Source organism: Saccopteryx bilineata, chromosome 2 (assembly GCF_036850765.1).
Source record: "Saccopteryx bilineata isolate mSacBil1 chromosome 2, mSacBil1_pri_phased_curated, whole genome shotgun sequence".
Lineage (NCBI taxonomy): Eukaryota > Metazoa > Chordata > Mammalia > Chiroptera > Emballonuridae > Saccopteryx > Saccopteryx bilineata.
The window spans coordinates 327,698,582-328,762,165 of NC_089491.1; the positions used below are offsets into that span (position 1 = coordinate 327,698,582).

Below are 1,063,584 nucleotides of genomic sequence, written 5' to 3' on the forward strand. Positions count from 1 at the left end.
ACAAAAAAAACTCAAGGAATTCATTACAACCAAACCAATGCTACAAGATATGTTAAGAGACCTGCTGTAAACAGAACAAAGGGGGTAAAAATCTAGTAAAAGAGGAATGTAAATTTAAAGAATAAAATGGCAATAAATAACTGCATATCAATAATAAGCTTAAAAGCAAATGGATTAAATGCTCCAATCAAACGACATAGGGTAGCTGCATGGATAAGAAAATAGGACCTGTCAGTATGCTGCCTACAAGATAGCCACCTCGAAACCAAAGATACACATAGACTGAAAGTAAAAAGATGGAAAATAATATTTAATGCAAATGGAAATTTTAAAAAATGGGGTAGCTATACTTATATCTGACAAAATAGACTTTAAAACAAAGGCTATTTTGTTTAAGAGATAAAGAAGATCACTACATAACGATAAAGGGAACAATCCAACAGGAAGATATAACCATTAAACATATGTAAGCAACTAATACAGGAGCACCTAAATATATAGAGCAGATTTTGATGGACATACAGGGCGAGATCAACAGCAATACTCTAATAGTAGGGGATTTTAATACCCCACTAACATCACTGGATAGATCCTCAAGAAAGAAAATTAACAAAGAAACAGCAGATTTAAAGGACATACTAGATCAACTGGATTTAATAGATATCTTCAGAACCTTTCACCCTAAAGCCGCAGAATATAAATTCTTTTCAAGTGCTCATGGTACTTTCTCTAGGAGACACCACATGTTAAGACACAAAACGAGTCTCAATAAATTTAAGAAGATTGAAATCATATCAAGCATCTTCTTGGATCATAATGGCATGAAACTAAAAATCAACTACAATAGAAAAACTGAGAAACACTCAAACACTTGGAAACTAAATAGCATGTTATTAAATAATGAATGGGTTAACAATGAGATCAAGGAAGAAAAAAAATTCCTTGAAACAAATAAAAATGAACATACAATAGCTCAAAATTTATGGGACACAGCAAAAGCAGTCCTGAGAGGAAAGTTCATAGCATTACAGGCATACCTTAGGAAGCTAGAAAAAGCTCAAATAAACCATTTAACCCTGCATCCAAAGGAACTAGAAAAATAACAGCAAGTAAAACCCAGAGGAAGTAGGAGGAAGGAAATAATAAAGATTAGAGTGGAAATAAATGACATAGAGGCTAAAAAAACAATACAGAGGATCAAAAAAACCAAGAGTTGGTTCTTTGTAAGGATAAACAAGTTAGATGAACCTTTAACTGGACTCCCCAAGAAGAAAAGAGAGAGGACTCAAATAAATAAAATTAGAAATGAGAGAGGAGAAGTAACAACGGACACAGCAGAAATACAAAGGATTGCAAGAAAATACTATGAATAACTGTATGCCAAAAAATTAGACAATGTAGGTAAAATGGACAAATTCCTTGAAACGTATAATCTTTCAAAAATCAATATAGAAGAATCAGAAAAACTAAACAGACCGATTTCATCAAATGAGATTGAAACAGTTATCAAAAAACTCCCAACAAACAGCCTGACCAGGCAGTGACGCAGTGGATAGAGCATCAACCTGGGATGTGGAGGACCCAGGTTCAAGATCCCGAGGTCGCCAGCTTGAGCGTGGGCTCATCTGGTTAAAGTTCACCAGCTTGTACTAAAGGTCACTGGCTTGAGCAAGGGGTTACTCAGTCTGCTGTAGCCCCATGGTCAAGGCACATATGAGAAAGTCATCAATGAACAACTAAGGTGTCGCAACGAAAAAATTAATGATTGATGCTTCTCATCTCTCTCTGTTCCTGTCTGTCTGTCCCTATCTATCTCTCTTTCTGTCTCTGAAAAACAACAACAAAAACTCCCAACAAACAAAAGCCCTGGGCCAGATGGTTTCACGGGTGAGTTTTATCAAATATTCAAAGAACTCCTATCCTTCTCAAGCTCTTTCAAAAAATTTAAGAGGAGGGAAGACTTCCAAAAACCTTTTATGAGGCAAGCATAATACTGATTGCAAAACCAGGCAAAGACATTACAAAGAAAGAAAACTATAAACCAGGGGTCGGGAACCTATGGCTCACGAGCCAGATGTGGCTCTTTTGATGGCTGCATCTGGCTCACAGACAAATCTTTAATAAAAAAATAATAACATTAAATATATAAAACATTTTCATGTATTACAATTTATTCAATTCCTACCACTCATGTTCATGGTTGCGGGTGGCTGGAGCCAAACACAGCTGTCCTCCGAGACAACACCAAATTTTTATTGGATAATGCATAATGTACATGGGTTGTTGTATGGCTCTCATGGAATTACATTTTAAAATATGTGGCATTCATGGCTCTCTTAGCCAAAAAGTTTCCCGACCCCTGCTATAAACTAATATCCTTGATGAACTTAGATGCTAAGATTCTCAACAAAATACTAGCAAATTGGATCTAGCAATACATGAAAAAAAATCATACAACATGATCAGGTGGGATTTATTCGGGGGAGACAAGGCTGGTACAGTATTTGCAAATCAATAAATGTGATTCAACACATAAACAAAAGGAAGGATAAAAACCACACAATAATATCAATAGATGCAGAAAAAGTATTTGATAAAATCCAGCACTCATTCATGATCAAAACTCTCAGCAAAGTGGGGATACAGCGATCATACCTCAACATGATAAAGGCCATCTATGAAAACCCAAAGCCAACATCATAACCAATGGGCAAAAATGAAAAGAAATCCTCTTAAAATCAGGAACAATGCAGGGGTGCCCCCTTTCACCACTCTTATTCAGCATAATTCTGGAAGTCTTAGCCACAGCAATGAGACAAGAAGAAATAAAAGGCATCCAAATTGGAAAAGAAGTAAAACTATCATTATTTGCTGATAATATGATACTGTATATAAAAAACTCTAAAGTCTCAGTCAAAAAACTACTGGGCCTGATAAATGAATTCAGCAATGTGGCAGGATATATAATCAATATTCAGAAATCAGTGGCATTTTTATACACCAACAATGAACTGTCTGAAAGAGAAATTAGGAAAACAATTCCTTTCACTATTGCACAAAAAAATAAAGTACCTACAAGTAAATTTAACCAAAGAGATTAAAGACTTGTAATTGGAAATTATAAAATATTGATAAAGGAAATCAAAGAAGATACAAACAAGTGGAAGCACATACTGTGTTCATGGATAGGAAGAATAAACATGATTAAAATGTCTATATTACCCAAAACAATCTATAAATTCAATGCAATTCCTATTAAAATACCAGTGATAATACTTCAAATATATAGGACAAATATTCCAAAAATTTATATGGAACCAAAAAAGAACATGAATAGTGTTAGCAATCTTAAAAAAGAAGAATAAAGTTGGCGGTATCGTACTTCCTGATATCAAGTTATACTACAAGGCCATCATACTCAAAACAGCTTGGTACTAGCATAGGAACAGGCATACAGATCAGTGGAACAGAACAGAGAACCCAGAAATAAACCCACACATTTATGGACAATTGATATTTGACAAAGGAGGTAAGAGCATACAATAGAATAAACACAGTCTCTTTAACAAATGGTGTTCGGAAAATTGGACAGCTACCTGCACAAAAATGAAACTAAATCACCAACTTACATCATTCACAAAGATAAACTCAAAATGGATAAATGACTTAAATGTAAGCCATGAAACCATAAACATCTTGGAAGAAAACATAGGCAATAAACTCTCCAATATCTCTCATAGCAATATTTTTGCTAATTTACTCCATAGGCAAGTAAAATAAAGGACAAGATGAACAAATGGGACTATATGAAACTAAAAAGCTTTTGCACAGCAAAAGACAACATGAACAAAATAAAAAAACAACCCACACAATGGGAGAATATATATGCCAATATGTCACATAAGGGGTTAATAACCAAAATGTATAAAAAACTTGTAAAACTCAACACTAGGAAGATAAACAGTCCAATCAAAAAATGGGCAAATAAATGAATAAATATTTCTCCAAAGAGGACATACAGATGGCCAATAGGCATATGAAATAATGTTCAACATCATTAATAATTAGAGAAATGCAAATTAAAACCACAATGAGATACCACCTTAACCTGTCAGAATGACGTTCATTAACAAAACAACACATAACAAGTGCTGGCGAGGGTGTGGACAAAAGGAAACCCTCCTGCACTGCTGGTGGGAATGCAGATTGGTGCAGCCACTGTGGAAAACAGTATGGAGATTCCTCAAAAATTAAAAATGAGCCTGACCTGGTGGCGCAGTGGATAAAGCGTCAACCTGGAAATGCTGAGGTCGCCGGTTCGAAACCCTGGGCTTGCCTGGTCAAGGCACATATGGGCGTTGATGCTTCCAGCTCCTCCCCCTTCTCTCTCTCTCTGTCTCTCCCTCTCCTATCCAAAATGAATAAACAAAAATTTAAAAAAAAATTAAAAATGGAACTACCCTTAGACCCAGCTATTTCACTTTTAGGAATATATCCTATGAATATCAAATCACTGATTCAAAAAAAATAAATGTACTCCCATGTTTATGGCAACATTGTTTACAAGAGCCACGTGTCCGTCAGTGGATGAGTGATTAAAAAGCAGTGGTACTGGCCCTGGCCGGTTGGCTCAGTGGTAGAGCTTCGGCCTGGCGTGCGGAAGTCCCGGGTTCAATTCCCGGCCAGGGCACACAGGAGAGGCACCCATCTGCTTCTCCACCCCTCTCCCTCTCCTTCCTCTCTCTCTCTTCCCCTCCTGCAGCGAGGCTCCATTGGAGCAAAAGATGGCCCAGGCGCTGGGGATGGCTCCTTGGCCTCTGCCCCAGGCAACAGAGCGACACCCCAGATGGGTAGAGCATTGCCCCTTGGTGGGTGTTCCGGGTGGATCCCAGTCGGGCACATGCGGGAGTCTGTCTGACTGCCTCCCCATTTCCAGCTGCAGGAAAGTACAAAAAAAAAAAAAAAAAGCAGTACTACATATACACAATCGAATACTACGTGGCCTTGAGGAAGAAGGAAATCTTACATTTTGCGACACCATGGATGGACCTAGAAACTATTATAAGTGAAATAAGCCAGGCAGAGAAAGGAAAATATCATATGACCTCACTCATTTGAGGAATCCAATGAACAATATGAACTGAGGAGTGGAATAGAGGCAGAGGCCGGATCAAAGGGACCAGAAGGAAAGCAGTCAGAGGGAAAGGGGATGATAGGATGGGATCAGAGAAGGGAAAAAGATTGGTGAAATTATATACACATAACACAGCGTTATAGAGAGCAGGAAAGCAAATCCTGGAGGGAAGGGTGGAGGGCATTGGGGGGAGGGAGCAAAGGTGGGGCGCCGAGGGGAACACAGTGGTGGGGGGAGATACATTCATTGGGACACTTGAATCTATGTAAACACAATAAATTAAAATCATAAATAAAAAAAATTTAAAAAGAAAAACCAAAAACAATATGTCCTGCCCTGGCCACTTGGCTCAGCAGTAGAGTGTTGACATAGGGATGTCCCGGGTTTGATTTTCAGTCAGGGCACAAAGGAGAAGTGATCATTGTTTCTCTACCCCTCCCCTTCTCTCTCTCTCTATCTCTTTCTCTCTCTCTCTATCTCTTTCTCTCTCTCTAACCCTCCCATAACCATGGTTCAATGGTTCGAGCAAATTTGGTCCCAGGCTCTGAGGATGGCTCCATGGCCTCACCTCAGGTGCTAAAATAGCACGGTTGCCAAGCAATGCAGCAGCAGCCCCAGATGAACAGAGCATTGCCCTGGTAGAGGGTTTGCCAGGTGGATCCCGATCAGAGCACGTGCAGGAATCTCTTTGCTTCCCTGCCTCTCACTTAAAAATAAAAAGTCCCAAATGTTGCGTGGAAGTGCAGTAAAAATTAATGTGTAAATAAGAATTATTCATACTAAAAATCTATTTCTTAAGTTTGTTAATTAACTTTAGTGCATCGTCGTGCACTAAAATTATTTTCCTCTAAAAATTTGTCATTGCTTATCTGAAATTCAGATTTAACTAGACATCCCATATTTTACCTGGCGATCCTCATCAAATAAAAACATTTTGTAGTAGCAATGCCTTTATCTACTTTTAGGCAGTGAGTTACTCTACCATAGTGATGGAGCATGTCGTATTTGAGTGGTCAGCCCCTAAAACAATCCATGATTTATAATGTACACACAATAGAAATGTGTTGGGTAAAAAACAAAAATATTATAAAGGATGAATTTTATAGAACTCATACAGGTATTTAGATGAATTGATGAATGGATAGATGAAGGGTAAAGATATTTATCCCTATAGCTTTATTTTGTTGGCATAGCTCAGGAGTCGGGAACCTTTTTGACTGAGAGAGCCATGAACACTACATATTTTAAAATGTAATTCCATGAGAGCCGTACAATGACCTGTGTACATTATGCATTATCCAATAAAAATCTGGTGTTGTCCCAGAGGACAGCTGTGATTGGCTCCAGCCACCAGCAACCATGAACATGAGCGGTAGGAAATGAATGGATTATAATACATAAGAATGTTTTATATTTTTAACATTATTTTTTTATTGAAGATTTGTCTGTGAGCCAGATGCAGCCATCAAAAGAGCCACATCTGGCTTAAGCCATAGGTTCTCGACCCCTTGCATAGCTCAACAAAATGATTATAACCAGTACTGGCGAAGAGTTCGAGCCCCACCAGGGTTACGTCTTTGGCAGCTGGTATGAGCAACAGCACAGCTGTGGTTCTCCTTTGGCTACAGCTGTGGCTGTGTAGTAAATGGAAATGAACTAACCTTCATCTTGTGAGTAAGACCTCCAGATGCCCACCAAAACTTCGGCTACAGTTGAGTTAACCACAGCTCTGGCTGAAAAGCAAGATGGAGACCCACGAGAGGATCCAAAGCTTCATTTCAATGTTTAGAAATTAAAGAGTTTATGGTAAAAAGCAAAAAACTCAATGACTCTCTCCTCAGTTGCCATTAGCAGCCTCTGGATACATTTCACTTTAAAATTCAAGATAATAACTACCAAACAAGCAAGATGTTCATTGAGCTACCCAGATATCATATTAGTTGTGTCCTGTGTTGTTTTTATTTTAAAAAAAAAAAAGTCTCCTCCCACGAATGTACTGAACTCTGCATGTAAATACAAGTCTCCAGGATTTATGTGTGATTGAAATATAGGGCATAACATAAATAAACTACCAGCACATACACACATATAATATTAGAGATTATAAAATATATGTCTAGAAAATATACAAAAGATATAAGTACATATATACTATATATAAAAATAGTATAAATATAAATATTAGAAATCTATATCTATCTATCAATTCATTTATATATATATTTTGTGACAGAGACAGAGAGAAAGACAGACAGGAAGGGCGAGAGATGAGAAACATCAATTCTTCATTGCAGCATCTTAGTAGTTCATTGATTGCTTTCTCATATGTGCCATGACCGGGGGCTGCAGCAGAGCAGAGTGACCCCTTGCTCAAGCCAGTGACCTTGGGCTCAAGCTGATGAGATTTGCTCAAACCAGATGAGCCCGCACTCAAGCCGGCGACCTTGGGGTTTCAAACCTGGGTCCTCTGCATTCCAGTTTGACACTCTATCCACTATGCCACCATCTGGTCAGGCTCAATTCATCTATATATGGGTAAATACATAGATAGAGAGATTCAGACTCTAATGTGATTTTATAGGCTTATAACTTTAAATCACAATAACTAATGAATATTAATCAGGCAATACATCTCAGAAATGACCATGATCGCATAAAATTGTGGAATGTGAGATACAATAGGCTACTGATGTTTCTGCCATTCTGGTGCCTTCTCTTCTCCAACACCTGGGCTGTAGCAATGATCTCTTTTTTAAGGACCTGAACCACCTGAACCTCCCACTCCATCATCCTCGACAGGACCATCAGGGGCACATTGGCTGGTTCTCCGAGTCAGCTTTCCACCACTGTCACTCCGTCACACAGAATTGGTTGCCATCCTGCTCCCCATACAAACCTCAGTAGCAACTTGACAACTCCCTAGAGGTGGCTTCTGTGCCTTCCTAGAAGAATGACAATAATTTTAACTGAGAAGTGAATTAGCAGAGACCACAGGAGCCACCTGTCCTTTTTAACAGGGTAACTTTGGTTTCAACAGTGCCATTGTTTGTTTTATTTATTTTAATTTTATTTTAATTTATTTATTTTTTTGCATTTTTCTGAAGTTGGAAACGGGGAGGCAGTCAGACAGACTCCCGCATGCGCCCGACCGGGATCCACCCGGCATGCCCACCAGGGGGCTGCTCTGCCCATCCGGGCCGTAGCTCTGCCGCAATCGGAGCCATTCTAGCGCCTGCGGCAGAGGCCACAGAGCCATCCTCAGCGCCCGGGCAAACTTTTTACTCCAATGGAGCCTTGGCTGTGGGAGGGGAAGAGAGAGACAGAGAGGAAGGAGAGGGGGAGGGGTGGAGAAGCAGACGGGCGCTTCTCCTGTGTGCCCTGGCCGGGAATCAAACCCGGGACTCCTGCACACCAGGCTGATGCTCTGCCACTGAGCCAACCGGCCAGGGCCTAACAGTGCCATTGTTTGTTGATCTAACTCAAGAGTGACTAATGATATGACTTTCAGGCCAAGTGAGAGAAGAGTTAGCAGGATTGCTGTTATTGTTGGATTGTTCTGGCAGGCTAGTCAGGTAGACTTGATAATTGAGACCTTAAGGAATACTATACATGCCCCTGAGCAAAACTAGCTTCTAAACAGTCCTTGGAAGTTCCCTATGTGATCCTGTCTTGTGTAGTGTTTCATATGTAAGCACCTCTGCTAAGGAATCAATGCTTCCCATAGTCTTACCCCACTTAATATGCTCAGATTGAATTCACACTGTTTTTATAGCACCTGGCTCTGCTTCTTTCATTCTTGTCCCACAGTTTTTTTTTTTTCTTTAAGTGAGAAGCGGGGAGGCAAAGAGACAGACTCCCACATCCACCCTACTAGGATCCACCCAGGAAACCCTCCATGGGGTGATGTTCTGCTCATCTGGGGCCATCAGTCCATTGCTCAGCAACAGAGTTGTTTTAACACCTTAGGCCAACTTGCTCTGAGCCATGGCTGCAGGAGGGGGAGAGAGAGAGAGAGAAAAGGAGGAAGGGTGGAGAAGCAGGTGGTCACTTCTCCTGTGTGCCCTGACCAGGGATCAAACCCAGGACTTCCACATGCCAGGCTGATGTTCTACCACTGAGTCAGCTGGCCAGGGCTGTCTTCACACCTTTTTGACATGATCTTTTTCCTGCTAGTCCTTCTCACTTAACGACAGTTCTTTAGGAAACCTCCTCTGCCTGCTCCTCGACTACTGTCCCTGACTTCTCAGTGCATTTCTAGTTTATATGCACATTTGCAGGGACGGCAAAAATTGTCTTCCTCAGGGCAAATGGGGCAAATAGCCCCCATTCTAATTCTTCTCAAAGTGACAGACTTGCAGTTTTATTCATGGGAAGAATAAGATCAAGAGTTAATTTTTTCACCATTTATCTCAGCTATAACTTATTCTACACTGTTGCTCCTGTCCATGAGTTTTTTTCTTTTGTCCCTTTTTGCTCTGCTCCTCCACCTTCCTTCCCCAGCCTCCCCCCACAGCAGTCAGCCTGTATGTATGAGTCTGTCGCTATTTTGCTTATTATTTCATTGTGTTCATTAGATTCCAAATATGAGTACTTCTCTTTCTCTGAATGGCTTATTTCACATTAAAAAAAAGTCAACTTAATACTTATATGTATTCCTCAATAACCACTCTAGATGGATTTGAAATTTATTACACAATTACAATAAATTCCCACAACAATAGCAAATTGATTCGGGGGCTCTGTATGTTTAACCTGGGGTTCAGCGGATACAGAGATTAGTGAGGACAGTTGGCAATACTTGAAATCAGGACTCAATTTTGTATGCAATAACTTCCTTTAAAAATTCAAAACGGAAACACTATTTTTGAGACAAGAGCAGGACACAGGAGCACACACTATAGATAACCTACATAAAATGATTGCTAAGAATACAGGAGATAAATGCAGAACTTGAAATTCTGTGTCTCAGAGTGGACTTTTCAAAAGCTCTAAATTCGGTCTCATATCAGTAGGGAAAAACATGTCTTATAGTTAAAAGGTATAAAAATGAAAATCTTTGAGAAGTCATAAATTTTCAGGGGGTTGCATTATCTTTTCATATAGGCTTCAAATTAATTAAACAAACATTTAAGGAACACCTACTGGCTACCTGTGTCTCTGTGTTTGGAGCAGTTATTATTATAAACAAGGCAAATCCCTGCCAGCAACACGCTCACAGTCTAGATATGGAGACCCCGCAGACACATGCCCCTCGCGTACAGAGGTTTTTTTCCAGCTTTGTTACATTTCTTTTGTTTATCCTTCAGTCAAGCAATTAAAAACTCTGCCCGTGCGACCCTTTGCAGAATTGAAAGTTCCTCTGAGCTGCTGTGCACAGCAGGACAGTTTGGTTGGAGTTTGGGGAAGAGCAAGTCTGACTCGGTCACACAACCGGGGCCGGAGGTCATTTGCGGTCAGCTGTCCTAGAGGGAACGGGTCCGGAACTCCTTTGGTGATTTGGAAAATGGGAAGAGGGCACCCAATTTACCCTGCCACTTTCTGATTGGATCCACTTAATATCTCAGGGAGGACAATAAAATGAAAAACATTTCCAAGAGCGAACCCCAAAGGTCAATTTCTGGCTGTGCAGGACAGTGGGGTTCTGGCGATCTCTCTTCCGAAGAGATGATGGGAGTCTTCATGAAGAGACCTTTCCTCCGTGGAGACCCTAAACCCCAGCGGGTTCCACTAACTCCAGGACCGGAAGCCACTGCCAGGGGCCGCTGGAGGGGTGTCGCCATGTGAAGGGCTACAGTGGGGACCCTGAACGACAGCTGTGTCCCTCCACCCCCGTCCCCGCGCGCGACCCTGGCCAGCCGCACGCTCCCACGGGCACCCCCACCCTTGTCCCCGTCCCCGCCCCTGTCCCCGTCCCCGCCCCCGTCGTGCAGCCGCGCGCCCAGCCCAGCCGAGCGCGCACCCGACACCCAGGCGCCGCTGCGCTCCGAGCGCCCAGACCGCGGTCCCCGCAGCGGCGAAGGAGACGGACCCGCCGGCCGCCCGCCGACATGCGCCTCGGCTAGTGGCTTCGATTCCCACGACCACCACCACGCGTCCTTCTCTCTCTCTCTCTCTCTCTCTCTCTCTCCCTCCCTCCCTCCCTCTCTCTCTCTCTCTCTCTCTCTCTCTCTCACTCACTTTCTCTTTCACACACACAATATCACGTCGATCTATACACTGGAGGAGAAACGTTTCCTTTGCACCCCCTCCCTCTGCACCCGAGAAGCTGAGCAGCCGCGTGGCGAGGACCCCCGAACTGTCTGGAAATGCTCATCCTAACGCGCTTGGTCGCTTGCGTTCAGCTCATCTGTGTTTGCCGCCTGGGTGAGTGATGAGACCTCGGTGGGGTTTCCTCGCGGGATCGTTTGGGACACAGGTGTGGGGCGGGGGGATTCAGAGCATTAGGTACTTGCTAAAAGGGACGGGATCCCACCGGGTCGGCGGCGGCACTCGAGTGTCAGCAGCAGCGTGGGAGAATGCGCCTCCTCCCCACCTCGCACCTCCGCCACCTTCCGTCTGCCCGCGGGGATCCGTGCTGCCACCCGCGCAGGAGAGAGATTGGGCAGCCACCGTCCCTGTCCTCACAGCTCCGATCTCTGGCAAAGTGTGCAGAGAGCCTGTTCGGTATACATAAGAAGATAAAACCAGAAATACCACCATGGTGTGTGTGGGGGGGGGGGGGGGCTACAGACTACATCTCGTTTTTTGCTGTTAAAGTACTGCAACGGGTATTACGGCCTTGAATGAAATATACACGTGTCTAATGCGAATGACACACACTCACATACATGTACACGCTCACTAGCACAACGCCCGAAAGGTAGTAGCAGGAACAAGCACTGACTTGACTTTTCAGTGTTTTTTAGTACTTTTAATTTAGTCACATTCAAGTCTGGACAGTTACTTTAAAAAAGTTTCAATCAAAACTTCTGTCAACGTTCTGCCATCGGTGCCAACATCAGAGCAGAGCTGCAGGTTGGTATATTTTATTCATGGATTTCACCCACCACCTTCCAGGGTACGCGTTTAGTACTGAAATTGCATTCAGATACAACTAGTTAGAATATTTACCTGGCATGCAGGTTCAAGTGTTCTGACCATTTGCCAGAAGAATTGTAAGATAGGGTTTTTGCATTTTATTAAAGAAATCTCTCTCTCTCTTTTTTTTTTCTTTAGGAAGATTTGCTATTAGGATCAAACATAACAGTTTTGTAAACATCCAAATGTACCTCCCGTAATAAATACACATACTCTTTTCAGTTAGAGGATACCAGGGTTGTTGTTGTTTTTAATTTTTAGATTGTCTATAATAAAGTTGATGTTAACTCACATTTTCATCCAATAGATGGTGCTGCTCTTGGCACAGTAATCTTTGCAAAAAGAAATCATTTCCATATTTTAACTAATTAGAATTGCATTGCAAGCATAGTGATAATTGCCAGTAGCCCCCCAGACACATTGACGACATAATTTAAATTCCAAAAGCTTTATTGAAGTACTCAAGGCAAATGGGGTGTGCACACTGACATTTAAGACTTGCAGGAGATTTTGGTCCCTGGTTTCTCTAAAATCACAGTCGATTCTGGAGAGAAGAAGACGTTTGTTAAAGCATTGTGGTCATCAGATACACACCTGCTGAATTTACATTTCCATTGTAAATCTGTTTTAACAGCAAAGCCAGGTAGCTCCCCTTGGTACTTAGATTATTATTTTAAGTAAATCACACCATAATATGGAAATAAATCAGAAAATACTGCTTTGTATGCCTTCCAAACCGCATGCCCTGAGTCTATTGCGATTTTTTTAATGAGGTATAATTCACATGGCATATAATTCATCTTTTTAAAGTCCAATTCAGTAGTTTTGGGGTTTTTCACAAAGTTGTGCAACCATCACCACTATCTAATTACAGAGCTTTAAGCCATCCCCTAAAGAAACTCTGTTAGCAGTCTTTCCTCATTCTCTTAACCCCCCAGTCCTAGAGACCTCTAATCTACTTATTTTTTCCTATGGATTTGCCTGTTCTGAGCAATTCATATAAACAGTCATACAATACATGGCCTTGGGTGTCTGGCCCGCGGGCCGCAATGCGGCCCCCTGAGGCCATTTATCCAGCCCCCACTGCACTTCGGAAGGGGCACCTCTTTCATTGGTGGTCAGTGACAGGACCACTGTATTTGGCAGCCCTCCAATGGTCTGAGGGACAGTGAACTGGCCCCCTGTGTAAAAAGTTTGGAGACCCCTGTTAGCGTAATGTATTCAGGATTCATGGATTCCGTGTTGTAGCCAGTATCAGTGTCTCATTCCTTTCTTGTGGCTGAATGATATTCCATTCCAATGTGCCACATCTTGCAGATTCTCAATAAAGCATTATTTATAGCTGGTTGATTTTGGTTACTTAGATTTTAGTGTATTGGACATTTTCTTTAAGGTTTTGATGATGTAAAATTTAACTGTCAAGGATTAAATTAATTATTTAAGAGTATCACAAGTTTAAATGATATTAGAACTCAAACTGTGGGTCCTTCTTTCCTTCCTTCCTTCCTTCCTTCCTTCCTTCCTTCCTTCCTTCCTTCCTTCCTTCCTTCCTTCCTTCCTTCCTTCCTTCCTCCCTGGCTCCCTCCCTGTCTTCCTCCGTCCCTCCTTTCCTCCCTCCCTGTCTTCCTTCCTTCCTTACTTCCTTCCACTGGCAGGTGACTACTTTTTTATCTCTTTCTCATTTTAACAAAGTTGGCCTTTTACAGTGTTGTCTACAGGCTGACAACCGTAAGGGCCTTGGCAACTTCAAATGGGATGCATATCTTGATCATAGAGAAGCACATTTAGATAAATTGAGGCATATTATTTACAAATGAAAGATTCAGCCTCCACTTCAATAATCTTTCCCTCGACATCTACTCTGGTATTGCCTGATATGTTTGTTACTCATCTTCAGTGTCACTGGAGCCCATGAGAGTCCCAGAACATATAATCAGTGCTCAGCAGAGGTCTGCCTACTGAGACTTTCTGTGCAGGGTGACAGCACCAGGACAGTGGAGTGTTAGGTTGCCAGTCTTATTATTATCTGTAACAATTTGTAGAATTCACAAAAGTGTTCATTGTTAGCAATTAGGAATATCTTAATGACCTTAATCACTTAGTGTCCAGAATGTCCTGATGTTTTGAATAAACATATAGACCAATTGTTTCTTCCAAATAACTTCAAAACAAAGAATTTTAATTAGATTATTTAGACTGAAGCAAATTCTTTTTGAATTATTACTAGGGAATAAAGAGGAACATTATAGGGGTTTTTGGGGAGTGGAGCCAGGGATTGTTAAATACATTGTGAGTTCATCTACTTGATTGTACTATCAAGATTGGCTTGTGGACTCAGCTGTTTTGCCAACTAGCTATATTACAGTTCTTCAACTGTAGTGTGCAACAGAGTCACCAGAAAAACTCATAAAACCCAGATTTTAGGGCCTTCCAGAAGTTTCTGATTGAGTAGCTCTGGGGCGGGGCCTGAGAAACTCCAAATTCAACAAATTTCCAGGATATGCTAATGTTGTGGTCCAGGTCCATGCTACCACAGCTACCGAGCTAGTTTGACATTTACGTATTAGCAGAGTACCTGGCTTATTAACAAATATTTACTGTGGTTTGATTTCTGATTCCTGACTTAATATTATTTTTAAAAAATCACACAAGCAACACAGCCTTTAATGTTATATAGCTGATAGAGATTCTTAACAAGAGAAGCAAGAATTAAAGATGACTCCAAGATAATTCCCTAAGTGAATTTGGGCCTTCTCTAAAGTAATCGAGAGGTTTCCTGCTAAGTGGAGAGCTGATGTGATGACTGTACGACTCTAATTATTATTTAATCATGACCCACTGAACAGGTAGTGGGGAAACCTGCAGTGGCGTTACTGTAACGAGGCTTAACTGTGAGTCATAGAGGAGAGGGAGCTGTTTCAAGAGCTTTAAAGGACTAGTTTCTTTCAACTAATGAAAAAATCGGATCTTTGAATTCAGTGAGTTATAGCACTGCAAGGTACACAAAATTCAAATGTTTAAATACTATTGTTAAATATGCAGTGAATCAGATTCTGAACTTTTAAGTTATGTCTTACTGTTTTTGGGGCCACATTAACTACAAATTATACCCAATTCTTCTGCAAGAATTAATTGCTTAGTTTATTCCCAATATGGAATCAGTGGAAACCCAGTATGCTGTGAGTCTCAGTTTGGTCTATTGACCCTCCAAAAACAAATTGTAACCAAAAATAGAAAATATTTATGCTTTCTCCCCCCTTCTCCCCAAATAATAACCAGTTTTCATTTAGAAAATTAATTACTTTTGACTTACAGAGTAGCATTTTTTTTTTTAATTTTTTTTATTCATTTTTAGAGAGGAGAGAGGGAGAGAAAGAGAGGGAGAGAGAGGAGAGAGAGACAGAGAGAGAGAAGGGGGAGGAGCTGGAAGCATCAACTCCCATATGTGCCTTGACCAGGCAGGCCCAGGGTTTTGAACCGGCGACCTCAGCATTTCCAGGTCGATGCTTTATCCACTGCGCCACCACAGGTCAGGCCAGAGTAGCATTTTTTTAAATTTCACCTCTCCTTTTTATGTAGACTCTGCTGGCTCCACTCAGGGAAATTTGCCAGGATAAACTATTTCATTGATGAATTTATTATGCTCTCATGTCTGCACTAGAGATTTGGGGATTTGCTTCAGTTTTGACGTTGTGGGAATTTTGCTTCTGGCAAAAATGTTCAGTTTGTCTTTTTGTGGGGTTTTTTTTTCTGGCTGGGTGCTGACCCAGTGCTGAACATAATTTCTCTATTTTTTTTTTCCCATTTCATTCTCCCCAAGCCCCTTTGAAGTAGATGGCTTCATTTTATACATTTTACAGCAGAGGAAACTAAGGTACAGAGAAGTCAACTGACTCATCTGTCTCAGTTTATACGTTCCTTGTGACTCCTCTCCCTCCATTCCCAAGAGGTCGCCTTGCTACAGGAATTGACTGGCTGGCTTCATGTGAAATGTGACTCTGCAGTTCCCATTCCCTGTTGCTTTCTGTGGATCTCCATTCATGAGACTTCTATGTCCGTCCATATTACTCACTTTTCAAAAAAGTAAGGCATGTAACAACCATTGTGATTCAGATATAGAACATTCCCAACCATACTATTTTCACTGCTCTTTGTTGCATGCTCGCTAAGTGCTGACGGATAGTAAGCACTAGTAATTGAGCAGTGCATACACATGGAGTCCTGATGCTCATGATGTCCACAGCCCAGCCAGTCTGACTCAATCCCCACATTGGAAACCTTCTTTAAGTCTCCCTTTTAAAACACTTTGTTTAGAACTAGTTGAGAATAACAGTCTTTCCAAAATCTCTCTCTTTTTTAAAAAAATTAAATTTAATGGAGTGACTGATCAATAAGTGTACATAGGTTTCAGGTGAACATCTCTATATCATTGTTGATGGCATTGTGCGCCCATCACCCAAAGTCAAATCATTCTCCATCACCATGACAAATATCTCTTAGTGTGTTAAATGCCTTAACTTTCAAATATTTTAGTATGTTTCCCACTTCGTAGTGAAAGCCAGTGGTGAAAGCCAGAGCCGGTTTAAGGAAAACATGCATATGCCTCCATTGTCTTTAACTTTTAATGCCTTATTGGAAGGTATCCTTGACAACAACTTCAGATCACAGAAAGGAAACTAGTTTTTATCTGTGTTTGTAATCGTCCAGAGACATATATAACATACTGTGTAGGCATTAAGGGAAAAATTGTTTTATCATATTCACAATCCTAAAGCACTTATATTTTAGAACTTACTGTTCAATACCATAACCACTAAGTATATGTGGCTATTTAAATTTAAATTTATTAAAATAAATTAATTCAGTTTCTCAGTCATCTTTCAAGTGCTCAGTAACCACAGGTGGCTGGTGGTTATCACATGGAGCAATTCAGATATAGAGCATGTTGATCACTGCAGTAAGTCTTTTGAATAGTGCTGTTCAGAGTCCAAAAAAAACTGATAAAGTATTGCTAGTACCTTCTGATAGTATTGATTGATAGCACTGTTGAATACTTGTGATCTCAGCGAGAAAAACTTCACAAGTCATTAAAATTATTTGAAATGTTGATGTATGTGGGTTAGCATTGGCTTGTGTTGTTTTGGCCACACAAAAGTCACAGAGACATTCTGGCAGCCATAGGTAGAGTATTAATCCATGAAGACATTTGTGTGGCCACTTTGTGGCCTTATAGACTAATTTGGGAGTGAGTGTCCTGTTCTCACAACAAATTATCCATGATGTGGTTTGGCCGTCACTGTATGATTCTGTGGTGTTTCTCTCTATCTCCCCACTAGACTAGCTCCCTGAGGGCAAAGCCTGTATTTCATTCACCCTTGGACTTAGAATTCTTGGGCTTAGCACTTATAGCAGGTGCTTAATAAATATTTAATGTGTACAGTTATAGAGAAAAAAAGACCTGTGGAGGTTCTGAGACACTAGATTTTTTGCTGTTGAGATGGGTCAGGTTCATCTGTCCTTTTTCTTTTGCGAGTCTGATCACAACCTCAGAGTTAGGTCGCCATTTATTTTGAGCCATCCACCTTTGATGCCACTTCTGGCACCAAACCTTCACAGTCTTTGATTCTCCCAGAAAGGCATATAAGCGTCACCAAGATATAAACATTATCTGTGTCTTAAAAACGGAGCCCCCTGGTAAAAAAAAAAACAAAAAAACACCGCACATGAAGTTGCAGGAACAATTTTGAGTGAAGATTAAATTCTAGATGAATTGGCACCAGCAAAACTTGGATATGCGCCATGGGGCAGGGCAGCAAATCAGTGTGTGTGTGTGTGTGTGTGTGTGTGTGTGTGTGTGTGTATGTTGTGTGTGTACACACATGTTTACCTGTAAGGGTGGAGAGGGCAACAGGGGTGATGGTTGGTCAGTAAAGAGAAATAAAGTATCTAGAGCCCAAGGGGACTATTTTCAGTCAGTAAAAAGCCATTGTATTGGATTAAGTCTCTTTCAGTCAAGCTGGTCCCAGGAGGTGGTGGCCCAAGGCAGTGCAGGAAACCAGATGAATGACAGGAAGTACAGTTACATTACATGGATATGCATGCTTTTGGAATTTGTCTCTAGATTGGTCACTAATCCTAGAAATGATGTGCTACACTTGATTTAGCCCTACACATAGCAGATGTTCAGCAAATATTTGAACTGAGTTGAATTGAAATGGAACAGGGCATCGGATGACTTTGAAATCCTCATAGGAGTTAAAAACAGAATGTTGCCCAACCAGTGGTGGCGCAGTAGATTGAACATCAGCCCAGGACACTGAGAGCCCTTGTTTGAAACCCAAAGTCATTGGCTAGAGCATGGACTTGCCAGCATGAGTGCAGGGTTGCCGACCTGAGTGCCTATGTGCTAGCTTGATCCCAAGGTCACTGACTTGAAGCGCAAAGGTTACTGGCTTAAGTCCAAGGAAACTGACTTGAGCAAGTGATCACTGGCTTGAGCAAGGGCTTGGTTTGAGCCTCCCCCAATCTCTTACCACCATCAAGGCACATATAAGAAGCAATCAATAAACAACTAAAGTGAAATAACTATGAGTTGATGGTTCTCATCTCCTCCTCCTCTCTCCCTTCCTGTCTCTCTCAAGAAACAAAACAAGGTCTTGGCCAGTTGGCTCAGTGGTAAAGTCTATGCCTAACATGTGGTTATCATGGCTTCAATTCCTGGTCAGGGCACACAGGAGAAACGCCCATTTGCTTCTCCACTCCTCCCCCTCTCTCTCCTCTCCATCCCCCCTCAATCTCCTCCCCTCTTGCAGCCAAGGCTCATTAAAGCAAGTTGGCCCTGGGCACTGAGATGGTTCCATGGCCTCTGCCTCAGGCACTAAAAAAATAGCTCCTGTTGCAATGGAGCAAGGACCCCAGATGGGCAAAATATTGCCCCCTAGTGGGCTTGCTGGGTGGGTCCTGATCGAGGCACATGCGGGAGTCTCTCTTTGCCTCCCCTCCTCTCCCTAAGGTAAAAAATAAAATTTAATTAAAAAAAAATGAAATAAACAAACAACTACAAAAAAAAAAAACCCAGAAAGAAAGACTTGCTCTTCTATAAGGATCTTTGTTTTATTTTCTTCTCCTCTTCTTTTGTTTATTTAGTAGTTTTCTGTGGCTATTTCTCTTCACCTTCACTTTCTTTAAGCATGAATTTAAGATTGAGAAAATCTTTACTGTTGCTCAGCATCTTGGTGAAGATTTAGATAGGGAAGATATTGATGCTATTTGATACCATTATTTAAAATTATTTTACTGTGCTATAATTTGGGGAGCTTTGCAGTTAATATTATGTAATTTTTAAGAGGTGGGTTCACATTTCTTTTTGCCTAAAAATTATAGTGTGTTAAAATAGGAAAGTTGTCTTCTCTTTTGCTTTTCATATTTGCACAAAGGTATTAAAATAAATGAAATTATTTAATGTCCTGGTTAATGTGGACTTTCTGATCTCATTCAATAAGCATGAAGTAATTTAGGTACAGAAGAGATAAATTTTTTACAAGTTTCTTTGGCAGTAGAGTCTTTATATACTTGAAAAGAATGATTTATTAATTAGTTGGAGAGAAAGATTTTCTGTTGAAATATTCATAATGATGAATACAGTTACTTTTCTGCTCTTTCTAGAATCATGCTATCCTACTTTCTATGCTTTCCCTGATAGCATGGATGCCATGATCTTTCTGTCTTTCCCAAGTCACTGAGTGGACTGCTTATTTCTTGAATCCTAAAGCTCTAATGTATTCACCTAACAATGGGGATTGATATTAGACCTTTTCTCTGAACTGATTAATTTAGAACCTTGAATAAGAAAAAAAGAAACTGTTGCTTTTTAAATAACCTCTTTTAGCAAAGAGTCCTGATGGTGCGGTTAGAATAACAAAATGCTGGCCAGATGTAAGGGATTTTCTAGATTTTTCTAGATGGTTTTAAGTTATGTCATCATCAGGTTAAAAATTATTTCTATAATGATGTTATTACCTTCTTGCATTCTGACACATTTTTTTAAATGAGACACATAAGGGTAGCAACTTACTTGGCACACAGAGTTGTACAGAATCTTGGTCTGCCCACGGGAGCATATTACACATGTGATATCATGGTTATGTTTGTTTCAATGCAAAAAAAGTTTGGCAACTGTTTATCTATGTCATTGGTTCTCAATCCTCGGCGCACTTTGGGATTCTCAGGTGTTGTGAATTGAATATTAGTGTCCCCTCCCAACACCCCCATGTTGAAGTTCTGTTCTTCCTCAATTCGGTGGAATTTGGAAGTGGGGAATGGGGAGGTAATTAGAGGAAGTCATGAGAGTGGAGCTCTCATGATGGGATCAGTGTTCTTATAAGAAGGGCAAAAGAGACCAGAGCTCTCTCTCTCTACCATGTGAGGATACCGTGAGAAGGCAGCTGTCTGTAAACCAGGGGGATAGGCCTCGCCAACCCCATGCAGAACCAGATCTACCATCCCCTTGACCTTGGGCTTCTCATCCTCCAGAACTGTGAGAAATAAATGCCTGCTGTTTAAACCATATTGTCTATGATATTTTGTTACAGCAGCCTGAGCTGACTAATACACCTTTGGAACTTTGAAAGCATGCTTATGTCTGGGCCCTAACCTTAATGAAATATGTGTGTGGGTACAGGGCCCCAAAATGGTTATTGTCTTCAAATTCCCCAGGAGATTTACAGAATACAGCCAAGGTTTAAAACCACACATCTAGGTCAACTTGTGATGTGACTAATCTTAGCTCACTTTTCTTAAGTAGAGATACTGGTATGTTTTATGCCATCCTTAAACAAAGCGAGTGCCACAGAACAAAGATCCTGGACAACTTCCCATCCCTCTCTTTTCTTCTTAAGGCAGTTTCAGTGTCAGTGAAACCCTAGAAGGAGGAGCATGGACTATAGTGGCTGACCTCATAGTCTTTGCAAACCAGGGGAACTTCAGGAGGCTAGACAGTCTTGGAGTTGGTCCAAAGATTCAAGTCTATCAGCAGGTGGATGGATAACTGAACCAGCCTCTGAGACGAGTCCTAGGTACATTCACCAGGGCACGAGCATGTAATATCTAGTTTTATCAGTGACACATATTCTTGCTATTCCTTTGTCTTGCTTATTTCCTTTCTCCGTGCATAAGTTGTTGGCATCAGAGTTGTTGTTTTCTGTTAGGTAATAGATACAAGATATAGTTATATTTTTTTTATTTCAGTAATTGATTTGTATGTATGTCATAAAATAACATTTTTGTATTTATCACGTCTAGGCTATTTGTTCTTATTATATTTGAAAAGCACCGATGGCTCCATTTAAAAACTAGTAGAGAACTTTTTCAAACTAATGATTAATATTGTTAGTCATTCATGGTGAAGACACAAGCACGAATCAATTCAGTGAGCCTTTATTGAGCCTCCCCCCTTATGATAATTGTTCCCCTGGAAAGAATATTCCTCTAGTGGTTTGCTAAGCCTTTGCAAGAGGAAGATCTATACATAAATAGCTTGCATATATAGCAGAGTTTTCAAAATATGGAAGTGTGAGTTGTGTGGGAGAGTGTATGCTGAATTCATCTTTGGGAAGTTTTCCAGGAGGAGATAGGATTGGGTGTATTGTGGTACCCCTTCATTGTGGGTAGGCAGGGCTTCAGGGGTCACTGTTTGGGGAAGGGGCATTAGTTTCAAAAATGGATGACACACACTAGAGCATTGAATAGAAAAGAGAGTGTGGTGTTCGGAGAGAAGAAAAAACTGAGAGGGGTGTATCCTAGAGGGTAAATGTCAAACAATAAGTGGGATTTTCAATGGCTAATTGAAGAGTTTGGAGTTTGAAATTTGCCCAATATATAATGGGGAACTATTGAAGGGTTTTGAGCAGTGGAAGGACTTAAGTAGATCTCTGTATTTAAGAACAGTAGCTTAAGTATCAGAGTATAAGGTGGATTGGAGCACAGTGAGACTGGAATCAGGAGTATTTATCTGTTACACTGTGGCAGTCAGAATAGAAAGTTGATAGATCATTTGGCATTATAATAATTATGCCACCAGTTTTCTATAATAGTTTAATGTCTAACAAGTACTCAAATACATGCTCTCATTTGCTATAAGTGTAATGGGTATAACTGCCATGACTTGGAGCCATTCTCTGTAGACTGAGTCATTGGTGGTCCTCAAGGGAGTATCTCTGCTAGAGAGGTGATGATGTCACAAGGACCACATAGTGTCAGAGAAATATGGAGGAAGGACAATTGGAGGCAGCAGGTACATACAGTTCTACAGAAGATGATAATTGGAAGGGAAGAAAATACTAGAGAGAAAAAGATAGTAGCTTGATGCCTGCTTACTTATCGAATGGTAGAACTCCAAATGTGTTACCTTAAGATGTAGGAATTGAAGTCAAATACTTTCTCTGAACTGATTATTCAGTGCCCTGAGAAGTAATAAAAAGAAATGCTGGTGATTAAAATGATCTATTTTTATCCACTTTAGTAGAGATCACAATCACAACTAAACATTAACAAAGATTTTTTTTTTCTCCCTAAGGATGGGAAAGATTTGAGTATATTCAAAGAGCCAGGCTAGTTTTATCATGTTGTTTCAAAACTATTTACTTTATCACTTTTAAAGTTCTTTTATTTGTCCTTTGTAAAATGAGCACAGGTATTAATGTGACCTTTCACTTCAGCTGTCTTCCAATAAATAAGGCTTTCTTATTATTTGAGATTTTAGATTGCTTGAAAACTATAATGTTCATCTGGCACAAACTAGTATTTTTGTAATTGCTTGCAACTTGAGTTTTGCGTAAAAACAGTGCAATGAAAAATAACCCATAGAATAAGCGTCCCAGAATTTTTTTCTAAACTGATTTTAGCAAATTTTTTCTTCTAATTTCAGGAAAAATGTGATAGGATTTTAATAACTGTATGCCACAGTATGCATTAAGGATACATGAATGGTAAATTAATGAATTATTAAGTTTAAGAAAGGGATAAAGTAGCAGCTGTCAAGAATAGAAATGTAAGCATATTTTTTCTTGTATAAAGAAATGTAGCCCTGGCCAGTTGGCTCAGCGGTAGAGCGTCGGCCTGGCGTGCGGGGGACCCGGGTTCGATTCCCGGCCAGGGCACATAGGAGAAGCGCCCATCTGCTTCTCCACCCCTCCCCCTCTCCTTCCTCTCTGTCTCTCTCTTCCCCTCCCGCAGCCGAGGCTCCATTGGAGCAAAGATAGCCCGGGCACTGGGGATGGCTCCTTGGCCTCTGCCCCAGGCGCTAGAGTGGCTCTGGTAGCGGCAGAGCGAAGCCCCGGAGGGGCAGAGCATCGCCCCCTGGTGGGCAGAGCATTGCCCCTGGTGGGCGTGCCGGGTGGATCCCGGTCGGGCACATGCGGGAGTCTGTCTGACTGTCTCTCCCCGTTTCCAGCTTCAGAAAAATACAAAAAAAAAAAAAAAAAAAAAAGAAAGAAAAAAAAGAAATGTAGCTATATTGTGCTATATAAGAGTTGGATGCAAGAATTTTGTATTTAAGAACTATGACTGAACGGATTCTTCAAGAGTAATATTTGATTACGGTAAAGTTTCCCTTGGCTTTCAGTTAGGAAATGACATGTAATATGCATATATAATATATTTATATAAGCATTTTATATCTGACTATATGCATATATATATATACACACAATAAATAATTAAGGATAAATATGTTTTCTGCTTCTTAAAATTGATATTGCCTTATTTTGAGCTTTATAAGATTGTATCCTTTAGAAAAATTATTAAGATTAATGGTAGGAATTATCCTGAGTATTTTGAGCTTGTGTTTTTTCTGCCTCCAACATAAAGAAAAGAGAGGAAGAATGTCTGCTTCTTCCTGTGACCTGAATACAGTCTGTCCCTATCCAAAGGGTTTGAATCCAGGTGAGATCAATGGGACTAACTCCACCAGGTCTTCACTGAACAACTCCTGTTTGCTTAACACTGGGCTGAACCTTGATTCTTTTCCTCTTTGAGGAGTTAATTTTGTTACAGATATAAAATGAACCCTGGTGGGAGCATACTAGAATAGAGAATAATGAAATAAATGGTAGATTATCTGAATCAGATTTGAAGTCTACAGAAAGTCAGAAAAAGGAGAGACAAAATAAAGACATGAATTCATCTTAAAAATATCTTTGTGAGCATATGAGCAGCACTCTCTCTTTTGGAACATGGAACATTTACTGTTTCATTTAATAATTTAAGCCTTCTTTGGACCTCCTCCCTTATTTTTGCTGTTTATAGAAACAAAAGATAAGCCTATATTACTCACTTTAGATTACTCAAAGAGAGGCTTGAATACAGCAGTTGGTTGGGCTGTTGTATCTCTAGTCTGAAATGCATTTAGTTTTCCTAAGTACCCTCACCGTGTTCAAAATAATAGTGTAAGTAGAAAATTATGTAAGCAAAATATGTGTTAAAACACTTATCTTGTATGTTCTGTTCAACACTTACTGCTAAGTAAATGTCACATAATTTCCATAGTTATGTTGTTCCCGATCCAAAGCCTAATTTTTTGGTGGTGGCAGCTGCTATTTTGTGACAAAGGTGCTGAGATTTCAAAGGATGGGTTGATATGCATATGATTCTTAGCTAAAAGTTTATCAAAAGGGGGCAAGAATTTTAATATATGTCAATGCAGTCTGCAAAATTGATTCCTGAAAAGAAGCACAGAGAATGAAATCACTTTTAATTAGCCAGGGATAGCTAGTACATGTTGCCCTTAAACTCTTCAAGATGCAGCACAATCTGGCGTCATCTATCTCAAAACTTGTGTTTGTCCTCACAAGAGAGTACTCCATAATGCTTTTCTTTTGCCTGTGATTCCAAATTATTTTCTTCCTAATCTTTTATTATATAAATATGTTAGCTATTTAGTATTCTTGGCAGGAGGAATCAAGAAAACTCAAGAATCTTCTTTGTTCCTCTGTGATTTATTCAAAATTTCATGCTGAAATGATAAAACACCCACCATAAAATAAAAGACGATAAAGTATTCTAGTCTTCTGTTTGGTGGGAGTTTTTCAAGGTGGCTGCTCCTTCTCCTCTACATTTTTCAATCAGAGTCCTGGAACATCTGTCATTTTGAAAAAGTAAAACAACTGTTCATTTTCATAAATATGAAAAGCTGTTAAGTTGTACTAGACTAAATGCCATTCAGGCAAATTAATAATTAGCCAAATAATCTCTCTGGTAGTGGTCACAGTGTATAAACCTTTTTACCTCAAAACAGGTTGAGTCTTCTCTAACTGCAGGCAGAGAAGTGGCACCTCCATGCAATGAATTTTTCCTATGAATACCTGGGAGTGCTGCCTTTTTAAATGAGAGGTTTTGAGACTGTAGTGCACAGTCAGCAGAGTTTGTTTAGGTGATTGCATTACTTGAGGAAACTCATTGAAAATAGGTCATCAAGAAAAGATTGGAGACTCCACAATGGCAGCAGAGTAGAAAGACGCACAGACTGCCACCTCCCATGACCAAACTGGATTACAAATTAGTTTAAGAACAATTATTGTGAAAAACCAACTTTCGACTAAAAGAACAGGACTCGAAAATCAAAGAGCACAAAAGAAACCAAACTGAGCCTTGTAGGGAGTGCAGGAGTGCAGAGGGGTTTCCCCTGTTCCCAGGAGTGAGGGGAGGCTGAGGCTAAGGGTCCAGAAAGTCCCTCATTGTGAGTAGAGAGACCCTGAGAGGTAGAGGTCCTCAGTCAAAGAACCAGAGCCCCAGCCAAGAAACCCAGGGACTGGAGGAGACAGCCTGACAACGTTGAGTGGGGAAAAGAGTAGGAGATCTATCTGTGGGAAGTGGTTGGCAAAAGAAGTAGCAGCCTTAAAGGGCCAGATAGAAAAATATTGCTCACAGCCACTTGCCTAGGGCTCCAGGGGAGAGGAGGGTGAGAGAACTGGTCCTGCATAAGGAGAGTGCGGAGATCAAGGCACAGGGACACAAATGGTGATGGGGAGAAGAACACCTGAGCTGAGTCATTCTCCAGTGCTGAGGTGGCCATAGCTGGGGGCAGGGTTGCTCCCTCTGTCCTGCAATAGCCAGTGTGGAACCAGCTGACCCACCTCCAAGAGCTCTCCAGCTCCAATCTGCACAAAAGGTTGTTCAGAAAGAGGAAGTAAAGGGGAGGGACAGTGACTCAGTTTTCTGGGGAGACCTAAGCTACACCTCCCCATTCTGACAAGGAGAACGCACCTGCCCCTAGAGTAGTGGTTCTCAACCTTTCTAATGCCGTAACCTCGCAATACAGTTCCTCATGTTGCGGTGACCCCAAACAAAAAATAATTTTGGTGGCTACTTCATAACTGTAATTTTGCTACAGTTATGATTCGGAATGTAAATACCTGATATTCATTATGTATTTTCCGATGGCTTTAGGTGACCCCGCCAGGGTCACGACCCACAGGTTGAGAACTGCTGCCCTAGAAAGTCACTGGGCAGACCACACCTTCTGGTTCTCAAAAGTCACACTCACCACATTTCTGGATAGAGTTTCAACTGGGGCCAAAAAAGAAACCAAGATATACCCACTTCCCCCGTCCTAAACAAAGAAGCTCCCTGCAAGGATCAGCAAACACATATGCTTCCTGCTGGACTCAGCAAACAAACAGCAAAGAAATTAAGACTTTTAAGCAGCTCTACTAGTTAATGAGAATTAAAATTCGAGCAACTAACAGAGGCTGAGGAATAAAGTCCTGGAGGAGAAGCCGCATTCCATAAACCACCCTCAGACTCAAAATTCCAACAAGCTAGTAAACCGAACACAGAAAAAATGGGAAGACAGAGGAATATAAACCATATGAATCAACAAGAAAAATCTCCAGAAAGGAATTGAATAAGATGGAAGTAACCAAATTACTAGATGCACAGTTTAAAATAATGATTGTTAGGATGCTTAAGGATTTCAAAGCTAGAATGAATGGACTTAATGAACACCTAAATAAAGAAATTGCAAGCATCAAAAAGGACTCTGAAATCATAAAAAAGAATCAATCATAACTGGCAATTACAATATCAGAAATGAAGACTACACTAGAAGGAATCAACAGCAAGCTGGATGAAGCAGAGAATCGAATCAGTGAATTAGAGGACATGATAAACAAAAGCACAGAAACAGAGCAGTAAAAACAGAAGAGGCTCAAAAAGTCTGAGGAAACTGTAAGAGAACTCTGTGACAATATAAAGAGAAATAACATCTGCATCACAAGGGTTCCTGAAGGAGAGGAGAAATAACAAGGAAATAGAGAACCTGTTTGAAGAAATCATAGCTGAAAACTTTCCTAAATTGATGAAGGGAAAAGTCACACCAATTCAAGAAGCAGAGAGAGTCTCTGTAAAGAGAAACCCAATGAGGCCTACAACAAGACACATTATAATTAAAATACCAAAGTTAAGAGATAAAGAAAAAATATTAAAAGCAGCAAGAGAAAAGAAGGCAATTACGTACAGAGAAGCCCCCATAAGGATGATATCTGACTTTTCAACAGAAACACTTGAGTCCAGAAGAAATGGCAAGAAAAATATTTCAAGTAATACAGAGCAACACCCTACAACCAAGACTTCTTTATCCAGCAAGAATATCATTTAAAATTGAAGGAGAAATAAAAAGCTCTCCAAACAAAAAAAATTCAAGGAATTCATTACAACCAAACCAGTACTACAGGAAAGCTTAAGGGGCTTGCTGTAGAAAAAGTAAAAGAAGAAAGAAATGGAGAAAAAGAAGATTATAGATCTAAAGAATAAAATGGCAATAAACAGCTATATATCAATAATAACTTTAAATGTAAATAGATTAAATACTCCAATCAAATAACATAGGGTAGCAGCATGGAGAAGAAAACAGGACCTGTACATATGCTGTCTACAAGAGATCCACCTCAAAACAAAAGATACACATGGACTGAAAGTAAAGGGATGGAAAAAAACATTTCACGCAAATGGAAAGGAACAAAAAAGCTGTGGTAGCAATATTAATATCTGACAAAATAAACTTTTAAAGAAAGGCTATAGTAAGAGATAAAGAAGGTCACTACATAATGATAAAAGGAGCATTACAACAAGAAGATATAACTTTTATAAATTTTGTACACCTAATATTATATAGGAGCACCTAAATATATAAAACAGATTTTGATGGACAAAAAGGGCAAGGTCAACAGCAATACTATAATAGTAGGGGATTTTAATACCCCACTAACATTAATAGATAGACCCTCCAGACAGAAAATTAACAAAGAAATAGTGGCCTTAAGTGACACAATAGATCAACTGGATTTAATAAATATTTTCAGAAACTTTCACCATAAAGCAGCAGAATATAAATTCTTTTCAAGTACTCACTCACAGTACATTCTCTAGGATAGACCACATGTTAAAACACAAAACCAGTCTTAATAAATTTAAGAAGATTGAAATCATATCAGGAACATTCTCTGATCACAACATCATGAAACTAGAAATCAACTACAAAAGAAAAACTGAAAAACATTCAAACACTTGGAGACTAAATAGCATACTATTAAATAATGACTTTGTTAACAATAAGATCAAGGAAGAAATAAAATACTTTCTTGAAACAAATGAAAATGAACAAATAACAACTCAAAATTTATAGGACACAGAAAAACATTCCTGGGAGGAAAGTTCATAGCACTACAGGCATACCTTAAGAAGCAAGAAAAAGCTCAAATTAACAATTTAACCCTGCACCTAAAAGAACTAGAAAAAGAACAGCAAGTAAAGTTCAGAGGCAGTAAAAGAAAGGAAATAATGAAGATCAGAGTGGAAATAAATGACAAATAGGCAAAAGAAAACCAAACACAATACAGAAGATCAATGAAACCAAGAGCTGATTCTTTGAAGAGGTAAACAAGACACATAAACCTTTAACCAGAATCACCAAGAAAAAAAGAGAGAGGGCTCAAATAAATAAAATTACAAATGAGAGAGGAGAAGTAACAACTGTAACAGCAGAAATTCAAAGGATTGTAAGAAAATACTATGAAGAACTGTATGCCCAAAATGAAATGAATAAATTCCTTGAAAAATATAATCATATAAAAATCAATCTGGAAGAATTAGAAAACCTAAACAGACTGATTACTTCAAAAGAGATTGAAACAGTTATCAAAAAACTCCCAGCAAACAAAAGTCCTGGGCCAGATGGCTTCACAGGCAAATTTTACCAAATATTCAAAGAATTAACTCCTATTCTTCTCAAGCTATTTCAGAAAATTCAAGAGGAGGGAAAGCTTCCATACTCCTTTTATGAAGAGAACATAATCCTCATTTGAAAACTAGGCAAAGATACTACAAAGAAACAAAACCATAGGCCAATAGCCCTGATGAACTTAGATGCTAAAATTCTCAACAAAATATTAGCAAATTGGATCCAGTAATACATGAAAAAAATCATACATCATGATCAAGTGGGATTTATTCTGGGAAGGCAAGGCTGGTACAATATTTGCAAATCAATCAACATGATTCACCACATAAAATAAAGGAAGGATAAAAAACCACATAATGATATCAATAGATGCAGAAAAAGCATTTGATAAAAGCCAGCACCCATTTATGATCAAAACTCTCAGCAAAGCAGGAATACAGGAAATATACCTCAACATGATAAAGGCCATCTATGACAAACCCACAGCCAACATCATACTCAATAGGCAAAAATTAAAAGCAATCCTCTTAAGATCAGGAACAAGGCAGGGATGTCTCCTTTCACCACTCTTATTCAAGATAGTTCTGGAAGTCCTAGCCACAGCAATCAGACAAGAAGAAGAAATAAAAGGCATCCTAATTGGAAAAGAAGAAGTAAAACTTTTATTATTTGCTAATGACTTGGTACTGTTCATAGAAAACCCTACGTCTCAGTCAAAAAACTACAGGAACTGATAAATGAATTCAGCATGGTGGCAGATCAATGAAACCAAGAGATGATTCTTTGAAAAGGTAAACAAGGCACATAAACCTTTAACCAGAATCACCAAGAAAAAAAGAGAGAGGGCTCAAATAAATAAAATTACAAATGAGAGAGGAGAAGTAACAACTGTAACAGCAGAAATTCAAAGGATTGTAAATAGAGAGTCAGAGAGAGGGATAGATAGGGACAGACAGACAGGAACGGAGAGAGATGAGAAGCATCAATCATCAGTTTTTTGTTGTGAGACCTTAGTTATTCACTGACTGCTTTCTCATATGTGCTTTGACCGTGGGCCTTCAGCAGATAGAGTAACCCTTTGCTCAAGTCAGCAACCTTGGGTTCAAGCTGGTGAGCTTTGCTCAAACCAGATGAGCCCACGCTCAAGCTGGCGACCTCGGGGTCTCGAACCTGGGTCCTCAGCATCCCAGTCCGATGCTCTATCCACTGCGCCATTCCCTGGTCAGGCTCATGTAACTCTTGATATCACACAATGCTCTTACCAGCGGCATTCAAGGTGCTTCAGTCCTGAACTCAGGCTACCTGTCCAACTTGACCAAATCCTCCACACCTGTGCCGCTTTTTCTTTTTCTTTGGTGGCTTTTATCCCTTGCATTCTTAGTTATATTTCATGTCTGCTGTGAAACTTTCTCTAACTCACTGTTCTTGCCACAGAGATGGAGACTCACTCATGTACTCCAGTTGTGCCCATAGATCTCTCCCTTTAAGGAAGGAGTCTGGTCTCAAGAAATACAAGCACTGGGCTTTAAAGACCCTTGGTTTATATAGCACAAGGGTCAGGAACCTTTTTGGCTGAGAGAGCCATGATCGCCACATATTTTAAAATGTAATTCCGTGAGAGCCATACAACGACCCATGTACATTACGCATTATCCAATAAAAATGTGGCTTTGTCCCAGAGGACAGCTGTGATTGGCTCCAGCCACCCACAACCATGAACATGAGCGGTAGGAAATGAATGGATTGTAATACATGAGAATGTTTAATATTTTTAACGTTATTATTTTTTTTATTAAAGATTTGTCTGTGAGCCAGATGCAGCCATCAAAAGAGCCACATCTGGCTTGTAAGCCATAGGTTCCTGACTCCTGAAATAGTAGGTGCTCAGTTAATACTTGTGACATAAATCAAGGAGTGAAATTCCTTCCAAAGCAGTCACTTTAAAAACAGACTATCCCACCACCTCATCTCATTCAGCATGCGCTTTAGCGGAGTAAGAAACTTGGGATCACATTCCCAGCATTCAGAATTAGAATTCCGTCCACCCTCAAAGTCACTCAATCCCTTTTACTTTAAAAAAAGTAAACCAAAAGTAGGTCAATCAAATCACATTCTCATTTTAATAGGCCCAAGACTCTATATAGATTTTGAACTGAATTGGCATACAATCATGGACCGATTTCTAAGGGCTTTTCCTCTTGGCATTCAGACTTTCAAGAAAGAAAATTAAGTGACTGGAGTAAAGTATAATAGTGAATGCAGAAGAAGGGAAGAAAGATGACTGTGGCCAGAAACATGAGAGAAAGAGGACTATAAGTGTCTTTATTCTAAGTAGCGGTGGGAGAATCTATTTGCTGGCCCGCTCAGTGGATGCGCTGTGTCTGTGGCTAAGTTTTCCCGATGTTTCCTGTCAAGCCAGGGTTTTAATGAAACAAAAAGATACCGGATCCTTGTTGCTAACACCTCCACATCCCCTCAGTGCCAGCCAAGAACATTTCTCTCAGTTCTTTTATTCTTTTTTTTTTTTTTAAACCAAGAACAAGATCGGAGATACATGAGATCCTGTTTGATTCAAGCGTGGAGAAAGCTCTGTAGATTTCCCAGCCGCTGCTTTACCTGGTGCTGTCAATGGCTGCATTGTCTGCATTTATCGTGTACCATTGCTTTAATATTATTGAACAAAATAAGTCTGAGATTTGTAGAGTGAAAGTTATTTTTCGTGGAAAAGAGAGCTAGTATTCTTAATACCTTAAAATCTCAAAAAGATGCAACAGAAGTTACACGCTACCCTGGGAAGGGGGAGGTGTGAGGGGGCTCTAAGGGACATTCTAAAAAGAAATGTAGCCACAATAAGATATGCAAAATATGAAGAGATTATAAAAAGATTGCTAAAACCAAAAGTCTGTCAAGATGGCACAAGTGTTTAGTCGACTCTTATCGTTCATTGTTCTGAACTATTATGGTTCAGTGTTCTGTGCAATAAAAATAGTTTCAATATTTATGAGACTGATAGGCAAATAAAAATTATTAGTAGATCTCCATAACTTCCCAATTCTGTGAACAACAGTGACAAGAAAATTGAATTCAGGAAAACTTTTTCAGATTAGAATAGAATAAAGGACCCCCTAAAACACGTAATCACTCATACTGAAAAAAGTAGCCATTATTGTTAACTTAATGTTAATTATACTGATATTTAGTAATGGATAATTTAAGAAATTATTTTGAAATATTTGTTTTAATATGTCCAGAACAAAAATGTAAGCATTATAATGTAAGAAATACAGAATTAAGAGAAAACAAAACCTCTGAAGAGAATAATTATAATACTCAGATATTTAATTAAAAGACACTGAAAAAGAGAATATTTGTTGAAATAAATAGCGATGTCTGATAAAATATTAGGTTATTAAAAGTCTAAAAAGCTATTTTGTTATGTATAATAGCCAGAAGCAACAACATTTGATCTGATGAAGAATTAGCAAATAGCTGGAAGCAGTAATTAAGGTTCCTATGGGACTTACATTAGGAAACATCAAGATTCAAAACACAGTATTATAGGGAATGGGTTAGATTATCAAAGTTTTAAAATCATAAGCACAGAGAAAAGCTGAGTGAATTTAACATCAACTATTAAGAGTTGCAGTATTGCCACCCTGCAGCTTAAAAAGCCTTTGATAATTTTAGTTATTTAAAATGAAGCCTTGAGTTAAACATTCAGTATAAGAAGCCTGACATAAAATTCAGCCATTATGCTCATGGTCCTCTGGAGGTAATATTAATCATAAAGTTCTGTGTAGCCTATGTTTTTTATGAAGTTTACTATGACTTCAGAAGTTTTTGATAAGAAATTATTGCTCTCTCTCTCTCTCTTTTTCTTGCAAAAGCAGAAGTGACAATATAATATTGGAAATTGTAGGTAAAAGTTCTGCGAATAACTTTGGAAGGACTTCCATCGAAAGCAGGCTCTGTGTGAATGCTCACAGCTAAAGGTCACATTTTTTAACCACAGACTTTTATTTTTTGCATTATATCTATTTATAATGAAAGTGTTGGTGTTTTCTTTCAAGTTATTAGCTTAACATATGATAACACAAATGAATCAGTAAATGTGGGTAAAATAGTGGGTGTTTCTTGTCATGCTGTTAGTTCTACCATTAAGCAAATCCTCTCATTCCATTTGCAGCTAGATTTTTGAAAACTGTTTCCTATACTCATTATCTCCCTTCGGTCTCCTGTCTGCTTTTGAACTGACTCTAAACAGGCTTCTGTCTCCACCACTCCAAAAACTGTCCTCATCAATCACATCAGCGGACTCAAGATCGCTACATCAATTGTCAACGTCCTTGGTTCTCATGTTGTTGGACCTACAAGCAGCTTTGACAGTTATCACTTTGTCTTTCTGTAAAGGCTTTGGTCACTTGACTTTGAGAACACCACACTTTGCCTGGTTTTCCTAGCTGTCTCACTGGCCACTATGTCACTGGACACTTTAATCACTTTTTCTAGTTCCTCTCTTTGTTTCCCTTCTAAGTACTTATCACTTATGTGTTTTTTGTTTGTTTGTTTGTGACAGAAACAGGGAGAGACAGAGAGAAGGACAGATAGAGACAGACAGACAGGAAGGTAGAGAGATAAGAAGCATCAATTCTTTGTTGAAGCACCTTAGTTATTCATTGATTGCTTTCTTGTATGTGCCTTGACCAGGGGGTACAGCAAACCGAGTACCCATTGTTCAAGCCAGTGAACTTGGGCTCAAGCTGGTGAGACTTGCTCAAACCAGGTGAGCCCACACTCAAACCGACGACCTCAGGGTTTTGAACCTGGATCCTCCGTGTCCCAGTCCAACGCTCTATCTACTGCACCACCGCCTGGTCAGGTGTATTTTCTAATAATAATGTTTTCTATCTTTCCCCATTAGAAACTATTCACTCTCCAGTCCAGTCCCCAACACAGTGCCCGGTACAGAATAGTGCTCAGTATTTGCTGTATGAGTAAATAACTGAAACTATTCTCCTGTTTTATGAAACAATAAGCAGTTTTGTTTGAATTATATTTTGGATGATACCACTGCATCTTTTACTTTAGTTTACATTGTCATAGATGTCTTAAGCTCTCCTTCCAAAATTGACATTTCATGTAACTTTTAATTAAATGACCCTTGCAAAAATCATAGAGTCTATTTTTGGCTTTCTCTGAAATCTTAGTGTAGTTTTTCAACATCTTTCCTTCATCTGTTTTGTTATTTCAATTTCATATTTATGCATCCTAATTGTTTTACATGCTGTTTTTTGCCTTATGCACTGTCTAATATTTGTATTTATGTTTTCCTGGATCATAGTTTTAATTCTTATTTGATTTTTTTAACTAATAGAATATTCTAAAACTTTTTTCTCTAATTGTCAAGAGAGAAGTTCGTTTGAATATTTCCCAACAGCAGACACGAGATACATTACCCAGGACCAACAGCCTTCTTCCAGCCCAGCCACCAGCTTTCTTCAACTTCTGTTACTATTACTTGGTATTATAAATACGGATCTGTTATTGTAAATACAGAACGTTGTTAAGTTACTGCTTTTTGCATTTTTTTTTTGAAAATTCGTAATTGTTCAACAATTACCTCTATGAGATACATTTGGATTAGTTTTTATGCCTTAGTGCTTACAGTTGGTTGTTGTGTATCATAATTTTATCGTTCTTGGATTTCTCCTTTAAGTAATTGTTTAAAGGAGACTTGGGACTTGTTTTCTGTCTCGAGACATATATATCAGTCTTTTCTTCTTCACATTACAAACTTGGATGACCTAAAATATTTTATCACAACCTTTTTTCTTATAAAATATATGGGCTCTGCTTTTTTTTATTTTACTAGTGTTACTGAAAAAACAGTGACAGTTTCCACCCAAGGACACTCCCTGCCCACCAGAACTGGCATATTTAAGGGCTGAAGAGGGAAGGCAGGCGTGGAGAGTGGAGCTGTATCCTGATTTATTCAAAATGTGGTGCCTGCCTGGTACAGGGACGGGACACAGACTTCTGATTGGTTGAGACATTAAACCCATGTATCAATGTGCTCTTCATCATCATAATAATGAACTATGTTAACAATCATGAATTTAAAACTATAATATTTAACATGAATGTTCACAACTATTTAATTTGGCTTTTCTATTTTCCTGTTTAAAGGGCAAAGTCATTCCACCTGCTATATCTTAGGGTTCTGCAAGCATTTCTCATGCATATACACATACATATATGTGGATGTGTGTGTATATCATGCAGTGACTCTTAAGAAAACAATCTAATCTTTCTGATAAAGCTTTGGGGATTTGCCAGATAAAGATAATAATAGTTTAATACTTTTTAAAATGTGCATATTTGGCACTTTTGGCATGATAGTGGGTTTTCTTGTTCTTTGGAAAAATATTTTTTTACCATTATATGATTTTCATTGCAGATATTCAGAAATTCAACACAAAATTCCATCAGAGATAAATATTTTTTAACATTTTAGTTTACCTCTTCTCTGACATTTTTCTAAGTACGTACACACACACACAAAGAGAAAGAAAGTAGAGAGGGAAAGAGAGAGAAAAGCATGTATTTTTTACAAAGATTGCCCAACAAATGGCTTAGTGATTTGACTTTAGAGCTTAATATATAGCGAATAATTTGCCATGTCATGAAACACTGTGATTTAAATTACTGAATTAATTAGAATTTGGCTCAACTGCATGTTGAAACCCCAAATGACTGTGTCTCTCAAGTAAGAATCAAGTTTATTTCTCTTCTGCTTCTCAGTCCAGATTGATGGAGCACTTGCCCAGAAAGTCAGTGTTGATAGTCTGTACTTGAAAGTGTCAAAACTCGAAGTCTTTTTATCTTGTTGTTCCACCACCTCTGGGGTATAATCCTCTCCCTGTGTGTCCCTGATGACTCACAACCATGTCAGTGGGAAGTGTAAATAAGGAAAGAGCATGGCTTACATTTTCACATTTCATTAACGATACAATGCTGAAGTTGTACTTAGAGCTTTGCCAGAACTTATCCACGAGTCCACAGGGAAAGGTGGAAAATGTAGAGAATATTCTGGATAGCCAGGTGACCAGCTGAACATTTGGTTACTGTAGAAGAAAGGGAGAATGGAACATTTACAGTCCCTGTCCAACAGTATTCTATTAAACTAAGCTCTGACCAATTTCTTGCTGTTATTTGCAATGTATTATGAGCATCCTCCTCCAAATCTGTTCCCTTGTAATACCAGCTTTTTAAAGATGGCCATACTTTTCTTTTTGGGGGGATTATGATTTTCTTTCACTTCTACTTTTCAATTTTTTTAGTTTATTTAGATGGCATTGGTTAATAACATTATATAGGTTTCAGGTGCACAATTCTATAATACATCATCTGTATATTATATTGTATGTTCACCACCCCAAGTCTCCTTCCATCACCACATATCCACCCTTAACCTCTCCCCACCCCACCCTCCTTTTCCTCTGGTAATCGCCATATAGTTGTCTGTATCTATGAGGTTTTTTATTTTCTTGTTTTGCTTAGTCCCCTCCCCTCTGACAGCTGAGGGTTTTCTGAATATTTATCAGGTGCCAGATAGTATGCTAATTTTTATATAAATTTTCTCCTCTAAATATGATAACCTTTTTTTAATTAAGTTTATTTTCTTGAATTTGAAGTCTTTTTAAGTTATTTTTATTTATTTATTCATTTTAGAGGAGAGAGAGAAAGAGAGAAAGAGAGAGAGAGAGAAGAGGGGAGGAGCAGGAAGCATCAACTCCTGTATGTGCCTTGACCAGGCAAACCCAGGGTTTCGAACCGGCGACCTCAGCATTTCCAGGTCGACGCTTTATCCACTGCACCACCACAGATCAGGCAACCTTTTTTTATATATACAGGGACAGAGATAGAGTCAGCAAGAGGGATAGATAGGGGAAGACAGACAGGAACGAGAGAGATGAGAAGCATCAATCATTAGTTTTTCATTGCAACACCTTAGTTGTTCATTGATTGCCTTCTCACATGTGCCTTGACCGTGGGCCTTCAGCAGACTGAGTAACCCCTTGCTGGAGCCAGCGACCTTGGGTCCAAGCTAATGAGCTTTTGCTCAAACCAGATGAGCCTTCGCTCAAGCTGGCGACCTTGGGGTCTTGAACCTGGGTCCTCCACATCCCAGTCCGACACTATCCACTGCGCCACTGCCTGGTCAGGCAATAAACTTTTTTTTTTTAATTAAGTAAGAGGTGGGAAGCCAGAAAGACAGACTCTCAAATGTGCCCAACTGGGATCCACCTGGAAAGGCCCCTACCAGGGGATATTCTTTCCATCTGGGGCCACTGCTCCATTGCTTGTCAATCTAGCTATTTTAGCACCTGAGAAGAGGCCATGGAGCCATACGCAGCACCTGGGGTCAACTTGGCCGAACCAATTGAGCCATGGCTGCAGGGGGGGGAAGAGAGAAAGAGAAGAGGAGGGGGAGAGGTAGAGAAACAGATGGTTGTTTCTCCTGTGTGGTCCAACCAGGAATCAAATCTGGAACATCTACACGGCAGGCTGACACTCTACCACTGAGCCAACTCACCAGGGCCTAAACATAATAATCTTAATAGGTAGTTACTCTTCTTGATTCTCATTCAGGGATAGGACTGAGGAAATCAAAACTTATAAGTCTTCTTCAGAAGGCTTAGAAAGTTAAGTAAGAGAATGTTAAATAACTTTGTCACATTCACAAGCTTCATAAATGGTGGGTTAACAGGAGTTCAGATCCAGGACTCTCTGACTTCCAAATCCTAACTTTTTGAATTATTCCTACTATCTAATTATTATATTAAGGTAATTTTTCAAAAAGAAATCTTCTGCGTTCAAGGTATGCATATGTCTAAGGCTATTGATTCATTTTGTCAAATGGATAACAGCTCCCAAGGGATGCCCCTGTCAGTGGTATATGGGGGGGGGGTCCCTTTGCCATTAGATATGAGAGGCAGAAACAAATTTTAATTAATTAAAAACCACTCTTGTTTTAGTTTGCATTTAGTTTACATTTATTAATAAATACTGTGGTTAAACATGTTATCTGTTTTTATTATTACTTGTATTTCTTTAGGTGTGAATTGCCTTTTGTACAAGTCACGTCAATTGAGATATTTCTCTTTTATGTAGAGATCACTAAAACACTTTTTTAAGCATACATACGTGTGTGTATGTGTGTGTGTGTGTGTGTGTGTGTGTGTGTAAGAGAGAGAGAGAGAGAGAGAGAGAGAGAGAGAGAGAGATTTTTCCCCATGTCTTTGGATTTTGATACAGTGTTTTTGGATTTACAAGAGGATGTGTTAAGTTCATTGCTTTCATCATAAGCAGCTTTTTGAGATTTACCACTGTGAAAGTCAGTCGATTTTAAAAGTGAAAGATAGCCTAAATGTCATGATAGTTTCTTTTGCATGAAGGAATAACCCTAATTTTAAAAATAATAATCCCTTTCTTAAGGTATAGAGGTCTGGAGTAAAATACGTTCTCTGATGGTTTTTATATTCATGAATTGATTATCTCTTTCACTTAAAATTGTTTTGGTATTTTGAGAGCCAAACACTTGGAAAAGGCATGTTTCTGTTCTAAAACAGAGGATGCCACCATGGTTTAGGATGTGTAAAAATAGGCATTGGCCTAAAACAAGTCTAGCTGTAACCCTAATGAAAAAAATAAATAAGACCTGTCTCTCCTAACATTTTGCCCCAACCAGATCCTGCAGGTGTGGGATAAGCATATATATATATATATATATACACACACACACACACACACACACACACACACACACACATATAAAATATATATATCTATATATATATCTATATATATATATATAGATATATATATAGATATATATATACTTTAGGGACAGTTATTGGGTTCTAGTCATTTAAGAAAATGGAGACACCTAGGAAGTTTCGAGTATTGGGTGCAATTGATCCCATAAGCTGCTTAGAATTCTTATAGATCACTTGCATCAAAAATAGCTATGCTCCTTTTATATTAAAATACACTTATTTAGAGAGACATAAAACAATGATATTTTAAAGGATATGTGGACAGAGGAAAGAGAAGAGATTTTTATACATCCCCTGTTGTGGTGAAGGTTCAGCGTAGAAAGTGTTTTATTATAGCCATTTCTACACTGTGATGTATCTTCTGGTGTCACACCCTATTGATCTTAGAAATAAAGATATCTTTACCTTAGAGGATCATGTGAGAGTCTTTGTGATGACTCAGATTAGCCTTGTGAGCAAAGGATATAAAAAGAATTGACAACCTACAGCCTGGACCCCAAACATTTTAAGAAAATAATTTTTAATGAAACACAGAAGACCCCAATCTCAGACACTTCAGGCCGAACTCTAAGAAAAATGTTTAGCTTAGCATCTTTATCCCTTCATTTGTTTATATTTTTTATTTTTCAATTACAGCTTATGTTCAATGTTATTTTGTATTGGTTTTAGGCGTACCACACAGTGGTTAGACAATCATGTACTTTACAAAGTGCCTCCCCATATTTCCAGTACCCACTGTATCGCTATTGAGCATTATTTTCTAAATTCCCTATGTTGTACTTTACATCCTCATGACTATTTGGTAACTACCAGTTTGTACGTTTTAGTCCCTTAATCTCTTTCACCCAGTCGCTCAACCCTCTCCCCTCATACTACTCAACACCACACACACACACACACACACACACACACACACAAAATATACAATCAATTTTAAAAATAGGCAGAAGACCTGGATAAACACTTCTGCAGAGAGGACATACGGATAGTCGATGGACATATGGAAAGATGCTCAATGTCACACTAATTGTCAGAGAGATGCAAATGAAGGCCACAATGAGATATCAACTCATACCTGTCAGGATAGCTATCATCCATAAATCTACAAAGAGCAGTGTTGGAGAGGATGTACAGAAAAGGGAACCCTCGTGCACCGTTGGTGGGAATGCAGACTGGTGCAGCCACTGTGGAGAAAAGGTATGGAGTTTCCTCAAAAGTTAAAAATGGAACTGCTTTATGTTTTCCTCTCAGCTGCAACTATAGCCTCTGTCTCTGGAGGACATAATGATGTGAAGTGTTGTCCAGCCCTAGTTGATATCAGTTCTAAGTGGTCTCTAAGTAGTTCTACGCACCAGAGACTTGATGGAACTCTTTCCCGAAGATTCACAGATAGAGGTACCTAAAAAATGAACCTGATAATTTATTCCCTTCTTCCACAAAGAACAGGGGGCAAGCTAGAAGAGAACTCCCTCCCCAACCTGGATGTCAGTCCTGCCATCTCTGATCTGAAAACAATGGGACAGGAATCGGGAGAGTGCTGGGCCTGGCTGGGTGTGCGCTTGAGAGTATAAGCCACATCCAGACACCCAAGTTCAATACAAAAGGGGAACAATTTCACTTCTAGTGTTTATCAAAAGAAACCCAAAACACTGATTCAAAAGGATGTATGCACCCTAATGTTCACTGCAGCATTATTTACAATAGTCAAGATTTGGAAGCAGCCCATGTGCCCATCAGTAGACAAGTGGATTAAAAAGCTGCAGTACATTCACACAGTGGAATGTTACTCCGCCCCCTTCTAGATTTCTTCTTCTCCCACTGCCACAGATACGGAACACTCAGGCTGCCCTCGGAAGGCCAGAGTCCGCTCTTTCTGCACCTCCTCTTTGCTGAGTGTTCTGGGTTCCCTAATTATTCAGATGTCGTGGCTCTTTTTCCTAACAAACCTGCATTTCTTTATCTTGACTACTCAGTTGTTTATTTCCTCACTGATTATCTGATCCATGTAATTCATGCTGATCTATAAATAGCCAAAATTAATATAAGGTCATAGGTACCTTTAGAAGACAAGCACATTAATACCAAAGGTTCTGTAACTGCTCTAAGTATAGAGTAGGTATTTTTGAGGGACTGGAGCAGCAGGCTCTCTGGAGTAGGATGTTTCCCACTGCTTTGTATGTATCACTTCATTCTAATTTTCCATCCAGTGATATTTTACCTTAATTTCTAGATTGGCAGTGGCTTTATCTAATAATCAATGTTGATTGTGTGAAGAGACACTAACTTGGTTGATTTCTTCATTATTAATAATAATCATTTGTACCTTGCCTGTGATGGCTCAGTAGATAAGGCATCAATCTGGAATGCTGAGGTCACCAGTTTGAGACCCTGGGCTTGCCTGGTCAAGGCATGTATGAGAAGCAACTACTATGAGTTGATACTTCCTGCTTCTCCCCCTTCTTTCCCTTGTGATCTCTCTCCTCTCTCTAAAAATCGATAAGTGAATTTTAAAATCTTTAAAAAAAACATTTGTTGAACATTTATGGTACCAAAACACTTAACTTTTATGTTTGCCTATGATCTTTGTAATGCTATGATAGACATTATCTCTGTTGTTCTCGTCTTTGAGTTTCTTTCTAGTCACAACTAGAAGGTGACAGAACTAAGATCTGAACCAAGCCTACTGATTTCAAAGCATCTGCGTTTAGCCCTGTACCATTCTGAGAAAATGGCTTTCTCACAATAATGGTAGAATTTAATGTTTGACAGATCTTAGTATAGACATTTTAAAGTACCAATCTCTGAGGGAACGATGCAACATGTTTTTCAAAAACCAGAGTTTCAAGCATTTTACATTGCTACTTTTGGTTTCAGGCTTCCTGCCACCATGGTGCTTTCAGAAATGTGGACCTTTGTCACTCTCACTCTTTACCCCACTTTGTGCTTCCTTGGTTTCCAGAGCTGTTTGATTGGTTAGTCTGACCACTCTGTCCATACCTGTCTTAATGGCCATATTTATAAGACTCCTCCTTTTTGTATCTAGAAGGTTTTCTTCACTTTTCCCCACAGACATGGAAACCTGAGCCCTGGTCTCTACCTGTCTCTCAGCATTTCTCCACCTAGAATTGTGTACATCAGCTTCCTCTGCCTTTTATCCAAGCAACGCGCAGCGACTGCACTTACTGCAAAAAACACTAAGTGATTGTAGGAGCAGGAAATACAAAGTAGCATGATGGTACATGAGACAGTTATCCAAGTCAGGCATCCATTACTCATTTTATCATTCAACTTGAGTTTTTGAGCACTTGTTGTTTTCCCTAAAACTTTATGGATCCATTGGTTGCCTCAGCCTAAATGAAAAGAAAATAAGAAGAATTTTTTTTCCTAGGATAGTAGAAAAGTAACATCCATTGGCAGAATATGTAAAGGCTATAGTAGTAGAAAGTGATGCCTGAAAATGTATATCAAGTTTGTATGGCCCCTTTTGGTGCTGAAGCAATAAACCATATTAAGTATTTGGAGGCACACAACAGTATGTGCAGTTCTCATAGACTTTGCCCTGGTCAATGAATTGCCTTCAGAGAGAGAAGAATTACTTGAACCATGGAAGTATTGATGGGTTTTCTCCTGTTCTATGCACTGTGTCAGCGTGAAAAGAATTTGAAAAAAATAGTGCCGAGCTCTTTTCCCAATCCAGAACACGGTAGTGTGTACAGATCCGAAGGTGAGTCTGCTGGTGAAGAGACTTTTAAAAAATCGTTTCAGCAGCTGTTTTGGGAAACTAATAATATAAATATAATAGGTATCATCTCTGTTAAATTCTAATACTACTTTCTGGAGCTTGAGAAACTGAAGTTTGCTGTCGACCCTTACTATTCTTTTTTTTTTTTAAATAGCTGTTTTCTTCTTTGCAAGAATAGTGGCAAATTCATTGGTATTTCTACAATTCTTTGGGGTAGATGAAGGAGTGATCTTGAATGTATTTCTTTTGTAAACGGCAAGTCTGGCTGAGAAGTACTGCTGAGTGCTTTATTTGCTGCTTACATATCAAGACAGGGTGGATACTACTCTGAACATAAGGATATCTCACTACCAAGAGAAGTGTTTAATTTACTTATAATCTGCCAAAGAAAGCAGAGAGCTCTTTATACGTAGTTCAGGTTGATTCGCCGCAGGGGGGAAATTCAGGCAGAGTGTATGTGTGAGAATTATAAAAGGAGACATGGGACAGAGTAGTCAGTGGTGGCAGTGCGTGAGGTGTTGGTATGAAGTAACATTGCAGAGAAGAAGGAAACTCAGTCTCATGTGTCTGTTTTTCCATGATCACTAGCCCTGGATTATTGCTATATCTTACATTTTTCTAGGTAGGAAACTGCCATGACTGTTTTCTTCTTTGTCTCTTTCTTAGCTTGTCTTAACAGTCCTCGGAGATATTAGCTTTGAAGCCAAAATTTTTCATTAGACTAAAACAATAGTGATGAGAACATATTTCTATTTTTCTTCTTTGCACATCATGTTAGGCATTGCAGCTGATGTCTCTGATCAAATTGATTGCATCTCTTTTCCGTCATGACTCAAAATGTCTCTGACTCCTAATGTTTGTAGACACATTAATGTACAATTTCCAGATCTCTCAAATACATTTCCTGATCTTCTCCACTTTGTTATATTCTTAAGATTTTATATGTGACACTCTGAATATATGAAAGATGAATTCTGCTCTCTGGACAAGTGCCTACCTTGTTTATTACATTATCAGAAGTTTTGTTTTATCTTTAAAGTAACTGAAAGCTCAGGTTTCGTTTAAACAGAAAGATCATTTAGGAGCCGTATCTAGTTTCTGGCAGACTGCCTCTCCGTCCTGAGGAAGCTCTGGATCCTTAGGCTGAGGCTTGGAGACAGAGGGTGACTGTGGTCCTATGATCTAAGCCCAAGCCAGCCAGATCTGATCGGAAGGCTCCACGCTCTGCAGGCCAGGGGCAGGGGGTGGGGGGCAGCCTTCAGGGGGCACTTGACACATCTCCTGAGCAGGATGACATGGTGCCTATGGATTGAGGGTACCTTCCATGGATTATTAGAAACCAAGCTTAAGGTTTGGTCCAAGAGAGCATTTTATAGTCCAGGCAAATTCTGGGACTATCATTTGTGACACAAGGGACCTAGCTGTGTAAGAGCAGGGACAACTCTGCTCTCCGTGGGTAAACGTTGAGGAATGCATTGCTCTCGGACTGGACCCACATCCATTTTCTGAACAAAATTCTGGCTAGTCACTAGGTTCGCTCAGGGCCAAAGTCTCAGCAGAGGTGAGACAGCCGTTCACTGGGGCCCAACAGGACACAGGGACAGTCATTGAAACCTGAGATAACAGGTATCAGTGATTCGTATTTGGTTTTCAGAGCAAAGAGGTCAAGTTTGGGAGCTGGAAGGAAGGAAGAAACATGACCTGGGAGAGGGTAAATGCAAAGGGCAACTGAAATTAGATGCCAATGACACGGTCATACATGTGAACCAGGGTCAAAGCCCCGGCCACTCCGGAATCCAGGACCACCCAGGAACAAGATACAAACACCCCCGAATCTCTGATGCCTGTCTCACGGTCCTGAGAGGCTCACTCCCTCTTCTGCGAAGTCAGATTGTTCAGATGTGTCTCTCATTGATAAGACCCCATGGTATGTTCATTGTTTATACATTTCTCTTCCAATTCTAGTCTGTGAACTTGGTGCCCAAAACTAGCTCTCCACGTGGCACATGAATGATGTTGGATCGGCAAACAGATCTTGAGAGTCTCTGTGTCTGTCCATAGTGAGAACTAACACATCACTTTGGTAGATGGGCTCATTCTGGAATATAGATAAGGGTATAAGACACATCACTCCTATTAATTCAGTGCCTCTCCCTGTCTGCTCTAAATCTTTGCATTGGTTGAAGGGCATAGAGATCTATAGACATACCTGGAACCAGTAGTTTCTTTCTATGTATTTTTTTGTTAAGCGCTCTGATCAGTGTTTGGGATACAAGATGAAAATGATGAAATCCTTACCTGCAAGGTCTAATGCCTAGCATGATGACCCCTGTTTCTTACAACTTGACCTGTGTGCCAATCATTGCTAGGCATTTTCCATTTCTTATGTAGTTTAACTTGAACAACAACCCAGTAAGATTTGTTTTACCCATTTAAAAATGAAGGTGAAGTATAGAGAAGCTACATAACTTTCTCAGTGTCCTATAGCCAGTACTTAGGAGGGAAGGATTACAGTAAACCCAAAGAGAAGGGAGGCTCTGAGGAATATCTACCTTTATGTATGTACCCTATTCTCAGCTTCTGATACTTACACCATGAATGCCCATGGATTCTGAGGAATAATGTCTCTTTCTTGAGAATAGAAACGATGTAATGTCAAGTTCCCGAGCAATGTAATAAAAGCTGATTATAAGTCAATAAAAAAAGAAGGAAGGAAGGAAAGAGGAAGGGAGGGAGGAAGGAAGGAAGGAAGGAAGGAAGGAAGGAAGGAAGGAAGGAAGGAAGGAAGGAAGGAAGGAAGGAAGGAGAAAGAAAGAAAGAAAGAAAGAAAGAAAGAAAGAGAAAGAGAGAGAGAGAGAGAGAAAGAAAGAAAGAAAGAAAGAAAGAAAGAGAAAGAAAGAAAGAAAGAAAGAAAGAAAGAAAGAAAGAAAGAAAGAAAGAAAGAAAGAAAGAAAGAAAGAAAGAAAGAAAAAAGAGCTGTATTGGTCCACGGGTTAGTAGTTGGGGAAACAGAACAATAAGATCTTAAAATCTTTTCTGCATGCTTGTATTCAACCGCACATCTATCTAGTTCAGCCATTTCTGAAGTCACTGAATTCGTGTATCACAAATTGTTCCCATCAAATGTGTGCTTCATTTGTATTGAAAAAGATGATCCACTATAAACCACGCAGTTCTTAGTTTTATTGTTTGTTCTTTTTTAAGAGAGCTGATGCATGCTTAATGTTCCTTTCTGTCTGTGTCATGTTTTAGTTTCTGCAACAGATTTATTTCTCATCCAGCCTTGCTTTGTGGGGCTGCAGATGGTAGCTCTCCCTACTCTTAACTGCTCCTCTGCTCTAGAATGGGTTGTGTAGTTCTGGAATGATTCTCTCTGTATTTCTACTACCTTAATTACAAGTGACAATGCTTCAGTCAGCTCCCCTTAAGCAATTGGAAACTTGAATAAAGGGAGACTTTAAAATAGGTCACTAAATAGCCATTTAAAACTGAACTGTGTTCCCATAGCAGTTTTTATGCTAGAATAACACCACAGATGACCCTGTCTGAGAGTGCTACTCATCTTTTTGAAATAAATGTCAGATAGTCTGGGATAAGGATTAGCAAAGTGCAAATATAGAGTGAATTATTTTTGTAGTAGTAAAAAAATCTGTCGTGTGGAATTTTTCATGGAAACATGGTAACTGAGGATTTCATGGCACTTTTTTTAAGGATTTGCAGTATAATCAGCAGACACCTTTAGGCTTTAATACTGTTGTACCATTTCTGGCTGTTCTATGCATTGTCTTATTTTGAATTAAATTTTTCTATTTTCAAATTGAACTGTCATATTGTTCTTTACATCCTGCCTTGTATGCCCATACATAGCAGAGGGCAGAGATAGGTTATGTTGGCGAGAACAGGGGAATTAGCTGAAAGACTGAGCATCAGATGGGATGCATTCCTGCATCCTGGTCCCAGAATGCCAAAAGGGTGTGGACAACAGATAGAGATATTTAGGACTTCACAATGAAAATCTATTTTATGTTGTGATCACCCTACAGTAAAACATCACTTGACAAACTTCATTCACTAAATGCATCTACTCTGTATTTTAGTGTGTTTCTCATACATAAGAAGAGTCGATCAAGGATGACCATAGATTTAAGCACAGGCTCCAAAATGAATGTGATCAAGAGAAACAAATCAATTAGTAAAAAGGGAGGAACTCAGAAGAAACATGAGATAAAGCAGAAAGTAAAGTGAAATATTATAAAATCTATCATTTTAGATTTAGAGAATAGATTTTGCATTTCTAAAATGAGAACAACGTATTTTTTAAATAGCATAATAAGAGAAGAAGAAAGAGCCCTTAGAAAAAAGAAAGTTTAAGTGAGAGGAAGGGGGATAATGAGACAGACTCTTATATGCACCCTGACCAGAATCCGTCTGGCAACCCCCATTTGGGACTAATGCTTGAATTAATCAAGCTATTTTTAGTGCCTGAGGCTGATGTGCTCAGACCAAGTGATCTATCCTCAGCGCCCCAGGCCAGCACTCAAACCAATATAGACACTGGCTCTGGGAGGGGAAGAGAAAGTGAAGGTGGAGATGGAGAGAGAGGGAAGCAGATGGTTGCTTCTTCTGTGTGCCCTGACTGGATTCAAACCCACGACATTCACATGCTGAGCCAACACTCTATCCATTGAGCAAACTGGCCAGGGCCAGAAATTTTTTAAATAATGAAATAATGGTTAAACTAAACTATCAAATATTAGATAGAATATTTTCCTAAAAGTAGAACAAAATCCAAAAATCTGGACAATAAGAGAGGAGATAATTAAAAGCATATTATCAATCAAGAAGGTCTTATATCAAACTAATAGGAGTTGCAGAGAGATGAATAAAAGAAATAAAGAAGAGAAATTTATAGAAAGGAAATATAAAGAAAATATGCTGTTACTGAGAGTAGGGTACTCTACACTAGAAGAGGCAAAATAGACCCAGTATAGTCAACAATAAAAAGAACCAAACCAAAGGATTATTATAGAAAATTCAAAATGCCAGAGGTAAAAAAATATTCAGAAAGTTTATAGTGGAAAAAAAAAGATTTAATATACAAAGGACTGAGAATAAAAAAAGTGTAAACAGCCCTGGCCGATTGACTCAGTGGTAGAGCATCGGCCTGGCATGCAGGAGTCATGGGTTTGATTCCCGGCCAGGGCACACAGGAGAAGCGCCCATCTGCTTCTCCACCCCTCCCCCTCTCCTTCCTCTCTGTGTCTTTCTTCCCCTCCCACAGCCAGGGCTCCATTGGAGCAAAGTTGGCCCAGGCACTGGGGATGGCTCTATGGCCTCTTCCTCAGGTGCTAGAATGGCTCTGGTTGCAACAGAGCCACAATGCCCCAGTTGGGCAGAGCATCACCCCCTGGTGGGCATGCCGGGTGGGTCCCCATCGGGTGCATGCCGGAGTCTGTCTGACTGCCTCCTCGTTTCCAACTTCAGAAAAATATAAAAAAAAAAAAAGGCGTAAACATCAGGGGTGGGGGGAATGGGGATAGAAAGAGACTTTTCTTGGGGTAGAGGTGCATAATACAGTATGCAGATGATGCTCTATTAAGTTGTATACTTGAAACTTGTATGGTTTTGCAAACCAATGTCATCCCGATGAATTCAATTAATAAAAAAAGGCATCAAACTCTTCAGCATCCATGCTGGAAATTAGAAGATAAAGGATCAATACATACCTTGAAAAATTAAGAGGCAAAGTTATTTTCAACCCGGACTTGTGAAGACAGACCAAGACAACCTCATACACAGACAAATCTTTCATCTCATGCGCTCTTCTCAGGAGCTGCTGGAGGATGTGCCTCAGTGCTCCATCCAAGGCCAGGAGGTGAACCCACAGGAGGAGTTGCAGAATTCAAATTACAGCTCCTGACAGCAATCAGAATGAGGGAAAACCCAAGGGTACCAGCAAGGCAGCAGGCTGTGGTGCCACCCAACTGGAACAGAAGGATTCGGGAGCAAACAAAAAAGAAAAGATATGCAAGATTACCTAATTCAGCATTTCATGATCAATATTGTGTCGCTATTGTGTCACTGTTCTTTGAGAGCTATCAAGTAGGGGAAACATAAAATAAGACATTTTTAAATAAAGTTGATAACGTGTTTAGCACTGCTATGCATCATTATATATTCACTGGTTCTTTTTGTGTTACACGGGTGTTGAACACTTATTCTGCACCTGGTATTATAGAGGACCTAGGATTCACAGATTTCTGTTCTTACAGCGAACCTCAGAAGGGTGACAGACAAGTATACCTTTATCGAAGGAGGATACTAGCTGTCATTAGACAAATGTATGGGAGCAAAGATGCTTAGTGCATTTGTTAAGAGGGGTCACAGGAAGGGTAATTTTAGGGTACCAGGGTGTGTTACAAGGGCCCAAGGAAACCATCCATTGAAGAGAGAGAGATCAAAGACTAAGAAATCCTGGAGGAGGTAGGACAATGAGAACGGGAACATGTGGGAGCACTTTTCTCTGTGGGGTACAAGGCCTATGAGTAAATATCAGAGGTAATTAAAAGGTGCAACAGCTTCTGTTTTCTTAGAGATAACAGATTATTGGGTCAGCTCCTAATAGTAAAGGATGAAATGACAGTCACTGGTCTGGAAAATGATGACCAGAGAGGGGTAAATGAATTACAGGTGGCAGGAAACTTTCCTCTGAGATTTCCAATCCTAAATTTGTAGTTTATTGGTTTAATGACTATTTAAGACCAACAGTGTGTCTAAGTTAGGTGCTGCCAGTTCTCAGAGTTCACATCCTTGCACCATAAACAAATAACAAAAATTATTCCACAAGTTTTTATCCTGATATAATTGGGAGGAAGGCTGTGTGAGAGTCATCAGAGAAAGGACCGTTCTGGGAAAGTGGTATTAAGATGAGAAGGATTGGATGCAGGTAAGGAGGCAGAGGAGGGGCAGAGTAGTGGTAGCCAGAGAGGTGAATAGATGAGCCAGGGCTCTCGGGTAAGAGGTGGCAGGAGGAGAGCTTTGCACCCATGGTGCCAAAGTGTCTCTGCTGGGTGACAGGTGCATCTAATATTAACCTGTTCGGCTCTTATATGTCAGCCCAGGGCACTGCAAAAATTATCATTTTTTAAACTGAGTCATGACAGGAAAAATTTGAGAAGTCCTGCACCAGGGGAACTGACCCTGAAAAGGTTTTCTTCTGATTCGCTAGCCAGATGCCTGGAGTCGAGGATACCTGGGTGGTACCTTTATTTGGCACTTGACGTGTACCAAGTCCAAGTTTGGCACATCCAAAGATGCTTTTACATCTCCTGTGTTTACAGTCATTGACTTAATTCCTTTATTTACTAAATGTGTATTTGATAAAATGATGCTACATCTAACCTGTTTTCATTTTATAAATATTCTAAATCAGCACATGTGAAAAGAAAGTTTATCTTGGGATTGCTAACAGGGAAAGTGGAACAGTGCTCTTATCTTAACAGGTAGGGGGGCGAGTTTTCTCTCATTTCTTTTTATGTTGACCACATACAGTAGTACAATAGAATAAGAATGAGTGGAATCTCATATTGTGTAATATCCCTCCAAAAGAATTCTCAAATTATTTGCACAAATTAAATAACTCATTCAGAAAATCATTCATAAATTTCTGGCAGAAAATAATCCAAGTTAGTTGCTAAGCAACAGTGGAACTGTTGCCTGGACTATATATATATATATATATATATATATATATATATATATATATATATATATATTTTATTCATTTTAGAGAGGAGAGGGAAAGATGAGAGAGAGAGAGAGAGAGAGAGAGAGAGAGAGAGAGAGAGGAGAGACAGAGAGAGAGAAGGGGGGAGGAGCTGGAAGCATCAACTCCCATATGTACCTTGACCAGGCAAGCCCAGGGTTTCGAACTGGCGACCTCAGCATTTCCAGGTCAACGCTTTATCCACTGCGCCACCACAGGTCAGGCTATATATATATATTTTTAAGTTGCATACTTATCCTCTTTATTTCTATATACAGCACCTATTTAAGAGAAGCAAAAACCTGGCATTGCTCTACTTGGCTGTGGGTTGTTACACCTCTGAAATCAAGTTTTTACCATTGTCTTAAATCATTGATTTCTGGTTGCTTGATATAATCTGAGTGTGTGAAGCATGGCTTTTTTATTTTTTTAGAAAAGGATTTTAGCATAATAGACTTTACCAATAGTGATTTGTATTATCACTTACAAAGGTGCATATCAATGTCCTAAATAAGCTTCCTGCGTGGAGGGATAAGCTTCTGCTGCTGCCTCCCGTGCTGATGGGAACTGTGGAGCACTAGTGCAGGACAGGCAAGGGGGTGTCCATGGCGATCTGCTGCCTGTGTACAGGAAGTCACAGCAGCACTTAACCGTGAAAAGGATCAATTGTTTTTATGAAAAATCCTCAAGACATGCCTTGAATACAAAGACACAAGTTCATTGAAATTGTAAGTCATCTATTAATCTTTTTATTTTTTCTTTGTTTAAGATGTCCTTGGTGGTTTGCTGTATTTTAAAGGCCAAAATAAACAATATGATTGCTAAAGACCATGGAAGAAAATCCCTAATGCCTTCCTTACATATTTTTTGCTGGACACTGGCTAGACCTCTCCTGACTATAGAACCAAACACAGTGTGAGGTTTCTAATTTTCACTCATTTACCCACTCCTGTGCCAGGCACCGCTCTTGTTCCACAGAGGAAAGTATCCCAGGGTTTTCCTGTTATATTCAAAAGCACTACGAGGTTTCCCATAAATAATTAGGTGGACTGGGCATTAAGGACATTATATCAGGAGTGATACAATTGCATTAATTCTTGTTGGATGTGGTGGAAAGATGACAGGTGGGGGTCTTTCTCCCTCTGGATAAGCAAGCCCATCAGGGTGCAGCTATGTACTGCATGCATACTCCTGCTGAGAGATGGACGCTCTGGGGCAATGATACCACATCAGTTCTCCTGATTTGGTTACACCACCCCAGATCACCAGATGCTCCTCAACAGGAGGGAACAGTGAGTTTCCGGCCACTATAGTAACCAGAAAGCGAGTGCATAACCTTGAGGGGTATGGACCCTCCAGACTGGAGGAGTCTGACAGAGCTCTCCTAGGGAAATGCCAGGCGACTTGGTCTAAAATGCTCTTTGCTCAGGTCTTCAGGAGGCTTCTGGGAACTCTTCCTCACAGGAAACATTTCTTTCCCTTAAATATTATATGAAACAAAACATTTCAGTTAGTTGGAGGTACATAGATGTCATTTAAAATGGGAGTTGACAGTTTCTGTAATCTGCTTTTCCTGAGGTTAAAAAAAAGGTAGTAGAATTTGTATTTCAGTAGTCACTATTTTCTTAGCTTGCCAACAAACTTGAATGACATTTTAAAGAACTTTAGGTATTATGTTATTAATGTTTGTGAACTCTTTGAAGAGAACTGTTTTATTTAAGTAGGGTATCCTTAGTACACCATTTAATTAATATAAAGCCACTAACTGTTACATGAATTTTACATGAACATTCTATTTGGCAACATTGTGATAGAACTTGGGGGTCCACAGAATTGGAATTTTTTTTTTTTTTTGTATTTTTCTGGAGCTGGAAACGGAGAGAGACAGTCAGACAGACTCCCGCATGTGCCCGACTGGGATCCACCCGGCATGCCCACCAGGGGGCGATGCTCTGCCCACCAGGGGGTGATGCTCTGCCCCTCCGGGGCGTCGCTCTGCCGCGACCAGAGCCACTCTAGCGCCTGGGGCAGAGGCCAAGGAGCCATTCCCAGCAACCGGGCCATCTTTACTCCAATTGAGCCTTGGCTGCGGGAGGGGAAGAGAGAGACAGAGAGGAAGGAGAGGGGGAGGGGTGGAGAAGCAGATGGGCGCTTCTCCTGTGTGCCCTGGCCGGGAATCGAACCCGGGACTCCTGCACGCCAGGCCGATGCTCTACCACTGAGCCAACCGGCCAGGGCCCGGTTGGGCGGATGCCGAAGTCTGTCTGACTGTCTCTCCCCGTTTCTAGCTTCAGAAAAATACAAAAAAAAAAAAAAAAAAAAAAAAAAAAAAAAAAAAAAAAAAAAAAAAAAAAAAACAAGATATTTATTTTAAAATCTCCCCCATTTATGATTTAAAACATCTTTCTAAAGTATAAATTTAGCCTGACCTGTGGTGGCTCAGTGGATAAAGTATTGATCTGGAATGCTAAAATATAAATTGGTTTTTCTATACTTTGTTAAAAAATCTTTAATATACTTTAACTTTTTAAATGACAACTCATATCAGTGTTCTTATCTATAATAGTTCCTGAAGATTCTATTGAAGAATAAGGGCTGTTTTTCATGTCATTCAATAGCCCATTACTATATTTTGAGATTCTTTTCTGATTTTTATTGTTTGTTTGGTCAACTTCCTCTACTATTCATTATCACTTTTTGATACTATTGTGATTTCTGGCCTCAGATTTTCTCCTTTGCATTAGAGACTGTCAAGATCTTGGCTCCATTGCTGTGGGATGGTGTTTGTGACTCTTAACTTTCCCTAGATTGATGATAGTTGTATGTATGTTGAGCATGTCGAAATCTCAGTGCTGGGTTATAGAAGGAGAATTCTATGTACTCATTTGTTTTGAAGCTATTTCTCTAACTATTCAGCTTTTAAAATGAACTGATTACAGTTTAATAAGTTAAAAAGTATTATTGATTGCTTACTTCTTCAGATCTCTTCAATTAGATTAAGTATGTTATTAAGTAAATCTGACTATAAAAACATCTTTCAAAATGTGTACTTCTCCTTGAATTGGAGTTCAGTGATTATGTTCCTGCTAAGCATCTTTATGTACAATGACTTGCCCAACCCTATTTGTTTTCAAATTAAGATTTTTGTTTTTCAAAGATGTTAATCAGGATAATTGCTGAAGTTCAAAGAGGCAAGAGTAAGATGAACTCTAACTGTAAAATAAATAAATATATATATGTGTGTGTATATATTAATATATATGTATGTATATATACATGTATATATATAATATGTATGTGTATGTGTGTATATATATATATGAACTAATAGCAACATGTACTTTATCCCAAGCATATGTTGATACAATTATGCCCATTTTGTAGATACAGAAATTTAAAATTAAAGACAGGCATTCACTTTCCCGAAGAATAGCAAGCAACGTGAGGGCCATTTGAAACAATATAATGGAGTAATCTCTCACATGGCACATGGAGGGTACAGAAAACTTCTGTACAGTAACAGTATGTGATATAGCCTTTGTTCTATAAGATAATGTGTGAACAGGGTTCAGTTTACTTCCCAGATGAAACATTGCTTATGTTAATATATTGTCTTATCTTTTATAAATATATTCAAAGGAATTACTTTATTGGATCCAAAACCACCTCACCAGATAAGAGGACATATGTTTCAGAAGGAGGAACTGAGACTATAAGGGGGCACAGGACACGTCCAAAAGTTCAAATCCATGAATTTAAAAGCCACATTTCAGCCCTGGCCGGTTGGCTCAGCGGTAGAGCATCGGCCTGGCGTGCGGGGGACCCGGGTTCGATTCCTGGCCAGGGCACATAGGAGAATGCTTCTCCCTCTGCTTCTCCATCCCCCCCCCCTCCTTCCTCTCTGTTTCTCTCTTCCCCTCCCGCAGCCAAGGCTCCATTGGAACAAAGATGGCCCGGGCGCTGGGGATGGCTCCTTGGCCTCTGCCCCAGGCGCTAGAATGGCTCTGGTTGTGGCAGAGCGATGCCCCGGAGGGGGCAGATCATTGCCCCCTGGTGGGGGCAGATCATTGCCCCCTGGTGGGCAGAGCGTAGCCCCTGGTGGGCGTGCCGGGTAGATCCCGGTCGGGCGCATGCGGGAGTCTGTCTGTCTCCCCGTTTCCAGCTTCAGAAAAATACAAAAAAAAAAAAAAATTAAAAAAAAAAAAATAAATAAATAAATAAATAAATAAAAGCCACATTTCACGTTCTTAGGTCTGCCCCCCTCACTCAGTTCCAGTTTCTTTCTAGTATGATTCATAGCCCTTCAAAGTGTCACAAATGAAAAATAGCTTTTACTTTTATGAGTGGCACCCTGGACTGGAGAAGTTGAGCCATTATAAGAGGCAAGCAGCCATAAACTAGATCACATGAATTTAAAATCTGTAATGAGACATTAGTGCTAAATACAAATACAGAAGATCACTTATTTAGAGCCTGTGTTTTCTTCCTATAATCTGTATTTAGTCAGTGGGACCGTTTAAAGAGTAAACATGAGAGGAAAGTATTATTTTTAATCAAAAGTTTGCCATTTTTATGTTTAAACGTAAACTTGGAACGGTGATTGGAACATTTCTTTTTTTAGTATTGTTAATTGAATTGACTGGAGTGACATTGGTTCTCAAAATTATACAGGTTTCAAGTGTACAGTTCAATTAAACACCATCTAGACCCCGCATCACGCACACTCCACACCAAGCAAAGTCTCTTTCCATCCCCAGTTCTGCCCCCATTTGTCGTCTCCGCCTAATCCCAACCCCCTTTTCCTTTGGCGATCACTGCCTCTTCTCTGTGTCTATGTGTTATGTTTATGGTTTTTGGCTAATACCTTCACCTTCTTTTATTGAGTTCCCTTACCTTATTCTCCTCTGACAGCTGTCAGTCTGTCTGTATGTCCGTGTCTCTGCTTCTATTTTGTTCATCAGTTTATTTCATTTGTTAGATTTCATATGTAAGTAGACATCATATGGTATTTGTCTTTCTCTGCCTGGCTTGTTCACTTAGCATAATAATCTTCAGGTGCATTGCTGCTTTTGGAAAATTTAAGATTTTCCTCTTTTAATGGCTATGTATTATTGCATTGTGTGAATGTACCACAGCATTTTTATCCACTCATACACTGATGAGCACTTGTGCTGTTTTCCAGATCTTGGCTCTTTTAAATAATGCACATTGAACATAGGGGTGTGTATATTCTTTTGAATTAGTGTTTTGGGATTCTTAGGATATACTCTCAGAAGTAGATTCACTGGGTCAAAAGGTAGTTCCATTTTTAATTTGTTGAGGAAACTCCATACTCTTTTCCAAAGTGGTTGTGCCAGTCTGCACTCTCACCAACGGTGTATGAGGGCTTCCTCATTATTTGTTGATTTTAATTTGCATTTGTGGTTTTAATTTGCATTTCTCTGATTATTAGTGATGTTTAGTATGTTTTCATACGTCTATTTTTCATAGGTATGTCATCTTTAGAGAAGTATCTATTCATGTACATGGCCCATTTTTTAAATTGTATTGTTTATCTTTCTGTTGTTGGATTGTATAAATTCTTTGCATATTTTGAAAATTAGCCCCTTATCTAATGTATCATGGGCAAATATATTCTCTCATTCAGTGGGTTCTCTTTTCATTTTGTTGATGGTATCTGTTGCTGTGCAAAGGGTTTTTAGTTTGATGTAGTTTCATTTGTTTAATTTTTTTGTTGGCCCTTGCATAAAGAGATATATTGGCAAAAATATTGTTGCAAGAGATATCTGAGATTTTACTGCCTATGTTTTCTTCTAAGATTTCTATGGTTTTGACATACATTTAAGTCTCTGATCTGTTTTGAGTTTATTCTTGTGTATGGTGTAAGTTTGTGGTCAGCTTCATTTTTTTTAATGTATCTGTCCAATTTTCTCAATATTGTTTATTTTTTTATTAAATATTTTTATTTATTGATTTCAGAGAGAGAAATGTATCTGTTTCTGTGTGTTCCTTGACCAGAGATAGAACCAGGAACTTTTGTGCATCAAGATGATGCTCTAACCAGCTGAGCAGTCCAGTGATGGCCTGGCATCATTTATTGAAGAGACTGTTTACTTTCATTCCAAAGGAAGCTCTTGCTTCCTTTGTCAAATATTAATTGACTATAAAGATGTGGGTTTATTTCTTGGATCTCTATGCTATTCCATTGATCTATATGCCTATTTCATACCAATACAAGACTGTTTTGATTGCAATAGCCTTGTAATATAGTTTACTATCAGCTTTTGTGATACCTCCAACTTTGCTCTCCTCTCAAGATTGCTGAGACTATTCAAGGTCTTTTTAGGTTCCATATAAATTTTTGGAATATTTTTTCTAAATTTGTGAAATAAATGCTCTAATTTTAAAGAATTACATTGAATCTACAGATTGTTTTGGGGTACTATGAACATTTTAATGATGTTATTTCTTCAAGTTCATGAACATGGTATATGCTTCCACTTATTTGTATCTTCCTCACTTTCTTTCTTCCTTAGTTAAGTTTATTTCTAGACACCTTTTTTGTTGATGTTGCTGTAGTAAATAGAATTGTTTCCTTCATTTCTCTTTCTGATAGTTTATTATTGGTATATAAAAATGTGACTGAATTCTGAATATCAATTTTGTATCCTGCTATTTTGCTACATTCATTTGTTAGATCTAGTTTTTTGGGTGGAGTTTTTAGGGTTTTCTATGTACAAATATCATGTCATCTTTGAATAATGACAGTTTTACTTCTTCCTTTCCAATTTGGATGCCTTTTATTTCTTCTTCTTGTCTGATTGCTGTGGCTACCACTTCCAGTACTATGTTGAATGAGAGTGGCAAACATGGACATCCCTGTCTTGTTTCTAATCTTAAGGGAATCTTTTTTAGTTTTTGCCCATTGACTTTGATGTTGGCTATAGATTTGTTATATGTGAGCTTTATTATGTTCAGATATAATTTGTCTATTCTCACTTGACTGAGAGTTTTATCATAAATGGGTGCTCAATTTATCAAATGCTTTTACTCCATCTATTGATATTAGCACCAGATTTTTATCCTTCATTTTGTTTATGAGCTGTATCACATTTATTGATTTGTGAATATTATACCAACCTTGCATCCCCAGAATAAATCTCACTTGATCATGGTGTTTAATCTTTTTAATTTATTGCTGGATTTGTTTTGCTAATACTTTGCTGAGAATTTCAGCATCTATACTCATCAAGGATATTGGCCTATATTTTCTTTCTTTGTAGTGTCTTTATCTGGTTTTGGAATTAAGATAATGCTTGCCTTGTAAAATATACTTGAAAGTCTTTCCTCCTCTTGAATTTTTTGGAATAGTTTGAAAAGAATAGATGTTGGTTCTTCTTTGAATATTTAGCAAAATGTGCCTGTGAAGACATCTGGTCTAGGACTTTTGTTTGTTGGGAGTTTTTTTATTACTGTTTCAATATCATTAGTTGCAATTTGTCTATTCAGGTTTTTTTTATATTTCCTGCTTGAGTGTTGAAGATTGTATGTTTCTAGAGAATTATTCATTTCACCCAGGTTGTCCAATTTATTGGCATATAGGTGTTTATAGTATTTTCTTGTAATAGTTTGTATTTCTGGGATGTCAGTTGTTACTTTTTCTCTTTCATTTCTTGATTTTATTTATTTGGGCCCTCTATTTTCCTTAATAAATCTGGTTAAAGGTTCATCAATCCTTTATATCATTTCAAAGAACCAGCTCTTGATTTCATTGATTTTTTGTATTCATTTGTGTAGTCTCTATGTCATTTATTTCCACTCCAATCTTTCTTTACTGTTTCCTTCCTTCTACTTATTCTAGACTTTGTTTGTGGTTCTTTTTCTAGTTCTTTTAGGTGTAGAGTTAGATTGTTTATTTGAGATTTTTCTTCCTTCTTGAGATATGCCTATAATGCTATGCACTTCCTTCTGAGATCTGCTTTCATTGTGTCTCACAGATTTGGGGTTGTTTTGTGTTCATTTTCATTTGTCTCCAGGTAATTTTTTATTTCTTTTTGTTCTCATTGTTAATCTATTCATCGTTTAATAACATGCTATTTAGCCTCTACGTGTTTGAATGTTTTACTTTTTTTATTATAGTTTCTATTATTGTAGTTGATTTCCATTATATTGTAGTTAATTTCCATAATTTCATGCCGTTGTGGTCAGAGAAGATACTTGATATGATTTCAGTCTCCTTTAATTTGTTGAGACTTATTTTGTGTCCTAACATGTCTATCTTTGAGTATGTTCCATGTGCACTTGAGAAATGTATATTCTGTTGGTTTGGGATGAAGTGTGTTGTTATGACAATTAAATTCATCTGTCATTTAAGGTCACTATTGTCATGTTGATTTGTCTAGAATATCTATCCATTGATGAAAGTGGGGTATTAAAATCCCCTAGTATGACTTTACTGATGTTGATCTCTCCTTTAATGTTCATTAAGATTTTCTTTATATATTTAGGTGCTTATATGTTGATTGATTATGTTTTTAAGGGTAATAACCTCTTGTTGGATCAATTCCATTAGTATTATGTAGTGACTTTCTTTGTCTCTTGTTATGGCCCTTGTTTTGAAGTCTGTTTGCCTGATATAAATATTGCTACCTAGGTTTTTTGTTTGTTTCCATTTATATATAACATTATTTCCATCCCTTCACTTTCAGTCTATATATATCTTTTGTTCTTACTTGAGTCTCCTATAGACAACATATATATGGGTCATATTTTCTTATCCATTCAGCTAACCTTTGTTTTTGATTGGAGCATTCAATCCATTTACATTTAAGGTTATCATTGATATGTACTTATTTATTGCCATTTTATTCTTTATATCTATATTTCTTTCTATAGCTTTTTTCTTTTGTTTCAAAAAGGAAGCCCTTTAGATTTCTTGGAATACTGGTTTGGTGGCAATGAATGCTTTTAGCTATTTATTTATTTATTTGGTTTGGGAATCTTTATTTCATCTTCAATTTTAAATGATAGCTTTACCGGATAGAGTTGTCTTGGTTGTAGGTCCTTGCTTTTCATCTCTTTGAGTATTTCATGACAATCTCTTCTGACCTGAAGTATTTCTATTGAGAAATCAGCTGACAGACTTATGGAGGCTCCATTGAAGGTAACTTGTTGCTTTTTTCTTGCAGCTTTTAAGTTTCTTTTTTGTATTTAAGCTTTGTCTCTTTAATTATGCTGTGTCTTGATGTGGGTGTCTTTGGACTCATCTTGATTGGGACTCTCTGTTGAACTCAGTGGCACAATCTTCCAGATAACCTGAACTTAGAGCTCCAGAAATGTTCTTTATGGGTTATGTACATCCTCTTGTTGTAGTTGAGTCCTGAATGGTATTGGACCTTTCGGGGGTAAAGTTAACTCTCCAGGCTGATTGACCATAGTGGTAAACCTTGATCACTGTGTATGAGAAGCTATGCAAGGGCTGGTCCCCAAGGCAGAATTGTTTCCAGCAGGGTCTGATGCTTGCTGGAATTCCCTTTTGGATGTGCTGCTTGTGTGGCTAGTTGAAATGCACTCTGGTGTGGTCTGAAGCCTGCTATAGATTGGTGTCAGATGTTTCAGGTAACTGGCCTTGGGCTACTTGTCTGGAGCTACCACTCTGTTCACTGTCTGTGGCTGTATCTACTGGGAAAGGTCATTCTTTGTAGAAGAGTTGGCCTCCTTCAGTTTAGAACTGGGGGCAGATCTGTAAAAGACCTGAGGTCTGCCTATACCTATCAGCTCTGCTGCCTCCTCATGAAGTTGCCTGGTCTTCCTCCAGAGTCTGTCAAAGAAAGACTGTAGAGTGTGCCCAGACTGTCATGTCCCACTTACCCATCCACAAGTTGAGAGCTCAGTAGATAGGGCAACTGGGATCAAGAGGACAGGGCTAGTGGGTCCCCTACTTGGGGATGATGGGTCAGGCATTCAATGAGGGGAAGTATTTCTTACTCCAGAGACAAATCACTCAATCTCTGCCAGTCTCCAACTTGAGTTGCCCAGGAAAATTGAGATGGAAGTCCAGGATGGGTGTGGCCAGCTGTCCCTTCTATAGAAACAATTTTAACTGGGCAGAACAAACAGGCACTGTGGGACAGATCAAAAGAATCTCCAGACCCTGGCTCTGTAGCTCAGTTGGTTAGAGCATCATCCCAACATGTCAAAGTTGCAGGTTAGATTCCCTGGTCAGGACACAGACTAGAATCAGCCAATGACTGCATGAATAAGTGAAACAACAAATATTTCTCTCTCTCTCTCTCTGTCTTTTTCCCTTCCTTTCTCTCTAAAAATCAATTTTAAAAAAAGCCTCTGAATGGGGGCAATGCCAGCCCAGCCCTTTGGAGGGAGCTAAGTACTTCTTCCTGGTCCTAGACAATAGCCTCTGAGTGAATATTCAACCTCTAAACCAGGGGTCCCCAAACTGCGGCCCCCGAGGCCATTTATCCGGCCCCCGCCGCACTTAAGGGCACCTCTTTCATTGGTGGTCAGTGAGAGGAGCATAGTTCCCATTGAAATATTGGTCAGTTTGTTGATTAAAATTTACTTGTTCTTTATTTTAAATATTGTATTTGTTCCCGTTTTGTTTTTTTACTTTAAAATAAGATATGTGCAGTGTGCATAGGAATTTGTTCATAGTTTTTTTTTATAGTCCGGCCCTCCAACGGTCTGAGGGACAGTGAACTGGCCCCCTGTGTAAAAAGTTTGGGGACCCCTGCTCTAAACCATTCTTCCTTCTACCTGGGAACCTGATCCCACAAGCCTGTAGGAAGGGGAGCACTTCTTCTCCTTCCCTGGGTGGCACAAGCTGAGCTCACTGGTGAGATAGGCATTATCTCCTGAACAATGTAGCCATACACCCCAGCTCTTATTGGTCTGAGTCCAGGGTAAAAGCTTCCTGGAGACACACTTGGAGTTTCCCAGCCCTGTGCGGCACTCTGATCTTCCTTTGGGATTGAACTCAGCAGGATGAGGTCAGTCAAGTGATTCATCAGGTGGGGGAAGGGGCTACTGGCTATGCACTGCAGGTGAAGGTGCACACCTGGGTGCAGGGAGCAGCCCTCTCTGCATCTCCGTCTTTCTTACCATTTTCAATATGGCTTCTTCTGTAAATTCTTGGTTTAATATTTCAGTTCCCCTAGCCATCAGTAGGTTATTCAGGTTGATTGTTCTATAATTTAGTTATAATTCTGGTTTGGTGCTTGGAGCAGGTGAGTGTAGCTTCCACCTGCTCTGCAACCATTTTAGAAGCTCTGTAGCATTTCTTCCTTTTAATAATAGATCTGTTCATTTACCCCATTGTTTACTGTTCTTGTTGTTGTTTTGTTTTAAGTATAAAACTCAGGACATCAATAAAATAGCATTCACTTCAGCATAAAATAGATATTATGTGATTTTATTTCCCAGGTTAAATCAATGTGTGTTTGACGAGATGCATGATAAATTATCCGATTAAACATTGGATACCAAAAATGAAATTAATGGTAAAGGCATAAACTTCATGAAAGTATAAAGTCACTTAGCTGTTTAAAAATATGTTAATGAAAACATAAACTTTATTTTATTATCTTGTCTTGATATATATATAAATTTCAAGGACTAAATCACTTAAAAAAAAGCAACTTCTCTCTTCCCTTGAGGTACAAAGATACTACCCGTTGTCTGTTTTAAAATGATCTTTTCATTTAGCCATCACCATTATCACATTGACACTGCAGAAGTATGCGAATTGTCTTGAGGTGGCCCAGTGGCCCAGTAACTCCAGGGCAAAATGCCAGCAGAGTCCTGGTTGCAATCCAGGTCAAAAACCCTGTATTAACTTGTTCAGTCTCTTGACATCTCCACAAAAGTAAATGTGGAGCAAAAGCGCATTTGTTCCAGCTGGGTTAAGTTTTCCAAAATAAATAATAGTCAACCCCTGGCCAGTCATTTGTGATTGTGTGTTAAAAGTAACAAATAAACTATATTCTCCAAGTTGATTAATTATCTACAGAACAGGAATGCTTTTTAGATACTGTTCCTCTGAGTGCAATAAACCTGAGATGCTAATGAGCATCTTTGAACATCTGCCACTACAGAGAGCTTTCGAGTTTCAGGAAAAGGTTGGGAGAAACTATTGTAGAAGTGGGCCAGAGGCACGCTGTGCTATCACTGGTCAAGATAGGTCACCAGTACAAAACTTGAATATAAGTGTGATGTGATGGATGATTGAACTGACTCCTCTTTTCTTAGAGTAGACTTTGGTGGTTCACAGAATGAACATTGTGGAGACACCAGGTTCCTGTGTACAGGAGAAATATAAGAGTACAGTGGGATGCTTTATGAAGAATAGCGGCATGGTAGGAGGCTAACATTAAGCAGAAGAAAGTGAAACAAGTAAAATGACTCTTCTACCCAGACAGAACATCCCTACACTATCCCAATCAATTGATCCAACAGAATTTGAGCAGCTTCCACTCACTTCAAATAAATTTTGTAACAGAGCAAATTAAGTTGATGGATAATATTTATCACTTGATAATCTAGTAGCAATGAAACATCTATACCAGTAAAGCAATAAATGTGATCATTTTATATAGTTATGAACAAAATCAGTGACTAATATAGGTAAGTGCTTTTTAACAATTTAAAGAAACTGATTAAGGAAGTCATCAAAGCATTTGATATCTTGAAATTGCTAATGAACAAAGTGGTTCTAAAATGAAGTTCCTTAAATGCAAATAATATGAACTTTTAAATAAAGATCTTAAACTGCCTTGTCTTCTGAAACAAAAAGTATTAATGTTCTGTGAATCTTAGCTTTTTAAATATATTCATTTTGGAATGTAGCTAGGAAATTAGATAAGGATAGTTCCTTTAATTAAAATTAAATATTATGTTTTTCACTGTTCATATTGTTCTCATGGATCTCAGTTGAACATCTGTATCTGTATATAAGGATTTGTACTTGGCATGGTTATTGAATTTTCATACTCAGCTTTGAGACTAAAGACTACTTTGGTCTAAAAATCAGACAACAGTAAAAATATTGAATAATGTGACTGAACAAGAATGGTCTCTGCATGTTATATAAGTATCATATTATTTGGGGAGATTTTGCTTCACTCTTGAAAGAAAAAACTAAACACTTGAAAAATAAATTCAGACATAGTATGAGTTATTATGAGTCATTTTTTACAAAGCTCAAAACAGTTTAACATGTGCCCTCTCATTTGTTATGGTATCCTTGTATGTAAATAGCAAATAACTACCCCCATTTTATAATTGTCAGATTACCAGCAAATACATGTGACTTCTCTAAGGTTACCACTTAAAGGGAGGGCTAGTTTTCTGACCATAAAAATTCATTAAAGAGGCCCAAAATGCACATAATGTGTTTATGATTTAAATTAAGCATATCTACTATGCTCACCCTGATTTCCTTTTGAAATATTGCCCAAGCCTTTGTAGGTTTAATGAGCAGTAATATCTGGCTTATGAAGATTGTAAAATGTATTAGAAAATCAATAATACTTCAAATCATTAAAAATATATTGAAAAATTATCAGCCTCTTTATTATAACAAATATGTTTTGTATGAATAAAAGCTGCCTTTTCTAGATCAGTAAGAAAATAAAGTCAAAATGAAACATGTGACAAAAATGAATCTTCAGTCACTACCTTGGAAAGGAGTCAAGAAAATCTTCCTGCCTTGCCCAGACATAACCATATTACAAATCAGTCAAAACACTGGCAGCTATTTTAATATAGAATCCACACCTATTTCCTTAACAGGTTGCTAATTTATGCAGTTGCCAGATCCTCCTGTTTAGTGGATCGATGTGTACATTCAGGCTTAATTTTTGTCTAAACGAAAAGTATTGTTTTAGAAGTAAGGCACAAATCGATAAAATGATCTGAGAGTTTGCTGTATTGCCTCTTGTGCCATGGCTCTTGTTTTTAATTTTCTTGGTAGCTGAAATGCTCAGATTGCCTACCAGGCTGTGTAGACTTGGCTTTATTTCCTAAACTTAACTTAAAAATGTTGCTAATGCTTGCTACTGCAGGCAGTCTCTTGTGAATAAGGATAAGCTTTGATTGTAAAATCTAAAATAAAGAAATGAAAAATGTGTTTCAGTTTTTCTGAACTCAGTCTTCAAAACATAAGTTTGTCTCTAAGCTGTTTGATTTTAGATTCACAGCTCTTCTTTTGGAAATTCATATAAAATTTACATTTTTAAATACTTAACTAATTCAAACATAAAATACATAGAAAGCTTAAGAACATATTAAAAAGTAAAAATCATTCCCAATGTAGCGACACACAGAAATTTACATTTCTGATTATATGTAATGTCATAAAATTTTTATCAAAACTATTGACAAGGTTTTAAATCGTGCATTTTTTCACACCAATATTTTTAAACGTAATTTTAATAAATTCATATTATTTTATATTATGAATATTGCATAATTTATTTAAACTTTCTTTACTCATTGTACATTAACTTATTTTCCATTTGGTCACTTACTCTCAGTGTTGTAAACATCTTGGCATATGGCACTCTGTTCTTATCTCTGTTACTCTTTTAAAATATATTCCTTGAAAAGTAATTATTGTTTCAAGGGATATGAAGATTCTTAAGAATCTAGATGATTCTTGCCAGCTTACTTTCCAGGAAATTTATACTAGTTCATAGTTCCACCTGTATGTAAAGGAACTTCTTAATATATTTTAGGTATACTTAAATATTTAAAATAAAAACAAAAATAATAAACATTTGACAATTTGATAACTGGAAAAATGGTATCTCAGTATTATTTTAATTTGTATTTATTTGATACCCAGTAAAATCTATTTATTGTCTTTGATACCAGTAAGGTCTATCTATACACTTAATGTATATGTAATAGGTTACTAATTATATTTGCATTTTTAAAACTTGTCTGTTTATATATTTGCCTTTATTGATTTGTAAGAATTTTATATGTTTGGACTATATTGTTACATTGTTGAATACATTTTAGCAGTTACTAATAGCTTGACATTTGTAATTTGCATTTTACTAAACACTTTCCTTACAAGTTTTGAATGTTATGTTATCAAAGCTATGAATATTTTTAGATTTCTTTTGTTTGTGTGGACACAGGGCTTCCCCATCTTATAATAAATTAAATATTTGCTTATTTCTTTCTCATAGTTTTTGTGAACCTTGAACTTTATTTTGATGTGTGTAAAGTGTAATTGAACTTCTTTTCCAAATAGCCAAGGTTCCCAAAATTGGTTGAACTTTCACACTTTCTTTATCTAAATGTAACATTTCTTTATTATGGATTAAACTGATAGCTATCCTAGGTCCAGTATTAGTGTTATATGTTTTGCTCTATTGATTTACTTGTCCATTTATCTTTTAGTGATTGCTTAACCAAGTTCCCATTATTTCATTTTTTTAACATTGTTATTAATTATTTTCCATTTATATTTCTACTGAACTTTAAAATAATTTTGCCAATTAAAAACACCCATTGAGTTCTGACCTTTTCATTGATATAGAAAAAATTAATGTCTTCCCCAAATGCAGTGTTTCCATTTAAGGATGTCATAGCTCTTTATTTATTCACAGTTTTACGTTAATTATAGGTCATGTCTTTCTTTATGCACCTTATTCATATTTTATGCTCTTTATGGTAAAAAGAAATGAAATCCCATTGTATCCTCTAACTGGAAATTTTGGTGTGCCAGCTGTCCAAAACTTCCTGAGTGATCCTGACCACCAAGGGGCACAAGAATCCTTGCTCACTCTTGATCCCATTGAAAGCACATGGGCATCAGACTTCACAGCAGAAGCATGAGTTAGATTAGTTAGATTGCTGAATAATAGCATGTGGTTATTTAGCCAATAATGTAATAGTATATAATAGTATATGAGCATTTTAATATGTAACACAAATGTAATAGTACATTATTTTTGCATTTTGATGAGTTCCATGTTTTCTACCCACCTTCATATGCTTTTTCTTCTAAAAGTTTGGTTCTCTTCCCACTTTTAGTATTATTTTTAACTTTTTCTTCTAATAAGTATTTTCATACATGTTGTTATTTCTGTCTTTGCTCCCATTACCATTGTTGAATTAACAATTGGATTTTTCTATTATAGTAGAATAAATTTACTGTGAATTATGGTCATAAAAATAGTTAGCTATGATAATTATAGCCCTGCGCAATAAGTTCAGTGTTTCCTTGGTGTGGTAAATGACAATTAACAGGGAAAATAACAAGTGGTGCCTGACTCCTTCAGTCTTTATTTTATACATTAAGTTCACTAGTTTACTGAAAACTTACATCACTCATATCATTTAAGCCCAAGGAATATATTTTCCACAGTGAAACCAACTTTTTATTTTAATATTCAAAATGTAGAGAATGCTTTAAATGATTGGTTATGAGGTTATAAAACCATATTTTTTAACATAAGATTACATCAATGATGTATTATTATGTAGAAAAAGCAAGTCACCAAATAATGAAATAGTAAGATTCAACTTACATAAATTAAATATATATTTATTATATCTGCATTGTCTAGCTAGAAAAACATATACACACACAAAATTATTTTAAAATGGTTATGTGTAAAAGATAGAATTATAGGTGATTTTCAAAATTATTTTTGTTTGGCTTTATTTTTCTAACCTCTCTGGAACAAGCATGTAATACAGAACAAAGCGATTAATATGTTGTTGACTGAAAAGGCCTCACTTTAGAAATATATATAAATCACATGAAGTTAAACCCATATATCTAAGTACATATAAGAAAATGCACTGGCTACTTTTCCAACACAAGCCTGCAAATATTTTGAGCTTTCACTGAAAAGTTTTCAATAGATTTGCTAGAAAAACTGCCTGTGTACAAATCCTGTCTGGGGAAACACACACAGTACACCATGTCTAAGGAACAATAAAATCTAATTGCTCACCTCCAACCCCCTCCTTAGTCCTATTAAGAAAAGACATTTAATTAGATATCTGACTCCAAAGCAAGTTTGTGGAAGAAATGGCTCCCTTTGGGCTTCCCCATTATCCGTTATGTTTAAGCTTTTCTTTTCTCGGGAAAATTTTACTATTTTTTTTTTTTAGTATAGTGTCTCAAGGATTTCCTTTTTCATCCTTTACCCTTATCTTTAAATGAAGAGGTCACCTTAACTCTAGTAACTCATTTCTTTCCAGAATTCCCTGTAGTTAACAATATCAATTCACGCGTCCTTCTGTTTGGCATTACATTGCAATACAAGTTTTGAGACTGTAAGCGATACTTTTGATTTTAAATCTTTGCAGAGAAAAAGAGAACCAATGGAATTCTTCTCATTAACACTGAAAAGTAGCTGAAATGGAAAACAAGTAATTTAGGGGAAAGTTTTATATACATATATAAAAACCTTAAGAAGCAGTATTTCTAGGGAGTTCCATTACATTGAAGATTAAACAATAATTATTATGTTTGAACTGTAACAATAGCCTAAACAAGCCTATTATCTGAACTATCATAATTAGCTAAGTTATATTTTACATATGTCTTTTCATGTATACTGGATAAAAGTTTATAATCTAGATTGGTAAAGACAGAGTATATGATAACACAGTTCGACAGCTACATTGGATGTCATGGAAATCCAGAGAAAGTCCTCTGTGTGTGCATGATTTTATAGACGCTATGCCTTATACTCACAGCAGATTTAATATGAATTGAAAAGCTTGCCTTCTCTTTGGTTTACATCACTCGGATCATGAACTCAGCTTTCTTCTCAGACAAAGATATGACAATAGAATACTGATGAATGAAGGACTTTTGCAGCCAGGTGATGTGTTCACAGGGGTTCTTTAATGAACAGCTAATTCTCTTCTTAAAGTGACTCAAGAGTTCTGATTTTCTTCTTTTCTGAGAAGGGACTTGTATTATTTTGTTTCTAGTGATCGATGGCTGTGACTGCTGTAATGATTGGCCTTTCTCATCACTGCCACTCCAGTCTTGTGCATGTTCGATTGTTAGATTACTCAGTGGAAGATAATGGCTCTGATGACATTCGACTGTCTCCAGGGGTTTCCAGGTCCTGTTCAAGCAGACACCAGCCACCACCCTTTCTTCACCCACTACCCCTAACCTCTTTCACTTTAGTTAGAAAATATTTATTTGATTATTACATACTCTTCTTTAATATTTCCCTTTAAAATATTCTCAATATATGAAATATATTTACACTCTACAGTCAACTCAGTGAACTGTCTCCTTCTTGTGTTTAAAGAAATGTAGATAAGAAGGGAACGTTGGCTGAAAACAGTCTGAAAATTGATGTGAGCCGTCACTGAGAATAAGTGCCTAGTAACCTATGAAGACACTACCTGAGGGTTCAACTGGCCTCTTATACTTTTGGTTCAGCATTTGCCTCTCCTTGGTGCTCATGCCCTTTCTCCACCAGAATGTGTCAGTCCTGCTCTAAGTTGTCCTAGTTATACTTACTGAAAGGCTTTCAGATTCATCTCTAACTTGATTTCTTCTTGGCCTTTCTAGGTTTTTACCGTCAGCTGTCTTCCTTTCCCTCTCTGCTGAAGTTTCTTATGATTTTTTTTTAAATTTTTTTTTCTTTTCCAAGTGAGAGGAGGGAGACAGAGAGGCAAACGCCTGTAGGTGCCCCAACTGGGATCCATCTAGCAACCCCTGTCTGAGATCGATGCTCTCTGCCCATCTAGAGCCATACTTGCTACTAAGCTATTTTTAGTGCCTGAGGCAGAGGCTTCATGGAGCCATCCATCCTCAGTGCCCGGTGCTGATGCGCAAATCAAATCATGGCTTCAGGAGGGGGAGAGAGAAAGAGAAAAGGTAGCGGGAAGGGGTGGAGACTCAGATGGTCGTTTTCCTCTGTGCCCTGACCAGGAATCGAACCCAAGGCATCCACACACTGGGCTGACTTCTACCACTGAGCCAACCAGGCAGGGCCATGATTTTCTTTTAAAGGATATGCAATTTGCTAGTAACATCTACTTCAGTAAAGCCTCTTCAAACTTCTATCTGTGGTTATTTCTTGCCAAAAGATTCTTTTTCTGAGGACTACTATATATATGTGTGTGTGTGTGTGTGTGTGTATATATATATATATATATATATATATATATATATATGCATATATTTGGCCACTTTATAGCATTAAAGTGTGTACTGTGTGGTATATTTGGTGAGAGCACTACTGGTAGATTATAACCTAGGATACAGATGATAAGTAGAATACATGTTAATTAACATGACGCAGAGACTATCTTTAGGGTAAGGCAAAATTAGAGGCATTTTTATAACTTGAAATGTTTATAATGGTATTTTTAGTAGGAAATGTACACTCTGATATTTTATTGTAAAAATGTGAGCAAAAAATTCTAAACTTATCTATATATTTCATGTGCATATGGTGGTAATCAAACCTTTGAATATAAAAAAATAAATACATATACATATGCATGTTTACATATATCTAAGTGCTCAAGGGAAGTATAAGATGGAATATGTTGAAACAAAATATTTAAAGGTTATCTCAAATGAAACAAAGCAAATTTACCTCTATTTTTGTAGCAGATTATAAAACCACTTTATGAAAACTATTTTAGGACAAATTTTAGAATAACCTTAAAAATATTTTTTAATATATATTTTCTTGTGTATCATGTGTACAACTCATTCTTGAGATTTATTTCTTAGTATAACACTGCACACCGAAACAGACATGGCAAATACTTTTAAATGGCAAGAAAAACATATAAAGACTGAAGAATTTAAAATTCACAGAAACAGAAAAAAGTCCATTTTCTAGTTTTTATTGATTTCAAAACATTTAAGTTGTTTGATAGAGTTTATATAGGATTTACTGGTTTTCAAAGTATATAATGCAATGAAAAGAATTAATCTTGCTTCTTTTTTCTTGTTCACTGGAGCTATCACATCTCATCTATCAGCCCTCTAAGTAGAATCTTCAAAGTGGGGTACGCTCTCACGCCCAAAGACTGTGAAATTAGCATATGAATGTGTAACGGATTGTTTGAAGTAACAATTAAGGGAACAATACAGAAAGGAACTGAAGGGAGCTACCAACACCTGGGAGTCTTGAATTGAAAAAAGCTTTCTTAATGTAAGCAATTAAAAACCAAGGACAAATGTTCATTGTGTAGTGTTAGAGCCCTATAGGGAAAGCTACCATTTGCTGATATTTGTTGTCATCTTTTAGACTGAATCATTAAAACAAGAACTTACTGTTTTATTTATTGCAATGTAATACTTGCTAAATAATAAGGTTTTGTAGGGCATTTGATCTAAAATCATTAATTTATAGGACAAAAAAAAAGTCTTACATTTAAAAAATATTTATATTTAAAACATATAATAGGTGATGAAAACCCTTTTCCCTGTGGTGACTGCAAAGTTTGGGAGGAAAATTCTAACTGATAATAGGTCAAATCAGGTATACAATCAAGTCTCAATAGTTTATGTATCTAAATAATTCCTGCTCATGAATGTCTAGGTATATAATTTTGTTTTATTTTGTTTTTCTTGAAGGTATTACACATGCTATAAGGGTTCCTGCTCAAGCAGTGAGCCTTCAGACACTAAGAATAGCTCAGGATTGTTAGGAATCCCTGATACTGAGAAGGCTCAGTGGAGAAGGAGTCAAGAGCCATGCATTACTATTTCCATTTTTGTCACTACCAATACAATCCACCTATATTTACTTGACATAAATTACCTTATCTCTAAAATAGGAATATTTTTTTGTAGACTGTTAAGATATGAGTCAAATGACCACTGAGGCCCTTTCTTTTTTTTTTTTTTTTCTTTCATTTTTTCATTTTTCTGAAGCTGGAAACGGGGAGAGACAGTCAGACAGACTCCCGCATGCGCCCGACCGGGATCCACCCGGCACGCCCACCAGGGGCGACGCTCTGCCCACCAGGGGGCAATGCTCTGCCCATCCTGGGCGTCGCCATATTGCGACCAGAGCCACTCCAGCGCCTGAGGCAGAGGCCACAGAGCCATCCCCAGCGCCCGGGCCATCTCCGCTCCAATGGAGCCTTGGCTGCGGGAGGGGAAGAGAGAGACAGAGAGGAAAGCGCAGCGGAGGGGTGGAGAAGCAAATGGGCGCGTCTCCTGTGTGCCCTGGCCGGGAATCGAACCCGGGTCCTCCGCACGCTAGGCCGACGCTCTACCGCTGAGCCAACCGGCCAGGGCCGAGGCCCTTTCTAACGTTTAATTGGATATATTTTCTGACCATGAAGAAACCCTTGGTTCCAGAATTTAACCATACATGACCACCATACTATGGGCCAACTCTATTTGAAAAATGAAGCAAGAACCTAACATTTAATTTTTAAGTAGAAAAACAAATATATGCCTGTGCATGGATATTAGTATCAATGTTATTCATAATAGCAAAAAGAAGAAACAACCTAAGTATCCATCAGTTGATGAATGGATAAATAAAATGTGGTATACCTGTTACCAAAACAAAATTGTCCCAGACAAGGTTAAACAGCAAGGAATACTTTATTCAAGTCTATTGCAGCTGGAAGAGAAGCCAGAATTAAGTCTGAAGTCAACTGCACTAAAGCAGAGACAGACAATAAGGTTTTTAACGGTTGGACTGAGCCACAATGGGAAAGTACTGCCAGGTATTAAGGGGGAAATCATAGACCATCTGTGTTTCCTAATTGGCGATATCTAAAGGAAAAAATTAATGTATAACCTTACAGCAAGGGGATAGTTTTCACAACTTGAAGCAGGCACCCCAGTGAAGTTAGGCTTTTACCCTCTTACAGAAACAGGGAGATGAGGGTGCTATCTACTTTGATGGTTACATTTCAAAGAGATGATTCCCACGTCCTTCAGAATACATTTCTGGTTGTAAAACTGCCCTGTGAAGAATGATTTACATCTCAAAGGAACAGAGGGAGAATTTACACTTACAAGTGTTTTAAACTCTAGTAGAGTCTGAAAGAGGTCAGGCCAAAGTTTATTCAATCTGAGAGGAACTTTAAGGCCATTTTGGTCACCATACTATAAGTATTTTTAAATTAAATTTATTGGAGTGACATTGGTCACGAGGATCATATAGTTTTCAGGGTACATCTCTATGATACATGATCTGTATGTTGCATTGTGTGCCCACCACTGAGTGTCAGACCATCTTCTGTCACCATATATTTGGCCTCCTTTACCTTCCCATCCTCATCCCCTTCCCTCTGGTAAACACCATGCTGTTGCCAATGTCTATGTGTTTCAGTTTTATATCCCACGTATAGTCAAATCATATGGTTGTAAACTTTTTTTGACTGATTTATTTCACTTAGCATAATATTCTCAAGGTCCATCCATGTTGTCACAAATAACAGTATTTCATATTTTCTTATGGCTGAGTAGTATTTCATAGCATATATGTACTACATCTTTTTCATCCAGCCTTCTATCTAATGACACTTTCCATGTCTTGGCCACAGTGAATGTTGATGCTGCAGTGAACATGGGGGTGTAGGTGTCTTTGCAAATAAATGTTTTCCATTTTTTATGTAGATACTAAGAAGAGGGCTCACTGGGTCGTATGGTAACTATATTTTTAATTTTTTGAGGAACCACCAAACTGTTTTCCATGGTGGATGTCTATATTTTCATCAGCGTGGAATGCCTTTCCCTTACAATTTCTCCAACAATTGTTATTACTTGTCTCGTTGATAATTGCCATTCGAAAAGGTGTGCAGTGATATCTCATTATAGTTTTGAATTGATTCTGAAGCTGGTTCTGGTGGGGTTCATGTATGGTGTAGTATAAAAAGCATCTTATAAAACCCACACTTGGAGCAGCTCAGGCTATTGTAGTAAAGTTTATTCAGAGTTTATATAGAAAGTTGTTCACAGGTTCCCAATGTATTATCTCCCTGTTTGCCAAGAAAAAAAAAGTTCAGACTTATCTTCATTAAGTCCAGTATAAAAACCAAAGTCCGCAAATTCTGCACCGATTTAGCCAATATCAAAACTCAGTTCAGTCCAGGCGCTGATCAAAGCTTTTACTTAGGAGACTGTCTTGCTGCCAGCATATATTTTCAAGCTGAGAAGGAATAGCTTTACTTAAACAAACCAATCAGTTTCTTTAAAATGTTGTGGGCTTGCATTGATTCCTCCCAGTGACCAATCAGATCCTCTTCTTGGCTGGACTGACAAGCCTCTGTGATCACCATTCTGGCTTCCTGTGCAGTGCTTATAGTGCAATCATAGAAACACCTCCCCTGCCAGCACCTGGCCAGCAGTGCCTTGGGGAGATTCCTCCCAAACCTGAGTCCTGAGGCCTGAGGCACAATGGATCCTAAGGACACAATGGATTCCTGAAATGTGCAATTGGGCCTGTGACTGTTTCTAGCCTTCTAGCAATTTGAGCTCAATAGGATGTTTATTAAACTTTAATATTTGACTCCTTCTTCTGACTACGATTTTTTCACTTAATAACTAGCTAACGGCCTAGCTAACAGTTTTGATTTGCGTTTCCCTAATAGCTAGTAAAGTTGGATATTCTTTCATATATCTGTTGGTCATTTGTATGTCTTCTTGGAAGAGGTATCTATTCAGGTTGTCTGCCCAATTTTTAATTACATTGTTTGGTATTGAGTTGTATGAGTTCTTTTTATATTTTGGATATTAACCACTTGTAGAAGTTGCTGTTTGTAAATTTCATCTCACATTTGGAAGGTTGCCTTTTTGTTTTGTTATCAGTTTCTTTTGCTGTGCAGAAGCTTTTTTAGCTTGATATAGTTCATTAATTTATTTTTGCCTTTACTTTTCTTACCTTTGGAGTCAAATTTATGAAATGCTTTCTATGACCAAGGTTCATATGTTTAGTGTCAATGTTTTCTTCTATGTAATTTATATTTTCAGATTTTATATTTAGGTCTTTGATTCATTTTGAATTAATTTTCATATATGGAAACAAACTGTAACTTAGATTTATTTATTTATTTATTTATTTATTTATTTATTTACATATACCTTTCCAATTTGCCCAGCACCATTTATTGAAGAGGGTTTCTTTTCTCCATTATGTGTTTTTGGCTCCTTTGTCAAAAATTATTCGCTCACATATATGCGGTTTTATTTCTGGGCTCCCCATTCTGTTCCATTGCTCTGTGTGTCTGTTTTTCTGACAGTACCATGCTGTTTTGATTATTGTAGCTCTATAGTACAATTTGAAGTCAGGTAGTATGATACCTCTGGCTTTGTTCTTTTTTCTCAGAATTGCTTTGTATATTCAAAATCTTTCATGATCTTATACAAATCTGATAATTTTTGCTCCTCTGAGTGTAAAGAACAATGGTACAAGAAGAAAGATGAGTCAAACAATCCTGATTTCCTGGGTGCAGGCATGGCAAAATTTTGAACTATGCAGAGTGAGACTTTGGTTTTAAAAGTTACCTATTTATACGTGTGGAATAAGGGGGTTCCTACATCAAAAATTCTTGGACACCAATGAGATAGGTGTCTTAAATTTGACTCAAATCTGACACCATCTAAATAGGACAGCATCAGATCCTATAGGCTTAGTCCTACAAGATTGTCCTCACCCCTTCAAACACCAGTCACTAAATCCATGTTTTCACCTATGCCCCTGACCAGCGGGCTGTAGATTAGAGGCTCCAACTATCCACTCCTTGGGTTTTATTGATTTGCTCAAGTGGCTCACGAAACTTAGAGAAACTTTTTACTAACTAGATCACTAGTTTATTATGTAAGCATATGACCCAGGAACAGGCAGATGGCAGAGTTGCATAGTTCAGGTATGGGGAAAGGGCTCAAAGCTTCCATGCCTTCTCTACCTATGCCACTCTCCCCAAATCACCATGTGTTCACCAACTGGGATCATCTCCAACCTGGAAGTCCTCCAAACCCTCTTCTTTTGAGTTTTTATGGTGGTTTCATTACATAGGTATGTTTGATTAAGTCATTGACCATTGGCAGTTGGTTCAGCTTCAAGCTCCTCTTCTCTCCCCAGAGGCTTGGTGAGAAGGTGTCCGAAAGTTCCAACCCTCTCATCACCAGGTAGTACCCATGACCACCCCATCAGTTGGTGGGTGTCCAAGAGTCACCTCATTAACATAACATAAGACACATGTTTGTAGCTCTCTACACTCAAGAAATTCCAAGGTTTTAGGAGCTCTGTGCCAGAGACAGGGATGAAGACCAAATATATATTTCTTATTATAAATCACAATTTCACAGGCTTCTACCCACTTTCCTTTCTATATCTTTCCCCACATTCCAAATCTAGAGCTTCTCTCTCTAGACATGAGGCTTTCAAAGCTTTTAGGAAGCACTAAGCTTTCCACAGTTTTACCAGGCTCAAGTATCTGTGTTCTTCAAGGGACAGATTTACCTACACTGTCTAAAATAACCTTTTTCCCAGCCAAAATACATATATTTAAATCCCCACTTTCTCAAGGCATCTAATTTACTTTTTTGTTGTAAAAGAATCAAACTTTGAAAACAGGAAAACCTCTGGGTATCTTAGAGACATTTACAAATAAGACTTGGGTTTTTGGAAACCCAGAAGTATTGCTAATCAATAGGATTGTAAATATTAGTCGTAGGGAATGGTAAGAAAAATATGAAGAGAAGACAAGAGAAATAAGAAAGACAGGAAGGGAGAGAGATAAGAAGCATGTACTCATAGTTGTGTCACTTTCGTTGTTCATTGATTGTTTCTCATAATCTGTCTTGTGTGGGAGAGCTCAAGCTGAAGTAGTGACCCCTTGCTTAAGCCAGTGACCTTGGGCTCAAGCCAGTGACCTTGGGCTTCAAACCAGCAATCTTTGGGCTTCAGCCAACGACCATGAAATTATGTCTATGATCCCACACTCAAGCCAGTGACCCAGTGCTCAAGTTGGCAAGGGCAAGCCTATGCCCAAGCTGGATGAGCCTGTGCTTAAACTGGCCACCTGAGGGTTTTAAACCTGGGACCTCGATGTTCCAGGTTTAGACTCTATTCCCTCTGCCAGCACTGATCAGGCAAGCTGTCCTTTCTGACCCCAATCTCTCTTTAAGATAAACCCCTCTAAATTACTCCTGCTTTACTCAGAATATGTGCTTTGTCCCTGTCTGAACTTCAGCCTTCTTTAAATACGACCCCTAGAATTTATACTATCTATAAAAAGAGGAACAATGGAGTCTATAATGGTGGTGGTTGGGTCGGCAAGAGACATTGGGAGGTGACATGGAAAGGAGCGATCAGGAACCTTTTGTGATAAGATTTGGTTATCTTATATTAAAAAAAAATTTAGACACATGTTTTCCTACACATTGATCAATTGGTTTTTCTTGGTTATAGATTGGGCTTATGGATACTACAGACAACAGAGGAAACTTGTTGAAGAGATTGGATGGTCCTATACAGGTAAGCATATTGTTGTATAATGAATTGAAGAAGAAAATTGTATTGGCTTTTTATTTATTTTTATATAGAAAAGGAAACTGTGTAACATAACACATCTCTTTAACTTAGCTATGTTGATATTCATTTAGATTAATTAATAAAAATATGTTTTGTACAATATGATTTCTAGTGGACTTTCTATAAGCACATATGTTAGTGTAGAGATACGGGTATCAGATAGAGCTGGATTTGAATCCCACGCCCACAGTGGCTGTATTTTCTTGGGAAATATGCATAGACTACCTGACGCTCACTTTTTTCATCTTTGAAATGGAGGATTATTCTAGCTGTTAAGTGAGATGAATGAAATTGGAAGAGTGCCTTCTTATAAACAGAAAACTCTCAAGAAATGTTGGTTGCAGTTATGATCATAATGGTGGTTTTTTTTATTCATTGAACAAATATTGATACAGAAGGAAGACCCCTCTAAGAGCAGAAATCCTACCAATATTTGCTGCATTCATTGGAATCAGGGTCTAAAATGGTTTTGTAGAATGTCAGACTTGCTTAGAGCATCATGACTATCTGAAGTTGGCATAAAATGGTTACAGCCAGAAACCATGACCGGAAATCCGAGGGGAGAGAAGCTCCAGGCCTGGTCGGAAGAGCCTGGGCGGTGTCTAGCTGGCCCAGAACGTTCCTGGCAACCGTCTGGGACAGTGCTGAGCGGTGGAGTTGGAGCTCATTAGCAATAAGATTGGGTTGACAAGACGGAAGCAGATTAGAAGTGCTTTAACATGAACCTAGCCAATTTGAACTTTATTTTACAGATGAAAGGGAACAGCAGTATGGCTTTTGTAAATAAGCATGCATCTTATGTTTTTTTATTCTTCCTTTAAAAGTAGTAAATATTTGAGTAGAAAATACAGTCAAGCACAAAGAAGACTATAAAAATTATACTTAACTACTTCTAAGGATATCCACTAAACAAATTGGTATATTACTTTCAAGCCAATTTTTATTATATTATGTTTGCCTATTTCATACACAGCGTTATACATCCAAATTACTCTAGAAATTATTTTTCAGCATTTCAGCATTTCAGTGATGATTCGTGTTGATTATCATGTTTTATTTTTAACCATTCATTACTTTTTGATATAAAAGCTACTATAAAATAGATTTATATAAGCCTTTTTTGTAATATTGTCATTTCTTTATTAGCAAATATTTGATATACAATTACTGAGTAGAAAAAATTTAAAAGCTTTCAAAATTTTTGATGTTGCCTAATTGTCTTACAGAGAGGTTATACTGCTATATACTATAAGGGACAAACCCACTGAATGCTAGCCAGAATTGATAATTGGCATTTTTTAAATCTTTACTTTGATACTTTTAAAAATGGCATTTTGTTTTAATTTGTTTTGTTTAATTGTCACTGAAATCAAGATTTTAATTTCTATTAGCCATTTATAAAATGAGTTTTAACTCATTTTATACAACATGGGAAATAATCAAGGTATTCATCAGAGAAAAAAAAATGAACTATGATAATTAAGGCATATCTATACAGTGCATTACTGGCAGATAAGTATGAGATAGATCTGTGTAATCTTATATGGGAGAACCTGCCCTTAATTTATACATTTATAATTATAACTGTATATCTAAGGAATACTTGTTTTTTATTTTTAATATTTCAAATCCTGAAAAATATATAAAAGCAAAAATTACCCATATCTCTACGCCACTTTTAATTATTTAAAATAAATTATTATTTTAAATAGTTTGCTACTACATACCCAGTAAAATAAACATCTTCAAACTGTAGTTACTTGACATATTTGTTTTTTAAGAAAAATGGACTTTAATAAAAAGCGTTATTACATCAAAGGGCTTAAATGTTTATAAGAATAGATGTAGCCAAGCCTGACCTGTGGTGGCACAGTGGATAAAAAAAAGCGTCGACCTGGAACGCTGAGGTCACCCGTTTGAAACCCTGGGCTTGCCTGGTCAAGGCACACATGGGAAGCAACTACTACAAGCTGATGCCTCCCGCTTCTCCCTTCTCTTTCTCTCTCTCAAAAAAAAAAGAATTTGTGTAGCCAAATTAATTTCAGAAAATTTTGTTAATTTATTCATTTTCTCACATTTTCTTAATACTATTTTTTAATTTGGTCAATTTGATTGACAAAATTTAGAATCTCATTTTTAATTTATAGTTTTCTGATCACTTAATTTCTTCAATTACACCAAACAACAGGGTTTGAATTAAGGTTTTGAAGGCTTTATGATAAATCAATATTACTTGACATAATGGTTAACTGAATAAAAATGATAGACATGAATAACTAGTATTAAAAAGTGGATGATTAATTTTTTATACTCCAGGTTGTAAGTTTGTTAACTAATATAATAAAGTATTATATTGTTATATTTTAACACATTTTTATGCTTTGTAACTTTATATCTGACAGCTGTAACCCATTTTGTCTTTCTTCTCTTCCAAAATCAAAACATTATAAAATCTTTTATAAAAGTTACCGCTCATTTTTGTGCCCTGATAATTGTGAAAAATGTGTTAGGAAAAACTCTGAAAGCTTGAGCGTGTTTATAACCTTGGAAGATAACATCACGATGGACAGCCCTCTGGTTCTTCTGGAAAATATCTACTGATGTCACTATTTGGGCACTATTTAATATACGTTATCTTTTTAAAAGATTTATTTGGGTATCACTAGTAGAGTTTGGGAATGCTGCTTCCAGTATAAACTTTTTTCCAAGAAGTTTTTCATGAGAATTAAATTTGTCCATGTTTTTGCTGGTGATATATATGATATATATTTTATATATATATGGGGGAGGGGGTTAGCCAGAGAGAGAGAAACAGAGAGACAGCCAGGAAGGGAGAGAGATGACAAGCATCAACTTGTGGCACCTTAGTTGTTCGTTGATTGCTTTCTCAAACATGCCTTGATGAGGCAGCTGGGGAGACTCCAGCTGCACAGTGATCCCTTGCTCAAGCCGGCAACCTCTGGGCTCAAACCAGTGACTATGGGGTCATATTTATGATCCCACTATCAAGCCAGTAACCCTGTGCTCAAGCTGGTTGAGCCTGCGCTCCAGCTGGCGTATTTGAGGTTTCAAACCTGGGTCCTCAGCGTCCCAGGTCAACTCTCTATCCACTGTGCAACCGCCTGGTCAAGCTACATTTATATTTTTGATCTTTAACTGCTAAGAATATCACAAGCCATATTTTAAAAGTTCACACTCTGTTGCTGTTTGGATAGTTTCAGCTGTGGATGAAAAGTAATATATATATAACTCATGTAGAAAACTTGACACATAGAGACATGTTCATAGGATTAAAATCATCCTGGTTTAGTTTTTTTACAACTAACTTTTTAGATTAGAGGTAGAACTGAAAGCAGGTTATTTCCCTCTAGACCAGGGGTTTCAAACTCAACTCAGCATGTGGGCCGCAGAGCAAGATCACAGCCATTAGGCGGGCCGCACTAGGTCTACAAAAGGCCACTGTTACGCAACACTTTTCTCACTGCAGTTGAAAACAAAAAAAAATCAGTACAACAAGCACAATCGTACATGCAGTTTACTCAGTGTCACAAAACGACCAGAAACTGTAGTTCGCATCACAACTGCTGTTAACTAAGCTAATATCTAGCTAGGATGCTAGAGAAATGAAAAATACAAGTAGGCCCCTAGGCTTACTTAATTTTATCCAAAATATTTTGAACTTCGTGGATTAGTCTGCGGGCCGCACAAAATTGTTCAGTGGGCCGCATCCCGCGGGCCGCGAGTTTGAGACCCCTGCTCTAGACAATAAATCTTTCAAGACGGAACTCAGAAATTCACCAGGTATGAGTAAAATGTTAAAGACAAGCTTTAATGTATCCTCCTTTCTCCTGAAACTTAGAATCAGAAAACAGAGGACCTATGGTCTAGGGAGGGAGAGAGCCACCAGCTAGGTGACTATGCCTGCATTGATTGATGGAGTGTTGTGTTGTGTGTTTTCCAGCAGACCAGGGTCTTTAAGCAGCTGGGTGAGCCTCATCAGGTCATGAAAAGACAACACTTACCAATGAATATTCCACAGTGTGTTTCCTGTTACCATAGAGGAAGCCACAGAGCTCTTCCTTTTAATAGATTGTGCATTTACATGGCAGCTGTAGAGAAGCCAGAAGGTCTATGCATAGACCCTTATGGAAGAGTCTATGTATAAAGAATGCATAGTTATTTGTTTATTTTTTTCTCAATGACTTAAGCTAGCTTTCATTTACTAAGGGTTAATCTTAGATCACCTGAACTTGAAAAATATTTTAGTTCATTTCTATTTTTCTGAGAATTATAGAACACTCAATTTTTTCAAGCGTTTGCCTTTAAATTAATGTTATGCCATCTGGAGGTAGAAAATTATCTCATATTTATAATACATATATACAGTATAGACATACCCAAACAGACACAGAGAACAGTTGAATTCAAATTTTGTTTTGAAGGCTTTTTACAGTTTGTGTCTGTCTTTGACAACTCAAGTTCCAAATGACCTTACTCCTTTTAAAATAAGAAAAGCTATTTTTAATACCTAAAAGAATCAGGTTGTCACCTAAATGATATCATAGGTTGTTCTATTTCTTGAAATCCTTTTTTTGAAGCTTCTAGAGACCAATGAAATATGTCTTCTAGTCTTTATGTCTAATTTTACTGCTAGCTTTTTCTAATTGTGTGCACAGAACTTAATTTAGAAGTGTCAAATAATAGTCTTCTTGGCCATTCAGGCATTAATGGGAGGCTGACTGGTGGGCTTGTAGGCCTCGGAAGCATGATTTCCCATGCTAATTTTGAGATCTGCAGTTACCTGGCACATGGAAGCTTTCCAAGGCATGGGTCCCTCTCGGGGAACTCATTCCAGGGCACCCTGTCCTTCTCCCTGGGGCTCCCGCTGGCTTCTCCAGGATCAGCAGTGTTACTGCACTCGACGTTCCTGGTAACCACCCTCACCCCTGCAGAACGGGGGTCTGAGACAACTGCCAAAACCCCATTGGCTTCTCAGGCTGATGAAGCAAGTGTTCTTTCTCTTTCAGAGCTAAAAGGGTTCAGTGTCTCATTTAACCAGCAAAGATTTTGTTCAGGCTCACAGTGAGCAATCCAATTAAAAAGCCAAAATTAAAAGCAACAACCCATTTTGTTGTTTGTTTGTTTTCTCTGGGTTATCTCAACCCTTATTCACCTTGAGGAATTTCCGAGACTAGTCCAAATAAAGTCGTGATCTGCTGCAAGGAGGCCCAAAATTTCAATGAAACTCACCCCAGTTTACCCAATGTGAAGCAGGAGCCGGTGGGGCACAGTGGACCCCTGCTTGTACCTAGCGCCAGGTCCAAGGCTGCTGGGTGCTTCTGGGTGGGCTTCTTTGAAATCCTGCTGACTATGCTAATTAGATGTCAGTATAAGAAACATTCAAAACTGTGGAGAGTTTTGTAAGAGTTTATTTGAGCCAAAATGAGGACATATGCTGGGGAGCAAAATCTCAGATGGTCCCCAATTCTTTGCTTTACAATCAAGTTGTTTATAACTTGAGGACTGTTGGCATCAGCTCCTTTCGGGGATCAAAAGGATATAGAGTCATTAAAAAATATCATTTTTCATCATGGGGGAGGTGTGGTAGGGCTCAAAAGAGGATGTTTCAGATGAGGACATTTTTCAACTGCTGAGTTCAAACTGCCTACAGATTATTACTTTGTCTGAATTCCTAGAGCATCAAAAAGAAAACAAATCAATCTTTATCCAAATGAATGCATCTCTCCCAAGAAAATTACACCAAAGCCAAGCACTTAAAATGTGGATTATTTACTATAAAATTTATTCTCTCTCTCTTTCTTTTTTTTTTTTTTTTTTTTTTTTGGTATTTTTCTGAAGTGAGAAGCAGGGAGGCAGTCAGACAGACTCCTGCATGCACCCAACCAGGTTCCACCCGGCATGCCCACCAGGGGGCAATGCTCTGCTCATCTGGGGCATTGCTCTGTTGCAACTGGAGCCATTCTAGCACCTGAGGCAGAGGCCATGGAGCCATCCTCAGCACCTAGGCCAACTTTGCTCCAGTGGAGTGTTGGCTGCTGAAGGGGAAGAGAGAAATAGAGAGAAAGGAGAGGGGGAGAGGTGGAGAAGTAGATGGGTGGTTCTCCTGTGTGCCCTGGCCAGGAATTGAACACAGGACTTCCACACACCAGGCCGAGGCTCTACCACAGAGCCAACAGGCCAGGGCTTCTCTTTTTTATTTTTAATACAGGTAATTAAAGGTTGATGGTATCTTCGGTCTCTATGTTTATTATTCCACCTAGAAAATGAAAAGCACTGCCTGGATAAAATTTCAAAGTAAATTAATTTTAAGATTTTTAAATTTAACTAATTGACGAATAGCTGAGGTAAATTGTAGTTTGATTACACTTAATCCTAGTTTCATGCATAACAGTTTATCTTGTTGAATTGTGATTTTCTGTTCTTTCATGTATTGTTATCCTGTAAATGTGTCAGATTAGCTGCAGTCTCAGAAGAGAGGACTTGCTATGAATGTTTGTGCGTACAGAATTCTATGAAAAATTACTAAGAACATTATAACATTTGTCTTTAGGAGAGCTCATTGCTTTACCAACATCTTTTAAGAATATTATTGAGCCTGACCAGGTGATGGTGCCCAGGTGGTGGCTCAGTGTCAGCCTGGGACACTGAGAACCCAGGTTTGTAATTCCAAGGTTATTGACTTGAGTGCAGTCTCCTCCAGCTTGAGCGCAGGCTCACCAGCTTGAGTGCAGGGTCGCCAGCTTGAACGTGGAATCATAGACATGACCCCATGGTCACTGGCTTAAATCCCAAGATTGCTGACTTTTGCAAGGGATCACAGGCTCAGCTGTAGCTTCCCCTGATCAAGGCACATATGGGAAAGCAATCAATGAACAGCTAACGTGCCACAACTACAAGTTGATGCTTCTCATCTCTCTCCCTTCCTATCTATCTCTATCTCTCTATCACACACACACACACACACACACACACAGAATATTATTGAAATGAAATCACTTAAGGTTGTTTATGAAACAGTTACAACATTGAAGAAATGATGGAAAAATTTCTGCTGGCTACCAGATGGGTGGAGAAATAGAGGCTGGAAGAGAATTTACTTTTTGAGTTCTGTTATTTTTACATAGGTTAAAAACAACTTCTCTATTTAGGATGTATGCTATAAATTGCTGAGAAATGACAAGGTTGGTAAATACTATAGACAGGCCATTTTTAAAGTTATTATAGGATGGAGAGCAAGGCGTGTTAGTCACGCTGAGACAGAAAAGTGATTGGTCGGTCAATCTGGGAACGTCAGCACCAAAATCCAGTTCTTTCCTTACTAACTTCATTTCATTTAAGGGTTTCAGAAAGTGAATTTTCTTCTTTCTAGTAACCTAAAATTTTCTCTGACAATGTCTAAAGAAAGAGAGTTCACTGAAAATAAAAACTAAGTTACTTGATCTTTTTTTTACTTTCTTGAACACATAACTCTGATTATCATATGAGACATTCAGATCTTCCTTACGTTTGTGGAGTCAGACTGCCGCAACTTCAAGCAATGAGGATCATCAGAAACAGATGGACTTCCACTGCCTCACGCTTAGAAGTGTCACTATTGAAATGTAGTCTTTATTCCCTTGGCTTTTGAAAACATTCTGGGGTTTTTTTCACTGAACTTCACAGCAACTTTAAATTGAAATTTTTTATTGATATGTTCTCAAGTTCTTAAAACCTAGATACCTTTAAATTTTTTAGGTAAAAAGTTGCATTGGATACAAGTAAGAAAGGCCATGCAGATGTCACTATTAGACAGTTGGCTGAATACCCTTGAAGGACAGAGGTTTTAAATACTAAATTGATTCTGTTACCTTGAGTAGAATTTCCTGTCTACATAGTATCTCCTTGCCAATAAGTATATAAAGAAGTATTTATTTTTAATACAGGTAGTTAAAGGTTGATGGTATCTTCAGTCTCTATGTTTATTATTCCACCTAGAAAATGAAAAGCACTGCCTGGATAAAATTTCAAAGTAAATTAATTTTAAGATTTTTAAATTTAACTAATTAATGAATAGCTGAGGTAAATTGTAGTTTGATTACACTTAATCCTAGTTTCATGCATAACAGTTTATCTTGTTGAAGACACTTCTTACAACAAACTGAAGAGCTATAATATAAAGTTGTGTACAGTGTGGTTCTATGTTTGGCACTTATGTTCAGACATAGTTAGGGGTGATATTTTATTTCTCTTAACCTAGGAGAAGGTGGGCCAACTATAACTCAGAAAGCAAATCTGAATCCAGGTAGAACAGTGGCATATTTCTGGCTTTTTTTGCTTCTAGAATCAAGATCACATTTTTAACATATGATTTTCTTCTTCAATTTATAACTACTTATATTTAACACATTGTTCATTTATCATTTCCGATTTAAGAGTGAAAAAGCAAGTCCAGAACTCTTTGTATAGAAGCATCTCATTTCTGTAAAAAAATAAAAAACTATGTGAACATTGACGAAAGGCCTGGGAAGACACACACCAGCCGTTGGAGATAGTTACCTGTGAGGATGGGACTGTGGAAAGCCAAAGGAGGCAGGCGACGTTCACCATTTATTTATTGTATGCTGTGTGTATTAAGTTAATTATTCTTAAGTATATTGAAGCAAAAGGTTTTCAACTTACTTAGGTTAGTTTTAGCTGAGAAAGGCAAGGTAGTTGGATAAGAGCTATGGCTTTGGATTTTCACCAGTGAAAATATCGAGTCTCTGCTTGGCTGAGTCACAAGGAGAAGACATTGCAAAGAGTTGATCAGAGCAGAGGGCACTCAGAATCAGACTCTGAAGACACCACTGATGCACAGACTCACCACTCTCCTGAACTGCTCTGTATTTCTGTTTTGTGATTTGTTAAAACTTTTTGTTAATGCCCTCTTTAATTGCTCATGGATCAAATACATGTTGTAGGAAAGCTCTCTGAACAAGTTCATTGCAACTCTAAGTGATTATAATTAGACAGTGTCTTTAACTTGAGCCCAAACAGATTGCACAAGTCTGGGCGTAGATGATAATCTCACAAAAGGATTTAGAAGGCGTTGACTTACTTGAATGCATAGTATGGACAGGTATTTCCTGTCATCTGTATATTTTTTAAGAGTTTAGCTAAGATTTATGTTCTGGGCAAATATTTCCAATGCTAAAACATGATCACTAGAGTATGCCTCATTGTAGAGGCTGAACAGAGTTCACTTACATGATCTGAATATCAGAATGTATTTCTCCGCAACTGTCATTTAGTATAGAATTAAAAACAAATAAAGGATGCAGCTGTAGAATAGCATCCTAATTAAATTACCATAGCTAAATTTATCCAATGGTAAAATTACATACAAGTGAGTATTCTGCCATTAGTAAAGTTAAAATTCTATAGTCCAGCTACTCTTCGAGTAGCATCTACTAAGTCTTGAAGGAATTGGGACAAGTTCTTGCAGTTCAAACTGAGAAATGTGTCTGCTTTTCCTCTGTCTATGCTCACAGTTCTGGGTTTCATGTCTACGTATATTGTTCTTGTCTGGAACTTTTTTAATCTCACTATTCTTTTCTCTGGTGTGCTTTAGTTTGTGAACTACATATTTCAGCAAAAGTGAAAGGAATATTTGATGGTTTTTTAAAAATATAAGAATATTTCACAGTTAATGTTGTCACACAAAGTTCATTTGAATGTTTTTAGCTTCTAGGCAAAATACCATTGCAATGATTTTAAGATGACCTGTGTTACCTTCCTATTTTATGACTCAGTAAAGACTGACTACAAGGCTTAGTTTTAGTTAGCTTCCTATGTTTTCTTTCCATTCTGACTCTTTCCACCAAAGAGTTTCAAAGAGCAAAAAGATGAAAAATAAGTGACTCAGTTCTTCTTATATTCAGAACAAGTTCTTATGAAGTGACCTGTATTTTCAAATGTGCTTCCTGTCTTCATATTTCATGAGCATCTCTAGGAAGAGTGAGCTGCCTACAGCACATTTTCCACAGATGACATGTAGTTTTACTTTTCCCAAAAGCCAAAAGTTTGTTCTTGAAGACCAGTTGCACTTATATGTATAGTGCTTTCATATACTGTATCCCTGAGAAAAATTTTAGGGTCAGTTAATAGGTTTTAGAATATGTAAGATTCAGCTTCTCATCACTTCCTGGCTTTTCTTCTATCTGAATGTTATTATATAGTCTTTGACTAAGGAAAGTTTAAAGATTTGAGATTACTTCGTTTAATTAGCTAATACATACCGGATTTGAAACCTGAGCCAGACACTGTTGTAGACTCCAGGGTGCGATGAAGGATGGAAGCATGCCAACAACAATGGTGACAAAGAGAGATAAATGCTTCATGGTAGATTGTGGTGACACAAGGTCTAGGGGCCCCTTCATAGTTTCAGGGGTTCAGGGAAGGCTTCCCTTAGAAGAGGACTCTAAGTTGAGATAAAGCATGAGTAGGCACTGAATAAGCCAACAGGTGAAAGTTTGTTCCAGGCAATGAGAGTAGCTGTGCTAACCTGTAGTGAGAGAGAAAGGGCTGAGGTCCAGCCCTTGAGATGCTCTTCCTGCCATTGGACACAGAACTGAGAATGTGTTGGCTCTCTCTACAGAGCACACCCAACCTCCCCTCCTTCCTTTGTCTCTCAGCATGCATATCTCTTTCTCTCCCTCCTAACCTCAAGGGCCCTTCCTTTGTTGTAACTTGTTCCCTAGGCCCACTTCTTCTACAGCTCACTTCTACCTTTATGATTTCCTGAATAAACTTTCTGTTCTAATTTGAAGAAAAAAAAATGAACTAGAAATATGATGAGATAATTCTTAGAGCCCCATGAATTAATTCTCATTTAACTGATATCCTTGTCTTATTCAAAATTCTGGGTAATAAAATTTATACCATGTTTTGATTGGCAGTGACTTAAATGTTTAGGTATTGAACTATTTTGCATTAAGGAATGTTAGGCAAGATTAACGTCAACATGTTAGTAAACTAAAGGAAGAGGAACTAATAATAATTTTTTAAAAAGACCCAAAGAGAGAGGTATGAGAAGGGGGAGGTTTTACAGACTCTCACAGTTTTACAGAAATGGAAGAGGGTTCCAAGAAGACAGGAATAATCAACATCACAACGTGACTTCATAGGGAGTTCACAGTGAGAAGAACATTATGGACCTGGCCATATTCTAAGCAGGATTTAGTGGGGATTCTTTCACTGGTTTGTCTGATGAGGTTCAAGCTCTGGGGTATGACAATCTGTTTGCCTTCAGAGATGGGCTCCATAGCCCACACTTCTCTTCTGTTTCCTCATCTGTAAAATGGCTAGTATTAGTACCTGCCTCATTCAATGCCTCGGTGTATGCACAGCATTCAGAATAGTGTCTTGTACATACACAGAATTCAAGGAGGATATTATTTAAAGCCACGGGGCTCTCCCCTTTGCTGCCTATGGCGTAGAGACATAGCAGGTTCACATTCTCCTCCTCATCTTACTTTTTCAGGGTAAAGCACACAGTAGGTGCTCAGCAAGTGTTTGTGGCATGAATGACTCAAGCTGAGAAGCAGATAGTGTCTTCATTTTACAACAAAAGAAATGGAGAAGTGATGTTGTCACCAGTTCTGCAGTATTATTCTGGGGTCCTCGGCTCTTGTCTTCTCAAGAGAAGGATTTCAGAGAGAAACTGAGGCACAAATAGCAAGCAGGCAGCGGTTTATTTGTAAAAGGAAAGTGCACTTGGAAGATTTCTAAGCAGGCAACTCAGACTGATCTGAGTGCCCTCCTTGGTTACACAGCCCTATTTCTATGCTCGTCTGGGCACGTTTTTGACTCCTGGCTTCTCCTCCCTGGCCAGTTTGTCCCTGCCCATTTCGTGCACACATCTCTGCCAGTAATGGGCAGTTGTATGCCTGCCCTGTTTACATTTTAAGGCCACGTGCATGCTCTTGTCCATCATCTTGCCCTTCTATGTCTAGGTTGTACAAAGACAGCAGGAGACTGGAAACCTGACCCTGAGTCTTGACTCCCCACACTGTTTCCTAAGACTTCTGAAGGCCACCTCTGATTCATTTGTTTCAGTGACGTGGGTGATAACACAAGGCATAAAGCTGTTAGGGTTTTCAATTCTTATGTGAATATAAAAAATGCTGGTTCCAAAGCCACTGTGTTTGATGTAGTCTTTATTTATTTCTTTTTAGTTTTTGCTTTGCACATGTGTCTTTTTTAAAGAATGTGTTCAGAGGAGTCACTTCTGAAAAGTGGGATTGCGTGTGCCTTTTATTTTAATCTCTTAATTTGTCCATGCATTCTAGCTATCTACACTGAACATGTATTTCTTTTATAATCGAGTTGAGAAAAGAGGGCTTAACTGTTTACTTAATATAAATTAATTTTCTGTATGGGTAATTAAAAAGTTGTTTGCAGCATAAAAAGTCTTCTGCCTCTTCCTACTTCCTTACTAATAATGGTATAGTGATTTATGTATATATTTGATACATAGCAGGTGAACTTTTTACTGATCGATAAAGTTGGAAATACTGTTAATCATTTACACCCTTATCAGAAGGTGGTAAATTGTAATTGTGTAGAAAAGAATAAAATTCTCTCACAAAAATGGACATGTCATTATACATTTACATCTCGCCAGACTCAGTCTAGCCAGCCTCTCATCAAGGACAGTTCACGTATCACACAGGCTGATTTTTTTTTTTTTTCTGCTGATGCAAGATGCTTACTTTACATCCATCTCATAATCTGGGTCATTATCCCAGCTCAGTGAGAATCCATTTCTCATAGTTGATTGAATCACTCACAGCTCACTCACATTTTCTACATCATTTAGCAGAAAGTATAGTGTTTTTAGAAATCAGAAGAATTGTGCAGGTTACCTAGAGACTTGAAATGCCCCCAAAATGTGCTTGGGAGCAGTCACCGCCCTGGAGTTCAGATTCTTCCGCAGGCTGATTGACAGTGTTGCTGACCTACAGATAAAGGAGTCCCTATGCCAATTCACCATTTCCTGAGCGAGTCCCTATTGATATGAAAGAGTTCATTCTCTTTTGAAAGGAGGATAGTTCCTCTTTAGAAAGCAGCCTCTATTGTTTCCTTTTAGCAGAATAATTACATCTTTAATTTCTGTTGAGATAATAAAGAAAGCCAGTTCAAGCACCTCCATGTGGCTTCAGAGTTGATTTGGAGAGAAGGTTCTATGACTTTTAATTATGATCATTTATCCTCAACACATGCATGTTTTGGTAAATTATAATAGCTTCTGTTTTTATTTACGATGATTTCTTGTTCATGCTTAAGCACAAGAAAGGCTTCACTTAAAATCCAAGTCCTCTTGGCCTGTTTTTATGCCATCAACATTTTAAAAAGTAAATTGAAAAAAAAATTTTTTTAAATGCCTGTCCTGTGGTGGCACAGTGGATAAAGTGTCGACCTGGAATGCTGAGGTCACCGGTTCAGAACCCTGCACTTGTCTGGTCAAGGCACATATGGGAGTTGATGCTTCCTGCTCCTCCCCCCTTTCTCTCTCTCTCTTTCTCTCTCTCTCTCATACTCTCTACTCTCTCTCCTCTCTAAAATGAATAAATAAATAAATAATTTAAAAAGTAAATTGAAGTAGTAAATTAAGTTCTGGGCCCTGGCTGGATGGTTCAGTGCATAGAGCATCGTACCTGTGCACCGTGTCGTGGGTTCCATCCCTGCTCAGGACGCATGTGAGAAATAATCAATGAGTGCACAATTAAATAGAACAACTAAGTGGAACAATGGATTGATAATTTGCTCTCTCTCCCTTTCCCTCTCTCCCTTCTCTCTCTCAAATCATGGAAAAAATTTTCAAAAAGAGAAAAAGATAGTAAGTTCTGGCATATAATGCAGATTCCTCTAATGTGTCTGGCCTTTGTTTAATTATTTATGAGTTATCTATGCAAGATGTCAATATAGATTAGATACCACAGAGATCTAAGGAACTATATTTATTTGATCCTAATTAATATTTGGCTTTAAATAAGTAATCACACCACTTTCTAGTTTCCTAATGTTAAGCAATTAAACAAGCAGCTGTTGGCCTGATAAATATTAAACTTTGCCAAGTAGATATATCAACTTGTTCACCATATTTGGACTCTATTGGAATAGGTTCCTAGACATGTTAAAATGCACATACCTTATGAAGAGTGCATATTATAAGTTATCACTTAAAATGTTTTTATCTATTTAATAATAATGTTAACATTTATGATAAATCACCACTGATGGTTTAGTACGTGTTTGCCCATAGTTATGGGAAGATGCATCAACTGAAAATAACTTTTTGTGACTATGTGAAGGCGATTTATATTTAACATTAAAAATAATAGAATACTGGATTACTAAGGAATTCCACTGTCTTAATTAGAATGTTCTTAAACTTTAAATTTTGCCCTTTTTGGAAAATGAAATGGCCAAAGGAGCAATTACAATGGTAAGGAATAAAGGAAACAGTAAATATAGTTTATAAATTAGACAGTTGCTTCTAAACTATAGTATGCATCAGAATTACCTGGGGAATTACTAGAATAAGACTACTGGGTCTGACTTCCAGAGTCTCTGATTCAGTACATCTTAGGTGGAGAATGCAAACTTAATACCTAACAAATGTTCAGGGGATCCTGGGTCTGGTCTGGGGAACCTCATGTTATGTTGTCCAGAATCTAGATCAGTTTCCACTTATATTGCCTTAATTTGTGGAATGAATGAATGATAGTATAAAAATTAAGAGAAAGAATATATCAATACATGGATGCATTTATGCATGTGAACGTGATTTCACCCTCTAGAGGTGTTAAATTGACACAAAAGAATGTTATCATTGCTTCTATTTAATATATAATAATATTTTAAATGTAGTTTGCACAACCTACTGTCTGCATCTATAGAGAGATGAGGAAGTTTTTGAACAAGTAACTTGTCTGAAAGGTAATGAGAGGCCTTATTACCTGTATCATGGAATTTCTGGCTGACGTGGGTCCAGTGGGAATCCCTCACTTGTGAGTCTAGCTGCAAGCCATCTTTACCTTGAATTAATCTAGACACATTTATCTCTAGCAATTTCCAAAAAACGTTCTTTTACATTTTTTTCATAATCTTTTTAAAAAGCATTCATTATTGACCTGGTTTTAAGAGATCCTGGGTCCTGTTGATGTCAAGGTTGTTGGTGGTTTTTTATTTATTTATTTTTTTTGTTTAGCAAAAGAGACAGAGACAGAGAGAGGGACACACAGATAGAAAGAAGAAAGAGATGAGAAGCATCAATCATCAGTTTTCTGTTGTGGCACCTTAGTTGTTCATTGATTTCTTTTTCATATGTACTTTGACTGAAGGGCTACAGCAGACCGAGTGACCCCTTGCTCAAGCCAGCGACCTTGGGCTCAAGATTGTGAGCATTGCTCAAACCAGATGACCCCACGCTCAAGCTGACGACCTTGGGGTCTTGAACCTGGGTCCTCCGCATTCCAGTCCAACGCTCTATCCACTGCGCCACCGCCTGGTCAGGCTCACTGGACATATCTTGTCTTTGTCCCTCCTGGGACAGTAAGGATGGCATTGGGGGGTTGGAGAGTAACTGAAAGGAGGTGGTATGAGTTTTACTCCCTTAAGAATCTGTTCCCAGCCGCCACATATGGGGTTCTCTCACACTGATTGTGAAGAGCCCAGGCTATCCTGCTCTGGTTCTCTAGATGCCCATCACTGCTGACCCCAGTCTCCCTGGGTGTCTGCCAAAATTCCTGTAATCTGACAATGGGTCAGTTTCTTCCTACCCCTCGCTGCTCTGTGTCTTGGTAACTTGGATGCTGACTGATCCTTGGGCCCTTTTATGGACAGATGAAATTCAGAGTAAACAATCCATTTATTTTTTGCCCTACTAATGCATTAGTCTGGTTGCCTTGGTCCGCTTATTCTTAAAAGGTGTTAGATTTTTCAAAATAGCATAATTAATGGTTGATACTTTTCTATACAATTTTTCTTGTAGAAAAAAAGAGATAAAATCTAAGTAAAATTACTTTGAAACAATGGTAATGTCTCTTCTATAAATAGAGTTACAGCTACTTAACAAAATTGCCTTGCCAAAGGCAGAATTTCATTTAATTAAAAATTCTGTATTACCTTCAAACCTCAACAAAATTACATCACAACACTCATTAAATATGACAGCATAATTTCTTAAATGTTATATTGACATTGGCACAGCCCGAAGATTTCTAAAAAGCACTAATGACTACACTAACAAAACCGATAATGTAAGGTTTTCATTCAAATCAAATTGCTAAAGAATACTGGATTTTAATGATACTTAGCCATGGTTAATTAACTATATTTGTTTTACTTGATATTATAATTTCCTACATTTATATAACAAAATTATTAAACTAGAAGAGAGATCATTTAAAAAATAAAAAAGTTATAGTTAACCAATGAATGCAAAGTGCAACTTTTGGTGCCTCCTAAAATTTTAAACTTCTCGTCTTTCTCCCTTCCCTAATTGACCATGTGCACGGTGATTTAAAGCGAGCCCCTGAGTATGCTCTCTGGGCAGTATTCTCCCCTGGCCACCGCCCCCGACTTCAGCCATCCTGCACACACAACTCCAGCCTCTCCTTTGAGTACTTTCCTTTCTCTCTCCACAGAACCTGCCCTCGGGAATCTGCCAAATGTCTGCTCTTCCATTTATCACTTTCATCTAAAGCAGGCATCCCCAAACTACGGCCCCGCGGGCCGCGTGCGGCCCCCTGAGGCCATTTATCTGGCCCTCGCCGCACTTCCGGAAGGGGCACCTCTTTCATTGGTGGTCAGTGAGAGGAGCACTGTATGTGGCAGCCCTCCAACGGTCTGAGGAACAGTGAACTGGCCCCCTATGTAAAAAGTTTGGGGACCCCTGATCTAAAGTCTATCATGTAGCTAATTCTGCCCTTGAGAACTTCATCTTCCATACTTGTTCTCAAGTATTGTTTTACTGATCTGGTGAACTCCACTCTGGTACCGAAATGGGAACTCATGAGTTCATGGCAGCCCTTTCAGGGAAGATGTTTACCTTTCAGACTACCTTCATAGGCAAAATCCTTCAAAGGATAATTTCCTAAGCATTTCAGGCACGGTGTCGGTTTGCGAAGGAGATAACTTTGTTCAGCAAGCCTTTTTGTGTCCTCCCAGTCATACCAGGTAAAAAAATAGTTTTGTTTTCATCAGACAAGATTGGACATTTTGCATGTTATTTCAGACTTAAGTAGCATTCTGGAAGTCGTGAGTCAACATTATTATTGGACTAAGTCTCTAAAATTTATCACTATTTTAAGGTCATGAGATTTCTGTAGTGAGATTAAAAATATAGGTGTATGAAGATGTTAATTGAAGCTTTGGTTGTAATAAGAAACATTGGAGTCAACTCTAATGTCTAAGAATAGAGAGTGGATAACTATACTGTGTGTATATGTGTGTGTGTGTAACATAAATTATAGTAAATTATAGTACATCCATGCTATGGGATACCATGTAGCCTTTTTTAAAAATATGACGGAATTGCATATGCTGACATTGAGTTATCTCCAACACAGTATTCTTTAGAGAAGACAAGCAAGTCATATTCACTTATATAACATGATCACATTTGTATAGAAAAACAATCAGAGAAAATATTATGGGTACAGGGTGCATACTGTATATGCAAATGTGAATGTGTAGACAAATGATCAGATTTCCTCTCTTCTTCCTCTTCTCTTCATTTCCATCTCACATCATGTCTTCCTGACCATTTTAGGCTTAAAGTCATTAGGAGAGCCCAAGGAAAATAAATGTGGGTACCAGTGGAACGGAGCAATTGTGGCCCAGAGCCATGTGCTACTGTCTAGGTGTGGTGAGCAGGGCACCCATCAAAGGAGGACTGACCAGGCAGAGTGTCAGATGCTCAGTGGGATAAGCAGGGCACCCCCTCAGGGCAATCAGTGGCTTGGCAAAGGGGATCAGAGCCCTAGTGACCCCGGGAGAATGTCCACATTAGACAGCTGCCTGTTGTGGGGTGTTGGAAACCACAGGATAAGGACGATGTCATCTGGGTGGTGGCTGTTCATTACAGAGTACTTCCACAAGAAGTGAGGAGGATGTCCACACTGAAGGTAGCTTCAAGTGGACTGTCTGGGCAAGGTCATGGTGAGAATGAGAAGGCTGTTTGGTGGAGGGGTGCCCGACATTGGGTGTCAGATCTAAGAATGGAGATGACAGCCTGTCCACAAGGCACAATCTTCTCAAATAGTTCAAGAAAATAAAAAAGTCTTTATTTGCTACTTAAACATTTTCTGCAAGTTTAAAATTGTTTCCACACAAAAAGATTATACAACAACCAGGTATTAGGACTTCCCTTTTCAAAGAGTACAAGTGAGGGAGATGAAAAGGGAGCCTTTTATTATTTTGCTCTGCAGTTGTTCGTGTTGCTTGTTCACACTGAGAATACATGTGGATTTTAATTGTTTAGTAGAAAAGAAGGGGAAAGGTCATATCACAGAGCCCACAAGTATGTGCCTAACAAAGCAGAAATTCAATTACACTAGTTTCAACTATTGAGTTACTCTCTGGTTTTAATTGGAAAACAAAGATAATTTCATTGGTAATTGTACATTGAGTGTAATGCTTTTTCAATAGGAATAATTTAGATTAGAAAACAACGCAAGGACTTCAGAAATGCATCATTTAATGTGGCCTTCTTTTATTCAAGTCTGCCAGGAATTCTAACTAAAATAAATGAAAGCAGGATGTTGCAGTGAGAATGTGTTTTGTAACTCTCTAAGATTTTGTTACTTAACATGTATTAGAAGAATTTTGTTTGTGAGGCCAAATGCAGACTAAATTAAACATATTGATCATGGTAACATCATTCAGGCTCTAAATTAGTGTTTCCTTTCAATATGCATACTGAAATATCCTAATATAGCAAACTGGGATGCATGGAATGGAGTTCTATGCTCCATTGAACTGAATCCCCTGTAGCTGCTTCAAGGTATTTGCAGAGTTTTTATGGATTTATTCAGTTTAGTGACAATGTTTCCCTTTATGTTATAAAATGATTTCATTGTTCATTTTAGTTATTCTGAAAATGGGAGTTTATTTATCTGCCTGCTTCACAGAGCACTCATGAGAATGAAGAGAAATAATAAATACTAGTAAATACAATAACAATAATAATTATAGGTAATCGTCTTCAATGTATTCATGCAGAGACATAGACAGAGCAGATATGGTACCTGCTCTGATTAAGCTTACATTCTATTAGGGAGGGAAAGACAGAAAATAAATAAGCAAACCAGATAACTGCCGACCATGAGAAGGATTGTGAAAAGAATAAACACAGTGATGTGATAAATGATTGCTTAGCAGAAGTGGGGGTGGGGGATTCCAAGCGGGGGATATTTCAACAGAAATATGTGGAAGGGAAGAGCCTGCTGATGAAGAATGAGGAGGTGAATGTTTCAGGCAAGGGTAGAGTGCGTGCAGGGGCCCTGAGGCAGTGAGACTGTTGTTAAGGAGAGAGAGAAAGGGTGGAGTGTGGTAGACTAGAGAGAGTACATAACCCCTTATTCTGTGTCATGCACTGGGCTGTTTCCCGTGTATTAACTCATTTATACCTCTCAGTAATCCTGTGAGGTTCACCCTGATACAATCCGCATTTTTAGGTGGTAAATAATGGGGAATAAAGAGGTAAAGAATCCTCCCCGTGATTAATCAGTGGTGGGAACAGGATTTTCAGCCAAGCAATCTGACTTCAGACCTGTCAGTATTACCCTGTGCAGTTTCCCAAAGAGAGTGCCTTACAGACGCGGAGTGCTATTGTTAATATCATGCTCAAGTTTCTGTTCCCTTCTTTTAGCTTAGCAAGCTCATCTGTATTAACACATTTCATTTCTTAAAGTATATCATGTCCTCCTCCAGATGCCAAACTTTCTAAAAATATAGACGAACTAGAGAGTATTTGGAAGAAGACTCTCTACCCAGTGGTAAAGAGTCTCAACATAGGTAAAACACACATGATTCTATCATGAAAAAGGTGATATTCAGGAGGCTATCATGTCAATGTTCATCGAGTTACAGAGCTAGCATATGGGAAAAGAGCTAAACACTTTGAATGGCCCCGACTAGATACTATTTAGAAAGAAATTATTTTGAAGAACTTACTTTGATAAAGGAAAGGAGTTTCTAATATCAAACAATCTAAAATTGGAATAAACTGTGCTGCAGGAGATAGACCCTCGCATCAATAGCATTTAAGCTGAAGCAACACGAAACAAGACAAAAACACCTATTATCGAGAGTGTTGTGTAGAGGATTCAAGCAGTCATTGGGTCATTGAACTAGGGTGGATTTTTCCCATCCTAAGATTCTATAATGGACAACCGTGATCAGAGGCCAGGAGAGCCAGACTTGGCGGAGCATGGCACAGACCTCCATGCCAGACACAGGGGAAGAAGCAAAGTAAGATCCCAGGAGAGAGGATTGCAATTAAATATTGGCACCCTGTTGTCTTCTTTACTTTTCAAGGGGACTTAGTCATCGGGCTCAGGCTAGAAAGCAGGAGTAATCCCACTTTAGTGAACGCGTATGCAGCATCATCTCTTTTTCTCTCCCCCCCCCATTGATTTGAAAGAGAGGAAGGGGAGGAAAGGAAGCATCAACTCGTTGTTCCACTTAGTTTTGCACCTGTTAATTGCTTCTCATACATGCCTTGAATGGGGCTTGAACCGGTGATCTCAGAGTTGGGACAATGCTCTATCCACAGCACCACTGGCCAGGGCATTTCCTTTTCAAAACCAATCCTGACACTTCAAGAAATTGGTCATATAGACATATATTTATTAGAATACCTGTAATTTGCATTATATTGATTTGTTTATTCATATTTCTTCTCCTTCCAGAGCCTAGACTCTCTGAAAGAAAACTCTAATTTGTGTTTTCAGATCTAGAAGTATTACCAAAAAAAAAAAAAAGTAAGACAATAATTAGTAGTCTCCTATAGGTCCAGAGAAAGTCAAAGTTGGATTTGGAAACATAACACATTTGTGGTCAGCATTCACTTTCCAATTACCCATGCAAGCAATTCAATAAAAGGCATGATGAGTTATGATGGAGTCGCATTTTAGGTCTGGAAGACTTCCTCTATTTGGTGTGCTAGAGTTCTACCAAAAGACATCACCGTGAATAAGTTGGAAATACATGCTGTATGCTAAGCCAGTTCGTTTATTTTATAGAGATGAGGTTTAGGGTCAACTTCTCTGAAACTTCCAGTTTTAGACAGATTTTTTTAAAGGATAGCAGTGACTTCTTACCACTGTAGAAAACCAATTATTTTATTTTGGGACAGTAAAAATGAATGACTCATTTAAAGAATTCTCCTGATCTGACTGCCACGAACTCCTTTAGGAAGGTGGCATTTAATATTTGGTCCTGGCATTTGTGAAGGAATGGTTATTGTCTGAACTAAACCAGAGCAAAGAGAGGAATTTGCTCTTCTGCAAGTGATCTTATTGACTTGACCTTGTTTTCAATTTTGGCCATCCCTCAGTATTAGCTTAAAATGTCTGAGATGTAAGTCTGCTGGGGCCTCCTAACCTTTCAAAGATCTAGGTTATGTTGGTTCAGTAGCCAGCCAGCCAGCCAGCCTCGACATCCCTGCAAACACCACTGTCTGTGGAATCCTAAGTGATTCTTACAATTTCTGTGCCTTGTCAAGGGGCTTCCCTTGTCTGTGCCGGCTTCACTTCCCTTGTCCCTGTTCTGTGCTGTCATGCAAGGCAGGGAATGTACTCATCCAAACAGAAAATCTATTTAAACCTTTTGGAACTGAAAAAACTGTTATGGAATCTTCCACTGGGCTGGACGCAAGGTAGGCACAGTTAAGATATATTTAAATCCATGCAAGTACACCCTTATTTGTATAGTAAGTAAAGCCTGAAATAATCAGTTTATTAAAAATCAGATACAGTTGACCTGCATGACAGTTTTAATATTTTATCTTGATTTAAGAGTGACAGTTCCTTAGCAGTGACTCATACATTTTTCGTTTCTGAACCACTTGCTCCTTTAGCCTTTTATGCAGATACTTAGAGTACGACACTGGCTTGTTTAACGGACTGTGGTAGTGCATCTCTTTGCAATGTTAACTGATGCCAGGGGGCTTGTTTTCTTTGATTTATAAATAGTCCTGTACTGGAAAAACGTATATTAAAACACTTGTATTTAAACATCACCGCCCTGGCTGGTTATACAGTTGGTTAGAGCATCGTCCCAAAGCACAGAGGTTGCCAGTTTGACCCCCAGTCAGGGCACATCCTGGAACAGATCGATGTTCCTCTCTCTCTCTCCCTTTCTCTCTCTCTCAAATCAATAAAATAAACATTAAACATCATCACTAAGAAATAACTGAGAGAGAAAAAAATGGAAGGGCCAGTATTTAGGCTTCTCTTCTATTTAAAGAAGTTTTCTGACTGAGACTAATTAAAAAAATGGATACAGATTCTAGAAAATCTACAATGCAGCAATAGACTATGTGGTTCTTACAAGGTCTTCAATGCCACCTAAAAAAAAAAAAAGAATTAACTGTAATTATTTAGTCAACTTAAAGATTTTAAAAACCAAAATACGTTTACTATTTTTAAAGAGGTTTGCCTTGCACAGGATGGCTGGTGACAGCAGCTGATACTCATCTGCTCTCTCTCTAACGGGGGACAGCAAATCACAGAGCCTGAACCGTACCTGCCTCTATTGTCAACGGACTCACCTTCAAATTTAGCTCACACACAAAAAAAGGGAAAACAAATGTTATTAATCCTTTTTCAAAAAGTTAATATAGGCCCTGGCCGGTTGGCTCAGCGGTAGAGCGTCGGCCTAGCGTGCGGAGGACCCGGGTTCGATTTCCGGCCAGGGCACATAGGAGAAGCGCCCATTTGCTTCTCCACCCCTCCGCCGCGCTTTCCTCTCTGTCTCTCTCTTCCCCTCCCGCAGCCAAGGCTCCATTGGAGCAAAGATGGCCCGGGCGCTGGGCATGGCTCTGTGGCCTCTGCCTCAGGCGCTAGAGTGGCTCTGGTCGCAACATGGCAACGCCCAGGATGGGCAGAGCATCGCCCCCTGGTGGGCAGAGCATCGCCCCCTGGTGGGCAGAGCACCGCCCCCTGGGGGGCAGAGCACCGCCCCCTGGGGAGCAGAGCACCGCCCCTGGTGGGCGTGCCGGGTGGATCCCGGTCGGGCGCATGCGGGAGTCTGTCTGACTGTCTCTCCCTGTTTCCAGCTTCAGAAAAAAAAAAAAAGTTAATATAAAATTATAGCAAAAAAGGAACCTGATTTTAGTAGCACAACGGAAACAACCCACAGCAGCGGCAGGAGAAGAGATTTAGCTCAGTTGCTTGTCTGTGGTTGTTGATCACTCACTCGTCTCAGGGCGATGGAAACTGCACGTTTTTTTTTTGAAGCGACCAAGAGCTACTCAAGGTTTGGTTCACCAGGCAGCGAAGGATGTGGGGGTCTTTGAACCATGCCAAGATTTCTCTGCACAAGACCCGCTTCATTGAGAGTGAACCCCAGTGGGCTCCTGGATCCACCAGAACCTGACCCCAGGGTGTGGATGTGGGTTTCAGGAATGTGGGCTCTGCTCCCTGGGGCCCCTGACAAAAAACAGCTGGGGAAGGAAATACAGGAGGACACAGGCTGCCAGGACTTTAAGATGTTATGTCTTGAAGGATTCTCTTGTAGAAAAGCATCGTGATTGTGTTGCCAGTGAAATTGGTCCTTTTGCATTGTCAAGAGAAATAAATTTCAAAGTCATGGAGAAATTTAAACATAGCAGCAAAATTATATTGGGGTGAAGGGAATTAATACACCCTCGGCGACACAGAAGGTGGGCAAGCTTGTTAAAGCAGCTGCTCAGAGATTCCAGATAATCCTCCACATATTGTCTTGGGTCTCAGTAACAATCAAGCTCCCATTCAAATCCTCCAACCCACTCCGTGACTCTTTTTGGGCCTGAATTGGACCCTCCCTTAAAACAATGTCGTTTCTGGACCTACCAGGGTTGGCATCCCCTGTCCAATCAGATTCTTTTCCCAGATTTTCTCAGGTTAGATTCCGCCCCTGCTTGTCATGAATTTGGCATTTACTGTGCATGTCTCAAAGTAGAAGCTCCTCCCTCTACCCATCTTAACTTACAATGCGCATGTCTGAAAGTTTAATTGCATCAGCGGGTTTCTGCTGTGCATGTGCCCAGCACAAGAATTTCTGCCCTTGCTCTCAGGCAGGGGGATTAGGTCTCGAGGGCAGAAGGCACAGTGGTCACCTGGAGCATGTGAATAAGCCTGTAAGTGTTATATTATAGTTTCCTAGTGAATTAAGCTCAATGGACTATTGTAATTTTCTACTGAAGCCGGCTTCCCAGTTTTAATAAATTTAACATTTGCTTCCTTCTTCTCTAGTTTATTATACTCAATGTCTGACCCCCTCTGCTGCCTTCCTTTATTAATAACTAGCTATCTATGCCTGTGCCACGGGCCTCTTTTGTCAAGCTTTGTGCAACATTTAAAATGTTTACCAGGTGCCAGGCTCAGTTCTGAGCACTTTATTTGTATGTTACAGGAAGAAGTTACTTTTCTTACAAATATGGGGAAGCTTATTATTTCCTCATTTTCACAGATATGAAACTCCCTGGTGTTGCTGATATGCACTTGGTAAAATGATTTTCATCGGATTATCCAAAATTCTTTAAAAGAAAATGAATAACCTTTGTTTTGCTCTGGCTCAAAAAAGAAGAAAGAAATTTAGTTTAATTATCACTTGAACACTTTTTGTTTTCTCATTTTAGACTTTTAATTTAGGTAATAACTTCTCATCATCTATTTTATATTTCATGGGTTCTTTTAGCTCTCATTGGGCTGCTTATTACAAATTGCTCACAAAGAAAAATATTTAAGATGTCACTGTTTCCCTCAAATAATATCTGTATGTATATATGTACCTGTCTATAGAACTTTCACTTGTTTTGTAAGGACCATGATAACAATAGCAAGACTGGGAAAGTGTCAATTGATGCAAAAAGACAAACAGGCCTCTCATTCTTTGGGGGAATATTTTTAAATCACTTCTAGCCCTTTCTATTATTGTTTATTTTAATGTTTCTGTTTTTATGCTGTTATAAGGAGCAATCAAAATGATAGTTGATGTCACATCATATTATTATTCAGCAATATACATGTTTAAGGAATCTGCTGCTATTAAATTATTCTTTGTGGCCCTGGCCGGTTTGCCCAGTGGTAGAGTGTCCACCTGGCATGCAGGAGTGTCGGGTTCGATTCCCGGCCACGGCACACAGGAGAAGCACCCATCTGCCTCTCCACCCATTCCCCTCTCCTTCCTCTCTGTCTTTCTCTTCCCCTCTTGCAGCCAAGGCTTCATTGGAGCAAAGTTGGCCCGGGCACTAGAATGGCTCTGGTCACAACAGAGCGATGCCCCAGATGGGCAGAGCATCGCCCCATGGTGGGAATGCCAGGTGGATCCTGGTCGGGTGCATATGGGAATCTATCTGACTGCCTCCCCATTTCCAACTTCAGAAAAATACAAAAAAAAAATTTATTCTTTGTGCTGCTCCTGGTGTGAGCACTATCGTATTATCTATTTGTTTGCAATTTTCTCACATACAGAATCATCAGGGTAAATTTTTTGTATTATTTTAGTCCCCTGTAACCAACCATCATGCTCTGAGAGGGCATGGGGACCAATGGCACCATTCTAGTCACACCCCTGGTAAAGGATGGACCCAGAGAAAAGTCAGTTAGGCTGACTTTTCCTGCTGCTCCTCTGAATTACCAGGGCTCTCTGCAGAGAGCTTAGTGTGGACCATAGAAAATGATACATCTCCCCTCTCCCCCTCAAATCAATGCATGGTCGCAGAGTGACCATGGAGGATGACATGGGACAGAATAACTTGGCAACCAGTAGATCTCTGAAATAATAGAAACTGTTGTTTCTTGCCTGGTGGCACTGTCCTCCTCAGTCACCCAAGCCAGCATCACTAAAATGATCGTTCACTGTCCTCCTTCCTAATCGCCACAGCTGATTAACTCCCAGTCCTGAATTCTTTCCTCTTTCTCAAATCGATGTCTTCTCTCTCCTCACATGTCTGTCCCCCTGTTTAGACCTAAACTTTTGCAAAAACCTTTGATCAACCTGCCATCAGTTCTGTTTTCCTCCACTCTGTAACCATTGGGTCCTCCATAAAACTTACGTATGACCAACCGCCTGCAACTTAAATCCCTGCCATAGCTAATCAGAAAAACTCCCAACCCCTTGTCCTGGCATCAGAACCTCAAAATCTGCCCACCTCTCCCCACTCCTCTCCCTCCCTGCCTGGTGTTTTATGTTTTAGCACAGAGAACTCCTTGCTGTTCGTGCCTAATAACCATTCTCTGCTCTACTCTTCTCTCTAGAAACCTTCAGCCCTGACCTCCTTCCTCGCCTTCAATATAATAATCCTTGCCCATCACTTAAGACTTTTCTCAGTTATCTTGTCATTCAAAAGCCTTCTTTGTCTCTTGTCCCACCTGGATTTACGTCTTTTACGTCCCTGGGGTACTCCGTGCAGATCTCTGTTATCATACCTATTAGAGTATATTCTGATTCACTGTTGCTATGTCCTGGGTCCTCACTAGAACATGAGGGCCTTGATGATGGAAGCTGTTTCATTCATCTTTGAGTCTTTTGCACCAGATTTTTATTCTGATTCCTACTAGGCAATTCGTTAGATGTTTGATGAATGTGTGAACTGAATAAATGAAAGCTACATTCGCTGGAATTAAATTTTGATGGGATCTAGAGATAGTACAGAACAGAAAATTGCCAGCTGAAGCCCTAGATTGACAATTACCCACAGCCTCTTTCTTAGTCCTGCCTGTGTATACGGGAAGGGGGAACTGATGGCTCAATAACTTAAAATGAAAGATGGGAGAACTCACTGGGCTTGTAACTGTTAATGGGTTTTTTAAAAATTATCTTTTAGCTAAAAACATATATACATAAGACATAAACACAGACAACAGTGTGGTGATAGCCAGAGGGGGAGTGCGGTGGGGGTAGCTTGAGATGGACAAAGGAGAGGGGAGGATGGGGACAGAAAAAGACTGCTTGCGGCGATCGGCGCACAATGCAGTGTGCAGATGGTGTTTTATGGAGTTGTACACTGAAACTGTATGGTTTTATGAACCAATATCACCCCAATAAATTCAATTAAAAATTACCTTTCTCCCATTGTAGCAGGTTTGGGGGGGGTCAATGGGGAAGGGGCACTTCAACACCTTCCTGCCAGAATCTCCAGTTCCCTGACTTTGTAGACATGCATCCCCCATCCTACTGACCTCATTGTATGATGGCAGCTCCCTGCCCTCTCTGCTCGTCCACCAGGACTATTGAACTTACAAACGCGCGTGCGCGCACACACACACACACACACACACACGCACATGTGCAGTGTGATGTCTCTTACCTCAGCTGAGCCCTCAATGTTAACTATTTTTTTTAGCGATAGGGAGAAAGAGAGAGACAGGTAGACAAACAGACAGACAAGGACAGACAGACAGGAAGGGATGAGAAGCATCAACTCATAATTGAGACACCTTAGTTGTTCATTGATTGCTTTCTCATATGTGCCTTGACTGGCTTCAGCCAAGCCAGTGACCCCTTGCTCAAGCCAGTGACCTTGAACTTCAATGCAGTGACTAAGGGGTCATGTCTATAAGCCCGCAATCAAGCCGGCAACCTCAGGATCTTGAACCTGGGTCCTCAGCATTCCAGGCTGACCCTCTGTCCACTGCATCACTGCCTGGTCAGGCATCCACTGTTTTGTTCTTCACTATTTTCCTCAAGTTCACTCCCCTACCTGCCTCCCTCTCACAGCTAATGAGCGTGCTTCCAGTTTTCCTGCAGAAACTTAAGCTGTGTATTATATTACAGAGCAGCAGTTTTTATTTTTACTTTTTGGGTAATTTTGTTGTTTATTTGGATTTTTGCAACTTGCTAAGTCCTAGAATTTTGAACAATAATTATGAAAGAAGTTTCTGATCTGTCTTCCAATATCAATAGGGACTTCAGTTTATATAACTATAAGCTGAACTTCAGTGAATAATTTTCTTAAGTATCATAAAGCTTCAGGAACATTTGTGCTAGCAACTTAATAAATACATTAGGAACTACCTTCCCTAACGTGTAATGCTGTCAATTAGATATGTCCTACAGACTTGCAAAGGTTTTCTACTGTGTTGATGTTAGTGTCCCGTTAGAACAGATCATAAAGGAAAATGTGGTCTGGCCAAAACAGCTCCTCAATGTGACACTGTTTGTAATTGATCTGGTTTTGAGGCAACTTTAATAGTGGCCATTCTTTTTACCTTCACCAACTGCTTTGTCTTTCTAGCTCCAAAAACACCCACAGACACGCTGGCTTACACTCTGAAACATGTCCTCATTCTGGTTTTCATCATGCAAAGCTATCTCAGACAACTTTTTCTTTGCTTTCAATCAGTGTGCATGATGACATTCATTGGTGGGACATAATATCACTTCATGATTGTTAATTAGCATTTTTAGGGTTTAGTGTCTCATCTTTGAGGAAGCCCCCATTTCTCAAGCATCTGCGAGCTGCACGTGAAAAGTGTCTACTTATGTAGCATCTTTTCGTTTTGCTGGTGTTCTAAATTCTCTGCTCATTTCCAGTGAAAATAAAACTGATTCATTTCATTTTTAGTATTTGAATAAACCGAAATTTGAATCAAAGTCATTTACTGTTAATAACTTTATACTATTTAAGTGACTTTTTAATTTTGGCTTTTGGTATTTTTGTTAACATATGTGAATGAAGTCCACAGTAATTTGTAAAATTGTGATTTATAGTGTATAGAATCTGGGAGTATATTCAAGGAAAATTAGTAATGAATGCTATGATTATTACTACAGCCTTACCTCAATATTACATTTATATTTGTCTTATAATATTTTTACATGTGCCTGACCTGTGGTGGCGCAGTGGATAAAGTGTCAACCTGGAAACACTGAGGTTGCCGGTTCGAAACCCTGGGCTAGCCTGGTCAAGGCGCATATGGGAGTTGATGCTTCCTGCTCCTCCCCCCTTCTCTCTCTCTCTCTCTCTCCTCTCTATAATGAATAAATAAAATCTAAAAAAAAAAAAAAAAAATTAAAAAAAAAAATATTTTTACATGTAAGTATACAGAAATATGAATATTTTCTTACCTCAAAATCTGAATTATAGAAAAAAATTCAACAAGAATAAAAGCAGTGTATGTTTTTCTTAACAATATCATGATATTTGAAGAATCAGTTCTAAGTCAACTGTTAATCTAATCTTGTTAAATAATAGCCATTTCTGATAACTTAAGAAGAAATCATGTTGGAATTGTTATCAGATTTTTATGAATTTCCAGTAGCTCTCTGCTCAATATTTTACACAATATTATAATTACTTTATTCATTTTTTTTTTTATTTTGGAAGGGAAGACACAACAGGAATAATGCTAAAAGGAGACTTGAAAAATGAATTTTTTACTTTCATTTTCATCATTTTCTTTTTTTCTCCAAATTAGTAAAAACATACATTGTTTTTCTTTGTTTTTGTTGTGTTTTGTTTGCTTGTTTATTACCTTTTTATTTTAAACTTTAGTTTTCTTCAGTTAATATTTTAATGTCAGAGATTGGTGAAGTAATATTTCTCCACACAGAGGAATAGAAAGTGCATAATATTTCAACGTTGAATACATTCATTTGGTACACAAAGACTATTTCACAAGACTTTAATTTGTTTCTACTATGTGCCCAACTTGGGGTTTGACAATGAGCTACAGCTGAAATAGATAAGTTAACAAACAACATACAAACTGTTCTGTGCTGCAATAAAGGTAGCCACAGGAAATTTATAGGAGTGGTACTAATTCAGGTGAGTCAATAGATGGATGAAAGAATGAATGACTATGTGAATGAATAATTTATTTTAATTTTCTAGAGCTGACATTTAGTGCTCTTCAGTCCTCCTCCTGGGTAAAATCAGTCAGATAATTTTGTGTTGCAACTACAGTGAGTGTCCTCATTTCTTCCTTCCCCGCACTCACTAATAACACTCTGGTGGATACAAGTGTAGTTCTAATGAATTCTGGACACCTGCTTTCCCAGGTACATCATCCTGCCTTTAACCACTATGTGGATTGAGGTCTCAAATTGTGACATTAAAAATATTAATTTGGAAATTTTAAATATAATGTTTAAGCATAATATTAATTTAGTGTTTCATTACTAAAGAGGTAAAAACACATGCAATGCTTCTTCGCTCTACATTTCATCCTTGTGCACAATTTTATCACTTTATTCCCTTGGTTTTCTACTTATAACAATTTAAAACAACCTCATTTCTAGTGTCCTTTGCAAAAAAAACACCTCAGTGTACTTTTATAGTTTTTTTCTTTTTATGGATGTTTTCTATTTTACAGCATTGTCATAAAAATTATGTTTTTATTTTCTTTTAACTGTGTAAATTAAGAAAGCTTCTTGTACTGTACTGGATGCCGTGATCCAGGAATTCTTTTAAACTAGGTCCATACTCGGTGTGACCATTTGATTCACTTCTGACATAATCGTGTTACCAGGATCATTGTGCTGTACAATGTCAGACCACATTTACATTGGGCACCGCGTCCTTCTTGATACTCTTCAGCAGAAGTTTAGTAAGGGCTACTCAATAAAATTCTCATGCAACAAACAGTAAAATGTGACCTACAGTTGAGCTTAGAAATGATTTTGTTTCTTTCTGCTTCCATTGCATGTAAGATCTCTGTGAGCTCAAACTCACATAACAGAAGACTTCACCATCTTTTATTTGGCTGATTCAGTTATTCAACATATGATTATTGAACACTTGCTATGTGCCAGGGCTTCCCCCCCCCCCAGGTGCTAAGATGTGGAAACAATGAACATAATTAATCTTAGGAGCACAAAAGTAAATTGAGAGGGAATTGAGAAGGCCCAAGGGAGGAAGTGTGTTTTATACAGGATGTCCAGAGAAAGCCTCTCTCAAGTGCACTGGGGCAGGGACCTCACGGAAGCGAGAGAGCCTTGCAGAAGCGTGAGTTAAAGCATTTCAAGAACTGTTCCCGGAAGAGGGGGCAGCATGTGCTGAGCCCTGAGGCTGCTTCCCATGCTCAAGGATCAGAAAAAAGGCCAGTGTGGCTGGAATAGAGTGATCACCTCACAGCCATAGGAAATATGATCAGAGTGGATGTGAGTGGTAATATTTGTTTAGAATCTGCCTTCCGTGGTTACTTACTTTTACTCCGAGTGAAATGAAGGGTGATGAGAGGCACCTATGCGAAGCAGTGACACACTTTTTTTTTTTTCCATTTTTCTGAAGCTGGAAACAGGGGGAGACAGTCAGACAGACTCTCGCATGTGCCCGACCGGGATCCACCCGGCACGCCCACCAGGGGCTACGCTCTGCCCACCAGGGGGGATGCTCTGCCCATCCTGGGCGTCACCATATTGCGACCAGAGCCACTCTAGCGCCTGAGGCAGAGGCCACAGAGCCATCCCCAGCGCCCGGGCCATCCTTGCTCCAATGGAGCCTTGGCTGCGGGAGGGGAAGAGAGAGACAGGAGGAAAGCGCGGTGGAGGGGTGGAGAAGCAAATGGGTGCTTCTCCTGTGTTCCCTGGCCAGGAATCAAACCCAGGTCCTCCGCACGCTAGGCCGACGCTCTACCGCTGAGCCAACCGGCCAGGGCCAGTGACACACTTTTAAAAGATTACTTTTCCTGCTGGTTGTATTTTCTTTTTCTATTTTCTTTCTTTTTTTTCATTTTTTAGTGAGAGAGAAACAGACAGGAAAGGAGAGAGATAAGCATCAACTCATAACTTTAGTTGTTCATTGATTGCTTTCCATATGTGCCTTGATGGGGGGGGGGGAGCTCCCACCCTGCCAGTGACCCCTTGCTCAAGCCAGCCACCTTGGGCTTCAAGCCAGTGACCTTTGTGCTCAAGCCAGCAACCATGGGGTCTTATATATGATCTCACACTCAAGCCAGTGGCCCCACCCTCAAGCCAATGACCTCTGGGTTTTGAAGGTGGGTCCTCAGCATCCCAGGGCAATACTCCATCACTGTGCCAACACCTGGTCAGGCTGTATTTATTTTCTTACACTACATAACAAATTACTACAAATTTAGTGGCTTAAAAGAATGTATTTATTATCTCACAGTTTCCATGAATCCAGAGTCTGAGAGGATGGGCCACTTATGTGGATTCTGGCTCAGCCTCTCGTAAGTCTAAAGTCCAGATGCTATTTGAAATGCAGGGTCCTGTTCCAAGCTTACATGCAGGATGTTGGCAGAATTCACTTCCTTGTGATTGAAGGACTGAGGTCCACATCCCCAATTTTTGTTTCTTGCTTGTTTGCCACCCTAATAATTTTTTTCTATGGTGGTAAAAAAGAACTCATAACATAAAACTTACCACCTTAACCATTTGTTAAATGTACACAGTTCAGTAGTATTAAGTGCACTCACATTGTTTTGAAATATCTTTAAAACATTTTTATCTTGCAGATTTGAAATTCTGCCCCCCATTAAACAATTATCCTTTTCTTTCCCTTCCCATCTCCTGATAACCACCATTCTGTTTTCTGTCTCTATGAGTTTGATGATTTTATATACTACATGTAAGTGGAATTGTGTGGGATTTGTCTTTTTGTGGCTGACTTCTCATTTGTTTGTTTTTGCTGGCTATCTGCCTCAGACCACTCATAGTTCCTACCTACGTAGGATGTGGGGGGTTTGGAAGCCATTTCAGAATCCTGTCTAGTATGTAAGTGGAGAACAGAATTGTGGAAAGGGCAGGAGCAGAAGGTGGACATCAGATAGAAGGCACAGGAGGTGGCTGAGCCATTGCTTCTCAAAATTTAACATGTATGAATCACCTGGGGATTGTATTAAAGATTCTGACTTAGTGAGACTATGACCTGACTCTCCTAACAGTCTCATAGGTGATGGCAAATCTGCTTAGGGAATAGCAAGATATAGACTAACGATGGCAATGGGTCAGGCAGTGGTTAGAGTGGAGAAGAGACATGGTCTGATTAGGGATATGAGTTGAAGGTATACCCAAAGGGCTTGCTGAGGAGGAAGCAGAGGCATCAGGATGACGTCTAAGCTTAAGGGATGACAAAGTATGTAGGAGGAGCAGGTTTCAGGGCGGAAACCAAGTGTTCAGTTTGGCTCAGCCAAATTAGAATCCAATAGAGATGATCACGAAATGCTATGGGAAAGGGCATGTTCATGTACACTGTTACTAGAAACTTAAATTTTTATATTTCTGTGAACCACAACTATAACTCTTCTTAAGTGTCTTGGAACTTACTTAACTGTATTAAAATTTTAAGCTTTACTGATTGGCATTGCATTTTCTCTCTCTCTTACTTTTTTTTTTAATTTTATTTATTTATTTTAGAAAGAGAGGAAGAGGGAGAAAGAGAAAGACAGGCTGACAGACAGAAACTTCAATCTGTTTCTGTATGTGCCATGACAGGGGTCAAACTGGCAACCTCTGCGTATCAAGATGATGCCCCAGCCAACCAAGCCACCAGCCAGAGCCTCTCTCTCTCCTTTTGCATTCACATTAGTAAAATGAGCAGTGTTTTCTTGTACGTTAGCCCAGGGGGTAGTCAACCTTTTTATACCTACTGCCCACTTCTGTATCTCTGTTAGTAGTAAAATTTTCTAACCACCCACTGGTTCCACAGTAATGGTGATTTATAAAGTAGGAAAGTAACTTTACTTTATAAAATTTATAAAGCAGAGTTACAGCAAGTTAAAGCATATAATAATAATTACTTACCAAGTACTTTATGTCAGATTTTCACTAAGTTTGGCAGAATAAATCCATATAAAACAACTTACTATAGTTAAATCTAACTTTTTATTTATACTTTGGTTGCTCCATGACCACCCACCATGAAAGCTGGAATGCCCAATAGTGGGTGGTAGGGACTAGGTTGACTACCACTGCTTTAGCTGATGTTATATACAGTGGAATTAACACAGCATTATTCAAATCATTAGAGCCATTCCTAGAATCTGACATGTGCGTCACTGTGCATATTTAAAGCATATGATACTCAAGCACTCTCTAGGAATAGAGTTGGATTTTTAAAAATAAAAAATGTCAACATCTGTTAATTTTGGTAGATGCCTCACTAAGAGATGAATTACCTAAATTTCCCTGGCTATGTAGGCAGTTTCGTAATATGACTGATAATCATTTCTTTCCTGGGCTAAATTATGTGAAGTTAGTTTTGCCACATAATGAGAGCTTGCATGGAAGACCATCGTCACTAATTGCTTTATCACAGCAATTTTCAACCTATGTCATCTCGTGGCACACATTAATTTAGTACTAAAATATGGCTGCACACCAAAATAATATGTATGTTTTTAATGATTGGACAAAAAAAAGTAGGTATAATTTTAATTGATTAATAAAAATAATAGTAATTACCTACATTTTTTTTCTCCAAAGTAACTTTTTAAAAAAATTAGGTGCCTGACCTGTCCAGGTAATGGTGCAGTGGATAGAGTATCAGACTGGGATGCTGAGGACCCAGGTTTGAAACCCCAAGGTCGCCAGCTTGAATGCAGGCTCATCTGGCTTGAGCAACAGGTTCACCAGCTTGAGTGCGGGGTCGCTGGCTTGAGCATGAGATCACACAGACATGACCTTATGGTTGCTGGCTTGAGCCCAAGTCGCTGGCTTGAGCAAGGGGTCACTGGATCAGCTGGAGCCCCCCAGTGAAGGCACATATGAGAAGGCAATCAATGAATAACTAATGTGCCTCAACTAGGAGTTGATACTTCTCATTTCACTTCCTTTCTGTTTGTCCTTCTCTCTCCATCTCTCTGTGTCTATCACTAAAAAGAAAAAAAAAATCAGGTGCTTATACTTGTCTATAAGGATTTCTGGTACCAAGAATTAAGCAATCAGATGCAAATTTATTATATGCCATGACCAATAAGATGAAACTATTATATGACCTATATATTATATGTATTTATGGTTCAAGACAAGACATTTATGCTGGACCACTATTGTTGTGTTGGCTGCTGTCATTTTTTTTTTTTTTTTACAATCTAAGGGAAAAGAGATCAGTGCCCCTGACTAAACAGTCAGGTATTGCATGTTTTAAAAATTCTTGCCTGATCAGGCGGTGGCGCAGTGGATAGAGCGTTGGACTGGGATGCAGAGGACCCAGGTTCGAGATCCTGAGGTCGCCAGCCTGAGCGCGGGCTCAACTGGTTTGAGCAAAAGCTCACCAGCTTGAACCTAAGGTCTCTGGGTCCAACAAAGGGTTACTCGGTCTGCTGAAGGCCCGAGGTCAAGGCACATATGAGAAAGCAATCAATGAATAACTAAGGTGTTGCAACGCGCAATGAAAAACTAATGATTGATGCTTCTCATCTCTCTCCGTTCCTGTCTGTCTGTCCCTGTCTATCCTTCTCTCTGACTTACTCTCTGTCTTTATAAAAAAAAAAAAAAATTTTGCAGCACACTGGTCAAAAATTGCCGCTGTGCCACAAGAAGTCAATGGAAGAGATGAGAATGTGGAGGGTGTGTTTACTTAGTTTCCCCTCAACATCGACCATGTAAAATCTTGGCTTTGCCCAGCTTGTTTTCTGAGACAAAAGCATTAGACAGGATGTAAGCTGGAAACTGTGCTGTCGCCTGCTCTTTCCTGGGATGCTGAGAAACTCTGGGATAGCCAGAGGAAAGTTTAAGGCTTGGACTTGCAACATTTTACATATTTTAATAGACATTTAAATAAAACATAGTTGTTCTTAGTACTGCAAGGGTGCTAGCTATAATATGTTTAGTGAAGTATGGTAATGACAGCTGGTTCCTGGTTTCGGGTAGGGGTGAAATGAAGGCAGCACAGGGCCGTGTGGTAGAGGACTGTTCGTTCTGTGCAACAGGTGAGCATTCACTTTGCCAAAATCTTTTTAGAATGCCCTGTTTTATTTTTACTGATGTTAAACAATAAAACTTGTTAGATTTTATGACCAGAAAAGAAGGATTGAGGGAGGAAGGAAATATTTCAAGAATGTGCTGGTGATTGTATTTTTGTAAATAAGATGCTAAGCAGATAAAAATTAAGCCAAATCATTCAGTGGCAGGGATGACAGAAGTCTGAAGGGAGCTTCTTGTGGAGAGTGCTAAGGAAGTCAGCACTATCATCTGAACACCTTTCAATCCGGCACCCTTGGCTTTAGAACTGACTGCCTTACAATAATACAGTTAGGCCTTCTGTTAATTTGGAAGGAGTGACGGCTAAGGAAAGTCATGTTGATCTCTGCACCTGATGTGGTTGTTCTATAGGCCTCTTTTTATATTGCTTTGTATTGACAACACAGAATCTAAATCTAGCATACTAGGTTGTTCTATGAAATGTTTCAAAAATATCTTAATTCTTCCTAAAATTTAGCTTTTGCATGGTAATTTATGAAACTAATTTCTTACCGTTTTTTCCCCCTAGGAGCACTGAATCAAAAAAATTGGGAAAAAAAATATCCAACATGTAATAGCCCCAAACAATCTCCTATCAATATTGATGAAGATCTTACACAAGTCAATGTGAATCTGAAGAAACTTAAATTTCAAGGTTGGGAAAAAACATCTTTGGCAAACACATTTATTCATAACAATGGGAAAACAGGTAAAATGTTTGCATTTTGTGACTTTATTTTGTTCACTGGGCCTAGAGTATGTTTAGATTAGCTTCATTTGGTTTTCCTTTAAATAGTAAACTATGAACTGGATAAAAACTATATATATGCTGAGGTCGCCGGTTCGAAACCCTGGGCTTGCCTGGTCAAGGCACATATGGGAGTTGATGCCTCCTGCTCCTCCCCCCTGTCTCTCTCTCTCCTCTCTCTCTCTCTCTCTCTCTCTCTCTCTCTCTCTCTCCCTCTCCCTCTCCCTCTCTCTCCTCTCTAAAATGAATAAATAAAATAAAATTAAAAAAAAACTATATATAGAAGAAACCAAATAGAGCATAGAAAATTGGAAGTTTAGAGAATATTTTGAAAATGTGTAAAAAATATGAAATTACCAAGGTCATTACATCATGTTCACTAATAATAAAATAATGATACCTCCACTAGAAGATGTGGAATATAGAATGTAATATATAGCTACTGTAATCTAATGATTTCATCACTGCTTAATCGGTCAATCAGAATTTCCTTTTACTGGGCATTAGAGTTTGTCTGCTCAGCCTCATGCTATATTTAATAATTGGGTAAGGAAAAGCAATTGACTGTAATAGAATTTTAAGAAAATAAATTACTAGTCCTTCCATATAAATGTTTAAAATGATATCTGATCCTCAGAGAGTACTCTTCTAAGTGCCTTTTTTTTACTATATTTAAAAAAATAAACATGCATTAAAAATTCTGCTAAATGATAAGTAGACAAAATAGTTTTTAAAAAAAATGAGCATCTTTTCTGATATATTTTAAATGAAATTATCTGTATTTCAAAAAGTTGGGTAAAACCTAATATATTCATGTGGAAGAGACTAGAAAAAATATTCAAAATTATAATAGTAGCTGTGTTAAGGTGATTTATCATTAGTGAACTTTTCCTTTATTTTTCATATTTTGTAATATAATTATTTAAATGTGGCAGTTTAGTTTTAAATCCCATGAAGGTAGGTATTTTTCTACATCAGTGCCTAATACATATTAAATACTCAATAAGTATGTGTTGAATGAAAAATTGAGAAAATTATTGCATGTTATATCATTAATGAGGTTAATAAAAGTGTATTGTCCCAAATCTTGATGTTTTCGGTACTGGCTTTGCAGGCTGTCACAAAGCAGTGAGTCCTGTCATCTCTCCTGTACTTTCTCGGTAGAGTGCGCCAGCTCTTGGTCCAAGGAGACTCACCTTTGAGTTCACTGCTGGCTTTTAAAGTTCATTGTGAAACCTGGAGCAGGTTACTCTCTGTGACTCACTTTCCTTACCTGTAAAATAGGGATTATAATGATGTCTGATGTCCCAGGATTGTGTGAAGATTAAATGTTTAAAACATGAAATTACTTAGTGTAATGCATGGCACATTGTAAGTGATACATAAATATTGACCATTATTGTTGTGCTGCTGTTGTTTTTAATGGAAGTTTATCGTCTGGCCAGGATGTTGAATTCAGTCCCTAATGCCAACCATGGCTTCTGCCTCATAGAACAAAAACTCTAAGTCTGAGAGACATTAAAATCTTGTGTTAGGCTATTGAGATTCAGTCATCTCCAGACAACTGGAGATTAAATATAGTCAGATAATATCTGCCATGAAACCCAAATTAGGAGGGTTTAAGATCTGAAAGTTGCCACTCAGGGTTCAAACATGAGATAGTTAAGCCCTTCAGTGGGGATGGGTGTCTGCCTTCCTTGCCGCAGCCTGGCTGGTGCAGAGGTTCCGGAGGGAGCTCGATGAAGCTGGAGTGATTTGTGGAGGGAGAAGGAGGTGCGACAGAAACAGCAGCCTGATAAGGAATGCAAATGAGCTGAAAGTGAGAAGGTGGGGAGCTCTCCCAAGAGAAGACTGCTTCCCACCACTCTGTGTTCCTTGTCCCTTCACCCTGCCCCCTCGTTACCATCGTGTGCCTTAGGGAAGCAGAGCTTCGGGGCATCAGCCATATCAGAACACCAGACAGACAAGGCAGGTGGACTGGATGACTGTCTTCTGCTATAGGGTCCCACCGCATTTAAAGTCTGCATTTGTTTACATTTTGGGCAATAAGATATATTTACTGTGCAGTTACAGTAAATCAGCTTCCAAAATGGCAACTTGATATTTTTAATTTATCAAGTAAAGAAAGAAAATTCAATTTGTTATTTTGATTTTTAGAAATTTAGATGTAATTTTTCTTTTTTTTGTATGTGGTTTTTTTTTGTGTGTATGTGTATGTGTTTTAGTGGAAATTAATCTCACTAATGACTACCGTCTCAGTGGGGGAGTTTCAGAAACGGTGTTCAAAGTAAGCAAGATAACTTTTCACTGGGGAAAATGCAATATGTCATCTGATGGGTCGGAACATAGTTTAGAAGGACAGAAATTTCCACTTGAGGTAAGTTACTAGTTCCTCTAGATACTACTTCATTTTATAAATCACTGAGAATTTATTTAGTGTGTCATTTTATTAATTTGTTAACACATTTTGCAATTTGTACAGTTATGTTTTGTTTGTTTTGTTTATATCTGTCAATCTGTCATCCTTATTAGTATAAGCTCAGTAACAACCAAATTTGATTGTCCATTTCCTGGTAACCGAGAATACCACACTATAGAAGATCAATACATATTGATGAGCAAATGAATGAAACTTTTCCCTTATTCCAGTAGGAAAAGCAAGGAAGAGGTGGTTTCATCAATATATTGGATAATTAAAGAAATATAAAATATAACAAGAATATTTTTCAGCTTTAAAATTTGCAAAATACATATAATTATAATAAATAATGAGTATGGGGTGAAATAAACACTTTCATACATGTCTGAAGAGAGTATGAATTGGTAGACTTTCTGGGATGCGAATTTGCTTGTTTTTATCAAGAACTTTAAACATTTCATTCTTAATATCAATCATTTCCATTTGTAGCTATTAGTCTGAAAATAAAGACATACTCAAATATGTATGTATAAAGATTTACTTACAGTAATAAGAGTTGAAACAAAAAGAAATGATTATATTATGATGGGATGTTATATATCTTGTAAAAATCATATTCCTGCATGATTTACTCAAAAATGGCTCATGAAAAGATATTAATGATTTTACTTTTTAAAATATATCAATGGTTTTAAAAAACAGAATATACAATAGTGAATATGGTATTATTATTCCAACTTTGTAAAACATGAAATTTGGTGATAGAGTACAGAGTTTGAATCAACTAGACTAGGTCTAAATATGGACTTCACCATTTAGTTATTAAAGATATGGCATCACCTTTAAAATAACTTTTACTTTACCTAACCTTCCAGTTCTCTGCTGTGAAATTGATGTAACTGTAGTTGCACCTGCCTTATGAATTTATAATGAGAATTGGATCAGAGATGAATTATTACTAATATGAAAATAATTTAGGGAAATCCAGGAAACATTAACAGTTGTTTTCTCTTTGTGATATCATATAGGTGCCTTGTCTTTTAAAATGCCCATATTTTTTGTTACCTTTAATGAAATTACTAGTTTAGAATCCAAAATAGGTGGTGATAATAAAAATAAGACTAGGACTAAAAAATATTTTTAGTGTGGATAAGCACATTCAAATTTATAGCTTTACTTTAAAATATATTAAATATCCTTAAAGAAACACATTGTCAAATTTGGTTTATTGAAGAAATGATAGTTCATTAAATATACAACATTCTCGTTTCTCTGAGTTTAGCTCTGTCACAATGTTACTCATTTAGAACAAAGGTGAAAATCAATATACAGATGATGTATTAGAGAATTATACACTTGAAACCTATATGATTTTATTAACCAGTGCCATCCCAGTAAATTCAATAAACTTTTTTTAAGTGAAGAAAAACCCTAACAACAACATAGCCCTGAACCAGCAAAATAAATGGTACAGAATCTATGCACTGAACCTGAGATATTTTTCTTATTTAAAAAGCTCCTTCAGTCTTTGCCAAGTGGTATCATTTGTTTGTTGTTTGTTTAACTCTTGTCCATGTCATCAAGTAAGCAGGGGGACTGAGGGCCAGCCTCAGCTTGCTCTTTGTTTCTGGTCTTCCACATTCTACAACCCGGCCTTCTCTACTCTGTCCCTAGATGGTATGGGAGGTCAGAGAAAAAGTCAACCCGCCTTTGTCTCTTTCTTGGGTTATGAATGTTTCTGAACTGGTCTCCTTCTTTCTAGTCTTCATCTCTCCCACCTTACTCCCTTACCCCGAGTCATGCCCCCTCCCCATCTGTTAGATGAAATCTGCAGGCATCAAAGGCCTGAAAGGAGTTTCTGGTGTGGCCCCTGCCTACATTCCCAGCCTCCTCTCTCCTCTGTGTCACATGATTGATCAGCTGAAATCACAATGCAGGTCACTTCCCATTTTCTGCATCCTCATATTTGCTTGCCTATTGGCCTTTCTCAAGCCGATCCTCTGACTTGAACACACACTCACCGCTTCTGCCTTTTCACCTGTGAGCTTTTACGCTGCTCATCCTTATGGGCTCAGTGTGGAAATCCCCTAGGAAAGGAGTTTGTGATCACCCCAGGCAAGAGCCACTGCCATACTCGGTTTCACATCTGCTGCTTCTCTCTGATCACAGCCCTGCCTGCACATTAATCTTCTCAGAGGCTCTCTGCTCTTCCCTTAATTATAGTTCTAGGTTAGCTGAGCTACCTCATTTTTAAGCCCACGACTGAGGAGCACCAAATTATAAGTGGAAGTAAAGGCTGTTATCGACAGACACTACAATAAAGTAGAAATTAACAAGGGCTAGCCGGCAGAGGGAACTTAAAATAAGGAACTTCAAGAACTCTTGGCATCTTTCAAGTAAAAGCAGAGTCCGTGTGAGTTTCACTGATAAAGGGCAAGACAATGTCCAAAGACAGTAACTCAGACCATCAAGAAAGGCACGTCCAGTCAAGAAAGAACAAAGCCATATTTGAAAAAATACCAGCAAAATAGTTGAAATAACATGATAATTTCTGAAGTAAATTGTTACTTTGGTGTCGCTTGGTAATTTCACAGTGGTCATTTCAGTTCTAAATGTGTCTAACTTGTTTTTCCTTCTTCATTGTGGATGATAAATACTAGTAATTGCAGTTGTTTATACATATAATGATAAAATATTGTTAAATTTTGCAGAATATAGAACTAATCAGTTTATAGAATTTTTAGATAGAATTGATTGAATTGATAAATTATTGTCTCTTTGCTGACTTCTGTGAAGCCTTTGTATATAAGAGCCATCACCATTACATTTCTAGATGCAGATCTACTGCTTTGATGCGGACCAAGTTTCAAGTTTTGAAGAAGCGGTTCAAGGAAAAGGGAAGATAAGAGCTTTATCCATTTTATTTGAGGTATTCATTATACACAGACTTAACACTAACTTAATTTTTTTTTTCTTCTTGTATTTTTATGAAGCTAGAAACTGGGAGAGACAGTCAGACAGACTCCCGCATGCGCCCAACCAGGATCCACCCGGCACGCCCACCAGGGGGCGACACTCTGTTGCGACCAGAGCCACTCTAGCACCTTGGGCAGAGGCCAAGGAGCCATCCCCAGTGCCCCAGCCATCTTTGCTCCAATGGAGCCTCGGCTGAGGGAGGGGAAGAGAGAGACAGAATGGAAGGAGGGGGAGGGGTGGAGAAGCAGATGGGCGCTTCTCCTGTGTGCCCTGGCCGGGAATCGAACCCGGGACTTCTGCACGCAAGGCCGATGCTCTACCACTGAGCCAACCCACCAGGGCCCACTAACTTAATTTTTAATCACATGAAGTACAGGTGTTCCTCAAGTTACGACAGTCACAACACATGACATTTTGAGTTTACGGTGCTCACTCCCATAAAAATCTTTAAAGAATTGAGACGTGAGTGTTTCAGCTTAAGTGGTTAGCATCATCTTTACGGACTATGTGGGTGGGCTAGTTTGGTTGTCCATGGCAAAAGAATACGCAGTATTCTTTTTCTGTGGCTCAGTTGTGTTTTTATGTTCTAGATCAGGGGTAGTCAACCTTTTTATACCTACCACCCACTTTTGTATCTCTGATAGTCGTAAAATTTTCTAACCACCCACCGGTGCCACAGTAATGGTGATTGATAAAGTAGAGAAGTAACTTTACTTTATAAAATTTATAAAGCGGAGTTACAGCAAGTTAAAGCATATAATAATACTTACTTACCAAGTACTTTATGTCAGATTTTCGCTAAGTTTGGCAAAATAAATCTTTATAAAACAATTTACTATACTTAAATCTGTCTTTTATTTATACTTTGGTTGCTCCGCTACCACCCACCATAAAAGCTGGAACGCCCACTAGTGGGCGGTAGGGACCAGGTTGACTACCACTGTTCTAGATCATGATTTTACAACTGTGTTAGGATAAGGTAAGTGACTTAGGCTAGAATATGTTTCAACTTGCACCAGAATTCAGGTTTCATCACTGTCATAGGAATGAAACTGTGTTGTAACTCAAGGACCCGCTGTATTGATGTGAAATATCAAAACACACCTTGGGGAAGCTCACAATTAGAATATTAAACTGGTGGTCATTTTCAAAGAGAACACCCCCTCAGCTGGGAAGTTGAACAGGAACTGTTGTACCCCATTCTTTGGGTATGTCACTTCCAGCTGGCTCAAACTGCTCTGAGTGCACCGATTAGCCTAATTGTATATGCAAAGTGTCATAGTGATATAGCAGTGACTTTGAATCATGACAGTTTAAAATGTACTTTTCTCTGTGGAACACTTAAAAGGCTTAAAAGGATTTTGTTTTTACCTTGCTTCAGGGGAAAAGAAAAAGTGATCATTTGGAGAACATTACTTTTGAATACTTAAAATGAAAATCACTCCTCTTTACATTTATTGAACAGTTCATCAATTTTATCCCATTTTTAGTGTGTCATTCTTTTTTAATAGGTTGGAATAGAAGAAAATTTGGATTACAAAGCAATTATTGATGGAGTTGAGAATGTTGGTCGTTTTGGTAAGTAAGCTATTTGGAAAAATCTGCTTCCTCTAGATTCTACTTTGGATGCATATGAATTTTTATATACATTGTTACAAAATTCATTGTTCCAAAAGAAGAAAGGGGCTATCTCTCATTTCTCACATTTGACTATGTATACATTTCACACTAAAGAGCAACTTACAAATTTTATTTCACAGAAAGATCATCAAATGTTATTGTAAGTAAGAAGTTGAACAAAAAAAGAAATTGAACTTCTCTAATTTTATTTTTGAATGTAATTTAATTACATCGTGTATTTAAAGTGTATTTTATCTGTTCTGTCTCCGCATTGTACAATTGTTAAAGACTCTATCACTTGTAACCAGTTAATTTTATAAATATCAACGTGAAAAGTGGAATTTCACTCAAGTTAAAATTTATTCCTTGGTGGTTTCTTTGATAAGCCCGTTGCTTCACCAATACAACAAGATGAGATTTTTGGAAAACGGTAACTGCCCGCATACAACAAGAAGTGGTCTATTTATTTGATAATATTCTCCTTGCTTTCTCATGGCTCTTGTAATTTGTCACAACAAGTGCTTTTGACAACATTGGAAGAGACAGAAAACCTCTTATTATTGCTTTACTTTTATTAAACACCCACACACAGAGCATTAATGCTTTCCTGGATTATCCATGGTTATTTCTTTCTGGGAAACTGCAAATTTTGAAATCAGAAATGACATCCGTGTGGGTCCATTTCTTGACTGCTGAAGCAAGGTCTAGGATTGATTTATCTTTGTCAGTTACATGTGAGGAGCTGAATTGACTGAACTTCTGAGAAGTCAGGAATATATGAACTCTTGCATTGCAGCTTTCTTTCTTTTCTTTCTCTCTTTCTTTCTTTCTTTCTTCCTTTCCTTTTTTATTGAAAGGTGTAATCAAATGCAAGAGGAAGCTTTTATCTCCCTCCATCCAGACTGCAAAATTCAACATTGAATGGCATAAGCCACACTTAATTTTTTTTCCTCAGTAAGAAAGTGAATTTTGTCAAGACTGAAAGAAGACAGTTAGTGTGAATTCCTACACTTAAAATTGTATTAAAAAATGAATTCTGAATGTTCCCAAACCTTGCACCAGCCTGGGGACAAGAGCAATGCAAACACTGAGTTGTTAGTCCTGACTGCGTGAGTGAGGCTCTTTGACTGCTTCCTCTCAGGTCCTCTCAGTTATTCCTGAAGATCTCTAAGAGAGTGTTCAGATGAGCTCAGCCACCAGTTTGCTCATGTTCATTGACTAAAGTGTACTTTTTAATATCTTTTTTGCAAGCCATTGAGGGAGGGGCTTCATTAGAGCCACTTGGTGCCACATAATACCCTCCCCCCAAGAACATGGATTTCCTGAAAACATTGTTCTGTCTATATCTTGGCTCTTACCTCAGAAGCAGAACTGATGGTCTCTTTGACTGCCTGGGAACATGTATAGTCTTCCCTTCATTCCCCACCTATCTCTGTCTCTCCACACTGTTATCTATGCACCAACTTCTTTCCTCCTCTTTACCAAAAAATAAAATCCTCCATGTCTACCAACTCATCTGCTAGATACTTAATATTTGAATACACTCAGCATGGATGCTGAAGACTATACAGTTGGTAAGTGGTAAAACCAGAATTTAGATTCTATCCTGTCCACAAAGTTTGTTTCACTATACTGTGGAGATTTGTATTCATCATATATTTCAGAACAGATAGGAAACATGTTTTAATTTTACTTGAATGGTTGTTAAAGATGATCTATTTGAACTAAATAAGCTAAGTTCTTCTTAAAATTAAGTGTTTTCATTTTGAGACTTTTTGGATTAAATCTATTTTAGAGACTAAGCAATGCCCCAGTGCCCAGTAAAGTGAAGGCTTCCCCATGTTGGCCCCAGGCATCATTGCTGGGACCCTGGAGGGTTGAAGACCATGCTAATCCTTAGAGAGTGACTCCAAATCTGCAGCTAAGCTTTCAAATCCAGCTCCTTGTTATCCATGTAATGGGAGTTATCCAAAACACAACACTTCAACCATCCAGATCATAAACTTAGTCTTATTATACTGTGGCCTGGTTGCCCATTTCTTGTATTCCTTTCCAAGAGACAAAGCCATTTCCCATGAGCTCCCTCACCCGTACCTTTTTTTCTCTTTCTTCCACCATCCCTACTCTATGTTAGGCATTATCCTGTCCATGGTGTGGTGAGAGGGAGGTTGATGTGGCAGTCCCCCAAAGATAATGCATTAATATTCTCCTAGCAGAGACCACAAAAAAAGAGACTGTTCCTTAAACTCTTTCGAGTTGCACAGAACAGACAAATCTGAGATAACATCATCAGTGATTCCTAAATGGGAATTTTCTTTAGCATGACTCAGGGTGCTCTCTGAATCACCCAGGAATGAGTCAGCCCAGGAATGTCTATATTGAAAAATCCTCGTGGACAGTGTTCATGTAACCTCATCTTAAGTCTCATTGTTCTGCATAGTAAGAGTTAGTTTTATGGCCTGACCTGTGGTGGCGCAGTGGATAAAGTGTCGACCTGGAAATACTGAGGTCGCCGGTTCGAAACCCTGGGCTTGCCAGGTCAAAGCACATATGGGAGTTGATGCTTCCAGCTCCTCCCCACCTTCTCTCTCTGTCTCTCTCTCCTCTCTCTCTCTCTCTGTTTCTCTCTCTCCCTTTCTCCTCTCTAAAATGAATAAATAAAATAAAAATAAAAAGAGTTAGTTTTACATATTCAGATATTTTTCTCTAGTGCTTAGCCCTGTTGTGGTTTTTATTTCCCTACTTCTCAACCTCCTCATCTTTCCCCCTCCTACTACCAAACCTCCTATGGAAGGGTGATCTGATTGATTGGTTAATCACTAATATATGTGTTCAAATAAAAGTGATTGAATTAATGAATGATTGTTCAGAAACAGAGCAGGTTGGTTTAGGTGTGGTTCTCTCATATTAACAATAATGAGCCTGACCAGGTGGTGATGCAGTGAATAGAGCATTGGACTGGGGCGAGCAGGACCCAGGTTCAAAACCCTGAGGTCAACAGCTTTAGCTCAGGCTCATCTGATTTGAGCAAGACTCACCAGCTTGAGCCCAAGGTCACTGGCTTGAGCAAGGGCTCATTCACTCTGCTGTACTCCTCCCACCCCCCATCAAGGCACATGTGAAAAAGCAATCAATGAACAGCTAAGGTGTGACAACAAAAAACTGATGCTTCTCATCTCTCTCCCTTCCTGTCTGCCTGTCCTATCTGTCCCTCTCTCTGTCTCTCTCTCTCTCTCTGTCTCTCTGTCTCTCTCTCTCTCTCTATCACAAAAAAAAAAACAATAATGAGATGATTCTAATGAAACACATATTTTTGCAAGCCACAACAAAAACACACCTTAGTCTAATTGTCTCATAAGAAGAAGGTATAATTGAAAAGCACTCTTGCAATTGAAATGTTTTGTGATATCCAAGACAGAAACTTGGGACATGCATGTAAATAAGAAACAAACAAAAAGCTAGAAAACAGTTAACACGTTCATAAGAGAGACCAGATAAGTTCTGTTGAGGCTCAGAGACGGAATAGATTCCTCGTTGGGGTGAGGGAGGGAGAAATCAACTTTCTTCTAATTTTTTTCTATCCTTATTTCTCCTTTAGTTTGTTTCCCAATTTTAAGAAAATTCTCTGTTTCATCATTCCTATTCAGATCTCACTTCTGTTTCATTCCTTTCTGGGCCTCTGGCTCCCCTGGTGTCATTTCATTTCCCACCTAATTTAGCAGTGACGCAGTTCCTGGCTCCTTCCTCAATTAGAATGCTCCACATCACATTTTCACTGCCCAGTTGTAGATAAATGTCTTTAGAGAAAAAAGAAAAATTATACTTCAGTGATGATGAGCATCCTAACAGTCAGCGTCTTCTTCCTCCTTGTCTTCATTATCAATGCTCTCATCATACAAATTGTCATAAGGTAGACCTGAGCTGTTGTCATCGGAAGGCAGTTTACTTCTGATGCAATATCCTGCCAGGGTCGTGGAGGTTTCCACTCCCTCCTTTTCTGCTTTGGCTGTAGTGATTGGAACTTGTTTCTTCATCACAAAATTTTTAAGTGTGAAAAACATAAATCTAAAGATGGAAAATATTTGCTTATTGGAAATAAACATTTTCCTGTTTCAGAAAACTTAAATCCGAGTCTGAATTTTGATAATCTCATCCTGACATTGGAGGAGAGCAACACATACTTCTAGAAGTTGCTGCTGACCCTGGCCAGTTGGCTTAGTGGTAGAGCGTTGGCCTGGTTGTAGATGTCCCAGGCTCAATTCCTGGTCAGGGCACACAGGAGAAGCATCCATCTGCTTCTCCACCCCTCTCCCTCTTGCTTCTCTTTCTCTCTCTCTCTTTCTCTCTCTCCCTCTTGCAGCTATGGCTCGATTGTAGGGAGTTGGCCCTGGACACAGACAATGGCTCCATGACCTCTGCCTCAGCCACTACAAAGATCTCAGTTGCTGAGCAATGGTGCAACAGTCCAGATGGGCAAAGCATCAGCCCCTACTGTGTTTGCTGGGTGGATCCTGGTCGGGGTGTATGCGGGAGTCTGTCTATGCCTCCCCTCTTCTCACTGAATAAAAAAGAACTTGCTGCTTATCCATAAACCAAATAGAGCTAAAACTTTCTAATGGATAAAACTATAGTTAGGTTGTATATGGCCAACATGATCAATTCCATGAAGTAGATTTTATTTTAGACTTGATGTCTTAAACTCAGATTGGAAGCAGTTATCAATAATTTTATTAAAAGCATCCTTCCCTCAAATTTTCTGTATTGCAGAAAAATTGCCATTCCATAATTTAAGTTTGAAATGGAAATTTTTTTTTCTATTTCTGTATATGTTCAGTGTTTCATAGAGTTTAGAGCTATAGTATACCTACGATCCTCTCTTCCTATAATTTCATTTTCTAAGGACTAAAATCAGGTTCACAAAGACTCAAATCTTGAAAAGGCTTCACTTCACTTGGTATTTTTAATACTGGTTTTATGCTGGAATCATCTGGGGAACCTCTTTTTAAAAATGCAGATGTGCCCTGATGAGATAGTTAAGTTGGCTAGACCATTATCCTGAAACATGGCGGTTGCCAGTCTGATCCTTGGTCAGGGCACATATAGGAACAGATTAATGTTGCCCTCTTTCCCTTCTTTTCTCACTAAAATCAATAAATAAACATTTTAAAAATGTGGATGCTCAGGTCCCATTAGTTAGACATTTGAATTTAAGTGGTCAAGTGTGGGGCCTGTTACCCTGGTGTTTTTTTTTAAATCTGCCCAGATGATGCAAATAAGGGGTAACCAGGGTGCTCTACACTGTACTACCTCACTTAGACTAGGGTTAATTGGCTCCAGGGACTGTTTCTTGATGACCTAACTCGCTTGCCAGAGCAGAGGACATAAACAGGACTAGGTAGTTACGAGAATGGGAGAGTGAACTATACACAGATCTCACTGAGAAACCGATTGCTGTCATTATGAGGGAGGGCTGACAGGGCTGGCACACAAGCAGCTAAATGACCAAGGCATTGCTGTTGGGACATGCTACTGGGAAGGTGCAGAAACAAAAACAGGACTATTCAGGCAGGCGAATTGGGCTGTTTAGGATTCTAAGGTAAGATGACACAGGTAAAAAAGCTCTACCTATTTTTTAATAGGAATTCTCTATTTTGATACAAGTTATATATACCTGTCTCTCTAGCATGATTAAATCAATATTTATTATTGTTAGATGTGTGTGTGTGTGGTATATATAATTATGTGTGTGTGTGTGTATTGGGTGAACGAACATGTTGATCTTAAAATTTAATTAGAAACTCAAAGAAAAGTTAAGTGAAGGTATTAAGAAGTAGAAATTGATAGTTATAAAATAGCCATAGGAATGTAAAGTACCACATAGGAAATATAGTCAATCAAATTGTAATAACATATGTATATATATACTATACATATATGCATGTATATATAGTATGTATGTGTATACTATATATGTATATATATACTATATAAATATGTATTTATGTGTATATATTATATATATACTACATACACACACACACATATATGTGTGTGTATAGTGAAAATGCAGTCCATTCCAACTACAGAATAACTTTTTGTGTCATAAACTGAATGACCATATATTGTATGGGTATGGAATCCTTGTTTTCTTCCATGTTCCTTTTGTATATTTTTCCATAAGATGTCACCATCATGATTTCTATAGCTTTACAGTGTGTCCATAAAGTCACGGTGCACTTTTGACCGGTCACAGGAAAGCAGCAAAAGACAATAGAAATGTGAAATCTCACCAAATAAAAGGAGAACCCTCCCAGTTTCTGTAGGATGATGTGGCAGCATATGCGCATGCACAGATGATGACGTAACACCTTGTATACAGCAGAGCAGCCCACGGCCATGCCAGTCGAGATGTGGACGGTACAGAGGAAAGTTCAGTGTGTTCTGTGGCTCGCTAAATTCGAATCCATGACCAAAGTGCAACGTGAATATTGGCACGTTTATAACAAAGCGCCACCACATAGGAATAACATTACTCGGTGGGATAAGCAGCTGAAGGAAACCTACAGTTTGGTGGAGAAACCCCGTTCTGGTAGGCCATCAGTCAGTGATGAGTCTGTAGAGGCTATACGGGATAGCTACTTAAGGAGCCCTAAAAAACCTGTGCGTGAGCCCACATTGAACTGCACTGAATACGTATAAAACTGGGAGAGTTTTCCTTTTATTTGGTGCAGATTTCACATTTCTATTGTCTTTTGTTGCTTTCCTGTGACCGGTCAAAAGTGCACCATGACTTTACGGACACACTGTATAATAATAGGTCTTACTATCTAGTAGTGAAAGTTTATCAGCTTTATTATTGTTCAAGAGTATCTTAACTTTCTTTTTTTCTTCTTTTTTGTGACAGAGACAGAGAGAGATAGAGAGAGGACAGATAGGCACAGACAGACAGGAAAGTAGAGAGATGAGAAGCATCAATTCTTCATTGTGGCACTTTAGTTATTCATTGATTGCTTTCTCATATGTACCTTGACGGGGGGGGGGGGCGGCTACAGCAGAGCGAGTGACCCCTTGTTCAAGCAAGCGACTTTGGGCTCAAGCTGGTGAGCCTTGCTCAAGCCAGATGAGCCCACACTCAAGCCGTTGACCTCAGGGTTTCAAACCGGGGTCCTCTGCATCCCAGCCTGATGCTCCATCCACTGCGCCACTACCTGGTCAGGATGTTTTTGTGTGTGTTTTTTTTATCACAGTTGACATTTACCATTATATTAGTTTCAGATATATATCATATTGGTTAGAAATGTATTTAGCTTACAAAGTGATCCCTCCAATAAGTGTAGTACCCACTTGGTACTATATATAGTTATTACAATATTATTTACTATATTTCTTATGCTGTTTCTTACATCTCCATAACAATTATGTAACTACCAATTTGTACTTCTTAATCCCTTCACCTAAATTTTCTTTGCATTGTTAATTAAATTTTAAGATCAGCATGTCAGTTCACCCAACACACATATATACACACAGAAACAGTCAAACCCTCTTGGGACCTCAATTAAAATTTTCTTAAGGATATATTTTAATTTGGAGAAAATCAACATCTTTGTTATACTAAATCTTCTAGCCCATGAATATGGTATTTTCCATTATTTCAAGGTTTTACCAAATTCTTTTTAAAAATTTGTAATTTTAAATGTGTCATTTGCTAGACTTACTTGTATTTGATATTTTGTTGATATTATAACTTATATTATTTTAAATTTAATTTTTATTGTTTGATAGTTATATAAAAATAGAATATATTTTATACAGTGGTTTATATAAAGTGACTTTACTAAAAAAACACTTATTCTAATTGTCTAAATTTTTTGATATTTTACATGCATAGTCATGTTATTTGCAAATTATGATATTATCACTTATTCCCATTCGGTGTTTATGATTTTTTTCCTTACCTTATTGCACTGGCCCAGTCTTCCAGTTCAGTGTTAGGTAAAAATGGTGATGGCAGGACATCTTTGTGTCATTCTTGATCTTTAGGGGAAAAGCTTTCAATAAGTCATCCTTAAATAAAATGTTTACTATGGACTTTTGAAGATAATCATCAGAATAAGATTTTTGTGGCCCTGGCCAGTTAGCTCAGTCAATTAGAGCATTGTCCCAAAATGATAAGATTGCGGTTTGAAACCCAGGGAAACAACCCATAAATGCACAAGTAACTAGAACAACAAATGAATGCTTCCTCTTTCTCTCTCTCTCTCTCTCTCTCTCCTCCCTCTCTCTCTCCTTTTGCTCCCTTCCTCTCTCTGTGTCTCTGAAATCAACCAATAAAATAAGAGTAAGATTTTTTTCACTGTGTTGAATCTTACCAAATAATTTTTTTCTTGTATTTATTGAAATGGTCATAGAACTATCTCTCAAGCATCTTGCTGATGAAGCCTCTAACACTATGTAGCAATAAATGTGAGAAAATTAGGAGTTGCCAGTTTCATTGCCATTTAAAAATATATATAAAACTTTTTCAATATTTCATTTCTGATTAAATATGTAACACAGCATATGTCTCTGTTTCATAGAAGTTTTGAACAGCTAAGTTCCAGAGTTGGGATCCCAGCTGAGATGTATGTTTATTACTTTGTAGGGAAACAGGCTGCATTAGATCCATTCATATTGCTGAACCTCCTGCCAAACTCAACTGACAAGTATTACACTTACAATGGCTCGCTGACCTCTCCTCCCTGCACAGACACAGTTGACTGGATTGTTTTTAAAGATACAGTTAGCATCTCTGAAAGCCAGGTAATCTTGGACATTAAAACAAATGAAGTATTTTAAAGACATCTAAAAAGAATGGTGTTCTCATCTTTACTACAGAATATGTTTTAGAGCATTTGCTAATGCCCTTGCAGCAGGAATGTTAAACTCTATGCTAAATTATCTTCTTTTCAGTTGGCTGTTTTTTGTGAAGTTCTTACAATGCAACAGTCTGGTTACGTCATGCTGATGGACTACTTACAGAATAATTTTCGGGAGCAACAGTACAAATTTTCTAGGCAGGTGTTTTCCTCTTACACTGGAAAAGAAGAGATTCATGAAGCAGGTATGTATTAAAATATACTTCATTTACAGCTCACAGATTGGATGTTGTAGGAGATAGTTGTGATACAATGGAAAACATAGATTTTTAGAAATATTTTGGTTATTAGCCGTGTAGCTCTACATAGACTGTTTAACTTCTCTGAGTGTCAGTCGCCACATTTGAAAAATGATAATTTAAAATATTACTCTTCTCCACATGAATAACCCCCATTTTCAGATGAGCCACAGTAAGATTCAGTAAGGAAGTGATTTTTCTAAAACACACAATGATAGATGGCAAAGCCACACACACCGCCAAATTCACTTCATGGCAGTTGCCTGTATTAAGAGCTATAAAGAGAAATGAATAAATGACCCAGGTGTTCAGAGCATGGGGAGATCCCGTCTGGTGATCAGGGAACCTCAGTGAGAGAACCACATTTGAGCTGAGCCTTGACATGTCATTTGGGGTTTTTATATCTTTGTTTTTAAGATACAGAAATCATTTATTCGGGTTCGATTCCCGGCCAGGGCACACAGGAGAAGCGCCCATTTGCTTCTCCACCCCTCCGCCGCGCTTTCCTCTCTGTCTCTCTCTTCCCCTCCCGCAGCCAAGGCTCCATTGGAGCAAAGATGGCCCGGGCGCTGGGGATGGCTCTGTGGCCTCTGCCTCAGGCGCTGGAGTGGCTCTGGTCGCAACATGGCGACGCCCAGGATGGGCAGAGCATCGCCCCCTGGTGGGCAGAGCGTCGCCCCTGGTGGGCGTGCCGGGTGGATCCCGGTCGGGCGCATGCGGGAGTCTGTCTGACTGTCTCTCCCTGTTTCCAGCTTCAGAAAAATGAAAAAAAAAAAAAAAAAAAAAAAAAAGAAATCATTTATTTTAACAAGTATTTTTTTAAATTAAAATCATTGGGGTGGCATTGGTTAATAATATTATACAGGTTTCAAGTGTACAGTTCCAGACACATGACCTCCACATTGCATTGTGTGCCCACCACCCAAAGTCAGATCTTCCACTGCCACCGCATATGTGGATTTTAAAGTGTTCGTCTTTTTGTTGGCAGCTCCTAGACAAGACCTAGCACCTAGTAGGGACTGACACCAAATGCACAGAATTATGGATGAATTAAAAGTGAGTCTTTTCCCCAGTTGCCTTCTTTGGAGGGAATTAACTTTGTCCTTGCCAGGCAGCGACAGAGAGGGGAGAGGACACGGGAAGGCATCCCTGCAGGGCCCTCCTTTGAAGCTGACAGTGCTCAGGAGCCTTTGAAAATGCCCAGAGGACACAATCAGTTGCATCTACTGACTTGTCCTTTTTATTGTACCCTTTGAATGGACTGGTTCATGAAAGAAAGAGTTGAAGTGGTCTTTGCGTTGGGGACTGACCTTTCCAAGTACATGGTCCTCTTTGATCTCAGCCCTGCAATGAATTTTTGGCTACGTATAATATTAATTTAATAATCCTCAACTTTTGAAGATTAGGCATTAAAATGACATGTTTTAATGTGATATTTGTGAGTGTTGTTTACCCTTTAACCACACACACACACATACACACACACACAAAGCATAAGACAGCAGTGATGAATAGCTGCATTTAATGCTATGTTGTTTCCAATTAAATTGCCCCAAAGTGAGAAAATTTAATTATATTTCTATTAGTAACACTAAATACTATAACATCCTGTCTGGTAAATAACAGACAACTGATTAGAAAAAAAGAAACTGGATTTAACCATCGCCTTTTCTAAAATGCAAATGACCAAATAACAAATTAATGTGATTTTTTGTCATATACTTATATCAGTTATATTTTATTAGAACCCTTCCAAAGCATCTGCCATTGCAAGGTAGGTCCTGCTTAGTTCTTAATAGTGTCAGTGTGCTCACTTCCCCAGCTGGCTTCCTGCTCTTGTATTGAAACCTGTGAGGTCCCCTGCAGAGGACAGACCACATCTCCCAGATTGTATTTACACATGCTCTTTCCTGTTCATGGCAAATTCTTCCCTGCTGTCTTCACTCACTGGTCAAGTCATTCTTCAACACTTAAGTAGACCATCCCATCCACTGGGGAGCCATTCTGATTCTACCTTGATTCTCACGAAGTCTGAGTCTGCCCGGGGCACAGGACTGTGCCCAACTGGAGGCGCTATACCCATATTGTACAAGACAAATTATACACATCTGAAGTTGTGTGATGTGCCCATGTGCACCTATATTGTGTGCATCCAAACCTCATAGCAGTTGGCACAGAATGCTAATTGTCTCTTTGTCTTCCCCACCTGACTCTGAGCCCCATAAAAGAGGTAACTACGTTTTTTACCTGTTTACCTCTATTGCTGAGTTACAGTAAAACTCTCATTCACTTAACATTTACTGAATAACCAAAAGAATCCAATTCCAGCCTTGGCCAGTTGGCTGAGTGGTAGAACGTTGGCCCACCGTGTGGATGTCCTAGGTTTGATTCCAGGTCACGGCACATAGGAGAAGCGCCCATTTGCTTCTCCATCCTTACCCCTGTCGCTTCTCTTTTTCTCTTTCTCTTCCCCTCCTGAAGCCATGGCTCAATTAGAGCAAGTTAGCCTCATGCATTGAGGATGGCTCCATGGCCTCTGCCAAAGGCACTAAACTAAGAAGTGCTTGGTTGCTGAGCAATGGAGCAACACCCCAGATTTGCCGAGCATTGCCCACAAGTGGGTTTGCAGGAGGGATCTTGGTCAGGGTACATGAGGGAGTCTGATTCTCCCTTCTTTTCAGTGAATAAAAATAAAAAAATAATTCATTTCCATATGATGCAAATATGGCAGGTTACACTTAATGACTGTCTATCGCACCATCCAGTGTATCTACTCATATGTCATTCTCACTTAATGTGTAACATTGTTGTTCCCACAGTTAAGTGATTAAGTCCAAAAGTAATCATAACAAAAATAGTAATGGCTGCCGTTTATTGTGAGAACCAGTGCCTTCAAGCACACTGGTGTATTGGCTGTACTCTCCTCATTTTATAATTTGTAAGTGCTTTGTCCAAGTTCACAGAACTATAAAGGACTGAGTCATTGTTTAAACCCAAGTCTTCTTGGTTTTAAAGACTTCCAAAACTCTTTCTACTATGCTTTATATTTATAGGGGAACATCATTTCTGTTTATATAATTTTGTAATGAAAACTGATGACCTTCATGGCATAAAATATTTCAAAAATAGTATTACCTTTATTCACAAAACAAAACAACTGCATTCTTGCTTGGTCCATCATGAGTGTTGGCATTCAACAGCACTTATTATCATTTGCCTTGTGCATATTTCTGCGATGCTTTCTTTTCTTAATGGATACAGTCTTCTTTCTACTTTCTTGAACTGAATTTGAGATAACAACTGAAATTTGTATTTATGCTCAGTATTTAATTTTTATTAAATCTAATCTGAAAATAAGTTTTTATTTAAATGAACATTTAAAAAAGTAGAATATATAGATAAGCAAACAAAAGAAAGTAAAAATCTTCTATAATGTTACCACCCAAAGATAACTACTATGAAGATTTCGGTGATTATCCTTCTAGTCCTGCCTCTTAAATTAAAAATTCATTATTATTTGGCCCTGGCCGGTTGACTCAGTGGTAGAGCATCAGCCTGGTATGCAGGAGTCCCAGGTTTGATTCCCGGCCAGGGCACACAGGAGAAGCACCCATCTGCTTCTCCACCCCCCCCCTCTACTTCCTCTCTGTCTCTCTCTTCCCCTCCCGCAGCCAAGGCTCCATTGGAGCAAAGTTGGCCCGGGCGCTGAGGATGGCTCTGTGGCCTCTGCCTCAGGTGCTAGAATGGCTCTGGTTGCAACAGAGTAACGCCCCAGATGGGCAGAGCATCGCCCCCTGGTGGGCATGCCGGGTGGATCCCGGTCGGGCGCATGTGGGAGTCTGACTACCTCCCCGTTTCCAACTTCAGAAAAATACCAAAAAAAAAAATTCATTACTATTTCACATAGAAATTAAACTGCACTACATATATCTGTTTATTGATTTTGTTTTATTCCGTGATATAAATATAATGTTATCACGCCATTCTTTATGTATAGTAGTATTTCATTGTGCAGTCATAACAACTTGCTAAATCAGCTTCTCAGATTTGGACATTCAGGTTACATTTATATATTTTATCATGATAAGTATCTAACATTCTCATTTTGACCAATGGAAAAATAGGAGTTGGTGTGAAAATTGTCAGAATTCTTCTCTCGGTAAATGCATTGTAGAAAGGTATATTTTGCAAAACTACATTGCAAATAATTGCAAAAATAAATTACAAGCTATTGTGAGATGTGTATATTCATGTAAACTTCTTGAGAGTAGGAATCAAGCTTTATTTAATTTTGCATTCATAGCAGGAACTCAACAAGTGTTTGTGCATGAATATGTTTTACTAAAACTTCAGTCCTCAATGTTTGCATTTTTATGCAGAGCTGCCGTTTATTAGAAAGGCATGTGTTTTTTGGCATGATGGAGTGCTCACTGGCTTTTCTAAGAATCACAGAATTTAGTAGAACCCTTGGGTCTTGAAGGAGTTAATAAAAGCTGTCTTTTTGATCATGAGAAATATATAATATGTGAATAACTACACGGTGTGAATGTAGAGCAGGTGACTTTCACCTTTGCCCCAGGCACCACTTGCTTTCCCACTGCCCTCGTAGTCTACTCATGAGACTCTTTCACTGAGAAGTAGGGGCCCGGCCCTGGCCAGTTGACTCAGCAGAAGAGTGTCAGCTTGGCCCCAGATGGGCAGAGCATTGACCCCAGACCAGGGCTGTTGGGTGAATACCAGTCAGAGCACATGCGGGAGTCTGTCTCTCTATCTCCCCTCTTCTCACTTGGAAAAGAAGAAGCAGGGGCCCTTGAAGCACAGTGGGGAAATGCATGGGCTTTAAAGACCAGTAGGCTTTTAGATTCAAACCCGAGTGCAGTATGTATTAGTTATATAAAAGTTGTCAATTTGCTTAATGTATCAAAACTTCAGTCCTTCACCTATAAAATGGGAGTAAAATGCCACCTTGTAGGGTTGTTGTGGAGTAAATGAACTAAAGTCTGCAAAGCAGAGCAGTCCTTTGAACATAATGTGCTCCAGATAATAGCTGTTATTATTGTAATGTGTGTACATACTTGTGTGTATGTGTGTGTGCATATATATGTCTGTATTTCAGGGGCAAGTAATCACAGCAAGTATGGGGTGCTAGTCAAGTTTTCTGTGTTTAAGGCTCTTATTCGTTGAGGCTCTTACAAGTCTAAATTTACTCCATATATTATTTGCTAACATTATAATATATTTAATGCAAACTTTTAAATATACATATGTATATAAGTGGTTTTGGAGGCAGGGTAGCATAAAAGAAGTGTCTTTCTACTATAATGTTGTGTTTGAGCAATGAAAAATTTTCTGTTAATTCCTTGAAAAATGTCATGATGAATTATACATCAGCATACCTTTTTGAAGGTCAGTAGCTGTAAATAGCATTCATTAATGGCGCAAGTACATTAACACGATGCTCTAGCTTTATACAGAAAAGTGACATTAAGATTGTTTACTTCTTTGAAGACTATATATTACAAATCACATTATTGACAAGGTGACTTTATAGCCCAAGAGAAGATTGACCGAGTTAGGTAGAATTTGAAAGGTTTCTTTTGACTCTATATCTCAACTGAATGATGGAATCATTTAAAGCTGTAATCCAGTGACAGATCAATTTCTAGTTATTATTTTTAACAGCTGTGGCAATGTTTATATTCGTTTTATTAAGATCTGTCACTCCCTGAGGGGAAATCACAACCTGAATATTGTTTTCTCTGTCTGTAAACCTCACATAGTTTTCAAAGTGCCTGTCTCGATATTTTTATTTATTTTTTGTATTTTTCTGAAGCTGGAAACAGGGAGAGACAGTCAGACAGACTCCCACATGCGCCCGACCGGGATCCACCTGGCACGCCCACCAGGGGCAACGCTCTGCCCACCAGGGGGCGATGCTCTGCTCCTCTGGGGCGTCCCTCTGCCTCGACCAGAGCCACTCTACCGCCTGGGGCAGAGGCCAAGGAGCCATCCCCAGCACCCAGGCCATCTTTGCTCCAATGGAGCCTTGGCTGCGGGAGGGAAAGAGAGAGACAGAGAGGAAGGAGGGGGGATGGGGGAGAAGCAAATGGGCGCTTCTCCTATGTGCCCTGGCCGAATCGAACCCAGGTCCCCCGCACGCCAGGCCGACGCTCTACCGCTGAGCCAACCGGCTAAGGCCTCGATATTTTTTTTTTAAACGGTGCTCATACACTTCAGAGATGTGGTGGACTTATCAGTGTGCATTCTCAAAGAACTTTGTCATGGGTCGTGTTAAACTGCACCAAACTTCAAGTCAGTAATAACTGGGTAAAAACTTAGTAACATCTAAGGCAACTGTGACATTTTCTGTGCCACTCCCCAGAATCACCATTCTGTCTTTTCATTTTTACTTATAACCCATGGAGCTCGAATTGGACCTGCCCCCTCCGGGCAGACTGCCCTTCTTCCTAGATGGGCACGTGGTGCAGCCAAGCAGGGGATGCGTATCTGCCCGTGACTGTGGGCGTCAACTCTCACGATTAGCTGGGAGACTTGTCACACCAAAGAGTTGTCATGGTCTCCTCCTTTGTACTTCTCCTCTTCTTTTTTTTTCCCTTTTCCACTTTTTTCTTGTTTGTCACACCCAGTGCTTTGCTTATTAATATTTCAATATAAAAGTTAAAGGCTATCACAGGAATGAGCTTCTGAGAGGTAGGGACAGCATCACCTGCAGCAAGTGGAGGAGAATTGAAGTGTTTAAGGGAGACCTTTCATTGCTCCCTGAAAAAGGAGACTCCATCCCCATTCTTTATATGTAAGGGTCCTTTGCATTGTACCGAAGCACTTATTTTACTCCATGTGACTTGACATGGACTCCAGGCCTGTCGTAGCCCGCTTCATGGTCAAGGACTTGCAGAAACCAGATTCTCATTCTTAGCTAGCGTTCCTTAAAGAATCAGTAACTGTGACCCAGATCACGTGTAGCTTGGGGAAAGGATTGGGGGAGTGTGAATCGGTCCTTCTATAGGAAATGAGACTTCAACATAGTCTGAACTCCCCATAATCAAGGAAATTACATTTCGTGTTACTGTTTTGTTATATTAATTGGTAGCTTGTATTTGGTGTCTGAATATGTTGATCTGGAAAACCCTTCTTGATTTTAAATCTAGATAATGTGGTCTATAATGTGTTTGTCCTACTGATAAAATAATTAAACTAATTGCAATAAGAAATATAATGGAAACCTAGAAATTTTAGTGTAAATTAATAATTAATTTCATGGTAATTACCCAGTTTTGTGTTTGAACACAAGGTAGTGTATGTATATGAAATTAACTAGATTGTTATTTAAAAGGCCCAGTCCTACCTTCTAGGAAGAAGATCTTACCCTTTGGCCAGATCACAGACTATAAACAGAAGGATAGGCTTATCTTTTGAATACAATCTAACTATAAATCTGTGTCCCATAAAATCTGTGTTTCACATTATACGAAGTGAAATAAGTAAATCAGAAAAAACCAGGAACTGCATTATTCCATATGTAGGTGGGACATAAAAGTGAGACATTGATAAGAGTGTGGTGGTTACGGGGGGAGGGGGGAGAGGGAGAGGGAAAGGGGGGAAGGGGAGGGGCACAAAGAAAACTAGATAGAAGGTGACAGAGGACAATCTGACTTTGGGTGATGGGTATGCAACATAATTAAACGACAAGATAACCTGGACATGTTATCTTTGATCCTGATTTATTGATGTCGCCCCATTAAAAAAATAAAATTATTTAAAAAAATCTGTGTTTCAGTATCTAAAAGAAAAGATTTAACAGCAGCTCTACAATATGCTACTAAGTTACTGATTTATTATCAATAAACAAAAAAGATGTTTTAAAACTCATTTAAAATTAAAATACCACCTGACCAAGTAGTGGCACAGTGGATAGAGCGTTGGACTGGGGTGCAGAGGACCCAGGTTCAAAACCCCTAGTTCACTGGCTTGAGTGCGGGCTCATCTGGCTTGAGCACAGACTCACCAGCTTGAGCGCGGGGTCACTGGCTTGAGCATGAGATCATAGACGTGACCTCATGGTCGCTGGCTTGAGCCCAAAGGTCACTGGCTTAAAGCCCAAGATTGCTGGCTTGAGCTTAAGGTCATTGGCTTGAGCAAGGGGTCACTGCTCTGTTGTAGCCCCCCAGTCAAGGCACATATGAGAAAGCAATCAATGAATAAGTAAGGTGCCGCAAAGAAGATTTGATGCTTCTCATCTCTCTCCCTTCCTGTCTGTCCCTATCTGTCCCTCTCTCTGGCTCTCTCTGGCGCGCGCTCTCTCTCTCTCTCTCTCTCTCTCTCTCACTAAAAAAATAAAATAAAATATAAATGTAAACTATATTTTAAATTACCAATAACCTCTTGTAGATCTATAAAGTAGACAGTAAAGCAAAGAAAACCTGATCAGTATAGCTTTCTATTTTAGGATCCTACTTTATGCAAATCCTGATTCTTCTACTATGAAGCATCTGTGATTTCCACTATTAAGATCAACATAGACATTTGACTAAAGAAGTTTGTGCTATTTAGGCAGTAGTCCTTTGGATATTTTGCAGCTAATTTTTATATTTTTCTCAAGTGAGTTTTATGTGCATTTGTACAACTTTAATACATCTTAAGATCACTTCATTTTGGAGGAAGAGAATAGTTAACTTTAAATCATTCCCACTCTCTAAAACTTAGGTGTTTTGAGGGCAAAATCTACAAATGGTCTTGTCCAGCATCTCTTCCAACCTTCTGAAATGAACTTGAGGATCACTGAAAGCAAAACGGAAGCAATTGCTTTCTTACAATGACAGCTTCTGTGAGTGGCTCCCATTTATTTGAGATGATATGATGATCTTCTGCCATCCAGTGGACACTAACGAAAGTGTCACTAGATAGAGTAAAATTGATGTAGTCTGGACGTAAATTAGAATACATTTTATTCTGAATTCATGTTTTTTGATAACAGAATAATTGTCCTCTTATTTCCAAATGACCACCCTACCCTAATCTTTGATAAACAAACAAACAAAATTATAGTTAAAAGAGAGATCAATCTTGTGTCTCATATAGTTATATAAGCATTTATACAGAGTGCATATATTTATATTTTTCTGAATCATTCATATACCATTACTAGCATACATCCATTTGCTCAATAGTGTTTAGTGTTAATACTAAATACTGTGTAAAATTTGTTTTAATTCATAGACTAATTGTTAGTTTGGGGTGCCCTCTTGTGTTCATGAGATAAACTATAGCCTAGTATGGAGATAAGGCTTTTTGGTGATATTTAGATGCTCCTGAGACAAATTTTCATTGAGTCTGCGGAATAGTTTTTGTAGCAGTGGCAACTGGGTGACCTAAGTCAACAGTGTGACCACATCCAGTGGCTTTGTAACTTCAAGTATCCCCTGAAAACAAGACTTCTACTTTGTGAGCATAGTAAGTAGTTTTTGGCCTTAGTCACCTTCGTCTCCCTCTCTTTTGCAAATCTGTCTGGCCTATGAGGAGATATATTTATTACTTTGCTTCATTTGCACAATATCACAAATTTCTGTAATTTTCACAATTAGTCCAAACTATCACATTATGGATGTATTTTCAGAAAGTATCAGAGTTCTCTTCCTGTTGGAACTAAGTTTTGGGCAACATTCCCAGGCTTGAATTCTATTTTTATTCCCTGAAAGATTTTCAAAATATTATTTTTTCAGATGCAGCAAATAAACCTTCTAATTCCCTGAAATGAATTGATTAATAAATTTATTATGGAAAAGTGGGATTTTTTCCAGCAGATCTGAAAAATACTGAAATGATAGTTTTACTTGTTCTCTTATAGTTCTCTCTGGTTGGAAATTTAAAATCATTTCAAAGATTTCTGTCAACAAACTATCCAGTAGTAGACCATCTTTTATAACTAAAATTCTCCTCGTCCCAAGCTAAACACATTTGTCAGGTACCTAACATGAGAAATAAAGGCACTATAATCTCTTAAGTGTCTTTTGTTCATTTATTTCCAAAAATGAAATCATGCCAGATATATTCAAGACAGTGCTCTAAGTCAACCTAGAGATAAAAACTAAAGTTTTTATGTTTATAATCTGCTAGAGGAATTAAGACCTATTCAGAAAAAAATAATATAAGAGAACATGCAATTACTCCAATAACAGTAGTAAAGCAAAGCAGACTGCTGAAAATGACAAATCACTTTGGCAGAGGTCAGAGCATTTGACTGAGAACTTTCCTGAATAGGAAGGTACAACTTGAACAGATATAGTTTGAAAGGAAGAGGTATTTCATATAAAGGAAATGGCCTAAATAAAACTCCACAGTGGGTAAGTGCAACTTTTTACATTCTATTGAAATAAGATACAACAAAATTTTTCATGGAATATGTTTTACTTGTTAAAATCCTAGAGGCTGACAGTTATATCAATAATTGTATTTTTTTTTCCTCTCTGAAGTTTGTAGTTCAGAACCAGAAAATGTTCAGGCTGACCCAGAGAATTACACCAGCCTCCTTGTCACATGGGAGAGACCTCGGGTCGTTTATGACACCATGATCGAGAAGTTTGCTGTCCTTTACCAGCGGTTAGAAGGGACAGACCAGACCAAGCATGAGTTTTTGACAGATGGCTATCAAGACCTGGTAACTATAAGATCAGTCATTTCTTGTATTGTTAATATTACAGTTTCATTTCCGAGGGAAGATCTTAAAAGTGATTGTTTAGTGTTGCCCTCATTACTTTAGACTTTGTATGAAGCTCTCGGAGAAAGCGAAAAAGACGCTATCTTACATTATATCAAAACCTACAGTGAATCACACTAGGTTCTTATTTATGTTTTGAATTACAGGAGTCTATGGCTTTGCCAACAACAACATTACAGAGCAGACACATGTGGAACACTTAGGAACTAGAGATCCTCTAATGCGCCTTCTCTTTATTTATAAAGGGATTCACAGAGCAGTTTAATTCCTTGGCTGGGATCTCACGGCTGTGGGAAGAACTAGGCCCAGAGTCTCAGTGCTTTGAAACCACCGTGTATTATTTCGTTGTCATACTGCACCAGCACAAGGAAAATACAGCAGGGGTCTCAAAACACCTCTTTTGGGCATCAAAGTTTCAAATAGCCCAGGTGAAGTCATTTGAGACAGAACTTTCAGGTCACGAGGCAGATAATCCTCAGGGAAGATTCACCTTCTTTTTCTCCACCCATGCACATGAACTAAGGAAAATAAAGTACTGATTCCTTCTGTGACCTGGGCATCTCAGTAGTGAACTTTGCCTTCATAAGAAAGTGTTGTTCATAGACTGGGGGTTGAGAAACGCCATCTGGGTGTGACTCTAGGAAGAATCCACTGCAGGTCAAATACATTGAACTTGTATTCAGACAGCTAGAGCCCCACATACTCTAGGAATCGGCCTTTAAATAAAAACTGTCCCTGTTATCATGGTGTTGAATATCATATGGACAAAATAATTAAAACTTGCAGCAAGATTTTAATTCTGTTTACTAAAACAGAGAAATTTTAAACTGGGAAAGTTTTGGAATTTATGGGAAAATATTATTTTTGATTTCATAATGATGTTAAGATACTGTTTCTTTTTGGCTTCTATATTGTTGGGATAAAGAGATAAGTTGGTTTTCATTGTGTTTTTCACATTTTGCTCCCTGCAAATGCTACATGTTTATTTGTCTAAAATATTAATTTGCAGGTTTTAAAAATTGTTTATGAATTTTATGAATTCTAGTTAAACATGAAACTTTCTAAAGATAAATCAGATTTTTTAAAAGCTAAAAAGTGCTTAGTTTTTTAGTAGTTTTTCAACTTAATATCACATAAACATTTTCTTTAGTTAATAAACTATAAATATTTCTCATTGACAAATAAGAAATAGTTTTCTAATGACAAATGTCTGTATTGATAGTACTCTTTGAAAGTAACACCATCATACAGTTATTGACATCTTTATTTCAGGGTGCTATTCTCAGTAACTTACTACCCAACGTGAGTTATGTTCTTCAAATAGTAGCCATATGCACTAATGGCTTATTTGGAAAATACAGTGACCAGCTGATTGTTGACATGCCTTCCAATGACCTTGGTAAGTGATCACCTAATATGCCTTTATATCAATACTATCAAAGTAAATGAGGCTAGTTTAATTTACTAGAAGTATTGGTGCTTTCTTTCTGATTTTATATCCTGTTGGCCACGAGGCAACATTTTTTTTAATCTGAATTACAACTAATTTTGTGAAACATGGAACCCATGTTTCATTCAGCAGGTCCGGGACAGGACCATCAGTATTATTCTGAATATCAAAATTTTCTATTTGTGAAGAAAAGCAGCAGAATCTTTTGTAATGTCTATGATGATCATCAAATGAAAATAACTATGTAAACATTAGGACATTTATTTGGGGGGAAGGTGGAGGAGGTTAAAGTGGGGATAGTGGTAATGGACAAAGACTGACTTGGGGGTGTACACATTGTAAGTGTACAGAGATGTGTTGTAGAATTAGGCATCTGAAACCTGTATAATTATGTTAGCCAGTGTCAACCCAATAAAATTCAATTTAAAAAAAAGACTTTATTTTGAGTAATGAAGATTTGGCTTCATTTATGTTTATTTCTTTTTCCAGCCCCCAAAGCATTTTGTAGTAAGTATAGACATGATACTAGGATCATGTGAGGTACGTTGAGCTATCTATACAAAGCATCTCAACAGTTTATCTTAGATAACTTTTGTAATTTGGTTGGAGGTGGGTGGAAGTGTTTTCTTCTTAGTTGATTTCCTGGTTTTATTTCAGAAAAGCAAAATAAAAAGTTATTTCTAATTGTATTTGATTTGCATGCATCTTCTCTGAGTATTATGGAAAAACCTTTTGATCTCAAAGCATATGCAATAATTAAATAAATTGCTATTAATATTTGACAATTTATAAATTTATATAATTAAATTAAAATCTTCATTAGTATAAGTAGTCTTTTAAAAAATGGAATTAATGGGGTGATTCCAAGATGGCAGCAGAGTAGGCAAACACATAGACTGCCACCTCCCATGACCAAACTGGATTACAAATTAATTTAAGAACAATCATCATGAAAAACCAACTTTAGACTAAAAGAACAGGACTTCAAAACCAAAGAACACAGAAGAATTCACACTGATCCTGGTAGGGAGTATCGGGGTGCAGTGGGGGTTCCCTTGCTCCTGGGAGGCTGAGGCTGAGGGTCCAGATAGGCTCCCATTGCAAGGAGAGAAACCCTGAGAGGCAAGATCCTCAGTCCCTGAACCGAAGCCCCAGCCTAGAAACCTAGGGACTGGAGGAGACAGCCTGACAGCATTGAGTGGGGAGAATAGTGAGAGTTCTGTTAGTGGGAAGTGGCTGGTGAAAGAAATTGCAGCCTTAAAGGGCCAGTGCAGAAAATATTGCTCACAGCCACTTTCCTGGGGCTCCAGGGGCAAGGAGGGCTGAAAACACAGGTGTTGTATGAGGAAAGTGGGGAGATTGAGACACAGAGACACAAACAGTGACAGGGAGAAGAAAACCTGGGCTGACTTGAGCTAGGCTGAGTCATTCTCCAGTGTCGAGGGGGCTATAGCTAAAGTGGGGGTCACTCCTTCCAACCTGCACAAGCCTAGCATAAAACCAGTGGACCCACCTCCAAAAAGTTCTCCAGCTCCAATCAGCATGAAAGGTTGTTCAGAAAGGAGAAAGTTAAAAGAAGAGGCAGTGACACCTCCCCCTTCATACTGAGAACATGCTCTGCCCCTGGAGAGGCATCGGGCAGACCACACATTCAGAATCTCAGAGGTCACACCCACCACATTCTTTTTTTTTTTTTTTTTTTTTTCATTTTTCTTAAGCTGGAAACAGGGAGAGACAGTCAGACAGACTCCCGCATGCGCCCGACCGGGATCCACCCGGCACGCCCACCAGGGGCGACGCTCTGCCCACCAGGGGGCGATGCTCTGCCCATCCTGGGCATCGCCATGTTGCGACCAGAGCCACTCTAGCGCCTGAAGCAGAGGCCACAGAGCCATCCCCAGCGCCTGGGCCATCTTTGCTCCAATGGAGCCTTGGCTGCGGGAGGGGAAGGGAGAGACAGAGAGGAAAGCGCGGCGGAGGGGTGGAGAAGCAAATGGGCGCTTCTCCTGTGTGCCCTGGCCGGGAATCGAACCCGGGTCCTCCACACGCTAGGCCGACGCTCTACCGCTGAGCCAACCAGCCAGGGCCCCCACCACATTCTTGGATACAGTTTCCACTAAAAAAAAAAAAGATACACCCACTTCCCCCCCTCCTAAACTCAGAAGCCCCCTGCTGTAATCAGCAAACACAGATGCTGCCTGATGGACTCAGCAAACAACAACAAGGAAATTAAGACTTTTAAGCAGTTTTACTAGTTAAGAAGAATTAAAACCCAAGCAACAAGCAGAAACTGAGGAATAGCCCGACCAGGTGGTGGCACAGTGGATGGAGCATCAGACTGGGATGCAGAGGACCCAGGTTGGAGACCCTGAAGTGGTCAGCTTGAGTGCGGACTCATCTGGTTTGAGCAAAAAGCTCACCAACTTGAGCCCAAGGTTGCTGGCTCAAGCAAGGGGTTACTCAGTCTGCAGAAGGCCCACGGTCATGGCACATATGAGAAAGGAATCAATGAACAACTAAGGTGTCACAACAAAAAACTGATAATTGATGCTTCTTGTCTCTCTTTATTCCTGTCTGTCCCTATCTATCCCTCTCTCTGACTCTCTCTCTGTCTCTGAAAAAAAAAAGGCTGAGGAATAAAGTCTGGGAGGAGAAGCCGCATTTCAAAAACCAACCTCAGACCCACAACTCTAACAAGCTTGCAAACCACACACAGAAAGAATGGGAAGACAGAGGAATGTAAACAATATGAATCAACAAGAAAAATCCCCAGAAAAAGAACTGAATGAGATGGAAGTAATCAAATTATTGGTTGCAGAGTTTAAAATAATGATTGTTAGGGTACATAAAGAATCTCAAAGCTACAATGGGTAGACTTAATGAGCAACTAAATAAAGAAATTGCAAGCATCAAAAAGGACTCTGAAATCATAAAAAAGAATGAATCATTTATGGCAATTACAATATCAGAAATAAAGACTACACTAGAAGGAATCAACAGCAGGCTAGATGAAGCAGAGGATCGAATCAGCTAATTAGAGGACAAGATAAATAAAACACAGAAACAGAGCACCAAAAAGAAAAGAGGTTCAAAATGTCTGAGGAAATTGTAAGAGAACTCTGTAACAATATGAAGAGAAATAACATCTGCATCCTAAGGGTTCCTGAAGGAGAAGAGAAAGAACAAGGGATAAAGAACCTGATTGAAGAAATCATAGCTGAAAACTTTCCTAAGTTGATGAAGGAAAAAGTCATACAAGTTCAAGAAACACAGAGAGTCCCTATAAAAAGAAACCCTTGCCTGACCAGGTGGTGGCGCAGTGCATAGAGCATTGGACTGGGATGCCGAGGACCCAGGTTCAAGACCCTGAGGTCGCCAGCTTGAGCATGGGCTCATCTGGTTTGAGCAAAAGCTCACCAGCTTGGACCCAAGGTCACTGGCTCGAGCAAGGGGTTACTCAGTCTGCTGAAGGCCCGTGGTCAAGGCACATATGAGAAAGCAATCAATGAACAACTAAGGTGTCATAATGTGCAATGAAAAACTAATGATTGGTGTTTCTCATCTCTCCATTCCTGTTTGTCTGTCCCTGTCTATCCCTCTCTCTGACTCTCTCTCTGTCTCTGAAAAAAAAAAAAAAAGAAAGAAACCCAATGAGGCCTACATCAAGACACATCATAATTAAAATACAAAAGTTAAGAGATAAAGAAAAAATACTAAAAGCAGCAAGAGAAAAGAAGTCAGTTACCTATAGAGTAGCCCCCATAAGGATGACATCGAACTTTTCAACAGAAATATCTGAGGCCAGAGGAGAATGGCAAGAAATATTTAAAGTAATGCAAAACAAGAGCCTACATCCAAGACTTCTTTATCCATCAAGATTATTGTTTAAAATTGAAAGAGAAATGTAAAGCTTCCCAGACAAAAAAAAAAAAAACTCAAGGAATTCATTACAACCAAACCAGTACTTCAGGAAATATAAAGGGGGGCTTGCTGTAGAAATAGCAAAGGAAAAAAGAAATAGAGAAAAAGAGAATTATAAATCTAAAGAATAAAATGGCAATAAACAACTACATATGAATAATAACCTTAAATGTAAATGGATTAAATGCTCCAATCAAAAGACATAAGGTAGCTGCATGGATAAGAAAATAAGACCTGTACATATGCTGCCTACAAGAGACCCACCTCAGAACAAAAGATACACATAGACTGAGAGTAAAGGGATGGAAAAAAATATTTCACGCAAACGGAAAGAAAAAAAAAGCTGGGGTAGCAATACTAATATCTGACAAAATAAACTTTAAAACAAAGGCTATAGTAAAAGATAAAGAAGGTCACTAAGTAATGATAAAAGGAGCATTACAACAGGAAGATATAACTATTATAAATATATATGTGCCTAATATAAGAGCATGAAAATATATAAAACAGATGTTGATGGACAAAAAGGGTGAGATCAACTGCAATACTATAATAGTAGGGGATTTTAATACCCCATTAACATCAATGGATAGAACCTCCAGACAGAAAATTAACAAAGAAACAGCAGCCTTAAATGACACACTCGATCAACTGGATTTAATAAATATCTTTAGAACCTTTCACCCCAAAGCAGCAGAATATACATTCTTTTCAAGTGCTCACGGTACATTATCTAGTATAGACTACATGTTAGGACACAAAACAAGTCTTAATAAATTTGAGAAGATTGAAATCATATCAAGCATCTTCTCTGATCAAAACGGCATGAAACTAGAAATCAACTACAATAGAAAAACTGGAAAACATTCAAACACTTGGAGACTAAACAGCATGCTATTAAATAATGAATGGGTTAACAATGACATCAAGAAAGAAATAAAAAACTTCCTTGAAACAAGTGAAAATGAACATACAACTCAAAATTTATGGAACATAGCAAAAGCAGTCCTGAGAGGGAAGTTCATAGCATTACAGGCATACCTTAAGAAGCAAGAAAAAGCTCAATAGGAAAAGGGAGAAGGTGGTGGGGGAGGGGGCAATGGGAGTATCAAGGAGAACAAGGGGGGAAGGAGGGAGATATATTCGGGAGTACACTTGTAACTATTTAAACACAACAAATTAAAATCAATAAAAATGAAATTATGTATGTATTATATATGTATGTGTATGCACACATGTGTATACACATACACATTATACATATACATTTTTATAAATATATTCAAATATATATATACATAAATAAATGCAAATGTTCTTTGGTCATTCCTGTCATGATGCTACTCATTGAAATTTTTACAAGTTTTAATAGAAATGAATGGCTACAAAATATTAAGTATAGCATGTTTCAGTTTTACATATGGATGGACAACTGAAGTGTGTTGGTTTGCCTTTGTAGTCCATATGCTACATCATGGACTTTAATCCATTGTGAGCCTGTTCACTAATTATTACATCATAGTGTTCTTACCAATTGAATTTTTAATTTAAAGAATAAATGTCACAGCATTAGATGTTAGATTATGTATTTTCCCAAACAATGGGCTACAAACCTTGCCAAGATATTTCCCAAGTTAAAACATTGGTGGCTTAAGAATATTACCACTATTATGATGGCAATGTCATTATTTAATAATATTTCTTATGACCTGCCTCATAGCCTGGGTATCACCTTCTTTCTTATTGCTCTTATTAAGCATTGTTTTTTTCAAAATCAGATTATTTTTAAATGGAATCTGAGCTCTAAGTCTTATTAAAAGGTATCAAAATCACTGACCATGCTTTCAGCTGTCCTATCTCATACTCCTCCACTAAATGTCCCTCACCAAAGTTCCCCACATCGACCCAGAAAATGTCTTTAGCAGTGCAGCACTGACCATGTTGCTTAGTATCATATGTAAATTGGTGAAATATTGCATATAAAAATCTTCTCTAATCCTATTATGTTTTACGATATGAATTATGTTGACTACATTCACTTGATTTTACTGATTTCTGTACACAAAACAATTCCCTGGTAATTTACAAAAAATAGTTATTATTAGCTATTTATATTATGCTCTTTCTGATTCTGTCCACTATGACAAAACTTTAAACATTCAGAATTTTTTTTTCTTTTGAGAAATTTACTGCATATGAAAAAATAGATCAAAGGTCAGTTTTCTACAAAAGTGATTTCTGTGTGATCCTTTTAGACTGAATCTGTGTTGGCACAAAGTACAATATTCTTGTATCATTTGTAGCTCTTTCACATTAGTACAAAATAATAGATATTATAACTTAATTTCTATTTATTTAAAGGATCGAGACGATATTGAACTAATGAGATGCTAGTGTGGCCACACCATTTGATCTCCATGAATGTCTCAATTCTTTAAACCTTTTGTACTGTAATGATGTTTTAATAAAAGGCAGTATTTGATTTGATGTTCACTATGCTATTATTCCTCTTAAAACCCAAACATTGAAGACTTAGGTAAATTATTTTTTATTATTCTTTCAAAAAGTACTTCCTCCAAAGCCAATTTACCCAAAGTTTGGGGTCTTCCTGATTTTTTTTTTTCTTCCTGATTTTTATAGAGAAAACATTGGTTCTCTGAGAACTCATTCTTTCTGAACTTGAAGGTTGCAGTGGCATTTTAACACTCGTATTTTCAATTCATTATTGCAATTTTATTATGTTAAATATTGTTTCTATGGCAAATATAACAGTAAAAGTCTTGACAGCAGTAATCTCTGGTAGTTCATTGTGATGGTACCTACAAGATTTGTGAATTTTGTGATTTATGTGACTAATTTAGATATAAGTGGATTTGAGTTTGCTGCTTATTTTCATGGTTTATATTAATACCATTTCATCCTGTTTATCATGCTGTTTCATTACTTTAGTAACATTGCAATATATCCTATTGAATTATTATCTTATTATTATTATGGATAAGCTGTTTCCTAAACACGGGGTTGTTTATTGCTTTTGTTAAAAACAAGTGGAGGTCATTTATAATTACCCTTATTCTTTCAGTCATAGATTTCAAATATTCTAATCAATGTCTATGAAAGGAATCTCAGTCTTCCAAAATGTGCATTTAACTTTGACAAATTTGATTAATTTATTGCTTGTGCATTTAATGATACTTGCTGTATACAACAGTATCATCAATCACAAGTGTCTGTTAAATATTATCATAAACTGATGTTTTAAAAAAATCCATAAATTCATATGCATAAAGAACTTAAATTTGTCAAGGAAACTTTTTTAAGTTTAAACAAAGAGTATAGTATATTCAAATACTTTGTAGAAAGTTATATTTATGACTAAATGATTCATAAATGTATTTATTTCATTGTAACTAAAATAATTGTGTTTTTCCCTTCTATAACATAGAGCTAATTATTATACAGTTATAGAGATATTATTTAGGTACACCTTTTAGGGCCTTGTTAATTATATGTGTTCAATTTAAATGCACAGTGAATTAGATCAACACAGTTTTCTGTTATTGTGTGCCTTTCAGTTGTATAACAGTTGTCTTTGTTAAATCCCTCTATGTCTGTCCTTACCCTGCCTATACCTTCCAATTCCATAAGTGTTATTACATAACATATACAATCCCAGTTTGAAGAGATTACAGTCCACATTGCTTTAGCAGATGCACTGTGAAACTTGGCTTACCTTCAAACAGTTAAATAAGTCTTGCTTGCCAATCTACATTAGTGTTGCTTTTTGTGTTATGGAATAATAATGTGTTACCCACATGCTCTTTTAGAAGATCTAGCATTGCAACTGCCTCAAAACTAAACCAGAATGAGTCAAGAGCTTTTGTTCAGTTATCACACAAATATGAATTTTAAGTGTTCACTCCGAAAAAATATTGACAACCTTTTACAACCTTCATGGAATCTGTTTGGATGAAGTGAGAAGATTCTGTAAGCTAGTATAATTTTTTCACTATTCTATATGATTGTAGTGCCTGAGTCCAATTTAGTGGCTATTAAAATATCAGTTACTATTTGTGAGGAAACAGTAGGCCAGAGGGTATTCAATATGAGTCTTGTGCCAATCACCAGCAATTGAGCTCAGCTGCTCTGAAATCTCAGATCCAGAAGTACGACTTCCAGGTCCCCAGGACAATAGAAACTATCTTCCAAAATTATAATATTTTATCTCAAAATTGTTCTGAAGAGACTTAGCAAAAGATTTTTAGATTATTTGGGGCGGAGGTGTGGGGGGGTGTTGTTGAAGTGTTGCCTTGTAACTCCAGAATTTTAGTCAATTCAAATGATCTGAATCTAATAAGAAATCAAAATTAAGATCTGTCAAAGTGGGTTTATACTTACATATACAAAGGCCCACACTTGGATAATCATCATGAGAGTGTCAGGAAACCAAGAGGGATCAGGGGGCTGCCTTGGTCCACACATACTGCTCCCAGGGCCTAAAGGGGCCACAGAGAACTTCTCATTTATTTTTATTTTTTTGTATTTTTCTGAAGTAAGAAGCAGGGAGGCAGAGAGACAGACCCGCATGCACCAAACCTGGATCCGCCTGGCAAACCCATCTGGGTGTTGCTCCATTGCAACTGGAGCCATTCTAGCACTTGAGGCGGAGGCCGTGAAGCCATCCTCAGTGCCCAGGCCAACTTTTCTCTAATGAAGCCTTGGCTGAGGGAGGGGAAGAGAGAGACAGAGAGAAAGGAGAGGGGAGGGGTGGAGAAGCAGATGGTTGCTTTTCCTGTGTGCCCTGGCCAGGAATCAAACCTGGGACTTCCACATGCTGGGCCAATGCTCTACCACTCTCCCACAGAAGAGTTGCATCCCACTTTTAAATTCACGTGTAGTAGCTACTGGTTCCCTTGGAGGTTAGTGACACAATTATTTCAAAATATTAAAACCACTTTAATTTGATAACCTGGGGAATAAAAGCATGAAAAAAACATAGTGGGAAAGGATTGTATAGAGACAAATACACACACACACACACACACACACACACACACAAGAAAATAGTAATAATACTAATAAAAGTTTCCAGACTCATTCAAGGTCAGTTTTAACAAGAAAAAAATAATAGTTGAGAGTTAAAATTTAAGACTGTGATATTTTCCAGAGATTGTTTTCATTTTTACTATGCAGAAAATTGTCCAGGGTAAGTAACTTTGAAACAGCTATTGAAGAGTATTATTAATTGTATCGAAGTCCTTTGGGAATTCATGCACATCACTGTAATTATGGCTTTGCATTTCTGAAGACCTAGAAATCTTTTGATAAAAATAAACTCAAGTAAGTCTATGTTATAACACAGGCCTAGGTGTTGTTTATTCAGTTATACCTTTGAAAATCCTGCAGAGAATGCGCCAACTTCCTGATGACCTGGGAAGCTCAGACGAAGAAGAGTAAGCAGAAATCCTCCTCTACACCCTCCGTGTTGGACCGTGGGGCTAGATCCTTTCTTGGAAAGAGAGAACCAGCTCCTAACCTTTTCTAATATTTACTGAGAAGTCTTGTTTTAGGATTAAGATATCCCTGTACTAGAAATATTCCGATTCATTCTAGTCAGTTGGGCAAATGGATGTGAGTGATCCTAGTCATTGCATTTTTTGCACAGGGTTCGAGTTTCCCTGGGGACTGCAGGGAACACCAGCCAGTCAGGACCTGCTAGAAAGTACTCTTTATTGATACCAGGGTAAAATATTTGGACCTGTGTTTAAATAGTTGTGAGCCCAATAGTTATGAGCCCAAGTCTGAAGAATTAAAAGAATTATTTGATTCTCAGTTAGAATTTGTACCTGTGTACAAATAGTTATGAGCCCAAATCTGAAGAATTAAAAGAATTATTTGATCCTCAGTTAGAAGAGGAACTTAAGGAACAGTAGCTGAATAAGAAAGTAAATTCTATCACTTCTCCCCCAAGCCTCTGGCATTCCCCCAGCTATACTGTTATCAGCTCTGCTAAGGCTAAAAGCAAATCTGCAGTTATCCCTGGCTGGATAGCTCAGTTGGTTGCATCATTGTCACAAAAACCAGAGGTTGCTGGATCGATCCCCAGTCAGGTCACATACAGGAACAGCTTGATGCTCCTGTCTCTCTCTCTCTCTCTCTCTCTCTCTCTCTCTCTCTGCCTCTCTCTAAAAAAAGAATTCTGCACTGATGACAGTATATTTGAATATTTTACACTCAGTAATATAAGCTTTACTGCTCCCCTCTTCTTTTTTTGTGACAGAGACAGAGAGAGAGACAGAGAGAGGGACAGATTGGGACAGACAGACAGGAAGGGAGAGAGATGAGAAGCATCAATTCTTTGTTTGTGGCTCCTTAGCTGTTCATTGATTGCTTTCTCATATGTGCTTTGATCGGTGGGCTACAGCAGAGTGAGTGACCCCTTGCTCAAGCCAGCAACCTTAGGTTTCAAGCCAGCAACCATGGGGTCATGTCTGTGATTCCCACACTCAAGCTGGTGACCTCGGGGTTTCTAACCTGGCTCCCTTTTGTCCCAGTACGACACTCTATCCACTGCGCCACCACCTAGTCAGGCTCCCCTCTTCCTTCTTAACTTTGATTGCACTTGAGTGAGAATGGGGAAGGGAGTTGGAGTGAAGGACAGAGAGGAAGGCTTTGAATGAAGTTTTACACAGGTTTATATAGTGGTGTGTTAGATAGTGATGTGTTATATAGTGTTCAATGGTGTTGAAAACTGAAATTTAAAATTTTTATTTTGAGAGATTTTGTATTTTCAAAGCTAACAGTCTCTTTTTTTCCTCTTTCCACCCAAATGTAAACCCAGAAGCTGAGATACTTGAATAAAAAATTTAATAATTTTGTTTTTAATTTTGTAGACTTTAATCTCTTTCCTGATGAAATTGGAACTGAAGAAATAATCAAGGTATCATACTTATGTTTTATAATCAAATGTTTTAAGACTTAAAATTTTGTTTTGAATTATTGGTTCTGATTCAGATTTTGCATTAATAAGAGTTTAGGTTGTACTATTCATTGTAGGGTTAATTGTTGAGCTTCATAGGTAGTCCTATAATTGACATACATGATCCTTATATGAAGAATTTAGAAGAAAGTTTAGTATAATAAAAATAACAGAAAGATACAAAAAATTTGGTTATAATAAAAAATGAATTTTAAAGTAATTTTGCTATAAAATATAGCTATAAATCAGAAATTTTTCCATGTAGAATTAGTCTAAAAGACCAAAATAATATTTAACCAATTCTTAATATTGCTACAGTTTATTTATAACAAATTTAACTAATGATTGATAGATTGATAATAAATATGAGTCAAAGTATAAATTAAATATATTTTTTGCCCATTTATTTTGAATATTTGTGTTTGGACTACTCAGATGATAAATGTCTGTAGTTACCATAATGTTCTTAAAAGTAAAGGGGTAATAAAAATATTCATGAATTTTAACATTGTCTCAATTTTTAAAATACAAATTGATTGATGTCTTATATTTAATCATAAACCCAAATGTACCATTTATTTTAACTGAGATTATGTTTAAATCTATGCTATTATTAATGTAGTATGAATGTGCACTAGGTACATATACAAGGTGGGGCAAAAGTGGGTTTACAAATGTTCATATGGAAAATAATACAATAATTAATAAATGATAATACAAGAATAAACTGTGTGTCTCACAAACTTACAACTGTAAACCTACTTTTGCCCTACCCTGCATGTGTATGAGCTCAAAGTATGATAACTAATGCTATTATCTAGCAATAAATAGCAATTAGGTTGCAAAACTTGATGGGTGGAATCAATAAATGATCCATCACTTTCATCAGATTCTGAAAGGTATCTGGACTTCATAATGTCTAAAGTCTTCCAGAAAAAGAAAGAATTAGAAAGGATGTGTGTGTGTATTCATGTGTGTATAGTATTTGTCACAGATATGACAGAAGAACTGATATGTAGCATTATGATTATGTTTTAAGAAAAACTTACAGAATTCTACATATACATATATAGAATTCTACATCCTATGGTAGAAGGATAGTAAACTGTATAGGTGTGGGAATATAAGCAAAAAGAAAGAGAAGCAGTTTTGTTGTGGGATTTGATAGACATTTGTTAGAACCATATAGAGAGTATAGATCAGCGGTTCTCAACCTGTGGGTCGCGACGCCTAAAGCCATCAGAAAATACATAATGCATATCAGGCATTTACATTCCGAATCATAACTGTAGCAAAATTACAGTTATGAAGTAGCCACCAAAATTATTTTTTGGTTTGGGGTCACCACAACATGAGGAACTGTATTGTGGGGTCACGGCATTAGAAAGGTTGAGAACCACTGGTATAGATGATGTCTTTTAGGAGCTTTTCTGGTGAAGGTGAGGAGAATGATAGCTAGAAGCTGAATTAGAGTTTTCCTTTATGTTCCTTTTAAATAGGAGAGATTTACTTCATTGAAGCTAAGAATAATCCATTGAGAAAATAAACTTGAAAACACAAAATAGAAGGAAATATTCAAATGTATTCAGTTCCCATGAAAGCAATAGAGAGGGAATTTAAAACACAGAGGTAGGAGCCTGACCTGTGGTGGCGCAGTGGATAAAGCATCGACCTGGAAATGCTGAGGTCGCCGGTTCGAAACTCTGGGCTTGCCTGGTCAAGGCACATATGGGAGTTGATGCTTCCTGCTCCTCCCCCTTCTCTCTCTTTCTCCTCTCTCTCTCTCTCTCTCTCTCCTTTCTAAAAATGAATAAATAAAATTAAAAAAAAAAAAGAAGAAGAAGGGGAAATCCACCCTCAACAGTTTAAAAAAAAAACAAAAACAAAAACCACAGAGGTAGGAAGTAGAACAACAGCTCTTCAGTTGCAACTGGAGTTGGTTGGTCCCTGTTTTGGATGACTTAATGTTAGAAGAAAGTGTGTTTTATGTTTGTTTGTTTGTTTGTTTGTGGGTTTTGTTTTGTTTTTTAGTGGCTTCTATTTTCTCTGTAGACAGTAAGGTCATCTGCTGAGAATGAGTAGAGAGAAGAGAAAAATGGAGATTTAAATAGAGCAGAAAAAAGTTGGAAAAATGTTAGTAGAGGGTAAGAGTATGGAGTGATAGCAGAAAATTAAGCACAAATTCAGAGTTGCAAAAATAAGGAAGCATTCAGAAAGTCCATATTGCTAAACTTAACATTGATCCTCAGCAAAAATTTTGATGAGATTATAAAAAACTTTGGAGAACTGCTAGGGAAAGAAGAGATGTCTGGCACCAACAGATTTTCCCTGAGAGCAAGTCAAGGCAAAATATTCTTACTTCCTTTTTTATGAAGTTGTGGGGCTTGTATATTAAGTAAGTATTTTCTTCAGGAAATTATTTGGTGAAATCATTTGGGTTGTCCTTATGAACAAAGTATCAAACAATGCAAAATTTTGTGAAGAAATACTGACCACTATTGAGAAAATTTGTCTAGGTAATCTAAGAATATTCATTTATAGTATAAATGAAATCTAGATCATTAAAGCGGATACACTTCTCACAATGATCATATATACCTTAGAAAATACTTAAAATCAGTGAAATAATCAAGCTCTGGATAATTAAGCTTGAAAACTCATTTCATACAATGCAGCTTTTAATGTTTAAGAGACACGTGAACATGAGCACACATGGTTTAAGATTCAGATTCTATCTACTGTTATTGGCCAAGTTCTGCTAACTAGTTTGTACTCACTTTTTTCTTCTTCTAAAAAAACATGCCCCTAAAAGATCTGTTCGATGACAGTGTTAACAAGCTGACAAATCATATTCCAAATCAACTAAAAATGTTGTATCTAGATACCTTTGGAACTTTGGTTTTCTAAATATGTAATTATACGCACTATAAGATGAACAGTTGTTTTTAAAAGGCAAAACAAAACCAGAAAGCATGGGTCTTCATTGCCCTCTAGCCATACTGTTCCTGGAGTCATTATAATGACTATGTGTTCATGAAAGACTGTGTCACCTGAATAGTGTTGCTAAAGGAAACACAAAATTAAATTACTACTATTAGAACTATATTTTAACAAGTTGTCTAAAATGTCTGCCTAAGTATTAAGTAGAAAGAAAAACAAAAAATAAAAACCTCTTCCTCTTATGATGTCTCAAAAATTTGTATTTATTCTGAATGTACACAATGAAAGATGCTGAATATGCAACTACTTTAGTCCTTGAAATAGGTTGTTTCACTGATATTTTATATTAGAAGAAGCTAATTGCTACTTAGCGCATTGCCAGATGAACAGAACAGAAAAATATAAAAACAAGAAAATAAGTACTATGTTAAATAACACCCCCAGTAAATAAATACAACTACAATGTGTCTTCTTTTCAAGTTGTGGTATCTATTCATTTAATTACTTCATTACATAGCATTAAAATAAAGGCAACATTAAATAGGTTGTGTTCATTAAGTTTAATTACTTTCTCTAGAGGTTGGATGAGAAAGGTTACAGGACAGAGCAGCAATTTCCAACTGGTGTGTCACAAGAATTTTTTGAACATGCAACACCTATTTAGTCAAAGGCACTGACCTCTTTTCCCTGAGATCCTCAAATAAAAAAAAATGACAACAGCCAACACAATAGCCTTTCAGTGTGAATATTAAAATTGTAGCTATGTTGTTTTTCTCAGGTTGGCAAAAAATATAGTTTTGGCTTGCCATAGAATTTTAGTAATTTTGTGTGCCATGAGATGAAAAAGGTTGAAAATCAGTGAGATAGAGGCGTGGCTTCTCTGGAATTGTGCTTTATGAGATGAGAAGTGCCCAAGATCCCACAAATGAAGATTAACAGTATAACGCAGTATAAGATAATATTAAGATTTCATTTCTCTCTTATTTCTTTATGTTCCATTAATTTTCAAAGGAGGAAGGAGAGGAAAAAAACACTGAAGAGGACACTGTTGTGAATCCTGGTAGAGACAGGGCCACAAACCAGATAAGGAGAAAGGACCCTCAGCTTTCTACCACGACAAACTACGATCGCATGGGGACTAAATTCAACGAGGCAAAGACTAACCGATCCCCAATGAGGGGAAGTGAATTCTCTGGAAAGGGTGATATTCCCAACACATCTTTAGATTCTACTTCCCAACCAGTTCCTGAATCAACCCCAGACAATGATGTTTCTCTGACTTCACAGACTGTGATCAAACTGCCACCCCACCCTCTGGGGAGCACTTCAGCCTCTAAAACTGTTGTCAGATTTCCACAGATGAACTTATCTGGGACTGCAGAGTCTTTGAGCACAGTTTCCATAGTGGAATCCCTAGAGATGTCCACAGATATCAGCGAGGAAGAGAGTTTACTGACCAGTTTCAAGCTCGATGCGGGAGCTGACGATTCTTCAGGCTCCAGCCCCACCACGGCCGCTGTGCCATTCACCTCTGAGAATATGTCCCCCGGGGATGTATTTTCTCCAGAAAACCCAGAGACCATCACTTATGATGTCCTTACAGCAGAAGCTACAAGAAACGCTTCTGAAGGTTCAGCGTCCTCGGGTTCAGAAGACCCTCTAAAAGACCCTTCCGTTGACGGAAGTGTGTGGTTTCCCAGCACGACAGATTTGATGACACAGCCCGATGTTGGATCAGGCAGAGAGGGCTCTCTTCAGACTGTTGACCCCGAGACACATAGTGACAAATCTGAGAAGACAACAGAGGCATCTTCCCCAGGCCCGCAGGTGTCCCAGGGTCCCCCAGTCACAGAGGTGGAGATGCCACATTATTCTTCCTTTGCCTACTTCCCAACTGAAGTCACACCTCTTGCTTTTACCCCATCCTCCGGACAACACCACTCGGTCCCCACTGGCAGCGTGGCACACGCGCAGACAACTCAACCGGTATACAATGGTGAGACACCTCTCCAACCTTCCTCTGGTAGTGCCGTCTCCCCTCTAGTCACCCCTCTGTTGCTTGACAGGCAGATCCTGAACACTCTCCCTGCCGCTTCCAGTAGTTATTCGGCCTTGCATGCTACGCCTGTATTTCCCAGTGTTGATGTGTCATTTGAACCCATCCTGTCGTCCTATGATGGCGCACCTGTGCTTCCATTTTCCTCTGTTTCCTTCAGTAGTGAATTGTTCCGCCACCTGTATACAGTCCCTCAGCTCCTTCCACAAGTGACTTCCGCTGTGGAGAGTGCAAAAGGTTCCCTGCATGCTTCTCTGCCAGTGGCTGAGGGCCACTTGACCTTAGAGCCCAGCCTTGCTCAGTATTCTCATGTGCTGTCACATCAGACTGCTGCTCATGCTGCTTCACAGACACTGGGAATTGGTGGTAGTGACGCTGGGGTCCTTTATAAAACGCCCTTGTTTTCTCAAGTCGAGCCGGCCAGCAGTGATGTCGTGATGCATGCACCTTCTTCAGGGCCTGAGCCTTCTTGTGCCTTGTCTGATAATGGGGGCTCCCAGCACCTCTTCATTGTGTCTCACAGTTCGGCAATACCTATGCATGATTCTGTCGATGTGTCTCCTCAGGGGTCCTTATTTAGCAGCCCTGGCCACATACCACTGCCTCAGTCTTCATTAGTCTTCCCAACCGCACCGTCGCTGCAGCCTACCCAGGGCTTCTCTGGTGATGGGGAGTGGTCTGGAGCCTCCCCTGGTAGTGAATTTCTTTCACCTGACACAGATGGTCTGAGCGCCCTTAACATATCTTCACCTGTTTCTGTAGCTGAATTTACATATACACCATCAGAGTTTGGTGAGGATAGTAGGCCACTTTCTCAAAGTGACATAATAGATGGAGATCAAACTGAGCTACACATTTCTTCCTCCAGTGAGATGGGTTATCACTCTGAAAGCACAGTCATGCCCGACCTGTACACTAATGTAAATCAGTTGAGTGCCTCTCTGCAAGAACCCTCTGTTTCCATCTCTATCACAAAGGGCACCCTTCCAGGCTCTCTAGCTTCTATTGCCACTAAGGTTTTTGATCATGAGATTAGTCAAGTTCCAGAAAATAACTTTTCCGTTCAACTCACACTTGCTATGTCTCAAGCACCTGGTGACACTTCTCTTAAACCTGTGCTTACTGCAAGCTCAGAGCCCACCTCCTCCGACCCTGCTTCTAGTGAGACTTCAACTCAACTCTTATTTTCTGAAGACTCAGCTTCTTTTAACACTGAAGTGTTCCTGCAGCCTTCTTTTCAGGCTTCTGATGCTGACCCGTTGCCTAAAACTGCTCTTCCGGCTGTGCCGAGTGATACAGTATTGGGTGAAACCCGCAAGATCGATCTAATTAGCCCGACACTATTGCATCCCATGGCATCAAATTCAGCTCCAAGTGAAAGCATGCTGCACTCTGCCTCTGTACCAGTTGTTGACATATCGCCTGCTTCTAATATGCCCGCTGTCTCACTTCAACGTTTAACCATTTCTTATGCAGAGGAGAAATCTTTGGAACCAGTTTTGCTTAAAAGCGAAAGTTCCCAGCAAGCGGTGCCTTCACCGTACAGTAATGATAAGCTGTTCCAGACGGCCGATTTGGTGGTTGACCATGCCTTTCCCCCAGAAGGAAGGCAGGCTTTTGCTACTCCTGTTTTATCAATGGATGTGCCTCCAGATACACTTATAAATAAGCTTGTGCATGCTGATGAAGTTTTCACTTCTGCCAAGGGTTCCATTACTGAGGAGGCATTGGCTGGCGTCCCGACGGTTGTTCCCGATACACGTGTAACTGCTGATCCTTCTGTTCCTTTAGGAAATGTGTATGTTTCCATTACAGCTCTTTCTCCCAACAGAGATGGTTCTGTTACCCCAACCAAGTTGCTGTTTCCTTCTGAAACAACTTCTGGGCTGACTCACAGTGCCAGACCTGATGCTGAGTTGGTGGGTGGTGGTGATATTGATGATTATGACGATGATGATTATGATGACAGAGATAGAGGTGGCTTATCCATCAATAAGTGTATGGCATGCTCCTCCTATAGAGAATCCCAGGAAAAGGTAATGGATGATTCAGACCCCCACGAAAACAGTCTTGTGGATCAGAATATCCCAATCTCATATTCACTATCTGAGATATCTGTTGAAGAAAACACAGCCACAGGCGGGATGTCAGAAAGTCAGACTGATATGGACGGAAGTCCTGATAAGTCGCCAGCAACAGAGGGGCTCCCCCAAAAGCACGACGAAGGAAAACAGGATAACGACATGAAGACTGGCGATGCCCTGCTCCCTTTCACCCCGGAATCTAAAGCTTGGGCAGTTCTCACGAGTGATGGAGAGAGCGGATCAGGGCAGAGTGCCTCCGAGGGCCTTAACAATAAGGAGACTTCCACAGATTTCAGTTTCCCAGATGCTAAGGAGAGAGATGTGGCTGGGGCCCTGGGAGCGGGTGACTCAGAAATAACCCCCGGATCCCCACAGTCCTCAGCACCAACTGTTCCTAGTGGGCACTCAGAAGTGTTCAACATTTCAGAGGCAGGTTAGTCATGGATCAGAGGGATAGACTGAGATGTGGTGCTTTTCTTTCTCACACACTCCACAACAACAACAACAACAAAATAGAAAAATCATAGACACATAGAAATTTGGTAAAATGTCACAACAACTTTATAATCAAAACATCAAATCAATTTACAGTTTTTAAAGTATATTTATTACTTCAAATGAATACTCAATATGTTTTTTTTTTTTTAATTAAAGTATTGTTGGTGAAATATATCTGTTTAGTTTCAGGTGCACAACATAGTGTTTTGACATTTAGTTCCCTTACAATGGGATCACCGTGACAAGTCTATTAACCCTCTATCACTGTGCATAGGCAGTACAATACTACTGGCCCTGTGTCCTGTATTGTACACTACATGCCTGGGCCTTGTTTATTTATGACTGGAAGGTTGTCCCTGTTCTTCCCCTTCATCTTTTTCATCCGTCTCCCCAGCCACCACCTGTCTGGTAGCAGCAATCAGTTTGTTCCCTGAATCTATGCGTCTCTTGCTGTTTTGTTTGTTTTGGTCTTTAATTTCCTGCAAAGTAGATAAAGTGATTTTTATTTATTGTCAATTTTTTTTTTACAGTGACAGAGAGTGAGTCAGAGAGAGGGATAGACAGGGACAGACAGAAATGGAGAGAGATGAGAAGCATCAATCATTAGTTTTTCATTGCGCATTGCAACACCTTAGTTGTTCATTGATTGCTTTCTCATACATGCCTTGACCGCGGGCCTTCAGCAGACCGAGTAACCCCTTGCTGGAACCAGCGACCTTGGGTTCAAGCTGGTGAGCTTTTGCCCAAACCAGATGAGCCTATGCTCAAGCTGGCGACCTCAGGGTCTCGAACCTGGGTCCTCTGCATCCCAGTCCAACACTCTATCCACTGCGCCACCACCTGGTCAGGCTATTGTCGATTTTTTATAGTCTACAAGATGGCTATTATATGTGAGAGCAATTATGTGTGCATAATATATTTTAGTATACTGCTTTTTAAATAATGGATTGGAATGTACTATTTTTAGGTGATTTTTACTTTCATATGTACTCAAGTTCTAAAATAAGTAAGTTATAAACTAATTCTACTGAATTATAAAATGAATTAGAAATTCAGATAGTAATACGATAAGCACCTCTCTCAGACCAGCCCCATGAACAGGAATTACATAATCTGCACCACATTAGCTTGGGGAGCTTTTAAAAAAGCCCTATTGCTAAGTTTTGAGAGTGAATGGTAAGATTTTTTTTTTTTAGAAACAAACTTAATTTTCAAAAATTGTCTTCCTTTGATTACCTCAATGTTGCCTAAAGAGGGCAGTGTAAACTAACAAAACACTTTCTACTTCATACTTTCTGTTACACACCTTTTTAAGAAGTTAAACAATTAACATTAATATTCAGTGTATACAGTATGTATACATAAATACAAAACACTAGAACATTTTCTGTAGAGATGCATTTCATTTGTTCATGTATTTTATGCAATTATTTTATGCAAATTAGTTGATCAGCCAGATGTTTCTTAGAGCAGATTACCAACAGCATATACAATACAGATGTTTGTTTCAAATGCCAATGAGAAGACAAGGGAAATTCAATACCGTTAACCACAGAAAATTCTAGCTATTTTATTTCACTGATCATAAGAACTTTATAATTTGCCTTTATTAAATTTTAAGGCATTTTTAAAATTAATAAAATTATTTAACTCGTAACAGTAAAAGACAGGCTAAGTAACATCTTGCATTACTTTTACACAAAAGTGAATCTGTATAATACAGAGCATAGACACCAGTATCATTAAGATATTTTCTGTCTTTTGTTATTTTTGTCCCTTGAATTGTATATTGTGCTTTCAGTACAGCAGCAATGAAAAGTCTGTACATTTTGATAGAGAAGTTGTTCCAAGTATTCTGACTTGATACCATTTAACATTGCATTCCAGATTAAAAACTTAAACTCTATGTAAGAATAAATAATGAACCTATAGGTCACCATATTCACTAGTATTGCCATATGTATATAAATTGTTATATGGCTCCAATTATAGTAGATTTTTTAAATGCTTTATTAGATGTATTTTAAAGAAAAATATCAGGAATCCATCAATTTTTCTATCTTAATGTGGTAGTGGCATCATTGAGATGTTCTTGCTAGACTCTGCTTTTATAGACAGATGATATGCATAGGAAAATAGCAAACCTAGACTTATTGACTAAAACTTAGCAATTTCTCTCCAATAAATCTTACTAGGTTTATGTAAGTTTCAAGAGTATGTTCTCCCACTGAGGAAGAGAAAGCAGTATGACTATAATATCCAACATCATCAAGTAACTCAATTAATGAAATAAATAAGGTAAAATAAGATGAGGGAAATCTGTAAAAAAATCATATGTAGTATATCTTATCAAATAACTGAATATGCCTCTTTATCAATTGCCTATAGATTTATTCTGAAACTTATCATTTGAGTTTGTATTTTTAAATGTAGACTAACTTACAGGACATATTCATCAAAATAATATAGGTAAGCCAAATATTAGTATCTAATTTATGACAGCATAAACTGAGACCTGAAAATTTTAGACTACATGATCCAGCTCAATTAGGGACTTAATAAAAAGTGAGACGAGAAACCTGGGTTATTGGTGTCTCTGTCTTAGGTCTAGGCTTTCAAGATTGTAGACAATGAAATATGTATATAATGCTTTATTTGCAATATCAGAATTATATTGTCTTATTTTGAAAAAATACTTTAAAATATTAATCTTAATTAGTTTTTTTATTTTCTAATTGTAGATATAGGTAACTCATATGCATACTACCAAACAATACCAAAATAAATATTTTAGTCTCACTAATGAATATAAAAATCAATCCAACTAGTTGTAATTATAATGTACAAAGCAACCAGTTGATTTTGTGAACTTTTATGTAGTATCCTATCTTGAATAAAATGCCTAGGTTTCATAATATGTAACTACCCTGAATTTGTCATTCTAACTCCTCAATTAAAGGGTTTATTTTAAAATAAGACCTCTCAGAAAATTTAAGAGAAAGTCTGTATATAAGACTATATGTGTGCACATGTGTATAGATAGTATGTATATACTGTGTATGACTTATATGGTAATTTGTTACATATTTTTTGTGTTATATATCTTATATGATTATGTAGCACACATATGTTCGGACATATATATGTATGCACATACATCTATTTAAATGAGATATGTGTGTATCTATATACTTTATACATATGATTATGAATATTTATAATCATTGAAGACCTGTGTAATCATATAAGCTCACTTTGTATGTAAATTACTGTACATCATTAGTTCTCAAACTTTAATGTGAACCAGAATCACCTGAAGGACTTGTTAAAACATAGATTTCTGGTAAAGCCACAGAGTTCCTGGTCCAGTAGATCTGGGGTCATTGGGACAGGCCCCAAATTTGCATTTTTAACAAGTTTCAGGTGAAACTCTTCTAAGGACTGCACTTCAAGAATGATGGCTCCTGATAATATGAACCACCTTTGTAATTACTAGATACCAGGGACATTGCCAAATGGATGATTTCATTTATTACCCACAGACCTTCCATTTAGATAACAATATTGACAGTAGAAAATATGTGAAGATAGTTATGTATAAAACAAGGTGCTTTCAAAAATTTCATAGAGAAATTTTCAGTGCATTCACTATCAGCTAATTAGGATTCTCGATGAGCCTCACCATAACACGTAATTACCAGAGCACACGATTAACAAACAAGAAAGTGAACTTGGACATCTCTCAAAGGAATGTTAACTAGCGCTCAGGCATCAGTTGACTTATAATATTCCCACTTTTCAGTTTTACAATTTTTAGGCACATCTTTGAATTCCACTTTTTTTCTAACAAATGCATCCACAATGCTAAGAACATACATCTTGGGAAATTTGGGTGTGATTTATATGCCTTTGATCCATATGAGTAGATTAAATTACTGGCCTTTTTGCATCATCCAGATATAGAAGGAAGCTATCATTTCTAAATCTTAAGTTCTCCTCATTTGATATATGGTAATGATCTGTTTATAAACTTTTGTTACTCTCAAACTATTTAAATTTCAGTTGAATCCCTTTGCCTCCTATCATTAATGGTAAGGTACTTAGCGTAACAGCACCAAATGTATCACTTGGGTAGGAGGCAATGTAGACTTCTCCAGGCAGACTGGTAGTAGTGTCAACACTTCATCATGGTAAAACAGCTGTAAGGTTCAGCACCTTCACTGCCCACTGCACTCATCTAAAAGCAGAACGGAAGGTGGTGTCTGGCCACAGACACCCTGCAGCTCCGAAGCTCTTTGTAACAACTTGGAAGGACAGTTCCAGTGGCCATGATTTTGAAAGTGTTAGAATAGTAACACACCTGACTGATCACAAAAACACTCATTTGCCATCTTCCAAAATGAAGCCAAGGAGAGAATTTAGCCTTTTTCATAGTTTACATTTGCGTTTTTGAAAAGAATGTCTTAGTTCGATGTAGTCCTTCAATTCATGAACAGTAGTATTTTTATTTTTGATAGAGAAAAATACTTGATAAGAAGGGCACTCAAAATATCATTTTAAAAGCACCCTACTGTTGAATTTTAAATAGTTTGGTGGATTGAAGGGTTATCTTAATGTAAGAAAGGGTTCTCCTAAGATTCTCTCTTCATGAAATTATTAACTGCTCCTAATTACTTACTAAATTGCAGAATTCAAATAGTTCCTTTAAAATTAGTTGTGGAAAATCAAGATTGTACATGGTGTTCCAGTAAATATCACTATTTTCCTGATCACTTTATTATAAACTGGGTAGTTTTTATGTTTTAATACTTCCATTTCCCTTTTAACTATCTTTTCACGGCAGTATTATGCTCAGTTCTTGCCACAGCGCCCCCTACCTGGGTGCCTGTCTCTGTTAGGATATTGTAGTGCTTCAGCTCTGATAGCCTGCCTTATTTTTAAATTTTGTTTCACTTAAATTGGCTTCTAATCATACACATTCTTTGCATCATAGAGTCAATATTTTAAAGGTAAGCAAAACCAATGAAGGTTGCAATTATTCGGTTGAAAAATGTTGTGACTTGAAGTTTAAATGTCAACTCTCTCCATTTTCTCTGACTGCAGAGGCCAGTAATAGTAGCCATGAGTCTCGTATTGGTCTAGCTGAGGGGTTGGAATCCGAGAAGAAGGCAGTTATACCCCTTGTGGTCGTGTCCGCCCTGACTTTTATCTGTCTAGTGGTTCTTGTGGGTATTCTCATATACTGGAGGTAAGTTGAGTGCTTGTTTTGGACATGTATTTCATAACGGTCACATTTTTGCCTGTTTTTTTTTTTACCTGAAAGTTCTTCAAAGCATATTTAAAATTCCTTTTACTTAAGAGCTACCATTAATGTATCCAGGTATCTGTGAATAAGGTAAATATTGGAATCCAGAGACACAATAATAGAATATTCTATGGTTCTTCATACTCTAATCAAACAATTAAAGGTAAAATGGTGGACCATTGGCTTCAGTTACTGTCATGCAGTATTTTGACAGTTGCACTTTCATATTAATGTAATTAACATTTAAACATATTATAACACTTAATGGAGATTTAAGTTTATCAACTAAAGTGCTCCTACTGTTATTATTTTTAAAATTGCTATTTACGAAAACATAATTTTGATATAGTAAAAGTGGTTTTTTAATAAGGTTTTATATGAGATTATATCAACTGCATACTAATAACAAAAAAGATATCCTATATACAAAACTAAAAATCAAGCAATTAAAATGTGACTATAATGGAAAGATAAAGTTAAGATCCATGGGTTTTAAAAATTGATTAAAATTTGGCTTGAGGATGAAATTAAGCTTTACTCTCATCAATAACATTATAAAATCCTTAGAAGACTGAAAATGTACCTATCTTCAGTCTAAGCTTCCCATCCTATAGCAAGATGAACACACAGCAAATTATTAAGTCTAATAGGGACATAATGTAAGCAGTAGAACTTCTGCTTGTGTCTGTTGGACAATAAGAACTTCATTATGACATAAAGAATCATATCTATAAACTAAAAAAGGGCATAACTTAGTACTTTATACTTTTGTTTTAAAAGAGAATGTTGTTCAGAAGATACATAATTAACTTCTATTTGCTTAGCAACATCTTTATATAAGTTCACCTCACTACTCTTTGTGTCATCATAAATATATTCTCTCATTTTATTCAAAAATATTTACTATGTGTATTGACTATTTTCCATATACCTAGTACTATGTTAACTACTATGGGAAAATATTTTTAAATGAATGAATGAATGAATGAATGACAGTCACTTCTGTCAAGAAATGTTGGTTATTGAGGAGAAATAATTTTCCATAAAAATATATAAAATAAGCCCTGGCTGGTTGGCTCAGTGGTAGAGCGTCGGCCTGGCATGCAGAAGTCCCGGGTTCGACCGGCCAGGGCACACAGGAGAAGCGCCCATCTGCTTCTCCACCCCTCCCCCTCTCCTTTCTCTCTGTCTCTCTCTTCCCCTCCCACAGCCAAGGCTCCATTGGAGCAAAAGTTGGCCCGGGTGCTGGGGATGGCTCCTTGGCCTCTGCCCCAGGCGCTAGAGTGGCTGGCTCTGGTCACAACAGAGCGACGCCCCGGAGGGGCAGAGCATCGCCCCCTGGTGGGCAGAGTGTTGCCCCCTGGTGGGCATGCCGGGTGGATCCCGGTCAGGCGCATGCGGGAGTCTGTCTGACTGTCTCTCCCCGTTTCCAGCTTCAGGGGGAAAAAAAAAAAAAAAAAAAAAAAATATATATATATATATATATATATATATATATATATATAATATTACAAAAGTATATGCATGACAGTGAAATTTCTAAAGCTATAAGTCATCTAAATGAGTTAAGGGGCTAAAGCTAAAAGAGAACAAAGGATACTAATAGGCCAGAGATGACAGGTCAATGTAAAAGGTAGTGCTCGAAGTGGGTAGAACTCAGAACATGGCAGTGAGGGAGGAGGGCACTCCAGGCAGGAGGGAAGACCGGAAGCAGGAAGAGTCAAGCTGGAGCATGTTGGTTTGCACGCCCATTGGTTCACTAAGGTAGAATGTTCTCACAGCCAACTGTATTTCATGCCCGACTTCCTTTACAGAACAGAGAAGACTATAGGCCATAGAGAACAGACATTCATGCTTTTATTATCTCACATAGGTTAGGTGTCTAATTCGTCCATAACCTGATACAAACAAACTGCTTCCTTAAATTTCTGTAATTGCCAAGTACCCTTTTTAGAGAAGATACTGTACTCAGTAGAGCCCTGAGAACGCAGTGCAGAATTCAAAAATGTTGGCTCAACAAGAATTCATATTGCTTTTCTCCCCATTGGGCTTGTTAGTCCACCTTCTTACCAACCTTGATCTCATGTTTATTGAGATGACTAGTTTGTGTCTGATCTAATTTTCTCTGCAAACCAATTTTTGAAATCAGTGAAAACTGGGGTTAAGCAAATTTAAAATAAGATAAGATAGGAAACAGGACCAAATTCTGTTTCATAGTAAATAGACATACACCCAAGTTTCAATAAAGATGTCATATGGCTTGGCCTTGGCCAGGTACTCAGTTGGCTAGAGAGTTGTTTCAACATTCCAAGGTTGCGGGTTCGATCCCTGGTCAGGGTACATATAAGAGAAACCAGTGACAGCATGAATAAGTGGAACAAGTCCAACAATTTGATTTCTCTGTGTGTGTGTTTGTGTGTGTGTGTCTATCTCTTTTCTCTCTAAAAATCAATTTTAAACAAAAGATGTCAGATGGCTTATAGTTATAAGATTGAAATAATTAGAATAAGTAATCTGTTATCAATTCATTTTCTCTTTTTACTATTTGGGGGGGGGGCTCATCTTAGAGATTTCAGTCTGACTTTCTTTAGAGTTCCTGTCATGAATACAGCACAATGAATATTGTTTCATATTTTTCTAAGGATCTAAAAATGGAATAATAATTACATATTTCTAGCTTTTAATTCTAAATACTTACTGTGATGAAAAGGTGTAAATTAAATAATCAGATTAACATTGATTGATAGGACCTATGTCTGCAAGTTTAAAACAGTCATCACTTTCTTCATCATGGCTAAGTGATAATTAGCAGGAGACATAGTTATCAACACTTAGCACATAGACGTGAAGACATCCCCTGCTTATACAGAACAGATGGACTATAGATACTGAATCTTGTCATACACTAAATAATAATATGCCTTGAAATTATCTTCCAGATGTTTTAAGGTATAATTTACATGAGCCAAGTTGTAAGTTTCTAAGACACAAGATTACTTCAATAAGAAAGATTTTTAAAAAGTTCTTTTTAAAGAAGACAAAGGGTAAATTTTATAGAGAATTTTTAGTAGACTCTAAAAAATATACCAAAAGTATATTTAACAAAATCAGCACTCTATCAAAAGCAATATAGAAAAAACTTGTCATAAACACATTGTTTTGGCTTGGGGGAGGAGGAAGAAAAGCATTTAGAATTCTCTCATGATTTTAAATTTAAATTTGTGGGCCATTGAGGGGAGCTCCCAACCCAGCATAGAGACTTTCCAGTAAGTATCATGTTGTCTTTTAAGTAGAATGTCACTTCCTAGCTAAGACCGTACAATAAAGTGTACCCAAGCAATATGCAGATGCCCTTCATCCAGAATTTATCCTGAACTGTTTTAATTTTTCCCACCTATGAGCTTTTTGTTATGATTTATAAGGTTCTTTTGTCACTAGTTATTGCAAGTAACTTTATTGGACCACTTATTTTTTAAAAAACAACAAATATTTTATTACAAGGCTGAAAAGAGTTGGCATTTATCCAGATACCAAAGTGTACATTAGCAACATGTTTAACATCAATACCAATGGTTATAATTTACCTTTGTTATTTTATGAGATGCTGCCTTCTTCCCATTCTCTTAAACACATCCTCTATCTACCCATTTGTCTTTCTCTGGCTACACCTTCCATCTCTCTCTTCCAGATGTTTTGAGATTTTAAGTTATCACATTTGAGGCAGGAGTAGACAAGAGAATGTAGAATCCAGCTGTGAGTAACTCATGGTTGGTGAGATTACTTGCTCCTGGAAATCCATCTAATCACTGGACATTTCATACTTACTGTACTCCTGACGTTGTATTAAGAGTTGGGTCAACATGAATCAAAAGGATGCAGCCTCATCTTTTTAAAAAAATATATAATAGGCACCCAAAAAATATATTGCAAAACCTAACTACCAATTAATAAGAGTATTTAAAACAAAATCATGGAGAATAATGTCCAGTGCAGTGCAGGGCACCTTTGGATTCATTAAGCGTATTTTTCAAATCAATTAAATGTGATTGTGAATGGAAATGTGTGCTGGGGGCAGTGGAGACAAACTGGAGTGCTAGAGAGGCTATTTCACAGGGAACATGCCACTGAGCTGCCTCTAAGGAGAACAGTGTTTGCCTGGCATATAGGAGAGAGAGGCATTTTGGCTGAAGGAGAACCATGTTTATAACAGGGAAGAGAAATACTGAGTTAGGAAAGAACAAGGCATGTTCAGTGGTCTACACTTGTTAGTATTATTGGGGTATCACTGTCAAAAAGGGTGAGATCCATAGGTAGATAGTGTATACATAGTGTAAGATTGTGGGTATCATAATCTAAAAGCCTGTAATGTACAGAACTAGAGCCAGGGTGTCAGAAGCATAGGGAGACAGACTTTTGGTTTGATATGAGAAAGATTTCAGAAGAGATCGGGCGCGTTCAGGGTGGTATGGCCATAGACAATATGAGAAAGATTTCAAGAGGAAGAGGTGTAACAGTTGAACAGGAAGGCCTCCCCTTGTTACTCTTGAGGTACTTAGAAGGAAAAGACTTTTGAAGCAAAAAAAAAAAATCTTGCAACTAATGATAACTCATAAAGAAGGGAGCTCTGTGTCACTGGAGGTATTTAAACTGGACCCTCTTTATATGTCAAAGATGCTGTCAAAAGCATTCTTGTATCAGCTGTGATGTAACATTGAGTCTCTTCATGCATTTTGTAACTTTAAGATTCATTGATGAATAAAGAAACCCTTTGACTGGGCTTGTGTAACCATATTTTAGAGAAATTAAGAGAGATTTCACTCTGTGACCTTAAAAGCAGGTAGCAAACCCAGTGTTTCCATATCAATGTGTCAGAGTATGCTACATCTGTGCTTGCAGATAAGCCAAACTTTCCCTGTAGTTCCTGTTCCAGTCTGCTGTCACTTCTGCTCAAATGCGAACGTTCAGTACAGTGGCTTTTTTAGCTTGACCCCTGTAGCCCTCGTCCCTGCATTCCCCATTAGTCTGCCATATCTCTCCACTCTCCAGGATAGGAGCCTAGCTCAGGATCCCTGTGACACTCGGTTCTACATCCACTCATCTTCCTTCTGCACCACATGTCCTCTTGTAAAGATGTTCCTGTGTTCTTTCCATTATCCATGTTCTCCAAGGTGTGGTTATCAAGGCCATAACATCACAGCAGAGGGCTAGGTTTTACTATGCACATCATTGCTTTTGGATTTTTCTTTCTTGTGACATTTAGGCTACAAATAAATAATATAATGTTATACAGCTCATACTTGCGGCCGTGAATTCATTGAACAGCTGTTTGGGGGCACCCACAACATGCTGACACCAGTCTTAGCACTGAAGACTGACATTGCAGTGATTAGGACAAAATGCTTTGCCTTTGTGAGGACTGCATTCTGATGAGGGAGGACCAGCCAAAAACATGTAAGACAAATAAGCAAATGCATAAATAAGGTATTCCATGTACTAGTAGTAAGTGCCACAGAGTAAACACAAGGGCAAAGGTAGTGACTTGGTGGGCTGGGCTATGTGTTCAGCTAGCATGGTCAGAGAAGGACTCTCAGAGGAAGTGGCATCTGAGCCAATGCAAAACAGACAGGAAGGAGGGAGGCGGCCAGAGGGAACAGCAAGAGCCAAGGCCTTGAGATGGTACCGACAGGGCCTCTTGGGGGGAGAAACGAGGGACTGTAAGGACTAGAGCACAGCGGGCATGGGAAGAAGTTGTAGGAGGTAAGACTGTTGAAGTGGCCAGAGAACCAGGTCTTGGAGGGTCTTCTAGTCTTTGCTGAAATAATTGAATATTATTCTCATTCCAGTGGGAAGCCATTGAAAAAATTTATGCAGAGAACTGATTACTAAAAAAATACTGCAATTTATGTGTGTCGTATAAGAACAAATGTTATGTTAAAGTCCATTAGGATAACTATCTTTTAGCTTGAGGCTTTTAAATGGAAAATGAGATTGGCATTTTTACTCAAACAGATACTTTTATTTAAACTTGACCACTCATGAATAATACTTCAAATAAATTAAATGACCCACATCAAAGCATGTCATTAGCAGTTTTAATTATCTAATTTTTTTTAATTAAGAAGAGTTTGCAGTAGTTTATAGAAGCAGTTGGTTCTTTGCTCTTCTTAGTGGTTTGTAGTGTGCCCTTACCAGATGTTACTCTTATTATCTGAATGAAAATAGATTCAGGTGACATTGTAGGTTATAGCTGTCATTGATTCCAAAGATATTTATTCTCAAAACCCTCATCAACAAGGTTAGCATCTGTTGGAAGAAAAATCACCTCTGTTTTTGGTTGTAGCTCATTATTTCCTCACTTTGTTCTGTCATTAGTGCGTTATCATACAGTATAAAGCTGCCTTCTTTTTCATCAAAATGTTGCCACTGTGGAGTTTGCTTCTACATGGTCATAGCTTCCTGCCTTCTGCTAGCAGCTCAGTATGCTCAGAAGAGTTTGGTCACTGAAGTATTAAGTGCAGAGAGCTTTGGACACACTATCTCTTTCACTTTGATCCTGTCCGAGATGACAGGATGCTGGCATATAGCCACCATGACTGCAGTGTGGAGGCGTCCTATCTCATCAAGTAGTTCACACTACTTGCTATCAACTACAACTTCAAGTGCCGTCTCTGCGCCGAGCATGTCTGATATGTGCACTCTGCATCTAGTTCTGGTACAACAGAGATAAATTTAAAGGCTTATAAGTTGCTTTTAGACCTTGTTTTTTATAAAATTAATATAGATTTCCACTTACATTTTGTTGCTGAAAATTTGTCATAATTTTCAAGCAGCTCAGAAGTTGTCTTATTATCTTTGGCAGCTAGTAATATAAACTACTTTCTTTTCCTCTCCAGGAAATGCTTCCAGACCGCACACTTTTATTTGGAGGATAGTACTTCCCCTCGAGTAATATCCACACCTCCAACACCTATCTTCCCAATTTCAGGTAATAGCTTAACATGTGACCATGTGTAGCTGGTAGATGTTGAATGAGAATCAAAATGTTGGAAGGTTTGTCCTTATTGGAGTACTTTGCAAGTGGCTATAATACACTTTAGTAAATATTTGTGTTGCCCATAATACATATTATATCATGTAGCAAGCACCTAGGTCTATAACTTGTTCTCATCAATTCTGAACATTCTTAACCATAGAGGTGACATGAAAAAATAATTTATAATTGTTGAGATGTAATATGTTAAAGAACACAGACATTTATAGCATTCACATATTAGTTATGAATAATGCTGAGTTTCGGTCCTTTCGGCTAATTTAATGGAAACCTAAACAACAAAAGCAAACTAAATCAATAGACAGCACAAGATAACAAAAATGAGGATCAAGTTTTGTTCCTATCTGATCATTTGAGTTTATGTGAGAAAAGGTTTCTCAGCTATATTGATAAAACATCAACTATTTTGTTTTATCAGAACTTACCTGGTAAGCTATCGACAAGATTTAGCCTGTGTCATTTTGATTAAGACACCCATTGACCCTAGAGTTCACCCTATGACTAAGTTCACAGACATTTATTTAATTAACATTGTATGACATTTCAGAATGACAGTGGAAAGAAAAAAGGAATTGTCTAGAAATGTGTGTGGCCTTTTGAAGAAACGTGGATAGAGAATGAGATAAGAACATAGTCACTGAATCAGGGAAAACAAAAGGAAAAATTCATCCATGGGACCATCTTACAGAAGCCTCTTTTAAAATTATCTGGTGCTACATATGTCATTGCTAAAGACCCAAGTTCTATTCATTGTTATTTTATGAAATCTAATGATTTAAAAACTAGAAGAAAAAAAAGAGAGAGAAACATTTTCTTTGTCATTTTAAACAGGCATAGAAAGCAGACGTGTTGGGCTGTTTTTCCCTCCATCAACTCTATACGTCTTTCATTGCTACTGTCTGATTTCTATTTTTCTAGTTTACATTCAACTTCAGAGCATTTGTTTTAGTATGCTAGAATTTCTCATGAACATATTCGGAATTTTGAAACCGACAGCTCTGTTACCAATTGTATTTTGATTCCCTTCGCTTTCAATGATATACCTCGTCTGAATAAATGTGCAAATTAACCGTAATATTATCCATAGTCCAGCATAGGTCATTATTAACAATATGGAAAATAATCCCAAATTGGGAGCTTGTTCAGGAAATCCAAAATCCCTGTTCTTCTCAGAATAGTGATCAAGACCACAGCCTTCTTTTCTGTGCTCAGCTCTCAAAACTGCCCTCCTGATCGCCCAAATACAGTATGTGCATTTTCATGGAAAATTGGAAAATAAAAAGATATGTTGGTCTCACTTACTTGCAGACCAATTCATCAAAGAAATTGCCAGAATAACATAATTGTAAATAAAAAGTAGTCAGTTTGCTTGTGCAGAGAGGTTACCTGTACACAATTGTATCAATGGATTTGAAGGACCTTTAATAGAAGAATCAATCGTTTTGATGTGGCACGTTATTTCTGTCTCTTACCTAAAAAGCAAAAGCTACTTCCATAAGTGTGCAGGTGGAATTACACCTTTGTCTAGTGTTTCTTAAGCTTAACTGTCTAATTCAATTTTAGTATGCAGGTATACTCATCTAAGAAAGAGAACAGATGGATTCTAATTTTTTTAAAAACAACAAATTCTTAGTAACTGAAGCTTAAAGATATCAAATGGCCGAGATGCTGAACATCTGTTGATGTAAAGAACTGTTACTAGTGGAATGTGTTTGATGTTTCCTTGTCAGAGAAATCACTTGTGAAATTGCATTCTGTGAACTAGTAATTTGTTTAATCTAAGAAAGTCTTTTCAGGAAAAAAAAAATAGAGCCAATTGAAATAATTTGGCCTCTTCACAATTAATTAACAGCTCCAATGACTTTGTTTGCATAGTATATTTTCCAGTTAAAATTCTTGAAATATTAAAGATTAATGTCCCAAAGGTTTTTTTATATCATTTTCAATGAATAGTCTTTATATAAATGTTTTCTTTTACTTGTAAGGTGTAGGAAAAAGTGTTTTTCACTGTAAAAATCTGAATCTGTAACTGTTAAATATTAACTATATAATTTTTCAAAACTAAAATTACATTACATATCTTGTTTAATTCATAAGAAAATTGAATGTATATTATTTCTGCATTTTGCTTGGAATTTCCTACTCGCATTAAGGAAAATTACCCATAAAGAGATGCAGCCCACTGATAAGAGCTGAGGCTTTGGTGATACTTACAATTTAACATTGAAAATGAACTTTTTTCTCTTTAGAGTATAAAAGGGAAAGGGGTTCCTGAACAAATCAAAATTCTAAAATGAAGGTTATAATTGATAGTAAATATAGTGAAAATTAGTGAACGCTGCTAAATGTTGCACTGGGATCTTAAAAATACTTGAACTTTGAAGTTGTTTTAAAAGACAGCACCTGTTAACACATAGATACAGATAACAGGACAGCAAATCCCAGAGGGAAGAGGGGCGAGAGTCAGGGGGAGGGGGTGTAAGGGGAAGCACGCTGTTGGGGGTAGAAGGTGTGATACTGAGTGGGACACTTGAATCCAAGTTAACACAATATTTTTTTTAATTAAAAAAAATGGCACCTATTAAATCTTTATAAATAAGAGGCACATCTATGTAAGTGGAATTTATCTTTTTCAACCTATTTTTTTTTATTCACTTAGATGATGTTGGAGCAATTCCAATAAAGCACTTTCCAAAGCATGTTGCAGATTTGCATGCAAGTAGTGGGTTCACTGAAGAATTTGAGGTATGATTTTGCTACGTCTATTTTAACTAATATAGAATATTGAAAATTTAAGATACAGCAGCAGACTATTTCTTGAACTAATGACATGATAACCATTTTCACTACTAGTGAGAATATTAGTTCCCTAATCACTTATGTATTTAAGAGATGTGTTATAATAATCATATAATTAAGAAAATTGGTTTTCATTTTAAAAAGCCATGTTGTGATAGTGGAAAAATTTTTTATAAAAACATTGTTAATATGGGTCAATAAAATACAGATACCAGCATTTAAAAAATAATAATCTTCATAAGTAACCCTTATTCCTTTTAATTTTCTAAATTATATAAATTACACTAAACAATCAAGTTTCATGCTCCATTAGCCAAAGTATATACAAACTCTTAACTGTAAGTCACTAGTGTAAATGCAGAAGCATTTATATTATGCAGATATAATAAATATTTTATATAAGTAAAATCCCATCTTCTCAAGAAAATATACATTTCTTAAAAAACATTTAATTATTAAAATCAATGAAAATTTTTCTAGTGATACCCCTTCAAATAGCCTTACATAGGACAGAAAAATTTGTTTAGCAGATTTTTCAAAGTAAGGACATTCATTGTACTGATGATTCTATATTTAGCATTCCCCTAGCTCTGAAAGTTATTTGTTTTTATTTCTATTCATATTACCAATGAAATCAACTTTCACAGAAGCAAATTAACAACTAACAAATAGCAGAACTGGGATTCAAACCTAGGTTTGTGATTGTAAAGAAAACTCACGTCCTTTCCGTTCGAGCAAGCCTGAGATCATCAGCCTTGCCCTGGCTCCTCCCCTCTAGGAAGCATCACGCTGCTTTTCTGTCTTCCTCCTAGACCCCCAAGTCTCTGTGGACTTCTTTCTTTGAAGCAATTTGAGGTCTGATCCTGGTCAGAAGGTGTTCCATTCTTTCCCTTGCGCTCAGCAACTGCTCCCCAAGAATCAAGTCAACCAAAGTATATTTAGGAAAGGAAAATGCCATCCATTAGAAAGCTTGAAGAAATCAAAAGAAATAAAAATGAAATGTGATAAAGTTTTACTAAATTAAAAATAGCCAGTTCATCTAATCTTAAAAGAAACCTAAGTCATAGCTACATTGACTAAGAAAGCTAGGTGAGATAATGACTAAGTTAATTGGAATAATATAATGAATTACACTTTTAAAGCATCATATGAATTTTTCTTACCTTCGTAGAGGTTACTGGGTGATGTGATGTTAACTCATAGACACTGCCAAGCCCACATCAAACAAAACTGTGATTGAAAGAGGGAAATGTGTCAAGGGCAGATCTAATTTTCCAGGTGTTAAAAACCATAAGAAAGAAATAGACAATTTACAATAAAGTAACTAATAGCATATGCACAAAGCAGATTTATAGCTTTCACAACTATAAAATCATTTTGAATATTTGTAATAATGAAATTAATAAAATATACTCAAAAAGTGTTTTCTTACTTCCATTGCTTTTAACTCACATTCTGAATTAAGAACACTTTTCACTAACTTAATAATTAGCTTAATAACTAATAATGCTATGTCTTTTAAGTGATGCATATATTAAATTGTTTCTAAACCTAAAATCAGAATGATTTCCTGCAGACGAGGTCTTAAAAGCTTATTTGGAGAGAGATTGGGTCATTTGTTGATGAATCAATTCATATTTGGGTCATATACTTTCTCAAAAATTATAAGGTTTTTGTGTTATCTTACTATTAAATAATTATGAATTCTAAACTAATATACTTAGAAAATAACTCTGAAAAGGATTTTAGTTCGTTTTGAAAGATAATTGCCATAAGTAATTTTTCTATACCCAGTAAATTTTAAATTAAAAAGAGATCTACTAGTTAAACATATAGAAAGTAACACTAAGTTTTGTTTCAAATTACCTAGAATATATGATAAAAATGTTTTCAGAGATTTTTAATATTTTGATAGCCCTAAATCTGTTACAAACCACCAAACAGGAAGCAGTTTATTCTTTAAAATTACTCAAAATAAACAAAAATATATATAACTAATTCAGAGTTTCAAATGGTGCTACAGTGACCAATTAACATTATATTTGGATATTAGCAAATCTGACTAATCATGACAAAAGGTGTCATTGAATATATGGTTTTTCTCATCTGCATTTTTTAAAGTCATCATATGATTGTACCACAATCTGTTTTTTAAATGTTAATTTTTTTATTTTACATAATCTTAAAGTTCCATATAGTTAAAAATTTTGATTTGCATGCAATTGTTTGAAGCGTTGTTTTGTTAATATTTGACAAATGTATTTATTGCATGATCATAGTTTTCCATTGTAAACCTAATATGAACGCTTTTTTTTCTCATTTGTCGTGTGCTGTGGAATTTGATTTCTTTACTTTTTTGGCATTCATTCCCTCATTAGACACTGAAAGAGTTTTACCAGGTAAGGCATTATTTCACTGCATTTTCTTTTAGCCAAGAAATAGTTGTAACATGTAAAAAAAAAATTTTTGTTTGGCTAGAATATTTTGTTTGTTTTGTCTTCATTACATTTTAAGGCACTTTGCTTGAAAGGATACGTGTTAAAATGTCATGTGTACAATTTCTCTACAGGAAGTGCAGAGCTGTACTGTTGATCTAGGCATTACAGCAGACAGCTCCAATCACCCAGACAATAAGCACAAGAACCGGTACATAAATATCGTCGCCTGTAAGTATGTCCTTAACTCAGCTCTGACTTGGTTAACATTGCCATTGCCATGGCTTTAAATGTTGTCCTTATTGTTGCTGTTTCAGGACCTTTGTTTCAGGGAATAAGACTTGTGTTAGATAATGCATCACATTATATCACTCCAATTTAAATACATTCTGCAGTTAATCACATCTGTTTCTCATAAATAAAACAAACTCAAACTTTAATCCAGTTCTTTCTTCAGGGCCAATGGACCATAAATCTGATTTTATGATTTCTGTCATTATTATATTCTATAGTCTTATTTGCAGTTGAGGTTCACTTACTCTAATGTGAATTTATTAATCAAGTGATCTTTACTTTGGACTTTATTTCTTTTTTTGTGACAGAGACAAACAGAGAGACACAGAGAGGGGGACAGATAGGGACAGACAGACAGGAAGGGAGAGAGATGAGAAGCATCAACTCTTTGTTGTGGCACTTTACTTGGTCATTGATTGCTTTCTCATATGTGCCTTGACTGGGGGGCTACAGCAGAGCAAGTGACCCTTTGCTCAAGCCAGTGACCTTGGACTCAAGCCTGCAACCTTTGGACTCAAGCCAGAGACCATGGGGTCATGTCTATGATCTCACACTCAAGCTAGCGACCCTGAGCTCAGCTGGTGAGTGAGCCCGCGCTCAAACCAGATGAGCCTGCACTCAAGCTAGTGATCTCGAGGTTTCAAACAAAAGTCCTCAACATCCCAGGTCGACACTCTATCCACTGCACTACCACCTGTTCAGGCTTTTCCATCTTTTTTTAACTAGAGTATAACTGACACACGCAACATTATGTTAGTCTCAGGTGTGCAACACAATGATTCAACGTTGCACACATTGCCTCTTATTTGCTTCTCTTCCCTCTTATTTTCTTTTGTCTTCTCTCCCCTCCATCTCTTGCAGTCCATCCTAATTCCCCTTCCTGAAATGTCTACACATATTCTTTCTTATCTATTCCGTGTGCTTCCTTAGATTTATATGAACATGCTATTACCAGTTGGGTTACTTAAATTATAGTTCCATTCTAGTTTCCAGAAGCCATTGAAGCTATTCTCCTCCTTTTTATCATCACATTCTTTTAAACATTTTGCACAAATGCTACTTTTTTTCCACAGGACTTACACTAATATTTCTTTTTTAGTAAAAGGTTCCGCTTCATGTTTGTCTTTTGTAACTGAAGCAACTATAATGAGTGCACATAAAAACTCAGCTGCTAGCCTGACCTGTGGTGGCGCAGTGGATAAAGTGACGACCTGGAAATGCTGAGGTAGCCAATTCGAAACCCTGGGCTTGCCTGGTCAAGGCACATACCGGAGTTGATGCTTCCAGCTCCTCCTCCCCTTCTCTCTCTCTGTCTCTCCTCTCTCTCTCTTTCTCTCTCTTTCTATCTCTCTCTCTCTCTTTCTCTGTCTCTCCCTCTCCTCTCTAAAATGAAAAAAAATAAATAAAAATTTAAAAAAAAAACCTCAACTGCTGCTTGATGAAGTTGCTGTTAAACTACTCCTGCCACAAGCTCAATGGAAAAAACCACCAGGTCACTAAGAACAGGATGGAGATTAACATTGTTGGACACCTTATGTGCCTTGCACGGTGAAGACATTATTTTGTTTAATCCTCAAAACAACCTGGCAAGATATGTAATCACAGTCCTATTTTAAAGATGAAGTACAACAACCCAGAAAATTTACCCAGGCATGTCTGTCAGAATGTATTAGAACTAAACTGCAGTCAGCCTGGCCCCACACCCTTCTCCTTTGTCACACATCATTTCTGCGTCTCTTCCCTGCCCCCTTGTGACCCACTGTTGTCACAGAAGCATTGATATCCCACTTATCTCTGTAACTGTCCTGGCTCGGGCTCCACTCACTTATTCATCCTTGAAAAGAACAGAGTCTGCCCAGTGAAACTACTAAATTTCCTTCCACTTTCCTTTCTTTTTCTATGTTTCCTCCAAATAAATGTAGTTTCTCTGTAGAACTGAAGTCTATCCCGAACGCCTCATTTCAGCTTAATTACCACAGTACACAGGCATGTAAGTCACCATAGTTTTCACTCCACTATTGACAGGGCAGGATCCACATCTATTGTTGGGCAAAATTCCTTCTCTCTCCTTCTGCAGTAGTTTCACTTTGAGGTTCTTCCCTTGAAAGAGCTGTTTGCTGTGCCCATTCATGGAAACATCCTTGGTCCCTTCTGCTTCCTTCTCTGCTTCCCTTTCTGCATCAGCCTCATCTCAGAGCACAGAGACTGCCACCCTTCCTCAGTTTCCTCAGAGCCGTCCCTCTTCTCTCCCTGCATTGGCTCACTGCCGTTCCCAGCCCCAGGGTCCACGTTTAGACACTCATCTAGATGCCCAGTTCAGGTTTCAGTCTCTACAAAAATGTTTATTATCCCAAACCGACACAGGTTCTTCCTTCATGGTCTCCCTCTTAGTTTTCACCTCTCTTTTTGACACCTGATATTCCTTTTTGTGTACATGTCCATCCTCACCTTCTATGTTAGGAAAATTCTCAAAGCAGAAGCTTTTGTTATTTTTATCTTTATCTTTGTCATCTCTGCATCCCCAAAAGGCCTACTAAAGTAAATTATATTTCAATTGATTTTAATTGTACCTGATACATTATTATGTCGATATATAAGAGCTTTATGCTATAATCTGTGCTATAATGAAATATTTTCTTTCTTTCTTTTTTTATTACAGATGACCATAGTAGGGTTAAGCTTGCACAGCTTGCTGAAAAAGATGGCAAACTGACTGATTACATCAATGCCAATTATGTTGATGTAAGCATGATTTAACTAAAATGTTATGGAAATTATACTAGGTTGATAATTTATTATACTACTGTGCCAAACACACACTAGTACGTAATACATGTTATGTGATAGTATGTAATACAGATCAGTGAGGAGAGATCCCATGACTAAAGGATTTTAGATTGGATAACAGCCAAGCTTATGTATTTGGTTTATCTTCTAGATGAGAAAGAGATTCAGACTGGGAATATTCAAGGTAGAATGAATAGATGATGGATGGATGGATGGATGGATGGATGGATGGATGGATGGATGGACGGACAGAGATCGTAGATACATTTAGGAAGGTTTATTTACTCTTCAATATAAAGGGCAAGACCAGTGCTTGTTTTGAATGTCCCAGAGCTCTTGGCACAATACTGTGTAAATAGCAATGATCAGTACATTCTGAACAAAGAATTTCCAAGGTGGCACTGGCTAAAAGTGCTTACCACTAAACCAGTTACCAACCTTCCTAATCTTGGACATCCCTTGGGATACACAGCTTTGTAGAACTTATTAGAGCTTTCCAGGGGCTGCCGACTACTTCTACTTTCCTATTTCTCACTGTGGTCAGGTGAATGTCACAGGAACTCAATTATTTTCCTGACAGTGACTTCTCAGTCTAGCTGCTTTCAGTTTTATTCTGTGTGGGACACTGAACTCAAAAAGGTGAGCACCAAATACAACTGGCCACTACTTCCAGCAGGAAGGCGGTATGTATGTCATATCGCGTGTAGGCTTGGGAGTCAGGACTTGTTTTGAACCCCAGCTCTCCCACTTGCTAGCTGCGGGAGTTTGGAAAGCCATTTAACTCCTCTGACTTTGGTTTCCTCGTCTCCAAATTAGATGTTGCTTCCAGTCTGCAAATAGCTTACAGAATAGGGTCAATGTCTGTAAAGCATCTTGGCCAGCAGCAGACTCTCAGTGATGTTGCTCAGTGCCCCCCAGGAGAGGGTCAGGAGACACCACCAGAGATTTTCTAACTGTTGTAGACAATTGAATCCCAATGCTGCTTGAAACATGTTTCAAAACAGCACAATTAAGGACCAGATATTACCCATATTATTTAGACTTAGATTAAATGTACTTGGGCTAAAGGTGCAAAGATGTGAGCACCTTTTTTCTACAAAAACATATAGAAGAGAGTTGCGATATTTGTTAGTTCTATTAAGTTTCTCTAGCTTTGCAAGTATATTTTATGTGATTTTTCTTTATAAAAAAAAATTCACTGACTTAGAAAACTTAAGGCTTAGATAGTTAAAAATGGCATGCGAATCAGTGATAAATGCTTGTTATTTGTTCCTTCAGGGTTACACCAGACCAAAAGCTTACATTGCTGCCCAGGGCCCACTGAAATCCACAGCTGAAGACTTCTGGAGAATGATATGGGAGCACAATGTGGAAGTCATCGTCATGATCACAAACCTCGTGGAGAAGGGAAGGGTATGTGGGTATTCTCCCATCCAAGTACTAACCAGGCCCAACCCTGCTTAGCTTCCAAGATCAGACAAGATCGGGCGTGTTCAGGGTAGTAGGGCCGTGGACACGTGTGGGTACCCTATTATGACATCCATGAAATAACACATAGAGGTGCTTTACACTGCTATAATAGAGTCAGCATTAAGAAACCACAGAAGTAATGAGAGCTCTTCCGGATTCCTTTCTAGTGAGTGTGACAGCTGAAAGAGAACTGTTAACATACTAGATCCAAAGGTTTCATTGTCAAAGAAGTTATCTGCTATTTAAATGCACCCTTTATATTGTGAGAAAAAGTAAATGGGGCCCATAGAGAAGCACTGTAGAGTGAGGTTGATTTTAATTCAGAAGATCTGTTTCCAGAGCTAGCTGTATCATGACGGCAGTTTCCTCATCTGAAATAAGAATTTTGGACCAAATCATGTCGTAGCCCTTTCACTTCTGTGACTGTGCCCGTGGTATCCTCAGCAGCCAATCTGCACTCCCTTAGAAAGGAAGGAAGTATTTCGAAGAGTGAGATAGTCCATTCCTCCCACAGTCTCAGAACTTTACAAGTTTCAAGGGCTACTCTTACGTAATGCATTTGGGTATGGAAATAGCATCTCCATTTTCCCTTTTTGCAGAGAAAATGTGACCAGTACTGGCCTGCTGACGGTAGTGAAGAGTATGGGAACTTTCTGGTCACTCAGAAGAGTGTTCAAATGCTTGCTTATTATACTGTGAGGACTTTCACTCTAAGAAACACAAAAATTAAAAAGGTAAGTCAACAAATCATGGACATTAACAACTGAGTGACTCATCCGGTCCTTTTTCAAGTGAGTGGGGGATATAACCAAGGCAGGGTAAAAATGTACAATTAAAGGAATTAAGGGTTCTTATCACCACATCTCAATCCCAAAAGTTTCTTCCAAGTCTTGAGTGCCAGCCGTGGCTTTGGACCTAGATTGGTCATGCTGCCAATGGTAGCAGTGGTGTGCTGCATGCATGAACAAAAATTCCTGTGCCTTTGATAACTGCACATCCAACTAAACGTAGTGCAGCATGAAGTAAGAGAAGGGGAGGAAAACATAAAGGTAATGTATTAGTCATGGAGAGAGAAAAAGAGAGAGAGAGAGAAATACTGAGAGAGACTGATATTCCCTAAGTGACACAGGCTGGACATTCAGTGTCATGGTCATGAGAAGAATTCCTTCTTCTTCTGGAAACCTCAGTCTGCTCTTAAGACCTTCAACTAATGGCATGAGGGACACCCATATTTGGAGCATAATCTGCTTTACTCAAAGTCTAGAATTGAAATGTCCATCCCATCTAAGAAGTACCTTGACTGCCGTGTTTGGTATGATTGGCGTTTGACCAAACCATAAGCCAGTACGGCCTGGCCAGGCCAACATGTAAAACCGACCATCACAAATGATGTCAATGTAGACCAGTGGTAGTCAGCCTGGTCCCTACCGCCCACTAGTGGGCGTTCCAGCTTTCATGGTGGGCTGTAGTGGAGCAACCAAAGTATAAATAAAAAGATAGATTTAACTATAGTAAGTTGTTTTATAAAGATTTATTCTGCCAAATTTAGCGAAAATCCGACATAAAGTACTTGGTAAGTAATTATTATTATATGCTTTAACTTGCTGTAACTCTGCTTTATAAATTTTATAAAGTAAAGTTACTTCTCTACTTTATAAATCACCATTACTGTGGAACCAGAGGGCAGTTAGAAAATTTTACTACTAACAGAGATACAAAAGTGGGCAGTAGGTATAAAAAGGTTGACTACCCCTGGCATAGACTGTCCGCATCAGGCTGTGACTCCTGAGTTGCTATTGAAGAGCCCGTGTGTTTATGTGTGTTCCTGACACCAGCTGTCTGGTCTGCTCCAGGGCTCCCAAAAAGGGCGACCCAGCGGGCGTGTGATCACGCAGTACCACTACACGCAGTGGCCGGACATGGGCGTGCCCGAGTATGCCCTGCCAGTGCTGACCTTCGTGAGGAAGGCGTCCCATGCCAAGCGCCATGCCGTGGGGCCTGTTGTTGTCCACTGCAGGTAGGTCACTGAGATGAATCTCTTACCCACAGAATCGTTTATGCTGATTACACGAGAATCAACGGCACCAAGGTTTTGCCACAAGGACAATGACGGGGAATGAAATTGTTTTCATAATTGTTGATCAGTAGGAACTGGGTATGCCAGACCTAGTATGTGATTGCTGAATATTTCAAAGCACTGGGTATTTTTATGGTGTTTATTATCCTATTTGATTGTTGAATTGGGTGTCAACTTATCACTATGTGAGGCAAGCAGAACAATGTTTTGTCATTAAACATTCACTACAATATAACAGCATGGGATAAAAATGCTAGAGAACCAACCTCTGTTCCTAGGATGTGATATTCTATTATGGAGCTATTGTGCCAAGTTTATATCAGAGACAATGAAGAACATAGAGCATGAGGAATTTTACTTCTTTTTCTTTTTTTTTAAGTGAAAGGAGTAAAGACAGAAAGACAGACTCCCACATGCACCCCTGATCGAGATTCACCTGGCAACCCCATCTGAGGCCAATGCTCTGCCCACAACTGATCTATTTTTAGCACCTGAGGCAGAAGCTCCACAGGACCATCCTCAGTGCCAGGGGCCAACTTGCTCAAACCAATCAAGTCATGGCTGTGGGGGCTAAGGGGTGTGATAGAGACAAAGGAAAGAAGGAGGAGGGAGCAGCAGATGGTCACTTCTCCTGTGTGCCCTGACCAGCACATCCACACTCCAGGCCGATGCTCTACCACTGAGCCAACCAGCCAGGGCAAGTGTGAGGAATTTGATAAAACACAAAATACTTTTAAGTTGTTTTAAAACAGTTTGAGATCTAAAACCCTTTCTCATTTTCCTGAGTTCTTTCTAATATATCCTATTGAATGCATTATCAACTCATCGTTGCTGCAAGTATTTTTATTCCCAAGACTGGTTTGATGATGCCCTGGCTGGTTGGCTCAGTGGTAGAATGTCAGCCTGGCGTGCAGGAGTCCCAGGTTGGATTCCCGGCCAGAGCACACAGGAGAAGCGCCCATCTGCTTCTCCACCACTCCCCCTCTCCTTCCTCTCTGTCTCTCTCTTCCCCTCCCGCAGCCAGGGCTCCATTGGAGCAGAGTTGGCCCAGGCGCTGAGGATGGCTCTGTGGCCTCTGCCTCAGGCACTAGAATGGCTCTGGTTGCAACAGAGTGACGCCCCAGATGGGCAGAGCATCGCCCCCTGGTGGGCGTGCTGGGTGGATCCCTGTCTGGCACATGCGGGAGTCTGTCTGACTGCCTCCCCGTTTCCAACTTCGGAGAAATACAAAAAAAAAAAAAAAAAAAAAAGACTGGTTTGATGATAAGAAATAATGGTATAACAGAGGAAGAGGAAATTAAATTATGCTAGAGGTTTCAGGTGATATTTTTTTGTTAAAGCAAAGAAAAAAAATCAGTTAACCTTTACTGAGCTTTGATTCAAAAAAATGTATGACCACAAAAATCAAATTCATTTCTATGTACAGTGTTTTTGTCAAAGCAGTGCCTGTGTTTCTATAGAAGCAAATACTTTTCATCAATATGCAGCTTATCTGACATATTCTAATTAACTATCTCAGGAGTTATCGTCAGAGAAATTTTAAGAGCCCTATCTTGAGATTTTTATAATGTTACCGAATATAAGCTGAGAGAAACAGGAAGATGTAAGAAAAATAGCTCTGAAGGTCAGGAATTGTTTCTGAGAAAACAGAGAAGGACCAGGGTATTGTGCCGTGCAGGTGAAAACTTTCCACTCTAGCACCTTCTACTTGTTGATGCGTCTGAAAAGAAGCCCTTCTGTAGACTCTTTGAATAAGTCGATAGATAATGGCCCTTTAGAAATGACTGAAGTTACGCTTCGTTCTTCACGGTCTCACTGAAATGACATTTTCAGCGGCAAGCCTTATCAAATTCTTTTTCCCATTAACGCGGAAACCTTTACAAACATGTCTACCCGACAATACAGACCCAGAGACCTCTTCTTTTCAGAGTTTGGTGAAGCTGGTGCTTTGATTTTTTTTCTCAGATTACATGTCTATTTGCTATGCTTTGATACACTATATTTTCACTGTAGGATATAAAACAAATAAGAAATATAATTATTGAAAATCAAAAGTCTCCCAACAGAAATAGATTGTTCTGCAATTTGACAGGTAGCAAAGAGATCAAGAAAGAAACTTTCTGTTCTTTGAGCACTATGATGAACTAAACTGCTTACAGTTTTGAATGGCTAATTATTTATTATGTGACTGATTTGCTTGAGGAAGAAAATTATTTTAATTTACAAGACAGCTAGTAGGGACCTATCTTCCAATTTATTCTGTTCTTGACATTGACAGAGTTTTTTATTTGTGTTCTCTTCAGTGCCGGAGTTGGGAGAACAGGCACATATATTGTCCTAGACAGTATGCTGCAACAAATTCAGCATGAAGGCACGGTCAATGTGTTTGGCTTCTTAAAGCACATTCGTTCACAACGAAATTATTTGGTACAAACTGAGGTATGATAAAAGGGACAATTTTATTTATCTAAGGGTTGAAAACATCACTAAAATGCTAAAGCTGGGTAGACTAGAGATTGTATTATCAAGTGAATTAGTCTGGCAGGGCTGCCACAATAAAGTATAACAAACCGGGTGGTTTAAAACCACGGGTTTGTACTATTTCATAGTTCTGGGAGAAAGAACTTTTTTTTTTTCCTTTTATGAAGTGAGAGAAGAGGAGGCAGAGACAGACTCCTGCATACAACCTGACTGGGATCTACTCAGCAAGCCCACTTGGGGGTGGGGGGGAATTCTCTGCTCATTTTGGGCGTTGCTCCATTGCTCAGCAACCAAGCTTTACCTAGTTCCTGAGGCAGAGGCCGTGGAGCCGTTCTCAGTGCCTGGAGCTAACTCACTCCAATTGAGCCTGGATGCAGGAAAGGGATATATAGAGAGAGAAGCGAGAGGGGGAGGGAGGAAAGTGGAGAAGCAGATGAGTGCTTCTTCTGTGTGCCTTGACTGGGAATCGAACCAAGGACATTCACACACCAAGCTGATGCTCTACCACTGAGCAAACCAGCCAGAGCCAAAAGAAGTTCAAAATCAAGGTGTTGGCAGTGCCCTGCTGCCGCTGAGATTTCTAAGGAAGGATATTTTATTTTATTTAATCTCCTCGAGCTCCCAGTACCTCCCTGCCTGCCTTGGACGTGACAGCGTAATTCTGCCTCTGTCTTCAAAATGGCTGTCTTCCCTCTGAGCCTGTGTTCAAATCTTCCTTTTAAAAGAACTCTAGTCACTACATCATTCTAACTAATTAGATCTGTCATGACTCTATTTCCAAAGAAGGTCACATTCTGAGGTTCTGAGGGATTAGGGCTTCAATATACCTTTTTGCGGGGGGGCAAAATTCAACACATAATACTTAATTGCATATAAGTCATGGGACAGCTAAACTTTTCCTATTTTGTGACCAATCAGGGAATATATTTAAAATAACACTGGTGACAGAGAAAATTGTAGAAAATCAGTAAATGAATCAATTAGCACCTATTTTATGCTAGCAAAATCCTCAAGTTTTTCTTGCGCATAGCAAATGAATGGATTCATCTTCATGTTGAAAAAGTAAAAATTATGCCCACATTCTGTCCCTTTTCAGGCCCATATCCTCTGCCCATCTATGACACCGGACAGAATCTGCACATCTGTATTTGTTTTCACTCTATCTACATATAAAAGAATGGAAATAGAAAATTATGGCTAGTGGCTTGAAAGCAGCCAGAAACACATAATTAGTTTTAAAACCAAACCAAAGTTTATTCATTCCATGAAGACAAGGGCATTCTTGTCACATAAGACCAGAGGCTAGTTCTACAAAAGACAAGGTAACTATTAGCCCTCTGAGTAGTGAGTATTTTAACCCTTTGAGTGAGGATGTACATGAGCGTTTATACTACTCAAAGGGTTAAGAACTGCATAGACAACTATGCTAAATTTTATAAGACTGGCTAAAGGAGAATTGATATGGACAGAAGGAAAGACCCATCAGAATTGTAGACATTATAGAAGTCCTCGTGCAAACGATGGAAGTGGACATCAGGTTGAAGGACGAGCAAAGAAGGCATTGCTTTGCTGCCCAACATCTTCCTGCCTCCTTCCTGCAAATGTTACTCCACAAGAAGTTAAGAGGTCCCTGACCAGGTGGCACAATGGATAGAGCACCAACCGGGGACGCTGAGGACCCAGGTTTGAAACCCGAGGTTGCCGTCTTGAGCGCAGGCTCACCAGCTTGAGCATGCGATCATAGACATGACCCCATGGTCGGTAGCTTGAGCTCAAGGTGCTGGCTTGCAGAAGGGGTCACTGGCTCAGCTGGAGCCCCCGGTCAAGGCACATATGAGAAAGCAATCAGTGAACAACTGAGGTGCCACAACAAAGAATTTATGCTTTTCATAAATTTTTTGAAATTTATGAAATTTTTTCATAAATTTTCTTTTCTATCTCTCTGTCCCTCTCTGTCTCTCTTTTGCTCTAAAAGAAAAAGAAGAAGTAGAGAGGTAAGGGAGGGATGAGAAGAGCTGAAGAGCTGTGTCCTGTCTGCATTGCTTCCTGTCTTCTCCTCCACCTGACATCCTGCCAGGCCTGAGAAGCAGTCTTAGTGGGTTTCTTTCTGCCTTTTGTAAAACTCTTTGGTCTGTCAATGGAAAGTACTGCTTTTATACCTAGATACAAATAAAAAAAAATCTGAGGTAACATTCCTTATTGTCATTGTTTTGCCAGGAACAGTATGTCTTCATTCACGACGCGCTGGTTGAGGCCATACTTAGTAAGGAGACAGAGGTGCGAGAGAGTCACATTCACGCCTATGTCAACATGCTCCTCATTCCCGGACCAACAGGCAAAACGAAGCTCGAGAAACAATTCAAGGTGAGTCCTCTTGGAAGCCTCGTGGGTGTCCCCACAGCATTGAATGCGCCTGCATCTTCCCATTTGAGTCGACAAGGCCGTGTGGGCGAGTGGAGAGCCCTGTTGGCACCGTGGCTGGTATTGTTGTACACAAGAGGCCACGGAGCCACGTGGTGCATCTCAAGGAGAACCTTAATTTTGAGTGGCAAAAAGAAAAGTTCTCTGAAACCCTAGACTAACTTTTATAAATGCAGACGTGGTCCGGGAAAGGAGGACAGGGAGCCTGACAGAATGAACAGACAAAACTCATAACACAGACCGCTCAAGTGCTCTTTGTACTTTGAAAGAACCAGACCACTCAGCGCAAGTGCTGTGGCTGGGGCTGCTCGGGCTGCTCGCTGGGAGGAAATCTGCCTCACTCTAAGCCCCGGAGCTAGAATAGGCCACGCCACAACAATAGCTTCTCCAACCTCTTCTCTGCCACTCATCTGTCACGAGGCATGAACTGGAGAGGAGAGCGTGTTTTGTGTAATATTGTTCCTCCTGCAACCCAGCTCTTGGACTTCCAGAAATCAGCCAGCAAAAACTTCAGAAAGCAGCTGTGCCCAGGCCTGCAGCCGGGTGGGGGCAGCTGCAGGGGCCAGGCTTCTAGAGGAAGGGAGGTGGTTGTTTTGACCATGTTATTCCTGTACTAAACTCTTACCTCCTGGGAATCCTAGAGGAAAAGGGCCAATACCTGAAGGAGGACTATCTAGGGAGAATTCGGAAGGGCCGGGAAAAACCCAGGAGAGTTAGTTAGCAAACATTGAGGTTTCAGTTGTTTCTCTTCTCCTCATTTTTCATCTTATCAGAATATCAGAACTTAAACACTGATTACTCTTAATTCCCCTTAGAAACTTCACATGTGTGCACATTCAGAAATACAGAACGGATATTCATTGCTACAAAATCCGACATAGCAAAACATTAAAAATAACCTGAGCTCTCAGTAAATGGAAAATAGGTAAATAGCAAGTACATTATTCATGTGATGGAATTCTAAAAGAATCAATAAAATCCAACTATTTCCATACATAGGGATGCAGAAGTAGGTTTACTGTGTCATTTTGTCCTCCTTTTGAGTTAATTCTGCGGTCTTTGTTCATATACGAACAAAGGGAATGCTGCTTTTGCCCTCTCCTGTATGTAAGTGCGCGCGCGCGCGCACACACACACACACACACACACACACACACACGCCGCTTATCTCCTCCCAGCTGTGAGAGATAAGAAATGAAGAATGCACACCTATAGAGGATGCCCTGAGGACGGTCCTCCCAATGCTGAAAGTCAGACTAGAGAAGAATGTCTCTGCTTCTTCCAACTTTACTGTTGTAAGACATAAATGTTCCAGGGAGGTTCTGAAAGTGCAAGGAATTTTTGGAAAACAAGTCAGATATATCTATAGTCAGTACGTGACCTTGGTTGGGCTATGTGTGCGTGTGAGCATGTGTGTGTGTGTGTGTGTGTGTGTGTGTAACTTAAAGGAAATAATCTGTATTTTTTCTTGACCCCTTCTCAGCTCCTGAGTCAATCAAATATACAGCAGAGTGACTATTCCACAGCCCTAAAGCAATGCAACAGGGAGAAGAATAGAACTTCTTCCATTATTCCTGGTAGGTTATGTTAAATCTTTTAAAAAAAAATTCTTTTAGAGCAGAAGCCTTGTAAGTAATTTGACAATATTTATACATTTTAGGACAAAAGCAATACACTCATGTTTTTCTAATTATGCAGGATAATTTAAAAAGCACTTTTAAAAGGCACTCTCAAACACTGAAGCCTCATCTAAAACTGCAAAATGCATAGTAAAATTAGCTTAAAGGTCAAAGAAAACTCGACCTGAGACATGCAGCTCTGTTGCAATTTGGGCATGGGGGGGGCAGCGCTGTGAGCATGGTTGCTTACCATGCACGTTCTGTGTTGCAGTGGAGAGATCGAGGGTTGGTATTTCGTCCCTGAGCGGGGAAGGCACAGACTACATCAATGCCTCCTACATCATGGTAAGTCCGAGGAGTCACTGGGGAGACGGCCTGCCTGCTTGTGTTACCAGGACCCAAACCGCATGAGCCGACCGAGGCAGCAGCTGTGACACCACCACAGTAGCAATAGGAGACAACATTCCTGGTACTTCCATGAGTGCTGGAACTGGACAAACCTGCAAATAAGTAGATGCAGGAACCAAAGACCGTGCAGGGCTGATAAATAGACACAAAGCATACACTCAGCTGTCAAAGAGAGGGTACCTGAACACCAAAGGTGCACTGTTGTTAGAGGTGTGAAATGTGGCGCCCTGCCATTGGGACTTGTAGGGAGTGAAAAATATAAACTCTCCTCCAGATTTCCACCCTATCTAGAGTAGGAGACACGGTCCATGAGTCATCTTGGTAAGTGTGCTCCTAGAGCTGATACTGTGCAAATGTGAGCACAGTACTTAACTTCTTAAGCCTCTGTTGAATCATCTGTAAAGTGTGAATCACATTTTCCATCCCAAAGAACTTCTGGGAGGAGTCACCGACAAAAGGGGAAGAAAAATGCTTAATGCCGTACCTGGCATATGGAAAGTGCCCCTTAAACATCGACTAGAGGCCCTGGTTGGTTGGCTCAGTGTTAGAGCTTTGGCCCCATATGTGGAAGTCCTGGGTTTGATTCTCAGTCAGGGCACACAGGAGAAGTGCCCATCTGCTTCTCCACCCCTCCCCTCCTCCTTCTTCTCTCTCTCTCTTTCTCTCTCTCTCACTTCACCTCATGCAGCCATGGCTCGAATAATTCAAACCAGTTGACCCCAGGTGCTGAGAATGCCACCATGGCCTCACCTCAGGTGTTAAAATAGCTCAGTTGCTGAGCAACAGAGCAGTGGCTCCAGATGGGCAGAGCATTGCCTGTAGGGATTTACCAGGTGTATCCCAGTTGGGGCACATGCAGAAGCCTGTCTCTCTGCCTCCCTACCTCTCACTTAATAAAAAAATTTAAAAAATAGAAAATAGAATATTAACTAGTGTAATCACAGTATTATAGGTAAACATTATATGAAAATTAAATGGCCATCATAAACTTATGTTTTCTGAATGTTTAAAGTCCTAGATCAGGGTTCTAGTGGTCTTCTCTTGGATTTTGTAGGGTTATTATCAGAGCAATGAGTTTGTCATCACCCAGCATCCCCTTCTCCACACCATCAAGGATTTCTGGAGGATGATATGGGACCACAATGCTCAGCTGGTGGTCATGCTGCCTGATGGCCAAAACATGGTAAGTCCCTCAGGTCACTCTTAGTACCTTCCTTGTGGGGGGAATACCTCGTCACAACACCCAAAAGTCCAGTGTACAAAAAAAATAATGTTTTTCAACTAATAAACTAATGTCATTAGAGTTGCACCTTGACTACTGTTGGGTCTGGTTTGGTCATACAACCATGTCTGAAATTGTTGATTGACAATTTTAAATAAGAGTAGGTTAAAATTAATTTAAATTTAAATATTTTGTGATGCTGCTAAGAAAATTACAATTACAATCATGAATAAAGTCAGTCCATGTTTATATTTTTTCAATAATACTTGGAGATTCCTCAGTTTAAGGAGATACATAGAAGACCAATTTGGGGCCCTGACTGGTGGTTCAGTGGATAGAATGTTAGCCCAGTATATGGATGTCCCAAGTTTGATTCCTCATCAGGGCACACAGGAGAAGTGACCATTTGCTTCTACCGTCTCTCTCTCCCCACTTCTCTCCCTTTTCTCTTCCTTCCAGTGGCTTGATTGGTTCAAGAGTGGACCCAGGCACTGAGGATAGGTCCATGGAGTGTGTCAGCCTCAGGCACTAAAAATAGTTCAGTACTTGAGCATTGGCCTCAGATTGGCTTACCAGGTGGATCCTGATCTGGGTGCATGTGGGAGTTTGCCTCGCTATCTCCCCTCCTCTCACAAAAAAAAAAAAAAAGAAGAAGAAGAAGAAGAAGAAGAAGAAGAAGAAGAAGAAGAAGAAGAAGAAGAAGAAGAAGAAGAAGAAGATCAAATTGGAATAAAGTGAACTCTTAGTATTGGAAGGATTTTTTAGTATCAGAAAATCATAGATACCCTATTCTCCTTTTCTATATGTATTTGGAAAACCCACAAAATCAAATCAAATTAATATTTCATTTGACTTTGCATGTATACCTAGAGATTCATTTTTTGTCCATGAAGTTGTGCTGATCATTCCAAATGATCCTACAAATCACTGAGCTCTTAAAATCACTTGATTTTTTCTCTACTTAGTAGTCATTCACAGAAGCAACAACCAGTCTTTGTTATTGACAAACTGAGAAAGCAAAACAACAAAGCAATAGTTTAGGTTCCTAAGTTTTATGCTGCAGATCAGTCTGGTTTAAGACACAAAATTTTAAGACTACATTTTGCAATGCAAAGAAAAATTTGAGTTGAATCTTCTATGGCAACCAGTTAACTTCATTTCACAGCCTGCTTAATTAGATAATGTATCAAAAGCTAGCATTTTCTTTGGTTTTCAATTCTCCAGGCAGAAGATGAATTTGTTTATTGGCCAAACAGAGATGAGCCTATAAATTGTGAGAGCTTTAAAGTCACTCTTATGGCTGAAGAGCACAAATGTCTGTCTAATGAGGAAAAACTTTTAATTCAAGATTTCATCTTAGAAGCTACACAGGTACGGATATAATTTAAGTCACAAACTTTTCATCTTAAGCACATGTTTCGTGATCTATGCTCCTCACCCTTTACTGCCCTCCACCTGCTTCCCCCTGCTCACCACCATACTGTTGTCTGTATCTATACGTTTCGGTTTTATATTCCACATATGAGTGGAATCATATGGTTCTTAGCTTTTCCTGACTTGTTTCACTTAGCATAAGTGAAATTCTCAAGGTTCATCCACGTTGTCACAAATGGCAGTGTTTCATCTTTATTCCTAGCTGCCCAAACATGGCGGCGGAAGGTGGTTTGACTTTGGGTGGTGGGCACACAGCACAATATACAGATCAAGTATCATAGGGATGTGTACTTGAAACCTACATGATCCTATTAACCAATGTCACTACAATAAATTCAATTTAAGAAAAGAAGATTCAACATTCTCCAAAATGAGTGACCAAAACATATATATTTGATAATGCAAGTAAATTAATGGTATAAACATTGCAATAGTATCCTACTTGATTAAAGCACACACACAAATAAAGGAACATGTTGGTTCCAGTTCCACTGATGGGCAGCATGGCCTTGGGAGATGGGCTTATATTTCTTATTTGTAAAATGAGGGGCAGATACCAGAAGAAGGCTAAGGTCTCTAAGAACTCTTAACATTCCATGCTGATTGCCATCTGTAACTATTCTCTCAACACTTCAGAATCACCCCTTCAGATCCGTAGTCTCCCATGCCTTCTCCCATAAAAAGTTAATTATGAGAGTAATAATCATTAGATACCCATTGTCTTTTCATACCCATTATTCTAATTAGTGGTCATGTCTAGGATCTAGCGTGGCCTTGGGCAGTCAGCCCATTTTTCTCCAGGTACACGCCGAAAAGCAGCATTCGTGATTGATCCCACTTCGGTGTGTCTCCACTACACAGATCAGCTACTGTGAACACCTTGCTCACCCAGGAGTCTAACAAGGGACTGGCAGTGTTTCTAAAATGATGGGGATAGATGATGGAAAGACTGAAGTAGGCACTTTCTTAACTTCAGACATTTATAAGCACTTTCCCCTCCTCCAAAAAAATCCCACAGCATTTGAGGGTGGTCGAGGAGTGAAGGTCTGTAGTAGAGAGACCAGGATTTGTTTCAGTGCCCGGGGTGTGACATAACCTACTGAAACCAAGAGCCGGGGGCTTTTACTTACTGATCTGTTATATGAGCTTATTTGATGAGTAAATATTGGCTAGATTAAAAAGAATGTTCGTAAAATATATACAGGGTATTAAAATGATACTGTCAATATATTCAAGGAAGAGAACTCCGCCTTTACCAATGAAGTCCCTGCTGAGCCCCCACCCCACTCTATCCTCCCCCCCTGAAATAGCTACTTCCTGAATCAGTGCTCATCCCTCTCTTGATGTACTTTATTTATTCAATTTCAATGGGAAGGGGGAAAATAAAAAATATACAAATGAGACTACATCAAAATTGATTTGCTTCATAATTTTATTTTTTGTGCTTATATTCCTCAACACCCTGCTCTTAGTTTAAAATCATTTCAAACTTCATTTAAGTTACATTTTGTGTATTTTTGAAGAAGTTTTTCAGTTTTCTTCATTATGATACTGCTGAGATTTATCCATGTAATTGAGTATAGTTCCAATTCATTTAATTCTGCTGGTTAGCATTCCAGTTTATAAACATACTTCTTCCACCTAACCAGGCGGTGGCGCAGTAGATAGAGCGTCGGACTGGGATGCAGAGGACCCAGGTTTGAAACCCTGAGGTCATCGACTTGAGCACAGGCTCACCAGCGTGAGCTCAGGGTTGCTGGTTTGAGTATGGGATCATAGACATGACACCGTGGTCGCTGGCTTGAGGCCAAAAGTTGCTGGCTTGAAGCCCAAGGTCCCTGGCTTGAGATCAAGGTCAATGGCTTAAGCAAGGGATCACTTGCTCTGCTGTAGTCCCTGGTCAAGGCACATATGAGAAATCAATCAATGAACAAGTAAGGTGCTGCAACGGAGAACTGATGCTTCTCATCTCTCTCCCTTCCTGTCTATCTGTCCTTATCTGTCCTTGTCTCTGTCTCTGTCACAAAATATAGATAGATAGATAGATAGATAGATAGATAGATAGATAGATAATAGATAGACTTCTTCCAATCTACATTTGGTTATTACTTGTATGTGCTGTTTGTTTTGTTTTGTTGTCTTGTTTTGTTATTGCAAATAATACAGCTATGAATATTTTTCAACACATGCAACATTTTCTGTTTGGTATGCCTTGGAATCCCCCTGCTGGGTCATTGGCATGAGCATCTTCAACTTTCTGTGACTTTATTAAGAAAAGTCGCCCTGGCCGGTTGGCTCAGCGGTAGAGCGTCGGCCTGGCGTGCGGGAGACCCTGGTTCGATTCCCGGCCAGGGCATATAGGAGAAGCACCCATTTGCTTCTCCACCCCCCCCCTTCCTCTCTGTCTCTCTCTTCCCCTCCCACAGCCAAGGCTCCATTGGAGCAAAGATGGCCCGGGCACTGGGGATGGCTCCTTGGCCTCTTCCCCAGGCACTAGAGTGGCTCTGGTCGCGGCAGAGCGACGCCCCGGAGGGGCAGAGCATCGCCCCCTGGTGGGTGTGCCGGGTGGATCCCGGTCGGGCACATGTGGGAGTCTGTCTGACTGTCTCTCCCCGTTTCCAGCTTCAGAAAAATACAAAAATACAAAAAAAAAAAAAAAAAGAAAGAAATCCCAACTATTTTTCCAAATGGCTCTTCCAGTCCCCGTGCCCACAGGAGTGTATAAGTGATATGGAATCTCTGCGTCCTCACCAGTATTGTGAGGAGAATGGTATGGCATCTCATGGTGGTTATCATTTGCATTTCTTTGGTTGCAGGTAAAGTTGGATAACTTTACATCATCTTTTGTGACATTTCTATTCATGATTTCTGACCATTTTTCTACTGTTATTGACCATTTTCTTACTGATTTATTAGAGGTCTCTTTATGCCCTGGGTACCAATCCTTTGTCAGCTGTACATGTTAAAAACATCTTCTTTCCTGTTTGTGATTTGACTTTTTTTATAAACACTTAACTTCTGTGTCTGAGAGACTTATTTTTATTTATTTATTTTTACTTTTTTAAGTGACAGGAGGGGAGATAGAGAGACAGACTCCCGCATGTGCCCTGGCCGGGATCCACCCAGCAACCCTCTCTGAGGGCACTGCCTGCAGGAGAAAAAGAGAGAAAAGGGAGAGAGGGAGGAGAAGAGAAGCAGATGGTCACTTCTCATGTATGCCTTTACCAGGAATCAAACCTGGGACATCCACACGCTGGGCTGATGTTCTATCCACCGAGCTAACTGGTCAGGGCTTGACTTTTTGTGTGTGATTTTTTTTTGGTGAAGAAAAATTCTAATGTGTAATCTATGTGAATTTATTAAGCTTATCCTTTCCTAGTTTTATAAAGAAATCATCTGGTGTCTAAAAAATCCCTTTTGCCCTGACTGGCTGGCTCAGTGGATGGAAAATCATCTAGCATGCAGATGTCCCAGGTTCATTTCTCAATCAGGGCACACATGAGAAGCAACCATGTTCTTCTCTTCCCCTCCTTCTCCCCCTTTTCTCTTTCTTCCTTTCTCCCAGCCAGTGGCTTGATTGGTTCCAGCCTTAGCAAGGATAGCTTGGTTGGTCCAAATGTTGGCCTCAGGCACTAAAATTAGCTTGGTTGATACAAGCATTGGCCCTAGATAGGGGTTGCCAGGTGGATCCTAGTTGGGGTGCATGTTGAAGTCTGTTTCTCTATCTTTTCTCCTCTCGCTTAAAAATTCCCTTTTTACTTTGAACGTTTTTCTTTTTACTTTTTATTCTGCATGTTTTATAGCTCTCCTTGGAATAACATTTTGTATTATGTGTTGTGAGGCAAGAGTTCACTTTCTTTATTTTCCGTGTGGATAAGCATTGTCTCAGCATCCTTTATCGATCAGCGATACCAGTTTGGTCATAAATCAAAATGCTATCATATACATATGAGCTTGTTTCTGGAATCTCTGTTTATTCAATTGGTCTCTTGCTAATTCTTATAGGATATCAGAATTCTTGATATCTAATGTGGTAATCTCCTATATTGTTTTTCGTCTTTAGTAGTGTCTTGGCTAATTTGAACTTTGGCACTACCATATAAAATATAGGTTCTGCTACTTGTTTTTAAATGTAGCAATTTATTGAGTACACTTCAGAAGCTTGGGGAGTCAGAGATTTAGAGAATTCAAAGTCACAGAGGCTGGCTGGTCACTTAAGCAAGAATCAGAACAGGGGCCAGAGTGGAACCCAGAGCGCCACCCTCCCTGCCAACGTCTTCCCCACTGTCTCCTTCTTCCCTTAGTTGAACTGGGTAACGTTGAAATTTGAGAAAATCTATGCGTTTTTAAAATACATTTTAACAGGGAAGATTATTTTTTTAGAAGTTTTAATGTAGCAGCACAGACATATCTTTGGTATATACTTCCATGGTTTGATTGACATGATAATCCCACAAAGAAGGTTGATTGTTAGAATAAAAAAGAGACACATCTATACATGACAAACATATCCTCAGAGTGATTACTTCCCTCTGGGCTGACACTACTGCTGACTCATGCGTGCTGTTTGGTGTTACCGGCTGCCTCCAATTCCTGATTTTCCTCAATGATTCTACCCAGCAACCAATGAGATTTTTCCTTCTTCTTATAGGATGATTATGTACTTGAAGTGAGACATTTTCAATGTCCCAAGTGGCCAAATCCAGATAGCCCCATCAGCAAAACTTTTGAACTGCTAAGTATTATCAAAGAGGAAGCTGCCAGCAGGGATGGGCCCATGATTGTTCACGATGAGTAAGTTTCACACTTTGAATCATTTTGTGGCGTAGCGTACTCTGGAAAAGCATGTATTTCCATTGTCCTTATACTCGCCTCATGCTTTGGGCCAATTGTGGTGGTGATTCAGTCAGGGTGGATTATCTGCCTCTCTAGCCAAGGTGAGCACGGAATGTTTCCCCCCTGTTCTCCGCACTCTCGTGGAAGGCAGGAGATGGGTGCAGGATCACAGGAACTTGCTGAGAACACTTGGTGCAATGGTTTGGTTTTAGCATGTGAATTTTTACAGGTGTTAACCAAAGCATTTCTCAGCCACTGACTTCTTGAGATAGGAGTAATATTGCTACATTTTCTATTTACCAAACACAGGAATCTTTATCCAATAGATCTTGCCAGGTTTCTGTTATAAACAAATAAAAAATACATGTGTAAGAATTATATGTTACATACATATTATATGTAATGTATATTATATAACATATTATAACCTTAGATCATTCTGATTGATTCCCAGCTTCTAATGTATGCAAATCTTAATCTTCTGTGAAATATCCCGTTACTAATATTATGAACATTGGTGAGTGTTTAATAATCCATAAACCATAGTTCTGTGCAAAATAAAGAAAAGCTATTCATTAGAAATTTCAGTGTCTTTTTTTCCGCAAAGTTGTCCAGGCTGCATGCTCTGAGTCCCACATGTGAAAGTTTGGTGCATCTAAGTGGAGTCTTTGTCCCTTCCCTTTGCTTCAAGGCATGGAGGAGTGACAGCAGGAACTTTCTGTGCTCTGACGACCCTTATGCACCAACTAGAAAGGGAAAATTCCATGGATGTTTACCAGGTAGCCAAGATGATCAACTTGATGAGGCCAGGAGTCTTTGCTGACATCGTAAGTAATAAAGCAGTGAGCCAAGCTTTTCACCATTAGAATTCCACTGACTTTGTAGAGGCCGCCAAAATCATTTTATCATATATCAAAAAAAAAAAAAAAAGATCACATTAACTGACAGCATTAGCATGTATTTTAAAGCAGAATTACAAGTTCTGCTGTCCACAATCCATAGAACTGGAACTATAAATAATGAAAAATTTAAATTTTATCTTCCACAAAATTGATGGATAAAAATTTTAGATTGCATGTGTGCCTTTTTTTTAAAGATTTATTATAGTTCTGAAAAATACCCTCACTAGAAGCACCAACTACACTGACTTTTCCAACAAAATAAAGTTATTTTTTTCAGAGTTCAAGTTCTGCCTAGCTCAGAAAACTGTCAGAAAGCAGACCTCAAAGTCTTAACTTTTAAAGTTTTTTTTCTCAAGTGAAATTTAATTTCTAAAATTAACAAATGGCTAATTCTTGAGTACTTTTCTTTTTTCTTTTTTCTTTTTTTTCAATTGAGAGAAGCGGAGGCAGAGAGACAGACTCCGGTATGCGCCCTGACCAGGAACTACTCAGCAAGCCTTCTGTGAGGCGATGCTCTGCCCATCTAGGATCATTGCTCTGTTGCTCGGCAACTGAGCTATTTTTTTTTTTTTTAGCACCTGAGGTGGAGGTCATGGAGCCATCCTCAGCACCTGGGGCCAGCTCGCTGGAGCCAATTGAGCAAGGGCTGTTGGAGTGGGGAGAGAGAGAGAGAGAGAGAGAGGAGAGGGGTGGAAAAGCAGATTGTCGCTTCCTCTGTGTGCCCTGACCGGGAATCGAACCCTGACATCCGCATGCTGGGCCCATTCTACTACTGAGCCAACCAGCAAGGGCAAGGGTACTTTTCAAAAGAAAGAAACTTGGACAATCAAAAAAGAGACGTAGCTCATTTGGAGAAGTTAGTCTTGACTCTGAAAGTAATTTGGAAGTTTTTGTGACTGTGGAAATACAGACTGAGAAGCCCATAGGGAGCTTAGTGCACATGGCCTAATGAGAAGCTTCTGTGGACATAGCGATCCAAGCTCATCCTTAGTGCCTTGGTCGGAGCGTGTAGAAGGGACTTGTAAATGGTCCATCTTTCCAGCTCCAGCCCAAACCCATTGGCCAAAGGGCAAGGGAACCCCAGCAAACCTGAACCTCAGAGGAGCCCCTATTAAAAGTCTCATTCAGTTCAGTTGAGTTGTATCAAGCTCGTCCTGTATGAAATCACTTTCCAGAGGTTGACCATTGACTCGTTTCATGAATGCATTCAATGAAATGTGAATGCACCATTTCACATATTATCCTAATGATTCCCCACTATGATATTAGTAACCAGCTCACACTCTGTGCACGTGCCTTCGAACCCCAAGCCCCTCAAACCAAATCAGCATCTGCAAGAGAAAAACTACTTTGTTCTCTGTGTGCCTCTACTCTGAGACCACAGCAGGGCACACGCTCGCTCACCTTTGCTCAAAGCAGGACGATAAGAGTGGTCAGGCGGGTAGAGTGGGGAGAATGGTAAACAGTGGACCTTGTGAAAGGCCCTCATGGGACCCTCAGCTGGCATACAGTCTTTTGTGAGACTTCCCTGTAAATAGACAAACCAATGGGTTTCCCTGGCAGCTGGAGAAAAGAGAATGAGTAACTGACTTGTGAGTGGGTTATAGGTGCCTAGTGCCAAAGGGCTTATACATAAGTTGGTCCATCAGTAACAGAACCCTGTCTCCTCACCTTTTTATCTCCATGAAGGAAATGAATAAAAGAATAGAGTGCTTTCCATAAGCAAATGTATGTGGACCCATGTTCTAAGACAATGAACGTTGACAAATTAAAAGAGCTACTTTAAAATTTATCAGAAGGAGGCATTAATATAGATTGTGTATAGATTGAGCCCATCATCCAACACCCTCCCATGAAGTGTCAAAGTAGAGCTGGAACTATTCCTTCTGTTTACAAATGTGTGTCTTCGCTGAGCTTCCTGTTGATAACCTCCCATTCTCTGTTCCCTAGGAGCAGTATCAGTTTCTCTACAAAGCGGTCCTGAGCCTGGTGAGCACGAGGCAGGAAGAGAACCCGTCCACCTCTCTGGACAGTAATGGCGCGGCACTGTCTGATGGAAACATGGCCGAGAGCTTAGAATCTTTGGTTTAACACACAATGGGGCTGGGAAAACCCATATCTGAGCACTGTTCTCCTCTTTCTAAAATTAGACTAGAAAGTCAGTTTCGTTTTTCTGTTACCCGTCTCTTTCCCCATCACCTGACAGTAACTTTCATGACAGAGGGTTCTGCTGCCAAATTGATCTCATTAACAATGTGTGCCTTTTTTGCAAAGTTTCTTGTAATTCACTTATTGTGTTTAAACTAAAATGATTGAATTTTACAGTATTTCTAAGACTGGAATTATGGTGTTTTTTTTGTATTGATTTAACAGAAATTTTCAATTTATAGATATTAGGAATTCCCAACTACAGAAAACATGTTTGTTTTTTAGTGTCAATTTTTTTTAGCTGTATTTGTAGGTATCATCAGGTTGGCTGGAAATATAACTTTTAATACAGTAGACTGTATATAAAATGCTCTGTTCTCTCTGCTATTCGATATTTTACAACTGCAGTATTCACCTAAAGTAGGGAATAATCTGATACTTACTGTAAATACTGCCCTAATGTCTCCATGGACCAAATTTATATTTATAATTGTAGATTTTTATATTTTACTACTGAGTCAGTTTTCTAGTTCTATGTAATTGTGTAGTTTAATTATGTAGCTCACTATCTGGTCTTACTTTATAAGTCTCCTGATGGTGTTTCATGTTGTCTCAGTGATTAACTCTGTTTTAGCATGTAATTCTAACTTTTATGGAAAATAGAAATACATTTGTTTTGGGGGAGAAATATGTTTTTATGAAAAATAACACCTTACCCAACATTGTTTAAATGGTTTATCCAAGGTATTGCAAAGATAAATATAAATATTACCAGCGACTACTGTTTGCCTGTGGAGTGTTGTGCTGCAGCGTGAGTGACAGTAACTGGTGGTCACGAGTCCCACTGGGATGACAGAAATGAGAAAGGGTGATGGGGTGGGACAGTGTGTAGAACTGTGATTCCTAAAGTGCACTGAGTTCTACAGGGGTTTCACAACATTTTACATTCTTAGAACAACACAGTAACATGTACTGACACTGCACAGCTGCTACTACTGAATTATCTGGACCTAATTACTTAATACACAGGACCATTCTGTATTTTTTTTTTCTGGTTTAGTGGAGTTATGAAAACAATACTGAGCCTGACCAGGCAGTAGTGCAGTAGATAGAGCATCGACCTGGGACACTGAGGACCCAGGTTCGAAACCCTGAGGTTGCCAACTTGAGTGAGGGTTCATCAGCTTGAGTGCAGGATCGCTGGCTTGAGCATGGGATCATAGACATGACCCCATGGTCACTGGCTTGAGGCCGAAGTTCACTGGCTTGAAGCCCAAGGTCACTGGCTTGAGCAAGGGGTCACTGGCTTGGCTGGAGGCCCCTGGTCAAGGCACAACTGAAAAGCAATCAATAAATAACTAGGTGCCATAACGAAGAATTGATGCTTTTCATTTCTCTCCCTTCCTCTCTGTCCCTCTCTTTTTCTCTCTCTCTAAAAAAAAGAAAAGAAAAGAAAATGTTACTGAGTTAGTGAGAAGCTAAGGACACCGTGTACCAAGAAATGTTGGAAAGTTAGGTTGAGAACTGCACTGGAAGTTAGACTTGCCCAACAGGGACAAGTAAAGCTGGTTTGGAAGTCAGGTGAACAGATAAGGACCTGGAGGTCATTAATCCCAGAATACACGAGGAAAGAAGTTCAATGTTAAGGTAAATTGTCAGGACCCACAAGCTGTATGGCATGTAAGTGGGGGTGGACAGAGGTGGATGGGTAACCAGCCTTCTTTAGTTCTGGAAACAGTTCCCTGCCTCAGTGAGGAGTGTGTTATAATCCCCACGAATGCCCAGCACAGGGCCTAACAGAAGAGGCTAGGAAACATATCTTTTTTTTTTTTTTTATGACAGAGAGAGAGTGTCAGAGAGAGGTACAGACAGGGACAGACAGGAAGGGAGAGAGATGAGAAGCATCAATTCTTCGTTGCAGCACCTTAGTTTCTCATTGATTGATTTCTCATACATGCCTTGACTGGGGGGGCTACAGCTGACTGAGTGACCCCTTGCTCGAGCCAGAGACCTTGGGCTCAAGCTGGTGAACCTTGCTCAAACCAGATGAACCTGCACTCAAGCTGGAGACCTCAGGGTTTCAAACCTGGGTCCTCCATGTCCCAGTTAGACGCTCCATCCACTGCGCCACCGCATGGTCAGGCAACATTTCATTTAAATCAGTGATTTTCGGAGTGAGTTTCCCAGACCAGCAGCATCAGCAAAACGTGGACACTTGTTAGAAATGGATCCTGGATTCCCTCCCCAGACCTACCCTATCAGAAGCTCTGAGGTTGGGAATCAGCAACCTAATGCATGTTCAAGTTTGAGAACCACTGCTCTTTAGCAACAATTCAGGAGCCTCCAAAATTTCCTCAAGCAACGTATCAAGAAATTTTCACTGAATCCTTAAAATAGAACCAAAGTTAATTAGCTCTTTATTTTGAAGCTTACTTTTTAAAGCAGTAATCATAAACATATAAGAAAATAGAAAAATAAGAAATAGAAAAACAGGCTCTGGCCAGTGGCTCACTGGATAGAGCATCATCCTGGCATATGAATGTCCCGGGTTTAATCCCCGGTCAAAGCACACAAGAAAAGCGACCATCTGCTTCTCTCCCTCTTTCTATCCTGCAGCCAATGGCTCAGTTGGTTCAAGTGTCAACCCAGGGCACTGAGGATAGCTCGGATCGTCCCAGCATGTCAGCTTCAGGTGCTAAAAATTACTCAGTACTCGAGCATCGGCCCCAGACGGGGATGCTGGGTGGATCTCAGTCAGGGCACATGCAGGGGTTTGCCTCACTATCTCCCCTTTTCTCACCTAAAAAGAAGAAAGAAGAATAAAAAGAAATAGCAGAGTGTCACAAATCACAAAATGTTGGTAAGCTCTGCTCTGCAGGGTACAAAAGAAAAAAAAATGAAAATGTACTTCTTTCAACCCTCGCAGGGAGGAAGGCCACCAGGCTAATTTTGATTCCTTGATTGCGTTTCTAGCCTAGTCCTAGTCCTCTTGTTTTACAGTTTTGTTTCCCCATAACCCACAAAGTCTACTCATAAACTGATCTGAAGCAGAAGTTCGTTCTGCCTTCATTATTTTGCCTATTTTTTCCTTAGCCTTTGTCCCAGGAATAAACGGCCTTTGAGGGGAGAAAGAATTTTCTTTTTCTTTGTGGTATTTATCAGTGATGTGCCTTCCAGAATCTCTTCCAAGAGAAAGTCACTATGCAAGTAACATGCATGCTAATTAAGCATTTTATAGTCATAGTGCAATAAATATACCCTGAAACCAGTAAAGAAAACAATTCCTAACAGATATAGCAACCTCATCCCTTGACCCATAATTCTGAGATGATAATCCACTGTAAGAAGTGAAAACAAATGAAACCAGGTGAGTGGGTCAGGTAAGTCTTACTCAATTATTTGTATCTATTACCGATGTTTCTTTGATTGTTTTGTTGCCTTTACAGCTTTTATCCATGCATTGTTTTATTGCCTAGTGAATAGGTTTCAATTCTATTTTTTATATTGTTATGTAGGCATGTTTTATTACACATACTTTGTAAACCTAGCATTGTCATCGTACAATATTCTTTCTGGAGTAGGGATTTCAACAGGGACAATGTTGCCTGCCTGCCCCCCAGGGGACATTTGGCCATATCTGGAAACATTTTTGATTGTCATAGCTTGTGGGAGACAGGGTGCTACTGGTATCTAGTAGACAGAAGTCAGAAATGCTGTTAACTATTCTACAGTGGTTAACAGTCCCCCGCACACAAAGACTCATCCAACACTAAGTAACAGCACCACGGTGAAGAAGCTCTGCTCCTGATGTTAGCTACTTCGGCTCTTTTCAAATTTTTTCCTACAACACTACGACAAACATTTCTTTAGGTCAAAAGCTTTTACTGTGTGTAGAATTATTGCTTAGTCCTGATTTCTGTAAGGATCACTTGGCGAGCAGACTGTATGAACACTTTCATGTCTTAATACTCTTTCACTTTCCAAGAGAGCTGCTGAGTTTTCACTCCCGATGGCAAGATATTAGGAGCCTATTGTTCCATTCATAAATTCAGACCTCTGCTCAGATGTCTCCTCCTCCAAGAAGCATTCCCAGATTAGCCCATCTGAAACAGCATCCCCTCGTCCCATGGAAGATACTCAAATTTTAGCACTGGTCGTCACAAGAGACGCGGGCTATTTCCGTGTCCTGTGTGTCCCAGCTGAAAGCCAGCCCACCTCTCTTCAACCCCTTTGCCCCCAGGAACTCCTCATTGCCTTGTCCTGCTTTAATTTTCTCAGTAACAGATTTCATTTCCTGACATATTTTATGTTGGCTTGTTGCCTGTCTCCTCTATTAGTATGAAAGCTCAATGAGGAGATAAAGTCTGACTTTTTTTAATGTCTGTATTCCCGCACACAGAATAGTACCTGCCACATTAAAGCCACTCAATATGTTTCAGGTGAATGAATGAATTAATGAATAAATTGATTTTTAACTGGAATAGAAATACTCTATTTAATAGTCCTGGAAAACCTGACACCATTGGTAATGTTCCTCAACATATAATAAATATCAATTTTGACAAAATATGTCTAATCTTATTGTTTTTCTGTAACATCTTTGTAATCTAAGCCAACTGGAAAAAAAAAGTGTTCTATACTTGCTCATTATTGTGTATTCACAGACTCCCCCTACATGCCACTCTCTTTCTAGGGTGTCTTCCTGTGGCAGATTGTATTTCCTAAAAATAGTCCAACAATATCTTTTATCACACATGTGACTCTGAAATTCATCTTATTGAGAAGTGGGGCTGTGTTCTTCCCCTTGAATCTGGGTGTAATTTAACCACAGCAAATGATAGGATGGGACTTCTGAGGTTAAGTCATAGAAGGCAATCATGTTCAACTTCTGCCTGGTTCTCTTGAGGTGTTCACTCTTTTTTTTAAGTGAGAAGAGGGGAGATAGTGTGACAGACTCCAGTATGCAACCCAACTGGGATCCAATCAGCAGCTCCTGTCAGAAGCCGATGCTCGAATCAACTGAACTATCCTTAACACCTGAGGCCAATGCTCAAACCAATTGAGTCACTGGCTACAAGAGAGGAAGAAAAAGAGAGAGAGAAGGGGGAGAGTGGGGAGTGAAGCAGATGTTTGCTTTTCATGTGTGCCCTGATTAAGGATCAAACCCGGGACATCCACATGCCTGGGCAACACTCTAATTACTGAGCCAACCAGCCAGGACCATGATTGTTTCTCTTGTTAGGATGTTCACTCTTAAAATATTGCTATTGTGCTGTGAAAAAAATCCATGCACGGGAAGTCTGATGGGAAGAACCCAGAGTCCTGGTCCACTGCTCCAGCTGTGCTTCAACCTGAGACACAGAACCAGCTTGCCACCTATGTAAGCAACAGGTCTTAAAATGGATTCCCCAACTCCCACCCACCACACCCCAAGTGACTGGGTGAAGCAGAGATAAACTGTTTCTACTGAGCCATGCCCAAATTGCAGATTGATGAGCAAAATTAATGACTCGTCTCAAGCCACTACATTTTAAGACACTTCTTATACTTCAAAGCTTTAAAAATAAATTAGATTTTCCAGACTCCTTTGCAGCTAGAGTTCTGGATGTGAATTATATTCTACTAAATACAGGGAGCCATAAATTCTAAAAATATAAGGATACTATTTTATCATGCATTGTACTATCATAATAAATCATATATATGTACTTATACTTCCTGAATTGATGGTTATTCTGTAGATACCTTCACATAGAATTTAAGAGATGAAGACCATCTATATTTGTGAAATATGGGTGTGAGAGAAAAGGAAGCATGTACCCACCACATTAAAGCCACTCAGTACGTTCCAGGTGAATGAATGAGGAATGAATGAATTAATGAATAAATTGATAAAGGAGAAATAAAGGAGAAAGGTATTGTTTGCCATTTCTTGAGACAGGCAGCCAGTTGGAAGAAATGGTTTGGGAGAAATTTCTAGAGCGGTCCCCTTGAGAAACATTAGTTATGCTATAAACTCTTTTTTTGTTGTTGTTTATACTATAAACTCTCTAAACCTACACTGAGCTTAAGAAATCTAAGATATCCGGTGTCCAGAGGTAGTTGCAGAGATATTCTGAAACTCAGGGGAGAACGTTTGGGATTCCTGAAAGATGTAGACAATATTTAAAGCCATAGGGTAGGATGCATGCATCCAGCAAGAGCATACACGGAAACAGAAAAGAGAGGCCAGGAAAGAACCCTGAAAAATATCATTATTTAAGATATGAGCAGATAAATAAGAGGCTGAAATGGACCAGCATCTTCATTAAGCCTTCTACATATTGAACCATTTGCACAATTTCAGCTAATGTTGAACCTCAAATCTCAGACCAGAACTTAAATAGAACCACTCTGCACCAGCCAAATATTTAAGTTTTTTTTAATTATTAGAGCATTTTAACAATGCATGCTGCTGCTGCAAATTGCTCTTCCCTCATCTTTTTTCCTGATCTTCTGCATGTTTTACAGCCCTTATGTTAGTATCTCTTCTCTACCAAACGCCCGTTAGTTTCTTCTTCCATGTAAATATATCTTTCAACTTAAGAAGCAATCTCTTTTATCAGCAGTTTGCTAATAAGGCAAGTATGTTTTTGCTTCATTGGAGTTAATCAGGTTTCTGATCAATGGTGAGGGCTTGTTTCACCCTGTGCCAACTTCACCACGAACTTGGCTCGAAGACGTGAACCCAGGTCGTTGAAGCCAAGTGCTGGGCTGCTGTTTCAGTTGTGCTTGCCAGCAGCCCACACTCATCTTCAGTCAGGCACAGATGAGAGGAATATCAATGCTGTTCCATCAGGCTCTAGGCTGGGAGTGAGAAGTATGAATGAACTCCAGGGTTTATGGATTTTTACCCAGTGATGTGGTACACGTTGCCAGTCAACACAACACTGAAGGTTCTAGAAACCCTCTATTTTCCTACACCAACAACTTCTCCTGGAAGGGCAGAACCTGTTAGCTTCCAAGTTAGGACTCCTACCCTTGTGTTCTGTAAATCTTGCTAATTAAAAATATAAGAATGATTGATAGAACTAAAATAAAATTGAAGTCAGGAAGTTATAAGATTAGGTGTCAGTAATTAACAAGACGTTTTTTCTCGCAGCATCCTTCCCAATGGAATTGGGGTCTGGTAAATGTACTTCCACTGCAAATAATCAACAAACCTCAATCACTGTAAAGAAAGCTAATTTATTCAGCATGTAAGGATAAGATCAGCTACCTTGCGTGGCTTTGCAATTGTCCGCTGCATTTAAGGGGGAGCTAATCACATCACAGCCATTAAATATTTATTGTGACTTATTTAATGTGATTAATATTTATTATGCCAATTTTTCATCAGGTGGTAGCAAAATGTGTTGTAATTATATATTTGATGGCAAGTTTTTGACAGATGGCAGTGTCTTGAAGAAAGAGTGCTTTTCTCTAATTCTCAAAAAGGCACCGGGTGGGCTTGTGAGAACCCTAATAACCCATAAAAGAGCACTTTCATAAATGTTTCCTAAATGTTATCAAGTATTTTGAGCCTTCAAATACTGATTGAATTTTAACATTATATTGTCTTATCATGTTAGGCAAGTCATTTCACTTTGTAAGGCACATTTTCTCTTCCGTAAAATCAAAGACCTGGCCAAATGATCATTTTGGTCCTTTCCGCTCTACGACCACTTTAGGATCCTTGTTGTAGAGCAGATAAATCTAGTTTGTTTGAGCATGGATGTTTTCAGAGTCCTTCAGAGATATCAAAAAGATTGAAAAAATTATCAAACATGGCCCTGGCCGGTTGGCTCAGTGGCCGTCTCAGCCCAGTGTGTGGATGTCCCTGGTTGGGTTCTGTCAGGGCACACAGGAGAAACACCCCACTTCCCTGTCCCTACTCTCCCTCTTCCCCTCCCATAAGCAGTGGCTCTATTGGTTTCAGCGTTGGCTTCAGGTGGTAAAGATAGCTCAGCTGATTCGAGCATCAGCCCGAGATGGGGGTTGCCAGGTAGATTCTGGTCGGGGCACATGCAGGAGTCTATCTCCCCTCCTCTCACTTAAAAAAAAAAAAAAAGATTGGGATGGAATCACGTTGTATATCAATGTCCAAATAGATTATCTTAAACTCAATGCTGTGAAAAAAAAAACAAACTTCCATAACAGAATGTTTTTGCTTATTAATAATTATTGGTCTTGCTATATTATTTGTGATAGGTAGGACCAGGCCTTAATCAACATTGATCCTTTTCAAACAGCATGGATGCTTTCTCAACTGCCACATACCCCACACATAACACCTGCTATTTCAAGGGTAGAATTAGTGTCATATGCTAGGATATGAGCATAGTCTGCAAAAGTCATAGTTTATATGTATAACATTTTTAATTTTTATAATTAATTAGACATAATGTTTTTCCCAAGAAGCCAAAGAAAGTTTTATTGGTAATTGAAGCTCTTTTAAAAAAATGAGGTTTAATTCACATCCCAAACAATTCACACATTCAGAGTATACAACCTAGTGATTTTTCCTAGTGTTTGGAGTTGTGCTGTCATCATTGCAATCAACTGGACACCATTTTCTTCACCCCAATAGGGAGCCCCAATTTCATTAGTAGTCACTTCTAACCCCCAAACCCCTAGTCCTAAGCAAACACTAATCTAGTTTCTCTATATAGAGATTTGACTATTCTAGACATTTTATATAAATGAAATCATGTGTGGCTTCTTCCACTTAACATGTTTTCAAGGTTTATCCATGTTGTAGCCTGTATCATTACTTCATTTCTTTCTTACTGCCAAATGTTCCATTGTAAGAATACACCAAATTTTGTTTATGCATTTATTAGTTGGCAGACATTTGGCTTGTTTTCATTTTTGGCTATTATGAATAAAGCTGCCACAAACATTTGTTTACAAGTCTTTGCATGGGCATATGTTTTCATGTCTTTTGAGTATATATAAATACTTAAGAGTGGATGTGATGGGTCATGTGGTAGCTATGTTTAGCCTTTTTGCTCAACTGTTTTTCCCAAGCAGCTATCCCATTTTACATTCCCACCCACACTTCATGAAGGTTCCAATTTCTCCACATCCTCACCAGCACTTGTTTTTATCTTTTTTATTATAACTATCCCGGTGAGTATGAAGTGTACCTCACTGTAAGTTCGATTTGCATTTCTGATAGCTAATGACGTAGAGCATCTTTTTATGTGCTACTGGCCTTTTCATTATCTTCTTTGGAGAACTATCAATTCAGACTTTTTGTCCATTTCTTCACATTGGGATCTTTGTTTTTTTTTAATGACTTCTGGTAGTGTTTATATATTCTAAATACAAGTCTCCCTTTTACCTGATGTATTCTTTGTAAAAATTTTCTCTCCTTCTGTGGATTATCTTTTTTGCTTTTTCTGATGGTATCTTTGGAAGCACAAAAGTTTTTAACTCTGATGATACCCAATTTATCTCTTTTTCCATTTTGTTGCTTGCACTTTTGGGGTCATTTATCTAAGAAACCACTGCCATTGACCAAGGTCACGAAGATTCACACCTATGATTTTTTTCCTGAAAGTTTTATAATGTTTACGCTATATTTAGGCCTTTGGTTCACTTAGACTTAGTTTTTATATGTGCTGTGAGGTAAGGAATGTGCAAGTTCATTCCTTCACACGTAGATATCCAGTTCTTCTGGCACCATTTGATGAAAAGACTTTTCCTCTAGCAAATTGTCTTCTCAGCATTTTCAAAAATCAGCTGACCTTAAAAGTGAGGGTTATGTCTGGACTTTCAATCTAATCCTATGACTTTGGAAGTGTTTATTCCTCTCTGATTTCTTGGAATAATTTGAGAAAGATAAGTGTTAACTCTTTTTAAATGTTTGTTAAAATTCACGTGGGAAGCCATCTGGTCCTGGACTTTGTTTTGGGGGAAGTTTTTAAACAGCTGATTCAATTTCATTACTTATAAGCTGTCTACTCAGATTTTCTACAATTTCTTCATGACTGAGTCTTAGAAGGGTGTATGCATCTGAAAATGTATCCATTTCTACTAAGGTTTCTCAATTTGTTGGCATTTAATTATGTTTAGCAGTTGCTTAAATATATATATAATAATCCTATGTATTTCTGTAGTGTTGAGAAAATATTGTCTGTTTAAAAGATGAAATTTCATCTGCAGAGTATAGGAAAATATATTCTTGTAGGAAAACAGTTGCATAATAAATTAACAAATAGTACAATCATTATCGTTTTTACACAAACATGAAAAAATACATGATAGAATTATTAAAGTTCTCTGGTAATTACTGGCATATCCTGATCCAAATATTTTCATACGAAAATAGAGATTTGTATTTCAAAACACCATTGTAGTGACTTGATCTAAACATCTGTTTTATATTGTAAAATACCACAGTAGTGAACATGTTTGTTGCACAAGTGTTTGGAGCTATATTGCCTGAGAAGATAAAAATAAAATATAATTCTTAATTAAGGTTTGACTGTGCTCTGTGTTGTGTAGATGATGCCTTCTGCTTTAATTCGTTCCAATATTGGTCCATAGATCTCCTTTGAAAAGGGTCCCACTAGGCCTTTAGCTTGGATTTCACCTGAAAAAAAAAATAAATCTGTTGTTACCATTTTAAAGCTGAGATTAAAGATTAATTTCTACAGCAAGAGTCTCCACATAGCAGTAAAATCAGAGTCAATGAATTGTTGGAGGCCTAGACATTTTTAAACTAGCTGCTTAAATGCCCTTGCTAAATTATTACTTAATCAATACTCTGCAAAGAAAGGCATTTGTTTTAGATTGAAAACATAGCTGAATTTAGGCACAGAGTCAGAATTTTTACTCTTAACTGAATTAACTCCTGCCAAGACAGAGGATAAAGTATAATTAAGGAAATAAAGCAGGCCCTGGCCAGTGCCTCAGTGGATAGAGCATCGGCCCAACGTATGAATGTCTTGGGTTTAATTCCTGATTAGAGCACACAGGAGAAGAGACCATCTGCTTCTCTATCCCCTCCCTCTCCCCCTTCTCTCTCTCTTCCCCTTCTATAGCCAGTGGCTCAGTTGGTTCGAGCATGGCCCCAGGTGCTGAGGACAGCTCCTTTGGAGCACATTGGCCTCAAGTGCTAAAAATAGCTTGGTCCTCAAGCATTGGCCTGGGAGTTGCCAGGTAGATCCTGGTTGGAGTGCATGTGGAAGTTGGCCTATCTCCCCTCCTCTCACCTAAAAATAAAAATAAAATAAAATAAAAAATAAAGTAAAGCTAACGGGTTGGCATTATTTGCTGATGTCATTTTATTTAAAAGCATAATACTGATAGAATGAATTAAAGCACATCTGGTTATTTGGGCACAGGTATCTGTTAGAATTGCTGAAACAGTAAGACTGGACATGTTCCTTAAAGGTCATTATGACCTCATCCTTCATCATTTCATCACTCTGGTTCCCTGTAACTACACACTTGGTCTAATTTCATATTAGCCAATATGCTATTGCAGATGTTTTCCCATTATTTGACATAGATATGCTTTGATGTTCTTTAACTCTCATACTTTCACAACAGCCAACTGGGGTATTATGCCCAGAGGTAATGCTTACTGGGACGTATATGTGAGCTTAAGGGAGGTGTGGAGAGTTGACATATGAATTCATTTTGTCCGAAATATTTATTGAGTACTGATAATATACTGAGACATTGCAACTAATAATACATTTTTTCAAAAAAAAACAGAATAGTTTCCAGCAAAACAAAAAACAAAACAAAAATTAAAAAAATATAAAACAAAGCCTCTACTTCTGAAGACCTGGAAATGAATATCCTCTGTTATTTCAATGTGACAAACCCCAAAATATGAAAACCCAAGGGAAGAAGGAAGGGAGTTAACATGGCCAGGGGGGTCCCTCCATGTGGTAGGAGCTTTATGCATTATTTCACTTTAGGGTCAGAACAACTCAATGAATGGACACTAATCCTCACTTTAAAGATGAGGGCACTCTGGCTCAGAGATGCTGAGTAGCTTACATCTCGTCACTCAGACAACTTGTGACTGAGCTGGGACACAGAGCAGGTCTCACTCTGAAGCCCATGCTTTTTTACTCACCACAGAGCCATCTCGCAGTTGGCCACCACTTGGATCTTTTGAGACAGCTTACTTTGGTTATTCATTTATTTTTCTTTTTTATTGAATTTATTGGCATGACATTGGTTAATATGATTATGTAAGTTCCAGGTGTGTAATTCTAGAATACGTCATCTCTATATTGTATTGTGTGTTCACCGTCCCAAGCCAAGTCTCCTTCCATCACCATTTATGCCCTCTAAACTCTCTTCTACCTCCCCCCTCTCCCCCGAGATGGGTCACTTTTAATAAATGCCAGTGTCATATTCAAGAATAATTATTTGATGTCCAGGCACTGAATGACTTAAGAGATGATATGTAGATAGTTTCAGTCTTCCAATGAAAGAACTTACCATCAAGTAACATCTTGGCCGCCATTGCTGTGGGAAACCCCACAGTTTTAGCCATGGCTGAAAAGCCATTGATGTCTCCATAAACCACAAGATCAATGGTTTTATTTTCTAAATGTCCAGACGGATGTCTGATTCCAAAGTTGTCTCTCATCACAATCATATCTTTCTCTCCAGGACCTTAACATAAATAAACAGACATTTTCAAATGTCACTATCATTATAATTCTGATACTCTATTTCCTCTCCCGCTGCCTCCCTTCTGCACTCACAAGTTTCCTCTCCCATTATGCATGGTCCTTAGACAATGATCTACACTGCTTTTTAGCCCAAAGATCAATTGAAAAACTCTGGGAAATTATAACTGCAGTCGCGTTCTTCTATCCAGGTGATAACCTTCAGTCTGGCCACAGACACGAGGGCACTAATACAGCAGCCTCCTGAACGTTTTCTATGAGCTAAAAATTACAAGTCAAACTCATAATGTTTTCCTTTCCCATATTACTCAAGTGCATTCCTACTTAAAAGAACTGATAGAATTCTTCCCTGCGCAAAAATAGCCAAGCATTCTTTGCCTCATATCATACTTCCCCACTCCTACTGCGTGGCTCCAGCCCTCCAATCTCATTTGCGAGCTGTACTGAGTACATCTTAGGGTTCCTTCTCTGGGCTGTTTTGTTCCAAGCTCATGGCTTACCATAGGAAAGTTTCATGGCCAAGTGCTTGGAAAGCGCGTCCACAATAGACTCTGCCCGAGGGACTTGTTCATCCCCAAGCAAGCCCAACCTGAGGAGCACAGGAGACGGCTGTGTTAGTCCAAGTCCTGTACACATTTTCACATGGGGAGCAGAAGGGAGCACTTCTTGGATTTAATCTTGAAGGGCGCAATCACAAAGTGACAGTTCAAGATACAGGACTCTCTTAAATTGTAAAATAATAATAACAATTGTAATGTTTTAATCAGAACCATCCGCAGACTCTCCCAAGCAGCGCTCTCAAGAGCAGCACTGACAACTTTGGAGATCTATATTCTGCAAAGCTTTTTATGAGACTGACTTACAGTCTAATTCTCCCACATTCAAGAGACCAGCAAAATGCGCCACAGTGTGGGAATGCGTGTTTTAAAGCAGGTGCAGGAAGACTGAGTGAATCTCTTATGGGAGAAAAATAGATCCTACCTTTCTTGGAAACTGAGCAGTAAAGTATCTCAGAATAAGTTGTAATTGCCATTGAGTTTCTCTCTCTATTTACATTTCATCCCGACATGAACATGGTACATGATAATCTCTCTACCATAGGCCGACACTAGAGCAGCGAATTAATCTAAGACAGTGTGCATTCTCCCTGGACCTTTCTTTGGTGATGAAGGACTAAGTCACTGTGAGCCAGTACTCTGCTGTGAGTGGACTGGTGGGTGCCTACCGTTCCACAGCCTCCAGCTGGCTACTGTCTCCTCCCAGCTTCTCAGAGACAGCTTCCTTAAGCACACTTTGCACGGAGGAGGGTGAAATCCCAACTAGTCCACAAATGAGCTCTTTCTGGTTGGAAAGATAGAAATAAAAAATTCTAAGTTCCTAATAAAGTTAAAAAAAAAATCAGTTGAGAAAAGTATTTGATTAGGGCATTGGACCTCAAATGCACCTCACATTAAATCAGAACCTGTAAATTATAATACATACACATACAGGCCCACGCGTCTGGACACCTCCACACATCAGTAAATGCATGGTTGTCCAGAATGGTGTTTCAACAATAAAAATGGGGCACAACATTCATTGATACTAAACAGATGGTATCGTATAAACCTCACATACCCAGCGTTCACATAGCCTCCCCATCACCTTTCCACCCACTCTCCCTCACCCTCCCCTCCCACGGTCCATTTTAGCCTGGATAAAGTAAAAGGGGTTTAGTGCTGTAGTTGCTAATAGCAACCAGAGTTCTTTTGTAGGTTCAAGAGGTAAAAAAAAAAAAAAAAAAAAAAAAGGCCTTGCAGAGAATAAAAGCTCAATGGAAGAAAACTTAAACAGTAGTCATAGCTTTTTCTCCTTTCTAAACAAGACTTTTTTCCAGGCTTCCAAGAGTAAAGTTTTGCTCTAGATTAAGGATAAACAGCTGGTTGACAGGCCAAATTCAGCTCACCACCAGGCTGTGCAAATAGTTTTATCGGAACTTGGTTATTTGTTTATCTAATGTCTATGGCAGAAATGGTCATCTGACAGACACCACATCACTCATAAAGCCTAATGTTATTTCCAATCTGATCTTTACCAAAAAAAAAAAAAAAAAAAGGATTTTTTAATCACTAGTCTAGTAGATCATAGTGACCAAGATACTGGGACCAGCCCCAAAACACGAGACCCAACCTTCCCAATGCAGCTGCCTCACCCCCAGCCTCGCCTAGAGATACTTACTCACTCGTACATTTTTGACAGATAGAACTTAGATTGGAAAGGCTCTCAGATGTACCAAAAACTAAGTTGAAAAGCAATTTACTGGTAAGGATACCCAAATTTCTTTGGGGAGACTTAATAAAATTAGCAGTATTGATCCTTTTCTTCCCGTGATAAATTTGGGGCCTTTCTATTGGAATGTGAGCACATTAATCTCAGTTGGATGACCAGCTGGTGACAAGTTAACTCCTAGCAGATGGTGGAAGTTCATCTTTACATTTAGTTCCTAGTCTCCAAAATCTCTTCCAAGCCTGAACCTCTAGGTCTAGAATATATATATATATTTATTTTATTTTTTATTTTTTTTTAAAGCTGGAAACGGGGAGAGACAGTCAGACAGACTCCTGCATGCGCCTGACCGGGATCCACCCGGCACGCTCACCAGGGGCGACGCTCTGCCCACCAGGGGGCGATGCTCTGCCCCTCTGGGGCGTCACTCTGCTGCGACCAGAGCCACTCTAGCGCCTGGGGCAGAGGCCAAGGAGCCATCCCCAGTGCCCAGGCCATCTTTGCTCCAATGGAGCCTTGGCTGCGGGAGGGGAAGAGAGAGACAGAGAGGAAGGAGGGGGGAGGCGGGGGTGGAGAAGCAGATGGGCGCTTCTCCTGTGTGCCCTGGCTGGGAATCGAACCTGGGTCCCCCGCACGCCAGGCCGACGCTCTACCGCTGAGCCAACCGGCCAGGGCTAGGTCTAGAATATTAAACAACACAGAGATTGGGGATAAAGGCAGGGACTGAAAACTCAAATTATTTATGGTTATGATAAACAATTAAATGAAAGACCTGATGGGATCACGGGTTAAGAATCCAATTCTGGCTCTGGCCAGTTGGCTCAGTGGTAGAGTGCTGGCCCGGTGCATGGATGTCCCAGGTTCAATTCCCAGTCAGGGCACATAGGAGATGTGATCATCTGCTTTTCCATCCCTCCTCTTCTTGCTTCTCTCTCTCTCTCTTCCACTCCTAATGCCATGGCTCAATTGAAGTGGGTTGGCCCCAGCACTGAGGATGGCTCCATGGCCTCTGCCTCAGCCACTAAGAAGAGCTCAGCTGCTGAGCAATGGAGCAACACCCCAGATAGGCAGAGCATCACCCCCTAGTAAGCTTGCCATGTAGATCCCTATTGGGGTGCATGCGGAAGTCTCTCTGCCTCCCTTCCTCTCACTGAATAAAAATAAAATAAAAAGAATCCAGTTCTGTGATGTCACCAGCAGCCCTCTGGTGTTACCAGTTGTAGGAGGGTCATGCTTAAGTCCTCTAATGCAGCGGTTCTCAACCTGTGGGTCGCAACCCCAGCGGGGTCGCCTAAAGCCATCGGAAAATACATAATGCATATCAGGTATTTACATTCCGAATCATAACTGTAGCAAAATTACAGTTATGAAGTAGCCACCAAAATTATTTTTTGGTTTGGGGTTACCGCAACATGAGGAACTGTATTGCGGGGTCACGGCATTAGAAAGGTTGAGAACCACTGCTCTAATGGGTCACCACTTAGACCCGTGGCAGAGCCCAGTACCCAGGGCAGACAGCAAGTCCATCTCTACCGGGGTCTGGCAGAGCCATCAGGTTGTACAAATTGCTGAGGAAATAGGCCCAGATTTTGAGCTGAGTGCTCCATCCACCCACAACAGTGAAGGGAAAGACAACTATGGAACTAAGGTTTATCTTCCTGCGCATACGTCACAGCATCGTTCTTTTGCTGGTCAAATCGAGTTCCAACATGACCATGTCCTATGGCATTTCTGCAGAGCAGCAGACAACATATAATTCTGGAGTCACTCACCCAGGTGAGAGGCTTGGCCTCAGGTCGAAGGGCAGGAAATGCATCTCTGTTTATAAGACCCAATTTCACAAATCCATGCAAGGCTCTGGCATATCCCTGTAATAAGAATTATTAAGCAGTATATGAAAATTTTTTTCTTCAAAGAAACAGTGTTTTTGGAAAGAAAACTCCATCTTGACAACTTGTTAAGCAAACAGACAGCAAGAATCATTTGCATCAATCATGTGAATGTGACCTGTTCAGGTTCAAAGGAAAATCAATAAATAGTCATAACAATGCCACCGTTTACATAAGAGGCCTTGCAAAACTTGGGTTTACTTCTGTTTCCGGGCTGTCTGGCAACACACTGCTAATTTCCTTCTGAGTCATATGCCTTCAGTGCTGTAAACGCTATTCAACAGAACCATTGTTCTCTCTCTTCATGGAAGGAGCTTGTACGAACAGCCCCAAAAACAGATAATCCATTCTAATGATTAAGAGCCCCTACTGCAATGTATGCAAAGAGCAGGAAAGACAGGTAGATCAGAAAGATTTTTCTAAAATGTCATAAGTCATAAAAAATTCTTCACGTGTTCACTGTATACAGGACAAGTCTGAAGTCCTCAGTATGTTATATAAAACCCATCCCAAAATGCACCCCCAGCCTGACTTGCTAATCATCATCTCCGCCACTCATGTGCCAGAGCTGGGGCTGGTTTGGCTCCAAACCAGACTAGAATTTTTTTGTGCCTGAGGGCTTTCGGAACATCCATGGTTCTTAGATCCCCTTAGGATGTTATCATAGGTGTCCCAGTTGATTCCTGGACAGTGAGGACATCTCGTTCACGACAGTACAGGCACCTGCCTTCTGGGGGCTTACATCTATTTCAGGAGACAAGAAAAATATCCATAAAATCCAACTAAAAATGCTGGTGGTAGATGCTAAGTGCCAACACATGCAGCAGAAGCTCTGAAGAGTAAGAAATGTCGTGCTGTCTTTTCGTAAACAGGGTTCCACACAAGAAACAAGGCAAGCCAGACACCGGTCCTTGTGAGCTGGCACCGTGGAAAAAACTTCTGCTCTCGCGTGAACTTTCTCAGTTACTCCCTCTCCCACTGCATAACCCCACCAGCGTTCACTGGCTCCCGGCGCCCACCTCACGTAGGGAAGGGGACCGGAAACGCCCTGGATGACGGAGTTGTGATTCTGAATAACACGGTATGGGAAGGCTCACAGGTATGGGACAGTTTCTCCCTCAAAGCCTCCCGTGCCCACACTTCAATGTCAGACTTCTGACCCCTTGAATGTGAGAACATAAATTTCTGCTGTTGCTGTTTAAAGCCACCCAGTTTATAGTCATGTGCTATAACACCCTAAGCAACTATTTCGTTGATTGTCTCGATCTGGTCACACTTGTAACTACTCTTTCAGGATGAATAAATGGGTAGTGGGCATTTATGTTTACACCTTTAGGGTCTCCACCTCATGCTGGTAAAAAGCTTTTGCTTCGGACAAAGTGATGCCCACTATGACTTCAGCTTTACGGACATGAAAGGGAAGGCAATTGGTCAGCACATTTTAAGCCACTGACCTCAGGGGCTAATGAGACGAAAATTACATGTTCAGCTATGAAGGTGATGTGCTCCTTCATTCACACTGGATTCGAACTTAAGAGGCTGGGAGCCTCCCGCCACCCTGCCACACGGGAGTCTGGGACTGCAGCCAGCCCTGGAAGGGACAGCTGCGAGGGGAAGCAAAACCAAGTCCCAGGGAGGCCACTTGGCTCCCAAACCCATTCCACCTGAAGCTAGCCCTCTGCATGCCCTCCCCTGCTCACGAGTAGGAAGTTTCCTTCCGCTCAAGCCATTCTGAGTTGCCTCCTAATGTCTCCCAATCAAGAGTCTCAAGAAAACAGACGCCAGCCTGGCTTATCATCTTGACGATTTGGGTTCCTAAGAAAAATGCAGCGTACACCTCACTTATATCAAACGTGTCTCATCTAAACACAGCCACTTACCCTGTACCTCAGAGTGCCCCGCAGCAAGGTGTGAGCAGATGAAATGCCGTAGATCTCCGCGTATTTCGTACTGTCTCTGTTAGGATAGCCTTCCAGGTTCAGTCCGGGGTAATAATCCATGGGGGTGACTGCATCGAGAAAGGAGATGCCCCCTGCAGCATTCACAACCTGGGGAGCAGGGAAAAGGCACACTGGTCACAACATTGTGTTCCCCTTGGACTTGTCCACATAATAAAGAAATAAAATTTTTAAAAGAAAGCAATAGATGATTTGGATTTTTTTTATTTTACTGAAAATACCCTAATCAATACTCCTTACTCAAGCTGTCCCACTGAAAAGATGATCCACAAGGCCATCATGGTCCCAAGCTTCTATTTTTAAATTTATCAAGGTTAATAACATCATACCTTTCAGATATGCCACATTACAGTTCGCTGTCCACATCCTCTACTGCGTGTTCACCAGCAAAAGTCTCGTTCCCTTCACTTCCCATATATTGGACCCCTTTACCCAGTTCAGCCAAGGCCAATGCCGTTCCCTCTTCTCTCAAAGTTGAAAATCTGACTTAAAGCATTTAGTTTTTCACGAAGACCTTGTTTTCTTTAGATTGTCTCGCTCCTGGATCAGATGACACTGAATTGTGTCCCAAGAGAGTTTGCTTTTTTTTTTAAACAGTAAAAACTAGACACAACAGACACCCACATGTGGGGCAGATAAAATATATTATGCTCACTTTGTTAAAAATAGCGCTGCCCACGTGAGGCCGTGGCCCAGGTGATATTAATATGAGTTGAGAATCCTTGTAGCCTGGGGCTTGGTTTTGGGATTAAGCCTTTCCCACCCTTTTTGATGTGGGGTGGTACAATCCAATCATGCCTCAGAGAAGTGACTTTGTATTAGAGACTTCCCTATTATGTATATTGGATTAAGGGTTTGGATTTCTACACTATAAAATGGGGTCGGAGTGGGAGCTTGTGCGCTTGGTTCCTGAGGTTAGCATGAGAGAGCAGAGAGGGTAGAGCCAGCAGCGGCAGGAGGCTGCGGCTGTGATGGTGGCTCTGGCCCTGGCTCCTGGTTTTACATTTGGCGTAGTCGGCAGGATTCGATACAGATCGGCAAGGAGCCTTTGAGTGGTGGAGTAGAGGACTGGCTAGTGTTAGGGTTCCCCATGGTTGTCCTCTTGGGGATCGTAGGCTGGCTGACTTTTACAGCCATGCGTGAGGAAACCGAGAGCTCTGTGGAAGAGGCTGCCTGGGACCTGCAAACCGAGCAGCGGAAGGAGCTGGAGCAAATGCAGGAGAAACCGATGCTGACCCTGGAGCTGGAGGAAATGCTGGAGGAGGAGGCCGACCAGGTTTGCGAGATTCGCCTGGAAATGGAGCAGCTGCTGGAGGAGGATTCACAGGTTCGTGAGTTGCAGCTTGCCCTGGATGTTGCAGAGAGCCAGCAGCGGCAGGAGGCCGGGGCTGAGGCTGAGGCCGGGTCCAGAGCTGCAAGGTCTGCAGAGCAGAAGGCAGCGGCAGCCCGGGGCTTGAGCCTAGCAGCGGGAGCTGGTGTTTTCAGTTCCTCTCTGGAGGATGAGGAGAATCAGACTGGAGTTGTGATCTGCAGTCTCCAGAAGATGGAAGCCCAGCTGGAAGGAGCACCTACTGCGGCCCCGGTAGGTCTGCGATTTGGGGAAATAGGGCTGGACATGTTCACTAGAGCCAAGATGGAAATGCTGACTGCCATTGCCACGTGCCCCTCTTTGGGACAGTGTAAGACCTGCCAGGACGGCAGGAATGAGGGGGGTGGCTGATGCCCCATGTGCACAGACTGATTTCCTGGACTACGACCAGAGTGGGCAATGACTCCTTTGTTGGATGGACTTACTGATTATGGATTTTGGACAATGTGAAATACCCTGATGGGGGTGGGGGGTAACTTTGCTGGAAGCACTCCCCTACCCCAGGAAGCTTTTCCCGTTGCTAGAAAGAAGGCCAAGGACATTTTGCGCTTTGGGCTAAGTGCTCAGAGACTGGTGAAGTGTACCTTTGTAATTGTTGAAACTGTATGATTTTTGCTGTTGTGATTTGTGTAATGTTCTAATTTCCTTGCACAGGGATGCCGGTGGTATAGATTGTGGGTAGTAAAGTGAGCATAGGGGTGGGTTGTTGGGCAGATAAAATATATTATGCTCACTTTGTTAAAAATAGCGCTGCCCACGTGAGGCCGTGGCCCAGGTGATATTAATATGAGTTGAGAATCCTTGTAGCCTGGGGCTTGGTTTTGGGATTAAGCCTTTCCCACCCTTTTTGATGTGGGGTGGTACAATCTAATCATGCCTCAGAGAAGTGACTTTGTATTAGAGACTTCCCTATTATGTATATTGGATTAAGGGTTTGGATTTCTACACTATAAAATGGGGTCGGAGTGGGAGCTTGTGCGCTTGGTTCCTGAGATTATCATTAGAAGAGAGAGGAGAGCAGAGAAAGGCCTCGTGGAGTAGGCCAGGAGAAGCAGCCAAGATGGCAGAGTGCTGAGAGAGAAGCCAGTTTGGGCCGAGTTTGTATCTGGGAGAAGGAAGGAGATGGGGAACAGAGGTGAATAAGTCTGGTGAGCTAGAAACCTTTGATTCTAGGAAACTCGGATAAGTCAGTGGCTTTGTGAGCACTGAATGTGAGTGGGTTTTGGAGCCCAGTGTGTATTTTTACTTGCCCGCCGGGTGCAAGCTAGAATTAAAGACTATGGCCCATCAGTTTTTGGCTCCGTTGTTTCTTTGCCGACTGTCCGAATCCAATGCGAACCTGCATGGGCCAGAAGGCTGCTGTGATAGTGGCCCTGGCCCTGCATGCTGGCTTTACACCACATAAATGGCTTCTGTGCTCCAAGAGCAGTAGCAGTATTGTCACTGCTCTTTCTCTCTCTTCTCATCCTCTCTGATGTGGCTTGGGCACCAACCTTGTACTGTTCAGTCACACACCAGCATTCACGGAGCACCCCACCCTCGCCGTGTGCCTGGGTCCCACTCACTGCGGAGGGGAGAAGAATGGAGGAGTGTACAAGTCCTGTCTCCATTCACTCCTTTCTTCATCGAACAAACATTTCCTGAGTGTCCACCACACGCCAGGAGCCAAGCTGGAGCAGCTACGAGGAGCTCACAGACTAGACTAGTCAAGCCACAGTGCATGCTGGGGACAAGGAGTGGGGAGATGTCCCCTCATAAGATAGACAACCCAATGAACATATAGTGAAACTCTAAAAGGTGCTCCCCCCAATCTTACTCCTGGTGAGAAGTTAAACCACCAAAGAGCAAGTTCTTCTAAAGTCTCAGTGATTCTCTTACCCGCACCCCACCCCCCAGCCACACGCAGAATTCAGGGAAGCCCTTGTTTTTCTCCTTTAATGTTGATTAAAAGACTGTTTTTTATTTGGCTGGTGAGGTTTATGGTTATCCTTGATAACGAAAAACCTTCTGGAATGCTAGAATCAGGGCTGAGATTCCCAGGCAGGGGTGTGGCAGGTGGCGGGACAGGTTTCTGTCCTGCCTGCACCCTGGGAAACAATTTTTGATCATGTGTCTAACCTGCACAGAACAACCCTGAACAAGGGAGCTGTCCGCGTACCCTCGGGATTCTGAGGAACTCACCTGCAGGAGCCTCTAGCTAAACTTAACGATTGCCAGAGCTCACTTGCAGATGGGTTCTGCCCAAGCCTTGGCCTGAGAGGCAAGATGGGGACCCGTGCCTCCCTGTAGCGGAAGCCCCAGCAGGAAGTCAGCTATGCCGACTACAGAGTCAGGCCTGGCAGAGTGTCTCCAGTTACCAGGTTCACTCTGCAGAACACCTGACACCCCCTAACAGCCCAAAGCAGTGCAGATCCAAAGCAAAAGAGGGATGCTCTTCATCGCCTGGTCCTGGGTGACTTCCGCACTGCACTGTCACCATTTCTGGACACAACATTTCTGCACTCTTTTGTAAAACATCTTCTATCATGTTTGAAGTTTAAGAAATTTTTAAAAGAAAATTTCAATGAAGGCTACTATACTCCGGCAACTTACTAATCAAAAATAAATCTGCTTCATAAGTCTACCATGAGATCCTCAGGCAGAAAACATGGAAATGTAAGCTGAATGGTAATGATTTCTTCACAGAGATGGAATTCTCTGAAGAAATGAAACCCCAAAATGACTGGGTCATCATTACCATTTGATGCCAACTCAGAGATTTACTTTTCCTGGTATATCAGAGGGTTCATTAATGAACCCTGTCTTGTTTAATATTTTATTAATGCCTTGGGTAAAGATAGAAAGACAGATTTATCTATTTGACAGAATATGCATTTTTTAAAAGTTTTATTGATTGATTTTATATAGAGAGGAAAGGAGAGAGAGAGAGAGAAACACTGATTGGTTGCTTCTTCTTGTATGTGCCCTGAGGATCAAACCTGCAACCCTGGCATATTGGGATGACGTTCTAACCAACTGAGCTAGCCAACCAGGGCCTTGTTTTCTGTCTCGACAATACTCACATGTCCTACCTACTCTCAGCAAAAACTCACTACTCACTGCGGTTGCTCAGCTGCTCTAGGTCTAACTCTTTTACACACACACACAGTCTCCCAACCAATGAGAATCAATAAGGAGCTTGATTATTAAACTAACAAGAAATATACCACAAGAAACATACAGAGAGTCATTTATGCAGGGCCTACTGTGTGCTCGGTGCCCATAGACATGAGCTGTAATCCACACAACAACCCCTTGTTCAGAGTGAACACTGCAGCTGAGTCACGTAGGGGCACATCTGGACCCCTGTTGGGCGGATAAAATGTATTATGCTCACTTTGTTAAAGATGGCGCTGCCCACGTGGAGGCCGTTGCCCAGGTGATACTAATGTGTGTTGGGGGCTGGCTCTGGGCAGGCAGGATCCTTGTAGCCTGGGGCTTGGTTTTAGGACTAAGCCTTTCCCAACCTTTTTGATGTGGGATGGTACAATCCTATCATGCCTCAGAAAGTGACTTTGTATTAGAGACTTCCCTATTTTGTATATTGGATTAAAGGTTTGGATTTCTACACTATAAAATAGGGGCAGAACAGGAGCTTGTGTGCTTTTGGTTCCTGAGATTAACATTAGAGAAGCAGAGCAGAGAGCAGAGAAAGGCCACATAGAGGAGGCCCGGAGAAGCAGCCAAGATGGCGGAGTGTTGAGTGAGAAGCCAGTTTGTGCAGAGTTTGTGCAGGGAGAAGGAAGGAGATGGGGAACAGAGGTGAATAAGTCTGGTGAGCTAGAAACCTTTGATTCTAGGAAACTCGGATAAATCAGTAGCTTTGTGAGCACTGAATGTGAGTGGGTTTTGGAGCCCAGTGTGTGTTTTTTGCTTGCCCACCGGGTGCAAGCTAGGATTAAAGACTATGGCCCACCAGTTTTTGGCTCCATTGTTTCTTTACCGACTGTCCGAATCCAATGCAAACCTGCATGGGCCAGGCTGCTGTGATGGTGGCCCTGGCTACTGGCTTTATAACCCCGGTCTGCCTTCCTCCCCTGTCCATACTCTTTCTCCCACACCATATCTAAGACCCTTCATTGCATTTACTTCTGGATCAGTGTGTTAAGAGGGGTAGCGATTGGCAAGGTAGGGTATTCCAGACAGCTGGATTTACGCCTGAAGACCCATTAGGCATGGTTGCAGGCAGTGGGGAGCAGCAGCAGCTCTTTTACTTTCTTTTCTCAAAAGAAACTTGTTTTACTTCACAAACAACTTTATGACAATATCTACGGAAACTGAATTTCCTACCAAGGAGGAGCTGGGTTTGGCCGTCACAGTAAACTTGACCTGCAGGCAAACCTGAGGGCTAGAAGACCTATCTCAAAGCTGTGTTTGCAGAGCAAGCCATCAGGACTCAGAGGATTTGTTTAGCTGTGGGGTGGGCGTTAGCTTGGGACAGGGGGTTGACAGAGGTGATGGTGAGGCTCTGCCACATCTTTCCCAGGTGCTACGATATAGGAGAGTCCCTCCACCCACAGAGGGAACAGAACTAAGAGAAGGCACCATCACTGTCTCCAGATATGTGGAAGAAAACCAAGTATCATTAGAAATAGGATTAGATGTTAGAAGCTAAGAATTGTACCAGTGGCTGAAAATCCCTGGGAGGATGCAGAACAATGAAGTGTCCCAATTCATAGGCGACTGTCTAAGTCACTGGAAAAGTTCAAGGCTTCAACTTAAAGCAGAAGCAGAGGCCCGATGGCTTCCCTTTTATGATTCTGTGAATGACGTCAGGCTGCTCCGCAGTCACAGAAGAGACGGAGGGACAAGGGTACAAGAGAGGCTTCTGGGTTGTGAGACAGACTGCTGCACTTGAGTTACTGACTGAATAACACCGCATCCGGGAAATTCTTAGACACAGACAAAGTGTGGGAGTTCAGACAAAGGAATAGTGAACAGAGGCTGGGGCGGTCAGGGAAGGATGCGTCCACAAGAGGGAACTTGAGCAGGACCTTGAAAAAAGTATCGTTTTAGCAAAGGAAAGAATCCAGCCCTCTCTTGGTGTCCTCCACAGAGTCAGGGTGACGCATAAGTGCTGTTTTTAACAAAGGAGTTCAGGATGAAAGCGAAAAACTTCAAATTCAACAAATATAATTTGTGCTGCCTGAAAAATCACCTCTTGCCTCCCCTGAGCTCCCGCCATCCATTTCTTTGGTCACTAACATTTGCCAGGAACAGTACATGCCTGACAATCTGCTGTGGAGCCGACTGTAATCTAGATGACTTCACTGAGCCCTCTGCCAAGAGCCCTGCAAGGCTGCAGTGACTATGTTTGTCCTCAGACATGGAGCACAGAGCTCAGAGAGAGGGGTGACTTTTGTGGTGCCCCAGGCTGGTGAGGGCAGAGCAGGCGCACAAAGCCAGGCCCACTGACATCAAGCCCCTTGTTCTTCGGGTTGCACACCGCTGACTCTTTCATTGTTACCATCTTCATCATTTATGTATACGGCCTCCTGACAGTGAGCACCTTGACCAAATGAAGCAAGACTTTTTCCTGTATTCACACATGTGAAGTCAGTCTCTTTCCCAGGGCTCGGAAGCAAAAGGGGCATCAGGACATAGGCTGAATTTCCTACCCAAACCTCCATGATGTATTGATTTGGAGATTTTTTTTTTTTTTTTTTTGTATTTTTCTGAAGCTGGAAACGGGGAGGCAGTCAGACAGACTCCCGCATGTGCCCAACCGGGATCCACCCGGCATGCCCACCAGGGGGCAATGCTCTGCCCACCAGGGGCATCACTCTGTTGTGATCAGAGCCACTCTAGTGCCTGGGGCAGAAGCCAAGGAGCCATCCCCAGCGCCGGGGCCATCTTTGCTCCAATGGAGCCTCGGCTGCGGGAGGGGAAGAGAGAGACAGAGAGGAAGGAGAGGGGGAGGGGTGGAGAAGCAGATGGGCGCTTCTCCTGTGTGCCCTGGCCGGGAATCGAACCCGGGACTCCTGCACACCAGGCCGACACTCCACCACTGAGCAAACCCGCCAGGGCGATTTGGAGAACTTTTGAAACGTTGGTGCTCACGTTACACATCAGGAAACAGACACCTAGGGACCTTTACAATCGTCTGGCTTTTGGTGACACTGTGAGGGATGCCACCACTTGAACCAGAACTCAGGGGTCCTGTTTCACATCCTGAAACATGTGAACGTATCTTTCCAGCATCCAAGATAAGTGTCCTGTTTGTTCAGTAGAGTCTTTACACGCAGCTGAGGTCCTCTGGTTACTCAGTCACTTCTCAAATTCAGCTGCATATTAGAATCACGATGGAAGTTTTATTTTTGTTTTTGTTTTTGACCTATGCTAAGATCACATATTTATTTCTTTTTCTTGTTTGCTTTTCCTTTTTTTATTTTATTGAATTAATGGGAGTGACACTGATTACCAAAATTATATAGGTTTCAGGTGCACAACTCTACACCACCTCATCTGTACTACACATTGTGTGTTCAGTTCCTCATGTCAACTGACGAGAGCAGACTTGACTCTGGAGGTTTTAAAGATCCCCAAACCCAGGAGAATCAACAGCTCTGGGGATAGGAATCAGACATCAGAATTTTGTAAGCTGCCAGGGTGATTCCAACACGCTCCCCACCGCAGGCTTGGAAGGCCATGCTAGTAATGACCTTTGCCCCGTTTATAAAAAAATTCTCGACTTCTCTCTTTTGTGTGAACACAAAACACATTTAGGTTCACAGACACACTGGGAATTTCTAATACTACTGCCGGAATCATCTTTTTAAGACACACATCTGCTCATATAACTGGTCACCCCCCATGGGCCAGGACTAGCGCAAGGGAGGGAGGTGCTTAGGTCACAAAATGTAAAGAGGAGCCCTGGCCGGTTGGCTCAGCGGTTGAGCGTCGGCCTAGCGTGTGGAGGACCAGGGTTCGATTCCTGGCCAGGGCACACAGGAGAAGCGCCCATTTGCTTCTCCACCCCTCCGCCGCGCCTTCCTCTCTGTCTCTCTCTTCCCCTCCCGCAGCCAAGGCTCCATTGGAGCAAAGATGGCCCAGGCGCTGGGGATGGCTCTGTGGCCTCTGCCCCAGGCGCTAGAGTGGCTCTGGTCGCAACATGGCGACGCCCAGGATGGGCAGAGCATCGCCCCCTGGTGGGCAGAGCGTCGCCCCTGGTGGGCGTGCCGAGTGAATCCCGGTCGGGCGCATGCGGGAGTCTGTCTGACTGTCTCTCCCTGTTTCCAGCTTCAGAAAAATGAAAAAAAAAAAAAAAAAAAAAAAAAAATGTAAAGAGGAGCCCCCAGTCTAGTCACATTTGTGCCCAAACACGAGTCTTCCCTTAGCCTGAGGATAAACTGTGAATGCAGCCCAGTGTGACTCGAACACCGGCTGTGCCGTCTGCCGTGTCGTCACCGTGGCAGTTAGCTAAGCTTCCCGTGCCTGCCTTCCCTCTGATAAACCTGTAGGGTTGTTCTGAGAATCGAGTAAAGTCGCTGCTTAGCATAGTCCCGAGTGGCAGTGCCCCGCCCGGCTGGCAGCGTCTTCTCCTTCAAGGCCAAGTGCATCTTCTCTTCTTCGCTTATTTTGCTCTCCCCACCCCACCCCCCAAGGTCAAATCTCCTGTCCTCTCATCTCACCACGTGGCACTTGAGCGCCCTGGGGAACGACTCTCACTGGTTGTGGCTATCATTCCAGTTCTGTCTTTCCTGCCATGAGGATTTTGGTAAAGGGGGAAAGAAAAGGCTCTGGAGTGGCCCTGGCTGGTTAGCTCAGTTGTTAGATCATCGGCCCAAAACACCAAGGTTGTGGGTTCGATCCCCTGTCAGGGCAAGTAGGGGAAGCAACCAATAAAGCACAACTAAGTGGAACAACAAATGAATGATTCTTTCTCCGTCGCTCTCTAAAATCAATAGTCAGTAAACAAGCAACAACAACAAAAGGCCCTAGACTGAGTTAGACCTAGGTTTGAATCCCAGCTAAAAGATCTTAACATCCTCTTTAAGCCACTGTTGGCTTACTCTAAAATGATGAAACTAACACTAAGATCAGAGAGCACGTACACTCTCGTGCACAGCAGCTGGCGGAGAAGGGTTAGTTTCGCTTCCTGACCCACCAAACCCTCCATTCCGAGAGCCACCCCCATTCCAGCTGCGAGTCCTCTGAGGTCTAGAACTTCATTCATTGTGACAAGCTTTGGAGCCTTGTCCCATGGCCAGCACACAGTAAGGACTCAGTCATTGTTTGCTGTGCTGAAATAAACACAAGATGGCCAGTACTGACACCTGCCGCGGGGCTAGGAAATGAGTTTTCCAAATGCAGAGACAGCTTGCAAGAAGAGGAAAGAATGAGCAGAGGCCATGCTGGGAATGGTGAGGAGACAAGACGGAACAGAAAACACACACTGTGAAATGCTAAGGGGGCAGAAGTTGGAGCACAGGCGGCAGCACAGCCAGGATAAAGGGCTGCGTGTCGGGGGGAAAGCACCTGCCCTCGCTCAGGCGGTCACCATGGGTTTGCACGGAGAGCTCTGATACGAGGCCTTTACCTTTCCATTGAGCAGGTAGGTGGCCGGCTGCATTATGTTCATCAAGACTCCCACTGGGCTCCAGCTAAACTTGTACCTCAAAGGATTGTCCGAATGTTCAGGGGCTGGAAGCCCACCGCAGTAGGAAATATAAGACTCAATCTGTAAAATAAAGAACCAATAAACTAGGGAGAATATGTACCTAAGTAAGTAATTGAGCATAATGACATGCATGAGATAGCTTTGCTACAGTTTTCCCTTTCTTAAAGTTACTAAGGACTTCTTAAAGGTAAAGGCAAACACCATTTGATTAAGCTACAGTTATATTTTATGTATACTAATTATTTTTAAAAACCCTCTGGAGATTGTGGCTAACATTGTGTTCAGGTAAAAATCTAACTATGAATTGAATTCTGCTTGGTCAGTTCCTCCTGGCTTTTGTATTCGAATTGTATGTTTGATGACAAGTTGATTATATACATTATAACATGTAATTTTAAATATATTCACCAATATAGGTCATATAAATAATATTTAATTATAATTCATTTAAAACTACATTTGTTTCTATATATTAGATACATAAAAACTAAAAAATTTCATCTGATTCATTACATTCACTGGTCCAATAATTCCTCATATGTAAAATATATTTCATGTACCAACAGATGAATGATATTGTTAAGAATTTTCCCGCCTGATCAGGCAGTGGTGCAGTGGATAGAGCGTCAGACTGGGATGCAGAGGAACCAGGTTCGAGATCCCGAGGTCGTCAGCTTGAGCGCAGGTTCATCTGGTTTGAGCAAAGCTCACCAGCTTGGACCCAAGAGAAAGCAATCAATGAACAACTAAGGTGTTGCAACAAAAAACTAATGATTGATGCTTCTCATCAATCTCCATTCCTGTCTGTCCCTGTCTATCCCTCTCTCTGACTCTCTCTCTCTCTCTCTCTCTCTGTAAAAAAAAAAAAAAAAAAAAATTTCCAACTTCTAATACTCAAATTGATTGTATTCTAAAATCTTCAAAGCAGTCTAAAACCTGATTGCTAAAACTTAGGCGTTGTTCTACCATTGTAGATAATTTTGCATTTACAAAATTTTACTTGAAATTTCTGGTCAAAGTATAACTAGAATATAGCCACATGTTGAATCAAACTCATAGGAAGATTATTTCCAAACACAGAAACCTGGGTTTTGAACATTTTTCTAAATGAACTGTTGGGTGTACACAGGGCTCACCGTGGCTCCCACTTCCTTGGCCTTATCTATTGTCTCCATTGCTAACATATGGTCAAGACCGGGGTCCAATCCCAGTTCACCGATGACTGTGATGCCAGCTTCTTCCACACTACGACAGGTGGAAAGAGGAGAAAGGAAAAGTTGGATATAACATAAAACAATGCCATGGAGCTACTTTGTTGGAAATGACTGAAACGTACCTCTTTTCTAATTCCTTGAGCGCTGGTGTGATGTAGCTGGCAGTGACCATGTTAACTTTGCTTGTGATGCACGCCTTGGCCACAAGGGGGTGCAGTACATAAGGCAACAAGCTTAAAAAGAGAGAGAGGAGCTAATTAGAAACTTGCTTGTCCAAACCTACTTTTCAATATACCTTCAACTGCACTATAGCTGAGACATTGCCTCTCAGAGATGATTAATGACTCCTTGAGGAATATAGAGTAAATGCACCCTGTTATCACATTTAAAACTCTCCACATTGGAGAATTTTTATTCAGGTCCTTTGCCCATTTTTAAATTATATTGTTTGGGATTTTTGGTATTGAGTTTTATTAGTTTCCTATAAATTTTAGATATTAACCCCTTATCAGATGTATCAGTAAATATGTTCTCTCATTCAGTGGGTTGTCTTTTCATTTTGTTGATGATTTCTTTTGCTATGCAAAAATGTTTTAATTTGATGTAGTCCCATTTGTTTCTTTTTTGTTTCCCTTGCCCAAGGTGATATATCAGAAAAAAAAATATTGCTATTAGAAATGTTCAAGATTTTACTGCCTATGTTTTCTTCCAGGATTTTTATGGTTTTAATAGTCAAAAGACATATGGAAAGATGGTCATCATCACTTATCATCAGAGAAATATAAATTAAAACCACAATGAGATATCACCTCACACCTGTCAGAAGGGCTATCATCAATAAATAAACAAGTAGCCTGACCAGGCGGTGGCACAGTGGATAGAGCATCAGACTGGGATGTGAAAGGACCCAGGTTCGAGATCCCGGGTTTGCCAGTTTGAGCACGGGCTCATCTGGCTTGAGCAAAAAGCTCACCAGCATGGACCCAAGGTCACTGGCTCGAGTCTGCTGAAGGCCTGCAGTCATGGCACATATGAGAAAGCAATCAATGAACAACTACGGTGTCGCAATGAAAAACTGATGATTGATGCTTCTCGTCTCTCTCCATTCCTGTCTGTCTGTCCCTATCTATCCCTCTCTCTGACTCTCTCTCTCTGTCCCTGTAAAAATAAATAAATAGGCCCTGGCCAGTTGGCTCAGTGGTAGAGCGTCGGCCTGGCGTGCGGGGGACCTGGGATCGATTCCCGGCCAGGGCACATAGGAGAAGCGCCCATTTGCTTCTCCACCCCCACCCCCTCCTTCCTCTCTGTCTCTCTCTTCCCCTCCCGCAGCCAAGGCTCCATTGGAGCAAAGATGGCCCGGGCGCTGGGGATGGCTCCTTGGCCTCTGCCCCAGGCGCTAGAGTGGCTCTGGTCGCGGCAGAGCGATGCCCCGGAGGGGCAGAGCATCGCCCCCTGGTGGGCAGAGCATCGCCCCTGGTGGGCGTGCCGGGTGGATTCCGGTCGGGCGCATGTGGGAGTCTGTCTGACTGTCTCTCCCTGTTTACAGCTTCAGAAAAATACAAAAAAAAAAAAAAAAAGAAAAATAAATAAATAAATAAACAAACAAGTAAGTGCTGATGAGGATACAGAGAGAAAGGAACTGTTGTGCACTGTTGGTGGGAATCAAGATTGGTCCAGCCACTGTAGAAAGCAGTATGGAGTTACCTCAAAAACTTTAAAATGGAACTGCCTCATGAACTAGCCAGTCCTCTTCTTAGAATTTATCTGAAGGAACCCAAAACATTAACTCAAGAGTATATGCACCATTATGTTCAATAGCATAGTGATAACCAGAAGGAAAGGAAGGTGAGGGAAGGTAGAAGACAGTAGATACCAACCTGATGACAAGATCCTGTGCTTTCACCAAGGAGCCCAACTTCTCTTCCTGTTTACTGATGTCCATAATAACAGGATTAATATTATATTTCTTGCCTAACTGTTCAATTTGATTCTTTAAGTCAGAACCTATTTCAAGAATAAAGAAGCCCAAAGTTTGGATTGTCTTTCACTAGTCAGAGAGCAAAACACATTTTAACAGCTCCAAAATAAATTTTTTCAAAGTTTAGAAACAAAATAGTCATTTAAAATTCTCAGGGTCAACATGCTACAAAATTAGTTTTTCTTCTTCATCTTCAAAAATGAGAGCTTATTTACCTACTGTTAGTTCTATATTGTTATCTCTCGACAGGTATTCCAGTACAGGCTCAGATACATAACCAGTTCCAAGGACCAGGACCTTCTTCTTCTTGGCAGCCATTGAAAGTGACTGAGCACGTTCCCTATTAAAAGATAAAATAAAAAGGCAAGGTTGGGAGGGGGGGATCATTTAACTGAAAATTCAAGTGTTTAGTAACCTAACCTTGCTGTCCTCCATACTAAAACTTACCACTACGAAGCAGTAATTTTTCCCACATAAATCATAACAAAAACCTCAACAGGAATTCCTTCTACCAACATTTTTCATTCATTACTTTAGGTTTTGTACAATGGACAATGGACCCTGACATCTCTGAGATATATGTCCATAGACTTTCATGAATTTGATTGGTGACATGCACATGATGGACCACTGATTGTCTTACTCAGAATTGAGTAGCTAGGTTTCATACTTCATCCTTCAAGGAAACAAGATTCAAAATCAAACTAGGTACTTTACCACATAAACCTTATTTACTCTACACAACAATAAGAGGTCACAATCTGAAGAACTATTAACCATCTTAAACATTTGTTTGGTCATTTATCTTGGGATCACTTGAGAACAGATGAAAGCACAACTCTGAAATCACAAATGCCAGGGTCAAATACAGAAACCTAAGACAAGTTACTAGGCAGAAATTTAATTCTTGGACAGTTTATTCTGTTAAGAATTTGAGCCTTCCTGTCACCAAACTATGACTTCCATGAAGTGATTAAGTCTTACGTATCTTTATATAGCCATTGATGCTTAGTTTATTTTGTCTTAAAATAAAAGATACTCATTAAAGACCTTTTGAATCAAATTCCCAGGTATCAATGTAAAACTATGGAAACGTCTTGATGCAAGGCACTTAATTAAGCCTTTGAGTAGTACGAACATTCATGTACATCCTCATGCTTCCTGACCATCCAGATAACAAAACTTTTATTTTAAAAATGTGTAAGGCAACATTTAAAAAAAGGCAAATGTATGTTCTTCTTGTTTCCATAAATTGGTTATCAAACAAACATGATTTTAAGTTAATAAAACTGGAACTGAAACTAATTTCATTTTTTGATAAAAGACTCACTCCCAGGGGTCAGCGAGCATGAAAAAAACTCACTACTCAAAGGGTTAAGCAGCAAGCTCTGTTGTTGGGCTCTTTTAGATCAGGCTATCTCTCAAATATTAACCTCTTAATTAATTATAAGTAAATAAAAATCCCTATAAATATAAAATGTCCGTGCCCTTCTTCACCCCCAACATTCATACTCCTTATGAGGTGAGGTCTTCTTTGATGTTGACCCCATCCCATTCCTCCTCCCAGAAAGAACCACTATTATTTGGTTATTGAATATCTTTCCTAATAACACTTTCTATAATTTACATAATTAAAATACAGTAGTTTGATGTCTAAATAGAGTGCCCAAAATACATTTTTTTAAAAGTCACACCTAGATTCTAACATGGTTCATCTCATCAGCACCCAATTCTCCAGGTTAATAATCACTGTGCTCAGTGATGAAGAACACACAAGCAAACTTAAATTTCCTTTCAAAATGCAATCTTCAGATCACTCTCTTGGCACAAGATTCCACCAGGGAAGGAGTGCCAGAAACCCTAGCAACTGGAGCCAAGTTGACCTGCTGCTACTTGTAGTGTGGTATGTAAGAATAAAGCTGTCACCATGACTGGTCATGTTAGACACACCATCAAGATTAATCTAAGAGATCATCAGGTGATGAGAATCAAAAGATACAGAAAGCTATGAACAACAAATACATGGGCATTCCCCCAATAATTAATCCTCCTAATGCTTTCAAGAGCTAGCTGCTTTATATATATATATATATACACACACACACACACACATATACATACACACTCTTGCTGTCTTATGCCAAAATTTTTCATTGATACATAAAAAGTAAGTATGAGAAAACTAACTAACACATATGGAAAAGAGTAAGAATGGTATACTTGATCTAGCCAGATTTCTGTAGTTACTTCTTGTAGGGATAAGTACTAAGAAAGACAATAAGGAAGTTTGTTTGTTATTAATTTCTCCCTCTACTTTCTCCTGGGATTCAGGGCACAGATTATTTTGTTAGCTATAAATAGATCAGAGGAGCAGACATAAACACAAATCAAGTACAGTCAGCTGAAGTGGACCAGAACATTCCAAGGAAATGTCAATGTTTTCAAACTCTGAGTAGAAAAGTCAATCAAGGAATCAAGAGCCTTCGTTAAGTACCTTTCTGTGAGAACCACCCTCTCCAGAAGGCTTGCTATGGTTCTCCTTGACACCAGCCTCCTATTGAGAATCACCAGGGAAAACTGACCTGATTCTCTTCTTTCTTCGCTGCTTCTCTTAATTTCTAACCAAGAACCCACTTTCCTAAACATTACACTGAACAAAAGAGAATCCAAACCCTCCACTAAAAGTGAGACCACAGAAAGAGTCAGTGTGCTCCTTTTCCTCTGAGAAATTGCAGAGGCATGTGACACCACCCAAAGTGCTAGAGGGAGGGGCCACCCCAGGTGCAACCCACGCCGCTATCCTGATACTGCTTCTGTTAAAAGTGTTTTTGTGAAAGATGAATTGTTAACTAATAGGCAATCTGTCAATATACAGCATTATCTTCAAAGAGTTCCAGGAGCTAACTTCAAAGTAAGCTGACCCCAGCAACCAGATGTTTCCGATCCAGACTTCATGACTTTCATCCATTTGATAGGTTTCGAGATACCATATTTCCCCATGTATAAGATGCACCCTTTTCTGAAAAATTTGGGGTCTGAAAACTGGATGCATCTTATATAGTCGTTGTAGATTTTTTTTACTTGCATTTCCTGCTTTTTGTTGATGAGGAGTTGAATGAATTTTATGATAAATAAAACTTGAGTTAAACCTGACCAGTCGGTGGTGCAGTAGATAGAGCATCGGACTGCGATGCGGAGGACCCAATTTCGAGACCCCAAGGTCACCAGCTTGAGCGCAGGCTTGTCTGGTTTGAGCAAAGCTCACCAGCTTGGATTCAAGGTCGCTGGCTTGAGCAAGGGGTTACTCGGTCTGTTGTAGACCCACAGTCAAGGCACATATGAGAAAGCAAGCAATGAACAACTAAGGTGTCGCAATGAAAAACTAATAATTGATGCTTCTCATTTCTCTCTGTTCCTGTCTGTCTGTCCCTATCTATCCCTCTCTCTGACTCTCTCTGTCTCTGTAAAAATAAATAAAAAACAACTTGAGTTCAATAACTTTATGTAACACACTTTTTTTTTTCAAATTTCTGGCCCAAAAATTGGGGTGTGTCTTATATATGGGGAAATACAGTAATCACTGGAATGGACTAGGCTGACTTACACATAGAGAAATGTCAACCCATCTCCCTCTGATTTCTTTTTCTGGCCTTCCTCTGCTTCCTAATAAAAACCCCTGCTTTCCCTGTGATGTTAAGATGGTCTTTAGGATGAGGGTCTCCCATCTTCTCAAGCTGCCGGCACTTGAATCAATTGTCTCTCCTGTCATTAGCACATGTCTCCTGACTATTGGCTTTCAGACCTGCAGGCAGCAGAACCTGAGTTCAGTATGGAAAGGACAGAGCCTTCTGGACTTTTGCTTGTTTGCAGACAAGTCTACACAGGATACTAGAAAGCAATAGTACTGTTCAAGAGAAAATAACTCATTCTGGTTTTAGCCAGTCACTTAGCTTGCATTTTCTACATTTATAGACATTTTCAGAATTTACATCTTCTATAAACCTAGTCTCATAAACTCACATTAAAACATTTTTTAAAAATACTCATCAGATCCAAGATAAGAACAATGCTTACCTGCTCTCTCGGAGTTTCTGGATATACTTATACTTATCAGGCAATATACCGTTGGATGTAATCACTGCCTAGATGTATATGACACAAGACATTTCTTTAATATCCACATTTTAGTCCCACAAACATGGGCTAATGACTGATAGAGAAGAGACAGAGAGATAGAGAAAGATAAGGAGAGAGAAAGGGAAAGGAGAGAGGGAAGAGAGGATGGTAGCAGAAAAAAAATACATTCATAGAAAAAAATTATTTTCATAACTTACATCTCGCACCACAGGTGAAAAATTCTGACTTTCAAGAGGCTGTGTTGCATCAGATAATATCTGGGGGGAAAATGTGATTGGTAAGAGATAAGTGACATTGCAAAGAAGGCTTCCTGGTGTCTGTATCCACATTAAAATATTAGCCAAAAGAAAAAAAAAGCCTGACCAGGCAGTGGCGCAGTAGATAGAGCATCGACCTCAGACACTGAGGACCCAGATTCAAAACCCCAAAGTCAGCCCTGGCTGGTTGGCTCAGTGGTAGAGTGGCAGCCCAGTGTGTGGATGTCTTGGGTTCAATTCTCAGTCAGGGCACACAGGAAAAGTGACCATCTGCTTCTCCATCCCTCCCTCTCTCCTTTTCCTCTATCTTCCCTTCCCACAGCCATGGCTGGGTTGAAGCAAATTGGCCCCAGGCACTGAGGATGGGTCTATGGACTCACCTCAGGCACTATAATAGCTCGGTTGCCAAGCAACAAAGCAACGGTCCCAGATGGACAGAGCACTGCCCCATAGGGGGCTTGACAGGTGGATCCCAATTGGGACACAAGCAGTAGTCTGTCTCTCTGCCTCCCTGCTTCTCACGTAAGAAAAAAAAAAAAAAACCCGTAGTCACCATCTTAAGTGCAGGTTCATCTGCCCGAGCACAGGTTCATGTGCTTGAGTGTGGGGTCGCCAGCTTGAGCATGGAATCAATCAATGACAATCAAACCCATTGTCACTGGTTTGAGTCCAAAGGCCACTGGCTTGAAACCCAAAGTCAATGGCTTGAGCTAGGGGTCACTGGCTCAGCTGGGGCCCCCTGGTCAAGGCACATATGAGAAAGCAATCAATGAACAAGTAAAGTGCTGCAACAAGTCAATGTTTCTCATCTCTTTCACTTCCTTCCTATTCTCTCTCTCTATCTCTCTCATGCACGTTAAAAAAAATTAAAAAAGTTTCTGAAGATCATTGAATATTCAGCAATAGAAGTCTTCTACAAACAATGAAATCTGCATCTGCCAAGCACATACTATTTCAAACAGGTTTCAATTTTAAAAGTAAAATTCAAAGATAACCATCTTTACTTGCTGGAAACATGAAGTGTATCCTTTCTCTCCAGTTAGCTGTCCCCTACTGAGCACACTGGCAAATGTCAGCACACATTTTATGGCCTCCTTCTGGAGGCCTCTACCCACTTCAAAGGTTCAGGCTATTCTATTAAAGTAGAGAATGGGTCTTCCAGACAACAAGCCAAGATCCCAATAAGGAATGTGCCTCAGATCAACATTAGTTTTATATAAAGACATATCAGCATTTCAAGAGTCAGGGAAAATGACATTTTCAAGTAGACCTTAAAATATCATCCACACTCTTCCCATTATCTCATAAGAATGAGTCAGTTGTCCAACAGCAAAAACCACATTTCTCATATGAATATACCAACATCATTCTTGTTCTTCTCTTTTCTTGCAAAGTATCCAACTCTTAAATAAACTGCCAAGGGGTAAAGTTCATACAAATCAGTACTGTCACTTCTGATGGTCAACAGGGCATTAGGGCCAATGAGACAATCATTCCCACCACCCCTCACCCATCGGTTAAAGTCTAGAGCACTCACCCAAATAAAAAAGCAAAATGTGCCTAAGAGATGCCAGCAGGAGAGTATTTATTAATTGTATTAAAATAAACATAAAACTACTTCCATGTATTAAAAACACAGAACACGTAGGCTATCTATTCTTAAGTTATGGGCATTTAAAAAAAAAAAGATAGGATAGGCCAGGGCATACCTTGGAAAGCTTATGGAATTAACACAGCTGGGGTCCCCTCCCCTCTGTCTCTTTCTCCCAGGCACTTTTGGAGTAGTCCCGCCCAAGCTAACTCCTCTGCATACCAACCCTGTCTACAGGCCAGAAGCCATTATAGATAATAAAATAAATGCTTGAACTTGACTTGGTGTATTGTCAAACCACTGAATTCTTGTGTATCTTTTCCCTCACTAGGCTCTTCATCTCTATTTCTATAGCTTATTTACGCCTTACTGGGATCACAGGAAACACCTCCCACCTTTCTTCCTATTGTTTAAGTTCCAGTGTGTCCTTTGGTGTTAAGACCTTTTTAAGCCTGACCAGACGATGGCGCAGTGGGTAGAACATCAACCCAGGACACTGAGGTCCAAGGTTCAAAACCCTGAGGTCACCGTCTTGAGCATGGATTCATCCAGCTTCAGCACAGGCTCCCCAGCCTGGTTGCTGGCTTAAGCGTAGGATCATAGACATTACCCCATGGTCGCTGGCTTGGACCCAAAGGTCACTGGCTTGGCCTGAGTCACCACCCCCCACCCCCGCCATCAAAGCAAGTATGAGAAGCAATCAATGAACAACTAAAGTGCCACAACTATGAGCTGATGCTTCTCATCTCTCTCCCTTCCCATCTCTCTCTCACACACACACAAAAAAAGAAACAAAAAAGCCCTTACCCCTCATTAGTTATTTGGGTTAACCCCTAGTAAGAAGTCATTGAACTAGCTTGCTTTTGTTCTAACACGTACATGAGATCAACTGTACTTCATGAATGGTGATTTTGATCAAATACAAATGAAAATGAAAAGCTGTGCTATAAGGTCCAAAATAAATAAATGAATAAACTAATCATTGAAATTTTGAAATATAATAATCTTTTAACTAGCAAAAGTTTATACCAACTTCTTAGAGTAGTAAATAATGTCAGAGCAGCCAAACAAAAGGACATTTCAAGAAATTAACCATCAAATCCACCCACAAGACAAATTTATATTCAACATTTTCCATAATCTGGCATAGTATGTTAAGAATTGCAATGAAAGACATAATTTTAATGTTCAAAACAGTCAGTAAAAAACAAGGACTCTCCAATAGCTCTTCTAGCTACTCCAAACCTCTGCTGGAGTCAAGTTGACTGAATTGATGCACTATGATGGGGGGAGTTCCACCTTCAGTATGGGGACTACATTCTAACAGACCATCAGTCCTACAGATAACTACTACAAACTCTAGACAGAGTACAGACAAGACTAACTACAGAGGGCTTCAGAGAATGACAAAAGGCAAACAATTTGGGGAGAGCTGTCAAAACTTGGAAGAAAAACTTAGCACAGTAAGTAGTTGAGCTTCTCCTCTTCTGCCATTGCCCTGAGGATGAGGGTGCGCCATTTGGTGGGAGGAGGAAAAGACATGGGCGAGCTCACTGACTTTCTGATCTAAGGAAACAAATGGAACCACAACCTCTGGGTGGGCGAGGGGGGTGCTAGAAAGGCAGACTGGGAAAAAGTGAAGCCAACTTCCATGTCAACTCCATTCCAACTCTCTTTATGACCCCAGAACTGACTGTGGGCAGGTCAGCCCAGATAAAGAGGAAAGAGACGAACTTTTACTGGTGCTGCCCCCAGTAAAATTCAGGTGAGACAGTGTTTTCAGTTTAAGTCTAACCAAATTAATTGCCTGCTAAATCCAATAAAACATCATTTTTTAGGGAGAAATAAAACCGATTCACATCATCCAGTATCATTTGAAAATCATTCACCTTAAGAAAACCAGAAAACTGTGACCCAATCCATTCTCAAAGGAGGAGACAAGTTAACGTGGAATTTTGAAAATATGAGGCAAAGAGTGTATGCAGAGCGGCTCTTATCATTAAGCTCCATGTGACAAAGGAAAATACTTTCAAAATAAATTTTAAAAATAGAAAGTCTCTGCAGAGAAAGAGAGAGAGAAAAAAACAAGTGGAAATTTTAGCACTGAAAAGAGAGTATGTAAAATATGTAAATTCACTGAACGGGCTAAAGGAAGTTCTTAAGTCTGCAAAGAAATGATGCCAGAGGGAAACAAATGAAGATAATTGGAAATGGTAAACATCTGGGTAAACTTATAATTTTTTTATACACATGCCTTTCAGCCATTGAGACATCCACAATAGAGAATGTTAGAACTGGAGGGACCATTAAGATTATATATATATAGCAACCACGTTTTTATATAGATGAAACATCCGAGGCTCAGAAAGACAGTGCCCTGCTCAAGGTCATAAAGCAAGTTGACATCTCCTGTAAAGCCGGACAATCCCCCTCTGCTATTCATGCTACTTTAATCACTCAGCACCAATTCCAGCGGGGCAGCCACAACCCATCTCAGCCTTCACTTCTCTGTGCCTCAGTTTCCTAATCTGTAAAGTGGGTTTAATTATGGTACCTACCTGATAAAGCTCTCGTGAGTACATACAAATGAAAATACCTAGTCATTTAAACGCTGCCTGGCTTATCACAGATGCAACATATGACGCCAACTCTGCCACGGCTGCTGCCTGTGTTCTCTAAGGTCCGCTACATCTCCCTGCTGACATATTCCAGGAGGAAAACCAGAGGTTCAAAACGAAACAGTATGGGAAAGGAAAGAAGAAGCTGACAAAATATCATTTATTCGTGCCTCGTGACTACTGTCCCACTGTAGCATGAGCCTCCGGGCGAACCCAGGGCTGGAGAGGACAGCAGACACAGGCTTCACCTGGGGACTCGTGGCCTAAGGCCACAGCCACTAGCAGTACAAATAAAGCAGGTGCATGTGAAGGCTTAAGGTAAATACTGAAATAAGAAAGTCTGTTTTTGGCAAAGAAAATGAAATTTAGATTACACCATATTTCAGGAGTCAATCACTGATCACATTGAAAAATATATACATGGCCTCAGGAAAAGCTATCCCTTAACTTAGTGACCAAAACCTAATACAATTGCCTGTATTTCTGATTTTTCAAGCTCTGTTAATCACGGCACACTAAGAATACCCCAATATAAATTGACCTAGAAAGCAGGAAGAATCGAAAATAAAGCAAACTTTATCTTCCACGTCATGAACATTCTTACTAAAATACGCATAATGAGAGACAAATGCAAACTGTATTTAAGCCTGAAGACAGTGATACAACCATGACCCTCAGGAGACGAGGAAGCAGAAAATGCAAACTGAGAGTGTCAGAAAGTGCATCGGAAAGGGCTGGCATTTCATTTTACAACAGATTTCTCAATCCCGAAGACCAGAACGCTGGTGAGACCCCGCTGCAGTTCTCTTTAAAGCCATGAAGTCCTCGCGAGGCTCCAGTTTGCTTACCATTTCTTCAACATACGGATAAAGCATGTCGCCAAAGTATTCTGTCGCTTCAATTGGAAGCTGCGCCGGCAAATTGTCAATGGAACACATCAGAATCCCAGAGCCTTCAACACTAGGAGAGGCAATATGCTTTATTTGGATGTACAAATGTTCTTCTAAGCTCTAACTTTTCCATATGTCTACTCCATTATGTCTGCTTTGTATCATTTGTAATATTGTACCAAAGTATGGCCCTGGCCAGTTGGCTCAGTGATAGAGTGTCGGCCCAGAGTTTAGATGAACTGGCTTCGATTCCTGGTCAGAGCATACAGGAGAAGTGCCCATCTGCTTCTCCTTTCCACCCTCTCTCCTTCTCTCTTTCTCTCTCTCTTCTCCTCCCACAGCCATGGCTTGATTGATTCGAGTGCATCAGCCCTGGGAGCTAAAGATGGCTCTGTGGATCATCCACCTCAGGTGCTAAAAATAGCTCAGTTGCAACCATGGCCCCAGACGGGGGTTGCTGGGTGGATCTCGGTCGGGGCTCAAGTGTAAGTCTGTCTCTCTATCTCCCCTCTTCTCACAGTGTATAACAAAATAAAACAAGAATTTTCAAACAGAACTTCTTTCTTCACCAACCCATCTCCCATTTAATTATGGCATATATGTGACCTGTGGTGGCGCAGTGGATAAAGCGTCGACCTGGAAATGCTGAGGTCGCCGGTTCGAAACCCTGGGCCTGCCTGGTCAAGGCACATATGGGAGTTGATGCTTCCAGCTCCTCCCCCCTTCTCTATCTCTGTCTCTCTCCTCTCTAAAAATGAATAAATAAAATAAAATTAAAATTAAAAAAAAAAAAACCATAAAAAAAAAAAATTATGGCATATATGGATTTTACATGTTCAAATTTGCATGTGGGTTTTCTACCAAATTTCTAAGTATGTTTTAGCATGTCTCTGAAAATTGTCATAGTCTTTATAAAAACGTAAAATATTGAGTATTTTAAGATGAGTATATAAAGTTAAGTAAATGATGTGTTTTTCTGGTCTATCACCATCAAACAGTGTCAATGAACTCACCTGTCATGAATAATATGCTGGTCTGCATCATACATGCAGAAAGGGTGCTCTATTGTCGTGCATTCGGTCATGAACTCTATAGATCCTCCGGTGTCTGCTGAAATGTCACAGATTGCTACAAGTCTGAAAATAACATCAACACTTAGATCAGAGCATGGAACTCAGAAGTCCCCATCAAGATTAAAAATGAATAAACACAAAAGGTGCTGGGAACATTTTCAAAGTGGCTGACAAGCTCTTAACTTTTTTCCTTACAGCTCCTGGTGTCCTCCTGGGATACACAGCATCTTCCCACCATGAGTTTCAGGCTTCACAAGGAAGAAAATGGAGGAGGAGGAGGAAGACGAGGAGGGAGGGAAAGCAAGGAAGAGTAAAGAAATAAAAGTGGAAAATCCCTTCCCTAGATCCATCATTGACAACAGCCTAAACTTAACCTACTTAGCCAACTCCCTCCACCCTGCTTAGCACTACATAATTTTACATGTTATTGCATGGAAATGTCTAGAATTATGAACAAAAATCTCAGCCCACCATTTAAAATTCATTAGAGGTTGACCCCAATTTTTCTGCCCACTCCTCAGTTACCACTTGCCTATATAAACCCTATCCTAGAATTAGATTGTCCCAAACACTGGGTTGAAACTGTGTTGGTGACTCTGTATTTACCAAACAGTAATCCTATCACTTGCAATTCTCATTCTCCTTGCTGCTCCCTCTTAAAGCTTTGCTGAGCCCAGGCTCCCACTTTCATTAAACTCTGGTGATGCTGACTGCTCCTCACATTCCCTTGGCACTGACTTGCTGCCAGTCATGTGCCCAGGGCAGCAGCCATACTTCAACTCTCCTCTATCTGTTAGCCTAGCACAGTGTCAGACAGATCAAGCATCTCAGACATATTAATTAATAAATTAATTAATTGGATATTTAATATTTATTTGAATATATATTATTTGTTGGGCAATGTCCTGGGTACTTGTGGACAAGAGAAATAGGGTCCCTTTCTGTAAGATTAAATTCAAGTAGGAGCAGGAATCATAAACACTAGAAAATAAATGATAATGAGTTTCTGAAAAAGAAAGAGAGGAACAGACTACAGAGAGATGGAAATGGGAAGGCAGGAAAGGACCTTGCTGTGGTTATTTCTGAGCTATATATGGGGCTGCAGAAATTAAGAGTTTTAGCCTGACCACTGGTGGTGTAGTAGATAGAGCATCAACCTAAGATGCCGACGTCCCAGGTTCAAAACCCTGAGGTCACCAACTTGAGCCTGGGCTGACAAGCTTGAGCTCAGGTTCACTAGCTTGAGCACGAAGTCGCTGGTCTGAGCATGAGATCATCAACATGATCCCAAGGTCACTGCCTAGAGCCAAATTTGCTGGCTTGAGCCCAAAGTTGCTTGCTTAAGCAAAGGGTCATTGGCTCAGCTTGAGCCCCCTGGTCAAGGCACATATGAGAAGCAATCAATGAACAACTAAAGCAATGCAACTATGAGTTGATGCTTCTCATCTCTCTCCCTTCCTGTCTGTCTCTGTCTCTCCCTCCCTCTCTCTCTCTCTAAAAAAGAAATAAGAAAGAAAAAGAAAGAAAGAAAGAGAGAGAGAGATGGATGGGAGGGGGAGGGAGGGAGGGAGGAAGGGAGGGAGGGAGGGAAGGAAGAAAGGAAGAATTTGAAGAAGAAGGGAAATTTAACTGTCAAATGTTCCCAAGAGGTCATATAAGGTAGACAACTAGCCTATAATAGTCGAGTCCTGTGATACGTGGATCCCCTATCTGTGATATCCTAATAGTGGGCCCTGCTGCTAAAAACTGCCACCATTGCTAAAGTAAAGTCCTTACTTGTGTGGCAATGCAGGACAGCCTTCCACACCAACAACTGAGGACTTGCCTGGAGCCAGGAGACTCTGAACATCTTGGCGGGTGAGTAGACGAGGGGTGTTTTGTTCCCAGTAGATTCCATTAACAAGACAACTGGTATAGGGCGCAATCTGTAAAGTTAAGTCCCAAGTTCAACAAACTAGGAAACAGTGTGTTTCAATATAATCTGCTAAAAAAAAAAGCTATCAGTAAATCCCATGAGAGGTAATTTAATGTTATTTCAAGCTGATTCTTTTTTTTTATTTGTCTGGTCAGTGACCATCTTTTGTGTCAAAGACAATACTCGCCACCCAGATTGAGTGTGGAAATCCCCATGATAGAGAAACATAGGAACAGAAACATATTAATGCATTTGCCCTATAATGTATTACATAGTCAAGAAAGATGAAGGTAACTAGATCACTATCAGTTTTAGGATGCAGCCAATCACTAATATTTCTGTGATTGAGGATAAGACAAGGAATAGAAAAATTAGTCAAAATTTTTCACTTTGAGACTAGTTTTGCCATTTTTGCTTCTCAATATCTCAAGAATAAGCAAGTGATAAGAATTCTTTTCAGTAACGTGCCTTATATGCTACACACTAAATTTTATGCCAGAATCTAAATATGCTATGTTGTTAAAACATATTCAAAATTATTTAAAATATCCTCACTATATATTCATGCATTTTTTTTTTGTTTTGTTTATTTTTGTTAGTTTCTTTTTTGGAGGACTTTTGCATGACCAATGGCTACAGAACAGACAAACATATTGCTCTTTTTTATTTTTTTAAGTGAGAGGAAGGGAGATAGAGAAACAGATTCCTGCATGCACCCAACTGGGATCCACCCAGCAACCCCCACCTGGGGCTGATGCTCGAATCAACTGAGCCATCCTCAGCACCCGGAGTTGACACTTGATGAGCCACTGGCTGTGGGAAGGGAAGAGAGAGAGAAGGCAGAGAGGGTGGGGGAGAGAAGCAGATGGTTGCTTCTCATGTGTGCCCTGAATCAAACCTGGGACATCGGCACCCTAGGCCCATGCTCTATCCACTGACCAGGGCCAACCAGCCATGGCCACATACTGTTCTTAATATAAGATGAAGCCAGTGTGCCCCCATCAGAGGGATTTTAATTGTAAGCAACTTTTTTTGTACATCAGGGATAGGTCTGTGCTTACACAGCTTGGTCCCCTGTAGTCAATGGCATGCATTTGAAGACAGCTGGCTGAGGTTATGACTACAATTCATGGCCATAGAAGGAACAAACCTAGGTTGAGATCGAACCTCACAGACACTGTGCTTTGCTGACAGTACAAACTAGTCCAGGAGAAATACAGAAAACACTAAGCCACAGGAAATGTTTTAGAGCTACTTCTGGGCACATGCAGATCTGAAGTAAAAAGAGAGTCAGTGAAACCACCAAAACCACTCAGCAGAGGACACTCTATACATCAGTCAAAGTCACCACTTCCGGCCTGACCTGTGGTGGCGCAGTGGATAAAGTGTCAACCTGGAAACGCTGAGGTTGCCGGTTCAAAACCCTGGGCTTGCCTGGTCAAGGCACATATGGGAGTTGATGCTTCCAGCTCCTCCCCCCCTTCTCTCTCTCTCTCTCTCTCTCTCTCTCTCTCTCTCTCCCCTCTCTATAATGAATAAAAAATAAATAAAAATCTTAAAAAAAAAAAAAAAGTCACCACTTCCTTAGGCCGACTCCTCTTACCCCAGGGATTCCCTGCAAGTCAACCTGAGGAGCTGATCGTCGATGTACACACTGATGATTTCTCTTCTGATAGCAGCCTGTCTAGAGTGCATCATGAGCAACCAGCTCAAGAGCTGAGCATGATACTCACATCCATAGTAAAACGGCTTACGTAGTGCTCAGGATATTTGTCATAATCCACAGGATCATACACACCATCTGTCTTCCTGACAAGGTGATGATGGCGACTTAACACCGTTGCGTACACTTTCCTCAGGTCTTGCAGAGAAAGGAATTAGCAAAGTGGGTGACAAACAATAAAGATTTATAGTGATAAAATATTATAACACAGAAACTGTTATCACTGGAAAAAAAAACAGTAAAAAATACATGCAGTCACCCTCCCACTCTCACCTCCAGTTTGGGAAACTTCCTTTAATTCATGTGGCTCCACATATTCACAGGGTAATTCATTGAAGATTTCTTGGGCTCCCTGCAAATAACACGAGTCAAAATCTAAAATTCAACAGGGAAAGAGTCAACACGATTTCCTGCAAGGATTCTAGTTTATTTCCCCAGAATTACACAGCCCCACCTGCCCTGTGCAGCCAGACTGGGAGTGTAGAGAGTCTGGCTCACAGCCTGCGGTCTGAATGCCATGCACTGGAAAGGGCTTTCATTTTTTTACTGAAGTCATTCAGTATAGAGCAGCGGTCTCAAACTCGCGGCCCACGGGCCGCATGCGGCCTGCCGAACAATTTTGTGTGGCCCGCAGACTAATCCACGAAGTTCAAAATATTTTGGATAAAATTAAGTAAGCCTAGGGGCCTACTTGTATTTTTCATTTCTCTAGCATCCTAGCTAGATATTAGCTTAGTTAACAGCAGTTGTGATGCGAACTACAGTTTCTGGTCATTTTGTGACACTGAGTAAACTGCATGTACGATTGTGCTTGTTGTACTGATTTTTTTTGTTTTCAACTGCAGTGAGAAAAGTGTTGCGTAACAGTTGCCTTTTGTAGACCTAGTGCGGCCGGCCGAACGGCTGTGATCTTGCTCTGCGGCCCACATGCTGAGTTGAGTTTGAGACCCCTGGTATACAGACAAAAGTAGTTAGAAATGAGAGCACAATAAAACACTTCTACTGCCTGACCTGTAGTGGCACAGTGGATAAAGTGTCGACCTGGAATGCTGAGGACGCCAGTTTGAAACCCTGGGCTTGCCTGGTCAAGGCACATATGGGAGTTGATGCTTCCTGTTCCTCCCCCCTTCTTTCTCTCTCTACTCTCTCTAAAATGAATAAAATCTTTAAAAAAAAAACACTTCTATTTATTTTTTTGTTCCACTGCAGAAATCATTTCAAGTGGAACAACTATATTTCCTCCCAAAATACGAGGTGCCTTATCTCACAACATAATACAAACACACCGAAGTCCTCTTTGTAAACTATTTTCATTGAAGAAAGATTTATTTTACAATTATAAGTTTCTTTGGGATGGAGGGTCATAAATGAATTCGCAAAACCACCCCAGAGGGAAAAAGTATTCATTCCAATCCTGAATTAAGCTTCCTAACATCTAATATTGGCAAAACTCTAAGTCATCATAAAAATTTACATTCTGGAGTAACTTCCAAACTTTCAGACTTCTCTGTGATGGTGGAAAAACAGATCACCCTAAGAACAGAGCTTTATACCACTAACAGTGAGTTCTCTCTCTTAAAAAAAAAAAAAAAAAAAAAAAAGGAATATTCAAAACTTCACACAGCTTGGAATCAACTTAAAGCAAAGAACATACATTTGGACCATGATTGCTCTTTAGTATGGGAAAGGTACATAGGTAAGAAAGTACCCAAAATAGATGCCCATTTGTAGAAAGCAGCGTTCTGAAATGCCCACAAAATGCCCATATCTTTTGGGTTAGTTTCAGTTTCAGGCTGCTTTATAGAAACAAGACAGGTGGAATTACCTTAGATACATTACCAGTCCCTGTGAACACAAATGTTAAGGGCCCTATTGACTTGGGCATCAAACCCAGAGATATTTCATAGCCAGCATCGCGGACAGCTTGCACAGCCTGACTGCTGTTCCTATAGTTATGAGCCATGCCAATGTGCTGAAAGCAAGCACACAGTTCAAGTTAGTCTACTACTTAAGAACAGACAGTGTTCTATTCTTAAAGTGTTATATGTCTTTTAAAAAATAAAATAAACAACTCACCATAAAAGGTGTGTGATGTCCCAAAGCAAGGAGCCTTAAACCCATTCCATGTAAAATGTTGATCATCCCTATTGCAGAATCAGACCAATAGAAAGACATTAGTTGGAAGGAATTGAAGCTGTTCCCTCTGCCCATTCCCCAACCTGCTCAGGGTCTTGAGGAAGCACAGACCACAGCATCTCAGATTTGGATTGGGACCCAGCTGTCATCTTATCCAACCCCTAAGCTTTCTGACATCAAAAGCACTAAGCAAGCGTCCTCCCCACCCATCCTATCCACTTTCAGTCCTGATAAAATGGAGTGAATGTCCCTCTTCTTCTCTAAGGGTGAGCTCTCTCCATCATTGCTCCAGATCCCATCCTTTCCTGCTTCTCTAAGAAAGTTAATCTTGCATTACTCTTTTCACCATCACTCTCTATTGGTTTATTCATAGCAACATTAAACACTCTTCTATTCCTCCTATACAAAAACAAACAAACCAAAAAATGAAGTCACCATTGAGCCCATGACCTTCAGCAATTTTAGTGACCTAAACAGCTAAACATAGTGGACACTTTTCAGATCGTGACTAACTTGTCAGAGGAATTTAGCAATGTCGAGCCCCTCTGTGTTGGAGGACTCTTCCCTCGGCATCCCTGATTTGAAACTTTTCATCCTGCATTTCTGTAGGTGCCTCTTCCCATGCCAACTCTTTTCATATTCATTCTACTGCCCTTTTCTTGTATATTCACCAACTTCCTGATTCTGTACCAAGCCCTATTGTCTTCAGCGTCTGCATTTTTTCCCTTTCCCAAACCTCATTCAGTCTTAACCTTCAAGTACTCTCTGCATATGGATGACCCCAAATCTGTATGTCTAACACAGATATTTTATTTTAATACTTAACCTTCCACCTCATGAATTTCTCAGTTAGGATGTCTTGCAAATAGCAAAAACTCCAGCACACCTACCTGCCACACCGGCCCACTGTCCGAATGCCACCACCCGAACTCCTCTGTGATCCACCATTTTCTCATAATCAATAAGTCTGATTTCCTGAAGAAAGAAGAAAGAATTTCTCAATCAGACCCATCAAGCTCAATTTCAATAAGTTCATAGATGAGGTGGTCAGTACTCTACACGTCTTCCTCTTATAAACCATATCTAAGTTAGCATCAGATGTACCCTGAAATATTTAGAAAAGCAAGGTCACAAGCCAATTATAAGGTAGTAATTAGAAGAGGAAGGATGGTCCTAGCAGGCTCCTAAATAACCCTTGATGGTCAAACAAATAATAAAGGCATCTACAAATGTAGCTCCAGCCACATTTATCCTCACATCTTGCTTCTGGTCTTGAAGAAAACAAGTCCTTCCTGAGACTAAGCCCTGTGAGCTAGATCCCAGCTTTTTCCATGTCCTCTAAGGCCATTCCCCTTGGGCTTTCTCTCTTTCCTGCATTATTCCTCTGGGCACTGCTCCTTCCCCTCAGCCATTCTAGTAACACTCGCCAGGTCATTTCTGCCTTAAAAATAGTAACATCACTCCCCCTCAAGTCCATACACACAAATCACTCATTCTCTCTCTCTTTCCCTCTCTCCTCTCTTCTCTCTCTCTCCATCCCTTCACAAGTAAGCTTCATTTGCAAAATAGCACAGTCTGCCTGCTTTTCACCCCCTCGCCTTCACTAAAACCTCAGTCTTCTTATCTTATTAATTCGTGGTTAAAATTATTGACATGTTGTAATTATGGAATGCTTGAAACAGTCATTTTGTTGCCTCAAAGATCATATGACTTACTGTGTGCATGTATTTAAGAATGTTTAATACTCATCCAAATCCGAGTAACTGGTTACAAACTGCTGCCCAAAAGCAGCCCTGCTGGGTCTGTTTTTATTCATTTTCTTGTCATGACCAAAGTTTCATATAGAAAAAAAAAAGTTTCTAAAGTACTTTTTAAGAACTTTATCCACTTAAGGTAAAACATTCTTCTTATAATATTACTTTCATTAATTACGTTTTAAATTTCTTCTTCAGAAATACTGCAAATGAACTATACCCCAGGTCTAGCATACTTTAAATTCGTAGGAGTGTATATATACCTCTATAAAATACTTTCAGTGCCTCTACTGTTTGTGACCTTTTGTGCCCTCTACCTGTTCTCAGACTCTGGTCTAGTTTCTGATGTTCTATGGTCCTTACCCCAGGGTGTAGACCTTGGACTTCTTCTTCCACACTCACTCCCTACATACATCCACTCTCACGACTTTAGATACCATCTAGTGTCTGACGATCACAAAATGTACATCAGAAGGAGCTGCCCTCCTGAGTTACAAACTCACATCCAACGGCCCACAGAGCATCTCCTCTTAACTGTCTAATGGAAAATAAAACTTGACAGGCCCTCAACTCAACTCTTGATCCCCCTTCCAAGCCTGCTTCTCCTATGGGGGCATCATCTCAACCTATGGCAACTCTTTTAGCTTGCTCAGGCCAAACTCTTGGAATCATCTCTATCTCCTCTCTCTTCTTACACTCCACATTCATTTCATCAGTCAGCCCTGTAGGATCAGACCTCGAAAATACATCCAACACTTGTTCATATCACCAGCTCCACCTCCCTCATGCAAGCCACCATCATTTGCAGCCTAGCATCTAGACTTACATCCAGACTTACAATATTCTTACCAGCTTTGTGCTCCTCCCTCACCTCCCCCTTCCACACAGCTGGCAGAACAAGCATTTTAGAACGTGATTTACTCTCTCTCCACTCATAAAGACCCGCAGGCCTTTGCATTACTATTGTCTCTGCTGGGAAGACTTACCAGATGGATAAGGCTTGATCTTTTATCTCCTTCAAATTTTTCTCAATGCCAACTTCACACTGAGGTCCTCCCTGATCATCTTGTTTAAACCAGCATTGTCACCTCCCCCAAGGCACAACACTCCTTTCCTCCTTCTGCGTCCTATTGATCTCCGTTATGCATACCACCAAGTGACATATGAGAATGATTTTATTATTTATTTATTTATTTATCATCTATCTCCTCGCACTAGACTGTCAGTGCTGAAAGGGATATCTTATTGTCATTGCAGTGAACAGTGTAGACACTCTGCAAATATTTGTTGAACAGAAACTCTGTATCTTAAATAGCTGATAGTTTTTCCAACAGTATTTGTATCTCATAAAGTGGTGTTTTTCTCCTTATAATGTTAATGAAAGTAAAAACAGCCTCCACTCCATTTGGTACCACAGAGCCACGCACCGGCAGTTAAGTCACCTCACCTCTCAGGGCTCTACCTGAAAAGTTAAGGTGGTGGATTATATGATCCTGAGCATCCTTTCAGCTCAAAAATTCTACTGGCTAATATCTGACCGATTGGCCTCATGAACTGGTAATCCTCTGGGGGGAGGGGGGCACTTCTATCCTTCTTTCCATTTTTTTAATATAAAATGAATAAAATACATACTCTTCTAATAAACTCCAGACTCGTGCAGCAGAGGGGCCTTAATGAGCAGCAGAATTATCAAGCACTAACTCATAGATCAACTTCCCTATTAAGGTAAATAACATGACATATTTCCTAGATGCTGAAACAAAACTAAAGCTCCAATTGACCATTATGAGTAAGAATATATTATACTTCTATTATGTTAACATTTATGAGTGTTAGTCACCAATTACCTGTTTTAGAATCTCATCCAATAAGCCCATATTAGCCTCCTGAGCCTTTATTGTGTGGGAGAAAAATGCATAAGTCTTCTTGGGCATTAATTTGTCCTCTGGAGGTCTTTTAACTCCCAAAATCAGACAAGCTTCAGAAATATCCTCCTGAAGAATGCCTCCAGCTTTGACATATTCCTGAGAACATAATTTTCGTTAAAAGTTATTCTTCTGATTCAAGAGGCTTTGAAAGAATATACACAAATATGGAGGCAAGAAAGTAAAGATGTTTAGGGCATAATAGGTAAATCAATTTGGGAGAGTAGAACTGAATGTTATCACGGTGAATATGTGCTTTATTGCATAAAAAATTAAAAATAATAATCAGCATCATTTATTAATAAATTACTAGGTGCTTTGCTAAGCTCTTTATATGAATTATCTTATTTAATTCTCATAAAAATCCCCTGAGGTAGGTACTCTTATTATCCCTATTTTATTAATGGGAAACCTGGAGCTTACACATTTAACTGAGATCACATAGCTAGTGATCTGGAGGCAATAATCATTTCAGATCTGTAAATAAAGGGGTAGTATAATCCAAGCAGAATTAAAAGAGCATCCCCTGGGCCTGACCTGTAGTGGCGCAGTGGATAAAGCGTCGACCTAGAAATGCTGAGGTCACTGGTTCAAAACCCTAGGCTTGCCTGGTCAAGGCACATATGGGAGTTGATGCTTCTAGCTCCTCCCCCCTTCTCTCTCTCTGTCTCTCCTCCCTTTCCCTCTCTCTCTCTCTCTCTCCCCCTCTCCTCTCTGAAATGAATAAATAAAAAAATTTTAAAAAAAAGAAAAGAAAAAAAAAGAGCATCCCCTGGCTAGGTGTCTCAGTTGGTTGTAGCATCGTTCCAATATAACAAGGTTGGAGATTTGATCCCGGTCAGGGCACATACAGTAATTAACCATGAACACATAAGTAAGTAAGCGGAACAACAAACCAATGTTTCTCTTTCTCTCTCCATACCTCTCTCTCCCTTTAAAAAAATCAACAAGTTAAAAGAAAAAGAATTAAAAGAACTCTAAAGGTAGCAATTGAATAAAATGAAGATAAATCCTATTAGGAATCTACTTTAAAAGAAAGTAAAATTGGTTAGAAGGAACAGTAAAATTGGTACAGGAATGAACATATGGTTTATACTTAGTTTCTTTGGAAACAGTCTGACTACTTATAGTATGGGCTGGTTAAATAAATCACGACAAACCATGGAGTAATTACAATGTAGTAATTGTCACCATTAAATAGAATGAAACAGATCTCTGTGCACTGACCTGGAGTGATTTCCAGGATATGCTGATGACTAAACAAAGCAAGGTGCAAAGAGTACATAAAGTATACAACCTTCTGTATAAGACTGAAGTGGAAAGAACACGCATACAAACATGCACAGGCACACTATTTTTGCAAAAGAAAACAAAGGAATGGTAGGTTGGAAACTAATGAAACTAGTAGCTTCTGGGGGCTGTGGGTGGGAATGAGAGGTAGGAAGATTAAGATGACAGCAAGACTTCTTTGCATCACAACTTATTTACATAGTTTTAATTTTTTCAAACTCATAAATGTTTAAGTACCTTGAAGAATGAAATTCAACCAATAGGATTTTAAAGCAAATATAAAATACAATAGAAATTTTAAAAAAATAATCCAACTGGATATCACATAACCATACACAAGAAAAAAAATTCAAATAATTTAAACATAGCATTATGAAAATTCATTGTGAGATCTAGTCTACAGAAAAAAATCCAAAAAGATATTAAACTCCTTTTAATATAAATATATTTTTGAGGTATAACTGACATGCAACATATTATTTTCAAGTATACAACATAATAATTCAATATTTGTATATGTTGTGAAATGATTACCACACTAAGTCTAGTGAACATCTGTCCCCATACATAGTTACAGAATTCTTTTTCCTAATGATGAGAACTCTTAAGGTCTACGCTCTTAGCATTAATAGGTTTATTGTTAATTGTAATATTAGCATTGTGATTCAAAATTATTTTATTTATATTTTGGGGTAGAGCAAACGATGTGCATTCATGGTATAAGAAATTAAAATTTTCACTGCTGGAAAAAACAAATGTAGATATAACATTTTAAAGGTAAGAAATTTGCAATGTCAAATTTTAATTAAAAATAGCACTATTAATTCAAGATTAAATTATATATAATTTAAAATATATATTATATAATTTATATATGTGTATGTTGTGTGTTTTTGTCCATGTATGTGTTGCTGTTTTCATAAAAGGGCTAAGTGGATGTGAGTGTGATCTGGCTGCAACATCTGTCACCCCATTGATCGCCAGGGTTGATTCAGCTGATCCGGCTGGCTAGGCGGGTGTCCCCTTCCTCCCTCACCGCTCCATGTGCATCCCTCCCAAAGCTGTGCGCTCGGTGGAAGAGGACGACCTTCCCCACTAGAGGAGAGGACCGTTCTTCAGTCAAGGGTATACAAGTAGCTGCGCTCCCCTGCTAGAACCTCCAAACAAGTCTCATAAAAGGGCTAAGAGCAACAATATCTCAATAACATATGCACATCTAACACCAGATACCAGAACTTGGTTTCTATAAACTTAAAGAAATTGGGTTCTTTGATTAAATGGCTGATTCCAGGTATGGGGCAGGAAAAGCACTGTTTCAGGAAACCAGAAGGTTCATAGAGAAATGGATTCATGTCCAAAAAACATAGAAGCCCCCTTAAGGGGACTCCCACTATCTAAAATTTAGGATAATTAGGACATTATATACTCATAATGATACTCAAAAGAGCAAGAGAAGGAAGAAACTAAAGGAATAATTTGTTTATAAAAACCTTCAAAATTTTATTGGTCTTAGAATCAGATTCTTTTTCTTTCTCAATGCTTTTTACTTTGAGACTTGAGGGGAAACTCTTACAGGTAAACCAACCACAAAGCTTTAACTCTTGTCCCCTGTTGAACTTGAAGTTCTGAGAATGATGCGTTGCAGGGCTGAAAGGAATGGCAATTAGTATTTCTTTCCTTCTTCCTCACCTTCTCCTTCAACAGAATCCCTACCAATATCAGGAAATGAAAGAGTGATAAAATCAAGAAATGGAAGAGTGATAAAATCAGAAAATCATCACTATGCAAGCCTCCATGTAAAAACTGATTCGGGCAAAAATTATCAATGAATTCTAATATCATTAGTTGAAAGGTTGCTAAGAAACAGGAAATTCACAGGTCTCAAGACAGCATTCTGCAGATGACTCAGTAAGTGCAAAGTGAGAAAGTATTTTTGCAATAGAGGGAAGTGGAAATAACCACCTTACCCAAGTGGTCACACATTCATTACAAGCTAACTGATTTTTTTGTCTTTGATGTGATACAATGGAAAAAGCACATATCACTTATGGAATATTTATATCAAAAATATATAACCTGAGCCTGATCAGTGGTGGCGCAGTGAAAAATGCATAAACCTGGAACACTGAGTTTGCTGGTTCAAATCCCTGGGTTTGCCCAGTCAAAGCATATACAGGAAGCAACTACTGTGAGTAGAATATTCCTGCTTCTCTCCCATCTTTCTCACTCTCCCTTTCTTCCTCTCTCTCTCCCCCTTTCTCCAAAAATCAATAAATAAATCTAAAAAAATAAAAAATAAAACTAATTAATTAAAAATTCAATTGAATAACAGGCAAAGGACCTGATCAGACACTTTTCTAAAGAAGGCATACCAATGGCCAATAAACATATGAAAAGATGCTCAAAGTCACAGAAATGCAAGTTGAAACCACAATAAGATAGCGCCTCACACCTGTCAGAATGATTATAATCAACAAATAAACAAACAACAAGTGCTGGCAAGGAAAGGAAACCCTCATGCACTGTTTGTGGGAATGCAGATTAGGTTGGTACAGCCATTGTGGAAAGCAGTATGAAGTTTCTTCAAAAAATTAAAAATGGGCCTGACCAGGCGGTGGCACAGTGGAAAAAGTATCAGCCTGGGATGCAGAGGAAGGTTCAAGACCCCGAGGTCGCCAGCTTGAGCGCGGGCTCATCTGGTTTGAGCAAAAGCTCACCAGCTTGGACCCAAGGTCGCTGGCTCCAACAAGGGGCTACTCGGTCTGCTGAAGGCCCGCGGTCAAGGTATGTATGAGAAAGCAATCAATGAACAACTAAGGTGTTGCAACGTGCAATGAAAAACTAATGATTGATGCTTCTCATCTCTCTCCGTTCCTGTCTGTCTGTCTGTCCCTGTCTATCCCTCTCTCTGACTCACTATCTGTCTTTGTTAAAAAGAAAAAAAAAATTAAAAATGGAATTTATGACCCAGTGATTTTACCTCTGGAAATATATCTGAAAAAACTCAAAACACTAATTTGAAAGATTATATGTGCCCCTATGTTCGTTATATCTGGACAGCGAGGAAACAAATGTTTTGCCACACAATTGTAGCCAAATTAAGGAGTCTTTAATTTAATGCTGGCGACCACGAGTAGATTCACATACTAAAGAACTCATGGCCCCAAATGAACTTAGGGGTTTGCTTTTATAGGCCTAAACAAGAGGGGGGGGGGGTGAACAGCTAGCCAAAGCAGTTTTACAGAAGCGAAACAGGCTTTCGGTTATCGTTGGAACAATCTAGGGAGAGAGAGCTCAGCGAAGCATTTTACAAAAAGCAAAAGAATCTTGGCCTTTTACAGAGGTTGTTAGGGTAGCATCCGGAGGGCTTTCCAGAATCGAGACATTAGTGAATATTTATGGCCTTTACAGAACTCTTTTCATTTACTCATCTGCAAATCTTGCAAAACTCATTCTATGGTCAGGGATATGGTGTTTCTACATTTCATGTTCATTACAGCATTATTTACCACAGCCAAGACTTGGAAGCATCTTAAGTGCCCATCAGTAGATGAGTGGATAAAAAAAAAAAAACAGCCTGACCTGTGGTGGCGCAGTGGATAAAGCATCGACCTGGAATGCTGAGGTCACCGGTTCAAAACCCTGGGCTTGCCTGGTCAAGGCACATATGGGAGTTGATGCTTCCTGCTCCTCCCCCTGTTCTCTCTCTATCTCTCCCTCTCTCTCTCACCCCTCTCTCTCTCTAATAAAAATGAATAAATAAAACCTAAAAAAGTAAATAAATAAAAAAAATTTTTTAAAAACCATAAAGATGTACTTTTTTATATTTACACAATGGAATACCACTCAGCCATAAAAAAGAAAGAAAGCTTACCTTATGCATGGACGGACCTGGAGATTATTATGCTAAGTGAATAAGCCAGTCAGAGAAAGACAAATACCACGTGATTTCACTCATATGTGGAATCTAATGAACAAAATAAACAAACAAAAAGAGACTCATAGACACAGAAAACAGAGTGACAGCTTTTAGAGGGAAGTGGGGTTAGGCGGCTGGATGAAAAAGGTGTAGGGATTAAAACCCATAAACAGACAACAGCATGATGTTTACCAGAGGCAAAGGGGGTGAGAGAGGTAGAAGAGGGTAAAGGGGCAATAAATGGTGAGAGAAGGAGACTTGACTTTGTATAGTGAACACATACTACAATGTACAGATGATGCATTACAGACTTGTACACCTGAAACCTATATAATTTTATTAACCAACGTCACCCCAATAAATTCAGTAAAAAAAAAAAAAAATCTTGGAGAAAAAAAACTCAAAAGAAATTTTAATAAAATAAAATTAAAGCATTTCCTCTATCTCTTAGCTGGAGAAAGCATGGAATTGAATGAAAATAATATGTATTAGACTCAAGTAAAGATCTAAGCATCTCATTATAACCAAAGTAAAGGAATATTGCCATGTGGTATTTAAGTGACACTAGCCACCATTTTATTTGAACAGAAATGCTCCTTCATTTTCAATTAGAACGTCATTTTATATCCACGTCTCTGAAAAATCGGAAATATTTACCTTGTCGTGAATGGCCCGCCGATTGGAGGGCTGTATTAAGACCTTGTAGCCCAGGTTGGTGATCCCCTTGATGTGCCGGGGAGCCAGCGGTGCCCTCCTCTCCCAGGCGTTCACGTCCTCCCGCCTCACGGCCATCACAGGTTTGTGGTGAAGCCGCCTGAGGCCCAGACTGCCCAGTGCAGTCCTGTGCGCGCGCAGCATCTTGAAACCTAGGAGCTGGAAAGACATCGTGAGAGCGCAGGACGGCACAAAGCAGCGCGGTTCTGGTCTCCGGAGAAATCTGCTGTAAAATCCAGCCCATTCAGATGATAACGGATACAAGTCAGAGCAACGGGGAGAGGAAGCCTGGAGGATATATAGAGTGTTCCTTTACGCAAACAGACATAACCTTTCACAGACAGGGTTATTTATTTACAAATTAAAAAAATAAATAAAATACTGAGCAACATATGAGACACAAACCCATGTCTGTGAAGCTGAAATAGATTTTTGAATATGTGTTTTATCGAACAACTAGTCAGCACAAAATTGTAAGCAAGTTAACCTGCCATGCAAATAAATTCAGGAAGACGATTTATGCCAATTTTGAGAGCACGGAGTTTGGAATCCTTTAATTATGTACAAGATTCTTGACAATCTCTAAGAGCTTCAACCCCTTTGGAGTCTCATATTGAACCATTCTCTACCTAGTGCTGCCCAGAGTGTCAGCCAGCCTGACCTCTGGCAGTGGACTGCTTTTCACTGGTCTGTGGTGAGACATGTACAGAAACAGAAAGTCAGCACTTACAGATCTTTGTATCACATGATCATTTTTCTAGTAATTCACTGTTATTGGGTGTTATAAAAGTTTTGGTCCCAGCAGATTGGAAATTTAAGAAAATAAAACATGTTCCTTCATCACATGTGTATGGCCAGTAGCCACGCCCACCATTACAGCCGCCTTCCCAATGCAGGTTCGCATTAGATTCGGACAGATGGTAATGAAACAATGGAGCCAAGAACTGGTGAGCCATTAGCTTTAATCCTAGCTTGCACCCAGCGGGCAAGAAATACACACAGTGGAAAAACACTTCCCTTTCCATTCAGGACTCCCAAAGCCACTGACTTATCCAAGTTTCCTAGAATCAAAGGTTTCTGCCTCACCAGCCTTATTCACCTCTGTTCCCCATCTCCTTCTCTCTGCACAACCTCTGCATAAACTGGCTTCTCCTTCAGCACTCCTTCATCTTGGCTGCTTCTCCTCTCCTCCAAGTGGCCTGTGTCTGCTCTCCTCTCTAATGCTAATCTCAGGTACCAAGAGAGAGCAAGCTCCAGGTCTGTCCCATTTTATAGTGTAGAAATCAAAACCTTTAATCCAATATACAAACAAGGAAGTCTCTGATACAAAGTCACTTATCTGAGGCATAATCGGATTCCTCATGAGAGTGCACCACCCTCTATTATGCAACAGTCAAGGGTGTGGGGAAAAGCTTAGTCTTAAAACTAAGCCTTAGGCTATAAGCACCCTGCCTGCTTACAGCCTGTCCCCCACACCCAATGCAAAACTATAAGTGAGCAAACAGATACATCATATTTACAAACTTATTTGACCCACAACCTGTGATAGACGTTTAAGAAACTCGGCCCTAAACGCACACCTACTCCCACCTGAGACCCACAGCCTTATCCTTGCTGACCCTCTTGTTCCTTTGAACATGCTGTTCCCTTTCCCAGGGTTTCTTTTCCATACCCCATCCTTCTGTTATATTAAACCTGGACCTGTCTCAACCAGCTTCTAACTATTCGAGCTTGCAAAACCACTCATTCACTCAATCATGAAATGTTTACAAGAAGCTCACTATAAATTTTATATAAAGTTTTTTATATGTATCTTGCTTCACATGGCTACACATACATTTGGTAGTCAAATGTCATTTCATGTGATAATTTGCTGGATTGTTTGGAAGCTAAGCCTTAGTTGTTTTATGTTTAAGATTGGCATCAAAATATAGGGACTAAATGATTTCACACCTTCCAGAATGTTTTACTAATGACTGGTAACATTCAGCAAAATTTGTGTAGAATACATTTCTGTTACATCAGACACAACCTCTAAATCAGACCCACTATATAATGTGGAACGTTTGTCCAAACCTGAGGGCACATAAATACTTGCCTCCGTGAGAGAAGATTCTTAGGGTAACTCACAGCACAACAGATCAAAAAAACAAGACAAACAGCAAGGAGCTCCTCTAAGAAGGCTTCAGGAAATCCACTTAGCAAGTGAACACGTGGAAGGTTAGGACCAAAATTGATGATCAGTAAAAGAGTGCTATGTACTCTAATTTTTGTTACTTACATAGTTTTGTTTTTAAAAGAGACAACATCAGGCCCAAACCCAAGCCAAAGCCCATAGTATTTATTCTCTCCCAAGGCTAAGAAAAAACTGCAGCATCCCATAGAACTTGCATCCTTATGTTCTCAAACAAAACCAATTCCAAAGACATGCAACTCTTTTGAACACAGAGATAAGCCCAGAAATGGTCCCATTCTCCCAGCAGGGACTGTATTTCATGTGCCTTAGGTAACAGAGGGACACCACATCCTCTATTCATTGTAGCAATTCTCGGGGCTAACATGAGGGAGCACATTCAGGTAATACTGCCTCTCCCCTCTGCCCAAATTGATCTATAATCACAGCCTCCCCTCCCTCAGTGACCATGCCTCCTCCTCCTCCCACCCTCTCTGTCTGGCGTGGGGGCGCGGTGAGGGAGGAGAGACACAGACACAAGCACACATGTAATACACACATACATATTCACAAAGGCAGGCTTCCCATGGGGCCAGGAAAATGAAAACAGCAGGGTGTGACCCTCTGGTTTATTAAGAAAGCAGCTTTCACTTTCATTTTTTGGGGGAATTCTCAGATCATATTTCCAGTAACTTTATTTTTAAACAAATGTAACAATAGGTATCACTGATTCAACATAACATGCCAAGCACTAGGTTGAGCACCTTAAACAAAGGCTATTTCATTTCCTCCTTGCAGAAATCGTATTAAGTAGATACTATTACCCCCATTTTACAGGAAAAGAAACTGAAATGGAGTCTAAATTGAACTGCTGATTTTAAGCAGAAGCAGGACTCCTAGGTTTATATTGAACTCTCAGGATTTTTCTCTTTTTTGCCAAATGCTGCACATTCACACCATGTAGATTTCACTCACATTGTTATTGCTGCCAGCTTGTTTCAGGAATAGATCAGATCCATATGGCATCGACTTTAGTTATAGTAAATGATCAGTTCTCCCCCCAGAATGCGCTGCCTCTCTCCATCCCTTTCCCACCAAAAATCCTTCCTAGGTTTTTGCCAAGGTAAAGTCTAGGTTTCTGGGAGCTTAGAAAAAAAGGATTTCATTATAGCAGGTATTACTGTATCGGTAACTGCTTGAACCTGAAACTTGGTCTCAGCATAGAACATTCCGGGAGCATCATTCATTTCAATCTAAGGTCATCAAAAAATATTAATTTCTTAATTGCTTTTAAGTAGGGCACTGCAGGTATTTCTGGTATTTCTTGGAAATGCCCAGGGGGGCTGTTGTGGATTTCCCTGTCCTGGATTTTGTAGGTTTTTCCAAGATATCAGGAAGTAAACATAATGCATATTTCTGGCAAGGCCTTTAGTAAAAGAAAGCAGGGGATGGGATCAGAGAAGGGACAGAGATTGGTGAAATTAATATACATAACACAGAGTTATAGAGAGCAGAAAAGCAAATCCTGGAGGGAAGGGGATAGGGTGTTGGGGGGAGGGGGCAAGGAGGATGTTGTGGGGAACACGGTGGTGGGGGGACATATTTGGTGGGACACTTGAATCTATGTAAACACAATAAATTTAAATCAATTTAAAAAAGAAAAAGAAAGGAAGACCCCTGGCTTACCAGGTCCCAGTGAGGTCACGTGACACTGTGAGCCGCTGGGAACAGCCTGCAGCACGGGCAAAGAGGGTATGGGAAAGCAAGACGAGGAGTGGAGGAGAAACGGAGCTGGTAGAATAGGAGAAGGAAGAGAAGAGGAATAGGGGGAGAAAGAGAAGTGTCGCCCAGTCCGAGGAGAGGAATAAGACCCTTCCCTAGACAATTGCTAAGGTCTTCCCCTCAACACAGGAAGGGCTAATGTTTCAAATAGCATCAAAATGGAATTTAAAATATTCTTCCCTATGTTTTTATAAAACAAAAAGAGAATTAAGGTACACATTTTGCTTACCTAGGATCAATAAAGAATTTGAAAAGACTCTGAAAGTCATGGGGTATTACAGTGAATTAACGACATGCACGGCAGCAGGACAGCCAGTGGATGGATGCTAGCAAGGCCACACAGTCTAGGATGCCATCATACTTCTCTTACCATCTCTCAATGGAAGGAAGACTTAAGAATTTAATTTACACATTATCAATCTTTGCAATGCACACATGAGAATCAGGGGAAGGAAGGAAAACATGCTTATTTGTTTTTGGTATTTTCTATCCTTTTCAAGAGAAATGAGAAGAAAAATGGTGATTAGAGTTAGAAACGATAGATAGATAGATAGATAGATAGAGCATGGCACTCCACATACCCTACCATTTTCTTCAGTGACCATGAATTAAACCATAATAATGGAGTATATCATCACCCTAAATCACATGAATGAAACAAATTTTTGTGTGGCAGATTTGTAAAAGATTCCATTTGAAGAAAGAAAGCCATGTTCACAGGCAAAGGACCTCATTTCTCCTTGGGAGGGACCTTTCAAATGATGGGTAGACTGGTCTTTGTACAATTATATATATTAATATAGTCATAGCTAGTCATCTGTTTCTAGCAGGAATCTTTTGAGTATTTAAATAAAAATGTAATAAAAGTCTCAAGTTTTCTTGATGGAGTTATCTTTTGGCCACTGATTATAGAATAACTGTTTTGATTTCTTTCTTTAATTCAAAAAAAAATCAAGCCGGTTACTTGAGCTGTGCACAGCATGATGTTAGGTATTTGCAAAGAAGCAGAGATCCAATTTCAGCTCATTTTCATGGGGTCCACAAGGAGCATCATGGGACAATTTCATCAAAATCTGATGGTGAATATTAGAGTCAGAATGAGACTGTGAAAAAATAATCTAAAACCTGATAATATAAATGAAGGTAGTGAGTCTTATTGAAATAAGGATTTTCTGTGCCTGACCTGTGGTGGCGCAGTGGATAAAGCCTCGACCTGGAAATGCTGAGGTCGCCGGTTCGAAACCCTGGGCTTGCCTGGTCAAGGCACATGTGGGAGTTGATGCTTCCAGCTCCTACCCCCTTCTCTCTCTCTGTCTCTTTCTCCTCTCTCTCCCTCTCTGTCTCTCTCTCCTCTCTAAAAATGAATAAGTAAAATAAAATAAATTAAAAAAAAAAAAAAAAAGAAATAAGGATTTTCTAATGTTTTATAACAATTATTTTCTAAGACTCTATTAAGCAATTATAATAAAAAAAATCTACTGTTCTTGTAGGCATAAACTGTAATGTAAATTTTCAGGTAGTACTTATGCCTAAAAACGTATTTGACCTGACCGGTGGTGGCACAGTGGATAGAGCATCGACCTGGGACTCTGAGGACCCAGGTTCTAAACTCTGAGGTTGCCAGCTTGAGCACAGGCTTATCCAGCTTGAGTATAGGCTCACTAGCTTGAGCAAGGGATGCTGGCTTGAGGGTAGGATCATCAACATAACCTCATGTTTCTGGCTTGAGTCCAAAAGCTGCTGGCTTGAAGCCCAAGGTCACTGGCTTGAGCAAGGGATCACCGGCTTGCCTGGAGCCCCTTGGTCAGAGCAATCAATGAACAACTAAAGTGCCACAACTATGAGTTGATGTTTCTTACCCCTCCCCCATCTCTCTCTAAAAAATAAAAGGGTTTTATGAGTAAGAATGATAAGGAGATTAATAGAACTGAGGTCTACAAAGAGCTTTGTCTCTCCAATCTTTTCCACAGCATCAACCTAACCAGAAAACTTTTAAACTCACAAACCACCTACCTAAACCAGAACAATTTATAAACAAACACAAGAACTTAACTACAAAAAAGAGCCTCTTAATCTCTGTTGTTGCTAGTAGGACATTTATAAAGGATTACAAATTCCTTACTAACAAATTAAGTCCAAATCTTCCATCTCTAGCCTCCATAGTCAGAGAGATGCTTTTTGACCTTATATTTTAGTTCTGTAAAATAATGCCTCTAGATAGAACATAATTCAATGACTCAAACTAGAACTATCAAATCACATGGGGAGATTTCTCAATGTCGTTTATTTGTGCACATTATTTGCACTGTTAGTTGTACGTCTTGATTAAATATTGCGAGACTAACAATGGAATCGCCTTGAGTTGAACAAAATAAGGTAATGAGAAATACAAATGATTTATAAAACCCCTCCAAGTTCATTTAAAAAATGTAAATGTATTTTTAATACCATGTTCCGCCAGGAAGCCCCAGTAGTGTAGATAAGGGAGGCTAGCTCCGTGGCCACGAGTCTTGGCCCATGCTATATAGTGGTTGGCAACTAGACCATAATAATCATAGAGAGGTCCAAAACAGTTACATATTAATAGAACACCTGATAATGGCCTAGAACCAATTCAAATACTTCCCAACCCTAAGGCTTGCTAAAACTAAGCTTGGGCAAGCAGTAACACTGTCCTTCACACTTGTACTTCTTGTTGTATAGGTACATCCTATATTGCTCCCACAGTAACCCCTTATGTTAGCCAAAAGTTAAAAATAAACCAAATAAGTAGATTTCGGTGGGCGAGTTTTATTAGTATTAACTAATCTGGTCTAGGAATATTCATAATGCTCTCAAGCCCATCAGCTACACAGAGTCATCCAAAGATATGAGACCCATGGTTCCCTTGGTCTCTGGCCCAGAAACTTTGTTTCACTGAGATGGAATGCAAAGTTAATTCTGAAATCATAGGCTAATCCAAATGTTTACCTGTTCATTTGTCTGCCTCTTTGCTAAACTATAAATGCTTTGAGGGAATAAATTGCATTTTATTCATCTTAGTGGTGGGTTCACAGGAAAACTCAAATGTTTTAAGAAAGAATGAATGAATAAATGAGCAAATTTAAATGATCATACAGACCAATGCAGCAAAGAAAACAAAATAGACACACCAAACAGGTACTCATATTTCCCTTCCCCACCTCCACCCCGCCCTCACCACAATGTCCAACAACAACAAAAATCTGTTTTCTGCCAAGATCTCATAGACCAATAAATGTTATTAAATGCGATATAATATGGGAGCTGCAACTAATAACTAGTTGTGGGGTTCCTTCTCTTAACCTCAGTTTGCTCATCTAGATTGGACTAGAATACTGAAGTCTTTTTCAGCTCTAATAGTCTATTAAGCATATTAGTGTCTGGGCACTGTAATAGATTACAAAATCACGAGAATTTTAGAACATAAATAGGCACTCTGACTCATGAAGAGCCATCTAACCAAGTACTTATATGTACTACGCAAAGAAAACAGAACACTAAAAAAGACCATGGGTGACAGGATACATTCACCGAGGCTACCTGATTAACTGCAGTAGCCAGAAGCCCAAAGCTTACAGTGGGAGCGGCATACCTCAAAGGAACACTGACTCCTCAGTCTCCGCGGATGGCCTAGGCTCCTCAACTGCACTTCCTCTATGATCTTCACGCATAACAACCTATCTGTATTTTCTGCAAAATGGAGTCATGTCTGCTGAGAAGTTTATCTGAGCACTGCTGTACATGCCATAAGACTCAGTAAATGTTAGGAAATGACAAGTCTCTGAGCCTGCTCACCACTCAAAGATGAACACAGGCATACCACTAACAGAAAACACCATCTTCCTTTCCTCTTTGGCGCACTGTGTAACGTCTTCACAATGGCTCTCTACTAATTTCCTCCCAGACTTACAACAAAAGTGGGAGCCTGTTAAGCCCTCTTTTCAACTTCACCCTTTAGGCATGGGTGTTCGAGATAATTAACTTACCACTTTCCTACAGTATTTCATCACATTTAAGACTTTTCCCCCCCCCCCACATTTTAGCAATCCTGAAGTAGGGATGTATCTTAAATGGTGAATCTGAGATTAATATGATGATAATGTTGCTGGTTATTTCACAAGTCGGTGAGTTCAGGAGTTTCAAGAATTTGTTGTGGCCTCACCAAGGAAACTTGCAATTGTTTGTAATGTTATTTCTATGAAAACAGTTCATTTAAAAAATTTTGGAAAAATAAAAACTTTTTTAGTCAAATGGACACTACCTATACACAAAAGATTAATTCCAAAATCCTAAACCAAGCTCTGTTTAAGGCTTAAATAAAAAATTAGTTAGTGAGGGAGTACATTTTCAATTGTAAATAATTCAAATTTAAAGTTCTGATGATGCTGTCACCCATAGCAAGTGAGACTGATAACACAAGTGAACTTCTGGAGAGTGGGAAAGTGACCAAGGCAAGCTGGTCTGAAACTTTGTCCACCTAACTCATGGTGTAGACAGGCCAGTTGACACTCCCAGGTCATGGAGCCCTGAAGTCACTAGTCTTCACGGGGAAAGGAGGAAAGGGAAGTGTAAGTGACAAAATCAAACTACACACACTCACAGAGACATGAACATGTGCACACAAAGAGCTATCAGTTTTGTTTTGTTTTTTAATAAAGTATGTGAAAGCCACTGCCCGGGTCAGCGATCTCCTGCTACGTGGGCATAATCACAGACACGTCCTCTCCATATCGGGATAAATGATGACCCACAGTATCAACAAATTTTCCTCTTTGTTCGGGTTACTAAACTCTCTTCTTCCCTCTCTCCAGGCTCCCATTCCACTTCCCACTCCCCTAAAATCAGTGTCAGAAAAGCACATCTACTCTGGAAGTTCTCGGGGAGTTTTAACCCTGTGCAGTCATGCGGAGCAGGCAACGAACTGCTTCCACCTGCGCCCGCTTGCCCCGCAAGCTTTGTCCCTGACCCACGCAGACCTGCAGCGTCCCAGGAGGTCAGAAGAAGCCGAGATCCAAGATGTCCAGCTTCCTCCCACCCCCATCGCTGTTAGCTCGTGGACAAAGGGTGGGAGCGTGCACGCGGGGCTCCAAGTCCGAGAGAACGGTCAGCGCGAGACTGCCGTTTGGTTAAGCAGGCCGGAGCGGGAAAGGCCAGCCGGGAACCCGCGGCGCAGAAGGAACGCGGCGGGGTGGGGTGGGGGTGGGGGTGGGGGTGGGGGTGGGGGTGGGGGTGGGGGTGGGGGCGGGGTGCCCCACGATCTCCATCCACCACCCGGCAGCCAGCCAATCTGAAGACGCGCCCATCCAAGAAGGAACCGGGGGCTTGCTCTGCAGTTTCAACAGCAAGCTCGCACTCCTCAGCAGCCGCACCCTTCTCCCCCGCCAAAAAAGAAAAAGAAATCCGAATTGCATCCCTCTCCCTTCGTATTCAGAAGTTTCGGAGCTGCGCCAACTGCCCTCCCTTGCAAGGTTTAAGTCTTTCTCCTCCCTCTCTCCATAGCTCGCCCGGACCACGCGGGGTCCCGAGAGTCCCCGGGGGCCGGCCGCGCGGGGAGCGGGGGCAGAGCTCCGCCCGGCCCACCCGAGTTCCCCCAGGATCTCCAAGCGCATCCCACCTGCTGCGCCCGGCGCGCCTCACCTTGTCCTCGGGGCGCCGCCGTGCTCCCGGTCCCGGAGCGTAGGCCCCGCAGTCCCGGCAGAAATTGGGATGCGAGCCGGGAGGAGGAGGTGTTTGCTCAACTTCTGAAGACGTCACGCCTCCTCCTCCCGCAGCCAATCAGCGGCCGTTCTGAGGGAACAACCTTCTCCTCCGCCAATCGGCGGCGCTGCCAGGTGCTAGGTCATGCCCGGCCCCTGCTCCTCCCCGAAAATCCGCTGTCGTTTAGATCGCTGACCTGCGTCCTCAGCTGAGGGCATCAAGTCCTCCCAGGATACTTATTGACCAAATTCGAAACTGTCCATAGCAGGGGACAGGCGGAGACAGAGTAGGACGAAAACAGTCTGGGTCTCACCCGTTAAACAGATGTGTGTACAGAATTTATGGGAAAAGTTGTTCGCTCCGGGACATCGCGTTTGTTTAGCCATGTGCACTTTTCAAACCATTTTCACAGCCTCCTAGCAAGCCTACGATAGCAGCTGACAGTTCTTAGAACATTTTCAGAGCCCAGCAAACCGAGACTGAAAAAGGTAGCATATCTACATCCAACGAGTATCAAGGATCCGTGTGTATCTGACAGTGTTCTTTAAAAGTCTTAGGAAACTCTCATGTCAATAATCTAGAGCCTAGAATATTCTTATGAACTTCAATCACACCTCTAATTGCAGGGGAAAATGAGAAACTTCTCTGGAAGTTCAAATTTTTCTATATATCTGTAGCTTCCTATACCCAAAATTATATTTTGATTCACTCCTCTGTAGTCCTCTTCGTGCTGTTTCCCAGCTCTGTTCTTGAGCACACCAACTGCTTAATCACCACCTGCCCGGGCCTGATACACCGACTGGGCTTCAGTTCTTCTTCTGACCAGCTAACCTTAACCATGGAGTTGACTCTGTCCTTTAAAATCCCTCTACTATCACTCTCATCAAACCTCTTTATGCACTACTAGACCATGGTAACTTAAGCACACAACTCTGATTTTTTCATTGGCCTGAACAGAAAGCCTCTCAGCTACTCACTAGTCCTAGAGCTCTGCCCGGAGTCCTAACACAATGTTGCTTCATGGGGTCATTCTGAGGATAAAATGAAATGATGTCCAAACTGCTCTGCCAAGAGTCTAGCTAAAGAAACTGGTGGTTATTGTTTCTTTTTCTCATGTTGTCCACTTACCTGTAATTCTCATTTACAAAAAAAAAAAATGTCCACCTCTCTAAAACTAACCCATTTAGGGTTCAATTCAAACTTCATCTATGAAGTCTTCCCAGACTATTTCAACCAGATATAAAATCTCCCCTTTTCTCCTATGTATATATCTGCCTCCCCTGTACATACTACAGTCTTTCCTATATAACAGTCATTCATATTTATCTTATTGCCATCCTTCCCCGTCATCATCATTAAAACCTTAATAAAAGCAAGGATATGTACTTGTCCTCGCCCTCTTTGTCTCCTACTGCTTCTAGCACAATACTATGCATGTGGTGTGTCACAGGTAAGGTGGGATCTCAGAATAAAATAGATGGCACAATCCACTGGTGCAGGGATAAAGGAGGACAATGAAAGATATTGATGGCCCTGGCCAGTTGGCTTAACAGTAGAGTGTCGGCCTCACATGTGGAAGTCCCAGGTTCAATTTCCGGTCAGGGCACACAGAAGCAACCATCTGCTTCTTCCCCCCTCCCCCCCTCTATCTCTCTTACTCTATTCTCCTCCTGCAGCCGTGGCTCTAATGGTTTGAACAAGTTGGCCCCAGGTGCTTAGGATGGCTCTATGGCCTCAGGCTCAGGTGTCAAAACAGCTCAGATGCTGAGTAATGAAGCAGCAGCCCCAGATGGGTAGAGCATCACCTAATAGGGGCTTGCTGGGTAGATCTCAGTCAGGGCACATGCAGGGGTCTGTCTCTGCCTCCCCACCTCTCACTTAATTAAAAAAAAAAAGAAGAAAGAAAGAAAGAAAGAAAGAAAGAAAGAAAGAAAGAAAGAAAGAAAGAAAGAAAGAAAGAAAAGTTGCACCCTGGGGCTAGTAACAAGGAGGACTACCTGGAGCCTTAACAGGGCCAGAGGAAGGGAGGTCACCAAATTCATAAAGAGCTCTAGCTGTAGTGTAGCTGAAGCTATAAGAAGTGCCTCCTGATAGAGGTGGCTTTTGAATCAATTAGGAAGGAGCTGCTTAGGGAATCAATAACTCCACCCAGAGAGGGAGCTCCCTAAGGCAGAAGTCAATAAACTTTTTTCTGTAAAGAGACAGAAAATTAGTATTTTAGACTTTTCAGGCTTTAAAGTCTCTGTCACAATTATCCAATTCTGCCATTTGAAATATAAAAGCAGCCATAGATAATACTTGGATGGTCATGGCTGTTCAATAAAACTTTATTTATAAAAGCAAACTACAGGCCAGATATGGAATAATGGTCATAGTTTGCTGTCCCTTGGCCTAGGAAAGGAATAACCCTACTTTACTCTCCTACCCTGCCATCTCCTGCTAGTGGTTTCTACAAATTGGACACAAGGATAGCCAGAGACCGGTGCAGTCTACAGGGACAGAGCAGGTAGAGAAGGAGCAGAAGGGCTGGAGGGTTCAAAGAGGAAGACCCAGCACACAAGGCATTGAGCAGACGCTTGTTGAGATGAATGGATTATATGATTGGTCACTGTGAATTACACTGAAAATGGTTGGAACTCATGGAAATACTATGAAAACTGCATTCCTGAATGGACAACACTGGGAAAGGGCGCTGGAGTATAGTGACTCTGCCAAGAGCTCATGAGCTCATCTCTTCCTTGCTTTGATATCGCATGCACCTCTGACCTGCTGTCATCCTGATGAAACATTATCCTGGCCAAAAAATCTCTCTTTTCTGAATTCTAAACTACTGTTCATATGGTGTGATGTTCAAGTATTTTGCAAAATATGCATATGAGAAACACTATTCTTTCAAATGGGGTTTTACACGTTTTTCATCATAGTAATATTTGTTGTAAGTATAACAGTTCTCAAATTTCATCACAATGAATAGTGACAATGGATGAGAGAAGAAACAAGGCTTGTATATATATCCAGGTCAGCTCCCGCAGTCACCACAGATGCCTTCAATATGGAGACCCCTTCCACCCATATGGTGTGCTAGGTCGACACTCCTGAGATCTGGAAGTTGACTCTGCTCCTCTCTTTCTCCCATCTTCTTTGGTTTTCTCTCTTCCTTAGGTGTTCCTTATTTATGTAGTGTTCCTTCTGAAAAAGCATGAGGGTGATAGTTATACATTTGAGCACTAGAGTGAGCCAGACCTAGACTTAATCCCTCTTTGGCCAACTCACTAGCCGAGCATTTTATCTCTGTAAGCCTCATTTTGCCCATCAGGGACGTGGAAGATATAGAAGATCAAGTTCTCAAAAAGGGAACTTGTTCTTAATACAGGTGAGTATTATTAGGGCTTATTATTTTATTCTGGCTCTGTAAGGCCAGTAGCCACAACCACCATCACAGCCGCCTGCCCCGTGTAGGTTCGCATTTGATTCGCACAGACAGTAATGAAACAACAAAGCCAAGAACTGGTGGTCCATTAACTTTAATCCTAGCTTGCACTCCGTGGGCAAGAAATACACACAGTGGGAAAACACTTCCATTTCCATTCAGGGTTCCCAAAGCCACTGACTCATCCGAGTTTCCTAGAATCAAAAGTTTCTACCTCACCAGTCTCATTCACCTCTGTTCCCCATCTCCTTCTCTCTGCACAAACTCTGCACAAACTGGCTTCTCCCTCAGCACTCCGCCATCTTGGCTGCTTCTCCACTCCTCCACGTGGCCTTTCTCTGCTCTCCTCCAGCATGGGCTCCTCTGCCCCATTTTATAGTGTATAAATCAAAACTTTTAATCCAGTATACAAATAAAGAAGTCTCTGATACAAAGTCACTTATCTGAGGCATAATTGGGATTCCTCATAAGAGTGCACCACCCACATCATGCAACAGCCAAGGGTATGGGGAAAAGCTTAGTTTTAAAACTACGCCTTAGGCTATAATGACTTTGCCAGCTTACAGCCTGTCTCCTACACCCAAAGCAAGCAAACATATATATCATATTTGCAAACTTATTTGACCAACATTCCATCCCTTTTGCTCGCTTTACAATCTAAAGCACAGGTATTCCTGCACAAAGAAATTAGGCACATTACACAAATTACAACAACATGACAAATTATACAATTTCAACCATTACAAAGGTATATTTCACCAGTCTCTGAGCACTTTGCCAAAAGCGCAAAATTTCCTCAGCCTTCTTTCTAGTCATGGACAAAGCTTCCCAGAACAGGGGAGTGCTTCCAGCAAAGCCACCCCCCACCCCCATCAGGGTATTTCACATTGTCCAAAATCTGTAAGTCCATCTAACAAAGGAGCCAGTGCTCACTCCAGTCGTAGTGCAGGAAATCAGTCCACGCACATGGGGCCTCAGTCCCCTCCCATCCCTGTTGTCCTGGCTGGTCTTACACTGTCCCAAAGAGGAGCACGTGGCAATGGCAGTCAGCATTTCCATCTCTGCTCCAGAGAGCATGATGGCATGCACCCCTATGTCCCAAAATCACAGACCTACCAGGGGCATAGTAGGTACTCCTTGCTGCTGGGCTCACACCTTCTGGAGACTATGGATCGCAACTCCAGCCTGATTCTCCTCATCCTCCAAAGAAGAACTGAAAACACCAGCTCCTGCTGCAGCGCTTGAGCCCTGGGCCTCTGCCGCCTTCTGCTCCGTGGGCCTTGCAGCCCCGGCCCTGGCTTCAGCCCGGCCTCCCACCATTGCTGGCTCTCCACAATGTCCAGGGCAATTTGCAACTCACAAACCTGTGATTCTTTCTCCAATGGCTGCTCCATTTCCAAGCGAATCTCATGAACCTGGTCAGCCTCCTCTGGTGCTTGCTCCAGCTCCAGGGTCAGCATTTTTTTCTCCTGCGTTTGCTCCAGCTCCTTCCACTGCTTGCTTTGCAGGTCCCCGGCAGCATCTTCCACAGAGCTCTCAGTTTCCTCACGCATGGCTGTAAAAGTCAGCCAGCCTATGATTCCCAAAAGGACAGCCATGGGGAACCCTAACACTAGCCAGTCCTCTACTCCACCGCTCAAAGGTGGTGGCTCCATACCGATTTGTATCAAATCCTGTGAACTATGCCAAATATAAGGCTCCTCCTCTCCTCCTCTGTCTTTGTATTCAGAACCTACTCTCATTCTTAAAGGATGTTTGCCATGAAGAGAAAAGATGCCTGGCCTGTGGTGGCGCACTGGACAGAGTACTGACCTGGAACACTGAGGTTGCTGGTTCAAAACCCTGGGCTTGCCTGGTTACGGTACATATAACAAGCAATCAATAAACAGCTAGAATGAAGCAACTACTTACATTCTCTTCTCCCCTCCCCTATAAAATCAATAAACAAAATATTTTTAAAGGGAGAGAGAGAAGAGGTGGATGGATGGCAGAGGGGGAAGGAATATGGAGCAGTCCTAAGTTTGTCCTACTGATTCTCAAAACTTTCTGTTTCTTACATGAACAGCAATTTTTGTGATATCACCTATATAATCTGCCCACCCTCATAAAATTATTCTACTTATTTTAAATAGAAGTTTCTCATAGTATTGCAGGAATCAAAGGAGGACAAAATTGCCCAGACAACTGGATGAAGGAAGTAAGATTTATTAAAGCCGGCAGAGCATGTGGGACTTGTAGCTCCAAAACACAGGCTCCCCAATTCTTACAGGTTATATACCTTTACAGCAGGGGTCCCCAAACTATGGCCCGCGGGCCACATGCGGCCCCCTGAGGCCATTTATCCGGCCCCCGCTGCACCTCCGATAGGGGCACCTCTTTCATTGGTGATCAGTGAGAGGAGCACAGGATCCATCCTCATCCTGTGCTCCGGGAGTACTGTATGTGGCGGCACCACAAAGCGCAGCATGGCTCACGTACAGTACTACTTCCGGTGACGTGGGATGCACGCATCACGGCTCTGGAAGCGCGTCATATCACCTGTTACGGCTAGCAGTGACAAATATGGAACCGGACATCGACCATCTCATTAGCCAAAAGCAGGCCCATAGTTCCCATTGAAATACTGGTCAGTTTGTTGATTTAAATTTACTTGTTCTTTATTTTATTTTATTTTTTTTTTAATATTTTATTTATTGATTTTTTTTTTTTTAGAGAGAGAGAGGAGAGAGAGAGAGAGAGAGAGAGAAGGATAAGGAGCAGGAAGCATCAACTCCCATATGTGCCTTGACCAGGCAAGCCCAGGGTTTTGAACCGGCGACCTCAGCGTTTCCAGGTTGACGCTTTATCCACTGCGCCACCACAGGTCAGGCTTGTTCTTTATTTTAAATATTGTATTTGTTCCCATTTTTTTTTTACTTTAAAATAAGATATGTGCAGTGTGCATAGGGATTTGTTCATAGTTTTTTTTATAGTCCGGCCCTCCAACGGTCTGAGGGACAGTGAACTGGCTCCCTGTGTAAAAAGTTTGGGGACCCCTGCTTTACAGTATCTAAGCAATGGGCATGAGATTTCTTTGTTTAAGGTTTCCCAGGACTCAAGGAGAAGGGAGGGAAAGTTTTGGTGGGGTCAGTTTGGGGGGAAGGAGTTTCTAGATCACTGGTCATAGCTACATACAGATCCTGCTATTCTTGCTTTGTATTGTAACTATGGGATATAGTTAATCTATCACTGGCTGACTCAGTTACCCCTGCTGGCTCCTTTCCCTTGTATTCTTTCTTTTCTTCTTTCTCAGGGAAGAGGGGGCCTGCCCTTCCTTCCTCAATAGCCAGAAAGCTCAAAGTCAAATGTCATATAAGATAAGAAATAGTTTGGAGAAGAAACATTTCTAAATGACAATTATTGTGTTGCCCAAATCTCAAATCACATGGGAATAAAACACACATTCCTTATATTCAAGGAATTTAAAAATCTGGTCAGGCAAGGCAAGAGCAGGAACCACCCACAGGTAAATTGAAATTCCTAAAAACAGGTTCTGAGGCTGATAATGATGTCCTGGGGGGTTGTCCTCACTACATCAGAAGCCCTGGTCTTAAGAGAAAAACCAGAAGCCCTGTTCAGATTGCTCAGTTGGCTAGATCATCACCTGCAAGCATAGAGGTCAGGGCACATACAGGAACAGATTGATGTTTCTGTCTCTCTCCTCTCTCTTTCTCTCTCTCTCCTTTCTTCTCTCTAAAAATCAATTTTTAAAATAAACATTTAAAAGAAAGAAGCAGAAAAAACTGGTTGCTGATTCTTCTCCTCTACCAATAGCAGTACTTAGGGAGCTTTGCTAAAAAAAGTTTTCGAGACAATTCCAAGCCCCTTCTTTTTTTTTTAGAGTCAATGTTTGTTGGTTTCTAATGTTTCACAAAGTTCCCAATGACCCATGGCATCCCTAGAGAGTTTGTTACATGTAAAGGTCATAGCTCATGGGGCAAGTTGACTATCCCTCATCTCCTGCTTAGTTACCGTTAAAAGTCTGCCAAGACTTAGACATTTTCCATTACACATAGTGATGTGTTTTTATAAATTGAGTGAGAGAACCATGCTATAATATAAGAAAATTTGGGGTATAGCGTAAGCAAATTTGGAGAATGTAAATTTTATAACGTAGTTCACTTTCACATGATAAATCTAATATGTTCAAATAAATGGGAGAAAGCCCAGTGCTCCTCCTGTCTACTTGTCTTGATTGAAACTCTGAAAAAGGAAAATGTCTTGAAGGACTGAGAAAAGATTGGAGACAGGAGGGAGGAAGTTATTAAAATGAAATGAAGCACACATGTAATTTTTCTGGAGTAATTATATATTTTTTAATGATTTTATTTACTGATTTTAGGGAGGAGAGAAAACAGCAGGGGGAGAAACAGGAAGCATCAACTAGTTTTTGTTGTTTCCCATAGGTGCCTTGACTGGGCAAGCCCAGGGTTTCAAACCAGGGACCTCAGCATTCCAGGTCAAGGCTTTATCCACTGAGCCACCACAGGTCAGACTCTCTGGAGTAATTGTAAGTGTAACTGAGCTGGAGACAGCTAACAGCCCAGGTTTATTTAAGAGATAAGGAGACTCAGGATTTTCTTCTTCTAGTACCGGTCTGAGTCAGATACTAAATGAAACCGATCTTTTATAGTAGTTGTCTCACTATAGAAAGAGGAAGGATAAAAGAATAGCAAGATAGTTTTTTGCAGTGTAAGAAGTAAGAAAAATAATCACAGCATAGGCAAGGTCACTGTAAGAGCAGAAAATAAGATAAAGTATCCCTCACATCGAAATGACTCCATAATCATTGCTGTCAGTACAGCTCCTCAGAACAAATAAAACAGAATTTAAAAGGCACAGAAAAAGAACAGCAAAGGAGGACGATCCCACTGGTTGGTGCAGTGTTGACACTGCCCGTGATAGGCACCAGCCTTTCTGTCTTTATCATTTATTGCGATTGAACAGTCCAAACACCTAAAACAAAAAAAGGCAAAAAGCCTAAAAGACAAGAATTTACAAAAAGCAGAGAGTATGTGAGTTAGCTCCAAAAGCTTATTAGCTATTTTGTAAGTATAGTTTAAATAAACACTTCCCTAAGGCTAAATGCCTAAAACGACTAAGCCATATCAGGACAAAGACCACACCAATGTTTAAACTCCTAGGAGACAAATGTGCACTGTGTCCTTGGAATCCTCCAGGGTCTGCTGCCCACCATATACACGGTAGAGCCTGAGGACCCGATGCCATTATGGGAAATAAATAGATTTGGGCACAGACAAAACAGGGAAATGAAATGAGGGAGGGTGGAGAAGATGGGGATAAAGAATGAAGTAGGTAGAGGGTGAGAAACCAATAGCAGGAGGATTAAGGCAAAGTTTACTCACTGTGTTCACATCCAGAACAAGAGAAACAAGGAGATACAAGCCATCATGGAGAATAGAACACAACAATGTTTCCAAAGAGCAAAGAAGTTACAGGTTTTGTGAGAACACCCAAATCTTGGAATGCCTTTGTTGAATTCTAAAAAGGAAATTAATTTTTTCAAGAGCACTTTCACAGCTACGAACGTATGCTTCCCGCCTCTGTTTCCTGGGTACAGGGGCCCCTTGCCTGCTCACATCTGTGGCTTCTCCTTGGCTTCCAAGATGTTGCAAAAGCTCCATGGCTGGTGGGATCAAACAGGCTCTCTGATGAGCTGAATATTGTCCCCCAAAATTCTTGTCCACCCAGAACCTCAGAATGTGACTTTATTTGAAAATAGAGTCTTTGCAGATATAATTAAAATGAGAATCAAAATGAAATCATACTGGATTTAGGTGAGCTCTAAATACATTAAAATGTCCTTATATAGTAGCCCTGGCCAGTTGGCTCAGTGGTAGAGCATCAGCCAGTATGTGAAAGTCTCAGGATCGATTTCTAGTCAGAAGAAGCACCCATCTGCTTTTCCACCCTTCCCCCTCTCCTTTCTCTCTGTCTCTCTCTTCCCTTCTCGCAGCAAAGGCTCCATTGGAGCAAAGCTGGCCCGGGCACTGAGGATGGCTCCATGGCCTCCACCGCAGGTGCTAGAATGGCTCCGGTTGCAATGGAGCAATGCCTCAGAAGCGCAGAGCATTGCCTCCTGGTGGGCATCCCGGGTGGATCCCAGTCAGGTGCATGCAGGAGTCAGTCTCTCTGCCTCCCCAGTTCTCGCTTCAGAAAAATTAAAAAAAGAAAGGAAAGAAAAAAAATGTCCTTATACGAAACAGAAAAGGACACAGAAGCAATGGGAAGAAGGCCAGGTGAAGACCAAAGCAGAGATTGAAGTTATGCTGCCACAAGTCAAGGACACCCAGGAACCAGGAGCTTGCTGGAGCAAGAAAGGATTCTCCTTGAGAGCCAGCAACAGCAGCATGCCCCTGCCAGTACCTTCATACAGGACTTCTGATCTCTGGGACTGTGATGCGATGAATCTTTCTCATTCTTAGCCACTTTTGTGGCCCTCTGTTATGGCAACCCCTTAAATCACCACATATCCAAGTTGCCCTCTGATGTTGGGGAGATTACTACATAGCACTTGGTCTGAGGACACAGAACATGAAAAGAAATAGTGGAAACAAACTTGTTTTTAATCACTTTATCCCTGATAAGTCTGTCTGTAACTCTTGCCCCTTCATGAGGTAGTCTGACAAAAGGCGTATCAGAGAATTGGTGAAAACTACTTGAAACCAGCCTCCTTGTTACTATTATACACAGTACACTGGGCACAGTACCCCGGAATATGGGGGAAAACTCAGGAAACTATCACTCTCAAATGAAACAGATGAATCACAACAAAATGAAGAGATGAATAGCCAACTTTAAAAATTGTTTTTATTTTTATAAATGTTTGTTTTATTGAATTTAGAGAGAAGGGAAAGAGAAGCAGAAACATTAATCTGACCCTATATGTGCTCTGACAGGGGATCAAACAAGCAACCTCTGTGCTTCAGGATGATGCACTAAACCAGCGGTCCCCAACCCCCGGGCCGTGGACGGTACCGGTCTGTGGGCCTTTGGTACCGGTCTGCAGAGAAAGAATAAATAACTTACATTATTTCTGTTTTATTTATATTTAAGTCTGAACGATGTTTTATTTTTTTAAAATGACCAGATTCCCTTTGTTACATCTAAGACTCACTCTTGACGCTTGTCTCAGTCACGTGATACATTTATCCGTCCCACCCTAAAGGCCGGTCCGTGAAAATATTTCCTGATATTAAACCAGTCCATGGCATCCCCAAAAAGTTGGGGACCACTGCTCTGACCAACTGAGCTAGCTGGCAAGGGCAGAAACTATTTTTAAATGAATCACTGAAGGTACTAAGTAACTTCCCAGATCTCCTCCAGGAGGCCCATGGGCTTCTCAAAAAGCCCTCTGTGGAATACTAAGCTGTAACACAATTGCTTCTTGTCTGTCTGAAGCAATGATATGGTAACAGAAGGGTTTTGAGAGGCATGAAAATCTAAACAAAGGTAAACAGTCTTGTCCATGAAAGAAGGTTCTCTGGCCATGTCGGCCGAGTGTCTCTATCCTTACACTAGAGACAAAGGGGCAGGTCCAGATCGGGGTGTGGGGAGTGGGTCTTAAAATACTACATGGTAGACCTTCTTTAACAACAAAAAAAAAGCAAAATGAAAATTCAAAATTAAGTAAAAAATAAATACTTATACTAAGAAAAGAATTCACCTGACCAGGCAGTGGCACAGTGGATAGAGCATCGAACTGGGATGCCGAGGACCCAGGTTCGAGACCCCGAGGTCACCAGCTTGAGCACGGGCTCATCTGGTTTGAGCAAAATTTCACCAGCTTGGACTCAAGGTCGCTGGCTCGAGTAAGGAGTTATTTGGTCTGCTGAAGGCCTGCAGTCAAGGCACATATGAGAAAGCAATCAATGAACAACTAAGGTGTCGCAATGCCCAACGAAAAACTAATGATTGATACTACTCATCTCTCCATACCTGTCTGTCTGTCCCTGTTTATCCCTCTCTATGACTCTCTCTCTCTGTCTCTGTAAAAAAATAAAATAAAGGAAAAAAAAAAACAAAGAAAAGAATTCACAGTGAATCACTACAGGCTTGAAAATTCAAGTTCCTTTTTTTTTTTTTTTTTTTTTATGAAATTTCTTAGGCAATTTACCAAAACCATCTCCACAGAGATGCTTTCTGGTTATAGTTCTGGCTTCTGGCTTCTCTTCTCTACTTAAAACACTCTATAGCTCCCAGGCACTCCCAGCACTCACAGGACTCGTGAACGCAAGGGGCCAACCTGAAGACTTTTTGCTTTATGCTACATCTACTTCTGCAGAGAGGGCTGCATCCAGTTATAACAGATACTTCCTTGTGTAAGAAAGAAAGCACTGCCAAGCAGGGACATGTATTCCTCATTGTAAAGGAATAATAAACTGACGTTTTGGCTTGTCAGTCTCTTTGAATGTCATTTAGCATGAGTCAGTTCTTAAGAACTAAAAGTGCTGGTAATAATGAAGAAGCTTAAATGCAGGGATTCCAGCAAATAAAGTCACCCTGAGAACCCATGGGTGAACACCCAGCCACACTATATCTTTAACCTCTCCAACAAGGACTGCCTGGCTTCTAGTGCATATAGATATTCAGGTAGCTAAAAATACTAATACTCTTCCCCCCCACACACACACACACACAATATAGATCACTTTGTCCTCTAAGGACCAATTATGACCTCAGTTTAGGATGAATTTATATCTCCACTTTGCCTATGCATCAGAATCACAAATAAGAAAAACACTCTAATAAAGATATACAAGATAGATTTTTTTAAAAATGATCAATTCTATTTCCTGAAAGGATTTAACCAGTGTTTGAGTTAAGAAGAGTCCCATGACATTTCCTGGAGACAAGGTCACAGCAGTGCTGCTTGAGGAAGGGACAGTGGAGGGCAAGATGTGGTATTTGAAAGATAATGAGTTAAGTTTCATGCATATGTATTTTTAGGCATATGCAGAGTATACCCAGATAAGGTGTTTAGTGACCATTTACTACAATTATATTCATACATGTCTTTATCTACTGAGGTTTTGAGCCTCATGAAGTGAGATAATAAATCTTATTCACTTTTGTGTCGTTGGTATTCAACGTGAGACCTGCAATACAGAAGGAGCTAAATAGGTATTTGATGAATGGATAAACAAATGAACATGTGGAGTAAATGAACCACTGACCAAACTGAAGCTTCTCCATGTACTTGCCAATTCCCAAACAGAGACAAGAATTCTGGTGCCTACCAGTTCAATTCTCCAATCAGGGTACACATAAGAGCAGCTTAATGTTCCTGTCTCTTTTCCTGCCTCTATCAAAATAATAATAATAATAATAATAATAATAATAATAATTCTGATGCCCGAAGCCCTAACACCTGGTTAGTCACAATATAAGAAAGGGTTGGGGCCATGGCCAGTTGGCTCAGTGGTAGAGTGTCTGCCTGACATGTGGATGTCCCAGGTTCCATTCCTGGTCAGGGTAAATGGCAAAAAGCCATTGTAGATTCGAGGCTTAGCAAAAGGCTAAGTTCTCCCCCCACCACCTCCATATTGGCTATGATGCTGAGTATTTGCACCCACTTCACTTGCTTCCTTAAGTTGCTGGAAGCAATTTACATTCCCTTCCTCTTACTCTTTGTTTGTTCAGATGTTGGTTGATTTCATTTATGCATGGTGGGGGATTCCTGATTATGCCTTGGGAGAGTTCCTGTTTTAGCCTTGGATATTGCCATCAGCATTTGAAGAGTCCTCCCAGTTCCATTTTTTCTTGATGAGTATGTTTCCTTAATTCTGCCCCGTTATTAGGAGCCATGCTGGTCCGCGGCATCAGGGCACACAGGAGAAGTTACCATCTGCTTCTCCATCCCTCCTCCTCCCCCAAACTCTCTTTTTCTCTCTCTTCTCCCTCCCATAGCCATGGCTCAATTGGTTTGAGTGCATGGGCCCAGGCGCTGAGGATGGCTCCATGGAGCCTCTGCCTCAGGTGCTAAAATGAGCTCAGTTGTGAGCATGGCCCCAGCTGGGCAGAGCTTCGGGCCCTACAGGGTTGCTGGGAAGATCCTGGTGGGGGCACATGCAGGAATCTGTCTCTCCACCTCCCTTCCTCTCACTTGGAAAAAAAAATAAAAAGAAAGATTTGGAATCTAGATATCTTAAGAGATATTCAGCTGGACTTGGAGGTATATGTGTGCTTCTTTTTCTCCTGAAACAGTTTTAAGTACATAGTACATACTCATGTAGACTTAAGAAAAGCCTAATATTTATAAGTTAGCACTGGTCAAGAGTACCCAAGGCAGTAGCTAAACAAACTCTAGCAAAAAAAAAAACAAACAAAAAAAAAACCAGTAACAAAAAAAATTCACTAACATTCTGTACAAAGCCATGATGCTGTTCCAAGAAGTTAAGCCTTCAAATACTTTTACCAATATTTCAAAGCCAAGGTCCAAATATATTTGAGCACTGCCACTTAGAAGCATCCCCATGGCTCTTATAAAACATCACTCTGACTAGACACTTCAAAAAAAAAAAAAGCATATTAAGTGCCTCATCCTCAGTGCACAGTGTTTCAAAACTATTATTCATGCCCTGGTATTTATTCTATTTATTTATATATTTATTTATTTATTTTAACAGAGTCAGAGAGAGGAATAGATAGGGACAGACAGACAGGAACAGAGAGAGATGAGAAGCATCAATCATCAGTTTTTCGTGGTGACACCTTAGTTGTTCATTGATTGCTTTCTCATATGTGCCTTGACCGCGGGCCTTCAGCAGACCAAGTAACCCCTTGCTAGAGGTAGCGACCTTGGGTCCAAGCTGGTGAGCTTTTTGCTCAAACCAGATGAACCTACACTCAAGCTGGCAACCTCGGGGTCTCGAACCTGGGTCCATCCACATCTCAGTCCGACGCTCTATCCATTGCGCCACCACCTGGTCAGGCCCCGGTGTTTATTCTAAAGAATCTTTTTCAATTCAATGATAAAATGTAATCAAGTTGATTGGTTTCAAAAGAACATTATTTTCAAAAACCTAGTAGTTGTTATTGGCTTCCCCACATTGAAAGTCCTCTCAATAAACTAGACAGACCCAAGTAGGTAACTTGATGAGCATTTGGAACTAACAGAATTTTTCATAAGTTAGCTATGTATAATTATTGACCCTTATTATTCTTTGATACATAGTAATAGAAACAAAGAACCCTTTATGTTTCTATTGTGTGAGGTGTCCCTTAACATCCGTAACTATGAATTTCCCATTCTTCAGATGTCAAATCCTGGATTGTTCATCCTAAGGAATTCAATGTAGTTTCTTCTGTGAATTCACACTAGAAAAATTCCTGAAGACTATTAGAAATTTGTAGAATGAATGGTCTTGGATAATGAATGGAGTTATAAGACCTATCTGCTCCAAAACTGTAAAGCAATTCAAAAAGAATAAAATATCTGGGAATAAATTTAACTAAGGAAATAAAAGACTTATACACTAAAAACTATAAGACATTAAGGAAAGAAATTGAAGAAGATACAAATAAATGGAAAAAATGTTACTTGCTCATGGATTAGCAGAATTAATATTGTTAAAATGTCCATACTACCCAAAACAGTCTACAGGTTCAATGCAATCCCTATCAAAATTTCAGTGGCATTTTTCACAGAAATAGAACAAGCAATCCCCGAATTGACGTGGAACCACCAAAAAACTCAAATAGTTAAAGCAATCGTGAGAAAGGAGAGCAAAGCTGAAGGTATCAGGTGCTCTGACTTCAAACATTATTACTACAAAGCTATAGTCACTAAAGCAGTATGGTACTGACATACTGCTTTACACATAGATCAATGGAACAGAATAAAGAGCTTAGAAATAAACTCATGAATATATAATCAACTAGAAAGCCCAGCAGTCATACGAAATGACCGCTGTTCTAGTTATTATAAATTGTAATTAAAATGATTTGTACAAAGGTGTCTGCTAATTCAAACTGAATTACCCAGGGCAGGCGGCTAGGATGCTCCTTTGCTTACTGCCCCATGGGGTTTCCCCCTTCTACTTGCTTAATTGCTTAAAGTAGAGTGCAATGAAGGAAACCACTGGTGGTACATTTCTTAAGAGCCACTGCTAGCTCAATAAATAAAGGTGATTTAAATAATAAAATGTTAATTCACATGTCAAAGACCTCTTTGTACACAACATTTCTTGTGTAGATCTTTCCATCATTTTTAAGCTCGCCTTGCAGAGGACCATCAATTATTTTTAATTTTATGTCTGTTCTTTCACGAACTCTTGAACAGGCAACATAAAGTTGACTGTGTCCAAATGCAGGCTCAGGTAAAAAAATGCCAACATGCTTAAGCGTTTGGCCCTGATACTTATTGATGGTCATAGCAATGGCTTGCTGGACATTATACCACCTTTGATCTAAGTTACGATCACAGACAAAGGCCATGGCAATGCTGATTGTTGGTTCATTGCTTGCTATAGCATTAGAGGCCAACTTTTTTCAACTTCGTGCATCATTTTATATACAGTAGCAAATGGGTTAATGTCTTGAAATAATTCCCCCATTTCATTAAGTAAGGTCTCAGGAACTCTTTTATTCCATTCTAAATGTGCCGAACTGGCTTCTGAGGGATCAAGTATATATAATTGAGCAAACTTTCTTTTCCCGTCAGAAGGATGCAAAGTTCCAGTTTGATGGTAAACTTGACCATGAAGTCGAAAGCAATAAATTCCTGGTCCAGGCAAGTCAATTGGTTTGTTTCCCATGGACGCAAAAGCAAATGAACTATTAATGGATCGAATGCTATCCATGTACTGTTTGCTATTTGGATGCTGATTAGTCAATAATTTATTCAAGAGTGGTGGATAATTCTCAATTAGTGGAACTACAATGTTTCCATACTTGCAACATTGAGAAAATCCTTTCTTACCATGGTCAAATCGATTAGTTTCTAACTTGAAGTTTAGGGACTGACAGTGTTCACATTTAATATTCATGTCACCAGAGGAATGCTCAAAACTTAAAGTTTCTCCACTTGAAACTGTATTAATCCTTTTTGCGTTTCGGTCAGCATTACTCTGTCGTTTTTTTGCATTTCTCTCCTGCCTTTGTTCAAGGGACTCATTTTGTCAAGACAGGCTCTTTTGTCTTGCATCTGAGGCAAGCCTTGTTTCTCTATGTTCATCAGTCTCATTTTGCCGAGAAAGACACATTTGCTCTGCAACTGAAGCAAGCCTTGTCTTTCTCTGCTCAGTGGTTTCTTTTTGTCGAGAAAGCTGTTTTTGTGCAGCTTTAGCTCCTTTTCTCTCCTCTTCAGTGCTGTATTTTCTAGGAGGCATTCTTAAAAGAAATTATGTTAAGACATAGTTTTTATGTAAAACAGATGATTGCCAATGCAAACAAATGTTCACCTTCCCCCTGACCCGCTCAATTTGCGTTCAGCTGTGGCAACTTCACCCCATTGGCTAGTACAGTTACACAAGCAACCAGTAAGCTATCGGCGACAAACAGACACTTAAGCCACATATAATAAAAATTAATCTAAAAAAAAAGGAGCCAGAATATATAATGGAGGAAAGGACAATTTCTTCAATAAATGGTGCTGGGAAAACTGGACAGCCAAATGCAAATAATAATAATAATAATAATAATTTTTAAAATGTTAAAAAAGGAAGGAAAGAAAAAAAGGGAAAAAGGAAACTCTACAATTATCTTACACCATACTCAAAAAAATTTACTCAAAATAGATTCAAGACTTGAACATAAGGCCTGAATCTATAAAAGTCCTAGAGAAAACCATAGACAATATGCTCCCTGACCTAGGCCTTGGTGATTATTTTTAAAATCTGACACCAAAAGTAAATGCAACAAAATTAAAACTAAACAAATGGGGCTACATCAAACTTAGAAGTTTCTGCACAGCAAAGGGAACCATCAACACAATGAAAAGGCAATCTACAGAATGGGAGAAAATATTATCAAATCATATATCTGATAAAGGGTTAATATCCAAAACATACAAAGAACTAATACAATTCAATAACAAAAAAAAAATCTGATTAAAAAATGAGTAAAGTATTTGAATAGACATTTGTCCAAAGAAGACATATAGACAGCCAACAGTTAAATAAAAAGATGTTCAAGCCCTGGCCGGTTGGCTCAGCGGTAGAGCGTCGGCCTAGCGTGCAGAGGACCCGGGTTCGATTCCCAGCCAGGGCACACAGGAGAAGCGCCCATTTGCTTCTCCACCCCTCCACCGCGCTTTCCTCTCTGTCTCTCTCTTCCCCTCCCGCAGCCAAGGCTCCATTGGAGCAGGGATGGCCCGGGCGCTGGGGATGGCTCTGTGGCCTCTTCCTCAGGCGCTAGAGTGGCTCTGGTCGCAACATGGCGACGCCCAGGATGGGCAGAGCATCGCCCCCTGGTGGGCAGAGCGTTGCCCCTGGTGGGCGTGCCGGGTGGATCCCGGTCGGGCGCATGCGGGAGTCTGTCTGACTGTCTCTCCCTGTTTCCAGCTTCAGAAAAGTAAAAAAAAAAAAAAAAAAAAAAAAAGATGTTCAAAATTACTAATTATCAGAAAAATGGAAATTAAAGCCACAATGAGCCTGACCTGTGCTGTCTCAGTGAATAAAGTGTCAACCTTGAATACTGAGGTCCCCAATTTAAAACCCCGGTTTTGCCAGGTCAAGGCACATATGAGTCGACACTTCCCATTCTTCCCCCACTTCTTTCTGTCTCACTCCTTTCTCTCTAAAATAAATAAATAAACATTTTTTTTGAAAAGCAACAATGAGATATCACCTCACACCTATTAGAATAACTATTATTAAAAAGACAAGAAATAACAAGTGTTGGTGAGGATGTGGAGAAGGGAGGACCCTTGTGAATTATTGGTGAAAATGTAAATTGATGCAGCCATTATAGAAAACAATATGAAGGTTTCTCAAAAATTAAAAATGAAACTACCATATGACCTAGAAATTCTACTTGTGGGTATTTATCAAAAAAATGAATATATTAACTTAAAAAGATATATGCACCCCCATGTTCATTGCAGCATTATTTATAATAGCCAAGATATGGAAACAATGTGTCCATTGATGGATGGTGAACAGATAAAGAGAATGTGATACATATATTAGAATATTATTCCATCATAGAAAATAAAACCCTGTGTGATCTCACTTACATGTGGAATATAAAAACAAAACAAAACAAAACTGGTAAATACAAAGAAGAAGTTGGTGGTCACCAAAGGTGGGAATAAGAAGTGGGGGAGGGAGGGAGAAATAGGTGAAGGGGGTCTACAGGTACAAACTTCCAATGCAACACAGTGGGAATATTTAATAATACTGTATTATGGCCCTGGCTGTTTGGCTCAGTGGCAGAGCATCGGCCTGGCTTGTGGAAGTCTCGGGTTTGATTCCTGGTCAGGGCACACAGGAGAAGTGCCCATCTGCTTCTCCACCCCTCCCCCTCTACTTTCTCTCTGTCTCTCTCTTCCCCTCCTGCAGCCAAGGCTTCATTGGAGCAAAGTTGGCCGGACCACTGAGGATGACTCCATGGCCTTCGCCTCAGGTGCTAGAATGGCTCCAGTTGCAATGGAGCAACGCCCCAGAAGGGCAGAGCATTGCCCCCTGGTGGGCATGCCAGGTGGATCCCAGTTGGGCACATGCAGGAGTCTGTCTCTCTGTCTCCTTACTTCTCACTTCAGAAAAATACAAAAAAAAAAAAAAGAAAAAGAAAGAAAAGAAAATACTATATTACATATTTGGAAGCTGTGATTATTTATATGTAACAAATATCAAATCATTATGTTATACATCTGAAACTAATACAATATTACATGTCGATTTTACCTCAGTTAAAAAAAATTTTTTTTTGTATTTTTCTGAAGCCAGAAACGGGGAGGCAGTCAGACAGACTCCCGCATGCGCCCGACCGGGATCCACCCGGCACGCCCACCAGAGGGCGATGCTCTGCCCATCTGGGGCATCACCCTGTTGCAACCAGAGCCATTCTAGCACCTGAGGCAGAGGCCATGGAGCCATCCTCAGCACCCAGGCCATCTTTGCTCCAATGGAGACTTGGCTGCGGGAAGGGAAGAGAGAGGCAGAGAGGAAGGAGAGGGGGAGAGGTGGAGAAGCAGATGGGCGTTTCTCCTGTGTGCCCTGGCCAGGAATCAAACCTGGGACTCCTGCACGCCAGGCTGATGCTCTACCACTGAGCCAACAGGCCAGGGCAAAAAAACAATTTTTTTTAAAGGAGAGAATAAGCAATATCAGAACACCACGTTCATCTTGTCAAAGTGGCTTAAGAATGCACATAAACCCAATTATTAGAATTTGATCTCTGTAATTGTGAAAGTTGGTTCAGGGATAGGCGTGAGACTCAAGTTTTCTGTTCTTCATGATTTCATGAAGTTGCAAAGACGTTACCAGGAATAGGTAGCCCTAGCCTCTTCAAGTGAGAATGAGAAGGTGGAGCTGCTGCAGTCACCTCACATCAACAAGATGAGAGCCCATCTGCAAATGACATTAACCTATGGGATAGAACAATACCAAGGGACGAAGAGAGATCACATTCAGCTAAATGGACCTGAAGCTAGCTACCTTCGTACATTTGTTATAATATAGTAGGCAAGCTCCTCTTCCCTGAAGCCATCTAGGATGGGGTTTTCCGTCACTGTGATTATGAACCTTCTGATGAACATATCGTAGAAGGTTTTGTTGTACAAGCAATATACCCTCCACGTATGGGTACCGCTGGTGCTTGTGTCAGCTTCCTCTGATGGGCAGTCAAGGAATTTAGGCTGGAGAACAAGTTAGTAGAAGTTGTGGGGCTTGACAACAAAGGTCTGAATATGCCCACGAAAGGGCAAAAATCGTGACCTTATTTGGAATAGCCTTTAGGTTGAGATCAAGGTCAAGATTCCTGGGGACTCTTCAGTGTTAGGCATTACGGGTGGCCCTGGGATCAGTATGAAAGGAAAGGGTTAGGCTCAGGGAGACAGTGAGAAAGTCTGAGAGGAGTGACAAAATCTGTGTGAGAGAGGACCCTGAGCTCTGGACTCCAAGGAGCAGCGTGGGCTGAAGTTCAGAGAAACTGCACAGCTCCCCAGGGTCCCTCAGGGACTCCCTGGGTGGAACACAGTGAGTTGTGCAACCCGGCCAGGAAGCCTGGCTCCGCCTTTACCAGTAAGCTAACCTCTGCGTTTCCTCATCTGCACAAGCGGCCTGATGAAAATAGAACCCGTCACACTTGCTCTTTATAAATATCACATGGGATTAAACCCGTGACCCAAGACCAGGGGTCCCCAAACTTTTTACACAGGGGGCCAGTTCACTGTCCCTCAGACCGTTGGAGGGCCAGACTATAAAAAAACTATGAACAAATCCCTATGCACACTGCACATATCTTATTTTAAAGTAAAAAAACAAAATGGGAACAAATACAATATTTAAAATAAAGAACAAGGCCCTGGCCGGTTGGCTCAGCGGTAGAGCGTCGGCCTGGCGTGCGGGGGACCCGGGTTCGATTCCCGGCCAGGGCACATAGGAAAAGCGCCCATTTGCTTCTCCACCTCCCCCCTTCTTCCTCTCTGTCTCTCTCTTCCCCTCCTGCAGCCAAGGCTCCATTGGAGCAAAGATGGCCCGGGCGCTGGGGATGGCTCCTTGGCCTCTGCCCCAGGTGCTAGAGTGGCTCTGGTCACAGCAGAGCGCCGTGACGCCCCGGAGGGGCAGAGCATTGCCCCCTGGTGGGCAGAGCCTTGCCCCTGGTGGGCATGCTGGGTGGATCCCGGTCGGGCGCATGCGGGAGTCTGTCTGGCTGTCTCTCCCCGTTTCCAGCTTCAGAAAAATACAAAAAAAAATAATAAATAAATAAAATAAAGAACAAGTAAATTTAAATCAACAAGCTGACTAGTATTTCAATGGGAACTATAGGCCTGCTTTTGGCTAATGAGACGGTTAATGTGCTCTTCTCACTGACTACCAATGAAAGAGGTGCCCCTTCTGGAAGTTCGGTGGGGGCCAGATAAATGGCCTCAGGGGGCCGCATGCAGCCCGTGGGCCGTAGTTTGGGGACCCCTGCCCAAGACCTTGCCTGCTGGGGATGTCCATGTGCTTTTTCTTGCTCTGAGCTGCCCCTTGTACCCAGCCTTCTCGCTTTTCTCCCCTACCCCTGCAAACTTCTGACAGCTTGTTAGCTCTGTGCTAACGAGCGGTTTTCTGGAGTGAAAATTGATTAAGTTTTGTGTCCCCGTGTATGTGACTAAACAGCCTTGGACTTCATGCCACAGGTAAATATACTGCTCACAAAATTAGGGGAATATGAAGTGATTTTTTGAAGCATTTGATTCTTTTTTATTAAAGAAGAACATCAGAAAAGCAAACAAGTCAAAGAAAGTTATCCAGTTACGCAAATGAGATGCAAAACCAACTTTTATTTCATTGGTGAAAATGCACTATACAAAAGGATGAAAGTACTGGAGTATCTGCATGTCCCCTGATCCCCTGATTTTTGTGAGCAGGATAATTGGCCCTTGAGCCACGGTCCACGTCTCAGAGACGCGCTACCACGATCTCTTGTATGTATCTTAGAGGCAGAAGTCCGAATAAGCATCATCTCTAGATCGGAATACATCATGTTACATTTATACATGCTCAGGGACATAATTATTACTAGACGGGACTAGAATCAGCACTGAAGAAATTATCTTTTCGCAGATTTTTAAAATATCAATATTAATTATATTGAAACTAAAGGTTTATTTTTACTCTATGTACTGTAAATCTAGGTGTCTCTTCTTTCTGTTTGCCCAATAAATATACTTGTCATCAAAAAAAAGGAAAAAGAAAAAAAAGAAAATAAATAGGCCAGAAGGACTGGCCTATGCCGGGGCTTTATCGCCCTCCGTAATCTAATGCCCTTTAATATTCCATCTCTAAGCCGTCAGAGGTGTTAGGAAAGACCCAAATTCCTCAGTAAGGGCATTTTCTTAATTGTATACTTATTGTATTTTTTAAACTTTGCATTTTTACTGCTTTATAACAAACAAGCTGAATCAAAGCAGCGTGTTGGCCATGAATATGCCACTTCTCGAGAGCCACCCCCACCCCCACTGTCCACCCTCTGTAACCCCTATGCATTTCCTGTGCTGAAATTCTAAAGCTACACCAGCTAAAGGTTGAATTCCACAATGCTGCTCAAGGGAGAAAACCAAAAGCAGGAGCAAAGTGGCTCTTCCGAGTTTGCAGGTAAGATGGGAGATTGTAGTGAGATGGGTGTGAGAGCCAACGGCCAGCAGTCTATGCAACAATAAAGACGTGGTTAGAGAGAGGTACCGGAGTCGTTTTGGAGACGGACACTAGTGAGATCTTTCTGAGACCTTTTGTGATAGGTCTCATTTGTTGCCTCAATCCATTTAAAGGACCCAGGAAATGACCAAAATGAGGGGTTGGATTATTTACTTTAAGTTCCTAAACAAAAAGACCAGATTCTATGCATATTACATTGCCAAGCCAAACATCCAAACTTTCTACTTTATTATCTCCTTGCCTCCCACTCCAGAGACTGAAACCAATGTGAGCATTAGCAGGTAGCAAAGCCCTGTTTCAGGGCCCCCAGACTCTGCTGAATGAACTCCCTCCAACTACCATCTCTGTTCTCACAGATCAGTTTCAGACAATGGAGAAAGTTAAGGACAGAGAATTGTTCTAATTGCAGTGTAGGGGGTCACAAGTTCATATTCCATTTATGCTTCCAATAATTCTATTTGTTTCCTTTGCAATAGGTGTTCTGAGATAATGAATACTTCCATAGCAACAAAAGTCTGACAATAAATTGTTACCTTGATTTTCACATTTTCAAACAGAAACCCTTCAATGGCAACTGAAGGAGAAGTCTCAGTAATGAATACAATAATGGCTACAAGGTGAAGTTTTTCTATTCCATTTTATTAGCAGCATTATTGAATCTCTTGGAAAAGAATTTAAATTGGATTAAATTCTACCCGTGCCCCACTTCTACAGTGTGTTATTCGCAATTAAAATATGCAGTTGCATTTGAACACAGGTATATGTTTAGGCTCTTCAGTAGAGATTTATTACAGTCTGATACAAATGATTTATAAATGCAATTTTATTTTAAAACCGTCTATCTGGTTACAATCGTCATAGGAATCTGAGAGCAGAAAATACATGCACAGCTGAAATAAAGTACAAAATATTTCAGAGACAGTAAATATTTTACAGGCTGAATTTAAAAACACTGCTGTGGCCGGTTTTTTTGTTTTGTTTTGTTTTGTTTTGTTTCGTTTCATTTTGTTTTGTTTTGAATCAACCACCTTTATTCCGTGCACAACACACTCCAGGGACCACCTACCTAACATTGTGTGAAATGAGAAAACATTCTGTAATGAAGCAAAATTAAGGAGAACTGCATCTATCAGCCATGAGGAAATTGAGTTCTTTTCATCTTATTATGAGTTCTGGCAATTTTGAGGGTTGAAGACTCCCAGTGTTCAGCAGCTATGTTTTTGAAAGGGCTTCGCTGGAACATAGACATGTACAAGGGGATCACTGAAAATTCAGAGCTTCAGTGATATCCAAATGTCTATTCTAAACATTTCCTTTCTTTTAAGTAAGAGGAGGAGAGACAGAGGGACGGACTCCTGCACGTGAACCAACTGGGATCCATCAAGCAAGATCCCTACTGGCAATGCTCTGCCTATCTAGGGATGTTGCTTGGCAACTGAGCTATTTTTAGTGCCTGACGCCAACTCACTGGAACCAATCAAGCCATAGCTCTGGAAGAGGAAGAGAGAGAGAGGGAGAAAAGGACAAGGGGGAGGGGTGGAGAAGCAGATGGTCATTTCTCCTGTGTGCTCTGACTAGGAATCAAATCTGGGACATTTACACATCTGGCTGACTGACATTCTACCACTGAGTAAACTGGCCAGGGCCTAAATATTTCTAAACTGGCATGATTGGATATAACTTTTTTTTTTTTTTTTTTTCTGAAGTGAGAAGCGGGTAAGCAGAGAGTCAGACTCCAGCATGAGCCTGACTGGGATCCACCCAGCAAGTTCACTGTGGAGTGATGCTCTGCCTATCTGGGATGTTGCTCTGCTGCAACCAGAGCCATTCTAGCACCTGAGGCAAAGGCCATGGAGCCATCCTCAGTGCCCGGGTCAACTTTTGCTCCAATGAAGCCTCGGCTGTGGGAAGGGGAGAGAGAAATAGAAAGAAAGGAGAGGGGGAAGGGTGGAGAAGCAGATGGGTGCTTCTCCTGTGTTCACTGGCTAGGAATCAAATGAGAGACTTCCACATGCCAGGCTAATGCTCTGTCACTGAGCCAACCAGCCAGAACCTAACTTTTAAAATGAAATACTTAGATTTATTTTGTTTTTCTAGACCTTGTGGTCAAAGGGTAGTGTGAGTCAGCTAGGACAGTAGTCCCCAACCTTTTTTTGGGCCATGGGCTGGTTTAATGTCAGAAAATATTTTCACGGACTGGCCTTTAGGATGCAACAGATAAATGCACAAAATAAAATTATGTGACCACAGTAAAAACTGTGGTATTTTTAAATATAATTGTTGAATTTACGAGACAAGCATCAAGAGTGAGTCTTAGACGGATGTAACAGAGGGAATCTGGTCATTTTTTAAAAATAAGACATCATTCAGACTTAAATATAAATAAAACGGAAATAATGTAAGTTATTTATTCTTTCTCTGCGGACCTGTACCAAATGGCCCACGGACCAGTACCAGTCCATGGCCCGGGGGTTGGGGACCACTGTTCTAGGAGAAGAAGGAGCACCCAAAGTTAAAAAAGAGAGTTCTTGTGGATTTAGAAAGCTTATAGCACTCCCGTTTTCCCTACCCCATAGATCCGGGAATCTGATAGAGATCAAAGCATAAACTTTATTAGAGATAAAAACTAGAAAGAGGGGCCCTGGCCGGTTGGCTCAGTGGTAGAGCGTCGGCCTGGCGTGCAGAAGTCCCAGGTTCGATTCCCGGCCAGGGCACACAGGAGAAGCGCCCATTTGCTTCTCCACCCCTCCCCCTCTCCTTCCTCTCTGTCTCTCTCTTCCCCTCCTGCAGCCAAGGCTCCATTGGAGCAAAAGATGGCCCGGGCGCTGGGGATGGCTCCTTGGCCTCTGCCCCAGGCGCTAGAGTGGCTCTGGTCGCAGCAGAGCGATGCCCCAGAGGGGCAGAGCATTGCCCCCTGGTGGGCAGAGCGTCACCCCCTGGTGGGCGTGCCGGGTGGATCCCGGTGGGGCGCATGCGGGAGTCTGTCTGACTGTCTCTCCCCGTTTCCAGCTTCAAAAAAAAAAAAAACAAAAAAAACTAGAAGGAGGATATAGCTTAAATGTTCAACCTCAATAGATTTTCTAACACTTTGCAGTGCATGAAACCTGCTCTTAAGGGACATACCGTGAATCCATTGTACTGGTAGTCGAGTCTGGCACTTAGGCACTGTGAGCTCCTCCTGACAATGAATCAATAAGCAAAAGAAGGGACAACTGCATTGCTTAGGGTTGATTGATCTGGAGTAAAAAGTGACATGAGGTTTCTAGTACATGATGAAAGAAAAAAGAGTTTGTATGAAAAACAACAGATTCTCCAGGTCACCTCTGAACACTATCATGTCCTATGAGTCAAGTTCATGGAAAAGCACAGCAGTCCAATTTAGGCAGAACTGCCAATGGCTCAGATCTTGCTGGAATGAAAGCTAGGGTCACCTCACCAGGCAAAGGATCATGCTCAGTTGGGATAAATGCTCAGGGCAGAGGAAACGTGGGAGGAGGAGTGAACGAAGTTAGTAATAAATAGTAGCTACAACCAGTTGACCCAGTACAAAAATGAGGACTGTAATAGTTATAGGCACAAAGAAAATATAGACTCCAATAGGTGTTTCTAAAGACATTTCTGAATTCCTGGTTTTTGTTTGTTTGTTTGTTGTTGTTGTTTTACAGAGACAAAGACAGAGTCAGATAGGGACAGACAGACAGGAAGGGAGAGAGATGAGAAGCATCAATTCTTTGTTGCGGCACCTTGGTTGTTCAGTGATTGATTGCTCTCTTATATGTGCCTTGACGGGGGGTGGGGGTTGCTACAGCAGATCCCGAGTGACCCCTTGCCAAGCCAGCGACCTCAGGCTCAAGCAAGTGTTCTTGGGCTTCAAGCCAGTAACTTTTGGACTTTTGAGCTCAAGCCAATGACCATGGGGTCATGTCTATAATCCCACGCTCAAGCCAGTGACCCTGAGCTCAAGCTGGTGAGCCCTTGCTCAAACTAGCTACCTTGGGGTTTCAAACCTGAGTCCTCTGCGTCCCAGTCCAATACTCTATCCACTGAACTACTGCCTGGTCAGGCTGAATTTCTGTTCTGTTTGTTTGTTTTATTTTAACTTTATTGAGGTAACATTAGTTAATGACACTATATAATTTTTAGGGTATTTCTTTTAAAATTAAGACTAGAATGACCATAGGATCCAGCAAGTCTTCTTCTGTGTGTTCATCCCCAAAATATGAAAACACTAATTTGTAAACATATATGTATGCCTATGTTCACTACAGCATTAATTACAATAGCCAAGAGAGCCCTGGGTGGTTGGCTCAGCAGTAAAGTATTGGCCCAGTGTGTGGATGTCCCTGGTTCAATTTCTGGTCAGGGTACACAAGAGAAGCAATCATCTGCTTCTCTACCCCTACCCTTTCTCTCTCTCTCTCTCTGTCTTCCCCTTCCACAGCCAAGGCTCCATTAATTCAAGCACATTAGCCTGGATGCTGAAGATGGTTCTGTGGAGCCTCCACCTCAGGTGCTAAAAATAACTCAGTTGCGAGCATGGCCCCAGATGAGCAGAACGGAGGTCACCAGGTAGAAACCAGTCAGGGCACATGTCTGTCTCTCTATCTTCCCTCCTCTCATGTGGAAAAGAAGAAAAATTAAACAAAAATAAAAGCAATAGTCAAGAGAAGGAAACAACCTAAGTGTCCATTGACGGATAAGTGGGTAAAGATATGTTCCATACATACAATGGGATATGACTCTGCCATAAAAAGATGAAACCCTGCCAGTTGCAGCAACAGGGATGAATCTTGAGGGTATTATGCTAAGTGAAATAAATGAGATGGAAAAGGACAGAAACCATGTGAATTCCTGTTGTTGTTGTTTTTGTTGTTGTTTTTTTGTTTTTTTCATTTTTCTGAAGCTGGAAATGGAGAGGCAGTCATACAGACTCCCACATGCGCCCGACTGGGATCCACCTGGCATGCCCACCAGGGGGCGATGCTCTGCCCCTCTGAGGCGTCGCTCTGTTGCATCCAGAGCCATCCTAGCGCCTGAGGCAGAGGCCACAGATCCATCCTCAGCGCCTGGGCCATCTTTGTTCCAATGGAGCCTTGGCTGCGGGAGGGGAAGAGAGAGTCAGAGAGGAAGGAGAGGGAGAGGGGTGGAGAAGCAGATGGGTGCTTCTCCTGTGTGCCCTGGCCAGGAATCGAACCCGGGACTCCCGCACGCCAGGCCGATGCTCTACCACTGAGCCAATCGGCCAGGGCTGAATTCCTGTTTTCTGACTCAAGTGAAGCTCCCTGACTTGTAGGTCACTAGCAGACACTTGTCACCAGTGCCCCTTCAGTGGACAGAGCCTGCTGTCACACATTTCGTGAGTCAGTTTTCCAAACAATTGAAAAAAGATGGGAAACTGTATGTAAACACAGGTGTGTAAAACAGTAGTTGATTTTATTGCTGTTAACACTTTAGCATTCCTTTTTGAAGTAGGGGGAAACTTGAGATTTTAATAAAGTGTTCATTTAAGGAGGGCTAAATTTACAGTATAATTGTAGTTTTCCTATCCCAGAGACTGAACGTTGCATTGAACTCTGTAAATTTCTCCCAATTGTGCTTACACTGCAATTCACAGTTTCGACACTGGATGGCACCAAATTTTACCTTATAAAGTCGATTTTCCATTGAAATAGAGACTGGTGCACAGCTGTGAAGTAAATATTTAAGTTATAGGAGTTACTCAAGAACTAAACACTTCAATCAGATAAAAATCACACCCTAATCCCCAAGTGAATGCTAAAAACTAACATTTTTACATAGCACATTTGTAATTGAAGAAGCAAAAATATGGGTATAAGTGAACAATACAGTTTGAATGTGCTGACTCAAAGTAAATTATATGTAACCGCACCAGTGAATGTTTAAACTTGAAATTAAACTAATCCAAAGGAAAACTGCTCAAGTCCATGACAGAACAAACTCTCAGAAGCACGCAGTACCAAAACACAGAAAGCAATGCAGACATACTCCACCTGCGTGAATTCAGGCCGGACAATGTCTACAGCCACCTGTTTTCTTGAACGACCTACTCTGAGAATTTACTGCAATATTTTATGCCTGTCGTGAGTTTTCTTAGCCTTGCTGTAATCAAGGAAGCCATCTTTTGATTTTTCTGTCATGAAAGGAGTAAACCTTCAAGGTGTTCTTGGCTTGTTTTTTGGCTTCCTTTTATTTTATTTTTTCCTTCTTTTCCAAGTGAAAGGAGAGGAGACAGAGAGACAAACTCCCACATGCAACCAGACAGGGATCCACCCAGCAACCACCATCTGGAGCCAATGCTCTGAACACCTGGGGCCATGCTCACAACTGAGCTATTTTTAGCACCTGAAGCAGAGGCTCCATGGAGCCATCCTCAGACCCAGGGCCTATGTGCTCAAACCAATCAAGCCATGGCTGTGGAAGAGGAAGAGAAAGAGAGAGAGAGAAGGAAGTGGGGAAGGAGTGGAGAAGCAGATGGCTGTTTCTCCTCTGTGCCCTGACCGGAAATTGCTTTCCTTCTCCTCCTAATACTAATTTACATATTTGATTCAATTTGTCCTTTAATCATTTTGCAACAAATGTGTGTGTCAAATCATCATCATTGTACACCTTAAATTTTCATAATATTTATTGGCTGTTTATGCATGGTAGGCTTCTTACGTAATACCAAAAAACTGCACAGGAGAAGGAGGAAAATGCATAGAAGGTAAGAGAAAAGTCATGTAGGACAATTTTTTCCTTCCAGTTGCTCAAAGCAGAAGGACTTGGATTATCCTGGATTTCTCTCTTATTAGCAAACCTCATTGTCTCTCCCTTCAAAATATATACAAAACTGCTATGGTCTGAATATTTGTGTCTCCCTAAGATCTGTATGTTGAAATCCTAACACCCAATCTGATGATATTGGGAGGTGTGGTCTCTGGGAAGGACTTCCATCATAAGGGTAGAATTTTTGTGAATAAGATTAGTACATCTATTAAAAAAAAAAAAAAAAGGCCACACAAAGCTTCCTAGCCTCTTCCTCCATGTAAAGATACAACAAAAAGTTTGCAAGCCGGGTAGCTTAGTTGGTTTGAGCATCATCTTGATATGCAAAGATTACAAGCTCAGTTCCCAGTGGGGACACACATAGGAAACAACCATTGAATGAATAAGTGGAACAACACATTGATGTTTCTCTCTCTCTTCCTCTCTCTCTAAAATCAATTTAAATGAATAATAATAATTTAAAAAAAAAAAACAAAATAAAAATGTGCAACCCAGCCTGACCAGGTGGTGGTGCAGTGGATAGAGCATCGGACTGGGATATAGAGGACTAAGGTTTGAAACCCTGAGGTCATCAGCTTGAGCACAGGCTCATCTGGTTTAAGCAAGGCTCACCAGCTTGAGCCCAAGGTCGCTGGCTGGAGCAAGGGGTCACTCAGTCTGCTGTAGCTCCCCTGGTCAAGGCACATATGAGAAGGCAATCAATAAACAACTAAGGTGCCACAACAAAGAATTGATGCTTCTCATCTCTCTCCTTTCCTGTCTGTTCATTTCTCTGTCTCTCCCTGTCTCTATCATAAAATAAAATAAAATAAAATAAAATAAAATAAAATAAAATAAAATAAAATAAAATAAAAGTGTGCAACCCAGAAGAGGGCCTTCACCAGGACCCTGCCAGGTTGGCCATGATCTTGAACTTCCAGCTCCAGAACTATGAGCAATAAATTTGTGCTATTTATGAGTCACCCCGTCTGTGTGTTTTGTTACAGCGGTTCACATGGACCAAGACAAGGACTCAGTCACCTCATTCTACCTTTCTTTCAAACTTTGACCCAAGACACGATCGTTTATTCCCTCAATGACTTCAATAGCCTCCTAACTGGTCCTCCTGTTACCGCCTTCCCTCGCTACAGTCTGCTGTCAACACAGCTGCCTCTCATCCTGGTAAAGGCGAAGCATTACTCTGCTCCTCAGATTTCTCCAATGGCTTTTTCTTCCTCATTGATTTGGAAAGGTTGTGACTTTTTAGGTGAGTCATTATATTTCTTAATGGCAAAAATAATACATGCTCATGTAATAACTTTCATTATTTCTATCAGGAGTAATATAGTGAGATTCCCAAGGAATCTCCTCTTCCTAGTTAAAGCTACTGTTGACAATTTGCCATGGGGTATATTTTTTTACACAAAAGGATCATAATACAATATTCTTCCGCAAAGTACTTTATTGGATTAGCTTTGTATCTTTAGACATCTTTCCATGTCACTATGGAAGACCTACTTATTCTTTCTAATTGCTGTACTGCAGTGGTATACTGAATGTCTGTGCCATGATTTGTTTAACCAATACCCAATGTATGAATATTGAGGGTGTTTCTGAAATTGTTTTTTACTAATAATTTCAGGGATTCTCATTGTACAGGCATTTTTGCATGTGTGTGTACATTTGTAGGTAAAGTCCTAGAAATAGGATTGTTGGGCCATAGGGTATAAGGAACCTAAATTGGTGTCATAGCTTTGATTCTCCTAGTTGTCATGTCTGTGCTTTACCCTTTCTTGTGAGGAAAAGCTCCTCCTCCCTCCCCGCCTCCCATTTATCCTTGAGTTCTAGGCAGAAATCACCAAACTTTGATCTGACCCTCACCTGCCCAGGTCACAGCAACAATGCTCAACTCCATCTTGCAGGTGAGACAGATGAGTCTCAGAGAGCTACAACTTCATAGCCCTCACGTGTTTAGTGAGTGTATGAAACCAAAGTCAAACCCAAGTCTGCTGGACTCTGAAAGCTGTGTTCATTTTCCTGTGCTGCACTTTGGTCTCAATCTCCACGATTCTGTTGAAAACCATCTGAATATAGAAGTTAATTGGATAATCTTGGACTCAGGCTCTGGACTCTGGTTGGGTTTGGGCTGTTTTCTGAGCAACAATATAGGAGGAAATTCTCACCCAGGCATCTGAACATCCTGACTTCACAGTACTACAGTCAATGCTTTCAAATACCTGGGCATTTGGATTTTGGTAATAAACCAGGGACCTTAGTCTTACATTTTATCTGAATGTTTGGGGACTATGGACACCAACAGAATGTGGTTAAGCAGGTACCGTGTTCACAGGGAGACGTTCTGTTAATTGCAACATGTGCAATTCAAAGAAAGAGGAAAACTGCTAGCTATAGGATTGTGCATTTATTTGGACCAGATAAAGCACTCAGATACTGCTGCTATTAAAATCTAGTAATGATAAGGAAGAAAGAATAAGGCTGCTAATTTCCTTGCATTACCTACTTTAATAACAGCTGCTTGTTTTCCTGTGGTGGAATTCTGTCTTCTCATTCTCCTCTAAAATTACTGAGGTCCAAAGTATATGTAACTAAATGTTCCTCATGCAGCCCACATCCAGTTATCATGTGGACAGTGTTGCTCTAACAGAATATACCTACCCAAAGCAAACCTGCCTTCAGCACCAGCCTCTTCTTGAAGTCATCAATCTTACCTATTTTAATAAAACCAACAGTGACACCAATGAAGATAATCATAACAATGATAATAGCTAACATGTATTGAGCATATATAGTCTGTGGTCAATGCCTTATCAAATGTTCTCAAAATCACTTGAGATAGGCATTATTATCATCCCTTACTTCAGAAGAGGATAAGGAGCCCCTAGTAACTGCCAAGGTAAGCTCAGCGCCATGAGCCAAACCTAGATGAGCCTAACTCTTAATGCCCTTGTTCTCACGACGCCCTCTGTGCTGTCCAAGGGAGGCGAGAGGCCAGTGACTGGTCCTTCTCTGTGTTTCAGATTCTGTCACCCATTCTGTGTCACTCGGATCAGAACTTCCCATTTCTGTGCCTGAGCACGGGGCTGGGAAATGTTATTAACTAATCTCAAAGACAAATATCTGCTGGGTTTGTGGATTCTAATATCTATTTTAAAGATGTTTACGTGTTTGATGTAACAGTGCAGATGTAAAATGTAATGTTTTAAAGCAAAAGACTGGCCCTGGTGCTGAGCTCTGTGTCAGGGAGCTGTGTTCAGCGGGCAGGGATGTCCTGTACCCAAAAGGTATTTCCAGAGAAAGGCTGGAAGTAGAGGATCAACAGAAGAAAGCGCCCTCTGCTGGCCATTTCCACCCAGGAACTCCTCTTGCTATACCTGAATATTGGCCTGCTAAATCTTAATCCTTACACCCAAGGAATTCTTTCTGTATTTCTATTGCATCCATTTCCGTACTTCCCCTTGAACCTCGATCTCTGAGGACACTTTCTGAAATTTTACCAGTGCCTGTCATGTGCTCCCAATACTCCTCCCCAGAATGTGTGAACTAGATTTGGGATGGTTATGCCTAAAAAGAGAAATGAACTTTCAAATTTCTTGAGGATTGATTATGTTACCTTGTAAACTTCCCTGTATATTTTTTGTATTTCTATATTGGTCAGAACTCTTAGTTCAAAATAACAGAAACACAGCTTAAACTAGCTTAAACCAAAAAGGTCGTTGGGATGTTCAAGGAACGAACACACAGACAGGGCTTGATTCAGAGATCCCAATGAGGCTCTCAACCTTGGCCTCTCCCTGCACTGTCTCATACTCTGCTCTCTTCCATGGTGGCATGTTTTGGTGGTGGTGTTGGTTTTTTGAATTTTGTTTGTTTGTCTTGATGATGATGGCCCATGAGCAGTTTCAGATTTAATTTTTACTAGGATAAAAATTGGTAGAAAGATTTTCTTTCCCAATAACTCTAGCAAAAGTCTTAGAATGTATTTAGCTGATTTGGCTCCCACCCCCAGAAGTGAAACAATTTATGGTAGTTGGAAAGCGGATCTCCAAAAGTCAAGGCCTGTGACATATATATTTATCAACTCAGGAATTGAGTGTGAAATGGTCAAGTTCTCAAAGGGTGAGAAAAGATGCATGATTCCATACATAGGTGGGACATAAAAGCAAGACTAAGAGACATGGACAAGAGTGTGGTGGTTACCGGGGAGGGGGGTGGGGAGGAGAAGGAGGGAGAGGGTAAGGGAAGGGGGAGGGGCACAAAGAAAACTAGATAGAAGGTGAAGGAGGACAATCTGACTTTGGGTGATCGGTATGCAACATAATTGAATGACAAGATAACCTGGACCTGTTTTCTTTGAACATATGGACTCTGATTTATTGATGTCACCCCATTAAAATTAATAAAAATTTATAAAAAAAAAATTTTTTTAAAGATGTTCTCTCTTCTACAATGTCTATGTCTTAATCAGGCTGTAAACTTTCCAGAGCAGGGACTACATATGATAATTATTTGTAGTCCCCTGAAAGTACCCACATAGTACATTTCATAAAAGCTTATAAATCATTTTTATTTATAAATTTTCTAGCTTCCTGGATTTAACGGGTTAGAAGAGGTCGTTATCCAGCTCAAAAGATAGAATGTCCCCCCCCCCTTAAGTCATTGCTCAAATTCCACTAGTATTTATTTAGCAAACATATTCAAGGCACTATGCACAGTGTTTTATGCATATTATCTTATGTAATAACTCATCCAATCTGAGTTTCTGAGAGTTCAGTAATTTGCTCAAAGCCTTACAGTTAATAAATGGGAAACTTTGGAGGAGGTTAAATATTGAAGTGAAGGCCCTGGCCAGGGGCTCAGTGTACAGAGCGTCAGCCTGGTGGATGGATACCCCAGATTTGATTCCTGGTCAAGGCACACACAGGAGAAATGACCATCTACTTCTCTCTCCCACTCTCTCCCTCTTCTCCCCCTCTTCCCCTCCGGAAATCGGTGGCTTGATTGGATCCAGCGTCAGCCCCAGGCACTGAAGATAGCTCATTTGGTCTAAGCATGTCAGCCTCAGGTCTAAAAATAGCTTGCTACTCGAGCATCAGCCCAAAACATGGTTGCCATGTGGATCCCAGTTGGAATGCATGTGGGAGTCTGCCTTACTATCTCCCCTCTTCTCACCTTAAAAAAAATATTGAAATGCTTTCAGAAGAGACATGTGATCATATGTATGCTGTACATCAATCTTTATTGACTAGTGCTGATGTCATCACACATTTATAATACTGTATGTGCCTGCTCTCCAGATGCATTTGAGTTAGAGCCCTGCCCCAGGCCATGATGGACCCAGAGAAAGGTGAAGCCATTCATGCTCTGGAGGGTCATCTCAGTGTCATTTCCTTGTGCAATATTTAGATATACACTTTTGAAAATTACATTTAAATGAGACATTATCAGTGCAACAATAGAATAAAAGAAAAACAAAACCAAATAGAGTAAGTACAAAAGCAGGCAAATGTATTTCTAATTCGTAAGAAAGGATTTGGGCACTCAGTAAATGGCGTTATGACAACGGATTGTACATGCAGGGGGGAAATAAAATTAGGTTTTGTTTACACTAGCCAAAATGTAAATTTGAAAAGAAATGAAGTGCTAAAAGAAAATATTAAAAGATATGCTAATAATTGGGTGTCAGGGAACATCTTTGTAAGCAAGTCATAAAAGTAAGAGCCGTTAAAAAAAAGGCTGAAAGAAAGCAATCAATGAACAATTAAAGTGTGTAACTATGAGTTGATGCTCCTCATTTCTCTCCCTTCCTGTCTGTCTCTCGCTCACTAATATAAAATAAAATAAATATTTGATTACAGAAAATTGGGATCTTTCATTTGATGGGAGGCATCACAAACCTATAACAAACTGGTGAACAAAGAATGCTTGTAAAAGTGATAAAATCAGAATAAGCTATATGGGATGTACCGAGGTCGTTTCCCTGGTTTTAACGGTGTACTACAGTTACCCAATATGTTAGCACTGGTGGAGGCTAGGTAAAGAGTGCGGGGTATCTCCCCAGGCATGTGTGTGTGTGTGTGTGTGTGTGTGTGTGTGTGTACACGTGTGTGCATGCTCAGCAACTCTCTCTGTATCTCTATGTGATGGAATTTTACATGTCGATTTGACTGGGACATGAGATGCCCAAATTAAACATTATTTCTGGGTGCATCTGTGAGGATGTTTGTGAAAGAGATTAGCATTTGAAGCAGTGTATGTAGATTGTGAGTGAGCATTGTGAGAGTTAATGAGAATTAAATTTTCTAGAATTATATGGACTAATTACGTATCATTATGACATAGTTTAAGTAAACTTAATGATAAAAGCTGTGTTAAGTGACTACACTCATTAAGGTGGACAAAAAAGAACTGGAATAATTTACCCAGCTCAGTCACTTGCCTAACCTAAACTAATCACAGTGACAGGGTTAGGATGTTCTGATTGACTGTGCCCACCTCTGTCTGCATCATGTGCCCAGCCAGATGAAGGGGAAGAAGGGTGCTAAACAGACCTAAAAACATTTTCAACTTTTTAAAAAGATTTACATTTATTGAGTATTTAAAATATGCCAGGCACTATAATTATGAGTATAATTACTATAATTATACATGCCTCTATAAATAATTATATACATAATAGTGAATACATGCTATGTAAAATTATTAAATAGTAAGTATTCAATGCTATTGGCAGTTATAATTAAAATTATATTCACTCATATTTAAATATATTGTGCATGTGGCAATACCCTCACAATTTTGGGTTTTTGTCATAGTTCTAAACCTGATACAAGTATAAAATGTTAGGAGAGCTATTTCAACCTCATTTTTGTGCTAAAACATAATTTATAAATCATTCGTAGAAACCATTGGAGCTTTAATTTTCTTCGCTCTCCGTCTCTCAGCATGCTGGAAAGTGTATTATGCTATTGGCTATTTAGTTGCGGAATTCCGTTCACACTGTTCTTAGGAGGAGTCGCCAAGGAGCGCAGATGGAAGTCAGAATTGTGGCTCTTTCTTTCCCAACTCTCACCGCTAAGTCCATCTCGGACGGCTGGTCCTATTAACGGCTGAAGCAAGTCGTTATAATGTGACCTTTAAATTGCACAATCTTTTTATTTAAAAAACCACATTATTTACTCAAATGGCAGCTGGAAACTCAAAGCCCATGGCTACTTACAAGATTTTCTAATAGAGGCAATTTTCTGACCTAAAGATAAAATGTGACTGGGCCAGATATTGGAATAACCAACGAATGGGGTATGACCGAAACAAAAATTAAATGAAAGGTATAGACACAATTAAATATCACTGACCAGTCTCATGGTCATCAAGGCATCAGATTTCCTGGAAGCATCAGTTTCACAATTAAATACTGAAAGCTGATTGGATGAAGACGATCACTACTGCATGAAGGTGAACCTAAGTAAAATTCAGGTTTAAAATCCTTCTGCTATGTCAATCGGTTCATACCTCCAATCTGTTTTAAAATTAAAATTTTTTCAAATTAGTTTGAAATTATATTTGATTTAAAACTTCATATGGGAAATGCAAAAAAAATAATAAGATTTAAAGTCAAGTAGCAGTCAAACTATACATTCTGTTACTGTGAGACGGAGTGTTAAAAGCTCCTGTCAGGAGCACCAGGGCACTCCAACCAAAATAATGAATTTCATGATGTATCAAAAAGGGCAGTTTACCTTGAGTCTTGGGGCTCATAGTAAGTGTTCAAGGAGCAGCTTTTCCTTTCTCTCTCTCTCTCTCTCTCTCTTGTTTTTTTTTTGTTGTTGTTGTTGTTTATTTGTTTGTTTGTGTTTTTGAGAGAAACAGGAACATCGAGCTGCTCCTATATGTGCCCCAACCGGGCGATTGAACTGGCAGCCTGCACTCCAGGATGATCCTCTAACCAACTGAGCTATCCGGCGAGGGCTTAATTTTTATTCATTTTTAGAGAGACAAAAAGAGAGGGAGAAAGAGGAGAGGAGGAAGGGAGGCATTATTTGTTGTTCCACTCGGTCATGCATTGTTTAGTTGCTTCTTTTGTGTGCCCTGACCAGGTATCGAACCCGCACCCTTGTTGTTTTGGGATGACACTCTTAACTGACTGAGCTAATTGGCCAGGGCTAGTTTTTTCAATGAAAGAAAGAAGTTGTAATGGCTGAGAGTGCTACTATTAATTATCCTAGCATCTGGGAATTTGAGACTTACCAACTCTGATTTGTGAAAATTGCTAATACCCCAAATAAAATCCGATTTGCCCAAACTAACCAGCATGTTATGTTTTTGTTTTTTTTAAGGATCCAAATCTGGCCTCAGTTTGACCTCACATAGCTCTGATAGTTAAGCTGCCCTGAGCACTGCTCCCAGAGCACGTGGACAATGTCTCTGCACACAAACTACCCCTGCATTTCTTAACATTGATCAGGAGTCTCCTGATTGGGACAGAACTCTTACTCAAAGCAATTTAAGGACTAAACCAAAGGAAAATAGATGAGTTTATGTCACCATTAGTCCCACTGCAAACTAATGTTCCCTTAATCCTGGACCAGCTTTCCCATTCTTTCCGCCTTTAATATGTCAAACCGTAACACACTAGTCAGTTTGGGCAAATCAGATTCTCTTTGGGGTTTTAACAATTTTCACAAATCAGATTTGAGAAGTCTCAAAAATAATTATAAATATATAACATATATTATAATAAATAATATAATAATTAATATATAATTATGTATATATACTTATATAAATGCTATAGTATTAATCAATATCATTAGTAAACATTATACCTATAGGATGTGCTTCTCATTCTTACATCACCCCTAAAAATTATGTGTTATTCTTATACCTACTAGACATAACACTGAGGATTCAAGAAGTTAAGTAACTTCCCAAAGTCTTACCACTAGTGCAGGGGTTGGGAAACTTTTTGGCTGAGAGAGCCATGAATGCCACATATTTTAAAATGTAATTCCGTGAGAGCCATACAACAACCCGTGTACGTTATGCATTATCCAATAAAAATTTGGTGTTGTCCTGGAGGATAGCTGTGATTGGCTCCAGCCACCCACAACCATGAACATGAGTGGTAGGAAATGAATGGATTGTAATACATGAGAATGTTTTATATTTTTAACGTTATTATTATTTTTATTAAAGATTTGTCTGTGAGCCAGATGCAGCCATCAAAAGAGCCACATCTGGCTCATGAGCCATAGGTTCCCAACCCTTGCACTAGTGAGTGGAGGTACAGGGGCTTGAATTTAAGTGGTCCAAGTCCCTCTTTATCTTCTGCTGTACGCACCTGCAGTCCCAATGCTCTTCCAACATTCATGGTCCACCTTTTCCTATGGAGTAGCCAACTAATTTTGATAATCTGATCTATTGGTTCAGGACATCATGATGAGGAAAGACACAATTTACACGAGTGAAGCAACACTCCTTCAAGCAGAGACCAACGTGCAGCTGAGAGCTCACAAGGGCATGGAGAGCAACCTTAGGGGAGCCTCCCAACAGCCAGTCCCAGCGGTGGAACTGTCAACCGCAAAGTGGGAGACTTCTTTTCACTTTCTGATACAATTGTTAAACCAGCACATTCATTCTGGAGCTCAGATGAATATGTACTCATACACTGGTGTATGCTGATATTCATGCTTATTGCTCAGATTCTGCAAGGCATATCAGCTTTAGTCTTCTTTTTAAGTACCTGAGCTCCCCAAACTCACAACTGCTACTGAAAATGAAGTCAGGTTTCGACAACAGCTTGCATTTTGTGAATCAGAGAAGAGAAGCTCAGAACATCACAAATAGCACAAGGAAAGGATAACTACCACCAGATTTCCCTCTTCTAAGTCTTTAATCAGAACACTGACAACATCCTCTCAAAAATATGTGAAAAGATTGCACTGAATTCTTACCAAAATTTTCCTTCTTTCCCTTTGTTAAATGATTCTGAGTTGCTATTCCAGAGATAGTAGAATACTTCTTTTATTAAGAGCTTACATGGAAGTATAAATATTATTAATGGTATATGCCTACTAAGGTGATAAATGAGTTTCCCAGAAGTGTGTGTAAATTAAATTAACATTAGAAGTGAAGTTCTTTATCAAAAGAATCCCACACAATCTAGGCTTTCTTCCCTGCTGAGAGTGCTAATTTATATTTTCTTAACTAGAAATCTCTCTTAAGACTGGGTTTTCTATTTATTAATTTCTTTCATTGATTCTAAGAATACTTTAACAACTGCGCATTATAGTTACAGTATTTTCAAGCTAGTTAATGTAATGTCAGACACTGTGTTTCGTAGTAGAAAGAGAATGCTTTTCCGTGTTAGGCAGTTTGCCTCCCTGTGTAAGGCATCAAAAGACAAACAGTAGCAAGTATTATTTAAGCTCGGTGATTGGATGGATTTCTTTGCTGAACAACAGATGCAGAGAATTAATATTGTTTTTCCAAGGATTTTATTTAGAAAGCAATTTGGGTAAATATGTTCAATTTAAATATTTAGTATTAACAATAGTTGTTTATGACTTTTTCTTCTATTCACATGGTCTCAAAAACTTAGGAAAAAAATAACAGTACCACTCTGCTGTCAATTGTAATTTATATTATGGCTCGTAAGTAACGGCAGTCAAATGACATATCTGTGTCTCCATGCCTAGGATGCCAATTTGTAAACTGCCTTCGTTCTAAAAATTAACTTGTAGCTTTAAATATTGTTAGGGCAGGATAGCATAGCTATACTACTGGTTGTGTGATCTTGGGCAAAAAAACTTAATTTCTCTGAGTTTTATTTTTTGTATACAAAATGGACCTAATTTCTAATTTATTGGATTATTGTGGAGATTTAATAAGATAGTAAATGCAAAGTATTTTGTATACTTTCTAGCAAACAGTAAATGTTAAATAAAATATAACCCACAAAGGCCAATTGTAGCCATTTTCAAAATTGAAAACAAATTCTAAATGAGTTCATATCAAACTCTAGAATCAAGAATAAGCAAATTATTATTTTTTTCAAGTAAGCTACTTACTGAAGTATAAATACATACCAATGCATACAAGTAACAAATATATTGCTCAATACATGTTTAAAATATAAATAAACCCAAGTTATAAGATGAGTCTAGTGTAGAACATGGTGACTATAGTTGATAATGCTATTATATAATTGAAGTTTGCTAAAAGAGTAGCACTTAAATGTTCTCACAAAAATGGTAATTAAGTGAGATAATGGAAGTGTTCATTAACTCAATGGGGGGAGCTCTTTCACCATGTCTATGTATATCAAATCATCAGAAATCTTACAATTTTACTCGCAATTGTACCTCAATAAAGCTGAAAAAAATAAATATAATCTGTTTTGCATTAAAAAATAATTATAGGACACATTTGTTTAGTACTATATGCCAGGAGTGTGTTTAACATAAACAGCACATTCAATCCTTAAAACAATCTTTCTGAGGCTGATAAGAGTTGCAGAACTGGTCATTGGAGGGGACAGGATTTCCAGCCAGGTTTTCCAGCTCACTAACCTAATTGCCTAGCAGCCCTATGCTGTCTTTTCAGTCCAACAAAAAGAATATTTTAAATATGTATTTATAGGTCCTGGCCAGTTGGCTCAGTGGTAGAGCGTCGGCCTGGCGTGCAGGAGTCCTGGGTTTGATTCCTGGCCAGGGCACACAGGAGAAGCGCCCATCTGCTTCTCCACCCCTCCCCCTCTCCTTCCTCTCTGTCTCTCTCTTCCCCTCCCACAGCCAAGGCTCTATTAGAGCAGAGTTGGCCCGGGCGCTGAGGATGGCTCTGTGGCCTCTGCCTCAGGTGCTAGAATGGCTCTGGTTGCAACAGAGCGACACCCCAGATGGGCAGAGCATTGCCCCCTGGTGGGCGTGCCGGGTGGATCCGGGTCAGGCGCATGTGGGAGTCTGACTGCCTCTCCGTTTCCAACTTCAGAAAAATACAAAAAAAAAAATTATATATATATATATATATATATATATATATATATATATATATGTATTTATATATACTATATTTTTTCAGGAAAGATGCACTAAAATGTATCAAAATAGTATATACCTTTAAGGAGAGTATCTAGGAATTAAAGAGGCTCTTCCTTTTTATTTTATTCTCTCTTTTTGGGTTGTTATTTATTTATTAGGGTGGAGGGAGTTAAAAAATTGTTCTTCATGTAATATTAGATGCACACAAATAATGTATGTAACATCTAGCTATACAGGGTGGGGGAAAGTATATTTATAGTTGTGGGTATGCAAAACACAGAGTTTACTCTTGTACTATATTTATTAATTATTGTATTATTTAACATATGAACAACTGTAAGCCTACTTTTGCCCTTCTTGTATTTTGAAGCGTAATGATAAGATAAACTTCTGTGAATCATTCATCTTAAAACATGACCCATACTGGTAGCATTCCACTGTAGCTCTCTAACCATGTCACTAGTACTTAACTTCTCTTAATTAAAAAGTTCATCTGAAGGTATTGGGATAGCATACCATTTTTGTCTTCTTTAACTTTTCCAAATATTATTTTAAGGAACCAAAACATAAAGTTGGGGAGACAGATCAAATGTTATATTCTTGGAAACGTAGTGACTTGAGTCCCAGTCAGATGCAGGGACACGACAGCACAGTAAGCCTAGGGTGTCCTTGGTTAAACGCACGCGCACATCACAACGCAACGGGAGCCAAACTGAAATAGCTGCTATGAGTTTATGTAACAGATTATGTAAGGTTATTTTAAAACCTTTCCAAAGGTAAGTAAATTCTAAAGAGAACAGTGATTTTAGTCAAGTACTTCGCTTAAAAATAATAAGTGCATAAAAAAATTACCTATGGCAGGAGACTTTTATCACTATTAACGATAACATGAGAATTTATCTCTACAGAAACTGTCAGTTTTTGTTACTCTACTCTTTGTCATTGCCAATGTCACTTTTGGTTTAAAAAAAAAGAAAGAAAGAAAAGGGGGGAAAAAAAGCACCAGAAAACCTTGAAACCTGCTGATCTTTCCTATACGATTCTGGGAAGAACAAACAGATATTGTTCAAGTGTTCCATAATAATGTTAAGGGCCTTTCACAGTAATGTCAGTGCATCGCGACATTGTCAGCAGGTGTATTCTCATTCTGCAGGCACAGGCGGAGCATGCTGTGTCCTCCGTGTTTTCAGGGGCTCTTTAGAAAACCTTTACAAACCTGGCACAGTGTGAGATCTTTAGCATTTAATGGAGAAGTGTCAATTCTTGAGATAGCTATTTACATGAAACAAATGTTTTTGGTGAGCAAATTGAGCATCAGCAACATTTTGTAAATAAATTCAAGTTTCTTAGAACTACATTATATATATATATATATATATATATATATTACATTCTTTTCAAGCAATGGTTTACTTCTTGCACTGCAAACTGTTGAAATGACAATTCAAGAAATTGGAGGACAAGATGCTATTTGAAATACTGTACACACAAAAAACTATCATTAAGCATAATGTTGGCACTGCTGGCACAGAGCTTGTAAGGTTATGAATAAAATTTATCAAGTGTCTAGTCTAAGTTAAGAACCCACTAGGTGCCTTATATGCACTTTTTTTTTTTTAGGTGAGAGGAGGGGAGATAGTAGGGCAGACTCTCACATGCACCTGGACCAGGATCCACCAGGCAATCCTTGTCTGGGGCCGATGCTCAAGTTCTGAGCTATTTTTAGTACCTGAGGCTGATGAGCTATCCTCAGCACCTGGTCCACACTGAAACCAATCAAGCCACTGGCTGAGGGAAAGGAAGAGGTAGAGAAATGGGAGATAAAGGAGGGAGAAGCCAATGGTCACTTCTTCTGCATGCCCTGACCAGGAATCAAAGCTGGGACATCCATATACCGGGCCAATGCTCTATCCACTGAGCCATTGGCCAGGGCTGTATATGCACTTTCTTTAATCTTCACAGTAGTCCTTTGATTTGCTGATGAGGAAATGAAATGTCAGGGAATTAAGTGACCTTCCCAAGGTCTCACTGCTGGGAAGGGCAGTGCTGGCCTCCAAACCCAAGTCTACCACATCAGAAGGCTCGTTAATGACCTATCCATCCTCCTAGCAGTTTTCCTTCCTCTCTTCACACAATATTTTTAATTTACTATCCACCCACCTTTATGATAAAACCAAATGTTGTGGAACGTACATATTAAGGATGCCCAGAAAAGCAGAATAAGAAACCAAGACGTTCAGCAGTTTGAAAGGTGGTAGAAAAAATTATCTGCGGCATAGACCAATTTTATGTACGTGTTCAGAGAATGGCTCATGAACAACATTCTTTGCGGTTTTACTTTTGATAAGTGCTACCTTGTGGCACAGCTGGGAAGCCCACTCTGAGACCCCGAGGAGCGTGCGGGGGAAGTTCACTAAATAGCGATCTTCGGATCTCCACCGTGGAGAGGAGTCTGGCAGGGATGCAGGCCCCGCGAGGCCTCAGCCAACCCCACGGGGAACTCTGGTGCTGGGATGGCCCTTCAGAGTTGTCCAAATCGGGGCGGGGCAAAGGGGCTGGGAAATGATACCCCCCGATGGTCGGCCAAGTAGGGCAGGCTGCGCTGGAGGGAGGCCAGCTCTTGGGAGAGGCCGTTTTCCTCAGCGGACGGTTTGACAGCTGCGGACCCTCCACCGGCAGGACTCTCAGCAGCTGGGAGGGTGTGGGCAGCACACCGCGTGTTCATCACATATCATAGGTTGAAAATTGTCCTGCCCCCAAATGTATATATTAAAACCCTAACCCCTAGTACCTCAGGATGTGGCTTTATTTGAAAATAGGGTCATTGCAGATGTAATTAGTTAAGACGAGGGCATACTGGAGTAGAGGGACCTGGTGTCTGTCCTGTGTCCTTCTGTCCTGAGGGATTAGGACACGGGGGCACATGGGAACTAGCGCTTCCCGAGACCCGTACAGCCACACCCAGCTCCATGACCCACCCTGCGCCCATCCCGCACACAGACATTTGCTGTGGAAGTCACAGGGGCTGCAGGAAAATACAGATAACAACATTAACCCTTAGGTTGTTGCTGTCAGAAGCCACAGCTTCCACACTGCCAGGGTCTCTCTCTCCTGGGGACCTCCTGTCAGTCTCTGCGGCCATGGTCCAGCTTCTCCGGCCTTCTCGGGGCTCACCTCAGTTTGCAGCAGGTGGTCATGGCACTATTTCTTTCAAGCCCTTGTCTGCATGCTTGGCTCCTTGGACTACTAGAAACTGACCACTTCCTCTCTAAGCCCTGACTGAGAGCCCTTCCTCGCTGTGATACCATAGGCTCCTCTGCCCATCACACCTTCACATTCTAGGTTGACTTGCTGAGCATCACCAGTAACCTCTGGCAATAATTTGGATGTCTTCTCCCAATCACTCTGTATACCACACCACCACCAAAATAATCGAATACTTTTTTTCCCAATTCACATCACATTTTCAGCTGGCGCGCCACAGCTGAATTTAGGGATTACAACTTGTCGAACACAACACAGCCTAATTCTACTCTGAACCAGCTCCTGGCATGGTGACCCAGCCCTCTGCTTCAACTCTCTCAGTAGGGAGAGTGACTTCAGGTAGAGGCTGAAAGAAGCTTTTATTACAATTCACCATGGTTCTTCGTTGAGACGACCTTAGGAGTGATAGCGTCGACCTTGGCGATTGCTTACACGTTAGAATAAACCTACTCTCTGGACCAGGGGTCCCCAAACTAGGGCCCGGCCCGTGGGCCACATGTGGCCCCCTGAGGCCATTTATCCGACTCCCACTGCACTTCCAGAAGGGGCACCTCTTTCATTGGTGGTCAGTGAGAAGAGCATAGTTCCCATTGAAATACTGGTCAGTTTGTTGATTTAAATTTACTTGTTCTTTATTTTAAATATTGTATTTGTTCCTGTTTTGTTTTTTTACTTTAAAATAAGATATGTGCACTGTGCATAGGGATTTGTTCATAGTTTTTTTTTTATAGTCCGGCCCTCCAATGGTCTGAGGGACAGTGAACTGGCCCCCTGTGTAAAAAGTTTGGGGACCCCTGCTCTAAACGGTGCCTGATTCCAGGAAGCAGAGACAAGTCTTTTCTACGGAGAGATCTGAAGGCAGTTAAAAGCTACTTTTCATGCCACCTGTCGTAGATTCTCTTAACACAATTTAAATAAAGTTTCCAGTAAAAGTCCGACAATACTGTCCTTAATTTTAATTGGCAGTTCTAGGTATTTAAGATTTGTAAATATTAAGTAATTAATTCAAACTCCAAAGAGCAGGCCTTTAATAACATTTCTATAGTAGGAAATTGTGTAATATGGGAAAATACAGTGTGTCCGTAAAGTCACGGTGCACTTTTGACAGGTCACAGGAAAGCAACAAAAGATGATAGAAATGTGAAATCTGCACCAAATAAAAGGAAAACTCTCCCAGTTTCATACCTATTCAGTGCAGTTTGATGTGGGCTCACACACAGATTTTTTTAGGGCTCCTTAGGTAGCTATCCCGTATAGCATCTACAGACTCATCACTGACTGATGGCCTACCAGAACGGGGTTTCTCCACCAAACTGCCGGTTTCCTTCAACTGCTTATCCCACCGAGTAATGTTATTCCTATGTGGTGGTGCTTCGTTATAAATGCGCCGATATTTCCGTTGCACTTTGGTCACGGATTCGAATTTAGCGAGCCACAGAACACTCTGAACTTTCCTCTGTACTGTCCACATATCGACTGGCATGGCCGTGGGCTGCTCCGCTGTATACACGGTGTTACGTCATCATCTGCGCATGCACACATGCTGCCACATCATCCTACAGAAACTGGGAGGGTTTTCTTTTTATTTGGTGCAGATTTCACATTTCTATCATCTTTTGTTGCTTTCCTGTGACCGGTCAAAAGTGCACCATTTCTTTACGGACACACTGTATTATACATATATGTCTGTGTGTACTAGTGTGTGTGTGTGTGTTCAGTAGGAGGGACTGTGGAGTTTATTACATGTTAATTGAAAAAATAAACACAAAATCAAGGATAGGATTAAACTTGAAACCCAAAATATTAAATTATTATTAACTTTCAGCAAATGCTTTATGTAACTTAAAATAGTCATCATTCTTTTTCTTTTTTTTTTTTTTTTTTTTTGGTAATTCCTATTAAACAGAAAATAGGACAAAAGGGGAAATGTTTACATGTGCAATAAAACTTGAACCATTGTTAACATATTTTTCTTTTAAAAACTGAGGGAAAAAGTAAATTCAAACAAAAATTTTAAAAAATTGACAGAATCATTTTTAAGAAATCAAAGACAAATGCTAGAACAGCTTAATGATAAATTTTATGAAAATTCAAGGACAAATACTGGTTTGGCTCAATATTTTCTTAATGAACTCATTTGATCAAATAGACTGGTTTGTTGCATATAGCTTAGATGTTCTGAATTTTTTCACTTTTTCCTAAAACCGCTTTTTAACACCTTATGAATTGCCTACTTGTTACTCTGGCCCCATGGCTCACAGCACAGGGACGCGGTATAACGACTGGTTCCCAGTATTTTTTATGCAGTGTAGAAACTGGCATCTCACACAAGTACCTGCTCTCCTGAGCATGACGGCTTTGCATCTGCCGTCCAGTTAGGTAAGTCATGGTGCCTCATATAAGTTCTCCCTCTGCTAGATCTAATTGGTAATAATTAAGTTTCACCAGTAGGTCTAGTCCATGTTATTTTAAAATGCAGCATCCCAACTTAACCACAGGTAGTAGATGCTGTTCTGCAAGGGATTCTCAAAGGTGAGGCGACTTTGCAATTACGCGACAGTGTGAAACTTCCATCCATCTGCCCTTCCGCATTCAGCATCCCCAGTGTTTGGGTTTCAGCCAGCTAACAAAAAATGATACATCTCCATCTTTCTTATTAGATTATGCTGCTGACGGTATGTCGATCCATGGGCGAGAGCAGGGCTGACGAGGTGAGTGTGCAGAATCCTCTGCCTTCGCAGCAAGCCCTTGAAGACCATCATTGGGATTCTGGCAAAAGGCACTGCCCAGGAGCATGCGTGGTTGTGGCTCTGCAGTGGCCCTGTGCACACTGTGTCCTCAAACATCTGCTTGATCGGTCTAAGCCTGCCCCGGCCCTGTGTTGTCTGCTTCTTGGAGACAGGAAACCCGGTGTGTGCTTCTCTGATGTCCCTAGGAAACCGGTGATGTTCCCTGAACAGTGGATAATCAATAAAGACTTGTTAGGCTAATATGTTTGCCACTCCTGTTTGCCAACAGTTTACAGCAGTGGTTCTGAAACTTTTTGAAGTTGGAGCGCATTTAAAATCCTATAAATGGCCCTGGCCGGTTGGCTCAGCAGTAGAGCATCGGCCTAGCGTGCGGAGGACCTGGGTTCGATTCCCGGCCAGGGCACACAGGAGAAGCGCCCATTTGCTTCTCCACCCCTCCGCCACGCTTTCCTCTCTGTCTCTCTCTTCCCCTCCCGCAGCCAAGGCTCCATTGGAGCAAAGATGGCCCGGGCGCTGGGGATGGCTCTGTGACCTCTGCCTCAGGCGCTAGAGTGGCTCTGGTTGCAACATGGTGACGCCCAGGATGGGCAGAGCATCGCCCCCTGGTGGGCAGAGCATCGCCCCTGGTGGGCGTGCCGGGTGGATCCCGGTCGGGCGCATGCGGGAGTCTGTCTGACTGTCTCTCCCTGTTTCCAGCTTCAGAAAAATGAAAAAGAAAAAAAAAATTATATAAAAAAAAATTATTAAAAAAATTATAAAATCCTATAAATATATAGTGCAAAGTAAGCACACTATATGCATATTTCTGTGAAATATGTTATAATAATTAAGTCAAATATTAAAGAAAAAATATAAAGTCCAGGCATGCTTTTATGGTAATTAGACAAAATAAATATGACAAAATTAAATTTATTCTGACATTAAAAAACATTTTTATGTTACATTTTTTGAGTTATGCTTTTTAGAATTTGTAAAAAAAAGAGCAATTAAAAAATTTAAAAATGACAAAAGTTATCTTTTTATATATATAGATACATTCTTAGTAAGATTTAGTAAATTTGGCAGGTCCCAGCGCTAATGTGTTAAGTTTTTTCATTCTTGTGTTTATGAGAAACATGAGCCTGATGTGTCCTAGCAATTTCTTCAATATTTGAAAGGCAAACTCTCGTTTTCTCATCAATACATTAAAGAATTCCTCTCTTTTTACTCTTAATTGTGTTGAGGGTAGAAAATCTTAATTCACATGAATAGGATGTTGAAAATTGTAGTAAAATGTTCAAAGCTTTTTAGATATTGCCAATGTAAAGCCAGTAGCCACGGCCACCATCACAGCCGCCTGGCCCATGCAGATTCGCATTAGATTCAGACAGACGGTAATGAAACAACGGAGCCAAGAACTGGTGGGCCATCATCTTTAATCCTAGCTTGCACCCGGCAGGCAAGTAAAAACACACACTGGGCTCTAAAACCCACTCATTCAGCGCTCACAAAGCTACTGATTTATCCAAGTTTCCTAGAATCAAAGGTTTCTAGCTCACCAGACTTATTCACCTCTGTTCCCCATCTCCTTCTCTCTGCACAAACTCTGTACAAACTGGCTTCTCCTTCAGCACTTCGCCATCTTGGCTGCTTCTCCTGGCCTCCTCCACGTGGCCTTACTCTGCTCTCCTCCCTGCTCTCTGCCCTTTTCCTAGAATGTAATCCCTCTTTTCCCAGAACAACATGATCTCTCTTCCTTTTAAAACTTTTTGGTGTGAAAGCCCTCCCCCAACACACATTAATATAATCATGCCCATCCCAAACAATCACCTGGGTAATGGGCTTCCACGTGGGCAGTGCCATCTTTAACAAAGCATAATATATTTTATCTGCCCAACAGCCACATATTCTTATTTTATAGAAATCCAAAAGGCTTCAAGAGAAATTTTCTTATGTTTAATCATCAATCCAGGATCAGTGGATATAGCTGCCAGTTCTTCTTCTGTTAATGTTAAACCAAAATCACTTGAAGCTTCCATGAATGAGTTTCTAATCCAATTGTATTATTCAGTGTTAAGTGATGAAAAATACTATAAATTAAATTCTGCAGTCAGCCCTCAAGTCCTATTTTATTTACACTTAACTTTTGCTCACTTCCAGAATCAGATTCTTCAATATCATGCTTCTTTTTGAGAAATCTATCCATTTTATTTGCGTGTATTTATCTAAAAATAATATAATGATGTGGTAATAATAAATATAATAATGATATGCTAACAAAAAGAGTGGTATTTCCATAATGAAATGGTATAATAGAGTAACTATATTTATTTTTATATCTGGGCACATGCCGCAAACCAGCACAGCTAGTAATTCCAGGTCCTGAGTGGGAATGGTGCAGAATTAAGAAAATACATGGAATTAAGAAATCATGGGGTCGGGAGGGCCCTGTAATTGCAGCTGGCAAGAACAAAGCACACCCCAAAACTGCATCTTGCTTTATTTATAGGGCAGAGTGGGCAATTAGCGAATCAATGAGATCTTTGATTGTGTTTCCAAGGAAACCCAAGAATTTTACCAAGTGAAGAAAACCCCCACCATACATATCATCTTAACTTTACACCAAACAAAGGATAGAAGAAACTTGCCTCCAGTCTTTCTGGGGAATATGGCGGGTAGTGTAAACAATCCAGCACCACAGCTTAACAGCCTTTTGCAACCTAATCAGGGAAGTGAGGTGGGGGTTGGGCAGACTGTCAGCTTATAGCCAATTCCCCACACCTCTGTCCCCCAAAAATCTAAACTCCAAAAACCTTGTTGGTTTTTGGTCCCCAATAGGCACATATTTCTCTGGAATACCATAGGGCGCACCTGGAAATCTTCTAGGGTGCACAGTGCACCCTGGTGTACACACTTTGAGAACCACGGATTTACAGGGACACCGTACTGCTTGATACTGTGCTTTAGTGAAGGTGCTTAGAAGCCCTTATAACAGTGTCACACAATGGAAAAGGCAGAAAATGGGAGATCCTAATATGTGGCTTTTGGTCCCAATTTGCTGCTAACTTAGATGTTGTGGGAGATGCTAAATAAAAATCCCTTTATTGGGCCTTCAGAGTCCTTGACACACTTCCACAGAAAATCTTAATGTGACCTGCCTAGTGAGCTTTTCCCCAACAATCTTAGCTAAAATTACAACCACTACCAGCTCCAATCCAGAAGCTCTCTCTGATTTCTTGCTTCATTTTTCTTTATACCATGTTGTATGGCCAGTAGCCATGGCCACCATCACAGCTGCCTGGCCCATGCAGGTTCGCATTAGATTTGGACAGATGGTAATGAAACAATAGAGCCAAGAACTGATGGGCCATCATCTTTAATCCTAGCTTGCACCCAGCGGGCAAGTAAAAACACACACTGGGCTCCAAAACCCACTAATTCAGCACTCACAAAGCTACTGACTTATCCAAGTTTCCTAGAATCAAAGGTTTCTAGCTCACCAGACTTATTCACCTCTGTTCCTTCTCTCTGTACAAACTGGCTTCTTCTTCAGCACTCCACCATCTTGGCTGCTTCTTCTGGCCTTTTCCACGTGGCCTCTCTCTGCTCTCCTCTCTGATCTCTCCTCTAATGCTAATCTCAGGAACCGAGAGAGCAAGCTCCCGGTCTGCCCCGCTTTATAGTGTAGAAACCAAAACCTTTAATCCAATACACAAATAAAGAAGTCTCTGATACAAAGTCACTTATCTGAGGCATAATGGGATTCCTCATGAGAGTGCACCACCCCACATCAAAAAGGGTGGGAAAGGCTTAGTCCCAAAACCAAGCCCCAGGCTACAAGGATCCCACCTGCCCACAGCCCGCCCCCAACACACATTAATATAATCATGTCCATCCCAAGCAAGAAGGGCAATCAATACCATTACCTGGGTGATGGGATTCCATGTGGGCAGTGCCATATTTAACAAAATGAGCATAATATATTTTATCTGCCCAACATATGTAATACCATCTCACATATTAACTTGTTTCTTGATAACCTCCCCTCCCTAGATTGTAACTTCCATGAGGGCAGGGACTTTGTCTCCTTCAACAAAAGTATCTTCAACACTTGGAAAAATGCCTTGGCTGTTTAAGATGCTCAGTAACTATTATTAATGAGAAATATATAACTACAATTAATGAGAAATATATAACTACCTCACCATTCCTAAAAGAGTTCTCCTTCTCTTCTCACTGCTCTGTCGGGGATGGAAGCCCCTTACTTTTTTTATTTCTACTAGTGGGATTTCTTGAGGTAACATTGGTTTTATAAATTACACAAGTTTCAGGTGTACAAATTCTACAATACATCATCTGTATATTGCACTGTTTGTTCACCACCCTAAGTCAAGTCTCTGTGCATTCCATTTGTCTCCTCTTTCCCTCTGTTGGTGGAAATGCTGATTGGTGCAGCCACTGTGGAAAGCAGTATGAATAGAACTTAAAAAACTAAAAATAGGATTGCCCTATGACCCAGTGATTCCACTTCTGAGAATATATCCAAAGAAACCCTAATTTGAAAGAATATATACACCCCTATGTTCATTGCAGTGTTATTTACAATAACCATGATTTGGAAGCAGCCCAAATGTCCATCAGTAGCTGAATGGATAGAAAAACTAGTATATTTACATAGTGGAATACTACTCAGCCGTAAAAAAGTGAAACAAGCCAGTGAAAGAAAGACAAGTACCATAAGATTTTACTTATATGTGGAATCTTTTTTTTCCTTTTTTTCTTTTCTTTTTTTTTTTTTTTTGTATTTTTCTGAAGTTGGAAACAGGGAGGCAGTCAGACAGACTCCCACATGCGCCCGACCAGGATCCACCCAGCATGCCCACCAGGGGGCGATGTTCTGCCCATCTGGGGCGTCGCTCTGTTGCAACCAGAGCCACTCTAGCGCCTGAGGCAGAGGCCACAGAGCCATCCTCAGCGCCCGGGCCAACTCTGCTCCAATGGAGATTTGGCTGAGGGAGGGGAAGAGAGAGACAGAGAGGAAGGAGAGGGGGAGGGGTGGAGAAGCAGATGGGCACTTCTCCTGCGTGCCCTGGCCGGGAATCAAACCCAGGACTTCTGCACGCCAGGCCGACGCTCTACCACTGAGCCAACCGGCCAGGGCCTATATGTGGAATCTTAATGAACACAATAAACTAACAACAAAATAGGAACAATCTCATCACTTTCTGTTTTTCAGTTTATTTTGGTTTTTGTAGTTCTCTTATTTCTGACGGTGGACACTTAACCAGAGTAGGACTGTCACTCTACTACCTGACAGCAGAGGGTGCTTTTGCCTGGAACGTGTGTGAACAAATTACTTTCGCTTTTTCTGCAGGACCTGTTGGGTAGCTCCCAAAAGGCTAATGCTTGCTGGTGGAATTGAGAGTTCTCTAGAGATCCCCTTAGATGTATACACCTGTATTTAAAGGCAAAGATGGTAATTAATGTCCAATATTGGGAGGAAAGACATATACAGTGTAGGAGCTGCCAGGCTTGGAACATATTACTCAAAGGGCAAATATTTCTTTCCCGTTTTTCTTTTATTTCTTATTGGACCTCAGGTGCATGGAACTGTATTAATCATAATCCTCTATTCATCCTGGGCTTTCATTATTTCTACATAAAAAGCTCTTTTATTTATTTGTTGTTCATGTATGTGTTGGTTGGTTTGTTCTAACAATATAATAAATGATTTGAAAACACCACCCAACAGAACACTGAAATGATGACAATAAGTTACAGCTACATGAGGTACTCGCTTGTCCTATTCCCCTGCCTACCACCTTGACCTTGAGTTCACTGTTGCTTTGCTTACTTTCTGAAGTAGTTTTATTACACTTATATGTATTTATTAACCACATATACCTTTGTTCAGGTTTTTTAATTGATTTTTTTTAAAAAGGCTAACCTAATCCACTTTCACTCTGTTATATTTCACAACAAAAAGGATTCTATAACAGTATTACACAGGATGCTTTTAACTTTAAATGATATTCCTAAAACACATTTATTCATTTTGTTACTGACTTTTTGAAACATAACGTGTTGACTGAGTCACAGAAATGTCATCATTTCTGGAAATTCATCGTAGACATTAGCTTTATTTTTCTTCTCTATTCCTTAAAAAACATCCTTTAATTTTTTTACTTTATTTCCTCTGTCTTCTTCCACAGTGTCCTCATTTTCTTGGCTCAGTATCTCGCACGTGGCTTGCTTTTTGTTTTACTCACATAGTTGCAAGGAGCCCTGTATTCTCCTGCTCAGCCTCGAGGCAGGGGCTGCTTGCTTTTCTAGAAAACCAGACCAGAGAAGTTTAAAGTGCTTTTCCTGTACCGCCACATCTGAACACTCCTGCACCTGCACAGAAACCTGGCTCTATGAGTCCCTCGAGCCCACCTGAGACCTTACACCAGTTGAGCTGTTTGTAAAGATCCATTTGGTTGGTCGTAAAGAAATCTCCTGTGGCATTGAAAACACATCCCTCGGAGAATAAAGGGCCAAGCTGTTAGGCATAATGAAAATCAAGTATGAAACCTATGCCAGCCAGGCACTTCACACACCTGAACAGCAGCCTGATGCTGTGGGGAGACAATGGCAGAAAACAAGTCTCGTGTGTGTGTTCCAGATGGTTCTGAAGGATCACAGACAAAAGCATTCTATCCCCGCCCCCTCTGCAGAGCAACTCCAATTAAAATGTCCTCCTAATCTTAGCTAAATACTGAAAGTTAAGTGGGAGAATAAACCCCTAAGATGTGACAGGTTATTCTTATTCTTCCAACTTGCATGTGAAGTTGTCCTGCAGGAAAGATTACTCCTAACATTCGAATTGTTAAGATTACACTAACTTCAGCCCTGGCAGGACAGCGAAGTTGGTGGGAGTGTCATCCTCACATCAAAGTTGGGGTTTTGTCTCTGTTTGGGGCACATACAAAAATCAACCAACGGGTGTCTGAATGGATGGAGTGGCCGATCAACATCCCTTTCTCTCTAAAATCAATAAATGAATTTTAAAAACTAAAATGTGTCATATGTTAATACACACACACACATATGACTTTTTTTTAGTGAATGAAATGAGCAACAACACACAAACATTTTCTCAGAGGTGAAGACGGATGGGAGGTCAAAGCAAACAAGTTGAGCTCCACATGGCTGGCGAACCCGGGAAGGAGGGAACAGAAATCCCAGCTCTAAGGATCTGCAGCCGTGTTCTGTACTGCCACATTCCTGCAGATGCAGAGAAAACCCAGTCCCACCATTCAGAACAGCTTTTAAAAGAGCAAATATTTTCTATTCATGCTAAAGAAAAGTATGTTTGTGAGACTGGAAAATTGTGTAGATGCAAATTCTCCAACCTAGTAATCATCTCTGATCCATTTCAATAAGCAAAGGTTTGGGGGAATTATTCACGTATGAATCATTACCACCGCTTTTTATTTGCAGAATAGATTGGAACTGTATGAATAAGAGACCTTCAACTCCTATTAACATTTTTTAATGCAATTGAGGCTCTCCAGAAATTAAAAGACAAACATTGGTAAATCAATAAAAGAAAACATTATTCTATTTCACCTTGGGCTCAGCCACCCACTGCCTAACCTCTCTCCATCCTTGGAAATTTTTCTTTTGAGCTGACCCAGCTAGAGTGTAAGCAGAGGGAGGAAGTGGGGGTGGGCATTGCAGTAGAGGAGAGCTGCTTGAGCACAGATGAGACTTCCAGAAAGGAAATAAATAGAGTCGTTCTTTTCGTTGCATTGAAGTGATGATGTGGGGAGGTGGATGTAGAGGAAGAGGCAATTTGAGGAGTAGGGTAATTGGAAGCCACAGAGTCCACTGGGTTGAATGTGTGAGTGGGGGGTGGGTACCACCCAATGACTTAAACTAACAAGGGACAGCCAGTATGTGGCAGTGGATCATCCATTGGAGCACCACAACAAATACTGAAGAAGGGGTATCAGACCACAACTAAAATATTGGCGTGGTTACTTACTGACTGCCACCTTGGGCGATGTACTTATCTTGGGTAAGGCTAAATGACCTCCTTGTCCCAAATGGGGATGATATTAACAAGTCCCAATTCATGGCATGGTTAAGAGAATTAAATAAAATTGTCTACATAAGGCACTAGTAGATGCATTGTAAGATTAAGTATAAATGTTGACACTGACATCGACATCAACATTATTATTTCAGGAAAATTAATTCTCCATATGAGTAGCAGTACCTATCACTATCATTGCAGATGGCTATGATAGAAAGAACCCAATTATCAGGAATAATATGATACAAAGCAACTAGGACATATACTCTTTCCATTTCGAATAGTCTTAAAAAGCATACCTTGCTTGAAATGAGCTACTACAAATTTGTTTTATTTTAAATTTTTATTTTTTTGTATTTTTCCAAAGTTAGAAGTAGGGAGCCAGTCAGACAGACTCCCGCATGCGCCCGACCAGGATCCACCTAGCATGCCCACCAGGGGGCGATGCTCTGCCCATCTGGGGCGTAGTTGCTCCATTGCAACCAGAGCCATTCTAGCTCCTGAGGTGGAGGCCATGAAGTCATCCTCAGCACCCGGGCCAACTTTGCTCCAGTGGAGCTTTGGCTACAGTAGAGGAAGAGAGAGACAGAGAGGAAGGAGAGGGGGAAGGATGGAGAAGCAGATGGGAGCCTCTCCTGTGTGCCCTGGCCGGGAATCAAACCCAGGACTTCCACATGCCAGGCTGACACTTTCACCACTGAGCCAACCGGCCAGGGCAGCAAATTTATTTTAAATGTCCTTAAGGCAAAGTGAACTTTGTCCCTTTAAATTGCAAAGAATAAAAACAGATGAACTTCAACTTAAGTTTTGCTGTAAATTTTCTGTAGCAAAAAAAATTGGTCCAAGTCTAGAAAAAAAGAGCTTACTCTCATGTTTAAGGCAAGTTCCTGCAGGGAATAGAGTTATGGCTGTCTCAGCTGGGAACCACCTCCCTCAGGGGGAGTGGGTAGCTGCAGACTGTAGCAGATGGGGATTAGGTTTTCTTTGTTTGGCTCTATGGATCTGAAGCACAGAAACACGATGGAGTTACTCAATGGCAGAATTAAGCAATTCTAGACCCACCTAGGACTCTCCAGTTTTCTTTTTTATTGAAGGAGTGAGGAAATTCAAAGGATCGGCCATGCTCATTTTCTAAATAAGCTACTTAAAAGTCAAGATTCATGTTACCTATGGAAGTGGGTGGCTATGTGAGGCAGCGGAAAGCTGAGAGACATGAGGATTGGGGAACAGATTGGATCCCAGTGGCTTATTTCAGGAGAGACAGACTGGGTGCCATTTCATTTAGAGACAAGGGAAGGGTTTGTATGAGATGATACAAAGGTTTCTTCCAGGTCCCAAATTCTGATTCCACATTAGCCACATTTAACATCACAGTGACTCCTAACTCCTCCAAAGCAGACCTGGTCTCTTTCTCCAGAAAAAAACCTGTAGAATTTCTCCCCTTTGAGAACACTTGCTATGCTCCACCGTGGATCATAGTTGAGTGTGTACCTATCTCTCTATTTCCCTCTGACTATAAAATCCTCAGGGCAGGCAATGTTTTTTATTCCTATTTGTATAATGCAGCAACATGTAGAAAGAATTGTACGCCACCACCCAGTGAGATTGATTTCAAGTATCCATGGCTGGTTCAACATTATTCAAAAATCAATTAATGTAATCCACTGTATCAATAACTTAAAGAAGAAAATCATATGATCATATCATATGATCATGTTCATTGATACAGATAGGAAAAGCATTTGACATTTGACGGTTTCCAAAACCCGTGAGCGATAAAAACTCTCTGCAAACAGGACTAGAGGAGGGACTTCCTGAACTTGATAAATAACGGCTATGGCCCTGGCCGGTTGGCTCAGTGGTAGAGCGTCGGCCTGGCATGCAGGAGTCCCGGCTTCGATTCCCGGCCAGGGCACACAGGAGAGGCGCCCATTTGCTTCTCCACCCCTCCCCCTTTCCTTCCTCTCTGTGTCTCTCTTCCCCTCCCGCAGCAGAGGCTCCATTGGAGCAAAAGATGGCCCCGGCGCTGGGGATGGCTCCTTGGCCTCTGCCCCAGGCACTAAAGTGGCTCTGGTCGCTAAAAAGCGACGCCCTGGATGGGCAGAGCATCGCCCCCTGGTGGGCATGCTGGGTGGATCCCAGTTGGGCGCATGCGGGAGTCTGTCTGACTGCCTCCCCATTTCTAGCTTCAGAAAAATACAAAAATAATAATAATAATAATAATAATAATAATAATGGCTATAAAAACCCACTGATAATATCAAACTTATTAGTGAGAGACTGGATGCTTTCCCCCTAAGACTAGGAACAAGCAAGGCTTTCTTCTCTTACCACTCTATTTAACATTGTACTAGAGGTCCTAGCTAATTCACTAAGACAAGAAAACGAAATAAAAAGATACACAGATTGACATGGAAGAAATGAAAGTATCTTTAGAGACAGATGGCATTGTTGTTTATAGAGAAGTCCCTAGAGAATCTACAAAGAATCTCTGAAACTAATAAGTTAGTAGAGCAAGGTTTCAGGATAAAAATGGCAGTGTAAAAAAAGAAAAAAAATTAATATACCAATAATAAATACTGTGATCTAAAATTTTTTTAATGATATTTACAGTAACACCCCAAAATTATATCCTTTTGTATAGATCTAACATAATAAATGCAGAATCTGTATGTGGAAAAGTATATAACCCTGAGAAAGAAATTTTTTAAAATCTAAATAAATGGAGAGATAGTATATAGTTTGTGTCCACGGATTTAAAACCAGTGAATGCTTTCTAGAGTCTCGAAGGGAAATGGAGTTGAATAGGTGAAACACAGGAGATTTTGGTGGATGGAAAAATGATTCTGTATGGCACTACGGTTTTATAATGGTAGAAATATGATATTATACACTTGTCAAAGCCCATTTAACTTTATCGCACAGGAAGTAAGCTTTAATGTGTGCATGTTTTAAAAAGTTACTGAAGAAGTCTTGGAATTCCAGGAATGAAGAAAGACTGAGATAAGTGAGGCTAACTGTACAACAAATATCATGAAGCTGGCCTGACCAGGCGGTGGCGCAGTGGATAGAGCGTCAGACTGGGATGCAGAGGACCCAGGTTCGAGACCCCGAAGTTGCCAGTTTGAGCATGGGCTCATCTGGCTTGAGCAAAAAAGCTCGCCAGCTTGGATCCAGGGTCGCTGGCTCCAGCAAGGGGTTATTTGGTCTGCTGAAGGCCCACGGTCAAGGCACATATGAGAAAGCAATCAATGAACAACTAAGGTATCGCAATGCGCAACGAAAAACTAATGATTGATGCTTCTCATCTCTCCATTCCTGTCTGTCTGTCCCTGTTTATCACTCACTCTGACTCTCTCTCTGTCTCTGTAAAAAAAAAATAAAAAAAAAAATCATGAAGCTGATCTAACTAACGTTGGACATAAGTGATCACTGTAAGACAAAGGGAAGCACACACAATCACTGCACACTAGCTGATAAAACTTTTCCCCACAAGTGTACAGATCACCAATACAGAACCCACTAGAGGTGAACAAATAAATAAATGGATAGTGGATGGTGGGAACCAGATTTCTCACTGTTGAAATGGGAGATTACAGATAAGAAAGAGGGGAAGGCAGGAATGAACTATGTACTACTTGACTCAAGTTCAAGACATCACTGTGAATTCATGTTTATCTTAATATCAATATGTACAGAAATATATATTTATAAGCATGTGTACCAATATCAAGACAGTATCTCTGGGAGCAACGACAAAGCATACCTGGTACCCAAATCCTGATTTGCAATATCATTCTCCAATAAAAGAAAGCACAGATCCTAGGGGAAGTGGTTGATTCTAGGACTGGGGCAGAAAAGATACAAGATGAGCTTTGGACACACTGCAGTGCCTGTCTGTAAGGAAGCACCTAAACACGCACACATACACCAACACACACACTGACAACAGAAAGGGCACATCAGAGGGACAGAGGAAAGTGCTCTCTGTGGCCAAATCTGGGGCAATTTGAGCAAAAAATAAAGTAGCATTTCATTATAACCCCAAGTACAAAATAATTATTCATGAGTTCACACTAATATAAATAAATGACTAATCCATAAAGGAATAAAGAAAAGATCATTGTCCCACGCTGAAGGAAACCAAATAATTTGTGCAGTTCCTCTGCCATCAGGAGGTGGACAGGCAGATACGGTGGCAAACACCCACTCACCTGTGTGGTTTTCTGCCTCAGCACTTTAGCAGCCTGAGCGTAGTAAGAGAAAAAGCAGACCTGGAAATTGATTTAAGACCGAGGTTTGAGGTGAGGGCGCAACAGAAATAGATTAGGACACTGAAAATGCCAGCCAGCAAGTGGCTGACATCATCCGCAGTGAAGGAGGCGAGGCCATGAGAGTGACAATGACCCGGATGACAAAGAAGGGTGAAGAGGTCTCAGAGAAATGCATGGGAGAGAGGCTGGCAATGGAACGGATGAATGGCTTGCCAGATGACAGTGACGTGGTGTAAGAGCAAAGCTGACGGGGGGGGGGGGGGGGGGGGGGGGGAGGACGGGGACTTGCATTCGAGGGCAGCAGGGAATTGAGGAGTGAGCGCAGGACCGAGCGGTGGGAGGTCTGAGCTTCTGCGCTGGCTCTGCTGCAGGCATTGAGGGGTGCAGGCCACTGTTCCCTCGTGCCCTGCCTCCCCAACAAGGAGCTTGCTACTGTTGTCTAGTGTCACCAATGACAGGAGGGTGAGGAACCACCTGGCTGCTGCCTAGGGCTGCAGTGGAACCTGCCTATTTTCCCTCCAACCTGGGAAGCCATTACTTCTCAGAACCAGAAAAGCCCTTCCTTAACCATCAATCTGAGTATTTTTCTTTTTATTCAGTGTTGTTGAGGTATATTTTTTTAAGGTTTTATTTATTAATTTTAGAGAGAGGAGAGAGAAAAAGGCAGGGTGGGGTTGGGGTAGGAACGGGAAGCATCAACTTGTAGTTGCTTCTTCTGTGCGCCTTGACCAGGCAAGGGTTTCAAACTGTCGACCTTAGCATTCCAGTCAAAGCCTGATCCACTGTGCCACCACAGGTCAAGTGAGGTATAACTGACAAGTTAAATTGTATGCATTTAGTTTGTACCACATGGTACTTTAATAAACATGTACATTGTGTGATGATTACCACAGTCAAGTTAATTAGCATACTATCATCTCATATGGTGACCTTTTTATGCCGTTATAAATTTGGAAGAAATATTTCTATCTTGTATGATTACCCTCTGTAATAAGAACACTTGACATACGCTCTTTTAGCATTTTCAAGTATGCAATATATTATAATTAGCTATAAGTATTATGATGTACATTGTGTCTCCAGAAGTTATTTTATAACTGACAGTTTGTACCTTTTGACCAACATCTCCCCTTTTCCACCAACCACCCCACCACCACCCTAGTCCCTGGTAAACAACATTCTCCTCTCTGTTATGATGAGTCTGAATTTTTTTTAAAAAATTATTTTTTTTTAGATTTCACATATAAATTATACCCTATAATATTCATCTTTCTGAGCCTGGCTTATTTCACTTAGCAGAATTGTCCTCCAGTTTCATTCATGCTGTTGTAAATGACAGGATTTCCTTTGTATTTGAGGCTGAATAGTGTGTGCGTGTGTGTGTGTGTGTGTGTGTGTGTGTGTGTGTGTGTGTATGTGGTCTTTACCCACTCATCCATTGGCAGGCCCTTAGGTTCTCTCTATACTTTGGCCAGTGTGAACAATGCTTCAAGGAATATGGCGGTGCACATATCTCTTTGAGATAGTGATTTTATTTCCTTTGGATATATGCCAGAAGTGGGATTGCTGGATCATAATCTAGTTCTATTTTTAATTGTTCGAAGAATCTCTGTTCTGTTTTCCACATGACTGCACCAATTTTCATTCTTACCAACAGAGCACAAGGGTTTCTTTTTCTCCACAGTCTCATCAGTACCTACCTTTTGTGAGTCACATTCAATAGTGAGGTGCATGCAAGCCCCAAAGAAGACACAGACTGGTGTAACAAATGCAGGAAATCACATTCCTGAAGAAAGCAGCAGTGCCCTGCTAAATATCATATAATTCAAGTTGCAACTTCTAAACATTATTAGACAGAGCCTCCACAATTCTTGTTCCTTTGCCACTTTGGCATCTGTGCTTCTTTGATGGAAACGTCACAACAGGGGCTTATTGGATGAATGATGAATGAATGCATGGATGGATGGATGAATGCATGGATGGATGGATGGATGTGTATAAAAATTGCCTATTTTTAAACGGCTCCCTTGAATACTACCTCTTCAATGATTGTCTCCCTAATTTGCCTAAATAAAAAGCAATCTTTCTCTTACCTGTGTTACAGACAGAACTTTTGTTTTATTTATTCACAACAGTATCTCCAGGCCTTGGTAAGCACTCAGTAATATTTTTTGAATGAATGAAATCTTTCACAATACTTCTATCACAGAACAGATTACAGTATGTACTTTGTGATAGCTCTTTTTTTATAAATAAATATTAAGCAGTAATTGCTATGAAAGCGAAACTCACATGTGGCCCTAATTATTATTTCCTTCAGCTCTTACCACAGCAGTATATATCCAACAAGGATATGGTAAATAAAGAAATTAAGAATGAAACTTTTGTCCAATTCTTTCCCCAAAACAATAAAATTTGCAGATAAATGACCTATAATATTGCTCTAGAACTTCTCGCCATCCTTGAGGGGTCTGATCCCTGCCAGTTATACATTTGGAAGAAGTTTTTCTGTGTAGTTCAGACCACAGAAGTGATCACTGTTAAGTGAGAACTACGAAGATTTGAGAGTTCGTTAAGAGGGGTGTGTAGGCCCTGGCCGGTTGGCTCAGCGGTAGAGCGTCGGCCTAGCGTGCGGAGGACCCGGGTTCGATTCCCGGCCAGGGCACACAGGAGAAGCGCCCATTTGCTTCTCCACCCCTCCGCCGCGCTTTCCTCTCTGTCTCTCTCTTCCCCTCCCGCAGCCAAGGCTCCATTGGAGCAGAGATGGCCCGGGCGCTGGGGATGGCTCTGTGGCCTCTGCTTCAGGCGCTAGAGTGGCTCTGGTCGCAATATGGCGACGCCCAGGATGGGCAGAGCATCGCCCCCTGGTGGGCAGAGCGTCGCCCCTGGTGGGCGTGCCGGGTGGATCCCGGTCGGGCGCATGCGGGAGTCTGTCTGACTGTCTCTCCCTGTTTCCAGCTTCAGAAAAATGAAAAAAAAAAAAAAAAAAAAAAAGAGGGGTGTGCATTGAGAGAGTGTTTGCGACAACTGCACATCATAAGGAAGACTAGGTATAGAGCACTACTCAATGCTAACTAGACTCACAATAGAGGAGTTTCAAATCTTTGGTTTTTGGACCACAACCACCAGTCCAGAATGCCAACAATGAAGAATTAGAAGAGGGTCTGGGGCAATTTTGTGACCTGCCCTTCTGTCCAATTCATTGCCGCAGTCCACCATGATGATGTATTACTGCTTCCTCTTTCCTGGACCTAAAGCCAAATGCCACCAGGTGCCCTCTTAATGCTATTGTCCTAGCGGGTTCTTGACAGCAGTCAGTCAAGAAACAGGAGGCAGGAAGCCTGGAGAAAGAATTGGCAGAAATCATGAGAGGCTGGAGCTTAGTAAAGAGGAGGAACAGAAGCTGGGGACCCCAACAGAAACCACGAGGATGGCACACCCCAAAGCCATGCAAACCCGGATTGGCACAGAGCAGGAGACTGATAGTAACTGGAATTCTGGTGTAACAGGAAACTGGGTGGAGTTATGCAGATGGAGAGAGGCAGCAGCACAAACAAACCTTGACAAGGAGGGATGTGAACCGCTGCCTTGATTCCTTACTAACCTAGAAAAGCATCCATGCTAAATAAGACTGGCTAAGGGGACTGTGGCCAAACACTGCAGACCACAGCTGGCTGGACAGGGAGGTCTGAGCCAAGATCCCGCCCTCTGGCCAGCCTCAGACAGGTAGGCAAGAAGAGCAATTGGCTAGGACCAGCAAAAAGCTGGAAGTTCTATTAAAAGTGAGACTTCCCAAAATGGACAAAGGACATGAGCAGACAATGCATTCATAACGAGAATGTATAAGTGGTCAATGAACATGCAAAGATTCAAGCTCATTATCAATAAAAGAACAGCACATTCAAACATTCTTTATATTGTCATTTTAGTCCCAACCTTTATTTATTCTTATAACCAGAAGACTAGTATTAAATATGTAATAGACAATTAATTCAGTAGCTTAGCATACCTTTAAGGATGTGTATGCTACCACCACAATAAAAAAAAAATGGGTTGTGGTTTTTTTAATGAAGGGTAGGAGGTGTGGGATGCAGCAACATTTTCATTTTGGAGGTGCTATCTCATCATACCCCCCAACCCCAACAGCTAGACCTCTAAAACGTCACCAACATGACAGGCTCCCGAATTTTTGCTGAATTTATCTCTAAACTTCTGACACACCTGTGTCATATAACAGATGACATCTAGTAGCCTTGCAACTTTCTGCTCAACAAATCCAATCAGCCTGATATAATCAATCCAGTGTTTCAACGTGAGTTCCCGAGGGGATCGTGAGACTGCCACGTCTCTTGCAGTGCAGATTGTGCCGAGAGCACGAGGAATCACAGAGCTCGGTGGGAAGACCAGGAAAGTGTACTTGCTGTCCTGGCCAAGTGAAAACAGCTAGCTTCAGGCTATCTTTACTCATCATTACAGAGGGGGGAAGTGTTTGGTAGATAAACAACAGTATGCCACGCCAAAGGATATGTTCATTCACTCCAGAAAAGAGACCGTTCATGAGACAGCAGCTATCATTGGAATCACCCCCCAATTAAATCTTATAATCCAAGTGTCATTTTCCCAGATCAACTTGTCTCTGGCCCAGGCCTAACAGGTAAATGCTATAGAAGTAAATATTTTTGTATCTTTTATACATATGTGTTTGACACTAATATTTGAAACTCTCCCAAGGTATCTAGCAGGACTTAACAAGGTTTTTGAAATTGGGAAAAATTATTTGTCTCTTGACAAAGCTTGGATTTTAAGATATGTCTCACCATGGATTCTGAAGGTCAACTCTGAGATCTAAAGTAAAATGGTAATCTTTTTGTTCTAGAATTGTATTTTCCTCTCTTCCTTAAGATTAAAATCTCTTGTTGAAAGAGCCTGGATTATAGACAAGGAAGATAAAGAAAAGTGGTAAAAATACTCCTTTTAAAATCACTTTCTCAAGAAAGTGTTTCCAAATATTATCTCTCCCACTCCAAAATTCATTAGATCCTTCTTTGAGAGACTCTCCCTACTCTTACACTATACCTTTTACTCTTGTAAAAATTAATTAGTTATTTCTAATTATATATATATTATGACCAAGTTTCATAAAAGCATACATAGTGTCCCTTTATTGTATAACTACTGCCACAGCATTTAGTGCAATATTTGTCTTGTGGTAGGCACTTAATAAATGTTGGTGGACTAACTGAAGTACCTTTCATAAGACTTTTCTAATTTTCTCTCAAGCTTCAATCCCAGAATTCCTATAAAAGCCTGAAAAAGCCCCTCAAGTATTTGAAATTTGATTTCTTACTTTATATTTTAAATTCACTCTATAAAACAGGTGAGCTTAATTGCACAGCAGTATATGTGTGTCTGTGTGTGTATGTGAGAGAGATCTCCACTGTATAAATATGTAGGAAGACGCACTGTGGATTATCCAATGACATGAAGCATTTTCAGCCAATTTATTTGAGACTGAGGATTTTCCTGACTTTTAGTCTAATTCACATGCTATGTTTTCATCATACTCTTTTCTAACTTTATACATATCCCATTAAATATATTGATTATATAAATAACAAGATTAAATTGTCTCAAAGTTAAAAAAATAACCAGTCAACCAAATCATATAGTATTCCATCTACTTTTAGCAATGGAAACTGTATAAATTCCCTGGTTACGTGAAAGTAGAACCATTGTTTATAATCCAGAAGTTCCTCCTCATAACTAATTAAATTATAAGTTTTATGAGTATACATCAATTTATCTCCAATTGAAAGATATTTATTAATTATTATCAATAATTATTGATTAGCAATTATTTTCAAAGTTGAGTCTTTCCTCGTTCTGTTTTTGGCTCTGATAAGCCCTATTCTTTTAGTGACCATGAAATTATTGTCAGACCCCGCTGATTTCAATATTAGTCTTAGATGAGATAGGTTAAGTTGTCCTGGGTTTGGAATCAGAAGATGAGACCAGTTTGCTCTTGCTTTTTGCTCCCTGGGTGACCTTGAACAAGTCTCTTCATTTCTGAAGTCCTTAAAATCCTCACCTGTAAAATAGTGCTGGTTAGACTTGATCTTCCTAACTTATGATTTTTTGCAGAGGACAAAATAAAATCTTATACATAAGAGCTGTAAAAAATGCAAGACAATAACAAAAAGTTATATTATCATGAAGCATTCTTTAAATATTTCCTCCTAAATCTACTTCTCTTCATCCCTTTCGATGAACAGTTACATTTATGCTGATTATCTGGTTCAAGTTCAACCATGAGTGATCACCTAAGTAGATGTTGAGTGGTAACTAAACAAGATATGAAAGGTTAAAAGCAAAGAGCTAAGTGGTCTTCAAGAATTAAGATTTAAAACACATTTAAAAGCTGTATACTTTTGATACAGACAAGAAGGTCAAAGCCACCCTGTTAGTTGTCTACCTTGTCATAGACTCTTTCTGGGGAGAAGTACCTATACAGTTCTTTCTGCATACAGTTCCTACAGTCTGCACCAAAAGCTTTAGAAAAAACTTACCTTAAAAAATCTCAGTTCCAACAGTAATGGAATGATGGGTATTGGAGGTACCCGTGCATTGTAAAGAATTACAAAACAAGTTAAAATATATAAAGCAGCTGATTCAGGCATTAAACAACAAACTGTGCAGAACTGTCGTCCTCTAGGAAGGGAATCTATCAGGTCAACTCCACTGACTGGCAGCCGTCACTGGGTGGAGAAAACAAATACCAGAGTGTATAATACCAGGGCTGCAAAAGTGGTTGGCTATTGTATAATAGGATACAAGACAGGAATATGGAAATATGCATGGGGTCCCATTGAGTATTTCGTAAATACTAAGCTATGCACATATAACCTGGAAGGGTACAACTCCTGGGAACTCTGAGCTAAGCTGAGATTTTAGATTTTGCCCAATTCTAGGAGATGTTGGAATGATGACCAATGAAGGTGAAGAGAATTTGCTGAAAACTCAAGCATTCGGTTGAGATTCCAGAAAACTACACCTTGCTATGGCTTCTACAAACTTCTTTAACAAAACCAAACCTCAAGTTCCAATATGACCAAGCTGGTCCATCAGCAAATTATCTACCAGTTTGTTTGTTCTTTTTAAAAGGGACTCATCACTATTTAAAGGATATGAAAAGCTAAACTCTCAACAATATAGTACTGATATTATATATCTGGCATACAATAAAAAATTAATAGACAGAGAGAGAAGATGGCAGCGGAGTAGGCGGATGCACAGACACCCAGCTCTCAACACCAAACTGGAACACAAATCAATTTAGAAAAAATCAGCATGAAAAACCAACACTGAACTGCAAGAACAGCTCTCAAAAACCAAGGAGCAAAGAGGAAGCCACAATAATCCTGGTAAGGAGTGCCTGAATCTCCTCTGCTTACAGGAAGGGAAGGAGGGAGGTGAGGCTGAGAGCCCAGAGAGGATTTCACAGAGGAAAAAGAGCAGAAACTACTGCTCACAGCCACTTACCTGGCAACCAGGGAGCAAGGTGGGTTGAAAAGACCAGCTTATCTCCCAAGTGGAAAAGACAGGGAGAGGGACAGACTGTGAGGGGCTAAGGTATGCAAGAAACAAAATAAAAAAGCTGACTCATTCGTGCTGGAGGCGGCCATAGCTGGGGGACGGACTGAACCTTTCACAAAACAGAGCTGAAGTGCTTCCGGATCAGAGATCTCCGGACATCTATCCAGCTCCAATCAGCACAACAAGACACAGCTGAAAACAAGAAGTGAGGAGGAGGGGCAGTAACTCAGGTCTCCATGGAGATCTGAGATACACCTCCCCCTACTGAAGCTGAGAGAAAAAACCCTGCCCCCAGTGAGATTAGTTGGAGGAAGAGACCTTCAGCGTCTCAGGTTACACCCACAGCATTCCTGGATACAGTTTCAAGGAAGCCCCCTGCTGAGATCAGTTAACAAGACTATCACCTGTTAAGAAAACAAACAAATCAAGACTTCATAGCTGCCCAAATCCGAAAGTGAATTACAAATAATAGCTGATACCAACCCACAAAGACCTAAAAATAACACAACTGAAAACTGGAGGCAGACAACACCAAGCCTAGACTCAATCAACTCTACAAATAAAAAAAAAAAAAGAAGAAGATGAGAAAACAAAGGAGTGCAATCCAAATGAAACCACAAGAGACACTTTCGAGAGATGAACTGAGTGATATGGAAATAATCAAACTTCCAGATGCGGAGTTCAAAATAATGATTGTAAGGATGCTTAGGGATCTTAGAACAACAATGGAGGGGGAGTTTGAAAACCTAAATAAAGAAATAGCAAGTATAAAAAAGAATCAGTTGGAGACGACAAATACAATATCAGAAATAAAGACCACAATGGAAGGAATTAAAAACAGGATAGATAGAGCAGAGGATCGAATCAGCGAGTTAAAGACAACTGGAATGAAGGCATGAAAGCAGAGAAGAAAAGAGAAAAAAGACTCAAAAAGTCAGAGGAAACTCTTAGAGAGCTCTGTGACAACATGAAGAGAAATAACATCCGCATCATAGGGGTTCCTGAAGAAGAAGAAAAAGAACAAGGGATAGAGACTTTGTTCAATCATATCATAGCTGAAAACTTCCCTAAATTAATGCAAGAGAAACTCTCACAAATCCAAGAAGCACAGAGGACTCCATTAAAGAGAAACCCAAAGAAACCTACACCAAGACACATCATAATTAAAATACCAAAGCTAAGCGATAAAGAAAAAATATTAAAAGCTGCAAGAGAAAAAAAAGTTATCACCTACAAAGGAGCCCCCATAAGGATGACATCTGACTTCTCAACAGAAACACTTGAGGCCAGAAGGGAATGGCAAGAAATATTCAAAGTAATGCAGAACAAGAACCTACAACCAAGACTACTTTATCCAGCAAGGCTATCGTTTAAAATTGAAGGAGAAATAAAAAGCTTCCCAGACAAAAAACAACTCAAGGAATTCATTACAACCAAACCAATGCTGCAGGAAATATTACGGGGCCTGGTGTAAACAGATAAAGTGGGAAAAGAATACAGAAAAAAAAAAAGAAAAAGGAATACACCTTTAAAGAAGAAAATGGCAATAAACAACTACATATCAATAATAACCTTAAATGTAAATGGATTAAATGATCCAATCAAAAGACATAGGGTAGCTGCGTGGATAAGAAAACAGGACCCATACATATGTTGTCTACAAGAGACACACCTTAGAACAAAAGACACACACAGATTGAAGGTAAAAGGATGGAAAAAAATGTTTCATGCAAACGGAAATGAAGAAAAAGCTGGGGTAGCAATACTTATATCAGACAAATTGGACTTTAAAACAAAGGATATAGTAAGAGATAAAGAAGGCCACTACATAATGATAAAGGGAGTAATCCAACAGGAAGATATAACTATTATAAATATCTATGCACCTAATATAGGAGCACCCAAATATATAAAACAGATTTTGATGGATTTAAAGGGCGAGATCAACAGCAATACTATAATAGTAGGGGATTTCAATACCCCACTAACCTCTTTCTTGAGGATCACTAGATAGATCCTCAAGAAAGAAAATTAACAAAGAAACACCAGACTTATTGGAAACACTAGATCAACTCGATTTAATAGATATCTTCAGAACCTTTCACCCTAAAGCAGCAGAATATACATTCTTTTCAAGTGCTCATGGTACATTCTCTAGGATAGACCACATGTTAGGGCACAAAAGTGCTCTCAACAAATTTAAGAAGACTGAAATCATATCAAGCACTTTCTCCGATCACAACGGCATGAAACTAGAAATGAATCACAGCAGAAAAGCTCAAAAATTCTCAAACACATGGAAACTAAATAGCAGGGTGTTAAATAATGAATGGATTAAGAATGAGATCAAAGAAGAAATAAAGAAATTCCTAGGAACGAATGACAATGAGCATACAACAACTCAAAATTTATGGGACACAGCGAAAGCAGTGCTGAGAGGGAAGTTCATAGCACTACAGGCACACTTTCAGAAGCTAGAAAAAGCTCAAATAAACAACTTAACCCTGCATCTAAAAGAATTAGAAAAAGAACAGCAAGTAAAGCCCAAATGTAATAGAAGGAAGGAAATAATAAAGATCAGAGCAGAAATAAATGACATAGAGGCTAAAGAAACAATACAGAGGATCAATGAAACTAGGAGCTGGTTCTTTGAAAAGGTAAACAAGATTGATGCACCTTTAAGTAGACTCACCAAGAAAAAGAGAGAGAGGACTCAAATAAATAAAATTAGAAATGAGAGAGGAGAAATAACAACTAACACAACAGAAATACAAAATATTTTAAGAAAATACTATGAAGAACTGTATGCCAAAAAACTAGACAACCTAGATGAAATGGACAAATTCCTTGAAACGTACAATCTTCCAAAAATCAATCTGGAAGAATCAGAAAACTTAAACAGACCAATTACACCAAAGGAGATCGAAACAGTTATCAAAAAACTCCCAACAAAGAAAAGTCTGGGGCCCGATGGCTTCACAACAGAATTCTACCAAATATTCAAAGAAGAACTAACTCCTATCCTTCTCAAACTATTTCAAAAAATTCAAGAGGAAGGAAGACTTCCAAACTCCTTTTATGAGGCGAGCATAATTCTGATTCCAAAACCAGGCAAAGACCACACAAAGAAAGAAAATTATAGGCCAATATCTCTGATGAATATAGATGCTAAAATCCTCAACAAAATATTAGCAAACCGGATCCAACAATATATGGAAAAAATCATACACCATGATCAAGTGGGATTTATTCTGGGGAGGCAAGGCTGGTACAATATTCGTAAATCAATCAATGTGATTCATCACATAAACAAAAAGAAGGAGAAAAACCATATGATAATTTCAATAGATGCAGAAAAAGCATTTGATAAAATCCAGCACCCATTCATGATCAAAACTCTCAGCAAAGTGGGAATACAGGGAACATACCTCAACATGATAAAAGCCATCTATGAAAAACCCACAGCCAACATCATACTCAATGGGCAAAAATTAAAAGCAATACCCTTAAGATCAGGAACAAGGCAGGGGTGCCCCCTTTCACCACTCTTATTTAACATAGTCCTGGAAGTCCTAGCCACAGCAATCAGACAAGAAGAAGAAATAAAAGGCATTCAAGTTGGAAAAGAAGAAGTAAAACTATCATTATTTGCAGATGATATGATATTGTATATAGAAAACCCTAAAGTCTCAGTCAAAAAACTACTGGACCTGATAAATAAATTCAGCAAAGTGGCAGGATATAAAATCAATACTCAGAAATCAGAAGCATTTTTATACACCAACAATGAACAGTCAGAAAGAGAAATTAAGGAAACAATCCCCTTCACAATTACAACCAAAAAAATAAAGTACCTAGGAGTAAACTTAACCAAGGTGACTAAAGACTTGTACTCGGAAAATTACAAAACATTGATAAAAGAAATCAAGGAAGATACTAACAAGTGGAAGCATATACCGTGCTCATGGTTAGGAAGAATAAACATCATTAAAATGTCTATATTACCCAAAGCAATTTATAAATTCAATGCAATACCAATTAAAATACCAATGACATACTTCAAAGATATAGAACACATATTCCAAAAATTTATATGGAACCAAAAAAGGACACGAATAGCCTCAGCAATCTTAAAAAAGAAGAATAAAGTGGGTGGTATCACACTTCCTGATATCAAGTTATACTACAAGGCCATTGTACTCAAAACAGCCTGGTACTGGCATAAGAACAGGCATATAGATCAATGGAATAGAACAGAGAACCCAGAAATAAACCCACAGTTCTATGGACAACTGATATTTGACAAAGGAGGTAAGGAAATACAATGGAGTAAAGACAGCCTCTTTAACAAATGGTGTTGGGAAAATTGGACAGCTACCTGCAAAAAAATGAAACTAGATCACCAGCTTACACCACTCACAAAAATAAACTCAAAATGGATAAAAGACTTGAATGTAGGCCGTGAAACCATAAGCATCTTAGAAGAAAACATAGGCAGTAAGCTCTCCGACATCTCTCGGAGCAATCTATTTGCTGATTTATCTCCACGGGGAAGTGAAATAAAAGACAGGATAAACAAATGGGACTATATCAAATTAAAAAGCTTTTGCACAGCTAAAGACAACAAGAACAGAATAAAAAGACAAACTACACAATGGGAGAACATATTTGACAATACGTCCGATAAGGGGTTAATAACCAAAATTTATAAAGAACTTGTAAAACTCAACACCAGGAAGACAAACAACCCAATCCAAAAATGGGCAAAAGAGATGAATAGACACTTCTCCAAAGAGGACATACAGATGGCCAATAGGCATATGAAAAAATGCTCAACATCACTAATCATTAGAGAAATGCAAATTAAAACCACAATGAGATATCACCTTACACCAGTCAGAATGGCGCTTATCAACAAAACAACACAGAATAAGTGCTGGCGAGGATGTGGAGAAAAGGGGACCCTCCTGCACTGCTGGTGGGAATGCAGACTGGTGCAGCCACTGTGGAAAACAGTATGGAGATTCCTCAAAAAACTGAAAATCGAACCGCCTTTTGACCCAGCTATCCCACTTTTAGGAATATACCCCAAGGACACCATAGAACGGCTCAAAAAGGAGAAATGCACCCGCATGTTTGTGGCAGCATTGTTCACAATAGCGAAGATCTGGAAACAGCCCAAGTGTCCGTCAGAGGACGAGTGGATTAAAAAACTTTGGTACATATATACTATGGAATACTACTCAGCCATAAGAAATGATGACATCGGATCATTTACAATAACATGGATGGACCTTGATAACATTATACGGAGTGAAATAAGTAAATCAGAAAAAAAACTGAGATGAATCCATACATAGAAGGGACATAAAAATGAGACTCAGAGACATGAACAAGAATGTGATGGCAACAGGGGCGGGGGGGTTGGGGGAGGGGGGAGGGGGTGAAGGAGAGAGGGGTTAGGGGAGGAGAGGGGCACAAAGAAAACCAGATAGAAGGTGACAGAAGACAATTTAACTTTGCGGGAGGGGTATACAGCACAATCAAATGTCAAAATAATCTAGAGATATTTTCTCTCAACATATGTACCCTGATTTATCAATGTCACTGCATTAAATTTAATAAAAAAATATTAATATTAAAAAAATTAATAGACAAAGAAACAAAAACATGGGACCTAGAATCTGGAGAATCTGAAGAACAAACAAGCACTAGAAACGTGTCTTGAGATGTTCGCATTAGCAGGCAAAAACAACTATTTTAAAGTTCAACGATTCAAAGGAAATATTGTACATAATAGGTGGACACTCTCAGCAGAAAAGAAAAGGAAACTATAAAGAAGAATAAATAGAGGTTCTAATACTAAAAATATAATATCTGAAATAAAAATTTCACTGATAAGGCTTAACAGCACATTGGACACTACAGAAGAAAAAAAAATGATTCTCTAGGCCACAAGTGAGTGGACCACAAATCTGTACCCAAATTAACAAGTCAGATAAAAAGACCCAACTGACCTCAGCAGAACTTCTCTGAAGAATTAGAAACTCTAAGTCAGGTTTTCTCAATCTTGGCATTATTGACATTTTGAGCCAGCTAATTCTTTGTTGTGAGTGACTACTCTATGGATTTTTATATATTTAACAGCATCCAGTTGTGACAACCAACATGTCTCCAGACACTGCTCAATGCCCTTGGACGGAAAAATTGCCCTCCAATCAAAACCCATCATTTTAAGTGAATAAAGAGGAACAGATGACTGGGTTTCAGACTACTCCATAGCCTTGCTCTCGGTATATGAACACAGAGCACGTTGTTCACAAGTATAAGTTATGGATAACTTATAATCACTGTTGACTTCAATTTTCCCTGATAGCATGTAAATTCCAGGAAGATAAGATAACATGTGCTTACTCCCTATTGCATACCCAGCCCCTAAACTGGTGCCTTGGATAAGTCGATGAAATAATGAATGAATCCTGAGTTTCAGTCCTGGTTTTCTTGGGACTCAAAGTGACTACACAACACTGAGGTGGTTTCTCTTTTATGTATTGCCTTTCAACTGTGTATGTGTGCCTTTCCTGTAGGTATATGTTTTTCCTCACTACCTTGACCAAAATAAATTTCCTATTGTCATTTGCTCTCAGCCTTCTCTGTTTCTCAGGAGAGTAAGAGAGTCGCTGGTTCTCTTCCTTTACATCACAATCTGACAATTACTGAAAAGCATCTCCTGTCTCTTAAAAGCCCATCTTTCCACTTCAAATCCTTCTACATATCTTTTATAACTTCATTTTTTTTCAACATTGTTACAAAATGTTTAAAACTCTATATTGTGATGATATTTGTCCTGAAATCAGATGAAAAAGAACAAGGTGAAAAAAAAAATACAGTTAATACTTTAAGGTGATAGGATTATGAGTGTTTAGTGGGGAAAGTGTTTTGTGAAATGACACAACGTACCATAAAAGATTGTTAAAAGCTTTTCATATGAAATTTTAAATTTAATGAGAAATACTTAGGATGTATATATAAGATAATCTCATTCACCATCTCCCAGCTTCAATGATTATCAATTCATGACCAATCTCATTGTTCTGTACCTAGACCTACTTCCCTTCCTCTGTGTTACTTTTAAGCAAATTCCAGACACCTTATTATTTCACTCTTAAATAATTGAAGATGTATACTTAAAACTTTATTTTAAAACAAAACCACAATACTTTTTTTTACATCTTAAACAGTAAACATATTTCCTTAATTTTATCAAACACCCAGTCAGTGTTCAAATTTGCAAAACTTAGATGCCATAAATAACTTTTGTTTGTACAATTTATTTAATTGAATGAGATGACATAAGATTTGCGCATAGCAATTGATCATTCTGTTTTGAAAATCCCCTTTAACTAATAGGTTTTCCTGTTCTCCCTGTCCCACTATCCTCCTCTACCCTTCCCCTTCACTCCTTCCCTTTCCTCTTCTCCCCCCACCCCCACTCATTTCTTCTCACTCTCTGTCTCCTGCTCTCCCTCTTTCCTTTACTATTATTTGTTAAAGAAACTGGGTTGTTTGTCCTGCAGAGGTTTGTTCCAAACTTTGTTTATGGCTGAAATTTTTACAATGCAAATCTTATTGAGAGATTTGTGTAAACAATTTACATTTGTGGAATAGTTCACCTATTCCAGATTTGGTTGACATTTAACTGACAAATTACATTCCTATAGTAGATTATCAAGAGATTCATATTTGTTAGTATGATTAGAGGGTTCTGTATTTGTGTGAACTTTTAGTTTGCTCCCACCAACACACACACACACACACACACACACACACTATATTATTGTTATCAAGAAAAACAGAGTTAAGCCAAATAGGAGATGTATTTATTTTGTGAGATATTTCTATCTCCAATTAAGAATTGATCTATGATATCATCTCTCCTTACTCCTATGCCTTTGTATCCATAAGCAACTTTTGCTTGTTTAATGCAAATACTAGCCCTGGAGACTTGACTGACAGAATTTTACTTCCTCTTTATTTAGTACCTTAATCTCCTTAAGACCAATGGCAACATGTTTTCATTTGACACCAATGTCACCTCAAACTTGACCAGAAAATGTACATGGTTATTTGTGATAACTTTGTGTCCATGATCAATTTTGACTTTTTCTCAAAGTTCATTGTGGGCAACAAGTTATGATGCAAGCATAAAAATATAATAACAGAGGTAGATTTTTCTATCAAGCTCATTTAAGCATGATGTTTCTTCTTTTTTATTGCTTGGAGTGAGATAACCCATGCTGGCTTGAACGAGCAATGGGTTCATCACCAAGAGTACACAGATGATCGGTGTGTTGATTACTATATCTTTATTTGTTTTTAGTTAGTCTTCCCTGGGGTTGGAATGAACATGTGTCTTGATTTCTAGAAACAATGAAATTTATAATAAGGGATGTTCTACTTCCAAATATGGGTAAGTTTTTATTTTTTAATTAACCTAATGAAAATATATAATTTCTAGTGTGAAAATAATTTATGGTTTTGGCCAAAGCCTAGCAAAAAGACAATGTTTTATCTGGTGAAAATTTTGGGGGGGGATCGTACTAATCAGTAATTTTATAGTTTACCCATTGAGATTTAGATTTCTCTTTAATTTTCATGCTTTTAAAAGTGCACTGTCTAATAAGAGAGTGAATCACAAGCCCTTAAAATGATAAAGATCGTGTGTAACAAAGACTTACCCGTTACCAGTGTTTATAAAGTTATAAAGAAAACTTTTTGTTTCTCCCCTAATTTTGAATTTGTGATCATTTATATTTCATATTGTATATTTTGGTGTGAATACTTTACAAAAAACAAAGTACACCCATTAGAGTGTAATTTAATCAATACTTTGAGTTGTCACCAAATCTAATAAACGATGATTTCTGACATTGCTAACTGCCACTTAGATAAAGGGTATCTATCAAACAGGGTGCATATGACTGGGAATTATGACTTCACTGTGTCTTATGGATTCATTTCTTCCACATTTGCAAAGAAGTTCTATAAGAAATTCACCAAACACCTGACCTGTGGTGGCGCAGTGGATAAAGCTTCGACCTGGAATGCTGAGGTCGCTGGTTCAAAACCCTGGGCTTGCCAGGTCAAGGCACATATGGGAGTTGATGCTTCCTGCTCCTCCCCTCTTCTCTCTCTCCCTCCCCCCAAAATGAATAAATAAAATCTTTAAAACAAAATAAACTCACCAAGCTTCAAACTTCACTAACAAGTAACTTTGATGAAACCCCTAAGCAACGCTTCATACGGCTGAGAAATTGACACCTTAGTCCTAACCTTGTTCTCAAAATAAAATTTTGAAAGTCTAAACAAACTGTATCTTGTAGGAAGAAGCTATAGGAAATCAGAATTAGGGTTCTATGTTAAAATAAAATCAGTAGGAATGAACTAGTTACATTATTAATTCTGTTATATGTTCTGAATATATTCTGATTTTCATAACTGAATAAAACATAAGGCCACAGGTCAGTAAATTTCTAAAAGTTAATTCCAATAGAGAGAGTTGAAGATAAACCATTTCCCTCTGCAGTGATAAGAACACTGGCCACTCTACCTTGTTAAATATGAATTTGCTGGTTAACTCTGGTAAAAGGGTGGACTGAGATCAGACGGTTTGCTATTTGTACTTTTAGGGTAACTGTTTCCTGAGGAAACATAAACATCTATGTCAGCGCACCCATAGCACACATAGGTTAGACAGTAAAGGGGAGAAATCGCCTTTTAATATTTGTTAGAGGGGATAGAATTGTAGTCTTCCATGGACTGTTAGCTAAATATTCCTCTTCACCTATTCTTGCCACCTCCAACTTAATTTCTCAAGTCATGCTATCTTTAGGGAGATTCTCCTTGACGTTTTGTAAGCTCCAGCAGCTTTGTCATAAATCAAAGTTTATTGATAATTCGCCTCCTGACAAGTAATCTCTTGAGCGCTTATTTTAGAGAATTTCCTTTTGGCTTCTCCTACTTAATCAGCACCACTTCAGGCTACTCAAACAGACCGACAGCCGCTTCCTTTTGCCTGCCTTTTCTGTAACTGTTGCACCATCGCAAATTAGACCTCTACAAAGTAATTCCAGATTACAATAACAGATTCCCCCCCCCCCGCCCCAATTCTGCCTGTTCATAGAGACTTCTTTCTCCATATAAATGAAAGCACACTGGCATGTGCTAGAAGGTGGGGCTACCACACAGTTCCCTCAGCACTGGAAGTACTTTGCGGCTTAGTAATTTTCCCCAACAGATGTTCATTTTGTTTTACATCAGTAACATCGTGTCACCTTGAAAGTCTGAAAGGATTATGTACTGGGGTTTTGAGAAGAAGTTCAGTTATTGAGAATAAGTTAAAGCGGCAAAAGCTGTTTTCTGCCCTTTATAATAACCCCGACCCTCATTCTATTTACTCAAGAACAAATGTTTTCAGGATCCGACTAAGCCGCCTCTGCACGCGGTTACCCATCAGCTTGGGGGCCGGGCCCGGAACGCCCTCGGTGGCGCGGGCAGCGCGGTGGCCACGCCTGGGACAAGATTTTACTGTCGTCTGCGATGTTCAGTGATAGCTGACCCTTCTGCCAGCCGCTCAGGTTCCGAATCCACCCAAGTATGGAATCCCAAAACTGTCCATATCTTTCCGCAGTCAAATCTAAATGGACCCACCCGGTGGGGTGCAGGGACGTTGGGGAAACGGAAATGTAGGGGTTCGATCTGATGGTTGCTGGGCTGGGACCTACGAGCCCAGGCCGCGCGGCAGGGGACCGTGACGGGCCCGACCCGGGTCTGCAGGCGGCGAGGCTGCCTCCGGGGTCTGCACGTGAAACCCGGCTGCCCGTCCCCGGGACCCTGCCGTCGAGCTCCCGCGGGGCTCGGGCGCCCCACGCCGAAGGGGCCACCGGGGGGGCTTCAGCCGGACGTCCCGCGGGACCGCCTGTCACCCCGGCTCCCGAGTCTCGGAGGAGCCCTTCGGGGGACGGCTCCGGCCCCGCCGCGGCCCATGCTTCCCCGCCTTGAGATGCGGGTTCTGGTTGCCAAGGAAGTCGCCGCCTCGCCCCGGCGGTGCCCGCGCGGGTCTCCGTCCCGGTGTCGCGGGTCGCGCGCGGCGCGGCGCGGCGTTTCCCTGAGAGCCGCCAGGAATACAGAAGTGAGGCGAGACCGCGCGTTTCAGCCCGCTGCCCGCGTGTCTCCTGCGCGGGAAGGAAACCCGGGCCGGGGCCTCGTTCGCGGTGCGGGGCGGCTGTGGAGTGGATCTTCGCTGCGGCGAGGTCCGGCGGGAGCGCAAGGAGGAGCGAGGGGCAGCGACCCGCCCGCGGCGGTGGCGGGGCGGCGGGGCCCGCAGGGGGCGCACCCTGCCGGCTCCCCAACATCTCTCCCCACTGCGGCTCCAAGGCAGGGGAGGCTGGGCTGGGCTGGGAGCTTATCTGGCAGCTTCTACTGAGCAGTTAATAGCATAACAACTCGTCTTTGATAAATCTGAACTAATTACTCCTCTTAATTAAAGTCTTTAGCAGTTGTTTCACTGTTTTGGCAAGAAAACAGGAGAGACTTGCAGTTGGAAAACACCAGAGCCCAAGCTCACAGCAGAGCTGCTGATTAGCACTCGAAGCATTTCAAGGACCTGGCACCCACTACACTTTGGTTTTCCTCCATGTTTCCTCCTCAAATGGAAGTGTATATATTCATCTGTAAACACATATACACACCTGAAAGCAGGCAGTCTCCCTGTGCCAGCTGTGACATCAGTATGTCCCTTCAGGAGGCAAACAACCGACACCTGACTACACGGTGTGGCGTTGATGCTCCTGGGGATGTAGGTCTCCTCCAGAGGGTGTCCCCATCTGGCTGAGCACTTACAAGCGTGTCAGATGGTCCAGGACAAAGACGTGAGTCTGTTGCAAAGCTCCTCATCGCCTGTCTCTGAGCATCAAATTTCATTACTTTACCAAAGTTGTACCTATTTGGAGAGACTATCGTTTGCTATCAGTGAAGTTTTCAGATCAAACATTAGGTGACATTAACATAGAGTTGAATTTTTTAAAAAGGAGAAAGGATAAAGTCAGAGTCAGTGATCTCTAGCGGAGTAATATGAACAGAACCCCGGAGCTGTGGATTAAATAAGCATGTTCCAAGTATTTATTTCCAACAGTCAATGAATCAATTTTCACGTGCAAAAACCAAAACCAAAACTCAAATTCATCCATAGTGAACCACACTTTTCTCGTGTGTGTGTGTGTGTGTGTGTGTGTGTGCGCGCGCGCGCGCGCGCGCGTGCGCGCAATCAGTGTGAAACGTGCCTTTACAGGTACAGTCCCCTCTGCGTGTATATACAACATACACACAGGGTTTTGTTACTTCAAGGAAAGAGGAGATGATTATAAACAATCAGCAGGCATCTTGAGACCACAGAATCATCACAATGGAAATATATACAGTAATAAAATTAAAATGGTGCAGCATTACCGGGTAGGATAATACAGATCTCAATAAATACAGCAGAAATTTGTTTTAAAAACAAAACAAAACAAAACAAACACCATCTCTCCATCCGAGATGAAAAGTCTTTCCAAATTAAAAAAGTCAGAAAAACGAAACCCCCGAGTTTGTTTTTTTATCATTGTTAGTGCTTATATAGAATATAATACACAAAAACATGTAGCAGGTGCATGCAAGAGGCAAAAAGCTGGGAAACGCGGAGGCTTCTGATGGGCGCCGACGTGTGGGGCCCAGCACGCCCCGGGTTCTGCCTGTCAGCTTGGCTCGGGAGGTCCCGCTCTACGCTGCCGCTGCCTCAGTGGTGGAGGCCCCGGCGGGGGCTGGGAAGGGACTTTGGCCTGGATCACTGGTGGTTCGGATGGAGCCCGGGCTGCAGGGGCCCCGGGGGCGGCAGCTGGGGCGGCAGAGGCGGCAGCGGCGCTGCGGACGCCGGCTGCTCCAGGGCGGACTGTGGGTCCGCGCCCGGTTCCCAGGCGGCGGAGCGGGCCAGCCCCAGGCTGCTGTCGTGCAGTTTGCGGACGTGCTTCTTGAGGTCAAAGTTCCTGCAGAAGCCCTTGCCGCACGTGGGGCAAGTGAAGGGCTTCTTGTCGTTGTGGGTGTGCATGTGGAAGGTGAGGTTGTAGACCTGGTGGAAAGCCTTGTTGCAGATATTGCACTTGAACTGCTTCTCCCCGCTGTGCGTCAGCTTGTGGTTCTTGTAATTCCCTAAAACAGAGAAACGACAGGGAGATGGATGTGAAAAGAAGGCTCGAGAAGGGAGGAGCGGATGGGTCGAAGGACCGCGAGGCAAGTGGGAGAGCTGCTGCCTCAGCTCCGACAGCTGTGCAGACTTCGCCCGAGCCTGCGCGGCTCTCCCCACGTCTACTGTGAACATCAACAGGAAGGCCGTTCCCTCCACATTTTAATATCTATTCATTAATCCAATTATCTAAACCGAGAACAGGCGGTTAAGAATAATGCCCCCTTGATATAGGCACCCTGCCTTTTTCTGATACTAATCAGACTCGCGGGTAGGAGGTTCCGGCGGCAGCGCGCGCGCGCAGGTAAACTAGCTGCACTTTAAAAATCGTTTTTCCGAAATATCCCGCACGAAGAGGGTTTTCGCTGAGACTATTGTGAAAGACGTCTCCCCGGTTCGATACCTTTTTGATGAAATCCTTTGCCACAGAATTCACATATAAACGGTTTGTAGCCTGCGTGTATTCGGGTATGAGTGTTTAAAGTGGAACTTCTATTAAATGCTTTGCCACACTGGTTACACTTGTGAGGTTTTTCCTAAGCAGAAGGGAGGAAACGCAAAAGAAATTAAGATATTTTGTTATTAAGTGGAGTCCGGCAAACTCAAAAACACAGTAATGCTCTCACTCATGCTTTCAGGCAGAACAAAGGCAAACAATACCTGGCATTTCCCTGCGTCCAGCAAGCACATTTTAAATAAAACTTACACTAAGGGGTAAGAGTTCATCGGCCACTTTCTACAAACCGTTCCGAAGTAAACCAGCCGGAATCGAGACAGAAGGACACACCTGGGTGTGGATGATCTTGTGCCTGCACAGAGTGCTGGCTTGCCGGAAACCCTTTCCACACACTTTGCAGACGAAGGGTCTGGCTCCCGTGTGCACCGGCATGTGACGGGTTAAGTTATAGTGTGCGTTAAAGACCTTAAAGTTAAACATATGTAGAATAAGTTAGCCCAGCACAGACTTTGAAATCAAATGGGGGTTGGGGGAGAGGGAGCATATAACCATGTAACAACGGTAAACAAATAATTACAAAATAAAATTTAGAAGGAAGGAAGGAGGGAGGGAAGGAAGGAAGGAAGGAAGGAAGGAAGGAAGGAAGGAAGACCTCCTTTCTTCACAATACTCGCCTTCCCACACACTTCGCAAGTGAAAACTTTGGGTTTGGTATTGGGAGAGCCTCGGCTGAAGTCAGAGGTTTTGAACACGATTTTTTCCGACAGAAGCTGGGCGCTTTCTTTCATGTAGTGCTGCAGCTGAGCCTGGGACAAGTCTTTGAAAGCTACTCCCGAGGGGTACTTCTCCACCGCCGGAACCACCAGTTTATTCCTTTCGGCTAAATACGTTTTTGGCTGCGGGTGCAAAGGGGAGCTGAGGAAGTAGGAGGCCACCGGGTGGATGTTGACGCCGGCCGCCGGGTGGCACGGGCCGTCACCTCGGTTCAGGTAGCACAGGGCGCCCATGGCGTGGAAGGAAGAATGGTTGACCACGCGCGGCCTCACCAGCTTGTACTGCTGCAGCGGCAGGGCGTCGCGGGCCAAGTCGCCCTTGAGGCTCAGTGCGCAGTTCAGCAGGTCGCTGCAGCTGAAGGCCGGCGCTGCGGGAGCCGCGGGGGCCGCTGCGGACACCGCCGCCGGCGCCGCCGGAGCCTCCAGACTCGCCTTTCGCGGCTCCGAGCCCGTCAGCCCAGCCTTGGGGCTCGGGTCGTAAGCCACGGGCACGAAGGGGATCATGCAGGGGATCGACGGGTTAAGATGCAGAGAGTGCTTGGAGTCCCCCTTGGGCACGGCTCCCTGCAGGAAGTGGGGGACTGGCAGGGCCTTGGGCTCGGGCGTGCGCGCCATGATTCGCTCGATGGAGAAAGCCAAGGGTTTGGAGGTGCTCATCATGTTGCCCCGGGCCGGAGCAGTCGCTAACATTTTGGCAGTCGCGTTGTGGCAGGTACCATCCATGCTTGAGTCGCCAGCGTCCGTGAGCCAGGGCCGGGTTGCGCTGTCGTTGCCGTGTTCCCTGCTTGTCACAGACCTGCGGAGAGGGGAACGAGCACCGTCGCCACCAGCAGCCTCCTCCTCCTCCCCAGCATCACCAGCCGAACTTGCCTGCCCAGCCCAATGGACTCCTGCCAGCCCATCTCAGAGTTCTTGGCGCACCAATGGCTCGGGGACAATCACTACTTATTTCTATCAATAGAAAGTGTTGTGTCAATAATGCAGCCAAGATCTCGCCAATCGTTAACTTCCAAGAGGAGAAGGTAAACTAGATAATTGCTCAATTCGCTTCCAACAGTCAACAGGAAAACTTTTTTTTTCTCTGCAGTCGGCGACTACTTTTCATTGGTTGGTGAGGTTCCCCCGCCCCGAGGAGGCGGGGGTGCTCTCCGCGACGCGGCGCGCCCTCCCCCCCCCCCCCCCCCGCGCACACACTCCAGGGCGCACACTTCGCTCCCTTCCACCCCCACCCCCACCTCTTTGCTTTTTCCTCTGTCTTTTTAATTCTCAATCTGCTTAACCAGGCTTTAGAGGCCAAGCAAATCTGAGATCAATTTTCTCGTTTAGCTCTAAGTGACATCATCTAAAATCATTGTGCAAGGGCTAAATAAGGAAACGGGTCTAATTCAGGGGCAAACGCCAGGCTATATTTATCAAACTCCAGGCTCCAGAAAGCGGCGGCCGGGAAGCCTCAGGCAGCGAAATCCCGGTTTTCCCTGCATGGTTCTCTCAGGCCGGGGCTGCGAGCTGGTCTGAGCCGCGACATCTGCTCCGCAGCCCTCTGTCTTCCCCTAGGGCCCGAGGCTGAGCGCTCCGGTCGTCCTGAGCCCCTGCGCCGCGAACGGAGTCTGGACAATTTGGAAGACGCCAGCAGGTAACTGGCCTCCCCAAATACCTCTGAGAATTACAGACCTTGGGAGGCTTGTTATGTGTTTGTGGTTTTGTAAATGCGATGTCGTGGCCTACGCTGCATCCACAAAGTTAAGGAGGAGTTGCCAGGAATAAGCGGGTGTCACGCGGAAAGAAACCTGGGTGAGGGCCGGACCCCACCCCCCGCACAGGCACGCTTTTCTGCGTTTCTATTGAGGGCTTGGAAAGAGACTATTTCTTTAAGTACCTGCGCTCACTAGTGCTCTCTCGGAGCATTTTAAACTCCGAATATTGAGCAGAGAAGGTAAACATCTTGATTTCCACCCCTAACCTACCAACTGCTGGCGTCCGCACGCCTCCTTAAAGCAGCGCGGGCAGCACTAGGGTGTGTGTGTGGGAGGGTCGTCCGGCGGCGAGCACCGCGACCTGCCCACGCGCGAGTCCCAGCCACAGCCGCGCTTCCACCTCCCGAGTGCGCGGAGAACTTGTTCCTGCAGCGCCCCGCATCCACGCAGCCTCCGGGTGTGGTGCCCCGGCCAAAACTTCCTAGGAGGAGCGGTAAGGAGTGCTTCTGGAAGGCTCCAGTGGCGGCGACTCCAGCTGCGCGGGTTCTCGCGGCTCAGGCGGGCGCGGCCCGGAGCGCGCCGGGAGCAGCGGCGCGCGCCCTGCTCGTTCTTCCCCTTAGCACGCCGCAGATTGCGCGGAGCCCAGCCTAGGGGTCAGGCGTGCCCGGGCCGGGCGTGCACTGGCGGCAGCGCAGGGGGAACTCTGTCGCCGCCGCGAGCCCGCACCCGGAGGGCGGAGGAGGAGCGACGCGATAGCAGCCAGGGCCTGGCGTCCCGCGCGCCCCTGTAAGTGGCGGTCCGCAGCAGCCCAGGATGCAACCTGCCAGGTGAGTTACCCCCGAGTGGGTGCGTGTAGGACTGGTGGTGGCGGGCGGCGGGCACCAGGCCGAGCGGGTGCGGGCGTCTCTAGAAAGGCTCTGCGGTGGGAGGCTGGATGCAAATGGACTACAACCCCTGGGGCTGTTGAGCCCCTGACCAATACCACCTCAAAAATGCGGAGTCTGGGGAAACTGACCTCAAAATATCCCCCCTTCCCTACCTCGCTGCCCAGCACTTGCCAGGGGCCACTCACTCGGGCTTGTCGTGCGGGCCGGCCTCGCCCCCATCTGGCGAGCCCAGACGAGGAGCCTGGGCTGGAACTGCGCCGATGCACGAGGCTGAAGCGCAGCAGCGGGGTAGGAGCGGGGAAACCCAACTGCGGAGGAAAAGCGGGGGAGAGCCTGGAGTCCTACTGCAAGTTGAAGGCAGCCGAAGGGCCAGGTGGGGGGTGCCACGGGCCTTAGCAACTAGGCCGGTGGGTGCCTCGTGTCAGGTCTCGGGGTGGCTTCGGGCTGGTTAGACAGAGGCAGCGGTAGAGAAGTGCAGCAAGCGCAGACATCAGGACCGAGTCCACAGAAAGGTGCCACATCTCCGGCGGCACTTCGGAGCAGTTCCTGGCCCGAGCGCAGTCATCCAGGGTGCGCCCAGGGCGGGAATGTTCCTTCCGTTGGCTGTCGTGGCCGCAGAGCCAGTCTTCTCTACTCCCCGGCTCAGACAAAGGGCGCCCGACAGCTTTGCGGGGGGCGGGGGGGGGGGCGTCCCAGGACAGATGGGTCGCGGTTAAGACTTTAATTGCAGCTTTTTGGAACAGATCGGGTTTCCTTTCCTACCTGCCGATTCCCAACATCTAAAAATCCCCCTCCTGTCGCATCCCTACAACACAGGGCCGGGTTTAAAGCAAAAAGCAAAGAAGCGCGAAACAGGCAGGCCGTGGGAAGCTTTGGAGCACCCAGCTGGCCAAACCGTTACCCTCCGTTGACTGAACGCCACCAGTTTGTTTTAAGTTTGACGCGTGTCCTCTCCTCTTCCCTATCCCTCCTCCCCACTCCCTTCTCCTGCAAGGCAAAAGAGCCTTGAATTGACCTCAGCAAATTTTTGCTTTTCCTAAAGAGGAAAGTTATCGTCTTAAGGGTTATACAAGTTTAGTACAGTTCATATTTCAGCAGTATGTCTTTCACTGGTCTTTCCTGGATTTACCTTTTTTTGACTAGTGTTTGAAAGTGGTGTCATTTGAGTAACAAATATCTCAAAGTAGCAATTATGCCCTTTTTAAAAAAACAAACAAACTTAGACCTGAGGTTACTGATCCTAAAGACTGAAGAGGTGCTTTCTAAACCCAGGCCTTGATATTCCAACATTAGTGAGTGATCATTTTCCATTCAAAACCTAACTAAAGCAGGTGTTAATATTTTAAACTCTCTATTAAGTAAATATTGTCTTAAAACGCAAAGTGTCCTTTAGAAAAGGCTTCCATGTTATTGTCAATCTATCCACTACTTGAGTGTTCGCACCCCCCAAACACACTTGGTAAATTATAACAACAAAAAACACCAATGAAGGCAGAGCATAGTTGGATAATTTAGAAGCTTCTAAACTATTCAACACTTAAAAATTGTTTATTAAAATTGCAAGGGAGCCTTGCTTGTTTTGTTAATGGCAAAAGAGAAACTTGGTTCTAGTTTTCTTGGATTATCTTGAAGAACCCTCTAATCCCTACTTTTTTGGTCATAGCTGGTGATTAAGGGTCCCTCCCCTTCCTACCAGGGGCAAGGCACTGTTTATTTGCCTACCTACGGACTTAAGTCCATGTGGACAGTGAGTTTTAAGTGTGTGCTTTTTGTCCTGTGTGTGATGTGAAGCAGAGAGGTCCTTGATAGGAAAAGACCAGACAACAAACTCCGAGTTAAGACCGAAAAACAAACAAACAAACCAAACTGTCTTCCCTGAGACCAATTTAAAGTTCTCTTTTTTTTTTCCTAGGGCATCTAATTTAGATTTCAGTGCTTTCTAAACTGTGTTCTTGATATTACTTAAGAACTTGAATAATTTCCACAGGCTTTTAATTTGCATGCCTGTCACTAGTAAATGCAATTTCTGATTCAGATTATTGCAATAGGACCAATTAAAAGCCAGCATTATAGAGTCAACAATTACCAAATAATCCATAATTTTTATAATCTCTTCTTTGATAAATCATGAAGTACTGCTATATTTTTTTAACCATAAAGTATGGATTGGGAAATACCTTATCCAACCTTCTGCCAAGTACATTTATTCAGCTCTGGTCATGTTTTGGGGGATTTCAGGCCTTTTCAACATCCACGACTCCTGCCTCTTCATCACAAGAGACAGCCCGCTTTCTCTTTGCTTGTTATATCAGCTGCTTCCCGCTGAAGGAGGGAGAAAAGGTTATTATTCTAAGGAATCCCATTCTAGGCTTTCAGACTCATCCACCCTTTTCCCTGTTCAATAAATAGGAAAGTACCTTCCTTCTAGAGGTGGAAAGACATCCCTAAATTCTCCGGTAGTTTTTCTCAGTCTTTATCTCTGACTGGTCATTTGCTATTTCTTGTGGTGTGTGAAGGATGGGGGAGGTGATGGACTAGGACACAAATAGGGTCTGCAAGGTTCAAAGAAAGAGTCTTGAATATTAGTGGATTTAGAGTAAGAACTAACTTTCCAGCACTTAACAGACACCTGGGCCACAAGTTCAGGTTTAAGGCTACTAGTGTGCTTTCAGTTTGGTAGCAAATGAAGAATTCTTACTAATTTCGTAATGTATCTAAAAGGCACTATCACAAGTCAGGAGTATAGATAGGAAGGACTCAGTCCTCCTTTCTTTTGGGGAAGGAGAGGTGGGTTCCTATATCATTTATATTAGGATTTCGTTTAAACCTAGTGAAATTCTTCTTCTCCAGACAACGTTTAGATATTAAATCAGTTTGCAAAAGTAAATGAAGAGCCCAAGGGTGAAAACAGTTCATGAGCGGCTGGCCTTACCAACACGGGTCGCCTGCCCTGGGTTTGTTTCTGCCGCTCCACTAATGCGGGGATTTTTCTCACCATTCCCACAGGCCTGTTCGGTGTGTTCCCTCCAGACTGCCATGCTTCGACTCAGGGCCCGACTTGATGGAAAAGAAGTTTATAAACAAGCAACCCAATTTCTCCAACTTATTCCAGGAGCTGCCTAGGAGTCAAGCAACAAAAACCAGCCAAGTTTTTCTTGCAATTGACCGTGTTATTGAAACCTGGGAAGTGAACAATTAGAAGACTGCCGCCCCCCACCCAATGCTCTCCTGCCCACCCTGATCGCTGGTTAGTGCAATTTGGCTAATTAGTGTTTTGTTGTAGACCCTGGGTAATTAAAAAAACTCTTTGGTTGTCAAAATAAAAAAATAAAATAACAACTATATTCAACACAGCTGCACGCTTTCCTTGATGTTTGGAGCAGTTTTAATGTTATTTTCAACCCCCCCCCCCCTTATTTTTTATGAAAAAAAAAAGAGTCAACAATAAAGATTTAAATAACATGGAGCAAAGGATGAGCTTGAAAATAATGGAGAAGCAATTGAGGTAAATTAAAATCCTTGAGCAGAAATGCCTGAGAGCCGTGTACAGATTCAGTTCCCTCCGGGAAGGGCGGGCGGTCGTTTCCCGCGCGGGAGCGCGCTGGGAGGACCCGCTGCCCTCGGCCGCCTAGGCGTCCACACCGCCGCAGCGGCCCGGGCCCTGGTGGCCCTGGTGGCCCTGGTCCTGGCCCTGGCCCTGGAGAGACCGCCTTTCCGCCGCAGGCGGTGGCCCGACCAGAGCCGTTTAATGGAAACCCGAAGTGAAACAGAAAAGCTGACAACTCTCCCCGGCCGGGATCTCCATTGATTGACTCTCGCTCACGAATCCCAAACAATTCAGACGACAGTGGCGAGGCCGAGCGCGACCCGGCCCGGGGAGGCGGCTCGGAGGAACTGCGGGCTGGGGCGCACCCCCGCCGCCGGCCCCCCGCCCGTCCTCCGCGCCCGCCCGCTGCGCGCGCGCCGCCCGAGCTCCCGCGCCTGGCGAGTCCTCCCGGAGCCGGGCCCGCCCATGCCGCGGTCGCCGCCCGGGTGGGTCTGACCTCCGGCCTCCGGACCGCCAGCGCCCCCGCGAGCCCCGGGTACTGGAGAGCGCCCCTTCCTACCCCCCCACCCCCACCCCCGGGAACCCAGCGGCGCCCCCCCCCCCTGCCCCCAGGGTGGGAGGAGCGGAAACTCCAAAGAGTTTCGGGAGGAGGTGCGGGATCGAGTTTAAAGACAAAGTAACAGATGGCTGAGGACTCCTGTTTTGAAAAGTTTCTGAACAGAACATTCGCTAATAGACTTGCTCTGACGACGCAGATTGTAACTGAAGGGTTACTTAGTCTGGATGGCAGGCGAGAGGGAGCAGGCCCGGCGCTGCGGCGCGCCAGGAAGGGGCCAGAGCATCTTCTCATTACTTTTGCTTGTCACCTGAATTTCCCGGAATACACTTTCCTAAGCCAATTGTAAACGGGGAGAGGAGGCACTTCTGAGCGGCTCCCCCCGCCAAACCGTTGTCATAGGTGCATTTGTGCCGCCCCCTCCCTGCCCCTGCGGGTCCTCCCAGGCCGTTAGACCTGCGTTAGGATTAGTTGGTGTTTCCTGACGGTCCCGGGGAAAGCGAGAGAATTTCCTAACTAGATTTTTCCGTTTAAGACAGTTTCCTCCACCGCCCTTTCTTGGCCCTGTCCTCCGGTTCGTCCTTCCATGCCGGCCCCGGATCTGCCCGGCAAGCCCTTTCCCCCCCGAGGTGAGGAGGGGATGGCGGGTCGCAGAGCACAGTCACCGCGCGGCCTCCGCCAGCCGGTTCCACGGTCCCGAAGGGGAGGTGACGCTCAGCCACTGGCAGGCCCCTTATTCTGGGTGGGGGTGGCGCCCCCCTGGCGTTTCCCCCCCCTTTCTCTCCCTCCGTGCCTCCCCTCGCAGGCCAGACCCTCCAGGGGTTGGGACAGGTTCAGGAGCTGAGCCTTATCCGCGCTGGACGACTGATCCCACATTAAGGAATTCTAGTAACTTTTCCAATGTGACGTTAAATTATTGCTTTCTTAGTCTGGGTTCATTAGGAAGTCACTTTTCGTATTTCTTCTCACCGAATCTTCTTTATTTAAGTTCAGCTAATTCTTTGAATTCCACAAAGAGTAAGTCCGCCCTGATAGTCGTCGTTCAGTCTCGGGGAGGAGGAGGGTCCCGGAGACACCGCGAAGCATCACGCGCCCGCGTGGGCGTGGATGCGGGCAGCCAGGAACCGTATCCCGTGGCCCGCGGTGACCTCCAGAGGCCGGCCTGCTGTGGTCACAGACAGGGCTCCCGAGGCCGAGACGGTGGCCCTGCGTCCCTGCCGGCCTGCAGGGTCGAGGCTGGGCAGCGAAGCTAGTTGTGGGTAAAAGCCGGAGGCAGAAACGAGGCTGTGAATCGTTCAAACACTGAACCGGGTCGGTTCCTGCTGCGTGTTCGGGGGGGGGGGGGGGGGGGGGAGCTCCTCTGTCTAACCCTGCGATTCACAGCTTCTCAGAAATTTACATAATACAAGGGCGTAGATGTAAACCTAAAGGACAAAAATAATAATCCAGCGGCTCAATCTCCTTTTCGCATCGCGGGCCTGGATGTGTTCCCGGTGTTGGCACATGAGCTGATTTTCAGCGCTTTTCCTCATGCCGGAGAGTAACTGAACTTTCACACCGCTGTTGAAAGGAGAAGCAGAGAGGGAGAAAAAAGGAAGAGACAGAGAAATTGGCTTTCATCAGGCTGATTTCGATTTCTTACGGCAAAAGGGTTTAAAAATTATGAGGACAGGCTGTGTTCAAAAGATGGCGAGCCTGGTATAATTGCGGACCTTACCTTTCCAAACGGGGATCTGCTCCCTGTCTATTTGAGGGACACAACGTTTTATTTGAAAAAGCAAAGCCATGACCCTTTGATATTAATAGGAAATTCCCATTTCTTATTTCCCCAAGAGAAGGCCACACCTATTGAAAGAGAGCCACCTCTATCAACCCAACTCTCACTGACCAACTCAGATGTAAGATGGAAGAGCCAAATGTGGCAGCTTCAAAATACACGTGACTGCTGTTGCTGTCTTTATGATTAGACACCACCCCCCATACACACACACACACACACCACACACCACACTCACACCCACACACACACACACACACCACACACCACACACACACCACACTCACACACTCACACACACTCACACACACACACACACCACACACCACACACACACACACCACACACCACACTCACACACACACACACACACACCACACACCACACACCACACACCACACACACACCACACTCACACACTCACACACACTCACACACACACACCACACACCACACACACACACACCACACACCACACTCACACACACACACCACACCACACACACACACACACACACACACACCGCATTTGAACTCAGGTGCTACCAGTAAATTTAAATTCCCTGCTTATGATGTTTTCTTCAGAATTCCCTGAGAAACGCCAGGCAAAAGGAAATCTGGGAACAAGGTGGTAGGATCCCAGTGAAACTGAGGCTACAGTGTGCAGGTGCCCTTTGGCCTTGGGCGGTGTCTCTGTCCCATCCATAGTCAAGCCCCACCCGTGGGTGAGCAAGGGAGCGCCCCCTCTGGAACTCAGGGCGGTGGTCACTGGTGATGAGAAACGGAAGGCCTTTCTTCCCCTTCCTCTGCCTTCCGCATCTTAATATTATTCAGGCTCCCCTTTTCTCTGTAAAACCCGCATGCAAAATTGGCCATATTTTCTGACATTCGATGCAATCTATTGGCTGTTGGCAGTTGTTATTTTATATTAACTTTTAGAACTTTTAAGTAAACCCATGTAGGCAGGAACTTAAGAGGAGAAAACGTCCATTTTTAAAAAGTATTCAGTGAAGTCTACCCTCATGTGACCCCCAACTGCTGCCCACAAAGGGTAAAATATAATCCCTTTGCCTCCTCTGGTCCCTGGACCATCCTTTTAAAGCTGGGTTCTTCAACTGTCTATTGAAATCAAGAACAAACTTTCCTCCTTTCTCAGGAAGTTCTTTCTAAGTACTTCTACCATCTACTTGTCCCAATTTGATGGTGTGTAAATGAAGCCAGTTTCCTGCATGGCCTCCCACGCAGGGTGCTTCAGCCGAGGGGCTGGGGGAGGCACAGAACTGGTGGGTTCCTTGTTAACCAGAAAGGATGGCGGCAGTTCCCTTTGCCTTGAATAGTTTGTCTGTAAAATGGGACTGAGTCAAAGCCCACTTCATTCTTGGGAGGCTTTGAAATTCAAAAAAGATATGAAAACAAAACCACTTAACTATGAAAAGCTGTCTATCACCTTGTTGAAAGTTAAACTATAAACTTTTCCAAAATATTTTTTTTTCAGACAACTGTATTTCAAAACAACCCTTCTCAGTGATTTGATTTCTGGCTATCCGCAAGGAAATGTTAAAATACACATAAAGAATAACATTTGCGAAGTTATTTTTTACGACCCCCGAGGATGTTCCCGGTCCTTGGGGGCTTGCTCTTCCACATTCAGTCTTGAGTTCCTCAGGGGACATTTTATTCTGCGATTCATGAATTAACCTTTCTTAAAAGCCTTTCAAAAATCCCAGTTAGATTAAAGCAGATTTCATCTCTTTAGAAGCAGTTGTGCATTTTTAAAGTAAGTAATTTTCTGATACACTATCCTAATGATATGAAATAACTCACCTAGCAATTACACAATGTAACAAAAAGAAAGACACCAAAAAAACAAAACAAATCTGGGCAGTCTGAATGAATGGCAGTGAATGGCAATTTTGTAATGTGTATTACCCAGCTTTGGGGTGTGTGTGTGTGTGTGTGTGTGTGTGTGTGTGTGTGTGTGTAGGGGGTGGGCAGTGGGGGGTAGTGTAGGAGCTAGTTAAAAAAAAAACAAAAAACCTTTACACAATCAGCTACTACCCCTGCCTTTTTCAGGTTTCACTGTCTACTTTTTGAAATCCACTTCTGTTGCGTTCTGACCTTTCACTACCTAACCCCTTTCAAGGACCTTTTCTGCCTCCTTATTAAAATCTCTTCCCAAAGAAATAATTAGTTTCGCTTCCTTGGCATTGCGAAGGAAATGCCCTACACAACAATTTATTTTTTTTCTTTTCTGCCAATCACACACCAGAGACATATCTCTTGTTGGCTCTCACACAACAGGTAGTATTAAAAGACAAACTAGAATTGATTTCAAGCAGAAAGGGAAATCATTTAATACACCACTTTTAATTGTTGCAAAGGTACATGATGTGTGTAGGGAGTCCATATACAGCCTGTGCCAGGCCCAGGGAAAGAGTAACTAATCTGCCCAATGGTTCTTGAGTTTGAAATCAACTTCTCCCTCCCTCTCTACTGGAGAACCGCTGATCCTAGAGATGGACAATGTGGGGGGAGAATGCAGACAAGTCTAGAATATGTTTATTTGCTAGTTTTTTTTAATCACTCACAAATAAGCACACTAATACATCCACTGTTAATGTAACATTGCAAAGTTCCGTGAGATGAAAGACTTCATGGTATTCCACAGTCAACAGGCAGCCAGGGTGAAATCATGTCCCTTGGATCTGGAACTCAGAAGCTGCAGGCAGAGCTCCTTAAAGGAATGATGGAGATGGCGTCTTACCCTTTGACAAGTGATCACTTTCTGCCTTCCCAGGGCCGCCATGACCTGGCCCCAGCACCATCAAGGAGTGAGTCTCCCTCGCAATGGGCCTGCTGGATTGTGACACAGGGGTGTGCCCTTAGCTGTGAGCTAGGGCCTCCACGTTATTGGCGTTGTCCACGAAGCCTAGAAGGGCTGCTAGTTCAGCACTTTGGGCCAGAACTCGGTGCTGGCTGTCTCATCAATAGTTTTGGCACAGCTGTCACAGCTGAGGTCACCTTGGAGCATGCTGGGGCGCCTTGGGGACTCCTCTGCAGCTCTCTCGGTTCTGCTTGGCATTTTCCAAGAGTTGTGTGTGCATCTCTGGTCTGAGATGCAGGGAGCTATTCAAGGCCTCCTTAAAGTTTGGACACCAGTAATGAACACCGATTTGCTCCTGAAATTCTCTTGAACTCAACCTACTGGTCACAGGTCCCGGTCTGGAATTCCTGACTTGCGGCCTGGCACTTCCCAGATAATACCTGTCCGATTTCAGAGCTCCTGACCAACCTCATCCTAATGTGGACCCGATGGCACACGCCTCCAGCTGCCTCCCCTCCAACTGCAGTTCCAGGGGCTACTCTCAACAACGCCGGCCCATTCTGGAGACCAGGCTAGCGTGCCCCTCACCTCCCTGTCTCCTCCTCTCCTCGCACTAGGCTGGCTATATATATACCCGCAGAATTGGACAATTCCAGTCAGTCCACGGACACACCGAGGCGCACCTGAAGGTCAGTGGACCCGAGTGCTGTCTAGAAGGACCCTGTGCCAATCCTGGGAAGAATGGCTTGTGGACTGGTGGAGCATGTGCCAGAGATTTCTTCTGAAACCAGTCCTACATTAAGAAACAGTTAATAATGGCCACAACTTATGTGCCTCTAAGCCTTGCAACACCTTATTAAGAAAGGTGAGATAGCTTGCCCAAGGCTACAGAGCTCACACGAAGGGAAGCAGAAACTATTAGGATTCAAACCTAACCTTTTCTGTCTTCAAGATCCCGGCTCCTTATGTGGTTTCAGGGCAGTTCTTGAAATCAGGGGTCTTCTTCATTTGGGAAAAAATCAAACGAACCCAAAATCAAAATCATCGAATTCTTTGCTCACTTCCTCTTCTCGGCAGTACACACTTACACTGCAGTACCTACTTCTTTAAAAACAGTCACATATCGCACACGGATCAAGGCCGCGGTGGCGGTCACTCGTGACTGCTGGTACCCAGGCTCAGAGCTTGAACCTGCTCTGCTCCCTTAAGAATCTTACTTCAGTGTCACAGAAAGAGCAGTTTAAGGTAGCTCTGCGCCCCGTCTTGCAGCCAACGCTGAGTGTCGCTGGCCTATGGGCACGACTGCGTCTGCAGCAAAGTTCTGGGCCAACGGGACCTCGGGGGCCTGCTCCACGGTTCCCGGCGCCAGCGAGCAGGTCTTGCAGGGGAAGGCAGGCCCACTCCTGCGCCTCGCGGCCCTGGGTCCGGCAGGGCTGGGGGCAGTCTCAGTGTGGAGACAAGATGAACCCTGTGCTCCCGAGCCCCACACACCGGGCCTCCAAAGCCCTCACAACCCCCGAGGGAGGGATGCGTGAAGGCTGGCGGTGGGGGCTGCGTGCTCTGAAGGGAGCGGCGCCCAGCGCAGGGCCGGCTGGTTGCTCTGCGGGCGAGTAGAGGCCCGGACGCCGCGGTGACGCGTGAACATCTCAGGAACATCGATCTATCACCTCCCTTTAGGGACCCGGACCGGGAAATTTCCATTTTCTGTTTTGGAAGGAAAAAATAAAAGCGACCAGTCTCTCGCTCTACTCGCCCCCACTCCTCGGGTGTTTTTACTAAGCAGGTGGCGGAGGGGGTTTGGGAGGCTGGGTTCTCCGTTGCGGAGAGCGCAGACCCCACGAGCGCCCGTGCGCCCAGGGCTCCGGCCTGGGGTGCCCACAGGTTTGCGCGGGTGGCGCGCCCCTCTCCGGAGGCAGACTGAGGTACCAGGAAGGGGCCGGGGGGGGGGGGTCCACGAGCGGCGAGGGCCGTGTGACCTCTTTTCCATTCAAGCGCACCTTCCAGGTCGCCAAGGAGGGAGGTGCCAAGCCCGGCCACGACCCTGGGGGGCGGGGTGAGAGCCCAGAGACACTTGGCAAACAGGCGTTTATTGCCAAAGTAGCAGGAAATCCTTTCTCCAGAGCGAGGGACAATGAACAAGAACTAAAGGGAATTCAAGTGGAAAAAATCCGTGAATGCAAGAACGACCCACAGCTGGAGCCGAGAGGTTTACATCGAGCTCTGTGCGGTTCTCTCCCTTTGCAGGAACGAGTATCATCGCGATTTTTCTCCAAGTGTTTGCAGAAATCTTCCTTCTAGACCTGTTATTCAACAAGCCACTGCGGCTGGACGTCAGAACGTATTAATTATTTTCTCTAGCAACATTTTTGTCCTTCCCAAGGCCACTTAGGAGAGCAGGGCTATTTCTTTTGGGTTAAACATGACTTTCATTTCAAAAATCTCTCATTGCAAGACTTGTTAGCTTTCCAATTAAATAAAAAAAAAACACCACTTTTAAAGAATAACAACACTTGGCTTCCCCTAATAGATGCTTAGGCACTCACCCCTTCACAGTTACACACATCAATGTACAGTTAGTAAGTCCTTCAGCAATTAGCAGTTATGTTGTAGAGCATTTCTGGGCAAAAACCCAAAAGCAACTTTTCAACCTTTTCCAAACTTTATAAACTTCCCTTAACACACCTTTTCTTGGCTCAGAGGATAGTCAAGAGCCCTCAGACAACTGTGAGCACCCTCACAGCCTGGCTCTGCTCTTACCCGGGATGTGGGAGCCAGCGGAGGGTGCAGTGGTCACGGAGCTTTTAGAAATCTGGGTGCAGAAGGGACGGAGCAGAGAGCACCCAAATACAGAGAAGCTACCAGAGGCTGACAAGCAAAGAGGGCCCTTAGGCAGAGTAATTAGGTCAAGCCAGCGGCAAGACCCTCCCAAGTACTGGCCCAAGTACTTTCCCCTAAAATGCCTGCTTCCCCTTTATTTCCTAATTCTATCAGCTACACACACACACACACACACACACACACACACACACACGAAGGGGTCACCCATCATTCATATTCATACTTTAGGACAAAATGGGTCAATTACACTGAGATGAGCTGTATCAAGGAAATAGACATTTTATTGAAAGGAAAACAAGGGTGAGTAACTTCTAAGCATAGAGCAATTTGAGCTGTGTAGCAAGCAGCAAGCCTGGAGATTTCAAGGAGCATCACTGGACACCTGAGGGCTTGAAGAAAGGATGGGACTGTGCCTAGGGTGGAGGGAAGTGGGAGGGAAGATGACAGAGAAAGAGAGCTTCCCAAGGGGAACTCCCGTTCAGAATTACTGAGTGGGGGTTAGTCTCCAGCCCAGCAAAGGGGAAGAAATCTTTCATGTAGATCTTGTATCACAGAGCCTCTTAACTCTATGACCCAGAAATTGAGCCAAAACAATATTATATAGTAACTGTGAACTAAATAGATTTTTCTGGGCTAGTCTGGATCCACCATTTATAACACCAATGGGGGAATAAATTTAAAAATCTGAGTTGTTTCATTTGCAGAAGTTTTGGAACTTAAGTTTACATAAATTCAGGGATAACTCCACTTCCTTAGTATTAACTTACTTCATATAAACATTACTTACGAATGAATGCAGTAGCACAACATGCCAACTTATTTAGAAAAAAATAAGAAAATAAAAATTCATAGAGAAATTATAAAGCATAATACTATTATTTATCTTTCAAAATAGTTGCAAGAAAATACTTTGGAGGAAGAAGTAACTGCTAATTAATATGTCAATTGCTAGTTCACATTAGTAGCATTCCTAGTATTTCCAGTTATTAGTTACCATTAATTGCTCATATTAACTAATAATACACAATATATGAGATGCAATCAATCCTTACTTCTGCTGTGGAAAGATGCTGTCATAGGACTCAAGTCTTAACAAACAAGTGTGTGTGCCTACTACATACAGAACAGTGCTAATATCTTTTACTCTTTTAGTTGTGAACAGGACACACACACACAAAAAAGCAAGAAACAAAACAGAGCCAAATTGTTGGGATGTTTGTAATACTGCATTTTTTTTTACTGCATTTAATCTATACAAGTCTAATCAAGACAGAAGTGGTTATGACTGAACTGATATTTGGTGCCTTCCTGCTCTTGCAAGTAGGAGAATGAAGTAGATGGCAGCACACTCACTAACCCACACTTTGGGATTTTTTTTGTTCAGAATGGAACAAGACACAAGTGCATTGGATAATCTAGTCTGTATTTGGTGATCTTTAAGCCCAAGAATATACCTGCAGTCCAATTCAGAGGACTAAGAACCAAGGGTAGAGTTTTCACACACATCACATGACAAATTAACTACGAAACAAACCTTGCACATAAATGATAAACTGCAGACACCATTTTAACAGAGCACAACAGGGGCAGAGTGATCCAGAGTGACTTCTCACCATGTTGTATTATGAGAAGTATATATGGCACACACAGGACACTACTTTGATGTGATTACAGAACAAAATAAAGACAACCTAAAAAAAAAATAGTTCATGTTCCAATCATAAACAGAGCCAAAGCTCATTTTAGGTCAAGCTACAAAAAGGTGGCTGATCATCTTAAAAATGAAAAAACAAAAACAAAAGACCTTGGCATTTCCCCCTTTATTTCTGCATCCAGGTTTACTTTTTAAAATATGGAGTGAAACACTGGCATTTTTATTTGGTCAAACAATGTAATTACAAGGACAAGGTACAAAATAAACAATGTCAAGGTCCTTCGTCCGTCCACAGAGCTACATGGCATCAGGCTTCTTCCTCATCACTGTCTTTCATTGTAATGCCCTGAAGTCCACCTCCTTCCGAAACAGAGGCTGTAGCTTCCTCTACTGTTAGCCGTCGGTGCACAGTGTCATAGGTCTTACTGTTCAGCGTGCCTTCCAGCACACCCTGCAATCGGAAGTCCCGATAGGTTTTCTGGAGGAGGAAGAAGATGAATGACTTAGATCACTTTTGGAGTATATGACTGCAGGTATATATATGGGTGTCTAAATATATATAAACTCAGCTGGCATTTCAAAAATGATCTGGGACAACCCACTAATGGCTTCAGATTGTCAATCGTCTTGCTGGTGTATTTCTGGGGAGAAAATGAAACGAGAGGCTCTTGGTAGTGCTATTCAAATATTCAAAGTAGAATCACTCTGAACAGACCAAAAGGTTGTAATTATCAGATGACAAATAAAGCTTTTCTCAAAATATTACTAATTATGCAGAATTTACTATTTGGATAACCTGTAACAAAGAGAAAAATGTTATGCACTTACGTGTATTTTTAATATGAAAAAATCCTTAGTTTTCCAATTGAGGAGACTTTACCTTAATACTTGAAAAAATACACCACATTTTATAAAATGTGTTAGCTTTTTGTGGGAGATGAGTGGAGGGAGAAGATTAATCCTATTATTAGTAAAATGTTTGTATTTTCAGAACTTGTGAATTATAAAACTCACTTATATGTAGCACTGGATAAAATGTTGTATATTCCTAAATGCCTGGATGAGCTCTGCCCTTTCCTTTTTTTTTTTTTTTCCATTTTTCTGAAGCTGGAAACAGGGAGAGACAGTCAGACAGACTCCCGCATGCACCCAACCGGGATCCACCCGGCACGCCAACCAGGGGCGATGCTCTGCCCACCAGGGGGCGATGCTCTGCCCATCCTGGGCGTCGCCATGTTGCGACCAGAGCCACTCTAGTGCCCGGGGCAGAGGCCACAGAGCCATCCCCAGCGCCCAGGCCATCTCTGCTCCAATGGAGCCTCGGCTGCGGGAGAGGAAGAGAGAGACGGAGAGGAAAGTACGGCGGAGGGGTGGAGAAGCAAATGGGCGCTTCTCCTGTGTGCCCTGGCCGGGAATCGAACCCTGGTCCTCCGCACGCTAGGCCGACGCTCTACCGCTGAGCCAACCGGCCAGGGCCAATGCCCTTTCCTTTTGAAATTATTTTGGAATGTGAATTGTCAAATTCTGGCATGAAGTTTCATAGATGGGCTAATAAAACATGTATTTACATTTTCTGAAACAGTGAATTATAACTTGGTGTGTTATATGTCAAAAAATAAAAGAAATACCAAGTTATCGTTTCTATAGTGATTCTTGGAAACAGTAAGAGCAGAACTCAGGGGTAGGTGGCACTTAAAATATGGAACCTATAATAGAGTTTCCCTTAATTTTACTTTTCCCCTTCAGTGTGGTTTTCTTCATACAGCGGTACCTTCAGATAAGAATTTAATTCGTTCTGTAGCCGAGCTCGTATGTCAGTCAACTCGTATATCAAACTGCTGATACTGGACCCATGCGCCAACGCTGCCATTCGGCAGCTTCCCGAATCACAACTCGTATCTCGGGATTTTGCTCAGATCTCGAACAAAAATATGGACCGAGTGGCAGTTCGTATCTTAAAATTCATATATTGGTCTGTTTGTATCTCAAGGTACCACTGTATATGATAGTTCTATGACTAAACAAGACTGGTTTATCATTATTAATTTTTGAAGTTGTATAAGAAATATCAGAACTGGCTCTATGGGGAAACAAAGAACAAATGAAGATTTCCATTCTGTAGAGGCAAGTTTTGAAGCTAAATAGGTTTTTACTGTCCTATGTTAGCTTTAGAATATTAAGCAATCAGATTTCAATGAACTGGGCCAAAGTATCTGTATATATCAATGTGCTGATTGCTAGTGGTCTTTTTTGTTGTTTACATTTAATAGATGAACAGTAAAAAAAGGAGGAATGTTGTCCTTGATAGCCCAATATTACAACTCCAATATCTGGAAATTAACATTAAAGGATGCTTGATTTCCCCCAAAACAGCAGAAGGAAAAAATCATAATATCCAAAGGGATGAGCTAAAGGAGCTTATTCATGTAAGGTAGGAAGTGCTGAAGGATGACATCTTAATCCCCATGGTAAATACACCTGGCCACTAACAGACCTCTGCAAAGGAGGAGAACCATTACAAGGTAGTGGTCCACTGGGATTTTCATATTTTTTCTTCCTGTCTTCTTTCAAATGACTTACGCCCCATGGTATCACACCAAGTTTCAGAAGTGATATGTCAAAAGTAAGTATGAAGAATGAATAATTTATTTAGATAATCAGTGATCATAAATAAAATTCACTTTTAAAAAGTCCATCAATGTCCAAAAATAAATTGAACCGTGAGGAACACTGCAGCACCTGAAATTAGCATCTCAACAGCAAGTAAAATTTAGATGCAGAGTTAGTTTTATTAAATGATCAAAACTATTTTCACTTAGATTCTAATATTTTGTTTTAAGACACATGCAACCCATCATGCTTATATTCTCTTTGTGAGATGATAAGCTTATTATTACTAAGGTAATAATACATCAAAATTTATGGTGGCATTAGAATCTGGAAAGTAACTCTGAGAGGTAAGTTTTATCTAGAGACTCTGGTAAGAGCTACACATGGTATTATAACCATAGACATCTGTGTTCAAGTCTACAAGTGTCTAATAGTTAAGACTAAACACATACCAAGTGCACAAAATATTCACCTACAGATGATCTCTCTGATATAAAGTATTATTGTTCCACTGATAATTATACACCTAGTTTGTGAGTCCTACTTTCTTATTTTATTGGAATGACTTTTCTCAGCCTTAGCTTAAATTATTTGTAAATTGGCAAGGACAGGTTTGTATTGTGGACTTGCAGTCCTGAAGGTTTTCTAATTTACATATATTTAAAACTCACTCCACATCCTTATTCTATTAGCAAGCAATAAGCAGTTAGGAGCAGGTACCCTCGAAATCTCCTTCCCTGTCTTTTTAGAATGCATAACATGTTACTGACACTTGGACACGCTTTGTGGCTGTCAATGGCGGTCTGCTTGGCTCTTACTTAAGACAAGTGTCTGCCACAGGGTGCTGCTCACTTTTCTTTTCTCCTAGTAAAAAAGTCAGCTGATTTATGTTAATTGCTTTTAAATGTCACATGGCCAGTAGTGAGAACACAAACCCACCACTGAGGTTATTTGAGGATTCTATTTTTCCCCTCCCTAAGTAAATCACTGATGTTAAGACTCTGCAAATAGTTTCATAATCCTATTTTGTGAGAATCTTTCCAGAATTTGTTTTTTCTTAGTGAGCAACATGAATAAGCCAATGTGTGTCTACGTATCATTGTAGGACAAAGTTGGCTGTCATATAAATCTATGTCTGGGTCTTCATGGGCATAGATGAATGACAAAAGTGGTGAGCAGTAAGGGTGGAATGGCTTGGCTCCTGGGTACAACGCACCGCTGTGCTGTAACAGGCAGGCCAAGTCTAAGTGATGTGGATGGCAGGAAAGCCTAGTCAGGAGCCTCCACAATTCCACACATGTGCTAGTTAACAGCTCCTTAGATTCACCGGAAAATGATCATTGTAAACATAACCATATAGGTCTGAAGAATGAAGAATCCACATATGAAACTGGTTAAAGTCTGTTTATATTCAGAGTAGGAAAAAAAACCCAATTAGAACATTAAATTATGAATTCATCCTGATTTTTATTGTGGAAATAATTATTTTTAGCTATTAAATAAAACTTTATGACTTAATTAAATATATCAGCCCCAGAAAGCACTGGCTGAGCCTGCTTGTGGAAACCAAAACACGGACAGTCAAACATGGTCATGAAATTTAATTTCAGGTTTATCAGTCTTGACTCTCAGGAGCCATAATGAAGAATACATTAAAATTAAGATAAATTGATTGTTTTAGAGTACAATGAAAGTGTTACCATAAAATTCATGAAAGTATTGTTAATGTTTTGCTGAAATATTTACTGGTCCTTGATCTTTTTTACCTGTAATGATGTGTGAATATGAGAAAAGGAATGATTTTGAAAGAGACAAATGATGAGATAATAAAAAAAAATGAAAATTTTATTCAAAAAACAAAGGAAAGTGCTTAATTTGTTAACTAATACCAGTTGACTGAATGTATCATTTCTGACCTCTGAACACTGTAGACATCAGCTTGAAAATATGGCTGATCGGGGAGGAGAATAAGGGGGGGACAAATATATGGTGACAGAAAATGAGTTGACTTTGGGTGATGAGTACCAAACACAATCAACAGTTCAAATGCCATGGAGCTTTCACCTGAAACTTATATACTCTTATTGATCACTGTCACCCCATTAAAATTAATTTCTAAATAATAAAAAACATATGGCTGATCATAAGAGCAGCCAGCTAATCCCAACAGTACAGACTGCAACCTTAGCATATACACATTTTTAGAAGGTAAACACAGATTACCCCGATTCTTTTTTACGAAAGACAACCTTCATTGGAAAGCTCTCTCAGTCATGTTTTCAGAAACAAGGAAGAAACGCTAAAGAATTCTAGGCAAATATGAATGCTAAGATCTTAGTGAGCGCTCACCTTCTTTGTAAAATAAATAACACCTCGTAAAAAGTGTTCTGGAACAAAGGTGTTTTGTGCACTGAAACATTTGTTGACAGCATTTAAAAGTAGTGGGTAGCTATCATTTTGTTATTTATAACTAATCATGATTGCTATTACTGTGCCATTATAAATTTGGTTCTACGTTCCAGATGTGTCAACTTCTTACTTTGAAACAGAACTTTCCTATTTTGGGGTCTTTCTAATCTGTAATAACCCGTGTGTCTATGGCACAAGAGAATTTGTATTCTAATTAGACTGCAGGAACCAAGAGAATGATGGAAAATATTTTAATGTGGCAAAAAACTTCTTTTAATGGTATAACAGTGGTTCTTAAACTTTAACAACTATCAGAAACTTCCGGAGGGCTTGGTAATATGCAGATTGCTGGGCCCCAATCTCAGAGTTTCTGACTCAATAGGTCTGACGTTAGACAACTCATCAGCATGTCTAGCAATTTCCCAGGTGATGTTGATAGTGGTCGGTCAGCAACGACACTTGAGAATTAATATGTATACATGTGTCTGCATGTGTGCATACACACACACATAAATATGCATGTGCATATATACCCATATATAGGCACATATATAATTATATATAATAATTTCATATATATGTATGTATGTGTATGTGTCTATATATGTATGTAGAAATTTGTAAATGGTACTAACATGGAAATAAAGATTATCTATTTAAAGGGGCAACTAATTCTTTTTTTTATGACTTTATTTATCTATTCATTTTAGAGAGGAAAGAGAGAGAAGGGGGGGAGGAGCAGGAAGCATCAACTTCCATATGTACCTTGACCAGGGAAACCAGGGTTTTGAACTGACGGCCTCAGCTTTCCAAATCAAGGCCTTATCTACTGTGCCAAAACAGGTCAGTAACAGCTGATTCTTAGTAGCTTAGAGTTTTGACCCATCAGGTAGGATTTGACTCAATTTTAAGAAAAAGTTATACTTGGGGTGAAAAGGAGTAACATTTTGTACTTCCACTATAATTTACAAAGCATAAAAAATCATGTTGAATAAATGTTATTTTAAATCTCTGCTCTCTAAATATAACATTTGCGTCAGTATATTTTCCCTTCAAGGGCAAAAGTCAAAATGGCCTTGCTGAACTGATGTGACGTCTGTTAGACATGCAGAGTCCTCAGCATGGCCCGATAAGCTCTTACATCGAGGAAGGGGCATGCTTCCCAAAGAATTCAGGCAGTGATAATATTCTACTTTTATATCAGGATATAAGAAAATAATAGACCCTAGCTCATTGGCTCAGTGGTAGAGCATCGGCCTGGTGTGCAGGAGTCCCAGGTTCAATTCCCAGCCAGGGCACACAGGAGAAGTGCCCATCTGCTTCTCCACCCCTCCCCCTCTCCTTTCTCTCTCTCTCTCTCTCTCTCTCTCTCTCTCTCTCTCTTCCCCTCCCGCAGCCAAGGCTCCATTGAAGCAAAGTTGGCCCGGGCACTGAGGATGGCTTTGTGGCCTCTGCCTCAGGCGCTAGAATGGCTCTGATTGTGGCAGAGCAACGCCCCAATGGGCAGAGCATCGCCCCCTGTTGGGCATGCTGGGTGGATCCCGGTCCAGTGCATGAGGGAGTCTCTCTGCTTCCCTGCTTCTCACTTCAGAAAAATACAAAAAAAAAAAAAAAAAAGAAAAAAATAGAAAAAGAAAATAATGGAGACACTTCTAAAACTATTGACAAATGCAATTCAAGAGCCTTCATGATGACATAGGATCTCAGTCAATATGGAGATAATGTATTATGAAAACACATTTCTATACTTAAGAAAACACAAAATGACTGTGGACCCATAACTACATTCAGGTAAATGTGCTAGGGCCTTTATGTATATTATCCTGAAATGTGACTGATTAAAATATTTTTTGTTTATTCAGAGCAAGAAAAAAGGTACGTTTATATTTATTTAGCAATCTAACTGGAAGTGGAAATAAACAGCAGCACATCACTGCTAAAAGTGATGTTTAAAAAGTACTCACTCTCCCTGTTTCCAGCTTCAGAAAAATGAAAAAAAAAAAAAAAAGTACTCACATCCACTTGGTTTTAGCAAATACAATCACTTCCCCCTCTATGTCAATATGTTGCCCATTTCTCTCTAGCTTGCCGGGCAATTCCCATCTAAACACATTTTGTTTACCTTCACGATCCTGATGAGCGTCTTCAGTTGGTAAATATGAAGCTGGAGGTCTAATCTATCAGCCAACCACACACAGATGACTTTCATGGAACTGCTGTACCATTGCTGGAAAGAGGGATGGGGCAGAGGGGAGGAGAGGAGAAAAGGAAAAAACAAACCTCTGCAGTATTCATTTAACAGATTTGGTAATGAGGGGGTAAAGAAATAGTCTGAAATGACCACAGATCAGCACTTGAAGTCAATAATGCTATAATTTCCTGTTAACAGAATTGTATGTTTTGCTAGAAAACCTGCCAAGTTGACCCAGCCTGTTCTTTCCATGAATTAACAACACTGCAGTCTTCAGCTGTAACATATTCATGGGAAACTGGTTTCTTTGCACTTGCTGCCTAGTGGCCTGCTTTGTCATTTGTTGGTAACAATGGGTACTAAACACGTGTTAGGGGACTGAAAGGACTGCCAAACAGCAAGAAAAAAAAACACCAGGTAAATTATTTTCAAAGGAAAATCTGCCATTAGCCTGTATGTTATGTAAAATTCTAAGAGTAAGTATGTTATGCCATAACGCATGTGGTCAATGCCTAGAAATAACATTTGAATGGAGCAACAGCAAAAATATCCCCAGCCTCTTAATCAGCAATCCTCAATCACACCTGTATCTACTATCTGATTTATTGGCCAAGATCTTTTAAAACCACCTAAAGTAAAAATTTGAGCTCTGAGACAGGTACATCATCAGGATGGACAGATGTCAGGTGACCAGTTTATGAAAGGCAAGGATCTGTTTCATTTTACAAGTGTTTTTGGGTGGTTCATATTTCTCTGTTTATTACAACTCTCCTGAGGAGATAGCTGAAATTCTTTTTGCATGTAACTTCCTGTTTATATATAATGTCTATGAGTAGAGTAAAAGGAGGGATTTTGTTCCCATTTAAAAAAAAAAGGCAATCTGCTATTAATGGTGACATTCTAAGAGATTCAGTGACTACTATGTGTCAGGGCTCAGTTGAGGTGACACTACACATGATCATGCTACTCATTCAGATAACCATGAACAACAGCCAAGTCCAATCAGCACTTAGGAAATGACAAGCGGTTTAGAATGAGAAGAAATTTTGCACCTTGTCTGTGTACACAAACACGGTGACATTGCAGACCACATGTGTATGCAGATGTTTTAGGTGTCTGAACATAGAACAAAACCTTCGATATCTTTCTTCACATAATATAACAGTAAATCTAACATCTATGAGAAATCCCAAGGGATACAAATGAGTCTGAAATTCATCTAGACTTGTGTTAACACTGTTCTAATAAATTTAGTATAAGAAATGGTATTTTAAGCATAAATTAAAGATGACTACTACTTCCTATTCATCAGACTTATTTTTATTAATTTTTTTAGTACAGTGAACATACATATAGAAAATGAGATAAGCTAAGTAAAATGAAGAGTTGATTTACAAAATTGTATGCTATCAAATGAATGAACATTTCAAGTTTTAATACTATGGAACAGACTATGATTTAAAAAAACATATGTTATCCATGTACCTGATGTTCATGACTCTGAAACTAGAGTCCTTCTGCAGGCAACAATAAAATTTTTGTTGGGGGGACAAACTATGATAAATTATACAAAGTTTAGCATAATATACTAATCTGTTTGACTGTAAAGTTACTATAAAAAGTTATATAAATTTGAGTGAAATGGAAGTACTTTCTTAAAATTACTCCATATGTATTTTTTCTTTTAAAAAATCCTTACATAATTTAAAATTTAACTTCATTTTTTCCATTACAGATGAGTAATACTTGTGATAAAGTGGAAATCAAAAAGACGTCTAATATAACACAGACATTTATTATTAATACGGTATTTTCTTTAATACAAAATGCCAAAATTATAATCATAGAGAAAAATAATTTTGGAATAAAAGGATCCAAATTGAAGAAAAGAGAAAAAAAGAGAACTATAGTTAAATAGAATGCTTAAGCTACTTGACCATCATCTTACTTTAAGGGCAAATTATTCTATAATAAAAATTCTATGATAAAAATTATATCTGAAAAGAAGGCGTATGTTTGGTTCCCATGTCAAAGCATATTGAAGAACTTCAGCCAAAATAAGCAAATGAAGAGCGCAGTAGCTTAGTTCTCAGTTTGTGTCGCTACTGAGAATAAGCTGACAAAAGCACCCCCTCCTAGAACTGCTTCTCTTATATATGGTGAAACACAGGTGTGCACGCACGGGCGCACACACACACACACACACACACACACACAAATAAACAAGCAAACAAAACCACCCAACAAACCTCTAGCACTGTCCTGTTTCTGGAGCTGGCATTGCTATTTTTCTCTTTTGGGCGCTGACATAAGTAAGTCCCATTTTTTCATCTTGAGAGAAAAAGTCAAAGGTAGCTTGGCTTCAGTCCCCCACCAAACTAAACCCACTTCCCAAAACAAAGGAAAAACATTTGAAAAGGATGAATGTGCAGTGAAGTCTGAAGAATAGAAAACATCCTTCCACTTTGGAAAAGTTCATTTTATCTAAGAACTTGACCGACTATTCACTTTTCCCTTCGGGGGCTGCCGAGGAAGGGGCTCGGTGAGGACCCTGGAGCCGGGGTGTGGATTATTGCTCTGTCCTCTGTGCAGGATAAAGCAGTGTGCCTATGTTCCTTCCGCATTTCCTTCCATGCCAATCCCTGACAACAGCCTACGACTTTAACAAAAAAATAGGTTTTCCTTGTTTTCTTTTTGTGGTCCATTCAACTCCTGTAAGGGCATGTATTACTTCATTTTCTTGAGATACCTCTTTGGAAGCAAAAATAAAAGGAAAGGAAAGGCCAGGGTTGACTCTGTGAGACCCCTGTATTTATTCACACTTATTGTGCATGACTGTAGACGGGTAAATCATATTAGCGGCCTGTCTCCCCATCAAGCCGCTACTTGCTTTCCAGCCCGGGGAAGGTTCAACAAATCAACAGGAGCACGGAAAACAGAACATCAGTCTAATCTAGTGTTTAAGGTGAAGTTTTCAAACCCAATCTAAGAAGATCTTTAGAGCAAGCAACAAGCTGAAGGGCTCAGAAGGTGGTATTGACAATGTAAGAGTGTGGAAATATTGAGAAGCGCAGCACTTGTGCATTTTTAATAACAAGAGGGTCAACAAGGACACAGCTCCCTCAGTGCCAGGAGTTGCCACTGACTATGGAAATTGCCACACCAGGGCTATAAATGCTTGTAGTTCATCAGCTTTCTTAAACAGTTCATCAGCTTTCTTAAACACCCTGAACCCCCTCCGTGGACCTTTAGTCTTGAATTAACAAACCAAAGCAATGAAAGAGGGTGCAGTCTGAATGGCTGGCATTGATCCCCAACTGTGTCCGCACTGCTACAGGCCCTGAAAAACTCTCTCCATTGTCAATAGAAATTGACAAACCTCCTCTCCTAAATAGGGCAGCTGAGCCGGGCGGGATCCTCGCAGCTGTAAAGGGCTCTGCTCCTGGGGCCCGGAGCACTAACAATGGAACAGGCATGAGCTCTTTGTCAGCCCCAGACTCGGCAATTTTCTAACAAGGATTAAAGTTGTTTCTCTGCAACGCTGGTGAAAAGAGATTTAGCAACATACCGGGCTTTCTTCGTGCAAGTTAAAGAGAAGTAGTTCAGGAATTTCATTATTCTGTTGGCTAGTGCAGATACAAAACAAATATATTCAATATGCACGAGTTCCTTTTCTGCTAATTTATCACATTTGGAGGATGATTCGATTAAATATAATGCTTATTGCCTGGAAACAAGCACTTCACATTGATTTTGGAAGTTTTAGTTCTAAAAAGTCCAGCTGCTTGCCACCTGGAATGAGGTCTCAATACATACTAATGCACAATGCCTTTAGACCCTCTGTGCCTGATGTTCCTAAATCAGAACCACAAGACCACATAGCGTTTATATATTGCGGCTGCTTCCAGCAAATGATTTCAGTCAGAATGTGGCTTCTGATGATGATGGCGAGGTAAAAATAGCTGCTTTGCTCGGGAACAAATCTGTGACACATTTTCTGCTTAAGTGTTTAGCTTTTTATTGATTATGAATTGGTAGAACTAGTGGTTACATTTTTTTCATTCTTCTCCAGCCAATATTTGTCTCCATAGGTGAACAACCGGAAAAAACAACAACAAAGAACCAATACTTTTTATTGCACTGAGATATGGAATGGCCAAATTTCCACTATGTACGTATTTCTTCATTTATTTCAAGAGATGCTGTCTGTTTTACAAGGACTGAGTCACTGTGTTGAAATACCATCTCTCACCTTAGAAAATATGTGCCTTTTTAATGCTAACTTGGAGTGAATAAAATAACATAGTATATCTTCGAAATGTTGCAGACTTTGACAAGTTTGATAAATGTAAGCCGTCCTTTAGGATCATTTGGTAGCTTCACAGAGCAACAAAATACTTAAAAACGTGAACGCCCGACCGTTTCACCAGTGTATTAAAAAGTAAATAGAAATGCCTCATTATACACGCAGTGCTTGCTCCTTTTGTCATCAGCACATCTACTTAGTAGAACTAAATTTATGGCCACTCACTTCCCATTTCTAGACATGCAAATGCAGATTTTATATTACTAGTAAATTCGATACAGTAATAGCCACCTTTCCTCCCTTGGTGCAAGCTACCCCACTAAAATGATTATATTTAGTTTCAAAAACATACCCCAAACATGAGCATTTTGAAAGTTTTGAGTGTGAATTTTTGTTGTTGTTGGCTTGGAATAGGAGTTAGGGTTATATTTACAGACAACTGAAACAAGTTTATTATGGTTAAAAATCCAGAAAGTGCTCAACCCAACCTGCACTGGTCAACATTCCCAGTGTCACTAGGGAGGTGGTGCAGGGAAGACAGACCTGCTCTCCCAGGCCTGCTGCAGGCCGGTGTGAGCACCACGGAGGAGGACGTCAATATGGAGGCTGAGGGGCGAGCTGTGCAGCCCTCCCATGCCACCCTCTGCCTGGCTGAGCCTGTCACCTGCTTTCCCTGTGCCTCAATTTTCTCATCTGTTACATGGAGGGAGGACAGTTTTTATGAATCTAGCTTTCCAATAATAAGATTCTGATAATCTTCAGAAATACTATGAGGTTATATTTGACTGTCAGGGTAAAGGGCCCGATTAGAAACAATATAGCTTGTGATTCTTGTAAAAATGAACTGAAGGGAAAAGCCAAACAGCCAAAACATTTCTTTTTTTCATATGTGGCTTAAATTTAACTTGATTCTCCACCCCAATGCAAGCCTAGAGTGCCAGAACTTTCTACTACCTGTTATTTTGTTTGTTTTTAACTTACTCATTTTGGCCTTTTAATAAGGTGACCAATTTTTTACAATGAAAAGGAGGACAAAAATATATTGAAGAAAACAATATTGTAAATAAAAGAAACATTTTATTCATTGCAATAATACATTATATGATAAATGCATAATAAAACATTTATAATATTTTATATTATAATTATGGTTGCATATCTATTAATTTTTAATAATAATTGTAAGAAAAAGTACTCATTTAGTTAATATTAACTACTCATTTAGTTAATATTATCTAAATGAGTACTTTTCCATTCAATAAATATTTTTTTGTCAATGTATCATCTCATAACAATATATTGGAAATATCTGAACAAGAAATATCCTTCATATTGAATTTTACAGCAAGTACTGCAACTGGAGTATCAATATTCAATCTCGATTTCTCACTTGTCCAAAAATCATTAGCAATTGAAAAAACTTTTTCAACTTCTGCATTAGTTCCAGGGTAGCACAATGTAAATTGAACAAGAATAAATAAATTTTCACATGGAATGTGTTCATTTTTGAAATGGTTGAATATTTCCACTCATCTTTCATCAATTTCAACATGTTCATTTTCCCATTGTATTAATTTTTCAGAATTTAAATATATATCCAGTCTTCTAATGTCTTCGAAGAGACAACTGTCGTCTATTTTGATGTCTGGCATTTTTTTAGATAAAAACTCAAGACAAGATTCAATATCTGTCCAATATACTTGAAATGAAATAAAAAAACACCATTGAAAACTGTTATTTCCTGTGATGTTTGTTTCAGACCATTCTTTATATTGAAAACATGTCTGGTAAAAATTCTGCACTTCTTTGAAAAACTTTTGTTATGCCTGGATTTGATTACTCTAAGTCTGACAATTTTTTTTTATAATTAAAGGAAGAAATTTTTCTTCAAAATGAGATTTATATTGAAGGATAAAGTCATTCAAAAGAAGACTAACTTCCGTAGCTGAAATATGTCCACCTTCAATCTTTTGAATTGTTTTGTAAAAAATAGATGCTTGATTATGTACAAAATATACTAATATCTCAGATATTTTATTATTGAAAAATGATGCCAGGATTTTAGGACATTTGACTAAACTTAAAAAATATTGAGAGGCTCAAATAATTGTAGAACACACTCTATAGTAGGTTTTCGAGCAAGCCATCTAACTTTTGAATATCCTAAAAGTTTTTTGTACTCAACATTTGCTTCTTCACAAAATTGTTTTAAGTAGCAACACGAACAGTAATATGACTAAAATGCAAATAAATTGTAGTTATTATTACTTCTACATCAACTGGTATGGCACATGACCCTGTGTTGATTGCATCTGACAAAATATGTGCATTACAACCTATTCCTAGTATTTTCTTTTGGAGTAACTCTTGTAATTTTATATATACAGTATTCACCCCTTTGCGTCTCCACCCACCAAAATTTGTATTTGTATTATCAGCCGTTAGTGCAACAACTCTGGATTTCAAATTGTTTTCATTACTCTGTCTAGATGATTTGACAAAATTTCAGAAGTTTTGCCCTCAATAGATTCTAAATTTAAAATTTTTACTGGAATGCCCTTGGTAACATTAAAATATCCTACCATTATTGGATACAATTTAATGTCATTATGATTTGATGCATTAGATAAAATCGCCACAAATGCTGCAGTTTCCAAGTCCTCTGTAAGTATTTTGTCACAGTAATTTTTAAATACTGATTTCAAAACAGCCTCGCATTTTGTCCTGGCACTGGAAACTTTTTCAATAATTTAGTTGTACAATCCATACTATGAAAACTTTGTGAATTATGGTTTGAAATGCAAATGTTCCCTCCATTGCAGCCAACTGTTTTTTATCTTCAGAATAATTTGAAGTTTTAAAAAAAATCTTTTACAACTGGAAGCTGATGCATCTAATGATTGCTTATGTGTGTTGGTGGTCAGGTGTTTCGTTATCACTGATCTGCCCCCAACTGCAATACAAAATTCTCCGCTGCAAATATTGCAGAAAACAATGGTATCTTTCTTTGATATGAGGAATGGAAATTCCTTTTTCAATTTATCATTGAAATGGCATTTTTTCATTTTTGATTTTTCCATCCCTTAAATGAAATTAAAAATTAAAAATTATTATTATTATTATTTTTAAAGATTTTATTTATTCATTATGAGGGGGGAGAGAGAGAGAGAGAGAGAGAGAGAGAGAGAGAGAGAAAGGGGGAGGAGCAGGAAGCATCAACTCCCATATGTGCCTTGACCAGGCAAGCCCAGGGTTTTGAACCGGCAACCTCAGCGTTTCCAGGTTGATGCTTTATCCACTGCGCCACCACAGGTCAGGCCAAAAAATTAAAAATTAAATATACAGCTACACAAATGATGCAAGCACATTTAGGAACTGAAAACGTTACATCATGGTAGGCGAATTTTCCAGAAGCTAAATTAACAAAACTAAATATCAAACAAAACCACTAATTTGGAGTAATATTTGGGTGTATTTATCATTTTCTAATTAAAAAATGTGTTTTATGCAACTATTTAATCAAAATGCATTATTAATAGATATGGTTTGAGGTTAGATTTCTACTTTAAAACTCAAATTTTGGGAAAATACTTATAAATAAAATTATACGTATTTAGAAATTACTATATAGATAAAGAATAAAATGTGAATTGTGCTTACCTGTCTATGATTGAATATTCACTGAGAAAGAAATAATCGTGAGTCTACAATGTCGTATGTGCGGTGTCATGTTTCAGTAAGAAGTACACAAAGCCCTTTGCACGCTCCGTATATCACGTGCTCTCTCAAGGTCTCCCGTGCAGAGTGCATGCATCTCATAATTGTGTCTCGCCACACTGTTCTGATCTTTGACGAATTGTCATGTCAAATACAAATATGTCACATCTCATGTAATGGATTGACTCTGTATCCATCGAATATGAACATTATAGATTAGTCTTCCAATATCTAAAAGGAGGACATGTAGGAGGACACTTTTCAAGGGAGAATGGAACTTACAAAAGAAGGACTGTTCTCCCTAAAGGAGGAAAATTGGTCACCATACTTTTAACAAAGTACTGACCTATAAGAATTAAAGTGTAATGAAAATGAATGAGATTTATGAAGAACTGTAAGATACAGTTACTCTTATTACAAGTATCCTATAAATTCTGCTTATAAAGTAAGGTGACCAATCGTCCTCCTTTAGAGAGGATAGTCCTTCTTTTGTAAGTTCTGTCCTCCCTCGAAAGGTATCCTCCTACATGTCCTCCTTTTTGATATTGGAAGACTTATCTATAAATGTCTGTATTTGATCACTTCAGAGTCGATCCATTGCATAAGATGTGATGTATTTGTATCTAAATGAGTACTTTTTTCTTACAATTATTATTAAAAATTAATAGGCATGTAAGCATAATTACAATATAAAATATTACAAATGTTTTTACTATGCATTTATCATATTATAGTGTATTATTGTTGCAATGAATAAAATGTTTCTTTTATTTACGATATCGTGTTCTTCAATTTATTTTTATACTCCTTTTCATTGTAAGAAAGTTGGTCATCTTATATAGAGGCATCTGATAGGTTTTTCTTAATCCCCCATGGGCAGTTCAAACACATCAGGTCAAATAACATTTCATTCTTACAGCAACCTTGATGGATGGCCACTATGATCCCCATTTTACACATGGAAACTGAACTTACAGGTAAAAAGCTGTGTTTAGATTAAGCAATTTATCCAATTTTACATAAGCATAAGTGGCAGGATTAAGATTTTTATCTTATATTTAAGCTCCAGAGTCTATGCTCATGACTGGTAGGTTATTCTATTTCTTTCTAGAAAACAGTCTGTTCTATCAATAAAATCTCTGATTCTTTAAGGGTAGTTTGATGCCTTTAGCAGATAATTCTATAGTTCCTGGAGGTTCCTGCTGGTAGTTCCAACACAGGATTGTGAAGTAATACAGAAGATACTTATTGCTCCAAAAAAGTCCTCCACATTTTCTTGCACATTAATGCAACCTACATTTCCAAAGATATCTGTAAACCCACAAATTTAATATGTAATATAAATAAATTCTTTAAAGAACCACACTCGATGTTAGGATAACCAACCAAATGGCTCTTGTGCTAGGAGTCTCCCACATGTCCCCTGACATTTTAAAGTGCTACACACCTAAATGCTTAGGAATACCGGAAAGGATTTTTTCACTATAACAAAACAAGGCAATGTGGACAAAGGTCCTTGGTTCACTCACAAGGGGACTTGATCTATATTTGCAGCTTTCTTCTTCTTTTTCTAAAACACAGAACAGAGAAGTGTGGTATTCATCTCTGTTTTTCTATGACTAATAACCTCATATTCATGTGGATTTTTAGTAAAACAAGCAAACAAAAAAACAAAAACAAAAAAATCTCTACCAGAAGTCTGTAAAGTTCCCAAACACCATGATGTCTGTTAAGAAAGAAAAAAATGTAAAAAGAGCTGACATGGGAAGTCCGGTATACAGTAGGCACCTAATAAATGCTTGTTAAATGCTGAAGAAACTTTCCAACTCTTGAAGTTCAATACATTTTTTCACTAAGATATTTCTAGATGAGTTAGATCTTTTTCAGTTAAAGGATAGAGTAAATTACAGAACTTGAGAGCAGTCCAAGCTCTAGCCCACTCACTACTATGTCATTAACCCAAACTTCTTCCATTCCAAAATGCCCCGGAAGTGATTACACTGGCCTCCCTGTCTCCACACCACACACAGGATTAAAGTCAACACTGTTCTTCACTGTTCATTACCATCAAGCAGGCAAGTACTTCTATGCATTTATTCGGTGGTACCTTTCCTGATCCTAAAAAGACCAATGATTGCAAAGTGAAAATTTCAGATACTCGGTTGTTATCAAATAAATGATGGGATGCATGCTAGTTTGACGAGTCTTTTGACTAAAACGAACTCAAGGCTCAATCTGGTTATCCTGGCATATGTACCAGTTTGGGGCACAGACATAGTCTATGAATAGTTCATTTGGGCACCATGCCCTTTTCATATGGTTGAAGGACTCATTTTGAATACTACAGGTGAAGTTTTTTGATCAACACTGCATTTCAATCAATTATGTAGGATAGCTGCATAAAAATAAATTAGACTCTAGGAACTGTGACTAAATGGCACAGGTTTGTTCCGAGATAACACTTGAGTCTAAGAATTAATTACTAGCAGGTCTTTCTACTTCAGTCTTCTTATAAAAACTGAGGGACAATCATACCAAGATTAGTTTTCAAGTAAGGACTGCAGTAAGGACTGGAGTATCAGCTACCTTTCAAGCTCTGACTCAGTGCACTTCCATGGGAGCCATCTTCAGCAACTGGTTGACCCCCTCCCTGCTCTGCTAGACGCTAGGTTTCTCTGTATCTATGGTTTTGGGCCAGTCCCTCAGACTCAACTTTTATTCTCAAGCATGTTTCCCTGGCCAGATCCTCATCAACCTCTAAGACTCAGTTCAACCATTATTTCTGCTACGAAGCCGATACTATGTCTTAATGGGTAGAATTAGATGCTTCCACACATCTTCTGCTCCTAGAACTCTGAGCAGGTCTATAAAAACATTGCACAATGTGCTTGTATGTTTGCCTCAATGGGCTGTGAGCATCCACAAGGCAGCAAGGGCTCTTATTTTTATTGATACCTGCAGCCCTAAGCAGAACGTCAGGCACACAGCCTGCACTGCGTATTTGTTGAAGAATTGAATGTAAATATTTGGAAAGATAAAGCACTATATATATAACAGTGACAGGACAGCTTTTCAAGAGAAAACAAAAAAGACTACCAGAGCCAAATTAATTGTTAATGTACATCATGCTTCATTAATAGAAAAGTAATTTAGAAGATGTTAATATTGTAGACATCACCCAAAAGTAAGCAACTGATTTTGGCTAAAGAAATTAAACAAAGCTTTAAAGGTGACAGTCTAATTTAGGTGGTGGATTAAATAAAGGAGAAATTACTGTAATCTAATAACCCCCCATTTCTATGCCCGTGCATGGGTGTTGCCATATTACACCCTTTCACATAAAGATATGACATTACACGCTCAGCTGCTGATGTGCTTGGCTCTTGGGTTGACCCTGCAGGGTCTGCCACACAGGCTGGGGCTGTATCTCTAGCCGATGTCAGGGGACTGGTACCCATTCCTGGGGGTTATCTGAGGTTCTGGGGCTTATCAAGGGGTACGGCTGGCTGCGCTGCCTGCCTGAACAGGTATACCTCTTAATTGACATGGCCTGGGTGCGCTCTCTACTTGTTGCCTCTGTGAGCTGTTCTGTAAAAAGGGCACAGAATCATCACTGTGGTGGCATTGTTGACATCAATCTGAGGGGACAGCAGTGCTCTCACGAGAGCCAGCTGGTGTGAGCCTGGCTTTTAAGCAAAGAACCTATGAAGGGGAGAGAGGGGAGGGAGCGCCCTTATCTCCCGGTCATGGCACTTGATATTGCAAAAGGGGGGAGCCAGATACAACTTTAATGCTGGCCCTAATGTTTGGCAAGTTTTCAATCATCTACTTGCAACAGAGAGAAACTAACAACTTTTTTTTTTAATTTATTTGTTTTAGAGAGGAGAGGGGGAGAGAGAGAGAGAGAGAGAGAGAGAGAGAGAGAAAGGAGCTGGAAGCATCAACTCCCATATGTGCCTTGACCAGGCAAGCCCAGGGTTTTGAACCGGCGACCTCAGGATTTCCAGGTCGACACTTTATCCACTGTGCCACCACAGGTCAGGCTAACTAACAACTTTCATAGGTAATCCCTATTTTCTGTTTAGAAAGAGCACTGAATTTCAGCTGTCCATAGCATGCCCGTTTGAAGGAAAGATCTGTTCACACCTACTTTCTGAACGAAGCACTTTAACCCTTTGAGCAGTATGAACGTTCACGTACATCCTCGTGCCTCCTGACCATCCAGATAACAAAACTTTTTATTTTAAAAATGTGTAAGGCAACATTTTAAAAAGGCAAATGTATGTTCTTCTTGTTTCTATAAGTTGGTTATCAAACAAACATTATTTTAAGTTAAAAAAACTGTAACTGGAACTAATTTCATTTTTTGAAAAAATAAAAACTCACTCCTGGGGGCCAGCGAGCATGAAAAAAACTCACTCCTCAAAGGGTCAATGTAAAAATTAAGAACTTTCAACAACCCACCTGGTCATAAGAATGTAAGCTCCTTTAGGGTAGGGACTTGGTCTGCCTCCTTTCAGATTGTATCCTCAGCCTCTAGCACAGCATGTGGCCTTCAGAGAAGGGGCAATAAATGCTGGTTGGGTGAATAAATGATTAGTCAGAGGGATTTCAATTTCCTGTTCTAACCAGCATCCTACTGAGTCATTGTGAGAGTGACATCCAACAATGTGGGACAAGCCCAACGCCTAACCTTTTAACCCCAACACCCACCACCATTCTGTACACATAGTAATTGAATGGTGAGTTGAATTTGTTTTCTAGACCTTAAGCATTCAAAACATCAACTGAATGAACATGCTACATTAACAAACATATCCATCGTCAGTGTGTACAATAAGACAATACCTGAGACTACGTTCATCAGGATCAATAAGTACAGCAGTGGTCTGGGATAGTTATTAGAATGCATAACTAGTCATGTGGCTAGAAGGAATCTTGTTCAGCCACATTCAAATACTGCATCCTGTTCCTGACTCTAAACCCTAAAACACGACAGAGAACACCGAGCAGTTTCAAAGAACAGCCACAAAGATGATTAAAGGGCTAGAAAGGGGGCCTATGAAGAGAAGTTAAACAAATAGGGATTATTTGTCCTGGAGTAGACAAGTATGACAGGTGGCTTAATAATAGTCTTCATACACAGGAAAGATTACTCCTTAGAGGATGCTGGCTACCTGCTTTTTGTTCTCCGCTGAGAGGAAAAGGGGAAATGGGTTTAAAGAAACAGCATGAAGAATTTAGGTGAAGCAGAGGTTGGAACTTGCTTTATATAAAACAAACTATTTTCCCTAGATTAAGACAAGCAACATTTAATGGTTGCTTATCTAGGGCTGGGCTGAAATCAAGGAATTGGGCTCTGTGTTCAGTTTCGATGTTTATACATATTTTTAAAAATTGTTCTTTTATAACTTCTTTTCAATGCACTTCACAAACACACTGAATAAAAGGTTTTTTTAATCACAATAGCCACTTACACAGATTTAGCCAATAGTGGCGACCTAGCTGCCACTATGGTGTCCACTTGTGAATGGCGGTGACAATGCTGCAGGGCATGTGTGCAGAGGGGGAGGCTATCAAAGGGCAGTTCAAAAGCCCCAACAGGCCCTGGCCAGTGGCTCAGTGGATACAGCATTGGCCGGGTGTACGGACGTCCTCAGTTCGATTCCCAGTTAGGCACACAGGAGAAGCAACCATCTGCTTCTCCCATCCTCCCATTTCCCCTTCTCTCTCTCTTCCCTTCCCACCCCACAGCCAAGGCTTGATTGGTTCAAGCATGGCCTCAGGTGCTGAAAACAGCTCAGTACTCAAGCATCAGCCCCAGATGGAGGTTGCCAAGTGGCTCCCAGTAGGGGTGCATGTGGGAGTTTGCCTCATTATTTCCTCTCACCTCATCCCCCCCCCAATAAAAAAAGCCCAACAGAAAATGTTCTTAAAGTAATGTGTCATTTGCTTATGACTTTAGGTTGAAGAGAAGGAGAGTAGTAGTTATTGGTTCTATGAAAACATTACACTAGTCAACTGATAAGGACGCAGTCTGGGGGCGGGGATTTTCATTAAGTCACTCTGACCAGTTGCAGCACAACATTCAAAGTCACCATGGAAAAAACAGGCTCTGCGTGGAGGAGCCAGGATATCCAGACCATCTTAAATGCAAAAGCAGCATGAAATCTAGACTAAATAACTTTAAAAATGCTCAATTTGTTTCTTGTAATCATCTCAACTATCTTTTTTAAAATCAGTAGAAAGAATTTTAATTTCTTCAATAACTATCAAACCCTCGTTATTGGATGCATGAATGAATGCGAATGCACACTCAACGCATTTGATGTTTAGAAAAATATCTGGACAAAAATGAGAGTTTTGTCATCTTCTATTCATCAAAGACAATTTTACCCTGGCTAAGCGAGTTTAGGTGATCAACAATAATTTTTTCCCCTATTCAAGTAGAAACCTCAGATCAGTTTGCAAGTGAGATTTTTGTTTTTTTAAATCCTAAGCACCATTAAAGGTGAGTTAAGGTGCTGGTGTGCAAATCTAAAGAGCATCAGTAAGTCTGGGCACTGCTCAGCTTTTGAATTGCTTTTCTTCTTCTCAGTTCTTTTAAATGGTTTTCTATGGCAGGGACATTTTTCTTAATTAGTCACAGCTAATTAGTGTTCTGGCATAGACAAGTAATCAGAAATGTCAGAGCTCCAAGACTACATCTCCCTAATCCTTTGATAATAATTTAGCCTCCTGGGAGGGCCCCAAGCTGCGGTAAGTAGTGACTGACAATAAGGCAAAATTAGGTGGGCAGCAGACCATTAGGATAGAAAAATAAAAAGCACTACCCAACCCTGCTGAGCACCATCAGGCAACTAACTGCACTGCCAGATGAGGTGCCTGTTTAAGCCTGTGTTGTTAATTAGCTGATTCTACCAGACCTGCCTCGTATGTCCAGGTGCCTCCTGCAAAGAGCTGTATTTCTGGGAACGTGCCAAATGACAATTGTGTTCCATGATCACATTTCAATAATATGAGTAAGACGTCCACATATTTCTTGAAGAGCCTTTTGAATTATCAAAGAAGTAAGATCAACAAGCTACAATGCGTTTTTCTCTTTGAGTTTCTTTTTAGGCAATTAGGCACGCTTATCTCAAGTTTCTCGGGTTTTAATTCGCCCAGAGCTTAGATTCAAATGAGGGCCTCTGGCCACTCTGAGCCACGTCCGGACTTGCCAAAGGTATTTTGGCACACACACCACACATCACAACAGATCCTGTTTTATAAATTCTTACACTTACAAATAACAACTTAACACTAAAATAAGGATTACTAACTGAAACAGACCAGACGGCTGTAATTTGAGAGCACAGATTTAAATGAATTTTGAGGGGAAAACACAACCACAACTAAGGAGCAAGCTCCACTTGGCGTTTACTGAGGCTCACAAGAGCATATACAGAACACGTTTGACGAGGACTATCTTAAAAGAGGTCAAACAACTTCAGTGTGACTCCAAATACTGTAGGTAAAGCAAAGTGAGAATATATTCAATTAAGAGAAAAACCCCACCAGGAAACAATGTGTTAAACAGCTCAAAAACTCAGTGTTAAAACATGTGAGATGTGAAATGAATGAAAGGCTGCTCTTGGAACATATCGATCAAATAGACACGCAAACTTTTTATCTCCTTTTAATGCACAAGGAGGCACCAGTGTATACATATATTCAGAAACACATGATCTCAAATAGCCGTGAGCACATCATTGAACTTGTTTCATCCATCCCTTTCTATTGATTTAAGAAATAATAATACTTAAGACATGCAAGTGGGGCTCTGGCCGGTTGGCCCAGTGGTAGAGTATCAGCCTGGTATGTGGATGTCTCAGGTTCGACTCCCAGTCAGGGCACAAAGAAGCAACCATCTGATTCTTCACCCTTTACCCTTGCTTTTCTCTCTCTCTCCCTCACCTCTTCCTGCAGCCATGGCTCAATTGGTTCAAGCACACTGACCTCAGGCACTGAGGATGGCTTCATGGAGCCAGGCACTAAATATAGCTCGGTTGTAAGCATGGCCCTAGAAGGGCAGAGCATCAGCCCCAGACAGGGTTGCTGGGTGGATCCCAATCCAGGTGCCTATGGGAGTTTGTGTATCTCCCTTCCTCTCACTTGGAAAAGAAGAAAAAGAAAAAAAAAGAAGACATGCAAGTGGTGTAACTGGGTAATTTTGAGTATTAATAGGAAAATCATGGTTTGACATAATGGACCCACAGGTAATGTTTCATAATTGAAATTTCTTTTATAACAGATATAAAACCAAGAATAAAATACTCTAGAGTGGAATATATTCAATTATGCAGTCTGTATAAAAACTTTCCAGTTATTTGAGAGTGAAGGGTCATTGGAAAGAGGAAAACTGCTATTTGTAAATCAGCACTCACATATAAGAGAATAGATCTAGAATATAGAATTTATGAAATGCAAGAAGGCAAACAATTCTTTAGACTTAACAGGTTCCAGCCTGCCTTCCCAATAAAAGGGCTAATGATACATACAAGTAAATTCATTCAAAGAATATGACTGAAAAAGTAGACGGTCAGTTCTAAATACACCCCGGAGGGAATTATGGAAAGTTTTATCCACCAAGTTATTCTTACCCAGGATCTGCTGACTTTATTCCTGGGAAATCAACCTGACAATAAACTGAATCTATACATAACTTGAGAATAGTAATGTCGATATTAGTTAGGAGAAATAAATTTGCAAATAAAAAGATTTTGGCATTAGTGTGAAAAACTAAACTCAAAACTTCTGAGCATTTCTTCCCTTTCTTCTTTGGGAATCCAGAGATAAACAAAAGCATAGAAGTGCAAAATTAGTTTTTTTGAGAAGTACAGCTATCTGTAATAGTTGTGGTTTTTTTTTTTTATCTTACCATATTTTAAAACGACTACTGAAGTCATTTATATAGCTGAGGTCAATTTTACTTACAGTGTTTAATTTCGAGTTTCTTTACCAAAAAGAATTCTTTTCAAGGAGAGCCCTGAGAAATTAAGCATTATAAAACACTATTTGGATGAATATAACTGATTAACTATCATTTAAAGAATTACTTTTAATTACAAGGCATCAGAACAGTATTTTTAAAAGATGTTATTGAGCTGAAACTCCTCGACAATTAAGTATTTAATCAGTTCATAACACAAGAGAATGTGTAATCTCATGATCTGCCAATTAAACACTGCACCCTGATGAGCATTCAGCAACACGAGAGCTAAAACGAAACTGATAGAAAGGGACTCAAGGTGGGCGCTGCTCAACGAGTGATCAGGTTTAGAGGCGCAGGCTTGGTGCACTTGGGTCAGCCCCTTGCTGTTGTGTACCCTGGGCTACAGGAACTGACCTGTACAGAGCCTGCTCTTGCAGCAATTACTAGAGATGCCAATTTTGACCTGGGAGACATTGCCACTTTCCAACTGGAGAGTCAAAGCCCTCAAGGCCCATTACCAGCATCTCTCCTGACACATGGGCACCTGCTGCTGGCACTTCTGGAGACCTGAGAGTGTGGGAAGAAACACTGCAGTAGGCACTGAGGATGGGATTTAAGAATTAGAACTCCCTTGTCATTTTTTAATATTGGGATTAGACAAGCTGTAGATGGTTTTGATTTGATCAAAAATTTAAGACTAGCCCTGGCCGGTTGGCTCAGTGGTAGAGCGTCGGCCTGGCGTGCAGGAGTCCTAGGTTCGATTCCCAGCCAGGGCACACAGGAGAAGCACCCATCTGCTTCTCCACCCCTCCCCCTCTCCTTCCTCTCTGTCTCTCTCTTCCCCTCCCACAGCCAAGGCTCCATTGGAGCAGAGTTGGCCCGGGTGCTGAGGATGGCTCTGTGGCCTCTGCTTCAGGCGCTAGAATGGCTCTGGTTGCAACAGAGCGACACCCCAGAGGGGCAGAGCATCGCCCCCTGGTGGGCATGCCAGGTGGATCCTGGTCGGGAGTATGCAGGAGTCTGTCTGACTGCCTCCCCATTTCCAACTTCAGAAAAATACAAGAAATTTTTAAGACTGATGACAATGAAAAGGACCCAGGGGTAAGAGAGACTGCCTATGAAGCAGAAAAACCTTATGGTGAAGCCATGATGTCTCTCTTATTATAGGAGAACTTCCTCTAAGATTTCTCTTATCCAGATAAGATGCATGGTATTCTGTTTGTTTGTTTCAGTTGAAAAAGTAAATTTAACATGTAAATTTTAAACTTAGCATGTGTGCCAATGACTACTAGAGAGGCAGAGACAGTCTCTATTTAAAATATTTTAGTCACTAAGAAGGACTTATGAATACAGGATATATATGAGTTCCAACTACTTTTCCAAATTTGGGGTTCAGAACCATGGTGGTAGAGGCACAGAATGTCATGTGGAATGAAGGTTATTTTATGTAGGTTCTTTTTTCTACCTTTTTATCCACTGCACTTGCCATTGCTTTCATCTGGGCATCACAGAGAAACTTAAGAGTTGCTCGTGTCAGGCCTGATTTATGGCGGCACAGTGGTTAAAACGTCGACCTGGAATGCTGCGGTCACCAGTTTGAAACCCAGGGCTTGACTGGTCAAGGCACATGTGGGAGTTGATGCTTCCTGCTTTTCCACCCTCCTCTCTCTAAAATGAATAATAATAATAAAAAGAATTGCTCGTGTTGGGTGCAAGACCCAGCATGCAACCAACCTATTGATTCCAGCCACTGCTAAAATGAACACTGATTTAATTTAGGTGGTTTAAACTCTGAAACCGTCTGAAGTTCTAGACCAACTTTTCCACTTTCTGTGTACTAACTATACTATGCCTTAAGCAGGTGACATGACTTCTGAAAACTCACACAGACGATTAGTGGCAGAACAGTGGCTGAGATGAAGGTTTCTGGATTTCTGGTCTGTCCCTCTTTCCACCACACTGTATGACCACTTCAAATTGTGTACACAGGAGTTATGGTAGAGACAGCATGGGCTTTGAAACTGGAGAGATGCCATTTCAAAGTCTGATTCAACACTTAAGTCACTTCTCTGAATGGGAGATCCATAAACTGAAAATAAGGATAAAATAGGGGTGACGGCTTCTAGCCTAGAAGCTCAAAAACGGTGATACCGCAGGAGTGGCAGTGGTGACAGCTAAGGCTATTGGTACTTTATTGATCATATGAAAAGATTAGGGATATACTTTAAACAAAGTGGGTTCCTTCTATTAGAAGCAAAGATCTGCTATAATTTATTTGTACTTTTTGAAGTTATTTCTGTTTTGTATTTTGTTCATTTTTGAGAGAGAGGAAGGGAGAGGGGGAGAGAAAGAAAGAGAGGAGCATCAACTTATATTCCACTTAGTTGTACACCCATTTGACTGTTTCTCGAACATGTCCTGACTGGTCTGTCTAAAACCGTCAACACTTCAGGATCAAACCTCAGGATCAAACCTCAGGCACTCCTGGATGATGCTCTATCCACTGCATCACTGGCCAGGGCAGAAGTTAGTTCTGTTTTAAGCACAATTGTTTTATAAGTTTAAACATTTATGGAGTAGAATGTCTTGATATTTGTCTTATTACTAACTTTTTGATCTTCAAAAGGATACTTTGATATTTCAAGATTTGATACGTGTGCACGTATGCATATGCACACAAGCTTTCCTCTGCATCTGGAGTTAGGAGGCTTCATTTCCTTATGTATTCAGAAAGCACTTTAATTAGAATAGCAAAAGTTTATCATGATGCCTGAATAAAATTGTTCTCTTCAATCTTTTATCTGTAATAGACTAAGGTTGCTAACAGTATTTATAGGGTCATTACTTTCAACTGTTCCTTGACACCTAACAGTATTATTTTAAGCTCCAGCTAAGCGGATTTCCAATAATTATATAATACTTCTCAGTAATGATCTGTTGCTGAAGATACACATTCTATCTTACCTTTCAACACATACTTGATAACCTCTCATTTACTAACTATAATTGAGGCAAATTCAGTCTTGGCTAATTAGGGGCTCTTAGTACCCCCTCATATATGTTATTCTTGATGACATATCAAGAAAACCAGAGCCTACTTTTTATTCTTAACTACAGTAACAAAAATATAAAACATAATAATGTTTAAGGACACTGTAACTACTTTACAAATAACAAGTCCAGTGTTCTACTAGGGTAGATGCAAAATGCAAAACCTTCATGACCATGGCGGAATGGTCCAGGGTTCCTTTTAGAAGCAAACCCATAGCCACGTCAGATGTTTAGGCACTGAAAGGAAAGGATCCATGACAGGGACAATTAAACTAGCACATCATTTTAATGTTGGACTCCTTGGATCCACTTGAGTGAGCTTCATTTGCTATTGTTACCACACAAAAAGTCTTCAAAAGAAGTCTGGTGAATAAAGTGGAGCTGAAGTGGGGAACATCGGTACAGAGAAAAAAATTCTACGTCTGTTAGGAACAGATAGCAAGCTTTGCAATAAATAGGTCACCACAACAAATACAGATACCTGTCTACAATGGCCTAGCTCCAGAATGACTCTACTTTTCTTCACCAGAGAATTATGTGCGTTAGCTACACTAAAAAGAACCATAATGGGAATAACATCAATTCAACTTTCCTTTTCTGTTCAACGTTTTTGAAAATCACCACATAAGCAGAAAAATGAAGAGAATTTGGATGGGAAACATATGTTTGTAAATTCAAAGCGATACCAAATGGTAGCAGAAGTTGCTAATATGGTTTCAGTATTTTGTAAAAGGAGCCAGCTGGATGGATGATAATTTTTCTACCCCTGCAGGGCTTCAAAGCTTTTAGGAAATCATTCTTTTCACACATATTAACACTTAGCTTATTAAAACAGATGATACTTTTATTGTAAAACGCCCCGGGTACAGGCTAGAAACATAAAGTACGAAAGGTAAGACTCATGTTGACCACCCAATCTGACAAACAGAGAACCCGGGCGTGACAGACCATGGCGGGGGCGATGATGTCGCAGGACCTTCCCGAACCGCCACAGCTGAGCGTCGCCGGAAGCCCGTGAATTGCCGTTATGAAAACATTTGCAGTAACTTGCATAATTAAACGGAACTGCCAGAAAAGCATTTCTAGAATGCAGAGACGTATACAAATAAATACAGTTCAAAGCAAATGGTACATTTCCGAATCAGCCTTGCATTGAATTATGCAGGTGCATCATGAACAAAGTACCATTTCCTTTAAGCTGTTAATAATTACAAATGAGTGACAACATCATTACTGAAAGGGACTGCTCTCTTAGTCTCCTTTACAGGTACTCAAGAAATGACTCGATGATCATGGTATCTAAAATCACAGGCCCCCATTTCTAGAATTAGCTATGCTTAAACAAAGACCTCATACTGACCGAATGGCGGTATCATATCCTGTAGCACAGTGGTCCCCAACCTTTTTTGGGCCACGGACGGGTTTAATGTCAGAAAATATTTTCACGGACTGGCCTTTAGGGTGGGACAGATAAATGTATCATGTGACCGAGACAAGCGTCAAGAGTGAGTCTTAGACAGATGTAACAGAGGGAATTTGGTTATTTTTTAAAATAAAATATCATTCAGACTTAAATATAAATAAAACGGAAATAATGTAAGTTATTTATTCTTTCTCTGCGGACCGGTACCAAATGGCCCATGGACTGGTACCAGTCCGCAGCCCGGGGGTTGCTAAAGCCACTGCTTTAGCATACATCGGCACTGCAAATCAAGATAAAAATGTTCAGTAACAGGAGAGTGGCAGGTATTTGGCTTTACTACAGCTTCTTTCTTTGTTTAACTGAAGAATATTTTATTGACTTAAAGAAGCTTTTATTGTAGGGGCCACGTCCCACTACAACTGGATTAGATGAGCCGTTCAGCATGGTGAACTGATTACCGTCTTGTTAAAATTTACCTCAGAAGGTTTTTGAGGCTCTCATTCTTACAGTGACAGTTTTCTAGGGCAGAAAGAAGCCATTAAGGCTTCTATCAGCTGTCAAAGAAATAAAGCGATCAACTATATTAACTGCAGAGAAGAAAAAGGATCAAAAAAAGGAATGTCTGCTTTGCAAACACATCAAAATTCAACCATTTTTCCTTCACCAAATTGCTAATGCCGGCATACCTTGCAGAGCAGTTACTTACATCAAACAACTTTTCTATGTACATTTCTTCATTGACTTTGTCTCGAAGGATGTCCTGGTTTTGCCGAACAAACATAATGTAGGTGTCTGCTAGGTCCATGCCTGGTTTCTGTTGTGAGGAAAAAACATGGGGAAGAAAATGCTATCAGATCTTGATTGTGACAATATTTAAGCACAACCCTGGAAAATCAGTCACTATATCGTTTCCAAAATTGCTCTAGAAAAGTATGCTCAAGCCCACGTCAACAATGAGCACCTTGAGTAAGTTCCATAAAGGAAATACAGTTTATCATTGGTGTCTATAACTTCAAATCATACTTACTCATTATTAAAATGATTAGAATATGTAGTTGTACACTAGATATGTATTTTTAAGTGGCTACCTTGAGAGGTCAATATGCCAAGCAGTACAGATGAAAGAATTTTTCAAAAAAAAATACCACCTGCAATAATCAGGTCCTAACTGCAAATATAATTTGCTCTGCATTTTCTCTGGGTGGTTTATCCACACAAATTTTTAAAAAATGTTAGCTTTCCTTGGTTGCCTTCCCTTTTTTTTTTTTTTTTTTTTTTTTGAGAAAGGCAGGGAGAGACAGAAACATAGAGCTGCTCCTGAATGTGCCCTGACCAGGGAATTGAACCAGCAACCTCCACACTCCAGGACAAAGCTCCAACCTACCAAGCTATCCAGCCAGAGCTTTCTTGGCTGCCTTCCTCAAACACTATGGGTGCTCAAGAACTACAAAATAGATTTCCTTACTAACCTGAATAAAACATTATTAGGAAGACAAAGAACATTTACTGTATTATAAAATAAAACATAAAGCACAATTTTGTGAGTTATCCATTGCTTCTATTCATTTACATTTATCAACACTATCTCAAGGATTTATTTTCTTTGAGAAATGCAGTATGAGTATCGCAAGAGCCAAAGGTGTGGATAACTTTCGACAGTCATCCAACATTTGGTGTCTTTTAATGTTAGAGGAAATAGGGTAGTGAACAGAACTCCTCTTTGCTGAAAAATCAGTACTAGGAAGGGAATAGAATGGATTCTGAAGTTTTCCTTCTAGGCTTAACTTTACTTCTTTCCTGAGTTTCAGGTAGCTGCATGAGTTAATAAAAATGTTTCTTTGTGCCCGACTAGGTGGTAGTGCAGTGGATAGAGCATAGGACTGGGATATTGAGGACCCAGGTTTGAGACCCCGAGGTTGCCAGCTTGAGCGCGGGTTCATCTGGTTTGAGCAAGGCTCACCAGCTTGAACCCAAGGTCACTGGTTCGAGCAAGGAGTCACTCGGTCTGCTGTAGCCCCCAGGTCAAGGCACATATGAGAAGTCAATCAATGAACAACTAAGGAACCACAACGAAGAATTGATGTATCTCATCTCTCTCCCTTCCTGTCTGTCTGTCCCTATCTGTCTCTCTCTGTGACACTGTCTCTGTCTCTGCCACATACAAAAAAATGCTTCTTTGTATGATTTACACCTGGGGTTGAGTCATAATCTACATGGATTTCTTTATTTTATTAGAATACAGCATTAATAATGACTAAATTATTGAACTGATGCCAAATAAGTGAGTCTTGCATCTTTCCATATCCACAGAATGCACCTGTAACCACTGTCAATAGACTCATTTTGCAAAAGTAAGTATTGCAAGGAAAGTAGGTGAAAGGGGATATGGATGACTTAACTATTAAGTATTATTTAATAAGTATTTATCTATTAAACACTAGAAGTTAAATCATCTATAGTCTCTCGAAAAACAACTCAAGGTATACATTTGAGTGATGCTAGGATGATGGTAGTGATGTCTCCTTAAATGAAGGAAAGTTCATACCACTTTTTTGGGGTTCAGGGGAAGAATATATTACATACAATGATAACCCCCCTTCTCTTAACCAATGTGCATTATAAGCAATGACTATTATCTCATGAATAAAAATTTGATATTTTGGTAAAAAATTATGTTTTGGTAATGAGCATTACAACAAGTTTTTATTTATCTTATACCTAGCCTAAAAGGAAATATATACCCCCAAAAAACTCGGGGAATCTTTCAAACACAACCCTGATACAACAAAATTAGTTATCAGTTATAATTTGAAACAACTATTTATATAAATGTCTTCACTGGTTTTTCCTTCAAGAGTTTCTATTGATAATGTATATTATATATTCCAAACATAATGAAGGCAACTTAGCACATTTATTTCTATTTTTCTACATAAATCTCATAATGTAATGTTTGAAAGTTTAAATAACTACAAGGATAATCAAGAGAAAACCACATTGCTTTCTTCTGTGGGTTTGGGGCATTTACACATCAGTTTTTCCAGGGAAGAGGCAGGCTGACTTGTACGAATATTACTAGCTACTATGAAATATGTAAGGACAACTAATCCATTAGTCTTTCTGTCCATGCCCTCAAACTTTTTCAAAACACTGAAAATGAGAAAATTCAAGAAATATACAGCCACAGAATAAAAATGAATGAGAACAATATTCTGTACATACTAACAAGTTAGCTCTATGTCAGAGTCACAGTCAGGTGCCTGGAAACAAAATGCTATGATATATAAAAATAATCCCAGACAGTTCAGCGCTGCCCACTAAAGTGGCAGTTAAAGAACAAACAAATTAGAGGCTTGCCTTCTCCATCATTTCTCCCCACCCAACCCCATTTTCACTTCCCCCTTTCAAAGGCAGAGTCTGCATAGAAGTTAATCTAGTCAATCACTGGACCAATCAGACTCACTGGAGACCAAGTTTCCAGCAGGAAGACAGGAGAAGGATGACTTGAGACACTTGCCACAGACTCTAAAGTACTTTGCATCTGCTTGGTCACATTTGAGATGACATGAGACATCATGAAACGTTGTACAGAAGGAGTTTATCTTCTACTATCTAAAACTAACAAGAACTTCACAGTTTAAGCCTAAAACAAAACTAAATGCTGCTTGGCAGCCCCAAACGACATAAAAGAGAAATCTATAAACTAAGACAATCCCATGACTTTCTAAGGAAATAAGACTCTCTGGTGTGAGGTAAAGCTCATTTCAAAGTTTATTTCAACAAATTAAGCGTTTCTGCCTTTTTCTTTATCTTTCTTTTTGAAATTTACATTTTCTTCCCATTTGGCATATTAAGACCCATTTGCCCGGTAAACAAAACCTAGAATTCTTCCGTTTCCTCATTAGCATTATTTCTTCCTTTATCTTTGAGCTGTTTACCTATTCTTGAAACTTTGACATATGGGATATTCACACCTTGTGAATGTATTTTCATGTGGCTGGTGGCATGAGACTAGAATCATTAGAAGAATATACACAAGTAAGAGTAACTGCAACAGCTGGTGACATTTCCCAATTAGAATTGTAGTTCTTTAAAACACTTTATCCCGCCTTTGGTGTAAGAAGGGTAATTATCTCTGATAAATTGCTGAAAAAGATGTAATTTTCCTTTTAAACAGTTTCTACTTGCAGTACAAATGTGTTTGGATAGAAGACATTATCGCTGGTTCAGCGCTCCTTTGGGCAAAGACTGTTTATGGCAGTGGAATTTACATACTTTGGAAGTCACTGCATCTAATTCCATAATTACACGTTATCTTGTTGAGAAATGGAGTTTAAAAATAAAAAACAAACCTGAGCACATTCTGTTAAGTTTTTGTCTTGGGGTGTAAATGAAAAGAAAGCTCGTGACGGCACGGCAGAGACAGACGGATCTGCTACGAACACGGGCGCGAGCGAGTGCCCTCCATACCCGCTCACCAACCTCATCCAAGGGGCGGCCTGTTCATCTTCAACTGTGGGTTTGCATCAGTTTGGATCAAGAATTCTACATTCTAGAGAGCTTATATTTAGAAATTTTTTTTGTATATTGGTAATTAAATTATAGTTTTCCTACTGAAGGAAAAAATAACAATTAGAAACCACATTGCAAGCACGTTGTATATTAAATACCACTTAGAATAAATGCTTTTTTTTTTTCATATTCCCATTTGAAACTCTGAGAGCCTCAGGCCACTAAGAATTAACTTCCTCATCTAATAAAATTTAGGGTAATATTTCTAAATTTAACAGGAGTTTCTAAACTACTTCTTATTTGATTCAGAAAATAACAGAATTTGGCTAAGAAAGTTGTAATACAAAGACAAAAAGAAAACTAGAAGAAATTCACCCGGAGCATAAAGAATCAGTAACTATCTAAGGAAATGAAGTGTGGTCCGGTGACCTCTGGCACCGGCTGTATAAGTAACATAATACAACAGTGAGTGAATGAATTTAAGGAAGGGTGCAGACTCCAGCAAATTTTTTTTCAAGTGTTAATCGCTAGTTAACCTAGTGAGATGAACATGCTGTTTAAAAAACAAGTCCTAGTTAATTATATGCTGAAATGCTCTTATTTCCTGCTGCTATGCCTAATCCCACAGGGGCAAGTCTTCGCCTTCCCCACTCATGGCTAGGTGGGTGCAAGGCTGCCTGTCATTCTTCACAGCGACAGATTTGGACACAGAAGAAGCTGTCTAACCTCCCACTGGAGGTTCACAATACTCTATGCAAACACTGTCATAGTGTCTATTTAATGAGGGGACAAATTTTTAAATATACTATTCCAATCTCAAGGATGAACTAGAAGCTACAGTCTAATTGACTTAATTTGAAAGTGTACGGCTCATAATCTAGAAAAGCTTGCTTTGAAGCAACAATCAAGAGTGAAATTGTGACATCCTCATTTATGATAATCCATCTGCTTCATAAATAAAATACCTGCCTCTGGTCACTATTATCCTTTTGAAAAAAAAAAAACGATTCTTGCAAGATTTAAAACAATAGCATTCCTTCTTAGTTTGAAACTGTCATAGGAACAACTGATATCTTAGTTTAGCATTTCAGATTCAGAAATAGTCTATAATTGATCATTAAAAAAACACAGGACATGACACTAAAAACAATGTATTTTTTTTCTTTCAGTGTTTAATATATCCTTCATTACTTTGTCATTTATGCAACAATTTCTATTATTTTTTATATATGAGTAAAAATGTTTTTAAAGCTAAACTTTTCAAAAGCATTTGGAGCAGTTTAAATAAATTATATTTTCTGAAATACTTTTAAATAATAGAAGCTGTTGAGTATAGCTATTAGGACTATGTTGTAAAAATACACATATTTGTTTTTCTACAAAATTGAAAAGTTATATTGTATTCACACAGAAAAGCCAAAGGTAAACAACATAACTGAGCCTTCAACTAAATTTTTGCCAGTTTAAATATTATATAAGCCCAGGAAGGGAAATAATTCACAAAAAGGCGGAGGGGAGAAAGGAAGAAATGTAAACAATGAAAATTCACAAGGATATAAAAATTTCAAGATTATTTAACAGTATTTTTATCTATTGTTTGAAACAATGAATGAAAAAATTCTCCTTGTTCTCTGGAAAAATTCCAAACCATACTATTCACAAACATTAGGGGATACTTTATTGCTTCATATTCATTTTGAAATATCCTCTGATGTTTGTGAGCAGTATCTTATTACAAGCAGTGAAGCTGCCCAAGTCACCTTTCTCTTTGTTAAATTTAGTGTATTCAAAATTCCTTTTATTAACACGATTACCGTATTTTTTGCTCCATAAGATGCATATTTTTTCCCTCAAAAGTGGAGGGGAAAATGCCTGAGCGTCTTATGAAGTGAAAAATATGGTATTTTATTAAATATTTTAACACACCATTTGGTTCAGAATATTTTTTTTTCTTATTTTCCTCCTTAAAACCCTAGATGTGTCTTATGGTCAGGTGCGTCTTATGGAGCAAAAAGTACGGTATGTATTTTATCTCCAAATTGGGAAGAAAATTCTGAACTAAAGACACTGGCATCCAGTCTTTTGGAAACACCCCTTAGACTTGGAGCATGTGGCGTGTGTTCTGAATGTGCTCATTTCATCCAGTTGCATGTTCTCACGGGAGAGGGGTCCATTACTCCAGCATCCTGACTCTGGGTAGGGCTCTTCTGCCTGCTTCCTGTGAGCAGTGAGTCAAAGGCAGATTCCACCATTCTGGTGTCTCTGAGGATATCTGAAATTGGAGTCTGCTATAACTAACGCTCCTATAACTTAGGTCCTCATTCACTTGAATGCTGCACATCATTTCTTTTAAGTAGTGATGTAGTTTATGCATTCATAGCATTAGTATGTTGGAACATTTTTGTTGTATCACTTGGGGAAATCCTTCCAAAGAGGAGGTTATTTTAAATATTAAAAGGAATACTGAATGACAGCTTAAGATATTAGCCTCTAACACTATAAGAAAAAAGGCAGGTGAATTTCAACTGAGATTTAGGAGTTCAATTTTAATCTTACTGTGCCTTCTACATTTGAGACTATGAGCAACCAGTATCTCTCTTGCTATTTCTGTCTATCAGGATCATTAACACCTCAGAGTTTAGAGAAATAGCTGCTGATAAGGAGTACCAGACAACAAATGTGTATCACATGCTAGCTTTACATTATTATATCCATGAGTAATGGTTACAATGGTGACAAAGATATTAACTCTACCAGGTTATAATAATGTTCACTCACCTTCCTCTCATCTATCTGCAGTTGTTACAATGTCACCTACAAAAACTGAATTGAGGACTTGAAGTGAAATTGAGATGCTGTGGGTATTATTTCACTGGGCTTTTAAAAGTTATACTGATGGGGATTGATTTGCTCAGTCCCAATGGAACCTTTCAGATTTTGGCTTCAGGGAGACCTGAGGATGCTAGAATGTTAGGGTCCCATGGAAGTCTGTGGATTGACTTTATGACTTTATGTGAGAAGAGCCAAACATGCAAAAAACAAAGCAATAAAGATGAGAGAAGCAAACTGTTCATCTAGGAAGCACAATACACAACCTTCCTGGCTCTTATAATGGTGAGGCTTTGAACCTGGTCCTGGTGCGCATTACTCCCTCTCCAAGTGAGAATGTCCCAGGGACCAGGCGCTCCATTCCCCAGGTTCTGCCCGGCTCCCTCTCTGACGTGAGCCACTAAGTGTTTGAGTGCCCTTGTCTTAGTAATAGACAATATCAGAAGCAATAAAGAAAAAAAGGAGGGAAGACACTATTGTAATGAATTGAGCAAATGTACCTATCAAGTATATGCAAGGTGCTTAATACTATACAATAAAAGGAAAAGAAATAAAAAAAACTCATGTTTTTCACTCTGTGGAAGGAAAGTGATTTTTGTTTTGGAAAATGCTTTTGTTCTGAAGCAGAGAAACTGCAGAAAAACGCATGGAACAGGAAGCACCAGTCGAGGTAAGAGCTACACCAACTCCATTTACTGCAATAGTGCTTTTCATTAACAAAGTGCTTTCACCTTCATATCCTCAGTGAATCCCCTAAGAACCTGGTGAGGAGGTGGCACAGGAATTAGACTATTATCCTCATTGCACAGGTGGGAAAATGGAGAGCAGACAGTGAGCAGGAGGTGAAGACGGGACTTGAACTGAGATCCTAGACTCCACATCGAATCCATACAGGACAGAGCTGAATGTGGGCCACATTTTAGGGAGTTAAGAGATCAAAAATCTTTGGGAAATGTCATAAAGAAGACAAATCACTTGAGAGAATTATTATGGAAGACAAGAGAAAAAGGCGTTTTCTCCTTTTTCTAAGGACAGACACGGACATCAGCACTGAAGCCAGTTAATGGGGAGTTTCTCCTCTGCTTCCTCACTCATTGTCCTTGGTCTTTTCTTGATCACAGTAATCCTTACCATGTGCCTTGGTTCTATTTAGCAGTGTCACCTCACTGTCTAGCACAGAGCATTGTGTGTGATAATATGGTAATTTTCAATAAGCATTACACACACACACACACACACACGCGCGCGCGCGCGCTTGCACGCACCCCATAACTAAATGACCTATAGAACAAAATTACTGAATCAGAGTTGGGAAGGACCTTAAATGTCATCTGGCAGTGTTCCTACATAATGGAGAAATCTTCAGTACCTATCTAGCAAATAGAGGTGTAGCTTCTATTACAATCTATCACCTTGTACATAATTTATTTTTTAAAAGATTTTCCTTACATTGATTTCAGGTCTACCTCCCACTAGGTTTTAATCACTGTTCCTAGTTCTATCATCTGAACTGACACAGTATAGAGCAAAATGATACATTTTAGAATCTGGACCCTAGATTTTACTATAATCAGTAATAATAATGTGTGATAACAGCTAACATTTACTGAGCACAGATTTCACTCCAGGAATGATTAAAAGTGCTGAACATATTTACAACAAACCTAGAAGAGGTATAATTATACCTTCATTTTGTAGATGAAAAAAATTGGTGTCCATAGGGATGCATGCATATGTCCAAGCCCATCAAATTGTATAGATTAAATATGTGCAGTTTTTAATATAAATTATACCTCAATAAAGCTGTTAAAAACCTCTGGTACTCAACGTTATTCAATACTAAGCACAGTGATGAGGCAGGAACTCACACTCAAGCAGTCTGGCTCTTAGTCTGGGAATGTGGCTTCTCTATTGTGCTGTCCCCACAGTTTCAGCCCCAAAAAAACCTTCTGTGTTTTTTTTTGTTATTTTTAGCAGCTGCCCCACATTATTGTCTTTCATGATGTTTTGCACACTTAATTTTTTTTTTTTCCAAAGTGAGGAGCAGGGGGCGGCAGACAGACAGCATGAGCCGGACCAGGATCCACCGGCATGCCCACCAGGGGCGATGCTCAGCCCCTCTGGGGTGTTGCTCATCTACAACTGGAGCCATTCTAGTGCCTGAGGCAGAGGCCATAGAGCCACCCCCAGCGCCCGGGCCAACTTTGCTCCAGTGGAGCCTTGGCTGCGGGAGAGGATGAGAGAGACAGAGAGGAAGGAGGGGGGGAAGGGTGGAGAAGCAGTTGGGAGCTTCTCCTGTGTGCCCTAGCTGGGAATCAAACCTGGGACTTCCACATGCTGGGTCGACGTTACACACTTTTTAAACATGCATTGCTATTGGCTATGGCTACCTTCTTTTATAGGTAAGCAGTCAGTATTTTTGGGGTATGGGCAGGTTATGTGAATTCTTTATTTTTTTGAGGTGGGGAACACAGATTTCTTTTTTCTTTTTTTTCTTTTTTTGGGGGGTTAGAAGAGAAGAGACAGTGAGGCAGACTCACACATGCTCCCCAACTGGGATCCACATGGCAATCCAAACCAGGGCCGATGTTCAAGTACAGAGCTATTTTTAATGACTGAGGCTGATTCTCTCCAGTAGAGCTATGCTCAGTGCCAGGGGCCATGCTCAAACCAATACAGCCACTTACTGTGAGAAGAGAAGGGGGGAGGAGAAGCAGATGGTTGCTTCTCATATGTGCCCAAACTGGGAATCGAACCCAGGACATTCAATATGATGGGACAACACTCTATGCACTGAGCCATCAAGCAGGGCCAATTAATTTTTTAACCCTGCTGAATATTTTGTTTTGGCCCAGTGGTCCTGTCTGCAAAGCTGATCTGCACATTTTCCTGCTGGTCCTGCATCTCACATATCAGCTCGCTCTCCTAGGTCTGAGCTCCCTTCTTCTAAGTTACTAGAGAACAGGACAGATTCACCTCTTCAAGGTCTTGCTTTTCCTCTGCGTCTAAGTGTGCATGCATAGTGCTTCCTGAACTGTTAACCTGTGGGGAAGTGCTTTATCAACTCACGGGTAGTGCTTATGCACCATTCCTTTTCTTTTGTTTCTACAGACCCCACTCATCTCGAGTTACTCAGATCTATACCTTTCCCTTCATCTTTCCCAGTTCTGTTATTATTCTACATGTTTGCCATAGAGTCAGATTATTTTATCACAGTCTCCATTCTGGGATCCCAGGATATCTTAATTGATTTTTAAAATTTGCATACAGTCAGGCTTAATCTTTGTGCTATAAAGGTACGTTTTGACAAAAGTCTAGTGTCACGTATCTACCATTATAGAATCACCTGGAATAGTTTTTAAATTTTCTATTAAATTTTTTAATTTAATGTGTAAACATGGATTCAAGTGCCCCACTCAATATAACACCCTCAAGCCCCAACAACATGCCCCCCATTACATCCCTTTTGTCTCCCTACCCCTCCTCTATCCCCCCTTCCCTCTAGGACTTGCTGTCCTGTTATCTGTATCTCTGTGTTATGTATATATAATTTCACTAATCCCTTCACCTTCTCTGATCCTATCCCCTCATCCCCCTTCCCTCTGACAGCTGTCCCTTTGCTCCCCATGACTTCACCTCTGCCTCTATTCCGTTCCTCAGTTCACCATGTTCATTAGATTCCACATATAAGCGAGATCATTTGGTACTTGTCTTTCTCTGCCTGGCTTATTTCACTTAGCATAATGATCTCTAGGTCCATCCATACCATCGCCAGAATAGTTTCCCTGCTCCAAAAAGTTCCCTAGGCTTCATCCATTCCACCCTCCCTAACCTTGAAGTTTGGCAATCAGTAATCTGATTTTAACTTTTATAGTTTAACATCTGCTAGAATGTGCTATAAACAGACTCATACAGTACGCAGCCTTTTCTAGCTTCTTCCAGTTTGCAATATGCCTTTAAGATTCATCCATGTCTTCACATGATCTGGTAGCTAATTTTTCTTTCCTGTGCAGAATTAGTATTCCAATTGTATGACTATACCACTTCTTATTTAGCCATTCACCTACTGAAACACATTTTGGTTGCTTCTAATTTGGGGTGGCTATTAATGAAATTGCTATGAACATTGGTGTGGACACATTTTAAAACCAGTTGGATCAATGCCTAAGAGCACAAGTGGTAAGTTGCACAGTACGACTGTTTAGCTGTGTAAGACACCACCAAACAGTCTTCCAAAGTGCCTGTATTTTTTTTGCATTTTCACCAGCAATAAATAAGAATCTTTGTTGTTCTGCATCCTTGTCAACATTATATATTGTCAGTTTTTCAAATTTTAACCTCACCAATAAGTGTGCAGTTGTAGCTCAGTTTTAATTTGCATTTCTCTAATGACAAATGATTTGTCATTATAAGCAATCTTTTCAGTTCCATGTCAAATAAGCATCTTTTCATATGATTATTTGTTAGCCATGCTTCTTTCTTGCAGTGTCTGTTTCAATCTTTTGCCCATTTTTTAATTGGTTGCTTGCTTTCTTATTGTTAACTGTGAATCATTCTTTGTACATTTTAGGTACAAGTCCTTTATCAAATATGCATCTATAGCTGGCCTTTTCATTCCCTTAACAGTGTTGTCAACTTACATTTTTTTCTTTCATGGATGTTTTTGGTGTTGTATCTAAAAAAAATTACCACCAAATCCAAGGCCACATATACATATATCTCTTATATTTTCCTTTAGAAGTTTTAACCCCTTTTTATTGAATTCATTGGGGTAACACTAGTTAACAAAATTATACAGGTTTCAGGTACACAATTCTACCACACATGATCTGCTCAATGCATTGTGCTCACCACCCCAAGTCAACACTCCATCCATCATCATTTATCCCCCTAGAATCCCTTCCACCTCCCAACCTTCCTCCCTGCCATAATCACCACACTGCTGTCTGTTACATGAGTGTTTCTCTTTTTTGTTCTTTTTTTGCTCAATTCCTCCACCCCCTCACCCAGCACCCCCCACCACACACACATAGCTGTCAGCCTGCTCTCTATGAGTCTGTCTCTCTATTGCTCATTTGTTTATTAGATTCCACATATGAATGAAATCATATGAGACTTGTCTTTCTCTGTCTGGTTTATTTCATTTAGCATAATGTACTCCAGGACCATCCATGCTGTTGAAAAACATAAAATTTCCTTCTTTTTTATGGTTATGTATTATTCAACTGGGTAAATTTACCACAGTTTTTTTTTTATCCGCTCATCTACTGATGGGCTCTTGCACTACTTCCAATCCTGACTATTGTAAATAATGCTGCAATAAACATAGGGGTGCATATAGTTTTTTGAATTAGTATTTTGGGTTTCTTCATATAAATTCCCAGAAGCAGAATTGCTGGGTCATAAGGCAGTTCAATTTTTAATTTTTTGAGGTAACTCCATAATGCTTTTCACAGTGGCTGGATCAATCTACATTCCCACCAATAGTGCATGAAGGTTCCCTTTTCTCCACATCCTTGTCAACACTTGTCATTTGTTTATTTATTGATGACAGCCATTCTGAAAGGTGTGAGGTGAAATCTCATTGTAATTTTAATTTGCATTTCTCTGATGATTAGTAACATTGAGCATCTTTTCATGTCTATTGGCCATCTGCATGTTCTTTTTGGAGAAGTATTTATTCAGGTCCTTTGCCCATTTTTTAATTGGATTTTTTTTGTTTTGTTTTATTTTTGGTGTTGAGTTTTATAAGTTCTATAAATTTTGGGTATTAACCACTCATCAGATGTATTACTGGCAAATAAATATGTTTATCCACTCAGTGGGTTGTGTTTTCATTTCATTGATGGTTTCCTTTGTTGTGCAAAAGCTTTATAATTTAATGCAGTCCCATTTGTTTTTCTTTTGTCTCCCTTGCCCAAGGAGATATCAGAAAAAATACTGCTACAAGAAATGTCTGAGATTTTACTGTGTATGTTTTCTTCTAGAGTTTTTATGGTTTAGAGTCTAATGTTTAAGTTTTCAATTCATTTTAAGTTTATTTTTGTGTAAGGTTTAAGATGGTAGTCTAGTTTTTTTTTTGCATGTACCTGTCCAATTTTCCCTAGACTAGACTATAACTATTTATTGACTAGACTATAACAACTATAAAAGCATGGGTTTCTTTCTGCACTCTCTGTTCTGTGCCACTGTTCTGTGTCTGCTTTTAAACCAGTACCGTGCTGTTCTTCTAGAAGTTGTATAGTTTGCATCTTACAGGTAGGTCTTGACCAGTTTTGAGTCAATTTTTGTAAAAGGTGAGCCATTGTTTTTTGGTTGTTGTTTTTTTTTCTCATGTGGTTCTCCTTAAAATACTGCATCAGAGACACATAGTTTCCAGAGTTTTAGCATAAAAACATTAACAGTTAGTAGTATTTCATAGCTTTTGAAATTACTATTTAGAGGCATCAACCATAGAGATATAATCAGATTTGGGGAAGAAACTCTTTTCTTAGTAATCTGTCATAGCCAGACCACATCGACGGTTTAGTAAGTTCTGCTGGCGGTGGGGGGAGTGGCCAGTTTGATTTAATAGTGACATGATTAAGCTGGAAGTCATCTGGAGGGTAACTGCCATGATAAAGGGTATAATTGCTATAGCTGTTTTCATGATATGTCTATTTTTCTTTCTCTTTCAGCCCTGGACACTGAACAGCTTGTGGGTAGGAAACCCATACTTTCATCATGTATGCCCAGGGCCTAGCGTTTAGTACATGCTCAATAAATACTTAATGAGCTCAGTGGAGAAGTTGAGAATATTTAATATAGGAAATAAGAATTCCTCAGACAATATATCCCTTAGAATAGATACCGTATCTCTTGGGAAGAGAAGGCATGATAATTATCATGAAATGTTTGAAGAGCTGTCATCCAAAAGAGGGATTAGAACCAAGGCCAAAGTCACAGAGCTACAGAATTGCAACTCATTGTATATAAGAGGAGGCTGCCTTATGGTGAGCCTGCAATCAATAAAAAAAATTTAAAGTCTGAATCAATGTCTGTGAGGGATATAGGGGAGGAGGTTTCTACATGGAGAAGGAGAGTGAATGAACTCCTTTCAGTATCTCTCAACTTGAGGTTCTATGGGGTCTAACCAATCTAGTACAGGGCCAAAATAAGGACTTCAAAAGCCCTGGGAACAGGAATCATTATGGTGGCCCATTCTGTTTAAATTTTTAATTCAAAATAAAACTAAAACTATAGGATAAAATGTGTTAGGAATTCCAATGAAGTTCATGTGTTTCCGTGATTACTTGTTTGCTTCTTTTTCAGATAATAAATATCAACTGTTCCCCTTAAATCTCCCTTTTCCTCTTTGTGCTGCTGCTTCGCAGGACCCTGTACATGTGATCCTTCCTGCTTCTTTGTCCAACAGGGATTTTCTGATTCTCAGTAGAAGACAAAGAGTATGCCAAGACTTCTTTGGGAGTCATTCATAAAATAAAAGAGCCCTGGTCCAAAGTAACCCCATGCAAAGGCAAGGAAACTGATGGCCCATTCATTGAAACTGTCAATTTATAACACCTACAGCAGCAGTAAATTTGGGGGCTATCTATTCACAGTATAAAAGCCAAATCTCAACAAGCAGGAAAGGAAAAGGCAAACACAAGGAAGAAGCCATTGAGAAGATGCAGGAGGAAAAGTAATAGTACATACAATTTTCATTGAAGACTTTAAATGGAAAAAAAATAGCAGAGGGAAGGGGAGAGGGGGGTAGGTGAAAGTGGCAAAGGGAGGGGACAATGGGGATGGAAAGAGACTTTGCTTGGGGTGGAGGGTGCACGATGCAGTGTGCAGGTGATGTTTAGTGAGTAGTGCACTTGAAACCTGTATGATTTTGCAAACCAACGTCACCCCGAAAAATACAATAAAAAATAAAGAACAACCAAAAAATAAAATTATTGAAGGCATGTGAAACTAATAAATAAAGTATTTTAAGATTTGAACAAAATACACATCACAAAAGCTTTGCACCCTAACCATTTGTAAGTATATACTTCAGTGATATTAAATACATTGCCAGTGTTGTTCAACCATCACCACCATCCATGACTCTTCCCACCTTGTAAAACCAAAACTCCATCTTCATTAAGCAATGACTCCTGAGCCTCCCCAGTCCCCAGCTCTGGAACCTACCACTCTACTTTCTAGCTCCAAGAATCTGACTACTCTAAGAGCCTCATATAAATGTGCTCATACAGTGCAACTGACCTTAAACAATGCTGAGGTTAGCAAAACTGACCCGACACACCAGAAAATCTGCCTGTAACTTCTGACTCCTGCAAAACTTGACTAATAGCCTACTGTTGACCCAAAGCCTTACTGATAACATACATAGTAGACTAACAAACATTTTGTATGTTATATGTATCATTTGCGGTATTCTTAAAATAAACTAAGCTAGAGAAAAAAACAACAACAATTGATAGCCATCTACTACTGATAATACAAGGCTGGCCACGATTCAAACTTCTGACATTCATAATAATGATTCACAGATGTGATACTGCTCAAGCAGTCTTTTTTAAAAAATAAATTTTTAAATCAATTTTATTTTCTTTCTTTAAAAATTTTTTAAATTGATTTTAGAGGGCATGAAATGGAGAGAGAGATGCCAACTTGTTGTTCTACTTATTTATGTATTCATTGGTTGATTCTCATATGTGCTCTGACCGGGGATCGAACCTGCAACTTCGGTGTAGGTGAAAAATGCTCTAACCAATTGAGCTAACCAGCCAGGGCTTGCTCAAGCTGTCTTAACCAAAGGTGAGGTCACTGATATTCTATCTAGTTTTAAATTGTAAGTTTTTTTTTTTCTATTTATGCCCTAATTCTTGGAACATTGATACATACGCCAAGATATATGATTACACAGAACATTTCAGGCCTTGATCATATGTGTGGTGATAGGATTTAAGGCAAAAACTAATTTTGTTAGGATTATCAATTTTAAAATGATGCACTAACTTGACTGTATTTCTCATGTGAATTCTTTCATCATATTAGTAAGTTTCATCATCTCCTCCCCTGTTATCTTCATCTTTTAACAAATTTACAGATTACAATTATTTCCCAAGAATTCTTCAAAAAACTAAAGGTTCAAATAAGTGAATATTGATTTTTTACACTTTTGTATATAGAACATTAGTCCTTTCATTTAACTAGCTCGTCTTTATTGTTGTTTTAACCGAATAAGAAGCCTGTTACAGCTTGCGTAGAAAGGGACTGGATAGTGAACATCCTTTCTATAACTAGTGTGAGGCTTTTCCTACCCCCAGCCCAGTGCGCTGTAACCACCCTCACAGCTGGGCTGAGCAGCTCTCATGATGAACAGACCTCCACAAGAGTGCCCATGTCACAGTGGGCAAGTATACTAAAACACCCTGCCAAGCGCTGTGAGGAGGGTGAGCCCTTAAGAAAAAAAGACTGCTCCCTGGGGGAATTGCACTGGTTTCAAGATATGAAATAAACCCAAAGTGAACCATATGTGTTTTAAAAGAGTTAAATATAGTTTTAAAAAGCAAGTAAAAAATACTTACTGGAACATCAACATATTTGGCAGCTGCTTTCGCCTTAAGAGGAAAAGAGATAATAATGAGAGTTATTATTATTATTACTATTATTTTGGGGGGGTGAGAGGAGCAGAAATAATGAGGCAGACTCCCTCATACACCTCAACTGGAATCAACCTGGCAAACCCATTTGAAGCCAATGCTCGAGTACCGAGCTATTTTTAGCACCTGAGGCTGTCATGTTCCTACAGAGCTATCCTCAGTGTCTGGGGCCACACTTGAACTAATTGAGTCACTGGCTGCAGGAGGGAAAGAGGAAGAGAAGGGGGAGAGAATCAGGTGGTTGCTTCTCCTGTGTGCCCTGAATAGGAATCAAACATGGGATGTCCATATGCTGAGCTGATACTCTATCCACTGAGCCACTGGCCAGAGTATTTTCTTAACTGTTAATAAGTATTACGACAACAGTCAAAAGTCAGTAGAAGAGACTCATTGAAATACTTACAGTGAATGACAGAATAGATGAAAAGAAATTGCCTTCATCATATCTTGACAGCTTTGACAGAACCCCTTCCAACACTGAAACAAACTATAAACAGTTTATGGTGAGTATTTAGAAAACCACTGGCATGCCAACTAGTCATAGGGCAAATAATTCCTGGACCAACTTCTGCCATGGCACAAAAATTCATGATGCATAAGCCAACAGCTGAGAGGCTGACTTGTTATGTTTACTCTTTTATTTTGAGGATAAACTCTAAGGTCATTTCCAATTGCTGAAAATAACACAGGCATTTTTAAAGATAAAAGAATAATATGTAATAGGAGTCTGCTCACTAATGCGAGATAACGTAAACTATGAGAAAATAGCTTTAAATTAGTCCTGAGACTAACCCTTTAAAACAATTTTCAACTTCAATGTAGATGTTTAGAAGTTCTCATCACAATAAAAAATTTTAACTATGCATGAAGACGGATGTTAACTGGACTAATTCTGATCATTTCACAATATATACAAATATCAAATGATTATGTTGTACACCTAAAATTAATATAATATTGTAAGTCAATTATACCTCAATAAAAACACGCAGATGATTAGAAGTAATGATGGTCAAGCTCAATCAAGTTCTGTCCATCATATATCACTTGACCATTCCCTAACTTTTCTATCTACAGAAGAGGTTGAATAAAAAAGTACAGATAATGATGTGTAACATTTGGGACCCCTGTAACACTAAAATGACACCTGACATTAGTTAATAAGTATTTACCAAGCAGTTCCAAATGGATATATAAGGGTCACTTCTGCTTTTGAAACCCTACAAAGAAGTTGGGGAGTTAATACAGATATATACACTACAGTGTCCAACAGAAAGAGTACTAGACTGAACACATGTCATAATTCTGTCACTGACTATTGTGTGAGCTCAGGCCAACCACAGCACCAATCAGTTTCTGCATCAGTTAAATTGTGTGTGTGTGTGTGTGTGTATACACGTTGAGGGGGCATATGGGAATTAAAATTAGTTTCAAAAATGTTCTTCATTTCTAAAATTTTACACTTCTATGAAACAAAAGTTAAAGCATGCATACTGTAACAATTAAAATGTGGAGAACTTTACTTCATTGAGCAGAAATGTTTAAGATCTGGCATGGAGATAAAAAAAAGGAGATATTAATAAGGATCTACTGCCCTACATCTTTCCTCTTTAGAACTAAAATAATATGTGCTATTGACAAATTACACACTCCCAAAGGGAAAACACTGATAAGGTTTTTTAAATACGAAAAAGAAAATTAACGAAGGCTGGTTTTTGTTCACATAGCAGCTTCTTCAGCAGCGTGATAATGGTTCTAGGTACACGGCTTATTGGTCTCCGGGGACTACAGAACTCAGGGAGAGTGCGCTGGAGATAATCTTTTCTCTGCGGCTGGTCAATTACTGCAAAATAGTTTATGCAAAAGAAACAAAAACTTCCCTATAGGTTTCTCCATCACATCATGCGCGACATGATGTAAGAACACAGAAACAAAAAGCACGCAAACTGCCGACTACCACTTCATTTTTAAGAATGAGAATCACCTATGGTGCATTAGGCATTCTAAGGGATACAAACAGCAAAAAAACCCCACACAAAATGACAAACTGCTAAACAACTGCAAGTCAATTTGGCACTTTCTTCCTGCCGTTAGGATTTCTTACCAGCCACAGCTGGCTGACTCAACTTGATGTGGTTTGCAAAGACCTGGAAGACCAATGCTCTGGGGCTATGCCAGACCAGGGGAAGGGAATTCCAAACTTAATGGCCCTCTGTGGGAAATGCCTCATCTCTTGTAACTCAAATCTTAAGAGCCAGTGTGTGCTGGGTGATCTCATTTGCCTGGAGAAGAGCAACAATTGCTATGGTTACCAGACAACCTAAACCGCTGAAGGCCCTGGCATAGCACCTGGTTCTCTGTGCTTTCAAGTTAGTATATATTTATGCACGTATGCGATGCTGAGGGACAAGGCAAGGTAGAAGCAGCAAGGCCCCTGCAGCTGGATTTAGATCTGAATTCACCCTGAAGCTCTGTTGCTCTCTGGCTATGCGACAACGACATACTCATTCAGCTTCAGCGTATTTATCAGTAAAATGGAAAAATAACAGTTACCTGTTTCAGGAATGACGTAGAGCTCAGTGGAAATAACAGTGAAATACTATGGAAATGTAAAGAATTCATACTATGGATGTGATTAGTTAAATCGTTATCTACTATATAAGTCTATAAACCTAAATAATGTTAAGTCACAAGTTCATGGGGGCAACTTTAGGATTGTTTAATGATAAGCAGAATTAATGGGTCCAATTCAAGAAATGATACCTATGAAGGCAGAACAGAGCTGAGGCTGTAAGTCAGAAGCCCCACACTGGAATCCCATCTGTTTCAAGGGCATTTGGCTGATGGTAGAGGAGCGAGGCTTGAACCCAGGTGGTCTGGATCCAAAGCCTGTGTTCTTTACTATCATACTAGAGCGAGCCATAAGCATTAAATGAGATGTTGAAAGTAATGTCCCCTGCATGTTCTCGGGTTCCTCCCTACCCCAAACGGTCTCTGGGGAGGCAGCTACAGCAGGGACTCGAAGGTTTCAAGGCAGTGAACAGGGCCTGCACCCCTGGGACCACTGATGTGAGCCATGCAGTTCCTACCGGAAGGTTATTCTTTGTAAGATTTTTATTGAAGTACACGCGGCAGAAGAGCCACTTGAAAAACCAAACTCTATTAACATCAAGAGTGACTAAAAATGGTATCTGTTTCCACCTGGCTTTTAATTGCACAAAACAGCAAGATTCCAAAGAAATCCGGTTAAATGCTGGTTTAGTTGCTGTGTCTGTAACTGCTTCCTGTGAACCTTCCCTGCACAGTTCAGGGAGTGCGTAAATACTTGCGGTTTGCCTTGCGCACTCCTCTCCTGAGAGGGTCCTGCTGGAATGAACCACTGTGATCTGTTTCCCTGCTCTTGATTGCGGATGCCATTTACTGCGTTTGTTTGAATAATATTTAACACCTGAACTCTGGATAATCACTGACTTTGCCTCATCACACATGCTCTCAAGGAAATTAAGGAAGGGTAGAATGAAACATGAAGTATGCCACAAGGCGGGATGGTTTAAATTTTCTGTTTTATTTGAACAGTGTGTAAGATTCCTTTTCCTACATGTATGGAAAGTAGAAACAAAGTCTAAGGAGTGACAGGGAGGATTCCAGCTATAGCTTGATGGGCTCAGAAACACACAGTTCTTGCTCTTTTAACCGTGACATTTCACGAACTAGGGATAGCTACATCAATTACACTGTAAGTTACAAAATCTTCGACAGAAAAGAGAGTCATCCATAAATAAGACTGACCTTTTTGTGTGTGTGTGAGAGGGTGATTTTGGGGGTGCTTTGCTTATAGTGAGGCTGGAGATGTTGATTAGCAGATGTTTTATATTTGCTTGGTAAGATCAGGACTGACTGGTGGTGTTAAAAATGCACAAGGAATCAGAACACCAGGGACTGGAAGAAACCAGGTTTGCTCCCCTGAATGGGAATATGAATGTCATGATACAATGCAACTGTGTCTTCCTCACCCTCTTTTCTCCAACTGTGAATCTACTTCTTCTTTGACCCTTTGTTCCTAGAATTCCTATAAGGTCTTTCCAGAGTCTCTGTATCTGTATTAAGGATGGACAGTATCTGACAGCACAAATTTATTCACTACACATACCTTGTTCCCCAAAATACTTAGGACAATTTTCAAACTCTCACACCTTGCCCAGATGTTGGTGAATTCTCTACATTTGTTTCACTGGTCCTCACCCACCCCCACCCCACAAATAGAGTGACTTATCTTATTTTGTATTTCCTCTTTCCTAATGGCTCCTAATAATGTGTTATTCCTTTTAAGCACGTCCTTGCAGTTGAATAGTTGTCTTCCAGGTATATGGACTTGATTCAAGAGTAAATTTAATCTCACCAGGTTGAGCTGGAAAGATTTTGAATTACATCCTCTAGGCAGTCAGGTTGAATTTGTCCTCTGTTACCCTTATTCGTAAGAGAAATTCAGGGGGAACTATTCCAGGTTATTACAGTAAAGAATGTGTGTGTGTATATATATTTATACCCATACAACTACGTATCTATATCTGTACCGTACTTAGTGACAAAGTGTACAGTCTTTCTTAAATCCCTTTTTGTAATAATTGAGGAGTTAGTAAGTTGAATATACTGCTGACCTTTAAACTCATACCAAGAATTTACTGAGTCCCTGTGACCAATGTGCATTAGAAGGTAGTCATTTTCTCCTCCTGCGCTCTTTTGACCACTTCCTTCTACCAGTTCTTCCTCCTAGCACCCCAGGTTCTGCTCAGCAGCCTTATGTTACACTTGATGAAGTCTATTCTCATATACCTGTATCACAGCTGCCCCACCTGATTATCTGTGCAAGCCAGGCCCACAGCATGTATGCCTGTGTACAACACATGTCAGAGGAAGGACACAAAAGCCAGTCAGTGCAACCTAGACATAAGGGGGACATGAGAAGATGGGGAGGTGAAGCTCCCATACTTTCCTCTCTGGTCTTGCTCAGTTCTGTGTGGTGTCTTCGAAAAATTACAGGCTTCGGGTACCCCAGTGGTCAAGTCTTAACTTTGTGGCTATCTACATTACAAAGTTGGACCATTGTTTCTTCATCTTTAAACAAGGAGACCGAACCCTGGGGTGACCCTGGTGGCCAGGCCTGCCTTGGGAGAGGAGGCCACACATGTAGGGCTCTCGGCCTCTTCCTCCCTTTAATTAGCACATTGTTGCTGGTGTCATATTTTAGGGTGCTGCCAAAGATATATTTGAAAACATTCAATACCTCTTATAAAAGTAGGGAACACCACATCTTATGACCATTATAAAATGTATGAAACCCCTGCTGGATGGTCTCACGGCTCTGGCTCCATCACTGTGTGCTATGGGCCTCTGGAGTCTGGAAGAAAGGACACAGGTGCCCAGGAGTCCCCCCCACCCCCACAAAATGTATATGAGGATCTAAGCTGTAGACAGAGCTGTTTCTCATCTGCTTTTTTTTTTTTTTTTTTTTTAGATTTGTGTGAGAGAGAGAGAGAAAGAAAGAGAAAGGAGCAGGAAGCATCAACTCATAGTAGTTGCTTCTCCTACATGCCTTGACTGGGCAACCCAGGGTTTCGAACCAGTGACCTCAGCATTCCAGGTCGACGCTTTATCCACTGCACCACCACAGGTCAAGCTCCTCCTCATTTTCTGTTTGATGAGGAAACAGTTGTTCAAAGACAGCCAGCTGGCCACATGAAGAAATGGGAAGAGTCCAGCTCTCCTGACTATCCCACATGTTGTCCAATTACATAAATTTTAATATAAGATGGGAAAAACTTTTGTCATTTTTTAATTCTTTCTTTGACAAGATTTAATGTAGCTACTGTCATATTTTTTCTTTTTTTTGTTTTGTTTTGTTCTTTAAATTTTATTTCGACAATTAATTTTAATGGGGTGGCATTGATCAATAGAGTACACAGATTCAGAGAAAACATCTCCAGGTTATTTTGACATTTGATTATGTTGCATACCCATCACCCAAAGTCAAATTGTCTTCAGTCACCTTCTACTTGCTTTTCTTTGTGCCCCTCCTCTCCCCCCCACCCCTCTCTCCTCCCTTCCCCTACCCCTGGTAACCACCACACTTTTGTCCGTGTTCATGAGTCTCAATTTTGTGTCCCAACTATGTATGGAATCATACAATTCTTAGTTTTTTCTGATTTACTTACTTCACTCAGTATAATGTTATCAAGGTCCATCCATGCTGTCATAAATGATCCAATGTCATCATTTCTTATGGCTGAGTAGTATTCCATAGTATATATGTACCACATCTTCTTTATCCAATCCTCTATTGAAGGGCTTTTGGGTTGTTTCCATGTCTTGGCCACTGTGAACAATGCTGCAGTGAATATGGGGCTGCATGTGTCTTTACGTACCAGTGTTTTTGAGTTTTGGGGGTAGATACCCAGTAGAGGGATGGCTGGGTCATACGGTAGTTCTATTCTTAATTTTTTGAGGAACCACCATACTTGCTTCCACAATGGTTGTACTACTTTACATTCCCACCAACAGTGGATGAGGGTTCCTTTTTCTCCACAGCCTCTCCAATACTTGTTATTATTCATCTTGTTGATAATAGCTAATCTAACAGGTGTGAGGTGGTATCTCATTGTAGTTTTTGACTTGCATTTCTCTAATAGCTAATGAAGATGAGCATCTTTTCATATATCTGTTGGCCATTTTAATTTCTTCCTGGGAGAAATATCTGTTCATGTCCTTTTCCCATTTTTTCATTGGATTGTTTGCTTGTTTGTTGTTGAGTTTTGTGAGTTCTTTGTATATTTTGGATATTAGGCCCTTATCTGTGCTGTTGTTTAAAAATATCATCTCCCATTTAGTTGGCTGTCTGTCTGTTTTGTTGTCAGTTTCTCTTGCTGTGCAAAAGCTTCTTAGTCTGATGTAGTCCCGTTCATTTATCTTTGCCCTCACTTCCCTTGCCTTTGGAGTCAAATTCATAAAATGCTCTTTATAGCCAATGTCCCTGAGTTTAGTACTTATATTTTTTCTATGTACTTTATTGTTTCAGGTCTTATATTTAGGTCTTTCATCCATTTTGAATTAATTTTAGTACAAGGAGACAAACTATAGTCGAGTTTCATTCTTTTGCACGTGGCTCTCCAGTTTTCCCAGCACCATTTATTGAAGAGGCTTTCTTTTCTCCATTGTGTGTTTTTGGCTCCTTTATCAAAGATGATTTGACAATACATGTGTAGTTTTATTTCTGGGCTCTCTATTCTGTTCCATTGGTCTATTTTTCTGCCAATACCATGCTGTTTTGACTATTGTGGCTCTATAATATAATTTGAAGTCAGGTATTGTAATGCCCCCAGCTTCGTTCTTTTTCCTTAGGATTACTTGGCTATTTGAGTTTTTTTTTATATAATTTCCATATAAACCTGATGACATTTTGTTCCATTTATTTAAAAAATGACATTGGAATTTTGATGGGAATTGCATTATATTGTATTTGTATATCGCTTTGGGTAATATGGTCATTTTGACTATATTTATTCTTCCTATCCAAGAGCAAGGAATATTTTTCCATTTCATTGTATCTTTTTTCATTTCCCTTAACAATACTTTGTAGTTTTCATTATATAGGTTCTTTACATTCTTTGTTATGTTTATTCCTAGGTATTTTATTTTTTTGGTTGCAACCGTAAAAGGGATTATTGTTTTTTAGTTCATTTTCTGATTTCATTGTTGGAATATAGAAAGGCAATAGACTTCTGTATATTAATTTTGTATCCTGTGACCTTACTGCATTGGTTTATTGTTTCTAATAGTCTTTTAGTGGAGTCTTTGGGGGTTTTTTGATGTACAGGATCTAATCATCTGCAAAAAGTGAAACCTTCACTTCTTCTTTCCTAATATGAATGCCTTTTATTTCTTTCTCTTGTCTGATTGCTCTGGCTAGAACTTCCAGCACTATGTTGAATTACAGTGGAGAGAGTGGTCAGCCTTGTCTTGTTCCTGATTTTAGAGGAAGAGTCCTCACTTTTATGCCATTTAATATGATGTTAGCTGATGATTTTTCATAAATGGCCTTTATTATGTTGAGATATTTTCCTTCTTTACCCATTTTGTTGAGTGTTTTAAACATAAAATGATGTTGTATTTTATCAAATGCCTTTTTTGTATCTATGGATAGGATATGGTTTTTTCTTCATTTTGTTGATATGATGTATTATGTTAACTGTTTTACATGTGTTGAACCATTCTTGTGATTCCAGGATAAATCCTACTTGATCATGATGAATTATATTTTTAATGTGTTGTATTCGATTTGCTAGTATTTTGTTTAGTATTTTAGCATCTGTATTCATTAGAGATATTGGTCTGTAGTTTTCTGTTTTTGTGTTGTCCTTGCCAGGTTTTGGTATGATGGTTATATTGACCTCATAAAATGTGTTTGGAAGTATTGCTTCTTCTTCAATTTTTTGGAAGACTTTGGGTAGAATAGGAACCAAGTCTTCTTTGAATGTTTGATAGAATTCACTAGTATAGCTGTCTGGCCCTGGACTTCTATTTTTTGGGAGGTTTTTGATAGTTGTTTCTATTTCCTCCCTGCTTATGGGTCTGTTTAGGCTATCTACTTCTTCATGACTCAGTCTAGGAAGATGGCATTGTTCTAGAAATTTATCCATTTCTTCTAGATTGTTGAATTTGGTGGCATAAAGTTTTTCATAGTATTCACAATAATTGTATATCTATGATCTCTGTGGTGATTTCTCCTCCTCATTTTGGATTTTGTTTATATGAATCCTTTCTCTTTTTTCCTTAGTGAGTCTTGCCAAAGGTTTGTCAATTTTGTTGATCTTTTCAAAGAACCAGCTCCTTGTTTTATTGATTTTTCTATAGTTTTTCTGTTTTCTATTTCATTTATTTCTGCTCTGATTTTTACTATTTCCTTTCTTCTGCTGATTTTGGGTTGTCTTTATTCTTCTTTTTCTAGTTCCTTAAGATGTGATGTTAAGTTGTTTACTTAAGCTCTCTTGTTTGTTTATATAGGCTTGCGGTGATAGGAACTTCCCTCTTATTACTGCTTTTGCTGCATCCCAGAGATTCTGATATGTCATACTGTCATTTTCATTTGTCTGTATGTATCTTTTGATCTCTGCTTTTATTTCTTCTTTAACCCAATCATTTTTTAAAAGTATGTTGTTTAATTTTCATATTTTTATGGGTTTGTTTACTTCTTTTTTTTCAGTTGAATTTTAGTTTCAAAGATTTATAGTCAGAGAATATGCTTGGTATAATTTCAATGTTTCTGAATTTGTTGATATTAGTTTTGTAGCCCAACATATGGTCAATTCTTGAGAATGTTCCATGTACACTGAAGAAAAATGTATACTCTAGTGTTTTGGGATGAAATGTCCTATAGATGTCTATCATATCCAATTGTTCTAGTGTTTTGTTTAAGGCCAATATTTCTTTATTGATTTTCTGTTTGGATGAATGATCTAGAGCCATCAGTGGTGTATTAAGGTCTCCAAGTGTGATTGTATTTTTGTCCGTTTTTATTTTTAGATCAGTTAGTAGATGTCTTATATACTTTAGTGCTCCTTGGTTTGGTGCATATATATTAAGAAGTGTAATGTCTTGTCTTCTTGATTCAACGTTCCCTTTATCATTTTGAAATGACTATCTTTGTCTCTGATTACCTTTGCTGTCTGGTAGTTAGCACTGTTAGATATGAGTATGGCTATACCTGCTTTTCTTTGGATGTTATTTTCTTGGAGAATAGTTTTCCAACCTTTCACTTTGAATTTGTTTTTTTCCTTGGCAGCATGGAGTTGGATTTTCTTTTTTGATCCATTCTGCTACTGTGTCTTTTTATTGGTGAGTTCAATCCATTTACATTTAGTGTAATTATTGACACTTGAGGCGTTTCCTATTGCCATTTTATATATTGCTTTCTGATAGCTCTGTTTCTTGTTTGGTTCTTCTCTTTTGTTTTTCTGTCATTTGTTGTTGTTTGGTTGTATTCCATACTTCTTTCTTCTGTTTCTTCTTTTTTTAAGCATGTGTTTCTGCAGTGTTTTTTTCAGGAGTGGTTATTATTGAGTTATAAAAAGGATATATATCATATTCATTGTACATTATCTCATGAGTGCTTCTGCACTCTATCCTCCTTTGATACTGTTAAATCTTTTTCCTCTCCCCTTTTTTGTTTTTGTTGTCACAGATTAATCTTAGTTTTATTGTGATCCTGATGGAGCTTTTACTTGTAGTTTTGTTTTGTTTTGTTCTTTGTAACTGGTCGGATAACACCCTTTAGTACTTCCTGAAGTGAAGTTTTCTGGTAATGAATTTCCTCATCTTTTCTATATCTGTGAATGTTTTTATATCCCCTTTGTATTTGAAGGATAGCTTTGATGAATATAGTATTCTTGGCTGGAAGTTCCTCTCTTTCAGTACTTTAAATATTGGGGTCTTCTCTCTTTTGGCCTGTAGAGTTTCTGCTGAGAAATCTAATGATAACCGAATGGGCCTTCCTTTATATGTTTTATTATTCTTTTCCCTGGCTGTCTTGAGGATTTTTTGTCATTGGTTTGTGATAATTTCATTATGATGTGTCTTGGAGTATGTCTGTTTGGCTTAAGGTAACTTGGTGTTCTGTTTGCTTCTTGGATTCGAGGCTCTAATTCTTTCCACTGGCTTGGGAAGTTCTTGTCTATTATTTGTTTGAATATGTTCTCCATTCCCTTTTCTCTCTCTTCTCCTTCTAATATACCCATTAGTCTTATGTTGCTCTTTCTAATGGAGTCAGATAATTCCTGTAAGGCTTTCTCATTTTTTTTAATTTGTGAGTCTCTCTCTTCTTCTCTCTGTAGTGTCTCTAATTGCTTGCCTTTTATGTCACTAATTCTCTCCTCTATCTGGCCTGTTCTATTAGCTAAACTTGTTACCTCATTTTTCAGTTCATGCATTGAGTTTTTCATCTCTGTTTGATTCATTTTCATAGTTTCAATTTCCTTGGTGATGTAATCTTTTTGTTTATTGAATTGATTTTTGAGCTCTCTAAATTGCCTTTCTGTGCTTTCTTGTATTTCCCTATTTTTAGGACTTCAATTTTTAATTCCCTGTCATTTAACTCCAAGGTTTCCAAGCAATTGCAATTTTTTTCTAGAGATTTTTCATCATCTATCTAAGCTACATCTCTTTGTATCCATGATATTTGACTTCTTTTTCCTTAATGGCATTTGAGAGTGGGTATTGTTAATAACACTAATAAGAGATGATTAAAAATAACATAAAAATTAAAAAAATACAGTGGAAAAATGAAAATTCTATTATGATAAGTGGAACAAAAACTACATAGAATGGGGAGCCGGAACTGGGGGAAAATGACAAAGAGATAATGAAATAATAAGCACACTAAATGCTACAAAGAAAAATGTGAATCCAGAATAATAAAATAATTTGTTGGTTAATGATGATCGAATGAGAGAAAAAGAAAAAGAGGAAGAAAAAGAGAAAAGAAGAAAAAATGGTAAGGTTTTTGAAATGTAATCCTCATAAAAAAAACAAGAATGAAAAATGTAACACCTATGGATAATGAACTTCAAAAGGAAAAGGAAAGAATAAGACAGAAAGAAGATAAAATGACCAATGTGGAAAAAAAGATTAAAAAAAACCCCCAAAAAATGGAAAAAGTTATAAAATATATAATTTTTTCCTGGTTTTGAAAGGTAGCTTCTTTTTTTTTCTTTTTCTTTTTGGCAGGTGGCATTGTACTACAGGTTTTGCCCTTGTGGTGCTTTTGAGATTTGCTGATGTGTTGCTATTGTGATGACGTAGGCTGGGCCTCAGTACCGTTGGTAGGCAGGGCTTGTTAGGGTTTGCAGGCTCCGACAATGGGAGAGTCATTTTTCTAAGTGTCTCTCCCCACGTTTCTCCCTCTTGAGCCAGCAGTCTGGGGACTCAGCTGTGAAGTTGCCCCAGCCACTGCTGGCAGAGCAGGAGAGTCTAAGAGCTGCCAAGTCCTTCCTCCAGTACTACTCAAAGCACAGTTCTGGGTAAGGCTGTGCCAACTAGAGCCACCAGCAAAAGCAGGCAGGGAGCCAATTGCTGATCAGGCAGGCACCTTTTTAAGGGCCCCTGAGCATGTCTAGTATGCCTCAGCACTCTGCAGGTCTAATCTCCACAGGCTTTTCTCTATTGTGCCCTGTTTGGAAGCCCACAGCCCAGCCCTCACTACTTCTGCAGTGCACTCGGAGGTCTGCTCTGCAGGAAAGCACTTTGTGATCTGTATCGGCTCACAGAGGCGCCCTGCCCAGACAGGTCCAGGCCTAAGGATCCCGGTCCTTGTACACTTTCCGTGCTATTGGTTGGGGAGCCAGGACCACACAGAAACGCTGGCTACAGCCCATTAGAAATCCACTGCTGACAATCTCAGGCCTAGCCCCTCCGCCTGCGAATGCATGCGCCCACGCCAGAGGCGCCAGGTGGAACCACTTGCACACTGCCTGGGACTGTGGACCTGGAGCACACAAAACCCCAAAACATTCTGGCACTGGCCTCCATAGGCAACCCACTCCAGTAATCTCCATCTGAACCTGCCCTCTGCGCTAGCTCCACATCTGCGATTTCAGGCTGAGCTGGCGCAATGTCTCCTCTGCTTGATCATCTGCCCTAGCCCAGCTTCTTCGCTCTGCCCCAAATCCTCCGTTTCTCTTGGTTCCAGGCAAAAGAGGCCCTTCCTCAGATCAGTGAGGAAAGTGGAATACTCCATTTTCCATCTTACTTCCTTCAGAGTGGATTATATATTCAGCCACCTTTTTACCCAATCGTACCTTTGTTGTCTGGTGTGTGTATATTTCAGATGCACCTGAGATTGTTTCTCTGTCTTTAGTTGTTGAATTTGTTGAAATTTCAGGGGGAGATATTAGGAGCACTCTGCATGGTGCCATTTCTCTGACGTCACTCCATTTTTTTCTTGATAAAAATTATCTAAGTCCTTTTCTGGCTTGAGACATCTCCCCTCACACCCCCTTCTTCATGGTGGCTTTTTATTTCTTCCACTTAATTTCCTTAGTTCTTCCATAGGGATTCCAATTATGGATTATGTGTGAGAACAGCAGCAACTGATATAGAACATGGTTTGGGTTAGCTGCCACTGATAAAGAATAATTTCCAATGGTGGAAAACTTTTTATTTTTTTGAAAGAGAGAAGGAGTAAGAGAGAGACAGGAAGGGAGAGAGAGGATTTGCTATCATTTTAGTTGTGCATTGACTGCTTCTCAGATGTGCCACCAGCAGGGATGAGTCAGTGTCCCCTTGTTCAAGCCAGTGACCCTGGGCTTTTCATGCCAGCAACCTTTGGGCTCAAGCTGGAGAGCTTTTGGGACCATTTGGCTGATTCCTCAGCTCAAGCCTGCAACCCCATGCTGATGAGCCCTCACTCAGAGCCAGTGACCCCTTGTTCTGGGTCAACACTTTATCCACCATGCCACCACTGGTCAGGCTCCAATGGTGGGAATCTTAAAATCACACTGGTATTTTGATCTACACCTCCTCTGAACTCCAGACCCAGATATCTGAGTGCCTCCTTGGCGTCTCCTCCTTCAGGTATCACAGAAGAAGTGCATCACAACATGCCCAGTACTGACATCACCGTCTCTCCCTCAAAATCTGCCCCTCTTACAGGGCACCTGCACCAGTGAACACCATTAACACCTGCCCTGTGCCTCAAGCCGCAAACTGAGGAGCCATCTTTCATGTTTTCCTTTCTCTCTGCACAACCAGCCCCTTGTCTCAGTCTGTTCCAGCTGCTATCACAGAATACCATAGGTTGTGTGGCTTATAAACAACAGAAATTTATCTCTCACAGACTGTAGGCTGGGAATTCTATAATCAAGGTACCAACAGACTTGCTCTGTGGTGAGGATGCCCTGCCTGGTTCACTGATGATGTCTTTGGCTGTATGTTCATGTAGCAGGAGGGACTAGGGAGCTCTGTGGAGTGTGTTTTATAAGGACGCTAACTGGGGTTAACCTCATGAACTAATCACCTACCAAAACTATTACATTGGAGATTATAGGTTTTAATATATGATTTGGGGGAGGTGCACAAATATTTAGTCTATAGCATCCCTGTCCACTGAACATTTTAAATGTCTTTGTATTAGTCCACCAGGGACAAATGTTAACAGTTGTCTTACTACTTCCTGTCTAGGATGTTTGCTGCAGGCAATCAAATAAGTTCTTCTTATGAAGCAAATAAGATGAATTCCCTACCCATACTCCTTGCCTCTCCAATCCTTTCATGACTTCCTCTTGCCAGTTGGGCTTTTAGGGACAGAACTGGAAATCTTCAGCATATAGTTAAAGCCAGAGGTGTAAAAGTCATGGGAATTTGTGGAATGAGTTCAGAAATAAAGAAATGATGCAAACCCAAGGAAAACCACAACACACAGGCTATATTCAAGAACTGAACTACTCACATTGGCCCTGGACGTAAGACAAATAGTGTGAGAACATGAATGTGAAACAATAAAGCATCATGGAAGACAGAGTTGTTTTTAAAAGGATAACAACTGCAAGTAAAGCCAAAATTAATTATAAACAAAACATCCAAACTGCTGACAAGGAGTGTTCATATTTTCTTATAACTTTTCTTTTAATATGAACTTCTCTTGCATCTACTTTTTAAAACTATTTCTCAATTAGGTATTTAGAAATATTAAGACGTATCTCTAAAATTTTAATTTAAACATTTAAATTTAAAAGGGTAAAAAAAATACATTACCTTTGAAACGAGCAGTGAAATGATTTCTTTTACAGTGTTGTCAATCAAATCGTCTATTTTTGAATGGTACTGTTGCTAGATATGAAAAGACAAAGGTGCATTTTATTAGTTGATGTTGATATAAAACTTTTGTCTTAAGTCATCAGTTCTTTAAAACTACTAGTTATGACATATCAGATTTATTTAAACTGATCATTTTGAACACTGGAAGGACAAAACCTTGAAAATGATCTTCCCAAGCAACACTTTTTACATTGTTGTTCGGAAATTTTCCCATGTGCACTGTTGAGTTAAGCAGCTAATGGGGTTATTATCTAGATGAATTCGGTTCTCCTTCTCATTCAGGCGCAGGAATGTGAAGGATACTTTTTGTCTCCTCCTCTATAATTAAGGTGGCCGTGTATTTTTCTAAAGGGTTGGTTTAGCTGGAGAAGCAAAAAGACTAGAAAAAGATTTAATTAATACAGCATTTCATGTCTGACAACTCTCATTCATAAGTTATTTTAAATGAGCTCTAGAAACAGAATGAGCCCCCAATTGTCCACTCTAAAAGGACGTTTTTGTCAGTGCACAGAGCAGCGGTTTATACAATGCTTACAATATGCTTCAGCAAGGGCAAAATTAAAATTTCATCAACAAAGGTGAATAATAGATGGTAACAAATTAATAGGCCATAAAAGGTATAATGAAAAGCACTCACTCCCATCGTTTTATTACTGTTTCCTCATGAAAAGGTGCCTAAGTAAATGCAAAAAAAAAAAAAAAAAAAAAGAGAGAGAGAGAGAGCAGTATTTAAAAAAAACCTGAAAGACTCTCTCTCTCTCTCTTTTTTTTTGCTTTCTTTAGAGAATACTAGAGAGTTCCATTCTTAAATTAGCAGGAGCGTCAGCTTCTACAGCGGCGTATGAAGGCATATTCATGGAAACAGTCATTCTTCCTTTAGAAGCATTTATCTGACAGCTGATTGTCCCCAATAGCCACTTCATGGAAAATGTGACTTGTAAAGACTAACCCTATCTTGATGGTTCAAGGCTTCTTGGAACAGCTAACATAATGCATAGAGTAAAAGTACTCAGGTCAGGATAAACATTAAACCAACTTAACAGCTTCTGGTAGAATGGTTTCCTAAGATGTAAGTTTTTGAAAGCTATTTTTTTCTTCTCAAAACATGTCTCAAAGTTTCCACACAGAACAAAACATCAACTGAGATCTGCTTTGGAATACACAAAAATGACTCCTCCCCACAGGCTCTCCAACAGTCACAAGTGCTTATCGACCTACATAAATAATAAAGGAAGGAAGTATAATTTTGGAGCATGTGAATTATTTTCTTTCTCTGCCTGGGTGTTAGTGTTTGTGTGTGTGTGTGTGTGTGTGTGTGTAGGTTGACACATAAAAGTGGGAATTCTTAGGCATCTACTTTACCCAGGAAAGTGAAGTACTAAGTATCCTCACTTACAGCCTGATTCCCAAACTTGTGCTCCCCAGAGGACAAATGGAACAGAAACATAGGGGTGGCTTTCTATTGAATTATGCTGACACTTTTGCTTTTAAAACAGCTTGAAGAGAAGCAAAAGGGGAGAAAATAAAGCAAAAAAAAAAAAAAAAGGTAGAGGAGAAAGAGTCTGGAAAAGCTGGTCAGTCCTTAAAAAGTCTGGAAGCCCCCCACAGACACAGGTACAAAAAGCCACCCCCAGTTGAATGTCCTGATCTCACGGGCAGGGAAGGAGTTCATGCAAATGAGCTCTGCCCCCAGTTCTCCCTCTCTGCCACTCTCTCCTCACTTTCTTCTCTCTCCTAATTTCTGTCTGTACAGCGGGGGGAAGGAGATACCAGACTGAGGCTCCTTTTGAGGTAGGAGAGGAAAGGGAGACAGCAGGTGGGCTCCCAGCTTCTCACTTCCCTCTTACACAGGACGTGCTATGGCCTTGCAGGGACACGGGTACCCAAACTTTCAAACAATTCCCTTGTCTTAAATACGCTTATCCTCAATGTTTATCACTATTTGCCATAAATTTCATTTTTTAACCCCAAAGTAAACAACAAATGTCATTAAAAGGCTATTTATTAGACGCCATTGAATATACAATAGTAAAGTTTCTATATGTTAAAGCTTTAGGTCGGACTGATTTTGGCAATTCTTTGTCAATTTGTTTTCCTTTTTTTAAATGAGAGCTGGGGAGAAAGTGAGACTGACTCCTGCATGCACCTGGACCGGGATCCACCCAGCAACCCCGTCTGGGGCCAATGCTCCAGTCAACCAAGCTATCCTCAGTGCCTGAGGCCGATGCTCAGGCCAATTGAGCCACGGCTGCAGGAGGCTAAAGGGAGAGAAGGGGAGGGAGAAAAGCAGACAGTCACCTTTCATGTGTGCTATGACAAGAATAATTCTTAAAATCAAGAGAGAAGTCATAAAACAGGTCCGTTTTTATTGAAAGGCAGGGAAAGCCACAGACCCTGGGAGCCATAAAATTCTCATATCATCACACACTTTTAGACTATTTGATTCTTGATCTAGCCAGAAGCAGAAAAGGGGAGGAGGACGGGGGAGAGGGAGAGAAAGTTAGAAAGAAAGGAAGAAAAGTATATACCTTCAATGTGCTACTTAAGGGGCAAACCCAACAGGACAACATTTGTTTGGTTTGTATAAGATTTTTTTTTTTTTTCATTTTTCTGAAGCTGGAAACAGGGAGAGACAGTCAGACAGACTCCCGCATGCGCCCGACCGGGATCCACCCGGCACGCCCACCAGGGGCGAAGCTCTGCCCACCAGGGGGTGATGCTCTGCCCCTCCTGGGCGTTGCCATGTTGCTACCAGAGCCACTCTAGCGCCTGGGGCAGAGGCCACAGAGCCATCCCCAGCGCCCGGGCCATCTTTGCTCCAATGGAGCCTTGGCTGCGGGAGGGGAAGAGAGAGACAGAGAGGAAGGTGGGGCGGAGGGGTGGAGAAGCAAATGGGCACTTCTCCTGTGTGCCCTGGCCGGGAATCGAACCCGGGTCCTCCGTACGCTAGGCCGACGCTCTACCGCTGAGCCAACCGGCCAGGGCGGTTTGTATAAGATTTTGCTATTACAAATGTATCTGTCCATTCTGAACGACACTAATATTAAGTGGGAATGCTTCTGGGATTCTGGGATCTGTTCTAGCACCCCAGCTGGCACAAGTGTTCTAGGAGCATTATGGGTGGGAATGGGGAGGTGGCCTCCATTTTCATACCATATGCATAAATTCTGTAAAGAGACCTTCTCTTAGGATGGATTTTAAACATATTGGATTGCTAGTTCTGGAAATGGAAGTATTTTACTGTAATTGAGAACAAGTCCCCTACAAGTAGCCCCTTTACCACCCCAGCACCCAGTGGTCCCATTAACGTGCTTTCATCCTCAATGGATGGGCCATGGGATGCAGTGGCTCTGAGGGTGGATGGCTGCCTAAGGCCCATACAGTCATCTGCGTTACTGCAGGAATAGATAATAAGGATTTTAAACACGGGAGGTTCTGTGATCTCAACATCTGTCCCCACGGGACTGGCCCGAGCTGGCTGACTCACTGTACACAACTGTCACATGAGCAGATCACTCACTCACTAATCACTCCATTAAACAGTCATGGACTGGGGCTGATCATGTTTGAATCACTATGTGACACAGAAGGAAACAGAATCATAACTCAGGAGCCCGGCAGGGACTGCCTTTTGGGTAAAGAGTTGGGAAGGTTTTACCCCTTGACAATGAGAATAACTTATTGGAGATTGTGCAGAGACAATTCCCTTATAATCCAGAAGATAGATCTCTTCTTGGTTTACCTATTCAATACGTATATTTTACCAGGTTCCAAATTGTATAATGAGCTAGTATTTTCAACAGCCTTAAAAGCATGTAATGTATTTACTAAATTGCAACAATTCCATAACTTATCTCAGGCACATACAGAGTGGGAAAGCCTGTATAATTATGTGAGCATATTTACCAGAGATTAAAAGCAAAGTATAACATCCTTCCTTTGCATTGAAATTCTTGTTTTCCACTTTTCCGGATAGCTAATGGGTTTTACACCTGCACGTTGTGAACTATATTAATTGTGTGAAAGTTGCGGGGAATTAATTGTCTCTGGTGAGAAGGTACAGGTGCAGGCATAATGAACAGTAGCAGATTACTCTTCAAAAACGACCCACCTATTAATGTAAAGAATCGTTTGACAATGCACCCATGTTTTGTTGTGTGTGTCCCTGTCTTTCTTTATTAAGAACTGGAGTTGCCTTTGACAGGGAGGATTTTTAAAGCAGTGACCACAAATCAGTCTGTTCATCCCACAAATATTTACTAAGTGTCTATTGTACCTCTGGTACTGTCGTGATGCTAAACTAAGAACAAATGGGAAAGCCCAGTGGTCCTGAGAAGAGGTAAGAGGGTTCTATAAACCCAATGAGAAATGGATGGGCTTATTATAAAGAGACATAAGACAATATTCTTGAGCAGACAATCAAAGGCTTCCATCTAGGTACTGAGAAACATGAGGAGGTGAAGATGAGGCACTGACATACAAACTAGCTGCCTGTGTTCAGATAATTGGAGAGAATAAATCATGTTGTAAATGATGAGAGAATAATTTCTGAACACTCTATAACTCTTACATATCAGTTACATAATAAGTAGGATCATGTGCTATGGTGTTAGAAGTGCATCTTTTACCCCTGTGTTTCCCAAAGAATGAAATATGTGTATATACACAAACATTATGGTCAAATAGCTAATGCCTCTATCTGGGTTAAATAAGCCTGCAGTTCACAAATAGTGGGCCTGCTCATCTTCTTTCACAGTTATCTGAGCCCTTCTGCAGAGAGAATTGTTAGCCTAGTACAGTTGAGTTTGACTCTCAGGGGTCAACTGTAAGACTTGTAAATTTAATATAGCCATACAGCACAAAAACATTTTGACTTATAAATATGTATAATCTCTTCAATCCTGTATGCATAAGGGTTTTCAAACTATGTTCCTCTAAGGTTCTGTGTGGGAGCTCAAGAAAGCCTTGTGTGGGGCTGGGGAAGGCTATGACACAGGTCTGCCTCCTTCCTCCTTGCTGATGGCCCCACCCTATGCTGTGAGTGGGAGGAAAACAGTGTCACTGGCGGGCATGAACCTCACTGAAATCCACAACTGGGTTCTTCTGTCGGAAGTGACATTCACAGTGTCTTTTTGGCCCCTGACTTTAGGGGTTACCTTGATAATGCTCTATGTCATTTAAAGTTCCACACGCTAAATCTACCTAGTATTAAAGAATATACCAGATAAATGTATTTTGAAAATATCAATAATCATTCTGTTTCTGAATTTACTTAGAACTTAGCTTAAAGGAGACAGGATTCATTTGGTTTTACATAATTTCATCTTTAAAAATTGGAGAATAGTTTGTAGATTCCACAGTCTCACAGGAAGAAAAGAACCAGCTGCTTGACATTACTTAAGGTGTAAGTATTTACAGGTTCCCACGTGTCTTTGGCCTATTGCTATATAATTGAAAGCTCTTGGCATTTAACCTACAAACAGAAACCAAACACCTGAAAATGGAATTATTTTAATTTGAAAACACAAAAATTTAAAAAAGTACATTTATGAAAATAATAATTCAAATAATATGGTTTAAAAAAAAAAGAGACTTACCCATTGACTACCAAACTGGATCATGTCATGGGAAAAAAAAAAGACGATGAAGGAGAACATAGGAAAGAGTAAAAAAAAAAAAAATGATGAGAAATAACAATGGAAAAAAGGCAACAAAATGTCAACTTAAATAGATAATCTAAAAAAAACATCCATTTTTCACCCAATCATGACCCTCAACAAAAACAAATTATGGGATAAAATCATCTCTTTCTGAATGTAAACACAAACAAAATAGAAATAAAGCTGAAACAATGGGATATGTATTGAAAAGAATAATGCCTAATTTTCAATGATATTTCCAACTTGGTCTTTAAAAAATAGAAACTTTTATGTAAATAAACAATTCCCTACGCTATTTTCTGAGGCTTGTATTTTGGATGCAAACTCTCTATATGCTAGATTTGCATAAACAAAGCGGGCAGCTTTCTCATTTGCTTATGAAAAGCAAACTTCATATAAATACATAACACCTAAGTTGCTAAAAAGTATACCTGATATTCCATGGTCACTTGCAAAATTTTAGGCAGTCTTCATATATAAAAAAAGAAACTGACAGAAGCAAAGGATAAAGGGCATTCTGTATTCTAGGGAAGAAAAGACCAAACAGTTGTGCTGGAGAACTTGGTCCTGTTTTTAATTTAATCAAGTGAATGACTTCTGGAGACAAACTCGTCCTCTGCCAGGACACCCGTGTCACATTTCCCTAGGTGCCACCCTAGCCACTTACCTCCTGTCCTCCATCCAGGGCACAGAGTTTGGTGCTTTGCTTTTTGGCATCAACTAATACGTTAAACATGGTGCACATGGAAGCTGGGATGCGCAAGTCAGTGGTTTTGTTTGCCTTTTGCAGCTTGAGTTCAAATGCAGTTCTTGTTCTGGTCATTAAAATATGAATTCAGAGTAAGAAAGTCTGCCATATGTCCGACCTGTTTTTGTAAGAGTGAAATCAACACTACGGGATGCTAATTTAAAACATGCAAATAAGGTGTGTGGCAGGGCTTGGGAGCTGGGGGTGGGATGCTCTCATATGAAAGAGTGGGTTGTGATCATTTATATTACACATAACTTTTTCAGTCGTTCAGACACTGTCTTTACCCACATAAAGCTATTTGCTACTACAAGTGGATCATTTTAATGGAAAAACCTCATAGCTTCACTTAGCTGCCTGAATTGGTATCCAAGCAGAAAGATCACTTGCTTGTCTGCATCACAGCAGAACAAATCCTCCATGTGGTTTATTAACAATTTTTTTTAAAAAAAGTACAAGTCTGGAAAACTCTAACACAGCAGTTCTCAACCTGTGGGTCGCGACCCCGGCGGGGGTCGAACGACCAAAACACAGGGGTCGCCTAAAGCCATCGGAAATACATATTTTTGAAATACATATTTTATTTAAAAATGTATTGTATAATAAATATGTATTTTCCTATGGCTTTAGGCGACTCCTGTGTTTTGGTCGTTCGACCCACAGGTTGAGAACCACTGTTCTAACACATCATAATTGATGAACAACAGTATGGAATGTGTAATTCTCCTACATCACTTAGGTTCTCTTTCAAATACCTGAAGTTGCAGTTAGAGTTTTGAAAGAAACTGTGTAACAGGAAATTTGGAATTGGTATTGATAAGTATCTGAAGAATACCTATTGACTTCAGACATCAAAACCACAGATGAGGAACATTTTTTTTTTTTTACATAAAAACATTAAATGATCAAACCCATGGCCTTGCCTTGGAAAGCTATCATTATTCTAAGACTTGATTTTTCTTGCTTTAATAAAGACCTCAAGATTATTCAGTTGCTCCCACCAGCATCTGCTATTCCAACCGTGTTGCTCTACCTTATTCTTGTTCGTGTCATGAACCCGGGCAATGAAAAGCCACTGCTCGGCTAATCAGGATGTAATGCTGATTTTGTAAGTACTATTAAAACATGAAAGCACACTTGGGAGAATCCAAAGCCACATAACTTATTTCTGGTTAGGTTAAGTTTTGAAGAGTGTGCTTGGATACCGGAAACTCATCTGATGGGGAGAGAATACCAGGAAACACAGGGACGGCACTGATCATAATTAGAACTTGCCGTACCATTGCACGGCATCATGCATAAAGTACCGAACAGACCTTTTCCATATGTCTTAGAAACTGCTGCCTTGGGGATTTTAAACATAGTATTCCCAGAGAGGGAACAATAAACACAACAAAAATGCTTAACGTAGTATGGGCGCTGCTGATGGAAGCAATGGTGAAGAGAGCTAAAAACAACAACTCATCAGGCCAAGTTTATGAACTACATGGGTCCCCAGAATTTTGGTCAGAGAACCCAATGCCCGTTAAACTTAGGAACAGTAGTACACACTGAAACTTTTCTTGGGACAATGATGTAACAGGTGTTTGGTGAAAAGTGGTATTTTGGGTGCTGGCATATTAAGCAGCAACTTGAAAATACATGTCTACCTTTTGACACAGGCCTCTATCATATCACTGGCCATGAGCTTAAGTCTTTGCTCTAAGTGGTGGGCAAATTCTTGTTCTGGCCAGTGTAGATCAAGGACAAACATTTGCAGTGCATCAAGTTTCCAAAAAAGGTCTTCGGATGTTGCTGAGCCATTGCTAGAAGAGAAAGGGAAAATGAAGATCGTGAGCTTACACTGCCAGCTGTGTGGATAGCCAATACATTGCTTTTTCATTTTCCTGTCAACTACCATCAGTGCAAAACCACCACAGAAAATCTCTAATGATCAGTATTTTCTTTGTTCAACTTCCTAATATTTTATTTTCACTTCTTTTTTTAACTTAATTTTTTATTTTTCAGTTTTTTTTAGCAAGAGGCAGACAGACAGACAGGAAGAGAGAGAGATGAGAACCATCAACTCATAATTTAATTGTTCATTGATTGTTCTCATATGTGCCTTGACTGGGGGGCTCAAGCCGAGCAGGTGGCTCCTTGATCAAGCCAGTGACCTTGGGCTTCATATCAGTGACCTTTGAGCTCAAGCCTAGTGACCATGGGCTCATGTCGATAATCCCATGCTCAAGTTGGCGATCCTGTGCTCCAGCTGGTGAGCCCGTGCTCAAGCCAGCAACCTCTGGGTTTTGAACCTGGGACCTAAGCATCCCAGGTCAATGCTCTATCCACTGCACCACCACCAGTTAGGCTTCACTTCTTAATGAATAAGGCAAGGCAAGAAGAACAAAACAGAAATAAATACCATCGTAAGGTTTCATAAAAAGGGGTAAAATGGATAAGGATGCTCTTGTAAGGAGATCAAATTGTGTACGTAGAATGTTTTAAATGTTCTTGACTAAGCTCTAGGATAAAAATCAGAGATACAGGGGATCAGGGAACGTGCAGGTACTCCAGTACTTTCAGCCTTTTGTGTAGTGCATTTTCACCAATAAAAGTTGGTTTTGCATCTCATTTGCATAATCAAACAACTTTCTTTTACTTGTTGTTTGCTTTTCTGATGTTCTTGTTTAATAAAAGAAATCAAATGTTTCTTTTTTTATCACTTCATATTCATTTTGAAATATCCCCTAATTTTTGTGAGCAGTATATAAATATTCCCTTCTAGAAATTCATAGAAGTACATTTTATGCAAGGAAATCCATATACAGCAATGATAGGTTTACTCTTCCACTCATGGCTCTGTGCCTCTGTCCTCATGATGGACAGCTTGTCTGTCTACAGGTATGCAGCACACAGAGCCCTTAACCCTCACAATTACAGCTCAAGTGGAACAGGTACTGGAAATTAAATAACATGTTGTGGAGAGAATCAAATCTTACGTCTATTTTGAAATGCTCTGTGCCTTTCCTAGCTTATAATTAACCCTAACAGGACAAGGAATGGTCTAACACAGAAAGGACATTTAGGTGCTTTCCAGTTGGAGTAAAATCATGTATTTCAGGTCCTTACCTCTCTCTAGCTGCTGAGCCAAGCTATACTATGCATTCACTACTACGGTAAAATTATATTTTCACTCCAGGTATGGAGGTAATTTGTCCTGTAGTATATATAATATTGGGACAAAGGATAATACTATTACTTTCCATTATGCACATATATCATACAGCAGAGAAACATATTTAGAAAGTAAAATATTCCTGCATTAAAACATATTGACACTTGATTGTAAAAGAGAACAAAAGGGGGGAAAGTTGAGGTATGATTCATTTCACCTTAACTTTCCAACAATTACTTAATATACATTAATCTAAAATTTCTATTTTTGGTTTGTAAATAGAAAAATATTTAAATATAATAAACCCATTCATCATAAGGGAATGGTGGAAACCTTTCATAAAAAATAAAATTATTTTAAATGCCACATTATTTATTTATTTATTTATTTTTTGTATTTTTCTGAAGCTGGAAATGGGGAAAGACAGACAGACTCTGCATGCGCCCAACCGGGATCCACCTGGCACGCCCACCAGGGGCGACGCTCTGCCCACCAGGGGGCGATGCTCTGCCCCTCCGGGGCGTCGCTCTGTCACGACCAGAGCCACTCTAGTGCCTGGGGCAGAGGCCAAGGAGCCATCCCCAGCGCCCGGGCCATCTTTGCTCCAATGGAGCCTTGGCTGCGGGAGGGGAAGAGAGAGACAGAGAGGAAGGAGAGGGGGAGGGGTGGAGAAGCAGATGGGCACTTCTTCTGTGTGCCCTGGCCGGGAATCGAACCCAGGACTTCTGCACGCCAGGCCAACGCTCTACCACTGAGCCAACCGGCCAGGGCAATGCCACATTATTTAGATAACCATATCTTAATTACCAAGCTAGCTTAAAAAAATCACTTCCTGTTCTGGTTAATTAAAGGCTTGTCTCTGCTCCCTCACCTCTCTAACCCGCCCCCACTTCCCATGCCTGCCTCAGCATCCCAGCCCCATCACCAGTATGCCCTCTTCCTGCCAGTCTGCCCGTAGTTCCTCATGATCTCCTTGTCTAGCCAGATGTCTTCAGAGTTAAATTCTCAGGGGACCACTCACAGCAAAGCCCTGAACCGACCCAGATCACTTTATTTACTAAATGTCTCCTAACTTTTAGTGCACCCAAAGTGTCGGCAAACAGAAGAACCAGAACACCACTGTGCTGATATTGCTGTGAAAAATATTTGGGAAAAAACCCCACTATATATATTTCTCCTTTTGCCATCTATATAATAAAAACAAGAGAAAAAAATGACCAAGCTAAACCACCCCTTCCCTTTATATCCATAGTGTAATATTTGGTAGTTTAGACTAGAGGACCTTTGTTTTAAGAGTAATTAAATATAACTGGCAAGGAAGCAAATCTATTTCTTATAATTTTTTTTTACTTAGGGAAATATTAGTAGCTACTTGAAACACATATGCATTCTTTAACAGCATAATTAAACAGCAACAGCAAAATCATAAAACAAAATTGCAAATAATAAAGGTAGGAGTCTATTAAAAATGAACTTTCTCATAGTATGTAACAATTAAATCTTTATAGAGAATATGGGTATATGTTTCTTCTGTTCATTAATCCTATGGTATGATTCTGAACAATAAATGTGCTTAATTGGGAATGTAATTAAGACAAGAAATATTTGTTATAATTAAATAGATGGAAAAAGTGTAAATAGGTTTGCTCTATAACCTGCTATTTTTAAAGAATATTTTCATTCTAAAATTATTTCTAATGAGTCGCTTCTTCTTAAAAGTATTCTTAACAGATTAAACAATTTAGATGTGAATAATAAACTCAGATAATTCCTAATAATGCCAGCAGGAAACTTATCCTATGGGCATTCACTTTTAGAGCTTAAAAAAAACAAACCCTCAGAATAAAGATTTATTTACAAGAAGATATTGGAAAAGAACCTCTTAAGGTGGTTTATACATGAGTAGAGAGCATTGGGCTGGCATGTGTATGTACCAGGTTTGATACCCGGTCAGGGCACACAGGAGAAGAGACCATCTGCTTCTCCACCCCCACCCCCTCCTTCTCTCTCTCTCCCCATCTTGCAGCCATAGCTCAATTGGTTCGAGTGAGCCTTGGATGTTGGCTCTGTGACCTCTACCTTAGGTGCTAAAAAAATGGCTCTATTACTGAGCAATGAAGCAACAACCCTAGATGGGCAGAGCATCGCCCCCTAATGGGCTTGCCTGGTAGATCCTGGTCGGGATGCATGCAGCAGTCTCTCTTTCTCCCTCTACTCCCTTTACTCCTCACTAAATATATATATATATATATATATATATATATATATATATATATATATATATATATATATATATACAGGGATATAATATTTTCAAACCCATGAATACTCTAATATCACTAATCTTCACTTAATCAGTAGTTGTATATTTAATTCCTTATACATGTGAAATGGAAATGTTTTTGCTATTTAATGCTTTCTAGCAAAAATGTAAGTGCAATGACATCACAACATTATGAGTAACCATGACACTTTGACAAAGAGACTAATGTTGATTGTGTTGGCAAGATAATAAACGTAAATTACTAAATGTAAAACATATTTATTTTTTGCTCAGAATGATGAAAGAACAAGCACTTAATCTACAGAGTGATAATTTGTCATGATCGCTTTGCTGAGATGCAGGTCACTTTACAAAGGGCCTACCAAGAATGAGATTCAGGGTTCACACATATCTCAAAGCTAATAAAATAGTGATGACCAAGAAAAAACCCTTTTAATTTCACAAGGTTAATGCCCACAATAATGTTCTTGGTTAAAATCAAGATTGTTAAACAAATGATGAATAAGGATTAGACAGTATAAAGAAGTACAAATAAAAATCATACACTTAGAAAGGTTCATTATATTTCCAAGGCAGTTCCTGAGCACACACAGGCATTGCTCAACATACTATAATGGCCCAAAGCATTTGCCTATAAGAGTAAGATTCACATGTCACCTGATATCCTAATACATATTATAAGGACAGTGATGATGTTGAATTTGCAGAGATATTGCCAAACTATTTTGCAAGTTGTTCTCTTTCTTGTTCTTTTCTTCTGCATTTTCTCAATTGTATGCAGACTAGACTGTGAATAGATTTGACAGGTGATGGTAGGGTAGGTGGAAATCATGCTAAACAAGTTCCTAACCAGCATATTCTCTGGACGGAGCATAACGATAAATGAAAGCTCTGAAGTCAGGCAAACCTGGGTTCAAATCTTACCTATTACGTCCTTACCTTGAGATATTGGGCAAGTTTTGTTTTTTAACTTCTTTATGAGGTATGTCCTAAATAGTAAAATGGGGATAATGACATCTACCTCCCAGGGTTGTTATAAAGCTTAGATGCAATAAAGAATTTGGCACTGTACCTGGAACATAATAAATTCTCAATAAATTGTAGCTCTTTTTCTCCTTCTAATTATTATCCTTCCTAGCTGACTTCATATGATATCTTGGGCCAAGTATGGGTGATTATTGGGTTTATTTGATTGCTGTGAAGGCTGTGCTTTTGAAAACTATACTGCTAAGAATGTTAAATAAGAATGATTGATGGTACTACTACTAATAATGACAGTAATAACAATCATAATGTAGAACAGTTTAATCATTTACTGAGAACCCAGAATGTGCCAAGTACTTTTCATAACTTTTATTTAATCCTCAGAAGAATGTCTTGAAATTAGGTGTCATATCCATTTTAGAGCTGAGGGAACTAAGGATAAGAAGGATGGAAGAATTAATAAACTAGAATCTAAATCTGGGGATGACTGATTTCAAACCTGTGTGTTTTCCCTTTAATGACTCTTAGCTACTAAATCTGCAGTGATTAATAAATTAATAAATATGGTTTTTAATGATATAAAGATCATTAAAAATAACAAGGCATGTCAACTGATATATGAAAGGACCAAAAAAAAACAAAAAAAAACCTTGCTGGTGTTAGGAAATAAAGGACAACCAGCAAAATTGTTTCTTTAAAGGTGAGACTAAGATAAAAATAGAAAAAGATTATATTCTTGTGACTGTTCTTGCAACGACCTTCTATATGCACAAGAGAAGTCATGCGGGTGGTAACAAAGCCGGAGACAGCTAAGGATCCCAGACATCAAATTAGTAAGTATTTTTTAAAAAATCTGTATCATTTTTCATCCAAGTACTAAGCTTAGCTTAATAGCTTAAGAAGCTAAAGAAACCCAAAACACAGTATTCCTCCACCAACGACGATAAATGCCATGCAATCTAAACACATCGGCACAGAACACAGCCCAGGCCATGCACTAGCTACCACAGCGTCAGAAAATAAGTGAGGAATACACACGTGGACTCATATAAAGAAGCCATCCATGAAGGAGTAGAAAGGCTAGGAATCTGTGGAAGATTAAGAGGCAGACTTGGAACTTTTGGAAGAGCTACATTGGGAAGACTGTTGGCGATATTCCTGTAAAGAAACAAACAACGTGGGAAGGGACCACCGTAAGCAATAACTACAGATGGCCATGTGTACAGTCAAGGTCAGGGAAGAAGAGGCAGATGCTGGATGGGCACCAGGCAAGATACCTACTTGACAGGCTGCCATGTCTCTTGCTCAAAACCTCTGTGAATTGACTGGGCGATGGAGGACTCCATGAGATCGACGTAGCGAACAACCAAGGGCACAAAGATTTCTTGCAAGTGTTTGTGAAATTTTCCATTACACAAAAGTGCTGAAATAGTCAAGCAGAAACAGTGTTCATCAGAGGGGATAAAATCAGGCATTTGGAAAATATGGGTGGAAAATCTTTTCCTGAAAGAGTCTGACATAGAAGGACTGATAAAATATAAATGATTATGGGTCTTGTTCCTCATATTGAATATCATCATGGAAACTGATCAAGAAGTATAACTGGCCTCCTATATATGGTTCTCAAAAACACAAATAGATTATATTTCTAGAACATGTTCCTGGAAGGTGGTATGTTTTTACTTTCCAAGTGGTTTAACATGAGTCATGTGACTTCTTGTTAGTGGTTTAACATGAGTCATGTGACTTCTTGTTAGTGGTTTAACAGGAGTCATGTGGCTTCTTGCTAGAGATTCAAAGGAGCTGCTGGATCCCCCAAAAGGTCTAAACACATATAAATATAGTAATTAATCAGAGTTGCAACGCCTGTGCTATGCTGTCTATCACCGAAGAGCTAAATGTACTGAACTCGAAGAGCTAAGCTTGCTTGCTTCTAATAGAGTTGATAAATTCACCAAGACGATGACTGTGGCCTTGGGAATGTCTATTCTGATTCATGAACTTTCTAATTATTTGTGTATTTTCTTTTCAATCATCCAGTTTCCCATGTGTGTCTTTAAAAACAGTCAGCACATCATATCTCATGCACTTGTCTTTAATGAACTGTCGTATGACACAACCCACCTAAAGCAATTGTAGAAGTCTCAGGATTTGGGCAAAGTACACCTGCCTCCATCAGAAGATGGATGCTTTCTGTGCACCTTACCCTTCACTAGAACATAGGTCAGTGCTATAGGCTGAGTGTTTTTCCCCGCACCTCCATTCTTCTGTTGGAATCCTAACACCCAGTGTGATGGTATTGGCAGATGGGGCCTTTGGAGGGTGATTAGGTTGTGAGGACAGAACCCTCCAGATGGAATTAGTGCTCTTGTAAAAGAGAGCCTAGAAATATCCCTCAACTCTTTCATGATGTGAGGACATAGCAGGAAGATAGCTATGAAGCAGGCTCTCACCAGATCTCGAGACTACCTGTACCATGATCTTGGACTTTCTAACCTGCAGAACCCTGGGAAGTAAATTTCTGTTGTTCCTAAGCCATTGAGTCAGTGGTATTGTGTTAGAGCATCCCAAAGGCACTAAGTCAGTATGTGCCCACACTGCACCATGGAAGAGCAGAGATCTGTGGGAAAATACCAAGTATTGCTAAGTAATCCTCAATCAAGAATTTGTAATTTTTGGATGGTACATATTTTTCAAGTAAACATACCCTAAATATATTTGTGATTTTTTATAGCCCTCAAAGTGAGAACATGTTCATTTAAAATATGTATTTTGTGATTAGGAGGGTCAACTAAATGACAGGGGAGTCATCCATGGAAGATTCGGAGGGAAGGTTTCCTGATCGAGGAAACAGCTAGCACTAAAGCTTTAAAGAAGAACAAGCTGCTGTTTTTCAAAAGTTCAAAGACACCAGTGTGGCAGGAGTAGAGTGGTAGAGAGGGAAGACTAATCCAAGGTAATGTCTAGACTACAGAACATGGTGAGAAGTCTGGGTTTTAATGGGTGCAAAGGGAAGCGTTATTGTTTTTATTATTACTAAGTAGAGGAGTGACATGATATAATCTCTCTGGCTCCTGTGTGAAAATGGAGTAGGTGGCCAAGCGTGGAAGCAGAGGAGGTGGTTAGTTCTCAGCTCTTTATTGCAATAGACCAGATAAAAGATGATAATGATGATGATGATAAAGACGATGATGATGAAGGTGATGGTGGTGGTGATTGTGGTGCCTTGGATTAGGGGGCAGAGGTGGAAGGTGAGGAAAAACCCCTCAGTAATTCTCATTCACTTCTACAGATTTGAATAGCTGTATATACTTATAGTTACTAAAGTTAATTACTAGCAACACTAATTGTATTGTCTTATAAAATACTCAGCTAAAAATGCCCATTATCTTGCCTGACCAGGTGTTGGCAGAATGAATAGAGCATTGAACTAGGACACAGAGGACCCAGGTTGAAAACCCTGAGGTTGCCAGCTTGAGCACAGGGTTGCTGGCTTGAGCTCAGAGGTTGCTGGCTTAAACCCAAAGGTTGCTGGCTTGAGCCCAAATGTTGTTGGCTCAAAGCCTAAGGTCACTGCCCTGAGCCCAAGGTTGCTGGCTTGAGCAAGGGTTCACTCATTCTGCTATAGCATCCTGGTCAAGTCACAGATGAGAAAGCAATCAGTGAACAACTAAAGTGCCACAATGAAGACTTGATGCTTCTTATCTCTCTCACTTCATGGCTGTATGTACCTATCTGTCCCTCTCTCTATGTCTGTTGCAAAAAAAAAAAAAAAAAAAAGCAGCCCAAATCTCACATAATCTACATGGCAACACTATCCTGAAAGACTATATATATATGTTTATTTTGGGTAAAATATGTGACACCATGGTGGAATGAATATGAAAATTCCTACTCTACATTACTTGAATTGATTTTGAAATTTTTTAGAGGCTGGAAAACTACAGACACATGAAAATGAAATAGTAAGTAATTCTTAATACAGAAGGAAATACAACAGTGATTTTTTTCTATCACTAGTTGTTATGGTTTAGCATTTTTTTGTGGTTAAATAATCTTTTCTAGCTTATCTATATGCTAAGAGATTTCCTATTAAGGTGAGAATAATAATTATATTTAATAATAAATATCCTATTTAGAAGACTAATGTTATCTTAATGATATGTTCATTAGCACACAAAAAGAATCTTTATATATTCCTGGGGATTCAATCATTGAGCCGGAAGCTACTATAGATGATGTAACACAGTTCCCTTTACCCAATGTCACAGAATAAAGATGCTGAAATTCTCATCCAAACCATCTAATCAACTACAATGAGCAAATTTAAAAATATAACCAAATCTGAATTTATCAGCTCTTTACTTCAGAACTCTCCTCTTCCTCTTCATGAGCATTTTTAGTGTCAAGTGCTTGATACGATCCTCTTATTGAATCACCACCAAAACTCAGAGAAAAGAAGGATAATTTCTTTCAATCTTATCAATAAGGAAATTGAGGCACAAAAAATTTAGGATACTTGCCCAAGTCGTTTAGTTAACAGATAGTAGAACAAGGACTTTATAACACATCCCCCTCTTAACTTCCACAGAATTATAATACCATCATCCTCAACTTGTTGCCATAAACAATAATCTGTCTGTCCAGCCATTCAAGTATTTATCCAACCTACCATCATCACATCAGCATCTCTTAAGATCTAGAAATGTTATATAGTAGATTGCTTTAGGGAAAAAAAAAAAAGATCTTGCAAATGACCAACTCCTTACACCGTATCTAAAATGAATTATATGTTTTCAGAGGTAGACTTCTGAAAAACTGTTACACTATGAAGAAGTCAAGAGGTTGAGCAAAACTATTATATTCAATGAATTGAAAACTGAATTAATGCTGTGAAAATATTCGATGTGCTTGTAACATACATTAAAAGCAGGACAATTTTACATTGCTGTACAGCTAGACTGTATGCCTAAGCTTTAATTTATATGACTTACTAATAAAAATATAAAAAATTCCGGCTGTACATCTTGATCGGTACTGTTAAACACTGTCATTGTTTATAATCCCAATACCAAACCACATGCTTATGCAAAAAATTATTATATCGACAAATAAGTTCAAGTGCTACTTTATTATATGCATTTAGAGATTAGCTATCAAGTCACACTTAGTTTGTTAAAATAAAGAGGTACGTAAGGAAAATCATACTCAATGTTGTTACTAAATGTTATAAAGATTCTAAGATTAAGTAGCAGTTCACTCTTATGTACAGCTAGCAACATCTCTCTATTTTTTATACACTTAATAAGCACTGAATCTATTACCTTGTTAAATAAGTCTGCTTCTCTTCTTGTATTCCCATTGAGAGGGAAAATAGAGACTGTCTACCAGATCACCACCCCGACACACAGAAGTGGTTCCACAGGTCTTTACTGAACCTCCTCCACGCAATCTTTCCAATACTTCCCCTTCCCCCCTTCCTCCCCACTGCTGTGGCACCAGCCCCACCATTCCCCATCTCTGGCCCCAACTAATGCAATAATCTCCTAATTGGTCTTTAGGTTCCTAATTTTCCCTCTGTCAATTTGTCTTCTTAAAATCTCAAGCACAGGGGCTTGCTAAAATAGAAAACTAACAATATCTCTTCTAAAGATGATAATCCTTTAATGGATCATCACAACAAACTCCAAAAGCCTTCTTAGCATAGTCTGAAAGCCACCCATGACCTGTTTATTTTTTACATTATTTAAATAAAATTTTTTTCTTCTTCTTTTCCAAGTGAGAGGAGGGGAGATAGACTCCCGGCATCCTCCGTCTGAGGTGGATGCTCACAGCTGAGCTATATTTAGTGCGTGAGGCAGAGGCTCCATGGAGCCATCCTTAGCACCTGGGGCCGATGAGCTCAAACCAATCAAGCCATGGCTGTGGGAGAGGAAGAGAGAGAAACAGAGAGAAGGGGGAGGAGGAAAGGTGGAGAAGCAGATGGTCACCTCTCCTATGTGCCCTGATGGAATCAAACCAGGGACATCTATACACTGGGCCAATGCTCTACCACTGAACCAACCAGCCAGGGCCATGACCTGTCTTAAAATGATTCCTCTCGCTCATTTCTGTTGCCTGATCCCTTAATTTCTTGAAGTCCAACCTTATGATTTTCATGGTTCAGTTCAAGTATACGATTTCTCCTCCAAGCCTTTCTTGACATGCTGTCCCCTTGCCCCGTTGCTGGTTTTTCTGTTTACTCTTTGAGCGGCACAGGCTTCCACTGTGGTCCATGTTGTACGTGTGCACTTGCTGGCGTATCTCTTCCTCCCCACGAAGGTGCAAAGTCCTTGAGGCAGGGACCATGTCTGTATTCTTAGTATCCAGCCAAGTCCCTGGCTCAGAGCTAGTGTTCAAAGGCTTGCTGAATGAATGAACACTTGGATACAATATTTAGATTACTACACTATTATTCAGGAGGCTGTATAAGAGACCTATGGAAGCCTGCATATCTCTTCATATTTTATATAAAATACAAGGCATTAAATAATAATGTTATGAGAAATCTTATTTTTGACTCATATGTCCAAGACAAGACTGCTAAAAATTTTACTGAATATGAATGCCAGCTATTTTATGTCTCTTATTTTAATAAATGTAGCAAAGGCAGAATTTTTTCTGTTCAGTCAAGACACTTGATAGCAAAATACTACATCCTGCAAAATAAGGAAAAAAATTGGAGACTTCCTATAGTACCTAAGATTTGTCACAAATGTTGAATTCTGGCTAAAAGCTCACTCATGTTTCAGCTTAGTGTTCCTTTTGATATTCAAAAAATCAAGTCCTAAGCCCATATTCCAATGTTTTAGAAAACTGGCAATTACTATTTTTTTGGTAACTAGATTCAAGAAAGGGAAGATGGAAGGGAGGGGAGAGATGGAGAGAGTGAGAGGGAGAAAGAGGAGAAATAAAAAGAAAATATTCTCTGTGGGGAAAAGAAGAGACAGAATTGGGCTTCAGAAGGCAAGCCCACAGACACGTGGAGCAGGGTGCACTTGCGCATGTACAGGTCGGCTCCTTCTCTGCTGCCCGCGCTCCAGTCTGCAGTCTGTTCCTCGCGGACACTCAAAAGCCCTCTTAATATGTAGCTCCGGGCATCAGAATGAGTGCTTCTACCTCCTCCACATGGTTTAATAAGGATAGCTTATGATTTGGGGCTGCCGCCTGTCCAAATCAAGCCTTCACAAGGCACCCACGGCAACAACTCATTGGAAGAGGCTTTCTCAATGCGACCTCCTCCGAGAATGCTCTGACACCACCCGGAGGTGTGGAAGTAGAGAGGACTGCTCAGAAGGATCCTCCAACAGTGCTTGCAAGAACAGGAGCGAAGGATCAGCATCTACTTTGTTGATAAGGATAATGTACTTTTTTCCCCCCAAAAGATTCCATGTTCCAAATATCACCTTTTCAGGAAACAATGAAGCACCAAAGGCAGCAAGCTCAATGGTGCAATTAGAAATGGTTAAAAAAAAAGCAAAATGGCTTAAATAAAAGGTAAACTAGAGATGCAGATGTGCCCAATTATTTTGAACATCCCAATAATTAATAAGCGAGTGTTGATTATTTATATACCAAAAAGAGTCTTTCATTAGCAAAAGTACTTGTCATAGGCTTTAATAGTAAGATTCCAACAGAGAATTTAAAACAAGGTCCAATTAATAATGATTACTGAGACAATAATCACTGGGTAAATGAAAGATAAAAGATGAAAGAGCTCATGGATGGCTTTTAGGGGGAAAATGTACTGTTGCTCCTCAGCGCATACAAACCATTCTACTGTGTGCAGCCCTCCCAACTAACATTGGTGGATTGCTAGGAAGAGTGATTCCACATTCCCTAAAATTTTAATTAGGTATTTTGGAAGGAAACAAGTAATTCTTTTTTTTTTTTTGTATTTTTCTGAAGCTGGAAACGGGGAGAGACAGTCAGACAGACTCCTACATGCGCCCGACCGGGATCCACCCGGCACGCCCACCAGGGGGTGATGCTCTGCCCCTCCGGGGCGTTGCTCTGTCATGACCAGAGCCACTCTAGCGCCTGGGGCAGAGGCCAAGGAGCCATCCCCAGCGCCTGGGCCATCTTTGCTCCAATGGAGCCTTGCTGCGGGAGGGGAAGAGACAGAGAGGAAGAGGGGGAGGGGTGGAGAAGCAGATGAGCACTTCTCCTGTGTGCCCTGGCCGGGAATCGAACCCGGGACTTCTGCACGCCAGGCAGACGCTCTACCCCTGAGCCAACCGGCCAGGGCCAGGAAATAAGTAATTCTTGATCAAATAAACACCAGCCACAATAAAACAGTGGACTTTGCCATAAAATAATTATTCAAGAGACTATGAATTATACCACCTGTGAACAATGCAAGCACAATGAAATAAGATGGAAAATTACTAGGTCACGCATAATGTTGAGAAATGCATCTAATGAGGATCTCAATCACAAACAATACAAATAGGGGCTTCAAGAAATGTTAGCAGCAGCCTAGTACAGTATTAAGTAAAACACACACACACACACACACACACACCCACACACCCCAAATAAAAAAATACCCTGAGATCTAGGAACAGCATTCAACAGAGAATCTGGCACATCAAGTAAGAATTCAATAAATGTCTGTTAATGAATAAATAGTAATAAAAACCCACCAACTAAAAAAGATTCTAAGAGTATCCTATTGAAGCTTATGTAGAATATGAAACTCATTTGATTTTATTCTTTTTAATTAGAATTGATAAGTATTTTTATATCATTTGATATTAACTTATATCTACTAGCATAATAATCTTTCAAAGCTGCACCAAATTCTCCCTTTCCCTTGGGCCACTTGTTAAAAAAAAAAAAAATCCATCCATCCATCCATTGAAAGTAACAAGGAAAGAGAGCACTGGTTTTATAATGTTCATTACGTTTGGGCAACAAATCCCAATTCAACAACTCCAAATGTGTGTTTCTGATGCTCAGGGGGCCTTTAGTAGTTACAGATGCTCCTGCAAATCTACAGTGAAGGATAGACAGATATTTAGAACAGATTATTTTCTTTAAGGCACTAAGTTCTAAAAAAAATACACAAAGCAGATTGAAACTGAAGAAAGGTCTACAGGTAGTAAAGACACTAGAACAGGACTATGGAATTCGATTTTAAAAAATGCTAGTGACTCCTTGCTTTTATATTTCTTTTACTATACCAGCCAGTAAAACAAATTAAAACATACAATTTTGAATTCATCAACTCTGGGGACTAGAGTTAAATATATTGTCACATTTTATGGTCATTTCATCATTTCTAAAACTAAGCTGGCATGCAGCCCTGCTGTCATCCAGAAGTTATGTTCTTTCTGCATTGTTCCTAGTATGTGTATGTACAGATATTAACTATAAACACCGATTCATGAATTTCAGATGCACAGTTCATTTAAGCACTTGAGGCAGAATGACACGCAGGTGTCAGCCCTCCGTATTTCAAAGCTTGAAGATTAACCTAATCTACAATATGGTGACCTAACAGTTCTTCATTTGAAAGAAATCTGAAAAATCATTCCTGATACAGCCGAAGTGTGAGAAGAACCCAGCGGGATTCCCACCTCTTCATTCCTTAATGAGTTTTTTGATAATGAGAGGTGACTTTGCCAGTCACTCTGGGCTCTATTATGACTAATTTGACTCCACTTCACTCTCTTTGTTAATTATTAACACTAGCCTTTTTATCCTCGTGAGACATTGCAATTTTTCTTTTTTTCCTGATTTTGTATGAGCCCATCTTGATGAAGGTGAAAGTCTCGGAGAATAGGTTTTCACTTAGCGGAGAGCTCAAACATTTATTATTCGTTTAGGCAGCGGCACTGTGACTTTGATTACAAAAGCAGGGGTGTTCTTCGGATGGCTTTAATGTGCCCGCAATGTGAAAAGCCTGTTAATTAAAGAAGCAGCACCGTGGTATTTTTCACTTGGGAATCAGTCCCCAACAGAATGGTCATTTGCCACTTGCTAACATATCCACAGATTAAAAGGTGACTAGCTCCAAGGGTTTGCCTTTCAGTAGTGCTGAAAGAAATGATTTGTGCCATTTGCAGATGGCTTTCATTTGTCCCAGGCTGTCACTTGCCATGACTAGACTGACAGGAAGACTGTGGGAAACATCATGTAAGGGTAACATCTATTTGTTCTAGCTTTGTGGTCGTTTAGTATCATTTAATTGCTTAATTATAAAAACATTTATTCCCCCACAATTTTAATATATCTCTTTTCCAAAACAGTTTCCTTAGCTATCACTGAAAGAGACTGCCCATCTAATGATCTCTTTAGTTGGGGGGCGTGGATGAGGTTGAATGGAGGCAGGGGAAAAAGCGGAGGGGGGTGTGGTCTCTTTTTGGACAGCCATGAGGAGCCTGAGTTGGTTTTCATTGGCAGTCCTGCTCTGGAAATCAGTGGGTGAGTTTGTGACGGGTGGGGGGACTGGGGACAGTCGCTAAAATGATGGTGCAGCTGGTACTCTTCTCTTGGGGAAAACATATTTCAGGGGTCCCCAAACTGCGGCCCCCTGAGGCCATTTATCTGGCCCCCGCTGCATTTCCGGAAGGGGCACCTCTTTCATTGGTGGTCAGTGAGAAGAGCACATTGACGATCTCATTAGCTAAAAGCAGGTCCATTGTACCCATTGAAATACTGGTCAGTTTGTTGATTTAAATTTACTTGTTCTTTATTTTAAATATTGTATTTGTTCCTGTTTTTTTTTTTTTTTTTTTTTTACTTTAAAATAAGATATGTGCAGTGTGCATAGGGATTTGTTCATAGTTTTTTTATAGTCCGGCCCTCCAATGGTCTGAGGGACAGTGAACTGGCCCCCTGTGTAAAAAGTTTGGGGACCCCTGCCATATTTCATCTCCAAGGGTTCTTAAGGCTAAGTAAGACTTTCCCTAATCATGTCCAACGGTAAAAAAAGACACTCGCCCCTGACAGGATTTTCTACCCCTTAAAATACAAACTATATTTTCTCGAATCCCTTCCCCCAAGAATTAGGTCAGTCCCCGAAATTCTCATCATGGACGTTGTGTGACATACACATGAGACAAAATACACCTTTATCTGGCCCTTTCTGTACCTTTAACCAATTCGCTTCCTCTGTCCCCATTTATAGGCTCAAGACCCTATAAACATTTTCTTAGTTAAAGACAATGTTCAAGGAATCTCTTATTGTCCTCAAAAGAATTATACTATTTTATAAATGCCCCTGGACTCTGCTCTGATTGCTGTAGACCATGACAAACCTGGGGACCAAGTGCCCAGACTCAGTTCACCTCTGTTCTTGGTTCCCTGTTAGCAAGCCCCTGACCAGGCATGGCACCTCTTTGGATCCAGTCACCTCAGCTGGAAAAGAAAGAGGTTTGTCTAAAACTCCTTCCACTTTCCAAAAGAAAAGCACCTATTTTGAAATATCAAAGCATAGTGCTTGCTTCAGCAGCACGTATGCAGAAATATCAAAGCATAAAGATGTTAATAAAAGAAAGATGGCAAGCAACCGGTGGGAATGTCTAGTCACAGAAACAAGTCGGCTATAAAATTTTCAAGGCACCAATAAAGTACAAGTTCTAAAGGAAACTTTCATTAGTTGGAGACATGTAAGTAATTTTTGTTTTAGGAAAGCAAACATAAGTATGTGACATTGTGAATAATAATCACAATCATTTTAAAATCTCTTTATAATTAGTGGTACGCCACGCGCGCGGCAACGGCAAGCACTGTCATTCAGCAAATTAGCTCCGGTCCCAACACTGGGCATTTCAGAGCAAGCAGATCTGTTGCCCCTCGCTGGTGAAAGTTGTAATTAATTAGAACTTGCAAGCCATGGCATGGCATTTCATTCCACGGGGGTTAAAAGGATAGAAGTTTTATGTTTTCCCACTGCCTTTCCAAAAGGACAATATGGGGGCAGTACAGGTCGATATTTAACGTTTGAATTGAATGCACCACCTCACTATCGAAATATTTCAGGAATTTAATAAAACAAACACAGTTATTAATGATATTCATTATTACCAAAGATGTTATTACTAGTAAGCAAATTATGTCTTTTTTATTATTTTATTTTATTTATTCATTTTTAGAGAAGAGAGAGAGAGGGAGAGAGAGAGACAGAGAGGGAGAGAGAAGAGAGAGAGAGAGACAGAGAGAGAAAAGGGGAGGAGCTGGAAGCATCAACTCCCATTTGTGCCTTGACCAGGCAAAGCAAATTATGTCTTAATAATTTCTGAGATATTACTCAGTAGTTTTGGCTTTGGGTAGTATTTTGTGAGTTTCTGAAAGCAGTCACTATATCCTGTCTCAATTCCCAGTCCACACAGCAGTCCCAATACCAAAAGGGAACAACAGCACTAGGGGACTTTTTTCTTTACCTCACTACACAGAGGTGCTGTTTTTCTCTGGAATAATGTTTTCTAAAATGTATGAATTAAAAAAAAACCAATAAAAATAAAATCTATTAATCACCATAAAATCAAAGCCAAGATCTAGAATTATCCCCCCCCCCCATAGGTAACACTCAACAGGGATCAGTAATAAATAGTTTTGTGCTTTGTATGAGTAATGCATACTAAAATAAAATAATTCTTTATGCATTTAATAGTAGCCAAAGTTACAGAAATGGTTTAAAGCAGGAGAGGAATATATAACTCTTTTGAGTTAACTATTTACAAGTCTGGTTGAAAATCAAATTTCTGTTACTCTCCTTTTAGTGTTCTTTTTGAGATAACTGTCATAAACTTACACTTGCAATGTAAGGACTCTTTTTACAAATACTGTAAGTATTAAAAGTTGTTACTTAATTAGATTTGCAGTAGAAGATCCCCCCCAAAAACCTGCTATGATATCTACCTGTTTTGTTTTTTTCTATAATTCTAATAGGTTGAATGCATTAAATGGGTTATCATTTTGACTAACAATTTGTTGATGTTAACAAATATGTCATCTTCGAATAAACTCCAAAGTAAATCTAAATACAATCGATTCTTGAATTTTCATGCAAGTGGGAAAAGCAATGTTAGAAACAATCTTACATTAAGTCATTCTCATTTAGGAACTTAATGAATGATGCCCATCTTTATTTTTGGCAGCAGGTTCATTGTTACACATTTGTCTTAAGATAATATTAAGTCTGACTTGTGATTTTTCAGCAGAAAGTGAATGACAGTAAGTGACTGGCAAATAAAGGTCATTCCAAGCCTGCAAGCTGGTGGGAAGAAACCAAACTGGAACTTCACAACTGGATGAGGATAATTTACAGAATGAATGATTCACGTGTGGGTAAAGAAATGTGCTTTAGCAACTTCTGAAAGCAGACACTGTGGTTGAACCAAAAGTAGAAATTGTAGCTTCGCTCTTTGATTTTTGAATAGAATCTTTTGGAAGTAAAATTGGGTGGGAGAAGGAATAAGCACTGAGAGTGTCAAGATTGATGTTTTAATAGATTAATATTTATAATAGTTACTTAGCATCTATTATATAGGAGCTATTATTTTGTTTGTCACCATCAATGACACTGTAGGTACTGTTATTTTCCTTCTTTTATATATAAAAAATCTAAAATTGACAGAGGGTAAGCTATTGTCAAAGGTCAAGTAGCAAGTGGTAGAGAGAGATGTGAATCTGTCAAAAGCCATGTTATTAATTATTATAACATGATGCCTCTCTCACCAGAACAGAGGTTCTCAACGTGGTATCCTACAGCCAGATGTCCGTGGGGAGTCTGACACTACACACAATTTCATATCTATGTGAATTTTTTCCCCAGTAAAACAGCTGTTGTTTTATCAGAGACTCACAGGGATGAATCACCGCAGAAAGAAAATAAATAATGGGCTAGAGTGATGAACAAAGCCAACAGAGTATTTTTTTTAAAAACAAAAACAAACATAAAAACATACATTTGAACTTAGAAGTACACAGTAGTGGTGTCCCAGAAACAGAGCAGCAAAAAAGACCTCGAGTTTTAAATGTTTGAAATGTATCAACATGGTGACTGAGTTCCCTGGAGAGCTGGGGCCACCATGGGCTGCAGGAAGACAGGAGAAAGGCAGCTCTCACAGTGCTCCGGGTGACTCGGGGCACGTTGTGAACACTGGGCTCTTGTCCATACTACACTCTGGAGCAGTACTGAAACATGGAGTGAGGTGTCTTTAGAAAGAGGTGACAAGAATGATAATGAGTCTGAAAACCCTATCACGTACGGAAGAGCTGAACGACCAGGGAATAAGGGCTTAAAGAGAACACAACAGAAGAAGCTGTTACACTGATCAAACAGACTGAGTCAGAGCCAGTTTGGGAGGAGTCAGAGCCCGAGTTTGGGAGGAGACAGAGCTCAACATGGTCTATATTGGGAAGAGTTACTGACCTCCCCGTCACTGATTACGGCAAGTGTTGAAGCAAAGCCCCTTAATAGCTACTAAACTAGGGGTTAAAGGAAACTTTAGAAAGAATCATTATAGAAAAGGCCTAGGATGCACCTTAAAATTCTGATATAAACTAGGTTTGTATTGCTTTAGGAAAACAACAACAACTCTATTAATACAGAACCTTTGCAATCTCTTGAATTTCTAAATAAACACTAAGAGAGCAAGCTACGCCATATAGCGCTATTATACTATCATCTTCAGAATCCCTTTTAGAAAGCAATATTATCATAATGCATATTAGTAGAAGCCTGAATACTGCATGATTTCTAGAATGATGATAAATTTCTAGGGTGCCTTTCAGAGATCTAAGTATTCTCAAGTGCTTTAGACATGTTAACCTTCGAAGATTTTCTGATTCACAAAGTACAGTGAGAACCTGTGTTGTCAGTCTTCAGTGAAGGCAGAGGGTAGGCATAAGGGGAACTCCAGAGGCCAGCAGAGCAAGAGGGGAGTGCGCCTGGCCTCCCCCAGACCCAGGCCCGATAAAGAGAGAACATTCACGCCAGCTATGTGGATTCTCGTTGAGCAGCTCAGAGCCCTGTAAATACACATTAGCACACATGGCGCCCCCCCACACCTCCACCCTTCACATGCTAAGGCAAATTCAAGTGCTTACTGTCATTTCTGAGGAAGTTATTAAGCAGTTGGAAAAGAGGAAAACTATCCCAGGAGTCCTGCGGCTGGGCCTCCAGGGCAGTATCCATGTCCACTGTGAACAGAGACCAGAACTTCTCCGCGTGCTCTGCCAATAAGTCTGGCCACCAGGCAAATGCCTGTGATAAGACAAGAAAGAACACAACAGTGTAAAAATAGATCATTGGTTAAAAACACACATGAGTACTATGCCACTTGAATCCATGTCATTAAAAGTGCAGTTATAATAAAATGTTGTAGAGTATGGACCCAAATGTTTTAATACTTCTTTTCAGAGAAAAATAAAAGAAATTTTGGAAATAAATACACCAAAACATTCACGGTGGTTATGTTCAAACTATAAGCTATAATGAATTTTTCCTTCTGTTTTATATATTTTTAACCATTCTACATTAAACATATATTTTTAAAATAAGTCAATGAGTGCCATTTTACTTTTTAATTCTATTTTAAGTTTCACATTGTATTCATGAATGACAAATTTGCTTATTTAAATGTGTATCTACAAAATTTCTTGTCACATTTAAAAATTATTGCTTTTTATTAGTACATTTAAAGGAAATAAATCTAAGGTCTAAAGCTAAAACACATTTGATTTCCTCCAGTGTGAATTAGGACTCCCTAAACCAGTGGTTCTCAACCTGTGGGTCGCGACCCCGGCGGGGGTCGAACGACCAAAACACAGGGGTCGCCTAAAGCCATTTTTGCGACCCACAGGTTGAGAACCGCTGCCCTAAACAGTCTCTCTGATACCCAGTATATTTATGTCATAGGTCTTAGCATTGTATATGTGACTACGTATGTGAATATTTTATTTTATTTATTTTTCATGTGAATGTTTTAATGTCTGCCTCTCAAATGAGACTTTATACTCCACTAGGCATTTTCTTTTTTTTTTATAAATTTTTATTAATGTTAACGGGATGACATTAATAATTCAGGGTACATATATTCAAAGAAAACATGTCTAGGTTATCTTGTCATTAAATTATGTTGCATACCCCTCGCCCAGAGTCAGATTGTCCCCTGTCACCCTCTATCTAGTTTTCTCTGTGCCCCTCCCCCTCCCCCTAACTCTCTCCCTCCCTCCCTCCTGCATCCTCCCTCCCCCCACCCCTGGTAACCACCACACTCTTGTCCATGTCTCTTAGTCTCGTTTTTATGTTCCACCAATGTATGGAATCATGTAGTTCTTGTTTTTTTCTGATTTACTTATTTCACTCTGTATAATGTTATCAAGATCCCACCATTTTGCTGTAAATGATCTAATGTCATCATTTCTTATGGCTGAGTAGTATTCCATAGTGTATATGTGCCACATCTTCTTTATCCCATCTTTTATTGAAGGGCTTTTTGGTTGTTTCCATGTCTTGGCCGCTGTGAACAGTGCTGCTATGAACACGGGGCTACATGTGTCTTTACGTATCAATGATTCTGAGGTTTTGGGGTATATACCCAGTAGAGGGATTGCTGGGTCATAAGGTAGTTCTATTTGCAGTTTTTTGAGGAACCACCATACTTTCTTTCATAGTGGTTGTACTACTTTACATTCCCACCAACAGTGTATGAGGGTTCCTTTTTCTCCACAGCCTCTCCAACATTTGTTATTACCCGTCTTGTTGATAATAGCTAATCTAACAGGGGTGAGGTGGTATCTCATTGTAGTTTTAATTTGCATTTTTCTAATAACTAATGAAGCTGAGCATCTTTTCATATATCTGTTGGCCATTTGTATTTCTTCCTGGGAGATCCACTAGGCATTTTCTAATGCATTTAAGTAATGGCAATAATCACTTTTAAAACTCTGAACTGGTTAGTTGGGCAAAAATAATATTTACTTTTTAGAAAGTTCTTAAAAATAGTGTGGACTGCTTGTAGACCATTGCACCAAGCCTGCCTACCCATGAAACCAGCAGCAGGCCAGCCAACAGATGGACCCTGGCAGCAGGCCCACCAGTCCACGGTCCCCGCCAGCTGGCCCACCCAGAAACCAGCTGAGTGACTGGGGAAGGGTCCTTCCTGCAGAAGCAAGTCTGTAAAGAATGGAAAAGGTGACTGCTTCTTCCAATGTGCAGACACCAATACAGGGATCGCAAAGAGTCAAAGAAACATGACACCAACAAAGGAACAAGATAAAGTTTGGGTAACCAATCCCCAAAAATATGAAGATTTATAAACAAACTACCTGAAAGTAAAAAAAACAAAACAAAACATCCTAAGCCCAGTGAGCTACAAGAAAACACAGACAGACAACTAAGTGATATCAGAAAACAATACCTAAATAAAATGAGAAGTTCAACAGACAGAAACCACAGGAAAGAACCAAAGGAATATGCATGACTGAGAAATTCAACAGGGAACTTCAACAGCAGATCTGAACAAGCGGATAAAGCATCAGTGAACTTGAGAAGAAATAATCTGAATTATCCAGCAGAGTAACAAAAGAGGGGAAAAAATTTAAAAAGAGTGAAGAAAGCCTAAGGGACTTACGAAGTATCTTTAAGCAGAAAATGGATATCTATTATGACAGTACCAGAAAGAGGGAAGGAGAAAGGGGCAGAAGGCTTATTTTTTTAAAAATAGTGACTTAAAACTTCCCAAATCTGGATAGAAAAATAGACACCCAGATACATGAAGTCCAGAGGATACGAAATGGCTAGACCTAAAGAGGTGTGCACTGAGACACATTATAATTAAACTGTCAAAAGTCAAAAACAAAAAGAATTTTGAAAGCAGCAGAGAAAAGCAACTCATCATATACTAGGGACTCTCTCCCCCATAAGGCTATGAGCAGACGTCTCCGCAAAAATCTTGGGAGGCTTCGAAATATTGATAAGATATATTTATATAAAATGCTAAAGAAGGAACTGCCAGCCAAGAATACTGCCCTTTAAAAATGAAACAAAAGGTCACCAAGGCTATCCATAAAAATGAAGGAGAAGGGTCATGATGGACAGAATGCCACTCATACCATGGCTTGCGCCCTGACTGCACTACAACCTAAAGAGACACGGGTCCAGGAGCCTGTTTAGTACCAGAGCCTACAAAGCAATGAAACAGAACCTCAGAAATGGATGGACTCTTCTCAAGCTCTTAGCTAATTTGCAGCAGCTAGACAATGTTCCTCATTAATATCTGCCTGTCAGTGTGACCATCACATTATTTCACTCTCAGCTCTGAAATCTATATAGGAAAAGCTCCGCAACCACAGTCTTTCAATGGCTTCGAGATAATCAGAAGTGCCAACTCTCGAGCCTATTGGGCCTAGATCTGGGGAAGAGGTCCCTGCCTGTTGGGATGTGTCACCAGGCATTCAGCTATGATGGGGCCCAGGAAGACTCCACACCCATGGCTCCTCTTCCATCAGTATCCCTTGGAAGCCAGTGTTTGCAGAGCGCAAGTATCAGTACTTCGTCAAGGTGGGGGAAGGAGACGACAGTGTCTCCTCCCCAGCCACGATCCTGTCATTGACCACTGACAGTATGGACAAGGTCCTCGTGGTGAAAGCTAAAGTCATCCCTGTCACCATGAATTCTCTGATCACAAAACACATCTTGGAGAGCATTCAGTGTTTTAAACAACAGGCAGAGTTGAGAGATGCTGGCCCCCACGAGGGCCTTACCCCCGAGGAGACCAAGGACATTCGAGTGGCAGAAGTATTTCACAAACTAAAAGTACAGACTGGAGAGATAACAAGAAAAGAGAAGCAGCCGTCTCAGCCAAGCCCCTTCCCAGCAGCAAGGCCCGCTCTTCCCCTAAGCAGAATCCTGGAGGCTGTTCTCTTCTGGCTCTCCTGAAAGCTACCTGGCCCAAACCTTAGCACCCTGGATTCTGGAAGTGGGGATAAAGATGGAAACTCAGCAGATAAATGGAGCCTCTTTGGACCAAGATCCCTCCAGAAGTCTGATTCAAGAGGTGTTCCCACCCAGTCGTACAGAGGAGCACATACACATTGTTTGATATATGTATGTTGAACCATCTTTGCACCTCAGTGTTAAACCAAGTGGGGTGTATGGTCCTTTCAATATGCTATTGAAATCAACGTGCTAATATTTTGTCGAGGATTTACGCATTCATCTTCATAAGGAATACTGGTCTGTAATTTTCTCTTCTTGTAGTGCTTTTGTCTGGTTTTAGTATCAAGATGATGCTGTCTTTGTAAAATGAGATTGAAGTGCTCCTTCTATTTTGGGGGAAGAGTTTAAGAAGGATTGCTCCTGGGATTTTCCTTGTTGGGAGGGTCTTGGTTACCGATTCAAATTCCTTATGTGTTTTTGGTCTGTTTAAAATTTCTGTTTCTTCTTGATTCAATCTCGACAGCTTACATGTTTCTAGAAATTTATCATTGTTATAATGTCCATATGACCTCAAATGATCTACAGATTCAGTAAAATCTCTTTCAGAATCCCACTGGCACTTTTCATAGAAATAGAAACCATGATCCTAAAGTTCAATGGAACCATAAAAAAACCCCAGATAGCCAAAACAATCTTGAGAAACAACAGAGCTATTCTTGATTTCAAAATCTATTACTAAGTTATGGTAATTAAAATAATATAGTTCTGGGATAAAAACAGACATACAAACCAATAAAACAGAATAGAGATCCCAGAAATAAACCCAAGCATCTATGGACAACTAATATTCAACAAGGCTAAAACTACACAATTAGGAAAGGGTAGTCTCTCCCATAAATGGGGGGTGCCAAGAAATCCACGTATCCACATATCAAATAATAGAATGGGACCCTTCTCTTGCACCATACACAAAAATCAACTAAAAATGAATTAGAGACATAATTAACATAAAGACCTGAAAATGAACATAAGACCTGAACTCATGAAACTCTTAGAAAAAAACAAGAAATCTTCTTGACATTAGCCTTGGGAATGACTTCTTGGATCTGACACCAGAAGCATAGGCAGCACAGAAGAAAGATTAAACAGGACCACATCAAACTAAAATCTCTGAAACAGCAAAGTGCAGAGGCAACCTATAGAATGGGAGAAAATATTTTTCAAAATTCCTTTTTAATGATTGATTTGAATGGAGAGAAGGGGAGAGAGACAGACAGATAGGAACATTGAGCTGTTCCTGTAGGTGCCTTGACCAAGGGTCAAAGTAGCAACCTCCGCATTTCGGGACAATGCTCTAGCCAACTGAGCTATGCAACCAGGGCAGGAGAAAATATTTGCAAAAAAATATCTGATAAAGGGTTAATAACCAAACACAGATATAAGAATACTCCTACAATAGCAAAAAACAAACAAAAACAACAACAAGCACACAACCTGATTAAAAGACAGACAAAACACCTGAACGTTGCTCCAAAGACTGACAAAGGGCTAACAGGAATATGAAAAGGTCCTCAACACCAGTAATAATCACTGGATTTGCAAATGCAAATTAGAACCACAGTGAGTTATTGCTTCACACTTGTCAGGGTGGCTATAGTGAAAGAAACAAAAGATAAATTTGCTGAGTATGTGGAGAAAACAGAACACTTTCCACTGTTTGAGCAGATGTAAATTAGTGCAGCCACTATGGAAAACAGTATGGGATTTCCTCAAATAATTAAAAATACAACTACCATATAATCCAGGATCGGACTTGTAGTTGGACATCTAAAGGAACCAAGATTAGAATCTCAGAGACATATCTGCACTGCCACTCATAACAGCTAAGACACAGAAGCAACACAATTGTACACTGATGGATGAATCGGTGAGGAAGATATGATATTCATATACAGTGGAATATCATTCAGCTTCAGAAAAGAAGAAATTATTCCAAGTATAACATGGTTAAACCTGGTGGACGTTATGCTAAGTAAAATAAGACAGACACAGAAGGACAAATACTACATGATCACACCTTTATGAGGAAATCTAAAACAGTCACATTCATAAAAGCAGTGAGTAAAAAGATATTTTTCTGAAAGCAGAATGTCTGGTTGGAGTGTGAAACGGGGATAATTCTGTCCTAGAGATATGCTGTACCTCCAGCTAACAGTACTGTAGTGATTACTCAAAATCTTGCTTTGGGTGCACACTTTGTGTTAAATGCTCTTATCCCACTCCCACAAAAAATAACGTGGACTTCTCTGGCTACAGTGTATCTCAGTTTTGTTTTAAGTTGCATTTCTCTAATCATAAATAATTTTAAACACTTCTTTTTTATATGTTGAATAGCTCTCTTAATACTGTCGTTAGTGAATTGTTTTTTAGGTCTTTTCCCTTTTGAAAATTTAGCTTTTGATGGTATTATAACTTTTTTTTTTTTTTTTCATTTTTCTGAAGCTGGAAACAGGGAGAGACAGTCAGACAGACTCCCGCATGCGCCCGACCAGGATCCACCTGGCACGCCCACCAGGGGCGACGCTCTGCCCACCAGGGGGCGATGCTCTGCCCATCCTGGGCGTTGCCATGTTGCGACCAGAGCCACTCTAGCGCCTGAGGCAGAGGCCACAGAGCCATCCCCAGCGCCCGGGCCATCTTTGCTCCAATGGAGCCTTGGCTGCGGGAGGGGAAGAGAGAGACAGAGAGGAAAGCGCGGCGGAGGGGTGGAGAAGCAAATGGGCGCTTCTCCTGTGTGCCCTGGCCAGGAATCGAACCCGGGTCCTCCGCACGCTAGGCCGACACTCTACCGCTGAGCCAACCGGCCAGGGCCGGTATTATAACTTTTTAATCAAATAACTGAAACTCATTCACAACTTCTCTGATAATTATTGCTATTTTTCTAATAAAAAATCATTTTAAAAAGGATTCATCATACTATTGCCAGAGAAGTTCATGTTTACTTTCAAGGACTTTCTAGAACAAGTGAGATGTATGGCTGCAAAGTTCATTTAATTTCTTCAAATGTAAGTTAGATTTAAACCACAAAAGGAGTCAAATCACAAAACAAAAACCAGACATGGATGATAAAATATTGGCACATTGAGTTTTCTCTTCAAGACATATCACAAGAATCATGTTCAATATATTAAGAGCAAACTTCACTGGGAATTAAAGGAAGACCGCAAGGCAAATAACAGGCTTGAGAGTGAGGAACATTTCAATGCTTGGCCCTATGTTTTCAACTTCAAAGGTTGGGAATGATATGTTCTATTTAAATGGAGCTATTGGTCTTTGGAAACATTACCTTTGAATATTTTTCATTTACACAGCTACAGGAATGGGTATACAACACATAATATAAAAGTAAAATATAAAATAGCACACCACTTCATACACACAGCTTGTCAGGTCTGACAGCCATAGTGGTTCCGTGCGGAAGGAACCTGGGTCCTCACTGGACAGAGCAGGACAGAAACGCTGTAAAAATGCAGCATGGCAGAGAGAGACATTTACAAACTCTCACTTGCAGCTCACAACCAGTACCTTTGCCAAAGGTTAAAATGAAAATAACAGTCATGTATGTCCAGATTATCTCAAGACTCTTGAGAAAAATTTCCAGAGCCTATTTATTTATTTTCAGAGCCCTTTTAAAAGTGAACTCGGAAGACAACACTGTGCAAAGGAAATGAAATGGAACATAACTTTCTTTAAAGAAGTAGCTCCAGCCTGGCCTGTGGTGGCGCAGTGGATAAAGCATCGACCTGGAATGCTGAGGTTGCCGGTTCAAAACCCTGCACTTGTCTGGTCAAGGCACATATGGGAGTTGACGCTTCTTGCTCCTCCCCCTTTCTGTCTGTCTCTCTCTCTCTCCCCCTCCTCTCTAAAAAATGAAGATAATATTTCTTTTAAAAAAAGAAGTAGCTCCAGGATGGCAAGTTTTTGCCATCAACTTGAAATTTTCATTATGTTTTGTACCAGTACCTCTTCATGCCTGAAACTGTATTTCTGATACCGTTATCCCTGATGGGTGTAAACTAGGGTTGACTGTTCCAATGGTGACTAGTGACAGTGATAAGCAGTCACAGTCATTGAAAATAAAACTCAAGAGCCACAGATGGTTGAGAACACAGGGTCAATTCCACACCTATCCCCTCCTGTTTTTTGCCACCATCCTGGGTGGCAGTCATCTAACCCAGGTCTATAGTAAGAACAGGGGTTTTCTAGTGTCCTCCCCTGAGTCCACCTTCAGGAGATGCCTGAGACCTCACAGCATCATGGAGGAGAAAACCCTTCTCAGAAATGCATCCACCTGAAAGTGTGCTTCTGAAACCTGTATAATTTTGTTCACCAGTATCACTCCAATAAATTCAATAAAAAGGAAAAAAATAAAGCTTCACAAAAAAGAAAAAGAAGGCCTGACCTGTGGTGGCGCAGTGGATAAAGCATTAACCTGGAAACACTGAGGTTGCCGGTTCAAAACTCTGGGCTTGCCTGGTCAAGGCGCATATGGGAGTTGATGCTTCCTGCTCCTCCCCCCTTCTCTCTCTCTCTCTCTCCTCTCTATAATGAATAAATAAAATCTAAAAAAAAAATTAAAAAAAAAAAAAAAAAAAGAAAAGAAAAAGAAATGCCTCCATCTGTAGAGCACTTGATCAAAAGTCATGATCATGGCCCTGATTGGTAATTCAGTGGAGAGTGTTGGCCTGGCATATGAATGTCCCGGGTTCGATTCCCAGTCAGGGCATACAAGAGAAGTGACCATCTGTTTCTCCCCCCCTTCCCTCTCCCCCTTCTCTCCCTCTTCCCCTCCCACAGCCAGTGGTTGAATTTGGTTGAGCATGGCCCTGAGTACTGAGGATAGCTCCTTTGGAGTGCATCAGTCTCAGGCACTAAAAATAGCTCAGTACTGAGCATTTGGGAGTCTGCATCACTATCTCCCCTCCTTTCCCCTAAAAAAAATGTCATGATCATGGGGGTGAAAAATATCTCGGCTCATTTGTGTAAATGAGATGGCAGAGGTAGAAGATTGTTTAAGAGGGAAATAAAAGCAAACTTGATTGTAGTCCTTTAGTGATACCATTTGTATCAAAGTTCCAACAAAAAATAAATATTGTACAGTGAGAATAATATATGAGGCAAGCTAGGCTGTCAACACTTGGAAAGCCATGTTTACTGATTGTGGCAGAGAACAGAGCGGCAGGTAGCAATGAACCCTAAAATGGAGCAGAGCACAGAGCTTTTGAACTTAGTGATGAGATATGAGTGATCATGGGCAAATCAGCCCCTGGGTGGACTTCCATTTTCTCACCTGCAAATTGGCAGTAACAATACTTGCTCTAATCTCCCCCAGAGTTGTTGTAAAAATTCAATTACCATGAAAATCTCTTGCTATATAAAGTAAAACAAATAAACAAACAAACCAAAACCAAAACAAACAAAAAAGATAAAAAAACTAAACATTACCAGTAATTACAAAACTGATTGTAAGGTCATACAGATCTTATAATGAGAGTTTACATATTTTAGAAATAATAATATTGTCCAACATGAACTGAATAGTTTCTATGTATCAAGTACTGCTCTAAATCCTTTTTATACATTATCTTAATCCTCCATGCAGCCCTTTCAGATAAATGGTATAATTTTCCTTATTTTATATGTTATCAAATTGAGAGAGATTAAAGAACTTGCCCAAAGTCACATAGTCGATGGATAACAGAGTAATGATTTAAACCTAGGTCAACTTGGGTGCAGAAACTAAACTATCCCACATATATCCTCTTCTTAATTAACTATATAGAGGGTGAGGCAAAAGTAGGTTTACAGTTGTTTGTATGGAAAACAATGAAGTAATTAATGGTACAAGATTAAACTGTTTCGCATACTCACCACTATAAAGCTACTTTCCCCACCCTTGTATGCATGCATATATATCTATTTACTGTCTGCCTGTCCATCTGTCTATTATCTATCTATCTATCTATCTATCTATCTATCTATCTATCATCTCTTGCCCATCAGACCACTGGTAATATCCTCTGATTTCCTCATGTCAGAGCATCTGTTATGGTACAATTTCTCTGTGTCTTTTTCTAATTTCTTTGAGTTCTGAGGCTTCTGATTACTTTAGCTTCAAAATATAGTTAGAATGTTAACTTACAACAAAAAAGAAGGGTGCCTAATAAATGAACAGAAACAGTGAATCTGATTTTGAAATGTATTATGCGCCTATTTTTTCCCCCAAGAAAAAGAATCAGTTTGCAACCTGTGTTTTGTAGATGATACTGAAGCTCTAGAGACAGTCTAGTGTCTAGGGTACACCCTGCCCCAACACACACACACACATACTCACACACACACACTCTCACACACACACTCTCACACACACTCTCACACACACTCACACACACACTCACACACACTCATACACACACTCATACACACATACTCTCACACACTCACTCACTCACACACTCACACTCACACACACACATATTCACACAGCAACATGATGCTGAGGGCCCACATGCTAAAACTATTTATGCTTCTTTGAGGAGCCAGTAGAATGGCCTAGCCCTAGAACTTTCAGGGAGATACTAAATTACCATCAAACTAATCAAAAAAGTTTTACAATTCTTCGGATTCACCCAAATCTCTCCCTTATTGGGTTCACACCTGAATATAAATATTGAAATAACCAAATGAGATGATAAACTGAAAATACTACAAAACCTACGTTAAGGTAAAGTACTACTCTGATTACTATATACTTACGAATTAGTAAATGATTAACAAACATTTCTGGCAGTTGTTTTTGCCCATGCTGTTTCTTTTGACCGTCGCTGCTGCAGAAGGAACCCCGCCTCTATCACTTGGGCATCTGAAGCCACTGGCTGGTTACCTTCTTCCAAAATGAGGGACATTTGTTGGATCAGAGGTTAATCTCACCCTACACCTAAACCCCCTCTTAAAAAATGTTGGTCTTATCTCACAGGCTGTACAGATATAAATACAATATAATCACAATCAATTCAACTGTTGAGGTTTTGCCATTTCAGTTAGTAGTAGGCAGCAAACAGATGTTGTCCACGAGCAGCTGTGATGGATGTGCACGCTAGTGGAGAGGAGTCGGGACATAAACAATCAAAAACAAATGGGGGAAAAATCAAACCCCTTTTCTCTTTGGGTTGGAATCCATCCAGAAGCACAATCTAGTTCAGATATGACGCTCATGGGAGTGAACACATGCATTATTGTGTGCCCACGATGGACTCCTGTCTCTGTCCTGGCCCAGCTGCTGGAGCCGCCGGCCACACAGCCAGCTCAGGAGCGGGGTGAGTCAGCCCCGTGCAGGAACTGCTGGCCCTCTAGCTGCAGACACCAAATTACTGCCAAGCATCCTTCTTGCTTACAGTCTCAGCAATATGGTGGACACTCTTATACTGAGAATATTTCAGGGACCTTAAATCACTTATTAAATCCATTACTCGGCTGGAAAAAGAAACAACAACTTGAGCTGTATTTCATTGCTCATGTTGCCTCCCTCGGTCCCTCTCCTGATACTGTCAGCTACCCGTCTCCTTGAGTAGAGTCCTGGGACAGGCGAGAGAGCAAGGAAAGGATGAGAGTGACCAGGTGGAAAGGGCCATCGGCAGGCTCCTACCGCCCTCGTTCCCTCTGCATTTCTGCCACGATGCCCAGTGTGAATCCTGAACAGGACAACCTTTGGCCACTGTATCTAAACCAAGGAACAACAGTGTAGTTCACTGGAGAAAGTGCCCAGGTCTGAGGTCTGACTGGAGTCTCTGCCGGGTCACCAGCTACCTGTGTGACTCTGGCTGGTCACCCAACCTTTCTGGCTCTTGAGGTTCTTAGCTGTAAAACGGTGTCTATGGGAGGGGTGGGCTGGAGAGAACCGAGACTGTCCCATCAGCCTGGGACTGCACAGCGTTGGGGAAATGAGTGCCTCTGGAGCGACAGCTGCCAGATCTGTCTGCTTCAATTTCTGGTCAGACACAGTCTAGTCCCCAGAATGTGGGGACAGTATTAAAGACTCCCTGGAAAGGAGTTTAAGCTACTCTTCTAAAGAGAAGTTCAGAAGAAAGCCTGAGGAGAGCCAGAGAGCTGGAGAGGCCTTCAGAGAGGAGGACTGTCCTCTAAGTAACTTCCGGCCAAAGCGCTGCAGGACATGGAAACTGCTTCCCTGAGAAACTGCGGGAGGGAAGACCCATTTCTGGCCCTGGCAGGTCCACGGGCCGCTGTGGAGGGAGGAAGATGAAACTAAGAAGGACACAGCCTCCTGCAGTGCTCTGAGCAGAAACACTGACCCTCCCGAAGGGGTTGGGCCAGGCCCCTTTCAGGAGCTAAAGAACCTCTGGCTTAAACATACAGCAAAATACAGATCAGTGTGGAGTGCAGTCCACCAAGTCACGTTGCCAATGACTCTGGAATCAGACCCATTCACTCCCCAATATTGTTCAGGAAAAAAGATGGACCTACCAGTTAAAAAAAAAAGGCACCCCCCCCAAAAAAAACCCCTCAAAACCTCCAAACCCCCCCCCCCACACACACAGACAAACAAACAAAAAAGTCAAAACATTAAAATTCTCTCAACTGGCCTTTACTTAGGTAGCCAGCAGCAATTATGCATGCAATTATGAATAAGACATATGCAAAGAAACACTACAATTAAGTTTGGCCTATTCAAAGAAATAATCTTTAATTCCAAGGAGAGAAACTAAGTTGGCTTTAAAATGAACTATTATTCAAGTGGGGTCTCTCGGATCTTTACTGTAAGTTACTTTTTCCCGTGCTAGAAAAATAGTGGAAATTATTTTACATACCTCTCTTCCCTGAGGGAGTCCAAGGATTTGGAAGCATTGTGGAATGGAAAAATGCCACAGTGTTACAGAGCATTTAAAAAAAGAGATCATTATACTAGTTCTATATTTCAGCATAGAGCAGAGTGATATTTATGAGTTACTATTATCTCTTGTTCCATAAAGTTAACTCCACTTTTGCAGATTAGAAAATCACTAATATTTACATTTTAACTGTGTTTGGATACATTATATTTTAACAAGCATTTAGTGAGTGGAGTACACGTAACACTAATTACATTGAAAAGAAAAGATCACTATTATTTTTATTAGTGCAGGAAAATTAAGTGTGATTTTTGTGAAATGTATGAGAATATTAGATATACCTGTTTAGGTGAAATAGACTGCAATGGGATATCCAACTGGAATTTTTTTTTTTTTAATTCAAAAAGGTCCACTACTCTGATGATAATAATGTCTTTTAACAAAAGACAAAGACAGCACAAACATATACTTTATCTTATAATCATTTTCATTGTAACGGTGCGGTAGTCCTCACCTAGAACAGGGCCTCCTGGGAATTCATTTCAAATTATTGAAGCAGCTGCTTCCTCAGTTTAAAATAAAATATCCATAACAAGTTCACACATGACAGATGCAAGGTAAGAACTGAGTTCTACAGTGAGAGCTAAAAGCAGCTGTTTTGAATGATCATATTTATAACCAGATACAATAAATCTTAGTTACCGGCAGCAAGGTTTCTTGAATCCTTTTCCAAGAATTTGCTTTAAATATCCTCCATGTAGTTTCTTATATTTTGAAAAACTAGGCTTCACTAACTATAAATACTCTATAAATTCTTAGGTATCCAGTTTTCTTTTATTATTGCTCATTTCTTGTGCTTCCTCAAAGATAAACGCCCCTTCGGGGCACAGAAAATTTAATACATTTATCTAATTTCACATATTTCCCCCTACTCGATTTAAAGTCAGAAACTCTTTCTAAAAAATAAACTCACGACTACGGGAAAGAGCGCTACCTTTAAGTCTTAGAATAAACGGTTTGCCTGGTGAATAACAACTCTATATCTCTAGTGACTGCTAATGTAGAATCAGATCATCTAAAAACTACAAACAAAGCAGGTTTAGTGAAAAATTAAAGTTTGATGGTAAGAGCCAAAAACTAGAATTATAAATGTCTTCCGTTCATTTTGTTATCTCACAGTTTATCACTGGTTTTCCTTCTGCCCACTGACTGGCATTTCTAACCGAATGGGTCGTGGCCTGGGGGAAACACAAGGCATCAAAAGATGGGGTTTGTGTCCCAGCTTTGCTTCTTACTAGGTGTACTGTACATTGTTTGCACGTATCCTGAGCTCCCCCATGTTCCCCACAGCAGGGCAGGAATAGACATTAAACTACACACATATACCATTCCTTGGTAACATTCAGGAGTTGTGCTTCCTGGCCATGCACCCACGTACTGAGTTTTCTACAGTTAAACGGCCAGGTGTGGATCCTAGTCCACAGCTGGCCATGTCTTCAGGGCTGATCCTACCAGGACAAAGCATCGCACGTGGCACTGTACAGCAGTAGCAATGCATCACCTCGGCGTGGTGCTCCTCATTTTGCTGTAAGACTTCGATGCAGAGCTCTGCTAGATGAAGAACTTCTTCCAGCTTCCTAGCGGGAGAGGCCTGGCTCATGGTCTCTATATTAAAAACAAATCATAATAATATTACCTTATGAATAAAAAGCCAAACGGATTCCAAGATGTAATGAGGAGGCAAGGGTGTGCAAATGGAATGAGAAAGAATATTTTTGAGACATAAGAGAAGCAACAGATATAAATACATTCTTTAGAGAAAGGAAACCAGTTCACCAGACTGCAGAAAATATTTCAGCCACAAAGCAATCACAGGGAACTGCAAGTGCTCTGCCATTTAATATATAAGAACTAACAGGTGCATCAACACATTGGATGCTCAACTTCTACAACAGACAAGTTATAATGCCCCTCAAGGTCAGAAACACAAAGACAGCAGATACCACAGTCTTTTCCTACTCTCTGTATTGTATTCTCAACACAATACCATTCTCACTAGATGAGTCATTCCTGACATTAGCAAAACCCATACTTTTTTTTGTTGCTATTTAAATTGCCTGCCTCACATGTCTAGAGTTCATGTTGATCTTAAATCCAAGAAGTACGAAGTCACCTAAAACAACTCTGACAGCCTGCAATGAACTGATTTCTTCCCCTACTTCCCTGCCCACAATCACCCCACCCTGCCCCCTCCTTCAACCAGGAAGGAGTGGGGAGGTGTACTTAAAGCTGAAGTCCTTTCCGCATTAAGGCAAACTGCTACAAAAAGGCCAGACTACAATGAGATTCAGCAAGGCTGCCTTGAAATTCAGTAACACTGAAGGCAAAGTCATTGATTTAAGAGATGCGTCCAATTGGCAGAAATTAGAGGTGCCCTGTGTAATGAAACTGTTTCAAAATTGAATGTGAAGAGTCAAGTTTCTAATAAGGTCATTAAAGATAAACATTGTCTTAGGTTAATAGACCCTCTTTAACCAGTATGTAGGTTGTAAGGAAGAAATAAAATTGTCAAAAGAACTTACTCTGTGGGAACCTAAAGAGTCATTATTTTTTCCCTCAACATCTCCCTAAAACTTCAGTCTTAAATTTGGAAGAGACTCTTCCCTTTGCTCTTAATTTGTTCCCAAGGGCTTAAAATAATGCAGCAAAACACTGCTAATGGTTGGTGCTTGTTCATTGAGTATTTATCATAAGCTCACTCTAAGTCACAGCGTGATGTAGGTGGGGGCTACCATCCCCCAGCCCTGGCAGACATCCTACTAAATTCCCCTGCAGGGAAGGATTCAATTCTCCCTTGACAGGGATCAAAGAGTACTATGCTTCTTCAAGAAAACAGACAGCAGAACACCACCTCCTTGAGTGTGCCTACAATGCTCTTCGCTTTGGGAAGGTGGAGAAAGTATAAGACATGTGTCTGATGTTACACAGCTCAACATCCAAAAGCTGCTACTGAAAGAGACCTTAGACTCCATCCGTCCAGTCTTCCACCTGTTCCGTGAATGCTGCATCATACCCAGACAAGGATGAAGTCAAGGCAGCTCATGACTTAGCACCACAGGCTACTCCACTAGGGCCAGCTCCCCCCACCGCAGCCTGGTGAGGAAGACAAGACGTTTAAGAAGAGTTGGAAAACAACGTAAGGCAAATGCAGTGGTGAAGCGGAAATATGAGAGTGCTAGGAGCAGGTGCATTGGGGGGAGGGGATCGGTGGGAAGGTAAGCAGGTCCTAAAGAAGTGACAAATGACTGAGGTAAGAAGAGGAGGGGTTTCTAGAAAGGTGTGTCTGATCGAAAGTGTTGTGTATCAGAGGAAGGTGGTGACGATGATGGTCACAAATGTTACCATTTACTGAGGGTAAACTAATGTGTTAGGCACAGCACTCACTAAGAGCTTCCCAGGTGTTATCACACTATTTTTTTTTTTTTTTTTTGCATTTTTCTGAAGCTAGAAACAGGGAGAGACAGTCAGACAGACTCCCGCATGCGCCCGACCGGGATCCACCCGGCACGCCCACCAGGGGCGACGCTCTGTCCACCAGGGGGCGATGCTCTGCCCATCCTGGGCGTCGCCATGTTGCGACCCTCCTGGGTGTCGCCATGTTGCGACCAGAGCCACTCTAGCGCCTGGGGCAGAGGCCACAGAGCCATCCCCAGCGCCCGGGCCATCTTTGCTCCAATGGAGCCCTGGCTGCGGGAGGGGAAGAGAGAGACAGAGAGGAAGGCGCGGCGGAGGGGTGGAGAAGCAAATGGGTGCTTCTCCTATGTGCCCTGGCCGGGAATCGAACCCGGGTCCTCCGCACGCTAGGCCGACGCTCTACCGCTGAGCCAACCGGCCAGGGCCCACACTATTTTTTTTTAACGCTTAAAGCGGTTTGTTTTTTTATCCATAAAACTCAGAGATAAGCAAACAAGCTTGGAGAGACAGAACGCACTAGCCAGTAAGGGGGAAGGTGAGACCTGCACTCACTGTGGGCTCTCATTGCCCCCGCCTGTGCGTGCTGGCCGAGTACAGCAAGTGCAGCGAGTACAGCGTGCTGGGCAGCGGCCACGGGCCTGAGCCCAAGGTCAGACAGGGCATCTTTAAGTAAGACAATAAGGAGACTGGATAGCCATCTCCTATAGATAACTTGAGGCAAATACTCCTCAGCAGAGCTTCTGAATAAGTTGATTTCAGGACGGTGTATTTCAGCGGTTGTGTAGAGCATGGCTTGGTGAGGCTGGGCGACATGGACACAGAGGGTCAGGTGTAGTCGGATGGAGGTCTGAGGGAAGGCTTAGTGGGAAGAAAAGAGAGGAGGAAGGTGCAAGGTTGCTCTAAAGAAAGAACTGGCAAGCCCTGGGAGCGAGTAGAAACCACAAGCCAGAGAAGAGAATGACCGTGGCGTTCTGCGGCTACACGCTTGGAGAATTATGACACACAACACACAGTGGATGAAACTAGGAAATGGGCCTTCAATGTGCCATCCCATATACTAATTACCATACATCATGAATAATAATTTTGAAATCTGCATGCACTGCGAGTTAGGACATCTGGCTCTATTGCCTGGAAGACTCCTACTCAACTTCTAAGACCCAACCTGATTGCTACCTTAAACGCACGACCTTCTCCAAGTTCTGGGGCTGAATGCTTTGCTCCTCATTCTGAGTTCTCCATTACAGGTTCAGAAACTGTGTCTCATCATCTTGTGCTCTCAGTGACCTTATACAGGCTTTGGACCATGAAGGGTACTTAAGGAATGTTTACTGAGAAGGCAGTAGTATAATTTTGGGGAAAAGCATATAAGAATAAAATCATTATCCAAATTATTTCATTTACTTTTGTGTTGGACTAGAAATTGCTCTGCTGTCACTAATGTGCCAGGCAAAGACTAGACAGAAAGTCCTCCAATGAAATGCAGCTGCAGTCTGAGAATACAGCTCGTGTAACTGATGAATGCTGCGTCCTCAATTAAAACTTTTGTGGAAGAGCATTTTCAAAATCATGTTTAATTCTCAAGAGCATATCACTTACATTGCTGAGTTTCTCCATTGTTAGACTGAGAGTACTGAATGAAGTTGAGGATTCTTAAGTTAAGAATAGGTTTTAGGGCATCCTTGACCTCCTTAAAGTTATATACTAATTTTTGTGCATAAGAGGTATTTTGGGAAGAGATAGATTATAACTGTCAGATTCTCAAAGTGGTCTATAAAACAAACAGGGGCTAAGAATCACTGGATGATATAATCTCGAAGATTCCTCCCAGTTAAGAGATTCTATGCTTCCTGTAAATGTGGGCTTTATCTAGATTGGAGTATGTTATATCAACATACTTATATATGTTTATAGCATGCATTTCTCATAAGGAAAGGCAGCAAAGTTTAACTGTTTATCACAAGTGAGAAACTTATTTGTCTTATATACCATGGCCATTCTATAGCTTAGGAGTCTTGGAGCAGTGAGAGAAGGTGTCCCCAGTCACACAAGGGCTGTCTGGGATGGGACCCAATCTCACCTCTGATGCCATGCAAGCAGCATTAGCACAATGACTTGAATTCTGTTCCACTTTCAATTTTCTGAACAGGAACAACACACGCATTGACACAAAACTGAATGAAATTTCAACAGAAACTTCTGAAGTAGCTGAAAGTTTGAGGAGTTTATAAAGCCATCACATCCTTAGCCACGAGTATGCAATAATGGAAAAGAATCCTCAAAACTTAGTTCTGCTTACTTGTAATTAGGTCAACACCAGCTTTTACATTTGACACTATCATCATCATAATAATAATAAACCTCTCTGAGTACCCTGTGTCCTACTAAAACTTAAAAACAGTTTAAAACATTTTATTCTTCCTAGATTAAATTTCTGAAGAGGACTAAAACTTTGTACTTGAACATAATGGCCACTTGAATACTTTAAATAAACAGCAATGTTATCAAGTACACTACTAATGTCATCTCTGGCTGCTATCAATTTGACTACAGCCAAGCAGTTTTTATGTATTCTATAGTCAGAACTCTATCAGAGAGCAAGGTTATCAATAGCTCCATTAAAATTTCAAACACTGAATATTTGTGACTTCCTCCTTAAAATGTTCACTTTCACTCCTTTTGTAACATTTCCACAGCATTACAGATGTCTCTGTATTCTTCCAGCTTCACAAGTTGCTGATTGTTGTAATACATTTCAAAGAGTGACATTTAAAACAAATATGCCCCAAGTAGCAAGGTTGCTGGATGAATTGCAGCACATTGCTCTTGGCTATGGCCTGCCTTCCTTTTGCAACATTTTTACTTTTCTATGAAAACATTCCCTGAAGCATTTCTTTTTCCTTATGCCTCTCCACTTAGGAAGGGATCTCTGAAGGAAAGGTAGGGAAGATGTTAAGAAGACACCTGTTTTGTTTTAATTCCGCCTTAGACAGGCTACTGAATTCCCAGCACATTCTCCTTGGCTGCCACCCTTAGTGCCCAAGTCCTGTCAAAGTCCCGAGTGGTGGATACATAATGATGGGCTTGGTGAGAGTTACAAAGGGTCGTGGGGAGAAGACCAGTAAGATCATTTCAATTCCTTTTTCTCCAGCTAGGACAGGTAGAAATTTGTAATCTTGATAAAACTTGTAATCTGTTAAAACCTTAACTTTTAACAGACTGGTTGTGCCTGCCTTTGCAGCTAAACAAGAAACAGAATTCAAGATCATGTTGGGTTGAAGGACGTGAAACTAATCCCATCACAATACTACCCTGTCTTCCTTTTCTTGCATCTAGGTCATCATGACCAGCTAGGGTGTATCAAAAAATAATTCCTGCATATGCATTCAGATTTCTTGCTTGGTTCTTCAACATCCCCAGGTTGTGTGGCCCTGAATTTGTGTGTCAACAAACATGTAATGTACTGTACTAACAACTGAGGGGATACAACAATGAACAAGGTGATATTTTGCCCTCACAGAGTTTATGTCTATCTCTCCCTAACCAAATTATAAGGTAGACAAGAGCCCCATGTCATCCATTTGTGGTCAATACCAGAATGTTCTGTAATAACTCTGATAGAAAGTGAATTAAGCGCACTCAGTATGCATGAATAAGGTTATTAGTTTGCAAGAAATAGAATCAAAGATCTATCACTAGAAAGGCTTTAAATTACTCGTTTATAACAGGTGGAGTTCTTCAGAATGAAATTATTTTGTTAGCGGGTGTTTGAGTTCAGCAAGTTACGATCAGAGAAAGCTAGCAGCAGCCTGACATTCCCCCCTCCCATCTGAAGAGAAAGAACTCACTCTTCCGTTGCCTCCTCCTCCTTAGAAAGAACATAAACCAGATGAGGAGAAAGCCCTATCGGGAGGTGGGATACGTGTAAGGCTTAAGGGGCTGGAGGGACAACTGCCGGTGCTGGGAAGAAAACCAAGCAAAAAGGAAGGATGGGAGGAAATGGATAAGTGGGAAAAGAGTTAAGGGAAGGGCTCGTCTGGAAGCAGTAGGGAGATTAGAAATGCGGCAGCATCTACCTGCCACTCTCTCGAGACCCTAGCAGTGAGGCTGTGCCTTGCAAAGTTTCAAAGAACGAGGAAGTTGGTTGGGCCAAGGGCACAGCACCTGATTTCTTCTAACTGGAACCCAAAATCCATCCAGTAGCAAGGACTGTCAGCACCCTCTCTTTGTCTGCTGGTTGGCAAAACTTACCTATCCTCAGACCCAGCTGAGAAATGCTGAAATGGAAAATGGGTCCCTTCATTTCCTGTGCCCCTCCCCCCAAAGTTGTCAGATTTTGCTCCTTCCATCTTCCTCACCCCAGAGAAATATAAGGAAACACCAGAGTGTGCGTGCATGTACGCACGCGTACACACACACACACACATTTCAAAGGGCACATAAGTGATTTGTTCTAAACGAAGATCAGAAGAGGTTCCGTCTGAGCCTCAATGACAAGTGCTTTCTTCCATTCCTAAACCCCTCAGAACTGTCTAGCTGGCTCAGGGAGTTTCTCCTGGCTTTCTAGCTGTCCTAAATTGAATCTTAATTCTTGTCTGGTGTCAATGTTCTCCCTCTTTGCAAGACCCAGATTGATGACTCAGCTGGAAAGACTTAATTTTTATTGAAAGTTCCAGACCTATGCTCTTGCTCTAGGCATAGAAACCTGTGGAAAGTGAGAGATACCGGAGCCCAGCACAACCAGGCTCCCGGGGGTCCTGATGCTGGCCGGACCTCAACAGTCACGGGCTTTCTCACCCCAGAGAGAAGGAGGGGAGCAGATCAGATACTTTCTTTCCCATTGCAGTAAGTCCCTGGGTTACAAACATCCTACTTACATACAACTCATACTTACAAACAGAGTGCCATAGGGCTATTGGTAATCAACTGCAGTTGGACATCAGTGAAAATGATACAGAGTTACTTGACTCCCATGGCAAAGAACTAACCAATGAAGACCTTATGAAACTAGAGCAGCAGATGAGAGCATTTAGGGAAGAAAACAGGGACCTAGAAACTCAGAACCTAAAAGATTTCTACAAAAGTGTTAGCTGATTCTTTTCATCTCACTGAAGCAGGAATGACACTAAGTTAGGTGTGCAAGATCCTGATACAGAGAGGTTCACCATAGTTAACTGTACAGTCACTGAAGGGCTGAGATGCTACAGGGCCATTTATGATGAGAAGAAAAGCTCTGTGCAAACCTCCCATGATGCCTACCTCCAGAAACTGACTCCAGCAGCAAAACCAAACCCTGACACTCTAACACCAGTCCCAGCCTCTCCAACGAGACAACTGTTTTCTGCATCATCCAAGGTTGTTTAAGGTTGTATTTGAAAATGTTTGAGTATTTATATGCACAGAAAGGTAAAAGAAATACTATGTTGAGACAAACATCTAAGAGTATTATTTAATAGGTAAATGTACCTGCTCCAACTTACATACAAATTCAACTTAAGAACAAACCAACAGAATTCATCTTGTTTGTAACCCGGGACTGCCTGTAAGACAGGGGTCGGGAACTTATGGCTTGCAAGCCAGATGTGGCTCTTTTGATGGCTGCATCTGGCTTGCAGACAAGTCTTTAATAAAAAAAATAATCTTAAAAATATAAAACATTCTCACGTATTACAATCCATTCATTTCTTACCACTCATGTTCATGGTTGCAGGTGGCTGGAGCCAATCACAGCTGTCTTCTGGGACACCAAATTTTTATTGGATAATGCGTAACGTACATGGGTCATTGTATGTCTCTCATGGAATTACATTTTAAAATATGTGGCGTTCATGGCTCTTCTCAGCCAAAAAGGTTCCCGACCCCTGCTATATACAAATCTCCTCCCCTCTGAACCTGTCACTTTCTTTAGAACATGTGACTAGATCAGGTGATGCTGAGGGAACTCTCTCGATTTAGTGCCCTAGAAGGAAGAGTGTATAACTTGCTGGCTACTAAGACTGCCTCAGAATGTAGGGGAGAGTTAATTACTAAAACTAAACCCAACTCTTTAGAGCCAACCTGACTTACACTTACCCACTATTCGTTTCCCCTAGGCCTGGCACTGTCAGCTAATGTGAAAGAATGATGCCTCATTGACTTTCCTGGTTTGTCTGGCTGCAACCTAAACGCTATTTTGGTTGGCCAAAATTGGCTTACAGTTGTAAAACAAATAAATAATACAAGAATAAATAATAATACAAGAACAAACTGTTTCGCATCCTCATGACTAAATCTACTTTTGCCCTCCCCTGTATATGGCTGTGATCAATTAATGGAGTGTCTTCAGTATAGATCTGTGGTTCTCAACATCAGCATGAGCCAGAATCACCCAGAGAGCTTGTTAAACACAGATTGCTTGGCATCCTTCTCAGAGTTTCAGATTCAGTAGGTCCTAGGTGTGGGGCCTGAGGATTCACATTTCTGACAAGTTTCCGGGAAATAGTGACTACGCCAGCCTGGGGAACGCACTGTGAGAACCACTGGTGCGTGTGAAAAACAACTTCAAAAACAAAGGAGACTTGTTTAAACTTCCTCTTTTACCTGAAATCAAGCTATATCTTTACATAAAATTTTCCATTTTAGGAAAAATGTGAGTTTTCCTGTAGAATCTGAATATATTCTACCTTCTGTACCATTATTCCAGATAGAACTGTGTACCTATTTGGACAATCCTTATATGAAAGAAAATAACTAATCTAGGATATTATGGCCTCCCTACAGCTGTTTAAAACCTATGAGAAAACTAATGCCACAGATGTTTGAAAACAATAGGTCTGTGGCCTCCTAATACCAAGACTCCCTTTGGGGCCAACTTGTATAATGACCTTGAAATTTAAAGTAACAGTTCCGGTTAATACCTCCTTGGAATTAACCATGCTAATGATACGGTGCTTGAATAATTGTCCTGTGGTCACAATTTCACATTAACTACTTTACCTGGATTATCTCTCACATCAGTGAATTCATTTTTAAGCAAATGGTCAGCAATAGAACAAAAAAGAATTGGCCACTGGAGTATATAGGTCAACGGCAGCTAGACTGGACACAAACTGAGCAGTGTCCCAAAGCCAGCATTAAGTGGTGACCCATGATTATGGGCCATAGAAATTCAGATACATTTGGGAGGTGAATGTCACTGATGCTTTGTGAGCTTTTCTTTAAGGAGGGATATTCTCCTTTGAAGATCTTAAAATAAAGAATGATGGTGATGAAATTACAGAGCAAAGATTACTAGAGAACACAAATCATTTACTATTTGGTTGAACATCTGTCACAGGCTTTTACAGTTATGTGATTTGGAAGGGTGGAGAAACAGACACCTAGGTTTAAATTTTATTAAAGTTTTCCTTTTAATTAGCGAGACTGGGCTCTCTCCTTAAGTTTGGAAGATCTAAGATCTTGCAGAAAAAATATATTTTCCTAGTGTTACTGGCTGCAAGAATCATGAACGTTTGAAAGAGAAGAAAGTTTGCTATCTATCGTGTATTTACTTTGCTTTGGTTAGCTCTGGCCAGAACTATGTGGTAGGAGTCTAATGACAGTGTAAAAAATTTCCAGGTAATTCTGCTAACTAATCATGTAATAGGAGCTTTTCTCAGATTGGTCATTAGCTGTGATCTCTCGCACACATGAATATCCGTTCGGTAGTTGAAATAAATGGTCTCCTCCTTGGTCTGACTGCATCATGCCCACTTCCCTTCAATATAATCCCCACTCAGAAACTAAAAACCATGAGAACAATCTCACTTCTGCAACTCTATGCCAACACTAACTTATCACGAATTAAGGTCTATAGCATCTTAACCTTCATGCCAAGACCTTTGTGCACTGAATATCTCACATCCTCCTCCTGTACCTTAAACTCCTTTCATCATTTTTGCTTTTTTCTTTTATTTTTCAACTACAGTTTTCATTCAGTATTATTTTGTATTAGTTTCAGCATAGCAGTTAGACAATCATATACCTTACAAGTGTTCCCTGTTATTTCAAGTACCCATCTAACACCATACATAGTTATCACAATATTATTGACTATATTCTCTGTGGTATACTCTACATCCATGTCTATTTTGTAACTACAATTTTTATGTCATAATGCCTTCACCTTTTCCACCCAGCCTTCCCAAACCCCTCCAGTCTGCCCTTAAACAGTGGAGGTCAGGTGAGGTAGGATCCAGTGAGGTGGTGGGAGCAGATGGCCACTGTGGAATGGGCAATGAAAAAGAAGAAAGGGAACTCAGAGACTTGCCAGCTGGGAGGCAGGCTGAAGGGGGAAAGAGAAGTTTCGTGGACACAGCAACCACAGAATGAAAGATAACATTTAAAAAGATTTAGAGTCTTGGGTGCTAAGAAATAGATCTTAATGTCTGTATGTATTGTCTTTGACATATAATCAGTATCTATTAGGGGAGCCTTGTCATGCATTAGCAGTGATTATATATAAATATTTTTTTTAAGTGAGGAGGGAAAATAGTGAGATAAGACTCCCACATGCATCCTGACTGGGATTCACCTAGCAACCCCTGTCTTGGGCCAGTGCTGGCACCAACTGAGCTATTTTTAGTGCCTAAGGCTGATGTGCTCTGACCAACCAAGCTATCCTCAGTGCCCTGGGGCATCCTCAAACCAATCAAGCCATTGGCTGCAGGAGGGAAAGAGGGGGAGAAGCAGGGGTGGGAGAGAAGCAGATGGTCACCTTTCTTGTGTTCCCTGACCAGGAATTTAACCTGGGATATCCATATGCCAGGCTGATGTTCTATCCACTGAGCAAACTGGCCAGGGCCATGATAATATATTGATGCTAAGATTTGGAGAAAGTCTTCTAGAAGAACAAGGATAGAATCAAGTTTGGGCTTACCGACATCTTAGGTATCTCTACAGTTTAATGCCCTGGGTCTGCTAGCCACCATGAATGTGTGTGTATGCCTTGGGGGCATTTTATAGGTTTCCCTCTTTAAATTAAAAACAATATATATATGGCATTATAATCGCTTTGATGAGACCTTTTAATTTAGCGCTTGAAGCTATATATGGTCAGTTAGTTATGGCCCACAGTCCAGAATCCTTCCTAATTTCCAAAACTGCCCAGGTTTTGTGCACTTAGCAACTCTGTAGAGGAGTGAGAGAGGTAGAAATCTGTCAGTCTGCATTACTCTGGTTTTTGTCCAATTGGGAAACACTTCTTAATACATCTATACCACTCAGATTAACAAGGTGACACAGGGGCCACACTGCTGGATGTCACTCGGTTTACCTGTTGACACACATTAGTAAATAAATGAGGGGGGTCATCAATCAGTTGCCTCCAAATTCTGGAGTTGGAGAATGGTAAATTCTACAAAATTGCTCATAAGAGGAGAAAGCTTGTTACTTCGAAACTGTGCTAATCTGTGAATCACCTTCCCTAGAAAAGAAAACACACACACACACACAAACGCACGACACTGTCAAGTGAGCTGAGGAAACTCTCGAGACCTTTTAGGAAACAGGTGTTGAACACTTGTAATGAGATTTTCATGCATCTTCCGAGGAAGGAGACAAGATTCTCGCAAGAGGTGCTCAGAGTGCCACAGATCACGGCCGAGGGAATAATTCTGTCAGGAGCCCAGCGCAGAGCACGTCACATGAAATGTTTTGTGTCCTCAGGAGGTGCTTATGCTCCCGCTAAGAATTTTTACCGAAGGCAAACATGCAGCGGAGAGAAGCTTTGGGAGAATATAAAGTCGTTGTTCCAGCTCCTGGGGACCCTGGCATATATTCAATTAAGTATTCCTGAGTTCTTTCCCTGTGTAGTTGCCACATATTTTATTAATTTTCTTTTTTTTTTTGATTCTGTGCACCAAAATATGATTCATGGAGCTATCCCAGCATCTCTTCACAGAGTATGAGAAGTATTTTTTTCAAGCATAAAGAGCGGTCTGAAAAGTCCATGCAGAAAATAAAGTAACACAAAATGGAACATGCGTTTTTATAAGAAAGATAAAAAGATAAAACAGGTTTTTTTTTCAACTGAAATGGAGACTATACAATCTCAGAAAATCATCAAGGAAGCGAAAAGGTAAAATATTAATGAGTGATAGAGACAATAAAGAGTAATGTTCAATTTATAGTGGTGGACATTTCCTGCATTACACTGACGTCTCTTTCTCTGGAGACGTCTCTAGTGGAGAGGAATTCAGTTTATTTTTATCCCTGGACTAAAGCCCATCTTTCTAACCTCACCTCCCAAACAGCCCATCCCTTCCCACTCATTTTTTGGTCCCACTTTACTGTGAACAAAGCACATGAGGCTCCCATATACACAGCAGATCCTCGAATAATGTCATTTTGTTCAATGTTGTTTCATTATGTTGATGACATTAGCTCTTGTTCAGGTCAGTTAGCCTATAGTAAAACTGGTTTCACTGACTGTCATTTTGCTTAACAGTGCAGAACCTATTGCGAATACGAAGTGAGGAAGGACTTTACACCAGTGTGTCCCTCCTTTTCTATTCTGAGCATCTGGCTTATGTGGGCCTTGGCGATCATTCATCTTAGTATCTGGCAAGACAAGTCTGCACCCTGCTCTTTTCTTTCTCCTGCTCTTTTCTTTCTTTTTAAAAAAGATGACTTAGTTAGTCAGTACTCTTTGTTTTTCCATTTAAATTTTAAAGTAAATTTATCAAGTTTTTTTTTTTTAATTTTTTAAAAAATTTATTTATTTATTTTAGAGAGGAGAGAGAAAGGGAGAGAGACAGACAGAGAGGGAGAGAGAGAGGAGAGAAAGACAGAGAGAGAAGGTGGGGAGCTGGAAGCATCAACTCCCATATGTGCCTTGACCAGGCAAGCCCAGGGTTTCGAACCGGCGACCTCAGCATTTCAAGGTCGATGCTTTATCCACTGCGCCACCACAGGTCAGGCCTCAAGTTCTTTTTTTAAAAAACTCTGGAATTCTAATGGACATTTCAGTGACTTTCTAAATTAAATTGGGAGGAGGCTTTACATCATCCCTTCTTCACGTCATGGACTCTACGTTTACTATCACTCTATGACCTTTCTCTGACTTTCACAATTTTCTTTATAGAGGTCTAGAAAGTTTTACACGCTTTTGATAAAGTTAATTCGTGGAAACCTGATAGTTTGGTTGTTTCTGTGCAAAGCATTTTATTTTTGGTTATATTTGCTTAGCTAGTTGATTGATGGTGTGAGGCAGCAATCCTCAGTGTGGTCCATGGACCAGAGGGGATCTCTAAGATCTTTAGGGGTTCTGCAAGGTCAAAGCTATTTTCCTACTACAAATATATTGATCGACTTACGACCTATGCAACTTACAACCATTCGACTTTATGACCACAATCGCTAGCCACCACTGCTCTGCGTCTGGCAGCGCAAGCGTTGCCCAGCTGGGCGTATGACAGTGTGGACCAGCTTCCGGCAGCACTACCATCTTTGTGTGCACCATTTCAACTGTTATCTCAGACTCGGTACAGCAATTTGTGTTTTGTGTCTTGGATATTTTTCATCAAACCCCTCCCAAGATGTCTACCAAGAGGAAACTGTCTTTGCAAATATTAAACCAGTTGTACTGGTAACACAGTGTTTTCCTTAAACCTGACAAATATAAAAATAAGAAACAAAATGGTGTAGAGATGATACAAATGGCATAAAATGAACAAAGAAAATTATGATATATAACAATAATAAAAAAATGATAAAATATGACTTAAAGATTTTTATAACATCATTTCACAGTACTGTATATATAGCCTACTCAACTTATGACCAAATCGTGTTATGACCGGTCTGTTGGAACCAATGGTGGTCGTAAGTCGAGCACTAGTTGTAGTACTGAGATGGTTTGCCTGTTTAATTGTTGATATTTACAGGGATGGTGCGAAAGTAACGTGGATAAAATTGCTACTGCCTTGTTGCCCAGGCATGAATCCATGAATGGAGGCTGTGGTGCTAAACCACACTTATCATTGTAGTTTGCACCACAATGCACTCAAAAATAACAGTTTTACATAAGAATGTCCTTGATGAAACAGTGAAAATGATTAATTTGACTGAATCTTTCTGAGTGTATCCCATAAATATCATCTGTGACAGCACGGGGAGCCTGCACGAGTCACTGAACTACAATGACCGTCTCACGGAGAAGTACCTGTATGATTGAGTGGAGGGCTGAACTAATGGCTTTTTTTTTTTCTTTCACAGAGAACCAGTTTAGTTTAAAGGAGTCCTGCTGGACAAAATATGGTTATTCAGACTTGGATATTTGGCAGACACATTTTAAGAAATGTGCCTCACATTAAGAAAAAACAATATTTGTTGCCTATGATAAATTCAGAGTTTTCAAGGGAAAGTAGAATCTTAGAAATTTGTCATGAACTTGACAGCTTCCTGATACTTTAAAATGGTTCTGGTGAAACAGAGGAGATGTTAATTAACCATGGAGATTTTCTTTTGATATTATATAATCTTTGTTGACATGAAAAAAGATCAAAACCCACAGAACCAATATTTCCCTTGATCAATACACAATGTTAAAAAAATCATGCATGATGAAAATTCAATTCAAAGTGTGTGATAAACAATTTGAATCTAATGTAACAACATGAAAAGTTCATTGATAGGCTTTCAGACTCCACATTGCAATTAACCTGTCAGGAACTATTACTTGTTAAGTTTTGATGCAATGTTATAGAAAAAAAAAACCCTCAATTATCTGAAACATTTATTAAAATATTCTTCCCTTTTCCAACTGCCTATCAGTAAGTGGCAGTTTTCTTTTCCATGTTCACCAACCAGAATAGTATACTGCAATATACTAAGTGCAGAATAGTATACTGCAATGTACTAAGTGCAGAATAGTATCCTGCAATGTACTAAGTGCAGAATAGTATCCTGCAATATACTACGTGCAGAATAGTATCCTTCAATGTACTAAGTGCAGAATAGTATCTATCCTGCAATGTACTAAGTGCTGAATAGTATACTGCACTATACTAAGTGCAGAATATTATACTGCACTATACTAAGTGCAGAATAGTATCTTGCAATATACTAAGTGCAGAATAGTATCCTGCAATATACTAAGTGCAGAAGCACAAAGGAGAATACAATTGTCTTCTATTAACATGACCATTAAAGAGATGTGCAAATAGGCAAAACAGTGTCATGCCTCTCACTATATAGTCTTTCCTTTTTTCTTCTTTTTGATTTATTTTGAAACATTTTTTTCCATAAAAGTGTTTTATATGGACAGGTAATGGGTTTACTAATGCTATTTTAAAACAATATTTTACACATTTCTCCACTTCTAGTTTTGGACGGCAGCTAGAAGGAGATGTATATAGGTCAGGTTAAGGCATTTGTGAAGAAGATATCATGCTTATGAATGGAAGGGAAATATGTAGAAAGAAGACACTGGTAAAAGCCACAGGAAAAAGAAGAGTGATCTGGGCTAGTACAATCCATCCAGCAAGAGGTGGGTGGAAGTGGGGTCCGTATCACAGGTCGAAGAGTCGGCCTTCATGAGGAAGACACTGCATATCTGCTGATGCTGGAGAACAGGAGATATGGGCCCGAGTGGAGCCAGTAAGTGTCAGGCACAGAACGAAAAGCTGAGGCAGGCTCACCATGCTCACAAGTTTCTTTCTTTCTTTTTCTTTTTTTTCTTTCAGAGACAGAGAGAGTCAGAGAGAGGGACAGACAGGGACAGACAGACGGGAACAGAAAGAGATGAGAAGCATCAATCATCAGTTTTTTGTTGCGACACCTTAGTTGTTCATTGATTGCTTTCTCATATGTGCCTTGACCACGGGCCTTCAGCAGACCGAGTAACCACTTGCTTGAGCCAGCGACCTTGGGTCCAAGCTGGTGAGCTTTGCTCAAACCAGATGAGCCCGCGCTCAAGCTGGCAACCCGGGGGTCTTGAACCTGGGTCATCTGCATCCCAGTCCGACACTCTATCCACTGTGCCACCACCTGGTCAGGCTCCATGTTCACAAGTTTCAAAGGAGGCAACTGTCCTCAAATTCCCTGTATTAGTGTCATCTGAACTTCAGATCCAGGTCCTAGGATGGCCTGATTTGAAAAGAGAATATTGTTCAAGATTGAATCTTGTTTCCATTTTTATACTATATGGAAGTAGCTGTGACCACCCCTGACTAAAACTCATCTATTGTAAATCAGCCTACAACAATAAGTTAAATTGAAATAAGGGGAGATAGTCTGGATGACTCAATGACAAAGACTATGGATCGAGGAACAGCTGGGCTGAGGCTAACAAATTATCCGAGCTGGCAACCACAGTTCCAGTAGAGGAAGGAAAGCCAAAAGCCGAGTGCAGCGTGGCAGCACCACAGCCGGTGTTTTACGAGCGCTAGTACTTCCCCAGAACTAAACTCAGACACAACGGGAAGGATGCTGAAGGAATGCAGACTCAGGACCAGGACTAGAGGAGAGAGAGAGCTCAGTGTCCTTAGATGTCACCATGGTATGTCTGGAGTTGACAGAGGGTCTGTCCTTTCCTCTGGTCACTAAGCTGTGGGTAAGCAGAAGTACAGAGACCCCGAGAGTGTCACAAGTATTCACCATCATGTTGTCATGGGGTCCAAGGGTGTTCCCCTCGTGTCCTCGTTTGATTCTTCACTTAGCTAGTCACCTGAGTATGCAAAGAGATGCTGTGACACCATATGACACACTTGGCCTCTGTTCTAAGATAAGTGAAAGTACACACAGCACTTTAAAACACTGTCAGATGGCCCTGGCCGGTTGGCTCAGCAGTAGAGCGTCCGCCTGGCGTGCGGGGGACCCGGGTTTGATTCCTGGCCAGGACACATAGGAGAAGTGCCCATTTGCTTCTCCACACCCCCTTCCTTCCTCTCAGTCTCTCTCTTCCCTTCTGGCAGCCAAGGCTCCATTGGAGCAAAGATGGCCCGGGCGCTGGGGATGGCTCCTTGGCCTCTGCCCCAGGCGCTAGAGTGGCTCTAGTCATGGCAGAGCGGTGCCCCGGAGGGGCAGAGCATCACCCCCTGGTGGGCAGAGCGTTGCCCCTGGTGGGCGTGCCAGGTGGATCCCGGTCGGGCGCATGCGGGAGTCTGTCTGACTGTCTCTCCCCATTTCCAGCTTCAGAAAAAGAAGAAAAACAAAAAAACAAAAAAACACTGTCAGACAGCGGGAGTCCTGGGTTCAATTCCCGGCCAGGGCACACAGGAGAGGTGCCCATCTGCTTCTCCACCCTTCCCCCTCTCCTTCCTCTCTGTCTCTCTCTTCCCCTCCCGCAGCCGAGGCTCCATTGGAGCAAAGATGGCTCCGGCGCTGAGGATGGCTCTGTGGCCTCTGCCTCAGGTGCTAGAATGGCTCTGGATGCAACAGAGCAACACCCCAGAGGGGCAGAGCATCGCCCCCGGGTGGGCATGCTGGGTGGATCCCGGTTGGGCGCATGTGGGAGTCTGTCCGACTGCCTCCCCATTTCCAGCTTCGGAAAAATGAAAAATAAATAAAGCACTGTCAGACATAAGCAAATAGCGTCCTCATTTGCCTCTTCTAGTCAATAACCCCTGCAACTCCTATTTATTATGTCTGCCAAACAGCTATTGATACATAGGAATTAACCTGTCAACATTGTCATAAGCTAACTAATTGGTATGAGCACAAATTATATGTTGTTGGGTTGTTATCTTGAATGGCCAGTGAGGTGGTGGGAGAAAAGTTGAGCCCATGAACAGACTAGCAATCCCCATTCACTCCAGGCTAAAGCGAAGTATTCCTTACATATTCTTATAGTACTTAAAAGGGAATATGGTCTTAATACTCTATGGTGTGTACAGTACATAGATTAAGACTAATGGTATGATAAGGAAGTTGTATTAAAGACAGCTAATTCAATATGCTGATGAAAATATATTGATAAGAAGTTTAAAATTAATATTTCAGTTGTATCATAGTAGATGATAGAAATCAAAGCAATTTCTTGCTATCAGAAAACAAATTATCTTCTTAGGTAATTTAAATAGTTTACTGACCATCTAAAAAATACTCACAGCTATTCTTTATGTATAGTACAGAAGTAAATTTTAGTTTGGTCCTCATCCGGATGATCACAGACGCTAAATTAGGCAGCTCAGGCAATGAGTTTTTTACTATGCATAAACATACTACCCTACAAATTCCAAACTTTTTACAGGGTTATATGACCTTCTCAAATATTCTAATGAAAACGACAGTAAGTTATTGTTTGTTTTAGAGCCAGAAAATACATTAATGAATTTGTCCCTAAATCATTAGGTGACTCAGAAGCAGAAATGGTCACCAAGGTTATTTACTTTCAGGCCACGGTCCCTCCTCCAAGCCACACTATCTAAAAAGGTAGGGCAAATTTTTTAATTACCTGTTGTATTCTCTATAGGGAAAGGATTCTGTTTGTTTATTTGTTTGTTTTTTTAATGTTCAAATTATATTTTGCTAAGTGTGGTCAATGCTTATTATGTGAATACAACCTTTAGGAGCTATCATTTAGTAATTAGTAGCCTGAATTCATGGTAACATAAAACATCGAAAAAATTTTTAAATCAAATTTATAAGGAAACACAACTTTTGTGAGAAAACTGTTATGTTATCCTAGAAATATCAGTACGTAATTATCCACTAACAAATAACGTTTCCATCAACTGCGGGATGTTTATATACTCTCCTTCCTACACACACACATCCCTACAGCAGAACAGACTTTATATATAATACTTATTACTGACTGCTCCACTAACAATGGAGTGCTAAATTAAAATGCCAGCCGGGTGGTGAACACATCCTAATGACGTAAGGACGGCTGCAGTGCAACCTCTCCTCTCACAGAGTCAGCGGCATGGCCCTCTGGGACAGCATCTCCATCCGCTACACTGAGACTTTGAAAATGAGTACACTGGAGGTTAGACCAGGGAACCTGGCAACCGGAGGGCCAGACTGCGCCTCCCTGCACGAAGACTCTGCCTGTTCATTCCCAGCCGCCTTTTGTGTACAAGGCACCTCCAAGTTCCTAGATTCACAATAAACCTCAGCACTAAATGTCTGCAACACACTTCAGGTCAAGGCAAGCGCTAAGTCGCAGTTCTCACCCCTTTTATCCTAAGTCACTATATAATACAATATATAGTTTTCAGGAGAAAGATGGGACTGTTATTATACATGTATTATTGTTGTTGTCTATAAGAAATTTCTCAAACTGAAGAACAAATTGTTTCTTTAAACATAATAGCAGATTTGCATCAACGGGCATGTGATTTAAAAAATTAGGAAAATAAAGTTTCAGTATTATTTTGAATCTTAAAAAGAAAAAGGATCTTATTACATAAATAGCATAGTTAATGATAAGATTAAACCAAAGAAGTAAATCTCAAACATGTCTTAAAACTTAAAAAATAGAGCTTTCTAGAAATTGTACATTCTAAAAATAAATTGTTTTCACAAAACACATGCAAATAGTCCAGAAAAATAAGGCATTTAGACAAAGGTCATTTTAGTTCATCCATCTGGAAATTGTAAAATCCCTTTATTCTGCAAATGTATGCCACCAATGGAGAATTAGAAGAATTCCCAAGGATGAAAGAGAATAATGAGTCAAAACTGAGTATCATGCTGCTTTATAGAGACATTACAGAGACAACTGAAACAGGTTAGATTAGTAGGTATTGTTACTCCAACTGTGATCTCTAACCCCTGGCTTCTGTGGTCCAGAGTTAATGCCTCCTTGCCCCTCCCTCCACCAATGACAAGAAATCCTAGTTTAATTTTTTCTGTTATTATTTTTAAGTGGTTAGTTTTTGCTGTATATGGTTAATTATTCAGTGATTGGTTTGAATGACCTTTTGCAAGCCAACCTGCTAGTTTACAGATGTTCTCTCTGCTATAAATAGCACGATCATTCTTCATGCCATATACTCCTTCATTTACTCAATAAATATTTATCGAGTACCAGATATGTGCCAGGCACTTCCCTTGGCACTGGAGACTTAGCTGTTATTAAAACACAAAATCCCTGCCCTGGCCAAATGCTCGGTTGGTTACCATTGCCCAGAAGCACAGAATCTGCCGGGTTGATCCATGGTCAGGGTACATACAGAAACAGATAGATGTTTCTGTGGTCTCTCTCTCTCTCTCTCTCTCTCTCCTTTTCCCTCTCTAAAATGAATAAATAAGATATTTTAAAATAAAATACAAAAATCCTGCCCTTGTGGGGCTAACATTCTAGGGCAACAGTCAGATGATGAACTGTATTGGATGTTAGATTGCAAGCGCTATAGGGAATATTAAAGCAGGGAAGAGAGAGAGATGCTCTGAGCTGGGGGAGGTTGCACATTTTAATCATTTTCAACACCTGACACTGAAGATGTGTGGGGGAAAATAAAAGATTCAGATTAGGGAGTCTGACTCCTCGCTGCATACTAAAAACCTGTGCCGTCCAACTCAACAGCCACTACCCCACACGGCTAATGAGGACTTGCAAGGGGGCTCGTCTGGACTGAGACGGGCTGTCAGAGGACACTGCACACCGACTTTCAAAGACATTGACAAAAGTCACGTCAAGTATCCCATTAGTATTTTTGTATAGTGGATACATTTTTAAATGATAATATTCTGGATATACTGAGTTAAATAAACTATACTATTAAAATTAATTTCATCTGTTTCTTTTATACCTCTTTAATGTGACTTACCAGAAAATTTTAAGTTACTTACAATATGGCTTCTGTTGTATTTCTACAGAATTCCAGACTCCCTTTCAAATAGCCACGTGTTTTAACTGAGTGTAAATTCAACTACACAGACTTACTGAGAAAGAAGAGGGAAGAAGACATAGGAAGAGAAGGAGACAATTCTATGATTATGTAACAATTAGACAGCGGCTTCTAATCTTCCACTAAATAGCTCTGTGACCAGAGCCCAGCTAATAGCTAGTAACCCCTGTGCTTCGGTTTCCTGAAAAAGTAATAATAATGATGGCATTAATTTTGAGTTGTAAGGAATAAATGAACACATGTCAAGTGCTTAGGACAGTGAGTGGCACATTAAGGGTTGATTATTAAATAGCATTTCATTTTTGGAAAAAATGATCCTATAAATTTTAATTAACCCTTGACATTTGTGATGGAGCTGAGGTGTTTATATTAAAAAAATGCTATCGCTTTAAATCAGACAGCCTCGGCAGGAAGGGGACTCTGGTGTCTGAGACATGGGCGCAAGTCACAGGTATGCTGAATTTTTAACAACCACAGGACACATTTGCACAAGTTACTTTTTCTCATCTCCAGTACCTCTTTTGTAAAGTATATATTTTGAAGAGTTGATTAAAGAACTATAGGAGCAATGCAAAAACAAAGCAAAACCAAAAACCTTTGGTGCAACAGGCAGTCAACAGATGACAAAATTATGACAAACGTTGGGCAGAATTTTCCTCTTTTCTACAAACTAACAACGGATAATGATTATAATGCTCCACAGAGTGCTGTTTGAACCAAGCAGTGGTGCTCTTACATGAGCAAGTTTCTATTCACTTTTAAAAGCACCCCAAAACATTTCTAAATAACTGTTAACCTGCAATCAACGCAACGAAAGGAATATAGCAGCACTTCTTAAAAACCTCTCTTCTGTTCCTTTAGAACATTCTTTAATTGAGATTAGCTTTCTCTTCCATCCACTTAAATTACTGAGACCACACTGATTTTTTTCCTCTTCTCTATGCAGGCATTCAATTTTTAGAAGGTATTTTTCCTAAAGTCGGGCTGCACAGCCTCACAGGGGTGTAGATGTTACCACATACGTGAAGGGAAGGCTTCCTTCTGGTGGAAGCGAGGGGTGTGGGGACAATAGATTTCCTTCCCTGGCCTCTCTAAGGGGAACAGGGTACCACTTTGGCCCCATCCTTCATGAAGCTGCACTGTGACCCTTCATATGTCACAGAGGAGGGAGCGGAGCCTCTGCAGACGGGGATCAGGACACCTGACTCCAGTCCCAGCTGGCCCACTTGTTTACTCTCTGGCAGTGGGGAAAGCACCAACAACCCTGGGTGTCTTATGTGCGAACTACAAACACTATTTTCACAGCAGCGATGTGGGCGACACCATGCCTTAAGAGGTTTTGAAAAAGTTTGTTAGAGAGCATGGGACTGCTGCTATCACAATGGGCCGTCAGAAAAGGGATCAGCGATCTCTTATTTGTTTCTAGTTCATTTTTTCTAAAGTGTACTTTAGCAATCATTGTAGGTATGCTCTCTCCTTTTCCTGACTCTGAGTGTTTTGTTTCTGACTCTTCCTGGGGTAAAACACTGAAAAACATTGAAAGAAAAAAAAAAAGAAACAAAGCCCTTAATAGAAGACTTTAGTTAAAAACAACTCGAGCAAACTTGTCTATAACACTGCATGCAAAATTTGACTATGATAAGCAAACGAGGACTAAAAAGCTTCATCATTTGTCTTCCTCCCTCCATTGTTTTCAGATGAAACCAACTAACCTCTTGTCTCTCTACAACAGGGGTCCCCAAACTTTTTACACAGGGGGCCAGTTCACTGTTCCTCAGACCGTTGGAGGGCCGGACTATAAAAAAAACCTATGGCCTGACCTGTGGTGGTGCAGTGGATAAAGCGTCGACCTGGAAATGCTGAGGTTGCCGGTTCGAAACCTTGGGCTTGCTTGGTCAAGGCACAAATGGGAATTGATGCTTCCAGCTCCCCCTCACCTTCTCTCTCTGTCTCTCTCTCCTCTCTCTCTTCCTCTCTGTCTCTATCTCTCCCTTTCTCTCTCCTCTCTAAAATGAATAAAATTAAAAAAAACCCAAAAACTATGAACAAATCTCTATGCACACTGCACATATCTTATTTTAAAGTAAAAAAACAAAACGGGAACAAATACAATATTTAAAATAAAAAACAAGTAAATTTAAATCAAGGAACTGACCAGTATTTCAATGGGAACTAAGGGCCTGCTTTTGGCTAATGAGATGGTCAATGTGCTCCTTTCATTGACCACCAATGAAAGAGGTGCCCCTTCCAGAAGTGTTGCGGGGGCTGGATAAATGGCCTCAGGGGGCCGCATGTGGCCCGTGGGCCGTAGTTTGGGGACCCCTGCTCTACAAAGTACTAAGCACCTGCTTTGTGTCAGTGGCAGGCATAGTCCTGGGTGCTGGGAATCCAACACTGACCTTGGAATGCAAGTTCAGTCAAGACCCTGCCTTCAAGAGGCTGAGGAGGAGATAGATGGGATAAACAGGTAACAGCATATGTAATTAAAATAATTACAACTGGAATAAGTGACACTAGAAAAAAAGTAACAAAACCTTTCAAAATTCAGAGACCTTAAAGAACTCCTTCCCATCAATTTCTTGAGATGGGATTTCATAATTTCTGTTCATTCCTATGCTTAACAACTTTCAAAGTTAAGAGCTGCTTTTTTTAAATTTTATTTAACAGCAATACCATTTACGCTTTTCACTTTCATGTTATTTTTCAGGAGTGATAAAAGAAAAGATGGCCTTCTTTTCTAGTTGTAAGAGCCCTTCAAATTCTGGCAACAGCTTCCAAATAAAATTAGTGTCCACACTTAAAACATAATGCATAACATTAATACAGCCTTGGGTGTGTTGCTTTGAATTCATACCAAAAACCAGTGTTGAACTTTTTTACAGAGATAAATGGCTTTATACTTTCCCTACAAAGCATTAGCAACAGTTCTGATAAAATCGAAGTAATATTTTCACTATCTTAGTTAAAGCGCTCTAATAGGAGCCCTGAAAAGGAAAGAGCTATTCATAATACTCAAAACACAACAGCACCATGTTAAAAAGAATGGCATGTGCATGCACAGACATCAGTTACCTGTTTCCTTTTCTGCTGGGCCTAAAACATAAGAAAAGACAATTTAGGAGAAAAGCAAACTCTACCCATGTTGCTCACATAATACAGAAGGCCAACCAAGCAAAGTAGCCCAATTCCTAGTTCTAATCTAAATTTGACTTTGTTCCCGGTGTGAATTTAAGAATAACACAAAAGCTCTTTATTTGTTTAAGATCAAAAGAAAAGGAGAAGGAGATAATAAAAAGCATAAAAGTTATTCTCAGGTAATAAGCATACATTTTGTGTTTTTTTTTTAAAGGGGATTTTTCAGTTGTTCTACCTGGCTATATTTTTAGGATCCATTTTCTAGAATCTTCTCCTACTAAAGACAAGAAAGGGTGACAACGGAAAGGGAAAAGATGGACGAATTCTCAGCTCCCTGAACAGCAGCAGGTCCTCTCTAGGTTCTTCTCTAACACGGGCTTGTGTTTCCCTGTGACCCAGAAAGTAACGACACCTGTGTTGCCATGTTTGTTTAGCTGATTAATAAAAGAAACCCATGTTTAGGTACAAATAAGAGTCTCCATTTGTACACATGACAAGGCTAAAAAATCAAATACAGAGAAAAACAAAAAATTATATATATTCTGCATATTTTTTCAGTATTTCTGAATAAGGTAATGGCCGAAAACATTAACTAAAGTAGGCAGTTAAGAACAAAAAGATTCTCATAGTTTTTTTTTTGGATAGAGTTTATAATATTTAGATAAAACAATACCTGTATGGTGTTTATGTAGGTTTTCCACATTTTTTGTCTTTGCCAGGTTTGAAAGGTTTTAATGTCTATTTTTATATCAATTCTTTCAATCCACGTACAAAACACCCACTATTCCCAAAACATGAAAACTGTTTGAATGCAAATTCAAAATGGGAAAACCAATCTCCTTCTTTTCCACTTTCCCCAAATGATCTAATATGCATTGCTTGTGCTTTAACACAACATGATATAATTAACGATGCTAAACTGGTAACTAAGGTGGTTTCATGTTGTTACTCTCGTGATATAATATTGGTTGCTATAGCGATGGGATGGCTTTTTTGTTAATCACTCGGGAGGTTGGTTATCACATGCTTGTTAGAAAGCTTGATCAGATTTGGAGAGAGAGAAAAAAGCTACAACACAGTCAATTATAATCACCTTTTTCACTGTCCCAATTTTGATCATAATAGCAACTATTAAGTGAATGTGTAACTCATTATGTACAATTTTATATTAGCAGTTATTAAAGTGTTTCTAATGGCTGACTTACTTTTTATTTTTAGAGATAAATATTTAACATTGCATAATTTTTTCCTCCCTTAGTTAATGCCACACACATTGTACAAGCTAGTTTTATAATTAAAGGAAAAAATTTAAGGTCCTTTCACTTACTTTTAATCATATAAACCAAAGGACTGTCAAGTAAAATCTGATTGTGTGACTTTGTCACAAATTTCAATCTACTTATTTCTAAATATCTTAAATCTCAGAATCCTTAATGACTAAAACCTGGAGAAAGAGAAAAAAAAATGCACAGTCCTCTCAAGGGAGCTAATCTTCTAAACGCATTGATATATTGAAAGCAATTAAAAGTTACAGGGAATTCTATCAGTTTATGTGATCCCTCATGATAATCAACAAGTCTCCTCCTTCTTGGACACTACAGAATAAAAGATAAAATTACATAATACTACACTGTTGCTGATCAGGAAAGAATACCCTGTCCATAGTTTAAATGTTCGACATACTTACAGTAATGTCAAAAAAATAGGTCCCGACCCATGAAAACACCTTTGGATTTCTCGCAAACTCAGAAGAAGAACAAAGGACAACTTAAGCAGGAATCCTAGGTCTCTCATTCAAGCAGAGTCCCGGGAGGCATATTAAAGCAATGAATAGGAAAAAGCTCTTCAGTTCGCCAGCTGAGATTTTAATGAGACATTTCCCTTTGCCACAGCACAGGTTAGTTAGGAAAGGAATGGGCTTCTCACAGAAAACTCAGTTAATAGGCATTGTTGGTTCTCGCTGCCACTTGGGCAACTGCTCACAGCACTGACCTTCTATTTTGGCATATTCTGTGAGTCTGGTGTAATTGATCAAGGCAGCTTTCTCCAGACACTTTCGGACCACTTTTTTCACCTCTTCTGCTGCTATGGGAGTGGCAATATCTTTCATTAAAACCTAGAGAGAGAGAGAGAGAGAGAGAGAGAGAGAGAGAAAGAGAGAGAGATTGCATAAAATACTAAAAACAAATGACACAAATTGTTCTAGACCTGACTCTTCGCAGGAGGGGCCTAGGCAACACTGGGGGAAGTAATAAGTTGGCATGTCACAACTGCAAGGTACACCTCCAGTCCTGTCTCCTCCAGTCTAAGCTTCATGTGTGCACATCAAAACCTCCCATCAGCCAAGCCACCATTCAGTGTGACCGCTGCTTTTCCTCCAGGGACCCATGACACCATTAGAACAGCTGGTTCAGATCAGGATTACTATCCTTAGGAGAAGTAATAAACAAAGTTCTTCTTCCCCACCTCTAATTTAAAAGCTTTAACTGTTTTTGAGCAACATAGATTAAAAACAATAACAAAACTCCATTACTTTTGGCCTTTTTTCACCGTCTTGATTCTAAAAATCAGAACCACTACTTTGACTAATTAAACTCTTTACTATGATCTACTGAAGAGGGAAAAAACTACTTTGGCTCAGTGAAATGTATCAAATGTTAAAATACATGGAAACTTTTTAAATTTAGGAAAGAAACTGATTATTTTCTCATGAGTTCCTAAATTGCGATTTTGGATTTTCCCTTTAAAAATACTACTGCTGGCAAGGGTAAAATATAATTATATCCAGAATTCAAAATACAATGTATTTTGACATTCATTAATGACTCTCACAATTTTCCTTAAAACTTCCCTAATGATAAAACTGCTCACAATAAGTTTTGATTAAACTATTAAACTATTAATCAAACTATTATTCCAGATAGTTAATGCTTTTTTTCCCCCTTGCTTTGCTTACATTCAAGTTATAAAGTATATAGCAAAATATTACTACAGAGAAGGCAATACACTTAAAGAATTCTTACCATCCTATTGGTCATTTGATCTTGAAAAAATAATGAAAGAACATGAAAACACTCATTTCCTGCTTTATTATTGAATTTTCCTTTCGTAAGTATCCTAGCATGTCAAGTTATTCCATCATTTTAGCACTGGTGAACCTTGACAACTATTTTAATTTTGTTCAACAAAGTTTCCTTTTGAAAACAGAAAACTTCATCATTTAAAAACTTCTCTTCCATCAAGTTCACTTATTCTTCATACTCTATTAAAAATCTTTAACACAGACCCACATTTGCACTTTATTTTGAACTGAACATTAGACCCTCTATAGCCAGAAAAATCCTTCTATGTGTAGTAAAAAAAATTAACAAGCATTATTAAAATATAAAATTTTGAATTTAAGATGAATTTTGTACCATATGCAGAATCATAAACTTAACCATTAGGCCTTGCCATGGTGACAGACTTTTAAACAATAGAAATGGCTGTTAAAATTAGAATGTCTATGACAGAGATAACTCCAGGGTTGAAATCAGACATTATGTCTTATTATGGCTGTTAAAATTAGAATGTCTATGACAGAGATAACTCCAGGGTTGAAATCAGACATTATGTCTTATTATTAGGAGCTGGACACTTCATTTGGAGAGAGGGAAACTGAATTCTTTTTCTGGGCAAGTGCCTAAAGGGAGACACAACTTCTGTTTCAGGCTTCCTCCCCTTGTTCTTCCAAGGTATGCTAAGTATCAAGCATTCGTGTGTAGATTTCATTTTTCTCACATGTCAGTAAGTACAGAGACATGAAAATGAAGATACAGCTTTTACCGTTTCTCTCTCAATTCAGCAAGAGACATGACTAGTGACTATAACTGGAATAAAGGTCACTGTTCATCCTGCCCCGTCAGTGCAGGGCACGAAGGCATCTCTGCTACCACTAACTTCTCATTGCTGGCAGCGGGGAGGGGAGGAGGGAGCGCTACCATGGAAACCAGCTCACAGAAAGACTGCACTAGGTACCCCGGATGGGATGCCAGTCCCAAAAGTAAAGATATCTTTCAGGATTTTATTTTATTCCCGATACTTTAATAAATAAGATGAAAAGTATACTTTGAAAAGCTTGGGTGGCATGCAGCTTTTAATATTATAAAAATGTTAATTAATAAAGCACATAATTCCTACAATAATATTTCTATCGCACAATGCACAGTAACCAACGATAAGATGAGGATTGCAGATGAAGCCAATCTAAAAGGGAAAGATCTCATTCTAGCCACTATTTCTGGCCCTCGTCTCCTAAGTCCTTAACTTCCTGAAAATGTCTTTCTTTTTTGCTTTTCATAGACATGCTAATAAACAATGCAATATCTAGAATTCACTAGGCAGAAAAATAGACAGAAACAAGTGCTTACGGCCCAGAAGAATCCAATCATGGGCTATAGATGATCCCTAGATTGTCTTTTAACATTGCTAAGGATGAGGAGTGGGGAGTGGTCCACACTACATACCTGTTAGTTCCCAGTGAGTATATGAATTAGCTTTATAGACAGATGAAAATGATACTTCCCTTTCAAATCTCATCTACCACAAAGACAGGAGTGAAGAACAGACTTACATTAATAAGCGATGTTTTAGCATGGACACGAAACCTTATCTGCTATTTATTTTTTGAGGGAAAATAAATATCTCTAATTCACGAATTAATTTACAGCAACACACAGATTGAACTGAAATAAATTCTGAACTTCGAATAAAAGCAGTGATACATTTATGAATACTAAATGATCAACTCTTATAGGTACAAGGAATATGAGAGGCAGAAGTACACATAAGTCAGGGGGAATAATAAAAGGCAATGGTGAAGTCTGAAAAACAGTTAAGTACACTTAACTGAAAAAAAGAGACTATTCCATGAGGGGAGAAAAAGGTGGAGAAATAGATAACTACCTGAAATATGCCATCGACTCAGCACATGATGGCAGGGGTAGGCTTCAGAAAGGTTTTGGGGGGAAGAAGCGGGATATAGGGAGATTCTGAATGTAGCCAAGAAAATGGGAGAAACTGCAGAAATGCAATGGACGCAGAGAACACGCTCATGAGGCATGGGACTGTCTGCCTAGTTCAACAGCTAAAATACACAGCAACTGACAACACGAACAGTATTCATAAAGTAATGTTTAAACTTACCCTTTCGAGTAAGGAAAGGGTAGCTTTTAGCGCACCTTCAGGTCGTCCAAAGGGAAAGCAGTATCTTCAAAAACAAAAGGAGGAACAAAAGGTCAAATGCTTAATATCCAAACTGCCAAAGAATCCCCTCTTCTATTACCTGGCACGATTGGAGAACAATGAAAAGTGGTTAAAGTAGCATCAGCCAATCCAAGGAAATTTTAATGCTGAAGTTTATCTAGCTCCATGAGTTAAGTGTCTTAAACAATCAAGGCTACACACTGTGATGAATAAAATCCTAAAGTTTTGATGATACAGATATAGAAATAATATAGTAAACGCAAAGAACCACTAGGCTTTGTGAGTACAGAGATACTTAAAATGCATTCCCTAATAATTCCTTTTCTTAAAAAATTCAGTGAGAGAAGGAGAGGCAGAGACAGACTCCCACTTGTGCCCCAAACAGGATCTACCTGGTAAGCTCACTAGGGGGTGATGCTCTGCCCATCTGGGGCATTGCTCTGTTGCTTAGCAATCAAGCTCTTCTTAAAGGGTGGAGGCCATGCATCTATCCTCAACGCCCTGGGGCCAACTCACTCCAATTGAGCTGTGGCTGCAGGACAGGAAGAAGGAGGAAGAGAGAGGAAGAGAGAGAAAGACAAAGAAAGAAAGAGAGAAGCTAAAGGGGAAGGGGTGAAGAAGCAGATGAGTGCTTCTCCTGTGTGCCCTGAACAAAAATCAAACCTGGGACTTCCACACACCAGGCTGACGCTCTACCACTGTGCCAACTGGCCAGGGCCAATAATTCCTTTTCTATGAAAAATGAAATGACTTCCCCCATTTCTTTCTGTGGTTTAAGATAGAGATACACACCACTGACATAACTTGTAGGACAAACAAGGCTCCAGCTCCCCCCTTTCCTGACATTTGTCTACAATGGTGTCTAACTCTCCAACCTCCCCACACAAAACACACAAACCTTCTGCAGCTTGTTGGCCAGCAGAGTCATTTACGTGCAGTATATCTAGGCCAGTGCATTTCCACCACATATCAACAGCAAAGGGCATGCTATGCAGATGTGCTGAAGTCAAAGTCAGAGGCTGGGAGTGCAAGTGGGCTCCTCAAAAGTTAGTGCCACATGGTGGTGACAGGTTTATGGCTCTTTACAAGAGGGTCCCTCTTCAGGTCACTTTCTACTTTAAGAGACAGAATGTCAGGGCTAACTCATCCTTCCGGAACTCCTTGCTTTGTTGACGCAGGTTCAGCAGAACAGCCCCTCCCTCCCTTACTGCTGCCAGTCCCAAGAACAAGAGCCACAGGCAGAGGGCTGGGGTGCCTCCTTGCTCACGCTCAGGAATCTCCAAACCCATAACCTGAACATAAATTTACTCATGTCCACGTCCTTTGCCATTATTCAGGGACTTAGCAGACATATTCTCTAAAACATAATTAACAATGACAACATCTTTTTTTCATGCTGTAATTTGAAAGGGTCTCCCTAAAAAGCACTTGTATTTTAAGTTCAATTTGTTTTACAGGGACCAGTTTAATGAAAAAGAAAAAGGTGGATTTCTCACAAAGTAATAGTTGAATATAAAGACAGAGTTTTTATTTCATGCAGCTTTTTTTTTTTTTTTGGTCTCAGAAAAATGCAAATAAATGGCATTATGAATCTAGTCACTCAAATGTTTCTTCCGAAGACTGTTCATCATTTCATTTCCCGTTAAAAGTTTCTTTCCCTTAACCTTCCCTCTTCTCACCCTATTAGACTCTCCCACACACAAAAAAGCCACAGCCAATTTATTCTGCTACTTTTTCCTGTGCAGTGTGGCTTCTTAAAGCATTAGCAAATTAGCAAAGTAGCTTTAATCATTTTGTATACCATACACCTTAATCCACGTTTAAATGAAACACAAATTGGGTTCTTGTTGTCCCCTCCCCTTGCTTAAATCTTTTCACTGTATTTGCATAATCCACTCATTGTCTTGCCTATTGTTTATTTCCATTAACCTGTGGGTGACGAATTTTATGAATGGAATGTTACTGATCCCCAGATTACATTTAGCATTTCAGGGCTCTGGGCCCCACTGGGCTTGTTCCGAATTAGCATTAGTTGCCCGTGATGTGTAAATAATTCAATACATTTACAGAGGACAAGTAATCCTGAATCAATAAAGTACAGAAAATAACTACACAGAAGCTTAATTAATCTTTACAAAACAAGTCTTAAAAGAAGGGAATCATTTTATTCTGCCTTTCAGGATAAATATTTCAGTTTTTACCACTTTTGACACAAAGCAAACTGGGAAATACTCAATGATCAAATAAAACTCAACTAAATTTAATCCCTAATCTGAATAAATTAAAATCCTCCTTATTCCTACTTTAGTAAATTAGTTACACAGATAAATGAGCCTTCACAAACCTGTCTACGAGTTATACGTGTCTTTTACTTAGCCTCTTTTAGATACAGTATTTATTTACATCAAGGTAATATATGCACGTGGTCTAAGAGGAAACTTTTTCTAGAAGGCTTTTTATGAAAAACAAAAATCCTTTATGTCAGTGCTACCCCACTCCTTAAGTAATTTCCCTAGAAAAACTATTTTTAACTTTCAGCTGATTCTTTTGGTATTTAAATATTGTATCCCTAACCTCAAAGCTACATATCTAATTCCTGATATTTCAGTTTCAGATAGTATTCTAACATCCCACTGTGGAAGGAAAGCGCTTAGTTTTTCTTTTCTTTTTTTAAAAAAAAAACACAAATAGCTTTAGACCTGTGGTGGCGCAGTGGATAAAGCGCCGTCCTGGAAATACTGAGGTCGCCGGTTAGAAACCCTGGGCTTGTCTGGTCAAGGCACATATGGGAGTTGATGCTTCCAGCTCCTCCCCCCTTCTCTCTCTCTCTCTGTCTCTCTATCCTCTCTCTCTCTGTCCTCTCTAAAAAATGAATAAATATAATAAAATTAAAACAAATAGCTTTAAAGATATAAGTGACATATAATGAATTGCACAGGTTTAAAGCATGCAATTTGGGTGGAAGTCCTTCATTCGATATGAATTGTACAAATGTTCTCTCACATTCTGAGATTTACCTCTTTATTCCCTTAAAAAACCATGGGAAAATCAAAAGTTCTTTTTTTTTTTGTATTTTTCTGAAGCTGGAAATGGGGAGAGACAGTCAGACAGACTCCCGCATGCGCTCGACCGGGATCCACCCGGCATGCCCACCAGGGGGCGATGCTCTGCCCCTCCGGGGCGTTGCTCTGCCGCCACCAGAGCCACTCTAGCGCCTGGGGCAGAGGCCAAGGAGCCATCCCCAGTGCCCGGGCCATCTTTGCTCCAATGGAGCCTTGGCTGCGGGAGGGGAAGAGAGAGACAGAGAGAGGGAGGGGGGGTGGAGAAGCAAATGGGCGCTTCCCCTGTGTGCCCTGGCCGGGAATCGAACCCGGGTCCTCCACACCCCAGGCCGACGCTCTACCGCTGAGCCAACCGGCCAGGGCAAAAGTTCTTAAAATTGATGAAGTTCAAGACAATTTTTTTCTGACTATGCACCATGATTTTGGTGTTCTATTTGTGAATTTCTGCTCAGTCCAAGGACATAGAGACTTTCTGCCTCTATCCATTTTGAGTTAACAATTGTAACAGGTATGAGGTATAGGTCCAGTCTAATATTATATTTTACACGTGGAATTCCAACAGTTCCAGCACTGTTTGTTGAAAAAAGTATAATTTGCAAGTTGCCTTTATACATTTGTTGAAAATCAGTCGACCACAAGCACGCAAGTCTCTTTCTGGACACTCCATACGCACTGTTTGTTTATTATAGCTTTATAGGTCTTGCAATTAGGCAGTGTTAGCATTCCAATGTTATTCATTTTAGAGTTATTTTGGCTATGATATGTTCTTTGCATTTCCATATAAATTTTAGAATCAAGTTGCCAATTTCTATAAAATCCTTTTGGGATTTTGATAGCAATAGCATTGACTCTACAGATCAATTTAGGTTTTCCTTAACTCCTCTCAGCAAGACATTGTAATTTTTAGTGTACAGGTTTTGTACATCTTCTGTCAGATTGAACCCTAAGTATTTAGTAATTTTTGTTGCTGTTATAAGTGGTATTGTTTCCTAATTTCAATTTCAATTGTTCGTTGCTATCATACAGAAATAAGATATTTATATATTTAAGCTCCTGCAATATTGCTAAACTTACTTACTAATTAAAGAAGCATTTTTTTCTAGTTTCCATAGGATTTTGTACATGGATAATCATATCATCTCTGAATAAAGACAGTTTTACTTCTTTTCCAATATGAATATTTTCTTTTTTTCTGACTCACTGCACTGGCTAGCACATCATCTATATGGTTTTAACTACAAGTAGTGACAGCTGACATCCTTGCTTTGTTTTTTACTTAGTTGGAAAACATCCAGTTTTTCACTATTAAGTATGATGTGAGTTATAAGTTTTCCATAGAAGCCCTTAATAGGTTGAACATATAACATATAGTAATAATAATTCTTTTAACACTATTGTTCATTAATTTTTATCTTCTGTGCCATTTTCACTTGGTTGTTTTTATTCTCTTCATTGGTCATATGTTACTATTTCTTTGTATACCTAAATTTTTTTGATTGGATGCTAGATATTTTAGCTTTTTGATAGCTGAATACTTTTGTATTCCTTTAAATATTTCTGAGCTTTGTTTTGGCATGCAGTTCAGTTATTGTTCTTGAAAACAGTCTGATTTATTGGCATCTTCAATTTAATCCTCATTAGGGAAGACCGTGGCAGTGTTTATTCTCAAGTTAATTCTTCTCCACTACTGCAGCAAAATGCTGTGAGCACTATGCCTGTTGTCTGTGTGTTAGAAGGCTTCCACTCTGGGCAGGAGAAGCTGCAAGCAGCCCCGTGCCAGCTTTGGGGATTCCCTGTGATCCTCTCAGTGTTCATTGCCTAGCTTTGGGGTGTGGACAAGTCCTGCTGGGGGTGAGGACAAGGGAGAAGCAGAGACCCGACTCCGGGGACTAGGTTCAGTGACGCAGATCCACTTTATTCAGGAAGTAAGCTAGCTTATATACATGGGTTCAGCCAATAGGATGTTATAGCGTGTCCTTCATAGCCAATGGCTGAAAAGATCAGGGAGCTGCGTGGTTAGCGTTGAGTCACTTCCTTATTGCAGGAGAGCTCCCTTCCTGGGTGTGTCCAGGAGGGTTTCAGGTGCTGGAGTATTCTCACAGCATTGCATCAGCCACAGCTGCTAGGAATGCACTCTGCGTTCCACTCACATTGGGGTAGTTTCCTCACATACATGGGGAGAAGCCTTCAGGGGATCTTCCGTAGGCCTCTGCTCTCTTCTTTAGAACTCAGACCTGAAGACTTCGGTTGCCTTTGCCTCCCTCGACTCCCAGCCTTGGCGCCTCAAGTCAGGAAGTCCTGGGACCCACCCAGGTTCCTCCTCTCTGGGCCGTGGCCTGGAAATGCTCTTTTTGTAGTAAGCAGGGGCAATTAAAAGACTTACTTCAGTTATTTCCAACTCTCAGAAATTAATGTTATTCATTGCTTATGCTTAGTGTCTTAAAAGCATATTTTCACATATTTTGTCCTTTAAAAAAATTGTTTCAGGTAGGAAAATAAATATCTTACTACTTCATCTGAGACACAGAAGCTTTTTTTTCCCCCTTAAGACTATTTTTCCCCACCAAAACGTAATTCCTGTCTTTCTCATCCTTCTAATATGGTTACATCATTTCTGAGGGGTTAGATCTAAATTCAGTATCTACATTATATTAATTATGTAACTGTCCTAGCTGAGACAGTTCTTACTCCGATCACTTTTTATGTCCTGCTATTTATAATACTTGCCTTTGTTTTTAATATCCTGTTTTTATTTACTTAATCTAATACAACTCCAATCTCTAATACAATCTAATTAATACAAGTCCACACTCCATTCCATGTAGGTAATAAATCTCTCAACATGTTAAAATATCTCAGTGTTTTTCCCTGGCCGGTTGGCTCAGTGGTGGAGCGTCAGCCTGGCGTGCAGAAGTCCCAGGTTTGGTTCCCGGCCAGGGCACACAGGAGAAGCGCCCATCTGCTTCTCCACCCCTCCCCCTCTCTTTCCTCTCTGTCTCTCTCTTCCCCTTCCACAGCCAAGGCTCCATTGGAGCAAAGATGGCCCGGGCGCTGGGGATGGCTCCTTGGCCTCTGCCCCAGGCGCTAGAGTGGCTCAGGTTGCAACGGAGTGATGCCCCAGAGGGGCAGAGCATCACCCCCTGGTGGGCAGAGTGTCACCCCCTGGTGGGCGTGCCGGGTGGATCCCGGTCGGGCGCATGCAGAAGTCTGTCTGACTGTCTCTCCCCATTTCCAGCTTCAGAAGAAAAAAAAAAAAAGAGGAAAAAAAATTTAAAAAATATACATATATATCAGTGTTTTGTCAACTGGATCTACTTGAAGAATTTTCTGATCTCCCAGTGAGAACTGGTTGCCTTCAAAGTTTAACTGCCCGTTTGGAGTCTATAACCACCCTGTTCCGTCCTCTCTGAGGCTGACTTCCTGTTGCAGAGATCTTAACTCTTCCTCTTCCTTTGTTTCCTCCTTTGTCTTGGTAGGTTGCATTCTCCAGAATAAGAATATAAAAATCCCATCTTTTTGAGATCCTGCATATTTAAAAATATCATTTTATCATATCCTTAAATCAAGAGTTTTGCTGGTAACAGAAGTCTGGGTTGAAAATAATGTTTTCTCAGAACTATGAAGTCCCTGATGTACTGTTTTCTGGATATATCAGGATTCTTCCTCACATCAAAATGAAAGCTGCAGAAGTGAAGAATCTTCCTGGTTGGTTGCAGTTGTTTATGGCCTGACACATAGTAGGAACTCAATAAATATTTCCAGAATAAATAAACGTTCAGAAGCCATTCTGACTTTTGGTTCTTTGTATTTTGTGATCTTCTCTTTTACCACCAAGAATATGAAAATTCATGAAAATGTACCCTGATGAGTAAATACTTTAATCTACTGTACTGGGTACTAAATGTCACAATCTGAACAGTTTTGTCTTTCAATTCTGGAAGAAATTTTTGCAATGTTTTTATTCAGTTTTCTATTGTCAGACTTAACTGTTTCTGGGATCTTTAATTTCTCTTTCTTTGTACCCCTATTTTTGTTTTCCCCTACCTTAGTTTCTGCAAGGTTTCATTAACTTAATTTTCCAGTAGTGTGTATATATTTGTGTATCATTTGTATATAATTTCTAAGAGCTTTTATTTGTTCCAGTATTTTTTTTCTTTTTACCTTTTTCTTTTTATCAACATCTTGTTTTTGTTTTCTAGACGCTCTATCATCTCAAAGGATATCAACAATTCATTCTCACAACCCTCACCTCACCCATTTTCTTCTTCTCATATAATCTTTATTCATTTTTCTAAATTGCTTTTTTAGTATTTACTTGTTTGGGGCTCTGTCTTCCACAATAAATGCTTTCCTCAAATGTCTGATGACTTTGGCTATATGGTCATTTTCAAAAACAGAATGAAAGCTATGTAAACCTGGCTGGGTACAGGTACAGCATGGTCTTTGTGGAAGGAGCATGTGGCTGGGTGTTTCAGTGTGAGCTTAAGGTCTTTTCTCTTGGGCTAGTCAGAGTCCCAGGGGAAGACATTTAGGATACACCTGGAGGTTATAAACCTGCCTGCCTGGCAGCATTTTGGGAGTCAAGGGTATGAGCTGGCAAGGAGAGGGCTGTGATTCTCAGATTTCTCAATAAACGTTTATTTAATCTCTGTGTTTCTGCATTTAATCCTCACTCCAGCTGTGCCTGAGGTCTCCTCCCCTCCTCCACCCCAGTTCTGTCCCCTCTAATTCTCCCCTCTCCAGGGACTGAACCCGCAGTGCTCTGCAAAGGGGCGTGGGGAGGGCACAGGCGCACTGAGGTGGAAAAGAGGTGTGGGGATCTAAGTGAGTTTTAAGCATATTTACGACAAAATGTCTTTCACTCTTCATTTCTGGAAGGGCTGGACACAGGCAATTCCTAAACACTTTGGTGATTGTGTGACATAAATCAGATCAGATCGCTTATCTGTTTTCCCTGCTGACAGCTTATGAGTCAGTTTTTCCTGGGTGGCTAAATTAGACACCATTCGTCCATCTGCATTCCAAAGTCTTTCCTCTCCTACTGCAGTTGTCCTTGTGGGTCTCTGTCTTCTGAAAAGAACTGTTATGCCATTTCAGTTAGGTTCTGGGAGGGAACTGAGCAGACACTCACCAACCTGCTCTCTTCCACCTGAGTTCCTTGTTTATGTTTACTTCACTTTGCCTTATTATTTTATCTAAGTTTTTGAAACCCATTTCTGGAATACAGCGGGACCTAAATAAATAAATTTCTATATAAGAGTTATTAAGAGTACTGTGGGCACTTGTTTAGCCTGAGCCGATAAGTGATTTCTATTTCTTTCTAAAATTTCTCTAAATTTTAACATAAGTGACCAAGGAAGATCATTTGATAGAATTGTTTAAAAAAAAAAACCTTCATGGACTTCAAAATTTTTATAAATTTGCCTGTGTGGATGCCTAAAATTTCTGTTTTATTTTAGTCCCATTTTCTGTTATTCAATGTTCAATGGACTAAGGAAAATAAAAACAACCAGAAGTAGCAAAATTTATACAAACACCAGGGAATATAAAAGTCAGTTCAAAATGTCTAGACCAATCCCTTTCAGTTCTTGTCTTCAGTGCATCAAAGAAACAAAAGCTGAAAAGCATGAAAGAGGACATCTTTAAATAAATTATTAAAAGGGGATGTGCATTTAAGAGAGACAACACAAACTGTGGGAGAGGAAATTAATACATAATGTGGACAACTGTGTAGCTGTTGAGTGGCAGTGGGGGGCAATGGACTCCCCTGACGGTGGCTCCAATTAGTCTAATCCAGTGGTAATCAACCTGGCCCCTACCGCCCACTAGTGGGTGTTCCAGCTTTCATGGTGGGCAGTAGCGGAGCAACCAAAGTATAAATAAAAAGATAGATTTAACTATACTAAGTTGTTTTATAAAGATTTATTCTGTCAAACTTAGCGAAAATCTGACATAAAGTACTTGGTAAGTAATTATTATTATATGCTTTAACTTGCTGTAACTCTGCTTTATAAATGTTGTAAAGTAAAGTTACTTCCGTACTTTATAAATCACCATTACTGTGGAACTGGTGGGTGGTTAGAAAATTTTACTACTAACAGAGATACAGAAGTGGGCGGTCATTATAAAAAGGTTGACTACCCCTGGTCTAATCAGTCATGGTGATCCCCTTGCTCCTCAGTGACTGACTGAGGCACCTGGCGCATGGGCATCCCCTGGCCGCTGGGTTTGGTTCAGGACTGGCTCAGCACCTATTTAGGGAAAATGAGATATGAGGGGTAGTTTGCCAGGGTCGTCTCACACAACTTTTCACGATCTTAAGAGAGCACCATAGAAGAGATGGCCCCACTACCATCTTTGATAACCAGCATGTACAGATATGAGGCCGAGGAGTTCAGTGGTCTCACTATCAATCTGGGGAGGAAGCCTTCCCAGGAAGGAGACAGCTCTGTGTCAATTACAAGGAAACAGGGCCGTGGCTACTGAACTGAGCCTGTCTTCACCAGCAGGTAAGTGAGCATGTGTATTTGTTTATACCAGTTTGAAGAAGGGTCTGTTACTTGTACATGAAAGCACTGACACAAATAACACAGATACTGAACTAAATAACACAGATACTGAACTGAATGACAAGCTCTGTCTCAATGTCCAAAACTGGAAAACTAGCTGATCAAAAGACACAGACAATAAATTTAAGGGTTTCTACATAACCTAAGAGTAAACACTTTTAACTGCAGATATAGAAACCTTTTCTGCAAATGCAAAAGCCTCCCTCATGTCTCCATTAAGAAAAAAAAAATCAGCAGAGATTTCAATCTTAAACCCTGTATGTTAAATTTGACTGTTCTCAAGAACAGTGTTTACTAATGTGAGTCTGTTGGTCTTTTAGGCAAAACAATTCTCCAATGTGAGACAGTTCCATGCACTACATTTCTAAACCCAGCACTAAATGACTGTCCCTGTGCCTGGATATTGTGACAATGAAAGTCTTCCCTCATTCACTTACCTTAAGGTGGAGGAACCAGCCCCAGAGGAAACCACTAATGTAGGGGAAGGACGCACAGTATAACTTTTGATCATTTCTTCCTTTCAGTTCATTTAAAAATCACAGTCTAAGCTTTTCATATTACAAATAAGGATACTGAAGCCAGAGCAGCGAGTTCTACACCATTCAAATGATTAAATAGTAGTATTTTCAAATTGTTAAAGGGAAACATTAACTGCGTTTTATTTTTTTCAGTATTCACATGGGTTGATTCCAAATCGCATACCTTCAATGTGACAGACATGCTTTAAGATGCAATATGCGGGCATGGCAACATTTTATAGGATCAAATAATAAACAGGATAGGAAAAAAAATGTATTAGCACATTTCTGTTTTTTACTATTAGTTTCTACAGAGCTAACTATATTCAGGGGAAAAGAAATTACCTAGATATTTACCTTTCACTCTGAAAATGTTTCTTAAGAGTCAATAGTTCATTTTCTGAGCAAGGTACTGTGCTAGACACTGTGGTCCTCATTCTCACAGAATGTAAATTTAAAAAAATAACAACTCTGGAAATGTGTATGATCCTCACATGGTAAGTGCAGAGCATAGATAAGACTTCAGCTTGCTCACTCTTAACTGAGAAAGGTTCTGCGATGAGGGTGGACTTGAGAGTCCCCTTGCCTGGTGATATAGAGAGAGGGACAGCTGTTACCAGTGAGATGCACAAGGCCAGCCAGAGTACAGAGGATCAGACATCACAGAGGCTGGGGCCTACTCCAATGAGCAGTGGAAACTGACCAGCAGGCTGGGGGGCAGACCACACTGATGAGCGTGGAGAAGCTACTAACTGTGAAGTAGTTGCACAAGGACATAGGACATAAACATTTGTAGGGGATTGGAGTGTTGAGCAAAATAATAAAGCACATCTTATATTAATGAAGAGAGTATATACCTAAAATGGCTTATCTGATTTTCTAAAAGGAAAGACAGTCTCTCTTTTATCTCTTCAAATCTCTCTTTTTCTTCCACTGAAACTGTTCCGATTCCATCAGGCCTGAAAAACAATCAGAATCAGTCATTTATATTGCTAGAACATTTACTTTTACATATTTTATATCTATAGCTATGTATCTATACACACATGTATACAGTTACCTGAAAAATACAAATAATTAAGGAAATTGCCTATAAGTATAGAGTATACATATTATTGGTATCTGTAGTGAAAATTTATTGAAGATACTTGTAGTCATTTGCTTTCCTCTTCTGACCTGAAATAAATGGAATGGAATTATTCTGTTTTCAACAGCCTTCAAGGTAAAGGATTATAATAAATATTTTCCAGATCTACAGAAAACAATGAATAGTCCTTGAAAAAGGCAGTGAAAAGTGTTCTACAGTGCACCAAACATCTGACCAATAAATGACTATCCCCTTAATGGAAACATTATAAAAAAAAATATTGAATGCAAGCTAAAATGTCTTAACTGCTTCTCTTCCAAATTAAGCTAATGTGGAATAGGGGATGTAATTTTAATTATCAAAACATATATATAGAAGTTTTGGTGTGGATACAAGTAGTGCATTATTGTCCCACATTATTTTGTTTAAATTTGTTTAAATTAAAATTAATGTATCTGTATAAATATTATAAATAAAAATTAAATATTTGAATAAAAACATACAGAGAGAAAAGACCAGCTATGTTTTAAGATAGTTTGTGCTTAACCAAATATCCCTATGGAATCAATATGAGTTTTCATTAGGATTTTTATAAGTAGCTATGACGACTGAACAGAAATCTTTTAGTGAGACTATAAAATATAAGATATATTGGTGGTATAGCAACCACCTAAACTTCTGGACATATAAATTTTAACTGTCTTTGTTAACACAGAGAAAAGCATATAGTAATCTCATATTCATTTCAAAATCTATTTCAACAAAATGAATCTTTGCATTTGATAATTAACACAAATAATTTCTTCCTCTATCAGCTAATTATTCTAAAGACTATATTTTAATTCCCAAAAGATTTATGCATTTCACTTCAACTTACTAATTTTTAACATCTTTGTGTAAGATAGGTAGAAACAAAGATTATGAAAAACAAAAGCAAATGCTTAAAATAACTTTCCAACAAGATTTTTATTTGATGTTCCCACAGGTTTTTTTAAAAGTATATCTGTGTTTGTATCTGTGATTCTTGTAAACTAGTCAATTAGGATAAAAAGCAATTAAATTTTAAAGTCACACCTGTATCTCATTGACATAAAGACCTTTTTATTCATATCAAAGCATCATTTAAGTTTAAATTTCTTTTCCAATATAGAGTAAATAATTTATTTCAGAAACTCACATGCTGGTAGAATTTATGCTTTGAAAATATTTCCTACAATTACATTTTTGTTCTAAATGGGGAAAGATCAATTATTTAACTATAAAATCAGAATAATACATCACATTTTTCCCTATCAGAATGTATTTGAATATTAACTATAGAAAAATGAATGGCAAAGTACTGGTCTTTCAAATGTTTTTTAGGAAGAAAAGAAAGTCTGATCTATAAATTATAGAGCAATAAAATATGGGACAGTTCCAATGTTTCACAATAATTTTTTTTTTTAAGCGAGAGGAGAGGAGATGGTAAGACAGACTTCCGCATGCAACCCGATCAGGATCCACCCAGCAACCACCTCGTCTGGGGATGATGCTTGAATCAACTGAGGTAGCCTCAGCGCCCAGGGCTGGTAATTGAACCAATCAAGTCACTGGATGTGAGGAGGGGAGAGGGAGGGGAGAAGGGGGTGGGGGAAAGGGAAGGGAAAAGGGAGGTGGAGAGGGAGGGGGAGAGGGAGGGGAAGAGAAGTAGACGGTCTTCTCATGTGTGCTCTGACTGGGATTGAACCAAGGATGTCCACATGCTGTGCCAACACTCTACCCACTGAGCAAACCAGCCAGGTCCTATAATAATTTAATAATGAATCTTTTCCCCATATTACTTCAGAGCCAATTCTCATTGAGCAAATGGTAGCATGAAACCTAGCCTGTGACCTATGAGTATGTATTGACAATGATCACAAAAGTTCAACTGGAAAGTTCTATATAAATTAACAATTTGGGAATTTGGGCATTCTGACACAAACTATTATGTAACAGACAGCAATAAAAACTCATACCACAAAGTTGCAGATGATTACTTCACTAAATACACCTATGCAAACTTGATGGAAAATAGAAAAGAACTCATTGTTCTAATAAGTGACATGTCCTTTGGCTTTGCTCTCTGACAGATGCCTCATGGTTATGTTTGAGTGAATTTTACTGTTTGCTTCAACTCTCATCCACAGTGAAAGAGCAAGTTATCCTGTCATAAATTTCCCTGGGGCACAATGCCTACATTTGGAATGGAGCCAGGGGTCCAGGAGGAAAAGCAAGAAAGATAAGTCATGGGGATGTCACTTAGGTCAAACTTCACTAAGATAAAGACTATTAGACACAGTTAAGGGTCATTTTACTGAGTTTATTACTAAATTAGGTACACATCTGACAGGTTAAATACATTCAATATTTTGGAATTGCTTTTATTCACATGTTCTCATTTTAATGTAGACTTCAGATTATCTACTGAATATCAGGCATATGAAGCGACATTCAGTATCTAAATTATTGGGAATAAATGGCACCTTTGATGCAGTCAAGCCTAACTGCTGTAGTCTCCAAGGAAAAAAGCTCCCAGGGTTCAGGGAGGATAGGCTACCTCCCCAAGGTCACACGCTGGCAAGTGCCAGAGCATGGACTTCTGCATTCCAAAGCCAGTACTCCTTCTTTCTTTTTAAAAGATTTTATTATGGATCTTAGAGAGAAAGGTGAGGAGAGGAGTGGGAAGCATCAACTCGTAGTAGCTGCTTTTTGTATGTGCCTTGACCAGGCAAGTCCAGGGTTTCGAACCAGCAACCTCAGCATTTCAGGTCGATGCTTTATCCACTGTGCTGCCACAGGTCAGGTCAAAGCTAATGCTCTTAGTACCCATGCATTATTTTCTTTCCCCCAGAAAGAAAATAATACAGAGCAATTTTAAAAAAACCCTCGTAGAAAATGGAAGCGTTACCGGAGAAGCAATAATGATGGGACTATTGTAAATGCATACACTTTAGAAATATTTTCTGTTACTTTTATTATAAGGCAAAAAATCTTAAAGATCAATAAAATTTAAAATACTATCCACTGAATCAGTAAGTCAATTAAAAAGAAAACCTTAAAAAGGAAGTCCTATATTCTGCTCTTTCTCACACTGCAAAATAGGAACTTGCAGAAGCTATGAGAAAAATGTAAACTAGTTATAGCTTATGAATATTTACTGAGTAGACTCAGGGAAGTAAGAGAATTGAACTAATAGCATTATAAACTCAGTTAAAAAGTAATTTTTTGGTGTATGTGACAGAGAGAGGGACAGACAGGGACAGACAGTCAGGAAGGAAGAGAGATGAGAAGCATCAATTTTCCATTCAGGTACCTTAGTTGTTCATTGATTGCTTTCTCATATGTGCCTTGACCAGGGGGCTACAGCAATGCCAGTGACCCCTTGCTCAAACCAGCAACCTTGAGCTCAGGACATCGACCATGAGGTCATGTCTATGATCCCACTTTCAAGCCAGCCACCTTGTGCTCCAGCTGGTGAGCCAGCACTCAAGCCAGTGATCTCAGGGTTTCGAATCTGGATCCTCTGCATCCCAGTCCAATGTTCTATCCACTGCACCACTGCCTGGTCAGGCTAAAGTAATTTCTATCAGCTGTACCACAAGAGCTATCCAGAACCAGACTACCACTCAGCACTTCCACTGCCTCCCCTCTGGTTTTGGGTGTCATCAGCTCTCTCCTGAGAACAGCTACAACCTCTTTGGTTTCTCCTCCAGTCTCCTGTCAAGAGTATTGGCAACTCACTACTGTGAGCCTTTTTCAAGCATAAGTCACAGCCTTGTAATGGTGGCCATCATTGTAAAAGGTGAAGTCCTTATAATAATTTACAAGACTTTATATGATCTTCCTGCCTGCCACTGACACTGAGCTCCTCTACCCCTTCACAGCAAGTCCCCTCACTCTGGATACACTGGCCTCCTATCTAGCTGCAAACATATAAAGTATGTTCTGCCTCAGGACCTTTGCATATGCTGTTCCCCCTGCCTGGGAGCTCTTTCCCTGTGGAAAACAGCCTACCTGTGGGTTACATTTTCTGTTAAGAGAAACTGTCACATGTGACATACATGTGTGCACATACATGCACAATGTCTCTTTTGAAAGCCAGATTCATGCAAAAAATAGTCCCACCTATAGTAAGGCCATAATAAATTAATTTCACTCAATTCCTCCACGAACTAAAGAATTTTATAATTTGTGCTATTCAGCAATCTGACAGATTAAGCATTAAAACAAAAAGGAATCCTTTATGTAGACTGGATATCTTGTCATGAGTACCAATTCCTTCTGTAATGAGTGCAACACAAGCTCTAAATTGAGAAAGATTGTTTTAAAAAATGACAATTCAAAAACAAGAGGTCACTGATCTATTTCCTATTCTCTCCGATGACTTCTGGGATAGTTCAGACAAGAAATCAGTTTCCATGAAGTTAAAGGCTGAATAGGCTTTGGCTCAGGGAAGATCTAAGAGGAAAAGGGTATAAAACTGGGTTAAAGAGTCAGACATTTGGGCAGAAGGCAAACTGTCATGAAGAATCTTCTTAACTATTCAGATATGAACTAACCTGGTAGCTCCACTTCTCTTGGTTGAACAATTTACACTTCACACATTTTATAGGCATTTCTTCCCATATAATACAAAATTTCAGAGACTCATAAGACCAGTAAAACCTAATGTTGGCATGTTTACTAATATTCATTTTATCAGGGTAAGTCTGAGTAAGGAAGACCTACTGGTTGTTGAGTTTTCAGAAACAATGGTCCTGTGATAAATGGCAACTAGAAAGATTAAACCACCCAAGTGCTGTTTTTTTTTTTTTGAACAATTCAAATTGTTTAAAAAGATCTAGTTGGAGGTTCATAGGGCAACCAAGGCATATTAAAGAGTCTGAGAAGTCCGAAAGTCAAGAAATCTGTTTAACTTTGTTTAAACAGCCTGTCCCCAAATCATTTAGTCATGGGATTGCCCCACAACTCCCAGTTAAAAAGCATCCTTTGGTGCTGATGAACACTTGTTTTATTATTTAATGAAAACTCTAACTTCTACGGTTATTTCCTCAGTCACGGTCATCAGCTAAACAGGTTCCAGATCCGTGAGCGGTAAATGCGTCCTTGTCTTTTCATCTCTAGGAGTCTGCATGTGGCCTGGAACCCAGTGCTCAGGAAGCTGGTGGGCTGAATAAATATACCAGGAGTTAACACTGAATAGAGCAGTCTGGTAGATTGACGCCATCCATTTCCTTCACCCTCACCCACAGGTCTCCTCCCTCCCCAGCTCGTCAGACAAGTTGGTTTGTCCTGGTAGTTTGGTTGGTTGCGGTAAAAGACATTTTGTAAGCAAGTGGACAAATGACAAAGTCTATGGAGCTTCTGAGTTTCTTTTAGGCTTCTTTTCACCTGCCTTCTACTATGAGGGATGTATGAGATCCTAGCTTCCTCTAAAGGGGAGACACCTGCAGGGTGGCAGTTCTCAATTGTCAATGCCGCCACAGCACAGCAGGCAGGAGGCACTCTGCACTGGTGTACTTCCCACCAACATCCATTTGTGAACAGAATAAGAAAGAGAGGAAGACCCAACCTGAATAAGAAATGATGGAAGATGAGGGAGAAAACAACACTCTCTTCTTGTTTTTGTTCTCCAATCTATAATACCTACTATTGTTTCAAACAAAATAGGTATTTTTGGTCATATGTTATATAATCAGTGTCTTTTTACTTCCCCTGAAATGTTACACATCCAGGGAAGAAGTTAATTTGACCCCTTGACATTCACTGAGATAGAAAAAGTACTTTATCTATGAGAAAAGATTTTTAAGACAAAATTTTAAAATCACTCTTCTCTTCCTCCAAACAGTCCCCCCTATTGCGTTCCTTATTTGGATTTCCTACGCATCCTATCTTCATAGGAGTTTTTAAAAGAGTAGACACTTCTACAGGGACAGCAATTATCCGACTCGATGAAGATACAGGATTTTGTGACAGTTTCTGTGTTAAGGCAGTGATACGTCAAGGACAGTTTTATTGAGGTGTGGGCTAACTGAGCTGACCTGCACTGAACCAACAGATATTTGTGGACTAATCCAAATTAAAATCAATGCAGCACAAAATTCTAAAATTCAAGAGAAAAAATCAAGAGGATTTTATGATAAAAATAAAGAGTATTACGGTTTATTCTGTGATATCAATATCACAACATTATTTTTCTTAAATGACACTTTTTTAAATTAAAGGCCTATATACACACTATAAATGGATGAAGGAATTCAGAAAAACACAGAGACAAAATTAAAATTTCCTATAAATGTCCCAACCAGGAATAACTGGTAGTGCAATTCTATAAATATAATTCTAGATTTATTTCTATAAAATATGGATATTATTGAACTTTCTGGTTCATAAATTGAATCTTTTAATGAACTGTAAACATTTTTCATATCACTTAAATATATTCTAATATTTACTTTTTAATGGAAGTATCAATATATTTCATTATATGAATATATAATTTATTAATAGTATACTCCATTAGTAAAAATTAAAAACTTTCTTCCTCTCCATTTATCCTACCATAAATACTGCTGCAATAACAAATCTTATAATATATATATATATATTTTATACTATATATTTTTAACCCATCCTTAATGTTTCCTTGGGATAAATTTCCAAAAGTGTATTGCTAGGTTAAATGGTGCTATAGAATAAATTAGTCCTCACTTCAGATTTATGCATTGAAGTCCTAACTGCTGATGTCACTGCATCTGGAGATAAAGGCTTTTAGGAGATAACTAAGGTTAGAAGAGGTCACAAGGATGAGGCCCTAATCTGATAGGATCGGGGGTCTTATGAAAGGAGGAAGAGCCGCAGTCTCCCTTTCTGTTATGAGAGAAAGCAACCGCTTACAAACCAGGAAGAGAGTCCTCCCCAGAACTGCCCATTCCAGCACCCTGATATCGAGAGTTCCAGTCTCCAGACCGTGAGAAAATAAATTTCTGGTGTTTGAGCCACCCAGTCTATGATATTTTGTTACGGCAGCCTGAAATGACCAAACCAAATGGAAAAATATTTCTGGGCATTTGAATCACATTGCAAAAGTGCTTTTTAAGAAAGCATTTATCAGCTTACACTCTGATCCATAGTGCATGGAATTATTAATTTCCCTGCAACTTCATCAACTGTGGTCTTTATCATTTGTTACAATCATTTTTAATTTTATATATAAAAAGGAGTATTACTGTATTAATTACTATGGTAAAAATGAATCAATCTTGCTGGTTATGTAGGATCTTTCTGTGGCGCATGAAAATCATTGCATTTAATTAAGGGCATTAATTGTGAATTCTATTTATGATGTGTCCCAAGATGTTACCTGTAAAATTTGTAAATAGATGGCCAATGCCCTTCATTTACTTAGTCAACAAATATTTATTGAAAAACTAACTACCTCCTGGGGATACAATACAAGCACAACAAAAATGATCCTTACCCTAAGAGTTTATAGTAAGGAAAAGCATAAAAAAGAAAAATCAGACAATTGTATAAAGTATACAATTACATTTTTTCTTCTTTTCCAAGTAAGAGGAGGAAAGACAGAAAGACTCCCGCATGCACCCCAACTGGGATCCACCCAGCAACCCCCATCTGAGGCTGATACTCTGCCCATCGTGGGCCATGCTCACAATAGAGCTATTTTTAGCACCTGAGATGGAGGCTCAGCAGAGCCATCCTCAGTGACCAGGGCAATTTGTTCAAATTAATTAATCCATGGCCGTGGAAGGGGAAAAGAGAGAAAGAAAGAGAGAGAAGGGGAAAAGGGAAGAGTGGAGAAGCAGACGGTTGCTTCTTTGGTGCCCTGATCAGGAATCGAATCTGGGACTTCCACACACTGGGCTGACTCTAACAGCTGAGCCAACCAGCCAGGACTAATATTCTTATAACAGTGAACAGATGAGACACTGAGTCTCAGACAGGACCAGTTGTGCAAAATAAAACAGCCCCCAGGCATCAGAGCCAGGACAGGAAGACAAATGGTCAGACTGCTAGCTCACTGCCATTTCCAACCTCCCAGCTTCTCCCTGTGCCACTCACCTTTGCTGCTTGCACCTATCTTGTTTTGAAAGGCATGCTTGCTTAAGTATTAAACTCGAGGTTGGGTGGGGACAGATATTACTGCTGGGAAGGTCTGAGACAGATCGAGGTTGTTCCGTAGCTTTTCAAAGATTCAGAAAAGAAGCCTCACACAGGATAACCTTGTTTTGACATTTGATCTGATGGCTCCCCTATCCCAGAAGTGACTCTCTAGATTCAGAATGTGTATGGCATTTACATTTAATTTCTCCACGCTGTACAGTCAAGACTAGAATTAAGAAGTGGTAATGAAAACTCGTAAGAATCCTATTTGATGTAATTACCTACGATTTTACTCAAAATTGCAGCATTCTCTCTAAAGTCAGAGGCAAGACGGTGCAGCATGATTGCTGAAGTGACACATAAGAGGAAAGGTGAAGATGAAAGTATTGTGCTAGGCTTTGACTGATGCCCATGGAGGTTGTCTACCACTCTGTGATCCGACCTGGAATCCCCGGAAAGCAGGGGTCACTTGCTACGGCAAACTGCAGCCATGCTACACTTGGAAGCAGGACATCTGAGCTGGCCTTTGTCGCCCTGCCGCAGCTCAGGGATGGCCCTCCTAAACCACAGGAGAGGCAGTGAATGCACCACGTGGCTTCCATTACATTGACACAGAAAAGCCATTTTGTGTTGCTGCTTTCGTTTCTCCACCCTCAGCCTGACTTAGGGAAACCAAGCTGTATAACCACACATATCAACCTAGAACTTTGCCCTGCGAAGCATTGTCTCTGCACGCCTCTTGTCTCGTCCCTGGCAGTCCTCGGCGGCACCTGCGCTGAGAGAGAGGCTGTGCTATTCACAGATACATGTGTCTCACATCCCGCCGGTGCGTGTCTGCTTCTGTCCTTGACTTGCTGTTTTCTGTCTCCCTTTCTTTCCTCCTCTCCTTCTCAGCCTCAGCACCAGCCAGACCTTTTCTGTTTAACTCTATTCTTTTCTTCCTGAAACCCTCCGAGTGCTATTCAGACGAGATGTGTCTGCACAAGGAGGAGCACGCCGAGAGCGCGCGGTGTCTGCCGAAGGATGCGCTTCCGGAGAAAGCTCACATCCAGACGCCGCTGCGTCCTTCACATCAGGCAGCGACAAAAGGCAATCTCTCCTCCTTTTGAATTTTTGATAGAGGTAGTTCAGGCAATGAGCAAAATGACTCTCTGAATGTGTGTCTTTACAGATGTAAAAATGATCATAAAAGGAAGCTATGGCAAACAGGGACAGGAAAGACAGGCTTGACATTGACAGCATTTTGAATGAAAGTCTACATAAATATCAGATGATGCACACATAGAGAAGAGACGCTTTTTTCTTTTCCCTCCACAAGGACAAGTTGCTAAAACCTGACTATTCTATTAGCAGAGAAATTAACAGTATAATGACATACACACTGAAATACTTCCATTTAGCGTAAAATGTTACAGCTCTAACCACCCATTTTTCATGTTTTTCCTTCCCTCACAATTTACATCCTTGTGTCTGGGTGACAAAGAGAAGCATATGAGAATGACAACTAATCAATAAGGACATATTTTACATGTTTTATAATTATTGAGCACCTGCATATCAGTGTCTTCCCTTTTACCTATGGGCTTTGAGTTTTGGAAAGGTTAAGTGGTTCGCCTCACCTGGGCCAGTTTGCAAATACCAGAGTCGAGATTCAAGGAGAGATCTTCTGCCTCTTTTTATTCTTTCATTGTGGCAGCATGACATACCTGAATGACACCTGATTGACTCTAAAAATTAAACACTTCTTCCTTCCCTTTTTTCTTAAGCTACCTGTGACCTAAATGTTGAATCAGAGACTGACTCAAATTTCTATTCTAAACCACCACTCGGAGACACCTGCATATGGTCACATTTTAACCTGGAAAATGGATTTAATGTGCACTATTAATATATGCACGAGCATTTAACATACCTTCGATTACACTTTACAGTGTCCCATGATAAAGAAAACAGTACTTTTAGCAGAATAAAAGTAACTATGGCAACCCACAGCTTCAAATCAGGCTGCCTCCCAGGCAGTGGCAGCAGCTCCCAGTTGCCTCAGTAACTCTCCATTAAAATGTCTCTCCAACACGTACATTTTGGGGAAGCATTAGCTTAATTTCCTACTTCATGTTTTCAACTTAATTGACCTTTCTGTGTTAACGACAGAAATAACTGGTCATACCAACTGCGTTGGGTAATGTCTGTTTCATTTCGTTCATCTTCCTGTGTTTCAGAACGCTCCCTAACACTGGAGACCTACCCTGTGATATCCACTGGTCAGGAGCTCGGATGGGACCAGAGATAAGGAAGAGTCTAAGGACAACAGCCCCTCACGCGCTGGCTGTCACACAGTGGCTACCCCGAGTGTCTGCTTCTCTCACCACCTCTCAACTTTTTGAGGGCAGATGGTTTCATTGGAGGTGATGGGAAAAACCACCACAACCTGCAACATCCCCAATTTCCAAGTAAGGCCTAGGTCCATACTGAAGTCTAAGCTGGAAGAGAGTCTGAGAATAGGATCACTTTGATTGTGGGATGAACAATGGCAACAGTGGCAGCTTGAATTCAACACATTCATTTTGCACCCACAGTGTGCAAAGCACCATGGGAAGGGCTGCAGAGGGTAACAGGTGAACGAGACTAGTTTTTACCTTCAAAATATAATCTAGTGGTATAGAAGCAGGTATGTGTATAGCATATAAGCATACATGATAAAATTCCTAAGAGAACTAAAAATAAAAGCTTTTCAGTGCCTGAATGAGTTAACAAGTCTTCTTCGAGGAGTTCTGTGAGCTCTGTTATAAAACTTGAGAACAGAAACATTGTAGGGAAAATAAACAGGTTGTCTGAGATAGAGATCCCATCGAAGAATATTTGGACTTCATACTGATTAGACAAAGTGAGATAATATTGGAAAAATGCTGATACTATAATCCATTTTTAATGTAATAACCAAATGGGAATCACTGAAGTTTTTTGATAGGGAGCATAGTGAAAATTAATCAGTAACTTAGGAGGTGAATACTAGACTATGATAGGGAGAAAAAAAGCAATAGAAAGGTGAATAAAGACGGAAAAGCAAGAAAAAAGTGAAGGCCAGAATTAGGGTAGACACACAGATTAATTAGGGTAGAAAGACAGATTTGAGGAATACTGTGAAGACAGAATATTCACACTGGCAACACATTGGGTAAAGGAGGTAAAAGAAAAAGATGAATGAACAGTAAATGAACTGTGAATGGAAGTGATAACAGCACAAATAATTAACCCATTCATTCATTCATTCATTCACTCATTCATTCCTCAGATATTTACTGAACACTTACTTTCTCCCAGGGGTGTTACTTTTTTGTCAAGAACTCTGCTAGGAGCAAAGGGAGGTACAGGAGCTGAGTTAGCAAATATGACAGATTTAATTTTACATACAGAGAGTTGAAAGTCCCAGCAGGACATGTGAGCCCCCGATTGTTGACTGAGATGTGTTCTTTAGGAGTGTAATTGGGTTGGAAGTATTTGTACTGAGAGAGGTCATGGTTGGCACTGTGGAAAGGGATGAGATCACTGAAGTAGAATTTTTCACTGAAGTGGAAAAGGTCTCAGAAAGAGGAGAGCAAGTTTAAGAATGCATGTGAGAGAAGAAAACACTAGACTCTACTCAGAGTCTGGAGGAACAGGAACTATTAGCGAAGAGTTGGTCAAGCAATACATGAGAAGAGAGCGGAGACAGTGCTGCCTCCAGGGAGACAAGCAGCATAGGGTCAGGGACACTGTAGCATCAACTCTTCTCTGAGAGTCAGGAGGGTGAAGATGTGCCGAGGCTACTGGATCAGGTCATTAGGCAATCCTCTTCAGAAAGCCCACTGGCCTGTGAGGAGCTCGGGCCAGACCAGAGCAGGTGCAGAGGACTGGTCGGAAAGAGAACAATGGAAAGGCAACTGACACCGTAACAATACTTAAGATGACATAAGGTATCACTTAACACTTCTGACCACTCCCATGCTTCTTAATGTACTGAAGCCCAACCACAACTTATGCATTCTGAGAAAGATACTATTTTACGTCTTTCTTATAGTTGATGAAGCAAAGACAGGTGAGAAAGCTTGCCCTACTTACACCACACAGTTCATAAGTATTCATCGGAAGCCAGGCAGTCTGACCTCAGAATGTCAGAATGTCTTGACCACGCTATAATGTAGTGAGGTTAGGTGCAGCTTAGACAGGTTAGCGGGAAGAAAGCCACAAGGAGGAAGAGATGGAATATCAATTGAAGGAAGGGAAAGAGGGGATGGGAGAAGGGTACCTCCTTTGTGGGAGGTGCCCTAGGTTCTTTGGAACAGGAGTAAGAAAAGACAGGAGGGTGACATGGAGAGATTTTAAGCTCAGAGGTACACAGTTTTGGGGGTCTACATTAGGTGATTTCTTGCCTTTTTGGTAAAGCAAGAGATAAGATCACTGTGGTGCTAAATAGGCAATACTTATTGCAAAAGTGCAGATTAGAGAAAGGGCTGGGAGAATATACTACATAAACTCCATTATTTATGTTGTTTTACTAATGATGGCTTATTCCACAGTGGAAAAACCAGGATTGTTGGGAGTACACAAGCCTGTTAACACCACCTCCCCAGACATACATATGCATTACAACAAAATACCAATGATACTCCAGCTCCGCAGACCCTGGCACTAGGCAGTCCCTAAGGACTCAGGCGACTTCTCATCTCAGATTTTCTCTCTCTCTCTTTCCCAAGTGGCTCTAATGGCAAAAAGGCACCTAAAGTGCAGCCCACCTAAAATAACAGCGTAGTGATGTACATTTTTTCTTTGTGGGTTTTCTTCTCTCTCTCTTCTAAGTGTTTGCTATTTAAAATCTGTTACTAGGTGATAATGGCAAAGCACATGTTTCTCTCTTCCCAAGTCAGACTGATCCATTTCCCTGCATGTTTGCAAGTTAAATACCTGTTGCCATGCACGTGAGAGGCGCAGAAGGCGAAGCTGTAATGGAGCAGGGTTGGGTCGATGACAGCGCCATTTTCCGAATGTTCCATCAGCTCCGTAAGGTAGCACAGGTGCCTGTGACAGCCTCTTACCCCGTACCGGGCACAGTACTCATCTAACACAAACACTTGGCCAGGGCTAAACCAACCCTGCAAAAGAGAAAAAAAAATTTTTTTTTCTGTACTAAGATCTGCTTTCCTGAAGGCGCTACTAGGCACTATACAGAGAAGCTGAATTAAAGTGTCTTTTGACATTTTTTAAATTAGTGGTATGTTACACATTATTTTCAGAATATCTCAAGTCATCAATGTTGGAACTGATTTGTAAACCGGCAACCTAATACCATCCTCTCTATTGCCACGGCAGGCATGGGCGACCTGTTCTCCCCGTCATTCAAATCTAGTCAAATTTGTTCAGAGTATCAGAGCTGTCGGTCACAAAAATGAGATTCCAAATAAATGCAATCCCTGAGTCAATTTAAAAGAGAAGGGGAAAACAGACACTATCATTGGAAATGCTCAGTTACTGAAAGCGCTTTATAAAGTGAACTGAAAGAAAACTTCAGGCCCTGGTCGGGTAGCTCAGTTGATTAAATTGTTCCAACATGCCAAAGTTGTAGGTTCGATCCCTGGCCAGGGCATATCAGTAAAAAATAAGCAAATAAATAAAATTTAAAAAAAGACAGCTTCAGTAAATTTAGCAGTGGTAAACATGTATTATTTGAGTATTTAAATATTTGAGACATTGTTCTCATTCTGTTTGTCTTTCTATGACAAATATAACAAAGTTAGTATTTGCTCTATGAAATGTTTTGATGAATTATATGGATTTAAAATAAAAACAATTAAAATGGAAAAATGGAGGGTTTTAAAAGGGGGCAGAAAAATCATGCAAGAGAAGGAACAGAATGGTGAGAAATGTAGAAAGGTGAGCTGCAGGAAAGACAGGAGGAGGAGAGAAGAGCGAGCCACAGAACATTTACTGTGGTTATGGTGCGGGCACTAGCCTAGACTCAGAGTTATATATCTATGCAGTGACATGTATATTAAATATTTAGAATCATCATGCATGCTTGTTATTATGAGATCCATGTTACATATAATATGTATATATATAAGCTAAAGCTCAGAGGTGTTTGGTGAATGGCTCAAGATCACACTACAAATCAATTGCTGAGCCATGATCTCCATCCAGAGTCTTCCTGCCTCCAAACTCTCATCACACCATGTTCACTCCCCTCTGGGTGCTGCTGAAGACACACTGTAGTGTTCCCTTCAGACTTTGAGTGACACATGGGGTCCTCCACATAACCAAGCAGCTTGTGACATCAGTAACTAACCCCACGGAGCGGAATCCAAGAGCAAACGGTCCCTCGCACAGGTTCACTCTGCCTGCGCAAGTTCATGGAAAGATGTTAGGTTGACGATAATTAGTTTCACTCACCACGTAATTGTGAAGGTAGAGCTAGATCAGGTTCCAACCACATAATTACCTGCTAAATAATGAGTACTTAATATAGAGTCTCTAATCAATTAATAAACCACTAGTGTAATTTTGACAATCAGTTGTTTGACTGAAACACCTTTCATGAGCAGGAAATGCGTTCTTTTCGAAATCATTTTTTAATAAGAATGTAAGTTTACTGCACGGAGCTACCATGTTCAATAGCCAAGAGACTAAATGGCGATAGGCATATTCTGGCTGGAAAAATTCCAGAGAAATTACCAGTAACAATATAATCCCTGGAAAGGCACAAGTGATTCCTAGGCTGTCATTTAATGTCCACATTGGAGAAGCCAAACAACTCTTCTAAAAGTAAATGATACTAATAAATAAATAAATAAATTAAATAAATAAAAATAAATGATACTTTGTGACACTGGCCAGGTGGTTCAGTAGATACACTGTACTGGCTCCAAAGTCATGGCTTTGATTAGGGCACAATGAGAAGCAACCAATGAGTGCACGTGGAACGAGCTGATGCTTCTCTCTTCCTCTTTCTCTCCCTCTCCCACTCCCCTCTCTCCCCCTTCCTCTTTCTCTCTCAAATCAATGGAAAAATTAAAAAATAATTAAAATTATACTTTGTGTCCCAAATCTTGGCTGGCTTCAGCAAATAGCAGTTTAGCTGCCCGTTATAATTCCTTTTTCTTTCTTTAAAAAAAAAAAATTAAATCGTCTTTTCAGCGTTAGATGTAACAAAGCCTTGCTGTCACCTAGTGCCCAGGCCCCACTGTCGAGCCACTGTTTCTCTCCCTGGCACTTAGATTGTCTTTCCAGGAGCAAAAGAGAGAAACAAAAAATATCTCAACATTGGGCGAACAGAACTCCAACCTTAAAATGTCTGTACAGGGGTTAGTAACTCCTCTCACGGAGGGTTTTCATGTTCATTAAAGCCTTCTATTTTCACTCAGCCCTTCTCCAGGGGGACTGACAAGCCACAGTTCAGAGTCTGTGTGAGTCTATGCTCCTGTCTATTGAGTGGCACAGCGGTGGTCTTCAAGTGTATAATTTTCAAATTGGGAAGCAATCGATTGGAATCCTTCATAACTAACTCTCACTACTGTTATTAAACAAGTCAGGGCTCAAATGCCGCCTCATCGCCAAGTATTTCTCACTTTTAACCCCCTTTAATTCTAACCTGGAGGGGCCTAGCCAGGCAGCCTGGTACTCACCAAGCAAGAATAGGAATCATTCAGTCTGTGATTCAAAGTCTGCCGCTGGAGTATTCTAAAAAGGAGGGCGTGGTCCAGCTTGCAAGGATTCGCAGAAATAAACTCATCCATGCCATGTTTCTGAAAACGGTCTGCATCTGAATATTCAGGAAAGCACGCATAATACATTTATTTTTCTGGTTTAATAATGGGCAAATGCAGTTATTGCAAAGCACAAAATGCATGCCTCATCACAACAAACGATTACGTTCTATTACGTAAAACACGACGCCCAGAATTCAGCACATGAGTGTAAATTGCAGTTTGGGGGGAGCCTACCTAAAAATGACAGAACACAATTTGCCAATCGCTCGAAATGAGGAAATCCTATTTTCTTTCAAAGCTACTTCTCATATTTCATCGTGAAATAATCTTTATTTTTCAATTTTAAGAAAAGTTGATGCATTTTAAGTACATATTGACTCAAGGAACTGACCGGGAAAGAACTCACGTCTATTTGTAGTGATGGCTAGAAGCCTGCTTTCCAAATGGCAAACTGGGGCAGAAATGAACACACAAGCTCTAGCTGGACCACTTCCAGTCCTTTTTATTTGTAGGGCGCTTTTAATGGGAACAACCTTAATGTAGAAATGGCAATGGACGCTCTCAAGCTTCAAGTTTAAGAGACATGAAAAAGGCAGCATCGTGTTTGTGCAAATATGCAGACAAAGCCTAACGTCCCACATGGCACTTCAATCAAAGGCCCAAAGTCATTGTTCTTTGCAGATTGCATCTTTCAACGCCCGTAGACCCTGCGGGTTTGTCAAAAGGCAAGCCTTTATGATTGCTTTCATTAATGGTATGTTTTGTCAAAGTCTTCAATGTGAGTTCTTTACTGAGGATAGAGAGAAAGAGCCACACGCTGTCCCAAAGAAGGGCTGGGTGTTACTACATTAGCTCCATTAGAAATGTTGCGCATATTGGTCAAGCAATCAGTTATCAAGATAAAAGTGGACTCTCCACACAATGGTAGAGCCAAAGCTCCATTGTTCCTTAAAATTCACAGAGAGATCTCATTTCCGGTCATTGCAAGAGGCAGAGTCATAAGTGTAAGATAAATGCAGTTTTGAAAACCTATCTGGGTGCAATCCTAAAATTGCAAAGGGAAGGAGACAAAAGTTTATTGATTCAACCCAATTATAGAGTCGGGCTCATAATAAAACTCAATATTGATCTGTGGACATGATGCTAACATAATCAGTCACATTTAGATATTTAGCCCAGATCATATCGATCCATGTCAAGTTCAACTTTCAGCCATATTTGTGGATGGAAGAGCTATATAATTCAAGCTGAAGGGTTTTCAGAATCACACACACAAAAGATACACCAACTAATATACATCTTATCATATCGAAAGGTGAATTTAGCAAGTAATGAATGGCCATTCATTGATGATGTACAGTATGAGGTTATAATCCACAGAGAAAGTAACATATGTTTTCCTTTACTTTTAGTACTTACCTGGATGGTTAAATCATTGGATGTAGTATATTAGTATTAATTAGATGAACACTAAACTGCTTTTCCTGAACTCTGAAATGAGATAATTTAACTTCTCTTGTATTTTATTCTTATGCCTTATAGTCTTTTAATAGAAAATTAAATATATGAAAATGTAAAATAATAACAAATGAGTAGGAGGCAGAATATTGAAAAATGCAAGGAACGTGTAAAATCAGAAGATTACATTTATTTTAAAGAATTTATCTTAGAATTCTTATTTTTCCATTTATCTGAATAAAAAAATCTTTTGCTATCACCTTTATGAAATCAAATTACTAGTTTTATAAAACATCTGCTGAGTTTTAGTCATTATTATTTTTTTTCAGCAAAGAAGGTCATAACTAGAAGTTAAAAATAACACCCATTAATGGCTTAGCTGTTGAGAACAGGGTATGTAATATATTTCAGAGAAAAAAAATCCACAATTCTCTTTTAACTATAAAGGTTTACAGAAACAAATTCTTTTTTTTTTTTTTTAGGCATTAAGTACATTTTGTTCAACTGCAACTAATTCTTCAAAGGACATTTCTTTTTAAAAAATATTTTAAATTCATTTATGCTGACATATTTTCAAATGTCACACTCACACTGTGCCCCCCATGTCCCATGCAGAGTCTCTTAACACCCCCATTTCCCACCCCTCTGGTCCCCCACCTCCTACCATCACCCTTCCCTTTCCCTCTGGCTGCTGCAACACTGTTGTCTGTACATGTGTGTTACGTATATATGATTTTGGCCAATCCCTGCACCTTCTTTGATCTGGTTCCCTTTTCCCTCTTTCCTATGACAGCGGCCATCTGTTCCCTGTGACTCTGACTTATAAAAAAAAAATTCTATTTTAAAGCAATAAGTATACAGCCCTAAATAAAATATACAAGTTCCTAAAAAATTAATCTATGGTTCATTTATACAATGAGTCATAGTTTCAAAAATAAATTTACTTTAGGAAGCATTTTCCTCATGAGATATAACTCTAAATCATAAACTTACTAATGTGACAAGCTTTTCTGAGCTACCCATAAATTGAAAAATCACTTTTCCAATTGCTATCAGTGATAAAAATAATATTCACAATAGTAATTTAAGTCAAAAATACAGATTCTATAGTGAAAGAAAGAAAACACATGAAAAATATTCTTAAACCAACAAACAAGACACCTTATAATCTCTCCAGGGTTACAATTCTATGAAAAGACAATGCACTCCTAAGGACTGTCCCATCTTCCAAACACAGGCTGGAAAGACCAGGCATCTGTCTCGACTTCTTGCTTTCTATGTCTGAGAAGCACAATCAAAATGTTCTATGCAAATATACTTCACTGTGTACCATTTTTCCATTAGTTTCCATGAATTTACATAGAAAAATAAATTGAAAAGGCAACAGTTTTGATCTCCTTGTGTGAGAAATTCTTCACTTTCAAATTCTCCATGAATTAAAGTAAAACAGGAAGTCAACTGTCATTAAGATATTACTTTCTTTCTTAATTTCATAAAGGAATATTTTCCTATAGCTTTCTGTGGGCATAACATCTCTTCTTTTAACTCTCAGGAAACAGAGATATCATCTAGATCAAATGGAAAGCCCGCTTTCAATCATTCGTTCACACAACAAAATCGAAAGCTTGTTGACTTGCTCTAAAACTGGGCTACTCTGGGTTATCTTCAATTCATGTTTACAATAACACAAAATTACGGTGACTAGTTTTAAATGGAAAACTATTCATGGCACTAATCAAATGATCACTGATAATGACAAATTTCAGTTTAGTTTATCTTCTGCAATGATATAAAAATTATCAAAAGAAATCAACAAGATATTAGTTAGCTTCAACAATGTACTGTAAAACTGTTGTAAATTGTGATGATTAACCTATGGACTAACTACAGATGTGGGACATGGTAATTGAAGAGCGTTTCTATGGTAACAGTTGGATACAGGCTCCAACGTCTTGAGGTGGTCTTGTCACCAGGTGTGGTAACAGCAGATAAAATAAAAACCAAACTGAGAAAGATTACTATTTGCTATAGATTTAAGGAATTAGAGCAGCTTTCTTCAAATGGAACCTGAGAATTAACATTTTCCTTAGGTAATAGCTGTTGGAAGTCAAGAGAAAAGAATAAATAGGCTGGCAGTATCCATTTAGATTGTCAACGCTGACCTGAAAACAGCTGGCACAGAAAACAATGTGTAAATTATTAGCATTGGGTCATGAACCCAAGTCCCTGAAAGGCATCTAAGTTAGAGTTCAGAATGTGAACTCTTTCTCTGCAACTAATTTGAAAGATGCTGCGTTTTTTCCTGCTCCTGGAGTTGTGAGAGATTAGAAGCATTTTTGAAAGGGAAAAGGGAGGACAAAGATTGGGAGAAGGGGCAAGGAGACCACTGAGGGAGAAGAGGTGGCCACTCACTAGAACTGAGACTACTCAAGTGTCCAGACCTGGGAGTCCAGCACCAAAAGGACTCAGAAGAGGGTGCTGCTAGGTAATGGTCACCTCCCCTGCAAAATCCCCAGCTGAACTAAGCAGCCATGAACACTGAAATACAGTGACTTGGTTTCAAGTTATCCTATGTTTAGAAGCTTGCCTGGAGCTGCATTTACTGCTACTACACTTGGCTATACTTTCCCTTCAGCTCAAACTCACATTGACTTGAAAATTTACAGGCTGTAAAAAGTAGCACACAGAAGCACACACCACTTCTCTTTACAGCACCCATACAGACACTGATAGGAAGAGCTTAACGTTAAAATTTTAGACAGATCCTCCTGCTTGGCACTTTCATGTTTTATGTATGCATGTTTTATGCTGAGACCAGAAAAAACGGTTGATAGATATATCAAGTAGAAGTTTGTTCACACCTCTATTATTGACCCACATAATTCCTTAGCTTGTTTTTGCTAAATTGATTAAAAACTGATAGGTGGGTTTACACATCCTGCTTTTTGCAGCAAATGGCATGTAATATTTTCACCCAATGACAATTTTAATCAACACATACAGACCTACAACCACAGGCCAAGTAAACCAATATTCAACGTTTATTTAAATTAATACAGTCAATGTAAAGTAAGACATTCTTTACCCATGAAGTGTGAAATTTAATTTATTAGATCAACCAGGAAAACTAGGTTCTATAATTAAATGCAAATTTATAGTCTAATTTAAGGATTAAAAATTGGCTTAACATTGAAAAGGTAACTTCTCTGGTTCACTTTCAACATTAACTTATGACTGGAAGCCCACCAGCATTGTGTTGGGCTGTATCAGTTGACATACATATTGTACTACATATGTGAGTTAAGGGAAAAAATAAAAAACAAGGTGTTTGCATAATATTTTGATTGGAAACAGCAAAGAAGGTTGTTTAACTGAAGGTGTCTGTCAGTCAGGCAAAAGGCAGAGAAAATTTTTATATATCCCGAGTCAAAAAATAGATAAGTAGACTAGATTCTCTTATCAGGGAATCTATAAACACATACTATTATTTTTTCAGGATATAAATAATGGCAAGGTTGTCTTATAAGTTTGATTTTATAAATTTATTATTTTGTTATGACTATCCCTAAACATTCAGCTTGCTGAGATTTAAAAATGAGCTTTATTTTTTAAAGTTATAATATTGATGCTTCAAAGAAAGTTCAGGAGAGGAAATGAATTAGCAACTAGTCCCTCCAATTAAACTCATGCACTGTGAATATTTTAGGTAGAACTTTACCTACATTTAAATTATTTTCACTTAGTGAAAATAATATTACATAAATGATTTAGCATTTTTCTACTTAATGTTATGGAGCATTTTTTTTTGCAAGCTATTGTGTCACCTTCATGCCCAGATGAATGGTAGATAATAGGTTGTTTCTACTTTTCTATTGTGGCAAAAATAGACATTTTCGTCTCATAAATGGTAAAATTAACCTAAATATTCTGGGTTTATCTAGACAGTAGAAGCCTCACATTGTAATCAAGGTTATACCTGTCCTTCAAAAATTGTATCATCACAAAATTTTTTATACAGTGAAGACAAAATCACAAAATTTTAAAAATCATAAAATACTTACCCTTACCAGCTATGAGTCAGCAAAGAAATAAAAAACAAAGCATATTTAAGTGGGTTAGAAACATATTTATTTCTATAACTAATCACATTGATTTTTAAAAATTTCATTTAGACAATTTTAACAGGATGACATTGATCAACTAGAGTACATAGATTCAGAGAAAACATCTGCAGATCATTTTGACATTTGATTATGTTGGGAAGAGGATATGAACAGACACTTCTCCCAGGAAGAAATACAAATGGCCAACAGATATATGAAAAGATGCTCATCTTCATTAGCTATTAGAGAAATGCAAATCAAAACTACAATGAGATACCACCTCACACCTGTTAGATTAGCTATTATCAACAAGACAGGTAATAACAAGTGTTGGAGAGGCTGTGGAGAAAAAGGAATCCTCCTTCACTGTTGGTGGGAATGTAAAGTAGTACAACCATTATGGAAGAAAGTATGGTAGTTCCTCAAAAAATTAAGAATAGAACTACCATATGACCCAGCAATCACTCTACTGGGTATATATTTCTAAAACTCAAAAATACTGGTACGTAAAGACACATGCAGCCCCATGTTCATGCAGCATTGTTCACAGTGGCCAAGACATAGAAACAACCCAAAAGCCCTTCAATAGAGGATTGGATAAAGAAGATGTGGTACATATATACTATGGAATACTACTCAGCCATAAGAAATGATGACATAGGATCATTTACGATAACATGGATGAACCTTGATAACATTACACTGAGTGAAATAAGTAAGTCAGAAAAAACTAAGAACTGTATAATTCTATACATAGGTGGGATACAAAATTGAGACTCATGGACATAGATGATCACATTGATTTTATTATTTCTTGGTGTCTACTAATGACTTTGAAAGTTGTTCTTCCAAGAGATAAACACTAGGGGCGCAACTTTCTATAGGGGCCCATGAATCTCTGATAGATGTTACACTCAGTATTATCATCTGTTTGAGGTAAGAACACATTTTTCTCACTTCTTTAATTATTTTTTTTCCTATCTAAAGAAAGATAAAAGCAGCAGAGTATGCTCTATTAGAAAACTTTACTGAAAGCCCAGAATACAAGAAAGCTGTTGCTAACTGAAACACTTTGGCCTTCTAGAATAAATTTCGCTCTTTCAGAAGATGACAATTTGGTTTCAATCCACCTGCTCAGCACTGCCTTGAAAATACACTGATTAATAGTAGGAGGTTTAGTCACACAGAGATTAAGTGGCTATCTGAATCAATTGATCGTGAGATCGTTAACTCATTAATTCTGTATTGTCTGTTAATGTTAAGGCCAGTGGTTCCTGACCACGTTTTTTGTCCCTGTGTGCAAGATATGTTGCGTCCATGAGCTCAGCAGACTTCTTGGGTCTACCTTGCACTTAGGATGTCAACAAAAGTGAATGAGTGAGATGTTTTTACAAAAATGATTTTCAGGTCATTGTAACCTCAATGGGGGTTACAAATGGGAGTAATTTACCCCCATCTTCAACCCTGCCCTCGTGAACATTTGAAAACATTTTGAGATATTCTGGTCTTAAGAAATAGGCAGAGGGTGGGGAGAGCAGGTGTGCGACTGGCATCTAGTGGATAGATGTTAGGGATGATGTTAAACATCTATAATACAGAGGACAACTTTCCCCAACCCCCGAAACAAAGACTTACCAACTAGCCCAAAATCTTAATAGTGCCAAGGCTGAGAAATCTTGCTCTGACTTGTGAAAAATAATCATTAGTCAAGGTGCTTCTAGTCAAGGTGGTGTCACTGAAAACAGAGTTACCCTCCCACTTGAAAGAATTAAAAATTCAGAAAAAAAAATAGTTCTCAAAACAATGGGTATCAGGCAAGATAGGAGAGCGATTCCTAGGAGATGAGACAGAAATGAGGCAGGCCTTACAGTTGCCCTAAGTTAACACTGAAACAAGAACCCAGCGTTCTCCCTGAGTTAAGAAGACAGAGCTAACAGTTCAGAGAGGCATGGTGGGGGGGGGGGGGGCTGGGTCCACAGGGCAGGGGATGGCACTGTTCCTGCCCCTGTCCCCACCTCCTTCAGTATTCAGGTGAATACTAAATACCTCATGCATGAGAAGGAACTATCTGAAGCCAGGGAAAGGATCACCCATTAGAGGAGACAGTGCCCCAAACTCACACAGAGCCTGGAACAATACTTGTTCCCAACAGTCAGAATATAAAACCTCAAAACTCAGGGGTCATCATCAGAGTCCTTAAGAAGAATCTTTGGATGTGGCTACAATGAACCCTATTACGCACTGTTTGGTTCCACCTGACAAAACCGAAAAGCAAAATCTGAATGGATCAAACTATTTCCAAGTAACTTAGCTTCAACTGTTTCTCGGAATAAACGTCAAGAACATTTTCATGAAGAAAACCACACTGAGGGACATCGTAATCAAACTGCTTAAAACCAGCACAAAGAGAAAATCTTTAAAGCAGCTAGACGAAAAAAAAAAAGACACGTTATGTAAAAGAAGCAAACAAAAATGATGGTGCATTTGTCATCAGAGGGAATAAAAGCAAATTTTCAGACAGCGGAACAAAATCTTTATAGTACTGAAAAAAGAAAATCTTTCAAAACAACAGTAAGGACTTTTTCATATATAGAGAAGAATTCATCACCATCAGACCTGCACTGCAAGAAAAATCAAAGGAAGTCCTTCAAGAAGAAATAAAATATCTCTATGAGAGAGTGCAGAGCTCAGAGGTGGTAACCACATGGGTAACTACATAACAGTTTCTCATATTATTTAAATGTCTTTAAAAGGTAATTGTTTAAGGCAATAAACTAATAGCAATGTATTGTGGGATTTCAAGCAGAGGTAGGAGTTACGTGTATGACAAGAACAGTCCAGTAGCCAGGAAGGGAGAAATGGAAGTAAGGTCCACAGACTGTGCCTGAAGTGGTATCACGTGATGGTGGACTGTGGTGAGTTTTAATGTATACAGTTTAGACCTGAAAGTATAAAGGTGACTGGTGTCCACATTCCATCTTTAATTATTTGACTTAAGTGCCTTTGTTTAAGATGCCCCATGTGATACCAAAGGTTGCCAAAAAGAAAAGGGAGTAGTTGTTTGACGCATAATAACTCGGATGTCAAGATATTACTTCCATAGTGCAGAATCTTAAGAGAAAAAGGGTGCTGATCGAAAAGCCACAGTTTGAGCTCAAAGTCAGAGACAAACTGATTTATTTCAGGGGAAACCAGCGAAGTTTTGCAAAGGGGACTCACAAGTTAGAATCTTGAGTCTAATGATTACAAAAACTATGGTTGACCATGTTTCTATCATTGTCATGTAATTTGTTAACAAATTTACTTGTAAATTCAAATGGAAAGTACAGTCCTTAATGATTTAAATTAGCATACAAAAATGACATAAATATTAAGGTGTTGTATTTAGAAAAAAGAAAACTGGCTTGAGGACTTTTGTTTTTATCATCTACAACAGAAAATAGCTCTATTGTCCTTTCAGGTTATGAAGAACAAACCTAAAAAAGTGACAGTTCATCATTTTGGTTTTCTGAAATCCTACCAATACCAATTTCATTTTGGAATACTTTCCTATTTCTATAGGGCACAGTTAAAATTTTTATAGGATACATAAGTTAAAATTACAAAAATTAAAATAAATATTCTTTGGAGAGTTTTGGAAGTTTTTCTCATATGCTCTTGCGATTCCTGGAGTCCCCCAATGCTTGGCAAATTCACGATTAGAAACCAGTGGCACCGTTTAGTCTAAATCTGTGAGAAAAATTAGATAACTGATTCTTTGACTATTAATATGAACTATTTTGTATTCAATTAGGAATCAGTTAATGATATAAACTGCAAGAAAATGTTATGTCTCCTTAAGGTTATTAATTGATAATCAAATTATTTAATAAAACTTACAAAGCTGAGCATCTGCTTGAAGAGCTCCTCCTTTAGGATTCAGCTTCTGCGTTTGAATGGCAGGGACAGGTTTGTATGACTGGCCTGTGGCCCTATACATGGCTTGAACCCATAGTATTCTATCCTGTTCATCATCACTGGCAAAAATAACAGTGTCTCCTTCTTTAACAGCATTGAAGAACATCCGCCCACCCTGAAGGCCTGTGGAGGGAGGAAGAATTCATTAAAAACTTATACAACTGGCTGATTTTAACCTTATTCACTAAATGGTCTCATGGAAAAGAATTAGAAAAAAAAAGCATTGATATTAGTAGCTCAATGCTTTAAACGATTTTTAGTTGAGGATCAAACACACAATCCAAAAATTGAAAGAGAGGCAATAAGAGAAAGGTTTAAATTTCCATATCACTTTGGAAATTAAAAATAATCTAGGGAAATAAACAGTCTGTGACATAGTAGCATTATGAAGACACACAAGCCTATCCCACAAAAATGAAGACAATAGTCTGATAAGTCATGCCAGAAAAGTGTCATCTGTTGGCATAGTTCTCATCCAATGTGCAGGAGAACTCTATGAGTTTAGCCAAAAACAAAAACAAACAAATAAAACAGTGATGCAAAAAATGGTACTCAGATTGTATGGTATTTTATCTTTTGCAAAATTCTTTCACAGAGGAGATATTTTGCATTTTTAAATGATGGTTAAGTGAATGTGATCAGATTTGTATTTTTAATCTCTATACACTAATATCTTAATCTCTATATTTATACATTTTTAATACCACTTTATTAATTTCACTTATCTCCACAAATTGCTTCATTCACTGACTCCCTCATCAATTTCAGTTACCATGTGTTTAGTACTGTACCTAGTATTAACAAGGAGGGAGGGAGGCACAAAAATGTGTTTTTTCGGGAAAAATTGGTAGAATATATAATAATTCATTTCCCATTTCTTTCCCTATTTCTGTCTCTTACACCTTTCGATTTCTAATAAAGAAGTTGATGTAAGCATTGATGGTATTGCTCACAAGATTTTTCTATAATAGTGACTTTTGTGTATTTCCTGCTTGTACTAAGATAACAGAGATGATGAGTTATGGCTAAACTGAACGAGCCCTCCAAAAGATACCATCCAATTTCCATAAGGTCTGTTCAGGTATACCACGAGTGAAACATGTACCCCCTTCACTGAGTGGAGACTGTAGAGCAGATTCAGGATGTTCATGACAACATGAATGTCCGGAAAGCTCACTGAATTTAGAATTACCTGGGTGGGGATCTGTGTAATCCACAGTGTATCCTTCAAGCTGCATCAATTCCTGTGGTTCAGACTTTTTTTCTCTATAACTGCACATAGCAAAGGTGTACTGGCTAACCTGCAGGAGAAAAAAGTTTGCAGATTGGTTGCATTAATTTCTCTTTTAGATTATTCTTTATCAGAAGACTCTTTACTCAAATAAAAAAAATAACATTATTTTCATATGAAGAATGAAATGTTAGCACATTTCAAAACCTCGCTCTGACATTAAAGCTCCTTTCATGCGTCAGCCTGCAATCTGATCTTCCGTGCCAAGATCCAGCGTTTCCCAAGTCAGTGGTCCACTGGTCAAGACTCTGAGATGCTAATAGAAGCTTCATAGAAAAGTACGTATTCATGTTAAAAACTAGTTTGGGAATCACTGGGTTAAATAAAGATAAGCAGGCTTCTTCCATTCCAGGTTTGCTTACCTCCTTTAATATGCTGACATACATTGTGAATCTCTAAGAGTGAGATTCACTAGGATTATTCTCAAACTTTTATGATAACAAAACTTCACGTTCAAGTGTACTTATTTCAAGACTTTGAAGTAAAAAAGATCTCAGTAAAAGCTGGGGATTTACTGGCCTATTCACCAAACCTACAGGAAGGAGTAGGGTGGAATGAGTTCTAGCTGGCCAGTGATATAAGACGGCCAAGATCTGACCCCTCTCCACTCTGTTCTCTGGTGGAATGGCCTCCTGATCGTGTGCTGAAGTCTTGCTGTGCTGGACCAATCACAGCTGCCACGGCTCTGCAGTCACCTCCCTGACTGCTTCCTCTTGGGTCATAAGGCCATGTTTGGACCAACTGCTGCTGCCAAAGGGCTTGCGAATGCCAGCATTAACCCAGTTTGGGTCAAGAGCTCACATCTCTAGCAAATCATGCTGAATGCTACAAAGACAGGCTCTTAGAAGTTCCCCCAAACAGAGAGGGGATGGTCCTGTTCCCAGGAGGAAAGAATGTTGGGTGGGTTCTTTCTTGCATAATATCTAAATTGCAAAGACACTACACCAGAGGATTCCATGGCAGTTTGGTTAGTGGAAATCCTAGCTCTTTCCACTGTAAAATCTGAAATGAAACTAAAGAAACATCAGAATATCTCTCCATTGACAAACATGACTTAAAGAGGACTAAAAAGAGCTAATTATGAAAGAAAAAGTGATTACATGGACTACATGAAGATGAAGGAATTCTCCCTTTTAAAGGATACTGTGAAAAAAGTGGACAGTCAACGCCACAGCCTGAGTGTGAAGCCGAGGGGACTGGAGAAGAAATTCCCTCTGCGGCAGGAACTCCTGCCCTGGCTTCCCGCCTGCAGCCCAACCAAGCTGGACAACCCTGACTGACTGCTACAGCCATGCTCTTTGTTACGTATTCCCTTCCATCCAGCAAACGTTCTAGAAACGTATTCCAAGGAAACAAATGGACAAGCATTCAAAGGCGCATGTGCACCACGCCCGCTGCAACACTGCATGTGAGACAAACCAACAAAGTTTAGTTAAAAACCTTACGGTATGATATGATAGATTTTTTTTTCCCAGACATGTAATTATGTCTAAGATATGTTATAACATAATGAGCAAGTTAAAAACAAAAATATAATGTGATTTTAGAGTAAACAGTATACATACACATAAAAAGACGAATATGTATTATTATTATTGAGTGGTGAAAGTATAGGTTATTATAAATTATTTTTTCAGTGTTTTTATTTTTTACAAAGAAATATGAATTATATTTTAATTTACAAAAGTACAACTACTTCCATTTTGGAAGAAAAAACACACAAAGAATTGTTTGGAAGAATGAGGCCCCAACTTAAGATAGCGGTGGTTCTTGCTGCCTGGAGTTCTCCTCCTCTGTCCTCATCTCACAGACGGTCGGCGGATTTCCTTTCTCACCGCCTGACCCATAGGCTCACAGACAGAACCCAGCAGCTCCCCAGGGGTGTGTTATTAAAGAATGCTTCAGTTTCCCTGTGTACAAGGTGATGAGCATGGGGTTTTCTTGGGGATGGGAAAGGGGTAGTGAGCAGTGAACAATAATATCACTCTTTATTATTTATTCTAGAAAGAACTGCATTCTCTTCTTTCTTAAGGACAATAACTTGGCCCCAAGTCCCATTAATCTATAAAGTGACCTCACACAGTAGTATCTTTAAAACAGTATGAAACAATTCAAACATAAACGAAAGTATGATAAAATTCTAACATGTATCTATTTGTCATCCAGCTTTTCTGATCCATAACTTTTTGTATACTTACATGTTTTTTTTTTTTAAGAACAGGTACAGTTAAAGCCTGTATGCACCTAATCAAACCTGTTTCCTTCTCTCTCTCCCGAGAGGCAATCACCACGCTGAATATTCTGATTATTTCCATGACTGTTTTAAAAGTTTTATTATATAGAAGTTCTTTTAGTTTCTAGACCCAATTCCTGTGTGTGTGTGTGTGTGTAGGGGGTGGGGTTCCACACCAAGAAGCGGTGTTCCGGATTCCAGGTGGGTGTCCTGCAATTTAACTCAGTTCCGACACTATTTACCTAGAGACAGTATCAGGCTCCCCTTCAAGCACCTGTCTCACACCCAAGTTGCTGCCTGTGCTTCTGACTGACCAGCTATAGACTGGAGATTCCCATGACAACCTCCTTGTATGAAAGCCCAAGTCTCTGTGTGTACTTATGATCCATATATCAGAAGTCCCAATGATGTCTGCCTCTTGGCTTAGATTAACTGGCTAAAGCAGCTCATAGAACTCATCAAAATATTTGACTTACTAGATCACTGGTTTATTATAAAGGGACATAACTCAGGAACAATCGAACGGAAGGAATGCATAGGACAAGATACAGGAAAAGGGCACAAAGCTTCTATGCCAGAGGTCGGGAACCTCTGGCTCACGAGCCAGATGTGGCTCTTTTGATGGCTGCATCTGGCTCGCAGACCAATCTTTAATAAAAAAAATAATGTTAAAAATATAAAACATTCTCATGTATTACAATCTATTCATTTTCTACTGCTCATGTTCATGGTTGCGGGTGGCTGGAGCCAATCACAGCTGTCCTCTGGGACAACACCAAATTTTTATTGGATAAATGCTTAACGTACAGGGGTCGTTGTATGGCTCTCACGGAATTACATTTTAAAATATGTGGCGTTCATGGCTCTCTCATCCAAAAAGGTTCCCGACCCCTGTTCTATGCCCTCTCCAGATGGGTCACTGTCCCCAACTCCCCACGTGTTCACCAATCAGCAAGCTACCCAAATCTCTTCTTTTTGATTTTTTATAAAGGCTTCATTATACACAGGCATTACTGACTAAACCATTGTCATTGTCGACTGACAACCTCTAGCCCCGCAACCCTCCTCCAAGGTCAATGGGTTGAGGCCGAAAGTTCCACCTCTCGAATCACATGGTTGGTTCTCCCAGCAACCCCCCTCCATCCTTAGATGGGGTCTCAAAGTCACTCGTTAACATAACAAAAAAAATATCTTTTCACTCTCATTAGGAAATTCCAAGCGTTTTAAAAGCTCTGTGTTAGAATGGGGATGAAGAGCGAAGAGCAATACCGGCAGACCTCCTTTTGTTGTGCTTGGCTTTACTGAGCTTCAGGGATGTTGCAGTTCTTACATATGGAAGGCAAGGCCCTCCGCCAATCAGTCTGCAATACTCACCTCACTGAGGTGGTCTGGAACCAGACCTGCTCTCTCTCTCTCTCAGTTATGCCTATATATATGTCTTATTACAAACCAGTGTCAGAGAAGAAAGTTAATAAAATCAAGTATTTTTCATATATTACAGAAATTTTATATAAATGAATCATATATATTCTTCTGCACCCGTTATAACCCCATAACCAACCTGATGTTTAACCATTTTGATTCATGTTCTATTACTTGAATTGTCACCATATACCCAACGTCCCAGTGCTAGCCTTCAGTTTCTTCCACTTGCCCTTACGAACAACCCCACAAGGGACCTGCTGGCTCACATCTCACCCACAGCAGTGAGGGCCACGGAGGGGCGACACCAAGGACTGGAGTCACTGGGTTAGGACAAGCCCATCTTCACTGCTAGCACATACTGCTAAACTGCTTTCCGACTTATGCACCCACCAGGGGTAGATAAGAGCTCCTTATATTACTCATCTATGTCACACTTGGTATTTTGAGTATTTTTTAAACTCATTTTGATGAGTAGGAAATAGCATCTTGCTGTTAGAATTTACAAGTCCCATCACCGCTAGGGCTGACCATTTCCTTGCAATGTTATTAGCCACCTGAGGTTCCTTTTTCTGTGAGTTTCCTGATGAGTTTGCTCATTTTCTAGTGTATTCCATGGTGTATGGCCAGTAGTCACTGCCGTCGTGGCCATTCACATGTAGGTTCTCATTAGACTTGGACAGACAGTAAAGAAACAGTGGAGTAAAAAAATGGTGGGCCATTCTTTATACAAGACTTGCACTGGCCGGTGAGCAAATACACACAGGGCTCCCAAAGCCACTGACACATTCTCCGGTTCTACAACCAGGAGAATCTTCTCCAGTGTTTCCTAGAATCAAAGGCCTCACCAGTCTCAGCAGGGCTCACAAAAGCCCCTCACCTCTCTGGTTCCCTGTAAAGCCAGTAGTCACAGCCACTATCACAGCCGCCTGGCCCATGCAGGTTCTCATTGGATTCGGACAGTCAGTAAAGAAACAATGGAGCCAAAAACTGATGGGTTAACATCTTTAATCCTAGCTTGCACCTGATGGGCAAGTAAAAACACACACTGGGCTCCAAAACCCACTCACATTCAGTGCTCACAAAGCTACTGACTTATCCGAGTTTCCTAGAATCAAAGGTTTCTAGCTCACCAGACTTACTCACCTCTGTTCCCCATCTCCTTCCTTCTCCAGCGTCAAACTGCACAAACTGGCCTCTCACTCAACACTCCGCCATCTTGGCTGCTTCTCCTGGCCTACTCCACGTGGCCTCCTTCTGCTCTCTGCTCTGCTCTCTCCTCTAATGATAATCTCAGGAACCAAGAGCACAAGCTCCTGTTCTGCCCCTATTTTATAGTGTAGAAATCCAAACCTTTAATCCAATATACAAAATAGGGAAGTCTCTAATACAAAGTCACCTATCTGAGGCATGATGGGATTGCACTACCCCACATCAAAAAGGGTGGGAAAGGCTTAATCCCAAAACCAAGCCCCAGGCTACAAGGATTCTGCCTGCCTTTAGCCCACCCCCAACACACATTAATATCACCTGGGCAACGGGCTCCACGTGGGCAGCGTCATCTTTAACAAAGTGAGCATAATGTATTTCATCTGCCCAACAATAAGGCTGAAATTAATAGGCTGTTTTAAACTTTTATTAGTTCTGTCTAGTCCTGTTTCAGATCTGCTTGTTAATTTTTCAGTCATAGGTTCTTTTTTGTTGTTTTGTACACTTAAACTTTCTTATAAATTTCATCACCATATATACAATTATTTTAGTTTATCTGTATGATAGCTCTATTGCGGAAATTGTTGAGGATGTACATAATTAGTTTATTGTTATGTAATTTAATTAATTCAGCACCATTTTATGTGAGGATATCTTATAAAGCCCAGGTTAAAGGCTGAGTTCTCAAAAAAAAAAAGTTTTTATGTCAAATGACCAGATAGATCACTAATCCAGAAGTATATTTTATGTTAATTTCTTTACTTGCTGTTTCCCTTTTATCTGGATAAAATAAATTAGAACTTCAACATTCTCTTAGTTTAAAATTCTCAGGTATCGGAGCCCTGGCCGATTGGCTCAGCAGTACAGCATCGGCCTGGCGTGTGGGGGACCCGGGTTCGATTCCCGGCCAGGGCACATAGAAGAAGCGCCCATTTGCTTCTCCACCTTTTCCATCCTTCCTCTCTGTCTCTCTCTTCCCCTCCCGCAGCCAAGGCTCCATTGGAGCAAAGATGGCCCGGGCGCTGGGGACGGCTCCTTGGCCTCTGCCCCAGGCGCTAGAGTGGCTCTGGTCGCGGCAGAGCGATGCCCGGGAGGGGCAGAGCATCGCCCCCTGGTGGGCAGAGCATCGCTCCTGGTGGGCGTGCCGGGTGGATTCCGGTCGGGCGCATGCGGGAGTCTGTCTGTCTCTCCCCGTTTCCAGCTTCAGAAAGATACAAAAAAAAAAAAAAAAATTCTCAGGTACCATTTTTACTCCATATTCAGAGCCCAAAGCCAAATACAAACAGCTTGAGGGCAGGATTTTTCCCCTAATCCACCAATTCACTGAGATCTAGCTTTTAAATTCTTTATGAGGTAACCTCTGATCCAGATTTTCACTTTGAGAATGCCTTAGGTCAGGGATCGAGAACCATTTTGGCTGAGAGAGCCATAAACGCCACATATTTTAAAATGTAATTCCATCAGAGCCATACAACGACCCATGTATGTTACGCATTATCCAATAAAAATTTGGTGTTGTCCCAGAGGACAGCTGTGATTGGCTCCAGCCACCCGCAACCATGAACATGAGCAGTAGGAAATGAATGGATTGTAATACATGAGAATGTTTTATATTTTTAGTGTTATTATTTTTTTTATTAAAGACTTGTCTGCAAGCCAGATGCAGCCATCAAAAGAGCCACATCTGGCTCATGAGCCATAGGTTCCTCACCTCTGCCTCAGGTGCTATTTTCTTTTCCTTTTTTATTTTTGATTCCTAAGTAAGTTAAAGTCATATAAAGTAATTAAGTAATTTTAACAGATTGTAAAACCTAAACCCTAGATTTTGTCAAAGAAAATGAGGGGAACACTAACCAGCCTATATTCCTCAAGTTACATTAGGAAGTCAAAATAATTTTTCTTTCAATTAATACAAAAAACATGGGACCCACTGTGTCCTTGAAAACTTTTGAAGTGCAGAATAAACTAGTGTGGAATAAAAACAGGTGTGGAGAAAACTTAGTAACCATATAAGAGAAGATGGCAAAAATAAAGGCAAAATATATCAATTTTTACTATAAATAAGTTAAATGGACCTATTAGAATGGGATAAAAACCAAAATCCATATGTATGGTGATTATAAGATACACCACAAACAAAAGAAAAATCACTAAGAGAAAGGGGATGATACAATTCAGACAAGTAAATTTTAAGAGAAGTATTAAACACATCAAAGTATTATGTTATATTAAGACACAACTAACAATTACTGACAAAAATGGTGATTTATTAAATATGTACCTGTGAGAAAATAAATAATAAAGAGATAATGCCTCAAATTATTTCCTATTCAATTCACTTTTCTGTCCCATACCCTAATAGGCGTAGTCATCTTTGATAATAGATTCTTACAGCTATCTATATATCTGAGCTATCTTAAATAATAACTTTGCCAGAAATTAAAAGGTAATTGGCTTATTATTTTGAAATACAATTGTTTTTAAGTTTCAGAATGTGAATTATAAAAAAATGTGTTATATGGGAAGGAACACCTACTGGATTGAGGAGACCTGTGTTCTATCTAGGCTCAAGATGACCATTTCCTTTAGGGTGATCTCAGAAAAAAAGTTTCCTTACTCATAAAATCTGGGGATGCGATCATGATCTCGAATGCCCAGAAGCCCCATCCCTCAATACCTGTATGTTTCAGAGAATAATCTTATGTGTTCTTTCCAGCGAAGCTTAGCTATAGCTTAAACTATCTGCAATTTAGTGAGATTCGAGTCCTCTTGATATCATAGTCTCTAATTTACAAATGTTATCTCTTAAAATTCTCTCCACATAATTTAAATCCATAAGTCCATCAAATGTAACAATATCTTATTCAATTGGTTGAGTTTTACTGATTAATACCTTTGTAGAATGTTATGGCAATATTATCAGAGAGTAAACGTGTAATTTTGAGAAATCCAATCCCATGTATACCATTATGTGATATATATATCTTACATGTATATAAATAAGATTTGAAATGAAATTATACATTTTATTATGGTTTGTTACAACTCCAAAATAGCTTACCATTTTTCCTGATCACTTTTCAATTTGCCAAACCTTCCAATATTTTGACTTTACTGACTTTTTTCTCTAGATAGGAATATGTAAGATATAGAAAGATCTCACCATTTACATGAATCATACGGTTTTGAGAAGGTAGAACTTCTTTTTAATGTGAAGAATCCCTCCCTAGTTAGTTGTTTCCTGAGTTATTTTTTGGTTTACAATTTTGTTTTGTTTTTCCTGAATTTTCTTAGAATTCTGGTGGCTTTTTTTTTTTTTTCTGTATTTTTCTGGAGCTGGAAACGGGGAGGGACAGACAGACTCCCGCATGCGCCCGACCGGGATCCACCCGGTACGCCCACCAGGGGGCAACGCTCTGCCCACCAGGAGGCGATGCTCTGCCCCTCCGGGGGGTCGCTCTGTCGCGACCAGAGCCACTCTAGCGCCTGGGGCAGAGGCCAAGGAGCCATCCCCAGCGCCCGGGCCATCTTTGCTCCAGTGGAGCCTCGGCTGCGGGAGGGGAAGAGAGAGACAGAGAGGAAGGAGAGGGGGAGCTGGTGGCTTTCTTACCACTGATCACAAGGCGAGTGCAGCTGGGAGAGGATCAAACACCAACAACCGGTGACATGGTCACCGACAACTGGACAACTGGAAATTGAATCCAAGAGACAACTAAAAAATTTGGCTTTCAGATACACTGGCTCCAGGAGCAACCGTTTCCATACAAAGATGCTGCATTTTATGCTTCTTTGGATTCCTCTGGTATCCCCAAGAACTTCCTTCCCTCTCACCCTTCTCTTTTGCACAGTCATGTGAAATCTTGAGACAAAGCCTATGACGAGCATGTAGTGTAAACTTAAGTGGACCCGTCTGAACAGTGTGAACACCTTGCAGCTGCTCCTTTGCCAGGCAGTATCCTGATTAAGAGTAACCTGAAGAAGTTACACTCTGAAAAATCTGTCAACATTAGTTGGTAACCCTGTTCCCTGTGCCCACAGTGGGAGGCAGTCTGTGGCCACCCCAACACTCTGCCATCACTGTATGCCAGGGAATTAGATGGAAACAGGTGGTCTGACCTGTTCTGAGCTAGTATTTGCTTTCACCTCCAAGCTTACAGGTATATTACTAACCAAAGCTTGTATAATATCCTATATTGCAAATGAAAACTCCTTTCAGCGAAAGACACAGCAACAATGAACATTCAATTTCCTTAACCTAATCCACTCTTAATAATGCCATAGAGAATGGATTTGTTGAGAATTGGGGGATATAAACAGACTTAAATGTGAGGACTTACATCAGGTTTTGACATCACTACCTTTGACAGGGCACCTTAACTTAAGTTGCTGAGGCCCCATGAGGTGCCTGCATCTGGTCTGGAAGATCTCCCATTTCGTTTGCGATTGCCAACCTGTTCAGCACCTGTCCATGGGCACACGTCTGAGTGTTCACCGTGAACTGTTAAGAGACCACAGCACCCAGGCCGTGTGTCGTGTCCCTGCTGCAGCGATCATGTGAACAGCTGGCGGCTTAGCCACTGCCACCGTCTAATTTCAGTAAAGACTGCGGCTTAAAAATCCTTAGCTGGAGATGTTCTTGGCAGATGCCAAAGGTGCGGTTAGAGTTTTTTTCTTTTTTTAATCTGAGCTTAATTTAATCAAGGAAAATGAATATATCTTCAGGGTCATGATGGATTTGAGAGGAATATCTATTTATTGTCTCGGCCAAATGGCATAAAAAAGGTTTAGCAACCAGTGCATATAAATTAGAAAGAGAAAAGGCAGTCTCTTAAAAACAATGGTTGGACTTATTCACATATATTCATTTATTTAACAAACATTTAGTTTCTATTCACAGTAGATTATAAGAAAGACAAGGTCCTTAGTTTCATGGAGTATCTATTCTAGAAAGAGTAAAGAGGTAATAATACATACAGAAAAACTCAGATAACTTTGAGTCAAGAGAAGTTCTCTGAAAATATAACAACACAGGCTAATTTAATGTGACAGGAGTGAGCTGAGACAGAGAGGACAGACAGGGCCCATCAGAGGAGACACATGGCTTGACACCTGCTATGGGGAAGCAGGATGAACCAGCCATGGGGCAAATGAAAGTGAGGTAGCTAAATTCTTACTGGGGTCAAAAAAGACAAGGGTCTTAATTCAAAGGCATATTTGCATAGAAATTGCACTTAAGAAATAAACCCTAATTATACACTTATTTGAAGGACTTGTAGAAAGTGGGGCTGATGACTTGGGAGGTGTTAAACTCCAACTCTTGGCATGACAATTAATCTGGGGGTAGAATGTGACACGTGAAGGTGCAGCTCAGTGACAGGGAAGGACTCACAAAGAGGAAGCTGGCGCTAGACCACGGAGGACCAGAGGTGATGGCCAGGGGTTACTCTAAGTACCAGGGGAAGTCACGGGAGGGGTTAAGCAGCCACTTGGCAAAACCTGAGTTATGTCTGAAACAAACATTCCGGCAATGAAAAGACTGTCAGGGGAAGGGTGGAAAGGGGAAGCAGAGAGAACCTGGAGCCAGTGTGAAAGATGATAGTAGTTTCAGCTAGGACGGTAGCAGAGACGAAGGGGAGAACTGGATTTAAGAGGGATGTCGTTCTGGCTGTAGATCAAACTGTCTTCTGATTGACATGACAATAATAAAAAAAGAGGAATCAAAGATGATACCTAGGTTTTTTTTTTTTTTTATGAAGACAGAGTCAGAGAGAGGGACAGATAGGGACAGACTGACAGGAAGGGAGAGAGATAAGCATCAATTCTTCGTTGAAGCTACTTAGTTTCCTTAGTTGTTCATTGATTGCTTTCTCTACTCATAGTAGATTATAAGTCCCCCTTGACCAGGGGGCTACAGCAAAGCAAGTAACCCCTTGCTCAAGCCAGAGACTTTGTGCTCAAGCCAGAGACCTTGGGCTTCAAGCCAGTGACCTTTGGGCTCAAGCCAGTGACCATGGGGTCATGTCTATGATCGCACGCTCAAGTCAGTGTCCCCACGCTCAAGTTGGTGAGCCTGTGCTGAAGCCTAATTTGCCCACACTCAAGTTGGCAACCTCAGGGATTTGAACCTGGGTCCTCTGCGTCCCAATCCTATGCTCTATCCATTGTGCCACTGCCTGGTCAGGCTTAAAATGAAGTCATAATACAATTCTTAAAAGAAAAATTAAGCCCATGACAATACTGTACAATTCCATGCATAGCTCCATTACTCTTTCATGCAGGAATGAGCTATAAAATAAGAGGAATCAGACATTTCTCTGGAATCTAAACATGAAAATAAAAAAAGGTTTAAGGGAGCACACAGTACGTAGAGGTAAAGAGAGGAAGTTTTGCATTGGGATCACTGACTGAGTAACGAGATTCTGCTTACCCAATTCAGACCAATTCTCACTCCGCCTTCTCGGTCTCTTTTTATAATTTTAGCACTTGAGATATATATGATTATTTAAATTATATTTTAGAGTGATTTTAAAGAGTAAATGCATTAAGTTTATTAATGTTCAACAAATTCTATAAATAAATATGGCTATTATTTTTCTCCCTATGGAAAACCCACTTATCACAAAACAAAAGTTATCTTAAAAATAAAACCTAAAATAAGAAAAAATTGTTTCCCTTTGATATTTTGTTCCAAGTGGCCTCACAAGCAAACCAATTTTCAATTTTCTAGCACTTTGGAGATGTGCACTTTTTTTTATATATATTTTTCTGAAGTTGGAAACAGGGAAGCAGTCAGACAGACTCCCGCATGCACCCGACCGGGATCCACCCACCATGCCCACCAGGGGGCGATGCTCTGCCCATCCAGGGCGTTGCTCTGTTGCACCGAGAGCCATTCTAGCACCTTAGGCAGAGGCCATAGAGACATCCCCAGGGCCCAGGCCAACTTTGCTCCAATGGAGCCTTGGCTGTGAGAGGGGAAGAGAGAGACAGAGAGGAAGGAGAGCGGGAGGGGTGGAGAAGCAGATGGGCGCTTCTCCTGTGTGCCCTGGCTGGGAATCAAGCCCGGGACTACTGCACGCCAGGCCAATGCTCTACCACTGAGCAACTAGCCAGGGCGTAGATGTGCATTTTAAGAGATAAACTAACACATGCAACTGGGCAGGTAATGACTACTATCAAGAAATGACATGAAAAAACAACCAAAATTTTGGTAAATATTTAAGGACTGATGAGTCATCTAAAGTTTTACACTCTTACTTTATATTGCAGACATCCATGCCCTTTGGGCTTACAATTTCATTTCCTTAGCCATATTCCCAGATACACAAAGTTTATATATATATATATATATATATATATATATATACACACACATATATATATATATATATATATATAGAGAGAGAGAGAGAGAGAGAGAGAGAGAGAGAGGGACTCTAGCATGGTTATTTTTAGAAAAAGGGAACCTAAATATCAAAAGAGGTGAATTGTTACATAAATTATGTTAATCTATACTATGGAATCCAATTATTCATTAAAAAGAATAAAGTGGATTTTTATATATTGATATGCTTTTTAAAAGGAATTATTTTTAACAAAGTTCCTTTTTAAAAAAAATGATTGATTTTAGAGAGAGAAAAACATCAATTTGCTCTTCTATTTATTTACACATCACTGGTTGATTCATTTATGTGCCCTGAACAAGGATTGAACCTTCAACCTTGGCATATCAGGACAATGTTCTCACCAAATGAGCTACCTGGTCATGGCTGAGATATCTTTTTAAAGGGGGACAAAACAATCCACAGAAGAAAATATATAGGAAATGAAGCCATTGAGGATGAAAGTTTAGCAGGTCACACTACTAGCAATGGTTTCCTGGCTACTTCCAGGAAGGGGAATGGAATGAGGTGGCTCTACAGACAGGGGTACTGATGGCGCCACAAATACTTCTGTATCGTTTAATTTTACCTGACATAAGCATGTCCTGGGGTTGTAAGTTTTAAATCAATTTAAATCAAAAGGCCAGAAAGCCACTATCCCATGACCTTCTTGATCAGACAGCACTATATCTGTTCACTTCACATTCCCAGAAGCAAACATCAGCTGACGTCCCAAGACTAAACCCAGACCATACGATTTCACGCAGCAGTGGTGTTCTCAGCCGTGTAACAGCAGCCTGCTGCGGTGGGCCCTGTGGGTGCTGGATGTCTCAGACAGCAACAGGTAGGGGCAGACATTTCTTTAAGTTTCAAACAGATTTGGGTGGCATCTCACTAACAGGCTTCTCGTATGTCTGCCGCATGCACAGATCATGCAGTGGCATGGCTGACTGTTTACATCCTGTGCCAACTCGGCTGATATGTAATTAACATTCTGTCTTGATAGCCTGCTGTTGTTTGCAGCAACTTCAAGTCCTGATTCTGACACGTCGACAACAAGCAGTGAACACTTTGATACAAAACAACTGATGTCTACTTCAGTTTCCAGTGATGTCGCGCAGTAGGTGGCCTTCGTGAGGCACAGGCTTCTTACGCTATCCCTCACTGGCCATTTCCTTTCTGCAGTAACACTGTTTTGTACCTCATGAAACTAACGATCCACTAATCTTGAAATATGTGACTATTCATATGTCTGTGTGTCTTCAGCTCAGCTAGAGTTGCATGCATCAATTTAATCACAGCATTATCACCGAGTAAATGAGAGCTTAATCTTTAGATTCTGACAGAGCTGGATTGACCCCTTTACTAGACCACATACTAACTTTGGGTGTAATTTTGGGTAAATTATATAACCCCTTTATAAATCAATTTTGTCTATATAATGAGGATAATAATACCTGCCCTCCAAAATACCTTATTTAAAGGAGCAAATGAGATAATGTGCTAAAAGTGCTTTACATTAATAAATTTTACGTTAAATATAGCAAGAACTGTATTAATAGATGAGTGCTTTAATAATTGTTAGATTTGCCAAAGAATATGCCATACCTGCAGGCATAGTTATTTGACTAGGCATTAGCAGAAAAGAAAATTACAAAATAATTGTTTGGTTAAATCATAAACACAAAGATAAGTTTAAAGCTATTAAATGACTGTGTTGAAATGAACTAAAATATATGAGTGTCATAAGTACTTCGTGCCAATTGATATCCTCCAAATATAAAACAAAAACCCTGAATTACCACAGAAAAAAAAAGAGATAATATATTAATATATGTTTAATTTTGGTAAGATTTCAAACATAATTCTCCAAGTCACTGTTCTTTTAATGCAGCATGAACCCTAATTTACCTTAATTGAAAAAAAGGCAGCCTCCTAAAAAAGAAACACAAAAAAAACATGAAAATCTATTTACTACTATTAACTCTACTGAATTCAGAATCTAAATGGGGATCAAAACTAATTTTACTTAGAAGTTAAATAAGCACCTGACATCAATAAATAATTTAATTTCCCATTTTAAATCTGATTTAAATATGTACGTGAGAGTCTTGGAGAAGTCTTTTCACTTCAGTGGCTCCTCGAGGATTCACTTTGAACCATGATTTTGCAGCTGGCGAAGCCTGACTCTCAATCGATTTTTATGAGTACAAATTCCCAGGTTGATGGCTGATCTCCAGCTATATCACTCATGTAATCCACACTCACAAGTGGTGATGAGACTCGCATTATCACCAGAGCCCCATTCTGCTGCAGACACAGCAGGGGCCCCCTGTCCTCCCCAGCATAATGAGTCCTTTACCTTCCAACAGTGCAGCCCACAGGTGTGGCCCTACCAGCCCTGTGCCGACAGACTGAGTCACCTTTAAAAATACCAATGAAATCTACCTGCTTCCTTCAAAGGCTCATTCTCGTGAAATCGCCATACGTATCCATTTTATTCTTGAGATGTATGCATTCACTGGTCTTCTCAATACATATTGGAGTTGAAAGGAAGATTCAATTGTATTTAAAATTTCAACAAGATGCCAGAGTACTGGCATTTCTATCTCAGCGTACACTTGGGCATGGGATTCTCTGGGCCAGTGCATGTGGGTACATATACTTGTGTAAAGTCAGAATGCATAAACAAGACTTCAAATTTTAAAAGGATACCTCAGACAGAACAAATCTGAATTCATTATAGTTTGGTAATGCTTTTTCTGAATTTCAGTCATGGCATATATAGGTTTATCTACGGTCTGAGTTAAATTTTACCTTTAAAAATGTTAAACATATATTTGTTACTGGGTTTCCAAACCCTCTTCTATGGTGATCATCAAATTATACTGGTTTGTCCGGTAACTTTTTTTTTTTTTGTATTTTTCTGAAGTTGGAAACGGGGAGGCAGTCAGACAGACTTCTGCATACGCCTGACTTGGATCTACCTGGCATGCCCACCAGGGGGCGATGCTGCCCATCTGGGGTGTTGCTCTGTTGCAACCAGAGCCATTCTAGCGCCTGAGGCAGAGGCCATGGAGCCATCCTTAGCGCCCGGGCCAACTTTGCTCCAATGGAACCTTGGTTGCAGGAGGAGAAGAGAGAGACAGAGAGGAAGGAGAGGGGGAGGGGAGGAGAAGCAGATGGGCGCTTCTCCTGTGTGCCCTGGCCGGGAATCAAACCTGGAACTCCTGCATGCCAGGCTGACGCTCTACCACTGAGCCAACCGGCCAGAGTTTGTCCCGTAACTATTGATTCTTGGGATCATATGCAATAAAATAAGATAAGGAGAAAATGACTGCCTTGAACCGTACCTGGCCAAAACATAAAGTGATCATTTGACCTCTCAAGACCGATCTACTTATAAAGCCTAATTTCCATATTAAAACAATCAGTATATTAGAAACTCTTTTATCCTGCTGACACTTACCCATATTTCCAGTGACTATTCTCTGATTCATTCTCACAACATAATAAATAAGTACATTGAGTATATATATATAAATACAAGCAGCACTGAGCTTCTTGGTATTTACCCAAGGAGCTGAAAACTTGTGTCTACACAGAAACCTAAACACGGAGGATTGCAGCAACTTAATTCATAACTGCTAAATTCTGTAAACAACCAAGATGTCATTTAATAGGTGAATGGATAAATAAACTATGATTCCTCCAGACAATGAAATATTACTCAGTGCTTTAAAAAAAGAGCTTTCAAACCATGGAAAAAATATTAAATGCATACAACTAAGGGAAAGAAGTCAGTCTGAAAAGGCTACATACTGTATGATTGAAACAATATTACATTCTGCAAAAGGCAAAACTATGAAGACAATAAGAAAACCCAGTGATTTCTTGGGGAAAGAGAGGAACAAACAGGCTCAGCACAGAGAATTTGTACAGCAAAGTACTCTGTATGATATTACTGTGATGGATATATGTCCTGATACATTTATTCAAATACATAGAACGTCCATCACCGAGAGTGACTCATAATGTGCACTGTGTACTGTGGATGATTGTGATGTGTCAATGTCCAATGTTGGTTCATCGTTGGTAACAAATGTATAAAGTGATGTTGACAATGGGGCGGGGGAACTACGCATGTGTGGGGGGCAGGAGATATATGGGAAATCTCTGTATCTTCCTCTCAATTTTGAACCCAAAGCTGCTCTTAATAAATTAAGTCTTATGTAACAAAGGAAAATACTTTTTAAAAGCCATAATCAGTTACTTGTAAAACTATGCTTATTAAGAGTCAGCCAGGTTTGTTCACGCCAGTAACATAAGGTATTGAAATTATAGATTTGAGTTTCTGTATAAATGCATGAAATGTGACTATGAAAAAGGACCTCCTGATTCTATGAAAAGTTAGTTGAATGCTTTAGAAAGACTTGATAGAGACAAGTTACTAACACAATCTTGTCCAATTAGACATAAGACATCTAGTGATGGAAATAAAACCAAAACTGCTAGAAAGATCTGCACTGAAATGGCTTGGTAAATATATTTCAGCTCTTGTGCCAATGTAAAGAACTTAAACCTGTAAACCAAAGACAGTGACTTACAGCTGTGGTATTTGGAGGACAGGTCACCAAGAACTCCCAATGGGGGGCCCTTACTTACAGTAAATGCTGGGGCTTCAGATCATAAGACTGTCAATGTGTGTGTGCATGTGTGTACATCTGTGATTAAGTAGCTCATTAAATACTGGTTCTAATAACATAAGAAAAGGTTACATTTTAACCATGAAAAAGAAAAACATGGCTGTTTGCCATGTAGATAAAATGACTTTTCACTAAGTTTTATACTTTTCATGAAATTTTCATGTCATCATGGCACAGAATTTATTCAGCAATTAATAGATGGTCATATTTCTAGAAGATAGCAAATTATAGTTTTCCTTCCTCAGCATTTCACTGTGTCATTCTGACTGAGATCATTTAAGCTTTTTTAATGCGCGGGTAGGAATCAATGAGATTTTTACAGACCATTTTCTGTTAAGAATTCCAAAAATGAGTCTTTTCAAATATTCCCATGGAAATAAAATAGCTTAGGTTTATAACCAAATAAAATGACTATTACTTAGAAAGTTATTTCAATGTAAAATAAATTTAATGAGTATATTCTACGAGCAAATATTTTCCATGATTCAAAATGCACAAAATATAAACAACACAAGCACACACACATACAAAGAGTCAGCCAAGCTGTACAATCCAGTAATTCATCCACATGCTGGATCCTATCACAAACAAATCTACCAAAGTGACTTAAAAACATAATTATGCAGATAAGTAATATATGTGGCATATTTGAATAAACATGAGTGCTTTGCTGTGTTACGTTTATCTTTAAAATTGCAGAATGATGCATTGGTACTCAAGGTGTGATCTTATAAACTTGAGGGTCTTTGAGACCTTTTCAGGGGATCGGTGAGGTCACGCCTGTTTTGATGATACACATACATCATCTGCCTTTTTCATTTTCACAGTTACGTTCTCATTAGTGAACAGTGGAGTTCTCCAGAGGCTCAGTTTGATCTGATATTGCAACAGATTGAATGTAGGAGCTGATATAAAATTACGGCTGCGTTCCATTAAACCAGACACTAAAGACATGTACGAAAGTCTGAAAGAATGCCACACCCTTCACCAAATAGTATGGTTTGGAAAACAGTTGCTGTGTCTATTAAAGTAATTTGTGTTAGCGTGGCATAAAGTTAACTTTATTTTAAAATGAATTAAATATTTAAATTGTTTTCAATTTTAATTTCTAATACAGTGAATATTGATAAATACAACCCACAAAAGAAAAAGTTTGAGAACTGCTGTCTTAGAGTGATTAAGTCACAGAAAAAAAATATTTGCTAACCTGAACCAGAACGAAGTAACGTTTTTTCCATCTTTTCCAAACCTTCTGTCCAAGGGCATACAGATATCTGGTAAGAAAAACAAACAAACAAAAGAACACTTCATGTGAGTAACACTGTGGCTCTGGGTGACCACATTTCTTCCACAGGTATATTTATTCCTGAGACCAGCCTGCTAAAGGCAAAGTGTAGTTCATTTGGAATCTGAGACAGCACACGGTTTCTATATTACAAAATGACTGAGCTTATTCTAGGTTCTTGAAAGGCAATTGATTTATGTGGCTTATCAATTTGTCAGTTTATACCGCAAATTGAGCGAAGTTGGAGTTAGAAAGGATAATCAAGGAACCAGTAGGAACTTTATTCTTACACATGCTTCTCAGGAGAGACAAAGGCTATGAATTGCTAGACGGTTTCACCTCTCAGGTGTGGCCTAAAATGGAGCCGGCTGTACAGTGAAGAACCCAGGGGTCACGGTCCAGCTATGGGACCCAGAAATGTGCCCATACCAATCTCAGTGTCTTTCATTCCTCAACCATCGAATGAAAGGATTGCATCTGCTGATTACCACAGTCTGTGCCAGCCCCACAATTTGGAGGTTTACCTGATTTATGGAAGCATCTTGCAAATTTTCCTAACTATGAAATTCAGATAACAACGCAGGTGACAGGGTAAAATTGAACATAATATCAACCAACACTTTTGTTCGACTTTGCAATGCTATTAGAAGCCTGACTTAAAATGATTAACGTTGCTGACCATCTGAAAACAGAACTTTTGTTCTTACTGAAAATAGGGAGTTAAGCTTAAATTTCGAGAAAAAGAAGACACTAATAATTAATCAAGTGTGAGCATGTCATGGAGAGCGATTTAAAATTTATACCACAAAACTACACACATACCTACCACAGAAGTGGAGAATAGATTAGAAGTTTAAAATATGACAAAAAGAGGCTTAATTTTTAAATGAAAGTAAGCTTTTCCAGTATTTTGACACAATCTCTTTTTCTGAAGTGAAGGTTTTACGTTGTAGACCAGTAATTTTCAACCATTTTACACTTGGGGACCGGTGAAAATAGGAGAATTATTTCGGAGACCACTAAGATAGAAACGAATCTAGAGCATAAGCGAATTTGACTAAGATCACTGGGTTTGTATTTTTCATAAAACATCAGGCTGGTTAACTTGTTCACGGACCAGAATGAAATTTCTGGCAGACCGGTGCATGGACCAGTGGTTGAAAAACACTGTTGGAGACTCTAGTCAAACTAACTCAATTTATATACAATTCTGAGTAACAAAAAAGCACTACAGCTAATAGTTTATATAAGGGCTTAAAATCTCTAGACTTTCACAATGTTTAAAACTAAAATCTTGGCTTGAATATTTAGTTTTCGTCTTATTAAAAGAATTCCTTGTGCAATACAAAGCAAACATACCTTTTTGCCCCGTTTAAAAAAATAACAGGGGCTATTGGCTTAGGAGTGTTGAAATGCATGAGAACTTGTATTCCCGACTAGTGCAGGGTAATGTAAGGCTGCCTTTCTGCAGGCTAATGTGGCAATATGTAGAAACAGCCCCAACTTTCCACCCTGAAATTTCTTTCTTTCTTTGTGTGTGTGTGTGTATTTGTGTGTGTGTGTGTGTGTGTGTGTGTGTGTGTCAGAGACAAAGAGAGAGGGACAGACAGACAGGAAGGGAGAAAGATGAGAAGCATCAATTCTTCATTGCCGGACCTTAGTTGTTCATTGATTGCTTTCTCATATGTGCCTTGACTGGAGGGCTACAGCAGACCGAGTGACCCCTTGCTCAAGCCAGCGACCTTGGGCTCAAGGTGGTGAGCCTTGCTCAAACCAGATGAACCCACGCTCAAGCCGTTGACCTCGGGTCCCTTGCATCCTAGTCCGACACCCTATCTATCTACTATGTCACCGCCTAGTCAGGCCCACCCTGGAATTTCTCAGGGAAACAATTAGCTATGCAGATAAAGATGTATGCTACATGGATACAAAGAACAGTGTTATTTTTATTATTGGAAACATAAGCGTCTAACAGTGGGCGAGTTATTTAATAAATACTGTCATAGACATAAAAAGAAATCCTATGAGGCCACTGAATAATATTTTTTAAAAAGCCATATAAAGAATTTCTCACGGCTGTGGAGAAAAAGGAACCCTCATTCACTGTTGGTGGGACTGTAAAGTAGTACAACCATTATGGAGGAAAGTATGGTGGTTCCTCAAAAAACTGCAAATAGAACTACCTTATGACCCAGCAATCCCTCTACTGGGTATATACCCCAAAACCTCAGAAACATTGATACGTGAAGACACATGTAGCCCCATGTTCATTGCAGCACTGTTCACAGTGGCCAAGACATGGAAACAACCAAAAAGCCCTTCAATAGAAGACTGGATAAAGAAGATGTGGCACATATACACTATGGAATACTACTCAGCCATAAGAAATGATGACATCAGATCATTTACAGCAAAATGGTGGGATCTTGATAACATTATAAGGAGTGAAATAAGCAAATCAGAAAAAAACAAGAACTACATGATTCCATACATTGGTGGAACATAAAAATGAGACTAAGAGACATGGACAAGAGTGTGGTGGTTACCAAGGGTGGGGGGGGGAGGGAGGACATGGGAGGGAGGGAGGGAGAGAGTTAGGGGGAGGGGGAGGGGCACAGAGAACTAGACAGAGGGTGACGGAGGACAATCTGACTTTGGGCGAGGGGTTTGCAACATAATTTGATGACAAAATAATCTAGACATGTTTTCTTTGAATATATGTACCCTGATTTATTAATGTCATCCCATTACCATTAATAAAAATTTATTAAAAAAAAAAGATTAAGATCTTCAGCAAAACCCAAATGGTATAAATAATGTTTAAAAGCTAATAAAAAATATCTTGGAAAAAAAAAAAAAAAAAGAATCTCTCACTACAGAATGTTATGTGAAAATAGCAGATTCAAAACTACATACACACACAATGACTTAGAATTTGTAAAACATATATATGAAGTAAATTATCCAAAATATTAGTAATAGTTATGTTTAAGTGTTAGGGTTTTGTATGACTCAGGTTTCTTTCTTTATTCTCTGTGTTTTATAAATTTTCAGAATCAAACAAAAATCTTAAGTTATTAAAAGTCAAAGTAAAAGCTAGGCTCCTGCAGTGGGAAGCGTCACCCATGTGCCCAAATCAATTATACCTGTTCTTCTGGCACATCAGCTAGCTGAAGTGTTTGGTGAACTTGTATTTATTTGGCTCTCACAATCCCTTTGATACTGTATCATCTGAGCTTGTGGATGTAATGTGAGTTCACTGAGTTACTGACAGAGCCATCTATCCTACTTTTCTCACCTGTTCCCTCTCTCCTCTTGATATCCCTTAAAGCCTTCTGCCCCACCTTTGCTCTACCCTCTAATTTCTCTTCTGTGATTCTGATGAAAGGTGTTTAGCTGCTCTCTTTCTGTCTTTCCTGCGTCATCCCTCCCCTCAAATGCACGCACCCAACCTCCTGTTACAGGGTTAACGGCAATGACCCCAGGAGCTAGATACTGTGCACTTAAGAGATGCCCTCTCTGAAGGCACACTAGCAAGATGGGCACCAAATAGCTGTCTTGGACTCACAGAGGGCACTTGGAATTACCTTTTTCTGTGACCTCAGCCTGTTTCTTAGCTCCTTCAAAGTGTCTCCCTTAGCATGTTGCTGGGCAACAGGGTCATACATAAGTGAAAGTGAATATTGATACACAAACCATCAACACCACAAGCAAGTCAAGGGTAAATCTTGCTGACAGTGAAGGTATTGCATGAGGAGTAATACTGTCAGTGGCAACATCATTCAATATGATGGCTCAATACATTTGGAATGAACCTGCCTGCTTTCTGTGAAGGCAGAAAGTAGAGGGGTGGGCGGGCACATACATGTCTACGTTGGAAGATGTTCTAATGTAGAATAAAAGACAGTTTGAGACTGGAAGCAAGATAAGCTCTTTAGTGTTGGGCTTCGAGGCATTTGGATACTTGTATGGCAGGAAAGAATCCAAATAAACACATACAGAAGTCACAGCTGACCAAACATATATAGAAAGTATCTGGTCAAAAGAGTTTTAGTCGCCGCATAAGAAAAAAAACTAAACTCAACAAAAGATTAACTGTACAAGAAAATATAATAAATGCTATGCAGGAGAATCCAACAGTTTCTGTCCTTTATTTTTCATGTTGGCCAGACAAAATTTTATGTAAAATAAATAAATGTGCATGAAAAAAACACATCCAGCCTGACCAGGCAGCGGCGCAGTGGATAGAGTGTGGGACTGGGATGTGGAGGACCCAGGTTCGAAAACCTCAGGTTGCCGGCTTGAGCACAGGCTCATCTGGTTTGAGCAAGGCTTACCAGCTTGAACTCAAGGTCGCTGGTTTGAGTAACGGATCACTAGGTCTGCTGTAGACCTCCCTGCCCTGCCCCCATCAAGGCACATATGAGAAGGCAATCAATAAACAACTAAGGTGCTGCAACAAAGAATTGATGCTTCTCATCTCTCTCCCTTCCTACCTTTCTGTCCCTATCTCTCTGTTTCTGTCACAAAAAACCAAACCAAAACAAAAAACAGGCAAACAAAATAAGCACATCCAAAAAGATCACTAGGCTGAATAAAAAAAAAGTGCATCAAACTTAAATTGAGTTTTTATATTTGTAAGGATGCATTCTGGAATTTGGTACCAAGTGTCACTGTCCAGTGCTTTTTCTCTGGTATCAAAGAAGCTTCTTGGCATAACAGACACATTTCTACTTGAGGGAACAATAAAGAAAAGAGATGTTCATCAGTTTTGTTTTAAGAGTCAAATCTCAAAACCATCTAAAAGCCAAACAATAAGGAATAATAAAGTTGCAATTAAACATGATGCCCCCCCCAAAATCATATGGAAGAATTATTATAATGTTAAGTTTAAGAAAAAAAAAGTTACATGAGCTTATAGTACATGAATGGAAAAACAACCCAGAAAGATGTATCAAAATAAACTTACAAAATAATTAATAGCACAAAATACAAAAAATAATTCAAACTAGCCTGGCTGTTGAGATTAAAGGTGAGCTTCATATTCATTCTGTCTTTCTACACATCTATAATTTCTATGTTGAGCATGTCTTTCTCTTTTCTTGGAAGTAAGGTTAATTAGTTTACATGAAGTAAAATTCACCCATTGTAGGTATATAATTTGTTGAGTGTTGACCTAGTCATGTAACTACCGTGGCAGTGAACTTCTGGAACGTTTCCATCCCCTGAAGGCTGCTGCATGCTACCATGGATCAATCTCCTACTCACATCCTCACCTCTGAAACCACTGATCTGATTTCTGACCTTTCAGATCTTTTGTTTTCCAGAATCCCATACAAGTGGAATTACACAGTTTGTCGCCTTTTGTGTCTGCATTCTTTCTCTTAGTATAAAGCTTTTGAGATTCCTCCATGCTGTGGTCTGGATCAGGAGTCCCAATTTATTACTGAATATATTTCTTTGTGTGTGTGTGTGTGTGTGTGTGTGTGTGTGTGTGTGTGTGTGTGACAGACAGAGAGAGACAGAGAGAGGGACAGATAGGGACAGATAGGAAGGGAGAGAGATGAGAAGCATCAATTCTTCATTGTTCATTGATTGCTTTCTCATATGTGCCTTAACCGGGGGGCTACAGCAGACCAAGTGACCTGTTGCTCAAGCCAGTGACCTAGGGCTCAAGCTGGTGAGCCTTGCTCAAACCAGATGAGCCCACGCTCAAGCTGGTGACCTCAGGGTTTTGAACCTGGGTCTTCCGCATCCCAGTCTGACGCTCTATCCACTGTGCCACCGCCTGGTCAGGCTGAATATAGATTTCACTGTATGAATTGACTTCATTGTGATCATCTGTTCACTGGTTGGTGGACATTTGGGGTGTTTCTACTTTTCTTTGGCTGTCATAAGTAAAGTTGCTATAAACATTGATGTACAGGTCTTTGTGTTGGCATATTTCCATTTCTCCCAAGTAAATATCTAGGAGTGGGATTGTTGAGTTACATTAAAAAATATATGTTTAACTTTATAAGAAACTGCCCAAACTGCTTTCAAAGTGGCTTTAAAATTTAGCATTACCAGTAGCCATAAATGAGAGTATATCTTACTTTTATAATCAGAAAAAATTACTATTATTAAGGATTTGGGGGATGTGGTTATTATGGCTCCATTAATAATATTTCTGGTACGACTAAGTGGAATACCTATAGACCAAGGATAAGGATTTTAGTCCCCTTATCTTGAGCATAGGAGGGATCTATAAGCTTTAATGGTTACGAGGGCTTTTTAGTTTTCAAGGCTATTCTCAAACCCTAGAACTTAGAGCAGTTTAAATTCTTTGTGAGGGCTCTCACCAGCTTTGGGAAGGTTAAGGTGTGAAGAGGAAGAAAAAAGTACCCTGAATTACAGAATTTGTTACAGTTAAATAATACATTCATTAGAAGGTATATGTAAAAAAAGCAAAATGCATTCTCCTCTAACCCATCTTTATAACCAGCATGGCTATTAAATCACAGTTCTTTTATTTTCCTTGTTTGCTTTTTAAAAATGTTGAGTGTTATATTATAAACAATTTTTTTATAGATGAAAATCCAAGTAAGATATTTTTTATTTCAGAAAAAAATATACTAGCCTGACCAGGCAGTGGTGCAGTGGATAGAGTGTCAGACTGGGATGCAGAGGACCCAGGTGGGAGACTTTGAGGTCGCCAGCTAGAGCATGGGCTTATCTGGTTTGAGCAAGGCTCACCAGCTTGAGCCCAAGTTTGCTGGATCGAGCAAGGGGTCACTCAGACTGCTGTAACCTCCTGGTCAAGGCACATATGAGAAAGCAATCAATGAACAACTAAGGTGCCGCAATGAAGAACTGATGCTTCTCATCTCTCTCCCTTCCTGTCTGTCTGTCCCTATCTATCCCTCTCTCTGACTGTGTCTCTGTCATAGCATGTGTGTGTGTGTGTGTAGTAAGTTGCATTTAACATACTATGTTCTACTAGGTAATATATTCTGTTACACTTACAGGGTGATACTGTATTCAAGTATTCTTAATTACTGAAAAATGAGTTCCTCTATAGAGACATCGTATACCTATCACAAATTTTTTTAAAAAATTTTTTTCTCCTTCTGAAGCTGGAAATGTGGAGAGACAGTCAGACAGACTCCCGCATGCGCCCGACCAGGATCCACCCGGCACGCCCACCAGGGGCGATGCTCTGCCCACCAGGGGGCGATGCTCTGCCCCTCCGGGGCGTCACTCTGCTGTGACCAGAGCCACTCTAGCGCCTGGGGCAGAGGCCAAGGAGCCATCCCCAGCGCCCGGGCCATCTTTGCTCCAGTGGAGCCTTGGTTGCGGGAGGGGAAGAGAGAGACAGAGAGGAAGGAGGGGGTGGGGGTGGAGAAGCAAATGGGCACTTCTCCTATGTGCCCTGGTTGGGAATCGAACCCAGGTCCCCTGCACGCCAGGCCGACGCTCTACCGCTGAGCCAACCGGCGAGGGCCTATCACAAATTTTTAAAGAATGTGTATACAATATGTTGACTTCAAACAGTCTTAAAATATAATTTGATTTTTCTTTAATGATTTACAAAGGATGGTATAACATCTCAAGGTCATTATTATAAACATCAGTTATAAGTACACAATTTCATAAAAGGAGAAGGTATTGCTGATAAACTCTTAACTATTTGATCTGCAACAGCAATAGCATTAATTAAACAGATCCTTGGAAGCTATTTACTTGTTGTTTCTTTCCACTTCATAAAATACATAGGGTTCTTTCTGAATTTGTTGGACTGACATTGGTTAGTACAATTATATAGGGATCCAGTGTACGATTCTATAATACATCATCTGCATATTGTATTGTGTGTTCACCACTCCAAATCAAGTCCCCTTCCATCACCATTCATTCTTCTTTTAAAATAGTCCAGAATTTTAAGAAGTCTATTATGAATATAGTCTTATCATCTGAATTCTGGATGAACTGGTTTCTTACTCAGTTTTATGAAACCTGGATTTTATGCAATAAAGACACAGAGAACAAGAAGTGTACTTGTCATCCTGGAGATGGTCCCTCTCCAGTGTACTACAGGTCTGCTGGTGGGTCTGCTCTGCAGCTGTATTCTTCCTGAATATATATATATATATATATATATATATATATATCTGCAGAGTAATTAATAGCTTCCTCTTGATTGTATGATTAATGCAAATAAAAGATTTTTTTTTAAGAAATTGTAAATCAGTCCTACCAAATACTAGTTAAACTGGACCACACATATAAATGGGTTTTATATGACAAATAATGTTATCCAGTAAAGTAAGTATGTATCACATAGCGTGGGAACAACATTTTTCTAATGAACGTTGTGCATCATTTTTATCTTACTTTAAAGAGGAAAGCAAGTTTTGATTTTTTTGAGGGGGAGTGGTCTTTCCACATTATTCACTTTCATTACCCTATAGAATTTGGATTGAAACACATTTTTTTTCACCCTTGTAAAATTATTTCAGTAAAGAAATGGATGGAAAATGAAGAAGCACATGCCCATAAACCATTTTCGCAGTCATAAGTCATACAACACTGTCCACTAATCTATTAGAGTACAACTCTAGGGAAAGAAATTCCCTAATCAAAGTTAAATTGGATCCAAGAATTATTGTTTGACAGGAATAAAAGAGATGTTCTATTTTACGTAACATATTTCAAAAAAGCACATATTTCCAATGCTAATTCGTACTAAATATATCACTTTTCCATCAAAATATATCCAATGTATCATAATACTCAGGTAACGATCATAATATAGATTTTAAAATAACTGCTCAAAGACTATTTAAAAGTGTTTGCTTTCATCAGCACCAGCACATCCAACTTAAGAAAGGCATTAAGAAGTTGTTCCCTTTGAACAAAAAACTGCCTGCTTAACTTCAAAATCTGCTCTTCTTAACACAGGATTAGGTAACAAAGAAATTAGCAGCGCTGACACAAAGCTTGGATTTAACACAGGAGAGTAAAGCTGTAAAGCACTTGGTTTTATAAATCAGTATAAACACAGCAATAATCTTAAAGTATTAATCCTGCTTCTAGGGTTGTTTCTGACGGAGAGTACTATTTGCTCCAAAGAAGCAGGAATCATTGTTAGGAAATAAGCCACAGAACCAACTAAACGTGCATCAATGTTTCATTCTCCTCCTACTATTTCCTTAGCATGTCTAACAATTCCCGGTTCATGCTTTATCCTCAAGTATCAAAGATATCAGCAAATTAAGTTTAAGATTTTAAATGATATATTTAAAATATGGTGTGAATGAACAGATCACATACTATGCTGTTAGGGAAAAGGTCAAGAGAAGAGGTAAAAAAGAGGAAACAAAAAAAGGTTGGTATGGCCAAACTTCAATTCACTATAGTTGCTATCAACAAGGCAAACGGGGAATGTTTTTCTCTTCTATACCAGGAGTTATATATGGGCTTTAGAATATCTCAACACTTACACTAAAAACTGTCCTCTCTGTGGTGTCAGCATGATCCTTAAAAGAGTACCTGTTAACTTAGTAAGTCAACTGAAACATAGACTGTAATTACTTCAAAAAGTTTTCATTTGTCAAACAACAAAAGCAGAGTCTTTATGGAATCCATCAGAATGTTCTGACGACAGGAATAAAAACATTTCTTTAGATATAAGTTGACGTATTATTTTAATAAAATAATCTCAACCATAGAGTTATAGAGTAAAATAAAGTGTGGTAAACTTCAGAAAAACAAAAATCAGAAAAATTACTTTACTTACTGTTGTTACATTTTTAGCAGATACTTAGATTGCAGAACATGTTCAGACTGCAATGCTTATAAAATTATTTTTAATGCTTCTTTTACACAGCACCTCTATCAATGATTAAAAAAATCGATTCACACATAACATGCTGTGATTTGTCTTACTTTAAGCCAAAAATCTCAGAAATTAGTTTTATTAATAAGTTATTTTTCTATAAGTACTTTATAATCTCTGCTAATATATATAATCAACAAAAGTTAATGGAATTTCAAGAACTTATTTTCTGATGAGTTTTGAAAAGTGAGATTTAACTCATTTTTATAATGCTTATCTGAAGTAAAATATAGCCTCTATTATCTATTAAGGAAGTAGCTAATATTCTCTGTTTATACCACATATGAAATAGAAAATGGTAACATGAAATAAATATGCCATTTATCCAAACACTATAATGGCACTTTTAAAAACCTTTCTAACTTGAAGGCTGTTCAAAGACTACTTAAACATACCCAAATTCTCCAAGCACATTACTAAATATTGTAGTTTCGTTTCAATTACAGTGCAGCATGCACTTCTAATAGGAAGGAGACTGTGACAATTTATTTGCACTGAGACCATGCTGTGAGAGTTCATGGTTTTACTTTATGATAAAAAATCATCACTAATGAATATTTGAAAAACATAATTGTATACAGAATATGGGAATTATTCAATGTTTTTTTTTAAAAAAGACTGTTACTTTTGGTGGGTCACTTATGAGTCTAGCTTTTTATTCAAAGAAATGGAACAATCAATCTGCATGTTGAATGATAAAGCCTTTTCTTCTACAAGCCTTCCTTTTTTCAAGGAAAAATACAGAAAGAAAAAAAAAATCAATATAGAGAGTAGTTTAGCCCTGGAAAGGGCTTTCTTAAAGAGAAACCTCAGTCAAGGTTGAAAGAGCAATTAATGCAGGCTCAAAAATCCGGGCCATTCTGATAGAGTTCGGTTAACATGTGGCAGAAGTAATCATCCACTTGTGAAAATGATTTTCGGTTCATTCTCAAACACCTTTCAGACACTCATGATCCCATTTAACTGACAACAATACAGGCTATCTGTGGGCACCACTGCATTTGATGTGAAAACCAGTAGGGACCAAATGCCCTCGGGCACTTGCAGTCTTCCCTGCACGTTCTCTGTTCTCTGCTGCTTGCATAGAGGGATTCTTCCTTTCACTGCATTCTTTCTTTTATTTGGCCCCACAAGATTGAGCTCTCCCCTCCCCTCCTTTTTGTGGCTTGGTTTACAGCTAAAAAACAAGGAAAAGAAACTGACTCAAGACAACAGTGCGACCTGGGCATTAAGAAATCAAGAAGTAAATATTTTCCAGTGGGGTTTCCTACTTTCTGAATTCTTGCAGCAAAGGGTACTGAGGTGGGGAGGGGAGGACAGGTTCCCTACCAAACAAAATTACAACATTGGAGAGAAATCATGAGTCAGGAAGATTTAGAAACGTCTGTTGTTGAGCAAGAAGTTAAAATATGTGTGCTACATAAACAGGAGATTAAAAAAACAACAACTGGCCCTGGCCGGTTGGCTCAGCGGTAGAGCGTCGGCCTAGCGTGTGGAGGACCCGGGTTCGATTCCCGGCCAGGGCACACAGGAGAAGCGCCCATTTGCTTCTCCACCCCTCCGCCCCACCTTCCTCTCTGTCTCTCTCGTCCCCTCCCGCAGCCAAGGCTCCATTGGAGCAAAGATGGCCCGGGCGCTGGGGATGGCTCTGTGGCCTCTGCCCCAGGCGCTAGAGTGGCTCTGGTCGCAACATGGCGACGCCCAGGATGGGCAGAGCATCGCCCCCTGGTGGGCAGAGCATCGCCCCTGGTGGGCGTGCCGGGTGGATCCCGGTCGGGCGCATGCGGGAGTCTGTCTGACTGTCTCTCCCTGTTTCCAGCTTCAGAAAAATGAAAAAAAAAAACAAAAAAAAAACAACAACTAGTTAAATGCAGTGTTTCACTCATTCTCTGTATCACATTTTGAAGACTGGATAATGTATCCTTGAATTTTTTTTAATTAATTAATTTTTTATTCATTTTAGAGAGGAGAGAGAAAGGGAGAGAGAGAGATAGAGAGGGAGAGAGAGGAGAGAGAGACAGAGAGAGAAGGTGGGGAGGAGCTGGAAGCATCAACTCCCATATGTGCCTTTGACCAGGTAAGCCCAGGATTTCGAACTGAAGACTGGATAATGTAATAAAAACTGTGACCTCCTCCTTTTCCTAAGTCCCATCTTTTGCTTATTTAATGTGAGTTAAATCTCAGCTCAGATGAGCACGATTAGATTGTCAGAGTAAGGTATAAAAGCTATTCTAAAAACTGGCATGCCACTGTACAATCTGGAATATGAACAGAGGCAAACCGAGAAGGCCATAAAACCCCAACCCACCCTCAGATAAGACATGGAGAACTACAAGTGATCATTCTCAAAGATCGTGCTCCCAAATCAAGGCAATGCACTTTCACCTAGAAACAAAACAGGAACTGGGGAAACCATGTAAGTGGTTCTATGGAAAGTAGTTTTAAATAGCTAAACACAGAGCATCATCTTGGTGCACCAAAATCCCATCCCTGGTCAGGGCACAGAGGAGAAGCAATCAATGAGTGCACAACTAAATGTAACAACTAAGTGCAACAATGAGTTGATGCTCCTGTCTCTTTCTTCTTTCTTCTCTCTCTCTCTCTCTCCCCCCGCTTCCTCTCTCATTCTTTCACATCAGTGAAAACATTAAAAAAAAATAGCTAAACAATCCAACTCTACAGAGAACTCTCTTATTAAAAAGGCAGCTTTTCCCACCTTTAGCTTTGATAACTGACCAGCCTTCTTTTATATCCTGATTAGTAGAAAAAGTGCCCTAACACAAGTTTTGTAATGGTCATGATTTCACCAATGCTAATATTTACAACTATGTAGGATCTCATTATAACACTCTTCATCACGGAGGTCATATTTGTAAAGCACAGTTTCATGTTTTTCCTAAGTTTAAATGTTCTTCAAAATACGATAATACTTTTTTTTTTGACTCTGCAGAAGCTTCAGTGCTTTGTTAAAAGTTCAAGAAGTTAATGGACTTTCCAAGCTGATTACAAAGTATCTCAGAAGAGAGTAAGAGGGAGAGAAATATCCTTCCTACCTCCCTCCCTCACCCCCTTTTTTTAGGTGAGAGGAGGGGAAATAGTGAGACAGACTTGCACATTTGTCCTGACCGGGATCCACCTGGTAACCCCTGTCTGGAGCTGATGCTCTAGTACCTAGCTATTTTTAGCACCTGAGCCTGCCATGCTCGTCAGCATCCATGGCCATGCTCGAACCAAGTGAGTCACTGGCTGCGGTATGGAAAGAGGGAGAGAAAGGGAGAGAGGAAGGGGAAGAAAAGCAGATGGTTGCTTCTCCTTTGTATCCTGACCGAGAATCAAACCTGGGATGGCCATATACTGAGCTGACGCTCTACTCACTGAGCCAACTGGCCAGGGCCCCTAAGACTGTATTAAGCAAACTACCCCAAACAGAAAAACTTGCATGGAGCCAAGTCTGCACTCCATCTGCTAGGAAGGGTGCAGAGGCTGTGAAGTTGCTGTCTCTGCGGCTCAGGCTATTATACTTTTCAAAGGGAAAGACACTCCACCCCACTTTGCAAAGCTCTAGGGTACCTAAAGGTTTAAAACAAAATCATTCATTTAGGCAATCCTAGATATTTTTGTAAGATATTCCATTCATATTTCTGGTTCCTGAAAACATAAATGGTTTGGTAATAACAAAATAAAAGTTTCAGTGAAAGCTTTTATATATATATAATCTTACTATCTATGGAAAATCCCTTCCCCTTTGGGACACAATATTCCCAACTGAAAGCAAAACGATCAAATATCGCTAAACCTTATATACAACACAGGTGATCCTGAGTCAACACGAATAATTTAGATCTCAGTCTCCTCTTTATCAATGGATAAAATCATTACCATTAAATTTAGGATAAATTCAAGTGAAATATGTACATAAAATGCCCACGTGAGCTTTTTACAAAAATATCTGATTCCTCCTGACGCCAGGACGTTTCACAGACTCCCCTGCCCAACAGCCTTCGTCTACCTGAACTCGGTCACTTGCACTTAAAATTTGATGCTTTGTACCAATATTATTGCACTCAAGGGCTGTGGAGATCTGGCTGGAGCCTGGAGGGACTGAGCAGTGAGATCCCCTTGCAGTCACTCCAGCTCTGACCTTGCGCACTCGCCTCCGTATCTCAGTGCCTGCCCTGCTCCTCGCACTGAAGTGGCTGTTTTGATAAGCTGCCCAACACGCCAGGTGAAGACCCAGCTTTGCTCTTGTTCTTGCTGATCTTTCTCTGATACCCTGTTCTTGAAATTCTGAACATGTTAGTTGGTCACAGACATTTCTTTTCTTTTTTAATTTTAATTTGTTGTAGTCATAGCCATTTCTTTGATTGCTCACATTTATAAACATTGCTTGTGCTTGAGACACTTTGATACTTTTCTTGGCTTATTTTGACACCAAAGACTCCTTTACACAAACACTCTGAGTTCTCACGGCTTCTCTAATTATTCACGTGTTGTCCGTCTTACCCCATTAGTCCCACATGTCTTATAATTTCACCCTTTCCAACAAGTTAGTTTTAGTTCTTGAATCACACATTTCCAATTTCTTCCTATCCCTCATTTCAACTATCACTTTCTCAGAGAAGCCCTCCCTTACATGGCCAATAAAGTCACATTTCTTTATTATATGTATTAAGTAAGACGTGGACATTTCTTCCAGAGCCCTGCCATGGCCTGCGGCATGGCATAGCGGACTAATGTCTAATTCCACCACAAGACCCTAAGCTCTATGAGGACAAGGACCCCAAGAGTCGACTCACCACTCTGTTCCGGCACCATGCCTTTGGAGAGAGCAGATATTCCACACACATGTTTTAGAATGACCAAATGGCTGTTTGTAGTTTTGTCATCAGGAACAATTACAATAAAAACATAATACAGAAAATAAGCACTAGCAAAAAAAATATATATATATCTATCTACATATATATCTATATACACACATATATACTATACATCAAGGTAAAGGAAAAAGTCTTGTACAGACTTCAGGTTTTCCATAAAATTGGTATTTTTTTTACTTCTTATTGCATTTGTTGGGGTGATACTGGTTAAAAAAATTATACAAGTTTCAGGTGCATAACTCTACAATGCATCATGTGTACACTGCATTGTGTGTTCAGTACCCCAAGTCAGGTCTCCTTCCCTCACCATCTGGCCCCCCTCTACCGTCCTCCACTTCCTCCCAACCCCATCCCTCCTGCAATCCTCACACTCTTGTCAGTGTCTATTCAAATAGTTTCAGCAGCAGAATGTTACCCTAATATTTAATATGGAAGCATATCTAACAGCATAAAGGAACCAGGACGTGGCTGCTATAAAAGCAGGAATGGGCAGATGTTCAGGAGTCCAGTCCACTGACCACCCATCATCTGAAGAAAGGACCAGCAGCACTTTAGATGAGACTCTTTGAGCTAGTGCTGAAAAGAACCCCGAGGTCACAGTATCACATGTGCCTTTTAAGTCAAAATGAAATAGAATTTATTCTATGTCTAAAGATCTCAAAACATAGGCCCTGGCGAGTAGGCTCAGTGGTAGAGCATTGGTCCGGTGTGTGGAAGTCTTGGGATTGATTCCCGGTCAGTGCAGACAGTAGAAATGACCATCTGCTTCTCCACCCATCCACTCCTCTCTCTCCCTCTCTCTCTCCTCCCGCAGCCATAGCTCAAATGGTTTGAGCATTGGCCCCGCGCGCAGAGGATGGCTCTGAGGCCTTGCCTCAGGTGCTAAAATAGCTTGGTTGCTGAGCAACAGAGTAATGGCCCCAGGTGGGTAGAGCATCGCCTAGTAGGGGGCTTGCCAGGTGGATCCTGGTTGGGGCGCATGCAGAAGTCTGTCTCTGCTTCCCCGCCTCTCACTTAATAAAATATGTAAATAAATATCTCAAAATGCCCCCAGATAATGTAATTCGCACAAATATTCTTCTTTTTTTAAATTAAAATTTCAGATATAAACATTGTTGGAATCTCTGAGGAGACCCAATACTTAGGACCTCTTTTCTTTCTGCCTGAGTTCTGAACAAATTGGCTTAAGACAAAAAAGAGTGGCCTGACTGGGTGGTGGCTCAGTGGATAGAGCGTCAAATTGGAATGTGGAGGACCGAAGTTCAAGACCCCGAGGTCACCAGCTTGAGTACGGACTAATCTGGTTTGAGCAAGGCTTGCCAGCTTGAGCCCAGGGTCATTGGCTTGAGCAATGGGTCACTCTGTTTGCTGTAGCCCCCTGGTCAAGGCACATATGAGAAAGCAATCAATGAACAACTAAGGTGCTGCAATGAAGAATTGATGCTTCTCATCTCTCTCCCTTCCTGTCTGTCTGTCCCTATCTGTCCCTCTGACTCTCTCTGTCTTTGTCACACAAAAAAAGACTGAACAAGAGGCTAAAACATTGCCGTATAAAGGTAATACTGAAGAATGCTTATTTCTGTAAGGAATAGGCTTCCTTACGAGGTTGACTATTCTCATTGGACAGACTTTCCCCACTCCAACCCCAGATAGTGTCACATGCAATGGGCCTATCCTCATGGAGAGGCTGCTGTGGTGGGTATGTGCAGGGCGAAGTAGAGAACAGGACTCCCTCTGGACAAAACACCCTCTTTGGAGACAAAGAGAGAGAAAGGCCGATCTATGCATGACCCATTCTGGCTCTCCAGCTAATCAATCAGATAGTAAAAAAAAAAGGGTAGAAAGAAGCTGGGGTATTCCTCCCTGGATGCCCCTTCACACTGAAGCCAACATTAGGAATGTAGAATAAGTGCTTTTTCAAAATAAAGATGAAAGAGTGAAAATGATAGGGCATGTGTGGGTGAGGGGGGAGGAGGGAGGGAGAGAGAGAACAAAGAAAAACAGAGAACGAGCAGACAAAGGAATGGTTCTCGAGTCCCTTTAACTTATAATGCTATGTGCCCAATGTGACTTTCCCTTGTATCATCTGTGAAACGGGAACAGCAATATTTGCCCTGACTATAATAGTGTCGTGACAAAAATCTAGTTAAATGATGTATGTAAAAGAGCCTCGGAAACCATAAAGCACAATGGAAATCAAGGCATCGGCATCATCATCATCATCCTCCTCCTCCTCTGTATGAGTAGCATAACATTCCATAAAGTATTTTTTCAAAGATTTTATTTATTCACTTTATAGGGGACAGGGAGTAGAGGAACAGGAAGCATCAACTCCCACACGTGCCTCAACCAGGCAAGTCCAGGGCCTCGAACCGGCAACCTCAGAGTTCCAGGTCAATCCTTTATCCACTGTGCCAGCACAGGTCAGGCCAAAAAAATATTCTAATCTCACTTTTTTGAAGGACTCGTTGGAAAGCCTGGGGAGAGTAGCAACTAATTGTTCAACTTTGTCCATTTAGAAAGAAGAACCTTTCCAAAGGTGGGGCGAAAACTTCAGTCTCTCTTTTTCTAAAAGAAAATGTAACTACAACATCACACAAGTTACAACAATAAAACAACTAGTTCTTCTCAGTCCTCAGATAAAAGTAATATTATTATAGAGTCCACATATTATGTTTCCCAGCTACTGAATTCCTGAGGGTTGCCAGAAACTGCTATTTAGCCACCAACCCAAAATTTCAGACTGCCACAGAAAAGCATACTTGGATGTTAAACTTCTCTTTCACACGCATTTACTCATTTGAAGGAGAATGAATAACAAAATAAAGGCAATAGCAAAAAGAGGACCACGTACAATCAGGTTGGAATTCACTGGGCTAGGCTTGTAAACTTTCTCTTTCTCCTTTAACTTAAAGTTTAAGGATGCCATTTCAGTCTTTATTTGCCTATTAAATGATATTCATAATGCTTCTGCTGATAAATGCAGGGTACAAAGAACAATGAAACCAAGGTTGTCAACAGAAAACCACGTTTGTCATGTACAAAACATATTCAGGATTTCAAGTCTCAGATATTTTTGTTAAAATTGACCTTAGTCTTTGCTTATTCACATACTTCTAAATATTAAAGTTTCCCTACAATAATTTGATAAAATGTCTTGACAACTTTGATATGTCCAAAGTGAACTACCACTTCACCTGCTTTTAACCTCTTCTTCTTACCTTTTTTTTTTCAAAAGAAAATGTCTTGAAGATTACTTACTGCTACTTAAATAGTGCCACCTTCATTACCAAGTTCGCTACTTTCTTTATTCGAGACAAAAAAATATTTTCTATTTTCAGGGAATGCTTGCGCCATCTACTGGAGAGAGACGTTATCATTTTTGTCAAACAAGGAACTATATAGAACACAATTTCCAAAGATATTGATAATTGTGAGTCACTTCTCTCGAAAATGCAACTTTGAAATAAAATCAGGCCCTTTTATTTCTCACATTTTAAGGAATGTGCCAGTATCAGAAGTCTGCACTTTTCTCCAATATAATACAAGTATATGTTAGTTCAAATAATTCAATACCCCCATCTTAATGGAATAATATGATAGTTACATATTCACGGGTACAAGTAATGGGAAAGAGGAAAGAAAGGAGGTAAGTAACCATTCTGCACCTAGTTTTAAAACAAGTAATAGCAGAGGCCCTCTCCCATGTAGCCATATAGCTAGGGATAAAGTTTAGAGTTCTGGCCTGACCAGGCGGTGACGCAGTGGATAGAGCGTCGGACTGGGATGCAGAGGACTCAGGTTTGAAGCCGTGAGGTCACTAGCTTGAGCATAGAGTCTCTGGCTTGAGTAGGGAATCATAGACATGACCCCGTGGTTGCTGGCTTGAGCCCAAAAGTCTGTGGCTTAAGCAAGGGGTCACTCACTCTGCTGTAGTCCCCCAGTCAAGGCACTTATAAAACACAATCATTGAACTAAGGTGCCACAATGAAGAATTGATGTTTCTCATCTCTCTCTCTTCCTGTCTGTCTGTACCTATCTGTCTCTGTCCCTCTCTCTGACTCTGTCTCTGTCAAAAATAAACAAATATATAAATAAAGATTAGAACTCTGTTACAGAAATTTGTAGAATATCAAGATTACTTCACAGAAAGGAATTAAAGCCATTTTGAATATATCTCTGGATTGCTTTTACAAGTTAAAAGCAGTCACTGTTTGTTAATTGACCAGATTACAAACATAACCATGTCGACACCTGTAGTTTATCCTTCTAAGAAGCCTGTTGAGCTGGTCATTCCTGCTGCTAGCATCACCTTCCACAAAACGGGTGGTCTTTTTCTTCATTCCATCCCATGGAAGAAAATTTGAGGGGCTACAGGAAGTTATTTGCTTCTCTGAAACATTTCCCCAAAAGTACAGATCTTATGAGTCAGATAACCAAAGGCAGAGGATGCCATGTTTACCAAGTGATCGGGCAATCAATGTTTTAGCTGACAGAGCAATTCACATCTTGTTGATTTTGCCATAACCAAGCTTATAGGTCAATCCATTCACTGACTTCAGGTTTGGGAAACCCTCATGCAGTAAATGGTTCCACAATCCTCCTCAGCTTGGTAACTGAAGCCTTGTGGAGCTTAACATGGGGCCACTGGAGATCCGGTGCCGGTGTAGAAGCTGTAGCATCTTTTGGACCTTTGGGCTCACACCATCTATACCTCTGGTCCTGATGATAAATGCCAATTCGGGTTTCACAGGTACAGAGAAGTTGCCAGCTTTTCCTGACCTCCTAGCTTAGTTCTGTACATCTGTCTATGTTAACAGCACTTAGCTTTTTCATAGGTAAGTTTCCTCCTTGCCTTTCCAAGCATCCTTGACTTCTTTCTCCGATGCTTGATCTTCAGCTCTGAGAAATTCTTTTGCTTTTTCTCAAGGGTTTCTGGCACAACAAGAACCTTCTTTTCTTCTCCTTTGACCCTCCAAGGGTCCAGCCTGGGAAAGCACTTTGAATTTGTCTTCAGAAACAACCATAATAAGATGGAGTGTAAAAAAATCAGTACCGAGATCGCAATAACCTGTAAATACATATATTTTTCCAATTCTCTTTTGGATGGCACTAAATAAATAACAGAAGAACTGAAAAGAAATTTGAGATCTGTTCCTTTTCAATTAAGAAGAAATTATTTTTTTTTCTAGGGGAGAAAAGTGGGAATCTTGCTGGAAGATCCGTATTATAATTACATCCTTGTTGGGTGTGGCATTTGATTCAAGTTCCTGGCACATATATATCATTTTTTTTTTTTTTGTAATTTTCTGATGTGAGAAGCAGGGAGGCAGAGAGACAGACTTCTGCATGCACCCAACTGGAATCCACCTGGCAAGCCCACCAGGGGGCGATGATCTGCCCATCTGGGGCATTGTTGCTCCGTTGCAACCAGAACCATTCTAGCACCTGAGGTGAGGACATTGAGCCATCCTCAGCATCCGAGCCAACTTTGCTCCAATGGAGCCTTGGCTATGGGAGGGGAAGAGAGAGATAAAGAGAAAGGAGAGGGCAAAGGGTGGAGAAGCAGATGGCCACTTCTCCTGTGTGCCCTGGCCAGGAATTGAACCCAGGACTTCACACGCAGGGCCAACGCTCTACCGCTGAACCAACCGGCCAGGGCCACATATCTTCTTTTCAGTGGGCTTCATGAATTATTAGAAAATTCTAAATCATACCATAACTGTAATTAAATGATGTTTATTTAATGTTTACTTTGTGCAGTTTGTAAAGGAAATATGCTAGACACTAACATAAGGTAGAAAAATGATAAAAAGAGTCCTGGCTGGGTAGTTCCATTGGTTGGAAAATTGTCCCAACATGCAAAGGTTGCAGATTGAAACCCCGGTCAGGGCACGTACAAGAATTAATCAATGAATGCATAAATAAATGGGGCCACAAATCAATGTCTCCCTGTCTCTCTTTCCTCCCCTTCCCATCTCTAATTAATAAAAATAAATAAATTTAAAAGAAAAAGGAAAATAATGAAAGTGAAGATAAACTACCTTGAGACTTCTTATGAGCAGAGATGTCTAGACAGGTGACCATGAGCAGATAAATGATCCTTAATAAATCAAATAAAATTAAAATATATTTATGAACTCAACTCCACAAAGCAATACATAACTATAGTAAATAGTAATGAAACTTTCAACAACAACGTTTAACATTTTTAAAGATTCCCAGTGAGAATTATTTTGCTAGTATTCAAACTAACCTTTTAATTCAATCTGACAGTAAAATTACAAAAACCAAAAAGATGACAGACTAGCCTGATCAGGTGGTGGTCCAGTGGATAGAGTTTCAAACTGGGATGCAGAGGACCCAGGTTCAAATCCCTGAGGTCACCGGCTAGAGTGCATGCTCATCCGGCGTGAGCACGGGCTCACCAGCTTAAGCATGGGGTTGCTGGCTTGAGTGTGGGATCATGGACATGACCCCATAGTCACTGGCTTGAAGTCCAAGGTCACTGGCTTAAGCAAGTGGTCACGTGTTCTGCTGTAGCTGTCCCCCCACCCCCACCCCACTGGCCAAGGAACATAGGAGAAAGCAGCTGATGAACAACTAAGATGCTGCAATGAAGAATTAATGCTTCTCATCTCTCTCCCTTCTTGTCTGTCCCTGTCTGTCCCTCTCTCTCTCTGTCAAAAAATATGTCAAAAATATAATGTTAGAATACATTCCCCTTACATTCTATACCGATATTCTTCACATTAACCATTCCCAATACACTGCATCATTGTTTTCCTTATAACAGGTTACATACATTTTTATTTTTATTTATTGTGTTTACATAGATTCAGGTGTCCCTCCGAGTACATCTCTCCCACGCCCGTGTTCCCCTCAAGCTCCCCCTTGCTCCCCTCTGCCCCACAATCACCCCCTTTCCCTCCAGGATTTGCTTTCCTGCTCTCTATAACGCTGTGTTATGCGTATATAATTTCACCAATCTCTTTCCCTTCTCTGATCCCATCCTCTCATCCCCTTCCCCTCTGTTCACTTTCCCTCTGGTCCCTTTGATCCCGCCTCTGCCTCTATTCTGCGCCTCTGTTCACATTGTTCATTGGATTCCTCAAATGAGTGAGGTCATATGATATTCTTTCTCTGCCTGGTTTATTTCACTTAATGTAATAGTTTCCAGGTCCATTCATGTTGTCACAAAAGGCAAGATTTTCTTCTTTTTCGTGGCCACATAGTATTCCATTGTGTATATGTACCACAGATTTTTAATCCACTCGTCCACTGATGGACACTTGGGCTGTTTCCAGATCTTGGCTATTGTAAACAATGCTGCAATAAACATGGGGGTGCATTTATTCTTTTGAATCAGTGATTTGGTATTCTTAGGATATATTCCTAAAAGTGGGTGGCTGGGTCAAAAGGCAGTTCCATTTTTAATTTTTTGAGGAATTTCCATACTGTCTGGCTGCACCAGTCTGCATTCCCATCAGCAGTGCAGGAGGAGGGTTCCCCTTTCTCTACATCCTCGCCAGCAATTATTATGTCTTGTTTTGTTAATGTGCTCCATTCTGACTGGTGTGAGGTAGTATCTCATTGTGGTTTTAATTTGCATTTCTCTAATGATTAGTGATGTTGAACATTTTTTCATCTGCCTATTGGCCATTTGTATGTCCTCTTTGGAGAAGTGTCTATTCATTTCTTCTACCCATTTTTTGATTGGATTGTTTATCTTCTTGGTGTTTGAATTTTACAAGTTCTTTATAAATTTTGGTTATTAACCCCTTATCAGATGTATTGTCAAATATGTTCTCCCATTTTGTGGTTTGTCTTTTTATTCTGTTCATGTTGTCTTAGGCTGTGCAAAAGCTTTTTAGTTTGATATAGTCCCATTTGCTTATCCTATCTTTTATTTCACTTGTCCATGGAGATAAATCAGCAAATATATTGCTGCGAGAGATGTCAGAGAGCTTACTGCCTATGTTTTCTTCTAAGATGCTTCTGGTTTTATGACTTACATTTAAGTCTTTTATCCATTTTGGGTTTATTTTTGTGAATGGTGTAAGTTGGTGGTCTAGTTTCATTTTTTTGCAGGTAGCTGTCCAATTTTCCCAACACCATTTGTTAAAGAGACTGTCTTTATTCCATTGTATGCTCTTACCTCCTTTGTCAAATATCAATTGTTTATAAAGGTGTGGGTTTATTTCTGTGTTCTCTGTTCTGATCTATATGTCTGTTCTTATGCCAGTACCAAGCTGTTTTGAGTGCAGTGGACTTGTAGTATAACATGATATCAGGAAGTGTGATACCACCCACTTTATTCTTTTTCAAGATTGCTGAGGTTATATGTGTTCTTTTTTGGTCCCATATGTTTTTGAAATATTTATTCTATATCTTTGCAGTATGTCATTGGTATTAGCAATTGTATTGAATTTATATATTGCTTTGCGTAATATAGACATTTTAATGATGTTTATTTTTCCTATCCATGAACTTGGTATATGCTTCCACTTGTTTGTATCTTCCTTGATTTCTTTTGTCAATGTTTTATAATTTTCCAAGTACAAGTCTTTAACCTCCTTGGTTAAATTTACTCCTAGGTACTTTATTTTTTTTGTTGTTGCAATAGTGAAGGGGATTGTTTTCTTAATTTCTCTTTCAGACAGTTCATTGTTGGTGTATAAAAATGCCTCTGATTTCTGAATATTGATTTTATAACCTGCCACCTTGCTGAATCCATTTATCAGGTCTAGTAGTTTTTTGACTGAGACTTTAGTGTTTTCTACATACAGTATCACATCATCAGCAAATAATGATAGTTCTACTTCTTTTTTTCCAATTTGGATGCCTTTTATTTCTTCTTCTTGTCTAACTTCTGTGGCTAGGACTTCCAGGACTATGTTGAATAAGAGTGGTGAAAGGGGGCACCCCTGCTTTGTTCCTGATCTTAAGGGGATTGCTTTTAATTTTTGCCCATTGAGTATGATGTTGGCTGTGGGTCTGTCATAGATGGCCTTTATCATGTTGAGGAATGATCCCTGTATTCCCATTTTGCCGAGAGTTTTGATCATAAATGGATACTGGATTTTATCAAATGCTTTTTCTGCATTTATTGATATCATCATGTGATTTTTCTCCTTCTTTTCTTTATATGATGAATCACATTGATTGATTTGCTAATATTGTACCAGCCTTGTCTCCCCAGAATAAATCCCAGTTGATCATGATGTATGATTTTTTTCATGTATTGCTGGATCCAGTTTGCTAATATTTTGTGAGAATTTTAGCATCTAAATTCATCAGGTATATTGGCCTATACTTTTTTTCCTTTGTATTTTCTTTGCCTGGTTTTGGAATCAGCATTATGCTCACCTCATAAAAGGAGCTTGGAAGTTTTCCCTCCTCTTGAATTTTTTGAAATAGCTTGAGAAGGGTAGGAGTTAGTTCTTTGAATATTTGGTAGAGTTCTCCGTGAAGCCATCTGGCCCAGGGCTTTTGTTTGTTGGGAGTTTTTTGATAACTGTTTCAAATTCATTTGTTGTAATCAGTCTGTTTAGGTTTTCTGATTCTTCCAGATTGATTTTTGAAAGATTATATGTTTCAAGGAATTTGTCCAGTTCACCTAGGTAGTCAAATTTTTTGGTGTACAGTTCTTCATAGTATTTTTTTTTAACAATCCTTTGTATTTCTGCTGTATCAGTTGTTAATTCTCCACTCTCATTTCTAATTTTATTTATTTGAGTCCTCTTTTTTTTCTTGGTGAGTCTGGTTAAAGGTTCATCAATCTTGTTTACCTTTTCAAAGAACCAGCTCTTAGTTTCATTGATCCTCTGTATGTTGTTTTTAGCCTCTATGTTATTTCTTTCCTATCTGATCTTTATTATTTCCTTCTTTCTACTTCCTCTGGGCTTTACTTGCTATTCATTTTCTAGTTCTTTTAGATACAGGGTTATGTTGTTTATTTGAGCTTTTCTAGCTTCTTAAGGTCTGCCTGTAATGCTATGAATTTCCCTCTCAGGAATGCTTTTGCTGTGTCCCATAAATTTTGAGTTGTATGTTCATTTTCATTTGTTTCCAGGAAATTTTTTATTTCTTCCTTGATCTCATTGTTAACTCATTCCTTATTTAATAACAAGCTATTTAGTTTCCAAGTGTTTGAGTGTTTTTCAGTTTTTCTATTGTAGTTAATTTCTAGTTTCATGCCATTGTGATCAGAGAAGATACTTGATATGATTTCAATTTTCTTAAATTTATTGAGACTCATTTTGTGTCCTATTATGTGGTATATCCTAGAGAATGTACCATGAGCACTTGAAAAGAATGTATATTCTGCTGCTTTAGGGTGAAAGGTTTTGAAGATATCTGTTAAATCCAGTTGATCTAGTGTGTCCTTTAGGCTGCTGTTTCTTCATTAATTTTCTTTCTTGAGGATCTATCCATTGATGTTAGTGGGGTATTGAAATCCCGTACTATTATAGTATTGCTGTTTATCTCACCCTTTATGTCCATCAAAATCTGATTTATATATTTAGGTGCTCCTATATTAAGCACATAGATATTTATAATGGTTATATCTTCCTGTTGGATTGCTCCCTTTATCATTATGTAGTGACCTTCTTTATCCCTTACTATAGATTTTGTTTTAAAGTCTATTTTGTCTGATATAAGTATTGCTACCCTAGCTTTTTTATTCATTTCCATTTGCATGAAATATTTGTTTCTATCCCTTTACTTTCAGTCTATGTGTATCTTCTGTTTTGATGTGGGTCTCTTGTAGAGAGCATATGTACAGGTCTGTTTTCTTATTCATGCAGCTACTCTATGTCTTTTGATTGGAGCATTTATTCCATTTAAATTTAAGGTTATTATTGATATGTAGTTGTTTATTGCCATTTTATTCTTTAAATCTACATTCCTCTTTTACTAGATTCCCCCCCCCTTTGTTCCATTTACAACAGGCCTCTTAACATTTCTTGCAGCATTGGTTTGGTTGTAATGAACTCCTTGAGTTCTTTTTTGTCTGTGAAGCTTTTTATTCCTCCTTCAATTTTAAATGATAGCCTTGCTGGATAAAGAAGTGTTGGTTGTAGGCTCTTATTTTGCATTACTTTGAATATTTCTTTGCCATTCCCTTCTGGCCTCAAGTATATATTTCTGTTGAAAAGTCGGATGTCATCCTTATGGGGGCTCCTTTGTAGGTGATTGACTGCTTCTCTCTCACAGCTTATAGTATTCTTTATCTCCTAGCTTTGGTATTTTAATTATAATGTGTCTTGGTGTAGGTCTCTTTGGGTTTGTCTTTAATGGGACTTTGTGCTTCTGGAACTTGTGTTTTTTTTTCAACCGCCATTCCGATGGTACTCAACAGTTTGGGGGGGGCAGTGTATGACAGACCTCAGCACTCAAAACCTGTGTCGCTGAAGTGCCCACTGCTTCTAAGTATCTCTTTGCACTGACTAGAGCAGGAGAACCTCTAGTGGGCGGGGTAATTGCTTCCCTTTGCTGGCTTGGTTCTCCCAGGAGAAATGGCCAATTTAGTTTTTGACATTGATCCAGTATAGGGGTCAAGGTGGCTGTCCCCCCCAGTCTCTCCCTGTGCCCCAGAGACTACACTCACTTCTAGTAACTCCAGTGCTCTCGGTGCTCCCCACTCCCGGAGCCCCAGTTTAAGTGGCTGTGAACAAGGTTTTCTGCACGGTCCCTTTAAGACAGAGTCTGGGTCTGAGTGTTCTGTCTTCTTTCACAAACAGTAACCTGGCTCTTCTTTCAGCTAAATACTGTCTGTACACCTCCTCCAGTCTCTGGGGCTTCAGGCTGGGGTTCCGGTCAGGTCCTGGGGCTGAGGAACCACAAAGCTCGGGGCAACCCACCCCTCCATGAGAGACCTTCCAGGCCACCTCTCGCTCCTGGGAGCGGGGCAGCCGTTTCCGCCCTTCCTACCAGTCTCGGTGTGGCTTCTTTGGTGATGCTTAGTTATAGATTCCTCTTAGTTCAGTCCAAAGTTGATTTTTCAAGATGATTGTTTTTAAATTAAGTTGTAATCCATTTTGGTTCTGGGAGGTGGGAGCTGTAACGTCTGCCTACTCCGTCACCATTTTCTCGGTCTCTAACAGGTTCTATTTTTAAGATTTACTGAATTTCAGGCATTGTATTTTGTATTTTACATATATTGCGTCAACTAATACAACAATCCTATAAGGCAGGTATAGTTACTGCTATAAACTATAGTAAACATAGTTTATAACTTCTGATATTTTTAGTAGTACAGAAAATGTTCACCCAATATGTATGTATAATTTGACTCTGCTACCAGATTCACTTCACAAAGATAATCAATTGCCAGTGAATGGCCCCCAACTACTCTATACATAAAGCACCTTCCTATAAGAGTTTACCTCTTATACTCAGAGAAGGTGGTCTTGACCTCAGAACAATCAGACGGAGACCACTCCTTGCATATTGGGATATTGGGAGAAAGACATCCTGCTGGTGCTGGTTTGGTTGTAAATGAGCAAGTAGTTGCTCAAACAGGAGGCCACGTCCTGGTGGTGGCTGTCAAGGTCAGAGTCTGCCACTGGAGAAAAGACGTAGAGAAAATTGCCGGACACCCTTGTGAGGTGGCACCTGTGTCAGGTCAGCCTTCTATGTAGAGTATGACAGTAGATAAACAGGTCAGAATCCACCAGAAAAGCTTTACTGGTAGTTTTTTTGTATTATTCTCTGTAATGACTTACCTGTTCCCCGTCAGCATAAAGGCCTCCGAAGTTCTAACTACTTCAGTGAACCAAAGACAAACAAGAAAGAGATGTCTAAATAGAAAAGTAGGAAAATGAGGCAGGGCCTATCTGAGTCCTGGCCTAGTCAGGAGGAGGTGCGAGGACACCTCTGGGGAGGGAAATCCCGCGGTCCGGTCGCCCATGGCTCAGAATACCCTTCTTCCTAACAAACTCATGGGAAGTTTAGTCTTTTAAGGGCAGCAGTATTCTCCGTCCGCACTTTTCACAGACTCTCAGAAACAGAGGAACAAAATTAACTACTTATTAAGAAGGGAACTAGTAGTCTCTGTACCAATATTACACTTAGGAAAAAATTCTAACATTGGTGTCAGTTTTGCCCAACTGTAAACAGCGGTAGTGACTGGTTTCTTAATTGCCTCAAAGGAGTATGCTTAGGATCACATAACCTAATAAATAAAATAGCTCTTTTAATCCATGTAAAGATACTACAAAGATGTAAAGAAAGACTTATTAGCAGTACTATGCTGAAATCAAGGCCATATCTTGAAATCATCACGAGGAGTTATATTTGAGACATTCTATACTTGGTTGATTTATCTATAAAATACCAAACAAATGATTTATCCTAAAATTTCCCTTGATTAAAAATTGGGGATGGAGGAGCCGGGGATGGAAAGTGAGTAATAAACTAACTGTTCTGACTCATAGGAGCCCAGCTGTAATAATCATGGACAAAAAAAAAGTTAATTCTTCAGACTCATTTATTGTTAATGTAAGAAAGAAACCTTTGCCTGACCAGGCGGTGGCGCAGTGGATAGAGCGTCAGACTGGGATGCGGAGGATCCAGTTTCGAGACCCCGAGGTCGCCAGCTTCAGCGTGGGCTCATCTGGTTTGAGCAAAGCTCACCAGCTTGAACCCAAGGTCCCTGGCTCCAGCAGGGGGTTACTCAGTCTGCTGTAGCACCATGGTCAAGGCACATATGAGAAAGCAATCAATGAGCAACTAAGGTGTCACAACGAAAAACTGATGATTGATGCTTCTCATCTCTCTTCGTTCCTGTCTGTCCTTCTCTCTGACTCTCTCTCTCTGTCCTTGTAAAAAAAAAAAAAAAAAAAGAAACCTTTTCTAAGTAATACATTTTCACAACATTCCAGGCATGTTTGATTATTTTTAACCTAATCACTTTTTAACAGATAGAAATTGTAAAAGTATGTCAAAGTCCACTTATTCTAATTCAGTGGTTCTCAAATGTTAGGAGACATTGAGATCTTAGAGGTTGTGCAGACACATATTGCTGGGCCCCACACCCTGAGTTTCTGATTTAGAATAGGTCTGAGAACCTGCATTCCTAACAAATTCACCTGTTCCAGGCACCACGTTAAACACTGATTAACCTATGCTTATACTGTAATTAAACAAACACGAACAAAAATCTCAGACATATGTACATTTAAAAAGGTATTTTACCTAGAAGTATAGAATATAATTAGGGATTCCCTATAGTTAGCACTATGAACAACTTTTCTAACTGAAGTAAACCAAAAAAACCCCATTTTTCTCTTTTCTTCTTATACAGGGGTGAAAGAAGGTAGGTTTACAGTTGTTCATATGAAAATAACAGAAATAAATAATGGAGTAATAAATAAACAATACAAAAATAAACCATTTTCGTACTTACAACTGTAAACCTACTTTTTCACACCTGTATTTGATCACAGTGCCCCCAAGTGGACAGAAGTATTACTGACAAGAAAGGAAATTGGCATAATTCTCAAGGGGATGAAGTTACTGTAAATTTATTTACCCTTGTATTTGCCAGAATGCCCAACCTAGTGCTTTTCCCAGGATGCACGTGGTACAGGTTAACTAAACATGCTTTAGAAAGGCGCACCACTCTGACCCAACACTAATGTTGGGCTGAGTCATCCAAAATCTCTGTTAGCTCTTAAATTCTATGCTGGTATGAAGTAACCCTATTCAGAATACAGCAGAATATAAAGAAACAAGTCACAGGGAGACCAGCATCATTCAATGCCCTCTGATTCTCACCATCACAAAGTTGCCCAGAGTCGTGAAGGCATTGTAATACTAAATCACTAGATAGTTTGTAAGAAAATGATTCATGCTTAAAGAATATACTACAAGGTGGTTAAGTGGGTTCTGGTGAAACACTTCCCTCCCTGGGGCAGGATTACTGATGGCTGTCTACTTGGGCTGTATTCTAGAGGAATTTTTTGGGATAAAAATAAGTTTTTTCTTAGGTATAATTGATAACATCTTTACACCACACTCCATAGCAATTTGTATATTATTTTGTGGTATTATAATTCATCTAAAAACTTATCAGCTGAATACAGTGTTTACTTTGATGGGGATATATGGACTCAGTACACTGAACGGTCTCAGTCAATGCCACCAAAGGAATACTGCTGATATGCAAACATTATTTAACATAAAAAAAAACTGTTAAAGAGGCTTGGAGCTTAAAGGCTTGAGATAGACTAAATCTTTCTCTTAATAATTTTCTTACGTGTATTTATATCATATATCTCTCGCCTATCTTCCCCCTCCCACCTAACTAACATTTATATACATATACCTTCCTCACTGTCCACCATTCTCTTAATTTCATAAGAGACTGGTTTTTTTTTTTTAAATGTACACCCATGGTCTCAGATTTCTGTAATCGCTCAAATCAACAGCTCACTTGGTATAACAGAAGGAACAAAATTCACAGGACGGAGATGTAATTTGGTGGCAGCACACGACGGCAGAGGTAACTGCCGCAGGGGGCTAATGAACACACTTACCACTCTGCCTTTTCCTCAACTTCCTTAAGCAGACAAGACACACTCAGTCAAGTCTCATGTTATTTCATGCCAATTAACAAATTGCTAAAATGTCATGTTAATAAAAAAAGCAATTGACCTAAGTAGAAGGGCTAATTAAATGGAGTAAGATAATTAAACGATTCTCAATATGTAATCAAAAATTATGGCTGGAAGTGTTTCACCATGTTGTCTTTTTGTTTTCGAGTGCCTGCCTATCTGCAAAATTCTAATCAGTGTATCCATATGCATAAAAGACAGATCCGGTGCAGATGTTAATTTGTTGCATGATAGAAATCAGGTGTTCAATTACAAATAATGGGGTGTATGAGAGAACGTCCAAGATTTCCATTTAGCTGAACACATGCATTTCAACCAACAAATGATTGCTAAGCATTCATATTGGAATTAGCTACTAACATGCGCCCGAGGCACATCGCACTCAACTCCTTGATTATCCTCATTATGTAATATTCACATCTCCAGCCCTGTGTGCTCCCTAATGTGCCACTGATGTCGGAGCTGGAAAATCTGGTGATCTGGATTGCATTTATTATACCTGAATTCTTTTAAAAAGGATGGTTTTGATTTAAATTCTAGAGCACTTGAACATCTGTTTCCCAATCTTACATTTAAACAATCAAAATTGTTTGCATTCATACACAGGTAAACTCCTTGAGCTAGGAATATTTTACACTTTTAACATGTAAAGCCAATGTCAACAAGGCCCTTCCAAGATAGTGCCTAAATGTTATTTTTGTAAAATCACTACACAGCGGGTATCAAGAATACTCACTTGGATAAAGGACATTATGCAGAATTGCTTTTTATATAAATTACTACAAAGACCCGGGCTTAAAATGTACTTATAAATTATGATATCTACCAGGCCAAGCCTATAGTCTGATGCAATCTGAGAGGATGAATAAATATCAGGCTAATGCTGAATTGTATGTTCTATATCAAGACCCAAATATTCAGAGTTGGCAAATTAGTTATTCCATAACTAAAAGGGCCGTATCTCTCAAACCTTAATGTCAGATAACTGCAGAAGAGACAGCTAGAAGGGTCACTGTGTCAGATGACAGAGTAATATCAGTGCATGTCCATGAGACTTCATTTAAAAACACATATGAAGAAAGTTTGGCCCTGGCCGGTTGGCTCAGTGGTAGAGCGTCAGCCTGGCGTGCAGAAGTCCCGGGTTCGATTCCTGGCCAGGGCACACAGGAGAAGCGCCCATCTGCTTCTCCACCCCTCCCCCCTCTCCTTCCTCTCTGTCTCTCTCTTCCCCTCCTGCAGCGAGGCTCCATTGGAGCAAAGATGGCCCAGGTGCTGGGGATGGCTCCTTGGCCTCTGCCCCAGGCTCTAGAGTGGCTCTGGTCATAACAGAGCAACGCCCCGGAGGGGCAGAGCATCGCCCCCTGGTGGGCGTGCCGGGTGGATCCCGGTCGGGTGCATGCGGGAGTCTGTTTGACTGTCTCTCCTCGTTTCCAGCTTCAGAAAAATAAAAAAAAAAAAAAAAAAAAAAAAAGAAAGTTTAAAAATAAAACAATTAAATCTTTTAATTCGTATTTCAATGAAATCAATTTTAAAATATATACTTACTCATTAAAAATTAGTAACTGTTATTTCTGAATATGTGGCAACTAGCAAAGCCTCAAATAATTTGAAGGTAAAAATAGAGAGGGATAATTTCAATAAACAAAGAGATGCAAAAATGGTGACCTCATGGATCAAGGCTGGCCTGCAGATGTGCTTTGAAAGCACAGTATTAAAAAATACGATATTTCAATTTTTTTTTTCATGTTCTCTTGACTCTCCTAATGCCAACTATCCCACTCTTTATAACATTATACTTAATCACGTCACACTTACTCACTCGGCTTGCCTTGCCCTCGGTAGTATTTGAGTTGTGTGATCACCAGAGAAAAGCACTGGGTATTTATTAGGCATGTTGCCTAGCAGTGTAGGAACAAGCTCTTCAATCAGACACACTGAGGTTTAAGTCATGGTCACTTACTAGCTATATTACTGGACAAATTCCTTAACCTCTTTATGCCTCAGTATCTCTCGGTAAATTGATATAAAAGTGATATCAAACAAATGAAATCTACATACATAAGTATACCATAAACTATATAAATACATCATATAGAGTGTAAGAACTAATTAAGATGATATATATTCAGTATAGCTATATGCTTTAAATATATTTATATATAGTGATTGTTTTATTTTTATGTCACAGCTCTAAGAAGTTGCATGCTTCCTCGGCTCGCTGATTAGCAGTGTGACAGATGAGTACTCTGAATGGGTGACAGTCCACCAGATAATGGACACATGTCCTATGTTAAAAACTGGCTGCTAAGGAATCTTTCCAGTATGTTTACACAACTTCTACCGAAAGGGCACAACTACTAATGTTCTCCAATTTACATCGACCACATATTCCTTGAGGAACTACTGAAGACTATCACTGAGCCACTAATGAGGACACTCACATGGTATTTGAAACTTCAATAAGAAATCCATGGCAAGTAGATTAGGTTTTAAGGCTAATGGTAAAATTGCAGATTGATGAAACACAGTATTGGGTCCCAACATCAGCAAAAGTGACTTGCATGCATTTTGGGGCCTCTTGGGAACTTTCCAAAGTACTCCACTGTAAGTCTTAGTTTGACTTTTCCAATCATACTTAAGGATAGGGAAGGATAACAAGACACTAGAAGAAACCCTAAACTAAACCTCACTCTTGGGGAAAGGGAGAACATCTGTAACAGGATGAGGTGCCCTCTAGAAACCTTTGTAATTGTGCTTCTCCACACCCAGATTTATCATAACATAATCTCCATAGAATAGGGTAGAAGACAAGACAATGTTAGACAAAGTATGCCTGTGTGCATTTATTAATAATCTATAGTTATAGATTATAGTTACAGAACAGTAAACAAAGCAGATTCAACAAAGGGAGGTATCTATGGTTATTTATTTAATAGTTAATTAGATACCTGTCCTTTGTAAAATAGTGTATTAGGAATTCAATGAGGAGTTCAGGAAGAAATGGACACAGATCATAGCCACAGGATCCTTGCAAGTAGGGCAGCTAAGGCCTTTTCAAATGTAATTAAAATACCAGTAGAAAGCTCTATGGCAGGGGTAGTCAACCTTTTCATATCTACCGCCCACTTTTGTATCTCTGTTAGCAGTAAAATTTTCTAACTGCCCACCGGTTCCACAGTGATGGTGATTTATAAAGTAGGGAAGTAACTTTACTTTATAAAATTTATAAAGCAGAGTTACAGCAAGTTAAAGCATATAACAATAATTACTTACCAAGTACTTTCTGTTGGATTTTTGCTAAGTTTGGCAGAATAAATCTTTATAAAACAACTTACTATAGTTAAATCTATCTTTTTATTTAAACTTTGGTTGCTCCGCTACCGCCCACCATGAAAGCTGGAATGCCCTAGTGGGTGGTAGGGACCAGGTTGACTACCACTGGGCTATGGGATCCAAGGATAAAAACCATAATTTTTCCATCAACTGAGCATGTTGAGAAATCCAAGTGACTTCCTACTTTAAGTAGAAATCATATCTATGAAGATCAGGAAGATGACAAGGTGCCCCAATCCACTGCATTTTTAAACTGGAAGCTTACCGGGGGAGAAAAATCAACACTTAATCAGGTGAGACCATTTATTGATGAAGGTCTGAAATGGTAGAGTAAAATTTCTACACAGATGGAACATATGGCAAACAACCTCTTTATATGAATGGAGTGGGCAGGAAAATAAAAGGGGTCTGGAAGATGTTTTTAGTGACAGTATGAACAGCACTTTAAGATTCAGAAAACTATCCCTGGCTGGTTGGCTCAGTGGTAGAACATAGGCCCTAGGATGGCCCGGGTTCAATTCCTGGTCAAAGCACACAGAAGAAGTGCCCACCTGCTTCTCCACCTATCATCCTCTCATTTCTTTTTCTCTCTCTCTCTTCTCCTCCTCTCCTGTAGCCATGGCTCAGTTGGAGCAAGCTGGCCCTGGGCACTGAGGATGGTTCCATGGCTTCTACCTCAGGGGCTAAAATTTGGCTGCAACAGAGCAACACCCTTGTTGGGCAGAGCATCGCCCCCTAGTGGGCTTGCCGGGTGGATCCCATTCTGGGCGCATGCAACAGTCTGTCTCTGCCTCCCCTCTTCTAACTTAAAAAAAATAAAAGGAGGCCCTGGCCGGTTGGCTCAGCGGTAGAGCGTCGGCCTAGCGTGCGGAGGACCCGGGTTCGATTCCCGGCCAGGGCACACAGGAGAAGCGCCCATTTGCTTCTCCACCCCTCCGCCGCGCTTTCCTCTCTGTCTCTCTCTTCCCCTCCCGCAGCCGGGGCTCCATTGGAGCAGGGATGGCCCGGGCACTGGGGATGGCTCTGTGGCCTCTGCCTCAGGCGCTGGAGTGGCTCTGGTTGCAACATGGCAACGCCCAGGATGGGCAGAGCATTGCCCCCTGGTGGGCAGAGCGTCGCCCCTGGTGGGCGTGCCGGGTAGATCCCGGTCGGGCGCATGCGGGAGTCTGTCTGACTGTCTCTCCCTGTTTCCAGCTTCAGAAAAATGAAAAAAAAAAAAAAAAAGGATTCAGAAAACTTCAACTGTCAGATCAGAAATGTGGAACGGGTGCTTATAAAGATTAAGAGAAGGGAGGCCCAACCAAGCCTCCCACATTATTACAAGGTCAGACTTGGTTGCCGATGGTTAGACCAAATAATTCCTCAGTGGGAGTAATGAAAAGTTAAACTGGATGAGGCCATTAAGAGCAACTGAATACTCGAGAAAATGTTCATGGAGCATGTATTCAACTATTTATATGACCATTTTTCCAAGGGAATTTACACAAGTATCTGCAAACTGTAATAGCGCAAAGGACAAAAACCAAACATGATGCTCTGAGACTACAGAAGCAACACATGCAGAGGGAAGTCTGCAGGAAGATCGCGAAGTGGGACACGATGACAAAGAAGAATCATATTTATGCAAATACAAAGGGAATTAAAAATAGAGCCAGGTGAAAATTAAACAAAGGATCAAAATACATAGAAAAAATACTATTTTGATATGAAAAAATTATCTGAAGAAATGGAGAATAAAACCTTTAACTTAAGTAACAGAATAAAACAAAACCCAAACCAAAAATTACATGCTAAAAAGTCAAGTTTATTGGAATACAAGAAATAAAAGAAAAATAAAGAGCTGAATTCTTCAACTCAAGAAGATATGAAAAGCACAACCTAACACAATTAGAGAAACAAAGACAAAATAGAGATATGGGCAGAAATCAGTGTAGCAGGAACAGAAGTAGAGAAAATGAGCACGGCCAAGTGTTGGTCTTTTATAAAGATTAGTAAGATAGGCAAACCTCTTCAGGAATAATAAAAATTAAACAGAGAAATATATAAACATATTTGAAATGAGAAAAAGAATGAAAGGGAGGATAACAAAAAAAGAAGAGCCTAAACACATAAAAATATTTAAATATTAAAATACCAATAGCTACAGCTATTTTATATAGCTAAAGAAAAAAAAAACTTATGCAACATGTACTAGGCAATTCATTTATTTATTTATTTTTTATTTATTTTTATTTTTATTTTTTTTGTACTAGGCAATTTAAATAGACCGAGAAGCACTAAAAAATTTGAAACGGCCTGACCAGGTGGTGGCGCAGTGGATAGAGCGTCAGACTGGGATACGGAGGACCCAGGTTTGAGACTCCAAGGTAGCCAGCTTGAGCGCAGGCTCATCCGGTTTGAGCAAAAAGCTCACCAGCTTGGACTCAAGGTTGCTGGCTCAAGCAAGGGGTTACTCGGTCTGCTGAAGGCCCACGGTCAAGGCACATATGAGAAAGCAATCAATGAACAACTAAGATGTTGCAACGAAAAACTGATGATTGATGCTTCTCATCTCTCTCCGTTTCTGTCTGTCCCTATCTATCCCTCTCTCTGACTCTCTCTCTGTCCCTGTAAAAAAAAAAAAAAAAAAAAGAAAAAAACTTGAAACGGCTATCAACGGCTATCAAAGACATTCCCTTACTTCCAACTCAAACTTGCATTCCAGACAATATTACAGATAAGATGTGTGTGTGTGTGTGTGTGTGTGTTTACAAGATTTTACTGTATTCAGAACAGCTTTAAGTTCACAGCAAAATTAAGAGGAAGATACAGCAGTCACCCTTATCCATGGGGAATACATTCCAAAACTCCTACTGGATGCCTGAAACAGTGCAAAGTAATGAACCTATATATACTGAACTATGGTTTTTTTCTTATAAACACATACCTATGATAAACTTTAACTTATAAATTATGCATAGTATTAACAAAAATTATAACAATACATCGTAATAAAAGTTACCTTTTATTATTTCTGATTGTGCTCTTTCTCTCTCTGATAGCCAATCTAATAACCAAGATGGTTAATAAATGACTATTATTTATTATACAGCATGTATACAGGGAGGTTAGCTTATACAGCATGTATATGCTGGACAAAGGAATGCTGTATGGCCAGGGCAAGATAGAGCAGGCAGTCACAAGACTCCATAATGCCACGCAGATAGGCTCACAATTTAAACTTGATGGTTGATTTCTGGCATTTTCTGTTTTATATTTTTAAAGATTTCTTTTACAATCCCTCCCACCACACAGGCAAACACTCCCGGACAACATCTGCACCAGAGTGATACATGTGTTACAACTGGTGAGCTGACACTGACACATCACATCAAGTTCAGAGCTGGCATTATGGTTCCATTCCTGGTTTGTACGTTATACATGTGTTCAGACAAATGCATAGTGATACCTTCTACCATTATGGTATTATGCACTGTATCATCACAGCCCTAAAATTTGTCCCTGCTCTGCCTATCCATCCCTCCCCTCCATGCCTGGCAACATGTATCTGTTTACTGTCTCCATAATTTTGCATTTTGCAGAATGTCACATAGTTGGAATCATATAGCGCACAGCCTTTTAAAAAACACTAGCTTCTTTCACTTAGTAATATATGCATTTAAGATTCCCCCATGCCTTTTCATGGTTTGATAGCTCATTTCCTGTGAGCACAGAATAATTCCATTTTCTTAAATGTACCACAGTTCATTTATCCGTTCACCTACTGAAGGCTATCTTGGTTGCTTCCAAGTTTTGGCAATTAGGAATAAAGCTGCTATAAACATCCATGTGTAATGTTTTGTGTGGACATAAGCTTTCAACTTCTTTGGGTAAATACCAAGGAACCTAACTGCCGGATCATATGGTAAAAGTATGTTTAGCTTTGTAAGAAACCGCCAGACTGTGGTCATGTCATTTTGCATTCCCAACGGGAATGAGAGTTTCTGTCGCTGTGTCCTTGCCAGCATTTTTTGTCAGTGATCCAGATTTGGGGAATTTTACAGATAAGTAGTTGAAATATTTTTAAACACACTTTCAATGACAGAAAATCCCTCTTGTACAAGCTATTTTAGTAAGAGGAAAATAGGAGGGGGAAAAAAAGAAAAAAAAGGAAAAATAAAACAAAAAAAGCTGCTCAACTGATTTGATGAGATTAATATAACTGATTCGCAAACTTCAAACTGGATGAGAATATTAAAAGAAAAAAATGTTGGCTGATGTCACCTATTAACAGAGATGAGAAACTTCGAAATGGAGATAAGCATATGAATTCAGCTAGCTCAAAAGTAAATAAAAATTTATTCAAATTCAGCAGACAGATAAACTGAATAAATTATTTAATTTAATAATAAAACATTGTTTTCCATGAATGTTAGAATGATTTAGCATCAGAAAACCCATCAAATGTAAATCACTATATTGATGGTTTCACGGAGAAAAAGAATACTGGTACCTTAATAGATAAGGAAAAAGCATTTGATACAGTTCAACAATTTTTGCTTTAATAAATAATTTAGTAAAGCTGTATACTAAGAACACAGAGCAAATATGAATAATAAAGGAAATTTTAGACATTGTGATGGTTAATTTTATGTGTCCACTTGACTGGGCCACAGGGTGCCTGGATATTTGTCAAAAAATTATATTGGGTGTTTCTGTGAGGATGTTTTTGGGTGAAATTATCATTTAAATCAGGAGACTGAGTAGCCTACCCTCCCAAAAGTGGGAGGGTCTCATTCAGTTAGTTGAAGGTCTGAATAAAACAAAAATGCTGATCCTTCCACAAGTAAAAAAGAATTCTCCTGTGACATCCTTCTAACTGAAACACTGGCTTGTCCTGGTCTACAGTGGCTTCTGGCCTTCAGGCTCAAACTGGGACATCAGCTCTGCAGATTTTGGGTTTACCAGACTCTATAACATGAGCCAATTCTCTATTATAAATCTACTACTACGTACAGACACACACCCACAAGTGCGTGTGTATACTATTGGTTCTGTTTCTCTGGAGAACCCTGACAAATACAGATTTAGTCTAAGACTTAGAAATGCAAGATTGCCTGCTGTCACTTCCAAATAACATAGCACTAGAGGCCCCTGACCATTGTACAAAACAAGAAAAAAAAAAGAGTAAAGACTGGAAATTAATAGAAAAAAATATGCCTGACCAGGCGGTGGCGCAGTGGATAGAGCATCGGACTGGGATGCCAAGGACCCACGTTTGAGACCCCGAGGTCACCAGCTTGAGTGCGGGTTCATCTGGTTTGAACAAAAGCTCACCAGCTTGGACCCAAGATTGTTGGCTCGAGCAAGGGGTTACTCGGTCTGCTGAAGGCCAGAGGTCAAAGCACATATGAGAAAGCAATCAATGAACAATTAAGGTGTCGCAAAATGCAATGAAAAACTAATGATTGATGCTTCTCATCTCTCTGTCCCTGTCTATCCCTCTCTCTGTAAAAAAAAAAAAAAAAAAAAAAAAAAGGCTGTTATTTACATATGATATAATCACCTACAGAAAAAAAAATACAACCAAATAAACTGTTAGAATAAGACAACTAATCAAGTCAGCTTATTACAGTCAGTACTGTGCTACTACACAAAAGCAGGGGGTTGGGCAGGTGGAGAATGGACTGCCCTTTACAAAATAGTGTGGGAAAACTGGCTTGTTGAAAAAAACAAAGTTGAAGGATTTCCTGATACTATATCCAAAAGGGAGTTCTATACAGATAAATCTATAAACCTAAAGATCAATCTAAAAGAAAAAAATGAAGGAGATTACGTCTGTTAGTTAGGGGTGGATGATGCTTTTAAAACAACTCCCAAATCACAAATATACAGGAATAAAATGGAAGGATTTGACTATTATTTGTGTTCAACAAGGTTATCTGGAAGATTATAGATCATGAGTACCTCTGAAATATCTAAAACCAACAAAAGACTATTATCAACATCTTCACTGTCCAACAGAGTTGACAAATGTAGCTATTTAAATTTAAATTAATAGAGACTCAAAACAATGATGGAGTAGGTGGAATCTTCATTAGCACCTCCTGGGACCAAACTGGAATTACAACTAAATTATAGATCATTCAGAATAACCAACTGAAGAGGAGTTTTATAACCAAGAATTTACAGAAGAAACCATGAGACTGGGAGGAAGGGTGGAGATGTGAAAAGGGCTGGCTCTGCTCCCACAGGTGGTGGCTGAAGTCACAGAGGGAAATCTCAGCTGTAAGGTGTCCCCCTGAGAAGTGTGAGGTCTAAACCTAACGTAGCAAAGGTCATACATGACAAACCCACAGCCAGTAACACACTCACTGCAAAACCTACAAGCATTTCCCTTAAGAACAGAAACAGGAAAGGAATATCTGCTTTCATCACTCTTATTCAGCATAGTACTGGAAGTCCGACCCACAGCAATCAGACAAGAAGAAGAAATAAAAGGCATGCATATGGAAGAGGAAGAAGTAAAACCATCATTATTTGCAGATGGCATGATACTGATACAGAGAACTTTAAAGATTTCACAAAAAAACAACTAGAACTTATAAATGAATTTGGTAAAGTAGCAGGATATAAAATAAATATCCAGAAATCAGCTGTATTTTTATATATCAATAATGAACTATCAGAAAGAGAAACTAAAAAAAAACTCATTCACAATATTTAAAAATTTTTTTTTATTTATTCATTTTAGAGAGGAGAGAGAGAGAGAGAAAAAAAGAGAGAGAGAGAGAAAGAAAAGGGAGGGAGGAGGAGCAGGAAGCATCAACTCCCATAAGTGCCTTGACTAGGCAAGCGCAGAGTTTCCAACCTGCAACCTCAGCGTTCCAGGGCGATGCTTTATCCACAGTGCCACCACAGGTCAGTCTCATTCATAATTTCTTAAAAAATACCCAGGAATAAATTCAACCAAGGATATAAAAGACTTGTACTAAGAAAATTGTAAGACAATGAAGGAAGAAACTGAAGAAGATATAAAAAAGTAGAAGTATATATTATGTTTACGAATAGAAAGAATTAACCTCATTAAAATGTCCATACTACCCAAAGCAATCTACATACTCAATGCAATTCCTATAAAGATACCAATGGTGTATTTCACAGAACTAGAAAAAAATATTCCAAAAGATTTTATGGTCTCACAAAAGACCCTGAACAGCCTCTGCAATATTGAGAAAAAAGAACAAAGTTGGAAGTATCAGAATAGCTGATATAAAATTATACTACAAGGCCATAGTAATCAAAACAGCATGGTATTGGCATAAAAAAAGACATATAGATCAGTGGAACAGAATAGAAAGCCCAGAAATAAATCCATGCCCTTATAGTCAATTAATATTTGACAAAGGAGCAAAACATACAATGGGGTAATAATAGACTATTCAATAAATGATGTTCAGAAAATTAGGACAGATACATGCAAAAACTGAAACTAGACCACCTTCTTACACCATACACAAAAATAAACTAAAAATGGGTTAAAAACTTAAATGTTAGACTAGAAACAATAGACATTCTAGAAAAAAACATAGGCAGTAAAATCTTGGACATTTCTCATAGCAATATTTTTTCTGATATGTTGCCTTGGGCAAGGAAAACAAAAGAAATAATAAAGAGAGGAGGCAGAGAGACAGACTCTTGCATGTGCCTTGATATGGATCCACCCAGTAAGCCTCCTATGGGGTGATGCTCGGCACCTCTGGGGCCCAATGTATTTTTAGCGCCTGAGGTGGGAGGCCCCATGGAACTATCCTCAGTGCCTGGGGCCAACTCACCAATCAAACCATGCTGTGGGAGTGGAAGAGAAAGAGAGAGAAAGAGAGAGAGAGAGAGAGAGGAGAGGGAGGAGAGGGGTGGAGAAGCAGATGGTCATTTCTCCTGTGTGTCCTGACCTGAAATTGAACCTGAGACTTCCACATGCTGGGTCAATACTCTACCACCAGCCTGGGCCAGTTCAACTCCTTTTAAGTTCCTGCCATTTTAAACTAATTAATTTTAACTAGAAATTACTGAGATTTAATCCATTATTTTAAAAGTCCACTGAGTCACAACAGCATTTACAAGTTGCCATGCATTGTTTACTGAACTTGTAATTCAAATATTAAATGTAAACTATGTGTCCACACCATTATTATTATTATTATTATTTTTGTATTTTTCTGAAGCTGGAAATGGGGAGAGACAGACTCCCGCATTCGCCCGACCGGGATCCACCCGGCACGCCCACCAGGGGCCATGCTCTGCCCACCAGGGGGCGATGCTCTGCTGCGACCAGAGCCACTCTAGCACCCGGGGCAGAGGCCAAGGAGCCATCCCCAGCGCCCGGGCCATCTTTGCTCCAATGGAGCCTCGGCTGTGGGAGGGGAAGAGAGAGACAGAGAGGAAGGAGGGGGGTGGGGAGTGGAGAAGCAAATGGGCGCTTCTCCTATGTGCCCTGGCCGGGAATCGAACCCGGGTCTCCTGCACGCCAGGCCGATGCTCTACCGCTGAGCCAACCGGCCAGGGCCACACCATTATTTATTAAATAAGTAGGTTTTTACAAATTGCAATAATCACCAAAACCAAGTATCAAAACCCAGAAATCTGAAAGTAACTTAGGAATTCAACTTAGCACTATGGCAATTTAAAAATCATTACTAAGTTTTAAAATACTCTGAATTCCATTCTTTCAAATTCAATAATCCAGTAAAAAATCAAACTGTACCAAGTTAAAACAAAAACATTTACAATTTTATGACTGTTAACCTTTCTTAACCATAGATCATTTTAACAAAATATGCTCTTGAATTTGAAACTAAATTTATATCTCACCTCTTACAAATATTCAAAGTAATTATTTCAGAATGAATGTAAATGACATTTTAATTAGTAATGTGTCTCCAGGCAATTAAGATTCTCTTGCTTCTCTCAGCAATTAAGATGGCAAGGCACATTATTAAGGTCCCATGATTCCTCGTACCTCTTCCTGACAATTACTAAGGGAAACATTACAGGCAAGACTGTAGTTATAATCCATTCACTGAATATTCAGTCGTGGGATAAACACTTTCTCCTCCTTGCCTAGCAATTCTTTTCATTTCATGCCTAATACCTATCAATCATTAATGCAATCTGTGCTCTATATCACAAAGCATTAGTTTTTCATTTTCATAACTTATTACAATCAATTGATTTTGTAGAAATCCAAGTTGTAAGGATAAATTTAATTAAAAAATAATTTTTTACCCCTTTATTCATGATATGGCTGTAATGGTCATATTAAATAAACAGTGGTTGCCTGACCAGGCGGTGGCGTAGTGGATAGAGCGTCAGACCGGGATGCAGAGGACCCAGGTTTGAGACCCCGAGGTCACCAGCTTAAGCATAGGCTCATCTGGTTTGAGCAAAGCTCACCAGCTTGGACCCAAGGTCGCTGGCTCGAGCAAGGAGTTACTCGGGCTGCTGTAGCCCCACAGTCAAGGCACAGATAAGAAAGCAATCAATGAACAACTAAGTCAGGGGTCCCCAAACTTTTTACACAGGGGGCCAGTTCACTGTCCCTCAGACCATTGGAGGGCCGCCACATACAGTGCTCCTCTCACTGACCACCAATGAAAGAGGTGACCCTTCCGGAAGTGCAGTGGGGGAGGGGGCTGGATAAATGGCCTCAGGGGGCCACATGCAGCACACGGGCCATAGTTTGGGGACGCCTGAACTAAGGTGTTGCAACAAAAAACTAATTATTGATGCTTCTCATCTCTCGCCCTTCATGTCAGTCTGTCCCCATCTATCCCTCTCTCTGACTCTGTCTGTCAAAAAATAAAATATAAAATAAATAAAAGTTAGCAAAAAAATAAATAAACAGTGGTTGAGTCCAGCAGAAACTATTAGTGCTAAAAATATGAGACATCTAGAGTTAGTGTAAATTGAATATATTAATATAACATATATGCACAAAATTGTTTAAACTGTGCATGGTATCAAAAAATAAAGGAAGTACTTTTATTTTTAACTTTTAAATATGTTTTATAAAAATGGGATGTTATAAAGTGACTTTTATGTCCCTTTCAACAACCTAGAAGAAATGGATAAATTCCTAGAACAATACAATCTTCCTAGACTGAGTCAAGAAGAAGCAGAAAGCCTAAACAGACCTATTAGTACAGAAGAAATAGAAAAAACCATTAAAAACCTCCCCCAAAATAAAAGTCCAGGCTCTGACAGCTATACCAGCAAATTTTATCAAACATTCAAAGAAGACTTGGTTCCTATTCTACTCAAAGTCTTCCAAAAAATTGAAGAAGAAGCAATACTTCCAAACATAGTTTATGAGGCCAACATAACCCTCATACCAAAACCAGGCAAGGATGGCGCAAAAAAAGAAAACTACAGACCAATATTGCTAATGAATACAGATGCTAAAATACTAAACAAAATACTAGCAAATTGAATACAACAACATATTAAAAAGTAATACATCATGATCAAGTGGGATTCATCCCAGAATCTCAAGGATGGTTCAACATACGCTTAACGTAATACACCATATCAACAAAACAACAAAAACCACATGATCTTATCAAGAGACGCAGAAAAGGCTTTCGATAAAATACAACACAATTTTATGTTTAAGACTCTCAACAAAATGGGTATAGAAGGAAAATATCTCAACATGATAAAGGCCATATATGATAAACCATCAGCTAACATCATATTAGATGGCACTAAACTGAAGGCTTTCCCCCTTAAATCAGGAACAAGACAGGGTTGTCCACTCTCTCCACTCTTATTTAATGTGGTACTAGAGGTTCTAGCCAGAGCAATCAGACAAGACAAAGAAATAAAAGGCATCCATATCGGAAAAGAAGAAGTAAAGGTATCACTTTTTGCAGATGATATGATCCCATACATCGAAAACCCCAAAGAATCCGCAAAAAGACTACTAGAAACAATAAGCCAATACAGTAAGGTCGCAGGATACAAAATTAACATACAGAAGTCAATAACCTTTCTATATGCCAACAATGAAACATTTGAGAACGAACTCAAAAGAATAATCCCCTTCACGATTGCAACAACAACAAAAAAAAATATCTAGGAATAAACATTAACAAAGAATGTAAAGGACTTATATAATGAAAACTATAAACCATTATTAAGGGAAATCGAAAAAGATATAATGAGATGGAAGAATATTCCTTGTTCTTGGTTAGGAAGAATAAATATAATCAAGATGGCCATATTACCCAAAGCAATATACAAATTTAATGCAATTCCCATCAAAATTCCAATGACATTTTTAAAAGAAATGGAGCAAAAAATCATCAGATTTATATGTAACTATAAAAAACTCCGAATAGCCAAAGCAATCCTAAATAAAAAGAATGTAGCTGGGGGCATTACAATACCTGACTTCAAACTATATTATAGGGCCACGACAATCAAAACAGCATGGTATTGGCAGAAAAATAGACACTCAGACAAATGGAACAGAATAGAAAACCCAGAAATAAAGCCACATATATATAGTCAAATAATTTTTGATAAAGGGGCCAACAACACACAATGGAGAAAAGAAAGCCTCTTCAATAAATGGTGTTGGGAAAACTGGAAAGCCACATGCAAAAGAATGAAACTGGACTACAGTTTGTCCCCCTGTACTAAAATTAACTCAAAATGGATCAAAGATCTAATCATAAGACCTGAAACAATAAAGTACATAGAAGAAGACATAGGTACTAAACTCATGGACCTGGGTTTTAAAGAGCATTTTATGAATTTGACTCCAAAGGCAAGAGAAGTGAAGGCAAAAATTAATGAATGGGACTACATCAGACTAAGAAGTTTTTGCTCAGCAAGAGAAACTGATAACAAAATAAACAGACAGCCAACTAAATGGGAAATGATGGTTTCAAACAACAGCTCAGATAAGGGCCTAATATCCAAAATATACAAAGAACTCATAAAACTCAACAACAAACAAACAAACAATCCAATAAAAAAAAATGGGAAGAGGACATGAACAGACACTTCTCCCAGGAAGAAATACAAATGGCCAACAGATATATGAAAAGATGCTCATCTTCTTTAGTTATTAGAGAAATGCAAATCAAAACTGCAATGAGATACCACCTCACACCTGTTAGATTAGCTATTATTAACAAGACAGGTAATAGCAAATGTTGGAGAGGCTGTGGAGAAAAAGGAACCCTCATCCACTGTTGGTGGGAATGTAAAGTAGTACAACCATTATGGAAGAAAGTATAGTGGTTCCTCAAAAAACTGAAAATAGAACTACCTTATGACCCAGCAATCCCTCTACTGGGTATATACCCCCAAAACTCAGAAACATTGATATGTAAAGACACATGTAGCCCCATGTTCATTGCAGCATTGTTCACAGTGGCCAGGACATGGAAACAACCAAAAAGCCCGTCAATAGATGACTGGATAAAGAAGATGTGGCATATATGCACTATGGAATACTACTCAGCCATAAGAAATGATGACATCGGATCATTTACAGCAAAATGGTGGGATCTTGATAACATTATACGAAGTGAAAAATAAGTAAATCAGAAAAAACCAGGAACTGCATTATTCCATACGTAGGTGGGACATAAAAGTGAAACTAAGAGACATTGATAAGAGTGTGGTGGTGATGGGGGGAGGGGAAAGAGGGAGAGGGGAAGGGGGAGGGGGAGGGGCACAAAGAAAACTAGATAGAAGGTGACAGAGGACAATCTGACTTTGGGTGATGGGTATGCAACATAATTGAACGACAAGATAACCTGGAGTTGTTATCTTTGAATATATGTATCCTGATTTATTGATGTCACCCCATTAAAAAAATAAAATTATTAAAAAAAATAAAGTGACTTTTATGTCCCTTTAATGATGTTTTACTATATATATAACAGGAATAGGAAAACATCTCAATATGACATAGAACATACACAGAATTCTATATTATCATATATATATAAATTTAAACTGCCATTTATTTGTAAATCATAGTTTGTACTGCCTGTTGCTTATTAATAGTTAAAATGTACTGAGTGTTAAGTATGCTCCTGATAAACAATAGGTAACTAATAGTCCTCACAGTAACCTTTTTAACAAGGTGATCATCATTATTTCACTTAACAGATGAAGAACTGAAGCACAGGGAGGTGAAACAATGAACCCCACAATGACACAGCGATGGAACAAGCAGCCACACTGGCTGCAAACTCGAACCACAGCAACAAAACAGTGCTGCTATGATACAACACTGTTCTGTCTATAGTTTGAGTTATGCCTTAAAATATTTCATCAATCATTCATATCTCTCACTATAACAACACTTTCATTCTCTTAAATAGGACTTAGTAAGTCTAATGGCTAAGCCCTTGAGAGAACAATGTGCAGCTGTCTACAAGTGCAAGTTCTGGAGAGATTAAACAGATCCTATCAAATGTCTATGACTGTGTCTTGCTTGAGGTCATGGCAAAGACTACACATATGGGAACTTGTTTTCCTTTGAATAAAAATGGTATATTTGAGTCCAAACCAAAGAGTTATTGCAGGGAAGGTATTACCTGAAGTATTTGCAAATGTAACATTACTTTCCTGTTTTATTCTTGCTATTTTATTCATTTTACACAGTTTTATCACTTCAGTTCCAATCCTTATTTATTTTTAAAAACTGAGGTCTAACTGACATACAATGTTACATTAGTTTCAGGTGTGTAACAATGATTTGATACTTATATAAATGATAACCACAAAATGTCTAGTTAACATTCATCAACATAGTTACAGAATGTATTTCTTGTGATGAGAACTTCTACTAAAATCTACTCTTCTAGCAACTTTTAAATATGCAATACAGTAGTACTATTACCTATAGTCACCAGACTGAATATTGCATCCCCATGGCTTATTTCATAACTGGAAGTTTATACCTTTTGACTCGCTTCACCCAGTAATTTCTTCTGCCTTGGTCATCATAACCTACCTCAGTCTAGAAATCTATCTGATCTCTCAGGTTTGGTCAACTTTCCTTCTATTATTTTTCACATTTCTAAGAGGAATTGAGCCCTTCCTTTAAAAATTTTTTTCCATTGATTTGACAGAGAGGAAGGGAGAAGGGAGGAGGGAGAAGGAGAGAGAGAGAAGAATCAACTCATTGTTCTACTTAGTTGTTTCATTTGGTTGTGCTCTCATTGATTGCTTCTTGTCTGTGTCCTGACCCTCAACCTTGGCATGCCGGGATGATGCCCTATCCACTGAGCAACCTGGCCAGGGCCAAGCCCTTTTCATCCTTTTAAAATATGTGCCATATTTGGTTAGTTTAATAAACACTCATAAACACATGTAGTTATCATGATCCTTATCTATCAGGACAATATTTTCAGTTAACAAATACTGTTTTCAAATTATCATTATATTTTTGTTCATTCACTGACCAGAGGGACCAATATATATTATACTCACACCTTGGGCAACACTTGTGTGTGTGCATATAACACCTTCAAAGAAGAGTAAAAATGTTAAAAAAAATTGTCTCTTTTTAAAACTGCTTTTGAATTCTGGTATAAGGGTTTTTGGAAACAGCTTTAAATCTCCAGTTATAAGAGATCCTGTGAATCCCTATTTCATGATGTCTTTTTTTTTTTTTTTGTATTTTTCTGAAGCTAGAAACGGGGAGAGACAGTCAGACAGACTCCCGCATGTGCCTGATCGGGATCCACCCGGCATGCCCACCAGGGGACGATGCTCTGCCCACCAGGGGGCGATACTTTGCCCCTCTGGGGCGTCGCTCTGTTGCGACCAGAGCCACTCTAGCGCCTGCGGCAGAGGCCAAGGAGCCATCCCCAGTGCCCGGGCCATCTTTGCTCCAATGGAGCCTCGGCTGTGGGAGGGGAAGAGAGAGACAGAAAGGAAGGAGAGGGGGAGGGGTGGAGAAGCAGATGGGCGCTTCTCCTGTGTGCCCTGGCCGGGATTCGAACCCGGGACTTCTGCACGCCAGGCCAACGCTCTACCACTGAGCCAACCGGCCAGGGCTCATGATGTCTTTTTAACCAGGATGTCAGTCATACAAGAAGCAATCAAGTATTTGAAAGTCCATTCCATTTTGTATATATGATTATGCCATATTTTGCCAGTTTAAATTGTTTTCTTTTACAGTTTTCTACATTTTCTATCCTATGCTATTAGGTTAACAGCTGTTCTGTTCCAGTAGTGGAAGTAATTAGCTCTACTAGATCTAATGTAGTTCTAGTGCTGATTAATATCTCTTTAAGCATCACTATTTATGACAAATTTCACCCATGAGTTCATTTGTCACTCAAATAGTCTTGCACATGGTAATAAGTAAGTGTTCAATGACTGATTTGATGAAACCAAGCATGTCCTCAGTTCCTAGTCAAACAATGTTGAATAGTAACCTCCAGTCTACGAGGAGTTAATCTTAGCTGGAGAGACAAACAGGAGTAGGGACGGTTATAATTCTACAAAAGAGCACGTTCAGGGAATTTGGATGCCTGAGTTAGCCTGAAGTGGAAAGATGAGGAGTACCAAGGAATTTTCATGTTAACTCTTAATTTTAAAGTACATCATCAAATTATTAATCAGTATTTAATTTTATGCACTATGTTATAAAGCCTATGAACAAATTAATGACAGTAAAGAGTCAGGATCCTTGCCTTTAGGAGACAATAATACAGCTATAGAGACAGACACATACACCAGAAAAATCTAAGTATCAAAGGAAGGTAAAGCAGTAAAAGAACAAAAAGAAGGCAAAGGATCTCACATGTACTGGAGGAAATGTATCTTGGTACAACTATTTGGTAACACTTGAAAAAGTTTAGTATTGTCTTATAGAGACACATTTGCATATTCATCAATTCAGTAATGACTCTTAAGTTCACACTCCAGAGAAAATGCACATATGTACCAAGAGACACACACAAGTTATTCCTATAGTGCTGTCCGAAATAACAAAAATCTGGAACTCACATGTCCATTTTAATAAAATAGATACATTATAATACATTTATAAAATGAGATCAAGATTATATATATATAATTCTATATATAAACATAATATATATAATAAAATGGATAAATTATAATAGATTTATAAAATAACATAAAAATAATATATGTGTTTGTGTGTGTGTATAAATGAATAGAGCAATGTGGCACATAGCATGGTCCAAGGTGTATGACTAACTCAATTCTGTGCATTTCATGTACTATAAAAGAAGAGGAGGAAACCCCTGGCCAGACAGCTTAGTAGGTTAGAGCTTTGTTCTGAAGTGCAAAGGTTGCCGGTTCAATCCCCAGTTAGGGAACATGCAGAAACAAATCATTCTTGTCTCTCTCTCTCTCTTCCTCTCTCTAAAAATTCATAAGTAAAATGAAAAAAAGAAAAAGAAAAAAGAAAAGAAGAGGGGGGAAATGTGGATAGAATTTTGTAGCATGACAGGAGTCCACAGTATCCACCAGCCTTTGCTCTTTAATATGCCACCCTAAAACCGAGTGACTTAAACCAACAATCAATTACTATTTCTCACCAATCTATATAGTTGACTAAGCCATTCTACAGATCCGATCAGAGCTCTACAAAACCCACCTATAGGTCTCAGGTCAGTTACAAGTTGGCTAGTCGGCGTTGTTCATTTTGTCTGGCTCACTCACATCTGAGACTGTGGCCGAGACACCTGGGTGGCCCAGTTCTGCTCCTCCAGCCCTGACGCGTGCTCACGGTGAAGGCAGAGAGCACAAGTGCCTTTTCAAGCTGCTCCTATGCCTAATTTGCTACCATCTTGGGGCCAAAGCAAGTAACATGGCCAAGGTCTTAAAGGGCAACACAGCTATAGGGCAAAGGGTATGGACTTAGGGAGCCCGTTTACAGGGTCCCTTTACATAGTCAATCTATTGTAAGATGTCCAAAGAATCAATTTTCTAAATAAACTCTTCTCTTCCTTCAACATAGCAAAGTACAGGTCTTGATCAAAAAGTTTTATATAAGGAAGGTCCTAGGCAGACAGAAAGATAAGCAGCCCATGTTTCCAGGGCCGGCAGCTCCAGTGAAAAGGAAACAGACAGGGAAGGTGGCCCGAGAGTGACACACCGTGGAGGTGTGGAGAGTGCCCACGTGAGGGACTTCTGCCCCGCTTCCCACATCCACTCATCGCTGGGGCGGTAACAAAGGGGGGCCTGGCCCCAGGAGGCAGAGGGAATAGTGGTACAAAAAGGACCTCGCAGTTCCCTCAAAACCAGGTGGGTGGGGACAAAGGGACTTCACAGCTAGTGAGAGTCTGCTCATGAGGCCGATTGGATTACAGAGAAAATAAACGACCTTTCTTGCCCAGCTGTCCTGGTGTGAGAACCCATGTAACCCAATACCTGACTGGTAGGGTTTGGTTAAGAAAGAGTCGAGAAATAGGGGTGGGTTAGTGAAAGCACATTCTGGGACATGAACTGACGGATTGGGGTGCCGTTGGGGGGTTCTGTTGGTTATAAAGAGGGAAAAAGTTACAAAGACTGAATGAACGGAACCAAATTTTTGAAGAATCTGAATGCTGGGCTAAACCCATAAGCAGCAAAGGAACACTAGACATTTTTTAACGGAGATATAATATAAATAGTGTTCCTAAATCCTTTTATGGCTTGGGAAGGTAAACACAGGAAAACAAATACACCAAGCTTTGGGTTCTGTTTCAGTTCGCTTTGGTTTGCTAGGACAGAGTTGGCAGAGGAATGGGAAGGGATTCATCTGTGGGAAACACTGGAGAGAAACAGGGATTAGCTACTGTGGGAGGAGAAAGTGAGTAATTAAAGATGAGCCTGAGATTCAATCCAACTGGCAGAAAGGATAAGGCTACCAAATTTCACTAACGTGGAAATGGCTGATACTCAATTTTCTCTCTAAGTGAACTATGATCCGTTGCTATATCCTTCTAATCCATAGTCCAAAGAAAAACATTTTTTAAATTTCAGAAGTACTGATATCTGAAATAAGCAAAGGCATTAATATACCTATTCACATTTATATATAATTCTTTTTTTTAAATCATGAAAATAAGATGTGATTTTTCTTCTCTGAATGGAATAGCAATACACTATTCTTAAGGAAATAAATAATTCCAAAATGAATGATGAATAAGCTTAATACCTGCAAACCCTTGGCTGTCTCTTTTCACATCATCCACATTGGTACTTAATGTTAACATTGTGGCGGTGATTCTTTTGATAATCAGAGCACACATTCATCCAGCGAAAATTCATTCGTTACCTTCCCCATTATTGTTAACGCACAGTGATTCTCAGGTATTTCAAATCCAGTCTAGATATGGAACTGTGGCTGCGATGTCACAACCTGCCACCAACGCCTTATCCTGCTCAACTCCAGCTGTGATCATCAGAGGACCGGAAAAGAGTCCTTATGACGGTATGTTATCATTTATGAAAAGAAGGCCAGAATACCACATTGTTAGCCATTGGAACTACTTCTGAAGAGATTTAATTGTTCCTTCCAGACACTACTCTAACCACGAACACTCTATTTTCCCTAAGCTATCTTATTTTTTTAAAGATTTATTGATTTGAGAAAGAGGGAGAGAAAGGGTGAGGAGGAGCGGCAAGCATCAACTCGCATCAGTTGCTTCTCATCTGTGCCTTGACCAGACAAGCCCGGGGTTTCGAACCAGTGGCCTGAGCATCCAGGATGATGCTCTGTCCACTGTGCCACCACGGGCCAGGCTTCCTAAGCTATCTCACTCCCCCACTCATCAAGGCTTTCCAGTGAGGCCAGCTGGGTTGCAATATACACATGTTGAGCAAATTCTTCTGCTCCTATTGCCCCTCGCTGTGCCAGGCTTCATGCTCTTTTGTAACTTACAGAATCTTCAGGCTGCTGCAGTTCTTCCTCACTGTGACCCACAACCCCGCTCTGGCCCTTGGGAACTTCCACAGACCCGGGAGCATGCAGCCGTTCTTCTGTTCACGCCCTCAACGTCCCTTCCATTTCTGCCTGTGCCTCGCCCTGTCTCTCGGACAGATGGGCAAGGCGCTGGCCCCTTTTCAACTTCTCTTCATTCTGCTTTGTCAGTTGTTGGAGAGGATATTTTTGCTACGTTCTTCTGTGTCTTGTCTAAATGGAGTAAAAGTGTCCACTAAATAGAACTGACAGAATAAATGGCTGAAATAAATGACTATGACAAATCAGGAATCACTGTAGGAGAAGGGAAGGACTTTTGATTCCACAGAGACAGGATGTGCAAAGCTCAAGCTAGGTTTCTGTTTTTCCTTTAATAAGTATTGGTTACATAATACATCAATCTTATAAACGAACCCTGTGGCATACTCCTTCCCACAGGAAACTGGTAAAACGTCCTTCTACAGTTCAACCACCTATGACAAGAGTGGTCTAAATATAATGTTGACCTAACAGAGAATATTAGAAATTTACTTTCTCCATCAAAGTGAGGCCAAAAGCCATGAAAAGAGCCAGTCTCACTGAAGAGAGTAATATAGAACATTTTGGAATAATAAAACTTACTGTAGTTCCTTTGGGGACAAAGCTTACTCCAACAAACTTACATTCCTGTGTTACCGATTAGCTAATGACATAAAGTTTATATCCAAATAATCAATCCAGTACTTATTTTGAATATTAAAAGACAGTGGCATAAGTTCGGCATTGTTTGTTCTTTAGAAGAGAAAACATTTAGTCATTTGTTCACCAAATGTTTATTTAGCTTCTATTAAGTGGTTGGCAATTTTTTAATAACTAAGTTTAAAAATAGCAGTAAAATAAGACAAGATTCCTCTTTCCTCTCTTATTGAAGTCAGATTTCGTTGGAAATCTTGTCAACAGCGCATCACTAAAATGGAGACAAAATCTTAGTTGGTGAGACAGAAAGTAATAGTCAATAAATGTAGTATCAGATACTCATGCAAGCTTGAAAAGAATGAAATAGGTTTTTTTTTAAAAAAGCCACAGAGGGTGGGGTGGGGGGGCTCTGGGCAGTGATGACATTTGATCAGAGACCCCACAGACAGGAGGGGTATGGAGGTGGGTGATGACCATTCTCCAAGTGTCAGCTGCTGTCTCCGTCCTGTACTCGGAACCAGCCAAGAAGGCCCAAGTGGCAGCTTCAGAAGCCCCATCTCAACGACACTAAGCTCTCCTAGTACTTAGTTTTATAAAACATTAAGATATATAATTAGACTAATTTTTCAATTACACAAATGTCTTGGGTGCTATGGTAACTATAAAATAACAGCCTTTGAGCTAGTGAGTATTGAGCAAGCATATCAATCCCACCTTAAACTAAGCCCGTAGAAACTATAACTTAAAACACATGAAAAATAGCTGAGATTAAGTTAAAACTGCTGTATTTGGTTTGTAAAATTGATACCAACAACTTAGCAAAAGGTGGATAAATCTGAATACTAACAAAATCTGATAGATTGTTTAGAGATATGTAGGAGCAAGTAAAATTTGTCTAATAATTTAGGTGAGAAAATTAAAAGTAAAACTAGCAACTGCATTGAATATAACAAAGGTACTACCAGTCATTTAAAATATGCTTTGAAAGCATTTGCTATTTTTAATACGTTAGACTGCACTGGGCTCAAATAAAGGGAGAAGTCCTAGCTTCTCCTTCTCACTTGCTATGAAATAACCTCCAGGTGTTCTTTTTTAGAGTCTGAGCTTATTTTATCTCTCAGATAAATCATTCAAGTCAGCTCCTCAGGCACGGTTGAGAGCTCTTATGTAATATTTTCAATTTTCTCCCTTTGGACGTAGAGAAGACAAAATAAAGTTAGCAGCAAAATATACCCAGGCACACACAGTGAGACAAAATGCCACCACCAACACATAAATACATAAGAGCTGTCAAATAAAAATGTAAACTAAGCCCTGGCTGGTTGGCTCAGTGGTAGAGCGTCAGCCTGGTGTGCAGGAGTCCTGGGTTTGATTCCCGGCCAGGGCACACAGGAGAAGCACTCATCTGCTTCTCCACCCCTCCCCCTCACCTTCCTCTCTGTCTCTCTCTTCCCCTCCCGCAGCCAAGGCTCCATTGGAGCAGAGTTGGCCCGGGCGCTGAGGATGGCTCCATGGCCTCTGCCTCAGGCGCTGGAATGGCTCTGGTTGAGACAGAGCAATGCCCCAGATGGGCAGAGCATTGCCCCCTGGTGGGCATGCCGGGTGGATCCTGGTCGGGCGCATGCAGGAGTTTGTCTGCCTCCCCATTTCCAACTTCAGAAAAATAAAAGTAAACTAAAGTCAACAACTAAGCAGAGGGCCCTAATGAGGGATATAACTTTTATATTCTCGGGGAGTTACTGAAAATTTGTACACTTCTATTATCCCATCTAGCTTTGAACATTTTGTTCTGACTAAAATCAAATGATATGGCTAAACCAGGTTTTATAATAGTTCATGAAACTATGATTTTTGAAATAATGTTTATTTTAATAACAAATGTGACTAGTTAGTTGAGATCTTACTATGTAACAAGCACTTATGTAACAAGCACTGAGCTACATACTTAATGAGTATATCTCATTTCAACTTAGAAGGGTTGAGAAAAGTGAGGCTATGTGTGAGAAGTTAAGTGACTTGACCAAGCCTGCATAAAAATGACAGGGCTAGAATTGGAACCCTGGTCTGCCTAACTCCAAAGCCTGTACTTTTAACCACTCTGTACCTTGCTTCCTGTTTATGTCACTTATGAAGATGTCCTTAAACAGAATAATATGACTGAAATCATATAACTTTTTCTATCCTGTCCGGAAACATGACTATTTCCTCTTATGTTCATTAAGAGAAATCTAATTTTAACTTTAAAATAAAGAATGAATCTGACCAGGCAGTGGCACAGTAAATAGTGTCAGACTGGGATGCAGAAGACCCAGGTTCAAAACCCTGAGGTCGCTGGCTTGAGTAAGGGGTCACTCGGTCTGCTGTAGCCTCATGGTCAAGGCACATATGTAATCAACATCGAAGGTGCCACAATGAAGAATTGATGCTTATCATCTCTCTCCCCTCCTGTCTGTCCCTCTCTCTGACTTTCTATCTCTGTCAAAAAATAAAAGCTATTTGCTTTTTTACTTTTTAATGTAATAACAGCATTCTTTCAGCACAAAAGTAGTATAATGACATCACAGAAAATCTGAAAACTAGGAAATTTTATCCATAGTTGCATTATTCAATGTAGTATGTTTAGTATATGTATTTCCTTTCTGAATTTACTATGCATCTTTTTTTCTATATGCACTATCAGAACGTAAGTTCTATACTGTGTATTTTTCAAATTAATCTTATAGAAAGCCTGTTGTTTCAGTCATTGCTTCCTTTCTTGCCTTGAGAAAATTCAAATAAGTCTGAACAGTGGTAGTGCAGTGGACAGAAGGTCGACTTAGAACGCTGAGGTCCCAGGTTCGAAGCCCCAAGGTCACTGGCTTGAATGTGAGATAATTGATATGAAGGTCAAGGTTGCTGGAGTGAGTCCAAGATCACTGACTTGAGCAAGTGGTTACTGGCTTGGCTTGAGTGCCCCCCCCACCCCTGTCAAGGAACACGAGAAGCAAGCAATGAACAACTAAAGTGAAGCAACTATGCGTTAATGCTTCTCATCTCTTTCCTCCTTTTCTCTCCCTTCCTGTCTCTCTCTCTCTCTCTCCCTGAGTATACTTAAGAAGAAAAAAATGAAAATTCAAGTAACTTGTGAATCTGGCATCCCTCTCCGGGTCGCCCCCTTTCTCCCACTTCTCCCTACATCCTGCCCCCATAGAGCTGCTGATGGAGGGGAATGCGCCCTGGAGGGGGGCGTGTGCTCCCTGGAGAGCTGAAAGAGGATGACTTGCTGAGCCACGAATTTCCAGGGGGCTAAGGAGCCAGTCACATTTTCTCCTCTCATGTCTCCTTTAGCAACTGATGAAACCACGGCCAAGAGAGACGCACTGACTTACCCAAGTCAGTGACAGAACTGAGCCCAAAGACAAGTGTCATGGCTCTTATTCAACACGACTCTCACTGCACCGGCCTCTGTCTGCCCACAGTTCAGCCTCATGCATGAAGAATGAGCTAAGGACAGACATCTTTAAATAGTGTCCAAACTGTCCCTGACCTCCCACCACACTTGAGCCTCTAACAAGCCCAAGATTTGTGCTGCTTTATGACCTCAGTGTTAATATTGTAACACTTCTGGATGTGTGCAGAAGAAGAAAACATATCACTGTATCAGTACATTCTACAAAACATTTATAGTAAGGCATCTGTTATTAACATGGAACTATCCTATAATTCTATACACAAGCTAGTTATAAAAGGTTAAAGCATTCCTAAATAGTTTTCACTATAATTTTTAAAAATGTACCCCACTTTAATTAAGAGAACCTATGACTACAGCCTGTGGTTTCTGAAAGAAAATAAAGAAAAAAGAGAACTCATATTCCTTCTTTAATGTTTTTGGCCTAAAGTGTCTTTGTTTAAGATGCTCAGGGGTGACATCTTAAGGTTGTCTGGGAACAAAAGAAAGTAGTTATTTGCTGCATGAACAGTAAGAGAAGGAAATAATGTAGGTTGTTTCCCTGGAGAAAAGTCTTGAGAGTAAAGGATGCTGGATAGAAAGCCACATTTCAACTTAACATTAAAGACTAACTGATCACAAGGGTAATCAAGAGAAGTTGTGTAAAGGAATATTAAGTTAAAACATTTAGTTTAATGATCATTAAAGATATGCTTGAAAATGTTTCTATCACTATCACATAACTAAGTACTCAAATTAAAATGGAAAACAGAGTTCTTAATGATTTAACTTAGCATATAGAAAATGACTTACATATAAAGGCATTTGGAAGAAGAATTTGGCTTTAGGACTTCCTCTTTTTATTGTTCTACAGTGACTATTTTAATGCTTTCTTTGTATGCATACATATATATCAATGTTTATAAAGTACTACAGACAGAAGACATCTTTTCTGAAAGTTGTATTTGGAAAATATATCAAATATGTATGAAGAATCTAGCAAATATTTCAGGAAGTTCTGGCAAGGCAATAAGAAGTGAGATTTCTACGAAGTCAGGATAAGCCCAGATGAGGTCAATTCAAGTTGGGAATGCGAGCAGACTGCATCTAGGTTTTGGTCAGAGGTCAATCTACGGTTATTAAAGTGAAGGACACAGAGGAAATTCATTCTAAAAGGTTGATTTAAAATGAGAAATCAATTTTTCCTGGGGCCAAACAGACTTGTCCTTTCTCTCTCTCTCCCTCTTGCCTTCTTCTACTCCCCCCCACCCCCCACCCCCATCTTTCAGACTTGTCTCTTTGGAAAGGCCCCGACCCTCCAAGCCAATGCCATCTTAAAAAAAAAAAAATCAAAGATTTTTTTCCCCTTGTTCATCTGGCTGTCCCCTATATTAGTTGAAGATCACAAACCTTAAATCAGAAATAAAACAACACAACTGTATTAGACTGCGGTCTTTTCATTTCGTGATCAAATGCCTTGTTTGGATTGAATGTGTGTATGAAAGTCTCCGTGGGCACGGCGGCACAGGCTGGAATGCCTGGCTGGTCCCCTCTGTGGGAGAGCAGGGGACAGCAACAACACAGCCAGCTTGGCGCTTACCCTGTTCTTCCTGCTGGAAGCTAAACTGCCGTCCCTCACCTGCTCCAAGAGGTGGCCCCGTCCCTTTATACCTTTATGATGTAAATTAAATGAAGACTTCTATATGACAATTTCAAGGTATTTCACTACTTCTATTAAATAAATGTTGAAATAGCCAAATCTGAGATTTATATAACACTGACATAACTACAATTTCATCTTACCAATTTCTAACCTGTGACAAATCTCTACAGTTACATATTCACAACGCTTTCATTCATTTTTAACTCTAAGATAACCAGTTGCTGCAAACCTCGGATAGGTCCTGGTCTGAATGCCTCCACATAACTGTGACAGCCAATTTCCATTTCTTCTCTCTCCCTTTTAATTGTAGATTCAGTTGTCATACAGTCGTTTATTTTTTTAGTTCCATTTTATTGAGAACATATCATTTGTATTAGGAAAATGTTCTTTAACAAAAACGGGGATAGCACTGCTGAGATTTAAGTTAATACTGCTACTCGGCCACTAGGCTACGCTCAAGGACAGCCTATCGGTTCAGGAACGTGGCTGACAGCCAGCGGCCCAGAGGCACGCAAGGGCCTTCAAAAGCTGCAAGGGAATTATTCAGCCATTCAAAAATCTAGCTGTTAATTCATTTAACAAATTTATGTACATGAGTTTATATAATTACTTTATATGACATACTCCAAAAGAATAAATAGATTCAGTTTTATTTTTCACTAAATATGTCTTCTAGTAATGTCCAGTTTCTTATTTAAAAAAATGAAATCATCGTTTATTCTAGCCAAAGTAAATATCTATTTTCACTTGTATGTAGTCAATTCTATTTTTAAAAACTTTAATGTAAACAGTCACGGATTTATTAGTTATCAAAAACATGAACTTTAATTCAGATATATTTTCCTTTCTGCTTAAAAAAAAAAGGTCATGTAAAAAAACCCCAAAAACCAAAAACACAAAAACAAACAACACAAAAATTGGTCATTTTAAAATACAACAGTTGAGACCCAAATGCTATTTCGTTCACTTATGTTAGGTATTTTTCCCATTTAGATAAAACTCTATCCCCTGCAACCTATGTTTAAAACCCTTTCAGTATCAACTTACATATACAGCTTATTCACATTCTTACTGCTTTGCCCTGAAAACTCTAAAGAGCATAGTATTACCATTTTCACCATCATTACTCATGTCTACAGCTGTGGGAGGCACTGGGGCTCAAATAGATCTAAGAAACTCAAGTTTAGTTGAGAACACATGAAAATACAGATAACATGGATAAAAACATTTATATAGGGACAAGGGCTACCTAATGTGATAAATGAATAAAACAGAGACTATGTATTAAAATAGTTCACATAAGAAAGACATACATGTTGCTCACATTATTAAAACAGAAAACAGGTTTTCTGATTCAAGTCCAAAAGGATTTCCAAGTCTACTTCTGAAAATGCTCTGAAGATTAAAACCCCTAACCCTCCAATTTACTGCTTAATCTACTTGACAACTCTATCTGCAGGGGGAGTTTGAAATATTTTTAAAATATATTAACCTTTTTTTTTAACCTGACTTGTCTCTTTTTCAATTATTCATTATTCATCTGTTAATTATTCATTATACGATAAATTATTGACAGGACACGATCCAGCCCAAAAGCAAAATGCTATTAAGCTACCATGACTCCTATTAAATTATTGCTTTGGCATAGGATAGAGCACTTGGGGCAAAAAAGGTTAGTTGACTTTCTCTTTTTATGTGTAATTAAGTTCAGTAAAATCCATTTATGAAGCACATCAGAAAAAGATGAATATAGTTATCATGTAGGTCAAATCGTGTTTTCCCATACGTAACTATACACAAGGGTGATATTAGAAACGTTTAAAACGTACCACACGGGCACTGGGAAACTGGAACTGGTACTTGTGGGGAAGCACCTGGACTGTCCCTGCCCACAGGGCCACTGCTGCCCCAGCAACGCTGACAGCTGTCAATTCTGGTAGATTGTCATAATGTTCAATGCTGGCATGAAGTAATTTATGAATGACTGTTATTAACAATTATATATTAATATTCTTCATTATGCTCCACCACATGCCAGCTATGGATATTTTCAATTCTAGAATTCTTCTTTTTACATTCCGTAAACTGCAGAGACACTTGAATGTCTGGAAATTCCCGAGAGCACCTTTTAGCAGTGGCAGGTCATGACTGATGTAGCTGGGATCTCAGTCATTTCTGATCTGAACCCAAAATGGGATCTTGAGCTTTATAGATAAAACTGAGATGATGATATGTTCTCCCAGGGAATGCCCTCCATCTTGGGTAGCAGTCAGTCCCAGGGCCATCCTGGGGGTTCTGAGTTAGTCAAAGGGCACGGTGATGTGAGATAAACCAACCCTCTTTTCATGCAAGGGAGTGATTTTAAAAGCAACAACAAACAAACATGAAGTCTTGGAGGGGACGGGTTTACCCCTCCTTCCCTGGACCATTCATTCTAAAACAAGAATAGCCAAGGATTAGAGCAGGGCTTTCTTTCCAGAGAGCCCAAAGGCTGCAGGTCCCGCCCTGTGCTCAGTTTTCATGGGCAGTCATGGTTCCTGGGATGAACTGATGGCTCCAGGGGTCATTCACCACGGTGCTGCATAAAGTAAGGGCTATCTTGGCGCTAATACATAAGTTCCCATTCCTTTTTGTGCCATTCATTAAAATAAAGAAACTAAGTTAAAACCAGGAGAGAGAATACCTGCAGTGCCTGAAAGATATTAGGTTATTGCGTTCCTTTACGTCCAGCTCAAGGTAGAACAGTCTCTACCAGTCTCTTTAGAGCAATAAAACTCCCTCGTCCCAAACATGTACCACACTTGTCAGCACTGTCATCCAGAACGCAGCCCAGGTCCATGCTCTGTCATGTGACTGCAGTGCTTTCCTCTCCACTGCCCACCTGCTGAATTAATACTTCAGGTGTCATCTCGGAAGTCAGCTGTCCTGTGAGACAGTCAATGCTAAGTCCAGCTGGAAGCACATGTGGTTTCTCCCAGTCCAAACTCCTCCCTCATAGTACTTAAGACACAGTGTTGCAATTATTTGTGCACAAGCTTAAATCTCTGAGCAACCAGTTTCTGTGCAACTGGTATGCTATCTCACTGAGGTCTACTCTGGTTTCAACAGAAGAAGTGCTCAACACACGTCAGATGCATAGATCAATGCTGAGCAGGTAGACGGATGAACGAAAGAAAGAATTCTATATGTGAGATCCCAGGAATATCAACTGCATTGGGAGCTGAGTCAGTTTTTCCTTTGCCATAATGTGGGCTGCTTAAATCACAGTTCCCCTCAATGAGACCGATTCTGCACACGCTGCCTCCCGACCAAGGAATCAACATGGTCCCTGGTCCTGTCCCTATTGTAGAGTACAGGGTGTAGCAAAAGTATGTTAACAGTTGTGAGTACACAAAACACAGTTTATGCTTGCACAGTTATTTATTAATTTCTGTACTATTTCCCATACAGAAACTGTACCCTACTTTTACCCTGCCCTGCATTCATTTGGACTGCCCCTGCTCAGAGCCTAGGTTTGTTCACCCTGCTGGTCATCCACCAAACCCAGGTCTTGTTGACTCATCAGTTAATTCTGCCATACTGGGAGTGACTTGGCTCCCAAGCCAGCAGACAGGCTTCCCTGTGCAAGAAGAGTGCACTTTCTCTGACTCCTGTATCTGTTGCTAAATTCAGGGTAAGCCACCAGCAACTGTTTCTCTCCATAGTAACAAAAAGGGTTGCATTCTTTCCTGGTGGCTAACACCCTAGGCTGTATGTAGTGAGTCTAGAAGTGTTCATCTGAGAAAGCCCTGGGTTTTTAAAAAATTCATTTTATTGTACTCAGTAGTCCAGACCTATTGCCTCCCCAGCAGCCAGGGGAAAAGGATGCTGGCAGAGAGGACTGTGCCCACGGCGATGCCGAGGAGACAACCGTGCTTCCGGCTTACCCACCAGCACAGCCTCCCTCCTTATAACCTTTTAGATTTAGTACTTCTCTGTGAGTTTAACTATTCCCGGGGACCTGAATGCTAGGCTTGTTTCAACTATTACTGTATTTTGAAAACTAAGGCATTATCTCTATAAGTCACTGTTTTTTTTAAATCATATAAGTGATATTTAATACCAATGCAATCAAGTAGCAGTATTATGTTAGCATGCAAACAGTTATACCCACTAAATAACCATATATACTTAGCTATTAACTTGTCCACAGGTTTAAAAAAATTAAGTTAGCCTATATCATTGTGGGGGGACTCTAAGTGAAAGTCTGGTATACAGGCTCTCAGTAAATTGACAAAAGTGATATCGTGAAATAACCTTCAGTCGGCAGAAAACACCTTCAAGTACACACTCACCCGCTATGTTTCATATGTGGTGGCTTATCCATTCGCACTGCCAGTTTGATTTTTAAGTCAGAGTCCTGGCTACTTTTTGGAACTATCATTCGGTGGAACTCAGCTGTCTTGGAGCTGTTAGAAGTTGGGTATAATATCACCTGGAGGAGACAAAAAAAAAAAAAAGAAAAAAAAGAAAGAAAACTTTTTAAGTGTACAATACAAAGTATCTAAAGGTCTGACCGGAAATCTTTGTATGTTTTCCTGTTGGAAAAGAAGACATTATGCCAAAAATGTGCCTATCCTGTTCCACTCCTACCCACAGCACATGGGTTTTCAACAGAGCCTTACTTCCTTTTTTTTTTGGACAAATAATTGTTTTCATTATTATCACAAAGTTTCCTTCCTGTGTCATTTCATAATGAATTAATAGGACAACAACTACAGTTGAATTGACAGTTGAAAAATCCTTAATAGACATTGAAAATTGCAAGAATATTCTAAATTCCTCAGGGCAAGGAAGTTCAGAAAGAAATAAGCCTTGAAATTACAGATAGCCTGCTTAAAAAGCAAAACCAATTATTTTAAGCAGCAAAAAATACACCTCATGTTTTAATATTTTCACTGCACAACAGCGTGAAAGAACATCAACTCAATTAGAGGTGGAAAAGACCGATTCTAGCATGCGTTTTCTGCTCCCGATCAATACCAAAGAAGAATTTTTCCTTGACTTCATGTTTTCAAAACTATCATGATGATGTTTTAGTGACTGAAACAAAGTAATTATTTTTAATAAAATTGCCAAATTACCAAGTGATTATTTCACAACACTACAGCGCTCCACAAAAAAAACCAACACAGGAAAGAAAACCTGCTAGGTGCCAAATAGATTAAACAGTGTACTTCTCCCTTTGCAGTCAATCATGACACCATGTAGACATATTCAGTCTCCAAGCCTTACTGGCTATTTTAAAATGGGGACACTATATTCCAAAGGACAAGATAAAGACAAGCAATGAAGTGCATTGTATTCAATATTTTAAATAATTCTTATTTTAAACCAATGTGAAAAGTAAACCAACCTGAAATTCCTGTGCAAATGGAGAATTACAACATACTCAGGTACCCTAATATGTTTTTTGTTTGATTTTGTTTTTTTCTGAAGTTAGAAGGAGGGAGGCAGTCAGACTCCTGCATGAGCCCGACCAGGATCCACCTGGCATGCCCAGCAGGGGGTGTTGCTCTGCTGCAATCGGAGCCATTCTAGCACCTGAGGTGGAGGCCATGGAGCCGTCCTCAGTGCCTGGGCCAACTTTGCTCCAGTGGAGCCTTGGCTGCAAGAGGGGAAGAAAGAGCCAGAGAGAAAGGAGAGGGGGAGGAGTGGAGAAGTAGATGGGCATTTCTCCTGTGTGCTCTGACCGGGGAATGAACCTGTGACTTCTACATGCCAGGCCAACGCTCTACTGCTGAGCCAACTAGCCACGGCCTTAAAATGGTTTTAAAGCACAATATGACAACTGGATTTGACATGCTCTGCCAAAAAATGGATTCTTCGTTTCCATATATAAGTGGAAATATTCCTTGAGAAATCTTCAACCAAAGCTCTTTTTCTCTCTAGGAAAGGCAACATAGTCAAAAAAAGCTCCTCAAACTATTCTCAACTTCCAAGTTGTTAATGTACCTACTATTTTGAGATTTTTCTCAAGCCCGTTCTAAAAGTCACAGCCAAATGGAATCTGGCGGATCTGTACACTGAAGCATAGAAAGGCACATCCAAGAGCAGATTAAATAGCATTTGTGTTCAAAAATTATTCTAGAATAAGTTCTTTTTGACTGCTAAACTACCTACTGGAATAGTTTACAGTTTTCTTCTTAAATAACAGTAAATGAAAATAAGTTGATAATTTTTTGCTCAAAACAGTAGATAAAAGAATGGCATTATCAACTTAGAAGGTGATTCCAAATTAGAATAAAAAACAACACACACACACATATATATTTATATATGTAGCTATAGCTGCCACTTTCAACAATTCTGGAAAGCTTTTTCTCTTTCTCCCTGAACCACTTTGTTTAAAAAAAAAAAGTTATTTTGGCATGAGCCACCTACAGACTCAATTCCTTTGTAATGCTCCCTTCTATGTTTATGCAAAAGTTGGTTTTGTTCCAAACTCTAAAAGTCTTTTACAGGGAGGGAATACTTAAATTAAAACTTCTGACAATTTTTTCATTGTCTAAAGGGAATGATGGGTTAATTAAGTAATGTCCCAAAATAACTAACTGCAGATGATCCACAAATTCAGGATTACCCCAGGATTGAACGCCATCCTTTCTGCCACATTTCAGTTCTCTGATGGGGACTTGTAAATGAAGTTGGTGGAAGGATTTACTGCTTATCTCTGTTCAAGCAAATGAACATTCGAGTGCTCACTATGTGGGTACAGGCAAAGAAGAAAATATATAAATGGCTCTGATCCCTCAAAGAGCTCACAGACTCTTCTCATCAGAGCTCAGAGCTCAGATATTATCTGGTAATGTCACTCCTTCCTATTGCTCTTTTATCCCAAGGGTATGCGGTGATTTTCTGATTTCACCATCATGTGTTTGGCTTCTGTTCTGTCACCTGTGAAGCTAATTTCTGTGTTAAATTTCCTCCATTTAAAAGACTTGGAATTGTCTCTGCTTTTCTGGACAGATTCTGACTGATAAACACTAGCACAAGTAACAAATGGGGGCTCACAGATATGAATTACTTCTATATATCACAGATCTATTACTTCACTGTTCCTAAATGCTTTGTGGCAAAAGAACTATGTATACTGGCAAATAAACTTTGAACTTGGCCTTAAAAATGGCTAGTAACCAATGGCTAGTGTGACCGCAGACCGTGGTCACACTCCCTTACATGATTTAGCCAGGGAGGAGGATAGGTCAAGGGAGCACTTCTCCATGTAGGTAGCCTAGTGGTTACCAGGGAGAAGAAGGGACAGAGGAATTCTTTTCAGATGCATAAAAAGGATCTAATTGAGACCTTGAACATAATCAGGGCAGGGGTCTTTACAGTGCCTCCCATGACAAGATTTCACTGCTGTCATTGGACAGTTAATCCTTTGCTTTCCCCAGTTTACTGTTATTTAAATGGGAAAGTTAATTGTCACTCTCCTGCCCTTGCTTCCCTGCTCTGTACTGGATTTGTGCGAGCAGCGGGGGGCTGGGGGAGAGGCAGAGCAGTGGGCAGTTAAACTAAACTTCACTGCATAAGTCATGGGGCTGCAAAGAACCACAGCTGGACCTGCGGGAGACATTGGACTTTGGACTGGATGTAAGGATCGGGTGAGACTTTGGGTTGTTCCCCTTGAGTTGAAACAAATGTGTTCTATGTGTGGGAGGAAGGGTAACACAATTGTTGTTATGCTTGCCTACAGGGATGAACTATGGCAGACTATTTAACTGTCCACTGGGTTCGTGTTTCCACTAGCATAGAACTGTTGCTAGGAAGCACATAAGTCAGCCAGGGACTGTCTTTTCTAGCTCTCCTTGCATCTAAGTAGGGACATAGTTCTAACTAATAGAATATGAAGAGAACTGATCAGTGTCACTTTGGAGAAAGATGATTAAGACATAGACATGCCACCCTGGCTGGTTGGCTCAGTGGTAGAGCATTGGCCTGGCATGTGGAAGTCCCAGGTTCTATTCCTGGTCAGGGCACACAGGAGAAACGCCCATCTGCTTCTCCACCCTTCCCCCTCTCCTTTCTCTCTATCTCTCTTTTCCCCTCCCAAAGCCAAGGCTCTACTGGAGCAAAGTTGGCCTGGGCGCTGAGGACGGCTCCATGGCCTCCACCTCAGGCACTAGAATAGCTCCAGCCGCACCAGAGTCTGTCTGACTGCCTCCCTGCTTCTAACTTCGGAAACACACACACACACACACACACACACACACACACACACACACAAAGAAAAGACATAGACGTGCCTTATTCATCCCTCTTTACTCATCTGCTAGCCAAATGCAGAGAATTTCGATGCTCTAGGAAATGAGAAAGACATAAAATGGAAAACTAGAGCTCTGAATCACCCTGTGAAGAAAATCTACCCACCTAGCAGGAACACTCATACTAGCCTGTTATAGAGGTGCTATTATTTTTAACTAACAAAATGATGTCATTTGTTTGTTATGCCATTTAGTAGTATCTTAACTAGTTAACTAACTACAGTTAATATTAATATGAGTTTTGCTTCATAAATCATCTATAAGTAAATGAATGCTTAAAGAGTTTTATTTCACAATAAACAGTTCTACTTCAATAGGACTTAGTTCATGTTCAGAGAGGTGTGTCTGATGTTGATGGTGCAGTAATTAAAATATATACAGGGGGAGTAGAGGGGGAGGGGAGTAAAAGGGAACAAATATACAATGACAGAAAATGATTTGACTGTGTATGATGGGCACACCACACATCAACAGTTTAAATGCCATAGAAATGTTTACCTAAAACCTATGTGCTCTTATGGATCAATGTCATCCCATTAAATTTTTTACATAAAAAAATTAAAATTAAAAAGGTATTTGTAATATACACAAATTGACTAAGAATTCTTCTGTGTTCTAGGCTCACATCTAAATTAAATTATACCTCTGTACAAAACAGCTAACTTCTTACAGTATTTAGCAAACTAGTTTGTTATTTTTTATTCGTGTCGCTTAACCTTTCCGTACACACTTCATCTTCTTCTAGCCTATTTTTGTCAGCAACACTTTAAATGTCTTGTCACTCAATGTGACAACAGATTTTATGGTTTCTTATCTTAAAAATAAAGCCAATGTATCTTTTTCATAATAAAATGTCAACATTATTTGTCATCTTTGCTAAGGTGTAATGAAAAACACAAAACGGTCTTTTAGGCTTTGTTTAAAATTATGTCAATAAATTCTGTCAGATGTATTATAGAGGGAGAAAAATACTTAAAAATGAAGTGTAAACATACAAATACTGTTATTTAGAGTAATATGGGGTCCAGAAAGACTGGTCTCTTAAAATGCACTTAGGCTGGCACCTCCCATTGGTCTCCTTCTACAGTGAGATACTTCCTTCCTTCCTTGAGGTACGAGTTCAATTTGTTCTGTAACCGAGCTCGTCAGTCAGTCAACTCATATATCAAACAAATTTCTCCCATTTAAAATAAATAAATTTAATCCATTCCAGCCCTGTGAAAAATCCCCAAACCATCATAAATTATGAAAAAAGACATGTTTTTTTTTGTATTTTTCTTAAGCTGCAAACGGGGAGAGACAGTCAGACAGACTCCCGCATGCGCCCGACCGGGATCTACCCGGCACGCCCACCAGGGGCGACGCTCTGCCCACCAGGAGGCGATGCTCTGCCCCTCCGGGGCATCGCTCTGCCGCAACCAGAGCCACTCTAGCGCCTGGGGCAGAGGCCAAGGAGCCATCCCCAGCGCCCGGGCCATCTTTGCTCCAATGGAGCCTTGGCTGCGGGAGGGGAAGAGAGAGACAGAGAGGAAGAAGGGGGGGTGGAGAAGCAAATGGGCGCTTCTCCTATGTGCCCTGGCCGGAAATCGAACCCGGGTCCCCCACACGCCAGGCCGACACTCTACCGCTGAGCTAACTGGCCAGGGCCGAAAAAAGACATGTTTTTAATTAAGAAACACACATGTATACTTTACCAATGCATTACAAAATATATGAAATAAAAGAAAAAAGTGTTATTTAGTACTGTATTCTTACCTTGGAGACAGACGAGTGCGGCTAACAGAGGTGAATGGCGGAGGAGGAGGGAGGGAGGAAGGGATGCAGGCACTGTAGACACGTAAATTAAAACTGCACTTTCTTAACACTAAATGTAAACTAAAACTGCATTTTCTTTACTTTAAACAAAACTAAAACTGCACTTTCTTTACTTAAAATGAAACCACAAAAACTTAATTGTAAAAAAATGCACTTTCTTGGCCCTGGCCGGTTGGCTCAGTGGTAGAGTGTTGGCCTGGCGTGCAGAAGTCCCGGGTTCGATTCCCAGCCAGGGCACACAGGAGAAGCGCCCATCTGCTTCTCCACCCCTCCCCCTCTCCTTCCTCTCTGTCTCTCTCTTCCCCTCCCGCAGCCGAGGCTCCATTGGAGCAAAGATGGCCCGGGTGCTGGGGATGGCTCCTTGGCCTCTGCCCCAGGTGCTAGAGTGGCTCTGGTCACAACAGAGCGACGCCCCGGAGGGGCAGAGCATTGCCCCCTGGTGGGCAGAGCGTCACTCCCTGGTGGGCGTGCTGGGTGGATCCCGGTCGGGTGCATGCGGGAGTTTGTCTGACTGTCTCTCCCTGTTTCCAGCTTCAGAAAAATACAAAAAAAAAAAAAAAATGCACTTTCTTAACTTTAAATTTAACCTAAGCTTAACATTACATATTTTTCATTTAATCATCACCTGTTTTTGCCTTTTTGGCTGCACTTTCAGCACTTTCACTTGCAGGACTTTTGAATAAAAATCTATCCAAAGAGGTCTGCTTTTGCCTGCCTTTTAAAATGTAACGGAAATGTGACAAACAAGCGTCATTAAAAACTGCTGAAGCACGACCAGTTGAAACTTTTTCTGGGTATTTCTTTTCAATGAATCTTGAAAGCTTCTCCCACATTGTTAGCATGTCTTTAATTTCACTTGCAGAAATCACTTCCTACGACTCTATCTCCTCCTCACTACTAATCTCTTGTAGAAGCTCCATATGTTGTGTCATCTGTAGCTCCTTCAACTCCTCATTGAGAGTTCCTCCTCATGTTCCTTGACGAACTGGTTTACGTCACCCTCATCTACCTCCAGACCCATCAACTTTCCGAGGGACACAATCTCCTCCAATGCTTCTACCTCAGTCTTGGTCTCTGGTTCAAATCCTTCGAAGTCCCTGTCTGCAACATCAGGCCATAACTTTTTCCATACCGAGTTCAAGGTTCTTCTTGTAACCTCTTGCCATGCCAAGTCAATAATGCGTAAACATATCACAATGTTGTAGTGATCTTTCCAAAACTCTTGAAGGGTTAGATTTGTATTCTCAGTCACCACAAAGCAGCGGCAGAACAAGTGCTTTGTGTAAAGCTTTTTAAAGTTGGAAATAACCTGCTGATCCATAGGTTGCAAGATTGAAGTCGTGTTGAGTGGGAGGTAGAGGACTTTCATGAATTTGAACTCATCGAGAATGTCATCTTCAAGACTAAGTGGGTGGGCTGGAGCATTATCAAGGATTAGTAATACTTTCATCGGGAGTTTATTTTCTTGAAGATATTTCTTCACTGCAGGACCAAAGACGAGACTTACCCATTCAATAAAAAACTGCTGTGTAACCGATGCCCTAGCATTGGCACACCACATAACCTGCAGTTTTTCTTTAAGAATCTTGTGAGTCTTAAAGGTTTGAGGATTTTCGGAATGATACACTAGCAGTGGCTTTACTTTACAGTCACCACTAGCATTCACACACAATGCAAGGGTCAGACGGTCCTTCATGGGTTTATGGCCTGGCAGCTTCTTCTTTGTGGTGGTGAAAGTCCTCTAGGGCATTTTTTCCCAAAACAATCCTGTTTCTTCACAGTTGAACACTTGTTGGGGGATGTAGCCTTCCTTTGCGATAAGCGCAGCAAAATGTGCGATGTTCTCCTTAGCTGCCTTACCGTCAGCACTCGCAGCTTCACCATGCCTCACCACTGAGTGGATGCCTGATCTCTTCTTGAAATTTTCAAACCAGCCATGACTTGCCTTAAACATATCTTCTGCTGCCTCTTTTGAGGTTGATGGTTCTTTCTTCTTCAATTCGCCGTAAATAATATGTGCCTTTTCATATATTACAGTCTCCATCACTGTATCTCCTACCAGCTCTTTCTCTTTCACCCAAACCAGCAGAAGCTTCTCCATTTCTTCATGGATATTTGTCCTTAATTGGGACAGAACTGTAGTTCCTTTCCCTGGATTTGCGCTTTTGATGGCATCCTTTTGTTTAAGGATGGTACAAATTGTAGATGTATTGCGGTCTTACAGCCTTGTCGGTTCAATCACTGGTACATCACGCTCATGTTTTTCTATTATTTCTTGCTTTACTTCTATCGACATCATTCTTTTCTTCTTCTCACCACTGTCCTTTACACTCACTTTCTTCGGCCCCATGATGGCACACAAAAAAAGTTATTAAAAATGCAAAAATGATGCAAGAACGAGTACAGTGCATGAGATTCGACTTAATTCTGCAGGTAACACCTGAGAAAGAACGAGATGCTGGTGTTGTGCTGCCGATACTGGACCTGTGCACCAATGCGCCTACTAGCAGCAGCTTCTCAATCATGACATGTATCTCGGAATTTTGCTCAGATCTCAAAAATACGAATTGAGTTGCAGCTTGTATCTTAAAAAAATAATCATATGTTGGTCTGCTTGTATCTCAAGGTACCACTGTATTTAGCGTTAGATCCATTCATTAACACCAAGCCAGGAGCATTTGTGCATAGATCACATCAATTGAACTTTGTGACCTATAAACACACATCTTTCTACATTGCTAAACTCTATTTCAACAAAGACCTGAAGAGCTAAAAAACTAGAGGGAAAAATCTAGAAGAACTAAGAGGGGCCAGATAAGTTCTAGGGCTAGGTGAACTAAACTGCCTTTTCCCATAAAACCCTGGAGGAAGAAAAAGACCTCATGACCTCCATAGTTGTACTGTAGCCTTACAGTAAAAAAACAGATACATATTTGGTACAATTGTAGCTCAAAGATGAGTACAACCAGCAATTATTTAAGGAATCAGGACAGCGTTTACCTAGAGGAATTACTGTCCCATTTGGGAATCTAAAGGCTGCACAAGGCAAAAGACATGGGAAGGTACTGAGGAATAAAGACACAAAGCTGCTACAGCTGAACCTCCCTAAGAGTGGAACTCTAGGAAGAGGCATGCAATCCTGATGCTGACATTCTTACTGCTACCTTTGGTTCCCAAGCCCTTCCTCCAAGCTGGATTAGTCAGCCCTTTGTTCCCTGGACCTACCCTTAGTCAGTTCACACAGCTTGCCATGGAAGAACTTCAACCAATACAAACGCTAATTACCTTTCCTGCCATGTCAATTCCCTACTTCATTAGAAGATAAGGAGAGAGAACCCTGTGGGACACGGACATTTAAGGGTTAGGAAAAGGAAAAGAACTCTGTAACTGAGACCAGAAGCCGAGGAGGCAGAAGGAAACCCAGAAGGTGTGACGCCCTACGTCCTACATTCAAGTCTAAGGGGGCTTCAGGGAGTAGAAAGTGGCCAGAGGGCAATGGAGAGGTCAAGCACAGTAAGGACAGGAAGGCTACTGCTTGGCTTAGCAGAGAAGGCACTGGAGCCCTCAGCAAGAGAAAGCTTAGGAGCTTTCTGCACCTGAGAGACTGCAATGGTCTGAGGAAGAAATCTGTTTGAGGAATGGGTGAAAACTTCACTTAACTCTTCTATGAGCAAAATTGGACAAGATGAATAAGACTATGTCAGCTAGAAAGAAGGAACCTTGTGTGCAGAGGCAGAGGGGAAAAGAGATGACGAAGTAGACTGAGGAGGTTAAAGGAATGAGAAGGCTGAACTGATGGAGAACAAAAAAGAAGTCTAGGGTTAGACTGTAAAAGAATGTGTTTGGCTAAGGACTTAATATGTTCTCTCATAACATGCAGTTAAAAGATGCTTTTATGCCAAGGAATGACAACCGAATTTTCATACTTTAGAGAATAATGCCCCTCTATTCAGCTGTAGAAGTCACAAGACTTAATGTGTGGTCAGGCATCTTGATAGCCAAATAAGAGATGAACTGTCCTTAAAAATATATCTTTAGGCTCTGGCTGGTTGGCTCAACGGTAGAGTGTCGGCCTGGCATGTGGAAGTCCCAGGTTCAATTACCAGCCAGGGCACACAGGAGAAGCGCCCATCTGCTTCTCCACCCTTCCCCCTCTCCTTTCTCTCTGTCTCTCTCTTCCCCTCCTGCAGACAAGGCTCCATTGGAGCAAGGTTGGCCCAGGTGATCTGGAGGGCCCGTGGCTTTGGCCTTAGGCACTAGAATGACTCCAGTTGCAACGGAGCAATGGCCCAGATGGGCAGAGCATTGCCCCCTAGTGAGTTTGCTAGGTGGATCCCTGTTGGGCGCATGTGGGAGACTGTCTCTCTGCCTCCTTGCTTCTCAGTTTGGGGGGGGATATATATATGTATATCTATCTATCTATCTATCTATCTATATAGATAGACAGACAGACAGATAGATAGATAATTAAAATAGAGTAAGAAGGGACTGAAATTGTTATCTGGAATTCCACTTCAATTTGTGATTAAAAATCCATTTTGTTGACAATGAGACATCCTTGAGACACAGGATATTTTAAGGAAATGCCCAAGGGAACATCTCTCCAGATGAGTACAGGTATTTCCAGAAGGAACCTTGACTCTATGGGTTTGGTTGACATTTTTCTATCTTTCTTATTTAACCAACAGATTTTATAATTTAGCAAAGATTCACAATGACTATTCCCTTGTGAAACTTTCAAGTATTTTCTTAAGAGCTTGGGACCTTGAGCAAGGTGTATTATGAAAGAACTGTATTTACTTCATTTCAACAAATTTTTTTAGCACATGTTAATAATAAGCATATGGCCTGACCTGTGGTGGCACAGTGGATAAAGCATCAACCTGGAAATGCTGAGGTCGCTGGTTCGAAACCCTGGGCTTGCCTGGTCAAGGCACATATGGGAGTTGATGCTTCCAGCTCCTCCCCCCCTTCTCTCTCTCTGTCTCTCCTCTCTCTCTCTCTCTCTCTCTCTCTGTCTCTCCCTCTCTTCCTTAAAATGAATAAAAAAATTAAAAAAAACAAAAAACAAAAAGCAAACAAACAAACAAAAAAATAATCAGCATATATTTTCTCCACTATCAGAGCCCCTGTATTTTTAGTGTGTGGAGCAAATGAATCAGATCATTTCTCTGAGAGAAACCTACATACTTCTAGTAATATTTTCCAGTGTTATTACACTTGAGGTTGCTTAAGTTATTTCTACTTTGATTTAATATCAACGCTTCCTGTTCTACTTAGTTGAAACAAAGAACACCTGCTCACTCTCACTAACAAAATGCTCTTTTGTGTACTCAAAGATTAGCACTAAGTCTTCTGTCATCCCCATTGTCCATGGGCTAAATCCAGTTCCCTTTATTTTGAAAGCCGGGAAGAATCCTGGAATTTACAATATGAAATTGATCGAACTCCCAAACCCCTTACTTGGCCTGACAGAACCACACAACGTATATAGCACTCTTTGATAAGAAAGGTCTTTTACGAACAAAAACAAACAAATAAAAAGAAACAACAAAAAGGAAAATGAAAGGGAAACTATTATTTTAATTATATACTTTTTAGCCTGACCAGGTGGTGGCGCAGTGGATAGAGCGTCGGACTGGGATGCGGAAGGACCCAGGTTTGAGACCCCGAGGTCGCCAGCTTGAGCGCGGGCTCATCTGGCTTGAGCAAAGAGCTCACCAGCTTGGACCCAAGGTCGCTGGCTCCAGCAGGGGGTTACTCGGTCTGCTGAAGGCCCGCGGTCAAGGCACATGTGAGAAAGCAATCAATGAACAACTAAGAAGTCGCAACGCGCAACGAGAAACTGATGATTGATGCTTCTCATCTCTCTCCATTCCTGTCTGTCTGTCCCTGTCTATCTCTGCCTCTGTTAAAAAAATAATAATAATAATTATATACTTTTTATCCCTGGAATTAGTATGTTAAAGATAGAGATTAAAAGCGTTGTTATTTGCCAGAAACGAACTCAAATACAGAGAACAGACTGATAGCTATGAAAGGGGATGGGAGTTGGGGGGTTGAGAAAAAGGTGAAGGGATTGAAAGCAAATAAAAAAAATTACAGCTGCAGACAACAGAGTCGGGATTGCAGGAGGGAAAGGGGGAGGTGGGAGAGGGTAGAAGGAGGAGAAACAGTGGTGGAGGAAGGCTTGACTTGGGGTGGTGAACACAATACAATATACAGATGCAGAACTGTACACCTGAAACCTATATAATTTTATTAACTAATGTCACTCCAACAAATTCAATGAAAATTTTCTGAAAGAGATGATTAGAATGGGCAAGAAGAGATAAATCCTCCATGCAGAAGAATTCCAAGTAAATTACAGAGCTGCTCTGCCATCGAGGAGGTGTGGGCTACGCAATGATGTCCATCCAAGGAGGCCCGTATGGAAGGGGGAGGGAGGGAGCAGGGCATTACATGGAGAAAGCTGACAAACTACCCAGCCTGGTGTCGAAGATCAGCAACAGGGACACATCACCTTATCAGTGTGCACCCTTGATAGGGCGTGCTGAAAATGGCATGTTACCTCTGTGGTCTTCCTCCCTCAAACACCTTAAGACTGGTCTGATCATAGCAAAAACATCAGTCATATTACAGTTGAAAAATATTCCACAAAATACACCTGACCTGGTCAGTACATCTCAAAGCTATCAGGGTCATCAAAGACAAGGAAAGTCTGAGAAGCTTCCATGGCCAAGAGGCACCTGAATGTGATGTGATGTCTTGAATGGGATTCCTGAGCATTAAAAGAGCATTAGGGGCCTGATCTGTGGTGGCGCAGTGGGATAAAGCGTCGACCTGGAACACTGAGGTTGCCGGTTTGAAACCTTGGGCTTGCCTGGTCAAGGCACATATGGGAGTTGATGCTTCCTGCTCCTCCCCCTTCTCTCTCTCTCTCTCTCTCTCTCTCTCTCTCTCTTTCTCTCTCCCCTCTCTCTAAAAATCAATAAATAAAATATAAGAAAAAAAGAGCATTAGGTAAAAACTGAAAGAATATGAATAAAGTAGCAGCTTTTGTTAAAAATTGTCTTTAAAAGGCCGTGTTATTTACATGCTGGAGGTTGAGGAGAAGCCATGGAAATGAAAAACCAAGGTATATAAAATTATTCTCAAATCTTTCTAACATCTCTCTCTACTTAATAATGAACCACTGCCTGACCAGGTGGTGGCACAGTGGATAGAGCATTAGACTGGGATGCAGAGGACTCAAGTTCAAAACCCCAAGGTCACTGGCTTGAGCACATACTGGGCTCACCTGGTTTGAGCAAGGCTCACCAGTTTGAGCCCAAGGCTTGAGCAAGGGGTCACTCAGTCTGCTGTAGTCCCCCAGACAAGGGACATATGAGAAAGCAATCAATGAACTACTAAGGTGCCCCAGTGAAGAATTGATGTTTCTTGTCTCTCTCCCTTCCTGTCTGTTTCCATCTGTCCCTCTCTCTGTCTCTGTCACACACACACACACACACACACACACACACACACACACACACACACACAAATAAACCATCATATTAAGGGGCTCTTGGAATGCACTAAGAAAGTGCTCTACTTGAAGGCAGAAGCTCATCTGTTGTACAGAATAACTCATCTGTAGCTCATAGGGTAATTTAAGCCTGCATCTTTACTTACGCAATTTTTCACCAAGGTTCCCTTTATATTCTATAGTAGACACTTACCAAATATTTGTTAGTAGCTTGGTTAGTTGGTTGACTGAATGTTTGAATGGGTGCTTAGAGAAATTAGAAATCAAAATGCAAATGTAAAATTGTTATTTCACAGAGGTAAAAAGAATAAAAAGGCTCGTCAAAATTTGGTAAAGGAAAATGGCAGTACTAAATGCCAGAATTCATATGTCATTTACTTGCCAGCCTCTAAAAATTTATGAAACTGTTTTTCTTTCCATTTCTGGACTGTGATAGATAGAATAAAAGTCTCCCAAAGACATCTAAGTCCTGATTTCCAGAACCTGCGAATATGCTACCTTACATGGCAAAGGCAAGTGACAGAGCAGATGGAATTAGGTTGCTACTTTGCTGACATTAAAATAAGATGATCTAGATCGTCCAGGTGAGCCCAGTCCAATCACAAGGGTTCTTAGGTACTGAAAAGGAAGACAAAAGAGTGAGTATTGGACCAATACATGAGAATACTGAACCCGCCATTGCTATCTTTGAAAAGAGAAGGGGTCCATGGGCCAAGGAAAACTGGCAGCCTCAAGAAGCTGGAAAAGATAAAAACAGCCTTCTCCCTTGGATCTTCCAGAAAGGAACCCAACCCTGCCTACTCCTTGATTTTAGCCTATGGTGATTCATTTTGGATTTCTGAGCTCTACAACTGTTAAGATAATAAATTGCTGGTGTTTTCAGCCACTAGCTTTTTGTAATTTGTTAAAGCTCAATAGGAAACTACATGGACAATAAAAGCTGAGACTTCATGAAAAATCCTAAAAGCTGAAATTTGATATTAAAAAAACACTAAATTTACCGTTTACATTTCTTCTACTAAATGTGTGAGTCAAATATAATGTGAGTCAAATATATATATATATTTTTTGTATTTTTCCCAAGTGAGAAGCTGGGGGCAGTAGACAGACCGACTCCTGCATGCGCCGGACAGGGATCCACCGGGCACCCCTACCAGGGGGCGATGCTCGGCCCATCTGGGGTGTTGCTCCATTGCAATTAGAGACATTCTAGTGCCTGAGGCAGAGGCCATGGAGCCGTCCTCAGTGCCCAAGCCAAGTTTACTCCCTTGGAGCCTTGGCAGTGGGACGGGAAGAGAGACATAAAGAGAAAGGAGAGGAGGAAGCAGATGAGCGTTTCTCTCATGTGCCCTGGCTGGGAATTGAACCTGGGACTTCCACACACAGGCTGATGCTCTGTCACTGAGCAAACTGGCCAGGGCCCAAATATATCTTACATATAGATTTCTATCATTAGCTTTGTCTGATAAATTTAATGAGAGGTTTTGTGCTTGTGTGTGTATGTGGTGTGTGTGTGTGTGTGTGTGTGTGTGTGTGAGAGAGAGAGAGAGAGAGAGAGAGAGATGATTTCTCCCATTCCTGAAGCATCCTGCTTATATGAACCTTTTTGAAAAAAATTTTTTCTCACTTTTATTCTACTTATTTGAACAAAGTTTTTATTTTTCTTGTCATGAATCAAAATATTTTTTATTAAGAATGGTTAATGAGGCTGATTATTTTGGTCACCAGAATAAAAACAATCATGCATATATTTCTAACAAATTTCAAGTTCCATATACCCAAATGATCAAAAATTATTTCTTCTGTATCAAAGTCTTCCCTTGAAGATTCTTAAAGTCACAGCTTTGTCACTATTTCTTGATGGCTCAATTACAGATACTGGCCTTTACTCATCTTCATAGATCAGTTTTATTGCCTGTAGGGTATTGATTTCCTACTTCCCCTTGGATGTAGCATATATTCCATCACAACTACATCTGTACTTTTAAATATTTATCTGGACAGGTAAGCATCATTATTATTCTTAATCGATTCCCCTCCAACATAAATTGTGAATAGCAGTAACTTTTATATTTCCTTATCAATACAGTTTCTGTCAGAGGACACTGTGTGGGTGGGTAGCTTTATCATGTTTCTCTTTACTAATCTGGTCATAATAATGCTTGGAATTTATAAAGGACCTTTCTCGACTGTCTCAGAGGGCTTTGTAAAATTTAAATTAATTCTCACATCATCCTTAAAAGTAGGCATTACTTTTATTATATAAATAACTTGACACTGAAGTTAAATGCATACCTAAGGAAAATTACTTCAGGATAACAACGGACACTTTCAATTTGACATCTGTTCTGCAATCTAACACATTATTCCCTTAGTTGTCTCACAACATTACAGTAACTAAATTAGCATTGTTCTTACTCTTTGGTCATTAAGTACCATAAGGACTCTTTGAGCTGAGTCAGTTTTATTTCTGTCAATCCATGATGCATGATGGTAGGATGGAAAGGAGGGAGTTTTACGGCATCTAAACTTGAATAACTTCGGCAGCATCTCAAAACGGAAGAGCACAAAATCCCCAATTGTGGCAAAATGTTTTGGGATTGAGTAATTTTCAGATAAAGAAATTGGCCCTGGCCGGTTGGCTCAGTGGTAGAGCATTGGCCTGGCGTGCAGGGGTACCGGGTTTGATTCCCGGCCAGGGCACACAGGAGAAGCGCCCATCTGCTTCTCCACCCCTCCCCCTCTCCTTCCTCTCTGTCTCTCTCTTCCCCTCCCGCAGCGAGGCTCCATTGGAGCAAAGATGGCCCGGGCACTGGGGATGGCTCCTTGGCCTCTGCCCCAAGTGTTAGAGTGGCTCTGGTCACGACAGAGCGACGCCCTGGAGGGGCAGAGCATCGCCCCCTGGTGGGCAGAGTGTCGCCCCCTGGTGGGCGTGCCGAGTGGATCCCGGTCGGGCACATGCGGGAGTCTGTCTGTCTGTCTCTCCCCGTTTCCAGCTTCAGAAAAAAATACAAAAAAAAAAGAAAAAGAAATTAATAAGTATTGTTATTTATATTAAAAATCAACTACCACCCTGAAGAGTGAGTTATTCTTAGTCTTCATTTGAATAAGAAATCTATGCAATATCTAATAGTCACAATTTCACAATTTGCCAAAATGATTAAGAATCAGAAAAACCTTCCCAATTTGCAATTCTATGTGTATGCAAACTAGTCAGAAGTCATTTAAATAATGAAAAAGGAAGACAGAAAGGAGAGTATGTGGTTAAGAAATATTGGTGATACATTTCACATGCTCCAAAGAACTGAGTGAATTCAGAAAACTGTGTGGTAAGCAGGACGAGTGGTGGGGACTAAGGATGGGGCAGGAGAGAAGGAGAGAGGCTCAGGGACCCGCTCACATCCTCAGGGTGATCACAGCAGAGCCAACAAAAGAATCAATATCTTCTAGAAGCAGGTTTCAAGCTTCTTAGTTTGTGATACTCTATTTATTTGCGCATTTGAGCCTCCAACATTAATTTTACATGTACTATAAGCCAGAAACTGTTAAACAGATGCTGTTGCTGAAATAGCATGCCCTAAGCCTTACTGTCAATGGGAAATGGCAATACAAATATGTAAAGTTTTTGCTTTTATATAATAAAATATATTATATAAAATGTATAACAATACATTTTATATAATAAAATATATAAAATGTATAACAAAATATTATATAAAATGTATAACAATACATTTTATATAATAATATCCTTTGAAGTAGACTGTGATGAATTAAAGCAACACAAAATACCATAATTATCAATAATAAGGCAACAAAAAAACCCCAAAATAATACCATAAAAAATATCCAGTTGGTCTAAGAAAAAGGAAATAAAGAACTATGAGACAGAAAAAGCAATCAGCTTACTGACAGAATTAAACTTAATCACAGGCCCTGGCCGGTTGGCTCAGCGGTAGAGCATCTGCCCGGTGTGTAGAAGTCCTGGGTTCAATTACTGGTCAGGGCACACAGGAGGAGCGCCCATCTGCTTCTCCACCCTTCTCCTACTCCTTTCTCTCTCCTTATTCCCCTCCTGCGGCCCAGGCTCCAGTGGAGCAAAGTTGGTTTGGGCACTGAAGATGGCTCCATGGCTTCTGCTTCAGATGCTAGAATGGCTCCGGCCACAATGAAGCAATGCCCCAGATGGGCAGAATGTCGCCCCCTGATGGGCATGCTGGGTGGATCCCAGTCAGGTGCATGCGGGAGTCTGTGTGACTGCCTCCCTGCTTCTCACTTTTATTCTACTTAGTTGAACTTTGGAAAAATATAAAAAAAATAAATAGACTTAACCATATTCATAATTATATTAAAATCAGTTTAAATGCTCTGATTAACAGGCAGACATAGTCAGACTGAATAAAAAATGACCTGATTTTATGCTGCTTCAATAAAGATATTTTAAATATAAGAAAACAAGTTGATTAAAGGATTGAAAAAAATATATGCTCACACTAGTTAAAAGAAAGCTGGTATGGCTGAGATAAAGTAGATTTGAAAGCCAAGACTATTACCAGGGATAAGAAAGGTCATTTCATAATGACTAAGTAGTCAATTAATGAAGAGAAAATCCTAAATATTCATGCACCTAATAAAAGATCTTAAAGATGTAAGAAACAAAAAAATGACAGAACAAATCCAAAATTATACTGAGAGATTAATACCAATCTCTCAATAACTGATTTAAAAAGTAGATAGAAAATCAATAAGGTCATGGAAGATTTGAACAATAATTTGAATTATTTGACATTGTAGACAATAATGTCAACTATAAAGAAATAATCAATCTACAAAAATGTTACCAGAATAAGTGAGTTCAGCATGGTTGGTGGATATAAGATTAGCATAGAAAAGTCAATTGTAATTCAATATATTATCAATATCTCAATTTAAAATTCCAATAAAATAATACATGTATTGTTTTATTTCATCCAAAGTATGAAATATTCAGTGATAGATTTCACAACAGAAATGCAAGGCCTGTACACTGAAAATGTTAGACATTGCTACAAGGAATGGAATCAGCCCTAAACAAATGGACATATGGGGGTGGGGGGCAAAGTAGGCTTACAGCTGTGAGTACATGATGCAGAGTTTATTCTTTAGGGTTAATAAAAATATTGTAATAATCATAACCTGCATTTTTTAAACATAAAAACAACTGTAAATCTACTTTTGCTCACACCTGTACTGTGATGAGTTGCTAAACTCAATATTGTTGATCAATTCCCAAGCTGATCTACTGATTCAATGCAATCCCAATCAAAATCGCACTGGGTGCTTTTTGTAGAAATCCTAAAAACTGATTGCAAAAACTGATAAGGCAAAAGTAAAAATCTAGAACAGGTTAAAACAATATGGAGTGGGGGTGGGAGGGAGGAGAGAACACAGTTGAAGAATTACCACTACCTGATATGATAGACTTACGTTAAAGCTCAAGCACTCATGGTGGTATGCTACTGGCATGAAGACAGGAAAATAGACCAACGGAACAGAATGGCATGCAGAAACAGACCCACAAAGATTTAGACAACTAAATTTCAACAAAACTGCTAAGGAAATTCAGTGAAGAAGGCCTTTTCAATAAATTACATGATAATAACAAAAAAGTAAACTTTGATCTATATGTAGTTCAAGATGCAAAAATTAACTAAAAAACTGATCAATAATATAAATGTAAAAATCTAAACCTATAAAACTTCTAAAGAACACACAGGAGAGTTGTGACCTTGGGTCAGGCAAAGGTTTCTTAGATATGGCACCAAAAGCACAAGCCATAAAACAGAAAATTCACCCGCTGGACTTTAAAACTAAAAACTTCTGCTCTTTGAAACACACTGTTAACAGAACTAGAAAAAAAAAAAAAAGCTGAAGACTAGGAGAAAAATATTCATAAATCGCACATCTCATAAAGGATATATCAACATATGCTATGGTCTTTCCAAACTCAAGAATAAGTAAACAAGTAACCCAATTAAAAATTGGGAAAAATATGTGAACAGATTCTTCATCAAAGGAGATTAACAGATGACAAATAGCATGCAAAAACATGTTCAAAATGATTAGTACCAGTTGATAGAAAAGGAAAAAGTAAACCATAACGAAATAATGTAACACACCTATTAAGTGATTTGACTTTGGGTGATGGGTATACAACATAACCAACAGATCAAATACTACAGAAATGTTTACCTAAAACCTATGTACTCTTATGGATCAATCACCCTGTTAAATTTAATTTTCTTTTTTTAAAATTGATTTTAATTTATTGTGTTTACATAGATTCAAGTGTCCAACTGAATACATCCCCCCACCCCCATGTTCTCCTCAACATCCCCTTTGTCCCCCTCTCCCCAATGCCCTCCCCCCTTCTCTCCAGGATAAATTTAATTTTCTAAATAAAATTAAGAAATAAGGGATTAATTAAGTATAGTATATATCTAACTTTGCTCTATTACACAGAGGGAACTGAAATGTCTGCTTCTACTATAGTCACCCACATGGACCCACACGAAGGATGCCTATTTACAACTTGCTCACCCTCTTTTAATGGTGAGAAAGTAAGAAAATGCATCCTCCGCCTCTGCTGTGAGGACGGCAGCCAACTCCTCAGAGAAGGTCTGAGGCAAACCCACTGAGAAACTGACACAGATGATCCAAGTCTCCTTTCCTTCCATGTCAGATGTACAGTGGTAAGTAGCCTTCTCTACCACTTGACAGCATGTTATTAATGAGCCTGACATAGTTAATCACCACTAGAATAGGTATTTCAGAAGAGTCTGCACCATATATGAATTATCACTGCCCCGTCACCTGCCCGCAGGGTCCTGCTTCTTGTCACTGACAGGGCTTCTGAGGTATGACAACAAACTCTGGTAAGAAGGTTACATGAAAGGATTAAAGGAAGAAGGAGCCCTTTTCTGGGATTTTTAGTTTCAGGAAAGCTATCCTATTAGTGAGAACTACCAATATGAAAGTCTATGGTTCATGGTGAGCTGGATGAGACATATATGAAATGCAAATAAGTTTCCATTCTATTTTTCAGCAAATGATATTAATTCATTGGCTACAGTGCCAGTCATCTAATACAGGCTATTTCAATGAAATTAGATATTAAATTTTGCTTTAAAATCAAAGAAAAAACACCTATGATTTCCCATAATGCTTTTTTATTCTTATGTAGATGAATCAAATTCATACGGTGCTGGAACTTTTCTGTTTAAATCCTCAAATATAAATTTTGTCTGTTTGAGTGAAGGAAAGGCCTGGGTAATTTTTACAAATTTAATTGCATCATTATTTGTGAATAATTAGGATGGCTAATTATTCAATAACATATCTGATCTATTATGTTGTATGAGAACTTCTATGATTACTGCCTAAAATAAACAGACAATTGGAAACATGTTTTGAACTTTGTGGGTCCTAATAAGTTATATGTATAGGGTATTCAGTTAGATAGGCAGAATTTGGCTAAAATAACTGATGTGTTCCTAAATTTTTTTTAACAAAAATGGTAATTATCTTACAGAGAATTCAATTTAACCAGAATTATATAAATAAGATAAACAAGAGTACAATCCAGAAACACAAGAGGGACAAGAAAAAGGAAACCTGACTGACCAGTGAATTAAGAGTTTCTAAGACAGTTTTTCTCCACAAAGACAGAGGTTTGAACACTCCACTACGTCGCTTCTCTCTTGGTAAGTTTCAGAAACAAAATACATGCATATTCTGATACTCCTCAGATGACTCTCTAATGCTTAATAAAGCAAACAGAAGAAACAACTTGATGAAGGCAAATATATAGGCTAATTTTTCTGGGCTACATTAAGATGTAACAAGCTGCTTGAAAAATAATAGTTCATTTTAATGGACTAATCAATTCAGCAGGCCTAATTTATCTTAATATTAAAAACGTGTCTGAAATCAGTCACTACCTGCTGTTTCCATAGAGTATTTACATTTTTAAGAGAAGCATAGTGACACCCACTCCGGAATGTTAGGTGTGAACATCTCCCTGTTCATCAGAAATATTGAACAGGAGCACAGACATTCAGATAGGAAAAGATGAACAAAATAACATAAAATGAAAGCCTTCATTTCAAGAATATTACAACCCTCAAGATGTTTATCCAAGTGGTGAACAAACTTGCTATCTTAAAATATTATTTAATAAAATTAGGGAAAAAGAATACATTCTGGCTCCTCTGTGCTGTCAAAACATGGATTCTCTGATTTGCATGCTTCTCCATCCTCTGGGAGGCAGACGAACCAGTATCCTTCTGTGCATACCAACGGGGTACCAAGACCATGATCTCAGGAGTGTATGAACCGACACTAGGTTATTTGTCTAACATCTGTCAGAAAAAAATGTCCTCATAGCAACACTTTTAAAACTGAAAAGTTATTTGAGTAGAAACTTCAAAACCTCATTTTGTATTCAAGAATACCATTTGGCAAGTTAAACACCTACCCAGGAGTACAATAATTCATTCTGAAAGACTCAATAGAAACGGCCTTGCCCACAGATAGATGTTCTATGGGATCATTGTTTAGATTTTTATATAGCTATCCAGGTAAGCTTTGCTTTTAAAATTTTGGAGGACAAAATCATCTTAATTATGATGAACTACAGACTAGTGGGTGCCTGACTCATCAACTTACTTGCTAGGACATACCCATAATATAAAAAACTCCCTGTTCTGCCTCCAGGTATTCCCTTAGCACCAGGTGGAGGACTGGCCACCAATTCCGATGACAAATCTCCATATGCCACCTCCGTTTCCATAAATAAGAACTGGCACTTGCCATGCACAAACAAATCTGCATGTCCTGCACTTGCCAAAGAGCACACCTTCCAGTCCAGTGCCTATCGAAACTGGAGCTCTCATTTCAGACAACGATATGCGTGGATACATTGTTTTCTTATTCTTATGCATTGCTAATTCTAATCCCTGGCTACACATTAGTACCAGTATACAGCAGTTCTCAATCCTAGACATGCATTAGTATCTCCTGAGGGCTTAAAATACTCCTTCCTGGGGCCTGACCAGGCGGTGGCGCAGTGGATAGAGCATTAGATTGGGATGCAGAGGACCCAGGTTTGAGACCCCAAGGTTGCCAGCTTGAGCACAGGCTCATCTGGTTTGAGCAAAAAGCTCACCAGCTTGGACCCAAGGTCGCTGGCTCGAGCAAGGGGTTACTTGCTCTGCTAAAGGCCCACGGTCAAGGCATATATGAGAAAGTAATCAATGAACCACTAAGGTGTGGCAAAGCGCAATGAAAAACTGATGATTGATGCTTCTTCTTTTTTTTTTTTTTTTTTTTTTGTATTTTTCTGAAGCTGGAAACGGGGAGAGACAGTCAGACAGACTCCCGCAGGCACCCGACCGGGAACCACCCGGCACGCCCACCAGGGGCGAAGCTCTGCCCACCAGGGGCGATGCTCTGCCCCTCCGGGGCATCGCTCTGCCGCGGCCAGAGCCACTCTAGCGCCTGGGGCAGAGGCCAAAGAGCCATCCCCAGCGCCCGGGCCACCTTTGCTCCAATGGAGCCTCGGCTGCGGGAGGGGAAGAGAGAGACAGAGAGGAAGGAGGGGGGAGGTGGAGAAGCAAATGGGCGCTTCTCTTATGTGCCCTGGCCGGGAATCGAACCTGGGTCCCCCGCACGCCAGGCCGACGCTCTACCGCTGAGCCAACCAGCCAGGGCTGATTGATGCTTCTTATCTCTCTCCGTTCCTGTCTGTCCCTATATATCCCTCTCTCTGTCCCTATAAAAACAAAAAACAAAAAACAAACAAACAAAAAAAACCAAAAAGCAAAATACTCCTTCCTGGGTTCACCATGAACCAACTAAAAAAAGTATGAGACCAGAACTCATGTCTTTTCAGGTACTCACCCCCTAAGGTGGTTCCTATGTGCAAAGAATTAAGAAGCCCTTACAGAAATAAAAAGACACTGACAGCCAGAGATAAGATTCAAAGAGACATCATTTTGTACAATGATTTCTTTGCCACCCTCGAGTTAATGACCCAGCAAATCAAGAATGGGGCCTGAGAATCAGTATTTTGGATAATTTTCCAGGTCCTGATTATGCTGCTGATGCAGGGTACCATCTTGAGAACTCCTCTGGGCATGCTTCACTCTGACAAGGAGTCTGATTTTTATTTCAGAGAAATGACAACACATTGAGCAATTTTAAGGACAGAGTGATGTGATTTGTCACCACAGTGACTGAGGTGTGAAAACTGGCTCAGAGGAGACCAGATGACAGACGGGAGAGGGATAGCAGCCTAGGACTGTGGTGTCTGTGAGAAAGCAGGGTGCCTTGAACTAGGGTAGAGGAGATGGTAAGATGTGATGGATTCAGGATAACTTTAAAAAAAGGCTGACAGAACTTGTAAATAGTTTGGGTATTAGGATTAAGGAGAGAGAATCAAAAGGAATGTCAAGGTCATTGGCTTGAGAACGGCCTTTATGGAAGACCTGTGGGGATGCTAATCATAAGTTCTATTTCAAAAATATTGTTTGATATATTGGTTAATACACAATTAGAGATGCCAAATATGCAGGCTGGACCTATAAATCTGAAGCACCAAGAAATAAAAATCAAAAACTGGAAGTCATTAACACACAAATGATATTTATAGTCATGGAACCTACTAAGGTCATTAGTTTTAGATCAATGGTTATAAAGTATGGGTGGTTTTTGCATACCTTTCAGGGTATATCTGGCAACATTTGGAGTCATTATTGATTGTCTTAAGGGTGGGGGGGGGAACTACTAGCATCCATTGAGTAAGATGCTGCTAATACCATGAAATGCACAGGTATGCACCCAAAAACAAAAAATTATCTTGCTCAAAATACCAGTAGTGCTGATGTTGAGAAGCTCTTGTATAGACAGAAAAGTTGTATTTCTTATATGAAGAAAGCAAGGGAGCATAAGACCTTTCTCAGAATACCAAATGATTGGAAAATATGCCACTTAGGTCCATAATTTAAAAATGGTGCCCCTGGCTGGTTGGCTCAGTGGTAGAGCATCAGCCCAGTGTGTGGATGTCCTGGGTTCAATTCCTGGTCAGGGCACACAGGAGAAGTGCTCATCTGCTTCTTCACCCCTCCCCTCTTGCTTCTTTCTTTCTCTGTCTCTCTCTTCCCCTTTTGCAGTCATGGCTCAATTGGAGCAAGTTGGCCCTAGGTGCTGAGGATGCTCCATGGCCTCTGCCTCAGGCACTGGGAAGAGCTCGGTTGCTGAGCAACAGAGCAAGCCCCTGATGGACAAAGCATTGCCCCCTAGTGGGCTTGCTGGTGGATCCTGGTAGCGGTGTATGCAGGAGTCTATCTCTGCCTCCTCTCCTCTCACTGAATTTAAAAAAGGAGGGGAAGCTTAAACATATATTTAGCCAGCTGAGAAATGAAGTAAAAGTAACTCGAGAATTACATTCTAGCAGTAAGACTTAAAATACTTGCTGTTAGACAATGAAAATGTTACAAAGTGAAATAAAGTAAAATTAATATAATAATAGTTCAAGTGAAAAACCTTGATTCGTAAATCCATCAGACCGTGTGCAATCTCCAGGACTCTTCTGTTAGATTATGTATGCTACCCGGACACTTCTGTTGAATGGATAAATGCAGAATATACAAGCACATGGGAGAACCAGCGGTACGGCGTAGCTCTCTTACATGCACCAAGAAGACAAAAGAGGAACCTTGAAGGTGAGTGCAGACTCATGACCTCTGGACTGTGGGGTCAGATTCATAAAATGTCTAGCAGTGGAGACAGTGCAGTGGTGCAAAAGACAAAGAAGAGGAGGAGGATTTGAAATGAATAGAAATACTAGCTTTTTTTGAGGGGGGGGGAACAGTATACATAATAATCCTAGCATCACACAAGCTGTCCATCATCACCAGAAATTTCAAGTAAGATTTGCGAGGGTGTCATTCCAGGGAAAATATCTGTGAATGCGGTCTTGCGACTGTGTAAGGCAGGTTCACATTACAGATGATGACCTCGCAGCCTACTCACCGGAACACAACTTTGTGAACAGGCTGCAGGTCCTTTTTCACAGAGAAAGGTGATAAGATCACAAATCTACCCTAATTTCAAGGCTTTCACTGCCAGAAGAAGCTGAGTAAAATGAGGATATATGAGAATTAGAGGGTAAGTACATTCTAGAAAATGGGAGGTGACTATAAGAAAAAAACAATAATTTAATGTTAAAAGATGGGTGACAAAGACCTTCTTACAGGGAAAATGGGAGAGATAAATACATTTCAGAGAGGTCTGTAATGAGTCTAATCATGATAATCATAAAAAGAAGAAGATTTCAAATTTAAAAATGATGCTTTTAACCCATGGGCAGAAATGTCTTAATAAGACTTACCTTTTTCCCGTGCCTCCCCCTGCCTCTCTCTCTCTTTCCTCACTCTCTAAAATCAATACAGTGTGTCTGTAAAGTCATGGTGCACTTTTGACCAGTCACAGGAAAGAAATAAAAGACGATAGAAATGTGAAATCTGCACCAAATAAAAGGAAAACCCTCCCAGTTTCTGTAGGATGATGTGGCAGCATGTGCGCATGCGCAGATGATGACGTAACACCGTGTATACAGTGGAGCAGCCCACGGCCATGCCAGTCAAGATGTGGATGGTACAGAGGAAAGTTCAGTGTGTTCTGTGGCTCGCTAAATTCGAATCTGTGACCAAAGTACAACATGAATATCGGTGCATTTATAACGAAGCGCCACCACATAGGAATAACATTACTGGGTGGGATAAGCAGTTGAAGGAAACCGGCAGTTTGGTGGAGAAACCCCGTTCTGGTAGGCCATCAGTCAGTGACGAGTCTGTAGAGGCTATACGGGATAGCTACCTAAGGAGCCCTAAAAAATCTGTGCGTGAGCCCACATCGAACTGCACTGAATAGGTATGAAACTGGGAGAGTTTTCCTTTTATTTGGTGCAGATTTCACATTTCTATTGTCTTTTATTGCTTTCCTGTGACCGGTCAAAAGTACACCATGGCTTTATGGACACACTATAAATAAAATCTATATGAAAAAAAAAAGGAATTACATTTTACCATGAAATTCAGGTTGGCACGTGGAGCACGTGTGGGAGAGGAATGACTGAGTCTGCGAGTAGGCACTTCGATGTACCTGACACACCCGAAACCCATCATGATACCATGTTAATGTCGAAAATTTGCAATGAACCAGAGTTCATTGGGCTCGTGAGGAATCACAAATTAATTCCTTTCTGTAATTTATTAACATAAAGTTCAAATACTGCATACTAGCCCACTTGACCTGAATTAAAGATGTTAGACTCATCTGACCTCAGACACCCAGAGCAGATGGCACTCACCCTGCCTAGTTCTTTATCTTCTAGGGCCAGGACTCCAGTGCTCTCCGTGAAGAGTTTCACCTTGACCACGGGCCGCGGGTGGGTAGTGGTGAAATCTCCTTGCGTTCCCCATCTGCAAAGACAGAATGTAAATATCCTTTGAAATGCAGCATTATTTTTGTGTTTTTTTTTTCCCAGATAAAAGTGTCTCCTCAGGAGACATATGAAGCCATACAGACACTCTTGTGGCTCGATGAGATTTTTATCTTTGCTTTTGTTTCTGACAGATGGCTCCATCAAGAAGGAAAATAGCAACAGGCTTTACAGCTTATAATAATTATTCAGCTGTTCCAAAAATTAGCACACTGCAATACAAAACAAGTGAGTGATAAGAATTATTTCCCTCTTAGGTGAGAGGAGGGAGATAGTGAGGCAGACTCCTGCATGCTCCCTGACTGGGATTCAACTGACAACCACATCTGGGGATGATGCTAGAGTACCAAGCTATTTTTAATGCCTGAGACTGACCATGTTCGGACCAGCTAAGCTATTTTCAGTGCCTGGGACCACATCTGAACCATGGACTTCAGGGAGAAAGGGGGAAAGGGAAAGGGAGAGAAGCAGATGGTTGCTTCTCCTACGTGCCCTGACAGAGAATGAAACCCGGGACATCCATACGCCAGGCCAATGCTCTATCCACTGAGCCACAGGCCAGGGTCATGTGATAAGAATTTGAGGTAAAGCATTACAGGCACAACTATTAAAATCTACTATTTGTTTAAATCAAATACAAATACAATCCCATTTTTATGGATGGCTAGGGAAAATTGCTAAGGGTTTGTTTACATGAGAGGTAATTTCCCAGAAAACTATTTTTTTGCATCTGAGGATTTTACCCCATCTCTTTGTAAAAAGGCTTAACTAAATATTTTATTTATTTTTTAAAAACTGAAGTTAATTATCTCAAGTCTATTACTTTACATAAATTTTTTGAAGCTCCAATCAAAAGGAAAGAAATAAGTATCATAAAAATGAGTGCTTTTCTGTTAATTTCCCATATATTCTGCTAAGAATGGGACAAGTCTGCCAACATCTGGGTTTTCAAATCATCATCACAAAATAACATGCTTCTTTGGATTCTCTTTTAATTAATAGCATCTCATCGTTACCACACACCAATGCATTCTAGTATATTTATAAACTTAACTGGCATACAGATGATATTAAAAAATCTTATGCATGAGAGTCAGTACAACATGAAGACAATGCCATGGAGAAAACAGACATGAAAGAAAAAAAATTAAGATTTAACAAAGTAAAAGTTTCTGTTAAATCACCAACTTAAAATACCAATTCGTTATGTCATTTATACAATTTTTTAAAAAACATATAAATTAGTATTTTCATGGAACTATCTATCTATATTTATTTTAATAAACCTTATTCAGAAAACTTTGGAAACAGAGAATTGAAGAAAAGCAAGTATAATAAGAATTAAACAAATAATCATGATGACTTCCTCTCCCACACAGCAGTTACATCCCGTGTGTGTAGAGTAAACCCGAGGCCACTTCAATAACCGAAGAAACTGGCAACCAGATACAGTTTGATCTTTTTAAATTAGAGTCACATGCCAGAGGGAAGAGCGATTCAATTAGGATAGAAAAGCAGCTTAATTTCTATTTTGAACTTCTAGAAGGGAGTTCACAAAGAATCTTTTGCCACTTATAGAATTAAGATGGTCTGCTATAAAGTAGAGCTAAAATAGGAGTAAAAATTAAAAACAGATGCATGAACAAAATGAGGGAGCAGAGAAAAATTCTCAATTTAGTGTGTAGCAGCTTAAGCCTTGAATACAGTCAGGCAATCTGGGTGACAATGCTGGAATAGAGTCCTATGATACATCCTTATCTGTTTGGTATCATGTAGTTAAATTGGGAAAATGAACACATGGAAACATTTACTTCTAATTGCGTTTTATAAATATTACATGTATATATAATATATATATAGCATATGTATGTATGTATGTGTGTGTATGTAGCTTTTCTGTGAATACCTGAAGGGTAAAAATTTATTCTCCATTATGAGTACAATGTTTTATATATATATACACACACACACACACACACACACACACACACGGTGGCCATAAGGTCAAGCTTGTTAACTGTGCTGACAAAATTTTTTAGTATCAGCTGTGGGCCACTTAAGTTTGTGCTATCTGTCTTTTCCTCATTGATTTTTTTGGTATTCTTTATACGGCAAGGTAGAAGTACTATAATCTCCCACCAGGAGCGAGATTTTGTCACTTTTCCTTCATATTTTCTCAGATTTTAGTGTCTATTTGGTGATGTAAAAATGTTCCACAGTAACCATGCTCTTTAAGTATGACCTGTTTATCTCTTCCAGTCCCAGGGCATGATTGTTTGTCAGTGATTGGATCTGTGTAAAATTAGAGAACTAACACTATGCTGGGAAGGGTTAAATTAGAGTCATGTACTATTAAGTACAGACCAGCTTAGAGAAGCCACACAAATAATCTAATCAACCTATTCCACATATAGGCAGCGATTTATGGGAAAACAGAGTTAGCTAAAATTTACAGAAAGCCATTAGTAATCTAGAACTTGGAAGGGAATCCAGGACATCCACTCCCCAAACCAGTACACCAATGAAGGCAGGAAACCGCTGACTATCACAGGACCCAGTGTAAGCCGCAAGAATACCTCTACCTATAACATCTGCTATGCTAACATACCAGCTCCTGTGAAAAGGGCTGGAATAACATGCTTTCAGGTGGGGAGAAATCAAGGCACAAGGACACTGACAGGTCCTAGCAGTTGTAACAGACTAAGCCCTTACTGACATTAAACAAAATGTGCAGTTTTAAAGGGGTGCATAAATATAAATATGGTGGTCCTTAATACTACAAACACAAACAGACATCCCCTTGGCAGTTTCTCCTGTGAAAAATAAAAATTAAAAAGATACGTACAATTAGAAAATGCTTATGAAATCTACACTAAATGAATTAAAAACCAAAGCCCTTCTTCCTCTATCCCTCAAAAAAGACAGGGGAAAGAAGGAAGAAGATAACATCTTCAATATTCACCATGGTATTTCCTTGATTCCTACTTAATTGGCATGTTTAAACACTTTCAGGAATTAATACCAGTTATTATCTTCCTACTCTTTCCTCTATGTTATGTGATGAAAGAACACATTTACCCTTGGCTGTCAATTTTCTTTGACTCAAAATGCATTGCCTTTTTCTACTTCTATGAGTGCATTTTTTATATGAGGAGTCAGATTTCCAGTGTAAATCTTCAAATGAATAAAATATCTACAAAGCACCTTTACGAGGACAGCGGGACTTCCTAGCTATCGAAACACAGGGTAGTTCATCTATCAGCTGAAATAACTGATGTTAATTCTGCAGCTGCTCTTACATAAAGCAGACTGGAAATTTGTATCAGAAGTCAAAATACACGTTCAGGTCTACTCATCCAGGAAGACTGTTTCTAGAGATTTATCCTAACTGAATAATCATGAGTCCTATTGGAAAAGATGGTAAGCAGGAACGTATTAACTGCAGCATTATGTATAACAGCAAAAACAAGCGACTGATATTAGGGGAATGATTATGTACATTATGTGACATACCATGGATTATTTGCTGCTTCTTATTATGATGGTTTTGCAGATGATGTAAAAGCATATATGATGTAAAATAAAAAAAGAATGGAGAGGGCACAAAGCTGAATGTGGCCTTTTACTCTTTAAAAAAAGCCATTTCTTTGTTATGTGCCTGTCATTATTCTAGTGTCAGCAACCAGTCTCTATCCTTTTGGAACTTATACTGTAATACAGGATTATAGATAATAATTTTATCATTCTATACAGCAACATATCTTCCTCCCACCAGGCCTTGCATTCTTTTTGGTTCCTGATAGCATTTACTCTCTCTCACCATTGCCCCCTCCATTCAAATCCGTCAATATCCCCCTTGTGAATATATAGTACTGTACATCCCTGCCTTCAGAAGGTAAAAGCAGAAAAAACAGACTCAGCCCACATTCCTTGTCTATGACCAGCACTGGAGAATTAAAGAAGGTGTATGAAATGTCAGAAGTTATTTCATCCATCTCTATGTCCTTTTATGCATCCAATGTGTGTCTGGCACTGGGACAGGGTGGGCACTGAAAAAACTCAAGATGACGGATGCTATGCTAAATGCGCTCAGACTGGTAGGAAAGACAGACATGTAAGTCTATAAATATACATAATAAATCAAAGCACAAAGAACTGAACGGGGTTCTAAACTGCATCTGTTAATGACTTCTTAGATGGAGCACTTTTTTTATTAGTCACCTGAATTTCTCTTATGACTTGCTTTTTTATTACCATCATCAATTTATTAGAAGACATTATTTTAATAGATGGTTTTATAGAACTCTTTATATGGTAAAGACACTTACTGTTTCTGATACACATAACAAATACTGTCACACCTGGTTATTTTCTTTTTAACTCTTGTTTGTGGCTTTTTAAAATGTATAGTTTAAAAATATTAGGTGGCCCAGTTCTATCAATTTGATTTATAGTTTCTGATTTTAACAACATAAAGAGTCTCTCCTTCACCAAAATTGTATGAACATTAACCTGATTGCTTATGCATTCCCTTAGTTTAAATCTTCTAGTTGTCTGAAATTTAATAATGCTATTAAATGGCAGTTTCATTTAACTCTTCACCTATCCAAATCTTACTTGGTTTATAAGTCAAATGTGTTTATATTATGTAAACTTAAATTTGGTTTTGAATTTTCTGCCTTATAGACTTATTCTACTGAGCTGTGTTATCCTGTTTAGATTCTTGTAGCATTATTAGATATGATAATGCCAGTTAGAACAGAAAGGAAACAGATATTTTGACTTACTATAATTCTATTCCAGAAAAAGAAGATCCTTCCATTTATTAAAATCTGTCCTAACATTCCTTGGTTAAGACTTAAACTTTTTTCTTCTTCTAGGTAGGTCCTACACATTCTGTGTCAAATTAATTTCATAGTTTATATTTTGGGATGCTAAGTAACCTGTGTCCTTTACACTGTCTGACTACTGCTGGTATACAAGGAAGTTACAAGCTCTCTTCTTTTTTCCTTTTGATAGTTTTGCCTTATTTGCAATCTAGTGATTCCTTTTATGAATGATGTTCCTCACCAAATTACCATTAATTTCATGACAGAGAAGGAGCTATTACAATAATCAAATAACAATGGCATATCATTCCAAATACATCATTTTTACAAACAATCCAACTACAGACAACTTATTTTCATAATTTAGACATTTTAAAGATTAACACAATATAATATTTATCCAAAATATTTACCTCAATAAAAGCTTTGGTTCATAACTTAAATCGCCAAGCACCAGATATTTGGTAGCACTGATATAGCTATTCTCTTGAGAAAGTAAAAAAAATCTCCCCGTTTTCTGCAATTGATTTCAAATAGGTTTGAGGTCTCTTTTGCTGTCCAATAAAGAATTTGCCCAAGAAAATGAGTTGGAGTCACACAACTCTAAATAAACAGTATTGTTTTGAGGTTTTTTTCAATTACTTGTGTTTGCTGGCAAAGTAGATGGTTGGGCACCCTTTACAGTTCTTTAACAGGGACCAAAAGGGAAAAAGATGCTCGCGATGGGACGCAATTAGTTAATCAGAGAGGCCTGACATTGCCATGTATCATCTGCAGCTGTGTGCCTTCTTGAGCATGGATGCCAGGGAACCCTTCCTGGCCAACTGAGGACACATAGCTGGGTCCCTGCTTGTGCAGCTACCTTGATGCAGATGAGCTTTAATATGCTTTAGTTATGTAAAGAAAGCTGTATCCCTTCTCTGGATCTGTTGGTCTACTGTCAGTTGCTGTCCTGCTCATGGTGGCCATTAATACTCTGAAACCAGTCTGAAACAAATGCATATGTAAAACAAGTACGGTAACAGGATTTGTAAAATATACCAAGTAACTACAAGACCTCACTATTATGAATGTACAGGGCTATGGGTTTTTAAACTGAATAATTTGAAATTGGGAATTAAGTTTAAAAAGAATTACTAAGACCCTGCTTATTAATTATAAAAATAAAAACGAAAAAATAAAAGGCATATTAAAAACAATGTTAACCACTGTTACCAATGTTTTTAAATAAAGGATTTCTGACTGATATGAACAATTAAGACAACCATTTCTGGAAAGTTTTTTGTTTCGGTAGAAGACACTCTTGGAAGAGCAGTTTTTTTTTTTAATTTATTTATTTTTTACAGAGACAGAGAGCAAGTCAGAGAGAGGGATAGACAGGGACAGAGAGACAGGAACAGAGAGAGATGAGAAGCATCAATCATTAGTTTTTCATTGCGCGTTGCAACACCTTAGTTGTTCATTGATTGCTTTCTCATATGTGCCTTGACTGCGGGCCTTCAGCAGACCAAGTAACCCCTTGCTGGAGCCAGCAACCTTGGGTTCAAGCTGGTGGGCTTTTGCTCAAACCAGATGAGCTCAAGCTGGTGACCTCGGGGTCTTGAACCCGGGTCCTCTGCATCCCAGTCCGACACTCTATCCACTGCACCACCGCCTGGTCAGGCAGAAGAGCAGCTTTTGATACTTAAAAAGTTTAAGATTTCTAAGTAATTTCCTAGGGCCTAAATGTATCAGTTTTATCCAGTTCTGATAAATGTAAGCCAAAGATTAAAGAAATGATGAAGAATACTCCATTTGCATGAGAATGCAGGTAGTTGGTGACACATCATTTACTATAGTCAAAACTATAAGAGGTGAAGGGACTTATTTGAAAAATTCGACTGATTTCAATAGGATGCTGAAAATTCAGGACTAGAACTTTTGCTAAAAGGCTACAAAGATACAGAATTGAGAGGTATTAACACAGAGATGGTAGTAGAAGCTATGACAATGAATGAGCTTGTGAAGGGTGACCATGAAATTTCATGATGGTATGAATTGGTATCTTCCAATACAGGCCCCTATATGTATGTGTGTATGTATGTGTACGTGTGTATGTGTGTATCTCCTTGTCAGTGTGCACCCAAATGCAGATTTATTCTTTCTTTTAAGTAAATGGGACATTCAGGTAGTTCTATAACATGTTTTTATATAACACTATGTATCGATCATCTGTGTGTATCAGTACATAGATTTAGATTTACACAATTCTCTTTAAGACTGCATGCCTGGACCATAATTTATTTAGTCTTCCCCTCCTCTACGATGGGTCTGGAGGTTGTTTTCCATTTTAACTAGTATAAGAAAGGCTGAAAAAGAGGGAAGAGAAAATGGCGAAAGAGTAGGCAGACGTTACAACTCCCACCTTCCAGAACCAAAGTGGATTACAACTTAACTTGGGAACAATCATCTTGAAAAACCAACTTTGGACTAAACTAAGAGGAATCTATAACGAAGCATCACCAAAGAAACCACACTGAGACTGGTAGGAAGGGGAAAGATGCGGAAAGGGCTGCCCCACTCCCAGTAGCGAGAGGCGGCCTGGAGAGTCTCTCACGGCAGAGTGGGTCTCCCGGAGAGTTTTGGGTTCTCAGTCACAGGACTGGAACCTCAGCCTGGATCCCCAGAGACTAGAAGATGAGTACGGACAGTATTCAGCTGAAAAAAGAGCCAGGTTACTGTTTGTGAAAGGGAGAGAGAACTCTCAGACCTAGGCTTTGTCTTAAAGGGATCACACAGAAAACCTCATTCACAGTCACTTACCCGGGGCTCCGGGAGTGGGGAGCACTGAGAGAACTGGAGTTGCTAGAGGAGAGTGTAGTCTCAGGGGCACAGGGAGAGACTGTGGGGGAGAGCCACCCTGACCCTGTACAGGGTCACTCCCCAAACCTAAAGTGGCCATTTTTTCCTGGGAGAACCAATACTAGCAAAGGAAAGCAATTACCCTGCCCACCAGAGGCTCTCCTGCTCCAGTCAGTGCAAAGAGATGCTTAGAAGAAGGGGGTGCATCAAGGACACAAGTTTTGAGTGCTGAAGTCTGGGCTACACTGCCTCCCCAAACTGCTGAGTACCCTCTGAGGGGCAGGAGGGCCCAGCTGTGGCAGCGGCCACAGCACTCAGCCCACACTGTGGCAGGGGGAGAAAACTGGCAAGGCAGCCCGCATGGTGGTGGAAAGAAGCGGAGCCCAGAGAGGCATCCTGCGTGCCCAGCAGTGCTGCTGCCTAGGAGAGCAGCTGATATTTATAAGGGCAGCTGGGCTCAGCAGAGGTAGCCACAAATTCTGGATCACCTGTAGCTCCAAGAAGGTTGCTAAGGGCCAGTTATAAGCAGTGACACCCACTGGTCTGCACCAGGTTCCAGCCAGGGAGGTCCAGGTCTGATACATCCAGTGGCCAGATACAGAGAGCATCAGCTCAGGACCAACAACCCTAGTTAGAGTGCTATCTTAAAGAAGAGCTGCTCACACCTGACCCAGCTAAGGCATAGAAAACACTAACAAATAGCAAAAAGAGCAGTAGCAGCAGACAAGTAGCCCACAGTGAATTACAAACAACAGCTGAGGCCAACCAAGAAGATCTTGAAACAACACAACTGAAAGCTGGAGGCAGAAAACACCAACCCTATACTCAGCTAGCTACACAAACAGCACATCCAAAGAAACAGTCTATACAGAGACAAAATGGGAAGACAGAGAAATGCAATGAAAATGAATTAACAAGAGGAATCTCCAGAAAAGGAACTGAATGAGATAGAAATAACCAAGATACCAGATGCAGAGTTTAGAATAATGATTGTTAGGGTGCTCAAGGATCTTAGAGCAACAATAGATGGACATAATAAGCATCTAAACAAAGAGATAGCAAGCACCAAAAAGGACATTAAAATCATAAAAAATAATCAGACAGAAATGACAAACACAATTTCAGAAATGAAGACAACACTACAAGGAATTTACAGCAGGCTGGATGAAGCAGAGGATTGAATCAACGATTTAGAGGACAAGATAAATGAAAGCATGGAAGCAGAACAGCAAAAAGAAAAGAGGATCAAAAAGTCTCAAGAAACTCTAAGAGAGCTCTGTGACAACATAAAGAGAAACAACATCCATTTCATAGGGTTCCTGAAGGAGAAGAGAAAGAACAAGCAATAGACAATCTGATTGATGAAATCATAGCTGAAAACTTCCCTAAATTGATGAAGGAAAACGTCACACAAGTTCAAGAAGCACAGAGAGTCCCATTAAAGACGAACCCAGAGACCTAAACCAAGACACATCATAATTAAAATACCAAAGCTAAGAAATAAAGCAAGAATACTAAAAGCTGCAAGAGAAAAGCAGACAATCACCTACAGAGGAGCCTCCATAAGGATGACATCCGACTTTTCAACAGAAACACTTGAGGCCAGAGGGAATGACAAGAAATACTCAAAGTAATGCAAAACAAGAGCCTACAACCAAGACTTTTTTATCCAGCAAGGCTATCATGCAAAATTGAAGGAGAAATAAAAAGTTTCTCAGACAAAAAAAAGAATTCAAGGAATTCATTACAACCAAACCAATGCTGCAAGAAATGTTAAGGGGCCTGTTGTAAACAGAACAAAGAGGAGAAATATCTAGTATAAGAGAAACTTAGATTTAAAGAATAAAATGGCAACAGACACCTACATATCAATAATACCCTTAACTGTAAATAGATTAAATGTTCCAATCAAAAGACATGGGAAGCTGCGTGGATAAGAAAACAGGATCCATACATATGCTGTCTACAAAAGAACACCTCAAAACAGAAGATACATAGACTGAAAGGGATGGAAAAAATTATTTCATGCAAATGGAAATGAAAAAAAAACTGGGGTAGCAACACTTGTATCAGACAAATTGGACTTAAAAACAAAGACTATAGTTATAGATAAAGAAGGTCACTACATAATGATAAAGGGAGAAATCCAACAGGAAGATATATCCATTATAAATATCTATGTGCCTAATATAGGAGCACCTAAATACACAGAGCAGTTTTTGATGGTCATAAAGGGCGAGATCAACAGCAATACTCTAATAAGTAGGGGATTTCAATACTCTACTAACATCAATTGATAGATCCTCAAGAAAAGAATTAACAAAGAAACAGCAGTCTTAAAGGACACACTAGATCAACTGGATTTAATAGATATCTTCAGAACCTTTCACCCTAAAGCAGCAGAATATACATTCTTTTCAAGTGCTCATGGCACATTCTCTAGGATAGACCACATGTTATAAAACAAAATGAGTCTCAATAAATTTAAGAACACTAAAATATCAACCATCGTCTCTGATCACAATGGCATGAAACTAAAAATCAACTACAATAGAAAACCTGAAAAACATTCAAACACTTGGAGACTAAATAGCATGTTATTAAATAATGGGTTAACAATGAGATCAAGAAAAAAAATTAAAAATTCACTTGAAACAAATGAAAATACAACTCAAAATTTATGGGACACAGCAAAAGCAGTCCTGAGAGGGAAGTTCATAGCATTACAGGCATACCTTAAGAAGCAAAAAAAAAAAAAAAAAAAAAAAAAAAAGCTCAAATAAACAAGTTAACCAAGCATCTAAAAGAACTAAAAAAAGAACAGCAAGTAAAGCCCAGAGGAAGTAGCAGTAAGGAAATAATAAAGATCAGAGAAGAGATAAATGACATAGAGGCTAAAAAAACAGCACAGAAGATCAATGAAACCAAGAGCTGGTTCTTTGAAAAGGTAAACAAGATTGATGAACCTTTAGCCAGACTCACCAAGAAAAAGAGAGACCTCAAATAAATAAAATTAGAAATGAGAGTTAAGAAGTAAAAACTGACACAACAGAAATACAAAGGATTGTAAGAAAATACTATGAAGAACTGTATGCCAAATAATTAGACAACCTAGGTGAAATGGACAAATTCCTTGAAACATATAATCTTTCAAAAATCAATCTGGAAGATTCAGAAAACCTAAACAGTCCGATTACAACAAACGAGATTGAAACAGTTATAAAAATACTCCCAAAAAACAAAAGCCCTGGGCCAGATGGCTTCACATGTGAATCTACCAAATATTCAAAGAAGTAACTCCTATTCTGCTTAAGCTATTTCAAAAAATTCAAGAGGAGGGACAACTCCCAAGTTCCTTTTGTGAGGCGAGCATAATTCTCATTCAAAAACTGGGCAAAGACAATATAATGAAAGAAAATTATAGGGTAATATCCCTGATAAATTTAGATGCTAAAATTCCCAACAAAATATTAGCAAACCGGATCCAGCAATACATGATAAAAATCATACATCATGATTAAGTGGGATTTATTCTAAGGAGGCAAGGCTGGTACAATATTTGCAAATCAATCAATGTGATTCATCATAGAAACAAAAGAAAGGAGAAAATCACATGATAATATCAACAGATGCAGAAAAAGCATTTGATAAAATCCAGCACTCATTTATGATCAAAACTCTCAGCAAAGTGGGAATACAGGAAATATACCTCAATATGATAAAAGCCATCTATGACAAACCCACAGCCAACATCATAATCCATGGGCAAAAATTAAAAGCAATCCTCTTAAGATCAGGAAAAAGACCTTTTCCCATTATTATTCAGCATTCAGATCTGGAAGTCCTAGTCACAGCAATCAGACAACAAGAAGAAATAAAAGGCATCCAAATTGGGAAGGCAGAAGTAAAACTATCATTATTTGCTGAAGATATGACACATAGAAAATAATAAAGTCTCAGTCAAAATACATAGAAAATAATAAAGTCTCAGTCAAAAAACTACTGGAGGCCCTGGCTGGTTGGCTCAGTGGTGGAGTGTCAGCCTGGCGTGCACGAGTCCCAGGTTCAATTCCTGGCCAGGGCACACAGGAGAAGCGCCCATCTGCTTCTCCACCCCTCCCTCTCTCCTTCCTCTCTGTCTCTCTCTTCCCCTCCCACAGCTGAGGCTCCATTTCAGCAGGGATGGCCCAGGCGCTGAGGATGGCTCTGTGGCCTCTGCCTTAGGTGCTAGAATGGCTCTGGATGCAACAGAGCGATGCCCCAGATGGGCAGAGCATCGCCCCCTGGTGGCCATGCCAGGTGGATCCCGGTTGGGCGCATGTGGGAGTCTGACTGCCTCCCCGTTTCCAGCTTCAGAAAAATGAAAAACAAAACAAAACAAAACAAAAAACTACTGGACCTGATAAATGAATTCAGCAAGGTGGAAGGATATAAAATTAATATTCAGAAATCAGAGGCATTTTTATACACCAACAATGAACTGTCTGAAAGAGAAATTAAAAAAACAATCCCCTTCACTATTGCAACAACAAAAAAATAAAGTACCTAGAAGTAAATTTAACCAAGGAGGTTAAAGACGTGTACTTGGAAAATTATAAAACATTGATAAAAGAAATCAGGGAAGATACAAACAAGTGGAAACATATACCGTGTTCATGTATAGGAAGAATAAACATCAATAAAATGTCTGTATTACTCAAAGCAATTTATAAATTCAATGCAATACCAATTAAAATACCAATGACATACATAAAAAATACAGAATATTCCCAAAATTTATATGAAACCAAAAAAGAACACAAATAGCCTCACAATCTTGAAAAAGAAGAATAAAGTGGGTGGTATCACACTTCCTGATATCATGTTATACTACAAGGCCATTGTACTCAAAACAGCTTGGTACTGGCATAAGAACAGGCATATAGATCAATGGAACAGAACAGAGAACCCAGAAATAAACCCACAGCTTTATAAACAATTGATATTTGATAAAGGAGGAAAGAGCATAAAATGGAGTAAAGACAGTCTCTTTAACAAATGGGGTTGGGAAAACTGGACAGCTACTTGCAAAAAAATGAAACTAGACCACCAACTTACACCATTCACAAAAATAAACTCAAAATGGATAAAAGACTTAAATGTAAGTCTCGAAACCATAAGCATCATAGAAGAAAACATAGACAGTAAGCTGTCCAACATCTCTCACAGCAATATATTTGCTGATTTATCTCCACAGGCAAATAAAATAAAAGACAGGATGAACAATAAAACTATATCAAACTAAAAAGCTTTTGCACAGCTAAAGACAATATGAACAAAATAAAAAGACAAACCACACAATGGGAGAACATATTTGACAATACATCTGAAAAGCGGTTAATAACCAAAATTTATAAAGAATTTGTAAAACTCAACACCAGGAAGATAAACAATCCAATGAAAAAATGCACAAAAAAAATGAATAGACAGTTCTCCAAAGAGGACAGACAGATGGCCAATAGGCAGATGAAAAAATGTTCAACATCACTAATTATTAGAGAAATGCAAATTAAAACCATGAGATACCACCTCACACCAGTCAGAATTCTGCACATTAACAAAACAACACAGAATAAGTGCTGGCGAGGATGTGGAGAAATGGGAACCCTCCTGCACTGCTGGTGGGAATGCAGACTGGTGCAGCCACTGTGGAAAACAGTATGGAGATCCCTCAAAAAATCAAAATGGAACTGCCTTTTAACCCAGCCACCCATTTTTAGGAATATATCCTAAGAATACCAAAACACTGATTCAAAAGGGGAAATGCACCCCCATATTTATTGCAGCATTGTTTAAAATAGCCAAGATCTGGAAACAGCCCAAGTGTCTGTCAGTGGATGAGTGGATTAAAAAGCAATGGTACATATACACAATGGAATACTACACAGCCATGAAAAAGAAGGAAATCTTGCCTTTCACGACAACATGAATGGACCTGGAAACTACTATGCTAAGTGAAATAAGCCAGGCAGAGAATGAAAAATATCATATGACCTCACTCATTTGAGGAATCTAATGAAAAATGTGAACTGAGGAACAGAATAGGGGCAGAGGTATTATCAAAGGGACCAGAGGGAAAGCGAACAGAAGGGAAGGGGATGAGAGGATGGGATCAGAGAAGGGAAAGAGATCGGTGAAATTATATACACATAACGCAGCGTTATAGAGAGCAGGAAAGCAAATCCTGGAAGGAAGGGGGAGGGTGTTGGGGGGTGGGGGCAATGGGGGATGTTGAGGGGAACATGGGGGTGGGGGGATGTATTCTGTGGGACACTTGTATCTATGTAAAGAGAATAAATTAAATCAATTTTAAAAAAAAGAAAGGCTGCAAAAGAAATATCCTTTTGTATATTCAATTGTTTTTACATTAATATTAAGAACAAAAAACAAAGGACAGAATTTTAAGATAGCCCAAGATTTTAAACTGTTCTGAAAAGTAAAAGATTCCCCTAATGTAATTAAAAAGGTTGATTCATAAGAAATTTTCCTATTAAATACAATTTACCATAAATTTCTGTTATAATCAAGTCTGAATTTTACAAATGATTATAATGCAAATATCCAAGTTTTGTTAGAATTTTATAATTTTATTATAAACATCCTTCTGCTTCAATTTTAATAATCTGTAGAACTGATTTAAACTTCCTTTAAAATATATTGAGTATAGGCTGACCAGGTGGTGGCGCAGTGGATAGAGCGTCGGACTGGGATGCAGAGGACCCAGGTTTGAGACCCTGAGGTTGCCAGCTTGAGCGCGGGCTCATCTGGTTTGAGCAAAGCTCACCAGCTTGTACCCAAGGTTGCTGCCTCGAGCAAGAGGTTACTCAGTCTGCTGAACGCCCACGGTCAAGGCACATATGAGAAAGTAATCAATGAACAATTAAGGTGTCACAATGAAAAACTGATGATTGATGCTTCTCATCTCTCTCCATTCCTGTCTGTCTGTCCCTATTTTTCCCTCTCTCTGACTCTGTGTAAAAAACAAACAAACAAACAAACAAAAAAATATATATAGAGAGAGACACACAGAGAGAATATAATTAAATAAAATCTGTATATATTTATATTTAAATTAGTTTAGGTTGAGTAATCAATAGTGTTTATAGAAATTGCGTTGCTTATTGCCATTATTGTTGCTGAGATACTTTAAAGAATTTGAAATTTCAATTTGTGATATCTAAATTGAATCACATAGAGGTTAATAATATACCCTAGGCAATATAGCTATGCCAGTGAATGAAATTATAGCATGATTTTCTTGGACATGAGGCCTGGAACTTTGTTATCCAACAAATGACTTTGTTATTTAAGACATCAAAGTATTCTACTTTATTCTTTCAACAAAACCCAAAGAAATTATTCTATATACATCACTATAGGCTGGGGCAAAAGTAGGTTTACAGTTGCTCATATGGAAAATAATGCACTAATAATTGTTTCACGTACAAATGTCACAGCATTGTTCTAAACAGTTTCACATGAAGATGTATAAGGAAAAAGTCAAACTGTTCTTTTTTAATAAGAAAGGAAAATATTAAAACCAGTATCTAACCTTTGCCTACACATGAGTTGAGTGGTAGAGGCAGGGCTAGAGTATTAGACCCTAGAGACAGTTTCTAGGCTCAAATACCAAGTGGTAATTAGGCCACTTCTATAATAAGAGGAAAGTCCTATGGCTGCACCTTCAGGCTCTCCCTTATTATATCTCCAACGTTTCCCTTTCCTCAGGAAGAGACAGCTCCCATTCTGTTGCTGTAAAGATTGGTAAAAGCTTCAAGAGTAACAGGATAAAGTCTGTATTTCATGTATGAAGTATTCATGCCATTAAACCTCCATATCCGGAGTAGAGAAATCATGTTATGCTTGTATTATTTTCCTCTGGGAAAGTCTAAGGAGCATGTTAGCACAAGATCAGGTTTCAGAAAAGACAAGATCCAATATCTCCCCAGTGTCTTCCTTTCTTTCCTTTTTAGCAGGATAGTTCACAAACATTAGCCTGAAGTATCTAATTTTAAACGGAACTATGTATCACACCTTGCATTACAATTCTACTTGGGCTAGACAGTACAAAAACATGTGTAACTTTTTATAAGATGAAAACCAAGAGTTTTAAGGATTTAAATATAGGAAGACAAGATAAGTAGTTGCCATCTAAGATGCATGAATGTAAATAAAAAGCATAAAGTCTGTAATCACAGACAAATCCCTAGAAAGAGGTTTAAATTTTTAAAAAATGTATAAATGAGCACAATTGTACTGCAGAAACCAACAATTAGTCATCCACAGAAATTCATCAGAATATGTTCATACTGTTCTCAGACCTTCAACTCTGAAGCTTATGTAAGAAAAGCAGCCTGGTTTTTTCCTTTTTCTGACTTAAAATAAAAGGTCGATGTGTTGTATAAACTGGAAAAAATAAAAGCCTATCAAATGTAATAGAATGCATTATTTTTAAAAATGAGAAATACTATAAACATTTAAAACACAGGGTTTCAAACTACAGTATTAGGTTATAATTATCACTAATCAGCGCAACAAATTGTTATTAGCGAGCTGGAGGGACCATCAGCTACTAGCACATATTTTGTTGTACCTGAGAGTTAATCTCTCGTTTGTCAGAATTTAAAGACAAGTTAATATTCTCTGGGGCCAGACATATGGGTGTGGAAATGTTCTGCTTTACGTTTTAATTTGAAGGCCCTGGAAGGGGCAGGGCATCCTAGTCTTCAGGGCTTACATTTAAAAGCAGATGCTCCCAGCTGTTTCCTGCCTGGCGAGTGGGGGTGGGGGAGGGCACCCCCCCCCCCCCCATGAGGGAGGAAGGGCAGACTGAGCATCCTCACAGGTCTGTTTCATTTCTCCTGGCAATGGTCCCCTTGGGGTCCCTGCCAATTACATGACTTTATTTTCTTTTCTAAAAGACAGTTTCTTGGGACAAAATAAAAACGCCTTTCCAACTGCACTGAAGGAGTTGGGGACAATAGAAGTTTCTGAATTCCACAAATATCCTCAGATTCTAGAAAGGGTTGGGCTGCATGAGACGCTTGCTCAGGTGGTTGAGGGGACAGACCAAGCACCAGGCTTGACACAGAGCATTACGCGTGGAAGACAAGCAGCTGCTTAGGCACACAAGAGGTGGTGGGGGCCGACACCAGCCCCAGGGGACACCGTCACTGCAGCCTCAGGAGAGAGCCATCCAGCAGTGGGGTCTGGTGACTTCACAGGCTGAACTGTCACCGCTGGCACTCGCTGCTCCAGTTCCCGAGAGACACACCCCGTGTTACTCAGGAAAGGAAATCCCCACTTGTGAACTTCTGATGGCCAGCAATGACCGGACTGCGAGATTCCTTGGAACACCAATGCAACACAGACATGCTTTTAAAAACTAATGACACTTCATATATTGGAAAAAAAATTTTGATGTTCATGAGATAATGGGGCCCTGCAAAGGTTTTCAGGGAGTGGAAATCGCAGCTGTGACCTGTGTCGCTCCAATACTTCCCTCTCCAATGACACTTTCTGTAATTCTTGTTCTCATTGTATGACCTCTGGAATGCTACTTAAGAAGCAACTAGAATGTGCTTATCATAGCGATAAATGTTGAAAATACAACGATGAAGGCAAACTGACTCAGGTCCCCAGGGACCCTGGCTTATGGGAAAGAGGGAAGCAGGAAATGTAAACAAATACAGAGCTGAGAGACGTTACATAGTGGCCGTCATTTGAAGATCAAGGTCCATTGCATTACATCTATGTGTATTATCTGTCCCAGCAGCTCCTGCCACACCCCTGGCTGCGGCACCACTGTGCTCAGCATGTACAGGCACACGTACCTATTCAAGAGAGAAGAGCGTGTGTGGAAAGAATATGGACTATGGCGTCTGGACTCTTAAGAGGACGGGGTTTGACTACTCCTTCCTCTACTCAGTCATGGAGTTAACTTAGGAATTTTGGTTAGACTTTCATAGGACTCATTTTCTTACTGAGGCAATAGGCATATTAATAAGTCTTACCTGACCTAAGTAGCAATAAATAAAATCAATAAGAAAACATCTATCATGACGTACAGAAAATCAGAAGGTATACAAAAATGAATGGTCTCACCAGAGACCCCATTTTTATGATTTCAGAACAGAAGTGACAACCCCAAATGCATCCACACACCAGCTCCTCTGGAGGCAAAGAAGCAGTCTGAGTGGTCATACATTTCTTCCCCGTGCAAAGCAGCACCAAATACATCACGTACAAGAGATGACAAGTCCTGAAACACCCTAGGCTTTATCCACATTACTAGTTGGTTCTGCAGCTTTTCTTTATAGGTCTCCGAGTCTGGGGAAGTCCATCAGACCAGAATTAGCTCCAGAAAACATGGCTAATGCATGCTTTGGCTCTGTGTACTCCTTAAACAGTGAACAGAAGGCAGTTATTTTCACGTGCTCATGATACCCAATCCTGAGCTAGGAAGCCCTTTGGCAATGTTGCATTAAACCTTAAGAGAGCAAATAAGGCATTTGAAGTTCCTGACGTCTTTATTAAATATTTATAGGTTCTGAAACAACAACAACAAAAACCAGTCTTTACAGTACTCAGTAGCAGTAGCAAGCTGGTGCTCCTCTGGGTCAATCGAAGAACTGTAGGTGTGGTGTAGGTGCAGTATTAGTTGCTGTGTTGGTGGGAACTCGAGTCTAGAGTTGAAGTTCGCTCTCTTAAAGATTCAAGACTCTACCTGGCAGCCCCAACCCCTGTTTTGTTTGCTACCTGCAGAGAGAGACTCAGTTTTGGGGGATTTTTTTCTCCCTTCACTCTGTCCTTGAGGTACCACGGTTACCAATAAAGTTGTATTTATAAAAGATGAAGCTAATACTAAAATGTAAAGAGAGTCTGAATAGATGAGCTAACTAGAATGACTAGAGACAAGAGACAGGCCGAATCCAATGGTAGGGATGTGCTCATATTTGCAGAACATGAGACAATGTCGGAGGGACCAGGCAGAAAACGCAGATTGGGTGTCATACAGAACACATGATGTCAACCACATAAAGGTTTCATATCTTTGTAACTTCAGATGAGTCATAACATTTAACTTTAAATTTGTATTCCAATTTAATCAGGTAAATGAGTGGGTCCTGTTTTTCAGAGAAGCATCCTGAACTGGTGGAAAGCCAGACTTAGCATATTCTTAAGGGAATAATTTTTGAAGAAAAAATATTACTCAAGTCCTTTGTCAACCAAAATCATGAATGTTTATAAAACGGGTGAAATGTAGCTGCTTGGTTAGACGGAGAGGTCACTGGGAGTCAGGCAGATGCATAGTCTCTCAGGCTGGACTTCACCCTGAAGGCAAAGGAACATCACTGACTCGTGTTTCAGGGGAGGAAAGGCATGACATCATCCAACTTGTGTTTTAGAAACTGGATGGAAGCAGAGGCAATAATGAAGGCACAGAGACCAAGCAGGGGCTCGTGGAGTAACTTAGCAGGGGCCCCAGACAACGTGCTGGCAATGAAGACGTAGGAAGGGGGTATATCTGTTGGGCCTTGTGGAGGCAGAATCAGTAGGAATCAGATATGGGGATCAGAAAGAGGGTGAGATGACAGATGCCCAAGTTGCTGGTTTGGACCTCTCAGGAGATAAGAGGTACCACATGATGCCTGACCAGGCAGTGGCACAGTGGATAGAGCGTCAACCTGGGACGCTGAGCACCCAGGTTCAAAAGTCTGAGGTCACCAGCTTAAGCATGGGGTCATCCAGCTTGAGGGCAGGGTTATGGGTTTGAGCAAGGGGTCACTGGCTCGGCTGAAGCCCTCTGGTCAAGGCACATAGGAGAAAGCAGTCAATGAACAACTAAGGTGCTGCAACAAAGAATTGATGCTTCTCATCTCTCCCCCTATCTGTCTGTCCCCGTCTATCCCTCCCTTCCACTTTCTCTTAAAAAAAAAAAAAAAAGACATACCACATGCTGAAATGATACCGAGCAGCATGTCCTCAGTCTCGGTAGCTTCACTCAGGTATCTGAACTTCACACTCAAAATAGAAACACTTCTTTTTTTTTTTTTTTTTTTTTTTTTTTTTTTTTACCTTGAATACGCTTTCTTTTCATCTCAGCATGTGGTATGTGCCACTGCCTGGTCAGGCATCCATGGACAAAGATGCAATTCTATCCACTGCAGAATTCCATTTAGTAACAGCCTTCAGAACCTGAAATCCTATTCCTTTTTATTCTGCCACAGGGGTGGGCCTAACATAAAAGTTCCTTTCAGAATGAACAATACTGCACATACTACGAATAACTTACTTATTATAGTAATACAGGATAAATTGCACCTGTCTCCCAGCTAATAAAAGTGAGTGATGATATTCTTCTCTGCCATTCTTGCTCATCCATGCCATATGGATAAAATATTCCTACATCAGCTAAAGGACCCAACTTGCAATGTATCTTAATTTACACTTACAGTGGTGTTATAAAACCGTGTTCAGTTTTGAAGGAGTTATCATAATGTGGACTGGCTGTAAGGAAAGGGTTAATTATAGAATGGCTGTGCACTCTCTGTCCAGGCCATCACGAGTGACATGGTGGGAAGAAAACAAGGCACCCCACCCCATGCGGTGGCTCAGGAAAGGCATTAGCCTCTTCGTGAGGAGAAAGAGGAGCCCCGTGGTGTCAAAGCTACACAGCCAAGCTCAGCTTGCTATAAACAGGCTTGCTCTTTCTAAAGATGCCACCAACTGCGGGAAGATGGCAAAGGTCAGTGACGAGGTTGGGGACCTTCTCTGAAAAACTAAGCCATGAAACCTTCACAGATAAGCCTAAAACACCATAAATAATGAAATTTTCATGTAATCGCCAATCTGTCCGACTATTAGGGGAAACAGGGCCATCTGTCATTAAGTCTCATCACAAAAGTGACTAATCCCACTGAGTCCACAAACCTGTGCTGACCCTGCCACAAATAGTTGCTTTTGCCATTTTGATGAGTTTGCAGCAGAAATCAAGACCCTTCCTCTAAGCCATTTACATTTCTACTTCCTCTTTACGGAGGATATGCACGTGAGAAAGCAGCTCTAATGAATAATAAAGTCCACTAAAATCCTGCTGTGACACAGTTTGTTTGGAGCTGAACGTAGAATAATGTATGTCTGTTTTGGTCCTACTTACCAAGGGTCTTATTAAGGAACTAATCAGTCTCGCCCCTAGAAGTTGGTTCTGTGGCCTTTACCCAGAACTTAGTATTTGCAAAGAGAGAACATGAGAATGAGGCAATCTGAACCATTGCCTCTATGTCAAGAATAATAATAATAATTGGATGTGAATGTTTTAAATTTTTAGAGGAACCCTACAGGAAGCTGTTTAATGTTGATATGAATGTTGATCTTTAGCTTCTGATTTTATCCTAGCAAAAATACAAGGTGCTACAGAACACAGTTTTTAAATGTCAAAGACGGTAAGTTTATGCATCCACAAAATATTGTATTATTGCTGGTAAGTAAACAGGTTCTCTTTCTTTCCTAGACATCTACCCTATTTAAATGTGAACTAGTACAGGGTATAAAAACAACAACAATGCAGAAGACTATCTCTCCCATTTGGGCAGAGTTATGGAAGATTTGTGATTTTTACACATTGAAATATTAAAATTTTGAGGATTCTTAGGAGAATTTGCCAAATATAATGTCATCCAAATATTGTCATTGGCCAACAAAGCTCTATTACTGCAAGAAAAGGAAATTTAAAAATTAGAACATAGTGAGAATTTCTCAAACTTGCTTCAGGTAAAATTTTGCTATTTTATGAGCTATTTCATAAGCCAAAAGATTTCACATCTTTGCCAACTAAATCCATCTTGCATTTTATGTAATAAAGAAATCTGAGCCAGGATTATAAAAGTGTTAGTTGTTTAGAAATTGGCTAATTCTTCACTTTTCTTTCTTTTGCCAAATTTATCATCACTGGGGTGGTCTTAAGGCAATGAAGTGTTTTTTTGAGAAAAAAAACTTTTTTAAAGTCTTGTCTCCTCATCTTTCAAAAATCATTTTAAATGATGTTATGTCAATATTTCGCAGCAATGTTGCCAGTGGCTGTAGTTTGAATCTGGAATATGTGCAAGTTCAGGGGAAAGAAAAAAAAAACCCTGAAGCTTACATAAAACTTATTCTTCTCAAGCCCTGGCCGGTTGGCTCAGTGGTAGAGCGTCGGCCTAGCGTGCGGAGGACCCGGGTTCGATTCCGGCCAGGGCACACAGGAGAAGCGCCCATTTGCTTCTCCACCCCTCTGCCGCGCTTTCCTCTCTGTCTCTCTCTTCCCCTCCCGCAGCCAAGGCTCCATTGGAGCAAAGATGGCCCGGGCGCTGGGGATGGCTCTGTGGCCTCTGCCTCAGGCGCTAGAGTGGCTCTGGTCGCAACATGGCGACGCCCAGGATGGGCAGAGCATCGCCCCCTGGTGGGCAGAGCGTCGCCCCATGGTGGGCGTGCCGGGTGGATCCCGGTCGGGCGCATGCGGGAGTCTGTCTGACTGTCTCTCCCTGTTTCCAGCTTCAGAAAAATGAAAAAGAAAAAAAAAAACAAAAAATTAAAAAAAAAAAACTTATTCTTCTCTTAAATCAAAACTTAAGAAAAAACAGTGCCATATCTTCTAGAAAATAGGGTTCCTATACTTCCAGAGGTCTTTAAAACTTCACAGAGACAGAACACTGCCCTGAACAATTGCTTGCATTGTTCCGAACAACTCTCAATCTGTAAACATTACCTGATCACTGTCAATACTTAAAAAGATTTAAATAGCCACTTCCATATAAACAGGAAGGCTTAGAAATTATGATTTTTAAAAATGCTGTATTAATTTAAACATAATCAGCTGGTGATTAACTTTACTAAAATAGTGCCAAAAATAAATAAATGAGAAAAGTCACTGTCATGAATATAATCATAAAGGTGTCTTACTAGGAAGAAGACTGTCACTTAGGTGGTTTGAGCAGAAATTTCTTACATAAAATTGATAAGACATTTAGCTGACTGTGTAGGGGAAAGAGAGATAACACTCAAATAAAATCATAAATAAAAAAGGAGGCCACAGAAGTAAAAAGCATCCTGGGAGACGACCATGAACAATTATACATCAACAAATTGAATAACCTAGAATAAATGTATCAATTCCTAGAACATACAACCTACCAAGACTGCTTCATCAAGAAACAAAAAATATGATCAGACCTATACTTAGCAAAGAGATTTAATCCATAATAATAAAAAAAAAATCCCAACATAGAAAAGCCCAGGATCAGTCATTTGGCTTCAGTGGTGAATTCTATCAAAATGTTAAAGAATAAATGATAAAGACACAAGAAAAGAAACTACAGGCCAATATCCTGTACATTGAGACACGAGTTCTCAACAAAATATAAATACTAACAAGACAAACTCTATAGGACATTAAAAAGATTATACACCATGACCAAGTGAGATTTATCCTGGAATGCAAACATGGTTCAACATACATGAATCAATGTTACATACCATATTAACAGAATAAAGGACAAAAATCATATGATCATTTCAACAAATGCAGAAAAAGCATTTAAGAAAATTCAACATCCTTTCATGGTAAAAAGCTATCAACTAGGTATAAAAGAAATTCAACTTCATGATAAAAAGCTATCAACAAAATAGGTATAAAAGAAATTCAACTTCATATAAGAAAGACCTTATATAACAAGCCCACAGCTAACATTATATAAAATGATGAAAAACAAAACCTTTTCTTTAAGATCAGGAACAAGATACCAGTGCCCATGCTTACAACTTTTATTCAACATAGCAATGGAAGTCCCATTCAGAGCAATTAAGCAAAAAAAAAAAAAAAAAAAATTTAAGTATACAATCTAGAAAAGAAGCAATAAAATGATCTGTCTGCATGGCATTACCATGTATGTAGAAAACACTAAAAATTACACACATGCACACACACAGCCTATTAAAAATTTTAAACAAATTTAATAAATTCACAGGATACAAAATCAACATACAAAAATCACATGCGTTTCTATATATTAACAAGCTATCCAAAGATAAAATTAGGAAAACAATTCCACTTAAAATAGCATCAAAATTTAAAACATTTAGGAATAAACTTAAAACAGGTAAAAGATTTATAGAATAAAAACTACATATAACAAATGAAAGCAATTAAAGAAGACATAAATAAATAAAAGATATCTCATGATCATAGATTGGAATATTTAATGTTAAAATGTTCATACAATGGAAAGCAATCTACAAATTCAAGGCAATCCCTTCAAAATGTCAGTCGTTTTTTTTTTTTTGCTACATAGAGAAAAAATTCCTAAAATTCAAATGGAACCACAAAAGACCCCAAATAGCAAAAGTAATCTTAAGAAGAAAAAATGCTAGAGGCTTCATAGTTCCTGATTTTAAAAAATATTACAAAGCTACAGTAATTAAAACAGCATGGTACTAGTATAAAAACAAATGTATACACCAATGGAACAGAACAGAAAGCCAAGAAATAAAACCACGTATATACCGATCTTTGACAAGGGTGCTAGGAATTCTCAGTGGAGACGGGATAGTCTGTTTAACAAATAGTAGTACTGGGAAAATGGATATTCACATGCAAAGAATGACACCAAACCCTTATCTCACAAATATAAATTTAAAATGTATTAAATATTTACATGTAAAACACCCATATATAAAACTCCTAGAAGAAAACATAGAAGAAATGTTTTATGACATTGGCCTAGGTAATAATTTCTTGAATATGACACTAAAAGCACAAACAACAAAAGCAAAATATGCCAAGTGGGACTACGTCAAACTAAAAATCTTCTGCATAGCTTAGGAAACAATCAATAGAATGAAAAGGCAGTGAATGCAATGGGAGAAGACATTTGGAAGTCATATCCATGATAAAGAGTTAATATCTGAAATATAGTATAAGGAACTCCTATAGCTCAATAGCAAAAAGTCAAATAACCTGATTTAAAATCCATCCAAGGACTTAAACATTTTTCCAAAGATAATAAACAAATGGCATTGAAAAGATATAAAAAGGTACTCATGAGTCAGATGCCATATAAAAAGAGGTTCAGTATCAGTAACTATCAGAGAAATGCAAATCAAACCCACAATATGTAAAATACAAAAGATAACTGCTAGTGAGAATGCAAATACAAAATGGTGCATTTGCTATGGAAAATGGTACAGAGACTTGGCAAAAAAGTTCTAAATAAAATTAACATATAATCCAGCAATCCTACTTTTGGGTATATATCCAAAAAAATTGCTATCAGGATCTCAAAGAGATACTATTGATAGTATTTCCCATATAATTTCAGCATTATTCATGATGGTTACAATATGGAACAACTTAAATATGTATCATTGGATAAAATAGAATGAATGGATAAAAAATATATATATACATGCACACACAGTGAAATATTATTCTACCTAAAAAAAGAATGACATCTTGCCAAAATGACAGCACACATGAACCTTGAGGGCACTGTACTAAGTAAAGTTAGCTGGTCACAGAATAACAGATAGTGCATGATTCCACATATGTTAGGTGTGTAAAATGGTCAACAGAGTAAAATGGTGGTTTCCAGGCACTGGAGGGAGTTGGGGAGTTGCTGTTCAATAAGTGCAGGTTAGTTAGTAAGATAAACAAGCTCTAGAGACCCGCTGTACAAAATTCCGCCTATAACCAACAACACTGCATTGCTTACTTAAGAATTTGTTGAGAAGGTCCATCTCATGTTAAGTGCTCTTCCAACAATAAAAAGTAAATAAAATAAATTTAGCTTGCAAAGAATGTCAATCTTCAGCTTATTGTATTTTATAACAATCGCCTAACTGAAAAAGAACCTGTATAGAATAATGTACATACAGGTAAATGCACACAGCATGGATATTACAAAAGAAGTCCTTTTTTTCCTATAAAGGTATATATAATCAGCGACTAGAATGAACATAAAAACTTAAATATGTGTAATGCATTGTATTGCTATTATACTCTGTTTAAGTTAAATTGTGCTAATAGCCCTGGCTGGGTACTCAGTTGGTTAGTTCCCCATTCCTATATGCTGAAGTTGTGGGTTTGATTCCTGGTCAGGTCACATACAAGAATCAACCAAAGACGGTGTGGATAAGTGGAAAAACAAATCACAGTTTCTCATTCTCTCTGTCTCTGTCTCTGTCTCTCTTTCTTTCTCAAAAAAAAAAAAAAAAAATCAACAGCCTGACCAGGTGGTGGCGCAATGGATAGAGCGTAGGACTGGGATGCGGAGGACCCAGGTTTGAGACCCCAAGGTCGCCAGCTTGAGAGCGGGCTCATCTGGCTTGAGCAAAAAAGCTCACCAGCTTGGACCCAAGGTTGCTGGCTCCAGCAAGGGGTTACTGGGTCTGCTGAAGGCCCATGGTCAAGGCACATATGAGAAAGCAATCAATGAACAACTAAAGTGTCACAATGAAAAACTGATGATTGATGCTTCTCATCTCTCTCCCTTCCTGTATATCTGTCCCTATCTATCCCTCTCTCTGACTCTCTGTCCCTAAAAAAAAAAAAAAAAATCAACAAAGAATTGCCTGGGCAGAGAAAGGCAGAGGATGCACCCTGCTCTCAGGCAGAGGCATGACGGAGCACATCATTTTTGGTGCCGACTCTGCTGGGATCTCTACGTCACCAAAGCTATATGAATACACAGGTTTATACAACCTTCTTTCTGCATGCCCTTCTCACCATCAATGACCTACAACAGGTTGAGAGTTTTTACAAACTCTTCTAGATTTCCCTGTATCTGAAATAATTCCAATAATATCAGGTTGTCCTGAATTCAGGACTTTCCTTTCTTTTCCTGATCCACATGCCAGCTGTGGTGGAGTCACCAGCTGCATGTCAATTGCACAGATCCGGTATAGGTCTCAGTTGAGTGCCCTGCACGTAACCTACTCACACGGTGCCACTGTGGGGGCCACAGCTTCGAAGTTAGCATCGACAACAGCACAGTGTTGGGGCACACCACACTAGCGATCCTCTGACAGCTACATTCTACCAGAGTGGACAGAAACCTTCCCTGACATCAGCTGAGAAACCAAACCAGTGTTGACGGTAAATATGACAACCAAAGATTGCTGTCCCTTCATAACCGTCATAAGTGCATTGTTCATGTTGAAAACTACATTATTTTGATTGAAACTAACTTTCCAATCTTTAAAAAAAAGTGTTTATGGGGTTCCTACCAAATAAATAACTTATGACAATAAAAACAAACAAGCCAAAAATCTCAAGGACTCAGGAGACAAAAGCATATTTTACTTCGTAAAATAACGTTCTTTTGTGTTGGCAGGAACACTCAATCCTTCATTAGGTGTTAGCCTCCTCCTGAGCATTCTCTGGACTATAAAACAGGATGCTAAAAGGAAAGGTTTAAACGAGGTAGAAATATAAACACATGAATTAAAAACTGAAAACTGGCACGCAAAGTAAAGATTAAAATATAGTGAGCATAAGGAAAGAGGTAAAAGCAGAAGAGCATGGGTGTCTTCCTACAGACATTATTGCAACTAAGTCGCCAAATAGCTTCATGTAGAACTACTGCCCCCATTTTACCCATGAGGAAACATAAATAACTAGTCATGATACCATGGCTAATGTTGGCAAAGTTGGAACTGATACTCTGGTCTGTCTCGTTCTTTCCTTTAAGACCACGCTGTCCCGATAAGGACCCTCTATAACCACACTAAAATTAACACTTTAAAATCTTAAAATTTTCAATATTTAAAAATCCCGCTTCCTTAACTTTCATTTTCAATATACGTGTTTCTATTTTTAAAAATACAGATTCTGAAAATGTAAATGTATTACCAACTCACATCAAACACTATCCATTAGGCTCCTTACAATATCTTCCTTATTTATCAATATCATCATTCTTCCCCATTCACTGGTTGTTCTAGGTAGGATGTGGGCAAATCCCTAACACGTGCTCCCTCCATGCTCTCCTCACAGCAGTGACCTAAGAAGTTACTACCGTGCATGTGTCACAAGAACAGGTTGGTCCCATGTTGTACCGTTAGGCACTGCTCGGGCTGGATACAGATCTGTCCCAGCAGCAGTAGAGATGGGTCCCAGGGACAGCTCCTAGACTGCTGGACTAAATTCTAGATGTAAGGGTAGGAGTAGCTAAGAATAAAGACATTTTATTCTGACTGTATGAATTAAACAGTGTGCATCGAAGCCCAGCAACAGTCAAGTCTCCTGACCTTAGAACTCAGTCTGGCTCCAACACATGCCCCGTACTAGAATAGCACCCTTCAGACTTTCTCTCGAGTACTTCCTAAAATGGCTTTGAAAACTTATGTACCCTCTTCACACATTTTCAAGTTAACATCTAGAAATTTTAAATATAAATTTAAAGAGTTTCAAAGGGTATAATTTCTTGGGTGTTGTATACATTGACATTTAACATAAAATTGTGATGTTGTTCTTAAATAGATCCAATGGATTCCAACTGTCATAGCAAGATGATCCCACCACAACCCATTTAAAAACACCTGTACAAATCTTCTTTAGCAGAAATTTGACATCATTTACCTTAAACGTCTACTTTGATTTGATTTATCACTCAGAAATTTAGAATTTTATCCTACTGAAATCTATTAGAATGCTTGAGCACACACTATCACAATTATCTGCACCAAATTTGTGCGTGTGTGTATGTATATAATTTTCTAGAACTATAAGGCTCTATCTACACAAAGAAATATATATAGAGAGAGGCATCACACTCCTCGATTTCCAACTATAGTAATCATAACAGTACAGTACTGCCATAAGACAAACACATTGACCAATGGAATAGAATAGAGCCTAGAAATAAACCTATCCACACATGGTCAACTGTTTGGTAACAAGGCACCAAATATATACAGTAGAGACAGTCTCTTTAATAAATGGTGTTGGGGAAACTGGACAGCCATATGTAACAGAATGAAATTAAATCTTTATCTGACACCATACACAAAAAAATTAACTCAAAATGAATTAAAAGACTTAAATGCTAGGCCTGAAACTATAAACATTCTAAAAGAAAATATAAGAGATAAACTCCCTGACCTTAATCTTGGCAATGAATTTTTGGATAAAAGTATAGGCAACAAAAACAAAAATCAACAAGTGGGACTACATCGAACTTAAAAGCTTTTGCATAGCAAAGGAAATAATAAAAGGAAAAGGCATCCTCCAGAATGGGAGACAATGTTTGCAAACCATACATCTGATAAGGAGTTAATACCCAGAATATATACGGAACTCATAAAACTCAGCTATGCATCTCTTTAATGAAACAAATAGTGTTACTTTTTTTACAATTAGTTTACACATCCATTGGTGACTATTACTTAATTCTAGACTGAGACAGCTCAGCATCCATTTTTTGTCCCTTTTTTTTTTTTTTCATCATCAGTTGTAGTCCAGGTTTGTTTTTTTCTCTTTTAAGCTAGAGAAATAAGTAGATGGGACAATATTATAGCAATATCCATCAATTTGTTTAATACATTTCAATTTAAATGTCCCCAAACAATACGGTGATTGATAAGCCAAAGTATTTTTCAATTATTTAGCAGCTAAAATTTTAAATCCCTTCATCATCTTTGTTGAAAGCAAAGAAGCAGAAGCCATCCAATTTACAGAAGGATTTATTATATCATTGGTAAATCACTTTCTACAAACCAACATGAACAATATAAATTTTCCTTCTGAATGGCGAGCAAGAGGTTCCCCCCCTGAGACAAAAAGCACAGTGAGACTCAAGCTGGATGAGAGCATACTTTCCTTCTGTAAAGGCAGAGAAGGAAGACTGTGTAAAGAGGGCTGAGAAAATGAACTTGAATATAGCAGCCTCTCTACTAGAAAGAAGAGCTCTAGGAAAGAATAATTATGAACTACAGGAATCATATTCTTCTTAATTTACTTAAGTCTATGAAAATTCTTTCTGTGCCTGCATATCCCTTGGGAAGCTGCCTTGTTTACCCACATGGTCCCTCATCTCACAGCAGTAAAAGTCTGGAAGTCATCTTGAATTCCAGCCTCAAGTTAGCACATACAAACAAAAGAACATACACTTTAAAGCAAACATGTTTTCCAAGGAAGTCCTACAAAAATGGGAAATTGGGGTAGGAAAACAAGGACTGGACATCCTACTAATACGGGCAGGCACTGACTGGATCAAGTGTCACCCATGGACTAATTAGAAACTGAGCTCCAAACTGTCATATTACAGTGCCTAGTGTTAGGGAACCAGAGAGTTGATATACAGCCCCTGTCTTCTAGAAGTTTCCACTTTGAGTTATCTGCTAAAGAAACAGAAGTCCAGCTGGATGAGGCTATGTGGGTGATGTCACCAAGCATCAGCTCAGGGGAAAGGGACGGAGGGAAGCTACAGCATGCACCATTCTATGAGGGGGTGAGGTGATGCTAGAAGTTACCAGAAGCATGGCACGCCTCCGAGGAGCCGACCAGAGTCGCAGAGACCTGACCGTGGGACATGTGTCATGACAGAAGGCATCTGCCAACCAAGAGGGGACTGCAAAGAGCAACTCTATACAAAGACATTTTGCTCTCTCCCACATTCTCCTCCCCTCAACCGCAGCCCGACCCCGATGTGGCAGGAAGAATATATAAGCAGGTAAACAAGAAGAATGAAAACCACAGACTATGTACCCTTTCCCCCCCTCTACCAGTTTCTGGATGAAACGGAAGGTAAGAAAAAAGTTTTAAATGGGTAAGTTTTGATTGAAACTGGAATAAAAATGTTAATGCCTAGATATGATATTTAGTACCTGAAAATAACTAGAAAAACTATGGCTCCTGCTAACATGTTTCCAAAAGACACACAGAGAGATCCTGGAGTATGTCTACTAGATAAAAATTACCATTTTCCCCCATATATAAGATGTCCCGTATATAAGACACACCTTAATTTTGGGACCCGAAATTTGAAAAAAAAATGGATTACATAAAGTTATTGAACTCACGTTTTATTCATCATAAAATTCATACAACTTCTCATCACTGTTAAAACTCTCATCCATTAGCTTGTCCTCATCGGTGTCTGATGAAGAATCAGTTTTCAACAATGAGTGCAAAAACAAGCGTGGAAAAGTGGGAAATGCAAGTAAAAAAATCTACAACCACTGTATAAGATGCACCGAGTTTTTAGACCCGAATTTTTTGGGAAAAAAGTGTGTCTTATACATGGGGAAATATGGTAAGTTCTTTGCTACTTACAGTCTGCCCAATTTAGCCCATTCAATAAACCAGTTAAAAAGTCAAATAGAGTAATAATTAAAAATTGCAAAAGGTGGCTCTGAAAGAGTCAAAGATAGTAAGGAGAAGTCATTTAAAGCTGTAAGTCTATTGTAGAGATGGAGATCATCACAATTATACAAACCTTCAAGCTCTCAGTCTGTTTCTCACTAGTGCTCTTCAACCAACATCTGGAATCTAGCCATTGTACTCCCTTTAATTCCAATGCTCTAATTATGACAATCCCCAGGTTACCTTCCTTAGATTGAAAATACATTCTCAATGAATGTCATTTCTGCAGTTGGCCAATGTTCTTTAGGCTTCATTTTGTTCTGTACCAGTAGTATCTGCTGGTGAATTTACTTATATAATAGAAAGAAGTCGCCTGACCTGTGGTGGCGCAGTGGATAACGCATCGACCTGGAAATGCTGAGGTCGCCGGTTCAAAACCCTGGGCTTGCCTGGTCAAGGCACATATGGGAGTTGATGCTTCCAGCTCCTCCCGCCTTCTCTCTCTCTCTCTCCCTCTCTCTCTCCTCTTTAAAAATGAATAAAGAAAAAAAGAAAAAAAAATAGAAAGAAGTCTCATGTTCTTAAAGACAGAAATAAGATAACACTTTTGTATAGTTTGGTGTTTCCCTTTGGTTTATTACAAACGGGCATACTTTTTTGATAGATCATTTAAAAATGTAGCATTTTTTCCTCAGGTCTACAAGAGTAACTGGCTAATGAGTTATACTTCAAAACTAAAGCTGACATTACCATATTAAAATGAAAATGAATACTCTTACAAAGCATGGGTAGCTTCCCTTGGTGTATATCAGTCTGTATTAATCTCTCTCCAACACTGTTCCAAAGCTTGTCATTCGGATAAGCTTCCCATGTGCAGCTGCCATAATTTTCCAATAGTTTGACAGATTATTACAATTCTGGTTCAGAATTTAAAGTTTTCAGAAACGGGTACCGAAGGCTATATTTCCCATCATTTTCATGAGGTAAAAGAACATTCTGTCCTAATACCCATAAATATACTTTGGTAGTGACGCAACTCATCAGTTCTTTTTTTTATCGCTTCTTGCCTTTCTATTTTATTACTTTGAAGGGGGTAGGGAACAGAGACCAATTAACTTTCAAATGTCTTTAATAAAATAGCAACATGGGATGGAAGAGATAGAGAGGATGTGTCAGAAAACAGTATCGCTTCTGGGGATTTCTTGTTATTGTGGTAAGAACATTTAATATGAGCTCTATTCAAATAATGAACTCGTAAGTATACCATACAGTATTGTTAACTACAGGTACAGTGTTGTACAGATCTCCAGAATTTATTCATCCTGCATAATTGAAACTTTACACCCATTGAATAACAACCTCCATAACCCCCTCTCCTCAGTCCCTGGTTTGTCTGTAGCAACTAATTTCCTTGCTTTTATTTCATCAGTACCACGATCTATCTGGGCCCTCCATAAGGTATTATTAGCTCTGGTGTTTTCAGGTACTCAAAGGGTGTGCATTGTCTGCAGGGGAAGCGTTTTAAAGACTAGTACATATCAGTACAGAAGACGTGTTGTAGAATTGTGCACCTGAAACCTGTATAATTTTGTTAATCAGTGTCACCTCAATAAGTTCAATTAAATAAAAAACACCACCACCACCACAAGATTAGTACGTATCAGAGTTGTGACTACCCTGTGACCATGACAAACAGCCCCACCGCCTTCAGCTTGCCTTTCTTCTAGCTATCACTTCATTCCCTTTGAGGTGCTGCCAGCAAGGCTATAGGCTAGGACGAAAATAACAAAATATCTGTAAATGGCAAAAAGCCATAAATGTGTAGCAACAAGGCTTCTGTGCCCACTTCATAAAAAACAAAACCTTTCATAGCTGACTGAGAAACCATGAAACAATGACTTAAAAATCCATAAACAGAGTGTGGTCCGTTAAATGAAAAATAGTTCTTCTACATTCCCTACTTTATACTAAAATACTAAAAACACAACTTACATAGCTTACCTCACTATCGCTCTTTACAGATCAAACTTGACTATAACCACCACCTTCACTGAAACCCCATTTCTATATTCGGAGCCGTGTATTTTATATTCAAAGCATGCTGTTGGCCCCTAATTGCTGGTAGGAAATCTGAGCCACAGGAATGAAATAGGCAATGGCTAGAAATCTTGATTAAGTTTATTGGAAATCTGGACTAAATAAGGCACTTTAATTAGTATCAGACAGAAGGATGGATTGATCTCCAACAAAGAACAAACTGTTGAGGCAATAAAATTTAGGAAACGTGTCTGAGGCATAATTCACCCTGATGATGGAGGAAACAAATCTCTTCTCTGTTGTGCAAGATGAATTCAAAGCAAATGTAACCACACTGCTAAAAAGCTGCAGTCGGTCAGCACTCAGAAGATATGTTTTTGAGGTAATCGGCCCAGGGATATGACGATAAATAAAACTCTTTTAATTCATTTTAAAAGTTAACTCAGTGTTCATGAGGAAATGCAGATAAGGTATTTTAGCCAAATTTCCTTGTGTTAAGAGTAATAAAGAGTAGTGAAGGCTTATTATAATATTTCCTAACTTCCAACTATTTTAATTTGTTTAAAATGCCCACATAGAGGTTCCCTATAATCAGAATATGAATGTATTAGAAATGAGTACACTGAGTATATTAAAAATTAAATGAAAACTATCCTATGAAAACTTTTACTATTCGTGGAAAAAAATCAGTGTTAAAATAATATAGCTGTTTCTAAAGAAGTTAATTTGTTTGGTTGACCAAATATTAAGTATCAATTGAATAAAAGATTTTGTACAAATCATGCTAGGCTAAAAAAATCCAGGTGCGAAAGTCTACATACTGCATGGTTTCATTAATCAAAAATGCCCAGAAACAATAAAACTGCAGAGCTGGAAAGCATGCTTCCTGGACGGGGAAGGAGGAGCAGGAATAGATCACAGATGGGCAGAGGGAGCTTTTTCGCAGTGCTGCGTTTTAATGCTGACTTGTGATGACAGAGGCCAACTGTATAAATTTACTAAAAATCACCTATATTGTCACAGAAGAATTTTATGTTACATAAATTATATTTCAATAAAACTTTTCAAAAAAGATTCAGTAGGCAATAACATGACACTGAGATTTTTAAGGCACGCCCACGCCCATAATATCTCATAAATTAGGGTCACATTTGTGTCTGTCCTTCCCCAAATTCATATGTTGAGTCCCTAATAATTGAGTTTGGATGTGGTCATGGGTGTGGAATTGCCATGATGGGACTGGTGTCCCGATAAGGGATGAAAAGACAGCAGATCTGTCTCTCCACTATGGGAGGGCACAGCAGGAAGGCAGCCATCTGAAAACCAGGAAGAGTCCCCTTTCCAGGAACCTGAAGACTTTAGACCCCAATCTCAGACTTCTAGCCTCCGTAACCAGAAGAAATAAATATTCATTGTTTAAGCCATCTAGTCTTTGGTATCTTTTGTGTAGCAGCCAGAACTGAGAAGTGGGGTGCTGCTATAACAAACACCTAAAAATGTGGAAGCAGCTTAGGAACTGGGTAATGGGTATAGGCTGGAAGAATGTGGAGGTGCATGCTAAAATAAAAAAATAACCCACCACTCTAAAAAAAGGGACTTTCAAAGGCAATTCTGTTGAAGGCTCAGGAAAAAAAGAGCTACAGAGAAATCTTCCCCCTCAGTGAAGACATAAATAATCCTGTATAGAATGTGGGTAGAAATATGAATAGTAAAAGTCCTTTGGATGAGGTCTCTCTTAGAGAGAAAGGAGAGGAGAAACATATTACTGAAAATGGGAAGAAAAGTGATCCTTGTTATCAAGTGGCAAAAAAAAAAACCCAAAACTGGCTGAACCTTGTTCATGTCCTAGTACTTTCTGAACGGTGACCTCTGCCAGTATAAACTTGGAGATTTAGCTGAGAAAATTTCTTAGTTAAATGTTGAAGGAGTGGCTTGATTCATCCTGAGTGCTGATAGCAAAATGCAAGAAGAGAGAAATGATTGAAGCAGAGAAATCAGATTGTAAAGACTGAAGATTCTTAGCCTGTCCACATTACAACAGAAACTAGGAAGTATATTTTAAAGAGAACACTTAGGGTGTGTCAAACATACCATCTGAAAATAAGATTAGTATGGGTATGAACCACAGACCTAATCAACCATCCCACTGAATACTGAAGAAAATAGAAGTAAAAAGAAACAAAGAAAGGCTGTCAAACCAAAAGAACCTACAGGACTGGACCACTGATTCAGTGGTGAACACATTCTATTCTTCAAGAGCCTAGAAGAATGACCCTGAAGGTGATTCAGACACCATCAAGGGGGGACTCCCAGCACAGGCCCGCAGGACACGGGGCAGGGAGAGGGGAAAGGCTGTCTCCACCTCAGTTTCAAAGGAAAGGACCTCTGTCCAACAGAGCCATGTATTTGGGAATACCACCTTGGTTCCAACAAACCAGATGACAGCTTCCCAGGGCTGCAGGGGTACAACTCTCATCTGGCAAAGTCATCAAGGCACAACTGCAGACCCAGCAGAGCCGCGGAAGTGGGAAAACCACTTTACTGAGACCAGAAGGCAAAGCACAAGCCAAAGAGAATTATTCTTGGCTTCTGGTCAAGATGGCGGTGTACGTAAATACAGTGCTTACATCCTCTGATAACCTCATCAAAATTATAACTAAGCTACAGAACAACCATCATTCAGAACCCCCAGAAACCTAGCTGAATAGAAGTCCTTCAACCAAGGATAAGAAGAAGAAGCCACTTCAGAATGGTAGGAAGCCATTCTTCAGAATGCAGAACTGGCTAGTCCTATATCAGGAACATTTAATGAGGAAGAAATAGTTTTTAATAAATTATGTGAGACAAGTGATTGTCACATACAAGAGAAGGAAGGTGAATCCTTACATCAGATCATGTAAAAAAATTAACTTAGATCAGTGACCTAAATATAAGAAATAAAACTATGAAAAGTCTTTGAAGAAAACATAGGGAAAAATCTTTGTGACCATGGATGGGCGCTGGAGTTGTAGATGATACAAAAACACAGGCAACACAGAAAAAAATACATAAGTTAAACTTAATCACAATTTTTAAACTTTTTGCTTCAAAAGATACTATATCAAAAAAGTGAAAAGATCCTTAGAATGAAATAAAACTTTTGAAAATAATACATGCAATAAGGGTCTAGTAGCTAGAGCAGCAGTTTTCAACATTTTTCATCTCATGAACTAATTATTAAAATTCTGCAGCACACCCAAAAAAATATATTTTCTCATGATGTGACAAAAAATAGATATAATTGTGATTGATTTTAAAAAAATAGTAATCATCTACCCTTCTGTTTCAAAGTGAGTTTTTTAAAAATCAGGTGCCTACATTTGTATATAAGAATTTCAGGTACCAAGAAACAACCAATCAGACACCACCTTATTATGGGAAATGACCAATAAATGCAACTCTATTATATGACCTATATATTTATGATTCAAGGCAGGGCAACCACATTAGATGGCTATTGCTGTGTTGGCTGTTGTCAGTTTTTCTTTGACAATCTAATGCAATACCTGACTATTTAGTCAGGAGTACTGAGCTCTTTTCCCTTAGATTAGCAAATTAAAAAACAACTGTCAACACAACAATAGCTATCCGGTGTGAATAAATCAAAATTATACCTATATTTTTGTCAAATTAGCAGTTTTTGGTGTGCCATGAGATGTAATGGTTGACAATTGCTGGCCAAGATACATGAATAAACAAAATATGGCATATAGAGATAGTGGAGTACTACTCAGCCATGAAAAAAAATGAAATCCTGACATATGCTACTAGATAGATGAATCTTGAAAACGTTATGCTGAATGAAAGAGGCCAATCACAGAGGAGCACATACAGGATTCCATTTACATGAAAATGTCTGGAATAGGCAAATCTATAGAGACAGAAAGTCAATCAGTAGTTGCTTAGGGCTGGGGTGATTTGAGGTTTTTAAGTAAAGGGTACTGAGTTTCTTTTTAAGGTGGTATGTTCTAAAATTGACTATGGTTGCATGACTCTGTGAATAAGTAATACTACAATACTAAAACAGCCGATCTTTAAAACAAACACACAGCAAACCTCTCCCTTGACTGCATATGTCCTTCTTGCTCTCACAGACTCCTCCTGAGAGGGTTTAACCTCAACATTTTTACTTCATTGCCACATTGTAAATCGACTCTACAAGGCTGCAGAAGTAAATATTACACCCAAACATTTATAATGAGTAAGGTGTAAAAATAAGTTCAAGCAGTTCAATTAATAAATTCTGGTCTGCCCTGTGGTGGCACAGTAGATGAAGCATCGACCTGGAACTCTGAGGTCTCTGGTTTGAAACCCTGGGCTTGTCTGGTCAAGGCACATACAAGAAGTAATTAGTACAAGTTGATGCTTCCTACTCCTCCTCCACCCTTTCTCTCCCTCTCATCAATAAATAAAATCTAAAGAAAATAAATAAATTCTGAATGCGTGCTGCGAGGCACTAGGAGATAAAATATCAAATAGGACAAGATCCCTTTTCTTAAGCAAAAACATAACACAAAATCAACAGACGAGATACATAGGAAATACCTGCTTCCCACTGGGCTAACTTAAAGGAAAGGCTGTCTCAGGAAATGACCTTTAAGATTCTCAATGCCGGCAATCCAACCAAAAACAAAAGGGAGATGACTGATTACAGGCAGAAGGAAAAACAGGCGAATGATGAGAACAGGTTAGTTATACGTATGAGGAGTCGCATGGAGCCCAGGGTGGCTGGGCCATAGTGGACCAGGGGATGGGACAAGGCGAGGTCCTCCCAGAGGTAACAGGGCTGGTCAGGGGCAGACTTGCAGGGCTGTACAAGGCAGGGTGAGAAGTTTCAGCTTGCTTCTCCTCCATCCCATAATACTCTGCACACGACCCGTTACACTCCATCCTCTATACCCCCCCCCTTAGACTGGGTACCCACCCCCCCCTTAGACTGGGCAGATCCTACTGGAAAGGAGTGTCATGTTCATCTTCAGGGTCAGGGCCCAATCAGTGCCTATCCAGGATCTCAACAGAGGTTTCCTGAATGAACAGGCCACATATACTAACGCCGTGATAAGGTTCAAGTCCTAACTCCTGTATATTTTGCCAGAAATTGTGAATAGAGTTTAAACGAAATAAAAAAAAGTTCTTTCTAAAGCCCGTGTCCAAATGAAGGCCAGGCAAGTTTCACTGGAATTCTTCAGGCGGGTCTGGTTATTTCTACCAGAGATAAAAGTGTGGTAAATTTAAACCAGCTAAAGAAAACATCCTCCAAACTGAATTAAACTCACTGTCAGAATCTGAAACATAAAACCACCAGCAAAGATTCCTGCACAGTTATCAACAGCATCTCTAACTCAAGCCTGCCCTTCAAGTAGTCCAAGTTCATTATGCAGAATCCTGCTCTCTCCCTCCACTTCACCACAGAGCTATAATATATAGAATAGAGGCCCTGGACAGTTGCCTCAGTGGTAGAGCATTGGACTGGCACATGGACATCCTGAGTTCGATTCTTGGTCACAGCACACAGGAGAGGTGACCATCTGTTTCTGCACCCCACCCCCTTCTCTCTCTTCTACGGCAGCTATGGCTCAATTGATTTGAACGCATCGGCCCCAGGCACTGAGGATACTCCTCTGAGCTTCCTCCTCAAGCGCTAACAATAGCTCAGTTGCAAGCATGGCCCCAGATGGGCAGAGCATTGGCCCCAGATGGGGGTTGCCGACTGGATCCCAGTAGGGGTACATGTGGGAATCTGTCTATCTCCCTTCTTCTCACTTGAAAAAGAAGAAAAAAAAACCCATTATAAATACATATATAGAAATAGAAATGCTAGCAGGTTACAATTCTAATAACTGAAACAGGATCAAGCACTAGCTTTTAAATAACATATGATCACAACACATGCTACCCTTATAAATGACTTACATGTTATTGCCTAATAACTAGCTTCGCATTTGCACATCAAATTTTCTGTTTGTTCTTCATGGGATGCTGCTACATTTCTAACCATGACATTATTATCCAGAAGGGCACACATTGATTCTAACAGGGGAGACAGTGCTAGCCAAGTAACCAGTGCCCAGTGTCAAACCATACAACTGCAAATAAGCAAGCACATTTCCTTGGGAGAAAGAAAAAAAACCAAAACACCGTTTTTGTTTTTGTTTTTTCAGCTGGCTTACTGGGGCCTTGAGGCTTCTGCCTGGTCCGTCTGCAGCTTCTCTCCTCCCTCCACTTCCATGGTGCAGTAAACAATGCGGTTGGGAGCCACTGATTTCAGACCTTGCACTTCCATTATGACAATCTAAAGACAGGAAAAATTTTAAGTTGACACGTCAAGTTGGCAACTTTTAGCTGTATAGAGAGATGGCAGCACAAACTACAACTAGATAGACCTACTGAAAAAAGGATCTGGTAACATAAATGGAATTTTATCTTACCAAGGATCCACTTCTATTTATGTTAGGGATTGTAAAATACATTCTGAGCAAGTCTGGTATTTGAAGAAATATCTCCTGACAGTGATTAAAGGTTAAAGTCCGTAAATATAACCCCTAGTAAACTGATATTTAAACTGAGATTTTAGACAAATACGGCAACTCTTCATGAGGTAAAGCAAAAATTACAAATGAAAATTCAGTGCATTTGATGAAAGGAGTGCACAATTTCATAGAAACTGTTATAATATTTATTGTTGGCAGACACTGCCAGGATCAGACCAATTCACTGAGGTCAGAAACATTCTGTACTCAATGATTTTAGATAATTCTCTATAAAAGAATTTTCTAAAGAAAACTACCCTACTTCATTTAACTATTATAAAAAAAATTTATAAAAGTATGTATGAAATTTTTAAGGCCACTTTATATTTTCTTATAAAAATAATACAAAAAATATCACTTGCCATTGAACATTTTCATAATAATTTGACAAGGGAAAGATAATTTTTCCATCCATTAAGGTTATGTACTTACTCATTTAAGGTAGTCACTGGAAAAAAGACTGAAATTACTTTATGCAGCTATCATTTGTTGTTGTTGTTGTTATTTGTTTTGTGTGAAAGAAAGAGAAAGAGGGACAGACAGGAAGGGAGAGAGATGAGAAGCATCATCCATAGTTGCAGCACCTTAATTGTTCATTGACTGCTTTCTCGTATCTGTCCTGACCAGGCAGGGGGCCACAGCCAAGTCAGTGACCCCTTGCTCAAGCCAGAGACCTTGAGCTCAAGCCAGTGATCTTGGGCTTCAAGCCAGAGACCTTTGGGCTCAAGTCAGAGACCATGGGGTCATGTCTATGATCCCAGGCTCAAGCCGGCAACACCGCACTCAAGCTGGTGAGCCCACACTCAAGCCGGTGACCTCAGGGTTTTGAACCTGGGTGCTCAGCATCCCAGGCTGATGCTCTACTCACTGTGTCATTGCCTGGTAAAACTGCAGTTATAATTCTTGAATGAAAGAGAAATATATTTTTTTCAAGTGCACTTTTTATGTTTTTACAAAAGGCTGCCAATCTTGAAAGATTCTTGTTGGACATACACATATTTTTTGCCATAATTTTTTCCCATCAAACATGAATCATGAAGTTCCCTAAATACTCTAATTTTAATTTATAAAATATACTCAATGGCATTTTAATATATGCACATTCATTTCCTTACTGATCTCATGTTGTAAAACAAGATTAACAGCATTCATGCTATGTGGCTACTAAAATCTCCACCAAAACATCACCTACACTGTTTATTGATCATTGAATACATTATTAAAGTCATAAAACTTTTCACAGGGTTATGATATGAATCTCAAGATCAAGGTCTCTAAGAAAGAGACTATCTTAAAATAACTTTTTTTCTCTCAGCTCTGGTATAAAATGAGTGCTATGTTTATAAACACAATGTATATTGCTTTGTTTTCTTTGTTTTTCCCCCGTAAAAATATATTGGAGGCTCTGGCCAGTTAGCTCAGTGGTAGAGCATTAGCCTGGCATGTGGAAGTCCCAGGTTCGAGTTCCGGCCAGGGAACGCAGGAGAAGTGCCCATCTGCTTCTCCACCCTTCCCCCTCTCCTTCCTCTCTTTTCTCTTCCCCTCCCACAGCCAAGGCTCCACTGGAGCAAAGTTGGCCCCGGGTGCTGAGGATGGCTCTATGGCTTCTGCCTCAAGTGCTAGAATGGCTCCAGGTGCAACGGAGCAATACCCCAGATGGGCACAGCATCCCTCCCTAGTGGGTTTGCTGGGTGGATCCTGGTTGGGTGCATGCAGGAATCTGTCTCTCTGCCTCCCTGCCTCTCACTTTAGGAAAAAAAAATACATATGTATGTATATACATATATATATATGTGTATATATATATACACACACATATATATACATATATCAGAAAAATATCATTGAAAAATAAAGGTCAAATTCAGGACCATTATCCTTCCTCCACTAAGCCTTTGACATTTTTTCATATTGAAATGCATAGTAACATATGAATAAAAAGAAGATCTTAACTGAAAACAGACTAAGAATTAATAGAGAATTAATTGATACTATCTTTCACAGCTGCTCCAAAACTTATGGGAGTTGGAGTAAAGTATTATATCTTGTTCAGGAAAAATAAAAATATTAGGCATTTTTAATAAATCAAATTTTCTGTTATAATATTGAAACTCGTTAGAAACCTATACAAACAAAATAACCAGAAGCTAAGACAAAAGAAATATATAACCATAATTGTATCAATTAAAAGCCGCCTATTTGTCAACTTACCACCATGACTCTAAAGACTTCCTAATTCAATGATAACTTTTTGATGGTCACTTAAAGCGGATGAGGCACGGGAACTGTGTACGGCAAGAGAAGCTGAGAAATCTTGGTGGCCTTGGTTCACACTGGGGGATAGGACTGTCTGCACCCTTTCTCCTCCTGTGCTGTGCTGTGCTTAACAGCCAAAGCACAAGGGAGAAGAAAGGAGCATCTGCTTGTGGGTATTTCTGTTACCTCTGTTACAAGCGACTGTAAACAGGACCTCCTCAGACATACAACTTGTGAAACTGCATTCTGCTCCTCAGAACAATACGCCCATCTGTGCCGGAATGCTTCATCCCACAGAATTGCCACTTTCAAAAGATGTAACTTCTGTTGCGACTCATACACATAAATAAAACACAATTCTACAGACATAATTGACAACAAAAAAGAAAAACAAACCACGGCCAGTCTCGATCATTAATGATAAAAGACAGCCAAGAATTCATTCCAGGGACCATCAAATTAACCTAATTTTAGGTAACTGTGGCAAACCAATTCCCAGCATAACTCCATAATGGAACTACAGAAACAAAACCGATCGGTTTCACCTGCTCTTCCCCGATGTCTCTGTGATCGACATAGTAAAGATAAAATTGACAAAGTTATCCTAGATGCAAAATGAAGGGAGGCATGTACAAAAGATGGGACAGGAAAACATCCTCCTTAGCAACGCACTGCCCACGGTGTTACGTGGCACTCAGGCATGTGTGGTCACGAGGAAACGGTGCTGAGCAGTGCGGTGAAGAGGGGACCACACAGCCCAGACACATGGGAAGGCAGAAGGTCTGCCAGTCTGATACCAATGAAAACACTGTGTGAAAATCAGCGACATTCCTGCTGTGACCCAAATCCCCTTATAACATCCGGACTCACAGCTTCATAGGTGAATGTCTGCTTTCTTAGCCTTACTTAAATATATATTTTTTAATTTTTTAAATGATTTTTATTTATTGATTTTATAGAGGGGAGTGAAAAGTAGCAGCTCATAGTTGCTTCACTTTAACTGCTCATTGTTTGCTTCTCATAAGTGCCTTGACCGGGCAAGCCCAGGGTTTCAAACCTGCAACCTCAGCGTTCCGGATCGATGCCCTCTCCACTGTGCCACCACAGGTCAGGCTTGAATATTTAATTTTACCACACTGTTGTATGGCTTACTTCTCTGTGGGTGAGAGTATCTCTTGCTTTATTGTTCCCTCAGACGGCTTCGTGAATGAAGAGCATTACAGGTAACATAATGCTGTAAGGCTGATGCTTTTTGATACTATCAAAGTTCCTAACTCAATAAACGTCATGTCAATAACTGCGTGCAGGAAGGCACTGTTCTAGGCTCTTGGGACACCTCAAGAAACAAACCCCCCCAAAAAAAGAGAAACAAATGAAAAAGACCTTGTCCTCCTGCAACTTATTATATCCTAAGTAGAAAAAATCAGATAAGGAATGATAAACACAGGAAATATTTGAATATGTCAGGCAGTAACAGCTGTGACAAAAAATTAAGCTAGGTAAGGGAACACAGTGTGGTGGGAGAAGGGGTAAGTGGGTAACAATACAAGGAATAAAAATAAAAAGTTCAACAGTTCTTCAAACCTGCACTTATTCCTTAGACTTGGACTTGCATTCTTAAATAGGACTGTCTTCTCACATGGCCAACTCTAAGCTTGACGGATGGTATGTGAGGTCCTTAAAATAGATTCACTGCTTGCCTTGCGGAGTTTCTTGGGCCATATCTGGGAACTGAGGAGCAAAGTCTGGGGAATGGGCTAATTATTCAGTGCAGGGAGGCTGAGAGCACAGGCCCTGGGGCGAGGGGTTACTACTCTGCTCTTGCAGAAGTTCTACAGATAAGCACTGTGTAGTCTCCTCCTCCTGTGGTTTCAGTTTATTACTGAACATGGAACTTCCACTTAAAATACTGTGGGTACCAGCCCTGGCCAGTTGGCTCAGCAGAAGAGTGTCGACCCAGCATGTGGAAGTCTTGGGTTCGATTCCCGGCCAGGGCACACAGGGGAAGTGCTCATCTGTTTCTCTACCCTTCCCCCTCTCCTTTCTCTCTATCTCTCTCTTCCCCTCCTAAAGCCAAGGCTCCATTGGAGCAAAGTTGGCCCAGGCACTGAGGATGGCTTCATGGCCTCCGCTTCAGGCACTAGAATGGCTCCAGTTGCAACAGAAGAACGCCCCAGATGGGCAGAGCATTGTCCCCTAGTGGGCATGCCGGGTGGATCCCGGTCGGGCGCATGCGGGAGTCTGTCTCTCTGCATCCCAACTTCTCACTTCAGAAAAACAGAAACACACACACACACACACACACACACACACACAAATACCGTGGGCACCAAAAAATAGATCTGTATTGTGCTAGGCTAGGAAAATATCTATTTCCTATGGGATAGAAAAATGGCAATAAAGAACACCAAAATGATTTTATAAATACACAAGCTTCTAGTACCATGCAAAATGAAGTTTTAACTTGTATTTCCCTAAGCCCACTTTATTGTTAGCCGAACAAGCCCCATTTAACACACTGGCAATAAAGCTCAGAATAACAATTTATAGTTTCACTTAAGCACTAACTCGCCAGCCTAATTTTGTTTACAAAAGAGAAAAAAGAATTCACGAGAAAGTAATTATTTACGCTTATTTGAGATTTTTAAACAGAGAAAAGAGAAAATGTTTTCAACTGTTTTCAGTTCTCAATGCTTATAGAGGTAATGACAATCATTACAAATATCATTTGTTTTAACAAATTTTTTTTATCATTAGTGAACTTAAATATCAAACCCTTATAGAAAAATTTATACTGTCATTTAATAATTGACTGTTTCATACAAAAACCTTAAAAAGGGGGAGGGGCTTGGCACTTTACATTTTACTCATTAGGAAACCCCAGGCAGGAGTGATAAGGAAATTCCAGCGTGTAAGATACAACGTAATTTCAAAGCAAAGATCCTTAGGTTAAGAGGCTGAAAGATTGAACCTGAGCAGTGGTGCAGTAGATACAGTGTTGACCTGGGATGCTGAGGACCCAAGTGTGAAACCCCAAGGTGACTGGCTTGATTTGAGCAAGGGGTCACTGGCTCTGCTGGAACCACCCCTTCCCATCAAGGCATATATGAGAAAGCAATCAACGAACTAAGGTGCTGCAGCACGAGTTGATGCTTCTCATCTCTCTCCCTTCCTGTCTGTCTGTCTCTCTCTCTCCCTTAAAAAGAAAAACAAAGGCATTGAGAGGAAATCTAGTAGGTAGCTCTAGTAGGTAGCAAAGCCATTTGGCAAAGTAATCCCAGAACTGTGTCCCGAGTCGGAAGAAAACCTATTTCTACTCGAACACCAAATTTAGCCTATTAACTGACAAAGACATCATTAGCTGGAAGTTAAGAAAGTGAGAGGCCGCTGTTTTCTTCCCAAACTTAAATTTATCTTAGGAATGAGTAAGTGGAGAAAAAAAAAAGTGTGTGTGTGTGTAGGGGGGGAGCAGGGATTTGCTTTTCTTCATAAACTAAGCAAGCCAAGTGTAGAAAGATTTCAACAAAGAACTTCAACTGTACCTCCTAAAATTCCAAGGTACTTTTTCTCTGTCAATCAGCAAACTCAAACAACAGCAGTGGGAACCAGCAGAGAGAATATAACAATGCCAGGAAGGAGCTAAAAAAGCTCTAATGTTTTGAGAGACTCACATTTCATTCAGCTTGATACTGCTAGGGTGTATGAGTATTGTATATAAACCCATAGACATAAATGTGGATTAGCCCATATAGAGAGATTAGCAAAGAGATGTAATCATGAAGACAGGTTGCTGTAGTAACAGTATCAATATCTGGTTTCCAGTGATTTGTGTGAAACAGATGAAAGGGAAGGCTTACAGAACACCATTTAAAGGCATGACATTTATTTCAGTTCTCTGTAATATTTATTATCCCTATAAGGAAACCGGACATCCTAGAAAGGAAGAATTCTTTACTTATCACCTATATATATATGTGCCGACACTGTGCAGAACGGCTGGTTTATGCGTTTTGAGTCTAGAAAGATGATCTCATAGGGAAAAGAGATTTCAAAAAAAAAGGCTAACTAAAAGCTTGAATGGAGCTCCCAAATTAGAGAGAATGCAGTTACATGTTTAAATCCCATTTCCACCCAACCATGTTTGGGTGCTTCCTCTACCAATCAACTTACACTAGTCTAAACTGACACAAAGACTTGCCTCAAAACTTTTGTTATTTTATTATTTCATCCTCATACTGCCATTATGTTGAAAAGACAGTCTACATTTCTTTGCATTCACAACCTGACTGCCTTGCAAATGACAAATAATTTATCTGCTTCAAGACACACTACACTGTTTTAAATTTGAAATGTCACCACTGTGGGTCAGGGAAAGAATATTTGCAGCCTCATTTATGCCCATCAGAGGCAAGCATGAGATAAAGCCACTTACCTCTAAGGTGAATGACAGCACCACGTCAGACTTGGACAGCTGAATCTCATTCTCGTCGCCTATGTCCAAAAATGCAGAATTCTGAGAACGCTTTAATTTTTGCAGTTTAAATTCTGGACCACCTTTCGAAACTGGAAGACTTTCCAAGTTGGCCATTAGCAAGTTCACTGAAGACCGCAGCTCCTCTATGTACATATTCTCCATTTCTTTCGCTATAAATTTGGGGAATTTCCTTTCCTTGAAAATAATTTTTAAAGTAACAGTGTTATATAAGTCATAGTTCCAGTTTGTCATAACACATATTTTGTATATATTGAGTCTTAGAAATTGTGGCACTAGATACAATGTATCTACTTTAGTCTCCAGGCTTTAAAAGCCTTGGGCTTAGCTGATTTTGATTATATCTAAAGGTATATGTTATGTACTCTATTGAGAATCATTATGGTACAACAATATGAATAACATTATGTACATTATACATTAACTTTATTTTTGATAAGGTACTTATTTGCCTAAGGGATAAACAAACTCTGAAAACATGCATGTAGGAAGTTTTGGTGTGCACGTGAACCTTCATTAGCCACTGTAGCTTTGAAATGTTTGTGGTACCTGGCCCACAAGAACAATATTCATTATATACTGCTTTGCCTTTCAGGAAACAACTATTTTAACAATATCTTTTTTTTCTTAGCACAGATATGCATTGTTTGGAGGGTATGTTTTTTATAAATAACCATTCAAATGTAAAAAAAACCCCATAATATTAAATAGCAATATAGTCATGTTTCTAAAACTAATTAATTTTCATGTAACACAGATGTGTCAAGATCCCTTATGGCCATAAATTCGGATATTTAGTCAAGATTTAGAAAAAATTAAGTTTAAAGCAAAAAGCCAATTTATGATAAAAGCTTGAAGTAACAAAGAAAGTAACAACACTAATTTCAAAGACTATTTTTTCCAGATGATTTGAGCATTGCCATTCCCTCCTTCTATCTCTGTAGTCCGATTTCTGTTTATTCCACTCAATAAAAAGCACAGTTCAAATGGTATTTATGTTGATATTAAGATTGGCAAATTACCCTTAGAGAAGACTACATACATTCATATTCCCACAAACAGCAAAGGAGGCTTCCTTACACTCTAGTCTGTCTTTAATCTCTGACCACCTGGCACTTGGCTCTACTCTCTTAAAGTAGGAGGGTGTAGAGCTTTCGAATGTCAAGTGCAATGCCACATAACAACTGCCATACACACCTGGCTGGGGAGGAGACCTAGGCAGCCATCTTTCAAATGACTGTGGAAAGCTCCAGAAAACTCATGCCTTCATTGTTGTTTCCTCTGGTATCATTCAAAACATAACCTGAGATCCGCACCCCCGCAGGACTGGACTGCGTCCAGCCTGTGCTCATCAACCTGCTGCTAGTCCCTGACTCACCAGCACCTGTGCATTCTCGGGACGGAAAAAACATCTGGCACTCTTCTCAAATCGGTCCCAGAGTCTCAGGCCACCTGTTCTGTGTCCCTCCACCCCCCATACAACCCTCACATATTTCTCTTAAAGTAATTTACATGTAATCAATATTAAAACTGCATATTCATCATCAACGAGTGATTAAATACCTATATTCATAATTAACTTTCCCAAGGAAGATTAAGTATCTTCTTTACATTCCTCTATAGTTTTAAGGAACATTCCAAAAGCAGAAGTTTGCTTCAATGGGAAACACAAATCAGCACTCAGTTACAGAGTACCTTGAGTTCCTTTGGAAAAAAATAATGCTGTGGGATGAATTTTCAGTATATGCATCAGAAAAAAAAGGCAAAATATTGGCTCAGTGGTAGAGCATCGGCCCAATGTGTGTAAGTTCCGGGTTCGATTCCCAGTCAGGGCACACAGGAAAAGCACCCATCTGCTTCTCCATCCTTTCCCCTCTCCTTTCTCTCTGTCTCTCTCTTCCCTTCCTGCAGCCAAGGCTCCACTGGAGCAAAATTGGCCTGGACACTGAGGATGGCTCTATGGCCTCCGCCTCAGGCGCTAGAATGACTTTAGTTGCATCGGAGCAATGGTCTAGATGGGCAGAGCATCGCCCCCTAATGGGCATGCCAGGAAGATCCTGGTTGGCACATGTGGGAGTCTGTCTGTCTGCCTCCCAGCTTCTCACTTCAGAAAAATACAAAAAAAAAAAAAAGGCAAAATAAGCTATCGGAACAGATTTTTATATTTGTGGACAAACTTTACATGGTGTCATAAAAAGCATCCGAAACTTTACCGTTAGAAACATATGAACAAGAACATCATTTCAGAAGGTAGAAAGTGATTCGTGTCTGACCAGGCGGTGGCACAATGGATAGTGTTGGACTGGGACGTGGAGGACTCAGGTTTGAAACCCCAAGGTTGCCAGCTTGAGCGTGGGCTCTTCTGGTTTGAGCAAGGCTCACCAGTTTGAGTCCAAGGTCGCTGGCTTGAGCAAGGGGTCACTTGGTCTGCTGTAGCCCCCCTGGTCAAGGCACATATGAGAAAGCAATCAGTGAGAAATTAAGGTGCCACAATGAAGAATTGATGCTTATCGCTCTCCCTTCCTGTCTGTCCCTATCTGTGTCTCTGTCTCTGTCACAAAAAGAAAAAAAAAAAAAGAAAGAGAAAGAGATTTGTGCTGTGGAGAGTGGGTCCAGATGGGGACATGGAGTGGAAAGTTGCTGCACAGGCAAACAGGGTGGTCAGGGAAGGTCTCCATGTGGAGATGACCTTGAGCCGAAGAGCAGATGAAGGAGTAAGATGATTAATTTTATTTGTCACCGTGGCTATACTATGGTGCGTAGTTGTTTAGTTAACCTCTAATCTAGATGTTGCTGTGAAGATATTCTGCAGCTATGATTAGCCTTTACCATCAGTCGACTCTGAGTAAATCAGATTGCCCTCCAATTTGCGGGTGGGCCTCATCCTGTCAGTGGAACGCCTGAAGAGCAAGGACTGAGACTTCTGCGAGAGCAGCGGTGCAGCGCCACGGCTGTAACACTGAAGGCTCACCCAAGTTTCCTGGCTGCTGGCCTGCCCTGCAGATTCTGAACTCAAGACTGTAACATCAGCTCTTACCTGAATTTCCGGCCTAGCACCTAGCCCTACAGAGATTTTGGACTTGACAGCCCCTACAACCACACGATCCAATTCCAATAAATCAAGTCAATCAATCAATTACTGTTCCTCTCTACATACATAGTTCTATAGACAAAACACACACACATATCCACATGTATATATGTATGTACTGTGTGTGTAATATATACACATAAAGTTATTTCTGTATATCTACGCCCAGAGAAAGAGAATCAATAGAAGATCATGTATCTATATGGGTTCTGTCTCTCTGGAGAACTCTGATTGATATAGGGAGCACAAGCATGTGAAAGTCAGGGAGAAATGATAGCAGGAGGGGAAGTAACGAGGACAGAGACCCCGTGCAGGAAGCCCAAGGGGGCTGGCACAGCTGGCGTGGACTGAGCCAAAGTGAGAGCTTACTGAGCCACGAAGTCAGAGAAGTAGTGAACGCCAGACCACGCAGGGCTTGCAGGGCTTGTTATTATTTGACTCTCAGTGATATGGGAAGAAGCTTTTGCACAGAGACTCACTGGCTGCCTGGCTGACAAGGGCAGAGGGGGGAAGCTAGGAGCCTAGGCAAAAGGACAGAATGACTGTCCAGGTAGACACAATGGTGACTGGACCGGGGTAGTAGGTGAGAAATAGTGGCCACTGTTAAATTCCGGAAATATTTTGAACACAGATGCAACTGATTTCCTAATAAATTTGGCATGAGGTATGAAAACAAGAAAGGACTCAGAGATAATTCACATTTCTGGACTGAGGAACTAGAGATAAAGCACTATCCAGAACTGGCCTACCCTGACCACTTGTGTGAAAATTGTAACCGCCCTCCTCTCTGTTGTATTTTCTAAAGAGCAAAGGATCACTTTCTGGAGTTCAGTCACCTGGCATGTTTGCTGCTTATTGAGGGCTCTGCCAAATACAATGTGAGGTCCCCAGGGCATGGCAGAAATACTTTTGGCTGATTTTATCTCAAGACAACTCTATTGTCTGCAGGCATCCCAAGTGCTTAACACAGTGCCTGGCTATTTATTTTAGGAGATGTTCGATAAATATTCTGGCCCCAAAATTCAGTCTCTGAAAGGTTAAATAACTTGTCTAATGCATTTATATAGGAAACAATAATGATGGGTTTGACCATAGGTCTTTCTGGCCCTGTCTACATTTTTTCCTACTACTTCCTAATTATGCCTTGGCTGAAATATTTAAGTCAGTATTTCTATCCCTTGGAACAGAGATTTCTGCCCTGTGGTTTTATTATATTATGTTGTTGTTAGTGTGGCAGGAGGTGCTACTGACTGCCAACTACTAACTGTTAATACACTTCTGATTTATCAGACCGAAGAGGCAGCAGCGTCTAAGAGAGGTGCCAGACTCCGGAGCCAAAGACAAGGGCATGGGTTCTGCCCCCACCACTACTTGTTATGGAATCTGGGTGAAGTCACTCGTCTTCCCTATACCTAGATCTCTCTGTCTGGGAAATAAATTCATTATCTCATCTGCCTTTGCGGGTTAATAGGATTAGTGGAGAGATCTAATCCAACAAGGTCAGTAAATTATAATTAGCCTTATAAATAGTTTATGCAGATGGCTTAAGTTTGGTGAAATTAAAGTAGAAAACAATTAAACATACTCTATCTGCTATGTCAACAGTCTGTTCAACAAAAGTCATCTATTTTTGGTGACTTTTTCCCTTCCGATCCCATTGGCTTCATTTCCTTCTGCACATTTTCTTCTTTGTCACATTTCTGATCAAACCACCAGGGTTCCCTCAAACAGGAAGTCTCTGCATGTGCGTCCCGGACCCCTCTCCTCCACTCCAGAGGTTATCAGCACACCCCCTCTGCAAATATGCACGTGAGAACATATTCGAGGCTCTCTCTTCTGTTCCCTTAATCTAGAAAATTATCCAAGCTTTACTCTAAAGCATCAGATACTCAGCCTGGCCCCTGGAGAAGCAAGTCCAATTTATGACAACGTGCACAGTCTCTGGTCCAATCTACATACAAGCAGGCAGTGCACAAATGCTGAGTGCAGGCCCAGAGCTCTGCCCCATGCTGCCTGGCACCGCCCCCCTTGGACGCTCTGCTCTCTCAACCTCAGGTCTTTAAGAAAAGCGAATGCCCTTCCAGCTAGCTGACAATTTAGGTTAGGGTTGCAGTTAAAGTGCTTTTCTCTCAAAAGCTTTCAAAAGCCTCAAGCTTCTGGATATTTACACTGTGAGGTCCACACTCGATTCTCCAGAATTATGTGGTGGCTCTAGAACTCTAGAGCAGGGGTCCCCAAACTTTTTACACAGGGGGCCAGTTCACTGTCCCTCAGACCGTTGGAGGGCCAGACTATAAAAAAAACTATGAACAAATCCCTATGCACACTGCACATATCTTATTTTAGAGTAAAAAAAACCAAAACGGGAACAAATACAATATTTAAAATAAAGAACAAATAAATTTAAATTAACCAACTGATCAGTATTTCAATGGGAACTATGCTCCTCTCACTGACCACCAATGAAAGAGGTGCCCCTTCCAGAAGTGCAGCGGAGGCCGGATAAATGGCCTCAGGGGGCCGCATGTGGCCCGCGGGCCGTAGTTTGGGGACCCCTGCTCTAGAGGATGGTAATGTGGCAACTGTCCTGCCTAACACCGCCCTTGCTGTGAATGTAACTCTTCAGCCCCCACTTCATATCATCTTATAACTTCTCTCATCTAGAGATTGTTTCCTACACAACAGTAGGTCAAAGGAGGTTTACACTGGTTCGTATGGGAAAAGACATGCAGGTTATGATTATTATAGTAGCGAATAAACGTTCACATACTCACAACTGTAAACCTACTTTTGCCTACCCAGTACATCTCTGACTTGGTTCTCACAACATGCTGTCATCTCTATTACCCATCGTCTCTCCATTTTTTCTATTTTTCAACTGTTTCTCTACTCTGTTATTGAACAGACACAGATAAACAAGGAGTTTTCTTAAAATGTATACATTCATAAATTCAGATTTTCTTTGCAAAAGAACAAAAATGCAATTGTTAACCAAATCAGTATGTCTTCTCAAATGTTAAAAAAAACTTCGATCTCGCCCTGGCCGGTTGGCTCAGTGGTAGAGCGTTGGCCTGGCGAGCAGAGGTCCCGGGTTCGATTCCCGGCAAGGGCACACAGGAGAAGCGCCCATCTGCTTCTCCTCCCCTCCCCCCCTCCTTCCTCTCTGTCTCTCTCTTCCCCTCCCGCAGCCGAGGCTCCATTGGAGCAAAGATGGCCCGGGCGCTGGGGATGGCTCCTTGGCCACTGCCCCAGGAACTAGAGTGGCTCTGGTCGCAACAGAGCGATGCCCCGGAGGGGCAGAGCATCGCCCCCTGGTGGGCAGAGCGTTGCCCCCTGGTGGGCGTGCTGGGTGGATCCCGGTCGGGCGCATGCGGGAGTCTGTCTGACTGTCTCTCCCCGTTTCTAGCTTCAGAAAAATACAAAAAAACAACAACAACAACAACAAAAAAAAACTTTGATCTCTTGACTTGGGAGGTGGTTATATAGGGTATACACACATATATCAAGCTGTAAACTAAAGATTTACCATGTACTTTACTGTGTACATACATATTGTACCTATTTTTTTAAATGAATAAAAATCTCTTGGCCCTGGCTGGTAGGCTCAGTGGTAGAGCGTTGGCCTGGCGTGTGGGGGAACCGGGTTCGATTCCTGGCCAGGGCACATAGGAGAAGCGCCCATTTGCTTCTCCCCCACTCCCCCCCTCCTTCCTCTCTGTCTCTCTCTTCCCCTCCCACAGCCAAGGCTCCATTGGAGCAAAGATGGCCCGGGCGCTGGGGATGGCTCCTTGGCCTCTGCCCCAGGCGCTAGAGTGGCTCTGGTCACGGCAGAGTGACGCCCCGGAGGGGCAGAGCATCGCCCCCTGGTGGGCAGAGCGTAGCCCCTGGTGGGCGTGCCAGGTGGATCCCGGTTGGGCGCATGCGGGAGTCTGTCTGACTGTCTCTCCCCATTTCTAGCTTCAGAAAAATACAAAAAAAAAAAAAAAATCTCTAAGTAGAATGAATTCTGCAGAGAGGCAGAAAAGGAGGGAGAGAATCTACCCATCAAATATTCAATGGTTTTGCTTAGCGGAAGGGAAGGGGGGGGGATGTATTCTATAACAAGCAACAGCATTATAACCTCAAGACCATTGTGACGGACTAAGTATTTTGAACCACTGAAGTAAATTAATGTACCCATTTACTAAAGAATAATTTAGACATTGAAGTTCCATTCCCTCTAACGCATCTTAAATATTAAAAAGAAACTCATAGCCTTTGTCTGAAATCGATGTGTGTCCTTAGAAACACAGCGACTGCACAAATCAAGTAACTATGATATCGATTGGACACACTCTGCTGCCAGACTCCGTGCTAGAAACTTCAAATTCTGTTTTCCATCCACTCAGTCATTTAGTCAAGTAGTAGACACTACTGTGTGCCAAGCTATATTATAGAACTTCACAGAAGATTTTTCTCCCTAATTATGTAATGTTTAGTGCAGTATTAAAATGCTTGCAAATCTGTCAGTTTGAGAAATCCAGGCATTGTGTTAATCTGCAGAAGTTATTGAATTTAAACCTCTCATGTAGAGGGATGGACTGGTAAAATAGAGAACAGGCTCCATTTAAATAACATGCATCCATTTAGATATTTGGGCTTAAGAGTTATGCATGGTGAGGAAAAACAAGACAAGTAAGCTCAGTTGATCTACACAAACTCTTCCGGCTCGCAGAACTCAAGTAAAATAGGGAAATGGCGCACGGCATGTCAAAGTTGTTGATTTACCTTTGCCATTTTCTCTGCCAATTGCAATCGACCGTCAAGTTCTCTCCTGATCTGGGCTGCTTGTTCATCGGCGTTATCCAACTTCAAAACAAAACAAAAAAACAGAAATGACACGTGTGATGACAATTACAGTGACCTACAGATTAAAGCAACAACTAAACGACTTCAAACTTTTTAAAACAAAATTTTTCAGCTATCTATTGAGAAGAGAGAAGACAATTTAGTTAGATTGGCAGTCCAGTTAAAGCTCTTGGACACTTCTCACTGTGTTTTTCTTCATAAAAAGAGTTAATGAAGCTCTAAGGCCGTGATGGCGACCCTATGACACACGTGTTGGCACTGACACATGTAGCCATTTTCGACGACATGCGGCTGCATGCGGCCACATACCAGGGAAGTATGGGGCCGCATGCAAAGAAGGACATTTCATCCTCGGTTCCTGCACAGCCAAGTGCAGGAGCCGAGAATAAAACATTTGCTGTAGTGTGGACACTCTCTGCCCAAGGTCTGTAGGCCACAACAACAGAACTCCGGCACAGAGTGTCTAGTTCTGGGACTTCCGGTTAGGCCGTTAGGGGATCTTTGACCTCACTTCCGGTTGGTGCAGCAGGGAGCAGTGGAATGCCACGGGGGATGCATCTCTGGGTGCCTTGTGATCGACATTACCAGCAACCACATAACCCAGCAACCATCATCCAATCTACTGTTCTGGGGTGTCCTGGACTTCTAATTGACCATCATTACTGAGATAAGTGAGGGGGAGGCTGGGAGAAGTGAGGGCCTGTACTATGGGTGCCGTTTCCCACCATTAGAAATAGTGGCAGCCATCTTAATGTACATAAGATGCAACTTGCAGAATTTCAAGACAGCATCTGGGCTCAGGTGTTTGTCAACTTGAGGTCAAAGCTTGAGAATCGGAAAGGTGCCGCTTGGAGAATCAAGAGGAGTGCCACTACGAACAGGAAATTTGGAGTGCCTGCAACCGATTACCAGACACTTTTAGCACCCTGAAAAATATAGCAATGGCTTTACTCACAATTTTTCCCTCTACATACTTTTGTGAGACCTTATTCTCAGCGTTAAATAATATCAAAACTAACAAAAGAAACAGATTGACAGATGAAGTTAGTAGCGCTTGCTTGGCCTTGAAGTGTACAAAATACCAACTTTCAATTGAAGATTTAGTCAATGAAATCCAGCAACAAAAAAGTTACTAATAGGAAGGCTAGTTAAAGAATTCCCCCTCCCCCTCACTTATCTTAGTTCACACAAGTTAAATAATATCAAGACCAACAAAAGAAACCGACTGACAGATGAACAAAGAAGTCACTAAGCAAGTAAGTTAAATAATTAGTTTTTGGTTTATTAAAAATAGTTATATATTATAATTATACATTTTTGTTATTTAAACTATAAATATTGCAAAATCATGGTTTTTTTCTCAAAGTAACACACCACCCAAGTTATGCTCGGTTTTTTGACAAATTTTGACACACCAAGCTCAAAAGATTGCCCATCACTGCTCTAGAGTTAATAGCCCAGTTTATAATCAGAGTGATTCTTCACCTAACCTGTACACAACTTTACACCAAGATGTCTTCATTTCCTTCAGGTTAATTCAACTGGCATTACATTTATTTAGCCCAACCTTCTGTCTCTGTCAAGGTCAGTCCTAAGTAGTTCTGGAGAGAAACATTTCTTGTTTTGTTCTTTCAAATTCCTAGAATGCATTCCTGGACTGTGATAGCCTGGGTGATGTTTTACATCTTTCTTTGTTCTTTTAAAATATAGTCCCTTCATTTTTATATCGTTTGTATTAGTGCCAAGCTATATAAGTACTATTTGAATAATTGATACAACTTTCTACCATTTAAGTCTTCATGTATGGCTCATTCTAGTACCAACAAGCTAATACTGCCAAGAAATCCTCCCATTCTTCCACAGACTGGCACCATATTCGAATGCCATTCTTGTTCTAAACATGATGAAAGCAAGAGGAGTGGCTATCATCCTCACTTTTCATCTTCCATTTACATGAAAAATGACTTTCACTTTGCAACTGACCTTAACTTTTTGTATAACTTCCTTTTAACTTTCCTCATGATTCTTTTTCCCCCAACTATTCATTCATTCCACCTTTATTAGTTTACTATAAAACTAGTAAACTAAGGGAGACCTACAGTCTTGCTCATTATGGAATGCACTGGGGGCTGCAGACTCGAACCAGCAGACTTATCTCTGAGCTCACTCCTTCCCTCTCCCATTCCTAGCATGAGGAGGCCTGTGCCACACAATACAACCATGCCTTCCCAAAGGTTCACCTAAAGACTGAATTAGTACTGAGTACATTAAACACCCAGGGGAGTACTGATTAATTCATCCATCTGCTAAAGAACAAACTGGCCATGTTACCTTTTAAAAACCACCTTGAAACGAGAAAGAGAAGTAGGAGCAAGCCAGGTCACCAGGATGGTGGTATTGGAATATACATGGAGAGTAAAGAAGAAGAGAAGGGAGTCCAGTGAGAGGCACCAAAAGTCAGGAGTTGAGACTTGAGACAATGGTTCAGGAAATGAAATACTTTGGGGTTAGGACAAGGAGGATTTGGGAGATGGTCCTGGAGAGAGAGGGCCACTTCATAAGCTACTCTTCACAGCCACATTAGGGAGCACGGAGTGGGTTCCTTGATCCCTGAGCAGTCAAAGGTTTACCTCTTGTGTAGGAAGATATCATAATAAAGAAAAGGAAGGGAGCGCATGGAGCTAAGAAGCCTGGCAGCTGTCACACAGCGTTTCCGCAGTGGGACACGGAGGAGGGGTGGGAAGTCAGACCACAAGCAAATAAATAATGAAGTCATACTGACACTGCTCCCCCCACCCCACAAAAAAATGGTTTTAAGCAAGTGAATAACATGATCGGATCTGAGCTTTGGAAAAGAAAGATCACTCTGTCTTCAGCACAAAGAGGATGTCTTTTTGTTTATTTAAAAGAAAGATCTGTGGTTACCTTTCTAAAAAGTTATGTTCCCAAGTTGATTTTAAAAACCAACTTTAGAGAGATGACGTCAGAGTAATGGCGGAGTAGGAAGCGATACCGATAAATCTCCCCCAAAACTCAACAAGATCTTCAACCAGAAACAGAAAAACCTATACTTGGAGCTTCCAGATTCTTCGCAATACACCCAAAGGTATGATTGAGTGAAAAATTGGCTAAATATATAACCAAACCCCGAAGGAAATAGGGAGTAAGAAATGCTCCGCCTTCCTCACTAACCTAAACAGGGCGGCTTTCTCTGGTAACTGTGAATATAGAAACTGAGGCGGGCAAAGGGGGTGAATAGATCCAGGCCCCCGCAGCAAAAACGGCCGAAACAGGCTGTGGCTCAGAGATCCAAGCTGAGGAAAATCTGATCCTGTGGCAACCCGGGCAATACAAGCTAACACTCGCGCCAAACCCAAACAAAGAAAGACAAGCGGAGCGGCCATTTTACCCGGTCTCCTGGTCGGTGCGCAGTTAGTGGAAGAGAGATTTCTTCCTAAGCCGCGGAAGTGGGAGCCCGTGTTGCCCCACGGAGAGGCAGGGTCAGAGGCCTTTCTGTGGGCTGAGGGCAGAATCTCTGGGCAGCCCCAGCACCCTGGGAAAGCCACGCACGGGAGGGAGTGAGAACTAATCCCAACGGTGGAGATTTTCCGTGCTGGAGGCTGTTTCACTCAGAGGGAACCACGGCCGGCCTCATATCCTGGTTTGCGCGCGCAGATAAGGAGTGAGCGATTCCTCTGAGTGCCTCGGCAGTGCGCGCCCGTGTTATCGCAGAGAGGGGCAGAGTCAGGGGCCTTTGTGTGGGCCAAAGCGGAATCTCGGGCCGCCCCAGCGCCTTGCAAAAGCCGCACACGGGGACGGAGCGAGACTCAATTCCAACGCTGCAACTTTTCCCTGCGGTTGGGGGTTTCACTCAGAGCGTAAGACTGCTGGCCGGATATCCTGGTTGCAGACAGTGAGTGAGAGTTTCCTCCAAGCGCCCCGGAAGTGGGCGCCCGCTTGTGTTACCGGATAGAGTGGCAGAGCCAGAGGTCTTCGAGTGGGCGGAAAGCCCGCCTGATTATGCTAGCAGCTCTGACTGACTGAGCCTTACCCAGAGCCCTGTGCTGAGTGGAAATAGAGTGGGGAGTTGCCAGCAATTTGAGCCTCTTACTATCCAGGCAGAGGCAGCAGCAACCCCATACCTGGACTATCAGGCTACTAATTGAGGAAGGAAAGACTAGGAGAAAGGCTCCAGGAACACGGACTCTCTCACTGTCGGAGCCTATAAATGCTAATGAGCCTCGACTCCCAACGAGAATAAAGCACAATACATGACATTGCCATAGAGACTTATCAACTGCAAACCTCTACCTGAGCGTGCCAAAGGGGCAGAACCCGGGGTACAGAGTCACCGACCAAGAAGAGGGAGAGAAAAGAAAAAGCAAGAAGATAACCTCTCAAAATCAAGAATAATCTGCAGACTTTATAACCTATCCCATTTTATTATATTTGTTCGTTTGTTTCTCTTATCTTCATTCTTGAGACTTTTTTTTCCTCCTCCAATTTGGCCGATTAACTCTCTGCCGGTCTTACTCTCTCCTCTCCTTGAACTACACTACCCATAAGTGTTACATCTCCCATTATCATTTCTCTTCTCTTCCTTTCTCTCTATGAGGGTTGCACTCCAAAACCCTTAACTCTCTCTCTCTCTCTCCTTTCTTTTTTCTTCTTTTAGTGGTTCCCTCTTTTTTTCTCTCTCTCTCTTTCTTTTCTCCCTCTATATTAGTTTCTTCCTTTCTCCTTTACATCTCCTCTCATTCAAACCTCAATAACAAACAAATTATCTTATCTCGGACCCAAACCTATGTTTGTGGCATTTTGGGGGGTTTTTACTTCACCTTTTTAACTCACTAGCAGTGCTCCCATCCCTGGCTCTCCATATTATCTAGTTCTTGTTCCACTAAATACAATAGTAAGTTTTTAATTTGTCCCCCCATTTTTCCATTTTCCTCTTATTCCTCTCATCATAACTCTTAGAAAACCAACACCTAAAAGCAAATCATTTTATTCTTGACCCAAATTTTTTCCTTATTTGCTTTTTGTGGGTCCATACGCTCTTTTTTTTTTCTTTTTTCTTTTATTTTTTTCCTTTTTTTTTTTTTTTTTTCTTTCTCTCTTTTTTGCCCCTTTATTACTTTTCCCCAATTCAGGCCCTCCATCACAGGCATTGTTTGTTATAACTCACAGTCCACCACAAGATTTTCTCAAGAAAGAGGGGAGAGGAGAGGAGAGGAAAAAAAGAGGGGGGGAATAATTTCCTTTTTTAAAAATTTTTATTTTATTTTATTTTTCTTTATTTCATTATTAATTTTTTTTTTAAAAAAACAACTCTTTTCGATTTGTTATTTTTTTATTTTTTTTAACTTTTTATTCTTTATTAAATCTCATTAATACTATCAACAAAACCACCCTCAGATGCCATTAAGGAAGAGAAAATCGAATATCATGGATACAAAAGAAAGAGAGGTAACACAGCTAGATGAGGAAAAATCTATGGAGAAAAAATTTAATATATTGGAAACCTTGGAGCTAAATGACAGAGAATTCAAGATAGAAATCCTAAAAATCCTCCGAGATATACAAGAAAACACAGAAAGGCAATATAGGGAAATCAGAAAACAACTCCATGAACACAAAAAATATATGTCCAAGGAAATTGAAACTATAAAAACAAATCAAACAGAGATGAAAAACTCAATTCACAAGCTGAAAAACGAAGTAACAAGCTTAGCTAATAGAACAGGTCAGATAGAAGAGAGGATTAGTGAAATAGAAGACAAGCAACTTGAGGCACAACAGAGAGAAGAAGAAAGAGACTCAAAAATTAAAAAATATGAGATAGCCCTACAAGAATTATCTGACTCCATCAAAAAGAATAACATAAGAATAATAGGTATATCAGAGGGAGAAGAGAGAGAAAATGGAATGGAGAACATACTTAAACAAATAATTGATGAGAACTTCCCAAGCCTGTGGAAAGAACTAAAGCCTCAAGTTCAAGAAGCAAACAGAACTCCAAGTTTTCTTAACCCCAACAAACCTACTCCAAGGCATATCATAATGAAATTGACACAAACCAACAGCAAAGAAAAAATTCTCAAGGCAGCCAGGGAAAAGAAGAATACAACATATAAAGGAAGGCCCATTAGATTGTCATCAGATTTCTCAGCAGAAACTCTACAAGCTAGAAGAGAGTGGACCCCAATATTTAAAGTCCTGAAAGAGAGGAACTTTCAGCCACGAATACTATACCCATCAAAGCTATCCTTCAAATACGAAGGAGAAATAAAAACATTCACAGATACAGAAAAGATGAGGGAATTTATCATCAGAAAACCCCCACTCCAGGAATTACTAAAGGGGGTTCTCCAATCAGATACAAAGAACAAAAAAAAACAGAGCCACAAGTAAAAGCTCCAAGAAGAACACAATAAAACCAAATTTAAACTGTGACAACAACAAAAAGAAAGAGGGGGAGAAGACGGAGATTAACAGTAGCAAAGGACGATGGAGTGCAAAAGTACTCACAAAATAGTTCGCTACAATGAACAGGGTAGGGACCCTTTTCATTACTCAAAGGTAACCACCATTGAAAAAACCACCACAGAAGCACATGAGATAAAAAAGATAGCAACAGAGGAAAGATGTATGGAATACAACCAAATAAAAACAAAAGATAGAAAAACGAAAGAGAAGGATCAAACAAGACACAAAACTAACAGAAAGCAAGATATAAAATGGCAATAGGGAACTCACAAGTATCAATAATTACACTAAATGTAAATGGATTAAACTCACCAATAAAAAGGCACAGAGTAGCAGAATGGATTAAAAAAGAAAATCCAACTGTATGCTGCCTACAGGAAACTCATCTAAGTAACAAGGATAAAAACAAATTCAAAGTGAAAGGCTGGAAAACAATACTCCAAGCAAATAACATCCAAAAAAAAGCAGGTGTAGCAATACTCATATCGGATAATGCTGACTACAAGACAGGAAAAGTACTTAGAGACAAAAATGGCCATTTCATAATGGCTAAGGGGACACTGAATCAAGAAGACATAACAATTCTTAATATATATGCACCAAACCAAGGAGCACCAAAATATATAAGACAGCTACTTATTGATCTTAAAACAAAAACTGACAAAAATACAATCATACTTGGAGACCTCAATACACCGCTGACGGCTCTAGATCGGTCATCCAAACAGAGAATCAACAAAGACATAGTGGCCTTAAACAAAACACTAGAGCACCTGGATATGATAGACATCTACAGGACATTTCATCCCAAAGTGACTGAGTATACATTTTTCTCCAGTGTACATGGATCATTCTCAAGAATTGACCATATGTTGGGCCACAAAAACAATATCAGCAAATTCAGAAAAATTGAAGTTGTACCAAGCATATTTTCTGATCATAAAGCCTTGAAACTAGAATTCAACTGCAAAAAAGAGGAAAAAAATCCCACAAAAATGTGGAAACTAAACAACATACTTTTAAAAAATGAATGGGTCAAAGAAGAAATAAGTGCAGAGATCAAAAGATATATACAGACTAATGAAAATGACAATACGACATATCAGAATCTATGGGATGCAGCAAAAGCAGTGATAAGAGGGAAGTTCATATCGCTTCAGGCATATATGAACAAACAAGAGAGAGCCCAAGTGAACCACTTAACTTCCCACCTTAAGGAACTAGAAAAAGAAGAACAAAGACAACCCAAAACCAGCCGAAGAAAGGAGATAATAAAAATCAGAGCAGAAATAAATGAATTAGAGAACAGAAAAACTATAGAAAAAATTAATAGAACAAGGAGCTGGTTCTTTGAAAAGATCAACAAAATTGACAAACCCTTGGCAAGACTTACCAAGGAAAAAAGAGAAAGAACTCATATAAACAAAATACAAAATGAAAGAGGAGAAATCACCACGGACACCGTAGATATACAAAGAATTATTGTAGAATACTATGAAAAACTTTATGCCACTAAATTCAACAACCTAGAAGAAATGGATAAATTCCTAGAACAATACAACCTTCCTAGACTGAGTCAAGAAGAAGCAGAAAGCCTAAACAGACCTATCAGTAGAGAAGAAATAGAAAAAACCATTAAAAACCTCCCCAAAAATAAAAGTCCAGGCCCTGACGGCTATACCAGCGAATTTTATCAAACATTCAAAGAAGACTTGGTTCCTATTCTACTCAAAGTCTTCCAAAAAATTGAAGAAGAAGCAATACTTCCAAACACATTTTATGAGGCCAACATAACCCTCATACCAAAACCAGGCAAGGATGGCACAAAAAAAGAAAACTACAGACCAATATCTCTAATGAATACAGATGCTAAAATACTAAACAAAATACTAGCAAATCGAATACAACAACATATTAAAAAAATAATACATCATGATCAAGTGGGATTCATCCCAGAATCTCAAGGATGGTTCAACATACGTAAAACGGTTAATGTGATACACCATATCAACAAAACAAAGAACAAAAACCACATGATCTTATCAAGAGACGCAGAAAAGGCTTTCGATAAAATACAACACAATTTTATGTTTAAGACTCTCAACAAAATGGGTATAGAAGGAAAATATCTAAACATGATAAAGGCCATATATGATAAACCATCAGCTAACATCATATTAAATGGCACTAAACTGAAGGCTTTCCCCCTTAAATCAGGAACAAGACAGGGTTGTCCACTCTCTCCACTCTTATTTAATGTGGTACTAGAGGTTCTAGCCAGAGCAATCAGACAAGACAAAGAAATAAAAGGCATCCATATCGGAAAAGAAGAAGTAAAGGTATCACTTTTTGCAGATGATATGATCCTATACATCGAAAACCCCAAAGAATCCACAAAAAGACTACTAGAAACAATAAGCCAATACAGTAAGGTCGCAGGATACAAAATTAACATACAGAAGTCAATAGCCTTTCTATATGCCAACAATGAAACAACTGAGAAGGAACTCAAAAGAATAATCCCCTTCACGATTGCAACAAAAAAAATAAAATACTTAGGAATAAACATAACAAAGAATGTAAAGGACTTATATAATGAAAACTATAAACCATTGTTAAGGGAAATCGAAAAAGATATAATGAGATGGAAGAATATACCTTGTTCTTGGCTAGGAAGAATAAATATAATCAAGATGGCTATATTACCCAAAGCAATATACAAATTTAATGCAATTCCCATCAAAATTCCAATGACATTTTTTAAAGAAATAGAGCAAAAAATCATCAGATTTATATGGAACTATAAAAAACCCCGAATAGCCAAAGCAATCCTAAAGAAAAAGAATGAAGCTGGGGGCATAACAATACCTGACTTCAAACTCTATTATAGGGCCACGACAATCAAAACAGCATGGTATTGGCAGAAAAATAGACACTCAGACCAATGGAACAGAATAGAAAGTCCAGAAATAAAACCACATATATATAGTCAAATAATTTTTGATAAAGGGGCCAACAACACACAATGGAGAAAAGAAAGCCTCTTCAATAAATGGTGCTGGGAAAACTGGAAAGCCACATGCAAAAGAATGAAACTGGACTACAGTCTCTCCCCCTGTACAAAAATTAACTCAAAATGGATCAAAGATCTAAACATAAGACCTGAAACAATTAAGTACATAGAAGAAGACATAGGTACTCAACTCATGGACCTGGGTTTTAAAGAGCATTTTATGAATTTGACTCCAATGGCAAGAGAAGTGAAGGCAAAAATTAATGAATGGGACTACATCAGACTAAGAAGTTTTTGCTCAGCAAGGGAAACTGATAACAAAATAAACAGAAAGCCAACTAAATGGGAAATGATATTTTCAAACAACAGCTCAGATAAGGGCCTAATATCCAAAATATACAAAGAACTCATAAAACTCAACAACAAACAAACAAACAATCCAATAAAAAAATGGGAAGAGGATATGAATAGACACTTCTCACAGGAAGAAATACAAATGGCCAACAGATATATGAAAAGATGCTCATCTTCTTTAGCTATTAGAGAAATGCAAATCAAAACGGCAATGAGATACCACCTCACACCTGTTCGATTAGCTGTTATTAGCAAGTCAGGTAATAGCAAATGTTGGAGAGGCTGTGGAGAAAAAGGAACCCTCATACACTGTTGGTGGGAATGTAAAGTAGTACAACCATTATGGAAGAAAGTATGGTGGTTCCTCAAAAAACTGAAAATAGAACTACCTTATGACCCAGCAATCCCTCTACTGGGTATATATCCCCAAAACTCAGAAACATTGATACGTAAAGACACATGCAGCCCCATGTTTATTGCAGCATTGCTCACAGTGGCCAGGACATGGAAACAACCAAAAAGCCCATCAATAGATGACTGGATAAAGAAGATGTGGCACATATACACTATGGAATACTACTCAGCCATAAGAAATGATGACATCGGAACATTTACAGCAAAATGGTGGGATCTTGATAACATGAAAAGAAGCGAAATAAGTAAATCAGAAAAAAACAGGAACTGTATTATTCCATACGTAGGTGGGACATAATAGTGAAACTAAGAGACATTGATAAGAGTGTGGTGGTTACGGGGGGGAGGGGGGAATGGGAGAGGGATAGGGGGTGGGAGGGGCACAAAGAAAACAAGATAGAAGGTGACAGAGGACAATCTGACTTTGGGTGGTGGGTATGCAACATAATTGAACGACAAGATAACCTGGACTTGTTATCTTTGAATATATGTATCCTGATTTATTGATGTCACCCCATTAAAAAAATAAAATTATAAAAAAAAAAACAAAAACAAAAAAACCAACTTTATGATGCTTCCAGCTCCTCCCCACCTTCTCTCTCTGTCTCTCTCTCCTCTTTCTCTTCCTCTCTGTCTCTCTCTCTCCCTTTCTCTCTCCTCTCTAAAATGAATAAAAAAAAATTTTAAATCAACTCTATAAAAAGAAACAAAATTCATTTAAAAATAAGGTTAAAAACAGGAAAGATTTTCTTAAACTATATTGTCATTGTAAAGGAGTTGCTATATCGTCTCTAACGCGAGTTCACTTATAAATTAAACTTTATCAAAGGCCTGTATTTGAATGAAAAAACATAGTATATACGGGATTCAGTGGTCAACCTGTTATCAATAGTCTCAGGTTGATCTACTGGGGTCTCATAACACGTCCCCTGCAGGTAAGGGGTCTACTGCAGTGCCGTGTCATATACATGGCATGCAAATTGGTCAAGCCCAAAAGCTAGGTGTCCTGTTTGACCTCCTTCCCTCGCAACCCACATCCAATCCAGCCAAGAGTCATGTAGAGTACAGCCTAGAACTGCACAGGCAGGGCACACCAGAATTCATGCTCCATTCAAGCCACTCTACTATGTTGACCTGGAGTGTTGCCCTGGCCACGTCAACTGCATCACATTTTGCCCGTATAGTCTCACATATTGTTATTGTAACACAACTGTTTTCTTTTTGACCCCTCCTGAGAACTTGGTTTTGCATACCACCCCTGCACCTCCCCCCCCCCCCCAAAGAGACAAGAAAAAAGAAAAGTTCAAATACTGGTTTGTAGATGGCAGGCATGAGGCTTTAACATGTAGGTGGCACACTTCCCTGGTGCCGGATTTGGGTTATAAGCTAAAAATCATGGGGATATGTAGACTGGAGTTAGTGGTAGGGGGCAGAGGCAAGTCCCCACTTCACAAAGACTTCACCTTAACTTCGCTGTATTTTACTTTAAATTCCTGATTCCAACACTTGATGTGATGAGATTACTTACTCCACAGCTGCTCTTTCTTGGCACAGAATACTTTCCAAGTTTTTAAAGAAGTTCATTCAACCCTGACTGTAACAGTTGCCCAAATGCATCTCTGTTCTCTACAACGCTCCTAGTATTCACCACAAACAGCATTTTACCACTTAATTATCAACATATTCCACTGGTTTGACAAATATTTAATATAAAAAAATATGGTTTTATTTTTCGTTTGTTACACAAGGATTACTGTTTCCACATTTAAAATTCTCTATAAGAGGGAGTTTTTAACCTGGACATTTGGGAGTGTATGAACCTGTCTGACCTGTGGGGAAAATCTGGTAGAAATATGCATCCCCCACCTCCTGCCCTTGGGGAATTGTTTAAATCTCGTAGCTTACCAAAGATTCTCAAAGGGGTGGTTAACTCAAAGGGGGTAAAAAAGCCATAATGAGCTCTGACTGGGTAGCTCAGTGGATACAGCAGAGTCCTGGCACACTGATTTTGGGGGTTCAATCCCCAGTCAGGGCACATACGAGATGCAATCAATGAGTGAAAAACTGAATGGAACAAGTGGAATGAGTTGATGCTTCTCTCACAAATCAATGGAAAAATTAAAAATAAAGTTAAAAAAACGAAAGAGGTAGTAATCACTTTCAGACATAAGCCTTAAAAAGGGCTGCCTCAGACCTACACATCATCAATCATACCCGTAGAGAGATTTGTTAAATTCTCTGGAAAGGGACAGTAAGACATGGGCTCTGAAAACTGTTGCCTAAAGGGCCTGAGACTGCTGTATTAACTCTCTCTGCTTTTTCTACACTGTCTGTACAGCAAACACTAACTGTAATTTTTTCGTAGCTACAAAACTTGTAACCTTCCAGAAGTTCACAGCTTATACAGATAACAGTAAACGTCATATGTAAAACAAAACAATAATTGCCACAAGAAAGCAACTGGCCAAGTATTGTGGGAATTCAAAGATGGAAGAGGTTTCCCAGCAGACAGGAACGGATGAATTTGTAAAGATGGAAATATCAAACACAGAGTTTGAAGGGTAGAGGAATGTTGACCTTGGGAGCGGTCTATTAGCCTTGACTTGCAAATCTCAAACCCCAGGCTCTCCCTACCCTATTCCGCTCCTGTTCCGTGGAAAGAGCTGAGAACAGAGGTCTCAGCAATCAGCAAACCTCCATTTGCAGAAGCCCTGCTGAGTCCCAAAACCTCCTCTTTAACAGTTCAGAAAACACAGCATAAAAATAACTTCACTAATTTCAACCCAATAGCGCCATATTATCACTTGCGATATCATTCTTCTAGTGCTTTAAAAACTATAAACATCAACTTGAATCCATTAAATCTGCTCATATATTAAGGAAAACATCTTTTAAGAACTGCTTTTCATAGTATTGCTGTGCATCACTGCCCTCTCTGATTACTCTATTTTCCAAACCCAGGATTACTGTCTTTACATTAACATGGCCAATCACAAGAAAGTGGGGTGGGGGGGTTAATGGCTATGTTCTTCCATATAATGAGGCCTTCATACATGCTAACCCTAGTTAACTGTGCCACACACAAAATCAATTCATTTTTTTTTCTCTGAAACCCCACTCTAATTATGTTGTAACTCTTTTCAGACATATATTTTTTTCTCATAATATTCATCTTATCCTTTTGCGTGAGAAAGAGAAGTAGATAAGGATTTGTGCTGTCATAGAAATTTAGTGTTTTCCTTAAGATGAATTCATATACTGTATTTCCCCATGTATAAGACATACTTTAATTCTGAGGCCCGAAATTTGAAAAAAAATGTATTATATAAAGTTATTGAACTCAAGTTTTATTCATCAAAAAATTCATATAACTCCTCATGACTGTCAAAACCTCCATCCATTAGTTTGTCCTCATCTGTGTCTGGTGATGAATCACTGTCTTCATATATTGCCTCGTCCTCAGTTCCATCTACTGTATGGCATTTGAAATGCCACAATTACTGTATAAGATGCACCCAGTTTTCAGATCCAAAATTTTTTGAAAAAGGGTCTGTCTTATACAGTGATGGGCAATCTTTTGAGCTTGGTGTGTCAATTGCCAAAAAACCGAGCATAACTCGGGTGGTGTGTCATTTTGAGAAAAAAAAAATCATAATTTTGCAGTATTTATAGCTTAAATAACAAAAATGTATAATTGTAATATATAACTGAATTTAATAAACCAAAAACTAATTATTTAAGTTACCTGCTTAGTGACTTCTTTGTTCATCTGTCAGTTGGTTTCTTTTGTTGGTCTTGGTATTATTTAAATTGTTTGAGGTGCCATGAACTAAGATAAGTGAGGGGAGGAGGGATTCTTTAACTACCTGCTTATTAGTAACTTTTTTGTTGCTGAATTTCATTGGCTAAACCTTCAATTGAAGGTTGGTATTTTGTACCCTTCAAGGCCAAGCAAGTGCTACTAACTTCCTCCGTCAATCTGTTTCTTTTGTTGGTTTTGATATTATTTAACACTGAGAATAAGGTCTCACAAAAGTACGTATAGAGAGAAAAATTGTGAGTAAAGCCATTGCTATATTTTTCAGGGTGCTAAAAGTGTCTGGTAATCGGTTGCAGGCACTCCAAATTTCCTGTTCGTAGTGGCACTCCTCTTGATTCTCCAAGCGTCACCTTTCCAGATTCTCAAGCTTTGACCTCAAGTCGACAAACACCTGAGCCCAGATGCTGTCTTGAAATTCTGCAAGTTGCATCTTATATACATTAAGATGGCTGCTGCTATTTCTAATGGTGGGAAACGGAACCCATAGAACAGGCCCTCACTTTTCCCAGCTTCCCCCTCACTTATCTCAGTAATAATGGTCATTTAGAAATCCAGGACACCCCAGAACAGTAGATTGGATGATGGTTGCTGTGGTTATGTGGTTGCTGGTAATGGCGATCACAGGGCCCCCAGAGACGCGTCCCCCGCGGCATTCTGCTGCTCCCTGCTCTGCCAGCCGGAAGTGAAGTCAAGGATCCCCTAACGGCCTAACCGGAAGTCCCAGAACTAGACACTCTGTGCCGGAGTTCTGTTGTTTTGGCCTACAGACCTCTGGCACAGAGTGTCTACACTACAGCAAATGTTTTATCTTCAGCTTCTGCACCTGGCCGTGCAGGAGTCGAGGATGAAACGTTCTTCTTGGCATGTGGCCCCATACTCCTCTGGTATGCAGCAGCATGCGGCTGCATGTCATCGAAAATGGCTACACGTGTCAGTGCTGACACATGTGTCATAGGTTTGCCATCACGGGTCTTACACATGGGGAAATATGATACTGGTCCACTGTAATTATATCTGTAAATCTGGTGAGTTATAAATAATCCATCACAAGAAACAGTCAACACAATAACACTGATTTCAGAAGAATAATCTACCAAAGCTTTGCCATATAGTATTTTAGATGCCCAGTGTTTGCTTTGACAAGGCCAAATATGCATGGGTTTTCCAACACAGCCTTAATACACTGATCAAAAGCTTTAAAAATTAGCAAAGTACTTTATCAATATATCTTTTATTTCTCCACCATCACCTGAAAGGAGAAGAGGGAATAAATGGTGAAAACAAATAGGTATGAACAAGGGAGATGATACCCAATAAGTCAAGCCTAGTATCAGGTCCTCCCATGTATTATACCAATTTAACTTTGTATCCTCTTGGTAATTCCATCATCTAGACAAATAAGCTTTTTCATTGTTTACCAAACACGTTACACAACCCAATACTATACTATTTTGCCTGTGTTTCTCCTGCCTGGGAATCTCTTCTTATCTACCTTCAATGTCCGGGTCAATCTCCAAATTTTCTGAGAAGACTACTTAACCCATCATTCAGTAACAAAGCAGGTACTGTATAATAACCTATCTTTCATAGCTGTCTTATTGTTGAACTTCTCCAATACTTATAACTCCTACCTCAAAGTGCAATGGACGCCTTCCATTCGTGCACGCCCCCACCTAATGAAATCTGTCTCCTGTGGTGGGACTCACATAACTGGTCTCAATTTTAATGCAAATACAAGATAAATTCCTGCATTTTAAAGGTTCTTGGACCCTAATATACCCTCCATGCTGACCCATCTTCCATGAGGCAATCTCCTTCAAAAACAAAAAAACAACAACCCCTCATCCTTTTCTCTTGGTCACTGAGAATTAGTCAACAACTACAAGGTAACTAAAACTCCTTTTATAATGTAATACAACTAAGAGAACCTAAGGAAATAAAGTTATTTCTCTACTCTGAAGAGCCCACTGCCGAAATGATGTTATGTATGAATCAGGTAGCATCTGTCTGCTGAAGGAAAAGTTTTTAAAGAACTCCCTTGTATCTACCTTTTAAATTATGTATTAAAAAAACCTAACTCAGAAATAGCAGTTCTGCCATGAATTCTTGTAGAGTCTTAAAAATGCATTTCCCAAACCACACTTTCTTGTGAATACTTAAAAGTAAGGAAAAGATGAATGAGTTAATTAGATATAAAATTACCCTATGTGAACTGAACTAAACTATATTAAATAATAGATCAAAATGTTCAAAAGCAAGAATATAAGAAATTTAACCTCAAACATAAAAACCCTGGGACTTCTATAGCCTGGAGAATATGCATATTCTCTAAAATGGTAGATATAATTTGGCAAATTTTTAAACATCATGAAATTTTCTTTAGTATTTTGTTTGGTATTAATGTTTTATCTTCTGGACAAAAGCAATGAGGTAATATTTTCAAGCAATTATTTACTAACTATACTCACCCCAATAAAATAGTTAAATATACATTCATATTAATAATGAAATAATGCTGAAATTGAGAAAGTTTAGCACTAAATAAAATAACACATACACTATTAGTGATACTAGAGAACTACATCAGAGAAGATTAGAACTCCAGCCTTGTCAGGACGAATAAGCAGCAAGTTTATAAAGCACTAACTATAAATCAGGACCTAATCTAACGTTTTATGGTTGTTGGTTTTTTTTTTTAAATTATTAATTAGCGTGACATTCATTAATAACATATAAGTTTCAGGTGTACAGCTTCATAAAACAACATCAGTATACCACACTGTGTGCTTGCCCCCAAAGTCTAGTCTACCACGTCCATGTATTTGACCCTTTTTACTCTCTTCACCCTCTCACCCTTCCTTGCTGATAGCCGCCATGCTGTTGTCTGTATCTATGAAGGCTTTTTCTGTTGTTGCTTTTGTTTTATATCCCACAGACGAATGAAATCATATAGTTCTTGACCTTTTCCATCTGACATATTTTATTTAGCATGATACTCTCCAGATCCATGCAAGAGGTCGCAAATGGCAATGTCCTAAGTTTTATAAACGTTATTGAATTTAAACCTCAGAGCGACCCAATGGAATAGGTTGTTTCATCCCATTTTAGCGATGGAAAATGTAAAGCAGAGATTGGTTTAAGCAACTTCCTAGGATCCAAGTCACAGAGTTAGTAAGTGACAGTGCCAGGGTTTGAATCCTGCAGTTGGACTTTGGGTTCAACATAACCACCTCACACTCTTTCCCAACACCTCACACTCAATTTTCAGTCTCTCGGTCATTCACTATCTGTGAGTGCCCTCCCAGGACACACATTAACTATTACTATGCAATTAATGGCACACAGATTAAACACTTATCCCATGCTCATGTTGTTAAAATTCAGTAAAAGAGACATGCATAAATAATCTATATTATAAAGCATGACAAGATTTTGGGTAAGATAGAGAATTGATAGAGGATTGTAAAAATTTGTTTTTAGCCCTTTGCTCAATATTTAAGAAAAATGACCAGGGGGCAAGAGTATGGAAGTCTTTGAGGAAGAGGAGAAATATTCCTTGCGTCTTGAAGAATGCGGAAGGGGGATCCTGAGTGAAGAGAAGAATGCAAGACAGCATTAAAATATAAGAACAGACAGGGCGTGGATGAAGAACAAGGAGTGATGCAGCTTGCCTGCAACACAGGTGGGTCAAGAATTGCTCCATGCCAAAGAACACAGGCAGGCAGGTGAGCCAGACTGCAGACGCCGTAGTTGTTGAAAGCTCAGGGCAGGGGTATCAGACTTCATTCTGCTGACAAACACAGCAGCCGCCCCCTTTTTAAATTTTTTATGCAAAGTTAGGTCATGATGAAAACCAGAAAACAATCCTAATCTGGCCACAAAAATATGTAGGGTTGGAAAGAACAAGCAGGTAAGAGGTAACGGCCATGCTCAACATGGGAGGTACCAGAGCCTGGCGGCGCTGTGGTGACGAAGTCTGGTGAGGGCAGTGGGAGCAAGACAGGAGAGCAGGTAATGTAGCATTATGGAGGAAGCACAGTACCAGGTAACCATTCGGGCTGGGAAGGCATTAAAGAAGTAAGGGCTCTTGGTTATTAGCCAAAAGGCTGAACATACATAATCAGAAGGAGAACCAGGTTAAAGATGAGAACAAATGGCATTTTGAACGTTTCAGTTTGAGGAGTTTAAGCTCCCTCAGTTTGCTATGGATGAGAGTGATGCAGACGGGAGAGAGCACTGATCGGTGTGGAGAGGGTGAGAGGCAGTGATGCTCATAGAAGGCACAGCACATTTTCGATTGCTGCAGTATTTCCAAGTAGACCTAATCAGTGCAACAATCTCAACGGCGTCTGTGACTCAGAGGAGGAGACGTACGCCTCACGCATCTGGAGACCTTCATGTCAGAATCACAAAAACATTTTGCAAATAGGAAAAGGCATCATTTTAAGCATTTACTATTTGGGGCCTTTTTACCAGTTTGTAACAAATAGTTGGAGTCAATCACAGCCTGTTACACAAGCAGAATCTTACTAAGATCAGTGGACCCTGCTCTCTCTAAAGTGATTAGGACAAAAGGAAGCATTTAATATTTTTTCTAGTCTAAAGCAAAGAAGATTTAGGATATGATGACCTTGATAATCAGCTAAAAAGTATAACTATCACTGGGAACTCTTTTGTGAGTACACGTCAATCCCTTCTCCTCAGCCTTTTCAGATTGCTTTTTAAGAGCACTTTACAGAAACAGAGAAGTTGTTCTGACCATCTCGTCTACCAGAAGAAACAGGCATTAGGCTTTGTGGCCATGCATTTCTCAAGGACCCATAATAACAAACAATCAGAACAAAGGCGATTTCTGTGAGCCTGTTATATAGCAAGTGCCCATAAATGTTCTGTGGAAGGAATGTATACAATGCCCTTCATTACTGGCTGATTCCCTGAAAATCCTTCTGTTAACTCTTTTTTCTTATCTGCTTGGTTCTTCTCTTAACCCACTGCAATCAGGCTTGCCCCCAACCACTCCACGGAGTTTTCTCTTGTCAAAGTCAACACAAGAGAATTCTCTACCCTGACAAATTGAAGGGTCACTGCACGGTCATCTTTCCTGACCTCTGAGCAGCATGTAGCCCAGATAAACACCACCCGTGTCACGTTCCCCCGTGGCCTCCCTGATGCCATGCTCCTGAGTTTTGTTCCTCCCACACCCACTATTCCTGTGTGCAGGCCCTAAGTCCTGGGTTCTCCCTGCTAGCATATAAGGATGACATAAGTAGTGATGAGCATTAATACTCAAGTACCTTCCTAACTCTTCAGCCTTATCGCCTGCTACTCCAGATGCATACACAGCAGATTCCAAGACTCCTAACAGAGTTTAAACCCCTTCATTTTCCTTGTGTCTTTGTAAATGCTATTTTTCTCCTGTCTGTTAAATTTCTATCCATCTTCCAAAGTCCAGGAATTTCTGCCTTCTTAGAACCTTCATTAAACTCTCATTAAAGTTCCAATGGAGTATTATGTTTTACACACTGCCAAATCACCTCTTATTCCTGGCCTCACAGCTAGATTGTGCCTCAGCCTCCCTTCCAGGTAGATGTGATCATGGCATTACATCTCTGGAGGAACTGTAAGGCCAGGCGTCCTCAAGCCTCACTGTGCACCCGCATCAGCATAATGCAGGACTAAGTCAGACAGAAAGCCAAGAACCAGATGATTTCACTCGTATGGGAGGGGAGTAAAGGGTAGGAGGGCTCAAAGGCATGAGGACGGAAGAAGACCTGAGTTTGGGTGGTGGGCACACAATGTAAAATACAGATCAATTATCACAGAGATGGACACTTGAAACCTGTATAATCTCATAACCAGTAGCACCCTATAAATGTAATATAAAAAATTGACACTGGACCACACTTCCATGGATCATTTCACCACTCAGTCTGAGGTGCGGCCCAGGCATCCAGTGGTTTTGAATAGCCCCTCCGGTCATTCTAATGTGCAGCCAGGTTAGAACACCAAAGAAATCCATACAAACTATCAAATTAGGATGCTGCCATGCAGCTGCGCCACACACATATCCCACTAATACACTGACTAACTATACTATCACATTTTGTTTATGGACCTGTCTCCTGACCACATGCAAATACCTTGAGGGAAAGAACCAAGCCTCGTATGGGTTCATCTTGTATTTCCACTGCTGAGCCCAATAACTAACACTTTTAGAAGGTATCTGATAAGCATTTCTGAATGAAAGAAATAGACATATTCCTTATGTATCTCATTTGAAGTTTGATAGAATATTCTAACAATGGTTAAAATCATGAAAAAGAAACATCACGAGAGATAAGCACTTATACTTGAAACAATATCTTCATTTAATCTTTTTTATTCATTTTTAGTTGAAAATAGATCATAAAATCAAGTCACTTTTTCTGCCTACTCTTACTACTGTACTACAAAGATGCCTGATCTCTGTGAATGTGTGTTCTCTTAACATTTAAAAAGGGGGAAAAGTTGGGATAACACCTGAACTTCTATAGACTAGATCTGGGAAAAGAAGAAAAGTACAAGGGATGTCTGAAGGTTGCTGGTATTTGTGAGCTGGCGAGGTTTGGGAGACTGCAAAAACAAATTAAAAAGCCCTGGCCAGATGGCTCGGTTGGTTAGAGCATCATCCCAATACCCAGAAGTTATTGGTTCGATTCGGGTCAGGGCACATATAGGAATAGACTGATGTTTCTGTCTCTCTCTCTCTCTCCCTCTTTTTCTAAAATCAATAAGTATTTTTTTTAATAAAGTAGTTGACTACTTTATTAAAAAACAAATTAAAACAGTTTAGGAGAAATTTTATTTAGGAATATTTCTATATTCTTCCTCTACATGTAGGCCAGAGGTCTACAACAAAATAATGCACAGCCAAATAAAGCAGCACTGATAGTATCCTATAATTTAATTTATTAAAATTGTAGTCACAAAATTTTAATTTTTAGGGAGGAAATTAATTCATATTACTAAACAGATATTGGAGTCCATTTGAATTAAAGCAGATTCATCTGATTTATATCATGATACACTTATTTTAAAAAAGTGGACATGTATCTAAATATTATGGCCATTCTAATAATCAACTCCAGAATTTCAAAAATCATTATTATAAGATCTAATCCTTCTTAAGGTCTTAAGCTTCTCCTTGCTGTATCCTAAAACATGAAATCTGCTATTTAATGGCATTTACTTGAATATTTCTTCAAGCATTCTGAGATTGAAAAATAAACACAGACAAAAAAACATACCTTGCTAATTATCATTTTCACAGCTTTATTTTCCTACTTTGAAGATGGTTTTGTTACAAGATGTAATTGCCTCTGTAGAACATGCTTTTATTTCTGCCAAAGTAGACAAATTATGTTACACTGAATGTATCATCAATCACATGCTGCCAGCTAAGAAAAAAAGATGACAATGGTGAAAGGCAGTTCCCAGGTCCTGAGAGCAGTCATATTTCTCCTCTTATTTCCTTTTACACACCTTGAATGGGGGTGGGGGGCTTCAGAACTAGAGTGCCTCATGGTTCCTGGGCTCCCAGGGCAACGCCTGCACAGTGGGAAGGTGAGAAATTCTGCCACTGCCTCTATTTGTTGATTTCTTTAAAATTCCTAAACCCAGTCCTGGCCAGGTAGTTCAGTTGGTTAGAGCAAGGTTCTGATATGCCAAGGTTGTGGGTTTGATCCCCGGTCAGAGCACATGCAAGAATCAACCAGTGAATCCAATGAATGTATAGACAGGTGATAAAACAAGTTCTTGCCTCTCTTTCTCTCTCTCTCTCTCTCTCCTTCCCTCCCTCCCCCTCCCTAAAACCAATCAATAATAATAATAAATAAAAATAAAAACCTTCTTAAACCCAAAGTGCTTAATCTCCAAAGGAAAGAGAGTCATAAATAGGAACCTACTTATCCCTTAAAATACACAGCAGTTCTATAGTATTATTTAGTTCTTTCAGATTGTAAGGCATTTGGGTGAGGGACCTTTAGAGAGGAAGATTTCAGTTAACTTTGCTTTGACTCCAGTACATGTGGGTGAATCCCTTTCTTCATTAATGGAATGAGATTATAAAAGATTAATGAAGACTGCTTCTGGCAGAAAAGATCAGAATTTCGATAGCTGTAAAATTCAGTTACTTAATCCTCTGAAAACAAAACACAGAAGTAAAGGGCGGGGGATGGCAGTAGATGTGACACCATTCACTCCACTACTCAGACTGTCTGCACTGTCAAAGGCAGGAGAACAAGCTGTACAAATGACAAATAGCAAGCTATAATTCTTCAGGTGAAACTTCCAGTCTCAGAATGTTTGAAGAAAATATTCAAGTAAATGCCATTAAATAGCAGATTTCATGTTTTCGGATACAGCAAGGAGAAGCTTAAGACCTTAGGGAATAATTCAATTTTATTGTATCTGACTTTGGAAATTCTGGAATTAACAAATGGGATGGATATCATTTTTATATATTTAAGGTTGTTATGTCCCTCTATAGTTTATGTCACCCTTTCTTATCTCTGCTAATGTTCTCTCTCTTCTTTGTACTCCATTCAGCAGGAACAGAGACAGCCCCAAAGCCCTGGTGTCACACACCTCCCCTGCTGGGCACATGCTCATCCCTCTGCCCAGGCTGTTTTAGCATCGTCTCATCTTCATCTATAGATCACACATCCTTCCCCAGTATGCCTTCCCTAAACCACAAGAAGCTAGAGCCAGAAGCTGACCACAATTAAAACAAAGCTGTTTAAAAAAATAATAATAATAGGCCCTGGCCAGTTGGCTCAGTGGTAGAGCATCGGCCCGACATGTGGAAGTCCCAGGTTCAATTCCTGGCCAGGCACACAGGAAAAGCCCCCATATGCTTCTCCACCCTTCCCCCTCTCCTTTCTAGCTCTCTCCCCTCCCATAGCCAAGGCTACATTGGAGTAAAGTTGGCCTGGGCACTGAGGATGGCTCCATGGCCTCCACCTAAGATGCTAGAATAACTCTGGTTGTAACAGAGCAACGTCCCAGATGGGCCGAGCATTGCCCCGTAGTGGGCATGGTGGGTAGATCTCGGTAAAGTGCATGTGGGAGTCTGTCTCTCTGCTTCCCCGCTTCTCACTTCAGAAAAATACCAAAAAAAAAAAAAAAAAAAAAAAAAATCTAAAATAAAGACTAAATAAATAAATCTAGAAGATAATTAGATATGATCTCTGTATTTCTATCACTCAACACAGTGCTGGGCACCAAATTTCTAGTTCTCTATATTTCCTACACAATTATGGAGAATGGGTCAACAATGAACTGATTTGAATACACTGTATTAGCTTTTGTCATATGTTTAAATAATCTTTAGTAAACATTTAATTTCTGTTCAAGAAAAGGCAGCTGATTTATTATTAGTAACACTAAAGTAACAGCATTCTCATTAAAAAATTACTTAAGACTAAAAAATACAAAACTTTAACATCAACTAATTGTTCTCTGAAAGTAAAACTATTATTTACTTGAACTTCACTGCATTTCCTTAAAATTATTCTGAAATTAAACTTTGCACTCCTGTTATGTTACTGTACCTCTAATATTCTAATTCCAGTAAAGTGTGGCTAACAATTCAGATTCTGGTATTGTTGTGTGGCTTGTCTTAGAACGCATGCCTTGAGCTCTCTTCTCTCTTTTTTCATCCAATGTTTTGTTTTATGAACATGGACCAATGCAAACACATGAGTCTCAAGTCAAAAAACCCAAAGGATGATGGGTAGCTTTAATGGCACAGTAGCTAATCTGTGACATGCTTATGATATCTTTTTTTTTTTGTATTTTTTTTTCTGAAGCTGGAAACGGGGAGAGACAGACTCCCGCATGTGCCCGACCGAGATCCACCGGGCACGCCCACCAGGGGGCGATGCTCTGCCCCTCTGGGGTGTTGCTCTGCCGCGACCAGAGCCTCTCTAGTGCCTGGGGCAGAGGCCAAGGAGCCATCCCCAGCACCCAGGCCATCTTTGCTCCAATGGAGCCTTGGCTGCGGGAGGGGAAGAGAGAGACAGAGAGGAAGGGGGGGGTGGAGAAGCAAATGGGCACTTCTCCTATGTGCCCTGGCCAGGAATCGAACCCAGGTCCCCCGCACGCCAGGCCGACGCTCTACCGCTGAGCCAACCGGCCAGGGCCGCTTGTGATATTCTTATTTTACAATCTTTTTCTGGTAACATGTAAACAATAATTTTTCTTTGGATTATCCCAGGTTTCATAACTTAATTGTGGTATCTTCTCCATTAAAGTTTTAGAAGTTTTTTCCTTTATGCCTTAATTGGATCATTTCTAAATTCTCAGCTCTGACCAGAAGTAATACAAATGCCTACCTTTCTTCAAAGACAGCTTCCTGGTTCCCATTCCAGACTCTCATCCTACACCTCTGGGACACCAGATACAGTCACAAGAGGCTTCTGTCAGCATTAGGTGGCAGCCCTGGGACTGCTCCTTTGTCCTTTGTGCCCTCTCCTTCCCAAGTCCCCAGACAGCCCCCAGTGGGCTGGCCAGTGCTATCCCGCACAATGTATCAGAACAGCTCTCTGTCCTAAACTTCTGTCCTTGAAAGAAGCAATACAACTTTGGGATTTCCCAGGGGATCAACCTGGGAAAAAACATGGCACGAGCCAAAGTTTAACAAATACAGATGAATGCTACAGTTAGCAAGACCCCAAGCGTGGCCGGAGACAGGGGGACAGAGGAGTGCATTTCACTGACGCACACCTGGAGCAGGCACCAGGGCTCAGCTAGCTTCGCACCCTTTCTCTGTGCCTCCCAACCTTGCTGTCCTCGCTCCTCTTCTCACACTAGTCCTTTCCTATTAAGGACAGGCTATTTTTTCTGGGATTTTATCACCTTTTCCTTTTTAACCCCTGTTGGAAGAGGGGGTAATCTCAGCTCTTTTCTTAAAGAAGCATTTTCATAATTTCATTCATTTGGTCAAAATAAATGTTATTCCAAAGAAAAACTCTTTGTTTATTTATAGGAGTATCCTTTTGTAATTTCTTTTGTTTTCAAAACAATCAAAAAATATTCCTTCAGCCTGTTTCTCACATCTCAAAATGAAAATAAAGGAATCGTGGTTTCAGCCCAGACATGTAAAGAGCCTGGAAACTCTCACTCTCGTCCTGTAAATACCAAACTGGACACACTAAAAATCAATGATTTAAAAAAAATTTTTTTTATTAAGTGATGGCTGGGAAGGCAGAGAGACAGATTCCTGCATACACCCCAACTTAACTTTCTTGGTGGGATTTACCAAGAAAGCCCTCTACTCAGCAATTCTCTGCCCATCTGAGGCTGTTGCTCTGTTGCTTAGTAACCAAGCTATTTTAGCACCTGAAGCCAAGGGCATGGTGCCATCCTCAGTGCCCAGAGCCAGCTTGCTCTAATCAATTCAGCTATGGCTGAGGGAGATGAAGAGAGAGAGAAGGGAGAGGGGGTGGGGTAGAGAAGCTGATGGGTGCTTCTCCTGTGTACCCTGACTGGGAATCAAACCCAGGACTTCCACACACCAGGCCAATGCTCTACCACTGAGCCAACAGGCCATGTCCTGACTTATCCTGAACTTGTTGCAGAACTGAGGCAGTGGAACGAACCACTGACCCCCAAATATGGAGAAACAGGTGACACCAGAGAGGTTCAGCACTTGCAGCAGCAGAGGCTGGTGGAGCTGAAAAGAGGAGGACCACTGACTTGACTAGTAACTAGCACTCATTAGAAGCTGAGTGCAGGGAGTGGGAATGTTTTAGGGTGGTTCACACTTTCCTGGGCTTGCTGTGCAGGGACCCCATAAAGTAAGAGTCCATGACAGGTCCCCATGTGGAGCTGGTGGGAGAAAGAAAGCAACACCATTGTTAAACCTCCTAGATTCTCTTCTCTTCTTTAACAGGGTGGGGGAGGGCAGATTTCTGCAGGAGTACTAAAAACTTTTCCCAAAACAAAGCAAATAAACAAAATATCCCCAGAGTGAACAGGGGAAAAGAGTTCAAGGGAACAGACTGCAGATGCATTAGCCTGGGAGGGAATATGGGACAAGGGTGGGGGGATTTGGCAGTACTCTTAGACCAGGGACAGAAACGCTGTGAATTATAAATCCAACACACAAGCCCACTAAAAGAGGGCAGCTTAATCAGGTAATAGAACCCACTCTATTCCCCAGCACCTATCATACACTTCAGTACAGTACGAGTGACTCACAGCCAAGAGAGATGCAAGGCAGACCCTCTCTGAGGAGAAGTATATACTTAGGGAAACACAAAGTCAAGGGAAAAGACGAAGACAAGGATACTAGAAGAATTTGAAGCTTCTTGTACCTATGGCTACAAAAAATATAAAACACAGCCCAGCTCTCAGTTAAATTAACAAAAATCCTCATACAAAAGGCAAATGTACTTCAGTTCTTGTTACCTGATACAATGTGTCTGGCTTGCAACAAAAATGATAACGCATACGGAAGGTAAAAGAAGGAAAAGGTGAAAAGAAACAGCCTTGAGAGCAAAAGCAAGCATCCAAACTAGATTTAGATGTGACAGAGATGTTGTAGTTATCCATCAAGGAATTTAAGTAACTATTATTAATATGTTAAGGCCATAAATGGGAAAGTTGAAAACACAAGAACAGATGAATAATGTAAGCAGGGAGACAGAAACTCTCAATCAAAAAAAGGAAATGCTAGAGATAAAAAACTCTGTAATGATTCCATACATTGGTGGGACATAAAAACGAGACTAAGAGACATGGCCAAGAGTGTGGTGGTTATGGGGGGGGGGGAGGGAGGGAGGGAAGGAGGGAGAGGGGAAGGGGAGGGGGAGGGGCACAAAGAAAACTAGATAGAAGATGATGGAGGACAATCTGACTTTGGGTGATGGATATGCAACATAATTGAATGACAAGATAACCTGGACATGTTTTCTTTGAATATATGTATCCTGATTTATTGATGTCACCCCATTAAAATTAATAAAAATTTATTTATAAAAAACAAAACAAAACAAAAAAACAACAACTCTGTAATAGAAATGAGAATGCCTTTGATGGATTTATCCGTACACTTGAGTCTGAGGATAAAAATCAGTGAACACAAAGAAAGGTCAATAAAAGCTTCTCATTCTAAAATGCAAAGATAAAAAAACTCCAAGAGAGCCCTAGCTGGGTAGATCACTTTATTAGAATGTTGTCCCCAAATGCCAAGGTTGTGGGTTTGATTCTTGGTCAGGACACCTACAAGAGAACCAGTGAATGCATAAATGGGTGGAACAAATTGGTGTTCCTCTCCCTCTCCCCTTTTGTCCTCTCTAAAGTCAATAAATTTTAAAAAAGTTTAATCTCCAAGACAAACAAAAGAGAACATCCTAGAACTATGGGACAATATCAAAACTGTAGTACCATAAGAGAAGAGAGAATGGGACAGAATGAATATTCGAACTAGAATATCTGAGAACTTTCCAGAATTAGTGACAGACACTGACCCACAGATCCAGAAAGCTTAGGACACACAAAGCAAAAGAAATAGCAAAAAAAAAGAAAGGAAATTCCTTATACCTAAGCATATTCATATTTAAATGGCAAGATGAAAATATTGGAAGAAGCCAGAGGAGAAAATTACCTGACCTGTAGAGAATCAAGAAGAGCCGTATCGGACTTCTTGTCAGAAACCATGCAAGCAACATGTGAAGTCTTCAGAATGGTGCAAGAGAAGAAGAAGTAACTGATCACTCTACACCCAGGCAAGTTATGCTCTAAACATGAAGGGGAAACAAAGACTTCCTTAGACTGACAAAAACAGAGTGAATTTATCACCAGTAGTCCTGCCTGGCAAGAAATGTTCAATGAAATTTTTCAGAGATAAAGAAAAGGATACACGTCAGAAACTCAGCCACATTTAAAAAGGGAGCATCAGAGAAGGAATAACTCATGGTAACATATAATCTTTTCCTTTTCTCATTCTTTTGCTTAATTGATCTAAAATTGTACAGCATATAATCCATGAGATGAATGATAGAAGTGTCACAATGGATGAGAAGGAGGAATGAAGAATTCTCTCTCCTGGGATAGCTGCATTACACTTAAAACCTTACCAGGTCATTTGAAGGTAGACTTTAATTATTTAAAAATGCATATTGTAAACCTCGAGGCAACCACTAAAGAAGTTTTTTAAATGCCAAGCATAAGTGGTACATCAAAAGAGAATATAAAATGAAATCATAAAATGTTCAGTTAAAATGAAAGAAGGCAGAAAAGGAGGGAGGGGAGACGAGGCATAAAAACTCAGGCAAGTGACAACACAAAGACTGTGCAACTTCATCTACGCAAAGCACTTTGCCTGCGACAGTCTGAGCACACTCAACTGTCAGGCGGGGGCAGAACAAACAAGATGCCATTAGACACTGTCTACCAGAAGCCCACTTCACACACAAGGAATCGGATGGGTTAAAAGTAAACAGATGGAGAGAGAGAGCCCGGTTAATCCAATCAGGAGAGAGCTGCTGGCCTGGCCTGTGGTGGCACCGTGGCTGAAGCACTGACCTGGAACGCTGAGGTCGCCCGTTCGAAACCCTGGGCTTGCCAGGTCAGGATACATGGGAGTTGATGCTTCCTGCTCCTCCCCCCTTCTCTCTCTCTAAAAATGAATAACTAAAATTAAAAAAGAAAAGGAAAGAGCTGGCATAGTTATCTCTGTTTAAGACAAAGAAGAGAGAAGCATTAAAAGGGTTAGAGAGGTCGCACAGGAACGGTGGCCACAGCGGAACAACAGCGGGCGTCAGTACTGCTGCTGTGCTTCCAAGCTGCAGTCTGAAAATCCATCTAAATTTTAAACAGAAGGCGAACCTCTGAGATTAAAAAGTCACATTTATTTTTAAGGTCAGGCTGTAGGATCAAGGAAGACAGCCTGGGCAGCAAAGGCCCTCCAACCAACAAGAGGGGATGCACCACCCAGCACCAGCAGAGTCCACGCTTCCCTGACTGGCTGCACGGCCCGAGCGTGGACTGCCCACAGAGAAGTTTCTGGACAGCAGAGCCCCGTAGAACCACCACCAGGAATGATGCCAAACGGACAGGATATGTCTACAGTGAAATCCAGTCTGAACAATCATGGGAATTCTCAAGAGGGTTCAACTTAAACAGGATGTGGCCACCAGGCTGACAGGGACTGGGAACACGGGAAACCCCACGTGGTGCCTCGGAAGAGAGCAACCTATGATCTCTGCCACAACCTCTGGCCTTTTCAGAAGCAGGACTGGCAGAGCAAAACATGTCTAGTCTCTAAAGAAAACTGTGTCAGTGTGTGACAAACTGGTCTGTCAAATACACTCTGCCCCTACCATCCACCTATATTTACTTCTGTTTTATTTTTTCAGATAGTGAAGAGCTTCCCTAAGTTTTTATCTGTTTCGGTTTGTTTGCTTGTTTGCTTTTTTATTTCATACTATAATTTGCATTCTTTGATGCTAGTTTGGTTTTCCATGACTTGAGCTATTAATTATTTTTAGTAGTCACTTATATATAAAGGAATCTTACATTTAACTGTGCTGGTGGTGAAGTTATATTCCCCTTTCCCTATTAAAACTTATTTTTATTTCTCAGAAAGGAAAACTCAGAAATTAACCCTCTAACATAATTTTAAAAGGATAATGAATATTCTAATACTTGATGTTGTAAGGTAGTTCACTTCTAGTTTTCTGGAAGCTATGTTCAATTTCCTCAAGTAGGAAAATGTGTTAGTTACCAGATTCAAGTTTATAAAGGACTCATCCTAGCCCTGGCTGATTGGCTCAGTGATAGAGCATTGGCCTGGCGTGCAGGAGTCCCGGGTTCAATTCCTGGCCAGGGCACACAGGAGAAGCGCCCATCTGCTTCTCCATCCCTCCTCCTCTCCTTCCTCTCTGTCTCTCTCTTCCCCTCCCGCAGCCAAGGCTCCACTGGAGCAAAGTTGGCCCGGGCGCTGAGGATGGCTCCATGGCCTCTGCCTCAGACGCTAGAATGGCTCTGGTCGCAACAGAAAGATGCCCCAGATGGACAGAGCATCGCCCCCTGGTGGGCATGCCGGGTGGATCCCGGTCGGGCGCATGCGGGAGTCTGACTGCCTCCTCGTTTCCAACTTCAGAAAAATACAAAAAATAAAAAATATTTTAAAAAAATACAAGAAAGGACTCATCCTAGCATCTCCACTCCCCCAACTTTGCTGTACTGGCTTTCTTTGTGACCCTGGCAAGGGAATTATTTCTGTGTGCCTCAATGACGCCTCCTGAAATTGGCAAAAACAATGCCTGATTTCCCACTGCCTCACAGAGATGTTGTGGGGAAAAATGTGTTCGTGGAAGAAAAAAATTATATAAAAATCCCTAGGCATTTAAAAAGAAAAGACAGAGAAAGTAGACTACAGGAAAATAAAAGAGGAACTTTATATAATGATAAAGGCATTAATTCTGAAAAATAAAAAATAAAAAAAAACATTCTAAATGTGTCCAAACCTAACAGAGCATCAAAATATATGAGGCAAATACAGATAGAACTAAAAAAGTCATAAACAATTCTGTTGTTATGGAAAAGCTCTGGAGGGGACCCAAGACGGCTGCAGAGTAGGAGGAAGCCACACACACCTCCTCCGGGTGCCAAACCAGATTTATAGCTAAACTATAGAGCAATCAACCCAAATGACCAGGTGAAGGGCAGCTGAAAAGGAGTATCATATCCAAGGATTTATGGAAGAAGCTACACAGAGTCTGGTAAGAAGGGCAGAGACACGGAGAGGGCTGGTTCCTGCACCCAGATGCAGGGGTCGAGAAGCCAGAGGGATATCTCAGTGGCACACATCCCCCCTGAGGAGCATGGGGTTTCAAGCCCATGCCATGGTCCCCAAACCAGAGCACAGAAGAGCCTGCATAGCACCCAGCAGCAAAAATCAGCGGAGGATGTTGTCTGCTGAAAAGAGGAAGCAGTCTGCCAGAAATCCCAGGTGCTCTCCTAATGGGTCAACAAGGAGGAGCTGCTCTGGGGCACTCACCCAGGGCTCTGGTGAGAAGATGGTGACTCAGGGCATTCAGAAGCCATGAATAAAGAAAAACCAGATCTGGGTGGTGTGGCTCCGGAGAGAGATCTGGAGAGTCAGCTACTGAGAGGTCCCAGTCCTGAGTCATCATCCCACACTGCCCTCAGGCACCATCTCCCAGGGTCAGGCACTACTGTTCTTACAGCACCAGCTGGGCAAGTGCACTGACACGGTCCTCCAAACTCTGGTGACAGCACCCTGCCAAGATGGCGTCGGCAGAAAGGACAGTTGGCTGCACCCAACAGGGACCTGTGGTACACTTGTCCTCTGAGAAACTACAGGCAGACTCTCAGAAGGTCACTGAACTGTGTGGCCCATGTGGTTTTGGAACAGGGGCGGGGGGCAAGCTCTTCCCCTTCCTGCAGAATCAGCAGGGGCCACCCGCAAGGGAAGCCCGCCTTGACCTGTTTCCCCAAGTTCTGGTGGCCTCGTCCTACTTGAGCTCAGTTCTGTAGAAAGGAGGCTGGGGAGGGAGGGAGCTCCGCCCAGAGCAGGGGCCTTTGGAGCATGTGTCCCCCAACACTATCCATCAGGGTCTCCGATGGCATGGAGGACATGAATCAGGGGAGCCTTCATTTTGCTTTAGAAGTGATCTTAAAAAGCAAGCAAAGGATTAATTTAAAAACAGAGTCAATAAATAAACTTACAGGCCTACAGGTATGTATGGCTGAGTACCAGCCAGCATCAACTCTCATGCATATGTCATACTCATTTCTGAGGTCTCTCTGCTCTATTGGACTTTGGCGTATGGAGAACAAATATTTTATTTTGCCCAGTTTGACTTCTCCAATACCTAGCAAGGTTTTTGTCTCAAATAACTATCCAATAAATATCTACTGACTGTCTGAATCTGAATTTTACTACTAAATTATGTTCATCAATATTTAACTGTATGAATGAGCTGTTGTTTCATTAAAAATACAAAGTCCCAGATGAATTTATCTCTTAGAAGAGCTTGGTTTTACAGTCATCCTCTACTATCATCAAACCATCAACGGGTTTAATAACACAGTGAAACACAATGACCATAAATGCACAAATTGTTCACAGGGTTAAGGTGCCAGGTTGCTTTACTATTAATTAACTGTTAATTTATTCATCTTAAACGAGTCACAAATTAGTAATGCAATGTAAAAAACATGGATAGAATACTACAATTCAGAGAAGTAGATCTGCAAAAAAGATTAAAAATAAATGTCAATGTGTATACAGTACAGAAGGGTAACTCTTCACGAACCGATAGACTTTCAAATACCAGAATTTTGTCAATTTAAATTGTATATTAGGGCATAGTTAAATAATTTATACCTCTGTAATAAGCAAACAAAATGCAAATATGGAAGGAATACGTTATTAGACAAATCATAGGGACTGAAGATGAAAGACGTGGCACAAACACAATGTTTTATTCAGTTTTATATGGATGATTTGAATAAGAATGGAAAGGCAAATATATTATTGACTGTCATCCCTTTAAATTATGCAGCTTAGCATTCATGTTCAATTAAATTCTATCTGGTTAGGTTGAAGAGAAAAATTTTGAAATTTCAGTTACTTCCATAAAATTGCGAAAACTAGCATCTTATCTTTATGTAAGATTATTTTTGCACCAAGAAATAACTGTTTATTAGAAACTGCCAAGCTTCTTCAGATAACAGATGATTTCCATTTCACTATTTGAACATGTTCCACATATACCCAATAGACACAAATCTGATGTCCTGAAATAGGGCACAGGGGAACAATTATTTACCCAATAAAATGGACTGATATTCTTCTCCTAATATCAAATAATTCTTTCAAAGCTTCTTTAAAATATCCCTATTTGACTTACTGAAATTCAACTTCACTCAACTTTTCAACAAAGCGATTATAGAAAGTAAAGTCCATCTCCATAGGCTTGTAAACACTTGATGTTCACTCTGAGTCAGGCAGGGAAATGAGGTATACCATGGACCACTTACCTGACATGCGTTATAAAGAAGCTGGTGTTCTAGTTTCTTAATACCCAGAATCTGCTGAAACATCTCATAGAGCTGCTCCTTGCTCAGAATAAGTTCCGACACAGCACTCAGGGTCATCCTGTTTGGCTGCTTGCCCGGGTCCTCCTCACCCCTGTATATGGCATCGTATTTGGCGATCCATGAGCTCAGCACTGTCTCCTTGCTTAAGCCGTCAATCTCCGGCAAACTCCGCACACGTTTCTCTATGTTTTTTTTAAACACCTCTCTGAAGTCATTGGCAGAACATCCCCCACTCTGAACCATTCTGGCCACTCGATCACTCTTCAGAAAAACCTGGGGGGAGAAAAAAAACAAAATCCATGTATAACTAAGCAGGGACACCAACACCAGTTGCTTTTAGCAATCAAGCCAGAGTTACAACATTAAACATCTTACCCTGATTCAAATGTTTCACAAAACATGGTAACTAATGACATAATAGGGGCCCCAAATCTTCTCTTCAAATGTTAAAATATTTAGGAGAGAAAGTAACAAATGCTGATGAACCTATAAAATGATCCAACCTTGACTTACATGTCCCCCCACCCCAACACCACCGCCTGAAGGTCAGAGACATCTCTGCCAAATGACTCCTGTAAGGGTTAAGAAAGTATTTGGAGATATGAACCAGATTTCCTCTCTGCTCTTGGGAGTTCTGGCTAGTTCTCCAGCAGGGATAAGGTCCCCTAATGTCTGAGCGATGAGCTGAAGGCCAGTAGTGTGGTAAGTCCAGTATCCAAGTTGACACCCATCATGTATAGTTATATACTGCTTCACACCTGGGGGGTAAGGGACACCCATCCCATCCCTGATTTCACCAGTCTTCCAACTTCTCATGTGTTGCACACAGCTAGGAAGAATGATTGACAGAAAAGCAAAAATCTCTAAAAAATTTCTAGTTGTCCACTAATAGCAGGTAAAATATAAAATACAAACAATGATCAGTACAGAGAGAGATGCTCGTGAGAGGGTTAGGAAGAAAGAGTGATAAGTAATACGGTCATGTTACGTAAGAGATTGCACCATGATACAGAAATGCTGTATGTAATATTATTTTTATTGGAAAATATTTTAAGTTGAAACAAATTTATAAAAACTTGTAATTAAGTACAGAGCTAGAACGCAAGATATTTTTAAAGTGCAGTAAGACTGGCTTCAGAAAAACTCCTAATTACTTGCTATTTAATACCCTAAGTTGGCAGGCATTTCATATTTTCCAACTCCTTCCTAACAGTCAGTGCTAAATTCCACCAAGTCATCAAACCACATTTCGGAAGCGAGAACACTAATGAATTTAAATATCTGGTTTCTTAATTTCCCCTATAAAAAAACCACACCTAAAGCCATACTAACACAGTCTGGTTACATGGTATTTAATTGGTGTTTACTAAGTGTTAACAGTGTGTCCAACATCTTGTTAAGTGTTGGGGTCACAAAGAGAAAGGGACTGAGGACCCTTCCCTGCAACAGTGTATGTTCCCTGAGATGCAGAACAACAATAAAATACAACAGGAGCAATAATAAAAACCTACACAAAGGGAGGAAAAGCTAAGGAAAAACGTTATTAACTCTTCTGGGGAAGGCGGAGAGGGGAGGGCATTGGGCAGAGACAAGAGACCTACAATTTGATTTGACCTATGGGTTGAGTGAGGGGCAAAGGGAGAATAAAACACTTTTCAGAAAAATAAAAGAACAGCAGAGAGGCATTCCACAGCATGACCTCTGACGGAAATAAAACTTTTCATACTGCAGGAGCCTTACACATCAGGGCAAGGGCAAGGGCAAGGGCAAGGGCAGCGGAGGCTGGGCCACGCAGACCAACTGGGACCCGCTGGCAAAATGTGGTGTGGATCACACAAGGAGCCGGCGCCCACTATGGAAACCGGGAGCCAACGATGTGGGCGGCCGGCACGGCAATGTTGAGACAGAGACAAATAACCGGCAGTGGCATGAAGGAAGAGGAGAGACTGGGGTGTCAGTTACCAAAGGAGAGCAGCGGGCCAGCTGAGAGACAGGCAGCGCCGAGGGCAGAGGGCGCGGGCAGAGAGAGGGTGAACAGGCCAAGGTGATTCATAGAGTGTGAAAACTAAGGTAGGAAAAAACATTCTGATTTTATAATGTAGGAAAAAATAATATTATTTACAGCTTTTTTTTTCCTGGGGTACCCAGATTCTAGTAACCAAAAATAAAGACCGACGTGACACAAGGTATCTGTGTGTGTCTGTTTGATGTTTGTATATGGCGCTGGGTCATGGATAATTTAGTTTTGGTAGACGTCAGCTTTGAAGACAAGATACGGTATAAATAAAGAGAGTCAAGAATAAAACTAGCCCTGGCTGGGTACTCAGTTGAAGTGTCATCCTGATATGCCAAGGTTGCAGGTTTGATCTGCGGTCAGGGCACAAACAAGAATCAACAGATGAATGCATGAATGAGTGGAATGACAAATGAATGTTTTTCTCTCTTTCTCAAATCAATAAAAAAAAATACAATTCCATAAAATTCCTATATTTAAATGGTTGACAGAGAAAGTGGATCCAGGGGTTGGGTGGAGGGGTGGTGTCAGAATACCAGAAGGAAAAATATGACATATTAGCACATATTAGCAATTAGGAGAAGAGATAACCGAGAGAGAGAGAGAGAGAAAGAGAGAGAGAGAGAGAGAGAGAGAGAGAGTAAGTATAGAGTGCCACAAGAGAACTCAGCTGAAGTCACAAGAGAACTGACCGGTCTTTGTCACCAGTAGGTCACCTCTGGCAGAGACGGTTAGTGGGGTGGTGAAGAATGGAACCAACTGGCAGGAAGGGGGAGAGGACCAGTGGCAATGAAGTCAAGGCAGCAAATACAAACTGCTCTTTTTTTTAAAAAAAAAAAAACTTGAATGAAAAAGGCAGTGCGAGAGAGGGAGGTAAGCCAGATTGGAAAACTACACGAGGGCGACAGGGAAGACAACTCAGTAACAAGAGGCAGTTACGGTTCAGATGGCAAAATAACGATGGCAAGTCACATTTGAGCTGAGTTCCTAAGAGGCTGTTCTCTCTCTCTCAGCATGCGACCTGGGGAGACGCAAGCCGCCCGGAGGCAGAAAATCCAGGCCTCAGTGAACTGAGGTCTGCCAAGAGCCACCTGAGTGGGCAAGAAAACAAGTTCTTCATCTCAAATGATCAGGAGCTGACGCTGTCTCAGCTGCAGGATTGGCTGCAAGCTCTTGAGAAACCCTAAGCACAAACGCCCACCCAAGCCACCCCAAGATTCCTAGTCCTGAGAAACCCTGATAGTCTACATTGTTTTATGCTGTGAATTCTGGGATAAGCTGTCACACAACAATCAGAAATCCACTTGACTTCCTCTCTTACTCCTTTTGGGTTTCAGTCCAGTTATTTCCTCAAAGGAAGCCCTGCCCCCTTTCCTGTCCATCATCCCCACCCTCTCACCTTGCTCCACCAGATGTGCATTTACTGTTTGTCTCCCAAAAGAGAAAGCAGAGGGCACCCACACTCTTTGTTTGGTTTGCTGGTGAATCTGGTGCCTAATGCAGAGCCTGCCCTCCTCCCTGCCACCACACACACAGGAAGAGCTCATTAAAGATTTGTTGAAAAAAGTAATGGCTACCTACAGACACTGGGTTCTCTAAGGCTTGAGAGGTAGATTAGATGGTCATCTAGCTCACCGGTTTCCTAAGAGATGTCTGACTGTGGGAGTGGGACCAAGAGATGGGTGAATGCTCAGAAACAAAGTGTGAGAAGTGGTACAGCTGAAAGGCACGTGCTCCAGAGACAGAAGAGATTTTTCCCAAGAGAGGGAGGACAGCGCCCGAGGTGCAAAGCAGAAAGGAAGGCTGCTCTTCCTCCCCATCTCCGCTTTAGGATGCCCCACTGTCTGCCATCGGATAGGTCTGGGCACTCCATTCTGCATGTACGCCCCCTCCCGCCCCACCACGTGTGACTCCCCAGCCCTCCCACTTCACTGAAGCTTCAGACTTGGATCCCCAATACCAGCCATCAGCTCTCCTTCCATGCACCTCTGGTTCCCTAAACTAAACAAGCTTCCTGTGGAATTCATGACTCTTCCAGTTACGTGCTCTGCCTCCTGCCTGCTGGCTTCGGTGGATGTCACAACCCTGTTTCCCTCTCAAACTCCTCCATCACCTCCGTGTTATTTTCCCAACAGACAGCTTCTCGCCTAAACCTGCTGATTCTCCCGCTACATCCTCTCAAATCCCTCTTCCTGCCCCAAGAGTTCTTTATCCCTCACTATGACTCAGTTGTTAACAGCTATAGTCCCTTAACTGGCCCTCAGCCTCTTACCTGGCCTCTTACCTCAGAAATTTTCCTGGAAGCCACCCCACTCTGATCATCAGCTTCCCAATATATCCTCTTCACTGGTATCAAACTAATATTTCCTTTAAAAATAAAAAATAATACACACACACACACACACACACACACACACACACACGGTCAGCCCTAGCTGGTAGCTCAGTTGGTCAGAGTGTCATCCAAAAACACCAAGGTTGCAGGTTCAACCTCTTAGGGAACATACAGAAATCAACCAACGAACACATGGATAAGTGAAAAAACAATGTTTTGTTTGATGTCTCTTTTTCTCTTCCTCTCTCTAAAATCAACCAATTAATAAAAACATAGAAAAATATGGTCATTTTCGGCCCTGGCCGGTTGGCTCAGTGGTAGAGCATCGGCCCGGCGTGCAGGGGACCCGGGTTCGATTCCCGGCCAGGGCACATAGGAGAAGTGCCCATTTGCTTCTCCACCCCCCCTTCCTTCCTCTCTGTCTCTCTCTTCCCCTTCCGCAGCCAAGGCTCCATTGGAGCAAAGATGGCCCGGGCACTGGGGATGGCTACTTGGCCTCTGCCCCAGGCGCTAGAGTGGCTCTGGTCGCGGCAGAGCGACGCCCCGGAGGGGCAGAGCATCGCCCCCTGGTGCGCAGAGCGTCGCCCCTGGTGGGCTTGCTGGGTGGATCCCGGTTGGGCGCATGCGGGAGTCTGTCTGACTGTCTCTCCCCGTTTCCAGCTTCAGAAAGAAAAAATATATATATATGGTCATTTTCATCCTTCTCCAACTTAAAAATGTCTCCACTGACTGTCCACCTCAATCAACACAAAGGCCTCAGATCCTACTTCAACTGGCCTCACACCACCTCTCTGGTTTCATTAAGAGTCATTTTCTCTCTTTTAATCCCCAGACTCCAGTTCCATTGGCCTTTTTTTCAAAAAATCCACACTATCCATCTCACAGTCACCCAATAGTATCCCTTATTAGTGACTCTTCAGGTCCCCCGCTCAAGTGACCTTTCTTCAGAAATTCGTTTCCCAGTCACCCGGCGTCAGTCAGAACCTGTGTCATCTGTCAATCCTAGTATCCTTTCTTTTTCCTTTTAAGTACTTAACCGTTTTGTTACCGTAGAAGTTAAGTGAAGATTCTATTACCATCTTGTTTTCTTACTCACTCGGAAGTTCCATGAAGCCAGCGACTGTTCTAGTCACACTATGTCTGCACACCTAGCACCAGGCCAGCCACAGCCAGCACTCAGAAAATACCTACTGAAGAAGTACGTGAGGCAGAAATAAGTGGCTGAGATGGTTAAGCTAATAATTTCCTCATCCCACACAATTGCATACTTTTAATAACTAGGCAGTAAGGCTTACTGATTTTTAGTTAATGCATACACAAGAAAGAATTATAAGGCACTGGCCCGGTTTGTATGTACACGAGAAGGAAAAACACTTTAGGTCAGGGGCCTCAAACTCGCGGGCCGCGGGCCGCATGCGGCCCGCCGAACAATTTTGTGCGGCCCACAGACTAATCCACAAAGTTCAAAATATTTTGGATAAAATTAAGTAAACCTAGGGGCCTACTTGTATTTTTCATTTCTCTAGCTTCCTAGCTAGATATTAGCTTAGTTAACAGCAGTTGTGATGCGAACTACAGTTTCTGGTCGTTTTGTGACACTGAGTAAACTGCATGTACGATTGTGCTTGTTGTACTGATTTTTTTTTGTTTTCAACTGCAGTGAGAAAAGTGTTGCGTAACAGTTGCCTTTTGTAGACCTAGTGCGGCCCGCCTAATGGCTGTGATCTTGCTCTGCGGCCCACATGCTGAGTTGAGTTTGAGACCCCTGCTTTAGGTAAAAGCAAGCACAATGAGTGATGTCACAGAGAGAAGTGAAATTAGTTTGATGAAGAAAAAGTCTATTGTCTTAAAAACAATATTGTGTAATTCCCATACTCTGTGCTGCACTTACAGAAATGACAGGTTTTTTTTTGTTTTTTGGGTTTTTTTTAAAATAAATTTTTATTAATGGTAATGGGATGACATTAATAAATCAGGGTACATATATTCAAAGAAAACATGTCTAGGTTATTTTGTCATTAAATTATGTTGCGTACCCCTCGCCCAAAGTCAGATTGTCCTCCGCCACCCTCTATCTAGTTCTCTGTGCCCCTCCCCCTCCCCCAACTCTCTCCCTCCCTCCCTCCCATGTCCTCCCTCCCCCCACCCCTGGGAACCACCACACTCTTGTCCATGTCTCTTAGTCTCATTTTTATGTTCCACCAATGTATGGAATCATGTAGTTCTTGTTTTTTTCTGATTTACTTATTTCACTCCTTATAATGTTATCAAGATCCCACCATTTTGCTGTAAATGATCTGATGTCATCATTTCTTATGGCTGAGTAGTATTCCATAGTGTATATGTGCCACATCTTCTTTATCCAGTCTTCTATTGAAGGGCTTTTTGGTTTCCATGTCTTGGCCACTGTGAACAGTGCTGCAATGAACATGGGGCTACATGTGTCTTCACGTATCAATGTTTCTGAGGTTTTGGGGTATATACCCAGTAGAGGGATTGCTGGGTCATAAGGTAGTTCTATTTGCAGTTTTTTGAGGAACCACCATACTTTCCTCCATAATGGTTGTACTACTTTACAGTCCCACCAACAGTGAATGAGGGTTCCTTTTTCTCCACAGCCTCTCCAACATTTGCTATTACCCGTCTTGTTGATAATAGCTAATCTAACAGGAGTGAGGTGGTATCTCATTGTAGTTTTGATTTGCAAGAAATGACAGTTTTTAAAAATAATTTTTCGAGTGTTAGTTATGAAACTATATATAAATGGTGGATTTAGTCTCACTCAGCATCAGCTATCTCATTCCTGTATCCTGTCACGACTATTACCAAATCACAGGCAGGTCAAGCGCAGCCACAGGCAGAGACTGGTCCTAGAGCCAGTCTCCAGGCCTGGGGTGCACCAACACCGCTTTCTGTGCCCAGGGAGTTCGGTGCAAGTTCGTCTAGCGTACAGGTAATATGTTATTACACTGTCGCTGAAGCTGGCGTGGGAACTCAGTGTGTCACCAAACCCACTGATGAGCAAGTCTTCTGTCTTTCTAGAGCCCTTCACACATTACCTCCTTTTGTCCTCACAATCACCCTGTACGTTCTTTCACTTTCTTTTATAGATGAAATGGTTTAGGTTGAGTAGTGACTGGCCCAAGGTCACCAAGTCAGTGGAAGAATACATAGTCCTGCTGGGTGATGGCCAACCCCTCTGGAATGACCAATCATTGACCTTCCTACAAAAATGCCACCAATCACAGACAATTCAGAATGGGGGTCAGGAACCCAACCTCACAAAACTGTAACATACTCCATATGTTACATTTCTCCTCATTTCAGGGTGTTTTAACTTGCATGTGGTTCCTCAGTCTGGGCCCCATTAACTGTCACCCTTTCTATTCTCCTGCGCAGCTCATACATAAGAAGTCACTACATATCATGAGGAGATCATGGGGAACTAACAACAAAATTGAAATATGATGACTGTAACCAGAAACTACATATGCAAAGGATAAGTCTGCTCAGTTTGTCCAAATAAGACTTCAGATATACTCAGCCACAGAGGTACCTATTGTTCACGCGTTGCTTTTGATCGGAACTCTGCATTGCTTCTTTGATTCAAAAGGGTTGTGTAATGAAGAGAAAAACATTATCTGCTCGCCAGATCACTGTGGCTGTTTATGAGACGGCTCCTGGGAACGCTGCCAGTATGAGCTCAGCCGGGAAAATGCTGAGAAAATGAGGAGCCCCGCTCAGGAGATGCCTTTCTCTCCAATAATGCCAAACAAAATAATGCACTAATTCCCATAATCTATGTTGTCCACAGAGAAAAAAATAACAAACTTTTAAGCTATTTTCAGGTGCTAGCAATTCATGAGGCTTTGTAACAGGGATGAGTTTAGTCTTACTAGAGAGCAAACAATGTCTAGTTTCCCAAGATGAACACCAGGATTTTTTACTAGGTCGGCTTGCATGTCCAAAGCCAGTCAGTGGATTCCCTGTTGGCACTATATTGTGCCAGCCTGTTCATCCATCTAGGTCTCCCCGACCTACTTCCCAGTCCTCTCTTCCTTTGCTTCCGAAAACATATTTCCAATTTTAATAAACAGGAATGCTTGGTTAACCTCAACTTTCCAGTTTCCTCCCCCATACCTCATCCACATGTCCCATAAATATTCACCAGAGCATACTATGAGTTGGGCGCCATGCTTAATGTTGAGGATTTACTGATGATCTAATTACAAAGCTTGCTGCCTTTACGGAGCATACAGTGGAGGACACAATGACACATACAAAGATGACTATGGCTTGATGAACACTACAGAGGATTTTTGGAGCCACAAAAACTTGTAAGAAGGTTTTGAATCTAGTCGAGGAGGTCATAAAGGGCTTCACTAAGGAGGTGAGTGGAGAGCTGAATGCCAAGAGCTTGAAATGCAGGGAGACCAAGGGAGTGTACCTGGGGGGACACAGCTGGTTTGAGTGGGTTTGAAAGGCTCCTTGGGTTGCAGTGAAGGGCAGAGAATACAGTAGAAATACAGGAGGATAGAGAGAAGGGACGGGCTGTCATTAAGCCTCAGAAAGGCATTGGGGCTTTGCTACAAGGCCATGGATGCCATCTAAAGAGTTAAGTCAGCGCCTGGCCAGCCAGTGGCACAGTGGATAGAGTGTCAGACTGGGATGCAGAGGACTCAGGTTTGAAACCCTGAGGTCACCAGCTTGAGTAGGGGCTCATCCGGCTTGAGCGCAGGGTCGCTGGCTGGAAGCCCAAGATCGCTGGCTTGAGCAAGGGGTCACTCGCTCTGCTAGAACCCCTGGTCAAGGCACATATGAGAAAGCAATCAATGAACAACTAAGGTGCTGCAACAAAGAACTGATGCTTCTCATCTCTTTCCCTGTCTGTCTGTTCCTATCTGTCCCTCTCTGCCTCTAAAAAAACAAGAGTTAAGTCAGGGAGTCCCATTATAAAGACTGCATTTTGAGAGCTAAAATTTATTCTGCGTGCTTTACATATATTAACCCACAACCACATAAACTAGGTTTTAGTACCTATTTTAAAGGGGAAAAAAAGAAAACAAAAGCAGGGAGAGCTTGACCTGTGGTGGCGCAGTGGGATAAAGCGTCAACCTGGAACGCTGAGGTTGCTGGTTCAAAGCCTTGGGCTTGCCTGGTCAAGGCACATATGGGAGTTGATGCTTCCTGCTCCTCCTCTTTCTATCTCGCTCTCTCTCTCTCCACGCCCTCTCTAAAAATCAATCAATCAATCAATCAATAAAGCAGGGAGAGGTGAAGACAAACACTCAAGGTCACACAACCAAAACCATGGAGGAATGAAATGTAAGCCCAGAGTCTTGCTCCAGAGCCTCCCCTTCATCATCACGCAATCAAACTTGGTGATTCATCAACTGATGGCTCATTAAACTGAGCTAGAGAGAGCAAAGAATGGATGGATTAAAAAGAAGCAGGAAGTGGAATGGACTGTTATTCTACCTCCCTGTGAAGCTTCCCACAACCCAATGCCCCTTCTTGACTCTGAGCCTTCTCAGCATGTTCCCACCCCCAAAGGTATCAAACATACGGGTCTTTGTCTTGTAGCAACTTCTACACAGCACCGTGTATCCCTGCCCGGCCTTTAAAGCTTCTGTCGGGTCTGGTATCATTAGATATTCAAATTTTAAAGGTAATCACCAGGTCTTTATGATATTAATGAACTTGGGAAAGTTGTTGACTCCAAAGGATGATGTTTTGACTAGTGTGGAAAGAAGTTTTCACTGATCCGATGTAAAGAAATGAACATAAGGTTACAGGGTAATTTTAATAAAGCTAAATTTATTCAATATTTTAATACTAAAAATCATAAGTCCAAAGTCTCTTCTTTGTAATACAATGCTATTAACAGTAAATGGTGGGTTATATATATTTTTTTGGTTGTAGAGGTTGATATTTCTTGGCAAATAGCTTTAATAGGGCTATACTTTTTTATTGTATTTATATAAAATATATTATATATTGATATATTATATACTGATTTTTATTGATCAATAAATTCCAAAAGTTTGGAAACCACTAATTTAACCAATCCTATTCCCTTATTTATCAAACATGAAGATAATCATAACTTAAAACTGACAGCAAAGGAAATCTAATTTTAAAAATAATTTATGTATGTGATACAACTCTAGACCTTTATCTGTACCCTGTGAAGCAGGTACTCTCCAAGGACCCTTCCTTAGAAGTCATTTAAGTCCCTTAGGGCAAACCTAAACTCCCCAAACAAAGTCTGTTGTTTTCTGTGAGAGGAACTGAAATAAGTTTTTAATATCCAAATGAACATGAATGTAATTTGAAAAGTATAAAACTATACTTTTAGGAAAAAAAAAACAACCATGCATACTATTTCTATTACCTTATCAAAATTACAATCTATTTATAAAACTTATTTTACAATACTAGTTAATGACAGATCCTTTCAATCTTCCTTTATGGGTACTTTCCAACTCACGGATTATCTTAAACATCCCTAAACTGATGACAAATTCTCCTTAACCCTGTAACTACAGAATTTATCAATCCACATACTCTTGAGGGTAAATTTAAATAGAGAGATGTGATCCCTGGGCCCAGTGGGGCTTCCTTCCAGTCTGTGTGAGGCTGAGACTGAGCCCTGAATGAGAAGGAAGGTCACATTCATGGTGGAAACGGAGCCATGGCACAGTGGGTGTGAATTTCTAACGCAAGCATATGTATTCATAGGAAAGAAAAGATACTTCCTCTTCCAGGCCATCACCTCACCCCGACCCTATCTCACTCAATGTGAGGCACATGTCACAATAAAGGATTGTTTACTGTCAGTTTTAAGTTTCCATGTCTCCAAATTTGGTAAGTAAAGGAATGGAATTTTTTTGTGTGTGTGTCAGAGTCAGAGAGGGACAGATAGGGACAGACAGACAGGAAGGGAGACAGAGATGAGGAGCACCAATTCTTCGTTTCGGCACCTTAGTTGTTCATTGATTACTGTCTCATATGTGCCTTAACCAGGGGGCTACAGCAGACTGAGTGGCCCCTTGCTCAAGCCAGTGACCTTGGGTATGTCTCCTGGTATGATAGGAAAGTCTGACAGGTTCCAGGTTGGGCTACCTCATTCTGCCTAGTCTGTGAAGCAAAGTTACTGTGTTTTTTTTTCTACATCATTGTAATGATATAGAAAATAAAATATAAAAGCTTAAGCGTTTTACATGTGGAGTCTCATAATAGCTAATGTCCAATGAACCCTTAAAATGATTTATCTTTATTATACAGAACAAGCAAATCACGCTCCTGCTTTCTTAAAGCTTTGCAATATTCCAACTTGCCTAGTATACTTCCGTCTACCTCACCTCCACTTCTCCACCACTCCCCTCCCATCGGCTGGGGAATGATGGGACAAGAACCAGGGCAATGAGACCTGAGTGCTTAGGATGTGACATGAGCTGAGACTCCGAACCATTCTGGCTCAGTTTCCTTGCTTACAGTGATCTGAAGTTGCTGTGATACTGCCACAACCTCTGAGAGCAAAATTTATACCAACATTTTGTTATGAGAATGTCCAAACATACAGAAAAGCTGGGTGATGGGAACTTATAGGGCCTTGGAAATTACTAATTTAACAAATACCATTCCTGCCTGACCAGGTGGTGGCACAGTGGATAGAGCATCAGACTGGGACACAGAGGACCCAGGTTCAAAACCCCAAGGTCACCAGCTTGAGCCGCATTCATCTGGTTTGAGCACAGCTCACCACCTTGAATCCAAGGTCACTGGCTTGAGCAAGGGGTCACTCATTCTGCTGTAGCCCCCTGGTTAAGGCACATATGAGACAGTAATCAATGAACAACTAAGGTGCCGAAATGAAGAATTGATGCTCCTCATCTCTGTCTCCCTTCCTGTCTGTCTGTCTGTCCCTATCTGTCCCTCTCTGACTCTGTCACACACAAAAAAAATTCCATTCCTTTACTTACCAAATTTGGAGACATGGAAACTTAAAACTGACAGTAAACAATCCTTTATTGTGACATGTGCCTCCTACCTAGATTCTACAAATAATACTGAAGTCTGGTTTTTCTTTCACCTATCTATCCATCTCTGTTCACCCAAATTATTTTTGATATGCATACAAAATAAATTAAAAACGTGATTTTTGTATTTGCAAAATGATCCACAATGAATTGGAAAATAGTAAACAACGGTTTTCTGCTAGACTTAAAACAGATCAAGAAACTTTTGCTTGAGCAGATGGGGGATGTATTAATGTTGATAGGGGAAAAAACTAATTTTGGGAGAACGGATTATTTTAAAAACTAAGTCATTATATTTTCCACAACACTATACCAGGATACCAGAGAATGAGCTGTTACCCTTTCCAATTTTAGGTTTATAAGGCATGAATCCAGAGAGTAGCAAGTTATTTACTCTTGATCAGCCAAGAGCCTTTACAGCAGGAAACAAAGCTCCAAATCAAAGTGGAAAACGGAAGTTTCTGGAAAGTAAATCACTCTTAAAAGCAAACACTCTGTTACGTCAAAGAAAAAATGAAACCAAAATGGGACCATGTTCGCCAGGTATAGAGTGGCTCTCCATAAAGATTTGTTGAATTGTGTAGTTCAGACCTTGTAGTTATTTATTTTTTCCACCAGGTGGCAACTCTTTGTGGAATAACAATGCTTTTTAATCCCAGGATGAGATTTTCAGGATTGTGAGGTATTTCAAAGGTATAAATCCAATCACTGTTGCAGAGTTTATATTCACTACCAATAGAACGACATCCAAACTGGTAAGACTCCTTTAAGGAAGAGAAACATTTTGTCTCCGAGGCAGTAACCTATCTACGGGCAGGGTCAGCTCCCAGAAAGGCTTCGTTTCCAGGTGGTCACACTCTCCCTATAGCTGTCATTCTCTCTCCTACTTCTAACCTATAGCAAAGACAACCTCAATTTTGCCCAAAGTCATTCTTCAATTACTTAGTGGCAACTAACCATCCAGGTAACATCCATCAGATGACAAGACCCCATTGCTAACCTGATGGCTCTCCATTTGTGGCCGTTTTCTCTGTGTTCTGACATAGTCCCTTCGTTCCTTCCAAGTCTTGGTTAAACAGTTTATCTTCTTGGTATGGCCTCCTTTATTTAGAACTGCAACTCTGCCTCCAACTGTCCCCATCTTGCTTTTTGTTTTTCTGTTTTTGTTTTTTTTTTAAAGGAGAGGAGATAGTGAGACAGACTATTGCATTACCCTGACCAGGATCCACCTGGCAACCCTGGTCTGGGGCTGATGCTCGAGTACCAAGCTATTTTTAGTGCCTGAGACTGATGCACTCCAACGAAGCTGATCTCAGAGCCTGGGGCCACTGTTGAACCAATCGAGGCACTGGCTGTGTAAGGGGAAGCAGGTGAGAAGGGGAGGGGAGGAGAAGAAGAGGGAAGCAGGGAGAAGCAGCTGGTTACTTCTCCTGTGTGCCCTGACCAGGATTCAAACCCAGGACATCCATACACTGAGCCACCAGCCAAGGCCCCCATCCTGTTTTCTTTTTCTCAGCAGCACTTATAACTATTTAACATATATTTGTTTCATAATTTCTTCCCATTAGAATGTAAACTCTAGGAAGGCAATGAGTTTTGATGATTCACCCCTGTATTTCTAAGGCAATGTATATTTCCTGAATGAATGAATAAATGAATGGCAAATCAATGAACTTGACATTGGTAAGATCTCACCATCAACGTAAAGAAAATAAAAGTAATTGCTTCTAGTTATGGATGCATCACTGCTGCCTTCAGATGGCCTGCCTGCACTTACTTTCAGTTACATTTTTATGGGCACCAAGTCTCCCTACAGTGTTGAAGTTGGTTTTATGGACCCAAACCTAGGAATTTACATGACTCCTTCTGAATTTCATTGATGGCTGTTGGGCAGATAAAATATATTATGCTCACTTTGTTAAAGATGGCGCTGCCCGGCAGATAAAATATATTATGCTCACTTTGTTAAAGATGGCGCTGCCCACATGGAAGCCCGTCGACCAGGTGATATTAATGTGTGTTTGGGGGGGGGGCTGTGGGCAGGTAAGATGATTGTAGCCTGGGGCTTGGTTTTAGGACTAAGCCTTTCCCACCCTTTTTGATGTGGGGTGGTGCAATCCCATCATGCCCCAGATAAGTGACTTTGTGTTAGAGACTTCTCTATTTTTGTATATTGGATGTAAGGTCTTGATTTCTACACTATAAAGTATGGCAGACCGGGAGTTTGCTCTCTCTCAGTTCCTGAGATTAGCATTAGAGGAGAGAGCAGAGAGAGGCCACGTGGAGTAGGCCAGGAGAAGCAGCCAGGATGGTGGAGTGCTGAGTGAGAAGCCAGTTTGTGCAGTTTGTGCAGGGAGAAGGAAGGAGATGGGGAACAGAGGTGAATAAGTCTGGTGAGCTAGAAACCTTTGATTCTAGGAAACTCAGATAAGTCAGTAGCTTTGTGAGCACTGAATGAGTGGATTTTGGAGCCCAGTGTGTGTTTTTACTTGCCCACCAGGTACAAGCTAGGATTAAAGATGATGGCTCACCAATTTTTGGCTCTGTTGTTTACCGACAGTCCGAATTCAATGCGAACCTGCATGGGCCAGGCAGCTGTGATGGCGTCCCTGGCTACTGGCTTTACAATGGCCCACTGCTCCACTGTTTTTTTTGGACCTTTTGTCAGGAAATCTATCCTTTTCCAGTGTGGGCTGCCTAGACCAGTGTGTAGAAGGTTCTGCTTTGCATGTTTTGTTCTACCCTTCTACCTTCAGATTCATAAACTGTCTAGAATCTATTCATTTTCTCACAACTCCCTTAGCAGTGCGATTGTGGTGGCAGAGAAGCCAGAACTGGGAGGGGAAGGAGTGGGCAGGCACATATCACAAGTCATGTATAGTTCCATGACAGAAGTTGGACAAATAACATGTGCATAAATGTCTCTTAAGTGTAATAATAGCAACTGTTCTTTGTGTAGTGTAGTGCTTTAAGACTCATGAGTACCTTCATTTACAATATCTCTAATTACAACTGTGAGGCATGATGCCTCCTTTTCTGAAAACAAACTGACCTTCTGAAAGGGCAGAGAGTCTTAAACTTGAATGTCCACCAAAATCAGCGGGAGGACCTGTTAAAACACACTGATGCCCCGCCCCCAGTTTGTCAGCAGGGTGGCCTCACAGTTTGCATTTGCAAGTTCAGAAGATGCTGCTGCTGCTGCCCAGGCCACTACTTGGAGATGTTCAGCCTTCAGGAAAGGCTAGGAACGCAGGTCATGTGACATAAAAGCAAGGTGTTCTGTTCTACTCATGCTTGAAGTTTTTAAATGGAATGCTATTAATTATTAGAAGAATTATGAACTTCATCTTTTACCCCTTTCAAGCTTTGGAGGAAAAGAAGCCTACAGAAAACCAACAGGACCAAATTATCATCCTTTACCAAAGAAACCTATCAATTGCATAATCAGGACTTCCTAAATGGAAGTATCCATTTCCTAGAGCTCAACATTCCATTATTGTTCAATCAGATACACCCTGCCCACACCCTCCCCCACCCACACTCCTTGATCTTTCCTAATTACAGTATGTGGAGAGCTCATGAGTTATCACGTCAACCACCCCTAAACATTTGCAGTCAAGTGAAAATAAGTCCATCTGAAGAAAGTAGTGGGTGAAATGGGAATTTGATTAATATAAAGGGCTTTTTGGGGGCCTGGCTGGTGGCACAGTGGATAAAGCATAGTCCCAGGGCGGCTAGTTCGAGCCACCAGGGCCAGGGCCAACGGCTCAATCCTGGCTCTGGCTCGAAACCCGATCAGGGTAAATATGAGAAACAATCAATGGCAGAACTAAGTGGAACAAGGTGATGCTTCTTTCTTTCCCTTCCTCTCTGACAAAAAAAAAAATTACAAAAGCTCTTTGGAACAGCCCTATGACAGTGATCCTCAGTTTCATCTGCATATTGGAATCTCTTGGGTAACTAAAAATGTGGATGCCTAGGTCCCAGCCCAGGAGTCTGGAGTACAGCCTGGGCACTGAGCCTTTTCAAAGGTCCCCAGTTGATTCTGATGTGCAGCCTAGGCTGAGAATTACTGCTCTATGTGGAAAACACATACACACACACACACACACACACACACAATTGATACAAATAAAGGGCTTTTAAATAGAAGTCAGGACCTGGTGGAAATCAGTAGATATCACCAGGAGGGCAAACATTACTGTAGAGAAATCCTAGGCAGTGAGGGAGTCAATGGCGCTTGGTACAAGAAGGGTAGACTGGCTCACGATTTGACTCCAGGCTAAAGGTGAACAGAGCAGACGGGCTGGGAAGACACAGCGAGGCAAAGTACTAGGACCAAGAACAAGGAGCACATGTGGACATGACCAGGGCGCTCAAAGAAGGAGTTCTGAAAAAGATGCTGTGTGTGCTAGAAAGTTTTCAAAAATGACAACACCTGATGATGTGCCACAACATTGGTATGTTGCTGAATGGAGATGAATGGTCCAGGCATAGGAGACAAGTTTTAAAATCCGGGTTACCGTGGTCCTCATCAGTGAGGAGAAGAGTTCATGTGAGCAGCTGAAACCATAAAGAAACACAGTATGGTGGAGGATGACAAAGATGACAGCGTATCTGTGGAGTCAGGGGATGTAAACTGGCACAGTGGTGAAAAGGGGAGGTGTCCGTGGATTCCATTACTCCTTTTCTTTCCCCAAAAAAGTTTTTGTTGTTTAGAAAACCAGGAATGCATGTATAGATAGCTCTGTGGTGGTAGCTATAATTACCCAGAACCCTATTTTCATCACTAAGCACTAAACACTGAAAATACACAGCAAACGCAGAACCAAATCAATCCTCAAATACAAAGACTGGTGCTCACAGCAAACACACAGGAACATGGAGTAACTGCTCAAAAAACTTTCAGAGTATCAGCGTGAAGCCTTCCTCTTTACTCTGGCACTTCTGTAAACTCTGATCCTCTCCTCGTGTGATTCCTCTGTGCTGCTTTGAAACCCAGTGACTCTGGAAAGGAAGAAAACACTTTAACTGTCCACTAAGTTTAACTACAATCAGAAATGCCTGACGTCTAGCTCACTGAATCTCTGAAGTACTCATATTACTGAAAATATTGTGGCTGACCAACATCTGTCTACAGGGTAAATGCATTATACTGATTCGGTAGCAAGAGACAGGTGTACTATCAGTTTAAGTGTCTTGTAATAAGAGAAACTGCATAGATAAATTCACCGAAAATCACCCAGTCAGTGGTAAGTGCTTTAGCATCATTTTCACTTTAGTAAACTTCAAACCTAATTTCTCCCAGTAATGAAGAGAAAATAAAGTATCTTTATTATATGTGGCTTAAGTGTCTGTTTGTTGCCGATAGCTTATTGGTTGCTTGCGTAACTGTACTAGCCAATGGGGTGAAGTTGCCACAGCATTCAAATAGTCCCGCCTTCTGGCATGCCACCTCACAAATTGAGGTTAAAGATTGGAGCAATTATTATGCTGTTAAGAAATCTTAACACCAGAAGGGGTCTTTGCAATGGTACAAGACTAGAGGTTCTCCAATTGAAAAATAATGTCATAATAGCTAAGTCTTTGACTGGCTCCTCTAAAGGTGAAATACATGTCATTCCAAGAATTGATTTGGCTCCATCTCAAACAGGGTTGCCGTTTCAATTGAGACGTAGACAATTTCCTGTAAAACTTGCCTTTGCTATGACCATCAATAAGTCTCAGGGCCAAACGCTTAAGCGTGTTGGCATTTTTTTACCTGAGCCTGCATTTGGACATGGTCAACTTTATGTTGCCTGTTCAAGAGTTCGTGAAAGAACGGACGTAAAATTAAAAATAATTGATGGTCCTCTGCAAGGCGAGCTTAAAAATGATGGAAAGATCTACACAAGAAATGTTGTGTACAAAGAGATCTTTGACATGTGAATTAACATTTTATTATTTAAATCACCTTTATTTATTGAGCTAGCGGTGGCTCTTAAGAAATGTACCGCCAGTGGTTTCCTTCATTGCACTCTACTTTAAGCAATTAAGCAAGTAGAAGGGGGAAACCCCATGGGGCACTAAGCAAAGGGGCGTCCTTGCCGCCCGCCCTGGGTAATTCAGTTTCAATTAGCAGACACCTTTGCACAAATCATTTTAATTACAATTTATAATATCTAGAACAGCGGTCATTTCGTATGACCGCTGGGCTTTCTAGTAATTTTTATAAGCAACGTCAACCCTATACCTAGTGGAGGTGGGCAAAGGGAATCAATTTTATTACTAGAGAATGCAAAAATATATACAAAGGGGAGTCCATTATGACACTGGTATCAGAAGCAAAATACTTCACAATATAGTCCCATATCACTGTGGCAAATACCGTATTTTTCGCTCCTTAAGACACGCTTTTTTTCCCTCAAAAGTGGAGGGGGGCCCTGGCCGGTTGGCTCAGCGGTAGAGCGTCGGCCTAGCGTGCGGAGGACCCGGGTTCGATTCCCGGCCAGGGCACATAGGAGAAGCGCCCATTTGCTTCTCCACCCCTCCGCCGCGCCTTCCTCTCTGTCTCTCTCTTCCCCTCCCGCAGCCAGGGCTCCATTGGAGCAAAGATGGCCCGGGCGCTGGGGATGGCTCTGTGGCCTCTGCCCCAGGCGCTAGAGTGGCTCTGGTCGCAACATGGCGACACCCAGGAGGGTCGCAACATGGCGACGCCCAGGATGGGCAGAGCATCGCCCCCTGGTGGACAGAGCATCGCCCCTGGTGGGCGTGCCGGGTGGATCCCGGTTGGGTGCATGCGGGAGTCTGTCTGACTGTCTCTCCCTGTTTCTAGCTTCAGAAAAATGCAAAAAAAAAAAAAAAAAAAAAAAAAAAAGTGGAGGGGAAAATGCCTGTGCATCTTATGGAGTGAAAAATATGATACTTTATTAAATATTTTAACACACCATTTGGTTCAGAACATTTTTTTTCTTATTTTCCTCCTTAAAACTCTAGGTGTGTCTTATGGTCAGGTGCAACTTATGGAGCGAAAAATATGGTATATTTACATCAATAGGAACAAGAGAAAACAGCATAGTGTACAGACTAGGTAAAAACGACTACAATGAACCGAATTAACATTTGATATATCAGTGCTATTTCCGGGTTCTAGTACAATCTATTTTTAACATTCTAAAGTTTCAAAGCTGCTGTTTTGTTCTGAAATAAGAAACAGCGATGGAAAGCACTGAGTTCACTGCCTGCTCCATGGCAGGCACTTGGCAGTGACAGTCCCCAAGCTCACTAACCTGACCCTTCCTTCAATGGTAAAATATATATATAGTGGTTAGTACAGCACAAATGGGAAGTAAATACACCCTGACTAAATATTGAAGGAATTCTTTTCATTCAAGCCTTTCTATAGATTATGAACATGTAATAATTACTATAAGAAATACAGTACTGGGCACAGATATTTGCTGTCACTTAAAGAGTGCTTTTGGTCAAATAAGTTTGTAAATATGATATATATGTTTGCTCGCTTATAGTTTGCATTGGGTGTGAGAGATAGGCTGTAAGCAGGCAGAGTCGTTATAGCCTAAGGCTTAGTTATAGCCTAAGACTAAGCCTCTCCCACCCTTTTAATACTAATATCTTTTCAAAACTAAGCTTTTCCCCACACCCTTCACCGTTGCATGATGTGGGTGGTGCACTCACATGAGGAATCCCATTATGCCTCAGATAAGTGACTTTGTTTTTGTTTTTTTTTTCCAGGACAACACCAAATTTTTATTGGATAATGCTTAACATACACGGGTCATTGTATGGCTCTCATGGAATTATTTTATTTTATTATTTTTTTAATAAATTTTTATTAATTTTAATGGGGTGACATCAATAAATCAGGGTACATATATTCAAAGAAAACATGTCCAGGTTATCTTGTCATTCAATTATGTTGCATACCCATCACCCAAAGTCAGATTGTCCTCCGTCACCTCTTATCTAGTTTTCTTGGTGCCCCTCCCCCTCTCCCTCCCAGATAAGTGACTTTGTATCAGAAACTTCCTTGTTTGTATATTGGATTAAAGGTTTTGATTTCTATACTATAAAATGGGGCAGAGGAGCCCATGCTGGAGGATAGCAGAGAAAGGCCACATGGAGGAGAGGAGGAGCAGCCAAGATGGCGGAGTGCTGAAGGAGAAGCCAGTTTGTGCAGAGCTTGTGCAGAGAGGAGGAGATGGGGAACAGAGGTGAATAAGGCTGGTGAGGTACAAACCTTTGATCCTAGGAAAACTCGGATGAGTCAGTGGCTTTGGGAGCCCTGAATGAAAAGGGAAGTGTTTTTCCACTGTGTATATTTCTTGCCTGCTGGGTGCAAGCTAGGATTAAAGCTGATGGCCCACCAGTTCTTGGCTCCATTGTTTCATTACCGTCTGTCTGGATCAAATGTGAACCTGTATGGGCCAGGCGGCTGTGATGGTGGCAGTAGCTACTGGCTTTACAACTGCTCATATTTTACTTCCAAAATAGCTACACTATGCATATGCAGGTCACATAAAATGTACTAATTGCTTGGATAGAACTTTTTGTCAAAAGTAAGAATAAAATTCTATGCAGCAAAATTTTCATGCCAAGAATGAAGAAACACAGCACAGTGGACATCGTAATTATTACATTGAATCATAAATCTCAAAAGATAAATTCTAATCTTCCTAGCACAAAGAAAATTTAGGTTTTTCAAACTTAATTGATAGCTTTTGGGTTATAGGGCACACATACAAATATATAAACAATGTTCTTACTCATTGTAGAGCTCAATATATGTACAAAAAAAAATCTATGGAAAAAAGTTTGCCCTTGGTTTTTTTTTTTTGTTTTTTTTTTTTTTTGTATTTTTCTGAAGCTGGAAACTGGGAGAGACAGTCAGACAGAATCCCGCATGCGCCCGACCGGGATCCACCCGGCACGCCCACCAGGGGCGATGCTCTGCCCACCAGGGGGCAATGCTCTGCCCCTCTGGGGCGTCGCTCTGCCACGACCAGAGCCACTCTAGCACCTGGGGCAGAAGCCAAGGAGCCATCCCCAGCGCCCGGGCCATCTTTGCTCCAATGGAGCCTTGGCTGCGGGAGGGGAAGAGAGAGACAGAGAGGAAGGAGGGGGTGGGGGTGGAGAAGCAAATGGGCGCTTCTCCTGTGTGCCCTGGCCAGGAATTGAACCCGGGTCCCCCGCACGCCAGGCCGATGCTCTACCGCTGAGCCAACCGGCCAGGGCTGCCCTTGGTTTTAACATATGTGAGTACATAGATATAAACATATATACTCAGGAGAAGCATACACTGACAAAAAGTTACATTTAGCAAAGATTTTTTTTTTCTTTTTCTGTCTTTAGGGCTTGACAATGAAATGTAGAAAATTACCAAAGGAACAAAAAAGGACACGGAAACCACACTTCAAGCAAACTGCGTGTCAGTGTTAGAACCTGACTTGACAAACAGGTTTAATCTACTTCCTCCAGCCTCACGCTATCAAGAGAAAGGATGCGCATCTCCTACTGGGTTGGCCTGACTGTGAGAAGCAGGGGGCTCTTCCGCCTCGTCCATGTGGGTCACTTTATCTGATGGTCTTGCAGGAGGAAGCTCATTATTCGTCTCCTCTTCGGTAGGTGATAAAATACCAGGCAATTCATCTGACATCAGAACTTGCAAGGACTGGGTTCCATCTTCAACATCCACTTGAATGCCCAAAGCGCTAAGAATGTCACATTTGCACATGGGGCATGTTCCATGGGCTAGAATCCAGGGGTCGATGCAATTCTTGTGGAAAAAATGTTTACAAGTCAGAATACGAACTGTGTCATTAGGCTTGTAGAGTTCAAAGCAAATTACACAACTATCTCCGTTGGGACTTACTTCCTCATCCCCTTCTTTCAGGACCCGCAGTGGGAGCTGGCCGAATGCTAACTTGAGATCTGTCTCTAAGTGCCGCCTTCTCCTGCTCTGAATTCTGGAGACCCAGACTCTTCGAATATGATAAAAGATGACATAGGTTAAAGTAGCGACTGTGAGGATCACAAAACAGACAAAATAGTGATTTGTCCAGATGACGTGTTTCCTCCCCACCTCAACCATGACTGTAACGCGAACTCCCTTCCGAATTAAGTGTAAGATCTCTAAGCCTTTTAAGTTACCAATCATCACTACAACGGTGTCTTCAAACATCTGATGCGACATGGGAAAAACCTGATTGCTGGTTCCGGGGAAGTTGTAGATGATCACGCCGCTGGCTCCCTTCTCAACGGCCACCTTAATTTTCTGTGTGAAGGGACAGCCTCCCCGTTCAATCAGGGCGAGCCAGGGCCCCACACTCTGTGATCTGCTGAAACTGGTGCTGGGGTGGCAGGCGCTCTGAGTTTTCCCATCAGGTGGCACAATCTCTCCGGCCACTGTCTTCAAAGTAGAGCTTCTTCCAAACACTCCCGTTTCCCCCAACTCGGACAGCATACGGTTCCCGATGTGAAATGATATGTTCATGTAGGCAGTCCAAACAGCGCTGGCTCGGCAGCAGTTCTGACTAAGAAGCCAAAGAATGCCGAGTCTGGCAAGCCAGGAAGATGCAGTGTGGCTTCTCTGTGTGTCCATCTGGAGTCGCTGCCTCTCTCTCTGCCTAGTGACCAAAGGGACAATCCAATGAAAAGATATTGCTCCTGCATCTGTTGGCAATCAATTTACAACGCAGTGAAAAAAATCTTCAGGGTGAAAACAAGTTCCACTGGCTTCCAGCATGGTTTTGTGAGAGATTCTTCAAGACCTATGAGTTTCAGATGTTTAATTAGAGGTAGAGAGAGAAAAACTCTGTTCAAACAAAACATCCCAGTCTCCCTCCTGTATCTCTAGGTCCTCCTTACTGTAGGGTGATGGGATTATGACATAAAAGGCAACAACATAACCAATTAGATAAGAGCTTAGAGCATCTTGTAAAGTGTATCAGCTTGAATGTTGTTACGGATGATTTCTAGGTTGTGGTGGGTTCCACCCCTGAGCAACATATAATGTCAGCAGGTTCCACACTGAACTAAGAATTCAATATAAAATTCACACAACACATGCATTTTAAAACCAGGAGTGATAAGCAACATGCAAGAAAGCCACACACTTTTTCTTCAAAAAAAATATTTTCAACCAAATGGCAAGTTTTAACAAAATTAACAATTAGCAATGTGACCAAATATGTGGTAAAAAAAAAAAAAAAAAAAAAAAAAGAAGAAAGAAAGAAAGAAAAACTCTCTACCACCATTTTTAATTTACATTTGGTCCCAATGCAAATTTTTTATTTATCATATAAACCACTGGATGAAATTCACTTAATAAAAAAAGCTGTGGCTCAAAAGTTTGTGGGTTCGGTTTGGATTTGACTATGAAAAGTAGCATATCTTGTTAAATCTTCAGCCTCGCTTCCTCACTGACACACCAACAAACAGAAATTACAGCAGGAAAGATGGAATACTAACCTCATTTCTCTGCGGACCTTGACATTTGTTGCTAATCTAACAATATTTTGAGGGAAGGGGAAGAAGGGTGAAGGGGGAGATATTTAATATAGCACTGTGAGTTTAGTAAAACTCATTGTAAACACCAATGCAGCTTATTGGTTTTAAAAAGAAAAGCTCAAGGTTCCCACTTAAAATTAACCACTGGCAGCAGGGACTACGAAAGGTCATAGATGCTTTTAATAAAATGTCTGCCAAAGTCAACGAACATCCCTGGAGAAAGACCTCACACCCGCACTGTCAAGCTCTGCCTGTATTTAACTACACTTATTAACTACACTTGTGTCAATGACACAATATGACTTCAAAGCCAAAGAGTGGCTTGTGAACTCACAAACAGGGACAGTCACTGGAGCTGCCACACCCTTTCTCAGGGAAGGGGGGGTGTAGCTCAGCGGCTCTTCTCAGCAGCTAGGAAACCAGTGAAGGATTTGACCTTGAACATAAATGTCTCTGACCTATATATTAATAATACATTGGATGCCAAGAAGACACTTGTGGTTGGGTCACCAGGACAATGGATGTGAATCAAGAACATGATTACTTGAGGCTGGGAAGAGGAAGGAGAAAAAGACCCTGTGGACCCAGCAAAAAATGGCACAACAAGAAAATACTCACATTACACCTTCAGCTCATAATTTCTTTACCAAAGGTCATTAATCAGATTCGATTTCCATATAACCCACACTTTAAAAAGACAGTATTGTACATAGTGTGTAGACTCACAGAGTGCCACTGGATTTGGACATCAGTGCTTTAGCATACTGTCCATATATTTTGATCAAAACAATATAACCTGACCAGGCTGTGGCACAGTGGATGGAGCATCGGACTGGGATGGGGAGGACCCAGGTTCGAAACCCTGAGGTCACTGGCTTGAGCAAGGGGTCACTCGGTCTACTCTAACCCCCCCCCCGTCAAGGCATATATGAGAAAGCAATCAATGAACAACTAAGGTGCCACAACAAAGAACTGATGCTTCTCATCTCTCTCCCTTCCTGTCTGTCTGTCCTTATCTGTCCCTCTCTCTGCCTGTCACAAAAACAAAAACAAAAAAATAAACATAACCCAAATCTTCAGCCTCTCTCATTTACACAGGTGCTTATTCATATACATATTTGAAAAGAAAGTAAAGACAAAGTAAAGCAAAAAATATAATTTGGAAGGGCAACTGAAAATTTCAACTCTGTATTTTCTCTATTATCAAAGAGACACTCCTCACCATTTTGAGAAGAAAACCATTTACTAGCTTATTTCTAGAAGAAAAATATGATAGCCAGTTGATTCACTATGCTAGGATTTAAAGAGCCCAGGCAAAAAAAGGTGATATTTTGTAATGCTGCCCTAAATGAGACCTAGAATAATTTAAATATTTTTAGTTATATAACTAAAAGTTATATAACTATCAACTAAAATAATTATTTAGAACATATTACCTACCCAGTAACTTTGGAAACCAAATTCTATGGTTATTAATAAAATTAATTAGTGATAAAGAATTAAATCAAGATCTAACCTTATAATCGTTTGTTGAGCAGACATATTAGATATCAAATATTAAACAAAATATGGTACCAAAGTATAAAATTAATATAAAAACTTTAAAATAGTATGACTAATTCTCTTTGGTATCAATATCACCAATATTGTAATTTGAAGATAAAGACTAATTTGATTTTAACATATTTTAATGTCCTTATTTTGATGAGCAAAAATGTCTAATAATTAACACACTTATTAGAAAAGCAACAAGTTCAAATAGGTAAGCATGATATGGAGTTTTATTTCAAAACACACACATTTCACCTTCTTCAGTCCTTCGGTGGAGAAGCTGGAGTTGAATTTTCTCTCTACATAAAATGCTCAAAGAATTCATCTAATTTTAATCTTTGGAAACGTTCAGTTACGTCTTTAAAAACTTCTCTAGGCTTCTTAAGTTTTCAGAATGTTACACTTGCACATGGGGCATGTGCTGTGGGCTAAAAGCCAAGGGTCAATGCATGCCTTATGGAAGAAATGTTTGCAAGTTAAAATACGTACTACATCTTGGGGTTTGTATATGTCAAAGCAAACAACACAACTGTGTTCATTCGGATCTAGTTCCTTATCCCCGTCTCTGAGCGCTCGCAGTTGAAGCTGAGCAATTGCTTTCTTCACTTTTGCCTTGATCTGTCGTCGCCTCCTGGTGGAAGAAATGGGCACTCTAGGTCTCCAGGTACGGTACAAGAAAAGGTAGGCAATCGTGGCAGCCAGGAAAGTAAGCAGGGATGTGACATAATAGCTCAGCCAGAGCCTGTACATATTCCCCACTTCAATGATGATGGTCACATAGACTCCTTTCTGAATCAAGTGCAAAAGTTCCATGCCTTTCAAGTTGCCTATCATCACTGCGACCATGTTTCCCGTTCCCTGGTGAGACATGGGAAACACTTTGTTGCCAGTCCCTGGATAGTTATAGATGATCACACCATTGGCTCCCTTCTCTGCTGCCACGTTGATTTTATGTGTAAAAGTACAGCCTCCCCGTTCAATGAGGGCCAACCAAGAGTCAGCCTGTTGAGGCCGGCTGAAGTTGGTCATAGGGTTACAAGCGTTCTGATTCCATCCTTCAGGGAGCGCCACCGCACCAGACACCCTTTCCAGAGGAGAATGATTCCCAAACACTCCACTCTCTCCTAATTCGGATATAATGCGATTTCCCACCTGGAACGTTATATTCAGGTGGGCTGTCCAAATGGCTTTTCCTTTTGAGTCAGGAAGGCTAAGCAGTAGAAAGATGCTAAGCCTCAACAGTTGAGGTGAAACAGAACCACGGGTCGACGGAGTAATTCTAAGTAGGCTCATTCCTCCATTTGCTGCTTAACTAACAAACATGAAAAACTAAACATCAACTACAAAAGATGGTAGCTTCAGTTGTTAATAGTTGATAACTAAAGAACATTAATGAAAAAGGTCTGCGTGGATCAAAGGTATCTTGCTCCTCTGAGTATTTTTATTTGGGTATCTTTCTTATAATGAAACAAGGGCTGTTGTTTGTAAATGGGATTTCAAGAAAATTATGACTTCCTAATGGGCAAATTGTGACATCAGAGCTAGTTAAGCCAATCCAAGAGTTTATATTAGTTCACTGCATAACTGCATACTGAAACCCTATTGGCCCAAAAGCTACTAAGTAATGATTCATGGTGTATAACAATTTGAATCAACTCTAAAGTAATAAGTAAATGGATAAGAATTGTTTTTGGATTTTGAGTTTCATTACTACTTCTGGATAGATCAAAAAGCAGCCTAACCGGTTTTATATTCCTTGTTTTTCTGTTTTAGTTTTTTTGTTTGTTTTTTAATCTGTCAGGGAAAGCAGAAGTCATGAATTAGAGCACATACATGTAAGTAACATGTAAGGGTCTCAAAATGTTCACTTTTTTAAAGAGTGCACTTTGACTGCCTTACAGGGAGAATGGGCTGGAAAAGGACAGGAGTGAAGTGGTGAGATGAGTTTAGGCAGAAGACGACAGTGGCTCCAACTCTTGAAAGAGCAGTAAAAATGTAGAGACATGTCACAATTCACTACATTACTTTAATGTTGCAAACTATAGTATCTTTACTAATTTAAAGATGTTTTCATGCTTGTTTGCTTTTATTTTGAATTTTCATCCCTAGTCTGTTTCAGGGAGTCAGTAAACTGGTAACAATCAGTCAAACATTATTTAATACACAGGTCATATTCTATGCACCAAGCATGCTATAAAGGCTTGAGAGTATGAAAAGTAAAGAAAAAACCAGATCTTGTTTCCAATCAGGGGTATGTTGAGAGAATTTTGTCATTCTGACAAAGGCACTTATTTATTGTACTTACTGGCCCATAATATTTCAGTAAATACTTTTAAAAATAAAATTGGAGCCAATCAACGTGCTCCATTCATATAATTTTATGAAGACATTTTGAAGTAATTATTAATTCATTGGATTTTCCTCACTATAAGATGAAGTAGTTAGGCCCTGGCTAGGTAATCCCAATACGCCAAGGTTGCGGGTTCTATCCCCAGTCAGGGCACATACAAGAATCAATCAGTGAATGCATGAATGGGTGGAACAACAATATTTCTCTCTATCTCTCTCACACACACCCTCTTCCCCTTCTTCTAAAAATCAATAAATAAATAAAAAAAAAAGATGAAGACAATGGTAGATAGAACTTCCCCACTGTCATGCCTGCATCTCAGGACAAATGCACCTATAAGAAACAATCCTTTATCTGTAACACAGTGAGTCAGGAGGGGGACAAGTTTGCCTCCCAGAAGATTATTTGGCTATTTTTGGAGACATTTTTGGATGTTACAGTGGAGGAGCACTGCTGGCAACCAGTGAATAGGTCCAGGGACACTACTAACCATCCTAAAATGCACATGACATCCCTGTGCAATAAATAATTACCTGGCCCAAGACATCAGTTCTGAGACTAAGAAACCATGCTCCAATGGAAGAGCCATGGGAGGAAGAAACCACCTCAAGACTCACTTATCGGCCCTGGCGGTTTGCTCAGTGGTAGAGCGTCGGCCTGGCGTGCAGGAGGCCCGGGTTCGATTCCTGGCCAGGGCACACAGGAGAAGTGCCCGTCTGCTTCTCCACCCCTCCCCCTCTCCTTCCTCTCTGTCTCTCTCTTCCCCTCCTGCAGCCAAGGCTCCATTGGAGCAAAAGTTTGCCCGGGCGCTGAGGATGGCTCTGTGGCCTCTGCCTCAGGCGCTAGAATGGCTCTGATTGTGGCAGAGTGACGCCCCAAGATGGGCAGAGCATCACCCCCTGGTGGGCATGCTGGGTGGATCCCGGTTGGGCACATGCGGGACTCTGACTGCCTCCCCGTTTCCAACTTCAGAAAAATACCAAAAAAAAAAAAAAAAAAAAAAAAAAAGACTCACTTATTTCTGATGGACAATCAGGTCTGCATTCTTGTCACAGAGTGAGCTTGGACAATTGGCAGTGCACCCATCACAGATAATGACTTCAGACCATGTCTACTTCCATTTGCCTTGGAATAGAAACAGTCCAGACTTGCACAAACCAGCTATTCGTTCACAAAGTCTGACTACAAACTGCATTCACTTTATTGGATCAGATCCAAGTCTTCTATCCCGGGGCCAGAAGTCTGAATGGAAAAGAAGGGCAGGAGCTGGATGACAGCTGCCACTCTTCTCTGTCCATTTACAGCACTTACTCGATACATAGAATTCCTTTCTTTTGAACAGCCGTGCACTACAGAGGTTTTCATTCTGCTGAACTTTGTAGGCAGGCTAAAGAGAACTGAAATATACCGCTGGGGTTGAATGATCCGGTGGCTACAAGTTCTAGCTCCTGCCAATTTGCCATTTGGCCTCTTTCTGGGTATCCCTGCTTTTGGAAAGCTCAGGTTATGCCACTTTGCTTTCAGGAAAGATCTACATTAGTACCTGTTTTTGCTAAGCAAAGGAAATCCAGAGAGGATTTTCGCCTTTATGAACGAAGGTGAAAAGTGAAAACAGTTCTCAGCGTTTTCTTTGCAGCAGCCACTACAGAGGCAGCGCTCACCGCGAGCAGGAGAGCGGCTCCACCAGGCTCCTTCCCAGGAACCACACTCAGCATCTCAGGCTCAACCCGCCACAGCTCTGAACTGTGTCTGGGAGCATCCATGCTGTCAAGTTATTCTGTGCATCCACTAGCAAGAGGTGTCCTAAGGTATCAGCAACACCTAAGATAGCCCGTAGGGTGTTACTTGTGTAAAACTGGAAGTAACTGCAATTTAAGTAGTTTATTTTTAGGGTCTGGGAACACTCAAACTTTTCCCATATAAATTAATGGTAAGTGCATCTTCGCTTTACACAGTTTCAGCTTATGAAAGGTTTCATAGGAACTCTGCTTTTGCATAGCAGGAAAACTTGCGTGTTGAGTTCCTTCTGAGGTAGGCTCACTTCGTGATGCCCCCATGTCGTTCTGGGTATCAACAGGCAGAATGGCAGACCACACCCAGAATCACTAAGAGACTTTTCTTCTCCCAGATCCCTGTATAAGAATCTATATAAGAGCAAGGGAACCCTCCACCCTCATCTTTCTGGCTAGCACTACTTCACAAACACATGACTAATAGACCCTAGAAATCAGAGCAGATGCACCTGGATTGGCTCCATGAATCATGATTCATCCTGGCATGGAGAACCCATTTCCTGACTCAGCCCATGGAAGAAGTGCTCCCCACCAAGGGAAAAAATAGCAGCTATAGGCTCTAAATGCCTGAGGTTTCTCCAAAGGAATGATATGTAAATAATCATTAACCACATATAATACAAACATATAATACTCACTGTACACAGGTACTGATACGAGCCAGAACCTATATTAAAGGGACACAACATGGCTCTGTTCTTAAGAAGGTCCTCATCTCAACAGGAGAAAAGAGTTAAATACAAACTAGGTGTATGTATGTATCCTAACAGCTAGGTTCCAATTAAAATATCAAAAGGGTTATAATTTTCATTAAGTTAGGGGAGAAAAAAAATCAACTGGCCTCCATGTCTCTGCTTTTCATCAACTTCTTTTAAGAATGTTCAAACTTCCAAAATCTCTACTCTTCTAAGAAAAATAGTCATGTACATAAAGGATTGCCCAGACAGCATCTCTCAGATGCAGGGAGTACAGAAGAGGCTTCAATAAATTACTCTACAGTTCACAGTATGCAAGGCTATGATATTATTAGAGATCTCAAGGAAGCCACAAACACACTGGATTTGCATTTAAACTCGAAAACAACTATATAGGTTTTCAGCAAATAATTAAATGCATCATAATGGAGCTTGGCAGGAACAGAATACTCACTCTAAGTAGTTTACCGAGAACAGCCAAACCGCAAGTCATATTTTCTGAATATTTAAAGATTTTTAAGTATAAAACTAAATTTCAGTTTAAAATGTTCTATTTGTTTGCAAATTGGTAAATCCTCATAAACATTAATGTGTTTTCTCCTAAATTTCTCCCATAAGTTAATCACTACTCCCACATATTCCACATATTATGACATAGGCAATAAAATATTCTATGTACAAATTCACATTTTCCTCACTCTATTTCTGAATCCAGCAAAGATCTAAATATGCTAAAATGGTATGCAGTAAATTTTTAAAATAATCTATGGGCTTCTGAATTACCTTAACAATCACATACTATAAATAGGGCAGGTGCAAACGTATGAAAAAAAATCAGAAAATGTACCCAGCTTCCTCATTCTTTTTCTATTAACCAATGTGACAACTTGCTATATCATTAAGACTTTGATAATTAAGTATGTTAGAGAAAATACACAGCCTAAACAGACACACTTTAAGTCACGTTTCACTATGTGAGCCAGCATTACCCTTCCTCTCTATTGACCTACAGCCTAATGAGCGAAGTTGAAGTTGTAGAAGAACTCCAAAGCTCCACGAAGCCTTTGTGACACATCAAAGGGAACTACTGATGTTTCTCAAATGCCTAACAGAGCTCCCGGCCCAACAGGGTGTGTTTGAATGAATGATGAACAGGGACAGGTCTACGCCTCTTGAATGAATACTTTCCCCTACTATAGCCTGGCCTTTAGTATCGTCCCCACATTCTAGAATTTTGCAATAGTATCTAATTTCCCACCACTGTTTTTCTCACCTTGAAATTCATTCTGATGCCAGAGCAACTTATAGGAAAAAAGTAATGACGGTTATTCAGGCATTCCTGTTTGCTGGAAACCTTGCATGGCTCCCGCTGTGCAAAGGAGAGCACCCAAGAAAGGACCGGAGTATGAGCCTCTGCAGCCTGTTCCTCTAACCTGAAAATCCTGCCTCATTCCCTACTATTATCAGTCCTAAAATGTATGCCCCTTCAGTTTAAATGGCTTCTAGTTTCTTATGCTATGGCCATAGCCACTATATATAAGATCTTAGATAGGCTTTGTCCCTTGTAAAAACTGCCTATGGAAGGTACACTAACTGCAAATCAGTCCCAATTACTTCCCTCCCTGGGCTGACACCCTCTTTGAATGAGATTTAGCTGGTGCGTCCATTAGAAGGTGGGATTTGTGTCTACGTCTCTCAAATCACCGAGGGCCAGGTGACTTAAGCAGGTGAACAGACGGAGCAGAAGTGATGGAGAGCCATCTCTGATCTGAGCCTCAGGAAGCCCTGGCATGCTTTCCTTCCCTCTTTTTATATTATTTATTGATTTTTAGAGAGATAGGAAGGGAGAGAGACGAAGACAGAAAAACACCGCCTCACTGTTCCACCCATTCATGCTGGCACCGGTTGACTCTTATATGTGCCCTGGCTGGGGATCCAACCCACAACCTCAGCATGGCGGGAAGGTGCTCCATCCCACTGGGCTATCTGGCCAGGGCCTTCCCCTCACTCTCCTGGAACCCAGCTACCCTCAAGTAGAAAAAGCTAGCCTGAGAGAGAAGGGGTATCGGAGTCCTCCCAGAGACCTCCGTACAGCAATCTACAGATGGGCAAACGTGCGAGAGCTCAAGAGGAACAGTGGTGTCAGCGTGACCCTGAGGGGGTCACACACGTGGCCAAGTCCAGCCAAGACCTGAGCGATCGCCTCGCCAGTCTACAGACTGCTGAGCAGTAACAGTGCTGACTCTTTTTTATAGTTTATAAGAAAAATTTCCCTGATATACACTTGGAGTGGTTTATTATTCAGCGGCTGATACAGTTCCCTCCACAGAATTATCTGTTCTATTACTTTCTTTGAGAACTGGGATTAGATCTTATTCTCATTTTCTTCGATACTCAGCTTCCAGCCCGGTATCCAGTAAATCACAGATTCTCAATGAAGGTTGCATTAAATGGAAAATGTCATTATCCTCTGTAATCTAACGTGTACTATTCCTCATGCAATAATACATCTATTTAGTTTCATCTTCGTAAGGGTGATCATTTCTGCTAAAGTATAGAATAATCAGAATACGCCTAACAAGTTCAAATCCAAAGTCTTCTATTGATGCCATACTCATGAAAATGGATTTCTAACATCCACACCTGACTATAAAAATAAATAAGCATTTGGAATATGACTAAATCCTTTAAAATTTTGATGGGTATAAATCAAACTACATAAATTATACTTTCTTTGGCATTCTGAACTCAAGCCAAGGTCTATGTGATTTTAAACTTTTTCTTCTCATTCAATTTAACTTAGAAGATGAAATGATAATCAATAGAGTAGAACTACCACAACTGGTCCAGGGAGAACCTCATGCTGCAGACTCTGCATTGGGAGAAATAAAGGGAGAAGCTCAAACATTCTTAAGAAAACCCAACAGATAAAGGATAGCATTTGGTGTTACCATTACCTTTATTAGAACCTCGGACAAAACACATCTTAACATCAACTCATCCTTTTTTTCAGACAAGATTTATCTCTTGAATAACCACCAGAACGTGCCATGTTCTCTTAGTAGACTATGCTGCTCCTGTAGTTAATCAGAGCCAAGGATGAAGACCAAGTGTGGAGGCTGCTTCCGGACTCTGTCATTCAAAGTCATCCAAAAGCTCTGAAGGAGATTCTAGACCAGTGGTAGTCAACCTGGTCCCTACCGCCTACTAGTGGGCGTTCCAGCTTTCATGGTGGGCGGTAGCGGAGCAACCAAAGTATAAATAAAAAGATAGATTTAACTATATAGTAAGTTGTTTTATAAAGATTTATTCTGCCAAACTTAGTGAAAATCTGACAGAAAGTACTTTGTAAGTAATTATTAGTATATGCTATAACTCTGCTTTATAAATTTTATAAAGTAAAGTTACTTCCTTACTTTATAAATCACCATTACTGTGGAACCAGTGTGTGGTTAGAAAATTTTACTACTAACAGAGATACAAAAGTGGGCGGTAGGTGTAAAAAGGTTGACTACCCCGTTCTAGACCATCCTAAGCTACACAAGTCACTGAAGGTCTGTCTCGCTTTGTCTTCCTAAGACTGGCCCCACAGAGGGCACAGGAGTGTAAGGAGATCTTCCCACTTAGAGCCCTTACAGTTTTCCAATTCAAAGATCACAAAACCCTTACTCGTTTATTAGATAACTAATCCCTCCTGGGAGGCAGCAGCAAAGCAAAGCCACGAGTATAAAGTCATCACACAAACAGACACTGTACAGAAGCGTCAGCTGTGTGGCAGTCCTGCTATGAGACTCAGTCCCTGCGACATGCTACCTGGGTGAGGTGAGCCACAGCGGCCTCAGTTTCCTCATTTATAATATGGGGAAGCAACGCCTGCCTCTCGGGGTCACGAGGAGTATCAGATGACCTAGTTCACATCTAGTTGTAAATCACTAAACACGCTGCTAGTGTCTCAGGCACTTCTCAATTTTATAAACCCCCCCTTTTTTTTCCATTTTTACCAAATAAATTCTTCTCCTTCAACACTGATCTCAACCTTCCTTTTGCAATCGCCCCAGGCAAAACAACCAGCTGCTTTAACACATTCTTTTGTAGTCGTTTGACAGTCGGTCAATTTTACCATATATCATATACAGTTAGATGCTTGTATGTCTATACTTTGGCTTGATTTAGAATGTCTTGTGAGGAGTGGTGTCGTCTAACTCATTTTTGTAAATTCTGTTTCCCCCCTTTGCCCTGGACTAGCACCATAAAACTTGCTCAAGGTCCGCTGACAAATGCTTGACTTCTCAAGCACTACATCTTCAAATTACTAAGATATATCAGCAGCTATGGCAACCTGGGCTTTACACAGCCACCCATTAGAAAATAACAACAGATGGGCAGTGACTTGACAACTCTCCCCTCAGAAAAGAATTACGTTGACAACAGTTGTCCAGAAAAGGGCTTATTTAATATTACAAGATCAGAGGCTACCTGCCTTATGTCTTCTGTCTGAAAGTCGAGAATAAACGCCATCTACATCTATGTATCTGAAAAATAGAATAAATATGGAATAATATACAGCCATAAAGTAACAACTATTTCTAATATGTAAGCAAGCATACTACTGAATTTAAAACCTTCCTTTAATTATGTTTTATTTGTCAATATAGCTATGTCTAGAAATCTATCTACCTATACCTAAAGGTAGATCTATCTACTCTCTACCTATACCTATAGGTAGACCTATCTACCATCTACTTATAGATAGATAAATGTCTCGATATAATCTCAAATCATAAACTAAATGGTTTCAAGAGAAAACTTTATCAGATAAACTTTGTATAGTTTGGTATCCAAAGAAAGTCCTAACATCATCCCAGCAGTAATCTTAAGGAAAAATTTCTAAATGCAACCAACTTTCTCATCAGCCCAAAAGGCCTTCCATCTCCAACCTAGAATTCAGTCAGACCCTGTAATCCCTAGAAAGCTTCTCTGATTCATCCATTCCCAATTATGCTCTTCCTGCTATGAACTATGACATAAAAAATTTTAACTTATTTTACAGTAAAAACAGCATGTACATTTAAAATAAAGATCAATCTAATGCTTTCTATGTTTTTTAATAATAAGCACTATTTTGCTCATCATTTTTCTACGTCCTTAGGAAACTATATGCCTTGTGATATTTTTCTGCAGGTGTTGAAAAAAAGTGTTAATACACTTCTTCCCTCTTAAGTTTTTTTTTTTTTCTCAATTCTAAGCTCTTAGAGGTTAGGACTTCGTTAAATCCCCTTATCTTTCCACAGAGCTTATAGTACACTGGTTTGTATAAAATACTTATTTGATTTTATATGATAAAGGTGATTTTCTGAAATAATAAGAAACCTGGTATGTCCCACTGTTTCTCACATCCTTTACAGCAGTTCAATCCAAAAATTATCTACTCAATATCAACACTATTGATTCTTTCATACATTCATGCAATTATTTATCAAGAGCCTACTATATGTACAATTCTAAATGTTGAGGCTAGCGCAATGTTCAAAAATCCATGTCCTGTCCTTACAAATCTTTCATTCTATGTATCCATACATGGGGATGCAAACATGAGGTCAAGCTTGTATCTTACTCAAGAAGCTTAGACTCTGACAGAAAAAATATTTTCAGTAATAGATGAAGTGGCAAAAGGCACGGAAGGATAAATCCTGCCGAGGAAGAAGCAGTTTATTAATAACTCATGATTAAAAGTTTTTTTTTAATTGAAAGGAAGGGAGATACACAGAGTCCTACATGCTCCCCGACCAGGATTCACCCAGCAACCCCATCTGGGGCCAATGCTCGAATCAACTGGGCTATCCTCAGCACCTGCGGCTAATGCTCAGACCAACCCAGCCATTGGCTGTGAGAGGGAAAGTGGGAGAGAAGAGGGAATTGGAGGGACAGAGAAGCAGATTGTCCCTTCTCCTGTGTACCCTGACCAGGGATTGAACCCAGAACATCCATATGCCGGGCCAATACTCTATCCACTGAGCAACCAGCCAGGGCCCACAGTTCTGATATCTTAAGGGATCCTTTTCCCTGGCATATTTTATGCAATTTAGATGAAAGCAGCCCACCCACCCATTTGTCCATAGTCAAAGTGTCCTTGATTCAGGTTCATGAACTCATGGAGCTGTTAAACTCTAACATTTAAACATAAATCTTCGTTTTCTAGAACTTCTCATACTTGGGCTCCTTAGTTTTACCAGGAGTTTTAATAATAAAAATTGTTAAATCTTACAGATTTAATTAATTCTGAAGACTGGGTTTGAATCCTGTGTCTATACTAGCTCTGCAACCTTGTACAGGTTACTTGAGTATACATGGTGGGGCCAAAGTAGGTTTATAGTTGTTCATGTGGAAAACAATATAATAATTAATACCACAAGAATAAACTGTTTCACATACTCACAACTGTAATCCTATGTTTGTCCAATCCTGTGTGCATGTGTATGTATGTATGTTTCCCTATAAAATGGGCACAACAGTGGTACCAAATTTTTAAAACTCTTATGAGGATTAAGTAAATATTGTACAGTATCTACAGCACTTAGAACACTGTGTGGCTCATACACAAGCTGATATGTTAATCCCCAGCACCATTACCACCTTTACCATTATCTACATTATAGTCTTACTCACTTATTTTACTAGATAGGAATGATGCCAGAGTCTTTAAGGGACTTTCTCAAACCTGTAATTCTAAGGAAGTTCTATCTTGATATAGAACGCTTGGTATTACTTTTCCACATTAAACATTCCCTTTTGAAGACTGGCATTTACAGAAATGCCTGTTAACATCTCCAGTTAAACAGATACTAAACAGATAACATGTGATTGCCCATTAAAGACAAAGTGTTGGGTGACTCATAACGCATTTGTGAAAATAGTTACACAGCTTTTTTATTATGAATATTATTGTCATAATGGATCTGCCAACTTCAAACCAAAGGTCTTTCCTTATTCCATCACACCCACACACCTCCCATAAAAACAAATAATGAGTAAAACTAAGTGAAGGTTTTGATTAGCTCTCCTGGCACAATATTTTTCAATATGTTGAAAAAAAATTGTTTCACCAACTAATGGTTCCACGTCAAACTGCAAGAAGAATAATCATGCCACTGACAACTCAAAATTCCATCTGAGATTCAAGAAAAGAAATTATCATCATGTGAAAGAAAGTGTTTGGAAAAGCCACATAAAAACCTAATTCTGGGGCTATGGCCGGTTGGCTCAGTGGTAGAGCGTCGGCCTGGCGTGCAGGAGTCCCAGGTTCTTCCCCTCCCGCAGCCAAGGCTCCATTGGAGCAAAGTTGGCCCAGGCGCTGAGGATGGCTCTGTGGCCTCTGCCTCAGGTGCCAGAATGGCTCTGGTTGCAGCGGCAGAGCATCGCCCCCGGTGGGTGTGCCAGGTGGATCCCGGTCGGGTGCATGCGGGAGTCTGACTGCCTCCCCGTTTCCAACTTCGGAAAAATACAAAAAACAAACAAACAAAAAAACCCCCACCAAAACCCTAGTTCTGGGCAAGACCTGGAATTTCATTACTACTGTTTTACTTTCTATTTAATTGAGATTATATTAAGAGAGATTATGCAGGTGAGAAAAGTAAATGATTAATGTTCTTATAGTAATCAAGAGGGCAAGTGATCCAGTTAATCTGAGAATATATGTGACTGAGAATCTCTTTACCTCCCACTGGAGGGAGAAGACATGGTAGTCCCCATTTCTATCCTCTCTCTGACTTCACTACTGTTTCTAGTTGTCTTAAATTTTAGCTTGAGTTTTTACATTTCACTTTACTTTTTCATTTTAAATTCTTTGGTAAATTTCTTCTTTTCCTCAATATCTTTCTCTCATCAACCATTTAATAAAATCAAGTAAGGAGGAGGGCCACAGTTGTTGCTAAATTATGCAACAATTATAGAAAGAACTTATGGCAAACTGGAGAGACTGAGCTTCACAGAATTTGATTTTATTATGTTTACATCCTAACAAAAACACATGTACACAACATGGGCTAATATGTATAGGGTACTAATGATTGACAACAAACTAGTACAAATGGTCATTATCACGAGAAAACTATCAGATTAATTTGGTCCTTTTTGATACTTCAAAGAAAGCCTTAACATTGTATCAGCAGTAATGCTTAAAGCACAAAGTTCTAAATGCCACACACAGGAATAAAATTACTCTTAAGGTATTAATGTACAAGCTGTCCTAGCTGATAATTCAAGTCTAGTACTTTTGTAATTTGTTGAATTATAGTTATTTACAATGCTATTGCTATTAACAATACAAGGTCCTGGCTGATTGGCTCAGTGGTAGAGCATCAACCTGGTGTGTGGAAGTCCTGGGTTCAATTCCTGGTCAGGGCACACAGGAGAAGTGACCATCTGCTTCTCCCACCTCCCCTTCCCACAGCTATGGCTCAACTGATTTGCACACATTGGCCTGGGTGCTGAGGATGGCTTCCTGGAACCTCTGCCTCAGGCACTAAAAACGGCTCAGTTATAACAAGCATGGCCCCAAATGGGCAGAGCATCAGCTTCAGATGGGGGTTGCCTGGTGGACCCCAGTAGGGGCACATGTGGGAGTCTGTCTTGCTATTGTCCCTATTCTCACTTAAAAAAAAGAGCTTCAATTTGAGTCTTTACTGAATGCTTGATGTTTTATGTATTATTTCATATTCACATTAATGCAATAAAGCAGATACTATAATCTCCATCTTATAATTAAGAAAACCCAAAGCAAGCAAGTAATCTATTCAACACCATACAGCTAATGAAGTAAATGAACTAGGATTTGACCTCAGTGGCTATGTGAATGTCTTACAGTCCAATTACCTTTGTTTTTTATATCTTGATCCAGATGCAAAATTATCTTCCATATTGGATACTGGTCAAGAGCAACTTTTCTGATGCTGAGTTAGTTCCCCCACCTTTTTAAAAATAAACATTTAAAACCCATAACTATCCATAGGGAACGCACTGCTGGGGGTTTCCAACACGTATCACATAGGATTCCGTATGTAATATTTGGAGTACTGTTCCTTTTGGCAATTTGAACATATCTATTTTACTCTTTGACACCATCAAAAAGGTTAATTATAGAAAATTCAGTCAAACTAGGGGGGGGGGTTTGCTTTTAACTATCTTTAGGATGCCAATATATATAAGGTCTACCGGAAAGTTCTGTCTGTTTTTGGAATAAAACAAAATGCAAATTCTTCTGACTTAATTCATGTGGCACCCATCTTGAATATTTCTACACCAATCCTATCTTCCGAATATGGTCTGAAATGGTTTGCTGAGCTGAATTAAGCCTTTCTGCGATCTCCGATGTTGTCAGAAAAGGATCTTGCTCCAACATGGTCTGAACAACATCATCATTGATCAAAGATGGTCGCCCAGAACGTGGCTTATCAGAAAGGTCGAAATCACCTGTTTCGAATTTTTCGAACCATCTTGTGCATGTCCTATCAGAAACTGTACCTTCATCAAACACTTTCAATAAAATTCTACATGCTTCTGTAGCATTTGTTCCTTGTTGAAATTCGTAAAAATACAGTGGCGTAAATGAACTTTATCAGTAGCCATGGGTACACTATCGCTTCACACATAAGACTAACATGAATCAACTTTGTTTTAGTTAATTTGCTACGTCAGTATGTATACATTTAGTGATAAAAATAGAGAGGCACACATGCGCCAAATAAATATGTGCTTATGTGTCGAAACTTGTGATAGAAACGGACAGAACTTTCCAGTAGTATATATATGGGGGGGGGGACAATATAACACCCACGTATTTGTCACCTAACTTTAACAAATCTTAACAGTTTGGATATGTGTTCAAGCTCCTGGGCTGTTTGTAACAAAGTGCCACAAGCTGGATAACTTGAAACAATTTTTTCCCCAGTCCTGGAGGGCAGGAAAATCAAGGTGTTGGCAGTGTTGGTTCCCACTGTAGGCTCTGGTGGTTCCCAGCAGTCCTGGGTGGCCCTTGGCTTATAGCTATGACATTCCAGTATCTGCCTCTGCCATCAACTTCACAGGGTGTTCTCCCCTGTGTGTCTGTCTCTCTTCTCCTCTTATATCAGTTACATCGGATTAGGAACCCACTCAACTTCTTTATGCTCTCACCTTACTTAAAGTAATTACATCTGCAACAGTCTTATTTCCAAATAATGTTACATTCTGAGGTTCTGGGAAGGATCTAAATTTTAGTAGAACACTGACAACCCAGGAAACTATATTTGCTTCTTATCATTTTTCTTTTTTTAAAGAAAGTAAATTACAGAAACACTTGAAGCTCCTAATATACCAATCCCCAAACCAATCATCTTTCCAGAGTCTCTCTAGAGATAAACCGTATCCTGAATGTGGTATTAATCCCGTTAAGGATTTATGCGCATGTATTCATAAACAATATAGAAAACTACACTACCTGCCATAAAACTTTATATAAATAGAACTATAGGATACAAATCATTCTGCAACTTGTTTCTTTGGCTCACCATTGTCTTGAGACTCACTATAACTTTATAGCATTCCACTACTGATTGCCACACTTTATATTAATTTACTTATTTGCTGATAAACATCTGGGCTGTTTTTGCTCCTTTGATATTTCACAAGGTTGTAATGGATGTTCCTGAATAGTTTTCCTTGCACTAGAATGTCTCTAGATTATACCCTTGCAAGTTCCATTACCAAGTCACCAGACAAGGTCTTAGGCATCTTTAACTTGAACAGATATCACCAAATTGCTCCCCAAAGTGTTAGCAAAGATTTATACTCTATCCAGAAGTATGTACTTAGTCTTCTCTACCCTTATAAAAAAATCCATGTTCCCAAATTTGCCAAACCAAAAGATGACAAATGAAATGTCATCTGAATATCCTTGATCACTAGGAATGTCAATCATCTCTCCATAGTGTAGTGGGTTGAATGACGACCTCCCACAATGCATGTCCATGTCAAATCCCTGGAACCTGTAAATGTTACCTTATTTAGAGAAAAAGTCTTTTCAAATGAAATTAAGACTCTTGAGATGAAGAGATCATCCTAGATCATCAGACGGGTCCCAATCCAACAGCAAATGTCCTCATAAGAGACACACAGAGAAGATCTGGGAGGCAGCAGGAAAGGAGGTAAAAACAAAGGTAGATATTGGAGCGATGTGGTCATAAGCCCCCGAAGTCAAAGAATGTCAACAGCCACCCTTATGCAAGTTGTTCAGGGGCTGTCTCTTCACACAGACGTATAGGAGTGCTGTGGAGCTCGGCCACCTCTGTGTCTCACTTGCTGTTCAAACTGAGCATCAGGCTCCTGTCGGTCAGATGTGGAGTTTACAGTCTTGAACCAAAAAAAGAGCCGCTTTCTACCAACAAAACCAAGCCTTAAAAATCTCTCACATAATCTGTGGCAGAAAGTAAATTGTACAAACTATAAAAATCAAACAACAGTGAAAAGCTCCAAAGTAAAAATCTCACATACACTAAGGTAGCACCCAAGCTTTAAGTCACCCACCCCGCCGTAGCAGAAACACTGGCAGCAACTTACTTACAATTATGTTCCCCTAGATTTTCCTGAGGGCCATAATCTTTTATATACAATTCAATTTTTTTCAAAAGTCTGAAGAAAATATTTGGGGAACAAAACCAGATCTGAGATAGTATAAGTCTATTTATAGTCTCTACGCATTCAAAGGGAATAAAATGGAGTTTAGTTTCTTCCTGGAACTTGAACATGCCTTACATTTTACTAGAACAGAAAATTTCAAATAACTGCAAACTTATATCTGATTTTCAGTACATCAACTAAATTCGCCACTTAAGGAAACTTTATAATGAACTAAAATGGCAAAACAAAGACTTTTTTTGCAGTGTGAACAATCTTTCCTAATAGTGCCCATTCTGGACATTCACACTTTTGAATTCAGGATATAACTTATCTGAGCTTTTCATATTTGGCATTTTCACTTTTCACCACTTTGCATTAATTTTCCTAATAGGCTTGTTAGAACCCAATTAAGATGTTTTCTCCCTCTTCTCAGTGTGGTCCCACCAAACAAGCAAAGATGACAGATATTTAATAGCAACGCCTAAATAGTCTGGCAACTTCGAAAATGTGTAAATTGAAGGTACAAAGACATAAACAGACCATAATAAATAGTTCTTGTTGATGAGTTTCATTAAAATTTTGGATAAACAACAACATTAATTGGGTAAGATTGTATAAAAATTTTTACAATCTTAAGGCAAACTGACATTAAAGAGTAGCAGATCTCTTTTCTCCCAATAAATATTAACTACTTAAATTTCCCACCTGAAAGTTACCTTAGAAATGAAAAGGTAATAACTTTCATACCCAAAAGTTAATAGTAACAATAAAGTACTTTTAAGATTAGGGAGTGTAAACACTCCACTGTAGAAAATCTTCTTATATGACATTTAGCACCTGAAATCTTTCCAACCCTTTCATTTTTTAGCTAACAAGCCTTACACTTAAGCATGTGCCCTGGAGAGAGTGTAATCATTTGCCCCATGTAGCAGACTTACTGGGCAGAAAATATTGAAATAGTACTTAATTTTCTCAGCATAACAGTTGTGCATCCCACGTTCTTTAAAAAAAAAGTATACATTTAAACTCTACTAAGGTAGAAAGTTTCTATGTGCAGTTTATGTGACTGTCATTATACAAGTCAACCATTACATCTTAATCTGATCAATACTCAAAGAACTTTATATCAATATTCTCCATTATGTTCTTATATATCTGGAACTTATCTGACATGGAAAAAATCACAGGAATTGGTAACTGGAGGAAAGGAGGAAGGAAAAGAGGGAGGGAAGACAAAATAGGAAAGAAGGAAGAAAGAAAAAAGAAGAGTGGAAGGGGGAAGGGAGAAGGAAGAAAGGAGGAAGGGAGGAAGAAGGAAGGGAGGGAGAAGGGGAGAAGGGAGAAAGGGAGAAAGGAAGGAACTGGGAGGGGGAAGGAAGGAGGGGAGGCAAGAGGGGGAGGGAAGGGAGGAGGGAGGGAGGAGGGAAGGGAGATGGGAAGGGAGGAGGGAAGGGAGATGGGAAGGGAGATGGGAAGGGAGGAGGGAAGGGAGATGGGAAGGAAGGAGGGAAGGGAGGAGGGAAGGGAGAAGGGTGAGGGAGGAGGGGGAGGAAGGAGGGGAGGAAGGAGGGAGGAGAGAGAGGGAGGAGGGGAACAGAGGAGGGAAGGGAGGAGGGAAGGGAGGAGGGAAGGGAGGAGGGAAGGGAGGAGGGAAGGGAGATGGGAAGGGAAGAGGGAAGGGAGAAGGGTGAGGGAGGAGGGTAGGGAGGAGGGAAGGGAGAAGGGTGAGGAAGGAGGGGAGAGCACTCCCTAGCCCCTCCCACACATAAAGACACAGTGAGAAGGCATCATCTAGGAACCAGGAACTAGGTCCTTGTCAGACACCACAATGAATCTGCCAGCATCGTGATCTTGAACTTCTGATCTCCAAAGCTGTGAGAAATAAATTTCTGTTGTTTATAAAGTCATCCAGTCAATGGTGTTTTATTATAGCAGTCTGAATGGACTCAGACACAATGGTATAAGGGTTGGGAACAAAAGAACTGATCAAACAGGTCCCTGTATAAACCGAGCATCAGAGCATCTCACTAGAGGAGGAGAAAATCCTGGGCAGAGAAGGGAACCCCTGACCCCTCTCAGAGAAGATGTGTGTGTGTGGTTTGGCAGAACAGTGAATAGGGACAATGAAATGAACATTTTCTCCGTCAGAGCCTCTGACCAACAAACTAAGGTCATGGTGCACTCTATCTTGCTTTCTCCTCTAACCCTGTTGCATTTACAGTAGTAATCACTTGTCACTTACTGTTTCCATAATAAAACTTTCAGGGTCTGCCACCTTATGCAAGTATAAGTGTACACAATTCTGAATTGCTAAGCAAAGGAAAAGCTACCGTGTAAATCCCCTCACGATGTAAGACGCTCAGCCCCCTTTTGTGTACGTACTGATAACTGGGCAAGCCAGTCTTCAAGTGTGGGAGTGGACAACCCAGTCACCTCAGGATGTCCTGTGGAGCCAGTTTGACTATGCAGAGAGCTCAGCAATGATGGGAGGAAATGGAGGGGGAAGCAGGAGTGGGTAGAAAGGAGGAAGGGGGCCAGCCAGCCAGTCTCTGCAGTTCTGCAGAGGGGAGCGAGCCGGAAGTCCCCAAACACAGCCCTTCCCCTCCTCTCCCTAGTTGGTTCAAACCATCTACCTTCTCTGACTATCCTAAGCGGTGGGGCCAAGTTCACACCACGTCTGTCATCAGTGAGTGCACTAGAGCAGTGGTCCCCAAACCCTGGGCCGTGGACTGGTACTGGTCTGCAGAGAAAGAATAAATAACTTACATTATTTCCGTTTTATTTTTATTTAAGTCTGAACGATGTTTTATTTTTTTTTTAAATGACCAGATTCCCTCTGTTTCATCCGTCTAAGACTCACTCTTGATGCTTGTCTCAGTCACATGATACATTTATCCATCCCACCCTAAAGGCCGGTGCGTGAAAATATTTTCTGACATTAAACCAGTCTGTGGCCCAAAAAAGGTTGGGGACCACTGCACTAGAGCATGCAATGAAGCCAATTTAAGAAACAGAGGCTAGTGGGCAGCGAGTGGGTATGAGAGGGGAAAGGCTGGTCTCCCATTATTCTTCCCAGCACGTATGGAACAGAGCCTAAGCATATTTAATACCTTACCTGTTGAAGAAGTCCCCTTTATATCCTTCTCTAATCACCACTAGTTAAGACCTGTCCATGCTCCAGCCTCAGATGCGCATAGAATTTTATAAGGGAAGTAGAAGCTAAGCTAGAATGGGAATTAAATTGTTCTATGTGACTTAGAAATTTTTAGCACAAAACTCAGCGAAGCTAAAATCTCCACAGTATATAAAGGATTAAATATGTTCCAAGGTGACTGAAAGGAATCACAGCAATCATAAATCACCACGTACTGCTTCATCATAATCATGCAGAGATTCAAGACCGCAGGGGAAGGGAAACTTCCTCTCTGCGACTCTCTGTTGTAATTTAAAAAATAAAACTACATACAAACCATCTCAAAATGGAAAGAACTTGCTCAAAAAGGAGGATTCTTGCAATCGAAAACCACAATTACTAAAATAATGCTTCTCTAAAAACCATGCTTGAATTTCACACTTCATGATCGCCCCCTCATTTGGGGGCAATGGACCACTCCATAGGCACATATCAGTGGACACTGACACGCTGGATGACCAGAAATAAAAGTGTGAGTGTCACACGAAAGGTGCAGGTCAGCCCAATGAGTCAGCAGTGAACTGTTTTAAAGACAGCAAATGGACGCCACTGTGACAATAATCTCATTAAGTAACTGTGAGCTTTAATTTCCAAATATGATGCGAGTACATGCCAAACATGTGGAGACAAAGTTAAAAGCACATAAACCAGCATATAGATATAAACCTGCCAGCAAATAAAGTTGAAGGTATTATGAAAAGGTATATCGTGATACACCTCATAGGAAGATACAGCTGGGGAACCTTGAAGCATCTTCTAGGACACCCCTAAAAATGTATCCGTGTCATGTATAAAAGTGAATTCGCTCGATTCTGACTAGTAAGGCTACTGCCAGTATGAATGAATACTACTGGTGTATCCATTGGAAGCTGCCCTTTTTTATTACATCAAAAACAGTCCAGGTACTGGCAGTTCCGTGTGGTTTAAGTGAAAAGTTACCATTTAAAATGTAATATATGCCAGGCATTGTGGTAAGTTAATGTGCTTCATCTTATTTAATTCTCACAACTTCATGTGAAATCCGTCCACATAATGTCAATTTCCATGGACATAGCACTTCCATTTGGAGGGAGGTGCCAGCACATTCAGAGCCCTAGGTTTGCTCCACACAAAACGGAAAACTTTCTAAGAGTGACACAGTCTCAGTCACCTCCTACTCCAAGTTGGTAAAGTGAGCCAGGGTGATTTTAATAACCACCACTGCTTACACATCTGTCTCTCCCAACAGACTGTGGAGGCCTTGAAGTCAGAGACCTTGCCTTATTCATATATTTCCAGGGCATAAGGCAGTAACTGATTAGTACTTAAATAAATGTTTAATTAGGTGAACTGTTTAAGTAATATATATATATATTACTTTATTTAGGGTCTATATATAGGCAGCACCGTATAAACTGTGGCTTTCTACTCTGAAAGAACTTACTAGAAAGTAAGTTCATATGACAACATGAACTAAGTGTTGAATTCTGGGGAAAAAAAAGGCAGGTACTTTTGGGAAAGCAATACTTCAGGTAATAATAATAATAGCAACTCCCATTTAGCACTGAGCCGAATAATTTAAACTGGTTTCATCATTAACAATCCTGGGAGGTAGAGGCATTATTATCTCTGCTTTATAGATGAACACAAGGAAGCACGGCAAGACTAAGGAAACTCTAGCCGTCACACAGATAGGATGTGTGAGAGCTGGGATCCCCACCCAGACAGGAAGTAAACCATCGCTTCTGCCTGCTTTCCTCCCCGTGTTTAAGCTCTGTGTCCTCTTAGGTAAAGCCTTCACAAGTCCTGTACGTCGGAGTTCGAACCAGCTTTGTAGCGTGACCCTTTCAGCAGTCTCGGTATGATGCTTCTAAATGCATAAAATTAAGTTCATAGCATTTTAAAGAAAGTCGTTGTATGGACAAACTGTTATGAAGATATTTTTAAAAACAAATGTGTGCTATAGCAATTCACATACATTCTCATTAACAAGTTGTAATGAGAGATTTAAGTATACCATAGTTCCAGTGTAGCTTATGAACATAGCCAGTATTCAAGATAGTGGCAATAAAATTCAGGAGACAAAAATATATGTATTTTTGTAGAATAATGCACTTGAAACCTATATAATTTTGTTAACCAGTGTCACTTCAATAAATTCAATTAAAAAATTAAATACATATATGTATTTCAATTGGTGATAAAGTCACAGATACTGCTATCACTACCGGGGTCTCTTATCTACATTCATTATGGAAGCAAATGCTACTTTTCAGCTAGAAATTAGAGAAAATCAAGGTGTGATGTTTTCCCATCTGCGTTCACGAGTCCTTGAACTCTACTAAGACGAAGAACGGTAGCTTCTCTCTGAGACATCTCCTTTTCTCTGCCTCACCATGGTCCTTTCTCACTTCCCGGCTAAGAAGGCTGAGAATGCACCTTCACCCTCAGCAGAATGTCAAGCACGGCAGAACCCATGATCCTGGAGGGCACCTGCAACAGCATGATCCTGGAGGGCACCTGCAACAGCATCTCACCTGACGTGGACGGTCAAGGGTTTACAGGATAAATGCATGCAGATTTGATATTATCCCCCTGGATAAAAATATTGGGCACCACCTAGAAGCTTGAAGTTTGTTTCCAAATACCTGTCCCTCAAAGCACCAAGTCTCAGCTCACTAGCTCAACCACAAAAACCTAGATTTATATGCAAAAGGATGGCTCCTCTCAATGATCTTATAAAAACAAGATTCCCCATCCTAGAGGTAACTTCAAGTGACAAAAAAAAAGAATAATTTTTTAAACTGTAAAGAGTTAAATAATAGGGAGTATGTCTTTAGTGTATTATATGGGGTACTAAATAAAAACAGGCCTTTCAGGAAGTATTTTTAAAATAATTAACAAATTTTAATTAATTTATATAAGCTAAAACAAAAAACGAACTAAGCAAAAGATGATCCATGATTTTCTCAGCCAGTCATCGTCTTGCATATTTCACCCGTGGAATGCATTGAGCTCTCCGAGAGCTCTCTCTCCATTTTTATGATTATGAAAAAGAAAAGCTTTACACATGCCAAGGTGAGACCAGCACCCATTGGAACTGGGCTAACAAGGGTACATGTGGTTCCTCTCAAAATCACACCCCTGAAACCAAAGAAAAGAAAAAGACTTTAAAAACAGAAGTTTAATGATAAAAGTTTTATTGAATAAATCTGATAGAAGATAAGCAGAAGAGCCCTGGGCAATAGGCTCAATGGTAGAGCACGGCCTGGCGTGTGGAAGTCTTGGATTCGACTCCTGATCGGGAACACAGGAGAAGTCACTATTTACTTCTCCTCCCCTACCCTTCTCCCTTTTCTTTCTCCCCCTGTCTCTCCTCCTCTCCTGAAGCTATGGTTTGGTTGGAGGGAGTTGGCCCTGGGCACTGAGAATGTCTCCATGGCCTCGCCTCAGGCACTAAAAAAAATAGCTCAGTTGCCAAGCAACAGAGCAATGGCCCCAGATGGGCAGAGCATCGGCCCACAGGGGCCTTGTTGGGTGGATCCTGATCTGGTGCATGCGAGAGTCTGTCTCTCTGACTCCCTGTTTCTCACTTAAAAAAAAAAAAAAAAAAAGAAGATAAGCAGAAGAAACACACTTAATTGGCTTAAGAGTGACATCGAAACGAACACACTTCACTATTCTTTCGGGCTCATAAAGGGAGTCAGGGAGATGGGTTTATCTACCCCCGGAAACTTTTAGAAACTGAAAAATGATCAAGATAAAGAAAAAGAATTTTAACTCTAAAATTAGGGAGAACTTTCTGAAACAAAAACCAATTCCCATAAGATGCCGTCAGCCTAATGAGGTAAGTTGAGCACTAACTAGAGTTATTCAAGCAAATGTTACTTAACCTGAAGGAAAGGATAATTAATCTGAAGTAAAATAAATGAAACTAAGCAACCTCCTAAGAAAAGGACATTTAGAGAGCACACCTTTATTAATGGGGGAGTAATCTAATCCTATGTAGTCTGTGACCAAATGGGCTTACCCATCAGAAGGCTACGCAGTGCTCCTGCTCAGAGATCCTCCAAACATGAATTTGGCATTTTCTCTGATAGAGAATATGGCTTTGCTGACTCTAAATTTAGTACCAGAATTAAGAGTTTCCAATAGACAGCCTGATAGCTATAAACACTCCCAGGTAGGCTTAAAACTCTTCCTGAATTGTGGTGTCAGGATGAAGTATAAGAAGACTGTGGCATAGTCAATGGTGTGGTGATGGCTAGAGGGAAAAGGAGTGGGGGGTAGGTGGCGGTGCGCAGAAGTGGAGAAATGGGGACAGAAAGGGATATTGCTAGGGGCAGAGGACGCATGAAGTGGTGGACAGATGGTGGTTGGTTGAGTTGTGCACCTGAAACCTACATGGTTTTGTGAACCAATGTCATCTCAGTAAATTAAAAAAAAAAAAAAAAAAAAAAAAAAAAAAGATGGTGGCACAGGACAAGAAGCATCTCCGATCTGGCTAGGCTCACCTTTGCGAGAGAACCCTAAGTTCCGCACCTCCTGAACTGCGTTTAGAGAATTAGAGAATGCTGTGGAGGTAAACCATGTGTGCCTTTCTGCTGTTTATGGCTACCTGCCTGGGGTTGAAATTCCAGATCACTCTGGTCCAGCAGGAAATCTACACTGGGTCTACTCGCCACAGCCCACTGTAAAGACACAGTATCATTTTTAAGAACACAGATATAGAAAAAGAGAAGATGAAGAGTCTACAAAGGTCTAGCCCTGCTCTTACACAAATTTGTTATGTGGGCTTGAGACACTCAGTTTCTTCTAAAAATACATGTTTAAAATGGAAGAAAATGCTCAAATGAGAAGATTTCTTCAGCTGTCTTCAAACAACAAAATTCTGCGATCCGAGGATCATGCAGTCCTTATCTCAGAATGGAAGCCATCAAGAATGCAGGCAATGCCAGAATACACACAGACAGGCAGCACAAAGCAAACTGCCCTAAACAGAAATGGGAATCTCAAACACGAAAACACATTTCCCAGATTCTTACAGCCTACCTCATTTAAAATGCCATCCTTACAATTTCAGAAATGTGATGTCAAATAAAATGACTAATATCAAAAAATAAATAAATACAATATGATCTGCAGAACCCAATCAATGCAAATTTAAAACCTCACTTCTCATTACTGGTTACTGGATTTCATCTCTGAATGTGCTGACCTTTTTTATACCTTCCTGCCACAGGCTGCCAATCTTGGTTTACTTAGAGATCGTCAATTCACTGTGAAAAAACAAACATTTTTCAAGGCATTATTTCAAAGTTAAAAAGAGATTTTGACAGGTCAGACATCCCTTGGAATATAAAAAGCAAATCATTCTATTCCAAAGTAAAATGATAAAGAAGTTCTTATGGAAATACTTAAATGCAGATCTGCCCAGCCCTTCTCCCCTAGGTTACAGCACACAAAACTCCAGAACAGGCAGGCGGTGCATACCAATTCCGAAAGAGTATGGCTATTACAGCAAACAAGACAAAACAAATGCCTTCGAAGGCTCTCCGTTTCACGAGCCAATTGTTAAACAAATGCACTTAATTTGTAAATAAAATTTAAGAGTCTGGTAAGGTCAGGGAAAGAGAGTAGACAGAAGAAAAAAAATGATACCAAACTGACTGCTGGTGGTGGGGAGCTGTAGCAGGTATTCCTGAGGAAAAAGCTGGCTGATGAGGTCAAGTTCCCGAGTGTTCTGAACTAGTAAGTAACAAATATAGATTTGCTTTGTTTTTTTTTCATGAATGTATATAAAAATTCAAAAGCCATGGTCTGGAGATTTATCCTTAAACTAAGGTATCAAGCCATGCTCCATTTTAAGAAAAAAAATATTTATTAATTTTAGAGAATGAGGAAGGAGCCATGGCTGGTGGCTCAGTGGATAGAGTATTGGCCCAGTGTATGGACATCCTGGGTTCATTTCCCAGTCAGGGCACACATGAAAAGTGACTACTGCTTCTTTTCCCTTCCCTCTCCCGCAGCCAGTGGCTCGATTAGTTCAAGTGTGGCTCCAGGTGCTGAAGCTAGCTCGGTTAGTCTGAGCACGTCAGTCTCAGGTGCTAAAAACAGCTTGTTACTTGAGCATTGGCCCCAGACAGGGTAGCAAGGTGGATCCCAGTCAGAGCGTATGCAGTAGTCTGTCTCACTATCTCACCTCCTCTCATTTTAAAAAAAAGAAGATAGAGAAAGAGAGAAAGAGAAACATCAATCTTCATGTATGTGCACTGAGCAGGGATCAAACTGGCAACCTCTGTGTTTTGGGATGCCGCTCGAACCAACTGATCTATGTGGCCAGGGCCATGCTCCTCTTCCTTTGTTCTTTATATTTCAAGATGTGAGAAGACATAGGGAAAGAAAAGAACAAGCACGAAGAAACAGATTAACTCGGTGCAGGCAATTAGAAGAAGTTTCAGAGGTCACTTCCCCCTTTCAACTGGGGGAAACAGGTACACAGCAGTGACGTGACCACTGACATTGTATTCATAGCGCTACTAATAGAAGAGGGGCGGTAGTTGGAATGAGGAAGTGCTGGGAAAATTATGCTGCAAACCACTGTCACCAACTATTTATGAACAAGAAAATACATCCAAAAATAAAACAGGGTACAGTCTCCACTTAGAATGTGAACATGTCTTCGTTCTACCAGAATAGGAAATGGATGAATATTAGAGGTAAGGGAAACATACAAAAATGCAAAAGGCCAAAAAAAATTTGAAAATACCTGTTGCATAACAAAGGGTTAATAGTCTTCTTTGTGCATAAAGAACATTTATAAGTCAGTATTTAAAAAATGAACATCCAAACAGAAAAATGAACACAATATATAAGCAGGTAATTCATTAAGAAACATAAATGACCAATACAGAAACATTAATCTTCACTAATAGTAATGTAGGAAAAAAAAACAAATAAACCTAACATTTGGCATTTATCTGATACCAAGTGTGAAGAAAATCAACTCTCCTATTGTTTTGACAGCAGAAATTGAGGCCAATTTGGTAGCCTGTACAGAGATGAAAACAATGCTCATTTCCTACCACCCAGTAACACGACTCACAGAAATTTGTCAAGGATGAACCAATTGAAGAAAATGCATGATCATTTTTTTTTTTTTTTTGTATTTTTCTGAAGCTGGAAACGTGGACACAGTCACACTCCCGCATGCGCCCGACCGGGATCCACCCAGCACGCCCACCAGGGGGCGATGCTCTGCCCATCGGAGCGTCACTCTGTCGCGACCAGAGCCATTCTAGCGCCTGGGGCAGAGGCCAAGGAGCCATCCCCAGCGCCCGGGCCATCTTTTGCTCCAATGGAGCCTCGGCTGCGGGAAGGGAAGAGAGAGACAGAGAGGAAGGAGGGGGGGAGGGGGGGAGAAGCAGATGGGCGCCTCTCCTGTGTGCCCTGGCCGGGAATCGAACCTGGGACTTCCGCACGCCAGGCCGACGCTCTACCACTGAGCCAACAGGCCAGGGCTGCATGATCATTTTAATGTATTATTTTAATAGTTAAAAAACGGAGAAACCTAAAGTGTCTAAGAATAGAGAAGAAATTAAATAACACTTACGCATAGGTACTTAAAACCATGCCTGTGGAAAATATTTGCTATTACAGAATGCTCATGATGTAACATTATGTAAAAAATTTTAAATGACTACAGTTTTACATGTAAAATAGTGAATCACCAAATTACTGAAGAAGTTATTTGTAGATGCTGGAATCATAGGTAATATTTTTTTTCTTCTTTTAAAAATAATTAAGACTTTATCTTTTAGAACAGTTTTAGGATTACAGAAACATTTCCTTTTTTTAGTATTTTTAAAACTAACATAATCACATATTACTTCTATTAAAAAGTGTTCTTAAAGTACTATCAAAGTGGAAAATTTCCAAATTCCAGAATCCAAAAATGCATTTTAAATAAAATAATTCAATAAAAAGGCCCAAATTAGAGCTCAATATTTTAAGATGGAAATGACTGATTTTTCCTTTTACATGAAATTCAAAAATAAACACACAAAAAATTTTTTTTTTAATTTTTGTGAAGGAATTCTCATTTTTATCATCAAGAACTAGAAGTCTTAGAAGCTGATGGTAATGATGATGATGATGGTAGGTTCAATACTTATTGGTAATTTTTTAAAAGATTAAATACCTCTGTTGCTCTCATCCATTCTGTGGAATCAGAAGAGAACATAAACAAGTAGAACTAACTAATAAGAAAACTACCCACCCTTTCTAAAAAGTTGTGAACAAAGCCAACCCCCCCAAAAAAAGAAAAAGAGAAGGTCCAACATCCATTTTTTGCACAATACCAGAACTCAAATATTTGTTAGACTGAGAACAGCTAGTTAGTAAGCAATTATATATATTGTCTTTTGGAAATCTCCAAGAGAAAAAGGCCATTTACAGTTTCACATATCTATTATAAATCACACTGTCACTGCTTATATTTGGATGATGTCCACTTAAAATTTGTGAAAGAGAAGCAGATATCTCATGAGAAGAACAACTTGGAAAGTAACACGTTGCAATAAAGCTATTTACCTGACCACAGAATCAGCTGAAGATTCCGAAACTGAAAAACAAAAGCAAGCAAAAAGATATGGACAGAAAGAAAATGCAAGTAGAATGAATATCCACTTTATGTTTTTCTCCAGACCTAAAAAAATCTTGAAAACAATAAAAAAAAACGAGGGTACAGCGGAACCTAACAATAAATAGCAACCATAAAAATATCAGGATTATAACTGCTAACTTGTATTAAGTGGCTCTGTATGCCAGCTGTCACTTCTTTCTTCTTTTCTTGTTCCGGTCCTTCTTTACCATTTCCATTGTCTCATTAGGTCATTTAGATGCTTGGATTCATTTTATGTTCTAATTATTCTAACTTTATGAGGAAAAAGATCAATGAGATTTTAAGAACAGATTTTTAATACATTATTCTAATTACGTTATACGTCAGTATTCACACAAACTTAAGATGTCCTATAAAAAGAACACAACAAAATCGTATTGTCATATAAAATTATCTTTAGAGTACACGCTTCTTTATAATATACCGAATAGCATTCACAGTAAATATTAAAACTGATAGAGGCCCTGGCCGGTTGGCTCAGCGGTAGAGCGTTGGCCTAGCGTGCGGAGGACCCGGGTTCGATTCCTGGCCAGGGCACATAGGAGAAGCGCCCATTTGCTTCTCCACCCCTCCGCCGCGCTTTCCTCTTTGTCTCTCTCTTCCCCTCCCGCAGCCAAGGCTCCATTGGAGCAAAGATGGCCCGGGCGCTGGGCATGGCTCTGTGGCCTCTGCCTCAGGCGCTAGAGTGGCTCTGGTCGCAATATGGCGACGCCCAGGATGGGCAGAGCATCGCCCCCTGGGGGGCAGAGCACCGCCCCTGGTGGGCGTGCCGGGTGGATCCCGGTCGGGCGCATGCGGGAGTCTGTCTGACTGTCTCTCCCTGTTTCCAGCTTCAGAAAAATGAAAAAAAAAAAAAAAACAACAAAAAAAAAACTGATAGATATGAACACACAAAGACACACAAGCACATACATCCAATTGGGACCCACATATAAACACCAGGAAAGATCCAATCCTGTCATGACCTACTTGAAAAAAAACTATTTACCTTTTTAAATAATGCTGTACCTTGGTCAAATAATGTGGAGAAAAAGCAATACTTTGAGTCCCAGACTAAAATCTCAGGTATTAAAGAGAAATGAAGCAGACCAAGTATCTGAAGGGACAACCAATGTAAGAACAGCTGGGTAACCCTTTATTTACTGTAGAAAATATAAACCAACAACCAAGATGAAAAAAGCTATTGAAGAAATTAAATAGCATTTCTAAAACTAAAAAAGTTAATAGCAAACAGAGACTTCCCCATCCCCAGAGCATGAATGTAGTTTCAATTTAAGTGGTAATATACATTTATTATGGTTTTCATACACACCAACACATAATCTCAATGAACACACACACACTCACACACATCACAGCTAAAGGCAACTAAACCTAACAAATGAGAAAATCACCACTGATAGATTAACACATGAAAACAGGTGTACCTAGTGAACCATATTAACATCCTAAAAAAGAATAGACTTCCAAAAACCTAAGAAGCCAAAGGACCATAGACTCACAGATCACAAGTTTAGGAAGAACATAAAAGCCCAGCTATGTGTTTAAAGTATCACCATCTTTGAGGAAATAACCAAACTATGAGACTAAGAAGAGTGGCAGGTAAAAGAAATTCCACACCAATACTGAAATGACACTTTTAGAAAAAGAGAATTATGGGCAAATAAGTGTAAAGAACAAAATATATAATTTCTACATAGAGCAGTAAGTGATTAAATACTCCTTCACTTTGTCAATACATATTTGTTGAAGGCATTTGAGTGCTACATACTGAGGATACAGTAACAGGGACAGAAATGGCTCTTTCCAGGAACATACAGGCAGTCCCCAGGTTATGAGTGAGATAGGTTCTGTAGGTTTGTTTTTAAGCTGAATTTGAATGTAAGTTGGAACAGGTACATTTACCTATCAAATGTAATTTAGACAGATGTTTGTCTTAGCATAGTATTTATTTTGACTTAAACATTTTCAAATACATTAAACAACCTTGGATGATGCAGAAAATGGTTGTCTCGTTGGAGAGGCTGGGACTGGTGTTAGAGCATCAGGGTTTGGTTTTGCTGCTGGAGTCAGTTTCTGGAAGTAGGCATCATGGGAGGTTTGCTCAGAGCTTTTCTTTTTCTCATCATAAATGGCCCTGTAGCATCTCAGCCCTTCAGTAACTGTACAGTTAACTATGGTGAACTTTTCTATCAGGATCTTGCTTCTCTAACTTTGCCGTTCTGCTTCAATAAGATGAAAAGCATCTGCTAACTCTTTTGTAGAAAACTTTTTTGGTTCTGGAGTTTCTAGGTCCCTGTTTTCTTCCCTAAATGCTCCCATCTGCTGCTCTAGTTCCATAAGGTCTTCACTGGTTAGTTCTTTGCCATGGGAGTCAAGGAACACTATGATACCATTTTCATGGATGTCCAACTTCAGTTGGTTACCATTAGCCCTTATAGTACTCCATTCATAAGTACAAATTGCAAGTAAGTCCATGTTTGTAACTCGGGGACTTACTGTATATTCTAGAAGTTGTAACACTTAAATCAGCATCTTTCTCAAATTATAGTGTGAGCCAAATAAATCAGGTTCAAGTTCAGAATTCCCATGCTCCATTGCCAGGGATTCTGATTTCGTAGGACTTGGACGGAACCTAGGAATCTATTGCTGAGCTTTTGTGGTAAGAGTAAGGTTTTATCTGCTATTAATTACCTATGCAGCTTTGGACACAAGTCGCTTAACTTCATCTCTCAGTTTAAAAGGTTTATTCTAAAGTCTGAAAATACTTTTTGAAGTGTATCACGTGGCACCTGGCACACCTGTATTCCAAATGGCAACTGTGAAATAGCGGTGGCATACCAGGGGTGCCAGAAGCTGGACTCACAGCTCACTTAGCTGCTTACCTAATATACTTACTATACTGCCCAGGTTAGTTCACCTCCGTGAGTTCTATTCAGGTACTTTGGGGGTAGTAATATTTATACTCTTTATCATAAAGAGACTTGAAAGAAAGAAATTAGGTATTTTTGGTAAGCTAAAAAAATACTACCTAAAGGAAAAATAGTAGAGATCATCAGCAGCGTTCGTCATTGTAAAGTATATAAAAATATCATTAAAAGGGAATAAAAACTAAAAAGCAAGTTTTGCAAGAAAAAAATTGAAAACCAACATTTTTACCACCAAAATGTACTCGTTCTAGGGTTTAGTGAATGCCAACTGCATACCACCTTGAAAATAACTCCCTAAATGGTAATCAGAAGTGTAGTTCCCATAAACCTATTACTAATACCTAAAATCTTAACAGCGCTTTGAGGGTTGCACTCAGACAGGCTGGAGAGAGTCCTCCAATTTGGTTGGAAATATTACCAAAGGAACAGAAAACCCTTGGCCACTGCGTCCAACCACTTCTTCAATACTTACATCTCTCTTTCTAACAAGCCCAGCTAGCAATCATCGAACTTCACTGGTTAGCAATCTGCCAGTTGTAAGAGCATCATCTGGAGAGCTTTGAAAAGTACAGATTATGAAACTCTGCCTCGGTAAGCCCAGCAGAGCTCCGGGGTGTTCATGTGCAGTGTCAGGAGCACAGCCAGAACCTGGCCGCCAGCGATGCTGCTCACCTGGCCCTCTGTGCTCTGCCAGCGCAACCAAACGCCGATGGTGTTAGACCGAAATCTCCCTCACTTCACTCGCCATCTCTATAATTTTACCCCTGGGACCACATACAACACAGGCCTAAACCTTCCCCAGGCCAAGCATCTCCAGTTCCTTCAAGTAACCTACAGATAATGATTTAAACCTGATAATCCTAAATCGTCCATGTCTTTTTTATTTATCATGCTCAGAAGAGAACACAGTCCTCATGTAGATACTCTCTCCCTTATTAGAGTTATAATTTTTTCATTCACACAGGTAAAATATGCCTTCTAGTAAACTATGGCCATATCATATTTTGAGTACTTCCTTTACATACAGTTACTTTGGAAAAATTTTAGATTCACTGCAAAGGTGTGCATATAATAGAGTTCCCCCACCCCCTCACCCAATTCCAGCTCTCCTAATATTAACATGCCCAATGCCACAGCTAGTTCACCAAAACCAAAACTGAGCTTACTGTTTCCCTTTTTACATGACATCCTTTTACACAAATTACTTTTCTGAATGGTATCTTCCTTCATCCTGAATAGACTTTTTCACTTTTGTTTTGTTTTATTGCATGATACAACTAAGTGCCCTACATTTTATCTTTTTAAGATCTAGCGCAAGATTTCATTTTGGAAGCTTTTGGCTCCAAGACTCGGGCTTTGAGTCTTGCAAGATGAAATGTAACAGCCTATGCTTAAGATTATGAGGTCCCGTATTTGTTGAGAAATTGTAAGTCAAGGTCCACTTGAACAGCATTCACTATTGCCACCAGATTCAGGCCATACCCATACATGGCAAGCATGATGTCTATACTTTAGTCCAGTTCAACAGGCCAAGGCTTAGGATAATAATAACCTTCCCCAGGATGCACTAAATAACTTTTGATGCATATTGTCAATGATTTACAAGTTCGACCAATTATCTGTACATCCAGTTACTTTATTTTTTTTTATGCAAAGATATTCCATTTCATGAAGTTCAGACACACTGTTTCTGCTTTTTCATTAGTCGAATATGTATTTACATGCTTCGCTTCCTCAGCTGAAAGGTGTACGGTATCTGCACATGGAACGACTCCATTCCCCAAATAACTCTGAGACACTTAGGAAAAAAGAGAACACTCTAAACCTAACATCAACTGGCAACTCACTGAAGCAGCTAATGACCATGTGTGAACACCGGAGCCCACAGGAAATCCATAGCGAATTCCTGCTGAGTCACAGACTGAAATCAGAAGGCACAGCGAGGTGATACTGGTAGTTTTATTCCTTCAGGAAGGAAAGAGAAGTCAGTGTATTCTCTTGAAATTGGTTACTGGTCTTATTTATTATAAAGCTTGGGGAACAAAATGCCACAAGATCGCCATTGAATATTGCAATCCCAATTAAAAAGGATAATTTGGACACGTGGACCCAAAGATAGCTATATTTAGCCATATCAATCACTGCCAAAAAATGTTTCCAAACTTGTTTACTTCTCCTCAAAAGATGTGAATAATTTCTGATTCTGTTTATCTCTCCAAAGCAGGCTGAGGCATCAGAGCTTTTAAACTGCAAAATAGACTTGACAATGCTTTCAGGAAGGTTGCAAACTCGGTCTCTTTTTTTTTTTTCCATTCCACAAAATGGGAAAAGCCTTTAATAAAGTATCAGAATGCCAAGAACAAAGCTCTCCCACTTACCTCGTAGTAACTGCGAACTGCGTTGCAGAATGCCTCGTCGGCTACGATCTGGGTGTCCCCGTTGAGGAAGGCCTGGAACCGCTCTTTCAGGAGCTGCAGTTGTTGCTTATTGAGCTGGAAGTAAAAGAGAAGCAGCTGAGAACTTGCCAATCCACAAAATGTCATGATTCTAAAAAGTTGTATTTGCCATATGTGTGTTAGATTTGACACCTAGAATTAACTTGATGGTAAAGCAAAATAAAACCTAAAAACGTCTGCCTGACCAGGCAGTGGCACAGTAGATAAAAGTATCAACCTGGAATGCTGAGGATCCAGGTTCGAAACCCCCGAGGTCGCCGGCTTGAGTGTGGGATCATAGACATGACCTCATGGTTGCTGACTTGAGCCCAAGGTTGCTGGCCTGGGCAAGGGGTCACTGGCTTGACTGGAGTCCCTTCAGTCAAGGCACATAAGAGAAAGCAACCAATGAACAACAAAGGAGCCACAATGATGAGTTGATGCTTCTCATCTCTCTCCTTTCCTGTGTCTGTCTGGCTGTTATGTCTCCCTTCCTTAAAAAAAACAAAAACTAAACTAAAACATTTATACCATTTATAATTATGAGTCAATCATAAAACGTTTTCAATTCACTTCCCCATAGACTCTGGAATCCTGGCATTGCACTGATGATATCCAGACTTCTGCCCCAAATGGGATTCCTGGGATTACTACCCTGATCTCTTGGCAGAGATAAGAAGAAAACAAAATATGGATGAGAAATTACCTTGTACAAAACTGGCAGCTGTCCTGAACAGGGAGGGGAGGGCAGAAGAAGAGCAACCGGGGCGAGGGGTGAGAAGACATCCACTAGCCTTGGAAAGGGCTCACGGGAAGGAGGAGCGCACAGGCGGTTCTGGGAGAGCGTGCTTTGGCAAGGGCATCTGTTGGATGCCAAAAGTTTGGATTCCATGCATAAACATGTCAGTTCAATGACTGAGTTGAGATCAATAAAGGAATGATAAGGCGGAGAGAAACCCAAAAGGGAACGGAGGTGCAGCAGGCAGGCGGTGAGCACACCTTTGAGCACCTGAACCACGGACGGGGTGCAAGTTTATAACCAGGTTTCCTCGCCTTGGGTCTCGCTGCTGGAATTACTACTGAGGGTGGGTTAGGCAGGAACTAGGAGTTACCAACCATGTCCTCAGGTCTACAAGCAGAATCTGCTACTTAATTGGTAGGCCCTTGTACAGAATGAGGATGAAGAGCCCCCTTGTTAAAATACTAAGAATTTCAGGTCAGCATCCACAGGGCTCCAAGCAGAGCCTGGAGCACCGTGAGCAGAGAGCCCTGTGCAGTTCACAGGCTCATGCCTGCGAGGCCAGCCCTGATGGCAGGGGCATGCTTCCCTGGAGGGCGGGCATGTTAGGTCACACCAAATGAAGCATTTTTTTTTTAATGCTGAACTAGAGAAAGAATAACCTAGTCTTGAAGACATGACAAGAAACCCCAAGATGTATAGGGCAGGACAGGAGCAAGTTTTCCATTTTACTTGATCCTCAGCAGATTATTAAAATAACTCAGTCCCGTCTGGATTCGACAGAGGGATGTGAAGCATTTGGAAATATGCTGAGGATAAAATGATTAAAAGATTAGAAAGACTAAACAAACTGGTAGGACTTGGCATCAAAAAGAAGGCTGATGTGAAATAACTTTAAATCAGTTCCAAAGACTTATTAAAATGCCATTCAAATATGAAAGACCAACCCTTTCTAAGATGGATTTTATTTAGGAGTCTTACAAACAGGACAGTTTGCGAAGACACTGTTGCTGGGGGGAACAGCCTGATAACGACATGTCCTATTGTGCCTCAGTGTAAAAAACCTTTTGCCCTGAGCAGCTGACAGGAGACCATTCCATTTCTTTACTAAGGTTACCGCCTTCATTTTAGGGAAGGCTAAAGCAAGCTGAAATACAGAAACATCACCATTATAGTGCATCCTCCATTTCTATAATATGAGAAGAATAAGAGCAGGGACCTTTTGTATGTGTGTAATAGCAGACAAATTAAGTCCATGACTTGAGCTCTCTAAGCAAGGTTCACAAAAGAGAGCAGATGGAAATAGGACAGCAATTGCTGAGAGCAAGACAGCTGAGAGCACATTAGCTGCCAAGCCCTGAGAGCCACCAAGAAGGGCTTCGACTTGCACACCACATATCCAGGCAAAATAACAGAAATGGCAATGTATACAGACTAACAGCGAACGGGAGGGGCCCTTACTGTCATTTGTCCCAATCTTCATTTGATCAATAAAATGAATTGCATTTTAAAAATAGTGGATTTCTTCATTCGGTTTTCTTTCATAAAAAAACCAAACAAACCTCTAACTCTTTGAAGTATCTAGTTTACCAGGGTGTAACTAGCCATTGGTGATTACGGCATGGAAGTTTCATGAGTACCAATCGAGGCAAGGCAATCTGAGCAAACCATCTTGGAAAATTCAATGTTGGTAAAATTCACAATACACACCAGAGGCACCTGGATAAGTATTAGTCTTTTCCTTCTTGACGAATAAAAATTTAAGAGATAAATATTAAGAGTAATATACAAACAATAAATGAATACTTTGTTATGGTTCATATTTCCATATCAAATAAATAGTAAAAAAAGAAATGAAATTTAAAATCTAGTAGTGGGGACAGCTGTGAGAAAGCAGAATTCTTTAAATGCTGTTTGCATGATTAAAATTAGCTATGTTATACATCAACATATAGATACCAATGAAATATACCCAAGAAGTGAATACCAATATAATCGGAATGTACTATAAACTACCTTTATTAATGCCTAAAATCAATAGTAAAAGAGGTCTATTCAATCAAGGTTTTAGATTAGAATAACTGGGAAGCCATGCCAAAAAACATTTATTGGAGCATAACACACATGATTACAGCCCAAACAAATGAAAACTTTAACATAAAAAGGTAAAACTGTAAAGATACTAAATACAAAAAAGATGGGAGAATTCCTATAAATCCTGGTGTGAGAAAGACTTTTCTAATCAGTAAGCAAAATCTGCACATCATAAATTTAATTGCATAAACTTTCAAAATAAATTTAACATGGCAAAAAAATACCATAAGTAAAATCATTGGAAAAGACTAAACAGAAAAAAATATATACTTACAAGTCATATACTAATACCTTACAAACAATTGGATCCTACAAATTGATAAGAATGGGATTAATAATCCAAAAAATTGATACATTCAGAGAAATGACTCCTAAGCTATGGAAGTCTAATTTCATTCATAACCAAATAATTGTCAATTAAATCTACACGAGAGGGAAAGGATTCTGGGAAGATGGTGGAGTAGGAAGACCCAGAAATATGTCTCCCACAAGAGCACTGGCAGCACTGTACTCTGAACTCTCCCGAAGGCTTGCAACTTGAAGAGGAAAGTTAAATGGAACTGCAATTAATATGGGTCAATTTCATCTCTTAGCACCCTTGCAGCTACCCAACCCCCACCCTCTAGCCCTATGGCCACCACCCTCCCCCCCAAATACCAACAACCTAAATGTTCATAGGAAACTAAGTAAATTATAAGACATTCAAACAATGGTAATATTATTCACTCTATAAAAAGGAATGAAAAAGCTCTCTTATGTACTAAGAGGAAAAGATCTTCTAACTATATTGGGGAAGGAAGGTGGTTACAGAAAAGCATGCCAAACATGCCACTACTGGAAAACAGGTAAAATTGGAACCTGTATTTGAATTTGCTTCCAAACACAGAGACTATGGAAGGATGGCTATGGGAACTTGGCAGATGAAAAACAAGGGTGAAAAAGATTTTTTAACCTATAACACTTAATTTACTTTGGGTTTTAAATCACAGGACCCTTTCCATCTGTGCAAATTTTAATTTAGAGTTAAAATAAACCACAATAGCACATCTTGAAACTCAGAGCAATTATGATACATCACAGTTTAAATCTGCTCATCCTGCAGGGAGACTGGACAACAAACCAATGGACTTTTTCCTTCATTTTTCTTTTTTTAGTGAGAGGAGGGGAGATTGGCAGACTCCCAAATGCACCCCAACTGGGATCCACCCGGCAACCCCCATCTAAGGGCAATGCTTGAATCAACCAAGCTATCCTCAGCCCCTGAGGCCAACGCTCGAACCAACTGTGCCATTGGTTGTGGCAAAAAGAGAGAGAAAGGGGAGAGGAAAAGGGAGAGAAGCAGATGGTCACTTCTCCTGTGTGCCCTGATGAGGAATCAAACCCAGGATATTGAATTGCCAGGCCAGTGCCCTATCCACTGAGCAACCAGCCAGGGCCACCAAAGGACTTTTTCCAATTTTCCTTTTGGGTAGAAGATTTAGACCTGACTGCATCCCTTCCCTGACATTTCAAAAGTGAATTGTTTTAAGTAAAACGGGTATTCATCAGAGGTGCTGACCTACTAGGACAAATGTTCTAGAGAGTGGCACAGATGAAAGGTAACACCAGCACCTCACAGGAGACTAAACAAACATGTCAGCAACAGACCAGGGACAACATATGATTCTAATCAACATACATAATCTATACCAACTCGTCTCTCAGCCTCCACCTGAGCCTACATAAACTAAAACACACACAAACACAGACACTCGACTTGATTACTTTACAACAAAGTCAATTCTAATTTTGGACAGCTATAAAGAATCCTTTTATATTAACATATTTATATTAAAACCTGTTTCCCTATGACTCCCACATGATCCTGGTTTTATGCTTTATCTAAGATAAAACAGACTTTTCCTTCTTCAACATAGCAGTTCAGAAACTTGAAGACAAGCCCTGGATTATCTGTGAGTCTTCTCTTGCCCAGAATAAATTCTGCCAGTTCCTGCAACATCCTAAGGTTATTCTCCAGTTTGTCCATAAATTACACATCAAACTGTTAAGCAAAACGAAGTATAAGAAAGCACTTTGAAAGCTATAACATTATGCAAATGAAACTCCTAAAATAGCAATGTCCTTCCTCAAATGTGCTGGATAGACTGATCATGATTCTCCGAGGACACTATGGCTGACACACAGACAAGTGGGAGGGCCACTTCCCACACTCTAAGCTGTGTCTATTAATTCCAACTAAAAACAAATTGACTCTTCTTGGCAGTCACATCAACTGACTCATATCATGATTATAATCAAGACAAATTTCTAAAACATTCTTACATGTGCTTCCCTAAGCCATGCTTCATCTTACTAGATTCATTTGGTTCCTTGTTCCAGTTGATTAGAATGTTTGGGATTTTTTAGAATTCTAATCCCTTCACCCAATGACCCAAAAGTGCTCCTAGCTTTGTTATAGCCACTATCATAATTAGGTGTTGATCACAGCCTCCATCCAGGTCATGAAAACCTTCATCAGCTCAGGATTAAGGAAAGCAGGAAGCCTGTCATTAGATGTAGTCATCCAGTTTGACACTGTCTATTAATTAATACTCTTTGGGGCATCTGATTTTATTACTACTAAGCCTACATTTTGGTTTTGTCCACATATTGTCTTCACACTAGTCCATTTACCAATGAATAATTAAACTATTTTTCAAAAATTAAAATTCAACCAGCAGAAATTTCCTAATGGAAGTGTTAAAAGCGTTCTTTAGGTATGAAATTAAATTGTGGATGCTTAAGGAGAACAGAAATACCTCAGCAAATACTGTATCTATATACAACCAAGTGACTAGCCTTTGAAGAAGAACACGTCAATACTGACAGCAAAAGCTCCATTTATAAATCCTGGCAGACTGTGATAATGTATCCATAATAACAATTGCCACAGGGAAAATACAACTTTCAGAGTTCAGAGATGTTTTATGTCTCTTAGGTCTTCCTTTTCTTCTTTTTTAATGTCCAAATCTGATTCTAGCCTTTTCACTTTAAGTCATGACCAAATGCAGACTTATGCCAGAATTGCAAGGACAGCAGAACATTAGCCATCATGCTACTCAGGACCCAGCAACCACTGCTGTGCAGAGCCTGCCCTCACCTGTGGTCCCCATGATCATGCCAAGACACTCACAGTGGGTGCTGCGTGACAGCCTGGTGAGTATAGGCAGCCACAGATGCCACAGCACAGTGGCGGGTGACTAGTGGGTACTGTGTCTCCGGGATCGGAGGGTGAGATGGGGGTGTGAGCATATATCCTAAGGAGAGGTAGAAACATACTTTTATTTTTTGATGAGGTTAAAAGACTTACCCCAGGGACACAGGCTCTGAAGTGCACAGAGGCATAGATTTAATGCCTGTTAATGAAATGAAATAAAAGATAACAGGCATAGACGAAAGGAGAAGTCTTCTTTTCTTTCTCCTTTCCTATCAATACTTTATCAAAAGATCTACCTAAAACCACTGAGACTCAACAGTCATACCTGCTGTTTCTGAAGCAGTGAACCTCCCCAAACTGCGTATTAGATCTGAGTAACAGAGGGGTCCCGACCACGTTATTATACACTATAAAATCCTTTGGGGTGTGTTGTTATTAGTGTTCTATCTAAATAAGTTTCCTTGTCCTCTCCTGTAAGCTCAGGATTTGAAACAGTGACTGTGCCCATCCGAGGCCACAAATACCAGCCTCACTTGACCATGTCAAGTGACTTAGTTAAATGACTAAGGTAAGGCCAATGAGACATAAACAAAAACGTGCCTGACATCCAGGAAGCCATAGGGCAGCTAAAGCCGAGGGTTTTCGCTTCTCTCTTTCCCCTTTTCCTATGGCTGGAATTTGAATTGCTAGCTGGAACTATGAACTTGGTCCATGAAGATGGTGGCAGAGCAAGACACACAGAGCCTGAGACTGCAGCCCCAAACTGCTACCTCCCAACCTCCTTCATGTGAGAGAGAAACACACCATCTATGCGCAGATCACTCACCTTTGGGGTTTACTGTGTCCCATGTGACTGAACCAAATCCTAACTGATATAAAACCCCATGAAATGCCCACCCAGGGGGAAATGCCATGGTACTGCTAGGGTTGATCTTAAGTCTAAAATAAAATATTCTTTCTACATGTTATTTTATATGAAAAAACTCCTTATCCAATGAACTTGCCCACTAACAATGAAGATCAGAGTCCAAGTACCCGAAGGAGACTGAAACCTATTGTCCCACAGTATTGAAAGGGGAGATTAAAAAGCCCCAGATCTGCAAATACTGCTTTAACATATTTCATAATAAAGGTATAGTCAGTGATGAGAATAGAACAGCAAAATCCCATTGCACTGTGGACAAATGAGCCCCGGGCTAGGCCTCCTCAGCCTTGGGGAATTACAACTACCCCCATTCTCATTGACCGGCTAGGGCAGTGGTTGGCAAACTCATTAGTCAACAGAGTCAAATATCAACAGTACAACAACTGAAATTTCTTTTGAGAGCCAAATTTTTAAACTTAAACTATACAGGTAGGTACATTGTTATTAACTTAATTAGGGTACTCCTAAGCTGGCCTTTGCTAAACACTCAAGGGGCCAAAGAGTCACATGTGGCTTGTGAGCCACAGGTTTGCCGACCAAGGGACTAGTGGAATTCAAGGCTCGGCGAAATGACCTTCCATTACAAGGCTGTCTTGGGGGAGATGGCTGCTGGGACCAGTGACACTAGGAACGTTAAATCCGTGAGTCTGTGACTGTCCCTGTTGCACTGTGCTGAGCACGGTCCATGCACGCATCCTTACACCCTCCTAAGTCACCTATAAAGGGTTTGTCCTCAGTTTACAAATGAGGAAATCAAGCTCAAAGAAGTTGAGCATCTTTCCTAACTTCACATCTAGTTAAGATGCAGGGGCAGAATCTGAGCCAGTATCCTGACCTCAAGTCTATGTGCTTTCCAATCACCGCACTGTCTTGTTTTCCTCACAGCCACATTTCCCCCCAGTAAGAGGTGTTTATTTCTGATACGTCATATATAGCTTCAATATATTTGCTTATTATATAAGCCCCCATTAGAATTACATATGTGGCTCTTTTTATATTTCAATTGGACAGCAATGTTACAGAGAAATGTGTGTGATGGCCAAGTGACCCCTGAAGATACAAATGACCAGGGCCGTGCTCACCTAAACAGGTGTGGCCTCACAGTAGCTGGCCCAGAGTATATAAACTTGTGGCAAGTCCAACATGTGATAAAACTAACTGAAGAGAAACTTAACAAGCATGAAAATGAGATACCTAAGTATCTGCCTAGTGGTTTCCACTGTCAGAGAGTGAGGTAGATGTTATTAATTCCATGATATGAAACAGAAAACAGAAAGTGATTAAACTATAAAACCAGTTAGGTCATAGAGCCTGGACCCTAACCTAGTCTCCTGAACCCAGGCCCATGGTTTTATCCTATTGCTCTATGGCCTCTTAAGCCATTGGCATGTGCTTATTTGACTGTCTTCACTCATCTTGGTCCTGTAAAAGACACACAAGCTAGGTGCTGAGGAGTTATTCAGCAGGTCCGTCTCATGTTCCTGAACATGGCGCTAAGTAGGTAGGAGAAAAAACTGGCATGTCTTGTTGGTCACTACATTCCAAAAATTTGCTTGGGAACCCTCTTATTCAATGACATCATTCGGCTCACCTGCTACTCTGAGAGTTAAAGATACCTATAATAATAACCTGTAATGGTCCCTTTTAATAATAGAAGCTCATCAAAAGCAAAGGCAAACCAATTGTGATGGTCTCTTTTGTGTTGACAACTTGACTTCCCTAAAGAAATGTCCCAATAGCTGGTAAATCATTATTTCTGGGTGTGTCTGCGAGGGTGTTCCTGGAAGAGAATAGTATTTGATTTCGTAGTCTGAGTAGAGACCCACCCTCAGCAATGTAAGGGAATATCATCAATCCACTGGGGGTCTGAATAGAACAAAAAAGGCTAAGGAAGGGTAAATTCGCATTCCCTCTCTCCCCCTCTTTCCTTGCGCAGGGTCATCTGTATTCTCCTGCTCTCAGACATCAGAGCTCCTGTTTCTTGGGTTCTGAGTCAGGCTGAACCACACCACCAGCTGTCCGTTTACCAGCTCGCAGAGGGCGGATTATGGGACGTTTCCACTTCCAAACCACATGAGCCAATTCCTCTAACAAATATTCTTTTATACATACATATTTACTTATGTATCCTACTGGGTCTGATGCTACAGAACCCTAGTACACTAATTATCGTAAAAAACATTGGCCTTAGCAACCTGTTGCAATGAAGCAATTCAGTCATGACTATGGGCTGGGGGTAGAGGGTTCAAAGAGAAATGAAACCCTTAGGAGCCATTCTGAGAAGTTCTTACTATAGTCAAAAGTAACGCCCTCCCCCATAAGGCCTGACAAGATCAATAAAACTTCCCAAACAAGTAGACTTGAAGGTTTACTATGGGGGGGGAACAAAAAGCAAGAATTTGAAACTACCAGCAACGCTCTGGCACGTGATGGTCCTGCAAAGTCAGAAGAGGCTGTCCCAGCTATGAGACAACGCTTTACTACAGATAATTCTAGTAGACTACATCAATGTAGGTGATGGGGAACAATATGATTTCCCCTGACCACCCTTAATAAGTATATAATTTAGCACCTAGTAATAATAGCTACCACTAATTGAACACTTACTCCATAGTAAGCACATTTCTATTTCTAACCTCTTTAGAAAGATGATTTTACTCCCCCGATGAGATGCGCTTCTTGTTCCAAATAGGAGAAATCTAAGACCCAAAAAGTTAAGAAAGTGGTCCAGTTCCCCTCATCTGGGGGCAAAGCCGGGTACATCTGAGTGGCAGCTCTTAGCCCCTGGCTACCCTTGCGGGTTCTTCTTGAAGCTGAGTCACATTCCCCACACTTAGTTCAGGATGCAGGATTAGCTGAGCCTAGCAAAGCCAACCATGTGGTCTGATCATCCTGAATAACAGGTGAATAACAGCTCCTATCCTTCCCAATCACCTCCAGAAATCACCCTATCACGCATGTTCATATCGCTTGCAAGAGGCAGATTGTGGAATTTTCCAGAACAGGCACATACTGCTAGTTATCTCCACCAGGACTACTGTTTCATCCTTTAGAACATAACTCAGACGAAACCTCCTCTTAACCTTCCTTCTGCCTGCCCAAGTAAAGCCTTCCCGTCCTCTGTGTGTTACTTCTGCACCTCATACATACATCTACCCCTTGCTTAGCGTGCTGTCTCCTTACGAGGGTGCAGATTCCTTAAACAGGGACGCCTGTCATCTGTATATCCCCCTTCGCCACCAGGTCCAATATCTGCTGATGCGAATCCAAGCACAGTGGAGGAAGAGCCAGACTGAAGAAGGGCACCGCCACTGACATCGGCTTCTCTGGGATGTATCCTGTCATAACCACTGACAGAAGACTAGCACTGGTATGCCTGAGTGAGGGGTAGGAGAAAGGCAGTCTAAGAATTCCGAGATAGCTTGTGTGTTGTCCAAATAACAAGTTCATGGCCGGACTCACTGAGGCCTGAAGAAATAGCAAAGGATATTTTGTTGTTGAGTGGCAGTGTAAGCAGTTCTGTTTGCAGATGATCTTGTTCTCAGGCAGGAAGAACTCTGTGCCTCAGTTCCATCTGGTATTTCATGGCAGAGTTCCGGATGCTGAAGCCACATTTGCAAGAAACAGTGATTTCACGTTCATTACCAAGAATTCAGGCAGACGCAGCGGCAGACCACTGCATGCCGGTCTGAGAGCCTCAACAGGCTGACTAGCTCCACGCCACACAACAGCCTTCTCCAGCAGGTGATACGTGGTTTGGGAGAGGTGCTTTTGAAAAAAGAAAGTATGAATTTGCTTTGCCCGAAAATGTCTGAAGTTTCTACCTCTTTCTAGAGTAAGATATATCATGCATAAGAAATGGCTCTCTATAAAGGATGGAGGAGAAGAAGGGAGGGACTTCCAGCTCCTCCTCTTTGCTGGCCCATCCTTCGGAAGTGGCCGAATCTAATAAGATAAGCATTAAGGTCTACCTCACTCCTTTAATTTTGGTAGGGTGCATGTGACTAAAAATTGTAGAAACTCCAGTTCAAAATGGCCTGTGACACAATGGAGTGGGTTGCTAGCACATATCTAAAGAAGCCCAAAGGTAAGAGAGTGGCAGTGTCGTTTAATTTAGCAGCTCAATGACGTTTTTCAGTTCACTGGCCTTTTCCACCTTCCTATAGCCTCCGCGGCCGGCTTGACCACAGGTTTACTGCCTCCGGCTAAATGCCCAGTTAACTCCACACAAAGCATCCTCACACAACAATAAGGAAGGATTAGCCAGGAGAGAACTTTTCCAGAAACAGTACAGCCTCCAGCAGGTGTCCTTCTCTCAAGAAATCAGTGGGGAAAGGGAAAAGCATATGAGGACTGGCCAATCAATCGTCACCCTGGGGACTTAAGGAATCCAGCCCCTCCCACATAATAATGGACCCTGATATCTGAGTAAAACCAAGGGCCTGCTAAGGAACCCAGAGGATGGCTACTGTGCAGGTAACTAGCACTGCTGTTCCATTCCAATCACAACGTCTGAAAAGGTCAAGACTCCCCTGGCTGGATAGGTCAGTTGGTTACAGCATCATCCCAGTACACAGAGGTTGTGGGTTCAGTCCCCAGTCAGGGCACACACAGGAACAGATTAATGTTTCTGTCTCTCTCTAAAAGTCAATATATTAAAAAAAAAAAGATTTAAAAGGTTTGTAATGCCTAAAAGTACTTCAACAAACAACAAAATTCTAATCTGTATCTAAAACGGAAATCTTAGCTGCAACCATTTTCTAAAATCTATGTCAAATAAATGATATCACATTGATTTTTGCCCATATAGTCATGCACTTAGAAATATGCAAGGATCACATCATTCCCTGAACAATGAAAATTTCATGTTTATTTCCTTCTTTAACCTTAAAAAATTTAGCCAGCAAAAAATGCTATGCTCCCTCTAAGACATCATGGCAAACATATTTATACTAGCAGAATCAAGGATTTGGGAGGATTAACTGGATAAAAGACCTTTTTAAGATTAACATTAAAACAACTGAACACCTAGACTAGGAAGACATAAACATTTGCTTTGGATTTTTGGACTCTAAAAGAAATCCTGAATTCATATTTAGAAAACTGTTGTTAAGTAAAAGCAAATGTTTCAGCGTATCTGCTCAGCAAGTAAGGTAAAAAATAAAGAACATCTAACGATTTCCTACTTTGAAGATAATAAAAAGTTAGCTTTCAAATAATGAACAGAGATACCCCTCCAAAAAACAAACAAAAAGGTATTTTAAAATAAAGCCTTCTCTCGCCTGACCTGTGGTGGCTCAGTGGATACAGCGTCGACCTGGAAATGCTGAGATCGCCGGTTCGAAACCCTGCACTTGCCTGGTCAAGGCACATATGGGAGTTGATGCTTCCTGCTCCTTCCCCCTTCTCTCTCTCTCTCTCTCTCTCTCTCTCTCTCTCTCCCCCCCTCTCTATAATAAATAAAATCTTAAAAAATAAAGCCTTCTCCTAGAGATAGTTTAGTTGAATGCTATGCTGCTGAGTTTAAATATACTACTCACAAAAATTAGGGGATATTTTATCACTTCATATTCATTTTGAAATATCCCCTAATTTTTGTGAGCAGTATATTAAACTATATCCCCCTCCTGCACCAGTGGGCTTCCAGGCAGAACTGCTAAATTGAATAGAATGTCCCACTGAACTTGAATTTCAGATAAACAACACATAATTTTCAGGCATAAAATTGTATCATTATCTATCTCCAATTTTAATATAAGTATGTCCCATAAAAATAATTGGGACATACCTATACTAAAAGAAATCTATGATTTACCTATAATTAACATGTAACTGGGCATTCTATATTTTATTTGTATTTTATATTCTGGCCTACACTCGCAGTCTTTGATAATGTCTTCCTTTGTTCTTTGGACTGTCTTACGTATTTCTGCTTTGGAATTGTTGCCTTCTTAGTATTTGATGCCTTGTGGTTCAAGTCACCTCCAACTCAAGTTTCTGCGTGCCATCTGAAAAGGCTCTCTCCATGGCAGACTTCAACCTGCTGTGCAAGACGAACACCACACGGCGAGATCCTACTCAGAGGCAGTGTGATCGTTTTTATAGAATTAAAAAACGGCTAATCACTATCTTCAAAAAATTCTTTTTAACCATGCCCTACTGAAAACCCACCCTATACGACTATTTAAGGATTCTGAATAGTGACCCAGAAAGTGACTCAGTTTTAAAATTCCTGAGGATTTGATATTCAGCTGGCCTAGGGATTTGCTGAACGTAGTATTCATTATTGAGAAATCTACCCACCTAAACCAGAGATAGGGAGGCATCAGTGAGAGGATTTAGAGTTATTTACATAGAATAATACTTAGCTGTCACTCCAAAATCTAGACTTTTATCAACCGTAAGTAGAAAGATACACATGATACACAGGGTCAGACAAAAACCATTCTTAAAATTAGGCTTTTCCTCATAAAAAAAAAAGAACTAGGAACAGATTTTTCTTCCGGTTAGCATCATGAAACATTTAAAGATAGAGGCACGTCTTAAGTCTTGCATCTTCTCTGTTTAGAAAACAAAGTCCTTACACATAAAACAAATTTCTCATTAGAAATAAAGGACATCATTTCCAAGGTGTGGGAAACTAAAACAAGGAACCCCCAAGGCGCAACTGTCTGTTCCCAACAGAAACTCCGAGCATGGCGTGGGAGAGATTAAAAGCAAGTTCGCCTTCATGCACGCCCAGGACAATAGCCCTCACTACAACCTAACCTTAACCTGTCTGAATCCTACAAAGGTGGTAACTTTCCACCAAATCTACAAGTAAAGTTGTTGTTGTTTTTTTCTTTACACATTTTATTGGCCATATCCTAAGAAAGTAAAGCAATCCAAATAAACATGGAAAGGCTCTGGCCACACAAACGGAGGATTATACTGAATCTAGATTGGTATACACCAACCCTTCTTTTCTGTAGTCTAAATGTCTTATTTCATGTAAATATTATCAAGATACGCAAAAATAGCAAGCAAAATATGCTGAAACCTTCCCATAACACATTCACTTTAAATATAAAAAGGTATGAATTTTAAAATCTTGAAAATTTTATGAGCTAGATTACGGAACTCAAGAACTCAAGGTCAAGTAATTAAGAGCTAAAGCCATGATGTCTCACATCACTGATTTTATCACTTACATATTACCAATATACCTTATATGGGACCAGTGATGCAAAGGATATTGAAAAGGCATCAGTTGGCAAAATCTAGTAGGAGGGACAAAGATGTCAGAGAACAGAGACAACACTAATCTACAAAGATTATTAAATCAAAAGAATTTCCATTATACATTAATGGACCCTCAGCTCTTAACAGTGGTAATTTTTTTTAAGTAAAATTCCTGCCCTGGCCAAGTGGCAAGTAGATAACATCTCAAACAAGAATGCCAGGGGTCACAGGTTTGACCCCTGGTAAGGGACCCTGCGAGAAGCAGTCAATGAGTACATAACGAGGCCCTGGCCGGTTGGCTCAGTGGTCAAGTGTTGGCCTGGTGTGCGGGAGTCCCGGGTTCGATTCCCGGCCAGGGCACACAGGAGAAGCGCCTGTTTCTCCACCCCTCCCCCTCTCCTTCCTCTCTGTCTCTCTCTTCCCCTCCCGCAGCCAAGGCTCCATTGGAGCAAAGTTTGCCCGGGCGCTGAGGATGGCTCTGTGGCCTCTGCCTCAGGCGCTAGAATGCTCTGGTTGCAGCAGAGCGACACCCCAGATGGGCAGAGCATCGCCCCCTGGTGGGCGTGCCGGTGGATCCCGGTCGGGCGCATGCGGGAGTCTGTCTGACTGCCTCCGTTTCCAACTTCAGAAAAATACAAAAAAAAAAAAAATGAGTACACAACAAAATGGAACAACTAAGTGAAACAACAAGTTGATGCTTCTCTCTTTCCCCCCACCAAATTAATGGAAAAATTATAAATACAAGCAAATTTCCTGAAAAGTCATGCTTGGAGGAGCACTATTTGTTTTGTACAAAGATACACAAACTACTGAGGATGAAATACGCTCTGCGGTAGAAGAGAACCACGAGTCAAGGCATCACAAACAAGGCCTGGGTTCATGCCGTGCCCTGGCAGGAATATGGGAAGGCTTCCGACATCAAGAGATTATTCTGAAAACACTGAAATTCAATTAAACACACAGTTTTCTTCCAGAGAAGCCTTCTTAGAGAAGTTTCCCTGGATTCCGCATGAGATGACGTTAACAAAGGAGTGACGAGAATATAATCCAAGCAGCTAGTCTCCCATCTGTTTTCAGCTTTTATGTGAAAAAGAGGGTCAGAGCATCTACTTTTTCATTGTTTCCTCCTTCAGAATAGTGAGGGTGCGGCAGGATGTAATGAAGAGCTTAGGAGGTAAAAGTTGATTTACTCATTCATGAATGATTGAAAATTGTCTACCCTTTATTCTCACCTTGCAGATATGTGGATGGATGGGTAACTGACACTGGAGCCCTTGAATAAACTCAGTGAAAATCACAAGGAACACATAATTATGTATTAACCAACAAACCACTGAGAATGAAATGAGGCTTATGGAATCCCAACAGAAACTTAACGTTAGAAAAGGGCGGTTCAGACAAGCCCTGTACAACAGTGGGTGCCATCATTCAAATCCTGACATTGTCGGACATCTAAGTATGCTTACAGCATAAAATCATCATTTCAAAGTTATTGATGTGAGAAAGTTCAATCTGATTTGAAATTCATGGATAGTACAAAGGTAATGTATGCGCCACATTTGTGAATAAAAGGGGAGAGATGTTATATTTAAAGACTCTTTGTACTTTTAACATAATTGGATTTCTAAATACTGATGTTTTTATGTTCAAATTATATGTTATCAAGCCATAAATTCTTTCCACAAACCCTGTGCCTCAGAGGCCAGATCGCCTCCAGCCTGCATAGCGACACCGCTCCTCCTCCGGAGGGGCATCTTTTACACTAAATAAATGTGAATAGGCCCACAGAGAATTGGGCTGCAAGGCCGCCCTCTATTAGGCATATGCCATATTTAGCGAGTTTCAGGACACAGGTGGGAAATCTCTGAAACATGGCCAAAGGGCAGCCTTCAGCTTCTGTTAACATAAGTTTGAAAAATAGGCCTAAGTGCTCTGTACTACCATAAATTTGGCATCGCTGACCTCCCCGTGGCAACAAAGGAAGGAACTGAGGCTCACTGGGCTCAAATCAGAATTCTGGGTCCTAGCTTTGTAGGAATTTATGTTACGATACAAGGTGTTCCTGACATTCACGTCCTGAAAAACTGGCTGAAATTCAAAAAAAGTATTGAATGATCCTCTTACAGTTAACACTCTGTGTGGACAATCTCTACAGGAATATTTTAAAAACTGACAGCAACTATTACATATGTGTAGGTTAGGAGAAATGAAGAAATATAATTTTCTTTTTTTTTTTTTACAGGGACAGGGAGAGAGTCAGAGAGAGGGTTTGGGGAGAAAAACTAAGATCAGCAGAAGCATGAGATAACCACACAAGTATAGATACAATTTCTCCAAATAAATCTATTTTCTTACCAAAAATGTGAAATTTAAGGTTAAAATACTATCATTTCACAAAATGACCTTCAGAACATAATATTTCCCTAACAGAGAAGTATCTAATTTATTATTAGAAACAAATGGAAACCCCTAAAGTTAAGCTTTCTTCCCTTCATCCTTTGTTAATAACTTCCTTGTAGCTTTTAGATCTACCTCGGAATATAATTTTATTAATAGTTATTTACATACATGCATTACCATCCCATGCCCATGAAAAGAGGAGTTCCTTTCAGTTGAAAACTTCTGGGCCTCATTCATTTTTAATTTGCCTATAGGTTCCTCAATACATAAATTTCTCACTCCTTCTGGAGTTTAGTACCCAGCCTCAGCAGAAGAAATGAAGGATCAGGCTACAAATAAAGCCAATTAGTTAGCAGTGATTTTCAACCTTTTTTTTTCATGGCACAAACACACACTAATTACTAACGTCAGTGCGCCTGACTAAATACAACCATTTTCATCTCATGGCACAAATAAATTAGTTACTAAGGAAGAAGAGGTCAGGGTCCCTTTTTCTTTAGTAATTAGTTTATGAGTGCGTGAGAAACAAAGGTTGAAAATCACTGATTTAGAGGATGAAATAAAATACAATATATAGATCTATAGATATCTAATTCAAATTAAGATATTCAAATTAAGACTCTTACCAACATTTTCACATGCATTCTAATGATCACAAGGTGAAAAAAGAGCAAATGCAATCTTGCGTCTTATTTCGAAAGGCTCTTCTACTGATGAAAACCACCATGACTGTGTAAAACAATATCTTGGCGATGAACTCCTAAGGCTGAAAGTAAGAGCCTGATTTAGGTATAGACGACATAAATTTTAGTAGCTATGCCTCTTACAAGGATTTCCTACTCAAAATATACTAAGTCGCTGCCAGTTTCTAGACTGGCACATCGTATCCAGTCATCTCCACCATGCTTAGAAGAGTCTACGAAGTCAGACACACAGGGACATGGGGCAAAAGCTTCTTCAACCCAAAGGAAGATGTGATTTGCTTATGCTTACTGACCTTTCCCTAAGCAGTCTTCAGAGCTGATGCTAAGCCACCTTTGAAAATGAGAAAAAATTGAGTTCATTTCATTAATTTTCTTTCCTACCATGAAAGCCTTTGGGATTTAAAAAGAAAAAGTGATAGCTGCAAACCATCAATGTTTCTTAAACCAGTTTTATCAACAGAGTTCGGGGGATGGAGGGTGGGGAAAATTGCCAGCAGAAAATAATCACTAAGGTTAATACATTTAACAAGCACATGTGTTTATAAAGGAAAATATTCCTTAGCACAAACTGGAAATAGTTTCTGAGGACTATCTCATTTCAGAAAAAAATGAATCTAGAAGACTTTAAAGGAAAAAATAGGAAGCTTAAGAAATCCAGTACTTTCAGAGCAGAAAACCATAGTCAATGAAGTTGAAGACACATAAACTCACTAATTTTTCCACTAAATTGATTATCACAGTCTATATGCTTAGGAGGTATAAGCCAATATAGAGCTTTCCATATCTGGGTTTGGTTACTGGCTGAAAGGAGGACCTAGTGAGGTAATAAAATTATGGCTCTGAGAAACCATTTTATATTAACGACACAGAAAAAGATAAGATTGAAATGGAAAGGTTAGAGAAGAACTTAAAATTTCCATTTTAATAAAGTTATATTTCTAATTTTTTTAAAAGTACCAATAGAAAAAAACTGCTAGCTCGGTACATTCACTATGCAAATCACATTGTCAATAAAGGAATATGGCAAGGGTGGTGTTTCTGAATTTTCAGAAATTTGGCATTTCATTGGAAAAAGGCTTTTCAAACTTCTGAAAATTCTGTCGAAGTACTTAATTTCATTACAGTTATTAAACTGATTTACAGAAGACCTTAATAATTTTAATGGATTAAGTATTCTTCAGGAATGAGATTACAGAAATGCAGAATTCCTTCTTCCCTAGATCTTTGCTATTAATCTAATTGTCACCATTTCTGATGAAAATTACTTATCTTTGTAACTTAATTTTAATATTACTTTAATTCTATTCAAATTACATGGTAAACATTTAAAGCTAGTAGCAAAGGAAAGAATCAAAATCCAAATAAGAATTCCTTAAATAAGAATATAAAACAGAACATAACTACAGCTCATAGAAATCCTTATCAAACTAATTCAGAATTCCAGTTACTATACAAGTTTGACTTGTGCATGTACATGTGTGTATATGTAGCAAATATGTATATAAGCAATAGCACAATGAATAATTTATTTAGAGAATATAATAGAATATATGTATGCATATTGTATATGCAGGCATGTATAGGTATATACATATATATACTGTATAATTACTAGGCAACTTGAATGATTATAATCAACTGTATATGTAAAACATTATTAAGCACTGTGTAATTATCTAAGCAAACAAATCATTAGCTTTAGGGAAAAAAAGAAGGAAATATTATATTACACAGTAATTCTCAGTTGTGAATATTTTCATAAGCATATTGTCTGGAAAGGGGAAATGTCCCCCACAACCTTTAGTCCAGTCATAAGAACTCAAGAATCATAGAACTGACACAAGATCCCATTAAGAGGAGAAAATCTAATTTAACACGAGCACACGAGATCTCAGATGCAGCTCCTGAGATGATGCACCAACCAGCTTTTTAAACTTCTTAGATGGAAAAACAATACACTTGTAAAAAGGGACAGGACAAATGCACTTTAGTTTGGGATACTCATTAGTGACGAACCTAAACAAAGTGTGGGCTTAGTAAAAAAAGAGTAAGAAGCTTTGTTTTTGTGAGCTTTTCAGCCCTGGATTTTTTTTTTTCTTTCTGAGAAAAGAGGCAGGGAGAGAGAGACAGGAACCCGGAGCTGCTCCAGTGGTATGTGCTCTGACCAGGGCATTAAACCAGCAACCTCTGTCCTCCGGGACAAGGTTGTAACCAATCGAGCTATCTGGCCAGGCCTTTATTTACTTATTCATTTTTTTAAAAGAGAGACACATCGTTTTTGTTTTTGTTATTCATTTTTATTGGAGAGAGAGAGAACAGGGGGAGGAGCAGGAAGCATCAACTCCCATATGTGCCTTGACCAGGCAAGCCTGGGGTTTCCAACTGGCGACCTCAGCATTCAGATAAAATGCTTTATCCACTGCGCCACCACAGGTCAGGCTAGGCCTTTATTTTAAAAAAAAAATTTTATAGTCAGAGAGAAGGGAGAGAGAAGGGAGAAAAAAAAAAAACGGAGAGAGAAGGGAAGCATTCACTTGTTGTTCCACTCAGTTGTGCATTCATTGGTTGCTTTTTATGTGTGCCCTGACCAGGGCACCTTGTCATTTTGGGACAATACTCTTAACTGACTGAGCTAACAGACCAGGGCCACAGCCCTGGATTCTTTAACTCTAGTTATAAGAGTGATTCCCATAGCTCCTCCAGGAGCAAGGTGGGCACCTTTCACCAGGGAGATGTATTTCCTGCATTCAAGGAGACAAGGGATTGTCAACATGCCCTTCATGTACTAACTGCTTGTCAAGTAACTTTAACTGAAAGTAATCAATGTGCCATTATAGTTATTTGGGGGCAGCCTGCCCTGGGCCCTGACAATATGTACTGTATTTAGATAATATATAGTCATATATACTCAAACAAGGATTGTCAAAGAATGACAAAAGCCTCTAATATAAAAGAAAAAAATCAAACACACTGAAAAAGTCAACTTGGAAGCAACCGAATATGCAGAAAAAAGAAAAACAAACCCATCCTTAATGTTATCTAAAAATAAAAGCTACAACATGAAACAAGAATATACAACTATAGGCCCTGGCCGGTTGGCTCAGCGGTAGAGCGTCGGCCTGGTGTGCGGGGGATCCAGGTTCAATTCCCGGCCAGGGAACATGGGAGAAGCGCCCATTTGCTTCTCCACCCCCCACCCCCCTCCTTCCTCTCTGTCTCTCTCTTCCCCTCCCGCAGCCAAGGCTCCATTGGAGCAAAGATGGCTCGGGCGCTGGCGATGGCTCCTTGGCCTCTGCCCCAGGCGCTAGAGTGGCTCTGGTCGAAACAGAGCGACACCCCAGAGGGGCAGAGCATCGCCCCCTGGTGGGCAGAGCGTTGCCCCTGGTGGGCGTGCCGGGTGGATCCCGGTCAGGCGCATGCGGGAGTCTGTCTGTCTCTCCCCATTTCCAGCTTCAGAAAAATACAAAAAAAAAAAAAAAAGAATATACAACTATAAAAATATTCCGAGAACAAAAATGTTCTTCAAAACTAAAAATATGAAGCAGGGATGAAGTCTTCCATAAAGGGATTAGAAGATACCAAGTTCAAGAAATCCCACAGAAGGTAGAGAGAAAAAGAAATATGGAACAGTAAAAGAAAAAGATAAATAAATCAGAAGACTAGCTCATCAGTCCAATAACAGGCTAGTTGGAAATCCAGAGAATGGGTAGAGAAAACTGAAAAGCAATCAGTAATTCAAGAAAATCTCCCAAGGCAAGCACTTGAATTTCCAGATTAAGAAGGCCGAGTTCTCAGCACAAAAGTTGAAATTAACATGAATCAAACAACATCCTTGTAATAAAAAAAAAAGGGGAGGAATAAGAATGGCTTTACACTCTTCACTGGAAATTAAGACAATTCAAAATTCAAAAATTTAGAAAATATTCCTCACACGCACCACCATCTCTTAGGGTATGATTGGAGTATGTGGTTTGTCAAAATGAGATACTCTAGGTCCTGGCCACGTAACTCAGTGGATGAAGTGTCAATCCAATGTGCAAGAGATCACCGGTCTGATGATATTCAGTCAAGGCACATGCAAGAAGCAATCAAAGAGTACACAAACGAGTTGATGTTTCTCTGTTTCTCTCTCCCTCCATCTCTCTGCCTTTCTCTCTCTCTCTCTCTCTCTCTCTCTATATATATATATATATATATATATCTTAGAATAATATATAAGAGGTTTAGAACCATATATATATATATATGGTTCTAAAAGGTAAGTTCATAATAACACAGGTCTCCCTCAAGAAACAAAAACATCCCAAATAAACCATGTAACTTTACCTAAGTGATCCAGAAAATAAACAAACAAAACCCAGAGTAGAATAAAGAAAATAATATTGAAACTACAAGCTGGTTCTTTGAAAAGATAAAGAGTATTTAGGTTTGGTTTATTCATTTGTTTAACTATGCACCAGTAAATTTACCATGCAGATTATGAACTAAAGCTTCCGGGTGTTTTACTGGTGAGTGCTAGAATTTCTGGAAGTTAGTGAGAGTTTTAAGTAGAGGAGAGAAGCAAGTTGACAAAAGGAAGCATTTCTTTGTTGGTATCTCTGGTAATTGGACCAAAAGATCTTCAGAGAAAAGGACCAGAATTTGCAGTAACTTTTGGTGATTTCTCATTCTAAATACATATCTACTTTTGTATCTAAATTGTCTTTGCCTCTGCATTCCTACATGTTTTTGTGGAGGGTCTCCCAGTACTGTGTGAACTTTAGACCCCCAGCATTTGCACTGGACCTTCATTTTGTGGTTGGTTTGCAATTTCAAACAGGTAGTTGCACTCCTTGACACTTTAGAAATACACATCCCTGAACAGATGGTGTATGAAACCTCTGTTGGGTCTGCTACTCATGTCAGAGTGACAGCCTTAGAAAGACCTGTCTCAGACAAGGTCACCAACAGGAGGGGCTCTCCAATGTGAGGTTGCCTTCTAACAGTTTGACTGCACACAGCTGTCATTTAGTCTTCCCCCACACATAGCTATTAAGAGAGTTTCAGCCCTGGCTGGTGAGCTCAGTCAGAGCATCATCCTGAAATGCTAAGGTTGCAGGTTCAATCCCAAGTCAGGGAACATACGGGAAGCAACCAATGAATGCACAAGTGGGTGGAACAACAAATGAAGGCTTCTGTCTCTCCTGTCCCCACTTCCTCTCTCTCTCTCTCTGTTCTCAAATCAATGAGAAAAATTCTTTTTTAAAGAGAGAGATACTCTTAAAAATAAAGAGAGAGAGAGAGAGAGAAGGATGAGGTCATAGCAAACAGAAGTTTCAACCTAGGAGCAAGGGGAAAGGAATCGCCCAAATGATAATAGAGATCTTAGGACATGAACTGGTACCAACCACAGAGGGCAATCCTACTCAGACTAGAGCCCTGTGACTCAAAAAGCAGGTTTGTGAAGGGCTGTCATCACAACGCACTGGGATGTCATGCCTTCATTTTAACCTGAAAGAGTAATTGTTGCTGTTAGAGAAGGTGTTCCACTGAAACCAGGGAAAAACCAGAGAGCAAGATAGTAGATCCAGGTAAAAGGGGAGAGGAAGCAGAAAAAGCAAAGGAAATACTCAGGACAGCGGTGAAGGGAAGCTTCGGGAGGACAGCCACAGAGGGAGCCCGCCAGACAGCAGGTGGAGGTCTCCAGAGAGATGAAACCACACACACACACACACACACACACACACACACACACAGAGAAGCTGTCTTCCTGAACAGGACCAACCTGTGAAAGCTGTGTTGAGAGCTTTCTGATAGTGTAGAAAATTTTGCAAATTGTTAACAGTGACGACTACACACAGCAAGAAACTAGTCACCATTCGCTTCAGGAAAAACACAACGAAACTGAATCACAACCGTTAACGATTCCGAGTTGTGAATCACATTTGCGTATTCATAATGTAAATAATAAAGTGATGAGAGAAAAAAATTTAATACAATTCTATGACAGTGCTGAGGGGGGGGGATGGGAAGCCATGGGGCGAGTGGGATCACAGCACCAAATCCAAACCTGACAACAGCACGACAGGAAATCAGCAGAGAGCTGAAACCCATCGGGCCGGTTTCATCAGTATGCAAACATTATCTAGAAATGCAGAATTTCAGAATTGTCAGAAGACACAGTGGAAGACATGTGGAATTGTCAGAAGACACAGGAAAGAGCAAAAATGGCTTCCTTAATGTTTGCAGACAGATCTAGGTGGAAATAACACCATCACTCCAACACATCCCTATCCAAAAAGCGCTGTGTCACATACATTCGAAACGGAAACTCCGCCCCTGCGCATAAGGGTTTTCAGTCCCTGTGCCTGGCAGAAAGGAGCTGCTCTGTGATGCTTATTGAAGAGTAAATGAGTGGCCCAGGCACAGTTCGTATGAGGAGCTCTGGAGAACGATGTTAGATCACCCAAAAGCATTCTACTTATGACAATGGTCAAATGGAAGATACATGTGAAAAGTTTAAGGTGTCTCAAAATGGTTAAAGCAACAAAAGCAGTATTTCCCACATTTTCACTTTATATGATAGGGGCTTTAGTGCAGCCAAATAAATAGGTATATAGTAGATTATTTCATCAGTATATCTAAAAAATGTACATATTCAACTTGGATAAAAACATTAAGGCAGTTCAAATACTATAGAAATGTTCACCTGAAACCTATGTACTCCTATTGACCAATGTCACCCTGTGAAAGTTAATTTTCTAAATAAAAATTTAAAGTTAAAGAATAAAATGGAAGAGAAAGAAGAATGTTAAAACCTCCTCATTCAAGTACATAACCCTTAACATGCTCTGACTGTCCTGCTCTTCTGGGCCTTTCTACTGGGGTCCCCTTGGACTGAGCCCCCCCACCCCGCCCAACCCACACTTTTGCTTCCCCCTCAAGCTGCTGCTTCTCAGCTTCTTCTAAAATTCAACTCAGAGATCACATTCTCCAGAATACCTTCTCTGATCCCCAAAGACTAGTGGGTACCCACATCACCTTAGTAATAACTCTACCACAGAATTTAACATAAAGTTTCCTAGTTTTGTTTCTCTTCCACTAGAAAATGAGATCTTGACAAGAAGGACTGTATCCTATTTATAACCGTATCCTTGGCAACCAGCAGAATACGGGTTATGACAGACACAAACATCTGATTAACAAATAAGTTTGTTCATTAATTTAAGTAATATTTACTCAACACCCACTACATACCCGGCATTCTCCAGGAATTGGGGATAAACTGTAAAGAGACTGGAATCTGCTTTTGTGGCGCTTGCATTCTAGATGCAGAGACAAACACATATATCTTACCGTACATAGAACACAATGTAAGGTGGTGCTGAGTGCTCTAAACAAAATAAAGCAGGATAAAGGAACAGAGCAAGGTAGGAAAGAGTGAGTGCTGTCTTAGAATGATGAGGGGAGAAGAACTTTATAAGGATTAGGACTAGAGATCTAAGTGAGTCAGTCAGTCAGTCAAGCAAATATCAGGTCTACCGGAAAGTTCTGTCCGTTTCTATCACAACAAGTTTCGACACGTAAGCACATGTTTATTTGGCGCATGTGTGCCTCTCTATTTTTAGCACTTAATGTATACACACTGACGCAGCAAATTAACTAAAGCAAAGTTGATTCACGTTAGTCTTATGTGTGAAGCGATAGTGTACCCATGGCTACTGATAAAGTTCACTTACGCCACTGTATTTTTATGAATTTCAACAAGAAAGAAATGCTACAGAAGCATGTAGAAATTTATTGAAAGTGTTTGATGAAGGTACAGTTTCTGATAGGACATGCACAAGATGGTTCGAAAAATTCAAAACAGGTGATTTCAACCTTTCTGATAAGCCACGTTCTGGGCGACCATCTTTTATCAATGACAACGTTGTTCAGACCATGTTGGAGCAAGATCCTTTTCTGACAACATCGGAGATCGCAGAAAGGCTTAATTCAGCTCAGCAAACCATTTCAGACCATATTCGGAAGATAGGGTTGGTGTGGAAATATTCAAGATGGGTGCCACATGAATTAAGTCAAAAGAATTTGGATGATCAAGTTGTCATATGCACATCTCTGCTTCCTTGGAACAAAATAGAGCCCTTCTTGAACCGGATGATAACTGGGGATGAAAAGTGGATTACTTACAAAAACATCGTAAGGAAAAGGGCATATTATGAACCCGGAAAACCTAGCCCTTCCATTTCTAAACCAAATTTGAATCTGAATAAGAGAATGTTGTGTATATGGTGGGACATTAGAGGACCAATACATTATGAGCTTTTAAAAGCGAACGAAAAGCTCAATTCGGAGAAGTATTGTCAGCAACTGGATAATTTAAAGACAGCAGTCCAAGAAAAGAGGCCGGCGATGTTCAATAGGAAGAACATCATACTGCATCATGATAATGCCAGGCCACATGCTGCTTTGGGGACTCGTCAAAAAATTGCAGAACTAGGCTGGGAAATTCTGCTGCATCCACCATATTCCCTGGACTTAGCACCTTCCGACTATCACTTGTTTTTGTCCTTACAAAATTTTTTGAAGGGCAAAAAATTCAAAAATGAAGAAGATATCAAACAAGCACTGGTTCAATTTTTCGCATCAAAAGATAAAAAAATTTTCAAAAATGGGATATACAAATTACCCTCCCGCTGGCAAGAAATCATTAATAATAATGGCAATTATATTATTTAATAAAGTTTATTGACGGTAAGAAAAATTTATATTTTGTTTTATTCCCAAAATGGACAGAACTTTCCGGTAGACCGTATATCAATGGGAAAACCATCCCAGGTAGAGGGAACAGCCAAACACCAAGGCCGAGGTAAGGAAATGCACCGGTGCACTCAGGGCAGGTTCAATAGTTTGCATGAAATCATTTATCCTCTCCAAGCCTTATTATCTCCCTCCACAAAATTGAAAGTCTGTTAAACCGAAAACACCTATAGCCCAGGTGTCCTACTGCCTACCGTCATGGCTCTGCACCTCCCACCACACCCAGTTGACTGAGTGTACTGGCTCTCAGACATACACAGAGTCACTCCCTGACTCGTTCGCTCCTGAATTGAACCCAAAGGCAGAGGTCCACTGGACCCTGTGATGGGTAATACCACTGAACTGGCCATGTTCTGGCAAATCAAGACTTCGAGGGCTCACAGTTGGATGGGACTCCACTGAAAAGTAGGACTCAGTTACATTGATATCAAGTCAGGCCTCGGTATCTCTAAGTTGAGCTTTTTTTTTTTTTTTTCCTTTTCTTTTTTTTTTTCTTTTTTTTATTTTTAAATTTTTTTTTTTTTAATTTGAGAGAGGAGAGGGGAAGAGAGAGAGAGAGAGAAAGAAGGGGGAGGAGCAGGAAGCATCAACTCCCATATGTGCCTTGACCAGGCAAGCCAGGGTTTTGAACCGGCAACCTCAGTGTTTCCAGGTTGACGCTTTATCCACTGTGCCACCACAGGTTAGGCAGTTGAGCATTTTTTAATGCAAGTCGAATGTATATATACTTCTCCCACCTCGTTGAGGGTAAGAGACTGAAATGGCCACAGAAAATTTTGGTTACCTTATTCTGCCTATCGCTGATCCGTGTTAAAAAAAAAATTTTTTTTTTGATAAGTTTAATAAACAAAGCCTGGAAGCTCAAGGTGAAAAACCAGCACCCAGAATAATAATACCCAGGGCATGATAAGAATCCAAATAAATATTTGCTAAGTGCATGGATGAATGACTGACCAGTGAGTCACTGGGAGATGGCAGAAGCAGTTAGGAAATCATGGATCACTAGTACCCTGACTCTCTTCCCCTGAAAAACTTGGGCATCAACTTTTCTGCCCAAGAATTGCCAATAGCATCCCTTCCCTAATAGGATTAATACTGTATCTCTTAAAATAAAGCTGTAATATTTTTAAAACTAAAGTGTACACTACTGTCAGGAATATGACATGTCTTCTATGTAAGGAAATGTGTTAAATAACAGTAAAAATTCTCATAGCTGACACAGCAGCACCCAAAAATCGAGAGCCTACGCTAGCTGAAATGCAACTGCATCTGATCATCAAAACAAACCTATGTGGTAATTGTTATTGTCTCTAATTCACAGTCCACATGGCTGGCTGGCTGTGGAGTTAATATGCAAATCCCAGGTGTGTCTGATTTCCGAGCTCCACTTTCCTCTCTCTCGTGAAGGTCACTAAGCAAATACAGAAAGCTTTTAAATTATTTGAACCATTTTCCTATAAATGCAATAAAGAATGATTGTTAGCTGGCTGTAATTTAGAAATACACTGATTAAAAGAATATTTTTATATCTGTGGCCATTTTACCAAGATACCATATAGTTTACTGTCCTCAAACAAACCCAGTATTTACTGTTACATGTCCTAAAGACCATATTTGTTGATCTCTGGAGTAGAGAAACAAGAAAAACTGTTCACTCCCTTTCTTTCAATACATAGACAGATCCAGCTAAGAAAATCATGGCCTTTAACACCAAGAGCACTTGGAAAAGCCATCTTGCTAGCAACTAAAAGGTGTTAGCAAGGGTGTATGCCCGTCCGTGCAAGAGATAACAAATCTCAAACAAGGGAGGGCTGTTTCAAAAGCTTTTAAAAAGACTTTGCGGAACATAGAAACGTGGGTAATGCGTGTCAGCAGAGAACGACATCTGAGTGAACAGGATGAGGAGTTACAGATGACGACTCGGGCCCTAAAGACAGAGCTGAAGCTGAATCCCAGCTCTGCCACTCGCTCCTTCTGGGAATGTCACTCATCCCCACACGCTCGCTCTCCAGCTCCGTTTCTCATCTGTAATGCAGGGGTAACTGTACCCACTCCACAGCCCTGGCATGAGGATGAAATGAACTAATACATAGAATATACAAAAGCCTAATATAAAAGAAAAGTATCTAGCACCTATTAACTACTTATTAAAAAGTTGTTAATACCTAGACAAAGTAAAAAAAAAAAAAAAGGACTCAGAAGACCGCCTGCCAAAGCAGGTTTTCGGGGCAATCATAAAACGTAAGATGTTTTCAAGCCAACATATTGCAATTTTAATGAGCTTATTTTAACTATGTATATGTCATTTTAATGTTTTCCCTAGTTCATGAAGCGAGTCTCATTTCTTGAATGCTTCCTAGGTGTAGACACTAAGCTAAAAGACGTTTTTCTCATCCATTTCTCCTCTCTCTGTGAGGAAAATGTTATTACCCTCATTTTATAGGATGGGGGCATGGCCTCAGAAGCTAAGGCAACTGTCCATGTTGATAAATGACAGGGCTGGGATTCCCAACCCAGCCTGCTGATGACCAAAGTCTATATTGCTAAACACTCTGCAACCCTAACCACTTATTTCCTGAAAAACGGTGGCTGTGCCAACCACAGTTCTTTTCAGGAATGCTGAGCGCCCGGATGGAGAGGAATTATTGTAGGATTGTTTCTACAGGAGAAGTCAACGGTTGAGAGAGACATTTGAAAGCATGCAGTTTGCCCCACAAAGCCTCTCATTCTATGCAGCTGGCACACCCGTTGTGCACTTCTCCTATGCCCTTTGCCTTGCCCCTACACTGTGCTGTGTAAATAACTTCAGTAACTGTGGATCTGACACTTGCTGACATTCCTATGGATCTAACTCCAAGGATCTTCAGGAAAAAATGATAAAAGGAGCCATCACCGATTGAAAGAACACCCAGATTTTTAGCCCATTCATGAGGTTGTAGTTAAAAGAAGGGAAGAAAGTGTTTCATAATAAAACTTGGATAATCCATATTAGAAAATTAAGCTTCTAGAATCCATATCCTACTGTGATCGGCTGCTTCTTATCTGTTACTTCACTGTGGAGACAGTAAGCTTATGTTCCTTTCTGTTCACATGCCCAGAAAAATATGTCAAGATCCGGTAGCAGTGGTAGCTCGAAGGAGTGTCTGGTCCTATAGACAGCTTCCTGTCGTCTGTGGCCAGCTGTCAATCACAAATTAAGAAAGGGAAAAGTGATAATTAAAGCCGGATTTATCCTTAATAAAGGAGGGCTTAGAGTAGGCACCTTCACGTGTCTGCAGGCACTGATTTGGCAGCGTGAGACAAGTGCCTGGCATATTAATCAGACACACACAGTTGATATCGGCAAGCTTCCATCCAGGGTCACGACCTTCATTTCCCAGTCACGGCTCCAGGGCGCTCGAGCTGCCAGGTCTCATGAAGACAGAGACACCCATCTCAGACAGACACCTCTGGTCATATCTAAATCTACAGCAGACCATCCTGTTAGGAAAACAGGAATTTAAAAAATCTTCCTACTTTGTTCCAAATTAGATATTTTTTAAACCCAATAAAGGAAGCAGAAAAATGCCACAAAACTACTTAACTTTGAGTCAAATAAAAGACAAACCTGGAAGACTTTAGAAATGCCACCCTGGCCAGTTGGCTCAGTGGAAGAGAATCGGCCCGGCATGTGGATGTCCCAGGTTTGAATCCCGGCCAGAGCACGCAGAAGAGGCAATCATCTGTTTCTCCACCTTTCCCTCTCTCCTTCTCCTCCTGCCCCCCACCCACAGCCATGACTCGACTGGTTCACATGCAGTGGCCTCGAGAACTGAGGATGGTTCCATGAAGCCTCCACCTCAGTTGCTAAAAATAGCTCGGTTGTGAGCATCAGCCCCAATGGAGTTGCTGGGTGGATCTCAGTCAGGCCGTATGCAGGAGTCTCTTTATCTCCCCTCCTTTTACTTAGAAGAAAAGATAAAAAGAAGAAGGAAATACCACATTACCTTACTCATGGGTCATTCGGTAGGGATATTCAAAATAGTATCATAGAAAACTATGGTTTTTAAAAATTTTTATTGAATTTATTGGGGGTGACATTGGCTAATAAAATTTTACAGGTTTCCTGTGTACAATTCTATAATACATTATCTATATACTATATTGTGTGTTCATACCCCACATTAAGTCTCTTCCATCACCATTTCTTCCCCCTTTACCTCTTCTACCTGACCCCCACCCCCCCTGCCTCTTTTGACTGCGATTTGTTTTTGAAGACTGAACAAACAAAATGCCTTGAAGACACAAAATACTGTTTTCAATTTTGCAGGATGAAATAAAATGCATTCCATTCTTAAAAGTTTCTGCTTCAATGTGAAGAAAATCATACTGTGGATAATTATATAAGTAACAGTTCCTTTGGAAGCCATATGTTTAGACTTATAAGCAATATTTTCCCTTTTCCCTTTCGTGTACAGAACAGCCCAAAGATCCCATGCATATCAAGTCACAAGACAGCACAGAAGAGACATTTTATTCTAAAGAGAAAACCCAAATGAGGAATGACAAGCACACTGCAAAGCACAGAGCCTACGATGGAAAATGTGGGTAACCCAACAGACAGCATATGCTGCTAAGCATCACTATCAAGAAAAAGTCACAGCTGCCAAAAGTATTTGTTCCCAGATCACAGCAAGGCTGCCATTCCAATTGCACTGTCAAACCAGGACTACGTTCAATGTGGGACACATACCCAGAGAGCCTCAGAGGACCAAGATGCTGAGTGAGACAACTGTAACTAATGTGACTTTCTGCTGTTTCATTCACAATGCCCTCGGGACAAGTCAGCTTAGTCTGATGATTACTGGATAAGAAGGCACTTAGCTCTGAGTCTTCTGCCAACACATGGTTTTAAGATTCATAGCTAAAAATTAGTGTTTAAATATCATTCTCTCCCTTTGGCTGGGGCTCTGGTGACATTTGTGTTCCATCTAAGTTCCTAACAGGGCGAAGCAATCCACCCCTTGGGAAAGCAGTGCTTGTGTCCGCAGCGGCAGTGGCACAGTCCTGAGGCCTCTTCTGCAGTATCTGTGCTGTTCCCTGAATCTGCCTCCTTCTGTTCATTCAAAATCCATCACCTTAGCTCTGGTCGGGTAGCCCCGTTGGTTAGAGTGTCGTCCCAATAGGCTAAGTTTTGGGTCCAAACGCAGGTCAGCGCATATATAAGAATCAACCAATGAGCCTGACTGGTGATGACACAGTAGATGGAACATTAACCTGGGACACTGAAGTCCCAGGTTCAAAACTCCAAGGTCACCAGCTTGAGCAAGGGCTCATCTAGCTTGAGCATGGGATCATAGACATGACTCCATGGTCGCTGGTTTGAGCACAAAGGTCACTGGCTTGACCAAAGGGTCACTGGCTCAGCTGGAATTCCCTGGTCAAGGCACATATGAGAAAGAAAGAAATGAACAACTAAGGTGCTGCAACTACTAGTTGATACTTCCCATCTCTCTCCCTTCCCGTCCATCCCTCACCCCCCCAAAAAAAAGAAAAAAGACAACCAATGAATGCATCAATAAGTAGAACAAGTCTGTTTCTCTCTCCAAAAATCAATAACGAAAGTTTTAAGATCCATCACCTCACAATGCCAATTCTTTACCCTACCAGAGCCTCTTCCTCCTCTAAATCGTAATGGACCATAATTTTCTGGAAATGCCATTAATACATTGGTCAGAAGTCACTATTCTGCCATCCAAGTACTAACCAGGCCCGAGCCTGCTTAGCTTCTGAGATCAGAGGAGATCGAGGTGTTCAGGGTGGTATGGCCGTAGACTGAAGTCAATATTCTCAATTGTTCTCAAATAAAATAAAAACAGAAAACTTCCTAATTACAGACCTTGAAATATATCAGTTTAAATACCTTCATCTCCTTTTCAGGGACAGTATGACAGAACAAAAGGTGCAGACTTTAGAGCAAGACAGTTGGGTTTGAATCCGCCAGTGGTTTACTGGGTGACCTCAGACACACGTGTGAACATCTCTTAAAGGCTGTTTTTCCCTCCTTTAAAATGAAGACAGCAATAGAAATCTCAAATGGCTGAGGTGAGGATTAAATTACTATAATTTTCATAATTATAATTACAGCTAACATTTATTGAGCACTCTCTGTATCAAGCAGTATTCTGAGCACTTTATATAATTAACTTGCTTAATCCACACAAACACCCATGAGGTGGGAACTGGTAACTGCTGTACAAATAGGGAACCCAAGACAGAGAGGTGGAGGGATGCCTAAGGCCACCAGCTGTACCTGATGGGCTAGGAACTGAAACTCACGTGTGGTAGCAGAACTCTGGGTCCCCAGGACACCTTGCCTCACTGAAGGACAGCACTGTGTATAAGAGGTCTGTTGGTTCACAGTCCCAGCCACACAAATAAATACTCATTTCTTCCATTCTCTTCCCCCTACTCCAGCTCCACCCCACCTTACATCATGCACATTGTGGAATCAATTTAATTAAGTGGAAAGGAAAACAATACTATTACAGAAAAAATATTTTTAAACACTTGAAGGATTAAGAGGCTCTCATAGATTAAGAATTTAAAATGCTCACCCTGGCCGGGTTGCTCAGTGAATAGAGCATCACCCTGGCCAGCCAAGGTCGAAGGTTCGATCCCCAGTCAGGTCACATATGAGAAGCAGCCAATGAGTACACAGTTAAATGGAACAACCAAATGGAACAACAAATTGATGCTTCTATCCCTGTGTGTGTCTCTCAAAAATCAATGGAAAAAATTTTTTTTAAAGTAGTTAAAAAGTTCACCCTCAAGGAACAGAGTCAGGCAGACCATACTGGAAAGTGACAGTAACTTTCTCAGAGATGAATCTACACACAAAGGACCACCTGTCCTATGCTATAGACTAAATGTGTGTGCCCCCCCCCAAATCCACATGTTGAAGCCCTAATCCACAATGTGATTGTATTTCAAGGTGAGGCTTTGGGGGGTGATGAAGGTTAGATTAGGTGACGAGAGCTAATCTCATGATGGGATCATCAGCATCTTTAAAAGAGAGGAGGAGAAAGAGCTCTCTGTGGGCCATGTGAAGACAGCAAGAAGACAGCTGTCTCTGAACCAGGGGACAGACTCGCACCAGACAGAGAACTGATGTGTCTGTCCTTCGATGTAGGACTTCCCCAGACTTCAGAACTATGAGAAATGACTGCTTCTTGTTTCGGTCCCCCCAGTTGATAGTGATTCGTTACAGCAGCCTGAGATAAGATACCCTCTCTCCCTAAACTCCGTACACATCAGGCATAAGGTAGCTTTCTGCTGTCCAGTGCCCATTTTACACAAACAGAAGAGAAAGGCACTTGTCTTTTTCCAACCCAGCGCCCAGTATAGCGCCCGGCACAGCGTGGGCAGAGCAGACACAGAAATGAAAGCTCTGGAGAGCTCTGGCCCGGCTTCTGCATGCCAAGGATGGGGTGGGAGGGCTGTGCCTGGCAGTGCCCACAGGACAGTGCTGGACAGCAACCCCGCACATGGAGGCGGCGGCAGCGGCAGTGTTAGCCGCCGCAGGCAGGCATGTGGGTGTGTGACTCCAGGGCATCAGGGCTTGAGGAACCAACATGAGAGCAACGAAGCAGGTGTCAGCAGAGGAAAGGAGAACAGCCAGGGAGAAGTCTCAGGGTCCCATGAGCCCTTAACTCGGGCACTTCCAGAGAGACTGAGGGACTTGTCGGGAGGCTGCTAGAAGTGCTAACGTTATGGGGAGTTGCAGATTTTATTTGCTGAATGTGAGCATTAAGGGAGTTTGGGCAAACACTCCTGCTGAGACCAAGCCCCAGGGTTAATGGAATTGGTCTGGGCGGCACCTAGACATCCCAATGATTTCTCAGAGCTCCTCAGGAGATCCTAACCTGCAGGAAGAGCTGAGAACCTCAGTCTTGGGCTGCTCACGTCTGGACATAGCCTGCTTCCGGGACCTCATCCCGGGGGTGTTGGCAGTCATTAAAGGCTTTACAATGCTGTAAGGAAGGGGTTAGATTTATCTTTTAGTAAGAACACTCTGGTAGCAATGAGACGAGGGAAATACCAGGGTCTATCTAATGCAGGCTACAGGTGGTCTGTTCGTCCATCCAGCCATTCACCTGAGAGTGACTGAGCCCCTCTGTTTAGGAGACAAGGGAGTGAGATGAATGAGGCCCAGCACTCTTGCTCTCAAGAAGTTTGCAGGGGAGAAAGATGCAAAATCATTACTTAAAATGTTGAGCAGTAAGTAGAATACAAATGTGAAGGCCAGGAGGAAAGCAGAGAAAAGATACCTAACTCGGGTGTTATGCAACCATAAAACACTCCCAGGTGCAGTGAATTCCGAGCCTTGGAGGGAAGCTGTGGGAGTCTCCAGGCAAGCAAGGTGGTGGCAGATCACCCCAGGCTTTGAGGACTCCACGCACGATTTTGTAAACTTAAACGACTCAGCAAGACTGGGACAAGGGCAACTGTGGGGATGTGAAGGTCGGCAGTCCAATCCAGACACGAATCAGCTGGAAGTTTCAGCTTCACAGTAAAGACAATGGGATGTGACTGACTGACCTTCAAAATTGAACTGACGGCTTTAGCAGGGTAGCTCAGTTGGTTCGAGTGCCATCCTCATATGCCAGGGTTTTAGGCTCAACCACCAGCCAGGGCACATAGAAGAATCAACCAATGAATGCACGAATAAGTGGAACAAATCAATGTTTCTCTCCCACCCCCCTATTTCTCCCTTTCTTTCTCAAAAATAAATTTTAAAATATTTTCTTCAATTAAAAAAAATTTTTTAATTGAACTCACATGATCAAATTTCTGTTGCAGGGGGGAAAATCAGTCTGATGGTAGAGAAAGGATGAAGAAAGGCAGACAGGAAGGCCAGTGAGGGGCCATTCCCACAACCAGGTGAAGAAGAATGAGGACTTGCAGGGCAATGGCCAGTGGAGGTGGGACTCCACTGATTTAGGGGTAGACACGGTACCGAGTTGACCCATTCTGATATGCAGAACTAAAAGAAGAGTTTAGAATGAAGTTAGGGTGCCAATGTGAAGCCCCTAGGAAAGGTGAGAACAGAACAAGAGGCAGACAGGGGTGTGAGTAGCCCATGAAAACTCCTGAAATAAGGTGATTATGTTAAATATTTGGGAAAATAATAGTGAATCAATTTCAACAGTGTGTTAAAATGATTATCCATCAAGACCATGCAATATTACTCCACGAATGGTGTAAGATACAAATTCAATGAGTATGTCACTAATAGATCACACTTTAGGATACCATATAATGATCTTAATATATATTAAAATGTATTCACCAATTTCAATATGGATTTCTGATTTTTAGGACTAAATATGTAAATATTGGGAATAACATTACAATCCATATCTCTAAACAACAAAAAGCATTCTGTTTTTGTGTGTGAACAGGGAGAGAGGCAGAGAGAGGGACAGATAGGAACAGACAGATAGGAAGGGAGATGAGAAGCATGGATTCTTCGTTGTGGCATCTTAATTGTTCACTGATTGATTTCTCATATGTGCCTTGACCAGGGGGCTACAGCAGACCAAATAACCCCTTGCTCAAGCCAGTGACCTTGGGTTCAAGCTCGTGAGCCTTGCTCAAACCAGATGAGCCCGCGCTCAAGCTGACAACTTTGGGATTTCGAACCTGGGTCCTCTGCATCCCCGTCCGACGCTCCATCCACTGCACCACCGTCTCGCCAGCCAGAAAGCACTCTTAATGAGTAATAAATTGATAAATGCCAGGAAAAAAAAATGTCACTTCACTTTTAAATATTACTTTCTAATAAACCCGAATTAATTGAGTTGCTACTGGTAAATGAAGGAGTTCAATAAATTCAATGACTACCTGCTAAATTTACCCTCCAAAATCAAAAGATTTCCTGAATAGTAAAAATAATTGTTTAATGTAATAGAAATATCTACTGGCATAAGTAATCACAAACTTAAATATTAAAAATATATACAAGGCTCAAAGAGTCTACATAAAGAAAACATATCTTTACTGAGAGATTTAAAGCAGTGGTTTCAATCTTTTTATACTTGGGAACTGTTGAATATAAGAGAATTATTTCTAAGACTGCTAAGGCAGAAATCACCCTGAGCATAAGTGAATTTGACTAAGATCACTGGGTCTGTATTCTTCATACAGCATCAGGTGCTTAACTCTTTCACAGACCGGCATGAAATTTCTGTTAGACCAATACACAGACCAGCAGTTGAAAAACAGTAATTTAAAGGAAGGCTTAAATAACTGGAGAAATGTGTCATATTTCTAGGCGGGGCGCCGGATGTCAGTTCTTCACAAATCGACGTGCATAATTAATGCAAATCCAATAAATATGATACACTCTTTACACATATACAAGATGCTTAACCTTAATAAAAACACAAGAAAATAAAGGAAAAAGTCTAGGCTCTTGAAATGGAGACCTTCCAGGCAAAGGAGATGACAGAGAATAATTTTAAATACAGAAAACTTTTTTATGTCAAACAGACCCCAAGGAATATTAAAAATCAAAGTGCAAGGAAATCACACCATATGAAATGGATGACAGTTACTTGTATTAGAAGTAGATGTCAATATAAAAAGAGGAAGAAGATATGAAGAATTAATGAGCTACTACTTTTAACTGTCCAACTGCTCCAGTAATGGAAAGTGAGCACACTGTATCATAACATTATTTTTCTATTAAATTAACAACTATTTTAAAGTTGTAATGCTCAGTGCTGGCAAGGACATGGTGATGTGGGAACTATCAAACATTACTGATTACTCTGAAATGGTAGAGCATTTCTGAAATGGTAGTCAACCTGAGGCCTGAAGATTGTGTTCTCTACTTACACAGTTCCTCTTCTCTAATAAATCAAGCCTAGTAAAATAACCGACTCAAAAGTCAATGTTCATTAACAAGTGCTATTAGTGATAGCACTAAGCACTAAATTGCTGATGTTATAAAAATCAAGACATTATTTAAACTCTAATGCTTTCTATGCCAATAGAAAAGATAAACATACTATAGATAACTTATTACGGTGCATTAAACACCGTGAAAGAAGAAGGAAGGAAGAATGTGTGGGCACAAGAGAAGGAATGGGATCCAGAGCAGTGATGCAGAAAAGGCTTCGTGAGAGAAATGTAAGATTCATACTGACTGCGCTTGTACATTTATACACATCCTAAATGTTACACAACAAATTTTTCTGGCACTGCTCTAATATCAGAAAAAGGCTCACATACAAAAACACTTGTCTTCTAACCTTCTTTTCTATTACATCAACGTCTCTTCCATGACTGCACTTCCAATTCTCAGTCCACTTTTCTTGTGAAGCTTTTCTTAAATCACCTTTCATATCTTAAAAAGAATGATGACAGCTAGATTCCCAGTTTTGCTCTCTGATGTCTGGCAGGCACATTCTCTTTCAACCTTGTTTGTTCTACACGCCACACAGATTATCAACCTATGTCCGCTTAGTTCTGTCTTGTGCAAACTTTGTGTCTATGATAGATCAAAATTTTTATTAACGACAGGCTGTTAAAAAGAAATCACAAACAGCCAGAAAAATCAGCATAGTTCACAGGCCCTCAATTAAAGTCTTGTAAGCATTTTAGATTTTAAAATACAAAGAAGAGGGTCCTGGCCTGTTAGCTCAGTTGGTTAGAGCGCTGTTCAGAAATACCAAGGTTGCAGGTTTAATCCCCAGTCAGGCATATCTAGGAAGCAGCCAATGAGTGCACAACTAAGTAGAACAACAAATGAATGCTTCTCCTTCCCCCCCACCCCCCCGCTCTCTCTCTAAAATCAAGCAACAAATAATTACAAAAATAACTTTTCAACTTCATTTTAAATTGCAAGCACGCATATTGTCATATGTATTAATCTCTAAAAGTAAGTCTAAATTATTGAAAGTTGTCTTTGAGGAAATTTTCTAAATTTTGTTCAAGTCTTTCTATAAAAATCTTTTAAAAAATACATATTCTGGAAACCTACTGACAAAAAAAAAGTCATCTCAAGCCAATTTACTTCTTTCAAAGTTAAAAAGCTACATATTTTTTCTTTTCTAAAAACAGAACGTGTTAGCACAGACTTATATTTAGAAATAAGAACCAGAACCATTTCCAAGGACAAGCTGGTTAAGACTCCTTAGTTTCTAGACCTGCATTCTTTCGTCATATATTCTCAGGTAATTTTCTTTAATGAAAACATAAGGTTATGAATTTTCTACCAAGTATGGTCTATATGCTTAACCATAACCTTCGCTATAGAAAATGTCTATCATCAATCCTGCAGTGTAATGTAATTTCACATTTGTCATCCTCTTTAATCCCAAAATTATTGAGAAAAATGTTTGATGTCTATTAGGTTAGAATTTTATCCCAAATTTCTTGTTTAAATGGGTTTAGGTAATCCAATAAAGGCTGAATTGTTTCTACTCTTTAGTAGTTATTGAATTTTCATTTAAAGACTTCAATATATACGTTTTTGTCTTTAACTGTTTCATAGGTACTTAATTTATATACTTTTTAAAATAATATTGTACATATTTATCCTTAAATATTCAATATGAACTTATGCAAGGTTTTTGAATAGTTGAGTTACCTAAAATTATTTGTTTGTCTGTTTGAGCTGTTACATTTTGAAAGAACCAGGTTAAAGTCTCTCAGTTATGCCTTTTTTTTTTTTCTGAAGCTGGAAACAGGGAGAGACAGTCAGACAGACTCCCGCACATGCCCGATCGGGATCCCCTGGCACGCCCACCAGGGGGCGATGCTCTGCCCACCAGGGGGCGATGCTCTGCCCCTCCGGGGCATCGCTTTGTTGCGACCAGAGCCACTCCAGCACCTGGGGCAGAGGCCAAGGAGCCATCCCCAGCGCCCGGGCCATCTTTGCTCCAATGGAGCCTCGGCTGCGGGAGGGGAAGAGAGAGACAGAGAGGAAGGAGAGGGGGAGGGGTGGAGAAGTAGATGGGCGCTTCTCCTGTGTGCCCTGGCCGGAAATCGAACCCGGGACTTCTGCAGGCCAGGCTGACGCTCTATCACTAAGCCAACCGGCCAGGGCCTCAGTTATACCTTTTTCAATACAAAATCACCTACTTCTAGAAGTTTCCATGTTTTAAGTTTGGTTTTTATGTTACTTTGTGTCATAAAAGTTGAACGACAACTACATTCATTCTCAGTATCCTGTACCTTCTACCCAGGGGGGATTTGAAAAGTATTTAACAAACAGCACAGTACATTATCTGTGAAAAGTTTGAGATTCTACCATTTGCAAGCTAATGAACTGGCCTCCTGTTACGTGATAGATGCTGGCACAAGACAGGAGACTCCTGGGTCAAAGATAAAAGATGTTGTTACTCACAGCACAGAAGGCAGCCACAGCTGCATGCTCTGATGGGTTCTCCTTGCCGCGTCCCGTAGAGGGACACAAGGTGGCTCAAGCATACACTAATGCAAAAGGGGCTGTGTCACAGCTGAAGACTGGAGTTTAGGAAAATTTTTAAAGGGGTTATTAGCACTTATATCTACTCAAACTTTATCCCAGAGGAACACACAATATTTATTATCTAGAGGAGAAAATAAACCTGCCCTCCATGCTAGAGAGATTCTTTAAAGAAAACCAAAAACTGCTGTTTCTTTACTAGTAGTTACCTTTAACTTAGCATATCTGCACCTCCATTTGCTTATCACCATCAAGAATTAACATATATCATCCTTTCCCCTAATAGAGCAGGACTTTAAACAACTTTTAATTTCCCTGCCAACCCCCTGAATTTTACTAAGTAGATGCCGATATTATCAACAGGACAGCTCTTGACTGTTGAAAACCCTTTCCTAACCACTGCATTAAGATTCATGACCTCCTGTGAATTTAATCATAATCTTAATCATGAGTTTTCCCGGCTTAGTATTCAGTGCCGATTCTCCACTCCACTTCCGTGTTCCTTATTACAATTCCTTCCTCACTTGGATAGAGCACTTTCTCAAGTTCAGAATTTTTTTCTAGTGAAGTTGATAAGCATGGAGTACTTAAACCCATAAACAGGCTTTTTAAATTTTTCTATATACGTTTTCTCATTCACCTAGTGCTATGTGGCAACCCGTGCCAGAACCCCAGGGCACACTGCGATAAGCACTTGTCCTCACACTCACTGGTCTGCCTGGGTGGTGTACTTCAGTCTGCAGGTCAAGCAGGGTGACTACTCCACTGGTCTCATTCTGGGGCCGGTCTCAAGGGACAGAAGCTACCAAGACACATTCTTCCCACAATGGCCATCAGAACCTCTTACAGGGCCGTTTTAAACCTCTGCTCACATAACCTGTGCTAACATCCTATCAGCTAAAGCAAATCGAAAAGCCAAGCTTCAGAGAAGGGGTAGGGAAGTCAGCTCTGCCCAGCTTGGGCAAGAAGGAGGGCGAGCACTGGCTGGACGATGAGCCAGAGCATGTCACCCATCCACAAACATAACAGAGCATCCTCTCTCTTTGTTCACAGCCCCTCCCTCTGCCCAGTAAATATTCCTTCTGGGTCTTCAAGATCTGAGTATCAAAGCAAGTAAAGCTCACTGCAGCGAATGCCCCTTTGTTTTGTGAACAGTGTTCAGTAAGAAAGATCAAGTCAGGAGTCACACATGCAGAATTCATTGATAAGTGTTCAAGGGCATTCATCTTCCCACAGTAGGTATCACCCCATCACCCAACCCCTGTGCCCCCGATACCCTACTGGTCTGAACCTGCAGACTCACTGACGCCTTCCGGGTGAAACCCACCACAGACGGGCTCCTTTTCCAGGCAGACTCAGTCCTTCTGCTCCATGTACCGAATCCAGGGCCAGTGAGCAGGACACCCTTTTCTCCTCATCTGACCCCGTCTGAGCTGCGGAACTGCTAGAAACGCCTCTGGACCTCGAGCTGCTTGGGGGCTCTGCCCACTTGTTCTAACGCTGTTGTCAGATTTCCTCATCTACAGGTATTTGTTAGTCTTTTCTGAGAATGGGAAAAGGGGCTCCATAATAAATCTGACAAGTCCAGTGACCAAAGATAACCTCTCAGGTGGTCTGGTCATAAGATCCTAAGTGGGCAGGTCACGTGGATAGTCCCACCCCAGGCCTGTAACTTCTTTAGTGAGAGGTGTGAATCTGGCCATCATTGTTCTTGTGCATCCTGGTACCACCTTTGGTACGGCCATAGTAACAGCCCTGGAGGGCGTGACCACCCTCAGGAGAGCACACAAACTCACCTCCGCTATAACCAAGTCCCTACCTTGCTCTCTCTCCTCCATGGAGTTGTCCTTCCTAGGTCCCTCCCTAACTGCAAAACTGTCCTTCTCCAGAGCTTCTGAGATCTTGCTTCCTGGCAACTGTCATCTGTTTGGGTTCTGATCAACTGTTACAAAAATTCTCTGCAGGTCTGACCATTTCTCAGGTTGACAACATAAATAACATCACAATCATGATTTTCTTCTTTTAAAAAAGTAGTAATTTTTTCTTGTCTTTCTCATTTCACATTCATTCTGATTCTTCTCTCCCTGCTAGCAGGCCTCCCATCCATGGTGCCCTGTGTCAGCCCCAGTCTAGTGCCGGTTCCTTTTCTGGGTGCACACGAGTCCCTGGGAGCTGGGGAAGTCCACCATTCCCAATGCCTGGGGCCTACGACATCAGAAACCCCAAGGATGTACTCTGGCCTCAGTGCCTAGGGAAACTCCTCAAGGAAGACAAGCTTGGGAACCAGAGCCCTAACACCAGCCTGCAGCGCAGTTACGGAGCTCCTTCAAGAAAGGAGGCTGAGGCCCTTGAAGAGAGCACTCAGGCCCACCTGTCCGCTCCGGCTCAGGGCACGGATGGCCAAGGCCAGCCACTCAGCTCCCTCCTGGGCTCTTCAGGGTCAGAGACGTGCAGCACACTTTCATACCCCTCCTCCCACGAACCTTCAGATCTCCGAAGACCAGGCAGTTGTCCAGGATCTGCCTCTATGGAGCTCTGTACCCTGTGGTCCAGCACTGTTCTTCCAGCAAGGTGCAGACCATTTAGAAAGCTCCCATCATTTTCCTCCCCCCCAGTCACCCTCCTCCCAAGGCCTCCTTTCAGCGCTGCCCACAGGTCTTCCTGGTCCGGAGGAACCAGGTAAGGAGGTTCTAGCAGAAGAAATAAACCACACCCAGACCTGCAAACTACACCTCTTAGGAGGAGTCACCTGGACTTTGATCTTGTATGTTTCCTGTGTTAGTAAGTCAACATCTAAATATAGTTTTTGTTCAGTTAAGTGGCCAATTAGCCTCTTTGGGGAGAGGGGTGAGAAGTCAGGAAGAGCAAGGTAGGTCTGCTAATAATGAACACTAGATGCCAACAGCAGATTTCAAAGGGGGAGGGAGGAGGAGTAAGCGGCCAGACCGGGAGAAAGAACTGATCAGATAATGGCATAATGCTGAAGCAAACTCAAAACGACTTGCAGATAGACACAAAAAGATATGTAGTACACTTAAAGACCAACAGATTTATACAAGGTCTTCAGCTAGAAGCGGGTGAACAGGAAATGACACTCTGACTAGTATTTGCCAACAACGGGGCATTTTGCTTGTAAGAAGTTATCAAGAGCTGTTATATTTACAGATTTAACAGTGAGTGTGTGGTACCCTCGGGAGGTCACTAGTGAGATAAATACACGGCACAACTTCGTGGGTAATTTTGTCTGCAGTTTTGAGACATAAATGTCTTCACTGATGTTGGGAGCCCCATGTTTCAAATAGGACTGCAAATCACACTTCCCAAGCTCCCTCCAATGCAGGAGAATTAAGTAAAGAGCAATAAAGCATCACTCGATGCCAATTTTTCTATCAGAGTGGCTTTCAAATTGGTTTCAGTCACCCTCGATTCAAACGGGGGTCGAAGTGAAAGCCCACGTAGCTTCGGCAGCACCTGGCTCTGAAACGCGGCGCGAGGTGGAAGTGAGCATGGCTCGGAGCACCTGTGCTCTGAAACGCGGCGCGAGGTGGAGGTGAGCATGGCTCGGAGCACCTGTGCTCTGAAATGCAGCGCGAGGTGGAGGTGAGCATGGCCCGGAGCACCTGGCTCTGAAACGCAGCGCCAGGTGGAGGTGAGCATGGCTCGGAGCACCTGGCTCTGAAACGCGGAGCGAGGTGGAGGTGAGCATGGCTCGGAGCACCTGGCTCTGAAACGCGGAGCGAGGTGGAGGTGAGCATGGCTCAAAGCACCTGTGCTCTGAAACGAGGCGTGAGGTGGAGGTGAGCATGGCTCGGAGCACCTGGCTCTGAAACGCGGCGCGAGGTGGAAGTGAGCATGGCTCGGAGCACCTGTGCTCTGAAACGCAGCGCGAGGTGGAGGTGAGCATGGCTCAAAGCACCTGTGCTCTGAAACGCAGCGCGAGGTGGAGGTGAGCATGGCTCGGAGCACCTGGCTCTGAAACGCGGCGCGAGGTGGAGGTGAGCATGGCTCGGAGCACCTGTGCTCTGAAACGCGGCGCGAGGTGGAGGTGAGCATGGCTCGGAGCACCTGGCTCTGAAACGCGGCGCGAGGTGGAGGTGAGCATGGCTTGGAGCACCTGGCTCTGAAACGCGGAGCGAGGTGGAGGTGAGCATGGCTTGGAGCACCTGGCTCTGAAACGCGGCGCGAGGTGGAGGTGAGCATGGCCTGGAGCACCTGGCTCTGAAACGCGGCGCGAGGTGGAGGTGAGCATGGCCCTGAGCACCTGTGCTCTGAAACGCAGCGCGAGGTGGAGGTGAGCATGGCTCGGAGCACCTGGCTCTGAAACGCGGAGCGAGGTGGAGGTGAGCATGGCTCAAAGCACCTGTGCTCTGAAACGAGGCGTGAGGTGGAGGTGAGCATGGCTCGAAGCACCTGGCTCTGAAACACGGCGCGAGGTGGAGGTGAGCATGGCTCAGAGCACCTGTGCTCTGAAACGCGGCGCGAGGTGGAGGTGAGCATGGCTCGGAGCACCTGTGCTCTGAAACACGGCGCGAGGTGGAGGTGAGCATGGCTCGAAGCACCTGGCTCTGAAACGCAGCGCGAGGTGGAGGTGAGCATGGCTCAAAGCACCTGTGCTCTGAAACACGGCGCGAGGTGGAGGTGAGCATGGCTCGGAGCACCTGGCTCTGAAATGCGGCGCAAGGTGGAGGTTAGCATGGCTCCTGCACAAGGGCGACACACGAAGTCGAGACACGCTCCATATTTTCTGGAGCAACAGACTGATGCTTGTCTCTCTCTCTCTCTCTTTTTCCTCTCTAAAAGAAATAAAAAATAAATAAAAAAATAAAAGCTCACACCGGAAAACAAATGGAAGTGGAGCCAAGGCTGCTGACAACCCCATCGTCCTGGCCCTAAGCAATCTCCCCACAACAAACCAGGTGCTATGAGATGACACCTTTGTGTGCTCACAGCTCCAACGCCAGGGCTAGAGAATACAAGATACTATAGTAGACCTTCCTAATATTTGTTTAAGAAATGACTCCCTTAAGAGTATGTAAGACTATTTGGAAAGCACTATTCCTGAACCTTTTGTCTAAATATTCTCTGGGTAAGCCATTCCAGAAAGAATAAAACATTAAGTACCAAGAACAACAACTCATGCTCCTACCAGCTGAGTGATCTGAGACAAGATATTTAATCTCCCTGTATCTCATGAGGGTTTCACAAGGTCCCTCCCCATCCAGAGAAAAGGAGGGAAGAAGACAGGGAGGGGGAGGGAAAGAGGAAGAGAGGAAGAAGGTGGAAGAGGGTGGGAGAAGGAGAAGGGAGGAGGAGGGAGGGAGGGGAAGGAAGGAAGAGGAAGGGAGGGGAAGGGAGGAGGGAGGGAGGGAGGGGAGGGGAGGAGGAGGGAGGGAGGGGAGGGGAGGAGGAGGGAGGGAGGGGAAAGGAGGAAGAGGGAGGGAGGGGAAGGGAGGAAGAGGGAATGAGGGAGGGGAAGGGAGGAAGAGGGAATGAGGGAGGGGAAGGGAGGAGGAGGGAGGGAAGGGAAGGGAGTAGGGAGGGAGGCAGGGAAGGGAGAGGGAAAGAAAAGGAGAGGGAGAGGGAGACAGGGAGAGGGAGGAAAGGAGAGGGAGAGAAGGAGAGGGAGGTAAGGAGAGGGAGGGAGGGGAGAGGGAGGGGGAGAGGGAGGGGGAGAGGGAGGGGGAGAGGGAGGGGGAGACGGAGAGGGAGAGGGAGGGAAGGAAAAGGAGGGAAGAAGAGGGGGAGCACTGAAATATTAACCTCTTATTTTTCATGCCATTTGACTGCAAAGTATCATGAACTTATACAGACATCTCCTTGAAGCACAGCAGAAGCTCTATAGGAACCACAGGCCTCCAGCTATTTTCCTGTTAGTACACACTTCTGGAAGGTGTTTTCTTTCAGTAAACTGACAGTCTGACTCTCTTCTTTGAGCCATACACACACAATACAAGCCCCAAATTCCAGATCACTACAGACTGGAAGTTGGAAATGGGGGTTTTGTCATCACCAGTTTGGAACCCAGTTTATTTATCATTACCCTAACACTGACCATAGTCCACTGCAACCATCGGATTCTATACCCACCCCCCCAACAGAGAATGGCTCCACAGAGAGGTAGACCACACTGCTTCCATAATAGTAATTAACCTAAGTGCCCAGTGCACTACACGGCACATAATAGGTACCCTTGTGTGTCTGGGGCAGGGAAAAGGTAGTAAGTTCAAACATAAAGTACCTGCATTCCAGGACATCTCCTGGCATTAGGGCAACCTCCAAGAATATCTTTAATCACTCACAAAAAATTCACATTAGTCAAGAAATGAGGCAAAGCAGTGTCAAACAGCTGACCACTCATGAGACCCTTCCAAAGATCCAACCACCAGCTTAAAACACTGGAAGATATCTGTTCAGTGCTTATGTGGTCCAGCTACAGAGAAAAAAACAGAGTCCCTGACAAATAGCGCTCAAAGACGAGATGACATAAATGTCGTCCCATGAGGCTGAGATCACGCTACGGGAGACTGAGAAAGGAAAATTAACTCAGGCACAGAAAGTGAAAATCAGCCCAACGATTCATCAGGTTGAAATAAACATGGAAAGAGCTAGCTCCGGAGTTAATAGGGAACAACATTTTGCTCAAGGACGTTCTGCTACTGAAAAGTACCAGAACAATCTCCTTCTCTGAGTGGCTGTTGTCTCACCTGTGGAGAAACTTAGTTGTCTAAAATCAGATTACTAGAAACTTTGCTGTTTTCAATTATAATAGAATGGAGCATTTATTTCACTTCTGCCTGGAGGATCTAAGTCACTTTGACAAAAAGTAGCAGCCTTGATTTACACCCCAGGAGGAGAGTTTCAGAAAGAGGTTTCTGGATACAACTTGCCACATCACTCTCAACTTTGCAGTTTCCAAGGAAATGGAGCTGTGGCCCACTCTGCAGAGATGCTGACCCATGTATGCACAACCTTATTTGGTTCTGACCCTATCAAAAAGCTGCTTTGTTTAAATTTAACCTAAACCCCACCCTTCTGCAAAATCCTGTAACTCAACAGTTTCCTTTTATTGACAAGAAGTCCCAACAGTGGTTCCCTGGGTTCATGGTCTCCCTGGCTCCACCTCAATGAACATGATGATGTTGGACTACAGATTTGTCCCTGATGCTCTTGGGCTGATCTGGTGATGGCAAGACCTTCCCCAAGTCTTTTGGCAGCTACCCCCTCCATGACTGAGTTCATCAAGCAATGCCTTATGCAATACATCTGGCCTCCCTAAGGTCACAAGGCGTCACTTTGTCACTTGTGTTCAGGCGGGCTTAAGTGTACTTGTCCTCCCTGGGATATTAAGTCCTCAACCCAGTCACAAGGACTGAGGAAATGCCAGCTAATATAGCAGTACAAACAGTTCATTATTTCCCTTCCAACAACCCTACTTGCAACACCCAGCACACCCTGGCTCTTGTCAGACATGGACCAAAAAGGAGGTGATGCCCTCTTATCTCCAACACTTGGTCCCAGAGTATAAGAGTCTCCTGGTCCTTATGTCCTCAGACATAGAACATGTCAGATGGCGGAGGCAAGGAGGCAATGGTCATGGTTTGTCTGGGTCCTCGGTTTGGCTGCACTGGACACGCCTGTGAAGTAGGAGGTTGAGAGGCTAAAGGGAATGTTCTTACAAATGCAGACTTAAGGATTAGGGGACCATTCAGACGGGAAGGATACAGAATGCCAGCTACGGCATCGCATCGATTACATTCAGGGCTTAGTGTTTCTAAAACTCTTTTCTGACCAGTCAGGAAAGAAAGATGTACTATTTCATTAGCCCGTCTCCCCCAAGGCCCATACACTTCAAGGAGGGGTCAGCCATTAATTGGTTCATGTACTCCAAAGGCCCAGTAATTTAGTACTGAGAGCTCCTATATCATTGACTCAACCACTTCATCTTATCTTGGAAAGCACTCGAACGGAAAGGGGTCTCGGGCTCAGCCACGTCCTAGAAACTTTACGTCTTTACGTCTTTCCCAGAACATCTTTACTCCCCAAACCCAAAGGACATCAATACAAATGCTGCTCCCTCCCATGGCAACTAAATAATCACAATATGCTTTAAAAAATTAAGTTGCCAAAAGAAAAATAATTACAGCTAAAAATGTCCACAGATAAATGTGTCCATTCAACAAATGCTTTCAACTGGTATTTGCAAATGAAACCCAAAAGCCAAAAGGAAAACACTGATAATTTGCATAAAATTTTAAAACTTTTGTATGAAAACACAAAAACACTAAACACCACATAGAAAGGCCAAAATATGTGTGGGGAAAATAGCTAGATTGCTCAGAGATAAAAGCTGATTTCCCTAACATAGAGCACAGACTTGACTAAGCAGTTCACAGAAAAGGAAATAAAAATGGCTCACCCATTTTCTTACTTCTTAGAAAAATAAACTATAGTTAAAGGTAGAGCACTGAAAAGGAACAAGAAATCCTATAGTTCACAGAAGAACAAGGAATCATATACAGGGCAGGTTTTTTTGTTTGTTGAGGGAGAAACATTGGTCCCTATAATTAAGAGTTTGCACCGATAAGATTATGGATTTTTTAAAAAGGAAAGCATCAGAGTGGATTAGTTTTATCTTAAATGAGGTTTTATTAAAGACCTTATACCCAATAGAATGTTCCTAAACCCTCTCACTCTAACTTAGATTTTTTAAATTATACTCTGTCTAGAAGTGAATTCAAAACACAGGAACTACAGGACTTTAAAATATCAAGGCATTATAAAGATCAAACTAGTTCTCCTTATGAATAAAACATCCAACTTAATCCATATAAAATTGTATTTTTTAAAGTATCTAAATCTAGTACTTATATCCCTCAGTCACTCTGCAAATTATAGCTCATGAACACCCATCCAGGTCTAAAATTTGTTTCAAGATAGCCCTTAAAGATACTCTGATGCATGACCAGTTCTGCCTAATTTGATCCACGGCTGGAAAATTCACAGGAATAAAATCCAAGGCTTCTGCAGAACCAAGCTCTCCCAAGAGCCCATCTTTATAACTTCTCCTGGCCATCAAGCTTCAATACCCAAGAATTTAGACACAGTATGAGCAAGCACCTAAAATAAGCAAAGGAAAAGGTACAAATCACTTTATTTTTTTATTTTATTTTATTTTATATTTTTGTGGCAGAGACAGAGAGAGTCAGAGAGAGAGACAGATAGGGACAGACAGACAGGAAGGGAGAGGGTTGAAAAACATCAATTCTTCGTTGCGGCTCCTTAGTTGTTCATTGACTGATTTCTCATATGTGCCTGACCGGGGGGCTACAGCAGACTGAATGACCCCTTGCTCAAACCAACGACCTTGGGCTCAAGCTGGTGAGCCTTGCTCAAACCAGATGAGCCAACACTCAATGTGGCGACCTTGGGGTCTCAAACCTGGGTCCTCCACATCCCAGTCTGATGCTCTATCCACTGTGTCACCACCTGGTCAGGCAATACAAATCATTTTTAATTCAGAGTTCAGTATGTGGTGTGCCCACAGTGTATGCAGACATGCATCAACTCCCTCAGCTATCTGAATTATTTTTCTTAAAATATGTAGACCTTGTTGGCCAGAACAAAATTAAGTAAGTAGTATCAGACTGTGGCAAGGGTGTTAAGAAGTACAAGTGACCGATTCGTAATGTATGAGGTTCAGATGCTGAAGTTCTGAACTTTAACATCACTGTCTTATAAATTATTTCTACTCTTAGGTACGAAATAATATTGTTTGACTTTTAGATTTTATACTCCATAAAGGACTGAGGGAACCAGAGATAGATGAGGTTATTTACAGAGATATACATACACAAGAATAAATATTTTTTGTTGTTTTAGGAAGAGAGGAAGAGAAATAGACACAGAGAGAGAGAGAGAGAAACACCAATTAGTTGTTCCACCTATTCACACTGTCACTGGTTGACTCCTGTATGTGCCCTACCTGGCCCCAGCAAACCCACAACCTCAATGTGTTGGGGATGAAATTCTAACCAACTGAGCTACCTGGCCAGGGCCAAGAATCAACTCTTAAACCTTGCCAATTCTTGATTCTTCTTTCAGACATTCGAGTCTTCCCTGGGCTATTTTCTTGAACATTCAATGTCAACCAACTCTTCACTTTGTTCTGAATTGGGCAGAAGATAAGAGTGCAGCCCACTGGGAGGCAGACAGGTCACAGCGGGTGCTAGGTAAACAGCCACTTTTCACACAGTCTGGAGAAAGACTACTCAGCTGACAACGAACAAGTACTCTGTGATTTACTGACTTTATCTACTTATTTATTTCATGGCTATTTAATGACTCTAAGCATATTAAGAAAAACACAACACATGGAGGCTAAATAATCTGTTACTAAGCAATGAATGGCTCAACAACGAGATCAAGGAAGAAATCAAAAGTTACCTTGAGACAAAACACAAGAGGATGAAAGGATTTTTTTTTACAAGAACAGCCTATCTTGGAAGTTTTTTAAACTCCGAGTAAATTTAAAACAAAAAATGAACTCAATCTAATTATAAACCACAATCTAAAATTTTGAAGTATTAGAAATTACCAAATGGGTTGATTAAATCACAAATACATGCATCTTTATCTCAATGTCACCATTAAATTAAATGACTTATATGAATCTAATTATTTCTCAGAATCATCACTGGTAAAGAAAACAGACTTCATATTAGTGTTTGATGCCATAGGGGAACTAAGTCAAACAGCTATGTCAGTCTGTAAACAACTCCAGCCAATTCCCGCATATCACATTTGCTTTCTTGTGCTGAATACTAATGAACCTAAAAACAAAAGGCAGACTCAGGGCCTGCCAATCAAACCACAATCTTGTACTAAGCAAAATGCGTTTCCAAGCATACCCCTTGCTAACAGAGATCACCATTACTCCAGGAACAAACTATGTTGAAAAAAAAGAAAAAAAGAAATAGTCCAGAAAACATACCATTTTAAACTACAGTTAACTATTAAAAGGCAACAATCTTTAAAGAAGCAACCATAAGATTCTCAAAGGTATTAAGGAGTTTGAAATTATGAATTTCAAGTAAATTAGATTTGATGCTTTTCAAACAGTCTATTTTCTTCATAAAGTAAAGCAAGGAAATTGAACCAATTACAAGATGTTCTGTTTGAAACATGAACAGAGTGAACAAATATAGGTAGATGGCTGAGACCAGGTCAGAAAGCTAGCAGCAGACCATCTGGTGTCCCAAGTTCAACTGCTTGCTCAATAAGCACCATATCTATATCAACTGCTAATTCAATACACCACAGACAGAATTTGTATGATTCTAACAGGATTCGTGACAGACTGCATGCTTATACAAACTAAAGTATTCATATTGGATTATTGTTCAACGTGGACTGAGTGCAAATAGAGAAATATAAAAACTGTCCCCTTCAGCCATACCATTAGGCACTGAAAGCTTCCCTAAAAGAAACACTGATTCATGGTGTCAGGCATGTAACAAGACTACTCAGGCCCTTCTTTAGTTTGTGATGTCACAAATTCTCCCTCATTTTTCTCTTCACTTTCATGTTTAAAACTCCTGGGCCCTGGCTGGGTAGATCGGTTGGTTGGAGCACCATCCTTATATGCCAAGTTATAGGTTTGATCCCCAGTCAGGACACACACAGGAATCGACCAATGAATGCATAAATGAGTGGAAGAACAAACTGGGTGTTTCTCTCTCTTGCTTTCATCAATAAATTAAAAATAAATAAATAAATAACTCCTTGGTCCATCCCTCCAACCCCTAACCTTTGAACATTATTCTTTGACAAACTCAGACATAGAATTCATCTTCACAATACCTCCAAGAATGTTTATAAAACCACTTTACACCAGGGTAAAGCTCTACATAAGTGTTCTCTGCCCTTCCCTAACTTCATGTACCCATCAGGAGCAAAGAATAGGGGAGGAAAAGGCACTACGAAGCTCCCCAAACATACCATTTTCCTCCCTGAGCCAACCATCCCTGCTTGCCTACAACTGCAGCGCACTCAGCCTGTTTATCAAGATAAAATGTTCCTCTCCCTAATGAAAAGCCTAAACTAAGCATAGACTAAGTAGGTCATTTAAGGTGTCAACTATTCACTGAAACAACACTAAACTCTTTAAACTGGAACCACAGCTACCTAGAGGATAACTTTATAGCCTGTGTCTACATCAACCTATATACATGTCGTATATTATCCCAAATTCACCAAAGCCAACCAAAGATTGGTCTTCACAAAGCTTGCTTCTATTTCAGTCTTAATGTAGAATATTCTAGAAGACTGTTTCTGAGAGACTACTTAATGAGAATTTCATACTAAACTCACGACAGGGAATTCTACCATTGCCTCTCCATCACAAGCTTTTATGTAGACTAACAAAACTCTGGAGAGACTTCGGTTTTATTATAAAGTCTACTTCATAAAGTACTTGTTTTAGGAGGAAAATAAAGAGCTATTCGATGAAAGGAATGTTTGTCTGGTATTCCCTGAGTTCACAAAAAAAATATTTTTGCAAACCTGCACGATTTTCTGCTTGATTTTTTCAAGACAGGGAGGGTGGAGGGGAAGAAATCTCCTTTGAAAAAAGCATTTGTTAACACAGTTGCTTTGGACAGGTGGATGGTGATCCAATGAAGACATCTTCTCTCAGTGGCCAGGAGGACAGGTTCAGTTACTTGTTCAGGTGCAACTTATTAGAAAACACTGCTCACATTTTCACACAGGATAAATAAATCTAATGGCTTTATAAAAAAAATATTAAATAGATTCAAATTTGTAATCTTCCTGCCACTCAAGGATATGGCACGGTCATGTTGTCAATAAAATGGTAATAACTACATGGTGTCAGATTGGGTGCCAGACCTACTGAGAGGGGTTCGCCACCCTCAAACCATTAGTACAAGGAATATTAAAGGGACTTACTTAAAAAGAAGGAAAAAAATTAAAAACATGAATAATAAAATAGCAATAAATGCATATCAACAAGTCCTTTCAAGGTAAATGAACTAAATACTCCCATCAAAAGACACAGGGTAGCTGAATGGATAACAGAACAAGACCCATATGTATGCTGTATGGATAATTACACCATAGGAATAGAAATGTTTAATCACTATATGTTATACCTGAAACTAACAAAATATTGTATGTCTACTGCAATTCAAAACTAAATGTAATAATGAATATGGCACTTTTTAAAAAATATCAGCTCTGAGACATTATCCATTTACCTAAAAATATTACCTATAAAGTGTGGTGACCAAATAATGCAAGAAACAGAACACAAGGGATATTATTCTTTTCTTTTTAGATTAAGAAAACGAGGAAGGGGCCCTGGCCGGTTGGCTCAGTGGTAGAGCATCGACCTGGCGTGCAGAAGTCCCGGGTTCGATTCCCGGCCAGGGCACACAAGAGAGCGCCCATTTGCTTCTCCACCCCTCCCCCTCTCCTTCCTCTCTGTCTCTCTCTTCCCCTCCCGCAGCCAAGGCTCCATTGGAGCAAAGATGGCCCGGGCGCTGGGGATGGCTCCTTGGCCTCTGCCCCAGGCGCTAGAGTGGCTCTGGTCGCGGCAGAGCGACGCCCCGGAGGGGCAGAGCATCGCCCCCTGGTGGGCAGAGCGTCGCCCCTGGTGGGTGTGCCGGGTGGATCCCGGTCGGGCGCATGTGGGAGTCTGTCTGACTGTCTCTCCCCATTTCCAGCTTCAGAAAAATACAAAAAAAAAAAAAAAAAAGAAAGAAAACGAGGAAGGAACTAGTCATTAAAAATATATACAATACAAAATTAATGTCAAGAACTAAAATGGAACCAAATATAAGAATAAAATTTTTGTGTCAGAGCATCTGAACAAGGAGATCAAAATGTCAGCAGTGCTACTCAAATTTGTCCAAATATACCTAACAATTCAAACCTGTAGCAGCATTCAGTCCTTCACTTTTCTCACCGAGGGTTTGGTTCAGGGCTTCCTATTCATACTTTTCTCATTCAGTACATTTATTGGTGTAGGATAAAAGTCACTGAACCTTAAAACAAGGAATGTAAAATGTTATCTCCTGGCTCTGCCACTTATAATCTAATAGACGTTGGAAAGGCTACCTATGCCCTGGTCTGGTATCTCAGTTGCTTAGAGTGTCACCCCGATACACCAAGGTTGTGGGTTCAATCCTCTGTCAGGACACATATAACAATCAAGCAATAAATGCATAAACAAGTGGAACAAAATCAATGTTTCTCTCTCTCTCCCTTCCTCTCTCTAAAAATCCATTTAAAAAAAGAAGTCTCTTAAAAGGTATCATTTAAAATCAAAGGAGAGATAAATAGCTTCCCAGACAAGAAAAAGTTAAAGGAGTTCACCGCCACCAAACCACTAGTACAAGAAATATTAAAGGGACTTACTTAATAAGAAGGAAAAAAATTAAAAACATGAATAATAAAATAGCAATAAACGCATATCAACAATTCCTTTCAGGGTAAATGGACTAAATACTCCTATCTAAAGACATAGGGTAGCTAAATGGGTAACAGAACAAGACCCATACATATGCTGTCTGCAAGAGACTTACTTCAGATCGGAATACACACACAGACTGAAAGTAAAGGAATGAGAAAGGATATTTCACTAGAATGGAAATGAAAAACAAAACAAAACAAAAAACTGGGACAGGAATACTTATACCAGACAAAATAAACATTAAAACAAAGGCTATAACAAGAGATAAAGAAGGACCCAACAATTATACTTCTGGGTATTTATCTGAAGAAATCCAAAACATTAAATCAAGAAGACATGCACCAGTATGTTCACTGCAGTATTGTTTATAATAGCCAAGCTATATGGAAACAACCTGTGTCCATTAATAGATGGATAAATAAGTTGTACATCTATACAGAGTGTGGTAAAAGCAGGTTTACAGTTGTTTTTATGGAAAGTACAATAATTCATAATAATAATAATAAAAGAATAAACTCACGTTTGGTGTACTCACAACTATAAATCTACTTTTTCCCCACCCTGTCCGATAAACTGTTACTAAGCCATAATAAAGAATGAAATTTTGCCATCTGCAAAAACATGAGAAAGCAATCAATGAACAACTAAAGTGCCACAATAAAGAACTGATGCTTCTCATCTCTCTCCCTTCCGGTCTGTCCCTGTCTGTCTCTCACTAAGAAAAATAACCATGCATCATTTTTTTTTTGTAATTTTATTTTTTTAATGGGGTGACATCAATAAATCAGGATACATATATTCAAAGATAACAAGTCCAGGTTATCTTGTCGTTCAATTATGTTGCATACCCACCACCCAAAGTCAGATTGTCCTCTGTCACCTTCTATCTTGTTTTCTTTGTGCCCCTCCCCACCCCCTATCCCTCTCCCATTCCCCCCTCCCCCCCCGTAACCACCACACTCTTATCAATGTCTCTTAGTTTCACTATTATGTCCCACCTACGTATGGAATAATACAGTTCCTGTTTTTTTCTGATTTACTTATTTCGCTTCGTATCATGTTATCAAGATCCCACCATTTTGCTGTAAATGTTCCGATGTCATCATTTCTTATGGCTGAGTAGTATTCCATAGTGTATATGTGCCACATCTTCTTTATCCAGTCATCTATTGATGGGTTTTTTGGTTGTTTCCATGTCCTGGCCACTGTGAACAACCATGTATCATTTTTAATAAGGAAAACCCAATATAAGTGTGTTGCTATCATATGCTGGTGTCTGTATTTTAAAATCATAGGCCTCTTTACTTTCCAAACTCCTTTATTATCTTTTTCCAATGCCTACAAACAGAAAAAAATTGAAAATCGTACCAGTAAACTCAACAAATCATACAGCTCAATGTTATTTGTAGAAATCCACCTAATCCTTTCTTTGCTGCTTAAAAAAATGCAAATCTTAAGTAAAACAAAGTAAATATTGCCAGTATTTCTTTTGTAAATGGTAATCCCAATTCAAAAAGACTCATTTCTTCCTTTTCAAGATAGGAACTAGAAAAAGAAACCTCCCTAAATTCTCGCCCTGGTGACATAAGAGGGCCAGCAGGGAAGAAAATATGTTATTAGAGAATCTTATTTCAAGATCTGAAAAAATGTCACATTGCTACTACCACCGTGACACAGAGCTTGTCGTGTTCCATGGTGTTTTATATCAGAATCATGTATGAAAATGTCACACAAATGTAAATTACAATAACCTTTAACCACTAGATGGTGATCTTGTGGCTTGGCAGCTTTGGCCTCTGACATCCTTGCTTTCTTCAATGAAAAAAGTTTCAGAAATAAAAGACTCAGTTCGTCTTTAAAATGCAAGCTGACAGGATTAAACAAAGAGGAAAGCTCACAGACACAACAGTAAGGTGCTCAGACCAGTGGGAAGGGAGTGGGGAGGCAGAAGGCACAGGGGGGACAAATGGTGATGGAGTGGACTGGGGGTGGGGGTGGGGTGGTGAACAGAGTGCAGTGGGAAGGGAGTGAGGAGGCAGAAGGCACAGGGGGACAAATGGTGACAGAGGGGCCTGGGGGTGGGGTGGTGAGCAGAGTGCAGTGGGAAGGGAGTGGGGAGGCAGAAGGCACAGGGGGACAAATGGTGATGGAGGGGCCTGGGGGTGGGGTGGTGAGCAGAGTGCAGTGCACAGACGACGTATGCAGAATTGTGCATGTGGAACCTGTGTGATTTTATTAGCCAATGTCACCCCAATAAATCCAATTTTTTAAAAAATGTAATGTTTTACATTTGTAAATGAGCATCACACAGTTCAAACACATCTATCAAAACATATTTTTTTTTGGCCCTGGCCGGTTGGCTCAGCGGTAGAGCGTCGGCCTGGCATGCAGGGAACCCGGGTTTGATTCCCGGCCAGGGCACACAGGAGAAGCACCCATCTGCTTCTCCACCACCCCCCCCTCCTTCCTCTCTGTCTCTCTCTTCCCCTCCCGCAGCCAAGGCTCCATTGGAGCAAAGATGGCCCGGGTGCTGGGGATGGCTCCTTGGCCTCTGCCCCAGGTGCTAGAGTAGCTCTGGTTGCAATAGAATGATGCCCCAGAGGGGCAGAGCATCGCCCCCTGGTGGGCAGAGCATCGCCCCCTGGTGGGCAGAGCTTCACCCCTGGTGGGCGTGCCGGGTGGATCCCGGTCAGGCGCATGCGGGAGTCTGTCTGACTGTCTCTCTTCGTTTCCAGCTTCAGAAAAAAACAACAACATTTTTTGTTAAATAACCAAATGCCATGCTGAAGTCCTGGCTTTTTCCATTTCATAATACACATTTCTTTTTTTCATAGTATACACTTATACTCAAATTGAGGGGAGGGGTTGTATTACTTAACAAAATGAGAAGTCCTAAGTTTGGACTTCCTAAGGCTGACCGACCACCCACCCACCAGCACGGTTTTTTTAACCAGTCTGGAATAGAGACTCACTACCAGGCTTCTAGCGGGGCTTCTGCTTGAAGTCAGGGACAGCTTCTCTTTGGCCACAGGCTAGAAAAAGCCACCCACTGTGGTCTGTCATTCCCAGTCACCACACAGCACGGACCTCTGTGGTCCCTTAACTCTGGTTTGGAAAAGTCTAGACCACAACTTTAATCCTGACCCTTGTGGTGTCCTTCCCACACATGACAGTGCCAGGGCCCTGGCCAGGACGTCTCTTGAACAGAAAACTGGTGACTTCTTGTAAGAGCTTATCACAAGCCAAAGCAAGGCATATCTATATCAAGATTTGGAATATAAATATACACAATCAATGAAGACTATCATTTTTCACTTTACAGTTACCCTTTTTCTTTCAGGAAAATATTTTCAATGTAATAAAGCCTCTGCTCTTGGAAATCTTGTGCAAATGAAAGGCTAAAAATTTGAGAATCACTGGTAGTTTTGTCTAAAGGCAAGAGATCATTTAATGTACCACTTCCACAGGATAGTTATTCAATGCCATTTTTTTAAATGGACAATTTAGAAAGTTACAGAAGTAGCAGAAGAGCCCTTGGACTTAGGAGAAAAGGAAGAGAGATACGCAACCTTGAGGGACGAAGGAGGGAGGAGACGCACGGTGTCCTCGGGAAAGGAGGTCGAGAGCAGGCTAGTCAATGACATTTTAAGAAAATGCCAAGGATTATGGTATAACTAGAATATGTGGTATTAACATAATGAAGCAGAAAACAAACCTCTGATATATCATCAATGGCAAGTACTACTCTAGATTCGAGTACAGGAATGCCCTCACAACACAATGCACCACAGAGTCTGTTTCCATATGTTTAATGACTCTAGATTGACACATTTTCAAGTTTTTATACACTTTATAGGATTTTTTTAGGTTCATCTTGAAGTCAACTATCATTTTTCCCCTCTAATCATCATGCTGCCTACATAAGCTCTTAGCCTCTGTTTGACCAGGTGGTTGCACAGTGGATAGAGCATCAACCTGGGATACTGAGGACTCAGGTTTGAAACCCCAAGGTTGCTGGCTTGAGTGTGGGGTCGCTGGCTTGGCTGGAGCCCCCTGGGCAAGGAACATATGAGAAAGCAATTAATGAACAACTAAGGTAGCAGAACTATGAGCTGATGCTTCTCAATCTCTCTCCCTTCCTGTCTGTCTGTCTGTCTCTCTCTCTCTCTCACACACACACACACACACACACATACACACACACACAAAAGAAGAAGAAGAAGCTCTTATTCTCCCTTCTTTGCTATTTCTAATACCATACACTAAAAAACTAGCTCCACTTGTTAGCAGTCTTATCAATCACAAGCTCCTGTACTTCACAGGAGGACCTTGTTTTTGTCTAAGGATAAGCAACTTCTAGTCCTAAATTTACCTTCTTAGCAGAAGGGACAACAGAGGGCTTCTGGAGTATTGGCCCTGGATCTGCCACTTTGTCACCAAAATGAAGTTGTTTGCTTGAATAACTCATTAAGCTCTGTATTTGCTTCATGTGCTCTTCTGCATGTATATTGTTTCATATCATAAAAGTGTTTTTTTAAATAACTAAAATTTCACAAGAAGAGGGCAAGCTTCTAAGATTTTAAAAACGTAGGCTCTCTTACACCCTATTATAAAGCAGCTTTATAATATACTTTAAAATATCTACAAATGTAACCTATCAAGCCATGGAGAAACCCTAAATGCATATTACTTAAATGGATACAAAAGTAGCTTTGTCTATAGGAAGCTAAAATGTCCTTGAAAAAATGATTACATTTATACCACACTGAGCAGTAGGGAGAGAATTTGCTAACCCGAGGAGACTCGCCTTTTATTTAATTATCTACTCAATCACTGCAACCATTCACTGCTGCTTTCTCCTCTTCTACTTTTCAGACTCCAGTGGTCTTGGTCCTCTTGTTAACTGGGGGTTTCACTGCTTTTCCTCTTGTGCGTTCCCTTTCAAGTCCCAAAGGACTACATCTTCAACTACTTGCACCAATATCTTGATCAGCAATTTCTGAAGCCAATCAATTCCCCATCTGTAAAACTGTAGTGAGCTACTCATGGGAGTTATTTATGTTGATCAAGACTCATCCTAAGAACTTGATAACATATCGATAGATAACACTTCATAGAGCAGAAGTAACATTCAGTTCTTCTAGTTATCTATAGATGTTGTACAACTTTGAAGTAATAAATACTAACACCTTAAAGGTTTCTTAGAGGAATGTAGAAAACAAAAAAAGAAAACTCGTGTTAAAAAGAACTTTCTAACATGTGAATTGCAGGTATTAAAAACACTCACTGTGTGAAGAAGAGAAGGGGTAGGAGAGAGGTGTCTTTATTTATGATGAAGCCAATGTCTCAGTTATTTTTAGAGTTCCTCCTCAGTACTCGGCACTTAGTATCTATTCATTCAACAAACATTTCATTCCTGCTATGCTCCAGTATTATAGTAGATTAGGTGCTAAAAATACAACTTAGTTCTTTTACTAACACTATGGTTGTTTTTAAGATAAGCATAGTGTCCTACTATGACCTTACCCTACACAGCGAAAGGTATCATTTGTTATGCACCCTGCACCCTGAAAACCTAACAGACATTTCTAGCTGGCTCTCAATGTACTGTATGTCAATCATTCCTTGGAATTCAGAAAGTCAGGGATCAGATTCTCCTAATGTGCTATCCAATACAGAACACAAGAAGAAAAATTATAATAAAAGGACCAAGGCTGTCCATCAGTTACCATTCTTCTTCCCCCACTCAGATTTTAAAGCAGCACAAACAGTCAGTTTATCAGAAGTCAATGCTATTATCTTAGAGAAAAGTGAAAACTAATTATGTCTTTATCCGCACCAAGTCCCTTCTGACTCTCCCTGTGAGATGTAAATCAATACCTACATTTATGTATTTTTCTTCTCGTCCCACTCGCAATTAGAAAACATACTTAAAGCAAGATCATGAAAAGGAGCACTTTCATTTTCTATACAAGTCCGATTTTTAATTATATGAACAGCTTGCAATAATTACATTGCTTCATTATGCTCATTTGTAATAATTACAGTTAAGTCTTTTTGCTAAAATGTTGTGAAATTAGAGAACTCATCATTTCAAACTGTTTATTAACCATATCTAGAGTGTTTACAGTTCTCTCGTCAAAAAACACTCAAAACCATCATCACTTGTAAATTATGTTGCTTATTTGCGTTAAAAGCCTTTCAGGTACAGAAACCCTTTGAAAAACTGAACGTCATTTACAAAAAGTTGCACTTCCATAAATGTTTGGCAATACATGGAGGCTACAAACAGTCCATCCAACAATCTCCCTGCATTGAAACTGCACAATTCTGAAAATCAGCCTTGCCTCAATTACTCTATAGGCCTTTTTGATAACACAAGTCCCAAAGGACTACAATTTTTAGTATAGCACACACACACACACACACACACAAAGACAATAGACATTGGGAAATATTTAAGGCAGTGGTCCCTAACCTTTTTTTGGCCACGGACCGGTTTAATGTCAGAAAATACTTTCACGGACCAGCCTTTAGGGTGGGACAGATAAATGTATCATGTGACCGAGACAAGCATCAAGAGTGAGTCTTAGATGGATGTAACAGAGGGAATCTGGTCATTTTTTAAAAATAAAACATCGTTCAGACTTAAATATAATATAAATAAAACAGAAATAATGTAAGTTATTTATTCTTTATCTGCGGACCGATACCAAATGGCCCACGGACCGGTACTGGTCTGCAGCCAGAGGGTTGGGGACCACTGATTTAAGAGACAGATAACATTTCTTTGTAAGATACAGCTGCTCTAGCTTCCCATTTTTTCAAAGAGTTGACCCTGAATGAATATTTCCCTTAATATTGTGAACCAGGGAGAAGTAAGGTCGGATCGAAAGTTCTAAAGGTAATATTCACTATTTATACTAGTTTTTATCCTTGAGTCTTTTAAGAGCAGTTTTAAGTTCACAACAAAATTAAGGGGAAGATAAAAGAGATTTCCTAAATGCCCCATCCCTCCATAATTCACAGCCTCCCCATGAACATCCCCCACCAGTGGTTCACAAACTTTTTGAAGTCAGGGCGCATTTAAAATCCTACAAATAATTGTAGGCGCACTATATACAAATTTCTGAGAAATATGTTATAATAATTAAGTCAAATATTAAAGAAAAAAATATAAAGTCCAAGCGTGCTTTTATAGTAAATAAAATAAATATGACAAAATTAAATTTATTCTGACATTAAAAAAGTTTTATGTTACAATTTTTTAGTTATGCTTTTTAGAATTCATAAAAAAGAGGTTAAAAAATAAAAAAACACAAAAAAGTTATCTTTTTATATATATAGATACATTTTTAGTAAGATTTAGTAAATTCGGCAGGTCCTGGAGCAAATGTGTTAAGTTTTTTCATTCTTGTTTTTATGAGAAACATGAGCCTGATGTATCCTAGTGATTTCTTCAGTGTTTGAGCATACATTTGAAAGGCAAACTCTCCTTTCCTCATCAATACATTGAAGAATTCCTCTCTTTTTACTCTTAATTGTGTTGAGTGCAGAAAACCCCCACCATACGTATCATCTTAACTTTATACCAAACAAAGGATAGAAGAAACTTGCCTCTAGTCTTTCTGGGGAACATGGGGGGGCAGTGTAAACAATCCAGCACCACAGCTTAACAGCCTTTTGCAACCTAATCAGGCAAGTGAGATGGGAGATTGGGCAGACTGTCTGCTTACAGCCAATTCCCCACATCTCTGTCCCTCAAAACTCTAAACTCCAAAAACCCGATTGGTTTTTGGTCCCCAACAGGCCCGTATTTCTCTAGTATACCATAGGGTGCACCTAGAAATTTTCTAGAGCACACTTGTGTGCCCTGGCACACACTTTGAGAACCACTGGTTTAGCCAAGAAAAGTTAAGTAAATTGGCCCAAATCATATAGATGTTAACAGCTAATTTCACAAAGCTGTACTTCAAAAGTTTATCCACCATTTGTAAAATTTATGTACATATACATATATACATACATATATACATACATATATTTATCAAAACATTAATTCTCACTCAAAAATCATTGAAAATATGTCACTATAAAGGTTATTCCCATCTTGGCCACAAGCAAGAAGTGCTCTAGGAAGATGGAAACATGGAGAAGTACAGCAGAAAGAGAGAAGAGAAAAATAGCCCTGGCTAGTAAGGAAAAATACCCCCAAACTCAAAGTGTACTCCAGAGACTCCTTAGATTTTGATAAGGCTAACACAGAACAAACCATATGAGCTCTCAGATGACTATAAAATGACATCAATTATTACCTCTAAACTAGCAAATGTTGATAGAAAAAAAACAAAAAAAAATTTCCTTTTAACTTTCAGAAATCAGTTCCAATTGAACTCATACTTAGGAATTGACCAACTGAGTTACTGTTAGGAGAAAAAAAAGATGAAGTTGTACCCTCTCAAATGTTAAATTTTGTTTAAATCTTACATTATGTTATATCAAGGAGTATGCTGCAAAAAAAATTCATCAAACCTGATCAAGTAAGAGAAACATCTGATCCTCATATCTCACAGTAACTTCTAATTGTAGCACAGTACCATTCTATTTTAGAAAAACAGACTTCTCTTGCCTCAGTTTCCCATTCTGTAAAATAAGCTAGAATCTAACTCCTAAGCTTGAGCTACTAAATGACACTGTATACAGTATTTAACAAAATCTTATCTCATAAATGATTAATAGATCATTTTTATGATACATCCATAAAGTCTCAATACTGAGAATGAACAGGTAATCAAATAGGTAATAAAAAAAATTAATTAGGTAAGTAGTTCTTCCCCTCTTCTCTATCTCCTAGATAGCTTTACTGTAAGACTACCCACTAGACAGTGCTTCTCACTTTAATACGCACACAAATCTCCTGGAGACTTCGCTAAATGCAGACTCTACTTCCAGGCTAGGGGTAGGGCTGGAGATTCTGAATTTCTGATGAGCTCAGAGAACACGAGCGCACTGTCTTTGAGTAGCAGAGCTCTGCGGCTAACTATGGATGGAGACTGGCTGCAATTAGAATGGCTATTTTGATTGCAAGGAAGAGAGACTCGCTCCACTGAGCGTTCACTTAGGAAACTTAAGATATAACCTGGAACAGACCTAACTCCGGGGCTGGGTCTCTGAGAAAGAGTCTCTCCCGGCCACAGTGCACCTGCTGCAGCCTCTACCTCCTCTTCCACTGCGGCCCCTCCCATCCACTCCAGCAGCTGCACATCAGACTAAGGGTGGAGGGGGGTGCTGTGTTTTTAAAACAGCTCTCTCAGAGTTCTGCTGTAGCTCTGTCGGACAGCAGACAGCTCCAGACTTGACCTTCTTAAGTCTTGTACTTGAAAAGGCAGGCTGCCATTGCCCTATCTCAACTTCCAAGAATACTGCCACCAGCCCCTTGATCTTCAGCTAAATAAATTCCTCTTAACTTTTCTGATCCTTTAAACACCCATCATTTAGCATAAAAATTAGGAACCAGTAAAAATAAAGGTGATTATGAAGAAATAACCAGAATTTCCCGTGTAATGGATCATTTAATTAATCTCACAACAATCATCCAAGATAACTATTTTTACCAATCCCACACCATTGATGAGAAGACTAAAATTTAGGGAGGTTAAGAACTCTATACCATGTCACATAGCTAATAAGAGTCGAGGCCCATCTAGTTATAACATCCATGCTCTTAATAACCACACCCTCAACCCACTCCTGCATGGGCACTGCTGGGTCTCAACTCATAGGCCATCACACAGTGCTTTGCCCAAAGCTTTACCAGCCAAAAAAAAAAAAAAAAAAAAAGAGCTTTTGGAATTTTTCCATTCTGATAGGAAAGAAATCTCATGGTTGTTTTAGTTTTTTCTTTTCTTCTTTGTTTTGCTTTGCTTTCACTGTTTCCCCTCATGGTTGTTTAATAAAGGACTGCATAAACTGTCATATGTTTAAGGGTCATTTGCACTTGTTTTCTCCATCTTTTGTCCTTTTTTTCCTATTAGGTTACTACTCAGTTTTTAGTAGCTCCTTACAAACCATGGTTATTCATTAGTCCTTAGTCTTTGACTGAGACATATAGCAAAAATCCCAGTTTATGTGAATATTCTGACTTTGCTTATGATGTGTTTGGCCATGCAAATATACCCATTTTCTTCTTTTAATTGCTTCTGGGTTTTGAATCTTGTAAAGGAACATTTTCTCCACTTCTAAGTGCTTGTTTTATTTTATTTTCTTTATTTAGAATTTATTCTGAATTTGAAATTTATTCTTGTGTATTATGTGAGGAACAAATCTAATTTTATATTCCATATGGCTACCCAGTTGTCCCAAAACTACTTATTAAAAAATATAAAAAGTCCATCTTTTCCTCACTGATTTGCTATGCCAACTTTTTCATATACTAAATTTTTAACCAATGCAAAATAACGTAGACATAATCCAAAAATCAAGTTATAAACAATTCAGGTATTCTTCAATGGTTGATTTAAAAGTTTAAAGTGAATAAATAATAGCAAAAAAAGAAAAAAAAGGTACAGTAATTGGGTGAAGGAAAGGGTTGTGCAGCCCTAACAGATAGTAAATGTATTATAAAAGCTCTATAATTAAAAATTCTGGCACAATTACAAGTATGTTTACACTTAATCCAGAAATCACATCTCTAGTTTACTCCAAAATATACTGGCAAGGATACAAAAAACAAACCAACAAACAAAAAAAAACACCCAAGCACAAGGATACTGTGTCACTATTTATAAGAGTAGATCAACTATGGTTCATCTATGCAATGTGATGAGGAATAGCTCTAAGAACTCTTCAGAGACCAGTCTCTATTGTGACCTCAAGGAAAACTACTAACTTAAAAAGCATGGGGTGGGTTATGGTTTCACTATGATTCCTCCTAAATATGAAGGTGCAAAATAAAATGCATAGAAAATATATTTACACTGTGACCAGGCAGTGGCACAGTGGATAGGGCATCATACTGGCATGCAGAGGACCCAGGTTCAAAACCCCGAGGTTGCTGGCTTGAGTGCAGGCTCATCCAGCTTGAGTGCAGGGTCGCTGGCTTGAGTGTGGGATCACAGACATGACCCCATGGTCACTGGATTGAGCAAGGGGTTACTCACTCTGCTGTAGCCCCCCAATCAAGGCAGATATGAGAAAGCAAATCAATGAACAACTAAGGAGCCTCAGCAAAGAACTAATGCTTCTCATCTCTCTCCCTTCCTTTCTGTCTGTCCCTATCTGTCCTTCTCTCTGTCAAGATTTGAAATAAAATCACTATGACTATAACTTAATATATGGAATTTTAGCTTTGGAAACAAAGTTTTTCTTTAATTTTATTTTTAAATTAATTCATCTTTAATTAAAAGTTTTACTGAGATATATGCAGAATCACACACACCTTTAAGGAATAACTCTACTCATTCAGTGTAGTTCTGCAAGTCCTAGCCAGAGGAGTCAGGCAAGGAAAATAAATAAATAAAAGGCACCCAAATTGGGAATGAAGAAGTAAAATGTCACTTTTGCAGATGAAATTATTGTTTACATAGAAAACCCTAATGACTCCACCAAAAATTCTTAGAGATAATAAATACAGTGAAGTTGCAGGATACAAAATCTATGAAAAAAGAAAACCCGCTGCTTTCTTGTGTATTAACAATGAAATTTCAGAAAAATAAATGAAAACAATACTTTTTGCAATTGCAACCAAAAAAATAGCTATTAAAAAACTTAAATGAGCCCTGGCCGGTTGGCTCAGCGGTAGAGCATCGGCCTAGCGTGCGGAGGACCCGGGTTCGATTCCCGGCCAGGGCACACAGGAGAAGCGCCCATTTGCTTCTCCACCCCTCCGCCGCGCTTTCCTCTCTGTCTCTCTCGTCCCCTCCCGCAGCCGAGGCTCCATTGGAGCAAAGATGGCCCGGGCGCTGGGGATGGCTCTGTGGCCTCTGCCCCAGACGCTAGAGTGGCTCTGGTCGCAACATGGCGACGCCCAGGATGGGCAGAGCATCGCCCCCTGGTGGGCGGAGCGTCGCCCCTGGTGGGCGTGCCAGGTGGATCCCGGTCGGGCGCATGCGGGAGTCTGTCTGACTGTCTCTCCCTGTTTCCAGCTTCAGAAAAATGAAAAAAAAAAAAAAAACTTAAATGAGCATGACCAGGAGGTGGTGTAGTGGATAGAGCGTCAGACTGGGATGCGGAGGACCCAGGTTCGAGACCCTGAGCTCGCCAGCTTGAGTGTGGGCTCATTGGGTTTGAGCAAAGCTCACCAGCTTGAGCCCAAGGTCGCTGGCTTGAGCAAGGGGTCACTCAGTCTGCTGTAGCCCCCTGGTCAAGGCACATATGAGAAATCAATCAATAAACAACTAAGGATCCGCAATGAAGAACTGATGCTTCTCATCTCTCTCCCTTCCTGTCTGTCTGTCCCTATCTGTTCCTCTCTCTGAGTCTGTCTCTGCCACAAAAAAAAAACAAAAAAAACTTAAATGATGTGAAAGACCTATATTCTGAAAACTATAAAGCATTATTAAAAGAAAGAGAAAAAGACAATAAAATGGAAAGATATTCTGTGTTCATGGATTGGAAGAATCAACATAGTTAAAATGGCCATATTACCCAAAGTAAAATATACAGATTAAATACAGTCTCCATCAAAATACCAATGTCATTTATAAAAGAAATACAACAAAAAAATCATCAGATTTGTATGGAACCACAGAAGAAGACCCTGAATAGCCAAAGCAATCATGAGGAAAAAGAATAAAGTCACCTGATTTCAAATTATACTGAAAAGCTGCAATAATCAAAACAGCACAGTACTGACAGAAAAACAGGCACACAGACTGACGGAACAGAATTGAGAGCCCAGAAATAGAAGCATATGTATATGAGCAAATAACTTCTGACAAAAGAGACATAAACACATAATGGAGGAAAGAAAGCCTCTTCAATAAATGGTGCTGGGTAAACTGGAGAGCCACATGCAAAAGAATGAAATTAAACTACAGTTTGTCCCTATACACAAAAACCAATTGAAATGGATCAAGTACCTAAATATAAGATCTGAAACAATAAATTACATAGAAGACACACATGGTTGGGGAGAGGGTATATTTTTTTCCTGTGTGGTTTTCTGTCTTATTGGGTTGCCTGTTTCCCTGATCCTTTGGCCAGATAACAGAGCCCTCTGCTGGGATCTGCTGTTGTTCTGTTCGGAGTCTGGTGGTGTTCCCGGGTTTTCTACATCTTCAGCTTCAAGTCTGGGACATATAAGGCTGAAACAACCAACCATATCATTCCTTGGTTCCCACAGTCTCTGGCCTGTATGCCTTTTTCTCTTCATTTAAAAAATAAGAACAGCAGGAAGTTAATAAACATGATAAACAGTATCACACTAAACAAAGAACCAAAACATGCTTCATCAGTGAAAACTGGAGAACTCTTTCAATACACCAGCTCCAAATAAAGCCTATGGTCATCATTATTAATATCCCTATGATATGAAGCAGATATCAAATACATACTGTAAATGACTACATTATTTGCAGAAATATCTATAGAAAAGATCATGGTAAGATTCATGAGCATTATCAATATTTAGTAAACAAGCCACATACATAATCAGAATTGAATTCTCATATGCCAGCATCTAGGTAGAAATTGACACAAGCCCACAAGACTAACAAAAATTATAAAAAATGAAACTGAGCTGGAGATTCTGTAACCAACAAAATTGTCACATTTCTGTCATAACTCAATGTAAGAAATAAATGGAGAAATAATGCATCTTCCTTTAAAAAAAAGCTAAATATTCCAAAAATGTCAGAACTTTTAGTTACTGCCTATATTTTCTGGAATATTAGTCACACTATCAGTAAAAATTCACTGACAGAGTAAATCAAAACTTAATTTGAAAAAAATAAAATATGTTACCAAATACTCTAAAAGAGAATACTATAGAGAACATGGCAAGTCAGCCTGTGATTTGATGCATTTCTTACAAGGCAACAATCATTAACACCCTAGTATACTACAACAAAATTAGAAAAGACTGATGTAAAAACTAAGAAGTCTCAGAGAAGACCTAACTGTATGGAATCTAATATGTAAATAAATTAGATATCAAATTCAAGGATTGGGAGGAATTAGTTGACAGATAATTAGATAATGTGTCACCACAGAAAACTTTCCACTCAAATGCACCCCTTGTAGCATAGAACATGCTGCAGCTACCATAAATAAATTTTAAGCCAGTTTATCAAAGGACAGGTAGAAATGGAAACAGTATTTATTAGGGTTCTTAGATTGTTAATTTTCCTCCAGCTCTGCTATAGAAGATAACACAGTCAAGAGAAAATCCAGAAATCTGATTATGCAAATAAATAAAAATTAGAACGTTTTGGCACACCATAAAATAACCGAAGTAACAGAAAAGCTAACTTCAATTCTCAACTATTCCCTTTAAAACCATCCTGAGAAGACCTGACGACCTTCAGCCTGAGTCAACTAAATTCAGATTTACAGAGCCTAATTTCTACCATGTGTGGTATCCAGAGTTCTCTTTCTCCTCTTTATGGACTATGTGGGGGTGAGACTGGTTAACATAATTATACAGGTTTCAGGTGTCCAGTTCTACCACACATCATCTGTATACTGTACCATGTTCACTTCCCAGAATTTTCTATTTTAAGCAAACTATGACCAGTCAGGGTCCCAAGAGGAAAGAGACGGGGCACTCAGAATGGGGTACTACCAGGAGGGTTTATTTTAACAAGGGTGATTTACAAGATGTGAACCGCAAAGGCAGATGCCCTGGGCCTGGACTAGCAGCAATGGAGCTGTTAACCACGCACTCCCTGGCCAGAGGTGAAGAGGTGAAGAGGCAGTTGCTGAAACCCCGAGAAACAGAAAGTGGTTGCTTTGTGGGAAGCAGTGGGTTTTGTCTAAGGAGTACAGCCCACTCCCGATGACCCAACGAAAGCAGAGTAGGTAGAGGGAGAAGAAAAATACTTTGACTTTTCTTTCCTCTCTCCCTCTGGCTTCTGTCGGGTGCCCATAGGTTACAGCCAACCCAACTAGAAGCCGGAGGGCAGGAATCCATGCAGGTGTGAGGAAGGACGGAAGGTGGCTCGGGGGCAAAGGAAAGAGACCGGGTCCAACAGCAGGAGCCCATCCTCACGACCGCCCTCGTCACCTCCAGTCGGCATCTTTCCTCCTGCAGTTCAGGCTGTGCTGGAATCCAGTGACAGGCCCCTCAGCATCTGAAGCCTTCCCCTACCCCTTTATCTATGTCAGAGACTCTGATGCTTAATATCAAATAATATCCTACCTAAAAGGGTGACAACATGAAAAAAAATTTAGCTCATGATTACAAAGCCCCAATGTAGAAGGTGCTTAGAGTCTGATGTATGAAAAATAAAGCCCACATCCTGTATATGTTAGAATGATAACCATGTGGATATGTGTTAAAATGAAAACAAATGAGAAAGCTGGTATTTTAAAACAGTATGTATTAATATGTTCCAGAAATTCAAAGATCATTATACTGCAAAATACAGAGTAAAGAAGAAGGGAAAAGGGCATACTTGTCTACCTGACCCAGTGAGAGCCCCAGCAAGGGGCTCTTTCATTAGTTTGAAAACCACTATGACTTTGCTCTAAAGGAAATCAGCTAGAGAACCCACTAAACCTTTCAGTGACCACAACACCAGAGAAGCTTGTTAAAAATGGAACAATCGCAAAAATACAACTATCATATCTGAATGCGAAAGAAGTCACCAAGGAAAACAATGCTTTAATCACATACGATTAAGGTATTAAGAAATTAGGCGGATTTTCAGAATGCACTAAAAGATACCTATGTGAGTTAGAAAAACAAGAGGCCTCGTTAAAGGCGCAATGCTCTCTATGAGCAGCAGGTGACTGGCATTTCTGAATGAACGCTAGGCAAAAACCCGTCCTCATTTACACAACTGGGGCATCTGTCTTTCCTACCAAAAAGGGCACAGAAGATCCCCCATTAACAATATATAAGGATGGACTGGAAAAGAAAACGGTAAGACTTAACTATATATATCTGCCATGACGGGAAAAGCTAGCAAAATACGTTTAAAAGGAAGGTACTAGCCTGATCACACCACCACTTGGCCTATGAAGGGTACCGTCTGTTGTCAAAAAGGTGCAACCAGACTTCAGGACGAAGGGAATACTTGATGACACAGAGATGACCAACGTGAGCTGTATGGTCAGTGAACGACTGTGTTCGCCCCAGCTGAGGGCCTGTGAGGACAGCTGGCTGCCAGTCCTGCTGACTCAGATCTAGTGACTTGTCTGCCTCCTCTAAGGAGATTTAGTCCTGCTTCAACAGAAATACCTTGTTATCAACTTCCTTGCGAATCCTGATCAAAACTCCTGCATGTGACACTATCCACCTCTGACCCTTCCTGGGGGCCCGGTCGAAATCAGCCCAAACCTCAAGAGCCAATGAGTCCTGCCAGCTGCTGGGATCACGGTCATCTCAAACTGGGCACTGCGTTACCAACTGTGAGCAAGTCTCCTACCATCCACCCAGCCCCAATGTCCCAAAGTTGGGATTCATCATAAATTCCTAACCTTTTCCCCCTCTTCATTCACTCCACAATCAAGTCCCACTGACCCTCCCCACAGAGTATCTCTTTACCCACCTGTCAGCTACTACCTCAGTTCAGGCTGCCACATCCTCACCAGGACCCACCCTGAGTCCCTGCCTTCCTCCAGTCTGCCCTCCTTACATCTGCCCAGGGCAGTGTTTCTGAGAGCACCCAGCTGATCGCGTTCTCTTCTCTCGAAAATCCTTCGCTAGGTCTCGCTTCATTGAATAAGACCCAAACTCCTGCAAAAGGCTTTACATCTGTCCCCATCCATCTGCCAAGTTTCAGGACTGGCGAGCACCCCTCCCCAACGCCTGGCCCCACACCTGCCAGTTCACGTCCTGGTGCGTCACACAGCTGCTGCGATCTGCTTTGAGTTCACCCCACCTCTTACTCCCATCTGCTACTCCTCGTATTGATCAGCTACTCAGCTTTCAAGATGTACCAGTTCCACTTCCTTCAGGAAGTCCATCCTGAAGACACAGCCCACGGAGACTGAATTTGCGTCCCTCTGCGAGTCGACATGTCACACCCATCTGCAGTAGGCAGTCAGACAGGATGAGCAGAGTAGAACTCCGGCCCGTGAGTGGAGACAGAGAAAGCCACCATCCATTTCTCACACTGACTACATCCCAGTATTGGAACCACAAGCACGAACTGAGCCTAAAGACCTGTGGGCTACTTAAAAGACCAGGGTATGCGTGCGGAGGACCCGGGTTCGATTCCCGGCCAGGGCACACAGGAGAAGCGCCCATTTGCTTCTCCACCCCTCCGCCGCGCTTTCCTCTCTGTCTCTCTCTTCCCCTCCCGCAGCCAAGGCTCCATTGGAGCAGAGATGGCCCGGGCGCTGGGCATGGCTCTGTGGCCTCTGCCTCAGGCGCTAGAGTGGCTCTGGTCGCAACATGGCGACGCCCAGGATGGGCAGAGCATCACCCCCTGGGGGGCAGAGCACCGCCCCTGGTGGGCGGGCCGGGTGGATCCCGGTCGGGCGCATGCGGGAGTCTGTCTGACTGTCTCTCCCTGTTTCCAGCTTCAGAAAAATGAAAAAAAAAAAAAAAAAAAGACCAGGGTATTTCACACCCCTTCTTGCCAGAAGTACTTCAGGTAACATTCTTCCAGGTTCAACCACCAAACGGACATCTTCTCTCCACCTCAGTGGTAGGACCAACGCCACAGGCAGAAACAGCGGAGGCGTCCAGTCGGAAGAAGCTCTGTTAGTTACCCACAGATGTAAACGAAGGCTCACGGAAGACTGAAAAACAGTCTCTTCATCCACATGCCCTGCGGATTTCCCTAACTTGGCTTCATAAATGAAGGACAAGTGACACAAAAATCAGCCTACTGCAGAAAAAATAACACACACACACGATGCAATGTCACTTCTCAGCACAATTTCCCTAAGGCAGGTCAGACTTCTCTCTCTCCTAGGAATCCAGAACAACTCTAGACAGTCCCGTGGTAGCTAATGTACACTATGTCAAGTCCAAGGCTACAATAAGAGTCATATGCATGAAGAAATGGTGGATACCAAACCGCAGTGCCAGGAATGAGCCAACCAGAGAGAAGCAGAAGGGAGAGAGAAAAGGCAAGTCTGACTGTCTCTGTCCCTAAGAGTTCTGTAAAGCCGAGTAGCCACGGCCACCATCACAGCCGCCTGGCCCATGCAGGTTTGCATTAGATTCAGACAGTAATGAAACCACAGAGCCAAAAACTGGTGGGTCATTACCTTTAATCCTAGCTTGCAGCCAGCGACAAGTAAAAACACCCACTGGGCTCCAAAACCCACTCATTCAATGCTCACAAAGCTACTGACTTATCCGAGTTTCCTAGAATCAAAGGTTTCTAGCTCACTAGCCTTATTCACCTCTGTTACCCATCTCCTTCTCTCTGCACAGACTCTGCACTAACTGGCTTCTCTTTCAGCACACCACCATCTTGGCTGCCTCTCCTCTCCTCCACGTGGCCTTTTTCTGCTCTCCTCCTAGAACATAATCACTCTTCTCCTGAACAACGTGATCTCTCCTTTTTAAAACCTTTTGGTGCGAAAGCCCTCCCCCAACACACATTAATACAATCACACCCATCCCAAGCAAGAAGAGCAATTAATACTACCACCTGGGCGACAGGCTTCCACGATGGCAGCACCATCTTTAACAAAGTGAGCATAATATATTTTATCTGCCCAACAAGTTCCCGGTTCCCAAGTCAAGGCCCTCGAGAAGCCTGGCGGATGACCCTGCCCTGGAGCACTACGAGACACCTCCCTCATAATAACCACATGCCCGACATTTGTTCCTTTGCTCCCTCAAGTCATTTTGTTCCTCACAGCTAAAAGAATCTTGACTAGAATGTTTAGTCCAATTTTATCTGCTGAGTCCGGTACTGGGCGGAACCAAGGAGGGAAGAAAGGAGAGAGGGGAAGAGAGAGTGAAGAGAGATGGGAAAAGGGAGGGAAGAAGGAAGGAGGGGAGGAGGGCAGGGGACTATGAATGCCTGAGTTACATATAGACACAATGCTCATGTAAATCAGGGAGGACAACAATCTCAAATGCAAATTGTATCCACAAGCCTGAAGTTGGAAGTTCCAAGGAGTGAGAAGCAGCAAAGGTCTCTAAGTTTGCAAATGCAGTAGCATTTTGGAAGTGAAGAAAATAAAGCTAAAGACTGAAAACAGCCTGGCCAGGCAGTGGTGCAGTGGACAGAGTATCTGACTGGGATGCAGAAGAGTCAGGTTCGAAACCCTGAGGTCGCCAGCTTGAGTGCGGGCTTACCAGCTTGAGCACAGGTTCACCAGCTTGAGCACGGGGTCGCTGGCTTGGGTGTAGGACCATACACAAGACCCCATTGGCACTGGCTTAAGCCTAAAGGTCGCTGGCTTGACCAAGGAGTCACTCAATCTGCTATAGCCCCCCGATCAAGGTACATGTGAGAAAGCAATCAATAAACAACTAAGGAGTTGCAATGAAGAATTGATGCTCCTCATCTCTCTCCCTTCCTGTCTGTCCCTATCTGTCCCTCTCTCTCTCTGTCTCAAAAAAAAAAAAAAAAAAAAAGACTGAAAACAGAAAATGAGTTAAATGTGAAAAGGAAAAAAAATCTGAAGAAACTCTGAAGAAGTAAAAGAAACTTCCTAATAATTAGTCACTATTTATATTCAGGTATCAAGGCTTCAAATTTAACATTCATTCTACTACACAACATCTGTCTCATAACACACCCCACCATGAAGTTACACATGTGATTATGGAGGTCACTGAACAGGTTGTAACAGCCTATAGTGTAGTTGTCACACTTGGCCAAACAGTTCTAACAGGTCCTGCTGTTTGGGGACAGAAAGAAGCAACAGACTAGAAAGAAGAATGTAACTAAAAGCATTACATAGAGCAAGAGAAGAAAAGGAAAGAAATTAACTGTAAGATCTTATACATCAACAGACCAGAGATTCGGGAGATGGCCATATTTTTGGCAACTGAAGAGACACAGTATAGAAGGGAAACAAGAACTAAGTTTCTATTGTATGTAGATGTGTATCAATTTGCTTTTCTATGTAATAAATGGCCCCAAACCAGCAGCTAAAAACAAGACTCATGTCAGCTCACAAGACTGCAGACTGACAATGTAGGCAGCTGATGGTTCCCCTGCTGGTCCTGCCTGGACTGATTCATGCATTAGTCACTCTTGCTGTGTTATAACTCACCCCCAAATTTAATGGTTTTATACAAGAAATATTTATTATTTCTCATAATTCTGTGGATCAACTAGGCTATTTTTCTGGTCTAGATCAACTCAACTGCAAGTAGACTGATAAGATCCAATTGGCCAAAGCCAGACACACAGGCAAGCCCAGAATAAGTTGGGGAAGGCACTTCCCAAATTCATGGACATAGGAATTGTGGTTGAGGACTTAAAAAAAAAAAATCTATGAAGGACACCTACATAGTAAGTCATTCCGTGTATAAGAACTAAGACACACACACTGTCCTGCAAATACTAACCCTCTCCTTTCTAGAAATCAGTGCCTTACCACACACAATTTTAGACCTAGAAATGAACACCTCAAATGTAATAAAATAACCTAGATTATCTAGATTTTAGCTCAGATGTCAAAGACAGAGGGTCAAGTTCAAATTTTGAATACAGAACTCCTCTTTGAGAGAAATAACATACCATTTCAAAAAACACAGCGCTTACTGTGGAGAAGGGGGAGGAAATGGCAGGCCCTTGGAGTCACCGTTTCAGGGTGGGTGTTATGGGGGTTGTCCTCACCTCCCTCTTTCCCCCCCTCAATGCAGTTCAGTTACAGGTGAGCCCCACCAGCCACAGGACTGAAGCTGAGAGTCTAAGGAGGTCGCCTCCCACCCTCACTGAGGAATATTATGGAAATCTGTGGGTGAACTGTGGTTGTCCCAATGACCCGGGGCCCAGATGGCATCAGATGAGCAGAAGCCAGAGGTGGAGGTGAGCTACTACGTGAAGGACAGTCCCAAGCTTCGAACACCCTCCAGGGCATCCATGGAAGTGAAAATCCTACCTGAGATGATTTGAGCCTAACACTAAGTTTACATAAACACAAAGTATTTTTACATAGTTTTAATAATATACAATTTTTCAAAAATATAATTATTGTGCAAATCCAGGGATGACAGCAATTTCTTTTATTAGAAACAAGTGGTTATTTGCTAGTTTGAAAAATTACAGTGCTAGCCACGGTATTTGAGTCAATAATAGAATGTACCTATATCAGTCTGCACTGGTGATTGGGATACTTGTGATGTTCTATCCATATGAATGTATGCACCTTAAATTGAATTTTCTATAAGAGTTGTGCCCAAGTAATTACATACTGATTTACATGTTACTTTACTGAAGTTATTCTTACTTTTCCATGTTATATATAGGACAGTGTACTGACTTTAATTATATTATACATTTAAATAATTTTAAAAATAAATAAATAATTAAATTAGTAAATATATCACCTATAAATTCTATTTCAGGCTCAAAAAGGTATTTAAATTACTATTTTTTTTTTTGTTTTTTCTGAAGCTGGAAATGGGGAGGCAGTCAGACAGACTCCCGCATGCGCCCTACCGGGATCCACCTGGCACGCCCACTAGGGGACGATGCTCTGTTCATCCGGGGCGTCGCTCTGTCGCGACCAGAGCCACTCTAGCGCCTGGGGCAGAGGCCAAGGAGCCATCCCCAGCGCCCGGGCCATCTTTTGCTCCAATGGAGCCTCGGCTGCGGGAGGGGAAGACAGAGACAGAGAGGAAGGAGAGGGGGAGGGGTGGAGAAGCAGATGGGTGCCTCTCCTGTGTGCCCTGGCCAGGAATCGAACCCGGGACTTCCACACGCCCGGCCGACGCTCTACCACTGAGCCAACTGGCCAGGGCCTACTCACTATTAAAAAAAACAACAACCCTGCTTCTGATGGAGTTAAGAACAAGTGATTCAGTGTCACCACTATCTGACTTTAAATGCTTCTGTCTAAAAAACAGTTATGTTTACACACTAGTTCTCCAAATTAGTTTTTACATACTTTCCTCAGAGAGTTCAGTTGCATTCATTCATGTATTTAAAAGTTATTTCCTTCTACTCTCAAAGCCCAAGAAGACTTCTCATCATTCCCCTCTGTCTCGGGGTCCCTAAGGCTCAAACAGCAACTGCATTAGCCCAGTGGCAAGTCAAGTCACTTCTCAGCCACAGAAAGAGGGAAGCTGTAAGGAGAAGTCAGGTCACAGCCCGTGTAGCTACAGAGAATCCTCCTGGGAGGCGAAGAGGAGAGGCTACAGAATCAAGTAGATCAGCTCTCCACACACACATTAGTGGATTTTGCATTAGCACCAAGTTACCAAAAGTAGTTGCCAAAAAAAAATTATTTTTAACATTCTTCCTAGAGAGGGCTACATAAATCAAAGAATTGCAAGAGCTGAGACATTTGGTCTTGGTTTCATCTCTGGCTTCCAATGTGTCCTTGACTAAACCATGTAACACTCAAAAGCTTCCAATTCTCACTTAATGGGACCTGTCATGCATATATATACATACATATATATGTACGTACACACAAACACCGTAATCTGAAATCATGAAGCAAATAGTATCAGAATAAAAAGCAATACCCTTTGGAGAGAAAACCAGAAAAACAAAGACAGGAAATTGGAGCTCGGATACAAAGCATTATATTTTAAAATGCACAGCAAACAACGCATGTGTGACATCCTTAACAAAGAGTTCGTGTTTCTTGGGGAATTGATGCTATCATGCTGACTATGACATCTGACAAAGAAAAGATAATTCCCCCATAAAACTAACACAAAACTGACAAGACTGACCACGGAAGGCTTGACTTGAAATTCCACACTGAGCAGAATGCAAGAGCAAGAAAAAGAGGGAGCTGTTTCATGAAGACACACTGAAGAGGACCTGTGTCTAACAGCGGATATCAAGTGGGATGATGAGTCCACAAGATTAAAGTGCAGATGGGGGTGGGGTGGGCATCAGAAGCCAAAAGTCAGAAGTGAAAACAGGATCCAGGTGGAGGGCAGTTTGGAAGGCACAGAGAGCAGAAAGGTCTGACAAAAAGGTTGAACAAGAAACCCAAAAGATGAACACAGTATCTGAAACTGTGATGCTCAGTGGAGACATCATCCCAGATGAGTAAAGCAGGAATCCAGCTTCCCCACCGCTGCAGCCCGGAGATGAGCACAGGACTGAACACGAGTCCAGCACAAACCAGAGTCCGTGGCCTTCTGCTTCCAGACCGCACGAGGGGCAGAGCCAGCCCTGCCTGTGGGTGTGGCTGGACCCACTGCGGTTAAGTGTCTCATGTGCAAGAGAACTAGATGACTAGACACAATCCAGACATAACTAAGCTGGATTTCACCTTTGTGTTGAACTTCATCTTCTAAAGTTACTGGTCAACATTTTCATAGTTTTAAAGCTAAAGCAAATAGGGCCTGGCTGGTTGGGTCAGTGGTAAAGCGTCGGTTCGATTCCCGGCCAGGGTACACAGGAGAGGCGCCCATCTGCTTCTCCACCCCTCCCCCTCTCCTTCCTCTCTGTCTCTCTCTACCCCTCCAGCAGCGAGGCTCCATTGGAGCAAGGATGGCCCGGGTGCTGGGGATGGCTCCTTGGCCTCTGCCCCAGACGCTAGAGTGGCTCTGGTCACGACAGAGCGACGCCCTGGAGGGGCAGAGCATCGCCCCCTGGTGGGCAGAGCATCGCCCCCTGGTGGGCGTGCCGGGTGGATCCTGGTCAGGTGCATGCGGGAGTCTGTTTGACTGTCTATCCCCGTTTCCAGCTTCGGAAAAATACAAAAAAAAAATAGTAATAATTAAAGCTAAAACAAATAATCTGCTTGCCCTGTATTCTAACAGGGATGCTCACTGACAAAAACAAAAATGCTGATTTTCAATTGAACAAATCCCAGATTACTAATAGGTGCATCACCAAAAAGACATGCAACTTCCATCCCTTTATGTCTACAAGTTCTTCTTAAAGACTATGTCATCATAATGCAGAGATAATCAAAGTTCTCTTAAATGCAGAGAAATTTTAAAATATCATCAGATATCAAATTTGTTGTTCAAATTTGAGACATCTGTTAACTAAAATATACGTGTGGGCTTTTGTTGCTTTTTTTGGTAATCTGTAAATGTCTTCATAGTTAAGAAAATTTGTGAAACATCTTTGTGTGTAAATTATAACTGACAAGTAGGTGCCAGGAAAAAACTTAGAACGAGATTTAAATTATAATGAAATTAAAATTTCATTTTAACATGTTGACTATGGGGCTCTATAAAAATGAATAATTTTTGAATCTATGGTTTTGTCATTTCAGGATATTTATGTCAATATTCTGTGGGACTTGTGGCAAGGGAAAATAATTACAACATTTACTGTATATTGACCATATTCCAGAACTGCTAATAAATTCATTCTTCACATCTCTTAAGAGAAAAGGAATTTTGGCCCTGGCCAGTTGGCTTAGCAGTAGAGCATCGGCCTGGCGTGTGGAAGTCCCAGGTTAAACCCCCGGCCAGGGCACACAGGAGAAGCGCCCATCTGCTTCTCCACCCCTCCCCCTCTCCTTCCTCGCTCTCTCTCTCTTCTCCTCCCATAGCCAAGGCTCCACTGGAGCAAAGTTGGTCCGGGCGCTGAGGATGGCTCCATGGCCTCCACCTCAGGCACTAGAATGGCTCTGGTTGCAACAGAGCAACCGTCCAGATGGGCAGGGTGGATCTCCATCGGGCATATGCGGGAGTCTATCTGACTGCCTGCCACTTCCAACTTTGGAAAAATACAAAAAAAAAGAAAGAAAAGAAAAAAGAAAAACGGAATGCTAAAGTATCATCGAATATTCTATATTAGTATATCAAAACACAGGAAACATTTTCAAAGACTGGAACTCAAGTAGTAGGATGAAAAGTAATACAGCTTAAATATCTCTTTTTGTGTGCATCTACAGTAATGTATCCTAAGTTACACAGTTTGTAGCGGGGGCTCAGGTATAATACACATGTTCAAAGGTTTAAACAAAGTCATATCAACTGAAGCAGTGGAAATCCGGGAAGTCTGCTGTGGCTAGAAAGATCAGTCATTCAAGTTTAAGAGACAAAAAAATTCGTGTAAGGCAATTTTAAGAAATTGTGCAAAGCTCAGCTATAAAGATAAACATGTAGCCTTAGAAAATAACACCTAAATGAAAAGATACAACAAAATCATTTTATTCAAAGGCTTGTTTGTTGCCAAGTGCATACATATGTGTGGAGGTATAGGAATGTGTGTATTATATATGTTATATGTATATATTTTTTCTAGTTTTTCCTATCATCCCATAAGCTCACAGGGGCAAGCTGCCGAGAGATTTAAAACTTCAAAATAAGACTTTTCAATCACAGTTGCCCGACTGATATGATCTGAGTCAAATGCATAAATATCCTCAATTATCTACCACCAATCCCAGGAATGAGGGAGCAGAGTGGTTATGACTGTCAATCAGAAGCAAGATAATGGATATAAAAGACTTCAAGTGAAAAATGTCTTTCTCACAAGTCCTTGGATTGGTGGCTGTGTGACATCACTGTGGGTCTCATCACACATCACACAACTTCGAGAGTCATCACACTCCATCGCAGCCTCTAGAGAGGTATCATGGGTGCAGCACTGCAACTAATACCATCTTCATAAAGTCCCGACCTCTGTGAATGGCTCTCAGGGACATCCGCAATGCGACCTTTCCTCCCCTATGCGCATCACACTGTGACTCTCAGCAGGCTACACAAAGTCCTCCCAAGCTCCCTGCCAATCTCCTTTTCCTCCAATTTGTTAGAATCCTACTTGTTCACGACCAAGCTCAAATGCCACCACCTCCTTGGTGCCTTCCTCATCACACCAATTAAAATCAACCCTCTTGCATACATGCCCCGTGCTTTATTACTCATTAACCTCATATCATATTTAGAAATGTGTCTTCCCTTTGGGAGTCAGGCCCCAGGCCAGCAAGCCAGGGAGAGGAAGCAGTACACAGGCCTCTGCAGGCTTGCGCCTGAAACAGGTCCTGGGGGTGAGGGGGGCATGACTCAATTTTTAAAAAAGTTTGGGGTTTCAGTATGACACAAGACTGCATGTTAATTGCTGAAATAGAACTTCATGGGACTCCAGGCAATAGGAGAATCTGAAACATTTTCCAAGTTATTATCCAGGAAAAATGATGGTGCCTGAGATTCTATTCAAGGAGAAAATCTTTTTAAAAATCAAGAAGTGTTCGAAGGGACAGAGAAAAAACACAAGGTTGCATTATGCTTGCATAGCAACAGAACCGTTAAAATAATGTCACAGGAGAAAACTGGCACATATACACATCCTAAAAATTCAAGAGTCAGGAATTAGGGTGAATCCTAGCTGTTAATCTGCAGAGACTGACTGGATGATTAAGTTTCTGAGACACTGATTGTAATGGAGAGTATTAATTGGCAAGCACTGCATCTTACATATTCCACTTAGTCATATTAAAATTAGAGTGCTGAGGATGTCTGAATATTAAGTGATAAAGGTACTATAAAAGCTAATAAGCAAAGTTTATTCATCTCTACTCTAAGGAATAAAAAAGATATAAAACTGACTGAACAATCCTGTGCCAGAAAAATTGCTTCATATGCTAGAAAGATTGTATACCGCATTGCAGCCCAAAGCAAAAGGTGTAATTCTTTCCAATACCAAGAAAATAATTATAAATATTTTACAAATGGTGATACTCTTGATGGGTATGCTTTGTAAATCTCAAAAGTAAACTTTATGTTTGAGTTCAGTTGGATACAAAAGTACCCTGACATAGGCAATTTATAGCCAAGAATGAAGTGTTTGAAATGCCACCTCAGTTTCTACATGAACTATATATTCATTGATTCAGCGTGAGGATTATCACAGAAATAGAGAAATTGTGATATAAGCTATGAAATAGAAGAGTATGTTGGTAGCTCTGCAAATAGCCAACAGCTAGAAGGATGGGGCCAACCATTAGTTACATCTCAGTAAGGAACCAGCAAGAATGAACAGACTGAACAGTTAAAAATTAGGTTCCAGGAAACAAAACAAAGATACTAAAGCTGATGGGATATTAATTTTGTGTGTCAACTTCACTGAGGCCAAGGAATGTCCAGATAGCGGGGTGTGTCTGTGAGGGTGCTTCTCAAAGAGATTAGTATTTAAGTCAGAAGAATGAGTGAAGATTGTCCTTACCAATGCTGGTGGACATCAGCCAACCCACCAAGGCTCCTAACAGAACAAAAAGGTGGAAGAAGAGCAACTTTGCTCATTGTTTGCCCTTAGACATCACGTTCTTCCGCCTTTGGACATTAGAATCTCTGGACTCAGACTTCCACCACTGGCCCTTCATTTCTCGGGTCTTTGGATTCAGACTGGGTTGTCTGACCCAGCTGTCCGGGGTCCCCAGCTTACAGACAGCAGGCTGTAAGGCTTCTCGGCCTTCATGATTATATGAGCCAACTCCTTTAACAAATCTCTCTCCTCTCCTTCCAATACACACACACACACACACACACACACACACACATACACACACACACAAAATTGGTGCTATTTCTCTGAATAGCAGATTGTGACAAAGTCAACCAAAGCTCTTACCTCCCAAGATGACCCTCAAGTCGGCACACTCCCTTCTAGCGAATGTCATGCTCTGCGTGACAGGGAAGCAATCCTCCACCGAAACCCGCTTAGTGTGGCCAGTAGCTGCCGTAATCAGGGTGCTTTTTAAAATGCACATTTCTGTGCCCCATGCCAGGACTGCTGACCCAGACTGCATGGCCATAGGTCCAGAAATGTGCATTTTTTTATTTTTTTATTTTGTATTTTTCTGAAGCTGGAAACAGGGAGGCAGTCAGACAGACTCCCACATGCGCCCGACCGGGATCCACCCGGCACGCCCACCAGGGGGCGATGATCTGCCCATCCGGGGCGTCGCTCTGTCGTGACCAGAGCCACTCTAGCGCCTGGGGCAGAGGCATTAGACATTAGAATCTCTGGACTCAGACTTCCACCACTGGCCCTTCATTTCTCCCCATCCCCAGCCATCCCAGCCATCCCCAGCGCCCGGGCCATCTTTGCTCCAATGGAGCTTTGGCTGCGGGAGGGGAAGAGAGAGACAGAGAGGAAGGAGAGGGGGAGGGGTGGAGAAGCAGATGGTCGCCTCTCCTCTGTGCCCTGGCCGGGAATCGAACCCGGGACTTCCGCACGCCAGGCTGACGCTCTACCACTGAGCCAACTGGCCAGGGCCCAGAAATGTGCATGTTAAAGGACTCCTTAGATGACTAACTCATGTTCCAGCTTGAGAATCACTACTCTAAACATCTAAATATATATATAAGCCTACTTCTCCGTTATTTCTCACATTCATTTCTTCTCACCTAGCTCAACACTTACCTTCTATCAGAAGTCTCCGTGAAACTCCTTTGCACTCTGTTGGGTCTACTTCCTTCAATAATTATGCACACAGCTCTGTCTCTCGTCCCGTTTTATTGTACTTACTGTTCTTGCTTCATTCCACTTGTTAGCTGAATAAAAACAGCCAACACAGACTAAGCCTCTGCCATACCTACTTGACTGATTTCATTTAACCATTAACAATATAGAAATGATACTACCTCATTGTGCCAATTTAACACAACAGAAAACTTGAGATTTTCAGAAAATCATTTTGCTTCAGCTTACGCTGCTAGAAATGAATAAAGTTACCACTCCAACTGGCTTACCCATTATTGCTCTTAACTATCACTTACGTAAACTTTAATCTCAACATAAATTTTGTTTCAGAATAAAAAGAGGGAGTAAGAGGTCCAGATCTGGGCACAGAGTAGGGGTATGGTAAAGGGTGTGGTAAAAATACTGGTTAAGGCTAATTATTGAAAGCAACCTAGCAAAACAATAAAAAACAATATCACACCCAGATGATAACAGAAGACAGCTATAGTCACAGAGCAGCTACGCAGTAAATTTTCAAGATGGGAGGTTTGAACCTTTTGTGTCCTGAGATATTTGCCTATAGCTAACCTCTTGTAGTTTTTTATATCTGTCCTCGATAAAAGCAATGTCCTTGGCCCTGGCCGGTTGACTCAGCGGTAGAGCGTCGGCCTGGCGTGCGGGGGACCCGGGTTCGATTCCCAGCCAGGGCACATAGGAGAAGCGCCTATTTGCTTCTCCACCCCCCCCCTTCCTCTCTGTCTCTCTCTTCCCCTCCCGCAGCCAAGGCTCCATTGGAGCAAAGATGGCCCGGGCGCTGGGGATGGCTCCTTGGCCTCTGCCCCAGGTGCTAGAGTGGCTCTGGTCGCGGCAGAGCAACGCCCCGGAGGGGCAGAGCATCGCCCCCTGGTGGGCAGAGCGTCGCCCCTGGTGGGCGTGCCGGGTGGATCCCAGTCGGGCGCATGCGGGAGTCTGACTGTCTCTCCCCATTTCCAGCTTCAGAAAAATACCAAAAAAAAAAAAAAGCAATGTCCTTACTCTCAGCCCAGTGACAAATATGTAAGAGAGGAGTCACCTGGGGCCATGTTCCAAGGTGACAAGCCTTCCCCCAGAGACCAAGGGCTCAGATCACAGTCACTACAGGCACAGGAGGTCAAGGGTTTCTGCATCTCTCCTTAATTTACATGCAAAGGGTCAGGGCAGAAAAACTCTTCCCTTAAATTAGCAAACACCTGTGCAGCCTCACAGAAGAGACTGCCACGGCCCAGCTCCAGAGCCTCTGTGTTGTCCCCGTAGATGGGAGCCAGCTCAGAGGCTCTGACATTTCAAGATCAAATGCCAGAAAGTAGCAGTACTGTGAATCAAACAGACACCATGGCCTCTCATGCCTTTTCTCTCCCCCACCTCATTTTGCTTCATACTCTCACCCAGAGGTCCTGCGGGTTAAAATAAATACTTCCAGGTTAGTGGGCTAGACTGACACTTTGCCCCTGTGACTAAAACGCAATGCTCCAACTCTTTGCCCCACAAGGTTTAGATCCCAAGGCAACCGGCAGCCAGCAGCTTCAAGCCACTCACTAGGTCAGCTCAGAAGTGGGAAAGATGAAAAAGAAACTACACCTAGAAAACCTGGAGTTACCCAAAAGTTATTTTTATTATTTTTAATAGTAGAATCTCTAAAAACCGAGTAGATGTTCCCTTTCTGAGATCTTCACATTTAGAAAGGAAATCTCCACTTGTAAGCATCTCTCCCTCCCTGCACCAGGAAGGTGGTAGTGGGGGGTGGCCTAATCTCTAGTGAAAGTTTTTAATAGAGAAGGCAACTGACTTCATTCTGTGCAATTACCATAGCCTGTTCCTGTGCTTGGCCCAATAACCTTCCATCACTGGCACCCACACACGCACCGCTCCCTACCTTGTCTTCAGCTGGAGATGGTATTGACAGCGGGGACTGGGTCAGTTCAGGGAGTTCTCCTTGGGTCTCAGCCAGGTATACAGGAGGTACTGATGATGTTAAAATTCTGTTCTCCTCCTGTTAATCTGTCTTTTATTAGAGGGAGTCTTAGTCAAGAAACCACAAGAAAAGTTACTTTTCCTCTACTATGCTATCTTTCTGAAGATGTCACAAGGAAAAGAAATGCTTCTTAAGTATCTTGGAACAGCTTTTCATGCTCTATTAAGAGCTGCAATGCAAGAGCATAGAGCATGCTTGTCTAAGTCCCAGGCAGGGGAACAGACAACGACAAAACCGTTCAGCGTTCTGCAGACTCAGTTTTTATTTGAAGGCATAGAAATGTCTAAACTTGGTGTCCTTACCAAACTATCCAGAGAGAAATTCACACTTGTATCAGTGATTAATGCGCATGTTAATTGCCCACTGTTTTTCACATACACAAACCTAATTTCCTCATGTGTGCCAACATTTTGAAAAACTCTGCTGACAACGTATGTTGGCACATTCTCGAGTTCTCCTCAATCAGTAAACATCTGGGAAAAGTTATTTTTTCACTCTAATCTGCTCAATTCATCTAAAAAAATGTAATTTGCATTTTATCAAACTTCTTTAAGTCACTTTTTTATTGTTCAATTCCAATTGACATACAATATGCTTCAGGTATATACCCCAGCAATTAGACATTACATAACATACTAAGTAATCATCCCCAAAAATCTAATATCCATCTGACACCAGACACAGATACTATAATATTATTGACTATCTTCCCTATGCTGTACTTTACATCCCCCGACTATTCTGTTACTACTTATAATTCTTAATCCCTTTGCCTTTTTCGCCTAATCCAATAACCTCCCTCCCATCTGGCAACCATTAAAGCATTCTCTGCAACTATGTGTCTGTTCCTGTCCTACTTATTTTGTTTTTTTAGAATTCAATTATTGATAGATATGTATTTATTGCCATTTTATTCATTTTTTTTCCTTTTCTTTTTCATCTTCTTAAAGAAGACCTTTTAACATTTGATGTAGTACTGGTTTGGTGGTGGTCAACTCCTTTAACTTTTTCTTGTCTGAGAAAAAAATCGATCTCTCCAACTTTAAGTGATAGCTTTGCTGGTAGAGTAATCTTGGTTGTAAGTCCTTGCTTTCCATCACTTTGAATGTTTCTTGCCAACACTTCTGTCTGGGAGGAAGCTGCCCCTCCAGTTCTTTTTTTTTTTTTCTGAAGCTGGAAACGAGGAGAGACAGTCAGACTCCTGCATGTGCCCGACCGGGATCCACCCGGCACGCCCACCAGGGGCAACGCTCTGCCCACCAGGGGGCGATGCTCTGCCCCTCTGGGTGTTGCTCTGCCGTGACCAGAGCCACTCTAGCGCCTGGGGCAGAGGCCGAGGAGCCATCCCCAGCGCCCGGGCCATCTTTGCTCCAATGGAGCCTTGGCTGCGGGAGGGGAAGAGAGAGACAGAGAGGAAGGAGGGGGGGTGGAGAAGCAAATGGGTGCCTCTCCTATGTGCCCTGGCCCGGAATCGAACCCGGGTCCCCCGCACGCCAGGCCGACGCTCTACCGCTGAGCCAACCGGCCAGGGCCGCCCCTCCGGTTCTTAATGCCAAAGACTTCAGCTCCTCCCCGTTATTTCCCTGGTATCCAGCCGCTGCCCCAGCGCTGGGGCCCAGAGTGAGCGAGACTGAGTAAGTCTGTGCCGGCCCTTTAAGAGGAACAGCCTGGGACTCCACCAGTTGTCTCACTCAGCCACAATCTTCACTGGTTTTCACAGCCAGAAGTTATGGGGACTTCTCTCTCCGGTACTGAAACCCTAGGCTGGGGTGGGTTTGGGGGCTGTCATGTGGGTAGGATCCTTCTCTCCTCACTGGAGACCTCCGCAGTCAAGACAGCCTTCCTGATTTATACACACCACATGCGGGTGTGGGACCAGCCCGGTCTGTGTCTCCAACCCTCCCACCAGTCTCGATGTGGCTTCTTCTTTTTATCCCTAGTGGTAGGGACTTGCATTCAGCCAGATTTCAAGTGATTCTGAATGATGAGTGGTCTGTAGTTTAGTTGTATTTTTTTATGTGATTGTGAGGATTCAAGTACCATGTTTATCTACAACGCCATCTCGATCAGAAGCTCCCAAACATTTTAAAATGTACATACTTATAGAACGGATGAATTCTGAAAGCTTGACTCTTTGTACTCTGGACACCAGAAATGCCATTGTTATAGACTTCCAGGGAAATTTCCTGGTAAAATCTCAGAACTCATGAACTCCAGAGCACCTCAGTCTTTGTTTGCCCTCCCTACCCAACGGCAACATCTTTATCACTTCCAGTGTCCAAGCAAAATAAAAGCAGTGTCTATCAATTAATAAATGTCTATTCAATTTAACAAAGTTTTATTGAGTGTTTATGTTTACCACTGTAGGTTGCTGTGATGGCTGATATACAAGATGCATCTGATTGAATTTGCCTGAAGGAGCTTTCATTTCAAAAAGTTAATATGGATCAGCAGAACCTCCAACAATAGCCAGTGAAGACACAGTTTATTACGTCCCCCTTCCCCGTGGCAACCCTCTTGCCCTGTTGCACTAGCCACCTGAGCTCTCCTGTTCTCACTAGGCCTAGGTAAGGTGTATGTCTACAATGAGACAGCTGTGCTTCTCAACTCACTCATGTCAGTTTTACTTTTATTATAGTTGTTTATATTACTTAAATATCATGTGCGTTAATTTGGCTCCTCCAAGAAAAAGAATATTAACATAAGATCAGACAGGTAAAACATATACTGGGGTACTTGTCTCAGTCTGTTCAGGCTGCTATAAGCAAAAATACCATTTACTGGATGACTTAAGCAACAAACGTTTATTTTTCACAGTTCTGAAGGTTGGAGAGTCCAAGATCAAGGCACAGGCAGATTCAGTTTCTAGTGAAGCCACTTCCTGGTTAATACGTGGCTGTCTTCCTGCTGTGTCTCACATGACAACAGATGAAAGAGTCCTCTGGGGTCCCTTATGAAAGGGACTAATCCTATTCATGAGGGCTCCACCCTCATGACTTAATCACCTCCATAATTCACCTTCAGAATTAGGATTTCAACGTATGAATTTTGGGGAGACACACGTCAGTCCATGAACAGAGAACAAAAAGCATCCCCATACAAGATGCAAGTCTGACATCTGTGGAAGAAAAGAGAAGGAAGGAAACAACTTAGAGCAAAGGTCCCAAAAAGGCTCACCTGCTCCTACAGTCCCACACTCAGAGGGACACGTCTGCCTTACTATACCTCTCTTCTGTGCCCCGTCACTGGCTGGGAGAGACCCACAGATAACATGACCTCAGAGCAATGGTGGAAGCCAAGGGCCAGCAGCTGGCCTATCAGTCATCATGCTCCACAGCGGAGACCGGAGGGGTGCACTCTCCTGGTCATCTTAGCACATAACCAACCTCATAAAGATAGTTAAGACTTAGCGAGCATGTACTGTGTAGACTGAAGTGTTTTTCATGCCTTAACTCAAGGCTTATAACCATACATTAGGTACTATGACTAGCTCTGCTACAGACAAGGAAGCGAAGGCACAAGTAACTGTCCGTGAGCGGACAAGGAAGCATCGGAGCTGTAATTTGTACCCAGAACTCATTACTGCCCCCAAAGTCTGAGTGAACAGCAGTTGGTTTCTTCTATTAAAAATTGAGTTAAACACTTTGGAAAGACTCATTAAAAGCAAGTTGGTAAATTATTACTGTCACATTAAATGTAATTAAAACCACTAAAAGAGATTATGAGAAAGAAATCCTGAAAATCTAGGAAGATTCTCCAGCCAGTCATTCAACACCAGCACAAGCCAGATGTTCTATGAACAAAACTGACCAAAAAATGCCCCGCCCCCACAGAAATTTACATTAATGCATGTGAGGGGGGGGGGAAGGGGGGGAGTAGAGAGAGTAATAATGGGTAATGAATATTATATAATATGTTAGGAGATGATCAATGCAATAGGGGAAAATAGAACAGGAAAAGAATGTAGTTTGTGAACAAGAAAAAAAAAGGACAATTTTAAACAGGGAGGTCAGAAAGCACCTCAGCGAACTGGTGGCTAAGCAAAGGCAAAGGACGGGAAGAAGGGAAGCTGGAGGAGAGCACTGAAGGCCCAAGGCACACACAGAGGGGCACACGCAGAATGTGCCAGCATGCTCCCCCAGCAGCCAGGAGCGGAGGCTGGCGAGGGCAGGACAAGCGAGGGGGGTGGAGAGAAAGAAGGCAGAGCACACAGGGCCTCGTACAACGGGACACTGTGAAGACTTCAACGGGGAGTTTGGCAGAATCCTCTGGAGGTCTGGAAGAGAAACTCACTTTTCTCACAAAGGGATCACTCTGACTGCTCATCGAGCACAGATTAGAGTTGGACGTGAAAAGGATGGAAGCAGGAAAACAAATTTAGAGGCTACAGCAGCACCCTGCATGTAGATGGCAGCCTCCACTCCAATAATTCCAAAGAGAAATTAAAGAAATCCCACAATCAAAGAATATGAAGTGGAAGTGAAGGGCGGGGCCTCAGGGAAGCGCCTTAGGCTGGAAGAAGGCAGGGCTGCAGTCCACAGAGTCGTATGTATGCACGGAGAAGGCCTGGCCTTTGAGCCAGTCCTTTGCCTGGGTCGCAGAAGGATGACAGACTAGCAGGAAACCAGGCATCAGGAGGAGGGAAAGGGTCAGGCGGCATCACCAGCAACAGCCACATCTCCTGCTGCTTCAGCTCCCCGTGGCAGCCCCCTCCCCAGCTCCCATTACCCCTGGGGGACCCTGCATCCTGGGTTCTGCTCTCACCGGGCAGCTCTCCTCCGACTCCAGTTCAGCACCCACCAGGAAGTCCCCCACCACCCCCCCCTCATCACACCAATCCTGTCTTTGTCCCTTTAGCCCGAGGGATAGTAGCTGCTTCCTGCAGGTGGTAACCTCTGCCTTGCATAACAGATTCATACTTGCCTTCCTGACTTTCCAGTACCCTCGTAATGAGTTCCCTATATTAAATTCCCACTATTAAACTACTTCATAATAGTTATTTTTCTGACCAGATCCTGACTACTACATCGAAATGTACAAAAATAGCCTGACCTGGCGTACGCAACGGATAAAGCGTCGACCTGGAACGCTGAGGTCGCAGGTTTGAAATCCAGGGCTTGCCCAGTCAAGGCCCAAATGAGAAGCAATCAATGAACAACTAAAGTGAAGCAAGTATGATCTCGCTTTCTCTCTCTTTCTCATTCTCTAAAATCTGTTACTAAAAAAAAATATTTTAAAAAAGATACACTAATAAATGTATGTTTATATACTGTGTTAAAATAAAAGCGGGAAAGTATACATCTATCATTCTGTATCATCAACACTACTCACATCAACTCCTTCCCAGGGAAGTCAGGCTGGAACGACAGGGGCGAGGGGAGAAGAGGAGAGAAGGCAGCAGGAAGCAGGGGAGGGTGGGGAGGGGGAGGCAGGGAAGGCAAAAGGGCCCGCACTGTGTGCCACGTCCCATGCTTTGCAAACATCCTCTTATCTGGAGCCCAAAGGAGAAGCCCCAGAGGCCCCTCGCGGCATGCAACTCTGATGAAAAACCCCATCCCAGGCCTTCTAGAGAGCCTGCTGCCACCGGTCAACACAGCCAGGCTCCGGGCACTGCCAGAAACGCAGGCCTTGTTTTTTACCTGCTCTGTGCTCACAGGACGTAATTTTTGTCTTTTCTTCCCTCCCCCCCCTCGTTTCCCCCGAGAGAAGGGAAGACAGTGAGAGAGACTCCTGCATGTGCCCCAACTGGGATCCACTTGGCAACCCTCGTCTGGGGCTGACAGTCGGACCAGTCGAACCACTGGATGTAAGAGGAGAAGGGGGAGAGAAGGGGAGAGAAAGGGGAGAGAAAGGGGAGAGGATAGAAAAAGGGAGGGGAAGAGAAGCAAATGGTAGCTTCTCCTGTGTGCCCTGACCAGGAATTGAACTGGGATGTCCATATACCAGATTGATGCTCTATCCACTGAGCCACCCACTAAGCCTCCATCACAGGGAGGGTAAATAGTGATGGAGACTTGAGTGGATGGTGAATACACAATACAGTGTACTGAAGATGTGTTACAGAGGGTTCAGGTGCACAATTCTAATATTTTAAAAGTAATATTTTAAAAGTCAGAGGAGAGGAAGTCTACGCACAGAGAAGTCAAAGAAACTTAAGGTGTCTGACAAAGATACCATCCACGTTTGCTCTAGAAGTCACCAAACAAGCCACCCTACGCCATGCTGCTGAGCAGTGCCAGAACGTAAGCACAGCACACAGGAAGGGCCATGCAACTTCCATGAACAACTCGGGGCAAACGCTTATTAGAGCTGCAGATAGGGAGCAGGATAGAAAAACGCAGCTTCAAGTACATGCAGCGAGCCACAAATTCTACAAATCACTTAAGGTGATATTGTGCTGCAAAAGTGATTGGTATATAAATGGAATGCTGAGTTGACTCTGGAGTAGATGATCAAAAACCATGGCTTCAGTGCTATAGCTGTTTGTTAGTCACCATTTAGTTTAATTCAAAGAGGAAGCATGTCCTTGAACATTATCGCATAAAGGGACATTGCTATATTTGCGTAAGACCAAAAAAAATGTAATAGTAATGTTTACTGATTTGTTATAGATGAAACACAACCCACAAAAGCCTTGAATTACTTAAAAGCCTTTCTCTCTGGAAAGGATGTAGTTGATTATGGCATCTGAACGCTTTTTAAAGTGTGACGTTGATCCCCATCTGCCATAGTCAGGGTGGGAGAGGAACCCTGATGGAAAACAGGCAAGATCATTTCCTTCGTAGTGTCAAGAATCTTCCTTAGCAGCACTCCACCTGGAAGCTAGTGCTTCCTAAACCAAAATCGTGGGCAGGGAGGAAGAAGGAGACAATCCCAGAAAGTGAGAGTTACTATACACACATTTTATTTAGTCCTCACAGCACTCCATTCCCCTAGACATGAAAAGGTATCTATCGAGAGGGGTTGGAAAATGTGGTTATTGCCATTTCCCTGATAAACTGCAAGCTGGAATCCAAATGCCAAACATAGAATCAGGAGTGCCCCCCCCCTGTTAATGTGATATGCACACACCCAAGAGAATTCTGAGGACCAATAATGAAATAACAGCAAATGGACCAGAATGACAGGATGTCATAGGGGAGTCTGGCTGAACGGTGTAGGGTGTTGTCCTGATATAAAGTGACATGAGACCTAATAAATGAAATTTGGGCAACAAGAGAACCCATGGAAATGAAATGAAAAACCTAGAAATTGGGACTTGAAGTCCTTCTGATAAAGGTCTATAAAAAAAATTAAGACTGTATTCTACATTTACCTTTAAAGCCCTGACAATTTATTCTAAAATCTAAGCACATTTTCCATTGCGTAGAAGGCTCCTCCACAAACACGGCCAAAATTAAATTTATTATCTGTCCCCTATTGCCATACTTGCAGTGGCTTAACTCTCATCTCAAATCCCTTCTCCTCTGCTCTCCTCTAGTACAGACACCAGTAAGAAAAAAACTAATAGCCCAGCCTTCCTTACAGCTATGGTTTGCAATAAGACATAAAAAGTTCATACTATCCAAAGCAATCTACAGATTTAATGAAATTCCCATCAAAATTCCAATAGCACTTTTCACAAAACTAGAACAACTAATATTAAAATTTGTATGGAACCCACAGAAGACACCAAACAGCCAAAGCAATCTTGAGAAAGAAGAAGAACAAGCTGGCAATATCATGTGGCCTTATTTCAAACTGTACTACAAAGTTACAGTAATCAAAACAGTATGGTATTGGTATAAAAACAGACACAGAGCAGTCTCTTCACTAAATGGTGTTGGGAAAACTGAACAGCCACAGGCAAAAGAATGAAACTAGACTGATACCTGACAACATACCCCAAAATTAACACAAAATAGATTCAAGACTTGAATGTAACATCTGAAACCATAAAATTTCTAGAAGAGAACACAGGCATGTAAACTCCTTGACATTGCTCTTAGCAGTGCTTTTGGGACATGACTCCAAAGAAAAGGGAAACAAGAGCAAACACAAACAAATGTAACTACGGGGGGTGGGCTAATAGGGAGGGTAAATGGTGATGGAGACTTGAGTGGGTGGTGAATATACAATACAGTGTACTGCAGATGTGTTACAGAGCGTTCAAGTGCACAATTCTACAATTTGTTAACCAGTGTGACCCCAATAAATTCTATTAAAAAATGAAACTATATCAAACTAAAAAGCTTTTGCATAATAAAGGAATCCATCAACAAAATGAAAAGGCAACCTACTGAATGGGAGAAGGTATTTGTATCATGCGTCTTATAAAGGGTTAATATCCAACATATATAAAGAAGTCATACAACTAAACATTAAAAAAAAACCTGATTAAAAAATGGGCAGATAAATCTAAATAGACATTTTACCAAAGAAAACATACAGTTCCCCTCACACCTGTTATAATGAGCTATTATCAGAAAGACGGAAACTAAGTGTTGGCAAGACATGGAGGAAAGGGAACCCTCACACACGGTCAGTGGGAACATAAACTGGTGCAGACAGTATCAAAATTGTATAAAGATTCCTCAAAAAATGAAAAACAGAACTACCACATGACCCAGTTATTCTACCTCTGGGTATTTATTCAAAGAATATTAAGAACACTAATTTGAACTAGACACCCCTAGTTCATGGCAGCATTGTTTACAATAATTAAGTTTTTATCAAAACACCCCAACCTAAATGCCCACTAATGGACAAATGGCTAATGATGATGTGGGATCTATATACAGTGACTATCACTATTAAGCCATAAAAAAGGAAATCTTGCCATTTGCAACAACAACATGGATTAACCATGAGGGTATTATGCTAAGTGAAATAAGTTAGATGAAAAAAGACATACCGTATGATTTCACTTACATGTGGAATTAAAGCAAGACTCAGATACGGAGAACAGATGGGTGGTTACCAGAGGGAAAGGGGGCTGAGGGAGGGCAGAAATGGGTGACAGGGATCAATTATTTGATAATGGATTGTAACTAGACTTGTAACGGTGAACACTATGCATTATATACAAATATCAAATTGTAATGTTGTACATTTGAAATATATATAACCTAGTATACCAGTTATACCACAAAAATAAAGATACAGAATAGAAAATGGTGGTCTTTTCCAGCATAAAGTCTCTCCTTGACAAAGCCTCTGGCTCCTCCTCCTTCCCTTCTGCCTCGACAGTAAATCTCACACCTGCAGCCAGCTGCAACCATGAGGGCAGAAGCCTCACACTAGAGTTGGAAGAGCAGGAAGCAGGGACAGCTGCCCTGAGATGGCATCTCTGAGCTAAATAATGCCCAGGGGGTTAAGCTACCTTGAGACAGGCTTTGTGTTCGGAGTCAACATAATCCTCACTGCAATGGCCCCAAATCCTTCTCACATCTTGGTAATGTTATCCCCATCCCACAAGTGCCACCGGCAAGATCCTGAGGATGAGCTCTAAATCCTGCTCATCTTCCTGTCCCTTTGCTTCTCATTGTTTTCCAACCCTCTCTTACAGCCACTTTCTGGCTTCTCCATCACCATATCCACCTTCACATTCACCGTGTTCATTCATGCTCTCCCTCCCTAGATTCCTGAAATGCCACCAAACTCCCCTGCCCGCTACCAATTGGCCAGTCTTCTGGGAGATGCAGACCTCTGCTCATCAGACACACCAGCAAGCATTCTTGGCTCTCAGCTTCACGAGAACCTTAACAATAACAGGGCCCACCAATTGCCAAAAATCAGGTGGAAAGTGAACAGTTTAGCTTACATTTATTTTATTTATTTATTTATTTTTTTACAGAGACAGAGAGAGGGATAGATAGGGGCAGACAGACAGGAATGGAGAGATGAGAAGCATCAATCATTAGTTTTTCGTTGCGCATTGCAACACCTTAATTGTTCATTGATTGCCTTCTCATATGTGCCTTGACCATGGGGCTTCAGCAGACTGAGTAACCCCTTGCTCAAGCCAGCGACCTTGGGCTTAAGCTAGTGAGCTTTTTGCTCAAACCAGATGAGCCCTCGCTCAAGCTAGCGACCTCGGGGTCTCAAACCTGGGTCTTCCGCATCCAAGTTCAATGCTCTATCCACTGCGCTACCGCCTGGTCAGGCTAGTTAACATTTTTTTAAAAGTAAAGTAAAAACAAGACACTATTTGTGTTCACCAAATATACAAAGATGTCTAACAAGCTCTTTATGGAGCATAATAAAAACTAGATGTCTGTTAAAAAATAAATTTTACAAAGACATTTTTAATACAACATTGAAAGTTGCCAAAGCTGCAGTGAAATGGGTATTATTCTTACAAACTATTCACAAGTGTGTGGATATACAGATATAGGTATCTATATCTATATATCTATATCAGTATATGTTCCAGAGAGGATTCTTTCAACATATATTACAAGTCTCAAAATACGTACGCTCTTTAGTTTATTATTCCCAGTCTAGAAATGTTGTGAAATCCATCCTTCATCCTGCATAAGGTGTACTTAGAGGGTCATCATGGCACAAATGTTAAGTAAATTATGCTATGGAAATATGAGAAAGGAGTACACACCATTTAAAAAGTTGTAGAGAAAGTATTTTAAATAGAAAGATATTCAGGATATGTTTGCCTGATCAGGTGGTGGCACAGTGGATAGAGCGTTGACATAGGATGCTGAGGACCCAAATTCGAAACCCCGAGGTCACTGGCTTGAAAGTGGGTTTGAGTGTGGGATCGTAGACATAACCCTGTGGTCTCTGGCTTAAGCCCAAAGGTTACTGGCTTGAGCAAGGGGTCACTGGCTTGGCTAGAGCACCTGCCCCTCATCAAGGCACATATGAAAAAGCAATTAATGAACAACTAAAGTGCCGCAACTACGAGTTGATGCTTCTTATCTCTCTCTTCTGTCTCTCTCTCACTTAAAAAAAAATAAAAGGTTATAATGTTAAATGGGGAAAAAAAGGCAAGATTCAAAATTATTTTTACAGTGTGATTAATGGGGGAGAACAGTCATGGAAACAATACTAAGAATGAATTACTCAGCACTCACTACTGTTACAGCTGGTTGCATCGTCAACATTTTCCCCTCAATTTCTCTGTATGTTTCTGGACTTTACTACAAGTACAAATTATTTCTACATTCAGAAAAAAATATATGTTATTCCAGATATTCATGAGTAATAAAGACAAAGGAGTGAAAACTAAGACATTAAAAGAAGCTGAGATTGGACTATTTATTAAATAATGACGGCTTTCCACAAGCAGATTCAACACTGCTGTGGGGATGGTCATGGAAAGCCCCGAGCCCCAGTGTCCCGAAGGCAGGCTCTCGAGGTCAAGATCAATCACCTCTCTAGGAGTCTGACAGGCTCTATTAGATAGAGTTCATGAGAATTCAAGATTTCCAATGACAAGATTGAGCCATTTTCAGATTTCCTGTTCAGCTCCTCACACATCCTAACTCACCCGCCGTGGAAGACCACAAATATGCTCAAGTCCCCTTACGTCGGGCTCTAACAGGATGCAGTAATGCTGTCGTGGCACATGATTTGCCCTGCAATTTGACTTTAATGCAATCTAATAAAACTATTTTAAATAAGAGCTCTTGTAACTGAAACAAAGTCGTCATTATTTTGAAAAACCACCTTGGGACGCACCAGAACTGAAGAGTCGAGGGTTTGCAGAAGCAGAGATCCGAGTTAGAACTTTAAGTCCATTCACCAACTGAATGACCTCAGGCAGAGTGCTTACAATCCTGGAGCAGATGCCAAAACAGAAAAGACAAACTCAAACTTCAAAGACTTAAAACTGCCATTTAATCCTTGTTTCTTTTAAAAGCCACTATGTGTTTTGGCCCTTGCTTTTTAACCTTCTCGGTAAACATTAATATTTCTGGCCCATTATGTATAGCTGACATTTTTGACTATACATTTTTGTGTGAAGAGATTGAGACCATTCTGCTGGGAGGCCCCTGAGCAGCAAAACGTAATTCTGAAATTAATGAAAACACTGTGGCCCCAGTGAACGAAGTCCCCAGCGAGGAAAAAACCCAAGTAACAAGTGCAGTGTTTAAGCAAACACGAAGAGAGCCACCTTTAATGAGAACAAAAGATGCTTCATAAAAAGTTAAAATGTTCTCATTGTCATGCAGTTGGCTCATGAGGAGGAAAAAAACTACAGATGGTACCTACTGAAACCATTACATATTGATATGGCCAGGGTGCAGGGCCACGCTATAAAAAGAACTGAGAGACTCCTGCCAAAAGCTACTAATGGAATTCAGGTCTCACCCTGACGCTAGCACCTACCTTACAAGTTGTTTTCACAATATACTCCTGACTCCCATTTATTACTCCCGTTGTTGGTTTAGTCCTAAAACCACTTAAAATATTCAATTCAACTGGGTTTTGATGAATTGAAAATTAATACTATTTCATGTTAAAAAATAATATCCCAAAAGACTCCTATAAAATGTTATAAATCATTGATTCAATATGGGAGTTACATATCCATGTTGAAGAGTTGAATAATTAATTTTTATTCTTATCTTAGTTAATGTTTATAATAACTGGTGGTGCTGTTTTGTTTTGGGAGAAGCAGCAAAAGCTATACTCAGACTGAGCTGTCTTTGCCAGGAATTTAGCACAGCTTTGCTGTGGGAATTGTAAAAATTTCATAAGCCAATAGGATATAGGATAATCTCATTTAATAAGCAAAATAAAGAAATAACATACTCCAAAGAACAGATTAATGATGCTATTATCCCAGGCAAGGGGAGGCAAGGGAATCAAGTCCAAACCTAACAGGTGTACCTCTTTAAAAGAGGAGGCACTCAGGAGAGTCAGTATCCAACCAAGAACTGATTTCCAGCTGCCAACACAAAAGTAAAAGTCCCCTGTTGCTAGAGCCCGTTGCTAGGGAATGCAGATGAAATGTGACAGATGGGCTGATCTCTTCCAAGGGGCCACTGCATGCCCCACAGTGGTTTATCACCACTGCCAATCAAAGAGTCCTCTTGAGCACAGCAGAAGCTATATGCCCCAAAGAGCTCCAAAGAGTTTCCTGGTTAGCAGAGAGCTAACCTTGCCCAAACTGTAACTCTTAAATAAGTCCTCACAAATTCAGATCTATATTGTGAATGTCTCCTTGCCATCGCTGCTGCTTCTGCACAGCTTCTTACAGAGAAGCCTCCAGGGAGGCCCTCAGCTGCTGGGCCACCAACTGCTTATCAAGGACAGCAGATTTAGAACGATGTTGTCCTGGGACTACTCACCTTCATTCTTACATCAAAGAAACGTGGAATGATGACGTCCTGACACTGCCTCACACTTACATCAAAGCAACTTTTTTCCCTTGGTCATAAGTAGATTAAAACAACTTAAGTCATAAACAAGTGGATTTTAATCAAAATAATCCTATATACAACATCGGCTAATGCCTCTAGGCAAAAATAGAATGCTGATTGAGCCAAAGTTTCTTCTGACATTGCTTTCCCCAACAAGAAGTTTACATTTCATCATGTTAAGGTCATCTTAAAACCTTTGGTCTTATTATTTGTAAGAAATGCAATAAAGCATACGATGTGGTTTTACAGTAAAAGTATTGATAATGTGAACTCCATTCGTTTTCAACTTCTAGATTCAACCATTCAACAAAGTACAGAAACCTTAATGAATCTTCCAGTACATAAAGTAAATTAGCAACCTTGGGAGGAAACTGTTCTCACAGAAAAACATCTAGATGCAGGTTTGTTGGCAATGGTTTCAGAATCAGTTGTGTCTGACCCAGCCAGCACATCAAAATTTCCTTAAGTACTTCCCTCACAGTCACAGGATGATTGTTTGCTGTCTCACACACCAGAGCTTATGTCACATGGCCACCTATAGCTGCAAGAGAACCAAAGGGTGGAAATGTAGCAAGAAAGGAAGGGAAATGAGTATCAAGTAATTAACATTAACAGCAAGGAGAGTACAGCATTAAGGTCCCAGCCATAAGGTCCTCAGAGAAAGAAGCAAGTGGAAAGGGATGAGTCTCATACCCAAAGTACAGAGCTGACTGTCAATAGGTTAGGGATATAACAGACCTCTATAACAACTGAAATCAAATCCGTTCACTTCAAGTTAGCATAAACATGACACTTCATTTCTTAGAAATCTGAGCTGGTGTGGCAGCCCTCCTCTGCAAAGCTCTCGGGGTTCTAGGATCCTCCAATTGGGTTGCTCTGTTATCCTCAATAAGCAGTAACCATCTCCTAGTGCAAAGGGCAGCTCTACCTACTCTGACACTGACACTTATACTCCAGCCAGTAGGAAGGGCAAAGGGACCAGGCAGGACATGTTCTTCCCCCTTCAGGAAATGGCTCATAGAGTTTGCCTACATCACTTCCATTTATATCCCCCAAGCCTGAACTTAGGTTTTTGGCTACATCTAGCTGCAGGAGAAGCTGGAACAGTTGCCAGACCCTGACAGTTCCCAGCCAGCAACAATTTGTAACAATTTAAAGCAACACTTTGTAAGCCGCATACTTGCTCCCATTCTGGTAAGACTCATTTTCTGTCCTCTTCAGGGAAGGCTCAGCAGACTATATGGCCTGGCCTCCTGAATTCTGTGAAAAGAAAGATACTTGTTGGTCAATTCCTCCTGAAGATGGATGGTCTCATGGGACCTGGGAGATGATACCAAGTTCACATCCTCCAGGGCTGTGTTCTTGACTCTACTCCATGCCAACACTGTGCTGGATGCCTTTCAGATATCTTAACATGATCCTCGTGGCATCTTGTTGAAGCAACAAGTGGTCATTTGAAAAATGAGGTGATAGCAAGTTAAAGAGGACAGGGAAGGGCAGAACCCTACTCTCCTACAGACAAGGTCCCCACAGAAAACACAGAAAGTGGGAAAGCCAAACAAAGAAAGTGGACAGTGCAGGAGGGGAGACATACATACCGAGCTAAAAATACGTTACAGTCAGCCTGGTTCCACCTCACTTTTCACTCATGTATTCCAGAATTTATATACAAGTTCTTTGAGTTTGTTTCATTCACAATTGAAATGAAAAACAGCTAAATTTAACAGGTACCCAATTTAATGCCAAAAACTTGCTATTTATAACATACAATTTAATTGTTGGGTGGCAATGCCACCATGTAATAATTCAAGATGTTCATGAGATATAAAAAAAAAGATCGAATTCAGCCTGACCAGGTGGTGGCGCAGTGGATAGAGCATTGATGTGAGATGCTGAGGACCCAGGTTTGAAACCCTGAGGTTGCCGGCTTAAACACAGGTTTATTGGGCTTGAGCGCAGGCTCACCAACTTGAGTGTGGAATCACAGACATGATGACCCCATGGTAGCTGGCTTGAGCAAGGGGTCACTGGCTCAGCTAGAGCTCCCTGCTCAAGGCACATATGAGAAAGCAATCAAGGAACAACTTGAACAACTAAGGTGCCACAAGCTGATGCTTCTCATCTCTCTCCCTTCCTGTCTGTCCCTGTCTGATGGCCCTCACACAAAAAAATTTGAATTCAGCACTTAAAATAGTTTCCAAATATCAATATATGAAAAAGTGGGTTAAAAATTAAACCTAAAAGAAATAAAAAGCCTCATAGACAGACAGACAACAGTATTGTGACTACCAGCTGGAAAGGGGCTGGCGGCTGCCTGGAGAGGGTACAGGGGGAGAAAGGGTGATGGAGGAGACTTGACTTGGGGTGGTGAACACACAATGAGGGTACAGATGATGCATTGTAGGATCGTACCCCTGAAACCTGTAGAATTTTATTAACCAATGTCACCCCAATAAATTAAGTTAAAAAAAATTAAACCTACACTGAGTTGCTAGGGTCACCAGAGTTGGAGTCCCCTCCATATTCCTAAGTCCAATTAACATTTTCAGTCCCCAGATGTACTTGGCCTTTCACTAGCACTCGACATTGGTTTCTCCTCCCTTCCTTTAAATAGCACATCCTTTAGTTCCTGCCACACAGACCAGACCAGCCTTGTGCTTCCATAGCTGGCTGTTCCTTCTCCCTTTGCTCTGTCAGGTCAACCTTCTCTCCTGTCGTATAAATCCTGACGTTAAGATCAAATAGTTAGAACCTTCTCTTTGCTGGAACCACTTCATTCAAAAAGTCCATGGCTTCCCTTGAAATCCCCACAGCAATTCTCAAATTTACCCCTGAGACCCAGATATCTCCTCTGAGCTCAAAAACAAACAAACAAAAGTCCTTTAGATCATTACTTATTTGAAGGACCACAAATTCCATATATCACCTATTAGATTTCAGCTTTTTATGGCAAGATCTGCAATGAATCAAACTGTATAGCCCATGTACATACGTCAAATATTTGTAAGGGAATAAAAAGGGAAAAATGAAGTCCAAAGCCTACGATTCTAGGATGCAGAGATCAAAGTCTGTGGAAATTCTTACGGGACTGTACACTTGAATCACATAAGTTCAGTTTTTCATAGTTATCTGGTTACTTTGGCCTTCCCCACTTCAGTCATTTTGGGTGCATTGTTCAAACACATCAGAGCCGAGTAGCCCTCGTCGAAGTAGGGATTGGAGAACAGAAATTGCTCTGTCTCGATCTCCCTACATACCATGGCCTGAGCATTATATGCAGTGCTCTAGTTAAGCAAACCAAGACTTCACGAACATGAGCTACAGTTGTCTTTGTTCCTGACGATATTCAGCATTTTATAAGCCTGTTTGACTAAAGCAGTATTTTGAGTTTTACATATTTTTCTAGAAAACCAAATTAAAATAAGATCCTCTCTAAATAAGATATGGAATATATTTCCCTTAATTTGTTAAAGTAGTATGAATACAGAATTCATGACAGAATTTAATTTTCCACCTCCCAATAAAAATATACATGCAGATCCACATATTTTTTTTTTAATTTTTTCATTGATTTGAGAGAGATAAAGGAAGAGAGAAAGAGGGAGAGAGGCCCTGGCTGGTGACTCAGTGGATAGAGTGTGGGCCTGGTGTATGGATATCCTGGGTTCAATTCCCAATCAGGACACACAGGAGAAGTGACCATCTACTTCTCCCCCCCACCTTCTCTCCCTCTTCTCCTCCCAGTCAGTGGCTCAATTGGTCCTAGCATGGTCCCCAGGGGCTGAGAATGGCTCCATCAGAGCACAACTGCCTCAGACACTAAATATAGCTCAGTACTCGAGCACTAGTCCCAGATGGGGTTGCCAGGTAGATCCCAGCCAGGGTGCATGAGGGAGTCTGCCTCACTATCTCCCCTCCTTTCACCTAAAAAAAGGGGGGGGGGAGAGAGAAGCATCAACTCATTGTTCCATGTAGCTGTTCTAATTAGTTGTGCACTCACTGATTGCTTCTATTACATACCCTGACCAGGATTGAACCCCTGACCTCAGTGCTTGGGAACAATGCTCTATCCACTGAGCGACCTGGCCAGGGCCTATAATATTTTCAAAGGAAGCAACACTACAGATAAATACACTGCTCACAAAAATAAGGGGATATTTCAAAATGAATATGAAGACATAAAATAGCCCAATTTTTGAGTGCAGTATATAAAACTAAAACCCACTTTTTAGAGGACTGTCCACTAACTTCATAATCCTTATAGAAAATTGGAGACAGAGCCTTGTGAAACACAAGTGCTCTACCCGGTGAGTCAAACGGTAAGACCCTATCCTACAGCACCCTTAAAGTTAAGATGTTTCTCACTTAACACTATTCTTAAAACCAAACCTGTGACAAATGACAGCCCTCAAATGATAAGACCTTTCCTTTATGAATACTACAGGCATAAAAATAAAAAATTATTACAAGTGTAGGGAACTCGAAATCAAAGATGCATAAAAACGAGCTACAGATAAGAATTACCCTAGAAATGCAAATGTGGATTAATAGAAGGCCCAGTAATCTAATATGTGAAAGCAGTAAAATCAAAACTAGGCAATCCCTTCAACTGATACCAGAAAAGTGGTAATATTCAAACATTACCAATCTTTTTGTATCCTCTTTAACTGAATCAAAATAGAAATGCTAAAGGAATTCTATCCTAAAATACTAAACAACAATGTATTCACTGGCAGAATACCAAAAGCATTTTCAGTAAAGCCTGGAGCAGCCGCACAAATGTCCTGGCAACAGGCCCAAACGCTGGTCTGCACATTCCTACAGATACAGTGATGCCTGCAACCGAAATCAGACAGAAGCCATCAATTCCAGCCCATGACTCAACTGCCTACCTAGGAAAGCTAGGAGGATCAGTGTTGTAGAACAATCAGTGTATAGTAATATGACCAGTTGTAACAAAACAAAGAGTTTTGTATTTACCCCTCATAAGACAGTAGAAAAAGTCGCAATAACAAAAATTAAATGCTTAAAAACAACCTTGATTGTAAATGCAAGAGGTACAAATACAATGAAAACTACGAAACAATCACAAAGACATAAGAGGCTTGACTGAATGAAGAGACATGCTATGAGGACATGCTAAGACTGAATAGAGGAAAAACAAGCACTGTTTCCTAAACAGGCTTAATTAAATTTACCAAAAAAAAAAAAAAGAAACGATAACATCTAATTTGGAGCACATGCATGTAGCAGGCACATACTAAGCACTTTACATGCATCATCTCATTTAATCATAACAACTCTATAAGGTCATTATCTCCACTTTATAAATGAAAAACCCTGGTCCCAGAGACGTAAAATGCCTTATTCACAAAATGAATGAAAACTAGAAAAGAATAAAGCATGGGACCTCTGAAGCCAAAGAGTGATTTCCTAGCCAGTATGCTATATTGGTGGTACAATACTTTTAAAGAGGAAGAGAGGATCAGAGAAAGATTAAAGGAATTCCTGACACAGAAGTGGGAACTAACCCTATCGTATAATAACATAATATGGTAAAATTATCTTAAAATTATTTGATAACAGCAACAGGAAAAGAGAACTAGATTAATGTATTAGAATAGGTAACCTACAAACAGATACAAAGAGAATCATATATGTACATTATATATGTTATTGAACATTAGCCCGTGAGAAGATTTCTGCTTGTTCTATTCTCTATAATATCAGCCCATCAAATAGTGAACTCACAATAGGGGTTCCAATATTGAACCAATGAATTGATGAAGGAAAGAATCTGAACAAAGTGGCCTTAAAGCTTAGAAATGAGAGTAGAACTTAATAATTTGACTGCCAAGAATTTTTTGATTATCTGGGGGATAAAGTCAAGTCAACTCCTTATTTCAAAATTTAATTCCAGATGAGAAATTGTCCAAGGGCATAAATGAGTAGTTTTTAGGATCAATGGAAGTATACTTAAAAACAAAATGAAAGGCAGACTATAGACACATCCTCCACAAAGGAACCCTATTATTATCATATTGATAAATAATAATTAAAAAAAAATCTCCATAGGAAAATGGGAAAAGGATATCAGACCATACACATACACACAGTTCATCAGCCTAAGCAATCAGAAAGGAGAAAATTAAATATCTTGACCGGGCAGTGGTGCAGTGGATAGAGCGTCAGACTGGGATGAGGAAGACCAGGTTTGAGACCCCGAGGTCTCCAGCTTGAGCGAAGGCTCATCTGGTTTGAGTAAAAGCTCACCAGCTTGAGCCCAAGGTTGCTGGCTCAAGTAAGGGGTTCTTTGGTCTGCTGAAGGCCCACAGTCAAGACACGTATGAGAAAGCAATCAATGAACAATTAAGGTGTTGCAATGTGCAACGAAAAAGTAATGATTGATGCTCTCATCTCTCCATTCCTGTCTGTCTGTCCCTATCTATCCCTCTTTCTGACTCTGTCAAAAAATAAATATCTCAGCTATCAAATTGATGAAGACAGCCTTTAAATTGTTTATATCCTTTACCCCAGTAACATTTTCACTATAAAAAAATTCATCATTAATTTGAAGGTTATAAAATATCCAATGTTATAAAGTTTACAGTGTGATGTGAGAAAGTTTCAAGAAGCAAAACAGAGCATCAACGATGCTCTACAAAGTGGAAGGCTGCCAACTTCCAGCCAACAACTTAACCTATTAATGCTGTTTGAAGAAAAACGAGTTCCTTACTGTCCACCCAACATTAGAATTTTGGAAAAAGCAAAAGTAATATATCAAAACACTCATATATAAGTTGTTTAAATAGGTTTAGTTATTTCACATAAGACAATTACTTGAGAACTCCTTTTAAAGTTGTTTTTTAAATTTATTTATTAAATTTAATGCAGTGACATTGATAAATCAGGGTACATATGTTGAGAGAAAACATCTCCAGATTATTTTGACATTTGATTGTGCTGTACACCCCTCCCCCAAAGTTAAATTGTCTTCTGTCACCTTCTATCTGGTTTTCTTTGTGCCCCTCCCCTCCCCAACCCCTCTCTCCTCTTCACCCCATCCCCCCTCCCCCCACCCCCCACCCCTGTTGCCATCACATTCCTGTTCATGTCTGAGTCTCATTTTTATGTCCCTTCTATGTATGGATTCATGTAGTTCTTAGTTTTTTTTCTGATTTACTTATCTCACTCCATGCATTACTATTGCTTACCTGAAAACATCCCACCCACTAATGACCTTGGAAGACCTCTGTGAAATGTACTCCTCTGACCCTACCCAGTGTCAACTCCAATTCAGAGATTTCACTATGTTCTCCCTCCCAGTTCACCTTGGAATTGAAAGCAACGCTCAGGCTTACCCTCAGCATCCTATATTTTCTGTTACTAATGTGGTGATCTATCTGTGGTTTTATGAATAAATTACACAATTGCTAATGTTACTGAATCACCTTATGCACTGGCCACCCATTGTACGGATTCCATGAAGGCTAGATTTTTTTTTTATTTTCAACCACAGTTGACATTAAATATTAGTTTCAGGTGTACAGCATATTGGTTAGACATTTCCTCTCGTAAGTCTAGTACCAATCTGACACCATAATTAGTTATTACAATATTATTGATTATACTCCCTGTGCTGTACTTTATATTCCCAGGGCTATCTTGTAAATGACAACTTGTACTTCTTAACCCCTTCACCTTTTTCACCCAATGCCACCAACAACCTTCCTCATCTGGCAACCATCCACTTGTCCTCTGTATCTATGACTATTTTGTTTCTTAGACTAGACATATAAGTGAAATCACATGGTATTTGTCTTTCTTTATCTTATTTCACGTAACATAAAACCCTCTAGGTCCATCCATGTTGTTGAGAATGGTAAGGTTTTGTTTTATGTGGCCAATATTCCATTATATATACACATATGCACATACCGCCTCTTCTTTATCCAGTTGTCTATTAATCAACACTTAGGTTGCTTCCATATCTTGGCTATTGTAAATGATGCAGAAATGGACAAAGGGATGCATATATCTTTTTGAATTGGTGTTTTAGATTTCTTTAGATAAATACCCAGAATTGTATTGCTAGGTTATAAGGTAGCTCTTTTTTGAAGAACCTTAATATTGTTTTCCATTTTGAGTTCATTCTTGTATATGGTGTGGTAAAGTGGGCTAGTTTCACTTCTGCACTTTTCTGTCCAGTTTTCTTAGTGCCATTTATTAAAGACTATTTACCCCAATGTATATGCCTTCTTCCTTTGTCATAGATTGACTGGCCATGTAGATGTGATTTATTTTTTTCCTAGACTCTCTATTCTGTTCTATTGATCTACAGTTGTTTTTGTTTTGTTTTGTTTTGTTTTGTTTTGTTTTTCTTTCTTTTTCTGAAGCTGGAAACGGGGAGAGACAGTCAGACAGACTCCCGCATGCGCCCAACCGGGATCCACCCAGCACGCCCACCAGGGGCGATGCTCTGCCCCTCCGGGGGGTCGCTCTGCCGTGACCAGAGCCACTCTAGCGCCTGGGGCAGAGGCCAAGGAGCCATCCCCAACGCCCGGGCCATCTTTGCTCCAGTGGAGCCTTGGCTGCGGAAGGGGAAGAGAGAGACAGAGAGGAAGGAGGGGGGGTGGGGGTGGAGAAGCAAATGGGCGCTTCTCCTATGTGCCCTGGCCGGGAATCGAACCCGGGTCCCCCGCACGCCAGGCCGACACTCTACCGCTGAGCCAACTGGCCAGGGCTACAGTTCTGTTTTTATGTCAGTACCATGCTGTTTTGATTATTATAGCCTTATAGTATAGCTTGATATCAGGTAGTGGGAAACCTCCCACTTTGTTCTTCTTTTTCAAGATTGTTGTAGCTATTCAGGGTCTTTAGTGGTTCCTACAATATTATTAAAATGGGAGGGGAGGCTGTTCCTCATTAGAGCTTCCAATTAACTTTTCCTTAATACGGAATACTGGTTTAATTATTCAGTAATCTTAATCATTATTGCAAATGCTTCAAAATACCGGCTTAATTACTCAGTAATTTTAATCATTATTGCAAATGCTTCTAAGTTGCCTAAGTGAAAATAAGTCATTTCCCTGTAGCTTGGTTGTACATTGGAATCACCTGGGAAGCTTTAACATTAGCGAGAGATTGATTTAATTAGTCTGGGGTACAACCTGGATAATGGGAGTTTTCTTAAGTTCCCTAAGGTGTTTCCAATGCGCAGCTAAGGATGAGAACCACAGGTGTTTTTCTTTGCAGAAAGGAAATAAAATTTAAACCTTTATTATTTTTAATTAATTGTAATGCAGTGACATTGATAAATCAGGGTACATATATTCAGAGAAAACATCTCCAGATTATTTTGACATTTGATTATGTTGCATACCCATCATCCAAAGTCAAATTGTCTTCTGTCACCTTCTATCTGGTTTTCTTTGTGCCCCTCCCCTCCCCCCACCCCACCCCCTCTCTCTCCTTCCTCGCTAGCAACTTAAATCTCTAACATTTCATCTCACGGTCACTATTTAAAAAGATGACAAATTCATAATTTGTTAAATATTTTTAAGACTGTAGGAAAGGTGTCATTTGCTCCAATAATACACCCACTATTTACAATCATTAGGTCTAGCCTAAAAACTGAAATAACACATGATGAAGCAACCCACCTCTTTCCTCCCAAAGAAAGGCATAATTTAAAATGCATATAAAGTAGCACAATAATTCAAAAGACGCCTGCCTCACTCACAAATAACTGGTAAGGTTTTCCATTCAGAAAGCTCGTGTTTCATAACCTGGCAATTGGATTTCTTGCTTTGTTTTGAAGGTCTTTAATGCCTTTACAAACTGTGCTATTCATCTTGCGAGTGCACAAATGCAGGAGACTGTTTCTGTTAACAAAAAAGAAAAAAAACTGAAGAGGGAAACCACGTAATGACGATATTTCTGCCCACTTTCTAAGCAGTCATTGTATATTCAACTTACAGCTGATTTTTGAAAGGAAAAAGCAAATGCCAATATCATTTCATCTGTTTGAGTTCTCATTAGCACAACTCATTCTACCAAATTAAGTGCTGTGGCCTCCGGGTACCCTGGTGGAACATTAGACAAGTCAGGTGAAGCAACAAGCACTTGTCTCTGAGATCCTGTTTAGGACCAGTTTGAAGTTTTACTTTTATGTGTGGTTTCCAACTCACTCCCCAAAGGACATTGCATTCCCTATGATTAAGAGAAGCAAACACCACCACCCACCTCTTCTGTTTTTGCACCATAACATGCAAGCCCTGAGGAGCACAAAGGATGGCGTTTTATGCCACCACCTGACCTACTGGAACCCAAAACAAAAGCAAGGCACACTGTGTGACCTCTACAAGCACTGTGTGCCTCTTGGGTTTGGTGGTGGGAAGTAGCACTAGTTGTACACCAAACGGTATTACCATTTTGGGGCTTTCGTTAGAAGGGTGGAGGTGAGTCCTGGAGGTCTTAAACCATGTTTAGGATTGTTAGTTTCCACAGAAAACTACAAGACTCCTCTTTTGCCTTTATCTTATCATTCCCCCACCCTATACATCACTGATTCTTTGACATGGACTAAATCTGACACTTCCCCGTGACCAGACAGCCACTCAGTTATCAGACACCGTTCACCGTGCTGAGAGTGCACTGGGCTACAGTTGTATCTTAGACCCCGAAGATGGGGCAACCTAAGCACGAAGGCACAAGGACTCCTAGCAGAGGATGAGTCTTTGTAGGTCTGTAGCTATCTTTTTTTATATATAAAAGTGGCCCTTTCCCCTGAGCTGGGGGATCACCTAAGCAGTCAGAAGATTTAGGGGGGGAAAAACACAAAAAACAAAGTACAACAATTTCCAAAGAGAGACAGAAATGTCAACTTTAGTGTATGGTAACACTCAGATGGGAGAGCTGTAGGCAAGAGCCCACTGGATTATTGCACCCAATTCTATTTCCCCACAATGCCGTCTTCCTGGTCAATTTTACCTAAGGAGCTTACTTCCTTTCACAGTATTACTTGTATGCATTACTCAAATTTAGAATTAACAAGGAAAATTATGCAAAGTGGAGGGAGTGATTATATAAAAAGTTTTAATAAGGCACAATTTAGTGTGATTACAGTGACAATGCACACAGAAGCGCAAAGAACATGCGTATATGAAGCATATGGAAAGTTATTAGGTAACATTTTAATCTTTTTTTAATTCCCTCTTCATTATTTCTCCTTTAAAAAATAGTTGGCTCCTTCTCAACATTGGACTTGAACAAAAATAATGAAAGAGCAACTGCTACCTAGAAACCTGCAGACTCCTGGCCAACCAAAACTATTAGCTCTTTTTAAGTCATGCCCATGTGAAAGACAGTACTCAGTCTGGGAATCCACAGCTATGTGAGTGAATGTACTAAGCCTTTTCTGGGGTGGCCATTATATTATATTTGTCACAGTCTCCTTACCTTCTACCCACCATGGACCCCTACTGTTACTGTTTCCTCCACCGTCTCCATGTTTTCCAAAGGTGCAGCAAGCAAACTGCCTTTGTTAAGCGATAAGTAACTTGCTTTATCCATGTTGTTCTTCCATTTCGACACTGATCCCATGATGCAGAACTACCTGACGTTCATGTTCATGCTGTTAGTGTCGTGATGCTGCTAAGGTGAGCAAGGTAAATAAGCAATAGAGGCCTGACCTGTGGTGGTGCAGTGGATCAAGCATTGACATGGAATGCTAAGGTTGCCTGTTAGAAACCAATGGTTTGCCAGGTCAAGGCACAAACAAGAAGCAACAACTATGAGTTTTTGTTTCCCTCTCCTCCCCCATCTTTCTTTCTCTCTCCCTCTCCTCTAAAATCAATAAATCTTCAAAAAAAAAAAAACAACAACAAAGAAAAGCATCAGAGGCTGAAGCATCTTCAGAGAGAAAGTTATTTTGCCATTGGTGGTTTACTCATATTCCTACCACGTGTGTTCACTTAGGTGGTGTGACCGCCTGGTACAGAACTTTGTCAGTGTCTGGTCCACACCCCCACCCCCACCACCACCACCACCACCCAGAATGTTCTGTAAAGTCATCAGTCACAGGGCCTAACCAGCATTCGCTGACAACTGTCATTCCTCAGGGTTGAGATTTTCCAGCCAAAATCAAAGACAGACATGCTTTAATCAACTGTGAGTGTAATGCTATGAAGCTTTCTGAAGTAACTCACAGATAAACCTTTAACTAGCTTTGTGGGTCATGTGAGCCAAGTGAAGGAAAACCAAAACAAAACCACCACAGCTCTTCACAGATTCTCACCAGCCCTACCAGAAAGAGGGATCGGACTGGCAAGGTAAGGCTCTTAAATCTGTGACTCATTTCCTTCATTTATAAAATGAGGACCCTTACAGATCCCAATTTCTGAATTTCTGAACTCTCAAAGTTGAAAGAAGTGAGTAAGCAGCAATATGCATTTCAATGACAACAATTTAAGCTGTTAATTCCTTTTAGGCAATGTCTGCACTTGAAGACACAGAATAAAAATATACAATAGATTGTGATTTTGTAGTTATCCTGTTATTTTCTCTGTATAACCGAACTGGGTTATTCGAGACTGTCTTGAGCAACAAACTACAAGAATATCAGTAATTCCTACTTTGCTTTTCCGAGGAAGAAACCTGACTGCCAAGAATGGCTCTAGCTCCCCTTAGCAAGCAGCACATGGGCGGGGGGGGGGAGAAGGTATGAATAAGATTGAATAAGGGAACGACTTAGGTTGTTGTGAGGACTCCCCCTTAATAATAAAAAAAAAATTCACAGAAGTTCATCTGATAGCACTCAATGCTCTCAACATTTAGAAAGATTTCCAAGCATTCCAAATGTTTTTTGAACAGAGCATATGCAGTGGTATTGGGAATGCACCTGTTTGCCAAGTCAGTTTCTGGTCAAACATTCTACAGGCATACCTCGTTTTAGTGCACTTCACAGATGTTGCAGTTTTAGGTTTATTTTTTGTTTTTGTTTTTAAATACACAAATTGAAGACAAGACCCTCCACCAGCTAAAAGTACACAATCTGCTTTATTGGGTGGTTCAGAAGGAAACCTGCAATACCTCTGAGGTATGATGCAACTAAACAGGAGGAGTGGGAGAGATGTGCCCTATTTGAACAAGCAAGGGAGAGTTTGTTTCGTTAACAAAATGCAACAAGCGCCTGACCTGTGGTGGCGCAGTGAATAAAGCATCGACCTGGAACGCTGAGGTCGCAGGTTCAAAACCCTGGGCTTGCGGGGTCAAGGCACATATGGGAGTTGATGCTTCCTACTCCTCCCCCATCCATATCTCTCTCTCTCTCTCTCTCTCTCTCTCTCTCTCTCTCTCTCTCTCACCTCTCTAAAAGGAATAAATAAAATCTTTTTAAAAAATGCAACAAGCCTGCACAGTATAAATCAGCTACGAATCAGTAACATGTTGCAAAAAACATCTTCAATGTTTCGAAAACATTCCAAACAGGAACAGCATCTTAATGTCACCATTTTTTAAAAAGACTTTCATGCACTAAAAATAAGCTTAAATGCAGTATGAGTGATAAAACTGAAGACTGGATGACAGGTCAAACTTCGTATGACCACCTATCACAACACAGATGTCAAAAATTACACTTAAAGAATAACTCCTGAAATTGAAAGTCACTTGACCTAGAGAGTTGAGAAGAGGTAAGGGGCGACTGCAACACAACTCCACACAAGCGACACGTGAGAGAGCATGGTACTCACCTAGGGTAGGTGGGAGGCTCACAGAACTCCCCGGAGACTCAAAACAGACCTGAGGAATGGTGTCTTCGCTCATGTCAATCACTTGCTTTGGGATTAGTAAATGCTATGCTGACACATTTCTCTCGGCCAAAATGAGAAGTCTACTCAGAGGATCCCTATGTCTTTTCCAGCTCTGGCGCTCTATGACTCTGAATTATCTACAGGGTTAGGTACTTAAAGAACTATGTAATTACCCTAATCATCCCATAGGCACACCTAGAGAATGAATGGTTCAGAGCAGCTGCTTAGTTTTGGCCTGGTTTAAAAGAACGGATATATGGGGGAAGGAAGATGATGGGAAGACTGTATTTTCTCTGAGTACAGGTTTTCAAAATGCAATTCGAATGCAGTCCTAATGTCTACGAAATGCCCCACATGCTGAAATTAATACTTTAGTAAACAAACATCTGTGCACCTAGGTATACCTTGGGCAGATTACAATTTCTCTGGGTCTTGACATCTTGTCCCAAACCAAAGGGACAGTTCCAGATTTCTATTGAACCTTCTAGGTTCAGTATTCTATTAAAGAGGTGTCCTAGACAGTTTCTGCTGAAAACACCCAGTTAGGGCTATTTGAGTTATTACTTCTGTCTACTACAGAACATAAAACCCCTGGAGGCTTGTTTTAAAACTAAAGACACACATTTCACCTGAAACAAACTCCTTACCTCTATGGGGGGGGGGGGGGGGGAAGAGGGGGAAAAAACATTTGTTTTCAAGTGGTTATGCACCAATCCTTGGTTTTTTTTATTAATAGTGTGTTTTTTATTAATTGGGCCTGACCAGACCTGGAATTACTAACTCACAGCAACTCTACCAAGCTGCAGACCTTCTGCAGTGTTTAGGTTTGATGTCCTAGTTATAAAGCAGTATAGGAAACTTGTCGATTTTACTTTGTTGTTTATCCACCAAGGAACATTTCCACCCCTTCGCCCTAGTGAATACTTCCCTCCAACCAATGGAAGTGTCCCGATTCCACCTGTTCCTACCTGCACATTCATGCACACCCATGGCGAAGTGGAGCGAGCTGGGCTAGGTGACAGGGTGCACCATCGCCGTTAGAAATTAAAGTTGATGGGAACTGCGTTCTTACCCAGCCAGAGCCGAGCCCGCCCGGAGCCCCCCGGCATGGCCGGAGCTGCCCGGTCAGTCGGTCTCGGTGTCACGTCTGCCAAGCTGACAACTCTGCCAAGCCGGGGGCGAAAACGCTATACCCAGCGAGCTAAAACACTGTCCTCTCTCAAAGGATCCCTTGCCCCCAGAGACTAAAATACAGCGTCCTGCGTGGAGCAGAGAGCCAGTGGACAAGTCCCCAGAGCTCTCCCGGGACAAAACCCCAGGGAGGAAGGAGTGGCAGGAGGCGCGTGGTCCTGCACGCAACTCACCTTCTGCTGCCTCCGGGCCATGTCTGTAGGCTGCTTGGCATTGAAGGGGTACGCGATGCATCTCACCACGAAGACGTAGAGCTGCAAGCGGATCTTCCGCTCCTGCTCCTCGTCCAGCTGCCGTTCGGGCTCGTCTCGCCCCTCGCTGATCACCGAGGGGCTCGGGCTCCCGGGTCTGGCGGCGCTGCCGCCGCCGCCGCCGCCGCCGCCCGCGCGCCCGGGCGCGTCCCGCCGCCCTTCCCGAGCCGGGGCCGGAGCCGCTCGCTGCGAACCGCCGGCTGCCACCAGCACATCGCGGCTCTCCTCTTCCAGCCCCTCGTCCGACTCCTCTTCGCTCGAAGAAGGGTCCAGCATGGTGATGAGGCCGCCCCGCCTCTCGGCTCGGGAACACCGGGTGTCTCACCCCCGGCGGCTGCGCCCGCGGGTTGGAGCGAGCCGCGCGGCTGGCTGCAGCGGCCGCAGAACGAAAGGGAAAGTGGCCAGAGCTTTCCGGACACGTCGAGTTAGACAGACAGAGGAGTGTTTCCTACCACCAGGGCGAAAGGGGAGGGCAGCCGCTGGGAGGAGGACGCGGAACCGGAGAGGGGGAGCCGCCGGGATTAAATAGGCGGAGTTAGCGCTGGGGCTGAGCTGAGCGCCTCGTGAATTAATCAGGCCGGCCCGGGGCCCGCCCACCCCGCGCTCAGACTAGCCCGCGGGCCGGGGCGGAGCGGCCCGAGCGCCCCGGCGCAGGTGGGGAACCTGTGGCGCCTACAACAAGCAACACGTGGAATGGAATGTTGGGGAGCGGGCGCGGGGCCACGGAGTGCGCGTGCGCGCGCCGCCGCGGCTGTGGGACCCGGGTGCCTGGTTTCGCGGAGCTCAATTTGCAAAGTTCGGGAGCAGTGGAGCGTGCTAGCTCCGCGTGCACCCACCCGGGGTTGCTTGGTCTGCTGTGACCACCCTCCCATCCTCTCTTCTAGCAAGCTTCGTGAGGGGTAAGAGATTTGCCCTCACTGCTCCCCAGATGAGGTGATCCAGAACCTCTCTCGGACCCGAACCTGATCCCCAGGGTTGAACCCGAGCGCGGAAAAGTGGGACCAGAGCCAGTCGCCTCCAAATTACGTTGGGAAGAGACTTTGAAAAGACTCCCGCTCTGCTCCGTTGCTGTTTGACGCTCTGGTGAAGTTCAAATGATAAAAGTCAGAGGAACGTTCTTGAAAAGAAAAACAAAAAGCAAAACAGGCGAGGCGCTTTTCTTTTTTAACTTTTTATTTTTCTAGACGCAGGGAGCTAGATAGATTTTATATTTGCGAAATGCCACACAAATTCAGCTCTGGGCTGGGATGCGGTTGACTCAAGACAGGTAGTGCAATGTAGACATTCATTCACCAAATGTGTGAGAGCTCGCCGTCCAGCACTGTTAAGTATTTGCAGGAGCCAGCGGCTTACCGGGGCACACAGCACTTGTCAATGTTGGTTCTGGCCTCCAGTGGGCGTCTCATAGCTGCACCTGAATCCTGTTTTATCTACGCAGATAATTCTCAATCCCAAGGCCAAAACCACCTGGGAGTTTCTGTCATTTTGTTTCAGGTGTTCTTATTCCAGTCGGGGGCGGGGACTGGGAGTGGTGGGGGGCGTTGGTCGGGAAACCAGTGCATTCAATACACCGTGCAGTGAGTGGCCAAGCTGGCAGGAGGCGATAAAGGTCGGTGGAAGTATCACCAAGCAGATGAAATTACTGGCTCTGAGCTTTTCTACCCCGTGGCCAAATAACAGTTTTAGCTTTTTCAAGCCACTTTCACAGTTAGGTAAACAAAGAGGGAGGCTTTCCTCTGCATTTAGTGACATTCTGCCTAGATAGGGTAAAAAGGCAAAAAGGCATTTACTCCTTCTTGTCAATTTCTCAGTCTTTAACCGGTGCTCACAGTGATAAAAGGTGTCCATGGAGAGCATGACTGATCTCTAAAGGCCAAGAAATAGGGAATCTCAAAAACTGATATCTTTAAAGACAGTGTTTCATTTCTGGCAAGGGAAACAATAAATGCAAGGTTATTCCTCTAAATCGCAGTATCTAGTGCTTATATACATAGCACTTAAAATAATTTGCAGTTTTGTGAATATGCTTATGCAATAATATCACCAAAGTAACCTTTTGAAGCAGGTGATGCTGATGACAATGATGATGGTGATGATGATGACAATGACGATGATGACGAAGATGATGAAAATTACTGCTGACATGCTTTGTTTCAGGTGCTGCACGAATCCCTTTACTACATGATCTCATTTATTTTTAGTTCCGTTGTACAGATAAGGATCCTGAGACTTAGAGGATTTCCTTTTCTACAGAACTAATGGAACAAGTACTCAACATAGTAAATCTGCTCTAGTTCCAAATAGTGGCTTTGACTACTACAATCTGTCTAATTATAAACCAGTATAGTAATATATGATATTTATTAAACTGATAACTAAAATAATTTAATTCCCAGGGACATAAAAGTGCAATTGAAATATAGCAGCTTTAGGCCTGACCAGGCGGTGGCGCAGTGGATAGAGTGTCGGACTGGGATGCAGAGGACCCAGGTTCGAGACCCTGAAGTCGCCAGCTTGAGTGCAGGCTCATCTGGCTTGAGCAAAGCTCACCAGCTTGGACCCAAGGTCGCTGGCTCCAGCAGGGGGTTACTCGGTCTGCTGAAGGCCCACGGTCAAGGCACATATGAGAAAGCAATCAATGAACAACTAAGGTGTCGCAACGAAAAACTGATGATTGATGCTTCTCATCTCTCTGAGTTCCTGTCTGTCTGTCCCTATCGATCTCTCTGACTCTCTGTCCCTGTAAAAAAAAAAAAATAAAGAAAAGAAAAAAAAAGAAATATAGCAGCTTTATTGCCCTTCCTTTTCTTGCCAAGGAAAGGTATATTTTTCATATTTCTTTATTAATTAGTTAATACTGCTTTGTGTGATGGCTTGTTATTCTCTTCCTATTAAAAATGGTTATCAAATTAAAGATTCTCCAAGCCTTGGGGATTGAACTGGAAAACATCTAATAACTTTTAGAATATGATACACAGAGTTTTCTCTATGAAGATGAAAATGGTTTAAGGAGCATAAATTAAATATCCAAAAGAAAACAAGGAGAATGTTTAAGGATTTCATTAATTAAGCATACATTGGTTAATAAACTAACATGTTAAAACTATGCTGGATATACTTACAAGAACAAGATACAGTCTCTGATCTTAATAAATTTACAGGTTAAAGAATGATAAATGAGGAAAACATTTATTAAAAAACAGAAAATAAACATTGGTGTTGCAAGCTGATGATCATTCTAATAAATCAGGAGATAAGGGTAATACAAAGAAAAAAATACTAATTCAGGAGAGAACTAAGGAAAGGCTTCTGAGAGGCTTGAAAAATGATTCAGAGCTTTTAGGGTAAGGGCACTTAAGACAGGAGGAACTGCATTTGCAAAGGTGTGAAACTCTTTGCCTCATTGGACATCTGCAAGTGAACGGGGAGAGATGAGACTAGGAAACAGGCAAAACAGCACTGAGCAGCAGCACAACAGGCAGGCCCCCACGGCCTTGTACTGACGTCATGCTTTGGAATTTAAACATCTCCTGAAGAAAATAGGGATACACATTCAGCTTTAAGTAAGGTAAGTCAGAAGGTGATCTGTAACGTAACTCTTAAGAATCAATCTGGAACCATCTAAAGGCAGTAAAATCAAAGGCAGGATGCCAAGAGATTAAGAGATTATGAAGGAAATCTGGTCACAATGGCCCTCTGTAATATGGGAAAATGAAACACGGTCTCATTTTGTCCTCTTAAGTTTCTATTTTATTTTTTCTTTAACCACCCTTAATTCTTCTCATTGTGGATTCTTTTTTTTTTTTTTCCTTCTCAGAACTATTAACCCCAATATTTGCCAAGGATATGGCAGTATCTTTCTACAAGAAGCCATACATTCTAAGTTTTTAATGTGAGGATTTCTTTTTTCTTTCTTTCTTTCTTTTTACAGAGACAGAGAGGGAGAGAGTCAGAAAGAGAGATAGAGAGAGACAGACGGACAGGAAAGGAGAGAGATGAGAAGCATCAGTTCTTCGTTTCAGCACCTTAGTTGTTCATTGATTGCTTTCTCATATGTGCCTTGACTGGGGGGCTACAGTAGAGCGAGTGACCCCTTGCTCAAGCCAGCAACCTTAGGCTCAAGCTGGTGAGCTTTGCTTAAACCAGATGAACCCACGTTCAAGCTGGTGACCTCGGAGTCTCTAACCTAGGTCCTCCACATCCCAGTTCGATGCTCTATTCATTGTGCCTTTGCCTAGTCAGGCTAATGTGGGAGTTTGATGACTTCATTTAAGTTTCCCCCTAAATTAACATGATCAGTTTCTCAATAAGAACTCTAGATTTTATATGTAAGTATGACACTATTGACCTATGGCCTAAAAATTCAAATAATAGCTAAGTTGTATTAAGCAATTCCTATTTGCGAGGCTCCCTGAGAAGCAGTTCATATGCACTTTTCTCTTTTAATCCTTGAAACCACTCTTTGAAATAAATGTTATTGTTCTTCCTGCTTTTGCTTTTTAAATGGACAAAGTGAGATCATGACAGGTTTAGTTATTTATTCACAATCACAGAATGAATAAGCAATTAAGCTAGACTGGACATGAGGCAGTGAGTTCAGAGGCTAACATTAGTGGGCATGATTGCCTACAATATGTGTTCAGATAGAGGCAGCAGAAAAGTTCCTGCTGCTCAGTGCTGCAGCGGATGGAGCATTGACCAGGGATGCTGAGGTCCCTCAAAACCATGAGGTTGCTGGCTTGAGCGCAGGCTTACCAGCTTGAGCATAGGATCATAGACATGACCCCATGAACATTGGCTTGAACCCAAGGTATCTAGCTTGAGTAAGGGGTGATTGGCTCAGCTAGAGCCCCCCGGTTAAGGCACATATGAGAAAGCAATCAATGAACAACTAAGGTGCGGCAACTATGAATCGATGTTTCTCATATCTTTCTCTCCCACCCCCCTCTCTCCAAAAAGAAAAAAATAGTTTCTTCTGCTATCCGAAGTAGAACACCAAATATGTTGCTGGTTAAGCCTGAAATCCTAAGCAATTAGATATTATAGAATTATCTCATATTAAAGTGAAAATGCCCTAAGAAACCACCTCTTATTAAAATCCCAGCAACATTAATCTTATCAGACCCTTTCCAGCTGGTCTGAAGGAAGTTTTTTTAAAAAGAAGAAAAATAAATCTGGGAGAGAAACAATGAGGGCTTGAATTTAAGACAGGAGACAAGGGGAGAAGGAAATCTTAAAATGAACAAAGGAATGCATAGCATACATATGAAGCGCAGAGGAAGAGGATCAAAGATAGATATGATTCCCAGATAAGATAACTTGGCTGATAATAGAACAGATAGGGACTTCTAGAAAATATGGAGGTTTGGAGGAAGAACAAGTTTTGGGGAATTTATCAGAGAGATCCTAATCTTCATTGGAAATGCAAATGTGTTACTCAAATCTGGGTAAGGTGGTAGTTGCAGCTACAGATATAGATGATAATAAAAGCTCCAGAGATCCTGTGTTCAGAGTGAGAGGAGAATGACTCTGGGAAACCCTCTCTGCCTCTCCGCCAATTAAGGAATGGATGGAAGAAAAGGAACCTAAAAAGAACACCTGATCTTTAAAAATTAATTATGCCCTCATAATTCCTAATTAACATTTTTAATTTTGCACACTATGTTCTTGCCAAATTTCTGTGAGCAATATTGACTTTTGAGGAAGTTATAACATCGGTTGATGCTCTAGAATAATTGAATACATGATATGCTCAACATACAATTGTGATTGGTTTGTAGTATTTCAAGAATACATGATATATACCTTTAATGCTAGAAAAAGATGGATGCACAGTAACAAAATGGCATATAAATGTGTTTTGGCAATGGCCATTTAAGAAAACAGGTGTGTGATCTGAATAGCTATAGGTGGTCTGTTTTCTGGTTGGGAAATGATTTGTGCATTTGACCCGAAAGGAAGGTATTAACTCTTTCAAGTCACACATGAAATCATTCTTTCATTGACCAGACATTGTTTGGAGACCCACTCTAAATTGTTAGTATTCAGGGTAGATAAAAAACAATAAAAGTTTGTCCTTGAGGGGATGCATATGAAACAGACATAAGCAAAATAAAAAATTATGGTAATATATGTTCTGTGGTAATAGAGAAAAAAATGCGCAAAATACCCTTTATGTGTTTTGGAAGTGGGCAGTGTATTTTGTAGTGTAGTTATAGTTAAAATTATATTACAACAGAGTGAAGAATCTTTGCAGGTCAAATGGAAAGACCAGTTTTACCAATACATACTGGAAACTGTCAATTTACAAGCCCATCTGTTAAGGGGAGTATGCATTTACAAAAGAAAAACAACACATTTTTGAAACTTTAAGAGGAGTATTTTTATTTTATGAGGCAATAATCTTTCTGGCAAACACATTTAAATCCCTTTCTTCCCTTTGCTCAGCATTTTCTTTTCTCCAGTTATAATTTGAGTGCTAGCCGAGAATTATTCTGCTATAATATCTGCAGATAATGGGTAAAAATATATGCGGATGATCAGAACAAATTGACTAGTAAATGAGTAGTCCACACTAATACACAGAACCACGGAGACACACGATACAGTCAAAGGATTGTTGCAAAGATTAAATAATGCATCAAAGTGCTGAAACAATATCTGGTTAGAGTCAATTGTCAGTAAATGCCAAGTAGTTTACTCTTATTATAATTGCTTTATCATTTAGCTCACTTTTAACCATAGAACAATAGAAACAATTTGTAGAGAAATTACTAAATGGTTCTGTTCATTTATTTACTGGGTTTTATAGAAATTAGAACTTGTATTTCTAACTGATTTGCCTTGAAACAACCAGACCAAAGAAACTCCCAAATATGGGTTAAGGTGTTTTAGTAAGATCTCAAAGACTTCATAATTTTTATAAGAATGTTGACCCACAATGAGAAGCTACTTTCCTTCTGTTCCTATTCATTCTGGGAGCATTCATTAGTGATTGATTATAGTTCTGTTCCTTAATTTTTCATTTTGTGAGAAATTTGGAGGAAGTAATGAAAATTTGAGTTTGTTGTGAAGTATAGGAAGAAAGGTAAATCATACTGTGACCTATGTGCTCAAAATACCATGAGAGAAGTCTTGCATTAATTCAAGATATATATGTGATAGTTATTATGGTCTCCTAGCCAAGTAGGTATTTAGCCTAGAAGGGAATGTTTGTGTTTTAAATGTTAATAGAAATACATACTATGTGAACTTTTTGTGTGAATGGATAAAATCTAGGAACCATGCTCATAATGAATAAAGCAATAAATGATCAGAGCTCTCCCCCACACCTTTCACAGTTTTTTGTACCTATATTGACTTTGTTGTTAAAGCATTTTCTGCCAGTCAGTCAATAACATCTAATGAGTGCCTCTTCTATATTAAGCACTATACAAGGACTCTATGAAGAGAAAATTGCATTGATTGACTAGGAATTCAATGTCTTATTTAAGAGCAGAAAAATTATACTGCTGTAAAACTAACACTGTTTTAGCAATAATGCTCCAGAAAATTAAACTACATTGACGTAGAGTTTTTACTGGATGAAATAAGAGATAGTCAAATAACATCGAGTGAAAGTAATAAAGATATGTCTATAACTAATTACTTTTATTTTGGTCTGTAGCAATAATTAATAAACTTATTCTCAGAACCCATTTACATGACTGCGAAGATTTTTTTTGGTTATGTGATTTATATTTATTAGTATTTCTAATATTAGAAAAATAAAACTAAGAAAATTTTAGAAATAGTGATTTTTTAAAATTCTCTAAAATAAGAAATTTATGATCTAATAAATTACATATTTTTATGGAAAAAGCACTATATTTTCAAAATAAAGCATTGAGTGAATAGAGTGACATTTTACAATATGCAAATCTCTTTACTGTCTGCCTTAATTGAATTCAGGAGGATTTTCATCTCTGCTTCTACATTCAATCTGTTGTAATATATTGTTTTGTTTGAAATAGATGAAGAAAATCCAGCCACAAAGAGATATGTAGTTGAAAATGTATAGAGTATTTTAATAGCCTTTTTATATAGTTGTACGTATTCTTCTTTGATATTATACCAAAACTCAATAAATGAATGTTTCGTTAAGATTCTCTGCAATGTGGAATCTAAAAAATATCAATAAAAATTTTTACTCTGTGATACTAAAAGATCCATTAATCTATCTTGCACCTTGAATGAAGTTTTTACTGATACATGGCTTTGTGACGTTATCCATAGGTCATTTGAGAAACACTGGTTCATTGGGTAATGTAGATTGTCTAAAAATTGACACTTTTACTTTTACTAGATAGTATTTAACAAATTACATGTGTCAGTGTAACCTCCAATCTCATCAAAGAAAGTTGTTAAGTACTGGCAAACTATCAAGCTTACAGTGACAGCAACAGAAGTTACAAAATTTTTTATTTTTTCTTGAAAGCTTGAATTTTATCACTGACAGCACCACTGGAAGTTGTTTTCCTTAAAATGACAAGCTCACTTCACTGACTTTTGAGAAAATGTCTGCCAAATATCTAAATATGACTACTTATAATTGGCCAAGTTGCTGTCTCAGGCGAGAAGGGTGTTCTATGAGAAAGCCGCTAGTTCAGTCTACGGCTTAACCTGGTGCTCTCCCCACAATCCGTTATGCAGGGGTTTTTTATGTGTGCTTGTCATTTCTCCTCAGAGAGCATTTGTTAATGTGTACCCAAGGATTGTGATTTCACAGAATTAATACTTTCCACTGCTTAATGATAAATATTTTTAAATGAAACTAGCTTTTATTTTTCTGTGACAGTATACCAGTAAAGAACACAATGCTTACTAGATTTCAGTGCCTTTTCTTGATTGTCTTGATAAAACTCCAGCACAATTCCACCATTGCTCTGCGGCATCTGTGCAGTGTTAACACAGTGGAAAAGATATGCAACTTTTCAGTGTTGATTTGGAAATGAAAAGAGGTAGTCAAATAACATCAAGGGTAGTTGTTTCCGTAGTGTAGAGGTTATCACGTTCACCTCACACAAGTAACACCAAGTGGCCAAGGTCTCAGGGACCCCAAGGGTTTGAGGACCACTTTATGAGAATCTGTAGTCTTCAGGAGGTAAGTCTCTAATTTTACTATTGCATAACTAATACATCATTGTTACTCAGCAAATATTCACTCATATATTCCTCTCTCTGCCTGATTTAAGATAAAGTGGTTATTACACTACATCTCACTCTAAAGTAAATAACATAAGAATAAAACCTATATAAAAATAAGCCAAGCCTGACCTATGGTGGTGCAGTGGCTAAAGCATCGACCTGGAATGCTGAAGTCGCTGGTTCAAAACCCTGAGCTTGCCTGGTCAAGGCACATATGGGAGTTGATGCTTCCTGCTTCTCCTCCCCCTTCTCTCTCTCTCTCTCTCCTCTCTAAAATGAATAAATAAAATCTTTTTAAAAAGCCAATAAGGACCCCTTATTTACACTAATATTTTTATGTTATGTTGGGAAAGGGGGAAAATGAGTTAAAATCAAATAGGAGTGTGTGTAAGGATAAACATATAGAGATTCTCTACAACAAGAAGACTTCATATTTTTGAAATAAAGCTCTTGGATTTCACTCGCCACAATTATATAGTACCTAAAGAAATAAATTCTAAAACAAGGAGAAAAATAGTTAAAATTATAGAGCATGAAGGAGCTCCAGGAAGTCCAGAAGCCTCTTAAAATTACATGCAAAATAAATTTTACTGATGCACTTTTATTTTTAGGGAGAGGTTACACAGCTTTTAACGTGAAGTTCAAGACACCAAGAAGCTAAGAACCACTGAATTTATGTTTTAATTATAGAAGAGTAATTCTATACTATATGAACTAGGTAAATCATCATGTAATGTCTCAGGTCTATATGTGATAACTAAGGTGAATTAAATATTAAAACTATGAACCATACACATATGTAACTATGCCTTAATAATTAACTGAGAAGTTTTGTTCATCAATTTTTCTGAAATCTCCTTAAACTGGGTATGTGTTCTGCATTAAAATAATAAAGAGGATTATTAGGAAGTGTTTATTCACAAATATTTGTATTCTGTATCTGAACAAAATATTGGACATAAATCACTTATGAAAATATTTAAATGCTAAATAAATACAAGGAGATTTTATTACCAGTTATATAGTCTCAGCAGATAGTTAAGTAGGTTTATTATCATACCTAGATTTTTCAGTGCTCTTTATGAAGTATGACTCATAGCTCATGAGAACAGTTATACCTTTCAGTAGTTTTGTTGTTCTAAAGCATCTTTGCTGGGTGATAATCAGTTATGACCACTGTCACTTAGAGACTGACAATATTCTGGCTGTGATGTTTTGTTTCACAAAGTTATGTATTTGTATTGTAAATAACAGCATTATTTTTCTTTTTATAATTTTTAATTTTGAAAGGAAAAAAGAATTACTAATCTCAGTTTGTGCCTTCATATGCCATCATTAATACACATTCATATGTAAGCACATACTGAAGTTATTCAATATTGCGTCTTTTTTTCTTGTTACATTGAAATATTTCCCTCCTGTAATTTTTTTTACTTATAAAGCTTTTCTTTTCCCAAGCTCAGAAAGACTTTTGCATTTCCAAATTTTACAAATATAAAAATATCCATAAGATGGTGCTGTATCTTTAATTTAATTTAGTCAGATACTTGAATGCTCAAATACATCTATTACAAATGTGTTTTTAAAATGAGGCTAGAGTTCAAGCTTTAATAAGTCTTATGCTGTAGAGATGTTGATAAAGTGTAATCAGAATCTTTATATAACTTATTTTTCATATCTCATACAATTGCTAAAGTATCTTTGTCCCAGATTTAGTTGCCAATTACAGGTGAAAAAAAAATTGAAATTTTTATTTCAACTGACATTTCCTGAAAAATAGGCACTTTTCACATATTAGATGAAGCAGTTGAATTATATACAGTATCAATTTATACCAGACTCAATGATAGCCTTTAGTAGTCCTTTGAAACTTCCAATTTTATAAAAATTAAATGACTTTGTATGCAAGCACTTCCTCAAAGATTGAAAAACTATAAAGAACTTAATAATATTCTATACCTGGTAAGATTATTTACCCAGAGGGAAATGTAATTTAAGATATGCCAAGTTCTGGCTGGGGAGCTCAGTTGGTTAGAATGTCATCCAGATATGCCAAGGTTGCAGGTTCAATCCTGGATCAAGGCACATACAACAACCAACCAATGAATGCATAAATAAGTGAAACAACAAATTGATGTTTCTCTCTCCCCCTTCCACTCTCTCTAAAATCAATAATAAAAAAGAAAGGTATGCTAACTGTACAAAAGCATTTCTCATTTAGGGTGACTAGTCAGGAGAAATAATATTTCCTATCTCGTGTAATTATCACTCAAATATATTTAATAAACAAAGCACTTAAAACTCATTAAAGAATCTTTTTTAAAAAAGATGAATAATTTTATGGCAAAGCAACATCAGAAGTAACAAGACAAAATGTGTTCATGAAAGAAAATATTTGCAATTACAAAGGTCAATAATATCCAAGCTGGGAACCAGGTCCCCGTAACATAACCACATGAAAATCTCAAAATATGAACTGCTATAATTTGAGGCATATTTCATTTTTATAGATTTGGTTTTCTATCAAATACTCAGAATTTTTTCCCCTATGAACAGTGCCATCTTCTGAATGACACCATCATTGCATCCTTAAAAGGTGTGGTAATATAATGCGACACTTTTGCAAAAATTTTTGAATAGATTAGTAGTTATGATGAAGCCCCAGTAAATAGAGAATCCTGCACAGCATTATATCACAAAATAACTAAACCTAGTGAATGGTAATTGTTCAGAACATATACATTTAGGCTGTTTTATTGTCAGCAAAATATCAAATAATATTCTAAGAAATTATAAGCCAATTCTGAAAAATATAAGCTACTCTATTTTTGAGGGCGTATTTACCTTCACAAAATTTCCCAGACTTTAAATTTCTCAATATTCTCTTTTTAAATTTTTTTTCAAATTTTATTTATTGATTGATTTGAGAGAGAGAGAGAGAGAGAGAGAGAGAAGCAATTTATTATTCCACTCATTATGCATTCATTGGTTGCTTCTTGTATGTGCCCTGACCAAGGATTAAATCCACAACCTTGGCATATTGGGAAAATGCTCCACCTAAGCTCTAAATTTTTAAATTTTTTCCTAATAAAAAATTTATTTTTTTTGTACTGAAATAGAAAATCTAAATAATATTGGAGTTTATGTAAATAAAGTAATACAGTAGAATTCATATTTCTGTGATTTAGAATTTAAAAAAATTTTTACTTTTTTTTTCTTCTTCTTTTCCAAGTGCGAGGTAGGGCGATAGAGAGACAAACTCCCACATGAGCCGGAAGCAGGATCCATCCAATAACCCCCATCTGGGGCCAATGCTCTGCCCACATGGGGCCATGCTAGTAACCCAGTTATTTTTAGCACCTGAAGGGGAGGCTCCACGAAGCCATTCTCAGTGCCTGGAGCTAATGTGCTTGAACCAATTGAGCCATGGCTGCAGAAGTGGAAGAGAGAGAGAGACAGAGAGAGACAGAGAGAGAGAGAGAGAGGTGGAGAAGTAGATGGTTGTTTCTGTGTGCCCTGACTGGAAATCGAACCCCGAACATCCACACCCCAGACGACAATCTACCACTGAGCCAACCAGCCAGGGCTAAAATAAAATATTAAAATTAAGAAACTAAAACCAAGTAACATTGTTGATGACCATGTTCATTAACATAATGTATCAACCTTCAATGAATTATTTTCTCAACCACTTGATCATAGTATTGGTTATGCAATGATACAGAGTTGAACATTTATGTCAATGGCACCTTTCCACGGACTGTTTTCTGTGACAGTGTGGTTCTGTATTCAGTGAGGAAAACAGTATTATGAAGTATAAGAATTAGCTAATGATTATTAGAAAGACTAATAAGATAAATTTACTTAATATTTTATCTGTACATTCATTTTGAAAGTAGGACTGCATCTGTAGAAAAAATAATACCTTAGCAGGTGCTTTAGAAGAAACCAAAGAAAAGATAAAATTCTGTTTGTAAAAACTAATGGTTCTACAGGGCAAAGGTCATGTACAGGAAATCTTTAGATATCAGTCAAAGACCTGAAAAAAACCTAAGAAAGCAACAGAAAGGGTTCTACCAAGGAAATCTCCACAGTTTAATTAATTCAATGGATACTGATTAAGGATTCAGATGAGCTCTGGCCAAATGGCTCTGTAGGTTAAAACATCATTCTGATGTGCAAGGGTTGCCAGTTCGATCCCTGCTCAAGGCATATACAGAAATAGTCTTTCTCTCTACCTTCATTCCTTTCTCTAGAATCAATCCATAAATTTTAAAAAGTTCCCTATAAGCCTAACCAGACAGTGGCACAGTGAATAGAGCGTCGAACTGGGATACAGAGGACCCAGGTTCGAAACCCTGAGGTCTCCAGCTTGAGCACGGGCTCATCTGGTTTGAGCAAGGGGTCTCTAGGTCTGCTGAAGCCCTCCGCCCCTGGTCAAAGCACATATGAGAAGGCAATCAATGAACAACTAAGATGCTGCAACAAAGAATTGATGTTTCTCATCTCTCTCCCTTCCTGTCTGTCTGTCCCTGTCTGTCCCTCTCTCTGTCTCTCTCTGTCTCTGTCACAAAAAAGTACTCTATGAGCCAGGCACTGTGATAAGTACAGGGGATAGAGTGCTGAGCAAAAGAAGGACACACTTTATCCCACATGGAACAGATAGTTTAGGGCGAAGAGAGACATTAACTCCAAAACCACACAGATAAATTGTGGGATACTGAAAGTAGCAAAGCCTTTGTAAGTTCTAGGCTTAGCAAAAGGCTAAGTTCTCCCCCCCAACACCTCCATATTGGCTTTAAAACTGAGTATTTGTACTCATTTCATCACCCCCACTTCACTTGTTTGCTTAAGTTGCTAGGAGCAATTTACATGCTCTTTCTTTCACCCTTTGTTTGTTCTGATGTTGGTTGATTTCAGTTATGCAGGGTGGAGGGTTTCTGCATCTGGGAAAATTCTTGGGTTGCCTTGGAGATGTGGAGATGTGTGACTTTGTATGGGAGACTTCCTTATTTGCATACGGCAATATAAAAAAGAAAACCGAGCCCTGGCCGGTTGGCTCAGTGGTAGAGCGTCGGCCTGGTGTGCAGGAGTCCTGGGTTCGATTCCCGGCCAGGGCACACAGGAGAAGTGCCCATCTGCTTCTCCACCCCTCTCCCTACCTTCCTCTCTGTCTCTCTCTTCCCCTCCCACAGCCAAGGCTCCATTGGAGCAAAGATGGCCCGGGTGCTGAGGATGGCTCATGGCCTCTGCCTCAGGCGCTAGAATGGCTCTGGTTGCAACAGAGCGATGCCCCAGATGGGTGGAGCATCATCCCCTGGTGGGCATGCCGGGTGGATCCCGGTCGGGTGCATGCGGGAGTTTGTCTGACTGCCTCCCCGTTTCCAGCTTCAGAAGAATACAAAAGAAAAAAGAAAAAAAAGAAAACCGGGGGCTTTTTTGCTCTGGCAAACTAAAGGGATTGCAGAGGCCTCCTGATCCCATCCCTTTTCTCTTTAAGTCTGTTTTCTTCATTCTGCATTGTTCTCACTTAGGACCTGGAATTACTAGCCCTGCTGGTTCGCAGCAATAAATATACAGTTACAAGCTGAAATAAAGGTTACAAAGTAGAAGTGCTGCAAACAGTGAGAGCACATGGCAGCTGGGGATGACTAGGGACCCAAGGGGTTCCGGAGTAAAGAGCTTAAGGATCAACCTGAGTTAGAGTCTCTTGTAACATGTCTGGGACTTACTTCCAAATTATCTGAAGTAGAGGGGGGTGGGTAGACCCATAAATGAAATAAGATTAGACCTGTATTGTTAATATAAATGTTTGATAATTTCAATAATAAATCCTTTAAAATATATATACATATCATATTTCAGGCAGAAGATGGGGCGTGTATTGTTAATAAAAACATGCTTGATAATTTGAATAATAAATATTTGAATAAATCTAGTGTTTCGGGCAGAAGGTGAAACGTGTTGGAAGGCCCTGAGATATGAAGGAATTTGGTTTGTTCTGAGTCCCGGAAAAGACAGAGTGGCTGAAATGCAGGGAGCTGAAGCAGGACTGTGTAGGGCCCTGTGGACCGACTACACCGAAGATATTCACCTTTACTCTAAGAGCAGTGATGGGAGTTAGACATCAGAGTTCTATTCACATGTTCCATTTTTTATAATAAAAATCACTCAGGCTGTGCTGCAGTGATTAGAGGAAGGCCAGACCAAGTCAAGGCAGTGGGCATGAAGGGGAGGAAGAGATTGGAAAGAAATAGAGGAGGAAGAATGGAAGACCGTGGTGAAGAAATGGACATCAGGCCAAATGAAAGAGATCAAGAAGGTGTCCTGATACTTTTTGTTTGGTCTTGAGAAATTATTTTATTAAAAAAGTTGTTTTAAGCTCACCAGCTTGGACCCAAGGTCGCTGGCTTGAGCAAGGGGTTACTCGGTCTGCTGAAGGCCCATGATCAAGGCACATATGAGAAAGCAATCAATGAACAACTAAGGTGTCGCAATGAAAAACTGATGATTGATGCTTCTCATCTCTCTCCGTTCCTGTCTGTCCCTATCTATCCCTCTCTCTGACTCTCTCTCTCTCTGTCCCTGTAAAGAAAAGAAGAAAAAAAAAAAAGAAAGGTGTTTTGATCGATTTTTAAAAATAACATTTTAGTGCTGGTATCTTCCACAGATCATGGCACCTTGAGCAATTCAGTCCTCTCTCTCTCTCTCTCTCTCTCTCTCTCTCTCTCTCTCTTTCTCTCTCTTTTAAAATAAAGATTTAAGCCTGACCTGTGGTGGTGCAGTGGATAAAGCATCAATCGGATTAAGTTACCGGTTTGAAACCCTGGGCTTGCCCGGTCAAGGCACATACAAGAAGCAACTACTATCAGTTGATGCCTCCTCCTCCTCCTCCTCCTCCTCCTTTCTTCTTCTTCTTATTTTCTCTCTCTCTCTCTCCTCTCTCTCTCTCTCTCTCTCTCTCTCTCTCTCTCTCTCTCTATCTACCTCTATCTCACTAAAAAAAAAAAACTAAGCCCTGGTCAGATAACTTGGTTGTTTAGAGCAATGGTAGTCAACCTGGTCCCTACCACCCACTAGTGGGGGTTCCAGCTTTCATGGTGGGCGGTAGCGGAGCAATCAAAGTATAAATAAAAAGATAGATTTAACTATAGTAAGTTGTTTTATAAGGATTTATTCTGCCAAACTTAGCGAAAATCCGACATAAAGTACTTGGTAAGTAATTATTATTATATGCTTTAACTTACTGTAACTCTGCTTTATAAATTTTATAAAGTAAAGTTACTTTCCTACTTTATAAATCACCATTACTGTGGAACCGATGAGCGGTTAGAAAATTTTACTACTAACAGAGATACAAAAGTGGGTGGAAGGTATAGAAAGGTTGACTACCCCTGGTTTAGAGTATTGTCCTAGACAAAGTGCAGAGGTTACCAGCTTGATCCCTGGTGAGGGCACATATAGGAATTGATAGATGTTCCTGTCTCTCTCTCTCTGTCTCCCTCTCTCTCTACCTTTCTCTCTCACTCACTAAAATTAATAAAATAAAAGATTTAAGTACCTAAATTCTTTCTATTTAGCTTCTACTTTGTCTGGAGTAAGGGGACGTACAATTAGGTAAGCTTTTGTAAGTAGAGTAAAACCAGGTTTCATGCACCAGATCCTGTCAAAGAATCCAGGATGTCGGAGATATTTGTATTCCTGATGTTCCTTTCCCCCTATTAGCTTGCAAAATTTCCAAGTCAAGGATTGGAGATGTTTGATCTTTCGACAGATACAATAGATTTTCAAGGAGTAAAACAAAATGAGTCATTATGTTAAAAATCTAAAGCAAATAAAGTTAGAAGATTGATCTTTTCTTTCTTTTTTTTTAATATTAGGGGTGAGTCTATAACTCAATATGCTAATGACACTGAAAGATTTAATTACATTCTTAGCACATATTAACTGGAAGCTAGAACTGGGTCAGGATTCAGAGTAGCTATTGAAACAATTTAGTGCAGATAGAAGGAGTTTCACTTGAAACCTTCACTGGAGAATATCTGTCACAGGATGAAGCTCTCAATGCAATGAAGGATCCTTAAGTAAAATTTATTGCTTCCAGACGGCTAGTCAGTTTCATGTCAGTGATGCGATACTGTTCAAATGCTCCCATTTAATATTTTAACAGGAAAGTTTGGAGCTGATGTAACCCTTTGTCTTAGGTCCAAAATTGTTTTTGGAAAATTGTCAGAAAACTCTTGGGATAATATAGCAGCCTATGTTATAATGCAAAGTAGAACAAGTTAGTCACCATCTCTAGTCCTTGAATTTCTCTGTGATTTGAAGTAAAGAACAAAGTACCTACCTAACCTGAACCCAAACTAACCATAGCCCTGACCAGAATCCTCAGTGATGCAGTGCAAACATCTTAAAAGTGAGACATCTCATTTGACCATATCTTGCTTTATTGAGACCGGAGAAGGCAAAGGATAACGTGTACAGAAGTCATCCTGAGCGCAGTTTTCAAGCCTATGCTTCTATTATGTCTGTCAGCATCCTGTTGGCCAAAGCATATCACATTGTCAAACCAAAAGTCTAAGTGAGGGAACAGTGAAGTACACTGTGCATCATGAAGCCAAAGCCCATCACATGACTAAACCAAGCATCAGTAGTGTTGGAAAGTGAGGGTGGGGAAGAGTGACTACTTTAAAACAATAACTTAATCTACCATGGTGTCCTTAACATCTGTTGCCTCAATTTCTCTGTATGTAAAACTTTTCTAAGATTGCTATGAGAATACAACAAAGCACTTAGGATGTTTGACACATGGTCAGTGCCAGGGAAATAGTAGACACTATTATTTCGATATGTCTCTGCTCATTTAATGCGATGGCCACCCCCAGGCTTCCTATAGCTATCCCATTTCCTCTCATAGTCATTCCTTTTTTCTAAGGAAGCTCAATTTGGCACAGGACAAAAAGCACTTAGGTGAGGCTTGCTCTAGTGACCATATCAATAAATGATTCAACTATAAAGAAAGTCTATAAGGCAGGCCACACAGGCTTCCCTTTTTTATTTTATTTTATCTATCTATCTATCTATCAATCTATTTATTTATTTATTTATTTATATTCTTTTCCTAGTAAGAGGAGGGGAGATAGAGGGACAGACTCTTTCATGCATCCCGACCAGGATCCACCTGGCAACCCCCATTTGGGGCCGACACTCTGTCCATCAATGGCCATACTCACAACCATGCTATTTTTAGCAACTGAGATGGAGGCAATGCAATCGAACCAATTGAGCCAAGCCTGCCCTGTGGTGGCACAGTGGATATAGCATTGACCTGGGATGCCGAGGTTGCCAGTTTGAAAACTTGGGCTTGTCTGGTCAAGACACATACTGGAAGCAAGTACTATGTGTTGATGTTTCCAGCTTCTACTCTCTTTCTCTCCTCTTTCTAAAAACCAATAAAGATAGTTGCAAAAAACAAAAAACAAAGAACAGTATACAAGGGTTCCCTTTAAAAAGAAAAAAAGAATAAGACACTATTAAGAAAATGAGAAGGCAAGCTTCAGACTGGAAGAATATGTTTGCCACACATATATCTGACAAAGTACTTGTTTCCAGAATACATAATGACTTCATAAAAATCATTAACAAGAAGTCAAATAACCCAACTTAAAGATAAGCAAAAGATTTAAACAGATACTTCACAGAAGAAGATATGCAAATGGCAAGTGAACACATGAAAAGATGCTCAACATCATTAGCCATTAGGGAAAATGCACATTAAAACTATAACGAGACAGTATTGTATACTTGTTTGAATTTAAAATAAAAACATTAACAATACTGAATGTTGTTGAGGATGTGAAATAACGAACTTATACTCTACTGAAGGGAATATAAACTAGTAAATTATTTGGCAATTTTAATACAGTTAGGCATACTCATAATTACCATATAACCCAGCAATTCTGCTCTTACGTGTTTACTTGCCCAAGAGAAATGAGAACCTATGTCCACACAAAGACTTGTATATGAATGCTCAGATCAGTATTATTCACAACAGCCATAACCTAGAAGCTATTGAACTGTTCATTAACAGGTGAATAATTTTTTTCATGTAATAAATCTATACAATTGAATACTACCTATCAAATAAAAAATGAAGTACTTATACACGCAACACGAATGAATCTTTTTTTTTTTCTTTTTTCTTTTTTTTGTATTTTTCTGAAGCTGGAAATGGGGAGAGACAGTCAGACAGACTCCCGCATGTGCCCGACCGGGATCCACCCGGCACGCCCACTAGGGGCAACGCTCTGCCCACCAGGGGGCGATGCTCTGCCCCTCCGGGGCATCGCTCTGCTGCGACCAGAGCCACTCTAGCGCCTGGGGCAGAGGCCAAGGAGCCATCCCCAGCGCCCGGGCCATCTTTGCTCCAATGAAGCCTTGGCTGCGGGAGGGGAAGAGAGAGACAGAGAGGAAGGAAGGGGGTGGGGGGTGGAGAAGCAAATGGGCACTTCTTCTATGTGCCCTGGCTGGGAATCGAACCTGGGTCCCCCGCACGCCAGGCTGACGCTCTACCACTGAGCCAACCGGCCAGGGCACGAATGAATCTTAAAAGTATAAATGAAAGAATGTCAGACCCCAAAAGTACATAGATAAATCTATTGATATAAAACTGTAGATATTGCAGATTGACCTGTGGCAGAAGGCATGTCAGCAGTTGCCTAGAACCAGGAGCAGAGAGTGAGATGGATTGCAAAGGACTACGGAGACTACTTTGGGGGTTATCAAAAACTTCTGTATCTTGATTTGTAGCAGTATTTTCATAGGTGCATTCATCTGTTAAAGTTCAACATACTGTATAGTTAATACAGATGTAGTTTATTCTTCATAAATTATACCTCAATGAAGTTTATGGAAAGATTAAAAGATTTCCAAAGGCTGGGAATGAAATGACCTCTAGACAATCAATAATTTATTGACAGATAATATTTATTGCAAAATAGAAAAAAATGTAATACTGCAAAACTCTTGTAAAACACACTTTAGTCAACGCTTTTAAAAAAAATCAACATTCTATGGAAGATGGAGAGTAGGTTCTGGCCAGGCAGTTCAGTGGATAAAGCACTGCCCTAGCACACCAAGGTCTCAGGGTTTGAATTCAGGCCAAGGAATGTATGATGAGCGATCAATGAATGCATGACTAAATAGAACAACTAAATGGAACAATGAGTTGATGCTTCTCTCTCTCTCTCTCTCTCTCTCTCTCTCTCACACACACATACCCTCTTTCTCTCCCTTTCTCAAATCAATGAAAAAACTAAAAAGAAAGATGAAGAGTAACATAATCAAATATATAAAAATGTTTCTTATTCTTACTCTCTTAGTCAATGGATTCTTATTACTGCCGTACCTGTACTGCCTACATTTCTCTAGCCAAATGGGTAGACATTCCCTCCTTCCCTTCTTTCTGTCTGTCCTTATCCCATCTCTCTGCATGTTGAAAAAGGTCTATTATGTTAGGTACTGCCGATTATACAAAAGATTTTTTTTTTAATTTAAGAAAGAATTTTCAGATGTAAAATTAAAGTACTAAAGGTAGTACATGTAATCCCATTAAAGTAATTGGAAGTACTAACAAAGAATGAATTAAAACATTTCATATGCAGTCTCCAGAATTCAGAAAAAGGACTCTCGAAGTCACAGTAACATATAGTGCTTACCAAACTCATGAAATTCAGACCTAATTTAGTGCATCTCTGAGAAGACTGTTGCTGTTTCTAACTACTTCCCCCTCACAATTGGCACACTTGAGTCTGCAAGTTGATCTTATGTTTGTTTTTTCTTTCCCACATATGAATTTTACAAAGAACAGCATAGAGTTTAAAGCTTTGTTTACAAAATAAACTCAAGTTTTCTGTAATCTAACTAAAAGCCATAGTTAAGCTTTTAACAGGATGGTCTTTATAAGTTCCAAGTAACTTGATTTTTTAACTTAATTTCAAAGAAGTAATATTAAAGAACCACTGTAAACAGTCACAAGAGATTCTTTGGAATTCTAATAGAATCTGCATATTTAGAGATTTTTCACCTAGAAATATTGCCATATATATAAATAAATTTTTGTTAGCAAATGTATACCTACACGTATTTCCATCACACTCACAAATTTTCAAGAGCTGGAATTGGGAAAAAAATAAAGAGGAACAATGTTAAATCATCAAAAGCTTTAGTTAATGGCCCATTATTCAAATCTTACACAATTCAGACTTATCCACAATATGTCATGCATGGAAATCTTAAGAAGTTTACAGCATTTTGAATATACAGTAAACTACTATACTATTTACATTTTTTTTACCTCCACTATCAACTGTTTATTTGAATTCTAGAATTTCTGTAATAAGATATCCATATGCTAATAATACCCTGAAGAGACCCACCAGTGCATTCAAATGATGGGTTGAAAACATTCTCTAGTTCAAAAAGATGGCCTTTGCCAAAGAGGACACACACACACAGCCAACAGACATGTAAAAAGATGCTCAACAGCACTAATCACCAGGGAAAAGCAATTGGAAACCACAATGAACTATCACTTCACACCTGTCAGAATGACTATTATTAACAAATCAACAAATAGTAAGTGTTGGCATGGATGAGGAGAGAAAAGAGAACCCTTGTGCACTGCTGGTGGGAATGCAGACTGGTGCAACCACTGTGGAAAGCAGTATGGAGTTTCTTCAAAAAGTTAAAAATGAAACTGCCTTATGACGCAGTGATACTGCTTTTGGGAATTTATCCAAAGAAACCTGAAACACTAATTTGAGAGAATATATGCACCCCTATGTTCATTGCAGCATTATTTACGATATCTAACATTTGGAAGCAGCTAAAGTGCCCATCAGCAGATGAGTGGATAAAAAAGCTGTGGTACATCGACACAATGGAATACTACTCAGCTGTAAAAAAAAAAAAGGAGTTCTTACCCTTTGCAACAGCATGGATAGACCTGGAGAACATTATCCTACTTGAAATAAGCCAGTCAGAGAAAGACAAGTACCACATGATTTCACTCATATGTGGAATCTAATGAACAAAGCAAATAAACAAAATAGAAATAGACTAATAGATACAAAGAACAGACTCCCAGCTGTCAGAGGGGAGAGAGGGAGGAGAGCTGAAAGGATTAAGAAAAAAAAACCTCAGACAAGACAAGAGTATGGTGATCACCAGAGGGAGAGCATGGTAGGGGGAGGTGAAAGAGGATAAAAGGGGGGTAAATGGATGGAAAGAGACTTGACTTGGGGTGATGAACACATAACACAATATAGAGATGCTATATTATAGAATTGTATACTTGAAACTTATGTTATTCTATTAACCAATGTCACCCCAGTACATTCAATAAAAAATTTAAAAATAAATAAATAGTTTTCCTGGAAACCTCTCAACAACCTTCCCCAAAAATGATAGCTATGAACACTAAAAGTACAATCCTGGCACAAATGCTTCTTGTTGATACTCTTAATTTTCAGCTGTAAAATTACCTGGAATTTTTCTAAAGCTACCCTAAGTCCTCAGCCTTCCTTCCCATAACAAAATTGTACTACTACCTGAAATATAATATTTAATCACATTGAAGTAAAATATTTAAGTGATGAATAACAGTAATAATAACAGCTAATGTGAAACCCAGAAACATTGCCTTCTGTATAAAGGTGTATCACAAGCTAGGCATTTTACAAAGAGTTTGTATAATTTTTTTCATTGGATTTTTACAAAACCCCCATGAAATAGTTTCTGTTGTTGTACCAACTTTATAGCTGCAATCAGAATGGAGTTTTTGTTCATATTAGGAGAAAACCCTCTGTTCCTCAAGACTCAAACAGCCACCCAACAAATAGCTCTATTACCAGCTATAAAATGAGCTATAGAACCAACAAACAGCTATATAACTGTGGTAAAAATACACAAGTCCACAGGGCAGCGGTGGATGTAAATTGCACTTCTAAAACTGTTCTTAACTGTCCACGTACCCTGGCCCGGAGAAAGACCACACCAGTGCACCTGCTTACTTCATCGAACTTTCGTTGACGTGACTCAGGCAGCATGGAGAAGAGCCAAAGAATCAGACAGGATTATCTTAAATCCTTGCAAAGAAGAAACCAGGCATCCAAGACAAAGGAGGTGACTTGATCTTTCAGTTTTCGTGGTGCCTCAGCTTCTACCTAGTGTCAGTGCAATTTGCTGCACATCAGAATTTTGTCGTTGCTCCCTTTAACCCTCATGTTCCCCCTTGCCTTGATTTTTAACTTATTATTTCAACATTCTTTAAAACAATGTGAAATGAAGTGACATTTAACTGCTAATTACAACTTAATCATTTAAATTACACAAACTTGCTATACTTTTTGAAGAAATCACATTCCTTATGATGCAGTATTGTAAGTATCATATTCAGGAGAAGAGTCATGCTCCCCGTACATAATTTGCTTGATTAGCACTGAACATGGTTAGACAAAGTTGATGATAAAGGCTATTAGTAAACGTTCTTACACTTGAAGAGTAACTAAAAATCATTTGAGTTTGTTTGGAAGTGGAGAAGGAGCTATACATATATGCTTTACTTTAAATGACATCTACAAACTATTAGAGTGAAGCAAATAACCACTTAGTAACCAACTATGTGTAATATATAATGAAATAGAACATCTATCAAGTGCAAACCAATATTATTAAGAGTTTAGAAAAAAACTGTAGAAAGAAAACTTAAGGTATTGATTTCATTCATAACAGAGATACCAAATATTGTGGGAAATTCAGGAAATAAATAAGAAATTGTGTGTGTGTGTTGTGTGTGTGTGTGTATGGGTACATATATTTATGTCTCTGTATGTCTATGTCTGTATATGGTGATTGTGATTAAGTTCAGAAGTTGTATCTTAAAATATATATTGAAGTTGGTTGGAGTGTTGTCCCACAGTGCAGAGGTTGCTGGTTTGATTCCCAAGTCAAGACACATACAGGAGCTGCTTGATGTTCCTGTCTTTCTCTCCTTGCCTCTCTCTCTCACAAAAAAGAAATATATATTCATATTCTCTTTCATTCCCCTGTTTAATTTCCAAGGAAAAAAATGTGGAAGACTTTCAAGAAAGTCTGCAGATTACTCTTCCTATTATCAAATGCCTATGTTTTCTATCTATGTTGTCTTTCACTCTCTATGAGTGTGACAAATTGATTATATTATATATGTTACATATTTTGGGATTGAAGTTGGAATAAGCTTTGAGATTAGTACCCTACTCATCAACTACCCTTTTTTTTTTATAAAACATGGAAGTTAGGGATGAGATGAAAATGTAAGTAGCCACTATATTCACAAATATTTTACTTTCTGGATGAGCTTGGGATGAATAATTAGTTTAAATAATTAAATTTAGTTCAGAGCCGTAAGACCTGTGGCTGTGGCCATGCATGTTCACATTGGATTTGGGAACATGATAGAGAAATTGCAGAGCCTGAAGATGGTGGGCCATTCGTTCATTAGAGTTTCTCAATGGCAGATAAGCAAGCAGCCAGGGAAAACTACTTCTCTCTCTCAGGGCTGATGAGCAAACCAGCTGGGGTGGAGTGGGGAACCCCTTCTCCAGCAAACAATAGCAAAAATGGCCCCTCCTAATGGTGGCAGGCAATCCACAGTCTACAATCTGCCAATCGGAGGGCAAGCACCTGCAGCCTTACATAGACTGTACACACGCGGTGCTGTCCTGTGCTCATGCACCAATCAGGCCAAGTACAAGCGAACAAGCCTAATACACTTGTTTGCCCAACAAGGGCACAGCAACAAAGTGTATCATAACCAAAACGCAAGCTAATCTAAAAACCATGAACTCACAAACCAAAAGGTTTCTTAGTACACAAATAAGAATTGAAAAGTTGGAGAGTGAAATAATCCAGAATCAATGTCAAGTACCCCAAATTTCCAATGAATATAAATCTTTATGATTTCACATCTTAAGCTATTTATAGATGTCCAGCCTGGGTGGCTAGTTGACGTATATCTATAGTATTAGGTTATTTTTGGTTCAGAGAAAGACTAATGTAACAAAGACCAGCTGATTTGGATAAAAATGTGCCAGTATATTAAAAGATAGGTGATAAAATGAGCGTAGAAACAGTAAACAGAAATGAGAGTTTCTTGTTAGCTCTTTAAGTGAAAGAGCAAGAACACAAGTATGCTATTGAGTTAAATGGTCAATTCCAGTCAATATAGTATCTTAAAATTTCCCAGAAAATTGGTGTTTATTTCTATTTCAATGTTACCTAAGAATATGAATACCCCACAATAATTTCTAAAAACTAAAGTTTTCAAAGATAAACACAATATAACCTCTATAAATCATAGCATATCAAGTTCTTCAAATGGGGAGGTTGTTGATTTTAAAAACAAAAATGAAAGGTTTACATTCATTGTCGTCCATGGGGAACAGTGAACCCTAATGCTAATGTCAAAATAATGTTGCCTGTTTTCCTCCATCTTTTGTCTGTGAAGCTCTGTTTCTGAGAGATGCTGGATAGGGACATTGCAAAATAATGTTTTTCTTAATTCTGTATTCCTTAATATAATGCATGTTTCTTTCTACATTGATAAATTCAGATGAATATCCCAAAAGAAATTTAAAAGCTTCCCATATCTACACTTTTTAGCCCAAAGCCCAAAGTAAGACCTGAAAAAACATGTTTTAACATTTAGCAATTCTCACTAGAAAGACATTTTTTTTCCAATCTAACATCTACTTTCTGAAGAAATTTTGCATAAAAAGATGCATGTCTAAAGGCATTCACTAGAGAAGGTCTGTGAGCTGTTTGTTCAGTCCTCACAGAATAGCATTAATCTTGACAATTCATCAGGGATTAGAGGTTGATTCTCAGATTTATAAGGTTAAAAGCTTGATAACATAGTAAAAATGGACTCTTTTGAGAGTCTACTAACAATCAATTCATAGAGACTCATGTGTACAATCAAATGCTTATTATTCTACAATGAGAAGAATAATGCAAGTCAAAATTCCTGCAGCTATTTAATGCATTGGACTTCTTAGGAAAAAACATTTCTAAGCAAGAATTGGGAATGTGCTTGCAATCAGAGCAAAGACATTGCATGCATGTGCGCATGGTGAACAGTAACTAGTTCTAACAAAGACAACATGTAACAGCACCGTTTGTCACAGAGCTCATTCCCAATTCACTTGGTAATACGGGCAACCATCTGTATTAGCTAATTGACTTTACTCAAAAGAAAAATAAATTTCTAATATTTTTATGACCAGAGGTCCTTTTGCAACTTCAAGTGAAGCTCTTACTGAAGTTAGTCCACTATCTTTCCAAGAAAAATAGAAGAGCTATCTCTCTTGATAATTACATTTTAGAGAGATGGTTCCTAGGTCCCTGAGAAAGGCATTCCTGGGTTTTTAAGCTGGCAAGAAGCTTATTTAACCTTAAAGAACATATACCTTGTGATCTCACTTATACAAAGAATCTAAACAAGTAAACAAACAAACAAAAATCCCAACAAAGTTATTAAAAAAACAACAACACCTAGTTCATGAATACAGAGAAGAGGTAGGTGGTTACTGAAAGGTTAAAGCTAGGGGCCAGTCCATTGGAAAGGGGAAAAGTCTCATTTCAGTCTCCCTTGGCAAATGGCAGGTTGATATCAACACCCGACTAGGTCAGACCTGGAGGGATTCCAGCTGGACTGTTTATCCTGTATGTGATAGCTGACAGGCTAAACCCCTTCCTGGGTCCATGGGTAGGCACTGAGGAGAGTCAAACTGAAAACACAAGGCCGGTATGTTCCAAAAGGAAAATGTATTTAAAACGCGTGGGTGCAAGTGGACCAAGACAGACCAAAAGTGTTGGTGGCAGGGAGGGTTGGGGCACGGTTTATATAGGTTAGTCAAGGGTCTTGAAAAGAGTGGCTGACATCGTTGCCTCTATAGGTACAAGGTAATATTTTTTCATATTGGATTGGCGTAGCACCACAGCTTCTCCAAATTGTTTATCTCCTACCTCAACTGTCTAAAAGAAGTCCTGGGCTGGTTCAAAGGTCCTGGGCTGCCAGTTCTCTCTCCTCCTACAGGTTTGCACTGGTGGCTGATCAGAAGACAGTGTCTCTGGGCCTGTGGCTAGGCTTTTATAAACAACTATTGTGATTTAAACTTCCCTAATTATCAGTTCCCTTTCCAATGTAAGCTTTCCCTGCCATTTCAGCAAAGATAAACTTTTTGCTACATTTCAAAGTGAAGGCCAGGGAGCCATTAGCTAGAGAATAGCAAGTAAATTCATGATAACATCACAGTGGAGGATGGGAATGTTCTGTTTTGAGCCCTAGTGGGAGGTTGGGTGAGGAGAATTTTGAGTTTTAAAGGGGCTCTGGACCTAAACCTAAGAGTTACCAAAGACAGGGCTAGGGGGGAGGCCAAATCGGATGAAGGGGGAGAGGGTTTAAAAATTCAAACTTGTAGTTAAATAATAAATGTCATGGCAATATAGTATAGAGCATGGGAACTATACTTAACAATAAATACAGTATTGTATATTTGGAAGTTGCTAACAGAGTACATCTTTAAAAATTTCATCACAAGAAAAAATTGTTTGGAACAATGTCTGGTGACAGACGTTAACTAGACTAACTGTGGTGATCATTTCAGTGTCTACAAATATCAAATCTTTATGCTGTTTGTACCCCTGAAAATGTTATGTCAATTATATCTAAATTTAATAAAATAAAAAATACACACTTTTGAAGAGGAGCAAAAGAACTCACATTTTCTAAAATAAATACTCTAAGAAAGGGAAAGGAGGAGAAAAGTTCTCTTATTTTCCACAGACAGAATTAAGCCTCTTAGGTATTTAATTTGCTCTAGATTGGTGTTGGACAGATTCCTTTTTCTCTAGATCCTTTGACTTCTCAATGCCTATCCACACCATTTTCTCTTTCTCTCTTTTTCTACATTCATTAGCGCATTTCTCCTTTAAATCTGTTGCTATTTCATTCAATCAGATGACATAAATTAACCATGGGAGCCATTCAAACTCGTAAAGTCAAATTTGCTTATTGCTGCTTTATTCATTGATTTCATTGTCTCTTAAAGCAAATTCATTTCTGTTTCTTCCAAGTTTTTGGAGAGCCACTCGTAGCTCTACATAAAAAACCTAACAACACAGAGTTTACCTGCAATAACACATTTTTAGAGCAGATACTTGGCAACTATTGCTGATTGATTGAGAAACCTCGTTAACTGAAAGCCCAGCATAGCTTTCATTCTAGTCCAACTGGTGTCTGTGGAAAGCCTCCTATTGGCAATTACAACAATGGTTTCCATTTCCTTTTACTGTTAAAGAAACTAGCAGAATGAAGCAATGACATTACCAAAATAATGACTACATCGAAAATGGAAACATTTCAAGTGTTTTGTGAAGCATTACTTAACCTCCTGAGATTTACCTGAGCTTGTAGAACCACTTAGTTGTGAAAATTTAGAATAGAAAGAAATGTCGCCAGGGAACTAGGCTATTGGACCTATTCAGCTTCTCTGGATACTACAACCAGCTACTTTATTAGCATACTCATTACTGTGAGTTCTGTTACTGCCTTCAGCACTTACAGAAGTATTCGAATTAACAGGCCTGTAGGTAACCTTTGTCTTGATTTCTTTAGGGCTTGATTCATCTGAATTATCTTTGGAGGCAGCTTGGTGGATCTATGTGCACCAATTTAACAGGGAACAATCACCATTCTTAAGAGTAAGAAACTTTCAGCTGATGTTAGTTGTGCTTCTTGCTGCAGATGCGTCCTCTGCCAAATAAGATCACTCATTCTGGGTAACTTGGAAAACAGAGAGAAATTAATCCTGTTGTTAGTCTTCTAAATTAGTAACCAAATGTGTTTCTGTAAGACATTCCAGTAGTAGCTTCTACACTACCACTGCCAACTGCCTTTATGGATTAGGAAATACGAGCCACGGCCAGGGCACACAGGAGAAGCGCCCATTTGCTTCTCCACCCCTCCGCCGCGCCTTCCTCTCTGTCTCTCTCTTCCCCTCCCGCAGCGAGGCTCCATTGGAGCAAAGATGGCCCGGGCGCTGGGGATGGCTCTGTGGCCTCTGCCTCAGGCACTAGAGTGGCTCTGGTCGCAACATGGCGACGCCCAGGATGGGCAGAGCATCGCCCCCCTGGTGGGCAGAGCATCGCCCCCTGGTGGGCGTGCCGGGTGGATCCCGGTCAGGCGCATGCGGGAGTCTGTCTGACTGTCTCTCCCTGTTTCCAGCTTCAGAAAAATGCAAAAAAAAAAAAAAAAAAAAAAAAGGAAATACGAGCCAATTCGCTCTTCCTTTTACGTCAAGATTTTGTGTTCTCCACCAGATAATAAATAACAATTTATAAACAGTCATAATTCCTCAATATGATTTCTTTACTTTTAGTTATTTTGTTTTCTTTTTGTGACAGAGACAGAGAGAGACACAGAGAGGGATATATAGGGACAGACAGACAGGAAGGGAGAGAGATGAGAAATATCAGTTCTTTGTTGCAGCACCCTAGTTGTTCACTGATTGATTTCTCATATGTGCCTTGACCGGCGGGCTACAGCAGAGCGAGTGACCCCTTGCTCAAGTCAGCGACCTTGGGCTCAAACTGGTGAGCCTTGCTCAAACCAGATGAGCCCATGCTCAAGCCGGCAACCTCGGGGCCTTGAACCTGGGTCCTCTGCATCCCAGTCCGACGTTCCATCCACTGTGCCACCTCCTGGTCAGGCTCTGCATTTTTATATACGCTCCCTCGTTTGGCATATACCTTATATTTAACTGAGATTCAAATGTGGCAAGAAGTATTTTGTAGGTGCTTGACCAAGTAGTGGCGCAGTGGATAGAGTGTCAGACTGGGACACAGAGGACCCAGGTTTGAGCCCCAGGTTTGCTGGCTTGAGCACAGGACCTTTTGCTTGAGTATGGTATCATAGACATGACCTGTGGTTGCTAGCTTGAGCCCAAAGTCACTGGCTCAAGCAAGGGGTCACTAACTCAGCTGGAGCCCACCCCCACAACCCCTCTTTCCCCATCAAAGCACATGTGAGAAAGCAATTAGAACTACTAACATGCTGAAACTACTATGAATTGATGCTTCTCAGCTCTCTCCCTTCCTGCCCGTCTGTCCCTATCTCTCTCAATAAATTAATAAATTAATAAATAAATCTAAAACCCAAAATAAAATGTCTCATGTATTTCTCATTGAATAATACAGCTTTGTTTTTCCTCAAAGCATAATACCAGACAATAAGGCTATTCCCATTGCATTTATTTGAATAATAACTGTGGAGCATAATGGCTTTAAAAATATCTATTTCTTAAAGGAAAAAGAAAAATGAGATTTTGTCTACTCAAGAATCTTAAAGCATTAAGAAGCATAGAATTTTGGTACTGGTAGAATGTTAGTACTTTCTTCTTATTGAATTCTTTCACTCCCTCCCCTACCCCTACATTTTTCAGATAAGTAAACTAGTATTCAGAGATATTAAATAATTTTATTGTGATGTTGCTAAGACCAAAGCTCAGATCTCTGACTATTATATCATGGATGTCATTTCTTTTCATTATTAATCTACACACAAAGCTTCAAGGGGAAGAGGTAAGAATTGGCAAGTTTTCAAAACTTCAGTTCTCACTCCCATCTTTCCATGCCGTAGAGATTTAGAAAATAAACAAAGGAATAGCTAATTCCCGATTTTGCTCTCAAAATGTGCTGCCTTTCTTCTGGTAACAGAACTAAGTTTTCCTGTGGGTATCCACCCTATCTATTGCTACTCTGCATTCATGTGACTTTCCCTAATATATACTTGTTATATGAGTGAAATAATGAAGCAAACTGTGTTTTATTGATCAGATGATAATCTACACATTCTAAGTATAGCAATGCATAGATAAGAAAGGTATATTATGTTCGCTAACTAAAGACAATTTTGGGTGTGTACCAAGCTTGTGCTTAAAAGAATTCAAAATACAAGAGAGACATCTTAAACTCATACAATTATTGGAAGATTATGCACAGATATAATTCAAATAGTTGGTCATCCTTGGATTATTTCTAGCTTGACACTGGATGATCTTGAGTAATTTGAAGCTCTTTGTTCATTTCCCAAGTATAAATGATAGAGGTGATATAAATGAGAAAAAGCACTGAAAAATATTCTAGACTTCTTAGTAAAAAATCATTTGTAAACATTCTGATTTTTTTTTTCTTTTAGCAAGAGATACAGAGAAAGAGATAAATAAGAACAGACAGATAGGAAGGGAGAGAACTGAGAAGCATCAACTCATAGTTGCAGCACCTTAGTTGTTCACTGACTGCTTTCTCATATGTGCCTTGACTGGGGATGGGTCACTCCAGCCGAGCCAGTGACCCCTTGCTCAAGCCAGCAACCTTGGGCTCAAGCCAGTGACCTTTGGACTCAAGCTGGTGACGATGTGGTCATGTCTATGATCCCATGCTTAAGCCGGTGACCTTGAGGTTTCAAACATGGGTCCTCTGTGTCCCAGGCCAATGCTTTATCCACTGCAGCACAGCCTGTTAGGCTCTGATTTTTTTTGTGACATATCTTTCAATTCTGTCTTATTGAAAACAGCAGAAGAATTTTATGTATTAATGTTTAATATGCTAAACATATCCTGGTACTACTTGTCAGGAGGAACTCTGGGTCTGCAGTGTCAATGGCCTTGTTTTATTCTTTATAGGGATTGAATAGTCTAATGAGAATAAAAAAAACGTGTGGGGAGGCCTGAGAGTGGTATTGGTCCAATGGAGACAGGTGACAACACAGGGAATAAAGCACATTTCTCAATCACAGAAGAGTCTATATAAGTATATGTTCAAGAATGATGTCGCAACATGGCTGAATAATACATTCCTCATCACCTCCCCCTCCCCCCTTAACAACAACAATTTGGCATCCATAGACAAAAGTGCCTTTGTGGGAACTATGGGGTCCGGCAAAATATGCCGAAGACCCCGGGAGGAGTCTTGCTCAGCTGTGCGTTGGGTAATAGGCACACAGTCCTTGGTCTTGTCTGTGGACTCTGCAGTGGCTGTGAACTGGCTCTAGCCCCCGTGGCTGCGGTCTGAGAGTCCCTGGAGAGCTCTGTCCTAGACAGTCACCCCAGGGTGAGAGAATCTTTGTGAAAGTCCAGGTTTTCAGTGGACAGGTTCTAGTACACCATTCTAGCAAAACATTACAAGTTGGGCTGCATTGGAGAGAATAAGAGGAACAATTTGACTTTACCTGTGTCATCCCTCCCCCAAAACTGACACAGCTTGGCACCAGATGAGAATTCATTGGCCTGTGATTTCTCTCATGGAAGAAAATGACTGCACAGGAGTGAGAAACAAGCTCCCCTAGCTGCGTGGGTTGTTGTCCAAGAGGGTCATGTCTGTCTCGCCCATGTAGAGTACTGAGTCATGAACTGCATGACTGGAGAGAGGGGACAGGCTGAGATAGTGGCATACAGAGGGATGTATGCCTCTCAGAGGGCATTAAAGGGACATGGAGACTACTAACTGCATCACAAACTCCATCAAAAACCCCGCTCATGAGACACAGGATGGCATTGACAACTGGCCCATGAGCACCCTTAGCACTCATTAAAGAAAATAAGGCTGACATTTATTTACTATTTGTCTCTACTGTTTGAAGAAACGTATATTCATTGGGCATTTATATCACTGTGTGATGTTCACCAGTTGCCATTATTTTCAATAAACAGAGCTCAGAAATTATTATGTTAGTTTCTAAATTTCTAATTTGACCACCGCAGACTCATTGAACACTAATGTTTAGTGAACACTTGTCATAGGTGGAACATTTACTAGGTTTTGTGAGAATCTAAATATGTGTCAATGGGGTCTTCTATCTTCAAGATATTACATTAAAAAAATACAGAAAAAAAGAAGATATTACATAAAGTAGAAGACTAAAACCAAGATTAGGAAAACCAAATGCTGGGCTATGAAGTCCAACATTCAGAATAGACGCTCCGCTATCCTAATGTGGGAACAGACCCTACGCTACTCAGATTTAACTAGACCTTTTCTCAGTCTTTAATTTTAACCTCGAAATATAGAAAGGAGCACATATGTAAGAAACTCTTTCTTCTATGTCTTTTGGATATCACTGATTCTGTCTCTGTGCTTGACTGTCCTAAAGACAGGTTAAAAGACTTTCTCTAAAATCCTTTGATTTGAAGCAACTTCATTGATTGTTTCCTTTGTGACAGAACTTTGTGAAATTAGATTGGGACACATACTCCTCTGAAGAGCTGTACATCTGTGCATGTTTTCAATTACATGAAATCGTTCAGGATGGGAAGGGTTATTGGGCAGAGGAGAGGGTTCAACGACTCCCTATTGCCATGAATGACAGAATAAGAGAATGTGAGTTTAATCTGAAAGAGAAGAAGGGATTTGGCTAACCTGTGAAAAAAAGTTTATTATTTAAAACCTTGTGTCTTGGAGTAGCATGGATCTTCTGTTGTTAATAAGAGCAAAGAGCTACTTGGGACTTACCATGTGTTAGCACTGTTTCATGTCCTTTATGTATGTTAGCTCATTGACTTTGCCCTTTGAAACAGATATTGTTATTATCTCCGCTTTACAGATAAAGAGTTAAGATTACCAACCCAGCCAAGAGAAAAGGAGAAAGAAAACAAATTCCATGCTCTCAACTACTGCATTATTTGCGCTCAGTTTTCCTTTGTGCTGAGTTCTTAACCTATCCCAAATTCTTTCATGTTTAACTTTTCTGATCTTTCCTGCAGAAACTGTCTTTCCATTCTTGCTGACTGACACTGTTTGTCTAAGTTCTAAATGCTACATCATATATATATATATTGTATTATTCCTAAGTGAGAAGCTGGGGGCAGGATGGGGGGAGGCAGAGAGACCTACTGGGATCCACCCAGAATACCCACCAGGGGGCGATGCTTAGCCCTTCCTGGGTGTTGCTCCGCTGCAATCAGAACCATTCTAGCACCTGAGGCCAAGGTTATGGAGCCATCCTGAGCAGTACCAGGGCCAACTTTGCTCCAGTAGAGCTTTGGCTGCGGGAGGGGAAAAGAAAGATAGAGAGAAAGGAGAGAAGGAAGGGTAGAGAAGCAGATGGGCGCTTCTCCTATGTGCCCTGACTGGGAATCAAACCCAGGACTTCCACACACTGGGCCGACACTCTACCACTGAGCCAACTGGCCAAGGCTACATCATATAATTTTAATTAAATCTCCCATAATATTTTAGAATTATCACCCACTTAATCCTTTCTGGGAAGTTACAGGAGGATGAGGGTTCGCCTCTACTGCTTCCTAACAAAGTATTTTCTAAGTTTTATATTGCTACATAGCAGCAAAATTTCCCAGTGACATTTTATGTATCTTTCTAATATTACTTAGAAACTTCTACCTATTAAACAGAAATAATAAATTAAAAATATTTCAAAGATATCTTGGTAATGAAAATATCAATATAAGAAGGAAAATGATTATATTTAAGTTCTCTATAAAAGGCATAGGCTGTTCTTGTGTTGGTGTTTTTGTTTTTTTTTTTCTAAAATCTCACACTGCAGAATACTGAAAGCTTAGACAAGCTTCGTTAACTGGACTTCATTTCTCATTAGTAAGTTAAAGATTATGGTGCCCTCCCTCCCTCTAAATATGCATCCTCATTTCCTACTATCATTTAGTTGTGCTTTGCATTATTTTCCATGCTATTCCATCTGCCACTGGGCTATGATCTCAAGTTTCCAAGCCCAGCTGGCTGGAGTCTTCTAATGGCCTCTATTTTAACAGAGTCTCACAGCATAGAAGTGATGCTAGTGAATTACACTTTGCATGGAATAATTTCTGATACAACATTCTTTAAGTTTGATGTGATAGGCAACATTTAAAACTGCCTTTTCTCTCTCATGTGCTTTATTCTCATTTTATGGGTATCTTGGCTCTATGCTAAAATAGTGAGAATTTAAAGAAACTTACTGCAAGATTGTGTGGCCAGGTAAAACTCTGAATAACTTCAAAGGACTTTGGACAAAGGAGAACACACTGAGAAAAAACATCAATTCCTGGATTTTCTTGATAAGTAATTTCTCAAAATGTGATTCTCTAGCATCTTCACCAGAAATACCACAGATGCTTTAAAAAATGGAGAATCTGACCCTGGCCAGATGATTCAGTGGATAGAGCATCATCCTGGACCACCAAGGTTGCAGGTTCAATCCCCAGTCAGGGCACATATGCGAAGCAACCAATGAGTGCGCAACTAAATAGACAACTAAGGAGAACGAGTTGATGCTTCTCTTTCACTCCCTTTGTCTCTCTCTCCCTCCCCACTCTTCCACTTCTTTTCGCTCAAATCAATGGAAAAAAAATTTTTTTTTTAATGGAGATTCTGGTCTTCCTTGAGATCTAGTCATCAAAATACCTAGGCACTATGGATTGACACCTACACTCTAAAGAAGCATCACAGGTTAATTGTTAAATACCCATGTTTGAGAACCAGTGTTTTATTATTTAGATAGCACCTACCTATAGAAGCAATGGTACCCAAGAAGAATAGAGAACAAACACAGTCATCAGACCCTTTTTAAGGAAATGAATTTCTGTTTTAAATTAACTTTAGTTTAGCCTGACCAGGTGGTGGTGCAGTGGATAGAGCGTTGGACTGGGATGCAGAGGACTCAGGTTTGAAATCCTGAGGTTACTGGCTTGAGTGAGTGTTTATCTGGCTTAAGCACAGGCTCACCAGCTTGAGTGTGGGATTGCTGGTTTAAGCCATGGGATCATGGACATGACCCCATGGTTGCTGACTTGAGCCCAAGGTTGCTGGCTTAAGCAAGGGATCACTTGGTCTGCTATAGCCTCCAGGTCAAGGCACTTATTAGAAAGCAGTCAATGAACTACTAAGGAGCCACAAGAACTGATGCTTCTCATCTCTCTCCCTTCCTGTCTGTCCATCCTTATCTGTCCCTCTCTCTGTCTCTCTCACTAAATAAATAAATAAATAAATAAATAAATAAATAAATAAATAACTCTGTTTATGAGAGGTGCAGAAAATAAAATAGATACAGCTATCAGTGATCCAGCCATGGGTAGGCTTCCTGCAGAAACTAAACTTGCATAGAATAGACACAAGGTACGACATCTGCTACTGAGATAGCTCAGTAGTAAATGCAGCCCAATTAGTGTGTTCTGTATTAGATGGTCTTATTAACGTGAGGCTGCTTCGATGGGAGGTGGGTTCTTCGGCCTTAGTCTAAAATACTCTGGATGAAAATAGGCCAATGTTGTGGTTCTTCATGGAGCTTGATGCAATCCTCCCTGGAGGCGATGCGCTTCTGAATGAGTGTAGCTGCTAAGCTGGGTTCCCATGCTTCTTAACTTCCTAGGGCACACTATAATAACCGAGTATCATCTAATTTGCCTTGCAACCTCAGAAAGCTTTTCTTTGCATCCTCAGAAAGCTTAGCAAAAAATTAGGAAATAAAATTTATTTAATAGTAGCTATTTAATACCAGCAAAATGAGAGCTCATCAATAAAAACAGCAAGGTAATTTTTATTTTATTAGAAACATCCTAGATTCTAATGACTAATTATGTTTATGTCTGCTCTCTGCTAATAGCAAAAAGGAAAACTGTAAAACAGAAACCTAATTTGTATGAAGACACAGTCAACACAGTCATGAAAAGCAATACTTGGATATCTTTCTCTGTGCATGCTTACTGAACATTTAAAAAAATTTTTTTTCAGGAGGAAACACATAGTTTTGGCCCAGGTGCCAAGTAATTGTGAGTCAATGAAAGCAGCATTAGTCTATAAGTTTGAAGGGTATTCCTCCTCTCCTACTCTTTCTTGAAATTCCTTTTTTTTTCTTTTATTGAGAGAGAGAGGAAGGGGTGTGGGAAAGAGAGAGAAGCTTAACTTGTTGTTCCTCTTACCGTGCAAGTTGATTGCTTCTTATATATGCCCTGATGTGCTTTGACTGGGGCTTCATCGGGGCCTTGGAGTCAAACCTGTGACCTCAAGTTTAAGCCATTACCCCTGGATGAAGCCCACGACCCTGGGATTGTACCAGTAATCTCGGCAATGTCAATGGGATGTTAAAACCTACTATGACTATTACTTCCAGTCACTCTCTTCATGTCTATCAAGGTTTGCTTTACATATTTAAGTGCTCCTAAATTGGGTGCATAGATGTTTACAAATATATTCTCCTTTTGTATTGCTCCCTGTATCATTATGTAGTGTCAATCTTTTGCCTTTATAAAAGAAGTGTCTGTCAAACCTTCCCTGGGGACATAATTAGAAGGTAAGTGATTATAAAGTCACAAGATCATTTAAGTTTTCTTAAATATTTGATATCTTTTTTTTTTTGTAAAATACCAGGGTAATTCTGGCTTTTAAATATCAATTAGCATAAACGACATTTGATTTTAAGTTCAATCAAGCAATTGAACCCATGGAACCAATCAAATCAAATGCATAGAGCCGATCCAAGTTAACCTATTAAACTGAAAATTTCTGGTTAATTCCCCTGTATCAATAAATTTGGTCTCATTCAATACTCATTCCTTCTACCTGATACGAACTCTTAGGCTCCATTATGATAGTATTCCTCAGGTTTTTGTTTATTAGCAAAATAGGCTACTTCCTTCCAGGACATACTTTCTATCCAACACCTTGGATTTTAATATAATTAAAGGTCAGGAGTAATGAGATTAATGTTTTTGTGCAAGGCAATTCTTTTGAAAAAGTGGTTATAGGTTCTTTAGGCAAGAGGAGTCTAACATCCTCAGACAAAGGGAATGGCTATTTCTACTGCCAAAGGAGGCACAGCAGAATTTCGAGGTTTAAGGTCCCCAGCTTCTCTGGAGCTTACCCAGGGAATTCTCACTACAATTTTTATAGTTTCAACTCTTTTCCAATCAATGCTATAACTAACAGAAGCGAATCTGTGGCTTTGAACTCTATGTATGTTATAATGAAGCTACCAGTAGGATTAGACCTTGGGTTTGTTTTCAGAAATGTCATCCATTTAGCTGTAGGATAAAAGGAAACTTTCTGGTTCATTTCCTTGAGCTTGGGCTGGTAATTTAAAGCTTTAAGCTCATTTTCTTTTATCCAAGTTTTTAGAAGCATCAAACAAATCCCCAGCTTTATACTCTATTTCCACTAAAAACCTGGCCTTCAATAGGCACATAATTTCAAATGACAAAAGGTAATCTTATAGCTCACCCCTAGAGCTGGAAATGGGGTTTAGTCAACGTAAACTACATGACCAAGAATGAGTAGGGAGCAAATTCTTTCATGGGAACCTAGGGTACTGTTGGTGGGAGAGGACAGGATTGAAAGCACAGACACACACCCAGGTACTCTATCCAGAGTCAGTCTTTTCTCTCCAAAATTGAGTATCAAATAAAATGTACTATTTCCATTATTTAGAAGATCCACATCTGAGAAGACAATAAGAATGGAGTGGGTCAGAGGCTAGGACATAAAATAGGGCAAAAGAGAAGGTAAGGAGACCAGGTGCTTCAAAGATTAGAAGAGACCAACAATAAGAGGAAATTGCAGGACAGCTGGGCTGGAGTGAAGACAGAGGCTTTGCCCACTCTGTAATTTTGTTTAGAACTACACTTAATAATACTAAAGCAAATTTCCTCACATCCAGTGTACCATTAATTTTTAAGTATGGTAGATATAATTTTTTACATTTTAAAAATATTCTAAGATTTGAAAGACAAATGGTATTAGATTGGATATATTTGAATGAGAACATGGTTGTCTGATGTGTATGCACATTTTTACATTCTGATACTACTTGAGTAATAAGTAGAAATACTATTATTCTATTTTATTAATCATTGTTTTCACCCAATTTTAATTTTTGTTTTGGAATGGAATTTATGTTACTCTTTGGGGAGATCTCATTAAACCTTCTGCTTATCATCTATCACAATTATTTCTAGGATACTGAAATTTTTTTTTTTAATTTTTAATTTTATTTATTTATTTACAGAGACAGAGAGTGAGTCAGAGAGAGGGATAGACAGGGACAGACAGACAGGAAAGGAGGGAGATGAGAAGCATCAATCATTAGTTTTTCATTGCGTGTAGCAACACCTTAGTTGTTCATTGATTGCTTTCTCATATGTGCCTTGACCGCGGGCCTTCAGCAGACCGAGTAGCCCCTTGCTGGAGCCAGGGGCCTTGGGTTCAAGCTGGTGAGCTTTTTGCTCAAACCAGATGAGCCTGCGCTCAAGCTGGTGACCTCGGGGTCTCGAACCTGGGTCATCTGCATCCCAGTCAGACGCTCTATCCACTGTGCCACCGCCTGGTCAGGCTAGGATACTGAAAGTTTTGCCATTATTTTCCAAATGATGGTATCATAATGAGGAATATTGTTTAAAATCCTTCTATCTGAGACAGATTTCAGGGACTTCCTATAACTCAAGTTATAGGACTTTGGGGGCCTCCTGCAAAGTGTCTTAGCATTGGCAAGTGCTAACCAAGCCTCCTGCCATTCCCCAAAACTTGATCATTTTCTATGAAGTTTCAAAATAGAGCTTTTCGATTCTTATGTAGATTTAAATGAGATGAGCTGGATAATCGAAGCATCTGGCTTTTAACTTCTGCTTTCTGAAGTTTTTCCAGAGGGATTTTTATAATGATTCCATTTAACCTCATTTCCATTTGTCAGTGTCAGCCTCTTCTGTGGGAGCCTTACATTTGCCTTCTGTGACCTGCTGATCTGTTAGCAGAGCTAAAAATAGAAAAATACCTTTGTGGGCTTTCATGTCAGTTAATATCTTCAAGAAATAAACCCTATACACATGCTCTTAAATACTGAAGTCTCATCTTGCTTGACGATCAGATTCACCTAAATAAATGCAGTCACATTGTACAGTAGTTTAAAAGGTGCAGCTCTAGTATACTGGCATGCCCAACTATATGCTGTTTAATGCCATATTTTTATATTGTAGAAAATTATGAAAGTACTTGAACTTTAGGCCAAGGGATTTGTATTCAATTTGGTGTGGAATGGAACAGTAGGATACTATAAAATGCTTTAATTGTAAAATAATCTTAAAAGTAATTTCATCTTTTTTTTTTTTGTATTGAAAGGTCCCTCAAATCTTTAAACAGAATGCTAGATGTCCATTAGGATCTATTCTCTTCCTTTTCTATGAAAATGGAATTTTCGGTGACCTCATGACCAACCAACCAGCTTTCTTTATATTTAAATGGGAACAGATGAATTAGTCCTTGCCAAGATTTAGCATTTAAAAGGAAGGAGCTTTCCTTCTTTGGCCTCTTCATCCTGCTACATGGGATGTAGACAGGGTGGTGAGGCATCTTTGAACTGCAGCTACTCCAGGGATGCAAGAGGAGCAGCAAGAAAAATGGAAATCTCCTGGACCACTAACAACATGACTATTATGAGGAAAGAATAAAACTTCTAGTCTGTGTGAGCCTTTACAAATTTGGTTACCACTACTGGCAGCTGAACTTACATCATAACTGATTCAATCTGGTTTAACATGTGTAAATAACTATTCAAAAGAATGTGCCTTAGGAAGAATAATATTAAGTATAATATAAACACAGAAAATAAACTCTGATGATAGTGCCTCTTTCTGTGTGTTATTTATAGCAGTGACAACTACAGATGTGGTGAATGTCCGTTGCCCAATTTCACCATACACTCTTACCAAACGTCCACTCATTCCTGTGCTTACTTCATAATATTACTTGTCATATCCATGTCCACTTTTAATGTCATTTACATAACATTTTCTTTAAACTGACTTCTTATACTAATGGAAGTGGAAATGGATATGTTTAGAGTAAGTAGAGGGCATTTATAAAAATAATTGCATTGAAAAAACTAAAAAAATTAATTATAGCAAAAATACTATTGCCTGCCAATGGTGTTGGACCCAAGACCTGATCTCTCTTTAAAGAGCTCAGGTAGACTAAAAGGAATGTTTAAAAAATAAACAAAAGCATGTTTAAAGACATATTAACAAGAAATTAAGACTTTCTTTTTGGTATAATCAATGTAAAGGTAATTCAAAAGGGAAAAAAAATTTTATTTCTATGTGGAAAGAGTCAACTACCTACACACTAGGAATCTTTGCTATTTGTTATTTCTTCTCATATTTTTGCTTTTAAGCTAGACATTAAATAATTTTAAAAAGTAATTTTAGTTTACCTATATGTGATCCTAAGAGTAAAATCATGACTTCCTTGCAGTGTAAGCCTGAAATAAACATAGGGGCAAACTAGTTAAGCTTGAATAGACATTTAATCTTGGACTTGAAAATAATAAGCATCATTAAAGAACAAGATGAAGAGAGAGTGGGCCGTTTTACAAACAAATACAGATTGATTTAATTTGAATGGTTTCTGATTACAGAGCAATCTTTTCAAGATTTTGAGGTGTTTTTTTTTGTTTGCTTGGAAACGGCGAGAACACAATGATATGTTTTGCTAAAGTGGTCTGCAAATATTCTGTTTACAAATATGGAGGCTCAAGAGTGTTATCTGTAAAAAAGAATGCCATGTGGGCAGATGTTCTAGGAGCTTTCCAACAGAGATTCTTTCATGATCTGGGTCATTAAGAAAGGGTGTATAAATTTATTGGCATAACTTTACCACTAACAGGAAGTTCAGCACATTCTGAAGCATTTTTAATATCCATAGTGTACCTAGTTATAATTCAAAGTTCTCCATTCACAAAAAGAGTCTTTTTTTCATAGTGTTTATCAGAAAGTGGAATTTTTCTCCATTTAGCACTTGATATTAAGCATCTCTCAGGCAGGAAATCTAAAAGATGTTTCTCCTTTGTTTCCATTCTAAAATTCATCTAGATTTGCTCAACACCACGATGCTTCCTGCTTTAAAATTAGACAGTGTGTCAGACAGTTATTTATCCACTGTTATTTATTTCCTGTTCTTCTAGGCTCACAAGTAGACCTCATTTTTTATCCTTAGGGGTTGCTATGTAACTGAGTTCTACCCAATGGAATGCAGAAAGGCTATATACCACTTTCGGGTTAATACATACAGGCCACAGTGAGATTTTCCCTGCTTTCTTTCAACCTCTGCCAGCCAACTGGGTTCCGAGAATTCTTTTTTTTTCCCTTTTTAAAAAAATTAATTAATTTTATTTAGACAATTAAATTTAACAGGGTGACATTGGTCAATCAGAGTACATAGATTTAGAGAAAACATCTCTGCATCATTTAGACAGTCGATTATGCTGTATACCCATCACTCAAAGTCAAATCATCTTCTGTCACCTTATATTTTGTTTCTCTTTAAGCTCATCCCCTTTCCCCCCACCTCCTCCCTCTCCTCTCTTCCCCTCCCCCTGGTAACCACTGCACTTTTATCTATGTCCATGAGTCTCTATTTTGTGTCCCACCTATGTATGGAATTATGCAATAAATGTCTGAGTTCATAGGACATGGTAAAACTGCAGTATATAAGCAGCCTATGTCTCTGAGTGTCTTCATGGAGCAAAATGCCCCCCCCCACACACAAACACACTGAATGGACTTTATGTATGTAAGAGATACATTTTAATTGTACTGGCCCTGGCCGGTTGGCTCAGTGGTAGAGCGTCAGCCTGGTGGGCAGGAGTCCTGGGTTCGATTCCCGGCCAGGGCACACAGGAGAAGCGCCCATCTGCTTCTCCACCCCTCCCCCTCTCCTTCCTCTCTGCTTCTCTCTTCCCCTCCCGCAGCCAAGGCTCCATTGGAGCAAAGTTTGCCGGGGCGCTGGGGATGGCTCTGTGGCCTCTGCCTCAGGTGCTAGAATGGCTCTGGTTGCAGCAGAGTGACGCCCCGGATGGGTAGAGCATCGCCCCCTGGTGGGCGTGCCAGGTGGATCCCGGTCGGGCACATGCGGGACTCTGTCTGACTGCCTCACCATTTCCAGCTTCAGAAAAATACAAAAAGGAAAAAAAAAATTTTAATTGTACTCATCCACTGCTATTTTGAGGTTGTCCTTAGACATACCTAACCATATCTAATGCAGTTAGATATGATGAAAAGTATCAGATAACAGGTGATAAATTTTTTTAAAGATTTTATTTATTGATTTGAGAGAGAGAGAAAGGGCGGGGAGGAGTGGGAAGCACCAATTCATCGCATTTGCTCTCCTATGTGCCTTGACTGGGCAAGCCCAAGGTTTCAAATTGGTGACCTTAGCATTCTAGGTTGACACTTTATCCAGCTGCATCACTGCAGATCAGGCCAGATGATAAATTTAAAAAAAATATATTTTTTTATTGATTTGAGAGAAAGGTGAGGGGAGGAATGGGATTCATCAACACATAGTAGCAGTTGCTTCATGTATGTGCCTTGACTGGGCAAGCCCAGGATTTTGAACCAGTGTGCTCAACATTTCAAGTTGATGCTTTATCCACTGTGCCACCACGGGTCAGGCACAGATGATAAATTGAAAGCTGAAACAGTACTAGAAACTATCTCAATCAAGGCACCTGCCTCCCAGGTTCTCATGTGGCCTGCATAATGGAACACACAGCCACCTTCCTGCTACAAACAGCAAGCAGGGAGGAGCAGCAGTGCCCTCTCTGCACTCGGCTGCCGGACTTCAGTATCAACGTCTTTCTAGCCTATAACCTAAAGTTTCTGAGAAAAAAGACTCTTTAAAAAAGAGTTCAAAATCCTTATTTTATAGATGAGGAAATTGACACTTAGAGAATTTAAATGATTTGCTCAAGATTACTTTGTCATTAAGTCAAGATGGTAAACTAAGTCCCCTAACTTGTAGTTCAGGTAATTCATATATACAGGTCATTAGGAGCATTTCTATTCGAAAATGCGTCAAGATAATTAGAAGCTACAAAGTTCAAGGAAATAGTTCTTAAATTTATTTAAGTAAATATCTGTGGTAGATTAAAAATGGTCTCAAATTCTAAGCTGCACCTCCACTGAGAGTCTAAATTCCGTCCCCTTAAGTGGGCAGGTTTTTGTGAGTTGTTTGACCAATAGAATGTAGAATCCTTGAAACTTCCACCAGATTCTTTTGGAACTCTCTTATGTGGGCCCTGACTCTCCATTTAAGTAGTTTGACTATCCTGAGCCTGTCAGCTATCATTGTCCTGTGTGGGACCTCCAGCCAACTGTTGCAGCTGAGTCCAGCTTTTCAACAATCCTTGCCGATATGTTAACCATATAAGTGAAACCTTCTTTGATGCCCAGATCAGCTCACATGAAAGCTGAAAAATAACAACTTGACCTCAGTTGATGTTGAAGAATTGAGCAGAAGAATTGTCCAGCAGAGTTCTGCTTGAATATCTGGCTCAGGAAAACATGAGATATGTTATTATCTATATCTATATCATCTATATCTATATCGATATTGATATAAATATATGGTTGTTTTAAGCAGCTAAATTTTATTGTAAGTTTTTATAGCAGTAGATAAATAGGACATCCGGTGGATAAAATATTCTCCTTACATGTAGTGTAATGGCTAAAATGGAGCTAGTCTCCCTGAATTGGAATCTTGATTCCAGCATTAATGAGTTGTATGATTTTAAACAAATGACTGTACTTGGGTGTGTCTCAGCTACCCAACCTGTAAAATTTAAATAAAAATAGTATCTACCTTATAGTGGAGATTAAGTGAATTAATATATTCTTATAACATTGCCTGGCACATTATAAATAAAATATAAACAGTGGCTTTACTCCTTGCTCACTGTATTTTGTCACCATAGTGCTCAGTGACACAGCCTTCCTCTGGTTGGCTCAGCAGGCTGCTCATGTGTTAGATTACCAATGATATCAACTTGAACAAACTGAAACTACTTTTCCTAGAATCCCCTTTCTGGTATGGTTTTAAGCTAGAGCCAGATGAAAGAGGAATTTTGTAGGGTTTTGATGGCAAAATGTAGCTATTTTCTTGAACACATAGCCTTCTCTGCTTTGGTATGTGCCCAATATCTGCTTGCTTTTTTACTAATATGGACATTTATGATTAGATATAGCCCCACATCATCCACGTTAATCCAAGATAATGTCCCAGAGTCAAGATTCTTAACTTAATCACATCTGAAAAGACCCTTTTTCCTTACCAGGTAATATTTGCAGGTTCCAGGGATTAAAACCTGGTATCCTTGGGTGATCATTATTCAGACTTCTATGCTTCTCAGTGTCATATTCTTTCCTTCCTCTGATGGATTGACTCAGTAGGCTACTAACGTGGCGGTTTACAAACCATATAAACTTGGTGAAGCGGAAACTATTCTTCCCAGAATCCCCTTTGCCTGTATGATTATAGGTTAGAGTAGGACAACAGATGAATTTTCACAAGGTTTGAAAGGAAAACATGAAGTAGTCATTTCTTTGAAGATCACTGTGGTTATGTATTGACAGATAAGGAGGTGAAGTTAAGGTCTAGATTTTCTTCTCTTTCTTTGTTGTTAGCTGAAAATGAAACAACAATGTAGTCTGACAACCTCAAAATAATAGGTCATTTTAAGTCACATCATTAGAAGTACGAGGACCAGCCCTGGTTGGTGGCTCAGTGGATATAGCATCAGCCTGACGTATGGATATTACAGATTCAATTCTTGTTTAGGGCACACAGGAGAAGTGATCATCTGCTTCTCCTCCTTCTCTCTTTCTTCTCCTCCTGCAGCCAGTGGCTTGATTGGTTCAAGTGTGACCCCTGATTCTGAGGATAGCTCCATTGGATAGCATCAGCCTCAGGCACTAAAAATAGCTCTGTAGTCGAGCACTGGCTTAAGTCAGGGTTGCTGGGTGGAGCTTGGTTGGGGCTCAAGGGAGGTCTGCCTCACTATCTCTCCTCCTCTCACCTAAAAAAGAGTATAGGACCTAGAATAATACTTACATATTATTTTCTGTTGCTTACTTAATTTTTTTTTTTTTCTGAAGCTGGAAACAGAGAGAGACAGTCAGACAGACTCCCGCATGCACCCGACCGGGATCCACCTGGCACGCCCACCAGGGGGCGATGCTCTGCCCATCCGGGGCGTCGCTATGTTGTGACCAGAGCCACTCTAGCGCCTGAGGCAGAGGCCACAGAGCCATCCCAAGCGCCTGGACCATCTTTGCTCCAATGGAGCCTTGGCTGCAGGAGGGGAAGAGAAAGAGAGGAAGGAGAGGGGGAGGGGTGGAGAAGCAGATGGGCGCTTCTCCTGTGTGCCCTGGCTGGGAATCGAACCCGGGACTTCTGCATGCCAGGCCGATGCTCTACCACTGAACCAACCGGCCAGGGCCCTTACTTAATTTTTGAAAGTAGAAGATCTTACAATCCAGCTTTGCTTTGTCATTATTAAAATGATTTTCACAACACATTTGAAATACTGTGATCAATATGAAACTGATTTAGAGGAATACAATGGGGAAAATAAAGTGATTCAAAACTTTGACAGTTAAGAAACATAAAACTTTTCATCTAAGATGGACGGAAGATCTTTCATTACAGAAGACTCGGGAATTATTAAAAGCCTTCTTTCAAAGGAATGAACAGTTTTAGTGTGTGTGACCCCATGGACAGAAGAAATATAAGTCGATTGAAATCACAGAGGTACCGATTTCAGATGAATATAGCATAGGAACTTCAGGAATTAGAGCTTGCATAGCTCTGGGCCTTAGCTCTTTTTTTAAAAAATTGAATTTATTGGGGAACAGATTTCAAGTGTGCAACTCAATAAAACATCATCTGTGCACTGCATGGTGCCCTGATTGCCGAAGCAAATTCTCCTTCCATCCTCATTTCCCCCCTTCCCCCCTGGCTATCACCACACTGTTGTCTGTGTTTATGTATCATAACACAAACGCGTAAGGTCTACCGGAAAGTTCTGTCCGTTTTTGGAATAAAACAAAATACAAATTTTTCTTACCATCAATAAACTTTATTAAATAATAAAATTGCCATTATTATTAATGATTTCTTGCCAGCATGAGGGCAATTTGTATATCCCATTTTTGAAAAATGTTTTATCTTTTGATGTAAAAAATTGAACCACTGCTTGTTTGACATCTTCATTTTTGAATTTTTTGCCCTTCAAAAAACTTTGTAAGGAGAAAAACAAGTGATAGTCGGAGGGTGCTAAGTCTGGGGAATATGGTGGATGCGACAGACATGCTTCTGTAGCATTTCTTCCTCGTTGAAATTCGTAAAAATTACAGTGGCGTAAATGAACTTTATCAGTAGCCATGGGTATACTATCGCTTCACACATAAGACTAACGTGAATCAACTTTGTTTTAGTTAATTTGCTACGTCAGTATGTATACATTAAGTGATAAAAATAGAGAGGCACACATGTGCCAAATAAACATGTGCTTACATGTCAAAACTTGTTGTGATAGAAACGGACAGAACTTTCCGGTAGACCTTATATATATGTTTTTTTGCTTCATCCCTTCACCTCCTTTCATCCAGTACCCCAATTTCCCTCCCCTCTGAAGGTTATCAGTTTGTTCCATGTGTCCACATGTTTCTTTCTATTTTGTTCTTCAGTTTATTTTGTTCATTAGATTCCATATATAAGTGAGATCATATGGCACTTGTACTGCTCTGACTGGCTTATTTCACCTAGCTTAGTGATCTCCAGTTCCATCCATGCTGTTGCAAAGTATAAGATTTCTTTCTTTCTTTTTTCCTCCCCAGTGTATTCCATTGTGTAAAAACCACAGCTTTTTCATCCACTCATCCACTGATGGGCGCTTGGGCTGTTTCCAGGTCTTGGCTATCGTAAATAACACTGCAATGAAATAGGGGTGCCTGTATTCTTCCTCTGTCTGTAATGTCTGTGGAAAGCACTGCACTATTCTCACTTCTTCGTGGGAATTTTTCAGGTCTCTATATTGTATTTTCATATCCCCCACATATGTTCTCCCATTGTACTGTTGAACTGTTCAAGTACATGTATAAATAACCATGGTTTTGTAATTATTTGTATCTTTGTTTCCCACCGAAAATCTTTGATTCACCTTAGTGCTTAATATAGTCTTGAAAAAAAGAGTAGCTGATTAGTAATTTTGACTGAATAAAATTAGAGAACATATTTTTAAAGTGTATTTACTTTTTTTGCAAACCAGTGTTAGTTTAAGACAATTATCCTATTAATTAAATTCACCAATAATCCTATATTTCCTAGTATATTTTGTATAATAAATAGAATTTACCTAGTTATATTTCCACTCATCTAAAAATGTGCTCCTGCCCTGGCCGGTTGGCTCAGTGGTAGAGCGTCGGCCTGGCGTGCAGAAGTCCCAGGTTCGATTCCCAGCCAGGGCACACAGGAGAAGTGCCCATCTGCTTCTCCACCCCTCCCCCTCTCCTTCCTCTCTGTCTTTCTCTTCCCCTCCCGCAGCCGAGGCTCCATTGGAGCAAAGATGGCCCAGGCGCTGGGGATGGCTCCTTGGCCTCTGCGCCAGGCGCTAGAGTGGCTCTGGTCGTGACAGAGCAACACCCCAGAGGGGCAGAGCATCGCCCCCTGGTGGGCAGAGCGTCGCCCCCTGGTGGGCGTGCTGGGTGGATTCCAGTCGGGCACATGCGGGAGTCTGTCTAACTGTCTCTCCCCGTTTCCAGCTTCAGAAAAATACAAAAAAAGAAAAAAAAGCCTGACCTGTGGTGGCGCAGTGGGATAAAGCGTCAACCTGGAACACTGAGGTTGCCGGATCGAAACCCTGGGCTTGCCTGGTCAAGGCACATATGGGAGTTGATGCTATCTGCTCCTCCCCTTTCTCTCTCTCTCTCTCTCTCTCCCCTCTCTCTAAAAATCAATAAATAAATATTTAAAAAATTAAAAAAAATTTACTTTAAAAAAGAAAAAAAAATGTGCTCCTTAGAAATTTTGCAAGATAATTGGACATACAGCAATTATGCAATCTGTGGGACATGATCATCAAATTTTTAAAAAAAATAAAGCTTTATGGTATGGTATAATACTGAGTACAAATAAATATTTGGCAGTAGTAAAGCCCTTAGTTTTTGGTGTTCTGATAGTTTGAAATTTTATCTTTGCTTAAACTTAGAGGATTTAAACATTCAGTATAAAAGCATATCACAGAGCCTGAGCTGGCACAGTGGATAGAGCATTGGCCTGGGATGCTGAGGTCCCCAGTGTGAAACCCCAAGATTGCCAGCTTGAGCACTGACTCATCTAGCTTGAGCTCAAGGTAGCTGGCTTGAGCAAGGCGTCACTGGCTCAGCTGGAACCCCCCAATCAAGGCACGTATAAGAAAGCAATCAATGAGCCCAACCAGGTGGTGGCTCAGTGGATAGAGTGCTGGACTGGTACGCGGAGGACCCAGGTTCGAAACCTTCAGGTCTGCAGCTTGAGTGCGGGCTCATCTGGTTAGAGCAAAGCTTACTACTAGCTTGAGCCCAAGGTTGATGGCTTGAGCAAGAGGTCACTCGATCTGCTGTAGCACCCCTGGTCAAGGCACATATGAGAAAACAATCAATGAGCAACTAAAGTGCCACAACAAAGAATTGATGCTTCTCATCTCTCTCCCTTCCTGTCTGTCTGTCCCTATCTGTCCCTCTCTCTCTGTCCCTGTTACAAAAAAAAAAAAAAAAAAAAAAAACTCCACAAAAAACAGTCAGTGAACAACTAAAGTGCCACAACTGTAAGGTGGTGCTTCTCATTTTTCTCCCTTTCTGTCCCTCTCTCCCCTAAAAAAAATGAGCATATTACAGAAAGAAACCAATTTGAATGCCTTTCTATTCATCTACCAACCTTTATAATTAATGAAGTCTTTCATTATTTAATGACTATGCTGAAACCATTTGTCTGAACTATCAGCTATATAATAAGTTGAATTATTAATAGTTTTAAATAGGCAGAATTTAAGAATTTATACATATTATAACTTTATCTGTTATTAATATATTTTTAAAACAATGTATAATACTTAACTTGTATGTTATTTGATACTATCGGAAAGAAAGCCTTATTTATTTATTTATTGCTCCAACCATTGAAAGCATTAAATATAAATTTTAATAATCAAATGTACACATTTTCCTACTTGTTTTGTATTCACCACTAATCCCATTCCCTGCTTTCTCATTAGCACTCTCTCTTATTCCCCACCTTTTAACTGGGTACTTCTTAGTGCTTCAAGCTTGGGTCCAATTGCCCCCAAAGTCACTACATGTTATCTGTGAAAATCTCCTCTTCTCCGCCTCTTCCTCCTCTCCTCTCTTCTTCTTCATCTTGCTTTTTCAGAAAAGCAGAGACACAGAATTAAAGTTTCTTCTAAATGTTTCATGTGTCTGTGAAAACTTGACCATCTTGTTTAAAAACAATACTGCCATTCTGTTCTATATTCTGTATTCTCTTGTTATTGGAGAAAGAAAAATAGGAAGTGGAGGAGGAAAGACAACTGGAGGAAATTAAGAAGAGTGATCAATAAATATATACATCTGGAGAGAAGAGAAGAAAAAATTGACATGATGTTCTAGGAAAAGATAAAGGCTATATTTAAAGTGAGATCCAGGAACTCTGATAAAACATAGGTGAGGAAATCAGATGTAGGTTAGTAATTAACCTCCCCATGTCATTCTCATTCTTTGTAGGTTTTATTTTAGTATTTTAATTTCTATCACAGTTTTCTATCTCTCAGAGTTCTTTTTCTTTATTTTACAAAATTAAAAAAATGTAAAATAGCCTGACCAGGCGGTGGCGCAATGGATAGAGTGTCGGATTGGGATGTAGAGGACCCAGGTTCGAGACCCCGAGGTCGCCAGCTTGAGCGCAGGCTCATCTGGCTTGAGCCCCCCCCCCCAAAAAAAAGCTCACCAGCTTGGACCCAAGGTCGCTGGCTTGAGCAAGGGGTTACTCAGTCTGCTGAAGGCCTGCGGTCAAGGCACATATGAGAAGCAATCAATGAACAACTAAGGTGTCGCAATGAAAAACTGATGATTGATGCTTCTCATCTCTCTCTCCGTTCCTGTCTGTCTGTCTCTATCTATCCTTCTCTCTGACTCTCTCTCTCTGTCTCTGTAAAAAAAAAAAAAAAATTAAAAAAATGTAAAATACCCTAATGATTAAAAACAAAGAAGCCAGGCTGTTTTCCTCCAAAAGCTCTCTAAATTCAGGTATGTGACCTAACTTGCTGTGCCCATAAACTCCAGTTCCCCCAACTAAACCAGGCATGGTGGGCTGTGTTCACAGGCTCAGGGATATATAAAAAGTACTTAATTTTTTTCAGTCTTCTTTTTAAAAATATTTTATTTATTCATTTCTTAGAGAGAAGACAAAGAGAGAGAGAAGGAGGGGAAGAGCTGGAAGCGTCAACCCCTAAATGTGCCTTGACCAGGCATGCCCAGGTTTCAAACTGGCGACCTCCGCATTCCAGGTCAATATTTTATCCACTGTACCACAGTAGGTAAGGCCTTTTTTCAGTCCTTTTATTGTATTTTTTAAATATTTATTTATTTCCCTGGCTGGTTGGCTCAGTAGTAGAGTGTCGGCCTGGTGTACAGACATCTTGGGTTCAATTCCCAGTCAGGTCAAGTGACCATCTGCTTCTCCACCCCTCCCCCCATCCCTTCTCTCTCTCTCTCTCTCTCTCTCTCTCTCTCTCTCTTTTTCACTCCCACAGCCATGGCTTGGTTGGAGCAAGTTAGCTCCCAGAGCTGAGAATGGATCCATGGCCTTGCCTTATGCACTAAAATAGTTTGGTTGCCAAGCAATGGCCCTAGATGGACAGAGCATTGTCCCATAGGGAACTTGCCTGGTGGATCCCATTCGGTGTGCATGCGGGGGTCTGTCTCTCTGCCTCCTCACTTCTCACTTAAGAAAAAAAAACACATTTATTTATTGATTTTAGTGAGGGAGGAAGGTAGGGGGAGAGAGAGAGAGAGAGAGAAAGAGAGAGAGAGGAACATTGGTCTGTTCCTGTATGTGCCCTGACTAGATATCAAACCAGCAACCTCTGTACTTCTGAACGATGCTTCAACCAACCCAGCTATCTGACCAGGGCCAGTTTTTTTTTAATTTTCTTTGGTACCTTTAAACAAAAAAAGTCTCAATCACAGATTGTTATTGCTCACATTTTTATAAGACAGCATTTAGTGTCCTTTTTTTGATGTGTCTGGACATCACTTTCCCCTGAACTTCATATTAAGTTAAAAATTTGCCTTACTATAGGCCCTGGCTGGTTGGCTCAGTGGTAGAGTGTTGGCCTGGCTTGTGGAAGTCCTGGGTTTGATTCTCTGTTAAGGCACATAGGAGAAATACCCATCTGCTTCTCCACCACGCCTCCCCCTTTCCTCCCTCTCTATCTCTCTTTTCTCCTCCCGCAACCAAGGCTTCATTGGAGCAAAAGTTGGCCACGGTGCTGAGGACAGTTCTATGGCCTCCGCCTCAGGTGCTAGAATGGTCCTGCCCCAAGGGAGCAACACCCCAGATGGGCGAAGCATCGCCCTCTGGTAGGCATGCTGGGTGGATCCAGGTTGGGCACATATGGGAGTCTGACTGCCTCCCCGCTTCTAACTTCAGAAAAATACAAAAAACAAAGAAAATCCAAAACTCTTTTTATTATAAAGCAGTATTGCTCAAACTTTCTGAATGAATTAGAATTAGCTCCTTCCTTCCTTCCTCTTGATGGGTTTTCCCTGAATCAGTGGAGAGCTTCCTGGTCCCTCGACACAAAGAATTAGCTCCTATTTCCTGAGAGACAGGCAGCCCGGAACGTGCAGAGTTTACATGTGAAGACCTTGCACTATATGTAAATATAAGTATCCTTTGTGTTCCATGAGTTATTTGACCAATATAGTTTTTAGATAAGAACAAATACTTTACTCATGGTCCCACCCTTAGATTATCACCACTTTCTTCCTCTTACTCCACCTCTCTCTCAGGTAGATGAGAAGAGAGGATGAGGGAGATTTTTTCCCCACTAAGAATACAAATATTAAAAATAATTTATAAAGCATACATTTGAAGAATTACTTATATGTGTAATCTGAAGCAAAATGTAGAGAGGTGACCCAAGAAAGCTAAGTGTCACACAGTGGCCATGTTAGGAAATGCTGTTGTAGTATAATATTCATCTACAGTTTGAAAAAGCAAATTCTAGCTGGAGAATAAAATCCATAGACCAGAGCAGAAGCTAATCTCAACTCTCATGTATAAAATATTTATGTTTTAGTGAAAGCCATAACCTTCTCTTGGCCTTTGCTGTCTCCACCATATTTTATATATTTGTGAAATTAGCCTTGCTTCTGAACATGAAAGAGCTAACACTCTAGGAAAATCTTTCTCCTATGGTTAATCTCCTTCAGTGATCAGCTCTGTAGGACCCTTACGTTCCTAGAGATTATGTTTCATGCAGATCAACCTGTAACCTGGGCAACAGGGTAGATAGAGTGAGCTGTGCTATTATGGGGTGAATAATGGCATTCGATGTCACAGCATCCTTTATAAAGATCTCACAGGGAGTGGAACTGGAGACCAGTAAAACGTGTATCATTCCTCTGGCCAACATCAGCCCACCATGTGAGAACAACAGCTTGGGAAAGTGGATCATAGGTCAACATAGAAATGTTGAATCACTATTAAATCCTTTGATGAAATACAGTGGTACCTTGAGATACGAATTTAATTTGTTCTGTAACTGAGCTCGTAAATCAGTCAACTTGTATATCAAATTACTGATACTGGACCCATGCACCAGTGGGCCAACTAGCGGCAGCTTCCAAAATCATGACTCGTATCCCGGAACATTGCTTGGATCTTGAACAGAAATACAGACCGAGTAGCAGCTCGTATCTTAAAAATTCGTATTTTGGTCTGTTCGTATCTCAAGGTACCACTGTACTGCATTTTCACTCCCTCATGTTTGTTACTTCAGTAAATAAACGTATAACATAAAGAGAAAAAGTGCCAAACAACCAGGGGGTGACAACTTGTATTGTTTTTTGTCAGATTTTATTTAATATTTTTCATTAATATTTTAAAACTCTTTCTTCTAACATCATCTGGTTTTGTGTACACCTTTTATTGTTTTTATTTAAGTATTAAATGCATGAAATAATAAACCACCTTTTGGTATATCGTTTTTTATACTAAAAACAGTCATTAGGGCAGAGAACGGGCTGTGAAATTATTTGAATCTTACCACTGGAGAGGGGAGGGTAGACTATCTAGGCAAAACTGGGAGTCTTAGAAGTTAGGATGGGGTAGGAACAAACAGTTATGGGGAAATGCAGGGGATTGTTAGAAATCAAAGGAAACTGAACTACACAGGCAAAAGGAGCCTTGCGTTCAGGAAGAACTAAAAACCTAGAGCAAACTGAGCTATTGTACCGAAGCTGATTCCATTTTCTCGTTATATGTGAGAGCAGGAAGACATGAACACATACAGAGATCAGAAGGAGAATGGGAGGGGATGCGAAGCCTGGCAAAGCCTGGGACTTCAACCTAATTCATCATGGTTAAGAAAGCTTCCTTTCATTTCTCATTTTTTTCTCTGTCTCTCAGAGTTCTTTCCTTTTCCCCCCTTTCTGATTATGTAAGCAATATATATACATAGTGTTGAAAATTTGGAAAATGGAGAAATGTATAGCAAGAAAAATAAATATCACTAGTCATCTACTAGACAATCAATAACATCATGAAGATTTTGGTGCATATTCTTAATCATTTTATTGACTTTTATATATTTTTAATTCAAAATAGCTTTTCCATTGACTTGACAGAAAGAGAGAGAGAAAGAGAGAGCATGAGAGAGAGAGAGAGAAGCATCAACTCATTGTTCATTGTTCTACTTTGTCGTTGCATTTAGTTGTGCCCTCATTGGTTGCATATGCTGTGTGCCCTGACCGGGGATCAACCTTAGTGTGTGGGGTGTCACTCTATTCACTGAGCCACCTGGTCAGAGCTAGGCTTTTATATTTTGAAATTTTTGTTTCTGTCCCAGTTATACATGCATAAGGCTTTAAGAGAACTAAAGTTCTACAAAGTTTATTGGGAAAAGCGGCACTTTCAAGTTTTAATGGAATCTTTTGATATTAACCCCTATTATTCTAAGTAGCATACTTTTCTTTCCCCTCTCAATTTCAGACATTATCTCTAAACTTAAGAAAAATGAGAAACTGGCTATTGCTTAAGTATAATTTTTATAAAGGTAAAAATCTCATGGCAATCTTAAAATGAACACGTCACACTTAGCAGTTTTAAACAACAATTCAATTTATCATTTTTCATGACTCTGTGTATTGGCTGGGCAGTTTCCAGGTTCTAAGAAAGCAAAAACTGCTGTTTCCAGGCCTTTTAGACACACCCTCACCCCACCATTGGTCAATTGGTGAACGCACATCACACACCAGGCCAGATTCAAGAAGGCGGAGAAGTGGACTCGGACTGTTCACAGGAGGAGGAGCAGTACAACCTTGCAAAGGGTGTGGCCGCAGAGAGCTTGATTCATTAGAGGATATGAAAAAAGCCCTCAATTTTTGTCCCTACCAAGTTACTGTTTCCTGTATTCTTATTTCTCTCCTTTTGCTGTTAGAAGATTTCTCTAAATATCTGGAGTGCTGTTTGTTCAATCATATTAAAGAATATGGCTCTACCATGCCAATGGGCGGCTCCAGGCACAGGATTGGGGTATGTCGAATGTGGAAATCACTTCTGGGTGATTTGGCTGGGCCATTTGTTTGGGGAACCTCTAACCTCCCTCAATTTTTATCATCTTTATTAATGTGGTTTCAGGAGAGACTACTGTGTACATTCAATCTAAATCAGATTACTGCACAATTATACTGTAGCTTAGTTCACTGTATATTTTTTCAGAGTTTGTTCTGTGCAGACTGAGCCATGTGAAATGCTCACAGTTACCATGACCCTTCTAGAAACCACAGTGCTATACCGACAGCCTTCACTGAGGAATCGTTGGGTCTTCTGATGCCATGTTTTGTGCCCCCAGAGTCACCACAGCTGATTGAAATGAGGACAAGCATCTGATTCAAAGAACCAGTCTGTGGGTTGAAGTGACTTGCTCGCAAGTTCTCTCTGACTTCCATGGGTTAATCCATATTGAATGGTGACGAACATTTTTCTAAGATGTTGGAATTAAATAGTCACACCCAGAGAGAGAAAGAAGTCTATTATTAGTAAAAACAAGAGCATTACATTTAGAGATTAGCTAAGTCAACATCCTGTCAAAACACTGAAAAAGTGGACAAGGTGTTCCTGCTGATGATTGGACATGAAAAACTTGGGGCACTAAGTCATTTTGTAAATTCCAGTGCTCTGTGAAGCCTAGTTATGGGACAGGAGATTCTGTTTACTATTTAATTTATGCCTGTGTATATCCATCCAATTAAATCCAGATTAATTAGCATAAGTGAATCATAGTCCTGTTCCAGTGCAATCTGAAAATAACTAGGTCCCTATAATCTTGTGCAGTTTCAGTGTAACTACACTGTAACTATTACTGTGATGATAATGACCCTGAAAGGCAGGGCCTGAAAAATCAGTCTTGTCTGACTTGGCTTAGGATGAGTACACTCTGGTAAGAATGCATGAATAGATGCCTGACCTATGGTGGTGTAGTGGATGGAGCATTGACCTGGAATGTTGAAGTCTCTGGCTTGAAACCCTGGGCTTGCCCAGTCAAGTTACATATGAGAAGCAGCTACTCTGAGTTAATCTTTTCCACTCCTTCCCCTTCTTTCTTTCTCTCTCTCTCCTCTGTCTAGAATCAGTAAATAAAATCTTTTTTTTTTTGTACTTTTTGAAGTGAGAAGCAGGGAGACAGAGAGACAGATTTCCCCATATGCCCAACCAGGATCCACCTGGCATGCCCACCAGGGGGCAATGCTCTGCCCATCTGGGGCATTGCTCTGTTGCAAGGGGAACCATTCTAGCATCTTGAGGTGGAAGCCATGGAGCCATCCTCAGCGCCCGGACCAGCTTTGCTCCAATGGAGTCTTGGCTGTTGGAAGGGAATAGAAAGACAGTGAGGAAGGAGAGGGGGAAGGGTAGAGAAGCAGATGGGCGCTTCTCCTGTGTGCCCTGGCTGGGAATCAAACCTGGGACTTCCACACGCTGGTCTAATGCTCTACCTTTGAGCCAGCCAGCCAGAGCCACTAAAATCTTTTTTTTTAAATGCATGAATAGAAAAAAATAGCCTCTCACTTGAAAACTGGAAGATACAGTTTTTAATTCTAGTTTCCCTGCCAACTACTTAAATTCCTAAAGCAAGTCACCTATTATTTACTTCTTTTTTAAAAACCTGTGAACTAATGACTTTGTGCTAGAGAAAGTAAAGATCTCTCCTAGCTCTCAAATTCTGTGTCAATATGTCATGACTATTTCAAGATCATGAAGGAAGAGACATATGCAGCTCCCTGTCTCAAACAATTACTTCATTCATTGCTAACCCCAAACAACTCCTACTCCATTCTTTACAATTCTCTTCCTAGTTCTCTGTTATCGGCAGACAAATTTTCCCCTGCAAAAAAATAAATTTATTAGTAAATTGACAAACGTCAGGTAACCATGTTTATAGATCTATGGAAAAGAAAGGGTGTGTAGTGACCCAGTGTGAGTGTGTGAACATGGTGGATATGGGGGTGAAGGGATTGGAATAGCAAAGGCCATACATATATATGTATACATACACACATACATATATATATGGGAATAGCAAAGGCTATATAAACACCATATATATATGTATATGTATATGTGTATATGTATATAAAATATTTGGGAACCTGTAGTATATAGTTTGGAAAGAAATATATGCCTCATGGACATAGTAGATTTTTAGTATGAAATAAAAGCAAAGTTGATACTCAGTTCTGATATTAGATCTAGAAAATTATAGCAATTTGGTATGAAATAAATTTGTAAACATCAAAGTACATTTATCCATCTCTTACCATTGCCCCACCCCTCAAAAAAAAAAAAAAAGAATAAGGCAAAAAGATATTAAGCCAAAGACTATTGGTGGAGATTCAAATGATAATTTGTCCCAAGAGCTCCAAAAGTCTTAGTCTTTTTCTAAATAAGCTAAAAATAAAAGAAGCACTTAATTATGACTAGAATTTCTAAGTGAATTTTCTTATTAAAAATGCAACTAAGGTTATTAAGTTTTGTTTTAAGTAGACAATACAAAATATTCTAGATAAAGGTACAGTTTTGTTTATCCCTCTAGCTAAACACGTTCTAAAACTACATTCTTCTCGCCTGACCAGTCAGTGGCACAGTGGATACAGCATCAGACTGGGATGCAGAGGACCCAGGTTCAAGACCCTGAGCTCGCCAGCTTGAGAGTGGGCTCATCTGGTTTGAGCAAGGCTCACCAGCTTGAGCCCAAGGTCACTGGCTCGAACAAGGGGTCACTCAGTCTACTGTAGCTCCCCCTCACACCCCGGTCAAAGCACATATGACAAAGTAATCAATGAACACCTAAAGTGCTGCAAGGCAGAATTGATGCTTCTCATAGGTCTCCCTTCCTGTCTGTCTGTCCCTATCTGTTCCTCACTCTGACTCTCTCTGTCTCTTCACGAAAACAAGACAAACAAACAAACAAAAATAAAACTACATTTTCTCAAAAAATAAAACTATCACATGCCCCAACAATCCCACTTCTTTGTATTTATCCAAAGGAATTAAAATTGAGATCTTAGATACCCACTCTCCAATGTTCATTATTGCATTGTCCACACTAGTCAAGATCTGGACACTATCTAACTGTCCAGGACAGATGTCTGAATAGAGAAAATGTGGTACATACATACAATGGAGTACTATTCAGTCTTAAGAAAAAGGAAATCCTGCCATCTGTGACAACATGGATAGACCTGGAGGATGTTACATGTTATGTTAAATAAGCCAGACACAGAAATTTATGGAGTCTAAAAGAAATCAAACTCACATAATCAGAGAGTAAAAAAAATGGTTGTCGGGGCTATGAGGAGAAGTAAATGGGGAAGATGATTGTCAAATCGTACGAAGTTTCAGTTATGCAAGATACTAAGTTCTGGAGACCTACTACACTAGCATAATGACTATAGCTATCAATTTTGCATTGTATACTAAAAATTTGCTAAGAGGGTAGATCTTATGATGTCTTTTTATCATACACACAGAAAAAAGCAATGATAAAAATAATAAAGGAGCAGGAAGAAGTATTTGGAAGTGATGAATACGTTAATGACCTACCGATGATGAGAGTTTTACAGGTTTATACTTAACACTCAAACTCATTGAGCTGTGTCCATTAAATATGTACCGTTTTTGTTTTTTTTTTTTTACAGGGACAGAGAGAGAGTCAGAGAGAGGGATAGATAGGGACAGACAGACAGGAATGGAGAGAGAGATGAGAAGCATCAATCATCAGTTTTTTGTTGCGACACCTTAGTTGTTCACTGATTGCTTTCTCATATGTGCCTTGACCGCGGGCCTTCAGCAGACCGAGTAACCTCTTGCTCAAGCCAGTGACCTTGGGTACAAGCTGGTGAGCTTTTTGCTCAAGCCAGATGAACCAGCGCTCAAGCTGGCTACCTCAGGGTCTCAAACCTGGGTCCTTCTGCATCCCAGTCTGACGCTCTATCCACTGCGCCACCGCCTGGTCAGGCTGTACCGTTTTTTTTTTTATGTCAACTGCATTTAAAAAGAAGTGATTTAAAATGAAATAAAACACTTGGTACAGAAAGATCTTGGAGATACTGTGTGTTCAGTTTTAAATCACGACAATAAAGCAAGGATTATAATAAAGCGAGTCATAATCTTTTTTGCTGGTGAAAGCTTGTGCCTTCAATTTGTAAAATAATGCACCACTTGTGAAGTGCAATAAAGCAATGTGCAAGAAAACAAGGTCTGCCTGTGTTTGGCTTTTTCCAGAAAAAATTTCCTGACCTCTGCTTTCTGGCACTAATTTTCATTCTTCAAAGTTTATCTCAATGCTTTGGAATGATTTTTTAAAATGTAGTGTCCTGGGTTTCACTCTTGAAATATTAATTCAATAAATTGATAGAGGCCTAGGAATTTGTATTTTAAATACATACTTAAATTATTGCGACTCAGATCATCTTGAACCAAACATTAAGAAACATTGCCTAATTTACAATTTCACTTACAATTCCCTTTTCTCCATACCCTTGCTAACACTTGTTATTTGTTGATTTTTTTTTTTTTTTTGTATTTTTCTGAAGCTGGAAACTGGGAGAGACAGTCAGACAGATTCCTGCATGTGCCCGACCAGGATCCACCCAGCACGCCCACCAGGGGGTGACGTTCTGCCTCTATGGGGCGTCGCTCTGTTGCGACCAGAGCCACTCTAGCACCTGGGGCAGAGGCCAAGGAGCCATCCCCAGCGCCCGGGCCATCTTTGCTCCAATGGAGCCTCAGCTGCGGGAGGGGAAAAGAGAGACAGAGAGGAAGGAGAGGGAGAGGGGTGAAGAAGCAGATGGGCGCTTCTCCTGTGTGCCCTGGCCGGGAATCGAACCTGGGACTTCTGCACCCCAGGCCGACGCTCTACCACTGAGCCAACCAGCCAGGGCCTTGTTGACTTTTTTATAATAATTATTCTGACATGTAGAAGGTGATGATATCTCATTATAGTTTTATTTGCATTTCTCTGATGATTAGTGATGTTGATCATTTTTTCATATGTCTGTTGGCCAATTGTATGTCCTCTTTGAAGAAATGTCTGTTCAAGTCCTCTGATCATTTTTTAATCAATTACTTTTTTTTTATGTTGAGCTGAATGAGTTTCTCAAAAAAATATAAATAGAATGATCACACAATCTGATAATTCCACTCCTGGATATTTACTTTAAAAATACTAAATCAAAAAGATATGTGCATCCCTATGTTCATTGCAGCATTATTTCTAATAATTAAAACTCAGAAGCAACCTACGTGTGCATCAATAGATGAGTGGATGAAGAAGATGTGTCATATATGGATAGAGACACACATAGTGGAATATTAATCACCTATAAGAAAGAATTAACTTGCTACAACATGGCTAGGCTTAGAGGGTATTATGCTAAGTGAAATAAGTCAGACGGAAAATGAAAAATATCACATGATTTTGCTTACATGGAGAGTCTAAAACAGAAAACCAAACAAAGCAGAAACAGACTCGTAGACACAGAGAACAAAGTAATGATTGCCAGAAGGGAATGGGGTTGGGGGTGAATGAAAATGGTGAAGGAGAATGAGAGGTACAAACTTCCAGTTCTCAAATAAATAACTCGGATGCCACGTGCAACACGGGGAAAAGAGTCAACAAGATTGTAGTAACTTTGTATGGTGACAGATGGTTACTAGGCTTATGTGGTGATCATATTGTAATGTATAAAATGGTCGAATCACTATGTTGTACATTGGAAACTAATATAATATTGTATGCTGACTATACTTTAGTAAGAAACAAATTTAAAAAGTAAAGAAAAAGCAATACTGCCTACAGGTTAGGAATCAAAGCTTAGGAGGTAGTTTGTAGGAAAATTCAAAGAGCTCTTCCAAAGTATTTTCATCTTTTCCCCCAAAATTAAAACCAAGCTTAATACGCTGGGTCTTTTCTACAAAAGACACAGTTCTTTCCATTAGAAACTCCCCCTTTTGAGTAAAGCAAATACTATGCACTTTCCCTGAAGTGCATAGCCTTGGATATTTCACAAAGAGGTTGAGACAGGATCTCAAGAGATTTGCAGCAATGATCCTGCTCTCTGTCAGTCCTGTTTCACATAAGTAACTTTTGATATTTTTCTGCATGTATAATTTTACATGCATTGCAATAATTTGTTTAAAAGGTTATCTTGGCCCTGGCCTGTGGCTCAGTGAATAGCAGGGTGGCCTGGCATATGAATGTCCTGGGTTTGATCCCTGAACAGGACACACATGAGAAATGACCATCTGCTTCTCTTCCCCTCTTTCTTCTCCTTTTCTCTTTCTTCCTCTCTCCCTGCCAACACACAGCCAATGGCTTGACTAGTTTGAGCACTGGGCACTGAGGATAGCTCAGTTGGTCTGAGAGTCAACCTCAGGCGCTAAAAATAGCTAATTACTCTAGCATCAACTCCAGACGGGATGTGGGTGGATCCCCATTAGGGCTCATGCAGGAGTCTGTCTCACTATCTCCTCTCCTCTTACTAAAAAAAAAATGTTAGCAGGTTATGGTTATTTCTTTTGTCCTTAAATAATTTTCTAAAGAAAATTATTCAAAGTAATATAAACAACATACTTTGCTTAGTGTGCTACCAGTTTTTCACTAAAATTTACTGTAAGGAGATTCAGTTTTGAGCTCCAGAAAGGAAATGATAAATTAACAAGCACCCAGGAAGCTCCCAGTATTTAATAATTTAGTGTTAAGCATCAGGATTATCATGCCTTAACCATCAGAAATGATTTGCTAGTAACACAAAATGTGCTTTAGGGCAAGAAATTGGGAAGAGACTGTGTTCTAAGATTCCCAAATAATTGTGATTCAAAGAGTCCCATGGGCCTTGGTTCTGAGGTTCTGAGGAGCTTCTCCAAGGACTCTTTATTTTTAATAGGAAACCAGATGATTCCTATGATAAAATTCAGGAAACACTGTGGCAAGATTAGATTTTACTCATCAGTGGTAATCATTACACATTTTTTTCTTAAAAATTCCAGAAACAGCCTGACCAGGCAGTGGCACAGTGGATAGAGCATTGGACTGGGATGCAGAGGACCCAAGTTCAAAACCCCGAGGTCGCCAACTTGAGCACAGGCTCATCTGGCTTGAGCATGGAGTCTCTGGCTTGAGCGTGGGATCATAGACATGACCCAATGGTCGCTGGCTTGAGCCCAAGGTTGCTGGCTTGAGCCAGCGGTCATTCATTCTGCTGTAGCCCCCCCCCCCCCCCCGTCAAGGCACATATGAGAAAGCAATCAATGAACAACTAAGGTGCTGCAATGAAAATTGATGCTTCTCATCTCTCTCCCTTCCTGTCTGTCTGTCCTTATCTGTCCCTCTCTCTATCTTTCTCTCTGTCTGTCACAAAAACAAACAAACAAAAAAACAGAAACAGAAGGTGGGCTGTGTTCTTCAGGCCTCACACTGTGGATGTTTCTTATTTCATCCTCAATGGATTTTTGCTTCTGCCTCCAAAAAGAGAACAGAGATGCTTGATCTGATCTGATCCATCACCTCGGTTCTTCAGCAATTCGGTGCTCAGCACATTTGGCTTAGATGCACTGTGTCCTTAGATGGGCAGTTCTGTTTTATACAATCCATCTTTCAATCATGCAAAAGAGAAAAGGCCTGACCTCCACTCAAACCATTATATGCATCCTCATCCTTGTGGCTACTCTCTTGGTGTGTAGTGTCTGTATAAAAAATCTAAAGTATATTACACTTACTTCTATCTATAGGCATACATAGAGGAGAAAAATATTTGCTAAGTGGGGGTTTGAAATAGGTGAACTAGTTTTAAATTGCGGTGGGGGAAGACTATATGGAGCTATTAACCTGAATCAGGAAAGGGGTGTATAGTTTGAAAACATTCTGAATAGATCATTTTTACTTATCAAATAGAAAATTATTAATATACTTTTTATTTCAGCTGAAAGAAGATAATTGGTGGCAAGATGCAGAAGACATAGTGATTTTTAAGTAGAAGCTATCTTTTCTTGGAAGAAACATGAGGAGTGAAATTTTAATTTTAACAGAAGAGGACATGGTTTAAAGATTTTAAAACTATTATGGAAGGCTCCTAATATTTTCCTTCCCATGTGGAGATTCTCTGAATTTTCACATATTCAGACTTTTCTGTTTTAAATCATTTCCTCTGTTTTCATTCTTTCTACATGCATGTTTGATTGTAGTGTATAGAAAATGAAGGAGGGAGAAAAACCCCTGGATTTATGATTACTCTTAGGATATAGAAAAATGAGAAAGCTGGACAAATGACAAAATGATAACTTTTCCCGAATTTCTCAGAGAACAAAGAACATGAGGCAACTAGTCAATCAGAAACAGATGAGGGACAACCTCCTTCATAGAGAGATGTGTAGAATGGACCATGTAGAATAAAAGAAGGTAGAAAGAGATGTCAGCCACCATCCTTAGACCCTCACAGAAGGAAAGCATGCCTGTCGCTAAGGAACAAATGTTATTTACCTCAATCTCTACTATTCTGCATAAGGTGCTGATATTCAATAAAAATTTATGAAACACATAAGTAGGAAGAATAAAATTACTTTCAAGAGACAGAAATGACCCATGTGTTGAAAGTGTTATACAGGGAATTTCATTGCTCTTTAAATATAAACTATGATTTTAAAATACTGTGAGATGTGCCAAAGAGTTGTAATGATAGAACAAAGAGCATTAATACATGGTTTCCCTTACTGCTAATCAAGATACATAGAGCACCTACCATACATTTGTCACAGCTCAGGATTGAACTTTGTGACATTGCTATTAACTAACTTCTGAAGTTTATTCAAATTTCATTAGCTTTTCCTTAATGTCATTTTTCTGTTCTGGGATCTTACCCAAGATATCACAATGAATTTAGTTATCATGCTACCTTAGCCTCCTTTGGTCTGTGACAGTTTCTCGAACTTTCTGATAAACTGGACAATTTTGAGAATATTAGTCAGATATTTTGTAGAATACTGTATCCCCAAATTTTGATTTGTCTGATTTTTTATGGTTAGACTGGGCTTTTAGAAGGAATACCGCAGAGGTAAAGTGTCGTTCCCATTACAGTATACCACAGTCCCATGCTGCTGCTGTTGACATGGCATGTCACTGACGAGGTTAAACTTCATCTCATAGTCTAGGTATTTGTCAGCGTTCAGTCTGTCCAGCTTCTTACTTGTTATTAGGAAGGAAGGACACCTTCTAAGCTCTTTACATGTAGAATAAAAAACTAGAATTGTCTCTCATATTATTATAGAAAAATAATTTATTTGATTTGTATTTATAATTGATTTGCTTTGAGTTTTGCAAAGTCATCTCAAGAATTGTTTTAAAAGTCCTTTTGTTTAAATGGTTTATTTCTCTTTGGTCATTTATAATTTTGTACAATACTACTTTTCACCTTTATTTCTGGATTAAGTTAGTCAGCTATCAAAATACACTTGATCTGTTAAAATTTTTAATGAACACTTTTTGATTTTATTTATTTATTTCTGTTTTTGAATTCATTAGTTGTTGCTTTTATCTGTATTAATTATCTCTTGTTTCTCTTTTATAGCTTTTTGAGTAGAGTGCTTAGTTAATTTTCATTTGTGTATGTATTTTTATAGGCATATAAAACTAATATTGCTTTAGTTTATCTCACAGATTTGATGTATTTTTCTAGTTGTTTTTGTCAATAAATTATGAAATCTTGATTTGTGTTCTCTCTTCACCCAAGTTTTTTTTTTATTTAAAGTACATTTTAAACAGCTTTATTATTAATATTAGGTTTATTGCATTATGTCAAATGCTGTTAGACTTCTTTCTATTCTGGTCTAATAGATGGTCAATTTTCATAACATGCTACATGTACAACTAAAAAGAAAGCATATTTTCTGTTATTTGTGTTTAGAGTTTGACATATATCTGCCTTTTTTTCTTTTCTTTTTATATATATAGAGAAGGGGGGACAGACAGGAACAGACAGAGAGGAAGGGAGAGAGATGTGAAGCATCAATTCTTTGTTGTGGCACCTTCATTATTTATTGATAGCTTCTCATACATGCCTTATGTGTGTGTGTGTGTGGGGGGGGCTCCAGCCGAGCCAGTGACCCCTTGCTCAAGCTAGTGACCTTGGGCTCAAGCCCAAGTCATGTCTATGATCCCACACTCAAGTCAACAGCTCCACATTCAAGCTGGTGAGCCTACACTCAAACCGGCAACCTCAGATTTGATCCTGGGTTCTTTGCATCCCAGGCCTGTTGCCCACTGTGCTGCTGCCTGGTCGGGCTATCTGCCTTATTTTTCATACTGTTTTGCTCTCATATATTTCTCTTCACTAATTACACTGGGGAACAAAATTTTTGTTGCATTCACAAAAACACTTGTTCTTACCTAATTCGAGTGTGCTGATCTCAAATCTAACATTAGTTTTTCTCTGTAAGCTACAGTTTTTTTTTGCAATTCAAGATTTCAGGTTTTCATCTTATTGTAAAATTTTCAACATTTAGTTTAACATAATGAAGTAGAATGTCTTCTTGGGCATCATTGTGAAAATATAATAATTTATATAATGCAGTAAATATACTAATATACTAAAAGATATGATTGCATCAAAATTTATTTACAATTTTGAAATAGAACATATTAAAACATTTATTTTAATCATAAAATTTGTGCAAAACTTATTTAAATTTTATTCAGGCAAAAATTTGCATTTGTAGCTCTTGTGTTTGTGTACTTGTTGAGGACAATCTCATTTGATGCTCCAGCAGTAGTCTGCTCATCACTAGCCGCTCCAAGATTTTCGGGAAACTTATCAAGGTGACTGTTCAGGAAATGAATCTTAACACTCATGTTACATCCAATGTGACAAAAAGCCAACAGCATCCTTTGAATCAGAAGTTCATAGTTTTCTGCTTTTCTTGTTGCCAAGGAAGTTCTTTGTAACTGCCACAGAAGACTGCCATGCTGCTTTCTCCTCCTTATTCATCTTCTTGGCAAATTCTTCATCAAGTATAAGGGTTCGAATTTAAGGTCCATCGAATATACCTGCTTTTATCTTCTCGAAAGATAAGGCAGAAAAAGCAGAAATAATATTTTGAAGGCATTTACTTTCTCTATTCAAAGTCTGAACAAACTGCTTCATTAAGCCAAGTTTGATGTGAAGTGGGGGAAAAATGATCCTGTCTTGATTAACTACAGGTTCATTCACAATATTTTGCATCTCTACTTCCAGATCTTCAAGTTTTGGCCACTCCTTCTGTGTCCAGTGTTTTTCCCGAGCTCGGCTGTCCCACAAACACAGAAAGCAAGGATACTTTGTGAAACCTCTCTGTTGTCCTAGCAGGAAATTTACCATTTTAAGATCCACACAAATGATCCAATTATGCTCCTCATACTTCAGAAAGTCGAGGACAATTATTATGTCATTCTTACTAAGTCATTCAATTTGGGTTGGCTAAACTGCTGAGGAGTTAATGACTGCTTGGTATCAGAAGACCCTTCAGATTCTACAACCACTTCCTCATGCATCTTATCAAAATACACTTGATCACCATGTTCACTTTCTTTGTCCTTAGAAGAAATAAAACTATTGAAAACTGGAACCAGGAGTATCTCAGAGTGTGGGATAGGTCGTATTGCTAAAGGAATATTAGAATATGCGATCATATGCTGTTTTTTCTTGCCAATGCCATTTATTTGGATCAGACAGAAATAATAGTCACTGCTGTGGTCCTTAGGTTCATACCAAACCATGGGAATACCAAATTCCTTTGCATTTTCCTTTTGTCCAGTCATGAAGCATTTTCTCACAATTATGACACACAATATGAGGAGCCCAATTCTTGTCTTGATCGCTAAGGAGAACTTGAAAATAGGCAATATATGCACGTGTCACAAATGATGAAATATGGCACCTTTGATGTTGAAGTGTGTAACAGCTACATATATAACAGACAGTGTCAGGACTATTCTTACATTGACGCCTACCTGAAGAAGCCATGATTCAATCTTAAAACAAAATAAAAGGATGTTTTTATCAAATAATAATTTTTTACATTTAAAAACAACTACAATTGTGTAAAAGTGATGTTTGTAAAACATTAATTGCCTTGTGGTTATGTTCAATCCAAGAGTCGTTGCCCTTTAACTCCAATTTAAAAACCAGTGCATGCCATTAACTGTAACAAAAAGAAATTAAAATTGCATAGAAACTACAGCATGCACCAACAAACGGATTCCGGATTTGGAATCAGCTATGCAGAAATATATAGAAACAGTTCTAAAACCTCATGCAATAGAAAATGAAAAAAAAATGTTCCCCAGTGTTATTTTCTCTACTCTTTTCACTTTGCTATTTCTATTTGTTTTCTACCACAACAGTATTGTTTCTTAGTTCATGATTCTGGAAACAAAAAACTTGAACAGCCACTTGATCAAGTAATGTATTTAAAAAATGTTCTCTGGAGAAAATAAGTGAGGAATGTTGGATGGGTTGGACAAGGTAGAAAAAACCTAGGTAATGATGGGATGTGGGAACCCAGTGGGCACTCTGGGCACGAATTACACCATAGAATCAATGTGGCCCTGGGGAGTTGGTCTCTGATACCTTGGGTCACTTAGTCATTAGCTGTAGGCTGCAGTTCCTGGGCTGGTGCTGCCTGTTGGCAATTCTCTCAAGAAGGGGACATCTGTGAGCTTGTGGCAGCCCACACCGATAGTAGTCAGGGGATACATGCATTGACTTTTGGTAAAGTGGATGAAGAAAGGAAATTTACTATAGACAATAATCTTTTTTTCCCCTTTCCTATGAATAAGTCTAAGGTCCCCTTTCCCGTTAAAATAGAATGTAAATAGCATAAGGAGGAGCACGGTGTTTTCTTGTCAAGCTTGCCATCACCTCAGGTATATCTTACATATGTATGGTATAGCTTCAAAATTATTCAAATTAGGTTATTCTTGATTTTAACCAATACCAAGGTAGCCATATTTAATTATTCTTGTTTATTTTACATGTATTTTTTTTCTGGCATCAATTGCTTGAGAATTTATTTATTTTCCTATCTATATAAGGACATTTTTTTGGCAATAACTAATTTTTATTAGTGAAAAATGGTGACAAATATGTGAGTTCTATAAATTACAGATAATAGGTATTTGTGTAAGAAAGAGGTGAAGAGCTTTGCGATGTGGCAATATCGTGGCCAGTGAGGTTTATCCAAGGTATGAGTGATTACTGCTTATTGTAAAGAAAAGAGAGAAACTGTGAAGAGATTGCTTAGTCCTTCTCTGCTCTCCCTGTGCATCCCTCCCTGTGAGACTTCACTGAAGGCTGGGAAACTAAACATGACATTTTGCAGACATTTTGCAGGTAGGGGTCTCCATGTGACCAAGGTTCGGTCAAGCAGGGGCACCCACCCTGGTCACACCAGGAGGAAGTAAGTGGCATAGGACAGTGGCTGTGTAGGCAAGATCTGATCTTGGGGCCCTGGCCGGTTGGCTCAGCGGTAGAGCGTCGGCCTGGAGTGCGGGGGACCCGGGTTCGATTCCCGGCCAGGGCACATAGGAGAAGCACCCATTTGCTTCTCTACCCCCACCCCCTCCTTCCTCTCTGTCTCTCTCTTCCCCTCCCGCAGCCAAGGCTCCACTGGAGCAAAGATGGCCCGGGCGCTGAGGATGGCTCCTTGGCCTCTGCCCCAGGTGCTAGAGTGGCTCTGGTTGCTGCAGAGTGACGCCCCAGGTGGGCAGAGCATCGCCCCTGGTGGGCGTGCCGGGTGGATCCCGGTCCGGTGCATGCGGGAGTCTGTCTGACTGTCTCTCCCCATTTCCAGCTTCAGAAAGAAAAAAAAGAAAAAAGAAAAAAAAGATCTGATCTTGGTTCACAGGCATGGAAGGCTCCTGGGCAGCTGTGATGCAAGTTCTGTTTCCTGTTCCTGGGTGCCATGGATGCCAAGTGGCAGACGGTGCTGTTGGAACCACTCTCTCGTGGATGACTGGGCATTTCCTCTGGTTGCATTACTTCTATTTTCCTAGACTTCCTTGAATCTGTCTGCTGCCTAGAATCTTGTAATAAATGCCTCTTCTTCAAATCACCTTGAGTAAATTTTATTGCCTACAACTGAGAAGTACCCTAGAAAGTAATAATCCTAAGTATGGCAGGAATATTCTTAAAATGATATCTTAGTGTGGTTACCACATGCCAAGTTCTGCTCCTTAACTTGTGGGCCCAGAGAACCAACCTTGTCAGTTCTCTGGGGTGGTGGGGCTTACGAACTGACTCATATCTTGAAACTGAGACAAAGGAGACTGAGATGGGGAGAAACATGTATATTAAATGGTCAAGATGTTAGGGGAACTTCTGCCTAAATTCAAGTTACAAGATCTCAAGCCTGGGTAAAGAAAACTGAAATGGAGGATGAAGATAGCAGAAATGAACTTCATCGACACCAGTATATAACTATTTATCCAGGGTCATAAACATGATGCTAACGTTGGAGACACAGAGAGTGCAGCTTCTTGGGGTTTCTCGTGTTTCTCAGGGGATGCTCTCGGGTGGTGGCAAAAGTGGGAGAGGGAAAGGGGGTGGGGAGGGGCACAAAGAAAACAAGATAGAAGGTGACAGAGGACAATCTGACTTTGGGTGGTGGGTATGCAACATAATTGAATGACAAGATAACCTGGACTTGTTATCTTTGAATATATGTATCCTGATTTATTGATGTCACCCCATTAAAAAAATAAAATTATTATAAAAAAAAAGTGGCTGAGTACTCATTGTAAAGTTCTGAACCCGTTAGTATAGGCAGGTAGCTAGATATTAGTAAGGAAAGGGAGCAAAGGGAATTGGACATAATGTATATTAAAACTTGGAAAGCCAGCTCTGGCTGTATAGCTCAGTTGGTTAGAGCATCATCTCAAGGCGCAGAGGTTGCTGATTTGATCCCTGGTCAGGGCACATACAGGAACAGATCAATTTTCTTATCTCTCTATCCCTTCCTCTTTCTCTAAAATTTATAAATAAAAATAAAAAAAAATTTGGAAAGCCTGTTTCAGTAAGAAACTGCAAGGTCCAATTTAGTGTAAATTGCTAGAAAGCTAAAGTATTCACAATTGTGCTCAACAGCACAATTCAAGAATCCATTGTGTCCTCAGAGTCCATTGTGCTTCAGCCCTCAGAACTCAGATTTGGGGGGAATCCCTCCAAAGCGCTGATGGTCAGGTGTTGGGGGTAGTGGGCGTTTCTGTGCTTTCACTTTAAGTATGTACAGTGGAAGCCAAAATGGCTACCACAGAGGCTTGTCTATCTAGCCTAGAAGAAGGATCTGATTAGACAGACTCATGAATTCCTACGTACAAAGGTATTGTGATCAAGCCCAAAATTGAAGGCTGCTTTATGTGGATTCAGGTAGAGGGAATCACAATGGCTGTGGTGTCCAGAAAACTAAGGCTCATCAAAGGTACATTTTTACCTTAGTCTTTGGCTTCTGAGAAATGAATTTATCTCTGGATCTTTTTATAAGAGGAATGTAACACACAGCATCTGATAAACAACCTCAGAGAAAATGTAGAGGTATTTAACATCTTACTGACTTGTATGTCTCGTGTAAGAAATTTATTGAATAGACTGAGTTCAGATGAAACAAGTCTTTCATTAACCCCCAACTTCAAACATATAAATATTTCAGAGATCATTCATTCTTTCCCACCTCCTGATAGCATTATAGATTCCACAGGTTTGCTGTTTCCAGGTAATAAAGAGTCTAATTCAAGACATTATTAATGTGGCTTCTAATTAAAGTCTTCATTTCCCCCCTTACCATAGGTCTGATATAGAGATTGGGAACAAGAAGGGAAGAAAGTGGAAATTCAATTCTTTTACTCCCTTAGTACCCCTCTTCTTCCTGCTCTTAGAGGACTATGGAGTTGAGGAGGTGAGAGAAATAAAATTTGAAAGTCTTTCTTGACTAGTGCTATTGCTATCTGTTGCAGGCTGTTTCCTGTTCAGGGCCCAGAGAGGATTACTATACTTCATGATTCTTTGGTAAGGGAGAGATGCTTGTCTGCTAAACTTCTCCAAGCTCTTGCCCCATTGTGGAACCATAGCCTCTTTCTTATAGGGAACTTTTAAAGTAATAAAAGTACATATTTAAAAAAATAAAAAAACAAATAGCCTGACCTGTGGTGGTGCAGTAGATAAACAATCAACCTGAAATGCTGAAGTTGTCAGTTTGAAATTCTGGGCTTGCCTGAATAAAGGCACATATGGGAGTTGATGTGTTCTGTTCCTCCCTCCTTCTCTCTCTCTCTCTTTGTCTCTCTCTCACTCCTCACTAAAATAAAAAAATTAAAAAAAAATCTCAAACAACCTAACTTTACACCTCAAGGAACTAAGTCCAAAGTATGCAAAAGAAAAGGCATAAAAAAGATCACAGCAAAAATAAATGAAGTAGAAATTAGAAATATAATAGGAAAAAGCAACAAAACTAATAGCTGTTTTTAACAGATAAAATTGGCAAACCTTGCCCTGGCCAGCTGGCTCAGTGGTAGAGCGTCAGCCTGGCGTGCAGAAGTCCCGGGTTCGATTCCCGGCCAGGGCACACAGGAGAAGCGCCCATCTGCTTCTCCACCCCTCCCCCTCTCCTTCCTCTCTGTCTCTCTCTTCCCCTCCCGCAGCCGAGGCTCCATTGGAGCAAAGATGGCCCGGGCGCTGGGGATGGCTCCTTGGCCTCTGCCTCAGGCGCTAGAGTGGCTCTGGTCGCGACAGAGTGACGCCCCCGAGGGGCAGAGCATCACCCCCTGGTGGGCAAAGTGTCGCCCCTGGTGGGCGTGCCGGGTGGATCCCGGTTGGGTGCATGCAGGAGTCTGTCTGACTGTCTCTCCCCGTTTCCAGCTTCGGAAAAATACAAAAAACAAAACAAAACAAAACAAAAAAACCAAAAACAACAACAAAAAAAATTGACAAACCTTTACCTAGACCAAGGAAAAAAGAGAGAAGACTCAAATTAAATAAGAAGTAAAAGAGAAGACATTTGAACTGATACCACAGAAATACAAAGGATCATAATAAACTATTATGAGCAATTATATACCGACAAATGGGTTACTTGAAAGAAACAAATTCTTAGAAACATTAAACTTACCAAGATTGAATCATGAAGCATATCGGAACTGAACAATAATGATTAAAGAGATTAAATACCTAAGTAATGGAGGAAAAAAAGAACCCAAGTCTAGATGGTTTTACTGGTGAATTTTACCAAACATTTAAAGAATTAACACCAGTATTTTCAAACACTTCCAATAAATTGAAGAGGAAGAAATACTTCCAAACTTATTTGGTGAGACCATTACCCAGATACCCAAACCAGAAAAGAACACTGAAGAGCCTAGATGAAAAAATCCCCCCCCAAATACTAATAAATCAACTTCATCAGCACATTAAAAAGATCACACACCATGATCAAGTGGGATTTATTTCTTGGATGCAAAGATGACTCAACATACACAAAACAAAAAATTTCACATTAACATAATAAAAGATAAAAATCAAATGATTTTTATCAAGCATTTGAAAATATTCAGCATCCTTTTATGATAAAAATCCTCAACAAATTGGGTGTATAAAGATCATACCTAAACATAATAAAAGATATATATGGCAGACTCACAGCTAACATCACGATCAACAGTAAAATATTGAAAACTTTTTTGAGATCAGGAACAAGACAAAGGTGCTCTTCTTTTGGTGACAGAGACAGAAAGAGAGACAGAGAGAGGGAAAGATAGGGGTAGACAGACAGGAAGGGAGATGAGAAGTATCAATTGTTATTGTGGCATCTTAGTTGTTCATTGATTGCTATCTCAATATGTGCCTTGACTAGGGGGCTACAACAGAACAGTGACCTTAGGCTCAAGCCAGCGATCTTGGGCTTCAAGCCAATGACCATGAAGTCATGTCTATGATCCCATGCTCTAGCCAGTGACCCTGCATTCAAGCTGGATGAGCCTGTGTTCAAGCCGACGACCTCAGGGTTTCAAACTTGAGTTCCCTGTGTCCCAGTCCAACACTCTATCTAGTGTGCCACTGCCTCGTGAGGCAAGGGTGCTCACTTTTATCACTCTATTCAACATAACACCAGAGGTCCTAGTTATAGGAATCAGGTGAGAAAAAGAAATAAAAAGCAACTAAATATGAAAAGAAGCAGTAAAATTGTCTGTATTTGCAGATGATATGATTATACAAAAAAGAAATCCTGAAGACTCAACGAAAAACTGCTGAATTTAATCAATGAATTCAGTGAAGTTGTAAGATAATCAACAAATAGGGATCAGTTTTGTTTTTATATACATGTTTCATTAACAATCCATGTCTAAATGAGAACTAAAGAAAACAATACCATCCCCAATAGCATCAAGAACAATAAAATACTTAGAAATAAATTTAAGCAAGAAGATGAATGATCTGGACACTGAACACTATAATCTCTTTGATGAAAGAAATTGAAGAAGACAAGCAACTGAAAAGATTTTGTGTTCATCGCTAGGAAGAATTAATAATGTTAAAATGTCCATATTACCCAAAGACATCTATAGAGTCAATGTAATTTCTGTCAAAATCCCTATGAAATACAAAAACAATTCTAAAATTTATGTGGAACTACAAAAGACTGAATAGCCAAAATGATCCTGAGGAAAAAAAACAAAGTTAGAAGCACCACACTTCCTGATTTCAAGCTATATTACAAAGTTATAGTAATCAAAACAGTATGGTACTGGCAGAAAGATGAATGCAAAAATTGAGAGACCAGAAATAAATGTTCACATATACGGTCAACTAATATTTGCCAAGGGAGCCAAGAATATTCAATGGGAAAGAATTATTTCTTCAGTAAATGGTGTTGGGAATGCTAAATAATTACTTGCAAAAGAATAAAACTGGATCCCTATCCTATACCACACATAAAAAATTTGGCTCAGAGCTGGCCAGTTGGCTCAGTAGTAGAGCATCAGTCTGGCATATGGATATCCTGGGTTTGATTCCTGGTCAGGGTACACAGGAGAAACACCCATCTGTTTCTCTACCCTCCTCCTCTCACTTCTCTCTCTTTCTCTTTCTCTCTCTCTCTCTTCTCCTCCTGCAGCCATGGCTCAATTGGAGTGAGTTGGCTCTGGAAGCTGAAGATGGCTCCATAGTCTCTGCCTCAGGTACTAAGAAGAGCTTAGTTGCTGAGCAATGAAGGAATGCCCAAATGAGGAGAGCATCACTCCCTAGTGGGCTTGCCAGGTCTATCCCTTTCAGGGTGCATGTGAGAATCTGTCTCTCTGCCTCTCCTCCTTCCACTGAATTTAAAAAAAATGCCTCAAATGGATTAAAGACTTAAACATAATACCCCAAGCTATAAAGTTTGTAAAAGAAAATGTAGATCTTGCCAATGGTTTTTTGGATATGACACAAGCAATGAAAGCAAAAAAAAACACAAGCAATGAAAGCAAAAATCAAGTGAGACTGTGTCAAATTTTAAATCTTTTGTACAGCAAAAGAAATATTAAAATAAAAAGGCAACTGATATAGGAAGAGAAAATATTTACAAACTATAAATCTAATAAGGGGTTAATATCCACTAATATCCAAAATATATGAAGAACTCATAAAATTCAATTACAAAAGCAAACAACCTTATTTTTTAAAAGCAGAGGGAATAAATAAGTATTTTTGCAGAGAAGACAGACAAATGGCCAACAGGTACATAAAAAAATGTTCAATTGTTAGGGAAATACAAATCAAAACTACAAGGAGATTTTGCCTCACACCTGTTAAAACAGCTATTATCAAAAAAGACAAGAGGTAACCAGTGCTGTTAGGGAGGATATGGAGACAAGGGAGCACTTGTGCACTGCTGATGGGAATGTAAATTTGTTCAGTCATGATGGAAAACAGTATAGATATTCTGCAAGAATTAAAAATAGAACTAGGAATCCCACTTCTGGGTAGACATTCAAATAAAGTGAAATCAGGATATTGAAAAGATTATCTGCACTCTTATATTTTTTGTAGCATTATTCACACTAGCCAAATATAGAGACAATCTAAGGAGCCATCAACAGATAAAGAAGATATCACACACACACTCACACACACAGGGGAATATTATTCAACCACAAGAAAAAGGAAATCAATCCTGCCATTTGCAACAATCTGAATGGTCTTGAGGCTATTATGCTAAGTGAAATATGTCCAACAGAGAGAGAAACAAATACTATATGCTATCTGTTAGATTTGGAATCTAAAAAAGCCAAACTTGAACAAACAGTAGAATGGTGGTCTCCAGGGGCTGGAACATGGAGAAAATTGGAATATGTTGGCCAAAGGGTCCAAACTGCAGTTAAGATAAGTAGGTTCTGGGAATCCAATGCACAACACTGTGAATATAGTTACCAATACTGCATCATGTACTTGGAAGTTGCTAGGTGACTGTATCTTAAATGTTCTCATCACAAAAAAGAAATGATAACTATGTGGTGTGTTGGAGTGTTACTTAATGCCATGGTAGAAATCATAATTCGATACATAAGGATGTCAAACCAACATATTGTGGACCTTACACTTACACAATGTTACAAGTCCATTATATATTAATATAAAAAAAGGTAAAAGAAAGAGAAGTTTAATAGTGGGATAGAGCTTACATTTAGTGCCAAGTAAGGTAAATGACATCAGCAAATGTGAGGAAGTAGCACTACATATGGATTTTCAGGAAACAATAAACAGATGCATTGGGTGCAAACACTTTGGCTTATGTTGAGGATTCTTGGAAGATGAGGCTGGACCAGTAGATCAGAGGCAGATCTTGAAAACTCTTGAGTGTCAGGCTCCAAAATAAGTGAACAGTGCAATTTACTTGTTGAACCCATGTAACCTGAACAGTATGAATGAGAGGGGCATAGAAAATATCATTCAATAAATAAGTTTGGTTGTGTGTCTAATTAGGAACAGACTCCATGTCAAGCACTATCAGAGAGTCACCATTTTGAATGGCTTCAAGATTGGAAGAGATCGAGGCTTGCCTGCATTTATGGAACATCATGGCCATATGGGGTTGTCAAGGGTAATGCTGGTTATTGTTATTATTTGAGTCAATGCCAACTCCCATTTGCTCTGAGTCTTGTTGTACCGGTGCCTCAGGCTGCCTCTAGGCCCCAGCACCTTACCTTTAAAACCTTTTTCAATGTAGGGCTGCTCAGCATCAGTGAAGTGGAATGAATAGAGACTGTAGCATAGATGGCGGATTCCAGGGCCCAGAACCAGGCTCTCCTCTTCAATTTGGAAGATATAAAGGAGACGAGTATGGTTAGAAAGTAAGATGTGAAGAAGATGAGGAAGAAAGCTAGATACCTCAGGGCAGTGGAGTAAGCTTTCAGGCTGGAGTTGCAGTGGCCTGTCCTGTGATGTTGCATCTGCCCCAAGTGTTGGCACAATGAGGCTATGAGAAAGACGGTGGAGGCCAGGAACAGGAGGAAAGGAATAAACAACAGAACCAGATGCTGAGCTACGAAAAAACTATGCACAAATGTATGAAGTCTCTCAGTCTCCGTGTCATTTCTAGAAATACGCATCTTGGAGATTAACTGACCCTCCATGTATTGCCTAATTGCTGAAGGGATCACTGTCATACAGGAAATCAGCAGAGAGCCCAGTAACAGCCGAGAAACCAACCTCAAAATTCTCCACCTCAGCCACAGGAAGATGGGGTGGGTGAAGGAAGAGACTTTGACGCAGTAGATGACAGCATGCAAGCTGGTTAACCAGAACGTAAGAGTATTAGTGAATTCCCAGATGATTGACACATGCCAAAGTAAAACGTTAGGGTAGAAATAGGAGAAATAATTGAACAGCACTGATGACCACTGTAGAAAGAAGCGGCAGAAGCCCAGGCTGATGAGAATCATGTCCACAGGTGACAGCCTTTTGACCTGCAGCCATTCTCTGCTCAGCACTGCAACAATTAAGCTACTCTGCACAATTATGGTTGCGGACTCAAGGAAATAGATGATCATGAAGAAGTCAGAGAGTTGGCTGGGTATCATCCTTCTACTCCAAAGTATCTTCCTGTGCACAGATTCAGAACCTCTGCAATAATTTCCCGGTAGGAAACACATTCCTGGTCACTATTATCTCATGCAAAAAAACACCTCCCTGAGGATGCAAAATTTCCCTGGCCCATTTTTGGTTTTGCCATTTTCATACCTGCAGGATTTGCTTGTGCTTTGCTTGCTGGCTTGTCATCAGGCCTGAGTGCAGGGAAATGTTGTTTGAATGTGGATTCCTGCCCCCAAGGTGATTTGATTATTCCCATAAAAGAAATACCTATTTTATAACCATGTCTTTTATTTCCTCTTTATCTCTGAGAGGTGTCTTTAACTTATATTTCTATCTTCTTTAAATGCTAGACTCACTCTTTTAACCTAAAATTTGAACCACAGGAAAAGTAAATCCTTTGCTGCTCATTCATGCCCTGAGTAATTTATCTATTCTGCTAACAGAGTGATGTAATCATGACAACTTCAGGAACCTTGCCTTCCTGCTTCTACAGTAGCTGGGGGTAGATGCTGCAATCAAAGTACAAGTGCCAATAAAATATAATAAAAAGTCCTTACTCTGAGAACCCACCCACAAAAATGCTGGGACCCCACACCTTCAAGTATCACCTGCCAATCCAGACCACTTTCATAACTGCCTGTTGAATTCCTCAACTCAGAGAAACCCCTGCACCTTCCCCATATCACTCCTAACATCAAGGTGGGGCATCCTTCACTACTCTTCTTGCAATTCCAAAGCATTCTTTTTTGGTTTGTTCTGTTTTGTTTATGGAGAGAGAAAGATGGAGAGAGGGACAGATAAGGACAGACAGGAAGAGAAAAAGATGAGAATCATCAGTATTTCCTTGTAGCACCTTAGTTGTTCATTGATTACTTTCTCATATGTGCCTTAACTCCGGGGCTCCAGCTGAGCCAATGACCCCTTGCTCAAGCCAGCAATCTTGGTTTCAAGCCAGCAACCCTGGGCTCAAGCCAGCGACCATTGGTTTTCAAGCCAGTGAACATGGGGTCATGTCTATGATCCCATGCTCAAGCCAGAGACCCCACACGCAAGCTGGTGAGCCTGTGCTCAAGCTGGCAACCTCGAGGTTTTGAATCTGAGTCCTCAGCATCCCAGGTCAACACTCTATGCACTGCACCACCACCTGTTCAGGCTAAAGCATTGATACTTATATATCTTTGGGAATTGCTTTTGTTCCATTGACATTACTGTTGTTGTTTTTTCTTCTTACATGGCGAGGGTCTTTCTGCTACTGCTCACATTGGTCAAGATGAATTGAAAGAGGGCCTCTTTATGAATAAAAAGTTTTTTTTAATTGCATTCCTATGTCAAGTGCCCATTAGATATAAACACTCAGTACAGGGGAGTTTGGAACATGAACCTGGAAGTGGAAAGGCTCAGAGGCCAAAAGATCCCTCTAAGCAGGAACTTGTGAACTTGTGACTCTAGGTGCTGTTTTGGACAAACTACATATGACTTCTCAGTATCTAGAAATTAATTCATGGCTATCTAAGCAGATGAGAGAATGAAATCAGAAAATGAGTTCATGAAAACTATACTAGATAGACACCGAATATTTAATTAGTGGCTTCAAAAATGAGAGGAGAATTCTAATAATTATTACTCAGTGAGCAAGACAAGAGAGTCGTTGACCCTGTGTGTGATAAGCACTAAGTTTGTGTGGACTTTAATTATTCAAGGAAGAGAAAACAGAAGTACTCAAATGTAAAGTTTAGACATTTTTAACATAAAATAAAATCATTGAGCTTATAATGCAAAGGTAAAGTTTAGTTTTATTTTATTATTAGTATTATTTTATTTTCAGAGGGAGACAGATAGATACAAGGAGGGACAGACAGACAGACAGAAAGGGAGACAAATGAGAAGCATCAACTCATAGTTGCAGCACCTTGGCTGTTCATTGATTGCTTTCTCATATGTGTCTTGACCAGGGGTTTACAGAATAGCCAGTGACCCCTTGCTCCAGCCTCTGACCTTTGGGTTCAAGCCAGTGACCATGGGGTCATGTTGATGATCCCATGTTCAATCAAGCTGGCAAACCCCGTGCTCAATTTGGTGAGCCCATACTCAAACCAGATGAGCTCATGCTCAAGCCAATGACCTCAGGATTTCGAACCTGGGTCCTTAGCATCCCAGGCCAATGCTCTGTCCACTGTATCATCACGTGGTCAGGCAGGTAAAGCATAGTTTTAAACAGCACACTTGGAGTCAAAATATTAGAAAGCATCTGCTTTGCATTCTCAATAAAATGTAAGAATCAGGAAATTTAAAAATGAGATGATAAAATGAGCATCTGTCCAATAGTTTTCAACTGAAAGGTTAAATGGTTGAAATGTATCCAGACATAATAAAAAGAGAGAAAGATAAGAAATGGCGGTATGGGCCCTGGCTGGTTGGCTCAGCGGTAGAGCGTTGGCCTGGCGTGTGGGGGACCTGCGTTCGATTCCCGGCCAGGGCACATAGGAGAAGCGCCCATTTGCTTCTCTACCCCCCCCTTCCTCTCTGTCTCTCTCTTCCCCTCCCGCAGCTGAGGCTCCATTGGAGCAAAGATGGCCCGGGCGCTGGGGATGGCTCCTTGGCCTCTGCTCCAGGCACTAGAGTGGCTCTGGTTGCGGCAGAGCGATGCCCCAGAGGGGCAGAGCATCGCCCCCTGGTGGGCAGAGTGTCGCCCCTGGTGGGCGTGCCAGGTGGATCCCGGTCAGGCGCATGCGGGAGTCTGTCTGACTGTCTCTTCCCGTTTCCAGCTTCAGAAAAATACAAAAAAAAAAAAAAGAAAAAAAGAAATGGCAGTATGAGCCCTGGCCAGTTGGCTCAGTGGTAGAGTGTCGGCCTGGCGTGCAGGAGTCCTGGGTTTGATTCCCGGCCAGGGCACATAGGAGAAGCGCCCATCTGCTTCTCCACCCCTCTCCCTCTCCTTCCTCTCTGTCTCTCTCTTCCCTTCCGCAGCCAAGGCTCCATTGGAACAAAGTTAGCCCGGGCGCTGGGGATGGCTCTGTGGCCTCTGCCTCAGGCACTAAAATGGCTCTGGTTGCAACAGAGCGATGCCCCAGATGGGCAAAGCATCGCCCTCTGGTGGGCGTGCTGGGTGGATCCCACTTGAGCGCATGTGGGAGTCTGTCTGACTGCCTCCCCGTTTCCAACTTCAGAAAAATACAAAAAAAGAAAAAAAGAAAAGAAATGGCGGTATGTAGGGAGATAGTCAATAATAGCATTGACTGGCTTTTCTCTCCTGGATACACTAAGCATGTTGCCTCCTAAAACATATTGGCTCAATCTGAGAAACCCTGGAAAGCTCATGGTGCTCCCCAAATCTCCATCTGCCATCTGCGGGACTTTGAAGGACAATCCCCACGCTATAGCCCTCATGACTAGATACCAGACAGAGCAGTTTGACCAGTAATGAGCATCTGTCTAAAGTAGCCACTCCTAGGCTGGCCTGTAGCCTGAGAGATGACCCAATACTACTCTATACCACAAGCATGCTCTAGGACAGTGGTAGGCAAACTCATTAGTCAACAGAGCCAAATATCAACAGTACAAAGATTGAAATTTCTGTTGAGAACCAAATTTTTTAAACTTAAACTATATAGGTAGGTACATTGTTATCATATTAACTTAATTAGGGTACTCCTAAACTGGCCTTTGCTAAAAATGTCCTCAATCTGATTGAGGTACGTTCGCTGAAGTCAATCTCTTCCAACTCTCCCATCCACACTCATCTTGTATACTTGTTTTGTCTATCTCCTTTAGTTCATCCTCTCTATATGTCCAAACCATCTCAACATACCTTTCTTAATCCTTGACACTACATCTTCTTTCACTCCACAGCGCTCCCTAAAATTCACTCCATCTTTTACTCCACAGCGCTCCCTAAAATTAACTTAATAAACTTTACTTAAAGTTTTAAGTCTTAGTTAAACTATAGGTACATTGAATAAAACTTGATATCATACTTAATAACTGTAAAGCCAGTAGCCACAGCCACCATCACAGCCACCTGGCCTGTCAGGTTCAGGTTTGATTCAAATAGATGGTAATGAAACAATGGAGCCAAGAACTGGTGGGCCATTAGCTTTAATCCTAGCTTGCACCTGGTGGGAAGAAATACACACAGTGGGAAAACACTTCCCTTTCCATCAGGGCTCCCAAAACCACTGACTCATTCGAGTTTCCTAAAATCAAAGGTGTCTACCTCACCAGCCTTATTCACCTCTGTTCTCCATCTCCCTCTCTCTGCACAAGCTCTGCACAAACTGGCTTCTCCTTTAGCACTCAGCCATTTTGGCTGTTTCTCCTCTCCTCCACATGGCCTTTCTCTGCTCTCTTCTAGCATGGGCTCCTCTGCCCCATTTTATAGTGTAGAAATCAAAACCTTTAATCCAATATACAAACAAGGAAGTCTCTGATACAAAATCACTTATCTGAGGCATAATGGGATTCCTCATGAGAGTGCACCACCCACATCATGCAACAGTCAAGGGTGTGGGGAAAAGCTTAGTCTTAAAACTAAGTCTTAGGCTATAAGGACCCTGCCTGCTTATAGCCTGTCCCCCACACCCAATGCAAACTATAAGCAAGCAAACATATATATCATATTTACAAACTTATTTGACCAACAATAATGATATTGTTTATTGATAAAATTAAATTGTAAGGTATCCATAAAATTTATCATGACAATGACTGACAAACACTAATGTGAATAATGGCCTTGCATCTCCTTGGAAAGTTTGGGTAAGTCAGGTTTGTATGTTGTTGTTTTTAATTTTAGTCATGTTCCAGGATCTCATCAATTAGATGACTTCTCAATTTACTATTGATAAGGTTCATGCTTGAAAATGACTGTTCGCATGAGTATGTAGACCCGTATAAGGAAAGAACAGCAAACACTAGTTTTTCCAGCTGATTATGAGTCAAGAATACTATTCCAGGTGTTAAAAATCAACATAACTTCCTTCTCCAGGTCTTTCAAAGCAGACCACTTGTGCTGTGAACTAAGTTCACATTTGTTTTTCTCCAATATTTTTACATCAGCACAAAGACATTCAAATTTTGAGCTCCACAATTCTTTGTTTCTTAAATCCAGCAATTGCATTTCAAGGTTGCCAATGTCAATATTAAAGGGAGAAAAATTTAATTCTGTTACAGTAGCATTAAGAGGTTTTTTTAACAAAGGCTAATGTCACTTTGCTGTTTCTGAGTTCCTGAAACCTGTTGAGAAAAACTTCCCTCATATTTAAAAGTGTTGTTTTGAAATAGCAAATGTCAATATCAGAATTATTTTTTTGGTGATGTTTCAACAGGCTTGGAAATTGAATCAAAGTTTCTCTTTCAAAATCTTGAGCAAAAAGAGATAATTTGTTTTCGAATGAAATAACTTCTTCTAATATCGAAAAAATTGTGTTTCTTTCCCCTGTAGTTTACGATTAAACTGATTTAGATGAGACGTAATGTCTATCATGAAATAAAATTTTTGGATACACTGATTGTTCCTTAGTTCTGGATAGTGAACACCCTTCTCAAGGAGAAATGCTTTAATTTCTGTTAATAAGGAAGCAAAACGTTTCAAAATGTTTCCTCTTGATAACCAACATGCCTTGTCATGCAGCAGAAGATCTTCGTACTCACTCTCCATTTCAACTAAAAATTTGTTAAATTGGCGATGATGAAGAGCTTTAGCTATAATGGAGTTGATAATCTTAATCACCAATTCCATAACTTTGCAAATTTCTTCTGGAAATGTCTGTGCACAAAGTGCTTCTTGATGAATGATGCAATGGTAAGGAAGTACCTTGTGATTAATTTTTTCTTTCAAAATAGCAACAAACCCGTTTCTTAATGCCGGTCATATTTTTTATAATTATATTTATCCGTCTGTTGAAATTGAGACAATTTTATTGAGTAGAATATGATTTTTTATAATTATATTTATCCGTCTGTTGAAATTGAGACAATTTTATTGAGTAGAATATGATGTTTTTCCATGCACTCAATTACAGCATTTGCTATATCTTTTCCACATGTTTGACCTTTGAGTGGCAATAATCTTAAAAGTTCTTTAGAAACTGTAGATGAAATAAATCATACAAAAAGTGAAACTTGAGCTGTGTCATTTGTCACAAGACTCGTCAACTGCTATTGATAAAGCTAAAACCAATTTAAGATTTTCGACTACCACGTTGGTTATATTTGAAAGTATTTTGACTGTTGTATCTTTCACTGTTTTAGCAGACAATGGTAACTCTAAATATTTTTAGAATATCTGCTTTGTTCTTAAAATCCTGAAATAGCTCTTCGGATGCACTTATTAAACAACTTTTTATGTATTCACCATCTGTATATGCTTTTCCTCTCTTAGCAGTCTTTTGAGTAACCACAAAATTTGCAATATTAACATGTTGGAAGATTGCATCCAGTAATTAAATACAGAACTTGATTTTTCTTGACTCCTCTGAAGTTCCTCAACTGCTTTCTTCCTTCATCATTGACAGGATATTTAGGACTAAATGACATGTGTTTAGTTGTAAAATGTCTCTCCAAATTTGATTTCTTGTTATGCGCCAATTTTTCCTGACAAATAAGACAGGTCAGAATGCCATGTAAGTTTTGAATAAATGCGAAAGTTTTGGTCCATTCAACTTTAAATTCACGGTTTTCATCTTCCGTTTTTCTTTGCTTCTTTGTAGCCATGTCAGACAGGGCACCTAAAAAAATGTTTCACTTTATAATAATAAAGCCACCAACACAAAATAATTACAGTTCTTAAATTGATGACAAAAATACCTGTAGTATTTGCAGCTGGCTGGAAAAATACAGGTAACTTTATGCTTTGTGTAGGTACTTATGTCTCCCGTGTGCCACTTGCGACGGGACTAGCACTAACCACTGCACAATGAGACTGCTGACTGACGGGCTCACTCAACTTGTGTATGAATTGCACGCGCCTACCCAGCGCTGCTATCCTGCCGCCCCACCAGCGACCCCCTGCGTGTACCTGTGTGCCTGCACGTGGTATTTTGTGGAAGAGCCACACTCAAGGGGTGAAAGAGCCGCGTGTGGCTCACGAACCACAGTTTGCCGACCACTGCTCTAGGTGTTAGTCGCCAGTTATGTAAGCCAGAAACTCTTTTTTGGGAGAGTTGGAATGTGAGACATTCTAAGTTAGTTCTTAGACTAGCAGTTGATGCTCCCTGGGGTGAGGAGTTCAAGGCTGGCTTTTTTACTGTGTGTGCATATGAATCCTGCAGAACCACCTCTGGGATCCTTTGCTTCAGCGACTAAGACACTACAATACCTTGGAGACACTCAGAAAATATCTGTGGAATTATTAATGAGAACAGGGAGAGCAACAGACTAGAGAGCCTTGTGTCCTACTGTATTATAAGTGTAAGGACCTTGGCAGCCATAAAACCTGAGACATACTCACTGTTATTACATATGATTGTATTCTTATGTCATTTAAACTGAAAATCAGCAAAGATATTAAAATATAAGTGTGACCAAATTGGCAGCAATTATTTTTTAGGGAAAAAATGTGTGTCTTGGGTATTTCTTTTGAAAAATTGAATAGAAATTGAATGAGACAAATGATGATTACAATTTTTTCCCATTATATGTGCGATTGTAGAGAATGATTCCCATGATCTGTACTGTGAATGTGCATTGTTGATCAGGACCAGTGAATCCTGGTAAATGGATTTACTAGGGGACTAGGAAAAGGGGGACTAGTAAAATGGATGCCAAGTTAATAAATGTGAATTCCACAATGCTCTGGTCATGTCTCCATCACATGGTAGTTTCTTTATACTGTTGTAGGTCAAATAATAACCCCCAGAACATCCGAATCCCCCCCAAACCTGTGACTATATTACCTTATGTGGCAAAAGGGACTTTTCAGAAATAATTAAGTTAAAAATCTTGAGATGAGAAGATTATTCTAGAAAATCTGGGTAAGCTTCATATAACCACAAAGATCCTTACAGGAGGGAGGCAGAGAGGTGAGAGTCAGAGAGAAATGAAATAAGGGGCAGAGATCAGAACGTGAGCCAAGGAACGCAGGCTGAGACCAACAACAGAAGGCAGGGCACACACTATCGAGAACCAACACAGCTCTGCCGATACCTAGACCCATAAGACCCACCTGTGACTCTGACCTTCAGAACTTGAATATACAATAATATTTATACACTTGGTCTACAGAAGTACCCTCTTATGTGTTGGGGATCCCTTCCAGGACCCCAAGAGGATACCTGAAAATGCAAATAGTACCAGATCCTAAATATACTATTTTTTCATATATATATATACCTACAATAAAGTTTAATTTATAAATTAGGCACAGCAAGTGATGAACAACAATAGGTAATGATAAAATAGATTGTAACAGTATACTGTGATAAAAGTTATATGAAGGTTTTTCTCCCTCTCTCAAAATATGTTAATGTCTGTAGTCATCCTTCTTGTGTTGACATAAGGCTTACATGATGAGAGGAAGGGAAATGAACAATGTGGGCCTTATGAGGTAGGGTTACGCTGCTGCTATTGACCTTCTGACAATAACGCAAAGAGGTCATCCAACCACGATGACATCACATCTTCCACCCACAAATTTAATGCCTGTTCCATCTTAACTAAGCACTTATTATGCACTGTGGCTGTAACTCTGGCATTTTGAGATGTGACACAAAAACTACCAAGAACTTGTTCCTCCTCCATGATTTCATGGATAGGAGATTCGTTCTTCCCATAGATTTTTTTCATAACCTCAACATACGATTTTTTTTCTTAAGTTGAGAACTTACACTTTTTCCCATGAAGAATCACTTTACAGCTTCATATTTGAATTGGCAGCATTACTATTCTAGAACTGTGGGGTCACTATAAAGTAGAAATAAGGGTCACTTGGACATAGGCATGAGATACCACTCAGTTGAGCTGATAACCAAGATGGCGGCTGCTGAGTGACTGAAGGGCAAGAGCGTGCCCAGTGCGGATGTGTAAACAGTGGAGTGGGACACCACCAGACTTTATCCTGTTACTCAGAATGGCATGCATTTTAAAAACTTACAAATTGTTTATTTCTAGAATTTTTCATTTGATCTTTTGGGCTGCAATTTACTGCAGGTGACTGAAACCTTGGAAAGCGAAACCGCAGATAAAGGGGGACTACTGTCTACTTACGATGGAATATTAGCCAGATTAAAAAAAGAAAAAAAGCCTCTTATTTGTGACAAACTTGATATATCTGATATAACAATTATGCTAAAATAGCCACGACTTCTCTGCAACTACAAATAAAATGTTTAATGCTATATAGTTCAGTATTTCAAAATATTCACCAACTCCATAAGTGTTATAATTCTCTAATAGCGTTAAAGCCTGTACATTAAGCAAGACCTAGGACCTCTAAACAAAGCTTTCTTCTCTAAAGATCCTACAAAGATTTATACTCTATATTCCTCTTTTACCTTCCCTGTATTAGAAAAATGTAGAGATATTTCAGCTTTGGAGGCAACGAACCTACTCTTGCTTCCTATAAAGAGGCTCCTTGTTTTCTTTCAGTGTGTGATTCGGTCTCGTTTTTCCCGATTTATATTTTTTTCTGTGAAGGAAGATTGCATCCATTTTTGAAGACTTTGAAAAAAGCTATTTCATCTTCACCTCCAAATTAACAGCATGATTTGTTTACCCACCTTCCATTCATAAATCTCTTTCTTGAAAAATAGAACTCCTTCCCCACAGGCTGGTCATGGAGTTTTTGTGCTTCTGACCCTTTCATTTGTCAAAAAACGGTGGGTTCAGATGTTTCCCAATTAGTCAAACACATTTTATTCCTTGTGTTACTAGCATTCAATAACAGAATTGTTCTTTTTTTTATGTAGAAAAACAACATCCAAATGATCAGCACTGTAAAAAGAGTATCTAATAGTAACTTGTGTGATCCAAGCAGAGGGACAGGGTGCATTTTCTTTCCAGGTTCTAATTCTGTCACCAACCTGTGTGGCCTGAAGCAAGTCTTTTATTTTCTTTCCTTAATTTTATTCTTTAAAGAAGAATCATGGCATTAATTTGTTCAGTTTGCAATTTATTGAATGTACACATTACTGAAACCCTGGTAACATGTATGTAGTCAGTTGCTAATTATATGATAGAAAATACAAGCACTACAGTCTCATACTAAAATGATGCCACCCATAGGCTTTAGGCAAAATTTTGAACAAAAGGAGATAAAGACCATCATCAGCTACAAAACGACTATGTTCCAAGTGACACTTGTGACTCCACTGGAAACTGCCTCTGCTTTCATCACTCTTACCAGCAATTATCCTTGGTGTCCTTGAACCTTGGTGTCCTCTGCACTGATGTAGAGCAGAGTCTCTCCCTCTATTCCCACTGCTTCCGTTATATTTAATTACAGGGTTATCAAAGCCAAACACACACTCCAGAGCCTCAGACATGTTTTATTGACTTTGTCTCTCTCCCTAAGATATAGTATAAGTCCACAAGGCTGGGAGGGGTTAGGGCAGGACAATAAATACTGCCCTTAGAGACACCCCTCTCTTATAACACTAAAGCCATAGTTCCCTTATTGACAGCATCAGCCTCTTCTGCAAAACAGTTAGAAATGCAAATTCTTGGGCCGTCCCTAGACCTACTGAATCATGGGAGTGGAATCCAACAATCTGAATTCTAACAAGGCTTCTAGTTGATTTCAATGCATGATGAAGCTTGAGAAATTGATTTCCACATCTCATGTCTAGTCCCTTACCCTTGGGATGACTTTGGTCCTTTTACGTACAGGCTACCCAATGGCCTTTCTGGATATAAATAGATTTATCTGAGTCCACTGGAAGACACAACCTTGGTCCAAGCTGAGATTCTTTCAGCAAATTAAAAGAGGGGGTTTAAACCTGACCAGTTGTGGTTTAGTGGATAAAGCATCAAACCTGGACACTGAGGTCCCTAATTTGAAATTCTAAGGTCACCAGCTAGAGTGTGGACTCATCTAGCCTGAGTGGACTCACCAGTTCCAGTGCAGGGTAGCTAGTTTGAGCACAAGATCATCGACAAGGTCCCGTGGTTGCTGGCTTGAGCCTAAGGTTGCTGGTTTGAGTAAGGGGCCACAGGCTTAGCTTGAGTCACTCCCTCCCATGCCCATCAAGGCACATATGAGAAGTAAGCAATAAAAAACTAAAGTGAAGCCGCTATGAGTTGATGCTTCTCATCTCTCTGCTCTCCTCTCCCTTCTTTTCTCTCTTTCTCTCTCCCCCCCAAAAAAGTAAGGTTTTTGTTCTTGTTTTTAATAGTGTCCCACTATGAAAAGTTTCTTGTTCTAATTTTGGGGCAGTATAAAATTTCCAGAGATTGAGTATTTTAGAGAGAGTTTTTAGAATAAAACTACTTCATAATATGCAGTAAAGGGGAATGAGAGATAGATGGGCCACTACAGAGCTTTGAGAAGCCTTCTTGGTTACCTTCTGTATTTTTCTCAAGTATGAACGCAGTAACTCATCAGCCAGCCCTGAGAGCAAACAGTGATGCCAACCGTCACGGATGACTTAGAACACTCTACACCACCGAAGGATTTGCATAGGAAAAACAGAGCAGGGGGAACAAAAACAGCGAAAAGGAAAGACAGGATAATGAAGAAAAGGGAAGGGTTAAGAAACGAAAAGTAAAAGGACAAGAGTCTTTATGCCTCCCGGTCTTTGTCCCATCTTAGAATTCAGACTTGTTCATAGGTTGCTTTACCCCTCTGCGCAGAGGCAAGGAAGACTGTGCTGGGAATGTGTCCCTGGCGTTTGGGAACAATCTTTCTCAGGGAAAAGATGTCAACCACATGCCACTATCCTGCTACGAACAGTTCCCATCCCTCAAACCTTCATACCCACAAATTCATAAAAATTTAAAAGATAAATAATAGAATGTTTTTATATGATGGGGATGAGTGGGAAATGATGGTACAGGAGAGAGGAAAAGAGAGAAAGAGAGAAAGAAAGAGAGACTTTTAGAGCTTTGTCCTAGTAGCAAGAGGTGATGCGGTCTAGCAAGTAGAGGATTTGATGTTTGCTTTATGCAAAGATAGTTTTTTTCTCCCTAGTGGCCGGAGAACAATAAGTACACACATGATAGCTTGTCGATGCTGATAACACAATAGAAGTTCCTTTCTTAGTGTGCCTGTCTTTTTAGTGAAGCTGGAAGGAGAAACCTATGAGTTGAGAATGAAGAAGGAATGAAAACGTTGAGATTTGAACACAGGCAGATTTATGCAGGAGATCCTTGGATGTCAGAGACATTTAGGGCTTGTGCCTCGCAGAACTCAAGGGAGCAATGTTTACATAGACTCGTCAGCAAGGACCTGTGGTGGCTTTGGCTAGGAAAATGTGCTGCTCGGATTTCCTGCTGCTGGCAACATAACTGACCTACGGTCCCAGTTTCTGCCTTTCTGGATCCACAACCGCTTGCAATAAAAGCCATGCTTCCTATGGGATACCCTCACCCAGCAACTGAGCATGGTGGAGGTAAAAGGAGGAATAATGCTGATTCATTTATGTGAGAGTGGGGACTCCTCAACCGTGTGCCTTTGGCCCAAGGATGCTCTTCATTTTGGCCAGAACATTCTTAGAACTCCACTGCAGTGCAAGAATCTTCCTACCTAATCCTCTTCCCTCCCTCCACTCCTTTGCAGAAGTCATGTCTCATCTCATTCTGAATTCTATCTCTGTCTTTCCCAGCTCCGTCCCCCTTTGGTTTCCTAGGCATTTCTCCAATAAGTCTCTTGCACACCTAATTCTACTTTGGTATCTACTTTTTGTTATTATCATCAGCTATGTAGGTATCTTTGGGACAAACATGAAAGGTACCAGGAGTGGTACGAGAAACAAGTAAAAAGATAGGATTTGATGACTGACTCACTCATGCCCCAGCAAACAAAGAAGATTATAATATGAGTGTTATTTGGAACGTCAAGAGTCCCTGGCATAACATGGTGGCCTGGTTTCTAAAGATTTCACCCCTGATGAAACGTATGGGTGGAATGAACTTCCCTTGCAGTTGTGAGAGTCATTTGAAAGATACAAAATGAGCAATATCTATAAAGACAGTGGAGTTGTGGTTACTGATGAGTTGTATTGAGACCCTGGAAGGGGATAAGTGGCAACAAGCGTCCACTGGCAAACAATGTAGGGCTAAGTGTGAGAGCCAGAGGCACCTTTGGTGGATTATAATGAAGTCCTGATCTCTTATAGAGGAATAACAAAAACCAGGCAGAGCTAAGCAGTATGCTGAAGATTTGATAGTGTTGAAGAGACCCAAAGCCATTGAAATGGTCAGCAAGTCAGATTTGTTAGGGTCATATCAGGACTGTGTTTGAGAAAACCTGGGATATTTTAAACATGGATAAAAAATATTTGAATGCCTGTTCCTTAGGATTTTGGGTATACAGATGCCATTGAACACTCAAAACATTTGAGGTATCCCTCCATTCCTTTTAAGAGCCAGTCCATCTCCCACACCAAACAATGCTTTAGAGGCTCTCCTTTTTTTTTTTTTTTTTTTTTTTGTGACAGACAGAGTCAGACAGAGGGACAGATAGGAACAGACAGACAGGAAGGGAGAGATGAGAAGCATCAATTCTTCGTTGCGGCACCTTAGTTGTTCATTGATTATTTTCTCATATATGCCTTGACCGGGGGCTACAGCAGACCAAGTGATTTTTTGCTTGAGCCAGCAACCTTGGGCTCAAGCTGGTGAGCTTTGCTCAAACCAGATAAGCCTGTGCTCAAGCTGGCGACCTAAGGGTCTCGAACCTGGGTCTTTCATGTCCCAGTCTGATGCTCTATCCACTGCGCCACTGCCTGGTCAGGCATAGAGGCTCTCCCTTCATGTCCTCAGAAGTGGCCTTATTCCCTCCCCTGGATGACAGGCTGATAACAAGATTAAGTCCCAGCAGGACCTAGATGGGAATATGGTAAACTTGATAACAGAGGAAAGAGATTAAACATAAAAGGAGCAACAAAAATTGGTAAGAGAACTAGCAGGTTATATTCACATCAGGGAAATGCAAATCAAAGCCACCATGAGATACCACCTCACATCTGTTAGAATGGCCATCATCAAAAAGACAAGACAATGTTAGTGAGAATGTGTAGAAAAAGGAACTCTTGTGCACTCTTAGTGAGAATATAAAGTGGTGTAGCTATTGTGGAAAACAGTATGAAGCTTCCTCAGGAAATTAAAAATAGAACTGATATAATCGAGCAATCCCACTTCAGGATATGTGTCCAAAGGAGATGAAACCACTATCTCAAAGAGCCATCTGCACCCCCATGCTCCTTGCAGCATTACTCACACTAGCCAGGACATGTAAACAACCTAGGAAGGAATGAATAAAGAAAATATTATTATATATCTGTATTGATATTGATCTAGATATATATTACATAGATATTCAGCCAGAGAAAAGAAGGGAATCTTGCCTTTTGAGCAACATGGAGGAACCCAGAGGGCATGATGCTCTCTGAATAAGTCATACAGAGAAAGACAGATACTGTATGTTCTCACCTATATATGGAATCTTAAAAACCTTAACGTATAGAATTAGAGTATAGCCTGATGGTTTCCAGGGACAAAGGAATGGGGGAAATAGTAATATATTGATCAAAGGGTACAAATGTCCAGATGAATAAGTTGAATAAGTGCTGGTAAATCTAGCATACAGTATGGTGATTAGAATCTAGAATACTATATTTTATATAAGAAAGTTGTTAAAAGAGTAGATCTTGAATATTTTTATACAGCAGACCAAGTAAGCCCTTGCTCAAGCCAGCGACCTTGGGTCCAAGCTGGTGAGCTTTGCTCAAACCAGGTGAGCCCGTGCTCAAACTGGTGACCTCAGAGTCTGGAACCTGGGTCCTCTGCATCCCAGTCCGATGCTCTATCCACTGCACCATCCCCCGGTCAGGCATAGACTTACTTCTTAGGTAAAGCATAGTCATCAAAGACTAAATGTGAGATTAACAATAGTCATCAATCTTATATCAAGCAAAAAAAAGAATCAGGAAATATTTTTTTTATTAATGATGATTCATCTCCTATATTTGTTTATATTTCTGAGAAGCTGACACCAAAATAAGGTTAGCTGTGCATGAGATTTATTTTATAAGTGCCTAGGAAAGAAAAATGGATGTAGTGAAGAGAGTGAGAAGATTCTACAGACGATGATGAAAGTCCTACCTCTAGTGAAGGAGGGGACCAGGCAGAGGAATGGGTAGCAGAGCAGTTCTAAGCGCCAGGCAGTCAATGAGGAATCCTCAAGCCACGGGAGTCTCCTGTCTCACAGGAATGGGACAGTCTTCTCCGTCATAAGCTCTTGTAAGTTTTTCCAAGGCTATTCTTGACATCTTGAAAATATCTGCTCATCATCACAAAGGCAACCAGATGAAGGAGTGCAGACAGATGTTTGGAAATACTCCCCATGTTGAGAAAATAATTCAAAGTAAATGCTAGCGTGGTGTTGAAAACACAGAAATCCCTTCATGGAGAAAGCCAGCATCTACCTTACCACAAATGAAGTTGCCACAGGGTACAGTTTGACCTTGTGTCTGTAGTATATACTAATTCATTCATTATTTCAGGGAACAGTGGTTCAAGATTTTATTTAACCCAATAGATAAATTTGTAAACAGTATCACGGAAGTAAAATGTAATACTGGTGAGGAAAGTAAAAAGATTACTTGAGAAAAATGTAGATTGAGTATAATGACTCTCTGATTATAAAATATGATAATAAACAATATGCTTTTGCTTTGAATATTCTTACAGATTTGATCTGTACAAGATGTTCTCCTTTTCGTCTCCCGTTGTCATGTGTGAAGACAGCACATTTTTTTTAATTACCTTGGAATGCAATGACCTGACTAGGAAAGGTTGATCAGAGGAAATGTCTACTCATCTGTTCCCTCCCTCCGTCACCTTATGCTCCAGACACCCCGACCCTGTTCTCAGGACCTTTAATCTTCAACCATTTTCCTCAGTCTCTTCCCCATGTGACTTCTTCCTTAGCCCCTTCGGTATCACTATTGCTCCTATGCTGTAGCAAAGCCATTTGAGGATTTTTATGCACCTAACCTTCCTTGTGTACTTCCTGGGTCACTTTGTGGCTGGTCCCCAAGATTTTTCCCCATTATTCCTTTTTATTTATATATATTTCTTCTCCTACTCTCAATTCTCAGCTAACAGTAATGCCTGGCCAAGTCTTTATATTTTTTTCATTTTTTTATTGTTTTAAATTTTATTCTAATTTATTGGGTGTACATACACTCTAGTGTTGCCCCACATGCCGCCCTCCCCCTTGTTCCTCACCACCTCTGCCCTATCCTTCTCCCCACAATGCCCTCCCCCTGGTTTTGTTTTTCTGCTCTCATTTCATCCTATCATCCCCTTTCCCTCTGGACCCTTTGATTCCATCTATTCCATTCCTCAGTTCATATTGTTCATTGGATTCCTCAAATGAGTGAGGTCATATGGTATTTTTCTTTCTCTGCCTGGCTTATTTCACTTAAAATAATAGTTTCCAGGTTCATCCATGTTGTCGCAAAAAGAAAGCTTTCCTTATTTTTCATGCCCCCATAGTATTCCGTAGTATATATGTACCACTGCTTTTTAATTCACTCGTCCACTGATGAACACTTGGGCTATTTCCAGATCTTCGCTATTGTGAACAGTGCTGCCATAAACATAAGGGTGCATTTAACCTTTTTAAACAGTGCTATGGAGTTCTTGGGGGTATATTCCTAAAAGTGGGATAGCTGGGTCAAAAGGCATTTCAATTTTTAATTTTTTGCGGAATCTCTTTACTGTTTTCCACAGTGGCTGCACCAGTCTGCATTCCCACCAGGAGTGCAGGAGGGTTCCCTTTTCTCCACATCCTCGCCAGCACTTATTCTGTGTTGTTTTGTTGATAAGCGCCATTCTGACTGGTGTGAGCTAATATCTCATTATTGTTTTAATTTGCATTTCTCTAATGATTAGTGATGTTGAGCATTTTCCCATATGCCTGTTGGCCATCTGTATATCCTCTTTGGAGAAGTGTCTATTCATTTCTTTTGACCATATTTTGATTGGATTGTTTGTCTTCCTGGTGTTGAGTTTTACAAGTTCTTTATAAATTTTGGTTATTAACCCCTTATCAGACATTTTGTTGAATATGTTCTCCCATTGTGTGGTTTGCCTTTTTATTTTGTTCATATCGTCTTTAGCTGTGCAAAAGCTTTTTAGTTTGATATAGTCCCATTTGTTCATCCTGTCCTTTATTTTCCTTGCCTGTGGAGATAAATCAGCAAATATATTGCTGTGAGAGATGTAGGAGAGTTTTTTGCCTATGTTTTCCTCTAGGATGCTTATGGTTTTACGGCTTACATTTAAGTGTTTTATCCATTTTGAGTTTATTTTTGTGAATGGTGTAAGTTGGTGGTCTAGTTTCATTTTTTTTTGGAGGTAGCTGTCCAATTTTCCCAACACCATTTGTTAAAGAGATGATTGTCTTTACTCCATTGTATGTTATTACTACCTTTGTCAAATATCAATTGTCCATAAAGATGTGGATTTATTTCCAGGTTCTCTATTCTGTTCCATTGATCTATATGCCTGTTCTTATGCCAGTACCAAGCTGTTTTGAGTATAATGGCCTTGTAGTATAACTTAATACCGGGAAGTGTGATACCACCCACTTTATTCTTCTTTTTCAAGATTGCTGAGGCTATTCATGTTCTTTTTTGGTTCCATATAAATTTTTGGAATATTTTTTTCTATATCGTTGAAGTATGTCATTGGTATTTTAGTAGAAATTGCATTGAATTTATAAATTGCTTTGGGTAATATGGACATTTTAATGATATTTAGTCTTCCTATTCATGAACACGGTATATGCTTTCACTTGTTTGTATCTTCCTTGATTTCTTTTATCAATGTTTTATAATTTTTTTAGTACAAGTCTTTAACCTTTTTGGTTAAATTTATGCTTAGGTACTTTATTTTTTTGTTGTTGCAATAGAGAAGGGGATTGCTTTCTTCATTTTTTTTCAGACAGATCATTGTTGTTGTATAAAAATGCCTCTGATTTCTGAGTATTAATTTTATATCCTGCTACCTTGCTGAATTCATTTATTAGGTCCAGTAGTTTTTTGACTGTGACTTCAGGATTTTCTATGTACAGTAATATGTCATCAGCAAATAATGATAGTTTTACTTTTTTCTAATTTGGATGCCTTTTATTTCTTCTTCTTGTCTGATTGCTGTGGCTAGGACTTCCAGAACTATGTTGAATAAGAGTTGTGAAAGGGGGCACCCCTGCCTTGTTCCTGATCTTAAAGGTATTGCTTTTAATTTTTGCCCATTGAGTATGATGTTGGCTGTGGGTTTGTCATAGATTGCTTTTATCATGTTGAGGTATGTCCCCTGTATTCCCACTTTGCTGATAGTTTTGATCATAAATGGGTGCTGGATTTTATCAAATGCTTTTTCTGCATCTATTTATATTATCATGTGGTCTTTCTCCTTCCTTTTGTTTATGTGATCAATCACATTGACTGATTTGCAAATATGGTACCATCCTTGCCTCCCCAGAATAAATCCCCCTTGATCATGATGTATGATTTTTTTCATGTACTGCTTTATCCGATTTGCTAATATTTTGTTGAGAATTTTAGCATCTAAATTCATCAAGGATATTGGCCTATAGTTTTCTTTCTTTGTATTGTCTTTGCCTGGTTTTGGAATCAGAATTATGCTCGCCTCCTAAAAGGAGCTTAAAAGTTTTCCCTCCTCTTGAATTTTTTTGAAATAGCTTGAGAAGGATAGGAGTTAGTTCTTTGAATGATTGGTAGAATTCACCTGTGAAGGCATCCGGCCCAAGGCCAGATGGGAGTTTGTTTGTTGGGAGTTTTTTGATAACTGTTTTGATCTCATTTGTTGTAATTGGTTTATTTGAGTTTTCTGATTCTTTCAGATCGATTTTTGAAAGATTATATTTTTCGAGGAATTTTTCCATTTCAACTAGATTGTCTAATTTTTTGGCATACAGTTCTTCATAGTATTTTCTTATAATCCTTTGTATTTCTGCTGTGTCAGTTGTTAATTCTCCACTCTCATTTCTAATTTTATTTATTTGAATCCTCTCTCTTTTTTTGGTAAGTCTGGCTAAGGGTTCATCGATATTTTTTTTTTTTACCTTTTCAGAGAACCAGCTCTTGGTTTCATTGATCCTTTGCATTGTTGTTTTGTTTGTTTTTTTTTGTCTCTGTCATTTATTTACACTCTGATCTCTATTATTTCCTTCCTTTTACTTCCTCTGGCCTTTACTTGCTGTTATTTTTCTAGTTTTTTTAGGTGCAGGATTAAATGGTTTATTTGAGCTTTTTCTAGCTTTTTAAGGTATGCCTATAATGCTATGAACTTCCCTCTCAGGACTACTTTTGCTATGTCCCATAGATTTTGAGTTTTTGTATACTCATTTTCATTTGTTTCAAGGATATTTTTTATTCCTTTCTTGATTTCATTGTTGACCCATTTGTTATTTAATAACATGATGTTTAGTTTCCATGTGTTTGAGTGTTTTTCAGTTTTTCTATTGTAGTTGATTTCTAGTTTCATGCCATTGTGGTCAGAAAAGATGCTTGATATAATTTCAATCTTCTTGAATTTTTTGAGACTCATTTTATGTCCTAATATGTGGTCTATCCTAGAGAATGTACCATAAGCACTTGAAAAGAATGTATATTCTGCTACTTTAGGGTGAAAGGTTCTGAAAATATGTATTAAATCCAGTTGATCTAGTGTGTCCCTTAATTCTACTGTTTCTTTGTTACTTTTCTTTCTTAAGGATCTATGCAGTGATGTTAGTGGGGTATTGAAATCCCCTGCTATTATAGTATTGCTGTTAATCTCACCCTTTATGTCCATCAAAGTCTCCTTTATATATTTAGGTGCTCCTATATTAGGTGCATAAATATTTATAATGGTTATCTCTTCCTGTTGGATTGTTCTCTTTATCATTATGTACTGACCTTTTTTATCCCTTACTATAGTCTTTGTTTTCAAGTCTGTTTTGTCAGATATAAGTATTGCTGCCCCCGCTTTTTTTTTCATTTCCATTTGCATGAAATATTTTTTCCATCCTTTTACTTTCAGTCTATGTGTATCTTTTGTTTTGAGGTGGGTCTGTTGTAGACAGCATATGTATGAGTTCTGTTTTCTTATCCAGTCAGCTACCCTATGTCTTTTGATTGGAACATTTAATCCATTTACATTTAAGGTTATTATTGATATGTAGTTGTTTATTGCCATTTTAGTCTTTAAATCTATATTACTCTTTTACTAGATTTTTTTCCCCCTGCTTTGTTCTGTCTACAGCTGGCCCCTTAACATTTCTTGCTGCATTAGTTTGGTTGTGATAAATTCCTTGAGGTGTTTTTTTGTTTTGTTTTGTTTTGTTTTTTGTCTGGGAAGCTTTTTATTTCTCTTTCAATCTTAAATGATAACCTTGCTGGATAAAGAAATCTTGGTTGTAGGTTCTTTTTCTGCATTACTTTGAATATTTCTTGTCATTCCCTTCTGGCCTCAAGTGTTTCTGTTGAGAAGTCAGATGTCATCCTTATGGGGGTTCCTTTGTAGGTGATAGACTGTTTTTCTCTTGCAGCTTTTAGTATTCTTTCTTATCTCTTAGCATTAGTATTTTGATTATGATGTGTCTTGGTGAGGGTCTCTTTGGATTTTTTTTTAATGGGGTCTCTCTGCTTCTTGAACCTGTGTGACTCTTTCCTGCATCAATTTAGGGATATTTTCAGCTATAATTTCTTTGAACAGGTTCTTTATCACTTGTTCTTTTTCTTCTCCTTCAGGAACTCCTATTATACAGATATTGTTTCTCTTCATGTTCTCAGAGAGCTCTCTTAGAGTTTCCTCAGAACTTTTGATCCTGTTTTCTTTTTGCTGTTCTACTTTTGTGCTTTTGCTTATCTTGTCCTCTAAGTCGCTGATTCGATCCTGTGCTTCATCCAGCCTGCTTTTAATTCCTTCTAGTGTAGTCTTCATTTTTGATATAGTGTTTGTCATTTCTGTCTGGTTCTTTTTTATGATTTCAATATCCTTTTTGATACTTGTTATGTCTTTATTTAGGTGTTCATTATTTGCATCCATTGTTTCTCTAATATCTTTGAGCATCCCTACAATCATTATTTTAAACTCTGCATTCAGTAATCTGGTTATTTCCATCTCACTCAGTTCTTTTTCTGGGGATTTCTCTTGTCGATTCATTTGGATTGCATTTCTTTGTCTTCCCATTTTGTGTATACACTTTTTCTTTAGGTGTGTTGTTTGGGTAGCTAGCTGAGTCTGGGGTTGGTAATGTCTCCTCCAATTTTCAGTTGTGTTGTTTCTAGGTCTTCTTAGGTTGGCATCAGCTGTTATTTGTAATCTTCTGTGGACTGTTTATCTGCTATCACTATTCTTTGTTATTTGTGTCAGTCTTTTCTGTGTCTTAGTTGGGTCAACTGTGAGGAGCCCTTCCTTAAGCTATCTCTCTAACAAGGGTTGTTAAGTCCTGAGCTAATGCTTTCCATATCTGGCTGCTGGATGTGTCTGCCCTGGACCTCCTTGTCCAGAGCCTGGCCAGATTGGTGGGGTCACTGCCTATGACTGGCTCTTATCTTCCTTTTTGGAGCTACAGATGATCCAGATCTTGTGGCTGCCTCTGTTGAGCCCAGGTGCCATTGTAAATATCAGTTACATTCCTAGGCTAACTTTTATCAACTCTTGGACTGGGGGAAGTTCCTTTGAAAGTTCAAGTTCCCCTGAAATTTGCTTTCTGCTGCCTCTTATTGTTGGCTACTTGTTGGGAAGTAGTGTAATTCAGTGATTAGGTACAGTACTGGATGTGGCTTGTCCCTTAGCCTCAGATGTCTTTCTATCCAGGCTTCTTATTTATTTTATTTTATTATTTTTTTCTTCTTTTTCAGCACTCAGAAGGGTGTGGTCTCAGGGGACCAGTGGGTGTGGCCTCTGTGCTCCTGATGTGTGGTTTGTTTGCCAGCCCCCTGCTGCTGTTGTTGCCGCCTCAGGCATCCGGGCTTGGGCACTGCGGGTGCCAGCCCACCTTCATGGTGGCTGCAGCTTCTGCCACCCCTGGTGTGCCTGTGTGCACCCACTTGGAAGGACCCCAAGGTTGCCTGGGCCCCAGCCACTACCAAGTGCAAGCTCATGCTGCAGGCTGGACTGCACATGAGCTCAGACCTCTGCAGCAGCTGCCATGGCCTCTGGCTTCATGGGTGGGCCCATGTACAATTGCTTGAACCTCTTCTGCTGTCACCCATGCCTCAGCCACTGGCAGCTGTGGGCCTAAGCTACAGGCGTGATTGCACGCAAGCTTGGACCTCCGCAGCAGTTGCCGTGACCTCTGCTTTCATGGGGGGGCCAGCACAGCCTCTCGGACCCCATCCACTGTCCTCTGTGCCCCCTCTGCCTCCAAGGGCAGGGGGTTACATGCAAGCTTGCACCTTTGCAGTGGGTGCCAGGGCCCCCTGCTTCATGGGCTGGCCCGAGTGCTCGTCTGCGATTGGACCACCTCTGCAGTATCCTGGGCTCAGCGGTGGGTGGGATTGTGGGCTCGCTCTGACCTTTGCAGTGGCTGCCATGGCCCTCACCTTCGCGTGTTGGCCTGCATGTGCCCACTCTGACTACCTCTGAAGTCATCCGGGCTTGTGCCCCTGGCAGGCCTGTATGCTTGCCCTAATCTCCACAGCAGCTCCTGGGCCTTTTGGCTTCACAGGTGGACCCACTTGTGCTCGCTCAGACTGCCCTGGCTCCTGCAGCCATGCCCCACTGCCGCCTAAGCACCTATACCTGGTGAACACTCAGCAGTGTGGGAAGGGGGCAGTGGAGCTCATACCTTAGCACTCACTACCTGTGTCCCTAACGTGCTGCCTGCCTCTAAGTGCCTCTTTGTTCTAACTGGGGCAGAGGAACCTCCAGTGGATGGGGTAATTTCTTCCCTTTGTTGGTGTTGCTGCCCCGAGGAAAAATGTTCACTTTAGATTTGGGGCATGATTCAGCTCAGGGGTTAGGGTGCCCATCACTCAAAGTGTCTCCCCCTGTGCCTCTAAGACCACACTCTCCCCTGGCAACTCCAGTCCTCCCAGCACTCTGCTCTCCCAAAACCCCGGACAGGTGGCTGTTAGCAAGGCTCTCTGTGTGGTCCTTTTAATATGAAGCCAGGGTCCAAGAGTTCTGTCTCCTTCTCTCAAACAGTATCTAGGCTCCTTTCTTAGCCATATACAGTCTGTTTTCCCCTTCCAGGCTCCAGGGCTGTAGGCTGGGATGCCAGTTATGGGGCAGAGGACCCACAACCCACAACTGGCTGGGCACTCCTCCCAGCCACAAGAGTCCTTCTGGGCCACCACTCGCTCCTGGGAGCGAGGCATCCCTTTCCGCATCTTCACCTTTCCCACCAATCTAAGTGTGGGTTCTTTGGTGGTCCTTGGCTGTAGAATCCTCTTTGTTTAGTCCAAAGTTGGTCTTTCAAGATGACTGTTCTCAAAATTAAGTTGTAATCCACTTTGGTTCTGGGATGTGGAAATTGAAATGTCTGCCTACTCCATGGCTGTCTTGTTTCGCCCTGGCCAAATCTTTATAAAGGAGATTATTAATTGCTCTTACAAGCTCTATTCCTCCAAATAGCCCAGGACAGTGGATTTCTATCTTCTTGCTGAGCCTGTGCTCTTCACTCCCCACTTGTTACCTCCTATCCCACCTATCTGGGGTTGCTTTCACATTTTGTTTTTTCCTTTCCAAATAGCCTAGAGGCTATTTTTTTTGTATTTTTCTGAAGTAAGAAGCTGGGAGTCAGAGAGACAGACTCCCACATGTGCCCTACCAGGATCCACCAGGCATGCCCACCAGGGGGCGATGCTCTGCCCATCTGGGGTGTTGTTTCCACTGCAATCTGAGCCATTCTAGCACCTGAGGTGGAGGCCATAGAGCCATCCTCAGTGCCTGGACCAACTTTTCTCCAATGGAGCCTTGGCTATGGGAGGGGAAGAGAGAGATAGAGAGAAAGTAGAGGGGGAAGGGTTGAGAAACAAATGTGTGCTTCTCTTATGTGCCCTGGATAGGAATTGAACCTGGGACTTCCACATGCCAGGCCAATGCTTTATTGCTGAGCTAGTTGGCCAGGGCCCCCAGAGGCTGTTTATACTTTAAAATATTCTCAACATTCTCAGCTGGTACAATCAAGACAAATAAAAACCAAACTGTCAAAACTACAATTGCATACAATCCTGCAAATCTTTGTAGCCTTTTTTCAAGAAATATCTCTTTTATTTTCAATTAGAGTTGATGTAAATAAATGATGTGTAGAGTTTCAAGGAATCTGCCCTTTCTCCATCTTGTTGCCTGGAATGTCAATATAAGAGCTGGAGCTTTGGCAGCCATACTGGATCATGAGTCACCCTGTTAAGGGCTCTAAGGCAGTAAAGTACAAGAAGCCTGGGTCCCTGATGACAATGAAGCTGCTGCCCTTTCAAGACTGCTTATTTTTGGAGTCCTTGTATGAAATACATAAACTTGTATATTACTGGAGACATTTTCTTTGTTATTTTTGTTACTACCCTTATATGAAGTAGCTGTGCTTAATTCTGACAGACTACTTTTCAATTACTTTCCTTTGATAATTTGCTTTGATTGTCTCTATTTTACTATATTCTTATCTAAGATGTTCCAAAAATTTACTCACTAAGGTTAGCAGGCACTCCCATAGAGTTGAATTACCATTGTATTCTCAAAATATTTTTTATTAATTAGTGTTATAATATTCTAATAATTTGATAGCACAACCTCATTGTTTTCTATATTAATTAATCTGTTTATCTTGGTAATAACACAGACAAACAGTCATTTTGCAGGATGGGAAGGTCGAAAAGTGGATGATTAATCCTATGTTGGAGAGAATTTTAAAGGAACAACATTGTTAATGAAAGTTAAAAAAAATAGTATAGTGAAATCAGAGAAATGACTCTGTGAGGAGTGCTCTTGATACCACTCCCTGAAACTTCAAAAAATTCAACAACTAGAGACAGAAAAACAATCACAGGAGCATCTGAAATACACATACTTCAAACAAAGGTACTATTGGGTGAAAAGGTGGCTGAATATATAACCCGCTTTGAAGAAAATAAGATGGAGAATGGAGTATTCGCTTTCCTCACTGACCTGAGCAAAGGCTGCTTTCACTTGGAACTGAAAGAAAGTGAGGGCTGGGGGCGTGGAAAAAGCTGGGCTATGGCAGAGATGTTCAAACCAAGGAAAGAATGTGCCTGTGGCTCAGCCCACATGGAGCTAATGCCAGTGGCAGACCTCGGCAGAGGTGGGTGAGCAGTTGCCTTGTTTACTCCTGGTATCCCGGTTGGTGAGCATGGGCAGTGTGCAAGTGGATCCACCTGGCGCTTTGGGCATGGGTGCCTGCATTCCCAGATATAGGGACTGGGTCGGAGACTGTCAGTAGTGACCCTGTGTATGGGCTGTGACCAGAGTTTCTGAATAATCCCAGCCTCCCAAACAACAGCGCATGGGAAGTGCACAAAAGCCAGCTTTTCTATACCCGAACCTGTCTGGGCACAGCACCTCCACCAGCCATACAGGCTAACAAAGCACACTCCTGGGGAAGAGAACTGCGGAAGTGGTGAGGGGAAGGGCGTGTAGGCAGCTTACAGACAGCCTGTGGAGAGCATAGTTGCACAGTGCTGAGGCATACTAGACATGCCCGGAGGCTCATAGAAAGACACCTGAAAGGCAGTTGGCTCCCAGCCCTGCCTGAATACACTTGCAGCTCTGGCTGGCAAAGCCTTACCCAGAACCCTGCATTGAGTGGGGATAGAAGGGGGATTTGGCAGCTCTTACAGCCTCTTGCTCACTAGGCAGTGGCTGGAGCAACTTCACAGCTGGGTCCCAAGGCTGCTGGTTCAGGAAGGAGAGATTTGGGGAGAGTCTCTGAGAAAACATACTCTCCCATTGTCGGAGCCTGCGAACGCTAACAAGCCCTGCCTACCAAGGGGACTGAGGCCTAGTTTATGTCATCACCATAGCAACACAACAACAAATCTCTGCCTAAGAGTGCCACAGGGGCACAACCTGGGGTACAGCGCCACTGGCCAAAAAGAGAGAGAAGAAAGAAAAAGGAAAAAGATAAATTCTCAAAACCAGAAAAAATCCACACTCTTTATAACTTTTTCCATTTTTTTGTGTGTATTTTTTATCTTTCTTTATTCCTTCCACCATGGTCATTTTATCCTCTTTCCGTTTTATTCTTTTCTTTTCATTTTGAATGTTATTACCCATAGGTGTTATGTTTTTCATTCTTCCTTTTCTATGAGTTTTACACTCCAAAAAACTTAACTTAATTTTTTTCTCTCTTTTTGTTTCTTCTTTTCTCTTTCACTTTTTCTCTCATTTGGATCTCACACACAAATTATTTTATTCTAGATTCAAATTTTTTCTTTGTGGTATTATGTGTGATTTTTACTTCACTTTTTATCTCTTTAGTATTTCCCCCAACTCCAGCTCTCCATTCTATAGTTTTTGTGCCACTTAATACAATAGAATTTTCATTTTTCACTGTATTTTTTTCTTTTTCTTTTTTCTATTTTCTCTTACACTATTTCTCTCATTTGACCATCATTTACAAACAAATTATTTTATTCTTGATCCAGATATTTTTGTGGCATTTTGTGGGTTCTTGCCTCATTTTTTGGCTTTTGTCACTCCCCCCAACCCAGGCCCTCCATTCTATGTATTTTTGTTCCACTTAGCACAATAGAAATTTTAGTTTTCCAATGCATATTCTTGAAATTTTTTTTATCAATTATTACTAGTGTTATTAACAATATCACTCTCAAATGCAATTAAAGAAAAAGAAATAGAATATCATGGATACAAAAAACAGTGATTTAGCTCAGATAGATGAGAAAAATCTATAGAAAAAAATTTCAATAGCTTAGAAACCTTGGAGTTAAATGACAGAGAATTTAAAATTGAAGTCCTAAAAATATTCAGCAATATACAAGAAAGCACAGAAAGGCAATTTAGGGAGCTCAGAAAACAACTCAACAATCACAAAGAATATATTACCAAGGAAATTGAAACTATAAAAACAAATCAAACAGAAATAAAAAACTCAATTCAAGAGCTGAAAAATGAGATAACAAGCTTAGCTAATAGAACAGTCCAGATAGAAGGTAGGATTAGTGAAATAGAAGACAAGCAACTTGAGGCACAATAGAGAGAAGAAGAAAGAGACTCAAAAATAAAAAAAAATAAGAAAGCCCTACAGGAATTGTCTGACTCCATCAGAAAGAATAACATAAGAATAATAGGTATATCAGAGGGAGAAGAGAGAGAAAATGAAATGGAGAATATACTCAAACTAATAATAGATGAGAACTTCCCAAGCCTGTGGAAAGAACTAAAGCCTCAAATTCAAGAAGCAAACAGAACACCGAGTTTTCTTAACCTCAACAAACCTACTCCAAGGCACATCATAATGAAGATGGCACAAACCAACAACAAAGAAAAAATTCTCAAGGCAGCCAGGGAAAAGAAGAATACAACATATAAAGGAATGCCTATTAGATTATCATCAGATTTCTCAGCAGAAACTCTACAAGCTAGAAGAGAGTGGACCCCAATATTCAAAGCCCTGAAAGAGAGGAACTTTCAGCCAAGAATACTATACCCATCAAAGCTATCCTTCAAGTACGAAGGAGATATAAAAAACATTCACAAATACAGAAAAGATGTGGGAATTTATCATTGGAAAACCCCCACTCCAGGAAATACTAAAGGGGGTTTTCCAACCAGATTCAAAGAACAAAACAAAACAAAACCACAAGTAACAGCTCCACCAAGAACACAATAAAACCAAATTTATACTGTGACAACAAAAAAAAAAAAGGGGGGGAGAGGATGGAGATTAATAGTAGCAAAGGATGATGAAGTGCAGAAATACTCATAAGATGAGGATAAAAACAATGAATATGGTAGGTACCCTTTTCATTACTTAATGGTAACCACCCTTGAAAAAACCACCACAGAAACATATGACTTAAAAAAGGTAGCAACAGAAGAAAGAAATATGGAATACAAACAATCAAAAACAAATGATAGAAAACAAAAGAGAAGAATCAAACAAGATACAAAACTATCAGAAAGCAATTTATAAAATGGCAATAGGGAACTTACAAGTGTCAATAATTACACTAAATGTAAATGGATTAAACTTACCAATAAAAAGACACAGAGTAGCGGAATGGATTAAAAAAGAAAATCCAACTATATGCTGTCTACAAGAAACACTTCTAAGCAACAAGGATAAAAACAAATTCAAAGTGAAAGGCTGGAAAACAATACTCCAAGTAAGTAACATCCAAAAAAAGCAGGTGTAGCAATACTCATATCCAATAATGCTGACTACAAGACAGAAAAAGTACTCACAGACAAAAATAGTCATTTCATAATGATTAAGGGGACACTGAATCAAGAAGACATAACAATCCTTAATATATATGCACCAAACCAAGAGGCACCAAAATATATAAGACAGCTACTTATTGACCTAAAAACAAAAACTGACAAAAATACAATCATACTTGGAGACCTCAATACACCGCTGACGGCTGTAGGTCAGTCATCCAAACAGAGAATCAATAAAGATATATTGGCCTTAAACAAAACACTGGAGCACCTGGCTATGGTAGACATCTATAGGACACTTCATCCCAAAGTGACAGAGTATACATTTTTCTCTAGTGTACATGGAACATTCTCAAGAATTGACCATATATATGTTGGGCCACAAAGACAACATCAGCAAATTCAGAAAAATTGAAATTGAACCAAGCATATTTTCTGGTCATAAAACATTGAAACTAGAATTCAACTGCAAAAAAGAGGGAAAAAACCCCACAAAAATGTGGAAACAAAACAACATATTTTTAAAAAATGAATGTGTCAAAGAAGAAATAAGCGCAGAGATCAAAAGATATATACAGACTAATGAAAATGACAATATGACATATCAGAATCTATGGGATGCAGCAAAAGCAGTAATAAGAAGAAAGTTCATATCACTTCAGGCCTATATGAACAAACAAGAAAGAGCCCAAGTGAACCACTTAACTTCACACCTTAAGGAACTAGAAAAAGAAGAACAAAGACAATCCAAAATCAGCTGAAGATAGTTGATAATAAAAATCAAAACAGAAATAAATAAAATAGAGAACAGAAAAACTATAGAAAAAATTAATAAAACAAGGAGCTGGTTCTTTGAAAAGATCAACAAAATTGACAAACCCTTGGCAAGACTCACCAAGGAAAAAAAGGAAAGGACTCATATAAATAAAATTCAAAATGAAAGAGGAGAAATCACCACAGACATCATAGATATACAAAGAATTATTGTAGAATACTATGAAAAACTATATGCCACCAAATTCAACAATCTAGAAGAAATGGATAAATTCCTAGAGCAATACAACCTTCCTAGACTGAGTCATGAAGAAGCAGAAAGCCTAAACAGACCAATTAGCAGGGAAGAAATAGAAAAAACTATTAAAAACCTCCCCAAAAATGAAAGTCCAGGCCCAGACGGTTATACTAGTGAATTCTATCAAACATTCAAAGAAGACTTGGTTCCTATTCTACTCAAAGTCTTCCAAAAAATTGGAGAAGCAATACTTCCAAACACATTTCATGAGGCCAACATAACCCTCATACCAAAACCTGGCAAGGATGGCACAAAAAAAGAAAACTACAGACCAATATCTCTAATGAATACAGATGCTAAAATACTAAAAAAAGTACTGGGAAATCGAATACAACAACATATTAAAAAAATAATACATCATGATCAAGTGGGATTCATCCCAGAATCTTAAGGATGGTTCAACATACATAAAACAGTTAACGTAATACACCATATCAACAAAACAAAAAACAAAAACCACATAATCTTATCAATAGATGCAGAAAAGGCATTTGATAAAATACAACATAACTTTATATTAAAGACACTCAACAAAATGGGTATAGAAGGAAAATATCTCAACATGATAAAGGCCATATATGATAAACCATCAGCCAACATCATATTAAATGGCATAAAACTGAGGACTTTCTACCTTAAATCAGGAACAAGACAGAGTTGTCCACTCTCTCCACTCTTACTTAACGTGGTGCTAGAAGTTCTGGCCACAGCAATCAGACAAGACAAAGAAATAAAAGGCATCCATATCGGAAAAGAAGAAGTAAAGGTATCACTTTTTGCAGATGATATGATCCTATACATCGAAAACCCGAAGGACTCCACAAAAAGATTACTAAAAACAATAAACCAATACAGTAAGGTTGCAGGATACAAAATTAACATACAAAAGTCCATAGCCTTTCTATATGCCAACAATGAAATATTAGAAAACGAACTCAAAAAAATAATCCCCTTCACGATTGCAACAACAACAACAACAAAATACCTAGGAATAATCATAACAAAGAATGTAAATGACCTATATAACAAAAACTACAAAGCATTGTTAAGAGAAATTAAAAAAGACACAATGAGGTGGAAAAATATTCCTTGTTCTTGGATAGGAAGAATAAATATAATCAAAATGGCCATATTACCCAAAGCAATTTATAAATTTAATGCAATTCCCATCAATATTCCTATGACATTTTTTAAATAAATGGAACAAAAAATCATCAGATTTATACGGAACTATAAAAAACCCCGAATAGCCAAAGCAATCCTAAGGAAAAAGAATGAAGCTGGGGGCATTACAATACCTGACTTCAAACTATATTATAGGGCCACGACAATCAAAACAGCATGGTATTGGCAGAAAAATAGACACTCAGATCAATGGAACAGAATAGAAAGCCCATAAATAAAACCACATATGGTCAAATTATTTTTGATAAAGGGGCCAACAACACACAACGGAGGAAAGAAAGCCTCTTCAACAAATGGTGCTGGGAAAACTGGAAAGCCACATGCAAAAGAATGAAACTCGACTACAGCTTGTCCTCATGTACTAAAATTAACTCAAAATTGATCAAAGACCTAAATATAAGACCTGAAACAATAAAGTACATAGAAGAAGACATAGGTACTCAACTCATGGACCTGGGTTATAAAGAACATTTTATGAATTTGACTCCAAAGGCAAGAGAAGTAAAGGCAAAGATAAATGAATGGGACTACATCAGAATAAAAAGTTTTTGCTCAGCAAGAGAAACTGACATCAAAATAAACAGACAGCCAACTAAATGGGAAATGATATTTTCAAACAAGAGCTCAGATAAGGACCTAATATCCAAAATTTACAAAGAACTCATAAAACTCAACAACAAACAAACAAACAATCCAATAAAAAAATGGGAAGAGGACATTAACAGACACTTCTTCCAGGAAGAAATACAAATGGCCAACAGATATATGAAAAGGTGCTCATCTTCATTAGTTATTAGAGAAATGCAAATCAAAACTACAATGAGATACCACCTCACAACTGTTAGATTAGCTATTATCAACAAGAGAGGTAATAGCAAGTGTTGGAGAGGCCGTGGAGAAAAAGGAACTCTCATTCACTGTTGGTGGGATTGTAAAGTAGTGCAACCATTATGGAAGAAAGTATGGTGGTTCCTCAAAAAACTGAAAGTAGAACTACCTTATGACCCAGCCATCCCTCTACTGGGTATATACCCCAAAACCTCAGAAACATTGATACGTAAAGACACATGTAGCCTCATGTTCGTTGCAGCACTGTTCACAGTGGCCAAGACATGGAAACAACCAAAAAGCCCTTCAATAGAAGACTGGATAAAGAAGATGTGGCACATATACACTATGGAATGCTACTCAGCCATAAGAAATGATGACATCGGATCATTTACAATGACATGGATGGAACTTGATAACATTATACTGAGTGAAATAAGTAAATCATAAAAAACTAAGAACTATATGATTCCATACATAGGTGGGACATAAAAATGAGACTCAGGGACATGGATAAGAGTGTGGGGGTTACTGGGGGTGGGGAGGGGGTGGAGGAACAGGAAGCGCACAAAGAAAACCAAATAAAAGGTGTCGGAAGACTATATAACTTTGGGTGATGGGTATGCAACATAATCAAATGTTAAAATAACCTAGAGATGTTTTCTCTGAATCTATGTACCCTGATTGATTAATTTCACCCCATTAAAAAAAATGTTACTTTTCTTAGGAGTAACTTGAAAAGTGGCCAGTTACTTTATTTTGGACTTTATCATGAGAGGTAAGAGATACAGAAAAAGCAGTGTTTGTGTTCACAATGCAGGAAGGCTGCCTCCTTTAGAAGCAATTGTAGTGTGTAAGTAACAGGCCAACATGGATGGAACACAGTAATCAAGATTTAAGAAGCATGGTTCACAAAGGCTGCGTAAGTTATTGAGGCTGAAATCAGAAGATGAACAACACAGACCTGTAACCATGGAAACACAATGGGCCAAGGAAAATTCTAAACCTCTGATCAGTTTTTGTTTAGTATTAAAAGCCACTTGAAAAAAGAAGGGAAATGAAGTGCTCAGAATACCCTGGCATACATTTCACAAACCTTTTTAAAGTCAGATAAGTAGGGAGACAGTGAATGTTTGCCGTGACTAAAAGCAGGCTTACATGTCAATGCTTGTCTAATCAGACACAGGGATGGGTCCTCCCAGGGGAAGGGACAAGATTAGCAAAGTTTTCATTTATTTTTCTTTTGGTATAAAAGATGGAAAATAAAAGTTACTAAAGACATATGACCAGATATGTAAGTGATTGATAGAATTAAAATAATGTAGACACTGATAGACCATTTAGTCTATTACACTGCATATCACACTGAGAGGACCATATGCCACTAAATTTCAAGTTATTTCCATTTCATTCCATCAACAACCATTTATTGGCATCTTTTATGTGCTTGGGACTGTAGTTAGCAATACAACCCGCCTGAGGCTCAGTTCTGGTGGGGGAAAATTGCAGTCAGGAGGCATATGAACAGAGCCTTTGGAAAGTACAATGCATTTCATAGAAGTCCTGGTACTCCCATTCAACACTCTGCATACAGAAAGTCATCAGACCCTCATTCATAATATATGTATTCTTATTTTATATGCAATTGGGTTAAATTTGAATCTCTAGTGACCAAGCACCTTAGAAGCAAAATCTAAGAAGAAAGAAACAAAGACACTACAATAACTGTGGTGAGGATGACAAGTATAGCCCCTGAATGCAGGAGTGATGAATGACAACAGGAAAATATTTAAAGACTTTTTTAAAAGGATGATGAAAACCTTGAGGATAATCATTCTCACTTATCAGCTTTAGGAATCGATGACCCTACTTAACTCATCAACTGTGAAAATGTATTATGTAATAGATAATAACTGACGATAACTAACATTTACTGAGTTTTTATAATGTGCTTGGCACTAGGTAGGCATTTTGAATAGTTATTATCTCATTTAATTCTTGAAATAACCATGTGCTATAAATAATATTATTGTCCTTATTTTACAGATTTTGGAAATCTCAGGTATTTTACTTAAGTTGCAAAGTGTCAAGCTAGCTTTAGAGTCTGGGAGCTAAAATGTGAGTCAAACTCTGGTCACTAGGATTACAAAGCCAAAGCCTCCTCTTCTTTTCCTCCTCTTTCTTTCTTTCTTTCTTTCTTTCTTTCTTTCTTTCTTTCTTTCTTTCTTTCTTTCTTTCTTTCTGTCTTTCTTTCTGTCTTTCTCTTTCCTTCCTTCCTTCCTTCCTTCCTTCCTTCCTTCCTTCCTTCCTTCCTTCCTTCCTTCCTTCCTTCCTTCCTTCCTTCTTTCTTTCTTTCTTTCTTTCTTTCTTTCTTTCTTTCTTTCTCTCTTTCTCTCTTCCTCCCTTCCTTCCTTCCTTCCTTCCTTCCTTCCTTCCTTCCTTCCTTCCTTCCTTCCTTCCTTCCTTCCTTCTTAATTTCTTTCATCTCTCTTTTCAATTTATCGAATTTACTGGGATGACATTGGTTCACAAAACCATACAGGTTTCAAGTGTACAACAATATAACATCATCTGCCCACTGCATCTGCCTCAAACAAAGTCTCTTTCTGTCCCTATCCTCCACCTTTGCCCACCTCCACCTTGCCTCCACGCCACTTTCCCTCTGACTGTCACCACACTGTTCTCTGTGTGTATGTGTCATATATTGATGATTTTTGGCTTATCCCTTAACCTTCTTTCATCCAGTTCCCTCACCCCTTAACTATCCACTATGCTGCATCTCAAGAGAGAAATATTATTTAAACCCAGTTTCTTTTTAACTAGAAGTGAAGTAATCAAGTTTTGTTTGCAACAGCTAGATTTATTGGATGTTTAGCATATGTGGAGAGCTAGAATTGTGTATTATTTCATCCTCTACCTCAGATATTGCAGGAGAACACTGTTAGTATTCCCATTAGATCGTCAAAGAAACAAAGTCTCTTTGTCCACAGTCTCTCTACTTTTAAATAGTGTGATGGAGTTGGGTTTAGAACCAGATATTTCAGTTTCTAGAGCTTGATGTCCCTGGCTGAATGGGGAAACACAGGCTTTCTCCTTCACTTGAAGTCTGACTTTTCTTTCTTTTTTTAAATGAAAAAAAAAATTATTGATTGATTTTAGCAAGAGAGGAAGAGAGAGAGAGTAACATTGAGCTATTCCTGTGTCTGCCCTGACTGGGAATTGAACAGGCAACCTCTGAGCTTTGGAACAATGCTCTAACCAACCGACCTATCCAGCCAGGGCTGAAGTCTGACTTTTCATCTCAGTCTCTCCCACACTCCTCCAGCACCCCCAGTGTTTCTTTTACACACTCATTTTCCATATTATAATCCTTGCATATTTAATTGTCTTGATGTCTGCTTCTCAGAGAACCTGGGCTTACGTAGTTATTTGGTGTGCACTCAAAGAATTGAGAAAGGAAAGCTCATTGGTAGAGAACAGAATGTAGTGTTGAATAATGCTATTACAGGTATTGAAGGTATAGGTCCACCATTTTTTTTAGCAATATTCCAGTCCTTGGTGTTCAGAAGTTTTCATCTCATTGTTCATTTAAAACTTCAGTTAAGTTGGGCCTATTTGATGTAGAGTGTCACTCGCATTTTGACCCAAAAAGAAGGGTGCTAATTGATTCCAAAATGCCACCTGCTATGCAGAAAGGTGGGTCCAGATATGTAGATGCTATACTCAGTGTCTCGGAAACAGAGGCTACCACAGCAGGAGGTATAGTGTTAGGTCTTTCCTGTTTCATGGGTAAGCTGTAGATACTGGTTGTTGTCTCTCTGAGTTGGTTACTTGGTGTGACCTTTTCCTGTGTGCTCGCCTGGCTGTCCCAGGGTTTGGAGATGCTTGGACAATATTTTTATGTTTTCACGTCTATTGTAGCAGATGACTATGACCCTGCTAGCTTAGCCCATTTTAATTCATTGTGAGTTGAATTTAACTTAAGCAATATGCAATTTTAATCTAAGTGTGCATCACTTCTTAGAAAATTTGAGGAATTCCTTATGAAAAAACACCTTTAGTCTTTGTGAGGCTACACGGTCTCTAAGTTTCTTTAGAGAGCTAATTGTCGGATGACGTCAGAGTAATGGCGGGGTAGGAAGCGATACCGATAAATCTCCCCCAAAACTCAACAAGATCTTCAACCAGAAACAGAAAAACCTATACTTGGAGCTTCCAGATGCTTCGCAATACACCCAAAGGTATGATTGAGTGAAAAATTGGCTAAATATATAACCAAACCCCAAAGGAAATAGGGAGTAAGAAATGCTCCGCCTTCCTCACTAACCTAAACAGGGCGGCTTTCTCTGGTAACTGTGAATATAGAAACTGAGGCGGGCAAAGGGGGTGAATAGATCCAGGCCGCCGCGGCACAAACGGCCGAACCAGGCTGTGGCACACAGATCCAAGCCGAGGAAAATCTGATCCTGTGGCAACCCGGGCAATACAAGCTAACACTCGCGCCAAACCCAAACAAAGAAAGACAAGTGGAGCGGCCATTTTACCCGGTCTCCTGGTCGGTGCGCAGTTAGTGGGCGAGAACTTCATCCTAGGCCCCGAGAGTGGGTGCCCGTGTTGCCCCACGGAGAGGCAGGGTCAGAGGCCTTTCTGTGGGCCGAGGACAGAGTCTCTGGGCAGCCCCAGCGCCCTGGGAAAGCCACGCACGGGAGGGAGTGAGAACTAATTCCAACGGTGGATATTTTCCGTGCTGGAGGGTGTTTCACTCAGAGGGAACCGCGGCCGGCCTCATATCCTGGTTTGCGCGCGCAGATAAGGAGTGAGTGATTCCTCCGAGTGCCTCGGCAGTGCGCGCCCGTGTTATCGCAGAGAGGGGCAGAGTCAGGGGCCTTTGTGTGGGCCAAAGCGGAATCTCGAGCCGCCCCAGCGCCTTGCAAAAGCCGTGCACGGGGACGGAGTGAGACTCAATTCCAACGCTGCAACTTTTCCCTGTGGTTGGGGGTTTCACTCAGAGCGTGAGACTGCTGGCTGGATATCCTGGTCGCAGACAGTGAGTGAGAGTTTCCTCCAAGCGCCCCCCAGAAGTGGGCGCCTGCTTGTGTTACCGGACAGAGTGGCAGAGCCAGTGGTCTTTGAGTGGGCGGAAAGCCCGCCTGATTATGCTAGCAGCTCTGACTGACTGAGCCTTACCCAGAGCCCTGTGCTGAGTGGAAATAGAGTGGGGAGTTGCCAGCTCTTTGAGCCTCTTACTATCCAGGCATAGGCAGCAGCAACCCCATAGCTGGATTATCAGGCTACTAATTGAGGAAGGAAAGACTAGGAGAAAGGCTCCAGGAACACGGACTCTCTCACTGTCGGAGCCAATAAATGCTAATGAGCCTCGACTCCCACGAGACTAAAGCACAATACATGACATTGCCATAGAGACTTATCAACTGCAAACCTCTACCTGAGAGTGCCAAAGGGGCAGAACCCGGGGTACAGAGTCAACGACCAGGAAGAGGGAGAGAAAAGAAAAAGCAAGAAGATAACCTCTCAAAATCAAGAATAATCTGCAGACTTTATAACCTATCTCATTTTATTATATTTGTTCGTTTGTTTCTCTTATCTTCATTCTTGAGACTTTTTTTTCCTCCTCCAATTTGGCCGATTAACTCTCTACCGGTCTTACTCTCTCCTCTCCTTGAACTACACTACCCATAAGTGTTACATCTCCCATTATCTTTTCTCTTCTCTTCCTTTCTCTCTATGAGGGTTGCACTCCAAAACCCTTAACTCTCTCTCTCTCCTTTCTTTTTTCTTCTTTTAGTGGTTCCCTCTTTTTTTTCTCTCTCTCTCTTTCTTTTCTCCCTCTATATTAGTTTCTTCCTTTCTCCTTTACATCTCCTCTCATTCAAACCTCAATAACAAACAAATTATCTTATCTGGGACTCAAACCTATGTTTGTGGCATTTTGGGGGGTTTTTACATCACCTTTTTAACTCACTAGCAGTGCTCCCATCCCTGGCTCTCCATATTATCTAATTCTTGTTCCACTAAATACAATAGTAAGTTTTTAATTTGTCCCCCCATTTTTCTGTTTTCCTCTTATTCCTCTCATCATAACTCTTAGACAACCAACACCTAAAAGCAAATCATTTTATTTTTGACCCAAATTTTTTCCTTATTTGTTTTTTGTGGGTCCATACACTCTTTTTTTTTCTTTTTTCTTTTTCTTTTATTTTTTTCCTTTTTTTTTCTTTTTTTCTTTTTTGCCCCTTTATTACTTTTCCCTAATTCAGGCCCTCCATCACAGGCATTGTTTGTTATAACTCACAGTCCACCACAAGATTTTCTCAAGAAAGAGGGGAGAGGAGAGGAGAGGAAAAAAGGAGGGGGGGAATAATTTCCTTTTTTTTTAAATTTTTATTTTATTTTATTTTTCTTTATTTCATTATTAATTTTTTTTTAAAAAAACAACTCTTTTCGATTTTTTATTTTTTTTATTTTTTTTAACTTTTTATTCTTTATTAAATCTCATTAATACTATCAACAAAACCACCCTCAGATGCCATTAAGGAAGAGAAAATCAAATATCATGGATACAAAAGAAAGAGAGGTAACACAGCTAGATGAGGAAAAATCTATGGAGAAAAAATTTAATATATTGGAAACCTTGGAGCTAAATGACAGAGAATTCAAGATAGAAATACTAAAAATCCTCCGAGATATACAAGAAAACACAGAAAGGCAATATAGGGAGCTCAGAAAACAACTCAATGAACACAAAGAATATATGTCCAAGGAAATTGAAACTATAAAAACAAATCAAACAGAGATGAAAAACTCAATTCACGAGCTGAAAAATGAAGTAACAAGCTTAGCTAATAGAACAGGTCAGATAGAAGAGAGGATTAGTGAAATAGAAGACAAGCAACTTGAGGCACAACAGAGAGAAGAAGAAAGAGACTCAAAAATTAAAAAAAATGAGATAGCCCTACAAGAATTATCTGACTCCATCAAAAAGAATAACATAAGAATAATAGGTATATCAGAGGGAGAAGAGAGAGAAAATGGAATGGAGAACATACTCAAACAAATAATAGATGAGAACTTCCCAAGCCTGTGGAAAGAACTAAAGCCTCAAGTTCAAGAAGCAAACAGAACTCCAAGTTTTCTTAACCCCAACAAACCTACTCCAAGGCATATCATAATGAAATTGACACAAACCAACAGCAAAGAAAAAATTCTCAAGGCAGCCAGGGAAAAGAAGAATACAACATATAAAGGAAGGCCCATTAGATTATCATCAGATTTCTCAGCAGAAACTCTACAAGCTAGAAGAGAGTGGACCCCAATATTTAAAGTCCTGAAAGAGAGGAACTTTCAGCCACGAATACTATACCCATCAAAGCTATCCTTCAAATACGAAGGAGAAATAAAAACATTCACAGATACAGAAAAGATGAGGGAATTTATCATCAGAAAACCCCCACTCCAGGAATTACTAAAGGGGGTTCTCCAATCAGATACAAAGAACAAAAAAAAACAGAGCCACAAGTAAAAGCTCCAAGAAGAACACAATAAAACCAAATTTAAACTGTGACAACAACAAAAAGAAAGAGAGGGAGAAGATGGAGATTAACAGTAGCAAAGGACGATGGAGTACAAAAGTACTCACAAAATAGTTCGCTACAATGAACAGGGTAGGGACCCTTTTCATTACTCAAAGGTAACCACCATTGAAAAAACCACCACAGAAGCACATGAGATAAAAAAGATAGCAACAGAGGAAAGATGTATGGAATACAACCAAATAAAAACAAAAGATAGAAAAACGAAAGAGAAGGATCAAACTAGACACAAAACTAACAGAAAGCAAGATATAAAATGGCAATAGGGAACTCACAAGTGTCAATAATTACACTAAATGTAAACGGATTAAACTCACCAATAAAAAGGCACAGAGTAGCAGAATGGATTAAAAAAGGAAATCCAACTGTATGCTGCCTACAGGAAACTCATCTAAGTAACAAGGATAAAAACAAATTCAAAGTGAAAGGCTGGAAAACAATACTCCAAGCAAATAACATCCAAAAAAAAGCAGGTGTAGCAATACTCATATTGGATAATGCTGACTACAAGACAGGAAAAGTACTCAGAGACAAAAATGGCCATTTCATAATGGCTAAGGGGACACTGAATCAAGAAGACATAACAATTCTTAATATATATGCACCAAACCAAGGAGCACCAAAATATATAAGACAGCTACTTATTGACTTTAAAACAAAAACTGACAAAAATACAATCATACTTGGAGACCTCAATACACCGCTGACGGCTCTAGATCGGTCATCCAAACAGAGAATCAACAAAGACATAGTGGCCTTAAACAAAACACTAGAGCACCTGGATATGATAGACATCTACAGGACATTTCATCCCAAAGTGACTGAGTATACATTTTTCTCCAGTGTACATGGATCATTCTCAAGAATTGACCATATGTTGGGCCACAAAAACAACATCAGCAAATTCAGAAAAATTGAAGTTGTACCAAGCATATTTTCTGATCATAAAGCCTTGAAACTAGAATTCAACTGCAAAAAGGAGGAAAAAAATCCCACAAAAATGTGGAAACTAAACAACATACTTTTAAAAAATGAATGGGTCAAAGAAGAAATAAGTGCAGAGATCAAAAGATATATACAGACTAATGAAAATGACAATACGACATATCAGAATCTATGGGATGCAGCAAAAGCAGTGATAAGAGGGAAGTTCATATCGCTTCAGGCATATATGAACAAAGAAGAGAGAGCCCAAGTGAACCACTTAACTTCCCACCTTAAGGAACTAGAAGAAGAAGAACAAAGACAACCCAAAACCAGCCGAAGAAAGGAGATAATAAAAGTCAGAGCAGAAATAAATGAATTAGAGAACAGAAAAACTATAGAAAAAATTAATAGAACAAGGAGCTGGTTCTTTGAAAAGATCAACAAAATTGACAAACCCTTGGCAAGACTTACCAAGGAAAAAAGAGAAAGAACTCATATAAACAAAATCCAAAATGAAAGAGGAGAAATCACCACGGACACTGTAGATATACAAAGAATTATTGTAGAATACTATGAAAAACTTTATGCCACTAAATTCAACAACCTAGAAGAAATGGATAAATTCCTAGAACAATACAACCTTCCTAGACTGAGTCAAGAAGAAGCAGAAAGCCTAAACAGACCTATCAGTAGAGAAGAAATAGAAAAAACCATTAAAAACCTCCCCAAAAATAAAAGTCCAGGCCCTGACGGCTATACCAGCGAATTTTATAAACATTCAAAGAAGACTTGGTTCCTATTCTACTCAAAGTCTTCCAAAAAATTGAAGAAGAAGCAATACTTCCAAACACATTTTATGAGGCCAACATAACCCTCATCCCAAAACCAGGCAAGGATGGCACAAAAAAAGAAAACTACAGACCAATATCTCTAATGAATACAGATGCTAAAATACTAAACAAAATACTAGCAAATCGAATACAACAACATATTAAAAAAATAATACATCATGATCAAGTGGGATTCATCCCAGAATCTCAAGGATGGTTCAACATACGTAAAACGGTTAATGTAATACACCATATCAAAAAAACAAAGAACAAAAACCACATGATCTTATCAATAGACGCAGAAAAGGCTTTCGATAAAATACAACACAATTTTATGTTTAAGACTCTCAACAAAATGGGTATAGAAGGAAAATATCTCAACATGATAAAGGCCATATATGATAAACCATCAGCTAACATCATATTAAATGGCACTAAACTGAAGGCTTTCCCCCTTAAATCAGGAACAAGACAGGGTTGTCCACTCTCTCCACTCTTATTTAATGTGGTACTAGAGGTTCTAGCCAGAGCAATCAGACAAGACAAAGAAATAAAAGGCATCCATATCGGAAAAGAAGAAGTAAAGGTATAACTTCTTGCAGATGATATGATCCTATACATCGAAAACCCCAAAGAATCCACAAAAAGACTACTAGAAACAATAAGCCAATACAGTAAGGTCGCAGGATACAAAATTAACATACAGAAGTCAATAGCCTTTCTATATGCCAACAATGAAACAACTGAGAACGAACTCAAAAGAATAATCCCCTTCACGATTGCAACAAAAAAAATAAAATACTTAGGAATAAACATAACAAAGAATGTAAAGGACTTATATAATGAAAACTATAAACCATTGTTAAGGGAAATCGAAAAAGATATAATGAGATGGAAGAATATACCTTGTTCTTGGCTAGGAAGAATAAATATAATCAAGATGGCTATATTACCCAAAGCAATATACAAATTTAATGCAATTCCCATCAAACTTCCAATGACGTTTTTTAAAGAAATAGAGCAAAAAATCATCAGATTTATATGGAACTATAAAAAACCCCGAATAGCCAAAGCAATCCTAAAGAAAAAGAATGAAGCTGGGGGCATTACAATACCTGACTTCAAACTCTATTATAGGGCCACGACAATCAAAACAGCATGGTATTGGCAGAAAAATAGACACTCAGACCAATGGAACAGAATAGAAAGTCCAGAAATAAAACCACATATATATAGTCAAATAATTTTTGATAAAGGGGCCAACAACACACAATGGAGAAAAGAAAGCCTCTTCAATAAATGGTGCTGGGAAAACTGGAAAGCCACATGCAAAAGAATGAAACTGGACTACAGTTTGTCCCCTTTTACTAAAACTAACTCAAAATGGATCAAAGATCTAAACATAAGACCTGAAACAATTAAGTACATAGAAGAAGACATAGGTACTCAACTCATGGACCTGGGTTTTAAAGAGCATTTTATGAATTTGACTCCAATGGCAAGAGAAGTGAAGGCAAAAATTAATGAATGGGACTACATCAGACTAAGAAGTTTTTGCTCAGCAAGAGAAACTGATAACAAAATAAACAGAAAGCCAACTAAATGGGAAATGATATTTTCAAACAACAGCTCAGATAAGGGCCTAATATCCAAAATATACAAAGAACTCATAAAACTCAACAACAAACAAACAAACAATCCAATAAAAAAATGGGAAGAGGATATGAATAGACACTTCTCCCAGGAAGAAATACAAATGGCCAACAGATATATGAAAAGATGCTCATCTTCTTTAGCTATTAGAGAAATGCAAATCAAAACGGCAATGAGATACCACCTCACACCTGTTCGATTAGCTGTTATTAGCAAGTCAGGTAATAGCAAATGTTGGAGAGGCTGTGGAGAAAAAGGAACCCTCATACACTGTTGGTGGGAATGTAAAGTAGTACAACCATTATGGAAGAAAGTATGGTGGTTCCTCAAAAAACTGAAAATAGAACTACCTTATGACCCAGCAATCCCTCTACTGGGTATATATCCCCAAAACTCAGAAACATTGATACGTAAAGACACATGCAGCCCCATGTTTATTGCAGCATTGTTCACAGTGGCCAGGACATGGAAACAACCAAAAAGCCCATCAATAGATGACTAGATAAAGAAGATGTGGCACATATACACTATGGAATACTACTCAGCCATAAGAAATGATGACATCGGAACATTTACAGCAAAATGGTGGGATCTTGATAACATGATACGAAGCGAAATAAGTAAATCAGAAAAAAACAGGAACTGTATTATTCCATACGTAGGTGGGACATAATACTGAAACTAAGAGACATTGACAAGAGTGTGGTGGTTACGGGGGGGAGGGGGGAATGGGAGAGGGATAGGGGGTGGGGAAGGGCACAAAGAAAACAAGATAGAAGGTGACAGAGGACAATCTGACTTTGGGTGGTGGGTATGCAACATAATTGAATGACAAGATAACCTGGACTTGTTATCTTTGAATATATGTATCCTGATTTATTGATGTCACCCCATTAAAAAAATAAAATTATAAAAAATAAATAAATAAATAAATAAAATTAGACAAAAATTATAGAGAGCTAATTGTCTCTAAGTCTATGTGTCTCCAAGTATATTAGTTAAACCTGTGTCTTCTATGATATAAGGCCTATGATTTTATTAACTTGGGTGGTAACCTCGGATGACCTCTGACTACTGCCAAACATTTTATGTGCATGAATATAGAAGTGAAAAATATTAAAATAAAAAGATAGAAAAGCAAATGTATTTATAATATAAAAGATCTAGATACATATTTCTTGGTTTGGGCAATTCAAAAATCAGAAATACAAACAACCCATGATAATTTAACCACAATCAATGAAAATAGCTGCCTTTGTATCTATTGCTGTTTGAATAAATTACTGTAGTGGTTCTGAATGATACAGATGTACTATCTTATAGTCTGGAGATTGGAAGGCTAAAATGGGTCTGCTGGGATGTGACCCTTCTGAAGCTCAAGGAGAATGTGTGTCCTTGACTTTTGAACTTTTTTGAGGCTGCCTGCATGTGTTTGGCTTGTTGCCCCAACACCGTCTTCAAGTCCAACAGAATGGCATCTTCAAATGTCTGTCCTAGTCTCCTCTACTTCAGTTACCACATCTTATACTCTGCCTCTGCTGTCCTATTATCTTCTTTGACATCTCCTGCCTTCCTCTTCCAAGAACCTTTGCAATTGTTGGGTCCACAAACATAATCCAAGATCTCCCCATCCTAAGACACCATGGGTGACCAAAGGGATGTTGCAGATATAATTGAGCATCTTTAGAGGATCATTATTCTGCCCAGCACAGTAGTTCTAATAGTAATAACAGGAGCAAGTTAAAAGAACCTATACCTCAATTATATCAGTTAATAGATATTTGTGTATTTAATACTTGTTTGTATTAAGAGCTTAGAAATACACGTTAAATATATAATACTCTTTTTAAAAATATTCCCTATAGCTTACTTTTATTTTAATTTATTTTAATTTATTGTAATTTTTTTTTTACAGAGAGAGAGGGAGACAGAGTCAGAGAGAGGAATAGACAGGGACAGACAGGCAGGAACGGAGAGATGAGAAGCATCAATCATTAGTTTTTCGTTGTGCATTGCGACACCTTACTTGTTCATTGATTGCTTTCTCATATCTGCCTTGACCATGGGCCTTCAGCAGACCGAGTAACCCCTTACTAGAGCCAGTTACCTTGGGTCCAAGCTGGTGAGCTTTTGCTCAAACCAGATGAGCCTGAGCTCAAGCTGGTGACCTCAGGGTCTCGAACCTGGGTCCTCCGCACCCCAGTTCGACACTCTATCCACTGTGCCACTGCCTGGTCAGGCCCTATAGCTTATTTTTAGACTGAGAGACATTCAAGACCTTTTTTTTACATCATTCAGTTATTCAGTAGGCCAGCAGCAGAGATTCAATAATAGTCTTACAAGTACCCTTCCCTGGAAGTAGAATGCACAAGATCATTTGACCTCAAATATAGAACCAGAGGGTTTTACAGCTACAGTGATCTTGGAAGTGGTTTCTCTTGAAGTGCAGCACTGGTTTTGTGGAACCCTGACACTGTTGTGTTCAGCCCTCCAAAATAGGTATGTCACATGACCAATTTACTGAAGAATTAACAGAATTAGTAAATAGTTTTAACATTTTAGTGACTTTTCTGCATTCATGTTTGCAGATATAAGAAGGAAGAATCATTAGTATCATGATAATGATAGAATAATATTTACCATCCAAGAGTCCTGTGTCATGACTTCTGTGTCTTCAGATAAGTCACTTAGCTCTTTTGGTTTTAATTTTTCTCACCCCTTGAGAAATAGGCAGGAGAGGAGAGGGTAGATGAAACTTCAAATGTCTACGGGACTCTTCTAATGTCTTAAAGAGAAGATATCTGGGATTTCTTTTGGATCCTCTTTTGACCATTAAAAAATGTCCAAAAGGGAGATAGATACCAGTGCTACAGAGAAAGCAGGTAAATGTATCATAGAAGAATCTTGGGAAATTTACCTGAGAGAAGAGATAATAGAAGAGAAACCTATTTTAAAATTTATGGAGAACCACCATAGAGCTGTTATCTGGTAGTTTAGGCTAAACAAGTCTGGAGGCCATAACCAAATGCCAGACAGAGTGCACTACACAGAGAGGACAGATGGTGAACAGGCTTTGAAGCTGAAGGGAAGAAGATAGGAGAACTCAAACTAACAGTGGAGCCGGCTGCCATGTACAAGGTGGCGTGCTCCCTGACACCAGCAACAAAGGAAACCAGAGGATCGGTTGTGTTGTGGAAAAGATGTATGGATGGAGTGAGAGACTGAGCTGTTAGATTTTTCTAGGTTTTTGAGGCTATTTTTATTTTTTTATTAAAACTTTTTTTATTTTTATTTATTCATTTTAGAGAGGAGGGAGGGAGGGGGGGAGGGAGAGAGAGAGAGAGAGAGAGAGAGAGAGAGAGAGAGAGAGAGAGAGAGAGAGAGAAAGGGGGGAGGAGCAGAAAGCATCAACTCCCATATGTGCCTTGACCAGACAAGTGCAGGGTTTTGAACCGGCAACCTCAGTGTTCCCAGGTCGACGCTTTATCCACTGCGCCACCAGAGGTCAGGCGAGGCTATTTTTAAATGATCAGAATAATATTATTTTACAAGTGAAGATAAACAGACTCAGGCAAAATTTATTTCATTTCATTTCTATTTTAAAAGCATGGAAAAACAGTGTGGGGAGCAGACTCAAGTGACTGTGTATTAGCGAAGGTTTTGATTCCTCCTAATTATGTGACCTTGATCAAGTCAGTTTAAGTTTCCTCATCTGGAATATCTAATAGCTATTTAATTCTTGAGTTTGTTGTGAAGTCAAGTTAGGAAATGCACATATATAAAACTTATATGTGAAACCCTTTTGCATCACGGGAAGTGCTAGATGGTCATTTGTTTCATGTTATTAGTATTCTTATTAAAATGTATCTTATTGATCGTAGAACATGACCTTTCTCTGTTCTTATAGCCAACCTATAAGGATTATTCATCTTTATTTTACAATGTAAAAATAAGACTAACTTCAGGTTAAATTGCTAGTCATATCTAAACCCATAATAGTACGCAGATTTTTTTTTTCCTCAGCATAGAAATGAAGATGCTCTTTTTGGTAAAGAAGACATTTCTATGAACTTCTTCATTTCAAATCACTGTGCTAGAAATTGGTGTTCAAGGTTACTGGTGTCTGATGTGTAATTTGATCAGTAGATAGGTGAAAGCTGAAAAATGACAGAGTAAAATAATGGGGCTGAAACTAAAGGGTAATTCACAGGAAAGGGGCAGAAAGGATTTGTAAATTGTACAAGATGGGCTAGCTCTTAAGTAATCCTGACTGAGTTCAACTACTTAATGAGCAATTATGGGATGGGGGAATCACTGAATTTGACATGGATTTTATAAGACTTTAAGCTATCTCTCTCTATGTCTCTTGGAAAGGTCATATTTTCAATTTCTCCAGTGGGTGAAGAAAAAATTGCCTTTCATTAACTTCAGACATTTTTCTCTTTACTATTTGTGAAGGACTGAAAGTTTGAGAATGGAAGTAAAAGACACATTGTATATTTCTTAGCTGTCTTAAATTGAAAAAAAAATAGAAGGCAGGAAGAGCAGCTAAACCCCCAAAAGGATGACACAAGTCCTGCCAGAAGCAGTAAAAAATGCCTGTAAAGTTACCTGAGCTGCCAAGCATATTTACTCCTTGAAAAATGCAATCACCATTCTTTCAGAACTAAAGAAAATCATAGGGTGTTGAGCACTCAACTGACCAGAGATGTTGAGCTACTCAGAGAAGTCTATGATATGTGTCCTGAGCTGAGACAATACACGAATATAAAAACTTCGTTTATTACACTAGAGATTCTTGGTGGATAAATTTGTCTTTCTCCAAGTAACGAAAACAACACTAACAACAGAGGTTAATGGAAAACACAATGCTTAAAGTTTTCATATAGGATTCTTTTCTTTCTTTTTTTTTTTTTTATCAAGTAAGAGGCAGGAAGGCAGAGAGACAGACTCCCTCATGTGCCCTGACTAGGATCCTCTTGGCAACACTCCATCTGGGGCTGATGGTCTGCTCATCTTGGGCCATTGCTCGGCAACCAAGCTATTTTAGCACCTGAGGTGAGGCCATGGATCCGTTCTCAGTGCATGGGGCCAACTTGCTCAAACCATTTGAGCCATGGCTGCAGGAAGTGGAAGGGGCAGGAGGGGTGGAGAAGCAGATGGTCACTTCTCCTGTGTGCCCTGACCGGGAATTGAACATGGGACTTCCAGCTCTACCACTGAGCAAACTAGCCAGAGCCTAGGATTGTTTTCATAAGATTGTCATAGCTCTTACATTTTTCACAAAGTAATAATTTGGAAAGTAAATAAGGTAGTAGTTGAAAAGAAAACATATTAGTCACAAAGGAGAAATGTTGAAAGGAGAAGGTGATTGGCATGTAGAACATTTTTAAAGCAGAAATTTAAAAAGTTGATCTGTTTATATAACAATCATGAACATAATTAATATTTTTCATTTAATGAGAAATTGCTTGAACAAGGAATATCAAATGGTTTTTGGAAGGAAGTGAAATATTTAGCAAATTTTGTTATTGTATTATCATTTGGCAGTTAAGAATGCCAGAGAACAAACTAAGAAAGTTGACTTGCAGAGTATATTTACCTGCAAATGAACACCACACTTAGAGAAAGAAAGAAAGAAAGAAAGAAAGAAAGAAAGAAAGAAAGAAAGAGAGAAAGAGAGAAAGAAGAGAGGGAGGGAGGGAGGAAGGGAGGGAGGGAAGAAGGAAGGAAGGAAGGAAGGAAGGAAGGAAGGAAGGAAGGAAGGAAGGAAGGAAGGAAGGAAGGAAAGAAAGGAGAGAGAGAGAGAAAGAAAGAAAGAAAGAAAGAAAGAAAGAAAGAAAGAAAGAAAGAAAGAAAGAAAGAAAGAACCATCAGCAAAATGACTGCATTTCCATGGTGTCAGTTTTTCTTTTTTTCTCTCTGGAATTAAAAGGCCACCGAGCAACATTTCTGTATTTCTTTTAACTTTCTCTGTTTTTCTGCCATCAACACTTGCAAGCTTCTGAGAAATTATGGGAAGAATAACTGAGCTCAAATTTGAACAAGACAGTGTAGAGCAGGGGTCTCAAACTCGTGGCCCGCGGGCCGCATGCGGCCCGCTGAACAATTTTGTGCGGCCCGCAGACTGATCCACGAAGTTCAAAATATTTTGGATAAAATTAAGTAAGCCTAGGGGCCTACTTGTATTTTTCATTTCTCTAGCATCCTAGCTAGATATTAGCTTAGTTGACAGCAGTTGTGATGCGAACTACAGTTTCTGGTCGTTTTGTGACACTGAGTAAACTGCATGTACGATTGTGCTTGTTGTACTGATTTTTTTTTGTTTTCAACTGCAGTGAGAAAAGTGTTGCGTAACAGTTGCCTTTTGTAGACCTAGTGCGGCCCGCGGAAGGGCTGTGATCTTGCTCTGCGGCCCACATGCTGAGTTGAGTTTGAGACCCCTGGTGTAGAGCATTTTAGTTTTGTTTCTCATTCGTGACACTCCTCAGGTTGTCATGTGTTCAAGTCTTGATTTTTCTAAAGAGGTATCCCAGCTATACCAAGATGTTTAAAGGAATGGTCAGTCAGAAAGAACCTCTAATTTCTGAGGTAGGAAAATCTGGTTGCAACCACAGATGTGGAAATTAATATTGCTAACATGTGGCAAATACAAAAGAACCCAGGCCCTGGCTCTGTGTGGAAGGTCACACTTTCCAATTTCTTTCCTTTCCTCCTCCATGTGAAATTTGTTCTTGTAAAATCTTAATATATATATTGGTTACATCAGTGCTTCTACTTTCTTCTGATATGCTGACCTATATAATAAATAAGCCTGGCCTGACCAGGTGGTGGCACAGTGGATAGAGTATCAGTCTAGGATGCGGAGGACCCAGGTTTGAGACCTCGAGGTTGCCAGCTTGAGCGAGGGGTTACTCGCTCTGCTGTAGCCCCATGGTAAAAGGCACATATGAGAAAACAATCAGTGAACAACTAAAGTGCCACAACGAAAAACTGATGATTGATGCTTCTCATTTCTCTCCGTTCCTGTCTGTCTGTCCCTATCTATCCCTCTCTCTGACTCTCTCTCTCTGTCCCTATAAAAAATAAATAAATAAATAAATAAATAAGCCTGAATAAATCAGAATAAACAGAAATACAGGTTTTAGGATTCAAACAATAATCAGAAACTATTTTCAATAATTGATTATTTTATTTTGATGAGTAGACTTACTTACTCATGTTCATAACATCTGGAAATGAATTTATAGAGCCCATTATGAGAAAGAATACAAATTCATAACTAGCTGGTACACATGCTCATAAAGGCCCATAGGTGGGTGACACTTCTTCTTACATCAAGTTGCCTTTCTGTGCAGACAGAGGCTGCCTCCTGTGCAGATACCTTCTTTCTCCAGCTGCCTTCCTTTCTCCTCCTCCAGGTTGTCCTCCATCTTTGCTAGCCTCTGTTGTCCCTTCAGGGGTCCAGCTACTTTCTGGAGGCAAGTGTCGGTGTCTCTGAGGTAAGGGTGAGTGACAGTTCCCATGGCCAGATAGTGACGGGCTCTCACCACCCCTCAGAGCAAGAACCTCCTTTTATCCAGTCTCTTCAGCATAAACCATCTACAGTATGTACATTCAATTGTGTCTTATGGCAGCATTATTAAACACGAGTAAGCAAGCAAGCAAGCAAAGTCTGCTTTACCAAAAGCTCCTCCCCATCATGGTAAGTAGCAAATAAGATCAAAGGAGAGAGAGAGAAAACACTGTCTGATCATCCATTCTCCTGACATCCCCTTACCCCACCACTTAGTAGTTAAGCATCCACTTCAAGGCCCTTTGTGATGCTATCCTAATATTGGTTCTCAGATTATTTAAGCAAATCATAGACCTGTGTTTTCAAGTTGATATCATCTTGAAAATAAATTGCTGCTATTCTCTATATCTTCTGAAGGATGGAGAAACTAGGTCTACAGAATATTAAAAATGTCTTGTCAATTCAGCTGAAAACCAGTCCATTGTGTTCCTTGTTATCATGGCAAAAGTTCTAATCTTACAAAAATTGGTTTTTATTTTATTTTCACTGCTTACCATCTCTTACTTTTCAGTTGCTTCTTTAAAATAACCCTGAAAGCATACTTCCCACTACTTCACTGGGTTGTCTTAAGGAGCAAACACAATAACGTATGAAAAAGTGCTTTGAAAAGTACAAAAAATAATTATCTAATTGTGGAGTAGCATGTTCTTAAAATAAGCATTCGATTTTCCCCCTTTCTAATCTATTGTAGGTTGGGTGTTAAGAATGCCCAGCAATGCAGCCAGTATTTAATATCCCCTTTCTCCTTTCTAATAAACATTAATTTCATTGAGATAACAATGTCCCCAGCTAATCCATGACTGTTTTTGTGACTACCAATTTATACTTCTTAACCCTTTCATCTTTTCCACCCAGCACCAACCCCCTCCAGTCTAGTGGTCATCAATTTGTTGTCTGTAGCTATGAGTCCGTTTCTGTTTTGTTTATTCGTTTATTTTGTTCTATAGATTTCACATATAAATAACATCATATGGTATTTGTCTTTCTCTGTCTTACTTATTGCACTTAGCATAATACCCTCTAGGTCCATCCATGCTGTTGCAAATGGTAACATTTTATTCTTTTTTTGGCTGTGTCGTATTACATTGTATATAAATGTACCACTTCTTCCACTGCTGGGTAGTTATAGAAAGAAGTCCAAAACACTAATTCAAAAAAATATCTGCACCCTATGTATATACTGTAGCAATACAATATATTAATTTTTTACAATAACCAAGATATGGAAGCAGCCCAAGTGCCACCCACAGACCACTGGATGAAGTATATTATCTTTGTAATAGAAAATGGGTATTTTCTTATTAAGAATGTCTTTGTGTTCATTGAAACAGATGTGTCATAAGGGAGCCTGAGCTTTTCTAGATTCTTCTATTAAAAAATACTATTCCTAGAATATACATACAGACGTGTGTGTGTGTGTGTAGTCCATTTACAAAATGGGCATGTATATTGTTTATGATATATGCTGAGATCTTGGGTAAAATCCTCTTCACGGAATGAAAGGAGTTGCTTTCAAAGCAATGCTGCATTTTTTTTTCTTATTTAACCATCAGGCATTCAACATTTGCATGAATCATCAAAAAAGTTATTTGAGGTGGCAGCTGACATTTTCTCGTATTAAAAAAATAAATCCTCAAGTTGACAGACATCCAACAGTAGGAGAGAAGGCTTGAGCTGACAGTTGCTTCCTCGCCTGGGCTTTTAATTACAGAGTCAGCGTGCGAGCTTCGGAAGCCCCTGGGAGTCGGTACCTAACATTGACTGGTGTTCAATCCATTTGCTAGAACAGTAACAGAAAAAAATGGACAATTAATGGGTTTCAGTGGAACAGAGAAAATTTACTCCTGTTGTAAGACCAGGAGTCTTAATTTTATAGAGGTAAAAAAAAAAAAAAAAGACCATTGTTTCATCTATGTAGCATTTTCAGAAAATAAATTGTTTCCCATAATTAAAATTTTATAATAATTAAGACATAATTTATCCACTGTTATATTTAAACCATTTAGATATTTGTGACATCCCTTTCATGTATATCAGATATTTTCTTGTCCTATTACCTACAGCAGTCTGAACACAGTGTAAACTCCTCTTCTGGAACCAGTACTGTCCTAGTTTTACTGGGCACACATGACTGTGTTTTTCTGGCTGTGGGTCTTCTACCAGCTGTCCCTTCTCAGCGTCAGCTCCTTGCACCACAGTCCCGCTGGTTTTTCTAAAAGATTGTCTCTGTAATCTAAGGACACAGATGACCAAGTTTCTTAAGGTAAAAGAACATTTCTTCATCATTGTAAATCAGTGGGCTTTTATCTAAGGAAGGCTTCTCTTTTCCTGTGGATTCAAGCATTTTGCTATTGTCATTTTTCTGATCAATTTCCAAAACATTGACAGAGCATCTATTATGTACCAGGCATGGGGGAGTTGGCTATGAATGTGTCTTTTAGATGAGCTCAAAGCCACTGAACTCAAGACTTTGAGAAGCCAGGAGGTGTTTTTCAGTATTTTTACCCAGGTTTTTTATACCTCCAGGAATGGATAGAAACCCTTGCTTTTTTAAAAAAAATATTTTTTTGTTGATTTTAGCAAGAGAATAGGGGGGAGCGAAAGAAAGAGATAGGAACATAAAGCCGTTCCTGTATGTGCCCTGATGGGGATTGTTTTGGGACGATGCTCTAACCAACTGAGTAATCCAGCCAAGGTAGGAACTCTTGCTTTTTAAAAGTTTCCAGTTTCTTCTGTTCTGCATCAGCAGAAAATTGGATGTGACCTCTCCAAACTTTCAATTTTAGAGGCAGAAGCATAGTGTGTTCTGCAGCATGTCATCTTTTATAGCCCTTAGACTCTCCTGTGTAAAGTCTTGAGACAACAATATAAAACGTTCTAGTCCAAATCGCCACACTTTTAGAAAGTACATTTGTGAGTTTCACATCTAAATTAAGATAGCTCGTTCTTGGTTTCTCTAAGTTTGTCTCCCCCATATGCTTGCTCAAAAATAAAACCCCACATGGATTTGGGTAGACCAAATTTATGAAAATATGTAGGAGTAACAAACATGAAAGAGGATAAGTGACTTTTGTATCATTAGTTAACCTTAAATCCTTCATGGAGTATAAAGATATAAACAAACAGATTCCTGGTCCTACAGTTTCCCCTGACTCTTCAATTTTCCCTTTTAGGAAAATCAATGGTTTGAATCTTGACTTTTTTAGAAGCACCACTCTAGCCCAATTAAATTAAAATCTCTAAAATCTCTAGTCTCCTCCACACTTAATATATATAAAAACCCAATTAAACTTTCCTCAGAGACTCTAATGTATGACATTGAGTTCAGCTGATTTAAAAGGCACACTGAATAGATACTGAGTTTGCAAAGTCTCACTCCAATTGGGCATCTGATATTTTTAGCTAATCTGATTTCTGAGACAACTTCATTTAAACAGAAGTTGAAACAAATATGATTTAAAAACAGTCTATGGAGAATTTGTAACTCAAAGGCAACATATCAGGGACATATTTTTCCTCCAAAGCTGCTATAATCATTGACTATAAGAAGTGAAAGGAGTGTGACATATTTTGACATTCAAAAACAGCTATTAATCAAGCCTTATATTTTACTATTGAAAAATTGCCACTTAAATACTATTTGATAGTAATAATTGTTTTAGGGGGTTATTTATCTGTAGTCTAAGAGTGGAAATAGTTCATAGTTTATCTTTTTATTTTATTTTATTTTTTATTGGTTTTAGACAGAGAGAAAGGGGGAGAGAGAGAGAGAGAGAGAGAGAGAGAGAGAGAGAGAGAAATGTCAATCTGTTCCTGTATGTGCCCTGACCAGCGATCAAACTGGCAGCCTCTGTGCATTGGGACGATGCTCTAACCAACTGTGCTATCCTGCCAGGGCCATACCCTATCTTGAATTATACTTCAGACTAAAAAACCTTTGCTAAAAATAATCTGGAACAGAAAAGATACTGTGCAAGGTACTAAAAATGTATTCTCTAGAAAGAAAAGTCCTTAGTGAATATTTGTTTAAAAAATTAATAAATAAACACTTTTTTGTTACCTTGAAAATTACCCATACTTTAGATATAGAATACATAATAATATATAATAAATTATACATACATTATTGTGGTGCAGATGCACCATACATACAGGTACAAATACATGTATATATATATATATATATATATATATATATATATATATATATATATTCCATATTTGAGTGTATGTGTCTGTTTGGGACTGATATGAAACTAAACCTTCATTGAGACTGGAAACTGGATAACTATCTAAAAAACCAACACGGCAACATCACAATTGAATTCTCTCTGCCCACTGCCCCCTGGGTCTTGCTTCCTTCCAAGGAAAATGACAGGCTATTTACCTTTTTCTTTTTTAATCAATATAATTGCATTCTGCCACCAGTTGTCCTTCCTCACTGTAGTGAAAACAAATTAAAGCTGGATGAAGGGGTGTTTCCTTCTCTGGAGTTTAGATATTTCTGGATTTACTTCTGGATGTGTCATCATGCTGATGTCTGCAAAGTGCCAAGGGGTTTGAAGCGTTCTCAATAATCTCATTTGGAAAACATTCTGTTATTGGGAAAGCAAATTTGGGGCTCATGGTATGATCCAGATGCCTGAATAGTTGGAGGTGTTGACCCAGGTTAAGGATTTACCTCTCTGCTCACTCAGACCTAGCTGGTTGGGATCTGGCTTCAGCAGCCTGGCTTCTGCCTGCCTCACCTCTGGACCCTTAAGTTCACACAGAAGCTCCAATCAAAATGCTTTTGTATGATCTAAGACATTGCTGGTTTATTATACTTCATGAGTAGCTTCACTAACAGCAAGAATTGAGGAGTTCCGAGAACGTCAGCACTTGGTAGGGACTCCTGATCATCTTTGAAAGCTGTATTGGCTTAATGCTTCAGTTTCATCAAACTGAATTTCACAACACCTGGCTGATGGGACCCTTGTCAGTATCCCCCAAGTCTAAGCACATTAGTAGAGCAGGTACTGACCTTTCTGTCTGTCTACATGCAGGTACGATTTCAACAGGTGAACCCAGTAACTACACCCCTTGCTTTGTCCTCTCTCTATGATTGATGGGCATTCTTCAGTAAAACTAAGTGGACATAGCCTGACCTGTAGTGGCTCAGTGGGTAAAGCGTCGACCTGGAAATGCTGAGGTCGCCGGTTCGAAACCCTGGGCTTGCCTGGTCAAGGCACATATGGGAGTTGATGCTTCCAGCTCCTCCTCCCTGTCTCTCTCTCTCTCTCTCTCTCTCTCTCTCTCTCTCTCTCTCCTCTCTAAAATGAATAAATAAAATAAAATAATTAAAAAAAAAACAAAAAAACTAAGTGGACATAAATGTTTATTTCCTAACGCTGTATGCTGATGACTGTCCTGTTAAGCTAAGTCTCCACTTAGCACCAATTGACAAGCCCTGTCAGTACATTTTCTAACCATATAACAGTGTTCTCTTCCTTCATCCCTGACACTGTGATACATGTGAAGTTCCCAGTGGCAAAAGTCTTAAAACAGTGTTACCTGAATCTACTTAATCTTGGCAGCCCATTTCTGTGAGACCTAGTCTCAACTAGTGACAAAGTTCTAATTATGAGAAGTCAGAGAACTCAGTTGTCTTTTTAAGAAGGACTCTAATATCTAAATAAATTGTGTGTCTGAGGAGGAAAGAGAAAATCTCATTCCCAGCTGACAAGTTCAAGTAGAGTTTCTTATATGCTCTCATTCTGAGTATCTCACATAGCCCTGCCTAAGTCTAATTCAGCTGTAGGAGGGGAAACAGACTAGAAAATTAATATCGCCTTTGTGAATACTCACCAACAAATGAGATCATCAGCCAGAAACTAAGAGTTACCAAATCTCCCTCTTGACCTATCAGTGTACAGTTCAACCCAGATTCCTCCACCCATGCCTTTGGAACTGTTTTAGAATGCCCCATGGAATATGAGCCTTTAACCAAAAAATAACATTTGAAAAGAAGGGGAATTAAAATAATCAGAAGAACAAAGATGACATTGACATTGAAGGTCTTTGAAGAGGTTTTGTTGATCATTCAAAGGAATAAACCATTAAGGATATTTTTAAATTAGGTTTTTAACTTTTAGAAAATATGATGAAGTTCTTTGATTATATGATGATTGATTTCCTCTTTATTTATCTATCTAATACATCAAGTTCCTGACAATGTATTCTCAGAGCAGTTGTAATACCTATTTCAGACTAGCTTCCATAATATTCCTCTTAGTCTAAGGTGATTGCCTTCCATTTTTTAAATTATTATTATTATTTTTATTTTTCCAAAATGAGAAGGGGGGGTAGCATGAGCCCCAAATTTGCTTTCCCAATAACAGAATGTTTTCCAAACGAGATTATTGAGAACCCTTCAAACCCCTTGGCACATTGCAGACATCAGCATGATGACACATCCAGAAGTAAATCCAGAAATATCTAAACTCCAGAGAAGGAAACACCCCTTCATCCAGCTTTAATTTGTTTGCACTACAGTGAGGAAGGACAACTGGTGGCAGAATGCAATTATATTGATTAAAAAAGAAAAAGGTAAATAGCCTGTCATTTTCCTTGGAAGGAAGCAAGACCCAGGGGGCAGTGGGCAGAGAGAATTCAATTGTGATGTTGCCGTGTTGGTTTTTTAGATAGTTATCCAGTTTCCAGTCTCAATGAAGGTTTAGTTTCATGTCAGTCCCAAACAGACACATACACTCAAATATGGAATATATATACATATATATATGTATATGTATATGTATTTGTACCTGTATGTATGGTGCATCTGCACCACAATAATGTATGTATACTTTATTATATAATATTATGCATTCTATATCTAAAGTATGGGTAATTTTCAAGGTAACAAAAAAGCATTTATTTATTAATTTTTTTAAACAAATATTTCCTAAGGACTTATGATGATTCAGATACTGCTTTGGGTGTTAGAAATATAAGTTAGACAAAGTCTCTTTACATGAAATCTATATTTAAGTTTGAAGAGACACAAGGTAAATAAAAAAATACTTAAAGAAATTAATTCCAGGTAATAATACCTGGAATTATTTTAATTTCCACAAAGAAATTAAACAAGGGCAATGTAATTGAGAATGCTTGAAGTAAGCTGGGCAGGTTAGGCCAGAACTTTCAGAGTGTGGTTTTATTTGATATCTGTATAGTAGAAGAGTCCAGCCATACAAGTCTGTGCAGGAAACAGATGCACTAAAAGTCTGAGGCAGCAATGAGTTTGGCCTTTGTAAGAAACTGAGAAAAGGTCCTGGACAAGGAAATGGGTAAGAAAGTGGAGGACGTAAGGTAGAAGAGGTAAGAAAATTAAATCACTCAAACTCACATTTTGAAGACCATTATAAGGTGGAAAGATTCTATTTTCAGACAGTAGACACTAATGTGAATTTTAAGCAGAAGATGATGTGTTCTCATTTATGTTTTTTTTTCTTCTTTTGCAAGTGAGAGAAAGGGAGATAGAGCAACAGACTCTTGCATGTGCCCCAACTGAGATCCACCCAGCAACCCCATCTGGGGCTAATGCTCTGCCCATCTGGGGCTATGCTCACAACTGAGCTATTTTTAGTGCCTGAGGCCAGAACTCCACAGAGCTATCCTCAGTGACAGGAAACGATGTGTTCAAACCAACTGTATCATGACTTTCAGGGGGAAGAGAGAGAGAGAGAGAGAGAGAGAGGAGAGAAAGAGAGAGAGAGAGAGAGAGAAGCGAGAGAGAGGAGTAGAGAAACAAATGGTCACTTCTCCTATGTGCCCTGACCAGGAATCAAACCCAGGACATTCACATGCCTGGCCAACACTCTACCACTAAGCCAACAAGCCAGGGCCATCATTTATGTTTTAACAAGTAAGTCCTTTTAGTGATTGTGCAGGATAGAAAGAGTGGAATTGGTGAGATAGCCTTTGTTGTTTCACACCCACCAAATTATAGGGACTTGGAAAACACTTAGGGGACTTTAGAACTGTGTCTAACAAAATGTAGAAGCAAGCTTATGCAAGTTCAAGGTGATCAGCCTATACTTAAACTATCTATTCACAGGAAGATAACAGAATCCAGAGTCTCTGCCATGTATTGGCCTAGAAGCCCCATATAAATCAATAGGCATCCATAGTCATAAAAAAAGAGTCATCAACACAATCCTCCCTCCAAGACAGCCTACATCTTAGATTTAGCAAGCAAATATCTTAAACTGAAATTACAAAAATTTATGAAAAATATGTTCAAATAACTAAAGAAAAATATCTTTCCATAAGAGAATAAATGAGAAATTCCATCAGGGAATTGAAATCCATTTAAAAACTGCAAATTCTAAAATTGAATAGTATCTAAAATGAGAAATTGAGTAGACATTAAGAGAAGATTTGAGAATGAAAAAATGAATCAATAATCTTTAAAATATATCAATAGACATTTTCAGTCGGGAACAGACTGAGAATAAGATTGGAGAAAAATAAACTGTCCTTTTGAAATATGTGGAACAATATCACCTAGTCTAACATACATGTTTCTCAAGTCCCAGGATAAGAAAAGAATGTGAATGGGTAGAAAATATTTGAAGACAAAGACTGAAAGTCCTCAAAGTTGATAAAAACCTAAAGATCTGAGAAGCCCAGTGACCTTCAGCAGAATATTCTTTCTTTCACATACTAATTCAGCAGTTCATTTAACATGTGTTGAGTTCTTATTCATTCAATATTTACTACCTGCTGTGTTGTGCAAGAGGTAATATACACTTGGAGATGGCACATCCTTTGCCATATTTAACAATTTAGATCTATTGTACAATACCCAATACTCTAACCACTATGTTTGCTACTGAGCAATTCAAATGTGGGTAGTGTGAAATGATGTTTTGTATAATATAAAATTTATTATAGAATCTAATTTCAACTATTTCTTTTTATTCCTTAAAACTGTTAGTAGAAAATTTTAAATTTCACACGTAGATTACACTATATTTGTATTAGACAGTACTGATTTAGTAGCTCATAATCTAGTTGGTAAACTAGCATTCATAAATAAAAATAATGAAGTAGCTGTCTCAAACAAGATACATTGGCGCTAGACACTTTTTATTAGTATTTTTACTTTATTAGTATCACTTTCATTTAGTATAGTTTGATTGTGTATTTTAGACTTGTTTTAACTTGTGTTTCTGGGGAAGAACCATAAACATAGTGGGTATCAAAAAATATCTGTCATTAATAACAACAGATTATTCTGAACTCAATGTAAGACACTTGGGTTTTAAATTTACCAGTTGGGAATACTTCAACTCTTAGTCTCATGATCCACAGCGGTGAAAAGATGTATATGATTTGGTCTGATAATTTCACATGGTACTTTTGAATATGCAATGAAGAACACTAAAAATGCTTTAAGGACTTAAGTTTTATGTACAGTTGAACCTACTTAACACACTGCTTTAAATAGAACAGACTTTTTTATTTTATTTTTATGTTTAACTTGTTGAACGGTACTTTTCCTTTTATTTGGTAGACATTTAATTAAGGGAAAAATAGTAACTGTGATCATTATAAACTGTCCAATAAAACATTTTTATTAAGTTAGGTGTCATAGATATTATTCAGCTATTAAAGAAGAACTGTTAAACAGAAAATATTAAAGTGATTTATTCATTTATTTGAGCATGTGCTGTATACCAAACATTATGCTATTAGATACTGGAATGTAGCCGTTTGCACAATCTAAGTGATTCCTTCTCTCAAGAAACTAATAGTCCTGTGCATGGTATTTCTTTTGCAGGGTTAGGTTTGCTCCTTGATTCTATAAATTTCAATTTTTAAAAAGTGAATAGCATCAAGTTGTCCCTTTAAGAGCTTCCTTTTTGCCCCTCTCAATACAACTGTCTTTTCTTAGGTGCAGCTATGGGTTCGCAGTTAGGATGTCCAAAGGGTAATGGGCTTGAAGCTGGTGGGTTCCAGAAATCTATCAGAAATGATGGGGCTAAAAGGTTCATGCTGACAGTTCCATAATGACAAAGATTTCCCGGAGTTAGTAGTTTGTCAGACTACTGTGAGATATTCAGGAAATAACCACTGCAGGTCTTTATGTCCCTGCCAAGACAACAAAGTCATACTTTCACTAAGCTAAGTTCTGCATGAATAGTTTTGCTGGGTATACTTTGTTCCGAAAGATTTTCTGTTTCCATCTCCACAGCATGCCTTGGCCCGGACAGTGTCTGTTTCCAACAATACACATATTTATAAAGGACATTGTAAATCTGCTGCTGTAAGACGGACACCTAGAAAGGGAGTTCCCGCAGTGCTCGAAGGTGGGGAAGATCCATAATGAAAGTAACTGAATGTGATTAGAATATGACTTATTCCTGGAATCAAAGTGTTTTATATACACAAATTTCATGTAAAGGTGGGTGGGACAAGTGGGCAAAGGCAGCTGTCAGTTACATTCCTAGATTTCCATCAAAAAGACCGGAGGACATGAGAGTGTATTAAAACATATTACTGTGTTAGAAACTAGGAAGTGGTATCATCCATGGGGTGGAAACCTCAGAGAAATCCTGCTGGATAGAAATGCCAAGTCTGCTGGTTTCCTCTGAGAAACAGCAGCATAAGGGGAAGACTGTAAGGAGAGTCTGTGAGAATGTACCCATACTTCCTGAGGAGTCAACACTATTTGGACCCTAAAAGTACTCAATACTGATTGATATTTGAAAACAAAAGCACCAGAGGCCCAAGTTTAATTACATCAAACAAGAAGTTTGAGTATTGGTAATACCAAGCAGAAAGTTAGCATGGGCTAAGGGATGGATAAATAACTGAAGAAAAAGCCTATTGCGTATCCATAAAATGGAATATTACTCAACAGTAAAAAGAACAAACACCTGATACATGCTGACACATAGATGTAGAGCAAAAGCGTTACATGAAGTAAAAGAAGGCAGATGCAAGTACTACATATGGCGTGATTCCATTTACATAACGTATCAGAAAAAGAAAATTCAGAGACAGAAAGCAGATTTGTGGTTGCCTAGGAGTGGTATTTAAATGGAAGACTGACTGGAGACCTAAAAAAGTAATCTTTTGGGAGTGATGGAAATATTTTAAAACTGAATTGTGATTCTGGTTGCATGATTGTATAAATTAACTAAAAAGCATTTAATTACATTGAAAACAGGTGAACTTTATGGTCTATATAATAGATCTTAATAAATCTAGTACCCAGAACAGAAGACAAATGTCAAAAATAATCTCTAATAGTTAAAAATTAAAATCAACTGTATCTAAATGAACAGAGTTCACGTGGATAATGGAGTTCAGGTGTGTAAAGAGTGAGTTGCTGATAAACACATAGATTTCCTCATTTTATACTGAATGATAGAATAAATCCTCTTTTTATGGTTAGAGTTTTAAAAAAATAGGTGGCAGCTGTTAATATTTAAACATTGTTTTAATTATGCATAATATTTGATATCAATCTCTTTTTGAACTTAATAATACTTCACACATGTGGGTAAATGCCCAGTGCTTCAGTTCCTGTCCCCTTTTCTTCTGTCCCCAGTCTGGTGTGTATCTAGGACATTTACATATGTAGCCATGTCATGTGTGATTGCTCTAGTTTTTTTTTTAAGTTATTATACAATTTGTACATTGAGATAATGTTAGATGCATTAAAGAAGTTGAGAAACCATCCTTCCTTTTCAAGTCTGTGGAAAAATTTATAGAACATGGGCAATACTTGTTCCTTAAAAGTACAAAGTTACCTGAAACACTTTTCTAGCTTAAAGATTTAAAGATTTCACCTAGCCACTGTTTTTCCAAATTCTTTCTTCTGTGTTGGTTTTCCCCTTGATCTTCAATCCACCATGAATGCTCAGAGGGTTGTCCAGGGCAGGAGACCAGGATTGTGCCATATCTTATTGATGGAACCAGTGGTGGGATTCAAATAATTTGACAACTGATTCTCTGCTCTAATGAATGTTTTAAGTATAAAAAAAAATGCAATATAGCAAAAGGTGGTTTTTATTTCATGCATTTAATATTTAAATAAAAACAGTGAAAGAGGGACACGAAACTAGATTATGTTATAAGAAAGAGTTCCAAAATATTAATAAAAAAATATGAACTAATACCTGACAAAAAACAACAAAACTATTACTTAAGACATTTTCATATTACTTCCTGATTAAGAGTCCTATTAGTCCTATTATGCAATTGTTTTCACCTATGGACAGAATGAACATTACTACGAGTGCTTAGAATATGCTGTTTCATAGATGAACATTTAAAAAGAGTAAGGAATGTATGTAAATTTGTGATTTCCACATTGGGCAGCTGCCCAGGTGCCCACCTTAGAGAGAACCCTGATTACAAGTACCATTTTAACAACCGGTTCACCAAAACTCAACAAAAAATTAGGTATCTGTTCTGCTAAACCGGTGTGAACCAGCTGAATCCCACCACTGGTTGTACCCTCCCATAGCATCACACAGGTTCTGCACAGGTGGGTTCCAGGTGTTTGGGGGGAAAACTGCAACTACAACTGTGTCTAAACACAGGCATGAAGCTATGGCTTGCATTGATAATGTGTAGCCAGGAGAGCCCCCTAATGATCTTATAAATGTGGAAACAGACATGTCTCATGACATACATTTACTGTCCATGGTGGTGCTGTTGCAAGTATAGGAGGCTTTCTCTGTCCAGGTGGGCCCAGGTGCATTGATGGCAAGTGTAAACGCTAGCACCTCCAATCATGGGGATAGTGTTATACTCCCCCATCACTATATCATATTTGTGTTATGGATAGCTGGGCTTCAGGTGATCAGATTAAGGAGGAACGAGCAGTGTATCTGAGCACTGAGAGGGTGCCTGCTCCTTCTACTGCAGCTACTGCAGCAGCCATGCTGTGGCCAGGTGTGTCCCCAGTTGGATGGCCAAAATGAGAGAGAAGGCAGTGATCTGTGTCTTCCTGAGTCCATCTCTAAAGTTGATGCTCTGGATGCCTCAAATGAGTAGGGCCTGGGGTGGACAAGGAGACTTTTGTCCACACTAGACATTTCAGTTCTTGCAACTATTGATTTTAACAAGATGTCAAACCCTTTTTGCAACTCACATTCTCCCTCTAATTTATTAATGCTGCCCTTAAAGTGTGATATCAGAGTTACGTGTAGAGGTAAGCTGATCAGCAAAGGTTAGAGTCTGGCTATTATTTCCAGTGGTAGGATTCTTTACATAAGGACATTATGATTTGATTCATGCAAAGACTGTATTTTTGCCTTTTTATGAATAAATAAGAACTTTTATTACATAAGCAACTTATGTTCTACAAGGAAACATTTAGACAAAGAGAGAAAGAAAAAGTAAACACAAAATAATATAGAATTCCACACCCCACATCACACTTTCAACTCCTGAATGCTCACTTTGCAGTTTAACTCAGGCATCTGTCAGCTTCACATCCAGCAGCATCATGAATCCTAAATCTGCCTTTCATGTTGATGCTCTGGATGCCTGTGAATGGATGGGTCCCTGAGTGGATCCATGGACTGCACAGCTCTTACAATTCATGGGAGCTGAGGACCCATTACAACGGGTGGGTCTGCAAATGTAGTGGCAAAGAGTGAGCTACTGTCACCGGAGTTAGGTGTCTGGGTGGCAACTCCAATACGGGCAGTAGTGGATGTGTCAGTCTGGATAATACATGGGTTGTCACCAATGGTAAATTGGGTGTGGCCAGTGATGACAAATGTGTAATCTGGCAATTGCAAACCTGAGTGCATTATGCTGCCCCTGGCTGGCTGAAGGGCAGGTGAAGTTAGACCTGCACATTGTGCTAGGGAAATTCCTTCTTCCAGGATTAAGGGGTTTTGAGATGGAGCATAGACAATGGGGAGTGCTTTTCATTAGTAAGAAGGAGAGACTGGTAAAGATAGACTAAGTGGATGGAGTCCATCGGCACTTCCTCCTCATCCCTGTAGGCAACCGCAGGAGATGTGGTGTCTATCGGCACTTCCTCGCCGCCCTTCCTGCAGGCAATGTCCAGAGGCAACAACGGGAGGAAGTATGGTGTCCATCGGTTTGTTTTCATTCTCCCTGGATACGGCTGCAGAAGGAATGGTGGTACCCTTTGGTTTGGCATCATTCTCCCTGGCAACAAGGGAAGAGTGGGATAGCACTCCCCAGGAATGATCATCGATATTAACAGCAGGCGTTACAGGATTTGCGGAAGTTATGACAGCGCGGGAAGACGTGTTTATTTCAGTGATGTGAGCACCTACAGGAAGCTAAGATGGCAAACCTGCCCAGGCCCTAGCTTTGATGGACACGGGGACCTTCCCAGGTTGATTGACTGGAGGCTGAGTGTGGACAATCACGGAGCCAGGTTGGAAGAAAGAGAAAGCAGGCTGAGAGACATGAGCAGACGTCTTCGGAGAGTGCTAGTTAATTACAGGGAAGACCCTCAGAGGAGCGCAGCTGGTCTGTGGAACAGGACACCACCTCCTTTGCTCAGTGTACAGGCTGAGTGTTAAAGCCACATCAGGTTGGTAGGTCTGCCGGTAACTAAGGCCAAGGGCAGGTGCAGGTATACGGAAGTAGTCCCGGACAGGTGAATCACGATTATTGCTGGCAGGGGAAGTTGCTGGGTGTGGCCACCGGGCAAGGGATGGCAGCAGCAGAAAGGCAAGGTCAATTTTGAAAGTAAATGGCCCATCTCGGGCAGATTGTGAGTGATAGGAACCCAGAAATAGAGTTGATGGTAGGAGCTGTGCTCCTACGCTGCCTTTATTATCCGGAGTTCTAGCTCTCACTGAACCCACGGAACTTTGGCCATGCACCTGTGATGTCAAAATGAATAGATCTTAGGGGCGGGCACACAGGGGTGGACACATGGAAGAGAAAGGGAAGTTTCAGAGGTGGGGAGTGGGGCAGCACTCACAAGTCCAATGTATGAAGAGAAAATGGCAGAGTGCAATTTCTCAATGGCTGCCCTACCCCTCTGGACTTCCTAAGCCTGGGACTTCCCCCATGGGCTGCAGGCGTTTGACATCAGATGAGCCGCCATGCAGGGACTGTTCAGGACCTTGGAGCCCCTGCTTGACATTCCTCACCCCGCCTGGGCACCGGCTCTGCAGGCTTCTTGGCACTTTACCAGGGGCCCCAGGAGTCCCAGAGGTCAAAGATTTTCAAACTAGAAGACATGAAAAATAATAGAAATATCCAAGAAAAAAAATCTTAAAAACAGTATTTGAAGAACTTTGTTTATATCTCATATTAAATTTATATATTACTGTTGTCTTAACCACTCAAGGCACAGTGCCCCCTATTGGTCTTATTAGAAAGAATGACACTTTAAGGAGATAAACAAGCCATGAAAAAATGATACTGCCTGACAAAAATAAGAAAGAAAAAAAAAAAAGTGGTGTAGACTATGTGGTCACGAAATGATCTGGAAACACTGCATACAAGATTGTTTCTCTGATTTAGTTTTGCACAATGAGCATAACTTTGTTTTATCAGTCATTTTAATCATGTGAAAATAATAGTCTTTGACTTAGTGTTAGAATATTAAAATGCTCAGTTTCATGGACCTCCATGGCTATATTTTTCTTGATGACACACTATGTGTTATAGAGATTTTCTAACCTGTTTCTTTACTGCTGAGATGTGTACCTACCTTACCATCCAGAGCTGACATTTATAAGTTATTATTCACCTAATTTTATTAAATTCCAAATCAATAATGTTTAAAGCACTGGAATACTTGATCACAGAATTTTAGACACAATAGCTTAGTTATGTTGTCTACATATACACAGAAATACTGGGCATATTTACTCAATTCATTCTCTAAAAACAACTCTATGCAATCTTAAAGATTAGTTAGGATCACTAAAAGAGTAGAAATGTAAAGTATAAAGCAAAGAAAACATTCTTTAAAATTAAGTAGTCTGCAGGAAGTCAGTAAGTCACTAAATATAACGTGTTGGCATACTACAACTAAATTAATCAACCAAAGAGATGATAATACTCAAATTGGTAAGTTATAGGTTGTTGACTTTCTTTCTACCACCCATTGTCTAAGATTTCCAAGTTTTCCTCATTAAAAGGATGACCCTGTAACTGAAATCTATAACTTCTATTACACTGCTCACAAAAGTTAGGGGATATTTTATAGCTTCATATTCATTTTGAAATATAGTGGTACCTTGAGATATTTTATAGCTTCATATTCATTTTGAAATATAGTGGTACCTTGAGATATGAGTAGACCAACAAATGAATTTTTAAGATACAAGTTGTGACTCTGTCCGTATTTTTGTTCAAGATCCGAGAGAAATTCCAAGATATGAGTCGTGATTCGAGAAGCTGCCACTAGTTGATGCATTGGCGCAGGGGTTCAGTATTGGCAGCACAACACCAGCATCTCATTCTTTCTCATGTGTTACCCACAGAATCAAGTTGAATCTCATGCACTGTACTTGTTCTTGCATCATTTTTGTATTTTTCCTAACTTTTTTTGTGTGCTATCATGGGGCTGAAGAAAGTGAGGGTAAAGGACAGTAGTGAGAAGAAGAAGAGAATGATGTCAATAGAAGGAAAGCAAGAAACAATAGAAAAACATGAGCGTGGCGTACGAGTGATTGAACTGGCAAGGCTGTACGACCCCAATACATCTACAATTTGTACCATCCTTAAACAAAAGGATGCCATCAAAAGTGCAAATCCAGCAAAAGGAACTACAATTCTGTCTCAATTAAGGTCAAATAAATATTTGTCCTTAATTGAGATAAAGAAATGGAGAAGCTTCTGCTGGTGTGGGTGAAAGAGAAAGAGTTGGCAGGAGATACAGTGATGTAGACTGTAATATTTGAAAAGGCACGTATTATTTACAGCAACTTGAAGAAAGAACCATCAATCTCAAAAGAGGCAGCAGAAGATATGTTTAAGGCAAGTCACGGCTGGTTTGAAAATTTCAAGAAGAGATCAGGCATCCACTCGGTGGTGAGGCATGGTGAAGCTGCGAGTGCTGACGTTAAGGCAGCTGAGGAGTACATCACACGTTTTGCTGCACTTATTGGAAAGTAAGGCTACATCTCCCAACAAGTGTTCAACTGTGAAGAAACAGGATTGTTTTTGGAAAAAAATGCCTTGGAGGACTTTCATCACCACAGAGGAGAAGCTGCCAGGCCATAAACCCATGAAGGACCATCTGACCCTTGCTTTGTGTGAAAATGCTAGTGGTGACTGTAAAGTAAAGCCACTGCTAGTGTATCATTCTGCAAATTCTAGAGCTTTAAGATTCACAAGATTGTTAAAGAAAAACTGCAGGTTATATGGCGCACCAATGCTAGGGCATGGGTTTTGCGGGGGTTTTTTTTGTTGTTTTTTTTTAAATTATTTTTATTTATTCATATTAGAGAAGAGAGAAAGAGAGAGAGAGAGAAGGGGGAGAGGGGCAGGAAGCATCAACTCCCATATGTGCCTTGACTGGGCAAGCCCAGGGTTTTGAAATGGCAACCTCAGCATTCCACGTCAACACTTTATCCACTGTGCCACCACAGGTCAGGCCAATGGCAGTTTTTATTGAATGGGTAAATCTCGTCTTTGGTCCTGCAGTGAAAAAATATCTTCAAAAAAAAAATAAATTCCCGATAAAAGCATTACTAATTCTTGAAAATGCTCCAGCCCACCCATCTGGTCTTGAAGATGACATTTTTGATAAGTTCAAATTCGTGAAAGTCCTCTACCTTCCACCCACCATTGACTTCAATCTTGCAACCTATCGATCAGCAGGTCATTTCCAACTTTAAAAAGCTTTACACAAAGCATTTGTTCCGCCACTGCTTTGAGGTGCCTGAGAATACAATTCTAACCCTTCGAGAGTTTTGGAAAGATCACTACAACATCATGATATGTTTACACATTATTAACTTGGCATGGCAAGAGGTTACAAGAAGAACGTTGAACTCAGTATGGAAAAAGTTATGGCCTGATGTTGTTGCAGACAGGGACTTCAAAGGATTCGAACCAGAGACCAAGACTGAGGTAGAAGCGTTGGAGGAGATTGTGTCCCTCAGAAAGTCGATGGGTCTGGAGGTAGATGAGGGTGACTTAAATAAGCTTGTTGAGGAACATGAGGAAGAACTCTCAACTGAGGAGTTGAAGGAGCTACAGATGATACAACATACAGAGCTTCTGCAAGAGATTAGTAGTGAGGAGGAGGTAGAGTCAGAGGAAGTGATTTTTACAAGTGAAATTAAAGACATGCTGGCAATGTGGGAGAAGCTTTCAAGTTTCATTGAAAAGAAACACCCAGAAAAAGTTTCAACTGGTCATGCTTCAGCAGTTTTTAATGACACTTGTTTGTCACATTTTCGTAACATTTTAAAAGGCAGGCAAAAGCAAACCTCTTTGGATAGATTTTTATTCAAAAGTCCTACAAGTGAAAGTGCCGAAAGTGCAGCCCAAAAGGCAAAAACCAGTGATGATTAAATGAAAAATACGTAATGTTAAGCTTAAAGTTAAGAAAGTGCATTTTTTTTTTACAATTAAGTTTTTGTGGTTTCATTTTAAGTATAAAAAGTGCAGTTTTAGTTTTGTTTAAAGTAAAGAAAATGCAGTTTTAGTTTACATTTAGTGTTAAGAAAGTGCAGTTTGCCTGACTAGGCGGTGGCACAGTGGATAGAGCGTCAGACTGGGATGCGGGGAGGACCCAGGTTCGAGACCCCGAGGTTGCCAGTTTGAGCGCGGGCTCATCTGGCTTGAGCAAAAAGCTCGCCAGCTTGGACCCAAGGTCACTGGCTCAAGCAAGGAGTTACTTGGTCTGCTGAAGGCCCGCGGTCAAGGCACATATGAGAAAGCAATCAATGAACAATTAAGGTGTCACAACGAAAAACTGATTATTGATGCTTCTCATCTCTCTCCGTTCCTGTCTGTCCCTATCTATCCCTCTCTCTGACTCTCTCTTTGTCCCTGTAAAAAAAATAAATAAAATTAAAAAAAAAAAGAAAGCGCAGTTTTAGTTTACGTGTCTACAGTGCCTGCATTATTATTTCAGTAGAAGTTAAAAGTTAAAGATAAATAGAAGAGTTCTACTGTTTGATAGGGAAGCCACTAGACACAGGGCTTTGAGCACGTGTAGAGTTAGGCTGATATTTGAGATGTCCTATAAGTATAAACTACACACTAGATGTCATAAATTAGTGAGAAAAACATCTAAAATGTCTCAATAACTATATATTGAACAACAAGAAAGTGCATTTTAATATATTTATTTATATAAAGTATATTATTACAATTAGTATTGGTTTATATTTTATGTGTCAATGTGGCTATTAGAAAATTTTGTGTCTTGCATGATATTTTTATTGGGCAGTGCTGATCCGCAGACCCAGGGGAAGAGAGTGGATTTTAGTAAATTTACTCTCAGGATTGCTGGTTTGCAATGGTGCCTAGAATACATTTTATCTTTGTCATGAGTCAGTCAAATACAAATGGAAATCATTTCTCTTATTAAGGACATGCAAATTATTTTATTTAAAATGTTCATTTAGAAAACATTCATTGGTATTGTCATCAAATTTCTCAGCTTAGTTTCTCAAGGTGTGATATATGTCTTTTCTTGTGAGTAGAAAATTCAAATCACTAATAATATGCAAGCTTTAAGAATGTGTATTTTATCCATAAAACATTATTTTATTTCTTTTTATTTTTAGTAGTTTCTAAATATTTTAAAGCCACATGAGTATTTTCATTTTCAATTTCAATTTTCTTTAAAAAAAAAAAAAAAGGCAAATTTAGGCCCTGGCCAGTGGCTCACTGGATAGAAAGTCGGCCTGGTATATGGGCATCCAGAGTTTGATTCCTGGTCAGTGCATAAAAGGAGAAGCGAGCACCTACTTCTCCCCTCTTTTCCTCGTCCCCCTTCTCTTCTTCTTCCCATTGCATCCTCACTGGCTTGATTGGTTTGAGCATGGCCCCATACACAAGGATAGCTCCATTGGAGTGCACCAGCCTCAAGTGCTAAAAATACTTTGGTACTCAAGTATCAGCCCCAGATGGGGTTGTCAGGTGGATACCAGTCAGTGTGCATGCAAGAGTCTGCCTCACTATCTCCCTCCTCTCACCAAAACAAAAACCACCACCAATGTTTAAAGGAAAACAAACTTAATCTCTCTTTAGGGAGATTTCTCTCACAGGGAATAGATGAACGTTGCAGAGTGCTGCACACTCACACCATGAGCATATATGATACGGAGTATTTTCCGAAAGAAAGTTCAAAGAAAGCATGTTACAATCACTTAAAAATAAATTTTGTTTTGTTTTTATTTTAACTTTGTCTTTGAAATTTGGACAAAGAGCAGAATTTCTATAATTTTCTTGTTTTTTTTAATACACATCATCTGTCTATAGTATTGTTCCCCACCTCAAGTCAAGTCTCCATTTCTCCTGCTTCTACCCCCTTCTACCTCCCCCAGTCCCGTTCCCTCAGGTAATTACCACATTGTTGTTAGTGTCTGAGTTGGATGGGGTTTGGTTTTGTTTTGTTCTGCTTACATCTCTCACCATTCCTACCCAGTCACCCAAATCCCCTCCCCTCTGACGGCTGTAAGTCTTTTCTGTCTCTAAGTCTGCTTCTATTTTGCTTGCTAGTTTATTTTGTTCATTAGATTCCACATATAAGTGAACTTATATGGTACTTTATCTTTTTCTGACTGGCTTACTACACTTAGCATAATATTCTCCAGGTCCATCCACGCTGTCACAGAGGGCAAGACTTCCTTCCTTTTGTGGCCAAGTAGTATTTCATTGTGTAAAAGTACCACAACTTTTATTCAGTCACCTACTGATAGACAATTGGGTTGCTAGCAGCAGTGGTGGGATTCAAGTAATTTACCAACCAGTTCTCAACTCTAATGATTGTCTTAAGTACAAAGAAATGATATACCAAAAGGTAGTTTATTATTTCATGCATTTAATACTTAAAAAAGGACAATAAAAGAGGCACACAAAACTAGATTATGTTATAAGAGTTTTAAATATTAATGAAAAACTAAAATAATACCTGACAAAAAAACAATAAAACTGTTATTTAAGATATTTCCATTTCCATATTGCTTCTTAATTGGCGTCCTCACTTGTAATTTTTTTCAACTATGGACAGAATGAACATTTCTAGGGATGCTTAGGATATGCTGTTATGCAGATGAATGTTAAAAAAGAGTACAGATTGTAAATTTGTGATTTCCATATTGTGTGGCTGCCTAGGGGTTCACCTTAGAGAGAACCCTGATTACAAGTGTCAGTTTAACAACCAGTTCACCAAACTCAACAAAAAATTAGGTATCAGTTCTGCCGAACCGATGCAAACCAGCTGAATCCCATCACTGGGTGGAACTACAAAGCTTAGATGGAAGGGGGAAGAGAAAGGGCTGGAGCCTCACAGTCATGCTCCATTAAATATCACAGGGCTTCTATCTGACCCTGCCTTATCCTTAAGCCCTGACTCTCTATGACAGGGGTCGGGAACCTTTTTGGCTGAGAGAGCCATGAACGCCACATATTTTAAAATGCAATTCCGTTAAACAGTATGTTTAACACTAAATAAAAGTAAATGTGTGCATTTTATATATGTAAGATCAACACTTTTAAAGTACAATAAGTCTCTGAATTCCTTTTAATAATGTTGTTATGCTGTTGCTAACCAATGATAAATAAAGTACTTCTCACCATTAATGCGACTTCTTGTGCTGCATGGTTTTGCTGATGGCTTTGTAGACTGGAAGATATGTGCTGAGGTTAAGTCATGCAGGCGTTGAGACTTCCATCCATTAAACGTGATCGTAGGTTGGTCTTAACATTCTTTAGATGTGAGAAAGACTGCTCATATGCATACATAGAGCCAAACATTGTCAATACAGCAATACTCACATGCTGTGTGGTATGTGATAGGAAGCGTGTTCCAAGTTTTGACAATCAGCTGGTCCGTGGGTTGAAGTTTTTTCATTTCTCCCCACTTGTGTTTGCTCACCAACTCTGCGTGCTGTTGAGCAAGTCTTTCCAAATCTTTATTCAGTGACTTGAATTTATTCACTCACATGTCTGAGGTCTTCAGGTCAGCAGCTTGTAGCTCAAAATCTCTGATGGAGACACCGGGGATGTAACTCAGGTTGGTGTTTTCCACTGCACACTCGTGTGGATGAGTGATGAACTTAAAAAGATGAGTGTGCTCACAAAACTCTCCAAAGCACTCTTTGAATGACTGCAGGAGATTAGATGTGAAGCCCGCTAGCTGCTGGAGATCAGGATGTTGAGCAGGGTCACTTGCTGTGCATGCATCTTTAAACTCTTCCAGTTTTTCAAAGTATAGTAAACAACCTGTTTCAATGTTGGCGATGAAGAATTCCATCTTGCTTTCAAATGCAAACACTGCTTGTTGAAGGGATAAGACTGTATTTCCAACACCTTGCATTTTCACATTGAGCTGGTTCTGATGTTCCGTCATGTCCATGAGATAATAGAACTTCAGGAGCCACTCAGTGTTAGCTAATTCAGGATGCTTGATGTTTTTCATTTCAAGAAAAGTCCGGATTTCGCTCAGATAAGCCATGAAATGGCTGAGCACCTCCCCTCTTGACAACCAATGCACATTGCTGTGCAGAAGCATACCAGGATAATTATTTCCAACTTCATCCAGCAGTGTTTTAAACTGGTGATAATTTAAAGCTTGGGCAACAATAAAGTTGACCACCCAAATGACCAGCGACATCACCTCACCAAGCTGCTCACTACACATCTGAGCACAAAATGCCTCCTAATGTAGGATGCAGTGAAAACTTAGGATGGGTCTCTTTTCATGTTCACAAAGAAGTGCTACGAGTCCTCTGTTTTTCCCCACCATGCACAGAGCACCATCAGTACACACTGAAATAAGTTTATCCATCGGTAGATTTTTTTCTTTAGAAAATTCAGTGAAAGACTTGAATAAATCTTCCCCTTTTGTCTCTTTCATAGGCAAAACAACAAGACTTTCCTCACGTAGTGTGTCAACAACAGCATACCTGAACTGGAATAAATGGTTTCCGTCTGTTTATTCATCCAAAGCGAGAGAAAAGAATGGTGCTGCATTTATATCCTTCACTTGAGCTGCCTCAATTTGATTTGCCATCATGATGGTACAATCATGAAGAGTTCTTGCCGACAGAAGTATGTCTTTTATTCGTTTGATTATCTTGTCTTTATCTGAAAAGTCGCCAAAAAGTTCATTGGCAACATCAAACACCAATATTTTGGCATACTTCCCATCTGTGAATGGCTTTCCATTTCTCACAATTGCTAAAGCATCAGCAAAGCTAGCTGAATTTCAGTCACCTTGTGGGTCCAAACACAGAGTTGCTGCTGACTAGCTTGCACTCTGCACAGTAGCTCTTGACATGCTTTCTTCCTGCTGTCCCCCACTGGATATTTTGATGCAAATGTAGTATGGCATGTGTCCAAGTGCCGCTTTATATTTAACCATTTCATCAATGCAATTTTATCATCGCATATTAGACATACTTCCGAACCTGCTTTCTCCACGAAGGCGAATTCCTCTGTCCATTCCTGCTGAAAAGTACGATACTCCTCATCTTTTTTTTTCTTTTAGCCATCTTCTTCGTCAAAAGGGTTTCTGCAATTAGCTAGCTGACTACTTGATTAAAAGGAGAAAGGTTTACTTCCTGACCTCACAATGACCCGTGTACATTATGCATTATCCAATAAAAATTTGGTGTTGTTCTGGAGGACAGCTGTGATTGGTCCAGCCACCCGCAACCATAAACATGAGCAGTAGGAAATGAATGGATTGTAATACATGAGGATGTTTTATATTTTTAATGCTATTATTATTATTATTTGTATTTTTCTAAAGCTGGAAACAGGGAGAGATAGTCAGACAGACTCCCGCATGCGCCCAACCGAGATCCACCCGGCACGCCCACCAGGGGGCGATGCTCTGCCCCTCCAGGGGGGTCGCTCTGCCGCTACCAGAGCCACTCTAGTGCCTGGGGCAGAGGCCAAGGAGCCATCCCCAGCGCCCGGGCCATCTTTGCTCCAGTGGAGCCTTGGCTGTGGAAGGGGAAGAGAGAGACAGAGAGGAAGGAGGGGGTGGGGGTGGAGAAGCAAATGGGCGCTTCTCCTATGTGCCCTGGCCGGGAATCGAACCCGGGTCCCCCCATGCCAGGCCAACGCTCTACCGCTGAGCCAACCGGCCAGGGCCTAATGCTATTATTTTTTAATATATTTTTTATATTATTTTTTTAATTATTATTATTTTTTTTAATTAAAGATTTGTCTGTGAGCCAGATGCAGCCATCAAAAGAGCCACATCTGGCTCGTGAGCCATAGGTTCCTGACCCCTGCTCTATGAGATAAGCCCCAGGGAACTGTGCACCTGCTGCTGTTCACCCTGCCTTGGCCAGTTTTCTCCAGTCACTGCTGTGTGGGGTCTGGTATGTGTAGTGCCTGGTCATAGTACTTATTTACTATTTAGCTGTAATGTAAGGTGTATTTATTTCTATTTACTGCAGAAGAATTTATAATAATAGAAAATATACAAGTCCAAAGGTTGAATATATATTAAATGAGTTACAGATGATGAAATATGACATCATGAATGAGAATTATGTTTTTCTCAGATAAAAATTGTGTTTTACTAATTCTAAGACCCATACCCCTTTCCTTCCGTTCTTCCTTCTTCCCTGCCTTCCTTCCTTCGTGGCTGCCTTCCTTCTCACTAGTTTTGTTACTAGCATTCAGTAAGTTATTTTTTTTTCCCATGAAGGATGTGTCATGTTACTTCAAGAAATTGATAGCAATATCTAATCATGTTAAAGAGACTCTATTTTATGATTCTGCATTGTATCTGAAGACTTCTGTGGCCTTTCTCATTTAATTTTTTGGTCACAAAGACTGAATGAGACTTCAGATGATTCAGTGCTAACCAATAAAAGCCCAAAACATACACTGTGCTCAGGTGAAGGTGAAATATTTCCTTCTGCTTAGATAGCCATCATCATCATTATTATGGAAATGTTAGAACTTGAGTTAAGGGTAAAAATGAGCAATCAGCATTTTTTTAAAAGTTGCAATTTGTGATCACCCAACTCAACAGAGTAGCCAAATATACACCAAAGGAATAGATTTCCTGTTAGGGAAACACATGGGGTGTGAGGGAAATGGGGTAATGTCAGCAAAGGAGTATTCAGTTATAAGATAAATAAACCTGACCTGTGGTGGCGCAGTGGATAAAGCATCAACCTGGAAAGCTGAGGTTGCCTGTCTGACACCCTGGGCTTGCCTGGTCAAGGCACATACAAGAGTTAATGCTTCCTGCTTCTCCCCCTCTTCTCTCTCTTTTTCTCTCACTCTTTCTCTCTCTCTATCTCCCTCTCTCTTTTCTCTCTAAAACAAATAAATAAAACCTTAATAAGATAAATAAGTTCTGGGCCTCTAACATATAGCTTAATGACTATACTTAACAATATTGTATTGTATATTCAAAAGTTGTTAAAAGATTAAATCTTGAAAATCCCCCCTCCATTCCCAAAAAGAAAGGTTACTATGGGAGGTGATGAAGGTGGTAACTAACCTTATGGAGGTGATCATTTCACAGTAAATAGGTATATTGTACACTTTAACTTGCACAATATTATATGTCAATTATATCTCAAGAAAGCTGGAAAAAGAAAAAAAGAAAACACAGAGGAATACTAAGAAAGCTCACTCCTTAGGGGGAAAAAAAGCAGTTCTGTGAGTGTTTGGCTCTGAGCAATTCATAGAGAAGTAGCAATTAGGGCAACAGTCTAGCCCAGAGGGTGGATAATTTTTGATGGCTGCTGGTATAAGCAAAAATGCTTTAGGCAGCAATTTATGCAGGTACGAATGATTAATCCCAGCAGAGGCCTGAGGGATGCAAGCTAGGAAGTGAAGATCTGACTATTGGGAAGTGAACTTCTCCCTCACTTATACTTTGTTTGTGTAATTAGAGATTCACGGAGTGATTTATACACAGAAAAATTGTTCCTTAAGCAGCAGTTCTTTTATTTGTTTGGACAGGTGTTCCAATTGCAGGGATGAGAGTTGATTTTCATTCAGACACAATTCATCTCAGTTTCCATTAACCAGCTTAAAGCCTGGTTCAAAATGCCATTAATTTTATTTATGTGATGCCTTCTGGCTTCTGGGTGCCCAAAGAAACAGAACTCAAATCATGTTTTAAGAATAGGATGTTAAATAAGTTTTGCAACGTTCAAAAAAAAAATGCAGAGGTAAAAAAGGGGGAAGGTTTGATTTGGAAATGAAAATCAGCCTTTGATTTTTGATAAGAAAATCTGATTGTGATGTCTGAAAAGGGGGTGCAAACTATAAACTCCATCACTGCATACCCTTAAACAGAAGAAAAGTTTCTAAGGGTTTCTCTTCCATGCCTGAGCATAGAACAAGTGCCCAGAAACTAATTACTTTGTCTTCAGGGCACTTGAACCATATGGTAACTTGATTTCATTTCATTTAATAATGAGTTTTGTGCTTTAATCACAGTAGTCAGTGAGATTGGGAAACTCGCTGTGAGTTTTCAATAGACAGGAGCGTGGAGATCTGACTCAGAGGAAAATTTCTCCCAGTGAGAGAATCCTGCGGCTAACCCTTCTTGTATGGCGTTACAAAAGTTAGTTTTCTACCAAATTCTGTTCTGTAGAAAATCATACTGTGGGTAAAATCTAGTTCAGTTGTAACTCAAATGGACCCATGACCAAGATGGCGTTAAGCTTCTGCTCAGCTTGCCTGACTTTAGACAAGCTTCTTTCTTTCTGAGTCCAGATTCTTGATCTTCCTTTTCTTTACTTTACAAAACGTTGAAGTTGTTCCTCCATTCTTTTGAAATATAAACCTTTTTAAAGCCTCTTGCCAGTTATAAAACCCAGGACCAATGCCCTCACCATAAAACATTCTTTTATGACCACATCCAGATTTGAGATTCCTTGAGAATGCTCTTAGAAATAATCCTTTAAGAATCATGGCATAATAGTTGTGCTTTCAAATATTATGCTTACAAATAAAGTCTAAAATAAAATAACATGGTTTTATCCTGATTCGCTTTTGTTTCTTTACAACATTAGTTTCTATGGAAGATCCAAAATCATTAAACCATTACTATTTTTATAAAAGTTTTTCTTGGATTTTCCTTAAATAGGAAAATAGTTCTACCCACCCAACTAAAAATTTAAAGTGTGTATTAAAATCAGATTCTTTTCCAATGTCTGTGGTGGCACAGTGGATAAAGCATTGACCTGGAACATTGAGGTTGCCCGTTAGAAATCCTGGGTTTGCTCAGTCAAGGCACATATAGGAAGCAACGTACTGATGCTTCCCACTCCTTATCTTCCTGCCCTCCCCCCACCTTACTCTCTCTCCTCTCTCTAAAATCAATAAGTAAAATCTTTAAAAATAAAATAAAATTCCTTTCTATATTGAGTTAGGTGTTTAGAATTCAATAGTATGTCGAAAAGTAGAAAGTGTATTGTTGCCTGAAAAAAAAAGTCATTTAACTTTAACAAAGCAGAGGAATGAAAGAAAGTATCAGCAGTCACATAATATACTGCTCAAAGAAATTAGGGGATTTTTTTTATCGCTTTATATGAAACAGAGGACTTCACAAAACATGTATTTCAATAGCTTTATTTTTTTTTTAAAGAACATGATCTATCTGTGTCTCTAAATTAATGAAACAAGGGTTGAGTATGTTAACTATTTCTGGAGCATTGGGGCAGGATTAACAAGATAATGGTGGAAAATTTGTTGGAGAATCTCAGACGAAGTAACATACGGCCAGTAGACACGGCCACCATCAAAGCCGCCTGGCCCAAGTAGGTTTACATTTAATTCGGACAGATCATACAGAAACAATTGAGCCAAGAACTGGTGGCCGATTTTCCTTCTAGCTCACACCCAGCAAGCAAGTAAATACACAGAGCAAGAAATACTTCCCTTTCTATTCTGGGCTCCCAAAGCCACTGACTCATCTGAGTATTCCCAGAATCAAAGGCTTCCACTCACCAGTCTGATTCACCTCTGTTTCCCATCTCCTTCTCCTGTGCGCATTGGCTTTTCCTTCACCATTCCGCCATTTTGACTGCCTCCCCCCTCCACGTGGCCTTTCTGTCTCCTGAAACAGTGTGGTCTCTCTAAAAATGGCCTCCTAGCTCCATCCTTTAAAACTTTTTGGTGCGAAAGCCCCTCCTCCAGCACACATTAGCATAACCAAGCCCCTACCCAAGCAAGAAGGTAATCAGCCTCCCCACGTGGGCAGTGGCCATCTTTAACAGAGTGGGCATAAAATAATTTATCTGCCCAACAACAAGTAAGAAGTTAGTTAGCAAAGTAGTGGTTAAAATATACTCACATATTCAAGATCTTCCCCCAAAACCCTCAAAACAGCCTCCACTTGACCAGCCTTTATTATTTACTGCTGGTATGGCCTGCTCTTGGGGGAAGTAAATTGCTCAGGCTCTATAAGTAGTCTCAGAGCATTTTGAGCAGGAAATTCTGGAATACAGGCTACTTATTACTAGGTAGGTTTAAAACTGAGACATGGGCTCTGAGTGGGACTGTCCCTTGCCTTGCCACGTCCTCTTACCATAGTAAGGATATGGCCCGGGGGACCAGAGCAGACCCTTTGAAACATGGGTCCTGAGCTAGAGGTTCCTCCTCTTGGAGTCTATGAGTAGTACTGCACAAACACATAGGGAAATATTTTTATTTGATAGAGTCTTTCACATCAGTGGGGAAAGATGGGAGCAAACAACAAACAGTATTGGGTAATTATTTTTATAGAAAAAAAAAGATCTTTTCCTTACAGAAGTTCAAAATAAATTTAAGATGTATTAAATACCAAAATAGTAAGAGCAAAGCTTTAAATTTTTTTTTTAAGAGAATTACTATGATCTCAGGGAAGGTAATATATGTTAGTCCACAGGGGAGAGTCAGACAACACCAAAAACTTATCACTGCAGGTTCACAATCGATGTCCTGGTGAGACAGACACTTAAAGGAATATTCAGTTATTCTGTAAACATTTACTAGAATAAAGTTTGGAGTCTCAATTCAAAAAAGAGAAGACTTAATTTGTTTTAATGAACAATGTGGTCATTGTGGCCACCCTCCTGAGGGGATTGACAGTCTCTCCTCCCCCAGATTTGGTTCTGATGTCAGGCTGAAAACCTACACAAGCACCATTAAGGATGGGAAGCTGTACTGTTCACATAAGGAAGCTTTCTGGGGAGAGCTCAGGCCCCCAACCAGGTCAGAAACAAACAAACAAACAAACAAACAAAACAAAAGAAACAGAGCCCCAGTCTAACCATGAAACAAACAAATCC

At 40.0% G+C, this 1,063,584-nt stretch overlaps 7 protein-coding genes, 3 non-coding genes and 3 pseudogenes across 17 annotated transcripts; 3 read left to right on the forward strand and 10 right to left on the reverse strand.

Moving 5' to 3' along the window:
- Positions 1-11,114: 11,114 nt before the first annotated feature.
- Positions 11,115-203,487, forward strand: PTPRZ1 (protein tyrosine phosphatase receptor type Z1). Of its 4 annotated transcripts, none has more exons than XM_066262186.1 (30): positions 11,115-11,497; positions 77,202-77,267; positions 113,977-114,156; positions 116,421-116,572; positions 119,448-119,543; positions 121,102-121,168; positions 129,855-130,012; positions 130,163-130,313; positions 140,858-141,042; positions 142,375-142,501; positions 153,367-153,413; positions 157,404-160,965; positions 166,134-166,278; positions 173,229-173,320; positions 176,046-176,131; positions 178,564-178,584; positions 178,755-178,851; positions 181,574-181,656; positions 182,980-183,114; positions 183,771-183,905; positions 185,025-185,188; positions 187,552-187,687; positions 189,947-190,093; positions 191,634-191,727; positions 192,041-192,114; positions 193,232-193,360; positions 194,624-194,770; positions 199,485-199,627; positions 200,361-200,496; positions 202,522-203,487. In XM_066262186.1, exons 1-30 carry the CDS (start codon positions 11,440-11,442, stop codon positions 202,660-202,662), a joined length of 6,954 nt encoding a protein of 2,317 aa, XP_066118283.1. In that variant the 5' UTR covers positions 11,115-11,439; the 3' UTR covers positions 202,663-203,487. The 4 variants fall into 4 exon arrangements, with proteins under 4 accessions (XP_066118283.1, XP_066118285.1, XP_066118284.1 ...); XM_066262188.1 differs by having other exon boundaries at positions 157,404-158,388; XM_066262187.1 differs by lacking the exon at positions 178,564-178,584.
- Positions 119,857-119,932, reverse strand: TRNAA-UGC (transfer RNA alanine (anticodon UGC)). Its single transcript has one exon. It is a non-coding gene; the product is annotated as a tRNA-Ala (tRNA).
- An 8,533-nt stretch (positions 203,488-212,020) lies between the features above and the next one.
- AASS (aminoadipate-semialdehyde synthase) lies at positions 212,021-270,380 on the reverse strand. Of its 2 annotated transcripts, none has more exons than XM_066262190.1 (24): positions 270,290-270,380; positions 260,620-260,835; positions 254,676-254,852; positions 251,965-252,049; positions 251,015-251,082; positions 250,764-250,910; positions 249,212-249,290; positions 248,949-249,076; positions 247,077-247,225; positions 245,241-245,363; positions 244,186-244,297; positions 239,069-239,128; positions 238,809-238,876; positions 234,950-235,074; positions 234,634-234,760; positions 232,879-232,989; positions 232,679-232,787; positions 231,462-231,602; positions 221,437-221,604; positions 219,440-219,535; positions 216,628-216,743; positions 215,903-215,991; positions 215,209-215,385; positions 212,021-213,337 (listed from the first exon to the last, which is right to left on the reverse strand). In XM_066262190.1, exons 2-24 carry the CDS (start codon positions 260,818-260,820, stop codon positions 213,219-213,221), a joined length of 2,775 nt encoding a protein of 924 aa, XP_066118287.1. In that variant the 5' UTR covers positions 260,821-260,835; positions 270,290-270,380; the 3' UTR covers positions 212,021-213,218. The 2 variants fall into 2 exon arrangements, with proteins under 2 accessions (XP_066118287.1, XP_066118288.1); XM_066262191.1 differs by having other exon boundaries at positions 270,267-270,371.
- A 79,842-nt stretch (positions 270,381-350,222) lies between these two features.
- On the reverse strand, positions 350,223-353,317 carry FEZF1 (FEZ family zinc finger 1). The gene is made up of 4 exons (XM_066255248.1): positions 352,318-353,317; positions 351,974-352,108; positions 351,590-351,722; positions 350,223-351,152 (listed from the first exon to the last, which is right to left on the reverse strand). The coding sequence occupies exons 1-4, from the start codon at positions 353,137-353,139 to the stop codon at positions 350,791-350,793; spliced, it is 1,452 nt and encodes a 483-aa protein (XP_066111345.1). The 5' UTR covers positions 353,140-353,317; the 3' UTR covers positions 350,223-350,790.
- Positions 353,318-368,340: 15,023 nt separating this feature from the next.
- On the reverse strand, positions 368,341-906,360 carry CADPS2 (calcium dependent secretion activator 2). Of its 4 annotated transcripts, XM_066262193.1 has the most exons (29): positions 905,808-906,360; positions 792,509-792,622; positions 733,346-733,678; positions 700,122-700,202; positions 692,204-692,440; positions 685,156-685,277; positions 645,731-645,842; positions 619,005-619,144; positions 556,163-556,229; positions 537,905-538,013; positions 536,635-536,835; positions 527,111-527,247; positions 524,397-524,584; positions 511,081-511,182; positions 500,015-500,078; positions 496,823-496,946; positions 470,965-471,068; positions 456,663-456,819; positions 442,845-442,986; positions 442,602-442,721; positions 436,788-436,943; positions 435,058-435,205; positions 434,328-434,342; positions 428,668-428,742; positions 414,272-414,355; positions 413,794-413,826; positions 397,581-397,688; positions 375,335-375,439; positions 368,341-368,671 (listed from the first exon to the last, which is right to left on the reverse strand). In XM_066262193.1, exons 1-29 carry the CDS (start codon positions 906,159-906,161, stop codon positions 368,501-368,503), a joined length of 3,903 nt encoding a protein of 1,300 aa, XP_066118290.1. In that variant the 5' UTR covers positions 906,162-906,360; the 3' UTR covers positions 368,341-368,500. The 4 variants fall into 4 exon arrangements, with proteins under 4 accessions (XP_066118290.1, XP_066118292.1, XP_066118291.1 ...); XM_066262195.1 differs by lacking the exon at positions 442,602-442,721; XM_066262194.1 differs by lacking the exon at positions 434,328-434,342.
- LOC136324496 (putative monooxygenase p33MONOX pseudogene) lies at positions 459,919-460,674 on the forward strand (annotated as a pseudogene).
- On the reverse strand, positions 503,424-503,499 carry TRNAP-GGG (transfer RNA proline (anticodon GGG)). The gene has a single exon. It is a non-coding gene; the product is annotated as a tRNA-Pro (tRNA).
- Positions 575,215-617,509, reverse strand: LOC136324511 (large ribosomal subunit protein uL30 pseudogene; annotated as a pseudogene).
- LOC136324522 (arginine/serine-rich protein PNISR pseudogene) lies at positions 718,557-729,476 on the forward strand (annotated as a pseudogene).
- RNF133 (ring finger protein 133) lies at positions 755,284-758,053 on the reverse strand. Its single transcript, XM_066257522.1, has 2 exons — positions 758,031-758,053; positions 755,284-756,421 (listed from the first exon to the last, which is right to left on the reverse strand). The coding sequence occupies exons 1-2, from the start codon at positions 758,051-758,053 to the stop codon at positions 755,284-755,286; spliced, it is 1,161 nt and encodes a 386-aa protein (XP_066113619.1).
- Positions 759,237-760,148, reverse strand: RNF148 (ring finger protein 148). Its single transcript, XM_066255249.1, has one exon. It carries the CDS (start codon positions 760,146-760,148, stop codon positions 759,237-759,239), a length of 912 nt encoding a protein of 303 aa, XP_066111346.1.
- A 60,270-nt stretch (positions 906,361-966,630) lies between the features above and the next one.
- Positions 966,631-966,706, reverse strand: TRNAP-GGG (transfer RNA proline (anticodon GGG)). Its single transcript has one exon. It is a non-coding gene; the product is annotated as a tRNA-Pro (tRNA).
- Positions 966,707-982,992: 16,286 nt separating this feature from the next.
- On the reverse strand, positions 982,993-983,898 carry TAS2R16 (taste 2 receptor member 16). The gene has a single exon (XM_066255250.1). It carries the CDS (start codon positions 983,896-983,898, stop codon positions 982,993-982,995), a length of 906 nt encoding a protein of 301 aa, XP_066111347.1.
- Between the last annotated feature and the right edge of the window lie 79,686 nt (positions 983,899-1,063,584).

Excerpts from the sequence above, each read along its gene's own strand:
- RNF133 (XM_066257522.1), bottom strand. The coding sequence starts at position 758,053 with ATGTCCAAATCCAGTGGCACTCT. Across the intron at positions 756,422-758,030 it reads TCCAAATCCAGTGGCACTCT|GCAGAGAGAGAGGCAGCGAC; the intron begins GTGAGTCTACAC and ends TTTGGTCACTAG.
- CADPS2 (XM_066262193.1), bottom strand. The coding sequence starts at position 906,161 with ATGCTGGACCCTTCTTCGAGCGAAGAGGAGTCGGACGAGGGGCTGGAA. Across the intron at positions 792,623-905,807 it reads TGGCCCGGAGGCAGCAGAAG|CTCAATAAGCAACAACTGCA; the intron begins GTGAGTTGCGTG and ends TTTTACTTCCAG. Across the intron at positions 471,069-496,822 it reads AGAATATGCCAAAATAGAAG|AGACCATGAGCCAGGCCTCT; the intron begins GTCAGTGCTGTG and ends TTTTTAATATAG.
- PTPRZ1 (XM_066262186.1), top strand. The coding sequence starts at position 11,440 with ATGCTCATCCTAACGCGCTTGGTCGCTTGCGTTCAGCTCATCTGTGTT. Across the intron at positions 141,043-142,374 it reads CAGATGGCTATCAAGACCTG|GGTGCTATTCTCAGTAACTT; the intron begins GTAACTATAAGA and ends TCTTTATTTCAG. Across the intron at positions 183,115-183,770 it reads ACCTCGTGGAGAAGGGAAGG|AGAAAATGTGACCAGTACTG; the intron begins GTATGTGGGTAT and ends CCCTTTTTGCAG.
- FEZF1 (XM_066255248.1), bottom strand. The coding sequence starts at position 353,139 with ATGGATGGTACCTGCCACAACGCGACTGCCAAAATGTTAGCGACTGCT. Across the intron at positions 352,109-352,317 it reads CTTGCGAAGTGTGTGGGAAG|GTCTTTAACGCACACTATAA; the intron begins GCGAGTATTGTG and ends TTTAACTTTAAG. Across the intron at positions 351,153-351,589 it reads CAAAGGATTTCATCAAAAAG|GGAATTACAAGAACCACAAG; the intron begins GTATCGAACCGG and ends TCTCTGTTTTAG.
- TAS2R16 (XM_066255250.1), bottom strand. The coding sequence starts at position 983,898 with ATGATACCCAGCCAACTCTCTGACTTCTTCATGATCATCTATTTCCTT.
- RNF148 (XM_066255249.1), bottom strand. The coding sequence starts at position 760,148 with ATGAGCCTACTTAGAATTACTCCGTCGACCCGTGGTTCTGTTTCACCT.
- AASS (XM_066262190.1), bottom strand. The coding sequence starts at position 260,820 with ATGCTGCGCGCGCACAGGACTGCACTGGGCAGTCTGGGCCTCAGGCGG. Across the intron at positions 232,788-232,878 it reads CTCAAGGAATTAGAAAAGAG|TGTGGAAGAAGCTGGCATCA; the intron begins GTACGTTTCAGT and ends CACCTGTCGTAG. Across the intron at positions 213,338-215,208 it reads GGCCAAGATGTTACTTGATG|GTGAAATCCAAGCTAAAGGC; the intron begins GTAAGTTCTTTC and ends TTTTTTTTTCAG.